The sequence below is a fragment of the Lemur catta genome, chromosome X (assembly GCF_020740605.2).
Source record: "Lemur catta isolate mLemCat1 chromosome X, mLemCat1.pri, whole genome shotgun sequence".
Lineage (NCBI taxonomy): Eukaryota > Metazoa > Chordata > Mammalia > Primates > Lemuridae > Lemur > Lemur catta.
In genome coordinates this window covers 64,328,295-65,360,439 of record NC_059155.1, presented here as the reverse complement: position 1 = coordinate 65,360,439, position 1,032,145 = coordinate 64,328,295, and the positions used below count along the sequence as shown (strand labels likewise).

The following is a 1,032,145-nucleotide window of genomic DNA, read 5'->3' as shown; positions in this document are numbered from 1 at the left end:
GCCCAGGGCGCGTCCACCGCGCTCCCCGCGCCGCGAGAGGAACTTCCTCCCGCGCCCGAGCTAGGCGCTCGAGCTGCGTCCTCGGTGCACCCTCGCTGTGCCCCAGCGCCCACTCTTCCGACTGGCGAGGCTCAAGGGTGTCTCTGGGCTCAAAGTTCCCCCGGGGCTTCTGCTTGCTGCAAAGTGGGGACACTGAGAGGGCTGTGCCCAGGGCCTTCCAAGGCTGAGAAACTACAATAGGAGAGAATTCCCGGCTGCGCTCAGCGCTATTCGTGAAGGAGAGAGCTCAGGAGAGAGTCCCAGGGGCGGGTGCCCGTGTTCCACCGGAGAGGACGTCCCCGCACGCTCGCGCTAGAGGCAGAGGGAAAGGGGTGGCCGGGACGAGTAGGGCCGGAGGAACGCCGGGGCTGAGCCAGGAGCCGGAGGAGAAAGCAGAACGTGAAGGAGTTTTCCGGGCGCCAAACCTGGGAGCAGCGCAGAGGGAGGGCAGCTGGCCACTGATGCCGGGTCTCCAGGGCAGAAAGTCGTGAGGACGGAAGTGCGGACCTTCTGCCCGTCTCCCCTCCCCCAGATCAAGGGGCGCGCCAGCTCCACTCACGTTTCTGGAAAGGAAAGGAAGTGTCAGATTGCACCCCACCCACTGGTGTCAGATGGGCAGCCCGAGATGGTTGCTCTGAAGTTGGAGTTAAATCTCCAGCCTTCCCTTTTTCCCTCCTGCTGTTTTTGTTTTAAAAAAGGAAGGATAGAATTCAGTTCAGATGTAGCGGCTGCCGGCTGCCTAGGAATAGGCAAGAGATAGGGACCTACTAAGAAAAGTGGAAGGGCAGGGGTCCTCGCCCGGCAAGGGTCATGAGCACGTGCGTAAACGTACTCTAGGAGGAGGGGTGAGTGAGGCCGGGCAGGGGGCGGGCGCCGGGCGCAGCTACTGCCCCGAGGCTGCGGAGAGTGACGCTCACAAAGCTATCGCCTCTGCGTTTTGCTCCGAGGCACCTCTTTGCGCAGCGGCCACTGTCCTGGGAAGCTGGAAAACGCTGGCGAAGTCAATATTCCCGCTTTAGAGATGAGTCTGGGAATAATTTCCCCCGGGGTCCGACCCCTGGAATCTGTAAAGCGCAAAGCCTCGCCTGCCTCCTGGAGAGCTTTTAGACGTAACATTTAAGTTTTGCAAAGCATCTTATTTAATACAACCATCTCAACATGGAGCAGACAGAATGTTGAAACGCTTGCGTACTTCTATTTGTGTTTCTGTGGCTTCTTTTACCGCTTAGAGGTAGAGAGAATTTTACAGAATGTAAAGGTGGCTTTCCTTTACCGTGTGTTTTATTAAGAAACAAAAATCTTACAATGACGCTATAAATACAGGTGTTTGATACAAACACTCATCTTGTGTCCAAATTTGATTTTGGAAGACTTCCTTTATTACCTATTACATTTTCGGGGGGAAATTAATTTACTTTGACTTTTTTAAAAGCGTATTGGATGTTCCTAGGTGTTCAACTATCTAGCAGGAGACACGTCATGAAATCTAATTAGGAAGAGAACCGGATGCCTCGCCAAAGGGGGTCGAACTCCGGGACCTGGGCTGTACTCGTTTTTTTTGTAAACGCACCGGGACAAACTGTAGTCTGGGAGTTCTTTCTGGAGGCTCTAATCTGCTGCCTGAAGACAGAAGGAGATTCTAATTTCCCACCAGCCATCGCTGTCAGTCTCTTCTCACCCTGAACCTCCTAAGTATTTTCAGTGGCTGTCAATCAGGTGTGCTGCTAAGAGGCATGGCATTTAAGATCTCTTGCTTCCGGGCCTGACTATTCGTGCCAAGTTACATTTGGGGGATTGTTGGTGTTGGCTTTCTTCCCTCCTTGTACAAGTCACATTTGAAGTAAAATTGGTTGGTCTTGCTTGTCCTTTCTTTAGTAGCAATACCGTTTAACTTGTCATTTGTAATGAAAACACTTAATGTCTCTACCACTGGGATACCATTGTATAGTTATGCCTCATTGGGTGGTTATGCCTCATTGGATTTTGGCATTTGGAGTAGATGGTTAACAGAGTCACACTTCACAGGAACACTTATAACTCAAGGTGGTTGCGCAAATGTAATTGATGATTCATATAAGTTCTATTTCTCTAAGCCCATATGATGACCATGGGGTTGAAAATGCACCCCTGCCATGATTGTGTAGGGCTACTATGAATGCCCTTCAGGCACAAAGGCATACATTCTTGGTCATGGATGTCAGAGATCCACTGAACAGGGGCACTCTTCTATTGGCACTCCTAGGGCTTGAAGCAGACATGTGCCAGTTAATTCACCATCTTGTTTCCAATGGTGGCTGACTCTCCATTAGCCTCAAACTTGCTTCACTGTTGCCAACAATGAAAATTGTTTTAAATAATCATCAAATTAAGCTGGAGCTCCTTTTAAAAACTCAGTGTATGCATGCTTTTAAAACACATAGGAAATGTAGTGGCTTTTCTGGATAGAAAGATTTTGTAAGAAAATTATTTGGACTTTTAAAATATTTTTAAAATTAATTTGGTTTTCAGCCTGTTATTAGGTTTATATTGCAGTCATTGTGATGGTGGATTCATTCATTACTAGTTAAGGCATCCTATTTGACTCTTGTTTGTTATATAATCCCTTTGTTTATGTGGACTCAAGTCACAGTGGACTTTCTGATTGACTGCCAGGTTATGCCAAACTCATAAGGAAGATCTATGGGTTTTGTTTACCAATTTCAAAAACGGTGGTTTTGTTAATTGATTTCCAGAATCCTTCCTATAATTCATCAGTAAGCTTCAGAAGCAATATAGTTGGTAGTATAGAAATAAATGGTTTTAAGTATATATGCTTGAAGAACCAGATTTCTCAGACTTGCTCCTCTGGTTAGGGTATTTGCTATTGAAAAGTAGTGCCCATATTTGTTTATTGTTTTTTTTTTCCTCAGAGGATAAGTTAATCAAAGCCTTAGGATGCATTTTATTAAAGGGGCAAACAGTCTGTTCACTATCTATCCCCCATTATAATTATCATAGTTAATTCAGGATTTAAAAAGAAAACCTAGCACTATCTATTCCATCTGGTTTTGGCACAAGAATATTCCAAAGAAATTTCTAGAATCCTTGGACTGACATCAAGGTATCCTTTTATCAGGGATCCTAGAAAACTCATCAGTATTATTTCTATACCCTTGAGAGACTGTTCTACAAACACATCTTACTATCAAAGGATATATTCTGGTGTTTAACCTAAATTTCCCTTTCCTTAACTTTATCCCTTGAAACTTTTCATATCTCCAGCCAAAATTACTCTTTACCCTTGGTGTTTAGACCCCCAAGTTATTTGTAGATTTTTATCATGCCCCTTGGGTCTGACTGTGTGGTTTGGCTACACTGTACAGTTCATATTTTGCTTTAAAACCATCACTGTAGATGATCTTCTCTGGATGCCCTCCAGTTGCTTCTTTTCAGTCCTGAGGTCGAGTATTGCAGGTTAAAGCATCCCATTTTCCCCTTGTTTGTTATATAATCCCATTGCTTAAATAGTCCCAAATCACATTGAACTTTCTGATTGAGTGCCATGTAATATTTCAGACTTATATCTGATTGGCTCCTAACTCTTAGCATCATTGATTTTTGTTTCGTCCTATGTCTCTCAAAGTGATTGTGATCCCTCTGATATAATTTCTGTGTCCTTAGTGGGTAAACAGTTCACAGCATCTAACTCGCCCATAGAAGTCAAGAGTTCTGCTTCCAAGTTCCTGGAACACGAAAAAGCGGTAACATTTTAATCTGCATGATATGGAATATATGAGAAACGTGTGGAGAACTTTTATAGGGCTTAATGCTAATTACATTAAATAGCAAGACTTCCTCATGCCTAAACTGCTTCTTGATTGTAAACTAGGACTTTTCTGCAGAAGGACTAAGAATGTTTCTTTAGATTCCTATTCCAGAATCTCCCTAAATGAATATAACAGCCAGCCAAGGCACTTAAACTATAATTGATGAATGTCAGTGGTGGTAAACCTAGGATGGGAAATTTTTGTTTTCTATTACATGTATATACTAACAGGAAAGTTTTGGCACAATATTTTGAATCAGTTTCACATTGCCCAAAATTGGGACCATGACCCTTCCAGGTACCCAGTTGAGGCTTCATATCCATCTAGTTGATAATCAAGATCCATGACAACTTTTTTCCAACATTATATTCAGAAACCCAAATGATTACTTTTGTTCATCTTTCCCAGATTTTCCCCATTCTCTGTGCCTAATTTCACCATCCCTCACCAATTATGAGTTTAAAAATATCAAATTCAATGAAGAGAAATCCTCTTGCAACACTGTCCATTCTCTCACTTTCTGTGCAAATATTAGCAAGATGTTCTACATTTTCTAGTGTTTCACATTTATCTTTTTCTGGACTTTACAAAACAAAAATTTGGCATAGACACATTTTGCACCCCTTTCACTTACATGTTTGTTTATTTAGCTGGTAAGAGTACAGTATTTCTAAATGTCAACCATTCTGTTTTCATGGTACCCAGGTTATTGGGGCATGTGAAAAGCAAAGCTGTATAAGAATCTTAAACTAAGTTGCAGTATGGATGTGCTCAGTAAGGTCTCAGGGTCAGTCCTGAAACAAATAATGGTTATTGTTTACCTGCAGCATGTGAAAGAATCTCCCACCATCAAATCCTAAATGTGCAATGATCATCCCTTTTGTTTTTGGTTTTGAAACTTGATCTCAAGAAACTTTTACTAAGATAAATTGGCTGACAACCAAATTCAAAAATGATAAACATTTTTGAACACACATCATGTGCCAGTGGCATTTTTTCTTTGTTTTACTTTCTTCTATCTTTGTGGGTGAAGGTGCACTTAGAGTCTCAAAATAAGTTAATTTTATCTGAACTTGGTATATAATTCAGCTGTACTAGCTACTTAAACTAATTTTTTAAATCTCCCATAGCATACATTTTAGAACTTTTGAGGATGAAGAAATATGTAACAATGTAAATAATTTTAATAGATATTTTGTTCGTTACTCTAAAATGTTCATAATCCAAACATTCTTCAATATTTCCAATTTTTAAAAGCAACCAAATGATATGAGTTTTTTCCCTCTGAAATTTTAATTTTTTCCCCAGAATTTTCACTTCTCTATATTGAATGGAAACAGGAGGACCTATTTTGCCCAACATGTTTTTCTGGTGACAAGGTTGGGTGGAGTATGGAAGGGAGAGGGCAAAAAACTGGTATTGTGCCTGGAGCATGTATGTATGTAAACATATACATATTTTCATCAACTTTATTGAGGAATCATTTATATACAATAAACTGTATAGATGAGTTTTGACAGCTGTGTATACATACCCATGAAACCACTACCACAATCAATATACAGAACATTCCCATCACCTCCTGAGTATGCTTGTATTAATGTCCAATGAACATTGACAACATGAGTTTTGCACTGTGTAGTGGTTGAATTGTGCCTTTAGCCAATATAGAAAGGGAGGGAGGAAAGAAGGGAGCGACAGAGGGAGAACAAAATAGAAAGCAGAGCTTTTTTACTTCTTGTAGTGGGTTTATTTGTGTTCCTCCAAAAGATAAGTCCAAGTCCTAACCTCAGTACCTGTGAATGGGACCTTATTTGATAATAGGGTCCTTGCTTATTTGATAATATGTTCCTTGCCTATTTGATAATAGGGTCCTTGCACATGTAATTAGGTTAAGATGAGGTCAGACTGGGTTAGGATGGGCCCTAAATCCAATGATTGGTGTCTTTATGAGAAAAAAGAGAAGGCAATTTGGACACACACACACACATACACACACACACACACACACAGAGTGAGAGAAGAAGGCCACGTGAAAATGTAGGCAGAAACTGTAGTGATGCAGCTACAAGCCAAGAAATGCCAAGGATTGCCAGCAGCCACCAGAAGCTGGGAAAGAGATGAAACAGATTTTCCCTTAGAGGCCCTGGAAGGAGCCGACCCTGCTGAAACCTTGATTTTGGACTTCTGGCCTCCAGAATTGTAAGAGAATAAACTTCAGTTGTTATAAGCCCCTAGTTTGTAGCAATTTGTTATGGCAGCCCTAGGCAAATTACACATTCTTTAAGCACAGATTGCCACAGCTTGGTTCTCATTTTTTCAACAATTTAGTAAAACCCAAGAAATTCATTGAGCAAAAAGCAATTCCAAAGCATTTTAAAATAAGACAAGAGAATGGCTAGTGAATGCTTGTCAGTGTTTCATTTCAAAGAAAGAATGATCTATCGGACCTCCTGTCTAGTGCTAAGCATGGTGTCATCATTGTCATGTCAGCAGCTAAGTTGCAGTTTGGTCCCACACATGGCTGTAGTCCTCCTTCAGGGTAGAGTTCACTTTCCCCCCTTGGTAAACTTCTGCCCTTCTGCGTGTTTGTTTCAGGAAAGGTGTTTGGGACTCGGTTTTTAATTTGTAAGCAACAAGCAGAATTATTTTGCAGGCTCAAGCCAGAAAAAGACACTCATATCCAGAGGGCTGTGATGTTTTAGTTTGCCTTTTTTGGTGTTTAGTTCACTCTGCTTTAAAGGGGCTGAGTGCACACCTGAGACGGGAATGAGTTCAAGTGCCAGAGCAGGCCAGAAAGAAATGCCTTTAAAAGGAGATGGGAGCTGCTCAAACTCAACAGACTTCATGGAAACCAAAGCCTGGTAAGCCTTTCTCTAGGGAAAACTTCCGGAGATCCAGTTGAAAAAGCAGAGCTGCTTAAGTTAATAGCCACATGCCCTTTATTTGCCTTCTGTACAATTTATTGGGAATTCCTTGGGTATTTTTCACAGTTCACTGCTTTGTGGCATGACACAGATTAGAGACATACCAAAGAACTCCCACCCCCCTTTTAAAGATATAGGAATGAAAATAAGACATTCACAAGATTATAATAAGCAGGTTGTTGACCAGGGAGCTAAAAGTAAAGGGTTTCCCCCTTTAAATAGAAATGACTTCATAAACCAGTGTCATGGAATTGGCAAATGCAAACGGCTGGAAGTTGTTGGAGGTTTATGGAGCAGTGGAGAAAACCCAGGAATGAGAATCATAGATCTATAATAACTAGCTCAGTCAACTAACTTTGTACAAAGTAAACCCCTACTTCTGAGAGGTTCTCCCTGCCTTCTGCTGCTACCCCAACTAAATTAGTTCTCATGGATAATATACACTCTTTCTCTCAGACCTTTTCTTCATCATAGCACTTAACAAAATTAGGTATGTTCAATCTCTAACATACCCAAGACCAGAAATTTCACGGAGCAAGAGCCATCACTGATTGGTTTCCATTGTATTCTTAGTGCTGGAATGGCTCATCTCACATAAGAATAAGGGCTTGACAAATAACCATGAATCAACCTCTCAGTCCCAGTCTCCTCATATGGAACTTGGCTCTTCAAGTCTCTGCCAGGTCTCACCTTCTGTGTCTCAGAAACCTTGGAATTATCCTCACACATCAGTGAGAAGTATCTTTTTTGATTTGACTTGTTGCAGGACTACAATAAGTGATAATGATATAGATGTCTTCTTATCAAAACTGGTAATATATCGTTAAGTGCATGAACTTTGAGTCAGACATCTTCAAGTTTAGGTCCTAAGTATGTGTGTGTGTGAGTGAGAGAGAGAGAGAGAGAGAGAGAGCACGACCAACCAATCAACTGTGGGTAGTTACTTAATTCTTCAGAGGTTCAATTCTTCCTCTGATACGTGGGGTTAATAGCTATAAAATGTAAAGCATTTAGTACATTTTCTGACATAGAACAAATACAAAATATTATCTATTATTAATAAAAGTTATTAGCATAAATTACAGAAGACATATAGTATGGTGTTTCTAGGCTTTTCTGTACCTATTATCATAAAATTCAATATCTAACAATGACAGTAATAATAATAATAACCAACCCCTTGATACAGCATCAGGTACTGTGCCAAGTGCCTTACATGTGTTTTACTTAATCCTCACAACTCCATGAAGTAGTTCTTATTATCTTCATTGCTCAAATGAGGAAACTGAGTCACTGAGAGGTTAGAAATTTGTCAAAGTGAGGTAGTAAATGGTGGAGCCAGGATTTGCCCCAGTTCGTTGAGAAATGATGGAGCCAGCAAGCTAATGCTCAAACACTACACTAACTTGATTTTCAAAACATGCTTTCTATGGAAAATGTGTGACAAATAGAAATGTCACATTAATCTCCCCATTCACACAATCTGGGCCACATAGCCAGGGTTAAGAGTGTTGGGATATGGTGGTCAGGTGTGGAGGAGGGAGAGTTTAGCATTTCTCAAGCATCTATTCTGTGCTACAAACTTTACATATGTTGTTTCTATACAACATTGCTGTGAGGTAAATATTCTTATTCCCGTTTCATCAATCAATGATTCACACCTGATGTCAAAACCTGTCTGCTCCCTATTATACTTCTTGAATGTTGAATCTGGCTAGAGAAGCTAAAAGGTCACATTCATCAGAAAACATGAACATGAGCAGAAATGTCATACCCCTCACTTGTACTTGCCCTTTGTGCTTTTTGAGTGCAGGTGGGAATTAGGCATAGCTCTGTTTCCTGTGCATAGGTTTACTCATTAAAAGAGTTCTAGCCTTCTTTTCTCCAGGCTAAATCCTTAATTTTTCCCAAATATTTCTATCTCATGTTTTAAGCATGTTTTTTGGGCATTTTTCACGTATTAATACTACATATTCCTCCTAAGTTGCAAAGCCCCAGACTGGACGCAGTGCTCTCATACAGGACATATTCAAGCTGTGTTTAGTTTGATTTGTGTGTGCCAAATAAGAAGCTATGGAGTAGGCTTTTATTCACCCTTTATGATTTGCCTGATATCCTTAGGGTGGTGGTAAATAAATCTTATACATCAAATTCTTGTTATCTGTAAGATGAAGGGAGGCCAATCCTGGCAAATTGAATTCCAAGGTCATGAGAAGTTGCTCTTACTAAATTCCCTTTTATTGTTCAGAATAGTTCCTTATGCCCAAATGAGTTTTCATCAATGGAAAGTCAGCGTACTTGAGCCAGATGATACTTGCAGCACTTCCAAATTGTGTGCCACAGCAAATGGTATCTTTCCAAATGGAGATTGACCAGATAAAGCAGAGGACCAGGAAAGGATCTAGTTGGTTCAAGCATGTGACACAACCTGGATCATTATGATAATGAAAAAAATATGTTCAAACTACTTGAGTGCCTGATTTGAGGAAATACCTAATCACTTTGATTTGATTGTGTAAACATTTTATTCAAAAGTCCTGATTTTTTTTTTAAAAAAAAACAAGATCCTTTATTGATAGTAAGTACTTGTATCACAGCAACTGACAAGGTAATCTTTCATGCACTCAGTATGTCCTAAAATTTATGCTCCTCTCTTTGACCTAGTTATTAGCACCTCCACCAGCAACGAAGTTCAAACAAGTAGAAGCACTATGTCTAGTCCATTTACTTAGGAAATGGAGAAAGCTACAGCCCAGAAATGGCAAGTGACATGCCCATGATATGAAAGACTATGTTCCATTCAATTTTTTACCCCCAGAATATTCTGCAATGCCTGACAAAAAATAGGCACTCATTAAAGTGAATAAATGAATGAGCAAATGAATGAATGAGAGATTTCTGGAACTAGAATTCTTGCCACTTGATACACCAAGATCACCATCCATAATATTCTGAATTGCATCTGTGACATTAATTCACTCAGCTCCATTCCTTGTATTTGACATCTTTATTGAGATATAATTCTTGTGCTGTAAAATTCACCCCTTTCCAGTTTAGTTCATTTTCACTTAAGTTAGCCAAATAGTGAGTTACATGTATTTACTTAAAGTCTGCTTAAAGCTATGTTAGGAGGCGAGGTGAATATGCACAGTTAAAACCAATTTTGGAATCCATCTCTTGATTTATTTGTTAATACATCCCTTGAGACCATCAATTTAGAATTGAGTGTATTTTCCAAAATATATATTGGCTATAACTAAAAGAGGTTTTGATGTACACTTTGAATTTAGTGGAGAAATTGTTAAAATAATGAGGAGATTGCTTTTTTGAGTCAGTATCTTGCTATAAAGAAGAGCTTCCAAAGGAGAATCATGGGATTGTCAGATGATTGACCAGATCCAGAGGCTACAGACTTCTAAGGAGAAACCAGATGGATTTATTATTACTGATTTCCAGCAAGATAACGCATTTGTTTTCACAGATTGCTTCAATGTCCTGGTTTGACATTTGCTGTTGTTTTAAAAGGCAAATTAAAAACACTGGAAATGAGAAGGCCAGATAAAACATAATTCCAAACCACCCTGGAGGGAGAGAGTAATTGATAATGGTGACCTCAAGCCCCCTTCTGCAACCCAGGACAGACCAGAGCCCCAAGGATTATTTGGATGATGCCTATCTTTATTTGAAAAGATTTAATCCACGATCAACAAGTTTCTATCTCTTCTAGGAGCTCAAATTATTAGTCTAATGCAGAACATTATCAACTTTTTAAAGCAAGACATGAACATAATGGGACTTTCATTTGATAAAATTGAAAGTCAAAAGAAAATAAACTTCTGGTGAGAAAGCTATTTTCTGTTCCTTTCTTTGGGGAGGAGGGGTTAGCTTTTATGTTCTATCATTAAAAGAAATAAAACTTCTCCCAATATGTAGCCAATTTTGTGTGGCAGGCACAGGACATCTTGGAAATACTGATTTTCACACATGATCTTTCTGGAGAGAGAGAAAATTTGGCACAAATCTCTTCCCTAACCTGACCCAATTTGTTTTCAGTAGGTGCATTTGAGCCTCCAAATTCTACCCAAAGCATCTTTTGTGATATTTTGCCCCAGAATAAGTGACCATAGCTTTATACCCCTAGTCACACAGTCACCAAATATTTATGGAGCAACCACAATACATCAGGAATTTTCTCAGGTGCTGGACTATAGCAGTAAATAGGAAAGAATGTGTCCCTACCTTCATAGAGCTTACAAAATTGTGAAGAGAGGAATGTGACAAACACATAAACAAATTAATATATAATTTCAAGAACTGATAAGTGATATGAAGAATAGAAAGCAGAGGGACTGGTGGGCTGCTTTAGTTATAGAAATGGGAAAAGACCTTTCTGAGGAAGTGGTAGTTGATTTGATTTCTGTTTGACTGTAGGGAACTCAGACTAAGACAGTAATTCCAAAGGTCCATGATGATAACCCTAGATGCACTAAGCAACCAAGGAGAACCTAAAGCATGAGCCTTAATAACCCTGAAGCTTGCTTCACTGTCTTTATAAGAAAAGCAAAATCTAGCTTAAGATTTTAGTAGAGGTTTTAATTATCACCTGCCTTGGCTTAATCCAGTGGCTCCCATCTTTAGAAGGGCAGGTGTTCCCATTCAACCTACCCATCTATAATCACACTGAAAATACAGTACTTCTGTGATCAAAAAAAAAAAACTTTACAAAAACACTTCACTTACACTCGAAATATAGTTTCCAAACTAAATTTAGTTTTGGCATGTATGCTCATTGGCTGACTTCCTGAATTATATTTGCCTTTAAGGGCATGTTCACTTTCTAGTTCTCATGCATTCAGAGGCTGCCGCTAGCTGAGTCCACAGCCCTGCAGGGGCAGTGTTTAAATGACCCCCTATGTTTTCATTAATTCTTAAAAAACCTTACACAAACATTTCTGTTCATATTAGGTTTTGCAAACCTTTGCCCTTGTGCTTTTTTTCTTTCACAAAAAACTAAATTTGGTGCTTAGACTAATTTGACCTCATAATATATCATCTTTTAAGTAAATACAAAACTTGACAAGACCCAGAAACTGGTGCTGAAATGGAAGTCAGGATCCTCTCCAGTTTTCTGAGGCCAGGTCAACAGAGCTACAGTTATCCCGATAACTCAAGGGGGAAATAGAGCACTCTATTTTGGGGAGGCAAAATAAACAAACATTCAAGGAGAGTTATCTGTTTGGGTGGGAATAGATGATAGAGATCTCCATGAGTATTATTACCTGAATTCTTGTGCCCAAATCTTTTGTGTTATTTTCTGGAGTTTATTTCACCTTGGGCTATGAAGTCCAAGGTCATGATTTCTTAGTCATAAACATCCAAGAGAACTCAAATGATTAGCAATAAATGAACTAATTAAACATGACTCCAAGATTCAAAGACATACTCCTGACCCCCAACTAACCATGTTCCTTTGGTTAAATCTCTAAACAATTGCGGCTCTTTTAGCTCGCTAGTCTGATGGTGAGAACGGTGATAAACGTCCAGTAAGGCATGGCAGACATCTTTGTTCTCTCACCCATCCACAGTGAGCAAGAGCTCTGTAAATATCAAATGCCCTAGTAGTAGAATCAGTTCACTTTAGCTTTAAAAGAAAATAAATGTGTGTCTTATGAAGCAATGCTTAAACATATCACTTTCATTACTTGTTAGGCTTTGAAAGATAATTTGTAGAACACAATTTCTAAGTCTTTTTTAAAACCTCATTATTTCCACAGAAACCACAAAGGGAATTAAACAGGAAAGCTAGATAGTTACATGACTAATTCACATGGAAAAATAGAAGCTTTTCAAAGAATTTCCTGAGTGTTACAGCACTGTAGAGATGATAAAAGAATGCTTTTTAAAAGTGGGGCTGAACCAAGCAAGATTAATTAATTAAGATGCTGGCTCTTGGAACATAGAAAGTTTATGCATATCAGGGCCAGGTTCTTCAGCCCAATCATCTATGAGACTCAGAGATAAATTCACAGTTCCTGGGAAGATAACTGTTTAGAATAAAGAGTGAGAGCTGAGGGGAAGGGGTAGAGACTCCATCAATCAGATTGTTTCCTCTTTATCCAACTGGGCTTTCAGAACTAGAAATAAGGGAAGGGAGGGAAATAAGCGGAGTAGGAAATTGAAGGCTGACGGGATGCAAAGAGGCTTGCACCCTCTCAGGCAGGGAAGAGAGGGATACAATGAGAGAATACAAATAAGAAAGCTCTCTCAGGTCCCCTGAGAAGCAGTGCTGGCCATTGAATACTGCAATGCCACATATTTTGCATTGTTTCCTTCTGCAAGTTAATAACTTGCAGTTAATAATTCCAGTTAATAACACAAATAGGAAAGGTATATCCAAGAGGCAATAGAGAAGGTAGGTAGATGCTGGAATCAGAGTGGGTTTGAATTTAGCCTCTGCTCCTTACCAGCTCTGTGCCTACTTCTTCTGCTTTAAAATGAGACAATAGCAGCCTTTGCTCCTGGGTTCTTATGAGAATTCAGTAAGTTGATACTTGCTACAGGGGTTAGAACTATGCCTGGCACACAGTGAACACTGTCTGAGCAATTGTCAAATTAATAAGGACAATTACACCCAGCATTCTTTATTCCATGTTTTGGTAGGTTTAGCACCTGATAGAAAGTAGGAAGCATGTTTGAGGGCTCATATTTCATACTTCATTTCTTTCTTTCCAACTGTTTCTATTTATAAAGAGCAATGGTTATAATATTCCATTTATTTTTACAATTATTATAATTTCTGGGAAAATTCTCTAACAGAAATTGCTAAGAAATTTTTTTTCTGAAATGAATTTAGTCTTTAGAAAGTTGATTAATTCCATTATGGCCACCCAATATTTGTTTTCCTGCATAGCATGTTGACAACAGCGCATTATAGGTACTGAGGACTTTTATCCACTGTGAACTGTCTTTTTTCACATTGAACTTTTCAAAGAATCCATTTGTGATTTTTATGGAAACTTTTCTAATGGATGATGCTGCTTTTGAAGTTGCATACATTCATTCTGTGGAAAATATAAGTAACACTTGGCAGGGAAAAGAACACAAAAATTGTCAGAAGTAAGCCAAAATATTTATATATTTGTCCACAAAAGATATGCACCAATGATCTTAGGATATACAGGAAAATGAGCCTTGCCCTCAATGCTAAGACCTATACCCCTTTTCAACAATGATATAAAAGATAACATAAAGCTTTTCCTTTGTTGCTGGGTCGCCACAAAAATGTGAGTTGAGTCAACTGTGTCCTCAGCACTGTCTTTAGCCTCTAGTCTGGTGGTCCTTGTTGGAACCAGACTTCTCTTTTTAACTCGAAACTGTTTTTGCAGAATGTAAAATAGCTGTTTTACTATTCTTATATTATCAAAAAGATAGTTTCAAGTTAATACTACGGTTGATTCTGTTTCTTACACCACTTTGCTGCTGTCTAGCTGCCCTGCATTCTTGCAACTTCAATTTGAATATTCTGTAAATGATTTACATTTGGAGAGTTTTACTTCCTCAGATGTATTTTAATGCCCATTTCTTTTCCCAAAGAAAGTACTTTGAATGGAATCACACTAAATTTCGGCAAAAGGACATAACAATATAATCTTATCACTACAATAATTTCTTACACATTTGATTCTAGGCTGCTAAATGAAAAAATCAGAATAGATTTATCTTTTAAATACAGTTATTCCTCAGTATCCATGGGAGACTGGTTCCAGGACCCCCTTTGGATATCAAATCCATGAATGCTCAAGACCCTGATATAAAATGGCATAGTATCTGCATATAACCTATGCACACCCTCCCATAGACTTAAAATCATCTCTAGATTACTTATGATACCTAATACAACATAAATGCTGGGGGAATGGTCATTATAGTGTATTGTTTAGGAAATAATGACAAGGAAAAAGTCTGTACATGTTCAGTACAGACAAAATCACCCTTTATATATATATACACACATATATATTAATATATGCTTTATCTGAACTTGGTAGAATCCACAGATGCAGAACCCATGGATATGGAGGGCCAACTGCAATAATCCTTAATGTCTCAATTGTTTTTGTGAACATATATATACACATATATACATATACACACATATGTATAGGCATATATATACAGCATAGATCTTATAAATATGACGTCTGTCTGGAAAGTATCCAGCCATGTAGTTGGGAAAAATAGAGAAATTTATTGAAGAAGATACCAGAAACATTGTACGTAGGACAATGATGCCTCAGTCCTCTTCAAAGTAGGCACCTTGGGACCTCATACTGTTCTCCCAGTGTCTCTTACTCTAACCCGTATACATTCACCATTCTCAGGTGTTCTGATTATTGCAGGCCTTCCAGAACATGGATCACTTTCAACAGATTCTCGATCATCTTTGAAGCATTTGTGCCACACTTTTATTTGCACTGCACTCATTACATCATCCCCAAAAGCCTTCTGAATCATATGAATAGTTTGTGTGGAGGAATATTCAAGCTTAACACAAAATTTGATGCAGATTCATTATTCTACTTGCTCAGTCATTTTGAATGCTATGGCCAAGCAGTACACATGCTCCCTCAATGGCATCTAGCGCCCCACTGGCCAGTACAGTGAAGGTGTCATTGTTCGCACATGTGCATCCCAGTCCACTCTCCTTGGCTGCCAGGTTACATGGATGTCACACAAACTGTTCTCATTATGTTAGCAATGGCTGGATACTTTCCAGACAGACCTCGTATGCCCACGTAGCTTTGTTCTGTATATAATGTTTTCATGACGGTCTTTAAGGTGAAGTAACTTCTCTTCAGTGAATGTCAATGGACTTGAACATGGGCACTGTAAAAATTCACCCTTGGCTCTCAACAAGAAAGACAAATACCAGGTGATCATATCCAAAGGCCATAAGAAACCAAAGCAGGTTTCAATGCTTTAGCATATTACTTTACAGAAAATATAAAAGTCTTCTTGAAAAGCTGGTGTAAACACTGGTGAAGAAAGCAAGCTAAGGCATCTCCACTAGCAAAATGCCCTTCTTCCTGTGGAAAGAATATTTCCCTACTGGAAGTTCCATATACTCATGGTTAAAGGTGTACTTTTCTTCAGACAATTATATTCCTATCTTGTGTCTGTGGCCAAAAGTCTGTGCATGAAACCTAAGAAGCCAGTCACACAGGCCCTTGACACCAAGAGCCCTGGGAATGCTCTTCCAAGGACATGACGAACAGCCTTCCTTGGCTCCCAGGAGCTCACACTTGTGTGGATCAACACTAACATATCCTTTACAGGGATCACCATTCTCTTTAACTTCTTCTTTGTAGAATTTATTCAAATATTCCAAGCTGTGTGTTCAGGGTACAGGTGAATTGATTTTGACCTTCAAGTTTGACTAGACATGTGGGCTTTTCTAACGCTCATCAGTGAATATAGCAACAGTCACATTCTAGGGAATATAGCTACTAACAAGAATTACAGATGTTAAATAATATTGTTTTTCTTCCTACCACTGGCTATAAAAGTACAAGCAAATACTTTCCCTCTACAATTATTTTTTTTCTTTCTAGACAATATAAATATTAGACCTGTCCCACTTCTGGCACAGTGAGAAAAGACATAAGGTCTATAATGAACATGACTCTGAGAGAAATATCAAGCCTACAAGTGGGAAAAAAGCAGTAGCCCCAAAGCATTGGAGTGAGTAAGGACTCAGCCTATAGAAATGTGCTCAGGAACTCCAGCATGGTCCTGGAGGGGTGTTACTTAAGTAAAATGGAACGAGGCAGGTATCTGTTTTTTACTCTAGAATTTATAGGGCCCTGGTCAACACAGGGAGAACTGCCACTACTGGCAAAAGGAGAACTAAATCCCCTCCAGCTATGAAGTGAACAATTTAAGCCATTTTGAGGTTTAAAACAAAACAAAATGCAGTATTTCCTTCTTTGTGGTTGCACAAAAAATTTGAACTCATTGGAGATTTGGGGGTGTTAATTAGGCACATTCCCTCATCTAAGTGAAATAAAGCCTCAAAAAAGGAATGAGAAGGAAAACACCAAAAAAACCCATTTGACACTAGTCTACAATATGGTGGCCCCAAAATAAAACTCTGAAAACCAATTGCAAGACTTTCCATGTCAGCACTTCAAGCAGCCAAACAACCAGGTCAGTTTAGAATAACAGACTTTCAGAACCAGGAGTTATCTTGGACTTTATATATCCTATTTCCCTTAGTCATTGAGGAAACTGGGGCCATACAATGTAGTACTTGGTGAAAGTCACCCTTGACTGGGTTTAGAGTCTTTGCATCTTGGGTTTGAGTCTAAATGGTTTGGTTTTCTTGTAGTTGGAGTGCTCAAGTCTTCTAACCTGCTGGGTCCTTGAATATCCAAATAAAGTAACTCAAGTCTCTTTCACTTCACCACCCCTAGGCCTGCTCCAGTATTTTTAGGAATTTTTTGCTGTGGCAGAGTCATAGTGGTGGATGCCAGTTGCTCCTCACCTGAACTCCCCATCTCTGCCCGTTCTCAGTTACTATCCAGGCTTCTTGCTACCTATGTGCTCAAACCACTTTGCCATGAGTTGGATGCACATAGTCTCCTCTCCTTCATTGTGAAGGCGCAACTAAAAGAAGTGTCATGTTGTGCAACAGAGTCTACCAAAGATTAAAAAAAAAATAGTAAAGGAATTGTCGCATAGTCCCAAAAATAGCTTAAAATTAGGCATCAACACTCTTGTGAGTTTCCTCAGCCATAGCTTCTCTATGGAAGAATATATCTCTTACTGACTCTTTCCTCAGTCCTTAGCTTCTCAATGTATTGCCTTCTCTTCCCCCAGTTATAATAGCTGAACTCCATTTCTCCCAGAGAACAAAGCAGGTAACTCCCTGTTCCTCAAGTTCTGATCTGTAACTAGGTCCAGGGACATAGGTTTCAGAGCCCAAAGTCCCATTAAGTGTTTCCCTAAACCAAAGAGAAGTTATTTTCCTGAATTCTATCTCCTGGCATATATATATGACTATAATTTTTAAAAACACAACATCATTTTTTTCTTAGATCATGGCTATGTTAAACAAAATAAAAATAGAACATCAAAATCATTAATCCAGAGGCCTTCTGCTCAATTTTCAGTGCCATTGGTGGTTTAGAAATTAATTTTGCTGCTTGGATACCTCTCCAATCCATTTCTTCTCTGCATCACCACTGCCATTGCCATGGACCAGGCCCTCTCACTTTACCCTTGATTCTGACCACAGCCTCCTAAACTTATCCCCCGACACCAACCTCTTTCTCTTCCAATTGCCACTTGTCTAGCCACCAAAATTTTGCTTCAAAAATTTAAACTTAATCATGACATTCTCCCAGTTAAGCATCACAGTGACCATCACCAGCTCTCAGAAGCATGTGTATACTCAACCAGTCACAATCTAGCTCCAACTTAGTATTTCATCCTCACACCCTTCCATCTTCATAATGGCATCACCTGGCTGCTATTAAAACATACCTTCTCTTTTCACACCTTGGTATCTTTTTTTTAAAGAGATGGGGTCTTGCTATGTTGCCCAGGCTGGACTAGAACTCCTGGGCTCAAGGGATCCTCCTGCCTCAGCCTCCTGAGTAGCTAGTGCTATAGCATGCTCTACCATGTCTGGCTACCTTGGTATCTTAAAAAGGACTTTTTCTCTTTTTGGAATGTGATATATAACCTCCCTAAAAAAAGTCTAACACTTAAATCTACTTCAAAAATCAAGGCCCAACTTAAACATCACTTCTACAAAGTGTTCCCTCTTGGTTCTCAAAACCTTCAGTACATGCCTTCATTTTTGCATTTTCCACATTATGTTATTAATGTGAATGTGTCTCCTCTGCTAGACTTCAAAGTAAGGAAGGACCATCAGCTTTAATTCATCTGGGTTTCTTAGTACTCATCAATAGCCTTAGCTCTGAGTAGGTGCTTGATAAATAGTTATTTAATTAAATTCTATAGACTTACGGTTGGTGAACCCCAGCAAGAAACAGAGCATGATATTTAAGATACTGTGTTAAGCATTTTAAATTTATTTTGACTTAAATTTCTTTAAAATAATGGAGGAGGGAGGACTCTGACTTATTTTGTTCAAAATAATGACAAAAATGTTTACTGGATAATATTGGGAAAATTGGCTCAATTTATGAAGAAAAACAATTTGGATCACTATCTCAAACCATTGTGCAAAAGTGACCTCAAATGAATTCAAAACCTTAAAATGAAAGTCATCCATCACTGGGGAAGCAAATTAGTAAAATGTAGTATAAATGTAAGAAGGAAAACAAAGCAGTAATCAGAAGCAATGAACTAAAAATACATTAAGATAGATCTTAAAAATATAAAGTTAAGGAAAATAGTAAGAAACAGAATGAGATCTAGACTATAACAAATTCAAGTCATTAATTTAAAAATACAAAATAACAATGAATATTTTTTCAGGATACTTTCTTATCCCAAAATATATATTAACCATGTCAGGGTGTATCCAAGGTGAGGTGGGATACAGAATGTAGAAGAAAATTAATGAAATAAAACAAGAAAGAGACATTGCCTGAATGGATTATAATGGTACCCTATGAAGGAAAATTTTTCAAGGGCACATTCATATCTAAAGATATATATTGAACCTGTTAGGATGGTGTAGTAGGAGAGGACAATAAAAGGGAAAAGTAAAAAAAAATTTTAAATGGATATTATAGGTGATGGTATACTACGTACTGAAGAATATAAGTAACTCAGTTATGGATTGTAGGTCTAAATAATGAAATTAAAAGCCTAAAAAAATAAAAGGGAACATTCCAAGTTTGGTCTTATAAAGCAATGGTGTCTGTCTTCATAATGTGATGTCTTGTTCTGCCATCTGAAGATCAGCTGGTGGATCCCTTAGGAAGGCAATGATGTAGAACAGGCCAAGGGGTGGACAGAAGATTCTAATGCCTGCTCTGCCTGGGACTCACTGTAGGATCCCAGCAGGCCACTCCTCTCCACTGGGCCTGGCTTCCTTATCAGAATGTCACAGATAACAACACTGACACATCACCAAGGAGGGCTGTGAGGGGAGAAAGCAGAAGGGCCTGTGCCTTAAAAACGACCCTTTTCCTCCACATATTAAATATGTTCAACAAACAGAGGGGGCTCCAGCTCCCAGGTGGGCATTGGTGCCTGGGACCCTTTATCAGAATCCTGCAGCCACTGTATAGGAATTAGGGAGGGAGGGCAAGTGCTAAGGCAGAGAAATGGCCCGCCTATTGAATCCACCTAGCTGTAACCTAGACCTTCTGACTGGACTCCCATTTCATCTCTGCAGAATGGGGTCAGATGGGGGTCGTGTGATAACAGCCTGAGACCTGCATTTCAAGGGCCTGAAGACAAGGCAGTCCCCATGCAGAAGAGTTGCCCTCAAAATTTTCTTCCTGCTTTGACTAATGAGAAACTGTTAACTGCTTTTGTGAGACCAAATAGAAGGCTCACCTGTTTCGATCATCTGCCAACATAAACAAGGAAAACCCTCATTCTTTTATATGAAACAGCACATCTGGATTTATTAAATATTATTGCTATCTTGACACAATTTACAATTAGTATATCCTACAGTTTAGAGTGAAGGCAAATATTTATGAAATGCAAGAAATTAATTTTTAAAAGAACTCCAAAATTACTTGCATCCAGACAAAGAGAACTATAATTTTTAATTAACCATTAATAGTTCAACCTACTATTTTAAAAACATGAACTCTTCCAAAAGAGTTCTGGAAGTTCTTGCAGTATAAATTTGTGCACTTAACACTGAAGTCTTTTCATGAGCTATTACTGATAATGTCTTATTCATTAGCTTTCTTCCTGGGAACTTGGCACTATTTGCAAGCCATGTCTTACATAGCCATATAACATGCCTTTGGGGCAGGTAGTGACCAGTGGAAAAATTCTTGAAGGAAAAAAGAACATCGACTGCTGAAATTACTCTCAAGATTTGATCAATATGAGTTAGGCCTAGAACCCAAGCCTCTGAGTTGATCTTACAAACCCGAGTTGATCTTGTTGCCTTATGATACCAATTCGTCTGTCTATGTAGAAACAACAGCAACCAAAACAATGTATATTTTTCTTGATACAAAAATCCCTGACTTTGAGCTAAATGTAAAAATGTGGTGCACTCTGTATTGGCAGATGTAGGGATAAGTTGCAAAGGGCTTGTTAATATCTTGTTAAGTGTGTGTGTGTGTGTGTGAGTGTGTGTGTGCGTTGTGATGCAGCTCAACATTATTCACATGAAGAAAAAGCAAGCAAAGAGAAGGAGGCTACTTAGAAAAGAAAAGTAACTTTATCTTTGACCTATTAGTGGCTTTTTGAAACCTGAGTCATTAGTTTGGGGTTGTCCCGTGGGAAAGGGCCAGGAAGTGATAAACACAATAAATGATGAAATCCAAATGGAAAAGCACTGTTCTTTGAGCTATTGGCTGCATAAAGAGGAAGATTGGATACAAATGTTTATCTTACCAATGTGCATACAGTACTTGGACAAATCAGTTTCTAGACTGAATGTACAGTTATGTGGTGCTCTGTTTGTTCTTTCTGTGCACGGGCCTTATGATGCCGTAAATTTAAAGTGATTAATAAACCACCTACTTTCCACTCAATTTACACAGTCATGTTCCAACAGAAGAAAACATTTTTGTACTGTAAAGCATCAGGAAAGGAACAGTGGTGATATAAATTGAACTAGAAAATCTGATGGCTCTAGTACCACTGACATCATTCCTTGCCTACTGTCAGCATGAGGAAATATAAACCTCCAGTTCCCAGACCATTCAATTCAAGCCATCGACAAGATGTTACCCTAATCTAGGAAGACAAGCACAGGAAAAATTCATAATAAAGAACAGAGTGGGTATACTTTAATATAACTAATAGAGTAGAACTGGAATGCTCTTAACACAAAGAAATGGTAAGTGCCTGAGGTGATCAATACCCCAATTACCCTGATTTGGTTAATTAACATTGTATGTCTGTATCAAATCATCACATGTACCCTATAAAGATATACAACTATTGTGTACCCATAATAAATGCAAATAAAATGAAAAAAAAAAGAAAATAGGATAGATGGATTAATTGTCTTATTGGACTATGGTGAATATTTTTATGGTTATTCAATTTCCTTAAATATTGCTCAGATACTCAACTTTAAATAATAAAATAAGGATTGTAATGTATATCCCATTCTATTGCTACCTTTGTTTAACGGATCATCAAGAAATATGCTGTATTGATTACTAAGGGCATCAATAACAAAGTACCACAAACTGTGTGGCTCAAAGAAGTGGACATTTATTGTCTCACAGTTGTAGAGACCAGAAGTCTGAAAGGAAGGTGTTGGCAGAGCCATGGTCTGGTTCATCTCAGGGTATGTTTTTGTTTTCTATTGTTTTATTTGTTCTTGCTTTCTTATGTAGCTGTAATCAGAGGGGATGAGCTGTATGATAATGGTTTTTTGACACTTGTTGAGATTATTTTAGGTTCTGCTATGTAGTCATATTTGTAAAGTTCCATGTGTGCTTGAAAACCATATTGTATGTTCTCCAGTTGTTTTGTGTAATGTGTGTCTACACACATTCACATATATAACACAGAAATATATTTATATATTACTCTTAGTAAGATATTATACCTTAACATTTTACCTGATACTATTATGGATGTACCAACTTTTTTCTCCTTCCCTTTATTATTTATTTTAATTTTTTATTAATATTTGTCTGGTATGACTTTTCCAATCATCTTACTTTCAACATTTCTGTGCTGTTTCATTTCAGGTATGTTTCTTATAAACAATACAATTTATAAGAAGTTTTTTTTATTTGGGCTGTGATCATTGCTTTTTAATTAGAGAAATTAGTTGCAATTATTGTGATTACAAAACTATTCTGGTTCATTTTTCCATCTTATGTTACGCTTTGCCTTACTTCCAGCTTTTGTTTTTCTTTTTTCCTTTCCTTTTTCTCTATTTCTGATATCTTTTGGATTGTTTAAGATTCCTCCCTATTTTATTTTTCTCCTCTCCTAGGGTCTGATGCCTGGTCCTGCCAGATTGCTGTGCACGTCCCTAGAGTGTGATGAGGCATTGGAGATCTGCACATTGGCCACTGTTTTTCTTTCCTTGAGTTTTCCTCCAGTAAGCAGTGCCCCAGCAGGCCTGGGGTATGTCTTCTTGAATGATTGCTCATATTTGCATAACAGCAATTCTAGGTAGTTGAAGAAATACCTGACTTCATTTTCATTCAGATGGATAAGGAGTCCCAATCTAATCTCTCTTTTGAGGATATTACAACTGCCATGAATACTACCAGCTAGTATATTCTCTAGACTTCTTAGCAGGTAAAGCATATTTTATCTTAGTAGTTTCACTAAACTGATGAAACGAAAATATTTGCAAATTATATAGGCTCAGTAAATGTCCGTTGCTTGCATGGAATACAGAAGTGTAAGAAGTCTCTATCCTTGCTCTTGGCCAATGCAAACTCCATCTGGAAAGAAGAACATTCCATGCTGAAAACAACAGCAAACAAGAGAAAGGTGTATGATTAAGAACTAAGTTGCTGGTAGAAGGCTGTACTGTAGATGCTCAGAAATGGGCATTGAGAACTGAAGTGGGTGAGAATGGCTTCATAGGAAAGGGAGAAGCTGAGTCCAATGAGTAGCACTTGCATAATAGAATATTCATCCACTGCATAATGCACCACCCTTTTAGTAGTTAGCTATTAATATTTACCTGTCTATCTTTGCTTATTCCATAGTGCTTCTCGGACTTTGATGTGCATATGAATGACCTGGGAGTCTTGTTAAAGAGCAGATTCTGGTTCACCAGGTCTGAGGCAGGACCTGAAATTCTGCATTCCTGCAAGGTGATGGTCATGCTGGTGCTGCCTGTCCAAAGACTCTGAGTAGCAAGGTCATAGATTATCAGTTCTCTCAAGCAGGGACTATGTCTCCTTCACCTTTGCATTCCCCAAACCTAGCACACTGCCTGGCACATAGTAGGCTCCATAAATGCTAAATGAATGAGGATTAAAGATAAGGAGTGTCATTCCAGGTGAAGGATGTATTCAGAAGGGCAATGAGAAAGGGCAATGTTGATGCCCAGGAGTCTGGCAAGTATGGAGAACTGGGTTAATCAGGAGTAAATTATTACACTCTGTGAAAACCAAGCCTAGAATTTTATACTAGAAAAGTCTTAGAATCAGTAGGGACTTTGGACAGAGGATGCGGATGATTGATGAGAATGGATTTTAAACATGAATTTTTCAATAAAGCATAAAACTTAGAGTATTTTTTCTGCCAATAATTGCATATATCAAATACTGATCTTATTTAATTACAAGATTTCTATAAGATGGAACCAACTCATACTTTTTTATATACCTCCAGGGCTGGTCTAAACATGCTGTAGCCCTATGCGTTCTTACTTTTGGAGTCTCTCTTCTACATTATATAAAACATATTAAAACAAAACCACACTCCACAGGAAGCATAATTCATTACTGTAAAAAAAGTTCAGGATTTTATAATTATGTTTTATAATATTTGGCTACAAGTAACTTTTATGAATTGGTTATTATTTCTCAGCAGTCATCATGCATACACACCAACTATCACACAGAAAATATAACTTACAGATGATTTTTAATCGTAATGTTTATAGGTACTAAGTATATTAATTATTGAAGTTGACATAATGTTAGGATTTGTAGACGTTTAATTAAGCATTTATTCCTTTCCATTTTACATTTCTCACTTGTATTTTGAGTGCATAAATTTGATTTCAAGTCTAGAATACTTTTAAGTCTCTGAAAAGCCCCAAAGCCTTGATCAGATAGATGCTCATAGGGCTTAATGAATTCATTGACCCTACCTCCATCTCCTGCCTGCTCTAATCCTGCATCAGGAATATGACCAATCATTTTCATAACCTTAGAAACAATTGGCAAGGATGATCACTATATCACAGAAGAAGAAACCAGTCTATGTGATATTGCTATAATAGTGAACATGCCATTTTTGGTAGAAAACATCAACTAGGAAGTTGCTTCTCATTTCTGTAGTGTTGACAGTGGGTGAACTTTCTTTGAAAATGATCTTTGCTGCCCTAGTTCTGTCTGCTGTAGACTTCTTAAGTTCAGACACTAATTGACATGGATTTTCAAAAAAGATATCTTTCAAAAAAGATATTACTTAAATTATGAGGTAGAACGAGCTATCATTGGGCCTACTCTGGTCTATGAAATTCACCAGCTCTTAATTATCTGTACTATGCAAAGTTTGCTAAAGGTTGAGACTTTCAAATTGTGAAACAGTAGAGAATTATCAAATCATTTACATTTGCCTGTATATGTTATTCTAGCCTTTATCTAAGATGTCCTGGAGACTTAACAATTCTTTAAAATAAAGGAATAACTGTGTTAGGATCTTATGCTCTTCTCTACTATGCTTTCCCTCCAAGTACCTTTCTAGTATTTGAATATCAGAAAACCATGTAACAACAGAAAGCAAAGTGGGTATTCTCTGAAAGATACAGAGGACCAAAAATGAACATTTTTGAGGGCCTACTGCCTGTGTGACACCTTCCCTACATCCTCTCACTTAACCTTCAGAGCAATTGTACATTGTCAACATTACCACTGGGGTGGGGGAATAGTCTGAGGTCAAACAACTGAAGGTGGCAGAAACAGGTGTCTAAAGCCAAAGCCAAAGCCAGAGCCACGTCTTTACATATCATCTCTGGAAATGGGGGATTTTTTGGTTTTTTTTTTACATATCATCTCTGGAAATGGGGGATTTTTTGGTTGTTTTTCTAATTTCTTTTCTCTCTCTCTCTCTTTCTCTCTCTCTCTCTCTCTCTCTCTCTCTCTCTCTCTCTCTCTCTCTCACCTTTTTGTTGGTTCATGCTATCCCTGGGACACAGAGGTAATTATGTTGGCTTAAAATTTTAGTTTATAGGCCAGGCTCGGTGGCTCATGCCTGTAATCCTAGCACTCTGGGAGGCTGAGGTGGGCGGATCGTTGGAGCTCAGGAGTTCGAGACCAGCCTGAGCAAGAGCGAGACCCCGTCTCTACTAAAATATAGAAAGAAATTATCTGGCCAACTAAAAATATATATAGAAAAAATTAGCCGGGCATGGTGGTTCATGCCTGTAGTCCCAGCTACTCGGGAGGCTGAGGCAGTAGGATCGCTTAAGCCCAGGAGTCTGAGGTTGCTGTGAGCTGGGCTGATGCCACGGCACTCACTGTAGCCCGGGCAACAGAGTGAGACTCTGTCTCAAAAAAAAAAAATTTTAGTTTATAGCCTCCAGCGGACTAACGATCTCATATATATTGACAACTGATTCAAAAGGTAAAGTTCATAGAAATGTCAATATAGTCTCAGATAATTGAAATCTTATTTTATTAATGACCTCTAATTTGACTCTGTGAGATATGAATTTTTTTCTCTCTCCCATTTGCATAGCTTGTTCAACGTTCTTACAAAGTAAATATGCTTATCTTTTTCCTATTAAGAATTATTTTTGTGCAATTTTATTAGATATATACTAATTTATTTGCCATTAGTTAAATGTATTACTGTAATATGCGTGATTTCTTAAAATAGAAGCTAGAGTTATTTTTACTAAAATAATTCCTCCTTAGAAGCCCCATTTGCAAAAGTCTATTTTAGGCATGCCTTTTGAACTTAATTTTGATCTGTGTTTACTGTGTATCACTAGTCTTCTATTTATAGCCAGGGGGATTAACATTCCCATGTTCCCTTTGACCTATTATACTTGACATCTAATTCTTTCACTGAGACCTAATTTAAATGTAAATTAAAGTATTTAATTTAAGAGTCCAGATTACTTAAGTGGAGTGATGTGGTCTGTGTTCAGTAAGAATCTGAATGTTTTCTTAAGGAACTGAAAGCTGACTTTGTCAACTCACAATTATATTTTGTGTAATAATGGATATCATATTAGTCCTGCATGATATAAGAACTGTGAAAAGCAATTGATCCATTGAGGCAGCTAAGTAAATCTCCAAAGGGTTACTAAGCATTTTTTTAGTATATATGGAAAGATTAGGTATCAGAGGAAAGCTATATGAAAGTTCCTTTAAAAAAAGTAGAAGGAGCCTAGATAGAGCTGACTGTGCTAGCTGCCTACTCAACACCCACTCTCCCCTTCTTCCCAGAAGACTCATGTTCTCAGTCTGTGTCTTGGAGTGTGGGTTGGCCATGTGACACCAAGATGCTAAGTAGAACATAAGCCAAAGCTTTCAGGGAGTTCTGAGAATGTGTTTGCTGTCCTGATAAAAGAAAACAGCTGATATGATCACGTCCCTTCTCATGGTCTCGAATGTGAATATGAAGTCTGAAACTGCAGCATCCATTTTGTGACCATTCACCAACAAGCATGAGGGCAAAGTAAAAGAATCACAGCCATGCCGGGCTTAATATCATGGGGTCACAAAACCAATGCTAGCAGCTGTCTACAATCTCTAGATTGCTTGATGTGTGAGAACAAATCACAAAAAGACACTAGTAGCTGGTGTTTTGTTACATGCAGCTGAATGCATTCCTAACAACACTTGTGAATTTTCTCTCTAAGACTTTGCTACTCAAAGTATGGTCCATGAGACAGCAGCCTCAGTGTCAACTGAGAGCTTGTTAGAAAGACAGAATCTCAGGCCCAACCTCAGACTCTCTGAACCAGAAGAGGCTATACTTTAACAAGATCCCCAAGTGATTTGTATATACATTAAAGGTTGAAAATCATGTTTCTAAGACATGGAAACATAAAGAGAAAAATATATTCTATGTGTATATGTATATATATATACAGAATAATAGTAATTTTTCCAAATAAGGAATTACAGGAAAAAGCGGGGAGCAGGGGACTCAATTTCAAACATTTGTCTGCATATCACCTTCAATGTGCCAGGCATTTATATATACATATATTAACTGCAGTTTATATTCATTATTTTATTTAAACCTCAGAAATAGTAAGCATTTACTTTAACAATCATCCACATAGTATAGGTGAGGAAGTGAGGCTTTAAAAAGTGAAGTGATTTCCAGAGCCATGCAGGCAGAACTGTTTTTCAAACCTAGGTCTTACTGACTGACTTCGAAGCCTGCCTCTTTCTGCTATCCTACACTGGCTTTCTAGCTACAGGTTGAAAGGAGGTAGAAAATGAATAAGACTTTTGAAGGGAGGGAAGCTGTGCTTTCATCGTGAAGGACCAATACAATGAACTGCTAAAGTCTGCATCTCTGGGCAGAATTTAGGAGATTAGGGAGATCAAAGCCCCTGGGAGAAAAGAGAACAAGATGGGGGGGAAGGGAGTTTACATTTTGAATGGCAAATTACAGGCACACACTTAATTCAGATGAAAAACTAAAGCTGTTAAGGATAAAGAAGCAACTAACAGTGTTATGAAATTATCTTGCTTCAGAACTCCTCTCGCTTCAGAAATCTAAACTCACACAGTTGTTTTCTGGCATAAAGTCCAGGAGATCATTTCTTATCTGAAACACTCACTTTTGTTCATATTCATAGGCAGTTCTGCTGACTATGTTGTTGGCTTAGCATAGCACATCTGGTCAAGAGGCCTCATTTGGGCAAATCCGAACTGCCTAAAATGGTGTTGACTCACAAACCTGGGAAAACATGGACTCTAAATGAACAAGCATTAGGGCATATTTATTTTTCCTTTGTTTAAAAATGATTATATTCAGTGGAAGTGAGGGAACATCTGGGTCCAGATGTAGTGGATAGTCTCTGACACAGTATGGATGGAGGAGAAGCTTGACATGTGGGCCTCCCCTGCCTTTTTCCAAAACACTTGGCTCCTTCAGCAATATTTTCATTAACAAAAACCAAAAAAGAAACTTCCTGTTAACCTAAACTGAGTACGTGTTAACTTGCCTTGGACTTCTCACTTTTCTACTTGGATCAAAAATCTCTATTATTAGAGATCTTCCTAATTAATTTAGAAAAAGTCAAGGAAATATCCCCAGGAAAGCACTCAATAAATAAAGAGGCTTCATGCAGAGTTCAGCCAGCTTGTCCTTCCACCTTCTGCCATGTGAGGACACAGCAAGAAGGCCCTCAGCAGACCAGATGCCAGCAACTTGATCCTGGACTTCTCAGCCCCCAGTACTGTGAGGAAATAAATTTCTTTTGTTTGAAAGTTATCCAGTCTCAGGTAGCTCCATAAAACAGACTAAGACATTGATTATGGATCAATTTTCCCCATCCATGCTATGAGGTCTTTAAGGGCAAGAACCTTGTGTACAAGAAGTTGGGTTCAGAGAAGAAAACCTCCAAAGGAAGTATAGGTGTGACAGCAGGGGCCAGGCTTTGAGATTTTCCCAAAGGCTCTGGAACAATGGATAGCTATCCAGATGAATTTTCTGGGAGCACTACCTGGTTCCTACATCATGCTTTTCTATCAAACCCTCCCCCTTCTATTCCTTCTTCAATTAGTTTACTCAACACCATGGGAAGATTTTTCTCTCTTTTTCATATGCCCATCTTCCTTTCTATTCATTATGAATGGAATGACATTAGACTCCAAATTATCCTCCTATGACCCCAGCAAACCTTAAAGCTAACAGAGGGTTCTGAGTGACTATCACAGCTTAGAAGAGACAGTGTTGGAAATCCCTTCAAGTTCATCTAGTCAATTGCATTGTGTTATATATTTTACATCTGGGGAAACCAAAGCACAGAGCATGGGGCTCTACTTGGAGACTCCACCAATATTTATACTACTTGGGCTAAGAGACAATAGGCTACTGATCAGCATGCTTCCTAATTTAGGGATACTGTATTTAAGTCCATATTTCAGTATAAGAAAAATCCCCACATAGGAACAAATGTATACAAATTTAAATTATAAATACCCATCAGCTTTTACAATTATAAGCTAATTATAAGTTACATAGTTTGTGTGTGAATGTCCTAGATTCATGATTTGAGGGCTCCTATAAATTAATTCTCAGTAACAGATGCCTTAAAAATTCTAAATCCAATCGGGGAATAGGATGAATGTTGATAATCTATGTATCTACTAAACACATGCCTCAAAGTTAGCGTTCCTGGCCTCTACCCAGAAGATGCCAATAGCACCCCTATTCCCCAGTTATGACAAGCAAAAAATATCCCCAGACATTGCCAAATGTCACCTGGGAGGCAAAATCATCCTGGTTGAGATTCACTGGCCTACCATCACATGAGCACAGATATTGATTAAGTGTTTTTAATAATGATAAAGAAAATGAGAAAGGGGTCTTTTATTTTTATCATCCCTAGTTGGAATGGCTTCTCTGCTAACTCAATGCAAAATTTATAACTAGTTTTCAAAATCCTGTCGGCTTAATTTGAGAAAAGATGATTTCTTGTCTTTGGGGAGACCATCCCTATATTGGGGCTGGAGTCTTTTAATCTATGCTTGCAACTGAACAGAGACGATTCCTAAATCTGAGTGTGCCTTGCTGCATTCCCAACTACAAAGCTCAAACTACTGAGTTATTTTTTTAACTGTTCCATACTATTTATCTTAGGCTTTTGTGGTCAGAAGCCAGAGTTCTCTAAGATGTCAGAGTTGTGAAAATTCTCAAACTGCAATAAAAAATATGGTAAGTGAAAGAAAATTTCTCTCAACAGTCAGTTCTTGGGTTCATTAGTAAAGGAACCATTAAATACAAATACTAAGTAGGCAAGAAAATGTTTTCTCATTTTTTTCCTCTATTTAGCTTAAGAATATTTGAAATAGTTGTATCTAGTATTTGAAATGTTTGTTTTTCTCTTTTTCATATGCTTTCAAGAGAAACCCCAACAAAAATAAATACAGCACAAAGAAAATGAAAGCTTCCAAAGTACATTTGGTTAGGTGAACTAATTAGTCATATTTTGCTTAGATTGGATTAAATATGGAAAGAGAGTCACCAGATCTATTCCATACAATTCATGAATACGCCCAATATAAACAGTCATATATAGTTCAATCAAAAGCACTTCTCTATTCACTGATGGTGTTAAAGTAGTTTCTGTCCAAGGAGATTTGAGCTGTCTCCCCCAGTTCCTTTTCCTCCCTCCCTCTCTTTGTAGTGCGTAATACATGCTCCAGGTGGAAAATTTACACAGTAATCAAAGTAGTAAAGAAGAAATCAGTCTTAATATCTACAGACAATATTTTAGAGTATTTCATTACAGTCTTTTTTTCTCTTCAATATTTTTATCAATGCATTCATTCATCAAAAAAGCACAGCTATAAATTGTGATCTTACCTTAAGTTTTGGAGCTGAAGTTTCTTATTGAACATTATATCATGCATGTTTTCTGAAAGGGCTAAATATTCTTCAAAAAGATATACTATTATCTTCTTGTTTATGTTTGAAAAATACATGCTTGACTGAGTGTTTTTATGGGTTTTATCTAAAAGTGTTAGCACTCACAGAGTTAAACTTCTTTGATAGTTTAATTCAGTTTCTATGACTTCTAAATTAAATCTAAATTATTGTTTAAAAAAAGTCTCTAGTTTTCTATTTCCTAGATTTTCATCTTCATTTTCTGCATCAAAAGCAAGCCTGAGATTTGGTAATTTGTAAATCACTCCTTGGTATGTATCACTGAAATGAACCAGACCATGGCTCTACCGACACCTTCCTTTCAGACTTCTGGTCTCTACAACTGTGAGACAATAAATGTCCACTTCTTTGAGCCACACAGTTTGTGGTACTTTGTTACCGATGCCCTTAGTAATCAATACAGCAATCAAATACCAACATGTAGTCCAAAAATAGTCATGCCAACACTTTCCGGGCCCCATATCCTGTCTACCTTTGACTCTTATGTATCTCTCTGTTCTATATTTGCCAAAGGAAGCCTGGCTGATGGTAGGGCAAAGGGGAGGGGAGCTGGTTGGTCAAGATTTCATCAGCCTTATCCAAACTCCTTCAGAGAGACGGTTATATCTCAGTGCATGTCTTTCTCCATCCTCTGTTCCTTGACTTCTTGAAAATGACCTTCTAGATTTAGTTTCTTGGGGTTCTAAGAGGGCCTACTTTTGAAAGGGAGGAATTATCATAATAGGCAATAAACAATACTGGGGCAGGAACTGTTCCTCTGCCCAGGCCCCCAAGCTGTTTTCAGGACTCACTTCTCTCTCATCTCCCTCCTGGCACCTCTGCTTTCCTCTGTCTGCTCTGTTATTCCCCATTCCTGATTGGCTGATGTGCACTGTGTTTTCCTGTCCAGATTCCACTGGGAGCTAGTCTCATTAGCCTAGCTAGTTCCCACCACCTTACTAGACAAAGCCTTTACACCAGGTCCCTCAGGGTTCTCCTCAACCTATGGAGACTCCACCCCTTGTTCTTGGGTGACCCCAGCTCCAACCAGGTGGCCACCTCATGCCACCACAGATCCTCCTTCAAGATAATGTGTACGGGGTGTGGCCAGCTAGAAGCTAACTCTGCACTTTGCATGTTAGTACATTTGACAAGTCCAGCACAGGCCCTACATATGCTCTGGAAATCTTTCCTCTATCTTAATTGCTTATTCTTAGTAGGTGTCATTTTATCTTTTGAAGTGGTGTGGCTGCTCTACATGAGAAAAGGCACAAAAGCAGAGCTTGGAACATCTGTGGGCTACTTCAGAGACTATGCAATGGGAATAATAATGGCTCATACTAATAGCTAACTCTTTCAGAGAACTTCCTAAGAGGCAGACAGGCAGTCTTCTAAACACTTCACATATGTTAACTCATTTAATGCTCACAACAGCCATCTGAGGTGGACACCATTAATATCCCCATTTTATAGCTAAGGAAACTGAGGCACAAAGTGGCCAAAGAACTTGCCCACATATGTGCATTAACAAATGGATATGAAGGTATATGTAGGAGAAAATAAAATGAAATCCTTTGAAAAACAAAAACATTTAAACTGAATTTGTTGAGACAGAGAGAGACACTGTGGTTTTGAGGCCAGAATGATCCAGCAGGGGCAGGATGGGTCAGAGGCCCTTGAGACTGGTGGTGGGGAGGCTTGGCCAGGAGGCTCTTGCAGAAATCCACGTCCAGGGAAGGGATTCTGAACTTGAGCAGTGGCAAAGGCAGTTGAGATAAGAAACAGGTAGATAGAATCTCAACGCCTTATAGAACTTCCTGAATAATGAGAACAGCTGTAACCATCAGGGTTCAATGAGAGAAGAACCTCTAGGAAGGTGCCATGGGCTGAATTGTGTCCCCTAGAATTTATATGTTGAAGCCCAACTCCCAGTGTGATATAGTATTTGGAGGTGGGGTCTTTGGGAGGTGATTAGGTCCAGATGAGATCATGAGAGTGGGGCCTCATTATGGGATTAGTGCCATTATAAGGAGGGACACCAGAGAACTTCCTCTCTCTGCTCTCCACTATGTGAAGGCACAGTGAGAAGGCACCATCTGCAAACCAGGAAGAGGGCCCTCACCAGAACCCAACAATGCTGGCACCTTGATCTTGACTTCCAGCCTCCAGAACTGTGAGAAATAAATGTCTGTTGTTTAAGCCACCCAGTTTGTGGTATCTTGTTCTGACAGCCCGAGCAGCCTAAGACAGACGGACAGATAATGGATGCATTTGTGGGAGATAAGGCTTATGCAATTGTGGGAGCTGGTGAAGCAATCTACGAAGATCAGCAATCTAGAAGAAAAGCCTGATGCCGCTGGTGAGACCAGTGCCCTTTGCGACAGAGTCAGCTGTCCATGTACTCGGCCCAGGCCTTCCTTGGAGAAGTTGAGGGGAGCATGGACAGGAACTAGGGGAACTGCGGTGCAGGTGCTGGCCTCATGCCAGTAGATTGGTGACAATGCGCAGAAGCCCTGCACAAACCCTCAGAGTGTACAAGACATGACTTCTGCTTCAATTCCAATTTCCAAAATGAGCGCAAAATGTCTTAGGTGACTAACACTACCCACAACCAAATGGAAAAGGAAATACTGGGAAACCTAGCTGAGCTAAGTTGACACAGTACAAAGCCAGCAGGGAAGCAGATGAGAAAGATGGGACAAGTGAAGATGACTGCAAGTTTTGTGTGTGATCAACTAGAAAAATGGCAGTGATCCTAAGAGACGTCGGAAGAAGAAGATGGTGAGCTTAGTTTTGCTGACTGTAGTCTTGGGCATGTATGTGGAAACATACAACAGGCAACTGAAGGTCTAAAGAGAGGACAAGACTGGAAACAGATGCAGGAGTTTTTAACCAAGAAGGGAGCAGTGAAGTCATGTACACTTCTCCATTCTCTATACTCTTGAAGGAAATGATACAAAAAGAAAGAGCATGCAGACACAAAAATGTTGGATTGTGTCCCTTTTAAAATTAAACTTTATTCTTTGTATGATTCATTCATTTAATGATCACTTACTTATTGGACACCCATATGAATTCCTCATAGTGGTTCTAAGATAGAGAACCTAGGGTCCTACAAACAAAAATCATCTAAAAATGCCTCAGACCAGACTATTAAAGTGTTTGTCTATGTTTTGGAAGCGCTTTGAACATTACACTTGGAAAAGAAAGGAGAAGGCACTTAGGAGGATCAGCATATATAAGATACAAAAGTTTCTATATTTACCCTTCATTTTAGAACAAGAGGTGATATAGTTTTTGGAATGGATGCACTGCTTTAGATCAGTGAGTTAAGAGAACAGATAAGACGATCACAAGAGAAAAAAGATCACCAAGACATTTCTTTCTTGCTTTCCTCATCCTGAAGAGTTAGAGAAATTTCTATATTCAAGCTGCCAACTCAGCCTTGCCTACCCCTATCTAAGCAGACCTAAGTCTGGCATCACACGAGTCTAGGATGGCTCTTGCTGTCTCTACACTTGGCACCTCTTCACACAGAGGCCCTCAGTCTCTCCAGTATCCTTCCAAGTTACATTCTAGCCACAGCACACCTTTGGAAGCCCTGATTAAGGACCATTACATTTAGATGGAACCTTGACAATTTTTTCTGACCCTTTCCCTGGGCACTAAAATTTGAGAGAGAGCTCTCTCCACTCCTGCCCATAAGTTTGAACCCCTGTCAATGAAGTGGGTCCCAATGTCCTTGTACTTCATTGGACCTTGTAATTTGGGCAATCAGTCACCCTTTTAGTCAGGCCTAGAGAAAAGAAATCTAAAATCAGTATTTTTAAATCTGTGGTCTTCAGATCACCTATCTAAGAATCGTAGTGTTGGTAAAAAAAAATGTAGTATTTGTATTGCTGAGGAAGACTCTCTAACAGTGTGGCTTGGAAGCTTGCCTTTTTCACAAGCATTCTAGGCTATTCTTTGTACATTATAGTTTGAGACTACTGGCTAAGATCAAGCATAGATTACTTACTCCAGGGGTGCTCCCACCTCCCCAAACGCTAAGCTTTGAGCCCCAGCCTGTTTCCCCACCAAGACTATTCCGAGTTTGTCATGATTTAGCTGATCTCTAATTCCATACTGTTCACAAAGTGTTGTTTTTAAATTATGATAAGGTATCTTCATAAGTAAATGTTCACGTACCATTAAACCATCATTGGAGTTGCCATCTGGTGGTCACAGTGCGGAGTAGCATGTTTTCCTGAGGAAATTATGAGCAACTTTGTAAAACGGGGAAAATTAAAAGAAAAGTTTCCTTGGTATCTTAAAGGATTGGCAATTAGAGCCTTTTTTATCTTTTGTGCTCTGAATTTTTCTTTATATCGGTAAAGAATTTTGACACACAGCTATGAAGTGTACTTTCACTTTCAAACAGGAATGATTTCAATTAGATGACCTAACCCAACAAACTTTTTCTGTAAAGGGCCAGATAGTACATACTTTAGGCTTTGTGAGCCATATGGTCTTTGTTGCAATTACTCAACTCTGCTGTTGTAGAATGACACCAGCCACAGATAATATGTACAAATAGGCATGGTGTGCCACAATCAATCTTTGCTCATGGACCCTAAAATTTGAATTTCATGTCATTTTCACAGGTCACAAAATATTATTTGTATTTTTTCAACCATTTGAAAATGCAAAAAACATTCTTAGCTTTCAGGCCTTGCAAAAACAGGCAACAGGTAGAAGGTGGCCCAAGGTCCATAGTTTGTAGACACCTGGTCTAGCCTACATTAACTGTCCTCCTCATCACCTTCCTTCAGGATGACTGTGAAGGATACATACTGCTCATTTGTGCTAGGTATCTTTTGTTTGCATCTCAGTGTATTGAAAAAGCATGCAGCTGCGACACCAGTGTACCATGTAGTCTAGGAACTCTCAACCCTGTTAAGCCCTGGCAAAGATGATCACAAAAGCAAATAATAGATTGAGTAAAGGAGCCCTATAGAAGACAGTTTGTTCTAAAGATGAGCTCACAGACAAAATTTACAAAGCATGTGAGGAAATCAGATGCCATGAGCAATAATAAGGAACTATAGATAATAGAAGAATCTGATTTGATCATTGAAATAAAGGAGTCAATAAATGAGTTAAATAGTATGGTGGACACAGCTAAACAGAGAACTGTAAATTTGGAGAGAAATCTAAAGAAAAGACCAAACTATGGCGCAGAAAGGCAAAGATATGGAAATTGCTAAGGAGAAGTTAAGTAATAAAACAGATAAATGGTAAGCTCCAACAACATACTGTTAATTAGAGTTCAGCTGAAGGGATGGGGAGAGGTAATAATCAAAATAATAATGCCTGAGATAAGTCCAGGAAATATTCTTCTAGGCATATGTAAACTTCATTTTAGTATAATGCAGTGCTTGAAAATGTGGACTTTGGAATCAGATTTTAATTTGATCACAGTTCTATCGCTTGAAACCTGGGATCTTGAGCAAATAACTGAAGTCTTGATTTTCTCACCTGTCAATCTACCTTACACAAGGAAATTGTGACAACTAACGCAGGAGAGACTTAGCCCAGGGGCTCATTCATGTTAGCCATTACAATTACTGTAACTGAGAGGCACATAAGAGAATTCAGGTAGAGTGTGGAATTGACTTTGGAACTAAGGTGACATCTCAGATCCCCTCACTTCAATTCTTGTTGTATTCGTCTCTCTCATTATGTTCTTGCATAAATCATTTTTACTTATCTTAATTCCCCTCTCTGTCTCTCCTTTGAGTTTCTTTTTATGTTCCCTGACATCTCACACCAAGCCCCTGTCATGACCAGTCTCCCTAGTGAGAACTGTCACTGTATCATTATTGAGGTATCCCATTGTAGTTGTCAGGCTGTATCTGGAGCCTCCAATGCCACTGAGATATCTGGTTTTTCATATGTACATAGTGCTGTGTTTATGTATCATCTTGTCTTAAAGTTAGAGCCTCCTGGGACTTTTAAGAAATGAGAAGTCTATATCATTTAGCCATTCCTGGGAAATCAATTAAAAATAAAAATAAAGAGGAATAAAAATAAAAATACATTTCTTTGAACACCAAGGGGTTTCTCATTCTTAAGTGAATTTCTACTCTGCCCACACCCCACCCACAACGTCTTCTATAAATTGAGATTATTCCTTTGCAAAAATAATCAACTAAAGTTTTATAGAATGATAATTAGAAAAAAACAAGTTCATGCCATAATACCCTAATGTTAGCTGATAATAACATGAGTTTGGGTCAGATTGAAACCAGTTAAATTCTTTGTTCATCATTGAGGATCAAACTAGCAATTAATGGCTTTGGTAGCCTTGGGCCATGCTTCTTGGCCTGGCTTATTTTATACTTCACCTCATACATGGGGTTGAGACCTGGAAGGCATACTGTCTTTGCTCTGTGCTTTGCAAATCAATCAGCACAACACCAGAGAGAGAAATTCCCCAGTGCCTTCCATCTCCTCTCCTTTACACTTCTGCTGCTTTTCCTCTCCCGCTACCCTCTTCTCCAAAGATAGTGGACTTAGATGTTACATTAGTTAGTCAAGGAGATAATTTGGGATAGTGGGATATTGATTTAGTCTCACGTCCCTCCTTTGACAGCTGTGAACTTTGGGGCCCCTTTTAATGAGGTAGATTAAAATAGCAAGTGTATTTGCTTCTTATGGCTGCTGTAACAAATTACCACAAGCTCAGCGGCTTAACACAACACAAATATATTATCTTACAGTTGCAGAGGTCAGAAATCCAATGTGTCAACAGGATTGTGTTCCTCCTGGAAGGTCTAGGGAAGAATTTATTTCCTTGCCTCTTCCAGCTTCTAGAGGCTGTCTGCGTTCCTTGGCTTGTGGCCCTGCTTTTTTCTGATCTGCTTCCCTCCACATATCTCCTTCTTTGCATCAGACCCTCCTGCCTCCATCTTATAAAGATCTTGTGATTATATTGGGCCTACCTGGATAATACAGGATCATCTCCTCATTTCATGAGCCTTAAATTAATCATAGCTACAAAGATCTTTTAACCAGTAGTGTAACATATTCACAGTTTCCGGTGATTAGAATGTGGACATTTTGAGGGACCATTATTCTGCCGAGCACAGAAGTATTGGCTGTATTTGTCATTGATGAGATGTCTTCTATCAATTTCCTGGTACATAAGTAAAATATTTTGTTGCTATTTAACTTTTTCAAGTTTGTCTTCTTCCCATCATCATTAATGTAGCTTCCTCGAGGGCAAAGACTATTCCTTAGGAGCCTTTTGTTCCCTCCAAGGTCAGAACTTCCCATGTGATAGGTGCTTGGTAATTTGGACCCAATTTAATTTTGTCTAAGATTACATGACATGTAGATCCCTGCCTTTTCTCCATAGAGCATACATACCAACTTCAAAAAATTTACAAGAGATAGTGCCAACAGCATATTTTTAAAATGGCTATTGTGGGTAAGGAACAATACATAAAATAAATATTTAATCTTTCTTATTAAGCTACTTGAAATTAGTAATTCTCCTTTCTTTACCCTTATGTGTTTTCTCTATATTCTTCTACATGTTCTTTGACTACTTGACTCCAATTCACGAGCCAGTCTCTCACATGTAAAAAGTTAGTTTTTGTTATCACATACAAAAACTTAAATGCTGCTTTATGGTGATGATGAGATATGGCCAAAATGTAATATGACAATCAACATATGCCAACTGAGTGGATTCAATTTATGAAGTTTCTGTATCATCAATGCTACTCATTACTTCCCCTAAGCATTCTGAAGTAAATGGGAAAAAATGGAGTCTTAGCAGTGATTGAAAATGTTCCCAAAGTTTGCATATATGCAAAATGTATTTCTGAACAGACCACCAGTATTTGGAGGGGCAATGAGGAATGATCTCTATACTTAAGGCGCCCCAATTGCTCCCTTCCACCATTTTGACACATGAAATATGTGTAAGACAGATGAGCACCTAAACAGATTCTTGTCTGCTCAGTGTTAGTGGCTGATATAAACTCATGGTGAGCATCTACTTCCTATGAGAACCATTTTAAGTATGTTAAATATATATAAGATGCCCTCCCCTTTGTGTATAGAGATTCTTTTACTGACCCCTGTCACCAGGGGGTCAGTTGAGGATAAGCAGTGGCATTGATTCATCATTGTCTTCTTGCTCCTTTCCACGTGTGACTAAGGTATGAATTTTTCAAAGATGAGCTAGGATCCACAGGTAAGGAATAAAGGGAAATGTACCAGTCCCTAGCATATCAAATACAGACCTTTAAATTCACTAATACCATAACCAACTGTAAAATAAAATACGAACAAAGGAATAAAAATATGCTCAAAATCAGCTGTTAAGGTCTGTCAGCGTGTATGTGTGTATTCATGTGGATGGATACATCTCACAAACAAAAGCAAAAAAATAAATTTTATATCAAACTAAAAAGCTTCTGCACAACAAAGTAAACAAACACAGTGAAGAAACAACTTACAGAATGGGAGAAAATATTTGCAAGCCATACATCTGATAATATGCAAAATATATAAGGAACTCAAACTCCTCAATAGCAAGAAAATAAATAACCTGAAAAAAACATGGACAAAGGACCCAAATAGACATTTCTCAAAAGAAGAAATACAAATAACAATAGGTATGTGAAAAAGTGCTTACTATCACTAATCATTAGAGAAATTAAAACCACAATGAGATATCATATTACATCTGTTGGAATAGCTATTATAAAAAAGATGAAAGATAAGTATTGGAAAGGATGTGGAGAAAAGGGAACCTTTGTACACTTTTGATGGAAATGTAAATTAGTACAGCTATTAGAACAGTGTGGAAGTTCCTAAAAATATAAGAAATAGAACTATCATATGACCTAGCAATCTCGCTACTTAGTATACATCCAAATGAAAGGAAAGCAGTATGTTGAAAAGATATCTGCCCTCCCATGTTCATTTCAGCATTATTCACAATAGCCAAGATATGGAATCAACCTAAATGCCTACAGACAGATTAATGGATAAAGAAAATTTGGTATATATGCACAATGGAATACTATTTAGCCTTAAAAAAGGAAGTTCTGTCATTTGCAACAACAGTGATGAATCTGGAGGACATAATGTTAAGTGAAATTGGCCAGGTACAAAAAGACAAATACGACATTATCTCACTTTTATGTAGAGTCTAAAAAAGTTGAACTCATAGAAGTAAAGAGTAGAATGGTGGAATGGTGTTTACCAGGGACTAGGGAGCTGGGGAGTGGGTGGGAAGTTGTTGGTTAAGGGATACAAAATTTCAGTTAGATACAAGGAATAAGTTCAAGAGATCTATGGTACAGCCTGGTGACTATAGTTAATAACAATTTATTGTATTTTAAAAATCACTAAGGGTGCAGATTTTAATGGGTTTCACCACAACAAATGATAACTATGTGAGGTAATATATATGTTAATTAGCTCAATTGAGCCATTTCATAAAGTATACATATTTCAAAACTTCATGTCGTCCATGATAAATATCCTGGATGGAGCTGGAGCCCATTCCTCTAAGTGAAGTATCACAGGAATGGAAAAACAAGTACCATGTGTACTCACCATCAAATTGGCACTAATTGATCAACACTTATGTGCACATATGGAAGTAACATTCATTGGGTATCGGGCAGATGGGAGTGAGGAGTAGGGGATGAGTAAACTCGCACCTAATGGGTACAGTGCGCACTTTCTGGGTGGGGTTTGGGCATGCTTGTAGCTTTGACTCGTGCCGTGCAAAGGCAATATATGTAATCAAAGTATTTGTACCCCCATAACATTCTGAAACTTAAAAAAATTGAAAAAGAAAAAGAAAAAAATCAATTAATTCATAGAGTTCTATCAATTAATGATTATAAAGAATCCAACCAAGAATGATGACAATGGTGCTGAAAGTCAAGGCAATACGGTCTGTGTGAATATCTGTGCAGATAAATGGGCTTAGCTGTAAAGTTCTCTTCACATTGCTTCAGGAGTCCTCAGCTCAGGCTGCTTGCAGGGCCCTGATGTCCAAGCATGTCATTACTCATAATTCAGCCTTTTCCTGAAAAACCCCTTATTCTAAGATACCAGACCAGGTTCCCAGGGTGTATGTTACCATCCCCTAAATGGAATTAACCAAAGGTCAGTAAGTGCCATTTTGATAGCCAAGAACCTGTCACAGGTGTGCTTTCTTTTCCACTGAATTAGAGACAATTTTGAATGATTTGGGGCCCTTAATTCTTACAAATAAGTCTGACTTTTGAAGAAAATGTAAATGAAGGTAGCTTTTTTCTACTATTAATATTTATTCTCAGAGATATTTTTGTTTCCACTTCTCTTCAATTCCCAAGCTATGTTCCATTCTTGTTCATCTTCCACATTAACTAATAAATAGAGTTAGCTGAGTAAGTTGCTTAATGAGGAAACTTGCAGAGAATATTCATGCCACAATGGAAGGCAAAACTTCTGAAGATGGTGGCTCCAACTGTGAAATGACAAGAGGTAGGGTTGGCAACAGGGCCAAGGTTCCTCTGTAGAATCCCTGAAATCATTCCATGCTTTCCATCCGGGACTCCCTCTTCCCCTGGTCCTTGAAAGCAGTTATCAAAAGCTGGACTGGGAGGGGCATGGGCAATATATATAACCTGAACTTTTGTGCCCCCATAATAAGCTGAAATAAAAACAAAAACTCAACTTAAAAAAAATAAAAAAACAAAAACTGGACTGGTTCAATTTTTAATGTACCTCTAGGAAAATCCAGTTAGAGGAATTACTTTCTTCTCTGATCTATATGTCAGAAATACAAAACAGGCAATTTCATACATTTTGAAAAGTTGTGAAATTCTTTCTTTGTTCCAACTACCTTCCTCATTCTCTCATTGGACCTGCTTTTTTCTCTAAAAGAAAATGACATCTGGAAGACTAGCTGGCATGTGCAGATTCAAACATCTGTGAGCCAGATTGGAATGGATCCTGTTCTGTAGCAAACTCCAGACCAATTCATTTGAAGTGAATTGAGCAGAAGATCCACAAGGAAAGGGGATTGTGCAGGCCATGGAAGTCCCAGCAGAGGTTAAATGTCTTTGTTTTCTGTTCTTTCTGGCTACCTCTCTTTCTCCTCAAATTTCTCCGTTGTTCTCTTCTGCCCCTCCTCCTTGCTCCTGTTTCTAGTTTTAGAGCATCATATTATAGCTTAATGATAATGAAGACTGTATTCTAGGAATGATAGTGATTTTTCAAATGCTTTGTGTAAAAAATTCTTACCTTATGAATTTTCCCCTTCTGTGAACACATTAGGGTATGATGGTTCAGACCAGGGTTTCTCAACCTTGACACTAGTGACATTTGGGGATGGATAACTCTCTTTGGTAGGGGTCTTTTCTGTGCACTGTAGGATGTTGAGCAGCATCTCTGGCCTCTATCTACTAAATGCCAGTAGCATCCTCTCCACCTCCCCTGTGACAACCAAAAATGTCTCTAGACCTTGCCAAATGTCCCTGGGGGTGGAGGGAGCTCAAAACCATCCCCAGTTGAGAATCACTGATTTAGAAGAATATGTATTTCTTATTTCACTAGGATTACAATGACTATAATTAATTAAAATATAAAATTTCTATTAAAAGTCTCGTATTGCACTGAATAATTCTTAAGTTAGAACTGGTTTCACATCAATTCAAGCATTCTTAACAGTTTTTCTAGTCTAATTAATATTAGCCCTTAAATGTTAAGATATTGTCATATAAAGTTCATGTCAGTATCAAGCTTGATGCTCATGCATGCTTGAGCCACAGTCCTAATTACTATTTCTCCTATTGCTTACTCTTGTGTATCAACCTATGTGACAGTCGCAATTGCAAAATCTGGACTTCCTCCCTGCTCTTTGAACATAACCCCATCTTCTATTTTCCATTCTGCTTCATTCTCAACTTTTTGTTTTGTTCTCCAGCCAATTTCTCCTTTTTCCCAGGGTTCCATCAAGAATCCCTGCTGTCTTGGGTTTAAGCAGCCCATTATATGGAACAGTATCAAAGGCTTTCTGAAAATTGAGATTATCTATGTTGCATTCATTACTATTTTCCAATGTGTCTGTAAGCAGCTCCAAAATATACAAAAGAGCCAGTGAAGTCAGAGAGATAACATCTTTCTACATAAAACCCCCTCACTCTTTGTCTTCCTGAGGCCAAAACACCCATATGTAAGGAAGAAAGATACTTGTTGAATACGTTCTGAATGCATTCCAAATATTTGGATGTTTGGCATTATGTCGACAGCCATCTGGAAGGCTGATAAAATTTTTCTTCTACATACTTTGGGAGTGTGTAGCCAGAGCTTCTATGTCTTCTTGGAATACTATTGACTGTTGCTGGTTCAGAGTTAACTAATATGTATTGAGCCCTTATCAAATGCCATGCATATTTGATCTTCATGAGCATCACATGAGGCATGTCCTTTTGTTCCCATTTTACAGATAAAAGAAATGAGTCTCAAAGACAGAGGTCAAAAAATAAGTGGCAGACTCAAATTTCAACTTGGGTGTTCTGACTCCTACTCCAGTTTCCTTCCTCTTGCAACATAGAGAAAGAGTACAGAGTCCTGTACCCAAGACATGAGTTTTAACTCACATTAAGTAACTCTGTCCTCACTACTCAAAATATGATTTTGGACCAGTAACTTCAACAACAACCATGTACTTGTTAGAAATGCAGACTCCTGAGTCTCATCCAAGATCTACCAAATCAGAATTAACATTTCAACAATACTCCTAAGATGATTCCTATGTGCACTAAATTTTGACAAGCATTGCTGTTCAGCCCTATGAATATGGAAAGATAATCACATAGTTGGGTCACGATTCTGTGTCCCCTTGCAACACCGGGTTCCCCAGCAGTTCAGTCTCTTCCTGTTCCCCTGACTACCTTTCACCACTGTGCTACTCTTACCTCTTCCTATGGTACTCTTCTGTCATCCTGCCTCATATTTTAGGCCAGAAAAGACCTATAGGTTTGAAGTCCTTTGCCAACACAAAGTGGAATTCACAGTAGTTTCTCAAAGCTTTGTGTTGAGCACAATTCTGAGGCTCTATCTGGCTGAGGCTGGTAAGGGTCTCATGTTTGCCATGGGTATGAGAAGTGAAAGAGAAAAGCATTCATACATTGGATTTGCCATTCTTGTTCTGGACATTCCTTTTCCACTTCTTACCATCAATACTTATGCATTTATTACCTCATTATCTCAACACGATGCTAAGTGAGAGAAAATCTGATAAGCCCATTTCAGCTAATGGTTAATCAGTGACAATGAATTATTTATAAATCTCAAGTAACTATGTGTATTTTGATAGGGTCCTTTAATTCTTTGATACAAAAGCAAAATTAATGGCAGAATTTTGACACATTGGGCCTTTTGTCATTTTAAAATTCTATTCCATTCAATAAACTTAGGATCACAATATGCTGGTGGGGACCTCAGTTTCCTCATCATCTTGTAAATTGGCAGCATTGGTAAGGAAGGGTGCCCTTGTGGAAAAATATAGTGGACCAGTTCATGTCCATCAACACCACCAAGGAGAAAGAAGCAAGATCTGTTGAAGGGGACCAGAATGGATGGTTGCATGGGACAAATGACCAGGTTACTGGCCCCACCAAGAGCAGTTCAGCAACTCAAATCCAGCTGTGAAGAGCACTGGCAAGCCACATCAGACCAAGTGACTGTAATTACAGACCACACTTGCATAGAGTGCTACCACGTACAAAACACTTTCTCATTTTCTCTATTGATTGATCCTCTGAGTTCTTTTGCCAAACCTTACTTATAATCAATATTTTTTAGATTTCCCATGCATTTTTACTAGGGTTAGGGTCAGGATCACTGAATCTTTGAGAATCCTAATTCTATTCTAGGAAGTGAATGGATAAACTGTATGCAAATAGTAATAGACACACAGGGGCCATAATGACTATTAAAGGCCAAGTAATGTTTACACACAGCCCTTCCCACTAGGGATATATGAGAACTTAGCTAGGCCTGTATGGGATTATGCCATCTGCCCATTTGCCCATCCAGCCAAGCAGTCAGCAGACATTTGGGGGTTTACACAACTACAAGTAACCAGAACTGCACCAGGGCCAGAGGAATAAAGATGACTAAAACAGTTTTTTCCCTCTGGGAATTCACATTCTGCCTTGATTCTGCTCCAGATTATTCTTTTGTCATTGGGATGTCATATGTTTCTCTTTTCCTTGCTAATCCACATCCACACTAATAATGAGGTCCATGTAAAGGCATTTGCTTCCTTTTATCTGGTTTGATTCATCAATGGTAGAGTTCTATTTCTTAGTCTTTAGTTCATCAACATTTAGCTTCTAAAGTACAGACACTTTCTTTGAAAATTTACTTTTAATTACATGATGACTACATGAATGCATTCTCATTTATAAGACAGTCATCCATATGGCTTCATTAAAAGTCACCTTTGATATTTTTGCCAACTGTACCTGGTCCAAGGCTCCTCCATAGAGGTGATGACTGTCCTCAGTCATTCTGGACTTTTTAGCATCCCTCTAGCAATGTCTGTTCCTATTTGTATCTCACCAAACACCAAAATACACCTGGCTTAGGTAATGCTGTCTATTTGTCAATACCTTCTACAAAATGCTTTCCCTGACTGTGGTTAGAGAATGGTAACACTCTCTGGAATGAAGGAGGAGGGGATTGGAGGCTGCAGGAGATATCTCTAGAACTAAGTGTTCCCTGGAAGATTCTCCTTTGCTAGAGCCTTTAGTGAGCTCGTCATTTTCATTCTGAAGATGGCCCTGAGTAGCAATATGGGCTAGAGTTATAAACAGATCCTGGTTGCAGAGTTCTGCCTTGCTGTTGTCTGCTTGTTTGACCATATTGTCACAGTCATGCTATTTTAGGGTAGGCTTTGGAAAGGTGGTAGTCAGATGGCATGGATCTCAACTATACTAAAGTGCCCAATTTCAGGAGCTGGGTAGCTAAATTCAAGACTGCATTGGCCAGTGTTTCTCTCCCTTCTCCTTCCCTCCCCCAAATTAAACTCAGTTATGGTTCTCTAATGCCTTATGTTTCCTTACCTTTGGCCATGGCTTGTTGCCCTTTTTCCCTTTTGTCTGAGACTATTTCCTTTTAATTTTTCGTTACTTGAGAACTAGAGCAACACTAGAACATTTTCAGTGTTTGCACAAAGGTGTTGTATGTCAAATGATGCAAAGAGTCTAAAAGATGAGGGAGGCAAGATTGCTAGATGAGATCTGAGGGCCAAGGTTCTATGGCAGGCTCATTCCTTCCATCCCTTTCAATAATGCTCCAGTCACATGCAATGAGATATAGTTTTAAGGTTATAGGAGAGGGATTATCTATAAGTAGATTGTGTTTGTGTTTTTTACTTTATAAAACTTTATAAATATATCCCATTGAGATAGGCTTGGATATTATATTGTCTGGAATGAACACATAATACCAGCAGTTATAACAAGGTCAGTACACTTGCTAAATTTCTGGAGCTACATTGTTGCTGCCTTCTCTACATTATACCATGTATTCATTTCATATTGCTACTATAACAAACTATCAAAAACTTAGTAGCTTAAGGCAAGACACATTTTTACAGTTCTGGAGGTCAAAAGTCTGAAATGAGTCTTAAGGGGCTAAAATCAAGGCATTCCTTGGTTCTTGGCGCTGTCTTCCATCTTCAAAGTGCATCGCTCCAATTTCTGCTTCTGTCATTCCATCTCCTTCTTCTTCTTTCACCTTCTTGCCTCACTCTTTTTTTTTTTTTGAGACAGAGTCTCTGTTGCCCGGGCTAGAGTGAGTGCCATGGCGTCAGCCTATCTCACAGCAACCTCAAACTCCTGGGCTTAAGCGATCCTACTGCCTCAACCTCCCAAGTAGCTAGGACTACAGGGATGCGCCACCATGCCTGGCTAATTTTTTCTATATATATTTTTAGTTGGCCAGATAATTTCTTTCTATTTTTTAGTAGAGATGGGGTCTCACTCTTGCTCAGGCTGGTCTCGAACTCCTGACCTCGAGTGATCCTCCTGCCTTGGCCTCCCAGAGTGCTAGGATTACAGGCATGAGCCACCGCGCCCAGCCTTGCCTCACTCTTATAAGGACCCTGATGACATTGGGCCTTCCCACTTCTGTATGCCCAAGTCTAGAGGTCAAGAGAACACTACTACTGAACACATCTGAGTAATAAAGATGCAAAAAGCAACTGAAGCCATATTGGAAGATGGGATGCTGCATAGAGCAATGGTTCTTAATTTTTTTTTTTAAATCTAATGAACCCTAGGATTTTTGCTTCAGAAAAATGCAAACTCAGGCACAAATTCACATATAATTTCAGGGGTTTAGGTACTCTCTAGGCATTCATAGATGCTAGGTTAAGAACTCCTGATATATAGTTATCTAAGAAAACTATTCAGTTGGATCCTTCACATCTCTCACCAAAATACATTCTGATGGCTCAAGGATTGGATAGTAACAAAAGAAAGTTTTAAAAATAATCTTGAGGTGATAAAGGAGCTTCTAAACATAAGACAAAAATCTCCAATACATGAGAGAAAATACTGACAAATTCAACCACCTAGGAATGTGTGTGTGTGTGTGTGTGTGTGTGTGTGTGTGTGTGTGTATTCTGCATGGAAATAAAACCATAAACAAAATCAAAAGGGAAATAACAAAATGAGAAAAAATTTGCAACTTATATCAAAGCCAAAGGGCGAATTTTCTTAATATTAAACACATTCTTAAGTGGATAAGAAAAGACCAAAAGATTAATTCAATAAATGTGAAGAGCAAGTTCACAGAAATTGATATAACAGCTATTTTAACACATGAAAAGATACACAATTTCATGAGAAATACTATTTTCAAATATTAATTTGAAAAATACCAAGGCAATTGAGCACATTCTTGGTGAACAGAAAGGAAGAATTCCATACATACACTGCCACTGGGAATGCAGTTTGTACCACCTCTAGCCCAGTGCTCATCAAACTGGAATGTGCACATGAATTACTTGGGGATCTTGTTAAAACGCAGATTCTGGTTCAGCCAGTAGGGGGTGAGACCTGAGATTTTTGCATTTCTAGCAAGCTTCCATGTGAGGCCAACACTGCTGGTCCAGAGGCCAAACCATAGTCTGTGTTACAAGCTCTAGCAATTTGCCAAGGCTTAATAAATTTTTAATGAATGTCTCTCTTAAACCATCAATACCATTTCTAGGAAGTTATCCTACTTGTATTCTTACATATATTCAAAGATATTTCTCATGAGATTGATTGTCATAACAAAAGATAGTAAGCCACATAAATGTCTGTCATAAGTGTGCTAGTACTTTCTTGCCTCCTTCTTTATTTCTACTGTATATGTATAATAGTTTAGAATTATGGTCCCCAACACCCTGGGCTGCAGCCCATTACTGGTCCATGACCTGTCAGGAAATGGGCCACACATCACCACCTGAGCTCCACACCACACACCCTCCTAGGAACCACCCCCATCCCCAGTCCATGGAAAAACTGTCTTCCATGAAACTGGTCCCTAGTTCCATAAAGTTTGGGGACTGAAAACAATATATGTCAGATTCTTGTGTAGCTAGGATTTGTGACATGATTTAATCAATGAGCTGCACATGTATGAAATTTAAGGTAGAAATGACACATATTCCTGATGCTTCAGAGTCTGAAAAGGAAAGTGAAGCAGACAGGAGCGTTTGCAGCAGCTGGACTCTACATGCCAGAGCCCGCTCACTAGCTACATGGGCATGAGCCTCAGTTGTGGTGGCACAGTAACAGCAGCAATAGCAGCTTCCTGACTTTGTAATCACAGCAATTATGGTGCGACTTTTAAATCATTAGCCCAGTGGCAACCTTCTGGATTCAGCCCTTGAATTTCTTCCAATGAGTTTCTAAGCACCTAATTTCCTGTATTAAAACCATTTCTGTGTAAAATACCTAGAGTGCTTTCTGTTTTCTGCATATAACCTTGAATATCTTAATTATTATATTTTTATTGAAACACCAACTCGAACTAGAATGCATATAACCTTGAATAAAATAGTATTTGGCACCAAGATGGAAAACTAAGATTAGTTATCTAACCTGTTTGTGACTCATGGCAGTGATAACCTCAACACCATACTGGTTTGTATCCTTCCACCATATAAATAATCCTGACCAGCTGAAATACTATTCAAAAGCAAAGGGAAAACAAAATGCTAAATGAAGAAAGAAATTTATAAACACCAAGTACAACCTCATGATTAGTTGTGAAATCGAGGAATATAATAGCTACATATATTTTTCCTTGCCATTTTATGTATATACCTTTATATAATTACCAAATTCCTTTTCTCCTTCCTCCTTTCTACTATTACTTTATGTCATGATGTTATAAGTAGTGGTTATTTTTAGAATTTAGTCCTTAAATTACAGGATATGATAGTTCAATTGTGACTAATTTAAAAGAATAATTTAAATCACCCAGAGTTGGAATCTGCACCTGATGGAATTGGTTCCCTCTTTTATGGGGAGAGGGTAAATGACTTTTCACTTGTATAAGGTATAATCATATTACATAAGGTGTGACCATGTTGTTGCAATTTAAGGACAGGTGGAAGGCTAGGTATTTATGCTGAATAGCCAAAGGGGTGGATGGTGTTGCTCAATCAGCCTTTGGTATCCATTTCCACTTCTCTTTCTGTTTTATTTAGGTTCTCCCATGAGTTGCTCTAATACAAGTGAGGCCAAGCTGAAAAGTCCAGACCGAAAGTAAGACAAGGGCCATTTCTGTGATATTATGCAGGCTGCATACAAAGCCAAATAGATGTAAGTATATGTAGCTGTTGGTTTCCATCTTCCAGAGTCTACTCACCAGCTTCATGGTATGAGACAGAAGTGCCATTTGTGACCACGGTGATAGCAACTTCTGGATCTCTGGATGATGGTTATGATTGTGTAACTCTGAAATCAGCAATCTAGTGGCAACCCCATAATTTCCACTTTATCCCTTTCAATGACTTCATTTCACCTAATTCCTTTTATTAAACCTTTGTATGCCAGAAATCAAGTGAATTTCTACTTCCCACATTAAACTGACTGATACAAGAGGGCTGGGTAAATAAATTATGGTATATCCATATGTAGGTATACTCTATAACTGTGGTCCCCAACCCCCGGGCCACAGCCCAGTACCCATCCGCGGCCTATTAGGAACCGGGCCAAGCATCACCGCCTGAGCTCCACCTCCCCCGCCCCCCGCCCATCTCATCCGTGGAAAAACTGTCTTCCATGAAACTGGTCCCTGGTGGCCAAAAGGCTGGGTACTGCTGCTTTATATTCACACATACATAAGATACAGCTCTATATGTACATATATGTGACAAGCTACATGATACATTATTAAACAATAAAAGCAAGACATAATAAATATGCATATAGCATCTTTTGTGTATATATGCCTGTATATACATAGACTATCTCTGCAATAATACACAAGAAACCCATAACAAATTCCCCTACAAAGAGAAATTGAGTGGCTGGGAATAGAATGCAAAGGAGACTCTTCATTTGACACCCTTTGGAATTTTTACCAACTGAGCATATTACATCCCAAAATGTTTCTGGAAGAAATTAAAAGAACTTCTGGTATAAAGTGAGAAGAAAAGAGGGCTAAAAGGAAACCCTAAGAATTATCCATAGATAAAGGAAGAGGAGCATGCAAAGGAAACTGAGAAAGAGAGCACCAAGAGCTTGGAAGAAGAATGGGAAAGATGAAGAAACAGAAGCAAAGGGAGTTGAGTGTTTCGGGACAGTGAGAGTCAGCACCTAGGCAAATGCTGCAAGAGGGCCAAGGCAAAACTCTGTTGTCACTTGGGTGAGCACCAAGGTCATCAGAGGTCTTGGTGAAAGGAATTTTAATGGAATGCATCTTGCACCCCTCTGAAGAATATGAGCAAGTTATTGGATTGAAAAAGGGAACACAGTATTCTTGTTTTTAAGTTTGAATTGCTTGTTCAAATACACAAAGTCAGTTCAGATGGACTTTAAAGATTCAAATCAATTTGGAAACCCCTACACACTGATGGATTATCTTAACAAGCTGTTGTGATGAAAGAGCCCCTGTATTGCTTGCTACAGGAAATGAAGTCACTAGGTGAAATTCAGACCACACCTTCTAACATAACTTCCTAAGGAAATAGTTTAGTTATCCAGCAGGATCTGGCCTTTTACCTCCAGATTATAATGACAGTGAGAAAGGATTAGTATGATAAAATCTTTCATAGGCTGATGAGTGCTAGTAGTTTGGTCACATGCATGGATACCTTCAGTTTACATATGGAAAATGAGAGGCAAAGATCTAAGTGCTCTCAAGGCTGAAGGAAGCATAATTAGCAGGATAAGGCCATGTCAGGGGTTTTAAATTTATTTTATTTTAATTTCTATCACTAAATTCACAAGAAAGCCCACAATATTCATTTTTTTCTAGAATAATTTACTAAATAACTCAGAGAAATTTATTAGGCACATTTTTTTGCCCCCGGGAACTTAAAATCTAGTATAAACAACATACATGTGGATATAAATTGGTATAAACAGCATGAAATTTAAATTAGTATACAAGTTGAAGATATGTATATATATATATTTTCATTCCATAAGCTTTATCATTCTTGCTTGTGAAAGAACTTAAAACTCAGAACATACCTTTTGCTGTTTTCATGCTCCTTTTGGGATGTGTGCTGGTGTCAAGTCTGCATGAAACCTGTCTGCAAAATAACCAATACTCATTTAAAAATTGCCATGAACATGTTATTAAGCAATAAAAGTGAATATTTAGGTCTAATTGAAGTGATACAGTTTAAACAGTGAGTAAGGAATGCTTGGCTTGTCCCAAGTGCCATTTTACAACATCAGTTTGTTATAATCCTAAAAATTGTTTTTTAAACATTGTTGGATGAAAATTTTAAAAGATTTCCAAAAAAGGGAAGTTTGATAGCACAAATATATCTGGTCAGAGACACTGTCTTTATAGAGAATCTAGTAGCATTCTGTTTATAAAATTAATCCAGCATTATTTGTATTTTTTTTCATTTGTAATATAAACAACGAAAAAATGGCAGACAAGATTCAATACAGGAAACTATAAAGTTATCGTTTAACCTATCAATCTCTTAAGAAGATCCCAAGTATGTTAAGTATGTTTATAAGATAAGAGACTCAGGTCAGCCACAATCCAATGTAAGGATTTAAGAAACACAGCAAGCTGATGTGACATTCTTGATCACATTTTTCCATTGTCAACTGGGGTCAAAAAAGCCACGTGGAACATTAAGCAACTCCTGAAGCTCCCTCCGATGTCTAGACTTTAGCCAAAGTAGGCTTTGTTTGCACTTTCTAAACCTTTGCATGTGCTTTTCCTGTTTAGCTCTACAACCAACTTTTCTTCTCCAACTCCTTATCTTTCAGCACAATATCTCCTTCAGAAAACCTTTCTCTGACCCTCAGACATGAAGTTGTTTGTCCCTGCTATGTGCTCTGATAGCACTCTGTCCTTCCTTTTTCATTACATTTTTTTTTCTTGAGTTAGTAAATCCATCAGTCTACCCAAGCAGTCTCAGCTTCACGAAGCCAGGGATTATGCTCTCGTGCTGCCATCTCCTGAGTATCTCCTGCAGTGTCTGATGCCTACTAAACACTTTCTGGGGGAATTAATGATCAAAATGACCACACTGCATAATTCTCTTTCTTTTTCTAGGTGTCTCTCAGTCACTGTGTTTCTCCTCCTGGTGCACGCATAGCTTTTATAATGCAGAATTTACTTTACAGATTCATTGCAATGTAAACTTTTCTCCTTGGCATAAAAGTACCGCCGCATAGAAAAAGTACAGGTCTCTTTAGGACTCTCAAATTCTGAATTACACTCACCATAAACTTTTATGGCTTAATTTCAGTATTAGACCAGGAAAGTTTACATATGTCTTGTTTTGTACCTTTTCATGGGGCTGTCTGCCTAGATATTGCTGCAGAAAAGGAAAGTTTTGAAAGGAGTATTCATTTCTACTCTGGGGGTTTAACATTTGACAAAGTTCAAAAGGGATCTGAGGAGCAGAATAAAGTAGAGGTTGATGACGAATATGATGATGATGGTGACAGCAAACAATTATACGTCCTGGGCATTGTTCTAAGTACTTTATAGTATGTTATCATCTAATCTTCCCAAAAGTCCTGTGTTAGACATGAATATCTTACTCACCTGACAGATAAAGAAATTGAGATGTGCATTTGGGCATGTGCACATGCGTACAAACACACACAGGAATGTTATGTGGAGTATGGAGACAGACGACCTGGGTTGGAATACAGGCTCCACCATGCACTGCCTCTGTGGGCCTCTTAGAGCCAAACCTGGCACACAGGGGCTTTCCAGGTGCTCATCATGCTGTGTTCCCTGCCCTCAGTTGTGGTTACATAAGCATTTACTTTACAATAATTTGTTAAGTTGTAGGTTTAGGTTTTATGCAGTTTTTATATGAGTGTAATATTTTACAATAAAAACAAGGTTGAAAGAGAAAAAGAAGGAAACGAGAGAGAGAGAGAGGAAGAAAAGATGAGAAAGGGGAAAGGGTGGAAGGGGATAAAGGAAGGAGAGAATACAGAGGAAGAAAAAGAGGGGCAGGAAGGGGGTAGGAAAGGAAGAGGCTAGCATAAAGTTAGCATTATGCAGCCATTAGCTATTACTATCTCAAAACAATTTTCTAGGCTTTTAGGTACATTTTTGAATATAGGAACAAGATATCAATCAGTAAGACATGCCCAGAAAAGTGTCATCTGCACAAATACACATACAACCAGCTCTTTTTCTGAGAGGGGATACTTTGTGGAAAACAGCTCAATTTTGACCACTTATTCCTGTTAAAAATTTTTAAATTATGAAGTATTATAAATACATGGAAAGTTAGGATAGCATATATTGTGTCCCATTTGTTTCAGTTATTTTTAAGTAAAAAGTAATTGTGCAGTTGGAACACTCCCTCCCCAATATGTGCCCCTTCACTCATCCTATTTCTCTCCTTTCCTGGAGGCAACCACCATTCTGAATTTATTGTTTATTGTTTCCATGCATTTTGTGTAAACATCATATATCATATACACTATTGTTCTGTGTGTTTTTAGGATGTTTTATTGACTATTATGGTTTTGATATGATATCTCTGTTATTTATTTTATTTACTGTACAGTATTCTATTGTATAAATAGGACACATTTTATCCATTCTCCCATTTACATTTAGATCATTTTCATAATCTTTCAATAACAAGCAATACTAGAAAGAACGTTATAATATGTGTCTCCTATTACATAATGTTAAGCACTGTCTAGATATAGACCAAAAAAATGGAACTGGAGAATCAAAAGATAGGTTCATCTTCAACTTTAATATATGTGGCCAGATTGTTCTCCAAAACAGTTGTCCCCATTCACACTCCCACCACCAGCAGATGAGAATTCTCACCTCTTGGTGTCTTTACCAGCACTTTGTATTATGTAGCCTTTACATTTTTGCCAATTTGAGAATGTGAAACTTACATTGTTTTTGGAAGAAACACTTCCCTAAACACTAGCAAAGTTATACATATTTTCAAATGCTTCCTCCGTTATAATTTTCTCCTATGTTACTTGCCTATTTTTTGCTTTGCCTGTTTTTCTTTTAGGTCATTAATCTTTTTCTTATTGATTTCCAAGTATTCTATAAAAAATCTTCTCTGACATCTTTCCCTCCTCTGGTAATCACATTCTTTAAGTAAAAATGTTAAATTAACACAAAACATACAGAGAGAAAAGTACACAGATGATGAGTGTACAGCTCGGCAAATTCTCACAAAGGGAACTAGTGACTACATCATGAAATAGGGTATTAACAGCACCCAGAATAGCTCCTTTTGTCCTCATTCCCAAGAGTAAACACAATCCCAACTCTGAACATTATGCATCATTTTTTCTGGTTTTGAACTTTATATAAATGGAATTATCCATTATGTACTGCTTAGTGTGTGGCTTCTTTCATTCAATAATATTTTTGAAAGATTCACCCATGGTGTTTGTTCTCTCTGGTATATCGTATAATATTTCATTGTATAACTATATTACAATTTATTTACTCAGTCTACAGTTGATAGGTATTTGGATAGCTGACAGCTTCTGGACTATTCCAAAGAGGTGCTACTATGAACATTCTTATACATGTCTTTTGGTAAACATGCATGCATTTCTGCAGGGCGTATATCTAAGAATACAATAGCTGGGTCATAGAGAATTACACGTTCAACTTTTGTAAATCCTTCCAAACAATTTTCAAAAGTAGTTGTTTCCCTTTATACTCCCATCTACAGTGCATGGGAGTTGCAGTTGCTCACAGCCTCACCAAAACTTGATATTATCTGTCTTGTCCATTTAAGGCATTCTAGAGGAAATGTAGTTATATCTTGGGAATTTGCATTTCCCTACCGAAGTTCATCACCTTTTCAAATATTCTCTCCCATACTGTGACTTGATTTTTTATTATTTTTATGGTGCTCTTTAATGAATAAAATTCTTAGTTTTAACGTAATCCACTTTTTCTTTTTAGTTAGTGCTTTTTGTGTTTAAAAAAAATGTTTGCTACCTCCAAAGTCATGAAGTACATTCAGTAGTACTTCATAAATTTATGACATGTGATTTAGATTTTGCATATCAATGTAACTTTTACTAATATCTTTTAAGGAGTCTTCCTCTATTTTGCTGCTTGGATCTTGCCTATTTATTGTATTTTCAGAAATAAAAGGAAAAAATATATCAATGTGGGTTTATGTTAAAGCTATTTAGATCACTTATCTGCATTTTTAATATAAACTAAAATGAGATCAAGATGACTTTTGAAGGCTGAAGATCCATTGATTCATTTTTTCATTCAACAAGCAATTTTGGAGTAATTATGATGTACCAAGAACCATGATAGGCTCTGGGGACTTTTTTTTTCTCCCAGAGATAGCGTCTCGCTCTCTCACCCAAGCTAGAATGCAGTGGTGCAATCATAGATCATTGCAACCTCCAACTCGTAGCTTCACGCAATCCTCCCACCTCAGCCTCCCAAAGTGCTAGGATTACAGGTGGGAGCCACTGCGCCTGGCCCTCTGGGGACTTTGAAGGTTGAATATTCACTAATTACTTCACTTATTAAGCATTTTTTAGAAATTATGATGTATCCAGAACTGTGCAAGGGCCTGGCGATATGGAAGACATTTTAAGGAGTTCCTGTTACACAAGGAGAGACTGAGGCACAAGCAGATACTTACACAGTATGGTAAGTACAATGACAGACATAGGAACATGGAGATGTACAGAGGGGCATCCAGCTCACTCTTGATGAGGGGAAGGTGGCATCTGTGAAGACTTTGCACAAGAGGCAATGCTTGAGTTGAAGCATAAAGGATAGATATGAACTAACTGGGCAAAGGGGAATAGAGGTAGAAATATTGCATCATGAGTATATTGCATCATGAGTAGATGGCCAAAAGTAAACAAACAAAACAGTCTTCATTCATTCAACAAATACTTATTGAGTGCTTCCTATGGCACAGACATAGTATTAGGCACAAGGTACAGATAAGTAAATGTAGACATAGTCCCTGCTCTCCTTAGTAGCTTTCACATAAAAGATAAGAGACATTTATAAGATCGTATTTAAGACCTTTCGTCCAAGTATTCATTAACCTCCAAACACATTCTTATAGTCTACATATTGTTACATTACTAAGACAGAAATCAATTTCTATTAAATAGCTATAATTTCAGAGGCGGTTTCTAATTTTTGAGTGGGATGACTTAGAAACTCATTTACAGTTTGATTGTCCCAAGGTAGACTACAGTTTCCATTAATAAATGAAATTGTATTATAAATAATGGTTAGGTTTATCCTCCAGCCCTCAAAGCCTGTTTAACCCATAATATACATAAAGTATTAATAGTCCTATTTTGACTACACTGAATCATCATTATGTCTTATCTATGGAAAAATGCTAGTCTCTGCGGATACATGTTTGCAAAAGATAACACAGTCCTGGATCTCATACAAGTTACAATTTAGTAGAAGAGACAAATAATTAAACAACCACATAAATGAGTGTGTAATGATAATCCAAGATGAGGGCTATAAAATGAAGGGACCACTGGGGACATAATAAAGCACTAGAGCCCACCCCTGGAAACTGGGAAGACCAACATGGCAACCAGACAAAGGGATGAAGAAAGAACATTCCCCGTAGGATGTTAAAGGAACTGGGACAAGGGTCAGTGTGGGTGGCATAGGGCAAAAGGAGAGTGGCATGAGAAAGGCCATGTCCAGACTACACAGTCCCTAGTGAGATGTACCATTTCTTTCTAACAACAAAAGGAAACCCCTGAAAGATTTAAAGCAGTGTAGTATCATGGTACAGTTACATATTAAAACAGCCCATCCCATCTGTGCTGTAGAAAAGACAGTACAGAGTCCAGATTGGATGCAAGGCAACCAGTTATTAATTGAAGGTTACTGTGCTCACCCAGGAGAGGTGACAGAGGCTCTGATGAGGGTGGCAGCAGTAGAGATGGAAGAAAAGTTGGATGAGTCAGAAAGCTATTTACATGATAAGACTTGGTTAGGGATCACTGAGAGGGCTGAGAGAAAGGAGGTGTCAAGAATGACTCCAAATTTTCAGAGCTACTTAGGAAGTAGAATGGATTGGATCTTGAGAGTGAGGAAGAAAAGTGAATGGGTAGTATCCAGAGATATGGATTGAAGAATAAGGTGGATGGTGATACAGCCACGGAGATTGACTGAGACACAGCAGGTTGTTTAGGAAGAAATGTGATGAGCTCCATTTTGGACCTGTTGCATTTAAACACTTTGGGTATTCCATGGGTGCAAGGCAAGCATACAGTTTAAAGACAGGAGTCTTACACTCTAAGGAAGACTGGAGTAGAGACACAGGGGGTCATCATTTTTCAGGTCACAGATGGCCCCATCAGCAGGGTTGAGATGGGACTCTCAGGAAGCACAACCATTAAGGACCAAGGTTGCAAGTCTGACCACCTCTTGCATTAATTAATGCAAAGAGTCCAATTAATTAAAGTCCAAATTAGCAAAAGAATTCAACCTCTTTTCAGCTACATGTTTATATAGCCCCTGATAATTTATACCTTGTCTATGCAACCTCCCTAGGTTTAACTCCAGCCCTTCCTGGAGGAACATAATGATTGAGAATCAGATCCCCAAGTCACCATTTTCCTTCAACTGAGTAAGATCAAGTATTGAGTAAAGAAAAGCAGAAGAATTATTTTCACATTTTATGCTCTTTTGCAATCTTTCTGTTCCTGTCCGAGAACTGGTCTTTCACCATTCTTTCTGCTCCTACTGTGACATACCAATATTTATGGAATAGTACGTCCAAACCAGGCTCCTGTGTACCACTCTCACAAAACTATTTGCAAACCCAGGATGGGATTAGAATACTCATTATAGCTAATATTTATTTTTTCATTATTAATCTTTTATTGGATGCCAACAAAATTAAAAACAGATTTGTTACAAATCTTGGAGAATAAACCCTTTTATTTCAAATCTTGTTAAAAATGTCTAAAATAATCTGGCTCACTCTCCTGTTTTTACTACATATAAAATAATGGCCACATTGGTGCATTGGTGGGTGTTCGGTAGGTTATTATATTCATTAGGACTCTTAGTTGCAAGTGACGAAACCTATCTGAAAGATAAGCTGCTTTCTTTCCACTTGAGTTGCTTTCTCCCTGTGTCCAATTAGCAAGAACAGGGAATGATTCTTATTGGCCCTATAACGCCACCAAGGTGATTGCCTTTTTGCCCAAACACCTTGGAGAGGAAAGGAGATATTACCTTGGGCAAGACCTGGGTCATGTGCCCAATCTGTGGTCAGAAAAAAAGATCTGCCCCCAGAATAGAGAAGATAGCAAATCTTGTGAGACACACTAAATACAATCACTGCCAAACAATCCATACGATGATGATGAGAATCCAATACTTTGGGTGGCATTAAAAAAGATCTGGGCCAAGTGTGGTGGCTCAGGCCTGTAATCCTAGCACTTCGGGAGGCCGAGGTGGGAGGATCACTTGAGGTCAGGAGCTTGAGACCAGCCTGAACAAGAGCGAGACACCGTCTCTACTAAAAATAGGAAAAAAATTAGCCCAGCACAGTGGCATGTGCCTATAGTCCCAGCTACTCGGGAGGCGGAGGAAGAAAGATCACTTGAGCCCAGGAGTTTGAGGTTGCAGTGAGCTATGAAGCTATGATGATGCCACTGCCCTCTACCCAGGATGACAGAGCAAGACTCTGTCTCAAAAAAACAAAACAAACAAACAAAAAAAACCTGAAAATACCTCAGAATCATTGTTGTGAATGATAATTCTCATTGAGGAGAATTTTATATGTAGACAGAATAAGACTGGGGCAAAATCATGTATGTCATTGAATATCCCTAGAAGTTTCAAGGTTTTAAAAATATCGTATTTATAATAAATTATTAATCTCTGAAAAATAAAATATGAAAATCATTTTAAGTTACTTTTTAGCTCAAAATTACCATTTTTAGTTTAGGTTTTACTACATGTAATCCAAGTATAAGGAGGGATAGTCTAGGTCAATAATTTTTAACTTGATTGAGCTAATATATTCATGATCTATTAATCACTGACTCATATGGTAATTTCCTCATAAATTTCTGCTTTAAAAAACAATGTCAGCCAGGTGAGGTGGCATGTACCTGCAGGCCCAGCTACTGGGGAGGCTGAGGCAGGAGGATTGCTTGAGGCCAGAAGTTTGAGGCTGCAGTGCACTAAGATTGTGCCTGTGAATAGCCACTACACTCCAGCCTGGGCAACATAGCAAGACCCCATCTCTAAAAAAAAAAAAAAATTAAAAATCAAAACAAAACAAAAAACAATGTCAACATGACATATTATAAACATTAATTATAGATTTGAGTAAAGAGGAAACAAATATATAGCCATAATTCCTGGGAGAACTGAAAGCTAATAATAAATATTCAATGTAGCTTGATTCTCTTTACCACTCCTTCTTAAAAAAAAACTTAAAAGACTAATTACAGGAACCAAAAAGCTGTTTTACCAATATGATAAAACCAAAGAACACTGTTGTCATGATTCACTGACTGGAATGTGAACATTTAAATATCAAGAAACTAACAATTTTGAGAATATGGCTAAATATCAAAATTTACAGTTTATGTGTATTTTGTTCCCCTGTCAAGGTTTACCAATGATTCATAATGTATAATTAATAGTAGTTTTATTGTTCATATTAATAATACAAAATCATTTTTATGTGAAATTAGTCAAGAATATAGTCATTTTACTCAGAAACATCATCTGTCTTAAATAAAGCAAATTTCAGGTGAATAAGAGATTCAATTTTCCCTTTAAAATTCTTACACCAAACTTCAATTAGGCTTTATGTCAGAGGCCTTGACATTTGGAGACCATAATTTAATCAAATTTTTAAAAAACTGATCTGAGATTTTGGACCTTTTAGAAAATTATTTTCCGTAAATTTCTCTGGAATTCTAACTGTAAGGATACTCTTCTAATCTGGCTTTTGTAGCTGATATGACTCAATATCAGGAAGGCTAAAATGATTGCATGACTTCAAGCTGTGTCTTTTTAATGCAAATAATATTCTCTGTGCTAGTGCTAATTTGATATATCACAGGTGCAGAGGGCATAGATTACATCACAGTACAAAGACATAGATATTTGAAACCTCTTTAGAGTTTTACAAGCCATTTTCAAACCTTGTAAAACTTGTTGGGATGTTAACAAGGAAACTGAGAATGCAGGACATGAGAATTAGATAGAATCAGATTGGAAAACACCTTGCCGTTCTGACATTTATTCATGTGCTACCTTGGGCAAGCTCCTTAATGTTTTTGAGCCTTAGTTTTCTTGTTTTTAAATGGAGAGGATAATAATATCTACCTCAGAGGACTGTTTACAGGGCTAAATAAAATGACAAATGGAAAACCTGGCATGTAGCCACTTGACAAATACCTGCTGTTAGTATTTGGTTCTGTTAAATGGAGTGAGCCTCGGCTTTGAATATTTAATCTGTTTTTGAATATTTAATCTTGAAGAAGAAGTTTGAGGACCTAGTTATTCTTTCAGCTTGTCACCAGGGACAAATCTTATGCCCAAAGTGGCTTTACTGATCCTCAAACTTGCTAATTCATGCAAATAATTGTCCTGACCATCTTCAAAAGCACCAGAGGACCCTCGTTAAGTATAATGTCTCAAGAGAATGCTAAGTAACCACATCCCACAGCACCAAATTCATTAGAACTGAATCATATCCTGAGCGTTGGTCATTGATGTTCTTGATCATACAACAGAAAAGCTGACAAGTACCTGCCTTGGTCTACCTCTCAACTAGAACACTAGATTTATTTAGCCTATACAATAACAGCTCCAATGCTTGCGTACACAGATGCTGGAACTCCACCCTGATATTCTGATTCAGTGGCTCTAAACTGCAGCTTTAAAAAGCTCCTCAGGCAAACCAAATTCTGTTTTGTAATGTGTTTGTTACACATCGTTAGCAGTTTTTCCATATCAATAAGTATCTTTCTACAACATAATTTCTAATGGCTTCACACCCAACTTCGGACAAGTCTGTGAGCAATGCAGGTCCCAGTTCCTACATCTGTTAAAGGAGGCAGATCATAATACTACCTTGTAAGGTTGCAGGGATGATTTGCTCTAAATATGTAACATGCTTAGCACAGCACCTATCACATAGTAAACATTCAATAAACCTTAACAATCGAGGGAAAAGCCAAGCAGCCTCTGACATCTAGGAGCGGGCCAGGCATTCACAGCCGGGCCTGGCTGTTCTATTGACCATAAACAATGCCACAGAATATCAGACAAAACCACTTAGTAACTGCGATAGATCATGACGATATCAAGACCACTCCATAATCATGCTTTAACACAGGCAAAACACAACTGTCCAAACCACAAAATCTGAAACAGTACCTTCTTCCAGCTAAGAGTGACAGCTGCTTCCTTAAACAATTACAGCTTCAGCTGCTATCTATTCTTTCCGGCTCCTAGGTGAGATGTACTCAAATACCCAATCATAAAAACCCCTCTTCCTGACAGCATCCAATCCAGAGCAAAGCCCTGTTTCCTTAATCCCTCCCCAAGAGGAGGGACTCCACGCTGCCAAATCACCTAACACCAGTCCAAGTCCTCCAATAAGCCTTTTCTTTTCTCTTTTTTTTAGAGACAGGGGTCTGCTATGTTACACAGGCTGGTCTTGAACTCCTGGCCTCAAGCAGTCCTCCCTCCTCAGCCTCCCAGAGTGCTGGAATTACAGATGTGAGCCATCACGCTCAGCCCATCCTTTTCTAACTCTCCCCGAGACGTCCCACAGCTCCCTGTGGTGTGCCTTCTCCCTGGTTGAAATGAATAATAAACTCAACTTGTTCAACTCAAGTTCAACAAGTGTGTTCCTGGTGGTCTTTGGCTGGAGAGCACTGATGGTATTACTCTGGAACACTTTCTTTATAATGGAACCACATGTGGACAGCTTGGTTTTACCTTGGAACTATATCCCTATATCATTTGAAGAATTAGAGGTAGAATACAAGTAGCAATGTTGGTCATCCCCACTTGACTTAAGCACCGACAAAGATTAAGGATTAAGAAGCGTTGCAACTTTTGTAAAAGGATAACTACAACTTTTTATCAGAATATTCATTAACCACAAAATGCATTCTTATGAAGTAGGCCTGCATGTTACCTAAGACCAAATGAGAAAAAGTATCTAATTTTAAGGTCATCTACTTGTAAGGTCAAAGTTGTGTAGTCACAGGTTGTTCTTAATTTTATAAAAGGGGTGTATCAGAAATTCACTGAAAGTTTGTTTTTAACATAAAATTGACATTCCAGTTGAAACCATATCATAAATGGTGATTAGGTTTACCCTTCATTCCCAAAGCCTATTTAATTCTGAATATATGTAAAATACTATTCAAATGTAACATCATTTATGTCTACATGTCCATGGAAAAATGCATTCTCACCGTTGGAGGTCCATCTCATCAATATCACTAAAATTAACAATATATATCATGCTAGATGCCAATAACTTAATTCTCTACAACTGTAGGAAGGGTATGATCAGGATGCTTTTGCTGCACAAGGGTTTATAATGCCACATGGCAAGAAGCCTGGAGCTAGGCAGCAGGACTGACTGGTTAATTCCATGAGTCAGGAGCTCAACAGCTCCCCAGTGACCTAGGTGAGCGAGCACTAGCTTTGGGCTCTCTTATCCTCAGAGCCTTAGTGATGGTGGCCAGCTCCATGGTGCCAAGATGGCTGCAGCAATGACCCCTATTCCTGTGCAGACAATAATGCCCAGTGAGGAAGAAGAGACAGGCCGGGCGCGGTGGCTCACGCCTGTAGTCCCAGCTTCTTGGGAGGCTGAGGCGGCGGGCGGATAGCTGCAGCTCGCCGGTTCGACACCAGCCCGAGCGCAGTGAGACCCCCGTCTCCGTAAACAAAAAATCACAAAAAAGACCAAAAAAATACTCAAAACCAACAAAACCCAGCCGGGCGCTCTGGCAAGCGCCTGTAGTCCCAGCTACCCGGGAGGCTGAGGCACGAGGATCGCTCCCAGCCCGGGACCTGGAGCTTGCGGTGACCCAGCCTCACTGCACTCTACCCAGGACACCGAGTGACACTCTGCCTCCACAAAAAAAAAAAAAAAAAGAAGAGACTTTATGCCACATCTATTTCTTTTGGGGGGAGGAGGAGAAGGGCAGAATCTTTTCCAGAAGTACTCTCTGTTCCCCACGGTCCTTCACTATGAAAATTTCTCATGGCCAAGAATGTATCACATGGTCATGCCTAAACCAATCGCTGAAAGAGAAAGGGAATTACCGTGATTGGTTTAGAACGCGGTTCTCAGCCCCGCCTATACACTGGAAATAACTAGGAGCTTTGGAAACAAAATTCCAATGCCTCGTAACAGTATATTTAAAAAGTTCTCCAGCTGTTCTGAATGTATACTCAGAAGGGAGTCCTTCTGTATGGCCTCATCAAGTTTCACCCCGGCCTGAGCCCCAGTGTGAAGTCTACTCTGAGAATGTGGGAGGGCAAACCTCAGAACAAAATCGGGCTTTGCCAACAGGTACCCGGGAACACAACTAACTGGATCTGCCACGTGCATTCACCTTGCTATAGCTGAGAAAAGGGATCCCTCCAGGTCAGTGACCCTCTAGATGACCTATAATGAGAAATTTAAAAAGCTTGTTATAAGAGATTTGAGGGCTATCTTAATCCCCTGCTCCCCTGTGAAAATGGGAAAAGAAAGAAAACATTTTATAAATTTCAGTCCATGAGCATCTCCTCTCTGTAGCAATTTTAGACACTGTCCCTCCTCCCAGGGAGAAACACTGTCTCCTCTATTCCACACCAGCTTTGTCAGAGTATGCGTAAGGCTTGAACGTGCTTGTATGCTGCTCTGCCTTCCTAAAATGTGCCCTCTTTAAGGCCAGGGGTAATGTATGTATTCTACTTTGTGTCTAGCACCCAGGACACAGGAGGCCCAATAAGTATTTGTTGAATGAAGGAATAGGGGACAAGGAGCAATGCCTAATATTAATAGTAAACATTTACCCAGCACTTATTATATGCCGGGCACTACACAAAGCTATGCACACCGAATAGACTTATTTACTCCTAAAACAACCCTGTGAAGCAGGAGCCACTATTATCCTCACATTAAACATAAGCAGAGTGCATGACAAACTACTTGTCCAAGGTCACAAGTTAGGGAGTGACAAGCATGAGGCTAGGTCCCAGAGAGTGGACTCCAGAGCCTTTACACCTGAGAAGAAAAAGCGTGCTCCACCTGTGTTAGTGATGGAACCCTCTCTAGTGGATCCTTATCTGGAGGAGGGCTGCAAGGAGCTCTGGCCACTGGTAAGCTCTGTAGCTTTTAGGTTCCTGAAGGCTTTTGCATTCTTGGGCTTTTTAGGGAAACAGGGAAAGGGGCATTGCTCAATGTCGCAGGAAAGGGTGGAAAGAGGAGAAACAAAAGAAAGCATCTAAAATCCTGCCCCCAAAAGGTTAGAGCCTGGAGCAGAGCTCTCCATTCATGGGCAAGAAAAAGAAAAAGGCTGATACTTCAGTTATGTCTTACACATGACACATAATTTACTTGTGCTTCAGAGCTGCCTCTGCCATTTATGGGGAACACCACCATCTACTGTTCTGCTCATCTCTGACAAACCACAACCCGGAGAGGAATCACGGTTCCAGTTCTGTCTTCTGCACTGTATTATCCCAGACACAGGTCATTATTTGACCATCTTCCCCCAACCAGTCCCTCCTCGCTATAGCCCTTATTCTGGTGGATTGAGCTATCACTCACTCAACTCCTTATGCCAGAAAACCTGCAAGTCTCCCAAGATTCCTTATTTCCTCTCCTCCTTCACATCCAATTGGCCACTGAGTTTTGTGGATTCTAGTTCATAAATCTGCAATCTGTTCATTCATATTCATTGTGTCCCAGGAGTATACAATGATGAACTGGATCCGACACATTCCTCCTCTCCCCCAACTTCAAGGAGCTTACCATTTTAAAGAGGGCATACTGCAAATGAACAACCCATTCTATAGTAGAGTAGTAAATACAAGAAAAGGGTAAGTAGAGTGCTGGGAGGGAACGCTGGGGTGCTATATGTTTCATCTGGGGAAGCCTGAGGGTTTTTTCTTGGCAATGCCCAAACTGAAATGTGAAGGATGTGTCCCAGGACCCTGGTGAAGGAAAGACTGGGAAGGAAGGCAACTGCAAATTTTTGGAGGCTTGAACAGAGCACTTCCAAAACAGCCCGGTTGTAATCCAGTAACCATACTGCCAAGCGGCTTTCCACTCCTCAAAAGAAAAAGCCCAGCACTGTCCTTCCTGTCTCTGGAGGACTGCCCTTTGAGTCTCCTATCACTTGTCATTCATTCATGGAGTATGTACTGAGCACCCACTCGGTGCAAGTACCGAGCTGATAGCAGCCTCAAGCGTGCTTCCAGACTTTAGGGAGTCTTTAATCTATTGGAGCAGACAGACCAGGGGGGCGCATTCCGGGAGTGCTGGGGGCTGTGAAGTCATGCTGGAAGCTGACACTTAAGATGTTAACGACCCTTTAAGGTCCCATCTGCCTCGCTGCGCCCTGCTCACCCCGTCACTGGGGGCTCTGGGCCTGCCACCTGCTTGTTCTTCTCCGAGCGATATAACCAAGTGTTCTCGTCACTGCCCGGAACGTCCTTCTCCCCTTGCCCAAGGCCACCGGCCGCCTGGAGCCAGCTCCAGCACAGCGTCCTCCCTGCGTGGCCACACTCTTCAGCGTGCAGCTCGGCCAAGTGGGTTGACGCTGCGCGCGCGGCCAGGGAGCTCCTGGGGGCAGACGCCGTCCAGCCCCTCTGACGCCGGGCGCCCACCCAAGGCCGGCTCTCTCCCTAAGCGGCCCCCACGCTCCGGCCAGAGAGCGGGCACCCGGGCGACGACACTGCGCGCACGTGGGCGCAGCCTGGAGGCAGCGGGGACCCTTTCCCATGGGGGCGAGAGGAGACATTCTGCCGGTAGACCTCGCCCAAGGGGTCGCGCTGTCCGCTGGCACCCCTCCCGAAGCCCCGGCGGGGACGCGCGGGGGCGCGCTCGGGCAGGAACGCGCGCGTCCGGCGCCTCCGGGGGCCCCGCAACCGCGCGGGCCGGGCAGAGGAGGGGCCGAGGGCGGGGCGGCCGCAGCCTCCACCATTCCAGGGCCCCCCCGGCCGCGGTGCACCGCCTTCCCGCCCCCGCCTGCCCTCCCCCACCGCGCGCGCTCCGCCCGCCCCGGAGCCTCGCCCTCCGCCACGATGAGCAAATGAGCGCGAGCGAGGGCATGAAATTTAAATTCCACTCAGGGGAGAAAGTGCTGTGCTTCGAGCCTGACCCCACCAAGGCGCGAGTGCTGTACGATGCCAAGGTGCCACCACGGAGGGACAGGGAGGAGGCGCGGGCCGGGGGATCCGGGGACCGGAGGCGGGGGCGGGGGCGGACAGCGGCGCGGCGCGCGGGGACCCGCCGGGCTCCTCGGCCCGCGAGGAGCAGTGCGGGCGACAGTGGGCGCTCGGGAGGCGCTGAGCGTGGGAGTCGGGGCGGGGTCTGCAGTGTGGTTCCGCTTCCTCCTGGCTGGTGTGACGGGCCGCGCATGCGGGATGGGGAGCCCTGCGAGTGCCCTGTCGCGAGCTCAGGGCAGCGGTTAGTAACCGCGACCCCACCGTGGGCCACGGGTGGAGGAGGCTTCTCAACTACGGCCTCATCTATCGCCTCAAATCTCTGCTCGTCCTATGCGGCCCAGTGCCGCGAGAGCTCCCGTGGGACGCCCTTGCTGTCTGATTCAGGTCTTAATCCATAGTTCCACGGCACTGGCCGCCGATTTGCGATGTTGTTGCTGTAGGACCCTAGTCTAGTTTAGGCCCAGTCCCTCATGTAGGCCATCCCGAGGGCAAGGTTGGTCCAGTGCTTTTGCCCCTCAGGGCCTTGCAGCATTTACGTTTTCAGTCCTCAAAGGATTTGCGTGTTTCTGACCATGTTTGAGCAAAATTGCGCCCCAGGCCCATCCACCTAAGTCGTGGGTGCGCTGAACCAATCTTGCAGCTCCTCAGGTCTGGCTGGTGGGCAGGAGTGAGCACCAAATTCCTGGAACCCTAAGGAAAACACAGTTCAGCGACCTGGGTCCCTAGGGCCACCTGGGCAAAACATTTGGCAGCAGGGACAGGGGCGGCTCCAGGTGTGTCTTTGGCGAAGCCTGGGTGGCTCTGTCATTTAGGGATGCTCCAGGGTCTCTGGGCTGAGTATGTTCTACCTTTGGTCCCCTTCCCCGCAGTCCTGGTCTGTTTTCTAATCCCCTCTGCTGTCCCTCGTCTCTCTTCCTACCTCCAAGTCTCCCCGGAAGGTGAGGAGGGAGACAAGCCCCATCATTAACCTCAGATGTTCCCTCTGGGGACACAGCAGAGAGGGATTCCGGAGTCTCCTGCCAGCCTTCCTGGCACTGGACGCAGGGGAGCCCAGGAGACTACAACTCCCATAGGTCTCAGAGCTGCAGCTTTCGCCTTACCTGGACTCCTGCTAGTGACAAATCAGCTGGCCAATGGCTTCAGAAATTTCATCGTGTCTCACACTCAGAGACCAATCACGGGATGGTTGGACGGATGTTTCCTATTTTGAAGGCGTCCACTTAGGGGAAAAAAATGGTATTGAAAGGAAAAATGTTTCAGCCTAGCTCTTGGTCTAAAAGAGGAGAGAATGCTTTCTTTTCTTTTAAAAATGATCTATGATCTAGTTTTCCTGATCTAACTTCCAGTTTTCTGTATGTTCTATCATTTATGGGCAATATTTTCTGGTTTCAGATTGTCGATGTTATTGTTGGGAAAGACGAAAAAGGCAGAAAGATCCCAGAATATCTGATCCATTTTAATGGTTGGAACAGAAGGTGAGTGTACTTGTTAAACTGGACTCAAAATTGATCATCTTTACAGCCCAGGAACATTGCAGATTTCTTTAAGTTTTAGAAACACTTGTAGAGAAGTTTGTTTCATTTCTTATTTTTGCTTTGTTATCAAAGCTAGCCTATTCTGAGGAATAATTACTTTTAAGTCGATTGTACTTGGATTTTCTATAGGAGAGTCTGGAAACCCCAGTTGTTACTGTATCTGAATAAGTTACTTTTTGAGTTTATTTGTATCCTCTTTGTAATTTTAAAATATTTACATTGTTTTCTAAAATGTAACTCTGAGGCAGTTTGTAGCTGTGAGGTACTTTTAGCATTTGTTTCGTATCAAACTAAAATACTGAATTTTCCTTTTTTTGTTCAATTAGCTGGGATAGATGGGCAGCCGAAGATCATGTGCTTCGTGATACTGATGAAAATCGTAGATTACAGCGTAAATTGGCAAGAAAAGCTGTAGCTCGCCTGTAAGAATACTTAATGTTTTGGATTTAAAAGTAGTGTTACCTATTTAAAGTGTGTAAGAGAAGAGAGTTATTCTAAGTAACTACAGTGTTTTCAGAGTGGCTATTGCATAATTTTCTGAAATGGAAATTACCATTTATTTTCTAAGGTTTAATTATGTTTCAGATATTTAAGAATTGTTGTTTATTATATCTTGTTTTGATCTCAAGATCCATATCAGTTCAATGTCAAAATTTATTTCAGTTGCATTTATCTTTTTCAGGAGAAGCACAGGAAGAAAGAAGAAGCGCTGTAGGTTGCCTGGTGTTGACTCTGTCTTAAAAAGCCTCCCTGTTGAAGAAAAAGATGAAAATGATGAAAACTGTGAGTGACTTGACTTCATTTTCTTTGGCTAAAAGGACTCTCACCTAATCTTTTTATACTGCAGGACTGAGGGGAGGATTCATTGAAATCATAGACAAGGAAACATTTCAAGCTCTTATGTATAATATTTGCCCCTTTCGTTTTTGACAATTAAAGTAGCAATCAATATGATAAGTCAGTAAGTCAGTAATGGCACCTTATCAGAGTCATGCTCATGACCGCTGTCTTGGCCAGTATCTTTGTATGAACACCTCCCAGGTCTGTTCCCACAGTCATTCTCTTCTTGGCACCTCCCAGGCCTTGGCTTCACTTATAAATCCAATGGGGAACTGTAGGGTCCTAGCTGATGAAACGCTTTCAGATCATTAGCTTATGTGATTTTTGCATCCATTGAAATTGTTGTCAAAATAAATTTCTTTTGTGAAAGATGTAGTATTTATGTTCAGCATTTAAAATATATACAGGACTTGCCAGGTGCAGTGGCTCATACCTGTTATCCCAGCACTTTGGAAGGCTGAGGTGGGAGGATCATGTGAGGCCAGGAGTTCGAGACCAGCCTGGACAACATAGTGATAGCCCGTCTCCACAAAAAAAAAAAAAAAAAAAAACCAGCTAGGTGTGGTGGCATGCACCTACAGTCCCAGCTACATGAGAGGTTAAGGCAGGAGGATAACTTGAGCCCAGGAGTTTGAGGTTACCATGAGCTATGATCGAGCCGCTGCACTCCAGCCTGGGCGACAGAATCCCCATCTCTGAAAAATATATACAGGACCGTAGTTTATTATTCCCTGCAGAATGCATGCTACATCTAAATATTTGTAAATGTAAGGGTTGGTGAAGTATATAATATGGGTTTGATATTTTTGTTTTACCTAGCAATAAGCAGTTCCTCTGATAGCAATGAAGAAAAGGATGAAGAAATAAGTGAAGAAAGTGATATTGAAGAAAAGATTGAAGTGGTATAAAGTTTTTATTGTAAAAATTCTTTGTCTTTGTTGCATATTTTAGTGGTAAAATTTCATGGTAAAATTCTGTAGTTGTGAATTACATTCTAAAGATACATTTTTTAAACCAATAATGTAAATTTTTTCTTGACATTTAAAGAAAAGCAACCCTTATTTTTAGTCACTGTATGAGTCTCTCAGTGGCTCTTTATGTCCATAAAGTGTTTCCAAAAATTATAGTTATCTCTTTCTTTCCAGTCAAATTCTGAACTTTATTTTATAATGATAATTAATTTTTTAGTGGAGTGTAACAGTTTGGCATCTTCTTCCTGCTTCCAAAGTTAATGTAAATCCCAGTGGTATACTTAAATGGGGATGAAACAAAATGTGCATGTGTGATGTGGTTAGTGCCCTAAAACAAGTTAACTTTTGGCCTTTAATATACTTTCAATTAGCACATGTGGCATAATGTGCACCTTGAGGATTAACTGGATTTGTTTCATAGCAGCCTCTCGTGTGTTACTCCTTTGGATATAGACACTCCTACTGTTTTAAATAGTTACAAATGGAATTGTGATATTGCAGAAAGAAGAACCAGAGCTGCAAACAAAAAGGGAAATGGAAGAAAGAACAATAACTATAGAAATCCCTGAAGTTCTGAAGAAGCAGCTTGAGGATGATTGTTACTATATTAACAGGAGAAAACGGGTAAACCAAGAGAACCTATAAAGCATGGATTTGTTGTGGTGCTTTCACTTGGCCATATTTTGCAATCACAGACTCAAATAATTGAGAAGCTTAGAAGAATGAAGTTTATATTTTCAGTTTTGTAATGACTCAGGTTTTAAAGTTCTCTGATTTAATTAAAACTCATGCAGCCCTGGCTTCCCCTGGAATCCTCTAGGGAGCTTTCCAGAATCCTGCTGCCTGGGATAGGGTTAGCTTCAGCCAAGAGGCTAAGACTTCTTAATCTGTGGTGGGGTCCAGCTATGGGTATACTTGTAGGGTCTCCCTTGTTGTTCACTAAGATTGAGAGTCAGTGCTTACATTTATTCAAAAATGTAATACCATAATCAGCATAGGGATATGATCAGTAGAGAAAAAATGATCAAAGGACTTCAGAATCTATTTATTTAAGTTCTATTTGAACAGAATTGGTTTTGCTTTATTTTGCTGTTAAAAAAACGATACAGACGTGACCACTCTTTCTTGGAATATGTGGTTTATTACAATGGGATGCATACTTCAGATGTCTGTATTTTTGTTAACAGTTAGTGAAACTTCCATGCCAGACCAACATCATAACAATTTTGGAATCCTATGTGAAGCACTTTGCTATCAATGCAGCCTTTTCAGCCAATGAGAGGCCTCGTCACCACCACGTTATACCACACGCCAACATGAATGTGCATTATATCCCAGCAGAAAAGAAGTGAGTACCAGCGTGTCTGGTGTCTTGTGGTTCTCTTTGTGTATTAGAGAAGTGGCTCCCATTTAGAATAGGTGACATTTGTCTCCAATTATTTTGAATTCATTTAATAATTCATAATTGACTCATCAATCTAATGTCAAAATCTTGTAACTTGTGTAAAGAATTAGTGAAGATTCCACAAATCTGGTCTGGATTCATGGAGAATGCACTGCCTCAGCACTGAGACCAATTTTTTCAGTGATAGCTTCAGGGTGAGAATTCTTTCCTTGAGAAGCACCAGAATGGGCAGTGAGGATTTTCCCAAATCTTATTTACAAACAGTCTTTATTCTAATCAGAGTTTAATTTTAAAACTCTGCCCTTAAAAATGTGCAACTTCATTGTGAAATTTTGAACAGTATCTAACTATGACTTCATTGCATCTCTGATCTCTTCTTTTTAATCCTCCTAGCGTTGACCTTTGTAAGGAGATGGTGGACGGATTAAGAATAACCTTTGATTACACTCTCCCATTGGTTTTGCTCTATCCATATGAACAAACTCAGTATAAAAAGGTGACTTCGTCTAAATTTTTTCTTCCAATTAAGGAAAGTGCCACAAACACTAATAGGTAAGTTCGATGGCCTGCACTTTCACCCTCAGATGTCAGCAATGCAGTAATCAAATTTTTCTTTTTAAGAGTTGATGCTATGAGGCCAGCATGTTTGGAGAAGGGAAAAGATTGAAAACTGCCCATATGGGTGGTTTTCTTTTTTCCTGGGTAAGCTAAGTCGTCATTGACTTTTACATGGCTCTGACAGATTTTACCAAGTGAAGATCCCAGTGTAGAGAACTCAGGTGGGATGGTGAGCAGCTCTCCCCATCTTTCGGAAGACAGCGGTGGGTAGGCTGAAGAGAGCACAGACCCAGAAGGGTGGAAGGGGTGGGTTTGAACTGAGGTCCCTCACTTGCTGTTGTGTGACTTGGGGAGGTTCCTTCTGAGCCTCTTGCTTTTACATCTGTATGATGGAGTGAATGCCCACTTCCCTGGTAGTTAATGTTGAATGAGAATGTTCATAAAGGGCCAGCAGCCTTCGGCCTTCAGTAAAAGTTAGTTCCCTTCTCGCACTGATGTGTTACCACTTTTCTTCCCTCAGTGACCAGACATGCTCCAATCTCTTCTTTTAGGGGTGGGGGAGTCCCCCATCCTAAAGTCTTTTCCCTTTATCTCTATAAGCTACTACTCTATCTCCCTCCTTCCTCTCTTCCTGAGAGGGTGGTCTCTTATAATTTCCACTCATCCTTCTCCTTTCTTAACCACTTATCATCTGCCTTTAACTACCACTGCCCTGCTATATACTCTTTCTCCAAGGGCACTAGTAACGTCCCACTTGCCACGCGCTGTGCTCTGCACTGGCTACCTTTCCCCACCCTTTGCACTGGCTACCTTTCCCCTTCTCCCTTTGCTTCATGGCTCCCAGTGCCCCTGGTTCTCTGTCTGCCTCACCACCATCTCCTCTGAGCCTGCCTGCCTGTGAGGGCTTCTCTCCCTCCTCCCTTTCCCCATGTCAGTCTCACCCCAGCTGAGAGACCTGCAAGACTCACTGGGGGGGGGTCTGTGTCAAAGTCCCTGTGGCCTATTCCTAACCTCAAGATTCCCAGTGTCCAGGGTGGACTGTGTTTCCGCAAAGCTCCCCTTGGTGCTTGTGGCTTTTTCTAGCCTGCCCAGTAGTTACATTCTGATGAGATTATATGATACTGCTAATCTCTGGACCAGGGTTTCTCAACCTTGGCCCTCTGAATGTTTTGAACTGGATCATTTGTTGTAGGGCTGTCCTGTGCATTGTAGGATGTTTAGCAACATTCCCGGCCCCCCACCCAGTAGATGACAGTAGCACACCTTCTGTCAGTTGCGACATCCAAAAATGTTTCCAGACACTGCCAGCTGTCCCATTAGGGCAGATTGCTCACAACTGAGAGCCACTTTTCTAAGACAAATGTAAAAGAGACATCACAATCTTTAATGTCAGTGTGCCTTGCAGAGCTATGGAGAGGATTAAAATGACTTAATATATTTAGTGACTCTTTTTAAGAAAGTATGTGTTTTGGTGCATTTGGAGGTGCAGACTTCCAACCCTCTTGATGTAGAGAGTGTTTTCTGCTTTCAAGAGGCCCTTTAAGAAGCCCTCAGGTTTCTGCAGAGGCTCCTCATGTGGTCTGTGTGTGACACTCTCCCTCTCTCCTAGGAGCCAGGAGGAGCTTTCTCCTAGCCCACCTTTGTTGAATCCGTCCACTCCGCAGTCCACAGAGAGTCAGCAGACCACGGGTGAACCGGCCACCCCTAAAAGGCGCAAAGCTGAGCCGGAAGCATTGCAGTCTCTGAGGCGGTCCACGCGCCACACAGCCAACTGTGACAGGCTGTCTGAGAGCAGTGCCTCTCCTCAGCCAAAGCGCCGGCAGCAGGACACTTCCGGCAGCATGCCCAAGCTGTTCCTGCACCTGGAAAAGAGTATGTTCATTCCTGGGGGCCCCAGGCTGGGGAGAGCCAACATTTACTTTGTGCTTAGTCTGTGCTAGGCACAGTGCTGAGTTTGCGTGCGTGTGCAGTGCGTGTGATTTCCATGACATGTCCAAAGTCCTGTTGCGCCACCCACTGCAGAGCCGCAGACAGATGAAGCGGCCAGCACAGACCGCGCAGTGAGGCTTGGTCGGGGGACACTGCGTTGTCTCCTCACCTTTCCCTTCTCACCATCACTCTCTACCCCTTCTTATGAGCAAACTGAGGTATTAGAATTCTGTGTTTTGTAGAGGTAGCCCTAAGGATTCATTCAAAATGAGAAATTCTAATGGGTTGTTTTGGTTTTTTGTTTCCTTTATACTGTCTCAGTAGTCTCTCCGTTCGAAAGTTTAATTTTGAAAGTTCTATCCTGAAATATCAAAGTGAGAACGCCCAGATTTCCATCCTCTCTTCTTACCTCATCTCAGCCCCAACCCAAGCTCCATCAGATCTGCTCACCTAGAGTTTGAGCTGCAGTGCTTGAAGGGCAAGATAAATTATGGAGGAGTTCACATTTTTTTCCCAAAATATGCATAGATCAATTGACTGTAGCATAAAACTTTAAGCCACTGCTAATCATTTTTAAACTTTAAAAACTGCTAAAACAAGTGTCATTAATTGGATACAGTGACTTTAGAAGCTAACATTAGCTATCATGACATACACTAACCAGGTATTTTCCCAAATTAATGAAAATGTGGCTGTTTAACCTATGCTAATAAAGCCTCTTACTAGTATTCACTTTACATTTAAGACCACATTCACAAATAAAATATGTGGTGCTCAGTGTTTACATAATTCCACCATTTACTGCCCAAAATGAGTAAAATGAAAGGTTGATGCCAGTGGGATCAATGCTGTCACCCAATATATATCAGATTCAGTGAAGAAGTTGACAGTAGAGGCAGGTTGCATGCTTGTCAACCGGCAAACTACACGGTGACCTCCTATGCTAAGGTCAGGGCAAAACTCCTTGGAGCCGAATCCTAAGGCCCCAGTAGGTGTATCTCATGCGTGTCCTTCTGCTCACCCCTGTTCTTTCCCCAGCCTCTCCTGCTGGGCTGACTTCTTCAGGTCTCGTGTGAAGCGTCACCCTATCTGAACTCCCAAAGCTGTCATCACAGTGGCGCTCAATGTTTAGGCACCCGCTTCCTTGTGTACCCCAACCCCACCATTCCCATCACATCACAATCTCCTGGGAGAAAGGGCTGACTTGTTGCTTGTGTCACCTCTGTCACAGCTCCGAGTTGGGGGCATAGTTCCTTTATTGAAAGGATTTGTTTGGTAAAATTTGGATTCAGTCAAAAGGCCACACTCAAGGATCCAGAAGGCCACAGGTTCCCAACCCCTGTTTTAGGTGCTTAATAAGTATTTGATGATTGAGTGAAGATTGGGAAAAGTTCAGAAGGGCAAAGTAAAAGAAGACATACATTTTTAAAAAAATCCTTTTGGACAATCAAGTGCTAAAACAAAATCAGTTTTTTTAACAGCTTTGTGGAGATATCATCCATGTACCTTATAATTCACCCATTTAAAGTGGTTTTTAGCATATTAACAGATTTGGGCAGCCATCGCCAAAAACAGTTCCAGACATTCTCACCATCCAAAAAAAAAAAAAAAACTCCACATCCATTAGCAGTCACTCATGCACCCCTCCCTGCATCCCTTGGCAACCACTAATCTATTCGTCTCTATAGATTTGCCTATTTGGGGCATTTCATATAAATGGAATCGTATAATATGTATGTAGGTAGCTAACAAGGATTGATTGAATATTGGGAAGATTCAGTTGGGAAGAGTAAAGAGGCAGGTTTTGTTTTTTAAAAGAAGATGCTAAAAAGTAAAGTGCTTTTTCTTTTTTTGTTTTCTTTGCATTTTTTATTGACGTGATTTTCACATTTAAAATTAACTGTTTTAAAGTGAATAATTCAGTAGCACTATCTTTTTTACCAGCTCTTTTGAGATATAATCCACATATCATACAATTCACCAGTTTAAAGTGTACAATTCGGTGGTTTTTTAGTGTATTCACACAGTTGTACAACCATTTCTACAATCAATTCCAGAACATACTCAAAAGAAACCCCATACTTATTGCAATCACTTTCTATTTACCCTTTCTGTAAGCTTTGGTGACCACTAAGCTACTTTCTGTCTCTGTGGATTTGCCTATCCTGGGCATTTCATATATATGGAATCATAGAATGATTGGCTCCTTTCACTTAGCATAATGTTTTCAAGGTTCATCCACGTCATAGCATGTGTCAGTACTTTATTCCCTTTTTTTAACCAAATATTCCAGAGTCCACAGTGCTAACCATTACACCATGGAACTGCTTTAACCAAATATTCCAATGTTATCTTTTATAAGAGGAAAGTTTTATTGTTAAAGATTAATAATTTCTGAGAACCAATTTTTGATTTGTGTTCTGCTGTTTTTAACAGTTTTGATGACAGTCTTTAATTCATTTGCTGTGTGACTTACAGGCAAATAATTCTATGTTTTTTGTTGTTGTTGTTGAAGAGACACCAGTGCATAGCAGATCGTCTTCACCTATTCCTCTGACTCCCAGCAAGGAAGGGAGTGCTGTGTTTGCTGGCTTTGAAGGGAGAAGAACTAATGAAATAAATGAGGTAAAGTGTTGGTGTTTGATGATTGTCTCCAATGAGTCCTTCACCACTTGTGGTTGCTTAAATCCTATGGAAGGAAGTCAAGGTTCTTGAAGCATCATGTTGTTATTACTGTAAGCATTAACAAAATTGTACATAGGATTATGTTTAACAGTATGTTTTTGGTTTCTAAAATGAGAAATTTCTAAAAATTTGGTTTTTGTTAGGATTCCAGCCATATGCTTATGATCATCTTTTATCTTAAATAAGTATGATTATTGAAATACCAATATTTTCACTTTGTATAACAGGCGTCAACACACTTTTCTGCAAAGGGCCAGAGGGTAAACATTTCAGGTTTTGTGAGCCATATGGTGTCTGTCAAGACGACTTAACTCAAAAAGTAGCCACAGACAATGTGTAAATAAAATGAGTGGGCTGTGTTCCAATAAAACTTGATTTATGGAAACTGAAATGTGAATAGCATTTACTTTTCATGTGTTGCAAAATATTATTTTGTTTGTTTTCCAGTCATCTAAAAATATAAAATGCATTCTTAGCTCATGATCAATACAAAAACAGGTGGTGGTTGGGCCAGGTATGACCAGTAGGCTGTAGTTTGCTGACTTCTGCTTTCCATACTTGATTCTCCTCCATTATTAACAGTAATATTAATCGTTGTCCCTTCCAGGGCGTGCCGTATGCCACCATTGTGCCAGACACTTGAACCAATTTACCTTGACTTCTTGAGATCAGCCTTGCCACCAGGTTTTCATTTGACAAATGAGAAAATTTTTCATTTTAAAACTATTTTTAAGGCCTGTTAGGTGATATGGTATAGATAGTGAGCATTTCAGGGGTTCAGAAGTCTTAGTCCATTGGCATATTTTGTGAATTTCCCCTAGGAGGTGGTATTTCCTTGTTACTTTAAGATGGGTGGGAATTGTACATGGGAAGATGGCTTTACTAGGCAAAGAACACTTGATGATATGGGAACAGGGGTTGACAAACTTGTTTTGTCAGATAATAAATATTTTCGGGGATGTGTGCCATATGGTCTCTCTTGAGATTGTTCCAGCAGGATAGTAGCATAATCCATAAACAAATGGCTGTGGCTCTGTGCCTCCCCCCACCAGTTCGTTCATGGACACTGAGAATTTAATTGCATAGGACTTTCACATATCATGAAATATTATTCATTTGATTTTTTTCCAGCCATTTTGAGCACATGAGCATTGGGCTTATTTTGGCCCAGAGGCTATAGTTGGCTGACCCTGACCTTGATTTAGAAGAGAGAAAGCCTAGAAAGCCTGATTTGTGTTATGATGATTGTTGGGGGTAGGTTAGGATATTCCTAGTTCAAGCGGTCTCTGACACACCCATTTTTCCAACAAGAAGGCACTGCAGGTTTTATTATTTAAGGGGAATCACATTTCTTTAAAGAGGCACCTGCATATTCAGGCAAGGACCATTCCCACTCTGGTCAGCAGTGCGAGTCCGACATCTAGTGATTATAGGTACTGCCACAAGCCATAGTAAAACAGTAAAAAGAAGTATGCTTTCTGGTAATTGGTTGGAGTTCAGCAGGCTCTTAGTACTCGTGAGATCTTAGTGAATTCCTACCTCCTTATGTGCCTCTATCAGGGTGTTTTTTAACCAGTCGCTGCCCCACTGTGTCAGGGGAAGGTCTGGCCCTGCACATTGCTAGTAAAGATCCACAGATGGTTCCTGTGCATGCCACACTGAGAATCCCTCCACTAGAAACCTACTATTTTCACCCATAAAATGAGTCTTTGATAAGTAGAAGATTATATACTGCATTGAAATGCGGAATTGAGTGAGTGAGGTAGAGCCACTTGCTAATTAGCCAAATGACCTGCTTTTGTACTGTGGTTCATGGCTCCAATGATTGCAAATTCCTGTATGTTCCCTTTGACTACCACTGTCAAAATGGTTCCAAATGGTTCCCAAGCTTCAGCCGTGTGCACTGGGTGGGTGCCAGGGATGGTGTAAAGATGCTGAAACAATCCCTGCTCTCAGTGCTCTGCAGCACAGAAGGCTGGGGCAGGGGTTGGGGGGCCTATGGGAGAGTCTAGAGCTGGCCACGTGTGGGCTGAAGTGAAACAGGCCTTCATCCTGGAGTCCTACGGAGCCACCTTGGTGCTTTTTAGTTTCTACAGTTTCATTTTGTCTAATTGACTCTTTGTCAGCATTTCTGTATTTGGGGGAATACCCTTCTTTGTCTCCTAAGGATCTCCTTCAGCCTATTTCCATATTAAATTTGATGTCCCAAAAGCCAAAGTGGCAACTCAGTAGAGTAGGCTCTGGTTCTATAATTTGCTGAAGTACTTCTACGGAAACTTTTTAGAGAGTTTTGAAATATGGCTCTCCCTGTAACAAAAGCCCCAAGTCGACCCACAGTTCTGAAATTCAGAGTGAAGGCAGAGAAATCAGTTACCAAGTTTGAAGTCTATTTTCAGTTGATTCCGGGGTTAAAAGATTCAAATTAGTTTCCACAATGAATCTAATACCAAGAAATTAGGGAATCTTGAAACAATGATAATATTACTCAAAACATCTTTGGGTTACTTTTTAATGCTTCATTCTCTCTAATGCAGCAGTATTTTCAATAAAGGAAAAGGGGAATCATGTTTCTTTAAAATGGTAATAAATACTTTTAAAGGAATAAAATAGTTACCATTATTTATAGGGAATAGCTGTTGAGAATTAAGAAATCAATATTTCCTTGATCTGATTTTAAGTCTTTTTTGTCCTTCATCTTTATCTTTATATTAGCTTGTGTTTATTTTGATATAGTGGGATATTTTTTTCCTCTACATACAATTTGCTGTCATAATTTTTAGGTGATTGGAAGTGTCTCCATTAAGAGTAACGAAAGTGTTCAATTCGTGCTTTTTGCCAGGTCCTCTCCTGGAAGCTCGTGCCTGACAATTACCCTCCAGGTGACCAGCCACCCCCTCCCTCTTACATTTACGGGGCACAGCATTTGCTGCGGTTGTTTGGTGAGAATCCCAGTTCCTTCTTTCTTCTTTCCATCTTTTATTTTGCTTTGCTTTTAGCACTCTTGTTAGCTTACGTACATCTTACAGGTCTGGCTCTAGGTATCTAGAGATACAGATACAGATACTGATATAGAAATTTTGAGGTCTAAGAAAAATCATCCAAAAGTGACCTGTTCAAAGAAAAGGCACTGAACAGATCTTAAATTTCACAAAACTTAGGTTTGTAATATTTGTATTGCCACTCTGTTCAGTAGGAGTTTTCGGTTTTGTTTGATAACATGGATGTTAATTTTAGTTCCAATAAGGATAAGGAGGGACCTAGATGATCCTTGAGTGAATCCTAGGCTTTGTCAGATTCTGCTAATTGTAAATGGTTTTGCCTTTATTTTTAATGCAGTAAAACTTCCAGAAATCCTTGGAAAGATGTCCTTCTCTGAGAAGAATCTGAAGGCTTTACTGAAGCACTTTGATCTCTTTCTGAGGTATTTTTATTGCATTGTCAAAACTTAACCTCTGTTGCTATATATATGACTTTTCTAAACTTCTCTTTAGCACATGTGGGAGTCAGCTCTGTGGTGTTATAAATAGTAGCAATATAATATTACTTAAGTATGGTTGGTTCTAACTGTAATGGTAAAATAGGATTTTTTTTTTGATATTTCTTTTTTCTATGATTTCTCCAGTTTCTGAGTCAGGGGCATTCATTTTACAGAGGTAAATTTTTTGTGTCACTAGAAGAATTCAGTTGAACAAGCTTTTAAATAGAAAATAAATTTTCTAAAGTAGAAGTGATTGAGATTGATAATAATTTAGTTTTACCTATTTTATTCAGGAGTACCTCAACCACTGGACTTTTCTTTCTTGTGTGTAGATGAACTTAAATAATAGCATTTACATGTTGGATTTTGGTGTTTACTTTAGGGTTAAGAGAAATAACCCATAGTCTGTGCTGTTGTTTGTGAAGTCAGAGAAAAGTGGTGTTTTCTTCAACTGACAAAGCCAGTCATTTTCCTATTTAGTAGGGTCACTTGGCCCTAGGCTCTGCTGTTTCCCTGTTCTCCCATCCAGGTGATGTCTGTTGACCACTTCTTCTCCTTGGCCTTCAAGGCTAGTTGTCACCCTGCCTTGCCCAGCTTGTCCTAGCTACCTGAGCTTGTTTCTCAGGGGCACCTTTTCCTTATAGTCAGATCCCACCCTGACTTATCAATGTCAAAGTGGGGCCCAACTACTGCACGGGTGAGCACCCCAGCCAGAAAAATGGGTCTTTTGGTTTTAAAAGATAACTTTCACGTAGGCATTTTGAATAAAGGGTCCATGAGTGGAATTAGGCTTAACATTTTACTGGAAACAAGTTTCAAAAATACCCTCTTCCCTCCCAGCCTCCTTTTCAAACACCCACAACTCTATTTGGCATAAAATTTTATAAACTGAAATCAAATAGTGCCAAGAAAATTTGAAGAGATAGTTGCAAGTTAGCATAGGAAAGCTGGCTAATTTTGAAGTATGCCTAATACAAAGTATAATTTAGAATTTTAGGAAATAACTCAGAAGGATTTATAGGTAAATATAGTAAGAAATTTAAAAAATATATCCAAAGACATAAATTAGAACCAGTGGATTCAATAATGACGATAAAAATGTTACAATCATAGAAGGAAAAAAGTTAGCTGCCCAATGAATTTTGACTCATTTTTACTAAAGAAGATATTATACCTTTTTAGGAATTCAGACAGGTGGGAGGTAGCTGGGAAAACAAGTATGAAAGTAATTAGCTTACTAGTTAATATTGCACATTGGAGAATGTTTTAGCCCTCCATGGCAAAATCAGTTGAAGTTTGAGTCAAGATATCATCTGCATATTGCAGACTCTTGAATGCCTGGCTACATTTTAACATCCATCTACACACATAAGTCTTTTTATGTTTTGGTACAGTAAGCTAGAACTGTAACACCTTTTGGCATGGCAAGTTAGAACACGAAATGCTATTATTGGTTATTCTGTTCAATTTCGGTGTAAGGTTGCTCATATAAGCAACATAAATGTCTCATGACATTTGTTGAATTTATAATTTGTTGTTCTTTGTACTTTGAAAAACAGGCAAACGTAGAAATATTCGCTGAGGCTTTTTTCCCACTGAAGTGTTTGTATAACCAGACTGCCACCTAGTGGAGTGTGGGTCCTATTTCTCTTTGCACACCTGGTGATGGTGAAGGGATTCAGATATCAATAGATAGTAATTAATGTAGAAGCTGGATAAGTACAATAGAAGTAATCAGTATATAGAAATCTATATTGTAGTCCTTTTTTTCTTTCTAATACCAAAAAAGAGTTGAAATGTTAGTTGATTGAAAGATAATATTTTGCTTAGTGGTATTTAGTCCTTAGTATGTTGTTCATTGGGGCCATTTTTTTCTTTTGCCAGGTTTTTAGCAGAATACCATGATGACTTCTTCCCAGAGTCAGCTTATGTCGCTGCCTGTGAGGCACATTACAGCACCAAGAACCCTCGGGCAATTTATTAAAGTTTTGATGGTTCTGTAAGACCAGCTGCTCCATCTAGCTTTGTGCTCTGGGTTCCAGCTGAAAAACTAACAAAATGGTGGGTCTTCCTTATAGGGAGTGCAAACACAACGCCCATCCTGTGGGCTCTGGCAGAGGTGGGCCCTGTTGTTTTAGTTGCCCACATACTGTAGTTATTCTGTTAATAATTATTTCCGAAGTGCCTGTAAGGGCTCGGCTACACTTACTACTGCACAGGCCATCTCTGATGGCAGAAATAAAAGAGCAACTATGTTCACATTGAATTGTTCATGTAAGTGTACATAGGTTAGACCACTTGGGTAGATGTTTCAGTTAGTTAGCAAGAAGGACATTGTTTTGTTATTTGTTAGCATTAAATGAAATTTGTTTTGCAAACTGTTTTCATTCTTGTGATGAGGCTGAGCAACTCTGTTCAACAAACTTTAGTTTGTACTTGGAAACTGCAAAGTAGTCTCAAAATATTTTAGAGGGAATTGTTATTGATGGCAAAAGAAAATTTACAGCTATACATTTGCTTATAACGATTCCCTCTCTGTGAAACATTATTTTTGGTGATCTAAATAAAGCATTGCCTGTCTTGTTTGAGATTTTATAGCTATACTTTGTTGTGTAATGTTATGGTTCCCTTTCTGTAAAATGTTATTTTGGGTGATCTAAATAAAGCATTGCCTGTCTTGCTTGAAATAACCAGGAAAGAGAAGTTGTGCTCTGGCCTTGTCCTTTTCTCTCTATTGCGGGATAGCAGTGGGATAACCTTGACTCGTAACTTTTTGTTTCATTTTGTTTTACCTTTGTATCTTTTTTGTTAAGTCCCCCTTTGATTCTGCCTCACTTGACATGACTAGACAGTGGTTACTGGAAGCTCCTTTGGTTCTGTGCTGTCTTGTTGCTGCCCTGTGGGCTCATCTGGGGCAGACACCAATTTATCCTCCTCCCTCATTACCAAATGACGGTCTCTGCAGTCACCCCTCCAATCCTTATTTTAGTCTCACATGCCTCACCCCATCCCCAGATGTCTTAAAAAGTTCTAAATCGGTAGAAACGATACCAGTACCATACAAGCATTGAATATAGCAACTGTCTTTTCTTGTAGCTTAGTTCAGTAGACCTTAACTTCCAAAGACCACTGGTCATGAACAACAAACAAGGGCCATGAGGATTATTTTCAAATCTATTAAGTAGTTCTGTCAAAGTGACTTGTGCATACACTGACCAGTGAAAATTAGTACTGTACACTTAGTTGCTAAGTTAGACTGGGGTTTTGGTGTCTAATCTGGAGAGACATTGGGTTCATGGTAGGTTTCATCTCCATTTGGTGTATGCAATGCCTGTTTAAATCTGGTGCACTTGTGGTGTGCTGAATTGTTGAAAAAGTTTAATCAGTAAATTATTCATGGCCTGAAAAAGAAAAAGAAAAAAAAATTCCTTTAGAAGAATCTGCTTGTTTAAATGTCTCCAATGAAATGAACACAGACTTTCTCAGAAGATTTATATAGTTACATACCTTGAGTTTACAATTAATTCATTTTCTAATGAAAAATTATTTTCTTCCCCTAAAAGCATTTGTTAATTATAACTTCTCTTTAAAGATGATTATATGCAGCTTAGGTTGATTTAAATAATAACTTGTCTTCAAAATATCCATCCCTCTATTGTATATTACTAGAAATTGAAATCATTTCTCAGATAAAAACATGTTTATACATTTTTTAAATTTATAAAAATTATAAAATTATCCTCCTTTTGTTTATTTTTAAATTGTTACTTTCCTAAACTGCCAAACCTTGCAGTTTTAAAGTATCACATTCATTGTATCAGTGTTTTCCTTTCAGTAGTCATTTAAAGGCATGTTGAAAATAATGTTTTAATAACTTAAGTATTAGATCCTTATACTAGGTCATTGACAAGAACATGTGATAACAAAAAATACTTCTGAACAAAAATAGATTATCTAAATCATTCCAGAGTACAGTGTACACAAAAGAAGCCAAAGAAAATTTATCAATTTACAAAGGTTGCCATCTGGCATTAGAGTATAACATCAACTCAAACATTTGAGCAAGTGTAATTACCCTGTTTTGCCATTTGTTAAAATAATTCGGTAGACTTTGTCCTTTAAGATTTAGCTTGTCAAAGGTAAATTTGTCTGAACATTTATTGACAACAACCTACTCTGGTGCCCAAAACTGCTAGGTATTGGAAATATAAGGAAGAATAAAGCATGGTCCTTGACAGGGGAATACAGTTAAGATAATCTTTACAGGCATAGACCATTGTTTTTACTAAATCAGTTATGTGTTTAGGAAGTGTGTTACTTTAACCACTTCTTAATATACGAAGTATAATGTGGCCATAAAGGGCAGTATTTTCCAAAATTGACTTTCCCGTTGTCCAAAAAAGTATAATTCTATTCTTTTAACTGGTTGTCAGTTTAGGTGGATCATCGCAAGTTTTTACCAGTTATGGAATCTCGCCAAGATGGTGGAAAGGGACTTGATATCCATAGGGAAAGGGGATTTCAACAGATTAAATTTAAAAGCAGTAACTTGGAAATCATGTTTATGCCCCAAAGAGGTATGAAATGCCTCAATAAACTGGTTAAATCTTTTGTCTTAAAGCAATGCAATTGGAGAGACACCTTTTAATTCTGGCTGCTGCTTATCTTATGCTTGAGCCACATTATTCCAGATGTTCATTTGGGATGAATCCTTAGTGAATATTTGTTTTTACATAGTTCCAGCCAAAAGAGAATGCCTGCCTCTTCTCTGGAGTCCATCTAAATTCAATATGAATTTATCAATGGCCATTTCTTGCCTTCAGCTTTCCCTCTGGTGTAAATTGTAGGACATCTGACCAATGAGCAGGATGCAAGTTCCCAGCGAATGTACTCAAGGCCCGGGGAGGTTGTACCTAGCCAGCCCCACTCCCTCTGCACGGTGCCGGGCACATCAACTGGGAGGCCATCTGAGATCATCTTATCCAGATGGACATGCTGCCAACACACATGCACCTAACATCTTTTGTCATACAAGGAATACAATTATTACTGTGAATGAGCAAGAGTTCACATGTAGTGAACTCTTCAGGTTATTGGAAATCAGGAGACCTTCCCTATAGGAGAGTGCTTCTCACACTTGGATGTGCAGTCTTGCTAGGACGTGCGTTCCAACTCAGCAGGTCTGGGCAAGGCCCAAGAGTCTGCCCATCAGATGACTGCCAAGCGTGCTGATGCTGCTGGCCCTTGGTCCTCACTTTGAATAGGGAAGATATGGGGTGTTGTTGGAGGGGATAGGATGTACAAAATCAGGGACAGGAAACAGTATTCAGGAGACGTAGCTAGTCCTTTGTGCCATACTTACGATATGGTTTTCTATTTGTTCTTAGGACAGCTGCATCAGGAAGGTATTATGTTAAATATCTTACATAAATCAAGGAATTAGAATTCAGATTTGTTAGAAGCCAGAAGAGAATTCAAACTGAGGTCTCTTGATTCTAAAGCTATTTCCCCCCAATTTTTCCCAAGTTGAGGCAAGACAATAGGCAAGTTTCATGGGTCAGAGGGTAGAGGGAAGAAGTAGGGGTTTGTTTGGAATCATTTTTCTGCCATCTTCCCACTTTCTCCATCTTCTTCACCCTTCCCACATGTCCCCCAGAATTCTTACTGTTTTAAACTACCATCTGCTTGGCCATTTGCTTGATTCTGGTATTAAAGGAATAGGCAGTTCTTAGTTTAAGGCTTGTTTTCATAGCTAGATCTAAGCTGGGTTTATTTTTTGTAGTTCTGAAATTTGAGGGCTAATTGCAAAAGAAGAAAGTTAAGTTACTTAAGTTCATCCAAGATTCAATTACAACACCTTTTACCAAACACATTTTCAAGAGTTTTGTAGATGTTTGGCTTCCCAGAGAATTTAAGAAAATATCTTAGCTTTGGCATCCAAATCCTTTGTTGCATGAGGGTATAATAAGAACTGTAAAATAGAGTATGTGCTAAATGGCCAGAGTAATTATGACTACATTCAAAGAGTACTGGAGACTAGATCTCTCTAGCCCAGCAGAAGTAACTCAAGTTCCTATTTTGAAGTAATTTCAAAGTACTGGTGTGTTCATTGTTACTGATTTCTGTGGACCAGCATGATCTATCTAAATGGACATTATAGAGGAATCTTGTATTTTTATCATCAAACTATTTGACCTTTTTATTAGTCTTACTGAAGTTAACAGCTATCATCTAACTATTCTGAATGCCCCTGCATTTATTAGTTAGTAGTTAATAGACCTTATTCCCAAGGTCAAAATTAATATTTTAGGTAAAATGGTTATAGTTCTATGGAAATGCCTTACTCCTCTATAAGGTGACATCGAAGCAAAAACCTGAAGTATAAGGGAGTGTGACATGCAGATAGCTGGAGGAAGACTGTTCAGGCTGAGGGAACAGCTGAGGCAGGAGTGTTCTTGGCATTGCTGGAGGAAGAGGAGGCCGGTGTGGCTGGAGAAGAGTTAGGAGGTCAGAGAGGCAAAGGGCTGGGGGCCATGTAGACCCCATTAAGGGTCTGCACATTACCCCTGGAGGCAATGAATTTGAATGGCAATGCTTGACACAGTTAGGTTTGTATTTTCTGCATGTCACTGGGCTGCAGTGCAGAGATGGATTAGAAAGAGGTAAGAGAAAATACAGGGTGTCCCAAAAGTGTCCATACAAAGGAAAAATTTTGTAATGAATATTTTATAGATAAAGGTACAGTTAGCTACAATTTCCCATTTTCCCTATGTATGGCAAATTTTGGGATACCCTATAGACCAATGGGGAGATTGTGGGCTTAACAAATGGGGAGAGGGAGAATATTTTGAGACTTATATGAGATGGAAGTCATACCTCAGGAAGAATAACTGGGAGAGAAATAGAAATTGCAAAGTCACCAGACATAGGTGGCAAATTGAGATTGGCTAAGGTTGGGTGAGGTCACCTGGGGAGAGAGTGTATGGCCTGAGAAGAACATCAGACTTCTAGTCAGAAACCCCATCTTTAAAGTGCTCATTATGAACAACTTTGGACATACACTGTATTTTCAAACAAACTGAATCAGGAGCGAGAGTCTTTCCCAGCACTTCAGGCTCTCAGGGACCCTACACTGTGCCCCCGGCCACCTTCCCAAGCACCAGCTTCAGAACTCACCAGTCACAATAGCCTTCAAACTTGGGTCGCCTCTCAGCGTGCTGTATTCAACACTGCAGAGTCCAGTGTGACAGGAGCCAGCATGCCCGGGCTTCTGGGCCCTCAACACTAGGCCTTGAGAACTGAGTTGGTGTATCATTTCTGGGCTTGGTGTTGTGTGATTCTCTGTGACGAATTTTCTACTCAGTTTCCAGCAAGTGGGAGACAGACTTGTCCACAGAAAAAACATGATAAAGACAAAGAGAGCTATTTATTCGTATGAGAGTATAAATGTGGTAGAGCCACTGAAAAAAACAATTTTTAAAGAAAGTTCAGAGAAAGTTGTACTCATTGAAATATGGTGCAGAAAAAGACAAACAGCAGAAGTAGACCTGGAATGGACCCATATGTGTGTGTGTGTGTGTGTGTGTGTCTATACACATACACATATACGTATACACACAACGTGTGTGGACAGACAGCTACCAAATTATAACAGTAGTTACAGCTGGGTGTGGGGTGGGGACTGGGCTGGGGACTCGGGAACATTAGTTTTATCTCTAACTAATTTTTTATTAATTTTTACCTTTACTTTCTTTAATTTTTATTTATCTGTGTTTAATTTTTAAATCAGAAAAGTCAACATTTGCATTATTGTTTAATTAATAGTTAATTCCCTCTGCTGTCCCCTGCCCCAGTTATCAAAGCATTTTGGATGGCCAAGCAGGGCCCAGAGGCTGCTGGCCTGGACAACCACTTCCTCTCTGTCTTCACATGTTGAAACACAGGGGGTCGTTTCCAGCTGGTTTCTGGAAGAGAGGCATTGGGGGAGGTGAGTGCAGAGGAGGAGAAAGAGGAAGGTGGAGAGGGTGGCCTGGAATCTCTTCCCTATCTGCCTCCATGGATAGCTCAAGTCCCCAGCAATAGAGGCCCTAGGGCCTAAAACCAAGTGATATTTCCAGAGGGACTTCCCAGGCCTGTGGGCAAACGCAGAGGCCAGAAGCTGATGAAACCTCACGAGAGTGTTTGGAGACTGAAGCAGAGTTGTCTGTGGGCCCAGATGATAGAGGTGACACGAGCTTCTCACTTCTCTGGCTCCATGAGGTTTCAAGCTTGGGACCATCTGGAGGCAGCCCACAGTCCTGTACTCTCACAATGGTCCCATTATCACTCTGAGGAAGGTGAGTCTCCTTCAGGGAGCTTCCAAATCAGCCCTCCACTATTTTCCTCCTTATTCCCCTCCTCCTCCTCCTCCTCCTCCTCTTCCTCCTCCAAGTTCCTGAGGCAGTTAGAGAGGAGGAACTTGGCAGACTGCATGGTGACTATAGCTAGCCAACTGGTTTGTGATTACTCAACAGAAAAAAACTAGAGGGGCCTTTTTAAAGGGGTTTAGTTCCTGCTAGGGCAGGTGTGTAAGGGGATAAGCATCTTTTTCACTTATTCCTAAATTATAACACTTTCACATTTTGGAGTCTATTAATTTTCTACTGCTGCTGTAACAGATTACCACAAACTGAGTGACTTAAGACAACACACATTTATTAGCTTATAGTTCTGAACATCAGAAGTCCAAAGCAGGTATCACTGGGCTAAGATCAAGGTGTCAGAGGGCTACATTCCCTCTGGAGGCTCTAGGGGAGAATCTGTTCTCTTGGTATTTCCCTTGGTAGAGGCTTCCTGCTTTCTTTGGCTAGTAGCCCCTTTCTCCATCTTCAAAGAGAGCAGCTTTGGGCCAAGTCCTCCTCATGCTGCTGTCTCTCTGGCTCTCTGATCACAGCCAGGAAAGGGTCTCCACTTAGTAAGACTCATATGATTACACTGGTCCCATGCAGATAATCTCCCCATCTCTAGGTCCTTAATCACATCTGCAAAGTTCTTTTTGCCATGTAAGGTAACACATTCACAGGTCCTGGGGATTAGGATGTGGACATCTTTGGGGGCCTTTATTCTGCCTACAACAGAGTCTAGCATGGTCAAGCCAGGAGACATTCGCATTACTCAGATGCTCCGACAATGAATGGTGTTGACTTTGGAACAGGGGCAGAGTTACCTTAGAGCTAGTAAGGCTGAAACTTCAGGGCTCCTCGCTTGCTCAAGTGCCCTTCTTACAAGTCCTCAATTTTGTAGGCATAATTTTGTATTCTGTTTCTTAAAGAGAGTCTCCTCAATTATAGAAACTTCAGGCCCCACAAACCCAAATGGACTCTTGCTCTGGAATGTGTGTGGGATGAGACAAATGGAGGGCTCCCAGGAGGACCTTCAGGACCAGTGTGTGTGTGGGGGGGGGCATAGTCTGGCCCACAACAGGCCTGTGCCTACTTTTGTCAAGTGAGGCACTCAAAGGAAGGGTTTGGAGAAGCATCTGGGGAGGAGGTTGAGCTGTGGCTCAAGGGGGTGGTGAAGATTTCTAAGGGGGAAAGGAAAAGAAAAGCAATGAAGGATCTGTTTTAGAAAAAGGCAAAGATTGAAAGGAGTTTGGGGACATTATTGTTGGGTGACATGTTCTGTAAACCTCCCCTTCATCTCTGCCCAAACATCAGCCATTCACTTAATGCTTGAGAGGCTGGATTTGTGCTTTTGAGCTTTAGTGGAGATGGGTTGCCAGGCTGTAACAGGCCTCTGTGCAGGCAGAAAAAGAGCAAGACCACCCCAAGAGTTGGTAACATCAGGGTCATATGTTCTTTCACTCATTGAAAGGGATCTTGGGGAAGCCAGAAACAAAAGGCCACCTACTGTATGATTCCAGTTATATGAAATGCCCAGAATAGACAAATCCATAGAGCTGGGAAGTAGATTATTGGTTGCCAAAGGATAGGGAGAGGAGAAAATTGGGACTAACTGCTAATAGGTATGAGGTTTCTTTTTATGGTAATGGAAATTTCTGGAATTAGATAGTAGTGATCATTGCACCACTCTGTGAATATACTAAAAACCACTGAATTGTATGCTTTCAAAGGGTATGTGAATTATATCTCAATTTTTTAAAAAGGGAGTGCTAGAAATTGGCTATGCCTAAAACCCAAGGAAAACACACCATAAAGACCCATTTTCCAGAGCTCAAAGTCTACTCAGCCCCATACTCCAATACTTCTTTCGTGCTTAAGACAGGGAAAGGCTCCTCTTGTTGCTCCTCTGAGTTCATACTTCTGAAAGCCAGAAAACCCAGTGCTGTGCCTTTATGCAATTTCCTTTGTAAGCAAATAGGGGTTGACAGATCTTCAAACTTCTTTGGCTTCCAAATTTTTCTGCATAGCAAGGCAGGACACAAAGAATAAGTATATACTGATACTATGATTTAAGCAAAAAAAGGTTAATAAACAGAGAGGTTAGTGACAGCAAAAATAAAATGAATTGCTAAGAATAATGCAAACCAGAGCCAGTTAATCTTTACAAGTCTTCATGTTTTGGAATTTCTTTGTAACATCAATCTTCATCCTTCCAGACAGTCATGAAAATCATAGGTAGTAAAGTGCTTGACTGTGTTTTTCTATTGATTTGTACTTTTTCCATTTAGATTTACAACTTTCAGTGGAATGATTTAATAAGCCATTTTGGAGATATGGTTTGGCACAGGTAAATTACACCAGCCTGCGGGCTCTATTTTACTGCTCAATCTTTCCTATTGTAAAGGTGACTTTGGAGACAATTTCAGATTGCCAGCCTCTATTAGTTGTCCATTAGTATCCAGAAAATAATTTTGGGTGAGATGATTTGTGAGCTGTATAGAAACATACCTATTAGTGTCAGAGGATAAAGGCTGTTTAAATGTGCTTGGGCAGTACATAAAGTCTGAAAACCGAAAACACTCTGTTAGAGGGAAAACCTAGTAAGATTTTCTTTTGATATGTGTTATTTGATTTTATCGTTTATATTCTGTAACATATAAAGCATAACTAACTAGAGCATTGAAACTCTTTGTAAATTTGGTGGTCCACAAGAAGCCATGGTGTGGTAGATGGATTGAAAAATCTTTCTAAATCTTTACATCCCTAATACCACCATCACCCCTTCCCTAACTTATGAAGTGTGAGTGTGAAGTTCCTCTAATAAAGAAGTACGGTTTATTTTCCTTTACCTTGAATTTGGGCTGGCCTTCTGACTTGCTTTGGCCAAGAAAATATGGCAGAAGCGACTTTCTTCCATTCTCTCCGTTGGAACTTTGCTGAGATGTGAACTAGTTGGCCTTTTGTGCTGTGTATGTTTTACACCCTGTCTGTGGAACAGCTCAAACTTCATTGCCTTGGCTGAAATTGCTGAAACTCTGGCATGTTCAGAAGCCATCAGATAACTCAAGGGAACATATACTTTCCCTTGCTACTGCTTAGGTAACAAGGAAGAAAATGGATAGAGACAGCAACATGTCTGTCTGAAATCTTTGAAATCTTGTAGCTAGTGTGAGGTTTGGTTTTTTGTTTTTGTTTCTTTTTGGTAAGAAAGTTAAAGTTTGCAGAAAGCTACAAAGGTTCAGAATATAAAGTACATTTCACCATAAAGTTAACAACTGTTACTATTTTGTAATATTTGTTTCTAACCACTGTTTTAAAAAGAAAAAACAATGTATTTGGCCAAAGTTTCCTTTAACCATTACCTGGTCTCAATTCCCTGCTCTTATTTCAGAGGCAATAATGGCCTGAGTGTGGTGTGGTGTAGTGTGGACTCACATTGTACACATGGAACATCTTGCTCTTTTACTCATCATCATATTTTTGACATACAAATAGATGTATGATACATATATATATCCATATATGCACAATATATACATAAATGCAGTTTTTGCATATGCACACATTTTTTTTTATTTTTTATTTCAGCTCTTCATGGGGGTACAAAAGCTCAGGTTATATACATTGTCCGTGTCCCTCCCATCCCCCTGAGTCAGAGCCTCAGGCGTGTCCATTCACCAGACAGTGCGCCTGGCATTCACCATGTAGTCATACCTCCATCCCCTCACCCCCCCACCTCCCCGAGTCAGCATGCACACATTTTTTAATCCTTTAAACTTCTGTATGATAATCTATCATGTGGATATAATACCCTGTACTATTTCCTTTACTATTGCTGGACATTCAGATTGTTTCCAAGTTTCCCTTTTACTAACAGTGCTGCAATGAACAGCACTTATACATAATGTCTTGTATTCAAAGACTAAGACTAAGACTTTCTCTAGGTCACACACACAGAATTCTGGATGGTCAGACATATGCTTTTTTGCATTCTCTGGACCCTAAATTTACCTAGCTTTATAAGAGTTGCTGGATGTAAAGTTTCAGGGTGGTTGTCTTATGGGACAAATTTATAATGTAGGGAGCTAAAAGAAAAGAAAAACTAGATGAAAACTTAAGATCGGTTTGAAACATTCTCCAAGTGGGGCAAACATACCACATTAGATCATTTTTGAGGAGTCTCAGATTCATTACTCAATAAGTCAAACCAGCTCTTTTGTTTTGGTTTTCTTGATAGAGAGATCAAGTTTAAAAGCCTGTTTTTTTTCTATGCCAAGGCATGCTATGGTAAACACACCATGGTATGATCATGGTAAAGTCCCTCTGTAAACAGGAGAACAATTCTTGTTGTTTAACCAGTAAGTAGCTAAGTGCTCTTAGATTTTACACATCCCCTATGGAAAGTGAATTAGTGCACAAGAAGCCTGCCCTCATAATAAATGTTCTTCTCAACAAATTGTGTGTACCCTTTGTCCTTTAGGTTCAGCCCAGACCAGATGATCAGAATAGGATGATGTCAACATCATTCTATTGCTCTCAATTTGTAACTATATCTGGGAGCTGCCCCAAGGTTTTTCAGTTTATGTCAGGTTACATGACAGATAATCTATAATGTAGGTCCTCTTAGTTTTAAATTCATATAACTGGCCATAAGAATTGCTGGTTTATAAAAGTAATACTCTATCATGCATTTTGTATTGAAAAAATGAGGAGAAATAAAACTATTGGAAAACTACATCCTTGTCCTCAAAACTCCCAGACTAGACCTATGACAAAATGATGATTAGCACAAGTAATAAAATAATAATGTCAATCAAGTAAAATCCTGTGTGCTTCCAGAAATCACTCTAAAAGGAACATCTGATGCTAGTTTTTTAGCTTCATCCTTTAAGAAGATTTTTGGAATCAAGGCTCTGGTTTTTTAAATATCCGGCATATTTTTTACACTTGAGGAGAATTTTATAAAGACGTTTCAGGTGTTGCCAGTTTTTCAGCGATTATCAGACAGCTCCAAATACCCGGCTTTCTGCTGTGCTCTATTTGTGTGAAAATGGGTCTCTGCAAAGTACATTTTTGCTTTGCGCGCTTGCTTCCTGTATGTGCTGCCAGTAGGGGGCACTGGAGCGGGAAGACAGGACGGGAGAAGGGGCTTCATCCGGGTAGGCTTGCTTTTCCTGTCAGGACGCAGTGGAGCTTCACCCTGGCAGCAGCGGCCAGTGGCAGCCCGCACCTTCTGTCAGCACTTCCAGAAGCGTCCTCCTGGGGCCGGAGGGTCACACCAGCAATAGCTGGGAGGCGCCCCTTTTTCAGCTGCCTGAGCCTTAGCCTGCAGTCGCCTCCTCTAAAGAAGCAGCGCTCCCTCCTCCACAGGTATCAACATGTATAAACATTTTTAAAGTCCTTAATACATTTGCCAAATTGCTTTCCAGACGAATTAGTGTGATTTACACTCACTGGTTAAGTGCGAAAACGCTTCCAGGAAACCCTCTCCCATTCAATTGTTGTTAATGAACTAATCAGACTTTGACAGCTTTTTACATTGAACTCTTGCATTCAGTCAGTTCTCAAATGCTAGCCCCAAGCCACATTGCACCTGAATATAGAGTTCCAGATCTTACCTCTAGAAATTCTGATTGTTTAAACTTTTTAAAATGAATAACTTTTCATGTTTTTATTTTCAAACTTCTAAATTGTTGACATGGAATTATCTAGGCCGTGGAAGTTGGACTCAAATCAACTTTAAAATCATCAGGGCCCATGGTTCTTTTTGAAGTTTTATGACTCACCCTGTTTCTTCAATAGTTATGGGACTTTTTGGATTGTTTATTTATTGTTGACCTTTTTTTTTTAATGTGACTAAAAGGGGATCAACACGAATTGGGGTAGCTACACTGGATAACTGCATGAAAGGGAAGCCCTGGTTTACCTATTTGTGTGCCCTCTGAGCCTTGGCTAGAGTCTCTTTTTCTAATTAGTACTTTCTCCAAGACCTAGAGCCTTGGTTCCCATGTTCAAAAGCTTCTAGGATGACATTGTCTGTAGTTTTCCTTACCTTAAGGAGTGGACCTGAGGTATTTCCTGCAAATTGAGTCTTTGTGAGTACTGGTAGGCCAAGATGTAGTTTTTCCTTTTCCTCTGTTTGCCCTCTAGGATTTATTGACATTTAGTTTTTTAATGTAAAATATGAAATGTTGAAGGGGGATGCCTGTGGATTCTGAGGCTCCAGAATCAGTGTGTGTTTGTTTAGTGGTATCTAATTAGGAATGCTATAGATGAGGATGTTAGTGGCCCAGGAAAAAAAATACAGTAGCTCTGGTTCTTAATTGCATTGGTGAGGGGTGTCACAGTGATGGGGGAGGCCAAATTTTAGGGGAAAAGAGAACCTGAGGGAAAAGAGACTCAGCCTCTATCACTTAGCCTGCAAACTATGACCTGTGGGCCAAATCTGGCCCATTACTAGCTTTTGTAAATAAAGTTTTATTGGAACACAGCCATGTCCTTTCATAATGGCAGAGGTTGAGTGGTTGCTACAGAGACTGTATGGCCCACAAAGCTGAAACTATTTATTATCTGGTCCTTTACAGATAAAGTTTGCCAAACCTGATCTAGATTTTCAAATATATTGCAGTTGTGTCTGCCTAGTTATTTCTTGCAGTATCAGGGTTTTTTATTCCCAGTAGCTGTTATGTCTATTTTAACACTCATAATTTATTTAATGGACATTTTCTTCCTCCCCTTTTATTGATTATATTTGACAAAGGTGTTCTTTTTACATTTTTTTCAAGAAACTTGCTCTTGGGTTTATAAATAATGCTATATATTTCTGTTTTCTAATATATTTATTTTTATGCCTTATCATTTCTTTCATCCTACTTAGATTTAATCCTTTTCAAAAAGTGTTAAGATAATTATTTTTTTGACCCAACCAGCCCCCATTTCTTTTAAAATCATAGGAAATTCACATTTTTAGTTTAAAAACTAAAACTAAAAACTAGAAGGCAAAGACACCATCAAAGCACAGATCAAAAGAAGAAAAAAATCATCCAACGTTCTACTGTCATAGTCAGCAAAATCATTTTGGAATTTTTCCTTCTAGATTCTTTTTTAAAAAACAATTTTATTTTTTACTTTGTTTATTTACTTATTTATTTTGAGACAGAGCCTCACTCTGTTGCCTGGGCTAGAGTGCCATGGTGTCAGCCTAGCTCACAGGAACCTCAAACTCCTGGGCTCAAATGATTCTCCTGCCTCAGCCTCCCGAGTGGCTGGGACTATAGGCATGCGCCACCACACCTGGCTAATTTTGCTATTTTTAGTAGAGACGGGGTCTCACTCTTGCTCAGGCTGGTCTTGAACTACTGCCTCAAGTGATCTTCCCTCCTCAGCCTCCCAGAGTGGTAGGATAACAATTTTATTCTTAATCGGTAAATTTTATGTTATGTGCTTTCTTACATTGTAACCATTTTTAAGTGTATAGTTCAGTAGTAGTAAGTACATTCACATTGTTGTACAATAGATCTCTAGAACTTTTTCATCAACGGAAACTCTGTACCCATTAAACAATTCCTCATTCCTCCTTCCCCCAGTCCCTGGCAACCACCATTCTATTTTCTGTCTTTTTGAAGTTGATGGCTCCAGGTACCTTGTATAAGTGGAATAATACAGTATTTGTCCTTTTGTGAATGGTTCATTTCACTTAGAACAGTGTCCTTAAGATTCATCCAGGTTGTAGCATGTGTCAGAATTTCTTTCTTTTTATTAAGGCTGAATGGTATTAGATAGACCACATTTTGTTTATCATTTCCTCTGTTGATGGACATTTGGGCTACTTCCATCTCTTGGCTATTGTGAATAATGCTACTAGGAGCATGTGTGTACAAATATCTCTTTGAGATCCTGTTTTCAATCCTTTTGGATATTGTTGGGGCTCAGAAAACAATACCCCAAAATGAAGGCCTCTGAAGCAAAAGTTTTTCTCTGACTTTCTCCTGCCCTCCTGTCTCTCAGTCCCATTCTCTATTGAAGCTAGCCATAGAAACTAGAATCCCTCCTCCCCAAGGCAGATCACAGAAACCAGAATACCTTTTCTCCCAAACCAACCATAAAAACCTCTAAATATTAATCTAACTGTCCCTCTGCCTTTCTGTGTAAAAACTGGCCATAAAGAAATTATCTGACCTATCTTGTTTGACTGTAGGTCATAAGACCCCCATTCCAGAGAGGGTCCTGCCGCATACCTCAAACGAAGGAATGCATGCTCAAAGGCCAAGTAGAATCTAGACAGACAGGCCTTACTGGGTTTCCCCACTCTATCTGTTAGTATTAGAGCATACTCTTTTTGTCCAATCATGTTTCTATAATATATGGTTGTCCATATTTTGTTGCACCTATGCATAAAAATGGGCAATTTCCTCTGTATCTTTGGGTCTTCATTCTGAAGGCTCCTGTGTATACACATTAAATAAATTTGTATGCCTTTTCTCCAATTAATCTGCCTTTTACAAGTTGATTTTTCAGCAAAACTTCAGAGGGCAAAGAGGAATTTTCCCTTGGCCCCTACAATATATACCCAAAAGTGGGATTGCTGGGTCATATGGTAATCCTGTTTTCATTTTTTCAAGAACCTCCATACTGTTTCCCCTATCAGCTGTACCAATTTAGTCTCTTTCTTTTTTTTTTATTTTATTTTTTTTTTTTTGAGACAGAGTCTCACTCTGTTGCCCGGGCTAGAGTGCTGTGGCATCAGCCTAGCTCACAGCAACCTCAAACTCCTGGGGTCGAGCAATCCTTCTGCCTCAGTCTCCCGAATAGCTGGGACTACAGGCATGCGCCAGCATGCCCGGCTAATTTTATATATATATATTCTTTTAGTTGTCCAGCTAATTTATTTCTATTTTTTTTAGTAGAGACAGAGCCTCGCTCTTGCTCAGGCTGGTCTCAAACTCCTGAGCTCAAACGATCCACCTGCCTCAGCTTCCCATAGTACTAGGATTACAGGCATGAGCCATCATGCCTGGCCTTAGTCTCCTTTTTGAGGCACATGTGTTTCAGTGGTTAGTTGAAGTCATTCTTTTCTTATAGGAAATCCAACCCCCTGCTCCAAGTGTCTCTGACTCCAAGGGGACTTTTATTCTGATGTTTGCAATCAATTTCTTCTCTCATTTTTTTCCTCTCCTTAACCATTTTCTCTCTCTTTTTTTTTTCTGGGAGTATTTATCAACTTTGATTCTTTTATTACTAGTCAGTTATAAATCACTTGTCATCTGCCACCTTAAATTCAACAATGTTTTTTGTTTCCATGGAGTCTTTTTTTATCTTTACCTGTTTGTTGTTATTTAATAAGACAAGTAGACTGAGGGAAAAAAATGCATTCTTCAAAAATGAATTTCTGAAATCCCTGACCACTGAAATGGTAGATTAAAAAAAAACCACCCCCCCCCAGTATTTAGATTATATTTTGTATCTTGTTGCCATTGCCAGATGATTTTGCTCTTTCTTAGATGATTCTCCATGTCTTACATGTAGTTTACTACAGGCATTTTTCATCCAATGGGCTTACATTGCCATCTAAACAGAATGAGGCTTCTTTTAAGATATAAAAGATGATTATGGAGTTGTCTTATTTTAGTACTACTTTTAAATATCCTAAAGAAAGTTTTGAAATACTAAATAGAACATAAAAACCTTGAGATGAGTTCATTTATTACTGCATAATGACAAAGCTTGGTGGTTTAAAACAACAGTGATTTATTCTCCCCACCCTGTTGGTTGCCTAGACCGAGTTAGGCAGTTCTGCTCTGCTCACTGTTGGCTGTGGCCACTCCTGGGCTACGTTCAGCTGGGAGCTCATCTGGGACTGGGACCTCCAAGATGGCTTCACTCAAAGACTGGCACTGCAGCTGGTGTGTCTGAGACTGGCTGGGCTTCTTCTCTAGCAGGGGAAACAAACTCTCCATGTGGTGACTCAGAACTCCAAGAGCAAATTAAAGAAGCTGCCAGGTCTCTTGCACCATATTCTGTTGTCAAAGCAAGTCACAGGACCACCCTAGATTGAAGAGGAGGGAGGGAAAATAAACTCTATGTCTTGATGGCCAGAGCAGACTACTTGGCAGCCATATTTGCAGGGAATGTGCCAAAATTTAATATAGACCCCTTTAATTTTATTCAGGAAAATAACACAATAGATATTGAGATTTTACATATCTGTTATTGTGCCATAGTGTTGCAAGGTATCACTATGAGGGTAAATAACTAAATGTCTGTTGCATTAGTCAGCAAACACTTTCTGTAAAGGGCCAGGTAGTAAATATGTTAGGCTTTGTGGGCCACACAGTCTCTCACAGCCACTCAATCTCTGCCATTGTAGTGTGATAGCAGCCATAGACAATATATAAATGAATGGACATGGACATGTTCTAATAAAACTTTGTTTACAAGAAACAGGTGGTGGGCAGGATTTGTCCTGTGGGCTGTATTTTGCTGACCTCTGGTCTAGAGAAATAGTGTTTTTCCTGCATTCTAAATAGATTTTAAATTAATTATGTAGGAATGAGATCTCAGATTCTAATAATACCCACACAAACTATCTGAAACAAACTAAAGTTAATATAAAAATGATTGCATAGTGAGCTTCTATTTGTTATTTTTGTATCATCAATATCATCCCCTACTAATAGCATTAAGCATGATGTATTGAATCTGTTTATTACTTGGGAGTGATGCATGGAGGCACAGCCTTTTTCCTTACTTGATTACCATTGCCTTTTAGATTCTATAAAATCACTTAATGTCCTGGGAGAAAAGATATTTGATAATGTGAAATCCTATTTGGTAGGCAAAAGGCAAACAGTGGGGTAGTTGCTATTTGCAAAATACATTTACTAGCTTTCTGTTCCCATGACTCCAAATATTTGAGTTCTCAGGTCTAAATAATGAATCAAAAGGAAAGTTGTGATTTCAAAACCCTCTTGACCACTTTTTAGTAGTTAATGATTTTTTTTTTTTTTGACCTCTGCACTTTCCGGTAAACTCTTAACATTTCATCTCATCCATAGTATCTTAGTGTTTTATGAGATCATATTTTATTTTTTCCTTGCAAATAAGACACCAGAATAGAAACACTCTTTCATCTTGTTGCCCCCTGGGCTTTGTTTTTCTCAGATGTTGAATGATAGGTACTAAGAGCGTGTGAGAGCTAATGTGAAAACACTGCCTTTTGTGGTTATGTGGTCATATTTTCCAGCCTGGCACGTGGGCCAGGCTGTCACCACCCACCTGCAGGATGAGGGGGCTTTAGGCACAGTTCCAGGCCTCTAACAGCTGAGATGGTGCAGCCAAGGTTGGGAGAGAGGTGTGTGGCCCAGGGTGTGCCCAGAGGGGATTGAGAGAAAACCCAAGCCTCACTGGAGAGTTGCTTTTACAAAGTGCCTCTTTTGGCAGTGTGAAGGGATTTGATTAGATTTCTCATGTATCCTGGTCCACATAGCTTGTGTTTGATTAAAGCAGCATTGGGCATTCAGTGGCTTCAGGCAGACAACGTGTGAACTGCTTTAGATTGAAAATTTATATGTCACTAGAACAGCAGTTGTTTTCTGAGCTCCTCCTACTCCTGCCACAGAAAGTTCTTTCAGCTTCTGTACCTGCCACAAGTCTGTTGGGGCTGAGAAAGTACCACCCCAAAGCCTGGTGCTTGGACATGTTGAGAGGACTCCGAAGCTGCCTCAGAATCAAGGTCCTCCTAACCTTGTCTTATTCTCACCAAGATCTGGGAGGGACCCTCTATGGAATCTTACCTGGCCAAGAAAGCTTCTTTCCAAAAGAAATGCAATTGTCTTAAACCCCCTCCCTAGGGATCTCATCAAATGTCTAGGAAAGATCAACCACCTGAGAAGAGACTGGAGTTATCATCTTGTCCAGACAGACTTTTCATCTATTCTTCTGAGGGAAGTTCCAAGATATTACCTGGAAGACTTTATCTTCCTGATAAGACAACCTTGGTTTCTGTGCAGCCCACCTCTCACCTTCCTGTACTGTCTGCCTCCCACCTCCCAGGTCCATTCATTCTTCCTAATGATTTACTGCCTCTCAAAAGAGTTGTCTACACTCCCCTTCTCTCCTCTCCCCTATCTAAGCTTCTGTACTGCCCTGGGTTAGTGCATAATCACTCTCCTGCCATCCCCCCATGCTATTCATGTTAAAATAAAATTTTGTATGTCTTTTCTATTATTAATCTGCCTTCTGTCAGCTAATTTTCAGTGAATATCCAGAGGATGAAGGGGAAATTTTCCCTTCGCTCCTACAAGTCTCTCCAGGAACTGGCTCAAAAATAAAATAAAAATAAATAGAGTCCATCCCTAACAACTGTGGAAGTGGCTTTTGCTTGCCTCTTGGGCCCTTTCAAATGGGTGCTTCCTTTGTATTATCCTTTCATTTTCTGATTTTTCCCTCCAACCCTGAGCACTCAGCCAGAGATCTGGATCCTCCCCTCAAACTTGCTGCGACCAGGCTTCTAGAAGCCGTCCTGGAGCCTGGCTCTCTTGGAAGGGCCATTTTTCTTTTGCGCCTCCTTGAGGAAAATCAGTCCACAGGGAAGCACAGACTTCATTCTGTTTCATTGACCAGCCAGATGACTGGTACTTTTTTATGCATATGTAGTTACAATACATTGGGTTAGTTTCTCTAAGCTTTCTTTTGGAACCATCTCTTTTGATTCTTGTCCTATTTCCATTTCCACCATCTGTTGAAACATCTCTTTACAGATACCAAAATTGAGACATTAAATATGCTTGTGTGGCTGATGGCTAATGTTGGTGATTCAGGCTTGAGAGGGCAGCCAAGGATTGGCTGTGAAGCAGAATATGCCTTTTCCTATATTTTCTAAAAGGCACAAAGTAGTTTGAAAGTGCCAATAATAAGTTTGTTGAAGACTTAGAAATGACAGTCATTTCATTTCGATTTCCTAGATTACTGTGTAAATTGCCAGCTCATAAGGGTCCAGGTCTTGGCAGGTGGAAAATGAACAGTTTATAACATGCCATTCACTTTTTAACCTACTTGCCATCATTGAAATATCTATATGCTTTCCCTAGACACTTCACAGTATATAGTTTTGAAAAATTATTTTCCAATAGACCGTTCATGCTTCTAGGCTGATTATTTTATCTTTAATGTCTTATTGTAAATGATAATCTTAACAAGGATACTCTTTTCCTAAGGATACTTTCCTGTTTCCAAGATTTTCTATATCTCAGTGAACCAAATCTAATATCTATTCCTGTGATGTACTGCAAAATTGGCCTGCTATCAGGATATGAAATAGAATGATGTATGCAAACTACATTATCAGTGTTGATGAGTGAGTTGTATATTTTGATCAAGTCAAGCAGAGAGCATCTGAGCATATTTTAGTCACCTTAAAATATGAAATTATTTAAGATAGCATTACACAAATAATACATGGTAATTAGTAGTTATTGCATTCTTTTTGCTGGGGACTTGCTAGAATCATGGCATGGCCTCTGGTAAGCTTGAGTATGTGTTTTCAGATGTTGTGCATTGCTCTCAATAGGTTTCACAATGGCTAGGTTGACAAATAATCCATGCCTGGTCCCCTCTAACTGCAGCACCATTTTCCATAGTTGACTGTTCTGTAGCAAATTTGTCAAGATGGAGTCTGCTGTAAGTTGCATTAAATTAAGTGATTAAACTTTGACATTGCCATGACTCTGTAATATTCATTTTGCATTGGTAGAACAAGGAGATTCTCTTTACATGGAGTACAAACCCACAACGTGAAACAAACAAAAATTATACATTCAAGTACCTCTGGAACAAAGAAGAGAAAATTTGTCCAGTGAAATATATTTTATGTTTAATAACAGAAAAAATGGTAGAGTGAGTTTTCAGCTAAAATTAAAAATATAAATTCAGTGTTTTAAAAAAATTTGGCTTAAACTCTATGAAAATAATATAAAATGTTTATTTAAAAATGTTTTATTATGGGAAATGTTGAATGTATACAAAAGTTGACCCAGTGGAATATTGAGCCGCCAGGTACAATCACCAGCTTTGACCATTATTGACTCATAGTCAATCTTGTTTCATCTTGCTTTTTGTATACTTTTACCCACTTCTCACCTTGCTCTCATATTATTTTGAAGTAAATTTCAGATATCATCACATGTAAAAGTCCCTTTACAAATAGAAGCATTTTTTAAAACTTAGACAAAATAAAGTATAAATAAAATATTAGGTAACAGCAGCTATGATGTCAACATAATTCAAGAAAATGGAATAAGGGTTGGCATTTAAAGTGTCAACCTTATGGCATAAAACTAAACTTTTGCAAAATAATGAATTAGGTCTAAATTGAGAGCCAAATAGAAATGTTTTAATTGTTCAATCAGTATTTTATTTTGTAAATAAATAACTGTTAGGCTAAAAGCATGGGGCAGTTACTCAAAAAATTCAACCTAAAGTTACCATATGACCCAGAAATTCTACTCCTAGGTATATATCTAAGAGAATTAAAAACATATGTCCACATAAAAATTTGTGCACAAATGTTAAAGCAATGTGTTTCATATTAGCCAAATAGTGGAAATGATATGAATATTAATCAACTGAATGAATGAATTCACAAATGTGGTCTGTCCATACAATGGAATAGTGTTTGGTCATAAAAAGGAATGAAGTACTGACACATGCTACAACATGGATGTACCTGGAAATCATTATGCTATGTAAAAGGAGCCAGTTACAAAGGATCATAAATATTATATGATACCATTTATATGAAATATCCAGGATAGGCAAATCCATAGAGTGAAAGTAGATTACTGGTTGCCTGGGGTAAGAAGGGGGTACAGGTAGAGGCTAGGAGAAGTCTGGAGAGAGACTGCTAATGGGTATGAGGTTTCTTTTGGGTATGATGAAATTGCTCTAGAATTAGTGGTGATGGTTGCACAACTTTTTGAATATGCTAAAAACTTCTGAATTATACATGTTCAAAGTGAGAATTTTATAATATATGAATTGTATCTCAAGTAAAAAATATGCTATGGAAATAAGAATATCTGATCACACCAAAGGTAAGTAGATAAACCTATTTTGCCACTAAAAGCTTGAGAGGTTGGGGCAAGCATGTTCACCTTTAAAAAGGTGAAATGCTTTTTAAATGTCTACTATAAAATTAAACAATACAAGGGAGGTATGAAAATTTATTTGGTGTGATCGGCCCAAGTCAAATTTCAGATTATTGAGGCTCCATAAATTTTATACTAATCTTCAAAAATGCAGCTTGTACCTAGCTGCCTCCTTAAGCACTAGGTATGAAGCATAATATAACCTTTTCTGTATTGACTAGGATAATTACAATATGCCTTAATCACATTGGGTGCTCAATAAACATTTGTTAACTGCACGGATAAATGAATGTTCTTACTGTAATTTTTTTAAGATATTGGGTGTATAGATCAACATCATTAATCATCAGAGAAATGCAAATCAAAACTACAATGAGATATCATCTCACCCTGGTTAAAATGGCTTTTGTCAAAGTGACAGGCAATAATGAATGCTGGCAAGGATGTGGAGAAAGAGGAACCTTCGTACACTGTTGGGGGAATGTAAATTAGTGTAACCGCTATGGAGAATGGTATGAAGGTTCCTAAAAAAAAAACCTAAAAATAGAACTACCATATGACCCAGCAATCCCACTCCTGGGTATATATCCAAAGGAGGGGAATTCAGTATGTCAAGAAGATATCTGTACTCCCATGTTTATTGCAGCACTATTCACAATAGCCAAGATTTGGAATCAACCTAAGCATCCCTCAATGGATGAATGGATAAAGAAATTGTGGTGCATATACACAATGGAATATAGCCACAAAAAGAATGAAATCCTGCCATTTGCCACAACATGGATGGAACTGCAGAACGTTATGTTAAGTAAAATAAGCCAAGCACAGAAGGACAAATCTCGCATGTTCTCACTCATATGTGGGAGTTAAATATTTAAAAAATTGATCTCATGGAGACAGAGAGTAAAATGGTGGTTACCAGAGGCTGGGAAGGGTAGCAGGGAGGAAGGGATAAAGTGGGGATGGTTAATGAGTGCAAAAATATAGTTAGAATGAACAATATTTGATAGTGCAACAAAGTGACTATAATCAACAATAAGTTAGGGCAGGGGTGGGAAACCGGTGACATTAAGGCCACATGTGGCCTTCTGGGTCCTTAAGTGCGGCCTTTTGACTGGATCCAAATTTTACAGTACAAATCCTTTTATTTTTATTAATACATTTTTGTTCATCTTTTATATTTTTATTTTATTTTTAAAATGAATGTATTTAAAATACCAAAGAATAAAATAAGTTTCAACAAAATAATCCTCCCAGATTGACTGGCACAATTAGAACATTAGTAAGCCATAAGGGCTAAATTGACGGCTGCTATGCTCACGATTTAGTTCTAACTTCCCCCACCTGACTGGCCCCACTACTGCATGGGGCTGGTTAGTGAGAGTTTATGGGGGTTGAGTATGCCAGCCTGTTACCAGCTTTTGACAGTGGTTTCTGTTACCAGCTTTTGACAGTGTTTCTTTGTGAATAGTTGCACAGCTCAACAGTATTTTTTAATTCTGTCTGCTTAACAGCCCATCGTGTCAAAGAACACCAAGAGAATGCTGAAGGAAGAAAACAGATTTTTTAATGAGGATTGGGAATTGCACTATTATCTTGTTTCTGCTCAAGATGAGATGATTTGCTTGCTTTGTGATACTGGCAATATCAACATTAAAGAAATTCAATGTTTATCAGCATTACAACACTCATAAGGACCACAAATATTTTAAATTAGAGGGAGAAGCATGAAAGATTGTATTGCAGAAATTAAAAGATGAAAAGCAAAAGCAAAGACAATTCTTTCAAGCAGCAATAAAACCTGAAAATAATGCCACTGAAGCAACCTATAAAGTAGCTTATATACTCGGGGGAAAAAAAGGGAAGCCATTCAATGATGTAGAAATTGTGAAAGAATGCATAGTCTAAATTGTAGGATGCTTAGAACCTGATAATGTTTCAAAGTACAAACAACTACCTCTTTCAAGGAGAACCATAACTGATCAGCAGCATGAATTAGCCTTCAACTTACCAGAACAACTTCATGCAATACTTCAAAAGGAAAATATATATTATTCAATCACTTTGGATGAATTAACTGATACTACTGACTCAGCACAGGTTTTATACTTCATTCAGGTCATAACAGGAGATTTTCTTTGCTGCGAAGAGTTACTCGCTTTGGGAGCTCTTGTGAACAGAACACGAGGAATAGATATCTTCAATAACTTTCAAGATAAATGTCATGAAGTTGGACTGAATTTGTTGAATTTAGTGAGTGTATGCATAGATGGTGCACCTTCCATGATAGGAAATTGTGAAGGATTTATTTCACAGATTTAAAAAGTATTAACAGATCCAGATGTTCTCATTTCTTTTCATTGTATCTTGCACCAGCAAAATCTCTCTGCTAAAGCTACTATTTTAAGTGATACTTTGCAACAAGTTATAAGTATTATTAACTATATTCTTGCAAATGCAGCATGGCATGGTAAGTTTCGTAACATGCTAAAGTTGAATGATGAGATATTCAGTATGGATTTGCCATGTCATTCTAAAGTGCATTGGCTATCGCAGGGACGGGTGTTAGCCAAAATTTTATATCTGCAATAACCGATAGTTGTATGAAGAACAGAATCAGCAATGTGAATTATGGGAAGATTTCTATAGGAATGCAGCATTTCTGTGTGATATCATGCCACATCAAAACGACTTGAATATTTCTTTGCAAGGTAAAAAACTAAGTCTATATATGATATGTGGCCAAAAATCCAAGCATTTCAAAGAAAGCTATCTTTGTTCAAAACACTTCTTCAAAAGGAAATTTCAATGAACATTTTCCCCAGTTAGCCAAGGTCATTGATGAGCAGGGTGATATATGCGAATCATTTGAAGAATACACAGCTGTTACAGACCTTTTAATTGAAGAATACAATGAAAGGTTCACTGAGTTTGAGAATCATGACGTCACACTCAAATTAGTGTTTCAGCCTCACCTAGTTGATATCACCAATGCACCTAAAGAACTACAGATGGAATTGATTGAGCTCTCAGGTGACATTTTAAAGTCATTGTTTGCTAAGAAAGATCCAGTTGAAATATGGAAAAATGCGGTAGAATACCTACATATTTGGCACATGCCTGAAAAATGCTTTCTTGCTTTTCAACCACTTATTGCTGAGAATCTACATTCTCCTACCTAACTCAAATCAAGATGCCCTTAAGGTCACAAATGACTGATACCCATCTAGAGGATTAACTGAAACTGCAGACCTACATGCTACAACCAAATATTCAAATGCTTTCCTAAAAAGGCAGACACAACAAAGTCATTAAAAGGTTAATTAACTTTAAAATTAACACATAGTTTTCGTTTTTTGAAATTATTGAGTACATAGTAGTTAGATTTTTTACAAAATAATGTACATTTTTAAGTATATCTAATTGAAGTTTCTTGAAATCAGCCTTATTTGATTACAGCTAAACTAATGCAGCCTTCCAACATGAAAAGATTCCCCACCCCTGAGTTAGGGTATACTTGAAGATAACTAGAAGAGTGGAATTGGGATGTTCCTAACACAAAGAAATGATAAATGCCTGAGGTTATGGATACCCCAATTACTCTGATTTGATTAATCCACATTGTATGCCAGTATCAAGACATCACATGTACCCTATAAAAGATATACAACAATTATGAACCCATAATAATTTTTAAAAATTATAGTAAACAAAAAATCCAAATACCGAAAGACTGCTAAAATGCAATGCAAAGCTTAAAGTTCTTGCCTTTAAAAAATATATTGATATCTGTTACATTTATGATAATCTTAGGGACAAATAGTAGTAGCCTAAGTCACTTAAAGTGTAAGTCGTATACCAGGATCCTTTTTTGTGCCTGTATGGGAGGTATATTAGGCAGTTTTCTATTATGTCTTTGCTATTCTGGTATCCTTGCTTCTTAGATAACCACCTTATAAGTAATCTAACAAATAACATTGTGGCAGTAAATGTAATTATGAAATTATTAAATGTCAGAAACCAAGAACATCTAACCACAGAATTTTTGCTATTCTTTAGTGATAGTTTCTTATGGGAACACATACCAAAACTAAAGCATCTTGACCCACAGAAACTGTGTCATTTTAAGCTTCTGTGTTCTGAGGTAATTTGTTACTGAGCAAAGATAACTAATTCCATGTTGTTCTTTCATTCTATGTCCGTTTATTAGCTGGAATGCTTCTATAAAGAGAAACTTTCCTGTAACAATTATGTGATTACCCTGTAGTACAGTTGGTGTAGAAAATAATACTCATTCTTTCAATGCAAAATTATAATCATACTATATATATGCTTTTGTATGCATATATACATGCACAGTCTTATATATACATGCATGTGCAGGTAGATGGATAGATGGATAAATTTAAAGAATTTAAAGCATTTTCTTATATTTTCATAGGCTGTCCTGCACATCATAGGTTCCCTGTTATGTGATACTATTTAACCATCCCTCTTTGTTGGAAATTTGACTTGTTTCCAATGTTAGTACTAATTAGCCTATCAATTGAAAATATTTTTGCTTAGGCTTTTTTTTTTTTACTTTAAGTTTATTTCCTTAGATAGGATTCCTGATAATTGCTGAATCCAAAGTTGTCAGGATTTGTAAGACCTGATACATTTTTCTAAATTACTTTCCAAAAAGAAAAATATAATTTTTACCAGCACCATCAATGTCTATATGGCCATTTCACTTTATCACTTGTCAGGGTTCTGTGTTATTTATCCATTCAACACTCCTTCAACAAATATTTGTAAAGTGCCGACTGTGCCAGGCACTGTTCATAAAACAAAATCAGAAAACTCAACTTTCTTTATTTGTCTGGTCCGATAGTGCCTCACAGATTTGCTTGTAATTGTTTATATCTACATTACAAGTATCTCTTGAGGTATCATCAAGTGTTTTACCCTCTGACTCAGGCAGGCATTTATCTGTGTCTGTTCACTGCTGCCAACCTTGCAGTCTACTCCTAACCTTCTCCCTCCATCCCTCGCCTATTTCACATCTTTCATTTCCTATAGGCTGGGAAGCCAGATAACCACCCTTGTTAGGACCATACTTTAAATGAGGTGACTTTGATTCATCTACTGCCACTACTCATTCTCATAAATGGCTGTGTAAATCCCTTTTTAGGCCATATTTTATTTACCTTGATTTATTATTTCTCACAAGAATAACTTTCCCTGAAAGACCTGAAGGGAAAGGAACCTTATAAAGATGCAACAAGACATTTTCTAAGAAATAATCTTTTGTAGCAGAAACTGTCATCTGCTAAACTAAAGAGACATGCACTAGTTTCTCTTTTAGCAACTTTTAGGATGATAAATTGAGAGCACAGATTAGATTTCCTTTACAATCGGTGTCTCAAAGATTCCATCTCTGAAGGAACCAGTGGTTAATTCCAGACCAAATCGCCAAGCAGATTTGTTTCTTTGAAGGGCTACTATTTGGGTGGTTTCAAGTTTACTTTAGATAACTACCTGCCTCCCATTGTAAGAGTAAGGTAGAAAATTTGGAAAGTCAAAAAAGTAGAAAAAAGAAAATAGCCATTGTTGGGACCTGATGAAATTAAAAAGCTTCTGCACAGCCAAGGAAACTATCATTAGAGCAAATAGACAACCTACAGAATGGGAGAAAATATTTGCTTTCTACACATCCGATAAAGGGCTGATAACAAGAATCTATATAGAACTTAAGAAAATCAACAAAAAAAATCAAACAACCCCATCAATAAATGGGCAAAGGACGTGCACAGAAACTTTTCAAAAGAAGGCAGAATAATGGCCAGAAAACATAAAAAAGTGCTCAACATCTCTAATCATTAGGGAAATGCAAATCAAAACCACAATGAGATATCACCTAACTCCAGTGAGAATGGCCTTTATCAAAAAGTCCCCAAACAACAAATGCTGGTGTGGATGTGGAGAGATTGGAACACTCCTACACTGCTTCTGGGACTGCAAATTAGTACAACCCCTGTGGAAAGTAATTTGCAGATAACCTCAAAGAGCTAAAAATAGAAAATACCATTTGATCCAGCAATCTCACTACCAGGCATCTACCCAAAGGAAAAAAAAAAGACATTCTATAATAAAGACATCTGCACTCGAATGTTTATGGCAGCACAATTCACAATTGCAAAGATGTGGAAACAACCCAGGTGCCCATCAATACATGAGTGGATTAATAAAATGTGTTATATGTATAGCATGTTGTTCTACTCAGCCACAAAAAAACAATGGTGATCTAGCACCTTTTATATTATCGTGGATAGAGCTTGAGCCCATCCTTTGAAGTGAGGTAGCACAAGAATTGAAAAACATGCACCACATATACTCGCCATCAAATTGGTACTAACTGATCAACACTAAGGTGCTCACATGATAGTAATATTCACTAGGTGCTGGTCAGGTGGGGGATGATGGGGGGTAAACTCACAAGTAATGGAGGCAGAGTGCACTGTATGGGGGAAGGGCACGCTTGTAGCCCTGGCTTGGGCAAGGCAAATGCATTACATGTAACCAAAATGTTTGTACACCCATAATATCCTGAAATGCAAAAAAAAAAAAAGAAAATAAAATAGACATTGTCTACAGTTCCACCACCCAGATACAACCACCACCAATATACAGCATATGGCTGTCATACAGGTGTTCCTTTGGCTGTCTCTGCATCACCTATTGGGAATGGGGATAAATTGTATGTTACATAGTATGGAGTAGGGAATAGGTGCTATAGGGAAGGGGTAGACTTATGAGACCAGGATTGACTTGAAGTGAGAAGCATGGGCACCCATCATTACCAAATTCCACAGAAGGGAATAATAAAGTCAAGGCAAAAAGCTGTATATGCATTGGAGGTCCATGTTCTAGTGGGATTGATCACCCTGCACCTCTTGAGTTTTCATTTTCCTGTGACAGCATGAGAGCAGCTGAGTCCAGGGTGAGATAATTGGAATACTGGCACTGCAAGTCTAGATTTGGGTGTTGGCTGTCTGCCTGCATGTAACTTGCCTGGAAATGTTGGCTACCCAGGACCAGGGGACTTCAGACTCCATGGTAGCCCACAGCCTCTTCTATCTCCGGAAGTGAGCCAAGGGGCCTGTGGAAAGCTGAGTCCATATGAGGCCTCTCTCACTGGAAGGAGAAGAAGCAAAAGCTTCCTCCTTACATAAACCATGATCCTAGCTGGGTGTTAGTCCAGGTGATCCAGCTAGGGGTGGGCTCTGGGATCACTTTTGTACCGCAATTTCCTTTCAGTTGATTACATCTGTTTATACACACACACACACACATATATATATACATATATATATACACACACACACACCTTATTGTTTCATTCTTTATTTCTTCTGATTTTATGTATATTATATACATATATAATATATAAATGTCTTTCTGTCTATCCACACACAAGTACACACCCACAAATTCCCCACAGTCTCTAAAGTGAATTCTAGTTCACTTTCAGACAGAGTCCTTCATAGTACCTCTATACCTTTAAAGCATCCTATCAATTCTGCTTTATTTTTAGTATGTGCTTAATGTGGAGTGATTTTGCTAATGTTATACTCTTATTTTATTTTTTAATTAAAACAGCAAATATTAATTTATTATTTTTACTTTTAATTGACAAGTATTAATTGTATATATTTGTGGAGTACAATGTGATGTTATATGTATACATTGTAGAATGATTAAATTGAACTAACATATCCATCACCTCACATATTTATTTGTGGTGAGAACTTAAAATCTACTCTTTTAGCAATTTTGAAATATACATTATTTTTAACTATAGTCACCATGCTGTGCAGTAGATTATTAAAACTTATTTCTCCTGTCTCACTGACATTTTGTACACTTTGATCAACATCTCCTCTTTCCCTACCTCCTCCATCCCAACCCCTGGAAACCATCACTCTATTCTCTGCTTCTGGGAATTTGATTTGTTTAGATTCTACATGTAAGTAAGATCATGTGGTACTTGTCTTTCTGTGCCTGGCTTATTTCACTTAGCATAATGTCCTCCAGGTTCATCCATGTTGTCACAAATGACAGGATTTCCTTCTTTTTTTCATTATGCAAAACAGTATGGAGGTTCCTCAAAAAACTAAAAATAGAATTAATATGATCCAGTAATCCCACTTCTGGGTATATATCCAAAGGGAATTAAATCCATATGTCAAAGAGAATCTGCCCATGTCCACTGCAGCATTGTTCACAATAGCCAGGATATAGAAGCAACCTAAGTGTCCAAATAATCACATTTAAGTGTGTTTTTGTATGTTTTTGAAAGGTAAACACCATCCATTTTATAAACACCGGATTTATTTGTGCCTTTCCCAGGACAATCTTGTATGTCAACCAAATTATAAGTTCTATCAATACTATTTCTATTGTTAGGTCTTACTACTTCTTAGCTCTTGGAGATACAAATGAGAAAGGATGAGGTCCAGGCTGTGGTTCCTTCATGTACTTCAGTTTATTTCAGTCAAAACTGGGATTTTTCACAGAGGAGCAGGAAGTAGTTATGATATAATCCACCATATGATTTCTGTTTAACCCCTAGTATGGTTAGAACAACAGGACCGAATTATTCGGTGGGAGATTTTAGAAGCTTAGAAGCAAGGTCTGGGAGCAAATCTTGGCAAAGTACCCCCTCAGATGTTTGCCCATGCCACCTGCCTGGGGGTTTGTGTGAAGAGGAGGAGGGAGGGGGAGAAGCTCTATGAGTTTAGCACCTGCTGAGCCAGAGCTTCATGTGTGTGCTCATTTAAGCCTCCCACCAAGTCCTGGAGAAATCTCTGTCCCTACTTAGCTGATGAGGAGACTGAGACACAAAGATAAATACCATGTAGCTATGTTAAAAGCAGGAACCTGAACCCAGATCTATGTGTCTGGAAATCCTGTGATGACTTCATGGGCTGGGGGTACTTTTGCCTTCATGGGTTCCATCCTCCACAAAAAATACTAAAAATTATATTTTATGGTTATTTTGGCATAAAGACAATTGCAATCTGAGCTGGATTCATTATTATGTACACATTATTATTATTTCTTTTTTTCTGATTTAAAAAGAATAAATTTATGTGGCATCTAAATACATTGTGGGCATGACTCTGGGACTTATTGTCCAGGCCTAGTGGAGAAGTCAGCCCTGTCCACTCTAACATGATTCCTCCTTCCATTTCTTTTTTTTTTTTTTTTTTACGGGAGAAGGGAAAGTTAAGGAAAGCCAGAGCTTTGAGGTCAAGAGACAAAGAATGAGCCATAGAATCATAGTGTGTCTAGCACTAAGCAGAGCTTTAAGGTCATTGTGTTTGGTCATTTTAAAAATCTTTCTTCAGTGTTGGAACTCGTTGTAAATAGATGAATTCTTATATGCAATGTTAACGAATAAAATTGGTCAAAATGGTCAAAGTAGGTGGGTGCTGGAGTGTCCATTCCCAGCTCCATCCCCCTCCTCTCCCACCCAGCTCTCATCCTGAGTCATCCTTGAGGAACCTTCACTGACTCTTAAGGCTCACTGAAACGTGATCTGACACCTCACCTCTTTCCCAGGGGAATTCAGTGAGACCCAGAGAAGCTGCGCTGCTCCCGGTTGCTCAGCAGATCAGTAATAATGCTGAGACCTGGGCTTGGGCATCTGGACCTCTGGGCCTCCTCCTCCCTTTATGCCTTCCTGGGTCCAAAGTGACACAGCCGCATCCAGGTTTGAAACTTCTAAACATGATTCAACTTGAAGATATGTGAAACTATGATAGGTTAGTGACTTTCCCCTCATCTCCAGATGCCTTTTTTTTTTTTTTTTGAGACAGAGTCTCGCGTTGTTGCCCAGGCTAGAGTGAGTGCCGTGGCGTCAGCCTAGCTCACAGCAACCTCAGACTCCTCGGCTTAAGCGATCCTACTGCCTCAGCCTCCCAAGTAGCTGGGACTACAGGCATGCACCACCATGCCTGGCTAATTTTTCCTATATAGATTTTTAGTTGGCCAGATAATTTCTTTCTATTTTTAGTAGAGACGGGGTCTCGCTCTTGCTCAGGCTGGTCTCGAACTCCTGACCTCGAGCGATCCACCCACCTCGGCCTCCCAGAGTGCTAGGATTACAGGCGTGAGCCACTGCGCCCGGCCTTCCAGATGACTTTTTAACCTTTAGTTCCCTATCCCCTTAGTGTGTTGGTTGGGGACCAGGCAGCTGTGTTTAATCAAGTGTAGGAATCCCAGGCACCATGAATGATGTCCCTGCTGTGTGGAGGGTGCTGCTCGGGTAAAGTACTGCCCACAGTCTGATCATCTGAGGTACAAGAGGTCTCCAGCACATTCCTGTGTAGTGGAGTCTCCTGGACATAAGGAGGAAGCTCCTCCCAGCTCACTGCCAGCCCTTCTGGCCTTTAGGACCATGGTCAACTGCCTGGTTTCCCTGAGGACCAGAGAACCACCTGTGTGATAGTTCAGATGCAGTCCAGCAAGGGCACTAGTTAGCTGCAATGTGGAGCATGGTCCCCTGAATGATAGGTTTTTCTTGATGAGTGTGCTACACATAGTAGCTGATTAATTAATACTGCAAATGGATGAAAGAATGAATGGTGTAGACATTCACACACCAGGGGAGGTTTTGGGTTTCCTGTGAGGTCTCCTTTGGGCTTGAGGCTTAGGCCAAGAGGTCCTCCTTATTCTCCCTCTGATGGGTTCAGCTGCCCCTGTGAGATTTGTTCCTGAGGATGATAAAAGGCTGGAGAAGAAAATATTTCATCTGGGGAAGGGCAAAAGACTCTAGATTGTGAGTACAGATTCCCACAGATCCCTCCATGTCTCTCTCCTGTCAGTGCCAGTTCTGCTCTGGGCTTCATTCTCTTCTGCATCAGGAGGTTTCCAAGGAGAAAGTGAGATATGAGCTTCAGGAATTACAGTTAGTCAATCCTAGCTGTGCTGGGTGACCTTGAGCAACCTATGTAATCCTGCTAAGCTTCAGTTTCTCCATCACTGGAAACAATGATACCTGTCTCACATTATTTGAAGATCAAGTGTGATAATATCTAAAAAAGCACTGACTACTCTCTCTCCTGGACATATGTCTCAGGGAAGTTCTCACACAGTCACATAAGGAACATTTTCAGGGCTGTTCATCATGACGTTGATGGTAGCAGAATGTTGGAAATACCACCTCTGGCAGGGATGAGGGTGGGGTTGCAGGTATTAGGAAACTGCAGTGAAAGTGTACTCTGGACTGTCTCTTAGCAATTAGAAGGCACCTACTAGAATTGTACACAGCAACATGGGAAGATCTTCAAAACAAGTCAGAAACAGAATGGGATGAGTCTTGATCTCAGTGCCATGTGTATAACATAAAATGTGTGTATACAAATGCACCCCTAAAAGCCACACAAGGGCACATACAAATAAAAGGAAACGCATTAAATACATTAGAATGGTGGAGTGGGGGAATGTGAATAGAAAAGTAATAAATAAGGCCCTGTAGAGTCCAATGATGAAAATGTGCCATAAACTGGGGAGTCTGATTAATTCAGCCCTCTGCATCTTAGCTCCAAAAGTATAATTGCTTAGCAGTGCACCAATCACACAGTAGACCAAGTTATATCTAACCAGTTATACCTAACTCGAGAGTGGTGTTTCTCAATCTCAGCACTGTTGACACTTTGGATTGGATCGTTCTTTGTCATGAGGGTCCCACCTGTGCATTGTAGGATATTTAGCAGAATCTCTGGCCTCTAACTAGATGCCAGTAGCATTCCTTCCCCAGTTGTAGCAATCTAAAATATCTCTAGGCATTGCCAAATGTCCCTAGGGATGCAGAGTAACCCACAATTGAGAACCACTGAGTTAGAGGGTGGCCATAGCAAAGCCGAGGATGGGCTAATAGAAGAATAGTCTTTCTGCTACATGCAGGGTGAACAGTTATATGTCAAGAACCTGTATTTAGTATGACAAAGGTATGTCCACACAGAGAAGCAAGGAAAGACATAAGAAGAACAAAGTACCAACAACAATCAGACCTCTGTCCCACTGGCAAACCAGAGTTCCCTGTTGAGGGCATCTTGCATATTTTATTTATAAAGAAGTTGAGAAAAAACACTTCATCATTATTAAGATGTGTGTACCTATGCATATATATTCCTTCTACTGATTATTCATTCATAAGAAAAATATCTTGGATATTTTTATTTCTTCCCCTGTTGATTCTGGGTAGGGTGAAATATACTTTTCTTTCTGAGTCATTTTCTAAAGAGACAGTTGTACGTAATTTGAGAGTGAAAGAATATTCTTCAGGAGAAATCTCAGAACTTTCGATCATATAGTGAGTGTTTAGTAAATACAGACTAGACAACATCTCCCTTGATTTTGTCTGCTCAATGGTATATATTTTAATACATTCTTATGTACCTTGTATTCTGTCACTTGTAATTTATATCCCTTTGGAAAAGTAGGTCTTGGGTTTAAATATATTATTAGCATCACTTGAAAACATCTGTTTTGTAAGCATCCCATCAATTTTGTTTCCAAGGCACGTTTATGGTCAAACTGGAAGACTTCAGAAGAGGTAAGGAAGGGGAGAATAAGGATGTTACAGCTTTCTAAAACTCTGGCTGGTGTTAATTGAAAATGAAGGAACTTTCATTCCCCTTGTCAGTTTGATGTATCTCTGAATTTTTGTAAACGGATTTTCTTTTAAGCTTCAGAGATTACAAGCCATGCAATATTCCACCTCAGCTGCTATAATTGATTAGCCACATTTTCCATTTTAACAGTGCAGTGGCTAGGGTGAAAAATAATAGATTATAGTTCCAGCCTTCTAAATTGAACTTCAGTCTATTGTGTTTCAGCTTGGGACAAAAGAGTTTCCTTAGGGTGTCTAAGTTTCTCTTTGATATCAGTGTCTTCAAGTATGATGCATACTTAATTTCACAGAAACTATATTTTTTAAAAAATTGCAGTCTATAAAGATGTGCTATGTGGGTTTAACTATAAACTAAGTTTGGTTCCTACACTCAGATGGGTAGGAGACCAAAACAAGGCCTCTTCGTTCTTACAGAATAAGTTAGCTCAAGGTCAGTGAATGTATCTGAAAAAAAAAAATGCTTTTCTCAGATAATAGAAAAACTTGTCATTTTCCTAATCCAGTCCTTTATTTATGAAAATCTATTATTATCCCCTAAGTTTGAGTATGTGTATATGGAATTATAGCATTTCAAAGAAACTTTCCATACAGATATATACCTCAAAACACCAAGTTGAAAAAAGATGTCAGTGTATTGAAATTCTGGTGTGACCTGCCTGCCCAAAGTTTTATGTGAGGTATTTTTTTTTAAACTACATTTATTAAATATGAAGAACTGATTTTTAAATTTAGGATGAGGTAAACCTGCTAATCTTTGAGTTCTTTAAACTGTTCTCAAATGTTTAGTTTTCTCATCAGCGTATCACTAGTTAATAAGTGTGATTTCTCCACCTCCATCAGGACCGAGCATATCCACAGAAATAACCGGTGGTGGGAGAAGGCTTGCCTTTATGGGTGACGGCCCAGTGCCTGGATGGGGGGCTGGAAGCTGTAGGGCAAGACACAGGATGCTGAGAGTCCGGTGATCTGTTAAGGCTTCAGACATGTTGATGTTTCCTTTCAAACAGCAGGAAAAAGGGTTCAGGACTTCACAGTTCAGAGCCCAGTAAGGATCAGATTGGAGGTTTGGGACAAGGCAGAATGGCGGACCCACTGGAACAATGCATGTTCTCGAATTATCCTCCAATTCTAGTTCACGGACATGTGCCACAGTTCTAGAAAGAAGAAACTGAAAATACGCTGAGAGCCCCCTGCGCTGCAGAAAGGCTGGTTAGGATTGCCTGAGGGGGTCACTGAAGAGGCCTAGGGGGCCACAGAGCCAACAGCATTTGCAGAGGGGGACCCAGCCACCTGAACACAAAGCCCTACTTCTGACTGTTGAGAGCCACACAGCTGTGGTGATAGGACACAGGTGTGCGATGCCATGGCTGGGGGGTGTCAGTGAAATTACATTGATGAGTATAAGGGTTCCTGAAACGGATAGCAGAGTGGTAAAGAATGCTGTTTGCTCTTCCTCATGTGACCTCACACCTGTATTCTCTCTATGGTATTAGAACCCACAGAAACATGTCATGAAATATTAACTTATTATTAGTACATTTGTCTCTTTTATAGAAATTAAGTTATTAGTAAAACAGTGTTAGAACAGTTGCGATAATTTCTTAAGGTATTGCTTTATTTCGAACCCTTGGAACAAAATCTAACTTATTCTAAAATCTTGACCATCCTATAAGGATTCTGGAAAATTTCTTATGAATGAGGAAAACATGGAAGCAACAATGTGTGTCATTAATACCTACAAAGAAGAAATTTCTACTGAAGCATAATTTATAGGCAACAAAATGTAAAGATTATAACTACACAGTTCAGTGAGTTTGACAAAGGTACACAGCCATGTATCCATGGCCTCAATCAAGATATAGGACATTTCTGTCTACATCTTGTCCCTTTGTCCCTTGTCCCTTCTGTCCCTCTTGTCCCTTTTCAATCAAATCCTACCCTCCAGTCTTCCACCCAACTCCAGACTACCACCAATTTGATTTCTTCACTATAGCAGCTTTGTTTGTTCTAGAAATTCATATAAATAGAGCCATATAATATGTGCTTATTCACATCTGGCTTCGTTCACTGAACATGCTGATTTTGAGATTCATTCATGTTGCATCTATCAGTAGTTTGTTCCTATTTGTTGCTCAGTGATATAACATTGTATGAATATTCTCCAGTTTGATTATCCACTCACTCATTGATGGAAATTTGGCTGTTTCCAGTTTTTGGCTACCATGAATGAAGTTCCTATAAACATTTGCATACAAGACTTTTTGTAGACATGTTTTCATTTTCACTGGGTAAATACCTAGGAGTGGAATACTTAGGAGTAAGAATCTGGAAACTTAATAAGAAAGTATCACACTGTTTTCCAAATATGTCACACCATTTTACACCCCCCCCCAAGCAATGTATGAGAATTTCAGTTGCTCCACACCCTAGATAACACTTATTAATGCTAATCTTTTCATTTTAACCATTTTATTGGGTTTATAGTAGTATCTTTTGTGGTTGTAATTTGCATTTTCTGATGACTAATGATTCTGAGTATCTTTTCATGTTCTCATTGGCCATCTATAATCTTCTTTTGTGAAGTATATTTTCAAGTCCCATTTTTAAAATTAAGTCATTTGTCTTTTTATTATTGATTTGTAGTAGTATTATTTCTCATTTAGATTCATGTACTTTGTCATGGATTATGTATTGTGAATATGATCGAGTTTGTGGCTTGCCTTTTCATTTTCTTAATGGTGTCTTCTGGTGAACAGAAGTCTTTAATTTTGATCAAGTCCAATTTATCACTTTTTATTTTATGGTTAATAAATTTTGGATCCTATATAAAGAAATCTTTGCCTACTAGAAGGTCAAGAGGATAGTTTTCTATGATTTCCTCAATAAATTTTATAGTTTTTACCTTTACCTTTAGGCCTCTGATCCTATGAAGGTACTTATTTACTACTTATATACAAATTTTTCAAGACTGGAAAAACACTTTATACAATAAAAGAGCTCTTTGTGAAAATAATGGCATGCAAAACATATGTCCTAAAAATAAGTTATTCATAGTGGCCCATTAAATTGCAATCATGTATTAGTAAGCAAGTGATTTAGAAAATCAGCTGCCTTTCATTCATTCTGTTGGGAGAGCTTGCTAATTAATGTAAAACTCACTTTGTAATAATATGGGAAAGATAATCTAGCCAAATTTGGTTTTGCTAACAAAAGAATGTGCAGGTTTTCACATGCGTTTCTTTTACACAGATGCATTTCGCAATTTGAAATAATTTCTTATCAATGGCATATTGTCTCCAGAAATAGTACGGTTTTGGAAATCTCTTTCCTCAGCTTCTATGCAGAAGAGCTTTCATCAGGCCTTTTCTTTTATGAGTGGCACATGGCGGTCCCTCCAAGGAGTGCTGAGGGTGATCTTCAGCAGCAGCAAGGCCAGTTGTTACAGACGACCTCCCTCTCTATATCCAAGCAGGAACTCCAGAAGCATTCAGTTTTCAGATGGAAATTCCTCTCTCCCTTCCTCCCTCCTCCTGTCATCAAATATTCATGAAGCACCTCTGATGTCCCTGGGATAGTACACAAAATTAGAGAAGGCCAAGGATACTTCTTGCTCATTACATGTAATTTTCTTATTAATTTTTACCTATGTGAAATATATGAATAAATAACTATATCAGTCAGGGTTGTCCAGAGAAACAGAACCAATAGGATATATATACACACATATACATATATACACACACATATATATATATATATATATATATATATATATATATATATCTGTGTGTGTGTATGGAGAGAGATTTATTTTAAGGAATTGGCTCATGTGATTGTGGGGCCTGACAAGTTTGAAATCTGTAGGACAAGCTGGCAAGCTGGAAACTCAGGCAGGATTTCTATGTTACAGTCTCGAGGAAGAATTTCTTCTTCTCTAGGAAACCTCAGTTTTTGCTCTTAAGTCCTTTAATGGATTGGATGAGTTCCATCCTCATTATGGAGAGTAGTCTCTCTTACTTAAAGACAACTGATGGTAGATGTTAATTATATCTACAAAATACCTTCATAGCAACACCTAGACTAGTGTTTGGCCAAACAAGCAGCCATAGCCTAGACAAGTTGACACACAAAATTTAACCATCACAATAACATATAGGGGATCCTTGACTATTAGGTCATTTGGAACCAAAATCTTTTATAATAAGGTCCAGTTTTTCAAAAGCAATCCAAATGATCACAAATCTTAAAGAGGACTTCATGCATTTAAAGCTTTGTATAATGAAAATATTTATTCCCGCTTACTTGAAGGTAAACAATGTCTGCAGTAGACATAAAGTTGTTCTTAGTTTCCATAGAAATGATAAACGGAGCATGGGGTTCTTTCCTTCAGATCCAGGCAGCAAATATGCCCAGCAGTGGCTAATCCAAGCCTTGTCTTTTCTTCCAGAAATAAAGCTGAAGTGTTGGACTGTCTGATGAAGAAGCAGATTTCTGCCTTCTGTCTTGATACTCGAGCTCATTCTCTAGCCACACTCAAATTTATGATATGATATTGCTGTTTGGTTGTCTAAAAAGCATCTTAACTTTAAGATACCTGAAAGAAAAATATTGAAGCTTCTCTTTAAGCTTCCTTCCATTCAAATTTCCCTTAGCTTGGTAATCAGTACCACCAACCACCTGGTTGCTCAGGAGAACATCTGGGCATCATCCCTGATTCTTTTCTTCCCTCCTAACAGTTACGGCCATCGCTAAGTCCTGTCAGCCTTACCTCTAGAACATATCCTGAACTGTCCACACTTCATCTCTACTAAGCTAACCCTGGTCCCTGCCACTATCATATGTCACCTCGACCACTGAATACTTTCCTAACTCTTCCTCCTGCTTCTGTTTTTGCCCCACAAGCCATTCCCCAGTTGTCTGTTATTTTAATATCTATAGGACAATGCCTTTCCTAGATAGTAAGTCTAGGAAGAGGGTCTGTTCAAGTCTCTAGAGCTAGAGGAGAAAGGTGGTCAGTATCTTTAGAACCATGTAAATTCAAAATTTAATCATTTAGATTTGGGGAGGGGTTCCAGGGTTCCATTAGTAGACTCAAGAATCGGATTACATGGAGTTGAGCAGTGAGACCATGTCATTTGGAGAGTGTTAATGTGTGGGCTATCAGTAGACCTTAATGTTCCCTACAGGGCTGCGTACAAGAATCTCATAGAGGCTGAGGCATGGGCCTCTTTTCAGGAAACTAGAAGATAGGCCAACACATCACATGGGTAGGTAACCCAACATTCCTGGGGGATACCATAACTGCTTGAATGAAAGGAGTAAGATACTCAATGCTTAACTAAATAGTTGTGTTTCCTTAACAGATAATCATCTTTTAATCTAAAGAAAAAATATAATTTAGAAAAAAATTTTAAAGAATAAAAATCAGAGCATTAATATTTTTATGTTTAAGAATAATCTATATATGTTTGGTATTTAGGTATTTACTATATTTAAGAGAATTTGGACTATTAACATAAGCAGTCAGCTTTATGATACCAATTCCAAAATGTCTATTTGACTTATTGATTTAAACTTGTGGCTTTAGCTTGAAATCTTATAAAGTTTATCAGCAATATTAGAAAATTAAGGAAAACTTGTTTATCAACATATTTACAAATTTAATCTGTTAGATTTATAAACAGTGCATAAGTACTTGGCATGGTTACTCACATAATTGAAGCACGTAAAAAAGGAATAGAATATATTAAAATTTGAAATGCTGTTTAACATAGTAGAGAGAGTCTAATCAACTTCATTGGCAATGGAAGCAAACATTAATTAAAGATCCCTCAAGAGTGATTATTAAAATTTGGTAGATTATAAGTACAATAATATGATTAGTGAGTTGAAAAGCCTGAGAAGAACTAGTTTTTGAGTTGGAAATTTTAATGTTTATTTTTTAATATCAAAGGTAATTTTAAAGTTTATTTTTTGTGTGGAAAAACTGATATGAGAAAAAGCAAAAACCAGTGATCGATATTTAATATCTAACCTTATTATTTTTGAGTAGTCAGGAGCTACCCAAGGATTGTGATTCAGCTCTTAGCATATATATGTGAACAAGAAGGCTCACTAAGATGGCCTTTCACACATCAGAGTCAGTTTGAAGGACAGACACGTATAGCAATCAAAGAAGCAGATTTCTAGAAGTTTTGTTACTGCTTCTAATCAGCAAATGTTCAGAGATACTGAACTTGAGTCTTGGGGTGTCTTGCCATACTATCAAGAAGTGTTTTTTTAATGATGAGAAAATAATGACTTGTTTAATCCACCCAGTAACCTATGAAGTAGTCACTATTACTTTCTCTGTTGTGCAGATGAGGAAGGAAAAATGCAGAATGTTTACAGGACTTGCTAAAGTACACAGCAAGCAAACAGTACTACTGAATTCACCCCTGAAGCTCCAGAGCATTATATCTTAACTGTCTGACTAAAGATTTCTCACTGTATAAAGTAGGAAGCAAAAATACAGAAGTAGCTGATTAATTACTAGACACTTAGAAACCCCACCTGGGAAGACTTGTTGGGTCTTTGAAGTCCAGTCCTCCCAGCACTCAGCCTAACCTTTCTGTCCCCTTTCTACTAATTTTTTTCCATTCTTCCTTCCCCTACATGAGAAGATTAAGTCTTTGATCTAACTCTCCCTGCCTATTGATCTGTAAACTGTTCCATTTTGTACTGTATCAGTGTTTATTTCAATTACCATTTTCATTTGTTGTCTCTTATCTCTAGTTGTGGCTTTTGCCTGAATGTTAAAATAATTCTAGCCTTCAGGAAGCAGGTGGATAGACATTTGTGGAGAAAAAGTACTCCTAAAATCAAAGACAAATGCTTGTTTCCTTCCTGAGGCTGTTCTAGCCTGTTCCAAAGGCCCATTCCTGGACCTCTTGGCAATTGTCAAGGGGGAAGGCCTTGTTCTGCTTACCATCAGGTTTTTTTTTTTAAACAGGAAATGGAGTTTGCCTTAGGTCTATCAGCAAGCACATTGTTGTCTTTGCCTATTCTCTCTTGCCTTATGTGAGGGTTTAAAATATGTCCACTAATTCTTTTACACATTATTTAAAAAGTAGAGCCTAGCTCCTCTTTCCTTGAGCGTGGATTTGACTTAGTGGCTCACTTCTAATAAATAAAATAAGGTAGAAGTGATAATATATGACTTCTGAGACTATAATCTAAAAGGCACTGTAGCTGCCTCCTTGCTCACTTTTGGATCGCTCACTTTGGAGGAAGCCAGCCTCCATGTCATAAGGGCAGTGCTATAAAGAGGTCCATGTGGCAAGGAACTGAGGCCTGCTATCAATAGCCAGCACCAACTTATCCACCATGTGATCCATCTTAGAAACAGATCCTTCAGCCCCAGTCAAGCCTTTAGATGACTGTAGCCCCCAAAATACTATGACTGAAATCTCATGAGACTCTGAGCCAGAACCACTCAGCTCAGTTGCTCCCAAGTTCCTTACCCATAGAAATGGTAAGGTAATAAATGTTTACTGTTTTAAGCTGCTAAATTTCAAGGTAATTTATTATGTAGCAATGGATAACCTAATATACCTTTCTTGGTTGAACTCTAATCTGGGCATCTTTACATTCTCACATACTCTCCTAAATGATTCCTCCTAACACCAACTCACTCAAGGTTCCTAAGAACATATCTGTGTTTCCTCATCACCTTTGAACATCTCATATTTAAGATAATGTTTGTACCACAAACTCCCTTATGTTATGCTTTCAATTGATTCTTACATCATCAACGTTAGATTTCCTTCTGACACTAAAGCTTTAAATGACGAAGCACGTTGTTGGAAATATTCCTCATTCTTCAAAGAGGAATTCCAGTAATTTGGGGGCAATATTACTGTATTGTCTATTCCACATTCTCTTCTGGATATTAAGAGCTTACAGACATGACTTCATTCTGATAAATCCCCTTGGACATGAAGGAGACACATTCTCCTACTTTGTGGTCTGTGGTTAAGAAAGATGAGCAGATAGGTTATATGCTATATGCTGAAATTTAGATCAGTAGTTCTCAACCCTGGCTATGCATAAGAATTATCTGGGAAGCTTCATCAACAAAACAAACCAAACAAAAACAGAATCTCTGTTGGGGTAGGGACAGAAATATGTATGCTGTATTTTAAAAAAGCCTCCATGTGCCTCTCTTAGCCAAAATTGGGACTGCTGCTTTGGGATCACACCCTGAGTAGAATTCAATCCTTTAGCACCAGCTCTAAAAAACCCACAATGCTGGTGGTCCTGCAGCTGTTTAGCTATGTCATCTTAATAAAGTCACTTCATCTCTTTGGATATCCATTTTCTAGGCTAGAGCAGTGGTTTTAAACCTTGGCTCTGATACTGGGGAGCCTTAAAAACACTGATTCCTGAATCCCACCCTCAGATGTTCTAATGAAACTGTTTTGGGGTATGTCCTGGGCATCAGGATTTCTTAAAGCACCCCACCCCACCCTGAAGACTCTAAATGTGCAGTCAAGATTGAGAACTAGTAAATAGATGATTGCTAAGATCCTTTCCACCTCTGTGCTTATTTTGAATACCTGTGATTTTGGTTGGCACAGTCCACTACATTAAAACATTTTACAGTCATGGGAAGAAAGAATTCTCAAACTGCACTGTTGACTCTGGACATTATGTAGCATTATTCATGAACTATCTGAAGTTATTCAATAAATAAAAGGGTTGGAACTGGCTGCAGATAGACTAAAGGTTGTTTATCAGCTGAGCTCAAATAGGGAGATTGTCCTAGATTACCTGGGTGGGCCCAATGCAATCATAAGGGTCCTTAAAAGAAGAAGAGCAAGGCAGAAGGCCCAGAGGGAAATGTGACTATGGAAAGAGGTCAGAGGTATGCCATGTAAGGACTCTACTGGCCTCTGCTGGCTTTGAAGATGGAGGAAATGGTCACCAGCCAAAGAATGCAGGCACCCTAGAGGTTGAAAAAGTCTAGGGAACAGATCTACCCTTAGAGCTTCCAGAAAGGAATGCAGCCCTGCTGATCACCTTGATTTTAGCCCAGTGAGACCTGTGTTGGACTTCTAAGCTCCAGAATGATAAGATACTAAGTTTGTACTGCTTTAAGCAGCTAAATTTGTGATAATTTGTTACAGCAGCAATGGAAAACAAATACTACGTGTTTTTATAAATTCCATCATGCCTATGTTACTGTAGTTTTTATAATTATTTGAATGGCCACATATTATTCCATGGAGCCAAAATGCTGGCATTTCCTTAATCACACCTTTTAAATGAACATTAGATGTGTGAATATCTTTCTGCATTTTCCCTTTTTCATATGTTTGATTATTTCCTAAAGATATTCTACCAGAAATTAAATTGGAGCTTTCCAATTCTTCCATTTCTTTCTATATTTAATTTTTTTAAAAATCTCTTAAAAATCCACTTGGAATTTAACTTGATATATGACATAAGAGAGGGATGTACTTTTTTCCTAATCTGCTTTTTCAACTGCATATGCTAAATGATTTTTTTCTTTTCTGCTGCTTTATAATGCTTTCTTCATTAAATATTCAATTTTATACAAAAAGAAGCTCATTTTCTGGGCTACTGATTCTCCTCTGGTAATTGATTTCTGTCTGTTTTTGAGCCAGTATTGCACTGTTTGAAATCTTATTGCTTTATAATGCATATAAAGTCCTGTGAGGACTAGTCTTCTCCCTCTGTCTTAGTCTGTTTTCTGCATAACAGAGTACCTGAGACTGCGCAATTTATAAAGAAAAGAAACTTATTTCTTAGGGTTCTGGAGGCTGGGAAGCCCAAGTTTAAGAGGCTGCATCTGGGGAGGGCCTTCTTGCTGGTGGGGACTCTCTGCAGAGTCCCAAGGTGGTGCAAGGCATCACATGGTGAGGGGGCTCAGGAGACAGCCAAACTGATTTTTATAATAGACCCACTCTTGTGATAACTAACCAGTTCCCTCAATAACCCATTAATCTGTTAATCTGTGAATAGATTAATCTATTCATGAGGGAAGAGCACTCATGACCCAATCACCTCCCAAAAGTCCTACCTCTCAACACTGCTGCATTGGGGACCAGGTTTCTAACACATGAAATTTTGGGAGACACATTCAAACTATCGTACCCTCATTGCATTTTCGTTTAATTTTTTAAATTGATTTTTGCATGTGAATCTTAAATGATCATTTTCAGCTCCTGAAAAAATCCCAGTGAGCATGCCTGGTGTCCACTGGCTTGGAAAACACCTTAAAAACCCATAGCCTGGCTTGTTAAGGCCCTCTATGTGTGACTATACTTTTCCTATTTCCATTTTTTCCAAAACTTCACTTATAGCAAAGACATTTCTTTGTTGCCTTCCTATGCATCATTTTCTGTTTTATAAGTCTTTGCTTATTCTTTTGCCAGCCCAGATCACAGTGATCTGTCTCACAGGCTTTTCCTCAGCCTGATACATGTAGAGTGTGAGTGTTGGAATCAGATAGCCCTGGGTTGGAATCCCAGCTCTGTTTCTCACCAGGTGTGTGACCTTGAATTAGTCACTCATCCTCCTCAAGGGTCAGTTTCCTCTTTAAAATGAGGTCAACAGTGTCTTCCTTGCAGGCTTGTCAACTGGATTATAGCTAACGTATACAAAGAATCTGGCAATTGGAAAGAGTCATTTTGTGTCTTTTGAATCTAATAATAAAAAGGGCTTATGTTTTGTATGTCCATTTTAAAATATCATTTTTCTTATATTTACAAAAGTCTTGTTTTGCAGTGAATTAGACATTTTGAAAAATTGGTGCTTCACCACAGGAGTTTGAAAAACACTATTCTACAGCAAGGGGTTGACAACCTATAGCCCTTGATGGCTGCCTGGTTTTGTAAATGTTTAACTGGAGCACAGCTATACCCATTCCTTTATGTGTTACAGCCTGCCCTCCATATCTTCAGACTCAACCAATCACAGATCAAAATATTTAAAAAAAGATAACAATATAACAATAAAAGATGATACAAATAAAAAACAATATAGTATAGCAACTATTTGCATAGCATTTACATTGTACTGAGTAGTCTAATCTAGAGATGATTTAAAGTATAGGAGAGGATGTACATAGGTTATATGCAAGTACCATGCCATTTTATAACAAGGACTTAAGCATCCATGGATTTTGATATCCACAGGGGTCCTGGAACCAATCTCCTGCAGATACTGAGGAATGACTGAATCTATGGCTGCTTTTTCTCTGCAAGGGTAGAAGTGAGTCATTGTGACAGAAACTTCACAGCCTACAAGGCCTAAAATATTTACTATGTGACCCTTTACAGAAAAAGTTTGCCAACCCCCGTTCTATTCTGCCTTTCTTAGTTCCCCAGCTGGATTGAGCTCCAGTTGCCCTCAGTGCTAAATTGCTTGATAACATACCTTCTTTTGCTTTCCTTCCCTCCCCTGTCTCGTTTTCTCACTCCCTGCCATTGTTTCTTAGATCTTTTCCCAAATAAACTATCTGTACTTCCATCCTTGACCCAAGTTCAATTTCTAGGGGTACCCAATTGCCATGGTTTGAACGTGTCTTCCAAAGTTCATGTGTTGGAAACTTGGTCCCCAATGCAGAGGTGTTGGGAGGTAAGCCCTAGTAGGAAGTGTTTGAGTCATGGGGGGCACCACCTTCATGAATGGAGTAATGTTGTTATGGCAGGAGTTGGTTCCTTATCATGGGCGAGTTTCACTCCCTCTTGCTCTCTCTTTGCCCGTCTGCTATGTGATGATGCAGCATGAAGGCCCTTGCTAAATGCCAGCCCCTCAATCTTGACTTTGTAGACTCTAGATCTGTGAAAATAAATTTCTGTTCATTACAAATTACCCAGTCTCAGGTATTCTGTTGTAGCAGCACAAAACAGACTAAGATGGCAACCCATACACACCTCACATCCTTGTCTGTCCTAGTCCTGCCCCTACCACTCGCTAGAAATGACACTAAAATGTGTCAGCTTCAGCATATCAGTTAAGCTACCAGCCTCCCCTCCCCCACCCTGTCTCTTCTGCAGCACTGTGTGAAAATTCAACTTTGTGTGCATGAATTTTTCTGGTTTGTTTCCTCTATCTTGCCAAGCGCCATGTCGGCACTAGGGATGGTGGAGGACAGAACAAAGACAGGGAGGAGGAAAGAAAATCCCATCTTGCCCTACATTTGATGCTCCCTTTTTAAAACAGCTTGTAAAGCCTGTAGCCGATCCCGACCTGAGTCATGGCTGGTTGTTTTTGACTGGCCTCTAGACCTTTCCAGCCTCACAGGACATGGTCACATCATTGCCCACCCCAACCTCATTGCTGCTGCTTTCATTTGCTTCCATGTAACCCTCCTAATTACTTAGGTCACTTCAGACTTTAATTCTGTCTTCTAAAGTGTAACACAGCCATAATTAGGCCATATGTTAATTAGCAGGATGACGCCCTGTGCCTTGTCACTCGTGAGGGATGTGGCTCATCCCAGAAAGTGCCATAGAAAGGGGAGTTCAGCAGGAAGAAGTCTAAGGAGGCTGGAAGTGACTCTTTGCTCAGCAAAAACAGCCTCAGAGAGCAGGAGAAAATGGCAGTATGCAAGCCAGGGAAAGGATGGGGTCACACAAAGAAAAAGAGCTAGAGTTGACCTCTTTTCCACTCTGGGAATGAGATGTAAGTCAGGAGGCAAGCCTGAGGCTGAGACTCCACCAGGGATGGCAGAATCTCCTGAAGCATTGGACGTGGTGGCCAGGGCTGAGGTCAAGGTCCCGACAGAGGCCACAGGCGAGGTGAGTGTCAGGCATGCCCCCATCTCTATTCCCTGGATGCTTGTGGGGAGGCCAGTGAAAAATCAAGGCCAATCTCTGCCTCTGTGGACACTGTAAGTGCCCTCCAGGAAATCCCAAAGAGTGGGGTCTGGTAGCTTGGGGCTATCTGTTTCTATGTGCCATTTATGAATTTAATGTTGGTTCCCCTCATTTTCTGTTAACTGAACTTATTTTCTGACATTTTTGGGATAAGAAAGTTGAAAAGGAGACCGGGTAGGTCATGACTATTTCCTATTTCAGATATTGTCACCTTTATCACTCAGGAGACAATTTTCCAGGAAACTAATTACTGAGGGAATTCATGATTGGGTGGAATGACAAGTGAATTATAAAGATATTAACCTCCCTCCAATTTTCTGTCAACCCATGATGTGATGGAAACCTGTTCTGTCATCACCCAACTTATGGCTGAAAGAGACTAAGGCGTTCATTTTAAGTTATGTATTTTCTTGGATTTTGGAAAAAGGCATTTGACACAGGAACTCTCAAAGCATACCAAATGGGAAATTTTGAGGGATAAGTTTGTGCTGATAATAATATTAATAAAAATTATTATTTATTGCTAATATTTGTTGAGTTCCTACTATACTCCAAACCTTTACAGGCATTAATTCTAACACTCCTAACAATTCTTTAAGGAAAGTATCATTATCCTCATTTAACATGACACAGACATTGAATCATACTCAAAGATCACATTGCCAACTGAGACAAAACTGAAATCTATGCTTTTCTTCTTTTCTTTTTTAAACTCTAAAACTTGAGGTCTGGTCACTATGCTGGGGTCAACAACTTTTTCTGTAAAAGGCCAGATAGTAGATATTTTCAGCTTTGGCAGCCATACAGTGTATGCTGCAGCTACTCCTCTCTGCTATTGTAGAAAATAGGCAGCCATAGACAATATGTAAATAGGTAAATGTGGCTATATTCCAATAAAGCTTTATTTACAGACATTAAAATCTGAATTCAATATAATTTTCACAGCATGAATTGTTGTTCTTTGTTTTTTTTTCCAACTACATAAAAATGGTAAAATCATTCTGCTTACAGACCATATAAAAATAGGTGGAAGCCTAGGTTTGGCCACAGGCTATAGTTTGCTGATCTCTGCTCTGTACAAAACTGCCTTTCTAACAACTTATGAAAATAGTGAAGTGAAAGCAGCTGAGCTATATATTTTACCTAAGGAAGCCAAGTCAGCGAAGGGAAAGCTTGTGGGACAGAAGCTGTGGGAGACCATACTTCTCATACTGCTCTACCATCAAACTAAATGTGTAGATTTAGGCACATCTTAAAAACTTCTGGGTCATGCTCTCCTCGCCTGCCAAATGAGGTCCTGAACAGCTCCACTCTTCTTTGATCCTAATCCTAGTATGCCTACACCAAATGATTTCCATAAAATCAAAATTTGCACTAAGATAATGAATTCGATGGCACCATCAGTGCTATGAGGAATGGGGAAGAAGAACAGGTCTGTGGGGGACAGCAAGAGTTTAGCTGTGAATAAGTTAAGTTTGGGGCACCAAATATAAGTGGAGGCTGTTGGATATAGGAATCTTAAGTTGGGAGAGAAGGCAGGACTACAGCTTGAAATCTGAGAATTATTAGCATGTAGACCAAATCTGGGTACATCATGGCATTGAATAAGATCTTTTAGGGCAGGATTTCTCGACTGCGGCACTATTGGCATTTGGGGCTGGATAACTCTTCATCATAGAGGCTGTCCTGTGCATTGTAGGATGTTGAGCAGCATCCCTGGTCTCTACCCACTAGATGTCAGTAGCACCTCCCCCACTTTAGTTGTGACAACCAAAAATGTCTCCAGACATTGCCACATGTCCCCTGGCATGAAAGTCACCCTTGGTTGAGAATCACTGTTTTAAGGAAAAGGCTGAGGATAGTCCTTTAATGACTCCAATTTTTGAAGTCAGAAAGAGGAGGAGGAAGGGGAAAAGAGACTGAGGAGTAGTCAGTAAAGTAGGAGAAAAATTCCTATGCCACATCCCAACTATTTAGACCTGACTTGGTTTAATATTTGCTGAAAGTAGAGGTGGAGGGCAGGGACAAGAGTTAATGCCCCAGAGCTCAAGGCCAAGCCCCATTGAGTCCCACCGTACTTCCCTTATGAGATTTCCAGTGGTGGGCAAGGGGACAGGGACACATGAGCACTAACTGCATGGAACCTGAAGCTAATGCAGTGGACAGAGTGTTTTCTAGTGGAGAACGGTAAAAAATAAATAGGGTAAAAATAACATTTAGAAACCAAAGATAGAGACCTTCATGCATTTCTTCTTCTTTCTCATTTTATTTTTAGGAATAATTCTCAGAGGATAAAACCGTTATGGTCTGGGTGCAAGAGAGAAACAAGAATAGAAACAGAGTTTCTATGGTTTTTAGGAAAAGCAACATAGATTTAAGAGCTGTGGCTTTTACCATCCTGAGCTGTGGGTTGGGCTTTCTTTGCTTTCTTTTTCTTTTCTATTTTTTTCTTTGTGATCTCTTCACTTACCTCATGCCTAGTTGTAGTTAAAAAATAGTGAACAGATTGTGTAATCTTTCTCTTTATATATTTGAAAATTGAAGACCTGCAGCTTAATAAAGGCCCAATATAAAGGTTAAAAAATTCAGTCCCTCATATTGAGATTAATGTCCTTAGACAAGAGTGCCTCTTAGCCACATGCCTGATAATAAAGGACCAAAAAAAGGGGAAATGTCTACTTTTTCCTTTTTATCTTCTCACTTCAAAATGAAGGTAATAAACTTTATCTAGTACATAGTTGGACTTTTATAGATGTTTAAAAATAATAACAATGTGTGTCCTGATTGTGGTGGTGGTTACACAAGTTTAAACATGTAATAAAATTTCACAAGAATGCAGAAAAAGAGTGAAATCCAAATAAGATTATTAGGTGAGTCAATAGTACTGTACCAGTGTCGATTTCCTGGTTTTCACAATGTACTATAGTTATATAAGATGTTCTCTTTTGGGGAAGTTGGGTGAAGAGTACACAGAACTCTATTATTTTTGCAGCTTCCTGTGAGCCTTAAACTATTGCAAATAAAAACTATGACTATTGTGTAGCTCAGGATAATTTTATTTTGCTATCAACTTTACCTTGTAGATTCCTTTTTGTTTTAATGGAAACTTGTATCATAAGTAAGCCAAATTATCATGTTTTATTATAAATGAGAAAATAGAGTCTGATCAATATATGTTTAAGCTAATGTAATAGGTTATAATCCAGATCATGAACCTGAATTGCTCTTAATGAATATGCAGTCACAAAGTTCAATGATAGGTGAAAGTCTGAAATTAAACAGAACTACCATTTAGTCTTTAGTTTTGGCATATTTTATTTTTGGACAGTCCAGGATTCATGTAGGTTTAGCTAAAGATTAAAATATTCATACAACACATCCTTAAATTCCCAGAAAGTAGAGATGGCTTGCCTACTTTTTAAGGTGAGAATTTCTATTTCAGCGGACTTTGGGGAGGGCAAGCTTCCTCTATCTTGCTGATATGCCTAAGATGTGATCTATTTATATTACAAACCATATGCAGAGCCTGGCAAGCCTCTCTGCAAATGAGCTCATCGGCTCTCCCCTAAAGGAGGAGGCTGGGAGGGGCCAAAAAGACATTAGGGACCTTTAACAACCATTATGCCTCTTGATACTGATTGAACAGGAAGGATAAACAAAATCTATGATTTTTGACAGGAAGGATAAATAATAAATACCTGTCGAGGGGTACTAGATGTTCTCCTTGGTCTTCTTTGCAGGTCATCAAAGTCAAGTTCTTAAAGACTTGAGTACTGTTTAATGGGTTTTGCATATTGTGCAAATTGCAAGTACAGCTCATTTCAGATTTGTCTTACTGATGTGCCTCCTTCAAAGTGTGATTAGTTCTTCATTCAAAGTAACCAGTATTTATACAGCATTTATCCAGTGTTAAGTAATTAGATTTGTCTCTAAGGAAATCAAGAAGAGCAGTTGCTGACCTCAAAAGGCTCGCAGACAAAGAGAAAAGACACTAGAAAACAAAGAAGTGTATTACAAAATGGCAAGCACAGTGAGAGAGGCACATATAAGGTTCAGAGAAAGGTATGGGGGTGGGGTATCATTCACTGTTTAGGACAGTGTATCTCAAACTGGACCTATAGAAGGATGAATTCTTGGGGCATGTTGAGTTTGCTACAAGAATTTAAAATTTTTGTGTTTTTATTTAGATGGAAATTTTATACACCCCCCCCACACACACATACCTTTTTCACCCGGTCATGTGGATGAGTGTGTATTTCATTGAATGCTCCTGGCCACCTGATTTTCGTGCCTCTGTACACTGTTCCAATGAGTGTTTTCCTTTAATTTGAGGTGGATATGAGAACTGAGCAATTCGACAGCACAGACTATTTGGGAACTGGGACTCAAAAAAGCTGAGATTGAGCATTAGTGGCATATTCTGAGTTCCAGTGCATGTTTTTCATAGGTGCCATCTTTGTTTGGACCAACTAGGAAAAATTCTTTAAGAGGATGTGTAGTAGGACATATTTAATGAAGAATCTATCTGTCCCTACTTCCAACCACAGCTGGATAAGATAGCCATTTCATGCCAGAATAATGCCCCAGTGCTTACTCTGCCCTTAAGGGAGCCAGAAAGCTGCACCCATAGGAAATCTTCTCTCCTTCTCCATATTCTTGCCATGAGCAAGGCAGTAGCAATTTAAAAACCTTAATGAGAAAGGTAAAAGAGCTACAGATACATGAACAATGTATCAACAGTGTATCAATAGAACTTCTTGCTAGTAATAAAAAACCATAAAAGAATGCATTAAATTATGGCTTTATTTAATCCACAGTGGATAGTCCAGGGTCATTCTGGTGGTTTCATAAGATAAACTGGGACCCATGCTCCTTTCAGCTTTTTGCTTTGTCATCTTTTGGGTAAGACTTGTTGAAGTCAAAATAAAGATGTAAAGACGAATCACTAAATTTATTTGGGAAGAAAGAATTGCAATTTGGGGCATACATGAAGACCAGGTAGTTTTCAGCACATTTAAAGAACAGAGAAGGTTAGAGGCTTTATAAAAAAAAAAGAGAAATGTTACATATTGCCCTTCAAGAAAGTTTACTGGCACTAGTTAGGGTTTGGGGAGCTGGCAAGCCCTGATTGGTGGGTGAGAGTAGTGGGCAAATTAGTCCGAGAGTTGCAGTAATTTATTTCAACAGCTGTAGATAAAACTGGTGTCAGTTTACAACAGGTAGTTTCAGCAGTCAGGCTTGCAAAGAATTACATTCTTGGACCAATGTTTTATATCCTGAGTGCTTTATCCCCCAGTCACTCAACTCTGATTTAGTTGGATATGGCAAGAATGACCCAATTCATATGATCAACTTTCACAGACTCTAATCTTCCCACTGTCAACATGGCTGTCAGAGCTCCAGCCATTACATTTTTATTTCAGACATGAAGAAGGAGAAGAGCAAAGAGAAAAGAAGGCATTTGCCAACTTTATTAATCCCCTTAAAATTGCCTTCCCAAAAGTTCCCTTCTGTGACTGTGGTAACATTTCATTGGCCGGGAGTATCTCAAATATTCCTAGTTGGAAGGGAAGTAGGAAATTTTGTTTGTAGCTCATTACATTGTTCCTTCAAATAATCTCTGGGTTCAAGTAGTACAGAAAAGAGAAAATTTGACATTTAGTAGACAGCGTGTAGTCTCTGCAACATTGGGATCTGATATCATTGAGCTCTTGATCCAACTTCAATAATTACCCACATCCAGACTTTCTGATACATGAGAAAAAGAAACGCTTACTTGTTAAAGGCACTGTTATTTAAGTGTCTGTTACTTGTAGCTAGTCATATTCCTAACTGAAACAAAATATAAGCACTGTTTATTGGTGTTTAACTTTTAAAATGGACTATTGACCAGGAGTCACAAATTCAAATATATTCAGAATTAGATAGGCAATAGGAGTGAGTGATACCAGTTCGGCGGGTGGATGAGCCTGGCAAACTGGAGAGTGTGTGCCCCGTCGAAAGTGGGCAGGTGCTGCTGCTGTTGAACAGAGAGGGGTGCTTTCCTACAGGATTGCCAGCCCAGTGTTACAGGATACCAAATTTCAAAAGAACCAGAAAGCTAGATCTTTATGCATATAGCAGGGCCACAAAATTCTTTTCACAGCACGTTATAGATTTGAAAAAAAGAATCATTTCTTTTTTTAGTCTGCAATTATGGCCTTCTCCCAATCTCCCTTCTGCTGGTCACAGAAAAAAACACAACAAAACACCAACAACACTGAAAATCAATCTTGTTTCAGTGTTAGTCCACTCTGAAAATGTAGGAAATGTTGCTTACTTTTAAAAACAATTATTAAGGTGTAATTCACATACCATGAAATTAACTTTTTAAAAATTTACCAATTCACCAGTTTTTAGTATATTCACAAAGTTGTATAATTGACATTATTCTGATTCCAGAATGTTTTCGTCATCCTCAAAAGAAAGCCATTAGCGGTCACTCCCCATTCTTCCTCCCCCCACCACCCAGACCCTGGTAACCACTAATCTACTTTCTGTCTCTATGATGTGCCTGTTCTGGACATTTCATATAAATGGAATTATACAGTGTGTGGCTCTTTTTCTCTGGCTCCTTTCACTTGATATAATGTTTTCAAGGTTTACTCATGTTAAGATGTATCAATGTTTCATTCCTTTTTATGGCTAAGTAATATTCCATTGTATTGATATGCCATATTTTCTTTGTGCATTCATTTGTTGATGGCCATTTGGGTTGTTTCAACTTTTTGGCTATAGCAAATAATGATCCTATGAACATTTGTGTACAAGTCTTTGTGTGGGCATATGTTTTCACTTCTCTTAAGTATATGCCTAAGATTGGAATTGCTGGGACATTTGGGAACTCTGTGTTTAACTTTTTGAGGAACTGCCGAGCTGTTTTCCAAAGTGACTGTATCAGTTTACGTTTCTATGGGTAGTGTATGTTCCAACTTCTCCACATCCTTGCCACCTCTCGTTATTGTCCATCTTTCTGATTATAGCCATCCTAGTGGGTATGAAGTGCTATCTCATTGTGGTTTTGATTTTCATTTCCTTAATGACTAATAATGTTGAGCATCTTTTAATGTGTTTATTGACAATTTGTATATGTCATTTAGAGAAATGCCTCTTTAAATCATTTGCCCATTTAAAAAAAATTGAGTTATATTTTTTATTATTGTGTTGTATGCTTACTTTTTATATAGTTTGAAATATATGATTGCCATTTTTTGCAAGTCACAAATGATCAAAAATTGGCAATTAATATGGTTCAAACTCTGTGCAAGAGTACAGAGTATTCTAACTGTCCATTTGGGTGCTACTAAGTCATCTGGAATTTGTGGCTTACATTTTTGATGGGAGAACTGGTGATCTGGCTGTTCTTGGCTTCATATGAGTGTCTTGTGTTTCTATGGATGCTTTGGTCTTAGCTTTGCTTCTTTTGTTACTTCAGAGCCCTCTAATGACTCATACTGACTTCCATTTGACTCTGATTTGAGTAATCTTCTGTGGAGTCTTCAGTGGACAGCCACCTTACCCCAGCTATGGTCATTTCCTTTGGTGAACTTGACATCCAGAAGCTCAGTTACCTTTCCCATAGTGGAACACAGGTCAACTTGAGAAAGCTAAATTTCAGGGTCTCCTTTTGCATGACTTGGTTGTCAAGCAAGGTGATATGGATGTACTGCAGAGTGGCATGATGCAGCTTCATCCCAGAGTCCCACGTCCTCTGTATTTTCCCCAATTTGTCTGTCATGTCTCTCCTTTGCGAGGCACAGGCTAAAGAGCGGAAATCAGGAGATTCACTGCCCACTTTGCTCTCCTGCTTCTTTCTCTACTCACAATTCCTGGGATCAAAAGATAAGAAGGCATATTGGACAGGGTTCTCCAGAGAAACAGAATCAATAGGGAATCTATCTATCTAGATACGGATAGATTGGTAGATAGATAGATAGAGATAGAGATATATATTGTAAGGAATTGGCTTATGGAAGCTGACAGGTCCCAAGATCTGTAGGTTGAATCAGCAAGCTGGAGACCCAGGAGAGCTGATGGTGTAGGTACAATTTGAAAGCTGGCAGGCTCAAGACTCCTTGAAGAGCTGATGTTTCTGTTCAAATCTGAAGGCAAGAATGAGCCAGTGACCCAATTTGAAGGCAGTCAGGCAGGAGGAGTTCTCTTACTCAGGGGAAGGTCAGCCTTTATGTTCTATTCAGGCCTTCAGCTGATTGGATGAGGCCCACCCACACCGGGGAGGGAAATCTGCTTTACTCAGTCTACAGATTTAAATGGTAATCTCATCCAAAAAGCACCCTCACAGAAATACCCAGAATAATGTTTAACCAAATATTTGGACACCCAAATGGCCTAGTCAACTATACACATAAAATTAACCATCACAGAGGGCTTCCCCTTGGCTTATACTGTAAGTAGGATGACCATAAAATACATCATACAATCTGGAATGTAACTGAGAGTGAAAGGAAGCACTGGCTGGACGGGATGTGTGGACTAGTGTACACTGTGATTACACAGGTCAAACCAGGCTATATGGTGACCCTACTCATGAAATTTAACTATCTTAGTATGTGTCTAGCTGGCAGAAATGCACAGATTGATTACTTCTTGTTAGGCTGCTGCAGAAATCTGAGTCTGGGTCCTTAAAGTTGGCCTTTGGCAAGCTTATGAGGGACATAAAGGAATCTAGAAAATCCTTTCTCAAGAAAATAGCTAGTTTTGGAGGATTAGTGTCCTGCTTCATAAGCCTATTTTTGAAGATCAGGAATGAATATTCCCTTGGAAATTCTCTTTGAAGTTCCTCTGTAATGGATTCTGGCCTCTCTCCAGACAGCTGGATGACTGAACATTCTAGGGTGAAGGTCATGTCATTGAAAGGCAAAAAAGAATAAAGCACAATAGAAATATTCAGAAAATAGTATGTTTGTTACAGGTGAAATCTCTCAGTTTAAAATGGGGGAAACTAATTCAATTTATAAATTTATGTTTAAATCAAACAAAGCACATCTATGTCATCTTTCAGTTAAGGGCCAAAAATTTGTGACCCTTCCTGGACAAATCACAGACAACTTTTGTTACAGAATCAGGTTAGTGGGGACTGGGAAGGAGAAGGGTAGGGAAAGGGCAGAACATTATAAAATGGAGAGAGCCAAGAGACATTGACTATAGTGGAAAGAACACGAAAAAGAGAAATAGCAACAAACTTAGAATGTTTAAGAATGCTCTTATCCTAGCACTCTGGGAGGCCGAGGCAGGCGGATCGTTAGAGCTCAGGAGTTCGAGACCAGCCTGAGCAAGAGTGAGACCCCGTCTCTACTAAAAATAGAAAGAAATTATATGGACAGCTAAAAATATATATAGAAAAAATTAGCCAGGCATGGTGGCACATGCCTGTAGTCCCAGCTACTCAGGAGGCTGAGGCAGAAGGATCGCTTGAGCCCAGGAGTTTGAGGTTGATGTGAGCTAGGCTGATGCCACGGCACTCATTCTAGCCTGGGCAATAGAGCCCGGGCAAAAAAAAAAAAAAAAGAATGCTCTTAGTGGCAGTATTGACTAATACAAGCCTTAATCTGGAGATGTAACTGTAATATATGCCTAAATATAAGTGGACCCTGAATATAAATCAAACCATCATTTTCCTAAATGTGAAGGTTGAAAACAACTTTTATTTTTTTAACTTTAATATGCAACATTTAGAGAAAGAATTCAAATGGCCAAATGTCTACCTATAATATTTTAACTTAAATTTTAGATATATATCCATATTTTAAACCACATATTATATAAACTGCACTGCTATTTGAAATTGCTCTTTTTCACTCTTGTATTTCATGATGGGATTTTTTTTTCAAATGCCACACATGCACATTGGCATTCATTTCTCCTTCCTCTGGAGCCACTTGAAAACATAGTGCCATATTCACTTCTACTAAGATGTCTGACTGCAGTACTTTTTGAATCTGAGTATGATGCTCTCATTGGAAGTTTTATCTTGATTCACATATCCTCATTACTTTGTAGTGAGCTCCACAACATAGGCATTTAATGTATTTTAATAAAGTGATTTTCTAAAAGGTTTGTATGCAATGGCACCTGGATCTGCAGTTTGAAGTCATTTCTCTAGAAATAATGACTAAATCTGTGTTAAATTTATTTACCATCTCCTGTCATGTCAGGTAACCTCTATAAGCATACAAATCTAGCTTTGATTGAGGTCATTTCAGGTTAATGTGTTTTCCCCAAATAGTAATTTGTTCAAAACTAAGTAATTGAGAGACTGCCCATAGTATAAAAGTCTTAATAAGGACTTTATTTTTGATGGGATAATTTTGAAGAAAAATCTTGTCTTATATTTGAGTACACACAATTTTGGGAAGAAGAGCTACTGGAAACTTGGGAGTAAGAGAAGTGGGTCAAATCTTTATAGTATCAGAAAATTAAGAGAAATATCTGATTTTGATAAACCAAGAAATTGTGTCATAAAGCATACCATCTAGAGATATTGAGGCAACTACTAAATGATTAAAAGCCAGTGGTGGTTTCATTTAGTGGCTCGTGGGGAGCTAGACTGGGACAAGGTAAGACTCAGTCAAGAAACTATTATTCATTATAGGCTGGGCATGGTGGTTCACATCTATAATCCCAGCACTTTGGTAGGCTGAGACAGGAAGATCTCTTGAGGCCAGGTGTTCAAGACCAGCCTGGGCAAAATAGTGAGACCCTGTCTCTACAAAAAAAAAGAAAGAAAAAAAGAAAAATTAGCCAAGCATGGTGGGATCTGGGTATATTCCCAGCTACTCAGGAGGCTGCAGCAGGAGGATGGCTTGAGCCCAGGAGTTCAAGGCTGCAATGAGCTATGATTATGCCACTGTATTCCAGCCTGGGTGACAGAGCAAGACTACATATCAAAGAAAAAAAAAAAAAAGAGAAAAAATAAACTGCTGTTCATTATAAAAGCACCTGAACTATAATATATTATAATGAAAACACTTAAAGCAGAGTATTATAATAGTCCAAATGAGACAGGAGGAACCATGTCATTGATAATGTGAATGGAAGGCAGAGGCTGATTTTAGAACTGCCTGGGGGTAAAGTTGATGGGACTTCATGCTTGAATTATGGGGGTTCATGGAGAGGTAAGAATGCATGATGACTGTGGTCTCCCAGCTTTGGAGACTGGGCAAATATGGTGCCAACTTAGAAATGCATGAACAGACAAGTGAACAACAATGAAGTCCATTGTGAGCACACATACTCCCTGTTCAGTTAAAGAGGAGCCTGGAGATCAGGAGAGAGTCTCTTAGGAGAGATACACATTTGGAATTCATGAGCATGTGAGTGTAGATATATCCATAGCAGTGGGTAGATTAGCCAGCAAAGGTGTTTCATGTAAGATAACAAGACTGAGGATTAGGCTTTAGGAAAACCATCATTATTAGAAGAGAGAGGAGAGAATCCATTGAGAGAAGTGGGCCAGAGATAAAGGAGATTAAGGCAAGGCAGGAGAAAGTGTCAAGAAAAAGAGTATTAGCAGTGTTAGATGTTGAAGGAATACCAAGTGAAATAAGGGCAGAGAAGTATCTACTTGATTTGGCAAAATTCTTTTATATTTCCTAAGCAGGACTGTGAACTCCTTAGAAGCTAGCTCTTTCTGTCTGTGAAGAATTTAGAAGAACCTCTCAGGGAAGATATGATTTAGGAATGTTTAGTTGAAATAAACTCAATGTCCATCAAGAAGATTATGACCCTGGTGCAAACAAATGAATGTGCTCTTTGTCCAAACTTGCATGTGGCCCTGCACAGTGATAACTTCACGAGCACCTGAGTCCCTGCCTTTTTCCTCCAGGACCTCAAGGTCACTCTGAGCCCTCTTGCTTTATTTTCTGGTTCTGTCAGGTTATTGTGAATCTCTGCCTCATTTTCTTCCATTTCCCCCCTCTCTAGCAAGGGCTTCACATTTGTTGGTGGGATTCTCTGTAGAACAGATACCAGATTTGCTGCCAGACACCACTATCTTTCTGATTCCCACAGATATATCTAATGGGTGGGAGCTTTGGGGAGGCAAATGTCGCAATGCAAGGTCGTCTCTCAGATAAAGTGGTTCAAGGAAGTATCAAAAGAGTTAATCAGAGACGCACCAAATTTCCATTCTCTGAACATCTTCTAGAGCAGACTAGATAATCTTTCAGCAGTTGTGCTGCAAAGGAAAGAATTCATCCATCAGAATTCACCCATTGGATGACCTTCAAAATCCCTTCCTGCCCTAGGAGTCCGTGGTCTCCTGATACTAAGCAGAGCATAGAAATCAGGGAACATCAGGGTTGGAAGGGACTTAAAGAGGTCATCTGATTCACTTCCTACCAAATAAATATGTCCCTTCTACTACCTTATTGAAGAGGAGCATCCTCAGCTTCTTTTTTTTAAATTAATAAACTTTATTTTTTAGGACCATTTTAGGTTCACAGCCAAATTAAGTGGAAAGTACAGATTTCCTATATACCCCCTCCCCCATAGGCAGGCACAGCCTTCCCAGCTGTCAACTTCCCCCACCAGAGTGGTCCTTTTATTACAATGGGTGAACCTACACTGACACATCATCAGCACCCAGAGTCCAAAGTTGATATTAGTGTTCACTCTTGGTGTTGTACACTCTGTGGGTTTTGACAAATGTATAATGATGTGTATCCACCATTGTAGTATTGTACAGAGTAGCTTCACTGTCCTTAAAATCCTGTGTGCTCTGCTTATTCATCCCTCCTTCCCCTGAACCCCTGACAACCACTAGTACTTTTACTGTCTCCATAGTTTTTCCTTTTCCAGAATGTTACATAGTTGAAATCATACAGTATGTAACCTTTTCAGATTGTCTTCTTTCACTGAGTAATATGCATTTACATTTCCTCCATGTCATTTCACAGCTTGATAGCTCATTTGTTTTTAATGCTAAATAATATTCCATTGTCTGGATGTATCAGTTTTCTTTATCCATTCACCTACTGAAGGATATCTCTGTTGCTTCCAAGTTTTGGCAATTATGAACAAAACTGCTATAAACGTCCATGTGCAGGTTTTGGGGTAAACATAAGTTTTCAGTTCATTTGGTAAATACCAAGGAGCATGATTGCTGGATCATATGGTAAGAGTATGTTTAGTTTTGTAAGAAACTGCCAAACTGCCTTCCAGAGTGGCTGTACCATTTTGCATTCCCACCAGCAAGGAGTGAGAGTTCCTGTTACTCCATATCTTCACCAGTATTTGGTTTTAGATATTGGCCATTCCTGGCTTCTTTTTTAATGCCCAGTGATAATTAACCATATCAGAAATTCAGAACACATTTAATGGCTGGGGAAAGGAGGGCCAATTAGGGGGATTAAGCTGAGATAAAGAATGTTTGTGGCTTCTTCACCTGGACACAGAGAGAGTTCTATCCGGGCTTTGGGCAGTGTACCCGCCTGCAGCAGAGAGCTCACTAGATATCTATTTCCTCCCCTACATTTCCCAGCCTCTCTTGTAGTTGGGTTGGGGCATGTGACTGAGCTCTGGCCAATGGGAACATGAGCACAAGTGAAGCTTCATTAAAAATCTGGGTCACTTAAGAGTCTAAGTGCTTCTTTGTTTTTCTGTTTCTTGTATACTGAACCCTTGGAGTACCCTGTGATTCAGATGGAGCAGCTATAAGGGACCAAAACATCTGTGAAATTGGGCCCCAGAATGACTGTGTGGAACAGAGATCCCTCTGCCCTGGGACATCTTGAGCAAGAAATACACTTTGTTGTGTTAAGCCACGAGATTCTAGGGTTGATTGGTTTCCTCCACATAGTCTAGCCTAACCTGACTAGTGTACCTCTTTGCTGACCCTTAAGTTCTCTCTTGGCTCTCAATCCTTTTCTCTTCATCCAGTTGGAACTCCCTTCTATGTCTGTGCTAAATTTTAACTTCAGACATCTGTAGTTATATTTGGCAACTGGCCCATGTCAACAAGCCTTTTGGAATCTGTCCATGTCAATAAGGTTCCCTAAGTTCTCCAATTCATTCCTGGCGGCTGATCATTGTCTTTGGACTCTGTGGGAATCTATATGTTCACTCTTTTGTGCAGTCCTTCCACAGGCTCTCCAATGATTTCTGAGTCTCGCTAATACCAGGGATCTAGTCTTGGGCTCCCTTGATGACAATGTCCCTCACTTGACAATTACTGCATAAGACTGACCATTCTATTTTTAGAAGAGTCTAACTGATATCAAGTTTTTCTTTAAGTGAGCTTAATGTGTCTCATGAAAATTATATTTATTTGGTCAACTCCAGTCTCTGGAGTTGTGAGAATATCTTTTCCTGCTTCTGTATGCTAGACTTGCAGGTAACTGAAAATGGAAAGTTATCATGTCCCTTCAAATTTTTTCTCTCATCTAGGGTGTCTCTTTTTATCCAGATAAATATATATGTATTTTTACAAAAGTGACACCTTCCTGATGATAAGAAAATAGGATGATGAAAGCACATTTCAGTACACAAATATATTTATAACTAATATTATACGTTTAACACAAGGGGAATGAACTTATTTTTTAAAAGCCATAACACATGCATAGGCTGTATGGTTATACCTATAATCCATCTGCACTTTATACATCTTTTAGTTTTCTTAGTAAGATTTCACTTGAGGTTGAAAGTTGGCAAAGCCTTAGTCTGACAGCAATTTTAAAATACAAAATGTGAGAAAAGGAGAAAAGAATCTGTCATATTTTTTAAATTATAAAAGCACAAGGCAAGGAATAGCTCCTTTATCTTCTTTTCCTTTTTATGAACCTGGGAAGTCAAAAAAGGGAGAGTTGGAGGAAAACAACCCTAGCACCTTTCAGCGTTTTAAAAAACTTGCTCTAGGTATTTAAATGAGAGAAGTAACCAATGACCTCTTAGAAGTCAAAGAGGCCACTATAATTTATAATTTAAAAATACACTCAGAGGAGCCCATTCTGCCATGGTCTTTATTTTCCCAGTATCTCTTGTCTTCTAAACCCAGAAGGACTACATATTTCTTTCTAAGTTCAGAGGGGCTCTCGGAGCCTGTTATTGGCACCTTGTTCCATTTAGCGTGAGTGCCTTTTCCTATCTATTATTATTATTGGGCTTTCCTTCCCTCTTCCATCTCCTTTCTCCTTATCAAAGCAGCCAAATAGCACCAAGGCAGCAGGACTAAGGGAACAGATATTTGTATTAATAGAGGGGATAAAAAATAAGCATGTGCAAATGGCGTCATCGCAAGTGGAGTGGGAGGTAGGGTGTTGGGATGAATGGCATTAAGCAGGAGTATTACAGGGTCAGGTGGCCCAAGTAAGAAACCACGTTGGGTCATCCAAGGGATTACTTTCTCTCCTTTCTACCTTCCCTCTTCTTTTTTCCTGATTTCTTTCCTTGCCCTCCCATTATTTCATTTCCTCTCTTTTCCTGTCGGCCATTCTGTCCTTTCTCTGCTTTCCCCAGTTCTTATTATTCTTCTTTCCTGTAACTCCTGCCCTATTCCCAGTGCTATCACTTGCCATACTGTGCAGGAAAAAGTTAACAGAGCAGGCCTGACAGTGCTATCTTTAAAAGGCCTTCTTTCAAGGTTGGTACTTGTCTGGCACCTGGGAACTTTGCATTTGAAATCTTCTCTAAGTAATAGATTGTTTTGCCCACCTGGGGCATTAAACACCTGCTTCCTTCTGGGAATCTAGAATCTTTGTAGTTGTGGCAGATCATTGTGTCTATCTGACAAACCCCCAGTACAAACTCTGGACTCTGAGTCTCAAGCAAGCCTCAATGGGAAGAAACAGTGCACACATGTTACTACATCTCACCGTTAGAGGAAGGAACACATTCCTTTCTTGTGTGAGGAGAGAACATAAGAAACGTGTGCCTGGATTCCTCCAGATGACCCCTGATCTATCTTTTCCCTTTGGTGATTGATGTAATACATTATAACCATGAATAAAACTACTTCTGAGTCCTGTGAGTCCTTCTAGCAAAGCACTAAATGTATGGGTCTTGGGACCTCTGAAACAAATACTAAAGCTAATGTTTTGCCTGGCCCATCTTTATCACCTTCAAACTAGTATTTAAAAGTCAGATAAAGGATTGCTGATTTTTTACCTTGTGAAAATTATTACTATTCCCCATTGGGAAGAGACTTATTTTAAAATTACAGGTGACAGTGAATGAAGACTACTATGTCCCAGGCACTGTGTTAAGTACTTTACATACCTGTATAATTTACACAACTCTGTGAGGTAATAATTATCACTTTTTCTTTGAATGTGAGGAAGTGGACTCACCAAAGATTATAAAGATGGGAGTTGGAGGAGACAGGACTTCAATAGTATAGTTCAGTTTAATGAACAACTAATATATACTAGGCAATGTACTAGAGACACAGGATAAAATGATAAATGAAACATAAAACAAGCTATGGAGTTGTTTAGGAAGGAAATGGACAGACAAACCTAATCATTAAGATGAGCTTGAGACAAATATATGCCTGGGCTGCTATGGGATTTGAATATAAATCTTTCTGATGGCAAATTTATGCTTTTTATTTTTAATGTTCATTATTGCTATATCCTCCCTTTCTTCTAAATGAAATGCACATGAAGAAACTTAAAAGCTCTATTTTGTTCTTGAATAATTCTTATTAGGTTTTGAAATGTAAAAGAAGTATGTGTTCATAATAAAAATGTCTGACTGTTCAAAAGAGTGCAAAGTGGAAAGTCAAAATTCACGTTCTTTTTCAACAGTTTCCCTCATTCCATTTCCCAGGGCAAATGACGTTAACATTGTCTCGTTGTCCCACTCATTGCCTAATAGTGTGAAATATCAAATAAAAAAATATGAGCCCAACAGTATCTAAATTTAATCCTTAAAATAACAAATCATTTTCCTCATAGCCTTCCTGGGCAGAGTTTAAGCACCCTAACTGCCTGTGACCATGCTGGACTGAATTTGCATTTCTGACTATGAATTATATTTTATAATAGTTTATATTTCAGTTCATTTTTAAACTGAAAATGAAATGTATTTCCATACATTTCATTTTCATTTTTAAAAAATCCTACTGGTCAATTCTTTCAGTTAGGCATCTCAAATATTTATGTTGATGTGGAATTTTGAGGAAATTATTTTGGAATGTCCTTGGATTCAGTTTTTCTAGAAGCTGAGATTTCACATTTCTTCTACCCTTGATCTGAAAAATCTTACTTTCCTAAGAATGTGGTAAAAGAATAGGGTGACAAAAATAGATTCATGCTCAACTATTACAAAAATAGGTGATAGTGGGTAGAAATGATAAATTATAGTCAGGAATAATAGGGGGGTCATGATTTATGTTAGGACTGGAGGGAATCTTAGAGCTCACTCAGCATGTCCCCTCATTTTGCATGTAGAACTCTTCATACTGCTAATGATGAAAAACAGAAGTGAATATTAATTTACAATGAGAATACAGTTTGCAGTTGGGGGCTGGATTTTTATTTTTTTGTTTTTTTATCCTAGAGGCTATTTTTGTTTGCCTCTAGATATGAGTATTCTTGTGTATGTTTGGGAAATTTTCAGCAGTACAAGCTGAGTAATTAATGAGTAGAAAAGCCATTATGTTAGATCTGATTCAGGAAAATGACCTAGTCTCACCAACCTTATTCCTATGAATTTAAATCAAATAAGTTCAGTTCAAATTAAATCATCAAAATCTAGTACAGATTCTTAACCTATATTCTAAGGTGCTTTTCATACTATGGGGAACAAGACCCCCATCATGAAAAATCAGAAAGCAGTATCAGAGCTCAAATATGAGACACAGGCAAAAGGTACTATAAGGATATTCATATATTTTTATGAGCTAAGGAAAGCACTTTTCTTACTTGTAAAATAAAGATTTTAGATTAAATTGACCCAATGTAAATTAGTAGAGTTGTGTAACTATCATCTCAATCTTATTTTAGAATTTTCCCATTACCCCCCAAATTTCCCTTGAGCCCATTTATAGTCAATTCCCACCTATATGCTTCCCATCCCCACCCCAACCAGGTCCAGGCAACCACTGATCTGCTTTATATATCTACAGATTTTCCTATTGGAAATTTGATATGTATGGAATCATGCAATATGTAGTTTTTTGTGTGTCTACCTTCTTTTATTTAGCACAATGTTTTGGAGGTTCATCTATATTGTAGCATGTATCAGTAATTTGTTTCTTTTTTTTGCTGTATAATGTTCCATTGTATGGACATATCACATTTTGTTTATGGAATCACCAGTTGATGGACATTTAGGTTATTTCTACTTTTTGACTATTATGAATAATGCTGCTATGTACATTTGAATACAAGTATTTGTGTGGACATAATGTTTTTATTTCTCTTGAGTAGATTCCTGGGAGTAGAACTGCTGGTTTACATAATAAGTTTATGTTTAAAGTTTAAGGAAACTGCCAAACTATTTTATAAACTGGTTGTACCATTTTAAATCTCCACTAGCAGTATATAAGGGTCCTGGTTTCTCCAAATCCTCACCAATACTTGTTATTGTTTATTTTTTATTGTAGCCATTCTAGTCTGTGTGTAGTGGTATTTCATTTTGGTTTTGTTTTGCATTTTCTTAATGACTAATGGTTTTATACATCTATCCTTTCATATACTGATTAGTTATTTGTAGGTCTTTTTTGGTTAAATGTTTAAATCTTTTATCCTTTTAAAAATTGGGTTGTCTTTTTATTACTGAATTACAAGAGTTCTTTAAATATTCCATATATAACTCCTTTATCAGGTATATGATTTGTAATATTTTATCCTAGTCTGTGGTTTGTTTTCTAAGTTTTTAATTATGTCTTTTGAAGTGAAAAATATTTTAATGTTCACAAAGTCCAATTTATAAGTCAAAGGTCATGGAGAATTTTTTCTGTTTCTAAAAATTTTATAGTTTTAGCTCTTATGTTTAGGTCTAGGATACATTCTGAGGTTTTTTTTTTTTTTTTTTAGTAGAAGGAAAGAGAAGTTTATTAATTTGCTAGCATATGAGGAGGTTGGCAGACTCCTGTCTCAAAGTACCAACATCCTGCTTCTGAGCAGAAATGCAGAGCTTTTAAAGGTTCTGATCAATCCCATCCTTAGCTAAGACGATCTCATGACCTCCACCCAGAAAATTCCCTTGAACCATCTCCTGTGGCACAAAGAACAAAAGACATTCCCCTGCCCCTCCCAACTACTGGCCTGAGGCAGTGATGCAGGCCCTAGTTCTCTAAAAGGAGTGGGAGATGTTTTAAAGAGACATAAAACATTTTTGTTGTTTTTTCAAACCATTTCTTCTGTTACATATTCCCTCCTGTCAATATTACCCTTCCATATCTATGGGAGAAGGGGTGACTACTGAGTAAATTTTTGTGTACGGTATGAGGTAAGCCTCTTCCTCCCTCACTTCCCTTCCTGCACCATGTGTTGACAAGGCTGTTTTCTTCCTCATTGAATTGTCTCAGTACTTTGTTGAAAGTAAATTGACCATAATTGGTCTCTCAAATCTGTTCTATTGAACTATATGCCTATCATTATGCCAGTCATATATTGTCTAGATTACTTTAGTTTTACAGTAAGTTTTGAAATTGGATATGTAAGTCCTCCAATTTTGTTCCTGTTTTTTCAACAATATATTTAACTCTTCTAGGTCTTTTGCATTTCCATGTGAATTTTAGAATCAGTTTGTCAATTTCTGCACAACTTTCAGCTGAGATTTTGATAGAGATTATATTGAATCTATAGATCAGTTTTGGGAGAGTTACCATTTGAACAATACTGAGTCTTTCAATTCATAAATTGGAATGTTTGCCTAATTGTTTATATTTTTCCCTAATCAGCAATGTACAAATATTATACTTCTTTTGTTAAATTTATTCCTAAATTATTCATTCTTTTATATCAGATTGTGGATGGATTATTTTCTTAATTTCCTTTTTAGATTATTCATTGACAGTATATAGCAATATAATTCATTTTTATATATTTCTCTTGTAATTTGCACACTTGTTAAACTTTATTAATTCTAGTAGGTTTTTTGTGTAATCTTTCAGCTTTTTTAAACGTGGAATCATGTAATCTCAAGATAAATGCAGGTCTTCTTTTCTAATCTGTGTGTATGTGTGTGTTTAGTCTCACTGCACTAACTAGAGCCTTCAGTATAATCTTGAGTAGAAATTGGCAAAGTATGCATGCTTGTTTTGTCCTTAATCTTATGGGAAAAGTTTGTCTTTCACTACTAAATATGATACTAGCTCTAGGGTTTTTTTGGTGACCTTTCTCAGGTGAGGAAGTTCTTTTCTATTTTTATTTTATTGAGAATTTTTATCATGAATTGGTGATAGATTTTGCCAAATGTTGCTTCTGCATCTGTTGAGATGATCACATGGTTTTTGCCCTTTCTTCTATTATTATGGTACATTGAATTAATTGATTTCCAACATGTTAAATGTACTTTGCATTCCTAGGATATATTCCATTTGGTTATCTTGTATAATCCTTTTTATATGTTGCTGAATTTAATTTGGTTATATTTTGTTAAGGATTTTTGCATATATGTTCATAAGGGATATTGGTTTAGAGTTTTCTTTTTTGTGGTATCTTTTTCTGGCTTTGATATTGACTTCATTGAATAAGTTGGGAAGTCTTGGCTACTTCTCTGTATTCTGGAAGAGTTTATGAAGGTTTAATGCTATATTTTTTCTTTAATATAGAAATTTGGCTATAGTATATCTCCCTTTCTTACTCCTTCTTTTTTACTATTATTGTCACATATATTGTAACTCTATATGTTATCAATCCTAGAAAATAGCATTATAATTTTTCTTATGTCTTTTAAAAAAGTTTATAGAAGAAAGAAGAAAATATATATTTAGAGTCTTTTATACGTACCCACATATTTAACGTTTCTTATGCCTTTCATTTCTTCCTGTGGATTTCATCTACCATATGATGTCACTTCCTTTCAGCCAGAAGGATTTTCACTAATATTTGTTGTAAGGCAGATCTGATAGTCATGAATTCTTTTAGTGCTTGTTTACCTGGGAATTTCTTTATTTCACCTTTATTTTTAGAGAATATTTTTTCTGAATACAAAATTCTTGGTTGACAATTTTTTTTATCTCTTCAGCTCTTAGAATATGTTATTCCACTCTGTGACAGTTAATTTTATATGTCAGCTTGACTGGGCCATGAGGTGCCCAGACATTTAGTCAAACATTACCCTGGGTATGTCTGTGAGGGTGTTTCTGGATGAAATTAACATTTGGATCAATAGACTGAGTAAAGCCAATTGCCTTCCCCAATATGGGTGGGCCTCATTTAATCAATTGAAGACCTGAATAGAACAAAAAGGTGGAATAAGAGGGAATTCCTTCTGCCTGACTGCTTTGAGCTGGGATATTAGTCTTTTCTAGCCTTTGAACTTGAACTGAAATATCAGCTCTTCCTGGACCACCTCAAGCCTGCTAGCTTTTGGACTGGAACTTGCGCCATTAGCTCTCCTGGTTCTAGGACATTCAAACTTGGACTAGAGCTACACATCTGCTCCAGTTTGCCTACTGCAGATCTTGGGACTTTTTAACTTCCATAATCATGTGGTTATCCATATCATAAATCTCTTTTATATAGAGAGAGATTTATATATAAAGAGAGATTTACATATAAAAGAGAGATTTATATAAGATATATATGTATGTATATCTTATTGGTTTTGTTTTTCTCGAGAACTCTAATAGGCACTGCTTTCTGACCCCCATTGTTTCTGATGAGAAATCAGCTATTAATCATACAATTTTTTCTTTATATATAGTGATTAGTTTTTCTTTTGCTATTTCAAGATATTCTATTTGCCTTTTTGTCTAGTTGTGAATTTCTTTTTTTAAATTAAAAAAAATTTAGAGATAGGGTCTTGCTCTATTGCTAGGCTATAGTACAGTGGCATGATCATGATCTCACTGCAGACTTAAACCCCTGAGCTCAAGCAATCCTCCTGCCTCAGCCTTCTGAGTAGCTGGGACTACAGGCACACACCATCATGCCTGGCTAACTTAAAAAAAATTTTTTTAGGACACAGTCTCTCTATGTTGCCCAAACTGGTCTTAAACTCCTGAACTCAAGTGATCCTTTCTTTGTGTTTATCTTACTTGGGGGTTGTTGAGCTATTGCATCTGTAAATTAATATTTTTAATCAAATTTAGGAAGATTTTAGCCATTATTTCTGTGAATATATTTGTCTCTTTCTTTTCTCTCCTTTGTTACTCCCATTATGCATGTATTATTACATTTGATGTTGTCCCACAGATCTCCGGGCACTCGGTTTGTTTTTCTTCAACATTTTTTTCCCTTTTCATTCTTCAAATAGGATAGTTTCTATTGATTTATGTTTAGATTTGCTAGTCTTTCTGCCAGCTTAAATCTGCCATTGAGCCCATCCAGTGAAATTTCTGTTTCATTTCTTGTAGTTTTCAACTTCAGAATTTCCATCTGGATATAATGACAATCTCTTTGTTGAGATTCTTCATTCATTGATTTATTGATATCATACTTTAATTATTTCCACATGGTTTCCTTATCTGTTTGAACTTATGCATAATAGCTGCTTTAAAGTCTTTGCTAAATCCAACATCTGGAGATACTCAGAGACAGTTTCTATCCATTGTTTCTTTTCCTCAATTTGGGTTACTCTTTCTTTCTGTTTTGAATACTGTACATATTAGATCATATGTTGTAGCAACTCTGGGTTCTTTTTTTTTTCCCTAGAGAATTCCTGTGCTTGATGATTGTTCTCTTTTGGTTTGTTTTGTTTAGTAACTTTTCCAGGCTTAAATTTGTGGAATTGTCCTACCCCACTTCTTACTCTTAGATTTGTGGCTGTTGATGTCTCTGCTGTTTTTCCCCCTTATTTTTATTTTTTAACCTGAATTTCTAGGTGTTCTCCTTTGTCTGCATAACTTAATGTTCAGCCAAAGATTGGTCAGAAAGTTGTGCTTAAATATTTTTAGTCAGTAGGATTCTGCTATGTGCTGATAAAATTGTTTGTGGGCAAGGGACTACATTCAGTCTATTTTCAAGTCTGCTCCAACCTGTTTTGTTTTTTCATTGGACCCTATTGCATCTCCTTTGTGCATACATGAATACTCTTTCAGCCAGGGATGCATGTGTGGTTTGGGCCCACTCTAGTCTCTGCTGTGCATGTGCAGAACCTCCAGTCAGTTTGGGAGAAGGCCCTATGAATAACTCATTTCCAGGAATTCCCTGTTAGATTTCCTAATCTGACAGTATCTTGATTGTTGCAAACAAGACTGCCACTTCAGGCTATCAGAGCCACTTGTCTTCCCTGTTCCCTTGCAACCAAGATCACCATTTTAACTGACAACATTCAATATCTCCTACAGCTAACATCATATTCAATTGCAAAAGACTGAAAGCTTTTCCTCTAAGATCAGAAATAAGGCAGGTGGGAGGGGGAGGAGGGGATGGGCTGGGTATATACACACCTAACGAGTGCAGTGCACACCATCTAGGGGATGGACACACTTGAAGCTCTGACTCGGGTGGGGCAAAGACAATCTATGTAACCTAAACATTTGTACCCCCGTAATATTCTGAAATAAAAAAAAAAGAAATAAGGCAAGGATGCCTGCTTTCACTACTTCTATTTAACATAGTACTGGAAGTCCTATTCAGAGCAAAAACAAAACAAAACAAAACAAAACAAACAAACAAACAAAAAACACAAACTAAGAAAGAAGAGTAAAGTACATCCAAATTGAAGGAAAGAAATAAAATTGTCTCTGTTTACAGGTAACATGATCTTATATGTAGAAAACCCTAAAGATTCCACAGTAAAACTGTTAAAACTAATAAATGAATTCAGCAAAGTTATAGGATACAAAATCAACACACAAAAATCAATTGCATTCCTATATAATAACAACAAACAATCTGAAAAGGAAATATAGAAAATTTCATTTACAATAGCATCAAAAAGAATAACAGACTTAGGAATAAAAGGAGATGCAAGACTTATATACTGAGGCTGGGCACAGTGGCTCACACCTATAATTCTAGCACTTTGGGAGGCTGTGGTGGATCACTTGATCCCAGTAGTTCAAGACCAGTCTGAGCAACATAGCGAGACCTTGTCTCTACAAAAAATAGAGAAGTTAGCCAGGTGTGGTGGCATATACCTGTAGTCCCAGCTACTCAGGAGGCTAAGGCAAGAGGATTGCTTGTGCCCAGGAATTTGAGGCTGCAGTGAGCTATGATGATGCCATGGTACCACCACACTCTAACCCAGGCAACAGAGTGAGACCCTGTCTCGAAAATAAATAAATAAGTGAATGAATAAATAAAGACTTAACACTGAAAACTGCAAAACATTACTCAAAGAAATTAAAGGAGACACAAATACACGGAAAGACATCTGTGTTCATTGATTGGAAGACTTAAGATGTCAATACTACCCAAAGCTATATACAAATTTAATGCAGTCTCTGTCAAAATCATAAAAGCATTTTTTGCAGAAATAGAAAAATCCACACTAAAATTCACATGAAATCTCAAGGGACTCTAAATAGCCAAAACAATCTTGAAAAAGAAGAAAGTTGGAAGTCACACTTTTGGATTTCAAAACTTATTGCAGAGCTACAGTAATCAAAACACTGTGGTACTATCATAAATACAGACATATATACCAATGGAATAGAAATGGGAGCCCAGAAATAAATGCTTAAATATATAGTCAAATGATTTTTTGCAAGGGTACCAAGACCATTCAATGGGGAAAGGACAGTTTTTCAACAAATGGTGTTGGAAAATGGGATACCCACATGCAAAATAATGAACTTGGACCCTTACATTATACCACATACAAAAGTTAACTCAAAGTAGATCAAAGATCAAATAAAATATAAAGATCAAAGAGAATAGGTAAGGTTATTTCAGAAGAAGAAATTATTCATTTCCGTTCCTATTCTATTCTTTGATTCCTTTCAGATTAATGCTAACTATCCCCCTCAGAGAAAGTAGACTACATTCATTTCTATAAGGTTTCTAGGACAAAGAACTAAGAAATAAATTTTTAATTTATTTTTGAGAATGGTTAAACTCACACCTTGGAATGTAGATTATATGCAGTTTACCTACAGTAACTTAAGTGTAAATATATACAAAAACCCTTTCTAAGAGATAGACAGTGGGGTTCTATTATTAACTTCTAATTCTTTATCACAAATAAGTTAATAAAATCCCTTCATCTGGTATGACTAAGAAAAGAGCCTTTGTTTTGGTCCAGTGGCAAAACTTAACTCCTCATTGGATATTAGTTGAAAATAAGAGTCCAGTCCATTAGGCTGCAAAATGGATGATGGGTGGGGTGGGGGTTGGGATATTCCTGTGTAGCCATTTCATGCTTACTATCGTCTGGGCCACATGATCATGCCTTCTATTTGGGAATTACTAATGTGTCAGTAGAAGGAAGTGGCAGCTTCATCCGTAATGTAGGCTGCATTCACTTGTTCAGGGTCTGTATCGTCTGGGCCACATGATCATGCCTTCTATTTGGGAATTACTAATGTGTCAGTAGAAGGAAGTGGCAGCTTCATCCGTAATGTAGGCTGCATTCACTTGTTCAGGGTCTGTGTTGAGAGAATATACTTTGTATGATTTCAGCCTTTGCAAAATTATTGAGACTTGTGTGTCTCAGGTGTCCTATAGAGTGTTCTGTGCATACTTAATCATTTTTTTAATTTTTAATTTTTTTAAAGCCAGTCAAATTTGGCAGTGAGGAGTTGTATACCAACTTTAGTGACACTAATGTTAATAAGTTCTGATAACCCACTACCGTCGTACCAGCCTCTGTGAATACTTTGAAAGAATGCTTGCTATGAAAACTCTTCGAGAAGAAAAGAATTTGATGCTAACTAAAAACTATCCTGTGAAATGCACTTTGAATCAGTTCATATGTCCTGGTGTAAATGAGGCTTCTTCCTATTCTCCTGACTAAGGTAAATTTAACAAGAAGATGCATTTATGATGTAAATTATTAAGAAAGCAAATATTATACTTGTAGAAATCCTTAAAAATGTAGCTACCAAAAAATTTATTTTTTTCTATTTCTGATAAACACTTGAAGGAATGGAAATTATATTTGCTTCCTCACCATGTTCTTCAACATTTGCGTACATAATATAGGCTTATTAAGGCCATTCCTATGCATGAACTGAACTATTAGACATACATTTAATTAAAAAATTATTCATTTACTGCACATGGGAAGAACTACACTTACAGACAAGGACAAAACTACCCAGGATATCAATTTTTATTCTCTGCAATATAAAGTGGTGATAATAGCCAAAAGCAGGGAGCACAAAGCTGCAAAGCACTGCATTATGAAATGTTTTGAGGCTTTATTATGTGGCGTTCAAAGGAAATTTCAGGTTTTCAAATGATGAAGTCTTATGAAATGTATGGACGTTTTTCTTTTAAATTTGGAATTGATCATTTGACATAGAATCTTGAGATAAGGTGGACATTTTATAGGATAATTAAAAAAATAAAAGTTACATTAGAACAATAGAATTCCTCAATTTTTACATAAAGGAAGGAAGGCCTCTTTCCAAGACTTTGTGTTCCTGCCTTTCCATGTTTTAGAAGCTAAGTAGTTAAGTTTGCTTTGTTGTACAATTTATGACTATTCTGGAAATAACATTGAAGCTCAAGGTCAGGTAGGATTTACTGAAATGGTTTTCTCTACATTTTTTAAGAGTTTTGCCTTTGGGGTTATCATTTCTACCATCCTGCTTTGTTCTTTCAGTTACATTAAGTGGTTTCCTCTAGGGTTGAAATGCCAATCCAACACTAAGACTGTACTCAAAACTCTGGCCCCAGCATCCACTCAATTCCTAGCTGCTGCTGCCACTTCAAAGGAAATGTTCATTTCTATTTCTTGACCTTTCCACTCTGCAAGTGTCCTTCTCCTTCTTTGGGGGTATCTTCCTATTTTGGGGTACACTCATCCTGCCCTCTATACTTGAGGTTTCAGACTGTCACTTCTGCTAACTTTGCTTAACTTTTGCATTGTGTCAAATGGCCAATTAATTGCAATAAGGATGCTCCTTAGACAACAAAATTAAGAGTACATTTGCTGGAGCAATTGAAATCTATAATGATAGGCATATATTTAAGAAAGAATAATTTCTAAAGTTATGGTTTTCTCTTTAAGAATGGGTTGCTGTGGTTCTTGGCCATTTTAATTTAAGCAAACTTATTATACATGGTTACTGTCTCTCAGGGTAATCACTTTTTTGATTGATATGCAAGGAGCAGAACTGCTTGATTGAGGATTGTCTATGGTATCTTGGCCTGAAGTTCAGCTTCTTCCAGGGTGTATCTGGACTGTGTGATTGCCACTCTCTGATTCAGGTGGTGTTTGCAATCCTGATTTATCCCTTGCAAAGCAGAATTTTGAGGCTAGAGAATGTCTCCTGATTATCATTAAAGTTCTCTTTGCTTAGATATACTTGGTTTTTCCAGGAAAAGGAATTGGCAACTTAGAGCCAGTTGGCAGCTGACTAGCTATTAGTATTGTGTTCTTCTCCCTCTGGGTGTCAGTTCCCTAAGGGCTCTGTGCCAATCACACTTTAATGATATTTAAAAGAGATGAATTGTCTTGGAGAAAAATGTTTCTGCCTGGGAAGCAACTAATGAGGTTCTTGAAATCTGATTATAAATGCACTTACGAAAGAGAGAAAAATTTTGTAAGTCAGTTTGGATTTTTCCTAAACTGAGTTAGTAATAGATGTTCCCTCATTGTTGAAAGTGATGTGAGATGAGTTTTAAGGGCTTCTGTAAATCTAAAATTCTTTGTTATCCTTGGAGATGAAGTTTGATTAATATTCATGTACCACTGGTTGTTCTTTTATTAAAAAGTTTACAAGGTTCTCTATTCACAAAAGAGCAGAATCAATTTGAGATTTTCTTTTTAATCTAGATGCTTGAATTCAGTTGGAATTCTTTCCAAAAGTATTTAATTAAAAAAATGCTTTAAGTAGAAAAGGAGTTACTCTCTGCTATGGGACTCTAAAATAATTTAATAATTTTATTTCTTTATATTAATCACGGTTATATTTGGTACAAAGGTGAAGAATCATATGCTCTAATATAAAGTTGACACTGAGGTCTGAGATAAGTGATATCTGAGGAAGAGGAAATAGATAGCTGAAAAGGTATTATTACAATCTTACATTTAAATCCCTCAAGCAGTAGTCATTTATTGGGTCAGTTTGCTATGTCACCTCATTAATACTGTATAGAACTCTCCATGACTGCAGCAGGAATGATGTCCCTTTCCAGGTTGGTATTTTTTCTGTTTTTTGTTTTTTGCCTTGAATGTTAGGATCCATTTTATTTTGGGTTTGATAGTTCCTGTTTATCTCATAAAATAAAAAAAGCACAAACACACACAAAAAAAGAAATAAAAAGGCCATTTATCTTTATTTTTAGTCCTGGACACATGGTATACACCAGGCCAGAATTTGTCTTTCATTACTTCATTCATCTGCATATTCCATTTACTGTTTGCATGGTATTATAGGAAAACACCCTTGAAAATAGGTGCAGCCTTTCCTGAGGTCTGCTATAGAGATAAAACTTACAACAACTAAAGCAAAAGAAAGTGTTCAGTATTCCCAGTGCTCACCTCCAGGTAGGTGAAGTCCCATGGAGGTTCTGAGATGAGAGCAAACCTTTCTACTAGGGTTGGGGTTGAGAGGATGTGCAGGTGAAGAGTTATGAGTACAGTCTTAGTGTTGGATTGGTATTTTACTTGGCCCTTAAAGATCAAGAAGGATCTTGAAAAGAGGGTTTGGGGTGAGAATAGCAGTACAGGGAGGAAGTAGCAAGAGGGAAAGCATTTTGGTGACTTATGGGGCTCATATGGGAACCAAGGGGGTAGTTAGACTATTTAAGGTGGCAAAAAAGTGCTACAAAATAAAGTTTACATGTGGATTCGGCAGAGATTGGGGAAAATTTGGATGTCAGGCTCAAGATTTATTGTATGGTATAAACTTCTGAATTTCTATATAGGACTGGTATAGGGGTGGGAGTGTTGGCCCCAATAATGCACCTCACAGACCTCCTACAGTGGGGAGCAATTGCCCTGGGGATCCAGCTCCTGCGCTCTGGAATCCCTTGTGGATCATGTTCCCCACCAGTGACTCAGCATGATGGGGATATTAAGGTGCACCATTCCAGAAGACACCCTTTTTGGCTGACCTTGGCTCAAGAACTCCCTGAGAGCTTTGCTGAACTTTCCTTAGATGTTACGGGAGCCTTGACTTCCACCAAAGTCAAGGTGGGTCTGTCAGCTCTGGTCTTGCCCAGCTCTGTCCATATTTCTCTTTATACAGGAATTTCTGCTAAAAAAAAGAATCCTTGTACATTTAATCTCATCTTGATGTCTGTATCTTTGTAGATCTGGACTGAGTAAGGTGTTTAAGCATAGCAACCTGGTTGCAGGTCTGTGGCTAGGGAATTTGTTTTAAAGCCGTGTTTGTGTGGGAAGTTCACTGCTTTTATTTAGATTGCATGGATATTTGAAGAGACTTTGATGGGAACTGTTGGAGATTATGGAGGTCTACAGCACCCCTGGGCTACCCTGGTTGTTGGTAGTGGGGAGTCATATAAAGTTTTAGATTATAAGAATGATGATGCAGATTATTTCATAGTTCAGTCATAAACCATGACTAAAGTCATGTACATTATGTACAACTAAAGAAAACGGATTTTAACACTGGTTAATCTAATGTAAACTAAAAATACTGAATAATAATTTCTGCCACTAGTTCAGTGCTTCTGACTTAGAAAGAATTGATGTCTTAAATGCTTGATGAAGACAGTTTAGAAATTTTTTTCTCCGTTATTTTTGTTCTTCACTATCCTTTAAATACATTTTATCAGGAATTACGGCATGGCTATATAATTTCTTACAATGCTCCTTCTTTGCATAATTTGTGAAAGAACTCTTTTGACAGCCAGAAATTACTTTGACTCAATTTAATATTAATAAAGATAGATGTTGAAGCTGCATCTTGTTTTCCTGTTACACAGCTTTGTGTTATGCTTTCTCTTGCACTGAAATAATTGTATATTTAGGGCCTTGCAGTTGGTTGCCTTGTATGTCATAGTAATGTCACAACTTTAGGTTGTGGCTTTGCTGCAGGTACAATTGGAAGGAGAAAATAGGCTGCCAGGCAGAGGAGGGAAAGACTGGATTCCCACAAATACTGTGGCCTTGGCAAGTCACACACATTGCATGGATCTGTGAAAATAACATCTACGGGAATAACTGCAATGAATAAGTAAAGACTGCTCGGAAAGCTAACAAGAGTGAAGGGATGAGGGAGCAAGCAGAGAGGAGCCTGGGTACGGACTGAGGGCACTTTAAGAGCATTGCATTGGCAGCACTAAAGGAATGGTTAGAAATGTGGGAGGGGTGAGATCAGAGGAAGTCACCTAGAGGATGCCAGAACCTGGAAGAGTATACCAAGACTCTGAATGCTCTAAGTAGAAGGGAAGAGGAAAATGGCCAGTGCTTTTGATTTGCATGCACAATTGAAGAATAGGAACTCTGGGTATCCCTTGGAGAAAGCATATGTTTCCTCATGAGTGACTGAGGGGTTATTGAGCAAACCAAAAAGTGGTCATGCCTTTTGTCTTTATATGCAAAACTATCCTGTCATTCCTTTGTTGCATGGGGAGTATTCTAGAGGATTGATGTCCTGTTTATCTATCAAGACTTCCACTCATCTGCTTTTTCACTAAGAACAAAGATGCATTCCAAAATTGAAAGAAGTTTAATGGACACTTTCCATTAACCTTACAGCTCTTCGATCTTGTTGACATTCTTGACAATTCTGTTTATAGTAAAATGTGAGTGTTTCCCCTCATAGTGAGATGGCTTTTTCCTCTAGTAAATGTTTATTCTTGTACAGAAAAAGGCAAAAAAAAGCCTTATAATTCATTGTTACCAGTTTCATAGGGTGGTAGAGGTAGAAAAGTCAGAACGACAGCCATCTATGATATTTCTAGAAGAATTTTTGCAGTAAGTAAAACCGAGTGAATTATGCTGTTCTTTAAAAATATGTAACACATTTTGTACAAAGAGGATATCATTTATCTTATAGGTAAATGGAAAAGAGACCAAGAGAAAAAAATAAATGATTTAATGACCTGGCTTTACCCACAGAGTGGAGAATAAAATACAAGAATCCAAACCCTGCCCTTCCATGTCATCATCGTCTTTGACAAATACAGGTGAGTTTTTTTTATTCATTTTGAGAGTTGACTTAGTGGCTATGGAAACAGAAAGGAGCCAAGATAACACTGCAGATCTGACTAAAAGGTTGTTTTAGGATTCTTGCAAATGTAATTATGATGGTATTATTTTCTTATGCATGAACATCAAAATATGTGACTTGATGTTTTTTAAAAGCATGCTTATATGAGTTGTATGTAACATATGAAGCTGTGCTACACAGAACTAAATCTCCACAGCAAAGACAACTATGAAAATACCAACAGTGGTAGCTATAATTTATGGAGTACTCATTCTATGTCAAGCATTGTGTTAAAGTGCATTCCGTAGATTTTTCTAATTAATCCTTATAACAAGATTAATTAGAGGTAAGTATTTTCACTATTTTATGAATATGGAAACTGAGGCATAGAGAGACTAAGACATTTGCTGAGGTTCATGTATCTAATATGACTAGTCCAGGTTTGTTTATCTCTCTCCAAAGTTAGTACTCTTACCCAGGGCAGGTTGTGTAACTGGCAAACTGAGTGGTGGGTAAGATAAACCAGGCAATTTCACACATTTGATTTTTCTAAAAGGCTATCCAGATTGTAGAGTGAGTCAAATTGAAGTGAACCAATTCATACAAGTCTTTGACATTTAACCATTATATGGCCTGGTCTTATGATGTCTTAAGTTCATTAGTCACTTGCTTTGGGGACAAGGATTTCACAAAGTAGGTATAGTTTTATCAAAAACCAAAATTTCAGGAAATTGAGTTTTAAAGATCTAATTGGCTTTTATTAGCAATTCACGAACTTGGCAGCATCCAGTCTACAAAATAGAAAGGAGCTCTGATGAGCTGAGCAGAGGGGTTGGGCTTTATAGACATTAAAAGCTGAAGAAATCAGAAACAAAGAACAAAAAGCAGATTGGTCATTTCAAAGTTACTTTCCTTATAGGGAATCTTGTTGATTTAATGGGACTTGTCTATCCTCTTTCTCCTGATTTCTCAGAAGGTCAGCTCTTACAAGTAAACAGCTTAGGTTTCAGTTTGGTGATTTGGAATCTTAGCATGAGTGACTCCATTTGGGGTTGGTCTGTTGAGGCCTAGTGCAGGAGTTCAGTTCAAATCAATGATATCCCTTAAATTTTATTGAAGTTTCCAGGCTGATAGTACAGGTAATAAAGGACCAAGAACATTGGGTTTAGGCAATAGCAGGAGAAACAAGATGAAAAAGAGTCCTCTGTTCTGGGATCCTGGAAATTCACAGGTGGCCACTGAAGATCCAGGGTAAACAAATTCTGTGAGCTACAGTGATTGTCTCCAAACTTATTTTTCACACATTACCTCAGTAAAACAAATGGTAAGAATGTCAATATAGATGTGTGTCTGTGTATGTGTGTATATGTATATATATATATATATATATATAATATGTGTGTGTGTGTATATATATATATATCTTTACAAATTACATACATATACTACTGGATTAATATGTTAAGAGATCTTAAAAGAGGTTTTTAAACATGCATCAAGTTTACTAAAATTTTATTAAGTAATTGATAGAAGGTTATCTCATGGCTTTTAATATTACTGAAAAATATTGTAGTGGTTTGTTTACTTGGTCTGGATGTTTTAGTTTCTCAAATATTTTTCAAATTGTGGTGACCTCATGCTACCATTAGCCAATTTTCAAGGGGAAAGTATGCATTTATGTTGAGATCAATGGTTAACAGTAATGGATGTTAATCCATGTTTCAGATAATCTTCTTAATTTTGACTTTTTTGTGGCTGGTTTCTCCTTGGATCTGATTGTATCAGTATTTTACAAACTGCATGTCACAACAATCTATTGGTGAATTATAATGTTAATAATTACTTTTTTAATAAAATAGAAGATAACATGTCAGAGTACATTACTAATAAGAAAAACTGTCATTTCGGTTACATACCTGTATCTATTTATATGCCAATATATACATGTCTAAATACTGAATCATGATATGAAATATGGTGGTCAAACACTTTTGAAAGTGTTGAATTAGGTCATTATTGTTTTTACACAGGACTTGTAGCTGTTGAAGGGGTTATGTTAATATTAGGAAAAGAAGAAATGTAAACTCTACTATTTTCTTGCACTGTCATGCTTGTATTATTAACACTACTTCCAATCCTTGATTCATTTACATAGAGCTTTTAAAGCTGTTTGTGTATTGTGAGAGGGTTCACTTAGTTACAACTAGATAATATAATCTGTAAATTCAGTTAGCAAGACACATATCAACTGCAACAGAACAAAAGTTTTGCAGGTGCCCGGACAGACCCCTTGATGACTCTTTACCTTAGGAAATTTCCAGTAGCGTACCTAATTCATGACCTTCAGTCATCCTAACTGAGAGGGGGTGCCAGTGGCAATCATTATATGGCCTAATTAGCCAAGCTTGATTTCTTTCTTACTGTTTTAGACAAAAATTACATTTGTATAAAAGTGCTGATATTTTCCTGCTGCACCCCAGTGGGTCATCTTGGGTCATGCCCTGTGGAGCATGTCCCCTGCTTTGTAGATATTGACTCATAGGCATGCTGGCCAGGGGTTGCAGTGACCTCTGTTGTGTGTTGTGGCCTTATCTCACACCACTCTTGTGCTTATCTGCCTGCTTTAGTCTAACGACACTGAACACACCAAACAAGTGCCTGCCTCGCACATTTACACCAGTGTTTCTTATTACCAGGATCCCTACGAGGCTGGTTCCTTGTTATCATGCAGGACTTGTGCCAAAAGGCACCCTCTTGGAGAGGCTTTCCCTGCTCACTGTATCTCATATATACCCCTTCTGACTCTCCACAGCCTCCCCCCACTCTCTATTCCATTACTCTTTTATTTATTTATTTTTTCACAGAACTTACCACAATCTATTTAATTCCCCTTCGCTCTACTTCAAACTCTTCTAGAATGGGACACTTGTCTCTACTGTTCACCTCTATATCCCCAGAATATTGCCAAGGCTGATAAATATTTGTGGGAAGGTTCAGTGAATGTCTCAGCACTTCTCCTGTCCCTCTGCTTCACTTGGGCCAATCCCTTTGGATCTCCCCTTCTCATTTGTTTCTGAAAGGGGTTCCTCCCCATCATATCATTTGTAGAGATACTGTATTAGGAAGGATGGGGTGGTAGGAGGTGAACCAAATGCTGTGAGAACTGCCTGGAAGGAACATTCATGGCCCAGATATTGGGGATGGAGGCTCGTCCTGGAAATCCTTATGGCTCACGTCTGGTAGTATTAATAAAATGATCAGGCCACCTATGCATTTGGGAACACAGACCTACAAATGCAGATATAGTGTGCTATTATCCCTAAAGGAGATCAAATTTTTATGTCCCATAGACAATTTCCACAACCAGGAATTTGATTTCCAAATGGAGATGTCTTCTTGAAACACAATTAGTAGAGACTGCTAAGTTTTATCCCTTCAGATAAACACTATAGTCTGAACTTGGAGTCAACTGTATCAGCTATAACAGAATCCCCTATCATCCTGCCTCATGTCTTCAATGAATAAATAAATAAACAAACATAGGAAGTCATGGAGGCTGGGTCTGGCCTGGCTCTGATGTTATTCAGTTGTGAAATCTACCTCAGGGTTTGGTAAACTGTGGCCCATAGGCCAATTCCAGGCCACCACCACTTTTCATAAGTAAAGTTTTGTTGGAACACAATCATGCTCATTCATTTCAATATTGCCTTAAGCGCTATAAGAGCAGAGCTAAATAGTTGTGAGAGACTGTATGGCCCACAGAGCCTAAAGCATTTACTATCTGGCCCTTTACAGGAAAAGTTTGCTGACTCCTAGGCTAGAGAACGTCGTTTAACTTCTCTGGGCATTGATTTTGTCATTTGTAAAATGAGTTGGACTTAATGGTGTCTGAGATCCTTTTCAGAGCTCGTGTTTGGTTTCCCTGGAATCTAAGACATTGCATCCATAAGGAAATTCAAGGTGATACTGATTTAAGGTCACACTCATCATCTTCTCAGAAAACATATGATTTCAAAAAGTTATGTTCTCATCAAATGGACATAAAGGTTTTACCACATATATCTCAAAGACATATGGAGCGTTCCAGATTGAGTTCATTTCTGTGGTTTGGTATTTAAGTGCTTGGAGCAATAGAGTTATTATGTGGCTTAGTACCTTCCCGCTGCTTTCCCCAGGGGCTTTACTAATTGTAAAGTAACTCTGAGAACTCCAGATAAATGAGTTCACTTACAATCTATAATGCTTTAAGTGTAGGTCTGGCATATATTTCAAAATAACTAAGGTAATAAATTTCAAATGTCTCACCATAAAAAATGACAGGTAAGTGAGGCGATAGATATGTTAATCAGCTTGATGTAATCATGTCACATTGTATATATATCAAAACATTACGTTGTATCCCATAAATGCACACAATTATGATTTGGCAATCAAAAATTATATCAATTTAAAAAGAAGTGAAAAAATAATGTTAAATATAACATTCAAATCCCAACTGAATTTCTCTGCCTTGCTATGAGGTCATTTATGGGCCAGATAAGAAAATTATTAGTCAATAACATATCACAGGAGAAAAACTCTGGTTTGGGAAGAAAAATTCTGTCTTGATTAAGTTAGAATTGATTATATTATCTTGATTTTTCTTATTTTGGTTTAAGTTATAAATACTTTAGTAAAAAGCCTCATGGATACATTTTAAAGATCATTAGATCTGCAAAAATTTTGTTCAGATCATAAAATTTACATCGGCTATTTCTTCCTGTATTTGTCACCCTGTTTCCTATTATTATTGGCTGCGCCCTATATCATGGGTCACAGACTATGAGCATCACCATTAGATCATGTAGTCAAGGGTTTCTAACAAACTGTACAGAAATAAGTAGAAGACATTGAATTTTTATCTGGGGATAAACAGTTGCAATTTAATCACTCTGCCCTTCATTCATTAAGCATTTATCAAGCATCTATATGTGGCAGTTCTGTGTCAGGAGCTGGAATATCTCGGTTTTATGTTAACTTCTATAGATTACAGACCTACAGAAATCTAGAGATTTTATACCATGATCCCCCTTGATTATCACCCCAAAGTTCAGGAGAGAATCAGACCAAGGTTTCTGTTTAGTCCTCAGATTTGTGGGGGACCTTTCTGGAGGAATACCAGAGTAGTAGGGTGGAGAGGTGAGCCCAGTCTGGTACTGTCTAGAGATGCTTCATCCTCCCCCAGGTTGAGCTTCTTTACATGGGATGTTGGCATGGATGGGGAAGGGCAGGCACCTTGTGGAGCTGAGGATGGGGCAGAGAAAGAGGACAGTGACGTGGCACTGGGGCAGGACAACCTCTGCATGCAAGAAGCCTGATTCCTAATTCCCGCATTGCTCTGCCTCCCAGACACAAGCATGAGGCTGGATTTTCAGCTCACGATGAGAAGGGCATGATGAGAAGTGCCCAGATAATTCTGGTGTTTGCCCAATTCCCACTCCTAATTAAACTCAAAGAGGTGCTTCTCCTTTGCGATATAGAGTGGTAGGACCAGGGTTCTATGAAGTGCGAAAATTCTTTGCAAATCATAGGTCACTATTTGATGATGACCCAAGAGGAATAAAAATAGCATGTTGGACCTGCCAATAGGTAACTTTTTACCTTTGGGCAAGAAACTCTCTCTGAGCCATAACATCCTGATGTGTGAAATAAGGACATTGGACTAGATTGTCTTTGAGGTCTTACTTACTTCTTACTTGCCATGGTTTTTGGACTTACATTTGACTCCCCAAATTAACTCTGTTTATACTGGGTTCATGCTCCAGAGATATCGTGATAGCAAATGCTATCACAGCAGTGCCTATTCATGTCCCCTTGACACTCACTATTTCTGCTGGCCTGTGCTTCAAGCACCTATGATTCTGCCAGAGGCTGTTGTCTAGTTGCTGAGAGATGCTTAGCTGGAAATGTAGGGAAGTTAAAATCTCCATGAACAGTGTCAATTAATGCCAAATGTGAGCTGAAGGAAGATACCATAGCATCCTTCTTCCCTGGGGAAACAGCTCTGAAGTTGGTTCTCACTTACTCACAGTATTAACTTGTTGGATAATGCATACTGGGTTGGCCTCCTGCCTTTCCTCTCTTATATTACCTCCCAAATAAACCACTTGCATTCAGATCCTTATATCAGGGTCTGTATCTGGGGGAACTCAACTGAAGACCAGTCCCAAGCAAATTCTATTGTGATTCATCTATTAATAGTAGCATGCACAGTAATTCACAGTGGGCAGTTCCTTGAGTAATGTATTTTATTAGCCCCCACTAGGGTGGCCAGATTTAGCAAATAAAAATACAGGATTCTAGTTAAATCTGAATTTCAGATAACAGTAAACAATTTCTTATTATAAGTAGGTCTCATGCCAAATATTGCACAAGATATACTAAAAATTTAATTGTTTATTTGAAATTCAAACATAATCAGTGTCCTGTATTTTATCTGTCATCTTAAATCCCAACTCTTGTTGGGTTGGGGGGCATTGGGCATTGCAACTAGCCTGAATTCCACAGTTGGGGAAAGGAAGGGTAGATTGGGACTAGCTTACAAGATGCAGCACGGAAGGAGTGAGGCAGACCTAAGTAACAAAGTCTGTGGATAAAACTGGATGAAGAACCAGAGAGTAGGTGGATATGGGCTGGTGAATAAGGAATTATCAATTCAGAGGGCTTGGGGAGGGAGACAAAAACCAGGTATAACACAGCAAAACTGCAACCAGCGACCTCAAACATTGTGGGGAGGGAGAGGCTGAAGTGACTGAACTTGCACAGACGTTATTCATTTCTGTATCCCTACTGCCTAGCATGGTGCCAGACTCATTTTTGTTGCTCAGTGAACACTGAATGGATGGTAGGCAGGGAAGATTGATGGAAATATGAAATTCTGCCACTATGAGTTTTATGGAAAATGGTACCCACTGAAAAATGTGCAGGGCCTTTTTGAGCAATGACATGCATCTGATTATAAATGCATAGAAAATATGAATTGCTATGTGACTTCTAAGTAATGAGCTTTTCTAATCCTTTCTTCATTTTTCATTGCAGGTACAATTCAACTTAAATCTTTCATGGCTAGACAGGTTTTTGAATGCCACTTGTATGTTCAAAGCTAATTTACTTAATAACCAACTTATCTGAACCTTGAAAAATATTACTGAAGCATTTAGATTGAGAGAAAGAGTTTGGGCGGAAAATTTCCCATCCAATTTCAGAAGACTAATCAATTTATGTTTTTAATGACATTTCCTTTTCTTTCTTCAGGAAGGCTGAAAGGGAGGATAAAATCTCATTCTATGTTTATTAACTATAAGTTCAAAGTTGAAAAAGATTAGTTTTATTCTCAGCAAGCCAGATGGTATTTTTCTTACTCGTTACAGAGAAAAGAGAGAGAAATAGAAAGATAAATGGCAGCATGTAGATAACACAAAAAGAGAGCCAACATTTCCTTAATTTTACTTTTGCTTTACAAAATAGCAAGCAGGTTGCTCTCTGAAGGGTAGTTTCAACTTGAAATCATTTCATTGTGTGGATGATGTAGTTTTTAGAGTTAACATTCTGTGTTAACACTGCATCAGCCACATGAAGAAGGAAGAAATCTCTTTCAGGGCAGAGTCACTTATTCAGACCAATTCTATGGATAAAATATTTTTAGAAAATCTTAAAATTACTGAAGAGCTTACAAAAGTACAAAAACAAAGGAAAATATAAAATAACAAGTGTTGATGAGGATGTGGAGAAATTGGAACCCTTGTGCTTGTGTTGGTGAGAATGTGATATGTTGCAACCACTATGGAAAAAAGTTTGGCAGTTCCTCAAAAAGTTGACCATAGAAATTCCATATGATGCAGCAATTCTACTCCAGGTAAATGTCTAGAAAGTCCCAATGCTGCAGAAACACAAAAATATTTTCTCCACTTTCTACACTGTTGAAGACTACACTTTTCAAATTTTTATAAAGTTCAGTTTATCAACTCTTTGGACTATTTAAGAATGCTTTCCACCTAAGATCAGGAACAAGGCAAGGATTTCCACTTTTACCACTCTATTCAGCATTGCATTGGTGGTTCTAACCAGTACATTAGGCAAGGGGGAAAAATAGACTGAAAATGGAAGAAGTAAAACAGATTGCATTTGCAGATTACAGGATCATATATGTAGAAACTCCTAAAGTATCTACAAAAATTCTAATAGAACAATAAGTGAGTTTAGCAAAATTATAGATACAAGGCCACTATAGTGATGAATCTGAAATTTTTAAAATAACATTTACAATAACATCAAGAAATATGAAATACTTAGGTAGAAATTCAACAAAGGATGTGGCACATCTATACACTGAAAACTGTAAAATAATTGCCGAGGAAAACTAAAGAAGACCTAAATAAACAAAGATATACTGTATTCATGAGTAGGAAGACTCAATCTAGTTTAGATATCAATTCCCCCAACTGGTCTATAGATTCAAAACAATCTCAATTACAATCTAGCAGTTTCTTTTGTAGAAACTAATAAACTAATTGTAGAATTCATATGAAAATACAAAGGATGTATAACAGTCAAGACAACTTTGAAAAAGAACAATGTTGGAGGACTTATGCTACTTGACTTTTAGGCTACAGTTACCAAGATATTGTGTTCTTGGTAAAAAGATCACGTATAGGTTAATGGAACAAAATAGAGAGTCCAGAAATAGGCCCACACATATATGGTCAATTAATTTGAAACAAAGGTACCAAGGCAATTCAATGTGGAAAAGATAATCTATTCAAATTATTCTGGAACAACTGGATAGGCATATTTGGGAAAATGAATGTCCATCCATACCTCACACCATATTTAAAAATGAACTCAAAATGGAACATGGACTCAAATGTAGGAGTTAAAACTATAAATTTTCTAGAAGAAAACATAGGAAAAAATCTAAGTGACCTTGAGTTTAACAATGATTTTTAAAATAGGATGCAAAAAGTAGGATTTATTAAAGAAAAAAGGAGATAAATTGGACTTGTCCAAAATTGTAAGAGATGTTCTTCAAAAGACAGTTATGAAGATGAAAAGGCAAATGGGAGAAAATATTTTCAAAGCATATATTCAACAAAGGACTTGTATCTATAATACACAAATGGCTTTTACAACTGTATAATATGAACACAACTGAATAATAAAAATTATTTCATGAAAGAAAATATAGGGACATCAAATACACATAAAAAGTAACTGAAATAGCACGACAAAAAGAGCAGAAGAGAATCATCAAGGGAATTCAGGTGTGCTGGGGACAAGGAAGAAGTGTATGTAAAGTATGCTCCTAAGTCTGGTGTTTGTAAATTGGGAGCTGCCTGTAATAATTACACTAAAACTCAAGTGACATAAGAAACTAACTTGAGGGACATCAGAGATCCTTCTTAAATTCCCAGATATTAAAACAATTCTCCTTTGAGATAAAGATGAATGCTTTCTAGTTCCATGACTTTTGGGTGCCCTGCCAATGAGCCTAGTAGCCATTGCTACTGTTTAAGCTCTAAAAATACACTTTCATTGTCCCTGCCTTTTAAATAAGGATGAAAGTACCATCTCCTTTCATTTAAGTTCTGGGAGAAATAGCCATGAATGACTCATTTTACAAAGCAAGAAAAAAAAATGTTGAAAGTCATCCCTTTGAAGAATGGGGTATGAATCCTTTCAGAATAACAGCTGTATTTATGGGAGGTAAAAATCTCAGTTAATATGCCCACCTGGAAAGCATAATTTAATTTTTTTCACCTTGAATAGGGTAAAACTGAAAAATATATATGTGTACATATATTTTAAGTAAACATATTTCTTCAATTTTATGTAATAATTTGCCAAGTTATCTACTATGTTCCTACCTCATATTAAGCACTGCATGATGTGGTAGTTATTTTGCCTGTGAAGATCCTACAATCTAGTAGGAGAGAAAACAATTTACTTATTTCAATTTTTATTATCGAAAGCCTGCCATGGGTCAGTCCATATTTCTAGGTTACATCTATGAACAAAGTGCAGTCAGCCCTCTGCATCCATGAGTTCCGCATCTGTGGATTCAACCAACCACGGATAGAAAATATTTAAAAAAATATGGTTGCGTCTGTACTGAACATGTGCAGACCTTTTTTTCTTGTCATTATTCCCTTAATGATGCAGTATAACAACTATTTACATAGAATGTACATTGTATTAGGTATTATAAGTAATCTAGAGATGATTTAAAGTATATGGGAGGTTGTATACAAATACTAAGCCATTTTATATTAGGGACTTGAGCATCCTTGGATTTTGGTATCTGTGGGAGGTCCTGGAACCAGTCCGCCATGGATACAGACTGGGACTGCAGACAAAACTTTTACCCTCATGGAGCTTGCACTCTGCCAGAAGTAATGAACACAGGTACCTGTGATGGAAGGCAAAGGGCGATAGCTGCTTTTACCTAAGTACAAAGTCCTTTAGAAGTACTGAGATGGAAAGATTAATTCCTGGGAGAAAGTGGAAGGCATCTCAGGTGTTTGAGTAAGGATTGGTCTTGGTCAGGAAGAAAGGAAATGGTGTTTTAGTGGGAAAGAAGAGAAAAAACTCAAATGTTTGCAAGTGGGAGATAACAGGTAGCTCATTGCATTCATTGGTATAATTGGTGCTGAAAGTATGAGAAAGGGCAGAAGGGAGGAAGGACTAGAAAGGGAGGCTGGAAAGAGGAGGGGAGGCCTTGAATGTCACACAAGGACTAAGGACTTTATCTGAGCAGCTTTAAATAATCCTCAAAACCTTCCTTAGAGGGATATAAAATTATTTTTTCAATTGTAAAGCAGTAGTCTTACTTATTTTTTTCTTGGCCGGTCAGAAAAGATGATCATATTCATAAATAATTTTAAAGGCATTCAAAGCCTACCTTTAGTTTTTCAAAGTAGGCAAAATAACCCAATTCTATATAAAGAAAAAAAGCATAAAATGAAAACGTGAAATGAAATCTTTCAAATCTGCTGTTCATGGGTGTTTTCTTTATAATCTCTGTATATAATCCTAGAATATATACTCTTTGAGGGTAGGGACATGGGATCTAATTCTTTTGTATTTGCCATTGTGCAGGCCATTTGATAGGTGTAACCAGTTATGATATAAAAGTGCAGTGATCCAGTTGGTAGCTCTCAACATTATTCAGAAATGAGCATTTGCAAGTTAAAAAAAGAAAGGAAAAATCCCCAACCTACAGCCAAGGAATAGATCTAGGAAATAGGCTGGAAAAAAGAGGCTTTGTTTCTTTTTTCTTTTTCTTTTTCTTTTTTTTTTTTGAGACAGAGTCTCACTCTGTTGCCCAGGCTAGAGTGCCGTGGCATCAGCCTGGCTCACAGCAACCTCAAACTCCTGGGCTCAAGCAATCCTCCTGCCTCAGCCTCCCGAGTAGCTGGGACTACAGGCATGCGCCACCATGCCCGGCTAATTTTTTCTATATATATTTTTAGCTGTCCATATAATTTCTTTCTTTTTTTTTTTTTTATTTCAGCTCATCATGGGGGTACATAAGTTTAGGTCATATTCATTGTCCATGTCCCGCCCACCCCCCCCCCCGAGTCAGAGTCCCAAGCGCGTCCATTCTCATTCTCCAGACAGTGCGCCTGGCACTCATCATGTAGTCATACCTCCATCCCCTCCCCCCCCCCACCTCCCCGGGTCTGCACCTTCAAGCATGACCATTCCCCAGAGGGTGTGCAACGCACTCGTCATGTAGGCATACACCCATCCCCTCCCCCCACCCCCCATCCCAGTCTGATATCCAATTGGTATCCTTCCCTGATGTACATTTAGGTGATGATCAGGGAAACCAGTTTTCTGGTGAGTACATGTGATGCTTGTTTTTCCATTCTTTGGATACTTCACTTAGTATAATGGGTTCCAGCTCTCTCCAGGAGAACCAAAGAGATGTTGTATCATCGTTATTTCTTATAGCTGAGTAGTACTCCATGGTATACATATACCACAGTTTACTAATCCATTCGTGGATTGATGGGCACTTGGGTTGTTTCCACATCTTTGCGATTGTGAATTGTGCTGCTATAAACATTCGGGTACAGGTGTCTTTGTCCATATAATTTCTTTCTATTTTTAGTAGAGACGGGGTCTCGCTCTTGCTCAGGCTGGTCTCGAACTCCTTAGCTCCAACGATCCACCCGCCTCAGCCTCCCAGAGTGCTAGGATTACAGGCGTGAGCCACCGTGCCCGGCCGGCTTTGTTTCTTGAAGCTCCTGCTCCCAAGACCCAGCTCTCAAGTGGAGGGCCCTCCCCTATCCAGGCCACATTGCGAATATGGGCATTTCCCAAGGCAGACAGCTTCCTCCTCCTGGAATCCAGTCCCTAGAAGAGGACACAGTTCACTTATCTCAGAACATCATTCTTCTTTGTTAAAAATTCTTTTCCCCCTTATTATCCCAAAGCAAATGGGACACAGCACCTCTCTTTCCTGCCCACTCAATACCCAATACCAAACCTCAAAGCTCAAACTTCAGCCCTTCGGTGACTGTGCCATCTAAACTAATATCTAAAATAATCCCCAGAGGGGACAGAAGGCCATGCTGACACAGTTTACCACTTGAGGATTGCACCTTCTTTTGATCACACTTCCTCCTAAGACAACTTGCTCTCTGCACTGTTTCTCCCTCCAGCATACCATTCTCCTTAATGAGACAGCATCACCTGTGGACTTGCTGAACTGCACTTTTGCTTTTGAAACCATCTACCTAATTTTCTCAGTGTTGAATTTAAATAGACTGCTGTTAGTGTATTTAATTGAAAAGACTTTTCTCCCACCCTTTTTTGCATGACTCTAAGGCTCTTAGGGAAACATCCCCATTGCAAGGTTAAGGTTACACAATTGGGCAAGGGATTTATGTCCTCATTATCTCTGCCTAGGTTGTTTTTGCTGTCAAAGATTAGCTAGGAATAGTTTGTCAGAACAAACCCTTCTTGCAATGGGATGACAGAAACCAAGATAAGATAAAGACTATGTGACTAAGGAGAAAAGTGAGTATATTCCAAATAGCAGGTTTTGGAAACTTGGAAACTATGGCAGTGAGAGATTTGGCAGATATCATTGGAGAGTTATTTCCCCACTTTAAATGTGTCTCCCTTGTGACAAATTGAATTGGCCACCCATACTTGGGCACATGAGTCCTATGTTTCACCCAAAGCCTTGACTGTTTACCTACAGTCTGTCTTTGGCATGAGTCCATCTCAGATGTAAATGACATTCTTCCTCTTTTGAACAACTTCACTTAAATGGGTCTAGAGCAGTGGTTTCAACTGGGGTTGATTCAGCTTCCCAGGTGATATTTGGCAATGTCTGGAGACATTTTTGGTTGTCACAACTAGGGAGATGCTACTGGCATCTACAGAGTGGAGGCCAGGATGCTGCTAAATATCCTACAACGCATAGGTCAGCCCTCTGCAACAAAGTATCCAGTCCAAAACTTCAGTAATGCCAAGATTGAGAGATCCTGGTCTAGAGAAAAAGAGATATTCCATATCACCCAATAGAATATTCACCAAGTGTGCCCTGTCTATGGCATGGGAAGACAATGGTTTTGAAAAGATTTCTGGATCAGCTTTTTCCCACTGAGTTTAAATTACTGGATAGAATCTAGCTTTGAAACTGGCAACTCTCGAATAGCTTGAAGGTAGACGTGTTAAATCTCAAATTTGGATGAAACACAAGAAAACCGCAGGAGAAGTTAAGCAGCACTTTGAAATCTAGGAAGGATGTGAGAACTGTGTGCAGGCGGCTTCACTCCAGCTCAGAGTGCCAACTATCCCATCATGAGTTCTCAAATGGAGAAGAGCAAACACGCATTTTTGTCAGAGGCAGATGCTGAAGCTGCAGTTATGGCCTCTTCAGACCTTCAGAGGTGCCACTTCATTCCCAGTGTGAGAGCACTTCCGTTGTAACTGCACCGGGTTGTCCTGATTCAGAGGGGTCAGCAAAGAACTGTGATCAGAGATCCTGTTTCTTGACTTGTCCGTTTTTATGCTCCATGCCAAACCTGATTGCTTTTTTCTTAAACGAGTAGCCTGTGCATCTTTGCTCATGGTCAGGAAAAATGTCCCTGTTAATAATTTACAAAAGACAGAGCCACTCCTCTTTTGCATCCTCAAATCTCTCAGAACACGTGATTGTTTAAGCATATCTCGTTTCCAAGTAGCTGAGTGATGAAATATGATTGGCCTCTCAGCATCGATTCCTCTTCTCCTTCCTCTCTCATTCTTCTTGGATAGCAGTTGTTTGTTATGATACAGTCATTCTTCTTATAAAAGAACTAAGCAGAGGGTTCTTTTTTTCCATCCTTAGGAAAAGGTGGGCTGTTTTGGCTTCCTACCATGGAGGAGGACCTTGGAGGAGAAAATTGGCAGACTTTCTCCATTCCCTGGGGCTTCGGCAGGGCGGCCGAGGATGAAGGAGAACATATTTGCCAGTGAGTAATGGTCTTCAAGTAAGAATATCAGGGGTCTTATTGTTGTTTTTGAGATGACCTCATGCTTTTCATTAGGGCAAATTTATTTGGACAAAGGTTGAAAGCCATGTCTCAGAATTATTACAAGAGTGATGCTGTTGATAGAAAAGTGATAATGTCCTTCTGAGTTTTGTTCAGTTCATTCCAGTATTTAGAAAGAATATTAGAGGTGAGGCAGGATTATTCTGTAAAATAAAAGGACAAAGCCATGTACTACTTTGGTTGTTTATTTCCTTAAGAATAAATGTCCAGAGGCACTTTTGGGAAAAGAGAAACTGATTTTAGCTGCTTGTTCATGTATGTGGTATTCTAACAGGCTATAATTCATAGTAAACTTTTGACTGTACTTTTTGCAAGGGAAATTGGATTGTGCTGTATTTATTTTCTTTTAAAAATGGTCTCTTCTCAGTGACAAATTTATCTGTCAGGATGAAAAGTTTTGATTTTTAAACAGAAAATGCTATGTTGGGTATGCAAATTGGTTTGTATTTAATTGCTTCTTTACGTTCAGTGGTCTTGATAAATACATTTTTCTCCTTTGAGAAACACCACAATTGTACAGAAAGTTCAAATTGTTGCTGAGTAGCTTATGATTTATGTAAATATGTAATTCTTTCTTGGAGTTGTCTAACTTTCAAGTATGAGAAATTCATCAGTGATGCACACACTTTGGAATACTGATTGGAAAGTTTCCAGTCATTCTGCTATTTAATGTTTTCTCATTAATCACCGGCACTGTGTATTATAAGCCACTTATAAATTTGTTTAAATGATATTCTTTCGGTAGATTCTATAATTATTGAGTGTTTAAGCATTGAGATAAGAACATTATGTGCAGGCCCAAGTATAGAGGAATTGCCACAGGCTAAGAGAAGCTCTCCAAATTAATAAAATCATTGCCATTGACTTTTACTACTTGGGACTTGGAGCCAAATATTTTTTAGAGTTGCCATAATTTTCCATGATGATAATTACTTGGTGGCACTATTTGTTTAGTACTGTTCTGAGGTGACTGCAAAAGAAACTTCTTTCTGTTATGCAGTTCATTGTAATGAAAATTTTGAAATCAATGTTGTCATTCTATGGAACTAAAATACACAAAATAGTCTCATGTTTTGGAACTAGCTACTGTGATCCCCAAAAGATGCTGTTGGCTTGTGACATAATTTCATTGGATGACTTTTCTTTTTAGTACCCACATTTCCCTCCTGATTTCTGAGGTTGAAATAACTGAATATTTAGGCTTGGAAAGTGACTTCTTAGACATGGGATCCTGGGATTTGTGCCTCTTATCTTGCTCAGTCAATAAGATTCAAAGAAATAGATCCAGCACTGAGCTCTCTGAAGCATATTATTTATGGGTTTGGGAGGAAGTAATAAAAGAGATAAGAAATATTTTAAGTCAAAATACTAAGACTGAAGCACTGAATTCCAGTTCAGTAATTTGTTGGCCATAGTTTTAACTCCATGTTTCTAGTGAAAGGTCTGATTGTATCTTGTTATATTAGAATTAGTGCTAGCTATGTCTCTAAAAACTAAGGTTATTTGTTATGCCTGGAGGCACTAAGTCATTTGATAGTCATTAGATGATCAAGGTTAGTATATTATTAATTTTATTTTTATATATAAAATACCATTTTATTTTTACAAATCAACATAAAAAGCAACCATTATTGTAACTTGGATGCTCTCAAGTATAGAACTATGTAAATGTGGATCAAGATTCAAAGGATAATTATCATTGAGCTACAAGTAATGTTAGTCCAGATTGCTCAACTGAGTGCCACTCATGCTGCTGGCTTCACAGGATTAAGATCTAAAATCCTTAGCCTGTCTTCCAATCAGGCAGTTGAGGTTTCTCAGACTAGGGGTCCTCGTTCCCCTCCATCCCTGTGCCTCACGGCTGATCTGAAGGGGCTATCGTAAGACTGATGTAAAGAGAAAGGTTTACTTTCCTGAAGTCTTATAAGGCTTTAAAATGAAAATGACTTGAGATTTTTTTTATTGCTTTTTCTGTTGACTAAAGAGCTGCTTATTCCTTTGCTCAGTAGAGAAGGCACACAGAATGGTTAGCGCCATGTTTTCTAGAACCAGCCTGACCTGGGTGTGCACCCTAGAGCCTTCACTCACTTATTGGCTGTGTGACTTTGGGCAAGTTTGTCAGCTTCATTAAACCTCAGTCTCCACATCTGTAAAATAAGGATAATACCTACCTCATAGGGTTGGAGGGATAAGTGAGTTGTTATAGGAACAGCTCCTAGCACAGTGTCTAGCTCATCCAATTATCTATTTGTTGATGGTGATTCTTTTTTTAATTGAATTTAATTCATTCATTAATTTATTTTTTGAAACAGAGTCTCACTGTGTTACACTGGGTAGAGTACAGTGGCGTCATCGTAGTTCACTGCAACCTCAAACACCTGGGCTCACATGATCCTCTTGCCTCAGCCTCCTGCACAGCTGGAACAACAGGTGCACACCACCAAGCCTGGCTAATTTTTCTATTTTTAATAGAGATGAGGTCTTGCTCTTTCTCAGGCTGGTCTCGAACTCCTGAGCTCAAGTGATCCTTCTTCCTCGGCCTCCCAGAATGCTAGGATAACAGGTGTGAGCCACGATGCCTGGCCTTGATGATGATTCTTGTTGTTAGTACCAGTAGCAGTGAGAGCAGAGCCTTTCAAAAGTAATCTTGTTTGCAAGCCTTCAAGTTCAGTTTGAGTGAAAATTATAGGTTATATTGCTATACTAAGATTCTAATTGGAAGAATGATCCATTTAGGATTTAGGAAAAGGAGTGAGTACAGGAGGGTAAGAGGGAATTTAATACTTCTGTGCAACTTCTTTATTTTTTAAACACAAAGCTTAGTAGAAAGTATAGTGAAAATGGGACCTATTATACGTGGGTTTTAAGAAAGATCTAAAAAACAAATGAGATGAGTTTCTCTCAGTTCAACAAATATTTATTGAGAACTTAACCACTGTGCAAAGTGCTGAAATACAAAGATAAAGACAAAGCTATGATGGGATACCACACCACACCTACTAGAATGACTAAAATAAAAATGTGGCAATGCCAAGTGCTGGCAAGGATGTGTCACAACTGGAAGTCTCATACATTGCCGGAACAATCTACCAGCCAAATGGTACAGCCACTTTAGAGACAATTTGGCAGTTCCTCATAAAGCTAAACATACATTTGCCATAAGACCCATTCAATCCCACTCCTGGGTATTTACCCCAGAGGAATGAAAACTTCTGTTCACACAAAACTTTTTCACAAATGTTTACAGCAACCCTATCAAATTCTCCCCAGACTGGAAACAACCCAAATATCCTTCAATGGATAAACAAACTGTGTTAAATGCTCACAATGGAATACTACTCAGCAATAAAAAGTAATCAATTACTGATGCACACAAAAAATTGGATGAATGTCAAAGGCATTGTGCTGAATGAAAGAAGCCAGTTTCAAAAGGTTATATACTGTATGATTCCATTTATTTGACATTTTCAAAAAGACAAAACTATAGTGACAGAGAACAGATCAGTGGCTGTCAAGGGTTAGGGGTTGGGAGAGGGAAGAGGGTGTGGCAGCACCTTGGGTGTTGGAACTATTTTGTATCCTGACTGTGGTCATGGTTACACAAATCTATACATGTGATAAAATTTATAGAACTGTATACCCCCAAAGCCAATTTTACTGTATGATCATTTAAAACACGAAAAATAAGAATGAGAATTTCTTACCCTTGAGGAGTTTACAGGTCTAGCGAGGGACAAACACAAATATTTATAGTACCATGGGGTCAATGTAGTGATTAGGACTAAGACATGCTAAGAGCAGAGCCACCAACCAGCATGACATGCCATGCTGGTATGCAAAAAATGAATTATAGCTGTACCCAGATGTTACTGCACAAGTTTTGTCAGGGCCAGAGACCCAGGCCAGTTGCTTATGTCCATACACAGCCTTGTTCATTTATCCGCAACCATTTTCTATGTATGCCAAGATGTAAAAAATGTTTGGAAAAAGTCCTGGCTCAGGATATTATGAGAGCATAGAAGAGGAACCCTTTGCCTAGCTGATTGGGAGGAGGGAGGTCCCAGGGAAAGAATTCATAGAGGAAACAACGCCTGTACTGGGAATTAAAGGGTAAGGGGGAGATATAAGGCAAGAGAGGGCTTCTCTAGGGAACAGAGAGGACATTTCAGCAAATCATCCCTTACCTGAGAGAGGCACAGAGGACTGAAAGAGTGGGGTGTGAGTTGGGAACTCTAGGGCATTCAAGATTGTAAGAGTATAAAGTGTGAGCTGGGGTTAGGGAAGTAAGACTGTGAACGTGATCTTGTATAATAAAGAGCATTTGGTTTTATGATATAGGCTGAGCATCCCTAATCTGAAAATCCAAAATCCAAAATGCTCCAAAATTCAAAACTTTCTGAGCATTAACATTATGCCACAAGTGGAATATTCCATACCTGACCTCATGTGACAAGTTGCAGTCAAAACTTTGTTTCATGCACATGATTATTAAAATATAATCTTTTGTATGAAATCACCTTCAGGCTATGTGTATAAGGTATATATGAAACATAAATGAACTTTGTGTTTAGAGTTGGGTCCCATCCCCAAGATATCTGACGTATACGTGGATATTCCAAAATCTGAGAAAATCTGAAATCCGAAACACTTCTGGTCTCAAGCACTTTGGATAAGAGATACTCAACCTGTGGTAGATTTTAAGCATATTTAGAGGCTGCTGGGAATGAGGCACCAGAGAGGGCGTTTTGATAAAAGAGAGAGGAGGCTGGAGGAATAACACAGTGGAAAGAAGTGTAGGGCTTGGTCTTAGCCATCAGGTGCTAGAGAACTCTCTGGCAACGTGTGGCTTTAATGGAAGACTGCCTCCTGGGATGGTCTCTTCATTCACTCATCCATCATTAATTCATTCAAAACTCTTCACTGAGCACCCACTGTATGTCAGGCACTATTCTAGGTCCTGGGGATCTAACAATGAACAAAACAAAGGCCCAGCTCTTACAGAGGCAGTATTTTAGGAGTGAAATCAGCTAAACTTTGACAAATTTTGGAGTGTAAAGGGCCTCTGAGACATCCAGGTTAACAACACCTAGTAAAGTAGATGGTAGCTGTGAAGGGCATTCTGGGCTGAAAATATGAATTGGGACCACTGGCATAAAGATAGAAATTGGAGCCTTAGAAATTGGTTAAATCTAATTTTTTCATGACTGTTCTCAATGATCTGCCATCAGGGCTGGTCCTTAGTGAGATGAGAGATGTATGTAGCTTATGCCACAATCTCAAGGGTGCTCATCTACCCATGCTTCTTTTTTATGACATTCTGGTAAAAGGATCGCTAATCTTTTTAGAAGGTACTGTCTTAAAATTAACAAATATCTCTGACATGCAGAGCATTATACTAAGCTCTGGTGGATGGGGTGATGGAAAATAAATAGACCTGGTCCCTGGTCTGAAAACCCTTAAGAGTCTACAAGGAGAGATCACCTCTGTACACTTTGTAAATGTCTATGGTGCTTAATAACAGCAGTAAGGAAACAAACAAATTCTAGGCTGAATTTGAGGAGACTGAATCTTTTAGTTCATTTGCACAGGCAGAGCGGTAAAGCAGGAGTCAAGGACACTTTGAAAGGGAGTATGTTCTGCAGCCAGTTATTGATGCCCAGAATCCACAGTGGTTTAGAATGACCCAGGCCAAATCCTTGGGTTTCATAATGCAGATGGGTATATGGTGTTTTGAAGAGGTTGTCTTAATGAAACAATTTTTGACCCCCAGCTGTGTTGTTAGAGCTCTTGTGACTCAAGTACCTACTGAGACCACCATATTGATGTGGCCCAAAACCAAATCATTAAAATTCCAGCTTTCCTGATAACTAGGAAGTAAACAAATGGATGTCCTTTCTCCATCCCAGGGCTCACCTCCCCTGTGATGGAGTTGGGACAAGATGGGATTCAGAGGTAGGGTGGTGAGGAGGTAGAGTCCAGGCACCATCTGGCAGGCAAACTACCCATGACAAGGAGTCATATGCTAACCTTGTCCTCAGCTCCTAATGGACTTTCCCTCATTCTAAGCTGAATGCTCATTCTTGGAGACATCATGGACACCTTGAATGAATAATCTACATCTCATGTTAATTAGTTTTACCTTTAAAATCACAAAGATTCTACTTTTTTTACATTCAATAAAGAATTATAGTTCCTCAACTCAATATTTAACTTTCTTTTCCATCTGATAAATGAGGGGCTAGACATCTCTGCTATTTTGAAGGCTTCTTGGTTACACTCAGTTTTATTAATGGTGTTATTTTGGATGCTTTGGGAAATGAGGAGGAGGAATTTATGTGTCCGTACTCTGAGCTCTGTATGGCACAGAAAGTCTTTAAATGAATTCCTAATAGTTCTTCTAATGTCTGTGTGTCTGTGTGTGTGTATAATTCATTTACCAATATTTGTATTGTAAATTTCCTTTGAATTGATGGTTTTAAGAGATATTTGAGATGCCTTTTGAGACTTAGTTCTAACAGACTTAAAGAGATCTTTATTGCCTTTTTATTATGAGATTAATTCATACTTGTAAAAATTAAAAAAATACTGACATGAATAAAGTGAAAACTGAAATCTACATAATTGAGGAAAGGTTAAGTATAGAATAAGGATCAGGGGTGTCTATCATGTATGACTTAGTAATGAAATACCAATTTCACATTTTGGTGGGTCTCTTTTGCCAAGGGACCTGACTCAGAATTGCTGAGTCATTGTATTCCTTGCATCCAAAGGGCCCATCAAAATGGGCACATCAAAACCACACTTCTGGGTATATATCCAAAAGAATTGAAAGCAGGGTCTCAAAGAGATATTTACACACCCATATTTATACATCCATATTCATAGCAGCAGCATTCATAATAGCCAAGGGGCAGAAGCAGCCCAAGTGTCCATCAATGGATGAATGGATAAGCAAAATGCACTCTATCCATACAATGGAATATTATTTAGCCTTTGAAAGGGAAGAAATTCTGACACATGCTACAACATGGATGAACCTTTAGGACATTATACTAGGCAAAATAAGCCAGTCACAAAAAGAAAAATACTGTATGATTCCACTTACATGAGGTATCTAGAGTAGTCTGATCCACGGAGACAGAGAATGGTGGTTGCCAGGAGCTGGGGAGGCGGGGAATGGGGCGTTGCTTAATGGGTATGGCATTTCAGTTTTGCAAGAAGAAAAGCGTTCTGGAGATTTTTTGTACAACAATGTGAATATACTTAACACTATTGAACTGTACACCAAAAATGGTTATGATGGTAAATTTTATTATGTGTATTTTACCATAATTAAACATTTTTTAAATGTAAAAAAAATGCCATTGTGTCAACACACACTGCTTTGGTGTACATATCAACTATAAAATTAAAACTTCTTTTTCTAGTGTCATGCAGACCTGAGGTGTTCTTATTATCATGCTCTTGTCTCCCATTGTCTCTAAGGCAGGGGACTTCAACAGTAGATCCAGGAGATCCATGAACTCCTTTATACTAATTGCAAGTTTTTATCTGTTTGAGCATTTTTCTGAAAAAGAAAGGGCCCATCACTTTTTTTAGTTTCTCAAAGGGGCATATGATCACCCCCTCTCACTCTTCCCACAAAAGGCTTAGAAGCATTGCCCAATAGATTGTTTTTATTCAATAGACCTTATTAAATTAACTGTGCATAAAAACCATTATTGGAAAGCTTTGAGTTGAATGTATACCTAAATAAAGCACAATCTTATTAAGGCTCATTTGGGCTATTGATTATTCCATCTATACTTTTAGTGGCTGGGATGATTTTTATGGCCAAATACTTATAAAACCAAGGTGCCCCTGTGAGATGCCTGGTTTAGACTATGCTTTATTCTGCAGAGCTGCATATGCCCCTGAAGAATCATATTTGTTAATTTATCAGCTTTTCCCACACAAATCAAGAAGATGTAACTAATGGGAATTAATGCTTCAAACTCCATCAATTTTTACTCTTTATTGGTAATTTTCCTCCAATATGCACCCCCCCTTTTTTGAAGATTTTTAAGGTGACAGTTGAGGAGTTTCCCACTGTCTGAATAAAATGGATTTCTAGAAGGAAACAGCTCGGAAATATGTTGGAATTGCAGAAAGAAGATCAATTTAGACAAACCCCTTTTTCCCCTGGTTACAAAGCACAGACAAAGTCAGTGCTTTGAAAAGCAAACAGAGATGTCAGAAGGTCTTTCCCCAGGCAATTCGATATGTACCTGAAGGACCCTTCTCTGACAGTGACTGTGCTGTGCCCTTTCAAAACTCACTCTCAGGTGAGATTGTTATCCAGTATTACAGATAATTGCTGACTGAATTTAACACAATTCTCCCAGGGGACTGAAGCTAATGGCTTGGAAATTCTGTGTCTTTAGTATGTTTGCCCAGGAAGACCATCTCCTATTACTACTACAGAACTCAGACCCCCAAAGTGAGGAAGATGCACACATACTCATACACACAAAGCCAGCTCCAGTAATCATGGCTTTTATGTTTTGTTGTTTAAGGTTTTATTGCTTATTCTATTTCTCTATTTTGTTATACCATTTTTGTTTTTATCTGATAGTCATACCTTAATACCAACCCTCCTTTTTGACACAGGACTTTTGTGCTAATTGTTCCCTTTCTCAGGAATGTTCTCTCCCACGTGTCTCTGTTTAAATGTCTCCTCCAGGGGGACCTTTCCTGACTATCTCACCGAAATATTGTTCCTGCCCACTGCTCTACTCCTGACTCAGCCTTAGTTTTCATCAATATTGTACTTATAATCATCTAGCATTCTTATGCATTTATTAGTTTGTTTATTGTCCATTCATTTTCCCCCACCATGATATAGGTACTCAATGAATATTGCTTTACTCTGATTTTAGGTTACCGTAACTTTTTCAATATTGGCCTTTTAACTTCATTGTTAAATGAATAGATGAAGGAATGTTCAAGGAAGATTTAACTATAATAGGTTGAAGAAAAGCCATATACTTTCTTCTTACTTACTCTACCCAAGGCTATCCTTGAGAAAGTTTGTATGCATTGGTATTCATTCATTTAGTAACTTTATTGAGTGCTAACTATGTACCCAGGGATGATTTATGTGCTGGTGGGAAAGTATCATTGTATCATTGCTAAGCTAGTCCTTTGTCTCTTCGAGAGTATTTGAACACTTGACTATGATTGTTGGTTGGAACTTCTGTCTAAAATGGGTATTATTCTGCATGCTCCAGTAGCGCAATTGGTTAGCTCGCGGTACGTATAAAATGGATATTATTCTGAGGTTTCATGTTGCCACTATAGCAGAATTGTGTTTTTCCCCTTGGATTTTCATGGAAAAGAGGTAGCAAAATGATAACATAGATAAATAGAGTTTTGAGAAGGTGCCTATAAGATTAATTTCCTGTTCTAAAAAAGTGGATTTATTTATTATCCAGTGCAGTCAAAACATGATTTGTAAGTACATAATTTCCTCACAGAAAACACTTATAAAGAATATTATAAAAACAAGTATAATTATGTTTTTTCTTACATCTTATTCTTAACCATTGATCTCATTTTAGTGGAATATCATTGGAAATTTTAATTCTGAGGTTTTGCATTACCAATTGTGTTATTGCCCAACTGGGTTCTTTTTGCCTGCTGCACAGGAAAAGCGAATGCACTGAGACAGCAGGAATGCAGTACAGAAAGAGTTTATTAGTCGTTAGCCCAATGCGGAGACAGGAGGGATTTCTCAAATCTGTCTCCCGGAGAAGCTCTAGGCTGGGAGTTTTAAGGGGAATTGGGTGGGCAAGAAGCCTAGGGAATTGGCATTGCTGATTGGTTAGGTCAGGGCGGGGTGTGAAATCATAGAAATGTAGAAACTGCATTCTTGTGCTGAGCCAGTTCCTTGATGGATAGGACCAATTGAGTCTGTTCCACAGTGTCAGTGGGTCCATAGGAATGCAGGGTTTGGAAAACATCTCAAAAGGGAGTCTTAGGTTTTACAGTAGAAGTAATTAAGGGAAGTTATAAATCTATGACCAAACTCCTAAGCAGTAAGCAATTATAGGGAAGCAGGCTAGGGGCAGAAGGGGGTTCATTTTTAACTTTTGCTGTATCTTGTCAAGCTTAGACCTCTAGCAAAGTTTTAACTCCTTGGTTTCAGATGATTTTATAGATAGCTTCAGCAGCAATCACTTAATAGAAAATATTCTCCAAATGAAACATGCTGTAACTATGATGTGGATGAGAGGGCTAAAGATGATCACTACATACATCATATCCTTTACATTTATTTCCCAATTCTATTTTGTGTAAACTTTTTACCTTAGAAGTCCTATGTTGTCATATACCTTCACAGTTTTTACCTGTATTACATCTCTGAAATTCTACTAGTCTATCTCTGTAGCATATATTCTACAATATCCTTGTGTCCCCACAATTTACTAATTTAGTGTAATTATGTGTGCATAGCAAATAATAGTTTTAAAGATCCTATTTAAAATTGTCATTCTCTGTATAAAAGACTTTGAGACTTTCTAAAATGTATTTGTCAATAGGGGTTACTGCTTCAGTTTTGTATAAAAAATTTAAACATTACTAAACCATTCCATACTTCTTTTTACACCTCCATCTATCCAGGTTTAAGTTATACAGGCATACCTTAGAGATATTACAGGTTTGGTTCCAGACCACCACAATAAGGCAAATATTGCAATAAAGCAAGTTATATAGATTTTTTGGCTTCCCAGTTCATATAAAAGGTATGTTACACTATACTGTAGTCTGTTAAGTGTACAATAGCATTATTTCTAAAAAACAATGTATATACCTTAATTAAAAAAGACTTTATTGTTGAAAAATGCTAACAATCATCTGACACAGAGACATGAAATGAGCACAGGCTATTGGAAAAATAACACTGATAGGTTTGCAGGGTGGTCACAAACCTTCCATTTGTAAAAACATGCAATACTGTGAAGAACAATAAAGTGAAATAAAGTGAAGAGCAATAAAAATGAGGTATGCCTGTACTTTGTCTATTGAACTGTTCTCTGATAACTCCAGGCTACACCAACTGAGCACCTTCTAGGCATCCATAGAGTTTTATTGTTGATGCTAAAATATTTGAAGTCTCAAATATATATTTACTGTACTATTATTAAATGATGTGTGTTCTCTAGTTGTTTTCTTTGCAACACACTAGCATTCCCAAATATATTGCAAGTTTCCTGGAATTACATTCCCAACTTTTCTTACATTCCCCACTAACCTTGAATAAATACAGGTGCTCCTTAACTTACAATGGGGTTATGTCCTGATAAACCCATCATAAATTGAAAATATCATAAGTCAAATGTGTGTTTTCAACTTATGATGGATTTATCCAGACATAACCCCATCATAAGTCAAGGTGTATACTGAACGTATATTGCTTTCACACCATTGTAAAGTTGAAAATTCCTAAGTTGGACCATCATAAGTTGGGGATTGTCTGTATGAATTGAATTGAGCTGAATACAAAAGAGAAGTCTTCATTAATAACTCTGTAGATGTAAAAGTCATCTCTCAGCATGTATTCTTCCCTCTAGTTGATAGTCATGTTTCTTTATAATTCTTCCAAGTGTCATGGTTTTTAAAATTTCTGTTATCTCCTATGTGAGTAGAACATGTGTATCAGCTATCAATTGTTATGTAACAAACTATTCCAAAACATAATGGCTTAAAACAACAAGGATTTATTATTTCTCATAATTCTGTTGATTGGGTTCAATAAGGTGGTTCATTTGCTACATGAGATCTTGGCTAGGATTTCTTGTGTAGCCACAGAAAGCTAGGGGATTAACTGGGGCTGGAATGTCCAAGGTGGCTATGCTCATGTGTCTGACACCTTAACTGTGGTGCCTGGTAGTGCTGGGGGCTGGCTGGGCCACTCTCTCTTTTCTCCTTCAGCAGTCTAGCCTGAGCTTCTTTACATGGCAGCTGGATCCCAAGAAGGCAAAAAAAGGAAAGCTGCCAGGCTCCCTAAGGCATAGGCCTGGAAGTCACAAAGCTTTACTTCTGCCACATTCTCCTGGTCCAAACAAGTCACAGGACTAGACAGATTCAAGGGGATGGGCTCCTCCTCTTGATGGGAAGAGGGACAAAGTCGCATAGCAGGAGGGTGAGGTAGAGGGAGGAGAAAGATTACCTACAAAAATGTAAATGCTACCATCAAAACATGTTAGCATGAGAGGAATGTGAAATTATTTAGACAAGCTCTTAAAATTTTGCATCTGAGAAAGCTGAAGCCTAGAGAAGTGAGATGGCTTGCCCAAGGTACCACAGCAGGTTTCCTAGAACCTTGCCACACAAAGTGCCATCCCTAGATCAGTAGCATCAACACCATTGGGAACTTATTTGAAATGCAGACCTTCAGGCCCCATGCAGGACCTACTGAATCAGAATCTGCCTTTCCCAAGATCCCCATGGGCTCTGAATGCACACTGAAGTGTGCTGAGAAACTCCATTGTTCTTTTTACTTCCACAACTAAGACAGAAGATCTAGCACCTGTGAAAGAAGACTGCTTTGTAGTCAGGGACTTGACTCAGCATGGAAAAGGTTTTACTTTACTTAATGCCTACTATGTTGTTTTATTTAAGACTTGGCCTTAGCTCTTTACAAATATTATTGAATTTAATCCTCACAACAACCTTGAGGGGTAATTCCATTTTACAAAAGAGGAAACTGATGCTCCAAGACAGCTCATTAAATAACCTACCCAGGTCACCTACACTTTGTACAGGTAGAACCCAAATTCAAACCTAGGGCTTTCTGACTCCAAACTGCATGCTCTTAATTATGGTAGCATATCCACTGGCAACTGCCATATGGCAGCGGCGAAGGAATCTAAATGTTTAGAGGAAGAAATCATTAGAGGGGAGCCACGGCATGTGGCTGGCTTGGTGAGCTGTCACTTCTCTCCTGATGCCTCCCACTCCTAACTTGCCTGAAGTGAAGAGGCTGGCACGGGCATGTGACAGATGGTATGGGCCTGCTCTGCCGTATGTGTGCTGCTCTCTGTTCCTGGGCACACAGCTGCCTGACACAAGCCTTGCCAGTTGGGCAGCTGCCTCTTGGGGTGTCTCCAAGGGCCATTGCTCAGAGAATGCAATCCAGCATTTTCTCTGATTCCCCTTTTGTACGCATCTTCCCTCTGCTCCTTAGATCCCACCTGGGGTAAAGAGCACCATTTGGGCTCTGATTGGAAGCTACCGCCAGACCTTGAGCTGCGCATAACAGGTGACATGTGGACAAAGCTCATCCAAAAGTGTGGGAGCCAAGGGAAGGAGCAGAGGATGGTTCCTCCTGGATTCCCTCTTCTGGGAGAGCTTGGCACCTGCCAGAGCTTTCTTGCAACAGCTGTGCGTGGGATGGAAAGGCAATTTCCTCCTTGCTGTTCCCTTTCCAGGAATGAGAGGAAGGGATGAAGAATGAGGAACAAGTGCAAGGCAAGGGCACTCCTCTGCCTAGACCCAGAAGCTCAGAGGAGAGGAGGCCAAGAAGGCAAGCTAGAGAATGCTTCTGCATTGGAGTACAGAAAGCAATGTTTATGTTTGCTTTGGTCCAGTTAGCACTTTATGCCACCACAGATAGGTTGACAGTTGACACCTCACACTGCAGTATTATGCTAGCTTGTGTGCTGCAATGACCCTCTCTGGATTAAAATCTATGTGTTATCACTTTCCTTGGGTAAGTCCCTTGAGCTTGCTAAGCCCCAGGGTTCTCATCTGGGAAAATAAGATTAATTGCTGTGAGGAATAAATGGGATAACATGTGTAAAGGGATTACATATTTGGTAAATGTTTAGTAATGTTAAAATTTTTGTGAGAGTAGAAACTTTGTCTTGTCCACTGTTATATACCCAGCTCTAAGAACAGTTCCTGGTGCCTAGTCATACTCAGTAATGATATAATGAATGAATGAACAAGTGAACAAATTCTAAAGTACTCTAACAGTTATTTTTTGTGTCTCATCAGAGGACTCAATAGCTTAGCTGTTGAGCGCTTCCGTGTGTGTGATTGTGTATGTGTATGTATGCATATATAGCAGTTGTATGCTATATGTCTATATGTGGGGCTAGACAGATCTTCCAAGCACTGCTCAGTTGGTCAGAAATGACACTGTATTTTTTTTTCCTGGACTGAGCTGCCCTTCTTCCTTCCTTCCTTTCTTTATTTTCTAAGTTCTTATTTTGGCTTTGATGTAAAAATCCTGTCCCAGAGCATATCTATTATAAATAGAAGACTTTCATGCTCACAGTAAAGGAGAAGAGTAACATGGATGGAGACCCAAGGTCCTCGCCAAGTGAAATGGTATAGCCTTTCTGCTCTAAAGATGGTCTTTCAAACAATATACTTGCTTTTGTTGTAATTCAAACTAGGCATCAGGACAGTCATTCCTCAGTCTTTCTTGGGTGAACAAGTGGTCTATGGGAGTGGAATCCCTCTTGGACTTGGCCTATTGGAGGTCTGACAACCACCAGCTCCTTTGCTTCTGTATATGTTGGAAGGAAGACAAGATGAACAGAAAGCCCCAGAATCAGTACATAAAAAAATCTCTGCTGGACAGGAAAGGGAATGCTCTGCTCAATAATTAAGTTCTGAGATGGTGAAACCAAGGTAATTTTTCACAGTTCAAAAAAGGGCAAATGATGAAAGAAGTCTGATCTCCCATTTCCTAGGGGTCTGCTGCCTTTGGTCAGAATTTGAGGGATTCCAGCAAGGATCCTAGGCATAGGTTGCTCTCTCTTGTCCCTAGGGTGTCCTGTGTTTCCTGAAGGGATGATTTTATAACAATTGGGAATATAATCTATTCTTTTAGGTGTGAAGCTTGGAATGGGTCTCAACCCTGAGGTTTGCTTCAGAATCAGGGAGAGCTTTCTCAATATACACACATCTGGGCCTTACAATTTTTATCAAACTCTTAGCGTTGCATACTAGGTTTATTTGTTTATTATTTTATTAAATAACCATGTTTATTTTAGAATAATTTTAGATTTACAGAGAACTTGCAAAGATAGCACAGATAGTTTCCATGTAGTCTTCACTCAATTTCCTCCATTGTTAACACCTTAGATTTCGATGGTACTTTGCTGCATTATTATTAATTAAACTCCAGACTTTATTCAGATTTCACCAGTTTTTTTACTACTTCATCTTCTGTTCCAGGATCCCATCCAGGATAATACATCACATTTAGTTGTCATGTCTCCTCAGTCTTTGGTCTGTGTCAGTTTCTCTGTTTTTCCTTGTTTTCCATGCCCTTGACAGTCTTGAGGAATACTGGCCAGGAGTACATTTGCCTTTTAAAAGTTTCAAGTAGATTCTGATTCTGAAGGGAACCACTATTAAGAGATTCTTCTTCCTGTAGATGTTTGGGCCTGAATTTTGTTTTCGTATGTATTTTTCTTGAATTCTTAAAGGTTTTAAGATTTCTTACTATCTATCAAGTATCTGTGACATTTTGGTGACCAATAACCTACTTTTACTTAGGAATGAAAATATATCTTGGCTATAACATAAGCCAATATAAAGTTGAAATTTGGATTTGATCATATCAAAATGCATTATATGAACAAATACTTTAGTATAAGAATCTTTAGCTAATTAAATTTTTATGGCTTTGATAAGGGCAATAATTGCACTTACTGAGTGCTAACTATGAGTGAGGTACTTTTTTCAGTGAGTCAAATGTGGTAAGGTATTTAACTCTGTGATGGGTTTTGATGTGTCAACTTGCCTAGGCTCAACTACGATCCAAGGATTCCCTTCTAGAGCTTTCTGTTTCCTCTTAGGGCAGGTTACAAGGGATACTCCCTAGAGAGTTAGAAGAGGAAAAGGAGGCGGTGACCATTTTGTAGCACACACATCTTTTCCCAGTTATTCAATCAAACACTAATTTAGATGTTGCTGTGAAGGGATTTTGCAGATGTGATTAGATCTATAGTCAGTTGATTTTAAGTTCACCCAAAGGGAGATTATCCTGGGTGGACCTGACCTAATCAGCCAAAAGCCTTTAAATGAGGCTGTAGGCTTCCCCGAATCAAGAGATACCTGTGGACAACAATCTAAAACTTGTACCCATGGGCCTGCCTGTGATCTTTTCTTCCTGAGCACCTGCACTCTGGAAATAAATTTGGTAAGTGGCCTTCACAACTACATAAGCCAATTCCTTATAATAAATTCATATATAATCTGGTTCTGCTGCTCTAGTTGAACCCCAACTGATCAAAACCCTTATCATATGACATAGTTATTCCCATTTACATCTAGAGAATCTGAAGCACAGAGAGATTAAATAACTTTCCCAAGATCACATGGTCAGTAAGTGACAGTTGGAATTCAAACCCATGGAGTTTAGTCCCAAAGCCAAGCTCTTGATTGCTATTTTATACCAGCTCTTGTATAGGCATTGGAATGTAGAAATGAAAGAAGCCAGTATCAACCATTACAAGATTTATTAATCCAGAGGAGTGGTTCTCATCCTTGGCTGAACATTAAAATGTCATGGGGAGCTGTAGAAACCTAATGTCCAGGGTGAACCCCAATTACATCAGGCTGTCTGGGGGTGGGACCAAGACATCGTGTTTTTTAAAGGTCTTTATCAAATTCCAATGCATAGACAAATTTAAGAATCACTGCTTTAGACTAGAGCAGCATGTCTCAGATTTTAATGTGTGTAAGACTCACCTGGGGGTTGTGTTGACATATAAATTCTAATTCAGTAGATGTGGGTTGGGGCAGAGATTCTGCATCTGTAAGAACTCTTTCTAGGTGATGTTGATGCTGATGGTCCAGAGACCACACATGGGTCACAACCATTAGGAGTGTGTTTCAAAGTGAAGGATATTTGAGAGGAGGGGACAGACTGCAAAAGAAGAGGGTATCCCTGGCTATGAGTTATAGGATATGGAGTTATCCACATGCAGCACATGAGGGAAGGCACTGGAGACAGATGCAGCAAGTGGAGTCCCCTGCTTAATGGGGAGGTCGAGGCTGGGTGTGGGGCTGTTGCACTAAGGTCCAAGATCAAGTGTTTGGAGATTAATGAAAACTGTTAGGAAGCAAGAATGAATGATGGATATAATTACTACCTTGGAGAACAGAGAGCACTTGATTAAGGGGAGAAGGAAATGAGGACAGTAGGCCTAGGTTCATCCACTATAACAAGCATTACCTTATTAAAATCAGAAATAATTTTTTGAACTTCAAAATTAAATAGTTAAAGGAGATGGAAATGGGATTCTCTTGCTGCTGCTGCTGCTGCTGCTGCTGCTGCTGCTGCTGCTGCTGCTCTTATTGCAGAGACAAGGGGATGAAAAGATTAACCATTGTAATGTGCAGGCTCATTTACATTATCTTAAGACTGGGGATGTCTTCCGCCTTTTAGTCTTCCATTAGCTGCCTAGCCGGGGTCTGAGTACCATGTTGTTCTAGAAACCTCTCAACCATGTAATAGGTAGAGCTCCACCTCACATAAGTTGTTTTCTTCCTGTAGTTGGGTCAATGTTTATGGTTCTCACAGAGTTGTGTAAGCATCCTGAGCTTTTATAGTTATTTTAAAAATCACTATATTTGCACCTGAATTCTTTTTCTAGTATTTTTTTATCCCCTCTAATCTAGCCACCCTTTCGGCTTTAGATGAATATATAAGGGCTCAAGGATTCTTTCCTTTAAAGGAACTATTCCTTATGATGCTCTTCGATGTGATTGCTCAATTTTAGGCTTATAGCCATTGAATTCTGAATGATTTCCCCTGTGTAATTGCACAGACACCCTCCTTGAGCTCTTCGGGCTATCATAGTTTCAGATAATTGAATTAGCTTTCCTAAATCTCAGAGGCATATTGAAGCATTTTAAAGAAGGAAATTCGAACTCGACCACATTAGTTACTTTCTCCTGCAGTGTTCCTTCCTTATCTTTTCAGCCCTAGTTCCAAACTGTGGTGTTTGTACTGTGATCTGAATGTTTGTATGCCCCTCAAATTTGTATGTTGAAACCGAATCACCAATGTGATGGTGTGAAGTGCTGGGGCCATTGGGAGGTGATTGGGTCATGAGGGCAGAGCTCTAAGGAATGGGATTAGTGCCCTTATAAAAGAGACCCCAGAGAGCTGCTTGCCTCTTCCACCATATGAGAACACAGGGAGAAAGCATCATTTGTGAACCAGGAAGGGAGAAAGCACCATCTGCGAACCAGAAAATGAGTCCTTAATAGACACCAAATCTGCTGGCGCCTTAATCCTGGACTTCCAAACTTCCAGAACTGTGTGAAATAAATTTCTGTTGTTGATAAGCCACACAGTTTATGATATTAATATTTTGTTATAGCAGCCTGAATTGACTAGGACACAAAGGTAGTATTAGGAGTCCTTGCTTAGTTCATATCACATGACCACAGCAGTGAAATGTGTTTGGGGCTGATCCCTGGCACAACAGTCATCATGTGACCCATGGACCGGGCCACTGAGCTGTTCCCCAAAGCGTATTATCAAACTGGAAGGTGCCATGAATCCCTTGGACATCTTACTAAAATGCAGATGTTCCTCTTCCATAATATATCAATCTCAATCAGATAATTGATTCAAAATATCAGTGTTCACTTACTTAGTGCTATTAATTACAGCACCAAATTGCTAATGAAATAAAAATGGCGACATTGTTTAAACTTTAAGGATATCTAGGCTAGTAGGGAAGGTAAACATAGGAATTACTTGTTTAAGTAGCGTAAAGAGGCTTTAGGCTTTAGGCCAACATGCTTTTTAGAAATGCTCTGCCAGTTTTTATGCTCATCAATAAGATTTGAAAATTTCCATATCACCGTGTCTTTTCCAGCATTGAACATTGTAATATTAAAAATCTTTCTTAATTAATCAATAAAAATATTATTAATACTAAAAAAAATGCAGACGTTGATTCAGCAGGTCTGGGTAAAGGCCTGGAATTCTGCATCTCTAACAAGCTCCCAGGGGATGCTGATGTGGTCTCTGGGACAGAACACACTTTGAGTAGTGAGGACTTAAACTCATCTTGTGTTTGGAGGTTTGGGAACTGCTAAATTCAGTATCTGAATTTATCTGGCTGTAAATTACCATTCACCTCACTCTGCTTTCTTTGAAAACCTTGATAATTACTGTTCCAGTTTTCTACATTAAAATCTGGTATGAAACATGGATGAATTACAAAAACCTTATACTGAGGAAAACAAGCCAGGAACAAAAGAGTACATTCAGTTTTATTCTATTTACATGAAATTCTAGAATAGGCAAAACCAATCTAGAGTGAAAAAAATCAGATAGATCAGTGGTTGACTGCTAAGGTTGGTTATATCTAAATTTGTTAGGGGTAATAATTGTTCTTATTTCTTAGACATAATAATGATATAGTTACAAATAAATGATACAATTCCTAGGTCTAGCTCCAAAATAATGTGCTGTAGAAAAGGGTGGGGGTGTAGTTAAAACAGGAGTAACCATGTGTTAGTAATTATTGAAGCTGGGTGTTGAGTACATGGCCCTCATTGACCTTCTGTATATAAGTGACTATTTCCAGAACACAAACTTAAAGTGATTTTCAGATGTAATGTTTCCTCTCATGATGAAAGCTTTTTATGAATGTAGGAAATATTATTACCAAAGACTACATTCATTCATTAATTCAGTATACATTCATTGTGCAACTACTGTGTGCCATGCACTCTGCTAGGTATTAGGTATAAATCAAGGAATAAATAAAAAAAACCCTACAGTCTGGCATTTGCCTGCTACTATCTAGTGCAGAAGACAAGTAGTAACTAATTAACAAAATCAATGAGTAAACACAATGTATAGTAGGTTAGACATAAGCGCCATGGGAAAAGTAGGACAGGCTAAGGGGAGTAGAAGTGGAGGAAGGGTGGGTCAGACAGGCAACGGCTCATTGAGGAGCTGTGTGCTCAGGGTAGGCCTTCCTCAAATGATGACATTTGCATCAAGTCCTGAAGGAAGTGAGAGATTTAGTCCATGCAGACAAATGGGGACAGAACATTCTAGGCAAGAACAGCTAGTGAGTTCTCAGCCAGGAGCAGTCCCAGGTTCAAACACAAAGAAAGAGGTCCTTGTAACTGAGTAAGTGTGTGTGTTGGGGAGCAGTAAGAGAGGTGGTCAAGGTGGCAATGGGTCTAGATCAATCGTTGTAGGAACTTTGGTTTTTCCTCTGAGGTAGAGAGGCCCATTGAAGGTTTTAAGCAGCACAGTGCAACCTGACTGTTGTGTTGAGAATAGACTCTGGGGGCAAGGGTTTGAGGTGAGGGGAGTAGGCAGACAGTCACTGCATTCACTTGGTCTGTCCCCAGGTCTTCTGTCATGTGCTGCATGTGGATGGCTCCATATCCTATTATTCACAGCCAACGATACCTTCCTTTTTTCCTGTCTCTCCCCTCCTCTCAAATATCCTTCACTTTGAAACACACTGTAGATGCAGTCCCTGGACCAGCAGCATCAGCATCACCTCAGAAGAGCCTCTCTGAGCTGCTCTATCTATGATCTAGGTGAGTCCATAGAAAATGAGAGATAAGCGAGGTGATGGCTATGTTAACTGGCTTGATTTAATCGTTTCAGGTTACATGCATGTATCAAAACATCATGTTTTGACATATGCAATATTTATTTTACCCCATAAATATACATAATTATGATTTGTCAATTAAAAATAATATTAATAAAAACAGAAAATGATAACAATCTAGATGAGAAACTGTGGGGGAGTCAGACCAAGTGGAAGCTCTGGAGGTAGGGAGAAGAAGTTAGATTCTGGAAATATTTTGAAAGTAGAGCTGGCAGTATTTCCTGACTGGCTGTGTGCTATGAGAGTAACGGAGAGTGAAGGATGTCTCCAAGGTTTGGGTCTGAATAAGTAGAAAGATACAGTTGCCTTTGCAACTGGAAGACTGCTTGGGGTGTCCAAGTAAGGGTGAAAGGCTGTTTCACAAACCCTCCACTCTGCAGTGAACATTAACATCCAACTTCCTTAAAGCTGGACATTATGTTTGTGCAATAGCCCCCTAAAAACTACAAAATGGCTTTTCCGTCAAAGTAAATTTGAAAAGGTATTGAGGAATACAAGAAGTCTGAACTACAAATTTGTAGGGCATTTTGTGTGATGCTAGCAGCTAATGGCAATATGCTCTACATTCCTCTCGGTGGCATCCTAATTTGTCATGCCTAAAATACACCTGGGTGATTGAGAATGTATTTGCTTTTTTCAGGATGTGGCTGGTGACTGTAGCAAGAGGAGTGTTGCAGAATAATTTGTTATTGCAGAAGAAAATGGCTGAAGAGTTTATGGGAGACTAAAACCTGACATCAATCCTAATCTTATTTTCACTTGCTGTGACTCAGGAGTGATGTTGACTTTCTTTGCAGCTGACATTTGGTGCTGCCAACCTCCCTTTTATTTATTATTTTTGTTTTTGCTTTTTATTGTCACCCCACTGACATCTTTCTCTTTCTTCTCATGAGAGATAAGGTATTAAGATTTAAATGACAGATAATATAATATGATCACGATTATGTAGTTGTAGTTGCTGTGTTCCTAATAATACTTTCATTTTTATAAAGAGTTTTGAATATAAGTACACCTTCATTTAAATTGACTATTATGTGAAAGAATTTCCATGGCCAGCTACTGGGTTGTTTTGTGCCAATAGCAAGCACAATTCCAACTAGACAGTATTGCTGCTTTTCATCATTCTTTCCTCAATCTTTTTCTGTTATTACCACAACCTCACAATAATACGAAAGTATTGGGTATTTACGAATTATCCTAATGTGCTCTTTGGAAAAATACTATATTTGTGTTTCAATGGGCCATGCTTCTGAACAATTTTCTGAATGTCAGTTCCTTTCAGATCTGTCAGGAGCAGATGTCTTTGTTCCTCTTTTGCTTTTTCTTCCAATTGTAAGCAATTCTATATGAAGGATATACAATTAATATATATATCTTTAATAACAAATTATTAAATTGCTGTCTTAGATCATTCAGCTGCTATAACAAAATGCCATAGACTGGTGGTTTAAATAACAGGCATTTATTGGTTTCTCTGAGCTCTGGAGGCGATCAAGGTGCTGGCAGATTTGGTTCCAGGTGAACCTCTCTTCCTGATTTGCAGGTGGCTGCCTTCTCATTATGTTCCCACATGGCAGAGAAAAAGAGAGTTCTGGTCTCTCTTCTTCTTATAAGGACACTAATACACTAATCTAATCATGAGAGCCCCACCCTCATGACCTTATAGAAATGTAATTACCTCCCAAAGGCCCCACCTCCAAATACCATCACATTAGGGGTTAGGGCTTTAACATGAATTTTGTGAGGACACATTCAGTCTATAACCATTGCCTTTCAGTGAGATTTGTTATATAAATCCATCCTTCAGAAATCTGATCTGTGGCTGCTCATACCTGGCATGGGAAATCATCTCTTAGAATGGAATTAAAATGGGAATTGTGGGGGCTTCTTACCTCCATCTCATCCAATACGAGGTAGAATATTCAGAAGGAACATGAATGACAGAACAAAGAGTGAAGGTGTGGGCCAGGGCACTGGTTGGGAAGTTATTGCAGTAATCCAGGGGCATGATGATGGAGGCTGGGACTGCTGGGCTGGCTGTGGGCTTGGTGGGAGATGGGTAGATTCTGGATATGTTTTAAATATCGGGCTTACAGGATTTGCTGATGGATGGATATATGATGTAGTTCAAGGATAACTCTAAGGTTTTTGACCTGGGTAACTGGAAGAATGTAGTCAATAGGCAGGGTGTTCTTGGAAGCCAGTAGTAGGGAAATTGGGGAAGGCAGGGTTTGGCAGAATAAAGTGGCATGGAGCGGGAGACAACTGCCATTCTACATTTTGTTTACAGTCTTCATGTGTGATTACTAGTCTAATCTACTATTGGACACTTTCCAAATCTTTCCAGTAAATGAAAAATGCTAGGAAGGGGAAATGGTATATGTTTATGTGTTAGTACCGAGTACAGACTTCAAGCCTCAAATGGAATATGTTGCCTGAGTTTTCTGAATGATAATATTTCCAGTTTTAATATTTATGCTAATACACTTCTATTGAAGAACAAATTGTATGAAACTTTGGTTGAGGAGCAAATTAAAGAGCAGTCCACATTTATATATAGTTTAAATTCCTTGAGCCATAACATCAACATATTCAGTGTAGCTATCGAATAATGAGGCTGATTAATAAACTACACGAAAACCCATTCTTGATTCTTTAGAGCCCTACTTCCTCTTCTCCGATTTAAATCCAAATTACAATTCCATTTTGTTCAAGTTCCATGTTTTAAATTCCATGCTTTCTTTGTGTGAAGCCAAGACATTTTTAAATTACAAATTTAAAAGTCATTAGATTATATCAGAAACCCAATACTTGAATCATAGTTGTAAATTTAGATTCTATGTTCTCCAGCCAAAATTCCATAGAAATTTCTCTTTGTAATCCTTCAGCTAGTGAAGGTTCCTTCTTTTGTCTTTTGAAAAAAAATGACTGTTATGTAAAATCCTGTGTTATTTGAGTTTTAATATGTCCTGCTGTTTTGAGTCTAATTTTGAGAATATTAAGTGAAACATCAGGGTAATGTGGGAGCACTGTCAATTTATTTTGAAATGGCCAATTTATCCCGTCTGTCTTTCTCTTTCGAATGGGTGGGTGCAAATAGTCATCATCTGTTTTAAAGCATTGCCACTTTTATTTTTACAGTGTCTATTTAAAAAAAGAAACAGACAGAGCTCTCCATAATTAAAGGTGTACCTCATAAAGTGCTACCTTACTCACTGAACTCAGATAATCAAGGAGGGACTTTGCCATTAAGCTTGAGGCTAAGGAGGGATCTGGATATACACCTCTTTCATTAAGTCCTGTTGATCCTTGATCATCTTAGTTGAAGGGCAAAGGACACTGTTAAAATGTTGGCTGCAGGGAAGGCAAGAACTTGATTTGGGTTTTTAATTTATCATTTCATTTTGTCCCTCCAACATCGAGTCAAGTGGTTTTACACAATTAGCTGAAACAAATATAGGGTTTCCTGTCTTGCTCCTCCCTTTTACCCTTCTCAGGAAACAAGCCGGAATTGACTCTGCATCAGCCTTAACCTCTAAGACCCATGGGACGTCAATACTCATCAGCCACCTTTTAGGAATATTGACAATGACCATATTAGAACAGTGTCATTATTGATCCTTTGATTGCTGTTCTCACTTTAATGTCAAGACTCTGAAGTTCTGACCTTGCGCCCATAGCCCTTGAGCTTTTATGAGATGATTATTTTAATGGTACCACACTCTTATTGACATGTAGAAATCTATTTTTGGTGAAAATGGAAATAGCTCTTCAAATAGCAAGAGTGTGTTTTTTCTATTACTTGCTGTTGCAGACACGGTTGGTTGTGTCCATAGGAGCATTTTCCCTTCTTTCTTGCCACCAGGAACTCAATTTTATTTAGGTGGCAATGCACATAAACCAGGGGATGAGTCTAAACCAGTGGTCTAAACTGGTGGTGTAAATCAGTTTATGGTATTCCATTTTTGTGTACAAATACTTCCTTTACCATCCCATTTTGCAAACTAGATGGCCATATGACTTTTGGTCAATGAGACATAAGGGTAAGATTGCTGGGGAACATCTAGGAAATACTTTATTGCCTGACAGAAGAGAGTTTGGAAGGACACCACCACCTCTGCACTGCACTTTTCCCCTTTTTCCTGCCTTGAATGTGGTTATAAGATGTGATGCCTGGATCCGCAACAGCTGTTTTACAGCCATGAGGTTACAAACCTAAGGCAAAATGCTGAGGATAGCAAAGTGGAAAGATAAAAATGAGCCTGAAACCATGGTGATGTTGTTGATCTAAGGCATCAAACCAGGAATTCCTTACCTTCTTTTATTTTGAGACAATAAAATATATTTATTGTTCAAGTCATTGATAATAATTCTATTCCTCAACAAGAAACCTTCCTAATTGAGTCAGCTTTTGTTGTATATTTCGGGCAAGTCATCTACTTACTTTGTAGAGGCAAGCATAGCCTACCAGAAAGAGCCTTAAATTAGCTCAGGTTTTGGTTCTAGTCTCAGAATACTTATATTTGAATACTTACTTTCATCAGATACTGTGCTACATATTGGGGATGTTAGGGTTGATAATATGTGCTCCTAACCCCAAAGGATTTTATAAATAAGTGGGAGACATTGGCTTTAAATAGATAATTTTGATACAATGAGTCAAGTATAATAATGGGGTTATAGACTAAAAGCTATGGGAGCCAAAACTGGGGTCATGGACTCCATTTTGTGAGGCACAGAGAAAGATACTCTGAACAGAAGATACTCTTTAAAAAATAAATTTATTGAGGTATAATTTATAAACAATAAAGTTCACCAATTTGAAGTGTAAATTTCATGTATAATTGTATAACAACCACCAAAATCAAGATATAGAATATTTACATCAATCCCAAAATACCAGCCTTCTCCCCAAATCTCATAATTCTGGCGAACACTGACCTGCATTCTGTCCTATTGCCTTTTGTAGAATGTAAAATCAATATCTTTAGTTCATCTTCATTTTTGAGGTTAGTTTTGCTTGGATATAAAATACTTAGTTGAAAGTTTTTTGTTTTGTTTCGTTTTGTTTTTCACCATGAAAGTATCATTTCATTGCCTTCTGGTCTCTGTTATTTCTGATAAGAAATCAATTTTTTATTGTATTGGTTTTTTTCCGCTGTATGTAAGGAGATATTTTTCTCTTCTTTCAAGATTTTTATTTTTCTATGGCTTTTAAGAGCTTGCCTGTGGTGTTTCTAGGTGCAGATCTCTTTGTGTGTTTTCTGCTTGGGGCTTGTTAAGTTTCTTGGGTCTGTAGATTAATGTGTATTATCAAATTTGGGAAGGTTGCAAAAATCATTTCTTCAAATATTATTTCTGTTTCTTTCTTTCTTCTCATTCTAGTACTCCCATTACATGTAGGCTGGTACACCTGATATTGTTCCATAAATTTCCAAGTCTCTGCTAATTTTTCTTCAATTTTTTATTTCTGTCATTCAAGTTAGACAATTCTATTGATCTATTTCAAGCTTACTGATTCTTTCTTCTGCCATCTCAGTTCAGCTGCCAACCTCATCTAGTGAATTTATCAAGTCTCTTCTGTGCCTGTGCATAGCCTTCTGATTAGTCAGGGATGTGTGTAGAGCATTTCTAGACCCTCTATAGATCTCTAATTTTCAGGATCTCCCTGTTAAATTTCTGACTTTCTAGCTAGTGTGTCACTCACTCCCAGTGGGACTGTAACTTCGGGCTAACAGAGCTATGGACTTTCCCCTTTTGTTTCCTATCAAATTTCCTATTTTTACTGGCAACACCACTGGTCCTAGGTTTTTCACCCTCTGCTCCAAATCAAGGCAGTCCCATCTACAGGCAAATCTTCTGCTTTACAATCCATCCTCATCTGACACTATTACAAAGTGGTACTATATTGTTTATTAATATAGGTGGGTGGATAGGGGTGTATGTGATCAGGTCCAGGCAAGAATATAACAGACAGTGCTGTTTTACTGAAAATTTACCAGTTTTCCATGAATAAACACATCTCAATTTTTCTGCCTTTCATCTATTTTTAGAGCCTTGAAATGATTATCATTAGTTTTGTCCAGTTTTAGAATTATATTTTGGCAAAAGATTTCCTGACCACTTTACTCTGCTATTACTGAAAGTTTTTCTTTTACATGGATTTATTTTTTTGATGTTATATATTGCGTTCATAGAATAAACCCTACTTGGGAATGACATATTATGCTTTTTATGTGTTGCTATATTTGATTTGCTAACATTTTATTAAGGATTTTTCTGTCTGTTCATAAGTGATATTGGTTTCTATTGTCCTTATTTTTGTAATATCTTTGTCTTGTTTTGGTATCAAGGTAATGCTAGCCTCATAAAATGAGCTGGACATACTGCCTCATCTTCTATTTTCTGGAAAAGTTTGGGTATAATTGGTCTTATTTCTTCTTTAAATATTAATATTTGGTAGAACTTACCATTAAAGCCATCTGGATCTGGAGTTTCCTGTTGAGGAAGGTTTTTAACTAGAAATTCATTTTCTTTAATAGATATAGACTATTCTGATAGTCCATTCCTTTTTGAATGAGCTTTGGCAGTTTGTATCTTTCAATAAGTTTGTAAATTTTACTTGAGTTTTGAAATTTTTTGTTATAACATTCATCATAATGGTCCCTTAATATTTTTTAGTGTTTGTAGGTTCTATAGTGATGCCTCCTTTTCCATCCCTGATAGCGTTGGTGTGTGTATTTCCTTTTTTTTCTTTATTAGTCTGGCTAAATTTTTTTCCAATTTTATTTATCTTCTCAATAATGGTTTCACTTAATTTATTTATTGTCTTTCTGTTTCATTAATTTTTGTTCTTTATTCATTTTTTTCCTTCTGCTTACTTTGGGTCTCATTTTCTTTTCTTTTTTAGGTTTCCTTGAGTTCAAGCTTAGAACACTGATTTGAGACCTTTCTTCTTTTCTAAATTTGTCAATGCTATAATTCTTCCTCTAATCAGTGCTTTATCAGCATCCCAGAAATTTTGATAAGTTGTGTCTTCATTTTCAAAATTCTATCAAAAATATGTTCTAATATCCATTGTGATCTTTTCTTCAACCCATGATTTATTTAGAATTGTGGTGTTTAATACATTAACTGCCATGGGAGTTATATTTAACTCACACTAGTTTTGAGCCTGGGGACTCATGAAGCATATGTAACTCACACGTCTCTTCACCTTGGGAGCCACAAGAACTGTTCTTCAAGTTGCATATAAGTCATGCACAGAAAACAATAAAAAATAACAATATTTTCATTAAATTAGAAAGGATCATTTTGTTTTCAAAGTTTTTACTCTATTTTCATAATAAAACACCATGGCCCCAAGGGAAAATTTTTTTTTTCTAGCATGGCAGTCAGTGTGTTAAATTCTAAATATGTAAGGGATTGTCTCAGTATTTTTCTCTTATTGATCTCTAGTTTAGTTTTGTTGCATTCAGAGAACACATTTTTAATTAGTCGTCCGAAATGTATTGAGAATTGCTTTATGTCCCAGAATGTGGTATATCTTGGTGAATACACACCATACATACTTGAAAAGTATGTCCTTCTTCTATATATACTTGAAAAGTATGTTCTTCTTCTATATATACTTGAAAAGTATGTGTATTCTTTTGTTATTGGATGGAACATTCTATAAATGTCATATCAAGCTGGTTAGTAGTGTTTGTAAAATCTTTTATATCACTACTGGTTTTCTGATTGTCTGTGTTATCAACTTCTAAGAGAGGAATATTTGAAACCTCCAACTGTAATTTTTGATTTGTCCATTTCAAGAAATATTAATATTAAATATGTGAGGCTTTTCTCCTCACTAGCCTAATGATTGTAGATAAACCCATTAAGCCTATGGGACTCAGTTTTTTAATGTTTAAAATGCAAAGGCTGATACTCTTTTAGGAAAAGAGTCCCAGAAGAAAAATGTTGATTTTCTCTTCCCATCTTAGTGCATGTTGTGTTCATAAAAATGAATAATTTAGGAAGAGGCAATATAAACCATATACTACTATGTAAATTTATTATCTTCTTAATGCCCACATCAAAACATGTATAAACATAATACAATAATTTAAAGTAATATAGGACTAGAACTCGGGACATCATCTTTAATGTGGTGCTCCTACCAAAGTATCAAGCCTTCTTCATAGACATGTGACACATCAAAACACAGGGTGACAGCTGGTAGGATTTAAACATATCTTTTGTGAATTAATATTAAATATCTCTATTAGACCTTCAAAATCACCATTTTCATCATTTAAGAGATGGAATTATTTTTGCTGTTACAAAGAAGTGAAAAATGTAGCCCTCAAATAAAATCTGCCAAGAATTCCTGTAGAATGATTATCTATTCTGCTTAAGTATTATAATAGCATATTTTTAGCTCATTGTTAGTCTAGCCTAGAGGATGGGAAATATTTTCTGCAAAAGGATAGATGGTTAGGCTTCGCTGTCTCTATCCCAGCTAGTCAACTCTGCTGTTGTACTGCAAAAGCAACCATGGACAATATGTGACCAAATAAGCATGGCTGTGCTCCAATAAAACTTTATTTACAAAAACAGGTGGTGGGCCTGATTTGGCCTGTAGGCCATAGTTTGCCAACCCGTGTTGTAAACAATATCCCCTGTTTTTCCCTCCCTCAATTCAAACACTGAATTTGTTTGTCTCTGTAGATATGTTTGGTAACTGAGATGAGAGGATATTCTATTCAGGGAAGAATGAAAGAAGTTAGAATGGCCACTTCAGCTAGTTTTGAACTCCTTGAAATGAAAATAACATGGAAGTCAAGTTTAACAGAATCAGTCAAGAAGAACTTTAGGAGACCCTGGGTACAATTACAGGAGCTTTGTGGGACTGGCCACCAAGGTGTAACACTGCATTGCAGCAAGGGCTTCTCTCTCCCTCTGAATAGACTTCATCTCCATTCTGGCATTTTGGAGAGCAGCCACAGAGAGCCTCTTTGGCATAATTTTGGTGGGGCCTGATATGTACTGGTGGCAGGCAGGCTTCTCCTGAAGACTGAGCAGGCAGGAGATGGAGACCAGGTTAGCAAGAGCAAACAAAGAGAACAAAGTAGATATATGGGATGGACTGCGGCTGGCAAACATTTCTGTGGACACATGAGAAGCATCCTTTTAAGCACTGACAAATATTGTGGTGATAATGGTAGGAGGAAGGGTAGGGGACTTCAGTCTAGATGCTTTGTAAGTAAGTGCTGTTGAGCCGGAAGATACTTAAACAATCAGAAGAAATAATCAAGTGAGCCAAAGTGATGCCACAGCCAGCTGTGGACAGAGTAGAAGATAGGCAGGCAAGACTCATGCACTTTCCCTTGATGGTAGCAAGAAGGTGGTATCCTGACACTACTTGTGGGTTTAACTGCCTAGCTGGTTGTCAGGAAGAGATGAGCAGTGCAGAGAGAAAAGAAGGCTTTCACAGGCTACTTCAACTGCAGGCACTGACTCCTACCCAGAAGCCACCAAAGAAGAGGAAGAAGAACATGACCCTCAGTCCTTTCAAAGCATACTTCTGTAAGCCACTCCAAGCCTCTTTTGCTTTGCCTCTCTGTTTGAAAGTTGTAGTGTAACCAGGTTGGTCTCACATCTTTACATGTAGTTCAGCCTTGGACCTTTACCCTTAGAGATGGAAACTCATGCTTAACATAGGATAAATTTTATTACCCTCTTCTCAGAGATCAAAAAGGAGATCATCTACTGGAAGGATATTTTCCTCCTTTTCTTCCATCTAAATGATTGAAACAATGACCAGACCATTTTAGTTTAATACCGCTTTTATAAGTTAGAGAGCAAATGGCTTGTTGGGATAATAACACATAAAAGAAATATAAAGGCTCAAATTCCTCCAAGGACAAAAACACCACTTGAAAGATGAGCCTGTGGTCTTATTAGCTAGTGAACTTATCTCAACCTACAGAGGAAAAAAAAATCCTATGTGTACATAGTGACAAAACAAGATTTGGAACTTTGCCTGTGGATTTCCTTTTGATCAAACAGACAACTTTTAAAAGCCCTATCATACTTGTAATTTTTTTTAAATATGTGGAAGCACTCTGTCATCTAATCATAGTTGTAGGACACAAGAACAAGTTGCTTATTTCCTGATATTTATAGCGGAATAAATGGGATTACAAAAAAGAGGCTTCTTTTGGACAATAGACAAATGGGGAAGGAAATTTGTGGATCACCAACTCTGCCCCAGGCATAGGTTTGGGTGATATAGTTTTATTATTTCATTTAATTCTGAGGTCATTACCATTACTGAATTTTAGAAATAAAGAAACTAAGGCTAAAGTAAGTTAAGAAACTGACCCTTAAAGGGGGCCCGCAGCTTCTAAGGGGCCTAGTTGAGATTCATAGCCATATCTGCCTCCACAGCCAGTTGTCCTTGAGGTTGTCTACTCTGTCTAGCCTGTGGTTCAGTGTTCAGTGAGCCTACATGTTTCAGGGATAGCTGGGTAATGTATACATTCCTGGGCCCCAGCACCTGGGATCTAAATTCTATTGCTTTTGGTGAGTACAGTCAAGACTTCCCATTTTACCAGGCACGCCTTGTGACTGTGAGGCTACCTGTCTGAGAACAATACTTGGAGGAGTGCTGGTCTGGACTGACCTGAGGTTCTCCATGTTGGTTGTATGTTGAACCACCTAGAGGTTTACAAAATACCAATGGTTGGCACCTTATCCCAGAGTCTCTCGGGTGGGTCCCAGGCATCAATATTTAAATGTAAAGTCCCGCCCCTTCAGTGTTGTGGTCATTCTGATGGACAGCAAGGGTTGTGAATCTCTAGTCCAGCTAGTTCTGGTCTCAGTTTCATCATTCAGTAGCTGTAAGATCATTTCAGTCTTTGTTCTTTCACGGCAATATATGGTTTTGGACTCTATTTTCAAGATGTCTTTCAGATACCTGGCTCTTAGAAGAAAACTAGTTGACATTGAAAGCATTGTTCAGTTTCTCGAGTAAAAATTCCAAATGTATACGGTTTCTTTCTAGAATTAAATTTTAAATATCATTTTCCTTTGGCAAATAAGGAAAAGCACCATATTTTCTGATTTTGCTTGAGGACTTCCTGTTGAATGAAGATCAAGAATTTCTATAAAGCTATGAAATGGAATAAAGGACGAAGGGCAAGGGGTAAAGACGGTTGAGTGAGTGAGCAGAGGAAGGGGCTCCATGCTAGGTCAAGTTTCCTGTTTTGATGGGGCTACCAGCAAACTCTGGAGAAATCAGATAGGGAGGAAAGAGAATGACAGCATTTTTAGATTTAGTAATTGTAGTCGTTTTAACCACATTAGATAGTAAGAGTTGCCAATACGTCCTAGAATTCTAGTTCCAATACAGCCTAGATATCTAGTTCAACTAGAATTCTGTGACTGGAAGAACATGATCTAAAACTACAACTCTATATTCCACAAATATCTCTTGGATGAATTAATTCCAGGTTTATAGAAGGTTCATAGATGCAGAAAATGAATTTGTCCTTTTTGTTTAAATGATGAATACATCTAGCATGGCGAACTAATGACATGCTGCATCTGAATAGTTCATTGCACAGTGTCCTTCAATTATGATGTCATTTGAATAATAACTAGGTAGGAGTATGACATTTGTTTGGAAAGCATCTGAGTTCCTATTGGAATACTGCCTAACTGGAGGTTGAAAACTCAAATGCCCACGGGGGGACAGGCAAGTAAACTAGAAAGGGGTACCTAGCAGATGGAAAACAAGAAGGGACAATGGGAACTGTGGAAAATTTAAGCATGCAAATCTGTCTGAAGGCATTCAGTTACACATTTTAAAAAACACCATGCAGGCTCAATAAAACACACCCGAGGGCCACACGTTGTGACTCCTGATCCAAACAAAACCAATCAGTGTCCTCTTACAGGCTTGTATTGTAGAGCTTTAAAGTTATAATCTCTTGAATTGTTTGATAATTCTTTGTAGCTCTTAACATGCCATTTCATTGTTTCTTTTCTCCCTCTGAGAAAGAAAACAAAACTGGAAACAAACAAACAAACCTGTGTGTTCTTTAAACTGTAGCAGCTGTGGCTAAACATATGGGCAAAAATTATTTTTATGGATATTATTATTCTCTGTGTATTGTGCCGGATGGGGAGAAAAATCAACTTTTTTCATGTATACATTAAATAACATGGTGTAGACACAACATATGCTGCCTTTGTCACTTAGACATTTTCACATTGAGTTTTGAATAGTGTTCAGAAATTTAAGTTAATTTAACTTCTTGATACAGATATATGCCAAAGTTTCTAAGCATAAATCTCCATAGAATATATATTTTTTAGGGAAAAAAAAGAACTTTCTAGCAACACAAAACAAAGAGCTTTCAGGATGTGCTTATCTTTACTGGCGTTGACTTTTATTTCCTATTCCTTGGCACAGCATGCTGACCATAGAAATATGATTATTTGTTGACCTTGTAAATATAAACAAGAATTGTCAATAAGTGCAATTGTATTTCTGAACACAGAGGTCAGATTCTCCTCTAAGATACATAAGCTTGCTTTGTGAGCTTTTAGTATCAAAAAGTAATAAAATGATTTTTTGTGTGTGTGAAGCAATTTCAATTAGAATGGTTAACCGAGTTTTCAGATAATAGGGATTGCTCAGCCCATGATACAAAATGGGAACTCAGCAAAATAACCTTGTCCCTCCACTGAAAAGCTGCCCTACATTTTTTTATGATAGGAAAGGAAATATCCCTATTTCAATCTAACAAATGTCTTTTTTTTTTTTTGTTTTGTTTTGAGACAGAGTCTTGCTCTGTTGCCCAGGCTAGAGTGCTGTGGCATCAGCCTAGTTCACAGCAACCTCAAACTCCTGGGCTCAAGCAATCCTTCTGCCTCAGCCTCTCGAGTAGCTGGGACTACAGGCATGCGCCACCATGCCTGGCTAATTTTTTCTATATATTTTTAGTTGTCCGGTTACTTTATTTCTATTTTTAGTAGAGAGGGGTCTTGCTCTTGCTCAGGCTGGTCTCGAACTCCTGAGCTCAAATGATCCACCCGCCTCGGCCTCCCAGAGTGCTAGGATTACAGGCGTGAGCCACTGCACCCAGCCTTTAACAAACATCTAAACTGAGTCCTGAGGGCATCTGATGAACAAGGAAGTCCCTGGTTTCATCTGGAGAGGTGTATGGCACAGATCTGTGTTGTCAAGTATGGTAGCCACTAGTCACATGTGGCTGTTCAAGTTGGAATTAATTAAAATTAAAAATCCAGTTCCTTAGTCTCACTGGCCACATTACAGGTACTCAGTAGCCACATGTGGTTAGGGGCTACTGTACTGGACAGTACAGATATAGAACACATCTGTCACCACAGAAAGTTCCACTGGACAGCGCTGGTGTGGAGATTGTGAACTGATCTCTGGAGTCAGACTGACTGGGTTTGAAATCCAGCTGTGTGAGCTCAGAAGAGTTCCTTGCAGTCACTATGCCTCAGTTTTCCCGATCTGTAAAATGGGGATGATAATCATAAGTGGGCTGCTATGAGGATTAAATGAATTTATTTGTATAAAATACTTTTACAAGTACCTGACTCATGGGAAGTGTATAATACACATAGTGGGGCTATTCATCAATAGAGGTTCAACAGGACATTCTGAACTCTCAGAAGAGGCAACAAATTAATTCTGACCCAGAGAGGTTAAGGAAGCTTCATGGAAATGGTGACATTTAAGTAGGATCTAGAATGATGAATTTTAACAAGTGAAGAAGGGAAATTTGTGAGGAGGAAGGGTATTCTAGGCATGTGGAACAGCCTATGCAAGGGCATGGAGGCCTGAAATTACATGGTATATCTGGGTAATGGCAAGTCACCCAGTTTGTTGTGGAAAGGGGAATGCAAAAGGCAAGGCTAAAAAGGCAGGTGAAGAAAAATTATGTTGGGCCTTGCTGCCAACTGAGGAGGCCAGATTTTGTATAAACAAATACAGAGCCAGTGAAGGTTTCTGATGTGACCATATCTAAGATTTGGAAAGATAATTCTGGTGATGTTGTAGAAGATGGATTGAAGTGTGGGTCCAGCAAGCAGAAAAGAGAGCAAGGGAATGATGAAACGTTGACCTCAGGCTGAGAGCGCATGGAGGTGGGAGAGAGAGGAGTGTTGATAAGTCTCGGGGATGAATTACATGTGGGGAGGTAGAAAGGGGTGTTGAGGACTTAGGTGGGACTTCAGGATTAGGGTTGGGCATGTCATCTCCCATGAAGGCTTCCTTGACCTCTCCAGACAGTGCTGACAGCTCATTGATTTGTGTCTCACATTCTAGCTCTAGATGGCAGCAGCCACCAACACTGCCTTATGCTAATCTGCTTCTCCCTGTGGTGGGCTGTGATTCTATGAGGAGAGGACTAGACCATGTGTATACCTTCATGTGCCATCTTGTGAAACCTCTCACATCCTCTTTCTTGCCAGCAGAGCTCCCCTCTCACTAGAATGCCAGATACCTTGCAATCCTAGCCTCCCTTGCAACTAAGGCATGAGCATATGATTTGATCCTGGCCAATATGAACTGGGGAAGTACTGGGACTGGGGCTGGGCAAAGACTTTCTTCCCTGACAGAAGGAGAGAATTGGATGGGAAGCTTCCTGCTCCTTGCTGCTTTGAGACACTGTTGTATGCAGATGTCATAATTAGAGCTGTGGCTGCCCTGTAGTCCCAATGAGGTAAAGGTGAATAGATCATAGAAGCCGACTCTGAGCCCTGATATTGTTGAGGCTCTGGACTAAACATGGAGCTGCCCTTCTCCACACACCTCACTCCACACCCCACCCTTTATGTTCCCTTTAAATAGATGTTGTCTTACTTCAGTTGAAATCATCCCAATGGAAAAAAGAATGGTGTGTGCCCAGTGCTTGCACTGTAGCAAGTGCATAGTAGTGTTTTATGAAATGTTTATTTAAGTTAAATTGTAAAAAATGAGGCTATTCATTAAGAGTTGTGTGTGTCAGGGAAGAGATGAGTTTAGTTTTGACTGATTTCATATGTCTCAGATATAAAAAGGGACACAGCCAGAATGAATATACATTTGGATTTCAGGGGAGAGAAAGTCATTAATGTGATAGATTTGTATGTTCTAGTCACACATACATACAAATCAACATTGTGGGGAGGTAAGGCCATCTAAGCAGAGCATGCACATGTAAATTCTAAAAAGGTTTGATCACAGATCCTACCTTTTTTTGGTAGGGGTGGGGGCAGAGAATGAGAAAAAAAATGCACATAGAGACAGTCATGAGGGGAACCAGACTGGAAAAGAGATGGAAGCCAAAAAGGGAAGACATTTCCAGAATGGAGTGGCAATGCCAGAAACCATGGTGGGTTTCTTCCCTGTCCACAGAGTGACGATGACATCTGTCCCGTGAATTCTCTCCCAGTGACCTGCCTTTTCTTCTCTGTCTCCCGTTCCTTTCTAACAAAGTTAGTTAGATAGAAAACAACTTTTCTGCTGCTTGCTGTGGACTTGCCATTATCTGTCATCTTCTAGGCCATCTTCAAGATTTCTCATTGTCAGCAGTGTTGACATTTTAGATTTTCCTGTGCATGGTAGGAAGCTTGGCAGCACCCCAGCCTTTACCCACTAGATACTGGTAATACATCCTCTCCTGACAGTGTGACAACCAAAAATATCTCCAAGCATTGCTAATATCCCCTGGGAGGCAAACTGGCCCTCAGTTGAGAACCACTGTTCTAGGCAAAGGCTTTGGTTATATGCCAAAATCTGAAGAGTGAATAACAGGGCCTCCACAAATATCTGTTAGGAATCATTGGTGAACCCATGAAAGAATCTAACAGATTGGATGGTGGGGAGGACAGTGCTCATGGGGAGTGGGAGGCTGTGTGCAAGGGGAAAATTAATCTGGACATTTTGGGGAACTTCTAGAGAGTCAATGGGGGCACCAAGAAATCACTCTTGGTGGTTATCAATTGGAGGAGTCCTGCCTACTTTGAGAGATGACTTTGGGGATGAGTGTTTGGGGAAAAGGTTCCCCAAATCAGGAGCTCCATCATAAAAACTAGTTTATGTTTCAGATTCAGGGCTAGTAAGTGAAACTGCCTCATTGTACTCAATTCTCTAGGTTTTAAAGCCTGAATAGAATACAGCATCTTTATAAAATTCCTCTCTTTGCCTCCTTGCTCCTCTTCAGAGATTGTCGGTTTATACACAGCAAAGAGCTCAGTGTCTGTGACAGCACTGCATGTTATCTGGTGGGAGAGTATTAAACTATTCTTGAATCAGCAATAAATTATGGTAGGACAACATGGCAATGAAGAATAAGGGAATGGATATTAGTGAGTAGGTCTCTTTTTAGCTCTGTAATTCCCAAATTAAAAACAACACAGCTGGCATCCTTCTTTGAAACATTAGGCAAACACACTGAATTCTCCTCCTTCCTACCATCTAAATTCCTGATATAATTTCCAAGATTCCTTCCCCCACCATTCTGTTCCTAATAAAAACAGAGAATTTTTATTCTGGGCCATTGAGATTCTATATTGCTAGGACCAAGGGAAAAATAAGGGAGGAAAAACAAAAGCCTAGCATGTTTTCAGCTTTGGCAGTAACCGTGGGCTTTAATCACAATCCATGATTAATGCTAACATCTTTATTTAAATGCCAGTATTGTTATGCCAAGTCAACTCAGGTTAGCTGCACAGTGGCCCTGTGAAATCAATGCAGTGAACCTTGCTTCTTGCCTGCAGGTTGGCCCCACACAACCTCCGTCCTTCCTTTCCCATCCCCGCTCTCTCTCTAGTTCCCAAATGATTAATCACAATATCTTCTATACAGTAATTAGTCCTGTAAGATGTGCCTTGATTTGAAATAATGACTTTTGGAACAAAGGGGAATGTCTCTTTTGATAAGACTGAGACATGCTAAGCTTTAAATTCCCTTCAGGATGAACTTCTTCAGTTCCTAAGAAGAACGTAGGAAGAAAGCAAAATAACATTTAATGAAAACCTACTGTGTGCTAGAATTTTCTCTCATTTGCTTCTCATAGCAACCCTGAGAAGCAGTTAGCAGTATTCTTATTTGACAGATAAACAAATTAAAACTCAAAGAGTTAGTGAAATTTGCCTGAGGCTATAGTGCTAGTAGATGTTGAAATCAGATTCCAAGGACAAAGAGCTGTAGCTGTGCCAACCAGCTCTTTCCACTGGGGCCAGCAGCTGCTCATTCTAGGAAGTCTAGGAACAGAGGAAGGAAGCCCTGGACAAATGGAGAAGAGAAGGATATTTTACCTTTGGTGTCCCCCAAACTTCCTTTCTACCTGCATCTAGCTAGGCAATCCCAAGGCATCTGAAAAGTCAGAGTAATGCTGACCAGTTACTTTAACAAGCATCCCCCAACCTCAGTGCTGTAATGTGGCAGGTGGTTTAATTGTCCCCAATTGTTTAGTCTTCTACTATGTAAGAAGACTCTCATCCTCATTCATCGCCGTGTAACTTGCCATGCCTCTCTGTGGGGGTGTACTAGAAAGTACCACAAATTGTGTGGCTTAAACAACAGAAATTTATTTTCTCACAGTTCTGGAGGCCAGAAGTCCAAGATCTAGGTGCTGGCAAGTTCAGTTTCTCCTGAGGCCTCTTTCCTTGGCTTGCAAGTAGCTGCCTTCTTGCCATGTCCTCGCATGGCCTTTTTCTGTGTGCATGTGTACTCCAGATATCTCTTCCTCCTCTTATAAGAACATTAGTCTTATTGGATTGGAGCCTCACTTTTATGACCTTGTTTAACCTTAATTACCTCCTTAAAAGCACTATCTGCAAATATAATCACAAGGAGGTTAGAGTTTCAACCTATGAATTTTGGAAGGACATGATTCAGTCCACAACAGAAGAGAAGCAGAATTTCCATCCCATCAACTGAGGCTTGGCCAATGGAATTTGAGCAAATGTAATGGTGTCACATCTGAGTGGAAGCTTAAGAGCCTTGCGTAGTGGTTCTGCTGCTTGTCCATTTTCTCCTTTGCCACTAAAACAGCCCCAAAGAGAGGCTGATCCTTCAGCTTGGATTCTGGAATAAAGAAAACATAAGGAGCATAGCCACAGCCAAACAGCAGTAAATATGTGTCTTAGTCCATACGCATTGCTCTAAAGAAATATCTGAGGCTGGGTAATTTATAAAGAAAAGAGGCTTATTTGGCTCACGGTTCTGTAGGTGATACAGAAGCATGGTGCCGGCATCTGCTTCTAGTGAGGGCCTCAGGAAGCCTCCACTCATGATGGAAGGTGAAGGGGAGCTGGTGTATCACATGGCAAGGGAGGAAGAAAGCAAGAATTCACTCATTACCTTGAGGACCAGCACAAAGCCATTCATGAGGGATCTTCCCCCATGATCCAAATACCTCCCACCAGGACCCATTTCCAACACTGGAGATCAAATTTCAATATGAGAGTTGGAGGGGACAAATATCCAAACTATAGCAACATGTAATATGAACTATAAACACACCTTTGTTGTCATAGGCTATTGAGATTTTTAGGCCTGTTTGTTACTACAACTTAACCTAACAAAAGCTAACTGATACCCCAACAACATAAAAATGTATTTCTTGCTCAGTGACAATCTGATCCAGGTTAGGTATCTCTACTTTTTGTCTCTTTGTCCAAGTAGTGGCTCAGGAATCTGAGTTTCTTCCATCATGAGGTTCTGTCATCTTGAAGTCTTTGTTTCTAGCCACACAGATGGAAACAAGAGAGAGCCAATGATTTCTTGGGAGATTTTAGTGGACAGGTCTAGAAATGGAGTGTATCTCTCTGTCTTCATTTTCATTTCTTTGATAAGAATGAATCCTCTGGTCTCAACTTAAATGCAGGGGAGTCTTAGAAATATAGTTTTGTGGAATGGCTAGGAAAAGGAAACACTGGTGAACATCTAGCTTCCCTCTGAAAAAGTGCCTATTTTCAATGTTTAATTCCTGAGAGGACGCCTCTCTTCCAGCTGTTAACAATGCCCCCAGGGTGTTAACTGACCTTGGCATAAACTGTTGGATGCATGTCTGTTTTAACAAAGGGCTTTTAAAGATCAGAAAGCTTTGTGAGCCCCAAAGGAATAAAAGGCCAGTGGTCTTCCTGACAGATGAGGGTTGAAGCCATGTGCCTCTGTTCTGAAAGCCAGTCTTGACTCAACTGGTTCAGTGAGTATTCATTAAGCATTTATGCCCTGGACACTTTCCATGTGAGGCCCTATGCAATGTGCCATGGGAATCAGGAAGTGACTAATTTTGCTTGTAAGGTATTGAGAAGGTTGTACGGAAGAGATGACATTTGAGCTGGCCCCAAAGACTTCAAGAAGTCTGGAAAATAGAAGGTGGCAAATAGAATTTTAGACAGAAGGGCACCATCATACAGACACATGGAATAAGTACAGTGTGTCATGGAAAGTGTGATCACAGCATGCTTTGGACCAGGGATGGGGGGAAAGAGATCACATGGAGAAGGATATAGAGTGGGTTGAATGATGGCTCCCCAAAAGATATTTCCACCTGGAATCTGTGGATATGACCGTACTTGGAAAAGGGGTCTTTGCAGATGCAAATAAGTTAATAAGGATCTCAAAAGAGGTTAGCTTGCATTATCTGGGTGGGTTCTAAATCCAGTGACAAGTGTCCTTATAAGAAAAGGAGAAGACACACACACACACAGGGAAGGTGGAGGCAGAGATTGGAGTGATACAGCCATAAGGCAAGGGATGCCTGGGGCCACCAGAAGCTGAAAGAAGCAAGGAAGGATTCTACCCTTGAGCCTTCAGAGGGACATGGCTTTGCAGACACCTTGATTTCAGACTCTGGCCTCTAAAACTGGGAGAGAATAAATTTCTGTTGTTTTAAGCCATGCAGTTGAGGTAATTTGTCATGGCAGCCACAGGAAACTAAAACATGAGGATATGAAGAGTCTGTTCTCTGTGTCTTGCTGAGGAGTTTGGACAGCATCCTGGGAGCAAGGGGTGGGCAGGGGAGGCAATGTTGATCATCTTTAAGAAGGAACTGATATGGCTTGCTTTGGACATCAGAAAAGCAACTCTGGTGGCTCTGGAGGATATTGGGCGGTTCCTACCAGTCTTCTTGTGTTTGGGGAGTGGGACAATGATGAGCTGGTGAGTTTTGAGGTACAGTGGGGATGAAGCTGGGCATCTGCCTTGGCCACAAGCTTCTATAGTCACTTCTCAACCAGTGAGTTGCCCCAGCACCCTTTCGGGAGATACTTAATGAACTGCCTTTATCCAGCTCCCTGAATAACAGGGAAGAACTAGAAAGAAGAGAAAGAATCCTTTTCAGTGATTTCCTTCTGAAAACAGCAAAAATTTTGTATTCATCTGGCCATACAGTGCCTCTTCTGGAATACTGACCTCAGAAATATTTCCAGTGCAGTGAATGTATGTGTGTGTTTGTGGGGGGTGCCATTGGTGAGCCCCCAAATTCCATTGAGGTTTGTTATAGTTATTTATTACAACATAATACCCCAAAACTTAGTGGCTTAAAACACAGCCCTTTTATTTTCTCTCCTAGTTCTGTTAAATGACTGTGCTCAGCTGTGCAGCTTTTCTGCTGGCCTTCTTGAGTTTCCCATAGTTGGAGTTAGATAACAGCTAGGTCTATAGCCATTGAAGGCTCGCCTGGGACACTGGGATGGCTAGGGCTGTCCCCCTCTCCGTGTAGTCTCAGTACCTCTCCTCTCTATGTGGCTTCTCCACCTGGTCTCTCCAGCAGGGCAGCAGGACTTCTTACTTACATGGTGGTTTAAGGAGATTAAATGGGAGAGTTCCAAGAGAGAGGAAGTGGAAACTGCTAGTACTCTTAGAAGCTGGGTCAGAAATTGGGACAGCTTTGCTTCTGCTTCTGTTGGTTAAAGCAGTCATATAAAGCAGATTTAGGGAAGGAGAAATAACCTCCATTTCTTGATGGGAAAAGACAAAGAATTGGCAGCCATCTTTAGTCCATGTCAAGGCTACTTTTGAAAAGTTGCACTTTTGCCATTTTCCTTAAGCAGAACAAATGGGACTGGAGAAGGCACAGTGCAGATATTCAATAAATATTTGATGAATGGATTGAATGAATACCTGAATGCATACATGGAGAAAAGTTGGTCATGTTTTAGAATTTGTAAGGCACCTTAAAAAGAGGATTTGCTAATAGCAAGGACAAAAGAGTTAGATCGGGAAAATAAAAGAGAAAAGCTCTATGTCTGATTAAGAGCTTAATGTCAGCATAGAGCGCTGTTATTAATTAAATCATATTATTAACTGCAGGGTGGATACATATACCACAATGCTGGGCTCGGGGAAGACTCTGTGCTTGTCCACTCACTTGCCATTTAGGTGTGAGACTTGTTACAAAGAAATAGTAATGATATTGAGTTTCTTCTTTTGTGAATTGTAATCTAGCAAATAAAACTGCTACAGCATGAATTAAGAAAGATGAGCAATTTACTTAAAAACTTCATAAAATCAAAAAGCTTTTAAGTCAATATATGCATTTAATCTTTACTGAATAATTCTTCATTCATAAATCATATAGTTCCCTTTGTTTAACTTTTCCTAATATTTACTTTTCTCTCATTCCTATGCTAGCAATCCTGAAAGTTATAAGTTTTCTAACTTAAGGTACTAATATTTCTTTATTATTATAAATTAAATGCTAACAATTATTTTAATGATTCAGGCAGCATATAGAAATCGTATCAAAATGCTGAGGGAAAATATCAATACCTTTTGGGAAGGTGTTATTCAAATTAAGAGGTTGGTCAGCTGTCCAAGTGGCCATGCCATTTTAAAGCAGGAATTGCCAGCTGTATGCTGTGTGATGTGATTCTTCAATATTTACTTCTTTCAGTTGGGCATGTCAGACCATGCACCAGGTATTAAATACCCCAAGCAAGTACTAGTACCATTCTCCTGTTTGAAAAATGAGAGGACCAAAGAATAAAATAAGAAACATTAAAAAATGCCTTGAACTTGACAAATCTGTTCCTGGGTACCCTTCCTTGGCCACATCCTGCATCCTCATCTGTCTAGGAACATGTCTTCAGCAGGATTTGTCCCTGATTCCATTCAGAAGCCTGTTTAAAGTCCACCTCACTCACCAGAGTGGCCTTTCCTGACCTTGATAAAATAGCATCTCCATTATTCTAAGTTTCTTCATGGCATGTACATAGAGTTGTTGGTTTCTTGTTTATAATGTGTCTGTCTCCACTAAGAGCAGGGGCATTAATTTCTAAGTGCCAGCCCTACAGTGCCTGACACATAGCAGTTGCTCAATAAATATCTGTGAATTATTCCTAACACTAAGCCCCCAAATGTCAGCTTAGTGTAATGCACAAGAGACAAGGGCTCAGACACTCCAAACTTAGGTACATGTTTCTGCAAAAGAGAAAGAGAAACACTGCTGATTTAGGTCCCAGCCCTAGGTTCTGTACATGGAGACATCTATACTAATTGTGAAAAAAAGCTGCTGGTTCCAGATTGCCCTCGTTATTTATGGATCATAAAAAAGAATTATTTTATTCCTCTTTAAAGATTTCTCATCATTGGTATTTATTGTTTCATACTAACCATACCTTTGCAATATTCTCCACAAAGACAGGCTTCCTACCTTTCATGGCACCCCACCCCCAACACTGGCTGCCCTCCTTTTTTGTGTTACAAGTGATGAACTATCTCTGCAGCCTCAGATGATTGGTTGGAAATATCCTTCATTTGGATTATTGAAAGTTTTCCAGATGTGTGGAGTAGCAGTCTGCCAGGAAAATTAAACATCTTATTTTATTGCTGCAAAATGATTTTCAACTCTTCTTACATCCAAACAAGTGCCCAGAAATTCCAAAGGATCAAAAATGTCATTGTTTCTCAGTGCCTCCATTGTCAATTCTATTTCAGGAGACAATTGTACCCACTCCCAGTTGGGGAGAATAATTGTATGCATTGGATACATACAATTGGAATGAAATTGAGTTTCTAAAATATTTGGTGACGTTATTGAGGTTAGCTTTGCATTTTTTTAGGGATGATCAATATCTCACTAGAGTAAATGTAGCATCAAATTGCATTATTTCAGTGGCAGGGTGTCTAATTATGATTCGGTTGATAAATCTGATGCTAAGTATGCAATAACCTTGCCCCTTTGTTTATGTTTGCCTCTGTGCTAATTTTCTTTTTAAATTGAACTCTTCGGAAGAGAGCTTAAGGTGTAGAATTTTTATTTCAGTTAAATAGTCCTGGCTCATTCATGGTATATACTCAGCTCTCCTGGCCCATTGCCAGTCATACTTAAAAGGTTGTTGAGCTTATCAAGATGGTTTGATAATGCCTGATAATTTCAATTCCAGAGAATTCCAAGCAAGAGGTGCGGATTTAGTCTACTATGCTGAGTAGATGGCAGCACCTCTATATGCTTACTGGCTCATGGCACTGTGGACTAAGACTTGAAGTTGTTAGGGTTTTGTCTGTCTGCTTACCTTTCCTGTGTCTCCCTAACTCTTAGAGCAGGAGAGTGTGCTTGAGTTCTCACCTAAGTGGTTCTGCCAGTGACAGTCATTTTACATAGAAGCAGGATGTTAGGGCTGGAAGGAACATATGATTCCCAACTTCCCAAGCACAACGCCAATATGCGGGTTATTGAGAAATGGAGAAAATCCCTCTGGCTGCTTGAGACAGTGATTTCCAGGCTGTAGCCACTCCTGAAAGTCTCTGTGGTAGGGGTAGTTTAACTCATGATAAGACTGACCTTTGTCATAAATGTAAAGAGAGCATTTGGGGGAACAATTTTAGTTCCTACATGGAGAAGTAATGTGTTTTTACAAATATAATTAGGTGGTATTTAGTATTTTGAGATGATGACTTGATTTGATAAAGGAAGCCCTTGTCTTCTCTAGAAAAATTACTTGTTTGTAATTACTTACACATCTGTGTTTCTTTGAGATTATAAACTCTCTGAAGTTATGAACAATGTCTATCTCTCCCACTGCTCTACCCTCAAGATCTAGAACAGAGTCTGACACCTGGCAGAGAGTCAATAAGTTTGTAACTTTAATGATGAAGGAATGAATGATATCCTTGAAGTTAATAGCAGTTACTACCCAAGATCATTTGTTATTGTTGTCATTTAATTTATTTGTAGAGGAAGAGGAACCTGCACCATATTATGTAAACAGCAAAAACATGGGCAAGACAAATGACATGCAATTGGTCTTTTCTTGTTGAAGGTCAAGGTCTTTCACATATACCAGTTTGTCAATAAACTTTGGCCTTTTGTGACACTGGATTTCTAGTAATACAATAAACTATTGGTGACTTTTTTATAGTACTGTTGGGAGGTTTTAAGAGGTGATTATTATGAGAAATGCCATATGTTTACCTGTAGGTCATTGTGGTATTTGCTTGCAACTGCATTCTCCACGGCCTCTAGCACTTGGTAAAATATAGAAGCATTTTGCCCTTCCTCCCCCACAGTTAGCCATATGCCATTTAATATCTGTAGGCACTTCTTACACATTACTCCTTCTTGGAGAAGAAAAAGAGCTCCCATACAATGGCATATTCCAAAATTTGTTTAAGAAATACTTCAGCCTCAAGTATTTAAAAGCTTAAAGAGAGCAGTACATTTGTTGGAATAAATCCAGTGTTCAAAGTTTGAAGAAATCCAGTGGGCTTCAAACAAGCTTCTAGATTTATCCTGTAGTTTAAAAGACTTCAGCAAGGGAGACTAAAGGCATGGAAGTTATTTTTAGCACTGCTGAAATTGTGGAGGAACTTTCATAGCTCTGCAAGTTGAGAAGGCTTTTCTGCTGTGCTTAAAACATGAGGTCTTCTTAGACCTCCTTCCTAAGGCAACCCTGGCTTCTAAGCCAGTGTTTGTGAGGCTAATAGGAGTCTTGTCGATCGTCACTTGTCAGTTGTCATCAGAGGCTCCAGGAAGAACATGTTCAGTGAAGACGTGAGGAAAACACAGATGCTTATGAATGTTAAATCTTTGAAGAAGGACAAAGGCTAAACAAATTAGCTTCTGTTTTTGATGCATGTAAAATAGCAAGGTAAAAGCCTGTACTTATCCCTTCCAGTGCAAATTTATCTTTAAAAAAGTTATATTTTAGCAGAAATTTATGCTAGATTTTACATTTTAGTAGTAAATTTGCTTCAAACTGTTACCCTGTGGAAATTTCCTGGGCAATTTTGTTTTTCTGATTGCAAGATGCATTTTAAAATTTATCATTACTTAAATAAAAGTGTAATTACTTAAATAGGCACAGAGGAAGCACAAGGAAAATTCCAGTTATAGTAGAATTAAGGGAAAAATAGTAACTTCCTACCTCATGAAATCTAATGGAAATGAGAAGGTAGAACTTTCCCCAAACATAGTGACATTTGTTATTCATTTAGGACAAGACTTTTTGTCTGTCAAAGGACTGTTAAGGATTAGGTTATATTCTATAATATTGGCCTCTTATTTTTAGAATATGTAAAAGGAAAGCACACAAGATCAATTTTTATTGTGGTTAAATACACATAAAATTCACCTTTTTAACCATTTTAAAATATACAATGCAGGACCACTTAGTACATTCACAGTGTTGTGCAACCATCAGCACTAGCCAGTTCCAGAACATTTTCATTACCCCAAAGGGCAATCCTGTACCCATTAAGTAGTCACTTTCCATTCCCCTCTCTTTCCAACCTGTAGCAACCAAGTACCAGACTTAAGCAAACCACTAAAATCTGCATTCTTGCTCTTTCTATTTGCCTGTTCTGGATATTTCATATAAATGGAATCAATTTTTTAAAAGGGGAAACTCCAAGCCAGCCATAGCCATCATTTGATAAGTGGCGTAAAAGCAAATGGTTGGATTTTACAATCTGGGGCTCTTCCTTCTGCCAGCTGGCTATACCCTAAGTCAAGGACAAATAGGAGACTCTGGATTACTGAGCAGAAATGAGTACTAGAATAGCTGTAATAGGTACGTAGATGAAAGCCTGGAATTTCATGTGAATTCCTGTGTCCCAGAACCAGAAGTTTAGGCAGAATTCCACAGGGGACTCTTCATTACAGTAACCTCAGTCAGGTACTTGAAATTACCTGTGCTGAGCTGTGAGAATTCCTCAACTTTCTCCATCTCTCCTACCCTTCCTTCTTTCTTTGTTTTGCAAACAAGCTTTATTGACCATGTCAACACTATGGACACCATGATGTACAAAGCAGGTGTTTTCTCTGCTCTCACAGAGTTTATTTACCTTTGCATGGAGGCAGGCAATGGAATAAATAAGCACACATATAACCACACAGCGTTATAAGTATTGTGAAGGAAAATAACACCATGTCATGACTGTCAATAATTGAAGTGGGTAGCTCCTTTACACTGGGTGTTCAGGAAGGGCCTCTCTGCGGATGCCATATTCAAGCTACGATTTGAAGGATGCAAAAATCCAGCCATGTGAAAAGTGGTATATAAGAGTTCCAGGTAGAAGGAATAGCATGTACAGTGTGATACTGTGTAAGAAGGAATATCACATGTTCTACTAAGAAAAAACCAGAAACATAGTGAGTGAGTCGAGGCTGGAGAAGCAGCTAAGGGCCCAATCATAACAGGAGTTTATGGTCCCAGGGACAGAATTTATTATAAAAGCGAGGCCCAGCCATTGGATGGTATCTCATGTAAGAGAGAGATTTGATCCAATTTATTTTTTAATAAGTCTGCTTGCTGCTGTGAGGAGACAGGATTAAGGGGGCAAGAGTAGACACAGGGAGCCTAGTTAGGAAGGTAATAAAAAGTCCCAGGCGAGTGATAGTGGTAGCATGGACAAGATGGAGATACATCTGTTCATACAATGGTCGTCTCTTGAATCCTACATCTGTGCTAGGCAAAATGGAATGAGCGTGTATGTTCATATTATTGAGCAGTTGTAATTTAATAGCTGAGCAGTCGTATGGATCACAAAGTTTAAAATGTTTACTTTTTGGCCCTTTAGAAAAGAAGTTTGCCGATCCCTGCCAGAGATTGCTCAAAAGCCTCAGGAATTGGCAATATCAAGTATCCCAGGGAGGGGATTGGATGAAAGTATAAGTGTCAAATAGATTTCCAGTTTCCCAGATCCTGTACAAAAGGAACATCCAGAGATTTAAAAAAAAAAAAAAGAGTTCTTTTGTCCATATAATATCCCTTTATGAGGCTTGGAAACAAAGAGGATACAAATCAAGAATAAAGTTAGTAAATTGTTGCAGTTTAAGAAACATTTATTGAATACCTCTGAGTGCTGCTAAGCAGAAGATGGCACCATTTTCCTTCAGAATGTTGAAAGCATTGCTCTCATGTGTGTGTTCTCAGTCCCAGCATTGCTGTTGAGAAGACCAAAGCTGTTCTGATATTTGATCCCTTGCTTTGTGACCTGATGTTTCTGTCTAGTAGCTGGTGGGATCTTCTCTTTGTTCTGCTCCTTCATCATGATGGGCTTTGGTTTAGGTCTCTGGTCATCCATTTTGCGGGTGCTCACTGGGCCCATTCAGTCTCAACATTCATGCTGTTCAGTACCTGAAATTTTAAAAATAATTTCCTCAATAACTTCTTGTCTATCATTTTTTTTATTCTTTATGGATGTCTTATTACATTCTATTGAACCATGACTAGGCTGATCCTTTGTATTTTTTTTTTCTCTACTTTTGGGACATTTACTCAATGCTATTACATTTATTTTTAATTTCTAAGAACTCTTTTTTTCTAATTTCTAGATGTTCCTTTTGTACAGGATCTGGGAAACTGGAAATCTATTTGCTGCTTAAACAAACTTTCATCCAATCCCCCTTTTTACAATTCCACCTTCTCCCCAACTCCCTGGGGTACTTGATATTGCCAATTCCAGAGGCTTTTCAGTAATCTATGGCAGGGATCGGCAAGCTTCTCTTTGAAAGGGTCAAAAAGTAAATATTTTAAACTTTGTGATCCATATAACTGCTAAACTATCAAATTACAGTTGCTCACATCTGCTCACCTCTGCTGTTGTATCAGGAAAGCAGCCATAGATGATTTGTAAATGAATGGGCATGGCCATGTTCCAATAAAACTTTATTTACTGACCCCCTAGGGGTCTATGACATGAATTGGGCCATACTTTGACTTTCCCCACTGCCAATTTAGGATTCAGCTTCCCTAGGTTGGCTAACTTCCCAACCTCTGATCCATCTACTTTCCAGCTTTTAAAATTTTGTTGCTGTTGTTTGTCCCCTCTCCAATTCTTATTTTGAAATTATATGTCTTCAGTGCTTTTATGGTCATTTTACTGGAGTTTCAGGAGTGAAAGTAAATAAATGTCTTGCTTCTTCGATCATCTTTACCTGGATACTACGGGTGAGCATTATTAATAAAAGGTAGCATGAGGTATCAAAAGTCGGCACTTCCATTACTTTTTTCTGTAATTGGACTCAGACACCACACACCATTTACATTATTTTACCTGTATCACCTTTTTGAAGGTCCCACTGATTTGGGTCCTTTAATCTTCATTTTCTTTTCTTGTGACACAGATTTCACTGTCATTTCAGCCTTTATCTAGAAATCTATTTCCAGCAATGGGTGGGATCTTAGCATTTGTGATTTCATGTCAAATTAATAGAACATAGATTTTAGGAGTGCAGTCAGTGTAGGAGGCTAACTTGCAAAAAGCAGGTGAGAAAACCACCCTCCCAAGGAGGGGCCAGCCAGCATTAGCCCAACGTGCTCTGATAATCGGAAGGCTGCAGCTTCTCTGACTGCCCACGAGGGGGAGAACTGAGGCCACCAAGAGCAGATGCTAGTCCGCGCACCCTGGGACCTTAAGCAATGGTGGCAAATAGGACAGGAAGCCACTCTCAGTCAGCAACTCCCAAATATAAGCAGGAGTAGCAGCACATATGTTCCCAAAATGGGATTACGCTCTACAATCTCCTCCCTTCCTCTCCCAGAGCAAAACACAACCGTTCTCAGGGTGGTGTTGCTAAGGAAAGAGAGCTGGGAAAGCAATCCACTGTTTCTTCCAACCAGAGAATGAATGTTGGTTCAATGTTTAAGGAAATGCCATCAGAGCAGCAGCTTTAGGACTGGACTGCACATTGGGATCACCTGGGGAGCTTGGAAAACTCCTGATGCCCAGGCTTCGCCCCAGACTGTTGACATCAAACTCTGAGAGGACGGGGCCCAGGCATTGGCACCGTAAAGCTCCTTGGGTGACTCCTGTGCACAGCCAGGTTGAAACCTCGTGGTTCAAAGCACAGCCTTACTTGGGATGTCTTTCTGCTGCAGTGTGTCTCCCCATACAACTGCTGACTACCGTTTTACCTGTAACCCCAAGCATTCCTCAGTGGTTCTCAAAGTATGGTCTCCTGACCAGCAGCATCAGTATGACCTGAGAACTTCTTTGGCGGAAACTTGCCCCCTTCCCTCTTAGACCTACTGAATCAGAAACTGGGAAGGGGCCCAGATCTTTGTGTTTGAACAAGCCTTCCAGGTGATTCAGGTATACACTCAAATTTGAGAATTGCTGTATCCTATTTAAGAGCAAATGTCCGGGGGTGCCTCTCCCAAGGGATTTACTTATTTAATATTAGTTCACTTTCCTCAGCAATAGTAAAATGACACCAGGATGTGACATGGAGCAAAAGACTGGATAAAGCAAATGTGTATAGACAGTGGAATACCATTCAGCCATAAAAAAGAATGAACTTTTGTCATTTGCAGCAACATGGATGGAACTGGAGGTCATTATTTTAAGTGAAATAAGCCAGGCACAGAAAGACAAATCTCATATGTTCTCACTCATATATGAGAGCTAAAAAAAATTGATATCATGGAAGTAGAGAGGAGAGTGATAGTTACCTGAGGCTGGGAAGGGAGTGTATGTGGTGAGTGGAAGGAGGTTGTGAAGAGAGCTTGGTTAATGGGTATAAACATATGCTTACATAGAAGGAATAAGTTCTAGTGTTCCATGGGATAGTAGGGTGAATATAGGTAAGAAAAATGTATTGTATATTTCAAAATAGCTAGAAAATAGGAATTATTCCCAGCACATAAAAATGACAAGTACTCAAGGTAATGGATACCCCAAATACTCTGACCTGATCATTACACATTTTACTCATGTAACAAAATATCACATGTGCTCCATAAATATGTACAAATATTATTTATCAATAAAACAGTTTTTTAAAATAAAAAAAATTTTACTTTGGAGAGAACATGAGGAATCTCTAGAGTACAATTATGGTTTTAGAACATAAAATTTTTAAATTGTAAGACTATGAGAATTATGTGCTATTTAATTAATAATAATAGCTCAAATTTAGGCACTACTTTAAGCACTTTCCATATACTATCTCATTTAATCTTCATATAACAAACCTATGAGGGAAATATTATTATTTTCCTATTAGTACTAAAAAGGAACCTGAGGTGCAGGGAAGTTAATTTATTTGTTCAAGGTCACAACAGGAAATAAGTGGCAGAGCTGGGGGCCCATCCTCAGGGTTCAACATCAAAGCTACACAGCCTGTACATTTAATTTTGCAAATGGATGATGCCTTCATGGAAAAGAATCAAATTATAATAAAATATAAAACTGAGCAAAAATGTAAATCTTTGAGCACAGCACGTATCTACAATCCTTTATCTCAATTCTGAAATCCTCCAAAGCTTGAAAAAGACTTTCATAAATTTGGCCCCAGAACTCATTTGCCTACAAAACCTGAACTGAACCAATGTGAAGTTGTGCATAATTTTTTTGTACTCCCCATAATTTAAATAGTCACATTTTTTGTGGCATAGTTCTTGTGGTTTCCTACTCCTTGATGTGGCAAACTCTGCTAGGGCTGTTCCATAATATGTGGCTATGGAAATCCAAAGTGCTGTATGCCAAGTATTTCCAACCCTCCACCCTCTAGGCACATTGTAGGGTTGCACTTCCCTTCCCTTTTGAAGTTAAGTATGATCATATGGCTTGATTTGGCCAATGAAATGTTATCAGATGTGGCATATGTCATTTCCAAGCAGCACTTTCAGGAGACATTTTGCAATTAGCTCTAACTCTCTTTCCAGAGTTGCTGGAACTCTGACCAGCGACATTCCTGATGGTGCTTGCTCTGTGTATTGGTTAATTCTGTGTCAACTTGACTGGGCTAAAGGATGCCCAGATAGCTGTTAAAACATTACTGCTGGGTGTGACCCTGAGGATGTTTCCAGAAGAGAGTAGCACTTGAATTGGTGTACTGAGTAAGGAAGATCACCGTCCATAATGTGGGTGGGCACTGTCCAATCCTTTGAGGGCCCAAATAGAACAGAGGGGCAGAGGAAGGGTGAATTCTCTCTGCTTGAGCTGAAACATACTTCATCTCCTGCCCTCAGGCATACATGCTCCTGGTTCTTAATGCTTTCAGACTCTGACTGGGACTTACACCATCCTCTCCAGCCCCATTCTCAGGCCTTCAGACTCAGACTGAATTATACCACTGATCTTCCTGGTTCTCCGGTTTGCAGAGGGCAGATTGTAGGACTTCTCAGTTTCTATAACCACATGAACCAACTCCTATAATTAATCTCCTCTTACATATATCTCTATATATCCTATTGATTCTGTTTCTCTGGAGAACCCTGAGTAATATACTGTGACAGTCTGGGACCTGGAAGAAGATGCAGAGAAGAGCCCCCACCAACTTAGATTTAGATTTAGGGGATATTGGTTACTGGAACATAATCTAGCCTATCCTGACAGATACAAGGGTATATGTATTATACCCCCTTACCTTTTTAAAATCTGAAAGATTCTGAATTCTGACACAGATCTGATTGCACAGTCTCAGATAAGAGATTGTGGATCTTTATTTGAATATTTGAAACTGGGATTTTTCCCCCAGGAAAATTTGACCTGTGTCATAACTGTGAGCACAGCTATTTCCTAAAAAGAGTAAACTAAGCTCTGAGCAAGATCCTCTGGATTGAGCTCTTGTAGGTCAGAGATTGTCTCATTTATCTTGGTAGCTTCAATGCCTGATATAAAGTGAACACTTGGTGAATAGGTACTAAAAAACGTTGGCATAAAGACAGTTAATTCCTGAAGCTTGAGTCTCCAGGGGAAAGAGCAAAGAAAGAAGACATAAGAGGTGAAGGAAAGAGTTATCTATTTCATCTAGTTCACAATTTTGCCTTGTTTAAATAATGAACTGGAGTCAGGGCAAACCCTGTTTAAAAGAACGGTATATTGACTGTAAGTAAATGCTCATTGGGTGGCTGTTAGGACTCATTGAGACAATTTGAACAAGTATGGCTCTTATCACAGAATTGTGTTTTAGTTAACCTGCAGTAATTTTAGCTATTAATGTTAATAAAAAATAAGTAGCAATCCTCATGAAACTCTGTATAAGGGAGGGGAAATTGGCTAATAGTACAGTTTTCAAACTGGGCCTTACTGTGTTCTTTGGTGTTACAGACTGAACGTTTTTGTCCCCCACGTCCCAAATCCACACATTGAAATCCTAATACCCTGTGTGATGGTATAAGGAGATAGGGCCTTTGGGAGGTGATTAGGTCATGAGGGTGGAGCCCTTTAAAGTGGAATTAGTGCCTGTATAAGAGGGATCCCAAGCTCTCTCACTCTTTTTTTTTGCCATGTGAGGACACAATGAGAAGTTGGCTGTCTGCAACCTGGAAGTGGGCCCTTGCCAGACCTCAACCATGCTGACACCCTGATCTTGGACTTCTAGCCTCCAGAACTGGGAGAAATACATTTCTGTTGTTTGTAACTCACCGAGTCTATGACACATGGTTATAGCAGCCCAGATTTATGAGACATGTAGATTATAAAGCACCTTTTTAGTACACCTAGGGTGGGGAATCTCAGAGCTCTTGGGGAGGGGCAGGGGAAAGGCCTGAACCAGCAATGCCTGCTCCAACCTCAACAGCTTAGCTTGACCACTATGATCAATTAGCATCCACTATAGGATTTTGTTGTACGAAAGGATCCTGTGGATAAAAACAACCTTGAAAGCCATTAGAAAAATATATTTTAGAGAGATCTTCAGCAGCAAGTGTTGAAAACCAAGGCTTTTTGATAAATTTTATTTTAAAATAAAACGAATCAGTAAATTATTCATAGTCCCTGGTATTCTGGCCAATTAAGGTTTTAATGTAGCATCTTGATATAACATTTGAAAGAAAATATTTAATGCTCTAGCAATCATGAGCATATGAATCCTTACAACATTTTCCCTGCCTTCTCAAAAACCAAATGATAGATTTGGAAATTTGTAGTTTAATCGCATGAGAGTTTTACTTAGCTAGAATTTAATGAGATGTTCCTTAAAGCTCCTAGAATCTCCTCCTTGGCTCAGGAATTAGTGGTTCTTTAGGGCACTTGCTATTAATGTGTTCTGACTTAAGGCAACATTAGAGACTTTGAAAACAGGCTGTTGTATGTATTCTATATTTGTGGTGCTGTTAATGTGATAAATGTAATGGCAATGAGTAACATTAGCTCAGTCTGGGTTTTGTATTGTATGGGCTCTGGTGCATGCATACAAGATGGCCACTCCCTCATGAACTGACTGTCCCATGTGATCTCATAAGAAGGTGCTTTCCCTACTTGCCCTTATTCCCTCTGGGGCTTCAGGGATTCCTGTGGAGTCCTGGGGAGAAAACCAAAAAGTAACTTGAAACTTTCCGAGCACATGTCTGTAAAGAAGTGGAAGAGGAAGACTGCTTAGAACAGCTAATCCAAGTTGGAGACTTTCAGGAGGTGGCAATTTTCCAAAGACAAATCTGCTAGTTTCAAAATTTGTCAAGAGTGAACCCTACAAAAGTGTGTGTATGTATGTATGTGGGGGGGAGGTGGTAAATGGAGCTAAAGGGGAAATGGAATTTTTTCCCTTTTCCTCATTCCTCGTATCTGGAATGTCTCTGATTTCCAGGATTCTGAAGTGAGACCAATGCTGTTAGAATTCCACTTGAGATAAAGTACAGCTCAGCAAGGGCTGTGGTTGGGCTAGGACCGTGATCACTGTGTGAAGCATCCTCTGGGTCGGGGGAGGGGGGTGCAACCTGGGCTCAAACTGGCTTCAAATGGACTTTAGAATAAGTACTCAGTTCCAGGCAGGAAGGAATCAGTGACAGCAATTTTCACGTCCCTTATCTAATATAAGTCTTTTTGGTGGTAATTATCAATACTGCCATTTAACAACTAAAGAAACTGAGATTTGGAGTCTAAATGACAAAACCTGTGTTTAAACCCAAAATGTCAGAGGTCTGGTTATCAGATGCCATTTTTCTCTCACCCATGGTAAAATAATTTCTGTGTCTAGTACACAAATGAAAATATTCCCTGTTCAGTTGTATTAATTCTGTTGGTGATGTGTATAGTGCCTGATAACACTGGAATCATGAATCCTTACCATAGGTCTAATAAAATCAAGCTGACTTTTCATAGGATTGATGGATTTGGGTGACCTCTTTTTAGCTACTATTTCTAATGTGAGTTTTGTTCACTCTTCCACTGTAGGATTAACTGGTGAGAGAAGTGGATTTTTAAGAGGCTTCCAGCTGGCACTTACTGGAGAAGGGACATGAAATAACCTTTAAGACATAGACATAGCTGTCAGGAGGGCTATGTCCAAATGGCTAAAGATGGTTGCTTGAAGGGGTGTTCACATTGACCCAGTGGTCTGAGACGGGTGGGTGAGCTGTGGCTTGGCAAAATCTTGGTACTCTCTACTTACCTATGAGTTGCCTGGTGGCTGAGACAATGCCAAGTTCAACTTTTAGACTCCCAGAAGGTAATCAGTTGTTTTTGTTTTTGATTTTTTTAGGTTATGTAACTAAATTTTTTATTTATTAATGAAATTGTGTATATTTAAGGTGTATAACATGGTACCTTGATGTACATGAAATGATTATTACCATCAAGCAAATTAACGTACACATTGCCTCACTTAGTTGCTTCTCCTCCTCCTCCTCCTCCTCCTCCTTCTTTCTTCTTCTTCTTCTTTTTCTTTCTTTCTTTCTTTCTTTCTTTCTTTCTTTCTTTCTTTCTTTCTTTCTTTCTTTCTTTCTTTCTTTCTGTCTTTCTTTCTTTCTGTCTTTCTTTTTTTTTTGGTGAGAAAACCTGAAATGTATTCTCATAGCAGATTTCCAGTATACAACACAGTATTATTAATTATAGTTTTCATGCTGTACCTTAGATCTCTAGATTTATTCATTCTACATAACTGTAACTTTGTACCCTTCAACCAATATCTTCCCATTTCCCATTTCTAACTATTAAAGGCACTTTTATTTCTTTTTAAAAATTGAGATATAATTCACATGCTATAAAATTTGCCATTTTAAGTGTCTAACTCAATAGTATTTAGTATGTTCACAAAATTGGGCCCTCGGTGCTATGCCTCCTATACCTCATGGATTAGTTGTCCCTGCTCTCATGAATATCATGGCCAGTGGTCACTGATATGGGTGGATGAGGGGTTGTGGGAGGCTTATCCCTCTAAGGGGACCTTTAAGGGAATAACGGGAAGCAGGCTCCTTTCCAGTCAGGCTAAGTTTGGCACTTTTATTTCTTGAAGCTGCAAAATCAACACTTCTTGGGACAGCAGGATAGGAGCATTAAATCGCAGCTGGAGCTGTATCAGGAAAGTCGTGTTATCAGGATAACCTCCTCCTTAACGTTTATCACAGATGCTGCAGTTTGCATCCCAGGGGAGCAAAACCAATTCTGCCTTCCCCGGAGCCCAGTTGTAATCTGTGAGAGGCAGTGGGAACTGGCAGCTGTCCTGCTGATGCCTCCCATCTCCGGATGTGGATGCTTGACATGGAAGCAATTAACTCAATTTTTGACCCTGATTTTTTGCATTTCCTCCTGTCTTAGAGACTGTAAGAGGAAAAAAGCTAACCCTGGGCATAGATCCTATAGCACCCTCCCCTGGGAATTCTTCTCTTCACCAACACCTGCCTTAGCAATGGCTGCCCTGGCTAGTGTGGTTTGGGACTTTTATTTATTTATTTATTTTGAGACAGAGTCTCACTCTGTTGTCCTGAATAGAGTGCATGGCATCAGCCTAGCTCACAGCAACCTCAAACTTCTGGGCTCAAGCGATCCTTCTGCCTCAGCCTCCTGAGTAGCTGGGACTACAGGTGCCACCACCACACCCAGCTACTTTTTTCTGTTTTAGTAGAGACAGGGTCTCACTCTTGCTCAGGCTGGTCTCGAACTCCTGAGCTCAAGTGATCCTCCTGCCTCGACTTCCCAGAGTGCTAGGATTACAGGTATGAGCCACCGCGCCTGGCCAGTTTGGGACTTTTTGGCTGAGGATGGCTGAATGGTGACTAAGCCAGTGCTACCGAAGGTGGGGATCATCAGTGTCACCCTGAAGCTTGTCCTTGTCAGGTGGGGCTCAGAGTGGACCTAATAAGATGGGTCTGAATGCTAGTACAAAACCAATAAGAAGAAATAAGTAGACTAACTCAAACCTCTGAAGCTTATCTATATATGGCCATAAATATACATTGTATCATTTTCATTTTCTTATAGGCTAAAACTGAATTTGACTTACCCTCTCCCACCTACATCTGTTGTTTTATCATTTGGTAATATCCTTCTTTCTTTAAGAAGCTCTTTATTGTCAATTTCATCCCAAACGATTAAGAAAAGAAAAAAATAGTGGGGAGGGAGTGAAAAGAAGGAAAACTTTATTTTTTCTAAACCCTGCTTTTTTGTGTGCCTATTGACCTAGCATTAAAACTCTAATTTGAAGACAAATCTCATTAAAGATGTCCCATTTCAGGGGTGGGATTTTCTGACAATGGAATTTAAGAGTCTAAGATTCCTAACTATGGTACTATTTAAAACTTTTGCCCAGATTTCCATTGTCAAGCAAAAATCAAATCCAGTTTAGCTAAGGAGAGATAGTATTCAAAAGGATTATTGTGATAAGGGGCAAGGGATTGTTGCAATAAGGAGAATGGTCCAACCACAAGTTCTGCAAGCATCTCAAAGGTTAGGCAGAAAGGAATTTTCTTTTATAAGGATGGGTAAACAAGGCTAGGAAGAACCAGATATGGGAAGTGGGATGAGTAGGAAATGGCTTTCCTTGAGGATCAGTCTATTCTTGTGAGGGGCCATTCACGGTGGTTGGTTGTTCGGCATTTCAACGCTGTTACCAGGCATTTTGTCCAGATTGGTCAGTGAGTACAAACAGTTTGGCTAATCCTTCATGGAAATGAATGGAAATTTGGAGGGTCTGTGTCAGGCCTTGTCCTAGATAAACAAGGGGGTTATCTATGAATCTTCTCAAAAATCATATGGTTAAGAAGAGTGGTTCTTTGTAGTAAGCTCTTCCTCTGAAGATTAAAAGGATGGAGGAATTTCTTAACTTGTGCTGTTTTACAGATAGTAGATATAGTTGTCAGTATATATCTTTGAAACATTTACGAATACAAACTTCTTAGCATTTCTCTAATAAAGCAATTCTCTTTAATTACAAAACACTAGTTGACTTCAATTTGGTTAACTTATATGTTTTGTAATTAAAGAGAATTTGCTTTATTAGATAAACACTAAACTTCTGTTTGGGGGAAGAAGTAGTAACCAAACTTAGCATTAAACACATGCAAATATATAACATAATTTAAAAAAATACTTTGAGGATAGAATTGGGTGAACTATTTAAAGCTGGATGCAAGAGTTGCAACTGAAAAAAATACTACATATTTTTTCCATGTCAGTAAATCTGGTATGTACAATATGTCACACTGGTGAACAAAGAAGTGCAGGGGAGTCATGAATTACACAGTAATGAGCGAGCAATGTGGCTAAGAGGGTATTCACAAGTTGTCCTATTAGCACCTCCTAAAAATAATCATGGTTAAATTGCTTTTTCTTTTTTTTTTTTCATGTGGAAATCTTAATTAAAACAAAGCAACTAAGAGCAGGGGAATCTTTGTGTAGCAGTTAGAGAGGAAAAAAGGTTAGTTTTTTTAATACCATGTTTTTCAGTACTATGGTTCATTGTGACCATCAGCTGATTACAACTTCTATAAAATAATACAGATCCTTTCTAGTATCATCCTGTGCTCTTGCCATAATGTTCTACACTTTTGCACTGTTGTTCTCTATCACTGTATCCTTTACTAGAGAATCATAAATTGATTGTAGGAACTGCAAATTTCTCACTGGAGGTTTGTTCCTGACCTTGTTGGTGTCCTTGGGGTCCTTTTAGCAGAGTAGCAAAGTCTCATTACTATGGATGAGTCTAAAACCCCTCCCCCCAAAATAATGACAATAATAACAATAGGTGTCTTAGTCTGTTTAGGCTGCTATAATAAAATACCATAAACTGAGTGGCTTATAAAGAACAAACATTTATTAAATATTTCTCACAGGCTGGGAAGTCCAAAATCAAGGTGCCAGCAGATTTGGTGTTTGGTGAGGACCACTTCCTATAGATGGCACTTTCTTGCTGTGTTTTCACGTGGTGCAAGGGGTGAATGAGCTCCCTTGGGCCTGTCTTATAAGGGCCCAGTCATGAGGGCTAATCCCAGTCATGGGGGCTCCACCCTCATGACCTAACCTTCCAAAAGACCCCACCTTATAATACAATCACCTTGGGCGTTAGGATTTCAGCATATGAGTTTTAGGGGCACACAAAAATTCAGACCAAAGCAATAGGAAGCTATTAAGAATTGGCCAGGCATGGTCTCAGGCAGTTCATCAACTGCATTTCATTTAAACCTCACAGCCTACTGAGTGGGTATCATTTCACTTCACAAATGACAAAAATAAATTTCCAAAAGGTTAAATTCAGTCTTTTCACTATACTTCAAGAAGCTTCTAAAAAGTATGGCAAAAAAAGGAGTCCTCTTTTGAGCCCAGATTTCTGAAGGACGAGTAAGGGGCTGTGGAGGAGGCAGAGGTCGGGCTGGTCTTTCCAGCCTCTCTCAGCTATAAGCCCCAAGCACTTTGTATTTTAGGTTTACCTTTGCCAAGTTGTGAAATCAATTCTGACACAGGTAGGCAGTCAGAACACCCTTTGAAAGATAAGCTGTCGGATTCTTACTGCCTGCTATATGCTTGACCTCTGGTGTAGCCACCAAGACAGAGCAGTCCTCAAGCCCGCCAGCTCTCGACATAGCTAGAACTAGGTGCTTTGTTCTGCTTGTTCTCCTTATTCGCACTCCATTTCACCCACTGAGACTGTAGGCTACCTTGACTTTGTACTCTATTTCTTGCTTTCCAAAAGGTAATATATAATAAATTTAATTAAAGATGCATGTGGTTTGGAGAGGTGAGGACTTCCTTAGAGAACATTAGCTGCTCAAATATAATAAAGTCAGACCTAGAAAAAACTGAACATAGTAACAAGAAGAGCCCACTTCAATGTCAGTATAGAGTTAGGTTAACTCTTAGTGTGATTCAGGATGCTACAATCCCATGATTAATGTATGCACTTTTTAAATTAGCCTCTAGTACAACCTAACACTCCATTGCTTGTGGAGAATTCCTCTTTTATCAATATGTTCTCTTGGCATAGAAAACTCGTTGAAACATTCTTCTGTACCAGTTTTAAATAACATCTTTGTTCTTTCTCTTTTTCATCCTTGGCCTTTCAGAAAATAAACTTAGACTGTTTCAAGAGTATTAAAATCTTTTTTTTTTTTCAGTGTTAAAGTTAGAATCAAGATAGAATTGTCATGGAGGGAGGCGGGCTGTCTACTAGCATATGTTCCAGGATTTGGTCTGCAGGTTTGTAGTTTCAAACATTAGAATTGTGTGGTGTCCAGAGTCAGTCAGCCTTAAACACATATAGCCTAACTATTTATATTCACAAGAGGCTGATTTATAATCACAGTAACAATTTATTTGTTTATACTGAGAAATCTGATTTTCAAAAAGACTAGACTACTTGTTTTGTCTGAGTAGCATATTTTCTCCCTTATAGGAAAGCCATGAAAAATAGGCAAGAGTGAGGTAGGTGAGCTAAATGGTTAGTGTCATCCCTCTGTAGATCCCTTGAAGATTAACAACTTCCTGGGTAGAACTCGTTAAAAGATAACAAAGGGTAAAATCATGGCTCTCATACAAATATAAAAAGAACACGTAAAGTAAAATGTTTTATATAACTTGTTAATCAAATCAAGGATCCAACAAGATATTATAACTAGTTCAAAGTATAACTAATGAACCACCGATTTATAAGGAGTAAAGAAATGTTGAAATGAGGCTGGGCGCGGTGGCTCACACCTATAATCCTAGCCCTCTGAGAGGCCGAGGCGGGTGGATCGCTCGAGGTCAGGAGTTCAAGACCAGCCTGAGCAAGACCCCCGTCTCTACTAAAAATAGAAATAAAAATTATCTGGACAACTAAAAATATATATATAGAAAAAATTAGCCGGGCATGGTGGCGCATGCCTGTAGTCCCAGCTACTCGGGAGGCTGAGGCAGAAGGATCGCTTAAGCCCAGGAGTTTGAGGTTGCTGTGAGCTAGGCTGATGCCACAGCACTCACTCTAGCCCAGGCAACAAAGTGAGACTCTGTCTCAAAAAAAAAAAAAATGTTGAAATGAATACAAAACTAGATTTTTCCCCAGAGGTGTGGTTGAGGGAGTCATTTAAACTACTATACAGACTTTCTTTATATGCCTATGAGCAAAAAATTATTTTATACTGCTATCAGTCACTACTTCTTATAGAGTTGTAAAATAGCTCAAAGAAAATGAAAACCTAGAATCAGAAAACCCACAAGTTTGTGCTGTACATGATGCACAGTTTTCCCATTGGAAATAGTAATCTTTTTTGCTAATTCCAAATTTTCTTACAAACAGACATCTTTGGCTGGGCCTGGTGGCTCACTCCTGTAATCCTAGCACTCTGGGAGGCTGAGGCAGGAGGACTGTTTGAGCTCAGGAGTTCGAGACCAGCCTGAGCAAGAGTGAGACCCCGTCTCTACTAAAAATAGAAAGAAAGTATATGGACAGCTAAAAATATATAGAAAAATTAGCAGGGCATGGTGGCACATGCCTGTAGTCCCAGCTACTTGGGAGGCTGAAGCAGGAGGATTGCTTGAGCCCAGGAATTTGAGGTTGCTGTGAGCTAGGCTGATGCCATGGCACTCTAGCCCCGGCAACAGAGTGAGACTCTATCTCCAAAAAAAAAAAACAAAAAACAAAACTGACATCTTCTTTAAATTGACAGTCATTTTGAAAGTCAATTGTAGAAATGATTTCTCCTGGCCTTAGAACACCTTTTTTCCCTTTCTTCTCTTTCACTGGCCTATAACTAAGTTTCCTCCATAATACACCCTAAGGAAGTATCTTTTATTATTTAAAACAACCCTCAATTGGTCTTTTGTTCAGTTTAAATTTATCCAGCCTTTAATACATTGATTCCCAAACCTGGTTGGTCAGAATCACCTAGGTAGATTTTTAGAAATACAGACTCCCAGACCCATTTCTGGATTTTCTAATACAGGTTATTGAGGATTGGGGCCTTAGGACATATTCTTTAATAAGAACCATTTTAGGAGTCTGTGGATATACTCCAGGTGAGAAACAAAGAGACCTGTCATCCAAAAGACCACCAGGATGGCTAAATAGTAGAAAAGAGAGTTTTACTGGTGATATTAGTTTGCAAACCGGGAAGGGACGGTCTTCAGTGTGTGCCAAAGGGGCTCTCTTTTGGAGGAGGGAAAGGGCAGATTAGGTTTTATGCCTCACAGGGTCTATATCACACAATAGAGTCATACATATTCAGTGGGTTTAGGGGGAAAGCTATGCATATTTATGAGAGGAGTTGAGTGAATGTGCAATAGGTGAACATGTAACATATATCCCATGTTCACATTGGGGCAGGGTTTTAGGATTAAAATGAGATGGAATTTGGCTGTTCACATCAAAAGTGAACTGTAGGACACAAAGACAGTTTGTGGCCAGTCTCTATAAGCTGGCAGAAACTGGTTTAATGTCTACAGTTGCTTGTCAGAAAAAAACGTAAGGCAGGTCCTCTGTTCAATCAGAGTTGTAGTGGTCTGGGTTATAAATCAGGGTTAGGAGGGGGCTAATAATTTGTCTGACAGCTCCTATCTTTAGGGAGTTTAGCAAGAATGTGGTTTTTCTTATAGCCATAGGAATTTAGGAAGTTGCCATGCCAGCCAAACCCTGAACCCCTGACTCATAGGTAACTTTTGTTTCCTTAACCTTAGGGTTCATTTTGGTGATAAAAGGGCATCTATTTTGGTTTCTTAGATCATAGGCCCAAGGGAATAAATGTTAGAGTTGATGGAGAGGAGGTCTGGGCTAGAGGTGGTGAAAACCGTATGACTTAGTGACAAATTAAATATTATATTGGATGGTGGGGGAGGAGAAGGAGATTTTCTGGGTTGAAGATGACTTCCAGTCATTGAGCATGTCAAAAGACAAAATTACAACAAATTTAAAGATCTTAGTTGGCTTTTATTTGCAATTCTAGAATCATGCAACACCTCATTCTATACCATAGAAGGAGTGTTCTGATGAACTGAGCAAATGGGCTTGGCTTTATAGCCAGAAAAGGGCTGAGAAAAGCAGAAACAGAACAAAAAGAGGATGGGTCATTTTAAAATTACTTTCCTGTAGAGGTTAAAGCATGATAAGGCACTTCCTTATCATGCTGGCTAGAAAATGGCTTGTTTGGGGATTTGGCTATCATTTCTATCCTGATTTCTTGGAACGTCAGATAAACAACTTAGTTTCTAGCTTGATGATGTGGAACTTCCACATGAGTGACTCCATTTTGGTTTGGTCTGTTGGGCCTAGTGCAGAAGCTCAGTCCAAATTAATGGCCTCCTATAAATTTTATTTAACAAATGACTTGTTGGATGTAATAAGGCCTATTATCTTCTTTATAATATTTAGATCATTAAGACACTCACATTGGCCGGGCGCGGTGGCTCACGCCTGTAATCCTAGCTCTGGGAGGCCGAGGCGGGTGGATCGCTCGAGGTCAGGAGTTCGAGACCAGCCTGAGCAAGAGTGAGACCCCGTCTCTACTAAAAATAGAAAGAAATTATCTGGCCAACTAAAAAATATATATACAAAAAAATTAGCCGGGCATGGTGGCTCATGCCTGTAGTCCCAGCTACTAGGGAGGCTGAGGCAGTAGGATCGCTTAAGCCCAGGAGTTTGAGGTTGCTGTGAGCTAGGCTGATGCCACGGCACTCACTCTAGCCCGGGCAACAAAGTGACACTCTGTCTCAAAAAAAAAAAAAAAAAAAAAAAAAAAAAGACACTCACATTATATACTTTTAGTATAGCTTTTCCCTCCACCACTAACCTGAAATTAATTCCAGTGGTCACCATCACTTTAGAAAGATGCATTTTGTGGTAGTATATTCACAATATAGAAGATCACCTTTATTTTATACTGAAAGTCAACATGAAAATATAGGATGTTTGGTAGTTATGTTTGGACTCCATTAAGTTTCATTAAATGAGTATTTGAAAAATCATAATGCAAAAAAAAAAGCCTGCAAAAAAAAAAGAAAACAAAACAAAAATCACAACGGTTTTGTCTTGAAATCTTAAAAGAAATGCCCAAACTACTTATTATTATAGGTTGTATTTCTTAAAACCATTTCCATAAGGGAAGCAGACATGCCTTGTTTCCAGCACAACCACTTTCTAGAAAGGATATAAGAGCTCTTAATTGTCATATGCTCTATCTCATAGGGGGGAAAAATCACCTCAGCAAATAGTAATAAATGATGTCAATGACAGCTCTGTTGGAAGTTCAAGGGTCTCAAATGATGGGGCATCACTAGATGAACCCAAGAAACCCTAATCTGTCTGTGTTGAAAAGGGACAGCATACACAGCAAGTGGCAAGTGTGTCAGCCATTCCAGCAGCTGGGGTATGCATCTCAGAACAGGCTCAGCATATCACAGCGCTGATTATTACAGTGTTGGGGAATAATATGTCAATATCAAGCTGCTTTCTTATGGAACAGTTAGGATTTCCTGTGCTTCCTCCCTCCAGCTTTCCTTTCCAGCTCATGTGTATTGCCAAGGACCATTTGAATTTTAAAGGCTGAAAAATAAGTCAAGTTATTTCTCACCTGGGGTTGATTAGTTGCCAGCTGCTTCCTTCTTCTGAGTGTCATCATATTCAGTCTGTCAATGGGAAGGCCATGCATTGCTGCCAAAGAGGACCTGAGAGGCAGCCTGAAACCCAGATGCACTGATTCATATTGGGGGCTGATATGTTAAAAATAGTTGTCAGTTATCTCAGTTTCTTGACACAATTTTCTAGAGATTGTTTGGCTCAAAGTATGGTTAAGAATTTTGACTTCTGCATAGGTATTTGAGATTTACGTCTCCTATAATACAAAGATGTGTGTGCCATATCTACTTATAGATTTATTTTGTCTTTATTCTCTATTCTAATCCTGCAATTTACTCTTTATAAAACTCTGCCTTTTGCATACCATTCACTCAGCACTTGCTGTTCATATTGATCATAGCATTCATCAGTGTATTGAATTTAACTGTATGTATATGTCTGTTACCTACACAGAAGTAACCTTGTTCTATTCATTTTTATATCCTCACTGCCTAGCACAATGCTCAGTACATATTTGAGTTAAATTGAATTTATTTCCTGTTGCCTTAAGGGATGAGTCCAAACTCTTAGCCTTGTATTCAAAGCATTATTTAACTTCTCACCTTATTTTTCTTTGATTACCTACTTATAACCAGCATGTAAAACAAGAACCTAGGGGATGGAATCATAAAGCAAATTTAGTTTTTCTTCCTTTATCCTTTAAGCCTGTTCTTCTGAAGTTATTTTTTCTTTTGTCCTTGGAGTTTTCTAGCTACTCTTTGATAGTACAAATTCCTATAGTCACTTCAGGTTGCACAATGCAAGCTCAGTTTAGTAACTAAGATGTTTCGTGCCACATTATGAAGCCCTCAACTTGGACCTACTGCAGGCAGGAAGTCTGCAGCCAGAGAATGGTGCTTGATTGGCTTTTCCTCCCCTGTTAGGTTGTTAACTAGGTTGTTAACCATGGCTTCTGATTCCTCCAGAGTGAAAAGAAAGAAGAAAAAAAGAGGTAAGAAAATCCTTCCTTGTCTGTACTGCCAGAGTGGTCCAGCATTGGTGTCCTCAGTGGGGAGGGATGGAAAGTTGATTCTTTATATAATGGGCGATTTTTATCTATTTTTTTTTTGGCCATTTAGTCCTTTCTCAGCCCCAAGGAATCTGGAAATGCCTCCAGCTTTTCTCTTCTAAGATCTGTTTGCTCCTTTGAGTGGTCCTCTTGGATAGGATTGAAGCAATGCCATGCCAGCTCACCCTCATGCATAGCTGACATCTAGTCCCTGGAAAACACCTCTGCATTATCCTTTGTGACAAAGAGTTCAGATCCACCCTAGGAAGCCCCTTCATTATACAGTGCCTTCGAAGAACTTAGCTTAACTGTCACCCTTCAGATTTTGAGTGTGAGTCAAACATTCAAACTGAGGAAGAGCAGAATATCCCCTTTGAGGATCTATTTTCTAGGCCTCCCTCCATATTCCACTCCTGCTCAGCCTGGTCCAGTCAGGAGAAAGAAACCACACCAGCAATTTGAATAGAGTGTTAACATTTTAAAAAAGTAAAGAATTATTAAATTAAAAAGTTATTAACTACTGAAAAGATAAAAGAAGAATTCTAGAAGGTAGCAGAGGTTGCCATTGCTAAAGGCCACTACCACCTCTAAGGCTGAGGGACCAAAGGGAAGAGGTTAGACTTATTAAAACTTAGAAACTAAAAGAAGAACCCTCATAAAGCTAGTGTCTTAGTCCATTCCTGCTGCTATAACAAAATACCTTAGACTGGGTAATTTATAAATAATAGAAATGTACTTCTCACAGTTTTAGAGGCTGGAAAGTCCAAGATCAAGGCACGAGTAGATTCAGTGTCTGGTGAGGGCTTACTGTCTGCTTCATAGATGGTGCCTCTTGCTGCATGGCAGAAGGGACAAATGCTGTCTCCTCACACAGCAGAAGAGCAAAAGGGGACTAGGGTGCTCCCCTGAAGTTTTTTTTCATGAGGGCAGAATGCTCATGACTTGATCACTCCCCAAAAAGTTCCACCTCTTAATATTGTGGGGGCCAAGGCCCTTGGCTCCTGGAGTTTCACTGAAAATCACTGACATGAGGCAGATCAATAGGAGAAAGGGCATACAAATTTGTTTAATACGTATACACAGCAGCCTTCAGAATGAAGACCCAAAGATACAGGGGAAATTGTTTATTTTTATGCTTAGGTTCAATAGAGTATAGACAGCCATGTAGAAATATGATTAGACACAAAGAGAATGATCTAATGCTAACAGACTGGGGAAACCCAGCAAGGCCTCTTTGTCTAGACTCTTCTTGGCTTCTCTGAGCAGCATCCTTCCTTCTGGGTGTGGGGCAGGGCCCTCTCTGGAATGGGGGTCTTATGACCTCTGACCAAGTTAGGTCAGAGAATTCTTTCATCACCGGTTATTACACAGAATAATTTTAGGTTTTATGGCTAGCTTTGGGGAAAATGGGTTCTGATTTTTATGACCTGCCTTGAGAAAGAAGGATTCAGGGGAGAATGGGGCTGAGAGACAGGAGGACAGGAGAAGGTCAGAGAGAAACTTTTGCTTCTGAGGCCTTCATTTTGGGGTATTGCTTTCTGAGTCCCAACAATATGATCACATTGGGTATTACGTTCCAACATGAATCCTAGAGTAACATGTACATTCAAACCATATCTCTGGGACCCAAACTTCCGAGGAGGGGCACTGCTCAGCCATAGGAACAAACTCATGCTGTTGCAGGGATGAAGTATTGCTGAGGTGCCAGGCACAGGAAGTCCATCCTGACAGCCTGCCCTCAGGAGAGCAAAACTGGAAGGAGCAAGTCCTGTTGTCTTCCTTCTCCAGACTTTGTTTCTTCCTAGTTCCTCCTATTGAAAGAGCCTATCAGGGATCAGTTGACAAAGCAGGCTGTAGTACCCAGAGTCCCAGCCCCAGTACCACAGGGCAGAATCTGAACGTGTTGGTTTACCAGCTAAATAACAATAATTTACCTGGCATAGCTTTTCTTGGGGTGGGCCTGGATTCACAGCACAATCTCTTCAACAGTCTCTTCCATTTTAAATGTGATCTCTATTGTCTCTTGTTACCTTGTTATATACCTAAAATACCTCCAGCTGACTTAGTTTTATTATCTCCCTCACATTAACCTCTCCTGCTACCACCACTAATAAGCAGAATTTGTGCCACTGCTCTTTCTTGCAATACCTTTCTCATTTTCATTTGTCTAATTTCTTCCAGTACCCACACTGGGGTGAGCAAGTGAGATAACACAAAGGAAGGAATTGTCAATTCAGACTCATATGGATAGGATCCTAATAATGTCAAAAATACAAATAATATGAAGCATAAGTGATGCATGGAGAGGGGTAGAGACACTCATATGTCCTCGTGCCCTTTCATGAAACAGAACCCTCACGTAGGGTGCACTCTGTTTCAGATTTAACATAAGGCTCCAAATGTTGTCTGCTGCTACATAAAGTACACAGTAGGAAACTGTTTTAGACACAAAACGTTTCCATCTTCTACTTAGTTATATGACTTAGATGACATTTCCATGCCCTATAAATCAGTAGATTTCAGGACTGTTTGCCATATGCAATCCTAAACAGACCAGGTACAGCCTGCTAAAATAGTTCTACAGGTAAGGAATCTCTCACTAGCCATTAGTTTCTTTTCCAGGAAGTCTGTCATTAGAAAGTTTTCAAAGAGATTTATCCAGGTAACCATCTTTCTTTTAAAAAAGACAGTGGTTGCTGGCCTACTGGCCAACTATTTCCTTCCCAGCAAGTGAGATGGAACTGACAGGAATTAATGCTTAAATATGTTGATTGAAGACAAATAGCTCAGAGAGTAGAGATGCATGGGCAAGCTCATTTGTGCTGGATCTAACAGGTGTTTTCCTTAAAGAGGTGGGGAGAGACTAGGTCAAAATTGGTATAAGCCTAATGCAAGGAGCAGGAGCAAATCTGGGGACTTTCAACAGGAGTAATTGGACAGATTATAGGGGAATTTTGGGATTAGAGGATGATAGGAGGCAGAATGAGGGTCAAATTCACTATATAAATGAAAAAAAGTCACTAGGGATCATGTAGTCCAACCATTTGTTTTTAAAGATGAATAAACCCTGCACTGATTTGCTTGTGAGTTGCTCCAAGTTGGTTAGGTACATTACAAAAGATTTCCTAGGAGATGTTTCTCAAACTCAGCTGGTCATAGGATTTACCTAGGAGGTGGAGAAAGCATTTGAAAGATGCAAAATTCTGGGCTCCCACGTCAGGCCTACTTGGATCAGAATCTGCATATGAGACTGGGAGTCAGTGTTTTTAAGATGTTCACCAAGAATGTTCTAACAATTTTTATGGCTTTGACACCACTTAACCTGTGCTACAGATCAAATGCAATAGGACTTCCCACAGCATCCTGTCTGGGAACAGCAACACCCAGTCTGTAAACCTCTGGACCCTCAAGGAGAAGAGGCTCTCCTTCAGAGTGTTAACATCCTGTGAAATGTATGGTGTGTACTATTTGGTGCCAGGCAGTTACTACTATAATAGTTATTTGTCTATTTATGATTGTCCTTTGTCAATTCTCTATTGCTGCTATGACTAATTACCATAAATGTAGTGGTTTAAACAACACAAGTTTATTATCTTATGGTTCTGGAGGTCAGAGTTCTGAAATGGTTTTCAGTAGGCTAAAATCAAGATGTTAGCAGGGCTCCATTCCTTTCTGCAGGCTCTAGGAGAGAATCCATTTCCTTGCCCTTTCCAGCTTTTAATGGGTAACGCACATTCCTTGCCTTGAGCTTCCTTCCTTCATTTTGAAAGCCAGCAACAGCAAGCTGAGTCCTTCTCACATACCATTTCTTCCATTCTCTTCTGCCTCCCTCTTCTGCTTTTAAGGACTGTTATGATTATATTGGGCCCACTTGGATAACCCAGGCTTATCTCCCTATTGTAAGGTCAGCTGACTTGCAAATTTAATCCATCTGCGACCTTAATTCCACTTTGCATATTCACAGGTTCTGGGGATAAGGGTGTAGCCATCTTTGGGTGGGCCATTATTCTGTTTACCATGTCTTATTTTCCAAATTAGATTTTGAAAAGGACAGGACTACATGTTATTCTTTCAACTAGAAGGGTGTTTTGCCAAAGTAATCATTCGTTAATTAATTGTTGAATGGTTGGGTGAATTGGGGCTAAATGCTAAGTGAAAGTGCCTTCATTTACTAGTTTTATTCTCCTGAAAAGGAGATTTCTCTGTGTTACTTAGTTCATACTCCAGAATAATTTTATTAAGTACATTTTAATCAGTAATATGACACATCAATTTACTATAACTCATCTCAGAGCCCAAAAATATATTATTTCTGCTTATTTAGATCAATTCACATGCTACCGAAGCTGTTGTCATTTCTCCAGGACCATGCTCTCCTCATTGTTTGATTCTGGAAATGTTTCACTACTTCAAGAGTCCCTGGATTTTCTGGCAGAATAAGAGTCCAGCAAAATCATCTTTCTGTTTAATCGTTGTTAGGAATAGAAATCAGCATTCTTTTGTCAGTAGGACATGGTTCCTGTCTGTTGCTTTCCACTCTCTCAGCATCTTGAATTAAAAAAAAAATCAAACAATACATGAATGCAAAAGAAAATGCTATTAGCTATTTCCACCCCAGTGTGGAATTTGAATAGCATCTTGATTTGATTGTTATTTAGAAGCAATCACTTTATGCTCCATAGTCTCACAAGGCAAGAAGTTCTTTCCTAACAGGAAGGAAATAATAGTTTTTCTATATTTCTCACAATATAGTAACACTTCCTGAACTCCATATTTTAATATTTAGTGACTCAATCAGGGAGTATTTGTTAAACACTGTGATTGATAAAAGACATCTAAGACATGAACCCTACCTAAAAGAGGCTTAAAATCTAGTGGAAATATATACGAAGTTGGAGGAAGGAGCTTTTATACAAAGACTAGAATTAATGGAACCTTTTCTATGTGATGGAAACATATTTGCCTCTAATTATATGCTACAGTCTGAATGTTTATGTCCTCCAAAATTCCTATGTTGAAACCTAGTCTCCATTGTGGTGGTATTAAGAGGTGGGGCCTTTGGGAGGTGATTAGGGAATGAGAACTCCACCTTCATGAATGAGATTAGAGCTCTAATAAAAGAGGACTGAGGGAGCTTGTTTGCCCCTTCCTTCATGTGAGGACAAAGCAAAAAGGTGCCATCTTTGAGGCAGAGAGCCAGTGCTTGCCAGACACTGAATCTTCTGGTGCCTTGATGTTGGACTTCCCAGACTTCAGAACTGTAAGCAATAAATTTCTTTTGATTCTAAGTTAGCCAGTCTAAGGTGTTTTGTTATAGTAGCCTGAATAGTTAAGAATAATATTATTTCAGCTGTACTTCTCAATTTGCCATGACAAGGGGTTGAAAAGATAGCATGGTTATATAAAAATCATTGATCCCCAAATGTTGTTTTATCCAAGGCTTTTAATTTTCTCCCCAATCTAGTAACTTAAGCAAAGTCAATAAGTAAATCCAACTAAGTTGAATATCACTTCCTTCCCATGAATTAACCTTTCCAGTACTGCCAAGTGACAATTTGTTTCATTCACATAGACTCTTGCTTTGATCCAAAATCCTTCTGAATGCTTCATCCCTTAAATTTCTAGTTTCATTTATTTATAAGAGACTACTAACTTATAGGAAGGCAGCTGACTTTTTCAAGTAAGATAGATTAAACATTTCTGGGTGGTCACGCTTATTTGGATTACAGTGGAGGATTCTCTTCTAATTATGCTAATTTCAGCACCCACCCTGCTGTCAGCCATCAGCAAGTAAGTGGTATGGGTGTGAGTTTTAATCCTTATCTGGGTTTCATTCTTTTATGCTTTTCAAGGCAAGAGGTAGCAGGAAAAAAAAAAGATCCTACTGTCTTCCTGGAGTTTGAACTATATAAAGACTTATATATGTCTTATACATGTTGGGGGCTCCTTCCCCTAATTGCCTCCCCTACACATTACTACTGAAAACATACAATGTAATGAACTGTTTTGCATGGAAATAACTGTTACAAGATGATGTGTTTTGAGATCCTGATGGATGTGTTTTTTTTTTTTTTTAAGATGAGCTTTGGAGTCACCATTTACTGCCTCAATTAGAACTGTGCCTCCTGTGTTCCTGAGTGACTTTATTTGCACAATGCATTCATAACAATGAGCCTTTGAATTTGTAAATTTCTGGGTGCCTTGGAGCCCTTACAGTAGGAGCTGATCATTTGCATTTTAATAATGAGCACTTGCTCTTGCAGTCCCTCTGTTAGGACCAGATCTTGGTCTTTCTTGAGAATGGAGGGGAAGCTCACCAGCTTCCTTCAGCTTACAGATCTGGACTTATAGGAACCTGGAATACACTGAGAAGTGGATGATTGCTAAGCAGATGTGATGGCTTTTTTAAGGAAGCTGACCAGTGGCAGCTGGAGTGGGTTTGTTCATTGCAGATGCTAGGTTTTTCTTTTTTTTTTTTAGTTTTCTCTGCAAAGTAGAAATGGAAGATTGGCAGGAAGTACCATTGGGGGGAGATGGCCAACATCTAGAGTTATGTGTCCTCCTTTTTTCTCGATTTGACCACATAGGTTTACTAGTTCTTTCCATTCCCTCTTCTCTTGGTATTGTAGTCCCTTTTCCTGTGACCAGCTGCAGAACCCTTCACCTCTAGCAGTGTGAAGTAACAGTGTTACAGCAAGTGTTATATCGAGTGGTCCCAAGGACAAACCGAGTTGTTTATTTGCTGGCGGGCTTAGAGGGGTCTCGTTACCAAATTTTGAGCCCCTGTCTACCCAATTTTTCCTACTTTTATTAAGTTGGGGTGATCCAAGGAGTGGGGTCTCAGGTGACTAATGTCTGCCAGATAATAGGTTAGTTGATGTGTCAGGTAATAGATTAGTATTATGTTGATGCACCAGGTAATAGGGTAGTTGTTGTACCAGGTAATAGGTTTAGTGTTATGCTGATGTGCCAGGTAATAGATTAGTTGATGGTCCAGGTGTTAGGTTAGTATTATGTTGATGCGGGTCTTCCATGAGGGGTGGGGGTCTCAGGTGGCTGCTGTGTTAATAGATGCTGATTTTCCTTATCATTAGCACTTGTGATTCAGAGAGGAGGGGGGTGCTGTTTTCCCTGTGGCCCCAAAGCCGGTTTGCAGGAGGGTAAAATGAGACCAACAGAGAGAGCACAACAATAAAGTCAAGGGCTAGAGGTCACTTCTCTTCACCCCTACCAGCCCATTGTCTGAGCCTTGGATCTCATTCATGATAAAAGTTACCATTATGTGTCAGGCACTATTGCTAATATTTGCAACAGCCCCATGAGGACATGCTAGTATTTTCTCCCCTCTTTTTTCCAAGATCAGGCAACTGAGGCACAGAGAGGTTAGGTAACTTAGCTAAAGTTACAGATGAGTAATAGCTGGCAGAGAGATTTAAATCCAGGCAACCTGGCTCCAGCACTTGTGTTCTCAACCAACAAGCTACACTGTCACTCAGTTATTCTCCATGTCATCTCCACCCCACCCTTCCAAGTTATGGGAGTCAATAAAGCTATTTATTCCTGCCACTTGCAACCAGTTGATGCCTGACAAATACATCAACCCAAATTCCAGACAGGCCATGATTGGGCATAAAGACAGTAAGCTTTGGCCTGAACTATCAGGATGATTGGATTTAATCTCCAGCTGTATTATGTCAGTGGCAACTTGACCAAATACAGAGGCTATTTCTCATCAACATTTCCTTTCTGCAACAGGACTGCTAAGAGGGGCTCCTTCTCAGCTCTCTTAGTGTTGTCAAAACCACAAGGGTTCTGGTCCAGGTCTAGTTACTCATCACACAAAGATCCAATTATTGAGACAATGAGGATTGCCAGGGAAGAAAGGAATTTTTTAATATGAAAGACATCTTGTCAGGAGAGCTGCCTCAAATAAGTCTCTCCCACTAATGGAGATCATAGGCTTTTAAAGGAGGTACAATGTGCCTTGGAGCAGGCTGTGGTGTAACTAAGAAGGGGCTGCCAGCATTGGGCGTAGGTTGGGGGAGGGGGGAATCTTGATGTCAGGAAGTCTGCTCAGAGGCCTTCAGAATCTCAGCTCCTTTGTCTTGCAGAAAATCCACCATTTCTGGGAAACAACTCAAAGGTCAAGCAGTTAAGGAAAAGGATTATAAAGAAACATATAGGCGGTCATTGAAATTTGTTTATAGAGCCAGTTACATTAGTATGGCAGAATGCCTTGAAAATCTTGGGTGATTCCCTAGCACAGCTCCTAATCCATATATTGAAAACAGGCCAAGTTGTTGAGCTTACTAGTCAGTATTCATGAATTCAGTTATGGAGGAACATATCCCAAGAATATTACTGATGGGGCAGTGCCATCCTAAGGGTGAACAGAACAGTGGATTTCCATAGGGTTTGACTTTAGATCTGAAAATAGGAAGGCTCTCATCAATGACTTGAACAATAAAATAAAAGAATCATGGGTGTTAAGAATTCAAAGGGCCTTAAAACAATTGTAGGGGGTTGTCCTGCAGCTTCGAAATTGGGTCCAAGTCTAAAGTAGACTTGACAAATTACAGCAATCATCAGGATCAAACAGAAGCCCAAGGCCATCTTGCTATAGACCCACTGATGAATTTAAGTGTGAAATGATGTGGTCTATGAAAAGCTGGCTAAGTTTGGGATTAGGAAATGCAGGAAGCCTGGAATCTATATGATTTTATAAAACATTATTGTCATTGTTATTTAAAATATGTAAAAACAAGTCAACTCATTTTTATTTCTCAAGGTAATTAGCCTCATAGACTGCTAATGGATTGCTTTAACCCACCCCACCCCACCCCCTTATCTTGTCTCTCTTCATTCCCACCAACCCTCACTGGAATATACAAAATATGAGTAGTCTTATTATTGAGTTACAGTAATAAGCTGTTACTAGTACATTCCTCTCCTAGCCTCAGTTCCAGTAGCTGTGGTATTTTGGGGGTTTCTAGGATACTGTAGCAAAACCAGAGACAGATACAGTTTGTTGTATTTTTGGAAACTACTAATTTCATGATGACTATTGGCACCAAGAGAGTAGGCAGTTTGGTCTCCTGTCCAAGTCAAAGGGATGCACTTTTCCAAAGGTGTGTATTATTAAGGATCTTCTGTATTTCCCTTTCAACTCAGTAACCTTCACCTTCTTGTCACGGTAACAACCTTCATCCCATAATAAGCAATGATTATCAAGAGAAGCTAAAGAGGAATGTTTTTTGTGGTATCATTTGTTTCTCTTCCTGGGGCTCATCTGGTGGTCTCTTCTTGTGGGCTCTTTGTACTTTGTAACAATTGATCACAACCATTAGACCTGCATTCCCAGATGGAATCAGATGCTTACCACATCCTGTGTAAGCTTTTTGATCACTCTTTTGCCTCTCTATTGTCTAGCATCCATGCATTATGATCAGGGTAAATGCCTAATCACACTACCTAGAAAACAGGGGAGAAGTGCTTGGCCCCACACTAACTGACTATGTCTGAATCACAAAAATTAACAGACAGTGCTCTAAGACCAAATGAGAAACAGGATACCACTGCTCTCCATAGATATAATCTGTACAAGAATCACCGGAGGAACACAGAGAGTAGATGCTTCAGCCAAGTCAGGAGTAAAATTTCTGCTGATTGCAAATCTCTACCCCTTCAGCTGTGTGAAATGATTTTTTCCCAGAAGGTTTTGATGATTGCTTAAAGCGCTTGCTAGTTTTGCTAATGTGGTTTGACCCCACTGGGGCTCTGATCACAAATGCCTGTCATTTATCTCATACTACACACAGCTGAGGCAGAGAAATTTATTCCCAGCCAAGAATCTCATAGAAGTTGGATAATCACCCTTTGGCTCAATCCGATACCATTTCAGCATCCCCCAGTTTCAGCCTCCCCAACATAATGCATATAGTATTGATCTGGTGGTTAGTATATGAAATTGGCAATTGTTCTTCCCCCTCTTCCCAATCATTTGTGTGTTTCACATGGTTTAGGATGGCTGAATTTGTCAGAGGTTTTTCTACTGGGTGTCCTAGATTTCTACAGGTCATGATCTGATCCTCAGGGTTTCTTTATTTCCTGTCTTTCTGGAATCTGTGAGTCACTAAATGTGTCTTAGCTGTGGGCTGGCCTGCCATCCTTACTCTAAAATCAAGGTCTGAGTTGCTGCCTTACATGTACTAGATTTTGGGGGCCAGGGTAACATGTTTTCTTTCACTTGCAGCAAAGCTTTTTGGGTATAGCACTTCACATAACATTATCTATGGCCTTACCATTTCCTGTATTTGATTATTATTTGGTTATTATTGACACACAAATTATGGCAATATTGTAATTTTATTACCTATGTGGAAATATATATTTATATAGATTTGACAATGTAAATATCAGAGTGTGAGCTGTTCAATGGTAGGGTCTATATCTCATTAATCATTCATGTCTTAGCACCTTGAACAGTAGCAACTTGTAGTTTGCATTCAATAAATGCCTTCATTTTAATGAATAAACAAGTAAATAAAAGAATGATTTTGTACTATTAGATTTTCCTCCATTAGTATGTGCTCAGTAATTTAAAGAACATTTCTACTGTCTTCCCAACATCCATTCTACCCACCCCCAAGGGAAATAGCAGTAAAATGCATTTGGTGCCAGGATTGGAGTCCCCTCAGCTCTAGGGATAATTTTCAACTGGTCTGGACCTATTTTCTTAGTGTTAGATACCAAACAGGGCATACTATTTAAGGTACCACTAAGAAAGAATGAGGAAAAACCCTAACAATTATACATCAACTGTAACATGTATTTTACTTCAGAGATATTATTAATACAAGATGAAAAATATACATCTTCCAATGGATGAGATATGGTGAGTTGCTTCAGCATGGAGCTCAAGACTTTTGTTTGATGGTTTGGGAAAGAGATGCCTCTATTCTCAAGAAAGAGTGAGGAAGCTTGTGGCCCCGAGAGTCCCTGGCCATTAACATCTATGACTCTGAGGGGCAGTGGCCCCAGATGTGGCCAATAGTTTCAATAGCAATACGAAATGATGCAAAGAAGCTAGGTTCTTGACACAGTCCTACCTCAGGATTTCTTCACTTATGTGAGTTAATACTTTCCCCTTATCACTTAAGCCAATTCTAGTTTTACTTTTTAAATTTGGAATCTAAAGCATCCTGATTCAAATATGATTTTTTAAATAAGGGATACTGAGCTCAGAAAGGACACACAATACATTGAGCAGGAGTAAGAATTATTGGGGAAAAATTTTGAACCCTATCTAGGATGGAATATAAATGAAAGAATGACATGTAAATAGAGTACATCCCTTCCAGGTACTCTCTCTAGCTAGACTCTCAGATCATAACTAGTTCCTGCTCTGGAGTCCACTTGGAGGACTTACCATTAGAATTGTAGATGAGTTTTCCAGGGAAGGTTTAATAAGATAATAAATTGGAATTGTCTAGTTTGGGGAAAAAAAACCAACAAAACTTAGCAGAGAGACAGGGTAGTGTAGTGCTTGAAAGCTCAGAGGCCAGAGTCAGATGCCAGAATTCAAATGCTGGCTCTGTTAATTACTCACTCCTGGGGCCTCATACACATTGCTTACTTCTTTATCTCTTCCTTCCTCATCTGTCAAATGGGTATTATAGAGTACCCAGCCTTTGCATCATCAAGAGAATTAAATGCAATTGGTGCATGTAAAGCACATAATGAGTGCCTTATAAATGCTAGTAATTAATATGGGAGAAACTTAGAAATCATTTCCAGTTATAGGCCATACCCAGAAGAGTTCATAATTGGGTAGCCTTAGCCTCATGAGTATGTAAGAATAAATTAGTTTATGTGAAAGCTCAAAGATTTAGGTTGATGAAAAAGGAAGCTTTTGTGGCCAGTAGAAGCTGCTAGACCACAAGATAGATAATAAGTAAGATTCTTATTTGTCTAGATTATGTAAATTCCTCTCTTGAGTTGGTCCAGTGCAGCATTATGAAATAGAAGGCTTGACATTGCCTTCCTCTCCTGTGGGCTCCTCTATTCTTTCAGCAGCAGAATTCAGTAACTTTATTTTTGCCTGGTTGCTCAGTAACCACCACTTCAGTGCCTCTTTCTAATTCACGCTTCTTCTGTTCTTCTCCTCTCGTTGCTTAAAGAAACAACTTTTGTGTCTATTAATTCAGGTTTCCATCTATAGCTATGAATAAAGAAATCCCTGTTATGTTTGAAAACATTTCGTTTTGCTCAAATGTATTATAAAATGTTATATTTCAAAGAAAAGTACTATAGTCTGAATCAGAGACCAGGGTTATCTAATCTTGTGTGTACTGCTTAAGAGGGAGGCCAGGTATAAATCCATCTCCAGGTATCACTAGATCTAGGGCTTTGCTGCCCTGTCAAAGCATGGACCTTGATATAGCCAGGGTATCACCTGGGAGTGTATTAGAAATGAAAAATCTTAGCATCCCTCCCCTTACCTACTGAACCAGGATCTGCATTTTAACAGGTACTTTGAATAGCTGTAAAAGTGTGAGAAGCACTGGTCTCTCGGGAACATATCTGGATAAAGGTGGCGAATTGAATGTAAAGCTCATCTTCTGATTGGAAGAAGGCCTCTGTGTGATTTTATGCTGATAACTGTTCATTCTTCATTTTCTGTCTTTTGTATTCTTCTCCTTTGTCCCTGAGAGAGAAAGCTACCATTTATTAAGAGAGAAATGAGAATGATAGAGACCCACTGGTGATAAGGGATGCTATGTAACACTAGGGGTAGGCAGGGAAGTATGTTTTATGCCACAGGAAGCTCAAAAGCTGTAAGGATGGCAGCTACTTTATTCTACTCAAGTCTTAAGGAGAACCAGGATTAGATTCAGCAGCCATTGGCAAGGATTAAAGGTTCCTGTGCATCCTGGGATGCAAGGGAGGGGGGTTAACAGACCCAGGGCACAGTTCAAAGGGATTATCATAGCACTGGGTCCCAGGAGGGGCTAAAGATGGGAGTCAGGGTTGATCTGGAGTAAGGGGTTTGGAATGAAAATTTGGTTAGCACAGAGTTGAAGAATTTGCAGAGAGAAGGTTGAAGTCAAGAGACATAGGAGAGAGCTAAGAAAAAGATTAAAAGTTTGGATGTTTGGATGTTTGTCCTCCAAACCTCATGTTGAGATTTGCTCCCCAGTGTTGGAGGTGGGGCCTAATGGGAGGTGTTTTGGTTATGGGGGAAGACCCCTTATGAATGGCTTGGTCGTCTTTTTGGTGAGTTCTCACTCTTCGTTCCTGTAAGAGCTGATTGTTAAATAGAGCCTGGCATCTCTGCCTGCCCCTTTCTGCTTCTCTCACCATGTGATTTCTGCACTTGTTGGCTCCCTTTCGCCTTCCACCATGAGTGGAAGCAGCTTGAAACCCTCACCTGATGCAGATGCTGGCACCAGCCTTCTTGTACAGCCTGTAGAACCATGACCCAAATAAACCTCTCCTTTATAAATTACCCAGCCTCAGGGATTCATTTATCGCAGCACTAAATGGACTAAGGCAAAAGTCCAAAGCAATAATAAGAAACCAGAAGACCCCTGGGAGTTTAAGATGTATGAAAAAAATAAAGGAGGAGATATGGGACGTCAGCTAATGAGAATGTTTTTTCTTAGCCAGTGATATGCTGTTGATGAGTGTAGGACATTGAGCCTTGCGTGTGGTTGGTCAGGAATCTAAAGCTATTATGAAATGGGAGCTCCTGACTGGACTAGGGAGAGAGAGTCATCAAGACAGGCAGCTGCTGACCCAGGAGCTATTGACTCAGGCAGACCTGTGGTGTGGGTGGCAGTGGGGCAAGGCTGGGTGGGAATGATGAAGTCCACTGGGTTGAAGAAGTTAGAGCGAGAAGAAGGGGTTAATGCAGGAGCCCTGGTTTCCCTGCTATGCTCGGCCAAGGAGCAAAGAATTCCTTAAGGATTGTTGAGGGGCAGGAAAGCAACAGAAGGAGCTCAGCTCAGGTTGAAAGGGTGAGCTGGAGTCAGGCAAATGAGGCTGTTGGCCTGGGATTCTGGGATTTTACCGTTTGTTCTCTGTGCTCTTTCATAGAGCCTGATGGGCACGAATGACCCTGAGCATAAATCATATTACAAAGGAGGCCAGAGGCTTGCAGAGAACAAGAGCAAGATACTGTAAATCAGTGAAGCTTAGACTGAGGTTTAGTATTTTCAGTTGTTTAAGTCTTAACCCAAAGAAGATGATATTATTTTGAATATAGGACAAAGCAAGCTATCAGGAAAATTTGCAGGCACTGCAATCAGACACACTGGGGCTTTGGAAAATTATCTGTGAGCTTTGGTTTCCATGTACATAAAACTGAGAAAACCCTATCTTATTTGCAGGATTGTTGAAAATGTTTAAAACATGTGGTACATCTAGCATAATAACACCAAACACATAGCAGGCGCTTGCTAAATTGTAACTAAATAACTATGGGGAGGAGAAATTATTTGGTGCCTGAACCCTCTACCTACTATTGCCTCATTATGGAAATTTCATTCTTTTTACATTTGGGGATAATAAAATTTTTTGCATTTATTGCATGAAGATAATAATTCTATTTCTGGTGAGTAATGAATGAGGACAGATGTATTTCTTAGTAAAAAATATCATTGACAGAGGGGGAAATTGAACTCTTACCTAGAAGCTACAGACAACACAGCCCTAGGAACAACTCTCATCTACTGCCGCTTTCCCTGGTGGAGGGCAGAGAGCCTCGGGGAAAAATAACAGCTTCTTAAGTGCTAGCCCTGAAAATCCACGTTCATAAAGTGAGGGCAGACATATCAGCTTAAATCAAAGAGCTGCTATTTATTTGGTGAACTATGTGTAAGGCCAGCTACTATTGAAGTTAATGGGTGGGTGCAGGTTAGTATCCTACCTGTTCCAGACAAGACATTTGCATTTTCACAGGGTTCTCCGGAGAAAAAGGCCACCATTCAGATCAGTGACTCTTTTACAGTGGGAGTTTTTGATGCTGTGGCAGGTACATGGGAGAGAAGTTTGGGGACAGGAAGTTTTGTGATATCCCTATCCTTGGTGCGCTTGAACATTCCATCTCTGGGTGACCCTCTTGTCTGCTAAGTTAATCCTGGACTTCCCAGACATTGAGGGTGTGGGAGTGGGTTCTTCTCAAGCTGTTTTCTTTTTCTTTTCTTTTCTTTTCTTTTCTTTCTTTTTTTCTTTCTTTCTTTTTCTTTTTCTTTAGAGACAAGATCTCGCTATGTTGCTCAGGCTGGAATGCAGTGGCTATTCACAGGCGTGATCCCACTACTGATCAACATGGGAGTTTTGACCTGCTCTGGTTCCAACCTGGGCTGGTTTATCCCTCCTTAGACAACCTGGTGCTACACCACTCCCAGGAAGTCACCATATTGATGTTGAACTTAGTGTGGACACCCAATTGGTACAGCTCACTGCATCCCAGAACTCCTGGGCTGAAGCGATCCTCCTGCCTCAGCCTCCCCAGTAGCTGGGACTATAGGCGCATGCTACCACACCGGGCTCTCAAGCTGTTTTCTAGCCTGAGATTTTAGGTTCTGCAACAGAGATGTCTGAATAATCTGTAGCTTATCAAAAAAAATTAAAGACAAATTCTCCCTGAAAAAGTAAGGAATTGAAAAAAAACAGAGGAGCCTACTGGCCTTTTGATAATGAATACCACAGTACATGGTGTATTTCCTTTAAAAGCTATTGTTTCTTTCTTTAGAAATATCACACAGCTTTGATGTTCTGGTGCTGTCTTCCTTTTCAACAAAAACCCTTTAAAACATAGCACTCTTAACTACACATCCATTTTCAGGTAAGCTGTGGCCTTAATCAATAAATTGATTTTTTTTAAAATGGGAAAGAAAATCTACTTTTCTGGCAAGGGCATCAATCTAGCTGACCCTTTGAATGTGTTGATTACAATTGTCAAAGGAATTGGAAGCCATCATTTTAAATATTAGATCAATTGGTCAATTATAATGTGATTCTTCAGATCACACACTTTTGTTTTGTATCAAACAAGCCCATTGCTATTCAAGTTGTTTTATGAGCATTAATGCCAAACAAATTACCGGTGACTAGCTAATTTAAGAGATTAACCTTGCTCAAAAAAAGCCCCTGAATGGCTGTGATTCAGCGGTCTTTATTAGATCCAGTTCTTTCCTCCTTATTTGCCATGACTCATCAGCTTTGATGGGACCAGTCCTATGATCATTTTCACTTTGTTTTGTCCTTTTTAAAAGAAATTGCATCAGATTTTTATTTTAATTTTCCATTGTACGGGATCATATCTATCGAAGGGCTTTTGCTTGCTTAAAAAATAATATAAATTCTGGTTCATGAAACAGTGGCAAATTATACTCAACTACTAAGCAAGTAATGTTTTTTCGTGTGTACAAATAATAAAAAAAAAGAGGCATTTAGGTTGATATATGTTGCTGCTGCTTCTTAAAAAGTAGCTGGAACTTTGGAAAACAAACTCGGAGCAAATGAGTACATTTGTGTAAATTTGCTTTTTAGAATTATTCCAGTGTGGTCCTAGGTCTTAGAAACGAAATCTGTGTGATGGTGGTGTCAAGGACATCTCTCAGTGTACATGTTTTTACTCTATGGTGCTCCGATCCATACTGAGAGCAATCTGATGTCATTGGGGCTTCATGTTGGTTATTCCTCCTGGAAAACTCCAAGGCCGAAGTCCTTCCCTGTGATTCAAAAGGCTTTGGTTACCCTTGTTTAAAAGAGTAGAATATGTTAAATCATGTTAACTGTGGATGTGAGAAGAAAACTATATCCACGAATACTGCAGCATATCTGCTTTAGCAAGATTGAAATATCTAGGGCATTTCACTTGTTTTAAAAAAATAAAACAAAATACATTTGGCATTGAAAACCAATTCAAAGAATATGTGCTACTCGTCTTAGAGGGGAAGAAAAAGAAATCCTTCTGGTAATTACTGCAGGAGAAATCTAAACTGAATCACTGAAGTAATGAAATGGTTATTATGAGCACTATAAGTCAGGGCTGTTAGGAAAATGGAATCTTAATGAGTAGAGTGTGTTTGTAGAAAATAAATCATGCCCCACAAATACAAAACTTTATTTTGAAGCAATTAGAAAATTAGGGAACAAAAGAAAAGAAAGTCTTTAAGCTCTTAATTCACATTAGGGTCAGTGCATTTTCTGTGTTGTCAGTAATTCAGTGTATGTAGAACTGGAATATTCCCTTTTCCCCCTCTCCTATACCCCACCTCCAACAACTCACCCTAGGATGGGTCCCTGTTTGTGCCCATAATATCTTATTCTTTGTAGCGCTAAGCACTTTTGTAATTATTGCCATCTTTAAAAATTAATTATGGTGAAAAAAATTAATTATGGTGAAATGTGTCATATATGCAAAACAATGTATAGGACAGTACAGTTTAAAGAAAGGTAAAGTGAAAACCCATGTACCCACCACCTAGATAAAGAAATAGACTAGCACCAGTGCTTTTGAAATCTCCTTCCTGTCACTCCCTAATTACTGCTTCCTGACCACCCAGCAGTGGCGATTTCCCTGAATTTTGCGTTACAATTGTCTTGCTCTTCATTATGGTCTTAATACATAGATATGTATCACTAAACAATATACCATTTAGTTTTGCCTCTTTGATCAAGGGTATGTTTTTAGATTCATCCAGCATGATGCATCATATGAATATAATTTATTTATCCATTCTATGGTTGATAGATGTTTATTCTCTGTTTTTTTTTTCTTTTTTTAGGAATAATGTCTCTCTGAGTGTTTCTGCTTATCTCCTAGAGTATATTTGCAAGCATTTTTCTAGGGTATATACCTAAGATTGAAATTGCTGGATCATAGAGTGGGTACACGTGCAATTTAACAAATTCCAAACTGAATTCCAAAGTAGGGGTGTGCATTTCCGTTCACATGACTATTGGATGAAACCTTAATCACTCTATGTACTTCATTGATGCTAGGCATTATCCAAATTTTTCATTTTTGTCAATCTGGTGGTATGAAAAGATATTTCATTGTGGTTCTAATTTTTATTTCCTGGTTCCTAACGAGGGTGAGCATCATATGTTTATTAGTCAGTAGGATTTGCTCCTCCCTGAAATACTTGTTCATGACTTTTGCATTTTTCTATCTAGTTGTCCTTTTTTATTGATTTAGAGGATTTCTTTATATATTCTGGATAATAAACCCTTGTCTCTTCTATATGTTGCATATGTCCACTCCTGGTTTGTGGTTTGTATTTTCACTCTTTTGGGTGACTTTTGAAAAATTAAAGTTTTTAATTTTAAAATAAGTAGATTTATCCAAATATTCCTTTATAGTTTTATATCTTATTTAAGAAATCCTCCATACTCCAAGGTCATAAGGCTTTTCTCTATTTTCTAAAAGTTTCTGGTCCTCTCACATTTAAATCTGTAATACTTTAAGTTTGTGTGTGATGTGTACTTGTGTGTGTGTGGTAGATTTATACTATCTGGTCCTGGTGATTTCACTGTGGAGGATTAACCACTGCCTCAATTTCTTTTATGTTTATAAGAATATTCCAAATTTTTAGGACAGACCAAAAAAACTTCTATTTGAGTATTTTTGTTGGGTTTATTTTTGTAAGAATTTGTCCATTTCATGTAATCTATTTTAAATGCATTTGTGTAAAACTGTTCATGAAATCCTCTTATTTCTTTAATCTCTATAGCACCTTTAAGTTCTGCTTTTTATTCCTAATATTTTTAAATTTGTGCCTTCTTCCCTGTTTCATCTCTTTATTCATCTTGCCAGAGATTTGTCTATTTTATAATCTCTCCAAAGAACTTATAGCTTTGATCCTATTTTTGGTTTGTTTTCTATTTCATTAAGTGGGTTTTTAAAAAATTTCTTCCTGACTTTGAGATGTGGGTTTCTATTATTTCCCCTCAACTTCTTAATTTTGTTAATCAGCTGAATAAATTAAGTGGTTCTTTTCTAAAATAAGCATTTTAGGTTATAAATGTCCCTCTAAATGTTATAATTCCATCCTTCAGATTTTTACCTTTTTATACTTTTTAATAAAGCACAATATACACATAGGATGATGAACATATCATGCCTTTACAGCTGGATGAATTTTCACAAACTGAACATATTTAACTATCACCCAAAACCTATTTCAAAAATTTTATTTTGTAGGATTGCTATTTTTATTCAATTCTAAACATTTTCTGATTTTTAATATGTGTTTTTCTCTTTGACACATTATTTACATGTGATTATAAACTTATAGACATGTTTTTTTCCTAGTTATCCTTGTTACCGATTTTTAACATAATTGTCCAAAAGCTAAAACATGGTCAGCAAACTACTGCTACCGGGCTGATGCAGTTTTGTAAATAAAGTTTTATTAGAACTCAGATGTACCAGTTTGCTTCTTTATTATCTGTGGCTGCTTTCAGGCTACGCTAGCACTGCTGAGTAGTTATGACAGAGACCATCTGGCCCACGACGCCTAAAATATCTACTATCTGGCCTTTTTTAGAAAAAGCTTGTCAACCCCCTGGCCTAGGAAAGTAGTGTATATAATCCTAGCATGGATCAGTTTTTATAAATGTTCAAAGTGTACTTTCCATTTGTTAGATATGATATTCTATATTTGCTCTTTAGATAAAGCTTGCTAATTATGATATTCATATTATCTTTTTTCCTGACTTTTGTCTGCTTGATCTATCAATAACTATGGAATATTAAAATCTCCCAATGTAACAGAATTGGCTATCTCTCCTTAAAGTTCTGTAAATTTTGCTTTATATCTTTTGAAGCTCTATTTTAGGTATTATATTATTAGGTTAGAATTGGTTTATATTACTGGTGAGTTGATCTCCTTATCTATATGTAGTGAACTTTTTTTTTATGACCAGCATTAACCTTTTCCCCTTAAAGTCTGTCTTGTCTGATATTAATGTAGCTATACTTTTCTAATTATTTGACTTCAATTTCTTTGTCTTTCATGTTTTAACTGTGCCTTTTGTAAAATATATGAGACTTGATTTTGGTCCTGTCTGACATACTTTGCTTTTTAACAAGCAAATATAATTCGTTCCTATTTATTTTAATTACTGATATATTTGGACTGTTTTATCATTTTACTACACATTTATTTGTTCTAATTATGTTTCTTTCCCCTATCCTGCCTCATCCTGCATTCTTTTCATTTGGAATGATATATTTGTGTCCCCCTTTTTCTCAATGCATTTTTGCCCTCCATTAGATTTGAAGTTATGGATTCTATCTATTTTGATTGCTAATTCCAGGTATTTTGCCATGTACATGTTATAGAGTTAATGACCATCTTGCCATAGTAGTGAAAAATAAAAGAAACTTAGAAGTCTTTGACTCTAATCACCCCTCCCAACTTACATATCACTATAAAGCATTTAGATGTATTTTTGTAAATATACAAATTAGATATTTTTACATACTCAATGTTTTATTACATTTCTTTACAAATTTCTTACTACTTATTTCTGTGTCTCACACCTTGCACCACTTTCCTTTTGCGTGTCTATGCTTTAGAATTTTCTTTAGTTTTTGTGGTGAGTACATTCCCTCTACTTTTGTTTGTCTGCAAATATACTTTTTTCACTGTATTCTTGAAAGATAGATTTGCTATCTATAGAACTCTTGGTGGAACTGTTCTTTTCTCTCAGCATCATCTTCTGGTTTCTGCAGTTGCAATGGAGAAAAAAACCTATGAGTCAAGCTGTAGCTCCTGTAGGTGAACTGTCTTTATTTTTCCCTGTCTTCTTTCGAGAAGTTCTCCTTCTTTTTGTTGCTATACATTTCCACTATGATGTATTTAGTAATGGATTTCTTTGTAATTCACTAAAATTCCTGCATTATAAGATTGGAATGTTTTTCTACAATTCTGTAAAACTCTCAGCCATTTAGCACTTCAAACATTGCTTATATCCATTCTTTCTAGTTTCTCTTCATTAAATCTCACTAGATGAATAAAACCATCTCGCCTTATCCATTGTGTCTCTTGTAACCTTCATATTTTCAATTCTTTGTCCTCTAGGCTATATCCAGAATAACTTCATTGCATGTCTTCAGTTATTGAGCGATATCAAATTTGCTGTTTAATCTGTCTACTAAGGGGTTTTTTGTCTATTAAAATTTTAATTTAATTACTACATTTTCTTTTGTTACTTTTATAGATTTATGGGGTACATGTGCAGAATTGTTTCATGGATAAATTACATAGTGATGAAGTCTGGGCTTTTTGTGTAACCCTCACCCAATTAGTGTATGTAGTACCCATTAGGTAATTTCTCATCCCACACCACCGTCCCACCCTTCCAAATCTCCAGTTTCTATTATTCTACTCTCTATATCCATGTGTACTCATTATTTAGCTCCCACTTATAAGTGATAACATGCGGTATTTGATTTTCTGTTTCTGAGTTATCTCACTTAAGATAATGGCCTCTGGTTCCATTCATGTTGCTGCAAAATCATGACTTTATTCTCTTTTATGGCTGAGTAGTATCCTATGATATACATATGCCGCATTCTCTTTATTCAGTCATCAGTCGATGGAAACTCTGGTTGATTCCTTATCTTTGCTGTCGTAAATATTGCTGTAATAAACATTCGAGTGCTGGTATCTTTTTGATATAATGATTACTTTTCCTTTGAGTGGAATTGCTAGATCAAAAGGTAGATCTATTTTTAGTTCTTTCATAAATCTCCATACTGTTTTCCATAGAGGTTGTACTAATTTACATTCTCACCAACAGTATTTAAGTGTTCCTTTTCTCCACATCCTCACCAACATCTACTGTTGTTTGATTTTTTAATAATGGCCATTCTGACTGAAACAAGATGATATCTCATTGTGGTTTTAATTTGTATTTCTCTGATTAGTGATGGTTGCAAATTTTTTCATGTTTCTTGGCCATTTGTATATCTTCTTTTGAAAAATGTCTGTTCATATCCTTTGCCCACTTCTTAATGGGGTTATTTGTTTTTTTCTTCTTGAGTTCCTTGAAGATTCTGGATATTGGTCCTTTGTTGGTTTATAGTTTGCAAATATTTTCTCTCATTGTGTAGGTTGTTTACTTTGTTGATTATTTTTTCTGCTATGCAGACCTTTTAGTTTAAGTTCCATTTGTTTATTTTTCTTTTTGTTGCACTTGCTTTGGGAGTGTTAGTCATAATTTCTATGCCTAGTCCAATGTCCAAAAGAGTTTTTCCTCAGTTTTCTTCTAGAATTTTTATAGTTTCAGGTCTTACATTTAAGCCTTTAATCCATCTTGAGTTAATTTTTTGTATATGGTGAGAGACAGGGATCCAGTTTCATTCTTCTTCATATAGCTATCTAAGTTTGCCAGCAGTATTTATTGAATAACATATCCTTTCCTCAGCGTATGTTTTTGATTGCTTTATTGAAGATCAGTTGGTTATAGGTATGTAGCTTTCTTTCTAGGTTCTCTATTCTGTTTCATTGATCTATTTGTGTCTGTTTTTATATCAGTACCATACTGTTTTGTATACTGTAGCCTTATAGGATAATCTGAAGTCTGGTAATGTGATGCCTTTCACTTTGTCTTTCTGCTTAGGATTTCTTTGGCTATCCAGGCTCTTGTTTGGTTCCATGTGAATTTTGGGATTGTTTTTTCTAATTCTGTGAAAAATGATGTTGGTGTTTTGATAGGAATTGCATTGAATCTGTACTGCTTTGGGCAATATGATCATTTTAACAATATTTATTCTTCCAATCCGTGAACATGGGATGTTTTTCCATTTGTTTGTGTTGTCTATAGTTTCTTTGATCAGTGTACTGTAATTTTCCTTATAAAAATCTTTTATCTCCTTGGTTAAATATATTCCTAGGTACTTTTTTTGTGGCTATAGTATATGGGATTGACTTCTTGATTTGGATCTCTGCTTGGTTGTTACTGGTGTATAGAAATGCTACTGATTTTTTTATGTTGATTTTTGTACCCTGATACTTTACTGAATTTATTTGTCCATTATAGGAATCTTTTTTTTTTTTTTTTGAGACAGAGTGTCACTTTGTTGCCCTGGCTAGAGTGAATGCCGTGGCGTCAGCCTAGCTCACAGCAACCTCAAACTCCTGGGCTCAAGCAATCCTTCTGCCTCAGCCTCCTGAGTAGCTGGGACTACAGGCATGCGCCACCATGCCCGGCTAATTATTTTTTTCTATATATATTTTAATTGGCCAGATAATTTCTTTCTATTTTTAGTAGAGACGGGGTCTCGTTCTTGCTCAGAGCTGGTCTCGAACTCCTGACCTCGGAGCGATCCACCCGCCTCGGCCTCCCAGAGTGCTAGGATTACAGGCATGAGCCACTGTGCCCAGCCCATTATAGGAATCTTTTGGAGGATTATTTAGGGTTTTATAGATATAAGATCATATCATCAGCAAACAGGGATAGTTTGACCTCCTTTTCTGATTTGGATGCCCTTTGTTCCCTTCTCTTGCCCATTGCTCTGGCTAGGACTTACAGTACTATGTAGAATAGGAGTCATAAAAGTGAGCATCTTTGTCTTATTCCAGTTCTTAAGGGGAATGCTTTCAACTTTTCCCTGTTCAGTATAATGCTGACTGTGGGATTGTTATATATGGATTTTATTATTTTGAGGTATATTCCTTCTATGCCTAGTTTGTTGAGTGTTTTTATCATAAAGGGATGCTGAATTTTATTGACTTTTTTCCTGCATCTATTGAGATGATCATATGATTTTGTTTTTAATTCTGTTCATGTGATGAATCACATTTATCAATTTGCATATGGTGAACCATCCCTCTATCCCTGGAATAAAACTCACTTGATTGTACATTATCTTTTTGATGTGTGTTGGATTGGGTTTGCTAGTATTTTGTTGAGGATTTTCATATCTATGTTCATCAGGGATATTGGTCTGTAGTTTTCTTTTGTGTCCTTTCCTGTTGCCATGACCTTTGCTCTTGACCTATCTACTTTTGCTTTGACTGGACAACTTCCACCTGTTGGTAGCCATTGCTTTGATTGTGTTATGTCTTCAGGATCATACTGGTAAATCCATGTTTCATTTCCTATTACAATTCATTGAAGACATGTTTCGGGATCTTGATCCTGCTTGTTTAAAAGTTCCATTGAAAGCTCTGATCTTATCTGCAGCTGATCTGGGTGCAAAGGTTTTGGTATCCATCAAGTGGAAGGTTTGCTCAGCTTTAATTTTTTAGTCATAATTGTGTAAACTGAACCAATTGAGATGTCTATAGTGTTGGTTATTGTTTGTGATGTTGATTGTCAGTCCTTTTCAATTAGGACATGAGAAAGACGAATTTTTTTTTCTCTCAAATTTATGTGGATGGCCTGCTGCTGAGGGCTCCATCTTCAACATCATCTCTTCTCTTCCTAAAATGAGTATCCATTTGTAAACTGCTGATTTCTTAGGGCATTGTCCCCCGACTTTTTGTAAAGCATCAGTGTTTTAACGATTCTTCCACCCAAGCTTCACCATAAATTTGATGTTTTTTATTGCTTCAGTATTAGCAGAATTCATGTTGCTCTGATAGGGCCTCTTTTCAAACTGATGTCTTATCCTTCTTAGTGCCTCAAACTAGATCCTGTTCAGACATATTGCTATAAGTTAGTAAGAGTTTTTTTGGTGGAACACAATTTTTAAATCCATGCATAGTTTTTCATAATATACATTTTCAATGAACTTTTTGAAGACCCCTCATGTATACTTGTAGATTTTCTCCTTATATGACAGAATCTTTGCAAGTTTCAGCCCCAATTAAAAATAAGTTTTCTCAGGGCCTCAGGTATATGTGAGATTGAAAGCTATTGCTTTTTTTTTTTTTTAACACCTAACCAAAGTCATTCTGCCATGTTTATAGAAAATTAGGGTTTTGGAAACAGTGTCATGGGCAAGACATGTTGTGAACACTTATCTTCCCAATCTGAAGTCCTGGCTTTCTCTAACCACAGGTTCATCTTCTACCTCCTGGACCTGTGATAAGACCAATCCTGTTTGGCCAGTCACTTGACCTTTCCTTTTTTTGGCTTTACTTGAAAGATTCAAGGAGAAGTTTATAAAGAGTATTAAAAAAAAAGAAGCAAAATATTAGGTGTTGATGATGAAATTGTAAAGTTAATGTGAGTGGTGAAACTAGAAGCCAGAACACAGTAGAATGGAATGTTAAGGAAAAAAATATTCTCCCAAATTAAATTTGCACACAGTGAGTTGTTTCAGATGTCTGTTTTTCCCCCTCTGATTATCTGTGGGACCACCATATACAAAAATTAACTCAAAATGAATTAATGACCTAAATAGAGCTAAAACCTTAAACTTGTAGAAAACATAGGGGTAAATCCTCATGACCTTGGGTTTGCCAATGGATTCTTAGATATGACACCAAAATCGTATGTAACAAAAGAAAAATGTAGATAAATTAGATTTTATCAAAAGTAAAATATTTTATGCATCAAAGGATATTACCAAGAAAGTAAAAAGACAACCTACAGGACAGGAGAAAATATTTTCAAATTATATATCTGATACACGTCTAGTACCAAGAATATAGAAAAAGAACTGTTACAAATCAACAACAAAAAAGACAACCTGATTTAAAAATGGGCAAGAACTTGAGTAGACAGTTCTCTGAAGAAGATATACAAATGGCCAACAAATACGTGAAAAATATGCTCATTATCATTAGTCATTAGGGAAATGCAAATCAAAACCACAATGGGGTACTACTTCATACCCACTAGGGTGGCTATTATCAAAAATATGGAAAATGACAAATGTTGATGAGGATGTAGAGAAATTATAACCCTTGTACATTGCTGGTGGGAATGTAAAATGGTTCAGCCACTATGAAAAACAGTTCAGTGGCTCCTCAAAAAGTCAAACAGAATTAGCCAAATACCCAGTGATTCCATTCCTAGGTATGTATCCAAAAGAATTAAACTGGTACTCAAATATATGTACATACATGTTCATAGAAGCACTATTCACAATAGCCAAAGGTAGAAACTGCGCAAATATCCATCAATGGATGAATGAATAAGCAAACGGTGGTATGTATGTACAATCGAATATTATTCAGCCATAAAAAAGAATAAAGTCCTGATACATACTACAATCTTGATCAACATTTAAAACATTATGCTAAGTGAAAGAAGTCAGATATAAAAGATTGCATTGTATGATTCTATTTCTATGAAATATCCAGAATAGGCAAATCTATAGAGACAGAAAGCAGATTAATGGTTTCCAGGGACTCGGGAGACAGGGGTGGGGAGTAATTGCTTAATGGATACAGGGTTTCCTTTTGGGTGAGAGGAAAATATTTCAGAACTAGGCAGAGTGGTGGTTGCACAAAATTGTAAATATACTAAATGCCACTGAATTGTTTACTTTAAAATGGTTAATTTTAAGTTATGTAAATTTTGCCTCACAATTTAAAAATTAAGGAAGTCTGAAAGTATGGAAAAAAAATCTCCAAAACTTAAATGTTCACACCAAACCAGAGAACTAGGTTCATTTGTTTTCCTAGTTCCTTTCTATGATACATTTTCTTCCATCTTTCACATTTTTAGACATTGTTAAACATAATCTTCTTAAACATATATCTTCTACTATAGTTCTTTTCTACCCTATTTCATGGAATTCTTGGTATCTGTATTAGTTTCCTATTGCTGAATAATAACTTATCACAAGCTTAGTGACTTTAGACAACACATATTTATTATCTCACAGTTTCCATGGGTCAGCAGCCTGGTGTGGAGGATCTAGGTCTTCTGCACTGAGCCTTACAAGTTCTGGGCCACATTCTCATCTGAAGTCTTGACTGGGGAAGAATCCGCTTTCAAGCCTGCTCAGTTTGTTGGTTGAATTCATTTCCTTGAGACTATAGGAGTGTGGGTCCCAGTATTTTGCTGGCTGCTGGATAGAGGCCATGCTCAGCTCCTGGAGGCCATCCTTATGTCCTAAGGTCTGTCTGCAGTTCCCTGCCATGGGGCCTTCTACATAATGGTCATTTACTAAATCATTCTTATGAGAGTCTCATTCCAGTTTGCCAAGATGGAGTCTTACATAAAGTGACATAATCTTGGAAGTGACATCTCATGATTCCTGCCATATTTTGTTGGCAAGTCACAGGTTCTGCCGGTACTCAAGGACAGGGATCACACACTTGTGTAAATACGAGGAGGTGGAGCTTATTGGGGGTCACTTTAGGGTTTGTCTGCTACAGAGTCTAATCCTTAACAGCATTTCGAAATAAGGTCCAATGTTTCATGCATAAACACTTCCAAGTTATAATTCCATAAACTAATTATCATGCAAAACAGGGAGCCAGGATCTTATTGTTGCCAATAAAGATTCCATGCCTTTGAAATTATTTTATCTTCTTTTAGAAACACAGAAATAAATAAGATGTCTCAATAGACAGCAGAGGTTTACACTGCAACAGAATTTCCAGCTCTGTACCTTTATTCCAACAACAGACAGGGATTTACATTTTGACACTAATTGTAGTTGAATAGACTTTTAAAGTCAAACTTAAGGACAGTAAGTAGTTCTAAAAGTTCCACTCTTCTCACATCCTCTTCAACCTGAAATATTTATTCTGTGCTTTGAGCAATAGGAAAAATGATTTCCTTTAAATTTCAGTCACCCAAAAACATTTAGTAATTTGCTTCTTTAAACAGGAGATAACAATACCTTTGGCATTGATAAAGCATATATCTTAGTTGAGATGCATTACAAGGATTCAGAGAGAAAGTTGAATTGATTTTAGGTTTGCCTGCCCTAATTGCAAAGAGTGGCAATTGAAATTGTATTGAAGTTTTATTGCAAGTACACTCCTATCCAGATCACAGGGACTCATTGTATTTTTATATCCAGACTACTATCCAATGATTTAGAAGATCTGCTATAATTTTATTCAGTGTGTTCTTTCTGAGTGCTATAATAGGCTTTTGTTTGCATGCAGGCACCTAATTAAGAGAGGGAAAAAAAAATCCCTTGTTAAAATCAGCTGGGAATAATCAGAATGATCATTCCATGGCTCATAAATATTACATGAGCAATATGGGAGCATCAGTAATATTTAACTGTTTTCCAGTTTCACTTAAAACTTTTTGTTCTAAAAGTCTGCAAGCCCAGGAGAAGATTGGTGCTTTAAATTCTTAATTACAAGAAGAGCTCACAGGATTTCTATTTACAGCAGTTTGGTTTACTTATACTGTTCAAGGTTTATTACAAAAATCAACATGCTACTGCTGTGGCCACTTTTTCAGTCTCACAGGATAGAAATCTAGTGTGGCTTACCTAGAGTCCCAAGGGTGAGAAGCCTACATTCCCTGGGCTGTTTCACCATGGCCCACATACTGTAGTTTAACATTTTGACTGCCCTTGTTGTTTGTATTCCACTGCCTTTAGAGATCTCAGAGTAAATGAATATGATTACATAAATCTTTTTTAAAAAATTAAGTCAGATCAGAGCTCTCATTCAAAAAATGTAGCTGGAGTTCCAGAAAAGAGATGCAAAGGAGAAAATAAATGGGTGGTAAAGAAATTTACTTAAAGGAGGAAGAAAATTCAAGCCCCACTGGAATTCTATTTATTGTTCATTATTTGCCCCCACCCTGTACCATGGTGGCTTCCTTGTGACCTCACAAGGCACTTTGGCATTATTCTTCTTCAGTTTGCTGCCTCTTCTTGTTGGAGGGTTAGGGAGAAGAGGTGGGGATTTGGGATGAGGAAAAGAGCCTTGAGCTCCCCCTGGAGGCTCAAATACACAACCAATAAAGACTGTGTTCCAACATCATCAATGATGTATGACTTTCCTGGTTCTTGTTTTTCCAAATGATACAATTCATTCATTTAAAAATAGGATTTTATTCTAACCATACTTTTTTTTTGGTTTACCAAAAACCTTTTAACCAAAGGGAATAAGGTTATTTTTTATGTCTTCTCCTTCCAAAATAATTGGACTTTTCAGTTAACAATTATATATGGGTACCTGCTGTGGATATAGCCCTATATTAAGCATTGAGGGCTATTAAACACATGGAGAAGATGTGAGTACCATCCCTTCCCCATAGGTTATAACTAAATCAGGAGTCGTGAATGGGAGTTCTAATTATGTGTCTAGACCCAGGTTTGTCAGCCTCAGCACTATGGACATTTGGGGGAGAATTGTGGTAGAGGGCTATCCTATGCATTGTGGGATGCTTAACAGCAACCCTGATCTCAACCTACTAGATGTCTGTCACCGCTCCCCACCCCCAATTCTGACAATCAAAAATGTCTCCAAATATTGACAAATGTGTCCTAGGGGGAAAAATTTCTCCCAGTTGAGAACTGCTGGTCTCCAGAAACTATAGGAAATGAAAGCAGGGAGTACAAAAGCAAAACAAAAAAATAAACATTCATTTTAAATTGATGTTTTCTATAGATTATTGTGTCTATCTTGAGCCAGAGAGATGTGTTGTACAAGTGAGGGATCTGACATTAGCATTTTTGTGAAAAGAAAGCTCCACCTCTTGTCTACGGCCATACCACCCTGAACCTGATCTCAGAAGCTAAGCAGGGTGGGGCCTGGTTAGGACTTTAGTAGGAGAAAGTTCCACCTCTTTATGTGTTCCTTAAAGTTATTTTTCAACAGTTCTATGATGTATTATATTAATTTCAAGGACGACAGTGAGTTTAAAAGAATGTAGTCAGTTGTTTGCTCTTTAATACACTTTCGAGTAGGTATTTGTAAGTCTGAGGACAAAGAATGTGAGGATGTATTGGGTTCTTCCTTGAGAATATTATTCATGTGTAAATTTTTCTTCAGTGAAGCAAGAACAAAAGCTTTTGACTAGAGTCCAATTCTGCTAATTATTTGGTGATGAACAGGTTTCCTGTTTTGCTTTTCCCAAAGAGTGATTTATGTACTAATAGCAACTGCACAAGCATGAGAACAAAATATGAGGCAATGAATTTATGGTTACCGGTGTTTGCAAGTAAGGCCTGTCTTCACATAGACCAGTGGTTCTCAGCTGGGTGATTTTGCCCCCACCCAGGAGACAATTGTCAATGTCTAGGGATTTTTGATTTTCACAATTGGATGAAGGGATGCTGTTGGCATCTAGTGAGTAGAGGCCAGGGATGCTACTAAACACCCTACAATGCACATGACAGCCCCCAATGACAAAGAATTTTCCAGCCCCAAACATCACTAATGCCTGGCATAGACATAAGGGGGAAAAGGGCTTTATCACATAAGGTGACTTCATCAGAGGGAAGTTATTTCTGCCAAAAATTACTCCTCTGCTGGCTTGTGGGAGTTTATTCCTTTGGGTCTAGCATGGACCTGTCATTCTTTTCTATTAAAAGGCAGATAGTCTTGGGAAGAGGTAAGGTGTTGAGTTACTACAATACAGTTGGATCCTCCAGATGGTTTAGTCTTATGATAAGATTGTAGGATAGAGCACCTTTGTTAGAGGAGTGCATTTGAGAGTGGAAGAAGAGTCTTTGAAATGAGGGAGAAGCTGCTGAAAGGGGCAATGCTAAGGCTTTACCCTATTTCTTGCATTGTTTCCTTATGGTTGGTTGTTTTCAGGAGCATTCTTAGGTTCTCACACACATAATGGCAAGCTGTTCAGAGGGGGTGTGTGTGTATAAGAGTTGTATTTTAGATTGAAAGATGATTTCTATCAAATGAACTTCCAATGTTTTCTAGTTCTTCAGATAGTGAATGATAATGGGGACTATTTACCTCAAAAACTTAAACAGCCCGAAGTTTACATTTAGCCCATAGACTTCTAGAAGTAGGAAGCTCTATGCTCAGTCTTTCATTCCAGCTCTGCTTCTATGTTCTCCTTTTTCATTGTTGCATATTTAATGCTATATGTCTGCTCTAAAGTAAGGCCAGAATAATTTGAAATACTGGTATCACTTTAAAAATTCTCTTTTTCTCTAGTCACTTTTCTACTTAAGGCTCTAAAATACTTGCAACAGCTCTCCTTTTTCTCTCAGAAAAGCTTGAATATGTGGTCTTTGGACCTTTTTGTTTTCCAAAATATATATTTTGTCTGTGTATTGAAATGTTTCTCATTGCTAAATTGTGGTTTTACAACGAAAGTTGAATTTAATTAAGAGTTTAGCAGAAACTTTCCAAAGCAATCTGAAGAACAAAGTTGATCACCAAGAATGTCACACTACAGTTCTTTCAGACACTGCAGCCCCTAAAATTGGGCTTTCCTGACATCTGTTTCTTCACAGTGACATACTGTAGCATCTTTTTTTTTTTTTTTTTTCAGGCACAGATCAGCCTGGAAGAGGTCCCAGAGAAATTTAATTTTGTCATTCCAATCTTTCCCACTCTTGCTTGGGCCCTGTTATCTTATCTTTATTTTCTGAGGTTTCCCATTTTAGTTGCCAGTGAGCTGTAAATATAGTTGAATCTTCAGTATTTCAGACTTCTTTCTTCCACCAACAGACACAGGGGAAGACTCTACTTTACTTGGAAAACACCCGTTAAAATTGAAGATAATGAATTTTTCAATAATCTTTAACCAGACAGATTTTTAAACATGCAGTTAAAGTATTAACAGAAACTTATTTAAATTGTCAAAATTTCACTGTCTGTCACCATAATTATTAATATAACCCTTTTTGGTCAGACAAAGTCTTTGACTTAACAAGGATATCAACTTCTACTCTCATTTGGCATCTGTCATTTCCAGGTACCATGCTGGACTTGGACTAAAAGTGTGGATAAAATGATTCAATTATATGGTTGAATGTCCTTTCCCACAATTAGTATCAAATTGCATTTGAAATAGCCAATTCTCCAACCCTTATGTGCATTAAGATGCAGTTGAAATATTGGAGACAGGAAGTGGTCTTTAAGCAAATTTCATTTTTTGTAAGTGCATCAAGGCCATTTTTCAGAATCTTTTGACAATGCTACTTTAAAAATCAGTGAGTTCTGTTTCATAATCTCATAATCAACAATGGAACTTTAAATTTCCCCCCAAATGTACCAGATATAAAGCCTATCTAGATAGGTTCTCCATTTATAAAAAGAAAAAAATAAAGTAGACAATAGAAAATGTGATTCCATTAGTGCATTGATTTTGTTTTTTAGCATAATATGCTACCTCTTTGACAAATTATGGAAGTTGCTACATTTCTGTCAGATGACAAGGGGGAAAATTAAGAAAACACATTTAAATATTTGTTTCTGGTAAATTTGGAAAACTATAAATAATGAGCTTTAGCAGAAGATTCCCTTCCCAGATGCCCTTTCGGCCCTTCCTCACTGCCTCTGCAAAGAAAATAATTAAGGATTGACAATCATGTTCACACAGTGGGTGGCAATTAGGTTAAGAAAATTCTCTAGGTAAGATGTGATTGCAAATTTAGGAAATGCATTTATTGTGCTCATCTTCTATCTTTTAAGTCCAGAAATAAACATTTAAAATATATGCATCAAATAAAATTCTTTCAGAGGAAAACAGTAATGCTTCCTTTTGTATATTTATTTGCTGTTCCTATTAATTGTAGACCCTTGAGTCTGTAGGCAATTGTTTCTTTTTTCAGTCAATACATATCACAGTGCCTGACATATAGTAGGTGCTTAATCATAGGTTATCAAGCAAATACCCATTGCCAATTATGTTCAGTCATTCTGCAAAGAACTTTGGTGGAGCAGAGAGGCAAGAGAATGCAGTAAAATTTGAAGTAGTTCTGCCTTTCAAGGAGATTTCAAAAGTGTTTAGAAAACAAGATATACATTTTTGCATATATACAAAGTCAGTGCTTAATTATATGTTTCTGGGATATAGACTGAAAATGTCATAGGAATATATAGTCCTTGCAGCTCTAAGAAGTCTGGAAACAGTGATCACTACATGAAAGGTGACTTAAGTAGATAGGGTGAAAAGGTGAAGTGAATATTCTAAATGGGGTTTGGGCCAAGAGGTTCCTCTGCTTGAATAAAGGTACGGTATCAAGAATTAGTCTGGGGGCCGGGCGAGGTGGCTCACGCCTGTAATCCTAGCACTCTGGGAAGCCGAGGCAGGCAGATCGTTTGAGCTCAGGAGTTCGAGACCAGCCTGAGCAAGAGCGAGATCCTGTCTCTATTAAAAATAGAAAAGAAATTATACGGACAGCTAAAAACATTTTATATATATATATATATATATATATATATATATATATATATATATATATATATATATATATATATAGAAAAAATTAGCCAGGCATGGTGGTACATGTCTGTAGTCCCAGCTACTCGGGAGGCTGAGGCAGGAGGATTGCTTGAGCCCAGGAGTTTGAGGTTGCTGTGAGCTAGGCTGATGCCATGGCACTCTAGCCTGGGCAACAGAGTGAGACTCTGTCTCAAAAAAATAAAAAATAAAAATAAATAAAAAAAAATTAGTCTGGGATACAAAGAGTGAAGGGATTACACTATTTGGTGGTGTTTGGAAAGAAGGCAGAATTTGAATGTGAAATGGCAAGTAATGGGAAGCCCTGCAGATTGTGAGATGGAGTATGATGTGAAGATGGTGTTTAAGAATAATAGCCAAAACTTAGACTTCAGTATGGATGGGAACTGAGCAAAACTAGACTCAGAGATATTGGTTAGGAGACTGTTCCAGTAATCCAATTATAATGAAAGATTGAAAAGATCTTTGGCAGTTTGGATTTGGAAGAAGAAGGGATAAAAGTTAAAGGGGAGGCAAAAAGGGTCATATTTCCTAACATACATGTATCAGTCAGCTATGGCTGTAGTAGTGCTGTGTAACAAATCACTCCCAAATCTAGTGGTTTAAAACAATAAGCATTTACTTTTCTTGCTCATAAGTCTTTGGGTTGCCCAAAGTGGCTCTGTTTCTAGCTAGAAGTTTGTGGGGCTTAGTTCCAGGTTTTGGATCCCATGCACCAGGCTTTGAACTCCAGGTTTCACTTCTACAACATGGTTCTTGTTATGGGACCCAGGCAGAAGGGACAGAGGACATGCTCTCTTTGTGGTCATCATAGGAGGGCAAAAGGCCAAGTCAACTTGCACAAGTGTACTTAAGGCTTCTCTTCGAATTATATTTCTTTGGTTAAAGTAAGTCACATGACAAAGCCCAAGTCAATGGGGCAGGCAAGCACTTAATCCTCCTCAAGGAGAAGGGAGGTTAAGTGAATATTTTCTGAGTGCTAATCCAAACTCTTATAACTGGTATGATTTTTCTGAAATGCATCTGTGCAAATCATTCACTTTAAAACCTTTGCATGGCTCCTTACTTGTGTAAAGGTCAAACTTCTTAGTAACCAGGGTTCTTCATTATCTGCCCATATATCCATCCTTGTTCCACTGTGTGCCCACACCTATCTTCCTCTCTGATCATAATGACCTATTTGTCATTAATTCATCATAAAGTTTCATGCCTTTTTATGACATGTTGTTCCTTATGCCTAGTATGCTCCTCCTCCCTGTCAGTCCTTCAAGTCTCAACCTAAGTGTTGAAGGATTTTCTGACCCTCCTCCCCGACAAGCCTGCAATCAATGCCACTTATCTTTATCCCCAGACATTTTATGTATAACTCTGTCATAACACATATCACATTTTAATGCTGTGACCTGGGGTTTGGACATGTGTCTTGTTCAGCTATATATCCCTTGCATGTGTTGATTGAATGAATAATGGTGGTACCCTTAGAAGGAATTGGGAACTTGGGAAGCAGAAGCAAAAGTTTTCTTTGTTTTGTTTTTGTGGTGGTTATTGTGTGGGGTGATGAGGGATAGGAAAATGAAGAATCTTACATCCTGTTTTTGAAAATCTAAAATCCTGTTTTTGAATTTCTGCCATAAAAGGTGAGTTTTAAAAAAGCTTTTTTTGTAGTCAATCTGTAAATCATATGCAATCATAGGAAATGTGTGGTTGTCCGTACTCAGAGGAGAAATTATTGTTTTCATCATCTTTACATAACTTACCTCTAAAACTTTTATTTCATAGTGTTGATGAAAAGTTATGAAAACTTTGAATACTTCTTTAGGAAACAATTTGTCTTTCCAAACAGCTTGCATCAGGAACAGCTGCACAGTCACTTAAACCAGTTGACTAAGTACTTTTCAGTTTGTATAGGAAGATGTTTTTTCTTTGCTTAAAAGAAGAAAAAAAATCTTCTTTGGTTTCTTAAAGCAGGAGTAGTTTAGGGTCCCTATATGAATGAGCTGTGTAGCCTTTGGACAATTTCCTATATCTGTGGGATACACAGTAATTAATAGTTGATCATCTGAATGCTAGTGTATTAGGATCTCATCTAGAAAGCCCTTGCACGTGCTACCTTCTGGAGAGGGTTTGGGAGATAGTCACCTGTGGAACTGCTTCACCTACCACATCACTTTATCCTGGGAGCCAAGATCCTATCTCTACCCATGTCCACAGGGGTGGCTCTCTTGAGTGTTGCCATATTTGTCTATGACATGCCATGAAAACCAAAGGTAATAAAGATAGTGCCAGCCATACAAGAACCAAACTGAATAGATCAGCTTGCAGCATCTCTATGATAAGCATTCTAAAGAAACTAAAGACATTTAGAAATAGTCCAATCCCATAAGTTAACATAATTTTAATAATGAAACACATTAACCATTGAATCAGAAAACTTTCAAGTTGAATGAATGATTTTTATTTTTTTATTTTATTTTTTTTTGAATGAATGCTTTTTAGCATCTCTGACAAAAGCACATAAATTAAGACAAATGACATTGAGTGTTGTTTTGTGAAAGGGCCATATATGCAAAGCGATCCCCCAAAACAGAAAGAGTAAAGAAACTAAAGCCAGTTTGTTGGTAAAAGGTGATTTACTGGGTAACTTATGGACAGAAACGTGGCCTTGGGCAGCAGCAAGATAAGTTGATTTCCATGCTGTTACTCCCAGACCTAGGGCTTATATACTAGAGGAAAAGGGTGTACATGCTCTATAGGGAAAGACAAAAATGCTATGTATGTCATAGCCTGTAATTTGTGTGATAACATTAAGATTGTTTTGCCCTAAGGACAGGGTTTATGATAAGTATGTGCTCTTATGCAAGGAACAGCAGATAAAGTAGAATTCTTAGAAGCATTCCTAGAACTGGGGTTAATCAAATGTTAACATGGCAGATTAGCATCCAAGATGGAGTTACTTTAGCCTCCACAAGTGTATTGCAGCTATTCCCTCAAGATGTCATTAAAGCATGTTTGAGACTTGACAGGGGGAGTTAGACAAATTCAGTTGACAAATTCACCATGGCAAGATAAGTTATCACATGCAAAGTGATGTGTGCACCTGTGACAATCACACAGAAACTGGGTCTGTATCTCCCACTGCTGGTAACATCACAGACTCTCGAAAGGTAGAAAGCAAGTCTGAATGGGAGATTACAGAGAAACAGGCAGAGGAAGCAATTAGCAAATGGAGCACACCAGCTCCCCCAACTAACAACCTCTTCATAAAATGATTATGAACATCTGTGCATGCCACTGATGGCTCTGTCTGTCTGTGGGAGCCCATCAGCTATATTCAAAACATGGTAAAGATGAGCCTTTCCTCGTCAACATACCAAGCACACCCTGAAAAGATTTTCTGTGCTTTGCATTCTCTTCTACTCTTTGAAGAAAAAGAACTTAATTTATTGACATTTTAAAGGCCCATGCTTCAGAATTAAGCTTGAAGTGATAAAATGATATGCCTTCTGAGATTTATTATTTTTTGAATTATGCCAAATCACATGTTCTCATGATTTCAAAAACCTACTTTATTGTATTTTACCTACGTAAGCTCTTTTTACCATCTCTGCTCTGCCCCCACTCAGCTGCTACCACAGGAAATCTTTTCCATAGATTTTCATAATGCTTGGATTAATTTGCCCCAATTAATTGTGGCATAGAATAGAGTTGTGAAAAACTCCGGAGATTTTTAGTTATGTGGAGAGGTAAGGTGGTACATAAGCCAAAGATGTGTATCTGGATCTCAACTCTTACTTTAAAATATCCCTACAACAGTGGTTGGCATTATGCAGGAGAAATAAAGATAAGGGTCAGTAAGAGTCTAATAAAAGGCATCTTTGATGTAAATGTACAGCAGTGTTTATCAGAAGGAAAGTTCAATATTATAGTAGATGGAAGATAGATGATTTGCTTGTAGAGAAATTGTCAAATGTGAGGCTGAGTTCAGCTTCCTCAGAGCCATCCTTTCCTCTACTCCTTCCTGCTCACAGTAGCTGTCTTGGAATATATTTTCCTTTCCCAGAACATACTTCCCTATTCCTTTTCTTCTTCAGTTTATGTTCATACTTTTCTCTCTGCGACTATAGCACCCTCTGGCTAGCTCCTTTATTATACTGAATTTACTGTACTTTACTCATTTGTGAGCTTTTTCCCAACAAAATTGTGTCTTTCACTTCTTGAACCCTCAGTGCCATAAAGTTTTATTGAATGAATGGACCTTTTATCTGTAAATCTTACTTTTCTACTTGATACAATTTGTAACTCATTGGGTACATTTTAAAAACTGACATGAATCTATTTATAGCCTTTATTTATCTTGTCCAGTGTGAAAATTCATGCATTCAGCTGCAGAAATATTAATGTGCTTCATTATAAGGTGCTATTCTGGCTCTACCGATGGGTTATATAATAAATGGTATCTATACTACTCACCTTTCTAAAATCAGAAGAAAAAGGATGAATTCAGGTATGCATATAACCCTGAGTTTCTGATAAAGGCCGGTGGACGTCTCTGTATTCATCCCACTCTTTGGCACAACACTTAATGAGTAGGCGTTTGCACTAATAACAGTTTGTTGTGCTAGCTGCTATAACAAAGATTTGAGAGACAGCCACATCTATTATATGGTTCCTAGCATTCCTTTAAGGTAGACCACATGAAATTGAACAGAGTTGGAAGTGCAGGAGTTTCGGTTGCCTTTTCTGATGATTTACTTGACAATCACACAGAAGTTTAATTGAAAATATAGGAAGGTGATAGGTGATAGATAGTTTAAATTAAGAAGGAAGTCAACCTAGGGAAAGAAGGGACTATATAAGTGACCATATGCTTCTCAGATATTTTATGAGTATGGGCAAATATTGATTTAGGAAAAAACAATGATGCCCATACCATTTCCTCCCACCCAGAGTACCTGAAACAAAGAAACAGACATGGTTAGAAAAAAACCAAAACAATCAAACTATTAAAGAGGGGAGAAAGTCATACTATCTTCAATTTTCAATTTTGAATTTTTCTTCCTAACTATTAATAGAGGCTTGCTGGAATGACTTTATCTGCAAAATTGACACATTTTTATCTTTGTAATTAAATGATACTTGGAATTCTTCTCTGTAAATTAATTCTTCAGAATAGCCATTGCATTAATAATCTCCCTATTATCTTTTCCCAAAGATTATTGGTTTTGAATAAAGATTGACTTGCCATTATTAACAGACTAGAACCAGTACCTGAGTTTTCAGAAATTATCATCTAAAGTGGAGCATGAATGTAATTACGTCTGTGTATAACCAGAATCTAGGAAGTAAATAATAATTATTGTGGCTCTTACTCTACTCTCACTCCAGCAGAACACCCACTGACACACAAAGCTTCACCTTAAACACAGGTTTGGGCTACTCCTTGGTGTCCAGTTCTCATAATGCCAGAAGGAAAAATGCAAAATGTGACCACAGAGCATTGGACTTCCTTCTCAGTGCATTCTGCAGGGCATTTATTACCCAAATTCTGGACAATGAAAGATGCATTTTAATTAACTTTCTGTCTCTCCAGTGAGTTCTTGGACCCCTCACTCCCCTTTATATAAGTGGCTTGAATGATATATAGGACCAATAGGCTGCCTGCTTCTGCTTGAGTGGTATGTAAATCAGTTGTTTTCCAGGCTTATTCATAGGCAGGCAGCTTTGATTGTGTGTCAGATCAGCAAGTCCAAGAAACTCAGTAAAATTACTCCTAGAATTGTATTTCTAATCACAGGACAATGTTGTGGTCTGATTTAAAACAAGTATGTAATGGAAAAACCAAGTAAAATTAAGTAATGTTAGAAGTCAAAAGTGGGAAAACAACATTCTTATTCTTTGCCTTGTGTCCAATTTTTAAACCCTTAATCTTAGTGCAATAGTGTTGACAACTGAGAGCTTTGCTTGTGTTCATTGCTATATCCCTACTTCCTGGAATGGTGCATGATGCTCAATAAATGTTGAATACATGAAAAAAATCCCTTGGAAACTAAAGAAGGATCCCTTGAGTTTTCAGCCCTGTGTTTTTTCATGCATTCATCAGACCATTATTAAGAAATTACTATGTATCTCCTACTATCAGGCGTTTGGAGTGCAAGGCTGAATTCTCACTTGCTTGAGTTTCTCAAGCCTAGGGAGATGGGGTTTGGCATAAGTAGACACATTAATATGTATTTGTTAACTTGCAGTAGACATTCACTTCACTAGTCCCACTAACAGAGGAGGGGATAGGAATCTCTCCCCAGAGACTCAGGACCTGGGACTCTCTTGGATGGAATTTTAGTAAACTAAGCAGGGATGGCATAGGTGTCCATCAGCTACTCTAGAAGCTGCTCTGGCATTAAGCTACTCTTATCAAACCCACACCTGTTTCAGAAACTCAAACTCAAAAACACAAACTGAAAGGATCCAGCAGCAGCAGCAGCAGCACTGAGCTGGGTCCTGGCATTCCTACATGTTCCAGCCCAAGGTGGTAGAAGAGGGTCTGAGATCTGAGAGGACTGATTTGGAATGTTAGCGCCACAAGTTTCTTTACCTTTTTTAATCTTTGATTTCTTTATCTGTGAAATAGGGATATAATAGGATTAATAAGGACAGTCACAGGAACAACAGAAGTGATGTATTATTGCACCTTACTTGGGGCCTGGTACATATACACCCATTAATTGAATTCAGTTTGGCAAATATATATTGAGATTCTGCTGGGGATCTGTTAGTTCCCTTTCCCATTTGTCACCTGGTTCCTTCCACTGTGCCTTTTAAAAAAGTCTCTTCATCATCTACCCCAATATACATCATTAATATTATGAAATGCACATTTTTTTCCACTCTACTTGATCTCAGGCTGAGGACAACTGATTGCATGTGGGCATTTCAGGCACATGGGCTCCTAACATAATTAGCTCAACTAAAGTTCCAGTCATAAGTGTGGCTCATCCCTCCCTCCCTCTGCCTCCACAAAGGCAGCTGGGCCAGGACTGGCTTTGTTTCCCCTCTTCTCCCCTCCCCTTGATATCCCAATTCTGGATGCATAATAGAATCACTTGCTGAGTGTTCTAAAAATACTCCTGGGTCCCACCTTCAGCTATACAGTTGACCTGAGCCTGGACATCAGAGATTGAGAACCACTGCTGTAAAGCAGAGCTCCATGTAGCTCTTAGTGGGGAGAAGGACTTCTTGTTGAGGCCAAGGTCTGCCAGTCTGATTCAGGTGAATACCGCTGCCAAACTAAAGCTTGATTCAGCTGGCACTTGGTGTTTGCTCAGTCACTGCTGTGGACTACATGGGTGGCAGTTTCTTTGCTTCAGACATGCCAACAGTGTGCTTAACAATTTGGAACATGGCCTCTGATTTGCACCACCACATCTGATCTCCATGCAGCCCACGTGGGACTTGTCTGGTTATGCTCACCATCAGGCCTGGCTGGCCCACCTCATATTGTGAGCCAATACCTAATAAAGTTAGGCCCCTACATCCTTGTATTGTTTATCACCTTGGTGTCAACCCACTTAAAAATGGGTTGAGACAGGTTAGATTCTAAGCTTCCAATTTTGTGGTTCTGCTTCCAGTTCATGATCTATAACATCACCTTGTATTTGAGTGTTCAGTATCCTTCCCTTGCTGCTGACCTTTTTCCCCCGCTCCTCAGTTGACATGGACTGTCTAGTTGTGCTGCCTCTCACTGCCAGGGGTAAATGTTCTGTCCAGCCTGACCTGGCTGCTAGACCTCTGGACTGGGGCCAGGTGTTCCTCCATGGCCTGCTGGCCCAGCACTCTGCCTAAGTTCTTCCTTGCATTGTTTAGATCCTTAACACGCCCCATATAACCTTCATCCCCATTTCCTGAAATCTAGAATATACCATCAGTGATTTGGGGGCAAATTATTTTAGTAACTGAACTGTGAACTTATCAAGTTTCATTGACTAGCATTTATTCAGCTCCTATAAAATCTTAAGACAGTTTTCTATATGCCTAAGTGACACATGAAATATGCCTCAGTTTATTATGTATTCTGTACAGTTAAGCCTGAGTAAACCAAGTGTCTATCTATTTTATTATTTTTCTTCCACCCACAATCTGAATTGGGGCTTCTCACATGATGGCATGCTTCAGGACCATCTGGAGTGCTGCTAAAACACAGGTTGCTGTCCTCAACTCCCAGAGATTCTGATTTGGTGGGTCCGGGATGGGGCCCAAGAATCTGCATTTTTAACATGCTTCCAGGGGCTGCCCATGCTGCTGGTCCATGGGCCACACTTTGAATAACACTGACATAAATCACGGACGTCCCATTTTGGGTTGACAGTTTGTATTCGAACTTCAACTTGACCATTATTGAAAATCCCCAGCATGAAGAGCCTGTGACCAGAAAATATAATCATTTGCTTGGTTCTCTTTATTTGACTTTTTTTTTCAGTCTAGACTGAGTCCATTTTATTTCTAATGTTTCCTTTAATCCCTAAGTATCTGGAGATGCAGAACCATCCTGTAGAATTTTATTGTCCTAGTTTTCACCCCAATGAATCATCTTTCCACAGACATGTGAGCCCTCACCAAATGCATTATGTCATCCTTCTGAGCTCTGCAGAGAGAACTGATACGCCTTTGGGTCCGGTGTGAAATGATGGCTGCAGTGTGCCATCTCTGACTTGGAGCAACTCTGACTTGGGAAGCTTCCCAGACATGCGACAGAAAGCCCCGTGGCTGGGGCTGAGTGGGGAAAGGGGTGGGCTCATGGTCCTGTTTCTCAAGCCTCCCAACTCCACGCATGTGTGAGCAGATCTGTCTCCTCCCAGGCTGCCACATTCGAAAGTGGGATTTATTTTTAGAGAAGAAATCATTAGTCATTAGTCGCTCCCAAGCTTCTTTTTTTCCCGTTGAGTAAATTTTAAGAACCTGATCTTTATGAGAAAATGTTCAGGCTGCTAGAAGAAATGGTAAAATGATTATAGCCTTGGTACAACGAGCCCATTTGACTCTCTTCCAGACAAAGGCAGACTTCCCACAGCAGTCACTGCCTGAAGCTCCTGCTCCCTACCTCTAAATCAGTTTTATCTTTCCCATCGTTTTAGAGAAGCCCCTTACTTTTTTGATTTTCTGGCCCCCTCAAACCTAGGATTTTAAAAACTAATTTTATCATGTACTGAACATTTGCCCTTTAAGCCCATTATAAAATCTCATAATGGAAGTTGATTCCTAGCAAAATAGCCCTCTGGCTTAGGTATGTACAAATTTTCGCTTAAGAACAGAAGGATTTAGTAGATATCATCTACATTGAAGCATAAATACTGAAAACCAGATTTCTCTGAAATCTTAAAATTTGTGGTTATAGGAATTTTTAACATGCTTCTGTCTCCTTGGGCTAAATAAATGTGATATTAATGGTTTTACTACCAGAAAAGCCACCAAAATAGCCAATGTTGCTTTTAATTTAAATTGTATCTGCATATGTATAGTTGGAAATGTCATCATTTAGAAGCTTGTCAAACATTCATAGTCACCTGGTGGCTGATAAGGCCCAGTATCTCTCAAGGAGGGTCATACATAGCACATTGCATTGCATACTTTCTGCCCTGCTGCCCCATAGCTGCAGCATCTTACTTTTATACTTTAATCTTAGACCATGGAATTTAAGAGAACAAAAGGTAACTTTTATAAAGGGATACAAAGAACCCAAAGGGAAGGAATGCTAAAATGTGACAACGTGAAGTCCAAAGGGTTTCTATGGTCTGAGGCTGGAGGAAGGGCGGGTCCTTGTAAGGCAGCCAATTTTAGTGCCTCTGCTTTGCTGAGGTGATGGAGAAGAAGAGAGACATTATATGCATCTTGGGTCAGTCTTTCCCTCTTCGACTGAAAATAATTTAATGTGACAAATGAATATGTCCCCAAATTCTTTGACACTTCTCTTGTTAAAGGAGGATCCCTATGTCCCCTTCACTCAAATCTGAGTAGGCTTTTTGATTGCTTAAGCAATAGGATACAATGGGATGCTGCTGTGTCAGTTTCTGGGCCCAGACCTCAAGAGATAGGAAGCTTCCATGCTCTGTCTCTTGGAACACCCATTCTTGGAACCCAGCCTCCCCATGCTGTGAGGAAACCTAAGCAATTCTGTGGAAAGGCCCATGTCGAGAGGAACTGAAGCCAGATTGCAGCTAGCTCCAGTTTGCCAGCCATATGAATGAGCCATGTTGGAACTTGATCTCCTAGCTTTAGTAGAACTGTCCCAGCTGACTGTGGCCCTGTCCACCTTGCAGATGCAAGAGAAACATAGATGATGGTTGTTATTTCAAGCTAAGTTTTGAAGGCATTCTTCAGGCAGTAATGATATCCAGAATAATTAGCATCTCCTTTTTCTGCTCCTTCCTGTAGCTGCCCTGAGAGGCACTGCCGAGACTAGGAAATAGCTCTACGGCCAGAGAATTTCCAAAACCCAGCATGACATTGGATGCATCCTCCCAGTCCTTTTCCTGGGCAAACACTGTCATCTAAAATGTTCTCTGTACCTTACCCTCCCCCTTAATTCCGTCATCTACACACTGCTACCTTCTCTCATTCAGAGCCTACTGATTAACCAAGTCATGTGTGTGGGGTCCAGAGCCAGAATTCCTCTGATGCTGTTAGTCATCATACCAACAGAAAGCTTTCTATCAAGATTAAAGCCTTCTTACTACCTGATAGCCCCATTTAGGGGATATAAATATGCCCTTCAGGAAGTAGCTAAACTCTATGACATCATTAAATTATGAGCAGGGATTGGTGACAATCAGCTAGTAGTAAGGATCAGCCTGTCAGTGGGCACAGGATGGGACCAACCCTCAAGAGTGCTAGGAGGGTGAGGCCATACACCATCAAGTGGAAGAAAGAGAGAGATACTGAAAAGGAAACAGGAAATGGGGAGGGGATCAGAAATATACTTAGGTGGTTTACCCTTGACTAAGGGAGATTGCTTGATTCACTACTTGCTGGGCAAATGCTGAATCATTACTATGACTAGTACTAATGTTCCTTCTACTTGCTGACATAGTGAGGCTTTGTGCCAGGTACTGCTCCAGCTTCCTGTATGAATTAAGGTAGATGCTATTGGTATCTCTAACTTATGCCTGAGGAAACTGAGGCTTAGAGAGGAGAAGTCACATGGCATGGCAGTGTATAACCAGAATTCAGGACCAGGGTCCACCCCAGGGGGTTTGGCTTCAACATCTGTTCCTGGCTTTGGCTGACATTGGGACTCTAGGCTCAGAGGCTGGGAAGTGCTCAGTTTGAGTTCACAATATACTTTTTGTCTTTGGCTTGTGTCAAGCATCAGAGGAATTGAGCTAAGAGATGCTTCATTTTTCTTATTTTAAACACATTTTGATCTCAAATATATCATATCTGCCTTTGCAGCCTGCTCAAAGTCATCCTCAGAAGAAGGCAGAGTATAAATAAATACACAAGAGGTAGGTTAAGAAAGAAAATGTAAAAGATACATAGTAGCTCTGTGTAATAAGAATTAAGATTTTGGAGTGTAGCCCATAACCCAGCTAGCCCAGTGGTTTTTGCACAGCAGAAATGCTGGCCCCTGAATGGCAGGCAGGAAGGCCTGGTTGTACTGGATGCCTGGTTTACTATGACAAACCAGGAAACTGAAACTAGGTCACACCTACATTAGGCAAGTGTTCCTGCATTAATGGATATTGTAATAACCCTTATCATTGTGGCTTGAAAAATACTAATTTTTGCTTTTTTTAAAAAAGCATAGATGTATATATATTTTTTTAGCCTACAAAGATTTATTGGATGCCCACAGAGAGTTGAATGCATATTTCGTGATATGTATTTTGTCAGCAGGATAGCCACCAGTTTCGAGAACCACTTGCTTATATTGAAACCTTTCATTTGCTTTGAATTGCATACATAATTTAAGCTGACTGTAACACCTCCACGAGGCTCAAAAACAGAATCCATTTCTTCTCACTGGGCAGAAATAAGTAGACTCTCTAATGTAAAGAAAGTAAGCCATTTCAGTAGATTTTGTGTTCTCACCACACACACAAAAAAGCAAATAGTAACTGAATAAGGTGATGGATATGTTAATTAGCTTGGTTGTGGTGATTATTTCACAATGCATACATATCTCAAAACATCAAGTTGTACACCTTAAATACATGCAATTCTTATTTGTCAATTATACCTCAATGAAGCTAATAAAAAAAGAATGTGATCCAGTTCAGGGAAATGGGTATTTAAAAGGATCCTACTTATATATCAAAAACAATGTAGCTATCTAATATAAATGCAAAGCCTTTTCAAATATTGTTTAAAAATTCATGAGTCTGGTGTCTAATATATTCAGAACAAAGCCAGAAAATTTTTACAGAAGACATAAAACAAATGTCCTGTATTCTTGCCACTCTGCTTTTTCCAGTGTTTCATATCAGCTGTGTAAACAATCAATACTGAATAGGAAAGAGGTGTCCCTAAGCAGATAATGGACTTGAATTAGATGAACTTGGCCTGGGTAGACTGAACACACTGTTGGGGCATATTATTCTCACTTATGGTTTAATCTGATAGCTACTAACTTGAAGTCGATAGCTTTAAGATGTTGAATGAAGAAGAGAGAGCAACTGCCTCTCTTCAAATAGAGCAGGGAGAATCAGTGTGACCAGTGTGGGAAATGTACATTTCCTGTATTTTTTGAAGTGTTGGGGAAAAAATTCCTTCTACTTTGAGGGAGAAACATTTTCTGTAAAACTTTTTAAATCTTAATTAAGTTTTTAAATTTAATATTTACATTATTTTTTACATTTAGGAACAAAATATTATTAAATGACTGATTCTCATAGAAATAGTTGCATTTGTATTAAAAATAAACATGGCTTACCTGGGCCATGATTGTTAATTTACTGACTAGATGTATATCCATGTTTGTTTTGCGTTCTGTTGACAACTTAGTTCAATGTAAGGGAAAGCAGGTTAGCACAGAGAAGCAGAATGAGGTAGTACTGAGTAGAAATCAGAAGATCTAGGTTTATGACCCAATTTTATGCCTTCTTAGGAGTTGTGTGACCACAGGCAAGTCTTTGTACCTTAAGTTATCACCTTGTCACATGTGCATAATGACACCTACTTTTTCTGTGCTAAAAAGTTACCTTGGTGAGTAAATGAGAAATTGAATGGGATAATGTTTGCAAATAGAAAACTGATACATGTAAGCAGATATTATTGCTAAATCCTTACAAACAAAATGTTCATTTAAAATTATGGTGTTACTACTATATGTAGGAAAATATTCTAGGTTTCATGAAGATTTAAGAAAATAAATCAGATGTAGTTTCTATACTCCATTCCAGAAGTTTATTGTAATACAGGATCAGCAAACATTTTCTTGTGAAGAGCCAATTAGGAAATATATTAGGCTTTGAGGACAAGATATTGTGTCTGTTGCTACTGCTACTCAACTCTGCCATTGGAATACAAAAGCAGCCATAGACAATATGTAAAATAATGAGCATGGCTGTTTTTCAATAAACTTTACTTACAAAAACATGCAATATACCAGATTAAGTTCACATGCTGTAGTTTGCCCACCCTGGGTCTAATCAGATAGATGATGTGCCCATAGAGCTATAATATGAAGTCAGAGTACTCAATGTTACAACCAAAATAGAAGAAGAATGAATTACATCCAGCTAAGGCAAGAAAGTCTTCCAGAAGATTGTAGATTTGAGTTCGGTCTTGAAATATATGATCATGTTTGCCCAGTAATGGGATTGCTGGATCAAATGGTAGTTCTACTTTTAGCTCTTTGAAGTATCTCCATATTGCTTTCCACAGAGATTGTACTAGTTTGCAGTCCCACCAGCAGTGTATGACTGTTTCTATCTCTCTGCATCCATGCCAACATTTATTGTTTTGGGACTTTTTGATAAAAGCCATTCTCACTGGTGTTAAGTGATATCTCATCGTGATTTTGATTTGCATTTCCTTGATGATTAGAGATGTTGAGCATTTTTTCTTATGTTTGTTGGCCATTAGTCTGTCTTCTTTTGAAAAGTTTCTGTTTATATCCTTTGCCTACTTTTTAATGAGGTGGTTTGATTTTTTCTTGCTGATTTTCCTGAGTTCTATATAGATTCTAGTTATCAGCCCTTTATCAGATGTGTAACATGCAAATATTTTCTCCCATTCTGTAAGTTGTCTGTATGCTCTCATGATAGCTTCCTTGGCTGTGCAGAAGCTTTTAATTTGAAAGGAAAAGAAGACATTCTATAAAAAAGCCATCTGCACTAAAATGTTGATAGCAGCACAATTCACAATTGCAGAGATGTAGAAACAACCCAAGTGCCCATCAATACATGAGTGGATTAATAAAATGTGGTATATGTATACCATGGAGTTCTATTCAGCCACAAAAAACAATGATGATCTAGCACCTCTTGTATTATCCTGGATAGAGCTGGAACCCATTCTACTAAGTGAAGTATCACAAGAATGGAAAAACAAGCACCACATGTACTCACCATCAAATTGGTATTAACTGATCAACACTTATGTGCACATTTAGTAATAACATTCACTATAGTAATAACATTCACTGGGTGTTGGGCAGGTGGGGGAGGGGGCAGGAGGAGTTGGGTATATTCACACCTAATAGGTACAGTGCACGCCGCCTGGGGGATGGACATGCTTGAAGCTCTGACTCGGGTGGGACAAAGGCAATATATGTAACCTAAACATTTGTACCCCCATAATACGCTGAAATAAAAAATAAAAATATGAAAAAATATATGATCATGTTTGGACTTGAAGCGGTGCAGAAAGACATTCCCAGAAGAAAAGGTAGCCCAAGGAAAGATACAAAGGTAGAAACATGGAAAAGATATTTAAGGAAGAACAAGCAATGCATTTGGCAAATCTGTAGGGATAGAGTTAGAAGCAAGAATTCACTGGAGTGGGTGGAAGAGAGGAAAACCATATATAGTCACTTAAACATAAGCTATATTATTTCTGACTTCACCCCACCCTCTTAATGAATACTAAGCTGTAGTTGTTAGGAAAGCATTTCTTTTATTTTTGGTTGGTTAGAACACTCTTACATGTTTCTATGTTGCAGAATCATTTTAGGTATTTCTTAGGATGTTCTGAAACTTGTAATCATTCCCAGGGGTGGTTTGTTTACCTTCATGCTGCTTCACACATTACTCATCAATCGATGAAGAGTTGCATGTAGGTTGGCCACTCCAAGGATAGAACCATGAGGAGGAGTGTCTGATTCAGAGCTGGAACTAACTTTCTAGAGCTACACTGTCCAACACAGTAGCCACTAGCTTCATGTGACTATTTAAATTTAAGTAAAATTAAAATTTCAGCAATTTAGCCACACTAGCCACATTTCAAGTATCCAATAGTCACTTGTGTCTAGTAGCCACTGTACTGAGCAATGTGGATATAGAACATTTTCATCATCACAGAAAGTTCTATTGGATCATGCTGCTCTTGAGAGATAAGAAACTAAGCAACCTTAAGCCATTGGCTTAAAGTCCCAGGGCTGGAGGTTTGGATGACAATTAAGACATTTAGTAACTGTGGGTCCATTAACAAATACTTTCTAAGTATTGGTTTTGTCATCTATAATATGGGGTAATAACAGTACTTATCTTGCAGGTGGCTATGAAGATAAAATAATGCATAGCTCTTTGGAAGCTATAAAATGCTATCATACATAAATATAAGACGCTGCTCTTATTTCAGTAATACCATGTCCATGCTTTCAGGCAACTTCCATGATTTCCTTGCTTGCTTCTATGTCATTTGCAAATAGAGATAGTTTTACTTCTTTCCAATCTGAATGTCTATTTCATTTTCTTGCCTAATTGCCCTGGCTAGAACCTCCAGTACAATGTTGAATAGAACTGGTGAAAGCAGACATCTGTGTCTTGTTTCTGATCTTAGGTAGAAAGCTTATAGTCTTTCAACATTAAGTATGATGTTAGCTATGAATTTTTCGTAGATATCCTTTATCAGGTTGAGGCAGTTCCCTTTTTTCCAAGTCTGTTGAAGTTTTTTTTTTTTTTTTTTTATTCATGAAAGAATGTTGGTCCTTGCTCCCTTCTGTTCATTCAATTTGTCACCTTTTCTATTCACTGGCTTTTTTTGCTCTTAGCTCCTTATGGTATCAGAAACCAGCTATGTGATTGGTTAAACCTACCATTCCCTAAAGAATCTTCTTTCCCTGGAAACCAGGAAGGCCATACAACAGTAAACAGATAAATTACACAAATCCATGGCATCTATATTAATGCTAATGCTAAAGAATCAATGCAGAATTTGTGTCTTACTATGGTGAGAAACGTTATCTCTTGGGAGAAGAACTATATACCATTAGTGTTTATAATTCATGATTTTGACAAGGAAAAAATAGAATTTGTTTATTGATGTAGTAGCCTAGTAGCCTGATATAGGGGAGAAGAGGACAGAAGAGGTAGATAAAGGAGGGGTGATGAAAGATGAGAAAGGAAGGGATTCTAAATTGGGAAAACTGCATGAACAAAGAGAGAAGTGGAAATGATCAGGGAAAATTCAAGAACTAATGAGTGATGAGACTGAGCTGATGTATGTGAGTTTAGTTGTTTTGGCAATGTAAGTATATAGTATATGAGTCCTAGAGGTCTTTCCATAACATTTCAATGTGTGACAGATCTACCAAACCCAGCTCTGAAAGCCCATTTTTATGGTGGTCTCTGGTTAAGAGAGAGTCATTAAATACTCTCTTGGATTCTAAGGAAATGTCTCTTAATAGAACCAAAAATATTCTCTACTTCTTTAGAATTCCAGTTTAGCAGTATATTCCAGTGTTTCAGAGACTTCTCTTTCTCCAGGAAAGGTAAACAGGTTTTACTGTGCCCTTCTTCCATTATATCCCCAACTTTCCATTATTTTCTGCGTGTTAGTTAATCTGAGGAGCCATCAATTAATCCCTGTACATCCATGTCAAGAAAAGATTATAGCCTCCCAAAGATCTCACCATTGTGGTGTAGGACATGGTAAGCATCACCTCCAGGGCCCTTATGTATTATATTCTTCTCTTATCCAGCTCAGTTTCAAGCTTACTTTGTTTTAGCTACAGTACCAATTTGCTGACTCATGTTTAATTTACTTTACCCGAGGCTATTTTCTGAAGCTTCAGTAATGTCAGTCCTATCCTCTTAAGTCCTGTATCAGTGAAGGGCTAGGATCAGCTTCTTCATTTCTCATCTCCCCTGTCTGAGACATTTACAATTTTACAGCTCCCTCCACTTCTTGGGTATCCACCCTTTACCTGGCTTCCTCTTGATTTCAAAGAAACCTAACAAATGTGTTTACAGTAAGGTATGAGGAGCTTCATATGTTATATCAACCCCAAGTGGAAATATTTTAGAACAGGACATTAAGAAGTAGTTTAGCAGGCAGATTCTGACATGGCCCTCAGTGAACTTTTCTGGTATTCACTCACTTGTATGATTCCCTTCACCTTGAGTATGGGAAGGACTTAGGGATTTCCTTCTAATGAGTAGATCAGCAAAAATGATGAGATGTCATTTCTTTGATTAGATTACAAACTATTGTAACCTCTATCTTCCTAGAGACAAGCTCTATTGCCTTCTTGACTTGAATGTTTTGATGAAGCAGTTTGCTACATTGAGGAGGCCTACATGGCAAGAGAGTAAAGGCAGCCTCTGACCAAGAGTTAGTGAGTAACTGAGGCTCTCAACAGCCTGCAAGGAACTAAATCCTGCCAACAACCACATGAATTTGGACATGGATTCCTCCCCAGATGAACTCCCAGACCCTGGGCCCATATCTTTTATTTCAGCCTCATTAGAGATCAAGAAGCAGGGAACACAGATCACATCCAGATCTCTGACTCTCAGAATCTGTAAAATAATAAATGTGTATTGTTTTAAGTCACTAAATTTGGGAGTAATTTGTTATGTAGTACTAATACAAGTAGTTAATACCTAATCCAAAGTAATGACTTCTAAATGGTGAACATCTAGGCATCTGGAAGCAAGGAGGGAAATTTTTTGAAACATGGGCTGTCCCTGGCTGTGCCCCATGGAGACTACTGCCTACTCTTCCTAAACATAAGGCCATCCTTGCTGGTGGCAGCCTAAACATAAGACTTACAGTCTTTAATAATGAACTCTTCAGGATTTTCCTTGCTTGATCTATAATTGCCATTAGTATGTGAACCTGGCAGAGGCTAATTTCTGAGGTTATTCATTTTTTTTCCTTTATCATTTAATCCAGACATGTTGTCATTGGCCTGCACCAGGCTTGTACCCACACAATTCTCCAACTTGTCAGAATTATTTCAACTGCTTCTCTTCAGCTGTCAGTCATATCCACCAGCTCAGCACTATTAGGAAATATGACATGAATATATTCTTTCAGCCCATTTACCTAAATTACAGAGAAAGCATCATGGTGCACTGAGAACTAACCCTTATGGAACTGGCTTAATGCAAACCATGTATTAGTAGTTCTTAGAAAATGATCTTCAAATCAGGTATATTATTTACCCTACTTTTTTCTTTTTTTCTTTTCCTTCCTTCCTTCCTTCCTTCCTTCCTTCCTTCCTTCCTTCCTTCCTTCCTTCCTTCCTTCCTTCCTTCCTTCCTTCCTTCTTTCCTTCCTTCCTTTATTTCCATTGAATGTGCTTATCAAAAGCCTTCTAGTGCTTCTCATTTTCCTCCTACATGGCTTCCACACCATAAATGGAGAGGGGTCTGCTCAGATCTTCTCCACACCATCATCCAGAGGATGGCAGCACCAGATTTGGCAGCACAGCTACTGGCTGTCAACCATTCCTCAGTGTATCACTCATGATAAACAGCAGCAAGAAAAGGAGCAGGAGCTCCTTAAGGTTTAGCCCTCTCTGTTCAAACAAGAACAAAGGCAACTACTGCCCATGAAAGACCAATCTGCTGTCCCTGTAACTCACAACATCCATCATTGTGTTCTAAATTAACTGTCTTTACAGCATTTAGATTTTACAATGCCAAGTGAACTCTACCTGCCCTAATAGTTACAAGTTGTTATTTTTACTGCTACATTTCAGTTATTCTATGGGTCTGCAAGCTCACTTCTGCAAGGTAAAACCTTTGACTGGGTCTGACTTAAGTGACAGGATATAGTAAATTTTAAAATATGGTAAATTTTACAAGCTTAGGGATATAGGCACCCCTGTCCACTGGGTGCCTGTTTTACAGAGAATTAAAGCAGGTATTATGGAAAGTAAGAACAAAAGCAAAAGATTATATTCTTCAATAGAGTTTTTTGTACCTTGAAGAGGAAAGAACAAAAGAAAAAATTCTATGAATGCAAAAAATAGAAATCTATACATACTTGAGGGTGTGTGTGTTTAAAGAATTCTAGAGAGAGCCTGGATAGCTGCTGAAAATATACAGAATCAAGTGCTGCATGATTTTTATTGCGTATAACCTTCAGTAGAAGCAATAACAGTGCAAGTACTGCAGGTTGTGACAGAGAAGCGGACCATGAACATCTGAAGGTGCAGTTGTGATGATTATATTGCAAATCTCTCTCGATTGCCCAGTAAATAATGGGATAAAATACCATTCTAGCAGTAAAGGACAAATAATTTAGCTTGATGAGGACTCTATGACTGAACCCACAGATATATAAGGAAGAGGAAGAGTGGGCGAGTTTTCTTGACTGCATTTCTGTAATTGTCAGTACTATGCTTGAATTTTGAGAAAAGAAAATATTCTTGGCTTTTTTGCTTCAAATTCTAAGAGTGTGGTCAGACAAAGAGATTGATCTTTAAGTAGACTGGCTTTGGTAAGATTGTCCTCTCCAAGTTAAGGAATTTTAGGAATATGCTCCTAACCCCCACCCCCATATTGTAGTTAATTTATGTCATGGTAAATTTTAAAAGCTTAGTTTCTAGGTTTGTCTGTTTGGCCATCTCCCCAGTTTGAAGATAGCAAAGAGAGAACACACTGCTCCTTTATCCTAGTTAATTCCTATGTGCTTCTCAGGTTTCACTTACCAATAAGTTTTGTGTAATCATTTCCTCTTCCCCTTACTGGATCATGTTGCCTCATTGGATGCTTTCATATCAGCCTGTACTTTTTCATTTTACCAATTTATTAAAGCTTGTCATTGTATATTTTGTAATTATTTCTTTTATGTTTATCAACAGATAGCTGATATTTATTGTCCTTTTTATTCTATCTAAAATAATCTTCTTTTGTTTGGGGTGGAAATTTTCCCATCTAAAATCTATATTTCATAGGCTCCTATGCAGTTACAGTCATCCAAGTGACATGATTCTGACCGTTAAGATGTAGGTAAGTTATATGGTGAAGTTTCAGGGAATGCTCTTTAAGATGGCAGGAGACACAGCTGACTTGGATGTCTTTTGCCTATCATCCTTTCTCTTTTTCTGCTTGGCACCCAGTCACAATATTGGAAGAGAAAAAGCCACTTTGCAAGCACAAGACAGCAAGCATACAATGACAGCCACATACTATGTTGAAGCTGAGTAGAAAGATAGATATACAATAGACTCCCCAGTGGCATCACAGAGCCACTATACTCCTTGGGACTTTATTTTAACACAAGAAAAATAACCACTTTGCTGATTTTCATTGCCTTTTAAAAAAAGAGTTTCTCTTACTTGCAGTGGCACAGAAAGATAAGCAAAGAAGGAATGATATTAAGATTATTTCACCTGGAGAAGAGGGCTACATTCCATTAGATAATATAACATGGCTTTAGAGAGTGATGTGGGGGAAAGTTATATATGCCTTCCTGGGAACTCATGATTGGAGAAGTCAGTAGAAGAGAAGAAAGTTGAGAGTGAGGCGAAGACACCACTAGAGAAAAACAGGAGAATTGCTCATTAAACGAGATAAGTCAAAGGAAATGGAAAGGAAGTTATGAGGTCTGTGGGCTATCTAATGCTCCTGTTGAGAAGTGTGGTTGAGTTAGAGGAGAGAGGCTCAGTGTGGTTAGTATACTTATTATGTGCATTAAGCAGACTAGAATGCATTAAATGTGGAGTGAATTGATTTTACACAACTATCCTCAGCCATCTTTTTAGAAAAATAATGACTAATGCATCCCTGCAAATGTGTTTCTTCAGAAAAGCTTTTGGGGAAGGGAGATTTATTTTACCTAATCCCTTTTCATCTATGTTATAGAATATTTAGTGTGCTTGTTTGACCTTGAGAACTATACTTCTGATCATTAGGCAAAGAAAGGCTAGCCAAAGTTGAAAAATTTGTATTGAGTACTATCCTTATAAAATCAACCATTTAGTTTAAAATTTCTTTTTTATACTTAAATATACAGACTACATTGCCAATAAATGAAAAGCTCTGCTTTTGGAAGGCCAGGTCTATAGGTCAAAGTACAGCCCGAGTTAGGGAGCACTTCTCTCTCTACTATTCCCCACCCCATTCCTTCCTCTAGAGAGATTTTCCCAGATGACACCAGCTATGGGCCTTAGCCCATCCACACTAGGGAAATGCCCAGCCCTTCCCACGAAACAGGTCAAAACCTCTCATTGAAGGCAAACTCTGGTCTCACTTATCTAGAGCTTGCATCTGACCTTCTGAGCTTTACACTGTTCCTTTCTTTTCCCCATTCACTAGGCTATTGTTTGCCTTAAAATAGTGCTTGCCCCATATACGTGTACTATTTATATCCTCCTGCTTCTTGCTGATTGACCTAGCTTAGGAATCCTTACTTGCCCTGATCTTGGATAGTTTGTGTACACATCCTTATTGGGTTGTCTTGTGGATTCCTGTGGATCCATTTCCTGCTCTGACTTCTAGTACTTGCTCAATCAATAACATTCTGCCTCTGCTTCCTTGGTTCTTTGGCTGGGCCCTTGCAACTTGTTGAATTCTTTCATAGGGTTAAGCACAGAGAAGCAGAAAGAGACAGGACTGTTCAGCAGGAAATTTATATAAGCATATAACATGCACATATTCCAGGCACAAAATAGAAGCCATACTTCCGACAGGCCATGTTTCTAGTATCCTCTCTCAGCAAGTGAAGAACTGGTTAGTCCCTGCAATCTGATTTTCTGAGTGGGCTCCATTTCAGATGTCCATATTTCAAGTCCTTAACTATCAATTCTTTTTTTTTTTTTGAGACAGAGTCTCTGTTGCCCAGGCTAGAGTGAGTGCCATGGCGTCAGCCTAGCTCACAGCAACCTCAAACTCCTGGGCTCAAGCAATCCTACTGCCTCAGCCTCCCGAGTAGCTGGGACTACAGGCATGCGCCACCATGCCTGGCTAATTTTTTCTATATATATTTTTTAGTTGGCCAGATAATTTCTTTCTATTTTTAGTAGAGACGGGGTCTCGCTCTTGCTCAGGCTGGTCTTGAACTCCTGACCTCGAGCGATCCACCCGCCTTGGCCTCCCAGAGTGCTAGGATTACAGGTGTGAGCCACCGCGCCCGGCTCTTTTTCTTTTTTTTAACACTTTTTCCTTAAAGGGATATCAAACTTAACCTGTCCAGAAACGAGAAAGAGGCTTATGGTGTAAAAACTATTAATTTCTCCTTTTTTGCAGTTTTTTTCCTATTGTCAATGCTTTTATTGTTCCTAGGGAATAGAAACTAAGGATTATGTGTTTCTCTGTTGGTAGTTCATATTCAAAGCTTAGGGTCCTTATCCTCTCCCAAAGGATGAACCATGTGGAAAGTTTACAGTATGCAGTCACAGAACCTTGTTTCTCTAGATTGAAAGGAGTATAAGAGTTATTTTCATCATTTAACCCACATTCTATCTTGGTAACTGGAACATGGTAGGCATTTGAGAAGTATTTATTGAACTAAGTCCTGATTATATTGATAGCTAGCTGGGTGACATTGTCCTAGTCTTTTCATTTCCATTTAGTAGAAGAGAAATTTGAAGCTCAATATCTGCTCTTCTACCAGAACTTTTGTAATTAAGATGATGAGAGTATTTATACATTTAAAGCACCATACAAATTATACCATATTGTTTTAGTTTCCTGGGGCTATAACAGAGTACCACATGATGGCATGAAACAACAGAAACTTATTCTCTCAGAGCTCTAGAGGCTAGAAGTCTAAAATCTAGGTATCAGCAAGGTCATGCTCTCTCTGAAGAACCTAGGGAAAAAATCGGTTCCATGCCTTTCTCGTAGCTTCTATGTTTGCTAGCTTGGCTTGTAGCTGTGTAACTCCAAATTCTGCCTCCATCTTCACAGGGTGTTCTTTCCTCTATGTGTGTGTGTCTCTGTGTACAAATTTCCCCCTCTTTTAAGGACACCAGTCATACTGGATTAAAGCCCACCCTAATGACTCAATTTGATTACATCTGCAAAGACCTTATTTCCAAATAATGTCACAGTCATGGGTACTGAGGGTTAGGACTTCAACATATATTTTGGGGAGGCTCAATTCAACCCATAACACACACCAATCTCTTACCCAAAATCCTTTGGCCAGAGGTATTTTGGAATTCAGAGGTTTTCAGGTTGTATGTAGAAAGGTAGTACACTGTGTATACAATGTATTAGGTATCACTCCCAGCAGGTTCTAGAACAGTACCATGTGTTCAAACACCGTATTCTTTTTACATAAAACACAATCATATTCATACTAAGTCAGATAAATAAAGACCACTGATAGGATGTCATCCGTTCAGGTCACATTTTACTGCCAAATGAGTTTCAACTTAACTTTTAGTTTAGAGATTTTTTTGGATGTCAGAATAGCAGATAACGGATTATGGAGAAATAACACACTGACTTGAATGCCATTCCCCTGAAAATCTTTGTCTCAGATTCCTTTCTTCCTTATTCCCATTGTCATTATTCTAGTTCTGGTTCTTATTAATTCATGACTAAGCCACCATACCAGGTCCCTTCCTAATTGTCTCCTGCTTTTGCATATTCATAACTTCCTAACCAGTCTCTTTCTCTCTTTCCTTTTCTTCCCTCTTCAATCCTGTTTGCACTCTGCCACTAGATTAATCTTACTATTGCACAGCTCTGACTAAGCCATTCCCCTGTTCAGATACCTTGTATCAGTCCCCATCATGTACTGAGTAAATACGGTACTCCTCAATAGGGCATTCAGTGCTTCACAGTCTGGGCCTTCTTCCCTGCAAGATCCCTGGGTGAAAGCTCAACTGGACCACTCACTTTATTTCTTTATCACTTGCCCCAGAATGTCCTCCCAGTATGTATGCTTTTTCCCTCTGCTTAGAAGATATGGCCCCCAAGCCATGACTTCTAAATATCCAAATTCTACCCATTTGCCAAGGCTAAATTCAAATGATATCTGCAGGAAGCTGTCTTTGATCTTTTTAGTTGGATACAACCTCATTTCTTCCCCTTTGCCCTGTAATAATGATGAGGATAACATTTTTAAGCACTTGCCATGTGCTAGGCACTGTTCTCAGAGCTTTGCATGTACTGGTTTAATCCTCATAGCAATCTGTAAGTCATATTTGCAGCCCAGCTTTACCTTTGTAGAAACTGAAGTTCAGAGAAATTAAGTAACTTTCCCAAAGTCACAGAACGGGTTAGTGGCAGACCTGGAATTTGAATATGTGGTGTGTAGCGCTCCAGAACTTGCGTATTTAACCACTGTAACCTTTATTGTACCTTATATCATTCATCACTCTCTCGGGTTGTGAATATCATCATCTATCTCCCTATCTAGATACTAGCTTTTTAATTTAAAAAGCTGTCTGGATTTTTACCTTTGTATCCTCCTTAGCATGGTACTTTGCACATAGCAAGAATTTATTTACTATTTAAGGCAATACAACCTGTGTTAATAGATTAACCCTGAAATCTTAGTGACTTAACATGATAAAGTTTATTTCTTGTTCACATAACCAGTCATTGTAGGTGTGTCTGGTTGGGTGGCTTTTCTCCCAGGGAAAATTTAAGGGCCTGGTTTTTTTCATCTTGTGATTTTGTTTTTATCACCTGACTTTGAAGGTTGCCCCAGGCTTTTCTTCCTTACAGCCAGATGGAAAGTAATTAGTGTATGAAGGACTAAGGATGGGAGGTTTGCATAGACTAGGCCTAGAAATGGTGTACATTATTCTACTGGCCAGAGCTCAGTCATCTGGCCACAGTCAACTGCAAGGGAGGCTGAGAAATGTAATCAATTTACATTTTTATGTGTCCAGGATGAAAAGGAAACAGCAAATGACAGGAGCACAAGTAAATAGTGAGTGAATGCATGCCACAGAGAGGGTTTCAATTAATTCATCAACTCGCTTTGAGTATAGTCTTCCTACCATTCACAAAATGCCCCAAACCAAATCGTCATGCAGACCATGTTTCTCCCCCTTGTTCTTGGGATAGTTGGAAAATTTATGTCAAAAGTCTTAGTAAATTCTGGTTATATACCCTAGTTTCATCATTTCCTCACAACCATGTACATGTATTCAGCTTTCAAATCTGTGTTGAAATGAAGTGGTTTTGCAGAGGCCTAATCTAGTGAGCTGCACCATTCAGGAATCCTTTGATCTCATCTCTCTTGTCATATGTGACTATAAGAGATGATTTGTCCATTAATAAAAAAATCACATGTAGACATACCCATGAGTCAATGCATTAGTTTACCTAAAATCAAATTGCCCTGTAGAAATACCTGTCTGAGTCTGTTTTTTTCTTCCTAGCTTCAAACCTGTACAATAATTAATCAACTGGAAATGATAACAAATTCACCTTTTTAACACATTTCTTTTTCTTTGCCAAATGAGAAATGTTAGAGCAGTGTTCATATGATTTGTAAAAACACTTCTGTGCTTTCTTCTCTCTACATGCTATAAGACTGTGAATTTCAGGGTACCGAATAGTTCTCTCACTTTAAAAAATATATCTATTATTGGTTTATATGGCTGATTTATAGAATCAAATTAATAATCACTTTAATAAGATTGACCAAACATTCATTTTAGGTCTAAACTAAGTCTTAATATCACTTAAAGGAAAAAGGTCAAACATGAAGCATAGGAATAATTTAAAAATTATTGCTCCAGTTCCATTCAGTTCTTCATGACTTATGGAAGTATAGCTTTTATTAGGAAAAGCTTCCCCTGGCCATTTCCATCTTGCCCACAAATATATTTTTAAAAAATCCATTAGTCCTTGGCAAGATAATTTTTTGAACACTTAAAATACCTATCTAGTGTTAAAGTTTGATCCTAGAGGTTTGGGCATAGCTAGTTCCAGAGAAATTACTAGATCACTAGTCAGAGGAGGTTCCATTTTCACATTAACCATATGTGCTGATATTTTATTGGAGCATTTTGGAGCCTCAAGTCTCTTGAGCTTATCAACTTGCTTGGTGACATGTTGGACTCTATCCCAGAGCAGCACCACGTTTCTGGGCAAGACCTTCAGTGTAGCTGAAAGAGCACAGGGTGAGAGCTGGAAGGCCTGTGTGACAGCTCCCGCTCTGGTGCTAACTTGCTGTGTCACCATGGCAAGTAAGACTTTCTCTTGGCATCAGTTTCCTTCTCCATGCACATTAAAAGGTTGGATTAGAAAATCTCCAAGATTCTCTCCTCTAGACCTTGAGTTTTCAGAGGGCTAGAAATGTGTCAGTCCTCTGTGTCCCCAGAACTTGGCATGATGCCCAATCTATATTTGGTGCAATATAAATGTTTAAATGAAAAAAAATTAGATGACCCAATACATGTAAAGCACTTGAGAGTGTCTGGTGCAGTATAAGCACTGCACAATTTTTTGCTAGTATTTTAACTAAAAGGCCATCTGCATTATGAGAACTGCTGGCAGCATGCATGTACACCTTTAACTCATTTGCTAGTACAGGAGAGTTGCTAAATTGACCCTTCCTTGGTAGGTAGGCCCACTAATTCCTTGCTAAAAGACACACATCAGAGATTTTCAATACCAGGATTTCTCTCCGAAATGGGACATGAAGATGAAATACTTCTGTATTCATCTTCTCCCTTGCTAGGGGCAGCTTGCTCCTGGGCCATTCTGTGTTAAATCAACGTGAAGCTGGGCTAGGAGATGACACACTCAGCCTTCTCAGTCATGCTCAAGACATCATCAGCATCATTATGTCTCTGAAAGCCTAGATCTATATGTCTCCTCGCTCATCTCCCTTAGGATGCAGACTCTAATGCCTCTAATTACAGCATCCTTTACAGTCTCTCCCAGTTCAAGCAGAGTCAGGCACCAACAACGTATTTTTTCTTTTATTGGTTCAGTCTCAGCTTTCAGCAGGGTATTCAGCTCAAAGTCCTTATAAGAACAAATCAGAGTTAAGAAGGAGCCCTAGTGCTCTGTGTACAGCTGGCTGGATCACTGTGCTTCACTCTCCACCATCCTCTCTCCCTCCCCACCCACACTCACAGCCTTGTTGCTACTGTCAATGTGACTTGAAACCATCAGTACAAGTCTCATCTTGTCCTTTATCTCGATTTGCACTGTGTTGTGGACTGAAGGTTTGTGTCCTCCTAACATTCAGATGTTGAATTCCTAACTCTCAGGGTGATGGGATTATAAAGTAAGGCCTTTGAGAGGTCATAAGGGTGGAGACTTCATGAATGGGATTAGTGCCATTACAAAAGAGACCCCAGAGATCACCCTCACCCATTCCACCATTTAAGGTCACAATGAAAAGATGAGGAAGCAGGAAGCAGACCCTCACCAGACCTGAATCTGCCAGTGCCTTGTTCTGGGACTTCCCAGTCTCCAGAACTATGAGAAATATATTTCTGTTTATAGGCCATTCAGTGTCTTATAAATACCATGATATTCTGTTATAGTAGCCTGGACAGACTAAGACACAGAAAGAGTCCCAAGAAGTTCAGACTCCTCAGTCATCCCTCACCTCCTGGACTCAAATCCTCGCACATGACACCTTATCAACGAGCTCATCCCTGCTCACTAGGTTTTTAATGTCCAACCTCTCCCAAAGTGCACATCTGCTTTGTTTTTCTCAATTACTACTGCTTATAATTTCTTTGATCGTTTACTATCTGTCTTATCCCACTAGAATATAACCTTTATGAAGCTGTGGACTTTTTCACGTTAGCTGATGTTTTCTCTGTGCCAATAACAGTGATGGGCACGTAGTAAGAACTTGAAAGACAATTGTTGGATGACTGTCTACTAATTAATGGACACAGGGTGCTTGGGAAAAGATTCTTTGTGCTCCCTTAGCCATGTTGCTGCCCAATATACTAATATACCAATATACTAATGATTTCTCAACAAAATGATATCGAGGCTCTTTCTTGATCCCAACTTGTTTAAGGCAGAATTTTCCAGCATTGTGCAGAAAGTGGTGGTTGATAAAGTATACATGTGTCATTATAGTTTATAATCTAATTATTCTTTTTCCTCCCTTAATTTCCCTCCCATATATGAATCACTAGGTATGGGGACTTAAATACCAGAAACTGTGTCTGAGTGTTGTTCTTTCCTTCACCATCAATGAGTTTTAGAAAATTGTCAAGATTACATTATACCTAAGGAAAAACATATCAGTTTTTTCCTGTAATATGTAATGTGTGATGTTTAAATCAAGTCATAAATCCTGTCCCAACATAGGCATGTGATGATGTAGGATTTCTCTAACTTATCGCATCATATTTTTTTTGAATCACAAAAACCCTAGAATTGAACTGGGGACTTTTACTGGTTATTGTGTTCACTCTCCCATGTAGTGTGGGAATTTGCTCTATAGCCTTCAGAACTGATGATCTTCTAACCTCTGCAGAATCACTTCTAGGAATTATCAATACATTATCTTACAAGGCAGCTCATTTAATGTGAGAAAGATGAAATTATTTTAACCTCATGTTAATTAGAATTTTGCTTTCTTTTGATTTGTGTCTGTTAAAGCTGTTGACTTCTAGGAAAACTCAGTAATCTAATCTAGGGCTCGTCGCTACTCTGCAAATTCATATCAAAAGGCTTATGACTAATCCTTTTTAGATGTCTTATTACTTTTAGGTCCCAAAAGTTAACTCAGTTTGTTCTCACATCAGTTCAATTGATTCTTTATCTATGGCAAGAGATAATCTTCAAATATTAAATTGTAAGAAACTATAATTTCCTCAGCCACATAAATGTTTGATGCAATCACCTGATGTGAATGAGCAATCTGTGTAAGGGAAGACTAGAATCAGCCTGACACAATTCCTTCCTGTTACATGGAATGTGACAGAGTGATCAGCAAAAACTGTTCATGGAAGTCAACACTCATTCTTCAGTCCTTGCTTTCTGAAAACAAATTTTATGAGGTATAAATGAAATAAGCAATAATAGTCCTGATGCAAAAACAAAAGGTCAAACAACATATCATATTGCTTCTTATAAATTGTACTCCATAATGCATTTATAGATATCAAATATTTTGAACTAAACGGTGTCTTTTCCTAGTTAAAAGAAATAGGAGTAAAACTAGTGTCTAGGATATGTTACTTGTACAGATAAAACTATTCCTGATAAGTGGCCAGTGTAGTCTTAAGCATAAAGGAATCATTTGCTTATAAACCATTGAATATGAACCATTTTCTATTGTCTGGTGTTTCAATATTGCTGATGTCTTTGAGGTCCCTATAAGATGGAAGAAGCAAATTTATTAAATAGATCACTAGTCTCTTTCTCTTGCTAACCATTGAATTTTATATCCCAACATTAAGGAAGTATTAATTTTCAATTGCTGCATAGCAAATTGCCATGGACTTAGTAGCTTACAAAACACACAGTTTACATGGATCAGGAGTTCATGCTTAGTTGGTTGAGTTCTATGCTCATTGTCTCACAAGCTTGAAAGCAAGATGTCAGTCGGGTTGAGTTAACTTCCAAGCTCATGTGGTTGTTGGCAGAATTCAGCCCTTTGCAGTTGTAGGGCTGAGGTCCCCACTTTCTTGTGGGCTGTCAGCTGAGGGCTGCTCTCAGCTTCCAGATGCCCGCTCAATTCCTTGCCATTTGACTTTCTCACAATGTGGCAGGTTCTTCAAAGCCAGCAGGAGAATCTCTCTGATCTCTACACCTTTTGTTGTTGTTGATGTGCAGGGAGGGATATTTTTGGTTTGTGGGTTTGAATAGACTTAATTTTTTTAGAGCAGTCTTAGGTTCATTGCAAAATTCAGAGGAAGGTGAGAGGTTTTCCATATACTCCCTACCCCCACACATGCATAGCCTCCCCCATCATCAGCACCCTCCACTAGCCTGGGACATTTGTTACAATTGATGAACCTGCATTGCTACATCATTATCACCCAAAGACTATAGTTTACATCAGGGATCATTCTTGGTGGTATACATTTTATGGATTTAGACAAGTATATAATAACTAGTATCTACCAGTACAGTATCATAAAAAGAAGTTTCACTGCCCTAAAAATGCTGTGTTCTACCTATTCATTCTTCCTTCCCCTAACCCATGAAAACCACTGATCTTTTTACTATCTCTATACTTTTGACTTTTCCAGAATGCCATATAGTTGGAATCATACAGTATGTAGCCTTTTCAGATTGGCTTCTTTCACTTAGTAATATGCATTTAAATTTCCTCCATGTCTTTTCTTGGCTTGATAGCTCATTGCTTTTTAGTGCTGAATAATATTCCATTGTCTGAATATACCACAGTTTATTTATCCATTCATCTACTGAAGGGCATTTTGGTTGCTTCCAAGTGTTGGCAACTGTGAATAAAGCTGCTATAAATATCTGCATGCAGGTTTTGTATGGATATAAGTTTTCAACTCCTTTGGTTAAGCATTAACGAATGCAATTACTGGGTCATATGTTTAGTTTTTTTTTTTTTTTTTTTGGAGACAGAGTGTCACTTTGTTGCCCGGGCTAGAGTGAGTGCTGTGGCGTCAGCCTAGCTCACAGCAATCTCAAACTCCTGGGCTTAAGCGATCCTACTGCCTCAGCCTCCTGAGTAGCTGGGACTACAGGCATGCGCCACCATGCCCGGCTAATTTTTTCTATATATATTTTTAGTTGTCCAGATAGTTTATTTCTATTTTTTTAGTAGAGACGGGGTCTCGCTCAGGCTGGTCTCGAACTCCTGACCTCGAGCGATCCACCCGCCTCAGCCTCCCAGAGGGCTAGGATTACAGGCGTGAGCCACCGCGCCCGGCCCATATGTTTAGTTTTGTAAGAAACTGTCAAACTGTCTTCCAAAGTGGCTGTATCATTTTGTATTCCCACCAGCAGTGAATAGTTCTTGTTGCTATACATCCTTGTCAACATTGGTGTCGATAGTATTCTGGATTTTGCTCATTCTAATAGGTATATAGTGTTCTAATAGGATAGTGTTCTGAATTTTGCTCATTCTAATAGGTATATAGTGGTATCTAATTATTGTTTTAATTTGCATTTCCCTGATGACATGCAGTGGAACATCTTTTCATATGCTTATTTGCCATCTGTATATCTTCTTTGCTGAAGTGTCTGTTAATTTCTTTGGCCCATTTTTTAAAAAAAATAGATTATTTTCTTTTTATTATTTTAAGAGTTTTTTGAATTTTGGATAGCAGCTCTTTATCAAATATGTCTTTTGAAAATATTTTCTGCCAGCAAGAGGTTTGTCTTTTCATTCTCTCGACAGTGTCTTTTGCAGAGCAGATATTTTTAATTTTAGTGATGCTCAACTTATCAATTCTTTCTTTCATGGTTCATGCCTTCAGTGTTGTATCTAAAAAGTCTTATCAAGCCTAAGGTCTCCTGGATTTTCTCCTACATTATCTTCTAGTTTTATAGTTTTCCATTTTACATTTAGATCTGTTATCTATTTTGATATAAAGTCTGTGTCTACATTTCTCTTTTTGCATAGACCCTCTTTGAAAGGGCTTACCTCTCTGGGATAGGCCCACCCAGACCAATCTCTATTTTGATTACCTTAATGTCAACTAATTAAGACTTTTAATTGTAGCTACAAAATCCCTTCACCTTTGCCATATAACATAACCTAACCACACAGATCATGTTTACACATAAGGGGAGAGGATTACATTCTATATACTCATTTCTAGTCCTAACATCTCTGAGCCTCACATTTATCATCTGTCAATGAGAATGCTTACACATAAATGAGAATTGTTATAGATATTAGGACCCCACTCCTAGTAGCAGCTCTGTCTTTCCCTTTATGCTATGGTGGTAAAAAAATAAAAACTAATCTGGCTTATAGAATCATGAGAAATTTTTCAGACTTCCTGAGGCACACTGGCATCCTGGTAGGATAATGCTATATCTTCTAGATCAGCTCAAATGAACAGGCTTTCCAGAAAAGTTAATATCTACATTGTAACATCTTTCATAGTTCCCTTCCAGTTCAGCACCACTGCTATTAGCAGAATACCCCACAATAAAGAGAAGGGATACCCACAGTCAAGATGATGGCGTAAACCTGCAAATGAAACCTCTCCCAGGTAGACCTGTTGGTGCTTGGGGTCCTCTTCTAATTGTTTTTGGGTCTGTTGATATTGATCAGTAATGTGGAAAGCCTCATCTTGAGCTATTCAGAGAGGGCCTTATTTCTTGGCAATTGAAATCTCTGAAAATCTAGCATCAGTTTATACAACAGACAGCTGAAACAGAATGTATTCTCTATGGCCAATCTGGGAGTGGCAGTAAACAACAGGCATCTAACAATTTCTTTATTACCAGAGGAATCTGAATCATTAAGACAAGCGGGCATGAAAGTTGTTAGAGAAGACACTGTCCCTTAGCACTAGCAGGGAAAAAAAAGAAAATGAAACCCAAAAGCAAGTTGGAGCCAGTCATTGACTTACTAGAGATAGGAAAGACAATGTTAGCTAAAACAAAATAAAAGGATGAACAATAAAGGTTATGTTTTAATGGTAGGTATTTCCCTCTTGAGCTAAGTGCCTAGTACTACTCACCTCATACCCAACTGAGCATCTCCTTTTCCAAGGTACTCTACCAGATATCAATAATGCCTCTATGGATGGATGGGCTTGGGTGAGGACGATTAATAATGTTTATAAAATACCTACCATAATGTCTGTCAGAGAATGAGTATACATAACAAATGATAACTAGCAGTATTCTTAGAAGAAATAGTATGAGTAGTATACAGTGCAGTCTTCCTAGAGGGAAAAGCTATAAAGTAATAACAGCAATATTCACAGTAATTTATGGGAGGATTACATAAAGGAGAAGTGAACACAGAACAGCATGTTTCAACATGCTTGGTCAAATTTCAGTAATAGCATCAGTCATGCTTTCCCCAAGAGGCCAGTCTTCTGGTAGAAACTGTAGTGAATAGAAGCATACATCATCTGTGTCCATGTGATGAATGCTATTCAGAGCAAAGAGTTATTTGTAAGAATTGTCTAATTAAATTTACAAGTGATATTTGGTAGGTTAAGAAGAAATCTGTAGGGGATAGAGGAATATCAAGAACAAAAGCTCAAAATGTTGGAGACACTGTTCACGGCTGTGAATTTTCCATTGCAAGGTAGAAGAAACAATCAGTATAGATGATGAGCTTGGAGGGTGAGAACTGAGCGGTCAAGTTTATGTTCTATTGCTCTAGGTCAGTGGTTCTTAATCAGGAGTGAGTTTGTCACTCAGGAGGCAGTTAACAGTGTTTGGAGACAACTTGGGGAAGGAAAGGTGGTGCTACTGGTGTTTAGTGGGCAGAGGCCAGTGATGCTGTTAAACATCTTACAATGCCCAGGACAGCCTCCACCATAAGGAATTATCCAGCCCCAAAGGACAATAGTGCCAAAGTCGTGAAACTCTGCTCTAGATATTTTAACTCTATTACTGGATCAAGTTGAACCAGTATATGCTTCATCCATAGGCCGTATTTGTTTAGCTCCACATAGAATCACAAAGTTGCAGTTTGATATTTTGCCTTTTACCTTTGTCAAAAGCCAACTACAAAAAATATATAAAATTTACCATGGCACTTGAGATTTAAAATATATATACATATATACACACATATATACACACATATATATATTGCTCATGTCATATGTGAGACATTTAATGTTAATTTCATTACTGGTAATGAAAAATCCTTTGGTGAGGATTTTTCATGTATTTCCTGTTCAATGAGATCCGTGTAATAGATCTTCTTTCTGTTTTTACCTTAGCAGCCAGGAAATTTAGGGCAAAACTTGAGGCTCAGTTATAATTTGGGGGCATTTGAACATAATACCTAGAACAGTTTGTATTGTATTTTCTTTGGCCATGATTTTCTTCTTACATTTACATTGGATTACTATTACATTATATATGATTTTCTTATAACCAGACAGAAAGAACCTCCTTTGCTCTAGAGAGTTTCTAATCATTTTTAACATGAGCTACCTGGATGATTTATTTGTGCTATTTTGAGTCCCTTTTTATGCATTAAATACATTATTGGAATGTCAGACATAACACTAAATTCTAGGAAATCTATTGAGAACAAGACAGACATGGTCTCCCCATCCACATAGAACTTGTCATCTGAGGAATATAGACAATTAAAGTGGACAACTGAAATTCAATGTGAAATAGCTATAGTAAGGGAATATGTACACAAAGAAGACATACCGACAACAGATGTCTGTGGGTTTAGGGACAATATCATAGAGGGCATGCTAGTTGGGCTAAGATCTGAGGGATTAGCCAGTAGAGAGGTGAAGTATACAGACAGAGCTTATTCCAGGTAGGGAAATAAATAAGAGTATAGGTAAGATCCTAGAGGCAAGAAAGGACATGGACAGCTTAAGGGAAAGAAAGATGCCGAGAATGGCTAGAGCAGAGTGGAATGGGTGAGGGTGTCAGCAGAGTGGTTGGGAGAGGAAGAAGAGATAAGCTGGAGGGGTAACCAGGAGCCTCATCAAGCAAGGATGTGGGAGCTGGTTTGGAGTTTGGGCTCTAAGAGCAATACGTGACTGTTGAGTGATTGTGAGCAGGAGATGCATGTATTGGGTGTGCATCTTAGAAAGCTCTCTCTGCTTTTGGGGTACAGAGTGGACTGAAAGAGGACTAGGCTGGAATCAGTGACTTCTTAAGAGATATTTGTCTTTCTCCTGGGCAAGGGATACCTGTGGTCTGTACTGAAATGGTGACAATGGGGGGGGGGTGACAAGAAATGGACACAGTCAAGAAAGATTAGGGAGTGTAATCAGCAAATTCTGATGTTTCATTGGATGTGTTAGAGGAAGGAGGCCTGGGAGAATTCTGGAGTTAACCCTAGGTTTTGCTTTGATGGCATCATTCACTAAGACAGGAAAGCAGGAGTAATTTGATGGAAATGAAAAAAATATACAAAATAAACATGCTGAGTTTAACATGCATGCTTGGATGTTTAAGCGGTGTGATTCAGTAAGCAGGGGAGAATCTGAAACTCAGGTGAGAACTTTGAGGTAGAGATGGTGATATTATACAATAATTGAAGCCATAGAAATTGTGACTGAAAAGAGAACTAACCGAGAGGGAGGTGGAGAAACTCCAGCCTTTCAAAGATAGGCAGAGAAGAGGAGTTTGCCAAAGGATTGAAGAAGGAGCTCCTGCACGTGTACAGGAGCATTGTAAGATGTCTTTCCATGAGAGTATGTTTGAAAGGAGGGAGTCCATGGCAATAGTTAATGTCTAAAGGAGTTAACTGGAAATATTCATTGATTTAGCAATAAAGTAATCATTGATGATAACAGAATAGTTTCAGTGGATCATTCGACCTTAAAGGAGAGGAGAACAATCACACACACACACACACACACACACACACACACAAAACCCTAGAGAGGACTGTGGGAACAAGAGAGGAAATTTTAAATAAGTTTCAGGAACTAGAATATGTTTGATGCTGAAGGTTAGTGCCAATTGAAAGTGGAAAATTTGAAAGAGATGGTGTCTAGAGCACAAATGGCAAGACTAGCCTTAGAAGGAAGAAAGGACATCTTCTGGTGTAGCCAAAAGGCTGATACAAGTTGTTGGTAAGTTTATGAGTCTGTAAATGGTAAATAAGTAAGTACTTGCCTGAGAGCTTCTTTCTTCTCTAGGAAGTTGAAGATAAAGTCATCTGAAAATGTGGGAAACATAGGAATTTTGAGGAACTTGAAGAAAGTTTGAAATAACTACTGTGGAAATTGGGAAAGGGGTATGTACACACAAAGGATTGCTAGTCAAAGGAATTATTAGTGCTAGTTAAGGCTGGCTATCTTCAATGTGGTGTCATCAATGCATTCTGTTTTGGATATTCTACAGCAGTTGTCAGCATCTTGGTGAAGGTGGTATCAATGTAGAGAGTTGGGTTAATAGGGTTAAGATTTGGCCAAGTGGATTTGAGAGAGGGGAATGAAGAAAAGGTATTATGGAAATAAATGTCTGTAAAACTAAATTAAATGGAGAAGGAAGTGAAGACAGGAGGTGAGGGTGATGGATAGGGAGAAAACAGTACAATGATCAAGGAAATAGAGGATCCCTCTGAGGCCAAAGAATAGCTAACTGAAAGAACTGGAGGCAGAGGAAGTTGTGGTCCAAGGGGAAATTATTTGACTTTAAGGTTTCAGACATAGAGAGTTTCTAGGTGAAGGCAATATAAAAATGTGGCCATGGAGGAAGGCAGAAGTGAAGTGAAGGTAAAGGTAATTGCAGGCAAGGAAGTCAAGGGCTTGAGAGACAAGAGCATTGAATGCAATATCCAAATTAATGTGTACTAGAGAGGTGGTGAATGTAGACTATCAAAGGAAAAAATATCTTCATGGAATAAGGGGAGAGATTTAAAGGTAATGGTAAAGGGGAGGAGAGTAAGGTGGCACTGGGTATTATATGGAGAGGACATATTTTATATCATTATATTTTATTTTTATTTTTTATTTCACAGTGTTATGGAAGTACACTTGTTTTAGTTACATAATTTGCTTTTGTACAGTTCAAGTTAAAGTTATAAGTGTACCCTTCACCCAGTTAGTGTGCCTTGTACCTGTTAGGTGTGAATTTACCCATCCCCTCCTCCCCGCTCCCATCTACCTGATTTCCCTTGAGTTTTACTTCCATATGTGCACATAAGCGTTGATCGATTAATTCCAATTTAGTATTGGGTACATGTGGTGTTTGTTTTTCCATTCTTGTGATACTTCACTAAAAAGAATGGTCTCCAGTTCCATCCAGCTTGCTACAAAAGATAGTAGATCAACTTTTTTTATGGCTGAGTAGTGCTCCATGGTATACATATACCACATTTTATTAATCCACTCATGTATTGGTGGGCACTTGGGTTGTTTCCATATCTTTGCAATTGTGAATTGTGCTGCTATAAACATTTGAGTGCAAGCAGAGAATGTATTTTAAACCAAGGATTTGGATTGATGTTCCTCAGAAGTAGCCCTGTAGGGTCATAGCTTTATTTCCCAACCATGCTATTTATTTATTTATTTATTTATTTATTTTTTTTTTTTTTTTGAGACAGAGTGTCACTTTGTTGCCCGGGCTAGAATGAGTGCCGTGGCATCAGCCTAGCTCACAGCAACCTCAGACTCCTGGGCTTAAGCGATCCTACTGCCTCAGCCTCCCTAGTAGCTGGGACTACAGGCATGAGCCACCATGCCCGGCTAATTTTTTTTGTATATATATTTTTTAGTTGGCCAGATAATTTCTTTCTATTTTTAGTAGAGACGGGGTCTCACTCTTGCTCAGGCTGGTCTCGAACTCCTGACCTCGAGCGATCCACCCGCCTCGGCCTCCCAGAGCTAGGATTACAGGCGTGAGCCACCGCGCCCGGCCCATGCTATTTATAAGATGAGGAGACTATGTAGATTTCACTTGAGAGATCCTTAAGGGAACAAATGGGAGAGAATAAGAAAAAAAAATCAGCTATAATTTCACCATTTTGAGCAAGCACTGTCAACACATTTAAAGAGATTGTACTGGAGATGGGGTAGGAATTGGTCAGAATGGAAAGACAACTCAGATAAAACAGTAATGAAGTCTTTGATCTAGGGCTGTGATAGTTGGGATGGAGAGGGAGATGTATACAAACAAGGTCAACATTCAGGTGGTCAGTTAATTTTCCTAATCTCAAATGCCAGTTCCTGAACATCATCTGTGCTCACAGGTCTGCAAGTTTTTTCAGTGCTCCTCATGCTGATCCTTCATGATGAGCCCCACTCCATCTATCTGTGGCCTCCTTCTGCTTCCTTTATCTGGGAGTTGACTTAGCCAAAAGGATTTTCATCTGGTACATAGTTGTTTTACATGAAGCTTCCAGTGAAGTCACTAGCTTCACCGTTGTGTATTTCTTTCCAATCTTTCTGGTTCCTTCACTGGGAAGGTACACTCAGCCACCATCCCTGTAGTCTAACCAGTCAAGAATTGGATTAGGTGAATGCATAAAATAGCATGTAAACATTACTTGAAGAGATTTACACTTCGGTTGACTGATTTGTTTCTTTGCCAGAACCATTGTGTGTCCATGTGTATATGTGCATGTGCACACACGACTTACAAAAGCAACCAGTGTTTGAGTGTTTCCTATAACCCTGTGTGTAGGCAGCTCTAGCATCACTTTAAAAGGTATGCAGTGGGCTGACAACCCAAGTTGGCAGCTGTTCCTCTTAAAACGACTTCACTCCATGAAGTCAGCACAGAAAGCAGTCAGTCTCTTGAGCAGTTTATGCCTGGTTCTTGGCATCATTAAAATTCTGTTCTATTCAGTGTTGCTTCATTTGCACAATCAGGATGCTCCATTTTCAGACAAAGTATTGAAAATTCTTTAATAAATAGATTTTTATTTGGTGTTAAGTCCAAGTTGAGTGATTCTCCATGTAGGGAATAGCAGTATATTGTGTTTTGGAGGGCATCTCCCCCTATTTAGCATTTGTAAGTGCTTTGTGGCTTACAAACCTCTTTCATGTAGTATATATGATTTATTGCTTATACAATCCCACAGAGCTGGTACTGATTTAAAGATGAGTAAACGATTTTCAGAAGGTCAAAGTGAATTACCAAAGACTGGTGATGGAGTTAAGCTAAAAAACGCTGGTTGTCTTAGACTCTAGGGATCTTTCTATTATAACATACTAACTTTGAGTAAGTGAAGTTTCTAGTGTGTTAGCAGTTTGTATTGTAATAAAATGTGTTCAACTTGATCTCAAGCTATATTTCAAGGTTAACACTTTACAAATGGAACTAAATCATTGGAGCTTAGGCCAGGGGCTGAAAGTTTATTTATTGATCCAGCCTGGCCTCTTGGGTTTCTTGATATTTGGGGAGATGGTATATTTGTCAGTACATTGGAAAAGCATTTTGTTTCCTCTAGAATGAAGAGCACTGCTCTTGAATTTTAAACAGAGGAAATGATTGTCCAACAGGGCTTGTGGGCACAAAGCATAAACAACAAGCCTTGTGTTAGTATAGGAAAAAAAATAGACAATTTCTGAAGAGCCCTTCCATCAACTTCTACTTAAATCTATGCCTTAAAGATGATGGGCATATATGATAGCCTCTGGAAATGTACATAATAACTAAATGTATCATTCTATTCTAAAACTACATCTAATGAGGTTATTAATGATTAAATATGTTTATTTTCAAAGGTATTATACTTTACAATGTCATAATATTCTAATATTAAAATATATGTAATGGAACTAAATTATGAGCTATCAAAGTACTTTTTACAATGATTATTTATTAATCACAAAGGATAATAGATCCCTTTACCATAGAAAAAATCTGACAACCACCATCTAAAGCAAAGGATCCAAGTTAACATCTCCAATAACAGGACCAATGAATTTCAGGTGCCTTCTGATGTGGTATAGCTTGAAGGACACAATATCACATTTGTGGTATAACTACCTAAAATGCTCAATCATGATCTAATCACTGGAAACATCAGACAAACCCAGATTGATGAACATTCTACATGACGCTGGAGATATTCTTCAAAATGGCAATGTTATGAAAGACAAAGGCAGAAACTGCTCCAGATGGAAAGAGTCTGAAGAGACATGACAAGTAAGTGCAATGACTTACATCTGGATCAGAAAAACAAAATTGTTATAAAGGACATCATTAGGAAAACTTGCAAAATAATAAGTTGAGCAAGAAAAAAGCAGTATCTTTGTGAACAATTGAGAACATTTTGACACTTCTTTAGAAATAATATGAATTGAGTTGAATGTTATTTTGAAAACATTCTAGAGCTAAGAAATGAACAGCTTGCAGAGAACCCTTTGAGTTTGCTTCATTATTTAAAAATGCAATAAAAATAAGGAATTCTGCCTATTTCAAGGGAAACAGTTTATTATAGAACCTTATTTCAGTGCAGGCATTGTCTAACCTATGCAGATCAACTTGCATAGAGTTTTAAGAATTGGGTAAAGTTCTTTATTTTGATTTGTTTATCTTAATCTTTAAGTGAGTCATTTGAAGGACATTTTCTTATTTATACATGATCCCTTTTAAAAGGTGTTTATTTGTTTACTGATTTGGCAGTATTATTATATAGAAAGATTCTAAAACAGCCATACAAACACCATTGACACAGTAATGTAATGGGAATTAGATTAATTTATGAGCCTCCTCTGTGTTCATATTTCACCACTTACTTTTCCACCTCCACACCTGGAAGAGTATCTGAGCTTAGTTAAGTATCTTTGTTAGAATCCATTTATCTGACCATTTGTTAATACAAATATTTATTGAGTAGCTACAAGATTGAGGAACCCTTTTCTGGGTACTGGAACTATACAGAAAAATCACATCATGTCTTTCTCCTCACACAGGCAATGTGCTGACTCATGGAGCTTCCAGGTAGTTCTCCAATGTTCTCAGCTAGATGATAGGTAAATATTTAGAGTTTTTAGCATGAGAGGATGGGGAGATCTACTTTTTCTTTCTTTCTTTTTTCTTTTTTTTTGAGACAGGGTCTGGCTTTGTCACCCTGGCTAGAGTGCAGTGGTGTCATCATAGCTCACTGTAACCTCTAACTCCTGGGCTTAGGTAATTCTCCTGCCTCAGCCTCCTGAGTAGCCGGGACTACAGGGACATGCCACCATGCCTGGATAATTTTTCTGTTTTTTATAGAGACAGGGTCTTGCTCTTCCTCTGCCTGGTCTCAAACTCCTGGCTTCAGGCAATCCTCCTGCCTTGGCCTCACAAAGCGCTAGGATTACAGGTGTGAGCAACTGCACCTGACCAAGGAGACCTACTTTTACGTCTGTGTTTTTTCATGAGGATCATGTTTGTCAATAATCTTTCCCCCCATTTGTACCTCTTATGATGCATTATGACAAATGTATACAGTCTTGTAGCCACCACCACAATCAACATGTAAAATATTTCCATCACACCAAAACATTTCTCCTGCTCCTTTATACCCATTTCTTCTCCGCATCACCCTTGGCCCTGATCTAATTTGTGTCTTTATGGGTTTGCATTTTCCGGTGTATGATATAAATGGAATCATACAGTGGGTGGCCTTTTGGGTCTGGCTTGTTTAACTTAGCATAATGCTTCTGAGATTCAACCATGTCTTGTGTGTGTCAGTACTATGTTTCTTTTTATTGCTGAATAGTATCTTGTATGGCTGTATTATAATTTATTTATCCATTTACCAATCAATGTGGTATTTATGTTTTCAGTTTTTGACTGACAATAAAAAACTGTACCATAAACATTCATTTACCAATCTTTTTTTTTTTCCACAACTTTACAATTGTGAATCATTTAGCAATCTTTTGACATATGATTTCATTTCTCTTGGGTAATTATCAAGAATAAGTTTTCTGGGATGGATGTTTAATGGTATGCTTAAATTTTTAAGACATGCTGAGCTGTTTTCCAAAGTGGCTACACCACCTTGTATTCCCCACTAACAATGTATGATTTCCAGTTGCTCCATATCCATACTAGCACTTGATATGTTCAGTCTTCTTTAGCCATTCTAGGAGATGTGTAGCAACATAACATCGTGATTTTAATTTTCCATCAGAATGTTCTTTTATTTGCTGATTTATTTGAGTTGTAATAGTTCTTTTGTATTCTGTAGATATTATACAAACCCTTTTTCAGATATGTGTTTTGGAAATATTTTCTCCCAGTTCCATGGCATGTTTGTTCATTTTCTTAATAATGTCTTTTGAAGAACAGAAATATGATGAAGTCCAAATTACTAACTTTTGTTATAGTGTGTGCCTTTTATGTCTATATCTAATAAAGCATTATCTAATTTAACTTTACAAAGATATTCTCTTATGTACTCTCCTAGAAGATTTAGTTTTAGTTCTTACATTTAGGTCTCTTATGGAAATGTCTTCCTATGAATTTGTCTGTCTCAACTAATTTACCTTATTTGTTGGTATAAATTTGTTCATAATGTTTGCCTATAATCCATTTAACTTCCCTAGAGTTAAAAGAGATATCCACTCTTTCATTTCTGATTTTGGTCATTTGTTTCTTCTTTTTTTGGTCATATTGTCTAGAACTTTATCAACTTTCAGTGAATGATTTTTCTCTATTGTTTTTCTGTTTTCCATTTGATTTTTTCCCCCTCTGATCTTTATGATTTCTTTCCTGCTTGCTTTGTATCTTATGTACCCCCTTTTTTCTGTTTTCTTAAGGTTAAAACTTATTGGTTTGAGACTTTTCTTCTTCTAATATAGGTCTTTAGAGCTATAAATTATCCTTTAAGTACTAGCTTGGCTACAACTAATAAATTTTAATATATGTGATTTTGTCTTCATTTAGTTAAAATACTTTCTAATTTTCTTTTTCATTTCTTCTTTACCCATATAGTATTTATAAAAGTATTGTTTAATTTCCAAATATTTGATTTCCTATTTTTTTTCTATTGTTCAATTTAATTCTACTGTGGTTGGAGAAAATAGTTTAAAACATTAAATAATTTTAAATTTATTGAGACTTCTTTTGTGGACTAGAATATGATTTATTCTGAGGAATGTTTTGTGTATGCTTAGAAAAAAATGTGTATTATGCTGCTTTTGAGTACAGTATTCTATAAATTTTAATTAGGTTAAGTTGGTAGATAGGGTTGTCTAAGTCTTTTGCATCTTTATTGATTTACTTTCTAGTTCTATCTGTTATTGAGAGTGAAGTATTAAAATCTCTAACTTGAAATATTTAATTATATATTTTTTCTTTCAATTCTGTCACTTTCATCTTCATCTACTTTGATGCTCTGTTTCTAGGTGTATATATGTTCATAATTATTATACCTTCCTGATGTATTGACCCTTTCATCATTAGGAAATTTTCCTCTTTGTATCTAGTAATATTTTTTGTCTTAAAAACTATTTTTTTCTAGTAGTAATATAGCACTGTAGCTTCTATAGTTACTGGTTATATGGTTTATCTTTTTCCATCATATTACTTTCAATATGTATGTTTCTTTTGTAGACATCATATAGAAGTATAATGATTTTCAGCCCATCTGGCAATCTCTGCTTTTTGATTATAGATTTTAGCCCTTTTATTTTGATGTCATTATTGATACGATTGGATCTATGTCTGCCATTTTATTTTTTTCTATATATCTCATGATTTTTTATGCCTCTATTGCTCCTTTACTGCTTAATTTTGTGTTACATTTTTTTAGTGTTCTGTTTTACTTCTTTTATTTTTAAAAGCTTTTTCTTCATTGTTTTCTTAGTGGTTATTCTAGGGATTACTACATGCAGCTTAAATTATTACATTCTGCTTCCAATTAATACTGACATAATTCCAGCAAAATACAGCAGCTTTCCTTCAATACAGCTGTTTTTTCCTCCTGCCTTTTGTGTTAGATTTGTCTTATAAATTACATATGTATGTTATAAACCCAGCAATACAGTGCTATAATTGTTGCTTTATATGTTTTTAAAAGAAATTAAGAGAAAAATATATATATTTCAGTCTTTTATATTTACAAACGTATGTTTGATCTCAGTGCTCTTCCTTTCTTCCTATGAATTTGACTTTCTGTTGATATCACTCCTTTCAGCCTGAAAGATTCCTTTAGCATTTCTTTTAAGGTAGATCTAGCAACACATGCTCTAAGCCTCTGTTTATCTTATAATGATGTTATTTCACCTTTGTTTTTGAAGAATAGTTTTGCCTGACATGGAATTCTTAGCTACCTTTGTGAGTTTTTTTTTTCTTTTAACACTTTGAATATGTCATTCACTTCCTTTTGTTCTCCAGATTTCTGATTTGAAGTCAGCTGTTAATTGTATTGTTGTTTCCCTGCAGGTGATGAGTTGTTTTTCTCTTTCGGCTTTCAAGATTTTCTCTTTGTCTTTTAGCAGTTTGACTATAATGTTTATACATTTGGATCTCTGTATTTATCTTACCTAGGGTTGATTGAGCTTATTGGATCTGTAAATTAAGGTTTCCCATCAAACTTGGAAAGTTTCAGCCATAATTTCTTCCTTTGTTTTTTCTGTCCCTTTGTACTTCCTCTCTTTTCTTCTGAAATTCCCATTAGACATATGTTGGTATTCATGATAATGTGCAATACATCTTGGATACTGTGATTATTTTCCTTCTTTTTTCTTTCTATTCTTTAAATTGGATAATTTCTGTTGATGTGTCTTAAGTTCTTTGGTTCTTTCTTCTGCCTTCTCAAATATGCTGTTGAATTCATCTTGTGAATTTTTCATTTTACTTATTGGACTTTTCTTGTCCAGAATTTCCACTTGATTATTTATATAGTATCTATGTCTTCATTGATATTTCTTCATCCTTATTTATTGAATTATTGTCATAAATTTTCCTTATAATCTTTTAAACATGGTTTCCTTTCATTTTTGAACATACTTGTAATGGCAGCTTTGAAGTCTTTGTCTGTTAATTCCATCTCACCCATTCAAAGTCATTTTCTTTAACACTTTTTTCCCCAGAGTACGGTAAACACTTTTCTATTCTTTGGATGTATTATAAGTCTTTGTTGAAAATTGGACATTTTAGATAATGTATTGTAGCAACTTTGGATCCTGTTTTTTATTCCCTGAGGGTTTTTGTTTGTTTGTAAGTTTCTTCATTAACTTGCCTAGACTTAATCTGTAGAATATGGCTCTCCTGTGGTATGTGGTATGGTATGTGGTCACTGTTCTCTGCTCAATTTTTTTCCTAATTTAAATTTTTATCCTGCATTTATAGATGCCTCTGTTGTATCTGTATAGCTTAGCACTCAGGCAATGATTGGGCAGAGGTTGTGCTCAAACACTTGGAGCTCTTTGACTCTCACTCTGTGCCAGTGAATTTGTGCATGATTTGGGAGCAGATTCAAAGTTCAGGCAGTTTAAAGTCTACCTTGGCTTTTATTTTCCACTGGGCTCTTTCGTTTCTCCCTGCCCATACATGCATTGCCCCAGTCAGTCAAAAATGTGTAAAGAGCTTTTCTTGCACTTCTAAGGTGATCTCATTTCCAGAACCGCTTCCCTATTAAATTTCTGGTTGGCTTCCCACTTGCAATAGAACCTGAGGTTAGCAGGGCTGTGGGTTTCCCCCTTTTGTTTTCTACTGAGTTTGCTACTTTTAGTGACAGCACTGCTGAGCCTGGGTTTTCAGCTCTGCTTCAAATCAAGTCAGCCCTTTCTGGCAGTGAAATTGCTGGTTTTTAGTCTAGCTACACATCCTTATAACAGCCGTTCTCGTCTGTTGAACCAGGCAGTGGGGATAGGAGAAACTCCAAGCAAGAAGCCTGCAGACTCCCACAGTTCTTGCCTGAAATGTTGGGAGCCTTTCATTAATAAATGCCTCTCTATTTGTTGTTTGCCTTTGGTCACTTTCTGGAGCTCTAAAATGGTTGTTTGTGACCGTTTTGTCCAGCTTTATATGTTTTTTTAGGGGACGATTTGCCAAAATCTTCACTCTGTCATAGAAGAAAGTCCTGCCAATCATAAGTGTTTTAAAAGACAAAAATGTCTGATTTTTTTTTGTGGTAAAAGGAATGATATACAGCTAATTTAGTGAGCTAAGGATGAAAGCCTGTAAATCAAGCAAGAAGATAATTGAAATTGATAAAGATTTAAATTAGAAAGTAAATTCAGCATGAAGTTCAAGAAAAAGAAAAGTTAAGCTTCTAAAAAAACCTATCTTTGGTGATGTATTGTGAGGATTGCTATAAATGGGAGAGACATCATATACTATATGATGATATATAATCAGAATTTAATTATGTTTAAAAAATCAGAGCTAGAAGAGACCTCAGATACTCTCCCATACAGTGGTTGCCAAACACTGGGCTATGGATTATTGGGGTCACTGGGACATGTGAAAATTTTTTCTCTAATCCATAGCACAATTTTTTAAAAAAAGTAACAATTTAACGTGCTTTTCATAAAGCTATATCTATTTCATTTAAAGGTTTGCATTTTAACCAACATAACATTTTCTTCCTACATCTTGGTACTAAAATGTCCCTATACTCTGAATGATGGTAATGGAAGAATATGCATATCATATTCTTATTTGGCAAAATTAAATATTTTCCACTGTATGTTATTCTCTAGCATTTTGAAATTTTACTACAGTCCTGAGAAGTTAATTGCTTTTCTCAATTTTACTCAGTTTCTTAAGGGGATAAAATATCATTTTATGTTAATAGAATGTAGTTTATTCTTCATGAGAATGGCTTTTTATATAACTGACAGGAAAAATGAATTACTGCTTTCCCTTCTGTGTAATTTCACTATTTGAGTTAATTTTTTTACCAATTTTCTGAATGATAAAATCTTATTTAAGCTGGGGAAAAATTCCACCCATAGTTCTTAAATATTTCTGTTTGGAATCAATTTAGCAATGAATTTTATAATAAGCAGTCCAGAATCATATTCATAATAATTTTGTTATGGTCTTAACACTTTCATTCTAAAGATGTGTATGTGAGGGATTTATATATCATGTCCTCATATCATATAATAAGCAACCAGCTGCTTCTTATTCTGTTGGTCCTATGTCCTGGAAATACATAAGCTCTGCTCTATGGGAACCACATTTTTTCATTAATAATCTTTAAATGAGTGATTTCCATTTGTCAGCTTCATTGGTTCATATATGAGAGATAGGAAGGTGAATATGCAACACTCAAGCAAGAGAGAAAGCAAAAGTTTGCAGTGCGTTGGTAAGTGCTACCAGGGAATATGTGCAAAGGGTCAAGTCAGCTCAGATGACAGAAACATTAACACTGAGCAATTCAAGGGAGGCATCTGTGAGGAGCTGACCAATTTAAGCTGGATGTTGAATGATGAGTATGGTTTTCTATGCCACTCTCCTAGGGTCAGACACTAATCCAGTCACTTTAAACATTTCAGATCCCAACTATCTAAGTGCTATCTTTAATGTTCTGCTCTTCCAGATCAGTGCAGACCCAACTATTTTATTAGATCAATAATACATAAAAAACTGAGATCTCAGTATCATGAGCTCTCTCAATTTGCCTTAAGTGGTCAAATAAGGGCTTCTCTTTGCCAGTTTGCTGAGAAAATTACTATGGAAACAAACATATTCTTTTTAAATTAGTGATTATTAATTCTGCTTAGTAATAGCAAACACAGACATCATTTACTATGTTCTAAACCAGGGGTGGCAAAATTTTGCCTGTGGGCCAAATCTGACTCACTGCCTATTTTTGGATGGCCCGCAAGCTAAGGATGTTTTTTCCATTTTTAAATCTTGAAAAAGGAATAAGAATATTTATTCACATTTGGAAATTATACACAATTCAAATTTCAGCGTCCTTAAATAAATGTTTATTGGAACACAACTATGCTCATTCATTTACATATTGGCTGTGGCTACTTTCATGCTAAAATTACAGAACTGAGTAGTTTGAGGAAAGACTGCATGGCCTACAAAGTGTAAATTTTTAATATCTGGTCCTTTCTTTATAGAAAAGACTTGCCAGCTCCACATAGTAAGAAATCTTCTTGAGGTCTAGGTTGAAAGCATTTCTCTCTAAACATGTTTTGTGTATACTCCCAGTACTACTATCAATGGGAAACCACCTTTTATTATTTATTTCTTGGGCTGGGGTTTCCAACGATGTTTCTTCTTTGCATGCAGGGGCATTAGTGATAAGGAACTACTTTTAATTATTCATTTATTCCTTGGCTTGGAGGTTCCTGGATAATATCAGTATTGAACATCTGAACCCCAAATCCATTTGAGAGCTGATCTATGATTTTAAATTCCAGAGGAAGATTTCTATTTTTCCCTTTAAGAGTCCATATTGAGATGGACACAGTACCCCTGTTTTTTGTGGGGCTAGTGTGGGGATTTTTTTCCAAGTCCTTTTGCTAAGGTATGTAGCTCCTCAAAGGTCCTCAGCAAGAAAAATATTAAACTTGGAGTCAAGATTTAAGAAGGGAAAATGAGGGCAAAAAGAAATCACTGAAGAGGTGGATAAATCTAAATATTATGACTATATGAGACAATGTTATTGTCTAAATTTTAGGGGCAAAACAAGCAAGAGGAAAATAAATTAATAAGCTTCAGTGACACATAAAACACAATGAGGTTTTTCAGAGTTAAATTACTCTAAGGTTCCTGTAGTCTTTGGAAGAAGTGGACATGTCAATTCGTTTGGGACAAATACACTTTAAGTAAAAAATTACTATTAGGGATAAAGAGGGTCACTACACAATGAAAAAAAGATACACATTAACCCCCAAATACACACATTCTAAACTCTTATGATAAAGTAAGAACATTATCTTAAATATATGAAAAGCAATATTTATGGAGTTACAAGGAGAAACCAATAAATTCACAGTGGGAGATCTTAATACACCACTGTTGGTAAACAGAACATTTACAAAAATTGACCAAGAAATAAGTCTCAGCAAATTTCTGTTAGTTTTATTTTGACCACATTCTTCAACTATGATGCAATAAAATTAGAAATCAATAACAAACATATAACAAAAAGTCCCTGTACTCTTAGAAATTGAAAAGCACATTTATAACTAACCTATGGATCAAAGAAGAAATTATTTAATCTTTTATACTGTATTTTTACTGTACCTTTTTATGTTTTGATATGTTTAGATACACAAATACTCATCATTGTGTTATAGTTGCCTACAGTATTCAGTACAGTAGCATGCTATACAGATTTGTAACCTAGGAGCAATAGGCTACCACATAGCCTAGGAGTGTTATACCATCTAGTTTGTGTAAGTATACTCTATGATGTTCACACAATGACAAAATCCCCAATGACACATTTCTCAGATTGTATCCTTGTTGTTAAGTGACACATGACTGTATATGTATATGTAATATAGTCTTTTCAAATAACTAAATTTGGGTTTATTGATTTTTTTTCTATCATATCTTTGTTTCCTATTTCTTTTTTACTCTTTATGAGTTCTTCCTAATTTTGGAGAGTTTATTATAACATCTTAACTGGAGTGTACTTAGCTTTTTAATTTTTAGGTAGGCATATAAATTGGTACAGTCACCTTGGAGGGTAATGTGGCAGTATCTAGTAAAGTCAAAGACGTTCATATTCTATGACCTGGTAGTTCCAATCCTACCTAAACACAGTTCATACTGTTGCACAAGTACAAAAAGGCTTGTACAAGATGTTTATATTAACATTGTGAGAGCCAAATATTGCAAACAACATAAATATCTGTCAAGAGGAGAATGGATAAATAAATTTCGGTATATTAGTACAATGGAATACTGCACAACAGGGAAAAATGAATGATCTAGGGCTACATGTATTAATATGGATAAATCTCATGTTGAGTGACAAAAAGCACGTTGCATAAAGATACATACAGGACAATACCATCTATATGAAGTTTAAAATCATGCAAAACAGTACTGTATATGTTTACAGGATACATGTCTATGTAGTAAAAAGCATAAAGGTGTGCGTGGGAATGATAACAAATTCAGAATAATGCAAATTTGGGGGGTATAGGAATATGTACACACAGAGAACTTTAAATATATTTGTAATATTTTATTCAGATGATTGATGGGTATACCAGTATTTTTTATAGTAAATGTCATACTTTTTGGGGTAGACAAGGTAGCAAAGGAAACCTTACTAAATAAAGTATGATAATTTAGAAGAACTTTTAGATAAAATCTTTTATGGTGGTGATAGTGGGGAAATATTGGTATTTAAGAGGTGGTAAGATAAGTTTTAATTGGTTGATCAGGCATAAAATGTAAAAACTATAATGAAGTAGTCAGAATACCTTATATTTCAACTTCATAAACTTCAATTTTCTCTATATTAACTTGAACTTATTTGAAGCTTTTTACTCAGAGAAGTACATAATTAGATAATATTGAGAAGCTTAAAATGTTACTGTTGTATCCTTTTCTTTGCACTGCATTTGAATTTTGAAAAATAGAGTTTTTTAGAATTGTAATGACCTTAGAGATCACTGAGTCCAATTTTCCCACCCCCTCCTTTTATAGATGTCATGGCCATACAACTGTCCATTGATCATCCATCCATCTGTCCATAAACCCAATAAATGCCCAATATTGTGCCATTCACTGGGATGGTTAACATGAGAAGCAAATGGGGGGAAAAGTACATATCAAAAACATTTTTAAGTAGCCTAAGTAAAACATGTTTGATATTTTATTAATTATTACAGAAATATTATATGTCAGTTTATTAATATATAGATGTTTCCAATGATAAGTATATGAGGAGAGGCACATATTGGTTAGCTTGATTTAATCATTTCCCAATGTATACATATATCAAAACATCAAGTTGTACACCATAAATATACATGATTTTGTTGATTATACCTTAATAAAGCTAGAGGAAAAAAATGTTTTTTAAAATGTATGTTTCTAGTCTCTCTGACCTTACTCAATGAAGAGAAGATTTTGCCTGCCTTGGGTCAATTACTGAAGGTTTTTGGAGTGAACCAGAGAATGGGTAGAGGAAGATGAGGCCTGAGGATTTGAAGCCTGGAGAGACTCAGTGAAATAGGCAGCACCTATCTTTTAGTTCATGGAAGGCCACAGAGCAGGAAGAAGCATGGTGGATTGGAGAGGATGGGAGGGAATATGACTCACGGTTCTGGGAGTAGGGGTAGAACTTCAATCTGATTTCATGTTTGCAGTATGGGTAATCAGACATTTTAGAAATCAGACAGATCAAAACTGAGACGTTTAAAACAATTAGTATTCTGTTTGGACCTTGTGGGTACTGAATTCATAGGAGTTAGAGTGAATGAAATAAAAGTGAAATTTCCCAAGTCCTTCCATCTCCCCAGGTGTTATCTTCTCTTAGCAGTTTGGTCTTTTATACCTTTTTTCATTTTTACAAACTTTATATTTGATTTTTTTTTATGTACATAAAACGTAAATATGCACATAATATTTTTAAAATGTCATCAAACTGTATTGAGTTATAACTTTTTTCATTTAATAAAATATTATGAATATATCTAGGTCAATACATTCTGGCTAACTTATTCTTTTTAATGACTTAGATAACATTCCATTATATGAATATACCAACATTTATTTAATATTTCCCATACTGATGGGTATGTCAGATGTTTCTATGTTTTATTATAACAAATAATGCTATAATGATCATTTTTATATTTTTAGCAATTATATCTACTCAAATGACTTACAAAATATGGTCTGCTTTAAAACAGTAAGAAGCTCATTTGAAAGTAAATTATGATGGTTTTTTTGTCACTAAGTCGACTTCTAGTGTTTATTAAAAAAATCTTAATACCATAAAATGCTTTGAAGCAAAGAATAAAAATGCCATACAGTAATTATCTGATAAATTTAATGTGTACATAATGAAGACAGGCATTTATTTTAATTACCCAAATTTTGGCAGATGTCCCTTCTGCTTTCATTTGTCAATTAGTTACATTACTGATGATGGTGTTTTTGAACAGAGCATAATTTAGTCTCATCAGCATCACTGAAAAGAATCAAAATCATAATTACTATTTTTAGTTATTTCTCTTGTGTCATTTCTTACTTTTGGCACAAATGGAATCTATTTAAATATTTAGATTATGAATTTAGATTTGGGTCTGCTGTCCTGTGTGTTGCAAATTTGGAATTGTGTTGTGTATTAATGATATTTGTTAACAGAGAGTGAAATACAGAAAATTGCCTCCTTCTCACCAAGTCTTGTTGGGGCCTGAGATATTCTAAGAGAATGAATTTCCAGATATAATAAATTAAAGTTTACTTTTTCAAGCGCTCAAATATTTTAAGCATCTTAAGGAAGTGATCCTAAATCAATATTAGTCAACTCCCACAGTATTAGTTTTCTATTCTGAGTAACCACAAATGATGGCTCAAAACAACACTTATTTATTCTGATAGTTTCCATGGGTCAGGAGTGCAAGCATGGGTTAGTTGGGTTCTCTATTCAGGGTCTCACCAGGCTGCCACCAAGAGGGTGGTGATCCTGGGAGCCACCTTAGAATTCTCTTATCATGCCTACCTTTTCAAACAGACTGTATTATACTTCATTTAGTAAATTTTGAAAATAGAGAAACAATATGATGAATATCCATTCCTTTATTTTGGCATTACATAGATCACAATTCTATGTCAACTCTTGAGTTGTGGTGATAATCAGTTCTTCTGCCTCTGCCTTTTAATCTTTGCTTTAGAGTTGATTTCCAGAGGCCTGAGTTTACTAGACAGTTTATCACTAGATAAGAAATTCTCATTCTGGGGCTAGAGAAAAGGGCTTTTCAACACCTAGAATGCCTGCTTCCTTTCACTGTATTTCTATAAACCCTTAAGTTGTTTTCCTCTCACTATTTCAAATCTTTCCCAGCAATGGGTTCAGGGCCAGTAAAATAAAACTATACAGGAAACACAGAGGGTGTCACCTGTCATTCACAAACAGAAATTTCTTCAAGAAATATTGTCATAAAACAGGATTATATTTCATATAAAACTGTAGGGGCCAAGGAAAGCTTCCCCTTCGTCCTCTGAAGGTTTGCTGAAAAATCAAATGGTAAAAGGCAAATTGATAAGACAAAAGGCATACCAAATTTTATTTTAAGCCAGGCATGGTGGCATACTGCTGTAGTCCCAGCTACTCTGGAAACTGAGTTGGGAGGACCTCTTGAGCCCAGGAGTTCAAGACCAGCCCACCTCTGGAAACAAAAAACTTTTTTAACATGCATAACATGGGAGAATCACATAAGAATAATTACCCAGTAGCCCAAAGGGGTACAGGTACTTATATATCCTTTTTCATAGGGGAGAGGAGATAAGGGAAATGGGACAGTTTTGGGGATAGTATTTAATAAATGATTTTTAGGAGAAAATGAATGGATGTATAAGGCCTGGGACAAAGTCTATCTGGCCTGCAGAGCAGACAATGGTTTGTGACAAAAGTCTGTCCAGACTTCAGTCTTTCTTCCTGCAATATAAGTTCAGTTAATGAAAACTCAGGAAGGGACCAGAGGCAACTGTTTTCTTCTTCGGCAGGTCTGGACTTTAGGCAGATAAGGGAACAACTTCATCCTGCGCTATGGAAGAGATAGAGGATTGAGAGATGTGGGGAGGGGTGGGGAGATATCAGAGAAACCTTACTCTGCTTCAGTTCAGCATGTCAAAGTGTCATATTTTGGGATTTAGGTTTCTGAGCCCTAATGAGACTCAGTCATCAAATAAAATGTTTTTAAGCTCATTGAAGAGTAAGTAGGAAAGTAAATTCCTATAAATAAAAATTTTACACCATGATGTGTTGTATAAGCATACACACAACTGTATGAGTGTTTCTTATTTATCATGAAACAAATTAAAAGGGGATGAAACTAAAATATCTAATTGTATATAGTTATTAAGTTACATTGTAATATTTAGAATATTAATCATTAAAAGATTCATTCAGAGACTATTTCATGGTAAGGGAGAAAGCTCATCATTTCGCTAAGTTAGTAACTTTTCATCTGGGGTAATTTTGCACAACCCCACCCTCCCCGGCCCAGGGAGGCATCTGACAATGTTTGGAGAGATTTTTGTCATACTAGGGAGTAGTAGGAGTGCTACAGGTACCTAGTGAGTAGAGGCCAAAGATGCTGCTAAACATCCTGCAATGCACAGAACAGTCCTTCACAACAAAGAATTATCCAGCCCAATAGTCAGTAGTTGCTGGGGTTGAGAAAATTTGCTCTAAGGAAAAAAGTTGTCTCCACACCTATTTTAAGTATGATTCCAATACTGTGGGAAAAAGTTCCTACTATATATTTTCTTAGCTGTCTTTATAATATATCTTTAAAGGATGAGACTCCCTCCCCCGTATCTATAGGATTAAGCAAAGAACATTGTTTTACGTAAAAGTTGGTACTGACTGGATCTTTGGCCTTAGATAAAATTGTAAATCCATGAAGCCCCCTGGCTTCTCCTTCCTCGCCATCTTTACTTGTTTTGGGTACCCGCCTCCTCCTCTCTCCCTGTTCATCTAAAATTTGTTTTAAAATTGTATACTTTGTAGTTATAACTCTCCCACATGGTTATTATATATATTTTGTCTTTATATGTAATTAGTCAAGATCATATATATAATTTAATGTGCTGTGTATCATAATTTGCTGTTGCACATTTTTCTCTGATTCTATGCTATTTAGGAATAATAAAAATTCACATTTTTAGTGCATAATATATGCTATGTGCCTCACAAAATCTTCCTGTTTGTAAAGTTTCGACACCATTGGGGAGGAAAAAATAATTTTCCTTCTACCCTTCTAAGTTCTTGGTTGGGGCTTCTGGGCCAAAAGATAGATTAACAAGATAAAAACAGGAGTTTATTAAGGCGTCTACCTCACATATACATGGGAGATACCCAGGGGAATGAATAAATCTCAAAGAGGTGGCTCAGAACTTGGCTTATATAGCACCTTCAAGGAAAACAAAAAAGGGTGTGGGGGAGGCAAGATATGGGAAGGTGACCAGGAAAAACTCAATAAATAAGAGTAAAGTTTATTATGCAGATTTAGGTGGGTGCATCTCTAGTGATTATTGGTCCTTCTCTTCTGGGTACTGAGAGGAGATACCCTTACAAATGGAAATTTCCTTTATAAATGTAAATTTCCCTTACAACAGGGTAACTTCTGTGTTTTCAGAGCTTCTCTGTGTCTGCAGTTTCTCAAAATAATCAGCTCAAAATAATCCTTATGCAAAAGAGGCATATTTGGGGGTGGCATATTCTGGTCTCCTATAATACCCATTGGAGAGATAGGAAAGTGAAAAATTGAGAGATGAAATTCCCCAATTAGGAAAATATGGAGGTGAATGGCCAAATGGGGTCCTACAATTAGGAAAAAAACCACAAGTAAACAAAAACAAAACAAAAAAATCATGTCTAATTTATGATTGTCACATGCCAAAGGCAAGGTTATGTTTCACTTGGAAACTCAAATGAAATCTTATATACTGTAATAAGAATAAATGTGAAGGCAGGGATATTTGCTTCAAAAAATCAATTTAAAAAAATAATTTACTTATCCATCTTCCACCTTATTATTAGGTGATTTCTCCATTGCTCAAAAAGGAAACAGATTATGGGAATCCCTGACAATATATCCTAGAGAAAATTTATTCTAGGGCTTGATATAATAATTAGTTGAGCCCCCAAATGATTGAAAAATGTTCATTTCAGTGGATTAGTATAACTATTTTTAATAAAATTACTAAAAATTTTCTGTCTTGTTTAACAGTAATAGGCTAATTTGTGGAGGAAGGAATATGATTTGAACCCTTCAAGTTAGTAATAAGTACGTAGAATCCATATGATTTTTAAATGTCAGTGTACATAATTAATATATCCATTTACTAAAGGAAGAAGGGGCAATTAATGTAGAAATAGAGTAATTAGGATTCTGTAGTTTGTTAAAGGACATAAGGATTCCTATTTGCAAATACTATTGAATTTTAAATCATTCTCAGTTGGCAAATTAAGTAGGTGTTGTGACTTTTAAGAAGCCAATGAATACTGGAAAGAAATAAATCATTAAACCTTTAAACAGATTTCTATACGAGCTCCAGGTATTCTGGTTTATCCCTTTCAAACAGAGCAGTTCCTGGCCAGGCTTAGGTCTGAGCCACTGTAAGAAGCAGGTAGCTGGAATGCACAGTGACTCATAGTAGAAGAAAGGAAGAAAAGGGGAGTATGTCTTTAGCCAACACCAAACAGTGACTGTGGACAATTTCATATTGTCATCAGGGGAACCGAAGGCTTATTCAGATGCCTGTTTCAGAACCTAGGACAGTTCCATTGAAAAGGTGCAGGCAGGCAGGCTGGTTGGCTGACTAGACGGATCAGGCCTGGAGGCCCGATAGCTATATTCCTTGCTTTCTACTTCCATATCAACCCTTGAGGCTGCATATTGAATGTGAGTATCTCTTCTCGCTTTGTGTATTGCTACAGCAATCTACGTTTCTGTTTTTGGCTTGGTGTTTCAAGGCTATCTTTGATGATTGTTTTGAACAAAACATTTCCTGAATATACATATTTCAAGCAGTAGATGGGGACATAGACACACCTGTGGTTTGTCCTTGATTCTTATACCTTGAAGGAAGGCTTTTTTAAAATCAAAGTAATTTTAATGTTTATATGTTTTGTAATCTAAATTTGTACCTTGGGACTATGAGAGTTTATTCAATTTTTCAGTCTATATAAACCTCTTTTATGCTGTATCTCTAGTCTTACCCATTATTAAGGTTTAGAATTCAGCTACTATTGTTCAAACATTTAAATCTAACTCTATTTCTCCTCTAGTAACTATATCATGTTGCAGTCATTGGGTTAAACTATGAGATATTTCATGTGTTTCAGAAACTGAAATCATTTGGTTGGGGCCCAAGATTAACCTGCTAGATAACAGTGAGTTAAGTTTCAACAAGTTTTCAATTTTCTTTCTTTCTCCTGCAATTTTTATTAACTTAAATTAAATTTTATTCCAAAAAATAATACCTAGGCCAGATCCTTATTTTAGGATGTCTGCTCAAGTTATTTTCTGTTCCCCAAACTTACACTATATACTTTCAGGATCTTTATCCAAGTGTAGGAGCAAAATGATGAGGCACTGATACCAGATTTGAAGGGGTGTTACCTAGCAAACAAATCAAATTCTAAGACTGTATTTTCTGTAATCTTTCATGATTGGAGATGAACCCTTGAAATTTAACTTCCCAAGAATACATCTTTTTGTGAGAAGAGTTTGCATAGAAACAATTGAAAGGATCAATTGAGCAAATATATTAGATGGGATAGTCAGCATTTCTTTTCTGCTTTTTGCCATTTAAACAACTTGAATTCTGTTTGTCCTTTAACAAATATAACTACTTTGGGCATATTCATGGGGAAGAATTTAATTATGAAACATTTAAGTTTTTGAATGTTTGAGATATTTGAAGAACACTAAAGTATATGGAATTCATATATTATAGACCACTTATGTTTTCAAAATAATGGATTATTAGAGGTTTTCAAAAAGATTCTGGATGACAATTTTTATAGGAACAGTATAGCATTATTTTGGGGGGAACCCTATTGTAAAACTCAAACTCTAGTTCCTATAATTTATATTCATTTTAAAAACAAAGGGCAAAATAAAACATAAACAGAGCAGCAGCTCCAAGGTTTTAAATAAGTACTGAACTCCATGACAGGTTTAGTGTGGTGAACTCCTTTCATATGAGAAGGTCAGAAGATGGTCACCACACCCTTTACCCTCCTCCTCCACTGGCTTGTGGACAGTATTTCAGGTCCCAGAAATGCCAGTGACTACTCAGTGCTGCTGGTGCTAACTCATCTGTCCTTGGTCATGCAAAGCCAAGCACCAAGTGGAGATATTTTTGATGTAAATAATTTAAGCCAGGTACAATGGCCCATGCCGATAGGTCACAGCTACTTGGGAAGCTGAGGCAGGAGGATCGCTGGAGCCCAGGAGTTCGAGGCTGCAGTGAGTTATGATCACACCACTGCACTCCAGCCTGGGTGACAGAGTAAGACTCTATCTCAAAAAGTAATGTATGTGTTCTCAAGTTCTGTTACAGTTTTGGCATGACCAAGTTACTGATCTGATGACTCAATATAGAACATCTTTTCCTCTAGTTCTCACAGTAGTTAACTGTTGTATAGGCAGGAAAATGGCCCTGCAAAGATGTCTATGTCCTCATTCTGGAACCTGTGAATATGTTACCTCACATGCCAAAGGCGCTCTGCAGATGCAATAAAGTTAAGGATCTTGAGATGGGGAGATTATCCTAGATTATCTTGACAAACCCAATGTCATCACAGGGTCTTTATAAAAGGGAGGCAGGAGGGTCAGTGTCAGAGAAAGACGGAAGCAGAAAAGATGCTTTTTTTTTTTTTTCAAAATGGAAACTACTTTTTTCTGATGACACTAACAAGCTCAGATTTTTAAAAGATTTACTTTCCAGAAAAATATAAAGGGAGGAAGGAAACCATCACTTGGGGAGCACAACAGTCCTATTGACAACCAATCTGTGTTAGGACCTTCTGACACTCAAACTCCTCCCATCCCTCTGCATTCTTACTGTTGAATTCTAATGAATACATTAAGACAGAGTGTGTTTTAATTAAACTATGGAACTAGACTGCTTCTTTTTCTTTTTTTTAAATTTTTGTATTTTTTTTTATTCTCAGTTCAGCATATTGTGGGGGTACAAAAGTTTAGGTTATGTATATTGCCCTTGCCCCCCCTACCCTCCCAGTCAGACATTCAAACGTGTCCATTCCCTAGACAGTGCACATAGCACTCATTATATATGTATACACCCATCCCCTCCCCCACCCACATTTCCTTTGTTACTGTGAACTCATAGGACTTTGTTTCCTTTAGTTTCATTCCTGACCTTTAGCAAAATTCTTAACACACAGCAGGTCCACAATCAATAATTGCTTAAGTTGTTGATTAGTTGATTAATGGATTGATGCTATTATAATAAAACAGAGTACTGTGTATAAATATTCATTAAACATAAACTGCAATGTTTAATGAATATTTGTTAAGTGTCTATGTCCGACTCAATTCTAGGCACTGTATAAAAAAATAATAAAGTCCCTGCCCCTGAGGTGCTTACATCTGGAGGGGATATACTGACAATAAACAATTAAGCAAAACAAATAAATATATACTCTCCCCAGCATCTGTGCTTTGAAGAAGAGTAAAGAGCATGTGGGATGAAGAGTATTGGGTCAGTGCTATTTACGTAGGGAGGCTGGGAAGGCCACTCCAATAAGGTGACATTTGAGTAGAACCTGAAGAAAACGAGGAAGTGAGCAACACCATTTTCTCAGCTAAAAGCAAGGGCCCTGAGCTGGGAGTATGCTTGGCAGGCACAATAAGACACTGAGGGAAGCCCTGCAAACGAGGGGAAGACTGGTGGCAGTAAAATCAGAAAGGTACATCATTGGGCTAGGACTTTTTTTTATTTCAGCATATTACGGGGGTACAAATGTGTATGTTATATATATTGCCTTTGCCCCACCCGAGTCATGGAAAGTAATATGGTGATACCTCAAAGAGCTAGAAGTAGAGCTACCATTTGATCCAGCAATCCCATTACTGGGCATCTACCCAATGGGCTAGGACTTTTACTTTTACTTTTAGTGTGACGGTAAGTTTCAGGAGGCAACATGTCTGATAGTTTAAAAGTATCACCCAGTCTGCTATATGAAGATGAGACTATAGGTGGCAAGGGTAGAAGCAGTCCAGGCAAGTTGTGATGGCAGCTTAGATCTCAGTTGCCATGGCAGAGGTGCTGAGACGTTACCATGTTGTGAATATCGTTCTGAGGAAGTGCCAATGAGATTTTCATATGGATTGGATGTGAGACATGGGATATGAATGGGGGAAATTGAGGGTGCAAGAGAGGTGGGAGACATTTGCTAAAGTGATGAGCCTGAGTGGTCAAGAGGAGGAATGGAGTGTATCAGGCCAGGGGAAAGTTTGGTCTTGCAAGTGGTGAATGGACAGTTCACATGTGTTCAAAATGATTGACAGGAACATGTATTTTAACAAAGGATTTTTATGCCACTTCTTAATGTGAGAGGCATTTCAAGATATGTGGCTTTAATGCAAAAAAATAAAAAAATAAATTTCTGGGAAATTTCATGGTTTCATGGGAACAACAGGACAGAACAGTTTTGCCAGGCATGGTGGCTCACACCTGTAATCCCAGCACTTTGGGAGGCTGAGGTGGGAGGATTGCCTAAGGTCAAGAGTTCAAGACCAGCCTGGGCAACATAGTAAGACCCCATCTGTACAAAATATAAGAAAAATGGTGGCATGCACCTGTAGTCCCAGCTACTCAGGAGGCTGAGGCAGAAGGATCAGTTGAGCCCCAGAGTTTGAGGCTGCAGTGAGCTATGATGATGCCACTGCACTCTAGCCCAGGCAACAGAGAAAGACCCTGTCACACACACAGGCACACACACATAAAAAAAAAAGAAAGAAAGAAAAGAAAAAAGAAAAAAAAAGCCAAGACAGAACATTTTTAAAAATGTGGGCTTTCACAGAAAACACATATATACAACTAGATAGACAACTATCTAGTTAAGTGGTAGTTATTATATCTGCTTTAACTCATTCATTAGAATGTTATGTTGAGGCCATTGTTCAAGTCTCCAATCCACTGTAGTTCTGTGGATTCTGAAGACATACATAATTGTGTGCAGCCACGTACTGCACCACCAAAGTGAGCCATAGAAATAAAGCTCAAGGGAGGATGAGCATATGGGGCTAATTTACTACAGGGCCCTCCTCACTACTGGGCACAAATAGTTCCAATGACAGTGTGTCAACGTCGTCTCATATAAAAAGATGGCCCTTTGGGACAAGAGCTATATATATATATATAGTCAGTGTAATGAACCAGCCTTTTCAAAGATGAGCTCCAATGGAACTAAATCATTTAAAGTGTAGGCCTTCAAGCCCCTTGGATATGTGTACTGCATACCACTCTGTTTCATCACAGCAACTCAGTGGTATATTGGGCATTAAGATCTTTCAAGGGAGTGTGCCCTTTGAACTTATTTTGAAAAGTCAAGTTTTTGTCTTAGAAAATTACTTCACAGCATTTATGAGAGGCTGGTTAAATCAGCCACATGTTGCAGATGACAATAATAAGATGGTTGAGTTACTTTCCCAGAGCCCATAAATAGTGCTGATATAATGGGTCTGTGAGTATTGATCAGAGCTGGTCAAGATCTTCCTTTGGGAGAGATAAATAGGCTTCCCCAATCCCTTCCTCTTCTCTCTCTCCCTCCCTCCCTCTTCCCTTTCCCTCCTTGCCTCTCTCTCTCCTTCCCCTTCTTCTCTCTCCTTTCTTCTCCCCCCTTTCTTCTACATGCCTCTCCTCCACCTTTCCTGCCTCTTTTCCTCTCCCTTTGTAAATCACATGCACCATGGTGTTTAACACACAGATCAGCAGGAATGGTGTCAATAAGTTGTGCATTACATAAATCAAAGCATCTGGTAGAACAGCCAATATCTTTGCAGAACTTAACCCTTTAAAAGGCACTTTTGGCAGAAATTTTCTTTTAAAACATTCAACAATCCTGTGAGATAGATATTTACTCTTATTAGCTTACAATTTCATTAATTTGGCCTCTGAGAGACAAGGAGCTTACCAAGCATTACACGGATAGCAAGTGGCAACGCTGATAATGAAATCCAGGTTGTATGACTCCAAGACTCTTACCCTGATGCTGCTCCTGCATGTCTCCTTGTTAGTGAAGGCAAACAGGTACAACAATGGTGAGGCAAATATAACCTGACAAACCACCTGTGTCTACCACTTGTCTGTTTTCTACCCTCACAGGGTGGTGAAAGATTTCCCAATGCTCCACTTCCATTTTTACTATCAAAAAGAAGGACCAGGACTGGTCAGGCAGGGTGTGACCCAGCAATGAATGATAATATTAATATAAGGAAATGAGCTTCCATGAACACTTTCTGGCACCAGGAAACCTCAAAATCCCTGATGTTTAGATAGATGGTGTAAGTTCCCTACCGCATCTGACATCATTCTCATAGGTATTTAATCATGCTTCATAGCAATATCCCTTTCAACTTATAGCTGGAAACAGCACATTTCTATTTCTTTTCTGGATGCTGCTGTTGGAAATGAAGCTGTTTTTAATTCATTGTGTCTGGGAAATGTACACTCTTTCTTAAAAGAAAATTAGAAGATGCCTTACTCCTCATGCAATGCGTTGCTACCAAGTTCTTTCTCATTTCCATCTCTGTTCTGAAATTCATAAAGCATTTGTCTTGGGCTATAGCAATTATTTTGTCACCCATACCCTATAGTGCTCTCTGTAATTAGGTGTATAGTCAAGTAACATGACTTTATGGACTATGTAATTAATCATGCCCGGTTCTGTGCACTTCCTAGCATCCAACAATGCAGGGCTGACATTAGCCAAACCTCCTGCCTGATTTCTTTCCCCAAGTATTATGTAATTCAAAGGGCATTTGCAGAAAAGGTGGTGGCCAGATGAATAATAGCTATTGGAGTGGTTTTGTAATTCTGAAATATTTTTTATTATGAAAAAATTTGATACATTTCAAAGATATATACAGCACAATGCAATAAACACATATATACCCATATTATTATTTTTTTATTTCTGCATATTATGGGAGTACAAATGTTTAGGTTATGTATGTTGCCCCTGCCTACCCCCTCCCCCGTCAGAGCTTCAAGCGTGTCCATGCTCCCGACGGTGCAAATCGTACTGATTATGTACGTATACACCCATCCGCTCCTCCCCCCTCCCATCTGCCTAACACCCGATAAATGTTATTCCTATATGTGCACTTAGGTGTTGATCAGTGAAACCAATTTGATGGTGAGTACATGTAGTGCTTGTTTTTCCGTTCTATAAGTATTTCTTTTTAAAACAATAGATATTTTAGATGTATCTGAAGGTCCCCATCCTGTTTCACTCTCCTCATCTGCAGAAATAACTGGCATCCTGAGGGTGTGCATTTTTCATCTTCATATTTTTATACTTTTATATGCTTTCTCTATATTTATATACCATGTACTGTATCATATAAGATATTTATCAGAATGTATGTAAGTAATTTCCTACTGTATCTTTTTGCAACCAACGTTTTTTCCCTTTTCAACATTGAGTGTTTGAGATTTTTCCAAGTTGATACATGTAGATCTATTTTTTAAAAGTATTCTAGTTCATTGTATTATATAAGTACAATACAGTTTGTTTATGCAATCACTTCTTAATGGGCACTCACATTGCTTCCAGTGTCTTTTAATACACACAACATTGCAGTGGACACTCTTGTACTCACTGTACACAAGTATAAGACTTTCTCTAGGGCCAGTGGTCTGTAAACTTTTTCTGTAAAAGGCCAGGCAGTAAATATTTTCAGCTTCTGTCCTAACTACTACTGAACCCTGTTTTATGTTGAAAACAACCATTAAAAATATGTAAACAATAGGCATGGCTGTGTGCCCATGAGACTGTATTTCTCAACGCTGACATTTGAATTTCACATCATTATTATTCTTTTGATTTTTTTTCCTCAGCTATTTAAAAATGTTAAAAGAAGCATTTCTAGCTTGTGAGCCACACAAAAACAGTCAGTGGGCCTGATTCATACATTCCATGGGCTATAATTTGCTGACCCTTGCTCTAGGGTATATACCTAGGTGTGGCATTATTGTACCAAATGGTTTGTGCAACTCCATCTTTAGAGAGGGCCAGATTAGTCTCCAAAATGAATGTAATAATTTATCTTTCTATTCCTCTCCATATTTTCCGATAGCCTCACCTATGCTTGGTATAATCAGATTTTTTACGTCCTGCCAGTCTGATGTGTGTGAAATAATATCTTTTTTGTTTTAATAGGCATTTTTCTGCAAACTGGAATTTTCATCTTTCCATTTATTCAGACTTAGCAGAGAATATTCCATATGTTCATTAGCTGCTTGGTTTCACTCTTTTATTTATTTTCTTCCCTGTTTCCTTTTCAAGTTTTCTATTGGGTCTTTTGCCTTTTTTCCTTACTAATTTGTAGGGATCTTTATATAATCCGGATACTAATCTTTTGGTAGCTATAAATACTATAATACATTGTATATGTCTTAGGTTTGTGGCATATATTTGTTGTACTGGCATAGTTTGTATCAAAATTCATCAACATTTTAATGGGTTGTGCTTTTTTGTAAAAGAAACTTCCAGATTAGATTACTTGGTCTAAAATCATTGCTACCTATTTAAAAGACCACCGCCATTGCCACAACTCCCACTGCAAAATTGAGCAGGAGCTGATGCTTGTCTATGGGGAGGCCATCTCCTGACTTTTCTGGGGAGTTTTCCCTCTATCTCCTGTCTCCTGGCACTACCCCTCCCTCTCATTCTTCTGTGTCTTTTTTCTTGTGTGTTCTACTAAATCCTGCTCCCAGTTTCCCACTTAGATGAAAATGCCTGATACCTGCTGAGAGATTTTTCCAGACAAAGAGATCAATGTCTTAATCTAAAGGAATAATTGACTGATGTAACATTTGAGGTGTCAGTCAGTAAAAAAAAAAAAAGAGAATTATCTTGACTCCCTGAAATCAAGCCAGTTAGACTGCAATAGACTTGCCTTATCGTTGCAATATAAATGAGATTATTCCTTCAACACATTATTGATTCAACATATGATTTTTATATTCTGGTAATGAAATTTGAGATAATAAGAATATGTAAGTGTTCCAAAAGTATATTACATGTTTTGCTACTTTTCTTCAGTGACAAGGGATTGAAACTACATTTGCTCTGTGTGGGTCTTGCATCATGTCGAGTGACATAATTAAGATAATCTCTTTTATCCTATAATTCTTATAACAACATTCAGAAATATTCTTCCCCAAATGCTTTAAATTATGGTCTTTCAAAAGACAAGTGCAGTGTTTGTAAAAGCAAAAAGGATCTTGCAGCCTGTGTGGGAAGAAGGTTGTAATCAGTGATAAAGAAGCTGAGGAGCAACAAGCTTGCAGGCAGCAGAGGGCAATTTAATGAGCCAGATCATGGCAGAAACCGGGAAATGAGTGCCTCTGATGCCTGTGCAGGCTGTGACTTGAACCCACCCTCGAGCTCAGTGACTGAGAATGGACGCCTCTTGGAAGCAGTCCATGGCTTTGCCTAGGCATTGAATGAACCAGCTGATGCCTCACTTTGCTCTTTCATCTTTTAGATTAGAAACTATTATTTTTATTTGCCTGTGTTCATCAAGCATGTGAGAAATGTCCAGAGGTCAAAACAGAGGAAATTCTAGAGATGAAGAACATTGGGCCAACTCCACTGTCAGAGTTTGGGGAGGCACAGACTGCAGCAGAATGACTCAGAGGCGGAGGCTTTTAAAAAGAGAACAGGAATGGTGGTTGGGAGATATGGGAAGAAATTAGACACTTAAGAGAACTCTGGACGGAATTTTCTTCCTGCCGACAAGGAAGAAACAATGATACAACTCAGGACCACAGAGTGGAGAGAAGAAAGAAGTCTGAAAAAAACAGACCTAAACAGATTTTTTCTTTCTTGTGGGCCAAAGTTGTTCTGAATGCCACCAGGCAACCTCAGGAATGAATGTGCCAAGATCTCCAGCCTGAGTCCTAGAAGGAAAGGAGGGGCACACTCCACTGAGTTGCCTGGGGTCTGTACAAGGTATAGATGATCATAGTAAAAACTCTCTGCAAGGACCCAGGTAGAAAGGAGACTCCTCCTTGCAGTGGATGTTACAACTTAGAGAGATAGGAATGGAAACTTTTAGCCTTCTCTAGATGTAATGTCTTTATCAGTTTCATAGTGGTGGTGGTGATGGTAATGATGACTCCCAAGGTGGAATGGGCAAGACCTTACTGCTACATAGAAAATCTAATGCTGGCAGTGCTGCTAGTTGAATAATGAGTGGCTATGCCTCCAAAGATATGTCCTGTATTAGTGACCTGGGGATTTCATAAAAAGGATGCGCAACATTAGTATTATTATTTGATGCAATTTTGAAATGCAGACTTGACACCCCTTCACTAAAGTTATGCTTTCTTCCTATTCAATCCATCTGACAAGGCATTGTTAAGGAACTGGGAGAGGAAAACAAAATAAGTATCTGACCTCTGTGAGTTCATGGTCTAGAAGAGAAGATAGGTAAAGAAACATAATTACAGTACAATGGGGCAAGTGCTGTGATAGGAGTCTGCTGTTGTGCTTCACTCCTAAAATTTTCCTTCCCCTTTGTTCCAAGTCACTTCTCACCACCATAGTACACGACCAACATAAAGTGGTTCTTTCTTCATAGACCCTACCCATTGAACAAATCAGCCAGGTTATGAAGATATGTTGAAAGCTCTGGTGCTCTTTTTTTTTTTTTGTTTAACTCAATCTCAATCTCACAGCCAATACAACCAATTAAATTTATAAGGAAGTAACAATAATATTTATAAAGTACTTATAATCTGCCAACAACTGTGTTAAATACTGTCCTTAAATTTGGCATTTAATCCTCACAACATTTTAAAGCAGGTGCAATAAATTGCGCCTCTTTCTTTCTTCCTTCATTCATTTTATGCTCTTTGTTTCGACAAGTTAAGGAAAAGAAGACTTAGCCAGTTTAAGAAACCAAGGAAACACAGCTAGTATTAATTGTCAGAGCCATGGATTGGTCCTGGTCTCTCTCCAATAGCTCAATAGCTGAGCTCTTATCTAACTGTACTAAAATGCTGTAATGCCTGTCATGTGTTTGGGGAGTGTTACAAATAATTCTGAGCAGAAGGGAGGGATGAATAGTCAGAGGAAGGAGGATTTTTTAGGGCAGTGAAAATACTGCATATGATACTACAGTGGTGGATCCATGTCATTATACATTTGTCCAAACCCATCAAATATATAACACCAAGAGTGAACCCTAATGTAAACCATGGAATCTGGATGATAATGTATCAACATGGCCTAATCAATTTTAACAAATATCCTACTCTGATAGGGGATGTTGATAATGGGAGAGGCTATGCCTGTGGGAGGAAAAGGGTACCTTCTGCTCAATTTTGCTGTAAATGTAAAACTGCTCTTAAAAAGAAAACAAAAGGAAATGGACAAAAAGGGACTGCATTAAAATATAACAAAAGAGCATGTATTCATTTAACACATGCATTTGTGCAAAGATAAAATAAATAAATAAATAATTCTACAGGCCTTACAACCAGGTACAAATTGTGGTTGGGTCCTCACAACCTGTTCCGCAGTACTGCAGTCAGCACGGCAGCTGTAGCAGGTGCCCTGAGTCTCCCCACTGCTACCCGATCCAGCATTGTGGGAAAGTTAGCTTTCTTGGCCAGAACTAAATGATAATTATGGAGCGGCAAGTGACTTTCCAGACTTTATTTATAATAACAAATTAGCATCAAAACAGCCAATGACCACAGTGGTTGCTGAATTAGTTTGCCTGGACTGAACTGAGCTTCCCATGGGTCTTGATTGCAAAGAACACTGGGAGGTTGAATGTGGAATTACAAAACAAGACATTTCTCATTTGGCAAGTCCTCTTTTTTCCTCTCCTCTGTTCTTAATAGTGTTTTAACCCCAAATTCTGGCTTCTGCTTCATAATAAATATTTCAGAAAATTATTCTGTGAGTTCTTTTTGAAACTGTTGCTTGCCTTTGTTTTTGGTTTTGGTCTTTTTTGAAAACATAGCCATAAGGAATGTTTTTCATTGCTTTCTTCCCTACTCTGAATGAGGAATAGACACTTGGGGTGGAGAATTAAGAACATTTCTCAGTTCTATCCAAAGTTGGCTGAAGCATATCAAATGAATGAATAAAGCATTTGATCCCTAAGGTAGAGAGTAATGTCTTCACTGACCCTTTTACCCTCTACAGAGTAGCACCAATTAGTGTTTCCCATTGGCAAATTAGTAGGAATGATACTGAGGAAGGCATTAACTGCAGCTTAAACTCTTGGGGGTAGGGGGGAGGAAAGTATCCAGACCTGTTGCCAGGGTTTATAAGACAGCCTGGTATCTCAAGACAGAAATTTTATCTAAAAGATTCTAAAAATTAGCTTCAAATCAAAGTCCACCTGTCAGAAGCAAAGGTGGATGGGAAAGCATCTTAAGAGTCCTAGATGAAAACTACAGATGATCAAATAGACACCTGCTATTCACACTTTGATCTGGAAAGTTCTGATTTCCCCTTGGCAGCCCATAGAGATCAAGGACTCTTGAGTAGTCAAAATTGAAGGTGCTCCGATTTTCTCTCCTCTGCAGGGAGGTTTTCTCCCACTTTGTCTACATATTAATGACCTTTCCTTAGCATTTGACACTGACTGCCCTTGCTTCTAGAAAATACTTGCTCAGATTTCACAAAGTTGCTCTATTTTTATCCTCTCCCTGCTTCTCTGAACAGCCCTTTTTCTGCACTCTATTCTCCCTTCCCTAAATCTGCACTAGGCCTTTTCCACTCCCACAGCCTCCAGCCTGGATAAGTTCCTGTCACCTCAAGTTTATGTTATTTCAATACACTTTCCTAACACTATCCCAGCCTCCAGTTCTTTCTTTTAGTCACACAATATATCATTTTTCTTCTCAATTTATTTCCGCAGCTCTGCCAGCACCATTCCCCTCTCATTCTGTTTTTTATTAATTCCTTTTTCTTAGGATTTTGTAGAGCTCATGTTTCTTTTCATTTCCATCAGAGTTTGAGTCGCTGAAAATTTTCTTTTGTGAACTTGAATAAATCTTTCCCTGATTATTTACATCATCTGCCTTCTCCATCCTGAATTTATTCTTTCCAGTTACAAACCTTTTTGTTTAGACCCCATAATTGTGTTTTGTGTGCTTTGAATTGGGACAGTTCTGCTTGCACCTACCTTTTGCACGCCACCACCCTTGTCTTCCCAGTGAGTAGCACTGATGGAGCCTTCTTGGTTCTATGTGAACTCTATCTGAATCTTCCTCTTGGAACCCTAGATGGAGGGCTGGGCATTACTGTCCCAGCCTCTCAGTTTCCTAAGGGCACAAGAGGAGGAGTATGGGGCTTTGCAGCTGGAAACTGAGAAATTCATATTCTTGGAATTTCCTTCCCCACCTGATGAAACTTCTACAGGTGGCTGTGTCAGGCCAAGGCATGCCATTTCTTATGAAAAAACACCTCTAATGTTTCCACCCACTTAGCAGTTATCTGCCTACTTTGCAGAGAAAAATGGGTGAGGGTGAAATCTGGAGGCTTTCCAGACTTTTGTTTGGTGAAACAGTGTGGAATTTTTTATACATAGTACTCTTTGATGCACTGCTGCCAATTGTCCCTTAGATGCCATTTTATACTGTTTCAAACCCCAAGCATCATCCCCAGACTTTCTCTCAGGAAGTAGAGCCAATAAAGAAGAGTATTACATGGCTCCATGGTTTTCCTTAGCACTACAAACACTGTTCTTCCGTGGGGTGTTCATTCATAATAAATTATCATAATTTTAGTGGCTTAAAACAATGCACATCATCTCACAGTTTCTGTGGGGCATGTTTGAGCACAGCTTTGCTGGGTCCTCTGCTCAGGACCACTCGTGTCAGCCAAGGCTGTGATGTCATCTGGAGCTTGACTGGGGAAAGATCCTTTTCCAGGCTTGCTCAGGGTGTTGGCAGAAGTCATCTCCCTTAGGTTGTAGGACTGAGGCCCCTGGTTTCTTACTGGCTGTCAGATGGAGGCTGCCTTCAGGTTCTGGATGCTTCCCATGGTTTTCAGGTATGTCATTCACTCCATAGGCAGCTTACAACATGGCAGCTCTTCAAGGCCAACAGCAGAATTTCTCATTCCAATCTTCTAAGACAGACTCTTATAGAATGTAATCAATGAGAATAAGATCCCATCACATTTTCCATTATCTGTTGGTTAGAAGCAAGTCAATTTCCATCCACACTCAAGGGGAAGGGATTCTACAAGAATGTACTCACTGGAGATCACCTTGGGCAATGAAGAATGAGAGGCTGGCCATTTCTTCTTAGCAAGGCCCTTCCAAATTTCTTCCATCCCTTCCTGTACCAGAAATACCTTCTAAAGACCCCACAACCCTCTGAATAGGGAACGTCAAGCTCCAGATGCAGTACATTTCCACAATTAAGAAAGTAATTATAAAGGTATCTGATTTTACAGTCCACAGGCATTAACATAAACTGGGTAGGTTTAATTATCAAATAGTGGATTCAATCCTAGGAAATCACTTGGAAATACAGTGCTGATATCTAGGACAGCATTTCTCAACCTCAACACTATTGACATTTAAGGCTGGATAACTCTTTGTGGTGGGGGGTTGTCCTGCGCATTGTAGGATGTTTAGCAACACTCCTGGCCTCTACCCACCAGATGCCAGTAGCACTCCTTACCTTCTGGTTGTATCAGTGAAAAATGTCTTCAGATGCTAGAAAGTGTCCCTCGAGTGGAGGGGGGTGAATAATCAAACTCAGTTGAGATCTACTAAGCTAGGGTCCTTCCCCAGGTTTCCATTAAGGAGACAGTGGGCGTCTCTTGATTGCAATAAAATCCATGCAGTGTAATTTCATGGAAACATAATTAGGGTGAAATTGGTATGAACACAGCTGTGAGTCTATCCAACTGCATTAGAACTGATGATCTAAGGCAATAGGAAGATGCGAGCTTGTTTCAGGCAGTTTACTAGGGTCTAAAAGGTTCTAGTCCTAGCTTGGACAGTACCTTCTCTATGTCCAGGTCACCTCATCTATAAAATAGGTATATTTTACACACTTTGTAAAATAAAGATATTATAATCACAGAAACAGTACTTTGATTTGAAAACTGCTTTGCATCCATTGAAATTTCTCCCCCGTCCCCAACAACAAAGCTAGTATTATATTTCAAATATCTGTATTTATCATTAATAGTCTCAGGACCTTTTTTTTAACAGAAGAAAGAACGAAATTTTGAAACTTACATAATTAAACATTAATAAAAACTTCTTTGAAAGACACAGTTTGCTTAATGAATCTCTACACATGATCCACTTTCCAAAGATTTGTTTATGTCCCCATTTTTGCACTTTTAAGATTCCAATTTTCTAGCCATTCCAATGATAATAAAATGTATACAACTAAAAATGAAAGTCTTCAGACACATGTTTGGCAATACATTAGAAATTGCAATTTGTATAGATGACCCCATAAATCTAAATTATTGGCACTCATGAAAGATTATTTCCATTTAATTTGTTTTATTATGTAATATTTTTCATTCGAGCCAAGGTTGTATTAAGTTGTGCCAGTTCTGTAGTCATAACCTGATGATTTCATTTGTTTTGTAAACATCTGCAGTCTTAGACCCACCTCTATAGGTCATTCTGCTATTGGCAGCACTAATTGAAATATATTCTGCAACTAAGGTCTTAAAATAGAGAGGGCCTCTTAATAATCTATGCTACAATACAAATTGGCTGGAAACATGAACATGTCTTTATGTTCCAGGGTCTAAATAAAAAGTGAAATCAAAGATATATCTATGTGCCATTTGGATCATTAACACATTTGTGTAGAAATTAAGTTCTTACATTTTGAAAATTGTTGCTGAGCCAATTATTTTTGGAAACTCAGATATCAGGCACCAACCATATCCTTCCAATCAGTAACGTGCTGCTTTCTTTCTCTGAGAATTAGGACATCATCCTCAATGAAGAAATGATGATAGTATGGTTTACCAACTCTGTAGCTCTTTACTGTCCCCTCCACAAATTAGCAAATTATATTTCTTACTTCAATTACTCAGGGACAGAGTCACTATTTCTCACTTTAATACCTAGAACGTTCAGATATTGTGAACAGTCTTGGTTTACACCTGTTTTCCTGGTGTCATTATTTCAAAACCTCCATTCACTTTCAAAAGCATTCTGGTTGGACCATAACATATATGGCCCTCCTTCTCCTAATCATCTCTCTTCTTGACAGAGTCTGCAGAAAAGCAGTACATGTTTCTATTTAAGTGGTATCGCCATAGACGTCCACCAGGGAGTGCTCTTGTTTCTGGCTTATATTCCTCAGCTAAAGGTGGCTTTTTTTCTTCTGGCAGATTTTAAGTAAAAAAGAGGAGGAAAAGCTAACCCGTGGATATCTTTGAGAAGATGTTAGACACAAAGCTCTCAGTGGAACTTCTGAAACTTTGAAGCACAAAATAAAAGCACGGTCTACTCTGAAACCACAAGAAAATATCAGAGCATGCAGAAAGAATAGAAGATAGGCATTGCTAAGAGAAAAATAAGATAAAACATCCTAGAATTCTAGAAATTATTTATGGTGTGATTATTTGGGAATTATAATTCAAAGAGAATTTATGAGCATGTCCCTTTCAGTAGTGATTTTAGCTGCTTTTCTAGATAACTGTAGGTCAATGCAATATTGTCAGGTTTCTTGCACAACCAAGCTAAACAATGCAAAAGCTGAATTATTTCTTTATAAGGCATCAATATTGCATTTTATTACCTTCTAAAAATGTTTCAGACTTAACTCCTGTGAATTATTTACCTAGTTGTTTGCTTTTCCTCCCATTTAAATGTCTGCTTATTTAATGCTACCCACAGGAAACTTCATCAAGGCAAATCTTTCTTGCTTTCGCACATTGGTTCTTTTCATGAGCTAAATCACTTTGTACAGAGCACATGACCAAAAGATTAAGTTGTTCTGGTTTACTACAGCCTGGCTGCCCAGCAGGAAACCCTGGCCCCTTAAATGCAAAGAGCACAGAGAATGAGAATAAGCTTTCCTTTGTTGAATTTATTTTTATCTTGCTTGTAGATACAACCTGTGTGTTATAACTGGGTTGAGGTTAATGCTGAGAACATTTTCCTTTCCTCTAGGCTAATAGTATCTTTCTTTTTTCAACTCACATTTTTCCCAGAAGCTACACTGCAGGAGGACTGCAAATATATTTACTTACAATTTAATATGAACACAACAGTCTTTGTCTGGCAATCGTTAGGTCATGATTTTATCAGTGGTGAACTTGTCATGACCTGATATTTCTCTTTTATTCCCCGGCTTCTTTCTCAGCCATGACTTTGACCATCATTGTCTTGCATACTCTAAGTACTTAACAGAGAAGAAGGAGGCTTATAGATCACTAACAGGCTGAGAAGGAACAACAAAGCTTCCCAAAACCTTTCTCACCGCTGATGACACTTAGATCTCTGCTGCTAGAATATCAGTTTCTTCTATTTAATTCTTTGGGTATGATTTTAGATTCTAATGGAGACAGAGAAATATATGACTGTTGACTCTTTTAGGAGTTGCACCTTTCATTTTTTATTACATTTGAAATCCACCAATGTCACCAGAATTGACAGCTCTTACCTTAGAAAATTTCATCAGTATTCTCTGCTGTGTATGAAACAAATTTCCTTGTTCCTATGAAATTTATGATGCGAGGAAAGAGTCACCATAAATATTCTTCCCTCTCACTGTGACATTATTCAGACAGTTGGTGAATTATACTTTTGAAATTATCTGATGTAGCCCAATTGATGATATTTTTAGGTTTTTTCCTGTTCAGGAATCAAACACAAGTCATTTTCTACAGGACACTGATTAATAGGCGAAGCAAAGTGAAATTTAACAAAATGAAATGATGATGAAATATTCAGATAATTTTGGTGCTCTGAAGGACCGATGGGGAATTTCTGATGTTAATACTAAGAGTCTTATTTCTTATCATCAGAAGAAAGCTAAACATTTTGGTCATTCATTATCTAAAATAATAAACAATTTCCAACATATCAGGACAACAAATAAGCAATGGATTTTGAAATTTATTCTCTCCTGTGACTAAAAGCAGAATGGTCTAATGGATACTTAAAAGAATCTTCTGACATAGGAAAGTGCCAAAGGAGAAAAGCCACATTAGGTGGACATTTTGGAAAGACCAGTGACTTAAGGGTGAGATCCCCTGTGTGTGGAACATTTCATGGCACATGTCTTTGGATAGGAGAATATGCACATCATCAACATAAGAACCCGATGTGCACTGTCTGGGGAATGGACACGCTTGAAGCTCAGACTCGGGGGGATGGGGGGGAGCATGGGCAATATATATAACCTGAATTTTTGTACCCCCATAATAAGCTGAAATAAAAAAAAAATTGACATTTGGTAGAGCCAGAAAAGTGTTGGGGAAAAGGGAGTTGTTTGGTTGTCATTAGAGGAACACAAATAATGGAAGAATAGGAAATAAAAACCAGCATAGATAAAATGCCTATAGTCTCAACCCAATATTTAAAACGTAGTGCTAGGGATAAAAGAAATCTTAAGATAGATACTAATCTCAGTTAAATAATTAACTCTGATAATGGTATTTACTAATGCCCCATAATAGCAGATAGACCACCAGATGGCAAATTTTACCCAGTAAATGTGACTTCAAAGAGTTTAATTAAACAAAGTCTTCATGTGGATCTAGCATACGGCAATTACTATGCTAAACATGTGTATTTCAATTTTTAAAAATTGAAATATAATTTAAATGTATGAGGGGGCTCAGGTTTTATAGAAAGTTGTGAGCAACTTCTGAATACTGAAAAAAAGTAATTGATCTGACTGTATTAAGAATAATCACCCCTTAATGAATTTTTTAAAAATAATTTCTGTGTTTGGATGGATACATGCTAGCTGTTCCCCTTATTTTTTTAATCTTTTAAAAATTATTTGCAAACAAATATTATAGAGGAAAAACATCCTTAAACCCATTGTTATAACTGTAGATATAACTACTATTATTTATAGACATCATTATATTTGGGCATCTTCTCATTTTCATATATATTCATGTGTGTGAGAGCACATACTCTTGAGGATGTATCCTGTGAGATTCCACATGCACACAAAAGCATACACACTAAAAAAGAAGAGGGAAGAAATGATTCTTTAGTTAAATGTTATAGAACTGCTATGTACTTACCTTCCTCTTGTGGAGGCACAAGCTTTCTTAGATTGTTAAAGGCTCTAAAACTCCTGCAATAAAGGAACTTGCTTAATTTTGCTTTACTCATCATTTTCCAAACATATTTGACTCTAATACTCTTTTGTTATTGTTGTTTTCTCTGTAACAACTGATAACTCAAGAAACACATGGAAAAATACTGAGGTTTTTTTATTAAAAAGTTTATATCCCAGGAATGGATGTATGACTGGGTCATTAATGTTTAACTATTAATCTATCAGAGATTAATAAGCAATTCCCTTTAAGGCTCTAGAGAAATGAGAGAATTTGGATATTTGAGGAACAGGATGATGTGAGTTCTTTCAAAGGTGGGGCAAGGTGGAAAGGTTTAGGTGGGCCTTGCAAAGTCAGGTTAGTCCTGAGAGCACTGTATTCATTTTCTGTTGCTGCCTAACAAGTTACTACAAACATAGCAGCTTAAACAACACGCACATATCATCTTGCAGTTTCTATGAGTCAGGAGTGCAGGCATGGCTGAACTGGGTTCTCTGCTCAGTGCCTTATGTAGGCACAATCAGGGTGGCAGGTGGGCTGTGTTCCTTTTCTAGAGCCCTTGCCCAAATTTGCCTGGTTGTAGGCAGAGCCATTTCTTGGTGCTGTAGGACTGAGGTACCCACATTTCTTGCTGGGTGTCAGCTGGGGCCACTCTTACTCCTAGAAGCTGCCTGCATTCCTTGTCATGTGGTCTTCTCACAGGCTCACTTCTTCAAGGCTTCAAGGGGAAAGCCTCTCACTTTACCGGCTAAGATGGTGTCTGATATCACATTTCACCACATTTGCCATATTCTATGGGTTAGAAGCAAGTCACAGGTCTCATATTTAAGGGGAGAGGATTATAGAAGGCTGTAACTCATGTGGGCCATGTTAGGGTGTGTCCACCAAGAACACCAAAGGCCTAAAGTAAGGGTGAGGGAGGCATGGGGGCTAAGAGTTCTAGGGGAAAAATCAAAGAGAGAAGTTCAGAATATGGCAGCAACAGGCTTTTCAAGCCAACTTCCCCTATTTCACAGCCAGACTCCGTCCCTCACTGTTCTGCAGCCTGTACTTGACATACAAGCTTATGCACTCAGTGCCCTCTTCTTAGAATTCCTTGCTCATCGTTGATATCACTGGGAGTCAGCATCGAGATTCAGGATGCCTCCCAGGTAGACAGGTCTGTTTACCCAGGCTGGGTTATGTAATACTTTGGCCTCTTTTGTAGCTTCACCTCTTTCTGGCATCAGTATGCGCTAAGCAGAGAAGAAGTACAAAAGTCTTGTTCAAGGAGAAACAAAAAATACTCACATCATTAAACCTATTTTTCCTTGAATACAAATATAGATTTTTTGCCTTCAAAATGACAAGGCAAAGAATTGGTACTTGTAAGATTTTTTTCTTCTCCCCCCCCCCAAAGCATGTAACAACTATACAATACAATGTTCTGTATAATTACTAACCAAGTACTAGGTTGTGTTTCTGCTGTTCAGCTGCAGAAATTAGCACATACGTAGAGTCTGAAAGAAACAATTGCCCCCCCAAAAAATTAATAAATGTGTCCTTTCCTATTAGATTCCTGTCGATTTCAGAGAAAAGCGTGTTGATGGAGAATTCTTGGTGCCTTTGCTGTAGGTCTACATCTTTTGTTGTGCTTCAAAGATGGTTAGCAGCCACAGAAGGGCATAAACTGTGGACCTGTTCCATGGACAGAGCTTTGCTAATTCCTTGCAGGCACAGGAGGCAAGAATGCAGCTGGGAATCATGGATCCTGAGCCCATTTTCCTACCTTATCTTACTCTGTTTGGGCTGCTATCATAAAATACCATATAAAATAAACTGGTGGCTTAGAAACAACAAATATTTTATTTTTCATGGTTCTGGGGACTGGGAAGTCCAAGATCAAGGCACCAGCAGACTCAGTGTCTGGTGAGGACCTGCTTCCTTGTCCATAGATGGAAACTTCTCCCTGTGTCTTCATATGGTGGAAGGGGCGAACAAGCTCTCTGGGATCCCCTGTATAAGGGCACTAATCCCATTCATGAGGAAAGAGCCCTGGTGACCTAATCATCTCCTAATTCTTAGGAGTTAGAATTTCAACATATGAAAGGGAAGCGGTACAAACATTCAATCCATTGCATACCTCAACTGTGAATTTTCTGTGTGGTCTCAGACCAGCAACTTGACTTTTAGAGTCTGTGTTCTTGCCTATAAAATGAAGTTCTTTGCAGTTCTCAAGTGCTCTGAGCTCTGCGTAAAGAATGACATGTTCCAGTGTGTTTAGCAAAAGTCTAGAGGTGGTGAACTGGTACTGGAGAATTAAAGGGTTTTTGTGACAGTCTGAGCAGAACAGCTGTTCTTTCATTATAGATTTCTCTCTCCAAGGAATGGTGACTTGTTACCTACATACTATGTACAAGTCAGAAATCACTACATGGAAATAAAGGAGGATATTGCGAATTTGCTCCTTTTTTCCTTTCATTTAAATCAACCAAAATAATTTCAAGTTTATATTGAAGAATACATATAGAAAAGGATATATATTTTAATTGCATAACTCAATGAAGTTTTGCAAATTGAACAATCCTTATAACCAACACTCAGATTTTAAAATTAGAAAATTAACAGTCTTTCCCCAAGAAGACCCTCATACTCTCCTCCACAGGAATCACCACTGTCTTAACTTCTCACAGCATAGGTTCGTTTCACCAGGTTTGTACTGTATATAAATGGGATCACACACTAAGTACCCTTTTCCATCTGGTTTCTTTAACTCAACCTTACGTTGGTGAAATTCATCAATATTGATGAAAATATCATGATCATTTTCATTGTGGTATCATATTTCATTAAAAGAATATACATATTTCTTTATTCATTATACTGTCAATCATCATTTAGGTGGGTCCAGATTTGGGGTATTATGAATGGTGTTACATGAAAATTTTAATATCTGCCTTTTTCTTTTTAAGACAGAGTCTTGCTGTCTTGCCCTGGTTAGAGTGCAGTGGTGTCATCATGGCTCACTGAAACCTCAAACTCCTGGGCTCAAGTGATCCTCCTGCCTCAGCTTCTTGAGTAGCTGGGACTACAGGTGCTTGCCACCATGCACGGCTAATTTTTCTATTTTTTGTAGAGACAGATTCTTGCTATGTTGCCCAGGCTGATCTTGAACTCATGGTCTCAAGTATTCCTCTCGCCTCAGTCTTCCAAAGTCCTAGGATTATATGCATGAGCCACTATGCCCAGCCTGATATCTGCCTTTTAATGAACATGCATCTGCATTTCTTTGGGAATAAACCAATGGATGGAATTGCTGAGTCACAGAATATGCTTATGTTGAGAATTTGTAGATACTGCTAATCAATGTTCCAAAATGGCTTTATTGATCTGTGGTCCCACCCACTGTGTGTCAGAGTTCTAGTTGCTCTCCTCCTTGCTCTACATCTTTTTTGTTTTAGTCATTCTAGTGGATGTATACTGTTATCAACACTAGGCTTTAATTTGCATTGCTCTGATAACTAATGCAGTGGAGTAACTTATCATACTTTTGTTGCCCATTTGGATAAACTTTTGTGGAGTGTCTATTCTTTCATTCATTTGACTGTGAGGTTAATTGCTTTTTCATTGATTTGTACAAGTATCTATATCTCTATATCTCTATATCTATATATCTATGTCTCTATGTATCTGTATGTGTTAATCTTTTATTGGATATATGTACGGTGTCAACCAATCTAATTTTTAGTTAATAAACATGTTAGGTGTCTAGTAAGAGCTCCCTCTCTGGGCATAGTACAATAGCAGATACATGGGGGAAGCCTAAGTTAAGGTCATTGCCGCAAGTCATTTGCAATTTGGTTGGGAAACAAGGCAGCCACATGAGTAGCAGTTGAGTAACTGCAGTCAGCAAGTGTGGGATGAAGGGCTTTGTTGAGAGATGAGGTCCTTTGAGTGGTACTGAAATTCAAGGTAGTCTGGAGAGCATGCCAAGGGCCACAGGGGAAAGAAGTACCTGAGCCCATACCTAGAGAATAGATAGGAGTAGGAGAAGCAGAGACAGTCTGAACAAATGCTAGGAGACAGGCAGGAGTTTAACTTGCTCCTGTACAGTAAGGCTCCTGGGCTAGTCAGGGTGGGGGATTTGTGATGGGGATATCTACACAGCCAAGCACACACGTATGTTGTTACCTGGAAGCCCTTCCTTTATAAGATTTTATAAATAAGACAAAGGGGCAATGAAATAAGAAAGCTTGATCTGAAATGGCCAGAAAGTATATAAAGCCCATGTCAGTTTCACTGCAAATTTGTATTTCTCCTCCTGGGTTTTTCATCAGATACTTTAAACTCATATTCTTCAAAGGCGTTTTATTCTCCCCTTCTTTCTTTGAAATTAACACATCAAATATTAGTGAGAGATGATTGTAGGAGAGAGACTAATGAGTTTTATTGAACATGAAAGAGTTTATTTTTCTCTGGGTAGATTTTTTCAGATATATAAATCAGTCCCTTAAAAGATAATATCACCATGTTTTCTTTGTTTCCCCTTGAAGAGTATTATGGTGGCAAACACTTATCGAGTGCCTATGACATTCCAGGGACTGTTCTGAGCACATCACATATTTTTATTCATTTGATACTTGCAACAACCCTATGAATTTGGCACCATGAATATCAGCCCCATTGACAGATCGGAAAGCTGAGGCACCAGCAGTTTTCAGGACATTGCCAAAAATGTTACCAATAATATGCAGCTGAACTAGGATTTAAAAACAAGCAGTCTGCCTCCAAATTCTGTCTATACCATAAACCAAGAAGCAACAAACTTTGTCTGCAAAGGGCCAGATATTTTAAGCTTCTTGGGCATATAGTCTGTGTCCCAACTACTCAACTCTGCCACTGTAGTGAGAAAGCAGCCATAGACAATGTCTGAATGAATAAACATGTCTATGTTTTGACAAAACTTTTTTTACACAAACAAGTGATGGGCTGGATTTGACCTATCGGCCATGGTTTGCCTACCCTTGATCTAAACCAGAATGATAATATTGTCCCTTATGTATACAAAGGATTTAAGTAAGATCTGTTTTTTACTACCTTCTATTTCCTGTTTCATGGTCAGGAATCAGTGGTTCTCAACCTGGGATGATTGTACTTCTCTGGGGACATTTGGCAATGTCTAGAGACATGTTTTATTTTTCACCATTGAAGTATTGCTACTGCATCTGATGTGTAGAGGCCTTGAATGACGTTAAACGTCCTCTAATGCATAGAGTAGCCCCCCACAGTAAAGAATTATGTGGTTCCAAATGTTAATTGTGCCAAATTTGAGAAATCTTGAACCAATTGAACCAGATTCATTTTTCAATCTGTAGAGTTCCCCCTCTTTTCTATTTCTCTCTTACTGCCTCCTAGGTAGATTAACACTTTCAATAATAACAACAGCAATAATGATGATGATAGTGATGATGATGGTGGTGGTAGTGGTGGCTGACATCTATTGAGTACCCAATGGACTAGATAATTGTACATACAATATCCTACACTTAAAATGTCCTGTTTTACTCCAAAAATAAATCCATAAAGTAGGTATTATGATTTTGCTTCTTCATATGAAGAAATATAAGTGCCTATATCCAAACATGGGTCTTTCCATTCTACCCTGCTGCCTCTTTATTCTTCTTATAATGAATTATATAACTGGACATAATCATTAGATATTAGGACTTCAAGGTCTGGATAGCCTCCATGAACACCAGCTATGCTAAGAGAGATTGCTAGACTTATGTATTCAAGTTTTATTTGAGAAGTTGCTTTTCTAACCATCATTAGCCCAAAAATAGCTTTTGTGAGAGTCTGGGATTGAAAATTTGATGTTTGCCTCCTTTTTCCACATCAGGAAATAAGGTCAATGGTCAACCCCATGCCTTCCCTGTTGATAATAGTTTCTGCCTTCCATTAGCGCATGCAGATATTTTCCCCTTTCCATCATTTTGCCTCCTGCTTAATTTGCCTTGGGATGGAGCCCCCACTGTCCTGAAAGGGAGTAACCCGTGGACAGAGGTTGAAAAGGGAAAGAGAGGTAGAAGAGCAGAACAAATATGGACTCTGGAGGAGGCCATGAGTATGAGATTAGAACAGCAGCCCAAAGGCCAGCCAGGAAAAGCAGCAGAGCTTGAGGCTCATGAGGGAGCCTCATTCCCATTCTTGTTATGCTGCCTTAGTTGTGTTCATTCACCCAGCAAGCATTCACTGAAGCCCATGCTGCATGCCTGTCAGTCTTGTAGGTGCTGGGACACAGCAGTGATCAGGACAGACAAAAGCCCTGGCTCAAAGAGCCTGTAAAGTAAAAGTCACTTCTCTGGTAGGTTGAAAGGTAACAAGCACTATGGAGAAAAATCAATCAGCAAAGGAAATGAATGGGGAGTGTTAGAAGGGAAACTCCAAATTGTCAACAAGGTGGTTAGAATAGATCTGCCTGTGAAGGTGACTTTTGGAAGATTTGAAAGAGGTGAGAGAGCAAGTCATCAGTTTATCTAGGGGGAAAAGTTCTAGGAGGTAACCACAAGGGTGTAGACCTTGAGCTTGGAAGGTACATGGTAAATTGGAACAGTGATAAGGAGACTTGTGTGGCTGGACCACAGTCAGCCAAGGACATAGGTGGGAGAGGTGAGTAGGAAAATGTCGAGATGGTACAGTGTCTGTAGGATGTGGGAGGATTGTGACTTTTACTCTGATCAAGATGGGGGATCATTTGGAGAACTATGAGCAGGGGAATGAGAAGAGCTGCACTGTTTGAAAGTGTGTTTCTCTGGATGAAGAGTTGAGAAGAGAATGTTCATTCTATGGGAAGAAAGAGTTCTAGTCATATAAATTTCTTTCTCCGTTGAGACACTCTCCCCTTCTTTTCCCCAAGCCAAAGAATAACCACATGTATGAGAGTCTACTTGGGAGTTAGAAGAATTGTCTTTATCCTAATCTCAAGACCAGAAGAGACATTATTGACTATCTCATCCTGTTCTCTCATTTTACTGATGATCAAACCAAGAGCAGTTTATTGTTTATTGTTATTTAATGTTTATTAGGAGCCCATGGTCTGCCTAACTTTATCGTAGTTGCAAACAAAGCCATGAAAAAAGCTTCAAGGCATGTCCAGTCTACCAGATGAGCAAACCAACAATTTCAAAAGGGCATATGTAGTATGATAGAAGTGTGCTTGGTACTATTGAGGTTCAGAGGAGAGACATACAATTCAGCCTGGAGATCAAGGAAGCCCTCCTGTATGAGGTGACCAAAAATCAGTATCCTACTTTAGTTCTGAGCTGGGGCCTCAGACTGACCAGCTCTCCTGCCTCATCTGTCCAGTTCTCTTCTTTCTACAACATGGTACCTTCTAGGAGGCAGAACACTGCCTTCATGCAAAAAGAACTCCTGAATGCAGGGAGTTTGTGCTCTAATTATTTAGAAAGTAAAAAGATTACACAGGCTGAAATTGGTCCCATAATTTACGTGACAGTGTTATAGGTTGACAAATAGAAAAGAGATATCAAAGATTATAATTCTTTGGCTTTCCAAATATCAGTTGCAGTGGCCACTGGGATTTAGGTTTGGTTTTCTCAGAGTGATATCAATAGTTCTGAGGAAAATTAATATATTATTGTTTATTCATAGAACCTCCCAAAGACCAGGAGGGTGACAATTTAATAAACACAACAATAAATACAAATCAGCCGCTCTGTTATACTTGTTCTTGACTTTTTTGTTCCCATCTAAAGACCTCAAGCAGTTTATTATCATGAATTAATTTTTTCAACACCCTTGGGTGGGACTGGTGGATATTAATATTTTCTTTTCGTTACAGAGGAGAAATTGAAGCCAGGCTCCCCCCTTGACCAAATTGTGAAACAGGCAGAATGGATTTTTTTTTTTTTTTTGCTTTTCTAGATCCCTTTTTTATTTTGTCATCTTACCTTTTCTTGTTCACCCTGTAACACTAGTTTCAGAGGCTCAATGATGTGCCCACACCATTTCACAGACTTGCAGTCATTGAGCTGCCAACCTTTACCTTAACTGTGGCCATGCCCACCTCATCAGTTAAACTAACTTCACGGCAAGTAGTGGGGTGTGGTCAGGTGTATAGTTTCTGGGTCAGCCTGCCTGTGTTGGAACTCTGGTCCCAGCACTTACACTCTTGCGAGTGTGGGTAAGTTACTTAATAATTCTGTGCCTGAGTTTTGTCACTCATAGCACAGGCACGACCAGAGTGCCCACCTTATAGTTTTGTTGAATAGATTAACTGAAAGAATACACAGAAAAGTGATTCTGGTTTCAAATCCCAGTTCATTACTTTGTTGCTGTGGAAAATTCTCTGTGCTTCAGTCTCAATTCATGTTACCTATGGTTATAATTATTGGCAAAGAGGTGATGAGTTTAAAAGGACAAGTCATATTTCTCAGGTTTTACTCAAACTCAGAGTCACAGAAATGGAAGCAAACTCCATCATCTAGTCCAGAGATTGGCATTATTGGCTCATACGCTAAATGTGACTCAATTTCTGTATTTCATAGTTCATGAGTCAAGAATTGTTGAGAAAAAAATCAAAAGAAGAATAATATTTTGTGACATGTGAAAATTATATGACATGCAAATCTCAGGGTCCATATGCATTTTTATTGAAACACAGCCCATGTTTATTTATTTACATATTATCTGTGGCTGTTTTATTGATACAATGGCAGAGTTGAGTAGTTGTGACAGAGACTATGTTGCCATAAAGCCTAAAATGTTCACTCTCTGGCCCTTTACAGAAAAAGTTTTCTGACTCCTGATCTAGGTCAACAAAAAGGTCATCAGTTTGAACACTTTTTGCACTGATGAGCACACTATTTTATTAAGCCACCTCCCCTGTTGTCAGAGGATGTTCTCCCAAATATCCACATAGAAAGTCTGCCTCTTTGTGATGTATCCCTATTGGTCCTAATTCTTTTTTCTGGAACAGCCAATATAATATAAGGCTGAATCTTTATCTACATGGCAATACATCAACCACACCCCATCAATTCTCTCATCTAGGTCACCCATCCCCAGACCTCACAACTGTGCCTTACTGTTTCCAGGCCTGTCTCCATCCAGGTTGTTTTCCTGTGAAAGGAGGTCTTGGCTTGGTCCACCCTTTCTGCCCTCTCCTGCTGTAAAAGACTCACCGTGCTGGTAATGACTGACTCAAGACCTGACTTCCCTGAGTATCTCATAAGCTTCACAAGGGCAAGGACCATGTTTCCTTGTGTTTTCCTTTATTCTCACCATCATGTCTGGTACTAATGGCTCAATTATTTGTTGAAGGTTATTGAATGACTAATGTGTAATATATTAATATCTCTTACAGTATTACATCCAGAAATGACTGTAATATTCCAAATGTCATCTGCACTTTGGACTTTGTTACTGATACCCATGACCATAATATTCTTTTAATAAATACATTATATATCTAATTCATGTAAAAATTTTTAGCATGTAAAATCCTTAGGCTTCTTTTAGAACAATGATTGTGAAGCTGGGTCTCCTCCATTCTGCTCGTATGAAATGTGTTTATTGAACATTTATATCTGTTCTTATTTAATTTAATTTTGTTTGTTTCAGTACTTAGTTTCAGCTTATTGATATATTTTTAAATTTTAACTTTATTATCTAATGTATTCTCTGCCCCCCCCATACTTGAGTAAGAAATTGAATGAGGAGTCTATGTCTTCAGTGATGTTGATAACAACATAGTCCCGTGGGAAGCCACTATAATCTTCCCTCCAGCTTGATCAAGATCCATAATAAAAAAAAATTTGTATACATTAGACAGGAACTATTAGAACCAATGCCTAAGCCAAAAGAAGAAAAAAGAATTGGGAACAGAACAGAAAGGGGAACTCTTTGTGGTATGAGGACATTAAATGCCCCTAAATCCTCCAGAAACTAGCTACTATCTACTCTACTGAAATCAAGGATTGCCTTGTAATTGATATACCCGTATACAAAGAACTTGATTTGTGATTCTATGATATGTCATAGCATCAATGGAATCAGAACCTGTCTCAGTCTCATTAATTTGGAGGATGCAGAGAATGTTAGAAGTGGAAGAGGATATACAGATATAAGCAGATCTCCAATTGTTTAGATCTGCAGTCAGGCCTGTTAACAGGCCAGTGGAAGTTCACAGACTGAGCGTACAGCCTGGTAGGTGAACCTAAATTTTTGCTTAGGAAAGATTTCATCTAACCTATCCATTTTATTTTTTAACAAGTTTAATGAGATAGAGACTATATATCATAAAATTCACCCATTTGAAGTATACACTTCAATAGTTTTTATTTACAGAATTGTGTAACTATCACCATGATCTAATTTTAGAATATTTTTATCACCCCAAAAAGAAACTTGCCCTTGTGAAGCTTATAAGATACATATTAGCAGCTACTCTTCCTTCCCACCCCCTACACACACCCAGCTTTAACTAAGCCACTTTCTGTCTATAGATTTGCCTATTCTGAATATTTTATATAAATGGAATAATGCAATTATAATAATGCAATGGTCTTTTGTGTCTGGCTTTTTTCACTCAGCATAACATTTTCAAGGTTTATCCATGCTATAGCATGTTTCAGTGCTTCATTCCTTTTTTTATTGCTGAATGGTATTCTATTGTATGAATATACCATATTTTGTTTATCTATTCACTAGTAATGGATATTTGGGTCGTATCTACTTTTTGGCTATTATGAATAATGCTGTTATGAACAGTTGGGTACAAGTCTTTGTGTGGGCATATGTTTTCATTTCTCTTGAGTGGATATCTAAGATTAGAATTTCTGGGTCTTATGATAAATTATGATTAACTTTTTAAGAAACTGCCAACCTGTTTTGCAAAATGGCTGTGCCATTTTACCATCCCACCAGCAATTTATGCCAGTTTCAACTTCTTCACATCTTGGCCAACACTTGTTACTGTCTAGACCTAGGTAATATTTTAATTGACACTAGAATGATATTTATTTGAGGACTGGTTACTTTTTATTATCTATTTCAGGTAATTGAATTCACCCATTGGAAGTATACAATTCAATAGTTTTTATTTACAGAATTGTGCAACCATAGCCATGATCTAATTTTTCTATCACCCCAAAAAGAAACTCGCCTTGTGAAGCTTATAAGATACATATTGGCAGCTACTCTCCCTTCCCACCCACTGCACACACCCAGCTTTAACTAAGCTAGTTTCTGTCTTCTGTCTTTCCTAACCTTTAGTTAGGGAAGGTGAGAGGTAAGAAGTTTTGAAAGATTGTTATTGCAAATTCCAGGATCATTTAAAATGTGTAAAAAACAATGAAAAAAAATCAGGGAAAAAATGTTGATCCATAGAGCATTAATGTTGATATGAATTGTATTACAGTGAATGACACATGATATTTAGTACTATAAGAAAACATATCAAGAAAGCATGTTAGTGCATATTAATATTTGCAATGTGGCTGGGTGCAGTGGCTCAACACCTATAATCCCAGCACTCTGAGAGAATTGCTTGAGCTCAGGAGTTCGAGACCAGCCTGAGCAAGAACAAGACCCTGTCTCTACTAAAAACAGAAAAATTATCCAGGCATGGTGGTGCCTGTCGTCCCAGCTACTTGAGAGGCTGAGGCAAGAGGATTGCTTGAGCCCAGGAATTGGTGAGCTACAATGACGCCACTGCACTCTTCCTGGGTTGACAAAACAAGACTCTATCTCAAAAAAAGAAAAGTTTGTAATGAGTTCAAAGCTGCAAAATAATGGTCACACATTAACAAGGTGGGGCTATGGGTAGGTTTGTGGTCCTTAAATAAAGCAGAAGAGAACTAGGTCTCCCATGGACTTATTTTTTTCCACGTTTTTTTTTTTTTTTTTTTTTTTTTTTTTGTGTACCAAATGTTAGGATAAAGCCAATATCTGGTGAGTTATGTTCTCACTCAATGCTTCTCTATCAGGGCAATTTTGTTCCCCAAAAGAACAGCCAGCTATGTCTGCAGACATTTTTTATTGTCGTGATTGAAGTCGGGATGCAGCTAGCATCTAGTGGGTAGAGGGCAGGAATGTTGCATCCTACAATGCACAGGAGAGCTCCCACAACAAAGATTTACCCAGTCCAAGTGTGAGTAGTGCTGAAGTGGAGAAACACTGCTTTAACCCATGCTTCTGAAAGTAAAATAATTAGAATCCCTTGAAGTGTTTGTTTCCTCTTATTTTTCTCCCTAAGTTCAGATGCCAAGTCATTCTCCCTGCTTAGGGGATTTTGAATCTTGGGGTGATGGGAGTGAGGCCTGGGCTGTATTTTTGTGATAAAGATCTCCAGTTTACTATATTACCTTTCTTTCTCTGTTTTCTTTCTTTCTGACCCGATCAAAACTATTGCTCCAAATCATTCATAATACCTGTCATCCCTCTTAAAGGAAATTAATGTTTAGCATAAATAAGCTGGAAGAATGGATATTTTCCTATTCTCCTTTCTCATTCTGTAAAGAATCATTCAGTTCCTTCTTCTATGACAATGCAGTGGATATTTAGGACAAATCACTGGGTTACTAAAGCCCAAATAAGAAAATGTCTACTAGTGTTTTCCAGGAAATTCAAGATAAAATTATTTTTTGACATTTATGTAATAATTCTCCACTTGATTTTGGCAAGACCAACTTCTTGCTGAAATAATACCAGCAAACTCTTTTGAGACTATAAATTTTATAATGAGCATGGCCCCTGAAATCCTGCCACGTTCTACTTGAGTTATTTGGACACCATTCATGTTGTGGAGCAACTGTGTATTTAGTTGAGCAGAATCTCTTTTCTGAACCACAAATCCTGTTTTTAAATGACTGCATAAGGTATTATGCCAATTAACACAACTCAGCATAGAGGAAAGAACACAAGCTCTGGGACAGAGGGTCCTAGGCTCAAATCCCGGGCCTACCACTTATAAGCTGTGTGACCCAAGGCAAGTTGCTTAAGGACTCTGAGAAATAGTTTTTGCATTATAATTTGGGAATACTATCTAGTTCAGAGGTCAACTAACCACTGCCATGAGCCAAATATGGCCTGCTCTCTGTTTTTGTAAATAAAGCTTTATTGGGACACAGCCATCCCCATTCATTTTCATATTGCCTACAGTTGCTTTTGAGCTACTGCTGCAGAGTTGAGTCATTGCAACAGAGGTTGTGTGTCTGCATAGCCTAAAATATTTACTATCTGGCCCCTTACAAACAAAATTTGTCAATGGCAGCTCTAACTCAAAGATTTGGTGGGACTTAGAGTTAGTATACATAAATCCCGTTTCAGATAAAATGTCAGAAAATATTAGTACCTATTCCTTTCTAGACCTAACAAATTGTTCTTAACAACAGTATTACTAAAGCCAGGATTCATTCAACATCTAATGAGTAAGTACCTACATATAAGAAGATATTTAATTTTCACAACAGCCTAGGTAGGTATAATTTTCATTTTGAATATGAAAAAGCAGAGTTTAAGAGATTAACATCCTCAATGTCACACAGTTAATTAGGAGAGTTGGTAATAAAAATATAAATACCACAGCTGTTTTGGTTTTTCTTTTTCCTCCTATTTAACAACTCTGACCTTTTGTAGCATGGTTTTTAAGCTTCTAAAAAAAAGTAGCTGACTGTTTAAACAGGTGAATAAACCTTAAAGGCTTTAGTATAAATTTGTTTTTAGTATTTGCTGTTGATTATTTTCTAAAAGCTCTTTTATTTGTATTAATTTGTTGCTGTCTTCCTCATTCTCTACACTTTATTATCCTTCATTTCTCCTCTTTTCCTTGGTTGTGTGCTTCCTTCCTTACACTCTCAAGCTCTCCCCCTTCTCTCTTAATTGAGAGCATTTTGTAAGGGAGGGTAATGAGTAGCCCCTGCATCTGTGAAGCCAAAACAAAAAGTAGGGAGGTGATTGAAAAGAGCAGGCTGATCATTCCTGTGCAGTGCTTCTGAAGCTAGTTGTCACTGGTGCTATTGATTCTGAGGCTGTGGTCCTCAACCCCCAGGCGGTGGATGGGTACCAGTCCATGGCCTGTTAAGAACTGGGCTGCACAGCAGGAGGTGAGTGGCTTCATCTGTATTTGCAGCTATTCCCCATCACTCATGTAACTGTATAAGCTCCACCTCCTGTCAGATCAGCGGTGGCATTAGATTCTCATAGGAGTGTGAACCCTATTGTAAACTGCATGTGAGGAATCTAAGTTTCATGCTCCTTATGAGAATCTAATGCCTAGTGATCTGAGGTGGAGCTGAGGTGGTGATGCGAGTGCTGGGGAGTGGCTGCAAATACAAATTATCATTAGCAGAGAGGTTTGACTGCACAATAAATGTAATGTGCTTGAATCATCCCAAAACACCTCCTCCAACCCCATCCATGGAAAAATTGTCTTCTATGAAACTGGTCCCTGGTGCCAAAAATGTTGGGGATCACTGTTCTAAGGTACTCCTCACATTCCTGAAACACTGTGGGCCTTGAAGACAGACCCCTGGCTTATTATTTTAGGGCATATCTCACAGCTCTGAGAAATATTTTTAAGGATGGAAAACCAACTTCATAGTCACTTCTTATGATGGGTTGTGGGCAGGAAGGACATTCAGCATCGGGGTGTGTGACTCTTTATATGGTCATTGCCATCTGGATATATACTTCCCTGTATGTTTGTTTGGCATCTGCGGTGTGTTTCTATAGATTGCTATTCAGGACCCATGTATGCATATCCATAGATGGGCTTCTGGCACCGAGATGTGTGTTTCCATAGATGGTCTTCCAGTATCTGGAGGATGTGTTTCTGTCAATGGTCATCTGGGGCTGTGCTCCACAGAAGGGGAGCCCTATTTTGCTCTTTAGCACACTTTGCACATGAAAAAGTATTTTTCCCTCTCTTGAACGTCAGTGCAGCTTCCTTTACTTATCTATCAATTGGTCCTAGTTCTACTCTGAAGCTACCTGGAATGATGTCTAATCTCTTTTCTACACGATTGCTCTTTGGAGCATGTGACGAGTCTTATCTCATCCTCCAAAGCCTTCATTTTTCCATATTAAAAATTGCACAGTCTTTCAAATGTTTCTTATAAGATAAGATTTCAACCCTTTATTATCCTGGGGATACTTATATCGATCCATTCTATGTCAGTGTCTTTCTTTTCCAAGTATAACTTCTTTTCTGATTTTAAAAGTAATGAATGTTCATTATAAAAACAACCTTGGACAATATATAACTCCAAAAGAGTGGAAGGAAAGGAAGGAAAATAAGGAAAGGAAGAAAGGAAGGAAGGGAGGGAGGAAGAAAGTAAAAACAAATCATCCGTTATCTTATTACCCAGATAAATGCTTTAAGTTTTTTAGTCTTTATTTTCCAGTCTTTGTGTGTGTGTGAGTGAATAAATGTGTGTTTACATATCTACTTATCTGTATCTCCATCTATAGCTGTTTCTTTATATACTGGCATAGAGATCCAACTACATGAAGCTTCATATCCTGATTTTATATTTATTCATAGCACATGTACTTACCCTCGCAGTAAATAGTATTCACAAATATTCTTTTTTTTTTTTTTTTTTTTTTTTTTTTGAGATAAGGTCTTGCTCTGTTACCGGGGCTAGAGTGCCATGGCACCAGCATAACTCACTTCAACCTCCAACTGCTGGGCTCAAGTGATCCTCCTGCCTCAGTCTCATGAGTAGCTGGGACCACATGCAGGAGCCACCACGCCTGGCTAATTTTTGTATTTTTTTGTAGAGACAAGGTCTCATTATAGTGCTCAGGCTGGTCTTGAACTCCTGGCCTCAAGTAATCCTCCTGCCTTAGCCTCCCAAAGTGCTAGGATTACAGGTGTGAGCCACTGTGCCCAGCCTCATGAATATTATTCTTAATAACTACATTTCACTATATCATGGGGATACATGAGAATTGCTCTGTGCCCTTTTAAATGTGTGACTGACAGAAACCACCACAAACTGAACTGAGCAAGGCAGAGCACAGCGAGGCTTACCTTAGCTTTGTACTACTTCTCTACTTCTATTCTGCATGTAAATACAGGGTCTTGAAATTAACTTAATTTTCTGAGCTGTCAAATCAAATTTTTCCTTGCCATCTGACCACCTTTGCCCTATCAGTTTACAGCGGAGAGGCCCATTTGCAAATGTGATGGCTTATGTATATAAGCTATAACACATACCAGGTTAAAATCATTCAAAAGGAAAGCTGTCACTGTGTTTGATTCAAGTTGTCTCTTGATTTGTGTGTGTGTGCATATGTATCTTTGTACAGGCAGTAAGAAGTAATTCAAATAGATCTTACCACACATTATCAGTCATTTTCTGCTCTGTTCCTCTTCAGTATCTGTTCCTTTCATGGTGTTAAGCTATACATTAGATGTTGACTTTTTCTGTTTTGTGCATAAAAATGTGAGCTTTGGGGAGATTTTAATAGCAAGGTTTATGTGCTGCATTGCAATGCATTTTGGATTCCCAGTCATTCTGTGTTCTCTAAGTAAGGAGGAAATCCTATCTGCATCTCCCCCAGAGGAAGTCTTGAGAGTAGTGAGATATCCCCTGTCCTTCCTATCACCCTGTGGCACTTGCTCCATTTTCCTGTCCTTTCTGTCTTTTCCTGGTGCAGAAAACTGAGGCCTTGGCAACCTGGAATGTTGTGAGATGGATTCTCAAACATGTTCTGGCCCCCATGGCAAGTGACCTGCTAGGCATGGGTCTTGCCTCCATGCCAGCAATGCTCATGGCCCTAAGTCCAGTGTAGAGCTGGGACCATCAAAGCCCACTTTGTATCCCCTTCAGAAGTGTATAGACCACCCTCTCCCCTTCTCCTTCTTTATATCACATTGACATCAAAGTATCTTCTTTAGTCCCTGCTGTTGCATAGCGGTTTCCATAAAAATAGCTGCTTTGAGTTTGGCCTACAGGTTGTATTTCTCTCTCCCTTTTTTCCTCATCTTCTTTCTTTCTCCTCTCTCTCCCTTCCTCCTCTCCTCTCCTTCCCCTGCTCCTCCGACTTTCACCTCCCACTCCTTTCCCCCACCTCCCTCCCCTCCCCTTCCCTCTCCCAGCTCCTCCCTTTCTGCCCTTCCCTATTCCCCCATATCTTCTTTCTTCTGACCTCTTGTTCACCCTCCTTCCTCTCCCTGTCTTGCCCACTTTTCTTTTCTCCCTCACCAGAGTTTCTGAGCTCACCCAGAGCACCAAAAGTTCAAAGTCAAACCTTTACCCCCACCTCCACCTCTTCCCACCAAGCTCACCTTCACAGTCTCTCTTCCCAGGTCAGAGAGTAATCTCAGCCTCACTTAACAGGGACCCCTGTCACAAGAACAGATAGCACAAATACTCATCAACTATCTACCTCTTCCAAAGACTCTGGGGGCTCAGATGCTTTTCCTTGGCCACGCACAGAAGTAAAGGTGAGTGGCAGCAGGGTGTGCTGTCACAGGGAGGAGGAGGGGTCTGTACCTAGTGAGGAAGGCATGCCCACTTGAAGGAATTTAACTTCTTGTTTTTCTCAAACATTACGTGGCCTAAACACATAGCTATGGGAAGATGCTGCAGGTGGGCCAGGAAATGGTAACTTCTGCCTTAAGGAAAACTGAGGTATGGCATATTTTTCAAGACAAAATACCACAACATAAAATCACAAAGTTTAGAAGACCAAGATATCCTAGAGGTTGTGCAATGGGGACAATTTTTGCTCAACAGTTTAGTTTCATGGTTAAGAGTACAGGTCTGGAGCTCAGATTTCCTGGGTTCTATTCCTGACTCAAACTGTACAAGTCACATTACCTCAGTTTCCCCATGCCAATGATAATAGAATCTATATTTCAGGGCTAAATTATGAGTACTAAATCAGTAAATACATGTAAAGTATGTAGAAGAGTACCTGGTGCATAGTAAATACTCCATAAAGATTATTATTATCATTAAAATAAAATAAGACAGCTTAAGAGTTAAATGACTTGTCTAGGCCATCACAGGTAAAGAGTGGCCCACTTATGATAAGTATCTTATAATGGGCAGGCCATGCTTGAACTTTTTCTGTGGAGTAACTCTGAGCTCACCAAACTTTGTAAAGGGGCAAATAGTAAATATCTTAGGCTTTGTGAGGGTAGGATCCCTGTTGCTACAACTCAACTCTGCCATTATGATGCCAGAGCAGCCATAGATAATATGTAAACAAAGGGGTATGGCTATGCTCCAATAAAACTTTATTTATAAAAACAGGGGGAGTCAGTCTTTAGTTTGAAGGCTCCTGATTCTCCCTTCCCCTTAGATAAAATAAGATATGACTTAAATATCTAGTTTCTTTGTGTAAAAGTAATATATATGTGTGCATGTGTATACAAGTATATATATATATATATATATATATTTAATTTGTAGAAAATTTAGAAATTACAGATAACCAAAAAAAAAAAAAAGTTGAAAAATAAAACTTGCCTAAATTCTACCATGAAGGATAACTGGAGTTTACATTTTGGTGAATATTCAATGAGTATTCTTTCAGTAGAAAGATGTTCTTAATCTCTCCCCTTTGTAGGTCTCTGGGGGCTTGGTTTATTTGAGATTGGCTTCTGTCTTAGACTATTTTCTGCTGCTATAACAGACTACCACAAACTGAGTAATTTATAAAGAAAAGACATTTTATTCCTCATAGTTCTGGAGGCTGGGAAGGTCAAGACCATGGTACCAGCATCTGGTAAGGGCCTTTGTGCTACATCATCCCATGGTAGAAGTCAGAAGGGCAAGTGAGACAGAGAGAAAAACGGGGGCCAAACTTCATCCTTTTATCAGGAGTCCATTCCAGAGATAACTAATCTACCCCTGACATAATGGCATTAATCCATTCATGAGGGCTCCGCCTAATAACCTCTTAAATTGAGGTTGAGAGGTCTCATCTCTCAACACTATTACAATGACAGTTAAATTTCAACATGAGTTTTGGAAGAGACATTCAAACCATAAAAGATTCTTAATATTAAGGTTTAATTATGGTAATTAGCAGGCAGGGCTACTACCTGAGCTTAGAACATATGGCACTAAACCCCACGGGAAAAGTGATAAGGTAATGCCTTATAGATATACTCTTTTCAGAATTGTCTTCTCTCTTCATTGACTAGCAAGCTTCCTTATGTGATTGTCATGCTAGTTCCTTCAAAACTACCTAATATCTATGGGGCCTGAACTTGTATCATTATATAATTTATGTGCTAAAACCTTTTAATATATTTCCCATAGGTTTTATCCCATAAGTTCTATGTATGTACACATAAAATAGTTAAATTGCTTAATTATTGTAAAAGCTAATGTGGGGGTACACGCATGCCCTTCTCTTTGTTTTTGTCATACTTATCTCTGAGAATTAACTATTTATTGAGTACCTGCTATATACTAGACACCATGGTAAATACACTTGTCATTTCATTGAATTCTTCTCAAAACCTTATGAAATAGATGTAACTATTCTCATTTTAAAGACAAGTAAACAAAGGCTTCTAAAAGCTAAGTTATTTGTCTCAGACAACACAGGGTAAGTGGCAGAACTGGGATTTGAACTAACGTCTGTGGACTCCTCTTTAGTCTGCATACTTGATATAGTTTTGTCAAGTGCTAATTATCTCCGTTCATTTTTTTTCTGATGGTGGCCTTCTTTAATGTGGGAGAAGTTAAAATCCCAGCTGTGCATTACCTTCCATCACCTGACAAGCAGAGATGCGCTTAAGACCAAGTTGAGTTATTTGCATAGTTATCAGTATGCTGGAGAAGTCCTCTCCTCACACTTGTGACTCCTTCCATCCCATTTGCCATTCAATTTTGCACATGAGCAGCAAAGCTATCTGTGTCTTCTGGAATATGCTAGGTTTTTGTCTCTGCTTTTGTTGATTGAGACATCCCAGCCCTGTTTTCCTTGGCACTTACTCCTCAGGTTATGGCATTGGCACAAACCATACCTGCAGCATCATGTTACTCTTTTGTGCTAAAAATAACGGAGATCCTGGGTGAGACTTCATATATAATTCATGGTTTTCATTTATTAATCTTTCCATTAAGCCTGAGAATGACATTTTTGCTGGCTGCATTCCAATCTGTATTATCTTAGACATTTAGAATTTGCATTAACTTGAATATCCTCTCTGTATGTGTGCACACACACACATGTGCACTTGTCTGTGTTTATTTTCAGTTGTAATAATGTCAGAATCATTGCCACTTATAACTCCTTAATCTTTCACTTAACCCCTATTTCAGACCCTTAACGTGAATGTAATATCTGAAAGCAGCAAACATCAAATGCATGTTGATGATGATAAAAATACAGGCCCAAATGAAAAAAATAGCTTTGTCTTTTTTGTATGCCCTTAAAGTTAAATTTATATTCAAGGAGTGAGGAAGGGCAGAAATGTTCATTCATTTAGTATTTATTTATTGAGCTCCTCCTAAGTGCTAGGACCTGTAGTAGGACAAGCAAGATGATGATAATACTATAGAGGATAGATGAACTTTCCTGCTACTCAGTACATCTTTAAAGTAAATTAAAATCCTCACCACTCCAATATTCGCATCAGAGTTGGTCTCGTTCACTTGAGATTTTGGAAGACACCTTGAAAAAAAGCGAACATATTTTAACTATTTTATAAGACACTTCTCTGAGAGCTACACCCTGAAGGTGACTTCAGCTTCTTGGGCTCCATCACCTTTCATGAAACCTTTACCACCACTGTTACTTTTCCTTGGGCATGACAGACTCTTCAAAGCAGAAAGGGAAGGCCATATGATAACAGATCAATAAATGAAGGCACAGATTCACTCTATTAACAGATGCTACCTTCACATTCCTGATGCTCTGCTGTCAGATTCTACCAGCTATCACCTCTTTGGAGCTCTGCTACCCTAGCATTCCAAGCCCCTTTTTAACAGTGATCATGTTCTTGTGAAGGCAACCTTGCCTTGGGTTGAAAACAATGCTACTTAGACATTGCATTTTATAATTGTTTTGCCTGTTCTTAAAGTAATAATTGTCCTTCTAACTGCTGAACTGCCAGATTCATTTATTAACATAGGATAGGTCAATTTTTTTAGGAGCCATATCCATAATGGGGAGAGGGTGTTAAGGGTATTAATGAGACCAGAAGTGTAATAAAAATCTTGAGTACTGTTTTCATTTTATAAAAATATTCTTAAAATTATATAATCAATATTCAAAGGAAACTACAGCACCAGTTTTGAATTTTTTTATTATGTATGCAATATATACTTTTTAAATAGTATGTTATGTTTTGACCTAGAAGTAGCTATGATTCTTATTTACTCAATATCTTTTCCTTTCCCCTCTTCTGGTAATAGTACCCATCTTTCTTGTGGGGACCCAAGTCCATGTTGTTTCTATGGGGCTGGCTCTTCCCTACCCTACTCCAGCCACAAGGGTGGGATGATCAAGACCTGGTCAAATAAAGTACTGCATCCCCCCAGCTAAATGTTTGGTTCAGGAAAAGGGTGTGATCTATGTCAAGCCAACCAGATTCCCTCTTGGCCTTTTCTGGGGTTTGGGCACAAAAGTGCTCTTGCTTTTCTTCTAGGGCTGCCATTATTAAGCAGGGCTACCATACAGTGTAGTTCAAGAGATCCTTACTCATTAAGCACAAGGAATGCCTTGAACTACCAGTGATCAGGTCATCTTTTCTATGACGTGGGGAGGACCTGCCTGAAAATGAGACTAGCACAACAGAACACATTGCTTAGAGGTTATTGTAATAGGTAGGTTCATATCATATGAATCCTTTCATTAAACTGGCTGAAAGTTAGCTATACCTGTCGAAATTCTTAGTTACACGAATGTATTAGTTTCTTACTGCTACTGTAACAAATTGCCACACATATTCATTATTTTGTAGTTTGGAGGTCAGATGTCTAAAATGGTTCTGCAGGGCTGCATTGCTTCTAGAGGTTCTCAGGGAAAATCCATTTCCTTGCCTTTTTCAGTTTCTAGGGGTTACCTCCATTCTTGGGCTCACGGGTCCACATCACTCTGACCTCCACTTTGGTAATCACATCTTTTTCTTTGACTGTGACTCAACTGCCTGCCTCTCTCTTTTCCCTTATAAATCCCCTTGTGATTAAAATGAGCCTACTGGGATAATCAAAGATAATCAACCCATCCCAAAATCCTTAACTTAATCACATCAGCAGAAGTTCCTTTTGCCACATAAGGATGCATATTTGCAGGTTCTAGGGATTAGGACATGGATATCTTTGGGGGAGGGGGCATTATTCTGCCTAGCACAGTGAGCAAATTCATTCCTTTTTGGTTTAGGCTAGTCTGAGTTGGAATACTGTCATTTGCAACCAAGAGTCTTAGAAAATACTATATTAAAGACAGTGAGATAACTGGACAATTTAAAAATTACGATGAAAAGAGGACCATATGTGTATGTATATGTATATGTATATATATATGTGTATATATATACATATATATATATATGAGTTGTAAAGCATTTTTTTCTTTTGGAAAGATGAAAGAATTACACAGAGAACATTAAATTGTATATATAATTGTAAATGACTCCAATATTTTCCTGTCCTTTAATCTCTTTGTATCTTTTAAAAATATCTTTTTCACTTCTGTTACACTACCAATTTGGAATTTGCTTCCACATACTCTTGTTCTCATTCAAGTTCACCGTTAAAATACCTTGCTTCCTATAGCCTGTTTTATGCCACAAATCCTTTCGACAATATATTTTCCTCCTGTTATCCATTTTTTTTCTTTCTTCTCAGCTGTCACTCTTCCCATTTTCCAGAACATTCATCTGTTCTTTTCTTAAATGTGAACCATTTTCCCTTGTTCACTGTTTCTATAAATATTTTTTTCTATTTGTCTTTGGGGATGGTAAATAGGCTCAAAGCTTTTTTAAAAAATGTGTGCTTCTGTTGTTCTAGAGAATGTTTTGTGATAATTCTCATGACTGGCATCAAATAAAAATGAATTTCCATTTCATAATAACTGAATAAATTAATCTCTCTCTTCCAGAGTTCTTATTCTTTTCTGTTTATATGTAAATAATATAGTCCTATATCACTCTTTTCAAAAGCTTATAAAATCATACTTTTAGTCTTTACATACTCATCCATATTTCAGTCTCAACTTTTTAAAATTGAAACATGATTTTGCCAGGCCATTTTGCATTTTTGCTCATAAGAATACATTGTGTAAGCTCCTTATTTACTCAATGGCATTTAACTATAAAACTTTATCTATGGCAATTTAACCTAGCAAATGAAAATTCTTTTCTCATTGTACTAGCTTGTCAGAAATAACTGTCATGTATTATTTTTATTTTTATTCACTTTTTAGCCATCTTTAAAATAAATGTAAGTATGTAGCAGACAACAAAAATACAAAATAACTTTTTCTTAATAAATGTAATCTTATTATCTGTAAGATTCTATGACCCCTTCTAGTTCTTTTTCTGGTACATATGGGGTTTATTTTTTTCCTTTTCCTTAACTCATGTAAATGTTTTCATGTATCTACTCGATCTATAATGCAGACTATTGCTATAGCATAGTACGTGTAACCATATCCAGCTTTGCTCACTTGTCAGATATCTTTTCTGTTTTTGTTCTACCATGTTTGTTTATACTGTGAGCAGTACGGCTAAAGCCAGCCTTGAATACATTTTAAAGTAATTCCTTGGGATAGATTCCTAACAGTGGTAGACCAGGCCAAGCAAAATGGTCATAATTACTTATCTCTATTATATTTTAGTGCTATCAGAATGAAATACCTTGAGAGTAAATAAGATTTTAATGGAAGGAAACAAGGAGATGAGGTCATTCTATGTCATATGAACAAGATTTGAGGAGAGCATTTGGTTTTTTGTTTGTTTGTTTTCTAATGAGACTAAGATCTGAGGGGTGTTTTGAAAAAGAAATGAGATGTATATCTTTGAGATGAATGTTTCTGGTCTTTGTGACTACTTTCTTTTTCTTAATTGTTCCTTTCATTCATTGTTGTGTGTCATTCCGCATGACATTGCCCCGTTGACATTCTCCTCTTGCTGCCCTGTCCCGTCTGTTGGCTCCTGTCCTCACTGCATGCCCTAACTCTGAGTATCTGCCAGTGCTAGCTTCTTCCTTCTCTTTTTCAGTTAGTGCCTTCGTGTCACACATATCCAGAGAATTCTGTAGCTCTGAGATTATCACATGTCCCTTCTCTTAGCCTTATTATCATTCCTGCAATGTCTTCTCCTCCCCACAGTGACTGCCACTCCCTTTTTATAAGACCTTATCATTTATCACCTGGACGATGTAAATTCATTCCTGGATGCTTTTCTTGCTTCCCAGTGGTTTCAATCCTCCCTCTTTTCTTGCAAGCTGTGCCTCTCTATGCTAGTCACTAGAACATTTTTGAGCCTTGATTTATGTACATAGGGTCATGGATGAATGGCCCATTGCCCCGACATCTCATATATATAGTACTTTCCTTACTCTTCTCATCTTTCCTCCTCATAATTCATCCCCCATCATTCTTCCTATTGTGACAAAAAGGTCTGGTCATGTCACTCTCAAACTTTACTAGCTTCAGTGACTTTCTGGGGCCTAGAGGGTATTGCCTAATCTCTTTGTTAGAAAATTCCAGGACCCTCACAGCCCATTCCCATTTCCTACCTCATCCTCTGCCATCAACCCCTTCTCTCACTATCTCCAGCCCCATCATGCTTTGCATAATTTCCCAAACATGCCAAGCCCTTTCAACCTTCTGTCGTCTTCTATCTTTGCACATGATGATTTTCTTTCTTTCTTTCTTTCTTTCTTTCTTTCTTTCTTTCTTGCTTTCTTGCTTTCTTGCTTTCTTGCTTTCTTGCTTTCTTGCTTTCTTGCTTTCTTGCTTTCTTGCTTTCTTGCTTTCTTGCTTTCTTTTTTGATGGACTTGCAAGCCCTCACTGATCTTTTCAAGATCCATTTTAAAACATCTCCTTTTAAAGATTTCCCAGATACTTGAACTCTTCCCATGCTCCTGAGACTTTTAATCTTGAGCAAGTGAAGCAATAATATGGGAATAAAGGCAGTGAGTAGTGTGTGGTTGAGAACACGTAATGCCCTCTTCTCTTACCCCCAGACAGCCTTTCTCAGTTGGAGAACCTCATTTGAATCACAGAAACTGAAAGTGATTTGAGTGACAATTTTCTCAATTCTGCCTGAGATGGCACATAACTAGTGCCATTTTAGGTGCATAGGAGAGGAGTGCAGTCATTCATTATACGTAATGCATGTGATAGGGTGGTGGAGCTTAATTTTTTCGTGGGACTCAGAGAGATTGCTACAGGGCGTTTTTGGATCTGTCAACTTTCTAAGCCTGACCCTCCAAGTCCTCATTGATGCTGTGAGCAACTGGTATTCTTATGACAAATTCTCTTTGTGCATAAGATAACTAGATTCAGTTTTGGTTGCTAACAAATAAGACCCTTCTCTGACATAATAGCATCAGAGAATATATATTTGTTGCTGTATGTGTTTGTTGCATAATTGGATGAATAACCATTGAGATTCCTCCATTTTCTTTTTACCCTATGCCAAATTGGTCACTGCACGCATTAATCTTTATTTACATTGCATTGCCACTCACAGTCTCTCCTTCCTTTTCATCTCCACCACCACCATCCTTATGAGGTGTCTAGCATCTCAGCCCACATTCCTGCACTCAACACCGAATGTTGCAATTTAGCTCTTTCTCTTTCTAACCTTTAACAATATTGAACTCAGATCATTTTCACCCAAATAAAAGGACACATTTTAATCTTACTCCCAAATATCATCCCAACTGGCTTTCAGATGAAGTTAAATCTCAAGAGTCTGGCACGTAAGCACCTCTTCCCCATGCTTTGGCCCCATTTTCTCAGTCCAGTATGTTCCTTCATTCCACTCAGACAGGGACTGTCACTCTCCTTTGGCCATTCTTTTGCTTGTGCTGCACAGACCATCACCCCTCCTTGCTACCTGCATAACTGACTTTTTAAAATTTTATATCAGATTTTACCAAATGTTCTTCCCAATATCCGTATTCCAATCATTTTGCTTCCTGAGCGTATCAAGCAGTATCCATGGCTGCTTTTTCTGCCTGATATGCACTTTTCCTGTTTCTCACGTTCCATTTCATCTGGGCAATTCTTGTTTTATGTTTAAAATACTTTTAATATAACACACATAAAATGGTTAGGAAGAATAAGCAAAGGGTGAATTAGAGTGTTAAAAAAATTTTTTGATCCCTTAGGATCACATGAAAATCTACCTCCTCCCAAAGCCTAGTTGACTCTTTTTGATCTAAATACTTACCCTTTCTTAATTTCAATTCTTACTCTCCATTATTGCCTTGTCTACTTACTAGTAATTGGAATTATCCACTGGAACTCTCTTCATCAAGAGCCATTTATTAATCTGTTAAGTATGCACTTAAGTGGATGGCAAGGAAGCCAGACATTTCTAAAAAGTGCTTAGAAGTATTCTTGCCTCGCTTTCTTTTATTTTTTTATACCAAATTGCTAAATACAGTACTTTCTCTTAAAAAATGAAAGTCCACAGCAGGTCACTGCTGGCTATGAACAAATCTAGTAATGAACAAAACCATTTCCAAGTCACTGTTGGCGCATTGTCATTGTCAATGGAAGCAGAAAGGCCTCCCGTGTGTGTGTCTGTGGGAATGCAATGAGAGCGCCTTCTGCCACTGAGAAGTGGGGGTGGGGTAGGCTTGTCTCGGATGTCCAGAGCCATGCAGACTTGGAGCATCCTGCCTCCCGCACCTGTGTCATCTGGTCGTGAAGATGATCTTGGCTGGGAATCATTTGGTTGCAAGAGTTAGAAATCTGCTAAAAACTAGCTGATGTAAAGAAGGGAGTTATAGTGCATTTGCACTATGCAGTTACTCAGAAACAGGAATCAAAATGTGGGAAAACTTGATGAGAATGTGAGAAGGGGAGACACTGGGGCTGAGAGCTCTTTCCCTGTCTCTCTTCATCTCTTTGTCTGTTAGTAGCCATAGGACCTCTCTTATTTCTGCATCTCTTAGTCTCTCCTCCAACAATTTTGACCACTTTTAAAGGGTCTCAAGGTCTCCCCCCACCACATGACCTTAGAGCTCCATTCCCTACCATTGCCTGACTGCACTTTCTATGACTCCAAGTTCAAATTCTCAAGTGAGAAGATTTGGCTAATCTCTAGTTTGACAGTGGTGCTTGAACTTAGGCTAAGTGCTCATTCATGGTCTATGGTACTATGTCCAGGATCCGGGCCACATATTATAAAAACCAAAACTTGGTCCTCTCCTTTGAAGGGGGCTTTGAGTAGAGTTAGACATAGGTCCGAAAGCTTCCACTGTGAAAAGTTCAGTGTGCTGTGTGTATTTGGGATGCATCATTGAGTAATATGAAAGATGAAGAACTTAACTTTAATACCCTAGGGCTGTTTCTTTGCTTCCAAACTCAATAGCCAGTTCACCATGATATAGAAGAGTACTTGTTATTTTAATCTTAAAATTAACATGTTACTGATATGTCACCAATATGAAATAAGGAAAAATTATGAATTAATTCTTATAATCATATGTACTGTCTGTTACATGGTTAAAATCAGTCTTACTAGAGGCTGGGTATGAGTTGGGACTACAAATTTAAAAAAGCATATGGAAGGATTGGAGGGGGTCTATGGAAAGCTAAGCAAATGATAAAAGGGAAAGAAAATAAAATGTGAGTTTCAAATTAAGGAATATGATAGGCCTGTTTAGCCTAAAGAAAAGACAGAATAATGATGGGTGAATTTCCTCAAATATATGAAGGTGAAGCCAGGGTATATTGAGTTCATCTCTATTGTCTTGAAATAATAGGCAATAGAATATAGATTTTAGTGATAGCATAAACTCAAGCTTTCAGACAATGATGCTATGTGTGGAGAAACTCACACCCTTTCTTAAGTATAAGATGTATAAATGTATCTGTGGGAACACAATGTGATATAGTCACAGGAGTATAAATTAGGGAACTTCTTGAGATTACCTCAAGTTCTGTGACACAATACTTAGTAGAAATGAAAGGCAGAAGTAAAGAAATTTTATAATTTTTTCTCAAAGAATAGTTTATCATTGTAGGTGTGGCTGAATGAATCCTGCTCGCTACAGGGCAAAGAAGGAGCAGTAGTCACACGTTGTTGTTTAGCCTATAATATTGCCCTCGGGCAGCATTTCTAAATCTCGATACTATTGACAATTGAGTGCATAGCTCTTTGTGGTGGGGGCTGTTTTGTGTATTGTTGGATGTTTTGCAGCATCCCTGCTCTCTACCCATTAGAGTCCAGTAGCAGCCCTTCTTCCCAGTTGTGACAACCAAAAATGTTTCAAGACATTGCCAGATGTCCTTTGGGGGTCAGAATTGCCCCCAGTTGAGAACCACTGGAGGCAGATAATGACCTGGGAGTGTAGTAATTGTCTCCTAAACTTGTTGGGTTAAAGCACTCCTCTGATGGACCGTTGTGCCTGTGCTACTTGGGTTAGAGCAGTAGAGTCTATTCTTCATTTGTACCCTTCTCCGTTCTCTATTGTCCCACCTTGGCCACCCACCCCTGGGAATCTCAGGAGCAGCCATGTCACTGCTCTTCTGAAAACACACTCCGGTGACTTCCCATTCCTCTTAAGACATGAGCTGGTATACCTCTGGTGGCCTGTGGGCCTTCTACCTCCTCTCTGACCTCCCCAGCTACAACTCTCCCCCATATCCTTTGTCATCCAGTCCCTGGCACATCCCATCACCCTTCCTTCCCTTGGGACTTTACACATGCTGATCTCCCTTTCTGGAATGATCTTCCTGACTCGATTCCTTTTCTCTTAATTTCTGCTTATCTTTCATTGCTCAGAGCTTATCACTTAGTTCAGGAAAACTTCCCCTAACACCATGTTCCTCCCAAGACAAGGTTAGGTACCGAATTAAATGCTAACAGAACATTCTGTTCATGCTCTTATCATAATTGAGAATATACACACTATTGGATAATTAAATAATTATTTCTTCTCCCACACTAAAAAGTGAGTTCCATAATGGGAGGGCCAATTGGGGTTGCTGTGTCCCTTGCACGTGACAGACCGAATACCAAGGGCCTTTGAGTTTTTTAAGGGCTTATTTCATAATTTGAGACCTGAGGAAAAAGATATTGGCTTCCAAAATGTGAAAATAACCTATAAAATTAATAAATGTTTGATTAAATATCTACAAAACTTAATGATATTATAATATGGCAACCAGTTGACTGAAACTCAATTCTTAAGTAGATGTATATACATAGAATTAAGTCACAAAAATGAACTAAATATTTGATTGAGAATAAAATTAAAAATATTTTTTAAAATTATTTCAAATATTTTATAGCAACAAAGTATATTTACTGTGTGATGAGTATGCATTTTAATATGCTTGATATAATGGAGAAGGGATAATGGTAGCAGAGTGTCACCAGAGTGTGAAAGTGCTAGAAGCTGTATCCGTTTAGCTCACCATTGTAGCCACAGCATCTTGCACAATACCTTGAACATAACAAATGCTCAATAAATATTTATTGAATGAAAGCACAAGTGAATCAATGAATGCCAAAACTCACTGCTCAATTGATTTCTGCTTTGCATAATATGTTTACCAGCCAGCAAATCAGCTGGGAACATTTTCAACCTCATTTCTGTTGAGACATAGTGACCTATGGGGGCAGTTCCACAACCTGGATGGCTTCTTAAGTCGCTGTGCAAGTGATGCCTTGGCAATTTTGAGAGAACACTTGGAGCCCCAGAGAATTTCTAAAAGCTGTAAGCTCTTCCAAAAATGCCACACTGAAGGTCCAAACTTCTCCTCTGCTGTATCAGTAGCCTCTGATATCGCTGTGACTTTGATTTGTGAGCCAGCATAGGTTGTGTTAGTTTTCTAGAATATTTTGGAACCTAGACATCCTGAGATATCAGGTACCTGGAATTAGAAGGATACCCCTTAGCTTTTACAAAACTAGAACAAAACCATATCTGGAAGGCTTTCTGGGATGTTACCAGAAAGATGGTAATTTATGATTTTATTAGCTGATCTCAAATATGCATGAAACCCAGAGGACAGTGCTCAACATTACTTTTCTCACTGAGTAATCTTTCCATCTTGACAGTCAGCCTCTGATGGGCAATTGGGAGTTTTCCCCTCCCTGGCCTCCCTTCTTCTTGATTTTTTTAATCCCTGGTCCCTATCTGGAGCCTTCCTGGCAAACACACTGGGATCAGGTGGGTAGAGGCTGTCTTTCCTAGCTCTGTTCTGGAAAGGATCCAGTGCATCCCTCCAGACAGGGTAAAGTCCTCCATAGGAATAGATTTACATCTTTTGGTTTCTTCAGGGTAGAATGAACAATCATAACCCAAGCTTTCCACTTGCTAACATTGATAGTACCTCATAAGAAGTTCAGATGTTATTAACTTAAGAAACTAATACAAAAGCCCCCTTCTCCCAGGTTGAGGAGGGCAAGGATTGAATGGGGTGAGCAGGACAGAAACTGTGCCCTGCCACACTGCATGGTCCTGACAAATCCAGCTTAGTGGCCCTTCTCTATTCTCCATGTTCCTGTCCCTTCAGCTCTTTCCCATCTTACCTAATGTTTTATTCTAGCCCATTCAGCATGGTCTGCTCAGCTGACCCCTCCCCAGAGTCCAAGGGCATCTCAAAGGCCAAGAATGCATGAGAATTTATATCACTTCATATATCAGTCCCCTAACAATTGAAATAACATTTTGCTAGATTACTTCTGGGTGATGGCAGACAGAGCCTCAGTAATAATACCTTGCAAGTGTAACATGTCTGTAATTAGACTGTCCTGTAATTAGGGAGCTGACAACTTAGCCACAGCTTGTCACTAGCCAGTGACACAGCAGGACACAGGAAGAACCATAGAGAAGGACATCTGCCTGCCGATTGATGGCGAGAATCCTGAGGAAAGCCAGAATGAATAACATAATAATAGCAAAAAAAACATATAGAGGAGAAGACCACATTTTTAAATCAGAGACAAAGCTGGTGCCTTGGGAAGAAAGAGGTCATGGATCTCCCTCCATCCTCCTACTCTGGGATAATGTATGAGAGGTGGATTTTTAGTATCTTACAAAGCCAAGTACACAACTAAGGATGGATCCAAAATTTTGATGTGACTGCAGGAAGGGTGAGAGAGAGGTCCTGCATCACGTACAAACTGGACCAATGCCTCACAAAAGAGCCCTCTGAGTGCTTCCAAGGGGAGGTGGGAGTTGGATTTAATTAAATTAAAATATTCTTCCTAGGGTGCTAGGAAACAAGTGTCCTTCCCCTAAACCTGCTTCTTTTACTGAATTCCTTGAAGTTTCATTTGTTCATTTGGTTCCTCCCTTCCACACCATCTCTCACACCCAATAGGCAAGTCTAGCCAACCATCCAATGTCATCCTAGCTCTTGCATTTCAGATGCCCCAGCCCTAGTTTGGGTCATTGCTACATGCTTTCTCATCTGGACTGACCACAGCAAATACCCACTTACTGGTTTCTGTGTTCCAGGTTCTCTTCCCCTCCTTTATCCACCCAGAGCTCTATTGATAAAGCTCAACCTCCTATCGCAATTGCCTCTCCAGTCTCTCTTCCCAAGTTGCTGATGGAGCCCCATCACCTACTAAAATGATGTCCTTGTGTGAAACTGAAGACCTGATTTCAGAATACTTTTGTTCCTTCTATCCTTAATTGTTCTCTAACTCAGAACTTGTACTCCAGTTGAAATACTTGTTCAGTGCATCTTCCTGTTTTTTTTTTTTTTCCATGACATTCTTTTTGCCTGGAATTGTCTTTCCTTTGATCTTTTTCTGAATTCCACCCATCCTTTAAGGTCCAGCTCAAAAGTTCCCCCTTCTTCAGGAGACTTCTCCTATTTCCCAGCGCTATATATCTCCCTCCTCTGAACATTGTTCACCCATCCCCACCCTCTTATCTCTACCTCACATGGTTTCTCAGGCCCATGGCTATTGTGCTGAGTGAATTAGCTCTGGTATAGTTGTAAACTCAGCAAATTAGAAATTAGGATACATCTATCTGAGGACTGCTGCTTCTAGTTTACTTGCAGTGTGATCTCTGGCAAATCACTTAACCTCCTAAGACCTCAGTATAATTATTTATGAATTGGAAGTAATAATCCCTGCCCCATAGGATTGTTGTGAAACCTGAGATGACATGCGTAGAAATCTTTCTAAACTGTAGAGCATTATGCTAATGTGAAGTATCAGAATGATTTTCTATCTTATATTCTATTTATTTATACAGTTGCCTTATTACATCTCTCATATTATAGTTACTTAAGAAATAATTTTATGCCATCTTCCCACAATCTCCTATATCAATTAGGTATGCATTCAGCTGCAGATAACCTGATCATTATTGACTTAAGCAGAAGAAAAAAGAGATTTAATTATCTCATAAAAGGAAAAATTGAAGGACAACATTCCAGGTTGGTTCTACAACTCAACAATATCTGCCAGGGCCAAGCTCCTTCTGGTTACTCTACCCTACTATCCTCAACATCTTTACTTCTGTTTTTTTGTGCCTGTTACCTCATGGTTGCAAGATGATAGCTACAGTTTATGGTTTGATGACTTCATTCAGAGACAGGAAGCAGTGAGGGGAAGGGGAATACTGGATTCTGGATGGGAGGTGGGTCCTCTGGTGGCCTTGAAAGGGAACTTCTTTTCCACATGAAAAGAGAGAGAGCATGCCTGTTGAGTAGACACCAGACAGTGTCTGCTACAACCCTTGATGACAGAACTCAGGTTCTCTTCATCTTGATTTCCTCTCCACAGTACCTAGTATATAGTAGATGGTGTATGGTAGATGTTCAATAAATATTAATCAAATGAATTAATAAGTAAAATAATAAATTAATACATGAATTAAAGTTCAAAAGACCTGGAATAACTGGTCTCAAGTCAGCTGTTTTTGTACATACATCTTCCTTAAAGTTCACCCTCATAATAGTCTTCAGGACTAGAGCAATTTATCCGTCAAGCAGGAGTGCTGTTATTCAAAGTGATTTGATTAGTTTTTGTCTAGTCGGGGGCCAAGGTGCAGGAACATTATGTCAGAAAGACAGCATAAAAGTGAGTCTGGATCAGAGAGGTTTAAAATGAGTTTGAAATATTAAAATGTGCCTCAGACAAATATGAGACTTTATGTTTTATTTTTTTAACATTGCATAAGAATTCAAAATATTGTTACAGGTTATGTCACATTAAGAATTCATATTCTGGAAATTATACACTGGCAGAATCTTTGAAATGACCTCCTCCCCCTTGCCTTTCCATACCTCATCAGATAAGAGGAGATTCAGTGGGAAAGTAGTAATTATAATCGTACATTGGCAGACTTTTGGTATATGCCTGAGAAAAATGGGTGCGAGAGGGTGGGGATAAAGAAATAAAGGAAATTAAGTGGCCTAATAAGGCCTAGTGGAAGGTACATACAGCAAATGTGGTTCTTAACCTTGAATAAAAGTCAGCTGGTAGGGGGCTGAGCAACCATCTTCTATTTTATAGATACACAGTTGACTGGTAAAAGTTTTTGATCTTGGATTTGTTCCTATAGAACCTAGCCTTCTTGATTACAGAATTTCCGAAGTAGATGGGATCTCAAAATATCATACATCTCTTGGTCTTCAGGAAGATTCACTTGTGTACCTGCATTGCATGAGAAGGGGAGGAGAATGGGAACATACAAATTGATTTTAACCCATAAGGTTTACAGGTTAGGAAGTGAACACTAAGAAAAATTAAGTGATATATTAAGATCACTTCTATTCAAAGGTTTGGGAATGGAACCAAGAGATCCCAGTACCTTGTCTGTTGCTCTTTCTGATGCCCCATGTAGCATTTTAAATTTTTGAGTCTCCTTTAGGATAGTCAAATACAAGACAAAAAAACTAAATTACAGTGGTAGAATTTGAGACATTTTTATTCCACAAATCTGTATTCAAAATCTCTCCTTATGATGCTAGATTTATCCCCAGGAAATGATGCCTTTTATAATATAATAATCTTAATACTCAGTGAGAATTATTGTTATCACTTAGCTTTTCTAGTCTCACCTTTTGTCATCCCTAAAATGGGATAATAATAACTTTCTTGTCTAACCTACAGGGTTATTTCCAGGACTAAAGGAACAAAAGCATTTAGAAAATTCAAAACTCACAAATGTAAAGTAATGATTCATCTCCTTATTTAATACTGATAAAAACAATAATATTTAAAACCACCTTATCCTGACTTCCAATTCCTAGTCCCTCTCTAGCCCTGTGGAATATTGAGACATGCCTGCAAGGTGAGAAGTAAGAAAGGAAAGGCAGATGGGGGAGGCAGGCAGAGCAGTTATTAGGCCATTGCAATTATCCAGGAGAGAGACGATGGCAGCTTGGATGGAGGTGGTTGTGGTGGAGTTGGGGAGGTGTGTAAATAGTGTGGATCTATTTTGGAGGTAGAACTGAAAGATTTGATGATTGGTTTGAGGTGAGGCTTAGGAGGGGGGAAAAAGTCAAAGGTGGCTCCTGGATTTTGAAACTAAGCAACTAGAAGAAAGGAGTTGACATTAACAGAGATGGAAAACTCTGTAGGGAGGAGTCTCCTCTGTGGGAAGTATAATAGTTATAGGGTATGTTAAGTTCAAGGTGCCTATTAGACATCAGATGGAGATGTTAAGCAGGTAGTCTGGAGTTGAGGTATAGAAATGTGGGAATTGTCAGTATATAGATGATGTTAAGTATCATAAAACTCAATGTGGTCACCTAGAAAGTGAGGAGAAAGTCTAGGACTGAACCCTGGGATACTCCAATGTTTAGAGGTTGGCAAGATGAGACACAGTGACAGAGAGTAACAAAGAAAATATTGAGAAGGAGGAAGCAACAAGGAAGGAAGAAAACCAGAATAGTGTGGTGTCCCCAAAGCCAAGTGAAGAAAATGTTTTAAGGAGGAGAGAATGGTCAGCTGGGTCAGTAAGGACTGAGCGTTGGCCATTGGATTTAGCTACACAGATGTCCCTAGTTACATTCACAGGAACAGTTTCAATGGAGTGGTGATTGTAAGGGTGGTAAGAAAACATGCATGGAATAGATTCAAGATACAGTGGGAGATAGCAAATGGGGATCTTTTTGGAGAAGTTTTGCTATAAAGGCAAGTAGAGAAATGGAGCTTAGCTGAAGGGAGATGAGGGGGGTGGGGGTTAAGAGATTTTGTTCAAGATTGGATAAAGAGCAGCGTGCTTGAATGCCCGTGGGAATGATCCAACAGTTCAGGAAAAAATGATGATGTAGGAGAAAGAGAGAGTGAGTGCTGGAATGAGGGCCTTGAGCAGGCAAGAGAGGGGAGGGATACATAGCAGGAGGGGCAGCCTGCAGAGTGGGAGACTCATCCAGAGGAACAGGAGGGAAGGCAGGGTGCATGAGCACAGAGGTAGGTAAAACCGTCTGGTCTTCATATGTTCTGTACCTGGAGAAGGGAGCCAGGGTACTTCTTACATAACATAAATCAATGATTTTCTATTTTATTTTATTTTATTTTATTTTATTTTAGAGACAGAGTCTCACTCTGTTGCCCAGGCTAGAGTGCCGTGGTGTCAGCCTAGCTCACAGCAACCTCAAACTCCTGGGCTCAAGTGATCCTCCTGCCTCAGCCTCCCTGCCTTAGCCTCCTGAGTAGTTGGGACTACAGGCATGTGCCACCATGCCTGGCTAATTTTTTTCTATATATTTTTAGTTGTCCACCTCATTCTTTCTATTTTTAGTAGAGATGGGGTCTCGCTGTTGCTCAGGCTGGTCTCGAACTCCTGAGCTCAAAGGATCCACCCTCCTTGGCCTCCCAGAGTGCTAGGATTACAGGTGTGAACCACCTCGCCCACCCGTTCATTTTATTTTTTAGAGACAGGGTCTCACTCTGTCACTCAGGCTGAAGTGCAGTGGCATCGTGACAGCTCACTGCAATCTCTAACTCTTGAGCTCAAGGGATCTTCCTGCCTCAGTTTCCCAAGTACTGCAGGTGCACACCACCAAGCCTGGCTAATTTCTCTATTTTTTGCAGAGACAGGATCTTGCTATGTTGCTCAGGCTGGTCTTGAACTCCTGGCCTCAAGTGATCCTCCCATTTGGCCTCCCAAAGTCCTGGGATTATAGGCAATGGCCACTGCACGTGCCTGGCTGAGTTTTCCTTTATTCTTCTCTTTCCCTACCTCCCACATCCATCCTACTCAAAACATATCCTGAGCCTGGCTACTTTTTACCACCTCCTTGTCATGTTCTTAGAGCCACTGCCATCTCCTGCCTGGATTATTGCAACAGGCTCCTAAGTCATTTCCCTGTCCTTGCACTCACTTCCCTCATGAGTGGTCATTCAAAATATAAGCCAGATTTGCCACTTCTGTGCTAAAAATCCTCATGTGGCTCCCCATCCCATAATGAGAGCTAGGCAGCTGGCACTGGCCCATGTGCCCCATGTGATCTCACTCCTGCCTACCCCTGCAAATTCAACCACTCTCACTTCATTTAACATAGTCCCCTTTAGACACACTGACTACCTTCTGAGTCCTTAAATGTACAACCATTCTTCCTGCCTCAAAGACACCATCCTCATTTTGTCCTTGCTGTTCCTTCTGCGTGGAATGATCTTCCACATGAAGTTTGAGTGGCAGCCTCCTTCCTGTTCTTCATATCTCAGTTTAAATGTCACCTCGTTAAGAGATCCAGTCAACTACTGGATCTTAAATAGCCACCTCCTCACTTTCTTTCAATCAAAATGACTTTAATTCTCTGCATACCACCATCTGCTATTTTCTTATTTACTACAATTTCTTATTTTGTTGTTTATCATCTACCTTCCCTATTAAAATGCAAGTTCTGTGAGAGCAGAAACTTGCCTTGTTGTCTGGTCTATTTCCTAGTGCCTAGAACAGTGCCTGGTACATGGGAAATGCTCCATAAATATTTATTAATTGAATGTATATCTTGCTGTTCTTTATTTCCATTTTCAGGAGTGAGACCAGATGGTCTAAATGCTACAGTTCAACTGAGAAATGTATGGTGCTCTCTCTACTGTAATTTGCAACAAAAGAACCCTTAGCTGCTATTCTATATGGAACATCTGGTTCAATAGCAGATTCCTAACACTAGCTTTAGATAAGGACTTAATAGTGATGAAGAAATTCCTCCCTCTTTCCCCTATGTGTGTTTGATTTTTAGGCAAAATTGTCCATCTCTGATCACCTCTGATCAATTCAAGCAAATGTTTTCACCTTCAAAGTAGTGACCTTAGAGGCTGAAACTTTTCCAAACAATACTACCAAGCTACAGACAGTTGTAGAAATCCTTCTAGAGTTAACATCCTTGTGCTTCAACTCATGTGTAGTCAACTCTAAATTGGTGCCCCAGTTCAAGTGCTCATTCTATTAATATGTAAGGTAGAAATATATTATCATTCACATTTTATAAGTGGGGGAACTCTGTCTCAGAGAAGTTAAAGGACTTGCTCTGGATCTGATGACCCTGAGTCTCTGATTCATGAGTGCATTAAACAGTGTTTGAAAGTGTGTCTGGTTTTCAGAAACCACCAAATGTCACTTGAATCTAAGTAAAGCAAATGAAGTAGATTCTCAAGGCTGAGTAATATTTCTGATTAGTAAATCCCTATAAGATCTAAAAGGGACATTAGAGATTATCCAGGCTGAAGATAAAACTTTGGAAAATCACATATGTACTCAAGATTCCACTCTTTGGCTTTTATTTGTTTTAGGCAGATCCATTTCATGCTAGAGAAACCTATCCTAACCTCTGCAGCACACACCTGGCACAGAAAGAGGACAGAACTGAGAGCCCAGCTACTCAAATCTCTACCTCTCTGCCAAGATGGCTAAAAGATATAAACTGGCTGTGTTAGCATGTTTCAAGGGAGCAGAGTCTTCCATTTTCACATTCATGAGAAACAAAGGAGGAAGGGCAGAGTCTCTTTGCTTTAGAAAATGATATCAATCCATTAGAAAACATCCCAGATATTTTCTATATCAGAGGTGTATAAAGACCTGGAGAAGCCAGTCATTTCCCCTGGTATCTGTTATGCCGTGGAGATTTGGCATCTGCACTATTCATAACTGTAGCTCACAAATTGGCACAGGGCAAAGCCCCATAGCAAGCTGTTCCAGGTAGACCAGATGCCTTGAAGGGAGGTGTCTCTCAACAAGTAAACACAAGGCCTATTTCCTGTCACTTTCACTGTTGAATAACTAGCTATTTGGTATCTGGAACATTCTTGATTAATAGGGTAATCCTTTTAAAAAGAGCATCCCAACTGTTCTCAGAAGGAAGCACTTTTTCAAAACACATTCTCCCAAGGCATTTCTTATCCTCCTTGCCCAGTCAAGAGCTGGTCATGGGCTGCCAGATGTTGACTCAGAGACGAGGGAAGGTGTTGGTGGCCACTGTCTTGGGGAAGGTAGAAAGGGTGAAGCGGAAAAATGACTGGACATATGAGAGGCCTTCATTGCCATCATCAGCAATGCAAAGGAGGATAAAGAATTCTGGGGAAGGAGAGGGACAAATATCAGCCATGAAGTCACAGAGGAATCAGTACTCATGGGGATACTTGGCCAGCTTTGGTTTGGCTGTAATTCTAATGGGCATACAATTCATTCCTTCAGCAAATATTTATTAAGGTCCTTCTACATCGAGGGAACTGTTCTAGGTATTTGGGATCCATCAGTGAAAAACAAAAATAAAACAAAACAAAGATCCCTGCCCTTGTGGAGCTTTCATTCAAGCAAGAGATTCAGACAAGAAACAATAAAGATAAAAATAAATTAGTGTGCTAGTGGGTGATAAGTGCTATGGAAACAAGAAAAAAAAAAGTAAAACAGTTAATAGGGACTTGGAGTCCAGGGTGTGAGGACCTTGCAATTTTAAATAGGCTTTTCAGGGGTGGTTTTTTGGAAATGGTATTTATGCATAGACTTGACAGAGTGAAAGAGCTGGCCATGGAAATGTCTGAAGGAAGAGCATTCCAGGCTGAGGGAACAACCATGCAAACAGCCTGAGGTGGGAAGATACCTGCAGGGTTTGAAGAACAGCAGGGAGGCCAGTGTTGCTGGAGCCCAGTGTAGGGGGTGGGGGAGAGGAAGGTGCACAGTGATAGATGAAGTCAGGGAGATCAAGGGCTAAGTCATCTAGGGGCTTGTTGGTCATTGTAGGAGTGGAACTTTAACTGGAAGAAGAATGGAGAGCTTTCGCAGAGTTTGGATCAGACAAGTAACCCTATCTGACTCACGTTTAAAAAAAAACATCTCTTTGTCTGGTATATTGAGAATAGATTACGGCACAAAAAGAAAAGATTTCTCTTTTTTAAACATGTTGCCTTACTTATATGACGGGGTTGCTATGAGACTCAAATGCAAAAATGCTTTTAAAATTATAAAGCACAGTGCAGACCCAAACTATAATTATTTTACACAAACAATAGGGGATTCAAAAGCCAAGGTTCCTCTTGCCTTCCCTGATCCATGGGTGGTAGCCCCATTCATGCAGTCAAACTAGTCTGTCTATAGAAGCTAAAAGAAAACTGATTCTATATATTCAAAAAAACGTAATTTTATGCCCAAGTTTTAAATCATTTAGATTTTGCAGATTGCTAATTACTTTATGTTTAGTTTTTGAAAGAAATGTGTTTTTTTCTAAAGACCAACGTGTAAGTACTAGGCTTGAATACTGAAGACTTTAAATATCACAACAGATCAGGATAGGAGAGAAGTGTGGGAACTTTAAACCTATTTCCTTTTCCTTGCTCCCCTCGGAAAGCTAGACTGGAGCACTGGCTAGATCCTCCAACATTTAGGGGTGATGTGTGTTCTTTGCGGGGGCCCTGCCACCAGGTGAACGCTGCCGGGTGGGAGAGCACACACTTTGTGTGGCCAGCTGACCTTCACAGAGTCTGGGGGAATTTTTTAAAAGGATTTTAGAGAAGAGGCCTTGAGACTCCCGGGGAAAGAAGAAAAGGGGGCCCAAAGAAGCCCGAGCCTCCCTGGAGATTGAACTGAGTTAATGAACAGGGGTGATTATCCAAGGTAATTATGTAAAAGAGAAGACTAGGAGTTCTAAATGGCTGCAACTTGGAGTTTACTCTGCTTAAGGTGAGTGTTTGTGTTTGTGCGTTTTTTTGTTTCTCCGGCAAGATTTTGTTTTTGTTTTTGTTTTGTTTTTCTTTCCCTTCTTCACCCGCCGCCGCCGCTGCTCAGTTGCAAAAGCAGCTCTCCCTGCCTGCCAGACCCCACTCTCACCTCATCTCTTCCCTTGGATTCCGAGCCGGTTCGAATTAGCCTCCGCACCACTGGCTCCTGGGACCCTCCGCTCCATCTCCCTCTAGGAAGGAGCGGCTGTGTTCGTCCCCCCACCCCCAAAAGCCTCCCGTTCGTTTTCATTTCGCCAACGCTCCCCGCCAGTGGTGTTGCTGTCCAAAGACACACCTTCCCAGCCAGCCCAGCAGTCACGTTTCGCCCCAGTCGTTCGGAGAAGCTGGGGCAACTCTGAGCTCTCCAAATCGAGCCCTCTGTGCCGGGCATCTCCCTTCCCTTCCCTTTAACGAGCCAGCCTCAATCTTCCCTGCGCCTTCCTGATCCTAGTTTTGTTTACAGAACCAACCAGGGCTCTGGGCAACCTGCGGTGGCACGGTGGCACGGTGGCAAGGCTCTCCTTCGGTTTGGGGAGGGAGGGGGTAGTGTTAGCGGTCCTCCAGTGTGCGGTAGGCTGTTAGACCAGATCTTTCCGATCTGGAGGCAAGCACAGCGGGTGACAGGAGAGTGCCCCCTCCCCCCTGGGCGGGTGGGGGTGGGGAGAGGAGAAGGGACTTGGGGAAGGAGGCAGGGAGGCAGCTGCAGTGCTGCGAGGGGTGCATAGCGTGTGCGGTGTGCTGAGCTCGCCGCCGCCTCCTGGCTCAGTCTGCGCTCCTCCAGTGCGTGGGGCACCAAGGGAGGGCCAGAGCCGGAGCAGCGCCCCGTGGCCCAGGCCTCTCTTCTGCGGTCGCCTGGGGGCCAGAGAGCACGGGGCGGGGCGCGGGACCCGGGGCCGCGCTCCCCGCCCCCGCCCGCCCTGCCTGTCTCCCTCTCCATTGACTTTTCCTGTCGTGGGTGCCCATCAATGGTCCTGCCCAGGGATGCACACTCAGCTCACGGCCGGAGGGGGGGTAGCAGCCGCTGCCTCCAGGTGCAGGCTCTCCCGGGCCGCCACCCGCTGTAGCTGCCACTCGAGCCCGGGGCGCGCTGAGGTCCCGGCCATGGGGCTGCCGTTGCTGGCGTGAGAAGGGGCGACGGACTTGCCGCGCTCTGGTCCCCGGCTGCCTGCATGGATGTCTTCAGCTTTGTGAAGATGGCAAAGCTCTCAAGGTAGGGGCTGCGCGGGTTCTATTGGCACCCAGGGTCCTTGCCTCGGGCAACTTGGTACCTTATTTTTTGGGAGGTTGGGGAAAAGCAAAAACTGGAGAGAGTGGCGGGGCTTAAGATAGGACCGGACCGAAACGAGGTGGCCAGGGGCTGCCGTGTTCAACTTATCTCTCACTAGCCGGTGGGGCTTGTGTATCCACGGGTGTAGACCACACACAGAGAGCTACACACACACACACACACACACACACACACACACACACACACACACACACACACACACTCACGGATACACCGATATTCACGACAGTTTGTTTTCCCTAAGGAAAAAGCCCCAGTGGTGCTTAGGGTCACATGTATAATTCAGGACTAAGAGAGGATGGTTGTAATTGCTACTGCTAGGGAAAGCCAGAAGTGCTGGGAGCTTGGGTGCGCACCTTCCAAGCAGCAGCAACCCAAAGTGCCCCCCTTTCCCCCATGCTGAAATTAGACCTCTACACCCTGGAAAAGTCAGCTCCTTAGGTTGATTGATCCAGGTGCTCCCAGCAGTGACCTAGATGGTGAAGTCATGGAGATATAAAAAAGAAAGACTTTCAGCCTTTCTTAGGGTAACTATATATTTTCATAAGCCTTGAAAGATTTAGATATTTGCTTCCAAGTGGCCATGTTGTTACAACTGAAGAAAAATCATCAATTCAGGCAGATATCTTGGGGAATGCTGATAGAAGAGGAACATTTCTACTTTTAGACTACCTAGGTATTACCTGGTCAGAGTAGTGCTAGTTCTCCTCTGCTTAAGCTTCCAAAGTCTTCATTGAACCCAGGAAGTAAGGTTTGTGCCTCTTGCAGTGTGACATTCACTGGGAAGAGCCAGATAAGAGAGATCTAAGAAAACCGTGCCCAACCTTCTGTCCCTGGAGCTGTTAGACAGCAGTTACCACCAAGAACTAGGAGGTAGACAGTTGGTTTTTTCCAGGATGCAGTTTAAAAACTCACTTGCAATATGGAGAGAATAATACTAGGTTTTCGTTTAGTCCTTAGTGTCAGAGTGAGATGTGTTGATTGCATCAGGCAGGGATGGAAGCCCGAGGCAGAAATGTATGTTGACTTTGCTTTGCTAAATTACATTTAGGCTACTTCAGAAACGGTCCTTTTGGATGTTGTCATCCTCTCCAACATCCACAGGTCTTTGTTTTTCCTTCCTTCCCATCTCCAGTTCCCCTCACAACTCACATAGCCTACTGTTCATGTCACAAGCAGATTTCCCCAGGGAAAGGGGCCCAATGTAACTTAAAACTAGTCTGGGTAGATTGGAGGTATACAGTCGGTGGGTAAATACATCTGTTTTAGAGCAGCCCACAAAGAAGTGTTGCCCTGCAGATCAGAAGACTGATGTGTTAAGTAGTGGATAATTGTAGTGTGGCAGATTGTTTGGTTTTATGCTGCTCTCATAGAAGACCATGACTTGACACCACTATTCTATTAACTTCCTGCATGCTTCTGCCTATGGCTTTATGAACAGCTGTCAAATAATGAACCATAGTTGGGAAACAGCTGTAGGTGAGTTTAGAGATTGCATGATGCCCTCTGTGTGATGGACAGAGATACTGCTAAAGGGAAAGAGTTCAACCAGTAGCATAGTTTAAAGTAACCAAGATAGTTTTTAGTGGCCTCAAATGCTAAAGCTAACAAGATTAACAAGACATCAAGAGCCTTGATATAGTCCTTAAACTTTGGAGCTTTGGAGAGAACAGTGCTATGTGTCAGTGAAAAGATGCTTTATACTCATTTTACTAAATTCTAGGATGCCTATGTGATACTCACAAATCTGAGTTTTTGCAAAACCCAAGCCAGGCTGTGGGGGGATTAGTATCTTATTTTAAACAGAGTTTAAAATTTAGTAAACGAGTGTGGGTTTCACTTTCTATCCTAAATGTGAGCCAGTAGAGTGTTTATTCTAAAGAGAGAAGGTGCACATGTTCTGAGCCGATGTGCTGATTAAAAAATCTTCCATCCACAGGAATTCTTCTTTTTCCTCAGTGTGAGCTCAAGCATGGTCCCCAGGTTGAAACATAAATACCTTTAGAGGGTCATCAGAATGCAAAAACATGTTTGCAGCTATTTGTTTCTGCCCTTGAAGGAAGAAAGTCTTGTGCATGTGTTTTAAACACTGTTACAGAAATCAAGTTCTTTTCTCAAAGGTGAGGTATAAAAGTGCTTACACTGCAGGATTTCCCTGATTTCAGAATGGATAATCTTCCTAAAGGATTTAGCTTTGATCGGCGTGGTTACTTGAGTGCTTAAAATTCTCTTGGTTTAGAGGCAAACATACATAGTTACCCTGGATCTTGGCCTTGCCTTTGGTTCCTACAAACTTGAGTTTCTAAATGGTAATTCAGAAAGCATTTGCTGTAACCGATATTTTCTAAGCGTCCTATCTGTGAGTAAAGACAGTGGTAATTACAGAGAATTCCAAGAGAATTTTAATCCACACTGGAATTAATAAACTGCATATTTTAACTTTTCAGAGTACTTACATTTAACCATTTGTTCGCAGAATTTATGCCCTTTTAATCATATGAAAAATCAGAATTCAAATTGCCCCTCCAGAACCCAGTACCATCATATGATTATCATTAAAAAAAAAATTGCTGCCAAGCGTTGGAATAGCTGGCACATAGTTGGGATCGTTTATATCATCCGTTTGCATTATGACCCTTGATTGCATCCATCGTGGGTGGCACAGTGTGTCATGGTCCTATCTGGAGATGTTTTTTCCTGTTCTTCTAATTTTCTGGTTGTTATTAAACTGCTTGATAGTTTATATGTAGTTTTACTTCACTGTTTCCTTGGTAACAGTTCTATATCATTTTCCATCCTTGTAGATGAGAGCATTACAGATGATTGCTTTATAAAGCAGTAATAGTATAAAAACAAGCATATATTTTTATTGTTACTGCGCTTTGTATTGACTATTTTATCCGTAAAGCAGATGTACTCTTTCAAATGTTTATAGAAGAATGCAGTCCAGTAGAAAAACATATGATTATGCCCCTTTTGCCTGAGGGAGGTGATTTGAAACCCAAAACTCATAGGGGTGTTATTAAACTGAGTGATGTGTTCATGGATTGAATGCTTGACTTCATTTCTTTTCTTTAAGCAAAATAGTAGACTGCGAGATAATGATTGGGTATCAATTGTTGATATGAAGATTATTTCTTATAATAGTAGGTAAATTTGGAGGATGCTTTATTTTGCATTTTCTTATAGTTGCATAGGTTATTTTGTGGTATATATAGGAGTGACTAATATCTTTCATACTAAAGTGTGCTAATTTTGTTAAAAGTGTCTTACATTTGAGGAAAAACAAAAATACATATTTATAGTTTTCTTAGATTTTTATGTAAAATCTATTTAGATACTACTAAACTTCTAATTTTTACCTTTACCTTAATCAGAATTAAATATTTCCTAGGGAAAAGGAGAAGTTAAAAAAGAAATGCAAAAGGTCAGAGTTTTCCCATATCCACTATTTTTACTTAGCAACTGCATTAATATTGCTGATAATAGTGAGCTCTGGAGGCTAGCAATGTAAAACCCCCAAAGACTGGATTTGAATTTTATTAAAAATGCTACTTGCTCATCTTCTGAGTCCTTTCTGAGTTCTGCTGATTTTTGTGGCTGTCAGGAGGTGAAATGATGAACAGTTTCATAACAGAACTAGATTCCTGTTTTAGTAATATTTAACTCTAGTTCCCCAAGGGTTGCTAGTTTGCAGCTGTGAAAGTCTAGTCACTGGCAGTTCTGGGAAGAAGGTGCTAGTTCAGACTTTGTACCATTTCAAGCTTCTCTCTGTCTCTCTGTCTCTCTCTTTCTGTCTCTCTGTCTCTCAGTCTCTGGAGCAAGTGAATTTCACCTTCTTACTATCAGAATTTGGTGCAGACTGTCAGCAGCCATGAAACAAACTTGTACTTTCAATGCATGACCTGGAAATTCTCACTTTCTGCTTATGGCCCTTCCAGCTATTCATTCTCTTCTTTTACACACACACACACACACACACACACACACACACACACACACACTGGTAAACTTTATTACTTTATTATTGCACTTGGGCTTTACTATGGAAGTTTAGTTGTGAGAGAATATACATTATTGGTGAACTAGAAATGTATCTTTAAGGAGTGAACTTGAAACCACTGATTTCACGCTTGGTGCAATAAGAAAAATTGTACCATTTTTTTGAGTTTGTTGAAACATACAGTCCTGAAATTTGCCACCTTTACCATCAAATGATCTTGAACCTTGAAAGCTAATCATAGCAAAAAATGAAAATTATGAATAGATTAAACCAGGGGTTGGCAAGTTATGGCCTACGGGCCAAATCTGGCTTGCTGACTGTTATGGTACAGCTTGTGAGCTAAGAATGGTTTCTTTATTTTTAAGTGGTTCAAAAAAATCAGAAGACAAATAATATGAAATTAAAATTTTAGTGTCCATAAATAAAGTTTTGGAACACAGCCATGCTCATTCATTTATGTATTGTCTACATCCCTAGTTGCTCTACAACAGCTAAATTGCATTGATGCCACAGAAACCTTATGGCCTGCAGAGCCTAAAATATTTACTATCTGGCTCTTTGCAGAAAAAGTTTACCAACCCCTGGGTTAAACAAAGCCTTTTCTTGTTTTCTTTACCATTATCAGCACACATGTGGGCACACGTATACCCAAATACACACGTCTAATTTAGCATATTAAGTACTCAAATTCACCAGTGCACATTCCCAATTAATGTAGACCTTATCTTTAGTGAAACTTCTAATCTCAAATTATTTATTTAACTGTTGGAAACTGACCATTAATAAGTGGACATAATTGTCCTACTAGTATTTGTTGCACTTGGGAAAATTATGCATGCTTATTCTTTGGTCACTAAGTTGACCTGTTTTGTAGGGGCTGGAAAGTTACTTGTTAGGGTTATGCCTGCCTTCCACAGGCCTTTAAACTTCTAGTTCAACATGGATGGAAAAAGAATGTGCAATACTACTTGGATAGCTTCAACCAATGTGTGGCAGTGAACTGATAATCAAGTCAATGGGAGAATGCCTAGTATTTCCTTACAGTATACTTGAGCCATCTGGTCCTAATGGCTAATGACCTTCACTAATCTGTTTCCAAATGGAAGGAATACTAGATAAATGGATTTAGTTGTAGGCAGAGGAATGGAGGTAGGCTGTATCAATTTGGAGTTGAGTTTAACCTAACTTTCTTATGATTTGACTGAGAGCATTGTAATGAAAAACTGTGGGCTACCTTTAGTTCTTTACAGAAAAAACATATCAAAAGTATGCTGCCTTGCTTCTGAGTAATTTAGGTCATTATGTACTTCAACTCTGAAAATTATCTTGAAGAAATCTAAGCCTTAGTTTTAGATAACAAAGTTAGCATTCCCATTTTTTCCTGGCAAGGAGATGAGAAGGGTTTCCTGCCTGAACTGTTCTTTCAGAAATATATTTTCAAGTATGCTTTACAGTATTTGGCATATGATGAATACTCCATACTAAATAATTAGTGAGTGAAATCATAAACAATTCATTCTAATACTTGTTGCAAACAATTTGTCATATTTGTTTAGCTGAACAATTACCATGATTGGTACCTCTTGAATGTAAAGGCATGCATATGTTAAAAATAAATAGCCTGCTCTTGGACTCGGTCTCAGAGAATAAACTTTTATTTCTGTTTTGACATTTGAAGCATGTTGTTTTTAATGATTGATGGTTAAAAAGTCATCAACTTCTAAGAAATCTGTGTTTTATTGCTATAAACTCAACAAGCAAAGTTATGATGATAATTGAAATGGGTTTTTTTAATAGATATCAGTAAGTTTTTATTTTCAGAAGTCCTTTTTCAGTGCTAGGAAAACACAATCATTTTTATGAAAGAAATGTTTCTAAAGTTTAAAAATGAAAAGTAATTTCCCTGTAGTTATAACTTACTATAGGACTTTTTAATTTATTTATTATTTTTTTAAATTTTTTATTTCAGCATATTACAGGGGTACAAATGTTTAGCTTACGTATGTATATTGCCTTTGCCCCAGCTGAGTCAGAGCTTCAAGTGTGTCCATCCCCCAGATGGTGTGCACTGTACCCATTAGGTGTGAATATACCCATCCCCTCCTCCCGCTTCCCACCTGCCCGACACCCAATGAATGTTACTACTATATTTGCACATAAGTGTTGATAAGTTCAACTTACTATAGGATTTTAATTTTGGTTTTTTAATATGTTTCATAAGTTTTATGAGAGTTGCCTAATTGAAAATAATAACATGATGATTATCTGACAAAGGTGAGCTTAAAAGAAGGAGAAAGTTTATAAAATTAATGTTAAAATTTGCCCAATCAATGTAGGCATGAGCATATTTGTCTATTAATTAGCACTGTGTTGATTCCACGTTGAATTGCACACCTGACCATGGCAATTTTGCAATGGCTACTCTAACTGGAGTCCTGGGTGCTTATCTCATATGAAATTCACAGTCATGACTGAGGTCAGCAGTCTTGACTCCAGTACTGGAGTCATTAGTGGTCATAGGTATACAGTGGGTGGAACCTAGGATTACTTTTGGCCCAAGTCCCAAACATGCCCAAATGAATTGTGACTCACAGCTATGCCTCTTCTATAGCCTAGGGCCCAGGCTAGCAAACTATGGCCCACCTGATTTGTTTACTTTTGTTTTATTTTTATTTGTATTTACTTATTTTATAACAGCTTTACTGCCAATTTTTGTAAATAAAGTTTTATTGGAATGCAGTCATGCCCATTTGTTTCTGTATTGTCTATGGCTGCTCTTGAGAGTTGAATAGTTGTACCAGAGACCACATGGCTTGCAAAGTCTAAAATATTTACTCTATGCCCTTTACATGGGTATTTTACTGTTTTTCCTTGATCTCTTGGCCCCAATACTTAAATTCCCCTTTGGGGCTAGAGCTGTGCCCTGGATGTCAGCATGCTTTACTGGGAGGGGGAAAGTGGATATGGCTAGGGGATATACAGTCAGCCTGCCAGCCCCTCTCCAGGGATCTTAGATTGTTAGCACTCATTATACCACTTGTAGGTTAATTTAGAAGCTTTCTAAAATGCACATAGAATCCTCTCTGCCCCCTCTATCTACTTGCTTTGGAGGGCAAAATCCACATTCTTTATCATCACTCTTTCAGGTTTGGCCCCTGTTTCCTTTGGGAACCATATTTCTGGACAGTTGTTATTCCTCCTTCCCAGCCTTAACTTCCTATTCGACACCAAACATATATGTGTACAAACACACATGTCTACCTCTAACCATGTTGAACTTCTCAGAAATCTCTAAAAGTCACCACATCTCTGAACCTTTGCACAAACTCATCATTTTGTCTGGAACAACCTTTACCTTGCCTAATTTTCACCTGGAAAGTTATTATTTGTCTTTATGTTTCAGTTTTTAATCTAAATTTTTCCATGTCACCTTCATTAACTTCCCAATCCTGGGTTAAATAACTTGATTAGCATCATTTGTTAGTTAAAATTATTTAACTGCTTTAGCAGATTAACCCTTCAATTTTTAGTGACTTATTTCTTGCTTGCCTGATGTCCCAAACAGGTGTTCCTGATGGAGTAGGAGGGCTTTGCTATATACAGTCATTCAGAGAGCCTGGAAGATAGAGGCTCTCTCATCTTCAATATGACAGCCAAGGTGCTGACAGATGAGGAGAGAGAAATGGTGGGAAGTTGGGTGGGAGGTTTTTAAGGTCCATGCCCAGAATTGTAGTACATCATTCTAACCTCATTCCGTTAACCAGAACTCTGGCCATATCTAACTGTGAGGGAGGCTGGGAAATTTAGTTTAGCTGTGTCCCCTGTCTTTGCTAGACATCTTATACCCTACCTTTTTCATAACATTTATTCACTATGTGGTAGATTGTACTTTTGTTTCCAATTCTTAAGCATTCCCTGAATCTAAGCCTTTTCTATGTGACATTAAGGTTTTACCTGCTAGAGGTGGAGGGACTTCCTGCCCCATTGCTGTTGGGCTTGGCCAAGTGACTTGCTTTGGTCAATGGAACATGGGCAGGAGTCATAGAGTATCAGTTTTGGTAGAAAAATGCCTTGGAGGAATTGTACATTTCTCTATTGCTTCTAACATTGTTATATAAAGAATTGCCTGATTTAGCCAGTTGGTCCCAGAAACTAGATTGATGTAGAGCCACACCATCCTGCAAACCTATGAGCGTGAAAACAGTTGTTTATTGTTGTATAACACTGTGTTATGCAGCATTATTGTGGTAACGGTTGACTGGTATAGATTGTATCATAATTGAGTCCAGTTTTGGATTGTGTCTCATTTATGAGTTCTTAAAAGGCAAAACCCCTTTGTATTTAACCTCATTCATTCATAGTAGATACAGGCATACCTTGTTTTGTTGTACTTCACTTTATCACACTTTGTAGACATTGTGTTTTTCACAAATTGAAGGTTTGTGATAACTGAGTGTATAGTAAGTCTGTGGGTGCCATTTTTCCAATAGCATGTTCTTATTTTGTGTCTCTGCATTACATTTTGGTAATTCTCAAAATATTTCAAACTTTGAAATTATTATTACATCTGTTATGGTGATCAGGGTTCAGTGATCTTTGATACTACTGATGTAATTGTTTGGGGTACCACAAACCACACCCAAATAAGATGGAGAACTTAATCAATCAATGTTGTGTGTGTTCTGATTCCTCCATCAATCAGCCATTCCCACCTTTCTCTCCCCCACTTTTTTGGGGGCCTTCCTATTCCCTGAGACACAACAATATTGAAGTCAGGCCAGTTAATAACCCCACAATGGCTTCTATGTGTTGAAGTGGAAGGAAGAGTCACACATCTCTCACTTTAAATCAAAAGCTAGAAATGGCTAAGCTTGCTGAAGAAGGCATGCTGGAAACTGAGATAGGCCAAAAGCTAGGCTTCTGACACCAAGCAGTTAGCCAAGTTGTAATTTCAAAGGAAAAGTTCTTGAAGGAAATTAAAATTGCTTCTCCAGTGAACATATGGATGATAAGAAAGTGAAACAACCTTACTGCTGATATGGAGAAAGTTTCCGTGGTCTGGATAGAAGATCAAACCAGCCACAGCATTGCCTTAAGTCAAAGCCTAATCCAGAGCAAGGCCCTAACTCTCTTCCATTCTATGAAGGCAGAGAGAGGTGAGGAAGCTGCAGAAAAAAATGTTGGAAGCTAGCAGAGGTTAGTTCATGAGGTTTAAGGAAAGAAGCTATCCCTGTAACATAAAAGTGCCAGGTGAAGCAGCAAGTGCTTATGGAGAAGCTGCAGCAAGTTATCCTGAAGATCTAGCTAAGATCATTGGTGAAGGTGGCTACAATAAACACCATATTTTCAATGTAGATGGAACAGCCTTCTACTGGAAGAAGATGCCATCTAGGACTTTCACAGATAGAGAAGTCAATGTCTGGCTTCAACGCTTCAAAGGATAGACTGACTCTTTCATTGTGGCTAATGTAGCCGGTGACTTGAAGTTGAAGCCAATACTCATTGGCCATTCCAAAATTCCTAGGGCCTTTAAGAATTATGCAAAATCTACTCTGCCTGTGCTCTATAAATGGAACAACAAAGCCTGGGTGGCATATGTTTTCAGCATGGTTTACTGAATATTTTAAATCCACTGTTGAGACTCACTGCTCAGAGAAAAGATTTTTTTCAAAATATTACTGCCCATTGACAATGTACCTGGTCACTCAAGAGCTCTGATGGAGATTTACAAGAAGATGATCATTGTTTTCATGCCTACTAACACAACATCCATTCTGCAGCCCATGGATCAAGGAATAATTTTGACTTTCGAGTCCTATTATTTAAGAAATTTGGATGGTCTGGAAGTAGTGAGTTATCTCAATTGATTGCTTACATTCAGTTACAGATCAAATTCTTTATTCTACTCTTTCCCGCCTTCTCACTACTGAACTTGACTTGTATTTAAAAAAATACATTTCATAAGGCCATAGCTGCCACAAATAGTGATTCCTTTGATGAATCTGGGCAAAGTAAATTGAAATCCTTCTGGAAGGGATTCACCATTCTAGATACTGTTAAGAATATTTGTGATTCATGGGAGGAGGTCAAAATAGCAATATTAACAGGAGTTTGGAAAAAGTTGATTCCAATTCTCATGAATTACTTTGAGGAGTTTAAAACTTCAGTGGAGAAAGTAACTGCAGATGTAGTGGAAATAGCAAGAAAACTCAAATTAGAAGTGGAGCCTGAAGATGTGACTGAATTTCTGCAATCTCATGATAACACTTGAATGGATGAGGAGTTGCTTCTTATGGATGAGCAAAGAAGGTAGTTTCTTAAGATGGAATCTCCTCCTAGCGAAGATACTCTGAACATTGTTGAAATAACAATGGCAGATTTAGAGTATTACATAAACTTAGTTGACTAAACCGTGGCAGAGTTTGAAAGGCTTGACTCCAATTTTGAAGGAAGTTCTGCTGGGGGTAAAATGCTATCAAACAGCATCCCATGCTACAGAGAAATCTTTTGTGAAAGGAATTGTCAATGGATGTGACAAACTTCATTGTTATCTTATTTTTAAGAAATTGCCACAGCCACCCCAACCTTCAGCAACCACCACACTGATCAATCAGCAGCCATCCACATTGAGGCAAGACCCTCCACCAGCAAAACAATTGACTTGAAGAAGGCTCAGAGGGTCATTTGCATTTTTTAACAATAAAGTATTTCAAATTAAGTTATGTACGCTTTTTTAGACATAATCTATTGCACACTTAATAGACTATAGTATGTAAACATAACTTTTATAGTCACTGAGAAACCAAAAACCTTGTGTGACTCGTTTTATTGTAATATTTACTTTATTGTGGTGGTCTGGAACCAAACAATATCTCCAAAATATGCCTAAGATTGTGAATGAATCAGAGTGAAGCCATTCTGCATTCTACTTGATGTTACATATTGATTATCACAGATATGGCTGCTTCTGTACTTCATTCAACAGATTAGACTGTTCCTTCTAATTTTTAGGATCTGCTATTACTGCTTGTTTATTGTAACCATTTTATACATGGCAGGGAAGTGCTGCCTGTCCCTACAGCTTGGGATCCAGCCTCACATCTGGGCCCATATCCTCTCATTTCTCGTATTTTTCCCTTATTCTAGCAGGGAAAATCCTGGTCTTCGATTATATACATTGTGTCTCTACTGCCAGGAGAAAGTTGTAGATGTTTGTAAAATACTTAAAGATTTGAAAATGAGAGTTTTGTATACTTAAATGAGATGTTAAAGAACCTATGATCAGGGTATTTTGCATACAGTATATTGGGAAAATGAGATAACCAAAAAGTGGAATAGTCACTATAGTAGATGAAAGGCATTGCTAAAATATGTATATTTGACTTAGAGTTAATTTTTATATTGCTTTTTAAAAATATCACACTGAATGAGAAGCTTTTAAGAAATGGGCCTATGAGAACTTTGCTTAAAAATTAACATGAAATATATCAACAGGTGTGAAAAACTCAAGGAAATGCTCTATGCAGTGATATGGAAAGATCTCTGAATGTATTTATTGTTAAGTGAAAATAGTAAGTACAAAACTGTTTAAAAAGGTAAGGAGATGGAATGTATATTTTTCTCATGTTTTTATAAAAATGACTGGAAGGATACAGAAAAAACTAACAGTATTTAACTTGGTAAACCGTTGGTGCAGTGGCTTATATATGAGAAGGGTGTGGTATGCCGGCACATGGATGGGTCTCCATGTCCCCATCCATGCTTTGTATTTTTATTTTGATTTTGAACCCTAGGAATATATTACCCATTAATAAATAAACTCAAATTTCAAAAATGCTAATAGGATACCCATATAAATTCAAGGGTCCAAACAACATCAAGAGGTTCTTCACATGATTTTTCTGATTTTAAAAGTCAGACACATTTAGTGTAAAAAGTTTTGAAAATACAGTATAAAGGAAAAGATATATAAATGCTTAAAATCCTACCAGCCTACTATATTACTTATCCCTCTATTTTCTTTAAGCTTTACATCTATTTTACATAGTTAATATAAATACACAATTCTGTGCTTAAGTTTTTATAAAATATTATTTTCCCATATTATGAAACATTCTTTATAAATATAAAATTAACAGCTACTTGTACCGCAATTTACTTAATGATTTCCTATTTTATTAACATTAAGATTGTTTCCAATGTTTTGCTTTGGATAATAATGTGATGAATATCGCTACAGCTAAGTCCTTGGATTTCATGGGCAGATTTTTTTATGACATTAATAATAACATACTGAGCATTTCAAAACCCATAAAAGACAGAAGGTAGTTTGAGATGCCATTAAAATGATATTCAAATTTTATGCTAAAATTGTGGGCATTCTAGTTCCCCAAAGGTATTAAAGTTGACAAACAGCATTTGTCATAGAAGTTAACCTAATGACAAGACTTGAGGTAGTTGGTGATGGGAAAAACTTGATTAATGGTAGTTGGAACTTCAGGTAGATTTGTGCAAGTTGGGCTTTTGTTTCCTTATTTGTAAAATGGGAAAATTATGCGATATTCCCTCTAAATTTAATTCTGTTTCAAAAATTCCATCGTTTTACCATGGAATGAGCAAATTCAAAGAAATCCATCTATGAGAACTGAGATTAAAATAGCATCAAACACTATGCAGCTGTAAATATACAGAACAAGGGAACATTCTATGCAGTGATATAGAATGATCTCCAGGATATATTCATTAAGTGAAAATATTTACAACAGTGAATATGCTTGTATTTACATGAAAATGCTGAAAGGATACATCAGAAACTAGTAAAAGTGTAATTAGAATGGGGAGTGTGGGGTGGGGGAGAAAATCTACTTAAATAAAGAAAGAAAATTAGGTAAATATGATCTCCCAAAATGGGGTAAAATGTTACAAAATCCACCTCAGTTGAAAATATGAATTGCTAACTCAGACAGTTCTAACCTATAATTTCTTAGTTTTCTCTATTTCAAATGAATGAAACACAGGAGATAGTTTAATATATTAAGGCTATATATCAAAAAAAGTGTAATAGAAATTTCAGATCTATAAAGTTTTAATGATAATTTTTATTAGCAAATTAAGATAAAGCTGGAAGATCATATCATTATTAAAATGAGCTCTTTTTGTATGGAATTGAGTACTTTGAAGCAAAATTCCTCCATTTTTAATGTCTAGATAAGGTTTTCTTTGATAAGAATATAAACAGAAAAATATTTTTTCTTCCACACCCCCCAACAAGGAAAGCTTCTGCATTTTTTAAACTTAAATTTTATTAATTCTTGACAACAATCTTAAAAATCTTATCCTCTGATAATCTTCTGTTCACCAAAGGGGCCAACTTGGTGCTTTTTGGAGAACCACATTCTGGGGATGTATTGATGGACGTTTCCTTTAGGACTGTAATTTGATAATGCTGCCATTAGTTCATAATTTGGCTTTCCGGTTAAGATCATGTTGACAGGCTGAAGAATAGAGTGCTATTTAACTAAGTTGATGAAACACACATAGGAGGCAATAAAGTGTCTAATCCTTCTGCACTGGTTAATCCTTTACTTTATCTCCCTTTTGTGCTGATGTGGTCATGTAAACTCTGTAAACTTCCATTTTATCTAGAATGTAGCAATGTGTTAAATAGGCTATTATAGGTACACATGTTAACATTTTTAAAAGATTATCTGAACACAAGAATATAAATGCATAACACTATACTGGACATATTTTATAGTTTTATTGCTGATCTGGAAGTCATTTCAGAATTTTTGCTGTGTCCTAGGTCAGGGGTCAGGGGCTGGCAAACTATAGCCTGAGGGCCAAATCCAACCTGTTACCTGTGTTTATATTAAGCTAAGAATGGTTTTTACATTTTTAAATGGCTTTAAAATATCAAAAGAAAAATAATATTTCATGACACATGAAAATTATATGAAATTCAAATTTCAGTGTCCACAAATAAAGTTTCTTTGGAACATAGCCAAACCCATTCATTTATGTATTGCCTATGCCTAAAATAGCAGGGTTGAGTAGTAGCTGCAGAGACTATGTGGCTCACAAAACCTGAAAGATCTGCCCCTTTACAGAAAGTTTGCTGGCCCTGGTCCTAGGTCCTATGTCATCGAGTATCATCAAGTGATATTTGCTGGGAAGGGGATTACAAATGAATATGTAGATACAGATTTAGATATATAATTATTCTTACCTTTCTGGGTTTTGAAGTTCTACATAAATGGAACTTTAGTAAATATCACTTTGCACTTATATATGTTTCTCTGTATAAATGTTCCTATTGTAAAGAGTTATTTCTCTTTCCAAATTGACTTTAAACATCTTGAATAGGAGTTGTGTTTTAAATGTTTATATTCTCCTGCCATGCTTGTTTTCTTTCCCACAAAGAAGATGCAATAACCCACACAAGTTATGCAGTAAAGGATTAAAAGCAAAATGCAGATAAGCTGGTTTCCCTGTGTCTACTGGTTGCTTTGCTGAGACAGGTGGATGCTTTGAAGGGAAGTGTTGAAACCATGCTGGAAAAGTGGGCTTGCTTAAGAGGCGAGATGAAATGGAAGGGGATGTGGATCCTATCCCTGCCCTCTGAGGTTATCCAGCTGCTACCTACTTCCATGGGAGTGGATGTTAACACTCCACTGCAATGTGGGTAGTTTATTTAGAGACACCTTTATTTAGTAGGACATGTATAATGTAAATAGCTACTGTTTTAAAGTGAAAAATATCTTCCTAGTTTGTTTCCTTATTTTGAGTTTATCACTTAGAATATTTTAGCTGCAAATAAAGGGAAGTGCTTGCCTAACAATGGCTTAAAGAAAATATTCCTAAAGGTAGGTGGTTCCTAGATTGGGGTTCATTGACTCAGCAGGTCAAGAAGGATTCAGGTACTTTCCCTCTTTCTGCTTCATCAGCCCTAGGCTTTGTCACCTCATGGGTGTAAAGTGGTTGCCACAGCTCCAGGCATCATGTCATCATATGACTGGGTTCATAGGCAGGAAGCAGTTAGTGGCCAGAGAACTGAGAGCATTCTACTTGTGTGGTTCTTTCTTTTCATCATGGAAGAACATCTTTTCCAGAAGCTGAGGATTTTTCCCTAGAGTCTCATTGACCAAAACAGGTCACATGACCATACCTAGCAAAGGGCAATAGGATGTTCATTTCTGGTTCACCTTCCCAGGGTTCTAGTAGCATGTAGGAAGAAGGGAAGAGGAGTTGAAAAAGCAATTAACATGCTGTTCTTGAGTAATTTCTATTTTATTCAGAGATGCACTTGGAGAACAACAACAAGGCTGTTGACTGCAGAAGAAACACATCCAACTGAACATGATACTCACATTCTGGTAGAAATATATTGTTGTTATTACTTTATGGCCAAATTGAAAGTATATTCATTAGGATGCTGTCAGCATAATACTAGAAAAGACAACAAAAAATAGCCTAAAGAGAAGAACGATTTATTATCTCATGTAAGAAATCTGGAGGTAGTGCTATTTTAGGGTTGATTAACTGGATTCAAGGTGTCTGGATTTTGACAACTTTTTTATGTTCCATTTCAGCATGTTAACTGCACCTCTTGTGGTTGTAGAATGGCTGCAGTAATTCCAGATATCTTATCTTCACACACACACACACACACACACACACACACACACACACACACACACACATATACACACACACACAACCACAGGTGAGGAGAGGGGAGTAGGGTATGTTCCTTCCATGCTTCTTTTTTGAGAGTGTGGAGAATTTTCCCAAAACCTCACAGTAAAGTTTCCCAGTCTTGCATTATCCAGAATTGTCACCATGTTTCTTGTCTTTCCTAACTGTACCTGGTGAGGGGAATTGCCATGGCTAGTTTAGACTTGCAGATCTCGGCAAACTGTGATCTGCAGAGCAAATCCAGCCTACCACCTGTTTTTGTAAATAAAGTTTTATTAGGACACAGCTATGACCATTCATTTACATATTATTTGGCTGCTTTTGCAATAAAATTACCAAGTAGTTGCAACAGAGACCATATGGCCCACAAAGCTCAAACTATTTACTGTCTGGCCCTTTACAGAAAAAGTTTGTCAACCCCTGTTTTAGAGTCCCAGTGATTCTCAGCTGGGGGGCAGGTGTTGGGAAGCAGCCCTGGGATGTTTTGTTGCTTATAATGATTGGGTGGAGGTCTTACGGTCATATAGTGGGAAGGGACCAGGGATGGTAAGCATCCTAACATGAACAAAACAGTCCTATATAATGAGGAATTGGCCCACTCAAAACAGCAGTGGTCTTTCACATTGACAAACACTGGCTTATATTAATTGAGTCCATTTCTAGTGTGGCAGAGGGCCTCAGCTCCCCCTATCCACATTCCACTTCCAGCCCAGCACATGGCCATCTGATCCCTCTGCAAAATTGAGACTCTGGGAGGAAAGAAGGAGAGGAAATGACTGTTGGTTAGGCAACCAAGAGCACTGGCTCAGGAGAGCAGAGAGGATTTGCTAAATTGATATCCAGAAAGGGATGGTTACATGGGTACCTGATAATTATGGACTGACTCATCATCTGATGACAGTGGTTGCCCTGATGGGGAACAGCTAATAATGCTGGAGTTTTACATGAGTGGGAAATGTGCTTCCCATGTTCTATGTACTGCAGAATTTTGGTTTACAAGAATTTAAAAGGTCCTTTCTTTCATATTTTTCTGTAATAAAATTATCTCCAGCCAGCATGTATTAATCACGTGATTGAAAATAAGTTTTAAAAGACCATAAACAAGGGCCAGGCATGGTGGCTCATGCCTGCAATCCCAGTATGTTGGGAGGCCAAGGCAGGAGGATCACTTGAAGCTAGGCGTTCAAGACCAGCCTGAGCAGCATAGTGAGACCCCATCTCTACAAAAAATAGAAAAATTAGCCAGGTGTGGTGGTGCACACCTGTGGTCCCAGCTACTCAGGAGGCTGAGGCAGGAGGATCGCTTAAGCCCGGGAGTTTAAGTTTGCTGTGAGCTATGATCATGCCACTGTTCTCATGCCCAGTCAACAAAGCAAGACACTGTCTCCAAAAAAATATATTAATTAAAATTAAAAAAGAAAAAATCATGAACAAGTACTTTAAAATAATTTCTTTGGTATTTATGATGAAACCAATTAAGTTCTTAGACAACTTTTTTGTTTGGGTGTCCCATTGAAAAGAAATGTACAATCATGCATTTCTTCTTCCTAAGCATTTTCTCATTGAATAAGGTGTAATAGTTCATAATAAAAATGTCTCAGCTACACTTTTTCCCATATCTACAACCATAACCACATTAAACAAAGGCATGAGGATAGGTGTGAAATATATATTGAACATTTCCACGAATGGGTTGGTGTAGATGATCACATGTTAAACAAATCTAGTGTTTGATGATTTTCATTCTCTGACTTATTTTACCAAATCCACAGTAAGAAATTTGTTTTACGTTGTTACCCAGTACACACATGCAATTAAAACAGAAATTTCACAAAATAATATTGAGTCTGATACAATCTGATTCTGTTTTACCTTATCCTTTTTCATCTTTTTAATTCTGCTAATTGCAGCCCACTGAAGTGGTTTCATGGGCCTCTCCCCCAGTAGATTGCAGCCCATGTTTGAAAAACACCAGGATTGTGGATGTGTGCTTTTTTCCCCCTTACAGAAACTCTTCCCTCTTCTTCTTGGCACATCACTTCTTTTCCTTCTGGAACTTCTCCTTCTGCATGTCAGCCACACATAATATACCCAAGTGACTGCGGGTCATCAGACCTCACCTCGGGATCCAGGCTTACCAGTGACAGCTCTGGCCCACAGTTTCTTGAACCTGAGCTGACAAAGAAGGGCTTTGTTTCTCTATGGTGACAACCTTTTAGGAATGTAAGTCCAGAGCTCCCTGTAGCCATAGGTATCAGTTCCAGGGGACCTCTGCCTGAGAGTCTGAGCCAGAATTTAGTAAGAGATTGGGTGAAAAGACCTTGTTAGCATTGGAACTCTGGATCCAGCCCTGCCAGAGGCCAGTATACATTGGTGGGTTTACTTATACAAACAGATACTTTATTTTTTCTTAATCTATTCTAATATGGTTTCTGTCCTGAAAGGGCTCTAAATAATATGCATTAGCCAGTACAGAAATGGTGAGCCTGGAAATGGCCATGTATTGATTCCATGATAAGACTTAGTTGGCAAAGAATCTTCTCTTGTATCCAGAGTAGCCTAAGCTTTGTGAACCATACAGCCATTCCTTACCACAAGAATGATTCAAGAGCTGTGAATGCATTAGAAGCTTACAGAAGGTAAACCCACTGGATGTGTGTATATGTGCATTTGTGTGTGTGCACATGCTTGTGTGTGTAAATAGAGAATGAGGGGACAAAAATGAGGAGAAATGAAGGGAAAATGAGGGAAGATAGACAGGAAGAGATTTATTAAAAAGTGATTTTATCATTAGCAAAAAAAAAATTCATTTCCCCCATAATTCTGCTTGTACTCTTTTTATTATCTGCAGAGATGTGACTTCTAAGACTTGAGGGTGTGCTTTAGTTGTAAATAAGCAGTTTATTGTTTGTATTGGAGGTTATCAGACTTGCCTGCAAGGTGAGGATATAGGTAGAGGTTTCTAGTAGTTGTAAACATCCCACCAGAAAAATATCTTTCTTTCTCACTTGCCTAAATGAATGCAGTTGACACTGTAGACACATTGGATCTTTGAGTCTCTAATTATACCCTGTCCAAACTTCTGTCTTAACACTTGTTATTTTGCAAGACTGTTTAGTGACACATAATATTCCTGTCCAATTAAATCCTTGATTATAACTGTAGACTCAGTGGATTTTCACAAACTGAATATATCCATGAAACAACTACCCAGTTTGAGAACTAGAACATACCTTGAACTCCAGTGGCCCTCCTTGGAGACCTTCCCAAAGTTGACCATTAACCTGACTTCTATCACCTGTCTTTGAATATAATATCAATGGAATCATGTAGGTGTGTCTGGCTTCTTTCATTCAGATAATGTTTATGATATTCATCCATGTTTGTGTCTAATTGTAGTTCATTTATTCTCATTGTTGCATTGTGTTCCATTGTATGAAGATCCCCAATTTATCCATACTACTGTTGATGGCCCTTTCGGGAGTCTCTAGTTTTTACATTGAGCAGACTCTTGCTCTGATCATTCTCATACCTGTCTTTGGGTAATCATATGTATGTCTTTCTACTATGCATATTCCTAGGAGTAGAATTGTTGGCTCTGTAACTGTCTTTTGTAGTCACCCCTATTTTCTCTCTCCCTTCATTGGTCTGCACATTCACCATTATCTAACATGTACACTTAGCAAAGAAGCTGTTGCATAGGAAGTGCACAACCTTCTTGAGCAGTCTTGAATAGGCTCTTGCATTAACCCTTTAACATTTAAGCTGGAGCAAGATACAAGCGCTCAGGCAGGCTCTGTTGGCCAGTCCATGTGATTTAATGAGTTAAGGTAAATCTGCTGTACCCAAACCACTCCAATGTATTTAATGTCTCCAATATCAAGACTGTGTATGCCCTGCTCTTGTGAGGTCTTCTCCAAGGGTTGATACAGGGGCTTAAATTCCTTCTGTCTTGTGGATCCATCATCTTCAGTGCATAGCTTCCAAGACATGCTTGTCTGCATGTGGCAGGCCAATTTTGGAGGGGAGCGTGGAGCAGAGGCAAAGGACACATATCACCTCTGCTCACATCCCTTAATGAGAACCTGTTCTGAAGCTAGATCTAACTACAACAAGAGGCTGGGAATTGTCATCATGGGTGTCATGAATAAGAGAAACTGGTCTGGTGATCAGCTGACCAGTCTATGCCAGACAGACCTCCCTGGAGCTCCAAGAGCTTTCTCTTCATATTGGTCAAAGAGCTGACTACCTTCTCAGTACTCTTTCCTCCCCTGGAGGTGGACAGTCTGGATCTTAAGGACTATTGCCGTTTCCTTCCAACAGTTGCCCTAGGCCTCTGCAATATGTCTCTTATGTTCTATATTCTTTTATAGAAGTCTGGCAGTAGAATATATCTCTTTTATGTTGGAGAAGATTTAGGAGACAGATACAGTCAGTTCTGATGGAATGTGACATGTGCATTCTTAAAATTATGGCACTCACTCCACAAAATTGTGTGATAAAAAACTCCAAGCTTTTGGGGACAATGGGTGAGGGGCATAATACTTCAAGTACTCACAAACATTATCAATGACACATTTTTAAAAAGGTAAGAAGCTAATACAAATGAGCACAATTTCACTTGAGTTGAATGATTAAGAAATACGTAATTACTACAATACCTGTGGCACTTTCCCCTGAAAAGCCCTGAAGTTTTCTGGTGGAAGTGGTGTAGGAAGAGTTGTAGCTTGTGAGTGACTGTGATGGGATGGATGGAGGATTATCTACAATCAGAGGGGAATTTGTAAAACCAGTTGGGAGAGGGTGTGGCTGCTGACACCTGCTGGGAACTGAGGTAGCTGTAGATGTTGAGGGGGGTGTGTGTGTGTATGCGCATGCGTTTTGTGTATTCTTAGGAAGCCCTGTTCAGCTGGGGCAATTTTCTGTGTTCACAGTGCTTCTTCCCAATGCTGTTTTGCATAAGCAGACATGAAATTTGCATTGTATTCAAATTGTTCCCTAATGTATTAATTCCACTGAAACAAATTCACATTTACAAAACAGTGTTATAGCAGAACTGACTGTACCAGGATAGTACAGGTGGTTATAACTAGGTACACTGTGGCATCTATTTGTTGCAATAAAGTTTCAACTAGTACATACCTTCTTATATGTGGATATTTTGGCACCATATTTTTGGCCATCATTATTCTCAAACCAGATAATCTACTTGTAAGTAATTAAGAATTGACTGTAGTTTGGAAGCTACTATTGCTGGAGTAATATAGTGGTTTCATTTGATTTCAGGTGAGTTTCTCTATTCTTTTCAGTGTAACATTTTCTCCTCATTGGTAATCAACATAACTCAGAAATAATCGTTAATTTAGTGATTCCTCTGTGGCTTTCACTACTTTAATCTACAGAAGATTGTTATCTGTTTTTCTAATACTGCTCAAAGATACAATTATCTTCTTTGAGACGAAGGCAGAAGGGTATCACACTCCTTAGAATACCCCTGTGTCCAAAATAAATTATAATTTCTGGTATAAAATAGACCAGTTTCATATTGCATTATTTTGACTGACTATGCAATGATGTTCAGGGCCTAGAATATTAGTGTTATTATGAGTACTAGTAATAGCAATGCTCTTTGTATTGCTAATCACCAAATTGATATTAGAAATGTTAATGTTAGTGTTAATAAGAGTATTACTAGTATTAATATTAATATTAGTGTTAATATTTTGTTATTTAATCTGCAATTTTACTATTACTATTTCCTACTATTAGTAATTCTTTTATCACTTCCAGAACCTATGGGTGATATTATTTCTAACTACTACTACCTACTACTACTATTACCACCACCACCACCACCACTACCACTCCTGCTGTTGCTGCTGCCATTTCTATTACCATGACTGCCTAAAATGTATTGAGGGCTTACTGTGTCCCAGGTACTTTGATAAGCACTTTATAAACAATAGTTCAGATATTTAATCTTCACAACAAGCTAGTGAGATAGGTTATATTGTTATTTCCATTTTACAGAGGAAGAGGACACTAAGGATCAGAGAAGATAAGTATTAATAACTAACTTATCCAAGGAAGAGGCAGAGTTAGGATCTGACCATTGCCTCAGAGTCCCTACTTGTTAACCACTATGTATACTGCAGAAATGAATGCCACTTTGATGTGCTGTCATCATTAGCCTTCTATGATCACATGGAGCTGCCTTTTAAAATAATAATGCTATCTCTTATGGAAAAGAGAATATTTATATTCTTTGTTCCATTTTATATATTTCCAGAGCTACAGAACCAAACACAAATAGTCTCATTTCCAACAATATCAGTGTTAATGAAAGTGGTTTCTTTCTTTTCTTTCAAAACAGAGTGATTTTTATCATCGCTAGTAAAGGAAATAGAGCAATTAGGCATTCCAAAAATCCTGAGTAGTCCTTTTCTACATAACCATCCCATTATATATTACCTTCTTTCTTTTGGACCCACATTGCCTTTGTACATTTGTTTCTGAGTTAAATGAATGTGATCTACTTAAAAAAAAAAAACAATAGCTGTCATGAGATGTCAGAAAATGTGAAAAAAGTCTGCAGTATGGAGGTTAATCTTAAATTGCAGGTAAAACTAGTTATTTTCCCCCTGGAAAAATTGTTGAAAGGTCTGATTAATAATTTTCAGTGGCATGTATAATTAACTCTAGGGCAGGAACAGGTTTCTCATATTTAACAATGTTTATCCAGTTGGTAACAATGTACAACTCAGAGTTAATAGTAGTGGGGTTGTGAGGTCCATTTCGGACCACACAATCTCAACTCTAAGAAAGTTGCTGGTGGTTTCTAAGACCAGATAAAGAGCCTTGTAGAAACAGAAGCTTTAAACTTACTGCAGCACCTTCTCCTCGGAACATATGTGGTTGCATGAGGTGTGTTAGTTGGGAGACCAGATTCCCCACTCAGAATGCAATAGTAAATTGAATACAGGCTGTTCTATAAGCAGATGTACTATTTTTTTTTTTGGTGACTCGCTTCCTGTTTATCATTTTCAGTGACATTTACAATTAGTGGCCTTGAAACTGAGGACCACAAGTGTCAGGGAGAGTTAGACTACGTAGCAGTGAGTCACAGTGGTGATAACATATGCTTTCAGATTTACTGCCCACCACATACACCCTGACAGCAGCATCTGGGGTTTAGTCCCAGGCAAATCTGGGAAGACTCCTCCGTTTCCACCCCTAGCAGGTGGAATGTCCCCTTTCCTGTGGTGAACATGGCACTTTCAAGTCAGGGAGATTCCTTCTTGACCCAACACACAATCTGCTTATGTTGCAAAACAGTGAAATTTGATATATTTCTTTTCCCTCTAATTTCAAATGTCGTGATTGGTCATAGAACTCATCCAGCTACAGTTTTCACCTTGGTGAATATCTCCACTATGAAAATGTCCCGATTGACTGTGTTAAGTAAATATCTCACTAGTAACATCTTTTGATACTTCCTCCTTATGTCACATCATGAAAAAAGGAGGAAGGAGGGAAGAGAGAGTCCAATTTTTGTGTACAGGTGAAAATGAAATAGATGGTTGCCAGAAGATTGGTTCCAAATGATAAATGGAGCCATTAGGTTCCAATTAGGGACTTGAACCTCCTCAGTGTGTTCATAGCCTAGAACAGACATATCCAAGATCTAATGATATTTGTTGGTGCTATTTTTCCAAGAATTTTAGCAAGACAAACTATTGCAATTGTCCCTTCTCCTTCTCTGGAGTTGTGTTTCTCCCCATGTTTCTCACTGTTTGGGCCTAGCTTTCTCTCTCTCTCTTTTTTTTTTTTTTTTTTTTGCTTATAAACCCGTCATTATTTGATCATTTTTGATAGTCATAATTTTCTTTTTTTTTCTTTTTTCTTTTTTTTTTTTTTTTTTTTTTGATAGTCACAATTTTCCACAATGAATTTCTTGGTTCCAGTGACACTTTTCCAAAAAAAAAAAAAAAAAGTGGTGTATGAGACCTTAAGGTTTTAAAGTTTGGTTTTGATAGTAGCCTTCATTGTAAGTCCCCCCACCTAGGTTAATTGTAGCCATTAGGGTTTTAGTTCAGTACCAGACAGTGTTTATACTTGCCAATGTACTATTCCTTTAGTTTCTAAGGATAGCAATATCCAGAGAATGACTTCCTGGGCTCCAGCATGCACTGATTACAGGGAAAACACTATCCATATTAATTATACTACTCTTTCCTGAGCAACCACTGAATGTTGGCAAAAACATACAAAAGACACAGGCCTGCCTTTGATTACTTTTTCATCAGCAAGAATGAGAAGTAGTAATACTTCAAAGTAATTAAGATCATATAAATAATTATTAGGGGTCCCAACATTTGGCATATAAGAGCCAATTTTACAATCTCATGAGATTTGGTCTCATTTGCAGAAGGAGTTTTGTGCATACACTATTGCCTTCTGTTTGAGAGAAGCCGGTAAGATGGTGGAATTTTAAAGAAGGAAAATGAATATCAAGTGGTAGTTACTGAAATCTGGAGGAACTCCCAAGGAAACCCATTTTACTTAGGCTCTTAAAGATTCCTTATGCAATTCAAGCATGGAAGTTGTTCCTGTGGCTAATGGAATGGCTCTGAAATGCTTGGGAAATGTTTTAAGGATACTTGCATTTTATGGGAAGATGATATAATGGACTTTCCAGCTGAAGCATCTTGTTTCCAACAGCTATTGGGATCATGTGCCATATTGTGTACTATATGAACAAAGATAACTTGAATATATATATATATATCTGTCTATATATATAACTTTTAAAGTAAACAAATTAGTTTTCTAAGAATAGAACACATCATCTGTGATGGGTGATAATAACATTTTTGAGTAAGTCAGTGGTTCTCAACGTGGGAGGCAGGGAGGACTATTGTGCCCCCAGGGGCCATTTGACATCTGGAAGCATCATTTTTGGTTATCCCAGCTGGGGATGCTACTGGTATGTACTAGGTAGAGGCTGGGGATGCTGCTATATACCCTACAGTGTACAGGGCAGCTCCCTACCTCCCAAATAAAGAATGATCTGACCCCGAAAGTCAGCACTACTGATATTGAGAAACTTGGTCTATAGGTTTAGAGGAGGCAGAGCCCATAGATGAAGGTGTCTGGGATCCTGAACAACTGTGTAGAGCAAAACACAACCTCCCCCAACCCTGCCTATATTTTCACAGGAGTGGGATAGTGAAAAATAAACTTTGACTGAGTTAAGCCACTGATACTCTGGAGTTGTTTTGTTATGTCAAATAGTTTCTCATGCTAGTAGAGATTCAAAGCCAGATTGAAAAATAAAATTTCTCTAACCTACAGTGTGATCAGAATGCCATATGCATGCAACTTAAATGAATGGCATACAACCTTGTTGTGATGCTATAAAACACAAAACAGTAAAAGAATATAATTTAGGAAGCTTTTTAAAATCCTCAGGTTTGAAGCATGGGAAACAGATTTTATTAGAGAATGAGTTAGTGTACATTTCTGAAAATTATTTTACACCCTTTTGAGATTTTTAGGGAGTAAAGACACTGACTCTTTATTAGGTCTTATTTTATTTCAAAGTGTTTCTTTCATCTTCTTCAATGTAGCACATCCATAATACAACTATTAAACTTATAATTAATTCATGATAAGGCTCGTGTTTTGACTCATGTGAATGTAGCATTCTAATGCCATTAGACAAAAATTTTAGGAGACAATAATTAAGAGGCTAGAAATATGTATACATGAGAAGATTGTTCAAAGTAGCATGAAATAAGCAGTGATTATTAGAATCTAGAACAAAGGGGAAACATTTTATATGTATGATCCCCATATATAGGAAGGATAGCGGTGGTGGGAAACAAAGATGTTGGTTTATTTTTCTTGACTGGCCAACAATCCATGTCATTGGCATATACACCAAATTTCATGGACTTGAAGAGGTCATCAATTGCTAGATGTTCTTTGTGTATACTACTAATAAATTAAGACAATGTTCTATCACTTACATCATAGGTTGGCAAATTGGCCTGCAGGTCAAATCTGGTCCACTGCCTGTTTTTATAAATAAAGTTTTATTGGAACACAGCCACACTCATCATTTACATATTTCTATGACTACTTTCCTGCTACAATGGCAGAGTTGAATAGTTGTGAAAGAGATTTTATAGTCTGTAAAGCCTAGAATATTTACCATATGGCTCTTTACAGAAAAAATTTGCCAAACCCTTAGACTTTTATAATCTTGAGCTAACTTTAATTTAGGCATACATTTTAATCATACAATACTTTTGAACATACAAAAACAGTGAAATATAAGCAAACAACTTAGTTAAGGTATTCCTTAAGCTTTTGAACATGTACAGAATTTGACCCATGGGAATCACTTTGGAATGCAGATTCAAATCTGAAATCTAAACCATGATTTTCCACAAAATATTTCCCTCAGTGCCATGAAAAGCATCAATGATGTAGCATTTCTTGAATGCACACTCCATTATTGCTTCCAACATTTTCTTCCAAGCTACGGAAGCCCATTCTGCATGCTTTGATGTAGATACTTTATCTTTCCAGAAATTTTACATAGAATTTTTTTTCAGCAACAACCAGTCTCCTATTCTTTCCTCAGATGGTCTTCAAATAGTTTGTTGCCTGAAATGGGGAGGAGTTATGGTTGTTAATCATGACCCCAAGAATAACCAACCAATTACATTTGCTTTAGGTAGGCAGACATTTATAAATGCCATCCATTATAAGTTGAATCTGGAGGCTTTAAAAATGCAAAAGACATATATATCTTAGCATCCATGAAATATAGTAGCTTGTTGCTCAGCAGATGGGGAATGGTTTGGGTTCTGGTTCACTGAGGGGAGAGAAGGAAGGAAGAATCCAGCCACATACATGTTCCTGTAGGTCTTTTGTAAGGCAGGCACCACCAAATTTTCTGTTTTCTCTTTGCTTTGCTTTATCAAGCTGAATAGACTTCTTACTGAGGCTCAAAATAAAACCTAATGGAAACGTTCTTCTTAAGTCTCTAGATTTTCAGCTGCTCCACTCTTCCTTGGGTCCCAATAATTCAGACTGATTGTGACATGCTTGGTGGTGTCAGAGGAGCTCCACTCGCACGGCTCCAGCAACTAGGTCCTCTCCTGCTTCAGCAGCCACAGGAGCCCATATGAACTCTGGAACTTAACTAATCTCTCTCCTCTTTCCTGTACGTAACATAAATGTCCTGTGAAAATCTAGAAACCCCTTGTTGGGTTAACAGGATAGATCATTCTTTGAGTGGCTTTCCATTCACTGGTGTGGTTAGAAAGAGGCGTGCCTAATGAGCAGGTGTTTCCACTCGTTCTTAGATTTCTAGCTGACAGCGCTGAACCGCAGAGAAGTTTCCCACAGGGAATGGTTGTCAGAAAGCAAATGAAGGTCTGTTAAGTAAAGCTGTTCTTCACTGTCTCAGAGCACTTCAACTTTTGCGGTCTAGAAACCTCTTTTTATTTCCCCAGCAGTTGAAGTCATAAGACTATGTAAGCCCAAATACAGTGGAGGAGAGGCTGCTAATTTCCAGTACTCTCCTCATGGATGGGACCCTGCAAAGTGAAAAGGCAAAGGATTCAAGCAAGTGGATCAGCCTAGCAAGAGCCGCCAGCTTTGAAATGCATCAGGTAAGGATCAGGGGTCGATGGTAGCCTTTCTACTGATTGTGCATCCCAGTTTGGCACGCAAGTTCTATTTATTTTTATTTTTTGCTTTGTGACAGATTTGGTTATATAAGCAGCATTCAAAATGAGACATAAAGCTTTTGATTTTCTCATTCTTTGCTGTTGTGAGATTCTAGAGGCCTTTTAAGTAGCTGAGGCTCTTTGACACAGTAAAAAACAACAGAAATCAATCAATTGCACTTTAGAGTAGAGCTTGATGTGTGTGCCTCTAACTTGTTCGAGTTGAAGACCTACCTTACAACTTGGCAAGATGCTGGAGATAAAATCCAGCCTTGTGATGGGTATAGATTCAATTTTTCAGAGTCAAAACCAAACAAAGCAAAAGCTGTTGTAGACTCAGAAGCCAAGATTTAATTGAGCTGTTCTCCATGCAAGCCTGTGAGTGTGGGACTTCATACCATCCAGTCACCATGACTTTAAGCATACCTCAGAAGTTTCTTGGGTTCATTAACTTGTGGAAACAAGGAAAGTCATATCAATAGCTACCATGGACTTGGGGATGAAAGAAGAAATGAACAATAGCAAAACCCATTCTGGCTATCAGCTAGGGCCATTCTCAGAGCTCAAGAGCCTGGCCCCAAATGTTCCCTCTCCACTAGGTTCCTGGTCATACCACAAATCCCAATGGCCAGTTATCCCCTCCCATCACCCCCCCCAGACTCATACCCGTTGTGCCTTTAATGCAGCTCTCTTCCCTTGAATTTCTGCTGGCATAGAGAGCTGCTATTTCAGGTCATTGTTGCCTGATATTGGTACCTGCTTGAAGGTTGGACTCAGTCATGTCTTAACCAATGTATAGGATGTCTGTAGAATAGTATAGGTTGATGCTGATCCAACAAGCTCTAGCTCTTTTGTTAAGGTCTTTTTCCAGTGTGAAGTGAAATGCAGATCTCAAGTCCTTCCCTAAGTATCTTTACTCTTGCTTTCTCCTTGGAAACTGCTTAAACAAGACTTTCTTCTATGTGTGCATCAAAATCACCTTGGAGGGCTTGTTAAAACACAGACAGCTGGGCCCACTCCTAGGGTTTCTGACTCAGTAGGTCTAGGGTGGGGCCTGAGAATTTGCATCTTTAAGAAGTTCCCAGGAAATGCTGTTGCTGCTGTTCCAAGGACCACCCTTTGAGAACCAAGAACAAGAAGAGAAGGGAGCAAAAACAGAAGAAGGAGAGGTAGGAAGGAGAAGAGTCAGATTCAAAGGTGAGAGAGACCTACCATAGCTAGTTTTGGAAGGAGCCATGAGCTGGCTAAGCTGAATCTAGAAGCTGTGGACAAAGAAAAGCCAAATCCATCACGGAAAAGAAACCTTTCTTTAAGGGAAACATTATCTGCAGCGATGCAACTCTGCCTACAACTACTTTCTCATTCGCCACTGTAGCAGTTTTAGCATTTCAAACGTCCCCTTTGCTAATTATAGTCTCAACTTTACATTTGCATAACTAAATGGTCCATTCAAGCAGCTTTTGCCAAATAAAGTAATTCTCTGTCCAAAACGTATATTCACTTTCTATCCAGAAGAACCCCAAACTGCTGCAGCTCTTGGTTCCAAACAAATCAAATTCATACTTTGGGCCGAGCCCAAACTTCATGGTCTCTGTGCCCTTTTCTCTGACCAGAAGTCTCTGGAAATAGGAAGGTTTTCTATGATGAGGAAGACTTAAGTGACTTCTGCTTAAAATAACTATGGTTGTATGAGGCAGGTAAGTGGAAGATATTAACAGATCTTGCACCCAGATTGTAGTAGGGAATTAAATCCAGGCTGTTCTCCAGAAGATATATTTGGGGCATGGCATCGCCGTCTCTTTGCAACCACCGCAGTGGGGTGCGGTGCCGAGGTGCAGCCCACAGGTGTGCTGATACATCTTGCTCCAGGGATCACCAGCATTTCCCTGTGGCTGTGTGTCAGTGAGGCCAGAAAGAAAAATGGCTTTAATGTTCAAATTCAAGGAGAGCCAACTGAATAGAAAGTCATCTGAAGTATGAACAGAGTGTTGGGAAATACAAGTGTATCAGGAAATGTCACACTTCTCTCTCTTACTAAATCGAATTCAACCTGTCTTGGCCACCATCTGCCTGACAGGTGGAGTGTGCAGGGGAGAGGGTCCCTGCTCCCACAGTTAGAGTCATTTAGGAGTTCTGGGGATTAAGTAGGTGGGTACGTTAATGTGGGGCTTCTGATCTTCATTTCGTCATGGCTGCTGCTGACATGCTCATGGCCCAAGATGACTTTGTAATGTGAGTGCCTTTGCTCATGGTCTGCTCTCCTTCCTGATAAGTATGGCTTTTTGACCTTCCCTGTAGCATGCACAGTGCCAGATGTTGGTTGCCCTTCTCTAAGCTATCACTTGGATGGTCCCAGGAGACACCTGCTACCTCTGGGGCTGAGAGTAGGCCTCCAGGGCTTCCCTGTACATGGAGCCCACCAGCCACTGTCCCAGGCTGGGGACTCTCACTCTTCCTGGGGCTGGATCCTTCCCTTCTCCCTTAGCCTTTAGAGACTTCTTTAGTTCTAGGTCTTCATAGGCTTAGGCTTTAGAATTGGGGTCAGCAAACCTTTTCTGCAAAAAGCCAGATAGTAAGTATTTTCAGTTTTATGGGCCATATGGTCTCTTTTGCAAGTATTCAACTTTGTCCATGTAGCATGAAAGCAGCCCTAATTTGTAAATGAATGAGTGTGGGGCTGTGTTCCAGTAAAATCTTTTTTTTTTTTTTTTGCAGATACTGAAATTTGAATTTTATATAACTTTCATGTGTCATGAAATAATTTTTTTCACTTGTGGATAGTACAAAAATGGGTGGTAGGCCAGATTTGGCCCGTGGACTATAGTTTGCTGACCCCTGGTTGAGGAAACCAAAGTTGCTTATTCTCCTCTGTCTTCAGGGCCAATGGAGATCTCGATGGCCAGGAGAAGATATAAACAATTCCTCAATTTTTTTTGTTGCTTGTTTCTAAACATAATTTCAAATTCCTCTTTGCTGTCTGGTCCATGGCCTCTTGTCTACTCCAGCTTGTTCTTCCCCTCTAGGACCCTCTGTGCTACTCTAGCAAACCACATCAGGTCAGGAGTCTGGGAGTCTGTGGTTTGTAAACTTTGGTGTATATCAGAATCACCTGGAGAGCCAATAAAGAAAACAGAGTCCCCCAGAGAGGACCTGAACCTTCATATTTTTACCAAATTCAAGTGATTCCAATGCCCACCAAAATTTGAGACCCACCTGGTATCAATATGTTGTTTTATGCCTTCCTGCCCTTAAGCAATCTATTCTCTTTGCCTGGAATGGTTTACCTCCTTCCTTCCTCTGGTCCGCTTAACCTGACTCTTACTTAATCTTTTTAAATACTTTAGTCTACTGGTAGTGCTTCTGGGCAGACCCACTAATCCCTGTCTTATTTTAAGTTCTTAATGCAAACTGTATATATGTTTATGATGGCACAGTGACAGGACCTAACTTTGATTGGTTAGTGTCTTTCCAAGCAGGATGTAAGCTTCTAGACTAGGCTTTGTCTCCTTTGATTTTTTATTTCTAACATAGTATTATACCAGACATGTAATATAGACTTGATAAAAGACGGTGGGAGAAATGAATGAATAAATACACCTAGAGAATCTAGGGCAAGTGATAAGGAATGGGCAGGAGATGAGAGGCATAGATAAATAGTATTTATTTCTATTCTTTCTAGTATTTAGGTCTTATTCTCCAGCTTTTATTGTGAGCAATGATCTGTTTGTTTTTCCTCTTCTCATTCGCTAGTTCTAAATTGTCCACTCATTAGTTCACACTCACTAAATTACCTGGACTAGTGGTTCTCAAACTGTGATCCCTGGACCAGTTTCATCAACATCGCCTGTTAGAGATGAAGCTTATAGAGCTCCACCCAGAGCTAGAGATCCAGATCCACTGAATCAGAAACTCAATAAGTGTTTTAATAAGTCTTCCAAGTGATTCTGATGAGCTCTCAAATTTAAGAACCACTGTGTTTAGACCACTGGTTCTCAAACTTAGCTTCACATTGCAACTATATGGGGAGTTTTAAAAAATACAGATGCCTGTGTTCCACCTGGTGAAGTGATAGAAATGTTTAATAGTTGACTCCCTGGAAAATAAAGAGCCCTGATTTATAGTATTTGCCCATTTCTGTGGTATAAATATGCCCACCATTACTGATTTCAAGCTGCTAACATTGATGTCACTGAACACAGAGTTTGGAAGACATGTGGACTCTCAGATCTTGTAAGCTAGCAAGTGCCAAGCTAGCGTCAGTACATATTAATTCCATCCCCAGAAATCCAGATTAATTGGTCCAGGTTGTGACCTGGGGATATCAGGATTTTTTAGAAACCACCCAGGTGAATTCCAATGTGGAACAAAGGTAAAATAAATTTGTTAGTGACTATAATTCCTCTCACCCAGCCATGGGCAAGATACTTCCTATTCCTTTGATTTAAATCCCCTCTGTACTTTGGCAATGGCAAAACATGTTCTGTAGGGAGGTAATGGATTTTAAAATCAAGAAGAAAAAGTCATGTAAGAATTTTATGGGGGCTATATTTCCCCAAATTTTCTTTTCAAAAAAAGTTTATGTAAATAAAAACTAAATGTGATATTAAAATCTGTATAATTAAGATGAAATCTAGTATACATTTAATAATTTAAGTCTACTTTTTAGATCAGAAAATATCAAATATGTTTGAGAAAAGATAATTTTTCCTCACTATACAAGCTTATTTCAAGACAATGATTAATGCTATATATGTTTTAAAATTGATTTCAAATATTCTAAATATTTAATTAATGTGTTATCTAACAAAACAACAAGTGTTTTATATTCTGAACATTATAATAAACTACAGTTGGGATGTATAGTTTGGCTAAAAGGCAAAGAAAATATAAAGAAATGTGTCATTTTGAAAAACCTAGTATTAGTGAAAAAGGTAAACCATTAGGTGACTTTCTTTTACATGGTTTGCCATAGTCATGTCAGCAAAATGCAATTTCTCCAATCCTTGGGAAGAGGAATGGCTTAATAAGAGCAACAAATATAAAATTGATTAAAATAAGAATCATTTATTCTAGTATGACATTTGGTTTTCTGTTGGATAAAAATAAAAAGCCATTATGAGTGCGTTATTTTTCATATACTTAGATGAAATCATCACTTAATGAAAAGATACTATTAATTAGTGTCCATTAAAAACAAATAAATCTGGAAACTTCACCTACTGGATTATAGGTGATAGTGATTAAGTGGATCTTAAACCAATTATTCATTCTAAAATATTAATTTAGTATGGGATGAGGGAAAGTGGATGTTGTTTTCATGAAACAAGGATGACCAAGAAAGGATGATCACTAGAGCAAGGTGGTAGCCACAGGGATAGATAGTCATTCAACTATTCGCTCTACTTTTATATATATTTGTAATTTTCTATAAAGTTTAAAAATATTCATTACAGTTTTATTGTTTATACCTGGTGTGCTAGGCAGAGTGGAAATACAGAAAAATGGAAGAGATAATTCTAGTTCTCAGAATGCAAGGAAAAATTAAAGACACTTTTTAAATGACTTATCTGACAGTTCCTATTCATCAGTTTTTCAGATGAATGAAGGTTACTGCGTATATGTGTCCAAACTTTGAAAAACAATTTTAGTAGAAGTCTTTCCAAAGTGTTACCTCTTGTCCTGTGTTCTTAAATTTAGTGTAATGAACATATTTTAACCTTTTCCTGATAACTCAGGTTTATTCTTAATTTAGACATCAGTCTCATTGGTGCCATCTATGGTGATTACCTTGAAGGTTGTTCATTCGATCAGCAAACATTTACTGAATTTACTGAGTGTGAATCCTGGCCCCTACAGCACTTATATCCTACTGGCTGTTGAGATGTTTAGGGTGGCTCAGATGAGCACTTTAAATAAGAAGAGACACCAAATAGCTGAGTTTCACACTTTTTCTGGCTCTCCTGTCTATTCTTTTAGTTAATTTTATTCATCTCCTTTTTGTTTCTGAGTTGTTACTTCTTGGTTTGCCTACTGCTGTGGTATGAATATTTCTGTCCTCCTCAAATTCATATGTTGAAACCTAACCCCTAAGGTGATGGTGTTAGGAGGTGAGGCCTTTGGTAGGTGATTACGTCATGTGGGCAGAGCCCTCATGAATGGGATTAGTACCTTCACATAAGAAGGCCTGAGGGAGCTTGTTTGCCCCTTCCTCCATGTGCGGATACAGCAAGGAGGTACCATATTTGAAGCAGAGAGCAAACCCTTACCTGACACGGAATCTGCTGGCACCTTGATCTTGTACTTCCCAGCCTCCAGAACTGTGAGCAATAAATTTCTGTTGTTTATAAATTGCACAGTTTAAGGTATTTTATTATAGCAGCCTGAATGGACTAAGATACCTAGTATGAGTGATTTTTTAAAAAATTAATTTATTTAGGTGTTCTTGCCTAGCATTCATGTCATTGCTACTCTGGTCTGCATGATATGAACACTGTTATAATGTATATAAAATAAGACATAGTAGTAGGCTTTCAGTAAATTCTTCAGTTGCTGGTTGCATAGCTCTTGCTTTGCCCCCCCAAAAAATACTTTTGTGTTTCTATGTTTCTAGATAGCTGAGGTCTCTAGATGCATGATTCATTCTTTTGGCATTTAACAAACAGTTACTAAGCACCTACTATGTGCCAAGTACTATTCTAGTAGTTTTGGACACAGGATCTAAAACAAATATGGTGTATTCCCAGAGAGCTAAGAGAAGGTGTAAGAGTTTGTAATACTGTGTTTTAAGCGGAGAAGCATTTGCAAGGGCAACTCATGTAGGCTGGGGCTGGGAGGTGGAGACGAAGGAAAGCTTGTGGAATCCCGAAGGGGGGTGTAGATGCTTTTATTTGTGGAGTAATGCTTGATATGCCTCTGAGGTGTACAAATGAAGACATTCTGGAGACAGTTGGACTTTCTATCATCTTCTGTTGCATATCAAACCACCCTAAAACTTAATGGCTTAGAATAACAACAATTTATTATTCCTCCCAATCCGGTCAGTTTTCTGGACAGTTTCAGTGCTGGTTCTGCTTGGGCTCACTCATCTGGCTGGATTCATACAGAATGTAGCTAGGCTGGAAAGTCTAAGAGAGCCTTATGGGCTTGTTTGGCAGTGGCTCTTGGCTGTTGGTGTCTGATCCTCCAGGATGATAGATTTGCTTCCTTCCTTACATGGTGGTGTCTGGGGAGCATACCTACGTGGTAGATGCAGAAGTGGTAAGGTCTCTTAAGGCTCAACTTTGGAAGACACATAACACTATTTCAGCTACATTCTTTTGACCAAGTAAGTCATGTGACCAGCCCAGGTCTGAGGGATGGGGAAATAGATTTACCCTCTTAATGGGAGGAGAAACAAAATCATATTGTTAAGGGCCTTTGTACACAAGATGGGAGGAATCCATGGGCATATTTTATAATCTACCATAGTTGTGTAGATGCATCCGAATCTCAAGAAAGTAATTTGGACAACAGAGATTTAGAAGTTATCAGTATATAGATTAGAGGCTTATAAATCTTGGCTGCACACCAGGATATGGAAAACAGTAGACACAGTAGAGGTTTTCCATATGCTCAACATGCAAAATGGCAATTAATTATGCAAGAAAGAGATGCCCCAAAATGTAGGGCAGAAGAATTCTGCTTCATGAAGAGATGAGACTGGACATCAAGGAGTGAAGAATCCAACCTCACTTCCTGAAGTGATTATTTAGAAACTAGGTCAACAAATCAGCTTTCATCCCTGGTCCTCACTACAAAGTTTAGTGCCCACACAGGGATTTATTATGTTTAATAAAGAATTTTTAATAAAATTAAAACTTAATGAATTCCCATATAGCTTTTGTTGTGTTCTAGTTTGCATGCTGTCTCATTAACCTAGCTTTTTTTCTTTAATGGTATATTTGTTTCTGGGTTCTGGGTTCAAAGCCCTCATTGGCCATTAACTGTCACAAACAAGATGGACTTCATTCAGCCTGTCAGTCATCTGCTGGTATTGGATATGAGAGAAATGAAATTCTTTTGAGGCAGCTAAAGCAGAGACTTAGAAGATCCTTGAACAAGAAAATATTGCTTAGAGAGCATGGAGACTTTACTATTTCTTAATGTGTTTAACCCTCTAATACTGTACTGTCCAATATGGTAACTAGTAGCCACTAGCCACCTGTACATATTTATATTTAATTTAAGATAATTGACTTACATAAAATTAAAAATGCAGTTCCTCAGTTGAACTAGTCATATTTCAAGTGCTCAATAATGATGTTTGGCCAGTGGCTACCATCTTGGACAGTACAGATGTAGAACATTTCAATCAACATAGAAAGTTCTATCAAACAGCATTGCTTTGACATTTATTGTCCAACTGGGAATAAAACTGGTAATGCCAGTTTTAGATTTCCATGTTGAAATTGAATTAAGAGTGAGAGATAATTTCCTCTGTGATCCAAAATACCTGTCATAATGCATCATAGATCAATTAAAAGAAATTTTAAGGGGAGATTGGGGATAGGGAATATAATTATGTTTAAGAGAACATTTGTCTGTGAATTAGATGTAGGTTGTATTTTGATGAAATTAAAGAAGATCATACCAAGCTAGAATGAAGGGCTCAGGTAACAAAATAAAATCTAAAAAGGGTAAATGTAAATATTTATATTGTTGGTTTAAATCAAGGGTTGATAAACTTTTTCTGAAAGATCCAAATAGTAAATATTTTTTGCTTTGCAGGCCAGTTTCTGTTGTAACTACTCAATTCTGTCATTGTAGTGTGAAAGTAGCCATAGACATTATATTTTTTAAAAAAGGATGTGACTATGTTCCAATAAAACCTTATTTACCAAAAAAAAAAAAAAGTGGTGGTCTGGATTTGGTTCATTAATCCCTGGCATAAATGGTCAGTTAATCCAGTTTAAAATGAGAAGGTGTGGCCTAATGTCTGTTTGCCTGACACTGTCTTGGGAGTCTTTAGTTGGCTGGTAGCTTGGCTTGAGCCAGTTGCCGTAGGTTAATGCCATTTTAGTCTGCTTTTATAGACATGTTCCATGCAAAGCCAGGGGTGGAAGAATTCCATTGTAAGTCACAGTGGAGGTTTGTCTTCAATCTGGATATTGATGAGTGGGATACTGCATGGGATGTTCAAAGATTTGGAAACTGAATAAAAGGAGAATGGAAGGAGCTGGGGTCTAACTTTACAATGAAGAATTGTTAGAGGATATGAATATAGCTGTCTTCATGTATTTGAAGGCCTGTCATGTGGAAGGAGGTGTGATTTATCTAATTCTAGAGATTAGAAATATAGAACTAGGAGGTACAAGTTCATAAATGGAGAATTTAAAAAATATTATAGTTGTTTCAAAATGGGCTACCTTATAAAGTAGTGAGTTTTCCACATTTTTGAAGGTTTTTAGAAAAGGATAGATAATCGTCTATGAGCTGATTGAAGAATTTGTTCTAGAATTAGGTGAGAGATTAGAATATAATCATCTGCGTTGTTATGCTATGAGATTAGAACTAAGTTGCACATAGAGAAACCTCAACCCAAACTAGCTTAAACAAAAAAGGGAAGCTGTTGTCTCACACAACTGAAAGGTCCCAGATAGGTCCAATTTCAGGTATGGCTGGATCCAGAGTGTTTAGGCAGAACTGGCTACATAACTTGTGGGCCCTAGTGCAAAATGAAAATGTGGGATCCCTCATTGAAAAATTAAGACTTTCTAGATGGCGACAGCATGGTATTGAACCGAGTGTGGATTCTTCAAAGTGCAGGGCGCTATGAAACTACACAGGTTGCATGCCCATGAAGCGAGCCCTATCTTACTTAGGTCAAGGTCTTTATCTCTGCCTCTCCGCTCTATTTTTCTCTAGGTTGGTTTCATTTTAAGGCATTTTCATTGGCAACTTAAGGCTTGTATTTATCTAACTGCAAAAGAGTGTTCCTTTCCCCTGGTGACAGCATCAAATGATACCAGATCATTTCTGACAGACTTTTCTCATCTCTGAACTCAATTACATGGTGGCACTCCTTTTGGCCAGGCCTGGGTGATGTGTCCACCCTGGAGCTGAGGGTAGAGTCAGCTTTACTCAAAGCATAAGGCTAAATGAAAAGCAGGGTGCAGTTACCTGAAGAAGGGGGAATGGAGCAGGGTGGTCCAATCATAAATGTCTACTTTGTTAAACAAACAATTATGAGTGATATGAAAAAGTAACTCAAGGTAAGAAAAAGTCTAAATTGAGAGATCTTGCCAATCAATAATCAGATTCCTTTTGCTTTAAAGAGTTTGCTAAAATTTTGAACTCTGTTTTTTTCAGGTATGCAAGCAATATCTTTGCTGTGTCATGTGTATTCAGTATAACATTTGTATTCTTAGCAAGAGCTACCTAAAAACTGTCAAGATTCTGAGATCCAACACTTATTGCCCTGCCTGGAAATTATTTTAATGCAATGAGGAATGTTGCCTGCAACGTAGTTATATTTCTCAGGCCCACATTCAATCCAAAACTTTGTTCAGTTTCTTGAAGGAAAAATATATGTATATATAAAAGTTATCACTTTCTGTCTTGGTCAGTCCTGCTTTTGAACCAGCACATTGTTTAATAAGCTCTGCTCAAAAGTTGACTTTTTTGGTGAAATCATGGGTCAAGTACCTGGAAAGACAAAGAGAACCAGGTAGCACCAGGACTGTGAAGAGTTTGTAATGGGGATTTACCATCCATGCAAATGCAAATCAGTTCAGCTAAGATTTTCATTGGAATCCAGTGAGGTCTGACCTTGTTTTTCCTGTCAAACCTGACACATTTGGGGAACTGGATTAGCTAACAATTTTATCTCAGCTAGTTTATCAGGTGAGTCAGGGGGCAATTGATTAGCCACCCCCTGCCACGATTCCATGCAGCTCATGGAGAAGCCTGTCCTGAAGTCTGCTGCACTGGGGCAGAAGTTAAACACAATGTCTCTGGAGCCAGACTTCTGGAATTTGAAATCTGGTCCTGCCACTCCTCAGCTGCATTTCCTTGGGCTAGTTTGCCTCTCTGATTTTACATTTTTTTTCATCTGTAAAATGTCATTATTGCTATCTGTATAAACCAGCACCACAAAAACAATATAAAACTCTTCCATCCCTAGGTCCACCACACCTGCTGAGATTCACAGGGGACTTTTTCTGGGTCATTTAATCAGGACGCTAGAATAAAAAATGAGATAGGGATGCCTTGACTTCCTCTTAGTATAAACAAGTTATCAATGAGTAATATGCTTGGCCAGGCCAACATTGGCATACATTTTTATAGGTTGACTTGCACCCCAAATCCGGCATTCACTAGCGTGGCTACTGCCTCACAAATCCACAAAGTGTAAATTTCCATTAATTGCACATACAAGATGATAGTCTTTTTGCCTCCTTTTCCCTATCTCAAACAGAGGTCCTGACTAGGATAGAGAAGTCCTGAAGCTTTTGGAAAAAAGAAGAGCTATTTCAAGAAAAAACCTTTATTTTCTGATCTTTCACCCAGAGAGTGAAATCTGCTCTAATAATAACACTAAAGAATCCACCCTCTCCCAAATATCTGGATTTTATCAGTTTACAGGTTTGCACTTAGCTTTGGTTGGTCTTGAAGCTTTTAAATATAAATTTTAGAGTGTATGGGCTTGTTCCTCCCCTGCTGTCTTCCATGGAGACAGCTTTAGCATGTCTCCCCACTGATAGGCACTCATAGTTCATGGCTTTTTAAGACATACGCACCAGTCTAGTGTTTTTCAGAATATAAATAGAAGCATTGAAAATACTCTTGGAGCTTTCTAAATTGACTTCCCTGAACCAAGTTAGAAATTAAAGTTGAGCTGAGGTGCCTGTCTTTGGCTCATTAAGTCTTGCAGTGTTTTCTCTAAAATGGCAGGTCTCCTGGGACAAATCAAAGCCATGTTCTCTTTAAAATTCCCTGAAAATCAGAAGGGCACAATTTTCCAATGATTTTTAATTATTCTTTACTAGGACTGCATATTGAAAGTGGAGCTTATCACCTTGTTAGATAAAGGAAATAGATGAAAGAAAGAAAAAAGAAAGAAAAGATATGTATGATCGTATTCACTAGTAGTCTGCAACACAGTTGGATTTTTTAAAAGTCCCAAGCTACATTCCCATCTAACAGAAATATGCTGATTTAAAGCACATTACAGATTTAGGGAATAGAAATAAAAATCCTGAACACCAAACAAATGCATGTTTGGAGGAGGCCTTTTGAGAAATATTTGCCTGCCTAGATATACAGAGATGGCCCCAAGCTGCCTGTGAATTCCTGGACAGATCTACATTGCATGGTAGACAACCACTGAGTTTGATTTCAAAATTCAAGTCCTTGTTTCTGGTGGCCATTCACACACACACACACACACACACACACACACACACACACACACACACACACACACGATGAAAGGCATAAAAACCCCTACTACATGCTCAGCCTTGAGACAAATTGCAATCTAAGCCATCACCTGTAGCTATAAAAAAAATCACAATAAGAGTTCTGCCAGTGCATTTTTCCTCCAGGAACCAAAGAATGCACCAGCATTGCACATGTACCCTGGTAAGTGCTCGTGCAAAACCTAAGGTTTCCATTATATAAGAATATTTCATGGCCAAACATAGGTGAGGCAACTCCTCAGCTCCAACTTGAAAGGATTCATTGAAATGTTGAGATAAATGGTGTGCATGTTCACCATGAAAGTGGTTATTGACCATAGGTGAGCAAATGACTTGCTTGTGGATATTTTAAAATACTGATGCCCAGGCCCCGCCCCACACCTACTGAACCAGAATTCTAAGGATAGTGCTTCAGCATGGGTAGAAAGATAACACCTTACAAGTGAATACCATTAAGAATGACTGGAGCAAGATAAAAACCTAGAACTTTCTCTTCCACCATTAGACCTAATGTCAGGGCTGACTCTTCCAAGGGTTCCTCTATACCCCAAATCACCCATCTTCCCCACTCCTATCTTTCTTTTCCCATTGCTTTGCTCCCACAATTCCTAGAATATAAAGCACCTCAAATGGACAAACTGTTCACAGAGTCATTTTTAAAATGTCATTGAAAATGTAAGCAGTTTTGGCCTCACATAAGTAATAAAGGAAAAAATGGAGTGCTAATAGTGGTGATAGTTTAAGGAACTCCATTTGTTCCCAGGGGCTCCATTCATCAAATATCACTATGACTTTATTGCATATTCACCAGAAATCATTACATTTTGGCCGTTTTTGAATTCCATTACCTGGGGTCATAAAATTCCCTCTAATAAGAAATCACTGCTGTCAGGTTGAGTCTGATTAAAGTGAATGACAGATGATCTGCAATCTTGGAGGTGATGTTTTTGGCTGCCCATTACTTCACATATGAAAGACGAGTAAGTGATTATAAAGAAAATCCATAGGTTCAGTTACAGGGCCCCACATCATAAATAATTTTAAAGGTGGATAATCTGTGTTTTTCATGTCTTTTATTGTTTGCATACAGTTCCTTGAATTGCCTCTACCCCAAGTTATTTCAACTCTCTACATTGTGTAAAATAGCTTTCAAAAAGCTGACCGGTAGCTGGGCATGGTGGTGTGAGCCTGTAGTCCCAGCTACTCAGGAGGCTGAGGCAGGAGGATCGCTTGAGCCCAGAAGTTCAAGGCTGCAGTAAGCTATGATGGCACCATTGCACTTCAGCCTGGGCTACAGGGCAAGACCCCACCTCTAAAATAAATAAAGGCTGCCCTATCCTCCTAGCTCTCCTCCACTCCCTGACAGCACGTGGGCTGTACCTTATGTAAAATCATAATATATCAAGTTTCTAGTGGAAAGTCAACTCAGTACTACTAGTTATTAAAAAAAAAATCAGACGTCCATTAGGCAAGACATTCTGGGCTACTGGTGTGACCCCGGCAGGGGAGAAGCAGGGGTGCGTTGCAGTGAGCCTCAGCTGCCTCTCACAGAGACAAGGGCCAGGGCCTGCTCCGCCCTGGGAAGCTGTGAGGAGCCAGGGCACCTGGGGAGGCCAGGCTAGTTTCTCAGACATCAGTGCGCACACTCGGACTCTCCCCTCATGTCACTTGTTCTGCTGCCTCAATAGCTTCATGTACCCCACTCCCCGATTGTGTGTGTGTGTGTATATATATATATATACATATATATACATATAGATATATATATTCTATGTACAAATACATGAATAAATAAAATTCTCACTAGCCATACACACCATGACCATAAAACTCTTTCATAAAATCATAAAACTTAGATATCTTCCTGCTAATAAGCATGGCTTCCTGTCTTGAAACATAGCATAATCTTAAACAAAGAAGCAGCAACAGTTGTTTCTTTCTATTGTCTTTCTTTCTTAGTAAGAGAGTGGCTGGGATATTTTGTTTTAAAAAGTGGCTCCGTATAATTATTTAATTGGTTTCTTATGGAATCTCCCAAAGTGCTTGTTAGTGTTGTTTCTATTTTACTTATTATATGTCACGTAATAATACAACACTATCCCAAAGAGAGAATATAAATTATTTTTTATGATGACAGCATCAATCTATTTTGATACCTTGCCTATTGAAGATTGGCAACATTGACTTCCTAACAAAATAGTAAATAAAGCTAAGGTTCAAATGTGTCTTTGGCATGTGGCATGATGGTCAATGGAGAATTTCATTAAAAGGAAAATAAATAATAATACTTCCATTCAGTGAGAATAATACTTCTCCATACAGTGAGAACTGAGTTGTGAATTCTGGAAAGGAAACAAAACTATGTTATGAATGCCTTTTTTGGGGGGTTCCCCTTTCTCCCTACTCGCATTATTGCACAATACCTTTTCTCCACAACTTTCGGAAGAAAATTATGTGGCATCTTCATGTTTTCCCTTTAACTCTTCCTTTATATCTCAGCAAATGCCATGCACAGTGGGGGTTCTAGGGAGCTAAATTAAGGAGTATTTTGGAGGCATCTGGAAAACCTGAATTTATTTTACCTGTACATGAAATATGGCATAATTTCCTCTGATTGTTGAAAAAAATATTAAGTGGAAAAAGTGGCAATAATGCAAGTAAATATGATTTTGTGTGAGGCTTTTAGAAGATACTGCCCACCCAATAATAAACAAGTATACCGAGGTCCTTATGCCTTGAATGCCCTTGTTCATCCACTCCCATTCCTATGGGTACTTTCCAGTGGGATTCCACTGTCATCTTGTTTTTGATGGTGCCTTTCCCAGCTCTTCCCTACTCCCATGTGTTTTCCAATAGCCTATCATAAATACATTATCAACCATAGTGCATTATATTTAGGTTTTTTCCAAGACTTTCTTTCCTACACAAGTATGAATTTCTTTCCAGTGGAACTGAATCAAATTTACTTTTATTGCCACAGTAACTTGATAGCACAAGTTAGCAGTGTTTGTTGAATGGCTGTCCAAATTTAAAACTGAAAATTGTTTTTTTAGAACTACAGACATCCTTGAAGATATTCACCTGATGAAATTCTTGGGCAGTTTTTTTTTTTTTCCATAATGCAGTTTCTGGTTTATTAGTGAGTGTTGAAGTCAACTTAAGTGAGTTGCAACCAGTATTTTATAGTGAAATAGAACAGAAAAATATTAGAAAATATCAGAATCTATCACACATAGTAAGAATATTGTTTAAGTACTGTTTTATGTAAGGAAGTGTTATTTGGTGAAACTCTCATGCTGTTTACGTATGTATATGTACCTACATAAATATTTATGTGTATATATATTGAGATGTTTGTGTGTTTGTATAGGCACACACACATATATTTGTGTATATATATTGGGTTGAAATTTAAGATTTATTTGTTTTTGTGAGTCACAACCAAAGAACAATGCTGTTCTAAGATCATAGGAACCCAAGCACATTGAGAGTGCATGTGGGAAAATGCTCTTAGACATACAATGGTTATTGGTATCCCATAGTGCAGACACCCAAAACCAGCATTCTGGCACATTGAGAAGTGCCCATCAGTTGTGAGAAATAGCTAGAGTTATGTTTGTGTATTGAGTCTGTATCATCTAAGCCAGTCACCTAGCAGTGTGGTATAGTGGTTAGGAGCATGGATTCTGGAGTCAGCTGACCTAAACTAGAACCTATCAGCATGATGGGTTTTGGCAAGTCAATGAGTCTTGTTTCCTTGTTTCTAAATGCAGCACATGTCTCCTGGTTCTTCATGGAGATTAAATGAAATGATTCTGATATGTGTATAGTGCAGTACCTAGCATTATCATGTAGTATATGTCAATTATTCATCTCTAGCCATTTACTAGCTGGGTCACCATGGTTCCCTCCCTGCCTTGCAACTACTTCATCTGTAAAATGGAGAGAGTAATAGCACCCACCCCATAGTGTTGCTTAAAGAGGATTAAAAGAATTAGCAGAAGTATTTAGAGTTTTACTTGGCACACAGTCAACACTGCAATAAATCACTGCTGTTGTCATTATTGTATATGTTTGACACTAAAGAACATCTTGTCAGTATCCTGTAAGGATTTCAGGGATTCTGGTCTATTTTCAAAAACATTTACAAGGAATATGGCATCAAACATTTTAACTGAGCACAAGATGGCAAGCATTTTGATATGAAACCTAGCTTCAAAATATAAATGAGCACATAAACCACAATTTATTTCAATAAAATCTTTGCTGGACACTCACCAATAAAAATGCTACCATCCTTTTTTGTCCAGCTTGTGTTTTGCCAGATGTCTCTTTGCTGAAGTGTGGACATAGCCCTAACTAGCCATAGTAAAAGCATCATGGACAAGTAACACTGGTAGGTGATGCATCAAATTCTTTTAGAAAATATTTTCAAGAAAATAATTTTCTTATGCACAGTCTTATACAAAGAGTCTGACATTTTGACCTTTGTTCTTTTTTAGTTAAAATGAAATGATTAAGCAGAAGAAAAGAAATAATAACAGAGCAGATAACAGTGAAATTGAAAACAGAAAATCAATAGAGAAAATTAAAAAAAAAATTCAGAATCCGGTTCTTTGAAAAGATCAATAAAATTGATAAGCCTCTAGCCAGGCTAAATATAAATAAAAGAGAGAAGACAAAAATTACTAATATCAAATATGAAAGTGGTGACCTTACTACAGATCCCATAGAGATTAAAAGGATAATAAAGGAATATTATGAACTACTCTATGGTCACAAATTTGAAAACCTAGATGAAATGGAACAATTCCTTGAAAGACACAATCTGCCAAAACTCACACAAGAAGAAATGTACAATCTGAATAGGCCTGTATCTATTAAAGACATTGAATCAATAATTAATAACCTTCCAAAACAGCACCAGGCCCAGATGGGTTCACTAGTGAATTCTACCAAACATTTAAGGAAGAAATTATACCAATTATCTACAACCTCTTCCAGAAGATAGAGGCAGAGGGAATACTTTCTAACTCATTCTATGAAACCAGCATTATGCTAGTACCAAAATCACGCAAATATATTAGAAGAAAAGAAAACTACAAACAAATATCTCTCATAGATGAACATAGATGCAAAAATTCTCAACAAAACAGTAGCAAATTACATATAACAATGTATAAAAAAATTATACACCACAAGCAGGTGGGATTTCTTCCAGGTATACAGGGCTGATTCAACATTTGAAAATCAATTAATGCCATCTATTATAATACAACAACAGGGTGAAGAAGAAAAATCACCTGATCATATAAATAGATGCATAAAAAGCATTTGGAAAATCTAACACCCATTCATGATTAAAAGCTGTCAGTAAGCCAGGAATAGAGAGGAACTTCCTCAACCCAGTAAAGAATATGCAAAAAAACCCCAAAAAACAAAACAACCCCCCCAATAAAAACCCTACAGCTAATATACTTAATGGAGTTCTCTCCATTAGTAAGCTTTCTTACTAAGATCAGGAACAATGCAAGGATGTCCTCTCTCACTACTGCTTTTCAACATTGTGCAGGAAAGTCCTAGCTATGGCAATAAGATAAGGAAATAAAAGGTATACAGATTGGAAAGGAAGAAATAAAACTGTCTTTGTTCACAAATGACATAATTTATGTAGAAAATCTGAAATAATTGACAAAAAATCTCCTGAAACTAGTAAGTGATTATAGTAAGATTGCAAAGATACAAGGTTAGTATACAAAAGTCAGTTGCTTTCCTATATATCACAATGAATATGTGGTGTTTGAAATGAAAACAATACCATTTACATTAGCACAAAAAGACAAATGCTTAGATATAAATCTAATACAATATGTACAAGCTCAATATGAGGAAAGCTATAAAACACTGATGAAAGAAATCAAAGAACTAAATAAATGGAGAGATAGTCCATGTTCCTGGATAGGAAGTATGTTAGTCCATTTTGTGTTGTTATATAGGGAATACCTAAGGATGGGTAATTTACAATGAAAGGAGGTTTATTTGGTTCACAGTTCTGCAGGCTGTGCCAGAAGCATGGCAGGAGTTTCTGCTTCTGGTGAGGGCTTCGGAGAGCTTCTAATTATGGTGAAAGGTGAAGGGGGAAGCAGATGTGTCACATGATGAGAGAAGGAGCAAGAGAGAGAGGAGGTGGTGCCAAGCTCCTTTAAACAACCAGCTCCCTCGTGAACTAATAAAGCGAAAATTCACTCATTATTGTGGGGAGGGCACCAAACCATTCATGAGGGATCTGCCCCCATGACCCAGACACCTCCCCGCAGGTTCCACCTCCAACACTGGGGATCAAATTTCAACATGAGATTTGGAGGGTCAAACATCCAAACAATGTGAACCTAAAACTGCTCTAAAAAACATTAAAAAATTAATTAAACTAAAAACTTAAATGATTTTGAATTAATCTTTCTTTTCTAGGAGGCTTTTCCCCCAAGCATTAGCTTGCTTTAGGTTTGGTTTTGGTTTGAATGAGCTGTGCCTCTTCTCTGCTGGTTGAAGCAACTATATTACATTTTCAAACATAACCAAGATTTCTGTGCACATTCCTCAAACTGGGGCTCAGAGCCCTGTAGTGGCACTGCTGTGACCAGCTTCCATGCCACTGGACACCATATGACATGGAGATCTATGATGATTTAATTAACTTGCCTTTGCTATTCCGGTAGTGGTATTTAGGAGATGTGGTATTCTTTAGTTATCAATAGGTGTTTTGACACTTTTCTTGGAGCAAGCTATAGAATGGCAGATAATAACTTGAGAGCATGTGTGAAGATGGCAGCCACACTGACATTGGAGTGAGGTCTGATGGGGTGGTATCGAGGGTTTTGTGAGCTTTGCATGATCACTTCTCCTTCACCTTGCCAGTCAAGCATGACAGAAGGATTAACCTCCTTGCCATCTGCTTCCCTACCTCTACAGGTGACAGCTTGGGTACATCTGTAGTCAGTGTTTCCAAGTTTAACTGTGTGCCAAATGTTGAAAAAACAGTGATTCCCAAACGTTAGTGTCCATCAGAATCACCTGGATGGCTTTGTAATCAGATTGCTGGGCCCCATCCCCAGAGCTTCCAATTCCTTAGGTCTGGGATGGGGGCTGAGATTTGTATTTTTAAGAAGTTTCTGTGTGATGCTGATGCTGCTGGTCCAGAGATCACACTTTGAGAACCCCTGCTCTAGGAGAAAGTACACGTAGACAACAGAGGAAGAACTTAGTGGAAGGTGTTATGCCATCAGAAAGCATCATGTGCTTATCTAACTGTTTTTATTGTTGTTGTTTTAATGGATAGGTAGCTAAAAAATTTTGTCTCAAAAACAATATAATGAATATTCCAGATGAAAAAAAAAGAGTGTACAACTTCCTTTTAAGGCATTGGCAAAAATATTATAAAATGAGAGCAAAGAGCCAGTGGGAGGTGGAAAACAATGCCAAATAAGAAGAATGGGAAATTTTGCTGCCTGGTTCCAAATCAGTTCTTATGTTTCTATACCTATTTGTCCATCTCAGGATTTGATATATGGTTTTTTAAATTGTGCTATCTGCCAGCCTTATATGCAACCCATCATAAATTGCTAAAATAAATCGGTTGACTTTGAAAGCTTTGTCATTTTCTATATACAGCTTGATGGCCATCTTAAATTGTTGGTAATTAAGTCTTATTCTTCTTCCAAAATATTATCAAATATTCATTTACTGTCAAAGACATCTAGGCACTAAACATTCAGTTATTTAAACAGACATTTATGCCTTTTGGACAAAATAGGGCCCCAGGTCAGTGTGAAATGACAGGTAAAGAGAGTAGTCACAAAGGAACTTAAGATAATTGGATAATTTGAAAATTGGATGTTTCCTTGGAAGAAAATCTGACAAGTAAACAAAGGTGAGATCCTTATTTTTTTCTCCATAACCTGACATGTGAGTGGTATGCTCCAATGTTATAATGAAAACAAGTCTCAGACCAAAGTTTATACAAATAATTAGTAAGCTGGCCAAAAGAAAAAAAGCAAAGAAAAAGAACAGATCTACTGCCTACTCTTGCGAGGTCAGTGAATTACCTATATAGTACCTGCCTGAAGAGTTCTCTTTGAAATAGATATGGTCTCAGGCAACTAGCTGGATCAGACACAGAGTCCTCTTTTAAGTGGGTGAGAGTGAGTGATTGTGCACAAGACCAAATGGAATGCTAGACTTCAGAGTACGACTCTTGGGTGTTTGGCTTATGCAAGGGCAGTGTACTGTTCCTAGCTACCGAATTTGTGGAACACTACTCATTTCATCAATGAAAAATTATTTCTGACACCATTTTGCTAATTAATAAACCCTCTGGTGCAGATTTAGATAACACATTGGAAGTGCTTGCCTTGGCTGCCTCTGTAGTGTGGATTTCTAATTAGGGGTCTTTAAATATGACCTAATTATCTCTAAGATATGAATAAAAATTAATTTTTTGCATCCATATACATATCACTGTTTTGTTCTAATTATAAAAGAACCTAGACGAGGTGAGTATAAAGTCCTTTATGTTAGTCACAGTGGCATTTAAAACATTGGGGGCACTGCCCCATTATCAAATGTAACTGTTACAGGTGTTGGGGGTAGAGGAGAAAGTTTGAGAGCTGTTATTGTTTTCTGAAGTACTGTTATATAAAACTTGGGTGTTTAGGGTATGATTTAGGTTAGTATTTAAGAAATGTTATAGAAATGATTGTAGCATTTTCTGATTCCATCTTGAAGACCCAGGATTTTAGAATCTCTAAAGCAAAAAATGCTAACGAGAGCAAAGACATGCTGAAAAAGCCGGATGGATCTTTTTCAGGGGGAATACTGTTTCTTTTCACACTTCTCTATTCCTAGCACAGCACTTGGGTAATGCTGATAGCAAACCTTGCATTTCATTATTGAAAACAATGCCAACATGAAATGGAACTTCCAATGCTGGCTTTCCCCTTTAATCCAAGATCACTTAATTTGCCAAATAACTTGAGTGAAGGATTGAGGCTGAAAGGTTAATAGAAGCCATGTTGCCCTTGGCTTAATTCTGTCCTTTCTTTTTATGTCATTTGATGTTCAGCTCAAACTTTTAAATTCAAAGACATAGCATGTGTGTGCGTATGTGTGTGTGTGTTATGCATTAAGTACTGAATAGATTTTCTGGTTTTTAAAATGTTGACTATTCAGGCAGATGTATCAAAATTAAAATGAACTTGGAAATTTATTTCACTGATTTTGAAATTTTGTTTTAAACCACCTCCCCCTTTCCCCAAACTTTCAAATTCACTGACTGGAAGGGCACTAATGTGTAAACACCAATCCGAATGGTAGACTATTGAGGCAATGGGACTGTTTGGGAGTCACAAAGACCACCTACATGTTTGGCAATTTTCTAGAAGGTCCCATAAGACTCAGCATACAGTGATACTTATAGCCTTATTTATCTATTTATTTATTACATCTACACAGCAAGGATAAACAGAGAAAAAGGCACAGGCTGAGTCTGAAGGAATCTATGTGTAGGCTTGCCATGTTGTCCCTGAATGAGGCCACAAAGAACATTCTTTCCTCTGGCAGGGAAAATGAAGCAACATGGAAGCCCATTGGGGACACAGAGCCCAGAGTTGTTATTGGTGTGTCTGGTCACAAAGTCACAATGACCAGCCACAGTTACTGAAGTTCGACTCCCAGAAGGAAAGCAGGTGTTTAATGCCCCAGGTGGGCAAAACAACCTGATAGTGTACGGAACTTTGTAGAATCTGAGTTCCCAAAAGCCAGTCCAGGGCCAACCCTGCAAGCTGACCTTTCTAAAGATAATAGCTCAGTCCTGCTAGGTTAACACTTTCCTGCAGAGCTGTATACTTTTTTAGTGCTATTGCAGTATCTTTCATGTAATTTATACGTGCATGTTTGTTTGAATAAATATATTAGACCATCTGCTCCTTGAAGACAGAAGTCATAGGCCATTCATCTGTTTTTCTAGCCCCTGGAATGACAGATGGACCTAAAGGGAAACCCAGTGAATATTTGTGGAATAACTGAATGAATGCATCAGTGGGAAGTAGATTTTTAGTCCTGTGTATAAATTAAAAGTTGGATGTTTGTTAGATTATAATTTAACTGTGGGTATAATTTATAGATGATAAAATTCTCATTTTCTGAACAGAATTCTGGCAGCCTATCCACAATAATCTTAAAATGACCTCATTTCTAGATTCTCCAAGCTAACTACTAAATACTTCCTGTTTTTTATAATTTCCAACTTCCAAATCAGTTGTGCAACAATGATCATAGACATCTCCAAGGATAAGAGTAGTGTGGTGGTTTGGGAATGCTCACTTAGTCACCCCGTGTCCTCATCAGTCATTGGCAGAGCCCTGACTTGCCTGAGTCCCCGCTGCCATTGCATTCTCCTTTGGGTTTAGGGTGGAGCTGATGAAGATCATGAGGAAGAGCTTATACTTAGGGCAGAATATCACAGTAATCACATCAGGGATGAAGAAGGAAATAAGAAAAGAGAAGATGGCTGTTTATCTACCACATCTGGGCCAGTTGAAGTTTGGGACTGTTGTAGGAGTCTGAAACAGGTTTAGTAGAGACTCCCCATCTGGTTAACCTTAGTATTTATCTTAAAAGAGCCAATTAAAGGGTGATTGATACTGTTGAACACATCTAAAGGAAGGAAGATTTGTTGTAAAAAGATCTATATATGTTAAGCTTAAATACACACACATGCATGCACACACACACACACACACATATATATATAGAGAGAGAAGTTTAAAATATGCATGTATCTATATAAATATCAACATAGAAGCATGGAGGTACATGTAGTCAGGTGGGGATGGGGACAGATTGTTTATGAAACAGAGCCTCTGAACAGAAAATCAGCAGACATTTGAATGTGTGCGTTTCTTTCACTTTTTAAATTTAATTACCCAGAATGTGAGTATATATAATAATATAAACACACAATTGAATTGAATTGGATCATTATGAATGTTAGGAGCCTCTTTAACCTTCTCTGAACTGTCTTTACAGATGTGTAGGAAATGTTATCAAGCCTCATCAGAAAATGGAATATTCTAGTTTTATCATGTATTCCAGTTTAACAAGTTAGCATGTGTATCTCATATGCATCGTCTCTTTTCAAATGCATATGTTTAATTTGTATTTTTAATAAAAAATTACCATTGCAGTTCTCTCTGAAGGTGGGGAGTATATCTGTACTATTTTGCCCACATGGGCTTTGGGAATCAGCAAAATGACCACGTGGACTCTGGAAGTCCAGGGGTGACCCTGACCCCAGTGTGAGCCAAGTCATGACTCTTTAAACCTTCGTTTCCTCAACCATGAAATGGGGCTACACAGACCCAATGAGACAGTGACTCATTTACCAACTGTAAAATATTATACAATGTAAGAGGTTATTGCTATTGTCACAGAACTAGCACTTAGCTATTTGGAAGCCTCCATAAATATTAATAGTCCTGCTCTTGGTCTTTTGCTCGTTTCCCTGATTGCTTTCTGAATAGACACAGAAAAAGTTGGGAGAAGGCAGAAAAGAGAAGTGGGCACATAGTGTGACTGGAAGCTGAAATAACGCACTAACAAGGGTAAACTTGGATGATGACACTTTTAGGTTCTCTCAAAGACCTTGCTGTAACAGCTGGCTGTAAAGGTGACTTTCATGTATGTGTGTTGAGAATGACTTTTGTACACAGAAAAGATTATTTGAAGGCAGTTTTGTGGACAAATTTGATATCCAGTGTACTCAAGGTACACATTCAAAATCCTATTTCTTTTCTTTTTCTTTTGCATTTTTAAAAATTTACTTTTTTAAAGTTTATTTCCTTGTTTTTTAATATTTTCTTTTTTATTTCAGAATATTACGGGGGTACAAATGTTTAGGTTACATATATTGCCTTTGCCCCACCCGAGTCAGAGCTACAAAAATATTCATAAATCTAGGAAAATGTTACAGTCATTTTTATGAGGACTTTTTATAACATAATTAAATGACCTTAAACATTTAAATGGCATTTCTATATTTCTTTTAAAGTCCTTCAATTGTCTAACAAACCCTTCTAAGTATTTAAATAACTTTTATAAAGGTAATGTTTTAAACATATTGATGTGTTTTGTTCTCTTAAATGTTTCAGTCCCATTTACAAACTTTCTTTTAACGTATGAATCCAAATCTCAATCAGTTATCAAGCACGCATTTTAAATTAGAATTCCATACCTTAACCTATTCAATATTCTCCATGCCACATTTTCTTAAATAATATAAAGCACTTATAATATCAAATATATGCAGATTAATTCTAAACTTAATACAAATATATTAATACTGTGGGATTGATTTACTCCACTTATCTACTTAATTCTAAACCTTTCTGGAATTAAAAGGCATCCAATAAGGAAATAAAAATATTCTCACCCAGTCAAGTTGGGGTTCCCATCCTGCTTCATCCAGTTTTTAATTCAGGCAGAGAGACATAGGCTTGGTCTTTATTCATAGTTGTGACTCTGATGAAAAATACTGGTTGCTGTTAATATCCTAGGGCTTCTCAATCTTTAATGTGCACATGAATTACCTGGGAGTCTTGTTAAAATGAAGGTTTGGATTCAGTAGATTTCAGTGGGGATGTGAGTCTATATTTCTCACAAGCTCCCAGGTGGATGCCTATGGTCTGGGGCAGTGACCACACTTGAGTGAGTATCAAAGCCTTAGATTCAAGTATCATTTTACATAATTCTTCCATCTACCCCTAGATGAGATATTTCACTTTCTTCACAGTTTGATTAGTTTTGCATTTCTTTGACTCTCTTAAGACATTCAAATGTCATTTCTATTAGACTCTGCATACTCTCCAGACTTCGTGTCACTGTGGTCATACAATTAAAAGAACCCTTGAAGATTAAAATTACTGGCTCATTGAAAGGGAAAAAATGCATAAAAATATTTCTCTAGGAAAGAAAAAATGAGAAAGGAAGGGGATATGTTCCAGACTAACGATTTGAACTTGGTTGAATGAACATGAAGTTTTATGATACAAGGTACGGCATTTTAAAAAGTTGGTTCCTGTGTCTAAATAATTTTTTAGATTGTTTTTAGATACTTTGTATAGATTGAACATATTAATACAGATACATGTTTTTATTTTTTGTTTTTGTTAACTTGATGGCTATTCTTCTCCTCCCCTCCCCATTAGTCTGTATTGTCAGGAAGTAAAACTTGCTGGGTGATTTTTCCTGTCAAATATTTGAGAAGCAAGGGACCTCATACTCTATGAGTATGTAAGCTTTTTAGTTAAACTAGCTAATTCCAGGCCAAATTTCTCACATTCTTTTATTCAATAAATTAAGCAATTTAAATTTTAGGAAAAAATGTGTGTGTGTATGAGTATGTGTGTATATGTATATTTTTTCTTCTTTGACTGTCATTAATATTGAGAGCCTGGGAGCAAGCTGAGCAGTGAGCCTCTGCTTTCTTTAGTTCTGAGGTCCTTCATCACAGTATGATCTTACAAAAGGCCTGAGTAAAACCTCTGTTAGCTGCCTGGCCCTGAAGGTGGTTAAGTTTGCTACTTTACTAGAAATGGGTCCTCTCATATAGTGTTCATAGAAGTGTACCTGTGCACAGCCTGTGCAGGTATTTTGACTAAGCAATTCCATTTTTAGAAGTCTGTCCAAATAATTACTTGGATAGGTGTGCAGTTTTGTTTAAGAATGTTCATTGTGGTATCACTCACAACAACAAGATATTAGAAATCATCTAAATATCCATCAGTATGGATTATTCATGCCACTGGAATACTATGCAGTCATTACAAATCTATGCTAATTATCATGGAAAAGAGCTACATGATATATTGTTAAAAGAATAAAGCAGGCTACAAAGGATTAGGTATGGTGAAATTCCATTATTTCTACAAGTAATGTTTTAAAAATTATCAAGCAAAGTAAAATCCTGACTCTCATACAGATATAAAATGAACACATTAAAGTTTTTTATTTAACTCATAATTAATGAGGGAACTGGTAAGATGTTATAACAGTTCAAAGGAGAATCCCCAAAGAACAGACACATTGATGGATCAGGAATCTTGAAATAAATTTTCAAATGGTTCCAAAAGTGGCTTCTTCCACAGTAGGAAAGGGAGTCAATTGTACTTCCACCTTCTACAATTGATTTGCTTGTTTATAGGTAAGTATTATTTTGCATTGCTGTCAGTTATCTACAACGTACAGAATTGCAAAGTAGTTCAAAGACAATGAAAGACCCAGAGCCCTCATACAGTCAGAATCAGATGACTTGAGAAGATGTATCCTTAAATTTAGAGGCTAAACAATGCATAGTTTTCCCCTGAAGCACAAATTTTCGCAGAATGTATATATAAAAGTCTGGAATGAAAAGAGAAAATTGATAAGTTATCTATGGATGTAAGATCTTGTGTTATTATTTTCATCTTTTTGCTATTTTTCTGTATTTTCACAGGGTTTCTAAAAGAGCATATGTCATTTTTTATAAGCAGGGAAGAAAATCCCTACTTCTATATTGGAAAACAATTATAAATCACCTTCTTATGTTTTTAGTAAATCATACAATGACAACAATTAAAAAAAAAAAAGAATATGCTATGTACCTGCTGCCTGTAGGGTATTGTGATTAATAGGATGAGAGTGGGGGCCAGAGAATACAGCATGGCCAATATCCCCCAGGCTAACTTGCTATTTCTGGTGGGTCCTCCAATTGATTGCTTTGTGTTCAGGCCTAAAATATTACCACTTATAAGAGAAGTGATGAAACCAAGGTACATTAGCACATCAGAGGCGCTTTTATCTTTAACACTCAATAAATGAAGTGCCAAGAAGTTCCTAATATTTTTTGTGCCTGTTTCGGTTAAGTCGGGAAAAACCCTGTTTACTAATGAGCAACTTCTGGGTGTCAGAGGGGAGAAGGACAGTGGCTGTGCATGGTGTGTCGGAATACAAGATGCTTCCCATAACTTTGTGTATGACAATTATTAATGAATAGATGTTTTAGAGTCCCTGCTACCGCATTCTGGTTAATGCACTTATGTATAGAACTGATTTGAAAATTAAACAGAGCTGTTTCTTTCTTCAGTTTTATAGTTGTAAAGAGATAATAAACATGCTGATGGCTTATATTATTCCAGAAGTATTTGCCTAGGTATCAGTTATTGCCTAGGGATTTGTTGTCTTTCTTTGCTTTGGGTGTTTTGTTTTCTTCTTTTGTTTTTCCCCTCTCATGCCGTTGTACCTCTGGTATAATCCTCATTTCCTCACATCCTGCCAAACTGCAGCTCCTTTTCTGTGCCAGATTTTTCTTGAAATCCTTATCTTGACTGATGAGAGATTTGCAGAGCAATTGGTCCACACATACAATATAGTTATAAATCTTATTGCTAGTGTACATGGAATATTTTAGATAATCCTTGAGGCTTACATTTATAGCCTGTCATATCAAAATGATTAAGATAGCATCAATAATTAAACAACATTCTCTTGCTCTTCTTTAGTTTAGCTCAGAGCTGTTGTGCATATTGATGTCAAAATGTTTTTGTTAAATGAATGAACTGAACGATGTTTATTTATATCAGACTATGTGTTGCCTCTCTGGAGTATTGGTGTGAGTGGTTATGTAAGCCTTCTGCCCTCAGAAGGAATAACGTCACCTATAAGAAACATTTGGGAAGCCAGTATCCACATTTGGTTTGAAGGTTTAGTTCTAAGAATGCTCATCTCTGACAATGCTGGGCATCCAGTCATGCCCAGGGCATGAGCCCTCTAGGCAGGACTGGCCATGAGAGAAAGGAAGCAGGGGGCAGATTTTGTCTTTGATGCCTATACTAGGTTAAATAGTGTCACCCAAAACTCCATGGCCACCTGGTACCTGTGAATGTGACCTTATTTGGAAGAGAGTCTTTGCAGATGTAAAGTTAAGATGAGGTCATACTGGATTAGCATAGACCCTAAGACAATGACTGGTATCCTTATGAGAAGGGTACGTGAAGACACGGGCAGAGAGACAGGGGAAGGATACCACGTAACAATGGAGACAGAGATTGAAGTAATGTAACTGCAAGCCAAGGAATGCCAAAGATTGACAACAACTACCAGAAGCTAGGAAGAGGCAAGGAAGGATTACTGATCTAGGATTATTCTCTATAGCCTTCAGAGGGAGTATGGCCCTGATGATGGCTTGATTTCAGACTTCTGGCTTTAGACTGTGTGAGAATAACTTTCTTTTGTTTTAAGCCACCCAGTGTGTGGTCATTTGTTATGGCAGCCCTAGGAAATGAATATAATGTCCCCCAATTCATGGTGATGTTCCTCTTTCTTCCTTAGTGTCTTTCATTCCCCTGGTATCCTGCACACTTATCTTGAGCTTCATTCAAATATTAGTCAAGGTTGAGTAAGGGAAGCAGAAACCACTCTAAGTATATTGAGCAGGAAGGGATTGAATACAGAGAATTATCTGTTTTCACACTGTTGGAGAAATTAGGGAGCAAAGTTCAGGGATACTCTTCTAGTATTAAGAAGTGCAGGGAAAAATTAGCCGGGCATGGTGGCACATGCCTGTAGTCCCAGCTACTCGGGAGGCTGAAGCAGGAGGATCGCTTGAGCTCAGGAGTTTGAGGTTGCTGTGAGCTAGGCTGACGCCACGGCACTCACTCTAGCCGGGCAACAGAGCGAGACTCTGTCTCAAGAAAAAAAAAAAAAAGAAGTGCAGGGAAGGTAACAAACTACTACCCAATATGTTAGCAGCCTAGAGTACTTAATGAGGTCATTCTCAGGAAGATATTTGGAAGACACCAACACAACCTTGCATATATCATCTGTTAAGGCGCACACATTTGACTCTGAATAATGTCTTCTCTTTTTCTTCCCCTGCCAGGTCTTTGTTAATGACTGTCTGTGGCAGGATATGAATGGGAACCCTACCACTAAGGGGAGTTCGGAAATGTTTCCAGGCTTTTAGTCTGAGTGATACTGGGGAGAGTTTTGAAAGGCAGAGACAGAAATGAATATAAGATATGATATCCCGCTTACTTAGCTTGATTTTTAACCTTCTTAGAAAGATTCTGTTTATTTATACCAAGGTGTTATGTACCAATGGTACCTTAAAATGTGCTTTTTCTTCTCCCAGGATGCTTTGTACTTTCACAAGGTCAAAGATTTAATTCAAATAAGTGAATCCATCTAATTACCTCTTGGTTGGAACAAGGACTTGCTAACAACGGTATTTACTAGGAATCCTCAGAGAAATAAAGAAATTTTATATAGAAATGTTTGCTCTTCAGGATTTTAATCTATTTAGCCTTTTCTTTGTACATGCAAAAATATTTGGTTTTGTTAATCTTTTGTTTTTATACAAATACATAAATGAGAGACAGATTGATTCTGGTTAAATGAGGCATGTTCTTCTCTATTCTCTGTTACTAGTAGTTTTCAATGGGACAATTTTGATTCCCCCCTTGTGCTCTCAGGGGACATTTTGTAATGTCTGGAGACATTTTTGGTCATCAAAACTAAGGTGGGGGAGTGCTACTGGCATTGAGTGTATTAAGGTCAGGGATTCTGCTAAACATTCTGCAATACACAGGGAAGCCCCCACAATAAAGAATTATCCAGCCCAAAATGTCAACCACAGTTGAGAAATTCTGCTCTTCTACTATATGTGGTTGGCGCAAAAAGTGAGGTAGATTTTTATTATTGTGGCCCTTTTGTAACCTGGGTCTCTCTGTCTTGATCCTAGGCTGGTGGGACTATGTACCCTCAGGTATTCTTTGATGCTGTTGCCACCAGCGTCTACTGCCTTAACTTCACCACTGTCTTGTGAGGTACCCTGCTGAAAAGTGAGGCCATAGTTCTCCCCCTGGCTTCCTAGTTCAGGGAAGTGTGTGCCCTCCCTTTTAACTATTTTCTGGGTTCATTCCACTCCCAGATCCCCTTGCTTTCAAAGCTGCATTCTTCCCACAGTCTGAGAACAGCCCATCTGTCAGCTTGCCCGTAGTCCTTTGAAGTTCCTTCTTCAGAGTCTCATCACATGTCTAGGAGGCCTGTTCTCCTCTCTTCCCTTTATCACTCTCCCCTTCACCTCTGCCCTTTGCCAAATGCTCTGTATCTTGACATTTTAAACATTGTCATCTTTCTCTATATCACCTTCCTAGATTCATTAGAGAAAAGCTAGTGGCACAGAAATCTGCTCTTCTCCCCAGATCCTGCCCCAATCGTTTATGGACACACCCCCAGCCTTCCATTCCCAGGAAACTTACCCTGCATTTGCACTTGCTGGAAATTGCCCCATTCATGAATTGAGCTAATGATTGTCCTTCTGTGTTTGGTTGCTTAATGCAAGAGGAGTCACTTCTGTGAGTTCCCACTGACTGTAAATTCTTAGAGGAGAAAAACAAGGTCCCCGTAGTGCTCTTCCACCAACCTGGACACAAAACTAGAGCTAATCAGATGCAGAAGAAAGACTTTTTAATGATGAAGGTGATGATAACCCAGGCTGGAAGCAGCCTGGTAAGCCTAGGAAGCCAATTCCCAGTGCACCTAGGCAGATCAAAATCATCCAAGATAGATGAGGGATCTAGCCAATTTTCAGAGATTTCCAGAGAGGAAACTTTCACAACCTGTTCCAGCTATTAACTACCCTGTTATGAAATGCTATTTTCTATCTAACCTAAATCGACTGCCTCATAAAGGAATCAACATTGTGTAAAAATATATAGTAATAAATTTTGAAATAGGAGTTAAGATTTTCTTTATATATATAAGAAATTCATATAGTACCATTTCCCTTCAAGTTAAGAGGATTCTTATTTTTATCTGAAGAAATTGCTAAGCCAGGGCTTTTGGCAAGGGGGTTGGAATTCAGGATAAATGAGAAGCTTAAAAAGACGAGAGATTGTGTGAGGTAAGAAAAATAATTTATTTCTTTCTGTATACTCTCAGGTTGGTCCTGCACAGCTGACTTAGAATGCTGAAAGCTCTTTTAAGATGACTTGTATATTGGGGTTTTTAATTTCTTTAAAGGAATCATCTCTCCTTCTGTATTAAAATGGTGCATTGTATTGTTTCCTTCATAATTTCCTACAGGACAGCTGTTAAATTATGCAGCTTCACAGGGCAGTTCTGTCTACCTCAGCATTAACCCCTTCATTGCAAAAATCTATTTTCAAGATTTGTGCAATTTATTTAGCAAGCAAGGATTGAGCCTCTTTTGTGTGCTCAGGCACTATGTGGTCTAATTATAGAATCAAGGAAGAAGACACTGTCTTGAACTGCAAGGAGGTTTAGAGTTTAGCAGGGAATTTAGACATGTAAATAAGAAAGTTCCAGGAAGGGCTCTGTGATAGCAATCGGCATAAGATACAGTGGGAAATATTTGGTACATACCTTTCTAATAAGTATGCTTTTCTGCCTTCTTCAAGAACACATGACTTTGAACCAAGATGAACCTGGTGACAAATTTGGTCTTTATCACTGTGTGATCTTTCTGAGACTCAGAATCTACTCTTGCAAATGGAAAGAAATCACATCTACCTTAAATATTACTATGGTATTAAATTAAATTAAATTAGATAACTAACATGGTTTAAAAGCACTAAGCAAAGGGCCTAGTACTGGGTAGATACTTAATACATGTTGTTTTTGTCTTCTCTATTTGATGATTCAAAGATACTGTAAGAGACTTTTATTTATTCTTTTTTGAGGGGGAGGTCCCAGCTTCAAAATTACCTTTTTACATTAGGGGATTCTCTACTAGGGTTAGCAGAGCCTTGTCATACAGTCCCTGTCATGCAGATCTAGCATCAAGAAAATGGTAACTCTAGTATGCTGTTATTTTTCTAATAAGAAATGACATTCGACAGAAAGATGTAGAAAGGTTCAAAAACAAACAAACAGAAAGCAAACCAATTGAAAAAGGATCATTATAAGATTCTGTTTCATATAGAAGGGAATAACAGTCTTTCCTTTTTTTAGGATAGCATATAAAACATTACTGTCTAACCAAACAGGATCATCATGATATTTATTACAATATTTTTATCAGTCCAAAAAAAGTACTAGTTGTGAGCAGAATAAACAGAATGTGGATAATACAAGCCCAAAAGGGATTAATTAAAGCATATTTGGTTGTTCATAAACATAAGAACCAGAATTGGAGGTGATACGCCCAGGGTCAACGTTTTAAATGGCATCACAGAACAAGATAGTAAAGACACCACAGCTGCCGTCACTGAGGACAGACACTGAAACCTGTACCATGGATACCACTGGTGCTAGACTTGAACTGCCTCCACTGCAACAACTGAGACCTCTAAGACTAGGTATGGTGGCTGCTGCCAATGTAACTTGTCATCAGAATGAATTCTGGGTGGCCCCTGCTTTGCCAAATCATGAGCTACTCATTCAAGGATGGCTGGTAGTGCATGTGATTGGTCCATACGCCCCACTGTTAGCTGCAAGACAAGCTGGAAAGGTGGGTCTGTGGCACCTTCAGATTCTTTAGTAGGGTTGGTTTTGCTTTAAACCAAATATGCTTTAATTAATCCCTTTTGAGCTTGTATTATCCACATTCTGTTTATGTTGGACACAACTAGAACTTTTTTTGACTGATAAAAATACTTTTATAAATATCATAATGATCTCGTTTGGTTATACAGTAATGTTTTATGTGCTGTCAAAAAAGGAAAGACTGTTATTCTCTTCTATATGAAATAGACCCTGATAATGATCCTTTTTCAATTTGTTTGCTTTTTGTTAGTTTGTTTTTAAACCTTTCTATGTCTTTCTTTACTGTCGAATGTCATTTCTTATTAGAAAAATAACAGTGTACCAGAGTTACCATTTTCTTGATGTTAGATCTCCATGACAAGGAGAAAGATATACCTTGTAGGATTGCCAAAACCTATAATGCCATATGCAGAGAGAAAATAATTTAGACTTTCTGTTTTTGGCATGGAAAAAAATCTCATTATTCTTCCTTAATATTCTATTTTCAAACCTGACTATTATGCCCCAAAGCTCTTTGCTTTAGAAAGACAATTCTGAATATTTTAACCATTACTGTGAAATAGAAAAAAAGAGTACCCTTTTAATTTTTTTAAAAAAAGAAACATTCAATCAAAAAGAAATTTCTGAGATTCTCATTCTAGTATTGGCAGCATAGCTTGTATTATACTAACCATTGGATTCACCATCTTGCTGGTAATAATTACAAACTCAAAATTATAAACTGTAAAACCAATTGTTTGAAAGCTGATTGGAGAACAGTAAAAGCAAGCCAGAACTACAGAGGATATGACCCTTGAAGGAAGAGGAACATATTAGGCAAGAGCCACACTTCACTTAACTGTTTTGTTTTGTTTTGTTTTGCTGACAACATTTCCCAGTTCATGTAGCATACAGAGAGAGTGAGAGCTCAAGCAGAATGTGGCATTATTATTAGACACAGGAGTCAGAGGTTAGCGTTCAGGGCTGCCAAAACACCTGGAAATTGAGAAAAGGAATCCTGGAAATGGAGAACCACAAAATCTACATAAAAATCTCTGGTTGACTCCTAACCAGGCACATATAGGTGTGACTCCAAGGAACACAACAGAAAGCAGTAGTTGGGAAGCTAAAGATCAGAGCAGAGATTTTTATCAGCTGCCTGGAGCTAGGAAGACAGAGATTGGAATTCAAATCCTGCAAAGTCATAACGGTTTGGTAAACAATTCAGGGTTTTCTTTGGAGTCCCAGAGTAGCCACATATTAGGAGTAGGGACTGTGTCCCAGGAATGAGGACTATGCCTTTTAAATAAGGGCAAAACTGAAATAGAGCCATCCTAAGAAGATCTGAAAACCAAGCATCCATAGAATTAAGGTGATCCTCCAGTAATAATATGGCCTACCAAGACTAAAGTCAACACTCTTCAGAGGAACATAACAGAATCCAGATTCTATATAACATATCATCAGTGATGTTCAGCCACAAATTGCTAGACATATAAGAGGCAGGAAAATGTAACCCATAATCAAGTAAAACAAATAGTCAATAGCTGAAGACCATGTGTCATCCAGATGTTGGTATTAGCCTACAAGTGCTTTAAAAAACTATTGTAATGTACTTAAAAGTTTATAGGAAAGGATGGATATAATAGGTGAAAAGATGGGATGACAGGAGAGAGAAAGGATCCCACCAAAAAAATCCCAAATAGAAATCCTACAAAAGAAAAATCAATATTAGTTTTTTAGTATCCTATTCACTTTTGTATTTTTTTCAATTACTTTATGCCAAATAGAGTACCTTTTGCATAAGTAATTATTAATTATTGTTAAAAGATAAGTTTTTTAAAGTCCATAAATTTGGATTTCCTCACTTAAATTATATAAAAATAGGCAGATAATATCTCAATATACTATAATAAAATGTTTACAGTAAATTAAAGTAATAACAAACATTAGTAATTTTTGAACACAGTTGAATAAATTATTTCAATTAAGCCACTCTACCCTCCAATTAAATACAACCATGCCATGCATTTACTATCTATATATAAAGTGTACAGTGTAAAATTATGGAAAAGTTCTATTTAGGAAATCTTTCACAGAATTATGAATTGATTGAAAGAAACTATAGCAATTACAAATCATTCTGGGAGGGTGGTTTTGCCTATTTAGAATCAGCTAACTGAAGTAAGCTGGCTTTCAATAAGGTATTTAATTTGTTGATTTTAATTATTGAATGTAAAAACAATTTGTGAGATTAATGATCACATTACCCAACACCTCTCCATTAACCTCTAATGGACTTTTATCTTCTTAAATTGGTATGATTGCTTAAGTATCATTTTTTTCAGTTCTCTTATGAATCCATCCAGTCTACCTTGAATCAATATATAAATTATTTCCAATCATAAAATACTTCCTTTATATATCTATAAGATAGTACAGGGAATTTTAATTTATGGCTCATAAGACTAAAAATAGATATTCCCGCATTTTTGTATTTTATAGTTACTTTTTAACATATTAAAAAGTATATTTTTGAGATTGACACTAATTTTTTGCCAGTTTTATTTTGGAAAGAGCAAAACCAAAAACCAGTCCCATGTATTATCTTCACTTCATAAGAGAAATGACTTTATAGAGCCAAAAAATAATTTAGATAACCACAATATCAAGAGAAACTAGAATCTTCTTTAAGCAAGTACTATAGCTATTTAAAACCACATCTGTTTATATTAATATATACATCACAGACTTCATTTTTTTCCACTGCAAAATGGTGAACACCTCTTCACTTAATTTAAATCTATAGATTATCATTTCAAAACCTCTGCTCTCATGTGATGGGCTTCATTGTAGTGTATGGGCTTGATTGGTGGGTGCGGATAGATCTGTGAGTCTCTTCAAAGTGTTTGCAAACATGTATTTATCTGTACACATTGACAGTTTTCTGGGAAGAGGGTTCCTAACTTTCAAATGATTATCATTTGTGTCCTTAATTCCAAAAAGGATAAAAATCCTTACTAATAGTCTTTTTCATTTATTGATGATGGTAAATCTCTTCTGTTTCCTCATTGTTTTCCAGTTTTAGTCATTGACAAGAGTACTCAGTTTAAAAGGATATTCATTTAGTCATTTCTTAGAATCATTTCACTCATCAGAAATGAGATGAGTCTTTTTCAGTATCAGATGTTGCTATTGTAAAATATGAAAGCTACTGCCATGTTTTCATAAGTTCCACTAAAGTGACAGTTGCTTTGTTTTCATTCCGTGGTAGTGTCTTCGTGAATAATTATTTGCCCTGTGACTTTAAGCATATCAATATATATATACCCTACTTCATTGAAAAAAAATTTTAAAACTGCTCCTATGTGCATGCACAAAACAATAAGACAGGCCGGGCGTGGTGGCTCACGCCTGTAATCCTAGCACTCTGGGAGGCCGAGGCGGGTGGATCGCTCGAGGTCAGGAGTTCGAGACCAGCCTGAGCAAGAGCGAGACCCCGTCTCTACTAAAAATAGAAAGAAATTATCTGGCCAACTAAAATATATATAGCAAAAATTAGCCGGGCATGGTGGTGCATGCCTGTAGTCACAGCTTCTCGGGAGGCTGAGGCAGTAGGATCGCTTAAGCCCAGGAGTCTGAGGTTGCTGTGAGCTAGGCTGACGCCACGGCACTCACTCTAGCCCGGGCAACTGAGCAAGACTCTGTCTCAAAAAAAAAAAAATAAGACAATATGTAACATAAGTTATAAAAGCAAGTAAACAGGAAACACAGACCAAAAGGAAAGATGATATGAAGCCAAGTGTTAGTACATAAAACATGTGTCTCAAGCTACTTCACTTTTGCAAGACATACAATTCAAAATTGGATCCAATCTTCCTAGCAGTCAGTACAAAGGGGAAAATTAGTTGAGTTGTAGTGAGGAAGAACACAGGCCAGCCAAACTAGCTTGAATCAGCAGAAGCCAGCTTGAATGAGCACAGGCCTACATGAACTAGCATAAGCCAGTATCCTGCAGCTGGTGGAGTGGTTCCTCCTTTTTTTCCCATGGAGAGCACCTGGGATGGAGAGCAATGGAGCACCCATACTTTCTCCTTCCTGAACACCATGAGTATGTCCTGTTGCTCTGCTGCCACTTCCCTCCACCTCCCTCTTGGTGGCTTTCTCCCTCCCTCCTTCCGTTTCTTTCTTCTATAAACATTTCCTGACCCCTTATTTGTACCATGTTCTCTGCTGGGCACTGGGGCCATTGCATGGTGAGAAAGGTAGCCTCCAAGGAAGCTGACAGTCTTTTTGAGGCGTCTGCAATAACATGCAGCGTGGAAAGTGGTGTACACTGGGAACCTGCCTTCAAAGGCATTTCATCTGATTGGGAGGGTGAGATGTGAACTTGAAAAGAAGGCTTTCTGAAGGGACTGGCCAGGCAGAAAGGATAAGGGTGTCCTCATCTTGGGAAAAAGACATAACATACATTTGACATACATTTGAAAATAGCTTGGCGATGCTCCCAGTGAGCAAGTCTGATACTCTGGAGGCTGTGCAAGCAATCATGGTGTGTTAATACTGGAAATTGCCCTTCCCCCCCCACACATTTAAAGAGGGGGAAAATAAAACCAGACAACCTACAGTTTGAATTTAGATGTATGAGAAAAAGTGACAGCCTTAACATTCACCAAATTTAAAGAGGCAACATTGGATGGTAAGTTATATTTTAAAATATCAAACACCGAAATGTTAAACTTTCTGAAATATGAAGGTTTTAAAATGTCAAAACTAGGTATTTTAAAAATTCCTGCAGATATAATTTCAAAGTGACAAAATTAAATAGAATATCTTTCTAAAAGGTACTTTTGTAAAAATGAAACAGTGTTTGAATTCAGTGGGTGATTGTTCATTGCTCTGCAGGTTTTTTTTTTTTTTTTTATCTTGGTAAAGACCTGGGAGAGATTAGTTCCATGTAAATAGACACAGAGCTGGGCTGAGTGGTGTTTTTGTAGTTCTCATTAACAAGATGGAATCCACCAAGACTTGGATAGTATTGGTTGCTTGAACCTCTTGTAACCTGAATTTTCCTTGATAAGCAACATTATGACGAGCTCTGGCAAGAAATGGTGGTATGTAAGATTGGGCAAAGGAGCTCACATCTTCTCCAGACTTGGATGTGTCTCCTGTTTCTCCTGATTTTGTTACCAAATCCTCCCCACTCTATTGCTCTTCTTGGCTTACAGATCTGTTTACCAGCCAGCGAGCTCTTTCATGTCCGAGGGAAACCTCTGCAGATGGTGAGGATTCTTTATAGTAACTTGGCTTTTATCATCATATTTAGCTTATTAGAGTTACCTTTGCAAAATCCTAGTTTTTCTTGTGTTTTGAAGTTTAATGTATAAATCTTATTATTTTACTTTTAAGTCTAGTAAAATAACTACAACCACCTTCATGTTTTCTTTGACTAATATTTAATTAATTCAAATCAAAGAGATTATACTTACTTAAATAATCAGATCCATTTTCAAAGGTACTTAAATACTCTTAAATATTTTATACTGCAATTGTACATTTAATATAGTATATTTTCCTTTGAATTGCTTCCAGTGACCTGATAGGGCAACTCGACATGCAAACAAAGCTTTCCAAGCATTTAAAAGTACTCTTATAAATATAATAAATTAAACTTACAAAGCAAACAAGCTCTGTGAAGTGATAAAATTCTGTTTCAGAATACAATCAATTTTCTTGTTTCTTTCAGCTTAAAATGGTAAGACTAATCTGTAGTTTCTTAAATCACTTATATAACTTATATTGTTTATAAAATTAATTCAAAAGTACTTATCATATGAATTGATGTTATTTTAATTGTTTACTTAATTCTAAACATTTGCAGTGTTGATATGTATCACTGTGGCAGAAACTTCCAGTTCCTCCCCTCTATCCATTCTTCCCTTCCTCTATAAGAGGCATTGGCAGACTTTTTCTGTAAAAGGCCAGACAGTAAATATTTTAGGTTTTGTTGGCCACATACGCTCTCTGTTGCATATTTGTCCTTTTTAAAAACAATCATTTAAAAATGTGAAAAACATTCTCAACCCTCTGGTCATACAAAAACTGTCAGTGGGCTGAATTTGGCCTGTAAGCTATAGTTTGTTGACCCCTATTCTAGAATTTATAAATCCTTCAATTTTTTTTAAGCTGGGCACATTTCCCAGACTCTCCTGTAGCTTGGCAGCCTTATGACTAATTTCTGTCATCTTTCCTTCTGAATGGAAGGCAGACCTAATGGCATACCATTTTGGCCCTGTGGTCAGGGACAGCACCATGGGCATGGCAGAGCAATAAGCTGGAAGGAGGCTGGGTTCCATGGTACTGCTGGACTCCATACCCTCTGACAACCTCATGGAGCAATGTTGACATACCAGCCTAGATTTTGATGACGGAAGTATAAATTTCTATCTTAAGTCACTGAAACCTGCAGCCAGATCTGTTTCTTAACTAATCTGCTTTCTAAGGGGACAGATTTTATACTTCAGGGGAGCTGAGGTTAGTGAGTCAAAAATTCATAACCACCATATGCATGTCAATTCTTTAGGAATTGCTTTCAATTTCTCTATTTTTGTGATAAAATCTTGCACCCTTCACCCAGGTCTAAAGAAATTCTAATGCTATTCCATTGAATTTTAAAATTCTCTTCATAGCTTGTTAGAAAAGCCCAGTGGCATTGTTTTGGTGGCTTGTTTTGTGTGTTGGTTTTTTGGTTGGTTTCTCCTAAGAAGACAGGGATGTTTGTATGTGAGGACATAGGACCCTTGATTCTCCTTGTGTAAATTGTGACATTAGGCATAAAGGACATTGGGACTCCATTCCTAATGCTCCCTCATTATCTTCTTCCTGTGATCCAGTGTCCAACTGGTATGGCCATTGCTATAGCTGCATTTCTTTGTTGGCCCTGTTTCTGAGCCTCAGTTTTGATACCTTGCTCTGACTTCTCAGGTTCTAGAGCTCTGGCTTATGTTTGCCAGTCTCTTTCAAGAATGGAATCTACCCCTAAGTCTTTGTCTCATAATAAGGTCTCCTTTAAGATGAAGTATTTTACATATAATAGACACTTAATAAAAGCTAATTCTCTTGTCCCTAATGCTTTTGAACACTAGAACAAAGCCATAGCTTTTGGTGATACTTCTTTCTTCTTGCTGGCCTTAAAAATAAAATTATAAAATATAAATGGATTTTTCCAGATTAAATTGGTTTCTTCACACATAAAAGTTGAAGGATGGGTAGAAAACATCTAACATTTATGGAAAATATTTTGTCATGGAGAGGCTGGGATATATTTTCTCCAGAAGAGGCGTTGATCTCCTGACAGTGCTTTACTTGAGTGGCTCAGTTTTTGTTGTAGGTCCCTGATGACTGATGGACATTTAATCTTTTTTGTCTAAGGGATTTTTTTTCAGTTGAGTTTCTCGTTGGATGAGTATTGACCTACTGAATATCTTGAAAAATGTCCTGCATCTCAATGTTAAGAGTGTGGACTTTACATATTTAGAAACACTCACAAACTGCTTTTTACACACAATCTTTGGATGGTTTACTTTGATCTGTGTACAATGAGAAAGGGTAAAAATGTATAGTTTAACCAAATTCTGCTAAGGTGACTTCTTGTATTATTTATGAAGCTGGAAATGTCTTACCTATTCATACTCAGTTATTTGTTTCATCTATTGTCCTTGAAATTCTTACCATTAAGTGTATATTGAAGAGTACATTTCTCTTGGTACATTTATTAGACTTACCTTTGGGCCACATCTTTTCTAAATTTAGTGGAGTTAGAAATATTTCTTAAGAATCTATAGCTATTTAACAATATTGAAATTTAAGGGAATATTATAACACAAGTTTTCTTATGATATCATGTTTGATGAACTTAATAATTTATTAGTTTCTTTATCATGTTAGAAGTTAATTAAAAATCAAGGCTCTTTAACAATATGAATAGTTGAAGTTTTTTCTCTGCATATTTTTTTCTTGGTGACTGGCATTGTTGAAGTAGTTCATTCCTGATTACTGACCTTTAAAAATGCCAAATAAATTTACCTAAAAAGTGCAAGCTTAATGCTATAAGATATTCTCTTCCCATTGAATAAACATAATATTCTTTTTTAAAAATCTTATTTCACTTAGCTTTACCAGAACCCAAGTTGCTAGACTAGGGAGAGTGGGCACTTAGTTTGTCATAGGAGCTCCATTTATACATTTTTTAAAAAAATCTGTTATGATTTATGCCTTGTTGTACATCACCTTAATATTTACCAATGTGTCATGGCTAAAAATACAATATAAAATTTACTGTTTGTTTGTAAGAAATCCAAGTAAATTACAAAAAGAGACCTCAGGGCAAAGAGTAATTTTGGAAAAAGTAGGACTCTATAACACAAATGACATAATTCTTTTTCCATCTTTTAGTAGAGCATCACATCATGGTAGATATCCCTCCTAAACTCGATATTTCCATGAACTGATGGGTGCTTCTTTATGTGGATGTCATTGGACTATGTACAGTAACATATACCTCTTACAATAATGAGGAGATGGAATATTAAGCATCCTTTAAAAGTTCTTCTTATACAAATAATCTTAATTATATGAAAAAATGCTCAACAGATCATGTTTAGATAAAAAATGGATAAATATGTAAATCTGTGACATATAATTTTGTTACATGTTTATATTTTCAGCCTTCCTTCTATATAGTAATTGTTATAAAATATAATAGTAAAATATTATGAACCATTTAATTTCTAATTATATGTAAATTAATATTTTATAGATAAATATTTTCCCTTTTGATATATGTGCATGTTTGTATAGATGTATATATGTGTGTCTGTTATATCAGAAGGGAAATCCTGCAGCACTATGTTTAAGTTGAACCATTTAAAATTGTTGACATTCAACCTTTTATTTAATGGACATTTTCCGGGTTGTGAGACTGCAGATTTTTCTTGAAGTAGTTGTATTTCCTTTAGTTTATGATCCAAGGTTCTATGAGGTGCACTTATTACCTTTATAATCAGGAAGAAACCTCCAAGAGAGTGGTTAAGTGGAACCTAAAAAGCAGCCACTAGTCTTCTTCTCCGTGACGCCACCATCTTCCCATCCTGGTTGGCTGTGGTAGCCTCTTTCTGGGTGCTGGGGCTAATGTTCTCCCCAAACACACCCCAACTCCTTCTTCTTCACTTCTTGCCTCTTGTGTCCAGCCTGTGGCAGAGCCCCTTCTTCTGTCATATTTCTCATATTTGTCTCCTTCCCTTTCTTTCTTTTGTTACTTTCCTGGTTAACCACGATAAAAATAGCAGGCATTTAAATAGTGCTTATTATGTGCCAGGCATTGTTCTAAGCTTCGTACATGTCATTTAATCCTCACAGTGACCTGAGAGGTAGGTAATCTTATTATCCTCCATTTTAAGATGAATGAGGAAACTGAGGCACAGAGAGGTTAAGTGGCTTACTCAAAAAGTAATCTAGATCCACAGGCCATATGCTTATGTACCAAGCCATTCTGCTTTGAAGGCACCTTATTTTGCCTCCAGAGTGGTCTCTGTTATTTCCAGAATAAGCAGCCACTTTTCTGCTTCTGGGCCTAACAGGGTTCTTCCTTTGGGTAGAATAGGGGTCAGCAAACTATATCCTGTGGGCCAAAACCTGTCTTTCCCCACCCCTACCTCTTTTTGTAACTAGAATTTTATTGGGATACAGCCACACTGATTCACTTGCAAATAATCTATAACAACTTTTCTGGTACAGCAGCAGAGTTGAGTAGTTGTGACCATGGGCATATGAACTACAAAGCGTCTAATATTTACTATCCATCCCTATAAAGAAAAAGTTTGCCACCTCCTGGCCTAGAATACAGTTTCTGTTTCCAACTGTTCCAGTTACTGTAGCTGTGTTACCAGTCACCTCAAATCTTATTGGTGTAAAACAACCATTCATCATGCTCATGAATTTTATGGGTCAGAAATTCCAATAGGGTACACAGTATTCTTCTTCATGATGTCTGGGATCTGAACTGAAAAGACTCAACTAGCTAGGGGCCAGAGCAGCCAGGGCTCCTCAGATATCCCTCCCTCATTTTGGGTGGTCTCCCCACATGGTCTCTTCAGTATGGCAGCATCTAGACTTTTAAGGTAGGCTTAGGGTTCCTGGTATGCATGTTCCAAGAGAGAGAGCTATGTGGAAGCCGTTGCATCTTTTTTTTTTTTTTTACTTTCAAAACCTTTATTAGTTTACCTTTAAAGATTAAATTCTGCTTTTGTTTTTGTCATTCTTTTACATTGATGAAACATTTATTGACTACTCTCTATGCATAGACCTCTTTGACAAAATTCCTACCAAAGGGGAGAGATAGGAACATAAAGCAAAAATAAATGAATAAATAAATAAATTAAAAAACCCTGTTGCATCTTTTTTGACTGGCCCCAGAAGTCATGCAGCATTTTCTTCTCTATTCTGTTGATCAAGGCAGTCACAAAGGTCCTCCTGGGCTCAAGCAGAAGGAACACAGGCCCCACCTCTCAATGGAAGGGTGTCAATGTCACATGATAAGAAGAGTATGTGGGATGGAATATATATGGGTGTAACTATCTTTGGAATATAGAATCTACCACCCCCGTCTACATACCTGTCTTTAACTCTAGACATCTTCCTATCTCCTAAGACTGTAACTGGGAATTCACTATGTCCTTGCCTAGAAAATATTCTGCTATGTACCACTGTGTCTCTGAAACATTTGCTGATCTTTGTGTCTGGACAGCACATTCATCTCACTATTTCCTTACCCTGTTTTAGTAGAAAACATCAAATTTATAATCTAAGCCCTGAGGATTACTCTCATCCTCAAGCTCTGTTCCTTTTATGTGCATTATCATCAATGTGTGTGTTTGCTTCTTTGTTTTCTGAGCCAGAGTCAAACCTTAAAATCCGGAAGTGGCTTCCTTTCCTCCCTGTGCCTAAGCAAGGCCTCTGCTCTGTTCCAGGTTTAAAAATCTTTATTTCTCCTTTCTGGAGTCTGAAGAAATTCTGTGTGAAAGGGATGCAGGTGCAGTATGGGTTGATGTGAAAAGAATGTCTGAAAGGAGGGGACCAGGGGACTGTCTTGAAGCTGAATGTATAAAAATATTTTAGACACAACTGAAACAGTCAGTGGACATTATTAAAAAATTACAGATGGTGGGGTTAATGTCTTTTGTTTTCCCTTGGTTCTTCCACTGACTTTGTAATTCCTGGATTCTTCTCTTTGCCAGGTACAGTTTTTTGTTGTCTTGGGAAAGTAAGCTCTGCAGAGTTGCTTTGAGATTTGTCAAAAGAAAGGGAAGGTTGAAATGAAAGTTAGAAAGTAGATCATAAACACCACTTGATGATCTTCCATCCAAGCCTGTCAGTAATAGTGAGTGAAACAAAAAGAAGCTTTCCTTAGAAACTAAATGATTTCATTTCTTTAAAGAAAATTATAAAAGCAGGAATACATTTTTGATGTGCCACCACATAGGTACTTGGGGTAATAAGCTTGATAGTCTAAATTGGCAAACTGGATTTTCGTTACAGTTCATCTCAGAAAATAATATTTTGGTTATATCTCCCCTGCCCCCCATATAATTTTCCACCTAGCTCAAGGGTTATTAAACTATGGCCTGTAGGCTAAATCCAGCTCTTCACATGTTTTTGTAAATAAAGTTTTACTGGAACTCAGTCATGTCCATTCATTTACGTGTTGTGTATGAGTGTTTTAGCACTATAATGGCAAGATTGAGTGCTTGTGAGAGAGATCACATGGTCTACAAAGGGAAAGTATTTAATATCTGGACTTTTTACAGAAAAGTTTGGTAATCCAAAGCCATTTAAACTAATTGTTAGAATTTTTTTCCATTTAAATGTCAGATAATACAGTGAGTCACATGGTGAATTTTAGTAGGGATATAATTAACTTTACACTGAATTATGTATTTAGTCAATATAAAGGTGTCAGGAGAAACCAAGCTGCTTCTTAATTTCGGTACCTGTATGATTGGACTTGAGAAATAAACTTTCTAAAAAAGGATTTTGGTCATAAGTGTTCATTAACATCCTTTTTTTAACATCTGAAAAGAATTAATGAGAAAAAATAAGAGGTCAAGACAAGAATTTATGAATCTATGAGATGAAGTCTTTGGAAGAAGAAATTAAGATTAATAACTTTCTATTAATTAATATACAATGATATTTGGTTTAATAGAAATTTGTGAAAGATTTCCAATGATTTTCAAAACTGGTTTTAGTAGCAAAACTCCTTGGCAATAGTAACAAAATATTAGGTAGTGTTGAGATCTGCAGGCTGTGAGGATAGGAGGCTCCACTTGGGCTTGGAAGTGATAGGGATGGATGGCCATCACTTATGAACTGCTGTGCAAATTAGGTGCAAACTATACTCAGAGAAAGGTAGAAATTTGTCTAGTCAAAGAATACAAAGTTGCCTGAGAATTTAGTTATGATAGTTTATATCATCCATAAGCAAGGTTTATAACCCACCCTCTCCCCCAAATGAGAGTAGAGGGAATAGATCAGCTCTAAAAATAGCAAAATGGTAGCATTGACTTTAATGAAATGCTTTCAAGGATGATAATCATGACTGTCAAAATTTTAAGAAAGCATAAGAAACCTAAGAGATCAGCTAGAGCAGAGTTTTAAACTCTGGTTCAGAGTCTAAAGGTTCTATGGGACACCCTCAGGGGCCATTGCAGTTGGAGGCCTAGGAGGTGATTTGGTGTATGGTAACTCCCTCCTTCAAAACATAACAGCTATGCATTTGTTTTCTATATACTGCTTTACAAATGAGATTTGGTTTATGATGGGTTTTTAGTAAAATGTGTTGAAACCATAGATTATAGGCTAGTTCTTCAAATTTTGCAGATGAGGAAACTGAAGCTATCATAATTTGGATGACATGGCTTGGGTCATACATTGAATGACAGTAGAGCTAGAATTAGAATCTAGGTCTCCTGTGTCTCAGTCAAGAGCTTTATTTTTTATGATTCTATGAGGAAGAGCAAAGTGCCACACCTTAATCTACTGTGACAAAAAGTAAACTTTTGTAGTTTTGAATGCAATGAGAATATAAGAGTTTAGGATTTGTTAGTTATTGTGACTTTTGTCTTCATGTTCTAATAATAGTTCTCAAATTTTAGTTTGCATAAGAATCACCTGGGGAACTCATTTAAAAAAATTTAGCTTCCCAGTTATCCTTCCTAGACATTCTGGTGTGGAACATCTGTATTTCAATCAAACATCCCAGGTGGTTCTGCTACAATGGTCCAGGTATCATACTTTGAAAAATACTGTCTTAAAACTTTATAGTTGGATCTTGAAGGCTACTAGTACAGACACTGTTAGTTATTTCTTGGTACTATGCCCTCTATTGAGGCAAACCACTACAAAATAGAGGATGTTAGTATATAAGGCAAGTTAGTCTAGGCTATGTTGCAGTAACAAACCACCCCATTTTTGGCATTCTCCAAGGACTGCTCCTATCTGATATCTCTGTTATTGGAAACATGTGGTGTCCAAAGTGAGTATGGAAGGGGAAGATGGTTATAAAGTCATGCTTGATAACTTCTTATTGAAATCACAATCATACAGAAATATGTACAACCATGAGTTGTGCTTAATGAATTATTATAACTGAGCATACTGTTGTAACCAGCACCCAGTTCAAGAAACAGATCATATAAAAAACCATAAAATCCCTTCCCAGTATTTACCCATATCGATCTCCAGTAAGTGTAACCAACAGGCAGGATAGTTTTGAGTTCAGCATTGGAAGTGGCTTAAACCTCTTCCTACCACATCCCATTGGCATATAGACAGACATATGGACCCTAGCCTAACTGCAAGGAGTACTTGGAAATCTTCCTGTGTTCCCAGGAAATGAAACAGTGTCATTAATATATAATGTTTTCTCTATAATAGTTACTAGATTATAATCTAGAATATAATCTCATGGTCCAAATAATGATGCTTTCTATGCTTTTCTATGGGCATGGTCGAATAAATTAAAATTTGCATACTTTCTAACTTAATTATTGTTTTTCTATAGAAAGTAAATTTATTTACAAACAGCTATATATTTATATTAATGATTACTTGAATATTATTATATGGAGCTGTGGATGGCAGGTAATTTAGAACAAGATAAAAAGAAATGTAGGCTGGGCGTGGTGGCTCATGCCTGTAATCCTAGCACTCTGGGAGGCCGAGGCGGGCGGATGGTTTGAGCTCAGGAGTTCAAGACCAGCCCAAGCAAGAGCAAGACACTGTCTCTACTAAAAATAGAAAGAAATGATTTGGACAGCTAAAAAATATATATAGAGAAAAAAATTAGCCGGGCATGGTGATGCATGCCTGTAGTCCCAGCTACTCAGGAGGCTGAGGCAGGAGGATTGCTTGACCCAAGGAGTTTGAGGTTGCTGTGAGCTAGGCTGATGTCATGGCACTCTAGCCTGGGCAACAGAGTAAGACTCTGTCTCAAAAAAAAAAAAAAAAGAAAAAAAAGAAAAGAAAAGAAATGCGAACTTTTAGGGGCAAGTCATTTTTCATACATGCCCTAGATACCATATCAATTTCATGGAAATAAACATTAATCCCTCTGGGTTCTGGGTTCCTGAAGAATGTCCAAGTATGCCCTAGATGTGCCTTCCTTCAAATCACAAGACTGATTTTCCTAGTTTACTTTCTTTCTAACTATAGCTCTTTGACATTTGAGATTGGTACTTGTCTTTCTAATTTTTGTGAAACACTTAAGCTTACTCATTAAACACTTCTCTGTTGTTATTCCTTTGGAAATAAGACTATAAATTTACAAATGCTTCTGATTTTCAGGCTCTCATCATCTTCACACAATTCAGTGATTAAACAACAACAATAATCACACTTGGTACTCAGCATTATTAATAACAAACACAATATTACTTATCAAGGAAGGAAATACAAAAGTATAGAAGAACTAAAATATATGTTTGCTGTCTACCATGGGCTTATAATCTAGTTGTTCCCAAGATAGAAACAAAGGAACTGTCAAATATAACTAGATGTCCATATGAATAAAGTGCTAAAGGAATTCAGAAGAGGTGATTACTGTGAGCTGAAACAGAGGAAGGATGGATGAAGGAAGTGGAACTTGGTGGAATCTTGAAGGATGGGTAGATTTTGTCAGGTTGGAGTCAGTGAGTAAGGACATTCCAGGCACAGGGAAGGAGGAGACACATGCAAAGTCTTCTTGTTAGAAAAAAGCACACCCAATTTGGAGGAAAACAGAGCAACTAGCCTCCATAAAAAGAGGAAATATGAACTTTGAGCACACTGGGAAATTGATTTAGATGTGGCCTCAGTTTGGTGGACCCTGAATCCTGTGTGGAGGTGCCTGTGCATAATGCTATAAGAATATAGAAATAATCTAATAGGCATGGTAGGAAATGGTTAAGGGAATTGTAGCACATCCACAAGATGGAATATAAAGTATCATTTGAAGTGATGTTTATGAAGAGCTTATTTAATGTAAAGTGTAGCTGATAAGTGGAAATAAAGATATGCATGTATTTATATAGAATTGCCACTACAGTATGAAAAAATATGCTATGAATGTAAAAGAGTATGAAAATAAATATACTGAAATATTTATAGTGATTTCTTAAGGTGTAGAAATTCTAGGTGACTCTTTTCTTTTTTCTATTTACTTTTCCAGTTCTTTATGATGAGCATATATTACATTTTATATTAAAAATTAAATAATAATTCAAAGTATTTATTTATTGTATACAAAGTATTGCAGAAACTGAAAACCAGGCAAACACAATTCAGGTTAATTATATGCTGGTGGAGAAGAAAACCAGGCATCCCAGGAACAGTTAAATAACTATATAGTAGTAATTGGAGTATAGCATTCCAAAATATTTTAGCATCTTTATTGAAGCATATTGTTACATGCAATAAAATTCATCATTTTAATTGTACAGTTTGATGAGTTTTAGTAAATTTATATGGTTGTATAACTATACAGTTTTAGAATAACTTCCATCATGTCAAAGAGTTCTCGTGTGCTTGTTTGTAGTCAGTATCCACTCCTACACACAGATCTATCCAACCACTGATCTGCTTTCTGTCCCTATAATTTTGTTTTGTCATAAAATTTCTTATAGATGGAATATGATACTATGTGGTCTTTTGTGTTTGGCTTCTTTCACTTAGAACAATATACATTGTTCTTGATGTTCACTTAAGTTGTTTCACCTATCAGTAGTTTGTCCCTTTTAATTGCCTAGTGGTATTCTGTTGTAGAGACATACCACATTTTGTTTATGTGCAATTGATGGATCATATAGGAATGATGTCTTTAAAATGTTTTAAGAAACTGAAAAACTGTTTTCCACAGTGGCTGCATCATTTTATATTTCTGCCAGCTGTGTATGAGAGTTCCAGTTTCTCTATATCCTTGACAACACTTGTCATTATCTGTCTTTATGATTATACCCATTCTAGTGTGTATTAAGTGGTGTTTCATTGTGGCTTAATTTGCATTTCCCTCATGACTAATGATGATGAGTGTCTTTTCATATGCTTATTTGCCATTCACATACCTTCTTTGTTCAAGTGTCTCTTCACATTTTTTGCCCATTTTTATACATTTTGCAAAGTATTTCGAAACATTACATAATTTTTTGGTTTAGTGTAGGGCTTATCAACCCTGGCAATATTTACATTATCACATTTGGGACCATTCTTGGTTATGAGGGTATTGTAGGATATTAACACTATCCCTGGCCTCTTTCTAGTAGATGCCAGTAGCACATTTCCTGTAATGACAACGAAAAATGCCTCCAGATATTGCCAGGTGTCAGCTGGGGGACAAAATTGCCCCTAGTTGAAAACCAATGATTTAGCACATTATTATGGATTCAAAAGATGTTACGGTCAAAGGTATGTAGTAAAAGTAGAATTTAACTTGGGTACTTTAAATGAATAGAATTTAGACAGGTGGAAAAAAAGAGGGGGAATTTCAGGTAAAGTATTTCCTTATTTATCAGAAGTTTTGCTGCTAAAATAATTTTTTCAGTGCTAGAGATTTAAGACAAGAATTATATACTCTTTTTCTCCATGCTAATAGCACTATTTTTCCTTTCTTGTCTTTTCTTCTAGTCTTTATCTACAAGTCTCTCTTGGTAAGCAGAAGGACTGCACATGCCTTTTGTGAGGCATTAAGTTTGGCTCTGATGTTTTGCTTTTAAGTCTTATCTTTCAGTGTGCTCTTCAGTTCATATAGTCCTTATTTTTCCTACTTTGAATTATTTTTCTGCAATGAATATCTATGAATAATATTACTGGGATAAGGATTAACTCTTTGAAATGAATTTTTAATATGTATCACCTCTTTGTTTTCCAAATTTGTACCAGCTAAGAAATGTCCGTTTCCAATTTGTATAGGCCCTGTTGTATCAAAGATAGTCTTTTAATAAATCATTTTTCTCTATATTGTGAGAAGCAGCCGCACCAGTTTCTAAGCCTCTAACAGTAACAGTATAACAATTCTCTTTTCTTAAAGATCCTATATATGAAACAAACAATATGCTAAGTCAGAATTCCTCCACAAAATAAAATCCCCACGACAGACTAAGATTTGAAGTATGAAATGATAGGAAATGAGTTTAAAAAGATAAATCTACTTGTGCATCAAGTAAGGATGGTACTTTATGCAATAAAGCCTTCTTAAATAAACATTTGATGGAAGGAATAAAATCTTACTGGCACATAAATCTTTTTTTATTAACAGCAAGGTTGTATATATAAGTGAACACTAATGTGCCCAAGGAAAGAGGAAATAAAAGGAGAGATTATAGCAAATAAGATGAGGGCAGAACTGTTCACCATTCATCATAAATTGGTCCAAAGTTGCTTAACCAAACCTAAAGAGAGATGGCCATCCTGGTAGGGCTTTACATAACAGAGTGAAGCTAATACTTAATCAATATCAACTTTCTCTAAGGGTTTTAAGTGCTCTAAAATACTAATGTAATTCAGACATGAATGGAAAGTGTTTCCCGCCCTCCTCCTTTTTGATTTCCCTAGCTCAACTGAAAATGGAACAGAGAAAACACACACACACACACACACACACACACACACACACACACACACACACACACAGAATAGACAGAGCTAGTCAGGGGTTGAGTTACAGCTCTACTCATTTTATACAGAGCTAGAACCATTGCAATGGGTAGAATTTTCTGTAGTAGTAGTGAAGGCATTTGGCCAAGGAAGAGTCTCACTCTCCCTTTTGGAATGAGTTTTCTAGCAATTTATAGCACTTCACAAATGTGTTCCCATTTACAGATGTTAACAATGAGGGATAGTATAATTAAGTGGGAGGAATAACAAATGAAGAATTAAACATGCTTGAGCCCATGTAGTATGCACTGCTGGGGTTCAGTCCATGTGGGGTGGTGGGTCCAGTGCCTGGCACAAGAACTCAAGAAGTTTTAGCTATTTATTATTGTTATTGTAATGATTTTTTTGTTTCTGTTTTTGGGGGATTTTTTATTTATTTTTTTTGTTTTGTTTTTATTTAAATCAAAGAAAGCTTAGGACTTCCAGGGGGATGTGGGATGAGAGACTCATCCTAAAGACAAACTTGGCTCAATGTAAAAATCCGTTATCCTGAGGAGGGGCACTTAAGAGAAAAGTAGTGACTATCACATTTTTTTTAAATTTAGCTCCATAATCTGCCTTTAGGTCTTAATTCCAGACTGTAGGTCCCTAAATATACATGTCAAGATCTGTGAAGGGTCTGAGATTTTTTTTCCTTACTTGCAGGCTAGCAAGGTAGCTTGCCAGAGCTTCATGAATGCTGGCAGAAGACTTGATACCTTTGTCAGAGACAAAATACAGTTTATTACAGCAAAGCAATAGCCAGAGGATCAGCATTTGTGTCATTTTCTTGAGCCCCCATTCCCATAGGGTAACACGAAGAGGCCCAAATGAATACCGACATGCAGTAGTTTCTGTTATAGGAAAGGAACCCTGAGCTTAGAGAACCTAAATCTTTTATAATGGGCAGTAATCATGTCTACCCTTTGCTCCAAAGGGAGACACTGTCTCTGTCTTCCCAGATTGTGAGCAAACCTGCCCTCTGCTTGGGAAGGAGGCACTATATTTTAGAAATCTATTCCCTATTCAAACATCTTTGAAACATTAGTACAGAGCAAAGGCAGTCAGGGCCTCTGCCTGAAGGATGTGTAGGAATTCAAGAGACCCATGGAGAATTTCCTCCTGACAGCAACACCTGAAATCTATGTTTACATTAGAAGATAGGGAAATATACAAAGAAACATTGCTTTGATGTGTTTGATTTTTTTGATGCAACAAAATGTATTGTGAAAGGGAAAGAGAGTAGCTATGGTGCATTGAAGACTCCAGAGCACACATGGCATTTCAAGGACAGTGTATGCGGGTGTCTGATGGCTCTGGTCTAGTGGTCATTCTGGAGGTTGTGATACCTGGTGTGGTATCGCCAGAATCCAGAAGCAGCAGCTCCGGCATGGCTGCTGGAGACACTGAGGAGGTACCTCCATGCAGATGTGCAGGCCTGAGAGGGATGGATGATGGTTGCTATAGAGAGGCTAACAGGAACTAGTTAAGAGCTTCTGCAGACACTTGTTGAAGGCTCCTAGAAGTAATGGAGGCAGCTCTAGACAAAATGGTGGACTCTCTAGTATTTGGGGGAATCAAGATTCAACAGAACACAGGTTAGATTGAGTATGGCTTTGGCTACTCCTGATTTAAAAAACTATTTCTATGGTGTATAGGAGTGTGTGTGTGTATAAATGGAAATTTACTAAGAAAAATTAAACAATAATGAAGAAGTGGTGACCAAATTGAGTCACCTAGGTCTGCTAATTTTTTTTCTGATCCAGATATCATCAGTGATCTGTAATTATCAATTATCCATTGCCATTCTCCCAAAGTGTGCTTTGAGGAACCCCAGGACATACCGCCTGGGGTTCTCTACAAAAGAGAAAACCTTTGGCCAAGTACAGTTTGAAAATGCTATCATACCACCCCTTTGGAGATTTATACTTCACAATAACATATTGAAGACTCTTTGTTGTCCTGTTCTTTGGGATGCTCTTGAACTTCGTTTAAACCAGTCTTTCCTAAATTCACCTGATCACAGAATCCTATTTTTGCATAGCACTCATGAAAATCTCATAGAACTAATGTTTTGGAGAGCACATTGTGGAAAATGTTTTATGGTAATGTTATAATATCACTGTCACAACTGAAGTGCTAATAAATGATGAAGGAAACTTTGACTCTTTAAGAGCTTTTCAGTGGTAGCCATCATTTCATGTCTTGCTTATATCCAAGGTCAATCAGAAACTCAGCATTTTTTAATCCTGGCACTGCATTTGTCGCTAGTAAGAGGGTCTAGTCCAAAAGACATTGTCTAGAATTTCTGATAGTTTGACATTAGTAGTTAATCTGAGCTTTTCATAAGCCACAGCTACCACATTGAGTTGATATGATTCTGGCAAAAGGCAGACATGCTTGGCATTTCACAGAACTTGAGCAGCATTTATTGAGGGTAGATTTCCAATTTCTAACAGGCCTATGGAATATTAAAAATTGCTTACAGTCATTTGTGAATTCCTTGAGCATATAGGACACAAAGTGGGTGACCATTGGATAAGAATGTCTTTGGTGGGGGGGGTTGTGTGGGGTTTTTATTACTTTGTCATTGTTGCCAGGTAAAATATTAAAAATACAGGTAAGAATTGGATAGCAGATTCATTGGATGTTTTTCATTATGTTAAGTGGAAGATAAATTAGTTTTTTACCTCTTATTTGCACAGATCATATATCAAATTTTATACATGAAAGCTTCTCGTTTTGGAGTTATCACTTCCAAAACAAGATGTGAGATAAGACCAAGTTTGTGGAATTGGTAGGACATATTCTGGCAGGAATTATCACATATTCACATTGATTTTGTGATAAATTTCACAGTGGCTAAAATTGTAATGTGGGCAAAGGTTGTTTATTTTTCCCATCACGTCTCCTCTTTCCCTTTTCTGTTTCATCACACATTCAAGTCAGGGAGATCAGAAACATTTGTGTTTTAATTCTGGATCCACTGTGGGAATTTACTTAATTACTATGAGCCACAGTTTCCTCTTTTGTGAAGAGGAATATATTTATGTCACAGGGTGGTAGGTGCATTAAATAAAATGCCACCTATGAAGGATTCGCTGCAATTCCTGGCATATAAAGCGTGCTCTTTGTGTGTTCATCTCTTACCCTTCATCCCTTCTCTTCTCCACATTTAAAATCTTTCCCATGCTACCCCTTGACTGAGCTCCATATGTGTCTCCCCCACTTCCCTCCTGCTGCACATTTCTTTTTTCTCTCATCCTTAATTGAATGGTTTTTGTTGTCTTTTCCATTGCTCTGGTGCTTAGCTTCATCTTCACTCTCTCCTTCTCCACTGGGCTTTCTCCCAGGCTTCCATCTTAAGTTGGTCTCACCCATCTTGAAAAGATCTTGGTTCTGTGCTCTTCCTCCCTTGAGTTACAAACATTCTTCTCTCCTTCATCAAAATCTTGGCACATGTTGTCTGTGCAAGCTGCTTCTATTTCTTTGCTTGTTATTCCTGTCTTAATCCTCAGCATCTACCCTACAGCCTGCTATTTCACTATAGCACCTCCATTGAAGGTCACCAAGAAATCATTTTGTAGAATTTATTGACCTCCCTCAGTCGTCATTCTTCTAGACCTTTCTGCTGCATTTGATTCTTTTGACCCCTCCTTGAATGTGTCCTCTGCCTTCCATTGACAATTCATCATCTAAGTCCTTTCACTCCCTTTCTGACTACTGTTGTTCTGTAGGCTCTTCTGTGCCTTCTTCCTGCTGCTGCCTGCTTTACCCAAAGGTGGTCCTTAGCCTGTTTGTTGGCTTCGGTCCCATGCACGGCAATTCAGCAGGATGAAATTATGTCTGCAGAATGAATCTGACCAGCTGTCTTCCTCTGTATTCCCATCATTGTCACTTGAGGAGTGGCCTGTGGGGAAGTGAGCCTTTCCAACCAGATTGACTGTGAGTAAAGTTTTGGCACTGTCATTACCTTCCTGACATTCACGTTTTCAAACATGACCATGCCAGTCATCATATACATAAAGCGTATAAGGAGCTGGACACCAGCAAACTGAGACTGAATTTATTCAGGCTGCTTTAGGGCACATAAGCCGGAGGCATGGCAATATTGTCACAGGATCTCCATCTTGTTTTTAAGCCAGATCAGTAACAAGTCTTGGAAATCAGACCTAGCCATCCCACCACTGACCCATTGTATGTCACACACAGCAAAGCGAACCTCTTTGGATCAAGGTATGCGGGGCCCCAATGTCTTGCTAAGGAGGACTAGCAGAGATGGTGAGACCAGATGGTAGGAGATACGTTTTCAAAGGGGCTGGCTGGCCACAGAGAGAGGCCTGTATGGTGAATGGATGAACTAAGGGCATGAACCAGAGAGTTTTTCTTTCCTATTTGCATTCTGTTATTTAAATGGAATTTGTAGTTACTTTTTCTAGTCTGCATAGAGCTATTGATTCAAAGAATTTTCTCAACCCTTTACAGTCCCCTCTGTTTTTCTTTTTGTTTTATTCTAGGCCTAACTTCAAAGCACCACTAGAAATATTTCAAATAAATATTTTGTATATGTAGAGTATAGTGAGTAAATTCAGGCTCCGAAGTCAGCTTGAGTCTAGATCTGAGCACCAGTACTGGATAGTATAACTTTGAGCAAATTGATTAATTTACTGTCAGCATCCTCATTGTAAAAGGAGTAAATGGTGCCGTGCTTGTAAAGCAGTTAGCACATGGCCTGGCTATTGCCCTAGTAATATGTTTCCTCCCAGTGTAGTAGTTCCTTTTCTCCAAGGAAGCGTTGGTGGATAGTCTGCAGGCTCAAGCTTAGACATAAGGCCCCTATGTGGCCCACCTTCTAAACATCTAAACCCTTACAACCAAGGTTTAAGTGATTAGATAAGATTAGTAGTTGCCAGATACTCAACTGCACAGAAGACTCATTTGGGTGAACTTTAAAAAAATACAAATTTCCTGGCCCTACATAGATTTCCTGGATAAGAACTTCCTGGGGGAAGGGGGAGGGAGTACTGTGATAATGAAGCCTCCTAGGATGTAGGTGATTCTTATGTGCAGCTGATCTTTTCCCCACAAATAGGAACCAACAGATGAGATTTAAAAACTCCAATATTTCCCACCTGATGAGTCTGTTATTCTAGTTTCTAGTTGCTAAATAGAGTAGAAAAGCACTGATTAACTGGGGTGAATGTCTTTATCATGGCCAGTCTGAGCACAAACATTTATGTATTCTGTTGGGTGTTCCCATACCACCTCCCTAGTTAAAGTGAATTCTTGAGTGTACTATAAATGAGATGACTGTCAAAATCAGGGTGCTTCTAAGAGTAAAAAGGGGGATGCTAATAATTACTTTGGGAAAACAAACATAAACCAGGACTGTCCCAAACAAACCGGGATGTATGGTCACCCATAAGAACCTGGCCTAAGTTGAAAAGGACAGAGAAAAGTAGTAGTAGGAGAACCCATTTGGAGAGGTTACATGGGAGTAGATGATCTACCATGTTTTGCCTTCTTTCTTCTTCTCTCTCCTCTGTATCCCTGAAGCTTTATTTGCTACCCAGTGGAACATATTAGTCTCACCTGGAGAGGTTAGACTGGCAAACATCAGTGTCGGTGGGGTTGGGGAAGGGAGGGAATGATTTTGCACTGATCTGTGAACTACATTGTGCTGCGTTGTACAGCCACTCAATTAAATCTGGGCACATCGAGTCATTCAACCATTAGAGGTAGCAAATATTTATGCTTATCCACATATAATCAGCGATGAGCTGGGCTCTGAGACAGAAGGATAAACGAGATTCCTTGCCTTCATGGAGCTGACAGTATAGTAGGAAGTATAGGCAAGTGCACAGGCCATTCAAATACCATGTCAGGCTAAGTATAGGTTTCCTTCAGGAAGAAGTAATACAAGAACTCATGCTGCACGACTTTTGGTGGCCCATTTTTACTTTCCGAAAGTAGTTTATGGTCCTAAATTCTATGTAGCCTTACCCAATACTAAAGATATAAATACTTTAAGCGCTAAATTCTAAATTTTCCCACTCTGTACTCTTTTTCCCTGCTCACAAATCCAATTTTCTGAAGCCATTAATGCTGGTTGAGGACTGTTTGAAACAATTGACATGAGGGTGTGATGCTCCCAGGGAGTATTTTTAATCCAAACATGAAGTACTTTAACCCAAAGGAATCTCAAAATGGTACATTTGTAGGGTTGCCAGATTTAACAACTAAAAATATAAAATGCCAAGTTAAATTTGAATTTTAGTTGAACAATCAACATTTTTGTTTTTAGTATAAGTATGTCCCATGCAGTATTTGGGACATATTTATGCTAAAAAATTATTCATTGTTTATTTGAAATTCAAATTTAAGTGAAAGTCCTATATTTTATCTGGCAACCCTATGAATTTGGGGGAGCTAAGTTTGAATCAAGAACTTTCTAGAACTCTTATTATCTTACTTTTTAAATAACCTTGGCCCTAATTATGCCCTACCATGAGATTACTTTCTTTTGTTCTTTCAAAAAGCAGTAATTAAATCTGCTGCAGTTCAGGATGTGGAGGTGCAAAGGTCACTGCAATGAGTAGGAGTGCACAGTGAAGTTGCTGAGTGGGCAGTTCAGGTGCAGATGTGTGGGTGGGAAGTCTCTATAAGCTGTGCAGTTTCTCTGGAGCTTCAGTAGAAGGCAGTCAGTGGCTGAAGAATTGGGTGGGGTGTGATGGGGAGCAGAGGGAGATCTGGAGATGGAGGCAGACAGTGCTGGGCTGTGTAAACGAGGTGGGGAAGCTTGTTGAAGGTGGAAGTTGGCCTTTGTTCCTTTTATATTCCCACGGGTCTTACGACAGTCTTTGCACATCAGAACTGTTCAAATCTTTGGTGAATTAAATTGCCTCCTCCAAGCAGATATCGTCTACCTTTTCCTTCCGCATCCTCCATCAGGGAATGACTTATTTATTTCTAATTTACTTCTTAGCTGTCTGCTGCACCTAAAATGCTTCCCTTCTTTAAGTTTGTAAGTAGCCCCATGGCGTTCAGCAAAAGAACTAATGGGAGCAAGAAGGGGCTGGGAGACTGTATGGCCAGTCAAGCTAGGCGGAGGCCTTCCTTTTAACTTTAGGGCACAGTGTAGGGTGTGTGTGTGTGTGTGTGTGTGTGTGTGTGTGTGTGTGTGTGTATGACTGTGTGTGTGCAACCAGTCAAGCTGTGCCGAGGTCCTCTTTTTAATGCTATATTTTAATATAATATTAATGTTTTAATTTTATGGCAGTGTGTGTGTGTGTGTATGTGTGTTGTGAGAGTGATAGAGAAGGAAGTGTGAGCACTATGCTAAGGACAGATTGTCGTGTTGACATTTTATAATATAAACCTTTTATTAGAATCTCCAATGTACAGATTAATTCAAAAATGAGCCAAAATCCATCCTGAAGGTGAGAAATGAGCCAGTGTTCAAGACCAGTGATGCAGCAGGTCATTGAGCATTTGCTGTGGCTTGAGCAGAGAGGTGCACAAATGCCACGGAAAGATAATTATACTAAGCAGCACTCTTGGGTTTCTCCTACTGCACTTTGTGACAACTTTGGTTTGCAGCCTCCAGGAACGATGCCAGCCACCTCCAGGGGTGTTAAGAAATATCCAAAACAAAATTAAAATAAATTCACTTTCATTTAAAATGCAATTATATTCCATATAACACTTTTAGGAGCAGTGGGACTGGGTGTTAGAAAATCAGACAAAGCAATGGGGCAGCGATGTTACGAATTGCAACATCAGAAAAGAAGAAAATGTGCGAAGGACTTGGGAAGGGATTGGACACTGCTAGGGAAGAGATAGAGACCAGGAGTGAAAACAGCCTCTAAATTTAGCTTTAATAATATTCTTGGGAATTCATCTAATGATGTACTGTCTAAAGAACATCTAAAGATGTACTGGCAGCAGCAGAATGACCTGCCCTTGTGGTATTTATCTAATTTTGAGCATTTGTTTGTTTGTTTATTTGCTTATGATTCATCCATTCATTCATTCAGTGTTCATTTTGTGTGATAACTCTGTGCTAAGCACCAGGCTTGTTAACACACAGTATTGGCTTTCATAGGTTCTTTTAACACTTCTGTATTGCCATCCTGTCTACAAATGCTGTCCTGACCTGCTGTAGGAGCTGGAAGGTGGGTACAGTGTCAGCAGGTGGAACTGAGTGAGCTTATCAAATAGCAACCATTGTCAGCTGCACATCCCTTCTGGGAGAGATGTGGATGGTAATGACTTTGAGCATGAAATAGTATGTGCTAGCCTCAAGGAAAAATTCGGGTAAAGCAAGAAGAGAGAGGATAAAATGTTCTCTACTTTTACAAACCTAAATTTAATTGTAGTTCATTGTAGTTCATGCCTTTCTTGTGAGAAGTGAGGCCTTCCATACTCTGGGTATCAGGGGGCCAGAGTTATTGAAAATTTGGGGTAATTTTATTCCTTCGTATCACACAACTTGTGTTTGGATTAACTATCAGATAACTAAGATACTTTTCTTAGATGTGAAAATTTGTTCTTTCTCAATATCAGAATAATTGAAAATAGTAGTTTGTTTACATGTATAACTAATGGTGTAATCAGTTAGTACTATTAAGCTGCGTTAGAAGATTAACCATCAGTAAATGATGAAAGTAAATATAAATTAAAGGGCATGTACTCACCATCAAATTGATTTCACTGATCATCACCTAGGAGCATATTTAAGAACGGCATTAATCAGGTGTCAGGCAGATGTGGGGCATGGAGGGGATGGGTGTATGCATACATGATGAGTGCAGTGCATACTGTCTAGGGCATGGACACGCTTGAAGCTCTGACTCGGGTTGGAGGGGGGAGGGAAATATATGTAACCTAAACTTTTGTATTCCCATAATATACTGAAATTTAAAAAATGGCAGATTTCAGTCTAGTATTTTATATCTACTATTAAGTATTGGGCTTCCTATCCAGTGTTACACCTTTACCTAGAGCCATTTCTCAACACGTATCTTTGAAAGTCCAAATAGAGTTGTAGAAAGAGTATGGCTTTTTGTCAGAAAGAGACCCGAGTGCCAAATCCAGCACTGCCACTGAGTCACATGGACAAGTTCCTTTGCTTCCCTTAGCCTCAGTATTTTCACCTGTATTTGGGGATAATAGTACCAACATCATAGGGTTGCTGTGAAGTTCAGTGGCCTCCACGTAGCTCTTAGCACATGGCAAGAGTTTAATAAATTTCAGCCACTTTCCAACCACCTGCCCCCTGGTCCTTGCACCAAGGTGCTTTTCAAGAAACTAAACAGACTATAAACCAGAGCTATCAGATTATTTCTGTAGTTTTGAAATTATTGATGTTGGTTGTAATAGAAAGAGTGATTAACTAGGGCTGTGTTTATAACAACTTGACATTTACAAACTGTTTAATCTTGGGTAAATCACTTGGCTACTCTGAATTTCCACTTCTTTTTCTGTAAAATTGGCATTATCAAACCATACAGTTTTATCTGAGATTCAAATGACATTGTGTGTGGAAAGACTTTGAAAACTGTCAAACATCATAAAAGGGGAAGGTTTGCTCAACAGTTTCATTAAGCATCTACTATATTTCAGTAACTGTTCTTAGCTCCAAGGATACGCTCTTGAAATTGACATTCTAGTTGGGAGAGATGGGGATCAAATTAAAAGCTCTTTAATTGTAGGGATCCGTCCTGTTTATCTTTGAATCCTTACTGCTCTCACAGTAAATTGGCATATAGTGTTTCATAAATGTTTAATGAAAAGGAAAGGTAAATTAATTTATAATAAAGGAAAAATAAGGGAATTTATATACTTTTAGTGGTTGTGTTGTCAAATACTGAGGGAGATTTGTATGGCAATAATAGCCTTCAAATTAAATATGTACCAAGTATTTGATCAGAAAGTATGCTTGACAATAAGCTTAAGTATAAATTAGAAATCTGAAGGCCAATATCTTGTCCTGTTCATGACTTTGAAAATATCACTGGGCTCTGTAAGCCTGCAGTTCCTAGCATATTGCAATGTTGATGGATATTAATTTCTCTTGGATGTTAGAACATGAATTGACCTACATCAGTCATTTTATTTAACCAGGGGTGATTTTGCCTCTAGGGGAAATTTGACCATGTATGGAGACACATTTGGATTGTCACAACTGAGGAGGAGGGTTGCTACTGGCATCTAGATGGTAAAGGATAAGGATGCAGCTAGGCAACATACGATGCACAGGACAGTCCACATAGCAAAGAATTATGCAGCCCAGATGTCACTTGTGCTGAAGTTGAGAAGCCCTGATCTGTACACAATAGAAGAACAAGGATTTAAGTTTATTTTCTAAGATTAGTATATATGAGGACATTTCTTAGGCATAATTTTTCTTCTGATAATAATAGAATGAATTTGATAGAATAAAAATTATTTTTGAAAATATGTCTTTACATTTAAGAAATATATTTTTGTATTGTTTTTACATTGTATACATCTAAGTATAGCAAATATTGTTTTTCTTTTTTTGGTATTTGTTTTGTAGCTGTATCAGAAAATAGATGATTTTTCATGTTCAGACATGCTCTATTCATCCTGATCACAAATGAAATGTCTGCCAGAGAAGGATCATTTTATATCATATTTCATATTGGCAATCAGACTTGGTCTATTTTAGTGCTCTTAACATTTTGAATAAATATCTTCCATATTCAGGGGGAGGCAGATTTATTAAAATATTCTCAGTTAAATTCATTTTAATTCTTGGTGCCAACATATTCTATTTACTCTTGTATTGTGTGACTTTTATACTTGACAACACATTCAGAAAAAGAGGATACATTAATATTTAGATATTAACCCAAGGATTTCTGGAAAATTTGTCATTAAAGTATTTCTTACTATTTCTTTCTCCTTGATATTTGTTCCAAGAATTTTTCGCTACCCAGAGCTATTTCATTTTCAACAAGCCTTACATTTTTAAAATTTTTTTGAAAGTCCATTTTTGGAGAGGGGTAAGGGCTTGAAACATTTCCAAAAACTGATCAGAAAATTAAAGTATATCATATGTGTTTCCTAATAATTATAATTCGTAGAGTTTTCTTTCTAAATATATAAACCAATGGTTTAAGAGGTGAGACAACTGCTTTTTAAAATAAGCTCTTTTAGGTTACCATTGGGAAACAGTATAACAAGAGTAGACAAACTATAGTCAGGGCGGTGGCCTGTGTTTATAAATAAAGTTTTATTGATGCACAACCACAGGTACTCATTTATGAATTGCCTATGGCTGCTTTCATTTTACCACAGGGTTGAGGTGGTTGCAACAGAGACTGTATGGTTTGCAAAGCCAAAAATATTTACTATCTGGCCCTTTTCAAAAAAAGTTTGCCATCCCTAGCAGTACAAGTGTAGGTCTTTAAAAATGTAATCTATAATCTTCTATAGACTGTTTATGAAATTTTTCTTAAAAAGGTTCTATCAGTGTTATCTGTCATAATATATAATTAAAATGTATAATCATTATTTGATCATGATATATTTATACTTTAACATCCTAAATTTAGTTTCATATCTCTTTACATCTCAAATATAAAAAGTTTACATATTGGGGATTCAATATAATAAAAAGCAATTAAAATTTAAAAAAATGAATTCCTTTTGAAAAAGCTATGTATTCTCAGATAATATGGTCTAATAAACTTCAAATTGGCTATAAATATTTGTATTAGTTAATCCTTTCTACACAGTTCTACTGTCCTTAAATACTCCCTTTAAAATTAGCAGTGCAGTTATAAAATCTATAAAACCAAGAATGTTGGAGGGCTTAATTACATTGTCTGTTTGAAATTTTCTTTAGAAGGTAGAATAATCATGCTTTAGGAATAGTATTTGTTCAATTACATGAAATGGTCTTTTTGTGGTTCAATGTGCAGATGAGAAAATGACTTATTTGTATATGTCATTGTGTATGAATTATTTGTATATGCTATCAGTTCATCATATTAAGTTGGAACTGAGGCCATATTCCAGAATGAAATTGTACCTTCTTTCCTTAAGACAAGTACCACTTCTGTTCTCAGGTATCTGTCATTTAGAAATTGGTCATTGGCAGGATTTGTCTCCAAACACTTAGGAAGTTATCCCATCAGATTATCCTTGGCAAATGTTTAAAAGGGAGGGGGTAAGGGAGGAAAAAAAAGAAAATCTGCTTGCTTAAAAATTATAAATAAGTATTTAACTTCAGGGAAATCTGGATGCTGAAGCTTGTCACAAAGACCCAGATGGGAGCATTAGTGTTTCTCCAAGGAAACTCTTCATTGCTGAAGCGGTTTGTATGGTATCTGTTCTTTTCATGATGGTCAAGATTATGCAATTACTTTCGTATTAGTCAGGGTATTCCACTTCTGTAGCAAACGCTGCAACTTAACACAATAAAAATTATTTCTTACTCATGTCATTATCCACTGGGTAGGGGGGATGAGGAAAGAGTTTCTTTTCTACACAGCCATATAGGATCTTTAAGTCTAGGGAGCATTAGGCTATGGCCAGTGGGCTAAGCAGGGTATTTTAGTTAGTTCAGACTGCTATAACAGAATACCATAGACTAGGTGGCTTATAAACAACAAACATTTATTCCTCCCAGTTCTGGAAGCTGGAAGTCTGGGATCAGGGTGCCAGCATGGTCAGATTCTGGTGAGAGCCTGATTCCTGGCTCATAGATGGCCATCTTCTGGCTGTGTCCTCACAGGATAGAAGGGGTATGATAGAGCTCTCTGAGGTCTCTTTCATAAGGACACTTAATCCCATCATGAGAGCTCCATCCTCATGACCTCATCACTTCCCAAAGGCTGCACCTCCTAATACTATCACACTGGGGATTAGTATTCAACATATGAATTTGGGGCAGGGACATAAACATCTAGTCTATAACACCTGGTTTTTACATTTTACATAGTTTAAAATTTTGTGACACATGAAAATTTTATGCAATTCAAATTTTTGCATTCACCATCCAAAGTTTTACTGGAATACAGCCATGATCATTTGTGTACTTATTGTCTATGGTTGCATTTGTGCTACAATGGCAGAGTTGAATGGCTGCAACAGAGACCATGTGGTTTACAAAGTCTGAATATTTTCTATCTGGCCCTTTACAGAAAAAAATTTGGCAATCTCTTTTCTAGGGGCTTGAACTTGGTGGACCTCTCAAGAGGTGTTAAGGGCAAGACTAATGCCATATGCTTGTGGCTCTGCCTACACAATTGGCTGAAGTCAAACATGTTTCCCCAATGCCTATAAGGAAAGCTGGCAAATGCAATCTAGCAAAGTGCTGCAGATAAGAGAATACAGATAGTAGTGGACAATGGTCAATGTTTTCCATTTTATAGGAGAAATTTACTCATGTGGACTCACTCTTGATCCCTTACTTTTACTGTGACTTGCTCTGATTTTAAGTTCCGTAAATGCATGAGCTCTTTCATTCCCCCTCCCCAAGCTGTCATTATTTCAGCTCATCTCACTTTATTTCCTCAATGTGCATAGTCACAAAATGAAAGACAGGTGGTTTGGTTTGGGGTTTTAGGGGCTTTTCTTAGATCAAGATAAGCAATGTGATGAAAACAGCAGGGTGTCCAATAATTGTATTGGGTTTGACAGGCTCATTTGTATACTTACTGAACTAGTCATGCAATAGGTGTTTGAAATATCGAACAAAGCAAGGTTTTATTTTTCTGGATCCTGTCGTTCTTTTTTTTGGTCTGATTGCACCTGCTGATGTTTGTGAGTTATTGTCAAATGGGCACCTTCCCAAAGGGTAATGTTTCATCAGAGTATAAATTTCATGTGAGAGTAGAAGCTCCTATATACTCAAAGGTTGTGATCAGCCAGATTTTTTTCAAGACAGAAGAAAGAGACAAATAACAGGAATATGGCAATCAGAGATTTTTATATTACTAAAGGGAGGCCCTTCGTAATAAAACCCAGTAGGATCCTTGATTTTCTTCGGGTTCCTGGGACTTTTCCAATATCAGTAACAACTTTTAAAAAGCTGGCAACAAGAGAAATTACAAACATTTATCAGCCCACCAATGGCAGTGTACAAAATTGGTGTTTGACTCATTATGTTCCAAAGATTTATCAGTTTTTCCTAAAATCGGGACAAGACTGACTCAGATCTTGTCCAAGTGGGTCACTTTCATGCCATCAACATTGGATCTATGAGAGTTCTTAGGGGGCCTTGGAAAAGTCACAATTGCATGAAAAGTGGGAAGTGGAGAAGTGGCAAATATACCTTGTTTGTAATTTTTAGGCTTGTAACTTACGTATGTCAAAATGATACTGCCAAACCCCAATATCTAAGATTTTGTGGTAAAAGCACACTTGGAACTTTTATATCGAGCTATTATCTTGCTATTATCTCTGCTACTCTGGTGAGTGTTAGACATCTCAGGGTGGACTCAGAATTGCTCATCAGAGGCTTTCAGATATAGAGAAAAAGAAATAAGAAATTTCCAGGACTTTTTTGGCACTCCATGGCCTCCTCACAGAGCACTTCCTTTCCTCTAAACTTTATGTAGGTTCTCCACATACTTTAAGGCTGTTACCTGACTTTGTGATTGTGACTGAGGTTGAATGTGAATATATCTATATTTTGAAGGAATTATTTTTCAGCTTGTAATTAAGAAGATTCAGTGTACTGGCCCACATGACTAACCAACCCACTGTTCTCCAAATAACTGTACATATCTAATGAAATAAATGATCATCTCATTTCTAATAAAATTGATGGTCATCTCTGCTCACCAAACTTTTATTCTCATTCATAGAATCCTTTCCAAACTGACCTATTCTGAAAAACATGTTGTATTAAATGGTGAATTTACATATAAGAAGTCTATGTTACTTTATTTTAAAAAGGAAAGATAATAATACATTTCTATCCATCTAGAACTCCAAACAATTTCCACCAAATATCACTAAACTACTCTGTAACAATCTGCAACAAATTTCTAGATAACTCAAAGCATGTAGAACAAAAAAAAATTATTTAACATTTAACAAATACATTAGTATATTTATGTGTAGTATATAACGACACTGTATAATATTCAATGCAAACTACATCTTCCTCTTCTACTGCAACATAAACACTACTGCCAATAAACATAGGATTGACATGTACACAAGGTGTATGGGGACATGAGAACTGCCCAATTATGTCTTCTTTGTGTTCACCTGTTTTTATATGCTCATCACTTCTACCTTGTGTTTTAACATATGGGATTTTATAGGTCTCCTTGCTCCCTTACTTTGTTCATGGAATTTTCCATTTTATTAAAAGATATTTTCAGTTACTAATATAAGGAAGATTATCATGCTTATGCACAAGATATTTAAACAACTCAAACAAGATGTGTTCCATTCCAATAAGACCACAGCACAATCCACAACCTCTCTTCTAGACTGATGAGCACCTTCAACATTTTCACTGGCATACATGTGCAAATTAATTATGGCAGGCTTTCAGCTTAGTTAGGGAACTTGGGGCACAGATAGCTTGCAAATTCTTATAGCAGATATTTGGAAGGTGAGAGTGATGTATTGGGAACACCTCTATAAGGTTACTTTTATTCACAAAATAGGAGATTTTTCTTTTCATCATATATCATACTAAAGGTTCTTCGAGTGCAGGAAACAAACCTAGGTTATCTTGTTGATGGAAATTTTTATCTGTGACTGTGTAGGAGGATGAAGCATGATAAGCATTTATTCCAGTAGCTGTGTGGCCAGCCTGGACCCCAATTCCCCATGCTGGAGTGAGAAGCAGTCAGATGCTGTCCTGGGGGGACAATATCTTAAACCTGTTACTTTTTTTTTTAATGAAGTTGCATTTCTTCTTCCAAAGAGAAAGTGTGCCCAGAAACCACATGCAATTGGGTGGGCTGGCTGTCAGTCAGGGTCCAGTCCTACCTAGAGGATGCTGCCTTCAGCTCAGCTAAGTTTCTCTTGCTCAGTGTCTCTTGTCTGGGATGGGGGCACTCCCACCTCCTCTCAGGGCTGGAAGAGACAAATATATGCCCCTTCAGATCTGGTCACTCCACCATTTAGTGGATGGGAGGAAGGTTTGCTTTTTTCCACTTGAGATCTTCCTTCTCTTGAGGCAGTGGAAGAAATTCTTTCTCCCAGTTAAAGAAGAATTCACTTTGGACAGCCAAGTTGACTGGTGCCCTAGTTCTGGCTTATTGGAGGGATGTTCGGTCAAAGCACCTGTGTATTGTTACACATTTTGTTGCTGGGCCAGGGAGTGGGGTGGGGTATGAGTGGTGGTTGAAATCCAGAGATGGCATAGCCTATAAAGCCTAAAATATTAATATTTACTACAAAATTGGCTCTATAGAGGAAAATTTACTAGCTCCTTTTTAGACCATGTGCTCAGGACCTGGGACCCTGGAATTCTTGGTCACCTACAGTCCTGAGCCTGCTTCCAGGGCTCCTAAGGGTAGGCCACACTGAAGAATGGCCAAGTAGGGCTTTTAGCTGACAGGAGGTAGACAGAACAGAGGTGTCTGGGCTGGATGACCACATGGGGCTCTAGAGCGGACCTGAGCAGGAGTTGGGGAGAGGTAAGGTGTGGGCTGTGGGCAGGGCCCAGGGGCACTGTCTCCTTCCTCTCACGCTGTGGTAGCACTCTGAGGAGTCTAAAATTTTAAAATTTGAAACTACTTTGCATGTCATTATTAAAGTACATTAATCAGATTAGAAGGGTATAACATATATGTTGTTTAACAGATTATTAACTTGATTTGGAACTTTTACATATTTTGTACATGTCATGTGTGGGCCTCCATTTGTGCTCTTACCCAGAACTACATATGTTGAGGGTGGGCCTGAATGGAAGAGGGGTGTCTCATTTACATAAAAGCACTTTGTGTGCAAAGAGGGCTAGTAGCCTGGCTGAACTGCCTTTAATCTGCCCGGGTCTTCCTTCTTAAGCACCCTTGCCCAGAGATGCTTAGGAAAGGGGCAAAACAGTGGTTGGGATTCTTTCCTCACAAAGGAACTATGTCTGTGGCCATCCTTGAGGCTCATTCAGCATATAAGCTTCTTAGCAAGAGAAAGAGAATCCAAGAGTTGAGAAGTGCTAGTAAGTCCTTTGTCAAACCCTGAATATTTACTGTGTACTCAATAATGACAATTGACATCACCCACTTGGTCTCTTTTTCTAGTCTCTTCTCTTTTTTCAAGTACTCATCTTTCCTTTCATGGGGTTCTCGGCTTAGTTTCATAGAGTATGTCTGCTATGGGTTTAATGTCCCTTCCAAAACTCACGTTGAAATTTAATTGCCATTGTGTTGATATTAAGAGGTGATACCATTAAGAGCTGATTGGGCTATGAGGGCTCTGTCCTCATGAGTGGATAAATGCTGTTATCACAGGAGTAGGTTAGTTATCTCGGGAGTTGGTTCCTGATAAAAAAGATGAGTTTGGCTCCCTTCTTCTCTCTTACTCTCTCTCATGCTCTCTTGTTCTTCTGCCTTCTGCCATAGAATGGTGCAGCAAGAAGGCCCTTGCCAGATACAGGCCCCTCGACCTTGTATTTCCCAGCTTCCAGAATTGTAAAAAAAAAAAAAAATTTCTTTTCATCATAAATTACCCAGTCTGTGGTATTCTGTTATAGCAAAGCAAAATAGACTTAAGACAATGTCCAAATATGAACACCACGGACAAATTGCATCAGAGTTGCCTGCACTGAAATTATGGTTCCCATACCTTCTGATCCAGCTAGGGATGCCAGTAGTGTTCTTCCCCCATTGGGCTTTGCAAACAGATGTTTTGACAGCTAACCACTGCTTCCTGCACTTCATTTCCTTGGATTTTTTGAACCCCAGACCCCACAGGGTTTCTGAAAAAGACTGCTTCACAGTCAGATTGCTGCTCTGTCAGAAATCAAAGAAGTTTTGGTTCACATTGCATCAAAATGAGATCCGTCCTCCTATATCTAAAAGCTGACTGTTCATTCACTTCACTGAAATGAAGAGTTTCAATTTCCTACCATCTTCTGATATGTAAGGGTTACCTTGGTGTGCTCTTAGTAGACAAAAATGCTAAAGTGATAGAAAAATACTTACAGGATTATTCAACCCTTAGCATCATTGCTTCATTGCTCATGCAGGGTATAGTGACTATGAAGCCCACTATGAAGTCCAGGAAGAGCCCATTAATTTTCCTGGGCTTTTTGGTGTTTATTCATTGAAATTGGAGTAAGACTGTGAGATTATTTTTAAGGGTATAATTTTCACATTCTCTGATAATGCTGTTGAACCACTTAGAGTCAAAGGAAAAGCCATGTTTTTTCTTTGCATAATTCTTATGTTAATTTCTATTCTTTTTTTCTACTGATGAGAAATAATGCAGAGAAAAGCAGATATGTATTTCATGAGATTCCTGAACCAGTTTAGCATTTTTTAAAGCACATTTTAGTCTAATCTTTCCTGGACACCTTAAAATTAAGGTCTCACTTTCCATTAATGTGATGACCACAGAGTATCATTACATCTGCCAAATCAAGTTTCCTGTAATTTAAAAAGAAGGTGATGAAAAATTCAGAAACCAGATTTCTAGCCACCTAAGTCTATGATTTAAAACTAGAAAGTGCTGGCAACTAATATGCCTAGGAAAAGGTATTTTGATTTAATAAACCAGCAATTAGTGCCAGCTGGACTCTTAAGGGGATTCACAGAGTAGGAGAAATTTATCTTGGATTTTCTCATCTCACTCTTTCTTCTGCCACTTCCTTATTTCTAGAGCAGGGATTCTTAACCTTAGCACTGTTGACATTTTGGACAGGCTAGTGGTTGGGGTGGAAGGATTGGTTGTACTGTGCATTGTAGGATGTTAAGCAGCTTCATTGTCTTCTACCCATTAGATGTCAGTAGCACCCCTTCCCCCAATCGTGGCAACCAAAAATATCTCCAGACATTGCCAAATGTCCCTTGGGGGATAGGAGCAAAAATAACCCGTAATTGAGAACCTCTGCTCTGAGCCTCCCTTCTGTCAGTTTCTGGATATTCCATGTTATCTTCTAGTGTTCTGAATCTTTCACACCAGTAACCCATCCCCAAGTGCCCTCCTCTGTAGTACCCATGCTCCAGAATCATGCTCTCCACTAAGGCATGACTCTCACAAAGGAACGATGAGATTTGTTTAAAGTGGTTCACACTGGTGCATGTATGTCTCATGGGATGAACTCAGACAGCATATGTGCATTTTAAAAGAGGGATTTGTTAAACTAAATATCTAATCAGTAAAAAATAAGAAACTGTCTATAGCTTAATAATTGTCACATGATCTTTTCTGAGACTTACAGCAATTTTGTCAGGTAAGATTACAGAAGAGGAAATTGGGACTTCGGGATATTAGGTAATTTGAACAAGGTCTGGCACCTTGGTATGACAAAGCAGGACTACCATTCAGTCTCTTAGATCTTAGCTTGGTAATCAAGGTATTCTGAAGTGTCAAGAGAGTCCTTCTAGGTGCTCCGTAATAGTCCCAAGCAACTACTCATACTCTTCCTTTTCTATCTCCCACCTGTCATAGATTGCCGTCTTCTTTTATACAATGTATTGTTCCTTGTAAGTCACGAAGAGTGTTCAAGAGGTAAAATTCTGAGAGACTGAGATGAGTCTTTTGAGATTTACTGTAGTTTAGGGGAATTTTTATGAAAAGTATAATAACTGCAGCTGCTGACACTCAGTCATTTTCTGTATAGGCATCCCTTTCCAGTCTCAAGCCTCACTTATTACAAATAAAAGCAAGAACAAGACTCTTCTTCATATTCCTCTTATAGGAGATGACAACATATTCATTCTCAGATGTGCTCTTGCCTTAGACATTTTTGCAAGAGAGAATTCTGATAGTCCTTGTAGAGCCCAAGCAATTAACATGGTAATTGATTTCTTAGTTTCCCCGGGGAACCATTAAGGGATTCTCTAACATGTTAGCAAACTTCCAAATACTAGAAGTTATTAAGGGTCATATGTACTTTATATTTAATAACTATGAAATTATTTTTAAAATTTGCTCTTTTTATAATGATGCTGTAACAAATTTGGAAACAATGTAAAACCACAAAGAACAAAGCAAATTACCCATAATCCCACTGCTGGGTCATAACCCCTGGTGACATTTTGATGTCTGTTCTTTTAGTCTTTTTTGTTTTCTAGTCATGTGCTTACATTAAGGAGACAAACACATTGGAATCATAGTAGTCAGAATTTTTAAGCATACAAGATTATGGATATTTTCTAGGATCATTATGTATTTGATTTTGATGACTGCATATGCTCTGTTTTATGTTGTATCATATGATACTGTATGTATTTGAATATATTCTTCTGTTCAAAATCTTTACCACAAGAGGAATAAAAGGCATTTAGGTCCCTTGTGGCATTAAATTATAAACAGAGTAGGAAGAATGGATGCCTTGACTTTGGTTTTTGTGAAGTCACAGGTCTGAACAGGTACCATAGAGAAAAGGTGCTGTTAACATTACCAGCCATATTTAGTAGGGCAGCGTGGACTGACTGGGGAAGAGTGTGGGCAGAGCTGGCTGACAGTGAAAGAGAAGGAAGGATAACACAAGAGAGATGAACTACTGTTTCCTGGGGTCATGGCTGGGTATTGTTGCCTTGCAGCGGCTGGACAGTGGTACCTGAGATGAAGGGTGAAGGGGAGAGAAGTTTGCATTCCGGGGCAAGGAACACCATCATTATCATCTCCAATATACATTTATTGACTATCTCCTCTGTTCAGTGGATCTCTAAGGAAAGTAGGATGCATTTTAAAGTGCTTAATAACCAGAAGTATACTGAAAGATAAAGACCTTTGGGCAGTTTTTGCAGAGACTTCAGCCATCAAAATCATTCCCTCAAAAACTATTCTAAATTATCAGAAGGCAAAAAAAAAGGTGTTAATGAGTTATATAATGTTGGTTGTAACTGATGTGTTAGTTTAAGGACCAAAAATACCCCAACCTAGTCAAGCTGTGTTTTGTAATTATGTGCATAATGGGTAGCCATATTCAGAGCCCATTGCATAATCCATGTGCTCATTTTATAGGACTTAGTTTAGAATATAATTTTTATTGGGCAGAGTATAAATATTTAAACTTATTTTGTGTTGGGTTTAATGATTAATTGAGGTGGGGTATGTGTGTGTATTGCCTTGTGCTCAAAATCTTTAATATAGTAGGTGCAAACAGCATAAAAGGAATTTTTTTGCTGGCTCTTTGTGTTATTTTTTTGAAGGCTCTTTGTGTTATTAGTCTGCAAGAAAGTTTTGCTTAGTGGCTTAATTTCCAGAAACACACTGCAGTTTCAGCTGGAAACTACTTTTTCGTGCAACAAGTTATAACTGGGCATTTAACTGTGTCCTCTGCCATACCTAAATGCAGTTTGAGAATTTTTTTTAAGACGTTTTCATTTCAAAATGGTTATTTTCACAGCAAAATAGACTAATACTATCATCAGACATATCTAAACTTCTGTTAAGTGGGTTATAACATCTTATGAATTTTTAAATGACTTTTCTTCAGAATGCCATATGCAATTACTCTACTATAAAATCAGAATTTTCAGATTTGACCAATTATTTCTTTGGCAAAATTCACTGCTGATGCACATTGTAAAGGGAATATAACTTTGGGGAGATTGGTGCATATTACAGAATTAATTTCATGGAATAAATAATAATATAGAAATTTCTTAAGTGGACAGTTTATCTCAGTCAAATTGACTACTCTAGGGAAAGGGAATAAAGATTTCACTAAAGTATAGGCCAAGGCTGGATGTGTGCAGCACCCCTTGTGCAGAGATTGTGGAACTGCAGATCAAGAACCCAGAAAGTTCTGACTGTCTCTAATTGATGCTTCAGGTCAAATATCCCCATTTAGGGGTCCCTAGGCCAAGAGCCCTTTCACCTTTATGCCTCTGTTCCCTTGCTCCAGTTGGCCCCTGCTGGAGGGGAGGCCTTTTCTTGTAAAAAGTCCAGCCAGGCTCAGGGTCTACCCTTCCACTCTCTTCTGGCCAGGGCACCAAAGCACCTGGCTAAGTTTTGTTGTTCGTCTGTTTAAAACTAACCTCACTGTAATCACTGATTCACCATGAAAGAAAGAACAATTCCAAACATTACAAATGGAATATAAAATTTGGAACACTTGCCTGATGTTCAGAAATTTGCTTTTCTGAGTTACAGTCTAAGCCAGTTGCCTTGGAGACTGAGGCAAGGACCAATTAATCAAAGAGCAAGGAGCAGGTGTCTTCCACAGAAATGTTCAGCAGATGGTCTGTGGTTCCCAGGTAGGGCAGCCAATGTCAGGGTCTGGCCTGGATCCTTTCATATGGTTTTTACTGTTTCTGTCCCTCCTGCCCTCATTTGATTTGATTTTGCTCTTTCTCTCCTTTCTTGGTGATTCCCCTTAACTGCTAGAACCCACTTTGAACATACTTTGCTTCATGGAATGGAAGGCTGGGAGTATTTGGGAGGCTATGTCCCTGCTCTGTACATGCAAACACATAGCTTTTGACTCATGACTGGCTAGTGCTGGGACATGAAGGCTCAAATCCTTTGCCTCAGGTCAAGGTAACTCTGAGGCATCACTCACACTCCAGAGTCCCCTGTGGGCTCAGGCCAAAGCTACCGCTATGAGACATTTCCTGGGATTCTGTTCTTCTTGGCTTCCTCCCCATCCATGGGTTATTTCTCCTCCTCCCTCATCATGTGTTCCTATGGAGTGCTGCCTTCATGATCTCTTGCACACAACCCTTCCTTTAAGTGTCTGCTTCTGGAGAACCTGGACTAAGACAATAGATCAGCACATATATTTAGGGAAGACAAGAGGCACTAACGAGCACTGACACCAGCACCCCAGGTTGCATGTGGCTGTGTTGCCTAATGGTTAAGAGCAGAGCTCTAGACTCAGAGAAACCTTGGTTCCATGCTCACCTTTTCCTCTGGCAGCTGTGGAACATTAGGCAAAGTGGCCAACCCCACTGAGCTTCATTTTCCTTGCAAAGTGGAGGACAAATGGAACCAAACTCGTAAGATTTTTGTGAAGCTTAAAAGAAATAATGCACAAAAAGAGCTGTTCATGGCACATAATAAATCCTCAGTAAATGTTAGCTTTATAGGAGATTCTTCTAAGTTTCAAAGGAGTCCATATTTTTAGCTAATTCTCTATAACACAACTCAAAAAAGCGTAATAAGATAGAGCAGCTATAGGTGTTCCCTATCTGAGAAGATAGGCTCAGAAAGGTTAAGTGACTGTGTATTAAGTCATATGGTTTGTTGTGATCTGTGATGAGGACCCAGGGCTCTGGACTATCAGGATATTGCATTATCTAGGGTACGCACATCCTCTCGGCATCTAGTGGTCTGACATTTGGGGAATGTTTGCTTGAACCAGTGAGCACACTGAACTCCAAGTATAAAAATGGGCCTGAGATTTCTAAAGATTAGAAATAGTATATTATTAAAGAAAGATATAAGATAAAAACAAGGAAGAACACAGAGTCGGTTCTCTAACCATTCTTTGAGTGCCGCAAACAGTATTTCAAGAAGTGCAATTCTTTCTTCATTTCAAATGATTCCAATCTCTGGTATTTGTTCTTCTACCTTATCTAGAGGAAATGAAAGAGATTTTAAATGATAGTGTTCTCAGAAGCTCTTGAATCTGTGAATTTGAAAATATCACATGAAAAATGTGAAGGTCATGTGCATAAATCTACATATGATTACATTCATGTATGTGTTAATTACTTCCAAAGAAATTAAGATCAGACATATGGGAAACCATATGTACTGGGAGGAAAAAAACTCAGGTGTGTTCAATATATCAAAGCACAGGACTCTAACCTGGTCAGACCGATGTTAGAGAGCATGCGTGAGTTGAGTCTTTAATTTATAACACCGTAAAAGTGAGTGTATTTCACTAGTTTAGATGGGAAGGTCAAGGGTAGGAAATCCATTTAGAAATAGGTCTTTGAATAATATATAAAGGATTTCAAATTATATTTGAGTGTCCTGGAGGGTTTGGGGCCACCAGGTCTGAGAGACTTTAGCTATATATCAGAACATCCAGAGGACAGAACAGATGCAATGGGAAAGACAAAATAATATTCTATAAGTAAATGGGTCTTTCATTTTTTGTTTGTTTGGGGCAAGGAGCAAATATAAGCAAGACATGCAGGAGTGTAGACATGTTCTTTGACTATTGGGAAGCTTGTGCTCTGGATGAAGGTGTAGACTTCTTGCTGCTGCTTCTAAAAGGTAGAACCAAAATTATAAGAGGAAAGCTATGGGGAGATAAGCAGAGGATGCACTTTCTTACAGCTCAGCTAGCTGGAAACAGCAAGTGAGTTGTCTGTCACTAGAGTTGTTTTCTACTTATCAAAGATGATACGGAAAACTTAAGATAAGTCTGCCTCTCCTCTAGCTCTGTGAATATTTCATTTTAATTTTCATAATAATTTTGGTCCTTATCATTGAAGCATAATCAATGTTCTTAATAAGATTTTTTTGTTGTTGTTAACAGGTCTGGATGTCTGGCTCCACCCCGAGCTTGCTCCCAAGTTAGGAGATTAGGACGATGAGGCAGATAGTTTTAAAGTGTCCTGAGTTTTATACTGTTGTAATTTATGTGAATCTAGTTAAGAAGCTGTGTCTTGAAGTCATATATACCACACCTAATGCCATTACCCTCTACTCAAAGCAATAGGTATTAATTACTAATGCTAGTTCTCATATGAAAATGAAGATTGTATTTTTTCAAATGGACAGAATTTTTTCAAGTGTATTTTTAGTTAAAGTAATTGAATAATGTGTGTGTAGTTTAATAATATCTTCAAAATGCTTGGAGAGAGAAGGAAGGGATGGATGGTGGGAGGGAGTGAATGATAGGTGGACTCCCACCAATAATTATATATCCAGAAAAACTATTTCAAAGAATGAGTCGAAATAAAAGATATTTTCCAATAAGTCAAATACAAGAGATTTTCTACTAAGAGACAACTACTAAAGAGTGTGCTCCAGGAAAAAGGAAATATTATCAGAAGAGTAGGAAATGTAAACGATTTTTTTTCTTTTTCCTTTCTCCAGGAAGGAAAGATAACCAAGATGAAATACGTCCAGATTTCCCATATGTTCAGTAATATGGAGCCCAGAGTCAGAATATAAATTTACCATAGAAAATATGGCAGTGCGTTATTTCTTTGAAAACAAAATAGATTGGATGAGGGCAAGAATGGCTGTAGATAGCCAGTTTGTAGGTTACTGCAGTGATTTTGACATTAGAGGGAGAGAAGTTGAGTAAGTACAGGAGCAGCTGTTAGAATTGATGGGGCTTGATGGTTAATGATATGTGTGGAGTAAAGGCTAGCCAGGATACAGGAAGAACCCCTGCATAGATGTTGGGGTCTTTTAGCAAGATAGGAAACAGACACTAGGGGACTAGAACCATTAGTTTAATCCTGAGACGGAGGACTACAAAATGTATGTGAGACATCCAGGTGAAGATGTCAAGTGGCAGTTGAATATATTGGTATAACCTGGGAGGCAACTTGCTTTGGGATTCAAAAGTAATGATGTTGAACCCTAATCAACACACAGTGGGGGGCCCACAGCCCTTGCCACCTCTGGAGATCCCTGATTGGCAGGGCTGGAGTTAGGGAGGCAGGGATGTAGATTGTTTTCTGCTTATCTCAATTGGAATTTCGGCTTCCGTTGAATTTGTTCAATAGACCGATTGTCTCCTTGTCCTCACGTGTTCTCTGTCTTTTCTTCTACATTATCACAAATGTAGAAAAGAGCCCCATTTTGTTGATAACAACATCATCAACAACAATTATTTACACAAGGACTTTATTTAGCCAATCTGAAGTTCTGGGGACTCGGAGGGGTTAACATTATAGCAGTTGTTTCCCAGCATCCTTATTTTTAAGCCTTGCCAAAATATTGTTCAGCCATCTTCTTCCTTCTTTAAGACCCTTTCTTTTATTGTTTCTGGATCCCTCCTGCAGGCTCTGCTGGCAAAGTCAGTCCCCCTCACTCCATATAGCACGGAATTTGATGTCTTCATGGTGCCCACTTTGCTCCATGCTCACTCTTACCTTTCCCAAGTCTCATGAAGATCTTCCCCTGCACTGAGAGCCAGGCCTTGCCCTTCTGCAGCCCAGAATTTCTGGAAGCAGTGACATGTCAGCCTTTCCCTTCCTTCAGTGGAGCAGAAAAGCACTTAATTCTCCATGTAAATAAAATATGGTAGAAGTAGCAACAATTTTGCTTTTAGGTAACTTTTATTCCATGCAACATGAAGTCTTGAGTTCAAGCTGACATTACCAGGTACACAGGCTAGATTTAGAGGTTGGATGTCAACATCAAGGGTAGGTGGTCAGTTCTAATCATCTGTGCTTGACCATCAATCACCCTCTTGGGAGGCCCTCATAGGGAAGAATATAGGCATGCAGTAAATGAGAGATTTCTCAGGTGATTGGCCTCTACAAATTTCCAACCCAAACCCGTGGTGTGCCGCTGACAAGCTCCATGGGGATGTTGGCAGCACAAATCTCAGATGCTTTCATGTTTCATCCAGAGATGTCCCTGCCCTAGTCATTCCTCTTCCCTACAAACAGGAGAGGATGGTAGAACCAAAGCTGATAGACAGGGGCTACATGTCACCAGGCAGATACAACTGGAACCTATGCCCCAAGAATATACCCAGAACTTCCTAAAAACTAGTTAGGCCTATGAGCTGGTAGCCAAGATCTGTGCTAACTACCCCCTTGGGAGGCTAAGCCAAGGCTTGGACCTGGTCAAGTGTGAGTGAGTGTCTGTAAGCCTTGAGCCCTCATGGCAGGGTGTTCTTATTTAACTTTGAAGTTGGGATGATCACAAAGGACTACCACCAGGAAATAGTCATAGGCAGGCCCTGTAAAAGTGGCCTCTTCATAAAGTCCTCTTTATTTACAGTTGCAACATCTATATTTGTGTGTACCTTGGTGCGTCCCAATCTTTTCATGTCATGACAGATGCAGAATTCAGTAAATGGGTTAGGTTATCTGTGGCAAAAGGTTAAAAACTAGAGGACCCAACTATGCCAGGCTACTACTTCTGGTTAAATATCTGGCTAAGACACTTAAGTTCAATATCTCTGGATAAATATTTCCACACAGTTATAACCCATTCATGGCACAGCAGTGTACTTAGGCGCATTGTACATTATTCCACAATTCTTCCTAATCCCCTAAATGTTTGTTCCATTACCACTGATAAAATTAACTTATTATCTCAGCATTCTCGTTTATTTAATGACCAAGGTGTAGTAACTCTATAAAAATATTTTCCAGAAGAGATGTTCATTGCCAAGCATTAGAAAATACCATTTGGCTTCTCATGTAAATTTTAATTATCATACTAGTTAAAATGACTCTTCAGAGTTAATGTTTCTTATTTGCTTTTAGTGGCATAGAGTCTCTTGCCAACATTTGCATTTTCTTTGTGCTATAATCTATAATTGGTGCTTACAAGTCATTCTGTTTCACCAATATTTGGCTTTTTGACCTTTCCTTGCAAAGCCAAAAGGCCTGTGTGCCTGGGTGAGGGCAGTCTCTTGATTGAAAATGTTATTTTACATTTTGTCACACTTGTGGTTTCTGTTTTTTTTTTTTCCTTTTCCACCACCTTACAAATTCAATTTGCTTGTTCCTCTGTTTTCTAATACACACACACATATACAAACACACATAGACATACTTTGATTCTTGACTTATTTTTCATGTATTGATGCTTTAGGCCAAAGACTTTTCTTGTTATTTTATTATCTTGTCATTTCCAGTTTCTTAGAAGTCAGAATAAATCTTTCATTTGTTTTGATTTTTTTCCCCTTTTCTGATTTTGCCCACTGAACCATGAGAAGTGGAGTGGTAAACAAGATTAGGTGAGAGCCCTCTCTAATCTGCTGGCTGTGTTGGAAAGAACATGGGATTTTTTTTTTATTTTTATTTTTTGGTTAAACAAACCTGGATTCCAGTCTTGATTCTATTATTTACTAAGTGTATGACTTTGGAAAATAACTTATTCTCTGAGTCATTTCCTCACCTGAAAAAATGAAAATCCTAATGCTTACTTTATGTACCTTGAAGAACTATTTTAAGGAGTGCATGAAAACACATTTATAACTATCTTGCACTGTGCCAGGGACATGGTAGTTGTCCATAACTGTTGTTTATGCTTTTCTAAAGTTTTCTACTTAGAAAACATCCATACGTGCTTCCCTTCAGTTTCAGAGGATGAGGTGGCCCATCTTTTCTGAAGTTCCCCCTCCATCTGCATTCCTGGCCCCATTGCCTCTCACCTTCCTCGGGTTCTGTGCCCTTTCTCATCCCTTCTCCTAGCTTCACTTTCTCTCTCCTCACCAACTGCCCTTAGCCTTTAGTACTAGTCCAGATTTTCTCTCATCCTGTAGATACTTTTCCTTTCACCTTTCATTTCTTATTCCACCCCCCTCAATTCTTCCTATCTCTGACCTTTAACTAAATGCTTTTGATAATATTTTCTAAATTTACTTTATCATTTTTTTTTTACTTCTCATTCTGTTCTCAGTCCACCTGCTATGTTTTGAATGTGTCCCCCAAAATTCATGTGTTGGGGACTTAATCCCCAATGCAATAGTGTTAAGAGGTAGGACCTTTAAGAAGAGATTAGCTCATGAGGTCTCTGCCACATGAATGGATTAATGCTATTGTCATGGGAGTGGGTTAGTTGTCACAGGAGTGAGTTCCTGATGAAAGGATGAGTTTGGCCCCCTTCCTTCTTTCACGCATGCACTCTCTCACCTCATGATGCCTTCTGCCATGTTATGATGCAGCAAAAAAGCTCTCACCAGATGCAGCCCCTCAATGTTGGCCTTCTAAGCCTCCAGAACTGTAAGAAATTAATTTTAGCTCTTTATAAACTACTCAGTCTCAAGTATTCTGTTAGAGCAACACAATATGGACTAAGACATGACCACTGCTTGGCCTTTACCCAAATGGAAAATGTGGCACACATGTCAGTAGGGATATTTTGTCCAATTTATTATATTATTATTACTTTTATTGATATATAATTATTGTACAAATTTTGGTGGTACATATGATGTTTTGATACATGTATGCAATGTATAATGATCAAGTCAGGGTAACTGAGATATCCATCACCTCAAAGATTTATCTTTTCTTTGTTTTGGAAACATTCCAATTCTCCTAGCTATTTTGAAATATACAATAAATTATTGCTAATCACAGTCTCCCTATTGTATTATCAAATACTATAACTTATTCCTCCTACCTAACTGTATTTTTGTACTCATTAACCAACTTCTTTTCATCCCCCCTCCTCCCTACCCTTTCTAGCACCTCTGGTAACCAGCATTCTACTCTGTACCTCTGTGAGATTGCCTGTATTCTTTAAGGTAAAGGTCAATGTTGAAACAGATGCAACCTTCAAGTTCAATGGCTTAACTGTATAAAAGTTTATTTCTTACTTATCTAATAGTAAGTGTTTGATCCTGGTCAGGAAGTTCTCCTCCAATCAATGATATAGGGAATCAAACTCTTTCCATCTTGTGGCTCTGCCTTCTTCAACACATGGCTCCCAAGGGGGAGTGTCTCCATTCTAGCCATACAGAAGTAGAAAAGAACAGGAAGGATCATGCAAAGGAAGTTTCTGTGGTTTTTAGGATGGGCTTTAAATCTAACATAACTGATATCTTTATGAGAAGAGGGAAATTTGGACACAGAGAAATAGATACACCGGGAGAATACCATGTAGCAATGAAGGTGGAGATTGGAATGATGCAGCTGCAGGCTAAGGAATGCGAAGGACGACCAGCAACCATAAAAAGCTAGGAAGAGATAAGGAAGGATTGCCCTGAGGAGCCTTCAAGGAACATGGCCTGCTGACACTTAGGTTTTAGACTTTTAACCTCCAGAACTGTGAGACAATAAATTTCTGTTGCTTTAGGCTGTCCAGTTAGTGGTACTTTGTTATTCAGGTTCAGGAAACTAATATATGGCTAAGCCTAAAACAGTATACCTCACTCCTGTTCACCTTCCATTGGTCATACTCAGTTCCATGGGTGCACTCAACAGCAAAGAAATCAGGGAAGTATCTTAAACTTTCACAATACCACCACAAATTAGGGATTGTTATCCAGTTTCTCAAATGGCATTCTCCTGGCAGCTCAATTCATTTTATTTCTGTGACCCCACATAACTCTTTTAGGTTTCCATCTCTTTGATTATGGCTCTTTTATCACGCTTGCAAGTCTTCTCATAGGCATATCTTGGACTTAGGTGTTCCCTGGTTGTGATCTTGGCCTTTTGTTCTTCTTAGTCAACATGCATTCCCTTGGTGGAAATCCTTTTGTGGTTTTACCTGCATCTGTATATTGATGTCTCCAAAATCTAAGCCTTCATACCTAATCTCTTACCTGAACTTCAGAATGATATATCCAATTGTATCTACTACGTATATCCTGCAGGTACCTGAAACTCAACCTCTCCTAAATGATAATTCTCCAATTTTATCCTAAAATTTTTCTTCCTTCTATATTCTCATAGTAAGTGATACCACCAGGTCATCCAAACCAGAAAACTAGTGGTAACCATCAATTCTTCTAGCTCTTTACCAATGTCACCCTGTAGATATAACTTTGAACTAGCTCCCTGAGCTTATAACCCTCCACTGTCTAGTTATTCCTCCCTGGATTCTATTTCAGTTTCTCTCAATGATCTCATTTATTAATTTTACCTCCTTCAAATCCATTATCCATACTGGTACCAGAATGTTCTACCTGAAATGCTAGCTACTCCCTGTTCACTCATCAATGACTCCCCTTTATGTACCAATCCAAGCTCCTTAGCATGGCATAGAAGGCCGTGAATGCCCTCTGTCTTCATGCCTCTTCTTCAGTCTCATACTTTCCTCGTCTCCACAGTGTACTTTGTTCTTGTAGTAACATACTGTTTCAGTTCTCCCAGTACAGCATGCTATTTCAATCCTCCATGCCTTTGCTTAAGCTGGTTCCTCTCCCTGATGACCTTCTCTCTTTTCTGCACATATCTATCCCCTCTTATCCTTCAAAGTGAGCCAAGTAGCTCTTCTTAAGATGCCTTCTGGTTAAGATGCCCAGATAGCCCTCCTCTGGGCTCTACTCACACCCTGTAGTTTTCTTTATCTTTGCACTTACAATGGATGCAGAAATCCTTATTAATGTCTCTCCTCCCAAGAGTGGATTCCCTGAGGGCAGGGAAGCTTGTCCCAGTTCCTGACATAGTCATTTATGGAGCTTAGTAGATGCTAAATGGAGCTCAATTTCTTGCAGAGGACATAATCACCTGGATGGAGATTTTGAATCTGGATATTACCATACATGATGGCTTATCACCTCCAAACTCCAAAAGGAAAAGAGATATACTACTTCATAAAAATCCATGAAAATTACATTTCAAAGTCATTAAAGCTACCAAAAATAGAATATAAAATATACAAAGCCCTAAATTTTTTCTGATTCTCTGGGCTTTATTGATTAACGGAAAAAAAGAAGCAGCAATGTTTTGATGCTTCCTGGAACCTCTGACCTCAAAAGCTGGTGATTTGCATTATCCTCTTAGCATGCTATCAGTGATCTCTCCCATCCAAGTCAATACCACCAGGACTTGACATTTAGAGAAGAGGCTATCAGAAGCCAAAGGACTGGCAAACATTATTTTGGCCACAACGAACTACAAATAGCTTAGTCCCACAGGGGTCAGGAGAAAAACAGTTAGAGCCGACCTAGAAACTTATGGTATCATATGCATTTCATTCAACAATAAGCAAGGCATTCACGTTTTAAACTCCTTGTTATGAAGGTTTCAAACATACATAGGATAGTGAAACAATGCCTCATATCATCCAGCTTCAACAACTGTCAGCATTCTGCCATTTGAGTCGTCTATACACTCAGACATTACCCATTTTTTTATTCTTTTGGCTTAAAATTGAGGCTTTCATTTTACATATTCAAAAGCACAAGGCCAATATACCTATGTTAAAAATATTTCCATCATGAAATTACTAACATAAATATAAAATATTAGTTTTTTATTGCTTTAAATTTAAAATAATTTATTGCCTAGTTTACTTAATAAAACGTGGCAAATACACTCAACAAAAATAATCAATCACTGCTTATATGAATGACATTATTTCCATTTCTAAGTTGTTTCCAGAAACACTTTAGTATAGTGGTTTAGGGCAGGAGTGAGCACATTCTAGCCCACTGAGCAAATCCAGCCCCCTGCCTGTTTTTGAAAATAAAGTTTTACTGGAACACAGCCATACTCATTCATTTGTGTAATATCTATGGCTGCTCTGCTCTTGGGCTATAATGGCAGAGTCGACAGCCCATTTAACCTGCATAACAGGAAACATTTTTATTTGGCCCTGTAATTTAGAGCATGAGCTACCTCTTATCATCTATGTGGCCTTAGATGAGTCACTTTAATTTCTCTGAGATCATTTAGTCATCCGTAAATAGGAACAAAAGTTAAGTCTAACTCATAGGGTTGTTTTGAGGCTCAAAAGAGTTAATATATGTAAAATACTTTGAAGAGTGTTTGGTTCATAATAAGCACTAGTGTTAGCTTTATCATCATTATCATCATTGTCAATATTATTGGCAATTGTAGTGGTAGTATTGGAGTCAGATAACCAATAGGCTTCAAATTGCAGCTATGTCACTTAGGGTCTTGAGGAAATATGTTATTTTGACCAAGCCCACTTCTGTGTCTGTAAAAGGGAGATAATTGTCCCTTCCTTGTAAGATTTTTGAAAGAAATAAAGATGACAAAGCCTTGGGACATGGAAAGCATTCGTGGAATGGGGGCTGCTGTTATTAGTTTTTTTTTTTTTTTTTTGTAGGTAGTCTTCACTTGAAAGCTGCTGTGTATGTGAGTCCTTGTAGAGATCTGGCTGACAGGCACTCAAAAGGCCCCATGGGGATAATTTGCTGTGGTCTAGAGTCTAGGCCTCAGCTTTGAAAATCTAGGAGCCTTATTTTGTTGTTTTTCCAAGAGCAAGTGTCTCCTCCTTAAACAAACTTCGGGTCATAAGACTGATGTATACACATTTACTATTAAAACTGGAACTATAATGAGCAAACACCTATGCTGGGGGGGAAAGCATGCCAATGAAGGTATCTGGGGGTGGGGAGTATTCCAGGCAGAGGGAGAAGTAAGGTGACCAACTTGCCTTGGTTTGCCCAGCACTTACTGGGTTTTAGGATTGAAGGTCCTGCATCTCAGGAAACCCCTCAGTCCTCCTGGTGAACCAGGATGGTTGTTCACCTTAGGAGAGGTGAGAGTGTACCTAGCATGTGAGAGCATCAGCAAGCAGACAAGTATGGCTGGAGTGAGGTGAGTGTTGGGGAAGTGACAAATGATGAGGTTAGCAGTGAGGTAGGAGCATCAAATATTTAGGACCTTGTCAGGCGTTTTGAGGACTAGCTTTGACTTGGAATGAAATGGAAAGCCAATGAAGAGTTGGCATCAGAATGACATGAGCTAATGTCTGTTACTAAAGGGCCATCCTGGCTTTTGTTTTGAGAGTCGAGAAGGGTAGCAACAAGGAAACTACTTGGGAGCTACCACAGTGACCAGGCGCCAGATGATAGTGACTTGGGTGAAAGCTAGGGTAACTGTGGAAGTGAGAAGTAGTGGGTTTCTGGATGTATGATGAGGGTGGAACCAACAATTCCCTGACAGTTTGGATATGGAGTGTGTCTTAGTTTGTCTTGTGCTGCTATAACAGAATACTACAGATTGGGTAATTTATTTAAAATAAAGGAAAAGAAATTTATTTCTCACATTTCTGAAGGCTAGGAAGTCTGATATCAAGGTGCCACCACCTGGTGAGGGCCTTTTTGCTGTGTCAGCCATGGCAGAAGGGCAAAGAGAAGGTGAGAGAGAGTAAGAGATCAAACTCACAGCCTTAAACCCTTTTATAATCAGCATCAATCTATTCATGAGGGTGACACATTAACACCTCCCATTAGGTGCCACCACTCAACATTGTTGCACTGGGGATTAAGTTTCCAATCTGTGCCTTTTTGGAGGCCATATTCAAACCATAGCAAAGTGAGAGAATTAGAAGGATCAGGGGTGACTCTTGGAATTTTTGTCCTGAGTCACTGATAGGAGAATATTGCCATTTACTGGGACTGAGAAGAACAGCTATTTTAAGGGGAAGATCAAGAGTTGGGTTTGAGAAACCTATTAGATATGCAAGCACAAATGTTCCACAGGCAGTTGGGTTTTGAAGTCTGAGGTTCAGAGAGATGAGGAGGCTGGGTGTTGTCAGGGGCTCAAGACACTCTCCACTTCCTCAGTTCATGATGGGGGTTGGTATTTCACACTGGAGCTGTTTTCTATAAACATTTGTAATAAAATTCTGCCCTATATTAATATGTCTAAAAATACAACATGATAATAATTCCATCTCTTCACAACAGGTGTTGATTGGATATAAGTGAGATATAAGTGTGGGCTACCATATGTTTGTTTTCCCACAAGACTTTAATGAGTTTGTCTATTAGTTTAACATAACAAACTTTTGAATATTAGGAGACATTTGATCATGCCATATTATATTCTTGAAGAATGCCTAAAGCTACTGTTTGGTTGATTTAAAAGAGTTTTTTAATTAATTTTCAAATGACAAAATTATTTTATATTTTTCTGAATTTCTTTTTGCCTTTCAAGATGAAAATATATGGAGTTGGGTTGTGTTAAGCCTAGTGAAATCTGCTTTGAAATATACTAGTGAAATTAGCCATTCTCTTCCCTCCATCTCCTAAATAGGCTCAGGGTTAAAAGATGTTGTAAAAGCATGCCAATTTTCAGTAGAGGAAAATTAAGGCCTAATGTTGTACATTACAATTGCTGATATGTAATAGTAGAAGAAAAAGTTGTCTTGACTTTGCATTAATGGAAAAGCAAGAGTCACCTGTGTTTTGGTTTCAGCCTATAGAGTAATCAAAGACAAAGTGGTTCTCATCCTTGGCTGCACCTTGAAATCATCTGGGGAGCTTTAAAAATACCTGTGTCCCACCTCCGAAGATTGTGATGTAATTGGTCTGCAGTGTGACCTGGGCATCAGGATGTTTAAAAATCTCTCTAGGTAATTTTATTGTGCAGCTAAATCTGGGAAGCCCTAGTACAGAACAGATTCTGATACTGCAGTTTGCTAGTTCATTCAACAGTGAAGATTTTTATAGTAAATTAATCAAATTCTATGAACATTTCTAGTCCTTTATTGGCCATATAATATATTAATATGTTGAGAAAGCATTTTGATTTGCAGAGACTGTCCCTTGGGGAAATTTTCTAACCTTTACTTTTCTGAATTCCCCTTATTTCATGAGTTTCTGCCATATTATTTTTCTCTTTTTTCTCTGACTCACATCAGCAATATAAATAAATATTTCACATATATAATACAATAAATATCCCTTTATGATTACAATATAGTTTTAAACTTATGTGATTAAATCTCAGTTAAGAATCCCCTGAAATTTCATATGAATTAAGATGTTAATAATCTATCCAGGAAGATAATTGAATTTTTAAATTTAAAATTCATTTCAAATTAAAAATATTAACAGCCCATACTTGGAGAAAATACCATTATTAGATGGTAAAATATGTGACTGACTAGTTGTATCAGTTAGCTTTGGCTGTGTAATAAATCACCCCCAAACTCAATGGCATACAATAATAAATATTTCCCATCAGTCTGCAGGGCTCAGATGATCTAGGCTAGGATCGGCTGGACCTTGGTTGGCCTCACTCAGGTGCCTGCAGGCTGGCTCTGCTCCATATGATTCTCATCCTCTTGCTGGGACCAGTGGGTCAGCATAGACGCACCCTTCTTGTTACAATGGCAGAAGCACAAAAGAGCAAATGGAAATACACAAGGCCCCTTGAAGCTAGGCTTACAAGTGACATAGTAGCACTTCTGCCTCCTTCTATTCATGAAAGCAGTCACTGGACCATGCCCAGAATCAAGGGCTGGGTTGGTTGGGTCATTCCTTCACAGTGGGAGAGCACAGCAAAGCTACCTTACTGGGACCATTAGAAAACTGGTTTCCCTGATCATCACCTAAATGTACATCGGGGAAGGATACCAACTGGATATCAGACTGACATGGGGGGTGGGGGGAGAGGATGGGTGTATGCCTACATGATGAGTGCGTTGCACACCCTCTGGGGAATGGTCATGCTTGAAGGTGCAGACCCGGGGAAGTGGGGGGGGGAGGGGATGGAGGTATGACTACATGATGAGTGCCAGGCGCACTGTCTGTAGAATGAGAATGGACGTGCTTGGGACTCTGACTCAGGGGGATGGGCGGGACATAGACAATGTATATGACCTGAACTTATGTACCCCCATGATGAGCTGAAATAAAAAAAAAAAATTTACCACACCAGTTGATCATTACTTTTCCTTATATTTAACTTATGTATTAAAAACTTTGAAATAAAGTAGGTATGGTTCATGTATGCTCTCATGTTTGAGTCTTTTCCTCTGGAAATAATGTGGGAGATGTATCTCCTATGGTTGTATATTCATAGTAGCCTATAGCAGATTTCAGATACTAAATTAGATGTCTATATAGATGTTCCTTGGTTTATGATGGGGTTATATCCCAATAAACCTATCATAAGTTGAAAATATCATTAAGTCGAAAATGCATTTAATACACCTAACCTACTGAATACCATAGCTTAACTTATCTAGCCTACCTTCAATGTGCTCGGAACACTTGTGTTAGCCTACAGGCAGGTAAAATCATATCCAAAAAATGCTTGCCACACAGCACATTTTAGAGTATGAGTTGTTTACCCTTGTGATCATATGGCTGACTGGGAGTGGCAGCTCACTGCCACTGGCCAGCAATGTGGGAGAGCATCAAACTGCATATTGCTAGCCTGAGAAAAGATCAAAATTCAAAATTTGAAATATGGTTTATACTAAATATGTATCACTTCCACACCATCATAAAGTCAAAAAATCCTAAGTCAAACCGTTGTAAGTGGGGGACCATCTGTATAATCAAGAGGGAGAAAGAAATGCCCTCTTCCTCCACACTGTACGTATGTCTATTTAGATGGGCAGATGTATTTTAAGTATGACTTCAAAGCACCTTCTCATTTTCCCAGATTTCTTCTACCATACTAAACACGGGTCATTTGACTAAGCTTGGTTATTATGACAGCCAATTTCCCCCCTTTATGATATAAAAAAATGTTTAGTGCTCCAAATAGCTCCTCCTTTTTTCAAAGAGAGATGGGAAACTTGAAAATGAAATCTTGAGGCGTGAGTATTAGTGTTATTCTTTATAAATTCAGTAACAAATTATTGGTTCACTTTTTGGTTACTGACTATTGGCAGAATGATGTTAAGCTGTTATTTGTCTTGTTGGTTTATATGTATTCCTCTATATGGAAAATGTGTGGGAGGAGGGGTTCACTTTAATATTATGAGGTCTCCCATAGTTTTGTGAAGAGAAGTCATTATTCATTTCCTTAAAGCAGTTATCACTAGGAGTTTTGCTAAAGAGAGGCCTGGAAGTTAAGTCCATGGAAAGTGAAATCCCTGAGCAGAAGTGGAAAGGGCTTTTCAGTAATGCATACCAGCCCACTGGGTTTCCTTACACAAGCTGAAGACTGTCCTTGGGAATCTACCAGGAATGTCTGTAACTTCCTTCTATAGGCTGAGCCCCCAGAAATTCCCTGACAACCTGCTAGTTTTTCTCCTCTCAAATATGTTGCTGTCCTCATTGTTTTTGACAAAAGCAGCAGTAGTTGGTAAGGTAATTACACCAGATCACAGTGGTTTAATACAATAAAAGTTTATTTCTTGCTCCCATTCCTGACCTGTACAGTTTGAATGGGTGGTGTCCAGCTCTGCATAGTCATTCAGAGATCCAGGGTCCTTCCATCTGATGGATCCACCTGCTTCTACATCTGTAGAGTCATCACCATTTAGCTAGCAGATTGGGAAAAAGAGTGAGGACCTCAAGTGGGAGATTTTTAATTCCTCAGGCTTGGAAGCAGCACTTCTCAGGTTGCATTGGCTATGATTCGTCACACAGCCATGGAAGAGTATAAGGAAGTCAGAAAACATAGCCTTCCTGTTTGCCCAAGAAGAGGACAACAGGAATACTCGAGAGTAATAGCAGGCTCCGCCATAACTGCAGACAGGAATATTTAGGGAGTACAATATTGTGAACACTCAACAGGCAGGAGCCTCCTACTGTACCTCAAGAGGTAGCTGAGGTATAGATTGAAGAACAGCGGACTGCACAGCAGGGAATCTGGGTTCCAGTCTCAACACTGTACCCATGAATGGTTAGGGGTTCATCCCTCATTTTTTTACCAATAAAAACGAAGATATTAACCTCTTTGGATGATTTTTAGGATCAAATAGGCTAACGGTTGGGAAATTACTTTGGAGGTATCATCATTCTGTTGTATTCTACCATCTCTTACGCAGTGCTAGGCATAGCCTGAAATGGTCTCTCTGTGATTCTTTTACCAAATGATATAAGTATTTCATTTCATTGACAAGAGTAGCACATCATTAATTCCTTAGGGTGCACAGCCTTCTACAAGGAGTTATGTTTCTAATTTGGGGGGCCCTTGTAATTCTGGGTAAGTTTTGATATAAATGTCACTTTGAGCTTTACCCTCTTACTGAGAATAGCCTTAAAGATTCCTACTGTCAGACTGGGATGGGGGGGTGGGGGGAGGGGATGGGTGTATGCCTACATGACGAGTGCATTGCGCACCCTCTGGGGAATGGTCATGCTTGAGGGTGCAGACCCGGGGAGGTGGGGGGGGAGGGGATCGAGGTATGAATACATGGCGAGTGCCAGGCGCACTGTCTGGAGAGTGGGAGCGGACGCGCTTGGGACTCTGACTCGGGGGGATGGGCGGGACAGGGACAATGTATATGATCTGAACTTATGTACCCCCATGATGAGCTGAAATAAAAAAAAATATATTAAAAAAAAAAAAAAAAAAAAAAAAGATTCCTACTTCTCTTAAAAAAAAAAATCTGTAGTTGTTCTCTCCACTGGTAGTTTGGCCATAACCTGCATTTAGATTATATACTTTGCATAAGTCATTAAATGATATATTGGAAATGAATTAAAATAAATAACATTCTGAAAAGATGATTCTAAATGTCCTCAGCTGCTTATTCTTGAAATGTCTGATTGGATTCTCTCATTTTAATATAACTATTTTGATAGAATGGGGAGTGGGAGGTGAAATTTGACTATTCTTTTTGATTCTGTTGCCATTTCCATATTTTTTATTCTTCTACTGTTTATCAATGCAGAAGGCTGGGGTGGTGGCTTTATATCATATCACTAGGTAATCTTCAGTCTACCAATCAAATGATAACATACTGAATTATGTGAATAAGAGTTTGGGAGAAGCCCAGGAGGCCACCCCAGATAATGGATGGAGCCCTACACTAGAAACCATACAGCTTGGCTTATTGGGTGATTGTGGAAAACTGATTACCTCCTCAGAGGGCCTCAGTTTCTTCATTAATAAAATCAAAAAGTAATCTTGGAAGGTCCTTTAGATGCCTTCTAGCTATAGGCTCTATTCTAAACGTCAGTTGACTGGCAAGGCTGGGAAACAGTCTCTTAAGGCAGGGATAGAAAACTTATGACATATTTGAGATCCACTCACATCATCCATGGATACTATTCCTAGCCATGGTTTATTATTAAAAGGACCAAGTTTTCCTCTGAAAGTACATCTAAAAGTAATGCCATTATAGAGGGCCGGGCGCAGTGGCTCACGCTTGTAATCCTAGCACTCTGGGAGGCCGAGGTGGGTGGATCGCTTGAGGTCAGGAGTTCGAGACCAGCCTGAGCGACAGCGAGACCCCGTCTCTACTAAAAATAGAAAGAAATTATCTGGCCAACTAAAATATATATAGAAAAAATTAGCCGGGCATGGTGGTGCATGCCTGTAGTCCCAGCTACTCGGGAGGCTGAGGCAGTAGGATCACTTAAGCCCAGGAGTTTGAGGTTGCTGTGAGCTAGGCTGACGCCACGGCACTCACTCTAGCCAAGGCAACAAAGCGACACTCTGTCTCAAAAAAAAAAAAAAAGTAATGCCATTATAGTGGCAGTGATTTTGCACATCTGGCCCCAGCAGATATTTTGCAGTATCTGGAGACAATTTCGATTGTCACAACTGAGGTGAGAGGAGCATGACTGGCATCTAGTGGGTGGATTTGAGGGATGCTGCTAACATAGACAGTGCCCAGGGTGCCCCTGCCCCACCAGCCAAGAGTTATCTGGGTCCAAATGTCAATACTTAATGCTGCTGAGCCTGAGAAACTCTGCTTTAGAGACAGAGGTGGAGACTCAGATTCTCCAACTTCGTGCCATTGGGATGAGGAGATGCATTTTCAGGAAGAAATAGGTATTTGAACCATGTATAACTTAGAGTTTGGAATAGATGTGGGGAGTAAGAAATGTGGAGAATGATGAGAAGGTGGCCCCAAAAAGCAGTTACTTGGATTTGGTAACATTTAGTTCCCCAAATTCAAATGGACTGGTAGAAAATTCTCTCTGGTGAAATTAGTGATTTCTGGATCCTTCAGAAAGAATTTCCAGATGCAAAAATACCCATGTGCTTGCAATATGTAATATCATCTACTGGCTATGGACCATATGTAGAATTTCTTTTTTTGCTTTAGTTTTATTAGTTAATTTTTTTCCTGAGCAATTCTTTATACTGCCAATCTGATGAGGAATATTACTTAGCATTCCAAATGCCATTGTCTTTTTCAAAAAATGCTTTTAAAGATACTTTCTTTAGTTTGTCTTAGATGAACTGCATAATTGAGCCATGTGTCAAATAATTTTCTGTTTTCTTGAAACTTTCTGACCATCTGGTTGATTCATAGCTCCTGAAAACTGAAATCAGTGTGTAATTTCCCTTAAGGAATTGCAACAGGGGAGAAGACACAAAGCAGCCTTGATATTACAGCTAGGTAACTAGTAGCTAGGTAACTAGGACTACATGATTATGATCAAGTTATGTGACAATGTCATGAATAGGAAAAGTTTACTTAATGATTGTTTTACTCTTCATTTTCAGATATACATGTATAGAAATAGATATACACATATGTATATATCTTGTGTACCTACATATATATGCATATAGCCACATATATTTTATATGTAATTATATAGAGAGAAAATAATATCTAACAGTTAAAAACTGATCAACACATTTCTATTGTATTCACTTATGCATCATTGTTTCTTTTGCAAATCTATGAAGAGGGCCATATGGTATGAAATTGGAGCTAAGATAGAATATTCTTATTGGTGAGATCTTAGTAGAGTCTATAGTTTAGTTAATGGTGTGCCAATGTCACTTTCCTGGTTTTGACACTATACTGTGGTTATGGAATACTGAGTTGAGAAACTAGGTGAAGGGTACATGGAAAGTCTCTGTATTATTTTTGCAAATTCTTGTGACTCTAAAATAAAATGTTAAAAAAATCAAAACAACTAGGATGGTCTTCCTGCTTCCAACAGCAACATCAGCGTAAATAGTGCTCCTATAAAAGAGAGTATACCCTGCATTTTTGTTGAAAATGTCCTAATACTCCTATATATAATACATAATTCTCACCACTCATCTATAAAAACTATTATTATATTACCTATTGTTAATTAGTGAGACTATTTTATAGAAATAGTAATTTCATTTATGTAAACTTTTATCAACATATAACATGCACGCAGAATAATGACATAAGCCTACAGCTAGTGAATGCTCACAAAATAAACACACTCATATAACCAGCACCCAGATCAGGAACCAGAATATGACCAACACCCAGAAGCATCTCTCCCCATCCCCCAACGAGTGCCTTTTTCAATCACTAACTGGGCCCTACCTCTACCAAGGGTAAAGATATCCTGACTTCTGGTACCAGAGATTAGCTTTGATTGTTTCTAACTTTGGCAAAATGCCTCATGTTTTCTGCCAGGAGAAAGATGTAGGATCAGCACCTACCATCATGAAGGTTGTGTGCTGCCTGCTCAAGAGGCTTCCATCCTCACACAGTGAGCCAGAGAGCCGCCGTTGAGCTCTTCTCTTTGATACTTACCTGTGCCAGGCGAGATAAACTAAAGCAGGGCAGGTTTTCTTTAATTTTGTAACTTAAATTTCTGACTTCAGGGCTTGTCATTACAAGATAAAAAGTAACAGCTTTTATTCAGATAAAATTGAGAGGTTTTTTGCCTGGTGATCAAAAAGTCAGTATAATACCTTTTATCATTAATGAGTTCCTTAGGCAAGTGCATCTCAAACTTTGTGAGCATCAGACTCCCCTGAGAATTTATTTAAAATGCAGATTATCCTGGGGTAGATCTGATGTTGGGTCACAGATTGTGCATTTCTTCCAAGCTCCTGCTTTTACTGATGCTATTAGTACCCAAAGGACCACATTTTGGGTGGCACTGATGTAGACATTGTCTAATCAACAGGGGTGGCACTGTGTGGTGGTTGACAGCAGGGACTATAGGACCAGATTGCCCAGATTCAAATCTTGGTTCTGCCATATACGTGTGGACTTGGAAGAAGTTTCCTAATCTTTCTCTCAGTTCATACATCTATCAAATAGGGAAAATAATAGTAGGGTTTTGTGACGATTAAACAATGTAATACATGTAACATGTGTCGAACAGTGCCTGCACATAGTAAATGCTCAATAAACACTCATCATTATTCAGTGATTGGGCATTTGGAAATATTCTATCAATCATTGACATTGAACTTGCAGCCATGTGGCCTTCTAGGTAGGTATACATTTATTTCCAGAAGAAGTATTGAGGATAAAGTGTTGGTGTTGGCATTTGGGTGGGAATCCTAAAGTCATTGACATTGAGGACTACCTCCTACAGAACCTGGAATCAAGTCAGTGACAGGGGTGGCAGTGATTGGAATCATTTAAGTGATGAAAGAGGACAGGTTGTTGATACCTGAGCAATACCTGATGAAATGACTGTGGTCATTGGGCCTAGGATGAATTGTAGAAGGGTCTGTTTGTATGACTTTTTATTAAGTCAACTTCTCTTTACTTATAAAGTGATCTCAAAAGCTTAAGGTTTGAGCCTTGGCCTATTTGAAACCTATAACAATTCTTAACTAGTAATGATTAGCTAGCTTGTGGGGAAATAAGTCAAGGTGGAAAATAAATACTACACCACAGATATTTTTTTTAAAAATATCATTCTTGTGTGAAACCACAGCATAATGAAAGAAAAATGACTGTCATTTTAGTTACCAGTGCTACTGGCATTCCCACTTAGTCATTTAGGGTACAACAGCTCCTACCCCCTACTAATTTTAGTCTTGTTATTCTAGGTAAAGATGATTTTATAAGATAGTAAGTATTTGTTTGGTTTTGTTTTACAAAATGGACTCCTTTAAAAGCACTAGGAAAGTGCCAATAAATAGGGAATTTTGAAAGTATTAACAAGTTAATGTCTAAAGTTGTTAAATAAGAAGGTTGCTGTCCATTTTACTCAATTTTCTTATATTTTATATTTTCTGCCAAAGTACAGTATGACTTTTTTTAAGCACTTAGAGTAATTTGGCTTTCAAATGAGACACATTCAGAGACACCAGAAATTTTACAAGCAGAAAAGTTGACACATTATTTTCCAAATACAGATTATTCCAGGAATAAAAAAAAAATGAAAATGAAATAAATAATATTTTATGTGAATGTACTGTATAATCATATAATATGCCAGGATGATAGTGCCCTCTTACTTTATAGAAGCTTCTGGTTGCTTACAGCATCAGTCTCATTAGTGGGGGTGATATTTTAATGGAAGCACATTAGAATATATAGTATGCTGGTTATTAAGGATATTTTTCATGTTTTGCTCTAAAGTGCCTGTGCCCTGCTGAGAGCATGAAAATCTGTGTGTGGCTCTTTTATGCTTCACCTACAGGGATTTACTTTGGGAAGACTTTCCTCTTTCTGCTGAGTTTGCATCTCTGGGTATCAAAAATGCATGTGATTTAATTTGTCTCCTTGACTGAAATGTTTATTTTGTGGTCACTCTCACTTTCCTTTCCTCCACAGAAGTGACAATGTTTCCATGCTGCTGTGCCATTTTTGTAAAAGCACCAGTTTCTTCATTAAGGAATACTATGAATTTATTAAATTTCATTCGTGTATTCATTCATTTAGTCATTCACTGATTCATTCATTCCATATGTTTTATGGGGCTTTCATGTGCAGAAGGGGGCACCTGTGAAGAATGCAGAATGTGGAATTAGCACATTGCCATGGGTTTAAGAGCCTCTAAATGGCTTCTAAGGTATTTTTTTAAGATTGAAAAAATGAGTTTAGGTATCTACTCTTTCCAATTAAAAATTACAAGAGAACTAAGATCAGGTACAGATCCAGGTTTTATGGAGCCAGAAACTTTTACATTAGGAGAAGCCCTCTTTGGGAAGAATACAAAATCATGAATACAAATTACCACAACTCCACCCAGAGCCTCAGAAGGAGCCTTGCAATTAGAGTCCTTAAACTGAAACGTCTCTAGCCTCACTGCCAATCCACTTTGGAATAAAAACAGGGCATTTTACTCTGAACAAATGCATATTTATTCTTAAGTTCTGTAAAAAAGAGATAATGCTGATAGAACAATAAAGCAAAGAAACAACATGATTGAGTTTAACAGTTTCTATAAGCAGCCAAATAATCCATGGAATGCAGCTTTTGTTTCATATTTTCTTGCCCTAGGATTTGTTTCTGGAGAGACATTAATAGAATGGAATGAGGAGGGAAAGGGGCCCAGTCTGTGGTGTTTCTGCCTTCAGTATGGAGCATTGTGCTCATTCCATTTGGGATATAAGATGGGCCCTGCTTTTCAGGAGCGAGTTCAGGAGATGAGACATGTACATAAATAACTATAGCCCAAGATAGGATGTATTTCCTGTTTAGGAGGCAGTGAGACATGATGTTAAAGAAACTCAGCAGAGGTAAGATTACTGCCAGCTGAAGAAATACGAGCTTTCATGGGAAAGGTAACATTTCAGTCTGACTTTGATTGATGGGTGACATTTGAAGGTGAGGGGATGCAGTAAAACAGATTTCAAGCAGAGGACTTGATGCAAATCATGGAAGAGGGCTGTGCATAGGATGGCACTGCGAGAGCGTGGAAGGGAAAGGAGACTCCACCATGGACAGCGGTAGGGCTGGGTACATTTGGCCTTTTTATTGAGTGGGCAATGGGCAGCCCATGAAGAATTTTGAGTTGGGAGTGACAGGACCTTTGAGGAAGATTAATGGACAGTATTAGAGTGATCTAGAGATCGGTTTAGCTCAACCTCTCACTTTATAGATGAATAAACCTCACCTCAAAAGAGGCAGCAGCTTGTTAAGACCACAGTGCAAGGTGGAGAGTCAACTTAGGTCTCTAGATGGGCAATGTTCCTTTCTTGCCACCAAGATATCATAAGTCAGGATCAGTCTCTAGCCCTATAAGTTAGTTCACAAAAACCTTGTTCCTTTCTATACCAATGGGGCTGAAGGGGTAAGATAAAAACTGTTGGATGGTTTGCTAAAATATTGGATATTTATTTGACTGCAAACATCAATTTTCAAGTCCTTTTTTATATAAAGCAGCACTGTCCAATAAAAATGTGTGAGACACATAAGAAGGTTAAACCTCTCTAGTAGCTACATTAAAAAAGCTTCAGAGAGGTTAAATTAATTTTAGTAACATATTTTATTTAACTCAATGGATCCAAAGCATTATCATTCAACATGTAATTGTAGAGGAGGAAAAAAAGCCTTTTCCTTTTACCCTTATAACTTCTCAGCTGGGGCCCTTGTAACAAAAGACAGATTAACAAGAAAAAAACATGCAAATTTATTTAATATAAGTTTTACGAGACACAGGAGCCCTCATAAGGAAATGAAGATTCAAAGAAGCAATTAGAGTTGAAGCTTCTATACTGAATTGAACAAAGAATAATAAATTATAAAAATGTGACAAGACAAAGGGACTTGGGCTAGGGCGGTCCATTATGGAAAAGTAATTAGGAAGATAAGGGTTAGTTTAACAAGGTTTGTTTGTCTCAGCCTAAACTTCTAGTCACTGGTGATAAGAATGTTACTTTCCTTCTGGTACAGGGAGGACATCTCTCACATGGGCTTTTTATCTCCTGCTTTTAGAGTATCCTTCTTGAAGCTCTTTTAAATGCTTTTAGCTCAAAATTATTTTCATGCCAAAGTGGTATATTTTGGAGTAGCATATTCTGTCACCCTGCATAATCAATATAAGAAATTTCATTAAGATATTTTACTTTTTTGTTTACTATGTCTTCATAATTTTCTAATTATAACACATCTCTAGTCCCACTCACCACTTTATAAGAACTCATAGCTGCATGGGGCTGATGGTTACCGTATTGGACAGAATAGGTATAAAGCTGTAGGCTAAGGTTTAAAAGAAGGAGATTGCTGAATTTCTAGTATGGCGTTTCATGTGCTAATTGGTTTCACCTATGTCTGATCTAGCTATTATTAGGAATTGTAAGAAATAACTGAATAAATAATCCCCAAAGTCAGACCTCTGTGTGAAACATAGATTCTCACTTTTTATTCTCTCTAATTAGAAAACTGGGTGAGGACTATGCATAGATTTCAAGTCCATGACCATTCTTTTCCTTGCTTTACTGGTCTCAGAAGTGTCCATTCTTTCAGGAAGGTGGTGAGTACCTTTTCTCAAAAATTTTTTTCCATCTAAAATTCAGGGTTCAATATTAACAGAAAAGTCCAAAAAAGTACTAAGCCTGTTCTTTGACAAGAAATGCCAGGGAATGAATTTTTTTCCAGCCCCTATTTGATTTTCACCCATTTCAGCTGCCTCTTTTACTCACAGATGCTCTCAGCCACCTGTTCTCTGAATATATTCTTTCCCCAACTGGCTTCTCCGTTTGTTTTGATATTGGGCAAAGCAGATTCCAGCCATCACTCATTCTGTGCACTCATTTATTAATCCCATTCAGTCTGAAAGCTTTGTCCTCATCCAGCCAGCAAAACAAAGTCATGGGCATCTTTTCCAAATCTAATTCTAATACCTCAAAAAATCTCATCAATGGGTCCAACCTGTGTGTTAACCCCTAAAGGGAAAACAAAGATGAATAAAAATGTTTGACTCCGGCTGGAGCTGAGGTGGGAGAGAAGGTAGGAGAGGGCTTTAAGATGTCTTGTTTTTTTTATTACTCTAGTGACTTGGTGTGGCAGACACTTTTGGGCCCCTACACAAAAATCCTTGTCACTCACTATAACATGCTGAGGACCCCCTATTGCGAGCACCTGGGACTCAGAGAATAGAGTTTTCCCATGAGGGAGGCCAAAGTGCTGTGGGGTTGGCATCCTTGGTAGCAGCCCTCATTTAATGACTGAGGGAGTCAGAGAGTTCATATCCCAGCTCCCTCACCCCTCGGGTGGAACAATTCCGAAGCATGTTCTACAGAGTCTCCTAGAGGTCTCCAGCAGGACTGAGCTACAGTGGCCCACACCAGCCACTTGCTTATAAACATTGTTTTTATTGCCTTCCTCCCCTGTCTCATTCCTCTCTCAGAGCCTGTCAGAGCTCCCTGTGTCATCTCCCAAATAAACTATTTTCACTCAAATCTTTACATCAGGGTCTACTTCTGGGGAACCCAGCCTAAGACCTCTGTTCCTTCCAGCAGTGTTGAAAAGCCACTTGTGTTTGTAACCATTGTAATGGTAATGATGTGGTCTTGAGCTGTAGTGACCTCAGTGCAACATTCGGAGTCCACAGGCTTTTCTCTGCAAATTCCTTCTTTTCTCAGCAGTACCCAGGGATGGGCGCAGTGTTCTTCTTGGTGGACCCAACCCTTTCCTCTACCATCACTTGTTCAGCCTCCACTCTGCTGCCATCTCTGCCACCTCTGGCTCATGACAATGCAGCATTTGTTACCTTGCCACTCAGCTGGGCACTCTCAGCTGCCCAGGCTGCCCTCTTTCATAGGTAGAAGGCTTTCAGGTAGTACAGTAATTTTTAGGCTTTCAAAAAGGGTGATCTTGGTCTTTGTCTTTTAGAGACCACCTAGAATTGGGGTCTTGTTAGCCATGCCTAACAGATTCCTTTCAAGCCAATTGAAGCAGGTTCCCTTGGTACTGAGACAGGGGATGCCTCGCCTTGCATCTCTCCTGACATTCAGGCTGTATTCTGTATCTCAACCCTCTTCTCTTCTACGTGATGTCCTGGGTCAGCCCAGGCCTGGTCCAGCATGCTCAGGGATGTCACTGTTCCAATCTTGATGTCCTGGAGAGTTACATATCCTCATGACTCTTTGCTCCAAAAGGTTCCCAGATACACAAGTGTCATACTTCTCCATGCAAGATTCTACAGAAGCATACAGCTACCAGAAGAACAAACTCTGGGCAGAACCAGACTGTCTGGGCTCACATCCCAATTCTGACTCCCTCAGTATTCTTTATCTCAGCTTATACCAATATTTTCTATTTTCCTACCCTTCTCTCTTGGAGGGTGAGGGGACAAAGGCCCAAGTATTACTGGGGAAAAAGTAAACAAAACAGTGAAAACAACACCCACCTCTCCCTTACATTCAGCTGTTCAGTTGTGGGTACTTATCACCCATCCCAGGGGGCAGGGCAATGGGAGACTGGCTTCTCACTCTCTCCAGAAGGTTCCACATAAAGTTAGGGCAAAATGCAGCCTTCTTTCTTCTGGAATTTCATCTCCCAAACCAAGGAACTATACAAGAGAATAGAGAATCTGCCATAATCATCATAAGTTACATTTTTAAAGCTAATAATTCTAAGCAGTTGAATCTTCATTTTAAAAAAGAGTCTCTTTCAGTCCAGCATCCTTTTGTTATTGTTCTTAGTTTTAATATTAACAATGAGATTTAGTCTGTGAAAGACACTGTGCTTTGCAGACATTATCTTATTTAATTATCATTGTAATCTGGTGAGGTAGATATTATTTTATTTGACTTAGTTCTTTGAAAATTGAGGTTCAAAGATGTTCAGTAACATTCCTAGGGTCACAGAGTTTGTTAGTCATAGAACTAAGATTTGAATGTGAGTTATTAAGATCCCAAAACTCATGATCTCGAGCAGAGTTTCTGTACCTCACTTGGATGTATCTGCGAATTCTATAGTTTGATTAATATGCATAATCTTCCCTAGGAAGCAGGTCTTAATGGATTATTGATACAGATATGATCATCAATTAAGAGGTCTGAAGGATCCATTCATTGTGATGCTAACTATTTTTAAAACAAATGAACTCAGTGACTAATTTAAAATGTATTCCCTGGGCTAAGTGTCTCTTTACCCGATGTTTCTCCCATTGTGAAGCCCCTCACCCTTTCCTCGGCCCATGGCCCCTCCATGCTGCCTGCTAAAGGGCCCACAGGCTGTCATGGATCTGAGGAAACTGCAGACCAGGCTCAGTTGAGGGGGTCAGGACAGGTAGCCAGCTCTAGCTGTTCCATCAGGCACAGGGCTGAGGGCCCATCTCTTTTTAATTCTTTTACATCTTGAAGAAAAAAATGAACTTTTTGGTAAAAGAAAAGTTTTCGTATATAATATTAATATGTTTTCCATTTTTATAGCAATGTAGTTATAAAATATAATTTTTAATATTTTTTAATTGATGAAGGGATACAAAGGGATACACAAAGGTAAATGTACCTTGGCCCATTGAAAGTATCATGTCATATGTGGCAGCTCAAACCCAAGGCTGAAGTAAAAACTAGCTTCAAACAAACCCAGTTTTATGATTTGGAATGGTTATGAGCATTTGGACTCTTCTGGGGCTGACCTTGGAGAAGTTGAAGAGAGCACCCATGTAGTGATAGGATAAGAGCACCAGCTTGCCACCTGCAAAACCCAAGGAAAGCAGAATCATCTCTGGGCGTGAGGTATACTCATGTTAGAGCCACCTCCAGGGTCTATGTCAGCTTGCCCTTGGCTTGACTAGTTGGCCACATTAACACTATGCTTAATACTACAAGGCAAATGGGTGCCCAACATCAGGACAAGTATGCAATGAGGAGGCCCAGAAATTTCTAGGCAGGTCAATGTCTATACCTGCACTGTTCACTTCATAACCATTAGCCACAGGTGGTTATTGAATTTAAATTTAACTTAATTAAAATTGAATGCAATTAAAAACTCAGTTTCTCAGCTACACTAACCATAACCAAATGCTCAATAGCCATCCCTGCAGAAAGTTCCATTGTACAGCATTGGTCTATACTGTATTAAATGCTTGTTTTGGATTATTGGTTTTATGGTTTCCCAGGAGCAAAATCTTAAGTTACAGACCCCTTGGAGAAGAATCCTTTGGCTTCTAAATCTTGTTTCTGCTAGTGTCAAAGCTGCCCTTGCAAAGTTCCATCTGGTGTTGTGAGGACCAAGCGTTTAGGGAGAAAGCCAAGCGGAGAACCAAGTGGGCGGGCCTGGGCTTTAACGAAAAGATAAGAATGATTTATAATTGGTTATGTTGTTATGTCTAAGTGAGTGTTTTTTAAGTCCTTAAGATCAGTTTGTTCTCGTGGGCAAATGAAGCATGTCTTCAGAAATCTTGTTTGTGCCGTTAAACGGATGAGCACACTCTTCATAGTGCTGAGATAAATTTTAGCTTAGACAAGTTCAAATGGCGATGCATGCTAAATTGGTGGGCTCTTAATTAATGAGGTTTTAGTTTAACTATCATTTTCTCTAATAAACATGTTGTTTTCATTGTGTTTTCAGAGTTTGAATTGCCTAATTGACTAATTAAAATATAAGAGGTATTACATTTCTTTGTAACTATGTGAACCATTTTCTTTGCTAATATTAATTCTCTCATTAACTTACCAGACTGGCATAAAGAAATGATGAATAACACCCTAGGCAGACCCAAAAGCTCACATACAACATTTGTGTGTATTTAGGACTTTTGCCCTAAAATTCTGAAAAATTTGTTTGAATGGAAACAAATTATTAGTAACCTTTATTGTATAAACACCTCAGGAACTATCTCTTGTACTTCCACACATTTTCCCAAATTGTGTTCTGAGCTATCCTACCTAGGGTTCCATGAGCTATGATAACAGAGGTTCAGAGAAAAAAAATATTCCACAAATCATGTGGTAAACACTGCATATTAGCCTAATAAAGGTTTTGATAAATAATTCAGTAAATAAGTCTGTGGAAGATGGTCTTATTCAGCATTTGTCACGTTTATTTTTGTTTCAGATCACCCCTCTTTAAAGTTTTTTGTTTGTTGGTAGGTTGGCTTGTTTTGGTGAACAGCTATTATCATTAAGCAGTATGTTAGTGTTATTTCTTGAAACTTTGGGGAAATAGAATATAGGCCTCAATAGAAACTAATGAACTCCTCTCCTTCTGTTTACTACTCCCTCTGAAATAGGAGCCCACAATTTGGAATCTTGGTTTTATGTGAGCCATTCCTTCTGCAGTGTAGCCTGGATGACAGATTGATCACCTTACTGTCTCGCTCCCCTCACTGTTTCTACCCCCTCAAGCCCCCGATGTTCCCTGAGTAGTGAATGGTTCAGGCAAGAGAGACTCCTTTTGTAACTTGCCTACAGCAGGGGAGAGATGTGTTTGTAGCAGTTAAGACCTGTATTGCAGACAAGAAGATGCTTTCTCAAAGTGTTACAGGCAGTATGACCCTGTCAATTCATGCTCACGTTGGTAGTCAAAATACATCTCCTATCCTCCCATGCTCACACCAACCTTCTCACAAATGCACGTACATATGTATTCCTGCATTTGGATGCAGAATGTTGCATGTGTCTATCAGTGTTAGATTTTATCTTGCTGAATTTAGCCTATTCTTCCCAGTTGTCAGAATCTTTAAAGGCAACTTAGGGAAGGTCCTCTCTAGACAGCCTGTTTTCTAAATTGGCAAATTTTAAAATTTCTCTGTTCCTCAGTTTTCTTATCTGCAAAGTGGGGAAAATGAGATGACCTGTATCATAGGGGTGTCAGAAGGATGGCATAAGCTAATTTATGTAAAGCATTGGGAAGCACCCTTGGCATAGAATAAGTGATCAGTAAGGGTGCTGACTATTATTATTTCAAGCTTGACCTTTCATGAATGTGTTATTCAACTCTTCCAGCATTGTACCCTCTATAAATTTGATCAGGTTTCTGTCTACATCCCCAACAGAATAATTAATAGAAATATTGAATGGTGTGCCCACTGGTGAGTCCTTCCCAGGTGATAGAGACCTATTATTCATTGTACAACACTTTTTGAGCACAGCTGTTTATTTAGATAGAAATCATCTCACCATACTTCTTCAAACACACATGGCTCCATCCTGTTCCCAAGGAGGACTTTTTTCAAATATAATATTTGCTAAGAAAGGCCAACATCAACTCTATAAATTTCAGACCTGTGGTTCTTATGGGGGGGCAGGGTTGGGTATGTGAATCATCTGGGGAGATCTTGGGACTGCTCTTCTATTTTATCATTTTATGTTTGAGATGCTGTGGAAGACATTAAGAGACAGAAAGAATGAGATGAACAAACACATAGGCATGTTCATGATATGCTGGGGAAACTCAGGCAGGTAATGTGGGGTGTGTGTGTGTATGTGTGTGTAGCTTAGGTTTTCACATATGTAGGGATAGGAGAGAAGGGATGGACACATTGGAGTGTGCAGAAGGAGCTCAGCCCAGCATGTTTGTTAGGCTGTGGGTTACCAAAATCTTTTAAACAAGGAATCTTCTAATGAAACTCTGGAGAAAAATTATGGAAGAGCATTTGAATACTCAATTTCTTTTTATTTCTCTTCTCTGGAGCATTTTCCTCTGACATGCTTCTTATAGGAGTCCAGTACTCAGCAGCCGAAATGCCAGGTGTATCTGAGGGCTAAATATACATCGGTTGCACATATCAAATGATAATCCTCATGCAAATCATCATATGAACTCACATTTAGGACAATTCTGTGGACAAACAAGTCTGACACAGGAGATTTCCTGGTTTGGCTTTTATACTTAATAGTGGTGTAAATAAATAAGCACATATGAAATTTACCCCGTTAGCCAAGCATGTTGTGACACATCCCACTTCTACTAAACTGACCATTAGCAGGGAACAATAACCCCACTTCTTCATTGATGGTTCTTTTTATTTCTTTAAATGACCAAAATGCATTTCATATACATGTAAATGCCTACTAAAGAAGACAAAGTAGCTAAAGGTGAAAGTTGAATGTATTATAAGGACACCACACAAACACAAACATTTATATTCAGACATCCAACTGTATCTGGAAGATATATTTTGGGGTGATTTTTTGCATTTTTGAAGAGTTTTATGTTTTGTGAGAAAATCTTATCGTTTTCCTTTTAATCACGACCCTCCCAGTATATATAAAAATACTCATTGTAAATGCAGCCCACTTTTCTCATCTATAATATGAGCAGAGCCCCTATTAAGATGTGAATGGCTTTGGCCAGTGTACCATCTGCCTCAAAAAAATTAGACAATCTGAAAGACCCTTTGAATTCTATGATTTCTATAATGCTTTAAAGAAATTCATACAACACATACTTATGCTTTTGAGTAAGCTTCATATATTATACTGCCATTTTGTGTTTGGCTGAACATTGTGTTGAGACCAACAACAAGTCAACAAGTGTTGAGACCAAGTGTTGAGTTGTTGTAGTCATCTAGGACAGATGTGTCAAAGGTCTAAATTTTGAAGATCAGGAGATCAGAAAGGTAGAGTCAAGAACTTCTAAAAACGTAGATTTGGATAAAGACTTAAAGATAACATTTTACTGCTAGATAATGGTAAGCATTGCATCATTTAGGATAGTTTGGATGCTAGTGAAGAGAACCGAATTAACAGTGGCTAAATGTGAAAGGCTTTTATTATCTCAAATATTGAGAAATTTGGATGTTGGTAGTGGTGTTGCTTGGTGATAGATGTCAGGGCTCTGGCTTCTTAGCAGTCTGTTTTAGTTATGTCTCAGGAGTGCAAGATGGCTGCCACCCAAACAAAGTGTATGCCCTCCTGTGACAACATCCAAAGTCAGACAGAAGGGGTGGATTTCTCCTCACTCAGCCCTCTTCTCTGAGTTTAATATTCATTTCTCTTATGATTTCTTCTAGCATATCATTGGCTACCATAAAGTCACATATTCACAGCAGGAGGGATGATATTACTGTGACTGCCTTAGACCAAGTGAGATATGTGCCTTGGGTATGATGCCATTCAAATCCTGAACAAAATCCAAGTCCTGTTAACAGGGAAGAAAGGGAATCTCGCCATGGCTAGGCAATGAAACAGTGCTTTCTAAACTATTAATGACTCTCAACCAGAGAAGTGGGAGTGGCTTAAAATGGAGTTGCTACTAAAAACCAAGGGAGAAAATCTTGCCTATTCCTCTGTAAAGCAGCAAATATCTCCACCCAAATGTTCTTTATTATAATAACACTAGTGCTTGGGCCAAGGTTTTGGTGTGTCTATCTTAGATGACTGTGATATTATAGAGATATACAATTTAAATTCCTTGGCACCCAAAGGAGGAAATGAGAAAGCTCCACTCTCCTGGAAAAATTATACTTCCTATTTTCCAAATTCATCTTATCATTTCAATTGTGTGCAGAATTTCCCTGCCTTTTTTCTTTGTGATTTTTCTCTGCCAAGATGTAGCATCTTCAGTTTTTCCCAGACCAGTCTTCTCTTGGTGATGAATGAGATATAGTCCTAGGTAAAATATGTTATATTTTATCATTTGACTTGAGAAAGTGTTGATCTCAAACAGAATTGCGTAATGGACATTATTTGTCCCTCTTTTTAAAAAGAGTGCTTTGACAATGTGTTCTATAATTTATTAAATGATTTTATTCAGCCAATTTACTAGAATTTGGCTAACTCTGAATCTTGGGGAAGGCACGGGCACATGGATATGGAGCAAGACAGCATATGGTTTCCTGCTTTTATGTCAAGAGAACAGTGTCTCTGTCTGTGTATCCATCCAGTGGAGCTACTCATAGGTTCTGCCTCACAGGTGTGTTGGGAGAGCAGCTGATTCAGCACAGTGCTAGGAGGAGCTCAAAAAATAATGAATATTTTTATATTATTGTCTATTTATTTCCTTAGTTTTCTAAATAAATAAATTGGGTTAGATAGAATCAGTGGTTGCACCTCATTGTCTTTTCTCTTTTTTCCTGGGTCTTTTTTCCTTTTCATGCCTCACAGTATAGGATTTCTATTGCTTGGATTTGTATTATCTTCACCTCACCTCACTTCCTCTACTTTCAATCTGGTTTTTAAATGCCAGCCTCACCAAGAAAGTCTTAAAATATGTTAATATTGTTATTTTCCCTCTGGTTTTTGATATTTTCCCATTCACCTTGCATTTCTTCTACATATCATTGGAATGGAATCTTTTTATGTTTACATTTTATTTTGCTCTCTAGACCTGTGTTGTTCAATTCAGTAGTCACTAGCCTACATGTAAGTGTTGAAATAAAATTAACAACACTAAATGAGATTTAAAATTCAGTTCCTCTGTTGCACTAGTGACATCTCAATGCTCAAGATGCACATATAGCTGGTGGCCATCATACTGGGCAATGCTGATAAAACATTTCCCTTCTCTCTGAAAGTTCTGTTAGAAAGTACCATTCTAAATGCTTGCCAGTCTTGCCTTTTTAAATTCTTTTGGAATGTTCAGGGTGTACAGGGTACAAGGCAGTGTGTGTGTGTGGGGGGTCCACATCTCTTTAGATGAGGACTTGAAGATGTAAGGGGCTGTTTCTGACCTGGGCTACCATAGCTTCCAAGCCTACATTTCATGGGATCAAATGGTGCAAAAGAGAAGAAAACCATGAGCATGCGGGAAGGCTCAAGCTACTACTGAGCAAGTCCACTGCCTTCTTGCAGGTGTGAGAGCCTTAGGCCAAAACCCAGCCATGACACTCAGATAAATACTTTTCCTAAGAAGGATCTAAAAGCAATCTGCACACCCAGATCTTGGTAAAGAAGCCCTGCCATTAGCTTGGGTAATGCAAAGTGAGGAGGCCAGAGGAAATGCTAGGACACATTTTGGGGCAATTCTCTTTTTAAACAGAGAAGGAACTTTCCCCAGAGCCAACCATCTTGCATAGCCACCATCCTGCAAGTTCAGGGTTCTACTCCCTCGTAGTAGCCAGGCAGGTGCGTAGGAGTGGAGGTTGCCTGTGACAATCAACAAGAGCACTTCTTCCCCCAGAGAAAGCAAGTGGATTTCTGTGTCAGCATTAGCAAGACAGAGCTATCAAATACTTACTTTGTGCTGTACAGGAGCAGAGGTGATGAAGAATTTAGTGACTGATTTAGTCTGAGCCTCATTTCAAAAAGGATTCAGGTAATGACTCAAGACTTAATTTTGTTTACGGTGCCCAAAGGTAGAACAAAGAGGAGGTCAGGTTTTGAAATTAAAAACTATGTGTTCAATTTCTGGCTTTGATATTTCAGGAATATTGCCATTGATTAAATTCACTGAGCCTCAGTTTTCTCCTTGCAACTTGGGATTGAAATGTAAAACTCTTAAAAATGGCTAAATATATAAAGTGCTGAGTACAGTGTTGATGGTGTGTTACTTTGCCATTGCTTTTCAAATTAACAGGGAAGCCACTTCCACACATTGATGAGTTATCCTTTTAGGAGCAGTAACATATTTCACATATCTGGCACTTTTGGAAAAGGCAGTAATGAGAAGCACACACATATTTTCCTCAATGGTGTGTAGTACCCATACATTATATGTCTATTAGTTATTTCTATTGATCAAGGTTACTTGAAAACATATTTAAATGGTAGAAGTAGCAAGATATATGTGTACCTATATCACTTTGTTTAATATAATATTTTCTTGACATTCCTCACTCTAATTTCTGCCACCCCCTACACATGTGCATACATATAGATGGCTTTATATTTTACAGAGAAATAGAAGTAATAGGCAAAAAGTTTACCTAAATACATCAAGATGGACTTCTTTGTTATGGCTTGTTTGGGAAGAAGAGAAAGCTTCTTTCTTACAATGCTAACCCTTCCAAAGCCCTGGATTCCCTCCCCTATCACTTCTCTTCCCGAATATTCAATCTTTCTCACTCCCTGTCTGCATCCCCATGATCAATTAGCATGCTTAAATTCCCCCTTGGGTTAAAGAAATAAATGAAAAGGCCTTTATACTCCCCTGCCTCCCTTCCTGCCCCTATGTCTCTTCTGAATGGTTTCCCTAGGAGACTTCATTGTCAAGTCCAAAGGCCAAATTTTGATCTTCATCTTCCTTGAACTGCTTTGTAACATTTGTCAATACCACTTTTACGTGTTGAACCTTTCTCTCATTTTGGTTTCTAGTTCTTCACTTTATCTTAATTCTCCTTATACTACTTTGACTCTTCTTATCATTCTTTGCTGGATGTTCCATTTCCATCAAATGTTATGATTCTGCAAGGATTGTTCTTGGCTCCCTTTACGGACTCATAGTACATTCTATCCCAGGATGATCTTATCCATCCTCCTGGCTTCAAATGTCATTTATATGCTAATTACTCTCAAATCCTTGGCACTGGATTCTCTCCCCTTCTCCATATCTATACTTCCAAATATGGGACATTTTCTACATGGATATCCTACAGCAATATCAAATTTATAATTGCCAAATTTTATTAATGATTTTTTTCTCCCAAACTATTTCTTGTTTCCTACAGTTCTGAACTCAGTCAGTAATAGCACAGTTCATCTATTTTCCTCAGTAGGCATCATTGTCATTCTCATTGCCAAGCCTCGCCCTTCTCCCTTAGTCTCCTATCATTCCTTAGTTCTACCTTGGACATGTATCCCAAGTCTTCTCCGCCTTCCTTTCAGTGGCATTCATGGCCTTAATCTTACCCATATGACTTCTGCTAGGGGATGTTGCTTCCTACTCTGGCTTAGTACCATCAACTTCTTCCTAATTCAGTTCATCACCACCTTACTGTAAGAGTTATTTTCCTAAACAGCAACACTTGTTATTCCACTTCTCTGCCTGAAAACCTCTTTTTGCTGTCTGTTGCCTAGGGAATAAAAATTCATAGGCCTTTGTTTGGCAAAAAAAGATGGTTTTCAATGCTTTCCAGACAATGACTAAGTTCACACCCAGAGTTGACCAAGTTGGGTTTATTGCCCATTGCAATGAGGAAGAACACACAACACAGGGACTTTAGGAAGTAGGGGCAGGGGCAGTTCTGTGATTATAGATGGGATTAAGAAATTATATCTATAAATCTTATCTGTAAGGAGGAGGAAGAAATTGGGGCTGAAGCTCATTATTAAAGACGCAGCAGTCACTCATATTAGCCAGGCTAGAGTGACATTTGGGCATTTTTATGGTTTGGGCAACATTTTTGTTTTGCCTGTGTTCAGACATGATTGCAGAGAGGTCTCGTTTTTGTCTTGCTCCACTGTGGAAACAGAGTGGCCTTGTCCGATGTTGATGTTAGGTGAAAGGGTTCATGTTCAACAGGAGAACAGCCAGGCCCAGCTGTGAGTATGCCGGGGACTACTTTCATCTTCTTACATGTTGCCAGCTGGTTCCAATGGAACCCTCTAGCTTTCTACTCTACCTTTCTCTCCCATTCTCTTCCACTTTTTTCTGTGCCTTGCATCCTATATTTTTGCCATACTGAAAGGCTCACAGTTTTCTTAACATGACATTTTTTTGCCTTTCTGCCTTTGGGTCTTTCTGAAAACTTCCCTTCATTCTCACCCCTATCTTTCTAGCTGAAATATGCAAAATCAAGTGTCCCTGTATTAGCAGAGTTATTTTACACCACTTCCTACCTAGCACTAAAATATATTTGTTTCCCTTAATATATTATGACCCACTCCAGTGAATAAGTTGCTAGGTATACAACTTTGAGCAAGCTACTTAACCTTTAATCTACCCCAGTTTGCTTATCTGTAAAATGGGAACAATAGTAGCACCAAATGAAAAATGTTTTTGTGGGGTTAATATATACTAAGTGCTTATAACATTGCCTGGAACATAGTAAATAACAAATAAGTATTATCTGTTATTATAATTGGTGGCATTGCCTATTACTATTATTGCTTTATTTCCAAAGCGTCAGCAATTAGTTCAGTGCTTGACCCATAAAATGGTGGTAGAATAAACATTTTGTATTTTTATTTCGTGTCAATCATGTATTTGTGTGTTCGTTATTTGACTTAGATGCAGGACAATAGTATGAGGTAATTCTTTTTATTCTGAGTTCGTTAATTGAGGAACCAAGTGTGGAGTCATTAGCTAGCCTCCACATGGGCACATAAAAAACAAATTGAGGTCGAACCAGGGTCCTTTCATACCTCATCCAGTGTTTTGCAAACTGATTATGCCAATTTAAATGAGAACTTTTTCATATGCATTATTATATATAAACCATGCCTCCCAGGTTGTGAAGTCTATTGACATACATTAGGTAAAATATTGAATGATGTCAGTCATTTTAGGATATTGGCGTGTAATTGAGCAAACTGGGCCAAATGTTGAATCTCTCCAATTAATCCAATCCAAGGATTTTGGTGTACATTACATACACATCTTAATATTCTTCCATGGAATATAGAATATGGATTTTTGAAATGAAGGTTGGATGGTAACTGTGGCTGCATTTTTTTTCTATCCATCACCTAGCAGGTTGTTAATGTTGAGTGACTGTGGTCCGTATTATGAAATTTTCCACTATATTTTTGGCTGATTTGAGTATGTACTTCCACAACTTTGCAGCTAAAAGGCTAAGCAAGGAGCTTGCAATAATAAGAATATAGGTGTGTGGAAACATGGCTGGGGGAAAGAATATTAAGAATCATGTAGCAGAAATATATCTGGCAAATAGATGTACTTGAGGGGAGTCCATTTGCTGTTCTGCAATTGGCATCCAATGTAAATTAATGCCTGGAGAAGGGGAACAATTTGAAATCCAACTTGTCCTGGACAGCGGAGAATAAATATGCAAATTGTTCCATTCTTTGAAATAGCAAAAGAGAATTATACCTTAATTCACTTGTGGTGTCACTCTCCATTTTAATACTCACAGGAACACGGGATTCTTCCTACATTTAATTTATTCTTTACCTTTATTTAAATTATTCTTCTTGTAGTGGGTGGCCACTGTTGTACAACAAGAAAGACTAATAAATTAAGATTGACTGCCTTGTATTGCATAAGCCAAGGCCATTGACTTTGGAATTAATGTTAGGTAATTTTGCTTGAATTTAGTGCAAGTCAACTGTTGTGCTGCTTTTTAAGTATTTTTACTTTTGGGATTCATGTGACAGTGCTTTTAAATTTTATGTACCATTTTAGTATTAATTATACTCTGAATTAAATATTTCTACTTTTGTCTTTCAGTTGCATGCTATTGTATCATATATTATAAAACATAGGGGTTGTTTTACAAGCCTAGTTTTTTTTCCTATATGTAAAGTTGATTAAACATTTTATGTATTTGTCAATAAATTTCATTTTCATTAAAGCTATCTTTGACTAAGAATAATAGAATAGCCCTTAGAGCAATTATGCATTATGCTTATGGAAAGAATAGACTAATAAATCAGAAAGTATTTATTGGGCACTTACTGATCTAAGGTGGTGATTAAGTGCTGAAACAGAGCATGAGACATGGTCCTTTGAACTATACAAGGTTACATTCTACATCAATGTTTTGTAAATCTTCTCCCTCTCTTTCTTCTTCCCTTCAGGCCCTGGAATCTGTTATTCAAACAAGCTGTTATCCAACTGTCGTGTTGCAAGGAGGCATGGTGGTGGGGTTGAGGAATATATGCAGCTTGCCCAGGTGGCTCTGAATGGTGTCTCTAGAACTCTGAGGTCCCTTAGAGTAAGGGATGAAGTTCATTGTGCTGCATGATCAAATACGATGCCCTTTTGAAAAGCTAAATGGCATTTCATGGCAGCAAAAAAAGATACACACCAATGAAGGACATAAATACTGAGCCTAGCAGGAGTTAGACAATGAACTAAGAGATCTAAGTAATTCAGTTTGTTCGTCAAAGGAAGTGTTTGAAACATTATATAAAATGTTCAGAAAAACTTGGCCAGAAACCCATAACATATCTGTGTGTGTGTGTGCACACACACACACACACAGACACATGCACGCATGCAGCTTTGTAATGGGTTTTTCTTATGTTTGGTATGTAGCTGTTAAATAAAATGTATTTGGCCAGGGGCGGTAGCTCACGCCTGTAATCCTAGCACTTTGGGAAGCCAAGGTGAGAGGATCGCTTTAGGAGTTTGAGACTAGCCTGAGCAAGAGTGAGACCCCGTCTCTACAAAAAATAGAACGGTTGTCCAGGTGTGGTATGCACCTGTCACAGGTCCCAGCTACTCAGGTGCTGAGGCAGAAGGATCACTAGAGCCCAGTAGTTTGAGGCTGCATTGTAGTATGATCACACTACTGCACTCTAGCCCAGGTAGCAAAGTGAGACCTTGTCTAAAAAAATAATAAATAAAATAAAATAAGATAAAATAATAAAATAAAATAAATGTGCTTGACCGAGATCTTACCCTACATATGATGTATATATGTCATGAGAATTTCACTGGATAGTGAACTCATTCTGGAGGTATCTTTGATCTAATTTGCAAAGGATCAATGATAAGATGGAGGGGCTCCTCCACTAGAGGAGGGACCATGTCACCCTAGTTGTTGCTGTATCCTCACTCCCCAATGTAATCCCAGGTAAATATCTATTTAATGAGAAAGTGGATACAGAAGGCTAGATGATAGCCCTAATCAAGGCACTGGTCTTCAAATGAATAACGTGGGAATCAGATTTTGTTCTCAGACTGAGCACAAATTGACCTCTCAAGGGTGGAATCCTATTAATCAAGTTCATGGAATTGAAGTATAAATTTACATATCTCATTTATTTATGTAAATGCACAGAGATTATTTATATAGGTTTCTATTGAAATGTCCATGTATGAATCTACCAGGAGAAATATAGTCCTCAAATAGGCCAGAATGTTCACTTTGTTATATCAATACCTTCCTTCCCTATAGGCAAGCTATATGATAAGCCAAATTACCATCAGACTTCCAGTTTATCAGAGTACCAGGAGACCTCTCAAGTCTCTTGGAGGTTCATGCCAGCTTGACCTGCTGCTCACTGTTTCCTTGCACAGAATCTACAAAAGAAACCAAATTATCAAAAAAATGCTCTGCTGAGACTAGAATCAGAACAAGGGGTGTTAAGAATATCAGTTGACTGTTTAATTCCATCAGATTTTTATAGTTTCAGATATAACCATCATGAAATGGGTCTTTGGTTTGTCTGAAGGGAGCCTGTCTCTTCTAGCCTGTGTATGTGTGGACTCTGCTACAGTCTGCCTTCAAGAAAGAGCTGTTTCTTACAGTAGTGATAACCTCATAGAATTTTTGTGAGGACAAAGTGACATAACCTCTGTAAGGTACTTACTGAGAATTTAACAAATATTTATTATTTAAATAAGGTACATTTATTATTCCTTCTCTTTACCTTCCTTTTTTTTTTTTTTTGATCTTTTCCTTGTTCATCATTTTGCTTTCACCTCTACCTTGGATGACTAACCCTTCTTCTAAAAGATACCCTCTTGCTCTGCAGGTGTTGACATCTTTTAACTCTTTCTCTTCAGTCTAGGAAGCTTTCTGCCTATTTAAGGAGAGTTTGAATTTCTCTGATCTAACTCATTATTTACATATTTTAAAGTTTAGTTCTAGAATGTAAATGTTCCATTAATCATTTCCAAGTTTTTGAGGATTGTGGAGAACCTTGCTTTAGCATCCGGATGGACAGCAATTTTTGTCATTTATTGGAGAGAGCTGCCAGTGCCCAATGCCCAATGTGGTGCCTGGCACATGGTAGACACTCAGTAAATATAGGTTGAATTAATTGTAGCAGTTAAAAACCTTTCCTTTAGAGAAGACCATGTTTACTTTTGGAGCTAAAGAACCCTTTGTTTAGAGAACTGTCCTGTGCAGTGTAGTATGTTTAGCAGAATTCTTGGTCTCTATACACTAGATGCCAATAGTATGCCCCCATCCCAGTTGTGACAACCAAAAATATTTCCAGACATTGGCAAATGTCTCCTGAGGGACCTAACCACCCCTGATTGAGAAACTCTGCTTTAGAATAAAAGAGTGCCCATGACTGGTGTTCACGTCTGTATTAACTGCCAGTATTTCTCAAAATTTCCCAGCAAAAAAAACACCACAGGAGGCATAGACACTTTCATTAATATTAATAAATTTCCACTAACGTAAGGGCAGTGGCATTTAATGCTGAATAGCACAAAGAATCACAGCCACCACCAATGTCTCTATTATCTAGGTTCTTCTCTTACACCTCTGGGGAAGGACACAAAAGAAAAAAGCCAGAAGAAGGAATTGAGGAGTGAAAGTTACTGTATCCACATGACACAGCTGTGATAGTGATCCCTTGCCCCAGGAATGTCTGTGACTTTGTCTACAGGCCTTGTTATAGTGAAGGTGGGAGTGGAGATAAGGTAGATCAACAATGCAGACCTGAGTCAGTTCTGCACCTTGGTTTCTGGAACTGCAACCTCAGATAGATAGTTCTTTACTTTCATCTCTAACTATATCACATCAGGTTGGATTTTCCTGAGTTATTTAGATTCAACTAACCCTGGCAACACCCCTTCCTAAGGAACTGCCTTTGGCCTCTGAGCCCCCAAAGTCCCTGGGATAGCGGTTCTCCCTTCAATACTCTAATGAGGTATAGTCATCTGATGACCCTCATGATGGAGGAAGAAGTTTGGAGTGGGGAAGGGTATATCTTCTGCTGGGCACTCCCTAGTCCTCTAGGGCATCCTACCAGGAACTGAGCATCCTCCTGGGAAAAACGGCTGTTTTGCAGCAGGGCAGGTGGGCATAGGGTGGTTCCTGGCCCTACTCCCAACTGTGCTTTAACAGGTGTACTTATCTGAGCATTTCCCCTAGATTTTGAACCTCATTGCTCACTCGCGGGCAATTCGTTGAATCCTATATCCCTTCAGTGGTTTGCTTATTGACTGCTTTGGTGACTGTCCTTTTATACACTAAGAACTAAGATAAGTGATAGAGGGCAGTGCAACTCTAATGCCACTCCTCTAACCTGAGATAAGCTTATACTAGAATATAAAACTACTGTAGCACTAGGCACAGTGTTTAATTGAGATGGCTTTTTTTAAACAGCAAAATTGTGTTCATTCATTTTCTGTTGCTATAACAGAATATCACAAACTGGGTAGTTTATAAAGAAAAGTACTTTTTACAGTTCCAGAGGCTGGGAAGTCCAAGGTTGAGGGGCCGCACCTAGAAATGAAGTTCTTTGTGCTTTATAACATGGCAGAAGATGTCATGTGTGAGAGAGAGAAAGTGTGCCAATTCAAATCTCTCTTCTTCTTCTTATAAAGTCACTAATTTCATCATGGGGTCCACACCCTCATTACCTCATATAACCCTAATCACCTCCCAAAGGCCCCACATCCAACATATGAATTTGGGGATTAGCTTTTCAACCCATGATCTTTTAGGGGATGCAATCAAACCATAACAAAGACTTTCTCAATAAAAGAATTAATGCCTTGTTTCCCTTATGGCACAAGCTCATCATCTCTTCACAGACTAGTAATGGTATGTGAACTGGCCTCCTGCTGGCAGGAAATATTTTGTGTAGCACTGACATATTGTATATAAAACTTAGTAAGATATATTGTCAAATTCAGAAAACTCATAGATGAGGAATACACATTTAAAGACCTAGTTGTGAGAGGAAATTGGGAATTGTGGGAGTGAACAGAATTGGAAGAGTGAGGGAATTATGAGAGACATAAGGAATTTGGGGGACACAGAGAATTCTGGGGAAGAAGAGAAAATTGTGAGAGACAATGCAGAATTTTGGATCAAAACAGAGAATTCTGGAAGGTTATACTATGTGGATATGTGGGAGAGAACAGAAAATTTTGATAAAAAATGGATAATTTTGGGAGAGAGGGAAGAATTATGGGTGAGAACAGAAATTGGAAAGAGTAATTGATAAAACAAGAGGGTATTAAGGGAGAATTTTTGGCAGACAGGAATTGTGGGAACTACAGTGAATTGTGGGAGAGATGGGGAGTTCTGAGAGAAAATAAAATTGTGAAGGAACAGGGAATTGTGGGAAAGAATAGGATGGTGAGACAGAATAGGAAATTATGGGAAAGCACTGAAAATTGTGGGACAGAACAGAGAATTGTGGGAGAGACTAGGAACTGTGGAAAAGAAGGGAGAATTGTGGGATAGAATGGGGAATTGTGGGAGAGATGGAATTATAGAAGAGCACAGAGAATTGTGGGTACAAACTAAGAATTGTGGGAGGAAACAAGGAATTGTGGAAGAGAGAAACAATTTGAAAAATGACCAAATAATTTCCTGATGTAAGACAGGAGAGTGATGACAGAAACATGGAATTGTGGGAGAAATGAGAAATTTGGGGAGAGAACAGAATTGTAGAAGATGGAATTGGGAGAGAGAGCAGAGAATTATGGGAAAAACATGGAATTGTGAGAGAGAGCAATGACTTGTGGGAGACACAGAGAATTGTGGGAAAGGATTGGGAACTGTGGGACACATGGAGAATTGTGGGAGAGAATGGGAAATTGTGGGAAAGAACTAAGAATTGTGAGAAAATGGGGAGTTGTGGGAAAGAATGGGAAATTGTGGGAACGAACTAAGAATTGTGGGACAGAACTGGGAATTGTGAGAAGAAATGGGGAATTGTGGGAGAGAATGGGGTATTGTGGGAGAGAACTAAGAATTGTGGGAAAATGGGGAATTGTGGTGAATGGGGAATTGTGGGAGAGAACATGGAATTGTGGGGGGAAATGGGGAATTGTGGGAGAGAATAAGCAACTGGAAAATGACCAAATAATTTCCTGATGGAAGAGAGGAGAGTGATGATAGAAACATGGAATTGTGGGAGAAATGAGAAATTCAGGGACAGAACAGAATTGAAGAAGATGGAATTAAGGGAGAGAGCAGAAAATTGTGGGAAAAACATGGAATTGTGAGAGAGCTTTGATTTATGGGAGAAACAGAGAATTATGAGAAAGGATTGGAAATTGTGGGACACATGGGGAATTGTGGGAGAGAGTGGGGAATTGTGGGAAAAGATGATGAATTGTGGGGTAGAACAGGGAATGGTGGGAGAGAATAGGCAATTTGGAAATGACCAAATAGTTTACTGAGTGAAAAGATAATTGTGCAAGAGAAGGAGAGTGTTGAGAGAAACATGAGATTGTGGGAGAAGTGAGGCATTCAAGTTGAGAACAGAATTGTGAAGAGAAGAAATTGTGGCCAAGAATGGAAAATTATGGGGTGAAACAGAGAATTGTGGGAGTCAAAGGGAATTGTGGGGCAAATCATGGAATTATGGGAGAGAGTGAAGAATTGTGGGACTGGACACAATTATGGGAAAGAGCAGAGGATTATGGGATAGCATAAGGAACTGTGGGAGATACCTGGGAACTATGGGCAATACAGAGAATTCTGGGAAGGAACTTGGGATTGTGGGTAATGCAGAAAATTGTGGGAAGGAACTGGAGATTGTGAGAGATAGAGAATTGTGGGAAACAACAGAATTGTGAGAGTGACATGGAATTTAGGAAGGGAATGGAGGATTATGGGAGATAAGAGAGAATTGTGGGAGATAGGAAATTGTGAAAGAAAATAGAGTATTGTGAGAGAACCAAGAATTGTGGAAGAAAATGTAGACTTGTGGCAGAAACTAGAAAATTGTGAAAGTAAATGGAGTATTGTCAGTGAACACAATCATAAGTGAGAATTGAGAGAATAGAATTGTAAGTGAGAATGGAGAATTGTTCAGTACAGAGAATTCTGGAAGACATGGGGCACTATGGGAAAGATAAGGAATTGTGGGAGAAACAGAATTATAGGGAAGAACAGGATTGTGGGTATGATAGCCAACTGTGGGAAAGAGGTGAGAATATGAAGGAAAGGGAGCATTCGGGGAGACAATGGAAGACTATAAGCAGAAACAAAGAATGATGGGAGCGACGAAATACTGTCAAGAGAAAAAGGAACTGGCCTGCTGGAGGCCATCCATTGGGCAGGGACATACCCCTCACTTTGGGCCATGCCACATATCTTAACTCCTTCCACAAATAATTTGGGGCTGCTTAACAAAATATAGACAACATTGGATAAAAGAAATTGTTGAAGCAACCAGGAAAAGGGGAACTTAATGGAAGGAAAATAATACAGGCAATGGTAATATTAACAATTAAGTATACATGTCATAGGATCCTGTACTTTTTCCCTTTGAGAACATATGGAAGTTCCCTTGTTAAAGGTGGGCCAGAGATTTGACTGTAAGGTTTTTCCATGTTCATAAGATGAAAACTAACCAGGTTTTTTGTTTTTGTTTGTTCGTTTGTTTTTGAGAACCACAGGTTTCCTTGATTTTTAATCCTGGGTGAAATCTCAGTTGCTTTAAAAGATGATGATGTGAGCTAAGGGGAGAAATAAGCATGGTATGGAGTTGTACCCAGATTCCCTCAGTGTAAACTGTTGCCATAGTCACAAAGCAGAATGTATTAAACCAATTCTATGAACCATCAAAACTTCTGTTCAACTAAAAATACAAGCTCTCAATGTTCTGGCTTAAACCATTTAGATGATTGTTCCCAGGAAGGCAGTCAGGTTTCAACTGGCATGTCAGCTCTGATTCATTCATAGCATTAATAGCTGCCCCAATAATTATGTTGGGAAGTTTTACAGATGAGTTCAGGCTCAGAAGGAAAATGTTCTGTGATTGATTAGCATTGTTTGTTATGGGTACAGGAAAGGTTTGTAGCAATCGAAGTCTTATATGCAGGTCTTCTAGGCAGTCCTCCAAAAACATTTCTCGTTGCAGGGCTTTTGATAAATATTAGACAGTAGAGGGTTCAAAGTCATTGCTCTTGGCCAGAACTTAACAGTGGAAACTCTGAGATGTTCATTAGTTTATCTGCTTTGAATATCAACCAGGAGGGTAGTTTAAGATTCCATTGTGGAAATGGAAGCATCTAACCTAACAGGTACATGGCCTAATGGCCCCTCCAGCTCTTTGTAGAAGTTGGCAAAAGAAGTAACTATGTGCAGGACTAAACACTTCTGGGTGACCATCAAATGGAAGACAAATAGTAGATTAGGGACTGAAAATCTTACTCCATAGTGCATGGCTGCAATAATTTTAACCTAGAAAAATATGAGCTGCCAAGACCATGAGAAAATTCCCATAGACTACCCAAGAACTAGTGGAAAGAAATATCTAGGTAGAAATGTCAGAAGACTGTAAATTCTTGCTTCTGTATGGGACACATTATGACATATATCTTCATTCACAAGATGAGACACACAGGCACACATGCATTCTGTTTAAGAAACAGTCTTTAAATTCATACTTTAGTAATATAACCTTGGCAAAATTGCATCCCTTAGTTTATCTAATTTTTACTTCCAAGTAGTAATGATTAACATTTTCTAAAGGAAAAAAAAATCCCTGTGAAAAATAAAACAAATTTCTGATGTTTATGTTTGTTAGTTAACCTGCAAAATTTGAGCCTTTTGAATATCCTAGTTTCATAAGATTTTCTCATCTTAAAAAGGGTATAAAGTACAAAGATGAAGACAAAAATATTTCAAAGCCCAGGGTTCCTTGTTTCTGATAAATCCTGAAAGCTGTTTTTCTCTAGCTAGAGAAAAACATGTAATGTGCAAAAAATGTAATGTACCCCAAGATACGTAGAACTCCAGTTTGTGATTAGAATTAGTCATTTTATTCAACAATCAAATGTTCATGGACCATGAGAAATATATAAATGAACCAAATATAGTCCATGCCCTCCAGGAAGTTTCAATTTTGTAGGACACAAAAGTAAATCATGTTGGCAATAGATGCATGTAAGAATGTGAACAAAATGCAATGGGAACACAGACGAAGCTGAGAATCAAAAGTAAGTGGATTGGACAAGTCAATTCTAAAACTGTTCAACAAAAACAAAAGAAAGGAAAGGATTCTCAAGGGAAGTGATAATCAAGACAGACTTGGAACAATGGCTAAGACATTTAAAGGTAAACCATGAAAGCTCACAGGATTCAAGTTCAGGAAATCGCATGAAAACAAACACAAAGGACAGAGGAAGGACAGGGTGACTGCAGGGCCTGGCTGGAGGAACGGCTCAGGCGAAGGGGGAGAAAGCGTCCGTGTAGCCGCATCTGAGAAGCCAAGTTGGGTTCAGATCTTAGAGGACAGAGAGTTTGGATTCTCTGACATCGGCCCTGGTGGTGGCTAATGACAATTTCTACATGGAAATGGCTTCCGTGTAAACGACAAGGAGAAGGGCGGTGGGAGGCAGGACGGGCATCCGTGACAGTGAGTTTCCCGTGTCCTGTCCTTCCCGATCTAGGGCCGTTGCACTGGCCGCCCACAGGGGCTTCGACCTACCGGGGCAGGGCCAGGACGGCTCTGGAGGCACCAAGGGGACAGGGAAGTCCTAAAACGAGTGAATGAGAGCCGGAGAAGAGGCCGGGAAATAAAGTCAGGCGACAGGCCACGTGGACTTCTTGCCGCCCTTTCTGGCCCTCGGTTGTTTCCGCGTGTAAAGTGACACCCTGGACCGGAGGGCCCGGCAGGTTTCTTTCGGGGTTACCAATCACACGCTGCTCTGTGGAGTCTCAAATCACGAGCAAACGAGAGGGAAGAACCCCGGGGCTGGACGTGGGCACGCGGGGACCTCAAAAGCAGCTCCTGGCCGGACGGATGCCAGAGAGTTGGGAGAAAAAGAAAACCTCAGGGGTGAAGTGACGGAAAAAGCGCTGAGAAGGAAAGCTGTCTTGGGATGGGGTGAGAACGAGGTGGCGGAAGCGGCAGTAGATTAGACCCAGGGGGTCTTAAATGCAGGGGACCCTGGAACAAGCTTTGACGTGGAACAGATGAGCGGATCCGAGGGCCGCGGGAAGCAGTGAGCACTCAGCTGCCTCCCTCCACCGCGCTGTCCTGCGGGTCCCTCGGCTTCGCGTGTGTCCAGCTGACCTCGGCGCAGCCCTTTCCCTCCCGCCCCTGCTTCTGCATCCCGCCAACAGAGCACGAGTGTCTCCGGCCGCTCAGTTTCCGGGCTGGAAGCCTCGATGGCCCTCAACTGCTCTCTCTTCCTCTCCGTGAGCAGTGGCTGGGAAGCCCTGTGGGTTCTGCCTCCTGAAGGTTTCTCCAGTCTGTCCTCCCTTCGTCACCTGCCACTGCCATGACTGAGGCACCAGTCTCCTCCCTGACTCCCCACAAGTGGTCACGGCTGGCATCTTGGCGTGTCTCCCACACCCATGCACTGTCAGGGTCCTACAAGCAAACCTGAGTGTCTTTACGTAGAAATCTCAACTGGCCTGTCTCGGGTCTCCAGATGAAGTCCGAACTCCTTAGCAGAGCCTGTGAAAGCTCTTACTGTCTGGTCTCAACCTGCTTCTCCAGCTTCTCTCCATCCCTTCGCTCCAGTCCCACCCCATGGCCACCCCCAAACAATATACAGACTTTCTGCTTTGTGTCTCCATACAGGCTCTTCCTGGGGTTGTCTTTCTCCTCTCCCATGTTGGTCTGTCTTGCAAGACCCAGTCTGGGCAGCACTTCCTCCAGAAACTCTCACCTATGCTCCAGAAACCAATGTAGTCGCTACATTTTCTGTGTCCCTTTAACCCTTCGCAGATTGTTAAAAATAAAGCATTGTACTGTGCTTATCTATTTGTGAGTTTCATACATTGTACTTCTCAAGGACACGTGGGCCCCTGGCTACAATGGTGCTGACCATATAGTAGACACTCGATGGATATTTCAGATCCAATTCAGCTAACCTGTGTAATATCCCTGGTAAGTACAAGACACCGCGTCAGAGACTTAATAATGGAGGCTCAGTGTGAACCTTTGGCCTTAGAGTGAAACTTTAAGTAGTAGAAGCCTAAGGACACAATGAACAAGTCACCATCATCAGGACAGTTTATCTAAGGAGAAGCCTGTCTGTAGTTACTGTGTGTCATCTGTATCCCTAAACTTTCCCCCCCACATGCAGCAGAATATTTCTTGCATTGTGAATAGCTTCCTGCCCTCACAGAAGCAGCCAAAACTGAAAAGGACACAGCCCAAGACTAGCCCATACCTCAGTCCCAGGAGTATCACTGCAGAAGAGAAGGCTGCCAGCCCTTGGGTTCTGGCAGGAGCACGTTACCTGTGGTGGGCTAACCGAAGTCTGCTCTTGGGGGTCACCCTGCCCTGGGCTGGTTTCCTTACACATATCCGGATCTTCAGCCCAGACTGCTCTGCCTCGATGGTTTACATGCAGATTGGAAATTTCACTTTCACTGGTCTGCCTTTGAAGTCTACTCCTCACCAACATTTGCTCCGTTTTTTTCCCTCAAACTAGGTGATTTATTAGATAATTATTAGACACTGGATAATTTATTATTATAGTTAGCATGTATTAACTACCTACTATGTGTCAGATACTACTTAAGCCTTTCTCTCCAAACAGCGTTTATTGGAATCAGCCCATTAGTCCAAAGAGTAAGGTACTGCAAACATATCAACTCTTTTGTAAAGAACTTAGATCTTGTTACTCAATACTAACAGTAAAATGCTTATTCAGAAAGAATCTTTAAAGGGAATAAAATCTAGTTATATAATGTACATTAAAAATTGAAGCAAGATCTTTTCCCACACGCCTCAAATAGAGAAATAAAATGAAATTTTGATTTTAGGCAGATCAGATAATGTAGATGGAGGGTAAAATTAATCAGTTATAATAATGATGACATTAATTGAGATTGAACTGGAAATAAAGATCATAGGTTTGGTTTGTTCTTTTTCATTAGTCTTCTTAATTATAAGATAAATGTGCTTATTGTAATAGTAAATTCAGAGCAACTGATAAATGATAAGCTTATAGTACATTTGATGACCATGAATATATACACACATATAGTGTGTCTATATATATCAGATTGATCTCTCTTTTTAACCAAAATCTCAGGTGTGTGTTAAATCGCAATCTCAAGGAAAACATTATTCAGGCCTTTAATTGGTATTTTCTTCCTCTCTATTGCTTATATTAATGAAAATAACCCCAAATAAGAACAGGAGTTTTAAAAGGGAAACAAAAAGACAAGAAATTTATGAATTGATAAATAAGGCTGATGGTGGCAATATGAAAGGAAACCTTGATAAAAGTAGAGCCTTGAACAACCAAAAGGCTGTGCTAACCATACAGGAAAATAGAGTTTTAGAAATAGAAAAGACTCAAGTCAAAGTAAAACTTTATTTGGCAAAAGCAGTGTGAAAGGTTACAAGTGAACTCTTTGTACTCCTTTCAATATAAGACGAACATGTCCAAGTTGAAAACTCTTCAAGGTAGACTGTATAGACCTGAGACAGAAGCTTCTACACAGCAGTTAAAACTGAACTTGATCGTTGTCACCTAAGCAGGTATAGAGAAAATTCGCTACACCTACAGCTAAGAGTAGGTTTTTCTCAGAATATGACATATGACTTATTTATTTATACATGTAAACAATAAAAGTAATGATGTCAATTTACCAAAGTGTTAGTATGCAATATCATCTCTAATATAGTAAGTTCCAAGTTGCTATTTCTAATAATGGAAACTAAAAAGGAATTTTTGGCCCATTACTGAAAAGCCTTGCACAGTTAAAGTGGCAACATTTGGTTAAAATAAGGTTTCTCAACCTCAGCACTATTAACATTGAGGGCTTGGTAACTCTTTGTTGTTGCGGACTGTCTGTCCTGTACACTGCAGGATGTTTAGCAGGATCCCTGGCCTCTACACACCAGATGCCAGTACCTCCCACCCCATAGTTGTGACAATCAAAAATGTCTGCAGACATTGCCTAATATCCCTTGGGAGAAAAATCACTCACAGTTGAGAGCCACTGCTTTATAGTAAGCCTGTAATAATACAACCCACAACCTTCTTTTGGTCTCCAGATATTATAAAAGTAAGAAAATAAGCCAGTGATGGGGCAGGAAGGTGTTGATTTCCTGTCACTGTTCGTTATCGCTGGGGACAGGGCAACCCCATTGCCTGCTTCTGCCCCATGGAGCCATTTAAGGCAGCCCCTCCTGTCACTCATTCGCTCACTTGAGACAGAAGCCACCTTGGGAAAATTTTTATTTTATAATCACATATAAAATATAGATACCCAGTGCATGATTTTGAATTTTGACTTGATGCATGTCATATGAAATGAATTATTCATGATGAAGACATGATACAATCTATTATAGAACAATATGCCACAGAGAACATCATTAATTGGGTGGCTATGGTAAAATATGAACATTGCAGATCAGATCTTATTCAGCCACTTTCCAAATTAGTTGCATTCCACTGCAAAATTGTGGATAGAGAAGATTAGAAATTTGATGGGAAAAAATTTTTTGTGTACCCTTACTTAAATGTAACTCTTTGATAGGAAAACAATTCTTATAAGGATTTTTCCTTGACTTTATGCACAGAAGTAGCATCATATGCACATTTAAGTTACCCAAATTCAGCTCTATTTCGTGAGGGGTCAGGTAGGTAGAGGAGGGGGATTGGTGAAGATTTACATAGTCCCAGGGGTCATGCCCAGCTGTCCACACTATTAGCCTATGCCCACAGGCAGGGAGGGAGGCAAACCCAAAACATTCCTGCAAGTTGGCAAAGCCCCAGGAAAGCCTATTTGAATGACATGGGAGGTTTCTCCATCATTGACAGAGAAGTGCATTCTCAGGTGACAGGCAAGTGGCTTCAGAGACATATTGACCAGGGAAGAGTTGGAAGGAATCCTAAAATTGTCTCCAGAGGGCAACAGTGATGACAGCTACAAGTCAGATGTGGAAATCTTCATAAATGTGCTGAAGTTTCCTAAGCAGCAAAATACTTAACTGATTTAATGATACAAATCTTTCCATAATTCTTTTTAAAGTATATAAATTCCTGCATAGGATTGATTACTATATAAAACTGTATTTCATAGGCAGTTTCAAGAGAGTCTAAGCATGATTAGATATAAACTTAAGACCCTAACTGCCACCTCAGCTGGATCCCCACTTTCTACTTTTGCAGGAGATTTTGTTCATTAATTTTACAAACTTACTCTGTGCTTCAAAAAAATCCCCCAAAAGTCTGACCCAACAGACATTAGCTTATAATGTGTCACTATGGTTTCTAAATTGACAGAGGCTATTTTTATAGAAATTTTTTCCACAATCAGAAAAATTTTCCTATGTTTCCCAAAGCAGTGTTTATACTATACTGATTATTCTTATATTTTTTTCTCCAATAGACTGTGAGATCCTTGAGAGCAAGATTTAGAAATCTCTGGTACCTACACCCCACACAGCTCTTAGTACAGGACCTTGTAGTGACTAGTATTTAGGGAGAGAACAAAGAATGAAGATTTATTATGAGAATGTAGCTGAATGTAACCAGTGATCTTTTCCAATTAATTCTTTTCTGCTCTTATTAAGCTCACAGTCTATGGCCATACCACCCTGAATGCGCCCGATCTCGCCTTATTAAGCTCACAAAAGTCAATGTCTTTTAAAGCACTGTTTTATTAAAATTAACAAAACACTGAACTTCATCCAACTAATTTACTTCCTCTTGATTTTCCAGATTCTCCCACTGTTTAAGCGATTAAACGATTAATCAAAGTGAGTGTTTACTTTCCAAATGGAATTTCAGTAACCCAAAAAAGGGATGTTCTTAGGAGCATGGTACAAGTAGCATTGGAAGTTCAGTTGAGAATAGCAGCTGACCCTTTGTTCCATTCAATTCTCCAGGTAATTATTATGAAGTCACTTGGGTCAGTACAACTGTGCCACCAGAAATAGTGGCAGAGTCTTTCAATGTAATGGGCTTCAAAGATGGGAAATGTGATGCTTTCTCAAGACTTTCTGGAGGAGCTGGCATTTTTAGATGAAACCAGGTAGTAGATGTTTTCCACAGGCAAGAATGAGAATGTATTAAAGAGGGTGCTTCCTGGGCCCAAGCCACTGAGAAAACAAAGGCCCCTAAGTGGGAAAGTAAGTGGGGTGTGCTTGACCGGTGGAGAGAGATCCAACTTGGCTGAATGGTGACTCAAATGCAATGGTGGAAACTCTTGCAAGTTGGACCAAGAAGACTAGTTTTATTCAGAAAGCCAGTAAGAAGCCATTGGAACTATATATTCTGTGGTGGCATATAATGGGAGCTTTTCTATGGAGGTATTAATTTGGTGTCTTGTGCAAAGAGAAATGATGGGGAGAGACTGGCAGTCAGAAACCAATAAAAGGCCACTGCAGGCTTTATCCATCTTAGCCCCAGACTGCAAACAACTTAAACATCCATCCACAGTAAAATAGATAAATGTATTGTTGTATAGTATTCCACTGTATGAATATAGCACAATGAAAAGAGAATGCATCATTGCTCCATGCAACAACTTGGTTGAATCTCACAGACCAAAATTGAGCAAAAGAAGTCCAACATGAATCATTCCATTTATATGAAGTTCAAAAACAGCAAAACTAGTCTAATGTTAGTCATTAGAATAGTGGTTACTTTTGGGGGAGTATTAACTGAGAAGAAGCCTGAGGGGCCTTCTGAGGTGCTAGAAATACTCTATATACATGGGTGTATCCATATGTAAAAATACATCGAACCACACACTTAAGCTTGGTGTACTTCGCTGCATGTCTGTTGTACTGCAATTAAAAAGAATAGGAGTAAAAACACGAAAGCAAACAAAGCCATTGCAATAGTTTTGTGGAAGGTAAGAGGGTCTGCACTAGAGACCAATGAGAATAAGCAGGAGACAATTGTAACAGCACATGTGAGGTAGACTGAGTGCAGAGCTTGGCAAAGGATTGGATGAGGAGTCAGAGGAGAGAGAGGAGTTAAAGAGGGCTCTGAGATTGCAAGTACAGGTAAATGTTTGGGGATGTGTGTGTGTGTGTGTGTCTATAACTGTAGTATCTAAAGGGGTGAAATGATCACCGTGTGTTGGGTACCATATATTTAGGATGACCGTTTGATTTTCAGGGACATCACAAGCCTTGGCAGAGTAGCCTTGGCAGAGTTTCTTTAGTTATGAGATCCTAGCATATTCTGGCTTGCTTCTGCTTCCTTTGTTCATGCCTACAGAAATACAAAAACTCACTGTCTGTAATTCCCATTCCATGATCTATGCATCTAATTAACATCCACCTTCTATTGTATATAGATCCACTCTTCACTCTGAGAAAGTTAAATAAATACATTCTCACCAAGGTCATTGCCAAGCTTACATAGAAACCATCCTGTATCCAAAAGATTCTGCAGTCCACACTTATAGGAAGCTTGTTTTTGTCTTTTCAGGGTCATTATGACAAAAAAATTTAATGCTTGATCACTAACTTTCAAAGGATACTTGGATTCTGTTATTGCAACCACACAAAGAGGCCATGAAAATGTGCTTCTAGTACCTGTCTTTTTATCACTGTGTGTACAGGTGGGCTCTGGAGAAATGGGCTTCCCGTTTCTCACAGGGCCTCTGCTGTGCTCAAGGGCTGTGCATTTGAATTGAACTGTAAGTTCTTCAAGGAGCGGCTACACTGGCAGTTGTTTGGAGCTTCCTGATGAACTATGCCAGGGCAGACACTATCAGGGGTAGATGACGGAGGTCAGGGTTTCACAGAAAGGCAGCAGGCTGTCTCAGAGACAATCAGGAACAATGTGCATTCTTCAGAGCAGTACCCTGTTCCTGGCTCACCAAGGCAGTGAAGGTGGCCCAGGAGCCATACTGGTATTTGCTAAGGAAGAAAAGTGGAGATGGTTTAATTATAGGATGGTAAATGTTTTGTTTTAATAAAAATCTTTATCAAATAACTGCCTAGCCAACTCCAGGGAGCCAGTTAAGTGTGTGCCAAATGCTGAAAGGGCTTGATTTTCCCCCTGGTGGTTCAACATTTGTCTGCGTGTAGAAACTAGAACCACTTTACTTATGGCTCAAATGGTCCCTCTCTGAATTTCCTCTAGAGGAAACTTTTTTCTGGAAAGGACCAGAGAGTAAATGTGTCTGGCTTTGCAGGCTATATGATCCGTGTGGCAGCTACTCAATTCTGCTGTTGTACCATGACATATGCCATAGATGATACATAAACTAATGAGCGTGGCTGTGTGCCAATAAAATTTTATTTACCAAAACAGATGGCTGTGGAATTTTGCCCATAGGCCATAGTTTGCCAACCCTTGCTCCAGAGGACCTTGCATGCTCAGAGCCAAGTTCTGTTTGTCTTTCTGGACTTTGTCTATGTGGAGTTATCTCTGAGAGACACCTAGAAAGTCATTTTCACTGTTTAGAGGTAAAAACTTAAACCATTGATGGAAAGTAATCAAAAAATAAGGCTTAGAATGTCTTGTGGATTAATGTTTTCTTGTCTCTTAAAAGGGTGTCACCAAAGTACTTGAAAATCTTTGAACCTTGGTTTGCACTACTTAATAGTAAGTAAAGTTGTTCATGAAGTGAGAAATTGGTATACAAAAATAAGCTCATTTGATCATTTGATCATGTACTAGGCTGTAAATACCATGATGGTAGATGCCATCTTCTTGGCTAACCATTCTATACCTAGCTCCTGGTCATGGGTGCACAGTAAATAGTTGTTGAATGAATTAAGGAAAAGAGCATGCAGATACTATAGCCTGATATCTGAGAGTATCTGTTTTGGAAACAAATTACTGTGGTATACTTCCAGTGCACAAAACATGCTGTCCTCCTTATATGATGCCTGGATCAGTCCTCAGGCAGGGCATCCTTGCATTGTGTTCCAGTGTTCCAGATTTTCTCTGCTCTGTTGACAGTTTTGCCGATCCCCTTGATGTAAGAGTTGCTGATTGGATCAGAAAGGACACAGCTAACTGCTCCCCACAGATTGGATTCTGCTCATTTATGTTCTAAGCACTGTCCTTCCAACCTCTTCTCAGTGAAAATGAAAGGAAACCATTAAAATAAAATCCAGGAACCATTACCAGCCCAGTTTCTCACCTTCCCTCCAGTAAATAAATAATGCCATTGTCATAAACTGAAATCAGTAGTTTTCCTTGAGGAATATCCAACATAAAATAGCTTTCACATAGAACAAAAAGTGAGCAACTTCTTGTAAAGTTCTATTATCCCCAACCCAATGTAGCCAAGTTAACTTAATTTGAGAAGCTGACCATAATGGGTAACTATTTTCAACTCAGACAGTATCATAATGTAATCGGAAGTCTATCTGCTCAGCAGGCAAGAAGATCAATGATTAGTTTAAGTTTTCCGCTCTATCCCTGCTGATAGGTAGATGTTCCTCTCTAGATTTTCTTATGCTTATTTATCCTTTAACTTTCTGTAGCTTTAAATTTTGTATGTCTCAGACAAGCAGCATAAAGTTGGAATTTTAAAAAATCTGTCTGATTTTATCTTATAACTTGAAAATTTATTTTACTTACATTGAATGTAATTATAGATAATAATATAGAAAGATTTATATCTACCATCTTACTTTGTGCTTTGTATTTCTTTCAATGATTCCATGTCCATTGTCTATTTTTTGTTGCTTTATATTTTTTGGAGGTGGGGGTAGGGGAAAACTGGGCCTGCCAAGGCAGGAACTTTTCTGCTTCTATCTATCTTGTGCATCTACTGCCACTGATGGCTGTGTATGGGTGTGACACTCAGGTGCCATCTATTTTCAGGGCTGACTTGGCAGGTTTCTCTCCTTTTAATGGTTACCATAGAAAATGAGACAAGAATTGTTAGCTATGAAAGTCTAAAGTTAATCAATACTTTCATCCTTTTCCCATGGAATAAAAAAAATATTTAAAATCCATTTACCCCTGCACCTCATAAAATTACTATATATGCTGTTATTGTGTATTTTAATTTATCCCACAAAATAAAATGAATTTTGTTTGATACAGTCAGTGTTGGTTTAGATAGAGTTACCCGAATATATTTACTGCTTTCTTTGTGCTTCTTTCCTTCCTGCATCTTAAAAATTTCTTCTGGCATCTTTCTATGTTTGTTTTTTTGTTTTTACCTGGTTGATGTACATGCTTTAGAATTTCATTTCAAGTGCCTCTGTTTATAATGAACTCTTTTTATTTTAATTTGTCTAAAAATGTATTTATTTTGTTTTTATTCTTGAAAGGTATTTTTGTTGATTATATTTTTCTAGGTTAGCAATTATTTTCTCTTAGTTCATTAAGGGTATTATTCCACTATCTTGTAACTTCCATTGTTGTTGAGACATCAGCTTTAATTCTAACTGTAATTTCTTTAAAGAAGATATCTTTTTTACTCTGGCTTATTTTAAGAATATATACATTTCTAGGTATGTATTTCATTCTTTGGTATGTATTATATTCTTGGTATACTCTTTGGTATACTCTTTCATTTATACTCTTTATTCTTTGGTAATTTGTTTGGACTTCTTGAAACTATAGACTACTTTATCAGGGTAAAATATTCTCAGATATTATCTCTTCAAATATTGCCTCTGTTCAATACTCTTTATTAAATGTAGGTTAGATATCTTCACTGGATACTGCATCATTTATATCTTTTATACTCTCTTCTATATTTACCAGCATGTTGTTTCTCTGTGCTACACTCTGAATAATTTCTTCTGATTTATCTTCCAATTCACTAGTACTTTTCAGCTCTGTCTGATTTTCTGTTAAACCTGTCCATTGTGTTTTTAAATTTAGTTTTTATATTTTTATTTATATAATTCCTATTTATTTCTTTTTCAAATATGATCCATTACTTTTTGTAGTTTTCTGTTTTTTGTAGATTTAAGATGATGTTTTTGTTTATTTGTTTCCACTCGTTCAGTTGTTTTTACCCAGAATACTGTCACAAACAATTAAACTTCTTGTTACTGAAAACTGGATGCCCTTGCTTTATGTATTCTTTTCTTCTTTTTGGAGATAGTATCCTGAGGTCCTTGATTTCATCAGCCTAATCACAGACCACCTGCAATTATAAGTGACCTCTTTTAAGAGTCTAAGTGTTTTCTTATGGTGGGTTTCATCTGCAAATGGACAGCATCCCTGACCTTACTACACGATGGAAATAGCAGGCCAAGAAACCATCAGTGACAATTGAGTTTGCACCATGGGCAAACAAAAGGAGAAAGATGTCAGGGAAGGCTATATGGGGGAGTGATGGGTGGAAAAAGAATAAGATCACCCAGTAAACATGGCCCAAAAGAAGAGGGAAAGAGTAAGTCCTGAAAAATGCTTATATTTCTTGAGGGAGGTAGAGAAAAAAGGGCTGAAAAGGTGACTGAGAAGTAATGGTTAAAAATCAGAAGGATAGTAGAGTTCTGCATCCTGGGAATCATGAAGGGGCAAGTTTCAAACTTAGAAAATGAAGATTGAAGTGGGTAATATGATCAGGCAGTTTGGTGGTCATTAGTGATCTTTGAGAGAATGATTTCAGAAGTGGTAGATGGAAGTCAGGATTCCTGGGGTTGGTATAGTGACAAAATGGAGGGTTTGTAGATTAAGGGGTGGAGCCATGGGATAGAGCCTTGAGGAGATGGCACTAGGTGTTGGCAGACTATGGCCTGCAGGCCAAATCTAGCCCACTGCCTGTTCTGTAAATAAAGTTTTATTGTAATGCAGCTATGCCTATTTTTTAAACTCGCTATCTACAGAAAAGTTGGGTAGTTGAGACAGAGACTGTGTGATATGCAAAGCAAATATTTGAAAATATTTACTATTTGGCCCTTCACAGAGAATGTTTGCTAACCCCTGAACAACACTGATGAACAAAGTTTTGCTTCTTTCTTTTCAATAGTACAGAGGACCGAGTTTTAGGCCAATTAGAAGGGAAGAATGATGGTCAAAGTAGGAAAGTGGCTAATTGATAAGGATGGTTCTCAAGGAGATGGGATCTGGAAAGCTGGTGGAAAAATCAGCTTTCAAGGAGTTGGGACTTGCTCTGAGTCACTAGATACACAAGAGAGAAGAGAGAATGAATAAAGTCATCAGAACTTTGAATTGACAAGAAGGAATTTTTAGAGAGCTCATGACCAAAGTTTCAGAGATCTTTTTCTCTTTGTAATGTGAATTACCCAGAAAGTTGAAAAACCCCACCCCTTTGAAAGGGTAAGGCTTTATGAGTTCTTTCCCCATTCCTTTCATCTTTATAACCAACTTCTTGAATTTCCTGAGGGGGGAATAGTTTCGTTTTTATTCCTGATTTGTACTTTCCACTATTTTTCTTTTCTGTTTTTTCCTCTCAATGGAGCTGACTGCTCCATCCTCCATGAACTTTTTAACATTACTCAGTCTTCAAGAGTTAAAATGGAGCTTCTTCAAAATTTAATGTAATGTATGTAATGTAAATGTATTAAACTAGAAAATGGAGATCATGACCAAGGAATGAAAGGTATCTCAAATATTATAAGTGATGTTAAAGCTGCTCTTGGTTTCAAATTTGGTGAATCTTTCTCAAATCCAGGCCAAAACACAAGATATTAAAACTTATATAGCTATCGGGCTGAAAGTGTTTATTCACTCAACTCATTACTGACTGCTTTCTATCAATTAGGTGTGGAGAAATGTGTAAATTTTCTTTAAGTAGTTCAGAGTGGAGAAAGGAAACAACCAAGTCAATTCCAATACAGGTAATAAAGGTAATGATATAAAAGAACCCTGGTTACCTTGGAAATACAAAGATGGATATTTAAGCCAGTTTGGTGTTATCTAGTAGGCTTCCTAAAGGAATTAGGCCTAAGTTGCCTTAAAGCTGTGGTTTGCAAACTTTAGGGTTCCTAAGAATCACCTGGAGATCTTGTAAGTAATATGCATTTCCAGGCCCATCCTCTCAGAGATTCTAAATCAGTTTTAGGAGTGAGGCTGAGGATGCTGTGCGGGTGGTCTCGTGGTTGTGGACCCTGTAGTGAGCAACTGGCTTTAAAGGATGCATGGAAATTATTCAGCGGTAATCGAGATAATATCCCACTGAGATGCTGAGAACATAAAATCTCAATTTCAAATGAGCCTATAGTTGCTTTGGGAAAATCTGAGGTTATGAACATTGAGTGCTTATGGTTTATGTATGTTTTTATGACTTTTTTTTTAACCTGGTAATAGACCCGTTAGACCTGTGTGTCTCTCTTTCCCTCCTGAATGTGTCGGTGGTCCACTTAAGAGTCAAGTGACTAGAGGACAGCATGATGAAAGAGGGACTCTAATTATCAACACAGCTAACACTGTGAAAGTGGAGGCATCTGCTACAGTTGCTAAATATAATTGCTAGAGAAAAGTTTATAAATATTCATTTAAATGTATTTCTCAAAGGCTCATGTTTGGAACCACAGCTGCTGGGTTGCCTAAAGAAACATAAATGCACCACAATTAATGCATTCTTAAAGGAAGAAAAAAGTTTTATCTTTAATGTGCAGGCATTTGAGTAAATACCATGGATCAGCGATTTCTATAGCTAACATTTTACATGTCATATTTATTAGATGGTGTTACTACTTATACTTTAGAAATTCAGTAGTTTCTCTGATTATGGCTTTCTAGATTTAACAGTTATAAATTTAACTTGTGCCAAGTGACTAATATACTATTTAATGTCTTGTGTGATTAAGTTTTGAGTTTGCTTGCCAGAAAATTTGGCTAAAGACTGTTAAAATGAATTTCATTTTCCTTTCAAACAGAAATCTGGAAATTCCATTTCATTTTAAAATTCCAAACAAATGTTGTTGTTTTTTTGGTTTTTTGGTGTTTTTTTTTTTTGGTAAAAAGAGCATTGAGTTAATTCTCCATTTTGTTATCTTGAGATGAATGTCATAATAATTATTGATTGACCACTTGTGCCTCAGTATGTGTCCAAATATGAATTAAAGGATGCATTACCATGGCAGTCTCATATAACTCACATATTGAATTTGGTGGGTTTAAAGGAGGGGACATAGCAAATATCGGAGGCAGTAACCAGCCTGGGAAAGCCAGCTGCTGATGTTAGGGGGTATGTACATGCCTGAGAAGGAGATGGATCAAAAATACGTGTATTGTCAAGCATAAAGTAGGCAAGACACATCAATGACCTCATTCCCAGAGGCTAAAGCAAGGCACAAGGCACAATGTATGATGGACAGATGAGAATGAGAACTGGGCACCAACAAACAAAATGTTGTCATCTGAGCTTGATATTGATGCATCAACAAACAAAATGTGTCATGCGAGCTTGATATTGATAGCAGATTTTGCCAAAGATTTGTGCCTGTGGCAGACCTAAATCTAAAGTAGTGTTTCTCAACTAGGAGTGATTTTTGCCCCTTAGCGAGCATTTGGCAATGTCTGGAGACATTTTTGGTTGTCACAACTGGGGGTAGGGAGTATGCAGCTGGCATCTAGTGGGTAGAGGCCAGGGGTGCTGCTAAACATCTCATATTGCACAGGACAGTCCCACAGCAACAACAAGAAAATCTGGCCTAAAGTTGCTTTCATGCTGAGGGTGAGAAGCTACTCTCCTTAGCCAAGAGGCTGACATGAGGCAAGGTGATACTGAACATAAGCATAGACCTCAAAGTCTGTTAGATTTAGTAAGCTGGGTGAATTGTTACAATTTGTGTTCATTTCCAGATTTCTTAAAAAACAACATCTTAGGTGATAATTGTATGATCTAAATTCCCAAAAGAAATGTAAGGTTAAAAATATTCTCAACCATTGTATGTTTTACAATGATACAACCATAATAGTTTTTATTAAATTCAACTGAAACTTGCTTATATTATTTAGTTTTTATCAAACATGACGAGTTATTTCAATGCTTTCACATTTCCCTTTTCTTCTCATTATTTTAGTTCTACTTCTGAAATGTGGTATCCAGGTAAATCCACTGTGTGGTGTGCTTGCTTTTAGCATTACAAAGAGTACCATTAAAAAAGCCTCCTGGGTTCCATGGCATTCTTCTGTTTTACATTACAAAGGTTGGTTTAAAGCCAGGCACAGAGCTGCTAGGATGCACTGATTACACTATCTGGTTTAGAAGTAAAAATCTTTTACAGTTACGGTGATCATCATTGAAAATGGCATGCACAGTTTAGCATTTTTAATGTTGCTAAAATCGTTAAAATTTATATTCAGTGAAAAATGCTTAGTTCTGAATTAATGAACTTCCTATTGCCATTTTAAGATCTGAATACTGAAACCATTTGGATTTTAAGGTCTTTGACAACTGCATAAATTGGATTTCAAGAAAATGGCAAAAACATATATGCTATCTTGTCACTATTAAGAAACAGATTTCATTTATTCTGTTTTGTTCCGATAAGACCATAGCAAAAAGGACAGTCTCTTCAATAAATGTTGCTGGGAAAACTGGATATCCATAAGTAGAAGAATGAAACATTATCTCTCAACATATGCAAAAATCAAGTCAAAATGGAAAAAAGACTTTTTTCTTTCTGTGTTTCAGAATGTTGTCATTTGCATCGTGTAGGATGTCAGTATTGTGCCTAATTTAATTAAAACATTATTTATTAAAACTTTAAATAGTAGAATTTCAGGGTATTTTGGAACTAGATGGGACATGACTATGATTTTTTTTTTATTTATGCAGAGCCTTGTTCCTTATCTCGTGGCAAAATACTTCTAAAAAGTATTATCAAAATTTAAAGTGTTACTTTTTATTTTACAAAAATTCTTTTCTAATGTAAAAAGAGGGTGTTGATTATATACTAGCCAGCAGATCATTTTGAGACAAACATAATTATCTGTTATTTCAAGATAAAACTTTAAACAATGAACAAGCAATTAGCTGTTTCTCAAGAGAAACATGTTTTAAAATTCTGGACCATTTTGCAAATGGATGTTTTTCAGTGTTTCAATTGTTATATATTCTGAAATAAATATATTGTTGTTGAAAATGAAAGTTATTACCTATCAAAACTCTCATAACTGCATGGTTAAAATTCTTGGAAACAGAACTTTAAAGCCTATTTAAAAAGCTTCCAGATTTAGGGTTTCAGTGGGTTCTGAACTCATGTATTAAAAATATGAAAATTAACACATTCTGATTAGTTTCCAGGACAACTGATTGTTGCCAGGGAAGATGGACATTTACTGTCAGTGGTTCAGAACCAGAAATGATTATTGGTAGGCGTAGGTTGAAAACTGAGATTCATGACTTGGAAAATTCAGCCAGCCAGGCACGGTGGCTCACACTTGTAGTCCCAGCTACTCAGGAGGCTGAGGTGGGAGGATTGCTTGAGGCCAGGAGTTCTAGACCAGCCTGGGCAGCATAGCCACAACTCCCCCTACCTGCCCCCTCATCCCACCCTGGCCTCTAAAATACATTTTTAAAAAGAGGAAAGAAAATTCAGCAAGTCAATATGTGGATCAACATATTTCTGTTAAGTTTTTCTTTCAGTCTGAGAGCTATGGATCCAAGTATTACAATGAACTTGGTGTCAGACTTTCAGATTGCTTTATCATAGAGTATGAAATTAAGATTTTCAAAATTAATTAAGCATATTATTATAAAGCAATTGCTCATTCTAAAAAATATTAAGAATGGTTCCACAGGAGGATATTCTATACTATTAATAGTAAAACACATAGAGATACCTTTATTTCATCCATTTAAAATTTTCACTGTGTTTTATAATGTATATAACATATTAGTACATATTAGTGGCCCCTTGCCCCTTCATTGACATATTGTCTATGGCTGGTTTCATGCTGTAAAAGCAAAGTTGAGTGGTTGCAACAAAGACCGTGTGGCCCACAAAAGCTTAAAGTATTTACTTTCTGTCCCTTTAGAGATAAAGTTTGCTGACCCCAGCAGGTTCACAAGTGCAAAGAGGTGTCTTGCCCTGCCTTTTCATGCAAGCAATATTTTTCAGAATGCTTGAAAGTACTGGTTCTCATATACAGCTGCATGTTGCCATCATCTGGAGAGTTTTTGAAAATACTAATGCCTGGACCCACCTCCAAGCATTCTAATGTATTATAATTAGTATACAGTGGGGCCTGGAAACCAGGATGTTTAAAAGCTCCACAGCTGGTTCTGTCATGTACAGCCAAGTTTGAGAACCACTGCCTTATGATGCTGGCTGCTCCCATATGGGAAGATCACTTACTCTGCAAGCTGGTATTGCCACCCAAGTAGCATGCGCAAGAACCATTCTTGCCTGCAAGTTGGGGGTAAATAATGCTTGAGGTGGGCTTTCCCCAGAGTTAACGGAAAGAGAACAGGCTTGGAAACAGCAGCCCATAATCAAACCTTAAACTTCCTTAAACTTTCTCAGGGCTGTGGCAAGAAGAAATGAGATCCCCACGTAAACCGCATTGAATCTCCAGACTTAAGATGAAATATAAAACCCAAGGGCTTTTATTGTCTATGCGTTCAGAGCTTTCCTTGGCTCTCTGGTGCCTATTTTTATCACTGAACAATGAAAATCTATTGGCAACGTTCCTGGTAGTTATCTTCCATTCAGATGTCAATGGAAGATGATCTGAAGTTCTAGAGGCATGGCTGTGGTCAATTTCTTTTCCTGCAATGGTTTGGAACTAAGGATTATTTCAGTAATAATCCTATTTCTGAAAACCTTCAACATAATGATATTTTTCAGCTCTGTGCATGGCTGTTGTTGTAAACACTGTTTATAGAACCTTTATCAGCATTCGCCTCTGGAATTGATAAAACACTTAGTATAATTTGCTGTGAAACCACTGGTGTTTTTTTAGCTTAATAGAGTCGGCACATATGGAGTATTCGGAAGATAGCAGTTTACATCCTATAAAATGACTTTCGAGTCTAAAGCACTTTTATCTCAGCCATTTAAAATGATTGATTAGTTAATTCATACAGCCAGGTACCGTTCTTCTCATTTTATAAATGAGGGAAATGAGGCAAAAAGAGCACAGGAGACTTCTTCAAGGCCATGCAGCAAGGTAGGGGCAATAGAGAACTAGAACTCTCCAGGCTGAGTTTTCCTATCTATATACTTTCCTCTACTGCAGAAGAGTAACAACATGAGTCTCTAACTGCCCATTGGTTTGCATCCTCCCTGAATGCAAAGCACCCCCAGGAGATGCTTGTAGTAAAACACATGACCAATCACTGCTCCTTCCTTGAGGAAAACTTCTTTAAATGTTGTTATTATATTTTGCTTGAAATGGCATAAATGTAAATTGAGAAGCAGACATTTTGCTTTTGAAAATTAAACCAGGACTCCAGGTAGACAGCATCATCCATAGAGCAGTTGGGAATTAATTTCACCATGGTTCTATAGGGACAGGTGATAATCAACAGCATCTTTCTTAATGGCATAGTTTACCATGTGGTTATGTTGCTTATTTAATTTAGAAGGCTTTTAAAAGAGGTACTGTAAGACCATGAATAGCCAGAAGACAAGGAAAACAGAAACGCACCCAATTTAATCAGCTGGACCTGGAAAGAATAAGTAAAATTTTGAAAAACAAATTCTCGTTAGGAGTGTATTAAAAATTTTAATTTCCAGACTGAGTACAGAGAACCTTGTTCTGTACAATCTAATCATGTTTAATATTCATGACAATGACCCTGAGGCAAAGCAAAATACTCAATTATCAAACAGGATTCACTTTGCTCTATATACTTTCTAAGGCAGCAGAATACATTTTTTTAAATTGTAGAAAATATTCCGTACCAGAGCTAAACCATGTCTAGTCAGGGTCATTTGAGGCCAGGAGTTCAAGACTAGCCTGGGCAACATAGCAAGACCCCATCTCTAAAACAATTAAAAATAAAAAAAATTAGCTGGGAGTTCAAGCCTGCAGTGAGCTATGATTGTACCACTGCACTCCAGCCTGGGCGACAGAGTGAGACCATGTCTCAAAAAAAAAATCAACTAAATGAGTTTACTGTTTTGGTGTTTTAAATATAAGAAGACTTTGCTTTAGGTAATAAATGTGTCCAGCAAAGAACATATATCCTAGAGAAAAAAAATTTGTAAAATGAGACTTTTTAGCCCATTTATTAGATGGCTAAAGGTTTCCATAGCAGGCTCATACCTGGATAAAGAAGTGAATTGTATAATTTATAAATATAAACCTAGTGGATAGAAGTATACAGATGATCCCTGACTTAGGATGGTTTGACTTAAGATTTTTTGACTTTATGATGGTGCGAAAGGAGAGAGCACACCTGCCTCTGCTTTGGGGGTCCAAGCTGAAGGGACTGTGTCTCTGGGACTAAGTGGAAGTCAGCCTGAGGCCCCACTAGAAACTAGGGCAACTGGAGTCCCAGAGTGTTGGGCTGGGTTCATATAAATCCCATCTATATAAATCTGAGAAAAATTCTTCTTAGAGCAAGGCTGAGCCTCTGGGTAGGATCAGTTGGTATAAGGAAGAGGGGGTATGTCCTGCTTGAATCCTGGTGTGGCTTACACCATTTCACCTTCTTAAGAGGGTGAAACAACTGATGAGTATACAGATGACCACAGGTGGGTTGCACCAACAAATAGAAGGAAGACATAAGAATCTGTTTGTCATAGCTTCCAAGTAAAGCTCTATTCTTCTTCCCTCTCCAAGTTCTCTCTGGAGAAACCCATCTTCATTTCTCCAACATAGACAGGAAGAGGGAAACAGACCTGTCTTTTCAGTATTGAGGCTGGGCTGCACACCATTTTTGCTGACTTCATCTTTTCAGTCTGATAATGATGTGTAGTTCAAGTTGTGTAACCTTTTTCCAAGGAACTTAATTTAGTCATAACATCATTTGCCAAAATGCATTCCAAAATACGCTCTTATTGTCAGCAGATTATGGCTAAAATTAATCCAATCACTGAAGGCTGCCCAGGACCAGTAAATTAGCATATAATAATTTGTTCTTTACCTAATTCTTTCTTCAATCATAGCTTCTGCCCTTCTTTGTGGGCTTTACAAGATCAAAAGGCATTTCTTCAGCTTGACAAAGTAACACATTTTCCTTGTTTATTAATTGTTTTCAAGGATAACTGTTAGAATTTTTTAACATCATTTTAATGCATTATGGATAGTTTCTGCCAGTTAACTAAAAAGCAGTTCAAAAATAAACATGCTACAGAGAAATTTTTTCTGATTTTCTCATTGTTTTGGCTTCTCTATAACAAAGTGCTTTATGTTCTCAAATATTAAGTTCCTAGATTATTTAACTTATATTTTTACTGACATGAGACTATATTCATAAATATATATGTTGATGCATCCAAATTATCTTCTCTTTAGTTGATATATTTAGAAAGCAATTGCTATTACTAATATATTTTCTTATTAAGCAAGATAATGAGTATGGATTTTTAAAATAGATATAATAGACTTTAACCAATCACAAGCTGGTATTTTATGGTCTTTGAGTATTTGTATGACAAGAAAAGTTCTACTGATTCAATAAAATTCTGTGAGGACAGAAAACAATTTTGTCTGATGCTTTGTCAAAGCTGTAAACTCTCTAATGTAATCTCCCTTGGGTTTATTTTATTTCTATGATGTTTTTCTTACAGAAAATACAAATTACAAATTACCAGAAGAAGAAGGCATTTTAAATGAATCTAACCTGTTTTCCTTTTTCTATTCTTGAAAAATATTATTTGTTGTAAAATAATATATGAAAGTTTTATATGCTAGTTTTTATATTGGACTTGTATTTAATACATCTTTTAAAAAATGATGTTGACTGAATACTGAAGACACAGAGTCTAAATTTTCTAATTCTTGGGGCTTGAAACCTAAGCTGAATAACTCAATTTCACTTAGAGGCAATTTTAACTTTGAAGGAAATGCTAACAGAGACTGTGTGGCATGCAGAACTAAAAAAAAGTTGCTCTCTGGCCTTCACAGAAAATGTAATCCAGCTGCATTATTAGAATTATTTGAGAACTTATTGGACTCATGGAAAGTAGTCATTAAGATTAAAAGTTTAGCATTACTGCACTGGAATTGTAGCATATGGAATTATTGCATTTGCAGGACATATGTCTCTGTCACAACTATTGAACTCTGCCTTGTAGCATGAAAGTAGCCATAGACAATATGTAAACAAATGAGCATCAATAAAACTTTATTTATAAAAACAGGATCAGGCTGGATTTGGAGCACCAGTAATTTGCCAGCCCCTTCAGACCTTTGTTATTCAAAGAACAGTCTGCTATTCTTTGAATAACAAAGAAGAATTGCCCCCAGCTGAGAACATCAGCATTCCCTGGGGCCTTAGAGATGCAGAATCTCAGGTTCCACCCCAGACCTTCTGAATTAGAATCTACATTTTAACAAGATCCTGGGCAGATTCATATGCTTCTTAAATTTTGAGAACCACTGGCCTAAACTACTTTTCAAAGTCAAGTAACAAGTAGCTCTCAGGAAGTTCTGTGAAATAATAAGTATTTTGACTGGTGGACTTAACACTAGGCTTAGCAGGTAAAGAGCATGCTGTTTCACTGTGTACTTCTAAATGCTAGAATATGAAAATCTTTATCTGAGACACCAATAATGTCCACTTCCCGCTGTAGGTCTTCTCAGATGGTCTATTACATTGCTTTACAGAGGAACCTCCTAATTTCTTGCTCTGGAGAATATTAGCCATGGGCTGGGCACGGTGGCTCATGCCTGTAATCCTAGCACTCTGGGAGGCTGAGGCAGGAGGATCGCTCAAGGTCAGGAGTTCGAGACCAGCCTGAGCAAGGGCAAGACCCCGTCTCTGCTAAAAATAGAAAGAAATTAGCTGGACAACTAAAAAGATATATAGAAAAAATTAGCCGGGCATGGTGGTGCATGCCTGTAGTCCCAGCTACTCAGGAGCCTGAGGCAGAAGGATTGCTTAAGCCTGGGAGTTTGAGGTTGCTGTGAGCCAGGCTGATGCCACGGCACTCTAGCCCCAGCAACAGAGCGAGACTCTGTCTCAAAAATAAAAAGAAAAAAAAAAAGAAAATATTAGCTGTGGGCACTTCTGCATGAGGGAATGGGTAGGGTAAGTTATTTCATATGTAAGTATGTAAATATCCCTTCCATTTTCTGTCCATGTCTTGTGCCACCCAATTTGGTACCTGGCATTTCTAGGTTCCAAACTTTTTGTCATTCTTCAACTGTCCCCTTTGTTGTAGATCCCTCTGACCATACTTAGGCTTCCTAGACTCTGTGCTGAGACTCAATGGTGGGCCACCAATGGGTTGGACCAAAACAGGATTTCTTGACCTTGGCATTTGGGACCAGACAATTCTTTGTTGCGTGGGGCAGTCCTGTACATTATAAAGTATTTAGCAGCATCCTTGGCCTCTCCTCCTTTAATGCCAATAGAATCCCCCACCTCCAGTTGTGATGGCCAGAACTGTCTCCATATATTGTCAAATGTACTCCAGGGGACAAAGTTGTCCCCAGATGAGAACCACTGAGTCTAAGGGGTGTTGAGAAATTAGAGCCTCCCAGGTTATCTCTAGAAAGCTAGAGGCCCAGGACATTGGCCTCCAGTCTTGAGTGTTCCCTCTGTTTTTCTAGTGAGGCTTAATAAGATTAATATTACTCTCCATGTGGGTTATGAACTGAGAAGTTTGGGAAGCAAAGTCAAAGCCACAGCTAACTTCCCCAGGCCCTGCCACTCCATGACCTCTGCATTCTCCCAACACACTTGGCTTTCCCTTGGCCACCAACCGATCTTCTTCCTGTTCTCTCTGGCAGTATCAGTTCTGATTTGATTTTTTTCTTTATAGCCATTTAAAATAATCTCTTGTGGGAGAAGAAATGAATATGTATTGTCTACCTGGCATTTTGAACTGAAATCTCTATATTAAAATGACCTCTAAAGTAATATACTGAGGATTGAGAAACAAATTGACTTTTGTAGGGGTTTAGAAACCTTCTTTCAAATTGGAATTTTGCTATTGCTTAATTTTAATTATTTGGTATATGGTATATTTTTTAAAAATCATCACCAAATTATTTAATTTTTGTAGCTGTTCCCATGACTGGCTCATCACAAGTCAGGGTTGGTAATATGACTGTCCTTTGTGAGGAAGAGAGCTGGCATATGCTTAGTTTTGTTTGAGTAATAATGATGGCCCTCAAAAATCTTTCCAATCTGATCAAACCTAATTTATTTATTCTTGTTAAAAATCACTTTATACTATGCAGGGATTAAAATATTAAGTTTTCAAATATTGGACTTTATTTTCCATTTGGTTATTTCCCAAATTTGTGGTATGCAAATTTGCAGGTTATTCAATTGACTATAATAACGGTTGCCAGAGGGAGTAAGTCTAGGTCAGCCAGAGAATTGACTCTGTAATGTACTTCCTGAGAGGAAGGTACTGCAGAACAAATATGATTTACAGTTTCATTTGGATATTTCATTATTTTCCAGAGAGGAAAAAAAAGATTACATCTAGCCCATGCTACTACTGCTAGTAGTACACACTGCACCTTTGTGAGTATTGGAGACTATTTACAAAAGTGGCCCCATTTTTTCACTTTGCCTTTGTCCATGTTCTTTGCACTGTGACTTTTTGGCTCTTCCCATCAACAATTAGAGTCCTCCAGAGGCGTGTATAGTTCTGCTCTCTTTGTCTTGGAGACACTCATCTCCCATGAGACTAAGCCAGAGCTTAACTGCTGGAAGATGATAGGCCATGTTGGCCAGAGAAAAGCCATCCCAGCTGAGGCCACACTAGAGCACCAGTCCTAGCCAAACCAGCATTTGACTGCAATGTGTGAGTGAGCCCAGCTGAGACTAGAAGAACTGCCCGGCTGAGCCCTGTCCAACCTCCAACCTGCAGAGTTGTGAGCTCAGTAAAGAGAAGTAATACATAGTTGTTTTAAGCCACTGAATTTCAGGATGATTTGTCATGTGACAAAAGCTAACTAAAATAGTGAGAATTGTAAAAAGGCACCCCTTTGGGTGCATGAGTTAGGTAATAGCACCCCTTATTCTGACATTACTCTATTCCTTGCATGTCCTTATGCAAGGCTACAGCATTCACAATTGGAAGCCATGAAACCTAGAGTCAGGTTGCTACCCTCCATTCTAGGCACAGCCATTTAGAAGCTGTGTGATCTTCAGGAGGACCTCATCTCCATAAGTCTATATATTACTTTCCCAAGTTCAGGTATTAGAAACCACTCATAACAAAGTATACTCTTGTGAGGCTTTTGTTTAATGACAAAGGATATGGTACAGCAAGAGAAGACAAATCAGGGCAAGCATCAGGAGTCTAAGAGACATTCCAAGGACCCAGAGCCCTTTCCTTTGAGCACAAAGTGCCAGGCTGAGTCATTGGCTTGAACACCAGGATCTGTGTGAGGAATTTTGGCGTGGGGAGAGTTGAGAGCAGCTCTCAATGTAGGATACTCCTAAATCCCTTTGGTCATAATCAAACTAGAGTTGTCCAATCAGGGCAGTTGCAAACCTGCAGTAAAGAAACTGACCAGGGGATTAGCCAGGAGAGTTTGTAACCCCCCCAAAATACATCTTAAATCTCACTGCCCTTATCTTGGCCGAGAGTCAAAAACCACACCTCCAGAATCCTCAGAGATAAAGATGGAGCTTTTTCCAGTCCAACTGAAAATCAATTCTGCCTGCACAGCCTCGGTTTCCTTATTTGTGAAATGTGGTTAATTATAAACCTTTTCATAGGATTGCTGTGAGGATTGTATGAGGTGATTCATGCAGAATACCTACTACACATGCGTGGAACTTAGTAAATACTCAAAAAATCTGCTACTGTTAGTATTTAAATGAAGAGCACTCAACCGGCAGTCAGGAGCCAGATTCGAGCCATGATCACAGCACTTGGATGCAGTACGTTAGCTACCGGGGCCTCAGTTTCCTCATGAGAAACTAGGGAAGTAATGATCAGGTTGGTCCCATCCTATGGTGATGTCATGAACACCTTCAACTGAACTTATGCCCCAGAAGCCAAGCAAGAGTACCCTTTTTATTATCATTAGGACATGCAGGTTAGCATCTAGTAGGTGAAAAAGCTAGAAAAATTACTTTTATTTATTCCTAATTCCAAGAGGGTAATGTATAATTACATGGATAATCTAGTAAGCAATTTCAGAAAGCAGGTGAACTGAAGAAGGCTCTAGGTTTAGAAAAAGCTGTTGAGATGAGGCATGAGAAACTTTTGGCACTGGAAGTCTGGGGATCTGCAGAGAATAATCTTTTTAGAGTTACTTTGGTGGTGGGACCGCACTGTGGTCCATGGACCATTGGTGACCAGGGGTTTTTCACTAGTGGTCAGTGGACTGATGGAGACCTTAAGTTGGGATGTCACTTGCTAAACACCTAAGAAAGGAGTGAATGAGAAGCTTGGTTTGCCACAATGCCCTTCTTTTTTTTTTTTTTTTTTTTTTGAGAAAGAGTCTCAATATGTTGCCCAGGCTAGAATGCCGTGGCATCAGCCTCGCTCACAGCAACCTCAAACTCCTGGGCTCAAGCAATCCTTCTGCTTCAGCCTCCCAAGTTGCTGGGACTACAGGCATACGCTACCATGCCCAGCTAATTTTTTCTGTATAGATTTTTAGCTGTCCAAATCATTTCTTTCTATTTTTAGTAGAGATCGCCCTTGCTCAGGCTGGTCTCGAGCTCCTGACCTCGAGCGATCCTCCCGCCTCAGCCTCCCAGAGTGCTAGGATTACAGGCGTGAGCCACTGCACCGGGCCACAATGCCCTTCTTAACTGACACTTGACTTCACTTCTGAAACAATCTTGACATCCTTGTGACACTCCTCGATGCCTTAATTTCCTTGATTCTGCTGAGGTGTGCCTTCCTGCTACCTGTACTTTCCCACCCTCCTCCTTGCTTTACATCCACAGTTGCTAGGGCTAGACACTGAGTGTAAGTGTGGCTACTCCCTGCAGAAGTAGCTCAATGGCTAGGAGCAGAACTAATGACTTACAGCAGAGATTGGCAAAAGTTTTTTTTAAAGGGCCAGATAGTAACTATTTAAGACTTCACTTCTGTCACAACTACTCAACTCTGCCATTGGCACAGTAGCACCAAAGCAGCCATAGACAATATGTAAATTAATAGGTATGTCTGCATTCCAATACAATTTTATTTAGAAAGTGGGGACAATGTGTTTTGGCCCTCAAGCTATAGTTTGCTGACCCTTGGGTTGGCAGAAATAAAATACATATGCTGTTAGGGCTGGGCAACAGGGTGTTTTCAGGATTTTTTAAAACATAAACACAGGAAAATCTTGTCCATTTTTCACTTAAAAATGACATAACACTATAAAGATATCAAGGTTAATTCTCAACAGAGTAGCCATCAAGGAGATAGAGTTCAGAAAATAACAGTAGTCCAGTGAATGACTTCTCCAGGTATTGAAGGTTGTCTTCATTCTAGTTGGGAAGCTAGGAAGCCTCTCAAAATGAGAATGTTGAGAACTTAAATGAAAGTTCATATCTGAATTAGATCTCTGACATGGAGAACAAAAGGCATTTTTGAAACTTGAATACCTGTAGAAGCATCCTCAAGTGCAAGGCTGCTGGAATTAGAATCAACAATAAAACTCATCTCACTTCGTTATCCTTTTCAAAATGTATTAATACTTTTTGAAAAATTCAGCCATGGACTCAAGGTAATGAATACCATTTGACAAATGTAATGTTTCTACACAAAAAGTGAAGAAAAGGCCTGAAAAGACCTGGAAGGGTTGACATTTAAAAGAAAACTTTTATTGAGGAAAAGGTATAAATGCTTAATGCTACAGTTTGATATTCCTCATTTTCAAAACAGCCAAGATATAGAAACTGTAGCCTCATTAAATCTAAGGAAATGAGAGAGTTGATCAAGTGTGCTCATTGGGTACATCATAGATAAAATGCAAATACTTAAAGAAATATGATTAAATGCATAGTGTTTCCAGGTCACTTGAATATGTATGTCCAAATTAATTTCTTTCAGGAAACAGGTATAATAGATAAATTATAATTTACATATTTTCACCCCAACTTGAATTGTAACTAATATTAAAACTTAGGATCTTGGGTTCATGGGTTAATTAAGAATCCTGAAAGTAGTTTTTTTCTGGTAATTTTTAAAAATAGAATTTGAGAATTGCTTAGCAACATAATCTAACATTTAGAAAGTAAAAATAAAAGCCACTAATAACCCATTTATACTGTTTATTATTTCTTTTTGAGTAGTTCACTCTTAATATACTACATCATTAAGTAAGGTGCCCTTGTAGTCTGAAAGCAACATATGGACAGAGTAAATATAATCCAGATTAAGCTCGCTGTTTTATATGAAATGGCAATATAGCCAGACATTTTAAATACCTGCAACTTGTCAACCCCTAATTTGTGGTTTCCCATAGGACTAAGGCACTTTAGCGTATTTTTTCTAACTACAGATGTTTGCCATTTTAACCACAATAAATGTACCAAAAGTTTTTAAAGCAATATATTTTCTACCTCATTTAAAGATAAACATCTGTTTGCTTTAAAATTGGAATAAAACCTATGAATCATACAAAAAGTGACACATTTTATGGGCCATATGCACAAACTCTAGAAATGGGCTAATTTCCAAAATTTATTATGGACAGGCAATTATGTGCTTGAAATTTCGCAAGTATGTATGATTCATTACCTAAGCCACATTGAGCACTTTTGCATTTAAATGCTTTTGTAAGAAGGCAGCCACTAGGGCATGTTTGTTTTTTGGACTCATAGTTACAGAGGTGTGACCAAGATAAAAGATAACTGAAATTAGCCTAAGTTTATGAAATAGGAATTGTGATCCTCAGAAAAGGTAGCTTTAGAAGTAACAGTGCTGACAAAATGAATCATCATTCCTCAAGTTAACCAGGAAAAGAGATGTTTCAGAGGATGGTGTATAACCCTGGTTGTACCCTCATCTGAAAATTAAAATCTGGGCTACAAATGGATCTAGTTATATTTTATAATTTCTCTAAAATCTTGGTTTACCTTTTATGACTCTGTATCATCTGTGATGTGGAGCACAGTAAACTTATAAACATAGATTTTTCAACAAAAGAAATATTAGAATCATAATCTTCCCTTTCTATGGTTTAATAAGCCAACCAACCAAAGTTTGTTTAGGGTGAGATTTAATTCAGTGGGGAATCTTTCTGACATTCCACATAATTTATATGAAAGGCGTATATGCATCTGGCTGGAAGAAACATATTCATGTATGCAATTTTTTGTTGGGTGGTTATCTCTGAATTGTTTTAGATTTTGGCAGAAAACCATAGTAACCTCCACGTTCTAGGATGTAGGTGCATCTCGTAGAGATGAGGAGGAGGTTTCCCTAGCAGGTCAACTTTTCTGATGTGTGTAAGTTGCAACCAAAATCTGTGGTTCTGTATTGTCCTTTCCCATTAAAATACCCTTTTTCTATACTGTGCCATCATATACTTTTATTGGGAGATTACGGAAAGGACCTTCCTCTCTTGTAACTTGTAAATCACAAAATATTACTGTAATAACACTATCTGCATTACAGTGGAAAGTAAGTTTGACAATAAGCTCTATCCTCACTTTTGAACATATTTTCTTATTTCAGGGAGAGAACAAGTTTTGCATTAAAATGGTTTAAATGTGTGAGGTAATTGGACTCAGCCTAGTAATTTAATTTACATGTGAATGGAATTGCCTCCAGCCCTCTCTTCCCTCTCCCCTTCCCTTTCCCCTCCTTTCCCCTCAATTCCTCTTCCCTTCCCTTCCCTTCCCTTCCCTTCCCTTCCCTTGCTTTCCCTTCCCACTCCTCTCCTCCCCTTCCCTCCCCTTCCCTCCTCTCCTCTCCTTTCCCCTTCCCTTCCCTTCTCTGATTCATGTCAGGGGCAGGCGATCTATCTGGTGCTAGAAATCATCTCCCCCTCAAAGGCCTGCCTCAGTGGTGGTACAGTGTTCCCTAATATGGGCACTGCCAAGTCAAGTGCAAGGGCAAGGTATTCCTATGCAAACACCTTCTAAGTGTGTACTTTATATAAAGGTATACATTCTTGGGAGATGAGACAAGTTAAGCCTCTCTCCACTCCTCTGTGTAAATAGATATGGTATTCGCAGAACTCTCTTCATTGGTAAATAAGCCAACTTACATACAGGTTGGTAGCTAGAAGAGGTGTTTTGGCCCTTGTGTTTATTAACAGAGAGTTCTAATTCTTTCATTTCAATTCAACAAATGTTTATTGTGCACCTGTTATGTGCTAGCTGTACTGTGAGGCATGGATGAGACATAGGAGCTCACAGGCTACAAGGGAAAGAGACACAAAGACAGCTTTAGAACGTCTCATACAATTACTGGTACTTTCCTGCCAAAGTGCCTCTTTTAATAAATGTCAGGGATTGTTCTGAGCCCTTGACACTTATTAGCTCATTTTATCTTCACACAAGCATCATGAGGATTATTAACTCGTTGTACAGATGATACAATTGAGGTTCAATAACTTTTTGAAAGTTACAGAGTTCCATGCCTGCTTCACTTATAACTAATTCAAGGAGTTGTTGGTTCTGCATTTTCATGGGATTCTGAACTATGTGTTAGGTTGTGCATCCTTCTTAACTTCTAGACTTTCTTTTAAAGCTTTTTGATTTTATCTAATCATTTCTTTTAAAATGACACATTGCCTCTTCCCCAACACAAGAAATGTATTGTGAGCCTCTTTTCCCTTAGATTCTGGGTCTAGCCTACACTCATTTTCCAGGGCCATTTCTCTCCATACTGAGATACTTTGACTATCAACTCTCTTCTCCAAATTCCAGGGCACTCAGACCTTAGTTTCTACCAGGAGAACGAGTATACTGGTTACCTGCTCCTGCAGAGCACATTTAGTCTTCTCTTTTTCTCAGCCTTTCTATTGCATTAGCTCTATGGCCTAGTTTTGCATAATCACAAATTCCATTTAGGCCTTTCCCCAAACAAAGGAGTGGCTCTCTTGGAAGGAGGAACTTGGCTATCCTCTTGGAATAAATAATTCGCTTCTACTGCAGCCAGCTTTGACAATATCATTTTTTCCCTCAGTCACCTTACTTGTGACTCTAATTTGCACAAAGGCATTGACTAAACCTTTTTAAAGGAACCAGTGGAGTTGTTTTGATGTCTATTCTTGGTGACTGAATCTTTGCCTGGTTGGGGTTCTAAATACAAATCCTTTATTTGCCTGTGAGTGATTTAGCTTTAGGAAATTAATTTCCTCCTCTCCAAGGCTTTTTTTTTTTTTTTTGTCATAAAGGGAAAAGACATGAATGCTGCCTTTGCTGTCCTAGACACCCCCTCCCAAGAAGAGGAGATGTTTTCTGAGTAGGGTGGGACAGATACATCTCTTCTTAAATAGGGGCCTTGGCTGAGTCATGCATTAGGCCACATCAGTTGAGCGTCACAGATACTGTGCAGGGAACTGTAATATCTTGCACAGGCAGGCTTATCTTGGGAGAAAGCCCAAAGGATCTTTCTCCATAACATCTCTTATGGACTTTTAAAAACTATGTTTTGGATTTAGCTGAACAAACTAATCCCATGCTGAGCCTGAAAGGTCACACAGCTGGTACAGGAAAAATGTCCAACTTCAAAGCCACACTTTTCTCTTTTGCTGCAAGGATAGGAGCAGGGGATTTGAAAAGCGGAGCAGTGTGCATGGCGGCTCTGAGCTTTTGATGGGGCAGAGCAGTGGAGAGAACCAAGAAGATAAATAACCTGGCAGAGTGGCAGGCCTGGATTGTGGCGTAATGGGAAGTATGCTGGCAGAGCTTGAGTGGGACTGAACATTGAACAATGGTGTATGTCTGTGTGTGTTAGGAGGAGGCAAGTGGGTAATGCAAAGAATGTGAAAAGGTTAGGATGTCCTGAACAGACTGAAGGGGTAAAAATCTGGAGATACTTTGACCAATAGGGAAGCAATTATAGTAATTCAAACCCAAATAATCCTAAATTATCATTAAAACCCTGAGGAGTACATTCCTGGACTCATGATTAATGCTAAAATTAAAGATGATTTTTTTTTGCAGGCAAGTATTCCTTAAGAGACTTTTCTGTTATGTTTATTTGTTAGCTCAATTTTTAACTGCAAAAATAAAAGTAAAAAATGATCATTACTGCCATTGTTCAGGAGTATTAGGCTATGCAGAGTTGTTAATTGAGGATTCAGAGAGAAATCATATGTACCTGACTGGGACAACTATAGTTAGGGTTTATAAGGAATGCTCACATATTCTAGGAATATGCTATTTCCTATATTTCGTATATTTGAAATGTCTAGTTTATGAAATTTTTTGGGGATATGGTATTAAGGTAATGAAGTACACTATTATGAACTATCTAGATTAAGTAAGGTAAGGAAACTATCAGGGGCTATTTTTTTCCTTACTGAATATTCTGAAAACCAAGTCTGCCCTTGAGTTTAATGACTATGTAGGTGCTTTGCAACAGTGATTTATACCCTCTACTTAGAATGGGTTAAGAGGTCAACTGTGGCTTTGTACAATGAACCTTGAGAAAGATTTACCAATAGAAAAAAGGTAATTGAAGAAAATAGTTTTTATATGGTTAGATTGCTTTACTGTTAATTTCTGATGTCAGATCCTACCCTCATGAGAAAAAAAGGCTTTATAAAGAATAATATAATTTTATTCTGCATTTGGTTTAATTTGACTTAGAAACATAAAAAAAGGTATGTGTGATTGTCTCAGTCCCTTCAGGCTACTATAACAAAATATGTTAATTTATAAACAGTAGAAATGTATTGCTCACAGTCCTGGAGGTTGGTAAGTCCAAAATCAAGGTGCCAGCATATTCAGTGTCTGGTGAGGGCTGGCTCTGATTCAGATATTGCCTTCTTACGGCATTCTCACACGGTTGGAGTGGGGATTGCTGTGTCCTCATGTGGTGGAAGGGGCTGGGGAGCTTCCTTCAACCTCTTTTATAAGGGTACTAATCCCATTCATGAGGATGGATCCCTCATGACTTAGTCACTTCCTAAAAGGCCCCACCTCGTAATATCACACAATGGGGATTAGGTTTCAACATGAATTTTGGACAGACACATTCAGACTATAGCAGAGCTCATGTGCAGTAGTGTGCCTAGTTGTGTATGTGTGTCCTGGACACCACATGGTCCTATGGAAAAGGCAGATGAAAGGCAGCTTGAAAGGGGGGTTATCACATTATCTGTATGTATTTTTCTATGACTTATAAGCTGAAAGAAATCATTCAACTACCCATTTATTCAATACACATTTATGGAACATCCATTGTAGGCACTGATTGAACACCTACCATGTGCCAATCAGTGTGTTGGATATAATGCAAATAACAAAGATGGATAAAACAGTCTCTTGTCTGGAAGATTTCATACACTATTGGGGGATACAGACATGGTTTTTAAAAATATAAATTCATAAGTGTTAGAAATGGATATAAAATATTTTAGAAATTTAGGAATGGTTGCCTAATGTTGCCCAAGTTAAGTCAAGCCAGTAGAAGGGAAGTCACAGCTGTGCATTGAGTGGGCCAGTGTCCCATACCTTAATAAGGCAAGGTCTGCACAAATTCTTTCCTCAAAATTGCTCACATTTTACAGTTTTTAAAGAAATTTATCTGTATATAGTTTGTGGACCTTAGTTTTAGTTTTTTTTATGCATTTAAGGGTTTTGATTTTGACATCAAAATTGATTTTCAATGGGCTCCCACTCTTCCTCCCCAGTGTTATCATAGTTGCTCCACATTTTGCAAATGTACATCTGTGTAATGTGTGGTCTACCTAAAGGACCTGTTTCAGTGAGGTGACTTTCAGTCCTTTGCTTTTCCCATTACTGTGTTCAAGGTAAATGGCATTCCAGTCATGTCAGGTGAGCTGTCCAGCACTTTCTGCTGTCAGCATGTTTGCCTAACAATTGGGAATCTCTTTACTTGACTCCTTTTCACCTCAGGAAAATAGTTTAGTTGTGTGGGTTTTTGTGTTTTTGTTTTTCTTTTTGTTTTCAAGTCAGCGTTTTGTTAATCTGTGAAATGACTGAGTTTGAGGCCATGATATTTCAAGTTCTTTCAGCCTTCAGTTCTGGAGCGAGGACTGTTCATCATAAAGACTTGCCTCGCAAAGCATTTCCTTTTATCTTCAAGGCATGAAATAATATCTCAGAATTGCATCATTTTAGGAAATGAATCTAAAACATTGATCAGAAAGCAATGATGCATAGGAGGGAAGCCTAATGAAATATTGCCCTATTTTGAACCATTTGTCTTTTTTCTTTATGGATTCTAAGTTACCGATTCTCTTAGAACTCAAACTGTAATTGCTCTCTAATTCAAGGGGACTTTTGTATCTTGATTACTGACACTAAAGGAAAGGTCAAATATGTTTTCCCAAACTATTATTATTGTCGCTGTTGTTATTGTATTAACATACACCATTTACTGAGTGTTTGTTATTTTTCAGGCACTCTGCTGTTTTAGGAGACAGGCATTAGTGTCCCCACTTACAGTTAAGGAAACTGAGGCACAGAGCAGTTCAGTGACATGAGGTCACACAGCTGGTAAGTGACAGATCCAAGATTTGAACTCTGACTCTAAACCTTGAGCTCTTAATATTCCATTACATTTGATTTTTGCTGGTTGACTATTATTATGAATCTTCCACACAGTTTTATATTATTTTATATCTCCCAACAAAGTTTGTGAGCAATCCTTGATTCAAGGAACTTTTTAAAAATGTCCGTTTTCAGATATTTTAATGGCTCTTGAAATTAAAATTCAAAACATCCAAGATCACTGGAATTAATCAGAACTGGAAGCCTGTATAGAATTGCTTCTGCCCTAATCCTGTAGGGGAAAAAAGACTAAATGGAAAAAAAATAATTCATTACTAACATACTAATTTTTGCCTGTGGATTTTGGCAAATCTGCTATATCTTTTAGAATTGATATTCAGTAGAATAGATGTTCAGATTTGTGGACCTGGACCACATATTTGCTGTACTCCAACTACTAAGGCAGGTGGGTTGACTGATATTCATTGTACAAACACTTCGTTTTTGGTATGTCTACCTGGAGCTAGTTACTAAACAAGACATGTAAATGGAATAAAATAGCATTTGTCTTCCAGGGTTTCATAATCTAAAAGAGGGAGACATATATGAAAGCAAATAGGTATGTTTCGGTAAGCAATTGCTAGTACTTACTGTGTGTTTCTCTGAGCCAGGTGCTGTTCAAAGTTCTGTACACATACTGCCTCATTTGGTGATCAAGACCGTATAAAGAAGGTGCTATTTTAATCCCCATTAAGAAATGGAGGCATGGGGAAGTTAAGTGACTTTCCCAGGGTCAAAACTATTGGTGAAAAAGCAGGAATTTCAAATCCAGGCAGCATGACCCAGAACTGGTGCCTTCAGTAGAGTCATTGGTGGGTTGGTCAACTCTAGCAGAGATGTGTCATGGAGAAGAGGACACTGCAGCTTGGTTATGAATGACAAGTTCACACTTGCTATCCAGACCCTAGGACTTGGGGCTGGGAAGGCTACCCCAAGCTGAGTTAGAAAAATAACAGAGGCAGGAAAGTAGACATAAAATGTCTATGGAGCAGTGTAGGGTCAACCTGGTAGGAATGCCTTTTGTACAATGTGATGTGGTTAAAAGGTGGGTGAGGGTGAGTTTTTAGAGGGCCGAAAAGGCCAAACTGAGCAAAGTAACTCATGGTTCATTTAGCAGACCTTTACATCACATGGGCTGTGTGCCCACTTTACACATGTTAGTTCACTTATTCCTCATGGTGAGGCGATGTGTCGTATAACCATTCCCTTTTCATAGACTGGGGAACCAAGTGTACAGAGAGATTAACTTGCCCAACATCACTTAGCTAGTAAGAGGTAGAGCTAGGGTTCAAATGAGGAGGCCAGGTTCCAGAGGCCATGGTGGTAACTGCTGTGCTACCATATAATTTGGAAGTTGAGTGGTGGATTGAGGACCCATGAGCAGGACAGGAAGGAAAAGAAAGACAAGTGACTTGGGGAGGAGAGGCCAGCTGAGGTCACTGTGATACTCCATGTGAGAAAGAGTCAACACTGATGGCAGGAGGGTAGCAGCGAAAAGGAGTGTGAGGTGACAGAGATGAATGAGGTAGGCATGGGACTTGGGAGCAGAATCTTAGGGTTCAACTTCTGACCCTGTCCTTGAGGGGTTGCTGAGTGAACTTGAGCTGGTGGATTAGCCTCTGTGCCTGTGCTTTGATTTTCTCATTCACAAAGGGGAAAAATGCAGCAGACCCCAGGCAATTGAATTCTATTTTGGCCCTGCTGATTCTGAGGTGTCAGCAGGCCATCCATCTGGCTGGGCCCAGCAGGTCAGTTGGAAATCTAGGTCTGGAGCTGAGCAAAGAGGTCAGGGCTATAAACAGACTTAGGAGTCAACTCCAGGTATATGAGAGTTGAAATTGCTAAGGGGGATATCTACCTGGGAAGAGGAGCAGAGAGAAGGGGGCTGATGAAAACCCCTGCCTGCCCCCGCCTCCTCCTGAGAACCAATCAGGGTGAATCAGATGACTATTCCCTGTGTGTACATCCATTGTTCCCTAGTTAATGTAGTTTTTGATATATGAAGCTGTCGCTGACCTCCCTTCTTACATCAGTGTTTTTGACCTATGCACGATTCATCATAAGCTTGAGGTTGTGAGCTGAGGACGCTTATTTATTGGTCTCTACATTTGCTGTTTCTTCGGATAAAATCACTTCAGCTGCATGACCTCAACAGTAACCTCATAGTTACTACATTCATATACAAGATCTGAAAGCAGGTTTTCCCTTCATTCTTCATGTCCCAAAGTCATCATTTTCTTTTCTAAGCAGCATCATATGTTGCCGGAGAAATTATGATGCTGTTATTTGGTGTTTTATTAATGCCTTCATTCCCTTAATTTAATTTGGAATTGGAAAATATAGTGTGTGACTATGGTTATTTGGAAGAGCAATTGCCCCAAATGGGCTTTGAATTGGCTTCTGCTAGTGCCTGTTTTGTTTTTCACTCTGACGTCCCTTGGTACACATCCTCCATGTCTGTTAGGCTGCTTGCTCTTGCCTTAAGGCTCCCCTCGGCAGGCTGCACCATTCAAGAAAAAAACACAAATGCAACCCAAGGAAGCCTTGCAAAATCAATGTAGGTCTTTGCTGAAGGTCTTGAGGACACTGGCTGTGTATGTATGTACATGTGTGGGATGTGGGGGCATCACATCTCACCGCAAAACTACCCCCCCATTCTCATTAAACTTTCTCTTTCCACCTAATCCCACTCCCTTCAGTAACTGCTCAAATTTCTGCTTTTCTTCTCTACCTCTCTCTCTCTTTCTCTCTCTCTAGCTCCCCTAGCCAGCACACCCTCCCCCACTTTTGATAAATCTCTTTTGATACCACACTTTCCTTCTTCTCCATCTCCTCACTTGCATCCCCATTTGCAGTCCTTGTCCAAACCAACCCATTTTCCTTATTATTCACCATCATTAGGGGGAGGGGTGCTAATGCTTTGTCCCTGTCAGAAAACATGCTTTCATATGCTAATTATTAAAATAGAACTGAGCCCCATTCAAAAAATCATGTACAGAAGATTCCAAACCAAAGAGCTTATATCTTTTTGGACTTTACTAGGATTTCATTGACCTTTGTAGATGAGTGGTGTTGACTCCTTTTAGAGTCTGTTTCTGGCTTTTAAGGGTGGTTTTTTTTTTATTTTTATATTTTTGCAGCTTTCATTAGATGGCTGGTGCGGAATGTATCCAAATGTTTGTTAGACCTCCCCAGATCCACCATAGTGGGGAGGGAAGCTAAATCTAATTGAAATTCTTTTTGTGTCATCCTCCCACCCCTGCCTAAGCACACACAAAGCAGGGAAATAATAGTAATCAAAATTCCTTCAAGGTTGTTTTGTTTATTTGTTTACAGATGCAAGTTAAACTTGGTTAAAAATGAATATAAGAAATTCCCAGGTATCATCCCAGTAGGGCATTCAGTGGGTGGATGGATGGATGGATGGATTGGTGGGTGGTTGGAGTGTGTGAAAGAGGGTGGGCACTTGTGGCCTGATTGTGGACATGTGTGAGCTTGCACTTCAGATCTATTTTAGCATCAGTTTTTTTAAAAAAATCATATATACTTTTATTATTCTCACTATAAATACAAATAATTAAGAGCACAAACAGACTTTTTAAAAGAAAACCCCAAATCCCTCCACCTATAATTAACCTTTTAGGTGAAAAATTTTCTATATATTTCATATGCTTATATGCACACATAGATGTACAGAAATACATAGACAAGTACAGAAATACACAGACAACTACAGACATTGAATTGTGCTGCTTTATTACCTACCTTTTACATTAAATTGTATTTATGGATATATTTACATATCAATAAATGTAGGTCTATATTATCTTTAATGTGTACAAAGTAATTGACTAAAATAATAACATCTCAATTGACCTAGTCAATCCATTATTAGAGCCACTTAGGTTGTTTCAAAAGCTTTGCTACTATAAACATTAATGAACTTCCTTGTTTATACATCTTTTAGCACTTGCATTTATCGTCTTAGAATAAATTATTAGTGAAATTGCTAGATCATAGAAGGTATTTTACATTTTATACAGATTGCCAACCCAACCTTTGGAAATGAACCAATTTAAACAGTGTTTTAGATCATCCATATCCCCATAACCTTGCCAACACTGTGTTTTGTTGATCTTTTAAACCTTCTTATTCTGATATGTGAAAACTATTAGTTTTCATTTGTAAAGTGAGTTTGGTATTCCTTCTTTTGTGAATATTCTGTTCATGAATTTTCCCCATTTTTCTATTAGATTTATTTTATAACTGATATATAGAAGTTCTTTATATATGTTAGTATGTATATAATTTCTTTATATATTAAGAATACCTACCCATTTTTTTTATTCCAGCTTATCATCATGGGTGTACAAAAGTTCAGGCCACATACACTGCCCATGTCCCATGCCCATCCCCCCGAGTCAGAACATTCAAGCGTGACCATTCCCCAGACGGTGCACAACGCACTCATCATGTAGGTATACCTACCCATTGTTATGTGTCACATTGTGTATCAAGACACTTCTTTTCTTCTAGCAATTGCACCTCTAACCCTTTTCTCAAGCAAATTCAGGAAGGCTTAGTAACTTTCCCAATGACCCAGGAAGTGCTGGGCTTCCATCCAGAGAAACATGATCTGTAGACCAGGGCTAATGATAGTGAGTACTTGGAGAATTGGGGAACCTTTACAATTCCTCATGTTGTTGATTTTTATTACTCACTACCAATTTCCCAGTGGATAAGCCTACATCTTGTGATATGGACACAGGATTTGTGGATAAAGGAAGATGGAGAGGGAAGTTAGCAAATCTAATTTGTCACTAATTGAGCCAATGTAGTTCAATCCTGTTAATTCTGTACTTTATTGAACACTAAATCTATTCACATCTCATAAAACATTATTAATCTCTCTAGGTCTTTAAAATACAACAATATATAGTGTTCTTAAAGAAGGTGTATAATATTGACAAAGGGCCCAAGAATAACTTTTTCTCCAAATTTATAAAAAGCATTAGTTAAGCTACTTTATGAACAAGAAATCTATAAGGAAAAAGGAAAGGAAGCATCTATACTGTTCTCGTAAACTTTGGGATATAATTTTGCCTTTGAAATTTCCTGTGAGAATTTTTAAATAACTACATTTAAAAAATGTATATTGTAAAGGTAAATGCTTAATAAAGATTATGTAATTGACTTGAACTACTTGACATTTTGAAGGCAGTTGTGAAAAAAAAACAAATCAGTAAACAAAGATGTGGTATGTTGTTGGGATGGCAAGCTGATGGATAATTGAAAGCTATCATTAATGAAATAGCATTATGATTCACACGGAGTAAATGGAAAGTGTTTCTTGGGATGATACTGTGTTGCAAGAAAAAATTTAGGTTGCCTTGGGATTATGCAAATAAAGAAGAGAAAGGCAGAGCCCAGTCTGAAATTGTCAAATGGGGGTGGGGAGTGTTGCTGAATTTAGACAAGGCTCTGAGCATGGTGGGCTTAGAGAGAGTCCTGGGTCTAAATGCAAGCTCTCTCACTTATTCCTGCTGAAACCTTGGCAATTTTATGTAATTTCTTTGCTTAGATTGCCATATATGTAAAATTGGTAAAATAATACCTACTTCAGAGAACTGCTGTGTAAATCATTAGTAATGACATAAGTATATCCCCTTTTATCCCCAGCATACCTCTTATACATACTCAGCTGCCGTTAGTATCCCTTACAAATATTGTAGACGCTATCTCCTAGTTTTGCCAAAAATGGAGTATGCATTTTTATTCTCTAGTTACTTTATTGTTTTGCACCTTTATTTATTGAGGGAGGGTACCAGTTGCTTGATATTTTCCTCTCTTTTGTTTAGAGGTTTTTTATAAAATTATAATTTTTAGTGATTCAAATGGATGCTTTTATTATTTCCTTGAATAATATAACAATAATATCCCCTTCTCTTAAAAAAATCATCTTAAATCTTAAAAGACATTTTCATTAATTCATACCAGCAGAATTGGCATTTACAAATAGGATATTAAATTATGTGAGATCTATTATCCAATATTCTGAGACAAGTACTTAACATGAGTAATATTTTTCACTCCTGTAAAAGTGATTGTATAGTTCTCTTTTCATGTGCATAATTGGGGGTAGTTGTGACAATGTAGTGATTCAGCCTGGTTAGGAATATTCTGTTTAATCATATAATCCAACTGAGGAAATCTGCTTTCTCTAGATTTGGGCATAGGAATGCAGGCTGCATAAATTTGATATTCTTTCTAGAATATATTCCCTGTCTCTTGAAAATATGTTTTTAATTTTTTATATATTTAATCTTTTTCATGGCCATTTGTTATAAGAGTCCTGGCAGTATTTATCATCTTGTAAAATCTAGAATTTTTAAAAGTACCTCATAAAATTGATATAAAAATTTCACCCCAGAATTAGTTTAAGTATACATGTGAAAATATAGGTGATAACTTTTTGAGATGAAATATTAATAAATAGTAGCTAATAGTAAGTTAAGTTAAATTTTTATTCTTTCTAATTATTTTGTAGGAGTTTCACAATATTAAATTTTACTCTATAATCTAAGGTGGTATCAATTTATTTAAATTATTATTTAAATTATTTATCAATGTGAAAATAGTTATTTTAAAATATAGTATAGTGAAATGTGCCTAGTCTTAATTTTGATTTTCAGTTTATGTAAATGTTGTTTTGTGTTATGATATATACAGACATTTCATAGTTATTACAAATTTTTCTAAGCAGAATTATGTAATTTGAATTAATACCATCAATTTTCATTTGAAGCAGTATTTCATAACTAAACATGTATGTGTGTGTGTGTAATTGACATTTTTTTTTCCTGCTGGGAAAATCTAATTTGTGAACAATTATTTAGAGGGAACACTCAAAGTATTAAGATAGGTTTCACTAGATTAAATTCATGAGGACTGATAACGTAAGTTATTTCTTTATCATAATTTAAAAACATTTACAAACCCTTATACTGTGTCTGGCAGCAACTTAATTTAACAACCATTGACCAAGGTTGGAAATGAAATTGTAGATTTTACATTGATGAAGTTTTCATTCCAATCAGCAGATTACCGTATGTAGACACTCAGGACTGACTCTCTATCCACTGACGTCAACCTCTGAGCTTACCTAGGCCATAAGTAAGGGAAACTATACGAGAAGAATCCATTGTCTGTGATATTGCTATGAGTAAGAGGGAAGCAGAAAACGAGGCTGCTTTCTGATTCTATTTCTCATACTAAGAGGGAGAGATGAAATGGGAGCTCCCTGGGAACTCCAAGCATGCCCAAAGGCAAGGTGAAGAGGAGGATCCAAATGATTTCTCATGACCTCTTAGAGGGAGAACTAAAGACACTTGTCCTGACTCTCCCCTTAAGCAAATGCTAAAGGCAATGCTGGCGGGGGGCGGGGGACACGGGGAAGTGGACCTTGTAGAAGGCCTTCACTGTTCAGAAGATGTAAAAAAAGACATTTAGAAAACAGGCTTTGATCATAAACAAAGCTAAAATGAAACTAAAGAATTCAGTAGTCCGTAGGCTAAGCCTGGGTCCCACTTTACTGAACCCATCGCTTTTCTGAATCGAATAATGGAAAAATTTGCTTAAATATGTCAGAGTTAAGAGTTTGACCCTGTTCTCCTCTCATAAGATAATAGAAAACAACAAAAAGAACACAAAACAGAAAACTCCATCTTTAATGAAACTAGGGAAGCAAGCTATGAAAGTTTGTCAAACAAATCCCAAACTATCAGCCACAACACCAAACTGCCACAATCAGTGAGATTTAGCCTAAACTGAGGGGACCCTCAAGGGAGGGAGAGCACCATAAATGGGGAAGGCAGGTAGGAAAGGCCCACTGAGTGGCCCTGAAAGAGCAGGTCTCCTCCACAGCACCATGAGGAGGTGGAGTTGGAGGGAGTCACTGAGACTTGCCATGTTTGCAGAAGACCAGTCAGCTGGAAGAGTGGCTAGATGGAGAGAGACAGTGGGTGGCAGTCAGCTATGCAGCAGCTTATCTCAGCCACAGAGAAAGAAATGATTTTAAAAAGGCTAAATCACCACAAACACGTGCAAATCTTATGACATACAGGGCTTTGCTGCAAGCCATGTGCAGACCTTCTGTTTGCACCAAAATGGTAAGGAGGGTAAAGAATCCTATGAGCCACCATGTGATCAAAAACAAATCACTTGGGGGATGGGTAGAGGGGAGGGTAGTAAGGCTGCCTCTATAATTCTCCATAGCTAAGCTCAGTGCTGAGTAGCCTAACAGCTACAATGCCATGGGAAGACAACAGTGAAAGCCTATGCTTAGCCAGATTGCCATTCAGGTAGAAAGGCAAAAGAAAGACATTTTGAGCATGGAAGTGAGTATGACATTTGTGAAGTCTTCTTAAAACCAAAATACTTGATTCTGAGATTTTTTTCAACCAGAAATTAATAGAGAAGCTGAAATGAGTATTATGTCAATTTCAATATAAAAGTCTAACCAATTATGGAAATTAGGGTTACAGAAGAGAATGCAAATATTGTATGTCTTCCTAATGGGTTATTAATAATAGAATTTATATAACATAATTAACAAAAATTCATGGCAGGAGAGGATGTGGGAGAAGTTTAGGGGTGTGGATTTCCTCATGTTTCATAGTCAGGAATAAAAGGATACCGCTTAAAATGAATATGCTGAGCAATAGAGGTTTAAGTTATATTATAAATGCAGTGTTTCAAGTTCCAAAGATAACCAGTAGAGGAACATAAAACATAACAATATAACAACTCAAAATGGACAATGGAGCAAGGAGGGGGGTTAGGAGGAAGCTACATACATTGAGTTCTCTTAGAGTGGATAAGTTAATAGACCCTGTCTAAAATTAGTAATGCATGAAACAGATGTTTGGATAGATAATGCACTTATAAAGGTAACCACTAGGAGATCCAAAAAAGTGACTGTAATATGTCCAAATTATCAGCAGCAAAACAAAGAAAACAGACCATAAAGTTCTATGACTTAAGTATGGAACAGGAGGGAGAGAGAAGAAACGCTTTTCCTTTTGTTTTTTATTCCCTTTCTTCTGAAGGATTTGATTTTTCATTTTATTTTTTATGCCATGGGCCTGTTTTATTTTCATAATTACAAAAAACATAAGTAGAGAATATTTTTTTCCAATCCTCAAGTTTTACATTTGCTTTAATGGTTGTAGTGGTCTTCAAGTACAAAACCTCTGGCCTGTTTTCTTTGCCAGATTTCAGAAGATGAACCACTAGATTCATTGATAAGAATCTTTCATAGATGTCTAACATCTGCCATAGTCATTGTGACCTCATCTTTATTGAAAAGGAAAGTTGTTTTAGAACTACAATAGTGAGCGGGGATAAACTGTCTCCTATTTAATTAAATTTTCAAAATATGTGTGATTAAAACTACCCTGATACGAACTGTATGTTGAAACAGGTTGGATATTTCAAATTAACTTTGTAATAAGTTAAAAACAGGTCAAGAGACAGGAAATGAAAACCAGAGGTGAGAAATGAAAATCTCAGAGTAGAAAAATGTTCATGGAAATTTGTTTTAGAATGAATGTTATTAAATCTATTGATGAAACCCTTGAGAAAGGGTACATCATTACAGAGCAATATGTGCGCAAAGTAGAAGGCAGCAAGAACTGAGAAAAGACATTTAGAGAAAATGTGTTTGCATATATATATATATAATGTGTCTCTTTCTGGAGAGCATCGTATAAAGGAGAGTCCTCTGAAATTTGTAGATCTTGCTGCTATTTCTAAAGCCACCATTTCTAGTGACTTATTTCATTGCCCCATTGGCATAGGCCCCCATTAAAAATAGAGGAACATGTGACTTGGTTGTTTAGGCTTGAGTCTCTCAGCAGCCTGCAGATAAGGAGTTCCCAGACTTGAAGATTTCACAGTCTTGTACATTTTTCTTTTAATTGGGGGACTACCATAGTGACAATCTCCATCATTTCAAAAAAGAAGGAACATTTTAAAGTAAACTTTTTGTTAAGGTATAACATACAGACAGAAAACTGTACAAGTCATAAGTGGACAACTCAAAGAATTTTCATAAAGGAAACACAGACATGCTGCAGTTACATCCCAGAACAAGAAACAGTATATTATAAGCACACCTGAAGCCTGTCATGCCCCCTTGGAGCTGCTATCCAGCCAGGGCTAATGTCTATTTCTGATTTCAAACACCACAGATTAATGTCTTTTTCAAACTTTATTTTAATGGAATCATATGGCATGCATTATTTTGTATTTAGTTTCTTTCATTCAACATTGTGTTTGTGAGTTTCATTCATGTAGTGGTATGTAGTTGTAGTTCATTCATTCTCAATGCTATAGAATTTCATTGAATGAATATATCACAAGTTACTTAGCCATTAAATTGTTTATGGATACTTATTTCCAATTATGAGCTATTACAAATAGTGCTAATATGAACAATCTACTACTTGCCATTTATTAATTATGTCTGTGTTAGGTACATATCTAGGAATGTAGTTGTTGGGCCAAAAGGTATTTTTCATATGCTTAGCTTTAGTACTGGCTTCCAGTTTTCCAAAGTGTTTGTACCAATTTGTTCTCTCACCAGTGGTGTGTGAGAATTCCAGCTGCTTTTCCACCTTTCCTCAGCACTTGTCAGTGCATATCTTTTTCATTGTAGCCATTCTGGTGGGTGCACAGTGGTATCCCATTATGGTTTTTGGTTGCATTTCCAAATAAGGATCATTTAAACAGCAAAATTAGAAAGTATAAAGGCAGAAAAAGATATATAATCCTTTAGAAAAGAGAACAATTTGGCAATTTTCATTGACCCGCAAATTTTTATACATACATATAGAAAATATGAATGCTGAAAAGGGACAACATTAAATTTTCCTTTTACCTTAAGACATGGATCTTAGTTGTTTTCATGACATACTAGTGTTACTTTGTGTCTTCGTTGTTGTTATCTAGTTCAAAATAAACCCAGCAAGTGGAGCCTGGGTGTTCTGGTGTTTCTATTATTATTACATTCATACTTGAAATTGGGATGAAGAGTTATATACTGATTCTCTAAATCTAGAATACAATATTCTGGCTAGTCTAAGAGAAGCCAGCTCATATGCCTGAGGCTTCTTGCAGAGCCAGAAAGAAAGTGTGGATTGGTGGGCTAGGCAGGACCAGAGAAAAGGACCTTCCCTGGGCATGCTCGTCTCTGCTTGAGCTCACAGAGAAGATTCTGGGCCTACCTGGACCCACCAGCACAGACAGAAGTGTATCTCAGAAGGAAGCTCCCACTGGTAAAGTGTCGGCTGTTCACCAGCCCAAGTCCACACAGCAATTTTCAGCAACAACAGCTCCAGCTGATTCCAGAGGCTGTGTTTCATCACTCAAACACTTTCTTTCTCTGCACGGGGTGGCCCATCTTAGCTCATCACTGAACAGCCCCTTTGGCATCCCGTTATTATCCACCCACTCGACATTCTCCCCAGAAGAGTGACTTTTACCTTGTGAAACGCTAGAAACCAGTCATGCCGGACTCACTAGTTGAAGCTCAAACTATTTGTGTTGCTCATCAGGAAGTTTTGCAGAGACAAATTTACTGTGAAGTTAATGATCCTTAACCTTCAGAGCTTTTCACTTGCACAGACCCCTTATAAGACGCTGTATCTAATTAAATTATGCATTCATAATTTTGTATTCATGCTCTTAAAGAGGTCTCACCCAAAATTATATAAACTTCAGGTCCCAGAAAACTTGGATAAGCACCTGGCTTCTGATGTCTATCATTTTATTTGACTGATTTTATTTATTTGTCTTTGGAAGAGAATTTGGAAATCAAATAGACGAATAGCTCTTTGAGGCAGAGTGCTACAATTAGATGTAAAGTGTTTTTCAGTTAATGAGAATAGTGGCCACTATTCATTGAGTGCTCATTATTCCCTAGGTGCCAGTCTCAACAGGTTTCATTTAACATTCATGACACTCCTAGGAGAAAGACACTATTACTGTATTATCCTTACTTTTCATAGGAGGGAAGGAAACCTCAGAGGAGTTAAAGAAATTTGCCAAGGTCGTATTTCTAGAATGTGGCAGAGGCAGGGCACTTTGTTTTTACTAATAATGACCTACTAAAATTTTTAAATGATTTCCTATCTCAAATCCACTTAAAACATAACTTAGTACAAATTCACAAGTATCTCCAATATTAACTTTTCACTTGCCTAAGAGGTATGTTCTTTGTTGGGAAAGAACATACTAACTTTATCTCATTCATGCCATGTTCTTTGAGGAGCCTTCCAAAAAAGCCAGTATTCCCTTTTCATGTAGAGGACAAAAATGAAGAACAGCTGAGCTGGAGTACCTGCCTGCCTTGGTTTCGTAGCTACCTATCCCCACGAGCGGGAGATTGGCTTACAGCTTCGTGCAGTATCAGTGCTGTATTCTGCCTGCAAATCTTGACAAGAGAACTGGCTACACAAAAGCCTGAACCAAGCCAAGGTCATTTCCATGGTTTCAATTGTCTTCCCCACCTTATTCAGTTCTGCACAAAGATTTCATACCATTGGACACTACAGAGTTAATCTTGAACTTTGGGTTTGGGCCAAAATATTATTCCTTTGCTACTTAATGACAAACTTTCCTGCCTTTTTAGACTAAAGACACTGCTCCTGACAGTTTAGGTCTTCTGAAAATTTAGTACACTATGATTATTTTTTTTCAAGTAGCTCTATAATCACGAATATAAATCATTCTGCTGAAGAGCACATTAAAGAAGGCAAAAGAATTCTGTCCAGAACTATAAAATCTATCCACTAATGTCAAGTGACACAATAAGATGTCATTGCCTTTTTTTCTCCCACTGAAGGAACAGGGATTAAAATGTAGTACGATTAAAGATGGTTGGGGAGAATATTACCAACTCTCACATCAGTGTGTGAAATTTCTACATATGATGGGCTTCTAAGTTTGGCTTTTTCTTGATATAGTGCTCCTGAATTTAATGTAAAAGCCATTTGCAAAACATAGTATGGACAGTATGACATTTTTCCTCTATGGGAGAAGTAATGGAATGGTTTCTCCTTCCTGGTAATTCAATGTCTACTTAGCACATTACAGGTACATTTTCTGCATTGAAGTTTGTATCTGTAATGTTCTAATACTAGTGAAATGCTACTTTAAATATACCTGCAAGCACTTCTGTATATGCTTAAAGTATGTTCTGTAGAGAGCAAGCACCAGGCCCCCTAAAGGTTCACTGAAAAATCACCGACATGAGGCAGATTAATTAATAAGAGAAAAGATATACAAATTTATTAATGTGTATACACGGGAGCCTTCAGAATGAAGACCTAAAGATACAGCGGACATTCTCCATTTCTATGCTTAGGTTTAGCAAATTATGAACAGCTGTGTAGAAATATGAATGGACAAAAAGGCTATGATGTAATGCTAAAGGACTGAGTGGGAAACCCAGCAAGGCCTGTCTGTCTAGATTCTTCTTGTCCTCTCTGAGCAGCATCCTTCCTTCCAGGACCCTCTCTGGAAAGGGGGTCTTATAATCTACAGTCAAACAAGGTAGGTCAGAGAATTTCTTTATGGTAAGTTTTTACACAGAATAGTTTTAGGTTTTATGGCTGGCTTTGAGGAAAAGGGGTTCTGGCTTTTATAACCCGCCTTGGGGAAGAGGACTTCTAGTTTCTATGTCTAGCCTCAGGGGAGGATGGGACTGAGAGACAGGAGGACAGGAGAAGGTCAGAGAAAAACTTTTCCTTCTGAGGCTTTCATTTTGGGGTACTGTTTTCTGAGCCCCATCAGTTATATCTCTCAAAGTATCTGCAAAGTTTTAATAAAAGTATGGCAAATGGCAAATTTTATTATATAGATACATGGGGAAAATGGAACAAATTTTCTTCCTCCAGAATGAGAGAGATTTTCAAGATGAGTGTGGGTAGGTGAACTATTTGGCTCTTCTTCTTCAGTTTTCATTTGGAATAAGGTTTTAGTTTCCATTAGGGAGGAATTTGCAACTATTTTATTAGTTCGGTCTTTCAATATATTAGGCAGCATAGGGGCCAAGGGCAAACTTCCCCTTCAGCCTCTGAAGGTTTGCTGAAAAATCAACTCACAAAAGGAGATCAATGGGAGAAATGGCATACAAATGTATTAATGTGGCGGGGACCACACAGTGATTACCCCAACCCCCCCAGTCGGGTTCAGAAGCCTATATACCATCTTGAGGTTACAGAAAGAAAGGGTGTGTGGATCATGGCAAAATAATTTGTAGGAAGGGGAGAAGAGGAAGCCTGGCTAGCAAAGGTGGTCTTGTCATGCAGATGAAACCTCACAGGTAGCAGCCCTCAGAGAGAATAGATGGTGAATGTTTCTTCCAGACCTTGAAAGGTGTCACACTCTCAGTCAATCTTTCCTAGATCTGGACAAGGAAAGGCCTCTAAGAAAATCTCACCATAATAAAGTGGATTTCCTCTACAGACACAAATCTCCCCCACAAAAGACAGCTTTGCAGGGCTCCTTCTGTTTACAGGCCCTTTGAACAGTCATCTCAAAATATGTCAAAGAAGTATATTTTGAGGTGAAATATTTCAATTTCCTTCAGTAGCAAAATCAAAGCCACTATTTAAAAAATGTAGCATTGGGAAAGATTCCTTGATGTGAGAGTCATTTACATTTGAGTATGAGCTACATATGTGCAATGGACTAAATGGTTGTGTTCCCCAAAATTTATATGTTGTAATCCTAATCCCAATGTGATAGAATTAGGAGGTGGGGCCTTTGGGAGGTAACTAGGTTATGAGGGTGGAGCCCTCAGGAATGGGATTAGTGCCCTTATTAGAGGGGCCCCAGGGAGCTTTCTTGCTCTCTTTTTGCTATGTGAGGACACATGTAAATATAACAAAAACCACTGAGTTATACACTTTTAAAAGATAAACTTTATGCTTTTTGAATTATATCTCCATAAACTGTTTTTTAAAAATGCACATAACTGTAAAATATATGCAGTTATTTTATATGTAAATATGCTTTTATTAATAATTACATAAATATCATTGTGTTATAGAAAAAACACAGCCACATGTGGCTAGTGATTACTGTTCTGGACAGCACAGATATAGAACATTTCTCTCATCTCAGTAGGTTGTATTAGACAGTGCTGCTCAAGAGAGAAAAAAACTCTACAGATAATAGATTCTCAGAATATTCTTGCCCTCTTCTCACCACGGTTCCCTATGGACTTCACATCCAAGCATATACATTTGTTGAAACGATTGTTTTGAAATCATCTATAAGGCTCATTTCAGCTCTAACAAAATTCTTCCAGAAAGCTCTAGGGGAAAGATATTTCTTTTACCTATTATCCATTGCTCCAATTCTGGCTATGCTTATTTTTTAAAATTTCCTTGGAAGCATTGGATATTTCACACTTGAGGTATTGATGTTGGAGGCAGCTAATCTCATCCCAGTAAATGACACATGCATCGTATTTAAATTTGACAAAGGAACATTCTAATGATTTAAATGTCTGCCACCTTTTGTTCAAAGGTAGGTTTATGTGACTGCTTCTGAGGCTTTGGCCATATTCTGGTTCTTTTACACTGTAGCCAGACAGTCGCTTATGTTAAAATGAAGTTATGTTGGTCTCTGCAGCCAGCTCTGGTGAGATAAAGAGAACACTGAGTTGGCTGTCCATGTAGGTCTCAATATGTCACAGAATTAAACATATCTGTCAGTTAATATTGCCTTCTTCATTATGATTTATTCAGTTTTGAAAATATACACAATTTTAATATCTTTAAAGACTAATTTTTTAAATAACCTTATTATAAAGAAACATTGTTAAAATACATTTAAAAACTTACTCTTAGCCATGAAAAGACATGGAAGAAACTCAAACACATCTTGCTAAGTAAAAGAAGCCAATCTGAAAAAGCTACATACCATACGATTCTAACTATACGACATTCTGGAAAAGGCAAAACTATGGAAAGAGTAAAATGACCAGTGGTTTGGTGGCGGGGAGGGATGCATGGAGGAGCACAAAAGATTTTAAGGGCAGTGAAACTATTCTGTGTGGTGCTATAAAGGTGAATACATGCCGTTATACATTTGTCAAAACCCATAGAATGTGCAATACAAAGAATGACCCCTAATGTAAACCTTGAACATTGGTTGATAGTGATGTGTCAATGTTGGTTCATCGATCATAACAAATATACTGCTCTGGTGCCAGATGTAGATGATGGAGGAGGCTGTGTAAGTGTGTATGTGTGTGTGGGTCAGGTGGGGGGAGCAATGTGGAAACTGTATTTTTTGATCAAGTTTTCTATGAACCAAAAACTGCTCTAAAAAATAGTCTGTTAATTAAAAAACTCATATAACTAAAATGTTCGAACACATCATAACTGAATTAATATGCAATTATTCACTCATATTCAATTTAATAGCATGCCATATATGAAACAGATTTTGAGTTTTATTTTTCTACTTTTTCTCTCATTTTTAAATATTTGAATAATACTAAGGAATTCCAGTGTTATCAAGTAAATCAGTAGATATGTTTTCTAGTAATAGACTTTTAGAACACTATATGTCATTTGCACAAATTATTAATATTTTCGTTAGGAGACTTAGCTCCTAAATATTTTAAATTCCTTAACTATACTCAAAGGAAAAAAAGCAACAACTAACATATATTGAATATGGTCTGTGTGCCAGTTCTTTGCTAAGAACTCTATGTGTAGTAATTCATTTAATCCTCACAACTCTACAAGGTAGGTACAATTATCCTCATCTTATAGTTAACTGCATGACTGGAACATAATCTTTAGCCTCTGTAATCTAAACCTCAACTTTGTTCAAATCAGATGGGGATCCAGTTTACCCACATCCAGGACAGCAGGACCTGGAATTGAATGGGATGCATCCTTGGCTACAGCAAACCTAATGAAATTGTATATTATGCAGCTTCCTGGGTGGTCACGTGTCTTGGCAATTTACTTGGGTCCTTAAACTGTCTCTCTAAATTAAAAGCATAGAATGAATACACCAAATGTGAGCAACCTGAACCCCAAGGGCCACATATGAAAGAAGACACCTTCTAGGAACACGTTCAGCATGTGTTATGCCTTTGGGGTCTTCTGGACTTTGCTCCTTGATTTTTTGAAACAACTTTATTGAGGTATAATTTACATACCATGCACCCATATTAAATGTATAAATCAATGATTTTTAGTAAATTACCGAGTTGTGCAAGCATCACCATAAAATCCAGATTAAGATCACTTGTGCTCATTTACAGTTAACTCCTGTTCCCATCTCCAGCCCCTGGCAACCACTCCTCTACTTTCTGTCTCTATATATATGCCTTTTCTGAATATTTCGTCTAAATGGGATCAATCATTCAAGATGTGCTCTTTTGTGACTGTCTTCTTTCATTTAGCATAATGTTTTTGAGGTTCATCCATGCTATAGCATGTATCAGCAATTCATGTCTTTTTATTGCTGAATTTTACACCATTAAATGGATAACCCATGGTTTGTTGGTCCATTCTGCAGTTTATGAGCATGTGGGTTGTTTCTACTTTTTGGCTATTAGGAATAATGCTGCTATGATGATTTTTAAAAACATACTACTGCTTTCCCAGATTATGTAATCTACACACTTCTCCTTTCCCTCCCTGTCCCCCCAAAACTCCTAAGTGTAGATAAGGAAATAGTTGAGACTCTAAGGCCAGCAGATATATGTCCTGTCATGGGGAAATGACTTGTGAACCCTCGTCCAAGGCTCTTGGATGCTTAAGTCAAAGGGTTTATGTATTTGGAGTAGTGATTATCTTGTTTTGTATATTGTTCCACGCTACTTGGTGACAGAGGAAGTATGGTGGTTCCCATCTTGGTGGCTTCATGTCTCCAAATTACAGAATTGCACAGTAAAGTCTCTCATATTGCCAGCTTTATAACATGCCATTTACTTGGACTTTATAATTTTACCTGAAGACATCCAAAATCTCACTTCTTAAGGTGTTATTTTACCCATCATTTTTAAATATTTCTTGATGATAAATAATTTTACAGTCTGGTCCCTGGGAGCCTCTGAAAAAAGTCTTTACTTGCCATGATTTAAATTTAAGGAGAAAATTCAATTATAGTTCTCAAAGCAGAAAAAGGATGGCTTCAAAAATTCAATGCTGGATGTCTTGTAAGAACAAATGGGGAACCTCTACTATAAGCCTTCAGAATGTATCTACCCCTTGCTCAGTTCCTTATAATTTGATTTTTGCTTCACCCAATGTGTCATTCCTAATGAATTCTAACTGAGTTTCCAAATAGACATTACTTCTGTAACTGCAACAACAGCGTAAAATATGCTGCAGAGGTTGCCCTGAAGGGAACCATTGTCTTTTTTTTTAAAACAAGGGTACAGAATGCTGGAAGCTATCATCAATGCTAGATGGAAAGAATGCGATATCTGTTTCCATGATGCTGCAAATGTCATTGCTGGTAGATCTATTAATAGCCCAGAGTTGATTTTTGACCTTGGATTTATTAAATTAAAGAAACTATAAAAATGGAGATGAATGAAATGAACTGATAGAAATCCAGGACATATTTCCCACTTAACTATTTTTCCTTATGAATATTAAGCATATTATGTATGAGTGGAGGGTACAGAAATATATATATAATTGATGTTTTCTGTGTAAATCCTTTCAGAATGTAAATATTACTTTCAAGTTAATCTGATTGGAAATATTAATAAGAAATTTTGTAGAGTTACCTACTCACATCTTTCTGCCATTTTGCTTGTTCTCAAGGAACCACTTTCTCAGCAAAGTGTCATCATTCTGTCGGAAGGCAGGGAGTGGAAGGAGGAGGCAGGTTTCCTCTTTCCCTTTTCATACTTATACATTCAGTTATAGTTCTTCTGTTGGGGGCAAGGCTGCAGACGCTCAGTGTCTCATATGTAACATCAAAGCCTCTGGTTCATCTGGTGATGACTGCAATAGACATTTAGGGCCAGGCCAGGGATTTGATCGTGCCTGTCAATCATGCTTAATCAAGCTGCCCCTTCTGAGATTTAAGTTTAGACTTAATGCTATTTTTCTATATTTTAATAGTATGCTTTGATTGTTCAAGGTTTGCTTTTGCTTTTAGATTTATTTTCCTGGAAGCTTAGCAGGTTGAATGTTGCAAACATAGTAGTCCAAGCATATATTGTACCACCAGCTCTTGATCTTTAATGTAATTGGATATTTTAGACATGGACCCAATTAAATATCAGCCATGTATGCCTCAGTATGAATAAGTTCATGTGACTCTATTTTGAATCTGGTTGGGATTAGGAGGATTTGAGACCAAATTCTAGTAACTGTAAAATTTTGCAAACAATTGGCCCACCCAGTGAGGTGAGCTAAAAAATATATAGCTGACTGGCAACATATGAGGATGGTTTAGTGGTTTAGCCAAGGGCATCCGTCCATGTATGTACATTGGTAAGCCTCATGTTTTCAGCTTCGTTTTCTATATCAAAAGTAACCATGTAGAAAAAAGAAGAAGAAAAACAAAGATTCCTGTGTCATCTTTCTTTTACTCAAATTCCAGTTATGAACAAATCTGAATCACTATTGATCATCAGTATTGTGAGATGTTGAGTAGTCATGCAGGCCAACTGATAAAAATTACTTTTCACCCTCCCACAAACTAAACAGGTACTAAAATCTCATCATGTTCTGGTTAATTCCTGACATTTCTTTATTGGTTAAAAACTAGTTGTTTGCCAAATACTCAGTCTCTGCTATATGTTCCTTCATAGAGAGGTGACTATATCTTTGAAAAACTATTTCAAGCAATGAGTATATTTAAGAATTATTTTGTGCTCAAACAATGTAGTTTTCTGATAGTTATACATTTGCTTTATATGTTCATGTATTTTCTAATTATTATGGAGAAACTCAGAGACATCTGCGGCTTCTTATGTAGTATTTTGTGACTCTTTTGCTAAAATCTTGAGTTGTGAAAAGAAGAAACAAGTATTTTGAATTCTGCAGACCTAAATGGAGCACTGAGGCTTTGGAGAATGATCATAGAAGTCACTCAATATTGTTTTTGTTTTGTCAGCTCAGAGTCAGTAAAGGAAGATGACATTTCCCTGAAAAAAATGAGTCAATGCAGTGTAATATTTGGGTTTAATGGTCTTGCCTTACAAAATAACGGAAACCAGTTATTTCTTGAACTATGTGAGACTGCAACCCTGATGTTGCAGTTTTCTGAATCTAACATGTAAGGTACATTTTGAAGAATACTTATGTATTGGTTAAAAGATGGCTTTTACAAATAGCCAGAGCAATGAAATTTCAGCATTAAGGAACTTTCTCTGTAATAACGCATAAGCAATAAAATTGTCAATGGGAATAATGGGTGTGCCAACTCTGAAAAGGTTCCAGGCTGAACTTGACATCACCTCTCTGAGATAATTTAGAAATCACAGGAGCAGGCTTGCCTTGATGCAGAAGAGCAGGCGGATGAACCATTGGGCTTTGCTGGGGACACTAATCCTGTCTTTGCATTTGGTGTCCCATACGATTTGATCAGTTTGCTTTTTTCTGCTTACAGGGGAAAGAGCTATGCATAACTTGTTAGGTGCAAGTTGAACACAGTGATTTTCAAGTATTTTGAGACAATAGTACATTTTTGCATCATTATGCCTTTTGGACTTTGAGTGTACATTTGATAGTATATTAATATCCTACGGCTGCTATAACAAACTGGGTGGCTTAAAATAACAGAAAGGAATTGTCTCACAGTTCTGGAGGTCAGACGTCAAAAATTAAGATGTTGGCAGGATTATGCTCCCTCTGAGGGCTCTAGAGGAGAATCTTTCTGTGCCTCTTCCAGCTTTTGGCAGCTCCAGGCATTTCTTTGCTTGTGGCAGCATAACTCCAATCTCTGCCTCTGTCTTCACATGGCCTTTTTGGGGTGTTTTTTTTTTCTGTCTCTATCTTCTCCTCTTTTTGTCATTGGATTTAGGACCCGGACAGATAACCCAAGATTCAACCCACTACAGACAGCAAAGGAGATTCAATTAAATTAGTAGTTAGTAGAAATATATCCATTTCTTTTCTTCCCACTCATGTAGACAATCTTAATCTTTCCTGGATCTCTGAAAATATTAGGAGAGAAAGTCTGTCATCCAGAAACTTTCCTCATCCTACCCAATAGTAACTCATAGTTCTAAATTACATTCCTACTAGCAGAATATTTTATGCTTTCAAAATACTTGCCTCACTGATGATACAGTTCCAAGGACAGTATGTCAAGTATTAGTTAATGTTTGCATTTCTCTGAGTCCTGGGACAGACAGAGGTCTGAGGGTATAGAAATCAGCTGTGGTCACAGCTTAGATTGTATAAGTCCCAGTAGCTCAGCTATTAACTGACATGGTGAAGAGGGGGATGCCAGAAAATTCTCCAGTACTCCTTAGCAGCAGAGCATGGAAGGGGAAGAGGAGTGGGACCCAGATGAGGAGTGAATGAGGTCCCCCTAAGCCATCACCAGAGACCAGGCCAACCACCCTTCATTCCCATGGCTCAAGCTGCCAGGGCTTTGATGGGTACATAGTATTCCACCAGCCAGAGTGCCAACTAAATGCAATTGTGGGTATCTGTCATTGCTGTTATTTGGCACATGAAACAACTCAGACACCTAGCTTTGAGTCATTGTTTATTCCATTGTTGTTGTGTGTGCATTATGAAAAAGAATTTGACAGCCTCTTTAGGGAGTGCAGTGACAAATTGCCAGCATGACAGCCGAGAAAGCAGTGTCTTGCAAATAAAGAGGCAGGTGATGCCCCTGGCATCAACACCATGTGGTTAGAAACAGGAGAGCACATTCGGTGACAGAGAGTACTTTGGAATGAGGTCAGCTCTCTTTTAGGTCCTATCTATGCTGCAGTTTCATTACAACCCAGAAGAAACTTCATTTGTTTATGTTTAGAATCCATTAGGTGTTGGAAACTTGTTATGTTCCCGTATCAAGGAAAAAATGACACCTCCATTTTCTCTGAAGATAACTGGAGAATCAGATCCTCCACCCCCACTGCCACACACACATACACTTCCAAAATACAGTGTGTTCACAGAAAACTTGAGGTATAGTAAAGGCTGACAGATCAGGAGATGGCTCCCATTGAAAAGATAGTTTGTTACTTGCAGATCCCAAGAGGAGGGGCACGCCACACCCCAGGGGGGCACATAGGGGACATAGGGGGAAGCACCAGGTGGGCCAGGAGGCAGGAGAGGGCACAACTGTGTGCAAGAGTCTTAACTGCAGTTTTTGTGGGAAGAAACAGGCAAGGCAGGGTAATCAGGCTGAGGACTGCCTAGTTTGAATAATTTTATCCTGCTCTGGGGCATAGGGGCTGTTTTTAGTTTTCTGGTTCCTGGCCCTCGGGTGATTAGGGCAGGTGGATAGTAGCCTGGAGTATGAGAGCTCCACAAAGGAGGAGGATGTGGTGTGGGCTCTGGATTGGTTGGTTTGTATTTGAAAAATGCACCCCCAGGAGGAAGAGGATCTTGAGGAGGGATGGAGATGATGAGGGGGGCAGGAGGCCAGGCAACATGAAGCTGGCATTTCATCCTGTTGTCCAGAGCAAAGTGTGTTGAGCAAATATTAAAACACCAAGATTAGAGAAGCTAGAAACATAGTAAATAAACACACACACACACACACACACACACACACGTTCACAGTTTGGAATCTTGCTATCCAGTCACAAAGCCACAGAGACTGATTTACTGAGGTTCCAATAGCTTCCCTTGCTTAGACACTACCTGAAGCCCTGAGATCCTCATTGATTGGTTTATTCCTGTTAGTCTTTACTTCTTCATCCAAGTCTAGTGCACATCAGGCAGAAAAGCTATACTTGGGGGCAGCACGTCCTGGCCTGGAGGCTGGGTGCACCCAGCAAGTGTTCTACTGAGACACAGCCCTTATTTTAATTCTGTGTCTTTGAAAACATCCCTTTTGAGGATATATCTGGGGCTTGCTTCCCTGAGATTAAGCTCAACGGGGTAGATGGGAAGCAGGAACCCGAAGATACCGGCAGACATGAACTACTTCACAATGTGAAGGATCCTTTGCCTTTCTCTTCAGCTTCTCCATGCTGAGATATTTAGGGTGGGTGGAGGGGAGGGAGGAAGAGCCTGAAATTTGAGGAAGAAGACCTGGGTTCCAATCAGATCCCCACAACTCCCTTCTATGGGACCTTGGGCCAGACACACCTCTCAGCCTTGGTTTTGCAGCTCTGAAATGGGGGTGACAGTCATTCCTGTTGGAGAGGTCAATAAGATAGTTTGAGAAATGGCTTTGCAGACAAGACAGAGCTCTATCCATGCCTTTCTTGGTTGTGGTTCCTGGCTGCACAGTTGTAGGGACAAGCAGTTGTGAAGCAGTGCGAGCTTATTTTCAGAACCTTGGCTTCCGTTTTGGGGCTCCTCTTCCTTCATCTCATGGTTCTATTTACCAAGTTCCAGGGTCTTCCTGCTGTCCCCCTGTTGTCTGGGCCTATCTCTTTAGAGTCAGACCTTGATCTGTACTCCCACAATTTCATGGCCTGCATATGTTCTCCTTCTCCTCCATCCATTTGAATTCGCCTGGCTCTGCCCATTCCATCTGGCCCATTCCAGGTGGAAGGATAGCTTCCTCTCCCTGACCCCAGGGCAGAGGCAGGGAGTGGCCAAGGGAAGAGAAGCCTGGGAGTTTTTGGTTTTTGTGCCTTTTCTCAAGCGTTTCACCTTATTTCTCCTTCCTCCCCCATCATGTTCCTTATTTTCTGCTCCCTGAAAGTCATTCCTTTGTTCTCTTACCTGTTCATTCATTCACTCAATAACTCCACTCATCACGGTCTATGCCTGGCACTGGAGATGGATGCATAAGCATCGTACTGCCCTCAAGAGTTCAGATTGGCAAGAAACAACTAAATAATTGATGTTCTACAATGTGTTTTGCTCATGGTAGGGGTTGAGATAGAAAGTTGTAGAAACTCAGGGCAGGAAGCTGCTAACTTGACCTCAGAGTTCAAGGAACATCAGCAGAAGTAACATTTAAACCAGGTCTGTCTGTGGGACATGAAGGGGTTTGCCAGGTGGAGAAAGGGTGAGGACATTTCAATGAAGGCAAAGAGTATGGCCCACCTTACAAAGGGAAGGAGCAGGAGTTTAGTGTTGCTGGACATAGACATGGGGGCATCTGGCAGGCTGATAAGAGCAGTGAGGCTGGATGATGGAGACCCTCCTATGCCGTAATCAGGAACTTGAAACTCATCCTGTGGGCCGTGGGCATCTGGTAGGACTGAGAAGGGAAGTGTGAAGGTCAGACAGGATCATATCAGCAAAACACAACTCTGATGACAATGCAGAGGGTGGATCAGAGGCACAGAGACTAGTTTCAGAGTCCAGGTAGGAGGTTGCGGCAGTTGTCCAGAATAGAGACAAAAATAAAACAAATTAACCAAGGCATTAGCAGTTGTCACACATTTATTCATTTATCAGAGATGATGCAAGCACTAGATATGAACACACCCACCCAGTTTCCCCATGGAGCAGACTCTATGCCAGCTCAGGGAACATAATGCCTCACAAGAATGACCCAGGCGCTGCTCTGATGGCCTTGCAGTCTCTTAGGAGAGGGGCATCAGATCCAGTGGGCACCGAATCTGATAAGTGGAGCATGCACTGAAAGAAACCCACAGGGGCCATGGGCCACATCCCAGGGCACTGAGTGAGACTGGCATTGAGGAAGGGCTTTGAGCCAGTGCCACTTGAGCCAACAGGTGAAGGGGGCCAAGTGTGTACTAGCCACAGCCCAGAGTGGCCACAGCACAGAGCACCAGGGGAGGGAAGGGCCAACCCAGCCCCCTGAGGAAGGCAAGGGCCAACTAACACTGGGTTTGTGCAGGGTCAACCCTGTCCTGTGCCTCCTCCCTGTGGATAGGCTGCCGTATGGGTGATGGCAAGGGCAGGGAGCATCATCAAAGACCAGGCAGGCACACAGTTTCTGCACTCCAGGCCAGCTCCCTGGGGGCATCAGGAGTCTGAGCCTTTGCTTTTCCCAGTCCTTGGCTTTGTCCTTGCACCAGAGCAGGTGAGACAATATGGAAATGTATAACCTTGGTGTTTTGATTCACTTACCTGCCCAGAATCAGTGAGGGAAGAATAGAATACCTGGAAATTCTCAGTTTTCTACAGACTTCTAAATCCCTCTCCTTTTTTTTTTTTTTTTTTTTTTTTTTGCCCTCTTTGAATGCAGGTGAGGTTTCTACCCAGTTGGCCTGCCTCTGGGTTGGTAGTGATGCCCAATTCCCTATCCCATTCTGGCACGTACATACAGCGCCGCAGCACTGTCCACCCCAGGGGCACCCTTCACATTGTATTCTAATGAAGGGTGCCTTCTGGAACCCTGGCATCATGGATACATTACACACAGCACCCCCTGGATCTGTGCGGAGAACCACCCTCAGCAACTGCCCTACAGCCCAATTTCCACTTTAACCAGGGCTTGTTGGTGGCAGTGTGGAGAACAGAGACTGGAGACCCAAGGGCACTGGCGGGGTTGGTGGTGGTGCAAGGAATCCAGTTACAGGGTGCCGCACTATTAATAGTTTGGGGAAAAGTTGATGGTGCTCGAGGCAGCAGTAGTGTGGGATGGTGGCAGTAATGATGAGGGGAAGCGGACCCTTCAAGGTATATTCATATGGTAAAATTGATGGACCTGGTCAGGGATTATGGGCCCAGCATGCTTCCGTTGACCCATTCTGCTAGGCACCTGGTCAGGGATTAGATATGGAAGGTGAAGATATGGTGTCAATGATGAACCTTAAGTCAGGTGATGTTAGGGGCCGGTGAAGTTTTGTGGAAGGGATTTATCATATTAATTAAAAAGGAAATAAAGGGGAATAAATAGGCTAAATAGGGTCTCATCTTCATTAAAAACAAACATAACAAAAACTCTTCTTAGGGAGTTTGTACACCTGACTGTACCTGTTCTTTCTACTCATCATTGACACCCACTGATCTTCAGATGTTTCCCTAGGCTTAGGTCCCTGTTCTTGCTCTCTCACTGGTCCTCCTGGGTGACTTTAGCATCCATGAAAATGACACCTCTAATGCAATGGCCATAAATTGCCCACCCATCCACTCCAGAAGCTCTCTCCTTCTGCCCCTCTGGGCAGACTGACTGGGCTTGAGCAAGTGGCTACATCACTGCCTCAGTTTTCTCCCCACAACACTCAGAGGCAAGTACTAAGGGAGATGGTATAGATAAACCAGATACTCCGCAGCCCAAAGCTTTGGCCTTTACCATTTCAAGTGGCTGGAGATGAGAGCATGTACAACCCCTCACATCACCAGGGAGAAAGAGACTGAGTACAAGTTCCCACTGAAGTTAGAAAAACCAGCTAGTATAAATTATTTGCACCGTATTCTTTCCTATAAAGTGAAGCCCAGTGCTAAATTGAGAAGGAAATACAAACGTAAAAAGAATGGTTTGCAGATTACTACCTGCCGAGGGAACATGTTTTGCATTTCCTGCTCTGTACTATTTTTTTGCAAGTCAATAGATTCAAAACATTTAAACATGACCTATTATCTAAAAACAACATGATATGTAATAAAAGCTGTAAATTAATACCAGGTTTACAAAAAGCATGTGATAAATTCAGACCTAATTTAAACGCTTTCTGCCTCTCCTCCTTCCCCCCTCCTCTGCTGCTCTCTTTCTCTCTCTCTCCCCCCTGCTCTCCTTCTCCCCCCCCCGCCCCCCCTTTCTCTCTCCCTCTCTCTCTCTCTCTCTCTCTCTCTCTCTCTCTCTCTCTCTCTCTCTCTCTCTCTCTCTCTCTCTCTCGCTTCATCAGTAGCCCCCAGAAAATAGAGTTTTGTAGTATTGTATCAAGTTTGCAGTATCTGATTTGGGGACTCCTTTTCAAGGGGCAGTCTATCTAAGGGCATTTTTTAATTAAAATAAACTCAGATTTTTATTTTAATTTTTTAAAAATAGACTCAAATGTATTTTCAATTTGAGAATTCTTTGACAGTTTATGATACCATGCAAGTAATTAGAATCATGCAGGTCTGTCTCCAAAGTTTAAGAAATCCTGTTATACAGCATGGGTTATATCATTGAACTAACTCAGGCTTCTTTTCATCTGAATTGATTTCAAATTCAATTCAACACATATTTATTTGGGATTTGGGATAGATACTCTGTCAACACCAGAGACACAAAGATGAAAATGTCAGAATGGGCGATGTGTAGTCTAGAATGGGGAACAGATTCAAATGCATAATTATACAGTGTGAGAAGTGTTATAGGTCTGTATCAAATGCCATGGTGGCTAATAACCATGCCTGGGGCATTCTGAGGGGGCTTCATGGAGGAGGTGGTATTCAATCTGGTTTTTAAAAGGTAAGTAAGCATTCAATAGTTGGAGAGAAATAGTGAGAGTCTATTGTCAGTGGAAACTGCTGTTATAAAGAAGGTTCCTGAAGTGTAAAATGCACGATAGGGTCAAGGAGCATAGTTTGATGTGGGGTATGACTGGAGATCAGTTAGGGAGGCTGAGGTCAAGTTCAAACAGGCTAGTTCCTATGCCAAAGAGTTTGGACTCAGTCACAGGACTCCAAATCATTAATTCAGAGTACTGATTTTCCTCCTGTTATATAAAAATATGTATTATATATTTTATATATCAAATATATACCACGTATATAATTTTTGCCTCCTCTTCAAGACTTAATGGTTCTATTTTTGATTAGCCTGAACTTTTATATTTGTCGTAATTTTCCCATTTTCAAAAAAAATCTATACTGCTCGATAAGTAACACAACTCACAAAGAGAATGTCCACAGGGAACTTGCTTCAAATCTGTCATTTAAAGTTTTCAACCTGGGAAAGCAGATGAAGAAAGGTAACAAAAAGCAAAAGCCAAATGGGTTGAAAGTTATTCTAGCTATTTTACCCAGGAGGCTCACATTAAAACCCTCAGGGAAACGCAGGGCCCCTCTGTCTTTGGGTTGGCCACGTGAAGGAGAAAACCTTGCTGGAGGCAGTAGAACAAGCCCAAGGGCAGGGCTGCCTTGAGCTGTGCATAGCCCCAGGGCAGCTCCTCTCTCCAAGATCCCACCTGCGCTGTGAAAATCTGCTCACAGGAAAAAGGCAGGGAGTTTGGCGGCTGCTTACAAAATAATACACGTGTTCCAAAGAAAAAGAAATTAGGTGAGAAGAAGGAAAGAGTATAGTGAAACATGGGCTGTAATTGTAGTTCTTAAAGTTTCAGTCAGTCAGACACCTGGCCTTTTTAAAAATTGCTAGAACCCAAGCCTTCTTCCTTAAACATATTTTAAATATCTGCTTCTCAATTGCTTTGTGTTCAGGGACTTTATCCTTAAGAATATTTGGAACCCTGAATGCTTCCATATCTTTAGTGAGATATAAAAATAGATCCAGTCTATTATGTTGTCTGGGGAGCCTTATTTATTAACAAGCAAGGTGATATATTAATCTCACTGCCAGGGGAAATTTCTCTCTCTGGATGTGCTTCCTGTTAAAAGACACAGAACCCAGAAATAGTTTGTTTCCAGTTTTGCCTCAGCTGTTTTACACTAAATTGCCCTACACTAGCTACCTGCAGCCTAGGTTTTCTTGTAAAAGTCTCTCACTCCCGTCTCTATTTGAATTTTGTTTACTTGTTTTAGTGGTTTTATGGTATCTGTATTTCTAAGTCAGACAAATTACATATATGTTCCCCAAAAAATCACAATAAGGAATTGGCTACCCGTATTGCATAGCCTGGGGAATACCTCCTGCCATGACCTAGCCCAGCTAGATCATCTGGTCACCATTAAGTCTGAGAATTATGGTGAGCCAAGACGCTGGAGAGGAAGGTGGAATGACAAGAAGAGAAGAGAAAGCATGGGGTCGGAGGAAAATGTCCCTTATTAACCCTTATCTTCTAAACCAATTTACTTGTGGCTGAAATTCCTACCTAAGAGTTTCTTTTGATTTCATTGTGCTATGAGTATTTGAAAGACTTCTTTGCAATCAATGTGTTAGAATGTCATGACGATAATGATTGCAGTCATTTAAGGAGTCTTTATTATGGGCCAGGAAACCTCCAGATCTGCACAATGGTAGTTTCTGGGAACATTAAATGTGCTACAGTATGCTAATGGTGGCTGCTACATGAGATCAATAAGTATGCCTATGGTGACAGTGAAGAATGAATATAAAGAGAGTGGCTGCATGTAGCAAAAAAAAAAAAAAAAAAAAAACAGGGTGCACAGTTCAATTTGAATTTCAGATAAACAACAAATATCTTTTAGTATGAGTATGGTCCCAGCAATATTTGGGACACACTTATTCTGAAAATTATCTCATGCAATAGTTGAGATATACCTATACTAAAAACATTTATTATTTATCTGAAATTCATATTTAACTGGGCATTCTGTGTTTTATCAAGCAACACCCAATATTAATGAGTACATGTGGAATGGTGGCTTGTGATAAATGCTGAGCTACTTCCAGGAAACTAGCCCTGCTTCTCTGTGAAGACTCACCCACTCACCATCTCCTGTGCTTATCTGAACAAACCTGGGCCCCATCAGTGTTTCTTGATTTGATTCACATTAACTTTAGCCACAGACAGCCTCCTGGTGCTTGACATTTGCTAATTTCTGGAAGCTGCTGGAAACTTGTTAGCCTTACTCTGGTGCTTCCCAACCTTGGCTGAATGTTAGCATCACCAGGGGATCTTTTAAAAATCCTGATGCCCAGGTCACACCCCAGAGCAATTGCATCAGAATCTCAGGAGTGGGACCAGGCATGAGTATTTGTAATGTTTTTCGTGTGATTCCAATGCACCTCCTGGGATGAGAGCCACAGCCTCTGTTCACAGGCCCTCTGATGCCTTGGCCCAAGCATAGCAATGCCTGGTCCTCCTAGCCTCTGCTGGGGTGTGCCTTCTTGTGTTCTATTCCACCTCTCGCCATCCCTGTCATCAGCATTTCCTCATCTTCTGAAGTAGCAGGGTCTGATTCTTGACAAAGCTGCAAAGACCAGGCGTGCTGGGATCTCTGAGCACTATTTAGGCTATTGCTTTTTGTTCTAGGTTCTGTATTTTGGGCATGGAAATGGTTAATTAGGTTTCTAGAAGGTTCCTAGGAAGATGGAGATTCCTTTTCCCTTTTTGTCATGTGCTGATGGAACTGGCTTCCCTTTCAACCTGGTTCGAGGCACTTCCTCAGAGAAGGAGAGTGAACTGTGAGTTATGGAAGTGTCTGTGTCTGATGAAATAAAGGCATCAGTCCTGAAGTACCACAAGGCCTGACACTGTCTTTTCAGGACAAGTCCCCAGGAAAGGCAGAGAGTTCGTGGACTAACTCCTAATGCTGTGATGAAGCAGAGAAATCTTCTAGAACTTTGGGGAATAGCCCCACTGAGTCATCTCTTGCTGCCTCACCAGATAATTCTACAGTTAAAGGACAGTTTCCTTGTATTTTGGTCTTCATCACATACGGAAGTACAAAAACCTTGCATAATTTAGCCCTGGATTTGTAAAGTCAAGTGCATAATCACAATATGCATGACTTACTGTTTTCACAGAACAGGTTGACTCACCCACTTTGCTCTGTGTGTTCTGTTGATTACTGGAGTTCTAGCTGACTGCTTAGTGGAAAGGAAATAATTCATTTTGCAGAGAGAATATTACATTTCACATACTTTAACCTGGGTGTTAAAAAATTCAAATTCTCATATGTCATCAAGTTCCCTTTTTTGCATTTTAATTATTATGGAGCCTTAAAGAGAGTTCAGTCATTAAGTAATAATCAGATGCTGATTGCTTAAACTCTACAAAGTGTTTGCTTTTAAAAACCTCAGTCCCAGATAATAAATGGTGGGAGTTTATCAAAGCAAGTGGCATATACTTTTCCTCTGTTTTGATTCAGATGTGTAACAATTTCTACCTGCTGGTTTAAATTGGTCCTGAGAATACCTTTTATGTTAAGCCCACTCACAGCTAGAAGAAACCAGCATCAACCTGACAATAGAATAATATCTCCCAACTAAACAAAGCAAAAAAGCCAATAGGACAGATCGTTCCATCAATAACCCAAAGCTAAAACCGCATGGTTTCCTGCTATTTTTAGAACTTGAGGGGAAAAGAATCCTCCTTATGGTAAAAATGATTCAATTAAACATGCAGTTGGCCACCAGGAAACTCAGCGTTTTCTTTGTGCACTATTTTTGAGACCAGCGTTCCTTTTATTAAAGCAGAAAATGAAACCCACAAAGGTGGCCACCTTTCAGAGGAGGAATAGGGGGTTTTGGGATCTCTCAGTTATCTGCATTGCACGTGTGGGTTGGCAGTGGTAAGCTCATCACCAGCTGCATGAAATTGCAGAAGTAGCTTGACCACATCACACTAAGATTGCAGAAAACTTCTGTCCTAACTATGACTTAGTTCTCCCTGAATTTCACTAAACCCTTAGGCTCAATTTGCCTTTCTTTATTGGTGCGTTGGATGTCCAGAATGGGAGCTTTGTAGATTTTCTGCAGTGAAATTATTCTAATTTAACAATGAAGTTGATGTGACTAGATTAACACTTTGGACAGACAAAACGAAGCTAAGCATTTATAAAACTTTATGCAACTAGGAACTGTTAAGTTAGGAATCAAGCTACTCAATCAAAAAGATACAACATTACATATACAATTTTAGACTCTGAATTTTGAGACTAGAATGAAATGAGACTTTCGTTGAGCTCCCAAATTAGAAAGCATACATTAAAATCACAAGCCACTTTCCTGAAGCCTATATGATCCATGCCAGAATCAATGTTGAATTTGGACTAACTCCCTGCCCTTGCCTGGCCTCTCCCTCCCTGGCCATCTCTGCTCCTTTCTCACTAGGGTGAGGTGAGTCACACACTCACCTGAGGAGCAAAATTTAAGGGGGTGCCAAATATACTGTCATCAAGAGAGATAATGTTGTAAGGCAATACTTTTAAAAAGAGAAATAAATATTAAAATAGTCAAAGATGAACTAAATCTCACCATTTTAAATAAAGGCAGGATCCAACAGGGCTGAGACTAGGATAAGGTAAAGCAGAGTTATGCAAGTGCAGGGTCAGATCTAGTCTTTACATAAAACTTGGGTATTTTGATAGTTGATGGGTGGTAGTTTACATGGGGATGGTACACATACAGCTGGCAGCTTGGGTATTCACATCACCTGTGGCTCCAAATGGCAAGAATGGCCTTATCCTGTGCTCCTGACATCTCACTTAGTTCTGCTTTGCCTTCTAGTTAGTTGGCCTATTTCCCCTGTTCTACTCTAAGGCCCTTGGATACAAGGATCTTGCCGTACTTATCTCTGAATGCCCAGAGCACAGTGTCTGGTGCTGATTTGTCATATACTTCCCTCTCTGTTCCATTGGTCTTAGAATCATCTTTTCTGCCCCTGGGTGTCTCCGTCCTGACCTAGTGTCTTCTAGGCTTGGCTTGTCTGTTCCCAGTGACATCTGTGGCACTGATAGGAGTTACCCTCCCCATGGATGGGCCACGAATGGCAACAGTCTGCAAAACAGGACGGTTGGTTTGTAGAAGATCACGGCTTATTAGTTACCTATCGCTGCACACAAATTGCACTAATTTAGTGACTTAAACAACCCCATTTATCATCACACAGGTTTTTGGAGTCAGAAATATGTCATGCCATGGCTGGATTCTCTCCTTAGGGTTCTAGCAGGCTGAGATCAAGGTATCAGCTAGGCCTGTCGTTCTCAGCTTCTAGAGCCTTGGTGCTCTTCCAAACTCACCGTTTGTTGGCAGAATTTAGGTCCTTGTAGTTGTAGTACTGACGTCCGGATTCTCATGGCACGTGCCCCTTCATCTTCAAGCCAATAATGGCACATCTAATCTTTCTCATGCTTGCAGTCCCTCTGACTTCCTCTTCTGCATTACTTTTCTGCCTGTAAGGGCTCATGTGATTACATTGGGCCCACCCAGATAATCCAAGATAATCTCCTTATTTCAAGGCCAGCTGATTGGTAACCTTAATTACACCTGAAAAGTCTCTTTTGTCATCTAACACAACCACAGGCATGCCACCAGAAGGTAAAGGTTTGAGGGGCCAAAGTTGTGTCTGCTACAGCTGGCAAGTCTGAAAGCATCAGCACGGACAGAACCACTCACTTGCAGTTCCTGCTGGTGCCTCGGGACCCACCCATCCTTGGCTCTTCCCTAGGTATTTGGGAAGATGGGAGTCAGCTGCTTAGAACCACAGCGCTATTCCTGATGGGTCTGAAATCTCTCTTGTGGAATCCCACCTTGTCTTTTTCTGGGATTTTGGCAGAAATATTTCTTTGGGAAATGAGGAAAGGCATCCTGAGTACTAAGATCATGAGCCCCGTCTGGTCAGCAGATGTGAGCTATTATTCATTCCTGTGTCCCCCATGGGTAGCACCAAGCATAGCCCATGGAAGGCACTCCAGAAATGCTTATTGCAATAAATAAATGGACAAATGAATTGATCCATCCTTAGCATCTTCCACTAGGAGTTTTTGAACTGATATTTATAGTCAACCATTTCCTACCAGCTGTCTCCATATTTCCCCAAATGCTGGGAGGCATCATCCGATCATCCAGGCACTCTGTGGGCAATCATAATCATAAATACTTGCTTCCCTTCTGAGAGAGCTGGGTGGAACATTTGCCTGAAATTTCTCTGTCCTAATCATTGGTGCTAACATGTGCATCTGTTTCTCCTTCCTTATCACCACCTATGTTTCCCCAGCTTACACTAATGGCTTCACGTGTCTGTGCTATGATTAGAATCTCAACTTGTGTACTTGGGTCTGGTGTTGAGTCTAAGAATCTACTAGATTTTATTTTTTAACTTGATTTACCAACTATTTGTGAAATCTCTTAACTGTGATTTTTATTTCCCATTGACTCCTAGGAAATTTATATAACTCAATATTTATTTCCATACCATCAAGGCATACACACACACTCTCAATATTTATTTCTATACCATCAGTGCACACACACACACACACACGTACCTGCACACCCAGTTTCTTAGTCCATGGGGAAAAAATTGGCTACAGTTTCAAAGAGAAGCTCATAGAAGGTAATATTACCCAGCAAATGCTTGGTTTTATACTAGATTTATTTTTCTTTCTTTCTTTCTTTAATGCCATTCTGTATACTTGAAATAAAATAAGAATAATAAGAATAAGCCACTCCTGAGTACCTGAATCCAAGAAAAAGGTGGAGAGTTATGTCAAACTCAGTTGGTAGATGTGAAAATTCTGGTCATTTAAAAGGTATCTGCTTTGTCATACATTATTTATTGGGTGAATTAGAATTTATAAATTGTAATTTGGTTTATATATCATTCTCTCATTAGTGTGGTTAGTATAGCTTCCCAGAGATCTGCATAAGCCCTGGGTACAGTGACCAAATAGAGTTTTTTGACCTGCAGAACTAAGCAGAATTCCTCTGACCTGACTGATGACAGTCTACATTTCCCAAAGAAATACTTCTGCCAAAGTTCCCAGATACCTCCTCCCAGTGAGGTCCTTCCTGCTCACCTAGAGTCTCTGACCTCAGTCATCTCGCTCCCTGTAACAAAGATCTCAGGAAAATCCTTCTGCTGTATCCAAACACATATTACTGAAACTCACAGGTTGTGAAAAAAGGTTAAGAAAAGGCCCTCCCCAGTCATACCAAGATTCTGCCCTGCATGTCTAAACACAAAAGCACGTAGTGCAACACAGCCATACAAATTTAATTCCCAAACCATATTAGACAGTTTGGGGCAATTTTAAGGTGGGGGAGAACACCATGACAATGTTGTCTTTGCAACTCTGTCAAATGTGAACTGTATTTGAGGGTGAAATGAAATGTATTAAGAGAACTGTTCTCTCACTGCTTGTAACAGGTCATTTTAATCAGATGGGAGGTTGGCAGTAGCCTGGTAGCCACACCTTATTGTGTTACATAGCATCACATACTTTTTGGATGGTGGGTTTTACTAAGGTTGTATTTAATGTCATAGATCAAAGAGGATTTAAAGCTACAGTGCCTGTTTTCCTGAATTCATTTCTCATGAAGGACCACAGAGCAGTTACTTCTCAGCATAATGCTGACATACCACAATGCATCTGGTGGTCATTTTTCCCAGTCTTGAAAGGTGCTGATTGAAAGAGAAAAGAGAAGCATGACAGTCAGCTTACCCAATGTCATAGTCACCTGGAGTATCACTGGGTGCAGATGGGAACTCACAAAAGGTGCTTCTCTTAAGACAATCACAACGTTTCAGGTGTGAGTGAGTGTGTGGATGGGATGTTGGCTTGAAGTTACAACACTTGCAGAAGTGCAGCAGGTGCTGGCAGTGAAATGTAAGCTAGCCCTGTAATAAAAGCTCCTGGGAATGCAGAGGATGCCTCGGCATTAGGCATTCTCCTCGTATTTCACATAAATGCATCCTGTTCTCAGGAGCAGACGAGCAGTGCATTTGCACCGGCTCATTCAAATTGAATGTTGGTAAAAGGAGAGTCCTAAGCAAACAGAACAGTCTGGCATCTTTGAAGGCAGGAGCAAGGTTAAGCTGTCGGCCGCGTTCTCTGCTGTTTATTGGATGTTTATTTGCTGGCCTCGGTGTGCACCCAAGGTACCTTGCAAAGAGGCACAGATGGGGCAACTGATGCCTGCATGGCACCCATGCAATTTTGCCTGGGCTCTTTTGAGCAATAAAGTTCAAGGCTTCATTTGTGGCTTCACCTGCTGTCCCCAAGCTTGCCGTGGATAATGTTTTGCTGGAAGAGAAAGCTCCTCCGACGAGGCAGTTTGTATTGTATTTTTCTTTTGTTCTTCTTTTTCAAGGCTGCAGCTTTAACTTTGTCACAGCAAGGGTAAGGAGAGCGAGCCTGTAGAGAGCTTTTTGCAACATGCTTTTTCAATTAGTTTTAGCAGGAGCGGAGCATCACCAGCAGCAGTGCTCGCTTGCTCTCTAGTCATGTGCTATGAGGAATAAAGACTCTGTAGGGCAGTGAACCTGAACTTGGCCTATTCATCCATACTGCATTGAGTGATTGCATGGAGTGGAGTCAAATGCCACTTGGAGGTGAAGAGCACTCATCATCTTGCATTCCTGCTGGATATATTAGGAAGGACCCTTGACAGAATCCAGTAATTAAAAGGTAAACCGTGAAGTGTGTGCTGTGTGTAGGAACATGTGAGCTGAGGGGAGGTTGCACCGGGGATGAGGGAGTTATGTTTCACTTTTTTAGGAATGAGGTATTTCTTAGATTTTCTTGGCCAATGGGTCGGTAGAAGGGGAGAGATTTCGACGTGCTGCTGACTTATAGTATAGTACAGAAGTTACTTTTACACATGAAGATATCTTGTCTGCAAGTACTCAGAACTTTATCGTACTTCTATCTTTGCAATAAGCATGTTCTCAGTGGGAATCCTGGTGGAAAGAAAATTTTTGACCACAGACATGAATGAGTACAGTTTTTGCTGCCTCTGTGTTCTTTCGGGTGAAATCTCATCTTGAGAATGCATTCGGTGTTTTGAAGTAGTGGTTCTGTTTGCTTTTCCAAAATCTAGTAAGAAGTGGCTTTCAGAGACACAAAAACCCTAGGAAATGTGACTCGTGCCTTAGATTCATTTCTAAAGACATATAGTTACCATCATCCCTTAGGGGATAATCTTCAAGAGACGGAGTGCTAAGTTAAATCATGTCAGCTGCTTAATGAAACTTAGTACCATCTTTTGTAAATCATTTTTACATGTGTTGGGTTTAAATGAATACTCTCTGGAGGAAGCAGTGTCTTTTGGCAATGTGTGTTCCATGTAAGTAATTGAGAAATTTTGTGACTATAAACTTAACTTGTGCCTAGTAAATCTCTTGTCCAGCTTTTTGAGCTCTTTTACGAACTGCATTAAAAATAGAAAGATAGGTTTTTAATTAAACTAGGTATTGGATTTGCCCTCAGGGAGCTGAAATACAGTTACGTGGGCATGTGGACAATGTGAGTCTATTGTTTCTAACAGACTATTCATATAAATTGCAATTTAAAAATAAGTCTGCTATTCTTTAGTTCTTTGGGGCATTTTCTTTTATCACCCTACACAACTAAATCTACTGAATATCTGTTTCAATTAACACTCAAATTGAATAGACACATAAATTTTTATAAAAATATACCTAATATCTATCTATTAGATATATATACCCATTTTATGTATGTATGTATATATGTATGTATTTATTTATTTAATATTTATTGATATATAGCTATGTGTGTGTGTATCTTCCAGAACACTTTGTCCAAAAGGATAGATTGGGAGCAAGGCAATTTGCCAACAGCAGAGGTAACAGGACTTAGAATAAAGCATTCTTGGCATATAAATATTGGTTCTCAAAAAGAAGAGAGATGCTCAAGTATGCACCCTTCATTGGTATTTCACTTGAGAAACAATGGTGATGATTACTCAGGGATTCATTGTGACATGACATGTACATTATTTCAGCTCCAGAAACTCTGCATCTGATCTGAGGATGGGAAGATGGGAATGGGACAAAAAGTTAGGGGAGAGATGCAAAGTCTTTGGGGAAAATTGGTATTGGAAGTAGTAGCTTCTGATGGATTTTATGCTAGTACTAGGGATCAAGTAGTAACTTGATAACATAGTAGGAAAAACAATTTTGATTGATAACACATTCTTCATTGTTTTGAGCCTGTAAAAGTATATGTTTAGTTCTCTTTTTGGTTTGTCTATTTCATTTCTTGTTTAAGGTATCAGATTCTTCCAAGGAATGCTTTGTTAGCGAGTTTTTAAAGGTATAAACATACAGTTTTATGAAATATTTTATAGCAAAATGTCAACATAAAAAGCAAATACTTTACAAAATATGTTACTAAATTTTCAGAAATACAGTTTTTCAGAATGAGAACTGACTTTAGAAAAGGGCAAGCTGAAGAGCAAAGCATAGGAGGATTCATACCAGTTTTTCTTCATTTTCAAAAAAATTGAAATTTTATTATCTTCTTACCTTTAGTTAGACTATGTATAGCTGCATAACAGTAGAAAGGAGAGAAAATAAGCTGGGTCTATGTTTCAGCTAATTTAGATGAATTTAGCAATCTAGTTTTTTGTCAAGTGAACTATTTTGCTTGAACTAAAGCAATTATCTGGTCCACTCATGAAAGGTGTCCAGAGCCCCACTGGAGCTGAAAGTTGCTGCAAGAATCATTTATGTGAGGGCCCAACCTTGCCTTGCCTGTTAAAACAGCTGAGAAAAGTTGTGTGATGCTGGAAGTCAGGAACGTCTGTGCTTGGTTTATTTCCTAATAGGATTTATCAAAGCAATTGTGATATCTTGTACTTACAGAGCAGCCTTTGCGAATAGCTCAGAGTGTTTTTTGAACATTATCTAATTATTGGAACGACACAGGGAAATAGAAAGCTCGTACTATCTCCACTCCACAGTTGAGATGACAGAGAGGTAAAGCAATTTACCCAAGATGATTCAGAAAAATGCTGACACACAGCTAGGAAATGAGCCAAGGTGAGCTCCATGGGTGAATCTGGGAACTTTTATCTGTAAGGCCCAGTAGACTCTCAGTGTGCCCCCTGGCACACTGAAGCCAGGAAGAATTTGTTCTTTCTGAACTTAAAGATGCCATCCCAACAGTTTGTGGTTATAGGATTCCAATGACCTTTCTGACATCTTCGATGATCAACTGGAGTGAAAGCAATGAAGGACATGCCTATAGGCTACAAAACTGGGGCCACAGAATTAGCAAATGTCACTTGAGGTCTTTACAACCAATACAGAAAGCAACAGGACCTATGACTTCCCAATGTTTGGACTTGAAAAACATTTGGACTCTATAGAAGCCTGTCAACTGTAGAGGAGAGAGGTGGGATGCCTTCTCACCCTTGATACTGGAATCATGAAACTGACAGGAAACACACTTCCTTTAGTGTTTTAGCTTTTAGTTATTAAGGCAGGCCAAGCACAAAGTTGAATTAACATTAAGAAATTAGAAAAAAAGTGTTCTTATACACTCACAAAGACTTATTCGTTCTCTTTCCTCTGCTTTATTAAGTGCTTATTTTGAAAGAAATTGTGTCCCAGTTACAAGATAAGAAAATGCTTTCACATACATAGAAATTAGCAAATACACACCAAAGTAGTTGCAGCTTAGCATCTTATTTAGATTCATAGGCAGTTAAATGGCAAGGCAAGGACCTTCCAGAAGACCATTATAAATTGAGACTGCTCTGGCTATGGTCAAATTGTAAATGCGGTAATGACACAGTAATCCAGAGGTAGAGTCTGGGCAGATGGATCCTGGAAGGAAGGTCTGCCGAATGGAGTAACTCTACCAGGGGATGAGATCCAATAATCCTTAAGAAGGTCTCAGCCCATGGCATGGCACCCAGTGGTGCTCTTGTGTGCTGCTGCATCTGAATCTGAATGGTGGGGAAGCAAGCTCAGAGGGGGGCAGCCTAGTAACAGAGCCACTGGGGACAAGTGGACCAGGCTTGAGGCTTTCAGAGAGGGAAGAAAGACCAAAGAACTGGGGAAGAGCAGGAATACCTGGTGGAGATTGAAGGAACGCAAAGAATCCATACAGACGCTGGTGCTAAGAGTCAGGGACGGAAACATGAAGGGTGGCAGGGAAGGTGGCTCTTTGTACCCCCAGTGGAAAGGGTGATGTAAGACAATAGAATTCCTGTGAGCAGAACATAAAGGCCCCTAATAAGTGAGTTTTAAAGGCTGCAAGAAAAACTACAAAAGGCACTTCAGGAAAATGGCTTTGAGAGAAAGGACCCTCTTTCTCCATGATCAAAGGTGATGAGAAAAGTAGCTTAGACCTAAATAGGGGTAGGAAAGATGGGGTGACCCAGCAGCAGAGGACAATGATCCAAAGGACCAGCCGAGCAGATGCTTGTGAAGCTGGGAGGGTTGGGAAGTTGAGAGGACTTAGAGGGGACTGGGGAAGGCCTAAATCACAAGTACCTAGTGTGGATTATGCACTTGGGGACGCTGTGACCCAGGGAAGCTGGGGAATTTTCTCACCTGCACTTGGTGACTCACCTAGCATAGCATAGCAGACAATAATTGTTTCCTGATCAAAAGCAAAACTTTGTGCTTGGTGCTGCTTACGTGTGATGGCCCATCCTCCTCTGTAAAGCTATCCCCAGAACTACTGGGGAATGTGGGGAATGACTTGTTCCCTCATCCTCAATTTTAAAATTGTGCCCACCCCTCAGCTCTAGCATTCCCTATCTGTCTCTTTGCTTTGTCTTAATTAGAAGCACTCACCACCATTTGACATATTACATGTTTTAACTATTTATTGAACATGAGAATGGACATTCCTTCCTGGTAGCAATTATCTATCTTGTTCACTGACTTCTGCCCGGATCCCAAAACAGTGCTGCCTCAGAAAATGTTTATTGAATGAATGGCTTGCTCCTAATTCATCTTGTTTATAGCACTTCTCTGCAATTTTTTCCATAGGACTGGTATTACTTGTATACCAGTGCTGTAACTCCCTGCCCCAAACAGGGGTAGCAAATTTGTCATACTAATTTTTTAAGATGTTCAGTGAGTAGGATAGCTCCTTAAACCTGTGGAGGTACTTAATATGTATTTACAAAATTGAAATTATTCCAAAAAATATAGGTTATGATTGCCATCCTTAAAATTTTATAGTCAGACTCATCTGTCACATAGACAGAAAATTCTCTAACAATAAGAGGGTATATTTAAACTAGTGGTTCTCAAACAAGGGTGTTTTTGGCCACCCTCCTCTCCTGGGGATACTTTGGAAATGTTTGGAGACATTTTTGTTGTCACATCTGGTGGTAGGGGTAGGGGTGCTACTGGCATCCAGTGGCTAAAAGCCAGGGATGCTGCTAAACCTCCTACCATGGACAGGACAGCCCCCACCACAGAGAAACATTCAGCTCCAAATCTCAATAGTGCTGAGGTTGAGAAACCCTGGTTTAAAATAAAATCCTTATCACATTGTTTTAGAATGGTTTTTATTATTTGTCTTTATTTTCCATTGAACTCTGTGCTTCTTGGTGGCAGTGGTCTGTCTTACTCATCTTTGTGCTGCCCAAGTTCAGCATAACACCTGGCGTACATTAGGTTTTTAATAAATGATGGCCAAATTGATGAATTAATGAATGTTAATGATGCCAAGAAAGGCACTTCGGTATCCTTTTTGGAACAACAGGATTATATTTAGAAACTGCATTTCTAATCAAGGCCTTGACATTAAATAATCAATAGGGTCAATGACAAGTTGCAGAAGCAGAAACACAACAGCCACACATTTTTGTCTCTGTTAAGAAGTCTAGTGGGCCTCACATCATAAAATATTAGCATTGAAGGGGACCTGAGAGATCATTCAGTTCAATTACAGGTGAGGCACTTGAAACCCAGGGAGGTTGAAAGACTCACCTAAGGACTCAGAGTTCAATGGCAGAACTGGAAGTAGAATTGTTTCTAACTCATAGTCTTGGCATGTTTTCATTGTGCTAAGCTGTCTCCATTATATCAGCCCTACAAAAATTAGCACAACAGATTGTTGTGATTACATGAGGTACCACCCTCAAAGTAGTATTGAATTTATTAATAACACATAAAAATTATATTTTGACAATATTGTAGAATTTGACCTTGAATTAATTAATATGCTAGGCATTACTACCATTAACAAAGAATTTGGAATAGTGGAATGTTAGACCTGGAAGAAATCTTGGTAACCATCTGGTAAACCCCTGTATTCTAGAAAAGGAGGAAAGAGGGGATCAGAGATCGAGAGCTTTATCCAGAGTCATAGAAAGGGGGTGCTAGAATTCTCTGTCTTCTTTTTCACAACGGGAGTGTTTCCTAAAGTTAGTTACAAGGGATATTACAGGAAAACAAGGTTACCTCATCAGATAAATTTAGAAAATGCAAGGGTAAACAAAAACAAGTAGGTATGTTTGCCAAAGGACATCTCAGAGTTTTCATATATTATATACCTCTCTAAGATGGAGACACAATACATGATTCCTCTAAAACTTATTAATTAGGAGATCATTTATAATATATACCAGTGTTCATCAGAATATACTTTATGAAAACTGCTATATCACTTTTTCCAGTCGATTTAACTGATAGAAATTAAGCATCAGGCTTGCTCAGATTTCAGAGGGACTGTGGGTACACTTTTGGATGGACCATGTCTTTTTTTTTCCCCCACATCTTTTTGAGAAAGCTGTTCAAAGGAATTTGAACTGGTATGTTCTGTTTCTCATGGTAAGTTTCCCAACTGCTACTCAAAGTTTCAGACCGTGACCAGTCTTGCAGAAATAGGTATGGAAGCATGGTAAAGTGGAAAGACACTTGTCTGGAAGTTGGAGGATGGTGCATTGGCAAGTCAGCTAACACTTATTGGTTATCAATGAAATTGGACAAGACCTGAATGGCCTTGAGTGCAGAATTTCATTGGGATCACAAGAGACTGTGGGGCTAGGCACTGTAAAGGGCACACTAAGAAATTCTGTGGTTTTCATACTGTCTATGTGATAGAACCTTTCAGCAGCTTAGTATAGAGAGGCCAAGTTACTTTCTGACCTGCTGCCTAATGATCCCACACTGCTGAGAATACAGACCTTAATAAGTAATACCAAGAGACAAGGTCAGTCCTTCAATTACTTTGTATAATTGTCACTAAATATTGACTGTATAAAGGTCAGTATTTAAATTGACTTGAATTTATGATAAAATTGTTCCTTAGTGGAAACATCCACCAACAAAAGGTTGTCCTTTACACATCAACACTTAGGAAACTGGACTATACCAAAAAGTGCATATTTCACAAATATGTTTATAGCAAGAGCCTTTGGAGAATTTCAAGGAAAGTATATTAACATATAATTAACAACAATGAAAAAGAAGGAGAATTAAAGAGGTCCTAAGAATAATCGAGATTGGCACTGAGCCAAATGATAGATAGAACTCTGCACCTTAACCTATAGGTAAAGCAGTCCAAAGAGAAAGGGAATAATGTTTGAAAAAGCTGTCCAAAGGAGTTTAAATGATGCCTTTTTTTCTCACAATAAATTCCCCCTAATTACAACCCAAGGCCTTTAAAATCATTTCTTTGACAGTCCTTTTAGAAATTTGAAATGTTCACAAATAAGTAGAAATCTACATTCAGGTGAGCTTTGAGATGACCCATCTCTTGCTTCTCTTCATTGAACTTGATGACTTTCAAGTTCACCGGGATTGAAACCTTACTTAGGAAATCACATGAAGAACATTGGTATCTGCCTCATAATTGGAAACAAATCCCAGCCCTTCAGAGTGAAATGGGCATTCAGAGGCAAATCTCATAACATCTGGAAGGAGCTCAGTATTGCTGAAATTGCCACCAAATGAAATAACTCTCTCAAATGATGAGGTACAAAGCAACAACCCATTTCTGTGGAAAATTACATGAGGGAGAAAAGCTTGGGAGAGTTGGCCCCCAAATATAGACTGAATGGTTTATACAGAGAGTGAATGGAGGGAAATTTATGAGCAGCCAAGGATGAAAGTATGTGGATGGATTGATTGGGAAGGACTTTTTCTAATTCTTGTGGTTCAGCCTTGAGTTTCATAGATGGTCTCCTCAAAGCATTTGGGGGGTCTATCTGACCCTCTTGGAGTTCGTGTATCATGGCTGACTGCTTGTTCAATTGGTACACCCTTTTCCTATTCAGTTTGCTTTCAGGAAATAAAAAGAACCAGAATGTATTATCTGCTTCTCTGCTTGTTTTACTGTAGCCGACTCATCATCATTTTTGCATGAAAATGCCTCCGCAGCTCTTGTATATTTACCTAATATGTCACTGGCTACAAAGGAGCTGGCAATGGCGAATAGAAGAGGTGCAGCTCAAAGGACAAAGGCTGTTCATCAAGAGTAACAAATGCAAATTGTGATAAATAAATGAAAGGACAAGAAATCTGTCATCAGAAAAGGAGGTTGTAATAAAGAGCTATTAGTAATTATACTAGAAAGGAATCAAAACGTGCCATTTTTGGCAAACAAGACATAAAGAAAAGCTTTTTGTATTTTATTTATTTTTGTGTACTGTATTTAGTTTTAACTTAGTGTTCATGGGTTGCTCTATTCTTTTAATTACCAGGTTAAGAACATCATAAAACAATAGGGAAGCCATCCCATCTTTGTCCATGTGAGATGAATGTCTAATGATATCAGTAAGCTTTTTAGTAACAAAATTTTCAGGTATAACATTGATAAATATTTTTCACTGTTTCAGATCCGACAAATATCCCTCCAGGCTCAGGTACATTAAACTTGGGTTAACACCATTTCAGACAGACCTGGTGATTAAGGGCTGTGTATTTCTATTTTATGGCATTTAATCTAAGCCTCTAAGAAATTCTAAGTCAGATTAAATAATGTGAAAGTAACTGCCTGAAAGATGTTCAATGGAACGTAAGTCTTATTGATTATAGAGTGAAATGAATCTCACTCAGAGGCAGGATGGAAAGTTATATCTAGGAAGGAAGCTTTTTAATAATGTGTCATGATTGAAGAGAGAAGTTTAAATCAGGTGAATAAGAAAAACATAATTAAAATGAATTAATCATGGGTCAACATCTTGTTGGAAATATCTCTTATTTATGAGATTTAATAAAAATTCTGTTAATAATGTTACTGTTTCTAATTTGATGTACTTGCATCATTTCAGAAATTTCTGTTTTTTCTTGTAAGTCTCTGAGAGTTAGATAAGCAGGATGGTATGATATAAAACAAATTCTGAGATCATAAAGTATTTTCTGCTCTTTCTCTCCCCTTTCATTCTTCCTCATGCACACAATAGATCTGTCTTGGTTATGGTCTCGGTACATCTGATAGCCATTGTCCATGTCTGTTGGTGGTGTAACTGTCCATTGACCACGTAAGTTGTCACTGTGACAGCTCTTCCTTTGCTAGCCTTATGTTACCTCCGATTATCTCAAGGGTATGGGAATCTTTAAAAAAAAAAAAGTAGTATAGTTATACAATGAAATACCATACAGCAATGTAAAGAATGAATTACTGTGATACAGACATAATGTTTGAATGAAAGAAACCAGATAAAAAAATATATATGTATATATTGCATGATTCTATTTATATGAAGATTAAGAACAGGCATAATTAATGTATGGTGATAGAAGTCAAAATAATGGTTACTTCGGGGGGCCAGTTGGATATTGACTGGGAAGGCATATGAGGAAACTTTCTGGGTACTGGATATGTTCTATATCTTGGAAGCAGTGTTGGTTACAAGGGCCTATCCAGATGTAAAAACTCACTCAGCTATACATTTAAGATTTATGTACTTTATTGTATATGTTAAACTTTAATAAAATTTTTTAAAAAATCTATTCACATATTTAGATGCAAAATACATTCTAAAAAACTAAAGACAGTTACCATATGATCTTGCAATTTTACTTCTGATTATTTACCCAAAAGATTTAAAATCAATCTGTTGAAGAGATGCCTGCACTCCAATATTCATTGAGGCACTATTCACAATAGCCAAGTTATGGAATCAACCTAAGTGTCCATCAACAAATGAATGGATAAAGAAAATGTGGTATATATATACAGTGGAATACTATTCAGCCTTAAAAGAAAAAGAAATCTTGTCATTTTTGACAACATGAATAGAATTGGAGAACATTATGCTAAGTGAAATAAGACAGGCACGGAAAGACAAATATTGCACGTTTTCACTTACCTGTGGAATTGAAAACAGTCAAGGTCATAGAAGCAGAGAGTAGAATGGTGGCTACAGAGGCTGGGGGTGGGAGGAATGGGGAGATGGTAGAAAGGACCAAGTCTCAGTTAAACAGGAGGAATACTTTTTTTGGTGTGAGATCTATTGCACAGTATGGCGAATATAGTTAATAATAGCATGTTATACATTTCCAAATTGCTGAAAGAGTAAATTTAAAATGTTCTCACCACAAAAATAAGTATTTGCAATAATGGATATCTTAATTACCTTGATTTTAATTATTCTACATTGTATTCATAAATTGTAGCATTGTATTATACTCCATAAATATATACAATCATAAATTGTCAATTTATAACAAAATAAAAAATAAATTTAAAAAGATACATTCTAGTGAATATATAGAAGAGTTTACCTTTTAAGCAAGAAAGATCTCTGAATTGTGAATATGCTAATATTTTCTATAATTAAGAAGATTTTCTATAATATAAGCATAGACCCTTACTAAATATTGAACATGTGCAGCCTCATTCCCATTTTATAGATTGCCACCAAGAAGAGTTCATCTTTTGATGTTCTGTAGCTATTAAGTATGACTGCGCCAAGATTTAACTCCAGATTCATCGCACTGCTATTTCATGATGGGAGCTAATGAAATTGTGACTGCAGTAGAAGTCAAATTGAAAATGCTGTCTGATAAATTATTAGCTTTGAATGCTGTAGTTTCTAGTCTTTCTAGAGTAGCTCTAATGCAGTTTACATAAGTACCAGGCTTCAGTGTTGAATGTCAGCTTTGTGATGGAGGAATAAAGTCATGCAGGGAATCAAAAGTAGGTTCACAAAATTCAAGGCCATTGTGGTTTTATTTTTTCAGTGTGAGGACAAAACCTATTAATGACAAGAGATTATGAATTTAAAAAAGAAAAGAGAGAGAAATTCGGCCGAGCACAGTGGCTCGTGCCTGTAATCCCAGCATTTTGGAAGGCCGAGGTGGGAGGATCACTTGAGCCCAGAAATTTGAGGCCAGACTGGGCAACATAGTGGGACTCCATCTCTACAAAAAATAAAAAAATTAACCTTGCACAGAGACATATACCTGTAGTCCCATCTACTCTGGAGGCTGAGGCAGGAGTATCACTTGAGCTGAGGAGTTCAAAGCTGCAGTGAGCTATGATCAGGCCACTGCATTCCAGCCTGGGCGACAGAGTGAGACCCCATTCCCTCCCCACCAAAAAGAAAAATTCTATGAAATATAAATTAAATAATTTATAAGTATTCAAAATATGAATTTTTTTCTATTTATTTGGTCATGATCCATTTTTACCTTTGTGTGGGTTTCTCAAAGACTCTAGTGTATACCAAATATTTATTTGTGAGATCATCAATTTTGCCGTCAATTCTTTGCCTTTTAACAAAATACAGATTTTTTTCCTCTGTGCTTAATAATCTGCATTACTTGTGCTCTCCGTAATGCTTGATGTACTTAGTGCAACAAAATATGTTAACTTCGCTGTAAGAGTCATTTTGTCCATCACCCTAGAATGGCAGAATAGTAGAATGAGACTGAGCCCTTAGCAATCACATTTGGGACTTCCTCATTTCAGAGAAGACTGGAAATTGGTGCCCCCAAAGGCACAGTACTTAGTTTTGTGGCTACATTGCTTGAGAGTAATGACGCTAAGTCTGACATTACCTTATGATGTTTATCACTTTTTTCTGGATCTGTGATGTCGCTCCAACTATATGGTGAATTTTTAGGGCCCAGTAACTAAGTCTTCTATATCTTTCAGAAATCTTCTCCTAATTTTCTTTTTGCTCACACATTTCTGATTTCAATGTAGTGGCTCAAGAGCTACTTTAAAATGTAATCAAGAGAGTGTTGATGGAAATCATCTTTTAAATTCATTCTCCCTTATGTCTCAATGACTTCATTATGGTTCAGTAATCTCTGAGGTTTCCAGATCAGCATGGGAAGAAGTATCGGTATTTCACAGAGTCAGTCCTTTGGAATGGAAAACCTATAAAAGATGCTCAATCCAAAACTCTTATCTTAGATCTGAGACCCTTTTAAACATAGAATCATAAATGTCTCACAGACCACTTCTTAGGAGAAAAGTTTCTAGTTCTTTTAATAAGGAAAAATAACTGAGAGAATAATATTTTTACTAAAGAATCATTGCTTTCTATTCCCCTACCCCACCTCCTTATTCATGTGATTGAAATGGGGAAGGGGAGAGGAGAATAACACAAATCAGATTCCTGACATCTAAGGTCCCTTTGTTGTCAAGAAAGAGAGAAATAGCTTCTCCAGGGGCAATGTCCCAGACAGAAGTTATTGCTACCTACAGACATCTGTGAAAAATGAGTCCACAGCGTGATGCACTGCCCTTTCAGAACTCATCGGCTTTCAGTGATGACTGGAAGCAAATTAGGAAACGAACATTTCTAGTTATTATCTAGATTTGCTCACCGCTCGCTGGGACTCTTGTCTGTCAATACTGCACCTCATAGAATTGTAGCATTTGAGAGGCAGAAGAGCCTTTAGAAATCATCCAGTATCCAGTCCTCATTTTAGAAATGAGGAAAGCGAGTACAAAGAGGTCAAGTAACTGACTAGCTGGTGCAGAGCTCACCGGGAAGCTAGGTTCTCTGACTTCTGTACCAGGACTCTGTCCTCCCTAATGTAACCTTACCATGTGCTAAAAATCTCTATCTGGAGACAACTCAGGGCTGAGGAGCTTTTGAATAGAGCACAGGAACACAGGGGCCTCACCCACTATAGAGATGCAAAAGCAAAAATTCTGGCTGAGAGGAGTGTCACTTTGAGATTTGGTGAGTCCTGATCACTGCCTTTTAGCCTACTGTTTGTTCCAGCTGCACGGCATTGCATAACTCTTTCCTAAGTAGGGTCTTAGTAAACTCTATGCCAACTCTGTCCAATAAAACTTTTCGTCAATGATGGAAATCTACTAATAGCCATGTGTGGCTGTTGAGTATAATTTTCAGCTCAGGTGTAAGTGTCTGCATTATTTTCTCTCTGCTTCTGATATCCTAGAGATAAGACCATCCCATTTAATCTAAAGTCTAGATACGGTAAAGCAATTTTAAATTATTTTTAATTTTGCTTCAGTGTACACTTCATTTTTGAAAGTAACTTCAAAGTTCATGGATAAGATGTGAACAGGTCGCATCAGTAGTTTGGAGGGCAGGGAATGCAAATCCAATTTGTAAGCTTGGAATTATCTTCAGTGTGTCTTCTACTTCTATCTTTCTGTGCTTTCATTTCCCCAGTTCTTAAGGAGAAACAAAGCATCATTGGTAGAATTGCCAGATTTAGCAAGTAAAAATACAGGATGGCTTGCATGTTTATCTGAAATTCAAATTAAGCTGGGTATTCTGCATTTTATCTGGCAACTCTAGTAATCTGTTCTTAAAACATCCATCTACCCTTTTAATTACTTTCTGTTGCTTCAAGGAGAAAGAAAGAAAAAAACAGAAAAAAATTCTTAGACATATTTTCATCATATTTTGTTTTTCATTTTTATGTCTCTAATAGAATTTTCTTGACCATAGAGGTAATTTTTAAAAAGGTGATATACATTATTAATCTAAATTAAGATAGGCTTGGCTTATCTTGCCCTCTGGGTTGGAAAACAATTAAGTAGATATTGAACTGAAGTGTAAAGAACTGTGAATTTCTAAAGGGTCATTATATTCCACTAATGTCCATTCTAAATGGGTTATGTGTACAGAGGCCTTATTTTTAAATAACCAAACCATTGATCTGTTTTTCTTTTTAAAGCAAGAGCATTTTTGGTGTTGGTGCTGTTTTTAGAACAAATATACCTGGCTTTTCAGGAAAATGACAGAGGGAGCCATTGTTTCTTGAGTAATGTCTATCTTCAAAAAGATTAAGAATTTGTACATAATTTATTCTCAAGTAATCCATTTGTCAAGATAGCATTTTCACCCCTGAGGGAGTACAAGGTAATAAAATATTTCTCTACAGATCTACCAGATGCATTTTTAAAAATCAGAGCTTTTAAGGAAAATCTTAGACATCTGACTGCTTATGAAAGACGGAAGCCTGTAGCCATTCTGTAAAACTTGAAGTTTAATTGGCATTATGTGTTATAATAAGAATAGGCAATAGTGTTGACATCAATATGGAAATGTTGTGGCTTATTTTGCCATCACTGAGTGATGGCTATCACAATTATAAGCAACAACTTTTTAAAGAGGAAAGAATCACAGTGGAATCCTAGAATTTCAGGGTTAGAAGAGACCATGTATCTCCGTGCTGAAGCTGAGAGATGGTGAAATTAGGGGATTTAAATAAGTATTTAGGATAATGAAACAGAATGGTGGCTCTTCTTTCCGGCCAAATGAAATTTGTTTTGGCCTTCGCCCTGTAACCTTTTTTTCTCTCATAAACTTTTGTCTTCTTATTGAGGCAATCTTTTAATTGCATTTCAAATCAGAATAAAAAAATGGTTCCTAATAATTGTTTTTAAAAAGATGTTACATGCTCTTCCTGACCTTTTTGACAATTGGAGAGTCATGCTGCAGACAAACACTGAATGTTAGTGGTAATCCTTCTCTTTCTTTCTCTCACTCTCTCTCATTTTTTTTTCATTCATCCATTCTTTCCTCCTTTCTCCCCTCCCTCGCTTGCTTCCTTTTTTCCTTCCTTTCTTCCTTCCTTCCTCCTTCCTGGTAGTGAAAAAGTCATTTGTTTTATTGATCAAATATAACATAGAACAGTCTGGAAGACTTGCAGTGCATTTGTTGTTTTCATGCCCATGTTTGGATTTATTTGTGTTCTGACTGAATATGCTGATCTCTTGCAGATATACAGTGCACAGTACTCCATTATAAAAATTCAGGGGGTGGGTGGGTAATGTTGCACACAGGATTTGCATTTGAATCACAAGTGCTGAGGTAAAGATGACTGAGATCTTCAGGCAGGCTATGTGCTCCCAGCATATTGCTGGTTAGAGTTTCCAGGACTCAGAGAAGCCTGGATCCAGCTTGCCACATCTGAAGCATGAAATTTCCTGCTTATCTGGCTGTGTTGACAAATTTAACTAACAGACATCTGTTGGTGTAGGTGTTGGGCACTGACCAATAACAATTATAGCTTCCAACTGCTTGTGTGATGTAGAGTTAGTTAAGCTCTATTCACAAGCACACTGGCAAATTAATTAGTCCCAGGAGGCTTCTCTGGGGAACTGGGGGATTGTGAACTGTAAGGCAGGTAGGCCTCCAACAAAACCTTTCCAATGGGGCTGGCTTGACTTGGAGAATGAAAAGAAATTTCTTTGAGGATATGAAAGCCATTAAGTTGGTCCCTTACTTTTTTGTTGTTGTTTATTATTTTTACTGCAAAGATGATATAAACTATCTGCAAAGATACGAACTATCACAACTAGTAAAGTTTTCACAAAATTAATGGGCAAATTTGTTTCCAGTTACTTATCCAATAAAGGATGAATTTGATCATTTTTACAGTGATTGTATGGATGTTGTTAATAGGAGTTTCATTCACATCACCTGGAAAATTTTCAAATTTTCATCCATTTACTCTTCTTTGACATAATTTTCCTTCAGAGTTTATTTGAGGCTCTAGAGCCCTTTCTCTGAGTTGGCTGTAATTACAGCTGCATATTTTGCTAAGTGTCTACATATAATTTAATATTGGTTTAAACCTGGAGCAGTGATGACTGTGCTTTTGTAAGAATACAAAACTCGAGAGATTAGACTAAGGCAGAGAATTTGAGAGCTCCTTGAAGTTAAGCAATGTTTTCAATTTTTGTCTATTTCATATATGTTGGAATGTTTACATATTATAATGATGTTCCAATTCAATAGTCATAGTATAATATGCTACTATGGAAGCAGTAGAATTGAATGATAACTTTTTAAAATAGATGAATGGGATATTATTAATATTTAAGATAATGTCAATAGCTGTAACAGCCATACTCCTAAATCTCAGTGGCTTAAAACAATAGACGTTTATGTCTCATAAACATAAAGTCTGACCAGTGGCAGGGAGGGTGGAGGGAGTGCTAACATTTTGCTCCGTGCAGTCATTCAAGCACTAAGGCTGATGAAGGCTCTGCCACCTTCAGAACGTGTGGTTTGTGGTCTGTAGGGTATCCCTGGGTAATGAGGTTCATCTGACAGATGGGGCAAGAGAAAGCATGGAGACTTGCCTGGGAGGTTTTATGGGCTAGGCCTAGAAGTGGCTCACATGATTCTGTCCACATTCTATTACCGAACTCAATCGCATGTCTTCCCTAGATATAAGGGAAGCTGGGAAACATAGTCCCTGGCTGGGCAGCTATATAACTCTATGCTATGAAAGGGGGAAATGAATTTTTGGTAGACAGCCATCTTGGAAACAAATTTTTAATAAAATCTATTTCTGTTACTAAAAGCTGGCATATGATTGGCATTACCTTCTGCCTAATACCTTCTTACTGACCTATGTTTTCTTGTTTAGTAGCATGGTCTATTCTGGTTACAGGTCTTCTTAGGGGTCTGCTCTGAGTTTGCTGGTAGCAGCACACATACCTGGCTAATGGAATGAAGAAACTGAACAAATATGTATACGTATTATTAATTATGAAAGTAACTTGTGCTCATTAAAGAAGTTACAAAATCATAAAAAAGCAGAGAGGAGTGGAAAAAAAAAAACATTACTCCACAAGTTCTATTATGCAAGCATAATCACTGTTAGTGTTTTGGTACGTTTCCTACCTTTCTTTTTCTACGTAGGTTGGGAGATTTTTTTTTTAATTAATCATCCTTAAACCAGAAATACAACTTTTTTTCCACTTTTTGAAGTTAACATTTGATTAGAACCATATTCATGTCACTGTATCCTTTTTAAAAGTACATTTTGTGATGATTGTTACTTATTCCATTAATGAATGTTCCATAGTTGGCTTAATCATTAACCTATAATTGAATATTTAAGTGTCTTCCAAATGTTTGCTCTTATATGAAATACTTATTTTTGTTTTTTTGAGACAGGGTCTCACTCTGTCACCCAGGCTGGAGTGTAGTGGCATCATCATAGTTCACTGCAGCCTTCAGCTCCTGAGCTCAATGATCCTCCTGCCTCAGCCTCCTGAGTAGCTGGAACTATAGGAATGCACCACCACATCCATCAAATTTTTTAATTTTTTGTAGAGATGGGGTCTCACTATTGCCCAAGCTGGTCTCCAACTCCTGGCCTCACGTGAGCCTTCTGCCTCTGCCTCTCAAAGTGCTAGGATTACAGGTGTGAGACACTGTGCCAGGCCATAAAATACTTGAATGAGATATATCTGTGCGTAGAATTAAATATTTTGGAGGGTGAAAAATACATTCCTTGAAATGGCACTAGATCAAAACCCTATAAACATTTTTAGGACATACATACATATTTACATAGACATATAATGTGTATATATGTGTATATCTTCAAGTTACTTTGTAAAGGGCTTCCACACATTCACTCCCAAAATAAACTTGTAAGAAATTTTTTAATGCCTCCTAGCCAACATTTAATTTTTTCTATCCTTGTTAATTTAAAAATAAAATTGATTATTTACTACCAATATAAGCATAATCCTCACATTTGGTGATTTATTTTCTTTCTTCTTAAATCATCCTCATTTGAACTTGTGATGATGTTCATAAAGTGACCAAGAGTTATTTCCCAGGGACTAAGGAGGCTGACACAACCCCAGCTCATAGGAGTTCATAGGCACATATGCATTAAAGAGCTCAAGTGGGACAGTCCTACTAAGCGTTCCCCTGGAGACTCTTGGTTTTGAGAGATGGATTATCTCTTGGTCCTTCACCCTGACACAACCAAATTCATCATCCCACAAGGAGCAGGATCTGGGTCTATGTTCCAAGACCCCCAGACTTGCATAACAGCCCTCCATACTTGGAACACCACGAGTGAAGGATGAGCAGTGTTTTTCAAAACCTTTTTATTTAAAAATATACAAGTTTATAAGCACAGTCATATCCCTAAGAACTGGACTTCTGTGGAGCACATTTTGGTAAACGCACTCTGCATAATAACAATCAACTGAAGCATTAGTGCTATTAAGGCAATATGAGTGAAGGAAGAAAATCAACTGTAGCTATTAAGTGATGAGCATGCTAAATTGATTACAAATTACAAAGCAAAAGTAGATTTCAGTTCTTTCAACTATATAATTTTGGAAAATGGATACAGAGATCATGTTTTTATTATAGCAAGATTATGAAAAAAAACCCTTGTATCAGTATGATGGATGCTTTTGTTGGTGTCTTTGAATGTCTTCAATACCTAAGTATTCTGGTCATCTCATGGCAGTCTGATGTAGGTGGCCATAGACAAACAGAAGAGACATTCCAGACCTCAGCCTCTCTCCTCTTCTGCTCCTTGGCTTTGTGGTCATTCTGCAGTTTGTCCCTCTAGTGCAGACTGGATAATGTGAATTTTCTAGAAAAGCACCAAGTCCTATATACATGTCTGACAGCATGGTTGATATTCACAATAATAACATAATATAATAAGATGTAAACTCCACGAGGGCAAAGGATTTTGTCTGTTTTGTTCTCTGCTGTACCCCCAATAACTAGAACAACACCAAGGTCAATAAGTATTTGTTAAACAAATTAACATAAATATGTGTAGGTAGTGACCTAACAGAACTGTTTGCTTCTTAACAGAGGACAGCAGTAGGAGATGAGCCCATGAAACCATCATTTGTTGATGATTCCTCAGTCACTGGCAGTTCTTTCTCCTTATAAATTAGGTAACTTTGGGTAGTACACATTTGATTTGACCACTTTTGAAAACTATTCTATTTTTAATTAATGTACTAAGTGGATATGAATTCTTGAACTGAATTTTTCAAAATGAAAAGCTAAGGGAAGTTGTGTTGTATGTTTACCTCTGTCATGGTTTAGTAACCAAGAAGATCACAGTGAATGTGAGATTTTTTTTCTGATTACTTTGTGTTCCAAAATTAATTTAGAACGTATTCCCAAAATACTGGCAATTGCTATGGAGAGACTTAGATATATCCAATGTTGTGTAAAGTAAAAGGCTACCCTAGAAGAATTCCATGTGAACTAAGAAAGTCATTGCTTGTTGCTTCCTCTGAATTCCAGGGAAAGAGAGGAAGTGAGTATATGTTGGCGTAGAGGGATGCAGCAAGGATAATAATTAGCTTTCACATATTGCTTGGTTCTAAGCTCTTGGCTGGGAGTTTCACATACTAAAGTTATAATTTTTGTGCTTCCTGGACTTAGAGAAGTGCCAAAGTTCATTTGGAGGATGTGGTAAATGTCAAAATTATGGGACCATATGGTCATTATATCAAACTGTCTTAAAATATCAGCTTGTTTATTATTGTCAAAATTCAGAAAGCTTATTTGGGTTACAAGAAATTATCGGTGGGGGGGACTATTTCCAAACAAAGGGTAAAATAAAATCAATCCAAAAAAGTTAGCTTTGCCTACTTGTAATAACTACTTTGCAAGGAAATGTTTTAGGCTGTACTTATTTTATATGGTATCACTATGATATTCTTTTCATCTGTTGTGCATGAATGTTCTGTGTTTTCCAGTCCTCTCTGTAAGAGTCAGTTCAAATGTTTCTGTGGACCTCTTTCAAAATTGTATCAATACCCAGTTCGTGCTTCCTCTTCCATAGGCAGGGCAGTAAAATGAGCACCGAACCAGCAGTCCTGCTGGGAGCAAGGCCCAGCCTTTCAGAAAATACCATTTCTTCAGGCTCCCCTCACCTGGCTAACTGTTTTTTGGCCTCCACATCTCAGTGCAGGCAGCATCCAGCCTCACTTTTGTCTTTCCTTAGTGCTTGAGCCTGGCTTAGCCAATCCTCACAGGAGTCTCCAACATCTCATTCGTGCTTTTGCTTTAGTGCTTACTGCACAGTGTGCCTGTTGTGTTGCCCTGTAGGCAGTGAACTCCATGAAGAAAGGTTTAGGCCTACCTCGTTCACTTGATTGTGTTTAGGACAGGTCTAGGCACAGCATAGTTCCATGTGGATATGGGTGTAGATGTACATGTAGATGTGGGTGTGGGTATAGATATAGAGGTAGAGGTGCAGATATAGTCATAGGTATTTGATATACAGTTGATCCTTGAACAATATGGTGGTTAGGGTTACTGACCCCTACACAGTAGAAAATCCATATATAACTTTTGACTCTCCCAAAACTTAACTACTAATAGCCTACTGTTGAGCAGAAGCCTTACCAATAACTTAAACAGTCGATTAACACATATTTTATATGTATCATATACTGTATTCTTACAATAAATTAAGCCAGAGAAAAGAAAATGTTATTAAGAAAATCATAAGATGCCGGGCGCAGTGGCTCACGCCTGTAATCCTAGCACTCTGGGAGGCCGAGGCGGGTGGATCGCTCGAGGTCAGGAGTTCGAGACCAGCCTGAGCAAGAGTGAGACCCTGTCTCTACTAAAAATAGAAAGAAATTATATGGACAACTAAAAATATATATAGAAAAAATTAGCCGGGCATGGTGGTGCATGCCTGTAGTCCCAGCTACTCGGGAGGCTGAGGCAGAAGGATTGCTTGAGCCCAGGAGTTTGAGGTTGCTGTGAGCTAGGCTGACGCCACGGCACTCACTCTAGTCCGGGTAACAGGGTAAGACTCTGTTTCAAAAAAAAAAGAAAATCATAAGAAAGAGAAAATATATTTACTATTCACTAAGTGGAAGTGGATCATCATAAAGATCTTCATACTCATCTTCACATTGAGCAGGCTAAGGAGGAGGAGGGAGAGGAGGGTTTAGTCTTGCGGTCTCAAGGGGGCAGAGGTACAAGAAAATCACATATAAGTGGATCCATGCAGTTCAAATCCATGTTGTTCAAAGGTCAACTGCACAATTTTTGTTTTTCTAATGAAAGCATCTTACAAGTTCCTCAAGGCCACAAAATCTGAAAACAGTATGGACATGGAAACTTTATCCCAAATATTTATGCTGCAGCATTCGACTTCAATGGAAAGAGGTGATGTTAGACCAGAGGACATTTCCTTTACATTTGTGCTTGCCCACACAGTTCTCACGGGTATTCCTTAGTTATAATGATATTGTCCCACATCAGATTCTTGAATCTTCACTAAGAAGATATTCTTTGGCAAAATAGCCTTAAAACAAACTTAATGCAAATGTTTGCCTTTGTTTCTGATTTCTCAGAGAAAGTAATGCAGGCACACTACCTTTATTCCATTGGTTAATAAACCCATTTTCTTGAGAGGGCTACATTACAGTGCCTTGCACCTATATAGCGGTGAGATGAAACCCATATAAAATAATTAGCAGCATTAACCTTCAATGAGACTTTTAGAAAGTAAGTTGAACCATTTGCTTCTTCATATTTGTCATATTTAATTTACTGGGATGGCTTTTTGATTAGAAAATGGGCAACCACTGTCTCCTTTTGGGCAATCTGCCAAAAGCCGAGAGAAAACGCCAACTGGCAGAGTGCTGTGCCTAAAAGTATTGGATGAGTATTAATTTTAATGGCTCCCTCCCTTGGATGTCACTACATGTTTGAATGTAGCAAGCACCATGTCATATGTGAATCAACTTCACTTAGTTTATAGGAAAATCACATTAACAACTGTCATTCCACAGCTATAAAATGTGATTTTGAGAATGTTACTTTCTTGCACTTTTTACCCCTACTCTTGAGAATTTTAGTGCCCTTTTCGACCTAGGACAGATGCCAAGCTACCACTTTAATTTATATGACTTTTATGCTCATTCAATTTGATGTACTGTCTGGCTTTCAAGCAAGTTCAGGCCAAATATTAAGTTCACAAAAGAGTTTCATTTCATTTAATTAGAGTTAGTTTTATTACTGTTTCTGTTTTGATAGTTTAAGGTCATGAAAGATGTTGTGATAACACTGATTTGAAGACAACGCTTGGAACTAATGTTGTGGCCAACAATTAAACAAACCACACAGAATCCTGAAACTAAAAACCTTAAAATTCCAGTTTTAGAAAGACTCATAGAAAGGATTAATTCTCATGTTTTGTTAGAGAAATGTAATAAAAATATAAGGACCAAATTGCTTGTCCCTTAGCTTAAGACAGATCTCAGCTGAAGAAAATCTGTCATTAGAAGCAAGTCTAATGTTCAGTCACATGTTCACTTAATTTTCTTAAGAGAAAACGGACAACTTAAATGTAGTTGAAATTAATTAATTGATTGGTATTTTATCCTTCAATCTTGAGACTTGAGAAGAGAGTTGTATGCTTGCTCTTGTGCTCTTGCTCTCCTGCTCTCTCTCCCACCCTCTCTCCCTTTCTCCTTCTCTTCCTCTCTCCTTCTCTCCCTCCCTGTCTCCCTCCTTTTTTTTCTCTCTCTCCTCTACCCTCTCCCCTTCTCTCCTTTCCTCCTCTCTCTCCTTCTCTCCCTCTCCTCTCCTCCTCCCTCCTTTCCTGTCCCCTCCCCTCTCTCATAGATAGAGAATATAATTCTCCATGCAGATGCTGGTTTATTTTGGCAGCTCATGGAAGGTTGAGTGAGGACAGTCTGAGGACAGTTGCTTCTAATAGTTTTTGGCTTGTGTTGTACCCCATTTCTGGTCTTCATCATGTTCCAGATTTTCCTTGTTATTCTTATCTCCAAACACTCTCCCTGTCTTTGGGAGGACCAAATGTGCCAGAGATAAATGTGGAAACAAGAAAAGAGGAATAAATATCTAACATAAGTTGAATCTGTTAGTTAAATTGGGACAGATAATGATTAAAGATATTAGTTTTATAAAGAAAATCAGTTGGCCTTTAGATATGCTATCATATGGATATTTCTTAGACATAATAATGATTCATGTGGTACCATAATACATCTGAGGGCTGATGGCTCCAATATTTACATATTCATCCATTCTATCAATAGTCCATTTGCAAAATTGTGTTTATTTATTTACAAAGCATTGTACTAGATATCGATGGAGCTTTTGTCCTCAAGTTGCTCAAGAACAAGTGTAAAGTTGACCACAGATTTATAGTTTGTAACAGAAGGTCAAAATCATGTCTTGAGCAGGCATGGCCCCTGGAGGATGAGGTTATCCTGGGCCAGTGGGGCAGAGGCCCTGACCACTCTTCAAGTAACTGCTTACATGCTTGGAGGTAAAGCCCATGTCCCCTGTCTCACACTGGGGAAGTGAGAGGTCAGAAGGTGGCCAAGAAGAAGAAGAAGAGATGGGAAAGAAGGAAGGGGAGAAAGAGACTGGCTGGGCTAAGTACAACTAGCACCTTTGGCAAGAATGGCCTAATTCTACCTCTTAAGCCTTTTGTAATCCTGGTTTTCTCTTTAAAAAAAGCCAGTTATAACTCTCTGCTACAGCCCCAAAAAGCAGACAGAGTGGTCAGTACAGAATTCTCTATGCAAGTGACATTTCAGATGAGACACGACTAATGAGATCTGAGGGAAGAAACATTCCAGAAAGAGGGGACAGAAGAGCTCCAAAGCCTCTCAGGCAGGAATGAACTTCATGAATTCCAGAACAAAACACCCTGCTTATAAGACCAAGAGGACTTCCCCATCTCAGTTAATTATACCACTCCAAATACTCAGGCCAAACTCCAAGGAGTCATCCTTGCTTCCTCTCTCTCTCCCTTATATCTCCCTCACATCCCATCCATTAACAAGATTCTGGAATCGGCCCTTTCTATTTGGTCAATACCATTAGTAATCAAGGTCTGCCTCTGTTATGGTCTGAATGTTCCCCAAAATTCATGTGTTAAAACATAATCCTCATTATAGTGGTATGAAGAGGTGGGGCCATGTCAGCTGAGCTCGGTGACTCACACCTGTAATCTCCAGTAACTGAGGAGGCTGAGGCAGCAGGATTGCTTGACGTCAGGAGTTCAAGACTAGCCTGGGCAACACAGCAAGACCCTTTCTCTAAAACAGAAAATGAAAAACAATTAGCCAGGTATGGTAGCATGTGCCTGTAGTCCCAGCTACACTGGAGGCCAAGGCAGGAAGGTCACTTAAACCCAGGAGCTCAAAGCTGCAGTGAGCTATGATCATACCACTGCACTGCAGCCTGGGTGACAGAGTGAGACCCCATCTCTTTAAAATAAAAAGAGGTAGGGTCTTTTGGAAAGTGATTAAGTCATGAGAGCTGCCCCCACCCCACCCCACCCCTGTGAATGAATGCTTTATAAAAGGGCTGGGAGGGACCAGTTTAGGCTTTCTGCTTTTGCCCTTCTACCTTTCACCATATAAGGACACAATGTTTGCCCCCTCTGGAAGATGCAGCAACAAGGCGCCATGTTAGAAGTAGAGAGCTGCCCTCACCAAAGACTGAACTTGCCGACACTTTGATTTTGGACTTCTCAGCCTCCAGAACTGTGAGAAATAAATTTCTGTTCTTTATAAATTACCCAGTCACAGGTATTTTGTCATAGCAGGACAGACTAAGACAACCACCATGTCTTGCCTGGATTACTGCAGCTGCCTCTTTACTGTTCTCTGTGCTTCCACTCTTCTCCCTTAGAGTCCATTCTCTATGCACCAGGTAGAAAGGTCTTTTTAAAACACTCAGGCCATGTCATGCCCCTGCTTATAATCCACCGCTGTCTCCTCACTACACTAAGAATCCACTCTCAAATCCTCCTCATTGTCCACATGGCTGAACTAATCTGGCCCCTGCCTACCTTTTCTGCCTCCTTGGGGACACTCTTCCCTGCTTCCACTTCTGGATCATCTTTATTTTGCAACACATCAAGCCTATTCCTGCCTCAGCATCTTTGAGCTTCTGTCTCCTCTTCCTAGAAACCTTTTCCCTGAGATCTCATTACTTCCACCTTGGAAAATGCCAGAGTGTCCTGACCACTCCATGTGAAGTAGTTCCCCACTTCCTACTCCATTAACTCCATCCCATCACCCTGCTTTGGTTTCCTGATGGCTCTTAACACAGTAGACATTCTCATTTATTGGCTGGCTTGTTTATCACCTGCCCCACTGTCCCCTCCACTGTCCTAAGGAGACAATCTCCCCTGAGAGCTATGTGTGTCTTGTTGACCACTGTCTCCCCAGCACCTCAGAAAGAACCTGGGTGCTCAGTAAATACATGTTGAATACATGAGTAGCACAGGTCCCCTCAGAATTGACCAGTAGCACCACAATTACACAGCTGTCCTGCTGAATGGATGCTTTCTGCTCCCCCCTATCCAATCTTCTGCCTTGACCTTCTGGGAGCTTCAGGCTTCCTCCTGCTTCTGTCTTGATGCATGCTCCCCTCAGTTGGTTTGTGACTTTGACTCATTCTCTGCTGCATTTCTCTGCTGAGTTCTACATTAGTGACTGAAGAAGTATGCACTATCTTCTAACCTCAGCCTAATACTGTTTGTGCTGCTGGTATGGGCAAGTGTAAACTTTTTTGGAACTTTTATTATGAACATTTTCAAACATTAAAAATGGCAAAGAAAATAGTATAATGACACCTATATACCAATTCCATATACCTAAATTTAGATTAAACAATCATTAAGGTTTTGCCATATATGTGTTGTATTTTAAGGAAGTATTTTAAAACAAATTACAGGAATGATGACTATATACCCTAAATACTTCAAGTTGCAACTTCAAAAAATAAAGACGTTTTCTTACATATGCACAATATCATTCTCATACGTACCTAAATTAACAATACCTTCAAATCATGTAATATTCAATCTATTACATGATTTGAAGGTATTGTGAATTTAGGTAGGTATTTGAACTTTCCTAATTGTCCCCAAAATGGCCCACATTTCCATTGGGTATTCTGTTTTTTGGGTCTCCTTTAATCTAGAATAGCTGCCTGCCTTTTATTTAATGCCAATGACTTGTTGAAGAAGTCATGTCTTATGGAATATCTCAACTTCTAAATTTGTCTCATTGCTTTGTTGTAGTCTTTTAAAATTTTTTTTATCAACTGTAATTTTTGTTGCTCGAAACTAGAACTAAAAGTCTGAGTAAAGTTCAAATAAACCTTTTGGGAAAGTTTCCCTCAGGCGTGAAGTTGGGTATCAAATCTTATATCACATCTGGATGAACATAATTTTTCTTTGTTCCACCATTGGGTTCATGTAATAAAAGCTTGATTCTTCCTTTGTAATCTATGTGTTTCTTCTTACAACTAGCAGATAATCAGTTGAGTAAATATAATTTTTTAAAAGCTATTCCTCTGTTAGCCTCAGTGGTTTAAAGCAGGGATCAGCAAACTTTCTATTATATGTGAAACCAGATAGAAAATATCTTCAGCTTTGACAGCCAGACAGTCTCTGTTGCAGCTACTCAATTCTGCCATTGTACCATGAAAGCAGCCACAGACACTATGTAAACAAATGAGTGTGGCTGTGGCTGTGGCTGTGTTCCAATAAAACTTTATTTGGATTCTGTCTGCAGACTGGAGTATGCAGATGCCAGTTTAAACAATGTTGTTCAACCCAGATGATTAGCATTCCTATGTAGTTTTAAAATAATACCGATGCCCAGTCTCTACCCTAAACCAATTAAATCCTCATGTCTGCAATGTGAGATGCTGATGTTTGTATTTTTTAAAGTTCTCCAAGTGATTCTGATGTGTGGCTATAGTTGAGAACTGCTGGTTTAAAGGGAGTTATCTCCTCTAGAGGCAAGGAGCTCCCCAGGTGAGATACTGTAGATGGGCATGGGAATAACTAAATCTAATAAAAGAGTGAAATAATTATTGTAGAAGAACAAGGGGGAACCCCCAGAAAGAGGTTTGAGGGTTGGGGGGCAGTCAAAAAAGTTTCCCCAGAGAGCAATATTGGAGCCATTCCTTGAATTCTGAACTTTTTTTTTTGACTGGAACATTTTTTTCCCAAAGGGTATGGAACCAGCAGGCATAATACATCTCCGGCCAAATTTCTGCCAAGTTCTGTCTCCCTCATTAATGTGAAATTAGGAGCATAATGAAGCATTAGAGCCTGCACCAGGAGCCTTTGTTTATTAGCACCTTGTCATTGCCTTACTCTTCTGGAATTAATATATCAGTGACTGAAGGCAAATGAATAATTAAGTTTTATTTACTTAAATTTCAGTTTTTTTTAAGGAACTGAAAATAAAAGTAAAAATCTGAGGCCTAAAGAACAATGCAGAGACAGTGGGGTGGGTTCTGAACACTTGCCTAGAATCTACTCTCTCAATATTATCTTCCCAACACCACTGGTTTTTTCATTTATTTATTTCAGATAGTGAGGGGGTGGGATTCTAGGGAATGATGAGTGGAGTAGAAATACATAGCATCATGATGGAAGTAAAAAATAAGGTTTATCTTTTATTATGCTAGCAATTTTGCCCTCCCCATCCCTTCATGGGAAATCTGGCAATGTCTGCAGACATTTTTGGTTGTCACAACTAGAGTCGGGGAAGGGGGGTGCTACTTACATCTAGTGGGTAGAGGCCAGGGATGCTGCTAAACATCCTACAATGTACAGGACAGCTTCCCCCCCCTACACACACACACACAAAAGAATGATCTGGCCCCAAATGTCAACAGTGCTGAGGTTGAGTAACCCTGGATTATGCTAATATGTTCAGATATATACTGATTTTCAGGAAATTTTCTGTCTTATATTTCAAAGAATACTTATAATTATCCCCATAGGTTAAGTTTTTAATAATCTTTGCAGTAACAGAGATATCTTTTAACAAAGTAAAGGGTAGTGGCATTAATGGATCTGGAAATCTTAAAATTAGCTTTTGGATGCTAGAGGGAAAAAGTCAAATTAGAGGAAAGCCTGTTCTTATAAAAAAAAAAAAAAAAACCATGTTCACACCACAGTCTCTAGCCCTTGGGACAATGCAGGCTCCTCTACCCCCAACCAACTTGGGTAGGTTAGTATCTGCCTTCAGGGAAGATATGCTGAATCCAGTGCAATTGATATGGGCAATCAATATCAGAATTCCTCTTCTCAGGTGTCCAAGTAGTTACTTAGCTCAGAGGCTATTTCTCAACTCAAATCCCACCTAACCATGCATTGTAGTGTTCAGTGAAGCTTCAACTAACCATGAGCTCGACTTAGAATAAGTACCTCTGTAGCTGCAATTTTGTGTGTACTCAAGTGTGGCCCAAGTAAGTAAAATAAGGCCTGTGTATAAGCTTCCTGTGGCTGCTGTAACAAATTACCACAAACTTACTGGCTTAAAACTACACAAATTTATTCTTACAGTTCTAGAGCTCAGAAGTCCAAAGTGGATTTCACTATGCTAAAATTAAGGTGTCAGTAGGGCCATTTCCTTCTGGAGGCTCTAGGGGAGATTATTTTTTCTCACCTTTTCCAGCACCTAGAGGCTACCAGCCTTCCTTGTCTTGTAGCTCCAAATCACTCTGACTTCTGTCTGCTTCCATCCTCACATCTCCTTCTGTGACTCTGACTCTCCTGTCTCCCTCTTTGACTTGTCAAGATCTTGTGATGACATTGAGCACACCCACATACTACAGGATAATCTCCCCATCTCAAGAGCCTTAACTTAGTTACATCTGCAAAGTCCCTTTTGCCTTGCAATGTGCCATATTAACAAGTTTGGGAATTAGGAAGTGGATATCTTTGGGGGCCATTATTCTGACTATCATAGTTTGAAAGTGGCCAAATATGTCATCAATTGTGCTTGACTCTGGAATTAGTCACATACTTTATTCTGTTACACAGAGAACCATGCAACATGTTACAGAGCTTGAGCTCCAGAGTCAAAGGACTTGAGTTTCAGCACTGGTTCTACTGATTACAAACTATATGTACATGAGAAAGTTACTTTACCTTGCTTCAGTTTCTCTATGTGCAAAATGGGCATTCCAATAACACCACTCTAGTAGGGTGATTGTTAGGGCTATAAATGAAATAAGGTACTTAAGGCAGTAAACATAATGTCTGGCACATAATAATTATTCAATATACATTAGCTATGCATATTGTCATTCATGGGGCTGTTTGGATTAAACAAGATAATTCAGAGGTCAGCAGACTTTTTCTATAAAGGGCCACAGAGTAAATATTTCTGGCTTTGCAAACCATACAATCTCTGTCACAACTATTCACCTTTCTGTTATAGCATAAAAATAGCTATAGACAATATATAAATAAATGGATGTTGCTGCATTACAATAAAACTTTAGGCAGCAGGGCAGATCCAGTGTGCGCAGGCCATAGTTTGCCAGTTCCTACTCTAGAATAGTACGAATCAACCCTGGCTGCATTTTATTATCCCCTGGAGAGGGGATAATAATATCACATCTACTTTTCACTTTTCTTTTAATTGAAAATAGAATTACTCTTATTTTTCCATTCTTGATTTCAGATTAAATGCCCAAGGACACTGCTTTGTACATAGTAAGTTTTCAATTGCGCTTTGTTGAAAGCAAAATATGATGATACCTGGCCTCACCCCAGCTCCAGTGACTGAAAATTTCTGGAGTAGGGCCTGGCTAGGCATTTGATTTGTGAAAACTCTCTCCAGATGATTCTCATGGCAACCTGGATGAAGAATGTGTGCTCCACAGCCTTGCTTCTGTTTCCCAGGGCAAGAAAAGGGCCTACCTCATACTGAGCACTCAGTCAATCTACTGAGTATGAGTAAGTGAATGTGCACCATGCCATCAGCAAAGTACCCCGTCCATACAGAAACCCAGCAAATAATGGTCAGTCATTTGAGGGTCCTTTGGTTGCAAAGAACAAAGACTCAAATTAGCTAATTTTGCCAAAATAAGAAATCATTCAAAGATACAGAGGCACTCAAAGAATTCAAAGAAGTGTCAGGAAGACAAAAACAAGGGCAGCTTACAAGGACTGAGAAGCAGCAACTCAGGAGGGCTTTGCAAGAAGAATGAATGACATCCAGTCTTTTTTTCTATCTTTCTTTTGTTCAATCAGAGAAAGAGTACCCACACTTGGCTAGTACAGAGTGAAACAACTTGACTGGCAAACCTTCCCTCATTGTGACCGATGGGGAAGAGTTTGTCTCCAAGGCAAAAAAACTGGGTGGCTCTTACTGGAAGAAGGGGTAGAGGCAGTGCAATAAGTCATCAATAACTAGTTGCTGTAGTTAAGCATGTTTGTAATGAGATAACATAAAAAATTACTTCCCGCAATATAAGGCATGTAGTGAATGCTCAAGCCATTACTCTCCAGTAGATTTCAATAGAGCACTTTTTTCCTATATAGCAGTGGTTCTCAACCGGGTGATTTTTGTCCTCTTCCTGAAGACATTGTTGAGGGTGGGTTGCTGCTGGCATCTGGCAAGTAGATGCCAATGATGCTGCTAAACATCTGACAATGCACAGGACACCCCCCTACAACAAAGTATCATCCCATTCAAAATATCAATAGTGCCAAGTTAAGAAATCCTGGGATATAGTAAAGTAGATGGGTGTTTGTTGTGTTGTTGCTGGCTTCGTTTTTTCCAGCTAAAAGGAATGTGCTTTTTCAAGTTGCTAATCTATTTCTCTCTGGATGCCCCACACTCTTACTTTAGAGATCAACTTTGATGGAAATGAAGGACATCTGAGTCTGTTCCTTTATTGAAGACAACAAAACTTTGAGGAGATTCTGAAGTTGAAATTAGAAGAGAATGATACAGGGAAGTAGGGAACGTAGGACACATTTCTGAAATTTACCGCATGAGGTTATCCCATAATCTAACTTGCTAAAAATAAATTAACAGAAGAAATGAAATTTGAGTATACCCATGTTCATGAAATGTAAAAGAATATTTTAATGGTCAAATAGAAAAGATTTCAAAGTAAAGTCAGTTAAAACTAATCAGTTGTACGTTTTTCAATTTTACTGAAGGAATTGGTCCATGAAATGAAAACCATACTAAGCAAAAATCATCCCGTATAATGATTTTTCACTTATTATTTTCTGAAGAGGAAAAAGGTACTAATTAATATCACCTTTGACTTGTGGCAAATTTTTATTCTAAAAACTGCTTATTAAGTTCATTAGTGTTCACTAAACATTTTTCCTCCTTTTTACCTCAAGTATACAATAGTTCTACAACATGTGAATGTCACTTTTTCTCTCTCCTGAATTTTAGAAAAACAGGGCTTTAAAATATCTTGGTGAGGCTTTATGTCAGTGCCAATTTGAACTTCCAATTTAAGTTAAATTTTTTCGTGGAGGGAGGCAAGCATCAGATTGACTTAATTATTTTATCCATTTCTGACACTTTATCATCACTAATCGTCAAAGACTTCCTCATGTGATTGAGTGAGTAACTCATTCATTCCCTTTTATCCCCTATTCCACTCCCATTTACATGCTCGGGGAATTATTCTACTGAGTTTGGTATGGATATTTCTGTATGCATTAATTTTTGCAAAGGAGCATTATTGTTTCATATGCATTCATTTCAGTTTGCATAAATTTTCCCGTGCTCTGTGTTGCATTGTGCGTGTGCTTTCTGAGCCCTGGAATGTTCGTATCCATCTGTGTTGCTCTGTGTACTTCTAATCTGTTTTTTTCCAACTGCCACCTCATGCTCCATGGTGTGCAGCAAACTCGGCTTCTGAGAGATAACCACTTTGCACCAGTAACTTTCAGCTCTGCCTTTGCTCCTTTTATGATGGAGTCATAAAAGTGTAATGAAAGAAAAAGCTGCTAGCTGTGAATAGCAGCTAAAATGCCAATTTCAGATCCCTCAAAATTGATCCTGCCCACAATCTTCTAAAATGTTCTCACTTTTAACCCTGCTGAAAGAAAAATCTCTTTTCTTAACCCCCAACTCTTGCAAAAGGCTACTTAGGTTATAATTTTGCTGAGGCAGTTATTTCCACCAAGCACCACTTAAATATTAAGGTATAAGTAGTTGCGTTTCCTTCCTTTTTACCTTTGTCAACTCCTTTTCATCTTATTACTGACTTAAAGAAGTGGTTTCTGAATTGTCCTCTCCATCCTCCTTGTCTCTTTTAGACTTACTTAGAGTCTAAGTTCTTTTAGACTTATTTAGAGATATTTTTAGAAATCATGTATCCTGAAAATATATAGAAATGAATATATAAGCAAAATAAATTGGTTAAGGTATTCCTAAAACTTCATCACATTCAGAACCTCTTCTGAATGCCTTTCTGACTCTGAATCACTGATGCTCATGTTTGTTCATACAACTGTGCCTTCAACAGCATTGGTGATGCAGCATTTCTTAGGAATCTCCACTATTGTCTCTGAGATTTTCTTCCAAACTCCTAACACCCACTCTGTAGGTTTTGACTCTGAGATTTTTCTTGCTTGGCCTGGGATAGGCAACACTTTTGTAAGTATCTTAGTAGCACAGTATAACGTGGTTTCATCTACTTGTGTGGATATTTTCCCGTTTTGGGTCCCGAGAGCATTTCTCTCTTTGCCAGAAAACAGGAAAATGTGTTCACTTCTTCAACAATTAATATTTGCTTTTATGATATGAAATTCACACCCCACTGCTCTGTTTCCATACGAGTAACTTTCTATTTAAATATTGAATCATGGTGCAATCTTTTGGAAGACATTTTAAATGGGATTTAAGCTTAACAGGTGTAGTATTAACACTAGACATAATTCCGTTAAGGTGAAGACCATATAAATAAATAGCAATGAGTACATTCTTCACACTTGTGTAGGGTAAACTGTTGCTTTGTGGATAGTGATTTAAAATACCATCAATTATAAGCCTCATCCTAATTTTAAAGATTAACATCTCATGATTCAATATGGTGGCTCCATAGTCCATCAGAAACCTGAGCTACTTCTCTACTCTGCTACTGCATCCTTAGCACATGACTTCCATTGTCAAGGTCACTGTATGGTCCAAGATGACCTAGTAAGCTCTAGCCATCATGCTCAGGCAGAAAGGAAGTCAGAAAGGACAAAAAGGCAAGGGACCCATTGGATACCACCTAACTTTGAAGGGAGACTGACTGAGAACTGTAATCTTTTACCTGGGCAAGTTTGTCCCCAGGGGAAAAAATCTGAGTGTTGTTATTAGGGAAGAAGGAAAGAATGTCTGCTGGGTAACCAACTAGGGATCTCTTCGCCACATCCTTTTGAAGGCTCAATTCATGTGCAACCTGATTCATAGGCCACTTCACCCTAATTCTGGTCATGTGATGATTCAATATGTAATATTAATACTTGGTGACAAATCTTACATTTTGCTCTTATTATATGTGATTCAAAAGTAAGCACAAGTCTGTAATAATTGATATTTAATGTGACTAAGTCACTTTTCCCTAATGAGTCTACAGATTCTGTGAGGCAGGTCAGTCTTCTAAATATTAGTCACTTCTCCCACTCCACCACCTACCCCATTGTCCATTGTCTGAATTATCTGACATGCAGTAAATGCTCCATACATGGATTTGATGTCATTTGCCTTCTGCCTTGATAAGTGATTGCTGCTCCCAGTTGATCTGGTGTTTAAGGTTCCCTTTTGGGGCCCATAAGGAATTTCATAAATGCAGCAGCTTGACAAGAGGACATTTTTAGAGTTTGCTTACGTCTTTTGGGAAACTAAGTCTTAATCCGTGTTCTGGCAAGTATCAGGATACTTTTGGGGGAGGTGTCTGGTATTTCTTAACTGACTTCCTAAAATTATCACTTCTTGGTAAGGCCCTTCTATAGCATTCAGATTAAATAAACTCAGCCACAACTTATTGTGAGATTCTCAGGGCCATGCCTGATAATGGCAGCAAAGGTCGAGGCATGGGTTTTTCTGAGAGTAAAGACTTTGTGGTTCCTGGGAGAGGAATTTGTGTTTGGATTGGTGATGGTTTACACTTCATCTTATAGGAATATAGTGTACAAAGGCAAATGCCTGCTGATTTCTCAGTCTGAGCTTTTCTGGTTGAATCTGAATCATTGTAAGTATGATCATCAAATGTTATGGAATAGCTGTTTTGTTGGGAACATCAGCAAGGGTCCTGGTAGCAGGATATAGACATAAATACCTAATAGCATTTGCCAATGCCTCCATGGATCATAAAAGTAATAATACTGATAGTAGTAGTAAATAACACTTATGGAACTTTTTCTATGTTTCATGTACCACTCTATGCACTTTATGACATTAATTTGTTCAATCTTGACCACATCCCTTCGACCATACCACATCATTGTGCACTAGATGACTTTCAGCAGCCACTGTCTACATCTCTTAAGGATTTTTCTGGAACTATAATATTTAAAGCTGCTATGCTTTTGTATGGGAGCACTTTAAAAATGATTGACATGAATTGGTATATAAATACCCCAGCTCCCTTGCTTCTCAGATGGGATATTTCAGAGCTGTGAGTTTCACACCATTCCCAGAGTTTCCTGGCAGGATTAAGCTCCAGCCACCCACTGTGGTAGCTGGCTGGATAATGCATTCTTTATTGACCACTTTCTCTTCCCAGTACAGTTTCCTCACCCTTGCACTAGAATCTTTGTCTTAGGGTCTGCTTCTGGGGAAACCCAAACTAAGATAAATACTAGTATCAACTCTGTGAATTGGATATAATCATTACATTTATTTTGCAGACAAGGAAATTAATACACAGAGAGGTAAAGGAAGTGGTAGAGGTGGGGTTCAAACCCACATAGTGAGTCCGGTTTTCTGAATCTGTACTCCAGTTACACCAAATAAATGCTACAAGAGCTAAGCAAAGAAATGTAAGGAATTTTCTTATCGAGTAGAGACTCTGATCTGGTCGAGAAAAGGCTGCCTACTGGTCTGTAGATTTAGTTACTTTTCCAAAACAAGAATGCCAGGTCAAATGTGCAAAGAGTATGTTATACGGACTATTGCGATCATGGCTTTGTCCCTGGAACACTGTGCGGTAGCCTTTAAATGTGCAAATTCTTATCTTTGAGGACCTGGTGTGCCCACCAGTTAAACTTCTTAGAGGGTTGTTTTTAAATCTGGTGCTATTTTGGGGATGTTCAGCCCTCTGAGCCAACAACCCGCCAGAATTGTCAGCACTCTAAAAGGGAACATTTTAGTGTTCTCTTTCCTTCAAATTCATTTAGTGTCTGGATGATAAATGTTTTTTAATTAAAGCCCAAAGGGCTATGGATTTACTGTTTGTGAGATGGTAGCCTTCCCTGTTAAACTGATGCTCGTCTGTGTGACTATAAATAGGGTTTTAGCAGTTTTATATGAGTATATCTTGGCTAAGTGAAAGGAATTTAAATGTTATTGCCACAAAAATATTCTTTCAGAAACACTTGGTAACAATTTAATATGCATCCCTTCTACCTTCCATGTTGATATACCCACACAGTAAGTCAGATAGGTCCTTGCTAATCTTGTCCACACAACACACGGTGATTCATTAACAGATTCCTATCAATGTAACTTTGATCTGCCCATTTTTAATTTTTAGGTTGTCTACTTTCTGGCAGATAACAGTTCAAAAGGTCTGTCATTGATTCAACATGGAATTTTATTTTATTTGAATCAAAGATTCATTTGAATTACTTGAAAAGCCTTTTATGAAGTGAAAAGGTTGTTTCTTAGCCTCAGTTGATTCATTTTGTTATGTTATTTGATGCCAAGGTTCACACAAAACTAATTAAGTCTCAATTCAATAATATCCTGAAAATTCTTTGTGTCAGTATTGAGATCCGTATTATTATTTGTATTCTCCTATTGCAGAAAGCGCTAGGGAATTCCAGAACCCAGGGTTCTGCTTATCTCAGGTTTTGGAGAGCCATCAGCGTACACAGACCCTGAAAGTCTTCATCATAGGTTGGGATTTTAGAGAAGAGGGAGCCCAAAAATAATGAAGGAGAAACTCCAATAGAAGAGAAAAGACCTTAACATTTATTGAGAATCCATTATGTTCTGAACCTATGGTAGTTTTTTACATATCACTATATCTTCCCCCCAAACCACAAAGAGATTAAATAATTTCCCCAAGTTGGTTAGAACACTAGTAAAAAACATTTGAGTTCTTTAAACACAGATCTGTCTGACTCCATAGTTCTGCTTCCATACATGAGTACCAGATTGTATTGAAAGGCTCAATACTAAATAGTAGAGTTTTTCTTTTATGGAAGGGTATGGGAGTGGGTCGTCTTTCTGGTGATCCTTTAGATGAGGTCATGAAGGAAATTGTTTAAATGTCACGCTGCTGCTAGGCACTTTATTTAAGGTGGTGAGCACTAAGAAGGTAAGGAGGGTGTTGAGGGCCTGGGGAATGCATTCTGAATGCATCGGTGGGCCCCAGTGTTCCATGTGAGCCATTCTGTATGACACATTTAACCCTTTGTTTACCCAGGTTTTATTTTAACACTGGACTGATTCTCAGGTGGTGTGTGCCTTCCTTTGTGGCATTCCTGTGGACTCGCTGAATCTTGGGAATAAGGGGGTCTTCATTATAAGTCCAGCCCTACTGAACATCTCTGGGGGTGACTGAAGATGCACCAGAAAAGTAATATAATAATAATAGCCGGGCAATAAATGTTTTCAAAAAGATAGTCCTGAGCCCTGCAACCCACCTCCTCCATCTCTCCTCCCCAATTGAAAAAGAAAATCTCATTTCATTAATCCTTAGTGTGAGGAAAGCAACTGACTAAATCAATATATTTGGAATCTGATTGAAGGATTTCATAGCAGAATTATTCTCCCAACACTCCTTTAGGCTTTTCTATCTCCTTTATGGTTTTAGTTTTGATAACAATAATAGGGGGATAAGGCTCTCACCAATACTGAAAGTATATGACTAACACTCAATTGCTATTTACATATTATGAATATGAATATTATTAAATATTTGAGATTAACTCTTTCTTATGCTGTATTTGATTATATTAATAGCACATAGCATTGTACGTGAATGTATCCAGAGTCGTCCTGGTTTATTGCTCATGTAGCAAAACTTGCGATTTCCACCGTTCAGGATTTAGAGCAATGTTAGTCATTATCTCCTGAGAATAGTCTATTCTTTCACTCTGAACTATGTTTCTAACACTGCTGTTTACTGGTGACTCTGGTCATTTCAAGGCCATGTATGTTTGCATTCTTCACAATTGTTGGCAGATGCCAAGCTTTCAGGAAATTTGCTGATTATTTAGAATTCTTCATGAAAATATGAGACCTTTGGGCAGCATATGTAATTTTAAAGGGAAAGAACTAGTCCACTTCCTGCAAAATGATGAAATGCCAAGAGCAAGCTATTAAGGAAATGCTAACACTTACTGAGCATCTATTCTGTTCTGAATGTTTCCCTTCCCTCCTCCCTCTCTCCTTCCTTTCTTCTTTCTTTCTTTTGTTTCTTTTTTTGCCTCTTTCTCCTTCTCCCTTTCTGCCTCTTCCCTACTTCCTCCTTCTTTCTGCCCTTTCTCTCTCCCTTTCTCTTTCTTTCTTTCTCCTTCCTTCCTTCCTTCCTTCCTCTCTCTCTCTCTCTCTCTCTCTCTCTCTCTTTCTTTTTCCTGTCTCTCTTTCTTTCTTTCTCTCTCTTCTCTTCTCTTCTCTTTTCTTCTCTTCTCTTCTCTTCTCTTCTCTTCTCTTCTCTTCTCTTCTCTTCTCTTTTCTTCTTTTCTGGATATAAATGGTGATTGAGTGAGGATCACAAAACAGCTCTCTCTCCTCCTTAAATTCCTTAAGGGAAAGTTGTTCTTAGAGGGGTGACTGTGGATTTCCTAACGCACATGCCCTGGCCTGGTCTTCCTGACCATCAGTTTCTACTTGCACTGCAGTTGTGAGAAGGCATTGCTAACTTGTTAACGATTTGTTATGATGTAGCTTCTGAAGGCAGGGAACACAATCCTGTTATTCTTTAATTTGCAGCATTGATAATCAGCAACTTTCAGATTTACTTTTAGATCTTTTCACCTTAATGGTTTTGGCATTTTAAATTCTGATTTTCAAAACCAGGATTCATGTGGTCAGAGAGTATTTTAACCAGTGTCTTATGACTCTCTTTATTTACCTATTGGCCTCTTTGGAGATGAGACATATGATAAAAGTTGGTTTGTCTCTCTTGTGGGCAACAAGCCAGATAAAAATTTAACTGGCTTGTTAAAAATGAAAAATATTTGCTCTATGTTTTTGTTATGTTGGACTTCTAGCCATTTTACAAAGGGAGTTATACCATACATTTTGTCTATCTTTCTTTAAATCCTTTGTTTTGGGAACACCAGAAAAGAAATTGTAGAAGATTTTCTCTCATTTGTGCTTAATCTCTTTTCTTAGTCATCCAGAGACTATCCCTACTTAATTGAAAAAATTTAATTTAATTTACAGATAAGGATAATACCCGTCAAGACTCAAAGGCTCAGTTCAGATAGCATCTCTTCCAGGAGGCCATTTCTAGGCTAAAAGACACACTCCTCTGTGTTCCCTAGCATGAGTGCATATTGTACTTTAATATTTCTTCAGTGCATTCATTTATCTGTTTACAGGTCTACCTTCTCATTAGCCTGTAAACTACTTTCTGTATTGCCATCAGATACCACCATACTGGACACGTGCTACACTAGTAGCACTTTAAAATATTGCTAGATCTTTCTATTTAATATATACTAAGAAGTACACATTTCTATATCATAAATTTGGTTTTAAAAGTTCGTCAATAACTTTATTATCAGTTATTTTTTATCTTTATTATCTATTATCATTGTAATTCATTTTCTTTGTAATTCCATATACTTTTATTCACTTAAAAACATTGTTCTGAGAAGGGGTCCATAGGCTTCGCGAGACTGCCAGAGGGGCTCGTGGCACTGAAAAGGTTAAGAACCCCTGTTGGAACAACATGTTGCAAAATTCAGCAACCCTTCAAAGAAGTTTGAGAGGATGATTTTAAACCGGCCTCACCATGGCTGCCCTCTTAGTCATTGACTCTGATTCTCTTATCATCAACATGGAGAAATTTGTGGACTTCTGGCTGGTACAGGAAAGAGCAAAAATTGGGTGACTGCTCTATCCTAGGCCCAGCTGATAACTCATGGATTTGAGCATCCATCATTGTTTCTATTTGTAAATAATATTTGTTTCTATGTGACAAGGTTGAAATATGCAGAGATAATCATGTTACTCTCTTGTTGTATCCTATGATGATACCATTATTGCTAGCATACAGATAGCTGAAAATAGCCACCACATCTTCAACATTTCTCTAGAAAGGCCAAAGATGTTGCATTTATTTTTGTTGCTTCTTAAATATTTCTTCACGAATTTCAGTTTCCCAAAAGGCCCTCACAATTTCTCTAACACCACAGATACCTTTCTTGATATTTCATGTCATGAAGTATATTTATCCAAGGAGACTTTATTCCTTGGATTTCGTAATAAGAAAAGATGACTTGATTATTCATGCTCAAATATTCCCTATGCTTTTAAAACTTTCTGACCCCTCCCTCCTCCTGCCTCATGATCCTATCTTGCCAGAAGTAGGCTCTGTTGGTTGAAACCCTCAATCTCCTGCATCCAAACCTATTCGTATACTCGTATCCACACCCTGCATTACCTCCTTCCTCTTGTTCCAGTGGAAGGGAAGTCACTTTTCCTGTCTTAGGAGAAGTATCTTGTCTCCTATAGCATTACAACAGATTGAATCCAGAACAAATAGGAGAAACCCACTGCCATCTATTGGTATATTAAAGAGACCTATCTGCAAAAGTGTAAAAAGATGTTCTTTTCACCAAATGTTTTTCTTTTGGAAAATGTGGTTATATTTTATAAAAATATATTACTTATGCACTAGAGTTGTTATTTTTAAATAAATTTAAAATGTTTTAATAATTTCTCAGTTTAAATTTCTAGAACATTAGACATCAGTAGATATAATGAACATGAATGAAAGTTCTTTGACGTCCTCAATAATGTTTCAGATGTAAGAATCCTGAGGCCAAAATGTTTGAGGAGTGCTGATCTATGCTTGCTGAATCTACTTCTTTACCTCTCTTTCATTCCTCAACCCAGTCAAATATGGGTTCTGCTCACATCAATTCACTGAACCTGTTTGCTCCAAGGTCACCAAATTCAAGGAGAAGTCCTTACTAGACCTCTGGAAATCATTCCACACTGTTCTTGACCATTCTTCTGGAAATACTTTTCCCTTGACTTACAGAAACCGAGAGAGGAGCGCTATGTACGCTACTGGTGTTCTTCCTTCCTCCCTGGCTCCTCCTCCTTCATCTCCTTCATGGACTTTCCTTCCTCTGTCCACCCTTTAAGGTTAGTGACCAACGGGGACCTCACCTCCTCCCATTCTCCCTGGGCAATCTCGCTGATTGTGTTCTGCTATCATCCCTAAGTTGGGGATGGCTGTGTTCAGTTTGGATCTTTCCACCAATTTTTATACCTAAATGTTGAGTAGCTTACTAGGACACCTCTACTTGTGTATTCCACCAGCACCTACACCTACAATTTAACATGTCCTGAACTGGACTTATCATGTCACCACTCTGCCTACTCCTTCATCTCTGTTCTCTTGGCCCATCCTGTCTAGTTGCCCAAACCAGAAGTTTGGAAACCATTCTTGACTCTTTCCTTTCTTTTAAGCCTTTACTGTCCTTTGCAATATCCAAGCAATCTCAAGCCCTGTGTCATTGGCCCTCTGAATCCTCAACACAATCCACTCTTTTGTAACTTCTAACACGGTCCCACATAGGCCCCCATCATCTCTCTTCTGGATAACTGTGGCAGTCTCCTCACTGGCTCTTTATTAATCTAGTCTCCATAGTGCCATCAAGAGTCATCCTTCTAAGGTATGAAATAACAGTTCGTTATTTCTTCAAGGCTCTGGAACACCTGCCCCCCTCACCTCCCCTGCTGTATCTCTCATCACGTACTTTCCCTTGGTACTCTGTGCTGGCCACAAGGGCTTCCATACTGCCATGCGCTTTCTTCTCTAGACCCTCACACATGCAGACCCTTCATCTTTCATTCTGGGCTACCATCCCTGCCTCATCCCCATCCCCATCTTCCCACCTTGAGCACAGGCAGTGCTGGCTAACTCCCACTAGGTGTTTATACTCCAGGTTAGATTTCTCTTCCCCAGGGAGGCCTGTCCTAACCACCTGCTTCCATCTCACCCACCTTCTGCCCACGTCTGACCTTCTGTAGCACCCCATGTGTGCTCTCTGATTGCATTTGTTAATCCACACATATAATTGCTTGTTTCACACAACCTTCAGGGGGTCAGTAGCTTTGTCTCTCTTATTTGTTGTGGAATCCTCACAGCATCTGCTAGCTCTGTCACTCAACCCGAATCTCTCAGTACCTCTTTATTGAATGAGGAAGTTCATATTTTTCTTCAATTTATCTTTTACTTTACAGGTGAACAGATTTCACTGATTTTCCTTTGTCAAATAATCACAGAGTGGCTCAAGCACAGAAAAGCAGTGATTTCAGTGCTTACAAAAATATAGCATTTATAGTTTCTCTGAAACCTGGGTATAATTTCATCTCCCACCTGAAAGAAAGACATAAAAAAGAATGCCTGTGTCCTGGGTGGCAGTGGAATTTGGCAACACATTGACCAGGTTAAAACCTTCTACCTAAATATTAGAAGGGTGGGGTGTGGGGAATGGAGATCTGATAAAAACATTGTTCTAAGACGAGTACATCACCAAAAGTGATTTTATCGATTTTTTTTCCTTTCCAAAAGTGACCTTTACTTATAAAAAAGCCTAATTATAAAAATGGTCTGTTTATTTAACTGTTTTGTCACATTGGTGAGCAAATAAAACTATACAATTTATCATAGCACATATGTTCTAATCAAATATGATTGGTAGGTTTGGCAGTATGAGGGAAAAAGTTTCCATGCTAACCTTGAGTTTCGCAAAAAGTAAAATATTGGCAATGGAGGTAAATGGCTTTTTTCTACCTTTTTCATAAAAAGGCTGAATTTCCAGTGCATCACATAAGGAGAGCAATGGGATATAAACCTAGTTGATGTCACAAGGCTGTCCCAGTTTTGGCTTTCCACATTTTCCTGCTGTCTAATCTTGCTTCCTTTGTGTTCTTCCCTCTTTCTGCTCTCTCACCAGACCTTCATTTCCACAAACAATGAGGAATTGAAGGTCTAATGTCTTTGAGTCCTTGAAATCAGAGTGTGTATTTAAAACATCTCCTTTGCAGTATTATCATTTCAAAAGTTTAATCATGGGATTTATAAGTGAATGTGGCTTTGGGGACATGCTTCTCTTGAAAAGAAAAGTGCACATGACCACTAGCTCTTGTATCTAGTCTGCTACATTTCCCTCAAAGGACTCACAGCTCATTATCTGGCCAAAGAAGACCATGGCCTACAAGTCAGTTTGGTTCAACAAATTTATTGGCCATCTTCTAGAAATAGACATTGTGTAGGATGCTAGGGACAGACTGCAGGCTTTGACATTTGGGGTATAAAACCTGAATAGAACCTTATTTCATTTACTTTCTTCAATCCCAGTTTATTCATCTGAAAAATGGGGAAAATAATACCTATTTTTCAGAGCTGTTTTATGAATTAAATGAGCTAGTGCAAATAAAGTACCCAGCACAGTGCCCGGTACACAGTAAAAACTGAGTAAATAATGGCTTTCAGAACTATATGAGCAAGATTACAGAAGATGAGAAAAGATCCCTAAGTATTCCAAAGTGGGCTAGAAAGAGTCCTTGCATGTTTTAGTAACTGAGAAACAAATGTGGGAATACATTTTTTAAAAGTGGGAAATAGTTAACTAGTTATGCCAATTTCACTGTAACAGTAGCAGTCTTGCTTTTTGGTTTGATCTATTATTGATGAAGGGGATTAACTGCCAAGAGACTTGAACAACAACCAACAGGTTTTTTTTGGTTCTTCATGCTTGTACCTTTTAAAAGGCAGAAGAGGTCCAGAAACGGGACAGATGTGACTCTTTTGTGAGAACCTATGTTTACTGGAGGGAGAAAAGGGTAATAGACCTGTGTACGTCATGTTTGTTCAAACCGAGCTGAGATTTTAAGGGAAAAACGTTTTCTTGATGGCTGGATATTTCATATCCTGACAGTGGAAACTCAGGTTTCTAAAGGCAAAGTCTAGGGCAATAACCTAGTGTTCCTGACGTCCTTTGTGAAAGGATTATTTTCTGGCTCTGGAAGAGCAAAACACCTTTTAAAAATTCCTACTCCTGAAATCTGTTGGTACATGATTTCATTTTGAATAAGATCATGGGGTCCAGTTAGCAATAATCTAACATTGTTCAAAATTTGACCCTAAATTGTAGTTCCTCCCTAAGGTGAAAAAATACAGGATTAGGTTTTAAAGGAAAGGGAAATTTAAATAAGCATTTTTCCTTAATTATGTTTTTGGCTGTCGCCACAAGGATTATGAGCTTTAAGCTTCTAAGCTTCTACCTTTTTGATATATTTCCTGTTACTATATTATTGTTGCCCAGGTAGAGGAATAAAAAGGCTTCAAGGGAAAAATAACCCATCAATCTAACCAAAATGCCTTTCTCTGCAATTCAGTGACTTAGTTTTTATTGTACTTAAAATACTGGCTTTATTTTTATTGTGTTTTTTAAAGGTTTGTACAGTTGTCTTTTAATTGCATGGTATTATTTTTCATTTATAGAGCTAATTGCCTGCTAGTTACTGATGCTCTTTAACCTTGTGCATTGAACTTTGAATCATCATTTTAAAATAAGACACATTTCAAGCAAGGGTGGTGGCATCTGTGGACTGCTGATAAGGCCCAACAATCTTCCTGTGCCCAATAGTCTCAAATCACAAACTACTAGACTACTTACACTTGTCAACAGACACTAACAAATGCCACCACATTATCTTAAACACTTAAGGAAATAAAAAAAGAAAAGAAAGAGAAACTTTCAAAATAAAATGTATGGTGCCCTTTTGGTTTGAAGGGGCCATCTTAGGGTTTTGATTACTTGTTGATACTAGCATAGCATTTTGTATGTTTGCATGAAAGGACTGAAACTTGTTACTGTAAAGAAATAATGGACAGTATCTACCTTGGGTATGGTAAGTAGTCACAGGTTCTCCTTTGAGCTTACAGTATGGCCCTTGGCATTTCTTTTCAGATAGATTTCTTACCCCATGTTAACTATCCAACTAGAAATACCTTTCCTTTGAAGAACATCCACAATGAAGGCTTCACTTAGTTGTTGTTATTCTAGTTCTATTGATTTTGTTTTCTGTTGTCACTTTTTATATATGTAAAATGCTATTCCTGGAATACCAGGGCTTCGTTTTAAAAGATATTTTTCTAAGAAGCTGTAGAAAGAACATTTTCAAAAGGTGTTTTTGTTGGTTACCACAAAAGAGTCTAAAAATATGATCTTAAATGATAAAATTGGACCCTCTAGGGCGGTGTTTCTCAAACTATAATGAGCATAATTATTACCTGGGGATCTTGTTAAAATTCAGATTCTGATCAGATAGGTCTGGAGTGAGGGCTGAGCTTCACTTTCGCCCGAGCAGATGGTGCCGATGCTGCCAATCCAGGGACCACACTCTGAGTAGTGAGGTTCAAGCCCTACCTGAAGTTCAGAGTTCAGGTCAGACTTACTGCATATGTTCCCACTGATTTTGTATCCCCCGAATGCCCCAGTCCCTCTATTTGGAAAATAATTGTGTTATTCATCATATCATGAGAATATATGAAAGCTCCCAACAATTTTTAATTATCTAAAAGTTTTCTGAGCATCTCTGATTACAAGTGCTGCATGAATTATGAATAAAGATTATAATTTCAGATTCCTCTGGGCTGGGGCAAAGGCAGTGCTACTTCTATAATGCTTTTGCTTCTTCTAAGACAAGGCTTACGACAAATCCCTCAGTAACTCATTTGTAATTTTTTCCCAAGGGATGTTTTCTATAGGTTGAATATGTGAAGTCCCTCTTTTAAAAAACGTTCCTAAACAACTTTAGTAATTTATAGCTAATTAGTCACTTGTTATGAAACAATTCAGGAAGGAAAAGAAATAAAAACTAGAGCTTTGCCTTCTTCGCTGCACAGACATATCTGCTGAGCTTGTACTTGTGCTAATTTTTTTTCTATACCTCTCTTTTGTTAGACCACATTCTCAAAGAAATGCCACCTTCCTCCTGTTTAGCCTTTGTTTCGTGTTCCATGATGTTCTTCCATCTACTTGTCACAGCAATTTTGAAAGTTGTAAGAAATAGCCAACCAACCAAAGTTGGATTTCTTGTCCCTTCTCTCCATTGTCAGTGAAAACAAAACAAACAGAAATTACACGTAAAAAGGCACTGTCTCGGATTTTCCCAGAGCTTTAGGCCTGCCAAACCTTGTTCCCTGTCACCACTGAAGGAATCTGTGAACATTCTATAGATAGCAGGGAAATTTGCTTTATAGAAATTGAAGTTAGAATCGTAGAATCCCCTGATAAGATAATAGCTAGTATATTCTTTATGACTCCTGCAATCGTTCTCAGTTGGTGACATTTTGCCCCCAACAAGAAACTTGGAAATGTCTGCAGACATTTTGGTGGGTGGGGGCTACTGGCATCCTGTGGGTTAAGGCCAGGGATATTGCTAATCATCCTTCAGTGTGTAGTACAACCCCTCATAGGAAAGAATTATTCGGTCCCAAATGTCAAGAGTAATAAGGGTGAAAAACCCCTGTCTACTGTTAATACAGTTTTGCCTGCTTAGTGTAGCTGTTTTACTCCATCCATACTACTCTTAAATTCCACTGGACTTTATTTTGTTTTCATGCATGAGGGAGTTAGCCATGTAACTCCTATTAGAGTCATGAGCATTAGATACATAAATACTCTTGGGCAATGCAATTGGATTCTCTTATGAAGATTTGATATATTTTGTGACCAGTAATATTTTTTTATGTTTTCAACAGCAGGTTATTTTTTTGTATACAATAAATCATTACAAATTTTAGCAAGTTATTTTTCAAATCATGAATGTCTTACAACTCTGTCACTTGGGCACATTTATTTTAAAACACATTTTGACAATAACTATCCCTTAATAAAGATGGAAGTCCCCAGACTAGAGAGATTGGTTGCCCTTTCTGGAAGGAATATGGTGTTAAGTATTCTTGTCAGGGTATTCTAATGTGACATCAGGAGGGACACATTATAGAGACAAGATAATAACTCCTCTTGAATTGCATTGATCCTGATTGCCCTGGAGAGATGGCTGATCTCTGTACCAGTAGTGGTTCCGGAATCTCCAACTGCTGGAGCCAAGAGGGCCTGAGGGACGGTTGGGAGCAGCCCCCTCACCTCAGAGATGAATATTGGCAGTTGAACGTGGGAAAGAGACTATACAAAGAGAACACTGGGTCCTGAAATGAAGGACCTGATCTGAGCTAATGTGGACAGCCTTGTTTTGCATAAGGCCTTTTTATTCTTTCTTATCAGAGCTGCTAACCTGAAGAAGGCCCTCTGTGTGCCACCCACATTTCTCTACCCTTAATAGGACTGAGGCTACCCTCAAACAAAACAAAAACAAAGGAACGAAAATACCACAGAGCAAGGAAAATAAAAGAAGTGATAAAGTAGCCTAGTCCACCCTTCCGTAATCACAGATTAATGCTTGCTGTGAAGAACACTCCTATCAGTCTGACTATGAACTGAACCTCCTCCAGAAGCCAGCTCTCAGGCTCTGCTCTTCTAACAGACATTCCAATCTCGGCCTGGAAATAAAATGCCCTCGATCTGAGAGCTCTTTCTTGAGGCTTCTAGCTATAGAGTTCAATGGTTTTTAACCAGGTTGAAATTCTGTCTCTGTCACTAGTTGTGTGGCCTCAGGAAAATTACAGAACCCCTCTGTGCCTAACCTCTCTGAGAATGGACACAATGACAGTCCTTACATTGTAGACGGGATGGCGAAGATTAGCTAAATTAATATATGTGAAGTCCTTAGACAATGTCTAGTACATCGTAAGCACAATATAAAACATTAGTTATCATTACAATGTGTATTCAATAAACACTCACTCATGCTTAAACACCTTAGAACTTAATTTTGTTTTGATGCAAAGGGTAATTAATTCGTTGCTGAAATCCCTTCTCCTATATTTTATCACTGCATATTTAATAATGTCCTATCTCCTTAAAACAGAATTTTATATTCATAATAACTTTTTTTTCCTCCCCCAGTTTTATCCTCATCTTTCTACCTCTCAGGGCAAAAACAAACAGTCAAGCAATCAGAATTTGGCTAGCTGAAATCAAGACGCAGGCCAGTGCATACATATTTTCTCCTTGAGAAAGGAGAAAGTTTGCATAGTACTATGCAAACACCTCGCACTAAGAGTACTAGATGAGTAGGTGAGTGATGAGAAAATGGAGGATGGAGACAAGCTAGGAGAAGAATAGGACAGTGTAAGAATAAAAGGAATCAAGATATGGGTTGGTCTCTTTGGGGCTCTGATGGGGAAGATACAAGAGAGAAGGCAGAGAATGATGACATGAGTCTCCTGGGACAATGCCAAGGGGTTGAGATCCCCACATGGTGAAGCCACTATAGACCCAGGTGCTATCTCTAACCACCAGCTGAGGTTACAGAGGATGCCAAAAAGATGGTTTATGTGAATGCCTGTCTGGAACAAGATGCTATTTAATTTTTTTTACTTTTAATCAAAAATTTACTTGCAAATATAATAGGTTTAAAAGTCTGTGCTAAAGAGCTTATGACCAAAGTCTGTAATCTCCTTTCGCCTGTCTTACCCTGCTCCCCAGAGGCAAATACATTTAACTCCGATAGATAATTTATTCTGTTTTTCAAAATCATATTTTTAAAAATAATGCATAAATTGCTATCTTTTTTATTCATCTGATTTTAGAGATTATTTGTTGACTTTTTATTATAAAAGATAAGGATTTTGATTCATTTTCCCATTTTAATCACATTTTAACTTTAAAAAAATCCATACAGAGTGTTTTTATTATTTTGATGATGTAAATGTTGTTCTCTGCCAAACCAGGTATCACACTATGATTACATTTCCTTTCTTATACAACTGTTTTGGTTTTATAATTGCTTTGTATTTATTTTGCTTGTTTTTCCACCATCTGGAAAAGCCTACATACAACCCCAACAATTCTTTAAAATACCTCTCAGCACAGTTTTCCCCAGCATCCAACAGATCAGAAAAATTGATAAATTTATATTTTTTCCTGGATTCCTTCAACCTCTTTCTCCAATCTTGAGTCTTTTCTTCAGGCCTGCTCTGAAGCTCTAATTTGCAGACTATACATTTCCTTTGTTTGTTTCACTGTTGCTGGAACCTGTTTCTCCTGAATCCCATGTTGTCTTCTGCTTAGGTTTGCCCCTCTTTTTGAAGGAGCACATCCTCCAGTATTTTCCTAAGAAGGAGTGCGTGGCTCTGATCTCTTCCCTCTCTAAGGATTTAATTATAATCTCTTTGAAGTTGTCTTCTGCTTCTTTGTCTCTGTTTCTTCTGATTTCCTCTGATTCCCTTCATTTTTTTCTTAATTTTCTTTGTTTTCTCTGTGTGTATTTGATTCATTTCCATAATTCAATTTGGAGTTCTTCCCCAAACGTCATGTGGCCCTTGACTGTCTACTCTTGCTGAAAATGAGGTGGGAAAGAACTGGTCGCATGTTCTATGTACAAGACTAGGGCTTGTGAATTAATAGACTTTACTGGCAGGTAATTGGATAGACAGCCAACCATTTCATTGAAGACCCCAAATATTAGTGCTGGCAGCTCTTTCTCAGAAGCATTTCTGTTTCTCTAGAGAATTACCTCCAATCTGCTGCCTGTGTCAAGGGAAGGGGGTGATAATAAGCCTGGCTGACACCTTCCGGTTGGGTGAGGAGGCAGTGGGAACTCATGTTCAGTATGTAGACTTCCACATAAGCCTTCCATTTTCAGTGCCCTGTGGCTTCTCTGTCTCAGGAATCTTTAGCCTCTCTGCTTCAGTTTCAATTTCTTCTATGAAAAAACCTCCGAGCATCTCCATTGGTTGAGGAAGGATGGTTGTTTGACTACAGTCAGTGAGGATGCAGGCCAAACTGAATAAAGCTCTTTCTACTGATTTTCAATCAAAGTTCCTCTTTCCAGCCTTCTGCCTCACCCTTCCTTCCACAGTAACTGGTGCCTCTGACTGCTGAAACTTTCTGGAGTTCTGTAGGAGTAAAATGCTTGCTTTTACCATTAGCACCGCACATCCTTAACCAAAGCACCTAGCTTCAACCTTTCTCCTCTCTGTTATTCATTTGGCTTTCCTTTACTTCCTTTCTGTCGTAGGGGTATGATTGCCCCAAAGTTGATGGAGATTTTCCTGTTTCTTCTTATTGTTTTTACATTTTTCAAAATAGATGTCTTTCCTCTGCCATCTTGAAAGTATGACTCAGATGCCATTCTTGTGTCCTGTGATTCTAAGTTGGTGCTGTGGTTTGAATGTGTTCCCTCCAAACTTTAGGTGTTACAAACATGACCATATTAAGAGATGGACCTTTAAGAGGTGATTAGGCCATGAGGGCTCCTTCTTCATGAATGGGATTAAGGCCCTTCTAAAAGAGGCTTCAGGCAGTTTTTCTGTTCTTCTGCCATGTGAGGACATAGTGTTTGCCCCTTCCGAGGGTACAGCACTTCAAGTGCCATCTTGGAAGCAGAGACACCAGCCCCCAACCTGCCAACCTTTATTTTGGGATTCTTGGGATTCCTTGCCTCTGGAACTATGAGAAATGAATTTCTATTCTTTATAAATTACCCTGTCTCAGATATTCTGGTATAGCAACATAAAATGGTCTAAGACAATGGTAATAGTTTTCTTGTACCTGCCTAATAGGGATAAATTACTGGAGTAGTGTGAAATGCAATAAAGCTAAGGGTTCTTACAATCTCATTTCCCATAATTCATCATAATGAATTCTGTATCCCTTTCATATCAAATCATTTGCCATTCCCAAAACTTGCCATGTGCTTTCACAGCTCTATATAAACCCTTACTGAATATGACTTTCAGGAAAAGATACACAACTGCCAAGTTTCATGTCCTGAGTGGAGTTAACTCTTGGCAGTTAGCCCTGCCTTCTCTTTAATACCATTGTTGATTTGTTTACACATCCATCTCCCAAACCAGATGGGAAAGCCTTGAGGAAAAGACATCATCTTATTTATGTGTGAGTCCTTGATGACAGCAGAATTCCTTGCTCATAGTAGGTGCTCAATTAATATGTGTTCAATAAATGGATAGATGATATTTCTTTTGGATGATAGTTCTTTAAAAGACAAAGACTATTTTTATCTTAATGCCTAGTTTTGCCTCTTCTTCTAGTGTCAAGGCCAGTTTCACCAGCAGCTAGAAACTGATGGTTCTAAATGACAACGTGAAGGATAAGTTGTTGCTGAACCCTCTTTCTGATTAATGAATTACCTTTTTGGGTTTCACATTTCTATTTTACGGCCAATGCATTTACACTCAGCCTTTCTGATTGATCTTTAAATTTATTAAGTATTGTTTTCTAACATCTCTCACAAATATGTGACTTTGTCTTTCGGAAAAAAGTGACATTATTGAAGTCCTTTTTTAGATTAAAAACATTCTCTGAAGCACTTGACTGTGGCTATTAGTTTTCCAAACTAAAATTTCAATAACACTCAGGGTTCAGAGGAATATTTGTATTCCAATTGCACAGAGAAATTCAGTCTTGTCTTTTAGTTACAAATAAAATTGCATCTTAAGCATTATATTTAAGAGAGACATAGCTTTTAATTTTGGCTTTTAGGAATGTATCTTCAACCATTTACTCATTCATTTATGCAAACATTTAGGGAAAACCCACTATGTGCCAAGCAATTTCGAGGGCTTTCGGAATGCATATATGAATAAGATATGTTATTAATATTTGCTCTCGAGGAATCTAGGAGGGGAAAAACAAATATGGAGAAATTGTTACAAGCAAAATACAATGCATCTCTTAAGAGTATATATGGTTCATGAGACCAGTGCCAAAGGCCACAAGTATCACATCTGATGGCAGGGCTTCAATAAATAAGGGAAATAGGTGGTTATATTCTTCTCAACAACTTTTTGAATAACAGCATGAATGTAAGTCTGTTCAAGCAAAATTTAGTTTCAAACATATCAGACATTTATTGGCTACCTACTGTATGCTAGGTGAGGTGTCCAATGTTTAACACATATCTCATAAAAGTAGCAACATGCATTAAAGTTGAAATGATATTTAATCAAAACAGAACAGAGTAAGCCCAGTAGGGAAATAGAAAGAGTTGAGATTTTTCCATGCACTTTCATTCCCATGGGATTTAGTGGTTATCTCAAAGGCCTGCCCAGTAATTGGAGTGTAGACACCCTTTTCTTTTCACTCAGGGGTTCTTATGTTTTAGCATGTTTATGAATTACTTACTATACAAGGTTGTTATACACAAAATCATCTAAACTAAACTCCATGGTTGACAATTTTGGCTACATAATAATTTTGCCTTATATACTATTAATGTGTTTCCTGTTAAGAAGCAACTTTTACTTACTCTGGTTCACATCAGTTCATTTGAAACACAAAAATGCTATACCTTTAAGAATGTGTCATCTGTGCCTTATCTGGTCTACCATATTCTCTTTATTGATGACTCACATTCTGCCAGGGAGAAACTGTTCACCTCAAGCTGAACAAGACAGAACCAGGCTGAGCAGGGCTAGAGTGCCCCTCTCTGCCCTCCATAACTCAGGACTCTAAGTTTGTCTTAGACTGATCTTTGACAGAATTAAACATTTCAAGCCCATGCCTGCCTCACGCCTTTGCACTTGCTATTCTCTCTTCTTGGAGCATGCTTCCTCCGGATATTAGTATGGCCTGTGCTTACACTCTCTTCAGCTCTGTCCTCAAGGGTCATCTTCTCAGAGAGGCCTTCACTGACCATTCTAAAAAATAGAAGCCCCTATTTCCATTCAAGCACCTACTAAACTCCTTATCCTCTTTAATTTTTTTCTCCATAGTACTTAATATCCAAAACAGCACACCTTAGTTATCCATTGTTGTGTAACAAATTACCCTAAAACTCACATTTATCATTGCACAGTTTCTGTGGTCAGGAATCTGGACACAGCTTAGCATGGCTCTGTGGCTTAGGGTCTCATACAAGGCTACAATCAAGATGTTGACTAGGCCAGAGTCATCTCAAGGTTAAACTGGAACAGGATGTGCTTCCAAAATTACTCAGATGGCTTCTGGCAGGATTCAATTCCTCAAGGGTTGCTGGACTAAGGGCCTCAGTTCTTCTCTGGCTGTGGACCAGAGGCTGCCTTCAGTTCCTTGTTCCATCAGCCTCTTGGTAGTGAAGCCTAGAACATGGCATCTGGCTCCATCAAAATGAGCAAGCAAGATAACAAGAAGAGAGTGCCATCCAGGTGGAAGCCACGATCTTTCAAAACCTTATCTCAGAAGTGAAATCCCATCAGTTTTGTTGATTCTATCATTAGAAGCAAGTCACTACATCAGTCCATACTCAGGGGTTGTAGATTATACAAGAAAATGAATCATTATCCTATTGGAAGTGGAGACCATTGGGAGCCATCTTAGAAGGCTGCCTGCTAAATACCATATACTTATTGCTTTATTTTCTATCTCTAAAATAGAAACTCAAGAAGAACTGGGATATTGCTTGTTTTGTTCACTGCTGAATCTTCATGGTGCCTAAAATATGGTAGACATCCAACAGATATGTGTTGAACATTTGCATTTTATAAAACAATGGAGCTTTGGAAGTAAATGTTAATATAATTTTCCTTGGTGTGCACACTAGAAAATTCCATCCCTCCCCCTTAACAAGTGGATATTCATTAGTAACCTCTTTGGATTTTTTTAAAAAAATAATATCCTCTTTTGCATTCCAAGGTTTGATCATGTGGAACTTCATTCAGTTCATACTTCATGACACAGTCTCATTCCCAAGCCTTCACACATGCAGTTCCCTCTAGCAAAATTCTTTTCTTCCAAATATAGTTAGAAGCCCATCCTTGATTCCTTTATTGGTTATTTGAAACTTTAAATGATATGTTTAATCCATTGTTTCTTGTTTTATAAACTAATAGAGTTTCTCTTCATGCTTGCCTTGGTAATATAAGGATATTAGTTCAACGGGCCTTTCCTGGATACATCTTACTAGACTCCTCCTTTCTCCTGCTCCTGTCTACATCAACTCTTTTGCAAGCCCGAGGCACAGCTCTCCTGGGAATCCCCTTTATTGGTCTCCTAGTTTGGGACCATGTTTTTTCTCTTTGTTTTTTGATGTTTACTCCCTAGATTTGCTGAAGTACATTCTCAGGTAACTATAAGAAAAGATTAAGATATAAATTTTCTGAATCCCCATGTGGATTTATTTTTTCCTAATATTTGGTTGATAGTTTGGTTGATTATGAAATGTAGGTTGAAAGTAACTTTTGTTTAGGATTCCAAAGGTGTTTTACCATTGTTGTTGATGGGAATTCTGATGCCAGTCAGATTTTCATTCCTTTATAGGTGATCTTTTCTTTCTCTTTAGGATCTTCTCTTTAACATATATATTCTGAAATTTGACAGTGATGTCTCTAGAAATTTTCATTCACTGGTGAGTCATTTCATTCTGAAATTGCCTCACCTTCACTTCACTTCTAGTTGATCATTCCATTCCCTACATTTATTTTACTCTTTTATTCTGAAACTCTTGTTAGTTGGATGTTGAAACTTCTGTATTAATTATCCGATTTCTATAGTTTGTCTCCCCTCTTGAACATCTCTTTATTTTTTATTATATTTTATAGGAAATTTCCTTGACTGTGTCATCTAACTCGTCTGTTAAATTTTTTGTTACCGATATTTTTTTCTAACAACTCTTTATTGTTTCTGATTGCTCCTTTTATTTCCTTTTTATAGCATTATTTTCTTATAGATTTTTTCCAAATCATCTGAGGAATATTAATTATTTTAAGTTTACTTCATCTTCCTGAATTGCCTGTTTTCTACATATCATTTCTGATTTTTACTCATCTTGGACTTTATCTTTCATGTTTATATCTAAAAATGAGGTATGAGAAAAGCTGATCTGCCTTTGAGAGGGGCAAATTGAGAGGGTCTCATTGGCTGGTCACTCCACTAATGGTGGATCAACAGGGAACTCTACTTTTTCAATCATTGCTCCTCCACATGAATGTGTCTCTGTGTATGAAAACAACATTGAGAACACACTCTCTGTATCCTTTTGCATTTTTCTTATGTTTGACATCATATTTTCCTAAACAATTACATATTCTTTGAAAAAAAATCTTCCAACTATGTAAAATGTTATAAGTAGCAGCATAAATTTTTAGCCAACTTTTTTGGACCAATTATTCTCAATTGTTTACTTTTATAAATACTAATTATTAGAAATCTTTATCATATCTTTGATTATTCTTTTATAATAGCTTCTTTGAAATAATCTTCAGAGTTAAAGGGTTTGTACATTTTTAAAGTTCTTGAGACATTTTAGCAAATTGCTAGGCATAAAAATTATATTTACCTGATTTCCCACCATCTCACTTATGATTTTTTAGCCAGCATTAAGTAATATGATCTTTATAAGGTTTTCCAGTTTGATAACTGAAAAACAGTATTACACTTGTAGCAATACATTTGATTCCTAGTGAAGTTGAACTGTTTTAAAAAGTTTATCAGCTATTCATATTTCTTTGTTTTGTGAATTAACTGTTCATCATTGTCCTCTTTAGTGGGAGAGTGAATCTTTTCATATTGATTTACAAACACTCTTTGTATATGATGTAATCAGTTCAATATCTTCAAATTTGTTACAAATAGTTTATCCCAGTTTGTCACATGTCTTCTAATGTTTTTTGTTATATGTTGTGATACAAATATTACTTCAATTTTCATACAAAGGCATCGATAGTTGCCTTTTAATATCTTCTCCTGCTTATATACGTTGGCCGCTAGATGAATATTACTATATTAGAGACAGAAATGATTTTAGGAGTTTTGCAAGGCCTGAAGGAATATGTGAACCTGTTAGTTCGCATGTCAAAAGCTGCCTCACCTCAGGATGATTTTTTAATCTTTAATTTGGGGTGGGGACTAGAAACCGAGGTCTCACTATGTTGCCCAGGCTGGTCTAGAACTCCTGGACTCAAGTCATCCTCCCATCTTTGCCTCCCAAAGCATTGGAATTACAAGCATGAGCCACCACTCCTGGCCTACAGTTTTATATATATATAAAATGAACTACATTTTTCTGTTATGGAATGTGAGAAGTAGCCATAGAAGTTAGTGAAAACAGTATTTCAAAAAGGGAGATGTCAAGGTAAGCAGCTGAGTTATGAGTCTACTTTGGTACCCTAAATAGTTCTTTAACATTTTATGAGTTAACTTTTTAGCTATCTTAAGTTGTCAGTATTAAAACAAGTGTTGAACAGCTAGCTAAGCTTTTAGAAGCAGAGAGGGGTTTATTATCTTGGAGCTTGTTTTTGTAAACAAAGTCATGGGCAGACCAGAACAGTGCAGAGCAAGAAGCAATCTGTTTTTGCTGGCATGGAAAGGAGATGAATAGGATTAAGCTATAAATACAGCCTGGAGATTGTCATCTCTTTTCCTCCGTGGATACAGCAGTGCCCTGGGTTACAAATGATTTCCAAGGATCTGAAAACGTGAAGATTGAATTGGCCTCTTGCTGCTAGGGAGATATTACTCTCCAGAAGTTGGCCAAAATTCACAGTTCCATCTTCTGAGTTTACTGATGAAAGGGGAATGACAGGTTGTACAGTTTGGAAACAAGTTAAAGGTAGCTGGGGGTGGAATCAGGGCTGAAGATATTAATAGCACAAAAAATCTGGTTAGAATGCAGATAGTTCAGGAAGCATGATCCAGAAATCCAGTTCAATCAACGGTATTTTTCTGAGAGCTTACTGTGTTCAAAGTATGAGGGGCCATAAAGGTATGACTTCCTTTCCCCAAATCACTTATAGTCTACTTGGAAAGAAGATAAATTTTTGAGAGGTTAAGCAGCAACAAAAGATTTCAACAACAGCAGAAGAGCAACTACCTGGCAATATATTTTCAATTGCTAAGTAAGTGACATCAGCCTTAAATAGGAGTTCAGAGAGAGGAAATCAGTAGCCTGGAAAAATCAGGGAAATATTTGTAAGCAGGGCGAAATCTCAACTGGGTTTTCAAGATAAATGTGACTTCATCTATGGAGAGAAGGAGTGGGGATCTTCCTGGTCAGTTGAATAGTATAAGTTTATCAAAAAGCTTGGAATTGAGAAAATACAAAGTGTGTTTGAGAGCAGAGAGTCTTCAGGTGTGGAGGAGAGAGAGAATGTAGGAGAGTAGTTGAAGGGCATGACCAGCAGAGAAGCTCTGAAGTTCATGGTGGACCTCTGCGCTCTAGCTTTGCTCTACACAGATACTGCCTGTTTCACACATGGGCGTGTTCCTTCAATGCTTGTGCTTTAATTTGCGTAAATTGAATCATGTTGTAAAGGTCCTGTGAGAAATTTCTGTTCAGGGAAACCCAGTGGTGAATACTTAATTTTCATTCTACCGGTGAGGATAATTTTGTCAATTTACAAATTTCATAAATTAATATAAAGGGCCAGAGCATTGGCTTAACTCAGTGGTTGAAAGGTTAACTCTGTTTCCCTGTGATGGTCTTGGCTCTGCTCTCCTCTCAGTGTAGGCTTTATCCTCACTCTGATAAGCAAGATGGAGGCACAGTTTGTTCCAGATGTCAGTGCCAGAAAACATCAAAGGAAGAGAATGCATCTCTGCCTGAAACACTCCATGTAGTGAGATTCTCCTAGAAGCACCCAGGAAACTTCCCCTTGAGTCTCCTTAGCCTCAGTTACATCATATGCCCTTTCCTGAACCAGCCTCTGTAGACTCAGGAATGCTATGCCGTGTTCGGCTCAGACTTGGCTTCTGAAACTACGTGTGGGCAGGAGTGATGGGAGGAACTTGACTGATTTAGACCAATCAGAGCCAGTCCTGGTGCTGCAGCAAATACCCAAAGTGCATGGCAGCTGCACAGTGCAGAAGGCATGAAATGGATGTTAGGGGAAGCCCCCAAGGCTCAGGCATTCATGCTTTAGTTTGGGTACAATTATGGAATTTTATATACAAAGTTTGCTTTTTAAAAACTGCTGTTGCTATTTTTGCATTCACTCACCCATGTTAATTTTAGGATCTTTTAGCCAAGTGCCAGCAAAAATCTTTTCTCAGATTTTGAATGGGATTTGGGTAAAAATAACTTTGAGAAGAATTGACCCCTTCGCAAAGTTGAACCTTCTCATCCTTGAACATAGTATGTTGCTACTATGTAGTAGTTATTTGGGTCTTTCTTTTTCCATTAATAGCATTTTATACTTTTCTTTATATTTGGTTCTTCATGTATGTTAACATACATTTTTATTAGATTCAAGCTATTTTATAGTTTTCCTTACTATTGTAAATGGGATCTATATTTCTACTACATATTCTAACTGGTCAGAATGTGGCATTTAGGGTGTTATTGATTGTTATATGTTCATCTTGTCATAGCCGCTTGCTGAATTATCATATAAATTAAATTGTGCATTGATTATTTTGACTAGTACATCATTTGCAAATAATAAAAACATTGTCCCTTCCTTTACAATCCTAAAAACATTTATTATTTTTCTAAGTCACTCTATTAGTTGGAATCTCTAGTACAGTGCTAAATATCTGTTGAATATATGCTGACAGCAGATATTTTTAGCTATTTCTGGATTTACACTGGAATGCATCTTAAATGCATGTAAATAGGTTGTTTTCTGTATCTTTTTAGCAGACACCCTTTTACTGACTTAGGAAGTTTCCTTCCATCCTAGTTTGCTATAAATTTTTGTCATAAATAAATGTTAAATGTTAGTAAATTCTTTCTCTGCCATGATTTGGATTATTTGTGCATCTGATTTCATAAATAAATTTGGTCTTTTATTTTCTTATGCTATTTTGCTTTGGTTTTGGTTTCAGGGTTATGCTAGTCTCTTGAAACAAGTTGGCAGGCTAGACTTCTTTTGTGGATGTAAAACAGTTATTATAAGACAGAAATCATTTTACTTGAAGTTTAGTTGAAATTTCCAATAAAATCACTAGGTCTAGTGGGAGTTTTTATAGGAACTTGGACTACTGGCCCAATAGTTTTTGGTTTATTCAGGTTTTTTGGTCTATTCCAGTTTTCAGTTATTTATTTCTTTGTAGAAATTTATTTCCTAGGCTTTAAATTTATTACCTTAAAATTATGTGTAATGTTCTCTTATTTCTGAAATCATTATGGCATCTATGGTTATGTCTTTCATTTTTAGTATTATTTATTTTCGCATTCTCTCTCTTTTATTTTCTTTCTAGAGGCTTATTTATTCCATTAGACTTTCATAGGACCAACATTAGCTTTATTGAGCAACTCTGGGAGGTTTGTTTGGTTGATTTTTTCCAATTTAACTTCTTTTTATATTTCATTTTCTTCCTCTTGCTTCATTTAGTGTTTTCTAGCTTTGTGAGTTGACCATAGTTAATTTATTTTTAGTTCGTTTTTCATTTTTTTAAATAAAAAATATTTAAGTATATCTCACTAACTTTGATATGGACTGGCTTTAATAAAAAAATAATATTTCATAATGTTTTCTTTTCTTTCTTCTTTCACCATGAATTATTTAGATATATATTTTAGTTTTCAGATATTTGGTATTTGGAGTCTTTTTGCTTATTTCTTTTTTTATTGAGATATAATAGATGTATATATTTTCAGGGTACATGTGATAATTTAATATATTCATATAATTTGTAAAGATCAAATCAGTATAATTTGGATATCCATCAACTTAAATATTTGTTTTTATTTTTTGCTTATTTCTGTTATTGCCTTGTGATGATTGATTATAGTGTATATCAAATTAGCTTTTTAAAAATAAGAATTATTTTGTCCTAATACCTAGATGATTTTAGAAATACTGAAAATCTGTCTTTTAGTAGGTGAGTTTAACTGATTCATATTTATTGATCAGTTGATTCAAATATTAAAATATTTATACTGATTTTTATATTTTCTTTTTCTTTCTTTTTAATTTTTAGATTTTTTTTTAGTTTCTGATCTCTGTTGAGTTGATTGAATTTTGTTCGTTTTTTACTGCTTGGAAGTTATGCGTTCCATTTTTCTTTTTGCTTCCTTTTCTTATTATTAACAAGGACATTATTAATACTTTTTGAGCAAAATCTAAAGTCAATTAGTAGTTGCCTTCCCAAACAAGACACTTTAGCTTCTCTACATAGTCTCAGTTTGGAACCTAGCCCCAACCCCCAAGACAGTATTACTTGGAATCTGGAATTTTCATTCCAATTTATTATTACACACACACGCGTGCGCACACACACACACACACTTTTTTCCAGGCAATATTTATTTAGATTTAGCAATATACTTTCTTTTTTTTCTTTCTTCTGCCTTCTTGTCTTATGCATTTTTTTTTTTTTTTGCTTCTTTTATTCCTTTCGGTTAGGCTAAAATCAGTACTAACTCCCACCCTCCCCAGTTGTGGTCTATCAGTGGCAAACTTTCTGAGTTCTAATGTGTTTGAAAATGTCTTTATTTCATTTTTACTCTTGAATGATGATTTGGGGTTCTAGGTTTTTTTCTCCTCAGAACTTTCTCAGTTTTACTAAGTCCTTCAAAGGCATTACTCCATTGTCTTCTGGAATTTCCTGCTGTGATGAGAAACCTGCTATTAGTCCCTCTCCATCTGTGTCTCATAGGTAATCTGCCTTTGCCCCTTTTCCTTTCATGATGCTCCCATTACACTTGATTTTCTGAAGCTTTGCTAGGAAGCAGTTGAGACTCAAGTGAATCTTTCCTATCAGTTTATAAGCTTAGTTTTTTTCCAAGGGTTTACTGAGAAACCAGTCATTCATAGTCCCATTCATATGTGTTCATAGTCCCTTGGTTAGTTGCAATTTCAAAATATGATAACATTTTGTTTTTTGAGTTCTGTTTAGGAGTAAGGATCAAAATTTACTGATGAAAAATGATGTGTGGTTACCTCCATCCATTTTTCACCTAAACCTAGAAAATAAGAGAGAGAAATAGGTAAATTAACACTGCCTCTAGCCTTTAGAGATTTATCATTTTGTGATTTTCTGGCCCTAAAAAGAATTAAAATCTATTTGGATTGTATCCAAGTATATTATTTAACAACTGAGTGAAGGTATCAGTAAACCAACTCAAAAAAAGGTTTTCATTCCTACTGTTTTAGTAAAGTTCTAAAAAGTCAGTTTAAGCAGACACAACACACAAAAGCTTTGTGAAATTAGAAATCTCAGAGCAGAATATCAATGAAGTGACCTTAATTTGCCTTTCATCCTTTATGCAACTTGGGATTGGGTATAAAATTGTTCTACCTCCTTGGTTGTTAAATATGCTAGTCCATTAATAAAATTTGGGCAACACCAGATTCATAAGGTTATATGCCAGGCTCTTACTGAAAAGACAGTGCTGGGGGAAACTTGAATGAATATATCACTTTATAATTTTAGAAGTGGTTTCTCATTCATTATCTCATCATTCCCAGTAAAGACATGTAGAAAGTATTGCTATTCTTATTTTAGAGAGAAGGGAGCCTCAGAGAGATGCAAGATATCTCTCAAGTAAGAGAAATTAGATTAAGTCAGGCAATCTGGGCTTAATCCAGGCATCACAGGAGCCTTGTGGGTGCTAGGTGCTTAATACACATTTGCTTAATGAAGGGGTGACAAAAACCGGGTTTTTGATGCCACATCCAAGGCACTTTCTACTTCCAGAGCTGCCTTTAGTTGTACGGAATTATACAATCACTGTCAATGAGGCAAGAAATAGAAGTAGTAAGAATAAAAGAATTTTTCTAAACAGAAGGTGAAGAGGAACACCATGAGGTAGAAAAACTATTATGCCCATTTTTTGGACAAGGAAACCAAGACTTAGTGCCAGGAGGCAATTCTCTGTGCATCTCTCACCTTTTCATATGTCTTGCAAGCAGTGGCACTGACTACCTTTATTCTGAACTGTCTTTACAAGGATGCTTGTATAGTGAACAAAATTGGATGACAGAACAAAGGCAGACTTGTTTATTGTCCAGTATAATAAAGGTAATGTCTCCCTCCAGGCAGGCTCACTGTCCATTATGAAAGATTCAGGTTCTCTATGCTGTGGATTCCTGTCATGTAACCCAGTGTGTGTAGGTGTTACCTGACTCTCTTTGTGTCTTCCAATGGGAATTAGGGTTCTGGAAGTGGCACAAATGCTAGTACTCTAGCTACAGCTATTGCTGTAAGTAATAAATCCCTTTTTCTCTGACCTAGGAGTCTCATGTCTTCTGCAAACATTCATGAAACTCTGGCAGAATAATGTCCTAGCTTGCAAGTAAGGTCAAATCTCAGAGCTTTCAAAATCTAGCTCATTAAGTACTGGAGTTTGAACCCACGTGTGACAGATCTCAAAGCCAGAGCTCCCGACCTCCACTCTGTACTATTTCCCATGGAAACTGGCACAATAATCTCAGCAAGAGCCCGTGGTGTCATGGTGTAACTGGAACTGCTTTATTATTACATTCTGAACTGATGAAGTCCAAAGCTCATTTCATTTTCTTCTCTTTTAAAACCTTGAAAATATTTCCAGCCTTATTCAAAGGCAAAGGAAATGGGTTACTTATATTGTATGAGGGGCAAGAGAAGGTCACCTGTCAGCATATGAGATGTTTTCACTGTGAAAAATTCACATTTTCCTATTCGGGCATCGTTTGTTAAAATGCCATATTTGGAGTTGGTTCAACACACCAAATGGATATTGGCCATATTGGAACTTTAGTTTGAATTAGTTTGATAACCTGGCTTTTCCAAAAGGAGGATTGAAAAGTGCATATTTCTCAGAAAATTAGACAAAAAAAAAAATAACAAACCAAAGAACAGTAAAAAGTTCCCAAGTCCCAAGTGTGAGTCAGAAGACTAAGACCTTTGAAAAGTCACTAGATTTCTCCAAGCTTTTGGTTTCTCTTTAGCTATAAAATGGAAATAATTATCTCAATGAATTGCTGTGAGGGTATGATAGATAGGGTTGCCAGATTTAGAAAATAAAAATTCACCATACCCAGTTATAGTTGAATTTCAGATATGCAACAGATAATGAATTAGTATGTCTCAAACATTGCATGTAACACACTTATACTAAATAATCTGTAGTGTATCTGAAATTCAAGTTTAGCTGGGTGTCCTATATTTTATTTGTAACCCTGATCTGAGCATTTCTATTCAAATGGTTTACTAAGGAACTGCTGGCAGGGCTGACTGTGACCTGTAAGGGAGTAGAGAGAACAGAGCAGCGGAGGGGAGGAGGAAGCTAAACAAAAGCTCAGCTGCAGGGCAGTCATGTGGAGCAGAGCTTCAGCCTGATCCCACACGGGGCTCTGGAATGTGAGCTACATTCGCAGAGGTGGGAAAGCCAGGCTTTGATATTCCTTGTGCCTCTCAGTTATTGGTTAAGGGATACTTCTGGCTCTCTCCAGTAATTGGCAGCGCAGGTCCAAGGGTCCCAGTGCAGCCTTCCAAAGAAGATCTGCAGATACAGATCATTAAGAAGGAAAGCACATAGGAAGTAGGGGTGGAGAGTGGGAAGGCAGCAATGGAAATGAAAAGGAAGGGATCTGAGGAAACCTGGGAAGAGCACAAACTGTATTCGCTACACAGCTGTACAAACTATAGAGTACTATGTATGGTTGGTGATAACAGATGGAGGGGCAGTGAGAGACAGGCTTCTCTGTGAAGAAACCAGAGAGAGATAGAGGACCCTACTCCCCCAAATGATGAAAGTCATAATTCTTCTAATAGTTCTTTCATTACTAGATTCTGACACCCATTTAGGAAGTTGCGTAGTATCTCCTCCCCAGTTTTATTTGCATGTATCTGTGAATAAAATGAACTTTCCTTGAATCCAGAGAGAAGGCAGCCCCTATAGTCTCCTCTTTCCTGGCTGTTGAAAGCCCAGCTGGAGGCAACTATAAACATACAATCGCCAGCCCTTGCAGGGCATCTCCAGGGGAAACCACGGGGAATAATTTGGAATTCCATGAAATGCTGCATGGCTTTGTCTATAAACTCATGGTGAGAAGTTGAATGGCCTTAAACTGATGCCCAAATTGCACATTTTAAAAACCCTCTAATTTAGAGGAAGTCTCCCCAGGAGGCTGTATGTGCTGCTTGGCCTATAAAACTCTAAATATTAAAATTAAAAATTGCTAAATACACAACTGGAAAAGACTATGTCAATTGAAATCATCATTTATTTCATTTGGTTGTTTGTTTTTTCCCCCTTCTCTCTTCCTCAAATAATACCTCCATGACAAAAGGATCCTCTAGTATCACACTCGCTCCCCCTCATTCGTGTGTGAGACTCCCAGGATGCAAAATGATAGGCACACGGGGCAGGGCATTTTGCCACTGCCTTGTACATTATTTAGAGGCAAAAAGGAGCAAACTGAGAAGCTTGGGGAAGAGGAAAAGAGTCTTTGGAAAGACACATGGGAGGATTTGTTTTTGAGAACTGAGCATTAGGGGGGAAAATGAATACTATAAGAAAGCAGAGAATAAGGTCTCTCAACTCAATGGAAAACTACTTCTGTCAGCTACTAGGTGCTAATACTGTCACGGTGATAATAACATGTCTTTAACTGTTGAGACCTTCCCTCCAAGAAGTTCTACCTGGGGAGATTATTAAATGGAACCCTGGATATCAAAACTGACCAATAGATAGCATTTCTCATCAAAACAGTTGGGAAGACGTAGCTCCTTAATGCTTTTGGCCACAAGAATTTGGGCAGTTGGGATATTTCTAAGCACAGTGTAATGAGCTCCTTTCAGAGAGGCAGAGTTTTCTAGAGCAGAACTTCCTAACCAGTGCGCCACAAATGGATATAGGCTGGGTAACCATATGGTACAGTTTGCTGGGACAGTTTCGGTTTATGTCTATAGTCCCAGCAAAGTTATTAATAGTGCCTCTTTTCACTAGAAACATTGTCCCAGTTTGGATGATAAATTTGAGTGATAAAATGTATGGTTATATGTGAGCCAAGATCTTTATCTCCCCAGGCTTTGGGGTGGCTAGAGTCACAGGGCCGTTTGTCTCAGACTATGAGCAGTCTCATCCATTTTTTTCAGTCTACTATACAAATATTATTATTTGTTCTCCTTGGCATGTGATGTGCCCTGTCCTGTTAAGGAGCCTCCGCTCACTGGGCACAGGATTACTATGAACACTGTGGAGACAAGTGAGTCTTTTGATGGGTGAGGAAACAAGGAGAGAAAAAATTAACATCTGGATACAAGTGATACAGCCAAATTTTCCCTGTAAATTTGACAAATTGAAGTACTTGTAGCTCACCTGTAAAGATCATCTAATTCAGAACTATCTGATAAAAATATAATGTAATCAAAGCCACAATAAGATACCATTTCACATTCTTTAGGATTTGTTAATGGAAAAAACCCAAACTCTGTAAAATAATTTAAATTAGAGGTTTATTCTGAGCCAATATGAGTGACCATGGCCCAGGGATCCATACCCAAAAAGCCTTGAGTAAGTGCTCTCAAGGCAGTTGGGTTACAGTTTGGTTTTATATATTTTAGGGAGACAAGAATTGTGGGTAAAAATTATAAATCAATACATGGAAGGTATACATTGGTTTGCCCAGAAAAGGCATGACATCTTAAAGTAGGGGCTTACAGGTTATAGGTGGGCTCAGAGATTCTTTCATTTGTAATTGTTTAAAGAAATAAAGCTTTATCTGTAGACTTGGAGTCAGTAGATAGGAATGCTTGAGTTAAGATATGGGGGTCTGTTAATCAGAGAGCAAGCCACAATATACTCAATGTTATCTGTTAAGTGAATCAATGGCCTACTGTGATGACTTAACCTTTGCCTTGTGTGGCCTTAGGTCCAGTTTGCAATTAGTCTAAACTCCAAAAGGGAAGGAGTGGAAGGAGGTGTGTCTGACCTCCCTTCCTTTCCTTTGTGGCCAGTAACTCAGTTTTAAGATTTTTCTGGGGTTCCCTTTGCCAAGAGGGGATCTGTTCAGTCAGCAGAGGTCTTAGAATTTTATTTTTAGTTTACAGATTCATGGCATAAAAAAATCAGAAAATAACAAGTGTTGGTGAAGGTGTGGAAAAATTGGAACCTTCATACACTGCTGGTTGGAATACAAAATGTTGCAGCTTGGCCGGGCGCGGTGGCTCACGCCTGTAATCCTAGCACTCTGGGAGGCCGAGGCGGGTGGATCGCTCAAGGTCAGGAGTTCGAGACCAGCCTGAGCGAGACCCCGTCTCTACTAAAAATAGAAATAAACTATCTGGACAACTAAAAATATATATAGAAAAAATTAGCCGGGCATGGTGGCACATGCCTGTAGTCCCAGCTACTCGGGAGGCTGAGGCAGTAGGATCGCTTAAGCCCAGGAGTTTGAGGTTGCTGTGAGCGAGGCTGACGCCACGGCACTCACTCTAGCCCGGGCAACAAAGTGACACTCTGTCTCAAAAAAAAAAAAAAAAAAAAAAATGTTGCAGCCATCTTGAAATACAGTCTAGCTGGCTGCTTCTCAAAATGTTACACATAGAGTTATTAAATGACCTAGCAATTCCACTTTGAGGTTTATACCTGAGTGAGAAGAAAAGATATGGCCACACAAAAACTTGTACATGAATGTTTATAGCAACATTATTCATATTAAACAAAAAGTGGAGACAACACAGATATCCATAAACTGATGAATGGATAAACAAAATATAGTATATCCATACAATGGAAAATTATTCAACCATGAAAAATAATAAGTACTGGTACATGGTACAACATACATGAACCTAGAACCCATTATGAGAAGTGAAATAAGCCAATTGTGAAAGACTACAATATTGCATGATTTTATTTGTCAGAAGTATCCAAAATAGACAAACCCATAGAGACAGAAATTAGATGACTAGTTTCCAAAGGGCTTTAGGCAGGGGAGAGTGGGGAATGACTGCTAAGGTGTAAGGGGTTATTTTTTGTTTTGATGAAAATGTTCCAAAAATAGCAAGTAGTGATGGTTGCAAACTCTGTGAATATACTAAAAACCACTGAGTTATAAACTTTAAAAGGATGAATAGTATGGTACATAAATTATATCTCAACAAATTTATAATTAAAAATATATATAATATAATCCACATATATAATTATAAATTTTCTAGTAGGCACATTAAGGTAGGTAAAAAGAAATAGGTGAATATAATTTTAATAATGCATTTTATTTAATCTAATATATTCAAAATATCATTTTAATGTATAACAACATTTTTAAATTAGTGGACTATTTTACAGTCTTTTTATTGTACTAAGTCTTGAAAATTCAGTGTATATTTTACACGCACAGTACATCTCAATTCAGACTAGCCACATTTGAAGGACTCAAATACCACATGGGGCTAGCAGCTACCATGGTGAGCAGTGTGGGTCTAACTAATGGTTATTAACAGCTGCTAGCTTCTGGGTTTGTGGTATATAATAGGGCTACATCTGAAGAATACAATGGCCTAAGCTTTTGAATGAATTTAGTAGAAGTGGGAACAAATAAAAGCATGGTTTCATTATGTTTTGATTATTCTAGGGCCAGCTTGTTCATACCTTCTAGCACTATTGGTTATGCTGCCAAAGTAAATGTGGGACACAGATGTTTTTGCTTTTTGAGGAAAAAAACAAACACACAGCTGCTAGCTGAACCCATTTTCCATTCATATTTTGACCTCCCGGAAAACTGTGTCCCAGCCACATGGTGAGTTAGCCTTCTTTGAAGAACTTCAACATACATATCATTTGCATCATTTCTCTGTGTTCTAAAAATCAGCCTAATGCTCATTTCAGCGCTTCTAACTTACCTTGAAAACCTCTGCTTTTTCAAGTTCTAATTTCCTGTGTATCTGGTAGTTTTGGTTCCCTTATATTTCAACAGCATACGATAGAATACACCTTAACTCTCTCTATATTTTTCTTCCCATGCCCTAATATCAGGGAGATGCAGCATTTTTGCTATCCTATGGGTAGACTTGGGTGTTATTCATTAAGCAGAGAAGGGGGAAAAAATAACCTGTGGGGAAATAAGTGTATCTCTTCCCTAGAGCTGAGGTTCTCTAAGGAACAGAGAAAATAAGAGGTTCTGGAGGAAATTTCTTTCCTCACTAAAAGCAAAATTATGTCCCTCATTAATTTTGGTCAATCTGTGTTTGTATTGACAACTGAGAATAAAGGGGGTGGTAAGTTCTGCGCAAAGAGAACCATGAACAACAGCTGTGAAGAAATTTTATAGGGGATGGGAGGAGAACTACCTTTGTTACTTCCTCCAAAAATGGAGACATGGTGTTTGTGTTTTGGGTTTTCCTAATAGGAAGTGAAGTTCTTGGGACTTGAGGGCAGGGTTGTATCTTGTTCCTCTCCTCCATGTGTTAGTCCATTTTGTGTTGCTGTAACAGAATACCAAAGACAGGGTAATTATATACATATATATATATTTTTTTTTTTGAGACATAGTCTTGCTTTGTCTCCTGGGCTAGAGTGCCATGGCGTCAGCCTAGCTCGCAGCAACGTCAAACTCCTGGTCTCAGGTGATCCTCCTGCCTCAGCTTCCCAAGTACCTGGGACTACAGGTGTGCACCACCATGCCTGGCTAACTTTTTCTATTTTTTTTTTATTTCAGCTTATCATGGGGGGGTACAAAAGTTCAGGCCACTTACACTGCTCATGTCCCGCCCATCCCCCCAAGTCAGAATTTCAAGCGTGTCCATTCCCCAGATAGTGTGCATTGCAGCACTCATCATGTAGTTATACCCCCCCATCCCCTCCCCCCACCCCCATCCCCCCAAGTCAGAACATTCAAGCGTGACCATTCCCCAGACGGTGCACAATGCACTCATGTCTCGCTATTGCCCAGGCTAGTCTCAAACTCTGACCTCAAGTGATTCTCCCTCCTTGATCTCCCAGAGTGCTAGGATTATAGGTGTGAGCCACCATGGCTGGCCTTGAAAGACTGGACAATTTATAAACATTAGAAATTTATTTGGTTCATAGTTCTGGAGGTTGGGATGTCCAAGAGCATGGCACCAGCACCTGGTGAGGATCTTCTTGCTGCATTATTCCATGGTAGAAGACAGAAGAGCAGTAGAGTGTGAGAGAGCAAGAGGGGGGCAAAGTTGCTTTTATAACAAGCCCACTCCTGAGATAACTAACCCACTTCCATGATAATGACATTAATCTATTCATAAGGGCTCTGCCCTCATGACCTAATCACCTCTTATTAGGTTTCACCTTCCAACACTGTTACATTGGGAATTAAGCTTCCAACACACATGAACTTTGGGGAACACATTTAAACCACAGCACTCTGGTATGTATGTCACTCATTCTAGGAGCAACCATCCTGACCTGAGTTTGACTTGAGAAACTTATGACAACAGGGTTCCTGTTCTTTATCCTTCGGGAGCTCTCTGATTATATCTGTCTTAGAACTTGCCTGGTTCAGCTGGCTCCAGGGCTTTCATGGTGGATGAGGTGTGGTTGGCTAATTCCTCTTGCAATGGCCACTGCCTTAGTTATCATAAAAGTCCATGTAGACCAGTGTTTCTCAAAGAGTAATCCATGCTTGAAAATCAACAGCATCACCTGGGAACTTGATAGAAATGAGGAATTGTAGGTCCCTCCACAGATCTACTAAACAGAAAATATGTTTTAATAAGCCCTCCAGGCAATTGTATACATGCTAAAGTTTGAGAATGGTTATGTAGACCATTTTGTACTACATTGATGTTATCTCCTGCTTCACTTGAGGGGCTTTAAAAATAAGTAGGAATGGAAATAATGTTAAATCTCCAGCTGAAAAAAGTTCTACTAGTAGAAGTAGAGAGAAGATGTGCAAAAACAGATTTGGGAATAATAATCAGATCATCCGTTGAATGCCTGGACTGTGAAAGACAATCTTGTAGCACCTTTTACATGCATTCTCTCTAGTCCTAACAACACATCTGAAAGGTTAGTGGTGTGTATCCATTTATATCTCTATTTTATAGCAGATGCAACTGTTACTCAAAAAGGTTAAGTAATATACTCAGGGTCAACAGCTAATAAGAGGCAACATTGAAATAGGAGTTGAATCAGTTGAATCCAGATCTGTTCACTTAGCCTGAAGAGGTATAGAGTTATGAATATTGAGCTGTTGGTGAGAGGTGTGATTAGTGTTGTTATCCACTCTTTTTTATTATGGAAAGTGTTTGATGGCTAGCATAGCATTTTCTGTTCTCTTTTAAAAGATATTCTGGCTACAGGCACTAGCAAGTTTTCAACAGTATATGTCAGGTTTGCTCAAAGGACTTTCAAACTGTAGCATAAAAACCAAGCATGTACAGATCTCATGTATTTTTGTGTTTGATGACTTCTCTTGTTTGCAAAATGAAAACGAGAGATGCTTTATCACAAACGTTTTTCAATAGAGTAGACTTCTTATTGCTAACATGACTTGGGTCTGTGAGCTCAAGGATGAGAGGAGAGAGAGAGAGAGAGAGAGAGAGAGAGGGAGGGAGGGAGGGAGAAACAGAGAGAGAGAGAGAGAGAGAGAGAGAGAGAGAGAGAGAGAGAGAGAGAGAGAGAGAGAGAGAGAGGGAACGAAATTGTAAACTCTGTTACTTTCAGGGACTGGGTAGAAAAGGGAGATGGCTATCTAGACCATGGATTTTAGTCTTTTTAGATCAAGACCCACAGTTAGAAATACATTTTACAATACAATTCAGGACATACATGTGTATATTTTTTAAAACAATCAGTAATAAAACATTTGTAATTAGTATGCATGATGAATGCTGATATTTGCTATTTTAGTCTATTTAATTTTTTTAATGTTAGCCACCACCCATCATAGTGATTTTCCATTTCACTAATCAGTAGCAACTTACAATGTTGAAAATACTGAAATGTTGAAAAGTACTGTCTACAGCACACACTTTGGGACAATCTGAGGTGTCTCAAGTGCCTGGTATAGGGAATAAATCTTCCTCCAGTGGGAACAAGATAATCAGAGAGGCTGAACCTTACAGGAAAGTGGGGTTTTGGACTCCCACAGCCCTTGGCCTGGGCTTCTGAACCTCACAACGTGAGGTAGTAAGGAGCTGTTCGGAAAGTTCTTTTATGGGGCTTTGCCCCTTTCGGAAGTGCCTAGAAAGCATGATGTGGCTGTCACAATGACAGGGAGCGCTACTGGCATTTGGCAGTTAGCAGGAAGGAATGCTAGCTGTGGTGAGGAGCGTGGGGCCACCCTGTACAGCAAAGCTTTTCCTGGCTGGCATGCCACAAGTTCTCCAATGGAGAAATGTGATGGGGAGCTCTTTGCCGCCAAGCCAGTCTGGTCCTTTGGAGCCCTAGCCACCAACCGCTAGATCTGAGGGAGTCTCTGGGCTAGGCACCTATGGTTTCAAATGACTAAATTAATACCCCAGTCCTAAATCAGTGATGGAAAGAAGGCCAGCAGGGTAAGCAGTATGGATGACCAAGGCAGGATTTCTCAACCTGGACACTATTGACATTTTGAGCCAGCTAATTTTTGTAATGAGGAGCTTCCGTGTGCTTTGCGGAGTGTTTAGCACCATCCCTGGCCTTAATGATAGATGTCAAGAGCACTGTTCCCTTAACCCCCAGTTATGACAACCAAAAATATTTCCAGATGTTGCCAAGTGTACTGTAGGGGACAAAGTCACCAGAGTTGAGAACCACTAGTCTAAAGTAATGAAGAGAACCCCAGACAACTTCTAAAATGAATTTCAAGTAATAACAGGCACTTCACAAGCAGAATGCCTAGAACAAGCCTGTCTCCTCCTGCAACTTTTCTGAGTTAGATTACATCAAAGCAATGCATCAGTGTTTTATGGTCTTTTTCAGCATGGTGGGGTAATAATATTAATACTTCTTATACTTCTTATATTTCCCTGGGTTGCAAGTGGTTAGATAATCATTTTACAGCCTAACTCTATCGTGGATCCAGGGCCTTGTTCTGTTTAATCACATGGGAAATAAATATATAAATTGTAGTCTTAACAGGATCCTGGTAAAATCCTGTTTGAACAAACAAAGACAACATGTGACACGTGGGGCCATTGCATATTTGCAGTTATTATCAAAACAACATACAAAAATAGACATAATCCCTCTGTTACGTTCCCTCAATTTTCACTCTATTTTCTGTCTATTTTATCTCATCAAATTAGTGTTGCCTTCAAATGTCTGTTTTCGTAATGTGGAGCTGTCTTTTCAGCATAAATCCCACTTTCAACTTTTCTGGGAAACATGATTTAGATTTAGGTGTCATGAGTGGTAACTGTCCTTGTGGAAGGACTGTCCTGGTAAACAGAGGTGATATTTGTAGAGTGGTAATTAATTGTATGCAGCATGTATTGCTTGAATCTCCTTAGAATCCTCTGACTGTGCATGTTTAGGGAATGATGAAATGTTTGTGTACTCAGTTAACCAAAGTGGAAGCATTTTGTTGTTTCTAAATAAAACAAGCCTCTCAAAATTTATTAAGAGTTACTGTTCCTGGTAAACAAAATGATCTATGCATTTGTTAGAACTTTGTCCTCCATTTTAACGGTAACTACATTTAGAGCTGAGAAGAATAGAAATTTATTCTTTAGAATTCACATTATCGGTCAACTCAAGGATCGTAGGATTTGAGTAAAAAACAAACAAAAAAATAACTACCTAATTCTTAGCCCTGAATCAGTTTAATAAATAAAAAGAGCTCCTTTCCTTTAAATAAAAATTGCTAAAATATTCAATATGGACTAGGCAAATAGGCAAGACCAATAAGTACAGTTTTTGCCCTTGTGGATTTTATTATGTCTGCTATTAATTGAGTTAAGAAATCTTCAGATGGAAAGAAAATAACATTCCTAGCATATGTCTAGGAAATATTAAATTATCCAGGCAAATGGGTTTGCTTGGGTTTTTTTGTTCAAGAGAGACTAATAGGAATTATTGCTATCTTCATGGAAGTACAGGGACCATAGGTCACTTATATTGAAATGAAGATATTTATATTTCATGTTCTCAATATTTAAATATTTGATTTTAAGTTAAGGGATATGTTGAAGATTAAACATCTTTTTATAAAATGAGTGTGGAAAGACACATCTAATCTCATGCCAGTCTTTTCCCACTGAGTAATGCTACCGGCCCAATATATATTCCACCACTCTCTCCATGTTGAGCAGGCATGGAGTTAGTGTCCCCGGTTGGTGCGTAAGGGTGCTTAAGTGTGCTTGAACATCCCACCTCTACTCAGAAAACTGTCTCTCTCATGGCCAGGCACCCTCACCTATGAGACTTAAAGGAATGAATTCTCTGACAATTTCATACCTGGCTGATCTGTTCATAAATACAGAAATCCATGAGTGGACTCTGCTATTTGAAATTCTGAGTTAAGGGGTTTCACAATACCTGTTTAGCCAAACTGATTGTGGTCAACCATTTGTTCTTGGAGAAATTCTTTAGAGAAAAAAAAACAAGGGATAAACCAATACTGGATTTAGCAATCAGAAAAATCAGTTCTATAACTTCCCCCCTAACCTCCCAGCTGGGCATCTGTGGACAAATTGCTCAAACTTTTCAATCCTCATTGTCCTCAAGTGTTAATTAAGAGTAACTATTTTAACTACCCTATATCTCAATGTTGTTGTGAGTATTCGAGACAGTAATACATCTCAAATTACTTTAGAAGCTGTTTAAGTGCACTCAAAATATAAAATAATGTCATTTTTTAGTAACTGAAATTGGATTATCAGAATGATTGGACTTGGAGAATGAACCAGAAATATTTTTCTTAAAATAATGGAATAATGCAAAAATATATAATACCGATACAAATCATGCCACTACTAATAACAATGCCTTTCATTTATTAACAGGGCTTCCATACCTGTTATTTGATCTGATTCTTCACAGCCTTGTGAAATGATCAGGAGATTATATTGATCTGTTTTGACTAATGAAATAAAAGATGAACAGATCAAATGGGTTCTAAAATGTGAACCCCTTTGCTTATGGTCCAAGTGGTAGGAAATGAGAGGAATTTTCCATCAAGTAATTCTCTATTAACTTGGTGAAATACAAAGTATTTTTCTTGCATGGGAATTTCTGATTCTGCATAGTGTATGAATTTGGCCAGCCATTTTGATAGCCATCCTACAGGTATCCCATGTACAGGACAAAGATTGTTGCTCTATCTATGATGAGTTCAGCCAGTTAGTGTCCTATCTTCTTGGATTCTGCTTCCATGGTTCACTATTCATAATATCCTTATTTATAGGCAGTGTTGTTTCTTTCAACTGCTCCCCCCGCTTCTTTTTTTACCTGTGAAGAGATTTTTTTAAAATTCATAGTGCTGATATTGGGGGAAAGGAATGTATTATGTAAAACTCAAACGAATGACTTTTTAAAAAAGATAAAGAAAAGCTAAAGGATAAAAAGACATAAGAATAAAACATCCTAACTCTCTCTGTTAGGATTAGATTCTACTACATGTAATAGAAAACTAACAATAATGGTAATAAACAGATGTGTTAAAAGATAGAAGTTTATCTCATCTGTAAAAGAAGTCTGAAAGTGGGTAGACAAATCTTGGAAGAACACTGCACAGTTACCAAGGGACTTTTCTGTTCTGTCATTGTAGTGAATTGCTTTCGATCTTAAATTCATCTTGTTTCAAGATGACCTGTGAATCTACAGCATTGACCTGTGCATTCCAGGGAGTAGAAAAGAAGGATGGAGAGAAGAGTAAGAATGAACAGATCTCCTAGCTTTAAGCAAATTTCATAGAAGTCCCACTCAACACTTTCATTTCTATGTCATTGGCCAGAACTTAATCACATGTCCTCAATGAGCTCCAGCGTTGGAAATGTAGCCTTTTAACTGCACATGCTGACATTTTGAATAAAATCAGGATTATTTTACTAAGGAAGAAGAGAAGATGACTGTTAGGTAGCAGCCATACTTTCCCCCAAATAAACAAGTAACAATCTGTAAAACTGAGATAGAATGTTTGATGAATGCCTTTTTTATTCAGAATAATTGCCACTAAATCAATGAAAATATCTATTTTGTTTCGGACTCAATGCTGTACAATTTATCCAAGTAAAGGACAGGTGTAAAATCTAGAGAATACATTAAGCTGGTGGCTCTGGATCTCACTTGGAAAAAAAGCCAAAGTCCTTACAATGAGTGGTCAGCAAGACCCTCCATGACCTGGCCTATAATCTCTCTGACATCATTTCCTGCAGCTCATTCCATTTCAGATGCACTAGCCATGGATGTGCCTTAGGGTCTTGTGCACTGGCTGTTCCACTGGAACTGAATCGCTTCTCCTGGTTTTTTTTTTTTTTTTTTTTTTTGAGACAGAGTCTTGCTCTGTTGCCCGGGCTAGAGTGCCGTGGCATCAGCCAGGCTCACAGGAACCTCAAACTCCTGGACTCAAGCAATCCTTCTGCCTTAGCCTCCCGAGTTGCTGGGACTACAGGCATGAGCCACCATGCCCGGCTAATTTTTTCTCTATATATTTTTTTTAGCTGTCCAAATCATTTCTTTCTATTTTTAGTATAGACAGGGTCTTGCTCTTGCTCAGGCTGGTCTCAAACTCCTGATCTTGAGTGATCCTCCCACCTCGGCCTCCCAGAGTGCTAGGATTATAGGCGTGAGCCACCGCACCTGGCTGCTTCCCCTGGTGTTTGCATGGCTCATTGTTCCTCTTCCTTCAAGTCTTTGCTCAAAATCCCTCTTCTCAGTGATACCTACCTGATCTAGAGAGACCAGAAGCTTTGTCCTCTTTTCTTCATAGTGTTGAGAACTGTAGAATCCTCACTCCCTCCAAAATAGGAAACAAACAGATAAATAATGACCTTTCTTCATTTTCAGACAACACCCAATTGTTTGGAAAATGGTTGGAGAACCTCCTTGGTCTTTCATGGATTCTCTAATTTTCTCTTTCTGTGAAATGCATTTTCTATCTGTTTAATTGAAAAGGGAGTGGAGGGGAATTTTCACAGGCTGTGGTCTTGAAATAAAGGAACAAAGATGGCACACATATCATCAATTTCAACTGATATCTATTTCTATGTATGTATAAATATGCTCACAGGACAAAAACAAGGAAAAGGTCTATTTAAATATGTAATATCTGTATTTGTCTTTGTCTTTAAAATTTTCAGACTGTTCACAAATTTCTTAGTTCACACTGTAAAATCTTTTTTCAAATTCTGTATTGCTTGTAGCTTCAGCATCATATGTGTATGTGCATATGTGTGTGTGAATTTCACTTACTTTCTTCTTTTCCATTCCTATCTGGGTTCCAAGTGTTGGCATATTGAATACATTTCCCCTCTTTTTCTCAGTGTCCAGGCTTACTAGTTACTTTCTTGTTTTTTCTCTGTCCATTTCTCATACTGTCCTTGAAAGTTTATCACTGGCAGCTCCATTCTTTCTCATTTCTTGTCTTTTCCCACTAGCCTCTACCATCCTCTAACAATTATACCATGAGACATTACATGGACTTTATCAGAACAGATATTATGTAATTCTCTCAGTAGAATATTATCTCCTCTGATGAGTCCTTTTGCCTCTCTTTACAAGAATAATCATATCAACTACAACCAGCAACCAAATTGCAAAACTGAGAATAACAAGGGCTGCCACATCTGAAAGGATGACCCCAATCAGGAAAGGTCTTTATCTTTATAGAATAAATGCATATAGCTTGTTTTTTTCTTTAAATCTCCCATTTTAATTGTCATTCTGAATTATTGGCAATTTTAATAGTTTTTTGAAAAATAAATTTATATAACTTGCAATCAAAATATGATGTACAGATGGAGTTGGATATATATATATATACTTTCTCAGGCATTGCATTATATTTAATATCTGGAACATATTAATGGCCATGAGTATTATCATGACATCTTTTCTTAAACAAGTAGATGAGGAAAGCAAGGAAAAGTGATTAAGAAGTTTTGCCATGATCAGCAGAAAATAGCTGGTATAACTGGCCAATACCAATTTCCCAACATGGCAGCAATCTGCATTGTCAGTGCCTATGTTCTCTCTCAGCCATTATCATCTCTCTCCCCCAGGGCCTGCCTTTTAAGGGAGAAGTATGCCCTCCCACAAAAAAGATCTAACATCTCACAAATTGCGTATCAGTTAAAAGCAAGCCTGTTTTTAATATTAATATTCATTTTGTACTGTGAAATTGTCATAACTTTTTATGTCCTCTCATAAATGTTGAAGCAGGTCTATGATTCAGTACCATTAAATCACTTGTAAATTACCACTGATGAGGCTAAAATTGCTACTTCTAAAAACGCACTGCTGTGCAGGCTTCCTGTAGTTCAGTGAATTACCACCTCGAAACTGCCTTCCAAGTTGTCCTGACTGTCTGGTCAGACATGATGAATGCTTGATGGCCGCTGTCCTGGAGCTCCGAATGGCAAGGCCAGGCTTCTAGCCCAGCATGGACGTAATTATCTCTACTTTTGATTTTGACTACAGAAGGTAAAGTAGAATGTCCAAAAAGTGTAATTATATAATGTGACTCTCATTACTCAAAAGCAAAAGAACACACCTATTTGTCGTTGTTACTTAGAGGCAATTAGTATAGAAACGGACTCAGTCAGTGGTTGTGTTGAATTTTGCTGTCCATTTTAAGGCCTTATGTTTATCTCATGTGTTTTTTTTCAAAACTTTCTACAGTGGGTAGAACAAATTAAGCAAACAAAGGAGAGAATTAGGCCTTGGCAACTGTCTAAACAATAAGATGTTCTATTTCTTGAAAAGTGCATATATTTTTAAAGCAAAGTAGCTACAAGAGGTCAGTATTAATAATGGAATGGTTAGTAAGAGAGAAATAATGGTATGGTAAGGCTGCTTGTTTGCTTTGGTTTGGTTTGGGATTTTTTGTTGTTGTTTTTATTTGTTTACTTTTGAAGTAAATAATTTACTGAAGGTATTAATGAAAAAAAAAGGCCCTTTTTGATGTCTTCTTAAAAGCAGCAAAATCTTTCCTAGTAATTCCAGGGAAGTGTTTCTTGATTTCATTGGTGAGAACAAAAGGGTGACAATAGGGTAATGAGTTCTCTTGTTCAAATGTCATTCTTCAGAATCAGTTCTGAGTGATTTTGACGTCAAGGACCATAGAGCAGGATACAGGAACTTTGGGTTTCTCATTAGGCAACATTCAGCACTGTATCCTGTCATTCACCCATTTATAACCACCACCTATTAAGCACATTATGTGCCAGAATAAAGTAAAAACAGAACATGAATTTTTGAGCATCTGAAAATTTAGCAGAATTTTGATTTGTGGTATAGAATGAGCACTTTAATGATCGACATGGATTATGATTTTATTTATACATCAGTGAACCTCTGAGTTTTATTTTAATGTACCACAGCTCCTCAAACTAACATATTAACATACTAAACCAATGTATTGCTATTCAAATTTTATTCCTCTGTGTTAGCATGAAAGCTTACTTGTTATTTCTACATGTTCTACTTCATAAATGCATATGAAATAAATATGGCACAGGAATAATTTGTAAACAGATTTGCTACTTGTCCAGTGAAGATAACAAAAAGGCAGAAAAACTCTAATCTTTTTTATGTCTTCTTAGAATACTCAAAGTATGCATTAGTACTGGCTTAGCAAAAAGTTGGTCTTTAGATACATAAGTTTCTATGTGAATGTTAACATTCTAAATGAGTTGTGCTTCCAAACAGAAATTAGTCAATGAGCTTCTCTTTTCCCTAAAATTTCAGTGATGGATCTATAAGCTTTGATTTTTCAGAATCTAGTGAGACCCTAGAGATTTGGGAAGATAAATTGTTTTTTTAAAGAAGATACTTTAAAAATGTCTGCATTATGAATTCCTATTTCCCAAGCTAAGAAGACATTCCTTGCTCTATAGTCTCTTCTAAAAGGCATGTGTGCATTGAAAGCAATGAGATTTCTGGAAGAACTCTATAATACTGCAAAATTCCACAATGCAATTAAGAATAACTACATGATCATGGACTGCAGAGAATATTGACTATCAAAGAATTGCTGGAGGCTGTTTTTTGCAAAGGGAAATGATCAAGACTAGTTCCGCCAACATAGGTTTATAATTAAAAGAGACAAGCAAGCCCATGTGAGGAGTTATTTTCTAGACATATCAGTGATGGGTTCTAAAAGAATAACTTAGATGTTGAGCTTTGCTGTAGATTCTTATCCATCACTCTGAGTTGATCCCTCCAATACAGTGGGAAACCTCTTTTCTTTTTCAGAGACAGTGGGTTTAGTGGGATGGAAGAAAGCATTGGATTTGGAGTTAGGAAGTCATGTTTTTTGTAGTTCACCTTTTCAGTGAGGTATCACTAACCTACCTGTCTCAGGGCCAGAAAGGGAAGTTTATGAAGTGAAAACAACTTATAAACTCTGTAATGTTACACACATTACCTTGTTATTGGATTAATAGTTACTATAAGGTCATTAGTAAAATTAGAATAAAATCCAGAGTTAGGTTACTAGTATTATAGCAAAGATAATTGCTCAGTTTTAACAAATACACTATGGAAACCTGGGTGAAGGGTATACAGGAACTATTTGTACTATCCTTGCAACTTTCCTGCAACCTAAAATTATCCCAAAATAAAAAAATTTATGTATAAACAAAGAGCCCACCATCCCTGAATTTCTTCCACTAGCAGAATGCTAGCATGACAGTGTTAGGCACGTGTCAGGAAACTTCCATCTTTGCCATATATATCTGAAATAAGTTCATCCTATACTTCTAGCAAAAGGTTAGGACTGGAAATATAAGGTTTTGCAGAACCAATTAAATAGTTATGTTAAAATAATGATGATCTTGCAGAGAGTATAAAATGAGAGACTCTGATTATGAGTCCTAATGCCCAGCATGTTAAGTATCCATCATTAATTTCATTGTATCTGTGTTGCCTGTCTAGGATAAAACCTTTCCTAGAATCCACAAAGGACTCTGGGCTTCTTATATAAGCTTTGCAAATGGCTCCTTCTTGGAATACCGGAGCAATTTTTGAGAGACCAGGTATATAGTAATTGTGATTATAGGGATGCAAGAACAATGAGCAGTGTGCCTAGAACATTACTAGACCAAGTCAGGTTAGGTGGGTGAGGGATATGAGCTTCCATCAAGGTGTCTGGACTTGATCTTGATGCACTGAGAGTGAATGTCTTGTTGGGAGGTAAGGACTAGAATCTAACTGCCTCATTTTTGTTCTACTACAAACTGGTCATGTGCCTTCAAGCATGTTAGTTAATTTACATGTGCCCAAGTTTCCTCATTTTGAAATGAACATAAAGATAATAGAATAATAGACATAAAGATAATAGAATAATAATAGCTCTATATTATAAAGCTATACGGAGAATATATTAAAATAATCAATGTAAATGCCAACCACATAAGTGCTCAAAAAATACTGGCTGGTGTGACTACTCGAGTCTTCTCTTTCCCTCTCTCTCTCTCTCTCTCTCTCTCTCTTCTTCCTTCCTTTTTCCTTTTCTCTTCTTCTGTATCCCCCTCTCTCCCTTCCTTCCTTTCTTTTTCTACCTTCATTTAGTGTACCGGAGCCAGCTCCTACAAGTTTGGGAGAGATGATAAATTATTAATAGCATGAAATTGGCCATAGTGGAAATACTTATACCATGGAAATCAACAGACACTACAAATCAGGTTGTTTTCCTTTTATTCAGTTTATCAGCATACCACTGATTGTATTCAGTTTATCAGCATTCCTCCCTCTCTCTCAAAGGGAAATAAACACAGACAAGAATTGCCATAGATTCCTTCTTGATCTTGAATTCGAAGAAGGGGTTTATCTTAAGTAAGAATTATTCTTTATGCATAAAATTAACAGAGGAAAATAAAAATATAGATGATAGATGAAAATAATTTATTATGAGATTCTTAAATAATTTTGGGTGTTATCTGCTGTAGTAATTGTATTCTACAAACAGGTTTAAATTACAATAGATAATAAACAAGTATAGATATCATCTGTCTCCAGAGTATTTTTTATTTATGCTTTGCAGTTTGAATAAAAGCTTCCTATTTTTTAGATTGTCTTTAAAATGAAATGGATTTGGTCAGTTCCAAGGTCATCTCTCTGTGTCATGGTGTGAGGATGAGAAATTGTCATTGACCAGATTCCTTTCAGGTTAGTTCTGCCAGTGCTAGACTTTGACCCCATGTGAGCTTTTCCAGATGTTTGGCACACAACAGAGAAGAATGATCCAGTTTATTAGACTACTGATCCTCTCATAATGATTGTTGGTGGACTGGTCCTCACATTTCTCACTCAGTTGGGCCATGAAGAAAAACATCCAAAATAGAAATATTTGGCAATGAGAGGAGTGCTCAGTTAAGAAATTGTATAGAGCATTTATGATCTGCCAGGCACTATGCTAGCACTTCATTGAATTACCTCTCATTTAATCCTCATGAATACTACATATTATATAGATACTATTATTATCTCCATCCTAGAGGTGAGTAATTTAGGCAAAGAGAGCTTAAATAACTTGACAACACAGTGGCCAAGTGGTAGAACTGGCATTCAACTTCCTGGGGGATATATTTAACCATTGCACTCTAATCCCTTTTTGCAAATGATAAGGCATCCCATAAGTGTTGATTGTTGTGAATTACTGCATTAAAGAACTCTGCAAAATGCAGTAATGATGATAGTGATTTCAGAGCATGGGGATTCTATACATTTTACAGCTAGCACTGCAAAGTACTTCACCATCATCATCTCTTTTAATCCTCAGAGAAGACCTATAAGACAGTGAAGACAGCTCTTCAAAGAAACTGGAGGGTCAGCAAAGAGTTAAGATAGCAAATTTGAAACTGTTACCTTTAGAAGGGCCCGCTTTCAAGGTTAGACCTTGGCTAGTGCATAGAAACTTGCTTCTTAAAATATTCCCTTTGTTACTAAATGACAAGGCTTGTTCACTATACCTAGACTATTTGTACAAAAAAATGTGATTTGTGATGAACACCTGCTTTCCTACTTAGAGTCAGGAATTTTGTAAGTTGTTAGGCAGAGGGTGTTCACATGATAGGCACCCAACAAAAACCTTGGGTATTGAGTCTTTAATGGGTTTCCTTGGACAAAAACATCACACACACATTTCTGCACTGTTGTTGCTAAGAGGAGAAGGCATTCTGTGTGACTTTTCAAGAGATGGAGAGAGCGTAGGAAGCTTGTACATGGATTTCTTCAGAGTATTCTCCAGACTATTGCTGTAATAAATCTTAGCCATGAATATTACTGTATGTTGAGACCACTGAGTCCTTCTAGTTAATCACCAAACGTGGAGGTTGTCTTCAAGACCCCTGACTCACTGGGATTCACAGAGTTTAAGTCAGTAATCTATTATTGGGTAACAAACCAACCAAAACTTAATGACTCAAAAGAGCCATGATGTATTGTTTCTCTTGATTCAGTAGGTTGATTGGACAGTTCTTCTGTTGACCTTGTCTGGTGTCACTGTTGGCTATATTTACCTGGTAGCTGGGCTAGAGCTGTTGGTGGCCAGAATATCTTGGTTCTTTCATGGCCTTTCCATAGCATGGTGGTCTTAGGATTCCAAGAGGGTGAAAACAGAAGTTTCCAGGACTCATAAGGCTTGGGCCTATGATTTCCATTGGTGAAGGCAAGTCAGGGCCAGCTCAGCTTCAAAGGGAAGGGGAATAGTCTCCATTTCTTTGATGGAAGGAATGTCAAAAGCACACGGGTTGGGAGAATTGTTGGAGGCCATCTTTGGAAAAGATTTACCACAAGGGTAAGGTTTTCTCCATCCAAAAAGAGAAAAGTACTTCTTTTCAGATAAATTCCTGCCTGTTTTGTATTAAGCTCTCAAGGAATAGACTCAAGGATGGTAATCTGTCAGGAGTGTCCTCCTGCTTCCTGGATTTCTCCCAGGGTCCTCATGGTTTTTTGTTTTTGTTTTTATGTTGAAATCTATAGATATTTCTTTAGGCTTTTACTCAACTATGGGTGAAATTATCAAGGGCAGTGCCTTCCCCAACCATACCCAGTATTATTGAGATATAATTTATATATAAGAAAATTCACCAATTTTAAGTGTAATTGCTGAATTTTGGTAATTGTTGATCGTCATGTAAACGTCACTAAAATCAAGTTATAGAACACTCTCATCCACCCACACAGTTTCCTCAAGCCACTTTACAGTCAATCTGCTCCCCATCCCCTGGCTCTAGATATCCACTAATTGGCTTTCTACCATTATAGTTTTGGGTTTCCTAGAATTTCATATAAACAGAATCACATTGTATGGAGTCTTTTGTGTTTGACTTACTCCACTTAGCATAACATTTTGAGATTTAGCCATTTTTTGCATGTATTATATTTTATCCCTTTTCACCGTGAAATGGTATTCCATACTATATGGGTACACCCCAATTTGTCCATTCAGAGTCAGTAGGCATTTGAGTTGTTTCTAGTTTGGGTTATTATGCATAATGCTGCTATGAACTTCTCTGGACAAGTCTTTGCATAGAAATTTGTTTTCATTTTTCTTAGGTAAATACATGAAAGTGATATTCCTGGATTGTATGGTAAATATACCTTTGACTTCACAAGATGTTGCCAAAATGTTTCCCAAAGTGACTGTACCATTTCCATTCCCCCCAATAATGTGTGAGAGTCTAGTTGATCCATATTCTTACCAACACTTGATATTGTCAGTTTTTAAAAATTTTAGCCATTCTGGTGGATATGTAATGAGATTTCATTATGGTTTCAATTTTGCATTTCCCCAACATTTAGTAATACTGAGCATCTTTTCATGTGTACATTAGTGACTTGTATATTTTCTTTCATAAAGTATGCTGAGATATTTTTATTATTTAAAATTGAGTTGTCTTCATATTGAATTGTATCAAGTCTTTACATGTTCTGGATATAAGCACTCTGCTGTATATGTGCTTTGCATATATCTTCTCCCAATCTGTGGCTTTTCTTTTTTGTTCTTAAATGTACCTTCTCAAAAGCAGAAGTTTTTAATCTTGATGAGGCCCAATTTATCAATATTTTTCTTTTATGGTTCATGTATTTGACATCCCATTTAAGAAATCTTTACCTAACCCTATGTCACAAAGATCTTATCTAATGCTTTCTTCTAGAAATTTAATGTTTTAATGTTCTTAGTTTTAGGCATATAATTTTTTTCAGGTTAATTTTTGTGCATAGTAATGTCAAGAGTGAGATTCATTTTTTTCCATGTACATATATTCAGTTCCATATATCTTTTGTCCATCAAATTACCATGATACCTTTGTTTAAAATCAATTGACCATATAATTCTCATGGCATTTGAAGTAGCTAAAGAATTGCTGTTATATTTGGGTTTCTCCCAAACTACCCAATATTCCCAAGTGATTGAAAGAACTATTGCTGTTCTTATCAATATACAGACATGTCAAAATGGCTTTGTTTTTTACCAGTAATATGTTGGGCTTTTTTAAGTAAAGGAACATATTGGGCCTCATAATTCTTTTCTGGTTTTTACTGTTGAATGTAGATCCTCAAAATGAGGATTTACAAAATAATTTGTATTTAGAAAACAATTACTAAATTGAAATAAATACAATAAGATTTTATACTCTAATTTTTCTGCATTCAAATATTTTTCTATTTTTGTGCTATATGTTTATATAAGTTTGTCATTTATCTTCTTGGAAGAAACTGTCCTTTATTCCCATTGGGTCCTTCATACAATTTGCATATGAAAATACTCTTTCCTTTATATAAAATAATGGTAATTAATAATAATGTTTTTTGTTTGAAATTCTTATTTGGCAAAGTTAAAAGTGGCAGCTCAAGGCATGATCCATAATTTTTTTTAAAAAATTTGCTGATTTAGGAAATTTACTGGATTAACTAACTGGTCCAAGGTCACATGGCTAGTCAACATGATGTGCAGACCCCAGATCCTGGTCCTTGAGGTCTTCACCAGTTTTTTTCTCCACAGTGAGACATGTGAAATATATATGTAACTAACATAGTTTTCATTTTACATTTAGGGAAAATGAGGCTTTGTGAAATGTAAAATTTTCAAGAAGAGAAAAAGGAATTTTAGAATTATTTACTTATAAGATAAGTTACTTGTGGCAACCTAGGGAGTTATGATTCAATATCCTGAGTGCTATTTTCTGCTTAAAATTTTCTCAGTCTTTGTATTTGTTGATATAAGGATTAAGGTAAAAGAGGTAAAATTTACCTCATGAAAGGACGTGAGGCCATCAATGTCATGGTGGGGTCCCTTAAATAGATTTTAATTGTTCATTATTTGGAATTGTCCAAATAATTCTTCCATACAAAAGTATTTTGTCTTGTGTTGTACACGTGATAATATTATCTCCGCTATTTTTCCAGCCAACCCAACAAATTAAGAACTACATTTGTAAGGCTGAGAGAGGTTAAATGACCTGTGTAAGTTAGCCAAACTTAAATGAGGGTGGGAGTTTTGAACCCAGGCTGTCTGACACCAAAACTTGTGCCCTTAACCACTATCCATACTAGCAACCCACTCCATATACATGAGGTCTTGTTATTGTATAACTTTTCCTAAACCTTTTTGAGTGCAATATCCATGTGTGTTTCATCTTTGAAATCCCTGTAAACTATGAGCTTTGGTTAAACAATGCCATGGTTACAAACAAACAACCCCAAATATCTCAGTGGCTTGCAGTAACAGAGATTTGTTTCTCATTCTCGCCAAAGCCATTGTGGATCTTCTGTGGCTTTCTGCCATGTGGTCTTCACTTTGGGAATCAGCTAAAAGAAAACACAAGGGAAGTAGAACTATTGATGATTCTTACAAATTTTTAATAGGAAGTATTTTGTCACTTCTACTCATATTTCATTGGCCAGAGCAAATCACATATCCAAGCCAGACTCCAATCTAGTGAGGAAGTAAACCTGCCCATATGGAGGGATAATGAATTCAGTGTTCCAAACTACCTCCCATGTTTTGTAGATAATACATAGTCTATTTATTATATAAATGAATGAATGAATAGAATGTAGGGAACAAACATAACAAGAATTAGAAGGAAATAAAAATATATAATCTCATTGGCCATCAAATTGGAACCAGGTGATTGTTTTCATAGAGAAAAACAGAACAGAATAGATAATTTTTTTTATTTTTTCATGTGGAAACTTAAATATTGAACCTTTAGGAAATTTATGGACTCTGCTCTAGTTGAGATCCTCATATTTGACCATAGGATTAGTAACTCATCATTACCAACTTTATACAGTTACAGATCCTTTAATGCCCTTAGAGAAAATAGTCAAATATTTGTCCACTTTCCATATTCCCATAATTCAATAAACCTAAATAGACAAAGGCACTCTTTTAAAATGGAGTTTGCCTGGTCCACTGTCACATCTAGGTTTCAATGAGTGAAACATTCTATTTAAGTATACATCTGTTGGAAAATCAAATTGCTGTTAAGGTCATATCTAACAGTCATCAAAGGAAGAACAGTGTATATTTTTCTACCATGTTGCCATGTTGTAAGTTGAGAGACTGTGGGTAGGATCAAACCCCAAAGCACTCTCTATCCATGAAGAACAGATAAAAAAGAAATTCTCTCTAAGAATTTGATGAACTGAGAAAAAAGATTGGAGAAGCCATTAAGAGGCCTCCTCTGAAGCTGCCATCTCATGGTTCCCTTGTTTTTAGCAGGGCTGCCCCCAGTTGTCACTGTTCACTAGATCTGAGGATGCGTATACACCATCTCTTAGCAAAGTCTTCTAGAGGAAATGCTTGAAAAGCATATGGCTTGCAGTCAGCTCAGGACTACTTTACCAATACTCGCCTCCCTAGTCTGTAGTCCTTCATGAGCCAGATATGTTCTTTGCAACACTTTTTTTCTTAAATAAATAATGATTATGGAATGCAGAATATAAAGGTTGTACAATTTATTCTAATACTAGAATGAACCTGTGTCCTGCAGTTGCTGCTTTATCTTAATTATCATCTTCTAGGAAGCATCAATTTCTACCAGCGGACCCAAGCCAATATACAATGAATCACATTTTATCACGTATGCTTCCTTCATGGCTTCTGTCAGCAGACATTGAGCGGCCTGTGCCTGCTACATGTCGATTTTTTTTTTTTTTTACAGAGCATACAATAAGGATGTGAGGGCAGGGCTTTATTTGGCAGGTGATTCTAGGAAGCAGGGGTAAGGAAGTGGGAAAAGTGAGAGAAGGAAGAAAAGCAAAACAAAAAAGAGCGTGTAAGTTAGCAGTGTGAGTATCTGGGCCTCAACACCCTGGGAAATTTCTAAGAAATCATGTAGAACAGAGGTCACCAAACTATATCCTGCAGGCCAAACCTGGCCTGTTTTTGTAAATAAAGTTTTATCAGCACACAGCTCTCCCCATTTGTTTACTGTTAACTATGGCTGATTTTGAGCTACAGTGGCAGAGGTGAGTAGTTGTAACAAATATCACGAGGCCTAAAATATCTAAAAGTATCTAAAAAAAAATTTGGCTCATTACTGAAAATGTTTGCTAACTCCTATTGTAGCACTTGCCTCAGACTTGTCTTTCTGAAGTATTTATTCACTAACCCCTTCCCATAGTTCAAGTGTTTTCCCAGGAGCACCTGTACTGCATGTAAACAACTTAAAAGAAAGTTCTGAGACAGAAAAGTGGGGAGACCTCTCAGCCAGGCCCCTTGAGGTGAGACTGCCAGTAGACCTAGAACTGTCCAGCATAATTGTGTGACTAGCACAGGTTGGCTGACGAGGAGTCATTAAAGCAGTTGCTATGGTACTGTTATCCTGCAAGAATTAGCCTCTTCTCACCCACCAACATGTATTTTTCTTTGACCAACAAGAAAGCTTTGCTGTTGTCCCTTTGCCATTATCCAGAAAGTTCTGGTTATCCCAGACATCTATTATTAAGAGTTTTGAAAGTTTGGTGTGTGTGTATGCATGTGTGCATGTACACAATAGGAGATTTTCTTTGAAGTTAATTTTGCAAATTAAACTTGACAATTTTCCCAAATAGAAACATCTATTCATAGCCACAGACTAAGGGACAGGGCTGACAGGGGCCTCATTCTAACCGAAATCTCCTAAATGATGTTATATACATGACTGCAAGGGCAAGCTATATGGAGCTTAATGTTTCCTTGAAGAACAATTTGCCATTTGATGTTGCTTTAGATGCTCATTATCAGTAATTATGTATACAACTGTAACTATTTCCATAATCCAATTAAGAGATACTTTGAAATTGGGTTATATAAGAATGACAGGTGGTTTAGGTGCTACAATGGTGCATTGGGACTAGAAATAGAAGTGGTCATTGAGAGTAGGCAAAACAATGGAGCCAAAATGAAAAAGAGAAAATGAGATTCAGGAAATGGAGCTCCCCTCCTTTAAAATTACCCCAAGAAAGAGTTTGAGCCAATGATCTGTTCCCCGTATCCTTCACTGTCAGTAATAACCACTTATTTCATTAAGCGTACTAGATACTCCCAGTAGTTAGAGATTATTTTGAATCTATATGGACAGCATTTCTTTCAGATGGTTGCCTCTGAAAAATAGAAGTTAGAACCTAGGGAATCCAGAATTAAAAGGGACATTGTCAAATACTCAAACTTTCCTTCTCAGGCAGGAACCCTGTCTACACCATCTCTGGTTGATGAGCACAGCCCAGGATGGATAACGTCACAGTTATCTCTTTTTCACAGTCCCCGTGACTCTACTGCATAGGAGTAGCAAAATGTCATTGATTTGAAAAATTATATAATCCCAAGTCAGGAAGAGTTTCCACTCATAGAATTGCTGATTAAAGAGAAGGATCTGGTAAGATGGTTCCTGCTTTTGCTTTATGTATTAGTATACTGATGGCTGCTTGGCTCCCAGTTCAGCAGCATTAGGACCAAATGTCTTGGTGACACACAGTGTAAGCAAGGCTGGATTTTTATCAAAAAATAGTCTAGAACAGACCCAAACTCTATAATGAAGGTGCCATGCCATGGCTTAAAAAACACTCAGCATTTCACTGCCCCATGTGCCTCAAAACAAATGCTTTGTTGTATTTCAAATGAGGTTTCACAAATTCAATTGAATTGTCTTTGATTCAATACTTTTAATATTTGAAGATCTAGGTTTTAATAAACATTTTCCTGGGAGAGTTGTGAGCTTTAAAATTAAATGAAAGATAGATTCATCAATGAATGCAGTGCCTAGAATACATGATTATTCCAGGTTGTTATCATTATTGAGAACAGGCCAAAATAAGGAAAGTAATATTTAATGTAAAGAATAACTTCTGGCAACAAAATTATTCTTCTTAATATAACCTGCCACATGTGTTTGGAAGTACAGAAAGGGTACAGGGTGTGGATACCTTTTGCTGTTAGACTGGAGCCCTGGGTTCTGTGCCTGGATAGAGCCATCAGCTTCTCTGCTCCACGTCTTCATTTCTTCTCCACAGAAAGACCATAGTAGGGCTGAATTTTCTTCCTAACAGGTTTTGGGTGTCTATAAAACACTTTAAAGTTAAATTCTCCATGGGACTTTTTTTGTGTGTGTGTGCTTTTTATTCCCGAAAGAGATAGACACCCCAGTTGGAAGAGGTGGGAAGGGAGGGAAGTTAGAATAATAGAAGTGTATTTCCAGACTGAGTAATTTTGTATTTATCAATATAAATCTCATTAACACAGATAGAGCATTAGAACTGGCAATATAACTGTTTTTCTGAGAATAAGCCTTTTTGGTTTATGTTCTCAGAAATGCCTGTGAGAATAAACAGGCATACAAAATGTTATGCCAAGAAAAACCAGAGCTAATATATTTTCCAGTGGTGCTTTTGTTCCCCTTAGAAATGTCTGCAAGGAAAAACAAAAATGAGAAGGATCATACTTTTATACCACATGATTAAGAGACTCTTTTGCCTCCCTGAATGCATCCATAATCTTCACTCAGCAGGTCCAACAAACAGATTTTGCCATGTTTCCTTTTGGTTTCTATCTCTCCCAAAAGTTTTTTTCCTATGATCTGTCCTTACTGTTCTCTTCTGTGATCTCTGAAAATACATTGGTTTCTTTAGAACTTAACAAGAGTCAAAAGAACATCCAGTTTTGAATGCCTGTAGTCTTCAAACCACAGAGGAAGAAAGAAAGAAGAGAGGGCAAGAACTTCTGTTAGTGAGGGGCACAGAAAAGAGTCTTCTGCAACTGCCTGAAGACCATGCTTAATGGAATATATACTAAGTCAATTCACAAAGCTAGTCCCCCCTTCCTAAAGAAATAGCAAGGAAAAGAATGGTAGATTTGAGCAAGAGGTAAATCAGTTGACATACCGGGAAAGGTAGAATCAATTTTAGAAGCATTGAATTTCTTTTTTTAATCAGTGTTTATATGTTTAAGCCAACTTGTTTTTAGAGAGTTCTAGTTAGCTCCACCTTCTTTCTGTTCCTGAATTTATGATTGTATAACATTAGTCTCCGACAATTGGGAGAATTATGTGTGTGTGCTGCTACAGAATCTTTCACGTGTACCTGCTATATGAATACTTGCTTGCTTGCTCAGAATAGTAATTTTGCAGCCCTAAGGCAGTTGTTGGAAATATCAGTGAACCGACAACTGTGTTTTGTCATGACTTCCTAGGCTTACCATTGGTATCTTCTCTTCTAAGAAAAAGCAGTTTGCAGGCTGGGCGCGGTGGCTCACGCCTATAATCCTAGCACTCTGGGAGGCCGAGGCGGGTGGATCGCTCGAGGTCAGGAGTTCGAGACAAGCCTGAGCAAGAGTGAGACCCCATCTGTACTAAAAATAGAAAGAAATTATCTGACCAACTAAAATATATATAGAAAAAATTAGCCGGGCATGGTGGCGCATGCCTGTAGTCCCAGCTTCTCAGGAGGCTGAGGCAGTAGGATCGCTTAAGCCCAGGAGTTTGAGGTTGTTGTGAGCTAGGCTGATGCCACGGCACTCACTCTAGCCCGGGCAACAGAGAGAGACTCTGTCTCAAAAAAAAAAAAAAAAAAAGAAAGAAAGAAAAGAAAAAGCAGTTTGTGATCACAGATTTTGGCTGATTCAAGACAGCTTTACCTCTGACACATGCTACATTTTACCAAGTCAACCTGTGCTATGCAATAGAGCTTGTTAGTCAGATTTCCAACATGGCTTCTCTTTAAACCTCAAGATGAAAGGCCCAAAGCACAGTTTTGGGTCGTGTCTACTAAGAAAGTGTTCATTTCCTGACAAGTGTTTCTTATCATTTTAGTAGCAGAAGACCACTCTGACATTTTAACTGCCTTATTCCTGTTGGACAAGCCTCAGTGCTGGGAAATTGTCAAAATGTTGTGGCTTCATCCTCAACATGATGCTCCACAGAACAAATGTGCTCAGTCTGACATATCAAAATAGATTAGGATAAAATTCTAGCTTGTGAGCCATCAGGAAAAATTATCCATTTTACTTTTAAGAAATGGAAAATGCTTTTTGAGGCTCAGCCAACAGATATAACACTACTATCTTTTAATTAAGATGACACTTCACTTATTTTCATGCAACATTAAGTTAATCTGTTCTAATTTAATGCAAATAAGGAGGAAGGAAAACATGCATGCTGTTCTACATAAGATCCTTTCTATGGGTAATATCTCATGGAGGGACTTGATTTTACAGTGAATTAAGGATTTACATTGACACAAAATCAGAGCTACCCGCCCCCCCCCCCGTCAAAAAAAAGCAAAAGTAGAACAGAGGAGACCCTGGTTTTCATCACAATTGCAGGATACTGATTTCTGATTTATGGGCAATTTTCCCATCTCTTCATGAAAAGGTCCATTTTGTTCAGGGCATAGAGTAACAAATGACAATCAAATTTGAAAATTGCATAGCCAAAATAAAGTAGAGATGTGAATAGTGAATTTGCAAGCATTAGTGATTTTTTGTGAATTAGTGAGAAATCTCATTTACATGAGTTAGCCCACACATCATGCAATGTGTATGAATTTCATCTGAGCGTATTGAATGAATTAAAGGAGGATTTGCCTCACTTTATTTTCAGCAAACGTGTGTAAATTTCTTGTCATGAATAAATAAATGGTTTGGATCCAGCTGTATGTACTTGAGTTGGTATCAAAGAGCTTGAGCAAATTATGCTTTTATAACAGATGTATTTTTGGCCAGAACACAAAAGAGATATCATGCAAAGGCAGCAAAAACTATCAGCAAGATTGCATAAAATGGAAATTTAACAAAGGAACATGTAGTGAAGTGTCATATCCCAAGTTGATATTACCATCATTATGGCTGTGGTGATGAGAGGATTAAATAGCCTGACACTACATGTGTGTTGTGTGTCTGTACTCAGGCCCTGCACAGAAGCAGGGGGATAGAAGTTCTTGCAGAAAGGAAACTTCATTTGAGTGAAATTATTTAATTTTCAGAAACACCTTATCAGTTGTGATGCATGCATGACTTGAACTTTATCAATGACAAACCTAAAATGAGACCCAAGTGGAGAGAATATTCTAGCCACATCATCACCCCCTTACTCTGGGATCCCAAGCATGAGCCACAGAAATTTTTGGAAAGATGTTCATAGAGAGTGAAATGTCCTAAAAGCACTTGTTGATCTTACGTGGAAAGGAGTATTATAAATAAATGTGTTATTGTGCTGGTTTCACACTGTCTGCACATGACACATTGCATGTGAGCATGAGCAAATCTAAGTCCTTTAATATTTGATGAAAAACTGCAACTCAAATTGGGGAAAAAATTAGAATGTTTGATTCCTTAAAAAATGGCAATTTTCAAAGTGATTGTTGTAAAAATGAAATTGAGTTATTTTATTCATTTAGAATGACCTGGATGTTGGGCACAATGTTCCAGATTTTGGTCATCTCTGGGAAATCAGAAAGTAGAGCTTAGTAATTTGGATATATGAGACTAACATAGATTTATTTTTCCTTCCTTCCTTCCTTCTTTTTTAATTATCTTGGCAACCTATATCTCTATAGGAAAATAATGTTATTCCCCGAAGGTCATGATTTTTCAGATTGAGGTAGACTGGCTTTTATAATTACCTTCTTGAAGCTAAGCACTGGCAAATACTCAAGATGAAGCAAGGTGATGAAAATTTCAAAGGCAACCTTAAAATAAGGCTAATGAGGAGAAGAATAAAATCTTTGAAGTTATTTCAAACGAATTATCCATAGTTGGATTATAATTGGATACCTTACATAGAGAAATATGAAGTCACCTATTAGGTAAAAATATCCAAAAGTGTCTTACCTGTTATCAGGAGATTATTCCCTCAGATAGTTGACATAGAGTAATGAGGCTACTGCTGAACTTGGAGACAAAAATCTATCAGCTATTCCACCTGGGACCAGTCAGTTCATCATCTCTGAAATGGAAATACTAATTTCTCCTCCTTAGTCCGATGAGTAGGATCAGATGAAATGACAGGTGTGAAAAACACTTTATAAAGGAAAAGCTGTTATCTCAGATGCCAGCATTACAAGACACCATTACTGCAAAATCCAACAAAGACCTAATCAGAGTGGAGCCACAATTAAAATCAGTGAATGGGCAAGAATAAAGCCCTCTCTTCAGAGTCTCTTAATAACTAGTAAAAATCATTCTCTCTGAGAAGGTAGGATTCTCAGCCTGTCTTTCTCTCTAAACACAATCGCAAACTATGGTAACATCTACATAACATCTACATATTCTGTATTTGTTTTTCCCCCATGTAATAACCATCTACATGATAATCAAATGCCATTTTTTCCTAATAAATAAATACAGTTATAGCCATTGACGGACCCATGTTCAGGATTATTTAAGACCAAATTCTTACTTCTCTATCACCCCATTCATTGAATTGCACTTGTCTAGGGAAAAATAAATTACTTATTAACATTACTGATTAGCTACAATAACTATGATGTTTTTCTTTCAGCAAAAAGGATAAATGGCCTGAAGTCTTTTTGGCTAGGCTCACACATATTAAACATGAATTAGTTACGTTTGTGAATGAATATAAACATGCTTTATTCTGATTCTAGTGTTGTTATAATCATTTGTGTTCATCTCAGATATAATAAAAAAACCAATGAAATAGAAAATTATCTCTAAAATTCCTTTGGGAAAATGTATTTATATTTTCCTGAGACCAAGTATGAGAGGATCAAACTAAGCTAATAAGGTCTCCCATTCAGACATCCTTCCCTGAAGCTATTAAATATATGTTCTATATCTGTCACATTAGAAAGGTCTTCTTCCTCTGCAAAATCTTCCTGTAGGTCCTTATTACTACTGAAAACAAATTCAGAAACCTAGCTTTAGGCTTCTAAGCCCTTCATTGATTATCCCTCTCGTGTGTGTTCATCTATCCATCCATCCATACATACATACAAGTAACAAATACTTATCTATTATCTAATTTCATCTGCAAGCTACTTCCAAAAGCACTAGTGTAAGCCCTCCTTCTCCTGCTGATATTTTATTCATGGAAACTTTTCTCCTGCACTTCCCACTAAAGAAGCTGCTATTGTCCCAACTTATAGCACCTCAAATCAGCACATGGACCTTCGCAAATATTCTCCTCAACTTATCTTTCCCTGTTTCTGTGGGCATTTCAGGACCCAATCTGAGTCTGCCCTTCCTGACTCTGAGAAGAGATGCTTCACAGAAACGGACATGTCAGTGCTTGAGCAGAAGCCACTCTCTGTCACAAACTGCATTCGACCCTAAGGAAAGATGGTCAAGGATTAAGAAACACAAAGCCTGTTTTTAAAGTGCTTATAACTAATAGAGCAAGGATAAATACAGTAAGAAGCATGAAAAATACATTCACAGAAAACATGTGAAGTGAAACTAATAGTTTTAAAGAACTTCAGGGAAGCAAGCAGCATGGATTCTACCATGAAGTTAGGTGACTGGATACCTGGGACAAACCAAAAAAGACTTAGCGGCAGTCAGGGTGGGCAGGTGATACAAGCACGGTTTGAAATGGTCAAGGTAAAGGCCAATTTTATTTGGCAGTTCCTATAGCAGGGATGAGAATTTAAGCAAAGTCAGAAGCACACATGAGCAGCAGTTCTGCCTTGTTAGTATTTAGGCCAGGGAGCAAGGAGATTCGAGAGTAACGGGTTTGTGATGCTTACTATCTTACTTTCATGAAGGAGAACTCCACCTAATACTCCTCCGTTATTTATAAATACCAGAACCTTGGTGGCAGGTTGTAGGTGGCAGTGCGTCACTGAGGACTCACTGCTGTGGTGTCACTGATTGCAGTTCACTGAACAGGGGTAGTTCACCCTGTAGGTGAGTGGAAGGATGCTGATCCCTGTACTTGGCATTTATTATCTCGCCCACAATTCAAGGAGGAGGTATTTTTCATTTTGCAACAGGAAACTGAAGCTTAATTACATGCCAGAAGCAGAGCCTAGACTCACCCTCAGGTCTTCCTGATTCCCAATTCTCCATTCTGTCCACTTTTCCATGTTCTTTCTTTACAGCATGATTTCTCCACATTGGCACTCTTGACACTGGGGGCTGGATGATTCTTTGTTGTAAGGTGTTGAGCAGTATCACTGGTCTCTAACCTCTACACTAGATGCCAGGAGCAGCCCCCACCCCTCATCTGTGACAACCAAAAAATGTCTCCAGAAATTGCCAAATGTCCCCTGAGTGGGGCTTGAGGGGGTGAGTAAAATCACCCCTAGTTGAGAACTACTACTTTAAAGTATTATAAGAACTTTAAATTTTTATTCTTTTCCTTTCTTTCTTTTTCTTTTATTCCTTTCCTTTCTTTTATTCTTTTCCTTTCAAAGAAAGACATTTCTTTCTTTGAGGCTAAATTGTTCTCTACTGGTGAGAATGTTTATTAAAACTTGATTCAGAAATAAATATGTCTTCTTTATTGGGTATTAACCATCCTTAGAGGCCTACTTTTGTCTACCCTATGACCTCTGTTTATTTAATATATTTATTCCCTAAACACTGATAGCCCAATCCTTAAGTATAAACATCACTGTGACTTCAGGAGGAGTAGTTACTGACCCATCTCTGGAATGGGAATGTAGCATCACTAAGAACTGTCATTACTGGTCCATGTCATAAAATTAGGACCTGAATTTGATGCAGAAACTCAGGATCCTAAATTTCACGCTGCCTTTGAGACATTTGGCTGCCTTTGGCATGCAGGCAATTCATCAGGGGTGTTCCTTGTATAACTTGCCTTCCTCACTGCTGACAATTAGCACTTATATTGTGTTTTCTGCGTCAGGTTCTATTCTCAGCACTTTTCATGTGTTCACTCATGCATGTTCCTAACAGCCCAATGTGGTAGGGATTATTATCCTATTATTATCGCTCATTTTATAGATGAGGAAACAGAGGCACAGAGAGGTGAGGTAACTTGCACAAAGCACACAATGAATTCATTCAGTAAGTGTTAGAGCCCATGTTCAAACCCAGGCAGTGCATAACCTCTCCTCACCAGCATGTAGGTGTGAATGAGGCCCCATTTGTCTTTACACCTGAATTTTGCAAGGCTGACATCCCAATTTCCCTATGGACATATATGTGTCTTTACACAGGGCATCTAATTTCCTGCAAAGAGCTCACTCCCCAGCCCGCTATGCCAAAAATGTAGTTGCCTCGAAGGCAAAACTCCTAGAGAACAATAACAAGGCAAGAAGGAGATCATGGCAGGCCTTTTGCAAAACTATACTGTCTGAGATTATACTCAGATGAAGACATATCCTAGACAAAAAATGAGAATGCTAATTTCTACTACTAGGGTGACATGTTGGCGATCTGAAGTTGCTGGTTATGTTGGCAGTTTTGTTAGATTCTGTATTAGTCAGCTATGGTTGCACAATACTGTGTTAACAACGAACCTTGAAATTTCAGTGTTTTACAACAGCAGTAAGTGTTTATTTCTCATTGACACTTCTGTAGTGCAGCTGACCATGCAACTGCAATTGACTTATCTAAGCGGGACTCAGCTGAGCTTGGCTTCAAGCTGTGGATTTAGGTTCAGGTCTGCTCTACATTTCTCCCCTTCCTCCTCATTGATACAGCAGCTATCCAAGGCGTGGTCTTAGTGAAGATAGGCACACAGGTGGAAAAGCCCAACCATTCAAGTACATTTGAAGGGTCTCACATCATGTCTGCTAGTACTTCACCGACCAAGCAAGTCACATGACCAAGTGAAGGGGTAGGGAAGTTCACTCTGTCCACCATGAGGCTATGACAAAAACAGTGGATATGTAATGTAACTACTGGAGAGTTAAAAATTGGGAATAATAACTTAATCTATTGTAGCCCCCTAGTTCACAAATTAGCCAGCCCTTTACCCACAGAATTGCACCATCCCTTAAAGCTATACTAGGCACAATTTGAGCTTCAAAACAGACAAGAAATTATTCAATAGAAAATCAAAATCCCTATATTGTCTTTTTCAATATTAAAAAATATTTGCTACTGGCCATTGGTAAGCTGCCAAGATAAGTTGCCCACAAACCCTGTGTTTGTCATGATGAATCCTAGAAGTCAGTGATGTCTGATTAAATCTATTTGCCATTACTTATGGTGAGAAGCTAGGTTTGTGACAAGCCCAGTTTTAGCCACATTCAAAACTACACAAGAGAACCCAGTGTGAAAGCTAAGCTTGTACAGTTAAAATTCTTAAGACAATTACCTTTCTTCCCCCAAACCTAATGATTATAATTCGGAAGTGCTCTTAAAAGAAGACTCGTTGTGAGTAAAATATCCTGTTGTGGGGTCAGCATGGAGCCTGAGAACTCTGGTCATGGAACAAAGTTATGCACAGGCTTATCCAGGGGTCTTCAAGTATAGATTTGAGAAACTGTAGCTTTAGCTGTAAGTTACTTGAAAGCCTCTCCATGCTGAGAGTGTGGGAAGAATTACTGGGCAGACATCAGTCTTTTCAGCTGGGGATTTCCAGCTGCCTCATTGAATACAAAGGCAAATTATAAATATTGAAAACTCCTTGAGATTAGGGACCATGTGTTAGACAGTAGGATTATTAAGAATAACTCATAATTAGCAACAAAGGAGTTGGTATTGTAGTCATTTGTTGACAAATATTTGTTTCATGCTCATTACATACAAGTATAATTTTACAATGTGTATATATGTATTCAATATTATGATTATTTGATGAACTGTCTGCAAAAAGTTCTTGATACTGTATTTGTTTATAAATTTAAAGGGCCAAACATGATCTTGAGGAAGTTGCAGTGTTTTGTTTGTTTAGTTTTTCCTATCTCCAAGCAGAAATGTAAAGAACTATGTATTTGCATCCCAGTAGAATTTTAAAATAGTTTTACGGTTCCTACCCTAAAGAATCCCCTGAAAAATTGAAGCACTCAGCCTGTGGCAGGCTAGGGACAGGTGACACGGGAAAGTGTCCCCAGGGTCTCAGCTTCCACTGTGCCCTTGGCAACACCTGACCCAGAGGAAATGTGCTGGCAACACCGTCATGCCTCTTGGAGACATGTATTTTAAGTTTAAAACAAAATGATGTGCGTGGCATGTCCCTCAACAGCCACTTCCTGCTCCTAGGAAGAAGGAGGTCTCTGGAGTAGGACATGATGTTGGTTCCCTTGGAGAGAGTGTTCACAGGGGAGCACAGGCCCTAGGAAACCCAGGGTGAAGTGTGCATAGCAGGGGCATTGCGGGGGAGTTAAAAAAAAAAAGTGCAGACACAGGATTCGAATCAGACGAAGCCGGGTTGAAATGCTGGCTATATCCACTTACTAGCTAGATTACTTTGGGCGAGTGGTCTAGCAGTTTCCTCATCTCTGAAACGGGGCTAGGAATGATGAATAACCTTATCGTAGTTTGCATCATTAAAAGTGACAATTGTTATAAAGTTCTCTAAAAAAATACCTGTAGACTGAGTAGTCAGTCAGAAGGCCTAGCTTATAAGGCTCATTTGGACATTTAACAAACTTGGTCACATAATAAAATTTTCCGGAATCAGTCTCCTCATTTATCACAATGGGACAGGAAATGAGAGAGATGTGGCCCAAATCTCTTTCAGTAATAAAGTTATCAACAAAATCTAAGTAAGACCATTAATAATATAGGAGTGGAAAAAGTGAAACAGTTGCAGAGTTCTCCAAGGAACCCAAGAAAGTGTATGAAACAGAGACTAAACTGGAAAATAAAGCATAAGCCAAATTTATGTTTCTTCCCCTTCATGCCTCTTCTCCGTGGGACAGCTGCAGATTTAAGACTCTATTTATAGAAAGGAATGAGTTTCAAGAGATAAGAGCCATCCTTTTGTGTTTGGTAAAAATTAAGGATGAAACCCAAAAGGAAGGAATGGGAGAAGGAAAATTTGAGAGCCTGGGCCTATTGTGATGTAAATGAGTGACAGTCATTCCTAGTTCTTTGAAGCCTCAGAATGCAGCTGTCTTTAGCCTCTGGTGTCTCTACTAGGAAATGGGTCCCTTCTTTGCAGAGGTTAGGGGAGATTGATGAGATAATGTCTGCAGAGTAGCTTAATCTCCCTAGGAGATTAAGGCTCCCTCTGCAAATGCACATTTTGATCATTATGACTATTTGTGCCTCTGTGAAATACTGCCAAAGAGAACAAGAGGAGCCTGCCAGAAAGAGAAATTTTCCTAGGGAGTGAGATTAAAAAAAAAAAAATGGAACGAGGGTGAGATTTTTAAAAAAGGAAAAAAAAAAAAGGAAAAGTAATTGCAAGAAAAAAAATTAGAACAATTATATAAACAGAGATTGGCTTCAAGGACACATGGCCAAAATCCCAGAATCAGAGGAAGGCTGTCGGTAGGTAAGAAGAAAAACACAACAAAAACCTTTGAGAGTTAGAATGTTGAATTCTCCAGGGGTGATCAGAGAGGTTCAAGAATAGAAGCTTCAAGCAGGTGCTACATTAAAAAAGAAGAAAGAAATGAGAAAGGAAAAGCAAAATTTCCCATAGGCCTTTACAATTTTGACTCTCCCAAAAGAGAGATTTTTCAGTCATAAGATATTAGATATCACTGGGAGAAATACACATGGAATATAAATAGTAATTAAGGACTACCAAAGAAGTTTATCATGCTGTTTGTATGCAGTGTGCTTCATTTTCAACTCATTAACCTGTGCTCTAGACAAAGCTACTTTCAGCATGCTCCTTCGTCTCACTAAAATGAGATTAGGCCAGGCACAATGGCTCACACCTGTAATCCTAGCACTCTGGGAGGCCGAGGCGGGAGTATCGCTCGAGGTCAGGAGTTCGAGACCAGCCTGAGCAAGAGCGAGACCCCCATCTCTACTAAAAATAGGAAGAAATTAGCTGGACAACTAAAAATATGTAGAAAAAATTAGCCGGGCATGGTGGCGCATGCCTGTAATCCCAGCTACTCCGGAGGCTGAGGCAGGAGGATTGCTTGAGCCCAGGAGTTTGAGGTTGCTGTGAGCTAGGCTGATGCTACAGCACTCTAGCCCAGGGAACAGAGCCAGACTCTGTGTCAAAAAAAATAAAAAATAAAAAAATAAAAATAAAATGAGATTAGCCTGGACCAGGTTGTCTTGTGCGTCATGACTGCTGTATGGCGTGCTTTCTGTGAATAAGGCAAATGGTCTTAATGACTTCAGGAGTCCACATAAGAAACGTTTATCACAGCAGTGGAGCTAGCAGAGACCATCAGCCTGCAAATGTTGATGGATTGGACACTTGAGTTTTCAGTTGCTCAGAGATGGAAATAATTTCATGCTGTTTAAGATTATTTTTAAGTTAAAAAAAAAACCCTAAGAACAAACGTGCCCTGATGTGGATGTTTTCACTAAATAAACTTAGCAGTTGATCACTGTACACTTGTTTACGGTATATATAAGTTAAGCTTGTGTTTTTCTATCAGAAGCATCTTGAGATCCACAGAACAGGTGATTTGGGGGTCTTGAGACACTGTTAAGGAGCTAGATGGTCAAACCCAATTGAGCAGTAATACCCAATACCTTTGGGGCAGTTCTTCTTGCTTGCTCCTTATGCCTGAAGGAAGAAAGAAAAGAGAGAGGATGTGTCCCCGGGAACAGCCATTCCTGGATCCTGACTCCATTGGAAGCTTCCCAGGGATGTGGCATGTGAGCAATTTACCCAGTCGCTTTAAGGAGCTTGCTAGCCCTGCTGTAGCCAGCTTTTCTACTGTCAGGATTCATAGGCACTACTTCCTCTACTCCCCCACTCTCCCATCTAAGCCCCTGCCACTACCCTTAGCCTCCCCAACCCAGGAAAGAGTTCCTGCATTTGTACCTATTGTAAGAAGAGTCCCACTAAGTTAAACACTTAGTCCCCCACATCAGGCCCACCCTGTAAAACTTGTAATCAAGTATTTTTAGCTTACTACTTGTCAAATTGCTAATGACTTTTAAGGTAAAATTGACCCTTGAACAATGCAGGGGAGTGGGGGACTGGGGGTGCTGACCCCCTGCACAGTCAAAAATCCATGGATAGCTTTTGATTCCCCCAAACTCAACTACTAATCGTGCACTGTTTACTGGAAGCGTTACCAATAACATAAGTAGTTGATTAACACATATTTTGTATGGTATGTGATTATATACTGTATTCTTACAATAAAGTAAGCTACAGAAAAGAAAATATTATTGGAAAATCATAAGGAAGGAAAAAATATGTTTACTACTCATTAAGTGGAGCTGGATCATCATAAAGGTCTTCATCCTCATCCCCTTCATGTTGGGTAGGCTGAGGAGGAGGAGGAAGAGGAGAGGTTAGTCTTGCTGCTACAGGGGTGGAAGAGGAGGAAGGAAATCCACATGTAAGTGGACTCACCCAGTTCAAACCTGTGTTGTTCAAGGGCCAACTGTATTTACAGAGTCCTGAAGAAGCTAACAAGGAAAATATAAGACATGTTTTCACCTTGAAAGAACTGAAAACCTGATGAGGAGGAAGAGACTCATTTAAACACATTTGTTAGATATTTTCAGTCAATGAAACTAGAGACAGCCTAGTTTAACCCCCACATGCGGTTTAGGGAAGCGAGGTGACTTCCTGATTCTTAATGTAGTTCTTGTGTGCATTTGGCAAACATATGTGAGTGCCTACTATGTGTCAGTTATGGGTGTGATCCTGAACCAGATCAAAAATTCCCTGCTTCAGGCAGCTAACAGAGCCCAGAACAGATAGACAAGTCACCAGGTAAATTAATGAAGAGAATGGGGATTGTAAAGAAATCTGTTAGGAACACCTAACCCTGTCCCAAAGGTATAGAGCAGCACAGTCCAACAAAATTATAATGTGAACCACATGTTATTTTAAATTTTCTGGTAGCCATGTTTTAAAAATAAAAATAAGCTGGTAAAATTTACTTTTAGTATATTTTGTTTCACCCAATATATCCAAAATGTTATTGTTTCAACATGGAATCAATTTATAAACAATTATTTAGACATTTTATATTCTTCCTTCCTACTAAGTCTTGGAAATCTGGTGTGTTTTCCATGCTTGCAACACATCTCAATTCAGACTCACCACATCTCCCATGTTCAATGACTACCTGTGGTGAATGGCCGCCTTACTGTGCAAAGCAGGTTGAAAGTTTCTTGGAGGATGAACAATTAAGCCCGAAAGGATAAGAAGTTAATGGAGAAAATGAATGGAGATGAGAGAGTTGGAGAAATATTTTAGGCTTGAGGAGCTGGCAAGCTCAAACACTCAAAGACAGAATCTTCCAGGAAATTCATGGAATTCGTTGCAGCCTTTCTTGGAGTAGAGGTTGGCCATTTATAGGGATGGAGAGTTAGGCAGAGGCGTAGGTTTGGGGGAATAAACATGAGTTCAGTTTGGGACGTGTTGAATCCGTGGTGCCTGTGGACAAACAAATGGAGGCATGAGATGATAAGAACTACAGGAATTCAGAGACCCCAATGTGAATTGGACTATAGCACAGAAGTTTCAGAAGGGAGATGAGAGTTTAACCAGCATTTTAAAGGATGGGTAGCCAACGTCATTTACCCTACAGGGGGTGCAGGTTATATTGGGCTGGAATTCTCAATGTTTACCATTCAACAGACAGGAACAGATACAACAGAGTTAAATTATTAAAATTATCAAAAGTTTATGGACACTAATTTAACCTGTACCTATCATTCACACCCCATTGTCTTCTATAAACAAAGGGTTTCTTGTTATCTATGCTAGAATGGCATTTGAATGTAGGATGCAGGCCTTTTATTATTATATTTTAATCCTTCATGAAAGCAAGGATTTTTGTGTGCTTTAGGGGGATTTTACAAATTTTAGGCTGTTACTAGGAAAGATCATTCACAAAATGCAAAATTTTTACTGTATCATTTTGTGATCCATGCCTAAGTCAAGTAAATTTAAGCATCACACTTATTAATCTCTTTTATCCAAATTGTTTCCAAGTTTTTAAAACATCCTCTAAATTTATATACAAACTTCTGATATAGAATCTGGGTAGGGGAAAAATTAAAAAATTTAGATTTTTTAATGCAGGAAAACAAATGAAAGAAAATACTATATCCATAAAAATTAACTGAATTTGACATTTCTTCTGTGATCTTAGCAACTGGTAGGACTTGTATGGGCTTACAGGACTCACAATTGCAAAAGTATGGAATTCATGGGGCTGGTAGAATGATGGTGAATGAATGAAATGCTGGGCATTAGAATATACAGTGGATGAATATGATAATTAGGAAAGGATTCTACTTAGTCTCTTTTCCAGAGGCAATGACAGAAAGTGTATATTTTTGTTCCATTCTGAAAAAGTGATGAATAGGAAGGACTAAATTTCAAAAGAAAAAAAAGTTAATTGCTTACAAAATGCAATTACTGCCTCTTTTTCCTTCTGGGTCTTAGGAGCCCAGCTAAGACTGTAAAATACCACATGAATGGGGTTGCGGGAACAGAAGGAGACATACACAGCCCATAAACCAGCATGCCAGTGGCTGTGCCTTTGGATTGTATGAATTGGGAAGGGCAGGGAGTATGCTCTTTACCTCTGCTAAGGCTTGGAAGTAAAGATTCACCAAGGATCAGTAGTGCTAATATCAAGTATTTTATGGCTGCAATTCATTATGGAGCCTCTTGTAAAATTCCTGTCAAACAAAATGGCTATCAGAGCCACTTTCATTTTGCTGCCAAAAGGACCATTTGGTTTCCGCTAATTTAGTTACAGGTATAATCAGATGTTTGCTTATTGCTCTCAGTGATTTCACCGTCCTAAATATCACAGCTTTAGTTATGCCCTAGAAAAACCTCCAGAGTTCAGTTTGATCCAACTCTGTTCACTGAGCTCCAAGTTTAGGCAAATCCCTATGCTAGTGTCATACAACTCAGATGAGTAAGGAGGCTCAGAACCTCATAAGAGGACTAGGGTCACTTATAACATCAAGTAAATGATGCCACCTGGAGTTGTGCAACCGGTGACTCTGGGAGATCTATCAATCTATCTATCTATCTACAGTGGATTGTAATATAAGATGCAACAGAAGTGCTGTGAAGAAGATACTCATTACTCTAGAGCAGTGGTTGGCAAACGTTTTCTGTAAAGGCCCAGGTGGTAAACATTTTAGGCTTTGCAAGCCATACGGTCTCTCACACCACTCAGCTCTGCCATTTTTGTGTGAAAGCAGCCATAGACAATACTTAAACAAATGGGCATGGTCGTGTTCCAACCACAGGCAGTGGGCCAGGCCACAGGCTGTAGTTCATTGACCACTGATGTGGAGAGTAGAGGGAGGAGACACCATTATTGGATATGAGAGTCAAGCCTTTGTGAGGGAGGTAGCGTGAGAAATGGTTCTATTAATAATAGGCCGTGTAATACTTCTGTAAGGATACCTATTTTCAATCTAGTTTATTCTTGATTGTTCTCAAATTATTTTGTGTGATTTATAAACTATTTATAGTTCCCTATCACCAACTTTGGTACGTATTCTTTGAATTTGGGGCCAGGTGATCATTTTGCATTCTTATTGGGCTAAGATGAATTCCAAGATATGTGCTCAATGAGACGTTTTGGAGAAGAGTAAGGTAGGGGCTTCAAGGGAAGTTTTTCAGAGCTTTCAATCTGTTTTGCTAAAGAACCAAAGCCACAACTGTAGATTAAGGACAAGCCATGTCTCGTGTACCATGTTTGGAATTGGGGTTCCTGATAGAGCTTTGGAAATGGACACTTAATCCAGGATCCTACCCAGAGAAGGGAACCTTTAGGTTTTAGACCATAAGGGAGGTTAATGTTAGAAGGAAGTGATTTAGAGCTCCATTTAACAGGTAGTCACCATGCTCATATATTAGAAATCTGAGATGACCATGAATGTGAAGTGCCAGTATTGTTCAGGAGACACACATTGTTTTGTTTCGTTTTCCCTGGCCAAACCAGTTCTCATGGATGCTTGTGCCTTGACCTGGGTCAGTATCAGGTAAGGAGTGGGTGCTGACTTCCATCCTAGCAAATCTCTGCTAGGCTGGGGAGCCCAAGTGAAAATCTCCAGCAGGGCTGGTTTGCATCCTATTTCAGGAACATGTTAAGGCCTGCTATCCAGACTGTGCTCCCTGGACCAGGAACATCCACACCACCTGGGAGCTCATTAGAAATGCAGACTCTTCAGCCCCACCCTAGGCCTGCTAAATCAGAACCTGCATTTTAACAAGATGCTCAGGTGATTCCTATGCATACTGAAGTTGGAGAAGCCCTACTGTAAGGGGCACTTTCCGTTATGAAAGGCTTTCAGCACTTTTCTAATAAATGTATTAGCTAGTTGCTAAAATTGCTTTCCTGGAAACATTCACAGTTGTAGATATATTATCATTGTCAGTTGGAGGAAGAGATTTTTAGAGCTTGTCTAATAAAAACTTAGCATGTCATACATGGTTACAATATAGCTCTTTTCTGCAATTTGTCTGTATACTTTTTAAGTAAAAGTCTCCTTGCTGTGGAAATATTTACTTCATGATGTAGAAATATAGAGAGCTTATTGTCTTCCTTGTCTTTTGAACTCATTTTGAACCTCTATGACACATCTTAGGAAAATACATGATGGTTTTTGTCCTGATTTATAAAATGATTATATTTGGACATAAAATGGTAGCAGAGCTTACGTGAGGCTATTACTTGAGCTAGGAAAAGGAATTTCTGGATCTTTCTCTGTGTTCAGAGATAACATGCCTATCTTTGCAGCAGATGGAATGAAAAATATGAATGAACTCCAAATGGAAGCCAGGAAAGATGGATAAAAACTAAGGATCCCTGATAGTGTTACTAACAGGACCATTTATCTTGCTGTAGGTTTAATCATAAATGTCATGATAAATATAATTCTTATCAAAATTGTTATAGAGCTGTGAGGACAGAGTGGGAAGCTATGAAAATTATAAAAGAATATAGGCCTTCTCTTTCACCTCCAGAGTTTGAGGTGGACTCCAACTCTTAGAAATTTTCTAAAGACATAAACCATAATTCTGCTTTCCCTATGTGGAGCAAGAGGCCATGATGCTCATATTTTCAGCTTATAGTCAGCATTGCCTCTTCCTATCTCTATTTTGTACTAGGTTTTTCATTATTTAAGGGCAGGGGCTTGTCATATTTGTTTATCTGTCAGTTCTCTTAAAATTGTGCTCACTGAAAAGGTTTTTAACTGAACAAAACAAAAATGAATAAGTGCAGGGTGAAACTGGGTGGGAAGTATCTGCAAATCAACTTCCATCACTATTGGTAAGTTCCCACATAATCCTTAGAATATCTTTTCTTCCTACAATCTTCACAGTTGTTTAAAGACAAAAAAGTGGGGAAAAAGGAGAAAAAGAGCATTAGAGAGGCCCCAAATGGTAGATATCTATTTTCAAGTGTATGTATTTGTATCCCCTATGAGGCTTCATGTACTCTCTATTCTTATACATTCTTGATGACCTTGGAGATGTGCAGATATTGAGAAACCTAGTGAAATAATGTATTTCTCTTTGATATCCAGGCTGGGAATATTAAAAAATAATTTTAACTTTTACACCTAGCATCAAGTACACATTTGTTCCTTCTATATTAATAGTTTCAGAAAATTATGGGATGCCATGGAACTGCGTGATAAATTCAGGGTTGTGATGGGGAGAGGCAGCAGTCATGTAACTAAACGCAGGAACAAAACTGTGAGTCTCTGAATGAAATAGCTCTAAATGAAAAGCCACCAGAAATCTTCCTAGAATTAGATAAAAATAAAATACACTAGGTTTATGTGTTTTGTTTATATTATAAATATCCCATTAAAAATATCACAAATGCACCTTAACTCTGGGGAAGAAAGCCAGACAACACATTTTAGCACCAATGTGTTTAGGTGCACCTAAATGGGCTGTAACTCTCTATCTTACATTGTTAATGACATCAGCAGGCTTACTATAAACACCTGTTCTTCAGGGATTATAATTCAGCAGTAAAGAGTCTCCAGCAGACACTGAGATAGCAAACCAAACTCAACCATGTTTTTGATAGAAAATAGACACATTTTAGCTTGGAAAATTACCAGCCTTTGGTAGTTTAAAAAATGTGAATAAGGCTAAAACAATAGTGGACATTACTATAGCATCATACCTCTTGGGAATAAAACCATTTTATAGCATCACACTTGAAAACCTTTAAATATCAGCTTGTGATACTGTTTCTAGAAGCCCCAAAGGATCTCAATTTGAATTTTGGAAAGCAGCCACTAGAGTTAGTTTTTCCATTATGGTTTTGGACTGCCTACATATTGCATATTTGAAATACCATTCATCCAAATAGTGGCCCTATTTACAAGACAAGATCAATGGTTCAGAGATTTAAAACTCCCCATAAATATTCAGGTGTGTGATGGGTTGAACTATAATGTTCCATCTTTGGGTCAAATGCTATGGGAAATAGGAATTTTATTCATTTTCCTGAGTGGTGAACTGTTACCTCAGTGGAAAAACAGTTTTGCAGAATTTGTGTATCTGGGTCTCTTCCAATCCTGTTAAAGTTTATGGCCTTTGAGAAAGAGACTTGTTTAGTTGATGAAGGTGAACATTTTGGAGCTTGAGGGGACTTAGGAAATCATGTAGTCTAGCCCCTTCATACCATGAATAAGAAAATTGAGGGGCACAAATATAAATGACTTTCCCAAAGTGATGCTATAAATCAGGGGTCAGAAAACTATGGCTAGAAGACCAAATATGGATTTGTTTTAATAAATGAAGTTTTATTGGAACACAGTAATGTTCATAAGTTTACATATTGTCTATGGCTACTTTTAATTCAATGGTACAGTTGAGTAGTTGCAATAAAAGACCATAAGACTTGGGAATCTGAAAATATTTACTCTCTGGCTCTTTACAGAAAAAGTTTACTGATCCCTGCTATCAATGGTAGACTTAGAAGTTAGCCTCCTACCTTCCAGGCCAGTGTTCTTTCATCTATATTTCTTTTTTACTTTTAGTTCACAAAAGGTATATACATAGTTGTATCAGTTCCTTCCTGTCTCTCTCTCTCCACTTTCTTCTTTTTAATAATCCCTCCCCTTTTATTCCAAGTAATATTTTGATCCTCTTACTCATAAATTTAAAATAAACTTGATGGAATGGGAAATAACTATTAAATACATACACTTTTTATCTTTGGATTCTAAACGTCATTAAGCAAGGCTAAGAAGGTTAAGTAAACTATAGTCTGTTTATATGTCAATCCATAAAAATTCAAAATGATCAAAATATATGTACATGTCCCCAACCAACAGTGAAAATATAATTTTCACAATGGACAGCTAACTCAGAAAATGCTTGAATATTTCATATACATGTTCAATGGGAAGCCAGTTGGATTTGGCTGAGCTTGGTGAGTAGCAATATTAGGTTATGAGTCATCTATAAATAAGTGAAATGTGAAGATGAATGCTATCTCTCAAAATGATGAGTGTTTGTGAAAGTGTTTTAACAACACATTTGAAAATTAGATTAGGCCATTTGGCAGATTCAACCAATGCTGTGTTTCATTAATCCTGTAATCACTGTCAAGTTCTATGACATGATGCATTTGGTGGGTTCTGAGAGCATATTTCGGTTCCATATTACAGCTAAAGGCAAAAGACTGGGACCTAAATGAAGCAGGAAAAAACATTTAATGATTGGTATGAGTTAAATAGTTGTCTGTGTGGGATAATTTGAGGAGTGTAAGGAAGATTTCCCTGTCTCCTGATGCCTGAATTTTCCAGCATGAAACTCCTAACTGAAAAGTTTCAATTAAAACTCAGGGTTCAGGGAACAACCCAGAGCTAGGACAGTGTCCAGGTTGGATCAGCCGTGATGCCTGTCTTCCTCAACAATAAGTTCCATTAGGACAAGCACCTTGCTTGTCACAGCTCTCATTCTGCACAATGGCTGGCACCATAGTCCTCAATAAAATGTTTTCAATGAGTGAATATAATGTCATGAGGGTACTAGGTGCTTGAAAGAGAAAAAAAGAACTCGAAGACTACATTATAGCCCACAGAGCAGGAACTGTATGATGTGGAGTTGCTATATCCTATGCAGGACAGACCACAGAACCTTGCAAAATTTACTTGTCACAGTTCTGGAGGCTGGGGAGCTCAAGATCGAGAGGCTGCATCTTGTAAGGGTCTTTTTGCTGTGTTATAACATGGAGAAAAGTATCACATGGGCAATAAAGAGAAAACGGGGCCAAGCTTCCTGTATTATAATGAACCCACTCCCATGATAACAGCATTAATCCATTCCTGAGGGTGGAGCCTTCATGACTTAAACACTTCTTAAATGTCCCACCACATCCCAATACTACTGTGTTGGGGATCAAGTTTCTAACACATGAACTTTGGGGGACATGTTCAAACCATAGCAGGTACTAGTCTAAAAAAGAAAGTCTGGGTGAGATGATCATTGGCGTTTATTTTCTGTGTCAGTAATTATGGTTTTCTTTGTCTTTTGTTCACCGACGGATTCCAAGCACCTAGAACAGCATGTGGTACAAACTAACCACTCAGTCAATATTTGTTAAGTGTGTTAATGAATATGCACAAATGATGATAGCAGCTTTTGATCACCTACTTCATGTAGTCTTTACAGCAATCCAACAAAGTAGTTGGTGTTAATTTTATCCGCACCTCAGAGGACAAAGCTGATATTTTGGTGGGGATAAGGAATCTACTCAAGTTCACAAGGATGCTTAGAGGTGGAGCCAGTGTTCAAATGCAGCTCTATCTGGATCTAGACTCCACGGGTTGGCCTTTTTTCCCCCTTTATTCTTCTCTTACTTTTATACAAACAGTAATCAGCTGTACATCTTTTTCTGCATCTTACTTTTTTAAAAACTTTTTATATCTTCAGAGTCTTCTCAAATAAGTACATAAAGAATTTCTTCATTCATTTCTTCACAGCTGCATAGTATTCCATTGTGTGGTTGTACTATGTTTTATTTAATCTATCCCATACTGATAGACACTTAGGTCACAGTATATGCTCATTTGCAGTTTGGATAGAGACTGCTAAATTGCCCTCCATCAGGGATTGTCAAAATACACTCTGAACAATATATGATAATACATGTTTTTCTATAGCCACAGCAACACTATGTTTTCAAACTTTCAGTACTTCTACTCTACAGTTTCTCCAGTGACTCCACCAAGAATCCACACGGAATCATATCCCTTTTCCAGTTTCTTTTGTTTAAAATAATATTTGAATTATAAAAATAATACACATTCATTATAGGAAATAAAAATATACAAAAGCAAACAACTATAAAAGCCACCTCAATTTCACAACCCAGAGATAGCCACTGCAGACCCATTCTTCCAGACTGTTTTTCTATACCTATGTACACAGATTTTTTTTTATAAAGTAGATCATATTGAGCCCACTCTTTTTGTAACCAACTTTGTTCATTTAACTATATTCTACGGCAATCAGTTTTCATCTACAACTTTGGTTTAATGAGCAGCCAACTGGTATGGCATTCTTGAGTGAGCCGACATATTGTCAAATAACCCCTCTTGTTGAGGTATTTTAAGGATTAAAAAGAAATAATCTATGAACGTGCCTAGAATGGTACCTACCTAACAGCTGTTATTAAACAAATGGCATCCCCACACGTACATACTCTTACCCACCCAAGGGCAGAGACTACAATTTTAGTGCCTAATATTCTATAACAGTATCATCATATACCTTGGATTCATTTATTAATTCACATTTGAACATTTGTCGTGTGCCTGGCACTAGTTCAAGTAATAGCGATAGAAAGATGAAGACATGGTAAAGGCACCTCGAAGATGTGTGCCCAGCTTAGCATAACCACTTGGTATCATATGCTTACTTGAGAAGTATAACTACAAATTCATAAGTGGGTACAATAGCATTCTAGCAAAAGGAGCTCAAGACTTCACCTGTTGACTGTTTGCACATTTAGCTCTGTAATGCCTCTCTGAGCAATGAAACCTGACCATTCTACATGTTTTCTCCTTGACAATGTAAGGCTAATTATAATTGTCCTTCCAGATTTACAGAGTTAGAGAATTCAGTGAACTAAGAGATGCAGATGCACTGTACAAAAGACAAAAGTCTAATTCAGGGCAAGGCTGCCTCTGACTTTAATGGCACCTTCTGCATGTGATGGGGGCTCTGCATACATGGCCTCAGACTCTTAAGACATCTGGAGTCTGTCACAGGATTGTTCACAAAGTGAGGCTAAAGTTGTATGTACAAACTTTTGGAAGGAGAACCAGTTAACCTGGATTTAATTCTCCTAGTAATTCTTCCTGATACCTAATTAAGAAACAGAACTAATTCAACAAGCTGTGAGAGGCTTGTGCTGAATCTCATAGATGTATAACCACATAATTAATTTTATTGTGTAGGCTGGCAAATCATGTAATGAGGCAGATGAAAAGAATCGGAAAAAAATGCTTCAATTTGGTTGTTAAAATATATGTTCAAATGTCTTTTACCATAGTGAAACTCTTAATTAATAATACATTTCTCCTTGACAAAAATGATTTTGTAACGAATATATTTTTGAGTGTCTGCTTTCATGAGGCATGGCATTAATATTTATATAGTTTTGAACTGCCTGTTTTTCCCCTTTACTATATTTTCCTGTCCTCCTTGTCATAAGAAAAGTGACGTCTTAAAAATAGTTGGTGGGGTGATTCTTGCTTCTGTCTGTATGGCTTTGAAGTTATTTTCACCCTATTAACATAGCTTTCCTCACATGTACCTGCGCCAAAACCTGCTAAGAAGCAGCAGTAGGATGGGAAGCTGTTAACTGTTGTATGAGATCAAAATACTTTGACTACTATGCTGAAACTTGATTAAATGGAGAAAGTTATGTCCTGAGGGAGAAAAGAGAATGCAGCCTAATTCAGGACATGTCTGTGTGTCAACAGTGTGATTAACTGGAACAAAATGATTTAGTCAGTTCCTTACTGATTCATAGGAACTAGAAACTGTGCAGAACAGGCCTTCCTAAGAGTCATGCCAAGTACCTCCTACTAACTCCAGTGGGGCACACCAAGCTGGGCACAAAACAAACATGGCTATCACCAAAACTTGAAGCTTCTTAAATTCATCCAGAACCATTTATGATTGTTCATTTTCCTCACTTTTCTCTACTTCCTTTAACTTAACCCACATTGCATGTCAACACAGAAGATACTTTGGATACCATCTGCTTGCAAACATAAAATACTATGTGAAGATACCTTGTGGTATCTGTAGAGTTTTGAGTTCTGTAACCCAACCACCATTTACAGCAAAATAAATGAGAACACTCTAACCTTGGATTATTCTGAAAATAATCTTGTGAGTCCAAGTAGATAAGAATGATCAAATGCTGAATCACATTTTATTTTGTTGGATTTATATATAGTGTCATTCAATGTCAGGGATGAATGACTGAATAGATATTTCAGATAAGTTTTCCCATATCTGAAATGGACATGATAATTCATTTCCCAATACCAAGTCTCAAAGGATGCAGCTTAATCCTAGCTAACTGTCCTAAATATGACCAGGTATATAAGGAAGTCTATAAAATGGTGTCACACTTAATTATGGAACAGTGTAAGTAACGTGGAGTTTGGAGTAGGAAGCCTGAGGGTTCCATCCTAGACACTCTTCTAATGGGTTGTGTCACCCTAGCAGGAGCTTTGCCTGGGGTGACTTTGGGGCAGGCTCTAGCCTCCTCCTCCATTTCCATGCCTAGTACAATCTATGGAAGACACGGTGCCTGCCAAAAGATGCAGTCTCTTTTCCAAGTAGATTGCTCTTTCTATTGGGCAAGTTATACATTCTCTCTGAGCCTCAGTTTCTTCTTCTTTAACAGAGAAACAATAATGCCTTAGCAGGCGCCCTGTTGCATACTGAGGCAGGTCTGTGAGTAAAACAATGATGTATGTAGAAATGCTAAATGTTACTCCTGTTACCATTACAACTACCACTTACAACACAACATAACCATTTGATGATACTATTCTAAATGAGTCAAGCGCTATACTTTAGGTCTTTATGTATCTCATTTATCTGCATAACATCACTGTGAGCTGGATGTTATTATTTCCATTTTACACATAAAACTAAAACCCTAAAAAGCCAAGGTATAAAGTGGCAGACCTAGGATTTGAGCTCATTCTCTTGGATTACTTATCATAATTAGGCTGTAAAAGGAAACATTGAGAATGCTTGTTATTTTTATTTTTTTCAACTAAAGTTTATTGAGCACCTACTATATGTCAGGTACTGTGCTAAGAATTGTGCACTCATTACCTGACCTTTTCATAACAGTCCTATGACTAAGTAGGGTTTCTCCATCTTGGTGCTATTGCCATTTTGGCCAGATCATTCTTCATTGTGAGGGGCTGTCCTGTGCACTGTAGGATATTTATTAACATCCTTGGTTCTACCCAGTAGATTCCAGAAGCACCTCCCCTCCTAGTTGTGACCAATGTCTCCAGACATTACCAAGTGTCCCTTGGGGGCAAAATCACCCCCAAATGTGTTGGAATAATTCTACTTTACAGGTGATGAAAACAAGGTACAGAAAGTTTACAGTAAATTGCATAGGATCACAACCCTAGTAAGTGGCAGAATTTGAATCTGCCTCAGAATTTTTTGGAACCTGACCTCACCTTCCTTCTCCCATACTTTTTCTAATACTGAGGTGTTTCTAAGGAAACTCAGATCACCATGGAAGCCTGCAGGGGACTGCTAAGAGCTTGCCTTCTCCTAGGGTGGATTGGACAGACATCAAGATTTGGTCCAGGACTCAGAGGCATACACACAGAAGGAAACTATGGGTTACTGCTACTGGTGGTCTGAACAAAAGAGTTCTGCAACTTTGCCTGTAGCATTCATAGCTGCTCTCAGTTCATATGAAGTATGAAGATCTTTTTTGTCCAGGACAGTTCAATCTGTTGCAAACAATAGATGGGTGAAGCACAAAGTTGCAAACCAGTTCAGTCAGTCTCTGGGAGTTTCTGAAGTGACTTAAATAGCCCTGCCAATGTAGGTCGCTATTTTTAAGGCTGAGCTAAGTGTTTGAAAGTGGTTCACATAGCCATGCTCTCAGATAGGAGTCACAGGACGTCGAAATTGCAAGGACTCTCAATTGCCTGAGACAAGTGGAAATGGCCCCTCTGCACCCAGGATTACACAGTTGGGATTCCTGGTTTCTGGTAAAGAAAAAAAAAACAACAACAACAACAACAACAAAAAAAACTTTCTGATATTTCCTTCTGCTTTGAGAATGGCTAAACTCATCAACTTTTGACCTTCTGGGAAGGAGTGACTGCTTGGTTCAACCTTCTCTTTCCCTGTTCTTGCCAGACTGTAAAAGAATAGATGACTGAGGTTTTTACTCTCTTTCTGTTCTGTGGATGAATTAAAGTCATTTGTACTTGTGCAGCCACCCAAAGCCTTATATTGTCTTGAGGGATAGGTAGATATTTATTTAGTGAAGACTGTAGAGCATACTATACTATATGCCACATACTATACTATGTGCCAGGCAGCATACTGAGTGCTTTATAAAACTCACTTAATATTCTCCCGAAGACATGGCTCCTATTATTACCATCTGGGCAAAGAGTAACTGGGATGGAGGGGATTAGAGAGATTAAGTAACTTGCTCAAGGCCATGGAAAAGAAATGGCAGAGCCTGGATTGAAGACAGTCTGGCTGTAACCTAGAGGTTCTCAAACTTTAGTGGGCATCGGTGTTGCCTGGAAGCTTGTTAAACACAGATTCCTGGGTCACCTCAACACCGCAGAGTTTTGGATTCAGTGGGTCTTGGGTGATGTCCCCAAATTTGCATCTCTAACAAATTCCCAGGTGGTGCTGCTGTTGCTGGTCCTGGAACCATACTTTCGGAACTTGCTGCTTCAGTGCACATGCTCTTGATCACCATGCTCTGCTGCTTCCGCCTTGTCAGCTAATAAAAAGGAGCAGTTACTCTGAGCAGTGGGTTGCCACCCTGGCTGACCTGGGCAGTATGAAATACTGATGCCTAGTGCCCATCCCCAGGTATTCTGACTCAATGGCTTTGGTTCCAGGCATCCATAGCTTACAAGTTCCCCCATGGGACTCCACTGTGCAGGAGGCTCCACATTGAAAACCACTGATTTGGGCAGTGCCTAGCAAACTTCCCAGGATATCTGAATCACCTGGGGATCTCAAGAAAATGCAAATTCTGCATTTCCAGCAAACCACCAGGTGGTACCCATGCTGCTGGATCTCAGGCCAAACTTGGTGTAGCAAGAACTAGTATTTCCCAAACCCCATGCCTACCAGTTAAAAAAATACAGGATACCTAGTTCAATTTGAATTCTCAATAAACAACATTTTTTTAGTGTATAAGTATATCCTAAATATTACATGGGACATACTTAAAAATTACTCATTGTTTATTTGAAATTCAATTTAAATTGGTATTCTTGTTCTGTTTTTGTTTTTGCTAAATCTGACAACCTTACCTGAAGAATCATCTGAATTACTTATTTCAACACATACACACATACTTGTGGATTCCTGGTCTGAATCCAGATGTGCTAAATCATAATTTCGAGTGCCTGCTAATATGTATACTTAACAAATCCTGCCAGGTGATTCTTATCAGCTCAATTTGGGAAATACATAAAACTCTGGATTATGACCACCTGTAATACTTATATCTCACACTCACCCCACTCATAGACACATTAGGAGGCTGTAGTTTGGTGTGAGTCTAGTCAAGGAGCTGGGGGTGCTTCTTATGCCTTAAACTGAGTGGAAGTAGTGTTTGGTCCTACTACTAAGGTGAAGGCAAATGTTAAAGATTCTGTGCTGTGATATTTTAGCCCTATAGAGGAGCCCTCCCCTTTTATACTCTCAAAGAATCAGATTATTCATTTAATAAAGGGACTGAAGTTGCAGATAAAGTACAGGATGCCCAGTTAAGTCTGAATTTCAGATAAATTATGAATAAATTTTCTGGTATAAGTATCCCCAAATTTTATATGAGATATACTAAAAACAATTGTTATTTATGGGAAATTCAAATTTAACTGGGTGTCCTAAATCTGTTGTTGCTAAATCTGGTAATCCTAGGCTGGAGAACATCCTTGCAAATGATCTCAGTGAGGCCAAGCTGCATACCATGCTCAGCAACACTGGGCAGCTGAGCAAAATTGCTAGAGTCCTACTTAGATGAGAGTGAGAGTCTTTGAGTAACACAGAGGTAGTCAAGAGGAATCTTAATGCTGATAGGTCTTTGGATAAGAAAAGAAAGACCTCATTCAAACAGGGGAAATTTTTAAAAGGCCCCAGCCTCTGGGAAGGGTGCCCAGAAACTCAGAATGGACCCTCTAAAATGGGGGGAAACAGGCTTGGCATTATTGTTAAAAATGAGGAGTTCTACACAGAATAGAGTTATCATAGCAGTGCCTGGCCCATCTTAAGGAACTAGGAATAAATTCTGCATCAGAGGGGACTTTAAAGTAAACAGCCAGGAACTCTACTTTTATATGCATTGTCCCTGCTGCTGCTCTGCAAAGGGCCACCTCTTTGCATTTTGGGTAGAAAAAGTCTATATCTTTCAGCAGTGATGTGATGAGGGGCATTTGGGAGTAGTGGAGAATTGAGTGCACCCACAAAAGTGAGAGTGGGGAAAGGAGGTCCCTGGGACATCTTCTCAGTAAGCAGAGAGAAACCACCAGCTTCCAAGGCTGGACATTGTCAGGACCAGACTTCTAGTCATCACACTGCATTGAAGCTGGAGCCAAATCCCTCTGCAATTATGACTTACATCCTTAATTTTTCTCAAGACTGTTATGGATAAATACTTACAAAGGGTGTTATTTTTTTCCACTTGTACTTTTAATTTGCTAAATCCTACTAAGGCCTTGTTCAGACTCATGCATTTTATGTCAACACATTGAAAGTCAGACGTGTAGTCATGTCTGATCTTAATTATTCAATTATTTGTTTTGTATCAGCTGAGGCTCCTTGACCTAGATTCACTCAATTTGTATTTGTAGAGTTTTCCAGTATTAGCACTTCATTTGGTGTTTTATGACATAAGGCTTTATTTGAAAACATCTTGCTGAACTGCTGTTTGCTACTTCCTGAACATACTGTACAGGACAGAATGTAGCTCATAATAAAATTCAGGCTTCCTCCAGCTTGGTATTATAATGTTGTATTATACATGTCAATTATATTAGGAAGCTTATGTCTTTCCTTTAGTGATTAAGATTTCCAGGGGGGTGGTGGGGTGGTGGGGAGAATGAAAGAAAAGAAAAAAGTTTATTTGTTTTCAATAAATCAGCCCCCTCTGGGAAAGATTAACTTTCTGATACAGTACATAATTTAGTAATCCAGTTGTTACATTCTCTACATAGGCCTCCTTTCACTCACAAGAGTATTCTTTATGTCATTTCTAACTGTACTATTGCTTTTAGAAAAGTTTTTAATAATAGAATAGACTGTGTTCATACCTCTAAGAGCTTGTTTTCTTGGTACCACCTTAGAAAGCATTCCAAATGGGTTCTCTACTAACATGCAGAAATTGGAGGGGTGTGTTTTTTTTAAATAGTACCTCAGGGTGGCAAATACATGTGTTCTCTCACTGCAGGGAAGCAACATATTTTTTAAAAATCCACCAGAGGGAATTGCCACTGCTGACTTTTGTGCAAAGAAGAACAAAACGGTTGCCGTTGTCATTTCCTTTAACAGTCAATGGGCGAGAAATAATCCTATGGTGGCCTATTCTACATTTGCCAGACCTGTATTCAATTAATGAACACTTTTTTGTGGAAAAAAAAACCACTTCTTTTCCACACACTAAAAACGTGTTCATAAAAGATGTAGAAAAACATAGGAAGTTAAAGAAAAGGAACCGAGGTAGTTAAAATTATGCAAAATAGTTCCTCTGCAGAAATCTTACCAGAAATGAGCTTGTTTTACTTGAAGAGTGTTGGGTTATGGTCAGAAGTGTGTGTGTGCACGTGTGTGTGTGTTTGTTGGGAGGGTGGGTTGGAGAGTGTTGAGTTGCCCAGTCTCTTGAGGAATTAAAAGTCTTCCCTCCTCACAGAAAGATTGAGACCCCTGCTTTGAATGTTTGCTGCAGAAGGGCTACCACACAAGGTTGTGCAGGTTGTACTTGGTGCAAGAGTGCCCAGCCAAGGAGGCGGGTGACGACTGCAGTACAGCCCCTGTCACACTCACTAGCTCACTAGCCAGGCTGAGCACAAGGCCAGGGGAAGGGCACCTGCTGTCCATTCATCTGACCACATCTTTCTCATCTCATTGAAAAGGGCTCTCGGGTAGCTATTGAGACAGCGACTGTGAGTCCCTGAAAATGTTATCACAGCTTCCTCACCCCCAACCCGCCTCACTCCCCAACTCCTCCCCAGCTTTAGAACCACCCAGAGGCTCTTACAGGCTATACAGTGAGTAATTTCACCTGGAGTAAATTTTAAGGACCAAGTAATGAGGGGTGTTGATCAATCCTAAAAGGGCATCTCTTACTTCCTTTTACTTCGTTCCAAAGCATGTGTGAGGCAAAGTAGCAAACGTAAGAAAGCATTTTCATTCCGCTTGCAAGCAGAATTTCCCAAAGCCCTTGACTCAGTGACTGAGCGCAGCCCTCCGGAAGATGATAAGCAGGACAGAGCACAGCCTGAATCACTGCATTTTTTAACAAAGATAAAGTCAGCGATCCTAGCCCTTGCCTCCTCTTGTACATAAGATAACGTCTGACAGGATGAATGGTTATGCCTCTATAATCTATAACCAGATGTACTCTCACACCCAAACTTTGGTGAGACTTTGCTCTAATGTAACTTCTGAGCATGTTTAATGTAACTTCTGAGCACATGCAGAACCTCCACCACCTGATAAATAAGTCGTGGGCTGAAACACAGCTTTGGAGCTAACAGAGACCCTCTGTAATTCTTAGTAAGACTGAATAAAAGTAACTTTAATTCTTTAAAAGCCTGATTTTTTGTTTCTTTAGTTGACACATAGTTAAGCTCTGAGGGAAGGGAGGAGTTTCTGCATGTCCTGAGTTGAGGAGGCTTAGCCGGGATTCGGTGGTGCTTCAGAAACTGGGCACAGTGCTGCCCATCACGACTGCTTGTTACTTGTCCTCTGGCTTTCGGAAACGCAGGCTTCTAGAAAATTCTCCTTAACCTGCTCTTTCGTTTTACCAATGAGTCGATTTTTTTTTTTAAAAGATCGGGCAAGGGCAATAGTGAGAAGGGAGAAAAAAGTAGAACAAAGAGTTCAATCTTGGTAAGTCAAATTTAAGTTGTGAATTAGAAATTGTAAAAGATAATGTGTGGATTTTCTTTGCAATTTAAATGGAGGGTCTAAGGTCTTATGACTCACCTTGACTGGAGTGTGATTTATATGAGTCTGAATTTTGTATTTCGGTCGTGGGAGTCCGGGAAGCTGAGGCTTCAGATTTTTTGCTTAAGAGCCATAAGAACAGTAATGTATTTTGACATGAATTTATAATATAGTGTGAAATCTACTTATGTGCCCAAACTGTCCTAATGTCTGGCCTCAGGAATGACTACTGTGATGGAAAGCGTACAGAACTTTTAGCTTGTGTATCCTCAGAAAAGTTCCTTAATTTTACTGATCAATTCATTGTTTTCTCATCTGTAAAATGTATACTTACTTTATGGAACTTCTGCAAAAAAGAAGTGGGATAATACATAGAAAAATGCCTAGCAGAGTAACTGGCAAAAATATATGAAAAATACTCTTTACAATTATTCATTAATCAGTTGAGAATACAGCTCACAATTTAGAGGAACAAATTGTGCCCCTTCTGGAGTTTGCATCAGAAGAAATGTTCAGGAGTCAGGTGTAATGATGCTTTTTTTTTTTTTTTTGCTTTTCCAGCCACAGAACAAAGTCTTCAGGCTGGCCGCCTCCCTCAGGAACCTGGGGCTTGAACCAGGTGCCGCCCTATGGATGGGAGATGACGGCAAACAGAGATGGGCGAGACTACTTCATCAGGTAGGTTGAACACATGGCATGAACAAGAGAATCCTTGGCTAATGGACTTCTCTATTTTTTATTTGCTTAGGAGGATGAACATACTTAAATTAGGTACTCGTAGGCATTTGAAGACCATTACTCAAGCAGCTTGATCTCCTAAACCTCCTATATCTTGTGACATTCGGTTGTTTTGTTCTTGGGCAGGTGCCATCTTAGAGTGACAATTCACTGTATACCATGGTAATCCTGGCTCAGAGCAAACGTGTCCATTACTAAATATTAGGCCAGTTGTATTGTCTGAGACTAAAGTTTGACATGGAAGAGTATCATTTAGAAAGTTTTCTAGAAATGGTCAAGACGGGAATGTTACTGTCTCACCTGTAACTAAAAGAATCAGCTAAAAGGATTATGTACTTTATGGGTTTTATCATAAATTTCTCACCCTAATATTGGCTTAGGTTTTGTATTTTTGTGGTGTTCTTCTTTTTAAATTGTGGTACAAAATATTAATACATATAAAAAACCTGTAAAATTTACCATTTTAACCACTTTTAGGTGTGCAATTCAGTGGCATTAAGTACATTCGCAATGTTGTGCAACCATTTACCACTATCCTTCTCCAGAAATTTTTCATCATCCCCACAGAAACTTTATGTCCACTAAATAGTATCTGCCAATTCCTCCTTCCCCCCAGCCCCTGGTAACTTCTATTCTACTTTCTGTCTCTATAAATTTGCGTGTTCTAGGTACCTCATATAAGTGGAATCATATAATTTATATCCTTTTGTGTCTGGTTTATTTCACTTACCATGTTTTCAAGGTTTATCCATGTCATAGCATGTGTCAGAATTCCATTCTTTTGAAGGCTGAATAATATTCCATTGTATGGATAGACCACATTTTGTTTATTCATTCATCTCCTGGTAGACATTTAGGTTGTTTCCACCTTTTGGCTATTGTGACTAATACTGCTGTGACCACTGGTGTACAAGAATCTGGTTGAGTCCCTGCTTTCACTTCTTTTGGGCATATACCTAGGAGTGGAATTACTGGGTCATCTGAAATTGTTGGGTCAAAATCAAATTCTACATTTAACTTTTTGAGGAAACACTAAATTTGTTTTTTAGGGTGGCTGCAGTGCTCTGGGTTTTTGCAATTTTATGAGAAAAGCACTTATACTACATTTCTCAAAACAGCAAAGGTCCACCCTGCTTTTTTCTCCAACCTAAGTGAAGTATTCTTACTTACAAGAAATTAGTGAAATAGATTTGAAATCAGGAAGTATAATTGGCTCTAGCCAAATTATAATTGAGCAGAGATTGGAGGACAGGGGAAGAAAAATCTTTCACAACCACAGGCTGCGTTCTTTGTTCCAGCCAAGCTGCATATGAACTGATTTAGCAAACAGGATCACAGGATCGCCATGAGTTAGGGGATCATTTTTATAAAAATGCCTGCCCAGATTGTTTTGGGGGGATTTGGTCTTTTGTGCTCCCCTCCCCAAGTGAGGATTGTTGGAAAGTAGCTAGGGAAAAAACACATGTGATTATTGTGGGCAGTTTCCCAGTCTCTGCAGCCTAAATTTCTCCCCTTCCCCAGAATTGCTACAGAGGGGAAAGGACCCGCCTTCAGAGCATAGTTTGTTGCTGAGGGGTTTGCCTCCTGGGTCCATCCCAGGAAGATCCAAGATGCCCTTGGACATGACTGGGAAGTGGCCCCCTGGCTCTCCAAGGCTTTCCTAAGGGTGTGCTCAGAGAGACACTATAATAGAAATGGCAGTTGGAGCAGAGTCTTCCAGAAAATTCAGAGACTGGAAGAAAGGCCAGTAGTTTTGCTCACACCCTAGATTTTGAACCCTGAATTTCATAGTTTTCTCAAGTTCTTTAAGCTGCTAGAAAGACAATATTTTTTATGTATGCAATTGGCTCAGTTAAAGTGACCTAGATGATGTGACTCAAAACAATACAAACTTTCTGCTGAAGAAATATAATTTTTAAAAGACAAAAGACATGGATTATTTATTTATTAAGGTATGTCTCAGACTTCTCTGATTAAAATGGAGGTTTCTTTTCTCCTGGCTGGATCTGGGTTCCCATACATTCCAGGACATTCAATCAATAGGTAGAAACCCAAACTGAGGCCAACTGGTTAGAGGTTCTGGGAACACCAGCTAGCTCTGCCTTCATGCATTACCATTAGCATCATTGACATTTTTAAGGGCCAGACTGAGTGTCGATTTAACATTTACACTGGCCTAATGCCAGCTGTTAAAAAATGTAAGAGCAAATCAGCAACTTAATAGAGAAACCTGCACTGATTACTAAATGGCAGGTTTTAAAACCAAAGTCACCAATGTCATTTTCCCAAATTTGTGTGCTTTCTTTTTACTTGAAAAGTAAGTTTACACAGTCCTCTTTGAGAAAGTTTTAAGATGTCAAGAACAGCACTTTGGAAAGTGTTTGTTCTTTCTTTATCACTAATAAGTTTTATAAATAATGCGAATTATTCCTTTTTTTTTAACTTACTGAGTAATGTCCATTACAAAGAAGTACTCTAATTATCAGAGTTTCTAGGAGCCTAGGTTTGCAGTGTGGAGTATTTCTGTGCTCATTAGTTTTAGAAGTTAAAGGGACAATTTGAAAATTAATCTGGTTAGTAATTAGCACCTTTGCATTGAATTTTTCACTCTCTTAAATATTCTTTTTGAAAGAGATTAGATGTTTTCCTTTTTTATCTTGTCTTAGGATTTAAATGATAACCCACATCAGACAATTGTTTTTAATGAAGGTACAACTATTTCCGAGTGATGGACAAAGCTATGGGAGGAAGCAGCATTCATGTGTTCAAAGTTAGCCTAATAGCTAAATAATGAGATAATTCTACCATTATGTTCTTTCAGAACATGGCCCAGGATAGTTCAAAATGTGTTCGAATTTCATCTTCCCTCTTTCATCCCCAATTATTTAGGGTAGGGCTGGATAACCTGTTTTCTACAGAGTCATTGACCCATAGGGCTAAAAAAAAATCAAGGCTGCTAATACACACACACTAATGTACATTTGTGTTATATTATATAGTCTGCAAACTAATGGTTCTCAACCTCAGCCGCACATTGGAATAGACTGAGAATCAGTAAAAAATCCTAATGCTTGGGTTTGGGGTGGAACCTGGGAATAGAGAGGTTTCAGAAGCTCTCCAGGTGATTCTAATGAACCGCTATGGTGGCTGCTTTAAAGCACTTTCTGCACATGATCTCATTTATTTGGCTTCAACACAGGGATGATTATCTCCATTTTCCAGATCATAAAACTGAGACTCAGACTAATCAGGTGGCTTTCCCAGTCACACATGTGTGCTGCCAAGTCACACTCCATTGCTTGTTCAACTACACCAGATTCCTCATTTAAAAAGGACAATTTTTGTTGGTATTCTTAGAGAAATATAAAATATAGTTTTTTAAGGAACAAAGAATATTCTTTAAGAAACATGACAAATGCGAAATAAAAATTTCTCAGTTCCTTATTATTACCAGTTAAGAGAGAGAACAGAGCAGGGAAAAGAGAGGGAGACAGATGGGAAGAGAGAATCTACAGGGAAAAGAAAAAGTCTCAAGAAAGAGTGTCCTGGTGAGAAATGGGTAAGACAGAGAGAGACAGAAAGAGGAATGAAGAGAAACAGAGAAACTGAGATAGATACTCTGAGATGATTGCTGTGATAACAGCATCAATGACTAGTTAGTGTAGGTGTAGATGGAGATAGATGATACAGATATTAATACAATTATAGATGTATATATACATATAGGTTGAAATAGAATATAGATATTGACATACATTGATATAGATATAGATGTATATGGATTTATATAGTCATAGATATAGATGGATGTGGAATATACATATAGCTGATTAGATGTAGATATAGCTGTAGATATAAATATAGATTCTAGATGAGTAGCCATACAAAAACATTTGCCTTAGGAGAGTCCTGGTTTATGTGTATTGTTCTGAAATAATTACAGATATCACCTCCTTTTGCTCTCAAAGTGTTCTGGTTTGGATAATACAAGATAAGATAACTCAATTTATATATCATATCACACTACCAAAGTTTAGAAAATTTTTGCAAGACATAATATTTCATTTAATCTTGATGACTGTCTTATGAGGTAGTTAAGGCACATAGAAGACTCTTGCAGAAAAAGCTGAGGTTCACAGGGATTAGGATGTCCACACCATAAGCTAGTCAGACCAATGTTTATATTCATATCTTCAGACACTAAGGCCTTGGCTCCTCTGACTTGGTCATGGAGTTTAATACAAACTAAGCCCCCTATATTCTATAGCTTTGACACCCATCCCTAGGGTTACCCAGCCGTTGTTGTGCACTCAGCTCACCTCCATCTGTCCCTGCCACACCCTCCCTACTCAGCACCCTTAGACCTGGGCCTGATCAGCCTGCTTGTCTGGTCATGGGCTTCCTTCAAAAGCTCTTCATGGCCACATCCAGCATCCATCCACCCAGCATTTATTGAGCCTCACTAAATGCTGAAGATCCAAGATGAGTCTTTGAGGATCTCAGAACGTGGTAAAAGTGGTAAGTGAAATAATACACTATGTTTTAGATACAGTAGAGGCCCCCACAGGGGAATTAATCCAATCTGTTTGAGAGGATGAAGGTCATTGCCATGGGCCTCACACTACATTGAGTCCCCCATCTTTCTAAACTGAGCAATGTCTATTTTAACCTTTTTAGAGACATATTATGTGTTTAAAAGAGAATAGGGAGCACCATGTGTTACTTTTCCCCCATTTTTTAGTTAAATGGAGTAAGAACATGCTTGTTTGATTGTGAGCATAGGGAGATTTTACGCAAAGGTAACATGATTCATAAATCTGGAACTTTGGTTTTTATAGATTAAAGTAAAAAATTAAAACATGACCAAAATAAATATTAAACACTAGCTGGCAAAATATTATAGATGATTATGATGAACAAAGTTGGAGTCTGGGGATCGAGATGGAAGTTGAGAGAGGAGACTGGAGGGTCATTGCCAGAATACATGGCCTGATTTTTCAAGTTCTAAATTTGAGAGGCTTTTTCTTCTTTTTGGCCTGCTGGTTTTCTGGCCACCTTTACCCTGTGTACACAAAAAGTAGCTCTGCATGTGTATTAGACAAGACACACTATTCTATTATTCTACCAGCAATTCCCATGGTGGGCAATTAAACTGAGTTACTATTTCCTTAATGCAGAAGAATTCAACTCTGAAACCTGAAGGAAGAGTGGAGATTAGTAATGAGATGTGGAAACTTCCACTTTGTTCTCCCGTATGGACTTGGCCCAACTCGGGAGTGGTTTAGCCATTACCATCTGCCAATTTATTCAGTGGTCAATGTGAAATATATTTTTGGCTCACCTATCTCCAGAAAAGAATAATCTGAATAAATACAAGTAGTTTTTAAATACAAGTTCCCTCCCTCCTTTCTTATCAACCACAGCAGAAGACAGTCAAGTCAACGTGTTAGGATTCTGTCACTGTAGAAATTAACAATAGAAAAGCCTTACGTCATCCTTCCACGTAAGCTCCAAAGTAGTCCCTCTACATCTTGACTTGATCTAATTCAAATGTCCCAAAAAGGGAAGAAGTAAATGATTATTTTCAAACAGTATGTGGTAGTTCTGGGGTTATTCTTTGGAATTTTTTTTTTTCTTGATTTTTCACTCCAGATTTCAGAAGACTCTTACTCTTACTCTGTGGATGAGTCCTTTCATCTGTTACTCTGTGGTGAATTCCCTTAAACATTTCCTTCTCTAGAAATTAAAAAAAAAAAAAGTCAAGAAGAGTTAAGTTGTAAAGTTGGAATGTGGATATTGTGGTTGGGACCACCATCCCATGTGATATTTTTGATTGAAGCAGACATCAATTTCCTGTTTTATCAAGCCCATGGTTTTTTTTGTTTTTGTTTTTATTTTTGTTTTTTTTTGTGTGTGTGTTTTTTTTAATGAGACAGAGTCTCGTTCTTTTGCCTGGGCTAGTGTGGTGTGGTGTCAGCCTAGCTCACAGCAACCTCAAACTCCTAGGCTCAAGCAATCCTTTTTCCTCAGCCTCCCAAGTAGCTGGGACTACAGGCATGCACCACCATGCCCAGCTAGTTTTTTCTATATATTTTTAGTTGTCTGGCTAATTTCTTTCTATTTCTAGTAGAGACGGGGTCTCGTTCTTGCTCAGGCTGGTCTTGAACTCCTGACTTCAAGGGATCCTCCTGCCTCAGCCTCCCAGAGTGCTAGGATTACAGGCGTGAGCCACTGCACCTGGTCTATAAGGCCACACTCAACAAAGGACAAATAGATCTGAGAGATTACACAAGTTTTTACTCTTTGTTTCTGGTAATAAAATGTTGGAGGTCTTTGTGGAAATTAACAGTTATGTCCATGAAAGAGTTAAGAGAGATCTATTGGTGGTGGGTTGCTCTATTATTTTGTCAGGTTTTAAATATCCAGAGTTAAAAACTAGCATTATGTTAGAGAAGAGGCAGTATGTCTCTTTTTTGTGTGTTTTTGATGAAGAATTCTAAATAAAATTTGAGCACATATGATGAGTTTTGCATAAAAAGCAAATAATTGCCTCATGGCAAGAGCAAATGCCATTTTGTTCAACAAGTTCCTGAAGATCCCAAGCATCCAGTCATGGCAAGGGAGGTACATAAATATTTTGGAATGGGGGGAAAAAAGTCAACATGATTGTATCATTACAGGAAACAAAAGGTAATTATGTCATACCAATGCAAACGCTTCCCAGTTTGAACATTAGGTGCTGTTTATTCCCTTCATTGGAGCAGATTTGTTTTCTTTCAAACCTGACAAAGCACCTATCTGCTGAGTTAATAATCACTGCTCCCAGCTGGAAGGTAAGTTTGCAGAGTTGATGGAAGGGCTTTTAACAGGAAGGCTTTGAAATGACACTATCATTCCAGATCTAATTTGGCATATGGCACAAAGAGCTGTGCTGGGCAAACTTCTGTATCAGAGGCTGTTTCATTTTCCCTGTGCATTTCTTCTTGAAACTTTGCTGGTTTACTTAATCTGGCCTTCACTCTAGGACAAATCCCTGAAACACTTGGCTTTTTTGTCCAGCATGCCGAAGTATCTGAAGGGATTATAATTATCTGAAGTTCCTTGGGCCACTTGACTACCACAGAGTTGGGACATGCACACTGGGGCCAAGCTGTGGGCAGCAGGTTAGCTAGTGCACTGGGTCAGCTCTCCTTCTCTGGTGCTACATGTAGCCCCTAGGGATGTACATGAGGTGGGTCACAAAGTCCATTCGGTATCACAGGGATGTCCAGCCTGTAAAAAGCAGAAGCACCTGGAGGACCAGGTTTCCATCACAGCCTGTAATTGAAATACTAGCTTGAGGCCGCCTGCCACCCTGATTATTTTGAGTGGCCTCTGGACCTCTTCTTTCTGTGCTGAGCCAACCCTGCAGAGAGCAATTTTGATGTCACTGCCTAAGGCTGGGGCATAGGCAGAAATTCCGGCCTGTGCCAAATGCCAAGTGGGGGGTGTCAGTGTTGCTGCCAAGTAAATTGGCTGAGCTTAAGAGGACATGGAATCACCTTTGTGGCAGGTGTCTTTTCATTATTGTCTGCACTCCTGCACAAAAGGAGAAGGAGAGCAACCAAGACAGGAGGGCTGGTGACAAAAATGCCTTACTGTGGTCTACCAAAGGGTGGGAAACAGCAGTTCTTGCCGAGCCCTTATTCTGTAGCTCCTCTAAAAATACAAATAAAGCCTTCTTATCAATGGCCAATTTCTGTCAAAGAGTCTCTTCAATTGCAGAGGTGATAAAAGATGGCGGTACTTTTTGTGCCAGTGGACACTCATATCAGTCTGAGTCAAGAGTAGCCATATCACACATTTGTTACATGGAATGTGCCAGTCAGCTGCTGCAGGAGCACATAGATGGCAATGGCAATTCAGATTGGGAAGGCTGGAAGAGACTCTTAAAGAAGGCTGTTTGATTTTAAAAGATGCTGCTGAGCACACAGGTCTGGCTACATATAATTTTCAGGACCCTTTGCAAAATGAAAATGCAAGGCCATTGTTAACAAAGCAGGATATCTGTAGGTCTAGATTTGAAAGGAAAGAAAATAAAAAGCAAAACAAAAACAAAAAAAACCCAGCAGGATAAAAGTGGTGATAAAGGTACTAAGATGTAAAGCTTTTCCTCTTCTTTGGTCTCTGTCAATGTGTCATAGAGTTTTTTATTTGCTATATAATGCCATTCTAAGTAAAGAAAAATTCAATTTCAAATTATTAACATGAATTTTACCAATCATCCTTATATTGTACAATGCAAGTTTTAGCTACAAATATAAGAGCATTTGTCTGCAGAATCACTGAAATTACACAATTTGCATTTCATAATTCATGCATGCATATGTGTTTCCTTCTAACCAGTACAGTGAAAATGCTGCACAAAACTAACTCAAGTGTTTTGGTTTTACTTCTTGATATATGCACCTTCTACCAAAGCTCCCTTCCTTGGCTTGCTAATGAGTATGGAAGAACTGAAAGGAAAAGGAACTCTAGGTTGCCCTATCTTCCTTTTCCTTTCCTTCCATGTCATCATTTTTAGTGTAAGTGGTTGGCCAATACAGGGAAATAACACAAGTAAGAAAGGATATGACAGGGTTCCTTGGTCAATCATGTTTCTTAGAAAGTCATATCCGTTAAAAACTAATTAGCCTTCAGCCCTCACCTCCCAACCTCACCTCTTGACTCCTTTTGTAAAATCATTTTTTATGTGGCTTTCTCAATAAAGGCCTAGCAAAGAAGAATGATTGCTTCTAGCTGTTGACTCTCTCAGAAAGCAATCTCCATGGCCTGTCAAGGGTGGGTTTTCTCACCAAAAGATACATACTTTTCTTTCCCTACCCCCCAACCTTAATTCTCTAGACCAGGTCAGCAAACCTCTGTAAGTGGTAACATAGTAAATATTTTAGGCTTTGGAGGCCATGTGGTCTCTGTTGTGACTTAGCACAATACAACTCTGCCATGGTAGTGTTAAAGCAATCATAGGAAGTATGTAAATGAATGGATATGGTTGTGTTCCAATAAAACTTTATTTACAAAAACAAACTGGGGGCTGGATATGACCCATGGACTATAGTAGTTTGCCAAGCCCTGCTTTGAAGTATCATGCACTTGAGTTCATTCTCATATTTTTAATTCATTAATTGATACATTTTCAAAACCCTTCCATGAAATGGGGACTTGCCACATATTTTATATTTGAAAGAAACTAGGGCAGAGATTGGTAAAATGACTTTTCTGAGGTTGCAGAGAGCTAAAAATGGACCTCAGAGCCCCAGTTTGTCCTACTTGTTGCCAGAAAGCTCTATGATGTGTCTTCTGTCAGCATGCAGTTCTTGTATAGCTCCAACACCTATGACCTACCTCTAAAGGTTGTTCTAGGAACATCATCAAAATCCACCAGAGAAGTAAAACTTTTAATGTGAAAGTTCTCTCTTCCTTTTGGTAGGTGCTCACAGGGAGGAGGTCTGCTGATCACAGGGTTTGCAGCTGCTCCCCACCTCCAATCAACACCTTCGTAGGAGGGGTACAGAGGACAGGAAATGATAGCAATGAGGCAGCCCAGTCACAATGGAATGCCAAATGCAAGTGCAAATAATTATTAGGAAGGTGAAAATTACATAGCAACTTGCTCTTACTAATGGTCTACAGAGAAACCGCCCCATTGTGCTTTCAAAAAGTTAATTGTTCATAGTGTTTTGCTGCTTACTATCCTTGTGGAATTTTATAAAGCTGCTGTATAGAAGTCCTCAACTCATTTTTGGTGATATTCTGTTCTAGACTGTTCTCGCAGCTTTCATGACACCATCCCCCTTCTTTTGCTCCAAGCTCATAGGCAGTTCCTTCTCATGTCTCCTCAGCTGATTCTTCTTTTTTAGCTCAACATTTAAACTTCAGTTTCCCACATTATCAAGCCTACATTTCTACTTAAAACCCACAAAAAAGGTAAAGGATTCATGAGTTTAAATATGTTGATACTATGTGGTTTTGGTTCAAAAATTACTGGAGACTCATGACTATTCCCTTACAGGAGATAAAGGAGTTCACAAAAATTGGTTTTCACTGCCGAGGATATTGTCTGGGTAATAGCACACAGCCGATAAGTATTTGTTGATAGATGTTTGGAAGTATGTATAATCCATATGTATGTATGAGTAGATGGATGGATGGATGAATGAATGTTCCTTAAGCATTATATTCAGTAGGTCATTAGGGAAAATACATCTACACAAATCAGTGAGTGCAAATTATCTCTTCTTAACTTACTGACATAGAAATTTCACTACCAGAATTTAAGCATTTAGATAAAATCTATATTTCATAATAAGACCCTAAAGGCTTGTCAAAGCCTTATCACCAATTCATATCTTAGTGTGGCTGTTTATCAGACCTCCAAAATTCAGGATGTAATAAAGGTAACTTTCTCAGGATAGTGAAATTAATTGCAGCGTATTCCGGCAACAAGTGGCATAGAATAATAAAGCACAGAAATTAGAGTAAAAACACCTGGGCTAAAATCCCAGCTCTTTCAGTGCCAGCTGTGTAATGGTGAGTAATCATTTGGAAACCCTGGGCCTAACTTTTCTCATTGTACAACAATGTTTTTGGACTAGAAAACTGTATTAGTTGAGAATCCTTTGAGTTACAAGCAACAAAAAAATTCTTGATCAATTTAGCTTAAATGATAAAAAGAATTTCTTGCTTTACATACCTAAAAAGTAAATTATAAAACTGCCACAGTCAAAAAGGAGCCTAAGAATACATGACAACTCAATGTGATGTGATATCCTGGATGGAATTTTGGAACAGATAAAGGACATTAGGTAAAACTGAAAGAAATCTGAATACAATATGGACTTTAGTTAGTAATAATATATCAATATTGGTTCATTAATTGTGACAAATGTACCACATTAATATAAGATGTTCCAATAGGGGAAACTGGGTGTCAGATATACAGGAACTGTTTGTACTATCTTTGTAATTTTTCTGTAAATCTAGAAGTGTTCTACAGTAAGTTTATATATAAAAAATACACAAAATGGGGTAACATCAGCAAGATGTCAGACTATGAAGCTTCAGGCCCTTACTTTCCCACAGAGACACATAGTTAACAATATATTGACCAGAATAACTTTGTGAGAATTCTAGAGACCAGTTGAAAAGTTAAAGCACCTAGATGAATGTAAAACCAAGAAGGTATTTCAGCAAAAAAGGATGGGAAAGTTTTGCATACCTGTCCATGCTCCTCCCCTGTCTGACCTAGCACAATGCAACCAATAGGAAACCTCTCACACTAGGGATCCTCTCTTGGGCTGGAAACAAAAGAGTGGACAAAGCCTCCAGCATTCTGGTGAGTCTGGAAGCTGCCTGAGGGACTGGTTTCTGTATTACCATACTCAGAGCACTGACAGGACTTGGTCAAGCACTGGTGGCCTTGTTAGGAAGCTGCTGAAAACAAAACATGATCCCCATGGCACATAAGAGCATCAGTTTCAAAGGCAGACACAAGGGGGAGCAAAGACCACAGACTTCTGAGAAGAAACAGGAGCAAGCTGCTTAGGGAATTAGAGCTAAGTAAAAGCACACACACAAGCCCATAGAAGACATCCTCAGAAAGAAACTGGGGAGGTCCTAGAATCTATAGCTTGGCTGATCAATGAAGATTTTCCCCTGCACAATATCAATATGTAAAGACTGGGAATGGTGATTGTTTTTTCAAATACCCAAGTCTCAACAACAACAAATCCCAAAGCAGACAAATAAAGAGGGAAACATGGCCCAGTAGAAGGACCAAAATAAAACTCTAGACCCTGAATCTAAAGAAACATGAACATTGATGCAAAAATCCTTAAGAAAATACTTGCATTCTAAATTCAACAGTGCATCAAAAAGATTATACACCGTGACCAAGTGGGCTTTATTCCAGGAAGGTAAGGAGGGTTTAACATATGGAATTCAGTTAATGTAATATACAACATTAAGAGAATGAAGGACCAAAACCACATGATCATCTGAATTAATGCACTAATCATCACAGAAATGCAAATCAAAACCACAATAAGATACCACCTCACCGCCATTAGGATGGCTACTATCAAAAAAAGAGGAAATAACAAACATTGGCAAGAATGTGGAGAAATTGGAACCTGTGTTAGTCTGTTTTGCGTTGCTATAAAGGAAATACCTGAGGCTGGGTAATTTATAAAGAAAAGAGGTTTATTCAGCTCACAGTTCTGTAGAGTGTACAAGCATGGCGCCATCATCTGCTTCTGGCAAAGGCTTAAGGGAGCTTTCCATCAAGGCAGAAGGTGAAGGGGGAGCAGGCATGTCACATGGCAAGAGAAGTAGCAAGAGAGGGAGGAGGAGGTTCCAGGCTTCTTTAAACAACTAGCTCTCACGTGAACTAATAAAGCAAGAACACATTATCATGGGGCTGGCACCAAGCCATTCTTGAGGCATTTACCCCCATGACTCAAACATATCCCACCAGGCCCCACATTCAACACTAGGGATCAAATTTCAACATGAGATTTGGAGGGGCTAGATATCCAAACTGTATCAGAATCCTTATGCACTATTGTTGGCAGGGTAAAATGGTGTAACCGCTATGGAAAACAATATGGCAATTCCTCCAAAAATTAAAAATATAACTACTGTGTGATCCAACAATCCCACTACTGGGTATATATCCAAAATAATTGAAAGTAGAGTTTCAAAGAGATATTTGCACACTCTTGTTCATAGCAGCATTGTTCACACTAGCCAAGAGGTAGAAGCAACCCCAATGTCCATTGACAGATAGACAAACAAAATGTGGTCTGTAATACAATGGAATACTATGCAGCCTTAAAAAGGAAGGAAATTCTGTGATATGCTACAACATGGATGAACCTTGAAGAAATTATGATAAGTAAAAAAAAAACAATGGCAAAAAGATAAATGCTATATGATTCCAATGATTCCACTTATATGAAGTATCTAAAGTAGTCAAATTCATAGATATAGAAAGCAGAATGGTTACCAGGGTCTGGGAGCAGGAAACAAAGGACAGTTGTTGTTTAATGGGTATAAAGTATCAGTTCTGCAAGGTGAAAAAGTTCTGGAGATCTGTTGCACAACAATGTAAATGCACATAACACTGCTGAACTCTACACTTTAAAATGGTTAAGATGGTAAATTTTATGAAGTGTTTTTTATTAGAATAAAAAATATACACAAAGTAAGTGCCAAGGCCATCTTCAGAAGATGTTTAAAGTATACACTGGAGTGGTCAGGGCTCTGCTCCATCTCTCTGGACCCTCTCTACTCTGTTTTAGCCTTTGAGTTTCATTCCTGATGGCTGCATCCCTTCTCACCTTTACATTCACCATCCAGAAGAGAAAGAGAACCTGTGTCCCAGCATTTTCAGAATCAGCCAAGGTTCTCACTGATTAGACTAGTGGAAGCCACACACCCACAACTGAACCAATCGCTATGGGCATGGGAGCTGCAGATTGGCTTAAACCAAAGAGGGCCTGCCCTTAAAGTAGGAGTGCAATCAATCCCACTCAGATCACTTGGGAGAGAAGTGGTTTCCTAATGAGACCAGTAGTCAGCAAACTTTCCCTGTAAAAGGCTGCACAATAAATATTTTAGGCTTTGTGGGTCGTATGGTCTTTATTGCAACTATTCAACTCTGCTATTATATAATGAAAGCAGCCATAGACATTAAGTAAATGAATGAACATGGCTGTATTCCAATAAAACTGTACAGACATTGAAATTTTAATTTCATATAATTTTCATGTATCATGAAATATTCTTTCTTTTAACCATTAAAAAATGTAAAAGCCATTTTTAGCTCACAGGTGGCCAGGAGCATTCAGCACACAGACTGTAGCTTGCAGACCTCTGTTCTAGATAATCTCTCCAAATGCCTTTTTAGCTCAGTGATCTTTATAATTTTACCTGGGTCACCTTCATTCCTCCTTTCTGGAATACCTGTAATGAAATGACCCTCAGCTGATGTGTTTGCTCAAAATCCTCAATCTGATGCAACAAGTCACTTGGAAGGTCATGCAATTACTTCTCCTTTCCCCATGTGCACTGAATTGTCTTAATATCTTGGTTTCCATAGAACACTTGGGAAGTACATAACAGTACACTGTTAAATATTTAAGATAATGATTCTTCCTCTCCACCATTACTGGATATTAAAAACATGCCTTCAACTCTGCAGTTACAATTTATAGAGTTAAAACTCTGTCTTGTGGCTAAGCAATTGTTCTTCTATTTCTGTTCACCTTTAACAGTGACTTTTTTCTAGCTTAAATATTTAGTAGACTGGAACTGTCTTCAGAATGATATATTTCTTAAAGTCTTTATTTTCCAGTTATTGGACAGAGTACCATTATGTAAATGATTGAAGCAAGTATTCAAAATGTGAGTTTAAAGATCTTCAGGATCAGAGGGTGACCCTGGGGAGAGAGAGATGGGAGACAGAGCTGAACAATAAGGACAAGAGAAAGGATAAAGTCAAGGAAGCTTTTAAATTCCTACAAGGAACAGGTGTGACTGGATCTCTGGAGAAAGATGAAAAGTGGCTTAGAAAAAAGTAAAATTCATTGGAATAGCATGGGGCTGTAAGGGGGCAATGATCTGTTTTAAAACGAAAGTGGAAAACTGTGGAATGATTGGTCAAATGCATTTTTGCAGTCTTTGGATTTTAGTCCAAATACCTTTAGCACACAAAATGACTTTGTTTTATTTCTTCATTGTTTGTGACCCATCTACTTCTTTAAAAATATCTGAGCCTCAACTAGCCTGTAGTGCCCTTATGTAAATTATGAAAAGCACCCCATTTGAGCCATTGTGTCCCAGCCAGTTAGCATCTTTGTGCTCAGTTTCAGGGTTCTTTGAGGGGACTAGATTTCAACCCCTAGTTGACTCCTTGGCCAGGCCCCGTGCATATCCATTTACACTGGCCTGGTCTGGGGTGGTTCATAATAAAAGACACATCTGATTTGGGTGGCAGTGTATTTGAGTTACATTCCCCAGATAGACTTTCCAAACAAGCTCAAAAAACCATTTAGGAGACAGGGCTGTGAAGGACCAGGTAGAATTCACCTGCATCAATACTGATGTATGTATTGAATAGAGGACTCACTTTTCTAGCTCTTTACAAAACTAAATTTTCCTAATTCTGTCAGATTACAATTTATAAACTCCAGAATTTTATTATAGTAATTTCTTTTAATGTCAAGGTTTCCTAATGCTTAGTTGACAATTCCTTTCTTCTGTTCTCTCTTAAGCCACCATTACGAGGCACACTCAAGGTTAGGAGGGAGGGTTAGCTCTGGCCCTTCCTCTGAGTGGTTCCACGATGCTTTTGCTGTTTACCTGTTTTCTCTAGGGATTTTGTTCTTGTTTTGTTTTCCTTCCCTTTGTTTTCTAAAACTTAGGACTGCCTTATGGTAAACTCTGTCCCCTGACATAGCTTTTGGCTTTAAATTTGCCTTCAAATAGCAGCCCCTTTCCAAAATATCCTCCTGCCTCATTCCTTTTAAGTTATAGTTTATAATTTGCTAATGACCATGGAACCACTTGACTGGGATTGCTAGAATTATGTATAAGATAAAAGATAATAGGTTCTAAGTGAGGGCTTCATGAGCTCTCATGAAGTAAATGAGTCTGAGATTTGGTGCTTAGGTTGTGTGCTATCTCCTTGAGTGTTCAAATACTCTTTTGTTTTCAGTTTCCCATATCTTTTCCAATGCTTGACTGTTGTGTTCCAGATGGTTGTGTTTATAGGAAAGTAACCTCCAAATAATGTTAAGGTAGAGGGTCTTTATTAACTGTGAAATAAAAGCTAAGCTGCAGGAAAGCCTAGTTGTTAGAGGCATGAGGTCTGGAGCGAGGCTGCCTGGGGTTGAGTCTTATGTACCACTTCCCAGTCACAGGAGAGTGGGTAAGCTGCCTAACCTTTCTGTACCTTTGTTTACTCATCTGTAAAATGAGCATAATAGAGACATATATTCCACTGAATTGTAAGAGGGTGTCAAGAGACAAAGTTAACAAAAAAATTAGTTATAGATCTAATTGGCTTTTATTTGCAACTTATGAATCTGAGCAGCCTTCATTCTACAAAATAGTATGAGAGCTCCCATTAGGCAATGGCAGAACAGTGAGTTTTATAACGTGAGAACAAGGAAACAGAAAAATTGAACAAAACGTGATTGGTTAATTTCAGGTTGCTTTAGGCTCCTTTTTTTGTAAGTGTTAAAGCGTAGAAGACTTTCTTATTAAGCTGACTCAGGTAGACTGGAATCTCCTGTTTTCAGGAAAAACTGATGTATTTCGGGATCTATCTCCTTCCCTAAAGTTTCAGCTTGATTATGTGGCATTTAGCATGTGTGACTCCATTTTGGTTTGGTCTGGTCTGTTGGAGCCTAGTGCAGGAGCTCAGTCCAAAACAATGGCCTCCCATAATTTTTGTTTAATAAGGGTTAAATGACTTATTCATATGAAGTACAAAGAATAGGAAGTACTCAAGTGTTAGTTTTATTATCTTCATTATTATTATAATTATTAGGAAGAGAAGGAAGGGAAGGACAAGTAAGAAAGCAAGCTCTCCAAATAGACTTCAAGTTAAATGACATCAGTGTGACTGGTGTCTTGGAACAGATGATGTGTGCTCTCCTTCACTGATACCTGTCACTTTGTTTTTTTGGTTTTTTTTTTTTTTTTTTTTTGAGACAGAGTCTCACTTTGTTGCCCGGGCTAGAGTGAGTGCCGTGGCATCAGCCTAGCTCACAGCAACCTCAGACTCCTGGGCTTAAGCGATCCTACTGCCTCAGCCTCCCGAGTAGCTGGGACTACAGGCATGAGCCACCATGCCCGGCTAATTTTTTTGTATATATATTTTTAGTTGGCCAGATAATTTCTTTCTATTTTTAGTAGAGACGGGGTCTCACTCTTGCTCAGGCTGGTCTCGAACTCCTGACCTCGAGCGATCCACCCGCCTCGGCCTCCCAGAGCTAGGATTACAGGCGTGAGCCACCGCGCCTGGCCTGATACCTGTCACTTTGAAATAGACAAAGTTCGAGATATGATAGCTATGAGTCAAATTTTAGCCTTATCATGTTTGACGTTGATATTTTCTGCCTCCTCTTTTAGTCCCCATTCCCTGTAGCCTCACCTTCTTCAGTGCCCTCATTCTTCTCCAATTAGAACCTGCATTGAGGAATGGATATGATAGAGCAAATCACACTAGAGTCTTACTAAGGAGCTCATATACTCCTCCTCCCAGGAGAATTTGCATTTTCTTAAGGTACAATGCCTTTAACCAGACAACTGAATCTCATAGTAGAAGTTCTAGTACCAAAGACTCCCTCTGCCAATTTTCTGCCCACCTACTAACCTGCATTCCTATAAACATATGTGCATTCTTACCCTGCTCATCCACTTTTGTTTCATCATGGTGGAAGGGGAGGCCCCCTTTTGTCTGAGTCAATGGTTCCCCAACCCCCAGGTATAAGCCCTGCCACCTCCTTCAGGAGGGACCTCACTTCCTCCATCATACCCTCTTTTTGCTGTATATTCAGTATCTCCGTGATCCGGCACTTTCACATCAGTATTTAAACATGGACAATTAGTTACTACCTTAAGAAATAGGTAATATAATAAAATAAAAAACCTTTGTCCTTACAATGTGTTCCATACCTGCAACTTTACTTTTTCCTTCTCTATGCATGTAAAATCTTGGAATCATGTCCCCCCTTTGCTGTCTCCATCTCTATACCACCCTTCACCACTCACCTTACTAGAACCTTGACTGCCACAACTTCCCCAATGGACTGCCTTCACCAAGGTGTTAAATGTAATGAACATTTTAAAATGACTTTTTATTGGAAAGTTAAACCAGGATATAGAAATGGTGATAACAGTGAATTCTATACAGCAGTGACAAAGAATATTCTAGAGGTACAAATTTCAACATTTCAGCATTGATAAATCTCAGAAATACAATGTTGAATGGAAAATTAACTTTACAAAGAAAGTCTATGATTTGATGCCATCTTATAAAGTTTAAAATATGCATAATATATACTTAGTATGGATATATATACCAATAATGGATGTCTTAGAACATTCAGAAGAATAATAAGTATCCAAATCAAAATTTAGGTTGTAGATTTTTAATTCTGTAATTGGGTGGTGGATGTTTGGTTCTATTATTATCTCTACTTTTTAAACAACTTTGTTCAGGTATAACATACATACTATAAAATTCACTTGTTTTGTGTATATAGCTCAAAGCCTTTTAATAAACTTACAGTTGTGCAACTGTCACCACAATCTAACTTTAGAACATTTTTATCATGCCCAAAATAAATCTTGTGCCCATTTGCAGTCACTCTATGTTCTTACCCCCAATCTCAAGAATCCACTAATATACTTTCTGACTCTATAGATTTGCCTTTTCTGGATATTTCATATAAACAGACTCAAACAATATGTGGTCTTTTGTGACTCATTCCTTTTACTCAGCATAGTGTTTTCAAGGTTCATCCACGTTGTAGCATGTGTCAGTACTACATTCCATTTTATGGCTGAATAATATTCCATCATATGGATAGATCACATTTTGTTTATCCACTCATATGATGATGGGCATTGGGGCTGTTTCTACTACTTAAACATTAATTTGTAAGTCTTTCTGTGTGAACGTGTGATTTTATTTCTCTTGGGTAGATAACTAGGAGTGGAATTGCTAGATCATATGGTAGCTCTATGTTTAACTTTTAAAAGAAACTACCAATTGTTTTCCATTTGACATTTCTATCAGCAATGTATGAGTCTTCCAATTTCTCCGCATCCTTACCAATACTTGTAGTTATCTGTCTTCTTGATTATAGCCATTCTAGTGAGAGTGAAGTGGTATCTGATTGTGGTTTTGATTTGCATTTCTCTGATGGCTAATGATGCTGAGGATCTTTTCCTGTGCCTATTGACCATTTGTATATCTTTTTTTGGAGAAATAGCTAATCAAATCTTTTGCCTGGTTTTAAATTGGGTCATTTATCTTCTTATTAATAAGTTGTAAGGGTTCTTTATATATTCTGGATAAAATATCTCTTTTTTATTTCCTGAAACATTTTGTGATAATTTTTCTCTCAGTCTGAGAGTGCTACAGGGGAGGTAATTTAAAGTTTGAGGGCCTTCGAAGTGTCTCCTCTCAGGAGCAGCACTGATTAGCTATTCCTACAAGCATATAGCCCTCTGCAGGCTCCCCTTGTGGGTTTGTTCCCTTGGTGTGACCAATTCATCAAAGTATAGTCTGTCAGGTCACTCTCCCAACAGCAAGAGCTGGGTGCAGTCTGACATTAGCCATCATCGGCCCTGAATTTTAATTTTAAGCACCTTCAGTATTGATGTTTGCTCCTGAAATCTAGAGCAGCTAAAGTAAGTGACAGGAGCCTAAAATGAGATCCTTTCCTGGGGTATTATTCTTAATACATGCATAGGTTTTGCCTCTCCAGTCACAAAGAGCCCCTTGGAGCAAGTGGTGTTGTTAGCAATTGACAGAGTGCAGAAACTGCTGACTCAAGAGAAGTCCATTTCTAAAGGACTTTAGAGTAATCCTGATGTCAGTTCCACTCATCACGTGTTCCCCCTGGATCTTTTCCCCTCTTCCCTCCGGTGCCAGCCTTTATAAAGCATTCTCTAAACCTTCCTCTCACGTAAGCTGCAGCCATCTGGTGGTCAAGTGGGTATTAAAAGTGCCTTTGATGGCATCATGGAAATTGTAATTCCATGAAGCACCTTGTGTTTCCAAGAGAGTTAACTAATGGGTGACAACAGAAAGGTTTTAAATTTCCAGAATAAGTTATCATATGAAAAAACAGTCCGGTTTTCCACTAAGCCAAAAAGATTTCTTATGCATTAAAATATTGTTGTCTTGTACATCAGTGTACATATCATCAAGAGAAATTACTCACAGGTGGCGCTTGTTAAATTCTCCATCTTTCACAACACATTTGGTTGTAAGTGCTGCTCCTGAGATTCCCAGGAGTCTCAGCCCTAGAATTGGAAGTCAAAAAAAAAAAAAAAATGAAAAAGAGTGTTTTTTCTTATCTACAGTCTGTCTTAATCTGCTACATCCAATCAGTTTCACGGGTTATCATATAACCAAGATTAAATTTTGGAAAACTGGGAAAAAAAGCAATCCCGAAAGGAAATAATGGCCTTAGGTAATCATTCTGACTTTGAGATTATAAACGCATAATCAGTACATCTCTTGAGGAACAAATATCAGTTGAGTGACTATGGAGACCCCACATTCCTCACAGTGCTTAATTAAAGCTGTCACTGATTCTTTGATTGCTGGAGAATGCCATGCTAGTGGCATCTTTCCAGGTGAGCCCTCGCCTAAAGAACTCACTAGAGGTGTATCTGCTTATGTTGCCTGATATTTAGCCTCATTTCTTCCTCTGTTAATTTACATTTCTGTTTATTTTATTGGCACTGCTTCTGTTACTGTATATGATCCTTGTTACCCATTTTGGTTTAAGGCTTGCAATATTAATTGGACCTTACCCAACATCAGAGATCTGAGTTACAGTTTTTTTGTCTTCCCTCTTTGTGAAACATAAGCAAATCATCATGCCCTTGGGATCTGGGTTTTTTGTTGGTGGTTGGTTGATTGGTTTATTCTGCTTTGCATTTCTGAGAACTCCACCACTCAGGCTAAACATCCTTCTCCTGTTTTAGACATCTGCATGGCAACCAGATGTAGACAAAAGTATAATCTGTACTGGGTCAATATACTTGAAAATACCTATGTAAAGGTTAATTCCTGACTATCTGGAACTCAACCACCACAATGCATGTGCTATTTTCATGTGTCATATTCTACTAGAAAAAGTTCCTTACAGAGCTGAGATGCCATAGTTGGAATTTTTCCTAAGGTATTAAACAAGGTTTCTCAAATTTTCATTACAAGGAAATTTTAAAGCTTGAGAAGGCTTTTTGGCTTAGTGGGGAAATCAAAATGTTCTCTCATGCAATAACTCCTGGCATTTAAATTCTTTTCTATTATTACCCATCAACCAATCAATGAATAGGAATTTATTGGTTAATTACCATATGCCAAATGATGTGTTAGGTACCATGAGAAATAAGAAGAAAAGCCAAAATGTGGGCCTGATTTCAAGGACCTTAAATTTGTTCATCCATTCATTCAACTAATATCTATTAAATATCCACTGTGTGCCAGGCACATAATCTAGTTGAGGCAGAATAAGCACAGCAAAAAATATCTAAGAACTATGTAGCAGGACATCATGGATAAGACAAAGCCCCCAGGAAGAAGTAGCTGGCAGAGCTAAGATATCTCATCTTCCTCACAGTAGTCAGTCTTCTGATAACTTCTTCCACTTCTGATATGGTTGCAAAGATTCCATAGCCTGACCCAGCCTGCACTGGGCTTCTCATATTAGAAACACTTGCCAGGGTAAGAAATAAAATAGCAGCATTGCTAAGTGGAAGACTCCTCTTTGAAGCATCTTAACCTTTGTTCTAAGGGAGTATTATTTATAGCATAGACGTACTGTGTGTAAAACTCTAGCATCAAGAGTCCTTAATAAATCTCGCCTTAAAAAGCTTCTTTTTCATACTGACATTTAAGCTGGTGTCCAGGACAATCTAGAACTATCCTCAAGTTGCCTATTTATCAATCCACCCAGATTGATTCTCTCATTGTATTAGTTATCTATTACTGCATAACAAATTACTCCAAAGCATAATGGCATAAAACAGCATACATTTATTATCTCACAGTCTCTGTGGGTCAAGAATTTTGGCATGTACCAGAATTAAAAGAGGAACTAAAAAAAAAGAATTTGAGCATGGCTAAGTGGGTCCTCCACCCCAGGGTTTCTCACAAAGCTGCAATCAAAAGGTTGACTGGGGCTGGGAATCTCATTTGAAAATTAGACTGGGGAAGGATATGCTTCTAAGCCCACCCAATGGTTATTGGCAGGATCCAGTTCCTCCAGGGTTGTTGGACTGAGGGCCTTAGTTCCTCATTGGCAGTTGGCCTGAGGCTGCCCTCAGTTTTGGGCCATGTGAGCCTCCCCAGCATAGCTGCTTACTTAATCAAAACGTGCAAGCCAAGAAGGACATAGCGAAGGTCTGCTAGCAAGGTGGAAATAATAACTTTTGCAACCTAACATGGAAGTTATATCTCCTCAATGTTTCCATATTCTATTGGTTGAAAGCAAGTTATTCAAGGGAAGGAGAATGTATGAGGCAGTGAATATCAGGAGATGGGGATCATTAGGTCCATCTCAGAAACTGCCTTCCAGATGCACAATCATTTTGTTCAGCAAATATTTATCAATTATCCAATATGTTAGTCACTAGAGCACAAATATGATTAATAAGTGGCTCTTGTCCTCAAGGTGCTGATAGTCTGCTTGGGAATATGAACACATTAATATCTAACTCTAACATGCAAAATCTTATAGTAGAGGCAGATTCAAACCTCAATGAGAACATGGAAAAGAGGGATGCCTTTTTTATGAAGGGTACCCTGACTGGAATGCCATTTCACAGTTAAAAACAAACATTGTCTGTTCAGGCTGCTATAACAAAAAAAATCATAAACTGGGTAGCTTATAAACAGCAGAAACTTGTCTCACACAGTTCTGGAGGCTGGGAAGTTCAAGATCAAGGCACCAGAACATTCAGCATTGGTTGAGGATCCATTTCCTGGATCACTGACAGCACCTTCTAGCTATGTCCTCACATGGTGGAGGGGGCAAACTAGGTCTCTGCAGTCTCTTTTGTAAGGGCCTTAATCCTATGAGGGTGGGGCCCTTATGACCTAATCACCTCCCAAAGGCCCCACTACCTAATATGATCACTTTGGGGGTTAGGATTTCAACATATGAATTTTAGGGGGTCACAAACATTTGGACCATAGCACTTCTTCTGTTGGATCTTCTTTGACACTCTTCTTTTTCCTCAACCATATTCCTAAAAGAGGTAACATTAGAGATGGCTCTTAAGAAATCAAATAAGTAGGAATTGCTTATGATATAAAACACAACAAAATGAAAGGCGTAGAGAAGTGATGCAATGTGACACATGCTATAGATGATGGAATTACAAAATGACTAGAATGTTGGGGATGGGGAATTGTTATGGCAAGAAACAAGTCTAGAAAGATGAATTGGAGTCATTAGAAAAACGAATGTGAATGCTATGCCAAGGAGCTTGGGCTTTATCATACAGGAAGTAGAGGGCCACTGAAGATCTGTAATTAGTAGAATAATGTGGTAAAATGCATGCCTTATAAAGGAACTATAGAAGCAGCATGGAGAATTTACTGGAGACACTAGATAGGAGGCTGAGATAATATTTAAAGAAGAATTAATAACGATGTAAAATAAGATACAGATTTTTAGAAGGCCATGGAAATGGAGAGTTAAAAATCAGGAGATGATGGGAGGCCGAGGTGGGTGGATCGTTTGAGCTCAGGAGTTCGAGACCAGCCTGAGCAAGAGTGAGACCCCATCTCTACTAAAAATAGAAAGAAATTATACGGACAGCTAAAAATATATGTAGAAAAAATGGTGGCGCATGCCTATAGTCCCAGCTACTCGAGAGACTGAGGCAGGAGGATTGCTTGAGCCCAGGAATTTGAGGTTGCTGTGAGCTAGGCTGATGCCATGGCACTCTACCCTGGGCAACAGAGTGAGACTCTGTCTCAAAAAAAAAAATCAGAAGATGTTTTAGGGCTAGAATTGACAGGATTATTAGATCCAGAGAAGAGTTATGAGAAATAAGGGAGGGATATGGAAGAGCTAAGGATTTCTCTGAAATTTCTATCTCAGGACAATAAAAGTCTCTTACGATAAAAGAGGAACCATGTCTTAGTTGACTTCAGAATCTCAACATTTTAATTGTGCCTAGGACTTGGTTGGCATTCGATGGGTTGACAGGTGGATGGATGTATGGATGGGTGGATGGATAGATACATGGGTGGATGTATAGATAGTTGGATGAATAGATGAATAAATTAATGGATGGTACATGGATGGTTGGGTGGGTAGATGGATGTGTGAATAAAGTTGTCAATTCAAATAATGTTGTCATTCATCAAGGGAATACAGAAGGGAAATCAGTTTTGGGGACAGAGGAGAGAATGGATAGAGGAAGTAATAAGGCCCTCAGATGGCTAAGGTGACAGTGGAAAGAACTAGGAGAGAAATTAGAAAACAAACACAGTTTTTCTCTTTATGAAAATCCATGGCTTTGATTTTTCCCATTGGCAATTTGTTATTTCATCAAATTCAACAAAGAGTAGTTTCTTTAGAGAACAAAACTAATTATTTGTGCAAATTATATTAACGTTTTGGAAACCTGTGTGATTTCTCAGCACTTTATCCTAAAACATTATACAAAGCAACCACCAGTCTGCCCACTGAAGCCATTTAGCATCCCTTCAGTTTTAGTAAGGGATATGGGAATGTTGATTTTGTTCTCCCAGAAACTCAAATGAGGAAGTTCCCTCTTTTCACATCCTACACTAACCTTATCTTTAACTTTCTACCAATTGCACAACCATACATTGTGGCAATTCTCAGGTTTCTTGGACATTAGATTTTCTGAGGCATTGTTTCTAGTTATAATGTGGATTTTTATTTTGAAGTCTGGATGGGGCTTGAGATTCTGTATTTCTAACAAGCTTCTAGTCAATACTGATGCTGCTGATGCAGGGACCACACTCTTAGTGGTGAGGATCTTAAGGTAGCATTCAATACTGGTGACTTGGCCTAACATCACTATTGTTGTTCACACAGTTGGGCTGTCAGCTACCTTTCAATCCATAACTTCATTTACCTCCTGCCCTTGTTCATAGCCTCCCGGGGTGATTTTATATTAGCTATCCCTTTTCTGATGCTTCCAGCTCCTCCAACTTAATAATAATATGCGGGGGTAGCTCCAGCATGCTGTCATTCCCTCCTCCAGATCCCTAATGAAGCTGTCACACAGGACCTTCTCACCACTCCCTTCTGCTTTCCCTCACCATTTCTTAGCTTAATGTTTTGTTTATAGTCCTCATATTTAGTCTTTAGTCTCTTGTTCCTTAAAGTCTTCAAATATCCACTATCAATTAAGGTTCAGAGATCAGGGGAAAGTCCATTTTTTTAGTAAGAATTTGGGATCCAGTGACTTGCAGTGTTTTGGAGGTCAGCAATGTGTGTAAGAAAAACAAATGAGAAAAGCAATCAGCGTGGGTCACTGGGGAATGATGTCTTCTCTGGAAATAGGGCAGCTCAAGTCTCAACCCTCCTGCTGAACAATTGCATGACCTTGAGGAAATCGCTTACCCTACCTGAGCCAACATTTTAGCAGCTGTAAAATAGTACATTAAATTTAGATGATCTCTGTGGTCTGTTAAAATTAATTATGTAGAGGCCAACTTAGCCCCATATTTTCATTATATGTTTAAACCAGAAGAGAGGTTCCTAAGATGAGTCTCATGGATCTCCAAGGACTCTGTGAGAGAATTCAGAGAGTCCATGAACTTGGATGGGAGGAGGATTTCATTCTTACTTTCACTGACCTCTAACAGTTAGTGAGCAATTTCTTCAATCAAGAATGTAAGCAACAGACAAGAGTAGTATTTGCAGTGCCTGTGACTTGGTTACCAATATAAACCACAAATATATATTATATTACATTATAGTTTGTGTACATATCAAATATAATTGATGCTCACCACTCCTTCAAAGTTTTGATGCTTATTAAACCTTCCACTACATCTTCTCACTGAGCATGCTAATGAAGGAGAATGTCTATTACTATAGTCCAGTGGCTGTCAGTAAGGAGAGATTTTGCCCCATAGGGCACATCTGACAATGTATGGAGACGTTTTTGGTTGTTATAATTGGGGAAGGAAGTTCTATTGGCATCTAGCAAGTAGAGGCCAAGGATACTGCTAAACATCCTACAGTGCACAGGACAGCCCATCACAAGAAAGAATTATCCAGCCTAAAATGTCAATAGCACTGAGGTTGAGAAACCTATTATTGTCTTTTAAAAAATATTATTTTTATAACTATATTTTAGTATAACTAATTTCCTTTGTAATCCTGTGCATTTTATTTTATGCACTTACAAACTTTGTTCTTAGAAATGGTACCATGACCTTGCTACACTGTCAAAGGGATCTGTGACACAAAAGATGTTAAAAATCCCTGAGTGAGGAGATAGTAAAGGCCATCTGAATTCAGGTATTTTGATTTGTAGACCAGGAAACCGAAGCTCATATACTTGTCCCCTAAAGGCAGCATGACACAATGGAAAGAACAGAGTCATTGGAATCAGACAAGGTTCAGATACGAAGGTTCAAATGTCAGCTCCACACTTCCTGCTTATAGAACTTTGACCAAATTTAACTTTCCTTGGAATTGGTTTTCTTATCTGCAAGATGAGTAAAATTGTCCTCCACTTAGAGCAGGAGTCAGCAAACTACAGCTCACAGGCCAAATCCAGCTTGCAGCTGTTTTTGTCAATAAAGTTTTATTGGAATACAGCAATACCCATTTGTCTACATATTGTCCATGTCTGCTTTTGCATTACAATGGCAGAGTTTGGTTACAACATAGACCATATGCTTATGGTCACAAAGCCAAAAATACTTATTATCTGACCTTTTACAGAAAAACCTTGCTGACTCCTGACTTGGAGGATAGCTGTGAGGATAAATGGACAAAGGGTGTATACAGGATAAAGGGTGTATAAAGATTTAGCGTATTGCCTGGTGCAGAGTAAACTTTAAATAAATGTAGTGCATTTCGCCCCTTTAAGACAGAGAGACATTTGTAGGAAGACAGAACATTGTTCTAGGTCCTCAGTGTATGATTCCTTTGAACTAGTGAAGAATATAACAGTCAGAAAATATCTCAGGAATAATATAACTGGTTTATAAATAAGTTCTGAAGAAATTAAATTGAGCCTGTAGTGTGTTTAAATATGATTATATCCTGCATTTTTCCAAGAAGGATTTAAGATGACTTCCAAACCAAAGAATAGCAATGGATTTGATAAAATATTCTAATTATCTCCAGAAGGAAAATATAGTAGAAGGTTAGCGTAGTTCCTGTAACTGAACTTTGTGCTCAGCATTTGAGCTTTCAGACAGCCATTGTAAAAAGGAAAACATGAAAAATTGTGTAACACCTGTTATCAAAAAAAAAAAGTTCACTTGATTCTCAGGGGACAAAAGGTTTTGATCTTGATACAAATTTTAAGAAGAATTACTTACATAGAGTTTATAGACACAGTTTAGAGTTTAAAACAATAATTGAAAGTAATGGAAGAAATGACTTTTAAGAATATCTGAGCTCTCCTTGTCCTCCCACCACCTCTTAAAACCTCCTTGACAAAAAAAAAAAATTTGCTCCAAATAGTACAGTAAAATATTTCTGGAAAGTAAAAGGGTCGTGTTTGGGTGGGTGAGCACATTTAACACAGCAGAACAGTTCTGTGTGTTTCAGAAACGAGGATCATTTAAGAGGAGAAAATTTGATGTCTGAGAAAAAGGCAGAATGATTGTGAATTTGACAGTTATGATAACTAAAGAATCATTGGGTCCTCAATCTTCTGTAAACTAAAGTTAGAAACATAAATTAAAAAACAAAACAAGACATTGCATACCAGAGCCAGGATCAGGGTGAGGAAAGTGAAGTGAGTTATGTAAGTACAGGGCTGGTTCTGATCTTTGCTTAAAATGTTGACATTTCGTTCACCATGGATTCTTTGTATTGATATTGATTTTTAAAAATATTCCATTAAAATGTTATTTATCTAGATTACTGAGCTTTTTGACGTGCTCTTAAATTTTGTTCCCAAGGCAAGGGCCTCATTCCTTTCCCTCCATTCCTGACCCTGGTCCATACATCCATGCTATTAGAAAATAATAAAATATGTTTGTTTATAAAAATATGTTTGCTTAGGAAGGACTCTCCCCAGGCTGATCCACCTTATAGGACTGTTGTCAACTTTCACATATTGATATAAGGTCTTTGTGCACAGAAGGGTAGTTTTTATTCACAGAAAAATAACCTTCAGGGGATTGTTTTGTTAAAATAATTATCATTTGATGCATTAAAATTAAAAACTCCAAATTAATTCCTCTCTGGCTTTTAAGTTGAGTTTCTAAGTATAGTCCAGACTATTTTAGCTATTTGCTTTAAGGGGTCTTTAAATAATATTGGCCCAATTTATACATTTCAAATATCTTGAAAAATTTAAAACATTTTAATGAAGTATATGTATGTATATTTATGTGTGTATATATATTTTTCCCATTTACTCTTTAAGTACATCCATTGTCTGAATTAACAAAACTTTTTTAGGTTCTAAATACATTTTACAAAGCTAATAAACCAAACTTATAAATATAATGAAACAAAGGTTTCTTTTCTGATTTCTAATGTGCACATAAATTTATTTAGGTTTCTGCTTAAAATGAAAGGACTAAATCACTCAATTATATACTTTATCTGGGAGCCACAAGCTATCATCTTAATAGGCCATAATTCCTTTGACTATTATTCAAACACATTCAACCCCAAGTTTATGCAAATGCCTTAACCAAGAAATATTAATACAGTGGGTATAAGAGCCTTGCAGTCATTTCTGTTCTCAATTTTAGAGCTTCCCAGGGTTGAAAGATGCTTAGGCATTCAGGAAGTCAAAGGCAGCCTCAGTTACTGAGATGATTTTTAATTAGAGATTTCAATTGGGTGCTGAGACTTGGAATGGTAGACGTCCAAAGTGATTCTTCTCACACCAATTAACTGTCATTTTACCCCACAAAATTTGAGGTTTGCCTTCTCAGCATGCTGGCAATTTTTAACAACCAGTGATTTCAACCAGGAATTCACCACGTCCTTCTCAGGAACTTGAATGGGTTATTCTAACCCTTTATAGCTAGCTGCTACTAATAAACCCATAGCTTTATAGAGGTGCAGTCATGCATCCCAGCTCTTTGGAGGTGAATTATATATAATACCCAATCCTTTCTTGTTCTTCAAAAAGACTGCAAACCCCACCCAGGTTAATCATTTGGTTGCATTTTGCATAGTTTTGTCTCTATATCAGTGTAAATGCCCTTTAAACTAGGTAGAATATTGCTTCTTTCAGATTCTCAGGACCCACCATGTTCATGGAGATTTATGTCTTATCCTATTGAATTCTCTACCTGGCTGTCTAGGCTGTCAACACAACTTGTATGGCTCTTCTATTAGCATGCCAAACGACAGAATTTTGTTGATTCTAGAGATGTTTTCCTTAGCTCCTTCAAACTTGGCCATTTCCTTTGGATCAGCTGCAGTGCTTTTCTCATTTATGTCTCCCTGTCATCAGGACCAAAGTATAAGATGCATCAAAGTCTTCCTGGATGGTGGGTGCCCTAGGGCAGTCATGAACCAAGTACAGAAAGGAAGAACCCCAGAGATTTTCAAAATTAATTCAAATCGGCATAACTCTTTTGGAAATTATGTAGCACATGTTGCCAGGCCAGGGGATGGGCTTTCTGTGCTATTTTAATGAGCCCATAGACTGTGGTTTAAGCTACAGCCTCCCATATTTCAGCTTATTTTAGGAAGTGCTAGAAAATGATGTTTAATGGTGAACTACAAGGAGACAGACAGGGAGGAGGGGCAGATGGATGGCATGAAGTAATCTTTCTGTACTTCAAGGCATAGGCCAACTCTTTATTAAAATATTTTTTCCAGTTTAGGGCCCCACAGCTTGAGGGAAATAAGAAAAACTAAGCACAAGTCTCAACCAGTGGCTCATCTAGGAAGTAGAAATGAAAACTGTCTAATTATCAGTTAGCCACTTGACATCTTTATTGGGCAACAGTTAAAACCACTGCTAGTAACAGCTGGGAAAGAAAGTGGCTGGAGAACTGTATCACTTAAAACTGTCATTTTGAGCTGTAGTTTCAATATGTCAATGAAAGAGTTGTCTAAGTTTTGGCATATCATTTTTTAATGAATTTTAGTTTTATGATAGCCATCATTTAGTGAAATATATTGCATCCCAAATTGTGAGAACTTTATTTCTTGCCAACTGCCTTTATTACTGTTCTCCTAGTAGCCCACAGGCAGCTCTATTGCAGTCTGTCCTTACGACCTGTTTTCCAATTATTGATTTGTTAGCCAGAAATTGGAATGCAGAATGCACTTTTCCATAGAAATAATGTTAAAGTGGGGCAAACTTTCAGGCCAGCCCACAAGGGGTACCGGGTTAACATATAATTTAGCTGTAGTTGGGAATACAGAGAATTCTTTTTTCTATAGTTTTTCTATGTGGCAATACATTATGATCCATTACTCTCAATCTTGTTACCCGAGGAGCAGAAGTGGCAGGTGAGTCCACCCAGCAGACATCATGGAGTTGGATCCAGCTGAGCCTTTATCTGCCGGTTACCACATCCTCCTCCATTCAAACATTGGTACCTGACATGTACAGCCCATGAGGGGGTTTACATGTAAATATGACAAAGCCAATAATTAAAAAACAGTTAGGCTGGGCGTGGTGGCTCACGCCTGTAATCCTAGTGCTCTGGGAGGCCGAGGCGGGAGGATTGCTTGATCTGAGGAGTTCGAGACCAGCCTGGGCAAGAGTGAGACCCCGTCTCTACTAAACATAGAAAGAAATTATCTGGATACCCTCTGGGGAATGGTCATGCTTGAGGGTGCAGACCCGGGGAGGTGGGGGGGGAGGGGATCGAGGTATGAATACATGGTGAGTGCCAGGCGCACTGTCTGGAGAGTGGGAGCGGACGCGCTTGGGACTCTGACTTGGGGGGATGGGCGGGACAGGGACAATGTATATGACCTGAACTTATGTACCCCCATGATGAGCTGAAATAAAAAAAAAAAAAGAATATGAAAAAAAAAAAAGATATAAAAAAAAAATTAGCCGGGCATGGTGGTACATGCCTGTAGTCCCAGCTACTTGGGAGGTTGAGGCAGAAGGATTGCTTGAGCCCAGGAGTTTGAGGTTGCTGTGAGCTAGGCTGACACCACGGCACTCTAGCCTGGGCAACAGAGTGAGACTGTGTCTCCAAAAATAAAATAAAATAAAAAATAAAAAACGGTTAATATTTATTAAATACCTATGAGATGCCCTTCACTGATGAAGTCACCCCTTCAACAATCCTACAGAGTGGTACTTGCCCATTTTGCAGATGAGGAACCAAGGCACAGAAATGTCAGGTAACTTTCCCAAGGTCACACAGCTAGCAAACAGCAGAAACAATTCAAACCCAAGTGGTCTGGCTCCATAAGCCATGTTCTCGGTCACTATAGTGCAGGGGTCAGCAAACCACAGCTCTGTTAGCATATGGCCTGAAAGCTAAGAATGGTTTTACCAATTTTAAAGGGTTGGCAGGGGAGAAGAAAAAATATTTCATGGCATATAAAAAATGATATAAAATTTACATTTCAAAGTTCATAAATAAAGTCTCATTGAACAATAGCTACACCTATTCATGTATGTATTCAGGCCAGAAATATCATGACAAAATATTTATGACATAATGGCAATGGATAAAAAGTATACAAAAAGTATGATTTTATTGATATATATAAAATGTTTAAACAGAAAAAAATACTTTAAAAAATTATCAATGGGCTGTAGGAAAATGAGTGATTTTTTTTTTTAAATCTGTATTTCCCACCCTCTCTGTTTTGCAATAACAAAAGCCAACTTTAAAAATTAAATGAGTTGGCACAGGATAGATTAATTTGCCAAAGAATAGAAGGGAGTCTAAATGACAAAAATAGACACTTAATGAAAGACTTCAGAATCAGAGTCTAAAGTCTACACAACTGCATTGTGTCCATTTTGATGACTTCTGGCTGTAAATCACCCTTGAATGCTTAAAAATCATCAGAGATACATTCCAAGAATTTTAAAAGCACACTTATAAGTATAGACTGCATAAATTTCTAAGCATCTTTATTTCCCATATATATCCATATTAATTCTAAAGTAGGGGAAAATGTAGACCTTAAGATTTTATTTGTCACATTATTAGTTAGTTTCTTAATGTGGGTATCCTAGCATGAAATTTTGCCCCATGGGTTGTATTGACCTACTATGTTATTGAAGTGTGAGATATCCAAAGGTTATATTAACTAAAGATAAAGCAATCTTATTGATATCTGGGCATTGTAGGAAGGGGGAAAAAGTAAGTTTAAATGAAAAAGATTTTATAATGGATTTTATAATTCTTAAAAGGATTTTAAGAATGGCCTTCTTTTACCAGTGTACAATTCCAGCCCTCTACTTTGTGTTTTCACACCTTATGTTATTCATTCATTGCAACATGGTAGCTTAACGTACTAAGTTCTGAGACTCAGAAAAGTTTACTTGCCCGAAGTTATATGGCTGCTAAATTGTAGAGTCTGGCATTATATCTAGTTCTACTGAAACCATGCTTCTCAACTGCCTGGCAACATGCCAACATGATGCCATCCAGTTCAGAATTCCATCCTCTACTCTTCCTTGGTTCTCACTAAATGATGTCATAAGGCATGGCATCCCTTTACAATGTTTTCTCCACCTTTCTGTGGGCTGTTTGAATGATAATTCATCTACTTGGAACTGGTAGGAAACTGGGCAGCTAGTTGAGAGCACAACAATTAACAACTGAATGGGCAATAGACAAGGTTAGGTTTTGTCTGGTTGGGCCAGGCAGATAGTGTAGATTTTAATCAAATCAGGCCATACATGGGTTGGGGAAGTAGTTAGCTCTAGCTAAGCCTGTATAGGGAGGCAAAATCTAAGCTGGTGATGGAAGCAAATAAGGCCCGGATACCTAATGGGGCTTGAGCTTTCATAGTGAATTTCTCACAGTTGTGGCTCAGCACCATGGACAGTTCCCAGGAGAGTGAATGTTTCTGAAAGAGCCTGGTTCCCTCAGAGGCCCAGGTTGAGGGCTTTTTTGTTTGTTTTTTGTTTTTTGGTTTTTTGGTTTTTTTTTTTTTTTTTGGCAAAGCTTCTACTTCTTTGGAAAACTTCCTGTTCTCCCCTCTGTCCTCAGGGATCTCATGTGCAGCATTGGGAGAATGAAAGCTGTGACTAGCCAAATAAACTTTCTTCTGAAGATGTCTACACACATAAGATTTCCCAGATTATTAGATAGAAAAGCCATCACTTCTAGCCAGAAGTGTGCCTGATTCCATCAGATTGGTTTGTGTCAGTGAGGAAAATATCTAGCTATTGTCTCCCCAGAACTCTTCTCTCCTGGGCCAGCTCAGACGTAATGACAACCCAGATTCTTCTTTGCAAGTTCTTGACAAGAAAAAGATGTCACTTATTTCACAAATCAGATTCCTAAAATGTGCATACTCAAATATTCTCTATTTTCTATATTGATACTGACTGTTCTTACTTTCCCTTAAAATTAGATTATTCAAATCATAAATCATCTCATTTACATTCTATAGCTGAAATTAATGTACCTTTTCTGGAGTAATTCTCAAAACAAATTTATATTTTGTATAAGGTCTCTTTAATACAAAAGCTCATAGTGTATCTTTATAGATGGATGGATGTTTTTTCTGTAAATTTGCCAACCTCTGCATCTGGTTCAGAAAATGAAAGTTCTGAATGAGAGCTACAAAAAGATTTAATGGGCTTCATGCTGCTGTTGTTGGCAGTATCCAGGCACCAGTAGACCAGTATTTCCCAAACTGTGTTTTAATGAGCACTAGTCCAACAAAAAGCTCTGTGAAGGAAGATAAATATGGAAAACTGTGCCTTACTTTCTATCTTTTATGGAAAATCATAATGATCATTAACATTATATGCCTGAGTAAAGAAAGCTATTTCATGCTCTCAGTCCAGCATTTTCCAAATCCCTGGACAACAGAACACTTTTTTTATTAGTAGTATCCTGATCCACTATTTACCATAAAATATTTCTAGATGTAGTCAATTGGCAGGGATATCACTGAGGAGACTAACCTAATAATATACAAAGTTGGTGAGATTTATATCTTCTAATCTGAGAATCTATGACTTTTTGTTATCCTAGCTTAAATATTTATGTATGTGACAGGGTCAATTTTAGTTAGAACCAAAGAAATCATATTATATCTTTCTTAGATAGACACTTTGGGACTAGGAGAAATACCTTTCTAATGGCGAAGTAAATAATTCTGTATAATTACACATTGGAAAGTGGCAGGTGTGTAGATAGAGGCTTTATATACATGGATTTTCTAAACCACAATTAAAATATATAAAATTGATAACCAACAAATTCTATTAATATTCTAGAGTTCTATGTTGGATATGGAAAATAACCAAGCCAAAGTGTAAAAATATCCCTGGACTGACTGATTCACAGTGACCTTAAAGGTGTTAGCATCTCCATTGGTTTGTTGAAAGAAAAAAATGAAAAAACAAAGATGTTAGCATTGTCTTTAAAAAATAAAACTCATATGAAAATTTTAAAAGCAACAAAAGCATTATATATGATATCTTTCACAGGAAAGAGTGGAATGATTTATTTTGGATTCACTGAGGTGTACTGTATTGAATGTTTCAGAATAGCATGCCAAGTGCAAGAACCATAGTACTATGTTTGCAGCTTCAACTTTGAAAGCACTTTTCCAACCCATTTATTAAAGAGTACTCATTTTCTGAGCCAAATGATGTAGCAAAAAATAATTGTTCTCTTTATACACACAGCGCTTATTTTTTCTTTTGTATCTTGGGTGCAAATGGTTGGTTTAATAATACTCCTCAATTCCTAGAACATAATAATCTTTTTCCTCATAAGGCTCACTCCTGATACACATATTCATAAATACATCTATGTACATCAACAATACAATTATCATACCCAAGAAAGATAACCACCAAATATCTGCTCCATGTTCAAATTTCCCCCAATGGTCTCATGGATTTTTTTCTTATTTGTTTGGGAAGTCAGTATTCCATTAAGAACCATGCATAGCAATTGGTTGATATGTCTCTTGAATCTCTTTTGATCTCTAGTATTTAATTTTCTTTCCACATATATATTTAAAAAACTATTTGGTTTGTTCTGTAGGTTTGCCTATTGTCTGGATTTTATTCATCTTATACCCATGGTGTTGTTTAATATGTTCTTCTTGTCCTGTATTTTGTGGAAATTGGTAGTTACATCTAGAGATTTTATTAGGCTTCAGTTAATTTTCACTTTCAGGGAGAGACTATTTCATTGGTGGTATTGAGTATTTCCATTTGGAGGCATGGGATGTGTCTGTGTGTGCAATGTTAGCAGCCATTGATGCTCATTGCTTACACATTAATTTGCCAGGTGATTGGAAATGGCTATATTCTAATTCTAACATTCCATTTGTATTTATTAACTGGAGCACTTCCATAAGGAAAAACTTCCCCTCATCAGCTCTTTGCTACACTGATTACAGTTCGTATGAATGGTAGAACGAATGCTTGAGTCTTTTGTTTTATTCACCAGTTTTTAAAATAATAAGTTGGTTCCCTAGCATCCCCAAAAGTGACCATTGGTGTTTTCTCATGTCATTGTGAATTTGCTTTCTGGTATAACAAGATGTTCCAGGATCATTTGTGCATTTCCTATCCCAGACCCTGGATCAATCATTTCTCCAAAAAGCCCTGGTTGCTTTTCATAGCAAATAGTATTTAAATCCAAAATCTGGGAGCTAGGAATGTTCATTACTACTGAGTTGGTCATTGTTATTTGAGGCCTTTTCAGCAAGCAGTGTTAGGAAATATATACTTTTTAAGATAAAATTCATCATGATTTCACACTTCCAATTCAAATTCAGGACTATAGGATTTTCACATAACCTCATTGATCTTATATCTGCATCTACTTTATCACTATCTCTCTTGTAGCACCAATGTAAGTATTCTTTGGCTTCATCCCATAAATCATACACAGTCTCGAAATAATAATAGCAACACTGTCAATGACAATATATACTAAAAATGATTAAATATATTTTGTACTTCTTTTGTCCTTAGGATATATTCCACTAGGGATGTTTAGTCAAATTGCTGTACTTTAAATTCACTTAAAATGTTTTCTTTCTTTACACTTATGTCACCAGCTTAATTCATAGCTTCTTTCCTTTCACTTTGATTTATAAAAATTTCCTTTTAAAATTTAATCTTGTTCTGTAACTGTTTAAAATATTTACGTGATTCCAAAGTGAAATCTATAAAACAAATTTGTTCAGAGAAAACTAACTTTTATCCCTGTCTTCTCTACTGTTCAGTCTCTCTCCCACAGGTAATATTTTATTTTATTTTTTATTTCAAGTCTATCATCCCATTATTTGAAAACAAATATATGTGTATATATGTTTGTGCATATATTTCTTGTTGAAAAGAAACAGTAGCATACAAAATATGCTTTGCTTATTTTTCACTTCACCATATACTCCAGATATCACTTCTCAGTGATACATAGAAGGAGTCCTCACTCTGTTTTGCAGCTGCAGAGAATACTGATGGACATTTGGGTTGTTTCTAGTCTTATGCTACCACATACAGTGCCATGCAGCACTAGTTTGTGAGATCTATTCATATTCCAATATATACATCTAGTCCATTATTTGAACTGCGACAGCATACTCCATGTTGCATTTTGCCTCTCCTCCAGCCTCCTCTCTGTGATAGCCTTCAACTCCCTGCCACTCACCGAGGTCCCCGGTCCTTACACCAAGCTGTAGGTGGCACTGTCCACACAGGCCCAGATCCTGTTAGATGACATAAAAGACCAGCTCCCTGAGAGCTGCAGTCTTAGTTGTATCCACTGTTTTGCCCAGCTTCCTCATGAAGAGACACTTCAGGAGAAACTTCTACATAATTTTAGTATCCATAATAGCTGTGTTCTGAGTTTATCTTATAGACAATGCAAATTGTGTACATGGCTAGAATTTTTCTCTGCATTGACATCAAGAAAGTTTAGTTCCTAATTTGTGACCCACCCATAGGAAGTATATGGTTGCATTTTTCCTTGTTTTCTTAAACAGTCAACATTCTGGTGAACACTAATTTTGTTTTTGTGTTTGTTTTTTAAAGATCAAATCATTCTAGTTCTATAAAGTTCAAGTCTTGCTGCAGCATACCCATTTTGTATCCAGGCTATGTCAGCATTCTAGAAGAACATACACAAACATTCCATGTTATTCCATTTAAGGGGATACAAGCATCAATGCCCTTGAAAAATGTTTCTAACTGTAGCTTTCCAATATTCTGTAAAGTGCGTTATCTCTACAATGATGACATTTTGAGACGATTCCTGGAAAGAAATAGTGATCTGATTCAAGACACTGTGGGATCAGAGGTTTTATATAGGAAAATTTGAGCCATGAAAGATGGAGCCCTGCTTCATAATTTTACATCTCAGGAAAAAAAACAACAGAAGGGGTTATATTTTGCATTTTTCCTTTATTGTAAGTGTATGTTTGCATTTTTATATTTGTAAACTAAAAGACATAGTAAGAGACATAAAAACAGATTTTATAATTGATGAGTAGTCAGCTCTGCTTTAAAGAGTATATTGCTTGTAAGAGAGAAACAAATTATTTTATGTACATGTATGTATATTTATATTTAATATTATATTTTAGTTTGTGTTTATTTTCATATCAAGGATATAATCTAGGAAAATCTGCCTATGTTTAGTATTGTTTTATAGAGACTTTTGTTTTATACAAACATAATTTCATTATCCAATATCATTGCCAAATTAGGTATGCTATATAAGGGAGTTTTTCTAGCTACCTGGAGCTAATCCTCAAAACCTGGCCCACTAGTGCATTCAGGAGCTACTGAAATGCAGATGATGGTGGTTCATATGCAGAGAGATTTCCAAAGACTATGCCTTCCAAGACTGTCTGGGTCCCTGTTTTTCAAACTGTATCCATAATCTATTAGTGACTTATAAAAGCAATTCAATAAGGCACAACCAACATTTAAAATATGACCTAGATTAAAATAGAAAACAGAGTGCATTGTGTGTAGTATAAAGTTGTTTTAGAAAACTTTTGTTTCACTCTACATAAATATAGATGTATATATACACACTAGGTCAGAAAGGAAAATGTATTTCCTCTTGTGGGTGGCAGTTACAAATATCGGGAAGATCTTGCTCTGGGGGCTGTGGGTCCCAATTCACAACACCCTGTGACTGGGGTGCTCTGCTTCATCTCCCAGCAGGCCCCTCCTCTCCTTTCCACACAGAAGCTACGTCCAGAATATCCACCTCTTCTTCCCTCTTCTTCTCATTACTTTTCCTCTTTCTTTTAAAAATATTGTCTCATGAGTGTTCTATTCTTAGTCTGGGGCAAAAAAAAAAAAAAGAATTCTATAATATTTTCCTCCTATCAATGAGCCTCCACCTCACCTTCAGCTGCCACATAACTGGTGAGTCATAGAGTGTCAGGGTGGATTTCCGGCCCCTTTTCTACTGTGCTATGTCTACCCAGCTCAAAAGTTCTTTTTCCCTGCTTTTTTGTTGAGATTGGGTTTTATGCTCTTATGGATTTCTGGAGACTTCATTATTCTTTTATATATTTTTCAAGATTGGATATATAAGTTCAATAAAATATGTATCACTCCTTTTTTTACTAGTATTAAACTTCAAGTTGAGACATATTGCAAAAATATGTTGTGGGTAACTTAGATAGATTCAAGAGCACTCCTCTTGTCTAAAACTTTGCAGTAGATACCTGACCTTTTACCACCAAAATCCAACGAGGGAGAGGGAGGTAAAAGTAATTACTTAGAGGCAGACATGGCCGTATCTTATCTAAATAGTTCCCCAGGTCAAATCAAGCATGCTCTTCTATAAAATACTCAAAAGCTATTGTTGGTTCCACAAAGGAATTTCCAGAAAAAAAAAGATTCTGTCATCCCATTAAAATACCTGGATTGCATTGTGCTTGCCTTAAAATTGAGCCTAGCCTAATGTATCATTTTAACTGTATTATAATTAGAAATAATAACATTTATATCATAAAATGTGTCATGCAAACTTTCATTATATACAAAGTTTGCCCATTTTTATATTAAATATTCTTTTTTTTCTTTTATTTTCTTCTCTTCTCTTTTCTTTTCTTTTCTTTTTTAAGAAACAGGGTATGTTGCCCAGGTTGAAGTGCAGTATTTGGAGATCATTGAGAAAGTAAAAATATTATTAAAAATACTAAAAAATATTATTTCCCCAAAATCGCACACCAAACTGGCCCTCAAAACTCAGCTCATAGTGATAAGAAACTCACTTTTCTTTTCTCATTTGCATTATAAAAATACTTTATTCTAACTTAATTAAAAAGTTCAGTGATAGAAAATATAAATTAATGCTGTTTTCCTTCATTCCATTTCAATATAATCTTCCCACAAACATAGGTAAGCTGTTACACATTTCCCACTTTGTCCTAGTTTAAGAAGGAAATACTTTTTTTTCTCCATTAAATTCTCCTCCTCAGTTAGTTTCTGTCCTGCACAGCCACATTCTGAACTGCTGGTGATTTCCATTGTCTGAGTTATTATAATAAATAACAATTGTATTCCTATTCCTCTGGGTTTCTGAGAAAGGTGGACTTCAAGGGCAATATATTTGCACAACATTCATTTTCCAAGAGCCCTCCACTGCTGGTTGTCCCAGAGTCATTTGGATTTAAGATAAGTTTTGTTTGAAGTGAAATATCTCTTTGACTTTGTGATGTTTCTGTGACATGGAATTAATTTTCTAAGAAAATAAAACCTAAAAATCTTAGTTTCCTGCAACCATTCACTCATTCATTCTTGCATGCATGCATGCATTCATCTATTCCCGAAACACTTAGGAGCTACTATGTGCTAGGGGGTAGGATTAAAAAATGAATAAACTAGTGGGCCCTACACTGAAGAGGTTACTGTCTCATAGAGGGGACCAAAATACAAGAAAATAAGTGTAATGCAGCATGACCAATGCTGAACTAGAGCAGTAAGAAAGAATGGAGACTATTGAGTAGATGGGGTGATATTTATGTGGTGAGCAGTGGTTCCCTCTCTGTAGATAAGCAGAGGACTTTGGGGAAAGCGGGAACAGCAGGGATGGCCACACCTGTGACAGGCTTAGATGTTCCCTGTGCTAGGGTTGGTGACCCTGGATCCTAGGCAGGGGCTATGCAGGATGACTGTGGAGAGGACAGTTTGGGGGCAGGTTCTGAAGAGCCTTATATACCACCATAAGACCCTGGACTTTTTCCTATATGCATTTTGAACCAACAGTGGTTTTTAAGCAAGAATGTTACATGGATAGTCTCAGTTTTTGGTAACATCTGCATACCCTGACTATTTCAAAACTAACCTAATCATGTGTATTTAAAGAGTTCTCAACATTTCTAGAAAAGTTTATTGTCTAAAAATTATCTAATGACAGTCACAAAATGGAAAGGTCTCTTTGCTGCCCCCCAGAGTCTTCCAGGTCCCAGTGCTTTTGAAAAAATATCAGCCTTGAATCTGCACACACACACATCTCATTTTGTTTGGCAAGAAAATATTAGCAGTAGGAAAAGTTTAAGATAACCACATTAATGTACAGCATGTAGAATGACAGATACAGAAAGGTACTATGTGCTATCGGTAATACCTTCCATTTCAAAGTCTTTTAACTTTTAATTCTATAGTTCAAACAGTTTTCCAGCATGCTTTATTTATCTAAGAGACTTGTCATGCTTTATAAACCTTAAGCTGACAATAAATATTGCGATTAACAACAATTGTTTCAAAATTTGAACAGGCTAAAGTGCAAATACCATAACAAATTTCAAAGGCCAGCTGGGAAAATATTTTCAATACATATGACTAATAAAAGGCTAAATTTCTTGCTTTATTATGTTAATAAATCTTGAAGAGCTTTCCTTATCAGCATACATAGAGCTCTCTTCCTCTCTCATTCTTTCTAAATGCTGCATTGTATGTGGGTTTTAAATGATTTTTAAATAATAGATAAATATGAACTTTGTGAATCATTAAAATATTTATTTAAGGATCCACCAGAAATCATTTAACACTGATATCTTCTGGGCAATAGATCTGGGGTTTGGGGACCTGGAGCAAGACTCTTATTTTCCATTTTATAGTCTTCTATATTATTTGAAATTTTCTCCTAAAGCATGTTTGACTTCCATAATTTTAGAAACCTAGTCTAAGATTATAAGTTAGCAGTGAAAAGTATGGAATTATTTGCTTTCTAGTCTGTGAATCAGATTATTCAATATTGTTCATCTACAAAGAAGATACACATTTCAGAGTTACATAGTCTATAAAATCACACCTGCTAGGATTTATGTTAAAATTTAGTAGCCATTGTTATGAGGTGGGATTATTAAAGGGTAATAATGCCAAGAAGCCTCCACCCTCATGAATGGATTAATGTTGTTATCTTGGGAGTGGGTTTGTTATCAAAAGAGTGAGTTGCCATAAAAGCAAGTTCAGCTCTTTCTTGCTAGCTCATTCTCTAGTTCTCTTGCCCTTCTGCCTTTCATCATAGAATGATGCAGCAGGAAGGCCCTTGCCTGATGCTGGCTCCATACTCTTCGACTTCCCAGCCTCTAGAACCAGGAGCCAAATTTCTCTCTGTTACAAATTCCCCAGTCTGTGGTATTCTGTTATAGTAACATAAAACAGACAAAGACAATATCTAATTTTCAGATACCCAAGAAGTTACTAGAGAGTGAAATTTCAGAATATTTCAAGTGAAAGTTTTGGTAAACTAAATTTTGGTAAAGAAAACTAATTATGCTAATGTAGAGTTATAGTTAATATTAAAGTGCTTTTAAGCTGAAAGTCAGTAGACCCAGAGTTCAAAAGTTTTCTCTTGATTGTTAGGCATTAAGATCATTTCTTCTCTTCTCTATGGCTCAGGTTATCAGTCAGCAAAATGGAAATGATCCTATTTACTCATGTCAATGGGAAAACAATATTTTTTACCCACTATTCAAAATCTATAAGAAATTCAGCTGGAAACTTGAAAAAAGAGTCTTAATAAGATCACACGCCTAATTTTCTGTTTGTTACTGTTAGCTTTTACTTAGAGTTTGTATTTGTAGAAGAACATATAATTTAATTCAGATTTTTTTTCCTCTGGGTCTCATGGCACAGGAATTTAGTCTGAAAACAAGAGAGGTATCAATGAAAAGAGCCGAGCACTAGTAAATGTGCTTAAATCAGAGAAATTTTAGAAATTACTTTGGATGGTTCACTCTGGAAGTAAATGCCTTCAGTTCAGGAACTAATATAACATATTCATGTATCTACAGCAATACCTGGTATAGCATTAGGCACATAATAGGTACTTAATAAATGTTTGTTAAAAGATAATTTTCAAAATCGGATAACTTCAGGACTGTCCCATAGGTATAAAATGAACCTGTGTCAGATATTTTATTTAACTCATTATGTAGGTCACTAAAAATGCTGGGGTACTAAAATCTCAAAGGGCCTGCCTACAGGCCCTTTTTCCTCCACCTATCTTGGGCTTGAGAGTCTCCACTCAGTGGAGAGGCCTCTCTCTCTAACCACTTGCAGGGCCCATCCTATGCCTCCCACTACCTCTCTTTGCCCTCACTGGGACTCCTCTTTGCAGCTGATTCTCCATCCCTCTTCCTTATCTTGAGTGGAAAAGACAGTGAAAGAATGCACAGAGGTTCCATCCTTCTGCTGGGGGTACAACTGACTTGGTCCTGGAAACACCGGCCAACCCAAGGGGAGACAAAGTGTTCTCACATTACCTCCTGTGTTTGCATTCAAAAGAATTCCTCCTAATAAATGACAGAAAACAATCTCTCCCTTCCCCACACCCTTTCCTAATCCAAATCCAGCAACTCCTTTGCAGTTCTGATGTCTGCGCCCCACTTCCAGCTGCCTTAGGTTCAAATCAGAAGGTAGCTTTTAAAAAGCAGCTCAAATGTGGAACCCAATGCATCCTGTAAATTTAAGTGGTTTCAGTTACCCTCTGAGTCTTTGCCTTATATTCCTCATTTATACTCAAATTCTGTGTACCTTTGTAAAATTGAATAGCACTTTGTAGCTGGTCAAGCACTTTTACATTGTTATATCATCTGGGTAAGTGTAAATTTCCCAAAAGTTGCCAGGAGGTGAAGCCACTTGCCTGAGGCGGGTTAGAAGTGTAGCCCAGGGCATCTCCTGCGATTTCCCCTGCCCTTTCGTCTGCACTGCTAGTGCCTCAGGGCAGCATTCGGCTCCTAATCTCCCCAAAAAGACAGAACTCAACTCTCTGAGCTTTAGACACATTTTTTTTCCTGCACCACAATAAAAAACACAGAGGTACCGTTATGTCAGTTCAGTAGTCCCCCCTTATCTGCAGGAGGTATGTTTCAAGACTCCTAGTGGATACCTGAAACTGCAGATAGTGACCAAACCCTATAGGTACTATGCTTTTTCAATCTGATAATGGAGAAGGCCACTAAGTGACTACGAAGCAAGAAGTATGTACAGATCCATTGTATAGAGGGAGGATTCACGTCCCAGGTGGGGCAGAGTGGAGACATTGCAAAATTTCATCAAACCATTTGGAATGGCATGCAATTTAAAACGTAGGAATTGTCTATTTTCTGGAATTTTCCATTTAATATTTTCGGAACATGGTTACCCACGGGTAACTGAAATGATAGAAAGTAAAACTGTGAATAAGAGGGGACTACTGTAAATAAAAATAAATGTTATTTTTGTTTTAAGTGCCTCTAAGTAATCTGCATCCAAACCTAAACTTTGAAATCAAGATTCTCTATCCAATCATTAAGACTGATCTGTATTTATTGAACTACTGAGCTCTTTTCTCCCACAATGAATAATTCACTCTTTAGCCAGGCATGCCTGTGAAATAATTAAATGAAAGCTACACAAATGATTACAAGAAAACCCTTATTAACTCACATATAAAACATATTATGATATTTGCAAATAGGTGTTGCTATGGCAGCAATTTTTTTAATTTTTAAAAATTTGGCACACTAAACAAAGTATGGGCTGTGAGTACTTCTTTGTTAACTGCAAATTTACATGACCTGCAACATGACAGTGGCTTAATGGGAGCTAAATAAGGGGTGGAGTTTCCCCTCCTCTTTCCTGCCTGTTTCCCCTTCCTCCTACGAGCCATTTCGGGCTTTCTATCTTGATTAACTGTGTCTTAGTAATTGGAGCTTACAGCTCAGAACAGTAATTCTGTCCCATAATTGTAGATGATAAATTTTAATTCCACTCTGTAATTGGCAATAATCAGGCCATATTCTGGCTTTTCTGGAGTGCTCAATTAGAGGCCTATGGCCTCCTCTTTCTTCTCCTTTCAGCAAAGCATCTATTCTTGACTCATCCCCATCTGAACAATTATGTCTATGGTTACATGATATGATAAATATTCTTAGCTTTGGAAGACTTTGAAAAGGAGTATACTAATTACTATTGTTCACTTGATTGAAAATTTCCCAGCTCTAAAGCTATGGTCTATTAATCATGGGGTCATTGAAGCTTTAATTTGCTTCAAAAAGGGTCATTTTATGTGGTCAGCAGTGAACATTGGTATAAAATAATAGTAATTTCATTTCAATTTCTTTTAAACAAAGGAAATATTTTATAAATTGAAGAACATAGCAAGAAAAAATAAAATTCATTGGGTTTTCACTTAGCATATAAAATTCTGAAGTGACTTGCCTTGTCTTAAAAAAACAGAGTTTCTCTAAGTATGTTACTCAAAATACTCCCACCCAAAGGATTCCCTAAAGAAAGGAGTCCCTGTTCCCAAAATGCCACACATTATACATCCCTTTTGGCGGTTTACAGTGTGTTCTAGACATTTAAATCCTCTGATGATTCCTGCAGCAATAACAAACCCTATTTGATTTACTTTTAACTTTTTAAAGTTTAGATTAACTTATGGTTTCCCAGATAACTGTAAGATACTGTTTTCATGTTACATATGTTGAACTGTGCTTATAATTCACTTAACCATTTTTAAACTTATTAAAGTAATCATGTTAGGGTTCTAAAAATTCCTTAAAATGCATGATTAAAGGAGAAGTGATTAAATTTCTGTTTAAGAAAGCAGAATAGGCCAGGCATGGTAGCTCATGCCTGTAATCCTAACACTCTGGGAGGCTAAGGCAGGAGGATCTCTTGAGCTCAGGAGTTTGAGACCAGCCTGAGCCCTGAGCAAGAGCGAGACCCTGTCTCTACTAAAAATAGAAAAAATTAGCCAGGCGTAGTGGTGCGCCTATAGTCCCAGCTACTCAGGAGGGTAAGGCAGGAGGATTGCTTGAGCCCAGGAGTTTGAGGTTACTGTGAGCTGCGATGACACCACTGCACTCTAGCCTAGGCGACAGGGTGAGACTCTCTTTCAAAAAAGAAGAAAAAAAGAAAAAGAAATCAGAATAAATGCTGCCCTTAGAAAAGGGAATGCTAATGTTCTAAGATGAAAATTAATGTCATTCTTTATAACTATTGACGTTTGAGGCCAGTGCTTTTTGTCAGGGGCTTGTGTCTTCTGCACTGTAGGATGTTAAGCAGCATTCCTGGCTTCTACCCACTACATGTTGTAGGGGAGGGAAAAATGGCTTCCTTCCACCCTTCTAGGTTCTTTGGCTGGGCTACGAATTAAATTGACATAAGACAGATAAACAGGAGAAAAACCATATTTAATTACATACATACACACGGGACTCCCACAAAATATGAGCGTTTAAGAAGGGCTGGGTAATTGAGGCTTACGTAGTTATCATGAGCTACGGAAAGGAACAGAAGCTTGGGGCTTCTAGAGGAGGATGGCTGAGTTATGGCAGGGTGAGGGGAGGAAATGTATGGTGAATGAAGGTTGCCTTGTTATGTATTAATAAATAAAAATTCTCTCAGGTAGTAAAAATTTTTCTGAGCAGCCCTCTTCCTGATACAGATACTCAGACTAATGTAGATTTCCTTTATAGATGGAAATTTCTTTTACAAAAGGACAGCTTTTGAAAACTACTCCTGTGCCTGCAATTTCTCAGAATAACCAGCTCAAAATATGCCAAAGAAGTATAATTTGGGGTGGCAGTTCTGGTCTCCTACAGTCATATTTTGAGGTGGTATATCCTAAGCCCCAACAATTCTTAATGTAATTGAGGGGCAAGTCCAGGAAATTTTCAAAGGGACCACTGATCAAGTGCTTTGACTTTGTTCCTTTAAAATATAGTAAAGCTGTACCTGTTTTACTTATTAAAAAGGACTTCCAAAGGAAATTTGTCTTTATTCTTAGTTCACTGGTTAATAGCTTCTCAAAAACTCTTCTGGTTTGAAAACTCTTAGAACAAAATGAAAGATAAAAAAGTAGACTAGACCTATGTAGAAGGAATTTTAGAGAAAAGAGGGTAGACCAGTGTGTTAGTCCATTTTGCTTTGCTATAAAGGAATACCTGAAGCTGGGTAATTTATAAAGAAAGGAGGTTTATTTGGCTCACAGTTCTGCAGACTGTACATGCATGCCATCATCTGCTTCTGGTGAGGGCTTCAGGGAGCTTCCAATCAAAGTAGAAGGTGAAGGGGGAGCAGGCTTGTCACTTGGCAAGAGAAGGATCAAGAGAGGGAGGAGGTGGTGCCCGGGTCTTTCCACCAGCTCTTGATGAACTAATAGGGTGAGAACTCATTTATTATCATAGGCAGGGCACCAAGGCATTTTTGAGGGATTTGCCCCCATGACCCAAACACCTCCCACTCAGCCTCACCTCCAACACTGGGGATCAAATTTCAACATGAGATTTGGAGGGGTCAGATATTCAAATTATATCAACCAGGCTGCTAGAGTCTGCCGGGGAGACTAGGCCCCCCAAACTGTCCTTGCTTCTTTACATTTTTAAAGACTAAATTCATTCACAATGGCAATATGGAATCATGGAATAAAACTTCACTTTTTAAGACAGATTTTCTCTGACTCCAGCCCTGCTACATATTCTTTGGAGTCCATAAGTTTGCCATTTAACAGGGGTCCATATAGTACTAACTTCCTGGTGAGAAACATACAAGAGCAACGGTTCTCAAAGTGTGATCTAGGGACCCTTAGGAGTACTGAAGACTCATTCAGGGGATCCATGATATCAAAACTATTTTCACAATAATACTAAGATGTTAGTTGCCCTTCTCACTCTCATTCTGCCACAAGTATACAGTGGTGTTTTCTGGATGTGTGATCTCCCAAGGAACTGAAGGCAGAAGCAGGTATGAAAATCTAGCTGCCTCTATTAAGCCAAACATTAAAGAGATTTTTAAAAATCTAAAGCAATGCCAATCTTCTCACTAATTTTTGTTTGTTTGTTTGTTTGTTTTAGAATGTATAGTTAAACTTTATTGCTAATGGTAAAAAATACCCAAACTCTGTAAAATAATTTAAAGAAGTTTATTCTGAGCTGACTATGAGTGATTAATGGCCCTGGGAGCCATATCCAAGAAGACTTGAATAAGTGGTCCTGAGGCAGGTGGGTTACCGGTTTTTTATACATTTTAGGGAGAGAGGAATTGCAGGTAATATCATAAATCAATATACGGAAGGCATACATTTGTTTGGCCCTAAAAGGTGGGGCATCTCAAAGTGGGGAGGGATTTACAGGTTATAGGTGGGTTCAGAGAATCTTTGATTTGTAATTGGTTAAAGAAATAAAGTTTTGTCTAAAGCCTTGGAATGTTTTAAGTTAAGAAAGTCTGTTAATCAGAGACAAGCCTCAATATACTGACTTAAGTGATCTGTTAATCAAATTGATGGCCTACAGGCGCGAGGCGTGGTGTTGGGTCCTGTTAATAAGTTAGTATCTTATTGCCATAAAGGGTCTGTTTTGTCAGTCTGTGGTCTCTGTTTTAACATTTATGCATCTAAACTCCAAAACGGAGGGGGTATAATAAATGTGACCTCTCTGCCCTTCATGGCTGGGAACTAAGTTTTAAGGTTTTTCTGGGGTCCCCTTGGCCAGGAGGGGGTCCATTCAGTAAGCATGGGGGACTTAGGATTTTATTTTGGTTTATATTATAAATATGTTGCTTATATTAAAATATAATGGGTTTTATTGTTATTTTAATGAATTAATAAGTATTTTTTTAAATTTTCTGTTTTAATTTCCAACATGGTAAATATCAATAGATATAACCCATATGAACAAAAAAGTTCTTTGAGGTCTTTAATAATTCTTTTTTTAAAGTATTTTGGCTTATCATCATGGGGGTACAAAAGTTCAGGCCACATACACTGCCCATGTCCCGCTTTAATAATTCTTAAGCACATCAAGGGGTTCTGAGAACAAGAGTTTCAGAAGTGATATGCTGAAGAATGAGAATATTCTGTTTGGTGTGCATAGGAAGGGATGGATCAGGCTAAATTCAATGGAGTCTTTAGCATGGAGGAACATTTTAAATACGCATTTAAAGGTAGATATAAGTCTAAGGGCTGGGATTCACTAACATCTTCAACCCGATAAAATGCTACATTAACAATTAGGTTTCTCTTCTGACACTCTCCTATGTCCTGAGGTTACTCATTAAACAGGGATATCTATGAAGATGAGTCTCCTTTCCTGACAGCTTTCGTATCAATCTTCCCCTTCTATTAATACTAGCTCATAAAGAGAAGCCCTGATTTCATGAGAGGGACTGCCAATCCCTTGACTGGCTATCCTCCCCATCAGATCCATCCTTCCCTGCAGGAAATGACAGATCAAGGAAGTCCTTCAAGTGATGCCATTCATAGAGAACCTATTTGATGTACATGATTATTTGAATGCTAAAAGAAATGTAAAGTGTACTTTATCCTGGACCATAGTAATTTACTGTCAGTCTTTTCATGAATCTATCAAGTCAACTAATCTCTTCCTCATTTGTTAAATAGGTTGTTAAAAGAAAGTAAACTAACTTTTATAAATAAAGACCTATTTTTTTAAACCATATCTCATCTCTCTTATGACACTCTATTGCTCAGTCCTAATAAAGTTGAGGCCCAAGTGGATGAGACTAAGTCCTGTGCCTTGGAGCACACAGCTAGTCAATAACGTTCCTAGAATCAAGCTGTGTTAGAGCATCAAGGAACCTTTTAGCATTGAGTCCAATGGTTTTTGAATTTCCCTTTGAGATTCTGTTGACAGCTTAATAACCCTTTCCCCCAGGAAGATGCATGTGATAGGCAGAGTAATGGCCATCCAAGGATGTCCACACTGTGATCCCCAAAACCTGTGAATATGTTATATTACATAGCAAAAGGGAATTCTGATTATCGATAAAATTAAGGTTGTTCATCAGGTGACCTTAAAATATGGAGATTATTTTAGATCATCCATGTAGGTTCAATGTAATCACAAGGGTCCTTAAACGTGCAAGAGAGAAGCAGAAAAGTCAGTGTCAGAGTGATGTGAGGTGATAAAGACTTGACTGGCCATTGCTGGCTTTGAAGATGGAAGGGGCCCAAGAGTCAAAGAATACAGGCAGCCTCTAGAAGCTGGAGAGGACAAGGAAACAGATTCTCCTCTGGAGCCTTCAGAAAGGAAACCAGCTCTGTCCACACTTTGATTTTAGCCCAGTAAGACCCATTTAAGACTTCTGACCTTCAGAGCTATAAAATAATAAATTTGTGTTGTTTTAAACCACTATACTTGTAGTAATTTGTCACAGCAGCAGTGGGAAACTAATACAATGCATATCCATGCATACACACTCAACTTTGTATATAATTCCAGGTAGGACTGACCCCAAGGTAAAGGCCCCATGATATGTTCCAAAATCTCATTTGATGGATGGCAGTAGAACTCAACCCCCTTGACTTAAGGTAACCAAAGCTCTGTGTATCTAAAAGTAAAACATTTATTTACTTACAGCCAAGTTCAGAGTTAAAATGGGCTATAGTTAGATGCTCTTCCCTAATGAAAATAAGGGCTTGGACTTCAAGTTGGGTAAAATTTTGTTAATAAAACTAAAATAAGGAAAAAGTTTAATCTAGACTTATAATTAATCATGCTGGTTAAAGAGGAAAAATTTTTAAAAAAATTCTTGCTCTGAACAGAGCCCATTTTAATGCAGATACCAGAGATATGTCTGTATCTATGAGGACACAGAAAGAAGTCATCTGTCCAGGGGAATTTACATTTATACCATACTGAATCCGCAGCTGCTTAAGGCCTGCAGGCTCCATTTGTGAAACAAGAAACCTGTCAGTCTTTTCTTTCAGAACCGCACCCTCAGGCACTCTTCTGTGGGAATTCAGCAAAAAAACAAATCCTTTGTCAGGGTTGCAGGAGACAGGCTAATAGTAATAGCAAGATATAGTGAATGTTATTGGTCAGAGGACGCCTTCCTGATGGCATCCTGGGATACTTATATGGGGCTATTTCCATACTCCATGGTAATCTACTGCTATGGAGTCTTTAAAAGCTTAGAAATCATCTTTAGCACATTGTTTAGAAACCAAAAAGGAAACGTGATCATTGAGTCTAGAATATTCACCATTTTTTAGCCATTTTCTGTCTACAGTAAGAAATGTGTAAGAGTGGACATTCACTCTGAGGACAGTTTAATGAGCTGTGGCTGTCATCTAGGCTGGTCAGAGGTATTTGAGGGACCAAGGATGCCTGAATTTCATGATAGCTGTCACTTTAATCCTCTGATTCCTGATAAACTGCAAAGCCATGAACTTGAATTCTAAGCCCCCTGAGGAAAATAATTATGTCTTATTCATCATCCTTTTATTGCCATGGAAGCAAAAGCCTCATATATACTGGGTACTCACTCAGTAAATGTTTTTTAGTTATTGGGAAGAGATGACACTTTAGTTTTAATCCACAGCTGTTTATTAATTCCAGCCATTGTGTTAGGTAATCTGGATTTTGAAAATAAATCACCAAAAGAAATCTCTCCTGGAGAAGAGAGAAGACCTTTATGCAGACAACTGTAATATGATCAAAATTTATTAAGTGCAATGGGAAAAATAGGAATAAAGTGAGGGGGGATTGTGGAGTGGAGAGGTACTGTTTCTAGAGTGAGGCTTAGGAAGGCTTTTGGGAATAGGCTCCATTTGAGTTGGGCATGGGTGGCCTGTAGGACTTTTTTCAGATGAAGATGGTAGAAGAGACATTCCACAAGAAGAGGACAGTATAGGACAAGGAGATGACGTTGTGCAGAGCCTGAAGCCAGCAAGCTCGTCTAAAGCTGAGGTACTTGGATGGGAGAAAAGAATGGATTATTACTCATTTAAACCCAGTACAACATCAAAGAGCTACTTGCATGGGAGACAGGGCCTAGGGCAAGAGCCCATAGCTGATAAGGAGTGGAGGAAAGGTGCCTGAGAAGGCAGAGCTGGGATGCTGGGGAACCAAAAGAAATATGCCTGAATATTGGCTTGACCTGAATGCAAGAGTTCCAGGGCCATTGAAAAGAAGATTCTACATCTGCCCACCCTGGAGGCTGCATGTGAGACTCACTTGCATACCTGTTGAGATATTGCAGGGTGTCTTCGTCATCTTGGACTGCTGTAACAAAATACCATAGATTGGGTTGCTTTCTCATAGTTCTGGGGGCTGGAAGCCTGAGAGCAGCGTGCCTAGCATGGTAATTTCTGGTGAGGGCTCTCTTCCTGGCTTTCAAATGGCTGCTTTCTTGCTGTGTCTTCACATGGTAGAGAGAGAGACAGAGCAAGCTCTCTAGTGTCTCTTCCTATAAGGGCACTAATCTCATCATGAGGGCCCCACTGTCAAGACCTCATCTAAACCTCATGTCCCAAAGGCCCCATCTCCAAATATCATCACGTTGGGGGTTAGGGCTTCAACATAGGAATTTTTGGAAACATAATTCAGTCCATAGCACTGGGTGGAGAGGATTATGCCTGGCAGGCCCTAATTCTAGCCATAGTGGCAGCAATGAGTAGGACTGCCCACCCTTTCCTATTGCTGATAAGATAAGATTGCACAGACATCTTCCTAGGATTTGCCTTAGTGACGAGTTTTGTGCTGTTTATCCACTGAGTGCAGTGGGGGATTATCAGATCTAAGTTGGGCGATCATGATATTGAACTGACAGACTCACACAAAACCCCAAATGGATATAAATATAACTATAAAAGCTATATCTATCTACGGTATATTGATAAATATGTCTACACCTAATATGTATTCTGAGATATATATACATACTGTACACGTAGTGTATGTGTGTTTATATCAGTGTTTCTCAACCTTTTTTTTTTCATTATCTCTGCCACCACAGATATACTGTATATAAATTTATGTATATAGTATGTCTATCTGTGTTTTATATATAAAAAAAGATTTTTTACCCCCCAGAAAACAATTTTCACCCTCTTGGGAGCAATAATGTCCCTGTTGAGAATGCATGCTATATATGCATGTGTGCGTGGCCTTACTGCACAAAAGAGGATGCCAAATCACATATTATTTATTCATTCACTATGGAAAATGTAACTTTCCAAAGGGATGAATATTCCCATCTTCTATCCAGGTACCATGAAGATTGAAGTACTAGACAGGAACAAAAAGAATATTGAGTCAAAAGAAAATAAATTAGATAGTCATGGAGAATATTGTATTCAAGGTATAGAAATGTCCAAAATAACTATCCCCCACCCTAACACATAAAACCTGACTTTAGTGAAAAAATACATCTAACTCTCTAATAAATAAAATGTTGCTATGTCTTTGACAATGCAAAATGAAATCTCACAATCTGTTTTTTCCATTCTGTTTTTTCTAGACATGCTTCAGACCACCCTTCCAATTTTATGATAATACAACAATTGTTTCAGACTTGTTATAATGCAATTGAGTAACTTATAGCCCTTGAGGACATCTTAGGTTTCTTAACTGGATCAGACTGCAGACTCTAGTCTCACCAGGGACACATTTCAAAGACATCTACTAAAGGAGAGTTACTTTAGCAGATCCATTATGTACTGTTTTGAGTAATTTCAGCTTCGGGGTAACTTCTTTCTGACCTTGTCTCCAAATCCTAGTGGTCGCCCAGCAGAGGCCCCGTGCAGTAATCATGAGTCAGGGACTGCACTGGGCACATTCTGTTGAGCCTGGCAGTAGATGCTTAGCTCTATATCTTCATTGTTATATAATAATGCTTTTGATATTTTATTTTTAAAAATCCACAGATTTTATAGACAAAAATCTGTTTTTGATCCATCAAGAGCTGATTACTGAGTTAGTGCCTTCTCTGAATTCTTACTGGACACAAAGTTGAATCCAGTTTCCTTTGTGAATGTTTTATTACAGTTCAAAGATATTGCCAATAAACAAAAGAAAAGAAAACTCAAAACTCTTCTTACAGCTTCAGAAAAAGATGAGGTTGAAAGGAAAGAAGATGTTAAAACTAGGGGCTGAAATGTCTTTGGAAAATAAAATAAAATTCTACTTCATTAGAAGGAAAGCTATTGAAATAGGTGGAATGTTCCAATTACAGATTTGTTTAAAAATAAAAATGAATTTCCACTTCTAGTATAGCCAAAGAAGCTACCAGACTTATCTTCTCACATAAAATAACCATAAGCTCTGGACAGAATAAAAAATATTTAAATGCCACAAGGCATTGGGAAACGAACAAAAGCAGGCAGATTTGGGAAGGGAGTTGACACTGGAAGAAAGGAATGGCAAGAGATAAATTTACCAGTTTTTTGGCTTTTAGTCTAAAGGCATGTCACAGATGGCCCCGCATCAAGTGGCTAAAACACTAACAGAAAACTTGTAGTCTTTCTGGCCTGGAAAACAAGGGGGACAGAGTTTGGGGCAACCAGCACTGCTGGAAAATAAAGGGGGAACTCCCAGAAAGGAGAAAGCCAAAGAAGATGCATCTTTCATTCTTTGTACAGTGGTTCCCTCTTATCTGCAGGAAATACATTCCAAGACCCCCAGTGGACGCCTTAAAGCATGGATAGTATCCAACCCTCTGTGTACTATGGTTTTTCCTATACATACATACCTATGATAAAGTTTAATTTATAAATTAGGCAGAGTAAGAGATTAACAACAACAATAATAAAATAGAACAATTATAATAATATACTATAATAAAAATGTGAATGTAGTCTCTCTCAAAATAGATTATTATTCTGTACTTACCCTTCCTCTTCTTGTGATGATGTGAGGTGATAAAATGCCTATGTGATGAGATGAATGAGGTGAATGATGTAGACATTGTGACATAGCGTTAGGCTACTATTGATCTTCTAATGGTACATGAGAAGGAGGATCATCTTCTTCTGGTGATCCTGGATCACTGAGCCTCAGCAATGTGATGGTTAGATGTCAGGAGCAGATGATGTCGATGACTAATGGGTGTGTAGTGTGTACAGTGTAAATACACTGGACAGAGGGATGATTCATGTCCTGGGCAGGACAGAGCAGCATTGTGCAAGATTTCATGAGACTACTCAGAATGACATGCAATCTTAAACTTATTAATTGGATAAGGATTCTTTTCCCCAGTGTATGTTTTTGTCTGCTTTGTCAAAGATCAGATGGCTATATGAGGATGATTTTATATCTGGGTTCTCAGTTCAGTTCCATTGGTCTATGTCTCTGTTCTTGTGCCAGTACCATGCTGTTTTAGTTACTATAGCCTTGTAGTATAGCTTGAAGTCTGGTAAATTGATGCCTCCCAATTTGTTCTTTTGGCTTAAGATTGCTTTTGCTATATGGAGTCTTCTCTGGCTCCACACGAAGCATAGAATTATTTTTTCTAGATCTGCAAAAAATGATGTTGATATTTTAATAGGGATTGTGCTGAATCTGTACATCACTTTGGGTAATATAGACATTTTAACAATGTTGATTCTGCCAATGCAAGAGCATGGTATGGTTTTCCACCTGTTTACATCCTCTGCTATTTCCTTCCTCAGGGTCTTGTAGTTCTCCCTGTGGAGGTCTTTCACCTCCTTAGTTAAATATATTCCTAGGTATTTTATTTTCTTTATTGCTATTGTGAATACACTGGGGAAAAGAATCTTTATTCAGTAAATGGTGCTGGGAAAACTAGATAGCCACATGTAGAAGACTGAAACAGGATCTGCACCTGTCACCTCTCTGAAAATCAATTCACGGTGGATAACAGACTTAAATCTAAGGTGTGAAACTATGGTTTACCTTAGAAAGAGCTATGGGTGGAGCAGACACAAAAACTAATATTTCTAGGTCTAAATCCCTATCTTGACCTAGACTTAAAACAAACTCCTATTTCCTATAAGACAGTGATCTAGCAAATTATCGGTCCTACTTGCAAGATTAAGATTTTGGTGCAGAACCCAAAATAAGAAGCGGAGGTGATAACAGTCCCTTTTAAATCTGAGTCTGTCAAATAAGTAGGCATAAAGAATGCTCTTCTAGCATTTGTTCGTTTAATCCAGAAATATTTATTGAGCACCTACTATGTGCTAGGAACTGTAACAAATGCTACAGCTTTTGAGATTAAACTTATCACTCCTGCCCTCAAGTATCTCAAAGTCTTGTGGAGGACAATGACAAAAGAGCAAGCAGGCCAATGCAGTGTCATATAGACTTCATGAGAAGCAAGGTCAGGATATAATAAGAACCCAAAAGGAGGGTGGTAGCCTAATTTGGCCTGGGAGGTAGGGAGTCAAAGAAGGTTTCTTAATGAAAGTGATAGCTAAACTAAGAGCTGAAAGATAAGGAAGACTTAGCCAAGCAGATGAGGGGAGGAAAAGATATTCTAGAGTGAAGTAGGGAGGCATGAAATGGCAGGATGCACTCAGGCACTTGAGCTCGTGCACAGGCAAGAGCACCCCCCGGTGCTGAGCAGGGTGCTTGGCACCTAGCAGATACTTGGTACATGTTTGAGCAAATAAAATGCCTTACCAGGCCCGGTGTGATCTACCTGCTGCCTGCCTTTCTCACCTCCTCTCCTGCTACTCTCTGCTGGCTCATCCTCCTCCAGCCTGCCGCTTGCTTGTGATTCTGTGGACATACCAGGCACCCTCCAGCCTGAGGTCTTTGCATTTACAGTTCCCTCTGCCTAGAATGCCCTTCCCTCAGGTGTCCATGTAACTTGCTCCCTCTCCTCCTCCAGATTCTTGCTCAAATGCCATTTTCTCCAAGAGGCCTTTCCTGCCTCCACCCCCTACGCTGTCTTCTGGCACTTCTTTATCCATTTCCTATTTATTTTCCTCTGTACCACTTATTAGCCTCTGACCTAGCAAATATTTTATTGTCTGTCTCACTAGAATGTAAGTTCCCGTGAATGCAGGGACACGTGTATGTTTTTTCTCTGCTGTCTCCATAATCCCTAGAACAATGCCCGGCACATAATGAGTTATCAAAAATATTTATTAAATGCATGCATACAAGGATGAATAATCTTCTTATCTCTAATTGTGCAATATGCTATAATCATGAATTGTCATGTTTTCACTGTATGCCCTTCACTCAGACATGTAGACATTAAAGTCAATCCCTGAAGATAGCACTGATTTCTCTCTGCACTGCTTTCTTTTTGAGACAGAAAACGTAAATAATGGAATTAGACCAGTCCATCCTGGTGACTTACTAATGATTGCCTGATGAAAATAGGCAATTTCTTCAGTCCATCCGTATAAATAGCCGATTCATTTTCCAAGGCTTGAAAACTTTCACAGCCTCCTCTATTAAATTAAGAATATGCCTCACATCCTATCATCCAAGGCTCCATGATATCACCCTTGTCTCAGGTTGCATCTCCAGAGGCAGAACCTGAGACAAGGATATTTGGCAAAGTGATTCATTAGGAATTTTTCCAGGCAAATTTCCCTATGGGAGTGGGGAAGCAGGACAGGGAAAGAAAGGTGACCAAGCAAGGGTGCAACTTTCAGAAAGTCCCACGAAGGGAACATCTGCTCGGCCCTGCAGGGAAGCACTGTGGACAGTGAAGGTTCCACCTCATAGTCATCTTTAGCTCTAGGGACAAGAAGCTGGAATAATTCTACCTCATTATATTCCTACGGGCTCCTTTCCCTTCATTGTGAATTTTTCCCAGCTCTCTGTGCACACAGGCGAAGCAGGTTCTGGCAGCCCAGTGCTGTCAGCCAACCAAGAGACATGAGTGCTGGCTCTTGGGAGTGAAAGCCCCAGAAAACAGCATGTAGGGAAACAGTAAAGGGATTCTGGGAATACGGGCGTGCACGGAACACTGACAGCATCTGCTGCCTTTTTAGCAGGATTTTTACTACTCTCTGGTTGCAAGAGTCACTCCCTGAAATTCCTCTGTGCCTCTGCTTGCACTTCACCTGCCTTGCCTCTCCCACCATCCATGCTGGTCCTTTAAGATTGATTTCCTATGCTCCCTCCTCAGTCAAGCTTTTCCTGAGTCTCTGAAGCCCATGGCACCTTCATTCCTCTGAATCCTCATTATGTCTTTGACCCTGAGATCTGCCTCCACCCCTATCACTAAACTGCTATTTGTCCTTGGACAAGTCACTGTGTTCCATATTGTCATCTGTCAAGGGTTTGCATTCTGATCACTCAAATCCTTCTAGGGCAAAAATTCTCTGATTCCATGACTTACAATACTCCAAAGTATATTAAAATTATGAATGCATTTATCAGTCCTCACCAAACTGTAAACTTCTCAAGGATAAGAATGATGTTTTGTTCTCTGAACTACAGCTATGTCTGCTGAAAACTGGGAATGAAAACATCTCTAAATCTAGGTTGAATGAAGATTAGGAATAATAAATGTATAGTTTCTGGTTCATAGAAGATTCAAAATAGATGATCGATATATTGCCATATATTTGTACTTCAGGAAGGGCCTATTCCAGTGTCTTGTACTTTGGAGGCATTCAATAAATATTTTCTGCATTGTGGAAAAGGAAACTAAAGGCCAGATGCTAGTTAGTGGCAAAGCCAAGTGTCTTCACACAGCATTCTGTGACCTTTCTACTCCTCCATGTTGCCAGAGCCAAGAGCTGATTAAATAGTGAACAACTGGCTTTGGCCAGATACTAAAAGAGCTAAAGCACACATGGAAGCTATGTCTAATCACTTTGGACCTCCACCAACCACCTGGTTCCAAGACAGTCAACTTTCAGCTTCAACCAGTCTTAAAGCTTGCCCTTTGCTATCACTAAACACATGAAGTGTGGATCCAATGTCAAGGAGACTGTACCTAGTGGTCCTTAGAAAAAGTGACAGATTTAATAACTGATGTTTGCATCTTGGTTTCTCTCAATATGCTGTTATTATTTAGAGCTTAGCATTCATCATGGTTGGTTGCTTGCTGCAAGGTTTGATTTGGATCACTGGCTTATCATTTTTAATTTAGCTAGTGAAATTATGAAGCAGACCATGCAGACATAAGTTTAGCTGTTCCTTGTTTGCTCATTGATACACAAAAGTATGGGGACCAAAAGCTAATTCTACAGCAAGGAGTCTCCTGCTCAGAACCACAAACATAATTTATCACACCAAGAACCTGCTCAAAACATTATTGCAAGACCTTCCACTAACAGATAGGATTAATTGTATCTCCCTTTCTCTCAGGTTCTTCCTTTATACATTGCCTTCCTTTTCCCACTCCTTTCCTTGGAAAGATCATGTGAATAATGGTTCAGGATATTTGATACTTGTACTTTGCAAGTGAGATTTCGTTTCTTTCTAAGATTGAACTTACTCACAGGCAATGCTCCATAGGCACATAGAAGAAAATGAGGGAGATTCAGGGAGAAAATTAGCCCCTCAAAGGGAAGTATTTTAATGCTTTTTGTGGTAAAATACATAATATTTTGCAACCATCATCACTATCTAGTCCCAGAACATTTTCATTACCCTAAAAGGAAACTCTGTAATCATTAAGCAGTCACTCCCAACCTCTGGCAACCACTAATCTACTTTCTGTCTCTATGGATTTTCCTCCTCCGGATGTTTTATATAAATGGAATCATACAACATGAGGCCTTTTGTGTCTGCTTCTTTCACTTGGTATCATATTTTCAAGGTTCATCCATGTTGTAGCACGTATCAGTACTTCATTTCTTTTTATGGCTAAATAGTACACCATTGTGTGTGTGTGTGTGTACGTGTGCACACATACCACAATTTATTTATCCATTTATCTATTAATGGAAATTCGGATTGTTTCTACCTTTTAGCTCTCATGAATATTATTGCTACAAACACTCATGTACAATTTTTTGTTTCAACACCTGTTTTCAATTCTTTTAGGTCTATACAAGACCTAGGAGTGAAATTGCTGGGTCATAGAGTAACTCTATGTTTACCTTATTGAGGAACTGCCAAACTTAACATGTTTTTAAAAACCATTCTGGCCTGCTTTGTAGAATTCTTATGTACTTAGTTTGAATTCAATAATGGAGAAAAAACAGTAATTAAGAGAGTTGTTAACTGAAATGATGAAAGAATCTTCATGAAGTGCGAAATGCCAGGGCCCAGGACTTCCTCCCTTTGGGTATAAAGAAAGAATCAATTCTTGGGATGCTTCACTTAATATAATGGGTTCCAACTCTCTCCAGGAGAACCAAAGAGATGTCGTATCACCGTTATTTCTTATAGCTGAGTAATACTCCATGGTATACATATACCACAGTTTACTAATCCATTCGTGGATTGATGGGCATTTGGGTTGTTTCCACATCTTTGCAATTGTGAATTGTGCTGCTATAAACATTCGGGTACAGGTGTCTTAGTTATAGAATGACTGGGGAATGGTCATGCTTGAAGGTGCTGACTTGGGGAGGTGGGGGTGGGGGGAGGGGATGGAGGTATGACTACATGGTAAGTGCCAGGCGCACTGTCTGGAGAATGGACACGCTTGAGGCTCTGACTCAGGGAGATAGGCGGGACATGGACAATGTATATAACCTGAGCTTTTGTACCCCCAAGATGAGCTGAAATAAATAAATAAACAAACAAACAAACAAATAAATAAATAAATAAAAAGAATCAACTAAGTACCACTTAACATACCCCATGATGCTATTAATGATCAGGATGGGTGGTCCATATCTGTGAAGATCTGAATTAAAAATAAAATTATTTTTATATTTACAAGGTAAATCAATAAAGGTAACACCATGATAAGAATCTGAAGAGTGGGATATATAAAATATGTTGGAGCATTTTACAGCTATATCATAGGTTTGAACTTAGCAACTGAGATAATGAGCTTTTCCAATAATATTTCACATTTTGTTTTCTTTTCTACCTAAAAATAATCCAAATGATTTTGCATGATGTAGACAAGTCAATATATTTCCAATTCAATGTACCCATTTTGTAATAAAATCTCCCACCCCACAACTAATGCCAATTTGCTGAAAACGTCATATGTTTACCAGTATATTTCAAATGCCTCAATTTATTCTTCTGCTCATTTCAAATTTGTGTATACACACATATACACACCTATATTTTAAAGAAGAATTATATGACACTTTTAAAACATCCTGAGACCAATTCTCTTAAGAATTCTGTAAGGATGTTTGGGAATCATTGTTGATCTTCAGTTTTTATAGAATAAAGAGCTTCTTAAGCCAATATCCTCCAAATATTTGGTTGAAGACATATTGAAATTATTTAAATTACTTTCTGAGTATTGTCAGATTATTTTCATAATGTAGACATAGGCATTTTAGGGTCACTAATGTTTGATAGGTTTGAGTCTTAGAATCTTTGGGGGAAAAAAAGTCATTCAATTGGTTTTAAATTAGGCTAATACCTAACTTGATTTTTTCCTTTAGGCCAAAATGAGGTGTTTCATTTGGAGCTTTTATTGTCTAGCGATAATATTCAGGAAAGTGGAAATGCCATTATGCTTTTCCCGAGGATCAAGCTACTGTTCATTCAGTCACTTACTAACAATTATCAGATTTTAATATCTGAAATTTAATACAAAAAGTGTTACATTCTGTTTAGCAATAATAGTCACACACAGAAAAGATTTATCTTTTCATGTAGCATAGGTAAGATAAAAAGTATTAGCAATTATATTATTATTGTCTATAAACCCCTAAATTTGATATCTGCAGAGGACAAGTACTTAAACTCTTTGTCTATCCAACCTCCATTTTCATATACTTTTAACATATTAAACACATCCTGAAACATGCCTATGAAAAGTGAATTGTGGCCTTTCCATGCTTAATTTGCTTCTTAATTGTGCATGATTTTATAATGCCTATAAAATAATACTTATAGGCATAACATTTCAAGGCAGCCCTTTTCAGAAAAGGAGAGTTAGATTTATTTCCAGATGTTTCTACTGAACATTTTCTTTTTTCTTTCCCTCACCCTCCATTCCCATTTCATTGTTCTGATTAACAGCGCAAAACTCCACAGCAGAAATTCATCAACTGATTCCTTCCACCTACCGAATCCACAGTTTTCGGGTCTCAATTTGAGACATAATGAAAATCTACTTTGCATAATTATCATGTGAGACTATCTATAATTGAATGATGAAATGCAGTTATGCTCCAGTGTATAGGCGAGCCTCTATGTGAACTGAAACCACAAAGGTTTATTTCTCTACTTTAACTTTCACCTGGTGTTTGTGGGGGGTAAAAGACAAACAAACAATTCATTTCCTAAAGGGTTTAAGTCCCCCATGAGAACTTCTTTTTTCTTGATTTCAGGAGTGAAGGTGACTTCTTGAATTGAATAATAACTAGAGATTTTAATATGATTGTCTCTTCATTGTTAATAGATATTGCTCACAAGCTGTAAAAAGTGCTAATTATCAACATTACATTTTGAGTTTTATATTTTTTAAAGCTTTTGGGATAGCTTTTCAAATACCTGGACAAAAAGACTTGTTATTCATCATGCAGTTCTAAAGCCTGAAATGTGCCTTGTAAAAGTTTCTAACCTTGATTCATAATCTTGATTTATAGCCTTTCCATTTCTTTTAACTAGATAAAGTTGACTATACCAAGTTTAAAATCAAAACAATGGTTCTAAAATTTATTCAAGTGGGGCATAATATCTCTGGGATTCTTTGTGAAACCCAATGTAATATTGTTAAATTGAACTTTAAAAAATGAGTAGGTAAATTTGGCTAAATTACATTTGTATTGACCAAGTATTCTTTGTACCCCAACTATATGCGAAACACTGTCAGATACTAAAAATAAATGAATATTATACAACCTTCAAGGAGTTCAGAATCAGTAGCATTCCATTCTATTAATAAAATTGCCAAGGCTGCCTCTATCAGTGATTTGCCAGGACAAATGCTTGGCATAAATCTTCAATTTAAGTACAGTTCATCCATTGGCCTTTCCTGTCCTAAATATTGGGAAAAGATCACCAGTGTTCAATCTTAGTGGAACATTTGTGCTCTTGATGTGACTTTGAGAATCAAGAGAGAAGATTCTTTCTAGGAGCCAAATGAAGAAGGAAGTTTAAGTATTAAACTTTAATGTCTCCCTAATGATATTTTGGAAAATCATAGTCTATCATTTTTGTAAATGTGGTAATTTTACATATACAGGTGACTCTTGAACAATGCAGGGGTTAGGGGCCCCAGTCCCCCACACAGTCAAAAATTTGTGTGTAACTTTTGACCCCCCAAAAACTTAACTACTAATAGCCTACCATTGACCAGAAGCTTTACCAATAATATAAACAGTTGATTAACACATATTTTGTATGTTACATGTATTATATACTGTATTCTTACAACAAAGTTAGAAAAATAAAAATGTTAATAAGAAAATCATAAGGAAGAGAAAATATATTTACTATTCATTAAGTGGAAGTAGATCATCATAAAGGTCTTCATCTTCTTCATCTTCACATTGAACAGGCTGAGGAGGAGGATGGATAGGAGGGGTTGGTCTTGTGGTTTCAGGGGTGGCAGAGGCAGAAGAAAATCATCACATATATTTGGACCCACTCATTTCAAACCTGTGTTGTTCAAGGGTCAACTGTATATCTAGATATGGGGTCAACAAACTATGGCCCACAGTCCAAATAAGGCCCTCTGCCTGTTTTTATAAATAAAATTTTATTGGAACACCATGCTCCTTCTTTATACACTATCTGTGACTGCTTTTGTGCAACAATGGCAGAGTTGAGTCACTGTGATTGAGACCATATGACTGGCAAAGTCTATCTGGCCCTTTACAGAAAAAGTCTGCCAACTCCTGATCTAAATAATGTACTTAAACTTGTATTTTTAGGTTTACCAATATTTGACCTTTTCTACTACTGATTGCTTACTCTGCAAGATAAGGGCTAAGTCTGTTGCACCATTCCCCACCTCCTTACACTCGTTGGGACTCAGAACATGATACCCCAAAGCATGCTGAGTACTTTGGCGTGCTGAGTACTTTGAACTAAAGGAGGTCAGAAGAGCCTCAGAAGCAAGGTTTTTCTGACCTTCTCCTATCCTCCTGTCTTCTGTGCCCGTCTTTCTCCCCCAAAATGAGTCATAGAAGCCAGAACTACTTTTCCCCAAGGTGGGTCTTAGTAACTAAAACCCGTCTCCCCCAAAGCAAGCCATAAAACCTAGAAAGGTCACTCTCTGCCTTCTCCCTTGAACACCCTCATTCCAGAGGAGTCCTGCCCCATGCCTGGGGGTGGTGGGGAGGAATGCTATGCAGAGAGGCCAAGAAGAATCTGAATTGACAGGCTTTGCTGGGTTTCGCCCTTAGTCTTTTACCATTAGGTCATACCTTTTTGTCCAATCACATTTCTACACAACTATCCATTCTTCATCAAACCTAAGCAGAAAAATAGACAGTTTTCCCTGGGTCTTTGGGTCTTCATTTCTGAAGGCTTCTGTGTCATATAAAACTTTGGTTGTATAAATTTGTTATTTTTTTCTTATTATGTTAAAGAAATGTTGGCCATGACTTTTATGACGGATGAGGAAAGGAATCATACCTTACTGCCCCTGAGTACTTCTCTTTCCCCAGTGTGGTTCTATAACTGCCAGTTATCTTTGAAATTTTACATGATAGATTATACTTTTATATGTTTTTCCTTCTACTATAGTGTGTCCTGATATTAGTAATTCTACTTAGTAAGATGAAAATATAACTTATGCACCCTTCCTGCTTACTTCTCTTTAACCCTCTTTTCCCCCTAACTTTTATCTTCCATATTCCACATTTTTACTTTTTTTTTTTTTTTTTTTTGAGACAGGGTCTCACTCTGTCACCTAGACTGGTCTTGAACTCCTGAGCTGGAGTGAGACTTCCGACTCAGCCTCCCAAATAGTTGGGATTATAGGTGCAAGCCACTGTACCAGGCTTCACATTTTGTCTTTAATAATACGAAGGTTGAAAACATTTACTAATGTTCTTTAATCATCACTTTTTTGTTCCTTATCTACAGCTTGGTTGTAAATTTTTAAACACACTGGAAGGTTTTTATTTTTAGTACTAAGAAAATACTATTCATTGTATAGCTAATTATTGCTAGTTATATTGCCACTATTGTAAAGTTGTTTTTGATTTTCTAGCAGCCTCTTTTTCATCTCTCCAATTGGACGTACTGTCTTCAATGCTTTGTCCTTCTCAAGAGTACAATCAAATCCCTAAAACCACCTTCTCTCCTAGGCTCCTCCCTTCTTAGTTCTTCCTTTTTGCTCTAACCTGAGTTGATGACTTCCTAGGCCTCTTACAAGACTGGCAGCCTTATGACTTTGCTTCCTTTTCCTCTGTTGGAACCATTGTATCCTTGATCCCATGCCTTTCTCTTTCTTGATGTTGTTGACTTTTTGAAGATCACTTGCTTCAAAAAGATGTGTGTGGAGTAAACTTTCTAAATCTTTGTGGGTCTGAAAATGTCTTTATTCTGACCTCTTACTTAACATAGAAATCTAGATTGAAAATGATTTTTTCGTAGAAGTTTTAAGGCAAGCCACCTTGCCTTCGGGCCTCCAGGTCCTGCAGTCAGATAATGATCTGATTCTTATTGCTTTATCTTCAACATATCTTTTCTCTCTATAGCTTTAAAGTTAATTTCTTTATCCTCAGTGTATTTCAGTTTCATTATGATGCTTCCAGGTGTGAAGGTGCTTTCATAGCTAGGCTAAAGGCTCTCAGGCTGAGTTCTCAGGTCATTCAGCTCAGGCACTTTTCAGGTTCATTTTATTTTATTTTTTTTATAATTCCTTTCTCCCTATTGTTTTCTCGTTTCTATTTTAGAAATTCCTGTCTATCATATATTGGCTCTTCTGGATTGATCATCTGTAATTTTTTTCTTTTCTCTCATATTTTTAATACTTTGTCTTTTTACTCAACTTTCTGGAAGATTTAAAAAGAATTATCCTTCAAGCTTTCTATTGAATTGAATATGAAATTAAATGTTTAATTTCTAAGACTATTTCCTCATTCTCATGTTTCTTTCTAATTTTTTTCCCCAATACACTATAACACTGCACATCCAAGACACATGGCTCTATCCAGTTATCTTATAGGATTCAGGCCTAGAAATGAGTTTGCTGAGACACATAATATATGCATTTAAATTTTGAAAGCTTACAATGGCCATTCATAAACAGGTTGCACCAACTTGCACTTCTACTTCTAGGGGACAGAAATATGATATATCAGTATTTTTACTTTGCATTTATTGATAAGAATGAGTGTCTTTCAGAACTTTATTGGCCATTTGTATTATTTTTATCTATATACCTATTCATACACTTCATTTTTCTTTAAATTGAGTTGCCTTTTCTTTTTGAATCGTACAAGCTCTTTTCTGTGTATATTCTGTATTTGTTTTATATGTTGCAAATATTCTCTTCCAATGTGTTATTTGTCTTATAACATTGCTTATGCTTTTGCCAGTTTAAATTACTATGTAGCTGAACCTGTTTGTGTTTTCCTTTGTGGCTTCTTGTTTCACATTATGCTTAAAAACACCCTTCCTACCCCAAGACTCTAAATATATTCTTAAGTAGTATTTTCTTCTAGTACTTTCATAACTTAAATGTTTTGCATATATGTGGGAAACTTTGTTTATGGTATGTATAGGGATCTAGCTTATTGAGTTTCCAAATAGATACTGTAGTTAACGTCATTTTAAACAATAGTATATTCTTTCTCTGGGATTTGAATTGCCCTCTTGCTTTACTTCTGGGCCATTTCTGTTTCATTGTACTATATATCAGTTTCTTTTAGAGAATGTATTGTTCTATTATATAATGATTCAGTGGGGATTCCCTTCATTAGCACTTATTACCTGTCCAAAGTCTGATTACTGCTCTGTTCTTCAGTGCCTTCAACATAAATGATAAGAATAATACTGACCTAGTAGATTTGTTATGAAAATGAATGTGATAATACATATAAACAATCGAGAGCAGTGTTTGGCAAGGTCAGTGAATGTCAGTAGCAACTGCTGCTGATAAGGTGATGGTTCTTTTCCTCAGGACCTAGCACAGTGCCTGAGTAAACAAATCTGACTTAAAGGTTAGATAATATGAATATAACTTATTCAAAAGAATGGAAACCACTTGTGAGGAAGACAGAGGGGCATAAAGTCACAATGCCCTTTTAAAAAAGTGGATAGGGATGGGGCAAAATCTCCCAAAATTTTATCCTGGGTGTTTGATTGTTTCTCCCATGCCTTGTGTGGCCAGAAAATGTGTCACACTAATAAAGGTTGAAATTAGTTTTCAGCCCTTAAATTAAATTGAGTACTATTGTGACAAGTTAATTAGACATCCGTAAAATTGCTAAATATATGTCATTGAAAATGCCTATGTTCCATATTTTGTTAAACATCAATTATGATCATAAGAAATCTGCATCTAATAAAATGGATACTACTGACACATGTTAATTATTCTGGAAAATAATTGAGCTCTTTAAAAGTTTCAATATGCTATTAAGCATGCATGGCCTCGGAAAGCTAGAGCTATTTTGAGCTTATCCACATGAATCTAACAATATAAAATGAAGTAAAAATTTCCTTGAAGTTATTTTAGTAAGACAAAAGACAAATGCAAATTACTATAGTGAAGGGTCCATAAAATAAACTTGGTTTGAACTCCATATGTTCAGGTAGGAATGTTCCAGAGTCTCAGCAGCTTCAGTCTATGTTGGAGTAGCCACAGCAAAACAATATAGAACAATGAAGAGCTGTTTATTTGTCTGTGAGATGATGGTGCATCAATTCTGAGCAATGCAACATCAGAAAAAGTTTTGAAATGTGTGCCTCTGATTTATATGCTTTTCAATCCTTGGCAGTGGTTCTTGATTTATGCTAATGTAGTGGCAAATGTTAATTCAAGACATCAAATTGTTTATCGTAAAGAAGTGCTATTGCCTCCCATAAATGCTTCTCCATCTGGGAACTCAGATTCTTGAGAAAGTGACCAGAGAATTAAGAAGATATAATAGAGGCCAGCATTCCAGCCATCTGTAGTGAGAGTGGCTGCAAATTACAGACTGTATGGGGGTTGGATATCTGTTTCATCTCTTGCACTCTTTCCCTGGATGTCTCTCACTGAGGCGGTGCTTTTCAAAGTGTGATACTGAACCTTGCACCAGAATCACCTGGAATTCTTATTAAAAACACAGACTCCCAGCTGTGAGTGCTATGGCATATACCTATAGCCCCAGCTACTTGGGAGGCTGAGGTGGGTGGATCTCTTGAGCCCAGGAGTTCTGGGCTGTAGTGCACTTTGCCAGTTGAGTGTCCACACTAAGTTTGGCATCAATATGGTGACCTCCTGAGAGGGGGGGACTACCAGGTTGCCTAAGGAGGGGTGAACCAAAATGGAGCAGGTTAAAACTCCTTTGTTGATTAGTAGCAGGATCGTGCCTATGAATAGTCACTACATTCCAGCCTGGGCAACATAGCAAGACCCCAGCTCTTATAAAACAAACAACAACAACAACAAAAATAACACAAATTCCTGGCAAATGCTGGGTTCACTGTTAGGGAGAATTTCAGTATGATTTAAGTTATCAGCTAAATTGGGACTAGAAAATGAAATATTTTTAAGCAAATAGCTTAAATGGTCAAAATAGATATCATGGAAAATATCATTGTGCTTTCTTTAATTATTTTAATATTTTTATTTAGAAATGGAGACAGGTGGTGGGAAATTCATAATCCTTTAAGATACTGACCATTCTACTCCCAGTGACTATTTTCATCTCCCTACTGAAACAGAAGGCCTTCCCTGCTTGAAGGGTCTGAACAACTAAGTCCCAGCCCACTTCCCCCTGAGGTTGACCTTGCTCACTAGCACCTCTAGCTTCTAGGGGGAGTACACTCGTGAAATCACAGGACTATTGCCAAGTGTCCCGGAAGGACCACTGACATGATGTGAAGACTCCTGTTCCTGGGTCCTACCCAATAGCTCAGAAGTCAGGGTTGAAAATACAAGCTTGGGCTTACTGCTTAATAGTTTTCTAATGTGGTTGTACCAATTTATTCTCCAGGAACAGATTTTGATAGTGCCATTTGACATGTTCTATAGCCTCCCCTAGAATTCAATTCACATTAGCTTACTCTCACATAGATATCACACTGTTTATACAGATTATTACCAAACAGAGCATATAGTTCTGGGCATTTATTGTTGTCTATATGACTTGTCTTTTTAATTTCTAATCACCAATAAGTCTCAATCTAAGATTGGGTGTTCCTGGGGAGTAATGACTTTCTGGGGTTGATGGTTTGAGGGTAGTCTGAGAGCCACCAGCTCTGCCTCAGCATCTCTCTCAACCCATGCATGTGACTTGATTATTATTGCCCCTGACACATTAGAGTGTCATTAACATAAAAGTCATCTCCTTAAACACATTGAACTGAACTCAATTAACAGAATTGATTACCAGCCTAGCTGTAGGGATTTTGAAGCTTTGGGGAAACTGACAAACATCTTGCCCTTTTAGATCCTCCAATTACATTCACAAGACACAGTCAATAAGCATTTTGCAGGCTCTAAATTTATCGTCTTTAATGATGACAAAAATCTCTGGGTGGATGAACTGACTGTTAATAAAAGACTAAGTGCGGAAATGATTTTCAGTAGTGGTATTGACAAACAGAACTGAGTCTTTGAAGGATAAATTTGATCATGAATTAATGGAATCTACCTTGGACGTTAATTTGGACAAGCCCTAATAAATAGATCCTTGATTTAATGCATCTCATTTTCTAAAGCTAAAATATGTATCCATCTGGGTTCTGTATAAACCCCATGGTCCTTTCAACTGTAACCCTCAAAATGAATAATACTCTGATTCATTAATAACATGAGCATTCAATTTAATATTTAAAAACCCTATTAACCTTGTTTTCTAATATATCCCATTTTGTCTCCTATAATGTAGAGAGAGAATTTCAGGATTTTTGTTTTCTCAACTCATAGCATGCTGGATCCTAAGCAAGTGACAGATTTTAGTGTTTGAGCTTTCTGGTAAGGATGTGCTCTTGCTTACGTAAAGGGTATATGGCTGATATTGGACAGCAGTCTGACATGGCTTATAGTTTTCCTCTCGAACATCATTTTTCCTTGCTACTGCTTTCTCTCCCAACACACCCCTGGCTCAATACCCAACAAGCAGCACTTACACTTGTACCAAACACCAGTTTCTTTCATGCCTCTATGGCTATGCTTGTGTTACTTTGGATTGGAAAGCCTTCCCTTCCTTATGCACGTGGTAGTTACCACCTCACTTCCTGAGATTCACCTCAAGGGCACAAACTCTGTGATGTCTTTCCTGGACCCCCCATTCACTGCCCTTGGGTTGGATTGATGACCCCTATGGATTGCACCCCCACAGTATGGGGGCATCCTTCTATCACTCGCTCCTCTACCAATCTTTTGTCCTCAGATGTTTATATCTCTGGCTACCTTACTGGATTGGAATTTTTTTGAGGGCAGGGAATGTATATAATCTGTCACTGTGTTCATAAAACCAAGGAACAGTAAATTGATACTTATTAATACTTTCTTGAATAAAGGAATGAATGCATGAATAAAACAGTGGCCTGGAAGTATTCTTACAAGGCCTTTACCCATATGTTCCCTCTGCCTGGGATATTTTTCCCATGGATATTCTCCCAGCCCAATCCCTCACTACATTCAGATCTCCATTCAAGCATCTCAGAGATGCCTCCACTTTCATCTTGTTAAAACAAACACTCCCCTTCACTGTCTATACTGCTGTATTTTTCTTTATAAAAATTATCAGCCCATGTTAATATGTAGTATAGTTTGTGTTCATTTGATTTTTTTATTGTCTCAGTCCTTCCAATAGAATATGGGTTGGCAAATTTTTTTTTAAAGGGCCAGATAGTAAGTATTTTAGGCTTCAGAGGCCACAAGGTCTCTGTCACAACTACTGAACTCTATCATTATAGTGTAAAAGCAGCTACAATACATTAATGTGTTCCAATAAAACTTCATTTACAAAGGCAGGTGAGGTCAGATTTGACCTGTGGGCTATAGTTTGCTGACCCCTGCTCTAGAATATAAGCTTGGAGGTCTGAATCACAGCCATATCTCAAGAACCAGGCACACAGAAAGCTTTTATTAAATGGTTGTTGAATAAATGGTAGATAAATTTGATACTTCATAAATAACAAAAGAGACTAATTTTGATTGAACTTGAAAAGTCAATTTCTGCCAACCTGAAAGAAAATGGTAGACAAAATCTTCACATGAGCATATCAACTCTTCTAAAACATGAAGGCATTTGCCAAGGTCCCATCTAGCTGTCAAATTCAGTGATGCTCTCTGTTATACATTTTACTATAGGTCTGTTAAGTTTGCTACATGAGTAATGTTGGCCAAAGATAAAAGTTGACTGTGAAAACTTTGACAGAGAGACAAACAAAAAGATTGCCTCAGTTGAGATAAAAAGAGATCTCATTTCATTCTATTAGGCAAATAGAAATGGATTCTATAATGGTCAATGTATCAGTCTAACATTCTCATTGTATGTCAAGATCCATATGTAGAAAATCCAGGAAGGAATGCTTATTTAATAGATATGTATTTTGGGGTTTGGTTTTGGTTTTTCTTGAGGACTGTTGGTATAGATACAAATATGGTTGATATATTATAAATAAATATTAGTTGAATAATTGATCTCAGTGCTGCTCTCAATGAAAAAATATTTATTACTCTTGGATGAGAATCAGAAAAGAAGCTAGAATGACATTTTTCACTAGAAGCCAGGACGAGGAGATTCCCTATCAGTGCCATTCAAGAGGCAGTGATTTTATGATACCTCGTAGGTTGCTCCATAGAAGAGAGAGGCACGGTGTGTGACTGAGAGCCCTGGCAAGAAACAGATGTCTGTGGGCACAGATAAGAAAACCAGCAAGTCACACTGAGGCACCAGGGACTAGCAGCAGCTGTGACCCCTTAGCACAGCTAGGCCTTAAAAGGCAAAGAAAGAGAACAGTGTGGGGCAACTACACCAAAGCAAGGAGATGACAGGAAAAATAAATAACCCATCTCTCTCTTGTCACCCTCATTCTCTCCTGCCAGTACCTCCCATTGTGTGAACCCAACAGAAAGCCAGAGGGCAACAAGCCCACCTGATGTCGTTCATAAAGGTGAAGCTCCCAGGGCACCAGGCAGTGGATCTGGGACAAGGGTGGGGCTGGGCATAGGAAGTGAGGTTCAGTTCACATGCACAAGTCTTAGAATGGGAGAAACTCACACAAATGAAACTCCAAATAGAAAAGATGTTTAAAGTTGAGTAGTAATATAGTTTTATGTCTAAGGAAACTGAATTCTCTAGGTAAGGCCTAGGAATATTTTTAATATTAATGCAGAAAAGATTAAGAGATCACAAGTTCTTAATTAAAACAGAACTCTTAGCTCAAACCTTGGATTCTGTGATTTCCTTACCAGCCCTTTTAACTTCCATCCGAAGTTTTCAGTCATCAAAGTAAGTCCTTACCATGTAATCACTTTTTAAAAAACCTTTGTGTAATGATTATAAAATTATGAACTTTATAAAGTGTGGCCAATGAATTCTCTAAAAACATCTCTTTTATAAAAATCAATTCCTCTTTTTGCCTTGTGTCTTAGACCCGGATTTCTGTAACACATACTCTTATAGTTTTTATTTACCAAAACCATGGGATTGTTCTCACTTTCCAAGTATAAAGTTATAATATAAATTTTCAAAGAATACATGTAGACTGGGGGGACATATAATGGCCCCTTGGGATGGGGAAGGGACAATCCTGTGTCTTCAACCCTCCTCCCTAACCACTGCCCTAAAATATGGATAAATCCAATTTAATGGAGACAAACTCTCAGAATTAAAAGTGATGTCTTTAACTTGTTTGAGAAAGGCTTTGCTCATTGTGATCAAGTCTTTTGTTCAAAGAGGTATTTTCCTGCAGGTACAAAAAAAAAATAAGGGTAATCAATCAAGAAGGAAAAGTCTGCCCAGCCATGTAGTAATTATGGTGCTCTGTAAGCAACGAATGCCAGCTCCTTAGAAAGGTTTAGGGTGGTTAGACTTCCAACCCTCAAAGGGTTCAATCTGTCAGAGCCCAAAGCAAGACATGTGTAAGAAGCATCAATCAGTCTGTGTCTCAGTCACTCATAACTGCTAACCTGGGACTACTCTGTTTCATCCCACTTGCTGGGATAGGATTAGACAAGCAGGATGGAAATGCACCATTTCCCATCAGTACTCTATCTTCATTTTTAGGTCTCTAAAAATGCCACTGAATATTTCTGAATGTGAGAGCTGGACTTTTTGAGAGCTGTGGTGAGCTTTGTAGTGTCAATGCCTCTGTCCATCACGTTTAAATATTTAAAACACCCTTTGGGCTCACACCAGAAGTCAGGAACCCTCTGGATTATACAGAACAGAAATCTCCATACTTTTTTTGCTTTTGTACTCCTATTAGTAAAAAAGTTTTGAACATGTACTACCCTAAATACATACTAATTTATTCATAATTTATATATATGTGCAACTGTAAGTAATATATTATGGAGAGTATAAAGCATATATTAAAAAGGTATTAAAATGAGATGTTAAAATAAGATGAAATTAAGATAAAATATATATTAATTATTTGTAAATATTAAATGTCACTGCTTCATTAAAAATTATTTAATATTTTAAATGACAATAAAGTAAGGATGCTTATTTATTTTTGAACATCTTTGTTTATCACTTCATTGAATCAAAATTTGAAGCTCTGGTTGCAAGTTCAGCTTAACTTCTTCACTTGGTTTTAATCATTGTCATTGGAGGAAAAAAAACTTGCAAAAACAAATGAAAAGGCAAATTGGACCAAAGTGTGGCACCAATTTGCTTACTAGATCATTTAATACCATTTTTCGATCCCATCTTTGCAATGCATTTTGTTGAAATTCATCTGGGAAGTTTCCATCTTCTTTGATGTCTGTCAACTGTTACAAACCAAATGGAAGATGTTGCATTTTCCTATATTTAACAAATGAGTTCACCATCCACTGAAATGCTTCATTTGGAAGATTTCTAAACAGGTTAGACAAATTCATTTCCAAGTTTTCAAAGACTGCATTTTTTATCTATATATTTGCATAATTTTCAATAAAACAAGCACATCACTGTTTTGTCCAAACATCTGTTTCTGTACATTCTAACCACAATCCAAGTTTCTTTGAAAAAATAAGTTACTTTCACACTCATTATTATACCTCCTTTCCCCTGAAAAGGGAACTCTTTTAGTTTATTGTCACCAGGTAGTCAACAACCCCTGTGTAGGACAAAAGATTTTCATATACACTCTACTTTATTTTAATGGTTTTTTTTTTTCAAAAACAAATACATTGTTGACATGCTAAAGTCCTTCAGTTTCTTTGCTACCATAGCTTGCATTGAATTCTTTTAAGGGGATAGGCATCTCTACATTCGCCCTGGAAGCCTTGTTTTGTTTTAGGCAGAGCTGCTACTCCGATGTTGTACACTTTACTATATTTGTGCCAGAATCATAACATTCTAAGAATCGTCATTTTATAATGGGTTCTGGTATCTTATAGGGCTAGACAACCAGAGTGTTTTTCTTGTTTAGAGTGTTCTTTTAAAGTATTATATAAAATTTAGAATTCTCTTTGTTGAATTCTTTTAAAAAGGCTATTGAGATAGCTTTATTGGATGGCATTAAATCCATAAATTAATTTGGGGAGAACTGGAATTTTCATGTTTAGTCTACCCATTAAAGAGAAGCCTCATTTATTGTGAGGCCTCCTGAAATTCTCCAACAAGATTCTTTTAAACATTTTGTGATTTTTAAGTTGAATCATTCTGGATTCTCTTGGCTTTTCACGTACAATGTAAGTTTCCAAGCTTGACTAAACAGTTCTAAATCTTTAAATGTTCCTGACGTGTTATGGGAATTGACTGACAGTGGCCTGTGGAATTGATCAGTGAAGGTTAAATTCTTCTGAACTCACAATATGCATATTTATGAAGGCAAAAAGCATTCGACTCACTATGTTATGTGAGCTGAAAACACATTATATGCAGTTATGTATGTTCATATAAAATTTAACTCATTTCTAGTGGAGGGATTTGGTTTGGTTCTTTTGATCCCAAAGGACAGAGGCTTGCCTGGACTTGCTCAAAAAATGGGAGTTGAGTTTAAAAATATGCATGTCATAAGAGAGGTGGAATCCCTTGGACATATGAGAATGAAAATGTAGAGGGGCTGAGCATGGGAAGCAGCAGCAGGAGGTAGCTCCAGACCCAGGGAAGGCTTAGCATCCTCATTGGCAGGGGTTCCTGGGTCTCCTATCGTGACATCACTCCACAGAATGGTCTCTCTCCAAGTTGAGTAACTTCTTTTTCAATTCCCCTCTTCTTTCCCTCAAAGGTTCTGTTTCTGTTTTCTTATGTAGCACACATAAATCTTATCCCCAAACTCGTGTGTGAGTAATGTCATATTACATTCCTGCTGGTTGGCAAGTCAAATGTAATCATGTTGAATATTCAAAAATCCTGGGAATCTTACACAGAGCAGAAATTCAAGCAGGCCTTTATGGTCTCCTCCTCATTACCTGCTCCTAAGATACCCTGATCTCGGTGAGTCTGTATGGTCCCCTGAAATCCACAGACTGCCATTTCTTTAGGCTCAGCCTATAGGTCTTGATGCCTTGCCAGACATACCAGCAAGCTGTTTCTCCTGAAGTTTCTGCCACTTCATAGGGGTCTTCTACTTTGGCTTCCTCAGCCAAGTTGCTCAGACTTTCAGGAAACAAAAGTCAGGAAAGAGTTATATGCAGTCAACTTTCGCTTTGAGCCCTGGTAAATGCACCTCCCTAAGGCAAGGGTCTGCAAAAGACCTGTCTACCTTATTAGACCTGGGAGAGGAAAAAACTCAAAATGAGAACAAAGCAAAAACATTTTTTCAACATATTACTTTGCCACATACATTATCATAGTTTTAACTCCCTAGAAACCTATCATGGGGTCTAATGTACCTCATGAATTCTCTCAGTGGTAACATATCAACTTTAACAATCCATACTTCACTTTCTTTTTTCCCTTCCAACTTAAATTCTTGTTCTGGGAAACTCTGGTTTGCCTAGATTAGCACTTTTGGTCAAATCTGTTTATGTTAGGCCACCTTACAGGCTACAATAGGGCTTTGAATTGTTGCCTCTTGTGTTGGGAGCTCCCACTACCCAAGTCCAGCCAGGGATGTGGGAAGGTCATGAAGAATAGACCACCGGGTTCCTGTGGCTGTCATGTCAACAAGGATAATGAGGAGAGAAGTTTCCTTTAGAAGTGTCTGTGCTGTTTGTCCAATGTAACGTATTTAGTCATGAATGCTGTAGTGAATAAGGTTAGTGGGGAAAATCTTTTTGGGGTATGGAACTTTAAGGCATTTAAATACCATTGAAAGTGCTATTTACAAATCGGATGCATGAGCTTTTGGTGCATAACAAATATTCCCCCCCCCAATTCACTGTCATAAAACCATCATTATGTATTTTCCCTCATTCAGCTGGCTGATCTAGCCTGGGGGGCTGGGCACCTCTGCTGTGCTTGGCTTTTCAGTGAGTTGCAGGCTCTGATCTGGCCCACACGTGTCCCTTCTGGAGACCAGGCCAAAGGAGCAGCAGCCACCTTGAGAAGGTCTTCTCATGGAGATGACAAGCAGCAAGAATACATGCCCAAACACACAAGTGTTTTTCACTTGTCACATCTGGGCTCAGTCGTGGGACATTCTTTGGGCAATGGAATGTTAGCAGAGCTGAGGGGTGGAAAAGTATGCACTGTGTATAGTGGGAAGGTACTGGAAAGGAATGTGGCATCTGGTAGCAAGTCACATCCTAGGGAGCAAATGAAGACTAAGTCAATCTACCACACAGACCAGTGCTACCAAGATAAGAACATATATATTGATGCTTTATGCTCTTATATAATCACAGCTGGCCATCCCTGAAAGGTAACACCAATAGTGACCTTCTCAAGCATAACTTGGGCACATATGTTTATTTATACTCCATAAGTATTTATACTTATTTTTGTTCCAGCCTTAACTACACAGGTGGCCCACCTGCCATTATCTTCCCAGATTCTTTAACTTCCACACCAAATATACCAGCTTCTAAATTTGGTTCTTCATTGCAGAATCTTTCCACTCAGCACATATTCCAAAAAGGACCTTGCTGGCTCTAATGAGTGCATCAAAAACTGGAATGACTTTAGGTTTTCATACAGGGCACTTTCTACTGGTCAAAGCAATTCTTTGTGTTACATTGGATATATCAGTCTTTTATTTCTGCTGAGGAAGAAAGGCTCCAAGAGTTCAAGGAAAGCCCTTTCCTTTTGTTATGGGGAGTTAGGCAGCAGGGTTACCATCATTCCTTTTGAAATGAAATCTGTTAGAAACAGGAAGATTGCTCCCTTTATCTTGATGTACACATTTTCCATCTCAATTAATATACTCTATAGTTTCAGGTCATAGATTCCTGGCCTATCTGTGTGTTTGTGGGAGAAGGTTGAGGGCAGGGGATGGAGGTGTGTATAGCTGATCAGTTGTATTCTTCTAGTCTCAGCATCAGAATTCACTGAAGCATGTTCATCAGGTAAAAAGATGTTGCTTTTTCAGCTTATTATAAAAGGAGGCATGCATCTTTATAAAAAGTATTGCAAGTACAGGGCCCCAAACCCCTTGCCTTAATACAGAAAACCAAATGATGTTTCATGGGGGCACATTCTCGTATGGATCCATTCTTACTGGAAAAGAAACAGGGGTTGATTATTTTTAGACAATTTTTTCTGAAAACACAACCTGTTTAGCAAGAAGATGATAATGACATTGGAAGATTATCCTCAACGTACAAGCAAAGCAAAAATAATGAAAAAATCATTAACACAGATGAAAATGCTAGAACAAGCAGTGGACACAAAACACACATTGGTTGTGTTTCAAACCTTATTTTGGTGGGGAAACAACAATGAAGTGATACGGACCAGTGTAAGACTCTCTGTTGACACAGAGGGTAGCAGCGTCTGAGGTAAAAGGGCCTGTGCCTGTCTCATTCCTACTTACGGAACATAATTAGTGCTTCTCAGTTTCCTCAAGACTCGAGTTTTCTCCCCAGCCCTGTACTCAAAGGTCGCTTAATGGTCTAGAAACACGGCTGAGGAAAACTTGTTAACAGTGGTTCAGTCACTAGAGCACCTGGATTTCATTCTATCCTCTTTTATTCTTTTGTGTTCTGGTACAGTATTGCCTTGTGTATTATCAGTGTATATTTACATTTACTGTGCCATTGAATTTGATAGGGTTTTTCAAATTGAAGGCCTCAGAGCTTACCTAGGATTTGTGAGGCATTTCACCAAGAAAGTTGGGCTGCAGGTTTTTGAAACATTATTGAGTTTATTTTCATATTTTAATATAGAATGAGTTCATAACGTCTGAAATCTATTCCTTTCTATTCATTGATCTCCAGAGATGAAAATAACAGCTAATACTTTTTGAGTGCTTTCTACGTGTCAAACATTTTGCTAAGTGCTTCGCGTTTAATCATTCAATTTTCACAACTATCTTATGAAGTTGTTACTATCATTATCATCATTTTACAGATAAGAAACTGAAGCACAGGGTGATGATGAAGTAATGTGTGCAAGTCACATCACTAGGAAGTGGAGGGGTGGGATGCCCAGGACTCAAATACAGACAATCTGGCTCCAAAGTCTCATACTAGACAACCACATCACTTCTCATGTTCACTCTATACCTGTGAACCCACGCAGTTCAGATCTGTGTTGGTCAAGGGTCAACTGTATTGTACAGCATGTTAGCAGGTGATTAGTGCTATGGGGAAAAAAAGAAGTAGAAGAGAGTAAAGGGAATAGGGGCATGGGGGAGCGGGGTTGCAATTTTAAAATGTATGGTCAGGATAGTCCTCTTTAAGGTGGTCATATGTGAGCAAAGCCTTGAAAGAGGCGAGGGTGAGCCATGCAGATATCTGCAGGAGAAGCATTCTGGGTTGGAGGAACAGCCAATGCAAAGGCCTAAAGCAGAAGTGGGCCAACAAGGAGGCCATGACAGAAGCATGACTATGGGTCTCCCAGATCCTTCCCACTATCTACCAACAGAGAATAGGTTTTGAAATGGAGAGATGTGATTGCCAGGCCAAGGCCTAATACATTCATTAATGCCTCGTTTCTCTTGTATGTGCTTTTTCCACAGTCACATGACACAAGCAATCCCATTTGACGACCCTCGGTTAGAGAGCTGCCAAATCATTCCTCCAGCTCCTCGGAAGGTGGAGATGAGGAGGGACCCTGTGCTGGGATTTGGCTTTGTGGCAGGGAGTGAAAAGCCAGTGGTTGTTCGCTCGGTAACGCCAGGTAAGCACCCAACCCCGGTTCTTGGTCTCCAGGGACCACCTGCCACACCCTGCCAGAATGACCACTGTTCAGTTTCATAAGGTGTCCAGGCTGTGAAGGCTGGGTGAGTTTTTCTAACTTCTGGATAGAGTGAGACCACCTGAGAGACAGAATTGGCTCCTCAGACTAGGTTTCAAACTGCCAAAGCCATTCTATCACTTGACTCAAGAAAATACTGAGCCATCATTTGTAACCTTGGAAATGACCCACTTCTTAACATATGAATGCAAACAATAAGAGGCAGGCACTGTGCTGTACTACAATAAACTCATGAAGAATTCCTTAGTGAAGAAAAGCAGGAAGTGGTGTTTAAGTTACAGTAGGATTTAGTCATCAGGGTGGTTGGATTATTTTTACAAATATGCACTCCCCTCCCTTCCCACTAGGGGAGAATACATTTCCCTGCCTCATTACTGTTGGGCTGGACAGGTGACTGACTTTGGCCAATGGCATATTAGGAAAGATGACATAAGCAAGGGTTTGAGATGTGCTTGTGCAGTTGAGCTTGTTTCCTGGGCTTCTGCCATGGCCATAAAAGAAAGTTTTCCCCAGGTGGCTGCTACCCCTTCTGCCTGAGCCCCAGAATGAACACATGTAGCAGCAAGCCTGCACCTGGGAGCTAAGTACAGCCTATCTGCAGTTTGAAACAAAACCACCCAGCTGAGCCCAGCTGAGCCTGGCCTAAATCAGCCAGTCTGCAATCACCCTGAAGAACCATAAGTATAAGAAGAAATGATCATTGAACACTGTACTGAGTTTGGGGGTAGTTTGTTATACATCAAACTCGGACTGATACAGTACTTGTCAAGTTGCTTAAATTCTACAATATGACCAGATAATTAATGTATTAGGACATACAGATGTTCCACTATCAACGCAGTTGAATAGAATACTATAGACTACAATGCAATCACCTGAAGTGGGCTGCCTTTGCCTTTCCAGAAATGTGCTTTATATTATCTATTTATTATATGTATTTATGTGCTTACTATAATGTACTTGTATTGGATTTATTTTCAGACAAAAGGAAATTCTCTTCCATGCTGTTTCTTTCCAGGATTTTGCAAATCAGTAACAGTGTTCAGTAGTAAAGTACTGCACTTAAGAGTGCAGACTCTGGCATCAGACTGCCTGAATTTGAATCTTGCCTCTGCCCCTTGTTAGACTTTGTAGCTTTCATGTTAACTCTCTTACATCAGCTTGATGTAACTTCTCTATATCCTCCGTATAATGGGGATCATAGTAGTATCTATAATACCTTACAAGACTATGGAGAGGATGGAATAAGTTAGAAGAGTGCCAGGTAGGTCCTGATCATTTCATAGATGATTACTATTATTAAACTGTAAAATATTTGGTCAGTTGAGTCTGTCAATTAAGGGAGACAAAAGTCAACTATTAACCTGGTATAGATTTTTCCCCCTGATGCCCCCATCGCCCCCTTTTTAAAAAATTTTATTAAAAAATTTTTTCTGGTATAGATTTTTAAAGTTGATTTAATTTTCCCTTTTTCAGTATTTTGACATAATATGCCCCAGAGCAAGCACCACAAATAATTAACCAGTTTAGACTTGTGCTGAGAAGAATGTGTCCTTTTCATTCCTATCGTTCTCTCACCATGCAACTTCCGACTCTGTCAGCTGAGCTTTTTATTTCATTAAATGTAGATCATATTTTAGTTCTCTGTGTGGGATTGTTGAGCTTGACACAATTGAGAATTTTATTCTCAAAATAGATTTGTTGCCTTTTATGATAAAATAATACATATGCTTTGTAAAAAATATAAACAATGTAGATAATATAGAGGAGAAAGTAAAAAATATATATATCACCTGAACTCCTACTACCAGGAGATGGCCATTATTGACATAGACGTAGAGAGAATATGTGTAGTAGACAACTCTGTGCATACACAAACACATATATATTATATATCATATAATATATCATCTATGTGTATATGCACATATTTTTTCCTAAATGGAATCATATTTGGCATGCTGTTTTATAACATTGGGATATTTTAACATCTCTATGAGATTCTCCAAAGTATGTGTCCTCCCATAAGCTGACTGGAGATTCAAGTCTTGTTTTTCATTTTCTTGTACCATCTCACTGTTCTTTCAACCTCTTTCCCTTCTTTGCCCTCAATTCTCCTTAGCTTCAAAGACACTAACACCTACTGTTAGACAATTTAGAGAAGAGTAGGAAAAAAGTGAAGGCAGAGGTCAAAGAGTACTATTTCCAGTTATTTTTATGAGTGAAAATACTGGTCAAATAAACTGTGTCTATCATAAAAATGACTCTACTGAACTCCCAAGGGATTTCAGTGGTGTGAACAGATTGTCTGTACTAGATAATCCAGTCTTCAGAGTAAAAAGCACAAGACAATTCTCTGAAATGTGGCACTGTTTCATATTTTGGAAGGGACTGTGTGTTGTTTCCTCCAGAACTCTTAATAAAGTTGCTTGATTAAACAAGAATTAATCAAATTATTTTGATCAATTCTTATTTGTTCAAAAAGCATAGGTCAAATGTAAGAATATGTTTTGTTAATCTGAGGGTGGTTTTCTTATTAGAATAGTTAAAATCCATCCTCCAAACAGTTACTTTGAAAATTTTTCTGTAGTTGACTAGCATTTGGTTTCTAACTATTTGTTTGGCTGAATTTGAGTGATTGCTTGCACATAATACAATAGTTACAGTAAGTTTCCCAAGTGATTTTTCTGAATTTCTTATGTGTGCAAATGCTGAATCTCATTTCCCATGTCTGTGAAATGAATATTTTCTATCACTAATATGGGTACATGTTAAGATTTTTCTACTCTTACTCCCCTAAAAGAAGACAAATTTATGCTACAACTTGAGTGACACAAACACCAACTATCTGGGTGGGTAGAGAACAACTGAATTATTCAGTTCCATGTTCTGGGTGTGCAGTATTCATTTAAATTACTAAATAAAGTAATAGCAATAATATTTAGGCTGGGCGTGGTGGCTCACACCTATAATCCTAGCACTCTGGGAGGCCAAGGCAGGAGGATCGCTCGAGGTCATGAGTTCGAGACCAGCCTGAGCTAGAGTGAGACCCTGTCTCTACTAAAAATAGAAAGAAATTATCTGGACAACTAAAAATATATATATAGGAAAAATTAGCCAGGCATGGTAGCGTCTGCCTGTAGTCCCAGCTACTTGGGAGGCTGAGGCAGAAGGATCACTTGAGCTCAGGAATTTGAGGTTGCTGTGAGCTAGGCTGATGCCATGGCACTCTAGCCCAGGCAACAGAGCCAGACTCTGTCTCAAAAAAAAAAAATAATAATAATAATACTTAAAACATAATATTCCTGAACCACCTGTGACCCAGTGGCAAACCTGTGGAAATAAAGTTAAAATTGTACTACTATACAGTACCATATAAATATTTGGGAGATAATTGTACATATCTAGAGCATAATCCAGGTAATTGATTTTAGATTTTATTTGAATACAGATATATACTTCACACAGTTTATCTGTCAGGACACCTGTCAGAGACCAGGTTTTGAATTATGGGGTCAAGTGCAAAAGACATGTTGGTCATTCTGAACTTGGAAGAATCCAAGCTGAGACTTAGTCCTACCTTCAAGCCAATTCTTTAAACTGTGTGAGCCTCATTAAATGAAAGGGATTCTAGTTTTCACTGAGATTACTAGGCAAAGCATTTTGCCCATCGCCTGGTGCATAATAAACTCAATAAATATTAGTTTCCTACTCCCTCCTTGGAAACAACTGAAAGAGAAAAGCAGCTGTTCACATCTGGGGGCTGGTGAGCCCTCACAGCTGGGTCTGGCTGTCCCTGTGAACATGAACAATCACCAAATATCAACAGCAGACAAGGCCACTCTGTGACCATGATGTATTGAGGCAAAAATAAGATTCCTCTATAATCATATGTGAGCGCAGACACAAACATCCAAGCACAGCCCAAACCACAAAAATATCCAGGCACACCCCCTCCCAGCTGATATGAGTGACTGCTGCTGCTTTATCAATCACAGGTTGCTCTGCTTCCTTCCTCTCACCGTTTAGGCAGTTATTAAGATGCTCATGATAGAATTACCCCCACTTCCTCTTAGCATCTAATCCATGGAAAATCCCCGCTTCCTTGAACCCACCCCAAAAGCACCTACCACAAGGCCAAGTCTTATAAGAAGCCCTTTCTAACACCCTCTCATTGAGATGTCTTACATTTGCCCACATTATGCTGCCTCCTTACTTGTAATGAGTACACAAACGCAACTTTGTTCAAATCCAGCTGTGCCCAGGTGGTTGCAGCCTTGGCTGCAGGATATCAACACAACTGATTGGCTACCTGTTGGGAGAATACCTTCTTCTAGGGGCTCACCACCCAAAGTATGATCTGTTGACCAGCAGCAGCAGCAGCCCTTGGGAGCTTGTGAGAAGTGCATTACCTCATCCTGCACTAGATCCTGAACTAGATCCTGAACTAGATCCCCAGGTGATTCATATGTGCAATAAGGCATGGGAAGCACTGCTAGGCTAGTGAGTCTCAACCTTGCCTGTGATGTTCTAGAAAAATGTGGATGCCTGGGTCCTATCCCTAAAGATTCTGATTTAATTGGTCAGGGTGCAGCCTGGGCCCATTGTCCAAAGAACACCCAGGTGTGGTAGGTCTTTGTTTCTGCTGATAGCTCCATTTGCTCACAATGAATCATGATTGGGAGAGGAGGCTTCTGATGGGTTTCCAATGGTCTTCTCACCTGCATTTCATTCTCCTTTGTCTCCAGGTGGCCCTTCGGAAGGCAAGCTGATCCCAGGAGATCAGATTGTAATGATTAATGATGAGCCGGTCAGCGCTGCGCCCAGGGAGCGGGTCATCGACCTAGTCAGGTGGGTAACTCATTCACTTGTGGCAGCTGCACAGTTCTGAGCCCTGTCCAGCAGAGAAAGAGCTTCCTGTAGGCCAATTTAGAGCAGAAACACAAACCTACACATTCACATCATTGGAAATGCTGCTGACATTGACCTCTAATGTAAAAACACATGCTTCATAAACACAGAATGCCTAAATGTTCACTCTGTGTTAACACTGAGGGTGCAAATGGTTTAGCTTAAAATTTTTATGACTCTTACATCCAAAGATTGCATTTTCTTTCCTTCCAGAATTACTAGCACATTGATTTTCCATAATCAAGGAGATCAAAATGTAATACCTGAATTCAGTGTAGGTGATGAGTAATTTTATGTATATAATCCCATGGATATACCAACATACAGTTCACTGATTTTTCATATTTGACTGAGTAATTCATTACTGAATTTTGAGATTTTCAATGGAGGCAAAAGGATAATTAGGTCAAGGCTAGGACAGTTAAAACTGATGCATTTGGTTTATTGGTTTAGTTGTATTGTACATGTAATTAGTTTGTTATGTTATATTCTTAATGGGGCACCAGAAAATGTATCTTATGTGATGTTAAAAATATTGGTCAAGAATCCCACTGGAGTTGCCCTTCTTCAGTGAATTTAGGGCAAAATGGATCTTTAGAAGGTTTTCATATGAAGCTAGGACTATCATATGAATGGATCTACTCATGCTATGGGGATGTTGAGGAATAAGAAGATGTGGCATTTGTCTTTTATAAAATGATCTTTTCAACCAAGATTGAAGCAGAAGCTGGGGCTATCAGAATACTTTAAACTGAGAAGGGGATCTCCTAACATTTGTGTTCACTCATAACAAAAAGTACATCTGTACATTGGGAAAAGCATTAAGTAGAGTATTTCTGGGGTCTTCTGGAAAAAGTTTTTTTCCCAAGCCTAGTTCAGCTTTTGCTTCACAAAGAAGTTCTGGATGGTCATTATTCTTGGAAGAACTAGAAGAGGGGCAAAAAGGCAGAGAAATAGAAAGAGAGGGGGCTTACTTTTAGGGTGACCAGCCATTCCAGTTTTAGCACTTAAAAGGCCTGCATCCCAAGGAAGGTCCCTCAGTCCTGGAACGGTTGGTCACTGCTATGGTCTGAATGCTGGTGTCCCCTCAAAATCTATATGTTGAAACCTAGTACCTGATGTGATAGTGTTAAGAAGTTGGGCCTTTTGAGTAGTGATTAAGTCATGAGGGTTTGCCCTCATGAATGAGATTAGTGCCCTTATAAAAGAGGTTGAAGGCAGCTGCCTTGCTCCTTCTACGATGTGAGGACACAGTGAGAAAGTGCTGTATATGAGGAGAGGGGCTTTCCCCAGACACTGAATATGCTGGTTTCTTGATCTTGGACTTCCTAGCCTCCAGAGCTGTGAGAAATAAATTTCTATTATTTATAAATTACTAAATGCATTTTGTTATAGCAGCCCAATTAGACTAAGATAGTCACTCTACTTTAGTCTGAGCCTAATATAATGGAGCCTTCCAAGCTGGCTGGAAAAGTCAGACCTGTACTCATGGGGCATCCAAATTTCTAAAGAGTGGTCTTAACACTCAGCAGGCACTGAGACTTGTATCATATTCACCACGCATCAGGAACAAGACCTGGGAACATTTCCAATCTTTCTGTGGACCAGGAATGCAAGAATAGGGAAAGACTCTATATTTTAGAGCCTTTGGGAGGGAGCTGCAATGTTACCATTTGGAATCAAGATGTGTGTGGGTGTCAGCAGGGACATATCTCATCCAGGCAGGCTCTGAGTTTTATATCAGCTTGCATCCTGGAGTGCTGTGTTTGGGCCTAATGGCAAAAGTCCCATGGACATTTTGTTTCCCCCAGGCACACACCTCTGTGATCAGTCCTATTGATTTCTGCAGCCGGAGGATGATAGGAGAAATAAAATGTCTGTGTTTGGGTTTGCTGTGACTCAATTGCCTGCCACAGGACAGAGGCAGAGAAAAAGCTATTTAAAAGTGTGATCATTTCCCAGCAATCCTTCCAGGGGCATTTAGAAAGATTTTTTTTCCAAGAATGATTTTTTTCTTTCTGGTTTAACACATTGTAGAAGAAAATGACATCTCTGTAAACAAAGCCCTCTCTATAGAACTTTATATGTAATGGAATAAATGAACCAGTTAAAAGAGAGGGTGGCAAACAATAGCTTGAAGTTCAAATCCAGCCTGCCCCATGTTTTTGCAAAGCATGTCAGCTAAGAAAGGTTTTTACCATTTTTAAAAGGTTGAAAAAATAAAAGAATAACATTTTGTGACACATGAAAATCATATGAAATTCAAATTTCAGTATCCATATTTATTGAAGTATAACCATGTCCATTCATTTGCATATTATCTATGCCTGCTTTTCTGCTATAACAGCAGAGTTGAGCAGTCACAACAAAAACTGTCTAGCTCACAAAGTCAGAAACACTGACTGGCCCTTTTTAGACAACATTTAATGACCATAACCACTGTTTTAAGAGATATCTAGGTAACCAATTACATTTGGTTAAGCCATATTTAGACTAAAATTCTATATAACATACATAGATAATTTTCTCAAAATGAAGTTGTAATCCCTGCATTATTCCCACATGCTTGATAAAAAGACTGTGGTGTTTTAAATGGATTGAAACCTTTTTACTCTCATTAAACCAAAATTTTGAAATAATGTATTTCTCACTAATAAAAATGATTATGCATTAGAAAATTTTCCTATGCCTTCCCATAAGTTTAGTCATCTATCTGCCATAATGTGTACTAACCTAAAAATTTAGCTCTTGGAAAATAATCCCCTTTTTACTGGGCTCCTCAGATGATATGTGTTTTAATGTCTATATCTTACACAAGATAAATTCCCTTCGTGTATAATAAAAAATATCCCATTTTCTTAGTCACTGAGGACATTCAGAAAAATACTCATCATTTTAATAACATTATAAAATTCTCTCTTTAAAAATTGGCATCCATTTGCTTCCCTTAGTGGTTTAGTCTTGTTTTGTTCTTTTTCCCCTCATTGTAGCATTTGCTCATGGATCATTTTTTGTTTCTAAATACATTTGTGTTACTTTGTGGATTATTTTCCTTATCATTTGGTTACTCTATTACAGAAATTTATTTTTTTTCTTGAGAAAATGAAAGAGTTTCTTAGAGACCAATTTACTGCTATAGTAACCACATTTTGGTTTTTTCATGTAGTCTCAAAAAGCTATAATTGCCATACTGAAATTAGATGAGTTCTGTTCATTTCATAGTTTTCTAAGTTGTTAACTCTAACTCATGCTTTATAATGTTTGAGGAGTAAAATCTTTGAAGAATCCATGCCCTTTGCAAAATTACCATATCTTTCTTCTTTAAAAATATCCAAGGATAATTTTCTTTGGCTTTTCATAATTAGACAAATTAACTTAAAGCTGTCTCCAAAGTTTTATTTTTAAAAAGTAGGGAGTATCATTGCTCATAGAAACATTATGAATCTTGCCGTAGCCACCCAAGGCAAGCCAACCCAGTTAAATTCATTTGACTTTAGCAAACAATCATTAAGCATTAACAAATATCATGTAAGATACTGGCCGTGTATAGAAACATAGGCATGACTCCTGCCCTCAAGGAGGAGACTTCTAATCAATTGCACTATATTTGTGACTGGGCAAGGCTGTTGGAGAGGATAGTGTTTGATATGAATGTTTGAAGATGGACAGATATATTAGGAGATGTTTGTGATGGTGGTAAAGAGTAGCTATCAATGCTGAATGGAAGGGCAGGTTGATACATGGGGAGAGGGTGGTAAAATAGGTCTTCCTTTTGTCCTTGTCAACCTCAGACCTTCCTGATGGAAGAAACGGAGTAAAATCTTTCCAACCTGCAGATACGGAAAAATCTGTTGCCTAGGTGGCTGTCCTGAAACACAACCTCAAAATTTGGTATGCAAGGCACCAACATAAATCTACTATCTCCTGTTAGAATGGGTGCATCAGCCTTTTGCATTAGAGATCCATTTGAGAATCTGATAAATGCCATGGACTTCTTCCTTTATGCAGAAAAATCCACATGTATACAAAATTCTGCATATAATAGAATATTTCTTGATTTCCCCTAAAGCCAATCCCAGTTTTAAAGCCCTGGCAGCAGACTGTGAAAAATGCTGTCTCCCTTCCTCCTGCTTCCTCAGTACCAGAAACTGACATTGAAGGGCCAAACACATAAACAGCTCAGTCTTATCCTTTTCCATCACAGCAGTGGAAGTAAAGAGTTTTCCATCCTGTAATCAGAAGGTACAAAGATTGAACTGGAGACTAATACCCTCTTCTCCCACCCTCTGTAATAGGGCAGCTATCTATCCCTCCATCTGCTTTCTCCCATTACCTAAGTTGATTATTCCTGCTGATCTAATTGATGAACAGTGCTATAGCTATGGCCATTTATCAACAGAAGGTTGATCACATCTATCAGACATGTCACTCCTTCTATACTACTACCCTGGGATTAGAGAGCTTTCCTGGGAAGCAGTAGGATTCTTCCAATAAGAAAGTAACTGTAATAAGAAATAAGAATAAATGATAATGGAGTGACATCAGTAAGGTGGCTAAATAAGAGGTTCCCTGCTGGTATCACCCACAGCAACTATAATTTTGCAGCCATCCATGAACTAAAGTGCCTTTGTGGGAGTTTTTGGGTCCAGTTAGGAAGCTGCAAAACCCTGGAGCCCAACACTGAGGAAGGCCACTTTGAGAAGGCAAACCCACCCAGGTCAAGTGGCAGGTTCACTGTGGTCCCAGCTACAAACCCAGAAATAGCCACATCTCCCTGTGGACAGCACTATTTGGCATTGGTCCTACTACCAGCACCATCCGTCAAGAGACCCAGAAGGAATCACACCTACCTATGTGTTGGGTAACAGATCCACCAAACTTGGCCACAGCTGTGGTCCCTGAAGTGGCCTGTAACCTAGCTCAGCCTCTCTCAGCCATGATCTAGGAGCAGTCCTGCCTGTCCAGGCACCTACTGGGAGACAGGCCAGTCCATACCCCCAGAGGTAGGTCTCCTGAACTTGGTCCCACAGACTTTGAAATGGCCCTCTATCTTGGTTATAGCCCCTCTCAGCCACAATCTGGGAGCAGTCCTGCCTACCCAGGGACCCTCTGGAACACACATACATCTGTGCCCCCTAAGGCAGGCCTGCTGACCTCTGTCTGAATATGGATCTTGAGGCTGCTTCATAACCTGGCTCTAAACCCTCTCAGCCATGGTCCCTGCCTGCCCAGGGATCCAGAGGAGAACAGGCTCCTCTGTGCCCCCAGAGGAAGGCGCACCAACCTTGATCTAACTGCAGATCCTGAAACAGCCCTAAAACTCAATTCCAGCTACTCTCATCTGCTGTCTGGGAGCAGCCCTGCCCACCACCCAGACCTGTTGAATAACAGGCCCATTTATGGCACTACACACAGGCCTGCAAACTTTGGTCCAACTGCAGATCTTGAAACAACCCTGTGACCGAGCTCTAGCCCTGCTCAGCCACAATCTGGGGGCAGTCCTTCCCACCCAAGAACCTAGCAGGAGGCATGCCCATTCATGTCCCCAGAGGCAGGCTGGTGGTCTCACAATTCAGTGGAGCCCAGCTAGTAGCCCTATTCAACATCAGAGAAAAGGCAGCAGCCCAGCCTACTAGAGACAACAAGCTCTGCCTCACTGGGATTGTCAACAGCTGGCCCTTCTGGAATCACAGGCCAGACTAAATAGTGAAGCTCTATACCTGCCAAAAAATACATGTAAAGTCCAGAAGAGGATGGCTCCTCAAATGTACAGGCAACAACATAAGGAAACAAGGATGACAAAGAATCAAGAAATCATGACACCTCCAAAGGAAAATTCCAATAATGGACTCCAAAGAAATGAAGGTCTATGAAATGACTAACAAATTCAGAATAATATACATAAAGAAGTGCAATGAACTACAAGAATATACAGATTAAAAATTTGGTCAAATTTGGACAACAATACATGAAAAGAGCAAGAAGATCAACAAAAATTGGAAGCAATATAAAGATAGAAATCCTAGACATGAAAAATACAAAGACTGAACTGAAAAATTCGATAGAAAGCTTCAACAGCAGAATCAATCAAGCAGAAGAAAGAATCAGTGAACTGGAAGGCAGAACATTTGAAATTATCCAGCCAGAGGAGCAAAAAGACAAAAGAATGGGGGGGAAATAAAGAAAGCCTATAGAAATTATGGGACACTATCAACAAAACAAGCCTTTCCATAATAGGAGTTGCAGAAGGGGAAGAAAGAGGAAAAGGGTCAGAAAGCATATTTTTAAAAATAATGGCTGACAAATGAGATTACATCAGGCTAAAAAGCTTCTGTGCAGCAAAGGAAACAATCAACACAGTGAAGAGACAGCCCACAGAATGGGAGAAAATATTTGTAAACTATCCATCCAACAAAGTATTAATAACCAGAATATATTAAGAAACTCAAAAAAATCAACAGCAAAAATACCCCTAATAATCTGATTTTAAAATGGGCAAAAGATATGAATAGACATTTCTCAAAAGAAGACATGCTCAACATCATTAGTCATCAGAGAAATGCAAATCAAAATCACAATTAGATATCATCTCACCCCAGTTAAAATGGCTTTTATCAAAAAGATAGGGAATAATGGATGCTGGTGAGAATATGGAGAAAGGGAAACCCTCATACACTGTTTGTGAGAATGTAAATTAATACAGCCACTATGGAAAACAGTATAGAGGCTCCTCAAAAAACTAAAAGTAGAATTGTTATATTATCTAGCAATCCCATTCCTAGGTATATATCCATAAGGAAGGAAATCAATATATCAAAGAGATATCTGTACTCCCATGTTTACTACTATACTATTCACAATAGCCAAGATATAGAATCAACCTAAGTGTCCATCAACGGATGAATGGATAACCAACAGGTGATATATATGCACAATGGAATATTATTCAACCATAAAAAAGAATGAAAGCTTGTCATCTGCAACAACATGGATGGAATTGGAGGTCATTTTACTAAGTGAAATAAGCCAGGCACAGAGACAAATATTGCATGTTCTCACTCATGTTGGAGCTTAAAAAGTGGATCTCATGAAGATAGAGAGAAGATTGGTGGTCACCAGAAGCTGAGAAGGGTAGCAGGGAGGAAGGGATGAAGAGAGATACCAAAATACAGTTTTGCAAGAAAGAAAAATATTGATGACATCCTAACTAATAATAGTGATGAGAGTTAACATGTATTATAAGTCCTTAATATACAGTAAACCTTCTGCTAAATACTTTCATTCCTTATTATTAAGACTAACACTTATTAATATATGGTGTTTACTGTGCCCTGTCCTGAGTACTTCCTGTATATTAACTCATTCAGTGCTCACGATGGTAGATGTATACACTGCTTACCTCTAATTTACAGATGGGGAAACTGAGGTGTAGAAAGGTTAAGGGACATGCCTAAGATCCCACAGTTAGTGAGTGGAGTGAAACCCAATCTGTTCCTGAGTGAAAGCTCTTAACATGCTTATTGTGTGTATTCCTCACAACAGCTCTGTGAGCAAGTACTATTTATTGTACCTATATTACAGAGTGGAAACTGAGGCTTAGAGAGGTTGAAGCACTTGCTCATGGTCAGAACAAGGAGGAAAGTGTGTAGTCAGAGTGGAAGAAAGTCAGTACAAATGACTGGGACCTGGTTGTCCAAAGACAGCCGACCCTGATGACTATCTGGCATATTAAGTCTTCCTTACTTGGTGGTCCCAGCAAATGACAGGGCTGTGTTTGGGCTCTAGAACCTGGGTCTTATGCCATATGTCCCTTAGATACACTTTGTTTTCGGATTATACACAAATAACCCACCTCCCATCCCAGGTTTGCAAAGCAGTTGCCTTGATTTTAATAAGGAGTGCTCAAGAGTAGCTGCTTGTTGCAATAGCTGAGAGATTGGCAAGATTACTAAGAGCAAAATAGACCATTTAGAAGGGATCCATCTAAAAATTAGATGTCAGCATATCTGTCTTTTTATCAGTCCCCCCTCATCAGAATTACAATGGAAAGTCAAATCAGATCATGTTCCAGAGCCACTGTTTCTGCAGAACAATACATTAGGAAGGTCACCTTTCTGCCTAAGTTTAGCTGGACTTAGGTGCATCACAGTGCAGCTTAGTAAAATAAGAAAGCAAAGACCATCTACTGAGCATCCAGCACATAAAATATGCGTGGTGATGTATGATATAATAAGGCCTTATTATAGTAAAACCAGCAAGCAATTTCAGTGAAAACACAAAAGAAACAACCCCACGGTATGCTGACACTACAAATTGTGGTCTCACCTCATACACACTTGCAGTGTACACGTTTTCTGACAATTGCAAATTACAGAGCCTGAGGAGAAAGAGGTCAGCAATTCTAGAAAACAGAAAGCATGGGAAAACATTCTAACAAGGATAAAGTAGAAAGGATTTAGTTGTATAGTTCATAAAAGTTATAATGACATGTAATGATGAAAATTAATAAGAAAAATGGCTTTACCAAGATTATTTTAATGTCTTTAGATTTTGTTAATGACCATCTCCCACTCACTCATTAAATCTCTGCACAACTGGAGATGCTTTTATGCAACTCATGTATGGAAAATGAATGTTGAAGATTGAAGAACCAGAATAAATTTTAAACTAGGGCATGTTTTCAATGATCTCATATGGTTGAAACTACTGAATGTCTTAACATCTTACCTGTATTAAGAAAAAATGGAAGGAGACAATTATTGAACCTATGCCATGTTCTGTTAATCCTTCAGAGCTACAAATTTATAAACGATTGCCTTCCCTTTTTATAAGTAGCTGAAAGACAAAAAAAAAAATCATCTTGATGAGGCTGTACATTTTCTCTGTGACTAGAACATGCCCAGAACCAAAGTATAAGCCTCATTCTCTAGAGACATTTAGGAGGAGGGTCCCAGGAGCTCACAGCTGAGCCTACTTTTATAGGTAACACAGTGGGGGGGTGTGGTGGGCAACAATTGCAGGCCACACCCTCAGATATATAGGAAGTGTATCATTTATTCATTATTTATAATAATCTAATACTTATTTCAAATCCCCATTCCAGCATATGGTCAGTTCATCCCATTTCCCCAGTGCTGAGGCTACATTTAGAGGGGCTGGTTTAATGGGAGGAAGTGTTGGGAGAAGTGAAGTGTATCCACTCCTCAGTGGCATCATCCATCTCACCAGAATGTGCTGAGATACCTAGCACCCATCTGGCCTGTCTTTGATCACTTATCTAGGAAGGGAACCACTGTGTCACCCCTTATTAACTAGTGTCAACCCTCCCTTAGCCATCCTGACACCTTGGGTGCACTTGCCACTCGCAAGCCATGATGAGACACAGAATAATCTCTGGGGCTAATTCCTTCCAGGATCTTATCACTCCCTCTTCCCCAGGGTTCTGACTAGGAAAGAAGGCATAGGTCACTGCACTCTTTATTCCACAAGGCTATCTGGGAGTTCCCAGTTGGTTCTTCCTAGAGAATCAGCTTCTGAAAAGAGGGAGCATGCCTGTCCTTTCCTAGGCACCCACAAGTCTGGACCCTTGGCTTACCCTGTGCTTTGCCCTATTTCTTCCATCCTTAGACTAGTCCCCATCCTAGGGAAGAGGAAGCTTTAGTCTGATTTATTAAACATCCTTCCTACCTTACAGTTTTTACCCTTAGTTCCTAAAACCTAGATATTTCTTAACTTTATTCTACAACAACCCTTTCCTGGGTTGTATGGCCTGGCTGACCAAATGCACAAAGAAATAGAGCTGATCCAGCAAAGCAAAGAAATGAGGGGCTGGGGTTAACAAGGGAACTTTTGTGAATATGTCAAAATATTGTTCTGCTACCCAGTGAAAACACACGTGGGGTAGAAATCAGAGAAATCTGAATTCAAATCCTACCTCTGCAATGAATTAGCTGTGTGTGACATTGGGCAAGGAACTTAATTCCTATAATCTGCAGTTTTGTCACCTATAAAATGAAGACAGTTGTAATAATTATACAGTTATAAGAATCAGATAAACTGCAGTGAGTGAAGCTCTTAACAGAGTAAGAGCACATAATTAGCTCTTCATAAGTTTGAGTCATCATTATCCTCATCAAGGTTGTCATTGGCAGGATCACCACAGCTGAATGATCGTGAGAAAATGGCTTAAGTCTTAGTCTCTAAGTCTGTAAATGGGGCTAAGAATTTGCACTTCTAAGCCTTTGTCTCAGGATTGAATGAAATAGTGTATGTGAGAGCACTTTGTAACTGACTTGCAATCAGTTAGATAGTGGTATCAGAGGCTATCATTACTGCTCTTGAAATTGCAGGGTAGGAGATTCAGGAAGAAGCCAGGGTATCAAATCAAAACCAGAGGACCATGGCAGAAGTCTAGTCTTTCAAGATGAAGGTAACTTGAGGAACAATTCCAAAGCCTTGAGACCGAGGATTTTCAAAGGCATCCCAGGGATTACCCCCAGGGTTCTGGATTCCATAGTTTGGCAGTGAACTTGACTTTGGGGACCCCATGGGTGTGCAAGCATTGTTCTGTTATATAGGTGAAGGGGTTGTGGAAACATTCAGGGGTTATTGGTATATGCCCTGCTGGGGTTGAGATTCGGTTAGGAATGACCTAAATCAGGGTTCGACAGACTTTCCTCTGCAGAGGACCAGGACATAATGGTCTTTGTCACAATATCTCAATTCTGCCATTGTAGCACAAAAGCAGCCATAGATGATACCTGAACAAATGGTTGTGGCAGTGTTCCAATAAAACTTTATTTACAGAAACTGGGGGCAGGAGGGACAGATTTAGCACACAGGCCTTGTTTGCCAACCTCTGAACTGAACCAATGAAGCTTAAAAAGACCAACCTGAAGATAAGAGGGGATAGGCAGAGAAATGAAGCAGAGGCTTTTGCTAGAAATAATAATGAAGATAAAGCAAATATTATGAACCCTCTGGCCGCCTAAAATCCTTTTTGGAAAGTGGAGATATGGGAAAAAACAATAAGCAAACAAACAAATAGACAAACATCATAAACTTTTGTGATGGTTTTTGTGATCCTCCCTGATCCACCCTGCAAGGTTAATTGAGCCCATATCTTTACCCACTGAAAGGTACATACACTCTTTTTATAATCTGTACAATACAATGTTATCATTACTTACAAATTTCTCTATCACAATTCTATGTGTTTCTTAATGACAAGGACCAGTACTGGGGTAGCACTAGGTGCTGTTAACAAATCCAAAATGACACAAAAGTTTGGTCACAATAGGAGTTTATTTGTCAACCACATAAAGTCCATAATGGGTGCTCCTGATTGGTGGAAACCTCTCTTTAGGGGGTAATCCAGGGGCCCAACCCTTTCCATTTTGTGGCTCTGCCATTTTCAATTCAGACCTTCTAGTCTGTCCCTGTCAAACTACCAGAAGGGGAAGAGGCACATGGAAAGGTTTTATGCAAAAGGTATACAGCATTTCTGCTCCCCTTCTGTTGGCAAGAAGCCAGCCGCATGGATGAATCTACCTGCACAAGAAACTGAGCCAAGCCTGGCTGTGTGCCCAGACAGTGGAGGGAGCAGCATGGCCAAACACTTTGCCCATCTCTGTACAGATCCTGTTGTACTCATTTTGATAGGCTTTGTGCCTACCACTGTGCTCAACACAAAATTGGAAAGAAAAGTTTGCAGGAAAAAAACCTAAATGTTAATTTAATACTACCCACCTTTAAAAAGATTACTGCAATTTATTTACTATTCTTGTAATCACATCTAAATGAGTTGCTAGACTTTTCAGCTTTGTACCTGAAGCACGTTCCTTGCTCACCTCATACTTTTGCATATGTGTTGATTTTAGTCTTGACACATCATATTTTCCAAACATCTCCATCACTTCATCAGTGTCATTCATTATATTATCTCCATCTGCCTCACTTTTACTAACTTCATTGTTCTTGACCTATCCACCTCACCTTAGGCTCCATTCATGAAAGGAAGTATTTGGCAAGTTGTTCCCAAATGACCACTCTCTGCCCCCATGCTGCTTTAATCCAGTGTCAGATCATACACCCAGCATAACCAGAGTCACATTTATGCCCGCCAACCTCTAATTTTACATTAAACTCAATAACTTGTCTTTCCCCTGGGAAAATGCAGTGTGTAGGGCCCTTTTGTGTGGGGTTTTAAGGGTTGTATTCTTGCCTTCCATGTATCCTTTACATGTGAACTTGCAGATAAACAGCCTCCTGTCTCCTAAATGAATCAGCATCCAAGCTATGCAGTCTTCCTGCATTGCCTTCTTGTCATTAAGATGCAGAGATGTGGTAGCTCAAAAGAGCCTTGCATCTGGGCAGGAAAAGATTGTGGTTCTACACCAGGGATTTCCCAATATGGACATGTGACAGCTTCAGGGTCCTCATCCCCCAAAATATTGAGTTGGAGGAGGCTACAGGCATTCTGCTAGAGACCATTCTTCATTGTATGGGTCTGTCCTTAAATGGAAGCACATTTAACATCTGTGACCCCATCCCCTAAATCCTGGCAGTGTTCCCCAATCATTAGGGATGCCGCCACTCCATTAAAAACCATTGGAGATGATTGTTAGAAGTCTTTCCAGCTTAAGTGTACTACAATTGGTAGTAGATGCATCTCATCTTTTTATCAAGAGGATACAATTTTCAAATTCCTATAGATGAATGGTTCCCCAGTAGATGGGAATGTTCCAAGATGGCAGAATATTCATTAGGTTATTGAGAAAGAGGAGGGAGGTAATGAGTCAAGTCCTGTCCTTGTTCCCAAACAACGAAGCAGGGAGCAGAGAGGTAGCAATGATCAAGATCTGCTCTCTCCCTGCTGGGAACCCAGATGGTGTAGTAACAGAGACCACCATGTTCCTAAACTAAATGGTAAGACAGTGGATTGTAGTTATAAATGGGATCTGTAAATGTGCATTGGCTTATATGTCTGCAGGATGAAGCAGAAAAGGATTCTTTGAACAAGTAAGATGCAAAAAAGGATTTTGTACTCCCTTATCACTCTTTTGCTAGTCTTTTTTTTTTTTTCATGCTGTCAGAACCTGCTGAAAGAGGCACTTGAACCGAATTTTTTTCTTAATAAAAAGGAAAGGGGAAGCAGCCACCATTTATTAAGCCCTCCTCTGGGCAACATACACCAAATCTTCACACATCTCTGTGAGTGGGGGTAATTGGACTGATCTATAGTTGAGTAAAGAGGACTAGACAAGTGCTGACAGTGTACAGGCATCTATACTGTGTGAGTGAGTTCTATAATTGAGCAATACTTGAGGCCAGGAGGTAAACCCAATGTCCATCTGTGTATGCACTTCTCTTACACCATGCTGTCACTCTGGGTGAGAAGAAATGAATATAGGGATAACAAGGTGAGTTATTAGGAAAGAAACTAGTTTCATCTCTTTTCCCAGATGCAGCTCAGGGAAAGAGAGGCCCTAACTATGCTGTTAAAGGTCCAAATTGACCTTTAACCCCTTCCAGGGAACCTTAGACAATGTGCAGGCCAGGTCTTCAGTGTCTGGTGTGGGTTAACCACCAAAGGACCCTACCTGAAGGGTGATAGCTGAGTAGTTCCCCAGGAACCTTGCATGACCTACATGAGGGGGAAAATTTCCCAAGACATAACTTAAGAATATGTTTCCCACCAGCCAGTTGGGCAGGAGCTCAGAGTAGAAAAATAAAGAAATGAGATATTTCTTACAACTAGTGTTATGGAACAAAAATTTTGTACATGCTACATAGTTTTGTTTTATTTTTAAATGTTGGAAAGTAGGGACTTTCCTTAGTGCCCTTTTTCCACTGAAATATGTTTTTATTCCTCATCCTAACATAGGAGCTCATGTCTATCAAATTGATCTCATTCCAAATAACTTCACTTGTATTTCAACATCTTTGCTTATTAGTATTCTGCATATTTTAAATCGGTCTTTATTATGTGCACCATGTAGTAGACATTAAAATGCAGTTAATAAGCCATTTGATCACAACTTAAAATATAGACTCATTTCCTCCATGTGGTACATATGTTAGACAGAAAGGTACCAAAAAATTGCAAATCTCATCATTAGACAGAAGCAATTGTAATAAATTATTATTCCAAATAAGATTTCACTTTTATATCAACATCTTTGCTTTTTTAAGTTTTTTTTTTTTTTGTATTCCAAGTATTTCAAACTTTAACAACTGAGGCAAAATTTGTTGCCAATTCTATGGGTCAAATAATAAAGGACTTCAAAAACAAAAGATTGTTTTCCCATGTAAGAACTTATCACTGTTAAACATCCTTCTTCCCTTTTAGCTCCTCACTCCTGTTCTATTTATATTTTTATGAACAAAATAGTCTACATCTCTGTGCCTAATAAATGGTATTGCTTTGTGGGCTGAGCATTCTTGGATTTTTACAAGAAGCATGTCAGAGTTGAATTCATCACACACTCTGAAAGTCTACCCAAGGGTATTTTCATTTATATTTAATGTTAAATCAAGGATATTAGAGGTGGAACAGACTGTTCTTCATTGAATGTAATCAACAGTATCAGCTCACTTTGAACTCCAGAAATAACATTTAGAATGTTCTTTCTGGTAGAGCACTTAAGGGTATCAGGGTAGCTTGGAGCTTGATAATTTCAAAACTGAATAACCAAACACAATAACAAAGGAAACCTCTCTTGGGATTTGTGATTTAAAAAAAAAATAACAAGTTTCAGGAAAGCTTCTAAAAGTGTGAAATTAAAAAAAAAAATACATTTCTTGTCCCTTTAATTCCCTGCATGTATTGTGTTTCTTAAGCACAGTGAGCTACCAGTTTCCATTATTTGACAAAGTAATACAATATGTGGGAGGCCCTTAAAAGTGCCCTTCCCTTATAATTTATTTTCTTTTCTCTATGAAGTCCCTCTCCTTGGGCTCTCAAATATACAGTATGCCTTAAAAGTAGCACAGCTGTGATTCATAAGAGCCCTTCAGGCAGAAGTGAAAGAAACATCCAAATGGCTTAAGCAACAACAAACTGGCTGGCAGAACTCAAAAGGGTGTGGGGTGGACCTGGTCAAACACAAGGCAAATGGGATGTTCAGACACAAGGGGAGTGGGATGTTGAGACTTTATGTGAGCAAGAATCCTTCATCCTCCATCTCTTGGCTCAGCCCACTTTCCTGTATCAGCTTCTTTCTCAGCAGGGCTCTCTCCAAGTAACTTTAAGATTGTGTGAGAGCTCTAGGTTTGCGTGCTACCAACTTAACAACCCAAAGAGGTGAAAGACCACCATTTCCCAATAAATCCAACCAGACATCCCAAACAGCTTTCACTGACCCAGTATAGTGACTGTCTACCTCTAAACTCTGCCACCTAGGGGGGTGGAAAATGCTGGAAGGGGCCAAGTCTGGATGTTCAGCAGCTAAGAGTGGGGGAGGTTGTTTCTGCAAAGGAAACTGAGTGTCATTACTAAAGAATGGACTGAATCCTGGTCAAGCAGAAGAAACAACTGTCACTACAACTGGTCATTCATGGCTGCAGGTTTTTTAGAAACATTTTATTATGGAAAGTTATAAACAGAATCATGAATTGAAGAATAGTATAGTCAACCCATGTTCCCATCACCCAATTCAAGGGTCATCAACTCATATCCATATGCCATACATATTCCACATGCCAAGGCACTTCCCTGCCCTTAGATGATATTGATGCAAACCCTAGACACCACATCATTTCACCTAATTCACTATGTATCTCAAAAGGATGAGAATTCTTTGTTAAATAATAAAAACCCATTATACCATTATCATACCTTAAAAATTAGCACTATTTTCTTAATATTATTAGATACCAAGTCAGTATTCAAATCTCTTCCATGGTCTCATAAAATAATTTCTTATTACAGTATATTTGAATCAAGATCCAAGTAAAGTTCATATTTTGTGATTTATGGATATGTCATTTAAGACTCTTTTAATTTATAGTTTCTCCTTCCATCTCTTTTTTTATTGTCTTTCAAAACAATGTAGTCATAGTTTTTTTTAAGTTATTTGTCCTGCCAAGATTCCCAGAGCCTGCACTTTGCTGATTGCATCTCTGGGTGTCATTTCACATGATTTTCTGTCCTCCTGTATTTCCTATAAGAGTCTGCTTCACTCCCTTATGGAAGATGCTCTGCACTTTCTTCCTCCAGAGGTGCATCTCTTTGGGATGTAATCAGCTATTGATAATCTTTGCTGAGTTCTATTAATTCACTAATGATTGCAAAAGGTAATGCTCTAATTCCATTATTTCTTCTTCAATTATTAGCTGAATAACTCTAGAAACTATTTGGTTACCCTGAGGAACAGTTCATGTGAAAGAACAAATACTTAATCCTGTCCCTTTATTTACCAGTTTTCAAAACAACGAGATGTTTCACTGGCATTCTCAGAGGAGAAAAAAATAATGTTTTTTAAAGGTATCATTATAATAAACTCATGGATTTAAGTATATTGGAGGTATTTAAATCCATTGATGTTGTTATTCTCGTTGAAGGTGCAACATGTCTCATCTTTGATAAGTGGGAGCCTATTCAAGTGGGCTTTGAGTCCTTTCAACATAACCCTAATAGTTTTTGTTAGTGTCTTTCTGATATGACAAGATGTTCAGGTTCAACTTGTGTGTTTGTTGCTCTGGATCTGGAATCAGTAATTTCTCTAAGGAGCCATGATTCCTTTTAGAGGGAAATGGAATGGTGGTGTGCTCATTGATAAGGACAGAACTAAGAAATATGTGTACATTTTTTGAAGATAAAATATATCATGAGCTCATGCTAATATGTCCAATTCAAAATCAGGACAAAAGGTTTTTATGTAACCCCATCTATCTTAAGTCTTTATCTCCTTTTCCTTAAACTGTAAATCCCAATTCTCAGTGACACCATTATAATCTCTCAATTTTATCCCACACTACAGATAGGACAGTCTCAGAACAACAGCATCACTGCCCCCAATAACATTTGAAGATATTTTTATTGCCATTCTATTTGTCTTTATGGCATATCCCACAAAAATATCAGATGACTTTTAAAATCACTAGGGGTAGTTCCCCTCTGTGTCACTCTGCCACTGACAGGATTAACAGAGACAATTTTTTCATTTTATGTCTAATTCTTAGGGATGGCTCTTTTATTTAACTTTGTTTTAAAATTATGTATAATTTAAAATTATGTAAAACTATAATCATGCCACCAACTGGATACACAGGTTCTCCATTTCATTTTACATGCAATTTTTAGGAATTGCTTTTTAAAATTTAAGTGAGTTTTATAATTATGAATAATATTTACATGATTCCTAAGTCAAACCTACAAAATGTATATTGAAAGAAGTATAAATTCTATCCTTGTCCTCTTGAGCCTGTCTTTGTATGTAACACTTATTTTTCTATTTTATTTTAGGATTCATTCTTCCATTGTTTAATATGAGCACATAGTCTGATCCTTCTCCATTCTTAGAAACAGTAGTATACTTCACACACTTTTATTCACTTTGCTATTTTCACATAACTATATATCTTAGCACTAATTGCATTGTTTTTTCTATCACACACATAAAAAAAGAAAAAAGGTGAGTAGATGTATGTGTGTCTGTGTCACTTTTGGAAATTAGGAAGATGTATATTTTTATTCTAGTGGTTGTCATTAGACTGATGCCTTACATAATAGCTTAGTCCCCTCACCACACACACACACACACACACACACACACACACACACACATTTGCCCACCTTTTTTCCTCTAGATATCATCTATTGGTTTCCTACTATGAACATTATTGAAATGAGCTAAGTAACTTCTTTGCTGTCTCCCTTAACGTTTGACTTGACCTAGTCTCTTTCTACTGCCAATTAATATTAATACCGCTAAGGCAAGCAGCTACCTGATTCTGCCCTTCATAAACTTTCCTCTTTCTCCCCCAAATTGTCAGAATAGAACCAGTATGGGGGCTACCTGTCTCCCAGATAGCAGTAGAGTCGTGGTTGTACAGGTAAATATGTGTTTGAGCGTTACCACTCTGCTTCGGTGGCTACCATGCCGGCTGTTACGTATGTCTGCAGCTTGTTCCCTTGTAGATTTCCGAGATGAGGAATCTCACACTTTTTGTGAGGACATGCAGGCAATTCCAGTGTTTTTCTGGTCTCTGAGTCATTAAAAGCCCCTTTCCCTTCCCTCCATTTCCTCCCACATAGATGCTAGTGGTTGTTTATCCCCACCAGCTCATACTTTGGCATTCATGGGAATACCTCACCACCTAGTTTTGCTGCTGATGTTATCCATGGGGTCTTGGCTTTGCTATCTGAGTTGCTTTCTCCCTTTTTATGGGAGAACTCGAGGAGATTCAAAATCTCTTTTACCGACTTCCCATAATCCTTCAGTGGCTACAGACTCAATCAAAAAGTTTTGACTTTGAAGAATTATTTATAAATATTCAGTATCTTTTGTGGTCATGTAGCACTTTAATTTGACTAATTAAGCGCAAATTAATCCTACAGTCCTGGCAGATAAATATAAGCAAATGGTAATTATGCTTTTTTAAAAAATAAAGAAGAATTAATCATCTATTATGGAAAAAGAAAATTTAGCTGTTCTGCTAAAAATGTTTCCTTTTTTCCTTGGAAGTGAATAGCAGACCACTTTGATGATACACATGTAATTTGCTATGTATATTTTAAATGTTGAGAATTGTAAACATCAAACAAAGCCTAGACTAAAATAAAAAGACTTCCTGCCAAATAAAGTATCTATAAAGTAGTGTGAGAAATATTTGATCCATTGAAGGCATTGTCTTTGCCAGTATTATTTTCATGCTGTGTTCTTCCGTGGTTAATATATGTGAGTAAAGAGCACCATTCACCTTCACATAATAGTAGACTCACAGAAAAGGTCATCTTTGTTCTATAAATGAGGATGTAGAGGCTCAAAGAGGTGTAGTGTTTCCCAAAGTTATGCAGCCAGTAAATAGCAGAGCCCAGAGTCAAATGCAGATGCCAAATGGGACAACAGATTGGGAACCATTGTATTAGACCATGCAAAAACCATGCAGCAGCACATTCAACAGAAGGGATTCTAACCATTACCACTGAAGAAGAACACTTAGACTTTTCATTTGTTTAAAGGATAGTAAGGATAGGAAGGGGGAAGGAGAAGGTAGCTGAAAGGCTTATTTATATATTCTCAACATTGCAATTCAATAGATTTAAATTTTTTTTTCTTCTAAGTTTTATAATCTGTAATTCAGCAAGGCACTAGGGTGGTATCTGCCCACCTCTAGATTGAAAAAGAAACATGGAATCAAGGCTATTTTAGGCATCTGTCAAGCTGTAATTACCTCTTTGCTCAGAGAAATCTTTATGTAAGACTAATACAGATTGGCATTTCTTCAGTTTAAAAGAACATTTCCAGTCATCCTTTTAATAGAATGATCCTTATTATGATGATTATTTCAATATGTTTTGGTAGAGGGAAAATGGTCGCAGTATGGCCTTGACATAGGAGATTATACTTTTAATCTGGTCTATTTCTTATTTACTTACAAGCTCTAAATGCTTCTTAGAGTTTTCTTCCCCTACTCTTTCTAGTTCAGAAATTGTTGAATGGCATTTATTTAAGTTTTTCAAGTAAGCTGGACTTGTTTACCAACAAGTCTACATATACCTTTAATAAAAATTGTATCCAAAGTATGACCATTAAAAGGTGGGATTGAGAGGGCACAGTGGCACACCTGTAGGCCCAGCTATGCAAGAGGCTGAAGTGAGAGGATCACTTGAGCCCAGGAGTTCTAGGCCAGCCTGGGCAACATAATGAGACACTATCTCTAATTTTTCAAAAAAATGGTTGGCTAGCACTCCTGTTGATAGAAAAAAATTAAAAGGAAAAGAAAGAATTTTTAAAAGGTGAAATTGAAATGACAATTTATAGATAGAATACCAGTTTTTCATCATTAGGCACTTGTTCACTGTCTGAGGTTGGGCTCTCAGAAGCTGACCCTGAGATGAGGATTCATGAGTAAGTGACTTAATATCAAGAGTTCCCAGGAAAATTAAACAGCGGGTGGTGAGAAGTGGGACCTGGAAGAAAAGGAGGCCAAAGCTGTGGTATCAGGCAAAGTCCTAGAATGTGACTTTGGCTCAGTCCACAGGGGAGTTCCAGATACTTTTTAGGTCACATCTAATAGTTGCCCCATCAGAGGCAGAGGGATAGAGTGCTTATACCCCTCCCCAAACACAGGACAGTCACTGGTTAGGGACTGCCTCCTGGGCTCTTGAAACTCCTCCTCCCCTCCATGCTCTCAGGCAATGCAGGTTAAGTAGCCTGAGGATATTTCTCAAACAAGGAGTCCAGGTGCTAGAGGATGAGAGTGAAAGCGCCGGGGATGAGTGCATGTGCTGTATGCTGACTGCCTCTGGTGCTTTATTCACCCTGCTTCCATCAGTACATCCTAGAGTTTCCCAAGGACATCTTAAGCAGAAAAAGGTGCATAAGAAGTTCAAGTTCTGTTGTGTTTTCTAGAAATTTACCAAATCAAAAATCAGAGATCTAAGTCCAGTGTTTATTTCTAGCCCAACATTCTACAATCACTGGCAATTATCTCTAGAGGAAGGACTTAGAAGTGAATTAATTTAATAGAAAAAAGATAATTGCTATAAAAGAAAACTATGCTTTTTAAATCTTTAATTTGTATTATAAATATGCAACTAAAGCAGCCTGAATGTTCTGACTAGGGTGATGGATCACCAGCCACTCAAATGCCATTTGAAAGAATGGATGGTGTTTTTAAGAAATTATCCTATCCATTAAGACTGTATCTATGCAGAAGAGAACCAAATGCAAGGAAAATGTCCGAGTCCCAGGCACTTCCCTGGGTACTTGGCATATTTAGTCATCACAGCAATCCTATAAGGCAAGTATTGTTATTCCTATTTTAGAGGTGAGGAAACTAAGGTTCAAAGAGATAAAATGTACTCATTCAATATGTACTTAGTAGGCATCCACTGTGTGTTAGGCAAGGTGTGAGGCACTGCTTATAGGGTGACAAACAAAATGGACCTGGTCCCTTCTTTCCTTGAGCACATGGCCTAGTGAGGAAGATGGACAGTAAGAGATGAAAAAAGCAAATACATGGGATATAAATGGTGCTGGGAAATGCCAGGAAGGAAAAGAACAGGATAATGTAGGTCATAATGATGGCCTAGGAGTAGAGGACTCAGGGAAACCCTCAATGAGGAGGTGACACTTAAGTTGTGACCTGGACGATGGGGAAAGCCAACCAGGCAAAGAGTGGAGGGAAGGAAAGAGCTTAGAATGTTTAGGGGAGTGAAACAGAAGTGATATGGCCATCCTTGGCCAGCCAAGGGGAAAGTGGTGTGAAAAGACTAGAGAAAGAAGCAGGAACAAGGTGATGGAGACTCTTTTAGAGTAGGAGTTGGCAAATTGTGGCCCACAGGCCAAATATGGCCTACTGCCTGTTTTTGTAAATAAACTTTTATTGGAACATAGCCACACCTGCCCACTCACACATTGTCTGTGGCTACTTTTGCTCTGTGATGACTACAGAATATAGTAGTTGCAACAGACCATATGGCCCACAAAACCTAAAATATTTGCTATCTGGCTCTTTACAGAAAAAGTGTCCTGACCCCTAGCCTAAACCATGAAAAGAAGTCTGGATTTTATTCTAGGAAAGAGAGGGAGCCATTGGAGGGTTTTAGGCAGCAGACTCAAATAATCTAATTTATATTTTTAAAATATCACTCTGGCTGCACTACATGGAAAATGGAATCTAGGAGACGAGACTGGAAGCAAGAAACCATTAGAAGTTCTAAAAGAGTCCCAGTGAGAAATAGCAGCTAGAGGACTGGACCAAAACAGTGGTTCTGGGGATAAAGAAAAGCCATGTGTAGAGGAAGAATTGGTAGGACTTAGCGGTATATTCAGTGTAGAGATTGAGAGACAAGGAGAAATGGAGTATAACTCCCAAATTTCTATCTTGAACCCTGGGTGAATGATGGTGCCAGTCAATGAGATAAGCCAACTAGGGTGGGTGGAAATAACTTAGGTGGGTAAGTAAGTTTAAGTTCTCTGTTAAGAGTTCTCTATTATTAAGTCTTAGAGCCTGCACTGGAGACCAAGTCTTTATGCTTTTCTAGTAAGCAGCATGGCCTTCCACAAGAACCATCACATGGATTTAACTCTCAATTTTTACAAAATCATCAAGACTAGATTTTTTTACTGCCAATATTTGGAGCAGTTCTGTAAGGAGGCCACAAAGAAAGGGTCAAAGTGATCTGTTTTAGGCAGATATGCCTGTAATTGTGTAGCCTTTTGTTTACATTTTACACCATTTATACATAATTTGTATTATGTATAAGCATGAGATAATTTTGAGTTTCATCTTTAAAATAAAAAATATTTCAGACCATTGATTAAAATCTTTCACATGTAAATTAAATATATATCTATATTCATTGTGCAGAGAGCATCTTTGGGGACATATAATACAGAGCTCAAAATAGTTGGGCTCCTGCTGCCACCATAGCATTTATTTTGTCTTTGGCAGCTATGGGGGACCCACTCAACAACATTCCTCAGGTCCTAATTTGAAATAAGGAGATTCTAGAACTGTGCTTAGCCATAAACTAGATGGGAGCGGCTCTGAGGGCCCCAAGCCTGAGCAAGACCTCCCACATCTGGTTCAGCTTCCCATCTAGGTAGCTGAGAGGGCACAAAGAGGTTTTTCTTAGTGGCCTCACTACTCTGCCCAGCTGAATGGAATCTCAAGCCCCAGGCCACCCACACACAAGTCTCCTTAAGCAGCAGACCCAGCCCAGGTTGGAATCTGGCACAATTAGGAAGCTGAAGAACAACCTAACTAGTCACATTTCAAATTCAAGCTCAAGTACCACTCACGTTTAATGATTTTCTGGAGATCTATATGGAAGGCTTTTACTTCCCCTTCTTTGAATGAATGGCAGTTCATCTACATGAAGAAACTGCATGTGAATAACAGGAAAGCATGTAATGAGAAAGTCATTAACTATGCAAATTGACTACTTCACCTATTCTGTTCAGACTTTCCATAACAGTTTTATAGGGCATACGCTTAACAACATATTTAGATGATACATTACATGAGTTTCAAAGAGACTATTAAGGTCTCATTTGGGCAAAGAAGATGCATTTTTTAAAGAACCCCTAATGTGTGTTATTATAATCATGTTTCATGGTATTTTTAATGTTGTTACTGTTTATCAAATATGAAAAATAAGATTTTACAATATTATCAAAGCAGTATTCACATAGTAATCATCTGCTACCCATTTAATATTACCTGCTAATCCCTTACCATTGTTTCTAACATATTAAGCTTTACATAGACCTTGTTATATTTTATTTCATCCTACTTTTCATGCATAGTATTTTGTATTATGCCCTGGGTAAACTTTTTAAATTTTCACTCTTTAACTCAATTTTTATATTTGCCTTTTCTTATCTCCTCACCTCCCCACAGGACATTTTTTCCTCTTTTTACCTAGTTAAAGATTGATCCTCATTGGACATTAAAGAAACTCAAGGAAAAAAATAGTATAAGAGGCAAAAACTTGTTCATATTTTTTAAAAAGTTATTGCATGCATTTTAGTTTGCACTTTTTTTAATTCACTCTGGTTCTGGACATGAGATTAAGCTTCCATTTTGTGGCAAGAATGAAAAACATAGGATCATTAAAAATGAAAATTACAATCTCCACCTTTCTTGTTCTTCATAGCCTTGAAAGTAGAGAGAGTAAAAAGCAATGGTACTATTAAAACTCTAATCTGTTATTATTTTAGGGGATATATAAGGAAATAATCTAAGCTATGCTGTCAGGTTCTATAGGAAGGAAGCTATTGTACTACTTCAGTTTGTTTTACTTGCTTTTTCTTTGTTTTTAACCCCAATGGATATCTACTTCTGAAAAGTAATATTTATATTATTTTTCAGGTAGTGATTGAATAGCTTTGATGAAACACTTTGCTTTTTCATGTAGTCAGCCGAAATGCAGACTATAAACTCTATTAATATAAAAACAGAAAGGTCTAAGAATTCAGTTGCAGGGTTAGTATGGCCCAAGTTAATGTCAAAGCAGTATTTCCCAATAAATAGGAAAATGGAATTTGTCTCTGTCTTGCCATGGATAACGTATAGTTATTGATCAATTTATAATTTTCCTAGGTTGAGGCTAAATTCCAACATGGAAGGCACACTTCAGAAATTTAGTATAAATCCCACAACCTCTTTCCCTCAGTGAAAATATTATCATGGTTGACTGAAAATCTGTCAACTTTCAGAAAGAATTAGGGCATTGCTAGGTTTTTTGAGATTTGGGGTGTCATTTCAGAATAGCCATATTGGAACTATGTACCTATGCTTTCTTAACCTAATTTTTACCTTCTGGTAATAAGGTATATTCTGTCCTGTAGTTTTTTATAAGTAGTCTCTGCATATTCCATCTTTGAATTGAAGCTTCTTCAAGGACATCATCTCTATTCCTTGCCAACATTAAAAATGGTATTTCTCTGTTTACAATAGTCCCCTCTCCCCTAACATGCATATGAAAGTTACCAACTGGAAAAAGAGTTCCCAGACTTCACCATTGCCTTATTGTTAATATTCAAAGACAAATTCAATCCCAGTAAAGCTTCACATTGTTCTGATTCTGATATGTGTAGATTGGGAGGCAGTGGCCATGATCATTAACCCTTAGGAACACCTGGGAGCCCTAGATACTTCTGGCTCCAGAGCAATGTTATACATAGGTTCCCCTTAGTTAATTCCACCTGGGCCTCTCACCTTTTCTTGAACCACTCAAAATGTGAGGCCTCTGGATACAGATTTCCTCTGGCGCCTGCTGCTCTGTGACACCTGGTTCTTCCTTCTCCATGACTTAACACTTTCCCTGTGACTCCTCTGTCTTAGTTTTTGTTCACCCACAAGCCAACTGGGAGACAAGGATGTGCATGTTTGTAGTTGATTTGGGAGGTGATCCCAGGGAACACCAGTCAGGCGATGGAGAGGTGAGACTGAGAGGGAAGATAACCGATCAAGAGTCAGTTATCAAACCAGTCACCTCTGTGGACAACTGGAGCTTCATCCTTTTTGGGAACTCCAGAATCAGTGTGGAACACATGCCTTGGAGTTATGCAGCCAAGAGGATGAGGGAGTTGGGGTATTTATACTCCAACTCTTGTCAAGTATTGACTGGGGGCTGCTCTGAGGGGTGATTCCCCACAACTTCCAGCTGACTGTGTGTGGGCAGGGTGGACTTTAGCAGCCAGAGAGAGCCATCAGGCAGACGGAAGTGAGAAGAGCACCCTAACTATGTATTATACCTCTTAACCATTTCCATTGCACCCTCTGGAATGCTTACTCTATTGAAAATTAATGACCTTAACATTTAACCTCTTTACCATTTTCTGAGACCTGACCCTTCTCTTGCAACCATCTTGGAAGGAGATTTAATCCTTCTCGTGCCACTTAAATCACAGAGTCAAGAGGTAGTATTGGCATTCTCCTGGCTTCTCATGATTAACTTATGGACCATTTTTCTTTCATCCTAGTGCAAATTTTCCTCCTCTTATAAAAGTAGTAGTAGTAATTCTTATGCCCTCCAACAATACCACCTCAGGCTCTCTCCAAATTTCAGGGCATTCCTATATGCATTAAAGACTTTGGTACCTTTCAAGTACCCTGCCACACTCTGGATGACTATCAATATCAACATGGATGAATTTAGTGTCTCAGTTTACCCATCTTCCCAACTCCGACCACCTTCTCCACCATTCCATTTCAGCCAAGCACTCCCATCTCCACATTCTCAACCTTTTTGACACCCAGAACTGAACCTCCTCTGATACCATAAATGCCCAATATCCAACTTTTTAATGAATTCCCCACTGAAGAGTGGTTTTCACCAGAATTATTTGCAACAACAGCATCTTTCCCAACTCTTCCAAGTCTTCCTTCATAGATTTCCCTCTTAGGAGCCACCCAGCACTCAACTTGTGTCCTAATTACACTCAGAAGTATCCTTTACTCACCATCCCCTGCACATGCCTGCCTGTAGTCCTGTTTTCACTATACTGCTCCTGGAAACCTCATTCCTTGTCAAGCTCTTACCTATCCATCAAGATCCAGCTCAAACACAGCCTTCTCTGTGGTTCTTCACCAGTTCCCCTCCTGTATCCTGCACATTGAAGTCACTGTTTTCCAGTCTGTGTTTCCAAGTAGTGGTAGCTCTGCTTTGCAACTGTCAAATCCTGCCCTGTGGGGTGAAAATGGGCAAATTCCTTAGCCTCTCTATGCCTCAGTGTAATCAACTACCAAATAGAGAAAGTGACAGTGACCTGTCAGTGTCATTATGGAGATTAAAAGAAACAATATGTGAACATGCTTTGGAACCCATAAAGATGAACACAACATGTGTCTTTATTAGGCAGTTGTAAGGAACTAACAGAAAAAGGCAGAACCTTGTGTGGGAACTTTGAATACTAAAGATGACTTTACCATGGATAGAAGGAAAGAACATTGTTGCATGTGGTCTGGGTTGGATTCATGGCTCTACCTCAAATGAGCTGTGTGGCCTTGAACCAGATGGTTAATCTCTTTGAAGAGAGCATGTTTTCTCATGTGGAAAATGGAAACAATGCAACCTACCTTGCAGAGTCATTGCCAAGGTTAGATATGATGAGGCTCAAGCTGGCTGTCCCCTGGGCGGCCCAGTCAGGAATGAATAATAAATGGAAGCTGGAATAGCTCTGATAACGCAAACTCAAATAGCTCCCAATATTTCCTTATCACCTCCCACCTGGACCAGTAAGGTCAGGGCACGCACCCTGGGCAAGAAGCAGTATTATGTGACTTGACAAGGCCTGAGAGAGAATGATTGTCAGACCCGAGAGAAGGAATTCCATCCTGGGAGGCTGTGCTGCCAACCTGGACAAGTGTCAGCCTCCTGCTTTAGGAGCCTGCTTTGCAAACCACCTCACCCCCAGAGTTCTCTGAGTCTCAGCCGGGAGCAATCTAGAGCATCATATCCATTTCTTCTGAAGTTATTCTCGGACCCACAGGTATGATAGACCCAGAAAGAAGCTTCAAGAACATTCAGCATTCATGGGGACAGGGAGAGGAGCAGTTCTTTATGCGGCAATGAAATGAGCTAACTTCCTGACTGGGCTAACTCTCCTCTGTGTCTTCTGGAATGCTCTCCCTCAGGGCTCCAGGGACAGAAATTAGTGATAATGATTACTAATTACTAATAATTAGTAACGGTTTAATAACAACAGCAGGCACCACCACTTATGAAAACATGGTTCGGGGCTGTGTATGAGGCACCTCCCATATGCTAGCCTACTTAATCCTGCCCCTCCTCACCCAAGGTCCACCCTAGCTTTGAGCCTGTAACTGGGTCTGGAGCAGGGATCATCCAGCTATAGCAGGAATGGATAAATTTGGTAAATGAGGATTTCTTTGTACTTCTGGCACCTGGGTTCAAAGTATTGTAATTTCCAGAGCCTCTGTATCTTCATCTCTAAGTGGGAATAATAATACCTAACTCCTAGCCTACTCGGAGGAGTTCATGAGGAATATTGGGTGTGAAGTACTTTACACAGTGCCTAGCATGCAGTAGACATAGAACAAATTGTTGCTCATGCTGGTAGTTCCTTTCGCAATGTCTCTGTTTGGCCCCACGTAGATCCTGACCATCCCTCATTGCTCATTCCTCTCTGTATTGAAACGTTTTGCAGAGCAGTCTTCTGATGAAAATGGTCTGAGTTCTGTGACCCCAGGTAGCCAAGCAGCCTGCTTCTCTCTCCTCTCAATTTGTTCTCTCTCTTCCTTAAGGATACGTAGAGCCTTTCCCTCACCTGCCCCTGCAGAGCTGCAGAGTTGAAGGGTTGCCATGGACACCAGTAGACCTGGAGGCACTTGGGCTAATCTGGGAAGACTTCAAAGGGGGACCCATGGACAGTGTTCTGAAGAAAGTCGGTGAGGTACCATTTGTTGAAGAAAAGGTAGCAGAAGTTTTAGATGAATGACATTGCACAAAACACAAAAAGTAATGTAGGGGACTCATCAACTGGAAGGGTAAGCAGCTTTGGGTCTCTCAGAGAAACCCATGTGATTTGAAGTCCAGGCCAGTTTCTGCATCTTCTGGATGAGAACACAGATGGCTGGAGGTGTAAGGGGCTCTCCCAGGCTTGCTCCCAGCCTTCTGGGGCATCTTCTGCTCTGGTGCCTGAGTCCCAGGTCATTCCATAGAATGGTGACCCATAGACAGGCAGGGAGTATTTTCTGTTTTGTTCTCTAGTGTATCCACAGAGTCTAGAACAGTCTTTGATACATAGTAGGAGCTTGTTAAATATTTCTTGAATGAATTCCAATGATCTTTAAAGTTGAAGTTTAGGTGAAAATAAGGGTAGGTGAGCAGAGAGCTACCAGGAGTGTCTCCTACTGGAAAAAATGGTGAGGAAATCATATTTGAATCTGAGATACATTTGGAAATCATCAGAGTATTTGGAGAAGGAAAGTGACATGATCAATATAATACCTCAGTAAGATGATTCAAATTGCTTCCAAATAGACCAGCGAGAAAGGAGACAGGAGGCATTCCACTTCTTGCTAAAAAGTTATTTTCCCTAAATATGGTTATTGAATAAATTAATTTGAAAAGCAATTTATGTATTGGTTGTAGTGAAAGTCATAAGCTTCTTATCTTATTTCACCTGACAAAGTTGAACATATCCATGGAGTCGAGGGTAAGAATTTAACTTCTCTCACTATAAATTGCAACAAGTTGACATTCAGCCTTGCCTTCTGAAATGCTGTTTAAAAACAACAGTCACACATGCTGATGCTAACTCCCTTAGAACATGCAGCATCAGTGCCTGCCCTTGGGACCAGACATTTATAGTTGCCTGGGTAGCATATTGTCTGTGCATGCTGAAAACATAGAACACAATGATGGAAGTGATGGTAATAGCCATGCCAACAAGATGGACATGATTCTGTTAGCAAAATGGATATAAGCTCTAGATACTTCCTGAACAAGCGTGAGAGCAGAAAATATCCTTGCAATCACTCCACATCCTACATAGCTGTGTGTCTAGGTAGATGAAGTTTATTGAAGCAAATGTAATGGCCAAAAAGTGCTTTAAATGAGCTATTCCTTCCTTCCTTGAATTATTTTCTCTCTCTTTCCTCCCTCAATGCCTGCTCTCATCCACCCACTAGGATCTTTTTTTTTGGCAATCTTCAAGAAAAAATAATAAAAAGAAAAAGAACTGGATTTTACATAATACCTTCCTTCCAAGATACTAAAAGCAGTTCACCCATCTATAATTTGTTCTCACAACAATCCTTTGAACAGGCCTGTTATTATTATTATTAACATTATTATTATTTCCATTTTGCAGTCACATCACTCGCTGCTGCTACTTGCAGCTAACATCTCATTTCTTGAACAATTTTAGCCCCTCAGCATATCTATAAAAAAGGCTTCAACTTCCACCTCCCATTTGTGATTGTGCTATGTATTCCATTACAGTTTCTGGCCCTCTGTTTAATTTTCATTTAAAAATATATTAAATTCCTGTATTGTGAGAGCACCCCAGGACTGCTCAGCAGAAGGTGAAGTGAGTGCTGAAAGAGAACAGAATCAAACATAAATATCTTCCAAACTAAAAGGGAAATGGAAGGCAACTGTCAAGGCAAATTGATTTAAATTGCATAAGAATGTGATTTTTTTTTTTTAAAGAATTGACTCGGGATATGAACTATTCTTTCTAACAGCTTCAACTTGGCAGATGACACTACCTGTCTCTTTCTAATCTCTTCCAGTCTTTCAAATTCCAAATTTGTATTGGCTTCAAAATTTTTAACATCTCAAAAATGTTTCCAGCTTGCTGAATTCCTCTAGTCATCTCATATATTCTATGAAAACAGAGCCTCCCACGGGAATGACCCTGAAATGGCACAAGCCATTTGCAAATGGTCTCTTTCAATTGCCCCAACAATCAGTTCCTACCTTCACCCACTACCTAATTTGTTTTTAACATGGACAGATTTCATTCAGCACACCAGATATTGAATCTTACATTTACATTTTCCCCCTCTTCCTCTCTTACTCATTTGTAGAGTTACATGAAATTCACATCCTTCTCTCTACATAATAGCTGTCCTATTATTAATATTAGATAGGGCTATAGCAGTCATCTGTTGCTTCATAACAAATAACTACAAGATTTCAGTGGCTTACTGAACATTTCTTTTTTTCATTGTGGTAAAAAATATATATAACATAAAATTTGCCATTTTAACAATTTGAAATGTATAATTCCATGGCATCAGTTATAGTCACAATATTGTGCAACCATCACTACTATTTTCAAATTCCAACACCCCAAACAAACTCTGTACCCCTTAAGCAATATCTCCCCACTCTCTCCTTCTCCAAGCCACTGGTAACTTCTAGTCTCCTTTCTGTCTCTATGAATCTGCCTATTCTAGATATTTCATACAAGTAGAGGCATACAATATTTTTCCTTTTGTGTCTGTAGATAAGTGTGGTTTTTTTCTTTTCTTTTCTTTTTTCCTTGAGAAAAGGTCTTGCTATTTGGCCCAGGCTGGGCTCAAATTCATGATCTTCCTGCCTCAGCCTCCCAAGTAGCTGGGACACTGGCACATACCACTGCACCTTGCTGGAAATAAGGTGTTTCTTTCTCACACATCTATGAACTGTATGGGGTAGCTCTGCTGATCTTGGCTAGGCTTGCCTGGAAACTGCATGTTAGGTTCAGGTCTGTTTCACATGTCTCTTATCCTCCTCATACCAGAGGGCTACACATGGCAATACAGAACATGAGAGGACTAGCAGGAACACACAAGGCCTCTAAAAAAAGATTAGGCTCTAAATTGATACACTGTCACTTCCATACCTTTTCCATTGGCCAAAGAAAGATATTGGCCAAGCCCACAGTCTAGGGTCAGCCAAGTAAACTCCACCTTTAGTGCAAGATTGCAAAGGTATACAAAAGTGCATGGATACAGGAAAGGCTGAAGAGCTGGGACCATGTCCTACATGACTAAAATGTAAGTTCTGGAGTTGGATGGATCCTGCTTTACCACTTTTGGGCCATGCAGCTTTATTAAAAAGTGCTTTAACCTTTCTGAGCCTTGTTTCCTTCTCAGTAAAATAGGGATAATGGTATCACCTATCTCATAGGGTGCTATAGATTATTGCTGAAATGTTCTGCATTAGCAATAAAAAATAACAAGCAATGTTATTATCATTCTTAAAATTTAAAGAATAGAAAAGCAATCAAATTCAATAAAACTTTTTTATCTTTGATGTTCATTGAGGTAATGAAGTTTACATTAGAAGAGGATGATGGAAACCATAGAAATTCAGAAAGGGATTTAGAATTACAGACTGAGGACTATTGGTATTTGAAGAACTAGTAACAATCATTTTGTTTATTTATTTTCATATTCCCTTTTAGCAACAGAATTCTTTCTTCAACAGAAACTTAACCCACAATCTCAGTGCATAAAGTAGCAGAACAGTTCTAGTTGAAAAGATGCAGGGATACCCAGGGCTTCACCCACTGGCCTGAGTCCCTCTCTCAGAAGGGTTGCATGGAGCACAGTTTGAAAACCACTAGTTTAGTCCAAGCGCCTTCTTCTTTCAGATGAAAAAAATGAAGCCCATTTGGGTGATGTGATTTGCCCCAGATTCACATAGCTAAGTAATTCCAGAGAAGAGAGGAGAGTAGAACCTCCCTTCTTAACTCCTTGCTTATACCATGCTGACTTCTGTGAACTTTCAGTGTTTTATTGATAAATGGCAACCTCTTCTGCTTAATTTTACCTCCTCTCTTCTTTTTCAGTTTGTCCTTTATTCAGATATAGCACATGTGTAGGTAGCTCTCATTTATTGGCCACGATGAAAAAAGGCCCATGTCCATCAGCAAAAAAGGGGAAGAAAGGAATAGGAAAGTATATACAGTAGATACATGAGTAGCTACAGAAAATATGTGCATATTTACCCTCATATACATGTACTCATATATATAGAGCTACTCAAATATGTGTGTATATACACACACAATTTTGTAAATCTGACACTTAATATAGTATATTAGAGAGTCATGAGATGGAAGTCAAAATTCTACCCTTAATAATTATAGGGCTTTGGACAAATTCCTAAATATCTCTGAGTTCAACATCCTCTGGGTAAAATGAGGCTAAGAATAGCTGCTTTATAGGGATGTGGCAAGCATGAATGTATATGAGAAACAGAAGCTCCTTTTAAGAATTAATAACACTCAAAAAAAAAGAATTAATAACACTCATCACCTTGGGAGTATTACCAGGGCTGTCAAAATGTCACCCTTGTACTTTCTAAGTTCTGAGCTTCTAGACCCATTTCTCAATTCTACAGAACAACTTACCGATTAAGGACATAGGCTTTGGAGTCAGAAAAGCACAAGTTCATGTGCTGGTTCCACCAGTTAGGGAACTGTGAACTGAGATCACTGAATTAATCTATCTGAACCTCAGTTTTCTCATCTCCAAATAAGGCTGACATTACCTTCTTTACTGGGAAATCCAGAGGCTTGAATTAGGTAACACAGGTAACAGGTGTAGTGCAATGTATGGCACATGGTAAGTATTCAGAACACATTAGCTCTCAATCTTGTTCTTATTTTGTGGTTGCTACTGTTCAAAGTTTTCCCCAGTTTTCTACCCACGCAGGCATAGGGAAATACATTTGGGGAAATACTGAAACATCAGTAGGTGAAATCTTTAAAAATCATATTTTAGAAAAGTACAATATTTCTTAATTTTAGGGAGAAACTATTAAAATATGTTCCCCCAAGAGAATGGGCTACTGTGAGGATTGTTCAGTGTGGTTTCTTGTCCCTGAAAACCATCTCTATCTCTGTGTGCATTCCAACAATCTAATCTAACTGGCACAACTGTCCCCCTTTAGAATAAGGTAGAGATAGAGATCATGCTAACATTTTGGGAAAGGATTATCTTATTTCTTGGGAAAATACTTCTAGATGAGCATCTATGTCATCATTGTCCAGCAGATCATTCTGCCATGATGGAATATGGTAGCCTCTAGCCACATTTTATTATTAAGTACTTAAAGTTTGGCTAGTGCAACTAAGGGACTGGATTTAATTTTATTTTATTTAGTGAATTTAAATGTAAATAGCCATAAGTCTAGAGACTATTTTGGATGTTCTGAGCCAACAAGAATGCTGTTTGAAATTTTGATATTTAACTCATCAAATAGCACATCCTTGAAGATATAGACAGGCAAAAACACAATGGAAAGAAAGCTTTCATAATGGAAGCATATCAAATAAGCCAGAAATGAATGAAATGATGTGAATTATCTATCGTTTTCCCAACTCTTCATGATGAGCATGGACTATTATCAACTCTCCACCAGTACTTTAGGGCTCCCAATAATTTTCATACAGTTTGTGCTACTTAGTTTCAATGAGTTGAATATGGTATGCTTATACCTTTTTAGCACCCCTCACTCAGCTGGAAAAGCTTTAACTACTTTTTAGATAACTTTAAGACATTTTTCTCAAACTCTTCCTTTGTGAAACACAAATTGATCACTTATTCAACATGATGTCTTTCATTCATAATAGCATTTATCTCCACATGCACTCAAGAATATGTGTTTAGATGACAGCATGTATTGATGGACTGCAACTTGTTCCAGTGGCCACCAGGATAGAAGTAACTCAGTCAGATACTAAGAAGAGTAAAAGAGTAGGGTAAAGGAAGGTTAGTAGAGTTTGTGGAATTAGAGATGTGCATGTCACAGGATTGGCAAGGAATCATATAGCCAAATGAAACAGGGTCATTGGCTGAACACATGAATACCCTATGACCTAGCAGTTCCCCTTCTAGGTATATACCAAGCAGAAATGGATATCTATATTCATTAAAAGACATATGCAAGACTATAGCAGCACTGTTATTTAATAATCCCAAATTGGAAACCACTCAAATGTTTATCAGTGGTAGAATCAATAAATAAATGATGATACTTTCATGCAATGGCTACTGCACATCAATGAGAATAAATGATCTACAATTGCACATGACAATTTGGATAAATCTCAAAAAGAATTCTGAGTGAAAAAAGAAAGAAAAATATAGTTCCTACTTTACAATTACATTTACATAATGTTCCAAATGAAGTTATACTATTCTATGGTGTTAGAAATTAGAATAGTGGTTATCCTTGGGGTTTATATCTGGAAGGGAGTATAGGGGGCTTCTGGGATATAGGCAATGTTCTGCTTCTTTATCTGGATCCTGTGTACAATTATCTATTGGTATATAACAAATTATCTCAAAACTTAGCTTAAAACAACAAACATTATCTCACATTTCCTATGGATCAGGAAATGGGGTGCAGCTTAGCTGGGTGCCTTTGGCTCAAGGTGTCTCACAAGGCTGTAGTGAAGGTATTGTCCGGGGCTGTGGTCTCATCTGAGGCTCAGCTGGGAAGGAATTTGCTTCTAAGCTCACTCACACATTTCTTGGCAGGATTCAGTTTCTCACAGGCTGTTGGACTGAGGGCCTCAGTTTCTTAATGACTGTTGGCCAGGACCTCCCTTGGTTTCTTGCTATGTGGGTCTCTCCGAAGGGCAGCTCACGACATGGTATTTGGTTTCCCTCAGAGCAAGTGAGCAAGAGTACAAGAGGGAGTAAGCACACAATATGCAAGCCATAGGGTTTTTTCAACCTAACCTTGGTTATGACATCCTATCACTTTGCCATATTCTATTCATTGGAAATGAATCAGTAAGTGTGGCCCACACTCACAGGGAGCGGATTATACACAGTCTGAGCCCCACAGGGTGATCATTGGGAACCATCTTAGTGGCTGCCTACTGTATGTGTGTTTAGTGTATAAGATTTAATGAGCTATACACTCAAGATTTGTGTACTTTTCTGTATGTACATTATACTTGGAAAGTGTCACTGATTGAATAATTAACAGGACCTCTGGATCTCACAGAAGAGACATGCAGCCTTCAGACAAACTTTACCAAACTGGAGGTTCTTAAATTTAAAAAGTCTGGCCTCCAAAAACAGAAACCCTTTTTCCAACCCACCTCTGCCAAGCTGGGGAAACTGTGACTTTTCTAGGTCTTTGCCCCTCTACCCTGCACACCATCACAGTACATATCTGTGGTCACCACTGCCTCCGAAAATCTATGAATCCCAAAAGACTGAAGGGTTCTTTCCAGTTGGAAGAGCACAGGCCTGGTGTTATTGTCATAGAAAGGCAAAGTGGCCTGCCATGATGGTTTCAAGTCCTGGGGTTCCTGTGGCCAATTCCGTGGTCAGACTCAGTCAGAGCAGGGAAGCCTGTGAGCTGGTGAAGAAGGTAAATTGTATTATTTAAAATCACCCTCTAGTAATGACACACATTAAAATGAGAACAGAACACAAAGGTTCCTTGAGCAAACATCAGGACGATTGCCATGGGCCAAAATCATAAATATGCTAAACACTGTCCCTGATTTCAGGGTCAGCCCGTTTCTAGTCACTGCTTACCTTTACTCTTAAGGACCTGTTCCCAAGACCATGAACATGTATAAAGGCAGGAAAGAAGGGACTAAACCAGGGAAGTCTTGTCCTGGGTGATGAGAATAAAATAGCAATTCTGAAAAGGCTTGCGAAATGTTAGTAACGGAGCTGCCAGTTAAAATGCACTCTATTTCTCACTATAAAAGAAGGCTTTTGGCTTCTTCTCAATAACTACCCCATTTTTCTCTGTCATTTGTCATAACCATGGCTGGATTACCCATCAGTGGAGCACACGACGTGGTGACCTGCTTTCTCTTGGTGTCCATCTCGCTCATCCATGGGAATGAGTTTAAGGAAAACATCCACCCTATTTTTTTTCAGTATTTTTTGTGCTTTCAGTTTGTTATGTCAGTTTCTTCCAATGGTATTTGTAAGAAGTGCTCTTAAGAATCAAGGCTCATCTAGAGGGCCTTCTGGAGAGTCTTCTACTTAACGATTTCATAGCTATTGACAATAACTATCTGTTGCCTGCATTGCTGCCTTAGCCCTTACTGGACTCTTGCTTCCACTTTGCCCTCCTGTAGTCCATTCCCAGCTTAGTGGCCAGAGTGACCTTTTAAAAACATGTATTTTGTCATTCCTCTGCTCCAACTCACAGGTAAAGCTAAACTATCTTAATGGCCTGTCAGGTTCTTGCCCTTCTCTTTGACCTTTACTGCCTAGAATTCCTCTGTAATCCAAGGCAGACTCACAGAGCTACTGGCTCTTCCTCAGACTTCCTTGGCAGGCTCCACTTGAGGGCCTTTGCAATGGCAACCCCCTGTGCCTGTAAGGGTCTGCCCCTAGACAGCTGCATAGTCAACTACCACGTCGACTACAGATTGTTGCTCAGATGTCACCTCTTAATGAGGCCTAACTTGTCCACCTTATTCAAAATGGCATGGCAGGCCACTCCACCAATACTCGCAAATGCCCCCTTTTCCTCCACATCACATCATCTTCAGCATGCCATATTTTTTTATATATATGTGTATATATATATATATATATATATACACATATATATATACATACATATACATATATACATACATATACATATATATATATATACACACACACATATATATATATATAGTATATTTGTTTTTTATTTGTCACTGAATGTCTTCCCTCTGTAGAAGCTGAGCTCTGCCAGGTTTTATTGTCTGTTGTAGCTCAGGGTTTCTCAATTTCAGCACTATTTTGTGCTGGATAACTCTTTGTTGTGGGGACTGCCCTGTGCCTTGTAGGATCTTTAGCATCCCTTGGCTCTACTCATTAGCACTTCCAATTGTGACAACCATAAATGTCTCCAGACATTGCCAAGTGCCCCCTGAGGAGTAAAAATCACTCCCCATTGAGAATCACTGATGTATCCCAAATGCCAGGCCCTAGATAGATACTCAATAAGTATTTACTGAAGAAATGAATGAAGGGAGAGCTATTTAATAACACACGTATATAAAATAATTTAACATTTACCTCGTGAGAGCTTGTTGCTTTTTATAAGTCTTAAATATAAGTACCATTTTCATCCATTAGTCAAATAAATAATTCAAAGGCCAAAGACAACATTCATTCAGCAAAAAATGAATTAATGGACCAAAAAATTAGGTCAAACCAAAAACATATACACATGCAAACAAGACTCTCTTAGCAGTATTTTCCAAATTCAGAGTGCCAAATCTGAAATTTTATTGCAAAGGTTTACAAAATACAATAAAATGCAGAGTTTGAAATGATATAATTTCATCAAAATGTTAATTTTAATAATAATTGTATCAATTATATGGATTTTAAGCATAACAGCCTAATATTCTTCACGAAGAAAATCACAGCCTAAGCCTTAAATACATTCAGTAAAATGTGAATTAGACTTTGCAAAGAATTCTGGTTTCTCCCTAGGTTCATATTCAAGTCATTGGTTGTATGTAAGCTATTTAATTCTAAACCTAAAATTACAATGTACTTTAATGCTTTCACTGAAAAATTCAAATATGTACCCCACAATGCAATACCAATTGTGCCTTCCAAATTATTCTTTACAGTAAAGCATTTTTAGTCCAAGATGCTGATTGGTTCCTCTTCTCCTCTAAGTTTATTAGTTCTCTTCCTCTCCACCCCAACCTTTAAAAGTCCATAATTAATGTTACAAATGTGCTAATCTTACTCCCAGCAGTAAGGACATCCTTTTCCACACTTCAACATGTTTATATAAGACAGTTGTTTGTTTGTTTTAATACAGGTTGCAGTATACTGGAGAACCATCAGCTTGGATACTTTCCTTTCCTTGTTAAGGGAGACATGTTCAATTTCAAAACCATTTGACATCTTTGAGTGCCTATTTTTTAAAAACATAGTTTTCAAATTTTTTATAATAAGATTGATGTTCTATAATAGTTACCTATTGCTTCCTAACAAATGCAATGGCTTAATAAAATAACTATCTCTCATGGTTCTGAGTTGACTGAGCTCATCCAGATGGTTCTCACTGAAGTCTCTCATGTGGCTGCAGTCAAATGGCAGCTGTGACTGGAGCCATCCAAAGGCTTGATTGGGTTGGATATCCAAGATGGCTTCTTCACTCATGTGTTGTTGCTGGACTTAGATAGCTGACACAGCTGGGGCTAGCCAGGCATCTCTCCCTCTCTCCACACTGCTTCTCCACATGTCTAGCTTCTGCACAACATGGTGGTCACAGAGTTGTTGGACTTCTTACATGGTAGCTGGCTTCCCTCAAAGTGAACATTCCAAGAGATCCATGTGGACAGTGTAAGGCCTCTAGGATTCTTGAACATTGTAAGCCTTGCAAGACCCAAAAGTCATGCAGTGTCACTTCTGCAATATTCTATTTTTCAAAAGTGAATCACAGAACTAGTCCAGATTCAAAGGGAGGAGACTACACAAAGGTGTGAATACTAGGAAATGTGGTTAATGGAGGGCCATCTTTGAAGCCCTCCATCCAAGGATGGGAAAAGATGAGTGATACAATTATCCAGTTTTTCAGGATAGACTCATATTGCTTAATAAAGATCTTTTCTTAAATTCTCTTCACTTTCCCTTTGGCTACCAAACTAGTAGTCTTTTTGATCAGCAATATAACCCCTCACTGAAGAGTGAAAATGGTAGTGGGAGAGACATTTTCTGTAGAATTGGTAGAAGCCAAGCCAATGCTACTGGACAAGTGGATTCTTTAACCTATCTCATTTATGTCTCTGTTGCCCTGATGACCATGGTGGCTTCATTATGCCCATTTTCTTCCATAACACCCCCTGAACATAATTTAGAGATGATAAATAATCCCTTTCCTCTTCTTTGTAGGAATCAGCGTAGACGCAAGCTTCAGCAACAATGGGCAGAGTGTAAATGCTTCATATAGTCCATGACAGATTATGCTTAACCATAATATGTTGACCTTTTCTGAATGCTTGGTCATTTTGCTGGACATTTCCTTTCTCTGCAGCTAATGGCTTCAGTACTGTTAGGAATTGATTCAGTGGATAATTATAATCTCTATTCAGAGTGTTGCAAAGGTCAACTAGATGAAGCATTAAACGCCCATTCCAAGTGTTGTCCTGTGGCAACTTTTCTGAAAAAGCTGCTTCCCTCCAGCTTTGCAAGCAACTGACTAGGCTGACACTACATTATGACTAGTTATCAAATCAGAAAAATCATAGAGTCCTTTTCACATCTCTGGGTTCAGATGGGAAGAGAAAATGGGAGGCAATCAAGTGACTTTATCACAAAATACCGTAGGATGGAGGAAAGGTCCTTCTGAGCAAAGAGTCATTGGAGAAACACTGTTAATTAGTTCTTATTTCCATCAACAGTAGCTGCCCACCAGCAGAGAGTTTAAGGGCTGAGATGCACTAGCTTGCAGAAGAGAACAGTTTTCTAATCTCTTTGAAGAACTCTGAAGTGCAGGAAGAAGAAAGAATCTTATACATGCATGTATTTATCTTAGAAGTGAGAGTTCAATGCCCTTTTGCTGCACCTTACCACCTTTCTTTCCAAATAAAAAACACTGCACATCAATCTTTTCAGTTAACGTTAAAATATCCTTTTATGGCTTACAAAATCCTTTCATGTACAGCCCTAAATTACCTCTTTGTTTGCCTTGCAAAAGCCTAACCTTTCAGCCTTCATAGATTGAGTACTTACTTCCACTTTTAAAGTTTAAAATCATGTAGTTAACTTGTTTGGACTTAATGTTTTTAAAGCAAGACTATTGAATTTTGACATAAAATACCTTCCTGTATATTTTCATTATTTGATTTTTATTTGTTTTGTTGTCCCAATCTCTGAGAAAATCACAGTGCCCTTCACAACTCTGTTAAATTAGTATCGATCTCTGAGTTGATTATGGGATCTATTTAGTTCATCTAGAAGGGAAATATACAATAGCACATACCAATATGATTATATATTGCAATATTAAAATGGCATAAATATAAAATGAGAAAAGCATTTAAAGAAAGGTACCCAACTATGTTACTCTAAGAAATAAAGAACACCAGCTTTAGCTTCATTGTTCAGAGAGATTTTAATATTGAAAATACTACCTCATTAGAATCTGAGGTACTCACATAGCTTTGCTTACTGCAACAAAATTACATGGAATGAAATTATAAAATGAGATATGATGTTGAAGTATGGCATACAACTACTGATGCTGGGTGTCCTGAACATGTTTCAAGGGACTCCCCATCAAAAAAGGATAAGAGCCATGCACAGTGGCATGTGCCTATAGTCGTAGCTACTCGAGAGGCTGAGGCGGGAGGACTGCTTGAGCCCAGAAGTTCAAGGCCAGTCTGGGCAACATAGTGAGACCTTGTCTCAAAAAAATTTTGAAAAAAGATAAGAAGACTCTGGGAGGCCGAGGCAGGTGGATCATTTGAGCTCAGGAGTTCAAGACCAGCCTGAGCAAGAGTGAGACCCCGTCTCTACTAAAAATAGAAAGAAATTATATGGACAACTAAAAATATATATAGAAAAATGAGCTGGGCATGGTGGCACATGCCTGTAGTCCCAGCTACTTGAGAGGCTGAGGCAGGAGGATCGCTTAAGCCCAGGAGTTTGAGGTTGCTGTGAGTGAGGCTGACGCCATGGCACTCTAGCCTGGGCAACAGCGTGAGACTCTGTCTCAAAAAAAAAAAAGATAAGAAGAGACTTTTTTCAAAGAATTAAAGAGAGAGGAGCTAAAGGAAAATTTGACAGGAGCAGTTTATACTACATTATCCCCCAGAGATCAGCACTGTGATTCAGGGATTAAAATGATGTTTTTAACAAACTCAACTAGTTAAAAAATATTGGCACTGCAATTTGAAATTACTCTTCAAAAGTAGAAAATTTACATGGAATTTATTATGAACTAATTCTTTTCTAAATGTGCTTCTAACTGTATTTTTAAAGATCTCTAGCTGTTTTAGGTCTTCCTAAAAAGAAGTTATCTGATTGCTTGAATATGGCATCTTTCATTCCTGATTCTAATCATTCTTCTAAGGCTATTTTAACATGGCTTAGATCTTTTTTTTTCCTCCTTAGGATCTTAGGGTTAAGAATTCTAGGGGATCCAAAATATTGTGTATTTAATTTTTCTTGTCTGGCAGATTAGAATAAAATAATTATAATGAGGCAAAAATATAAAAGAAAAGCGTGTTCCCAGTCCTCATGATAAATAACATATTAGAATATTTTATTTCAATTCAGATAACTTCATTTATTCATTAAATAATAAAATTAAAGTTAATCTAGGTTATGTTTCAGGCAATTTACAGAACAATACTATAGACACAATGACTTTAAATATTATATAATCAACATATTTTGAAAACCAGTTCCTATTTTCAAATTAACAAGGTATGCTGAACAATGCTTCCTCCTGAAGCTTTTGACAGGAAAAAAAATTCTGTGTAAGGAGACATCATGGGTGGAAACTACTTTTGAGGTACTTATAGATGACTAGGTTATAAGTCTCTCTTTATTAGTGTGACAGACAGAATATAAGATGGAACCAAATGATCCCTGTCCCCTTGTACTCGTACTTTTCTGTATTCCCCTCCGTTTTAGTGTGGATGAAACCTTCTAAACAATAAAATATAGTTCCCTTTCCAGAAACGAACAAATAATTATGTTGCCACTGGGCATTGCTCTAGAGAAATTTAGCATTTGTCACACAGCCTTACGGGCCCATCTATTCTCCCGCCCACCCTACCACTTCATGTTTTTGCTCTGACACTTATCCCCCATTCTTGTGTTTACATTTTTATTGTTTCTTCTTAAGGTTCTAAGACTCTCTGTCTTAGTCAGTGATTGTTTGGATTCAAAGAATATGATCTGTTCAAGTCAGTTTAAATAAAGAAACATTGGGAATAAATGTAGCAAGCCGGTCTCAGGGTGCTATCATAAGGCGACTAAGTTCTTTTCTCCCCCATTGCCCATTTGTAACAGCTCCCCAGGACCAGTTCTTTAGCCCTCGACAAAATCTCAGGCAGGTCCCATAAATGTGCTGAACAGGTTCAGAAAAATTCTCCAGGTTCAAAAAAATCACTCGTACACTTGTAATTACAGGAATTTGTAATCTAAAATTAAAATGTTCAATTGTCATATAATAGTCAAAACTCTCAACTCCACAAAACTTCTCTCTTGCCCCTATTTCAGGCCTAGGAAGCCTGCAGGGGGTTAAGGAGCACTGTCAATGTTTTCTCTATTGCCCCAGCATTCTGCTCTAGCTTTAGCTCCTTCCAGATTGAAAGGAGGCCAGAGTGGTGAGGTAAAAAGCAGGAAAAGTTCTCATTTGATTGGCACCAATGTGATCTAGCATTGGTTTGCTCTATCCATGGAAGAGAATGCAGGTGGACTCTTTCCCTTGTGGGTAGGTGCTTCTGTGGCTTCCTGTGTGCTACCCTCCTGCCCCCAGGAGCACCATCCTCCCAAATGTTCTGAGTCTTCGTGGAGTCGTAGTTCTAGTCCTCCTCACCTGTCCTGTTGATTTTTCTCTGCCCCTACCCCACTCCCTACCGCATGGTCCAGCCCAGCCAGAGTGAGTGGGCCAGCCACAAATCAGTATGTGCTAGAAATGCTGCTTGTAGAGGCTTCTTCAAGCGAGCAGCCTTGCAGCAGATCCCCTTTGCCTTATTCATTAGAACAATAAATCACAAAAGCAGGTAATTAATTACAACCTAAAGTAGAAAAAGTCAACTCCTCTTTGACAAAATGGCAACTGACCTTTCTCCTACTCATGATAAAAAAGGAACAAAGAAAAGAAGGAAAAACTATTATAACCCATAATATGATTTTTTTCCACAAGGGTTTGAAAGGTTTGGGTTACTTGGAGGAAATGAAATAAAACATCATACTACATTGTTCTGCTTTTAGCTATGAAGTGTTCCCTGTTGTGAACAATATTTCCAATCAATGCGTGTCTGAAATATTTATCAGCCCAGGGTCCTGAGCATTGTTACCAGGGAGTTACTAAGCTACGTCATGTGAGAAGTGATGTTTGTTGGGATGTGTTTTAATATAAGAAACCTACAATGACATTTTTCTTTCCTGACACTGATCCTAAGAAGATAATGATGTTCCACAAATTGATAGAATTTTTAAAAATCTCTTCCCCGACATACAGAGAAATTTTTAAGCAACAAAGAAAAGTAGGCTAAAGGAAAATCAGAAGGGGAGAATCAATTTTGAGAGCAGTGAAAAATGTAGAGACTGATTGAGTTGATGTTTCTAAAACTGTTCTTCCCTCACAGAATTTTATTTTAGGGCCCTGCTATTTGGCAGCACAGATAATATCACCCAATGTAAACCGCCTAGGAAGCTTTCAATTGGGTAGTTTGTTACACTTGGGAAACACTTGATTTTGGTTTTCTATGTGGTCTGAGAGCCCACTTCTGAGCTGTTTGGTTTACTCTGCCCTTGGAGTCCATGCAATATTTGCCATACATTTCGTTTTCAAAGAAAACAGTCACTGCTTAGAGTCCAGGCTCTGTGTGTTTCATAAATGTTTGTTTTTCTCTCTTACAGAAGCTGCAAAGAATCGATACTCCTTACTGTCATTCAGCCTTATCCTGTAAGTATTCTGTGAGTAAAAGTGCCACTGAATGATCTCAGACTTCTAATCTCCTCTGCCCACTCTGGTAAAACCATGAGGATGAATAACAGCAGAGAAAAATAACATGCATTCACAATACAGGTTTAAAAAAATCTTGATTATTATACTTTATACTTCACGTTAGCAAAGTCATTATTGGAGAGAAAACAAAGTAATGCATTTTCTAAATATCTTGGAGGGTAATCCATGACTCAGTCCTATGCCACTGTCACATCTGGAAATCACACCAAACTCAAGACTCTCTTATGGTTTCCAGCCTAAGAATCGCAAATCTAGTGGGAATATCTACTTGTAGGAGGTTGAAGCACAATTGTTATTCTCATCCTCATCTAAATAATTTGGTGGAGAACTGGATGTTTTAGCAAAGCCTGTTTAAAAGTAGATATTGGAGGAAATATGGCTGTCAGAATTTGATTTCAGTCACTTTGGTTAGGAAAGTGGAAAGTGATTAAAAAGTTGGACTGACTTCAGTTCCCATGTTTTTTTTTTTTTAAACAACTTTATCGTGGTATAATTGGCCTACTGTAAAATTTACCCATTTTAACTGTACTGTTCAATGGATGATCTTTATAAAAGGAACTGAGGTATGCAGTCATTACCACATACAGTCAGTCTGAGAACATTTCCATCACTCCAGTAAGATTCCTTGTTCCCATTTACAATTAATCCCTGTTCCCACCCTCAGTCCCAGGCAACCACTAATTTACTTTCTATTTCCATAGACTTGCCACTGCTTGTGAATTTCATACATTGTCAGTTGAACTAAAAAATACTGAGGCAGATTCCTTCAGATTTTTCCCAAAGTGGTTACTGTCAGTCTGGCCTTCATATGGAGTGGCACAGATTCCAACCTGCTTAAGTGTCTATTTTCTTCCCGGTAGAGTTAGAGCATTTCTACATCAATTAAAAGGCTCTGGTATTTACCAGTCTCCATCTCCCGATCAAACTCTTCATGTCCCCTGCCCCAGAATTTTTCTCCTAAGCACTGGGGGCTAGGCACTTTAGGCAGGAAATAATACGTATTCACAATTCCAGTAAGATCACAAATAGAACTAACCAAGACAACAAATTATGCCATCCAGGACATAACATGTATATTAAAAGCTCAGTTTCATCTTGACTGTAACTGATAGTACCAACTCTTTTGACAGAATTTACATATACACATTTGGACTTAAAAACTAAGGAGGCCCCAGGATGTAAGAGAACCAAAATTTGAGATCTAGCTCCCAGCACACTGTAACGGGTGACACTGTAGCCGTTCAGAAGCTCAGTCTCCTCATCCATATGAGGAAGGGTGGGATCGCATCTCGTCCAAGGGCCTTCCCACGCTACCATCTCATGAGTCCATGATTCCTTCCATGTGCTTTGGTATAAAGTACAGCTGGGCTGTTTTTAGATAGTTTTAGTTAACCAAATTGTCATTCTCACCTACTTCCAATCCACCCACACTTCTTAATTTGTTTGCAGTGGACAAAAAAAAAATCGGTAAAGCCAATGTAAATGTCTATAAGCATGTGATTGAGCAACTATAAATTCCTGGTGGAACTTCACGTTTACATCATCTTTCCTGAATTCTCTCTCCCCACATTTATAACCTATTAGAAATGCAAGAGAACCATTTTAGTCCAACCCAGGTTATTTTTGCAACATTGGATACTGTTTTACCCCATGCAGTAAACTTCGAAAGAGGAGTTTTGCATTCAAGTTTAAGGTTGTGTCTTGTGCCTTTGCTTGCTCTTTTTGCCATTTGAGTCTGTGTGACTTGTTATTCATTTGAATATTCATTACTATCAGTGAACCATGGAAGTTCCTTTTAACAGATAATCTAGAATTCTCTAGGAGTTTGAGTGGCTGTCACTGTTGTGCTATATTGAAAGGCAACATTTAGCCACAACATTTAGGAGGAAGTGTTGCATGTTTTTATGACCAACAGCTGTACCTCTGCTCAGGGTCACTCTGCCCCTGCCTGCTCATTGCAGATAAATTCTCGTCTTTGACTTTGCTTTGACCAACGCTCCTTACTGAAATGACTACCACATACTCTATTCCCACTACCTCCTTGGCCTAGCCAAATCCTTCTCATCTTTCATGCCTCAGCCCAAATTCTAAATGCTACTTCGGGAGGTTGGAATCTTGGTACTGTTGACATTTGGGCTGGAGAATTCTCTGTTGTGGGGCCATCCTGCCTCGCAGTATGTTTAGCAGCATCCCTGGCCTGGACCCATTAGAGGCCAATAGAAACCCCTCTTCAAGTTGTGACAAGCCAAAATGTCTCCAGATGTTGCCAAATGTCCCTTTGGAGCAAAATTGCCCCTAGATGAGAACCACTGTCCTACCTAAAGCCTTCCTTTACTGTTCCAGTACACAGTGGCTTTTCCCTCCTCTGAACTGTAGAAATTGAAATAAAGGAATTGAAACCCCAAAGTTACTTAAATAGATACACTGACATGGAGAGGAGAGCAGATGGAAGAAGAGACTGCAGTTTTTACTTGTACTTTTATGTTTGGATTTTCCTACAAGCAAATGGCTTTTTGTAAAAAAAAAAAAAAAATTCATTGGGTTTCATTTATTTGCTAAACATCCTCTTGGCAATCAAGATTGACATACAGAAACAGATGACCCAGCAGACCAAAAGAAAGCTCATAAATTCTACTTTTATTACAGATAATAAAAATTAGCATTTAAATTTTCTTTTGCAACTTTCTGGCCAGCATTTTTTATGTTGCACCAATTCTGCATGGTAAGGGCTAATAAAGACAGAGAACCAATATTTACACCTTCCTGCCACATTCCACATGTGCCCAGGGCACCTAACATGGCCCAACCACAGAAATCCATCTCCAAGGAGGCCCAGGTCAAGGGGGCCTGGGAAAAGAGTTCTAGGATCCCTGAAATTCTTTGATGAGAATTATTTCTTAACAGGTTGCTGCCTCATTTTTTTGAGTGTTATAGAGGGCTCCCCTGCCCCGCCCAGTAGAAATACAGATGCAGAAAAGCATGGGTCAGCAAACCTTTTCCTTAGAGACAACCAGTATAAACATTTTGACCTATTTCCTTCCAGTCTTTTTCTTATGCCTTCATTGAGGTCATATTGTACATACAATTTTATTGTGTTTATTTCACTAAATGTATCAAAAAATCCTTCATAAGCATTGTTTAAATGGCTGCAAAACATTACATTGAACCTAGATTGACTTAACCAACACCCTATCATTGGGCCCTTTACACTGTCTTTAAATGTTTTGCTATTATAAATAATTCTGCAAAGAACATCTTTGTGTATGAGCCTTTATCTGTATTTTGTAGTATTTCCCCAGGATGGAATTTTAGAAGGAGAATTTCTGGGTTACTTATGGATTTTATTTGTTTGGTTCTAATAAACCATTTCCTTTCCTTGTACTGTTATCTTTTTTTAATGATAGACCTTTCATTGGCTAGCTTCTTTCTCTCCTTTGACTCTGCCTTCTACAGTTTCCAAGTCTAGAACTTCCAAAATTCCCTAGCCAATCTTACCTGAGATGGGAAATATTTAAAGAGTCTCTACAACCTCCCCTCACACAACCCCAACTTGATAGGACTTGAGTTAAGTCACTCTCTCTGTTCTGGTGTCTCTGAGCTACCATAATTCACATTCCCTTTGGTTCCTTCTAGCCCAAAGAGCTGAGGGACTTGTTTGCCTGCCTCCCACTTCCTAACTATGTTTTCTGTGTTTCACACACCTGAGGGAGGCTACACACCTCCTCATGGAAACCCCAATGTAGCAAATGCTGTCAGAGCCCAAGTCATGTTCCCTTGGCATGTGTCATGCTGAGACCACTGGCCTACTTTCCAATGGAGAGCGCCGGTGATTCTTTGCCTATGGGCTTTTTCTGGCCCCAGGAGCATGCTCTTGGAGCAAGCCACAAGTGCTGAGGAACTATCACTCCCAGAAGGGCAGTGTTTTTTGTTTTCTTAGGTGATGTTCAGTCAGGTGCGGCCGTAAGAGGGGACATAGGAGAGGTGCAGGGAAAAAAACGTTTGTTATACTCACAGCTCCTAGAGAGACTGCATGCCAACAGGGGCGTTCACCTGGGAGGGAGTGCAAAGGAGCAGACTGAACCAATTAGATAGGGAGCAGAGAGACAGGGAGAGCCCAGGGGCAAGTGCCTTTGTCAGGGGTCAGACTGGAACACACAAGAAAAGGTGCAAGAGGATTTCACTGATGTGTTTAAATGTCACTAGGTCACAGTCAGGGGAGGGTAAGAAGGGAAACTTTTGGCAGGGACCCACCTTGTCACACTGGCACACCCAGTCTCCTGGGCAGGGTTCTCAACAACCTGTTTGTGGGGATGTTGAGGCAGCAGAAAAATATGTTTTCAAATTTACAATACAAACAGCCACTCCAGAATTGACTGACAGGAACTGGTGGATAAATATGCCGGATCCCTCTCTCCTCTGACAGTAGAACTCTGAGGTCTTCCCTTTGCCAGAGGTTCCCAGCAGGAGCAGGTTCCAGTTGCCTGCAGTGATGCCTTACTTAGCAGTGAAGGCTTTATTAATATTATTGGCTGACTTCCTCTTCTTCTCTCCCTCCCTGACTCACCTGCCTGGGATTCCTGGGAGCACCTCCCCAACCAGCTAGCTGCTTGTGACTCTTTGTCTTAGGGTCTGCTTTTTGGAAACTCCAAACTAAGTCAGCCAGTGATAACCTTAGGCTAATCCTCACCAAATATTTCCTCAATGTCTGCAATATAAGTCGTACTGTAGAGCTACAGGAATTACACATTCAAGACCTTTCATTTCAGTTTCAGAAATTAGTCTTATTTATGGAATTTTTTCAAACTATGTTCCTGTAACTTCTAAGAGCATCTAAAAGCATCAAGAGCATGCCACACTCTATTGTTGCCACTTTAGCAACAGTAAATTCGGAAAGAGGTACAGGGGTTGATTAGGGGCCTGCTAATTTTAAAATTAATTAACATCAGGAGAATCTGATTATTCTAAATGGTAATTATTTGTCATTTCCACCACAGGATATGAAGTGCTTGTGATCAGCACCTACAGGTTGCTAAGAATTAATTCACCAGGCTTTTGAGAGGTGCACATTGTATATTTTTTGAGCAGCAAGGAGATATCAGAGTTAAAACTATAGTCATGACTGGTTTACACTACCCCATATACCACGAGTAACTCCCATCAGTGAAATAAGCCATTACTTTGTTGTTTCTCATCAAGTTGCCTTCAGACTTGGAGAATTTATGTTTCTATTATCAAAAAGTAATTTTAAAAAAGGTATGTCCATTATATGAAACAGTCACAAACCCAGGACAAGAAAAATGCACTTGTAGATTGTTAGTTAGAAGTTCATCCTGGGCTGGGCGTGGTGGCTCACGACTGTAATCCTAGTGCTTTGGGAGGCTGAGGCAGGAAGATCACTTGAGGCAACATATCGAGGTACCTCTAAAAAAAAAATGAAAAAAGGAAGTTTATCCCAAGTCTGTTGACTTCAAATTGTGTATAAAATAATATTTACTTAATAATCTTGGCTGTCTAGTTTCCTTTGTGCTTTCCCTAAATGACCATGTTTGTCAGAATGGCATGGTAAATAAATACAGGAATGAAGCTACACGAGGTGGGCATGTTATAGCTAAAGAGAGAAGAAACAGGCACCCCCAGCATGGCTAGTTCTGCTTTATGGAGCTATTTACTCTAGGGACGAATAACCGTATGTACTTCCATGACCCCTGGAAACATCACTGCATTCTAAGATTATGTCAAATAATATGCATCAAAACACTAAGTCCTTTTAAATATACTTTTTATTGAGGCAAGGAATTATGTACAACATTTTAGAAAAATATGGTAAAATATTAAACTTAAAAATCGAGATGCATAGAGGAATAAACCTTAGTCTCTGGCACACAGAACACGTGTGACATACTTCATTCCCAAACAATACTGGAGAAGTGGGGTGTTACTGCATTAAAACATCTCATCTAATTAGAAGTGTCTGTTCTGGGTAACTTTATTACAGCTGCTTCACTTGTGCTCAACTCATTGTGCCAATGTAAATACCGCCTGCTCAGAATCATTATGGGAGAATAATGTTTTCCCTTCAGTGAAAAAATGACATATCAAAAGCAAATGAATTCACCACTGTATGATTTGCTCGTTGATCATCACTGAACTTCAGCTTTAATTACAAAGATACTGATGAGAACGTTACCGTCGCATCACTTCAGCTCTGCAGCAGGGCTTCTAAATCCTACATGGAGCATGTTTAAAGCTATTCTTTTTGGAGGAGCAGCCGTTCAGAGTTCTTTTTAATTTTTGCTTTGTTTTGTTAAGAGGGCAGACATTCTCTTAAAACATCTTACATAAATGGATGAATTCAAGCCCTGGGGAACAAATCATCCAGCCATCCTGTCTTCTAAGACACTGCTCATAGCAAAGGGTAGGATAAGCGTGGAGAGGCACTTTAGAAATAACAGGATTCTCCCAATATTAAGGCAAAAATCCCATCCAGGAATACACACACACACAAACACATGTTATATCATATTTTTAACAGTGATTTTCTTATTATAGTAAAATACACATAACATAAAATTTAATTTTAACAACTTTAAAGTATACAATTCAGTGGCATTAAGTACATCCACAGTGTTGCACAACCATTGCCACTATTCTAGTTCCACAACTTTTTCATCACCTCAAAAGAAAACGCTGTACTCATTAAGCAGTCACTCTCTGTTCTCCCTTTCTCTCATCCCCCAGCCCCTGGCAACTACTCATCTACTCTCTGCCCCTATAGATTTGCCTATTCTGGGCATTTCATATAGACGAAATCATGTAATAGGTAGCCTTTTGTGTCTGGCTTCTTTCACTGAGCATAATGTTTTCCAGGTTCATCCATGCTGTAGCATGTATCAGAACCAATTCCTTTTCATGGTTGAATAATATTTCATTGTATGGATGGCCCACATTTGATTTATCTATTCCATCATGTTTTTAATTTAATTGATCTTAAGTATATTTGTATTTGACAAGGATGACAATTTTTTTTTTTCATTTTACTTGGAAACCAAAGTATAGGTCACCTTAATTGGCTTTTGTGCCTTGAGATTAATACAAAACATAGAAAGTTAAGCCTCTGTATTGATTCTAGAGTCAATTATTAGAATTCTTTATACAACAGCCTCAATGTCTTAGGACTATATAGCATGGAAAACATTAGCTTGACCCATGGCAGTTGCCAATATGTGACTATTTTAGTCTATAAAATAGCATTTGTATGATTTGAACTAATATTTACTTCTATATTTGGGCTTAATAGAGAATGTAATTCTTTTTAAAAATATACAAGTGATGCCTGGCTCATAGTAGATATCTATTAGATGTGAGTTCCCTAACCCTTAGGCTTCACTAAAATTATGCAACAAGGATGATTGTCAGATGAAGTGACTTTACCAAAATCATGGTTCTCCCATGGCACTTTCAAATTCTGCAGAATAACTGTGTCACATGGCCCCCTTTCCAATAAAAGAAGGGAGAGGATCATAAAGTACAAAGAACCTATAAGATGAGGCAGATTATGAAGTCAACTTCCTATCATAAGTCAAGGTCTCATCTCTACCCTGACCAATAAGATCACAAGTTCCCAACAAGAGGCTGAAACTCAGGTTGCAGGAACATAAAGCATGAGTGCTTAAGAGGGTAGTATGCATGTTTGTGTGTATGTGTGTGTACTTACCTGTTCATGTGCTCTTAATGTGAATAACAATGGAATTATCGATCATTTTAGAATTGTCAATGCCTTTTCTCTACCTCCTTAAAATAGATAATCAATGATGAACTCATCATAAAGCTGACATTTGATTTGACCACCACCTAGCCTTCCATACTGTGCTTCAAGTTCTGTATTAAAAGCAGGATTTGTGTGCTTTTCTGGGCATCATTTTAAAAGATTCCCTGGAAATGTGTTCAGTAAGAACATGGAACATGCTATTGGTAGTTCTGGTCTGGTGACTAAATCAAACTTATTTATTTATGGTCATAACAGGGTTTCAACTGTGTCCATATTTGCATTTCATCCTTGAATTGGGCATGTGCTAAGCATTTTTTTTAGTAAAAATATGACATATCTGGGAGGATAAAGATGGAAAACAACTGTTACAAGGTTTTCATTATGTTGCCAGTAATCAGATAAAATGTTTTCTTTTCTTCTAGTCTCCCAAATCAGCATTTATTAGTGCTGCAAAAAAGGCAAGATTAAAGTCCAATCCAGTCAAAGTGCGCTTCTCCGAGGAAGTCATCATCAACGGCCAAGTGTCGGTGAGTTTCCAGTTGCCTGCTTTGTGACAGAGTCCCACTGGAATGATCGATCCAGAATTGGTTGTTGGTTTTTACAGAGGTATCGAATCTCAGGATTGTAAAGGGCTTGAGAGCTCATCAGGTTGTGCCTGAATGCCCTCTAATGTAGCCAGAATGTGTGGTAGTCCAGTAGTTCCCAGAAGGCTCCCAGGGTTAGAGACCTCACTACTTTGCAAAGGAGTTCATTTGATTTGGGATCACTGACATTGCCTCATTCATACTGAGTAAAATAGGCCTCTTTGAAACTTCCACCTAGTCCTTTCCATTCTGCCAACTAAGCGTTCTTCTGTAAGATAGCCCTTCATGTATTTTGAGAAGGTTACTGTCTCCTCTAAGTTTTTCCTTATCCAAAAAAACAATAATCTTTCAACTAATCAAAATGGCAAAAAAAATTCAAATGATGGAAAGGTTTTGTGTATGTAACCAGAACTGAAGTAATACTACCTGGATCTCCATACATAGATCTTGAAAAAAATCATGATTGCTCAGGCATTTAATTGCTCTTCAATATGAATAATGTAAAACATCAAAAGGATGTTTTATTTTCAACTTAAAAAAAAATCTGGTATAGTGTTTTTCCTTTCTAGAAAGCTGTCATCCAGGGCTCTAATTTTTAGGGGGCTTTTGGAATGCCATAGTTTGTTGTGAAGGTTTGGTGTTGCTCCTGCTGTTGTTTAAATAAATTCATAAGGTTAAAATCTCATCCACTATATGTTCGTCGTTGGTCACAAACTCTTCTCTAGGTTGGTCCTGGACCTGTATTTGAATATGTACTCCTGTACATCCTGGGCAAGGCACTCATGGCCCGAGTGTTGTCTAACTAAAACTTACTGATTTGGGGCTGCTCCACGTGGGGTCCAGGCAGTTGGCTGGCCAATCTGTTCAACTATCAGGATGCTGTGGGAAAGTGCCTGAGGCTGTCACCATACTGCCCTGTGAGCATGGTCTGTTCTGTTCACCTCAGTGGGTCCCTGTCATGCTGGATACAGGGTCACTATGCATTATTGATTCGCACAAGACTGTCCCAATTGAGAGGTGGAAATTTCCAGACACAGAGGAATCAACATGGCACAGAAGGTCATGTGAAACTTACCTTTTGTGCCCGGAGCTTCCAAGCATGGGCAGAACAGGCAGTTTATGCATCTTTAGAGAAAATATGATTCTACAAGCTGCTGTAGCAGTGTCAGTTTGTCCCTGGATATAGCAGGGCTTATGTGAGCCAGCAGCTGTGTGAGGACAGCTCTGAGGGTCGATCATCCCCTGCAGCCTCTCTGCCTCGCCACAGGCCTGTGGATGGCAGGGACATTCAGTCATGTATGTGCCCCTCAGCCTTTGTGACTGTCTTCATTTACTGGGTGCCATTCCTCTGGACTTGGATCCAAACTTATTCAATGAATTAGGTGCAGGAAAGTTATGTGGGACGTCCACAGGAGCAGAAAGGAGGGGGAGGAAATTCAGGAAAGAAATAAGAAGTGAAAGGCAGAGAGTCCATTATGGAAATATTCAGGGATTGAATTCTCTCAGACTAACTGTAAGAGTTTGGCAAATCCTTGAACATCTCATCTTCATTTCCCTCATCTGCAAAACAAGGAACGTATGATTTCCTGATTGCTGATTTCCACTCTACTCCTGTGCCTTTATTACCAACTACATGGAAATAGCTCAGTTCACTCTCGGGACTCATGGAACTCATTCAGACATGCCCTCTTCCTCCATCCTTCCTCTCTGTCATCTCTCACGATTTCCAATTAAAGAAAAAGTCCAAAGGAATATATTTCTATTGTTTACTTTTGGTCATGCTTCAAGCTTGTATCTTTTTTTGAGTTATTTCTAAATTATGATGTGATCATTACATACTTAATGTTTTTACTCTTTTACCACACTAAGCCATTCCTCATATTGTCCCTTTGAGCTTGAAGACCATTCCTAAATGGGCTAAAAAGAGGTTCACAAAATAACTTTTCCCCTGAAGCTGAGTGATGCTGGTGACTCACAGTCATGGCCGGCACCAGGCACCAACAGCATTGCGCATGAAGCGGCATCATTGCTGCTCTGCATTCTGCCCAAGATGTCCTGCTCAGCTAACGTCTGGGCTTATAGTTCCAAACGCTGAAGCTTAATTACAGAGGAATGATTTCTGTAATTATGTTTTTCAATGGGGACACTTGAGAGTTTTACTTTATTTTTAATTTTTTTATTTCAGCATGTTACGGGGTATAAATGTTTAGGTTACATATATTGCCCTTGCCCCACCCAAGTCAGAGCTTCAAGCGTGTCCATCCCCCAGATGGTATGCATGGCACCCATTAGGTGTGAATATACCCATCCCCTCCTCCCCCGTCCCATCTGCCCGACACCCGATGAATGTTACCACTATATGTACACATAAGTGTTGGTCAGTTAAGTCAGTTAATACCAATTTGATGGTGAGTACATATGGTGCCTGTTTTAAAAAAAAAAAAACTCATCTGATTTTCTGATGAGAAAAATGTCTTTTATTTGAATCACCTGAATTATTTGCAGTTGGAAAAGAATTTTGCTATGAACAACTTAACTCAGCTATCACCACAGGAACACCTTGGTTGGCTTTAGAGAGTTTGAATGTTTTTAAGTTGTGATTAGCATAAACTATAGACATGTGCTTCTACTGCAAAGAGGAGAATTCTAATTTGACTGACTTACCCCCCACCACCTTTTTTGTTGTTGTTGTGAAACAGGAAACTGTTAAGGACAACTCACTTCTTTTTATGCCAAATGTTTTGAAAGTCTATCTGGAAAATGGACAGACCAAATCATTTCGCTTTGACTGCAGCACCTCCATAAAGGTAGGATGACCTGATGTACTCTGTCCCTGGACACTGCCATCTACAGTAAGACACACTTTGAGCCATTTTGTAGCAGTACCTTCTTTCAGAACTATCCCTTTATTTCTGCAATTTTATTGGTTGCTTCCATAGAAGGTAGTGTATGAATACTTAAGAACAAACCAAAACAACAACAAAAAAAACTTAAACTAAAAAGGTTTTGCTGGGTTTTTTTTCCCCTTGGAGTTAGAAAATGCTATCAGTGAAGAAACATTAGGGCTAGTCATTTTAATGCAACTGCAGATTAATTAAAATAGTGTGACTGTCACCAAGAAAGCTTGGCACCCTGCCCAAAACCAGCATGATTTCTCAGCAATATCAGCTGCCCAGAAGATTAACATGTTAGCTTTTAATTGAATACTTATTACTTTTGTATCCAGCAAGAACAAGGGGTAGCATAATGTGAAGGTAACATTTACTTTGAATTGCTGTAACCAATTTCATGGAAATGTGCATCAAAAGGCAGAAATGAGGTGTGCTTCTTAGAAGGGGTGGAAAGGAAGAGTCACAAAGTAATTCTATTCTTTCAGAGCCACAGGTTAGTTTTACATAATAGGCATTATAGCAAGGGCATATGGCTCTTTCCCCCATGCTTCCTTCCTGGAAAAGAAAAGTACAGTCTCTTTTTTTATTGGACAAAAGTGTGTTCAGAAATTGATTGCTCCCTAATGCTTCATCAGCCTAAAATAGGCTTTATTCAAATGGCACAATAAAAAAGATTTTATGGAGGTAAAAAAGTACCTAGTGATGATCTGTACAATAATCTATCAAGAGAATATCAACTGTGTTAAAAATGTCTATCAATAGTCAACCCCTAATTCTCTTTTTTTAAAGTTAATAAGCACAGACTTCATGTGTGGAAGTGTTTCTGCAAAGGCCCACTCACTAGGTATTCTTATTGTCATGACACCAGCAAGCAGCTTGTTTAGAATTACTGTAAGTATGTGGTGATTTAGTAGGTCACAGAGCAGATAATATGAGTAGATTGATGTTAGAACATTAAATCCTCCTTAAATCATTCTAGATGAAATATTAACTTCCTTCATACAAAACTGTGAATTTTAAATGGTGATGACTGGAAAAGTCCTTTTCCTTTCTTCCTATTCAATATCAATTTCCGATGAGATGTCAATGTAATTATTGGCTAATTAATCCAGAGGTAGGCCAACTTTTTCTGGAAAGGGTGAAATAGTAAATATTTTAGGCTTTGTGGGCTATTTGATCTCTGTTTCTACTGCTCAACTCTGTCACTGCATCATGAAAGCAGCTGTAGACAGTTGGGTTTGGGAAGTCCTTAAGACAACCCTCAGGTTCAAGACTTCACTTGAAGAACTCACAATAGTCAGCACTTTGTTATACACACAGTTGCAGTATATTATAGCAAAAGGATAGAGAATGGAATCAGCAATGGGAAAACGTATACAGGCAGGGCACAGGAGGGATCAAGAGGAGAGCTTCCAGGTGTCCTCTCCCAGTGGATTTCTGCAGACAGTGCTTAATTCTCCCAGAAATGATGTGTGACCATTTGCACACAGCACTGCCAACCAGGGAGGCTCACCTGAGCCTTGGTGTACAGAGTTCTTATTGGGGGTTTGCCACATAGACACCAGTGACCAGCCACATGGCTGCCCTTAGTCTCCAGCCCCTCCAGAGTTCAAGCTGATACCACATGTCCCAAGGTTCCTGTAATAAATCAATTGTTAGCATAGACTATCTGGTACGTCCCAAGACCCCCAGGTAAACAAAACCACTCCTATCAGGGAGGATATTCGAAGGGCTTAGAGGTTATTTTCCAAGAGTGGGAGCAAATGGGAAAATCTTTCTTTAGGCAACATTAATTTGTTACTGCACAGACAATATATAAACAAATTGGCATGGGCCTGGGCATGTGGGGTTGACCCACAGGTCGTAGTTTGCAGACTCCTGAACTAACCCATAGAGCTACATTATTACAACTCTCTCTGACACCATGGCCTTGTTCTGTGTTAGCAACTGGTCAGCTCCTTGCCACTGGCCTCCCTACCCCACCTGAAGATATAGGTAAAGGCTTGAATGTATTTCTTAACAGTAAATCTAAATTTAAGAAATCCCTGTTGTTAATTCCCTCTGGCCTCTTTATTATAGGAACCTACACTAGACTAAATTTGATTTCCCTGAGGATTGCAGGTGACAATGAGAAGACAGGGAGCAATGCAAAGAGTTCACATCAAATTCAAGTTATCTTATCTCGTACCTAACAGCCTCATTATCACAATAGACACTGGCTGGTAGGTGTAAAATAAAAATAGTATAGTTATGAAAGGAATATGACACTGTTTGATAAAAATTGCCAAAATTCTTGCTACAGAGTTATAATAGAGAAAACTATTGCTATCGATTTTTTGGTGTCCTCCCAGGTAGTTAAGGAAATTATTCTGTAAACTACATGTTGCCACACAAAGGCTGGTTTTGTTTTCTCTTTCCTGGTCCTTGAGTGAAAATGATAAAACAGAGAACCTTTTTTTGAAATTCAACATAGTCAAGGCATTTTGGTTGAATGATTTTTGGGGGAGTGGGTGGATGTGGGGATCTTTGATTTAATGGGGCCTGAAGAAATTGAACAAGGACCACAGAGAAGGATCAAAATATCAGAAGTCAGGAAAAGAAAACTCTATATATGGCAGAGTTTCTCTTTCTTGGCATCATTGAGATTTTTGGACCGGATTATTCTTTGCTGTGGCACTGTTCTGTGCATTGCAAGATGTTTAGCAGTATCCCTGGCCACTGGAATACTCCATGCCAGTAGCATCCCCAAGTCTACTGAAACAACCAAAAATGTCTCCAGAAATTTCCAAATGTTGCCATGGATAAAACTTCCCCAGGTTGAGAACCACTGTTCTAAAGGATTTTTAGCATCTGAGTGTAAATTACCTTGAAGAGGGATCACTTACTAGTTTTCAGGTACATGAAAAAAGTAAAGCTTGAGTAATTAGTTTTGCATTGCAGTAAATCTGTGTGTTTGTCCATGGAACACTTTTCTGATCATAGGTGCTTAATTCTATGAAAGATATCTGACAAAGCTTGCTCATTGCACCTTCTCCAGAGATGTAAAATAAAAGCTAATATATGTATATTGTAGTGCCCTAACTCTGTGCCAACACAACCCTTTGTGTTGTAATCAATGCTTTCTATGTATGAACTCATTTAATCCTTATATCCATTCCAAGACATGCCTTATTATTATCCCAAGTTTACACATAGAGAAATTAAGATACTTAGGGATTAAATAACTTGCCCAAAGCTGCATAGCCAATAAGCAGTAGAGCTGGGATTCAAAGCCAGACTGTTTCCGGAGCCCCCATTCCTTACCACTCCCACACTGCTCTTTCAGAAGGGTAGACCAGGGGTCAGCAAACTCTCTTTATAAAAGGCAGAGAGCAAATATTCTAGGCTTCACAGGCCACATAGTCTCTGTTGCAACCACTCTGCTGATGCAGCACACAAGCAACCATAGACTTTAGATAAACAAAGGGGCATGACTGTGTCCCGGTGAAACTTTATTTACAAAAACAGGTGGTGAGCTAGAACTGGCGTGCTGGCCATACTTTGCCAACCCTTGGGGTAGCCCACTTTCAGAGCTAGTTTAATTGCTACCCCATTTAGAAGAAAGGAGAACTGAACTGACTATACTATGTAATCTATCGATAACCTTTTTATTCTAAGACCTTACGTGATAAGTATGCTCCTCCTCCAGCTACCTACCTTGTTAACTCTCTGTTTTGAAGTCCATAAAAACTTGGGGTGGTTGAGAAGGTCAGGAAAAGGCAAGAGAAGAAAGGCCTCATTTCTGTATCTTTTTGGATCTTTGGAGCATTAAATTTTAGAATTGACCAAAGGTACAAAACTTCAAGATCTAGAGCCTACATGTGTAACATTTTTCTGGCCATGCTAGACTCCAGAAGAGGGAGGCCTCAGTTTTTATCTCATCATGTCAATGTTTCCTCTGTAAGGATGTCATCTTAACCCTTCAAGAGAAGCTCTCCATCAAAGGCATCGAACACTTCTCTCTCATGCTGGAGCAGAGGACGGAAGGGGCCGGAACGAAGCTGCTCTTGCTTCATGAACAGGAAACTCTAACTCAGGTCTGTGCAATTTCACCCCCAGGTGTGGAGGCTGCTGGTAAGAGCAGAGGTTGCCCAGTTCCAGACATCTCCCTCCCTCTAATCCCTTATATGTATTAATTGCATCCCAGGGTATCCTCGCAAAAGGGAGTACTGGCCTTCATAATGGGTTTTACACCTGAAGGTGATGTTTCCCTTTCTGCCAATCTTTCACAGACAGTCGGTTGGTCTCATAACCAGATTTGTCATTCAAAGACTCAGCAGCTACTCACTGGGAATATAGCTCTGTAGAATCATATTTTATGTTATTGCAATGACTTGTTCACCTGTTTTGACCATTGATCTCTTGAAACCATTAAAAAGAAATAGTCTCTGAGATTATTTAAATTAATCTGAAATCATATTTAGTTGTTTTAAATTCTGGGTACATACTTAAGACTATTTTTGGAAGCCTGAAATCCCTGCCCCAGTCCTGCTCGCTATAAATATATGATCCACCAATGTGTCCCAGTTCTTGGTTACCAAGATGCCACCCCCATCTGTTCTCTGGGGAGACAAGCGGGCTGCTTGGCTGCTGAATTCAGTGCAGCACCCTGGCTTTTTTTTTTTGTGTGTGTGTGTGTGATTCCACACAAGCAGAGTCTTTGTTGAAAATATAAGAGATTTCAACAAATTCCTCTTCCATAGAAGAGTTCAGAGCTGAGAGAACTTCAGGGAGAGGGGCATGAGGGGACACCAGGAGGAGAAGCATCAAGACACCGCCAGCTGGATAAAGTGACAGAAAGTGCCGTTGCACTAAAGCACTTCTTGATGGTTGTATAATTAAAAGCTGGTGTCCCGCACATCAGTCCTGCGGAGATCTCCGATTCTCTTGATCCAGTCCAATTCGATGTAATGAATTAGTTAGCAAGTTGCTATTTGTATTGATTTATATTCCTCTATCTAAACTTGACCTATTATTTCTATCAAGTATAAATCTACCTACAGATATTTTCAATCACTTCTACTGATTGTTTAACATGCGCCAAAACACTCTCGGAACTAGATGACTTATTTTATGCTTCGTTACAGGGGAACAACCCCTGATATACAGAATCCCTCATGTGAAAGGTCAGTGTCTGGGTCTGAGTTACCCCAGGAGCAGAACTTGAGGATTTGAATGCACATGGTTTGTTTGGAACAAGATCTCAGGAAATACTGGCAGAGGAATGGGGAAGGGAGATGGGAAAAATTGTGGGGGGCCAATAAAGGATGTGTCATCAAGCCAGTTTCCACTATAGGCAACTGGAGCTCTGTCTACTGGAGGGCACTGGGTGGCAATGTGGAACACACAATTGATTTACGTATCCTGAAACAAACCCACTATATGCCTTTGAAATCAATGCATATGAGAAAATCAATTACTAAAATATTTATAGGCATGATGAAAGGGGGAGTAAGTATGAGAAATTATAGATTGTCCAATAACAAAAATCATTTTAAAACATTTAATTTTGATGAAAACCCCCAAAGGAACTTTTAAGCAACTCTACCTGAATTTTTGGCAGTTTGATGCTAAATGTATGCCTAGAAAATACTACTGGTCTATTTACATACTGCTTAAAGTTTTTAAGAAATTGTTTCTGTTTGTTTGTTTTAGAGAGTATTATTCTTATGGACTGCCATTTCTAATGACTCTAAAGCACCTTTCTGCATTACATTAATTTATTTCCCAAAACTAGTGTAACCTACTGACATTAAAAGTGGACCCAAGATGCCTTATGGAAAATTGAAGAAAGATAGACTCTAGCCAATAATTAAAGGAGTGGAAGATATGATGATTCCTGACTTTCTAACATGAGAGCAGGCCTTTAGCAAAATAGTCCGTGAAGTCACTGTGAAACACAGCAGGGCTGACCAACACTCCAGGCCTCTGAGATTCCCGTTTCCTTCTTCCTCATTTGCTTTCCCATTAGTCAGTGATGAGCAGCCCACAGCCCTAAGTGTCACAATTCCGCTCAGCTTTGCAATCATGCCCATGGCCAGGAAGCTAGCGTGACTACTTTTCAGTTTGCCCGGATATTTAAAAGTCTTTTTTCCCATTGGTATTCTTCTAGTCAACAAAGATAGCAATGTAAACTATAAACAAACACACACACATACTACAAGACTTAAAGCTATTTTTATTTTAAGTTTTTTAATTGCAGCTCACAAATATTTTTATTTTGCCAGATTTGTCCCCTTCATAAAAGTAGTTACTCTCAACTATGTTGGTGCATGCTACATGGTTTTCATTTTGTTTTGTTGACCCCTTTATGGGAAATCAATAGATTTTGCCTTCTTTCTTGGAGTCCAATGTCTTTCATTCATTCAACTGTTTATTAAGTACCTACTATTATTATTGCTTGTTAATTGATTTCCCTTTGTTGCAAAAGGAATTAAGAAACTAACATCTAGTACTTGACAGATACTGTGCTGGATAAAAGGAAAACAAACCAACATGATCCATGGTCCTTAACACTGAAGAATCTGTGGTATATTCTAAGCTCCTTTGAACAATTTGAACAGTGTCATGCTATGAGAAACTTGGGGTAGCTTAGAAACTTGTAGAATCCAGATGTAGTGCATGGGCCAAAACTTCTGTCTTCCTACTTTCCAATGTGATATCCTCCAAGGTTGACACTATTGTGCTTTCATTGCTACAATCAGTCTGGAGTCAAATTTGGAAAGGCACAGTGATGTTATACAATAATAAACTGTGGTGGACAATCTCTCCCTTTGGATCCTGTTGTACTCCCCATCCTAGATTTGGTGTGCTGTCACTAGCAACAGCCAGCATCTGCGGAGCTTCTTCCAAGGACTGACCTCAGACCACTAGAGCCCATCGTGTCCACATCTGGAAATTCACGTTCCCTGGGACAACCCTAAACCGATGACTTGTCATTGCTCCTTTGGCTCAGGTCTCGGTGGCAGCTCTGTGGTGTAACTGACATGCCAGGGTCCCCTGCCTGATCAGGCTGTGGCTACACTCTGCTGGGCTTCCCTGAGATGGCACATTTGGGTGGCTTCTCCTTCCCTGACTTGCTTCCCTCCATCCCGTACTGCCTTCTCCCAGGAGCACTTCCTCAATAAGTCCCTTGCACACAAACTCTCATCTCAGGGTCTGCTCCTGGGAGTCCAACCTAAGTTGCAAAGTTATGTGCCATTTTCAGGGAATGACTATCTGCCATAAATGCTAAAGAACTTCCACTGCTTCTTTCCTTAGTGTCCAAAGAAAGTTGACTTTGCTTTCCCGTCCCTCAGCCATTTTACAGGCAGCACTGACGGATTCTTGTGTGATTGGTCTGCTCTTCTAGGTGACACAGAGGCCCAGCTCCCATAAGATGAGATGTCTTTTCCGAATTAGCTTTGTCCCAAAGGATCCAATTGACCTTTTAAGGAGAGATCCAGTTGCTTTTGAGTATCTCTATGTTCAGGTATGTGAAAATTTTGGCATGTTTCATATTAATGTCGTGGGATAAATTAACTTTGGGGTTTTTTTCCTGACTTCTTTAATTTGGTATCTTCTTTCTCTTTACCCCTCACCCCAAGCTCAATGAATTCTAAAATAGTTCTGTGGTGCTCTTTTTATTTTTACATTTGATTTTGAAATAATTTCATACTTCCAAAACAGTTACCAGAGTAGTCGTCTGTACCCTTCACTGGGTTCACCAATTGTTAACATTTTACCACATTTACTTCATCTTTAGTATGTGCACATATTCTCTCTCTCCACACAAATACACACACACACACCCCTATATAATTTTTTTTCTAAACTATATGAAGGTCAGTTGCCAAAATCATGCTGGTTTGCTCCTATATACTTCAGTGTATATTTTCTAATAATGAAGATATTTTCTTACATAATCATTGTACAATTAACAAAATCAGGAAATTGAACAGTGATACGTTTCCATTATCTCATCTGTAGTCCATATCCAAATTATGCCTATTGTCCCCCAAATGTCCTTTATATCAGTTTTTTTCTGGACCAAGATCCGTTGCAGGATTCCATGTTGCATTTAGTTGTCATGTCTCTTTAGTCTCCTTAAATCTAGAACATTCCTCAGCCTTTCTTTGACTTTCATAACCTTGACAGTTTTGAGGAGTACTGGTCAGTTGTTTTGTAGAGGTCTCTCTCTCAGTTTGGGTTTCTCTGATGTTTTCTCATGATTAGATTGAGGTCATATAGTTTAGAAAGAACAACATGGGTGACTGCATCCTCAGTGTATCACATCAGGAGGAACATGATGTTGGTTTATCCCCTTAATGATAAGGTGAACTTTGAATCTTGGTTAAGGCCATGTCCTCCAAATTTATCCATCCAAATGCTACTACTTTTCCTTTTGTAATCAATTAGTAATTTGTGAAGTCACTTTGTAACTCTTTTATTATCTTGTACCTCATCAAAGTTTCACCTACTAGTTTTAGTACTGACTGATGATTCTTACCTGAATCCATTATTATCATGATGGTTGAAAATGATTATTTTTTTTCTAATTTAATTGATTCTTTTTCATTTATTAATTGGTATGATACTATAAAGAAAGCAGTTTCCTTTCTCCCTTATTTACTTATTTATTCATTAATTTATTTGGTGCTTAGATTGTTCTGAAAAGTTGTGATATTCATATAGTAGAATTATTAATTATAAGATGATAAAACTTTAAGAGAATAGTATCTTTTCCAGACTATCTATAGCTCATATCTGATTCTGGAATATAATTCTCAAACAAACAAAGCTTCAAGGAATGAGGATTTGGAGCAATTTTTCCTGAAAGGAATTTATCCAATTTGATATTTAGGAGATGTTCCTATATTTTTCTATAATTGCTTCCTATTACTCTCATTTAAATTCCAATATAATCACATTAAATAGTAAGAACTCACTTACCTAATGCTTAGGCATCTAGTAGTAGAACTACTCAAAGAGGTTGTAAACCTAAATGTAACCTCTCTCCCCACCAAAAAGGAAAAAAAAAAGAAACAAAAGTGAGGGGAAAAGAAGGCATGCTCTCTTTGGCTGGGGATGGCTGTATAAGGCAAAGATTGCTAGTACCATTATAAAATATAAAAAGCCTAAAAGTAGGAAAAAGATAATAAAAGGAACATTTGTTAACTCTGGGTAGTTGATAACACTGGTATTTGTTTTACTCTTCTCAGTACTTTCTTGTATATTTCAAAGCTTTTGTAATCTTTAAAATTTAGGTGGGAAAAAATGTAGATAGAAGATGGAAGAAGGATGTAGACAAGATAGATGTCAGAGGTTAGGAATGGTAACATAAATTAAAATGGCAATAAGCCCTGGAGATCAGAAATTAGAGAGGAAAGAGGCAGAACTTACTAGAACATTCTAGCAGATGGGGGCACTCAAGGTGAGGCCAGTTAAACCTTCCTCACCTCAGTGGTCTTTGGAAGAGACTGTGGTGTTTACAGCTCAGTAAGATGCTTAATATTCATGAAGATAACCTTGCCCTATGTCAGTCGTTAGGAAAAGTCAAATCCTGTTTTTTATACCTTATTTGTCAATTAAAGAAATGCAGAGGCTGGGTACAGTGGCTCACGCCTGTAATCCTAGCACTCTGGGAGGCCGAGGCAGGCGGATTGTTTGAGCTCAGGAGTTCGAGACCAGCCTGAGCAAGAGCAAGACCCCGTCTCTACCAAAAAAATAGAAAGAAATTAGCTAGACAACTAAAAATATATATAGAAAAAATTAGGCGGGCACGGTGGCACATACCTGTAGTCCCAGCTACTCAGGAGGCTGAGGCAGAAGGATTACTTGAGCCCAGGAGTTTGAGGTTGCTGTGAGCTAGGCTGACGCCACGGCACTCACTCTAGCCCGGGCAATAAAGTGAGACTCTGTCTCAAAAAAAAAAAAAAGAGAAAAAGATTGTAACAGCAATTAGTAAACATAATAAGACCCAAGAGGCTCCAAAATGTTTTCAGATACCTTACTAGTATTGTTTCCCTTTTGAATATCTAATATGTTCATTGTAAATGAACTTTTTTGTAGGCCTAAAGTGGAGCTTGTTGGGACCTATATTTAGCAAAACAGTGATTGCCATTTGCTTGTTTAACTGTATTTGAAGTAATGTAGTTGAGAGTAATAAAAGCATGATTAATACCAAATATATATATATATAACTCATTCTCCGGGATCAGTCTAAACTAATTATATAATGTAATTAAGTGACTAATCACCTTGTCAAAAAATTCACCCAGAAGTTTGGTTAAATACAGGGTAAAGCAGGGATGGGAAAAACGGTCTTAGCCACAACTCCTAGGAGAAGTAATAGGGATGGCTCATCTTTATAAAGTACATTCCATTTTATGAAACATACTTACAGGTATCATGGCAACCTTGTAAGTTAGTTGCTAACTCTCAAGTTAGTTGTTGTTGCCAGTTAACCCATTTTTAAGAGAAGAAAACTGAGATTCCAGAGAGATGAAATGCCATGTCCAAGGTCATTTTATTAGTAGTTGACAGAGCCTAGTATCAAACCTGGAGCTTTTGCCTCTAAATTCTATGCTGAAATCCTACTTTAATCCATCATGCAATAGCAGTCATTGAAGAAAGTGATTTATCAAAATGATTTATCAGAAAATTGATTCTTCAAGTGCCTGCACCTGACACTGTACCAATGGCTTCCTAACCCCCACCTCTCATGGGACTCTATAAAATGACCCAATGTAGGTTCTCAATCCCTTGGAGCCCATATGGACAACCTGAGCACTTGGAAATGTAGGGGCAAAGGGTAGAACGTTCACTGAAAAATCAACTCACAAAAGGCAGACTAATTGGGGAAAAGGCTTATAAAATTTATTATTAACATGTACATGGGAGCCTTCAGAATGAAGACCCACCCCTCAACGGGGTGCAGAAGCTTATACACCATCTTGAGGTTACAGAAGAATGTGGGCTCAGAGCATGGCTAAAAAGAGATTGTATCGGTAAATCAGGTTTTAGTGGCAAGACAGGTTACAGGAAGAAGGAAAGGGGACTCTTGGCTGGCAAAGGTGGTCTTGTTATGTAGATGAAGCCTCCTGTGTAGTAGCCCTCAAAGAGAATAGATGGTAAATGTTTTGTTTAGAATGTTAAAGGTGTCAGACTGTCAATTAATCTTTCTTAGATCTGAACAAAAAGAGACCTGACTTCATCAATACAGATTTTCTACATATACAACTTTTCCTTATAAAGACAGCTTTACAGTACTATTTCTTTTTACTGGCTCTGTGACAACCATCTCAAAATATGTCAAAAACATTTTTTAGGATAAAATATAATTTAATTTCCTGCAGAAATAACTGGCAAACCCAAGACTAGCTAAACAAAATGGCAGCCTGGAATTGCTCTCAGAGGCTGCCGTAACTCAGAACACCCTAACTCCTGCCTCCTGAAAGACCCACTTTCAGCAAGAGGAGCTGTGCAGTGTAGATAGGTTTAAGATTTTAAGGAGAAGCAAAAGTGGAAGATTGTATTAGGGATGGACACAGGAGAGAATGTGACTTTACTCTTGGCGGTGAAGCAATGCGCTGAGATGTGGACACAGAGTACATGGTACAGCACCAGTCCAGCATGTGTAAGTGTGCACAGCGTAAATACTGTATGCAGAAGCCGTCCAGGGGTACATGTTCCCGTGTGAGAATACTCAATATAGGAAGCAGTATAAACGTGCTTCTCTTGGAAAGGAGGCAAACAAATCCTGACATAGTTTGTCATTTGAAACATTCTTGGGATAAGGCAAAGAATAAAGAAAAGAAGGAAGTAAGAAAGGGGCTAAATATCATATTCTCTAGCCCAAGAATCCAGCTTCCCATAACAAAAATAAGTAAATACATATGTTGAATATGCCTAAGCGATGCTGTGCTTCCCAGCCGCTCTCCTGACCAGTGAGTGAGGACGCTACTCTAAAACCAATCTCTGGGCTTGTGCAGGACTTTACACTTGATAACACTCTCAGCCACTCTTTAATTTGATCCTCACGGCAAATCCTGTAAGGTACGTGTCCCCATTCTATAGATGAACAGACTAACTAAAGCCAAGAGAGGTGGAACGACTCCCACAAAGTCATGCAATAGAAGCAACAAAGCATTTGCCATTGAAATGAACCGAGGAGTTTACTAGCTACCCTTTACCCAGTGTACCAATGCAGTGTGACAAAATGCGCACTGTGCATCTCACCTGATCCTTGAGCCACTCCAATGAGGTAATTAGCATGAATCCCCATTATGCACATCAGTAAACCGAAGCTGCAAGAGTTGAAGTAAATATTCTAAAGTTACATACACAGGGGGCCATTGGCAAAGCCAGGACACAATGCGTGTGAGTCCAGAGCTGCTGCCCTCAAGCACCTTACTAATGCTGCCTCCCTGAAGCTGCTCTGGATGGTGACAAGGAAGAGAAGAGTGATGCTGGATGATGACAGTAGTTAACACGTGAGGGTGTCACATCTCACCAGGTAGAATGCTAAGGACTTTACACTGTACACTCACGTAACCCTCCCCACACCCCTGTGAATAGGGAGCAATATTATCCTTGCTTTGCAGAAAAGGAAACTGAGGCACAATTAAGGAACTCTCCCAAGGTCATGTCCCCTGTGAACTGGAGGAATAAGTTTCGAACCCAGGACTCCAACCCTGGCAGCCTAACTCTGGAAGCCACATTACGCTATCAATACTTTGTGTGTTAGACTGCGGCACCTGTGTTTGGAAGTTTCATACCTAAATTCCTAATTATTTTTACAAAAAGCTAAATATTTAAATAGCAGCTCGTCGATGAATGTTAAATGTTTTGTGTGGTCTCTGTGTTTGTGCGTGCGATTAAATACTGACTCGGTTCCAAGCAGCGCGGTGGAAACGTTTCCACATTTAGCCTCCTTGCCTGTGAAGTGAAGGTTGCAGCACTCGGGGGAGATGCGCGGCACCTGTTCCTCTCATTCTTTGACAAGCTGCGCCCCCTGCTGGTCTCTCCGCAGAGTTGTAACGATGTCGTTCAGGAGCGATTTGGGCCGGAGCTGAAATATGACATAGCCCTGCGGCTGGCCGCCTTACAAATGTACATCGCCACCGTCACCACCAAGCAAACGCAGAAAATCTCCCTCAAATACATCGAGTAAGTGTTGACTCTCAGAGCCATTTTGGAGACAGAGATGGTGCTTCCTTAACGCCTGGGTATATTTTTGATCTTTTGTCTCTGTTTCCAAAATTGATCGTTTGTGGCAGAGTGGTCATTAACCAAAGGCAAAATGTATGAATATCATGTTCATTTCTGGTAGAAGAGATCCGTTTCTTACATGATCTATCTTTAGAACATTGTGATTAAAATGAGGGTCATATTTAAAATGAAGCGGACATTTAAAAGTTCCTGAAGGGACTTGCTTTCCAGCCCAGCTTTGGTCTCAGTGTTTTTCACGCATTAACTTAATTCTCACAACATCCCTATGAGATTAGTAGGATTTTGGTTTCATTTTGTAGACAAGCAAACTGAGGCACAGAATGATTAAGTAACTTGCAGAAGTGACACAACTATTAACTGGGGGACACAAGATTCAAACCAAGGTGGCAGGACTCCTCGTTGTGCTATAGTTTGAGTGATGGGTTGAGGTACCTGTGTTTGGAACCACATGTAATGCCTTGGATCCCTTCCCATGTCCAAACTAATTAAAATCTCACTTTCCAAAGATGCTTCCCATGGGCTGCCTATAAAGGCTTTCTAAATTCCGCAATGCCAGGTTGATCCACCAGGGGGCAAAATGGCTTTTCCCAACAGATTCATGAGCCTGTGTTGGGGAACATTGGAGTTCCATCTTGCTGACTTCAACGCCACTGTTCTGGCAACTCTCAGTTCACCTGTCAATGCCTAGGGACAAATCCTCATGCACGGTTTGAGAACCTCAGACCTTTGAGTCTTGGGCCACTCCTTCTCCCAGATGGTTTCTCTCTTTTTCTCTTGCCACACACATGCAGTGACTGTAGACGGAGAGAGACTAAGCTCACAAAGAGATCTTGTGCTCAGCTGGACACATTTCTAAAGCTCTTGGGGACAGGTGAAACTGGCTGCCATTTGAAAAGGTGTCCTGCACAACTTGAGATGATTTTTCAGGCAATTAAAATGCATTTCTTTTCCTACTGTCTGTACCCATATTTTACCAGGCTGAACATTGTACAGTTTAAAACCTGAGATAACAAGCTCGACTAAGAATTTTGCAGAGTCTACAATAATGTTCTCATTAATAAATTCCTCCCCAAAAAAATATTCGTTGAGCAGTTTACACAGTATTCACATTAGGACAGTGGAAAATACTAATATGTATAAGTTATAATCCTGGTCATGGAGGAACTTGTGTTCTGATTATAAAGACAGGTATAAAGATACGGAAAGCAATTATTTAAAAGAATAATACAAGTAGAATTACAAGGTAGCCCATAAGGAGTACCAAATGATGGGTAAAGACAATAAGTCTGAGTTGAGGAAGAGGAAGAAAACACAGTGATCACGAAAAATACCATCTTAACTGGTAAAGAACATGAACGGTCAAGTCAGGGGAGGTTGTCTTCCTACCCTTCTTTGGAGAGGACCTGCAACAGGAGAAATAATCAGAATCTTCTTGAAGGTCTTCACATAATTTAGAAGATGCTGGTTGGGCACATAACAAAGGACAGGGTTCTAGGATAGGATTTCTATTCTAGGGTAGATTTTCTAGAATTCAAAATATAGAAGCTTCTTAGAATAGGGTTATAGTCATTGCTGAGGAAATGGGCTCTTGGCAAAGATATATTAACCTAGTCCTATTTGCTGTTGTTGTTTTCTTATATATGCACACCCATGGGTGATGTCTACATCTCCCCATCAATACCAGGTGATGAACCCCACCCTGATTCCACACCAACAGCACCTTCCCCAAACCCCAAGCAAGAAATGTTGATGGAAGGAGTTAGACAGACAAGAACTGGCTGGGGCAAAAGGGAACTGTGTGTGCCTAGAGGAAGAGCCATTGAGGAGGAAGAGGGATAGGGGAGAAGGGTTCAGGGGCATGAAGGACTTGCATCATCCTTCTACGAGAAGAGAGAAAGATGGAGTGTGGGCAGACAGGGAGATAGGAGAATGGGAATAAATGAAGAGTTGGAGAGAACTTGGTGTTGGAAATTACAAACTCAGATATGTGAGTGAATTTTAAGAGACTCAGAAATGGGTTAAAGTGTCTCTTCAGTTTCCACCAGCCCCAAATGCCTCCTTAGCATTCTCTCTAGAGAGTGAGGAATATGTTTCTTTTTAAATGCAAACACGTGTATTATTAATGATCAAATCGTATGTTTCCTGAGTGTAAATTAAAAGTTACTTCCCTAAGTGGGGGCTTGTCTCCATTCCCTGCCTTACCAAGAGTTCATTTGTTCCAATAAACATCAGAGCACCATTTTGCCTTAGATAACTAATCACAAGAATGTGAAATTAAAGATATGTTCCTTATTGCAGAAAAGAATGGGGATTAGAGACTTTCCTACCTTCTGCTGTACTGCAAAGCATGAAAGAGAAGAACATAAAGAAAGCACTTTCACACCTTGTCAAAGCAAATCAAAACTTGGTACCACCGGGTAAAAAGGTATCACATTTGCATCTTAATAGAAAATTATAAAGAGAAAGGCTTGCATGCATTTTAAAAAATGTTTAAAATTAGCTCATGAATAAAATACATTGCACCATATTTTCAGAAGCAGTAACACTGTATAACTTTTTTAAAACTATTAACATGTTTCTAAGACTAATGAAAAATAAGTATTCATATGGAAAGCTATTTATTTCTCACAAATTATAGACTCCTTATTGTTAGGGGGAGGTATGCGTTCATGTGCCCATGCAGGAGAACCTCCCATAACTGCTGAGACCTTGTGAATGGAGGGTAGAATTTTGAGATAAGTCTACATTTCCATCCTACTCTTACTTACCCCTCATACCAGCCTAAATGCACAGCAGCCAGCAAGGGGCCCTGCAGGCCAGATGCCATTTTAATTAAACCAGAGTTTCTCTACTGTGGCACTACTGACATTAGGGAACAGATCATTCTTTGTTGGGGGGTGGGCAGGATTATCCTGTGCACTATAGGATGTTTAGTGCCATCCCTGGTAGGATGGTGGGATGCCAGTAGCACCCACCCCTAATTGTGACAAACCAAAATGTCTCTAGACGTTGCCAAATATGCTCTGGGGAACAAAGTCACGCCTATTCACAATCGTTGGATTAAATCCTACTTTTGGAGGGAAGATAAAGTTATTCTGTCACCCACCATCATTAGTGTTAAAATCTTTTGCTGTTGTTTTTGTTTTCATTAAGAAGGAAAAGCACAAAGGACATTGAAAAATGTACTACTGGTCAGAAAAGAGAGGTATGGTTTATAGGTAATAAAAAGCAAAAGAGTCTACGAACCAGAAAGAGAAGGAGCCTTAAAATATTGGGCCTATAAAATTGGAACCAGTCTAGCAACCCAAGAACACTTTCTAATTGATATTGGCTAGAGAAACTTGCGTACTCTAATACAAATCACTGTTTACATGGATAATACTTTTGCCTTAGTATCTGATTTTAAGTCATTTTTACTGGCTAATGCACACTTATTTCTATTCCCTCCTCACCTCATGACTTTTTTTTTAAAAAGCGTAATTGGGTTCAACACACTATCAGCCACCTTTGATTTACTTGCCAGTTTCATGGGGAGGACACCTCTGGTTGCAGTGAGCATTCAGCTTACAGAAATATACCAGGACACCATGGTAGATTTTTAAAATTTTTTAAAAAAAAAATTTCAATTCTGATTCACCTGAAGCTAATTTCTATTAATTGGCGTAACGTGATTTTTTTCAAGCCTGGCCCACTGGTCTTGTAATAATTTGGATAACTGCTGTGCAATCTTTTGATCTATCTATCTGTCTATAACTGTCCTTCTGTAAAGGTTGTTTTTTCTAGCCAAGACTTAGTGGTTTGCTTTCAAAACAATTTGCAGAATGCTTTGGCTTTTCCAAACAAGTAGGATGGACAAATAAATAGAGCTTAAACAACAATCACATAGAGAGCAGTACCTTTAGGTATAGTTAATAAAAGAGTTGGCAAGTCATCTGCAATTGAAAGCGGAATGTTACAGTCATTGCTACTTAATGATGATCTACACCTTGTTGGAAAACTTCACCCTTAATAAATATTCCTGGTATATTCAGTATGAAACATGGACTTTTTTAAATCAAATACTTGTTTTAGTGATATGGCAATCTACATTTTTAAACCTTTATAAAGATAAATTTTATCTGGATAAAATTTCATTTGTAAATCATTCATGAAACTCAACAGATTCTCTGAGTTGAATTAATAAAACAGGGACTTATGTAGCAAGTTCAAACTTTTCCACAATGATCGGAGCTCAGCAAGTTCATTTTCCCTGAAAACTTGCATAGACTGGAAGAAACGTGACAGGGAATGTATGAGAGCATGTTTAAAAGGCTTTACCTAGATTGCAGGTGCGTATTCAAAACAGCTCCCACAAGCTCTCAGGTGAGTCTCCGGTGCTATGGGAGAATTGATAGACAACCCGCCTTTGTCCCTAATTGCAAGTAGAAGGCACCACTCACCTCTAGAAATCTCCCAATGAGCCGATGTTTCAATGGAACATTTTATGGTCTTGTTCTCTCATGTTGAGTGCCCTGGCCCAACATCTCCGTACTCATGAATCCCCCATATGTTACCCCCCAAATAAATAAGATTTGAATCTTGATGTCATGTTGCAGTCCTTCATCAGGAAACCAAATATGTGGCTTCTTGGCCTTTTGGCTAAGATCCAGTGTAGGACACCAGATACGTAGCAATTTACTTTCATTCCTAATGAGGAGTCTTTATCATACACACCCCATCTCTTCAGCAATAAAATCATCCTTCTAGTTCGCCCTTATTTTCAGCTGGTCTCCAGCTGACATGGAGTCACACCTGATGGTGTTAACATGTGAGGCTTCTTTTCTCTCCTCAGCTCTCTGCACTGCAAGCCAAGGTCCATTATCTCAAGTTCCTCAGTGACCTGCGATTGTATGGGGGCCGTGTGTTCAAGGCAACATTAGTGGTAATTTCTTTTTCTTTTTTTTTTTTTTTTTTTCTTAGAAGCCAGAAGGGCTTGCAAAATGTCACTGTATAGGCTGCCTTGAATGAGCTTGCTCTGTTGACAAAAGCAAAGCAGCTGTGAATCTTCTCTGGCCTTCATTTCTAACCGACTTCACCTGAAAATATCAGAAGCAATGTTAAACTAGATAATGCCACTGCAGAATGCCCTAGAAAAAGAAATGTGAAGAACCAAGAGAATCAAAGGATTCTAACCATGGCCTTTTTTTAAATCATTGAGCCAGAAGTTGCTTTCGCACTGAAAAAAGAAAACACAAACCTCATTCCTGAAAGCCTCTTATGATTATGAGTATACTGTGCTATGACATTTACTTTCTACGTTATTCATAATTTATCAGAGCCTCGATGCAGTCATATATCTAATATGACCCAGAAGCACTTTCTAAAGAAAATGTAATTTTGTAGAAACAGGATCTTAGGTTCAGCTTTGCGTGGTGCTTCAGAGGTGCAGTTTTTTTTACTATTGTCAATATCTGTTTCTCAGCAGGCAGAAAAGCGCTCAGAGGTGACTCTCCTGGTTGGGCCCCGGTACGGCATAAGCCATGTCATAAACACCAAAACCAATCTGGTGGCTCTTTTAGCTGACTTCAGCCATGTCAACAGAATCGAAATGTTCCCTGAGGAGGAAAACTTGGTGAGGGTGGAGCTCCACGTCCTAGATGTGAAGGCAAGTCTTTCAGATGTTAACACAACGCCTTGATTTGAACACTTAATTTCTGATAACACTGCTGGTGTTTACAAAGCAGGCAAAAGTTAGTGTGTGCAGAGCATCACAGATGCCATGTGGTGCAGAAAAAAAATCCACCCAACCCAGGCCCGAGGACTCCAGTCCTCATTAAATTGCTGTGTGATTTGGGAACAAGTCGCTATACTTCTCTGGGTTCGATGTTTTTTATCTGTACGTCAGAAAGCGAGCTGCCTGATTTCTAGGTCCCTTCTGACTTTAGAATACATTAATCATAGAGAGAAGGGGAGATTTTTCTGAGCTGTCTAGAATATATGACTCATAGAGAAAGGGAGATTTTTTCCCAATTTTCTTTAGAATTCTCATTCCCTTTGTTTAGGTTGGGTCCATATATATTCATTCTTTTGGAAAAGCTGAGTATTTTAGTTACTCTGTCTTCTCATGCTGTAGCAATTGGTACCAACTGAACATGTGGTCCCTATGAATCTCATGGCCTTTCCATTTAAAACAACAATCTGAGATTACCCACAAAGGGCTAAACTCTGCTCCCAAACCAGAAGTTGACAGAACACAATCCAGGTCTCCTGTCCCCACCTTCTTTTCCCAGTAAAGATGAGTCATTGTATTTTGGTTATGTTAATATATCTAATGTTTCTATGGAGAAAAGGCACCAGACCCAAAGGGAGACAGACAGTGACTCCACAAAGGAGACAGCATTGGCCAAGAGGGGTGTCCTGAAAACAGTCAGAGAAGACCCAGCCCTACCCCCACTCCCCCCAGGGTGGTGTGGGAGAGATGAATTAAGAGTAAGTGAGAATATAGGGAAGGGTTTCTACAGAGCAGATCAGAGCGCATCAGTGTCAGAGCGCATCAGTGAGCTCTACAGCAGGAACAGAGGAGCATGAAGGAGAGGCCGTGGGGCTCAGACATGTTGGCTGTGGCCCATGGGAATTCATGGGCTGGATCCAGAGGGCTCCATCTGACCTCACGGCAAGCTGAAAGTGTGGGAATCGACTTGGAATGCCTGGTCTCGTCCATGACCAAAGACGCTGAGAGAAATAGCCTCATTGTGGGAAAAGGGCAGAAGAAAGGGTGAACTGGATATAGTCATTCTAGACCTGATGACAGAGATAATCTGTCCCAAACAGAAATGAGTGGCGAACCCCTGCTGCTGGTGTCCTGCCTACGTATGATAATGGTGGGGTGGAAAGGTAGTTCAACAAGTAGTAAGGGAGCTTTGGACGGGAAGTTAGATTCTGCCAGCCCGGAACATTGAACCTGGCCACTGTCCTATACCTGACAGTGAAAGCAAGAGCCCTGTCGTCTTGCTCTCATCTTGCTGTCTCTGTGCCTCTCTTGGTGTCTGCTTTTTTTGCTCCCTTATTTCTCTCTTACTTTCTCTTTCAACAAGAACACACCCTTCCTAACACAATGAGAAAGGTGGCTTCGTTAAACACTTTCTTCCCTACACGCCCAAGATCTGTGTCCATTCATATGATAACCTCATTGTTTCCAGAAAGTTTTAGCAAGGCCTTTTCTCAACTCAAATTTACAGTTTCTTTAAGCATCCTTTTCCTGAATCTCTTTGACACTTTTCCTTCAGTCTTAGCAGTAATTTCCACTTGCTTTTTACCTTTAAAACTAATTTTCACCACAAACCCAAAACTTAATCTTCTTGTAATTTTCAGATTGTGAGTTCACTTCCAGTAACTGAAGTAATTGGTACCTTAACTATCCCTTTTTCAAATGTTAACTATCTGGGAACAAAACCAATGTCATTTTTTTTTCATTTTAGTGTGACTTGGAAGAGATCTAAAATGTCCAGGCTTTTTAAATGGTGTGTCCTGAATGTTTTTTAGTAAGGCACTCTGTGCTATCCCTGTCTTTTTCCTCCCCATTTGTGTTTCTCTGATAAAATGTTTGCTCAATAATTTCCTCTATTTACATTTCATAAGCATATATGCAGCCATTGACACCCCAGGAGGCTGTTGAGAATGGATGGCTTTAACCAAAACATTCTCTTTTGTGTAGCCCATCACGCTCCTGATGGAGTCCTCGGACGCCATGAACCTGGCCTGCTTGACAGCTGGATACTACAGGCTGCTTGTAGATTCCAGAAGGTCCATATTTAACATGGCCAACAAGAAAAACACAGCAACCCAGGAAACAGGTATTCTCTTCCTAAACTCATGAAGTACTGACTCCCCCCCATACACACACCCCACCTGACAATAGTAATAAGGATGTTTCTGGAAAAGGTAAAATTGTACTCACAAAAAAATTCTAATGTCCAAATTTAACACAAAAAGCCTTCAAATACTTCTGATGTGGTCTAATTATTTAAAATGAAAATGCTGATTCCTCACCACATTTGACACATCACTTGGAAATGTCAGGGTGCTTGCTTCAAAGGTAGTGATTTTACTATTGTGAAAGTCTTTATGGCTGAGTTTCTATTGCCTCGCTCTTACAGAGGTCAGGAGGCAGAGAACTAATGATGGAGTGCCCCAGTAGGGGTTGCGAGCCCCTGCTCTAGGGCTGGTCTCTCCTTAAGGTGTCCTAGGCCCAGGTGCCTGTGAGCCTCCTCCCTTCCAGTCAGACTTATCCCAGGATTCTGGGAGCTTTACCAACAGGACCATGTGAGAACTGCCTAGCACTTGGACTTGGGGCCTCTAAAAGAGAATTATTCTACCCCGGCAGCCATCTTAGATCTATAATAGGAGCAGCGAGATGGCAAAGACATCAAATAATTCAATTCAGCCACTTGGCAGAATACCCCCAAAGTGAGGACAAGGAAGGCTTCAAATGTTAAGTTGACTGTTCCTTTGATGGTGGGTGGTTTTCATTTGTTTTAGGACATTTTTTTCTTCAGTTATTTAAGCATTTTCCTCCATCTACAGTAGATGCTTAGTCAATGTGGCTGAAGGACAGATACCACCATTTCAGGCAGAGTCACTAACCAATGAAGCAAATACAATCAGAGGTTCCATAATTAGGGTTTCTTTTAAAAGAAAGGGGAACTCTTAAACACCAATTTCATTGTCACTTTTCCGAGAGAAAATTGGGGGAGGAAAAAGAAGGGAAGGAAAATCCTCTCACTTTTAAACTAAGCAGAAAACATAAATCTTTATTCCATAGGTATTTTGTAGTATGTAGATACACACACATGCACACGGACTTACTTACACACAGTTTATTATGATGGCCAGGTATGAGAGTGAGGAAGAGAGATGGACAAAGCATGTTAGAAGGCAATTTTGACTTTTGAGTCAGATAAATCTGAGATTTAATCCAGCCCCATCTTGAGGTGTCTGGTTTTTATAGTTTCTCTCAGCTTGGGTTTCCTCACTTATAAGACTGAGATTAAAAACCTAGTTTGCAAGGTGAGAGTAGAAAACTATGTATATCACCTAAAATGATGCTCAGCACTTCTATTAATAATTGGCATTTTTTTTATATGTGTATATTGAAAAAAATTTAAATAAAAAAAAATTGGCAGTGGAAAAAGCAGTGGTGGAAAAAATTGAGACTGAAAGTGATAGAAACACAGGAAGGAGAGGAAGACAACATGATGCAAACAAAGTCCCTGAGAGACCCAAATGTTTTAAAATAAATAGAGAAAGGGAAGGAACAAAAAGGAGGTGATAAGTGTGCACTGGGTTTGGTGGTAAACATTTTTATGACCACATGTTTTCATTGAGCAGGGAGATTTGGAGCAATTTAACACTGACCTTTGAAATTCTGAAGAGCAGTTCAGCAATTTGACACAATCCTTTCACATTGGAAAACCAGTTTTTGACTTTTTATTTTCAAATCTTAACGTTTATCTTGAAAATAAATCCTTTTCCCCATGGACTATAAAGATTGTAGAGGAGTATGAAGAAAACCAAACCTACCACTCTAAAAATGATTACAGTAATAAGGGTCTCCATTCTGTCTAATTTAGAGTGACCCACAATGTAATGTTTAATAGAACTTTGAGAGGCAAAAACTTAGTCACAAAAAAGTGTTATTACTGTGGGAAAAAACTGGAACTTCAACCTTTCAGTAATTTCTCCCAGTTCTACAGCAAGAATGAGGTTGAGGGTACATGTTCCAAATACTTCTCCCCACTCTCAGAGAGAGAGGGCGGGGGGGGGGGGGGGGGGGGGTAGGGCCAAGGAAGATAGCATACTCCACTCCAAAAAGAAACTGGTAGACCTAGGCCAAGCATCCTCTAGTGGCTGATAGTATTCCCTTCTCCTCTGAAACTCCCAAAAGATCTCCTAAGACCCAAGAAATAGAAAGAGTGAAGTCCAATTAGGCCAGTTCATCTCTATTCCACTCTCTCCTCCCACTCTGTGAGAGACTAGGCCACAGAATAGATTCCAGTTCCCAGCCTACACTCTTCCATATCTCTAAAATCATCCCAGATACCCTTCTGGAAGGAAACCAAGCTTGAGTGTGTATTTTCTTCTCACCTCAAAGTGATCATAGACCTTAGTCAAGATCTCAAATAAGGACCCATAAGCCCACATTTCTTCTTCTCTGTCTTAAAAATTAGCCTTCAAGCACTTTCAAAATCCATGACCCCACATATTTATGCATCTCTAGGCTTTAGGAGGGCCTGAGTAAGTATCCATTAACTTGCTTTTAACCTGTTGACCTATTCAGTTTTCTTGTTGGTCTAAACCAAGAGTTGGCAAACTATGGCCAATGGGCCAAATCTTGTTCTTGTAAATAAAGTTTTATTGGAACTCAACCACACACATTATACTTTCTTAGGGATGCTGTAACAAATTATCACAAACTTGGGAGCTTTAAACAACATTAATTTATTCTCTCACAGTTTTGGAGGCCAGAAGTCCAAAAATCAAGGTGTTGGCAGGGTCCTGTTCCCTCCAAAGTCTTTAGGGGAGAATCCATCTTGGCCTCTTTCCAATTCTGGTGGCTGTCAGCATAGCTTGTGGCCGCACAACTACAATCTCTGCCTCTGTCTTCACAGGGCCTTCCCCTCTTCTCCGGGTCGCCCAAATCTCCTGTCTTTGTCTTATAAGGACACTTGCCATTGGATTTAGGGCCCATGCAGATAATTCAGGATGATACCATCTTGAGATCCTTGATTAAATCTGTAAGACTCTTTTTCCAAAAAAGGATCACATTCACAGAGTGGACATATCTTTTGGGAGCCACTCTTCAACCCATCCACCCATTTGTTTATATATAATCTATGGTTACATTCATGTTATAACAGCAAAGATGAGTAGCTGCTTTACTGACCAATTGGCCCACAAAACCTAAAGTATTTACTATCTGGTCATTGCTTTACAGAAAATGTTTGCCACCCCCTGGTCTAAGCCTCTGTTACAATACAACTTTGCTGAACCACTCTACCTCCCTGCAACAATCCATACTCCTCACACACACACACACACACACACACACACACACAAAACCAGTCACCATCTAAATTGTTAATATAACAATGCTGAACCCCTACAAGGTATATTTATTATAAGGTAAGATACAAATATGACCAGTGTATAATTCAGTGTCTTCAAAATTCTATCTTTTACTTGCTGTTCATGAAAATATATGAATTTATTACAATGACTCTGAGCATTGTTCAGCATTAAGTCCATTATGTAATTTGGGGGAAGCAAAAACCTCTTTGGTAAAACTGATTTTTTTCCCCACATATCTTTCACATCTGATGTCAGTATTATCCGAACTTTTGATGGGGGCAATTTGAGGGAACAGATGGGAGAATAATATGGCACTAAAATTTCCTCAAATTGTTGCCTCTCGAATCTACAAAGCAATATTTACAGAATGACCCAGTTTCCTGTCTTGTTAAATATCAGAACAAATCTCCACATCAAAATTCCAGATTGAAAGACCCTTGAAGAGCAAACAAAATAATAATATTTAAATTAGGGTTTTGCAATTTTAAATCAATGAGGAACATCAAACAAATCTTCAGGCGTTCCCATGATATAAAAAAATTAAATTAGTCTAAATATTAATTATGCTTAGAAATAGCAGAAGTATGTTACCTGTGACCACTCCACTTTATGCACTATACACACATACACACACACACACACACACACACACACACACGGCATGTATACCAATGTTTATACATGGATCTACTAATACCCACTAGGATATAAAAAGGCTAAAGATAGAGGGTTTTGTGCTATCATTACAATATTTATTTTAATTTCCTAAAAAATATAGTAGAAATATGAAAATCCTTGACCTTCTTTTCACTGGATGAGGACAAATTCTGATACCTTCTCCTACAAAGTGGGGAATGTTAGATCTCACTTTACAGAGAAAAGGGCAATTTATTTTCTGGGATAACACCCTCTTGAAATCTCACCTTTAAGGGTTGTAAAAGACATGTTGTATGTTCGCATTCACAGATGTAAGTGAGGTCTTTTAATAATTTAGATGGAATTAAGCTATAGTTCCCTGCTCCCAGATAGTATTAGATTTTATCAAATAGCAATTATATTTTATGCAGTATCTGTTTTGTTAAAGTCAATTCTCCTAACCAAGGAATCCTTACACCTGAAGCCTATTTGGACCTGTACCATATTTGGAAGGTTGAATAACTGTATTTGCACAAGTAATGCTATAAGCCATGAAATTAAGAAAGAGATGAGCCCCCCCCCAAAAAAATAACAACACCAGACAGCACAGTAACGTGTCTTTGCATGATTCTTTCTCTTTAGGAACTGAAAACAAAGGCAAGCATAACCTCCTTGGCCCAGATTGGAACTGTATACCCCAAATGACCACCTTTATTGGCGAAGGGGAACAAGAAGCCCAGATAACATACATAGATTCCAAACAGAAGGCGGTTGAGATTACAGATAGCGCCATGTGTCCAAAAGAGCACCGGCACTTGTTCATAGACAGCACCTACAATTCAGATGAACTTAGCCAGCCACTGACCCAGCCCGGAGAGGCCCCCTGTGAAGCAGACTACAGAAGTCTCGCGCAGCGGTCCCTGTTGACCCTCTCAGGACCAGAAACTCTGAAGAAAGCCCAGGAATCTCCGAGAGGAGCCAAAGTGTCCTTTATTTTTGGAGACCTTGCGTTGGATGATGGGATTAGTCCCCCAACTCTCGGCTATGAAACACTGTTAGATGAGAGTCCAGAAATGCTGGAGAAGCAGAGGAATCTCTACATCAGCAGTGCCAATGACATGAAGGGCCTGGATCTCGCTCCTGACGCGGAGAGCATCCAATTTGTGGCAAATTCTGTTTATGCAAACATAGGCGATGTGAAGAGCTTCCAGGCCGCCGAGGGGATCGAGGAGCCCCTCTTGCACGACATCTGCTATGCAGAGAACACCGACGACGCAGAGGACGAGGATGAGGTGAGCTGCGAGGAAGACCTCGTGGTGGGGGAGATGAACCAGCCAGCCATCCTCAGCCTGTCTGGGTCAAGCGATGACATCATTGACCTCACGTCCCTGCCCCCTCCGGAAGGTGATGACAACGAGGATGACTTCCTGTTGCGTTCCTTGAACATGGCCATCGCCGCACCTCCACCCGGCTTCAGAGACAGCTCGGATGAGGAGGACTCTCAGAGCCAGGGAGCTTCCTTCCGCGAGGACAAGCAGCAAGGCACCAGCCTCCAAAATGATGACATCCCCGTGTCCCTCATTGATGCTGTGCCCACCAGTGCCGAGGGCAAGTGTGAGAAGGGACTGGAGAGCACCGTAGTCTCCACGCTGGAAGCTCTAGAAGCTCTATCTGTTTCCGAAGAACAGCAGACCAATGACAATTCAGGTTCTTTCACGATTGTTACATTTATTCACTGATACCCATGTCATTTCATCCTTTCAAGCCATTTGCCTTTGGAGTCCTATTATGTGCTGTTTTCCATTTCACGCATGTTCCATTTCATAAATGTGCTGAAACTACCATCATGAGTTTGTTTTTTATTGAGTCGTGATTTCCTTTGTTGTTTGTTTGTTTGTTTGTTTGTTTGTTTTTCAGTATGGCACATCCTTCCCCTCACCCCATTTCTGGAACAACTGTGCAATAAACTCAGAGTCCTTACTGAAAAGGGAAAAACTTGGTATTTTTTTTATAATCATGAGTCCCATTTTTATACATGTCTCCAAGTGCCTGTGATGCATGCATTAACCCATTCTTGTCTTTTACGGCATGCAGGTGTAGCCATCTTGCGAGCTTATAGTCCTGAGTCTTCGTCAGACTCGGGCAATGAAACTAACTCTTCTGAAATGACTGAGAGTTCTGAACTGGCCACAGCACAAAAGCAGTCAGAAAACCTTTCCCGCATGTTCTTGGCCACTCACGAAGGCTACCACCCCCTTGCAGAAGAGCAGACGGAGTTCCCCGCCTCCAAACCCCCCGCTGGGTCCTTGCCTCCGAAGTCCTCCCACGCCCTGGCTGCTCGGCCGGCGACCGACCTCCCGCCCAAAGTTGTGCCTTCCAAGCAGATACTTCACTCAGACCACATGGAGATGGAGCCTGAAACCATGGAGACCAAGTCGGTCACTGACTATTTTAGCAAACTGCACATGGGGTCGGTGGCGTATTCCTGCACCAGCAAAAGGAAAAGCAAGCTGTCTGACGGGGAGGGGAAAGCACCCCCTAATGGAAACATGCCAGGAAACAAACAGCAGGGGACCAAAACAGCTGAGCTGGAGGAGGACGCCAGTGGTAAATTTGGTACTGTGTCTTCGAGGGACAGCCAACACCTAAGCACTTTTAACCTGGAGAGAACTGCCTTTCGCAAGGACAGCCAAAGATGGTATGTGGCCACAGAAAGTGGGGTGGCTGACAAAAGTGGATTGGAGGCAGCCACGGGGAAAACCTTCCCAAGAGCTTCTGGTCTTGGGCCAAGGGAGGCCGAAGGGAAGGATGAAGGAGCCCCTGATGGAGAAGCCAGTGATGTTTCAGGACTTGGCCAAGGGGACCGCTTCTTAACTGACGTGACCTGTGCATCTTCAGCCAAAGACTTAGGTAACCCAGAGGATGCTGACTCATCCACCTGCGACCATCCCTCCAAGCTTCCCGAGGCTGAAGAGAGTGTAGCCCGCCTTTGTGACTACCACTTGGCCAAGCGTATGTCGTCGCTGCAAAGCGAGGGCCACTTTTCTCTGCAGAGCTCCCAAGGCTCTTCAGTGGATGCAGGCTGTGGCACTGGCAGCAGCGGCAGTGCCTGCGCCACTCCCGTAGAGTCGCCGCTCTGCGCCTCCATGGGGAAGCACCTGATCCCTGATGCTTCTGGGAAAGGTGTGAGTTACGTTCCCTCAGAGGAAAGAGCCCCTGGGCTTCCCAGCCATGGAGCCACCTTTAAGGACCTGCACCCACAGACGGAAGGGATGTGTCCACGGATGACAGTGCCTGCTCTGCACTCAGCCATTAACGCCGAACCCCTGTTTGGCACTTTGAGAGATGGATGCCATCGGCTCCCCAAGATTAAGGAAACCACAGGTACAGCAATGACGGATCTAGTACTTTGCATTACACGCCAGGAGCATGTAAACCAAATTTACAACAAACCCAAAAACAAAGTCTGGAAGAAAAGTAAAAGTTATAATAAAAAAGGCCACAGAACTGTTAAGTAGCAATTATTGATCCCCTGGTGTGTTTTTTTTTATTTCAGCTTATTATGGGGGTATAAAAGTTCAGGTTATATATATTGCCCATGCCCCCCCATCCCCCCGAGTCTGAGCTTCAAGCGTGTCCATTCCCCAGACAATGCACATCGCACTCATCATGTAGGTCTACACCCATCCCCTCCCCCCACCCCCCACCTCTGTCCGATACCCAATTGTTGTTATTCCCAAATGTGCACTTCAGGGAAACCAATTTGCTGGTGAGTACATGTGGTGCTTATTTTTCCATTCTTGGGATACTTCACTTAATAGAATGGGTTCCAGCTCTCTCCAGGAGAACAAAAGAGATTGTATATCACTGTTATTTCTTATAGCTGATGGTATACATATATCACATTTTACTAATCCATTCATGAACTGATGGGCATTTGAGTTGTTTCCACATCTTTGCAATTGTGAATTGTGCTGCTATAAACATTCGGGTGCAGGTGTCTTTTTTATAGAATGACTTTTGTTCTTTTGGGTAGATGCCCAATAATGGGATTGCTGGATCGAATGGTAGGGCTACTTGAATCTGTTTAAGGTATCTCCATAATGCTTTCCATAGGGGTTGCACTAGTTTGCAGTCCCACCAGCAGTGTATGAGTGTTCCTGGTGTTTAATAAATACTAAAGTTTCTAGATCTGGAACAATGGTGAAAATGGCATTTGCTCTTTATAATCTTGCTCTATGCTTGCTTTTAGAATTCGGTAGAGCAATATTTTTTCCTAAATTCTAAATGCAAACTTTTAGCAGTGCCCAGTGTGACTTTTAGTTACAAGGTGTAGTATTGCTTAGAATCCCATAATAGTTGATTTCCTTTCCAAGACATCTGATTTCCAATTCTGCCATTTTGCTATTGAAAGACAAGGAAGGATAAGAGAGCAAGGTATCAGGGAGATTGGAGGGATCATTTGCCATTCAGCAATCCTACAGATCCCTCCCTACTCTGTAAGACTGCACTAAAGGAATGTTCTGAAGTGTCTGGCATACCCCAGTGTCAGGAAGATTTGGGGGGTATTCGTGATAAGCTGCTTTATTTTCCCTAAAATAATAAAATATAGACACAGGTAGAAAGAAGAACACAGTCACCTTTTGTTCCCCACCTTCACCATTTTACCACCCAGTTGGCTGGCAGTCACATGGTGAAAGCAGATGCTCTTTCATAGTTTCATATTTCAAATTATATCATCAATAGTGTCTTTCCCATATAGGTGAATAGATGCTAGTGAGATCTTATACTGGTCAATTTCTACTCCTGCCCTTTTAAGATTTTCTGCTTTCTCAAAACCCACCACTAGCTTCACCTGCCTTGGAAAAGCCATCTGTGAATGTTATTTAACTCATCACCCAACTGCATCTTTACCTCCAAGCTAATTAAATCACACTGTTTAATTCTTCATTGTTTACAAAGAGCTTTCACCTAAGTTACCTGGTGCTCCTCACATAAATTCTGTGAGATGAAGATTATTTTCTTCACATGCCCTTTCTAAGAAAAGTTTAGCAACTTGGACCAGTGTTTCAACTTCAGATCCTGTACCAAGCAAACTTCATTCTGTCCTCTTAAAAAGGTTAACTTACTTAATTTGCATTAACTAAACTAGACCACTTTTTTAAAAAAAAGTAACTGATGCCAGGATTAACCTAACTCCCTTGAAATGAAACTTAAATATCTTCATTATATTTGAATAATCTGTACCATAGGATGTGTGTTTTCTAGGTGTCTAAGCCTTGATCGGTAAATATTGAGAGCAAGGCAATTCATAAAATACCATTGTCTCCCTGAAAATGTTTGGGATTTCTAGACAATTTCAAATGAATCAGTAGTTCCAGAAATAACAGATTCCAGTATTTCTTTCCATACATTGAAATGGAAATCTGTTATGCACTATCAGGAGGCAGCCTTTAAAAGCAGGGTGACCCTGGCATATGGCAGCCCTTCTAGAATGCATTCTTGGGAAATAACAGACATCATGTAGAGACGTAGTAAAAATGGCCTCCTAGAAGATGCTTAATGATTCTCTCTGTTTTTCTGCTACCCCTAGTGTAGCTTTGACAGAGCCTGGGAAGGAGAGACAAGGAGGCATGCCTTCAGCTTGGTCTCAACATTCTGAAGCTGATCCCATCCTGCTACCATCAAACATTCACTCGGAATCAAAGGTGCCAATTCCAAATCAAGACCCTAATGATTTCTCTCAAGCAAACCAGGCATATGGAGAGGCTGTGAGCTGGCGGCCACCGGATCTGAGAGTGGGGAGCCTCAGGACACCCCCCAGCCAGAGAGCTCTGAAACATAGCAGCAGTATCCTCTTAGGATCTGTAGGTTTGGAGACCTTCCGAGAGAGAACCAGGGGTGCAGTCAGCTTAAAGTGTCCAGGCATCACAGAAGCACAGGAGGCCAGTTCAGAAAGGCGAGCAGAACTCCCCCTAGGGAAGAAGCTCACCAAAAGTTTTTCCCAAAGCTCAATGCACTTAAGCTCTGAGGGGAAGTTTCACAAAAGGTCCCCAGTGGCTCATAAAGACTCAAAGCTCTATAGGACATTACCCTTGCGGAAGCTGGAGGGCAGCAATTGGAGATGCCGGGGACCCTTCAGCTACTGCTTCCTGAACCGAGGGCAGGATGAAGATGGTGATGAGGAGGAAGAGGAGGGAGAGGCCACCCGCCAGGTCTCTTGCCTTTATCGACCGCAGATGACTCAGGCCATGTCAGAACCAACCAGCCTCTCCCTGGCTGTTGGGATTCAGAAGCAAGGAGGGGAGCTATCCAGAGGTTCAATGCTGAAGGTCTGGGCAGAAGACATGAGTGGCCTAGATGACTTGGACTTCAGCAATCTGGCTTTTGATGCCCGGATTGCAAGAATAAATGCCCTAAAGGAGAGCACATATGCAATGCCTGATGGGTTCCTCGCAGCCCAAAATGATGCCAATGAGCTGCTCTGCCTCGTCAGGGCAACCAAGGAGAGGAGAGAGGAGTCACGCCCTGAGGCGTACGACCTTACACTTTCTCAATACAAGCAACTGTTATCCATCGAGTCCAGACAGTTGGGAAGTGCCTGTAGGAAAATGGCGATGGCTGAGAAAAGCCCAGAGGAGATGCTCCTAGCTATGACTTCCAGCTTTCAAGTGCTCTGTTGCTTAACAGAAGCTTGCATGCGATTAGTTAAAGTCGTGAACTCAGAAACACAGCAGCAGGAAATTGTAGGGAAGATCGATGAAGTGGTCATAAACTACATTTGTCTCCTGAAAGCTGCCGAGGCAGCCACTGGAAAGACTGGGGACCCTAATGTTGGACTCTCGGCGCGACATTCAACCACCATGGCCGCTCTCGTAAGCACACTAACACGTTCTCTCAAGAGGCTTTTAAATAAATAAATATGAAAGTCACGTCATAATCTACCTTTGCAAAGCCATACATGAACTTTTATTTACTTTATGTGTACGATGAACAGATGTCTCCTTTCTTCTCTCTGTATATTTTGTTATTTTATATAAAATAGGAGATAAAAGTCACATTGATGAAATGTTGAAATGTACTAATCAGATGTATTCTGTTTATATTATGCATATATATATACACGTAAAAGAAATATCCAAGAAAGTGATGACATTTGGCTATTTTTCATATAGTCAAAACTCCAGGTATATGATGTGAAATTTTAAATTCTACCGTGTTAGAGCAAAACAATGAATCCTTTCCCCTTTCTTTCCAAGCGGATACTTGGAGACCATATCATTCATACTTAGAAGTAAAAAAACAAAAAAGAGAAAAGAAAAGAAATCACAATGTATATAAAACAGTACTTATGTTTTAAAATTATGATTTTTAAGCATTGGAAATAGCAAAGAGACATTTAAAATTCAAGAAGCTATTATGAATTACTAGAGAATATATCTATAATAAATTAATTTTTTGCTCATAGTGTTTGGTTATTGGATGCTTTCTTCCAAGAATCCCACATATTTAATTTGGGTTTATGCTATCTGGTCTACAAATAGGTGGGGGGATGGATTCTACTGTGTCAACACAAATGCTCTTAACGGTGTTTCTAGAATTTAAAAACTTCCCAAATAGAAGAACAAAGGGAATGATGGGCAGGTTCCTAGGTAAGACCTAGAGTTGTAGATTATCTCATTACAGAAAATGTATTGAATTAATAATACCCAAATTAATTATTTTATGGAGAGATCTACTTTGACTAAATGTCAAAATCTATGAACCAAAGACATTATTTTCCCTCCATCCCAACTCAACCATGAAACTTAACATTACCTTTAGAGTGACAGAACATTGAGTAAAGTGTTTGCAAACTTACAAAAAGGAACATTTAATATTAGATCATCAAAAGTAATGTAGACCAGACCACACACCAGCACCTATGAGTCACATCTCAGATTGCAGTTCTCAGCATCGGGCTTCATGCATCACCGCCTCTACAGGGGCCAAGGCTGCCGATCAAATTTGGAATTCCAGCCTAATATCAGGACAAAATCTGAAATCTGGGATGTTCCAGGAAATCAGGGAGAGATGGCTACTCTAATAATGGAAGCCATGACTAGGTAAATAGTAAAGTGTTTGTTAAGTATATACTTATCTGGATTGGCTGAATTAAAAATATGAAATCTGAAAAAAAAGAAATAGAAGTGGTATGTTTGACCAGTTCAAGTGAAACTGATGGAATGCAAAGAAGTTTTCAGGAGTGTCATCCCTCCAAAAATACCCTGCCATCATAAAACAAAGTCATCATGTACATACATATTTCCTGGGTCATTCAGTGCTCAAGCTACACATACTCCTACTTATGTTTGTGGCTCCTTAGAATATGACAGGAGTAAACCAGGTGAAAATATTTCCATTTTTTGTAGCCTACTGGGCAAGAGGTGTAACACAGTCCACAATTGCAATCTCTCTCTAGTAACCCATTCCACAGAGACTCAAGAACAAAAGCCACATGTTTACAGATAGCAGCAAAGGAAGGGGGTTAGGTGTGTGTTATTATAAATAATGTTTAATTAAATAATAAAACATTATTTCATTACAACTATATTATAAATATTGGTGTTTTGATATTGAGAGATATTAGTGGTGTTTACTGTGGAAAATCTTAGTAAATATCATTCTGTGTACAAAAATCCTGACTTATTAATAGGATGTGTGCCCTATGTCAGTGTGCTAAACATATCGCCTATATTATCTCATTTAGTCATCACAACAATCTGCTGATTTGTACACTATCCTTAATTTTCTCTGGAAGCAATATGGTTGAGTAAAGATATGGGGTTTGGAGTCAGAAACATCTTGATTTAAGTTTTGACTCTGCCATTTTCTAGCCCTTTCATCTTGGGAAAGCTATTTTTTCTAAGTTTTAATGTCCTCATAATAAAATGGAAATCAATAAGATCTATTTCCATGGGGTTGTCATGAGTTTTGAGTAAAATTATGTGTGTAAACTTCTTAGCCATGATACCTGGCAGAGAGTAAGCACTCAATGTTAGATATTATTATCATCATAATCATGGTGTTAAATATATTGCCCAAGATAATATGTGGGGGATGTTTGTTTTATATGCATATTGTATCCTGACTCTGTATGTAGAACACATTGTATGTATTTCATATATATATAAAAGTGTACAAGGAAGTGATGATCCTTGTTCAAATCACATATCTATTATAGTTAGAACAACTTCCCAGTCCATTTGAGTTCTTTGAGAAGCCTCAGGGAAATAGCTCTGGGTCTTTCTAATCAATCTCCCATTACCTGTGGCTGCGCCAGTAAGTTTCTGTTTCTTATAAATAAATTCTTTGCTACTCAGAAAACCTCAAGGGGCCCCCGCATTCACTAAGCATGGGGCTCCTAACTGGGGTCCAGGACAACTAGAGTGTAGAAATAACATATTAAAATGATACTTGTGCGTATTTTTATCTAGCTTTTTTTATGTTGTGTATGTTTTATAATGGCATAATAGTACAGTGATACATGTACATAATTTTAAATAAATAAATGAATGAATAAATAAATAAGTATATGCCTGGTGCATGCATGCAAAAATATTGTCGCAGGTAGGGTTTGCATTCACTAAAGTTTGGAGAGCACTGTACTAGAGAAGAAAACCTCCTTGCACCCAAGCTCCTTTACATTTAGTCACCAGTCTACTTTTCCAAGTTTATCTCCTGCCATCTTTATTAGTCTTTTATTACAAAACTTTCAAGCGTATACAAAAGTAGACACAATCCTATGATGAATCAATGTGGACTCATCACACACCAATTCATGTCCAATCTTATTTTCTGTATTTCTACCCACTTCCTCCCACACTGTATAGTTTAGAAGCAAATCCCAGACATCGCAGCATTTTATACATGGATCTTTCAGTAAGTATCCCACGAGAACTTTAAACATAGTAATGCCATTTTCACATTTTAAAAATTAGTAATTTCTTAATATTATCAAATAAACATTACAGAAATATAAATGATGGAGAAAGTGCAAGGCCCCTGTAAACTCAACCCCCAAAGACAATCATTGTCCACAATTCAGGGCATTTTCTTTTAATTTTTTCCTCTATTTGTACTAATGTTATTGTTACTGTATTTGTTTATAAGTTTTGCTTTTGGCTCAGAGAGTTGGTGTGGTCTCAGTTCCATCATATTTCATGTAAGGGGATTGGTCATAAGGGTTATGATTGATGTGGAAAGACAGAATGTTCAGATGAACAACCACTACAGCATTGGGCTTCTAGAAAAATCCAACAACTAAAGCAATTGCTGAGATATTAAAATTAACACAGACCCCACTGATCCCAGGCTCATCAGGAATTAGTCTAATCACAAAAGAAATTATTTTCTAGAAAGCAAGCCTGACAATAAATATTGAAATCACTAGCATAGCAACACTACAATGGCTCAATGCCTTTTGCTATGAATTTCATCTTTCGTTATCAGTTGTCTCAGGAAAGACATCTTCATTTCTTTGTGTCCCACTTTCATATATTTCTAAATGCCAGTTATTAATTTTCTGAATGTTACTTCTGAGCTACTCAGGATATTGCTGTAATTTGTACTGCCTGGATTACCCTTGATTTGGCAATGGGGCAGTTTGCTTTCTGACTGCTTATCACCCTTCATAATTGTGTTAACTGTTTTTGAAACTGAAAACAAGCAAATTAGCTTTGTTTAGGTAATTCCTTAGCTCTTCCAAACATTTAGAAATCTTCGTGGGGATCAAAATGCATGAATATTGCATTTTTTGTCTCTAATCTGACTTTGTCTTTGCTTTCAAAGTGGTCAATTGTGATTTGTGTGTGTGTATATATGCATGGACATATAGAGATGTGCGGTGGGGTTGAGTAGATAGGGATGTGTGTGTGTCTGTGTGTGTGTGTGTTCCTGTCTGTCTGTGAGACCAGCTATCAGTTTGGCTTTATGGATTTCAGTGCTAGTTTCCCTGCTGCCAGTGCAAAACTATGAAAAAAAATTTTATATATAACATCCCAAATCTTCCTTTAAAGTCAGGTTGCAACAATAGCCTCTCAGCTTTAGAAGATCAAAGAGTAGGAATCTCAGCTTTTGAACTGAATTTTTATTCATAACAACTTGAACATCATTAAGTTGGATACTTTTTAGTTATTCCACCTATTCCCTGGTCTACCCATCTCACTTTTTAATTTCAAAGCCTATACATAGGAAATCCACAGAAGAACAATCCATGTCTTTATCAAATATTGTTGCTGAGCAAAACAATGGAATGACTTAAATCCTACATTGCTGAAAGAATAATCAAGTGTCCAAAGTAGCTTATTTCACCATTCAACTTCAAATTAACCTGCTGCTTTCCACTGTACTTTCTCTAATCTTTCCTCCATATTTATAATTGTATCTCAATTTTCTGTTACACATTAATTTCAGAGCATTGGGTTTTGGGTTTGGGTTTTTTATTATTATTATTCCTGTTAATTCTAATTTTCTACTCTACAATCTGGACCAAAATTCTGTTTGGCACCATCAATCACAACTATAGGCAGAATTAGCTTTGGTAGTAGATGGATGTGGGATTGGTGCAGTTGGCCCTGGGTAAGTCCTAGGTCAAAAGACAACTGAGTACCTCCTCAAAAATGCAAACACACACACACACACACACACACACACACACACACACACACGGACTCAAATACACTCATTTGTCCTTAGCCTTTGGATGCCTTATAGGATGACATGTGATTTGCATGGATAATTATTTCTTCCCCAAGATTTGAAAACCTGCTGTAGAATTTTAGCTACCCATCAGTCTGTGAATTGTTGACAAAGGCATTGAGAAATGGGAAGTGTTGTGACAAGTACTGACCTAACAAAAATCATAGAGGTTGTTCCCTAAAACATGTCCTTCCTGACACAGTCTGACCCCACACCAGCCCTCAGCCCAGAGCCTGAGCTTTCCTCTGCTTTTTCCCTTTCTACCTGTTCTTGGTCCCAACTTCCTCCTTGGTTGGGTTTCAAAAGTCCTCTCAAGTCCGCTCAGATGTAGCCCAACACATTCTGTGTCCTAAAATATATATATACTGTATACAGTAGAAAGGAATAAAGGAAGAGGTAAACTCAGTTTTATGAAAACCTATTTAAATTTAGTCTCCACTACCCATTATTTCCTCCCTGTCTTCTTTCTCCTCTTTATTTTTCCTGGCACTCCCCCACCCAACCCCTCTGTATTAGTTTTTATTGGTGCATAACATATTGACACCAAATTAGTGACTTACAACAACAAGCATTTATTATCTCAGTTTCTGTGGGTCAGGAGTCTGGGCACAGCCTAACTGGCTCTGGGTCTCACAAGGTTGCAATCAAGGTTTCAGCTGGGCTGCATTCTCATCTGAAGGCTTGGCTGGGTGTGAGTCCGCTTCCAAGCTCATTTAGATTTTTGGAATAATTCATTTTCTTGTGGCTGTGTGACTGAGGTCCTGGCATTTTGCTAGCTGGAGACTGAAGGTTGACTTCAGATCGTGGAGGCTGCCCACAGTTCCTTGCTACAGGGCATCTCCAACATGGCTGCTTATTTTATCAAGTCTGCAAGGAGAATCCCTCCTTTAAGGGTTTTCACCTGATCAAGTCAGGCCCATCCAGGATAATCTCCCTTTTGATTACCTAAAAAATAACTTATTGAGACCCTAAGTGCATATCCAAAATTGCCTCACCTAGAAGCAGGTCACAGGTCGTGCCTGTGCCCCAAGGTAGAGAACTGTGCAGGGACTGCCTTAGGGACTATCGGCCGTGCCAACCAAAGCCCTTCCCTCAGCTACAGACTCAACAGCTCACATATTCCTCAGGACAGACAAAATAAGATAGACATTTGAAATGCAGACTTGAAAGGCTTTCAGGGTCTATAGCCCTAACATGAGTTATTAAAGGCTGCATGGGAAGCCCTCAGCCTTCTCTGCCCTGGTCCAGGCCCATTTTCTAGATATATTTCTGTGTCAATGTGCCAAGTTGCTCCCGGGATGGAAATTCCAATAATTATTTTGTACTGACCTATGCACGTCAGGATTTTATTAGTGCTTTTTTGTGGCAATGTGACTTTTTTCATTACACTTATTTTAGAGTCAAGTTATGACTTTGGGATCAGGTTAGATCGAATAATTCAACTGGCAGATGAATTATTAAAGATGCTGAATTTTAACTAGTGTAGCCATGCCTTTCTCAAGTATTTGTGGGGCAGGAGAATGAGGTCAGTTCAGGTTGCTTGCTCCTAAGTTATTCTGGAAGCAGAGCCCATGCATTCCAGTTCAGCTCCCCAATATGTTCCACTTGGAATTCCTGGCCAGAGTACCCTGAAAGGATACTGTTGCCTCCATGCAGTCCCCAGAAGAGATAAGCATAGAACAGGGCTCATTTCTTTCTAGATTCCATGACCCTTTATTCTCTCCCCTTATTTCCCAAAGCTATATAAAGCTATACTGTTGAATCAGACTTTACTAAAGTACTCCTTCTTTGGTACTCCCTGGATATCTGAGAAAGGTACAAGGCAAACATACACACATGCACACACATAGATGCACACAGTGAAAATTAATGTCATATATCACATCACTCAGAGATACATACAGGGACCAGATTTGGCTTTCCTGCCTGTAGTCTGCCTTTGCCCTCCACTCCCGTGAATACAGTAGCCAGTCTGTTGTTAGTATGGTTATAATGACATTAATAATAATAATAGCTAATATTTATTCAGGTACAATGTGTCAGGTAATGTGCTACATGCTTTTCCTACATAATTACTGCATCTATTTCTTAGAATAACCTACAATAAATCACTATTAACTTCCCAATTTTTAAGAAAAGAAATTGACGTTAGAGAGTGCAAATAACTTGCCTCACCTAAATCACGGATTGCTAGTCAGAATCAAGAATTGCAATTTTGTTCAGTAGTTTTTAGCCAAGTAGCTAGCTTGACTGCTTTTAATCAGAAAAATATCAGCATGGGACAGGGCAGGTGTGTGGATGTAGGAAAAAAAAAGAAGAAATATCAGCATGTATCTGTGAACTAAAATAAAATCTTGAGTTCCCCAGCTGAATGAAAGGACCCCCTCTTGGCCAAGGGGACCCCAGAAATACCCTAAAGCTTAGTTGCTGGCCATGAGAAGGAAGATCAGACATGCCTCATCATGCCCCCACCCCTTTTTGGAGCTATCCTTTGTAACTCATTACCAGGCCTAAGGCTATGCAAAGCAAAGCTTAAATTATACCTGCAGGTCCTCAATTTACTTAACAGATCACTTGAGTCTTGGTATATGTCCAGTGACTCATCCATGATCGCCAGACTTCTTTAACTTAAAACATTCCAAGCCTTTAGACAAAGCTTCATTTCTTTAATCAATTACAAATCAAAGAATCTTTAAACCCACCTATAACCTGTAATCACCCACTTCGAGATGTCTCACCTGAAAATGTACACCTTCCATGTATTGATTTATGACTTTATGTGTAATTCCTGTCTCCCTGAAATGTATAAGACCAACTGTAACCCAACCGAAGCGAAACCACTCGCTCAAGGCTTCTTGGGCATGGCTCTGGGCCATGTCACTCATACTTGGCTCAGAATAAACCTCTTTAAATTATGTTACAGAATTTGGGTTCTTTTCCATTGACATATATTTTAAAAAATTAAATTCTACCCAAGAACTTACAACAAAAGGCAACAGTCTCCCCATCCCAAACTCCTACCCTCAGTCCTAGTTCCAAGAGACCATCCATTTCATCAGTTTCTGGTTTTAGTTTTTCTTAATGGTTTTTCTCTATAGTTCTAAACAATATAATTTCTTGACATACCAACTTTGGATGATTTTTGTGGACTACCTCTTGAAAGATAAGGAATTGACTTACTTATGTCACACTTACTTTCCTTCTCCTCCCCTAACCAGTGTTTGACAGGGGTATTAAGTTCTATTCATGGCGATTTATTTAGCTTTAAATGTTATAATTACATCTCTGCTTCTTGTTCAATCATCTTTAGACAGTCTCCTTGACTCTCCACTTCTGTGAAACAAAGCTCTCTGCACCTCTCAGTTTTGCTTTCCCTCCACCCCTACCCCCCACTACTTTACTTCCTCCTCCTGTCTTAGGCCTGCAGTACTTTTGCATTTACATCATCTACATTGTTATCAAAAGGAATGTTCTCCGTGGTGTTTAGGGATTAAAATTTTGTAAACCACTGCAACCTGGAAAAACAGCATAGTCAACTGGTTTCTCAAAAACCATAAAGTTATCCAGAGCTCTTGTAGAGGGTGAAATAAACAAACAAACAAAAACTATGAATGGAAGGAAAGAATAAAGGTTGGGTTTATTGTGAATTCATTCTACCTTAGGGCAGTGGTTCACAAAGTGTGGCTCCTGAACCAACAGCATCAGCATTACCTAGGAACTTGTTAGAAATGCAATTTCCTTGGCTCCATCCCAGATGCAGGGGCGGTGAGTCCAGCAATCTGTGATTTAACAAGTCATCCAGGTGATTCTAATGCATACTCAAGTTTGAGAATCACTGTGTTAAATAATTAACAACAGATACAATTCAAGAACCATGACTCTCTACTGCTCTAAACCTTGTAACTGAAATTACTTAAAACATGCTGTGAAAGTTGTAATCTGCACAGAGAGGCTATGATTAATATTTCCAAAAGAGATAACTGCAGGCTGGATACATATTTAAGATAGCTCTTACCAGATTAGACCTTCAGCATCATGAGACATCAAGAAATTTCATAAGACAAAAGAAAGTAGATAGAACACAACTTGAATTGCATTTAACCTGGAGAAGCTGTATATATGCCAGAATTTCTCAAAATCTTGCCATATTTAGATTCCTTTGCATTTATGCCAAAATTCCTAGGTTGTTTTTCAAAATTTCCTGAAGTTTCTACAGGTTTTTCTTTCTTCTTACTGACAAAGTTAAAATGTGCTGCCATGCATATCTACTGCTGAATTTAAAACCACCCCAAAATATAGGAGCTTAAAGAACAATTTCTTATCTCTCTTGGGTCCAGGAATGAACTGAGCTGAGTGGTTCTCACTTGCATTCTCTTATGTAGTTGCAGTCAAGTGGTAACTGAGCCACAGTCAACTGAAGGCTTGACTGCAGTTTGAGATGACTTCTCACATGGCTAGCTATCAGAACCCAGCTGAGGCTGTCAAGCAGAATCTTACATGTGGCCTCTCCAAGAGGCTTGGGCTTTTCACAGCATAGTGTTCTCAAAATGGCAGCACTTTCTAACATAGTGACTGGCCTCTAAGACAGAGCATCTCAAGTGTGAGCATCCCAAGAGAACCAGGCAGAAGCTGCAATGCTTCTTATGACCTGGTCTGGAAAGTCACTCAGTGACTTTCTATTGGTCAACTGAGTCACCTGCACAGACTAGAAGAGGAAAACCAGACTCTCAATTGAATGGGTGACAAAAAATCTGCAACTACCTTTAATTGGTCACATGTCCTTCCACCAAAGCCTCAACATGATCCAGCATCTCAGTCATGTTATCTATTCCATGAAATCAGCTCCTCCTAGAGTTGTCCCTCCCTGTTAGAGCTTTTTGACTTCCTTTTCCAGTATGAACATGTTTTATCTGCATAAACACGATTCTAGAACTTCCCTTTCCACCTTGGAATAAACCCCACAGTTTCCTATATCCAATATTGCCTGGAGGAATTTTCTTACAAAGATTACAGAATGTAACCTTTTTGAGTTCTTACATGTTTAAAAATATCTTTACTTTGTCCATATGCTTAACTGATAATCTGGCTGTGTATGGGATTCCAGGCTTAAAACTTCATGCCTTGAGGACCTGGATGTCATTGCCCCATCATCTTTTTGCATCAATTTGCTAAGTTTTTCTTGTTCCTTTAAAGGGTTCTTCTCTCTCACCCAGGAGGCTCATTTCTTCCATTTACTCAAAATCTCAATTTCACAAGGTTGTGTCTAAGTCTGGAACTTTCTTTTGTTCATTCTGCCTGGAATTTAGTGGATCTTTTCCTTCTGAGAGCTTGTGTCTTTCTTCAGGTTTAGATTGTTTTCCTTCTGTCATTTCTTTTTTTTTCTTCCTGTTTTCCCTATAACTATTATCTAGTGTTGAATGAACAGAGCAAACAACTAGTCATATAGTCACACATATTTTTTCAGAGATACCAGCTACATTTTTTTCATAAAATCCTCTTTAGTGCATAGAGAGCCCTGGTTTGACATTTTTATGATTTGAGTTGTGGCTAGTGGAATATGTAGGTGCCCTGGTCATGATTTAAGTGTCCCAATCCATCATTTGTAAACTTAGTCTTAGTCTCTCTTATAAAACAGAAAGCCTTAGTATGGAAATAACAATAATAATAATAAATCATAAGGTTAAAAAACGGTGGATTTGATTATTTCCATATGAAGGTTTTGTTTAAAAGTTTTCCCCCAATTCTTTATGGAAAATGTATTCTCCCACATTCTTTTCTATTTACTTTCATCATTCATATTTAGATCTTCAACCCATCTGAAATACACTTTTTTATATGAAGTTAGGTAAGAATCTACTATTATTCTTCTCTATAGATGTAGACAATTCCTTCAACATCAAATCTCTGGTCAGATCCTTCAGGTCAAGCAGCACACGTTGAGGCTTAGATGGCAAAGGGTGGCACAGATTAGGGATGGTAATTGGCATCACTTCTAAGTACTGCACATTTTGCCTGTGGTCCACTTGGGACTCTCTAGAGGGAGTGCCCTTGCTCATGACACAGGTTCCACTGTGGTGATATGGACATGGGGAAAGGCTGAGGTGCTCTTCACCAGCTTATTACAGAGAGCAGATCCCAACAAGGATGAACTAAGGCAGAAGAACATGGTGGATGTCACACATTCTGGGCAAAACTGTTGATGAACTCATGTGAGACACCATCAAGAACACCCAGGGAAAAGTGAGTGAGACATTAATGGGAAAGAAAAGTCCTACATTACTAGCTGGGCACAATGGCAGCCAACCTATGGTTAATTACTATAAAGTTGATTACTTCTATAACCACAGAGTCAATGGGGTCAAGGGAAATAGAACAATATTTGTCAGTTGCATACCCGAATGTGCAATGGAGTGAAACTACCATTTTATTTTCAGATTTATTAAATGAGAATTACATTTTGGGGACTAAACTGCAGTTTGACAAAAGAAAATTTTTACTCTTGAAACTAAGTCTGTATATTTCACCCATTTCTATTGTTATGAGTGAAGGATTACTATATATTATAGAATTATTTTTCTATTATGCAGTATTCATACTGTTAAAGCAGATGGATAAGAAATTAGACATTATAATTATAGCATTTAATCATGTAAAAATATCACTAAATCACACCTAAAAGTATCTTAAGTAAAATAGCATAGTGGAAAGAATAACTCAATCTAGAAAGATATTTTTACCTGTCTTTGAGAGTACAGAGCAGAAGGTGGAGTGGGGTTCACAAGTGCCTCAGGCAACACAGGAATGAAAGGTATAATAATGGTTGATGTTCGATAAATATTTCTGGAATTTCTAATTACAATTTTAAGTGACTGTTTTTGAGGAAAATTGCCAAATTCCTCAGAAAGTTTCTTACATTACTCATTGTATCCAGTTCAAAATAAATCAGAGTTTAGGGTCACAAACTTAATTTTCAGGTTTAATTTGATGTAGGTGTACATTTTGCAACAGCTGATGATCTTATAATCCCTTGAGTCATTTTATTTATTAATCTGATCAACCGAATATGAAAACTATTAGAGAACATTAGTACAGTTAATAAAACAAGTTCCCTACTAACCTGGGTCAAAATCACTTAATTTAAAAATCTTATGTGAGTAAATACAGATATATCATAAACCAGAAAGGTCAAAGAATTACAACATAGGAGTAACTAATGTATAATCCCACCACCCTAGGTAATAACTACCATTAATAATTTGGCATAATTAAAACACTTCCACTGATATATTTCATATATGTGTGTGATCATTTCTACTCAAAACCTTACAGTGGTTCCCCATTAATTTCAGGACACAGTGCAAAGTCTCCAATGTTTTCTAACACATGGCCCCAACTGACCATTCTAGATGTCCTTCTTACTACTTCCAACAGGGCATCTTAGTCAGACTGATAAACTGTTTTAGCCATTTTCTTAAGAGGAGTCAGCATTTATCTAACATGACTTGGTCAGGGACTGGGAGATCAGATGAGCTGGAAGGGAGCAGAGGTGGAGCCCAGGCAGTAGGGGATGCTGGCAGAGATCAAGCACAGATCTTGGTACCTCTGTAAAAGCCCTTGGATCTGTGGTCTTTGCTAGACTAGAGTTAAGGAAACCCATCCTCTGATATTCTTCCTCAGTGATTGGGCTGGCAAAAGCTGCAGGGGTCTGGGCAATGGCAGATACAGTTTTGTGGGACCTGAAGCTTATACAATTGATGGATCCTTGTCATGAAAAAGTATAATAACAAATTGAAAATACAAAAGTAGGTGCAAATTTGTGTATTTATTTAGAATAAGAAATAAATCACAACAAAGTTCAGTGAAGTTGGTAGATATTATATAACAAAAATTTATAAAACCAACAGATTATTTTTATTAATTAACTGCCTGACAAATTGCTATAATGTATTTTTTTGTCCACAATGATTTGGCTTTATGCTCTTTAAAACCAAATTTTTAGAATTTTCAAATTTGGAAAAACTTTTATCAAGTTTTTTCCTATGTAAGCTGTAAGATTTGGGGGCCCTTCAAGGATCCTTATACAGTAATTAATCTTAAATATTCTTTGAATTGACAGCATTCATTAACCAGTTAGTTGTCAATGGCTTAACTGTTGTAGCATGTTATGAATTTTATGGTTTCTTTGTCCATATTTCATGTCAAGTCACTGAGAAAACAATGATAAAGTGATAAATGATAAAGTTTGTTTCTGACAGGAGAGAATTTCCATTTTGAGTAGCTGAAAATGGGAACCAAATCTCCTGCTTATAATTTTACATATTTAAATGACTGGAAGGATTTTCCACAGGTTAACTTCTGGCTTTATATATTCCATGATTCATTTCTCCTTTGTTACTCACATACTTTTGATTCCAGGTGCAGTAGTATATGTTGGTATTGAGATAGAACATTTGCTCCTACCATTTCTTGTCACACCACCAGGTGAGTCAACTCAGTGGGTGATAGGAGTATTCTTAGAAGATATTCCCACACAAAGATGACAAGCAATAACTTAACTGCACCCAAAAGCAACTAGGAATCACATAAATATATCCCACTATGCCCAGGCTAAATGTATGCCCGATTTAACTTCCACTTAACCGTTTCCCAAAAATGTTCACAGTGGCCCCAACACTATATAAAATGACGGGAAGAGTAAGAGAGGGCAAGTCAGAGTGGAAAGAAACAGCCATCTTAACCAACTCCAGTTAAAATATCTCCCTCCTGCAATTTTTTCTTTTACAAAACTTCATGACCAGCTGGGCGCAGTGGCTGACACCTATAATCCCAGCACTTTGGGAGGCCAAGACAGGAGGATCACTTGAGCCCAGGAGTTTGAAACCAGCCTGAGCAACATAGCAGGACTCTGTCTTTACAAAAAACAAAAATCAGCTGAACGTGGTGGCAGACGCCTGTAGTCCTAGCTACTTAGGAGACCGAGGCAGGAGGATCGCTTGAGCCCAGGAATTGGAGGCTGCAGTGAGCTGTGACGGTGCCACTGCACTCCAGCCTGGGTGACAAAGCAATACCTTATCTTTTCAAGAAGACGATGTATACATATTATACATACTTTGCAATTTATACATATATATATATTCTATAGGCATCACATATTCTGTGAGAAATCTCTCTAAAAATTGCACCTGTTTTAATGATGCAGTTAGGAATTAGATGGAAACTTTCCCATGAATGTGCTGTAAATTAGGTAACAGTTACAGCTGAATAGCCACTGCTCATCATTTTTTGCCCTAGAAGAGACAATAAAACCAGATGCTTTGCTGTGTCCAAAGACCTTGCCTGCAGCGTACAGGCAGATCCTTCCTATCATTCTTCTGAAGGAAACCAAAATAGTTCACCCCAAAATATACCTCTCTGACACGTTTCAAGGTGGCTATTCAGAAGAGCTAAAAATATAAAAATAGCTGAAAAGCTGTCTTTTGTGGAGGAGATTTGCATCTGTAGAGAAAAATCTGCATTGATGCAGCTAGGCTTTCTCTGAGAGCCTCCCTTGTCTGAATCTAAGAAAGATTAACTGAGAGTCTGAAACCTTAAAGATCTGAAAGAAACATTTATCTTCTATTTTCTCTGAGGGCTGCTACCTGTGAAGTTTTCATCCATATAACAATACCACCTTTGCCAACCAGGCCTTCTTTTCCCCCACTCCCATAACCTGTTTTACCACTCTAGCCTGTTTTGCCATGATCCAAGCCCCCACTCTGTAACCTTAAGATGGTATATAAGAGAGTCAACCATCTTCTCTTTCTTTGAGATCTTATATTTTGTAGGACTCCCATGCATGTTAATAAATTTGTATGCCTTTTCTCCTATTAATCTGCCTTTTGTCAGTTGATCTTTTAGTGAAACTTTATTAGAGGGTGAAGGGGAAGTTTTCTCTTGGCCCCTACACCTCAAGAAAGGAGAAATGTAGGTAGCCAGCAATATCCAGATTGTTACGAAACTAAACTAAGGTCTATTTGCCTGGTATAGTAAGGCCAGATACTGATGCCAAGATGTGCAACAAGAGAAAAAGGCATTTATGGCATGGTTGTAAGAGAGGGAATGGCCTGGAAAAAAATGGCACAAATATTTTCTGTCTCTTTAAAACATCCTCCACTCCTTTTTGAGAACTAAAGCCTTCATCCCTGCCTCAGGCCAGTCGTTGGGAGGGACAGGGTAAGTCTTTTATTTATTTGTGCAACAAGAGATGGCCCAGCCCAATCTGGTAAAGGGAGATCCTGGGTGGAGGTCACAAGATTGCCTTTAGTGGAGATGGGATGATCAGAATTAACAACTGTAGTTGAACAGTAATTGCCTTGAGCTGAGCACCCATCCTTTAAAAGGGTGAATTTCTGTGAATGTTGGGGGCAAATTTGGATTTTGAGACAAGAAGGTCTACCATTTTTCCTCCTTTGCCAACAAAGTAAACTCTCTTTCCTTCCTCCTCAAACCGCTTGTCCTCGTTCTTCTTTGGCCTCATGGACAAGTGCCAGATTTTCGGTAACATGGTGGCAGGCAAGGAGAACAGGCAGCTACTGCTTAAGACTCAAACTCTCTGATGACTTACGAGCAAGGGTTCTTAAAGGCAGGGGTACATTTCAGGAAAGCAGAAGTTGCAGGTAAAATCATAAATCAATACATGGAGGTTATATATTGGTTTGGCCCCAAAAGTTGGGATATCCTGAAGCAGGGGCTTATGGGGCATATGTGGATTCAGAGATTCTTTGATTAGCAATTGGTTAAGGAGGAAGCAAGGCCTTGTCTAAAACTTGGGGTCACCGGAAAGGAATGTTAAGATTGGCCTGTGGGTGTGACCCACAGGCCAGGCCCCTCAGGAAGAAATTTAGAACAAAGAAAGGTGCTCAGAGCTCAGTCCTTAGTTCCCCCTTATCCGAGGTCTATGTGATAGGCTGTCATTTTCCAGATGGGGGTTTCTGAAAAACAACTCAAGAACATATGGTAAGATGTTATCTTTCAGTTTCCATAAGGAACTAAAACACCTCCTGACTCTGGTTTGCTTGGGAGACTATTGTTTAAGTCATTATTATCTTCTTATCAGGTTGCTCATTTACTTTTCAAGGCTAGCTAAGCTGCCTGAAATTTCTCTTGAAGGGACTCAAGATTTTCCCTTTATTTCTGTGCCTTGTGGGCCTGACCAGACCATCTAAGAGGAGTCCCTGCTCCATCTCAAGATGTTTAAGAAGGCTGAAACCAGTGTTGAAAATGGCAGAATGGATAGACAAAGAGGTGACAGAAAAACTCTTTGTCTAAACCAGCTATAAAAGCCAGGAATGAACTTGACATTTTATTCACTCAATAATTTCATATACCTTTAAACACAGAGACCATATTCTGTCAGCTCGTCAAGTGAGCCAACAGAGTTACCATGTGACCCAGCAATTCTACTCCTAGGCATATACCCAAGAGATATGAAAATATACATCAACACAAAAACTTGTACACAAATGTTCATAGCAGCATTATTCAGAGTAGCCAGAAAAATGGAAGCAATCCACATTGTGGGGGCCAAGGCCCTTGATCCCCGGGAGGTTCACTGAAAAAATCACTGACATGAGGCAGATTTACTAATAGGATAAAGGGCATACAAACGTATTTAATGTGTATACACCGGAGCCTACAGAATGAAGACCCACCCCCCCCACCTTGAGGGTACAAAAAGAATGGGGGCTCAGAGCACGGCTGGAAACAGGTTAAGGTGGCAAATCAGGTTTTAGTAGTAAGACACGTTATGGGAGGTTATGAGAGGAAGAAAGAAAGAGGCTTGGGAGCAAAGGCAGTCTCATTGTGTAGAAGAAACCTCACAGATAGCAGCCCTCAGAAAGAATAGATGGAAAATATCTCTTTTCAGACCTTTAAAGGTGTCAGACTCTGAGCTAATATTTCCTAGATTAGGACAAGGGAAGGTGTGGCTGCATCAATGCAGATTCTCCACAGATCTACAGATGCAAACCTCCCCCACAAAAGACAGCCTTGCAGGACCACTTTAAAATATGTTAAGGAAATATATTTTGTGGTAAAATATTTTTATATCCTTCACCGTGCACTATTGAATGGATAAACAAAATGTGATCTAGCCATATGATATGGAATATTATTCAGCCACAAAACAAAATGAAGTTCTGATGCATGCTACAACATGGAGGAACCTAGAAAACATGCTAAGTGGAAGAGACCAGACACAAAAAGTCATATACTGTATGATTCCACTTATATGAAATGTCAGAATAGAAAAATCTATAGAGATAGGAAGTAAATTAGTGATTGCCTAGGGCTGGGGATGATGGGGGAAGCGATGAGTGACAGCTAAGGAGTTGGGGGTTTCTTTCTGGAGTGACAAAATATTCCAAAATTGATTGCAGTGGTGGCTATACAACTCTACGAATATACAAAAAAACCATTAAATTGTACACTTTAATTGGGTGGATTGTATGGCATGTGAATAAAGTTGTTTTTAAAAAACCCATCCACATACAGGTTTTTGTAGAAACGTAAGTTTTCAGAAAAACAAGAACAAAAACAATTCCCTCTTCTCTTCCTTCTTCCCCTTTTCCAGGCCTAAAGCTCCCATCTCCAGAGAAAAGACAGTTGCCCCTTCTGTTAGCAGTAAGGACTCATCTATACTTTGCAAGGGACTCCACTGCATAGAAGTGATCTTTCTGAAATGCAAATTCCCCCTGCTTAAAACTCTTCTCCAGTTTCCTTGAACACTCCAAGTTATTTCATGTCTCTGTACCTTTGATCAAAAGAGTTCCTCTGTCTAGAATGTCATTCCTCTGCTTTATTTAACTAATGAAGTCCTGTGCATTTTTCAAATCATACCTCAGAGGTCACTTCCCCAGGCAGCCTTCTGTGATTGTCCCTCCAACTGCACTCAATAGCAATACTTTCTCCTCTGAGCTACCTGTGTCTTGTCAATGTTTCTATTACAGTATTAGTGTTTTGTTTTGTTTTTTTAATCTGTTCTGCTTAGTAGAATACCTGCATCTTATTCACATTTGTATTCCTAGGGTTTTATAACAATACCTGGCACACAGCAGGCACCAAAATAAATATATTTTTATTAAAAAAATTGTGCTGAAATGCCAAGGGATTTCTTTATGTATTCACATAATGATGAAACAGCTGTTGCCAGATGGTTATATATTTTTAATACACTTTGATCTGTGACCACATTAAAACTCACAGAATTATACAACCTGGACTCTGAAATTGAATATTATCTAGCCCAGTGCCTCTCCAGCTTTAATGTGCATATAAATCACCTGGGTATTTGTTAAAGTGTGGATTTTGATCTAGAAGGTCTGGGGGCAAGTCTGAGATTCTGCATTTCTTTTTTCTTTAATTTTTCTTTTTAGAACCAGGGTGTTGCTCTGTCACTCAGGCTAGAGTGCAATGGTATCATCATGTTACTGAAAGCTTGGCACTTGTCCTCGGGGGAACTTGTCCTTGAGGCTGCATCAGAAGAAAGAAGACAAGTGGTTTGAGGAGAAGGAAAGAGGAGTTTATTAATTTGCCAGCAAATGAGGAGGATGGAGACTCCTGCCTAAAAATGCCAACGTCCTAATAATAAGCAGAAATACAGAGCTTTTAAAGGGACGGTTTTCGGTTCTAGGCTATTGTCATTCAACTACAGTTAATGATTCTGATTGTGGCATCTCCACCAAAGATAATACCATGACCTCTGCCCACGACCTCCACCAGACCAGGACAGTTCTGTTGAGCCATCTCCTGTAGCACAGAGAGCAAAGGACATTCTCCTGCCCCTCCCAATCACTGGCCTGAGGCAGGAATGCAGCTTTTAATTCCCAAAAAGAGTGGGGGAAGTTTTAAAGAGACAGAAAACATTTTTGCCATTTTTTCAGGCCATTCCCTCTGTTACATATTCCCCACTCTCAATTTTACGCTTCCATATCTATGAGAGGAGGGGCAACTACTCTGTTACAATCATAGCTCACTGCAACCTTGAACTCCCGGGCTCAAGTGATCCTCCTGCCTTAGCCTCCCATGTAACCAGGACTAAAGGCGCCTGCCATTGCACCTGGCTAGATCCTGCATTTCCAAGAAGCTCCAAGGCCATGTGGCACTTTTGGTCCACTAACCACACATGAAGTAACAAGAGCCTAGTCCCCCTTGCCTATCAAACAAATGCATGAATTATAGCTACATTTGGACAACTGGTCAACAAGCAAACAGATGTGAAAGTGAACTACTCTAAACCTCTTTAAGACAGTGGTTCTCAAACTTTACCTCCATCAGAATCACTTGGAGGGCACAGTTGTGGGATCCGTGCCAAGTGTTCCTAATTCAGTGCTCCTGGGGTGGGGCCAGGGAATCTGCATTTCTAGCAAGTTCCCAGGCAAGGCTGATGCTACTGGCACAGGAACTACACTTTGAGAATCAGTGCTCTGAGAGTCACCCTGAAACCACTGTAATCAATGACCAATTTATCCGTAATTGTCAGAGTCCAAGCATTTGCACAGGTGATATTAAATGAACAAATTGGAGCACTTTGGAACTGTCTGCCACGTGAGAGTAATTTGGTGGTCCATTATATTAAAAGATGCCTCCCCACATTGGTAAGGAGGAAAGAGCACTGGATGAGGGCTATGAAGACCTGGCTTCCAATTCTGGGTCTTGAACCTGTGATTTACATCCCCTTGGCAAATGACCAAAGCCCCCAAGCCTCAATTTCTCCATCTATAAAATAATTATACTTTAAGACTAGCTGAAGCAGCCCCTGATCTGCTAATCCACCAGGGGACCCCCTACCCTTGCAATTCCGACCTCCCACCCCACTAGACCTTTACTCTTGAGCAGTGCAGTATAGCTCAGCAACTTGGCAACTATAATACATGCTGCATTCCCTGAGGACAAGGACAAGGTTTAATTATATTGATTCTCAAACAACTAGAGACACCCCTGGCAGATAGCAGGTACTCATTAAATGTTTACTGTTGAATGAATAAAAGTAATAAACCCTGGGCTCCAAATAGCCCTTTAGGACCTGGCTTTATGCTAATTTGCTAATTTTAGCTGCTTTGAAGTATCGTTAGAATACAACACCCTACCAAGTAGCACTGGGAATGAAAGATGCATAATTCAATGCTTAATATGACTCTCCAGAGAAGAATACATGGTTAGACTGCTGAACTATAGATGGTTTCTTTTTAAATTTTCAGATTTAATGATACATGGAATTATTTTTGCAAGTAAGTATTTTTACTGCTGCTCTTTATCACAAGCATTGTGAAGGAAAGTGCTCCTACAGGGCCTTGCTGTCATAAATAAACTGGGTCTTTTATCATTGTAAAAGTTTCATTGATAAAGCAACCTTTTTATACTTAGGTGTTTGTTTTTTAGATTTTAAAATTTATTTTTTTGTTAGGCTCACTTTGCTGGTTAATAGAATAATGAATACATATTTATCCTTTTCCCAGCTTCTACCACATTCCATCCGTGATTTTGGGTGAAGTGCCTAATGCTTGTGTGCCTCAATTTCCTTATCTCTAAGACAAGGATGACATATATGAGTTAATTAACATCTTTAGAAGGGTGTCTGACATACAGTAAGCTCTAATAAACAAAAACAATTATTATTTTTAGGTTGAGTAAAATGAACACATTTGCAGGAAAGTGTAGACTTTTTAACCATAACCAGAGGTGATGCTTGCTCCCACCCACGTTACAAGCCAGGCAAGGGTCTTGTTTGGGTAGTTCTCACTGAAAGGGTGGCCTTGTAAAAATAACATGAAAATATCTAATCCTACAATTTCCCTGATAACAGCTAAAGATTAACCCTGTGAGCTCTCTCACTAACAGGCACCCTGTGGGGTGTTCTGTTTTTCACAACATCTGAAAAAAGCTGAACAGTCGGAAAGGAAATGTAAATCTTTCTCTTTTAAAACTGCTTTTTAAAAATCTTCTTTTACAGCCTCAAGGAGTTCCTGAGTGGACAAGAGCAGACAGCAGGGTGTGGGCTTCAGGCCACAGCCATATCTCGAGGGCAAAGTCACATCCCTAGTGATAATTCCATCTCCAGGTAAAGGTGGGGGAGCCAACTCTTTGATACCCTGCTGTCGCTTCTGTTATCAGCCTGTCACCAAGGAGAAAGAAAGGAGTGGATGCAGCCACTTCTCAACTGTACCCTGCTAATTTACAACCCCCCCCGCCCCCCCCCCCCCCCGTTTTAAAAAGCCTGAATAGCTGGTTTTCAAAGCCAGCACATTCTCCCTTTTTCCACCTCCATGATGACCGTTTTTCTGCCCAGGAAAAAGTAAGTAAACTTCTTCTCTCTATCCTAATCTTTGTCTGGAGAAATCTCTCAAAATCCGTGCTTATACTCAGGAACAAAGATGCACTTTCCCTGTTTAATTCATAGGGTGGTTCACTCATTTTGTTCATGGCTTCAGAGAGGACCTATTGCTTCTCCAGATCTTGTTATTTTTTTCCTAACTACTTGTCTTAATAATGATTCATGAGGCTTATACAGTGTTTTCATTTACAAAGGACATTCTCAATTATCCTCCTTAAATCCTCCAAACAATTCTGTTTATCCTCACTTCACATATGAGGAAATGACCTCTAAAAGGTCAAGGAGGTTGGCAGATCTGCTTGGGGGCTTGTGAAAAGGAAGTAGGGGAGGAAAAGTGGTCTTTGACTCAGAGCCCAGGGCCCACCCCATGTCATATGGCAAGTCATGGACATAAGAACAGAACAGAAAAATTCAAGTATTGACTAATAGCCTTTATTTGAATCCACCAAAAATTCCTCTGCTCTCCTCTTTGCTCACAGCATAGTAGAGGCTGCCAGCCACTGAAACTGTCTCCAGAGTAGGGAAGGTGCAGCAGGGGAGAAGGGAGAGAAAGGTCAGGTGACCAAGCTGGGCAGATCGTAATTAAGGCCTAGTGGGGGTATTTCAGTGACCTGATAGTCTGAGCCCCATGAATTAAGGGGAAGCAGGTATCTTTAATACCCGCATCTTGGGGCTTTGGCTACACATTTATGCATATGTGAGGATGGCTTTTGTTGTTATCAACACTGACTCTTTTACGATTGCACAACTTAAAGCTAGGCGCACTTGCCAAAAACTACAAATGGAAATGAAGGAAAACCATCTAGAAGTATAGATCACCTGAAGATGCTCTACCCAGCAAGTCAGCTATGTTTTCCAGATTCAAGGGGTTGCCATCTGGACCACTGAGGTAATGAAGAAAAAATGAAGCTAATGGAAAAACAATGATGGTGGCCTAGAGAGAACTGTGACCATCAAGAAGGCTGGCCCACAGGCTAAACAGATAGGACGTGGGGACTCTCAGACAAGCCTGCTAGGTGAGGAGAGAATCATGGCCCACTTTCACCTGACACCCCAGCTGATAGCCAGGCAACCTCCAGAAACAGAATGGCCCAGGTGACCTGCAGCTTGCTGTAGCTACATGAGGCATGAGGGAAAGCAACAGAAACCACAACTGCCCAGACATGCTGAGCCTATATTGCTGCTTCAAAGAATTTCAAGCTAAGTAAATGGTTTTTGTATTAAGGCACTAAGTTTTTGGTCATTTGTTGTACTGCAATAGATAACTAATACAGGGAACAATTAAGGTAATTCAAATATAGCCTAGATATTGTATGATACTAGGCTATTATAAATTTTCTTAAGTGTGATGTTACTGTGATCATATAAAAATATATCCTTATTTTTAGGAGCTATAGGGGTGATATGTTATCATGTCTACAACTTTCTTTGAAGAGATTTAGCAAAAAATATAGATAGGTAGCTTGATAAACACATAAAGCAATGTAAACCCAAAATAAGAGACTGAGGCAAAAATCTCAATCAATGGCTATTTATTAAGCCAAAGTGGAGGACACACCCGGGAAAAACACAAGCCACAGACAAACCTGTGGCTGTTTTTCTGAAGGAGAATGTGGAAGTTTCAGCATTAAAGGCATACAGAAGGCCGGGCGTGGTGGCGCACACCTGTAATCCTAGCACTCTGAGAGGCTGAGGCGGGTGGATCGTTTGAGCTCAGGAGTTCGAGACCAGCCTGAGCAAGAGTGAGACCCCGTCTCTACTAAAAATAGAAAGAAATTATATGGACATCTAAAAATAATATAAAGAAAAATTAGCCGGGCATGGTGGCACATGCCTGTAGTCCCAGCTATTTGGGAAGCTGAGGCAGGAGGATCACTTGAGCCCAGGAGTTTGAGGTTGCTGTGAGCTAGGCTGATGCCATGACACTCTAGCCCAGGCAACAAAGTGAGACTCTGTCTCAAAAAATAAATAAATAAATAAATAAATAAATAAATAAAGGCATACAGAAAAAAAGAGTAAGGGGTCAGTGAGACAAAGTGGTTACATTTTTGTGAGACCCAGGAAAATAAACATTTTACATAAGATAAGGTAAATGTTAGAGGAGAAAAAGGGACTGAAATAAGCATCAGTTATGTAAATGTCCCTGGGTAGGTGGAAGAATGTCTGATCCTATCTTGTCTCTGTTTTACACCTGTAAAGACAAGCTTGTAATTCATTATTAGTGTGAAATCGGAATAGACTTTAGTTTGAAGAGGTAGACATAGTCTGTAAACCTAAAGTTACAATTTGCATGTCCTTGCTTATGGGAGGCCAGCAAGGAATTTTCTTAATGAATGACCTGTGAGGCCAGCCCTTCACAGGTGTCTGAGGGCTTTACCTTTTTTTTTTGCATAAGAAGTTGAGGAGGTGGTCCTGAGATTTTCATTTTCTTTTTATGTTCCCCCCATTCTTCAAAAATCTCTCAGAGAAAGCATTGTAGGAGACATGAGTTCATTTCATCTAATCCCACGTTGCTAGGGAGGCTCATTCTTAGGAGTTCATGTTCCACAGAGAGGAAAAAAATTCAAGAAGGACCAATGTCAAAATTGTAGGCAAAAAATAAAAACTCAAAAATGATGGACAAAGCTAGAATTTTCTTTTGAAACATAATTTTCTCTCTAGTTTCCTATTCGAACCAAAGATAAATCATAATGGGACCCATTTGTTTGCCACATAAATTTTAGTCTTATTATACTTGGCTATTTTATTTGCATGAAGTGCAACAAGAATAGTTATTGGCCATATAGGCTTTCCCTTTTTTAAAAATTGGGTTTGCTGGAACTTTTTTTATAAGGAATCTCAGGTTGAACTTAAAAGCCTCTTGATCCAAGCCAAGGGATTAACTGTGCCTGTGGATACTTGTATGAATTGGGCAAATTCCTCTTTCTTGAGGTCCCAAAGTAACTTGGAATTCCTGGACTTGTCAGAAAGTGACCTTATTTACTTACTACAGATCAGGGAATGTATAGATGAGGCTCCAAGACAGTTTCTCCAGAGGGCTTTTTATTGGCCCTTAAAGTCAACCTTAATTCCTCAAAGCAGTCTGGGCATATCTGAAAATACGCCATTTCAGTCAAAGCCTTGGTAAAATAACCATGTTTCCAATTCTGTACTGATACAAAAGATAGCAGATTGTTATTGAACTTATGCAAATAACTATATTGCCATAAATTAAGAATATTCACAAATAATTTCCAAATTCTAGAGAAGTCAAGTAGAGAGAAAAATAAATGCTTCAAATTTTGCTCACAAAAATATACTTTACCAATTTGTTTCAAGGTAGAAATAGCTTCTGGAAAACAAAACACTAAAAGAATCAGCAATGTTTCAAACAAAAAGTCTTAAAAAGCTTAGTTCAGTCCCATGTAATTAATTTTTGCTCTGTTCAAGGTTGGGTAGCAATCCTCATGAATGCATCAGCTTTTTAATTAAAGTCTTAGAAGTTTTCCTAGTCCAAACGGTATGCTTTCCAAAGTTATCAACTGCACCTGTATTTAAAAGTATCTGTCAGAGTTCTTTCCATAAAGTTTCTTGAAGAAGAAAATTTTGGACTGTAGCCAGTTAAAAACTGCTTTTTGAGAAGAGTCAAAGTAAAATAATAATTGTCAGTGGAAAACAAAACCTTTAGAATAGCCATGATTAAAGATGCAATTGACAAAGAAATTTGGTTATTTTTGTAGCATACAACAATTTCACATAATAACCATAACTATTAGTAATAACATATACCAAGACATATCAGAATTTTACTAATCTTATACAATTTTGAGACATATATTAATAATATAGTTATACAAATATAACTCAAAGAAAGTTAAACACCATTTCATATTTGATGTTTCCTGTTTTTTTTTTTTTTTTTTTTTTTAGACTAGTCAGTGCAGTATTGAGAAGGGAGGAAAGAAGTTAAAACAAGGAGTTCAATCTGTAACTGTGAACAATTAAGTGAGATAACTTCCTGTTTGGTTTTAACATATCAAATAAGTCTACTATGTCTCTCTTGGACTTTCAGTGGCTCTAATATTAAAAGAGCTAGTTCGAGGCCAAATAGATTAAATTCAGAAATTTGATTTTGGAAAGTTTGTCAAATATCAAAGGTTTAAAACACTTGTTATCCCAAAACAGGGTCACAGGTTACTATAAAAGAATAGTTATTCATTCCGTCAAAGTGATAATTCAAAGATTTTTTAAAACTAAAACTTTATTCTTTGATAGAGAGGAGACTCAGTTTCCCAAACAATCATATGACCTAATAAAGACAAAATGAAAGACAAGCTAATAAAGAGGCAAACTGAATCTGTCTCTCTTTCTCTCTTTTTTTTTGCAGTTTACTCAGAAGGTGAACAAAAATCTTTTATTATCTCTGTTAATATTACATGAAAATCTTGTTTAAAATAGAAAACAAAATTTTATCTTTGCATTAACATATTAAACATTAACGCTAATTTTAATAAAACATTATAAACAAATCTATGTAATCTCAATCAATTTGACCACAAGTTAAGATTTTTTTTTTTTTGAGACAGAGTCTCACTTTGTTGCCCGGGCTAGAGTGCCGTGGCGTCAGCCTAGCTCACAGCAACCTCAAATTCCTGGGCTCAAGGGATCCTCCTGCCTCAGCCTCCCGAGTAGCTGGGACTAGAGGCATGCACCACCATGCCCGGCTAATTTTTTCTATATAGATTTTTAGCTGTCCAAATCATTTCTTTCTATTTTTAGTAGAGACAGGGCCTCGCTCTTGCTCAGGCTGGTCTCAAACTCCTGACCTTGAGCAATCCTCCCGCCTCGGCCTCCCAGAGTGCTAGGATTACAGGTGTGAGCCACCGCGCCCGGCCCTGGCTAACTTTTTCTATATATTTTTAGTTGTCCAGCTAATTTCTTTCTATTTTTTATTAGAGACAGGGTCTCGCTCTTGCTCAGGGTGGTCTGGAACTCCTGAGCTCAAACAATCCACCCACCTCGGCCTTCCAGAGTGGCTTCATGAGCCACTGTGCCCAGCTGACAAGTTAAGATTTTTATAAACCTTTTTACAATGTTTACCATTTTCCCCACTTTTATATCCATTTAGTTTTATCTATCTTTTTTTATTCCTTTAATTTAAAGCAATCCTCAAAACTTCTGAACTAGGCAAAATTACTTTCCCTTTAACAAAAACCGTATTTTTATGCCTTTTTATAACCTCTATCAAAAAAACCACATTTTACTTTCATTACCTCCTTCGCATATAGAACTGGGTGTTTTTGTATCCAGTAGTTTCAATTATATATATTATTAAATAATTATTATTTTAACTCTTAATAACCCTTATTTTAGTGAAAAAGCTAGAAGTAAGTAATTTGACACAGCTGGGCAAGGGAATACAGGTGGCCTGGGTATTTGTTCTGAGGCCTCAAAATGATCATTCCTCTAGACCTCAAAATTTAAAGGCTTGAAAGTAAACACAAGCTCAGAGTAAGATGTGCATAAGGCCTTGGAGGAGACCAGCAGTCCATCCTTACAGCTTTAACTCACAAATTAGGCAAATATTAAAAGTACTACAGAAACAACAATTTTATGACTTTAAACCATCCAGCAGAAATAGGCTAAACCAGTAGGCTTTGGCAAAAATGTCTAAATTAAATTCTGAAGATATTTTTACTTTGCTTCACCAACTATTTCAAACTATATTTACCAAAGATTATTAAAGTCACATGAATTTGAAAATTGTTTGGGCTTATTTACTTAATTTATGAATACTCACTTATAAGCCAATTTGGTACCATAGACAATAAACAAAGACATACATGTATGCATACATAAAGACATGCCCACTTGCATACAAGGATCCTACAGCCTTGATTTCAAAACTCTGTCCATGAGGCTGGCAAAACTCACCAGTCCAAATGGACAGCTGGATTCAAACCATGATCCTGAGAATGGAACTAGTAAAATTTCATGTTTCTCACAGATGGCCCAAGCCCTCACTGAGTCTCGGAGGAAACACGGGATCAACTGACATCTGAAAGCACACAGAAAGAAAATCCAAGCCCCTTCCAGAAGGAGTTTGAGTATGCTAGAGGAAGACCAAAATAGATGCCAAGGCAAGATAAAATCACAGGAATTCACCATAGGACTTTATAAGGAGACCGACTTCATTTAGATAGTTAACATTGAATCCCAGGCCCCCAAAAGAGAGAGACACCATGGGACGGCCATGGGATTGAGCCATCCAATGCCTTTACAATACACCCTCCTTACAAAGATATTTCTCTAAGTGTTTAAACCACACCTTTTCTTAACTAAGGCCCACAGAAAGGAGAAACTTCCTGTAGTGTGTTCAGCTGCCCCTAATATTGTCATTCTTGCCTAGCCATGACACACACCAAGGTCAATTTTTTCCCCATATGAAGTAATTTCTGGTTTCCCCTATAGCCAAAGAGATCAGGTAACATGATATTAATACAAAAGAAAGCAGAGTTTTATACCTGAGAGGAATCTGTTCATGACTCTTTAGACTCCATGAGGAAAACAGGAGACCCCACAAAGAGCTAAGTGGCACCTATTTTCTGAGTTCCTTAAGGGGTCTGTGTCATTAGAAGTTCACTCTAGGTTTTTTTTTTTTTTATGAGGTACCAAGGACTGCAAAGAGGAAGGAGAAACAGGGAGGAGTAAAAGTAGATGCAAGCAGATATTAGCTGGGACAAACACCTGATATTTTTTAACTAAAGGTACCCGTCCAGGTGAAACCAATAAGCCTTAATCAAGGTTATAACTTAGTCAAGGAAGCAAGAGGTGTCTCCAAAGCGGCAGAAAACAGTTTTTACGATATCTAGAAGTGCCCCAAAGACAGCTCAAAGAAAGGAACGTTTTGCTAGGAACCAATGGTGTACAACACAGATTTCTGTCCAGCCATATTTTCTAGGGTCTCAGATTATCAGCTGACCATCTATACACAAAAGCCCAAAAGCCTCGTGTGCCTCCCATAGGTGGAAGAAAACAGGAAATTACAGGCTGTCTACAGAAAGGGAAAGATCAATAAATGGCAAAAGTCACACAAATATCAAACCAAAACAGACTTATTCCCTGGCCAGGAATCAAACCCAGGCTGCTAGGGTGCAAGCACAGAACCTTAACCACTAGGTCACAAAACGAACTGGCTTTAGGTTTTATTCCCACAAAGGCAGCTACTCTCACAGGGGCAGCATATAAAGGATTTTTATCTTTTAGGTCAGATTTTGCTCTTTAATTTTGTCAAGAGAATTTTTAAGGCTAGCTGTAGCACTATTATGTGTCATTCCTTTAATCCAATTCCTCTATTAATACAAATAAGGCAACTGTTTAGAATAAGAGATCTCTAAAATTTATTTTCAAAAATTTAGGAGTCTTTCTAATTTAAAGGATCCATCTTTCGACCATTAATTTTCAATGATGTACTTACTCCAAAGCAACTTCATCCAATAGCCTCTTCAAAGAAGAAGCCATTTCAAAGATTCCCTCATTCTCCCAGAAATAGGCTAAGGTAGCAACAAATGTTAAGACAACAAAAGCCCCTTATGAATGAGACTTCATATGATAAAACACTCTTGAGAGCTTGCCATGTTTGGAGCAAAAAATCTCAGGTTTCCAGCCATTTTTATGCTGGCCACCAAACCCAACCTGAAAATTGCATCCCGTAGAAGGTGGAGATCAAGAGGGAGGGCTCCCACATGGTCAAGGACATAAAACAAAACAAGCAGGAACTTCATCTGGTATTCCTCTTCATGAACAACACAGAAAGACAAAGACAAAAAAGATGGCTATTTCTGGGAGGAAAGCGATCAAACAACATGAAATAACATCGCAAGGTACTAAAGCATACCAGTGTCACTGTACCAAGACTAGTCACACAAATCCTTTTTCTCCCATTAATCAAAACCTTGTAAACAGTGATCTTCACCTTCTGTTCAACCACATTGTACAGACAGGGAGGCCAGGACTCTGGTTGGTAAGAAAGTCTTACCTTTTCTGCCAGCCTCTCAGCTTCCTGGGTTTTCTCTACTGCAGCTTGTTAGAAGAACAGAGCAGCTTCAAACTGTAGAAAGCAAGGCTATTTCCCCTTTAAAGGTTCACTGAAAAATCACTGACATTGTTAGGTAGATAGTGAGGGATTCCGGGTCTCCTAGGGACGAAAGTGGGTGCTGTTGCCCCCATCTTGGTCCTGCCCAACCCTAATTCTCTATACCTGGGGAAGGAGGGAATACCCTATGAATCTGCTAATCAGAACTTGGCAAGCCCGCTGCAAAAGAATGCAGAGAACTCTCTAGCCCACGGGCCAAGCTGCATGGGTACTATAAAGTCCAGAAAGTGACCTAGAACCCACACATATAGTTAAGGCTCAGGTCATGTGACTCCCAACTGTCCAATCAAAGTAGTTCCATGGTGACCTCTGAACCACGAGGGAGGTCCCTATCCAGGCACAATAAGACGCAGACCATAGCCAAGCTCTCTCTTTGTGCCCTTCCTTTGGCTTTTTTCCTGCTGCAACAAGGGGCGTGGTCGTCATCTGTGGCATATGTACCATGCTCTGTAAACCTATATCTTGCTCTTGCCCTATAATCCTATCTTTCTCTCCTCAATAAACCTCATTTTCATACTTGCCTAAGCTTGGCGTGTCTGGTCATTCTTCTGCCACGGGCGTGCCAAGAACTGACATTTTCAGACTAAAACCTGACAACGTGAGGCAGATTGATTAACTGAAGAAAAACACATTTAAAATAATTTTTAATGCGTATACACAAGAGCCTATAGAATGAAAACTTCTCAGTGAGGTACAGAGGGTTTTGAAGAATCAGGATTTGGAAGCAGCAAACAGGTTTGTGAAGGAAAAAAAATGCTAGCAAATGTGGTCTTGTTATGCTGATTAAGTCTCACAGGTGGTAGTCCTCAGAAAGAATGGGTGGTAAATGTTTCTTTTCAAACCTGCAAAGGTGTTGGACTGTCAGTTAATCTTTCCTTGATTGGGTAAAGAAAGCCCTGGCTGTATTAATGGAAATCCTCTACAGATGTAAATTTACCTCACAAAAGACAGCTTTGTAGCATTATTTCTGCGGCAGCCATCTCAGAATATGTCAAAGAAATATACTTGGGGGTAAAATATTTTTATTTCTTTTAACCAGCTGGTGTACCACAACTACAGGGATTTTAGTCAATTTTAGAGGCCTCCTTTCCCATAATTTAGGTCTAATGTCAGTTTTGCCCAAGAGTTGGTCAAATCTAATGTAAGACAGTCTAAAACCAAAATCAGAATTAATACATTGTTGAGAACTCTAAGCATAAGAAGTTATAGCCAGCTGACAATAAACCTTAACCTTCAGCTATTAAATTCTAAAATGTAACCCCAGACCAGCTCCTTGCCTGGAGATGGGGCCCAAGCGGAGCCTGCTCTCCATTGTCATGGAAGCAGGGAAACTCATCTTCCTTATTGAAAGTGAGCAAAACTCCCAGCAAAGTAAACCTTAGTTCTCAAACCAAAAATTTTGGGAGATCAAGGAACCTAGGGAGAGGGCCGCCTTTTGGTCTTGGCAAAATTCACATTGGTTAAAGCAAATCTCTAGCTGGTAGCTTAGCCCTGATGGGAGAAATTGCTGCCAGTCTAAAGGGGCTCTACTCCAAGGTATCCATTCATATGGTCACCATTTTTTGACCCAAAATAAGTGACTGAGGCAAAAATCTCAATCAATGGAGGTTTATTAAGCCAAAATTGAGGACACAACTGGAAAAAAACATGAACCACAGACAACCTTTGGCTGTTTGTCCAAAGGGGAATCTGGAAGTGTTTAAAGGTATACAGAAGCTGGGCATGGTGGCTCATATCTGTAATCCCAGCACTTTGGGAGGCTAAAGCAGGAGGATTTCTTGAAACCAGGAGTTTGAGACCAGCCTAAGGCAACACTGAAACAAAAAGTTTAAAAATTAGCTGGGCGTGACGGTGTGTGCCTATAGTCCCAGCTACTTGGGAGGCTAAGGCAGGAAGATGGCTTGAGCCCAGGTGTTTGAGATGGCAGTGAGCTATGATCAGGCAAATGTACTCCAGCCTGGGCAACAGAGTGATACTCACATCTCTTAAAAAATAAATAAAAATAAAAGTGTATACAGAAAAGGGGGGCAGGGAGCAGTGAGACAAAATGGTTATATTCTTGTGAGACCCAGGCAAATGTCAATTTTACATAGGATAAGGTGAATGTTAGAAGAGAAAAAAGGAATGAAGGAAGCACCAATTATGTAGGTTTCTCTGAGCAGGTGGTGTAAGGTTTCTTTGAAGTAGCCAGCACCAGAGAAAGAAAGATGAGCAGAGTTGAAAGGGATAAGTAAAGAGGCTTTATTGGGGCGCTCCCGGGTGGGGGTAACGAGTCCCTGAGAGAGAGGGACCCAGGCGAGCCTCAGGGGACCCACGGAGTGGTACCAGAGAGGCCACGCCACCCAGAAGTCTGAGTGCGTTTATATAGGTTCTTAGGACTGGGGGATGGGAGTTTCTTCAGCCAGGAGATGTCGGTGCTAGGAGTGAGGAATTTCTTTGTTTCAGCTTTGGGGCGGGTATTGAGGGATAGGAGGGACTTCTTCTTTTTTCCATTAGGGAGGGGAGGGGTACCTGCCACCAGCCTTACAGGTGGAAGAATGTCTGATCCTGTCTTGTCTCTGTTCTGCACCTGTAAAGTTAAGCTTATAATTCATTATTAGTGTGAAATTGGAATAGACTTTAGTTTGAGGAGCTAGATGTAGCCTACAGGCCTAAAGTTACAGTTTGCATGTCGTTGCTTATGGGAGACCAGCAAGGAATTTTCCTAGTGAATGACCCACGGGGCCTGTTCTTCACATGTACCTGAAGCCTTTACCTTCTCTTTTGCCTAAGAAGTTGGAGTGGGGATCCTGAGATTTTAATTTTTTTATAGCATATATGACAAAATGTCAATTATTGAATCTAGGTGATGGGTATATGGGTGATCATAGCACTACTTTTTCAAGTATTCCGTATGTTTAAAAATTTTCTTAGCAAAAAATTGGAAAGTTAAATTTAAAAAAATCACTCATATCTCACATTAAATGTACATTTATATTTTAAAATAAGTTATTTTTTATAACTTGCGTTTGTAACTATTTAGTTATGTGTAGTTATTCCTTTAGCCTCTGGCCATAATTTCTTGGTTCTTCTCCTGAACACTCAGGGATTCCATGAAGAACAAAATCCAATTTATAAATTGTGTTTAAATATGCAAAAATTTCTATGAAATTTGTGAATTGTTAGACACCGAGTTTATGTTTCCAAATTTAGTAATTTGTAGAGCTGGCATACTAAATCTTGCAGCCATTTTATTGAACACATTAATTAAGTTTTACTTGGCAGTGTTATTTTGAATTTAAGAGCCATAATTTCCCTCCATTCCTTAAATGTTTTCATAGGCTGTGTATGAATAGTGGTTAACAGATAAAAGAACAATGCAGTGTCCTGAATCCACTTCTCCTTAATCATGCCAACAGAGACATGATTAGAAACCTGTCTGTGACTCTAGGACTGATTGCAGAAGAAACTGCAAAAATCCTTAGGACTCAACAACGTTCCCTCAACTCACTAGCCCAAGTAGTCCCAGATAATCAGGCAATGCTAGATTTCCTGTTGGCTAAATAAGGGGGAGTCTGTGCAGTATTAAGCACTACCTACTGTACCTCAGGAGAAGTTGAAACCTGAATAGAAAAAAAAATTCCCAACAAGCTGTATGGCTACAACAGGGCTCCCCCAGTGATGCCACACCTCATTGGTTTTCAGGAATATTCACTCAGATTCCCCAGAAATTCAGATCAGTTCTACAGGGACTCTTAAAGTTAGGACTATTACTCCTGATTTTAGGGCTTATTATCTATCTTAAAGTCCACTGTTCACTTAAGTACTGTGCTAAGGCTGTAAATGAGGGTACTAATGTTCTCATCATGCAAACCTTAGGTCCCAAACCCAGTACCCATGAATATTTGCAGATGACTGCAAGACAGTTTTGTTCCTCTTATCCTGGGCTCAACCCCAACTGCATCCCTTATCAGCAAGAAGAAGCCAGATCAGTCATCTGCCCTTTCCCTTCCCATTTGCCCATGCCTCAAGAATGAGGTTGGGTAAAAGCCCAGGGTGGGGGTTGAAACTGCCCTTTACAAATCAACAAAGAGGTACAAGGTGAGAACTGTGGTAAGGGCCTAAAACTCTGAAAACAATAATAATAATAATAATAATCCACTGTCCCCATGTTTGCTTCTCTATAATTGCTACTCTGTAGCCACATAGCTGGTGGTCATAAAGATTCTTACCTTTCTCTGTAGATAATATCACCTTTTTGAAACCTAAAGGTAATATCTGAGATATCTTCCAGGTCCCACATTACAGTGGACCGACTGGTTTACTCACCCAGACCAGTGGCCCATACCAAGGAACTGACTCAACTGGTATCACGACCCCTACTCAAGAACCAGCTCAGCAAAGAAGACAATTCCTACACCCTATGGTTCTGCCCTGAACCCAGCCAATTAACAAACCCAATTGCCTGACCCTTTGCCCACCAAACTATCTTTTAAAACCTTGTCTCCCAAATTCTTGAGGAGGTGGATTTGAGGAATTCCTCCCATCTCCCCACTTAACGCTCTGTGGAATTAAACCCTTTCTCTGCTGTAACACCTGCTGTCTCAGTGTATTGGCTGAGTGGGCAATGGGCAGTGGGCAATGAACCTGGTTGGGCAGCAATAGCCAGAGTCATCTCAAAAGCTTCCTCACTCTCATGTCTGGTGCTTGGGCCAGGAATCTTCAAATAGCTAGAACCTGGAGAAGCTGAGCATCCTCAAGCATTACTCTCTAACCCTTTGTGGTCTTTCTAGATGATCTCTTCCCTGTGACTGCTTCAGGGTGCCCAGACATCTTGTACCTTCCAATGGTGTGTGATCCGAGGAGAGAGCCAGGGGACAGTTGTGTTGCCTTTGATGACCTACCCTCGGAAATCACAAAGCAGCATCTCCTGCTGCACTCTCATCAGAAGGGGGTGATGAAGGCCAACGCATATTCAATGGCTCTTGATGGGAACCAAAGCAGAGAATTTCCAGACATGTTTTGAAACCACCATATCTCAGCAATTTTTATTTTAAACTACTGCTTGGTTGTCACAACAGTACAGGGATATAATTGCTGGAAAGGTTCTAACAGTCTCAGGCCACGGATTCAAGTTCCTTTAATATATCTATAGGATGTAAAGGACCCAAGAGTGATCTACCCACAGAAGGGGCCCAGTCGCACCCCCAACTGGAGAGACAAGCTTCACTGAGCTTTATAGCCTTCCCAGGTTGCCCAGCTGATCAAAGAGAGGAGCTCATCAGTTCATTCCAGAAGCTCATGTTTACCATGCCCTCAGGGATTTTTTCTAGTCTATAGTGTGTGCCCCCATCTTACCAAATATTCTGGAGTCCTGCCCAACCCAACCTGCTCTCAAGTGCAAGCCACTGGTAACAACCCCTGCATATTGCATTTTTCTTGGTGTTTGCAGCAAACCTGAATGATCAAAGGTCACTTTTGCAGCCATAGCTTCTACTAGCTGGCCCTGGCTTTCAAGGTGTCTGAGGCCCTTCATGTACCTTCTTATCTAAAATATATACCCTTCCTCTCTGCAAAGGCTTTGAAGCTACTCACATGATCAAACAAAAGACACAATGGGGTAATTAGAGAATAAAGAGAGCCAAGTGAAGAGAACAAAGGTAGAAGAGAATTATTGTGCAGCTCTAAATTTCCTGACAGTGAATCCAAGAAGGCAAACCTTGGGTTATGAAATTTTTTTATATTTCTCTTCAGAGACAGACGTTTTCCTCACGTAAGCACATTTGTCACAACAGGGCACTAAATTTAGGACACTTGGTGGCAAAGTCGACACAACACCTTTAACTACAGTTATGCAAGAGTCATCAGCTGTCTGCATGATGGATTCTTCTATTGATTCCTGATAAAGATGAAAGATATACTATGCCCATTAGGCTGTCTCTTCCAATATTGTGTGTCTTAAGTGAGTCTTTCTTAGGTTCCTTCTCTGAAAAATTTATTGAGTATCTTCTGTATGTCAGACACTATGCCAGGTGCTAAAATAGCAGTTAATTTATCCCTGAGTCCTCTAAGACAGCACTTCTCAAATTTGAGTGTGCAACACAATCCCCTGGAGAGCGTGTTAAAACTCTGGACCCCATCCCTAGAGTTTCTGATTCACTAGGTCTGGGTGGAGCTTGAGATTTTGCATTTGTAACAAGTTCCCAGGTGATACTGATGCTGCTAGTCCAGGGATTATACTTTGAGAACCACTGCTCTAAAAGTTGCCTGTAAAAACAGTATTCTAAAGTGTGCTTTTAAGTACATCACATGCTAGGATGTGAGATTTGGAAGGGAGAGGGAGTGGTAGAATACACATGTATATCTGAGAAAGATTAAGAGTCAGGTTTATTTTCAGCTAGATGGAATATCGATTTACGAAAAGTGTGACAAATAGTGGGGTCCATTACAGGAGGAACAGCATTTTTTTTCCCAGCCAAGAACTTGGGATCTTTTTGAAAAATGTATAACGTCCAAAGTTACTGCCAAAAAGAGATGATATTTGGGCTGAAAATCATTTGCAATACCTGGTTCCTTCTCATCACTTAGTCCATAAAAGAACCTCAGTGTTGCCTCTAAGAATATTCCAGCTTTATGCAGACCATCATCATGATGTGAGATGGTCTTGTGAGAATAAATTAAATGCAAAATTCTCACTTGTGAGAATAAATTAAATGCAAAATACACTTCTCGTGGGCTAAATGAATTGGTTGTTTAAATGGAGGTTAAAACATCCCAACACTTTCCTGTCAGATAATTATCACCAATCCCTTTCATCATTTGCTATGTAGGTTTCAACAAAAATCATACAAATACAGAGATTTGGGGTAATTCAAAAATCCTCTAGTATATTTATTAAAATATTTAAAGTAAATGGAATAGTATAGCTGATTTGACTCATTTTCAAAGGGCTCCATGTAAGTTATGAAAGGTCATATTTTCAAATTTTCAATTTTTTTTTGGTCTCTGTCAAAACATACGAATACCAATTTAATTTACCAGGACTTCCAGTTAAAGATGGCCCATTAAAATTAAGCACTTATTTCTTCTCCATTCAAAATCTCCCTCAAGCAAAGTATTGGGATGTGTTTTTAAGGCATAAACTCACACACAAAGGTAATTGGACAAGAAAATACACAGTAATAACCCAATTTGGGAAGTAGAAAAGTAGAAAGAAAGTAGGTAACTGACTTGGTAGCTAGAAATAGTCAAATCTTAACCCTGTAGGGGACAAATACCAAGAAGCAACAGAAATATCCTGTAGGTCCCCCAGAAGACTGAGGAGTGGGTGGCCCCATTTACCTCTGGAAGAAGAGATAAAGGTGTGTTAGGGACTGAATCACATCCTTTACCCCAAATTCATGTGTTGAAGACCTAACCCCCAGTATCTCATAATGTGACCGTATTTAAAGACAGGGTCTTTAAAGAGAAAATTGAGTTTAAGATGAAGTCTTTAGGGTGGTCCCTAATTCAGTGTATCTGGTGTCCTCACAGGAAGAGAAAATTTGGAGACAGACATGGACAGAGGGAAAACAATATGAACACACAGGGAGAAAACAGCCATCTACAAGCCTCGGAGAGAAGCCTGGAACAGAGCCTTCCCTTATGGCCCTCAGAAGGAGTGAACCTTGTCAATGCCTTGAACTCAGACATCTAGCCTCCAGAAGAGTGAGACAATAAATTTCTATTGGTACTTTATTACAGCAGCTCTAGCAAACTAATATAAAATAGAATTAAAAATAGAAGAATTGGTTGAAGCTGTTGACCCCTCAGATCCCTTCACTCAATCACTGAAGCAGAAAACTTCCTCTCTCCCACCCTAGGAGAAGAACCAGCTCTATGCTCTTGATGGGATAAAAATAGAGGGTCCTGCCCTGAGGGAAACCAGCTATGATTAAGGGCAAAGGTACTGTGTTAGTCTGTTTTGTGCTGCTATAACAGAATACCAGAGACTGGGTAATTTATACAGAAAAGAAATTTATTTGACTCACAGTTCTGGAGGCTGGGAAGTCCAAGATTGAGGGGTTGAATCTGATGAGGGCCTTCTTGCTGCATGATAACATGGCAGAAGGCACCATATGGTAAGAGAGAGATGGAGCAAAAGTACAAGAGAAGGCCAAACTCACTTTTATGACAAACCAACTCTTGCTATAATGAATGCACTTCCAAAATAAGGACATTAATCCATTCATAAGGGCAGAGCCCTCATGACTAATCACCTCTTAAAGTTCCCACCTCTCAACACTTGCATTGGGGATTAATTTTCTAATACATGAACTTCGGGGGACACATTAAAACCATAACAGGTGTTATAATGACAACAGAAGAATTAAGTTAAATCTACATATACGTGCACACATACCCTCCAAGCAGAAGATAAGAAAATTCTTCCCTGGAAAATTCCACCAGCCCAAGTGAAATGACATTGGGGCTTTTGCAACAGAATGGGTGGTTTGTTAGTTTCCTATTGTTGCTGTTAACAAATTACCACAAATAAGAGTGGTTTGGAATGACACAAATTATTGCCTTAGATTTTTGGAGGTCAGAAGTTCAAAATGACCAAAGTGTTCTTGGAAGCCAAACATTGAAGATGGCAGAGCCACCATCAGCCTGGGCCTCTGAATGACCAGGTGGAGCAGAGCCTCTCTCTTCCTTCACCCCAACCTTATACAACATCCCCCACCCCTGACTCCTATCCCTTTAAAGTGTTATGTGAATCAGAAACTTCTTCGTGTGTGAGCCATTACATTTTGGGTTCATTACTTGTCACAGCAGTTTAGCTTTTAACAAACAATGTGGATGAATCATATTCAATCTCTCAATCTTAGGCACCTTTAGCTCTGCTTTGGGAAAATGATAGGCCCCCAATTGGCAAATACATACTTGGGTTGATGAAATAACTGAAAGCAAGCCGGAGTAATACCTTACAATGTGAAAGTAATCGAAAATCACATTCAAGGCAACATGATTGTATACTCAAAACAGTGTTCTTGAAAAGTTTGGGAATTTCAGTTGCATGTAGGCTTTATGATTCACAGATTGTATTGTAGAAAGCTGAATGAGAATTCTCAGTGAACCCTAGTCACATGACAATTTTAATTCGTGAATAACTTACTTTGCTCAAGTAAGTAATGTTTCATGAGTCACCTATACAGAAGTGATAGATTAGAAAGAGCTAACAGCTGGCAATGGACACAAACTGAGGGGGATCAGTGGCCTGGGTCATGCTCCTACATTTCCCACTACCTCGAGGCATGGACAAGCTATTTCATATCTCTGAAACTAAGTCTTCTTACCTGTAAAACAATGCAGTTGGAGGTGATCTCTTCCAGATCCAACATTTTATGATTCTATAGTCATTATTGTTTTCTTTTCTTGTTTGCCTTTTTAAAATTTAGTTTTTATTTCTATCAGTTAAACATTTATGGTTTAAAGCATGGATAGAGGCTGGGTGCAGTGGCTCACACCCATAATCTGAGCACTTTGGGAGGCCGAGGCAGGAGGATCACTTGAGGCCAGGAGTTCAAGACCAGCCTAGGCAACATAGAAAGATCCCATCTTTACAATGATGATGATGATGGCATTATCATAGCTCATTGTAACCTCAAACTCCTGGGCTCAAGTGATCCTCCTGCCTCAGCCTCCCAAGTTTCTAGAAGTACAGGTGTGTGCCACCACACCAGCTAATTTTTGTTTTTTTATTTTTTGTAGAGACAGGGGTCTCATCAAAGTGCAAGTCATTACTATTGAAGAGCAGTTTCAATCTATAAATTGGTGGGCTAAAAATTAGGGGGTTGGGATTTCAGCATTTTAGTTGAGGCATAAAACAGGTATACTTTCCCCAAGTACTGAGGCCTAGGGAGAGGGTCTACCTGACTGGAGGCTTAAAAAAAAAAACAGAAAATGCCAAAGAGCCATATTCACCTGAAAGTTTCAAGATAGGGCATGTGACACACACAAGGAAATAAAAGAAAACAGACATCCTACAATATGGCTAAGCCCTTTTGTTAGTGTGTTATAATCCGTAAGGATGTCTCCTAAGAGAAATCTTAGAAGGGCAAATATAATGATTTATTCTATGCACATTCATTATCTTCATCATTGTGATCATCGTCATCATCACACAAACAAAGAGGACCAACAACAGGTTTGCCTTTAGTAAAGGGGTGAAATGGACTACAGCAGTGGTCCCAAAATTTGTCCACATATTATAATCACCTGGGGATCTTTTAAAGATTTCAAAGCCAAGGCCACATTTCAGAGCAATTAAATCCCAATCTCTGGCAGTGGCCCAGGCATCAGTATTTTTGCAGCTCCCAGATGATTCTAATGCTCAGTCATGTATGGGGATCACTATTTACGTCCATGCAAAGGTATCTTACATGAGCATGGCACTTCGCAGTTTATAAGAGCATTTTCTTTCAACATAGTAATTCTGGGGGAAATAATGATAGGTTATTAAGTATGAAATGTCAGATTTCTGTAAGCACAAAGTTTGATGGTTGATATCTCTGGCATTTCACTGCACTTCTTATTTTATTTTTATTGTGAAGGTACATCCTCAGTCTTTCAAATGCATGTTTTTGCTTGTGATTGACTTTCAAAATTCTTTTAGAGCATTTTTTGTGAAACCATGGATATGTCAAAAATTCGTGTTATTTTCAAATATAAGTTCCATTGTGGAACCAATGCAGCACAGAGAGCTCAAAGTATCAATGAAGTGTCTGGGAAGGATGTGGCTAATGAATGCACAGTATGTCAATTGTTTGAGAAGTTCCATTCTGGTGATTTTAATCTTGAAAAGGAGCCACGTGAGTGACCTGAGACCAAGGTGGATAATGACAAACTGAAAGCTGTAGTGAAAGCGAATCCATCTCAACTTACACGTGAATTAGCAGCAAGGTTTGACGTTACTATTCCAACCATATTGGACCATTTGAAACAAATGGGCAAAGTAAAGAAGCTGAATAGATACATTCTGCATGAATTAAATGAGCGTTAGAAGAGAAATTGTCTCGCAGCTTGCCTTTTTTTGCTGTCACGACATAAAGGTGAACCATTTCTACATTGTATTGTTATGTGTGATTAAAAAATGGATTCTTTTTGACAATTGTAAGCATTCAGCACAATGGTTGGATAAAGAGGAAGTGCCAAAACACAGTCCAAAACTGAATGTTCATCAAAAAAGCTAATGGTATCTGTTTGGTGGTGCAGCACTGGTATTATCCACTACAGCTTCATGAAACCTGGTCAGTTGATGACAGTGGATGTCTCCTGCAACCAATTGAATGAAATGAGGAGGAAGCTTGCAATTAAGCAGCCAAGATTGGTTAATAGAGACAGGCCAATCCTCTTGCAGGACAGCACTCGACTACATGTCGCACAAATAATGCTGCTCAAACTACAGAAGCTGGACTTGGAAACTCTCTGTCATCCACCGTATTCACCAGACCTTGCACCAACTGACTACTACTTCTTCCAGGCTTTGGACCACTTCTTGCAAGGAAAAATATTCAATTCTCAACAATCTCTGGAAAATGCAATTTCATTGCCACTCACTCCCCAGGCTTCTTCACTGCTGCAGTCACAAACTCGCTACTATTAAGATGGCAACACTGTGTCGATAATTTAAGTGCATACTTTGATTAATTGTACTGCTTCTTGTTTGAGATATAATAAACTACAGTTTTGATTCAAAGTTGGACATTTCATATGTAATGACCAAAAAAAAAACCCAAGAAATATACAAGAGCATTTTGGCATAGATTATCTCCTCTAATCCCTGTACAATAAAGTATAATCCCTGTGTGATAAGTACAATCGGCTCCTTGGTGGCTCCTAAATTTCTGCATAGGAGGGTGGCAAGGGGTGGCAAGCTGGTGGCTGGAAAGCTTGGGGAGTCACCTTGAAGCTAAGTTTGCATAGTAAGCCTGCTCTCTTCCCTATATTATATGGTTGTTTGAGATGGCTGGAGTGGAGAAGTTGACCAAGAGCATGGGGGCCTAAAGCCTTCTCCCGCAGGCATGCAGTGTCGCCACTGATTGATTGTCTCTGCTTTCTACAGGAGGAAACAGAGGATCTCATTTCTTTAAAGCAGCACAGCGGTGCCTAGCAGACGCTGCAGCCTAGAGTGGAAAAGAGCAGGAGCCTCCTCGTGCACATTCTACTCACAGCGCTGGGATCCATACACCTCAGTGTTCTCCATTTGAAGCAAATCAAATGAAGGAAAATCCCAATGCTTCTACTTATATGAGATGATTATTTACTTTGTGAAAGTCTTCCTCTCTTTATGAAAAATTCATCACAGCATTTCTTAAGATAGCCAATTCATTTTCTATATTTTACATTATTCAATTTAAAAATCCAATTCCATATTCATCTCTTTCGGCAATCATTTTTGGGTTGCAGTTAAGCATACCAAAATATTTGGCCAAGTCACTGGTTCTACATTTTTATACTTGTACATCCAGCAGACCATAAAACAGAAAGAGAAACTTTGCAAAACCCAAAGAGATGCCATATGGGCACACAGGTTGTGTACTGCACAACTCCAGTGGTCACACACCATGTGGACAGTGATGTGAATTGCAGCCCCTCATTTGTGTGACAAAGCTCTGGTGCTAGGTGCTGCAGAAGAAATAGAGATGCCTGCCTTCACTTGTGTCTTGAACATGACTGCTGGTGACCCACCAGCTCTGTGTTGAAGGACCCCACAGCCAAACTTAATGATTGTCACTTCAAAGCCAGTGCTGCTTCTCCTGGGATGGCTTCATGCTGGTTCTATTAATATGTCATTTCTCCAATCATATGAAGAACATCTCTTTCTTTTCATTTTAAAAATAATTTCCCTGAGAACATTTTTTAGAAAGATTTGTTCCAGCTCATCTATATTCAAGAGAACTTTACGCCTTATGCCCTAAACATGAAAAAGCTTAGCTAGCAGAAAGAATGTACTGTTTAATCCCCTGAATGTACGTCATGACCCTTTATGAGCTTTCAGTGTCATGCTTGCCTTAATTCTTCTGAGCAAATACTGATTTCCCTTGTATTCAAATACAGGTTTGACCTCTTCTCAAATATATTATTATGATCACTTTTGTGTTTCAAATGGCCTTTGAAGTGTGTTTACCAGTGCGTGCAAGCCTCCCCTCAGCTGGGATCACGCACAGGTCCTGGGAGGGAAGGGGGTCTTGATCCAGGTAGGCAATCTTGCTCAGATTGCTTGTCCTGGTACAGAATAGAGAAATCGTAAAAATGGATGTGTTAAGAACAGAGGTGCTAAACTCATCATGGACAGTGGTCTTTTCATTTCTTACTACAACCAGATCTTCAGCAAATGCCAAAAGGCATCTTTCAAAACCCTGAGTCTGTGGGTCTTCCCCCATCCCCTCCCACCGCCACTGGGGATCATAGACTACTTTTTCCTTCTTGGCTTCCCTTTGCTGCCTGGAAGCTCGGAGCTGTTTGGGGTTTCAAATGTTCTTTTATAACTTGGTTCTGCAATGTAATTCTTCCAAGTCTACTTGGTCTTTTGAATCTTGTGTTAGAATGTTCGGTTTGATTGTTTCTGTGCTTTGTTTCTTCAAGCTGGCCCAAATCCCTTTAGGAAGGGGAATAGGGAAACAGGCACACAAGCTGGAAATATGCAATTCAACTCCAAGCCTTTGAGAGCTGGGCAGGACACAGGTGCTAGGGAAACCAGAGGCCTGAACCCTGCTTCCTGATCATGGCAATGGCAGGGGTAGCCAAAGGCAGAAAGGCAGTTCTGCTCTCCTATTTCTTATTACATAGGAATCACAGGACATAAAGCCGTAGCAATTAGCTGGGGCAGTGTGTGCAGCAGTTCAGATGACAGGCTTGGGGGATCATACACACCTGAGTTCAAATCTCAGCTGTACCACTCAGCAGCTATCCATCAACTTCCTTATTCTCTCTGCCTGCCGAGAGTTAGCTACGCTCCCAGCAAAAATGGGTCCCTTGGCAGGATTGTGGGAAGAGATATGGAAATAATAGAAATAGAGAATAGAGAAATAACAGAGACAGAGACAAAAGCATAGTTTAAAAAGACGGGAGAGTCAGGGGTCCTCTAGCATTCCCGTGAGCTGTGAGGCCCCGAGTGAAGTCCCGCATCAGTATTTATTGGTGCAGTGATTAGTTGCCAGTGGTTACAGATTTACATAACAGATAGTTCATTTAGGTTTTAAGTCTCCCCCAAAGCTTCTAGAGACCCCTTAATTAACTCTATCTACATGAGTGAGCAGTTACAAAATTTTTCTAAGATAAACTTCTAAGTCCTAAGATAAAGCTATCACTTAGCAAAAAGGCTAAACAGAAATATAGAGGCTCTATATTTCTTTATCTAGTTTCTTGTTGATTGAGACAAGTGATGAGGAGTGAAGCAGGAACTGTCCTTAAGGCCAATTGTCTCTAGCTGCAGGTGACTGCCAGCCAGGCATTCTTTGATCAGTTCTCAACCTGTGGCCCCATACCAAGCTTTGTCTTACAGAAGCATCAGGCTCAAGACTTCAGGTCTGAGATGAGCGTCGCCATGCAAAACACTGCTGATCAGTGAGATGCCCTCCTGAGGCGAGGCAGCTTTTGATCTCTGAACTAACAGGTTCACATATTCCTTCAAGGCAAAGCTCTACAAAACGCCTGAAATCTTTTATATCTTTAACTGCAAACATCTGCCCATCAATTTATTCATCTATAAAATGGGGAATAGTAATTCATCTCTCTCCAGCTTTTGTAAGGATTCATTGAAATAATGAACACAAACACTTAGCACAGTGCTTGGAGAATGCATAATATGGCTGCAATACACATTAGAGCCAAATATAGTAAGTATGGTTTTATGATTTTTATCTAGAAGAAAGCTGGGTCACAATATGTGACTATTTTATCATTCATCATTCTAAATAACAGGCACAATTCAAATTGTTCTCCTCTACTAAAAGGTTTGGGGACTATAGAATAAAGAACTTATAGGAAAAACATTATTTCTGTCTTTAAAAGTTTCACTATTTTTTGGTTTTGGATTTTTATGTCTTGAAATGTAACTGCCCTCAAACACGAATTTATTAAAACAGTTGAGTGTTTGCCTTGCATACACTCGTCTTTCATTCAAGACTGCAAAATGCTATTCTTTGGAATTTTTATCTAAAAATAAAAACTAACAGTACATGATCTCAGCACACATTCAATAAGTTAACCAAGAGGCAATATATTCTTAAATTTCTTTCACTTTTGGAAAGACAAGTTCTCTGGAATTTGCTCTATTTTAGAAAGTTAAAATAGTGAGTTCTAGTTATTTCCTTTCTAAATGCTTTACCATGAAAGCCATATACTTTCCATACCTTAATTTTTCTAAATTGTAGAGAAAATGCACAATAAAAATTAAAAAATTATAACCCAAACAATGATGATACAATAAAAGCCTTTCTCCAGAAGAAAATGAAAATATAAACATATTTCTTAAAAAAATATTATTTAGGAAGTTACGCTAAACCTGCAAATCTCAAGCTACATATGGGTTACAATTCGTATGGAAAAGAAAATTGCCAAGCAACAGCATCTGAAACAGAAATCTAGATTTAGACAATTCCACTGTTACCTGTTTCCTTAGGGCTTCATTATTCATTTTAAAATTGGAGTTTTATTTAATTTAGTTCTCTGAAAATACAAGGAAGGAAGCAGATCCTTTGCCATGAATAGGAGCACAAATCCTTTGACACATGGGTCTCTACCCCCCACCTCAACTCTGACTGCAATGCTCTGTTGAGGGTAGTTCACAATCAAGAGCTTGGCCAGGCATGGTGGCTCACGCCTGTAATCCTAGCACTCGGAGGCCAAGGCAGGAGGATTGCTTGAGGTTAGGAGTTGGAGACCAGCCTGAGCAAGAGCGAGACCCCCGTCTCTACTAAAAATAGAAAAATTAGCTAGGTGTGATGGTACACCCCTATAGTCCCAGCTACTCGGGAGGCTGAGGCAGGAGGATCACTTGAGCCCAGGAGTTCGAGGTTGCTGTGAGCTAGACTGACACCACGGCACTCTAGCCCGAGCAACAGAATGACACTCTGTCTCAAAATTTAAAAAAAAATCAAGAGCTTAAGAATAGCCTCCAGTGCCTCCAGTCTCATTGAGGCATAAGATTGCTTGAGGCCAAGAGTTCAAGGCTGCAGCACACTACGATCCACTGCACTCCACCTGGGCAACTTAGTAAGACCTTAGCTCTAAAAAAAAGAAAGAAAGAAAGAAAAAAACCTCCATATTAAGGCAACATTTATACATTTATCCAGAACTAATTTATATGCTGTTTGATTTTTCTTCAACAGTAAAAGCACACTCTCTCTCCCGGAGGACAATTAAATTTCTCCAGCCCCATGCAGGTCCTGAGCAGCACTGCAGACCCAGGATAATTGGAGGCAGGCAGCTATTTGCCCTCTAATTTAAACAAGTCCTAAGGCTGAGAGGCATACAAGCAAAATCAGACACCTGAAAGAGCCAACAGAGCAATGGAAAGGTATGATTAGGGCATGGCCAAACAGCAAATGCAAGTACAGTCGTGATGAAAATGGACAATTGACATTTGGCGGAGCGGAGAATGCTGCCCCAGGCAAAGAGGGCAGACAACCGTGGCTAGATGTATAGGCAGGGTCAGAGTTGCCAGATCTTCCAAGATTTCAAGAGAAGTCAAGTATGTGGTGTTCATATGAAATCGTCAATATTTTAAAAGTTAACAACCTATACAAATTAAAGGCAACAACACAACATCACTATGCAGACCAAAGAAAACAGACTTGCAAGATGTTGATTTCCTAATTGTGGCTTAGAGTATATGACGTTTGCTTCAGGGCTCCATTTCGACCTGAAACATAAATTGAGACAAATGCCATTTGTTCAAACACTCTTCTCTGAAAGAAATATTAAAGAAATAAACTTATATACTAAGTGCAATGTGGTATCCTGGATTGGATCCTGGAACAAAAAAAGACCATAGTGGTAAAGTAGTGAAATTCAAATCAAGTTTAGAATTTAGTTAATAGTATTGAACCAACGTTCATTTCGTGGTTTCAGCAAATGCAATGTGGTTATGTAAGATATCAACATCAGGGGAGACTGAGTGAAGGATGTGTGGGGACTCTGTATATCATCTCTGTAACTTTTCTGAGATCTAAAATGATTCCAAACTAAAAAGATTAGTTAAAATAAACTATATAAAATAACGTGTGAAATATGTCCCATCAATTAAATCATAAAACATGCACTGAGCGAGTTCTCCATGAACACGACCGTAGTGAGTTGGTGGTAACTAAGGAGAATACACAACTAGGTTCAGGCATGGGGGTTGAGTTCTGGGGGATAAAAATGCCAGGAAGAATAAGATATCTCAAGACAATTGATAAACTAATGTGAGCAAGTCAGTGAGTCTGGGAAGGGAGGATTTAGGTGAAAACCTGAAAGAAAAGGAGAGCAAACTGTTACAGACCCGGATTCCATGTAGAGAGAGTAGACAATGGCATTACCCATTTATTTGCTCTTTACTTCAATATTATATAATCACAGTAAGGCTTCTTTATTCATCTGTGGTCTCCCAGTTTCCCAGCTTCTGATTTTCAGTTGTTTTTTTCTTTGCCAAGTTAAAAAAATATAAAGTATTTTATAAGCAAAAGTTAAGCACAAATAAAGGCCTAGAAGAAAATGAAAGGGAGAACAATCTAAGTCACGACAACACATACACACATGGCCATTTAGTCTATAAAATTTGCCTCTAGCAGGGTTTTTCTGTCCTAGTGGCATTTTGGGCTGGATCATTCTTTGTTGTGGGATGTTTAGCAGTACGCTGGCATCTTCCCGCTAGATGCCAGTAGCACTCCCAAGTTGTGACAAATAGAAATGTCTCCAGACACTGTTGGGGGACAAAATTGCTGCTGGTTGAGAACCACTGGCCAAGATAAAAACATAATTATCTAAATCAGGGAGTATATTTCACAGGTATACCCCAGTACTGCCTCTCAAGTTGTTAGAACTATCTAGTGGAACCATATGAAACTGCTACTTTTATAGGGCAAAAATGGCTGACTATCAGCGATTTCATAAATTTCAACTTGAAATTTATCTACTTCTATACTAATCAGTAAACAGTAAAATAGTGACTGTTATTAGTGGTAAAAATAATTAATAATTTGCATTCTAATATAAACTTGTTAGTTCAAGGTAACTGCCACATCATTGACTATCATGATGACCAATTAACATATGGTCTTCTGGTGGCTGTGTGACTCAGAAGATTATAGAGATATTAAATATATTAACATCCCAGCTAGGAAAAGTTGCTGGAAAATCTTTTTATTAATATGCTGTTGGTTCATCAGAAGCTGAAATATTGTTGCTATTAACAGAAATTCTTTGCTGATTAGGTAAGAAGATGATATGGCCTTCTGACAGCTTCAAAGGTGGGCCATGGGAAATGAGGGCAGTGCTGGTGTAGGGCACCTATCACAGGCATTGAAGAAGAGGGTGCCCAGCAGTCTGGACCAGGGGACATTTTTGGCCCCATGGTTTGCAGAGCCATAGTTCTTGAATCCATTGCATGTAGAAAGCTCTCATATCTGAAGGCTCAGCCAGCTGAGATCTGGGCACTTCACCTGGTGGCCCCTGGGCAGCAACAAATCTGAGAGCCGGCATTGGGGCCCTAATGACGATAACGGGGATATCATTGGATGAGTTGGCTGTGGCACCTTGTGTGAAATCATGGCTCCAGCAGAGGCACCATTTAGCTGATCATAGCTGTGTCGGACAAAACATAGTGCCAACTATTTCTAAAAATGAAGAAATGATTTGGAAATTATTAGAATATTCAATGAGCAATATGCTACAACTTAGATTATTTGACAAGCAGTTTTGGATTGGTATAGCTCAGTTTAGAGAATAAAAGGGAGCACATTTATAATTTTATATATATATGGATTTTTTTATTAATTTTGTTCCCATTCCAGTTGTCAATATGCCAAGGAAGCTAATCATTTACTAAGCATGGCTTTTTCCCCGAAGACACTTGAGCTGAGGTTTTTTCAAGCCTGAATAAGGTCACATTATTCTTCTTTCAAAAGATCAAGAAAATCACATCATGCTTTTAAGAATTGATATGTAGATAGTTGTTATCATAAATTGGCATTCAGGGAAAAGAACATTTTTTGTTAAAAAACTGTGGTCTTTAATCAGATTATCATATATGATAAACTTTCAGAAAGTACATGCCAAAGTACTTTCTGTTATGCCCAAGAAATATTGATTTATGGAAATGCCCCCTAAAATATTAGAGATAGAAATGATTTCAGGAGTTTTGCAAGGCTTTGCCCTGAAGGAATATGTGCACGTGTTAGTTCGCATATCAAAAGCTGCCTCGTCTCAGGAGGGCGTCTCAATGGTCACTAGCAGCTGCTTTCCAAGGTGCAGTCTCAAGCCTGTGGCTTTCTCCTGCTTTGAGCGACAAAGCAGGTTTGCATAGAGCCACGGGATGGGAACTGATCAAAGAAATGCCCGCCTGCCTGAGAGACAGACACCTGCCTGAGAGACAGACACCTGCCTGAGAGATAGACACCTAAAAGCAATTAGCCCAAGGGATAGTCCCTGCTTGACTCCTAAATACCTGCCTCAATACACAATAACTGGATAAAGAAATATGCAGCCACTATGTCTCTGTTTAACTTTTCTGCTAAAGTGATAATTTTATCTTAGAACTTAGAAGTTTGTCTTAGAAAGATTTTGTAACCGTTTGCTCACATAGAGTTAATTAAGCTATCGCTAGAAGCCTTTTGGGAGACTTTTAACCTAAAACGAACTACCTGTTATTATGTAAATCTGTTACCCCCGGCAACCGATCACTGTATCCATAAATACTGATGTGAAACTTCATTCAGGGCCCTCAAAATTACGAGGATTTTGTGGGGTCTCCCGCACCCCCTGCTTTTTTTATAAACCCATTCTTTATAAACTGTGCCTTCATTTCTGTGTATTCTTTTATTTCTATATTGTATTATTTTCTGTTGTCTATTATTTCCTTATCCTTTGCGACAACCCCTGCCTGAGGGACCCGATTCTTTGCTGGGAGCATAGCTAACTTCCTGCAACTTTCACCTCTTTTAGAGGTCTATTTTGAAGGAGAAAAAAGGGTTTTCAAAAATTGTTCATTTTCTCTTTTTCTAAACAAACACTATTTTTTGAAATAAACAGTTTTAAGAAAATAAACACAGGCTGGCCGCAGTGGCTCACGCCTGTAATCCTAGCACTTTGGGAGGCCGAGGTGGGAGGATCGCTTGAGGTCAGGAGTTCGAGACCAGCCTGAGCAAGAGCGAGACCCTGTCTCTACTAAAAAATAGAAAGAAATTATCTGGACAACTAAAAATATACAGAAAAAAATTGGCTGGGCATGGTGGCGCACGCCTGTAGTCCCAGCTACTTGGGAGACTGAGGCAGGAGGATCACTTGAGCCCAGGAGTTTGAGGTTGCTGTGAGCTAAACTGACACCACAGCACTCTAGCCCGGGCAACACAGTGAGACTCTGTCTCCAAAAAAAAAAAAAGAAAAGAAAAGAAAAAAAAAGAAAAGAAACACGGAGAAAATACTGATTTCAACATTTTCCCACTACCTTGGCTAAATTAATTAGGTAGGATGAACAGTTTGTATTTTTTTAGCTGGCATCTCTGATCCATGAGAACCAAAAGATATTGAACATGGGACAACAAAAAGAAATAATGTTACAATCACAGCCCTAAAGACCTGACAATGGTGGTGAAAAAGAATAGTGGTAAAGATCTAAGTCAAGAACAAAACAACAGCTAAGAATACATACACTGCTACATTGGGTGCTATTCTCTGGTTCACTACCAGTTCCTTCAAGGAAAAGTGCCTCAGTATTCTGGGGGAAGAGAAGAAAAAGACTGAGACAATTCAAAATCCAGAGAAACTGAAAAAAATGGTAAAATTAGAAAAAGTTGTGTGTGGGTGTGCATGCCTTGTTGTGCAATGACCAGAAAGGCATGCTTTGTTGGAATTACTCCTCATTGCTCTAAAATGGTGCTGGGGTCACTGAATTCTAATTCCTATTTTATAGCTAGAGTATTTATGAGAGTGGCTATGTCTGCACAGCATAAAGAGAAGTGGGTGTTTAGGAAGATGCCAAATGTTAATGGACTTTTGGTTGCTGTCTGCATTGATCACATCAATTGCAAAATAATCACATTTTCCTTTAACCATATGCTATGCCCTCTCTGAAAACAAATTTAAGGAGAATCAGTTAGAGACCATTTTTAATTTTTAAGTTCTTGCCTGCATGCCTTCTTTATTTCAAAAAAAAATTATGAGAATCTGCCAAGCAATGTGCTAGATGAGGAGTTGGCAAACTACTTAAAGCTTACCAGCCAAATCCTACCTGCTCTGTTTCTATATAGCTTTTCAGCTAAGAATGGTTTTTACATTTTTAAATTGAAATGGTTGAAATTAAAAAAGCCCAAAAGAATAATATTATTTCATGGCACATTAATTAAATTAAATTTAAATTCCAGCATCCATAAATAAAAACATTTTTTTGGAACACACTACATCCATTCATTTGCTTGTGCTACAACTGCAGGTTGAGTAGTTGTAATAGAGACCCTATAACCTGCTGACTGTATTACTGTCTGGCTAACCCCATGCTAGACTCTGAGTATAAAGCTGCGACCAAGACAGACCTAATCCCTGACCTAGAGTTGCTTTACATTCTAGTCACCAGTGGGAAAGATAGTCAACATGCGACTAAAAACAGCAAATGGATAATTACAGATGAAGATAAATGCTGTGAAGGCAATCAACACGTGGAGCAATGAGATCAAGACAAACTAGGCTGGGGATGGAGGGAGGACAGAGAATTGTTGTATGGAGGGAGGTTAAAGGAATGACCTTTATAAACTGAGACTAAAAGGTTAAAGGAGCCAAGCCTGAGTTGGAGAGGCCAACCTGAACTTCCTGAGAGAGGAAGGTACATGTGCAAAGGTCCTATGGCCAGAAAGGTTTTATGTGTCTTAGAAAGGAAAAATGAAAAAGTCAGTGGCAGAAGGTCACATGAAGTGGGAGGGTTAAGCAGGGCCAATTTTCAAGAATCATGGGAAGCCACTGACTGCTTTTAAGCAAGAGAGTGATTCATTAGCTTGGATTTAAAAAATCATTCTGATTGTGGTGTGGAAAGGGATTGGAGGGAGGCAAAGATCTTGAGAAGAATACCTCTGATGCAGGGGCTGGCTGGTGGCCACGGTGACGCAGAGAAGCAGGCAGGCTCGAGATCCAGATTTGGCAAACTAAAGAACAGTCTTGGGACAGGGTGGGGACAGGAGGATGATGGGAAAGACAGAGTCAAGAGTGATTCACACATTTTGGACTCGATCAACTGAATGGTTGGAGGCGCCATGTACTTGGGAAAGAGCGGGTGGTTGGGAGGAGGAGCCTCCCTATTGGAGAGGGCCAGTTTTTTCTTAAAAGGGTGGAATATTTAGGCTTCCAAGACCAGGGTGTCCGTACCACAATCCCTAAACTCTGTCCTGGCCACAAGAGCAGCCACAGATAATATGTAAATGAGTGGGTGTGTAAATATGTAAAACTTTACTTACAAAAACAGGCTGTGGACAGGATTTGACCCATGGGCCATAGTTTGCCAACCCCTATCATTGAGTTGGATGTTCAAGTTGGACCCTCTGGAGAGAGGTCTGAGCTGGAGACACAAACATGAAAGTCTTCAAGATTAAGTCATGTGCCTGGATGACATCAAGGAGAGCTTGTAAAAGGAACTAAGACAAAAAAGCCCAGGGCCATGCTTGGAGGTATCAAACATTTCTTGGCCAAATTGGATAATCTTTATCAAAATTGTATTACTGGGATTATTTAGAAGCAGAAAACATAATCATAAAGAAGAAGGACTCTTTATACACCACATTAATCTAAAATTGAAAGCCTTCTTAAACTTCTTGCACTTACATGAGGGAGTGAAGTAGGAGGCAGGAGAGAGCAGTGGAAAAGAGCTACCTGTGTGACCTTGGGCAAGTTACCTAACCTCTCTGTTGCTTAATTTCTCTACCTGCGAAATGGGGATGAGAGTAATAAGACAGACCTCATAGGGTTGTTGTGAAGGCCTGCCATATATAGTAAGTGCAATGCTATGGTATACATATTAGTACATGTACAATATTACTATTCCTTCTCTTAATTGCTACCTTATCTGAAAAGGATTTGAGGCAACTTGCTCTTATTGGTCCTTATTTAATTTAGACCCTTCCCTTCTCTATCAGTTTGGCTCACACTAAAGTGAAGCTCAATCCAATGTCAATGACTTTATGTTACTTCTCTCATCAAAACGTTACCCTGCCTCCTCCCTGACAATACAAATCCTCTACCTCCTTTAAGAACCTTCTATGTCCACTATTATAAAACTTCCTTATGCTCCCATCTGTGTCCTGGCTGTAAATTCTTATGCCACTTATCTTGCCTTGACTCCTCTGTTTGAATTATGTGTGCCACATCCAGCTATGTTAAGCTGACCAAAGCCACCAGCCTTTAATCTTTGATCTTATTTCCAGAAGTGACTGCTATGACCCGCATGAACAGGACATTCCCCTTGGCAACATTAGTTTATATGAAATTACCAAGATAAATCTGTATATTAATAACAATTCCACCTTCACCTTGTCTCTTGAGAAAGCTTGCTCTTTAGTGACCAATTTTCAGGGAAAGGAGTTAGTTTAATATTCATATTCATTGAATTCAAGTGAGTTTTACTTTTGTTCAGGTTTTCATTTTACTGAGTATCATTATAGACTCATTGATTTTTATATATTTGGTACATTTCAGGCAATTATCGTTGAATTGATTTGTTTTGTTTTGTTTGGGACAGGGTCTTGCTTTGTTGCCTGGGCTAGAGTGCAGTAGCATCATTATAGCTCAGTACAACCTGAACTCCCTGGCTCAAGTGACCCTCCTGCCTCAGCCTCCTGAGTGACTGGTACTACAGGCCCGTGCCACCATACCCGGCTAATTTTTGCATTTTTTGTAGAGATGGGGTCTCACTGTGTTGCTCAGGCTGGTCTCAAACTCCTGGCCTCAAGTGATCCTCACACTTTGGCCTCCCAAAATGCTAGGATTACAGATGTGAGCCACTGTGCATGGCCTGTTGCATTAATATTTGATGTTCAGACTGTCCTACCTTTGATCAATAGCTACTTTAAACTAGCACCCGTATCCTTCTGACATATTCCTCCTTGTCTTTGATGTATCTGAGGCAAGATGTCCTGGTCACATCATCTGTTCCTTCCCCAGACCTTGAATCGGCCAAATCACCAAGGATCCCTGGATCCTTTCCACGGGAGATAATCTTTAGAGACCAGACTCCTTACTCTGAAAATTGGTAATGAAAGGGAAGAAAATAAAATTTTGTCTTGCTTTCCCAGTACAAATCGTATTTTAGGGTAATCAAGTAGCCCCAGAAGATGAAGGGAAGCTCTTCTATACTGAATTCCAGCTAATATTTGTAGACAGGAAAGATTGATAGAATTAGAAAGTTTGCATTTTGTAAAGGTAAAAAGCAGCCTTATAATGGAGGAATAAGGCCGTCAGCATCTTAAATCAGTGATCGATGTCAATATCACTAATGGCAGGATAACCTAGCATGTTAATAATTAAATGTGATCATGGTATTGGAGTCATAAAGAAAAATATCTGTATCTCTTTTTTAACAGCTTTATTGAGATACAATTTACACACCATATAATTCACCCATTTAAAATGTACAATTCAATGGTTTTTAGTATATTCACAGAGTTGTGCATCCACCACCACAATCAATTTTAGAACATTTCTATTACCCTCCAAAGAAACCCCTTACCCCTTAGTTGTCAGCCCCCTATCCCTCCATCCTCTAATCCTCTCATCTTGCCAACCCTAGACAACCCTTAATTTACTTTCTGTCTATAGATTTGCCTGTTCTGAACATTTCATATAAATGGAATCTTGCACTATGTGGTCTTTTGTGTCTGGATTCTTTAAAGGCTTATTGATGTAGCATGTATCAGAAATTCATTCCTTTTTAAGGCAGAATCATATTCCATTGTATGGATACCCCACATTTTGTTTATCCACTCATCAGTTGACGGACATCTGGATTGTTTTCATTTCTTGCTATTGCAAATAGTGCTGCTGAGAACATTCATGTAAACTATTTATTTGAGAACCTATTTTCAGTTCTTTTGGGTAGATACCTAGGAGTGGAGTTGCTGCTCCCATGGTTACTCTACATTTAACTGTTTGAGTAACTGCATACTGTTTTCCAAAGCAGCTGTACCATTTTGCCTTCCCACCAGCAGTGTCTGGGGGGTCCCAATTTTTCTACATTCTCACCGACATTTGTAATGATCTCTCTTTGTGATTATAGCCATCCTAGTGGGTGTAAAGTGGTATCTCATTGTGGTTTTCATTTGCGTTTCCCTGATGGCTAATGATGTTGACTATCTTTTCATGTGTTTCTTAGCCATCTTTGTTGGAGAAATGTCTATGCAGATCCTTTGCCCACTTTTTTCATTTTTTAATAGATTTAATTTTTTTATAATAGTGAATGTAGGTACTACTTTTTTTTAATTTGAGAATATTATGAGGGTACAAACACTTTGGTTACATAAATTGCCTTTGTACCACCCAAGTCAGAGCTACAAGTGTGCCCATCCCCCAGACAGGGCACCACACCCATTAGGTGTGAATTTACCCATCCCCTCCTCGCCCCTCCCACCTGCCTGACACCTGATGAATGTTACTTCCATATGTGCACGTAAGTTTTGATCGATTAGTACCAAGTTAATGGTGAGTACATGTGGTGTTTGAGTTTCTATTCTTGTAATACTTCACTTAGAAAAATCGTATCCAGCTCCATCCAGGATAATACAAGAGGTAGTTCACCATTTTTTATGGCTGAGTAGTATTCCATGTATACATATACCACATTTTATTAATCCACTCATGGATTGATGGGCACTTGGGTTGTTTCCACATCTTTGCGATTGTGAATTGTGCTGCTATAAACATTAGAGTGCAGATGTCTTTTTTGTAGAGTGTCTTTTCTTCCTTTGGGTAAATACCCAGTAGTGGGATTGCTGGATCAAATGGTATTTTCTATTTTTAGCTCTTTGAGGTTATCTCCAAACTACTTTCCATAGAGGTTGCACTAGTTTGCAGCAATTTTAGGTTCAAAGCAAAATTGAGTAGAAAGTACAGAGAGTTCCCATATACACTCTGCCCCTACACTCACACAACCTCCCCTGCTATCAACATCTCCCACTAAAGTAGTACTTTTGTTACAATTGATGAACCTATATTGACATGTCATTATCACCCAAAGTTCGTAGTTTACACTAAGGTTCACTTTTGGCATTGTATATTCGATGGGTTTTGACATATGTATACTGGCATGTATCGTCCATAATAGTATCATACTGGATAGTTTCCCTGCCCTGAAAATCCTCTGTGCTCCACCGATTCGTCTCTCCTTCTCCTCTCACCACTGACAACCACTTATCTTTTTGCTGTCTCTGAAGTTTTGCCTTTTCCAGAATGGCATATAGTCAGAATCATACAATATGTAGCCTTTCCTGATTGGCTTCTTTCACTTAGTAATATGTATTTAAGTTTCCTTCCTGTCTTTTCATGCCTTGATAGTTAATAGCTTATTTCTTTTCAATGCTGAATAGTATTCCATTGTCTGGATGTATCACAGTTTATTTATCCATTCACCTACTGAAGGACATCTTGGTTGCTTCCGAGTTTTAACAATTATGAATAAGGCTGCTAAAAACATCCACATTCGGGCTCCTTTGCCCATTTTAAAGTTGGGTTGTCTTTTTATTATGAGTTGTGGTCATTTTTATATATTCTAGATATAAATCCCTCATCAGATACACAGTTTGTAAACATTTCTCCCAGTCTTCAGGTTGTCTTTCTTTCTTTTTTAAATTAAATTAAAGTTTTAAATTTAAATTTTTTTTTATACTCAGGGTCTTTCTCTGTTGCCTGAGGCTGGAGTACAGTGGTGTGATAATGGTTCACTGCAGCCTTGAACTCCTAGGCTCAGGCGATCCTCCTGCCTCAGCCTCCCAAGTACTTTGGACTATAGGCATGCACCAACACGCCTGGCTAATTCTTAAATTTTTTTGTAGAGTTAGGGGTCTCACTATGTTGGCCAGGCTGGTCTTGAATTCCTGACTTCAAGCGATCCTCCCACCTCAGCCTCCCAAAGTGCTGGGATTACAGGTGTGAGCCCCTGAGCCTGGATGTCTTTCACTTTCTTGGTATCCTTTAAGCACAAAAGTCATTTATTTTGATGTCCACTTTACATATTTTGTTGTTGCTTGTGCTTTTGATATATTTTAAAAATCTTTGCTTAATGCAAGGTCATGAAAATTTATACCTATGTTTTCTTCTGAGAGTTTTATAGTTTTAGCTCTTACATGTAGGTCTTTGATCAATTTTAAGTTACTGTTTGTATATGGTATGATGTCCTTATCTTTTTACAGATGTAGACTAAAGAATTTAGAGGTGAATATATGATATTTGTAATTTACTTTAAAATACTTCAGAAAAAAAGATGAAGCAAATATGGGAAATTTTTGACAGCTGCAAAATCTAAGTGATGAGTATATAGGTATCCATTATACTCTACTCTCTGTTTTTGAATTTTCTTTAAAAAATAGAAAGTAAAATGTAAAGGTATAGAAACAAAAATCAAAAAATACTTGATTATGAGTGAAAATGTCACTAACAGAGGAATAAAGTTGAATCCATTTTAACTTATTTTTAAACTGTTTACAAAGGTTAGCATTTTATAATGAGTTATAAATTATTTTCCACACCCCTAATAAAAACACACAAAAGAATGAATGCATCAGGGTATCTTGGCATTGCTCCTAGGAACCAGTCTTCTAGAGCTTCTTGCTCTAATACAGCAACTACCAGCCAAATAAAACTGTTGGGCACTTCAGATATAGTGAGTCCAAACTGAGATGTGCTATAGGTGTAAACTATGCATTGAATCTTGAAGACTTGGTACAAAAAAAAAAGAATGCAAAATATATCATTAATATTTTTATGTAATTACATGTTAGAGTGATAATACTTTAGATATACTGGATTCTAAAAGGTATATTATTAAAATTACCTTCATTTGTTTCTTTATATTCTTTTTAAATATGGCTACTAAAATGTAAATTGCATATGTGGCTTGCATTATATTTCCTTTGGATAGCACCATTCTACAGAGAAGATGACTTCTCTGTAGTGTGGCTAGAAAACCCACATTCTAATTCCTTTGCTGCTTTCCTCTAGCCATGTGACTTTGGGCCATATCTTTCATTTCTCAGCCCTAGAACAGTTAGGAACAAATTAATTCAGCAAATATTTAGAGCTCATACTATATACCAAGAACCTGGCTAAATGATGTGAGAAATATAAGATGTGAAACTGTCCACAGATTCAAATTATTGTTTTTCCATTTTATCCTTGTCCATGAGTCAATGAAGATAGAAGTCAATAATAAAAATTATCTCATCATTTTTATTTTTTCTACTAAAATTTTATCTTAATGAATACTTGATAATAGTTCTGAGATCTGAGATCACATATACACAGAGTATATGTTCTTTTTCTCTTCTGAATCTTGAATCTTTGAACATGTGTTCCATTTTCCTGGAGGCTCCTCCAACTTCACATTTCATTCAAGAAGTAGTGTACTGTGGTAGACCATTGGTGGACCTAGTATCCATGCCCTTCTGTTGTCCCATGCTATGTTGACCTCAGCCATGTAACTTGCTTTGGCCAATGAGATATTAGCAAGCCAGATACAAGCAGAGGCTTGATAAGCACTTGCTCGTTGAGGCTTATATTCTTGCAACACTCCTTCTTGCAACCCTGCAGCCATACTGTGAGGAAGCCTGAGCAGCCACGAGGAAAGGCCCATATGGAAGAGAAAAGGGCTAGGTTTTCATTCAGACAAGTGATTCTCAACCCAGAGTGATTTGACGATGTCTAGAGACACCTTTGGTTGTCAGAACTGGTAGATAAGTGCTATTGGCATCTAGTGGGTAGAGGCCAGCGAGGCAGCTAAATATCCTATAACGCACGGGCCAGCCCCACCACAAAGAATTACCCAATTCAAATGGCAGCTGTGCTGAGGTTGAGAAACCTGTTCTAGACCAAGGTTTCCCCACAACCTGGTTCCTAAGGACCAAGGATAAAGGGGTTTGGGAGAGAAAGTTCACACTTAAATAAAAGCATCTGTAGCTCTCTTTTAAGCCTGTCCAGTGACGGCTTTCTGAACAGTCTGCTGCTTGTGATGATTTTCAATGATTCCCATTAATATTCTCATTGATCCCAATGGCACATTTCCCCTTCCTTACACTCAGCATGTAAGCAGAGTAACTCATCAAACTGTTGAACCCACAACCATTGTATTAATTGCCCCAACCCAGATGTTGCTCCTCTCTGGTGCTATCAAGGTCATGGTTTGTCACAATTCAATATTAGCTTCCAAATCCCTATCCATTAACCCATCTGGAGACCACGGGCTTTAACTTAGGCTGTTTTATATTCCATCAGCCTTTTTATCAAACAACCTGTGGCCCTACCACGCTAACAGGAAATCACTTTTCTTCTGAGAAGAACATGTATCTATTTAGAGGAAGTCCATTATCAGTCAATTTTATCTATGAGAGAATTTTAAGGGCATAAAAATTTCATAATGTTGCTGATAGTAAATTTTATTAGGAAAGTTTACATATAATTACATTAGCAGACTCATTCAATAAAAATTTTAGCCATACAGTAGAGTATAAATCTCGTTGCTACAGTAATTAACTGTGAAATATATAGATAATAAACCATTGCAGACAGGGTTTTTTTGGTTTGTTTTCTTATATAATAGGGCACATACATGCCTCTAAGCAGAATGAAAAAGGGCCAGAAATGCTGCTGAAATTGTTGCTTTGAACAACTTTTTGGTAGGTAGGCAGATATGAGAGTTTAAAAGAAACACCTGATGTGCAGAGTAATCTCATTTGCAAAGTACAAGGACCCAAATGAAATTCCCCATGATATGAATAACCCCGCTAATCTCCCAAATCCCAATAATATGAAGTTGGTTAGGGTAGGCTACAACTCAGCTGCAAGTGGGCTTCACTGTTGATGAAGAGCCAATTCTTAGCAAACGTTAGTATTAATAAAACCTAGCCATTTATCTATCTGGTTGAATCTATCTCCATTGAGGAGTAGGAAACTGTGAGCAGTGACAGCTACACTCCCAGCCCTCCGTGGAAGTGGAATGCATTCCTTTCCCCTACACTTGGTTTATGTCCAGAGGTTGGTCCTGGTACTGCTTTGGTTTCTTGGAAAAACCTTTTTCTTGGTTTCTAGCACAAGAGGTGGGGAAGGAGGACCTGACTCCAGGGATATGGAGGAACTGAGCCAGGGTGACTGTCTGGGGCAGTTTGTGTTTCTGGGATCAGGCCCTTGAGAAAGGTGGGAGGTTGGAAAGCTGGCCCAAGGACCACCACATCTACCTAAAAATGAGGAATCTGGGGAGACTTGGTTTGATCCAACAGGCCACCAAGAACAACCCTTCCCCTCCACCTGTGGTCAGGGCTCAGATGGTGGCTGGCATTGCTGGATTTTTCAAGAACACAGGACAACTCTGGAGTTCAGGGATCAGCAAATTTTAACTGTTAAGGACTAGATGGTCAATATTTCAGCCTTTGCAGGCAAAGAAGCAAAAGATATTATGTAGGTACTTACATAACAAGAGAGAAAACAAATTTTTCACAATGTTGTTATTGACATAACCCAAAATATATTAATATTTGAGTATAATTATTTGTAACACATCTACTAATGAGAGAAAAGGAATTCTTCTGAGGGGACTATGTCTTTTAACTGGGGTTTAAGGGTGATGTTTAACTGGAGTTCAGGGGTGGTGTATGCCACCGTCACATACACCTCAAACGTTCATGCAACAGACATCTCTGCCGATCTGGCCTACGGGGCCGGGCCGTGGTTGGCAGTCCCTTGCCTAGTTGAACACCAGTCGGCCGCGCACTGGGCTTGGGGCGTTCCGGGTTTCGGGGGCGTTGCTCCTGGCAGAGAGGCGCCTCTCCGTCGCCCCTTCCTGCGCTGTCCCTCTGTGCCCAGTTAGTCCCGGTTCACTCGCTCTCCCGCAAGCATGGGGCTTGCAGCTCTCCCGCTGAGCGAGGACACCTCAGGGCTCCAGGACCACCCGGGGCTTCCCAAGCGGCCGGCCGGCTGCGCGGGCGGCACCCCCGGCGGCTCCTCCGGCTCCTCGCCCGGCTCCTCCCCCGGCTCCTCCCCGTGCGCTCCTCCCCTTCCCTGGGTTTAGCTGCCGCGCTTTCCCGCTCCAGCCCCAGCCGCCGTCCGCGTTGCTGTCGCTGTGCCCGTCGCCGTCGCCTCTGCCGCCGCCGCGCGCCCCTCAGAGCCCAGCGCCCCGCCATGCCCAACATCGTGCTCTTCAGCGGCAGCTCGCACCAGGACCTGTCCCAGCGCGTGGCCGACCGCCTGGGCCTGGAGCTGGGCAAGGTGGTCACCAAGAAGTTCAGCAACCAAGAGACCAGGTGGGGCTGCGCCGGCGGCCGGGCCGGGGAGGGGGCTGGGCGCGCGGCTGTGGGGCTGGGCCGGGGCCCGTCGCCTGCCCGGGGCACCTCGGTGGCCACCACTCTCCCCCTTCCGGGGCGGGACGGCGGCAACGCGGCCTCCGCGCCACCGCGCTCGCGCCGGGGGAGAAGCCGAGGAGGGGCGCCCGCGAGTCCCCGTGCGCGACCCGGCTGTGCCCCTGGCGCCCGGGCCTCCCGGGACCACGGTGACCCGGCGGTCCCAAGGTGCTCCTGGCTTCCTCTCAGCGCCACCTGGCCTGACGTCCCTAGCCCGGAAGGGCGACATCTGGGAGGTCACAGACTGTCGGGGAGAGAGTGGGCGCAGCCGGCGGGAACCGCATCGGTGCCCCGCGCGGTGGAGGGCCGCTCCAGGGTCTGATGGCCCCAGTTCTGCGTCCCTGCAGGGCTGAACCCCAGGCCGGTGCGTGCCGCCAAAGGTTACAACCACGTCCCTAGCCCTGGCTGCACACCGGCTTCCAAACGCTGCTTCCTGGGCCTGTCCCCAGATGGTCTGATCCAACCGGCTGAGGATCAGGATTTTTACAGCTGTCCAGGTGACTTTCCTGAGCAGGCAGGGTGCAAACCACTAAGCAATCCAGAGGTTGTGGTTGTGCAGAGGTTTGAAAGAGTGTGAGAACCCCAGGGTGCACGTGCTGGGCTCATCTGTGCTTCCTCTACTTTGGCTGTTTCAAAGATGATGGTTTTTCAGTCTCTTTGTGGTTCTGGGACTCTGCTGTGTCCAGCAGCAAGGCCATGATTCGAGTGTAACTTCTACCCCTTTCTCAAGTCCAGGAGAAATGGTCTCCTCTGCTCAGTGCTGTCAGGCGGTGGCCCTTCTCAGAACCTGGGCTGGGGGGCTCCTTTCTCCACCTGCCTGAGTCCTCAAAGCCCTTTGACTAATTTCAAGTTGGTGTCATTTTTCCCCTTCTCCCTCAAATGTCTGGCACTGTTACTGATCATTTTTTTTTTTATCTTTGGCAAAGATCCAATTCAACCAACATTTTCAAGAAATGGTGCTGAAACAGTTGGATAGCATATGCAAAAAAATCAACTTCTTTCCATCCATACTTTCCACCATTTACAAAAATTAACTTGAAATGGGTCATAGACCTAGATGTGAAATCTAAAACTAAAATTTGTACAAGAAAGCATAGGAGAAAATCTTGATGACTTTGGGTTAAGCGAAAATTTCTTAGTGAATTCACGCTGATGGCCAAGATGCTATTTCTTGGTGAGTAAAAAGGATATGTGAATACTATGTGATTTCTTCGAGGTGGCAAATTCTAGTTGCATGGCTCTGATAATAATATAAGTGAAGAAATGAATGGCAGATGGTATTACTGACGAGAGAACTTCAGCTAAAGAATTCCACTTTGCAGAGTTTAATAAGTCTGGGAGAATGGTCTAGGGCTCTGGAGAAGGATAGAGCTAGGTTTGAATGTTGCAATATTTTGCCGGTCCTGTTCAAGTTTTACTGGCTTTAAGAACACAAGAAGAATAATAGTTTCTCTTAAGAAGGTGTTGTCATATAAGTAAAGGAGAAATTTCTGGATAAAGTGGATTTTGAAAGCAAATATGTTGTCCTTCCATGTTCTCAGCGCACCACAACCCTTTGCTAAAGAGCATGGGTTCATCTAGATCAGTCTATTGCTAAGTCAGTGTTGGATTTCTGCTAGAAATACTGTATGTGCTGTTGGATGAAACTCAGACAGTGAAATATGATTGTTTATATGTTTGTTTTAAATATAAAACAGACTCATTTTTATTTGGTTTTGAGTATTATAACCATCACTTGATAATTAGAAGTCATGAGGTCTCAAAACCCACTCAGCGTGAAGTCTGGGAATTGCTTATATAGCTACATTTTATGTTTTTAATATGGAGAATATAAAAGGTTAACTTCCTGACTTTTCTCTTTTCCATGAACTGTACAGGTACAGAGGTTGATTTTTACAGACGGTCCTCTCCTGACCAGGTACCGTGTTAGTAATCCAGTTTTTACTCTGTGGTCCCAGAGATGAGAAACTGAAGGGCAAAAGGAAGAGAAAATTGATTCAATTCATGTAAGGGACCCCTGTCTGAATCTCTTTCTGAGCCAGGATCAGAAATCTGGTTTGCTGTCTCCTGGTCGTCAGTCCTCGCATTTCACATTTTTTTATACACTACTTAATCAGACGTAGAGCCTCCTGATTTCACCTTCTCTCTACATCATTTCAGATATGCAGGGAGAGAGGTTGCTTCATCTTTACTATAGACCATGGAAATCCTATGATGATATCTTCGGACAGCATTGATGATGGTGTCTGGAAGTCTGTTTAACATTTTACCCATGTCAGTTAACCTGCTGGCTGAGTTGTTAGCTGTACTGTGAGACTGAAGGTTCTGATTATCTATTGTTGTGTAACAAATCACCCCAGAACTTAGTGGTTTAAAATAATAATTACTTATTTGGCTCCCATATCTCCAGTTTGGGCAGGGCTCAGCAAAGAAGGCTTGTTTCTGCCCCATGTGATGGCAGCTGGGGTAGCTAACTGGGGCTGGAGGATCCGCTTTGAAGATGTCTCATTCACATGGCTGGTAAGTTGGTACTAGCTTTTGCCTGCAAACTTGATTGGGAACCTTAGCTCCTCTTCCCCTGGACCTCTCCCTGGGCTGCTTGAGCTTCCTTACAGCATGGAAGCTGAGTTCTAAGAGCGAGTGTTCCAAAAGACAGGAAGTGGAAGCTACCAGTCTATTAAAGCCTGGGCTTGGAAGTTGGTGCATCATCACTTCTGTCACCTTCTGTTGGTCAAGCACAGAGTCCCCCCAGATTTGAGGACAGGGGACTAGACCCACTTCTTGATGGGAAAAGTGTTAAAGGGTCTGTGACCATCTTTTAATTACCATACTCATTGTTGAGTCACTTATACTCTTCAGCCTTCTTATTTGGAGGTCAGTAAAGATCCTCTGGCTGAACAGCAAATCAATGCTGCCTTCTATCTACAGTTTTATAAAAACCTAGAATAAAGATAGTTATGATCATCTTTTTGAGTAGAAGCAGGACTAGCTTTGGAAAAAACATTGCCATGGTGATGGTACTCTCTGTCCTCCCTTGGACTTGCTAGTCATATGAGGATTGAGGTTCCTGAGGAAAAACAGGCCAAAGAATCTGATCTTGTGGGATAAACAGTCATGAGACCAGGAGTTGGCAAAGTTTTTCTCTAAAGGGCCAGATCATAAATATTTTAGGCATTGCTGGCCACTTGTAGTCTGTGTTGCTACTGTATCTTACAGGTCTGTAAGTTGGAAGTCTGTCATAGCTTAGAAGGGCTGCATTTCCTTCTGAGGCCCTAGAGGAGAATCCATTCCCTTGCCTTTTCCCGTTTCTAGAGGCAGCCCACATTCCTTCACTATTGGCCCCTTCCTCCACCTTCAAAGCCAGCAACAAAGTCTCTCTGACCCCACTTCAGTCATCACATCTCTTTCTCTGACTGTTACTTCTTGTCTCCTTCCATTTTTAAGGACCTTTATGATTACATTGAGCCAATTTAAATAATCTAGGACAATCTCCCTGTGTTGAGGTCATCTGATTAGCAAACTTAATTTCATCTACTGAGTTACTTCCCCTTTGCCATGTAAATGAACATATTCAAAGGATTAGGACTTAGCCATCTTTGGGGGAGCATTGTTCTGCCTACCACACTATTCTTAGCCCACAGACCATATGAAAACAGGCTGTGCACTGTACTTTGTTGACCCCTGAGCTATATAATACTGTACATGATTTCGGTCTTAGTCCATTTTGTGCTGCTATAACAGAATAACTGAGATTAGGTATTTATGAACAACAGGAATTTATTTCTCACAGTTCTGGGGGCTGGGAAGTCCAAGATTGAGAGGCTGTCATCTGGCAAGGGCCTTCTTACCGTGGTCATCCCATGGCCAAAGGGTGGAAGGACAAAACAGCATATTCAAGAGACCAAGAGAGGGCCAAACTTGCTTATGTACCAAACCCACTCTCACAATAACGATATTAATCCATTCATGAGGGCAAAGCCTGTGTGATCTAATCACCTCTTAAAGGTCTTACCTCTCAACACTGTTACACTGGAGATTAAAATTCCAACATATGGCCGGGCACGGTGGCTCACACCTGTAATCCTAGCAGTCTGGGAGGCCAAGGCAGGCAGATCGTTTGAGCTCAGGAGTTTGAGACCAGCCTGAGCAAGAGCGAGACCCTGTCTCTACTAAAAATAGAAAGAAATTAGCTGGACAACTAAAAATATATGTATAAAAAAAAATTAGCCAGGCATGGTGGCACATGTCTGTAGTCCCAGCTACTCGGGAGACTGAGGCAGAAGGATTGCTTGAGCCCAGGAGTTTGAGGTTGCTGTGAGCTAGGCTGACGCCACGGCACTCTAGCCTGGCAACAGAGTGAGACTCTATCTCTAAATAAATAAATAAATAAAATTCCAACACATGAACTTTGGGGGACATATTCAAACCATAGTAGTTTCCAAATTAAGTTCATCCATGGTTGATGTAATGTTCACAAAGGAGTTACATTTAGCTCCTTAGAACTTGAAATGGAGGGAGCACACTGAACTCTTTCTGTCTCTCATCCTGAGAGGTTGACATTGTACCATTTTCATCTATAGTAGAGAGCATGCAAGAACATGACCGGATGTTATCAAAACTGATTTTCAGAACATGCCAACTTGAAAAACTTCATTTTTATCTTCTCATTAGTCTACTTGAAGTTGGGTTTAAGCTTCTGTTGATTCAGATAGACTACTACATGGTCTCTTAAATGTTGATTTGTTTTTAAATTTTCATTAGCTATAATTGGCTTTTTTAGTAGAACAAATTTTATTGGGTATCTGATAGAGAAGAGAGAAGGGTGATTGTTCATGTGCCTCGCTTGTAATTTTAAAATAGGATTCATTGTATTTCATTTTTGGATGAATACATTTACAGCCAGTTCTGCTGTAATGTGACATACGTATTCCTAAAAATTGCCATACTATGCAAAGTCATGCAATTAAAAACCATGGGGCTTAGGTGAAAACTGGGGTTGGGGCACAACATTCAAAAACTTCCTCAGTGATACATAAAAAAACGTGAGAATACAATACAGGTTGAGTATCCCTTATCAGAAATGCTTGGGACCAGAAGTATTTTGTATTTCAGATTTTTTTGGATTTTGGAATCATTACATTGTGCTTACTGGTTGAGTATCCCAAATCCAAAAACCTGAAATACAACATACTCCAATGAGCATTTCCTTCGAACATCAAAGGAAAAATGCTGACATTCAAAAACCTTCCAATTTTGGAGCATTTCAAATTTCAGATTTTGAGATTAAGGGTACTCAATCTGTAAAAATGGTAAAACACTTCTACGTGTATTGTATGTTTAAAAAAATACGTAAATACTACAACAAATGTGACACTTTCCATTGAAAAATACCTGCAATTTGCTTGTGGAAGGGAGTTTCAGGAGGTTGCGGCTTTTGAGTTACTGTGAGGTGATAGAAGGAGGGTTCTCTGAAATCACCCGGAAAGTCGTGACACCAAATGTGAATGCATATGGCTCGTTGCCCTCAAGAGGTGTACAGGTGTGTATGTGTATTTCTAAGTGGCTCCATTCAGCTGGGCGCAGTGCAATTTTCCACATTCTCATCTCAGGATAAGAGTCATGCATAGGAAAATGCAAAATTCATGTTATACTCAAATTGTTCCAAATATATCGATCATTGGAACAAATTTGCCTGTTCAAAACAAGCCCATAGCAGAGCTAGCCGTATTCTTGGTTCTGATGCGGTGCTCTGTGAAGGATCTTACTGAGCAAACTATTTTGCTTTTCTTCCCGCAAAAGGCAAATACCAGGGATGGGCTGGCCCTGTCATGTGGAACATCCACAATTCTATACCTGGAAATACAGAAATTTTCAGACATGCAATTCTCAAAAAATTAGCTCCTATTTACTCTTTCTCAAGAAGCTACAGAAGGATGCCAACCAGCAAAACAAGGAAGTACACCAAGAAAGAGGATACAGAAAATGGGAAATCAAGCACAGGAGAGGGGCGAAGGGAATCCCCGGATGGCAGCTGTGCGCAGGCAGAAAGATCACCCAGGCCAGCCACCCCTGGGAGGGACATCTGCAGGACAGTGACATGCAGATGGGACTTGAGGCCTCTGACCTTGGGGCATTTTAGATTGTTAGGGAAGTGCTTAGGGTGGAATCTGGATTCAGTACTTAGAAAACTCAACAGATAAAAAGGTAAGATAATTACCTCCCAGGACAATAAAAAGAAAAGTTGTGCATGAAAGGAAAATATAACACTGGTTTAACTTTACTGTTACACATGGCTGAGCTCTGAGCAGCACTTACACAGTTAAGACGAGGCAGTCAATCTTTAGTTTGAATATTACTCTATATTGGCATGATGGTGAGATGAGAAGGGTGCATGCAAGTGATGGGACCGAGAGGAAGTAAAGTGAAATCCTCATCTTCCATAGTGAGAAGTCAATACATGATGCCTAAAATGAAAAATCAAGACACGGCAATACATACATACTAGCTAGAGAATTGAAGGAAAATATCTAAAAGCCATATCAAGAGTTGTAATTGGTTGCCTCTGGACTGTCTTGTTTGTTATAAGCCTAACAGAATGAATTTTTTAAGCAATGTGCATGTATAACTTTAATAAGAATAAAAACTAAAATTAAATATAGTATTTTAGAGAAGAATTAATATATCAGGCCTGAGATTTAGAAAGGCATGCTTGCAAGGTTAGCTCTTGGCTTGCCTCTGGGAGCTTAGATTGTGAAGGGTTCCCAGTGGTCCCTGGTAAGAATGGCTCACTGTGTACTGTCCAACAACTGATGATGTGGTTTATGCTGAATGCCTACAAGTCTGGCATTTTCTGTGACATGCCTGTGAGCTGTCCTGGTGATCATCGAACCAGGGATGGTCTCACGGACCCCCGAGACACAAATATGCTTTAATAGTAATCACTGGCCTTTTTCTTCTCCTAGCGTGGAAATTGGTGAAAGTGTGAGAGGGGAAGATGTCTACATCATCCAGAGTGGCTGTGGAGAAATTAATGACAACCTGATGGAACTCCTCATCATGATCAATGCCTGCAAGATTGCGTCATCGTCCAGGGTGACGGCTGTGATCCCGTGTTTTCCATACGCTAGACAAGATAAAAAGGACAAGGTAGGAGAGATGTGTCCTGCCTTTGAAACCTGGTCTGGTCACTGTTAACTTTTTTCACTCACATATCCCTTTGATTAGAATATCTGGAAAATGTTGGCTTTTTCTTTTAATGATCGAGTAAATATACTTCCTTACCTTTTTTTTTTTAAAGATTTGTCTTTGAACTGACTCTAATGTTAATATTTATAAATATATAGAAATAAGTGAGGCACTTTTATGGGTTATTAAAATACCTTTATTGCGCTTGTTGTGATGGAATTGTTATATGTTGTGTGTCTTTGTTGTGGTGGATGGAACTAAATACACACGCACCACACACAGAGAGACACACCCCCTCAAGGAGTACAAGTCCAGCTGGGGAACATCTGAATCAGGTCACTGGACTGTGTCGATCAATGGCAGTGTCTTGGTGGTGATACTGTGCTATAGTCTTGCAAGACGTTACCATGGGGAGTCCCTGAGTCTTTGGTCCACAGGATCTCTGTGTTTGTCCTTACAACTGCATATGAATCTACAATTCTCCCCAAATTGGGGCACTTTAAAAGAGATTGTATTTGTTTTCTAGGGCTGCTGTAGCAAATTACATAAACTGGGTGGCTTCAAAGAGCAGGAATTTATTCTCTCATAGCCCCAGAGGCCAGAAGTCTGAAATCAAGTGTGGGCAGGGCCACACTCCCTCTGAAGGCTCTCAGGAAGGATGCTTCTCACCTCTTCCAGCTTCTGGTGTCTTCTGGCGTTCCTTGGCTTACAGCCACATTACTCCAGTCTCTGCCTCTGTCTTCGCATGGCCTCTTCCCTGTGTCTCTTATAAAGATACTGTCATTGCATTTCAGGCCTGCCCTAATCCAGGATGATCTCATCTTGATCTTCACCTTGGTGTGAGCTTGCTGAAGTTGAGGGTGGACGTGAGTTTCAGGGGGAGACCATTTGACCTACTACTGGGCTCAACTCCAAGCCATTGTCTGCTCTACATCTTACGAGTAGATGTTCAGTCGGGCTTGGCATGAATCCTGCCCGTTTAAAAGACACACTGCTGTTTTGGGATTTGGTAACTAATTGTGAGAAAGGTTTTCCCCAATATACTGTCATTAATCTCTGTAATTCATTTCTGAAACAATGCAAATTTCTGAAATAGCACACAAGATTCCCTAATATCTAGAAAAAAAATCTCTTTATAAATTTGAATTCATTTACCAAGGTCCCCATGAATTTTTTTTTTTTTTCTTTTTTGAGACAGAGTCTCGCTCTGTTGCCCTGGCTGGAGTGCAATGATGTCATCGTAGCTCACTGCAACCCCAAACTCCTGGGCTCAAGCCTCCTGTCTCAGCCTCCCAAACAGCTGGGACTACAGGTGCACACCACCATGCCCAGCTAATTTTTCTATTTTTTGTAGAGACAGGGTCTTGCTCTTGCTCAGGCTGGTCTTGAACTCCTGAGCTCAAACAATCCACCCACCTTGGCCTCCCAGAGTGCTAGGATTACAAGTGTGAGCCACCACACCTGGTCCCCCTGAATTTTAATCTCAGATTCTTCAGGTTCAGTTTCCATTCCCTGTGTTGACGGTGGCTAGTCAGTTAATTTCTCACTTAAACTTTGATCTCCAGAACTCCATCCAACAGTTGTGATATGATTTACCCTATATTAGAAGGGTCAGCATACTTTTTCTGTAAATGGATGTATAGTCTTTGCTGCAACTACTCAACTTGGTTGTACCTCAGAAACAGTGACAGACAATACGTAAATCAACAGGCATGGTTGTATTCCAATAAAACTATTTATGGATGCTGAAATGTGAATATCATATCATTATCATACGTGCCATGAAATATTATTCTTCTGATTTTTTTTCAACCATTTAAACATGTAAAAGCCACTATTAGCTCATAAGCAGTAGCAAAACAAGTGGCTGGCCAGATTTGGCCCATGGGCTACAGTTTGCTAACCCCTGCATTAGAGTCTTGTGTGTGTGTGTGTGTCTGTCATTTTGTGACTTAAACTTGAGCTTGTGCAGCCAGAATCTTAGGTCACATATGCCACCGTGGAGCCATGTCCTTCCACTTGGTATTTATACAGCTTCTTTTATTTTAAACTTGATTCTAAAGTTTTATGTGTATTAATATTTTTAGCTGCTAAATTTCAATTTTTTAATTTTGTCCTGTCTGTATAATCTGTTGTTTTAGCTCTTCCTCCCATCTGTGTGTTTTCTTGTCCATGTCATAAAGGAGCTAATTTTCTGTCACGATTTCTCTTCCATGTGGCAAGAGGTTTCTCACTGTGGCTGTATTTTTAATCAAGTTCTTTCACTTCCAGTAAGTTTTGTGTTTTGTTTTTGGCTCTAAAATATTTGATAGATTACATCTTCTTTAGTAAATTGTTCTTTTTATCATTTCATGGCCCCTTCCCCACTGTTGAGTGATTTTTCATCCCAAGTTCATCTTGAACTGATACAAATGTTGAGACCCCGCTACATTTTCTGTGTGCACATATCCAATTTGCAGTAACTTTTTTCCCCAAAATTGTATTTTCAAATTTTTTTCTTATTTTTGTTCATAATGAAGTCTTTGTAATATGGAGAAACCAGCACTGTCTGTCCCCACCCCTTGCATGGCCGAGGGTGTGCTGGCACTCTGGCCTCTGTCCCCTAGTTGCCAGCAGTGCCCCCAGCTATTGTGCTAACAAGAAGAGCCCTACAGATTTCTGAAAACCCTAGTGGCTTTAACTGTTTTGTGGAAGTGCATTGTCTGACTAGCTATTACCAGTTTTCCTACTGTTAGACCCTTAGATGTGATTTTTTGCTTTAGCCCATTGTGAACACGTATTTCTTTTCTTCCTTCCACCCTTTCTTTTTTTTTTTTTTTGAGATAGAGTCTCGCTGCTCTGTCACCCAGGCTAGAGTGCTGTGGCGTCAGCAACCTCACAGCAACCTCAAACGCCTGGGCTCAAGCGATCCTCCTGCCTCAGCCTCCCAAGTAGCTGGGACTACAGGCATGTGCCGCCATGCCCAGCTAATTTTTCTATATATTTTTAGCTGTCCAGCTAGTTTCCTTCTATTTTTAGTAGAGACGGGGTCTCGCTCTTGCTCAGGCTGGTCTCGAACTCCTGACCTCAAGCGATCCTCCTGCCTTGGCCTCCCAGAGTAGCTAGGATTACAGGCGTGAGCCACCACGCCCAGCCTCCTTCCACCCTTTCTTTAATCACTTTGCTGTAAGTATGTTTCTTGGTAACAACTTGGTAACTGCTTTTAGTTTTTTACCTCAGTCAGACAATTCCATGACTCTCCGAGCTTAACTGCTGCTGGAAGAGGTAAGACTTTCATCATCAACACCCAGAGGCAAGACTGTGCTGACATCCGAGAGACAGCATGTGTAGTGGCCTAGGAAGCCGTGTGGCTTATTGTTAGAGAACACGGGGAGGAAAGAAGGAATCACAGTGGGGTGTATTAGTTTCTTAGTGCTGCTGCAACAAATGACCACAAACTGGGTGGCTTAAAACAGCAGAAATATGTTCTCTTACAGTTCTGGAGGCCAGAAGTCCAAAATCAAGGTGTTGGCAGAGTGGCGCTTTCTCTGGAGGCCCTAGGGGAGGGTCCTTTCTTGCCTCCTCCAGCTCCTGGTGGCCACTATCCTCAGGTGTTCCTTGCCCGGAGGCCATATCGCTCCAATCTCTGCCTGACTCTTCACATGGCCCTCTCCTCTTTTGTCTCTGTCAAAACTCTCTCTTTAAAGGATACGTGTGATAGCATCTGGGGCCCAGCTGAATTATCCAGAATAATCTCTCTATCTCGGCATCTTTAACTTAATCACATCTGCAGAAGCCCTCTTCCCAAATATGGTTACATTTATAGGTTCCAGGGACTGAGCTCTGATATCTTTGAGGCCACCATTCAGCCCACACCAGGAGGCTTAACGGAAGTCATTGATTTGTTAAGCAATGAACCTTTTGAGGACAGTTCAAGCTTGGGGATATTATTGCTGTCATATCATTTATTATCTAAGCCACAACACTTTCGAGATTGAAAGGGGGCTTTTTGAATAACCATGACAGGAAACAAGTGTCCACCCAGACTGTCCTGGGCAACTGTGACTTGGCTACCCTCTCTGTATAGGTCTATAGCCTCTGGGCTGCCCTTGGAAGTGGCCAAGACACGTGGATTGTTCTGGCACCATTATTTCTGACACGTCTGTGTAGTCAGCGTGACTCCTATTGTAGTAAGGAGACAATTTCATTCTTTCCCCGAACTTGTTGAGAAGGGAATTCTTAATTTTATCTATCATTTGAGGTATGCCTTTGTATTTTTTTTAATTGCTGATAATAATTTTAACTGTTCATTTCTTCCCTTGGATCAAGTGGCTTGGCTTTGCACTGGGAAACTGTGCTTAGGTGAGTGTCAAAGGGATTTAGTAAGCACCTAAGAGATTTGGCCTGAGCCTGTTAGTGTACTTCGTCTCGTAGACAAGTGCCACCATTTACTGGTACCAATGAAAGGTGAGGAGACCAAGCATGATTGGGTACGGAGTGGGGGGAAATGCACTTGGGCAGGCAAAAGGCCATGTGGTATTTCAGTGTGACGGGAAGCCGTGGCCTGCACTTGATCTCTGGTCCCAGAAAGAAATTTTCCTCCACGGCCACAGGAAAAGCTCTGGGCAGCCCTCCCAGACTTTCTGTTGTCCTTTTCCTTCCCTTAGGACTGTATTGCCTATGACATCTAGTGACACAATGAAATTCTGTGTAATTGCTCTACTTAGAATTACCTACAAAGAAGCCCAGAAAAATCTAGAGCCTTTTACCCATATTCAAAGCTTGTTTCATTTATTTTATTTTATTTATTTATTTTTTGAGACAGTCTCGCTCTGTTGCCCGGCTAGAGTGAGTGCCGTGGCGTCAGCCTAGCTCACAGCAACCTCAAACTCCTGGGCTTAAGCGATCCTCCTGCCTCAGCCTCCCAAGTAGCTGGGACTACAGGCATGCACCACCATGCCCAGCTAATTTTTTCTATATATATTTTTAGTTGGCCAGATAATTTCTTTCTATTTTTAGTAGAGACGGGGTCTCGCTCTTGCTAAGGCTGGTCTCGAACTCCTGACCTCGAACGATATACCCGCCTCAGCCTCCCAGAGTGCTTATTTTATTTTATTTTTTAAGCAAGCCCTGCGCATATGTAAAGTTTTATTTGGGGGGTTTTATTTGTATGTACAAGAAACCAGGGACAAGTTCTGACAGTGAAGGAATGGTTTCATAAATTATAACACATAAACACAATGTAATATTAACATGGAAAAATGATGATATAGCATCCATTGTAAAAGCCATGTTGCAAAGTGGTCTGAGCTCTGGAGTTGCAACTTTGGAATCAAGTGGGCTCAGGGTTGAATTCCAGCACCATTATTTACTCATTGTATCCTTTGTAAAAGTTACTGAAGCTCTCTGTATCTTTAGTTTCCTCATCTTTAAATTAAGGATGGTATTAGCTACTATTGATGAAGTTTCTAGCATATAATAACACATGAGTGGGCAAACTTTTTCTGAAAAGAGCCAGGTGTCAAATATTTTGGACGTTGTGGACCATTGGGTCTCTGTTGCAGAAGCTTGATTCTCCCATTGTATTTTTTAATTTTTATTTTCTTAGGGACAGGATCTTGCTCTGTCTCCCAGGCTGGAGTATAGTGGCACCATCATAGCTCACTGCAACCTCAAACTCCTGGTCTCAAGCGATCCTCCCACCTTGGTCTCCTGAATAGCTGGGACTACAGGTGCAAGCCACTGTGCCTAGCTAATTTTTTTAATTTTATTTTTTGTAGAGACAGGGTCTTGCTATGTTGTCCAGGCTGGTCTTAAGTGATCCTCTCATCTTGGCCTCCCAAAGTGCTGGGATTACAGGCGGGAGCCACCATGCCCAGCCAGCTCTCCCATTTTAGTGTGAAAGCAGCCATAGCCAATATGTAAATGAATGGGTGTGGCTGTGTTGTACAAAGCAGGCTGTGGACCAAGTTTGGCCAATGGGCCGTAATTTGCTGGCCCCTGCTATAGTAGACATTCAATAATCGCTAGTTCCCTTCCCTGGGAAACATGGTAGCTTGTGGGCGAGGCTGGAAATAATTACATCTGTAGGCAGTAGAGGACTTGTAGCTTTGAGATTTTCTTTTTTTCTTTCAAAATCATTTTCAAGGTCATGTTCTTTTCCTCTTCTTTCTTTTTTTTTTACATTGTTTTTCTCTTATTTTATTGACCCAGAAGATTCCGGTAGGTCATGTTCTTTTCAATAAAATTATTTCTTTTTTTTTTGAACTGGGGAAATTAAGAACCATTTTTCCTGACATGAATTTCTACAATCTTGTAATTTTTTTTTAACTCTTGTCAAATTTACACTTTTAGCAAGATGGCATTTGATGCATTGAATAAGATCTGGAATATCCTGAGAGTCATTGTCATGATTGAGTTGACTTGCGAAACATTTGACTTTTATACATTTTTCAGTAGGAGAGCCAAAAGTTTTATTTTTAGCTATTGTACCTTGAGTCTACCTTTGTTTAAATGCTCTACTAATTTTTCTCTGTATAGGCTATAAAGCCAGCTAACTTATAAATCATTCTGCCTGCAAGATTCAGTTGGGTACGAGCCAAACTCTGAAACACAGTACAAAACCCAAACTTGTAAACAAGGTTTGAAGAAGGAAATCAGAAAGTGTGAATTTAGAAATTACCCCTGTGGTTTGGATCCCAGAAGTGCGAAACGCTTGATGCCACTGAGGAGAGATGAGAACAAAGGATTCTTTTTGCAGGTGCCTTATTCCGTTTGTGTTGCTATAACAAAGTGCCACAGACAGGGTAATTTATAAAGAACAGAAATTTATTTTCTCACAGTTCTGGAGGCTGGAATCCAAGACCAAGTCACTGGCATTTGGTGTCTGGTGACGGCTGCATCCTCCAGAGGGGAGGAATGTTGTCTTTACGTGGCAGAGGGCAGAAGGGCAGGCTTGAATGCTGCCTGCAGTCTCTTTTAGAAGGGCCTTAGTCCCATTCTCGAGGGGGAGCCCTCAGGGCCTAAACACCCCTTGCAGGCCCCATCTCTTTCTACTAACACACTGGCAACACCTGAATTTTGGAGGAGCCACATTCAGACCTTAGCAGCTGGTTATAAAATTAGAGGATGAGCCCAAAATTGATTAGTGTTGTGAGTCAGATTCTATTACAATGAAGTCACAGTGACCAATTTGTTCGTTTTATTTTCCTGGAACTTTGTTAGACTAAATAATACTGTCGATCAATGAGGCTAATGACTAAGCCTTGGAAATTTGGTGTTATAGAGATTCTGTTATTAAATATTTATTGAAGAGCTTTTGTATGCAAGGTACAGAGCTGTGTGCTGCAGATAATGTGAAAATCTCTAAAACCGATTTTTTGCCCTTGAGGGACACATAGTCTGGTTGTGAACCGTGACATCTGTACATATACCTTCTAATGTCGACCTTTCAGCAGGCATCAGAAGGTGATCTCAAATGGTAGGAGCCAAACGCTTAACCAATTCTGTGTCCCTTTATAAAGGAGGTTATTTCTGGAGTTCTCAGGGTGCCTTAAAACTGGGAGATTTGAAACAAATCTGGAGGATCAAATGCATTGGCTCAGCAGAGATGGGGGTGGAATGGGGGCAAGGTGGGCATGTGGGTGAAACTGCCAGGCTTAAAGTGTTCTCTAGAGGAGGGAGAGCAGGCCAAGTACGTGCAGACCACAGAGAATGTTCCTGTGGCCGAGGCGTGGGAAAGGAGCGGTGCTCAGCAGACTACAGCCAGACTAGCCAGAGGGCTTTGGAAGCCATCAAAAATTTAGTTTTATTCCAAGGGCAATGTGGAACCTAGTACATGGGAGATTAATGATGAAAACATGAGTTATGTTCCATTGGTAGAGAAGATTGAAAAAGTAAAAAAAAAAAAAAAGGAGAGAAATATTTCCCCATAATCTCACTGTGTTGAAACATCTGTTAACATTTTGGGGCATTTTGGGGGTGCTTCCTCTCATTCTTTTCTTTGTGTTTAAAATGTCTATATATATATATACACACATACATATTTTTTATTGTAAGGTGATATATATTTTTTTAAAAAAAGAATGATGTATTAGAGAAAATACAAATAATCTGTTAACATTTTGATGTAATTCCTTTCCATGTGTTTTTACATGAATATACTCTGTGTGTGTGTGTAAATGTGTGTTGCTATTTTGAATGAAATCTCTTTTTAAGCTTATATTTTCTTTTTTGTGGCTGGTGTATAGGAATACTGTTGTTTGCTGAAATCTACTTGGGTCTAGTCAAATCATAGGTCTACATAGTCTCTTCGATTTCTTTGATGTGGACAGTTTTCTTGTCTACAATGTATGATGCGGAAACTAAAGCTATAGAGAAGTGAGGTAATTTTTAAAAGGATATAGTGTCGGTAAATGACAATGCATCTAAATATTAAATTATCAATCCCCTTGAAGTGTTCTTTCTTCGACCTGGTATTTTTGTTTGTTTATTTCTGAAACAGAGTCTCTGTCACCGTAGGCATTGCACCATCATAGCTGACTACACCCTCTGACTCGTGGGCTCAAGCGATACTCCTGCCTCAACCTCCCGAATAGCTGGGACCACATGGGCGTGCCACTTAGCCCACCTAATTTTTCTATTTTTTTTCTAGAGATGGGGGCAGTCTCGCTCTGTCGCCCAGGCTGGTCTTGAACTCCTGGCCTCAAGCAGTCCTCCCTCCTCAGCCTCCCCAAATGCTGGGATTATAGGTGTAAGCCACCACACCCAGCCCGACCTGCATTTTGTTTCATTTGTAACAGCATGAGCTTCCAATTGTCAGTACATGAATTCTTCAATAGCTAGATTTCTTTCAGCTCCTGGCTATGTGAGGGTCTTTTAATCTCGGTGATTTCATACATGCCACTCCATCCTTCTAGAACACTGTTCTCCCTACTTTTGCTGGCCTTGCCTTAAAAACAATTTCCTTGAAGGGTTTTCTAACCACCATCCTGTTTAAAGTTTATGTCCTTCCTGCTATCGTCTCTCTCTCTCGGTACCTTTTATTTTACTTCTACACATTTATCATGATTTTAATTTTACAAATTATGATATTACATGCTTATATGTTTAACTGTTTGCTTCTTTGATATTCGTTGTGTGTACCCAGTGTCAAGCACATTGTCTTGCAATAGTGTATATAAATAGTAAATGTTTGCTGAATAAAATGGAACGAGTATATCCTTTGTTGTTACAGTATGTGCAATTTTCTTTCTAAGGTTTTGTTGATTGCACCTGTGATTTATCTATCTTGTGTACATCTTAGTGACAGGAATCTAATAGTATCCATCTCCCCCTGTTATAAAATCCATGTCTGTTATTTTTTAGAGTCGTGCTCCAATTTCTGCAAAGCTTGTGGCCAATATGCTCTCGGTGGCTGGGGCGGATCACATCATCACCATGGACCTGCACGCCTCTCAGATACAGGTAACAGCATTTTCTTTCTGCAAACAGTGAAGTCCTGACTCTCTGTTAAGTTAAATAAGTTTAGAAGTTTACTCGGGTTTGAGTTTATACATGGCTACTCTTGGATTTTTGTCTTTACTGAACTTGGAAATATAATTTTATATTAATGCCACCTGTCTCTATCACTGCTTTGCTACCAATCAGTCTTAAAGGAGTAGGAATGGCTTCCTGGTAGGAAATGGCATGTAATTTTATCTCAAATTCTGGAAAATAATTAGAATGGAAGAGTCATAATATACATTTTTCAACCTCTTCATAACTTAGTTCTTTTGTCTCTAAAACAGGCCAAATTATACCATGCCCACTTTGTGACATTAATGAATATGAACTATTTGATGTGTGATTGGTGCTTAAGGAACAACAAACCTTTCGCTCACTGCCCCACAAAGCCATGCTATTCCTCAGAATATAAGCCATCATAAGATAATAGGACATGCCCCCAAAGATGGATTGGACTGAAATCTGCTCCTGCAACATATCTGTCTTTTGATTTAATTCTGTTAAAATTAACAAAAGGGAGTCTGTTATAATGGCTCCTTTTGAATAAAAAATTCAAATGTTATTTATTTATTTTCAAACCATACTCCCTGGTGAGTATCGTTTAAAAAAAAAAAAAACAACCAAAACAAAACCCTGCAACGTGACACTCACTTCCCCCTTAGGGATTCTTCGACATCCCTGTGGATAATTTGTATGCGGAGCCCGCAGTCCTGCAGTGGATTCGGGAAAACATCGCCGAGTGGAAGAACTGCATCATCGTTTCGCCGGACGCGGGGGGAGCCAAAAGGTACCGTGCAGGCTGCACCATGCAGATTTCTGTAGCTGCCAGTTGGTCTTTCTTTTTCCTGTGTATTAGATAAGGGAGCATGCTTTAAATTACTTAACACTTTATTTTGCTAATGACCAAGTAAGTAGAGTACAGGCCTCACTTCCAGAGCAGAAACCTGTCATCCTTGTTAATATTTCATCATTCATGAAAGAAAAAAATACACACATGCACACAATATGTATATTCTTTTCTTTTTTTGAGGCAGAGTCCCGCTCTGTCACCCTGGCTAGAGTGCCGTGGCGTCAGCCTAGCTCACAGCAACCTCAAACTCCTGGGCTCAAGCAATCCTCCTGCCTCAGCCTCCCGAGTAGCTGGGACTACAGGCATGTGTCACCATGCCCGGCTAATTTTTTCTGTATATTTTTTAGTTGTCCAGATAATTTCTTTCTATTAGTAGAGATGGGGTCTCACTCTTGCTCAGGCTTGTCTCAAACTCCTGAGCTCAAATGATCCTCCCGCCTTGGCCTCCCAGAGTGCTAGGATTACAGGCGTGAGCCACCGCGCCCGGCCTGTATATTCTTTTGTTTTCAGCAAAGAAAAGATATATTTTAGGTTTTTCTTTTAAGATAATGTTTTCTGATTATAAAAGTAATGAGCCAAATTGGACAATAAGTCTTTTAATTAACAACACGGTTGACTGAGCCTTTCTACTACAAACACTTGGAAATGGTAGCCAAAACAGAATACAATTTTGAAAAAGCAATCACTGTGCGTAGAACACCAGGAAAGGGAAATATCTGAGGCCAAGCAGTAAGAAGGGGTTAACGTGAAGATCTGTCCCAGGCTGCAAATCCCCTGCTGAGGGAGAATTTCCCAACTCCAGCTGCTTGGTGAGTACTCCCTGCTGAGCATGACCTGATGCCTGATGACCAAGCAGGCACCACACCTTCCACCCCGAACCAGCATGTGCAGACAACAGGGCAGCAGGCAGCCAACACCTCAGGATAATAGAACAATTACTAGGCTAGGAAATCAGTAAGTTTAAAAGGAAACTAAGGTGAAAAAGAGGCAGAACCGGCCTGGTAGCAGCAGTGCAGTAGTGATGGGACACTCAGTGGCATGGGAAAGGTGCTGGGCAGCCCATCGAAAGCTCTTAGCAAAGAAGCTCCAGGAGTTGATGAGGGGTCAGGGTGCAAGGGTGTTCAGGAGCGATGATGGCAACAGTAGGAGGAGGATGCTGACCCGATCTACAGTGTTTGCAGCAAGCTGAGGCTTGGTGCCTCAGTGACTTTGTAGAGCTTTGCAGATGTTATCTGGGAAGGGAAAAAGGGGGGAATGGAGTTTTATTGCCCAGATAGGGGCCTCTGTAAGGAAGGGAGAAGTAGGAGACACCCCCTACCCTCCATCCCAGTGAGAAAGGAAGGGAGCTCATAAATGTGTGCAAATAAAGGTGCAATGCATGTGACAAGTGACCATCAAGCTTCGGGATGTCTTTAAAATCAAAAGCCCATGGTCCCTCATTTGGCACCCTCATCTGCCTGAAGCCCAGCTAAGGGCCTAGAATCAAGCATACAAATTTAGGAGTAGCCCAGAAGGTAGTCCAAATGCCCATGCAGGGAAGCACAGGTCCCAGTTCTTAGAAGAGCCCTGTCCATTCAATTCCAGAACATTTTCAAGAAACCCTGTACCCATTAGCAGTCACTCCCCATTTACTTCCCCCCGCCCCACCCGCTGGCAGCCAGGAATCTGCTTTCTGTCCCTATGGAATTGCCTTTTTGAGACTTTTTATATCAGTCGATCATATGTGGCCTTTGTGTCTGACATATTTCCTTTTTTAACCAGAAAATATTACTTTGGCAGCTAATCAGCCCAAAAATATAGATTCCACAAACTTGTATGGCCTTTTCCTTTCCTACACCAACCCTATTTTTATATACATAGTCTAAAAATATCATACATGCTGTTAGCAGAAATTCAAGCAGCACAAAAGGGTACTGTCCCCGATTTGCTTCTTTAAACACCACTGTTCTTTCCAGTGTCAGAATTGTTATTTAAACATATATTCCCCCTATTTATTTCACACAAATGGTAATGTGCTGTACACGCTTCTTCATTGTGCTTCTTTAAAAACTTAACTTGCTTGAGCTTTAAGGACTTATTAGGTTAAAAAGAAAAAAACTTACTTGCTCTATATATTAGCGATGATTCCATAGCTGTGCAACAGAGTTGCCTTGTTTTTTCGCAGATGTGTGATACCCCTCGTGTGCACATTCCATAATTCCTATTATAACAGTCCCCTGTTACCCACTCATGGGTACTGTTGTTTGCACTCTTAAATACAGTCCTGCAGCAGTATACTTGCTTTGACCTTTTGTACACACATGCAAGTAGGATACGGTCCCAGAAGTGGAATCGCCAAGTGCAACGGCACAAGCCATTTTAGTTTTGATGGACAGTGCCAAAATGTGGTCTTTCCAAAAAGATATACAAGTTGACGTTCCATCAGGTATAAATGCCAGTGACTTTGTACACAGTCTTGCTCACACAGTGGGTTATCAGGCCGTTTTGATTTATGAATCGGGTACACTATCTCTGGGATCTCTCTGTGTTAATTCAGGTTGCTGTGGGTGAGGGCACGTTGATTTTCCGTGAGAGGTCTGTCCATTCATACCTTTTGCCTGTTGTTCTGTGGGCTGCAGGCCTTTCCTCTGCATTGTCAAGAGTTCTGCACAGGCATCAGATCGCAGCTCTGTTTCTCATGTGTTGCAAGTATTTCTCCAAGTTTTTCATTTCTTCCCCCTTTTTATATTCTTTTTCTCTGCAAGACTTTTAAAACCTTCTTATGTAGTCATTTTATCTTTTCTTCACATTATGACTTCTCGGTTTATGAAGGGCTCACCCTTCTCTTAAAATGCTGCTTCTCCCATGATTCTGTATATTTTTATGGTTGCCTTTTTCTTTTTTAATGTTCTAGTTTTTCCTCCATCTGAAATTTATTTTGTAATAAAGAGTGAAAGAAGAATCCCTTCTCCCCTCATCCCCCGCTATCTGGTTGTTCCAGAACTATTTGTTAAATAATCCACCTCTTCCCGATTGATTTGAAATGGCATCTTTTATTATATACTAAGTTCCCAGCTCCAAATAGATAGCTATTTGCCAACTCCTGCTTTTAAAAAATGCAGAATAAACTAACCAGAGTAAATGGTGGGGCTTGAGATGGTTTGTTCAGACCCCTTCAAAGCAGTCCCCACTCAACCTCACCTGCTTCCTCTGCCAGGAAAGTCAAACTTTTTAGGGGATGTACATTGTGGAATTTTTGTCACCTCCTTTCCCTTTGTCCCACATTTCTGCTCTACATCATTTTACCCTCATATTCTGGAGTGGGCCATTCCCCAACTGACAATCCCCTCAGAACAGCCTTGTACACATGGTGTATGCAATTGACATTATCTGTGGCTTCTTTGCTTGATACAAAAAGTCATATTTCACCAAAGAAAGTGCCATAAATATCTATCAAATTGGAGCTTGTTGCTTTAGAGAAAGCTTCAAGGCTTCACTCATTCCAGGTAAAACTTAATATCGCCACAGGAGGTCGCCCTTGGGTAGTCTTGGAAGCTTGATTGGGTTGACCACTAAGAAAAAATAAAGCTAAGAGGGCAACAGACCTACCACTGCTGAGATAGCAAGTATCAACCTAAAAGTGGAATGGGAAGTAGTTGAGACTAAATAATTCAGATTTAACTTTTTTCCCCCAATCTGTGTACATGCTCTATAGAAAATTTGGAAAGTTAGAAAGAAGAAAATTTTAACTATCTTTTATCTCTACCAGTGACACCACTATGAATAAATTGGTGTATCGTGTATCTGTCTCTCCTGGGGGTGCCTACACGTACTTGCACACACAGAAAACAGAATGTAAATAATGTGCTGGAAGAAATCAAAGTCAAACTGTATATATGTTGTTTTAGTTCTAGCTTTTTCTGCCTAAGATTTCAGTGTCATACGTTGTCCCAATGCCATTTGTGAAACTAGCTTTCCTTAGTTGGAGTTTAAATGGCGTGTAAATAGTAGTACTACATATGCTTTAAGGTGATTATGGGGCAAACTTTTTATCAGCCTTCAAATTAACTTTTTTTTTTCTCAATTAAATCCTTATGTAAGGAAAGTTGGTAGTTAAACAAGTTCGGGAATGAAGGGTATCTGTTAGGGCTACTGTGGTTTTCATTCTACCCTGAAGGGTGATTTTTTTAAGGGTAGGAGAAACATGGCTCTCATCATAGTAACACTTCCCTTCACTTCCAAGGACATCTGGAAATCTGAAATGGGTGTCTTATTCTCTTATCTAACAGGTTTTAAGTTTGGTCCCTTTTCTGTTACCCTGATTATTGACATATTTGGATTTATTACCACCATCTTATTGTGTGCTTTAAAGCTATTGCCCAGTATGTTTTTTTTCTTCTCCACAAACTGGACATTATTATTATTATTGCGGTTTCAGACAATCAACATTTATTTAGGTTTTTCCACATATTAGCCAATATCTTTGCTCACCTCCCCCTCCTCCCGCATCTCTATATATCTCCCATTACTTTCCTTTTGCTTAAGTTGCATTCTTTAAATAGTTGCATGTTAGAAGTGAATTCTCAGGTTATATAGTTTGGCTGAAAATATTTTTATTTTGCCCTCATTCTGGAAAGGCAGTTTCGCTGCGTACAGAGTCCTAGACTGACAGTTATTTTCTCATATCGAATTGAAGATATTACTCTACTAACTTCTGGCATCCGTTGGGGGAGTTGAGCACTTGGCCATCAGTCTGATTGTTATTCCTTTCTAGGCGACTCTTCTTTATCCTTTTTTAAGACATCTGATCCTTTTTGAGATTTCTTGGTCTTCTATAGTTTTATTGCGATTGCTTGGGGATTCATTTCTTGGGCTTACTAGATTGGAAGATTGGTGCCTTTCTGTCTCTTTTGTTTCTTGGGCTGCATCCTGGACAAGGTCTTCATCTCTGTCTTCTAATATACTCGTTCTCTCTTCAGGTCCTTTCAATCTGTTTACTACAGTTTTTTAATTTCAAATATAATATTTTTTATTTCTTGAAATTGTTTTCTTTCCCATGTCTTAATTGGTCATTCTTTATAATCCTTTTATTCTTATCCAAGTTTCTGTTTTATTTCTTTAAAATATATCAAACAATCACTTTAGGCTCCTTTTTAGCTAATTCCAGCATCTTATTCTTTGCTGTTGTGATTTGATTACATCGTTTCTGGTGGCTATCACTTTTGATGCCTTGGTGCCTTGTGACCGTCTTCTGTGAAATCCTCAAATTCCTTAGAATTTTAGCATTGTAATCCTTCCAAGAGGATTTGCATTTGTCCTTTGCCAGCTACGTTGGTGTACTAACCCAAAGTATCCCTTATAAATTAAACTCTCCACTTGAGGGTTTTCATCACACACTTAATAGGAATTTGGACGAGCAGCCCTCAGGAGAGCCGAGATGTGGTTTTGAACTCTCGAGAGAGAACTAACCCCCTCCACTCAGCATCAAGTTTGAGACAGGTAAGCATCCTTCCTGTTCGTACGTGGGCAGCAGGTTTAGTTTTCATTCCTTGTAACTCTGAAGAACCTTTGGCCTCCCTGGGTTATAGGAGGGTCTCCTGCTGGACTCTGTCTCGGCTGGGCCCTAGGCTTCCTTTCTCATCCCCCTGTCTCCGCCAACAAAATGGAAGCTTGAAATCATCAGGGCTCCTCAGAAACCCGCAAAGCAAGCCCTTTGTTGCATATCAGCTTCTCAGGATAACCTGCTTCTGTGTTCTCTGCCTCTGACGATCCCTGCTATCATTCCCGCTCTGTGATGTGTTTGTAAAGATAGTTCCCCTGGATTACAGTGTAATCTAGCATTGCAGTTGTTCCATTGACACGGGTGAGCAGGCTGCCTAGTCTGCCAGAGCACCAAAGTACAACTGAAAAAGATGTCATCTGGAAGTGGAGATATGTCTCTGTGGAATAAAGGTGGCTTTCCCCTAGGCCTTATTTTCATGTCTTGAGATGCCAAATGTCCTTGCTGATTCTAAGGTGGAAAAAGAACATTTAGGCTTGAAAGAGGTTGCTGCATTCTTTGGTCAAATTAAAAAGAGGGTAGCTGAATAAGTTATACACAGAGTTACCATGTGACCCAGAAATTCCACTCTGAGGTGTGTGCCCAAAAGACTTAAAGATAGGGACTCAAACAGGTATTTGCATGCCGGTGTTGACAGCAGCAGTATTCACCATAGCCAAAAAGGTAGAAACAACCCACGTGTCCATCAACAGATGAATGGATGAACAAAATGTGCCACATCCACTCAGTGGAATGCTATTCAGCCTTAAAAAGGAATAAAGTACTGATTCTATCTATCTATGCTGCAACATGGATGAACCTTGAAGGCTTTATGCTAAGTGAAAGCAGCCAAACAAAAATGGTCACATGTCATATGATTCCATTTATGCAAAAAGTCCAGAATAGGCAAGTCCATAGAGACAAAAAGTAGATTAGTGCTTTGCAGGGCCAGGGTTGGGGGCAGGGGGGACAGAGAATGGGGAAGGACTATTTAATGAGTGTGGGGTTTCTTTTTGGTGTAATGAAATGTTCTGGAACTAGATGCAAGTAGTAGTTGTACATCATTGTGAATGTACTTAATGCCATTGAACTGTACACTTTAAAATGGTTCAGAAGATAGATTCAATTTTATATGTATTTTTCCACAATTGAAAAAAAAGTACTGGCTATGTTGAAAGTCCTCAGAAATGGGGAAGGGTAGCCTGGAGCACCTTGTCCCCTTCCTGCTTCCCGTTTGGCCCCAGCGAGTGGATTGCTCCCAGAGACTTGCCCCTTCTGTCCTTGATTAGGGCACACGGGAGCTCCATTCCTAGTCACTGGATGAGGATGACACAATGAATAGGACCAGTACTTTAAAAAATAATGTTCGCAGGTTGTATCCTCCATGCACTGCATCTTAAATCGGAGTATGTGTGTATTGGTCCCTCAAATGTTTTTTCAGCTAAATTGCATAACGTCTGATTGTTATTTTAAAAACTGGAATAGGAAAATCTTTTGGGGGGGCGCTGAGACAGGGTCTTGCTCTATCGCTCAGGCTAGAGTACAGTTGTGTGATCATAACTCACTGCAGCCTCCAACTCCTGGGCTCAAGCAATCATCTTGGCTCAGCCTCCTGAGTAGCTGGGACTACAGGTGCCCGCCACCACACCTAGATAATTTTTGTATTTTTTGTAGAGACGAGATCTTGCTGTGTTGCCCATGCTGTTCTTGAACTCCTGGCCTCAAGTGATGCTCCCACCTCGGCCTCCCAAAGTGCTGAGCTTATAGGCGTGAGCCACCACGCCCAGCCAGGAATAGGAAAATCTTAATGTCACATATCTACAGCATTGTTTTGAAATAAGTTTTACCATTTAAGTCCACTGTTTACCAGACAATCCAAGATTTCTAGGGCTCACCAACAAGCCTGGCCTGTCTACTTTCTCTTCCTGTTGCCAGCTCAGCCCCTTCTGAGCCAATGACTTCTTTTTTTTTTTTCTGTTTTTTAGAGATGAAGTTTTGCTATGTTGCTCAGGCTGGATTTGAACTCCTAGGCTCAAGCCTCAGCCTTTCGAGTAGCTGCGACTACAGGCGCACGCCAGCGTGCCTAGCATTAATGGTGTTTGAGCATTTGCATTAGTTGGGTAGAAGAGCTAGACTCAAGGCTTAGAGTCTCCTTCGGCCTCGAGTCTAATGAAGCCCATTCTCACAAGCCTACATGTTACACGCAAGTGTTAACCAGGCCTTTTGTCCCCGCTATTTTCCACAAACTGAGCAAATGGTAGTTCCTAAATAATGTGCTTTAAGCTGTGCCTGTGATTTTTAAAAAGTACTCCCAAATACTAACAAACTGAATATCAATTTCTTATCCAATAATTTTATGCAGGGCGCCCTGACATTCGTTCCCAGCTACCACAAATGCAAGGCCCATCGCTAGCACGTGTCTCCCTGTGCATTGCTTAGGGCATACCCTAGACCATGCCTGGCTGAACAAGGGAGACCTGACTCTTTCATATTGAGTGTGGTTGCTTGCTGCGTTCCTAAAACACAATTTTAAAGAATTGATTGTAAAGATTTTTAATTGACTGCATCTTTGCCAGGGTCACGTCAATCGCAGACAGGCTGAATGTGGAATTTGCTTTGATCCACAAAGAGAGGAAGAAGGCGAACGAAGTGGACCGGATGGTTTTGGTGGGCGACGTGAAGGACCGCGTGGCCATCCTCGTGGACGACATGGCTGACACATGTGGCACCATCTGCCATGCTGCGGACAAGTATGCAGGCAGTGGGGAAAGCGCTAGGACCTGTCACTAAGAAAGGGAAATGCATCCGCTTTTAGAATTGGGCCTGTTTTTCCTATAATTATCGCTGGTTGCTTGGCAGTGGAGTTTTAGACCAAAGGAGATGGTAGGCCCATTATCTTTATCATTCTTTTTTTGGTAGAAAAGAAATCACAGGCTTTTCATTTTCCAGGTTGAGCTTGCAGAGTATTTGAGAAAGGGTCAGAGGAGGTGCTTCCCTTGACACTGAGTATGGAAGGAAAGAGAGTTTGGGGGCTTTTTTGGGCCCTTGCATCCTTCTGCTCAGTCTTCAAGGCAGCCTTCTTGGTCACGTGGTCTTCCAGAGGCTGCCAAGCTGCGCGGTCTGGAGCAGGAGCCACCACTGCGCCATGCACGACTGTGGAGCTCTAGGACCGTGGCCAGTGTAAAATGCACACCAGGTTTCAAAGACTTAGTATGAAGCAAAGAATGTAAAATACCTCATTAATAATCTTTTATATTGATTACACGTCAAAATGATGTTATTTTTCACTATATTGGTTTAAACCAGTGGTTCTCAACCAGGGGCAGTTTTGCTCCCTGGGGGACATTTGGCAATGTCTACAGACATTTTTAGTTGTCATGACTGAGGAGATGGGTGTTGCTATGGGGGAGAAGCCAGGGATGCTGCTGAATTTTCCTAAAATGCACAGGACAGCCCACATAGCAAAAGAATTACCTGAGCTCGAATGCCAATATTGCTAATCCCTTATTTAATGGGATACAAAGTGTTTTGCTAACACGTACCTTAAAAGATCCTATTTTAGGCTAACATATGTGCGTGAAATTTGTTTCATCTTTTCCTTTATGGAACACACTTTTTGCTTTTACCATTCATACTAGAGGAGAGTATTTCAAGAATTTGTGACACTTATTTTTTTATCTTCTGTTATTTTATAGGCTACTCTCGGCTGGAGCCACCAAAGTGTATGCTATCCTTACCCATGGGATCTTCTCTGGGCCAGCTATTTCCAGAATAAATAATGCTGCCTTTGAGGCTGTTGTTGTCACAAACACAATTCCGCAAGAGGACAAAATGAGACACTGCACCAAGATTCAGGTACTGTCCACACCGCAGGCAGAACCAAGCAGCAAGGCAGCTATTTCAGATCCCTAAATATAGCATCCAGTCTTCTGTGTGTGTGGCTCCTTGCTAAGGCAGATGCTGGCAGAGGTTGCAGCTTCTCATGACAGCAGGATAAAAACCACGTTAGATCCCTGAGAAAGGCCAGGGCCAGCAGAGGTCAGTGCTCACTATTTAGAAATAGCGAGTGAACAAAATTGCACTAGCAAAACAGTCAGAAACAGGCTGCACTAAAGCTAAACATAGAATTACCATATGACCCAACAATTCCACCCCTAGGTGTATACCCTCAAAATTTGGAAACATGTTCAAACAAAAACTTGTGCATGAATGTTCATAGCAGCGCTGTTCACCATAGCCAAAAGGTACAAACACCCAAATGTCCGTCAACAGATGAATACATAACTAAGTGTGCTCTCCATGGAATATTACTTAGCCTTTTTTTTGGAGACAGAGTCTCGCTCTTTTGTCCTGGCTAGAGTGCCGTGGGGTCAGCCTAGCTCACAGCAACCTCAAACTCCTGGGCTCAAGTGATCCTACTGCCTCAGCCTCCCGAGTAGCTGGGACTACAGGCATGCGCCACCATGCCCGGCTAATTTTTGCTATATATTTTTAGTTGTCCAGATAATTTTCTTTCTATTTTTTAGTAGAAACGGCATCTCGCTCTTGCTCAGGCTGGTCTCAAACTCCTGACCTCGAGCGATCCACCCGCCTCGGCCTCCCAGAGTGCTAGGATTACAGGTGTGAGCCACCGCACCCAGCCTTTACTTAGCCTTTTAAAGGAAGGAAATTCTGACACATGCTATAGCATGGATGAATGTTGAAAACATTATGCTAAGTGAAAAGAAGCCAGACACAAAAGGAGGAATATTGTGTTTCCACTTAAATGAGGTATATAGGATAGGAAAATTCATACAAAGTAGAATGGTTGCTTACCAGGGACTGGGAGAGGGGAAAATGGGGAGTCATTTAATGGGGACAGTTTTTTCTGGGGATGATAAAAACGTTCTGGAAGTAGATAATGGTCATGGTTACACAACACTGGGAATGTAATTAATGTCACTGAGTTAAATGGTTAAAATGGCAAATTTTATGTTATATATTTTAGCACAATAAAGCAAAATGGGGGTGGGGAAGCAGGCTGTACTAAGACTCTTCAGAGCTTTGCTCCTTCCTGCCCCTCCTGACTGGATGTCCACTGGCCACCAGAGAGCTGGCAGTTATATTTTCATGCCTGACTAGCAGTAGTTTAGGTTGGGAGTTGGCACCCTGCAGCTCACAGGCCAAATCCAGCCCATCATCTGTTTCTGTGAATAAAGTTTTATTGGAGCATAGCCACGCCCATTCATTTACCTGTTGCCTGTGGCTGCTTTCACGCGACAACAGCAAAGTTGAGTATTTGTGACTGAGACCATCTGGCCTGCAAAGCCAAAATTATTAACTATATGGTCTTTTATAGAAAGTGGTTTGCTGACCCCTGGGTTAGGTGATCACGGTTGTGCTGCTCTTAAGTGACACAGTCACCTTTTTTTCAGAAACAGAGGAAAACTTTCCATATAACGATTGAGTAAAATTGATTTTAAAACAACAAATGACCCTAGAAAAGATGTCTCTGGTTAGCACCCTGAAAAGCCTTTGAGTCTCTGCCCTGAAAAATCTCCCTTCCCAGATCCCATATGGGTTTGGTTCAACAGGCTGTCATTTGAAGATAGACCCCAAAGCTGTCTGTCCTCAAAAGAAAAGGGCATGGGAGGTTTTGATAGTAACACATCATGTGTGCTAGAGAAATCGCTTCTCAGCTTTCTGGCTTTTCAGTTTTTAAAGAACTCAATGTCTCGCTTTTTTCCTCCCTTCTGTTTTTCTCGTTGGCGTTTAGGTCATTGACATTTCCATGATCTTGGCGGAGGCGATCCGAAGGACACACAACGGGGAATCTGTGTCCTACCTGTTCAGCCATGTCCCGCTATAAATCCAGAACGTACGATGTCCAGCAAGCCTCCTCTGACTTCTGACTTGTTTTCGTTTGTCTGATTTTTTAGCTTTAGGACTCAGCAATGATAGGATAATCACTGGCAAAAGCATCAGATCTTTGTATACTCTCAGATTCATTGTTTCCCTTTCTAAAGCTCAAGATCATTTCTTTCTGGTGTTTTAGGGAGGGTGATGGTTATTTGGTCTTTAAATGAACTATCTTAAGTGAGAAATGTTTTTGTCATCTTCACTTGTTCTGACAGGTGATCTTTTTCCTTCGTTCTTTCAGTACTTCGAGGCAACAACTTTCAAATATATAATTTCACTGTGGGAGTTCATAGTTTATATATTTCGAGGTTGCCAAAGGTGACTTCAGATGAAAGCCTTCTGTGTAAATATATAATGATAATGCCTGTGGACATTCGGGTAAAACCCTGTATAGAATTAGCCCTTTACTTTGGAGTAAACCTTAAAAAATTTATAATACCATGAATTTTTAATTTTTCTTTTCTTTTTTTTGTAACCATCTTGGTTATTGTACTTAATTTGGACCAAATTTTATTTAGCTTAAGATGGCCACTGACACATTTATTTTTGGTAAACAATAGACATATCAGAGGCAATGTAGTTCTGTATTCTTTATTAATGCTTCTGAAACATGTTATAACTGTCACTTACCTGAAATGCCATGACCTAAAATTCCAAAATTATGCTCACCAATTGCTCTGATTTGGAAACTCTTTTGAGATCCATTCTCTGAGCTCCTTGTCACATTAGTGCCCTCCTCGGTCCATCCCAGATGGACCATTCTTTGGAATGTGCCTCATGTCTTAAAATCTTGTTCTTTTACATCATAATTTTAGCTATAGCTTTTACTTTGCATTTTTTTCCCAATGATTTCATTTGTAGATATCCACTGAAATAAAGACTCCCTTAGATCCCCTCAGATTTACTATTCTGATCATTATCTTGATTTTGACATAAATAAAAGGTGACTTTTTATGAGAGCCACCAAATGCATATTTAAACATTGTTTCATTAGTTTTGATTTCGTGTTCTTTTGCCCTTTGCCTTTGGAAGTAGCAAGTCTCTCGCAACTGGTAATTTTAACTAAAGCTGTTCCATGAAAAATATGGGTAGGAGATGCCTGTGAAAAAAGTACAAATTAGTGAACTTTAGTTGCTCCAGTAGGATAATGTTTTAAAAGTGGCTCAGAAGTGTCTGTAGAGGGGAAATTCACTGAGGATTGCATTCTGCATAAGGTGACCCTCACAACATGCTCCTCTGGGAAGTGCCTTGCTGCCTCTGTGGCAGAAGTCAAGCATTGGCTCTTTGTGAATTTTATTATATGTACATTGGTAGACAATGAGTTCAATTCTTCAGAAAGAAGAGGATTTGCATAGGCAAAGCCTAGGAAAAATGAACAGCAGTCTCTCCCTTCTGCTGAATCTTAAAACTGGTAGAGAATAAATTCTCTGCTCTAAATTTTGCAGGTAGAAAAATCAAATCTATTTAATGAGTCATTAACAAACTTGAACAGCAATCTTTGGGGTTTTAAACTTCACTATAGTAGAGGATGAATTGAAGTTAGAAAATACTGTTTTAGTTTCAGAAACTAACATTTTGCTGTACCTTAAAGTGGCTTGGTAAAGTCAACTGTGCAGTACAGATTGACTATGTCTAGCAAGAGTTGACTTGAGACGTGTAAAGAGTCTATTTTGATGCTATGTAATGTTTATTTTTGATAAATGTGTGACATCTGTATTTCTTGGAATTTCTATGCTTGTATGAAATACAGGTGTAGTTGTAAAGACACATGTAGACAGCTTGACATGCAAGTGTGCAAGTTTAAACATGTGGACGGGACTAAAGCCAGTTGATTTAGTAAAAGGTAATCACTTTATCTAAGATATTTAAAGTCTAGGAATGTATAGAGCTAGTTTTAAAGTAATGATCTTCAGATAAAAAAAAACCAGATAAGGAAATCTGCATTGGTGTTCTCTGAATTAAGCACGAATGGTTTCTATCGTGCTTTAGTCCCACTTTTGTATTTTAAAGTACTTCTGAATACAGTTATGAACTAATTAGACTGGACTTAGCCATACAAAGTGAAAATTCAGACCTTAACTATTTGAGGTTTTCCAGTTCAACAAAGCCAGTGAAGACTGTCTGGTGAGCAACGGAGTCCCGGAACTTTCTCGATCCTTGCTGCTCCTAGTGTGGAAACCTGAGACCACCAAATATATCGGTCCTGCCCAACTCTACTGAATGGGGGTGGGCTTGGCGTATGTCTAGCCAAAAAGGGAAGCCAGAGAAATATGAATACACCAAAGTTGTTTAGCCTCCAACTTAAATTATATTAGTCAACTTCTAGATGATAACTTTTCTTGGTTAAATACAATGTCAGCTAGGAATGTATCATTTGAAGTGCTTGTATTGATTTGGGTGTAGGTTTTTAAGATCTTCCAACATTGTACTAAAACGTTTCAATAAAATCATGCTGACAACTTTCTTTCATAATTTGTATCATCATTGTGGATGTTTTGACCGAATGACGTGTTGATGTAGTGCCTGAAAATGTCTGCTACTTTACGATTATAGCCCAGCATACAAAATTACAGAAAAGCCAGACGTTAATTGAAGTCCGCTCCTCTCCATTTTGAAGGTGTTTCTTTCTGAAAGACTTAACTAGCAGTCTCCTGTCCCTGAAGCACAACAGCCGTGCCACATAAGGCGTCCAAGTTGTTAATTCTAGATGTTTCCTATAAAATCAAAGGTTGTACGGTGTGTTTACACATCAAAGCAGTGATGTTCAATATCCATTTATTGGAGCAGACCAAACTTAAGTAGGCCGCGTAAACGTTGTTCATGGGCTTTGATTTCAGAAGCATCTAGAAGGATTCCTGCCCCCATAGAACACCTACCTGTTCAGTGTTGCTTCACATCACTCCCGTAGGGAACAAAGTAAATTTATAATTATATTCCACAAGTGAAGCTCAGCCTTAAAGTATGGATAACGCACGCTGAGGGTGGCAATGTGTCTTACAGTCACAGTGAAATATGAAGAATTATAACCTGGTTTCTATCAGAAAAAATGTTTGGATCACAGTGTGAGAAAACATGGTAGAAAGTACTAGAAAGGAGGAGAGAAGTGAAGGAGAGATGGAAGCAAAAAAAACTCCACCAGCTTTGCAGTTGCACCGAATAATGCTCACACGCCTTGGGAGGTGTTTCATTTCTTATCTGCAAGTCCTACCCAATCCACTGGCTGCAGGGGGACCTAGAGGCACAGTGGTAAAGGGACAGAGGCGTGCAGGGGGTCAAATCAGGCTGGGGAGGTCATGCAAGGCTAGGTGAAGGGACCCCCACTACTATTAATAGATGGTATTTCATGGCAGAAGTTTCCAGAACGCCATGGCTGTGTTCCAGCATGGATTGCAGAGGGCGCTTGATGTGTTTCCATGAGGACACCCAAGTGAAGACGGGAACTAGGGCTGAGACGCACTAACACATCTTTTTGTCTAAACTGTATGGAGGCCAGCTGCAGTGGCTCATGCTTGTAATCCCAGCACTTTGCACTTTAGGAGGACAAGGCAGGAGGATCACTTGAGGCCAGAAGTTTGAGACTAGCCTGGGCAACATAGCGAGACCCCATCTCTACAAAAAAAAACAAAAAACAAAGCAAAACAAAAACTGCTTGGAGAAGTCAGTAGAGTCCCTCCTGCCACTACAAATACTCATCGATTTATCTCCTTGTGCACCAGAAAACATTTCTCCTTTCTCCTGCCCTTGCTTTCCAAGACCACATTTGGGATGGTTTGCTTTATTGGAGTCTTTGAGCTCTATTTTCTCCTGAAAGAGCAGAATGCTGAGAAACACAGAGTCCACCACTTACTAGAGTTAAAAAATCAACAGCAACAACAATAACAACTTTGGACTTGTTGCTTAACCCCTGTGTGCCTCAGTTTCCCTATGTATGAAATGGGGATAATAGTATTACCTTTCTTACAAGAGTGTAAGGGGGACTATATGAGATGATATCTATAAAGTGCTTAGAATTAATAGGTTTATACATCAACTTCAATTTTAGAGCAAGCATCTTGAACCTTCCCTTTGAAAGAATTCATAGAACTTTTTCGGTGAGTCTTGTATTGTTAAAGAAAAAGTTATATATCTTAAGAAGAAGCAAGATTTTTATGCATTTTCTAGGTATTAAGCCTAGAGGGGAACACAGTGCCCTTGACTGCCATTTTAGAAGGGGTACAGGCTGGGCACGGTAGCTCATGCCTATAATCCTAACACTCTGGGAGGCCGAGGCAGGCAGATTGTTTGAGCTCAGGAGTTTGAGACCATCCTGACCAAGAGTGAGACCCCCATCTCTACTAAAAATAGAAAGAAATGATCTGGACAGCTAAAAATATATATATAGAAAAAATTAGCCGGGCATGGTGGTGCATGCCTATAGTCTCAGCTACTTGAGAGGCTGAGGCAGAAGGATTGCTTAAGCCCAGGAGTTTGAGGTTGCTGTGAGCTAGGCTGACGCCATGGCACTCTAGCCCGGGCAACAGAGCTTGAGACTCTGTCTCAAAAAAAGGGGGGGGTACATTGTCTTGGCATGTGACTTCCTCAGACAAACGTAGTATTTAGGTGATAAATAACTGCATGTTAAAAAGACTTCCAGTCTGGTGTGGTGGCACACCTGTAGTCCCAGCTACTTGGAGACTGAGGCAGGAGGATCACTTGAGCTCAGGAGTTCAAGACCAGCCTGGGCAACATAGTAAGACCCTGCCTCTTAAAAAAAAAAAATATTTCCGGTGAACTGTAGAAACAACAGGTAGGAATGAATGTCACGTGATTATAGAGCTGGTGACTCACTGAGGCCATTTACAACAACCTGATTCTATTCTACCCTTCATTCACCATCCCATCATAAAGACAATCAAAAGTGGCGCCCAATATAAATGGGAAGAACAGTTTTCGTTCTCCTAACAGTTGAGTTCTGTGGCCAAAATAAAACCCAGCTGAACTAATTTTACATTTTAAATGAGATAAAAAAAAGAATAAGAAAGTGAAAACTGTAATGTACTGGGAAGTGCCCTAAATTGGGAGTGTGGCAATCTAGATTCTAGTTCCTGATATGCTACTAGCAAAGTGTGTGACCTGGGAAAAATGTCTACACCTGAGTCTGAGCATCTCTCTGCAAAAATCAGAGGGAAGATGATTACTAGAGTCCTCAGCAGTTTTAATAGGCTATGGCATCTATTCTAGATCTAGTTAAAATAGTTCTACTAGCCGAAGGCTGTGGTTCCCATGAGGAAAAGATGGTTGCTCCTCCATCAGGTGACCAACTTGTTTTGGTTTGCCTGGGACTTTTCTCGATTTTAGCACTGAAAGTTCTCTATCCCAGGGAACCCCTCAGTCCTGGGCAAACCAGGACATTTGGTCACCCTAGTTCCCTCTCTTCTAAGGTGGATAGTTATGGATCCACCTGGGTGAGGAATCACATGAACATGGTTCTGATCTTGTGCTGGCTGCAAAAAAAAAAAAACAGAAAGGAAAGGAAGAGAGGAAGAGGAAGGAGGGAAGGAAGGAAGGAAGGAAAGAAAGAAAGGGAAGAAAGAAAAAGAAAGGAAAGAAAGAAGAGAAAGAAAGAAAAGAAAAAAAAGAAAGAAAGAAATAAAAGGAAGGAAGAAAGAAAGAAGGAAGGAAGGAAGGAAGGAAGAAGAAAGGGAAAGAAAGAAAGAAGGAAAGAAAGAAAGAAAAGAAAGAAAAAGAAAGAAAAAAGAAAAGAAAGAAAGAGAGAAAAAGAGAAAAGAAAGAAGCAAGCTCTGTGGCAAGCCCAGCAATGTGCTAGGGATCTGCAGCATCACAGGTCTTTTAACATCTGTTTTCATCTAACTGTAGAAGCTGAAGAGCCGCAGCCACAAAATAAGACAGGAAGAAAGGGGGAGTGGGGTAGGAAGTACCTTCAAAACCTGGCTTGGTTGCCAGTCCTTTGGCACAGCTACCTTTCGTGCCACAGGTGGTCTTCAGAGACCCCAGGGACAGTCCAGGCAGAAGGCAGTGTGCCCAGAACGTCCCCTGACGTACAGTGCTCTTCTATGCCTTGAAAGATTCTGACATCCGTGAGGACTTGGCCATCTGTGTCTAAGGACATATGATTCTCTCATTTTCCCTAGACAACGAGTGTTAAATGTGGTGTTTTCTTGCAACAAAGCTAAGACTGACCGTGAATTATGGAAACATTTTGAGAACTAAAATTGAATTAGTGTCACTCTATAAAATCATCAGAGTGATTATTTCTGGGCATATTTTGACATATGTTTCCTATAGAATGAATGCTGGAGGTACCACTGATGTGGATTCACCTGAGGAACTAAGGAATGACCCCAAAGTTCTTGAAGCTTCAGAAAACCCTGTATTTAGGACCAGGGCTATGGAATAGTCTCCTAAAGTGTTGAAAGAGGGACAGGCAGAGATCCCTTTTGACAGCAAGGGTGGTCTGACTTTGAGTTAATTTCTGCACCTTGAATGCATTCATAGCACTTAAAGAGCAATTCTGCTGTGAATACTGACAAAGACTCACTACTGGTCCTGACTAGAGTCAGGCTGCTGAGCACTCTGCTCTATTAGGCTTGACCTTGGGCTTTCCACTCTGTCCCCATAGAATTCAGTTTGAGTAAGAATCCAGCCCGGTGGTGGTGGCTTCACGACTGTAATCCTAGCACTTTGGGAGGCCAGGGCGGGAGGATCAGTAGAGGTCAGGAGTTCGAGACCAGTCTGGGCAAAATAGTGACACCCCACCTCTACAAAAAATAGAAAAATTAGTCCAGTGTGTTGGCGCACACCCATAGTCCCAGCTACTAGGGAGTCTGAGGCAGGAGGATCACTTGAGCTCAGGAGTTCAGGGTTGCAGTGAGCTATGATTGTGCCACTGCCCTCCAGCATGGGTGACAGAGTGAGACCCTGTCTCAAATTTAAAAAAATAAATAAAATTTAAAACAACAACAACAAAAGAATCTTGCTAAGTCAGTTTATGGAAAGTACCCACCCTTGGTATCTGACCACCCTCAATATCTTATCACCCTCACTTCCCTTCAGCAAGAATTCTGTTTGAGTTGATCTAGCAAGAATCCCCCTCACCCCTGATGTTTCTTCTTAGTAATTTTCCGTTCACAGACCCCCACCCTGCTCCTTGGTTACAAATCCCCACTGATCCTTGCTGGAGTCGAGCCCAGTCTCTCTCCCTACAGCAAGACCCCTCTGCAGTCCGTGGTCCCTACATCCATCACAAGACACCCTCTTAAATAAAGTCTTTTTTAGTGTCTTTAACAAATGTGATGAATAAGTTTTTTTCTTTAACAATACAAAATTCACAGAAAACGTTCTTTGAATTAAAAATTATTCAGAGGAAAACCAGTTGGCACAAGAGCCAGTATTTCCTCACTGATTTGCATTGGCACAGCCATGGACATGGTTTCAACCCTTGCGTGTTGGAAATGTTTTGTTACATGCATCTAAGTTAGGAACTTTAATATACCAGAGAAATACCACTTGCTTCTTTGTGTTTTGACTTGTGTGAATATTTTGGATCAGACATATGTCAAGTGGAAAATTTATATTTGTAGTCCTCCGACCTGCCTCGATGCTTTCTTCCACAGCATAATGAAGGAGTAGGTCTCCTTTGTTTCATTCATTCATTGACTCAACAGTCCCTTATGAAGTACCTGCTAGTAGATCATTGTGCTAGGATGGGGCTATCATGTCAGAACAAGATAAATAAAATACATGAATAAGGCTTACATGAATCTAGCCTTCAGAGTTTACATATATAGTTTTATGCACAATCATTTTACGTAGGCAGCACAGGAAATATAATGGCCCCATCTGTAGACATGACAGTGTATTTGAGGTACGTGGAACTGTGGTGGTCGGGGGGTGTCGAGAAGGGGCTGGGAATGTGGCCTGCTGGGGTCATTTCCCAACAGTGATTCCAATACTTTCTCCTCCTCCTCTAATTTTCTAGTATGTCAGGCTTTGTTCTTTGAGTATTTTTGCTGATGTGTTGTTATTCTTTTGATATTAAAAAATCTGAAATCGGAATCATTTATATCTTGAGCTTACCAAGACTGTTATATTCAGCATTAAACTATAAAAAGAACAAAGGGGCACTTGTTGAAAAAGTGTGTGACCACATCTCTTCCAGCTCAAAAACCTCCTTTGAGATGCTCCGTTGTTTTCTTGCTGTTTCTGGTGTACCTCTGCTGTTGAGCATTTTTGCCTGCGTTTATTAGTTTCTTATGTTTGTTATGTATTTTCCTCGAAGCCAATTTTATCCCCAATAAACTCCCCAAGGTACATGATAGAGGAATTTCAGACTGGTGGCAGGGGACGGGGACAGGAGGAGGGTGGGAGCGGGGAGGGGAGGGGATTGAATGAACCAGCCCAAGCACCAACCTTTCCCTGGAGTCAGATACCAGGGATCGATTCCCTCTGCTTCCTCCCTTTGTCCCTCTGGCCATTTGCTTTCACCTCCCAGAATACTTCAGGTTGCTCAGTCTCAGCACTATTGACATTTTGGGCTGGACTATTCTTTGCTGGGGGTGGGGGGCTGTCCTGTGCACTGTGGGATGTTGAGCGGCATCCTTGGCCTCTACCTACTAGATGCCAATAGTAACCCCACCCTCCCCAGCCGACTTTGTGACAAACAAAACATGTGTCCAGATATTGCCAATGTTCCCTGGGGGCAAAATCCCCCCTTGTTGACACCCTGATTTATTTTCACCAGAACATTCTTCCTTAATCCTCTTTCCTAAAGATTTAGGTCAGAATTACAGAGTAGACTCAGCCGGCCCCTGGCTCAATCACAAGTAGAAAAGCATTTTACAGCAAAGTGGATAAGACAATGGCAATCATATGTCACTTTAAAAAATTCAATGCCAGTGTTTTGGTACATCGTGAGGTTTATTCCAAAATAATCACATTATGCTTTCTATGCAGGGCCACAAGCACCAGTCCCTGCATCTGCCATGACCTCGGGGTGAGGTTTTGAATCAGTCATTAATTATTTGTTCCTTCAATTTCCTCTAAGAACAGTTCCAGCCTTAGAATGGGTCATGAGGTTTTTGATTTTTTGAAATCAAGAAATTGATATACTAACACCAAGCTTGAAAGAGGTGACTGAAGTTTAGACTGACTTTAACTGTAATCTTGAGAGAGCAGAAATTTTGGTGCACTGTGCAGGCCACAGGTTACCCGGCCCTTCAGTTATTTTTCACCCTGCTCCCATAGGCCAGAAAGAAGATGAATAATTGTGTGAAAAGGAATTTAACTCTTACCTGCTAAAATGGCAAAAGTCATCTGTGGTCAAATCACAGAGCCCATTACCTCTCCTGTTAAAGAAAGGTCACGAAATTGATAAGCTTTTGGAGTTATGTGGAAAATTCCTGGCTCAATGATTCCTACCTCATTTTACAGACCAGGAAACTAAGGCTCAAAGAGATGAAGTGACTGGCTTAGTAAGGTCACCCTGTTCCCTATAGGAAAAACTGAGGTTAGAAAATGGGGCTTCTTGGCTGGGCATGGTGGCTCACGCTTGTAATCCTAGCACTCTGGGAGGCCGAGACAGGAGGATTGCTTGAGGTCAGGAGTCCTAGACCAGCCTCTCCAAGAGCGAGACCCCATCTCTACAAAAAATAGAAAAAATTAGCCGGACGTGGTGGTGTGCGCCTGTAGTCCCAGCTACTCAGGAGGCTGAGGCAGAAGAATTGCTTGAGCCCAGGAGTTTGAGGTTGCTGTGAGCTGAGCTGATGCCACGGCACTCTAGCCCGGGCAACAGAGCTTGAGACTCTGTCTAAAAAAAAAAAAAAAAAAAAAAGGAAGAGAAAATGGGGCTCCTTTAAGCAGAGATGTTTGCTCTAACCCAGGCAACCTCTGGTAGAGCATAACAGTGAAGAAGCTTATCATTAAACCTCAGATCAACGAGGAAAAGTATAAAATATGGTCCGGTAACTTCCATCAGTACCTGGAATATTTGCTTCTGCTGATTTGGTTGTCCTCTTCCTTTTTCCAAAAAAAGGTCTTCCTTGCTCTGCATTTGCCTGGTCCTTTTTCAGATAGTCATGTCAACGTGAAATCCATTTTTAAAATAATGGTCATTTGTAAGGCAGTGGTTCTCAAAGTGCCTGGACTAGCAGCATCTGCATTACCTGATTAGGAGAAAGTTGAAAACCATCCTGGGTGGTTAAATCCGTGCTAGGTGCTAATATAATGATCCCTGTCCCTTGTGTAGGGGAAGATCCTTTCCTTCTCTGATAAACATAGTTCTGACTCTGGTAAGTTACACTCAAATTTAATTATGCTTGATGATAAATCTTCTGAATCAGCTGAAGAGTCATTCCAACTTGGTGGACGTTTGGAGAGAGTACCTACCAGCTTCTGAGTTATCTGAAGATTCAAATGTACCTAGAATAAAAGTTTTTGATATTTGTATTTACTTACCCAACAACTATAATTGCCAGGCACTGTTGTGGTTGCTTGGGATATTTCAGTGGTTACTAATGCTTTGGTTTTATAGAAAGAAAAAGACAATGCTGATCTTCTAGGCACACAAAGTATAAGATAATGCTCCTGTATTATTAAAATCCTCTGGTGAAAATACAGTTATCATCAAACAATAGATTAAAATTAAAAGTACTTAAATCACTTATAATAAAGGATTCAACAAACACTTCTTAATATCTGCCAGTGATTTTAGTAATATGAGAATCACCTTTAAAAAGCAGTGTCTCTAGGAAAGAAGCTGGCATCAAGAGAAAATAATAGAAGCTCTTTTATTTAACACCATTTTTTCAACACCACTGGTCAGTTAAACAACAACAAAGTCGGTTAAATCAGGGAGTCATTTTTAGGAAAGGATCTATATGCAACTTAAACATTTTCTTTTAACTTGAATTATATAAATGGACTTATTTTGGGGAGACAATTCCCCACGGGTCTTTTCATTTCTGTACATCTCATGAGCAGAGGCATTGACTGCCTTTGTTTTGAACTATCTTTTTAAGGATGTTTGTATGGTGAACAGAAGATAGTGGATAGTGGTGGAAGACAGAGACAGTGTCTCCCCCTGGAGCAGGTGGCAGATTTGTTCAATGTTCAGTATAATAAAGATAAGGTTTCCTTCTGGGCAAAGTTCAGGGAGGTTTGCTTGCAACCCATTATAAAAGGTTCTCTAAGCTCAGGCTCTCCAGCTGTGCTGCAAATCCACTATGTGCACGGCATCCACTGGGGCCACTGCATGGAATGGGAATCGATGCTTGCTGTGCCACAAGTACTAAAGTCATTTGTCTCTGACCCAGGAGTCTCATATTCTACCAGCTTCCAGGAAATCGTGGCAGATTAACTTGTTAGCTTGTAAGTAGGGTAAGATTTCAAACCTTTCGTAGTTCTTGGCAATTATATTCACCAATTGTTTTAGTGTAGGGCCAAGGCCCCTTGAATATGGGTCCACTGATTACTTGTCTTCCATAAAGCACCCCTGGAATATATTAGCTATTACTTACCTTTATCTTTTTTTAAAGGGGAGTGAGAACTTAAAAGCATATGCACAACAATCTGAGTTACAGAATCCTTTTAGATATTTCTTCCTTTATAATTATCTCACCCACACATAGTTTGGTAGCTGTATCAGTCAGTATTCTTCAGAAATACAGAAGCAATAGAAGAGATAGATATAGCTAGAGATACAGATATAGATTTATTTTAAGGAGTTGTGGGGGCTGTCAAGTCCAAAATCTGTAGGGCAGGCTGCAAGAATTGATGTTGAAGTCTTGAGTCTGAAATGTGTAGGGTAGGCCAGCAGACCAGAAACGCAGGATTTCTATGTTACTATCGTGAGACAGAATTCCTCAGTTTTTGCTCTTTCTTTCTTTTTTTCTTTCTCTCTCTCTTTCTTTCTTTCTTTCTTTCTCGTTTCCTACTTGCACAAGGCTGATCTAAGTTTTTGTTCTTAAGGCCTTCAACTGATTGGATGAGGCCCACTCACGTTATTGAGGGTAACCCCTTTAGCTAAAAGTCATTTACTGATTGTAAATGTTAATCACATCTACAAAATATCTTCATAGTGACATCTAGACTAGTGTTTGACCAAACAACTGGGCACCATAGCCTATCCAAGTTAACGCATAAAACTAGCTATCCCAATAGCCTTTTTTTTTAAAAAAGCAGCTTACCTTAGCTGTCTTTCCAAAACATTCAACTCTCTCTTCTTATACTCATATTTAATTGAGCTATTGTATTACAATTAAAAATATACAATTGGCATAAAAAGATTTAGAAACAAATTCAACTGAATCTAGGAAAACAACTCAACTGGTGGAAGCAAAAGGACATAGGTATTAGTAGCCTACCAACTTGAGATGTTAAAGAGGTACTGGAAATTAGTCAACATTTTTTTACAGAAGGAAAAGAGAATGCAGGTTAAGCAGTCAGAACTTAAGTCAGGTCAGTCAAGAGAGTTTTGACTATGCCTATTGATCTCAGACTTGGCCGTCAATTGGAATCACATGGGCAGCGTTGAAAATTCCAAATACCAAGCAACATCCAAGAGTAGTTAAATCAGAATCTTTGGGTATCAGGCATCAGGAACTCTGTAACGATCCTGCTCCCATGTGTAACCGAAATTGAGAACCTCCAGTGTAAGGTCATGGCCATGAAATTCAAGTTCTGCTGTCTCCACTAAACATGAAAGTGTATCAGTTTTGGGATACTACATTTAGAAAGTATAGAGAATGGTGGAAAGTATATAAAGAGACAAAGCTCCACCATTAATACCACAAATCAGTACAAGTCAGTACCTACATTTTTGAGAATTAAAAACATTTTTCTCCTTAGAATTCCTACAAGTGGAATTTCTCTATCAAAGCAATGCCCATTTTAAATCCTGATTTATTTCAATTTCTTGCTAGAAATGTTTTATCAATTTGCACTTTCACTCCAGGCCCTTAAATCCTGGCCAACACTATGAATTGATAATCTTTTTCCTTTTTTTCCAATCTGATAATTTCGCAATTCTGGGGTGTTGTTTTATTTGCATTCCTATAGGAACTTTATTTTATTGACTGCAAATATTTTACTTTAGAGAATCCATAAAGCAATATAGAAATATAAATAATATTATATAGATGTACTCAAACATTTTACCCTATCACCTATTATTGTAATACTATTTTTAGAATCTTTGCAATTATAAAAGCACTTTACTGATTATAAAATAGTATATATCCTGACAAAATTTTGATAAATGTAAGGACAAGAAATGAAAATAATCAGCAATAAAAATGGTGAAAAGTGGGGTGTATATTCAAACAAGTATTTGTTTTAAAACATTTTTTGTTTACACTTAACATATTATGTTTTTCCATGTCATTTAATATTCAAATATGTGACTTTCAGAGGCTGCATAGTATTCTAAAGTAATATGTTTTAAAGCCAATATCCTTTAAAGAATCTGAAACAGTAGATCTTGACTTAAATACTATTTCCTTTACATTTCTGTTGTATATACCACAAGTGGAAGATTGGGTTTTTTTGTTTGTTTGTTTTTCATACAAGTAGTGTATCGTTACTTTAGTGGTTCCCAATGAATCATGCTTTCCAATATTCACACGGTCATGGAGTACTCTTCCATATTGACTTTGGTCTTGGCCAATAAACAGGACATTAGCAAGAATGATGGAAGCAAAGACATGATAAGTGCTGGCACATTGGAGCTTTTCTCTCTGATATGCTCACTCTTAGAATCTAACCACTACGAAAAGAAGCCCAAGCCAGCCATATGGAAAGAAAAAAAGAAAAAGGTCATGGCCTCACAGTTTTCCCCACCTGGGCACCAGACATGTAAACAAAGCCATCCCATTGTTACCTCATGGGAGACCCTAACTGAAACCAACAGAAGAACTGCCCAGCAGAGCACCAGCCAAATCACAGAACTGTGAGCAAATAAAACGGTTGCTGTTTTAAGCAGATAAGTTTTGTGACTGTATGTTACATAGCAATAGGTGAATGAAACATGACAGCATCTAATTAGAATAATTGCATTAAACATGGAAAAGAAATCCTTTGAATCATAAACTCAAGAATTTTCTGTGTTTATCTGGTTGAATTGCTGAGGTTCTGGCTGCTTAGATGACTTACATGGGCAGTGAAATCAAGACATGAGTTATAACCCAGTTTTGCTTATTACTAGATATATGACTTCTTTGAGCATCAGCTTTCTTATGGGAAAATTAGGTTTTTAACAATAGTTGCCTCAAAGGTGTCTCATTCTTAAGCATTATGAGTGATGGTGCTTCTAACTCCATGGAATCATAAACAGGATGAAGGCATGGACAAGTGTGAGTTAACATTTTTATTGGCTAGCCATGTCTCTTGAATCCCAAGAGAGTGCTCTTCTACTATACCTCACTACTAATGAATCCACTTACAGATCTATGGAGACCAGATGGTGAGGTATTATAGATTGTCTGTAATGTCCACCTCAGGAAAACTGCTTCTGAGTTTCCAAGACAGCAGGCTGAACTGTTTGGAGACCAATACATCCATAAATAGCCTTTCTTCTTTTGAACCAAGTCACCTCCTCCAGTATTTGCATTGGGGGCCTTTTTTCAAAGCATCTCATCCTTTGGACTCATCTGGTGAACTCTAGTATGTAATTGGGACCAGCCTTCAATACGAAAGAAGGTTTTTGTTATGTTAATTTGCATATCCTGTCAAGAATATCTTTAGAACACTTTCATTTCATGGTAAAATGAAACTTACAGAAGAACTAAGCAGTGAAGTGCTTCATATTTCAGTTTAAAAGGAGAATGAGAAACAAAAGACAAGGCTAATTATTACACTGGGGTTTTACAATGCTAAAAATATACCATATACAAAGGAATGTGTAGGCTGTGTTCATTTTCCACATGTCATTTACAAGGAGCAACCTCAAAGTATCTGCAAATTTCTAATAAAAAATATTATTTGATCTCTCCTCAGCCTTTTGTCTAAGATCAAGTGTGGGATAAATGTCCATGGTTGTATCTAACTAAAGAGGTTAAAACTTTTGGACTTGTTATAAAACTACTGCGATGCTTGCTATTGAAGTCCTTCCTGCTTTTCATCAAGCAGACCCTGACTTATAGCATCTGAGAGTAAAAACAACCAGCAGGAATTGGGGAGACAGTGGGGTTAATGCCTACCTACCTCTCACTCACATGCTCACCCAGACCAAGCAACTGGCATACAGAAACCTGAGCCTTTATACTTCACTTTATACCTCCTGGGAACACAGCATTAGGTGGACTTGAGCAATTTGTTTAAGGGGTTTATTTAGGTTCCCATCAATAAAAAGGTGTTTTTTCAGCTTTGGGAGAATATGTATGATGCTAAGTTTCTACTCAACCACTTTGATATTGATGTCTGAGTCGAATGGCAGAGCTGAGACTCAAACCTAGAGCTTCTGTCCCCAACCGTATCCTTGTTCAATCACCACTCTGGATACTGCTCAAGTCTGACCTTCCTTTTCATTTCAGAGACTTCACCCCAGGAGTCCTTCAATGTTTAAATATCTAGATTAAAATATAGCACCGTCAGCCATGGTGGTGTGGACGTGTAGCCCCAGCTACTCAGGAGGCTGAGGTGGGAGGATTGCTTTAGCCTGGGAGTTTGAGGCCAACTTGGGCAACATAGCAAGATTCTGTCTTTAAATTAAAATAAAATAAGGCACTAAACTACAGTGGCCAGATAGAATATGGGACATCCAATTAAATTTGAATTTCAGATAAACAACAAGTAATTTTTTAGTAGAAGCATGTCCCAATTTGCTAAAATTTGGCAACCATACACTAAACCTTACTTACCTGAGGGCCGTTCCTGATCCTCTTCATTTCCATCTAAAAGGAAAGAAGAAACACAATGAGATTTAGAAAACAAAGTATAAGGGGCCCCAGCCAGTGAGAGGTCTGTTTTCACAAGTTAGTTGAAGAATTCTATCCTCTCCATCCAGTGCTTTCTTTCGAGCTAACTTACCTGCAGGAGACCAGACCAACTATGTAGGATCTGCATTATCACTCAGACCAGGGTAATTCACTGGAGCCACAACTAACTCTTCAGAAGAAGGTCTGTCAGAGGTTCAAGGTTATTCATTACATAGAGCTTATAATACCAAAGATCAGAAACAACGCAAATGTCCTTAATAGAGAAATGGTTAAGTAAATTGCGGAATATCCAGACAACAGAATGTTTTCTAGCTGTGAGAAAAGAACGCAGATGCTCACTAGATAAAGGTATAGAAAGAACTCCAAATGAAAAAAGCAAGAGAGGAATGACATATATACTAAGTACACTCCGTGGGGGGAAAAAGAGGTATAAGAATATGTTTTTATTTGCTCGTATGCCTAAAGAAACTCTGGAAAGCTAAACAAGGAACTAATAACGGTGGTTTCTTATGGTGGTGGGCATGGGGATGGGGGTGGGATTGTGTGGATGGTCTATAAGGAGAGTGGAAAACCTTTTGCTGCATATCCCCCTACGTAGGTATGTATGTATGTATCTGCACAGAAAGAGTTAACATAGCAGGCCTGAGACGGCTATCATTAGAAAGGCCTGTTTGCAAGGTCCTTGACTGGTGTCTAGAAACTTGGATTTCGGGAGGATTCCCACCATTCCCAGAACCGGTAAGAGTGGCTGACTGTACTTAAGCTGTTTGTGCAAATAATATGGTTTACGCTGTACACCTGCTTTCCTTTTGGGAGGCTGGAATTTTGGTGCATGCTGGGCACAGTGTGCCTACGTGACTAGCCCCCAGCAAACACCCTGGGCACTGAGTTTCTAGTGAGTTTCCCTGGTAGATAGCATTTTGCACGTGTTTTCTCAACTGGTTGCTGGAGGAATTAAGCACATGCCGTGTGACTCCACTGAGAGAAGCCTCTTGGAAGGTTGGGCCTGGTGTCCTCTAGGCATCACCTGTGCACCTTTTCCCTTTGCTGATTTTGGTTTGTATCTTTTCACTGCAATAAATCATAGCTTGAGCATACTGTTAATATATGCTGAGTCTTGTGAATCCTCCTAGCCAATCACCAAACCCAGGGGTGGTCTTGGGGACCCCTGACACGGTGCACAATCCCCCCCGCCCCCCCCCCCCGCCATCTATCTTTCTATTTATTTCTCTATAAAAATTCTGTACCACATGAATATGTATTACCTATGAAAAATCAAATAAAAAATGAAAAAAGCCTTTGCTTTACATTTACCTAACTGAAAGCCCTATTCTATCTACTTTTCTTTCTTCCTTTCTTTCTCATTCTCCCTCTCTCTTTTTTTTTCTATTTACTGTGTAGGATTTCTTACCTCATGATGATGTATTTTCTATTAAAATTAAAGAAAAAGTTAAAAAGCTGTTGCCTTATATTTGCCATCTAAAAGCCCCATTCAAAATGTTTTCAGAGAAAGAGGGAAGAAAACCAAGAGCAGCAAGGCCGGGTGTGATGGTTCACGCCTGTAATCCTAGCACTCTGGGAGGCCGAGGCAGGTGGATCGCTCGAGGTCAGGAGTTCGAGACCAGCCTGAGCAAGAGTGAGACCCTGTCTCTACTAAAAATAGAAAGAAATGATCTGGACAGCTAAAAATATATAGAAAAAATTAGCCGGGCATGGTGGCACATGCCTGTAGTCTCAACTACTCGGGAGGCTGAGGCAGGAGGATTGCTTGAGCCCGAGAGTTTGAGGTTGCTGTGAGCTAGGCTGACGCCACAGCACTCTAGCCCAGGCAACAGAATAAGACTTTGTCTCAAAAAAAAAAAAAATTAAAAGCAGCAAAGAATACAACAAATTTCACTGCCTCACTCTTTAAGGAAACAGAAAATTCTCATAGCTTTTAAATGGCAGTGCTAGGGGTGTGTGTGTGTGTGTGTGTGTGTGTGTGTGTGTGTGTGTGTTTAATTTTGTTCAGCTTTTACGCACTAATGTCTCGAAATTTTAGGGCTTTGTTCTAGAAGAATATGTTCCTCTTTGTACATATAAAACAGTCCAGCACATAACTGGAAATACAGGTCTGCCATTCAAGGGAACACTTTTGTCACGGAGCTTAGAGTCACCTTTCAAGGTGATGTCATACATTAAAAAAAAGTTTTCATATATGCCAAGATTTTATTGAAATTGCAGAGAAATAACCAAACTCACTGTGTAAACACTAAGTGGCTCCTCAATCAGGATAAAACTATCAAAGCTGTTTTGAGGACAAATTGGGGAAATTTAAATGCAGAATTTATATGAGATGAATTATTAATTCTCTTAGGTGTCATCCTTATTTTAGGAGACACAGGCTTAAGTATTTAGGGGTAAAATGTCATGTTGTCTCTAACTTTCCAAGGATTAAGGAAAAAATATATATATATGCACATACAAAGAGGTAAAGCCAATGTGGCTTCCTGTCAACAATTGCTGAATTTAGACAGCTAGTATGCTGGTTGCATTATGCAAATATTTCAACTTTTCTTATGTCTGAAATTTTTTTAAATAAAAAAGTTGGGGAAAAAATTTTTCTTTTAAAAACTAGTATATTAATATAATTGAGTTAAAGTAGAATGATGTAATATCAGTTATTTGGAAATCAGTAACTACTCTGCTGTTGAATCCACCATATTAAGTTAAGAAGGACTTAGTGTCTTTCGAATAAGAAAACATAGGCTTTATTGATGCTTGTCTACTAGACAAGTTGCACTTGACTAAACCCCTAGTTAATTCACCCAGCTAGTTAGTGAATCCAATCAGATGACTGGTCACTTCAGTTGATTAATCTGCCTAACAATCTTCCTCTCAAAATTGACCTAATTAATTGAATCATTCTTATTTTCATGATCACTTGCATTTTCATCATCATGAAGAACAATTTCATAAGCACCTATTATCGTCGCTGAGGACAGCGCATTCTTAACTCAAGGGGTCTGTAATATCATTGGGGAAATAGGAGATATGAATTAAAGATAAATGACAATATAAGAAAGCATAATCGATATGCTAAATGCATAATATAATCTCTCAGGATCTTACCATATAAAACCTGGATGTGTCTTTACTGATCCTTCACTTTACAGATGAGTAAGCAGAGTTATTTTTATGTAGTCAAATTTTTTAATGTTTTCTTTAAGATTCTGAGGTTGTTGCTGTTGGTTTCTTGCTTGTTTGTTTGCTGTTCTTGTCACACTTTGAACAACTTTCCCACTTCAAGATTATAAAAATTATTTATCTATGGTTTCTTCAAGTTTTGTTTTTTTTTTTTTTTTTTTTTTGAGATAGAGTCTCGCTCTGTCGCCCAGGCTGGAGTGCAGTGGTGTCATCATAGCTCACAGCAGCCTTGAACTCCTGGGCTCAAGCAATCCTCCTGCCTCAGCCTCCCAAGTAGCTGGGACTACAGGCGCACACCACTATGCCTGGTTTCTCTCAGCCTTTTTATCCTGCTCTATGTCCCTGGAAGCTGAGCTATATGAACTTCATCAAGAGCCCCTTGCTCTCTGGCTTCTCGTGGGGTTTGGCCAATGGAAGGCCTTGATTGGAAATTGGCAACAGAGTGAGACCTTGTCTCTTAAAAAAAAAAAAAAAAAAAGGCTGGGAGAATGGATCTGGTGGGAGAGTGGATCTGGTGGGGCAAAGGGAAAGCTTACAGCCTGCTAGGTAAAGCATTATAGTCCATACCCTCTCCATCTTTCTAAGTAGAGAGTTTATTTGGGCCAAATTCTAGAACTACAACAGAAGACACAGATTCAAGTTGCCCTGAATATATGCTCCCTCCCCTTACTCTCTTAGTTCCTAGGCATTTCCTGTCAATTTCCTTCCTATGCTTTCCAGATTTCCCTGTTTTGAATGGGCTCTCTCCTTCCATTACCAATTTGGATCAGTAATTGTTCGTATGTGAGAAAGCTATTGATTTTTACATATTGTTTACATGGAGGAGTGGTTTGATAAGGAGGCATTTGATTTTTACTGCCTGTTTGGCTGTCACTTGCTATGTGATCTGGGACAAGCCCAATATTTTTTCTGTATCAATTCCGGCATTTGTAAAAAATGGGTAATAAGATAGCTACTTCATATTTTTTATTATTTAGTGAGATCATAGATATAAAGTAGTTAAAACAGTGTCTGGCTCATAACAAGCTCTCAGTAAATGCCACTTCTCATTGTATTTAGTAGCTTTTTAGCTGATTTCGGGCATCGTTGACTTTTCAATCCAGTATATATTAACCCTGATTATTATCTTCAGATTTCTTCACACCAAACTCTGTGTTTTCCAAATTCTCTCCAGGTGGACTAAGTGGATTAAGGAACTGTGAACATAACTACTGTATTTTGAGTCTAACTACAAAATGCCCGATAATCAGTTAAGAAGGGAACAATTCTCTCGGGGCCCACACTTTGAGAAGCAAGGCCTTATATGACGGTAGGCTGCAAGTGCAGCTGATCTTTTTTAGCTAAAGTGAGTGGACCGACTGGTAGCCTTGCCACTGCTTAAAGACAGAACCAGGTAAATTTCGACATGTCTCTAGGCTATTTATACAACAGTGACTCTCAACCTGGGGCATTTTTGCCTCTCAGGGGATATTTTGCAATGTCTGGAGACAACTGTGATTGTCACAACTAAAAGGGGGCAGTGCTACTGGCATGTATTGGGTACAGGGCAGGGATGCTGCCAAACATTCTACAACGTAACAAAGAATTATCTGATCAAAAATGTCAATAGTGCTGAGGTTGAGAAACCCTGCTATAAAAAAAGAAGGAAGATTGGTCTATTAGTTTGTTTGGATTTGGATAAGACATTGCCCCAGTGATGGTGGTACAAATAAGAGGAACCTGGTGCTTCTGCAAACTCCGCATCTGGGGTGGCTTAAATAGTCATGCTCCTCCCCCTTCCCCCACCTTGTCTTTGTAGTTGGAAACTCCAGGGCTGGCACCCTGGAGTCTCTGTGACTCTATACTTCCTGTCGCCTGTCTCTTCATCTCAGAAGACTCCAGATATAGGCTCACTCCATGCCATCAAGAAGGTATTTTAAACATCAGAACAAATTTGGATAATTTAAGTAAGTAGATGTATGTGCTGTTATAAGGGCGTGGGGAGGAGAGGAGTGGGAACCCAAATCAAAAATCATATGCAAAAAAAAAACCTTTTTTAGAATATAAAGGAAAAAAGTGGTAGTCTAAAATGTCAATCCTTTGAAGACAAAGTTAGATTTTCAGTAACATTAGAAATTGTTTTCTGGAGTATATCTCTAGTCTACCTAACTTTGAGGAAGTAAATACTAGAAATAGATGTTTCAAGCACATTTTAAAGCAATGCTCCCAGCATGTCTTTAAGCTACAGTATTTTGCTGTCTTTGAAATGTAAAGCTTGATGCGTTCTCTTTATCTTAGTTGATGCTATTGGGCCCATCTCAAGCTGATCTTGGCACCTCTCAAGCTCTGCTGTCTTCAATCAGACCTCTATATTCCGTTTTGGAAGAAGACTAAAAATGGTAAGAACACCTAAGAGATCCCTAAAAAACGTTATCTGTAATCTTTGTGGAAAGAACTGCAAAAGCAATGTGAAAGAATCTGTACTTGGGTTATTTGCTGGGGGAAATTGCTTCGTGATTATTTCATAATCGAGATTAATCAAGGGGGCATTTTGTAATTTCAGATTAATCTAAGCTTGCTCTAACTTCCTACAAGAGTTAAATATGTGCTGTAGGGAGGAGGAGCAGATGTTTGAATTGGGGACAGAGCTTATAGGGATCTCACTTCTTCATTACATTTCTGGCTTTAAAGCTGTAACAAATCACTGAATCGCTGAAGTTACTTGTGCTTTTTCCAGCATATGGCGTGGTCTGCAGACGGGGGTGTAGGGTGGGGCTCATAGCACTCCAATTGTGGGGAACGCCCGGGCTGGAGAGCTGTCAAAAAACCCAGAGCCAGGCAGTAGCTAAAGCACTGCTATCAGGGCTTTTGCAATAGGGGAAAAGGGAACTCAGAACAGAATGGGGCTCAACTGCCAGTACAGCAAAGATCAGTGAGGATTTATGCCAAGGAGCAGGGTGGTGGTGGTCAGTGGATGGAAAATGACTAAGAGGAAGCATCAGGGGTGAGGGGGATTCTGGCTGAACCGACCTGACAGGATTCTTGCTGAAGGCGGGCCAGGGTGATGAGATACCACCTGCGGGGAGGTGGAAGATGAGGAATTTGATCAGATATTGAAGGTGATCACATACCAAGATGGGGGTGATTCTCGATAAAGTGATTTAGCAGGATTCCTGCACAAACTAGGCAATGCAAAGACAGACATGAAGCCCCAAGGCCAAGGCCCAGGGGCTTACAGGAGCCTGACTCAAGTTCAGTCAAGAGAGTCTTTGTCAAGGCTGGTTCTCCCAGTCACCAGCCGGGGGACCCTGTGCCTGTCATCTGAACCCTCTAAAACTCAATTTCTCTGACAATAAAATGAGCATTAGAATACCTCCCCAACTGCCTTCCAGGGTCAATATGAGGCTCAAATAACAGAATATTTTTCAAGTCCTTTGCAAGTAATATAAGTATGAGTTATTAGATATGCCAAAAATAATCAGAAAAACATCAGTGGCCTCTTTCTAAAACTATTTTGTCACCTAAATCAGATACTTTCTAGATGTGAATGCTGGCTCCCAACCTCATTTTGTGTCTAAGGTCCAATGAAGCATTAACCATGGGGCTACTATGTGACAAAGGAAACAACTGCTTATAGTTTCATTTCCTAGAAACCCAGATGTCTATTTTAATGCAAACACATGCCCACATCTGTCTTTGCCCCTTGAGGGATGGCAAGATGGGAATGATAGAGCTCACATTTCTTGACCACTTACTACGGGTCAAGCTTCATGTTGAGGGCTTGATACACATGCTTCTATTTCAGCCTCAAAGTAGCCCAGTGAGGTAGAGATAAGAAAACTGGGACTTCAAGAGGTTAAGGAGCTTGAATGGACTTGGCTGGGGCAGCCTGGCTCCAGAAGCTGCGCCCAAGACCCCTCTGTTCTTCTTAGACCAAGCCCAGCACACTCTGTTACCCAGCAGATGTGTAAAAAAGGTGGGGTGGATTATGATAGCTTACTACTCAAGTACAAAGGGGAAATCAGTATATCTTTTCTAAGAAAAGACATGAAAACAATTTTTTTTTTTTTTTTGAGACAGAGTCTCGCTCTGTTGCCCGGGCTAGAGTGAGTGCCGTGGCGTCAGCCTAGCTCACAGCAACCTCAAACTCCTGGGCTCAAGCGATCCTCCTGCCTCAGCCTCCCGAGTAGCTGGGACTACAGGCATGTGCCACCATGCCCGGCTAATTTTTTCTATATAGATTTTAGTTGGCCAGATAATTTCTTTCTATTTTTAGTAGAGATGGGGTCTCGCTCTTGCTCAGGCTGGTCTCGAACTCCTGACCTCGAGCGATCCACCCGCCTCGGCCTCCCAGAGTGCTAGGATTACAGGCGTGAGCCACCGCGCCCGGCCTGAAAACAATTTTTGAGAGAAGAAATACAAAAGGCCAAAAAGGGCAGGGGAAATACTCAACTATATTAATAGTCATATGTCAGATCCTTTGATCTAGAAATTCTACTTGTAAAAACTCTTCTTAAAGAAATGATCAGGGATGTGGCAAACTATTTATCAACATAGTCTGTGTAACAGGTCGAAGAAAGTATCTCATGTCCCGTATTGGGGAGGGGTGAATTAATTGTGGTATAATTGTGGAATATTATGTTGCCATCAAATCATGTTTTTTAAAAACAATACTGACTAACATAAGAAAGTACTCACGGTATAATGTTAAATCAAAAAAGCAAGCTAGAAATTGGCAAGTGTCATATATTCCTGATGTTTTAAATGCACATGCTAGACACTTGCTAGATGCTTACTAAAAGCTGGATGACTTGTGATGATGGCTTACAGACATAAGTGTGTTACATATTTTAATTTTACAAAACAGCCCTGCATTATAACCATTTTACAGTTAAGAAATCAGACCCTCAGGAGGTAAAATGATTTAAGGAAGTCAGAGAGCTCTTATATGGCATAACAAGGATTCTTGTTGTTGCTATTTTTAGAGACAGGGTCTTACTCTGTTGCCCAGGCTAGACTGCAGTGGCGTGATCATAGCTCACTGCAGCCTCGAACTCCTGGCCTCAAGCAATCCTCTTGCCTCAGCCTCCTGAGTAGCTGGGACTACAGGCACCATGCCACCATGCCTGGCTAATTTTTTTTTTTTTTTACTTTTGTAGAGATGGTGTTGCTGTACATTGCCCAGGCTGGTCTCAAACTCCTGGCCCCAAGCGATCCTCCTGCCTTGGCCTCCCAAAGTGCTGGGATTACAGGTGTGAGCCACAACCTTTGGCCTGCAGAACAAGGGTTTAAAATCAAGTCTTTCTACTGACAAAGCCCTGTCTATTTCTAAAATGCTTCTCACTGTGTGGAATAGATGCAGGGATAGGAGGTTAGTACTAGAAGGGAACATGCCAAAGTGTTAACAGTAGTTAAGCAATTTTAAAAGTAAAGACATTCTGCTCTTGGCCAGGCGCCGTGGCTCACGCCTGTAATCCTAGCACTATGGAAGGCCGAGGTCAGAGAATTGCTTGATGCCAGGAGTTCCAGACTAGCCTGAGCTAGAGTGAGACCCCGTCTCTACCAAAAAGAAAAAGAAGAAAGAAAAGAAAGAAAGGAAGAAAAGAAAGGAAAGAAAGGAAAGAAAGAAAGAAAGAGAGAGAGAGAGAGAAAGAAAGGAAAGAAAGGAAGAAAGAAAAAAAAAACAGCCAGGTGTTGTGGCAAGAGGTGGAGGCAGAAGGTTCGATTAGAGCCCAGGAGTTGAAGGTTGCAGTGAGCTTGGACGACGCCATTGCACTCTACCTAGGGCAGCAGAGTGAGACTGTGTCTCAACAAAAACAAACAAGGCAACTGAAGACCCCTCCTCACAGCCCCTCACTCCTTCATATAAAAAGAAAAAAGACATTATTCTGCTCTTAACTATAACAAATTTCTTCATGACTAGTAAAGGGTTATTAAAGAATCCATTTATTAAATTAGTCTAGTCTGATTATTTAAAAATTTGGAAGGCTGTGCTGAAATTAAAAACCCTCATTAAGGATTAAGCAGCCAGTCCCTTTGCACCCCAAGAATAAATAACTTATATCTCAGAAGCTTACCAAAGTTTAGGGCTGTGGTTGGCAAACTACTGCCGTGGGCCATATCCAACCTGCCACCTGTTTTTGTACAGTCCACAAGCTGGTTGTTTTTTTTTTATTTTTAAATGTTGAAAAAATATTAAAGCAAAATTACTATTTTGTGGCATATAAAAGTTATATTGAATTCAAATTTCAGTGTTCACAAATCATTTTATTATTTGAGTATTTGTTTACATTTTGTCTATAAGTGCTTTTGCACTATCATGGCAAACTACTCAAAGAGTTGGGTAGTGTGACAGAGACCATATGGCCTGCAAAGCCTAAAATATTTCCTGTCCCTTTATCAGAAAAGTGTACCAATCCATGGTTTACAGAAAACGAGGAGATAGGGTGTAAGGACAAATAAGATTGAATACCTACCTTATGGTCTTTGGGGACTGTAGTGATGCAGAATAGCTGTCGAGTTCCTAATTTATGTAAGACTACTTTACACAATTTTATTCTTTTAATTTGAAAACTAAGTCTGTTGGGCTGAAATGATAGGAAGTAAATGATAAGCCTCTCCTTTTTCAAAACAAGTAAGTGGTTTACATCCTTGTAGTTGAATTGTTTTTGTTATATAATGCAACTTTGATATTCATGGTATTTACATTTTACAGAGATTAGCGTATAATTAGAAATATTTCAAAATTCATAAAAAGGGGATATTTGGTCACACATCTATTTGGAAAATTCCTAGCAGAGGCTCGTTCCATAAAACAAACAGCACTTAAGCAACTTCCCTTATTCACAGTGCTTGGTCAGCCTCTAGGGAGATATGCACAACACAATTCTAGTTACCAAACAATTCAGTGTCATATAAACATGGCAACATGTCAGTGAATTGCCTCCCCCCTCCCCCACCTTCTTACTTCTTTCATGCCTCAGTATTTCTGCAGCCAGGGACCCATCCCCTCCTGTTCCACCCAGCCCACCCCTTGCTTCCACAGCTTGGCTCCAGGGACTCCCTTCCCCAGAAATGTGGATTCCAATATTTCCATTTATTTATTTATTTATATTTTTTTGAGACAGAGTCTCACTCTGTCACCCTGGCTAGAGTGCCGTGGTATCAGCCTAGCTCACAGCAACCTCAAACTCCTGGGCTCAAGTGATCCTCCTGCCTCAGCCTCCTCCGTAGATGGGACTACAGGCGTGTGCCACCACACTTGGCTAATTTTTTCCATTTTTAGTAGAGACAGGGTCTCACTCTTGCTCAGGCTGGTCTCGAACTCCTGAGCTCAAGCGATCTTCCTGCCTCAGCCTCCCAGAGTGCTAGGATTACAGGCTGAGGCAGGAGGATTGCTTGAGCCCAGGAGTTTGAGGTTGCTGTGAGCTAGGCTGATGCCACAGCACTCACTCTAGCCCGGGCAACAGAGTGAGACTCTGTCTCAAAAAAAAAAAAAAATACATATTTTTGTAAAAAAGTCAAAGAGTAGAGAAAGATATAAAAGTCCCCCTCTCCCCAATTGAAGGCCCCTTCATAGCATTGCTCAGAAGAAATTGCTATTAAAGATTTCTTGTGTATTCTTCCACATTTTTCTCTGCAAGTACAAATATATGCACGTATGCATTCATCATAAAGGCACCATATGCTATGTGTTATTTTAATGCTGCTTTAAAAATCCCCTTTATTTTTTATCACCTAATAGTAGATCATGTACAGCTTTTCATGTCAACACCTATAGCTCTACCACATTCTTTTTAAGGAACATTTGGCATTCCACTATTGGTGGTTTTCCATTTTTAACCATTCCCCCAAATTGATGGATTGTTATCTAGTTCTTCTCATTCTTACTATTTCAGAGAGCTGAATCAAACTAATTAGTTTTATATGAAGACATGTTATGCTTAGTATTAAGAAAAGATGCACTAGTTGTTTTTTCCCTCCTTCTGTGGAATCCATAGGATCCTCGTGATTTAAAGCTTTGCTTAGACCATTTTGAAACAGCAGCAGCCCAAAGTTCTGGGGGCCTAGGAAGACTCCCAGCTGAAGACAGACCCCGGAAGATGAGTTTCAGGGGCCTCTGGGCCAACCATCAGAGTCATAGGATAAGCACAAGAGAAAAGGACCATTGAGGTCAGTTAGCTGTACCCCACAGTTTGTAGATGAGAACGTCAAGGTTTAGGAGAATTCAGTCGGCAGCTCTGCATCAGACAGAGAGGCTGAATCCTGATCCAATTTTCAGTTCACAAGATGCTAATCCCCAGAATAAGTAAACACGAGGAGAAGTCAGACTAATCCTGGTCTTCCTCTAATTTGTTGCAAGACACAAACCACTTGCCCTCACTTCCTCATTTTTGCCATCTAATAGTTACTGCTTAGATACACATCCTTCTCACCCCTCCGAGTGCAACCAGAGATCTCTTACAAGCTGGCAAAGTTTCAAAGATAAAAACGCTATTTGCAAAGCGTGAAATTAGGAACAGCTTGGTAAATGTTTTTTCCTATTAGTAATCATATCTCTGTAAACATAAACATTCTGGTGGGAATCTAATACAAATCTAAAATCAGAAGAATTCAATTTTGAATATAGGCTTGTGCCCTGCCATCAAAATGATGCGTCCAGGTGGATAGATTTTACCAACTTGACAAGTTGTTGATTCAAGCTTTTATTTGAAGGGTGGGCAAGCAGTGCTACCTTTAGGCCTGACTTAGCCCTTGTCCCACAATCTCTTATTTTTTCTCACCATGGATTTTCCTGACAGCAGAGAGAATTCTGTGCTTAAGAGATATGCACAGCTTCTGATGATGCGGCAGTGGAGGTATCTGGGTCCTAATGGGGCAGGAATGGTGTCTGACTCATCATCATTCTCCTACTTGTCTAGCACAGTACCTTGCACAGAGTAAATTCTCAATAATGTTTGTTGAATGATTATGTGAGCATATAATTCTTCATTGTGAAGGTAAAGCTCAATGTGCCTTTAAATCTATAAACTCACAAACTGCCTTAATATAGCGTTGCTGGACATTGGATGCAATTCATAAGAAATAGATCATCTAAAAAGTCTCTTTTTATTCTCCCTCAAGCTGGTCCCACTCAAAACACAAATACCCTTTTTAAATACTTGTAACCTTTTCTTATGAAAACAACCAACCAATCCCCTTCCCCCCAAAACCCCTAAATAGCACAAAATAGAAACATTCCAGTGTCAAGAATCTTTTAATTGAAAAGGAAAGTAACCAACATGCAGACACACGTTATATCAAGTGCATTTGCTATAACTATGAGGCAACTTGAAGTTGATTGGCCAAAATTAAGTTTGAATGTTGGTTTGAAATTGCATCTCTGATCTTGCTTCCTCGTGAGTACAATGGGAATATTTATATGCCCTTTCAACTTCAGTGTGAGAGATTACTGGTGTGATATAAATGATGTGTTTGCCTTAGCACCTGGCACACGATAAGTAATAAAAGATAGTCATTATTTTAAAAAAACAAACAAAAATGATTGTTTGATGGCTGCTTAACCTGAATTCTACATTTTCCATTTTAACTAAAGGGGTGATTTATTGAGAGACTAGAAACACCTGTGCATACAAAATCACACATTCCCATTTTTACCATAATTAGTTTGCTAATTGCATATCCAAATTTACCCAGTCTATTTGCATGTGTAATTAGCTATGATTCATTACCAAAGCTGGGCCTATGCTATGGTGTGCTATGCTATTTTACAAATCAAATTACTGAAAGATGCATGTCTTTAGGCAGTCATTGCCAAAAACCCAAGCAAAACAAAGTAACGTGGATTATTCAGCTCAGATGAAAAAACAGACCTGGCTCAATGCTGAACCTTTAAATTTTAAAATAACGTTAGTTGAAGTGAATGTCCCAGCTTATGTCTGAAGCAGGTAGTTCCTAATGGTTTGAAAGGGGAAATTTTGACACTTAAGGAAATTTTCATTGGAACGAAGGAATATTTCACATTTTTAAGCCGTCTTCTCAAGAATGTCTTTTAAGTTTGGAAGCCCGAAAGGTATACTTTCTCTTTAAATAATAAATTTAGGAAGGCTTTGTCCATTGAGTTCATTTTTTCCCCCTCACCCACTTGATCAGAACCCAACTTTCTCATTGCAGTTAATCTTCCTTCTGGCATGGATCTTGGAATGCAAACTTGCTGGTGTCTCTGAGTCCAGGCTTCCTGTGGAGCCTGCATGGACAGCCAAGAGATGTCTTGCTTGGCATAGAGCATTCCAAGGACCAGTTGGGCTCAGACTCAACTATTGAGCATAGGATAAGGATGGCCCCATCGTGGCTGTATCTGTTCCCAGGAGAGACAAATGAGCTCTGTGTTTTCACTGAGGTTTCAGGTTCAAAGGCAAAGAGCTGCTGAGAAAAAAGATTATGAAAGAGTCCTGCAGCTCCACTTCCTGTGCCCTTCCAATGACACCATCCTCCTTCTTCTGTGGCACTTTCCCCACTCCCACCCTTCCTTTAAAGGTCCCAAGCCCTCCTGGTCTCTCTTCATCCTCTTGTCAACATCTGATCCTCGGGGGGGGGGGGGGGGGGGGGGGGGGGCGGGGCGGGCTTTACTAGTTATAATAGTTTAGTATGAGTCTTCTATGGGATTTTTAAAAAGTTCAAAGCCTTGATTTACTCAGCAAATATTAATCTTGCACTCACTATCTGGCAGGCACAATAATCATGGAGTACATGTAAAGACAAGGTTTTCGGACCTCAAAGTGTTCACCACCTACGGGGGGAGATAGCTGAGTTGACTTCTCAAGAGGTAGGATAGCCTCGCCGCTAAGAGTACAGGCTCTGTTCCTCAGTTGCCTGGCTCTCACCTTGGGCAAGTTATATCACCTCTGCACTTCACTTTCCTCACTGTAAATGACTTCATCTCTCGAAATTGGGATAAGGATTAAATAATTTTGAAATCAGTGACATGTGAATGGATTTGCAGGCTTTGCAGGTAATACAATTTCTTCTAACACTTAGTAGACTTGGACTGGATTTGCTTAGAGTTAATTCCACGTACAAGTTTAACACAGCCTAAGATTTTTTCTAGACCTGGGGCCTGCAAACTAAGATCTGTGGGCTAAATCTGTCCCGCCACCTATTTTTGCACGACATGTGAGCTTAGAATGAGTTTTTCAATTCTAATTAGTTACATCCTAAATGGTTAAGTACCTACATAATATCCTCAACTTTGCCTAAAATATTTACCGGCTGGCCCTTTACAAAAAAAGTTTGCCAACCTTTGGTCTAGACCAACATTGTCTAATAAAACTTTCTGCAATGATAAAAATGTTCTATATCTGTACCCTCGAATGTAGTAGCCACTAGCCTAAGGTGGCTTTTGGAGCCCTGGAAATATAGTTAGTGTGACAGAGAGATTGAATTTTAAAGTTGTATTTAATTTTAATTAATTTAAATTTTAAAAACTACATGTGACTAATGGCTATCACATTAGAGCAGCTCCAGACAATTTTAAATCTAAAGACTCTGTGTTCTGTCAATGCTCCCCTCTCTCAATCTAATCGGCTACCCTGAGGCTGCATGAGTCAAGGGGAAGGCAATGCTCTTCATCAGATTTTTGCCCTGGACTGGCTTTCATTGTCTGCTAGAAAATGCTTAATGCAAAGTGCTTGAAAAATGCTTGCGGGAGCACACTTATTTCCTCTAAGGCTGCTACTTTGGCTCTACCCATTACATCCGCTTTAGTTTAGAATGAAGTACAATGGTTGGCATTTTTTAACCCTGCAAGGCCCCAAATTGAGGACGTCTTATTCAACTTAGAGTTCAGGGCTGCAGGCAGAGGCAGAGAAAACCTCTCTTAGCAAAGCTATATTTTCTTCCATCCCTGCCTGCGAACTGGCTACCTTCAGCCCTATTTCATTTCTCTCATGGGACTGCTAAAAACAGTAAGATGCCACGAACACACAATATTCATCAAAAATATTCATCATTGTGAATATCGTCCAACCATTTTCCCTAAGAGTAAAGTCACAGTTGGCATGCGTTCTGCCCTGCAAGATAGCATAGATAAGAGTTTTATCAAATATCTTGCATGATATGACATGACCCACCAGCTTTCCAGCTTCTGGTATCTTTCTTGCCCAATGCCTGACAACATCAGCATCACATATTTTAGATTTTCTCATGGGCAGCAATTTATTTCCAAATTCTTTTTTTTTCGAGACAGGGTCTCACTCTGTTGCCCAGGCTGGACTGTAGTGGCATGATGATAGCTCATCGCAGCCTCCAACTCCTGGGTTCAAGTGATCGTCCTGCCTCAGCCTCCAGAGTTTCTGGAGCTACAGGAACATGCCACAACATCCAGATAATTTTTTAAAGTTTTTGTAGAAATGGGGTCTTGCTATGTTGTCCAGGCTGGTCTTGAACTCCTGGCCTCAAGCAATCCTCCCATCTCGGCTTCCCGAAGTGCTTGGGATTACAGGAGTGAGTCACTGTGCCCAGCCTATTTCCAAATTCTATAGTGGTTTAAATCAGTTTTGCAGTTGTGCAATAGAAAATCCAATTAATACTGGTTTAGAATAACAATTTTCTAATTTCTCGTAAACTCCTGGCAGTCAGCAGTTCAGAGCCATCATTTCTTTTTTTATTATTCATATCTTATAATTTTTCCAAGTATAAAACCACATTTACATGACAACAGAAAATCATGGATTTGTTATTAAATGGCATTTTGTCCTTTTTTAAATTTCTGCTGTGCTCTATGAGGTCATAAAAGGAAGGATCTGGATACTCTAGATCATTGACCTTGTTGCTCCACCATCTCTAGCATGTTTTCCTCACTTGCATCATCCAAGATGGTTGGCTACATCATCCACATTATGAGAAGCCAGATGGAAGTAGACGGGAGAAAGAGGAACAGCCCCACCATTTAAGGACATGTCTCAGAAATTGCACGCCTCACTTCCTCTCACATCCCATTGGCTATAACTTAGTCATACAGCCATGCTTAGGTGCAAGGAAGTCTAAGAGATTGAATCTTTTTTCCGAGTGGCATATGCCCAACTACAAATGGAGGCTCTAGCACTGTGAGATGAGAAAAAGGGGGAAGAGATGTTGGGAGACATATAACAATCTCTGAACTCTATGAGGATAATGAAAAGAATTAATTGGAAGTATCAGAAAATGCCCTATGGAATAAGAACCACATACAATGAGGCAACACATATACAAGTGTCAGCATCTTGTCTGGAAAGAACTAATGGTTTTTCTACATTGTATTTGAGATATGTACATTTTTTTCTCCCCTCTACAGAATTTTGAGTTCCTTAAGGGCAGAGAGCATATGTCTCCTGGTCCTAGTACATATCTGTCAAATGAAAGAATAAATGTGAGTCAGTGGGATTTCTATATTTATTATGAATTCTTTCAGAGAAGATACATTGTACAATTCCTAGCTAAGGAATTATTGGAGAATTGTCTGGTCCAGATCCATTATCTTGGTCCAGGAGAGTTGTCTGGGTCCTTGATATGTCCCATATTGTTTTTCTGTGTCTGTCATTCTTTTTTTTTTTTTAGAGATAGAGTCTCATGCTATCACCCAGGCTGGAGTACAGTAGTGCAGTCCTAGCTCACTGTAACCTCGAACTCCCTGGGCTCAAGCCATCCTCCTGCCTCAGCCTCCCAAGTAGCTGGGACTACAGGCACAGGCCACCACATCTGGCTATTTTTTTATTTTTTTGTAGAGACGGGGTCTTGCTATGTTGCCCAGGCTGGTCTTGAACTCCCAGACTCAAGTGATCCTTCTGTCTCGGCCTCCCAAAGTGCTAGGATTACAGGCATGAGCCATGTGTCTGTCGCTCTTTTGCAGGGAGTCTTCTCCTGGTCCCGGAGCCTGCCTCAGAGGGGTATATGGGTAGTGAACTACCAAGCCAGGACTAGGACTCAGTTCTTCCAACCCTCAGTCCAGAGTTCTTTTCACAACCTCCTGTGTAACTAGTGCAGTAAGAGATGAGGGGAGGGAGCAATTACTTCTGTCTGGTTTGATCCCAGACGCTTTCTTGGAGAAGGTGGATTTGAACTAGTCATTATAAAAGCAGAGCTTCTTAAACCTTTTCCTCCCAAGAAATCCCTAGGCAAATAGAAGAGATAGAAATTTGACCCCTGTGGAGTCAGGGGGTGTAGCCTGAAGGAACCTACTCCAAGAAGAAATTTCTTTAAAATAGTTTGCTTTACTTCACTATTCATTCATGCATGCATTCATTCTTTCGTTCCTGTATCTAGCAAACATAATGGAGTCCTAATTACATGCCAGGTATTGTTTTACATGAGGACACACAAGGTGCTGCTCTCTGGGAGCTTATGTTCTCATGCAGAATAGACATTAAGTGAATAAGCACATATGTCAGCAAAATAGTTTCTGATTGTGCTAAGGGCTACGAAGGAAATCAAACAGGGTAGTCTAATGCCAAGTGCCTACACCTCTCTGTGCCTCAGTTGGCTAATCTGTAAAATGGAGATAATAATAGTGGTCTACAATTCCAAAACCCAAAACTGAAAACTTTGTGTTACTCAGTTGATTTCAAACATGATAGGATCTCAACACATTTGGAGGTAAATCTTGACCTGAATTGAATGAGTTATTTATTCTTTTTTTATCCCACTTAGAGTGGACAATCCTACACATCACTACAGAAATTTTTGTATTTTGATTATGGGATGCTGCCCCAGGCCCCAATAGATATTACATAATATAAGCTACAAGCATCATATTACTTTCTAAAATCTGAAAAATTCTGAATTCCAAAACACATCTAGCCCCAAAGGTTTTGGATAAGGGATTAAAGACCTGTAGTACCCTTCTCATGAGGTTATTGTGAGGATTAAATGAGTTAATATACGTAAAGCACTTAAAATGATGCCAGGCATATGGCAAGTGCTACCTGAGTTAACTACTATTGCTATCATTGTCACTATTCTAACATAGGAGGGTATTTCGATAACTTGGTCAGGGAAGGCCTGTCTGAGGATGTGTCACTTGAGCAGACAACTAAGGGGTGATAAGGACCTGGCCGTGGGAAAAAGAGGAGAAAGATGATTTCAGGAAGAGGAAACAGCAAGTGCCAAGACTGAGGTGGTTACAAGCCTGGCTCGAATGCAGAACAGAAAACAGGCCAGATGGCTGATGTGTGGTGAAAGAGGGGAAAGATGGTTTAAGGTCAGAGAGATAGGAATGGAGTTGGCACACACATGGTATATGCAATGGTAAAGACTTTGGATTTCATTCAAAGTGTGATAGGAAGTTGTAGCTGATTTGATTCAGCTTTATAAAGAAAGAATGCTCTGATGCTGTTTGATGAACGGATTGTAGAGGAGAAAAGGAAGCAGGGAGACAGATTTGGAGTCTATTGCAGCGGTCCCAGCGAGACCTAATGACTAATTGGAGTGAGGAGGTGTCAGTAGACAAGGAGAAAAGTGGACAGGTGCAAGGAAAAAAGTTGAGAAATAAGGGAGAAAAAAAGCTTTCTGCTTAATTTGGCATTTTAATTTATGTCAGTGTGTAGATGCTAAAAATTTCATAATCATTGTCTCAGGTGTGTTCCGGCCAGTGGTATGCTAGATCCAGTTCATACAGGCTTGCAAGAACAACCCTGCCCATCTTTCCCTGACTCTGCATCGAGTGTCGTCACACCGGTAGCTCGAAATTGGCCATAGTGGGAATATTTGCGCTACGGGAATTGACGAATGCTACAAATCAGGACTTAACAAATCAGGGAGTTTCGGGGTGGGGAGGGCAGGAGGAAAAGCTGATTGTTAAACATTTACCAGAACACCACTTGTTAAGGTGACTTTATTTTTCTGTAACTAAACTTCCTTCATTTTAGAGCCTCCATTTTTCCTGATCACAAAAATACTCAAACAAGGCACACCTTGGGAAACCCAGTTTGATGATTACTGTCCCAGTCACTTCATGTGTCTAACTCAGTTAATTCAGGGATCCTCCACTTCTTTCCAGGGTCTCATCTAGGTTCACAGGAATGGGATGGGAAAGAGGGTACCGGTTCATGATTGGCCTTTATCCGTGTTTGCTCCCTCTGGAATACAACTCACCTCCCTCTTCCACAATATCACTCTTAGCAGTACTACCTATTACCTTTGATAGAAGGATCCACGAAGCCACCATGTCTTACAGAAGCATAGCCAGAGGTGGGGTCCAGGTCTTGGATCCTATTATCGGGAACTATACAAATGGCTCACTCTACTTCTCTCCTTTCCCCTTCTGAAGCCTGCCCCTCATCTTGATTCAACTCCTCCTCCTGACTAGTGAACATTTCCCCTAAATCTTTGAGTAAAAGATCTAGGAAGATGCACCATATTTATCTAAGGGCTTCTCGTACCCCTTGGCCTATTGCCATATATTTCCAAGTATCTGAGCACTCCAGTTTGGGAAACATAGCCTGAAAGAATAACTGGAAATCTGGTGAGTGAAGATGGTAGGAATAAGACTTCAAACAGAGGAACTTGCAAGTCAGGGAACTTGGGTTTAGTGATTAAAGAAGCTGGTAGAGGAGTTGGACCAGGTAAGCCTAGACAAGCAGACAGGGGACAAATTTTGGAAGACTTTGGATGCCATGATAAAAAGCATGAGCTCATGCTGTAAAAACTAGAATTTAAAAAAAAAGAAAATCATTTTAAGGATTTCAGAGTAAGATAATGATCGATTCAGGTTTGGGAAGCTTGATGGACAGTGGATTGGGAGAGTGAGAGCCAGGGACAAGGACAAGGCTTGGGAGTGGGCCAAAGGTGGAGGAATCTCAGCTGATATTGTGTCAGCTAAAATGGCAAAGCAAGGAGGATGCTGAGAAGAGCAATGAGGAGATAAGCCAGATTCAGTGAATGGATTCAAAGATGGGGAGGAGGAGACAGGGTGATGAGAAGGGGAAAAAAAAGACAATTTTGTACCTCTAACTCCAACAAACTTTAGGCAAGTAAAGATGGCTGAAAAAGCCTTTTGAGATGCTTCTGGCCATCTTGAATTGGAGAAAAAGAAAGCTGAAGGAAATTTTGCTTATTTATCTCTTATTAGAAGAATTAAGGGCAGTAGGCATTTGATTTCTTAGATATCAACATGATTGGTTGATTCAGTCACTTGGGAGGACAAAAGTATTAGTTGAGCTAGAAGCCTATGGTAGAGACACAGACCAGACCATTCCACGTGTAAGTACTAGTTAAACTAAAACCAGCATTCTGGAATAAGATATTAATAGCAATCCTGAAACTTGAGAGCATGTCCATGGTGAAACCACTCTCTAAGGCAGAGCCAGTTGAAGGTCATATGGTGATTATCAAAGCTCTTCAGTGCTTCCCATATTCCCTTTTAAAGCCTTTCTCCTCAGGGTCCCAGTGTCTGTCATGCTAAACCCAGCTGCCCAAGAACCACCTTTATGGGTAAGTTCCTGTATGTCCCAGTTTGCCTGAGAGACTCTTGGCATATGCCTACAGTCTTGGCATCATTATTAACAGCACCTCCCTTCACTCTCATGAGTATCCTGCTTCATCAATTATATGGTTGTTCTGATTGCCCATCACCCAGGCAGTGCCCTGACTCTACTCTCTCCTCTCCAAATGTAGTAATGTAAACCCAATGTGTAAGGAAAATGCTCATCGTAAAATCTTCTTCGAGATAATTTCCAAAGTGATTTCCAAAAGCAATCCAAGAAGAGAGGCAAATTATAGAAGGGCAGTGCCAGAATGGTAGCAGTTTATGTTTGATAATCAAACGCTATGTACTAGTTGGGTGACCTTGGGCAAATCAGTTAATATCGGTGAGCTATGTCTTCACTTGTAAAATGGGAACAATAGATCACCTTTATTTCCCTACTTAGACTATTATGAGGGTCCAATATTATGAAAGACTCTTGTAATGTGTACCACAGCAGGCTTAGCAAGAAAACAATAATTGCACTAAAGTCTTAATGTGTTATTCTTCCTAGGTGTGTCTGCGTTTCAACATTCCTTCACCCTCCAAATTTCAGACTTTGGCAGCTAATCAATTGCTCTGCCATTGTAATGTTCTATATAATAACAAATAGGAAAATGCTACTTCTACCATCTTAGAAGCTATTTTGCTAAAAAGCTAAGATACTAAAAGCTAAATGTGCAGTTAAATTATTGCAAAACTCAGTAATTGGCAAATACAGTCATGGAGGGGTGCTTAGACAGTTGAGAACAAGACCCGAATTATTTATTTTAAAAATGTAGATACAGAGGCAGCAAAGGGGAATTTTCAATTCTGATTCTTGGTATTATATTTTAAAACAATGATTTGTTCTTTCTTATAATTTCAGGTGTTTTCGATGTGGACACGGAAGAGACATTTTCTTATCTTTTTTAATATAATCCTAATTTCCAAACTCCTTGGGGCTAGATGGTTTCCTAAAACTCTGCCCTGTACTGTCACTGTGGATATTCCAAAGAACCATGTGATCGTGGACTGCACAGATAAGCATTTGACGGAAATTCCTGGAGGTATTCCCACCAATGCCACAAACCTCACCCTCACCATTAACCACATACCAAACATCTCCCCAGCCTCCTTCCACAGACTAGAACATCTGGTGGAGCTTGATTTCAGATGCAACTGTGTACCTATTCGACTGGGGTCAAAAGATAACATATGCACCAAGAGGCTGGAGATTAAACCCAGAAGCTTTAGTGGACTCCCTTATTTAAAATCCCTTTACCTGGATGGGAACCAGCTTCTAGAGATACCTCAGGGTCTTCCACCAAGCCTACAGCTTCTGAGCCTTGAGGCCAACAGCATCTTTTCCATCATGAAAGACAATCTAACAGAATTGGCCAACATAGAAATACTCTACCTGGGCCAAAACTGTTATTATCGAAATCCTTGTAATGTTTCATTCTCAATCGAAAAAGATGCCTTCCTAAACCTGAAAAAGTTAAAAGTGCTCTCCCTGAAAGATAACAATGTGACAGCTGTCCCCACTGTTTTGCCATCTACTTTAACAGAACTCTATCTCCACAACAACCTCATTACAAAAATCCAAAAAGATGATTTTAGTAACCTCAATCAATTGCAAATTCTTGACCTAAGTGGAAATTGCCCTCGTTGTTATAATGTCCCATTTCCTTGTACACCTTGTGAAAACAATTCTCCCCTACAGATTCATCTAAATGCTTTTGATGCATTGACAGAATTAAAAGTTTTACGTCTACACAGTAACTCTCTTCAGCATGTGCCCCCAAAATGGTTTAAGAACACTAAAAACCTTGAGGAACTAGATCTTTCCCAAAACTTCCTGGCCAAAGAAATTGGAGATGCCAAATTTTTGTATTTTCTTCCCAACCTTGTCCAATTGGATCTGTCTTTCAATTATGATCTTCAGGTCTATCACGCATTTATGAATCTATCAGATACATTTTCTTCACTGAAAAACCTGAAAATTTTGCACATCAAAGGATATGTCTTTAAAGAGCTGAACAGCCTTAATCTCGCCCCATTATATAATCTTTCAAAGCTTGAAGTTCTTGATCTTGGCACTAACTTTATAAAAATTGCTGACCTCAGCATATTTAAGCAGTTTCGGAGTTTGAAAGTCATAGATCTTTCAGTGAATAAAATATCACCTTCAGGAGAGTCAAGTGAAGTTGGCTTCTGCTCTAACACCAGAACTTCTGTAGAAAGTCTTGGATCCCAGGTCTATGAATCAATACATTATTTCAGATATGATGAGTATGCAAGGAGTTGCAGGTACAAAAACAAAGAGACTCCTTCTTTCATGCCTTTTAATGATGAGTGCTACTCATATGGGCAGACCTTGGACCTAAGTAGAAATAATATATTTTTTGTCAAGTCCTCCGATTTTCAGAATCTTTCCTTCCTCAAATGCCTTAACTTGTCAGGAAATACCATTGGCCAAACTCTTAATGGCAGTGAATTCAAGCCTTTAACGGGGCTGAAATATTTGGACTTCTCTAACAACCGGCTTGATTTACTCTACTCAACAGCATTTGAGGAGCTTCAACAACTGGAAGTTCTAGATATAAGTAGTAACAGCCATTATTTTCAATCAGAAGGAATTACTCACATGCTAAACTTTACCAAGAACCTAAAGGTTCTGAACAAACTGATGATGAATGACAATGACATCTCTACCTCTGCCAGCAGGACTATGGAGAGTGAATCTCTCCAAACTCTGGAATTCAGAGGAAATCACTTGGATATTTTGTGGCGAGATGGTGATAACAGATACTTACAATTCTTCAAGAATCTGCTAAAATTAGAGAAATTAGACATCTCTAAAAATTCCCTGAATTTCTTGCCTCCTGGAGTTTTTGATGGTATGCCTCCAAACCTAAAAAATCTCTCCTTGGCCCAAAATGGGCTAAAATCCTTCAATTGGGGAAGACTCCATTTTCTGAAGAATCTGGAAACTTTGGACCTCAGCCACAACCAACTGACGACTGTCCCTGAGAGATTATCCAACTGTTCTAGAAGGCTCAAGAAACTGATTCTTAAGAATAATCAAATCAGGCATCTGACAAAGTATTTTCTGCAAGATGCTTTCCAGTTGCGATATCTGGACCTTAGCTCAAATAAAATCCAGGTTATCCAAAAGACTAGCTTCCCAGAAAATGTCCTCAACAATCTGGAGATGTTGCTTTTGCATCATAATCGGTTTCTATGCACCTGTGATGCTGTGTGGTTTGTCTGGTGGGTTAACCACACGGAGGTGACTATTCCTTACCTGGCCACAGAAGTGACTTGTGTGGGGCCAGGAGCACACAAAGGCCAGAGTGTTGTCTCTCTGGATCTATATACCTGTGAATTAGATCTGACTAACCTGATTCTGTTCTCACTTTCCATATCTACAGCTCTCTTCCTCATGGTGGTTATGACAGCAAGTCACCTCTATTTCTGGGATGTATGGTATAGTTACCATTTCTGTAAGGCCAAGATAAAGGGGTATCAGCGTCTGATACCAACAGACTCTTGCTACGATGCTTTTATCGTGTATGACACTAAAGACCCAGACGTGACAGAGTGGGTTTTGGATGAGCTGGTGGCCAAATTGGAAGACCCAAGAGAAAAATATTTTAATTTATGTCTTGAGGAAAGAGACTGGTTACCAGGGCAGCCAGTTCTGGAAAACCTTAACCAGAGCATACAGCTTAGCAAAAAGACAGTGTTTGTAATGACAGATAAGTATGCAAAGACTGAGAATTTTAAGATAGCGTTTTACTTGTCTCATCAGAGGCTCCTGGATGAAAAAGTAGATGTGATTATATTGATATTCCTTGAGAAGACCTTTCAGAAGTCCAAGTTCCTCCAGCTCCGGAAGAGGCTCTGTGGGAGTTCTGTCCTTGAGTGGCCAAGAAACCCACAGGCTCACCCATACTTCTGGCAGTGTCTGAAAAATGCCCTGGCCACGGACAATCATGTGGTGTATAGTCAGGTGTTCAAGGAAACCGCCTAGCCTTTCTTTGCAAGATGTGACTGCCTAGCTTACCAAGGATATGCCTGGCTGCCTAGATTTGCTCATAAATGCTTCACCAAAAGAGTGTTTTGAAATTCTCTAAGAGCTGGGATTGTTCATATTAGAGGAGAGTCACCAATGTCCAACAAAGGAGTTAAAAAGATGGGATTTATTAATATATGATGCATTGAGTCTTCTTTCTCATCTCTCTGTGTCTCCATTCGCACTTGAGTCTGTCCCCTCAGCGCTTGTATAAAATGCTTTTGGCAGAAGGGTGTAAGTAGAGAACATGGGGCTCTGATTCTCCTGTAACTGGGTGATGAAATATACACACAGTCATGAAATTGGGAAGAACCACACTTCTACCCTTAAGAAGTACTGGTATATTCATAAATAGGGAGAAAAATGTTCAAGCTCTGTCTGTATGACACCAAAATGTACCAGACTTAGTTTAGTGAAATAAAAACCCAGTTAATTCCTCAACCAATTCCTTGCATATCATCTAGCGCCCCCTTCTGTGCAGACCCGGTGTTGGTGGCGCCTCTCTCTCAGTCTTTTCCCTTGGGCCTGACGCTGGGTTCCATGGGGAAACAGTGAGGAACATGTTTATCATCGATGGATATTGTCCACCTACAAATGGAAAAACATTAAAATGATCTGCCTTTATACAAAGTGACATTCTTTCCCTTTGATGATAATTTACCTGCTTAAATGTTTTGTCTGCACTGCAAAGTACTATATCAAAGGTAAAATTCCCTCATCTAATGATCTTTCGAACTGCTTTGTTGACTAATGCCATAAATTTTAAGTATCTCTACCCTTGAGGTACCAACATTAGATGGTTTTGATGGTAAACCCTAAAGGTGGACACCAAGAACATGTACCTATTATTTATAGTTTTATCAGGGATGACAATAATTTGAATGACAATTATGTGGATTCCTTTCCCTTTTTTGAGGTGGAGAGAAACTGAGGTTACAGGCCTTAACATTGAGAAAGCTTCAGTTGTAAACTTCAGCTTTCATATTCAAAAACAATGGAAAGGACCAAGACATTCTTAAGACACACATTCACCTGGGTAAAAATTCATATGAGTTCAAAGTTTGAAACCTGACCAATTTGCTTTATTTCATGAAAGAAATTATCTACAAAGGTGTCTGTGCCATCTGGAAAATGGTTTGTATGGGTTCAGATCCTACAGCGTTGGCTTGGAGACACTGTATTTCCCCCCTGTGTGGAAATGCCAAAGGTTTTACTTTAAGTATGGCTGGGAATACACAGTATATAAATTATTTCCAAAGGACATTTAATTAATCGATTAATAAGGTCCACAAACTTACAAATTAATCTCTGGAATGAATAGAGACGTAATTAAGTTTCTGGAGTCAACTATTTCACAACTTCTGTAAGCTTCATTGTGCTTAATTGGTTCCTTTCTTCAGTGAAAACAAAGATAATGCCATAAAAAATCAGCATTTGGCCACTGTAAATTTTCTTCTATTAAAACACATAAATACATAAAATTTAAGCTATTTGAGAGAT

The 1,032,145-nt window shown here is 38.8% G+C and overlaps 4 protein-coding genes across 12 annotated transcripts; all 4 read left to right on the top strand.

Annotated features, from left to right (window-relative positions):
- The first annotated feature begins 67,177 nt into the window (after nt 1-67,177).
- On the top strand, nt 67,178-83,510 carry MSL3 (MSL complex subunit 3). 2 transcript variants are annotated; one of them, XM_045537735.1, is made up of 13 exons: nt 67,178-67,377; nt 68,804-68,886; nt 69,273-69,368; nt 69,629-69,729; nt 70,606-70,688; nt 71,259-71,381; nt 71,945-72,105; nt 72,556-72,714; nt 74,330-74,592; nt 77,165-77,274; nt 80,174-80,273; nt 80,671-80,755; nt 82,697-83,510. In XM_045537735.1, exons 1-13 carry the CDS (start codon nt 67,276-67,278, stop codon nt 82,794-82,796), a joined length of 1,566 nt encoding a protein of 521 aa, XP_045393691.1. In that variant the 5' UTR covers nt 67,178-67,275; the 3' UTR covers nt 82,797-83,510. The 2 variants fall into 2 exon arrangements, with proteins under 2 accessions (XP_045393691.1, XP_045393692.1); XM_045537736.1 differs by lacking the exon at nt 67,178-67,377 and adding an exon at nt 67,619-67,795.
- Nucleotides 83,511-129,562: 46,052 nt separating this feature from the next.
- Nucleotides 129,563-902,595, top strand: FRMPD4 (FERM and PDZ domain containing 4). Of its 6 annotated transcripts, none has more exons than XM_045538893.1 (19): nt 129,563-129,827; nt 161,164-161,293; nt 175,700-175,823; nt 728,847-728,963; nt 807,782-807,942; nt 812,769-812,871; nt 856,681-856,726; nt 864,980-865,084; nt 867,841-867,948; nt 871,977-872,108; nt 875,423-875,542; nt 881,084-881,220; nt 883,582-883,708; nt 886,115-886,204; nt 886,745-886,927; nt 888,977-889,115; nt 893,668-894,732; nt 895,120-896,409; nt 898,624-902,595. In XM_045538893.1, the coding sequence occupies exons 2-19, from the start codon at nt 161,266-161,268 to the stop codon at nt 899,943-899,945; spliced, it is 5,397 nt and encodes a 1,798-aa protein (XP_045394849.1). In that variant the 5' UTR covers nt 129,563-129,827; nt 161,164-161,265; the 3' UTR covers nt 899,946-902,595. The 6 variants fall into 6 exon arrangements, with proteins under 6 accessions (XP_045394849.1, XP_045394851.1, XP_045394853.1 ...); XM_045538895.1 differs by having other exon boundaries at nt 898,619-902,595; XM_045538897.1 differs by lacking the exons at nt 129,563-129,827; nt 161,164-161,293; nt 175,700-175,823 and adding an exon at nt 390,003-390,352 and having other exon boundaries at nt 898,619-902,595.
- A 58,125-nt stretch (nt 902,596-960,720) lies between these two features.
- PRPS2 (phosphoribosyl pyrophosphate synthetase 2) lies at nt 960,721-992,464 on the top strand. The gene is made up of 7 exons (XM_045537771.1): nt 960,721-960,967; nt 968,026-968,209; nt 977,594-977,692; nt 978,394-978,518; nt 986,676-986,849; nt 987,795-987,954; nt 989,855-992,464. Exons 1-7 carry the CDS (start codon nt 960,846-960,848, stop codon nt 989,945-989,947), a joined length of 957 nt encoding a protein of 318 aa, XP_045393727.1. The 5' UTR covers nt 960,721-960,845; the 3' UTR covers nt 989,948-992,464.
- Nucleotides 992,465-1,010,964: 18,500 nt separating this feature from the next.
- Nucleotides 1,010,965-1,031,901, top strand: TLR7 (toll like receptor 7). 3 transcript variants are annotated; one of them, XR_006731564.1, is made up of 3 exons: nt 1,010,965-1,011,058; nt 1,011,390-1,011,490; nt 1,014,251-1,014,275. XR_006731564.1 is itself a non-coding variant. In XM_045537567.1 (3 exons), the coding sequence occupies exons 2-3, from the start codon at nt 1,011,488-1,011,490 to the stop codon at nt 1,030,601-1,030,603; spliced, it is 3,153 nt and encodes a 1,050-aa protein (XP_045393523.1). In that variant the 5' UTR covers nt 1,010,965-1,011,058; nt 1,011,390-1,011,487; the 3' UTR covers nt 1,030,604-1,031,901. The 3 variants fall into 3 exon arrangements, 2 of the variants coding, with proteins under 2 accessions (XP_045393523.1, XP_045393522.1); XM_045537567.1 differs by lacking the exon at nt 1,014,251-1,014,275 and adding an exon at nt 1,027,454-1,031,901; XM_045537566.1 differs by lacking the exons at nt 1,010,965-1,011,058; nt 1,011,390-1,011,490; nt 1,014,251-1,014,275 and adding exons at nt 1,026,459-1,026,554; nt 1,027,454-1,031,901.
- Nucleotides 1,031,902-1,032,145: the final 244 nt, after the last annotated feature.

Coding starts and splice junctions, on each gene's coding strand:
- MSL3 (XM_045537735.1), top strand. CDS start 67,276: ATGAGCGCGAGCGAGGGCATGAAATTTAAATTCCACTCAGGGGAGAAA. Junction 77,275..80,173: donor GAACTAATGAAATAAATGAG/GTAAAGTGTTGG, acceptor GCTTTTTGCCAG/GTCCTCTCCTGGAAGCTCGT. Junction 80,756..82,696: donor CACTTTGATCTCTTTCTGAG/GTATTTTTATTG, acceptor TTCTTTTGCCAG/GTTTTTAGCAGAATACCATG.
- FRMPD4 (XM_045538893.1), top strand. CDS start 161,266: ATGTCATCATCGTCTTTGACAAATACAG. Junction 161,294..175,699: donor ATCGTCTTTGACAAATACAG/GTGAGTTTTTTT, acceptor TTCCATCCTTAG/GAAAAGGTGGGCTGTTTTGG. Junction 865,085..867,840: donor TCATCAACGGCCAAGTGTCG/GTGAGTTTCCAG, acceptor GTTGTGAAACAG/GAAACTGTTAAGGACAACTC.
- PRPS2 (XM_045537771.1), top strand. CDS start 960,846: ATGCCCAACATCGTGCTCTTCAGCGGCAGCTCGCACCAGGACCTGTCC. Junction 960,968..968,025: donor TTCAGCAACCAAGAGACCAG/GTGGGGCTGCGC, acceptor TTCTTCTCCTAG/CGTGGAAATTGGTGAAAGTG. Junction 978,519..986,675: donor GACGCGGGGGGAGCCAAAAG/GTACCGTGCAGG, acceptor CATCTTTGCCAG/GGTCACGTCAATCGCAGACA.
- TLR7 (XM_045537566.1), top strand. CDS start 1,026,519: ATGCTAAACCCAGCTGCCCAAGAACCACCTTTATGG. Junction 1,026,555..1,027,453: donor CCCAAGAACCACCTTTATGG/GTAAGTTCCTGT, acceptor TTATAATTTCAG/GTGTTTTCGATGTGGACACG.